The sequence below is a fragment of the Chiloscyllium plagiosum genome, unplaced genomic scaffold, assembly GCF_037043375.1.
Source record: "Chiloscyllium plagiosum isolate Xiang-an unplaced genomic scaffold, Cpla_swu_hap1 HiC_scaffold_1, whole genome shotgun sequence".
Lineage (NCBI taxonomy): Eukaryota > Metazoa > Chordata > Chondrichthyes > Orectolobiformes > Hemiscylliidae > Chiloscyllium > Chiloscyllium plagiosum.
The window spans coordinates 67880588-69034020 of NW_028270139.1; the positions used below are offsets into that span (position 1 = coordinate 67880588).

At 41.3% G+C, this 1153433-nt stretch overlaps 6 protein-coding genes and 2 long non-coding RNA genes across 14 annotated transcripts; 4 read left to right on the forward strand and 4 right to left on the reverse strand.

Moving 5' to 3' along the window:
• Positions 1–26356: 26356 nt before the first annotated feature.
• On the forward strand, positions 26357–166770 carry slc30a9 (solute carrier family 30 member 9). Of its 3 annotated transcripts, XM_043692123.2 has the most exons (20): positions 26374–26510; positions 33083–33178; positions 41321–41441; positions 49495–49686; positions 61229–61285; positions 68544–68643; positions 75309–75401; positions 83225–83307; positions 87212–87270; positions 95819–95886; positions 101173–101275; positions 108351–108406; positions 108675–108810; positions 114736–114775; positions 124379–124450; positions 136218–136325; positions 138992–139157; positions 153826–153955; positions 159717–159830; positions 164317–166770. In XM_043692123.2, the coding sequence occupies exons 3-20, from the start codon at positions 41345–41347 to the stop codon at positions 164359–164361; spliced, it is 1719 nt and encodes a 572-aa protein (XP_043548058.1). In that variant the 5' UTR covers positions 26374–26510; positions 33083–33178; positions 41321–41344; the 3' UTR covers positions 164362–166770. The 3 variants fall into 3 exon arrangements, with proteins under 3 accessions (XP_043548051.1, XP_043548072.1, XP_043548058.1); XM_043692116.2 differs by lacking the exon at positions 33083–33178 and having other exon boundaries at positions 26357–26510; XM_043692137.2 differs by lacking the exons at positions 33083–33178; positions 124379–124450 and having other exon boundaries at positions 26357–26510.
• A 13086-nt stretch (positions 166771–179856) lies between these two features.
• Positions 179857–225830, reverse strand: bend4 (BEN domain containing 4). Its single transcript, XM_043692101.2, has 5 exons — positions 224302–225830; positions 200068–200613; positions 199186–199277; positions 196137–196377; positions 179857–185140 (listed from the first exon to the last, which is right to left on the reverse strand). The coding sequence occupies exons 1-5, from the start codon at positions 224756–224758 to the stop codon at positions 184920–184922; spliced, it is 1557 nt and encodes a 518-aa protein (XP_043548036.1). The 5' UTR covers positions 224759–225830; the 3' UTR covers positions 179857–184919.
• Positions 225831–277562: 51732 nt separating this feature from the next.
• On the reverse strand, positions 277563–278171 carry LOC148152138 (uncharacterized). The gene is given in 1 exon segment (XM_087991053.1): positions 277563–278171. A coding segment is annotated over 1 exon segment (609 nt).
• A 192-nt stretch (positions 278172–278363) lies between these two features.
• Positions 278364–307039, reverse strand: LOC148152139 (uncharacterized). The gene is made up of 4 exons (XR_015757303.1): positions 306902–307039; positions 303024–303228; positions 298813–298913; positions 278364–278851 (listed from the first exon to the last, which is right to left on the reverse strand). It is a non-coding gene; the product is annotated as an uncharacterized LOC148152139 (long non-coding RNA).
• Positions 306133–313173, forward strand: shisa3 (shisa family member 3). The gene is made up of 2 exons (XM_043692087.2): positions 306133–307156; positions 311584–313173. The coding sequence occupies exons 1-2, from the start codon at positions 306886–306888 to the stop codon at positions 312099–312101; spliced, it is 789 nt and encodes a 262-aa protein (XP_043548022.1). The 5' UTR covers positions 306133–306885; the 3' UTR covers positions 312102–313173.
• A 10904-nt stretch (positions 313174–324077) lies between these two features.
• atp8a1 (ATPase phospholipid transporting 8A1) lies at positions 324078–684801 on the reverse strand. 2 transcript variants are annotated; one of them, XM_043691994.2, is made up of 36 exons: positions 684646–684801; positions 628757–628871; positions 624387–624486; positions 621201–621299; positions 600116–600161; positions 589114–589154; positions 581443–581516; positions 576847–576916; positions 567001–567128; positions 558287–558398; positions 555562–555727; positions 530650–530777; positions 529743–529820; positions 528551–528639; positions 521801–521873; positions 509827–509932; positions 500801–500883; positions 495359–495408; positions 474176–474245; positions 468526–468610; positions 464376–464515; positions 450925–451063; positions 445061–445125; positions 424954–425126; positions 422869–423052; positions 420454–420564; positions 402857–402931; positions 401482–401604; positions 379021–379099; positions 377445–377506; positions 368719–368775; positions 360946–361053; positions 340548–340636; positions 339800–339892; positions 327863–327954; positions 324078–327306 (listed from the first exon to the last, which is right to left on the reverse strand). In XM_043691994.2, the coding sequence occupies exons 1-36, from the start codon at positions 684692–684694 to the stop codon at positions 327209–327211; spliced, it is 3450 nt and encodes a 1149-aa protein (XP_043547929.1). In that variant the 5' UTR covers positions 684695–684801; the 3' UTR covers positions 324078–327208. The 2 variants fall into 2 exon arrangements, with proteins under 2 accessions (XP_043547929.1, XP_043547919.1); XM_043691984.2 differs by lacking the exon at positions 581443–581516 and adding an exon at positions 584348–584421.
• A 167-nt stretch (positions 684802–684968) lies between these two features.
• Positions 684969–819560, forward strand: LOC122550781 (uncharacterized). Of its 2 annotated transcripts, XR_015757307.1 has the most exons (4): positions 684969–685240; positions 792961–793029; positions 793204–793807; positions 816036–819560. It is a non-coding gene; the product is annotated as an uncharacterized LOC122550781 (long non-coding RNA). The 2 variants fall into 2 exon arrangements; XR_015757308.1 differs by lacking the exons at positions 792961–793029; positions 793204–793807.
• Positions 819561–849442: 29882 nt separating this feature from the next.
• On the forward strand, positions 849443–951762 carry grxcr1a (glutaredoxin and cysteine rich domain containing 1 a). Of its 3 annotated transcripts, XM_043692026.2 has the most exons (4): positions 849443–849991; positions 883649–883888; positions 916892–916957; positions 950343–951762. In XM_043692026.2, exons 1-4 carry the CDS (start codon positions 849581–849583, stop codon positions 950553–950555), a joined length of 930 nt encoding a protein of 309 aa, XP_043547961.1. In that variant the 5' UTR covers positions 849443–849580; the 3' UTR covers positions 950556–951762. The 3 variants fall into 3 exon arrangements, 2 of the variants coding, with proteins under 2 accessions (XP_043547961.1, XP_087846677.1); XM_087990551.1 differs by lacking the exon at positions 916892–916957; XR_015758154.1 differs by lacking the exons at positions 849443–849991; positions 883649–883888; positions 916892–916957 and adding an exon at positions 895537–895863 and having other exon boundaries at positions 950343–950451.
• The last annotated feature ends 201671 nt before the right edge of the window (positions 951763–1153433 follow it).

Consider the following 1153433-nt stretch of genomic DNA (forward strand, 5'->3'; position numbering starts at 1 on the left):
ACTGTTCTCTCTCCCTATTCCTCGACTCTCTATCACGTGGCACCGGTAGCAGGGATCAGGAGATGGAAATACTGAAACTTTTCAGGAAAGAGGGTGAGGAACTGAAGATAGCTTGTCAGGCACTTGTGGTGACTAGGGAAGCTGCAAAAGAACAAGCTGAGCAGTTACAGGAAACAGAAAAGCAGGAATCAGCCCCTTTCTATACCCAGATGTGGAGGAGTTGAATAGACCTTCTCCCTACTCAAATGAAGAGGCATTGAAGCAGTGTCCAATAATAAAGGGAACAGTAGAAATAGAGGGACAGTTAGAATGGGATGGAAGTGTAGAAGACAAAAATGAACTGAGGGAAAGAAAAGAAAGAGAAAAAAGGGATAGGCAGGAGCAAATAGAAGCCATACAACGAGAGCAAGAAAAGCTGAAACATCAGATTAGTATGCTGCGTGGGCTAAGGGAACAAAAAGCAATTGAGGTATACTCATTGTGATACGAAAGAAGGACTGAAGAGAAAAGCAATGAAAGTGACGCAGAGCAAGCAGAAAGTGATGATGAGAGACAAGGAAAGAAAAAGGCCCCAGTACCTAAAGAATGGGAGAATTAGAAATAGGATGGGACTCAGAACCCGAGGGGGATTTATTGAGAAATAGTGTCGGTAAAGAGAAAAAAGGGCCAACAGGGAAGGATGCTACCGCTCCTTATAAAAGAGGGGAGAAACCCACAATACATTCCTTGGGGAACTCAGGATCTGGAAGAGCTGAAGAATGCACTGCCCAGTTTACATGAGGGAGCGGGAAAGTGGATCAGGGCTTTTGAAGATGAAACCACAGGGCGATTGCTGGCTATAGGAGACTTGAAGGCACTGCTGGTGAGGTTGGTAGGGCTCCCGAAGTTAAAGGAAATCATGGTCCAAGCCCATTTGAAAAATGCAGCAGACAATCCAATGATTGATGGGGTCGGGTTTGACTGAGTGAGACAGAATGTATGGCAGGCCTTAAGAGACTGTTATCCACCCAAAATGGACCCCCAGGCTCTGAGAGGGGATCCACTGGGAGAAAGTGAAAACCCGGCTGCCTACTTGGAGAAACAGTTAAAGAAGTGGAGGCTGGAAACAGAGCAAGACATAGAGATTAATCAGTTGCTGACCACAATGTTCCGAAATTCCATCATTGAGGCAATGCCCTCCCAAGTCAGGTCAAGACTGGAGGAGGTGGTGGGTCTGACATCATCAATGAACCACCAGGAATTTAGAGATCATGTAGCTCATGCAGTTGAAAGGTTTTGAAAAGACAAAGAGAAACTGTCTGAACAGCAGGAGGAGGTGCAAAGGAAGTTGGTGCAAATGCAGCTCGGAGAGCTTAAAAAGAAAGAAAAAGAGAAGGATAAAAAGGTATTGCCAGTAAGAACCAACACAGTAATCAACACTGGCATGAACTAAGTGCCGGCGCAAGGGGGGTCCTATCAGGTAGCCAGACAGGGGCCAGAAAGTCTCATGCCAGCAATGGAGATTCTTAGAGAAGCTTTCCCGTGGGTGACATAATGGGGACAGGGCAGATTTAAACAACAGCCTAAACAGAACTGGAGCCCCCAAGGACAGGGACGTAAGAATGGGGGATTAAGGTACATGATAAATAATCAGGCTCAAGGGTGGCTAGAAATTATGTGCTGGGGATGCCATCAACCTTGCCACTTTAGGAGGAATTGCCCTTATTGGGCCAGGCCCTCTCTGCCCTACAGTGAGCATAGATGGTGGGAATCCCTAGTGGCCACTTCCCAGACACCTACAGACCCAGCAGGACCTGTTAACCCATCTGTGATGTGTTAGGGATGCCCTGAGAACCTGGGTGGGAAGGGGCACAACCCTGTAGTGGCATGGGAGGCTGATCAAGAACCAGTAATACAAGTTAATATAGAAGGGCAGCAGACACCGGTGATGATAGATACTGGAGCTACATACACTTGTGTACAGCCGTGGTATGCCTCTCACCTTCCCATGTCAAGTAAATTTGTTAAAATTGTTGGGTTCTCATGGAAATCACAGTTAACTCGATTTACAGCTCCAGTAAGATTAGAAGTGAAAGTTAGGGAGATAGTTCTGCCAATATTAGTGTCTGAAGAGACGCAAATTAATTTGTTAGAGGTAAGATTGGAGTGCACAAAGCAGGGCTTGGTCATAGAAAAGACCAATACACAATTAGTGATGCAAGAAGTTAAAGATATTAATGTTTATTGGATAGGGGATACAGCAAGTGATATTCAAGACATTTGGGGGATGTTGAAACAGAAGTGTTGACAATGTTGACTAAAGCAAGACCACCTAAGTCTGAGCTGCACTGTACAGTGATATTTGATGAGTCTTAGGATGAGGTGATAGAGAGTCAGTGGCAGCAGGAAGTCACTGTTCCACAACATTTGAGAAGTGAAGCAATAGTATTAGGGAGCAGGGAGTGATCCTGCAAATAGAGAGAAATGCGTTCCTGGAAAAGTGGTATAGTGTATCAGGTGCCGCACCACATGTAACCTTCCTGGTAAATAAGGGATATCAATCTAAAGACTTAGGACCTATGGCCAGGCATGTAGAAACTGTTAAGGAATGGCACATGCTCACGACAGGGGTTTGGGAATCTGGGGATGGTAGCTACATTAAGATCCTAGCATGCTGCAACTTGACAGGGAATCCGAAGGAAGTCAAGGTAACACCCCAGCAGAGCATGCCAGTGACAGTGGAGGAAGATGATCAATATGGTACATAACCAGCCACTTTGTAGTCACAGCATGATACAGATGTGGGGAGAATGAAATCAGATGGCTCAGTGGAAATAAGGTTGAAACCAGGAGCTGGGACAGTAGTGAAATTTCTGACAAATGAAGTTATCCCAAGGTTTGGTATACCGTTGGAAATTAGTTCAGACAATGGGTCTGCCTTCATTCAGAAAGTAGTTAAGTTGGTGTTGCAGTCTTTGAGAATCAAACAGAGGTTTGGTTGCGTGTATCATCCCTAGTCACAGGGTATGGTGGAAAGGATTAATAGGACATTGAAAGCCAAATTAAACAAGATCTGCGCAAGCACCAACCTTAATTGGGTTGATGCACTGCCGCTGGCATTAATGAGTTATCGCATGCAGACTAATCACATGACTAATCTAACACCTCATGAGATGTTCACAGGTAGACCTATGCTAGTGCCCAGGTGGAAAGGCCCATATGAAGAGCCTAGCTTGGAGCAGTTAAGCTTAGAATTTAAGCAATGTCTGCAGCAGCTAACTATGATACATGAGACTATCCACCTGCAGGAACCACAAAGGGAACTGACACCAGTCAACGAGGAAGGACCTATTAAACCTGGGGATTGGGTGTACGTGCGGGCTTTTCGAAGACGCTGAAATGAGCTGAGGAGAGAGGGACCTTTCGTAGTGACTAAGGCATCACCTACTGCATTCCAAGTGGAAGGTCGACACATATGGTACCACCTTAATCATTGTACTAAAGCTCTCCCACCAGCACAAACTAACTCTAACACTGAGGTAAGAGGAGCTGAGGCCGAGGAACTTGGACACGGGCAAGCCACACAGGAGGCTAGTACCCCTCAGCAGGGTTCGGAACAAGGTACAGGTGAAGATTTTGGGGATACTGATCATTCCAGAAATGATTGTGATGGAGATGTGGAGCATAGTTCTCCTGGCAGCGGGGATGGGGAAGACATGGGGGATGCCCCTGATATCCCCTTTCTGATGCCAGGTCTGCATACTCAGACTTGGAGGCCATTAACTTGGCAGACCTGGACTGGTGATGCCAGGGTCATTCAAACTGGGAGGCAAAGACGTATTAGAAGTGCAGACCTTGCAGCCCTAATATGGGTACGCGCCCGTGACAATCACTGGTATCAATGGGCAAACTATATGGCTGTAATGATGGCTAGGCAGGACTGTTTATTGTGTACTATAGCAACCCCCTCATACTATGTTGTCCCTATGCCTTATAACTCGACCACCTGTACTCAATGGCATTTGCAGCACTCTAGCTGACCTCTTAATCAATTTACAGGCAATCCCATTGCCCATTTTGGTGCCTCCTACTTCAGGCCTCTATGTTCTATCAACAGGATGATGTGGGCAGGCAGCAACTCCAACGGTGGTGTGGCTATAGTACCCCGTGGTCCACCAGTAAGACTAATTCCACGTTCCCCGTAGCTGCTTTCAGGATACGGGAAGGGTTGAGTTTTGAATGCTTTAAGCGAAATGGCTCCACACCTGTAGGCTATTTTAAGGGTCTTTGCGGGAATACGATTGAACTAGAGGTGGACACCATATTTGGGAATGCTTTAAATTCTCAACGCATCCCACTGGCAGATACTTGGTGGCTGTGTGGTAAGAAAGGAGGGTTGCGCCCGACACTACCTGCTGACTGGAGTGGCAGCTGTGCCTGTGTAATGCTCCTACATGAGGTAGTTATATTGCCACACACGCAGCTTGATGCTACGTCACAGTCAGCTTTGCGCCGAACTAAGCAACAGTATGTCCCTGATCCGACAATTCAGATTGATAACAAAGGACAGTCAAGAGGTATTCCTAATGAGTTTAAGGCCCGCAATGAGATTGACGCGGGCTGGGAGACTCTCATCCCAGTGATGGGGTTAGTAAGAATGCTGAATGGATTAATTACATTTATTACAAGCAGCAGTGATTTATCAATTATACTAACAATGCCCTTGTAGCCTTGGGAGAACAATTGGATGCTACTACTAAAATGACATGGCAAAACAGACAGGCCTTAGATTGGATACTGGCAGAAAAAGGCGGGGTTTGTGTGATGTTTGGGGAACATTGCTGTACCTTTATACCTAACAACACTAGCCCTGGGGGATCTTTTACTAAGGTAAAAACAAGGACTGCAGATGCTGGAAATCAGATTCTAGATTAGAGTGGTGCTGGAAAAGCACAGCAGTTCAGGCAGCATCCGAGGAGCAGGAAAATCGATGTTTTACTAAAGCAATGGATAAACTAAAGAATCTAAGACAGGAGCTAAAAGACAATGCAGGGTTTGATCATCAGGCTTTTGATTGGCTGAATAATATATTAGGATCTTGGGGAGCATGGTTTGTTAAGATTGGGCTTATTGTAGGTGCGGTTTTGCTTGTTGTCGCCTTCATCTTTTGTTGTGCTTTACCTTTTATTAAGTCTTTTTTAGTTTGCGTCACTACAGGGCAACTTGTGGTCATTTCAGCTACCCCAGGAAGCACTTACTCCTCTGATGGAACCTCACCGCTCTACTATTAAGATCTGACAACCATCACGGTGCAAGGAATATGTTCACGTGGGGACATCGATGATACTTCTGAAGAACGTGCGGGTCCTAGATTGTGAGGGATCTTGGGTCTTATTCTCCTATTCTGGTTATTGGAGGACAGGTTTTTGGCCCAAGGGACCCCAGGAATGGAGGAAGAACCCTTTATGTCTCAGACTCCGAAAATTATTTAGACCGTGTTGGGACCTACATTGTTTGTATTGGGCACAAGAGGAGCTGAGCTTATTGTCGTCTTTCTCTAGGTGAGACCAGTAGGTCTCAAAGGGGGGAATATGGAAAATAAAGAACATGAAAGCATGGGAAGGGTTAAAGCATGAAGACCACTGGCAATCTGTGGCCTGTGGATGGCAGGATGGGATAAGAATAGTGGAATGCTCTTACACCAATTAGCAAAGTAAGGTTAAGGCTGAAAAGTCAATATGGCAAGATGAGATAACACAGGTAATAAAGCAATTTTCTCTGTTAAGTGTTATTATGACAGGATTGGGACCATAAATATTTGGGACATGACATTAAAATATCTATTTAATAGTTAGTAGAGTCAGCTTGAGACAGCAGACTATTGTAATAGATGGAATAGCTAAATATCTATCATGACAGGTTAGTCTAGAATGGAAGATCACTATAGCAGAGTTCGCAATAAATATCTAACCGTGACATTAGAATAACATTAAGTAGAATGTACAACTAAAGAGATAATGGGAACTAACATTACTGGTTTATTGTGTAGCTAGAGTGAGGTACTTTGATTAATATAGTTGGACATGCTTATAAGCTAACAGAAACATGATAAAAAAAAATCCATGGACCCTGAGGTTCGTGGGCATTCGAGAATCTGCTTTCTCAGTGTCACGGTTTTTTGTTTGCAAATAAAAGACTTACTTCTTGAAGAACTCTCTGCGTCTCCTGGTGATTCTCTACATTTTTTCCACAACAATCTCTACAGTACAATTTAGAATAACATTTGTCTGAAAATCACACATGGCACTTTCAAATACTCAATCTGCTGATCCAAATACTGATCCAAGACAGGCCTTGTTCTTGCTGAGCCTTCTCGAGTTTCCACTGTTCAATCACACACTGGCTATGGGTAGTGCAGGGGGTCCTATTCTGTAATCCACTGTCACCAGATGATCTCATTTACAGTATCCTAGCATGGCCTTGTAGTAACAAGTGTTGGTATGCTTGACCTTCTTTCGTTTCCTCTCTTGCTGACTATACAGATTAATTTTCTAAGAGGTCTGTTTAACTTACTGGGTTATAAATCTGAGATTATTATCTAAATTAGTCAAATTAAGAGTACTGATTGTGGACAATTCTGCTCTGTAAGCTGTTGCCAAATTATGCAATACATCTCTTTTATAACACCACACTAGTCTGGGTCTGGTTGACCCTGAGTCAATCCCTGCTTTCCATCCTTATTAGATTCTCTACAGTGTGGAAACTCCCATGTCCTGGAGAAAAGATCTTGGCTATTTACCTTATCCATGCCCCTTGTGATTCTATAAACCTCTATAAGTTCATCCCACAGCCTCCTACACTCCAGAGAAAACAATTTGCAGCATATCCAATCTCTTCTCATAACTCAAACCCTCCAGTCTTGGTAACATCCCTGTAAATCCTTTTTATACCCTTTCCAGTTTAATAACATCATTTTTATAGCAGGAATTATAAAAAGTTTATCAAGTTAGAAAAAAAAACTCTTCAGGTGGAAATGAGTGGGGAGATATTTAAACTTAGTCAGCTATAAGAGTAACAACAGATGCCACTGTGATCCCCTCTCCAGGATGATGATATACATCATCAGCCATCTTTGGAAGTGCTAATTGAGCAAGAATACACACATCTTGGCTGTATGTGGTTTTCCCCACCGGAGGCTGGCAGATGTGAGGATGGTGTTTTACAGGTCCATCCTAACAAATTTGGGTGGAACAACCAGTGGGAGAAAGTGAGGACTGCAGATGCTGGAGATCAGAGTCAAAGATTGTGGTGCTGGAAAAGCACAGCCGGTCAGGCAGCATCTGAGAAGCAGGAGAGTCAACTTTTCAAGCCTAAGCTCTTGATCAGGAACACCCAATGGGTTAAGTACAGGGAGACGAACAGGAGCTCAGATTATTGCAACTCAAAGCACACACACCAACAGTTGTTGGTGGGGTTTTTTCCACAAATGGAAATGGGAGGTTAGGCTACTAGCCTGGAGAAAAGACCAGAAATCGGACAATGATGCCCTGGGAAGGTCATGGGGGAAACTGTATTGTACTGTATTAGAAATGGACTAAAACCAGCCAGAAATGCAGCCCTACACATTTGGCAAAGGACTACTCCAGGACCATAAAATGGGGTGGTTTTAAAACAGAGAGGAAATACCCAGTATAACAACATACACCACTAATTGGTACTGGTGATGTTAGATATATTCCGAACCCTAGCTGCCAAAGTGGTGCCTTTGCTAACTTCAGAAATTATACGTGTATTTGACTCTGGACTGGGCAGCACGGTGACTCAGTGGTTAGCACTGCCGCCTTACAGCGCCAGGGATCAGGTTTGATTCCAGCCTCGGGCGACTGTCTGAGTGGTGTTTGCATATTCTCCCCGTGTCTGTGTGGGTTTCCTCTGGGTGCTCCGGTTTCCTCCCACAATCCAAAGATTTGCAGATCAGGTGAATTGGCCATGTTAAATTGCCCATAGTGTTAGGTGCATTAGTCAGACGGAAATGGGTCTGGGTGGGTTACTCTTCGGATCGTCAGTGTGGACTTGTTGGGCCAAAAGGTATAAAAAGGATTTACAGGGATGTTACCAAGACTGGAGGGTTTGAGTTATGAGAAGAGATTGGATAGGCTGCAAATTGTTTTCTCTCGAGTTTAGGAGGCTGCGGGATGAACTTATAGAGGTTTATAGAATCATGAGGGGCATGGATAAGGTAAATAGCCAAGATCTTTTCTCCAGGATAGGGGAGTCCAAAACTAGAGGGCAAAGGTTTAAGGTGAGAGGGGAAAACTTTCAATGGGACCTGAGAAGAAACTTCATCGCACAGAGAGTGGTGTGTGTATGGAATGAACTGCCAGAGGAAGCAGTAGAAACAAGTATAATTACAACATTTAGACAGGTACATGGATAGGAAAAGTTTGGACGGATATGTGCCAAACACAGACCAATGGGCCCAGTTCAGTTTCTGAAACTGGCTCAACATGGACAAGTTGGACTGAAGGGTCTGGTTCATGCTATATGGCTCTATGATTATGACCTATGCTCAGCCAAATTCCTCCCAAATGTTGTATTATCTCAATTACTCTTTTATCATAGAGTCATAGAGATGTACAGCATGGAAACATAACCTTCGGTCCAACTCATTCAGGCCAACCAAATATTCTAAATTAATGTAATTTAGAATTAAATTAGGACAGGTCATGAGGATGGTGCTGAGCTGGAAGGTTGGAACTGGGGTTAAGAGGGGGAAGGGGAAATGAGAAAACTGGTGATGTCCACATTGATGCCATGGGGTTGAAATGTTCTGAGGCGGAAGATGAGGTGTTTGCCAGCATTTGTCCCATATCCCTCTAACATCTTCCTATTCATATACCCATCCAGATGTCTTTTACATGTTGTAATTCTACTCGCACCACCACTTCTTCTGGTAACTCATTCCATACAAGCACCATCCTCTGCGTGAAAACGTTGTCCCTTAGGTCCCTTTAAATCTTTCTCCTCTCACCCTAGACCTGTGGCCTCTAATTTTGGACTCCCCTATCCTGCAAAGTCAATTATGTGTGTGTTAGACCTCACCTCTGGCCGAGGCAATAGGGAGGCTTGCAGATGCTGGAGATCAGACTCGAGATTAGAATAGTGCTGGAAATGCACAGCAGGTCAGGCAGCATCCGAGGAGCAGGAAAATCATCATTTCGGGCAAAAGCCCTTCATCAGGAATGAAGGCAGGGTGCCTCCGGGGTGGAAAGATAAATGGGAGGGGCTAGGGAGAAGGTAGCCAAGAGTACAATAAGTGATTGGAAGTGGGGATGAAGGTGATAGGTCAGAGAGGAGGGTGGAGCAGATAGATGGGAAGGAAGATTGGCAGGTAGGACAGGTCATGAGGATGGTGCTGAGCTGGAAGGTTGGAACTGGGGTTAGGAGGGGGGAAGGGGAAATGAGAAAACTGGTGATGTCCACATTGATGCTATGGGGTTGAAATGTTCTGAGGCGGAAGATGAGGCGTTCTTCCTCCAGGCGTCAGGTGGTGAGGGAGTGGTGGTGGAGGAGGCCCAGGACCTGCATGTCCTCCACAGTGTGGGAGGGGGAGTTGAAATGTTGGGCCATGGGACGGTGTGGTTGCTTGGTGCAGGTGTCCTGGAGATGTTCCCTAAAGTGCTCTGTGAGAAGTTGTTCAGTCTCCCCAATGTAAAGGAGACCACATCGGGAGCAACGGATACAATTAATGACATTGACGGATGTGCAAGTGAAACTTTGATGGATGTGGAAGGCTCCTTTTGGGCCTTGTGTGAAGATGAGGTGGGAGGTATGGGTGCAGGTTTTGCAATTCCTGCGGTGGCAGGGGAAGGTGCCAGGAGGGGAGGGTGGGTTGTTGGTGGGCGTGGACGTGACCAGGTAGTCACGGAGGGAACGGTTTTTGCGGAAAACGGAAAGGGGTGGGACGGAAATATATCCCTGGTGGTGGGGTCTGTTTGGAGGTGGTGGAAATGTCGGCGGATGATCCGGTTTATGCGAAGGTTGGTAGGGGTGGAAGGTGAGGACCAGGGGGGTTCTGTCCGTGTTGCAGTTGGAGGGACGGGGTTTGAGGGCGGATGTGTGGGACGTGGATGAGATGCGTTGGAGGGCATCTTCAACCATGTGGGAAGGGAAATTGCTTTTTTTAGAGAAGGAGGCCATCTGGTGTATTCTGTGGTGGAACTGGTTCTCCTGGGAGCAGATACAGCGGAGGAATTGGAAATACGGGATAGCTTTTGCAGGAGGTGGAATTGGAAGAGGAGCAATCCAGGTAACTAATTGCAAAACCTGCACCCATACCTGCCCCCTCACCTCCATCCAGCACCATCCTCGTGACCTGTCCTACCTGCCAATCTTCCATCCCACCTACCCGTTCCATTCTCCTCTCTGACCTATCACCTCCATCCCCATCTCCATCCACCTATTGTACTCTTCGCTACCTTCTCCCCAGCCCCAGCCCCAGCCCCCTCCCATTCATCTCTCCACTCTGCAGGCTCCCTGCTTTCATTCCTGATGAAGGGCCTTTGCCCGAAACATCGATTTTCCTGCTCCTCAGATGCTGCCTGACCTGCTGTACTTTTCCAGCACCACTCTAATCTATCCTCACCTCAGCCTGACATTTGCTAATCCATAATTAGGGTTGAGAAGCGGAATTTTGCATTTGCACAGTCAGAGGTCTGTATGATTAAAATTTAGCCAACACAAAATGGCTAAAGGATAAAAATGGCCCAAGGAAAAAAAACCGATGATGATGGCTTTCTTTCATATTGTATGGAGTTGCAGCCCTGTATGATCAGGATGGACTGGCAGATTCAAACTACAATGGTAGCAGAGGTTTATGACAATGTGCTTCTATTACCAGGATAGATTAGCAGAACTAGGAGAAATTAGCAGAACACCAGGGATTGGGTGCAATGGAAAGTGCATGTATGTGATATAAAGAGAATCACGCGCCCCCTCTCCCCACTCTCGCCTATGTGGGAGGTCTCTTGCTTGCAGGGACTTGCTCCTCCACCACATCTTGGTGGAAGCATCAGAATGACTGCCTTTGCAAAAGGGTTGGCTCTGTCTCTGGCTAGAGCACTGCAAAAGACATTTTCCTGGTGGGCTGTCTCTAACCATCCTTTTTGCTTCAAGTCTTCTGCACACCAAGGCCTGGCTCTTCTGGCTGGAATTGGTGGGGCCAATCCCTGAGATTGATGCCTCAGGAGGTACATTAGAGCTGGTTCAGGATCCTGATCTGGCTCAGTAACTGGGGCTGGTCTTGGGACAGGATCGGAATTTGGATTGGGTCTGGATTAATGTCTGGTCCGGGATCTGAATCAGTTTAGGGTCCGCTTCCCCAATTCCCCTAGAAGCACATGGAATTGGTAGCTGATTCATGTGGAACCATCCAGTTTTTCCTGTATCTGGCAAAATTATATACACAGACAGTTGACCTTGTCCACCACAGAGTGTGGACCTGAATATCTAGGAAACAGGAATGTTCCTGTTTGGAAAATTTGTAACATCACTCACTGCCCTATCTTGTACTCTATCTGATTCACCTTCCGATCAAAGTATGCCTTGCTTCACTTTTTCCTTTTCACTGTGCTGATGGCTACTGTTTTGTGTGCAGCCTGAACATTTCTAACAGAATTTTCAGTTTTCTTTGGCAGAGGGCTTCGACTTTGAGCTCTATTAATTCCAGTTCTGTTAAGGGTCTGATACCTCTCATGGGCATCCAGCTATTAGAACATGGTGAATGAATCCAATTGAACTAGAGGGGGAGTTCATTATGAGCATGAGGACAAAGGGTAAAACTATAGCACCCTGTAAAAGCATTTCCTTTGAATTCTGCTGATTTCAATTTAGGCTTTTGCAAAAAAGAATAGTTTTTTTCCACCATTCATACCCATTCAGCAAAGCTTTTGAATGGTATGCACGAAGGTAGGGATATAAGAATAAAGCTCCATAGTCAGAGACAATTCAAACTGTACCATGAATACTTAATTAACCTAGGGTACATTAACAACATAGATTCAATAATGTTCCAGGTGAAATTGTTTTGTTTGATGACTTTTCTCATCATCCCTTCAAGGGTAGGATTTATTCTCTCTACAATCCCATTGGATTTAGGATAATAGACAAAGTAGAATTTTTGGCTGATGCTATATGTTTTCATCACTGCCTCCATTACCTGGGCTGTGAAATGTGTTCCCTGGTCCGAAACTATACTGTGGGTAAGACTGCATCTCATGAAAACATGTTGATTTCAGAGGTCTGCTGCAAATTTAGCAGCGTTCATTCAAGTGGGCAATGCCACAACCCATTTCCTAAAAATGTCCATTGTGACTAGGATTTGCAGATATCTCAAGGTGGAGGTGGCTGATGTAGTCCATTTATGTCAGTCCATCGTCCTGCTACTGTCCTACTATGTCTTCAATCTCCTTTACTAGCATTATTGAATCCAAATTGTTAATGTACCGCACCTCTCGCAAATTCCTCAATCATCTTGTGCACCAACTCTACAGCAGGCACCACAACCTTGAAATTAAGATGGAGTCCAAACTCTTAGCCTGCACTTAGGATATAGCAGTACAGTTATGGGACATTGCCAAACATGCAAGGCGACAAAACTACACCACATATATGCACACCATATACTGGAAAAACTGGAGAAACTTGGCATCACCACCAGCAGAATCCAAGCCCACCCTGGCACCACAGTGGAAAATGTTATCGCCACAGGGAAGTTGATCGTCAAATTATTGGACCACACATTTCAACTGGAAGAGATTGAAGTTCTTAGCAGGGGTCTCAATTTCTGCCCCACCACCAAAATAAACCCCATGATTGTTGCAACAGACGTGGAGGAATTCATCAGACAAACGAGACTCCGGGAATTCTTTCAAGATGCCAGTAGTGATCCCAGTGAGCCCACCGAGGAACTGGAACAGTAATCACAGGGATCCGTAGAGGAGCAACCAAAGAAGGAGTCAACTTGGACCCCACCAGAGGGCCACTGCCCTGGGCTTGACATGTATGTGCAAACTGTCAGGAAATATATAATTACCAGATTCATCAGCTGTATCCACAAGGTAGAGCAGAACATCACCCAATTACAACACTACGCCATCCATGCTCTCAAAACCATCACAATATTGTCATCCAACCAGCAGATAGGAGGACCCATCGTCATTCAGAATAGAACAAACTACTGCAAAGAAGTGTACCGACAACTGAATAACCAGGAACACAACAGGCAACTACCAGCCGATCCGACCAAAGAGCACACACGTGAACTGAACACATTGATCAGGACTTTGGATCCAGTCCTTCAGATTTCCCTCCACAGCCTCATCCCACGTACTTCTCGTGTAGGTGTCTTCTACTACCTTCCGAAGATACACACACCAGGACGTCTCATCATATCAGGCAATGGGACCCTGTGTGAGAACCTCGCTGGCTATGTCGAAGGCATCTTGAAACCCATTGTACAGGGGACCCCCAGCTTCTGTCACGACACTACAGATTTCTTACAGAAACTCAGCACCCACAAAGCAGTCGAACCACGAACATTCCTTGTCACAATGGACCTTTCAGCACTCTACACCAGCATCCCCCACAATGACGGCATCGTGGCAACAACCTTAGTACTCTTTATCAACAACTGTCAATCTCTGAGCACTGTCCGACAACTCATCCGCTTTATCCTTGACCATAACAGTTTCACCTTTGACAATCAGTTCTTCATACAGACACACGGAACAGCCATGGGGACCACATTTACACACCAATATGCCAACATTTTCATGCACAGGTTCGAACAAGACTTCTTCTCTATACAGGACCTACAACCAACACTATACATCAGGTACTTTGACGACATTTTCTTCCTTCGACCCATGGCGAGGCGTCACTGAAACAACCATTAAGTGATATCAATGAGTTTCATCCCCCATCAAACTCACCATGGACTACTCTCTACTATCTGTCTCATTCTTGGACCCATGCATCTCCATCAAGGATGGGCACCTCAGCACCTCACTCTACCGTAAACTCACAGATAACCTCAAGATGCTACACTTCTCCAGCTTCCACCCGAAACATAGTAAAACAGCCATCCCCATGGACAAGCCCTATGCATACACAGGATCTGTTCAGATGAGGAGGAACGTGACGGGCACTTGGAAGTACTCAAGGATGCCCTCATAAGAACAGGATATGAGCCTCAACTCATCAACTCCCACAGTCACACACGCACCCTCTCACAGATTTATACCTCTTTACACTCACACTTGCACACATACACGCACTATCTCACAGATACTTATAACCCCAAACCCCACCCCCACCATCCAAACATACTCACACATACACATACCAGTTTGTGGCACAGACAGTCTCACACAGGGCAGCTCACACCTTAAGTGTATTATCTGGGTCGACATGACGCCAATTATTAAAGTTCACTTGAGAATGTAACTTTTAAAACAATTTTGCGATTTACATATGGAAGAACTGAAACCAACATGGCCATTCTAAAAGATAAGAGACTTAACAAACAATCCAAGTCTTTTTCAATATATAATTTCAGATACAACACACTGTAAACTTTTGCTATAAATTCTGTGTCTTATAATCTTATACTCCACAACCACCTGATGAAGGAGCAGCAGTCCGAAAGCTAGTGTTTCCAACTAAATCTATTGGACTATAACCTGGCTTTGTGTGATTTTGTACTTTTTTTCCCAAAAGCCCTAAATTGAAATCAGCAGAACACAAAGAAATGTAGTTACAGAGTGCTGTAGTCCCAGAACTCACCAAATAGTTGGTCATCAACCTGTCAACCCAAAATCTAGCTGCTTAATATTAATATTATGTTAGAAGCACCCTTAATTGTTCTGATTTGGAGATGCCGGTGTTGGACTGGGGTGTACAAAGTTAAAAATCACACAACATCAGGTTATAGTCCAACAGGTTTAATTGGAAGCACACCAGCTTTCGGAGTGACACTCCTTCATCAGGTGATTAGATTAAATTAGATTAGATTAGATTAGATTAGATTAGATTAGATTAGATTAGATTACTTACAGTGTGGAAATAGGCCCTTCGGCCCAACAAGTCTGTGTGTACCTGTGTCCGTGTGTATGTGAGAGTGTGTGTGTGTAGGAATATCTGTGTGTGTGCAGTGCAATGGTGATCAGCTGTAGTGTGACACGAACCCAAGGTCCCGGTTGAGGCCCTCCCTATGGGTACCGAACTTAGCTATCAGCCTCTGCTCGGCCACTTTTCTCTGCTGCCTGTCCCAAAGTCCACCTTGGAGGATGGTCACCCGAAGGTCCGAGGCTGAATGTCCTGGACCACTGAAGTGTTCCCCAACTGGGAGGAACCCTCCTGTGATTTTGTACTTGCAGAGTTACATTGTACTTTGCTCAAAAACTGCATGCATTCATGTAGAACTCTGAGCTCAAAAACTGCATGAATTTATGTCAAATTCTGTTATCTCATTTTTTAGATTAGAATCAATCTAAACATCATGGCATAGACAGAGAACACAGGGGGCCAACACCTTCAACAAATTGTCTAGCTATCACCATTGTTAACAGCTAACCCGAGAATGCAACTTTAAAAAAAAGGTTTTGTGATTTACACATGAAAGAAGTGAAACTATCACTGTATTCTAACAGACGAAAGGCTTAACAGACAATCAATTTTTCAATGTATAATTTCAGTTACATCACACTGTAAAGTTTTGCTATAAATTCTGTGTTATGATCGAGCCCTCCACTATCACCTGATGAAGGAGCGTCGCTCCGAAAGCTAGTGTGTTTCCAATTAAACCTGTTGGACTATAACCTGGTGTTGTGTGATTTTTTAACTTAATTGTTTCTGGGAGTCTGCCTTCGTCCATCAATAAATCAATCATTGATTGCCCTCAACTGCTCTCTTGAAAATCCTCCCAGACTGTCAGAAACAACAAGCATAATCAAACACCTATATAAGTGCAAAGCTCTAGAAGCTATGACTGTTCCAGCTGAGATCTACAAGGCTGGAGGTCAGCACCTGGTCAAGAAGCACACTGCACTCTTTTAGTCAATGTGGGAACAAGGAACTGCGCACAGGAAACAAATACAGTTCCACTGTCCACTTGTATTTGATTTGATTTCCTTTATAATTGTCACATGTGAAAAGTTTTGTTTTGCATGCAGTACAAGCAGATTATAACATACAGAGATTGTAGGGTAATTGAACAGAGCAAGGAATACAAAGTTACGGCCACAAAGAAAGTGCACAAAAAGCAAGATCAACATTAGATTTGAAATTTGAGAGGTCCATTCTGAAATCTAATAACAGCTAGAAGAAGATGTTCTTGAATCTGTTGGTAATGTGTTTAAGTTTTGTATCTTCTGCCTGACAGAAGAGGTTGGAAGTTAATATAACTAGGGTTGGAAGAGTCATTGATTACATTGGCTGTGTTTCCAAGGCAGCAAGAAGTGTGGATGGAGTCAATGGATGGAAGGTGGGCTCTGTTCACAATTCTCTGTAATTTCTTATGGTCCTGGGCAGAACAGCTGCTTTACCAAGCCATGAAGAATCCAGATACAATGTTTTCTATGGACATCTATAAAGGTTGGTGAGGGTCCTTATGGACATACTGAATTTCCTTAGTGTCCCGAGGAAGAAGAGGTGTTATTGCACCTTCTTAACCGTTGAATCAACGTGGGTGGTCCAGGACACATTATTGGTGATTGTCACATCTAGGAACTTGACAGTATCAGCCACCTCCACCTCAGCTCCATTGATGTAGATTGCCTCCTCCTTGCTTCCTGAAGTCGATGATCAGCTGTTTAGTTTTGCTGACATTGAGGGAAAGATTATTTTTACACCATGACACCAAGCACTCTATCTCTTTCCTGTATTCTGTCTCGTCATTGTTTGATATCTGGCCTACAACGATGGTGTCATCAGCAAACTTGTAAGATGGATGGAATTTGGCCGCACAGTGTACAGGGAATACAGTAAAGGGCTGAGAATGCATCCTTGCAGGGCACTAGTGTTGATGATTGTGGGATATAAATGAATTAATGTTATTTCTGCAACTATAAATTCTGATACAGAACAGGAATGAGAAAATATATATTCAGCAAAAAGAAAGGATATGTTAGCATGAGACGTGATTACAGAACAATGGTGGATGTATGGGCAAACAGGAAGACATCTGTTTCCCCACTTACACGGAGACACAGGAACAAACCCTAATCAAAGAGGTCAAAGTGGCCTCTGGATAGAAATAGATGCTGATAGAAGAAAAGATATGCCTAATCAATAACCTACGGTAGACTGACGTCAAACACCCTTATGGGAGTCAGAGATAAGAGTTTGTCACGGACAAGACAGGATAAACAGAAGTTGTGGGATAAGTCTTAAGGAAATGAGTGACGTAAGTGAAGCAGAGACAAATAGTAAAATGAGACAAAAATATGGGAATTTAAAATGTATAAATTGCAGAGTTGATTGGGGTTTGGTGTGTATTTTGTCAATGCCTTTCGAGGCGTCAGACATTACACCCACCTGCAGGTGTACAAATAAAACGACGCTGCTGTTTCAGATATTTGGTCTCGGACTGAAATTATTGATGTGAGTGGGCTTTGTTTCTCACAATGATTGTCATGGAGGAGGTGCTGTTGCCTACCCTCACTTATTGCAGTCTGTTGGTCAGAAAGTCAAGGATTCCATTGCAGAGGGTGACCTAGGTCTTGGAATGTGGGGATTACTTCTGTTGGGATTGTAGTGTTGAAGGCAGAACTGTAGTCAACAAGTAGAAGTCTGACATCCTTATTATTCTGATGTTCCAGGATTGAGTGTAGGGCTTGCGAGATGGCAACTGCCATGGACAGTATATGAGTAGAAATCTCCGATCCTACAACAATCACAGGGAAATCTCACTCCTCTCAATTGCCAGAAAAATTATTAAGCAATATCTCGAACATGGGGTGCTGTCCAGAGTCAGCCAAGTTTCTGAAAAGGTCGAGGAACTATTGATTCTGTGTTTGTGGCTGAACAGCTGCAGGAATATCCCAAGAACAGAAAATAGTCTTCAACTGCACAACCCCCTCAATTAAAAGCAAACTCTGAAGGCTTCCTTTAGAAATATATCAATTGTGAGTCCTGGGAAAAGCTTGGTCAGGATTATTGCACATGCTACAAAAGTAAGCACGTATTAGAGTTAGAAAAAAAAACAAAGTGTGGAAATCTCAATTCAGAAACCTGTCCAAAACACAATTGTCTATGATTTCTTGTTCAATTTAGAGGTGACCTTCTCAGTCCCCGACATATGCATCTGAATCCTACCCAATACCATAAATGGCAAACATGATTGTCCTCACCTCATACATCAAATTGAAGCAGTAGCATTATAATTTGCAGCTATTGTTGATTGCCATAAAAATCTAAGTTGTTCCTTAAATCTTTTCAGGAAAGGAATCTGCCATCCTGACTTGGTTTAGTCTATATGTGGCTTCAGACCCACATGAATGTGGTTGGGTCTCAGTTGTCCTCTGGGCAATTAGCGATGAATAATAAATGCTGCTCAGTCAGCAATGTCTACAACTCATGAAGAAATAAAAAAAAAATGTTGTGCACATACAATTTCAAGAATTATGCATTTTATTTGCTAGGCCTTTGTAACATGCATAGTCCTCAATTCTGGTTCATTCAGCCTGTACACCAATTCCTTGGGAATAATTTTAACCTAAGTAATCTGATAAGGGAACTTTTTTGGGGAATCCTGGTCCAATTTGATTGTGAAAGAGAGGGAAATGGCAAAGATAACCAATTAAATGGTTTCAACTAAATGCATGAGAAGTTCTCACTTGTGGTCATAGATGAGACTATTTTCCAAAGTGATTAATTCCACACTAAATACCACATGACATATACTCAAAAATGGCAGGGCATGAGGAAGCTCAGAGGAACACAGCAATCTTAGGAAGCTTGACTACAGATCCCGGAAGGCAATAAGACAGATTAATAGGTTAGTTAAGAAGGCAAAATGGGATACTTGTCTTTGTCAGTTGTGGCATAGATTATCAGAGCGGGGAGATTTATGTTGGAGCTATAGAAAATTTTCGTTAGTTGGATTACTGTGTCCCCTTCTGGTCATCTCATTATCGGAAGGATGTGAGTGTATTGGAACAATTGTAGAGGAGATTCACCAGATGTTACTTGGGATGGAGCAGTTTTGTGATGAAGAAAGGCTGGATAAGCTCAGATTGTTACTTAGGAGCTGAGAAGCCTTAGTAGGGAAATGGTTGAGGTACAAGATTATGTGGGGCTTGGACACGGTGTACAGAAAGCAGCTGTTTCCCTGAGTTTCCCGAGGGTGCGTAATTGTAAAGTGAAAGGCAGGTTCAGAGGGATTTGAGCAAATTTCTTCTCACCAAGAAGATGGTGGGAATTTGGAATGCACTGCCTAGCAATGTGGTTATGAGAGGAAACCTCACAATCTTTAAAAAAAAAACACCTAGATGAGCTCTTGAAATGTCATAACATTCAAGGCTGTGGGCCAAGTGATGGAAAGTAGGACTAGTGTAGATTTAGTTGGTGCAGATTCAATGGACTGAAGGACTTCTTCTGTACTGTATAAATCTCTGCCAGTTTTGTCCACTCACTGAATCAATCAATGTTTCTTTAATGATTTCTGACCCTCACTATATTATCAATATTTCTGCAAATAACATTTCATCTCAATTCCAAAGCTATGCACACGGACTTTCCACATTTTAAAAAAAGTCTTTATTTTTTGCTATTTCTATGAAGAGTGTGTTTCTCAGCATTTTAACTACTTTGTTGTGTACTGTTTCTTTGACATGCAGTAATGACTGTCCATGAACCTTCCTAAACTGAGGTCCATGAACCTGTAAATCAATTCACAATCTCTTACTTTTATTTCAAACAGGCCAGTTGTTGTTAGCATGCCTGTTTGCTTACCCAGTTATCCATTGTTCATTATGTCTCTAATGTTCATATTTATGGAATAAAATGTTCATATTTATGGAAATTGCCATAATCCATTTCTAGAACTTTCAATTTTGTTTCATAAACCTTCGTTTAAACATTTCAACTTCAGCAGATTCAGCATTTGTCTCCGATTCAATGTGTTGCTGCAATCCTCAATCACACATTCATTACCTCTAGAGTCGACTATGTCAATGGACTCCTGGCTGGTCTCTGAGATAATATCTCCCAGTAAATTGAGACCACCCAAACTCTACAGCCTATGTCTTAATTTGGAACAAATCCAATTTCCATTTTCACCCTGTGTTTGCCGACCTACATTGAGGTCTTTAGGTTTCTTTTAAAAAAACTTTGCAATTTGGAAATCAAGTGTTGCATTTTGTTGAGCTATCCAGTGCAATGTTACATTTCAGAAGCAATAAGATGGGGAAGTCAAGACTGAATAGAACCAAGAATTTTTTCAGTAAAGGGGATTATGCCCTCTGAACAGCTGAGTTGCAGACTGTTAAAAGTATTGTAGAGCAGTGGTAATGCCCCTACCCCTGGACTGGGAGGCCTAGGTTGAAGTCCCACCTGCTCCAGTGGTGTGTAATAACACCTGTAAGCAGGTTGATTTAAAAAAAGGTTTAATTTAAAAAAGCTATAAGTACCAAGATCAGTAGAGAATGGAAAACATGCAGAGCCTACATACAGAAAGCAACCATCTCGCCCTCTCTCCACATCAGGAAAAATACATAAAATCAACAAAGCTTAAAAAACAATTTGTTCAAAGTCCCAATTTCACTACATCAAATATTGAATTGAAGGATGACCTTTACCCTACATACAAGTATATCAGCATTGCAAAAATCAAAAGGATTTTTGAGAAAAGATTTGTGAGAAAGTCTAGACTTGATCTTCAGAATTTGTTTAACCTACATACATTCTTTGTCCAATGACAGTACATGTGTGAAAGCATTCATCTTTCTTAACAGTGATTAAGTGTATATGTGTTGACACTTTTGGAGCAGTATTAGAATTAGGTTTTAATGTCATGCGTACTCAAGTACAGGAATACAGGAGTCTAGTGGGCGGCACGGTGGCACGGTGGTTAGCACTGCTGCCTCACAGTGCCAGAGACCCGGGTTCAACTCCCGCCTCAGGCGACTCTTTGTGTGGAGTTTGCACATTCTCCCCGTGTCTGTGTGGGTTTCCTCCGGGTGCTCCGGTTTCCTCCCACAATCCAAAAATGTGCAGGTTAGGTGAATTGGCCATGCTAAGTTGCCCGTAGTGTTAGCTGAAGGGGTAAATGTAGGAGTATGGGTCTGGGTGGTATACGCTTCGGCGGGTCGGTGTGGACTTGTTGGGCCGAAGGGCCTGTTTCCACACTGTAAGTAATCTAATCTAATCTAGTGAAAAGTTGGAGAAAGTGAGGGCTGCAGATGCTGGAGATCAGAGTTGAGAGGAAAAGTTTACAGTGCCATCTTAGGTACAAGGTACCTAGGTACAAAATCTTAGGTTAAAAAGTAGATACATAAAAAAGTAAGTTAAAATTTCAACATTACAGTTCCTCTCGGTATAAAGTAGTAAATAGGAAATAAAGTTAAAAGTTACAAATTGTAGTCATCCTTTAGCCATGGGCCCACAGTTGCTCCAGCTGGGCTTTCCCCACAAGGGCTCAATCTCCCTCACAAGTTGGGCTTGATCTCTTGATCCCCACACCTCTGAGCTGCTGTTGCACTACCAACCACCATCTGGGCTCACAAGCTGCCTCACCACAGACTGTCAGAGTGCTGTTTTGGTCTCCCAGCCACTACCACGATGCCACCAACTGTGAGTTCTGCCCGGGAACACTAACCACCTTGCAGCCGACTGCCAATGTCGCTACTCTGGGCTCCCAGCCGCTGCCATCACCACTGCTGCCTCCACAACTAAACTCCTTCCAGAAGGTAAGTAGAGATAAAAATATATTAAAAAAGCAAGAAGAAAGAAAAGTGGTCGGAGCGGACAAGCTCCAACTCAGGGGCCCTACTCCATCTTGCTCCAAATATAGTTTAGTTTGTATTAATTATAAATTCTCTGGTTTCACAACTCTTGCTAAATAAGAATAAATTTATTATTACAACAAAGTTTTTTTTGTGACTAAAGGAACATTGTGTGAATTGCATTTATCATTAGTAGCAGTCAGTCAAACAAATTAGTTCATTTTGATGATCTTATTGACATTTTACTCATTTTGTAGCATTTTGTGGAACAACATTGTATTCAGTTTGGTGACGAAATTCCTCCATGGCCTTGAAATCCCATCTCTATTATTCACTCCAACACCTCTTCCTTAGGTGACTTTATCCTTTTGAATATACTCTGTAAACCCAAAGTCTTTGTCCCAGTTTTTGGTGATCTGTTCTAATATCTCCTTAAGTGGTTCTCTGTCCTTTGCTGTTTGATAATCCTCAGAAGCACTTAGATTAGATTAGATTAGAATCCCTACAGTGTGGAAACAGGCCCTTCGGCTCAACAAGTCCACACCGACTCTCTGAAGAGCAACCCACCCAGACCCATTCCCCTACACCTAACACTGCGGGCAATTCAGCATGGCCAATTCACCTAACCACATCTTTGGATTGTGGGAGGAAACCAGAGCACCCGGAGGAAACCCACGCAGACATGGGGAGAATGTGCAAACTCCAGACAGTTGCCCGAGGCGGGAATTGAACCCGGGTCCCTGGCACTGTAACGCAGCAGTGCTAGTCGCTGAGCTACCGTGCCACCTGTGTTAGACAAATATGTTATTGTTCTTTTTATTCGCTCATAGAATATGGGTGATGCTGGCTGGCTAGCATTTATTGCTCGTCAGACATCGCTCTTGAGAAAGTGGTGTTGACGTGCCATCTTGAACAACCGTGATTCACATGCTGTGGATTGATCCACAATGCAATTAGGGAGTGAATTCCAGGAATTTCACCCAGTAACAGTGAAAGAACAGTGATATATTTCAAAGTCAAGATGTTGAAGGGTTTGGAGCAGAACTAGCTGTTGGTGGTGCTCCTATGTATCTGCTGCCCTTATCCCATTTGGAAGAGGTTGTGGGTTTTGAAGATACTGTCTAAGGTTCTTTGGCTTTGAATTTCTCCTTTGAATTTCTACACACTGCTACCAATGAGTGTTGGTGGTGGAGGGAGTGAACGTTTGCTAATCAAGTGTGTTGCTTTGTCTTGGATGGTGTCAAGCTTCTTGATTCTTTGAGCTGCACTCATCCAGGAAAGTGGGGAGTGTTCCATCACAGTCCTGACTTGTGCCTTGTTGTTGGTGGATAGGCTTTGAGGGGACAAGAGATGAGTTATTGGCTGCAATATTCCTAAACTCTGACCTGCTGTTGTAATCACAGGTGAATACAGTTGAGTTTCAGGTCAATGGTAATCTCCAGGATATTGATAGGGGACTCAGTGATAGTAACACCATTGAATGTCAAGGGGCTGTGGTTAGATTGTCTCTTATTGGAGATTATCATTGCCTGGCATTTGCATTTGCCATTTTCTCAACCCAAACCTCGATAATGTCCAGACCTTTCTGCATTTGAACATGGACTGCTTCAGTGTCTGAGGAATTGCGAATGGTGCAGAACATTGAGCAATCATTGAGCAAACCTTTCCACTTCTGACCTAATGATGGAGGGAAGGCAATTGATGAAGTAGCTCAAGATGGTTAGGCCCAAGACAGAACACTGAGGAACTCCTGCGGAGGTGTCCTGGAGCTGAGGTAACTAACCTTCAACAACCACAACCATCTTCCTATGTGCTTGGTATGTCTCCAAACAGCAAAGAAATTTTGTCCCCTGATTTCCAAAGATTTGGGTTTTGCCAGGGCTCCTTGATGCTATGCTCAGTCAGATGCAGCCATGATGTCAAAGGCTGTCACTCTCACCTCACCTTTGGAATTAAGCTCTTTTTGTCCATTGTTTGAACCAAGGCTGTATTGAGGTCAGGAGCTGTGTGGCCCTGGCGAATCCCAAACTTGGCATCATTGAATAAGTTGTTGCTGAGCAGGTGCTGCTTGATAGCACTGTTAATGACATCTTCCATCACTTTACTGATGTTCGAGAGTAGACTGATGGGGTGGTAACTAGATGGATTGGATTGTCCTGCTTTTTATGTTCAGGGTATACCTGGGCAATTTTGCACATTGCTGGGTAGATGCCAGTGTTAATGCTATCCTGGAACAGCTTGGCTAGAGGTGCACAATGTTCTAGAGCACAAGTCTTCAGTCCTATCACTATATGAAGGCCCATAGCCTTTGTGGGATTAAGGGCCTCCAAACGTTTCTTGATGTCAGGTGGAGTGAATCGAATTGGCTAAAAAGACTGGCATCTCTGATGCTGAGGACCACTGGTGGATCCTGATCGCAACTTCATCAAGACCTGGAGCATGCAAGCAGCTGGGGGCCAAAAGTGGTACCAAAGCGCGACTCTAACAGGAGTGCTGGAGCAGCTGGTGGTGAGAGCGGGAGTAGACAGCCTGAGGTAGCCAGCAGTTAGAGCAGGAATAGCCAGCCTGGGGCAGCTGGCGGTGCGAATGGGAGCAGGGAGTCTGGGGCAGCCCGTGGTGAGAGCAAGAGTAGGCTGCTCATGGCAGTGGTAGAGGTGAGGTTGCGTCCTTGTGAGGAGTGTGAACCCAGTATGGCCAGGCACTTATGGACAGTTGTGTTGAACTGTTAGCTGTGTTTCTTTGTTCTTTTACTTTTTAATAGGAAGGATTGTATTGTTCAACTTCTTAAATTTTGTTTTCCTTATTTTTCTGCTTTCTACAATTCTGTACCTAGGTACTTTTATACCTAATGTGGCACTGTAAGTGGCAACTTGTAAACTTTTCACTGCACTCATGTGAGTACATGTGTCAATAAACCTGACAATAAACCTAATCAACTGCAGAATTGATCTGATCCATTGGTTGTGGAATCATTTAGTTGTATATTATTTCCTGCTTATGTTGTTTTGCACACAAGTAGTCCTGTTTTGTAGCTTCATCAGCTTGACAACTCTTTCTTAAATCTCCATTGAACCAGGGTTGATCCCTTTTAATAGTTGAGTGGAGCATATGCTGGGCCATTAGCTTTCAGGTTGTATTGGAGTGTGATTCTGCTGCTGATGGCTCAAAGCACCACAAGGATACCCAGCCTTGAGTTGCTTGATCTGTTCAAAGTTTGTCCCATTTAGCATGATTATACTGTCATATAACATGTTGGAAGGTATTCTCAATATGAAGGTAGGACTTTGACTCCATGAGGACTGTGTAACAATACTACCATGGACAGGTGCATCTGCAGCTGGCAGACTGGTGAGGATGAGATGTAGTATGTTTTTCTCTCTTGTCAGTTCACCCCTCTTGTCACAGACCCTTTCTCGTAAATATGTCCTTTAGGACCCTGCAACTCGATCAATGTGCTACTGTGAAGTCATTCTGGGAGCTGGACATTGAAGTCCCCCATCCAGAGTATTTTCTATGTGCTTACCATCTTCAGTGCTTTCTCCAAGTAGTCTCCAAAATGGAGGACTGATTCATCAGTTGAAAGACAGTAGGTAGCAATCTTCTTGCCTGTGGTTAACCTGATGCCAGGAGACTTTATGGGTTATAGGGTTGATGCTGAGGACTCCCAAAACAGCTTCCTCTTGACTGTCTACCACTGTGCTACCACCTGAGCTAGACTGTCCTGCCAGTGGCAGGAGGACATATTCAGGAATGATCATGGTGATGTCTGGAACATCGTCTGTAAAGTATGACTGAGAGACTGGCTATGTCTGCCTAGTCTGTGAGACAAAATGTAAGAGCAAATTAATGCAAATGCTGGAATCTGTACTGAAAACAACAATTGCTGGAGGTCACAGCGGGTTAGGCAGCATCCATAGAGAGAACAAGCCAACGTTTCGAGTCTAGATGACTCTTCATCAGAGAAGCGATTATCTGTGATCTCCAGCAATTGTTTTTCAGTATTCTGTGAGGCAGCACCCTCAAATTTGGCGCTCGTCCCTGCAAGTCTGTGTGTACAGTATTTATATCGCAGTACTTCAGTCCTCTGTTGTCAGCAATATCCATTCTGCCTAGCAATATCCATTGTCTACCCATAAATGAAATCCCTCTTCAAACACGCGGTACTTTTATGTTGATGGATAATACTTCAACCCGAATCCCTTGCACCTTGAGCAATGAAGTCCGTTGTCCGGCAACCATCACCTGGGTGCTCAGAATGCTGCAACGCTAAACCCTCCAATCAGAGCTCACTACGCCGTCGAGAGGCCGCCTGTTCCCATTGTGACGTGAAGAGAGGAGGGCTGTGATAGGTTGGCGGCGTATCACTCTCGCGAGGTTCGGCTTCTCCGGGAGGGTGTTCCGCTGAAGTGGAGGCTGCCGGCAGGGAGGCGATGACAGGGCAGGCAGTCAGTCAGCGGGAGAGTGCGCCATGAGCCGATTTAAAGAGGGACAAACGGGCGTTACTTACTGGCAGGAACACGCAGACGGGTGAGCGAACGAGACGCACATATAGGTTTGGAGGAGGGGGTTTCCAGTATCAAGCGGTACGCCATTAAATAGTAAAGATGGGGCACGTCTGTGGATGGAGAGATTCTGGCAGTTTGGGCTCGCGCTAGGCGGTTCGACTGATTCGAATGTTTAAACGCAACGGCCGGCGGCCCTCGAGCTGGAGGAGGAGGAGTTGCGACCGACCGACCCCTCTCTCTCTTTATTCTAGTCGGGTTCAGCGCACTCCGTGGGCGGAGAGATTGCCAGTGGTTTCTTGATTTCCCTGTTTCGTTTTGCAGAGGCGCTCAAATACTTGCTACTGTCGGATTTACCTCCCTTTTTGTCTGTTTTTATTTAAAAAAATAATCGCCAGTGGAATGGCTAGACTACCAGCGCCGTGCCCTGAAATCCGCAGGAACCTTCTGAATAGTAACTGGTAAACGTTAGAAAGGTTGACCAACTCTGGTCGGATGTCCGCAAGGCTTGATCATGTGACATCTCATCACCTGATATGGAAACACTGCATTTAGCTTTAATTTTAAAAAAATGTCTTTGAACACTGTTAAATCAGGCAGACCCCAAACGTAGGCACTAAGTGTGTTTAGTCAATCGGGGTAGCATTGGACTAAGCATGAAAGCAAATAGCCCAAACGAAAACGGAGTTGATTAGATTTCGGCAAATCTCTAATGGTTGGAGTCATGACTATTATAAAGGGAAGATGGTTGTGGTTGCTGGTGATCAGTTTTCTTAGCCCCAGAACGTCTCTACAGGAGTTCCTCAGGCTAGTGTCCTCGGCCCCACCGTCTTTAGCAGCTTCATCAATGACCCTCTGGCTGTCATGAGGTCAGCTATCAGAATGTTTGAAGATTGCACAATGTTCCATATCAATGGAGAAAGACCTGGAAATTTACAGGCTGTCAGAGGCAAGCAACATTACCTGGCAATGGTGCAGCACAATAACCATATCCATCCCCAAAAAAAACTAACCCTTCACATTTATCAGCATTTCAGTTGCTAAATGTCCCATTGTCAACATCAATGGTGGGGAAAGGAGTGGGAAGAGGAAAAAGTGGTGTGCATGTGGAGTTTGTACATTCTTCCTGTGTCTGTGTGGGTTTCCTCCAGGACCTCTGGTTTCCTCCCACATTCCAAACTATGTGTAGGAAAGGTGAATTGCCAATGCTAAATTGCCCATAGTGTTAGGTGCATTAGTCAGGGGTACGTGTAGGGAAATGAGTCTGGGCAGGCTCTTCTTCAGAGGGTCGGTGTAGACTTGTTGGGCCACAGGATCTGTTTCCACACTGTCGGCAATCTGGTCAATTCTAATGTGTGGTTACTGGCTTGATAAACAGCATTTCAAGAACACAGCTAACCACCATTTTTTTGAGCAATTAGAACTGGGCAATAAATGTTTGCTTAGCTAGCCATCTTCCATACATTTAAAAATTAAATTGGACCATTCGCTATCAGCAGTTTAGTAAATCTTTGCACTCCTATAGCCAGAGGATCTATTCTCTGATAAGCAGACCAAAACTCTTAAACAATATTCCAGTTGTGGTCTCACAAGGCCCTGTACAATTGCAGCAAGATATCTCTGCACCTGTGCTTGAATCCTCAACCTACTGTACCTGCATGCTTGCTTTAAGCGACTCGTACAAAGTCTTTTTGCATCTTTCCCCTTTCTCAATCTTTTGCCATTTAGATAGTAATCTGCCTTCCTGTTTTTGCTACCAAAGCAGATAACCTCATTTTTCCACATTATATTTTGCCTGCCACCCAGTTTCTCACTAACTCAACTGGTTCAAATAACATTGAAGCACCTCTGCATCCTCCTCACAGCTTGCTCTCATCCACCTTTGTGTCAACTGCAAACTTTTAATTACCTTCCATTAATATATATTGTGAATAGCTGGGGTCCATGCAGTGTCCCTCTAATCACGGTTACCAGTTCCGGGAAAGACCTATTTAATTCTACTCTGTTCCCTGTCAGTCAACCAGTTCTCTGTCCGTGCTAATTACCCTAAATCCCTTGTGCCTTCATTTCATGTGCTTAAGTTTTGTGCTTCCCATGTAAGAATTCTCTCTTTCCCCTGCTTTTCTACAAGCCTTTTCTCGGTTAATTTACCTATTTTTCTTGATGACCCTATTCCATTGACCTTGTTGAAAACCCTCTGAAAATCCAAGTAAGCCACATCTGTTTTCTTCCTCCTTCAACTCTCCTAGTTACAAACATCTTCAAAATTGCAGCTGATTTTTCAAATGTGATTTCCCTTTTGTAAATTTATGCTGTCTGATCTTGTCACTTTTCTAATTAAGTAGTGTAGTGACTGATATTCACTTGTAACTAATAGTAATCATAACCTGATATGAAACAAATGATGGGCTTTCGTTGAGATGGATTTGACTCCCCAGCTGATAGTACATTTAACATGCTGTACCTGCTGGTCATGCCTAAACATTTTTTTGGGGTCAGGTCTGTCTTTGATGTTTGTATGAATTGAGCTGTCAAAATTGCCTGAATAAACTGACATAAATGAAAAGCAGAAGTTGTTCAAATGACTCAGATCTTTTCTAATCAACTTGCTCACGGTTGAACCCAGACCTCCTAGTTTAGAGGTAGAGGTACTACCACTGTGCCACAAGAGACTCCTTCAAATGACTTGAGGCTGGGAATTTGGGACTCTTCACTACCTAGCAGCAACGTTTCAAACTCACTACCTGGGATCAAACTCGGTCAAGGGTAATTACATCTAATGAGTTTAACAAGACGTGAGGAAATTGGTTCCTGGTTCATATGCTGGTACTTTGCTGTAGATATTTTCTAATTAACCTATTCACAGATGTTCTTGCATCCTTCTGGAGCGGGTGCGACTTGAACCCAGGCTTCCTGGTCCAGAAGTAAGCATGTGTGTCCACAGGAGTCCTGATACTCCCCATAACCTCACTCCTTCTTAATCATCATGTGGTTTTCCTCTTGAAATGTTTATCTCCAATTTCTTTTTAATAGTGTTCCAACCTGTATTCCATTCATCACTTATAAATAATCCCTTTTTTCCATAGCCTGTAGTTCAAAACCTACCTGGTCTCTTTCACAGGTAAGATTCCTCTGTCTATTTCCACTGCTTTTCTACAAGCCTGGCTTGGGGACTGGTTCAGTAGTTAGCCCTGCTGCCTCACGGCACCAGGGACCTGGGTTCGATTCCAGCCTCTGACGACTATCTGTGGAGTTTGCACATTCTCCCTGTGTCTGCGTGGGTTTCCTCCCACAGTCCAAAGATGTGCAGGTTAGATGAATTGGTCATGCTAAATTTTCTGTAGTATTCAGGGGTGTAGGTTAGGTGCATTAGTCAGGGGTGAGTGCAGAGTAATAAGTAGTGGGTATGCCTCTAGGTGGACTTGTTGGGCCAGATGGCCTGCTTCCACACTGTAGGGATTCTATGAAGCCTTCTCTTATTTTCCTATTTTCCTTGACCCTATTCCATACACAGATGAGGTTAGGTAAGGAATATAAATTTTTAAGAATTAGATTTTATGGTCTTGTGTACTCAACTTACAAAACTGTGTAGGAAACTTTTCTGGTGAGATGGTGCTGGAGTAGCATTTCTGAACCTGTGTCTCATCTGCTCTTTCCACATTTTTTTGTTTTTTTTTTCTTTTATCTTGCTTATTGAAGAGCTCGATTGTGGCAATAGCATTGGCAGTGAATGATCCTAATGCAGACTCGAGTAGATCCAGAAGCATGGACTCATGGTGGCAGTGGTGAGTTTGGGTTCTCAGTAGTATGTGTCCAGCGCAGGTTAATGGAGGTGGCAGTGAGTTTTGGTCCATTACAAGACCTGGTGGCAGCAGCAAGGTGGGCTCGTGGTAGAATACAAAATAAAATCCAGTATAAGAATACAGGACTGCAATTAGAAGTGTACAAATTTGCCATTCTCTGACACCATCTTGGTTACACATTTGATTACACACCTGGAATTAAAAGGAAAACAAAGGAAACACGCAGACACACACAGCTTGATAAACTGCACCAGCATCTAATTAAGGAGTGCCTTGATCCACAAATGTCCAATCCCTCTATGACCTTACCTAGTAGCAAGAGCAGCTAGAGATGAGCGATAAATGTTGGCCCTGTGTGTTGATCAGTGATCTAGGATGTTGAGAGCGTGGTGCTGAAAAAGCACAGCAGGTCAGGCAGCATCCGGGGAGCAAGAAAATGAAGGGCTTTTGTCCGAAACGTTGATTTTCCTGCTCCTCAGGTGCTGCGTTACCTCTGCTTTTCCAGCACCACACTTTCTACTCTAATCTCCAGCATCTGCAGTCCTCACTTAGTGATCTAGGATTTACTGCTTAGATGGATAGTGAAAACAGATTCAATGGCAACTTTCAAAAAAATGTTGTTTTTGTTATATTTGAAGGTAAAGATAATTGCAGAGTTATCGGAAGAGAGGAACAAGATTAATTATATAAAAAAAAATTCAGAGACAATTTACATGGTGTGCTGAATGACTACCTCTGCTATCTTAACAATTTCTCATCAACTTGTTCAGAAATCTTATTACACAGTTCTGGAGCAAGTGGGATTTTTAACTGGGTCTCCAGGTTTAGAGGTAGGGACACTGCATCTCAGCATGCTGCTGGTACACTCTCATTCCATGTGAGATGATAATTAATCTTTACCTCTTGGTTTCTACACTTTCTTTGCCTGATATCTAATTATGAATCCACTACAGTTTCTATTGTACTTTTTTTACAGAAATATCTCATTTGAGCTGAATGTCAGCTCACCTGTTGTCGCATTATAATTACTTTTCAGGTGTCTCCATTGCATATCTTGCATCTGTCCCACCATATGTTTGACTAATCAAATGCCTTCCAATCTTCATACTCTCTATTTTTCAACGCGCCCCAAACTCTGCTGTCTGTCCAATTCTTCACTTAAGCTCTAACACTTCTGTCCTTGCTGGTGTATATTATTTGCCAGTCCCCTAATTTCTTGTGTTTAAACCTTTTTTTAAAATCTCACTTTTATTATCTTAATGTCTTCCAGCTAAAATTGTTGAAATCTTGAGATAAAGTATTTTAAAATATGCTTTGCTATTACAGGTGCTTTAAAAATGCAATTTTGATCAACCAAAGCAAGTGATGTATGCTGGTTTGATTATAGAACATTTATTCCTTTAGTTCTGAATTTTTGATGTCATGTTGGATGTGTAGTTCCATTGATGTACTTTTAGAGTACATATGTGGACTGGGGTCGGGGTGAGCGGTCTCTGGGTTAACAGTAGTGCCCCACCTCTGGGCTAGAAGAACTGGATTCAAGTTTCACCTATCCCAGACCTGTTATGACCTGTAGGAACAGGTTGATTAGAAAAATCTAAATCAACGAACTGACAATCTTGAACAGTAGCACTGGCAAATTTGTTTTCCTCTTCTAAGCTGAACCACTCTTCCTTGATTGTTCACTATATCTTATTGCTATTTGTTTATTTGCTGACTAATTCCCTGTGGATTGTACTTCAACAATGGTTTATTAGTGAATGTCATGATCCAGCAATGCACACAAGATTTTTAAATTTTTCTCATTATTTACCTGATTCTTTTTCATAACACTTTAATTAGTTTATTGGCTTAGCCAGTAATCCTTCTCATTGCAGATAGAAAATCATAAAAGCAAAAGAAGTAGGAGTAGGCTAGATGGCCCATTGATCCTGCTCTGCCATTCAATAAGATCATGGCTGATCTTTTTCATGGACTTGGCTCCACCTATTCCTGAAGAAGGGCCTGTGCCCGAAACGTCGAATCTCCTGTTCCCTGGATGCTGCCTGACCTGCTGTGCTGTTCCAGCAATAAAGTTTCAACTTTGATCTCCAGCATCTGCAGACCTCACTTTCTCCTCCACCTATTTGCTTACTCACCATATCCTTAATTCCTTTACTGTTCAAAAATTACCTGTCTTTGCCTTAAAAGCATTGAGCAAGATAGCCTCAACTGTTTCACTGAGCAGGAAATTCCACAGATGCACAACCCTTGGGAGAAGTTCCTCCTTGGCTCAGTCCTAAATCTGCTCCCTGTTGTTTTGAGCTATGGCCTCTAGATCTAGTTTCACCTGCCATTGGAAACAGCCTTCCTGCTTCTATCTTATCTATTTCCTTCATAATTTTAAATTTTTCTATAACACTCCTGCCTCATTCAAGGGTAAGCTGTTGTCGCTAGTGAATGTGTTGCATCTCTTTGATTTTGTTCATACAACAAGCTAAAAATAATTGAAATTATTTATTTCAATTTGTATTTCTAAATCTGACTTTTTTAAAAATGAGGAAATCTGCATAATCTGTCTAGAAATCTGTTACAGAACTTGATTTGAGTGCTATAATATAATTTGGTTGCTCCTTTTTTTGTTTTGTCTTAACTTGCCATTAACTTAATCATCACCTGTATTATGAGCATTTCAAAGTATATTCTGGCCCTTCAGCTCTACAACCAATTGAAGTTGAGTGAAGTGTTTGCATAATTGTCAGGTGAAAATATAATACATTAGAATTTCATTAATTTCACTTGTGCTTGCCCACAGATCTTTTGTGGATTATTTGTATTTTAGATTCTGGTCAACTTCCTGTCAAAAGTGTGTCCCACTTCCTACAGTATCTTTGGGATCAATGTTAGCAGGGTAAGCAATTATCTATTCTTTAATTAGATTAAATTGTAAATAAGTTGGAAAGCTGCAAGCTCTCATTTTAAGTCTCATCAACACGATGTTGAAGTCCTGATAAGGACTGAGAGGCCGAGTCACTTTTTTCTCTTGACTAAAAAGAAAATGCTGAGTTGAGCTGGTGGATGGTTTTAAAATTAAGGATTTTGATGGTTCACACAATGTTGTCTCTTGTGGGGGGGGGTGTAACTACTTAATTACTGCAATTGTTGAGAAAATTTGTAGCTCAGGTTGAGCTGGAAGGTTTGTTTTCAGACGTTTCATCACCATGCTAGGCAACGTCATCAGTGAGCCTCTGAAGTGCTGATGCTCTGTCCCGCTTTCTATTTATATGTCTTGGTCTGTTAAGGTGGATGATATCATTTCCAGTTCTTTCTCTGTGGTAGGTAAGTGGTGTCCAAATTGATGTTTATTGATGGAGTTCGGGTTTGAATGCCAGGCCTCTAGGAATTCACATGCGTCTCTTTGTTTAGCCTGTCCTAGGATGGATGTATTGTCCCAGTCAAAGTGGCGTCCTCCTTGGTCTGTGTGTGAGTATACTCGTGATGGTTGGTCATGTCTTTTGGTGGCTAGTTGGTGTTTATGTATCCTGGTGGCTAGTTTTCTGCCTCTGTCTGATGTAGTGTTTGTTACAGTCTTTGCATGGTATTTTGTAAATGACATGCGTTTTGCTAGTTGTTTGTATAGGGTCTGTTAGGTTCTTTAGCCGCTGTTTGTGTGTTGGTACATTTGTGGGCTACCATGATGCTGAGGGTCAGAGTAGTTTGGTAGTCATTTCAGTGATGTCTTTGTATGGTAATGTGACTGGAGTTTCTGGGCACATTGTCTGCTTGCTTGGATTTGCTCTTTAGGAATTGGTGGACTATGTTTATTGGGTACCATTCTTCTTGTATAAGTATTTTTCTTAGGTTGTTCATAGTTCCTGGGTGCTGTGGTGTGTGGTGGCCTGATAATATCCTGGTGCAGCTCAGTTTGTGGGTGTTGAGATAATTGCATCTGTATTTAAGTATCTGGTCTGTGTGTTGCTTTCCTGTAGACGCTGACCTGAAGTTCTCCGTTAACTGTTCGTTCCACTGTGACATCTAGGAAGAGGAGTCTGTTGTTTTCACCTCCTCTTGTGAATTCTATGTCAGTAAGGACATTGTTGGTTTCCTCTAATTTGTTCCATTTTGTAATGACAAGTGTCATCCACGTAGTGGATCCAGCGTTTGGGTTGGATAGTGGGAGGACTGTTCATTTGAGTCTCTGCATAACTGCTTCTGCTAAGAAGCCTGATATTGGTGATCCCATGGGTATTCCATTGATTTTGTTTGTCATTGAAGGTGAAGTGGGTAGTGAGGCACAGGTCTATAGCTTGATGTTGTCCTTGCTGATGAAGTTGGTGCTGTCTGGTGTTTGTGTCCTTTGTTCCTCTTGTAGTGTGGTCAGTGTTTCTTTTGGCCAGGCTGATGTTAATTGATGTGAATAGGGCTGTTATGTCAAAGAAGGCCAGGCACCATCCAGGGAACAGGAGAATCGACGCCTCGGGCATAAGCCCTTCCCCAGCGTCGATTCTCCTGTTCCCTGGATGCTGCCTGGCCTGCTGCGCTTCTCCAGCGGCACATTTTCGGCTCTGATCTCCAGCATCTGCAGACCTCACTTTCTCCTGTTATGTCAAAGGAGACCATTATTTTGTCCTCTTCATCTTAGTGTCTTTGGTGTTCAGGAATTCTAGGTATTTTAGTTTTCTGTAGAGTTCATTGGCTAGTCTGCATGTCGGTATTTCAGATAGAGGCTGTGGGTCTGTGGGGAGCCCCTGGTTTGCATACTTTAGGTAGTGCATAGAAACTGGGTGAGTTGGATCCATCCAGTTTAATTTTCTTGGAGATCTGCCTTGTTAGTTTATCCTGATTTTATGAAGTTTCTTCAATGAAGTTGTGACATGGTTTTCTAGCTGTGTGGTCTATTTATTTACTAGTTGCGCTTGAGAGGGTGGGAGTGAATTGTCGTCTTAGCTGCTGCAACCTATGTGTTCTTGGCCATTAGGCAGACTGATCAGTAATTTGACCCACTACACTGAAGGAACAGCAATGTATTTCCAAATCAGGATGGTGAATGTTTTGGAGGGGAACTTGCAACTGGTGGTGTTCCCATGTATCTGCTGCATTTATCCATCTGTATGGTAGGATAGTTTGGAAGGTGCTATTTAAGGATCTTTGAATTTCTGGAGTGCATTTTAGACAGTACACACATCTACAGAGTGTCAGTGAGTGTGGATGTGGTACCAATCGAGTAGGCTGCTTTTGTCCTGGATTGAATCAAATTTCTTGAGTGAAGTTGCAGCTGCACTCATCCAGGCAAGTGGGAAGTACTCTATCACACACCTCTGCCTTTTAAATAGTAAACAGACATTGAGGATTCAGGAGATGAGTTACTTGCAGGATACGTGATCTGTGACCTACAGTTGTCGCAGCTATATTCAAATGGCTAATTCAATTCATTTTCTAGTTAATGGTAACCCCAGAATGTAAATAGTGGGAGATTCAGTGATGGTAATACCATTGAATGTCAAGGGAAATGTTAAATTGTCATCTCATTAGAGAAGATCTTTGCCTGGCATTTGTGTGGCATGAATCAGACTTGCCACTTTTGGATAGAGAGGTGGATTTTGTCTAGGTCTTGCTACATTTCAACATAGACTGCTCAAATATCTAAGGAGTCATGAATGTTGCTGATCTTCGCTAAACATCCCCTGCCCCATCTCTGATCTTGTGGAGGTAAGGTGATTGAAGCACCTGAAGACAGTTGAGTCTAGGGTGCTACCTTCGGGAATCCTGCAGAAATGTCTAGAGCTGAGGTCACTGATGTCCCATTGCCACAACTGTCTTCCTACATGCTAGGTATGACTCCAACTACGGAGAGCTTTTGCCTGTTTCCCATTGATTCCACTTTTGCCAGCGCTCCTTAATGTGATATTCTATCAAATGCAGTACACGCACTCCTCACCTCTAGAATTCAGCTCTTTTGACCATGTTAGAACCAAGGCTGTACTGAGGTCAGGAGCTGGTGGCCCTGGTGGAACCCAAACTGGGTGTCACTGAGCAGGTGCTGCTTGATAGCACTGTTGATAATTGTTCAAAAAATGATTAATATTTCATCGAGACAACATAATCATGCAGCACGGTGGCTCAGTGGTTAGCACTGCTGCCTCACAATGCCAGGAACCCGGGTTCGATTCCTGCCTCGGGTGATTGTGCAAACTCCACACATTCTTCCTATTCAGCATGAGTTTCCTCCCACAATCTAAAGATGTGCAGATTAGGTGAATTGGCCGTTGTAAATTGCCCATAGTGTTCAGGGATGCCTAGGTTAGGTGCATTAGTCAGGGGTAAATGGAGAGTAATAGAGTAGGAGAATGGGTCTGGGTGGATTACTCTTCAGAGGCTCGGTGTGGACTTGTTGAGCCTGAACGCCTGTTTTCACACTCTAGGGATTCTATGATGTAGTTAATGTAAGAAATCATGATCAAGTCTTGGATTTCTCCTAATCAGAAATTATTTCCTTGTGGTTTCTGTTATAAGAAGCCCAGAATCAATTAGTTTTGTCTGCTTTGGTTTAGCTTGTTTGCTCTCGGTCCAAGACTATCTTTGTTCCGCCCACTCAAAATTTTTGTCTTCATGTCTAACTGTGTTATTTGGATCGAGAACTTACAATTTCTTTCAGATTAGATTTGATAAAATTATTTAATTTAACTCGCATTTGATAGTATCTCGCTGCACTTCACATTATTTATTTAATTTCTGATCAACCATCTTTTTGGAAAATAATGGTCCCAAGTAATACTTTTAATCATATTCTTACCAATATTGGTTAATCTGAACATGTTAAATTCAACATATTTGGTTTCTTATCCTTATTTTTAGTAGAAAAATATCCTTCTAGCTTAGATCTCTTAAAATGCAATAATGGTTTCTTAAGTTGGCTAAAATGTGCAACGATAGTTTACACAATATAGCAAAACAACTAAGGTATTTTGTAAGAGAGAGAGAGGCTGACCAATCAAGGCTTGAGTTAACTAATTGAAAACTTGATTTAGGTAATAAATACTGGAATGTATTTCTGTTTTTAATCTGTTCAGAGGTGTTATTACACACCTCTGGAGCTGGTATGCCTTGAAGTGTTAGGGACACTACCACAATACGACAAGAGCTTTAGGAGAAAGTTTCACCTCGTGGCCCTTGTGGGTTTAAGCTCTACTGCTTGTGGAGGTGAATGGGCCAAGTAGTTGAGTTTGGGGAAAAGAAAACAAAATCTGTTTGCCATGGGACTGAGAGGTTTTCTGGGTGGGCTGACATTAAAAATTGAGTGAGAAATTAGAACAATTTTTTTAGTCATGTTGCTGGCACAGAAGTTTGCAAATGTGCAGAATAGGAAGAATAATTAGCACTGCAGAATGTGGTAATATTTTAAGTGTACAGTTTGGGAGACTGATTAGCTGGGAGACATTGGAAAGATTAAGTCCTGTGGTGGTAAGAGAATGTTAAGTTTTTTTTTGTTAAACATATTTAAAAATATTTAACATCCCCTATTCTCCCTTACCTGACTAGTTTGAGACATCTCTTGCAATGGCACATTTTTTCCTAACTGGAAAATTAGCATTTTTCACTCCTTAGTAAGGAAGTTTGCATAAATCAGTTAACCACAGCTATTACTATAGTTGGAAGAAAATCTACCATTAGGTTGACTGTGTGTCACACAAGTTCCCTGTCCTTTTTTGTACAAAATGTTTATGTAAATCCTCTAATTTACTTAAAGAATTGGTCCACATTTAGCCATACAGCAAATGGTAGCAATAAACTGTTTAAGGATTCCAAATCATTGGATAAAAATTATTTAATTTTAATTTGATAGACTGTGCTTTTCTCGCCGCAGAATTCTTAGGTGGTTGCTTTGTATTTCTTCACTCGGCATCTTGCCGTTAACAAAACAGTTATGGAAGTCATAAGAAAAGAAAGAGAGGAACACAAGTAGGCCGTCGAGCTTGCTCTGCCATGACTACACTTGGGTTTTGACTTTTTCTTACCTGCTTCCCCATATTTCTTAGTTCCTTTGGAAAAACTAAGTATCTGCTAATCTAAGCCATAACTTTCATCAGTGATCGAGCTCTACAGACTTTAGAGTAACAAATCCTTCACTCAAAGGGCTGTGAATCTTTGGAATTTCTCATCTCAGTTCTAAATGATTGATCCATTATCCTGAGACTGTCCTTCTTTGTTCTAGGATGAATATTTTTGGCATCTGTTCTGTCAAGACTTTTGGAATTGTGCATGTTTTGATCATGTTGCTTTTTGCTCTAAATTGCAGAGAATATAGAATCCGGTACTCAACCTTTCTTTATCGGACCGTCCTCTCATCACAGGGACCAATCTAGCAAATGTTTGGTATACTGCCTGCAGTACAAGTATTTCTTTCCTCAAATATGGAGTGCAAAGCGCACACTATACTCCAGTTTTGGTCTTGCCACAATACAATAATAGCATGATTTCTTTATTCTTCAAACCAATCCAATAGAGGTCAATGTGCCATTTGTTTTCCTATTACCTGCTGCATCTGCTTGCTAACTTTTCTTTCCTTGTACAAATGTACCCAAGTCCTTCTGAACATGAATATTTATGTATTTCATGCCTTTTGTTTTTTTTAAAAAAATCTACTTATGACTAAAGAGGATAATCTTACACTTGTTTCAAATTTTACTCCATCATCCACTGTGTAGTATACTTGGATTTCTGAAAAGTAATGGATAATTTGTCCATTCATTAACTTGTCTTTATCTCTTTTCAGCTTATCTGCATTGCCCTCATAGCTTGCATTCTGATGTCGCTATCAATCTCCGTAAACTTGGTTACGTTATTCCTACTCTTTAAGTGATTCATGTAGATTGTAAATACCTGGGGTCTGCTGTTGATCCTTGAAGCACTAGTCACAGCTTGCCAACTTGAAAATGCTCCATTTACCCCTATTGTTTACTTCCTGTTGTTAATCAATCACTTTGTGCTAACATATTACACAAGGTAAAGTATGTCATCTTATTTAATGCCTTTTGGGGATCCAGGTACATTACATTACTGGTACTCCTTTATCTACATTATCAGTTACATCTTCAAAAGCTCTAAATTTACCCCCAAATTGTTTCCTTATTGTGAAATAAGGTAATTCTTTTCTGATCATCTCCTGTTTTTCTAAATGTGTGGAGTCTTCTGAACAATAGATTTCAATACTTTATTGACTGATATGAGGCTAAGTGGCCCATAGTTTCCTGTTTTCTCTATTCCTTTCTTGAATCATGGTGTTATATTTGCTAACTTCCATTCTGTTTGGAGAATGAGAATTTTGGAAAATTGAAGTTAGCACATGATTGATTTTTGCAGTTGACTTAGGCTGTGGGTGATCAGGTCCTGGGGATTTCAGACTTTATTCGCTCAAGTTTTGCTAACGTTTTTTTCTCTAATTCCAGTAATTTCTTTGCTCTTCAAAGCCTCATGCTTACCGTCTTGTATGTAACTTTAATCTTCTACTGGGAAGATGGGTACAAAATATTTCTGCTGTGTTTGTACCATTTCTTAACTTCCCCATGATAAGTTCTCCTGTCTCTTTCTAAGAGCCCAACTATTACTTCAACTACACTTTTACTCTTTATGTATTTGTAAAAGCTTTTGCTGCTTGTTTGTATTTTTTCTACCTGGTTAGTTAATGTTCTATTTATTTTTCGTAGTATTAGTGACAATATGTGGTCATTTAACCTTGTTGCCATGGACTGCCTTTATTTAGCCTGCTTGCTTACGAGTTCTTTTGCCTTCGCTTCTGCACTCAGACTTGAAGTCCCCAGCCTTTGGTTAGCACTGCTGCCTCACAGCGCCAGAGACCCGAGTTCAATTCCTGCCTCAGGCGACTGACTGACTGTGTGGAGTTTGCACATTCTCTCCGTGTCTGTGTGGGTTTCCTCCGGGTGCTCCGGTTTCCTCCCACAGTCTAAAAACATGCAGGTTAGGTGAATTGGCCATGCTAAATTGCCCGTAATGTTAGGTGAAGGGGTAAATGTAGGGGAATGGGTCTGGGTGGTTTGCGCTTCGGTGGGTTGGTGTGGACTTGTTGGGCTGAAGGGCCTGTTTCCACGCTGTAAGTAATCTAATCTCATCTTTTGTTTCTCCTCCTGCACCAAGTCAGCCATGCATCTGTCACCTCTCCTTCCTAGCTCCTATCATGAGCTGGCATTAAATCCTTGGCTCCCCCTAGTGGAAGTAGTTGTGATGTAGGTAGCTCTGGACGTCAGCTATAGGTGCATTGTCCAGCTTTTGCCACCAGATAGAGCCTTCAGGCAATTAAAACTTCGAGCAAGCAATTCTAACATTCTTTAGTGCTTTTTAAACTTACACTTATTTTACTTTGAAGGTTAATTTTTTTTTAAAGACTAATTCCCTACAGTGTGGAAACAGGCCCTTCGACCCAACATGTCCACACCAACCCTCTGAAGAGTAACCCACCCAGACCCATTTCCCTCTAAGGCACCTAACACTATGGGCAGTTTAGCATGGCCAATTCACCTAAACCTGCACATCTTTGGACTGTGGGAGGAAACCAGAGCACTTGGAGGAAACCCACACACATACGGGGAGAATGTGCAAACTTCACACAGACAGTCACCTGAGGCTGGAATCTAACCTCGGACCCTGGTGCTGTGAGGCAGCAGTGCTAACCACTGAGCCAACGTGAATGTAGACACTTTGGAATGTACAGCATTTCAACCTAACGTTTTAACACTTGTTTTCTCTAGCAGATGTCTAAAATGTCTATTACTATGAATGCCTGGGGTTCTGTTTTAGCTCTACCTGGACCTTGTAGTACCTGTTCCCAGCCTGATTGTGTTGAAACATAGTCCTTGTTAATTGTAAGAACAGTTCTGTATATATTTCATAGACTCCTACTATATGATCATGTACAGAATCTTGAAGTGAAACATTCTAGTTTTATGTATTTTACATATGCGCCGCATGTGACCCATTGGGGAACATGATATAAGTATATATTAAGTACCTTTCAATTAAAATTACTTTTTCCTTACAGGGAAACATCTCCACTAAAAATTCTATGAACATGTTACTTGGACTGACGCAGAAACCATGGCAGTCGCTGTGCAATTTCTATTTCCGGAAATATGCCTTTGGAGGCAGTCAAGGCCATTACAGTGAGTCCAGCATGATTTCAGAATGCTCTTTGATATCTGTTCCAGTCCTTGTTTTTAACCATACCAGGTTTTTCTGTTTAATAGACCAGTGAGTTATACCTAACCAATTAAAATAGTTGTCTCACTTAGAACAGAATGTAACAGTATATTTTTTTGTTGAAGTATTTTATTTAAAACGGGAATTAAATTTAAACTCCTCCACCTTGATTATGTTAATGCATCACTGTTACAATCTGTTATTTTAAAACTTGACTTTGATTTCTTTACAGGAAACTGCTTTCCAAGTTTGAATTTTGTAAAAGATTAATAGTAATTTGCAGATGGTTATATCCAAACACCACAAAATCCAGTCAGATTCTAGCCCCCACCCACATTCTCTCTCTGATATATCGATGATCTAATCAGTGCAACTTCCCTCTTTACCAGAATTGGAAAAGTTCATCGATTTTTGCTTCCAGTTTCCACCCTGCCCTCATTTTCACCTGGTCTATTTCTGACTCCTTCCTTCCCTCCCTTGACATCTGTTTCTATTTCTGGCAATAGATTGGCCATTAATATCTACAATAAGCCCACCAACTCCCACAGTTACCTGGACTGCACATCTTTGCATGCTACTTCCTCTAAGATCTCCATTCCATTGTCCCAGTTCTTCCGTCTCTGTTGCATATATTCAGATGAAGCCCACTTGGGTAAGGGAGCCTCCGAAATGTCCGCCTTCCTCAACCAGGATTCCCCAGCACTTTGTCGGCAGGGTCCTCAACTGGGTCCGAACCATCGCCTGCACTTCTGCCCTCACCCTCTCTGTTCCCTTCTGCAACAGCAATACGGTTCCCCTTGTTCTTACCTACCACCTCACCAGCATCCTCATTCAGAAGATCATCAGGCACCATTTCCACCAAATCCAGCGAGAAGCCACCACCAGACACATTTCTGTCCCCCGCTTTGTCCACCTTCTGAAGGGACCGTTCCCTCCCGGACACCCTGGTCCATCCATTCCCAACACTTCCCTGTAGCCCCGTGGCACCTTTTCCTGCAACCGACTAAGGTGTAGCACCTGTTCATCTGTCTCCAGTATCCAAGGGCCCAAATGTACTTTCCAGCTGAAGCAGCACTTCACCTGCATTTCCCACAATCTAGTCTACTGCATTCGCCGCTCACAATGTGGTCTCCTCTAACTGAAATATGAAGCCTAGACTGGGTGACCGCTTCACAGAACATCTATGTTCTGCCTGCAAAATAAACCCCATGCTTCCAGTTGCCTGCCATCCTGTTCCCTGGCCAACATCTCTGTCTCAGGCTCGCTGAAGTGTTTGAGCGAACTCAGCACAAGTTGAAAGAACAATGTCTCATTTTCTGCTTGGATACCTCTGGCCTCCGTAGTGATTTCAATAATTTTAGGGCCTGAACTCTCCCATGTCCCCTTACCCCACACACAGGCCTTGTAATCACATAGGTGGCATTACGCATTACCTGTTGTTTGTCACTAACAGTCCTCATTAACAGCTATTCACCCTCCCTCCTAGCCAGATCATTACCAACTCCTTTATCTGTCCAGCTATTCTTCTCTCTTTGGGCTCTAACTCTATCTATTGTCTCCCCCCCCCCACACCACCCCCAAACCACAATTGTCTGAGCTACCATCAGTTCTCAGGAAGGGCCACCAGACCTGAAAACATGAATGTTGGTTTTGCTTCACAGATGCTGCCAGAGCTTATATGCTTTTCCAGCTACTTTTGTTTTTGTTCAAACTTTATTAGAGATCATTATTTTAAGTTAAAGTGATCCTTGATCATCTTCAAAAATCCACTTTTAATACTCATAACCATGTCAGGTAGCCATGATTTTGTTGGAAAAATAAATGGTATTTGGGGAGAAAATCCTTATTGCTTTTAAAATTTAACAACCCTTAAGAACAACGACAGATTCCTGTATTAATTTAAATAAGCATCAACATTGCAACCTCTTACCATTTGAGTGGCCAAATTGAAGCATTTGGGCTCTTGAGGGGCTTCAGAGAGTAAGTGCTGACAGGATGTTTCCTCCATGGGTGGCTAGAGGGCCAGAGTGCATAGTCTCTCAATAAACTGCACCAATTTAAGACTGAGATGAGGAATTTCTTGAGGGTTGAGTCTGTAGAACACCTTGCCAGAGAGAGCTGTGGAGACAGAATCGTTGTGTATATTTAGGCTGAGATAGATTCTTAATCAGAAGGGGGAATCAAGGGTTGCAGGGAAAACACTGGAAAGTGGCCAAGTGGGATGTCGGATCAGCTATCTTCCAGGATCAAGGACTTGAACAGGAACTCCTGTTCTTATTCCTAAGCAATCATGTGTTTCTATTTGATGTTCTTAGAGAACATTTACACTCCAGTTTTAAAATCCTTGTTTGCAACATAAATTTGAAGCCAAGGAACAACTTCATTCACTGAGATCTGGATCTTTTTGACCAGTCTGCAAACAAGGTGATTGGCAAAAGAATGAAAGGTGCAAACTTTTTTGAAAAAACAAACTGGCTGAAAGGTTGGTGGAAGCAATGTTCTTAATTATCGAAAACCTGCCATTGACTGATGGACTGAATGATTATTCAGAGCCCTTCCTGATGAAGGGCTTTTGCCCGAAACATCAATTTTCCTGCTCCTCGGGTGATGCCTGACCTGCTGTGCTTTCCCAGCACCACCCTAATCTAAACTCTGGTTTCCAGCATCTGCAGTCCTCACTTTTACCTGCCTGAATGATTTTTCAGTACTGTTTAATTCTGATTTGTCTTGTTTTTGATTGTCCTACAAGAGGAAATCATTTCTCTGAATTTAACCTCTAAATAACTTTATTTTACCAATTCATCAGATCACTACTTAAATTTCTAAACTCAAGAAAATGCAAATTGTTTATGCAGACTGTACATAATTTAACCAATTCATCATGGTATAAATCTGGTTCACTTGCACAGCAGCATCTCCCAAGCACCTTTTTCTTGAGTGCAGCATTCAAAGTTCATGTGGTGCTCTAGATGATGTCTATGCAACTGAAATTTAACTTGATCTCCTTTGTGCTTGGCTCCCATGAACTAAAATCTAATATTGCCTGGTTGGGAAGTCTAGAACCAGGGAACAAATTTCAAAATAGACTGTAGAGTCTTCTCAGCACGAATAAGCCAATATGCCTAGAGTTATTCTCTCAGATATGCTTAAATATTTGGTGGAGAGATGTCATCTAACTTTCGAAATATATTCACACAAAATTGTTAAAGTACAGATTTGAGACAGCCCAGGGAATCCCTTATGGACTCAGACCTGTAAGCCTTTTTCTTGGTTCACCTCGGAGATCGTACTCTTTTTGGAAGCCTGGAATAAAAAAACCCTCTTACAGATTAGTTTAATTTTAGTGATCCCCTATATTTACCAATACCATCACTGTTAGAACATAGTTAAAAATCACACAACACCAGGTTATCGTCCAACAGGTTTAATTGGAAGTACGCTAGCTTTTGGAGCGACGCTCCTTCATCAGGTGATTGTGGAGGGCTCAATCGTAACACAGAATTTATAGCAAAAATTTGCAGTGTGATGTAACTGAAATTATAAATTGAAAAATTGATTGTCTGTTAAGCCTTTCATCTGTTAGAATACAGTGAGAGTTTCATTTCTTTCATGTGTAAATCACAAAACCCTTTTTTTAAAGTTGCATTCTCTGGTTAGCTGTTAACAATGGTGATAGCTAGACAATAGGTTGAAGATGTTAGCCCCCTGTGTTCTCTGTCTATGACCTGATGTTTAGATTGATTCTAATCTAAAAAGTGAGATAACAGAGTTTTACATAAATTCATGCAGTTTTTGAGCTCAGTTCTACATGAATGTATGCAGTTTTTGAGCAAAGTGCAATGTAACTCTGCAAGCACAAATTCACCACACAAAGAGCGTGTGGTGAGTGCAGAGTGTCTTAAGTCTGTGAGGGGGTGCACCCCCTCACAGACTTAAGACACTCTGCACTCACTACATGCACACCCCCACCGCAGACAGACAAAGACCCACATGCGCGCGCACACAGCAGGAATTTTCAGGATTGCTTCGCATGAGGTCACTGAAGATGTTACCTCCTAAGGTAATGAAACATCTGGAAATGAACCTCCAAGCTCAGTGAGCAAACTTATATCCAAAACCTCAACCTGAGCTACAAATCTTCTCAAAACTCGCTGAAATAGGTTGTCATGAGGAATAGTTGGACAGGCTAGGTTTGTTTCCACTGGACTTTAGAGGAGTAAGAGAGAACTTGATTTGAAACATACAAGATCCTTGATTGGGAGGTTTTAGTGAGAAGAAATGGAATCTTGATTAAGCAGGTCTATGAAAGTTTAGGGGTAAGTCGTGGAGTAATCGGGTCAGCCATGATATTATTGAATGGTGAAGCAGACTTGAGGACCCATAAGATATAGAGGCAGAATTGGGCCATTTGGCTCATTTGAGTCACTTCACACAATTAAGTCAAATGGCTTACTCATTTGTTTCATATCTTTAAAAGAAGTACTTAGAGGCAATGCAACTATATTGGGGGTATAGTAAATTGATTCCCTGGATGATGAGGGTTATTGTTGTTTGTGAACAGTGTGGTACCGAAGATGTCACAGGAAGATCTGAGATGCTGTGTGCATGGGAATTGTGTAGAATGTTATGTTGGTAAAGAGGTTTGTCTGCATAATAGTGCCCACCAACTATTGGCAGTATGCAAAATTTCAAGTTGAAGATGCAAATTCATTGTGTTGATTTGAAACTACCATTGCCATTTTCTAACTATGCACTCAAGTCCATATCCTGTCTTCAATTCATGCAACTGAATGCCAATGCAAATGGAAGCTCCCAACCGCTATGCAGTTTAAGGGGATCAGCATATCATCGTCACCGTCATCACAGTTTAAGTTTACCAGCTTGGATTCTAACCTGTGTTTTAGTGTTCTTAACTTTTGAACTGAATTTTTTGAAGTAATTTGGTCTTTTTGCATGTCATCTCTTGCCAACTTGCATCCTTTTTGCTGAAGTCTGTAATCTGTATAACATTTTAAGTTTTGTCAGTTCTGTTTTGTGCTTAACAAAGCCCTTATTTTGACATTTTCAGCACTCCAGTAATTTCACTGTGTTCTAACATAGAATCATTACCTGTCTGCTTCACCTTTTTTTTTGTATCCCTGATGTATTCAGTATGATCCTGTAAATTCCAATGTTTACATTTGAATTACATTGTGTTCCTGTCTCTCTCAATTGTAAGTATAGTAATCATGTTACTGCACCAATAATCCAAAGAATGCATTTTTTAAATGCTACCATGGCAGTTTGAGAATTATATTCTACTTTTGTTTAAGAAGTTGGAGATAAGGTACTGATATTGGCAAAATTACAATGAAGCTGTTAGTTTATCATAAAAACGTAATGAGAAAATGGTAGGATTGGGCAGAGTCGGTGTTAATGGAAGGGAAGGCTCTCTTGACAAACTTGAATTTTTTTGAGGCATGCTACTTGTAGAAAACCAGTGGATGTGGTACATTTGAATTTTGATAAGGCCCCACATAGGTTAGTATGAAATTGCAAAGCATGCGATTGGGGGGAAAGGTAGTATATATTTAGAATTGGTTAATGAATAGAAAGCAGAAAAGGAATAAACTGTTCTCAGGATGGTGGGATATTACTAGTAGGTGTGGCAAGGATCAGTGGTAGAGCCATAGCTTTTCACAATCTATGTCAATGATTTGGATATGGTGATGAGACAAAGCTAGGTTGGCATATTAAGTTGAAGAAAATGCAAGGACATTGCAGAAAGCTAAGCAAATGGGCTAGATTGTGGCAGATGGAATATAACATGAATAAATGTGATGTTCACTTTGGAAGAGAAAACAGAATATTTCTTAAAAAGGTGGAGGTTCAGAAGTGCAGGTGACCAATGGGATTTTGGTGTCCTTGTCCAGGAGTCATTAAAAGCCTAGTGTGCAGGTACAGCAAGCAGTGACAAAGTGAAACAGCATGTTAATATTCATTTTGAGGAAATTTGAGAAGTAAAAATGTCTTGCTAGGTTGTATAGTGCTTTGGTGAGACCGCACCTGGAATGTTGTGTGTTTGTTTTCTTTATCCAAGGGAGGGTGTACTTGCTAGGAATGCAGTGAAAGTTCATCAGATCAATCATTCTGATTATCTTGAGGAGGTATTACAGAAACTGTGTCTGTATTCCTGAGAGCTTTGAAGAATGAGAAGTGAACTTGTTGAAACATCTAAAATTCTTACAGGGAGTGACAGAGTCCATGTAGATAGGATGCTTCTCCTGGCTAGTAGTAGTAGAGATATATAATTTCATAATAAGGGGTAGAGCATTTAAGATTGAGATGAAGAATCTCTTTACTGAGTGTGGTGAATATTTGAAATTCTCTACCCCAGTGACCTGTGAAAACCCAGTCATTGAGCATGTTCAAGTGAGAAATCGATGGATTTCTTGATGTCTGATATGAAGGAGTAAGGTTGTCGTGCAGGAAAGTGTTATTGAGATCAATCAGCTGTGATCTAATTGAACGGTGTGGTATCTGTGATCTAATTGATGGGCTGAATGGCCTCTGATTCATGTGTTCCAGTGTTTTTCTATTCCTCTGTCAAGGAAGAGAATCTTGTAGCTCTTACCAAACCTGGCCATATATGACTCCAGTCTCACTAGTGTGGTTGAGTTGGATTATTAACTAATATTTGAAATATATTCAATCTATTGACATAGTCAAAAATGTTGAAAACAAAGCGCATTAACATTGCAGATTTTTTTCTGAAAGCGTCCCTTAAGTTAAACATGGTAAGTGTTGCTGAACAAAGACCTTGGAGTGCAGGGTGATAGTTCCTTGAAAGTGGAGTTGCATGTAGACAGGGTAGCGAAGGAGGCGCTTGGTATGCTTGCCTTTGGTCAGTGCATTGAGTACAGGAGTTGAGAAATCATGTTCCAGCTGTCCAGGACATTGATGGGCCACTTTTGGAATACTGCATTCAATTCTAATCTCACTGTTATAGGAAGGAAGTTGTGAAGCTTGAAAGGGTTCAGGAAAGATGTAAAAGGATGTTTCCATGGTTGGCAGGTTTGAGCTAGAGGGAGAAGCTGAATAGGCTTGGGCTATTTTCCCTGGAGTATTGGAGGCAGAGAGGTGACCTTAAAGAGCTTTATAAATTCATGAGGAACATGGATAGGGTGAACTGCCAAGATAATTTCTTCAGGCTAGGGGAGTCCAAAACTAGAGCGCATAAATTTAAGTTGAGAAGGGAAAGATTAGATTCCATACAGCGTGGAAACAGGCCCTTCGGCCCAAACAGTCCACACCGACCCTCCAAAGAGTAACCCACCCATACCCATTTCCCTCTGACTAACGCACCTAACACTATGGATAATTTAGCATGGCCAATTCACCTGACCTGCACTACTTTGGATTGTGGGAGGAAACCCACGCAGACACTGGGAGAATGTGCAAACTCCACACACAGTTGCCCGAGGCTGGAATCGAACCCGGGACTCTGGCGCTGTGAGGCAACAGCACTAACCACTGCGCCGCCCTTTAAAAGGGACCTAAGGGGCAACGTTTTCACACAGAGGGTGGTTTGTGTAGGGAATGAGCTGCCTGAGGACGTGATGGAGGCTGGTACAACTACAACATTTTAAAGGCACCTGGATGGATGTGTGAATAGGAAGGATTTAAGGGATATGAGCCAATTGCTGGTAAATGGGACTAGATTAATTTAGGATCGTTGGTCAGCATGAACAAGTTAGACCAAGGGGTTTGTTTCCTTGCTGTGCAGCTGAGACAATGTTGAGAAATTCATGAAGGATATTCTCTACCTATTTCTGTAGTGTTTCTGTGTTTCTAAACAAATGAAATTTTAACTTTTTGTTTTCCAGATAATATACTGAGACTGCTATTGTTAAAGTGTACTAAACAGTCCTGTGGATATAATGTTTGCTCCAATATAATGACTGTTTGTTCTATCTCTGGAAATTGAGTGATTCAGAACTAAGAATTAATTATATGGTTATTTTTATTTGTTTTCAGTACGCAGAAGCGTTATGACCAACCCAAGTTTCTGGCATGGTATGCGTTTTAACCTACCAATCAGCACAGACATCCAGCTACGTTTATATTCCTCAGATGACAAAAAGGATGGAACCTATGAGTATGGTGCCAGCAGTACCTCCGCTTCCTTGGGAATGGAACCTAGCACTCAACAAAATTCTAAAATAGTTGGTAAAAATCACACTTCTATTTTGTAATTTGCTAGAGACCATGTCAAAGGCTCACTGTAACCAGTACATTTTTTTTCACGTGCTTCTTGTGAATTAGCCGACATAGTTGGTCTGTTTTCCGGACTGCCTTTGCATTTGGCTTCATGTAACGTTGGGAAGAGTCATTGCTGCTACACAGCATCTGTAATGATATTATCAGCACCGCTTAAGTGTAATTAAACATTTCTAAGGAAGGACATTTATAGTTCTGTCCTGAGTGTTTATACTATGAAGAACATCAGTGAGAGATTGCATTAGTGAAGCACAATCTGATATGTTGGAATAAGCAGTGCAGCATTTTTGTACCTTGCAAAGTGTACACAAATAAAAACTTAAACCGCAGTTTAATTGTATGAAGTTAGTATTTCAAACCTGCAATTGCTCAAATGAATCTCCAATTGTCATTCTTAACTGCAGCAAGTTCATGCTACAACCATATGCTTTTAAGAACCGCAAGAACAGCGAATGCTGGAAATTAGAAACGAAAAAGCTCTGCAGATAAGGCAGCATCTGTGGAGAGAAATCAGAGTTAACATTTTGGGTCAGTTGACCCTTCAGAACTGATGGTATCTAGGGAAAAGTTGTTGTTTTTGCCAAAGATAGGGTGGAGGGAGTGAGCAAAGGAGTAAATGATAGGTGGAGATAGAGCCCAAAGAGAGAAAAGAACAATTGGACAGACACAGGAGTGGATAACCGTCATCTAGGAGAATGAATAGCTACTAATGCGGACTATTAGTAGTTAACATAGGTTGTGTGTAATAGCAGACCATGTGATAACAGGGCCTGGTGTGAGTGTGTTGGGATAAGGACATTGGAGAAGGGTTACATTCCAAAATTAGACCTCCCAAAATGTCCCACCTTGCATTTTCAGGATTAAATTCCATCTGCCATTGCCAATTTACCATTTTAAGGACGTAGTCTGAGACCACCCTCCTTATCATCAACAGCACCACCAATTATCGTATCATCTGCAAACTCCCCAGTTAAATCTTCTACATCTACATCCAAGTTAATATAACAAAACAGCAAAGGTCCCAGCACTGATCCTTCCATATGCTGCTGACCACAGGCTTCCGATCATAAAAACATGCCTCCAGCATCATCCTTTGCCTTCTATTGGCTTTTATGTTTTGGACCAGCCTTCATGTGAGACATTGTCAAAGGCTTTACTGAAGACCATGTAAAAGACATCCACTGCACTACTGTTATCAATCTATCCAGTCAGCTTTTGAAAAGAATCAATTAAATTAATCAGACAGGATCTGCCTCTTAGAGTCATAGGGCATGGAAACAGACCCTGTGACCAACTTGTCCATATTGACCAGATATCCTAAATTTAGTCCCATTTACCAGCATTTGACCCATATCCCTCTAAACCCTTCATTCCATACATACACCACCCTCTGCATGAAAAAGTTATCAATTAGGTCTCTTGCAAATCTTCCCCTTCTCACCTTAAAGCTACACCCTCTCGGTTTGGACTCTCCACCCTCAGGAACAGACCTTATCCATTCACCCATCCATGCCCATCATGATATTATAAACATCTATAAGGTCACCCCCCAGGCATTCAATGCTCCAGGGAAAATAGCTCCAACCTATTCAGTCTCTCCCTATAGCTCAAACCCTCCAAAGCTGACAACATCCTTGTAAATCTTTCCTAAACACTTTCAAGTTTCACAACATCCAATAGGGAGACCAGAATTACTCTCAATATTCCAAATGTGGCCTAACCAAGGAGTAACCAATGTCCTGTATAGCCACAACATGACCTCCCAATTCCTATACTTGGTGTACTGACCAATAAAGGCAAGCATACCAAACACCACCAACTCCACTTTCACGGAACTATGAACCTGTACTCCAAGGTCTCCTTGTTTAGCAACACTCCCCAAGACCTTATTAAGTGTATCAGTCCTTCCCTGATTTGCCTTTTCGAAGTGCATCACCTCCCAAATTAAACTCATCTGCCATTCTTTAGCCCATTGGCTCATCTGATCAAGATCTTGTTTTATTCTGAAGTAACCTACTTTGTTATCCACAACACCTCCAATTTTTGTCATTTGCAGACTTACTAATCATACATCCTCCTATGTTCATGTCCCAATTATTTACATAAATGACAAAATAGTGGACCCACACCGATCCTTGTGGCTTACTGCTGGTCACAGGCCTTCAGTCTGAAAAGCAACCCTCTGCTACTACCCCCTGTCTCTTACCTTCAAGGTAGTTCTGTCCAAATGACTAATTCTCTCCGTATTCCAAGTGATATAACCTTGCTGACCAGTCTACAATGAGGAACCTTGTCAAGTGCCTTTTTCAAGTCCGTATAGATCATGTCCAAAACTCTGACTTCAACTTTCCTCTTCAAAAAGCTCAACCAAGTTAGTGAGACTTGTCCATGTGCAAAGCCATGTTGACTAATCATTCCTTGCCATTCCAAATGTGTGCCAATGCTGTCCCTCAGGATTCTCTCCAAACACTTGCCCACCACCAACTTAGAAACAAAAAAATTTGCGTTGACTATCCCTGCCGTTCCAAGTGTTGATTAATCCTGTCCATCAGAATTTTGTCCCGTAACTTCTCAACCAATAACATCAAACTAACTGGTCTGCAATCACCTGGCCTGTCCTTGTTGCCATTCTTCAACAAAGGACATACATTACTCTCCTCCAGTTATCTGGTACTTTATCTCTGGTCAGCGAAGTATTAAATATCTTCACCAGGGTCCAAGCAATAACCTCCCTTGCTCCCAGATCGGATGGGATATATCTCATCAAGACCTGGGGATTTATGTACTTTTATGCCCACTAAAACATCACAAATACCTCCTCTTAACATGTTCTAGAACCTCACCATCCTAACTGAAATTCTCAGTTGCAATGTTTTTCTCCTTTGTGAATACAGATGAGAAGTATTCATTTAAGATCTCACTGGCTGCACACACCGGTTATTCCTTTGGTTTCTAATAGGCCCCATTCTTTCCATGGGAATCGTTTTACTCTTAATTAAAATATCTTGGGATGTCCTTGATCCTATGTGCAAAGGTGTTTCCTTTGCCCTCCTAATTTATTTGCAACTCCCTAGACTCTATATCTTTAATGGGATTCTGTTATTTTTAAGAGACTGTACAGAACATATGCTTCCTTCTTTTTCTATCAAACTCTCACTATCACTTGACATCTAGGGTTCCCTGGATTTGATACTCTTGCCCTTCAATCTTAGGGGAACACTAAACCCTGGATTCTCACTATTCTTTTAAGATTCCCATTTTCCAAATATAAACTCACCTACAAATAGCTTATCCCAGTCAGATCCCGTCCAATGATATTGAAATTGGCCTTTCCCAAGTTTAGACATGTAACTTCTACACTACCCTTGTCCCATTTCAGAATTATTTTGAAACTTAGAGTTAATGTCACTATCCCCAAAATGTTCACCCAATGAAACCACTTGATTGACTTTATTCCCTCTGATTTGGTCTAGCACAGCCCCATCTCTAATGGGACTATCTGTGTGCTGGCACAAAAATCTCTCCTGTATGCAGTTAAAAGTTCCACTCCTTCTAATCCTTTCACACTCTATTGATTCCAGTTAATATTAGCAAAGTTAAAATCTCCTACAATATAATCCTGTTTCTTGCACACTTTTGTGCTTCATCTATGTATCTGCTTTGTCTCCCTTTGACTTTTGGTAGGCCTGTAATATAATCCCAACAAAGTAATTGCTTCCTCCTTATTTAAAAGATATGCCCAATGACCTCATTTGAAGACACTTCTTGGACATCCTCCCTCATTACTCCCTCGTGCCTCACAAACCTTATTGAATTCTTTGAAAAGGTGACGAAGGAGGTTGATGAGGGGAAAGCGGTAGATGTGGTATATATGGATTTTAGTAAGGCGTTTGATAAGGTTCCCCATGGTAGGCTACTGCAGAAAATACGGAGATATGGCATTGAGGGTGAGTTGGAGGTTTGGATTAGGAATTGGCTGGATGGAAGAAGACAGAGGGTAGTAGTTGATGGCAAAGTTTCTTCATGGAGTGCCGTCACTAGCGGTGTTCCGCAAGGATCTGTTTTGGGACCATTGCTGTTTGTCATTTTTATCAATGACCTGGAAGAGGGGTTAGAAGGTTGGGTGAGTAAGTTTGCGGATGATACGAAAGTCGGAGGAGTTGTTGACAGTGAGGAAGGATGTGGCAGGTTACAGCAGGATATAGAGAAGCTGCAGAGCTGGGCAGAAAGGTGGCAGATGGAATTCAATGTAGCTAAGTGCGAGGTGATTCACTTTGGGAAGAATAACAAAAAGATGGGGTACTGGGCTAATGGTCGGATACTTGGTAGTGTGGATGAGCAGAGGGATCTTGGTGTCCATGTACACAGATCTCTGAAAGTTGCCACCCAGGTAAATAGTGCGGTGAGGAAGGCATATGGCGTACTGGCTTTTATTGGTAGAGGAATTGAGTTCCGGAGTCCTGAGGTCATGATGCAGTTGTATAAGACTCTGGTACGGCCGCATCTGGAATATTGTGTGCAGTTTTGGTCGCCATACTATAGGAAGGATGTGGAGGCATTGGAACGGGTGCAGAGGAGGTTTACCAGGATGTTGCCTGGTATGGAAGGAAAATCGTATGAGGAAAGACTGAGGCACTTGGGGCTGTTTTCACTAGAGAAAAGAAGGTTTAGGGGTGACTTGATAGAGGTGTACAAGATGATTAGGGGGTTAGATAGGGTCGACAGTATGAACCTTTTCCCGCGTATTGAGTCGGGTATTACAAGGGGGCATAGCTTTAAATTAAGGGGGGGTAGATATAGGACTGATGTTAGGGGTAGGTTCTTCACTCAGCGAGTCGTTAGTTCATGGAATGCCCTGCCAGTAACAGTGGTGGACTCTCCCTCTTTATGGGCATTTAAGAGGGCATTGGATAGGTATATGGAGGATAGTGGGTTAGTGTAGTTTAGGTGGGCTTGGATCGGCGCAACATCGAGGGCCCAAGGGCCTGTACTGCGCTGTATTCTTCTATGTTCTATGTTCTATTACTGCAGTGATGGTTTCCTTTATCAGTAATGCAATGCCCCCACCTCTTTTCTACATTCCCCACCTTCCAGTGTGCTTGAAACTTCTATACTTTGAAACGTTGAGGTGCCAGCTCCCTTCAACCATGTTTCGGTGATTCTAACAATATCACAATCCCATGTATTTATGAATGCTCTTAAGTTCATCTGTCTTACCAATCATGCTCCTTGTGTTAAAATATGCCTTAGTTTTTTGGACCTCCGATGCACCTTATGCTGTCCACACATTCTCTGGCCTGTGGAATTGGGCGATTCAGCCTGTCAAGTTCACACGTAACCTGCCACAGAGCATCGTACCCAGACCTCCCACCCCCAGTTCTATAACCCTGCATTTCCCATAGCTAATTCACCTAGCCTGCACATCCCAGGAAATCATGGGCAACTTAGAATGGCCAGTCCACCTAACCTGCACGTCTTTATACGACTGTGGGAGAAAACTGGAGCACACGGCAGAAAGCCACGCAGGGAGAATGTGCAAACTCCACGTAGCTAGTCGCCCAAGGATAGAATTGAACTCTGATCTCTGGGTGATGAGGCAGCAGTGCTAATAACTGAGTCACCGTGCCACCCTATGAATGGTTTCCTGTCCTACATTGCATAAACTGCAACGTTTTAAATCCTAATACTATGGTATTGTTATTAAAGAAGGGAGTAAGGGGTAAGCAAGAAACTGTATAAAATGTTAGTGCTTTCCATCTCAACATAAGCTGCCAAATCTGCTGAGTTTCTCCAGCACTTTTATTTTTGTAATTCTGGCATAGATTTATGTTTATTTATTCCATCTATGTAGGAAGGTAAGCCGTGAAGTATACATGTCTACAAAGGATATAAATTGTTGTATGAACAAATATCTGGCAAATGTAGTCCAGTGTAGGAAACTGTAAAATTGTCCATTTTTGGCAGGAAGAATAAAATTAAAGTATATCTCAATGGTGTGACATTGCAGAGTTCTGAGATTTAAAAGGATCTTTGTGTCCTAGTACACTAACCACAAAATGGTAGTATGCAACTAATTTGGAGACGTAACAGAATATTATGTTTATATCACGGAGAACTTAACACAAGGTGAGGCCATACTGGATTTGGTTCTGGGTAACGAACCAGGCCAGGTGTTAGAATTAGAGGTAGGTGAGCACTTTGGGGATAGTGACCATAATTCGGTGATTTTTACTCTCGTGATGGAGAGGGATAAGTGTGTACTACAGGGCAAGAGTTATAGCTGGGGTCAGGGAAATTATGATGCGGTGAGGCATGACTTAGGATGTGTGGCTTGGAAAAGTAGACTCCAAGGCAAGAGTGTAAATGATATGTGGAGCTTGTTCAAGGAGCAACTATTGAATGTCCTTGATAATTATGTACCTGTCAGGCAGGGAGGAAAGGGTCGTGCGAGGGAGCCGTGGTTTAATAAGGAATTGGAATCCCTTGTTAAATGGAAGAGGGCGGCCTATCTCAAGATGAGACGTGAAGGTTCAATTGGGGCGATTGAGAGTTATAGGGTAGCCAGGAAGGACCTGAAGAGAGAGCTAAGAGCAGCAAGGAGGGGACATGAAAGATCCTTAGTCGGTAGGATTAGGGAAAACCCTAAGGCTTTCTATAGGTATGTTAGGAATAAACGAATGACTAGGGTAGGAATAGGTCCAGTCAAGGATAGCAGTGGGAAGTTGCGTGTGGAGGCGGAAGAGATTGGGGAGACACTGAATGAATACTTTTCTTCAGTATTTACTCAGGAACAGGGCATTGTCGTCGATGTGAATACTGAGTCACAAATAAGTAGAATGGATGGCTTTGAGGTATGTAGAGAAGAGGTGTTGGAAATCCTGGAAAAGGTGAAAATAGATAAGTCCCCTGGGCCTGATGGCATTTATCCTAGGATTCTCTGGGAAGCAAGGGAGGAGATTGCAGAGCCATTGGCCTTGATTTTTATGTCCTCTTTGTCTACAGGAGTAGTGCCAGAAGACTGGAGGATAGCAAATGTGGTTCCCTTGTTCAAAAAGGGGAGTAGGGATAACCCTAGTAACTATAGGCCGGTGAGTCTCACTTCTGTTGTGGGCAAAGTCTTAGAGAGAATTGTAAGGGATAGGATTTATGCACATCTGGATAGGAATAATGTGATCAAGGATAGTCAGCATGGTTTTGTGAAGGGCAGGTCGTGCCTCACAAACCTTATTGAATTCTTTGAAAAGGTGACGAAGGAGGTTGATGAGGGGAAAGCGGTAGATGTGGTATATATGGATTTTAGTAAGGCGTTTGATAAGGTTCCCCATGGTAGGCTACTGCAGAAAATACGGAGATATGGCATTGAGGGTGAGTTGGAGGTTTGGATTAGGAATTGGCTGGATGGAAGAAGACAGAGGGTAGTAGTTGATGGCAAAGTTTCTTCATGGAGTGCCGTCACTAGCGGTGTTCCGCAAGGATCTGTTTTGGGACCATTGCTGTTTGTCATTTTTATAAATGACCTGGAAGAGGGGTTAGAAGGTTGGGTGAGCAAGTTTGCGGATGATACGAAAGTCGGAGGAGTTGTTGACAGTGAGGAAGGATGTGGCAGGTTACAGCAGGATATAGAGAAGCTGCAGAGCTGGGCAGAAAGGTGGCAAATGGAATTCAATGTAGCTAAATGTGAGGTGATTCACTTTGGGAAGAATAACAAAAAGATGGGGTACTGGGCTAATGGTCGGATACTTGGTAGTGTGGATGAGCAGAGGGATCTTGGTGTCCATGTACACAGATCTCTGAAAGTTGCCACCCAGGTAAATAGTGCGGTGAGGAAGGCATATGGCGTACTGGCTTTTATTGGTAGAGGAATTGAGTTCCGGAGTCCTGAGGTCATGATGCAGTTGTATAAAACTCTGGTGCGGCTGCATCTGGAATATTGTGTGCAGTTTTGGTCGCCATACTATAGGAAGGATGTGGAGGCACTGGAACGGGTGCAGAGGAGGTTTACCAGGATGTTGCCTGGTATGGAAGGAAGATCGTATGAGGAAAGACTGAGACACTTGGGGCTGTTTTCATTAGAGAAAAGAAGGTTTAGGGGTGACTTGATTGAGGTGTACAAGATGATTAGGGGGTTAGATAGGGTTGACAGTGTGAACCTTTTCCCGCGTATGGAGTCGGGTATTACAAGGGGGCATAGCTTTAAATTAAGGGGGGGTAGATATAGGACTGAAGTTAGGGGTAGGTTCTTCACTCAGCGAGTCGTAAGTTCATGGAATGCCCTGCCAGCAGCAGTGGTGGACTCTCCCTCTTTATGGGCATTTAAGCGGGCATTGGATAGGTATATGGAGGATAGTGGGTTAGTATAGGTTAGGTGGGCTTGGATCGGCGCAACATCGAGGGCCAAAGGGCCTGTACTGCGCTGTATTCTTCTATGTTCTATGTTCTATAAGTTGGGAGTTAATGGAGCAATTATAAAGGCATTGGTGAGACCACTTGGATTATCATTGAAAGAAATTGTCAACACTGTACATAGTACTCCCAATGAAGCCTTGAAAACCAGTTTAGCAAAGGTATACAAACAGAAAGGAGCAGGCTACTCAACTCATTGCACTTTCTTTACCATTTAACATGATCATGGCTGATCAGTGATCCCAATGCCATAATCCTGCTCTGTCTCCATACTACTGGATACCAGTAATCTCTTGGAATCTTATCCATTTCTTCTTAAACCTTCAGTCGCTTGGCCTCCACAGCCTTGTGTGGTAAAGAATTCCACAGGTTCACCACTGTCTGAGTGAAGGCAAATGGCCTGGAGATCACGAGAACTTAAGATGCTGGAAAATCAGACTCTATGAAGTGTGGAGCTGTGAAAAGCCTGCATATCCTGAGAGAACTCATTCCTGTCTTGGGCCACCCAGCCAGGGGAAATGTAATTTGTGCATCCAGTCTGCTCAGCCCTGTTAAGTTTTTATACTTTTTACCGAGATCCCCACCTGTCCCCCAATCTTCTGAATTTCAGTGACTACACATTTAATTGACCTATTCTGTCCTCATGACAAGCCTGCTATCCTTGGAATTGGTCTGATAATCCTTCTCTGTAAGTCTACTGTGGAAAGTATATTTTGTTTCTAGGGCGAGACCAGAACTGCATACACTCTCCGTGTGTTCTCACCAATGTCCTGTTTAGCTGCAGTCACATATCTTTGTTCCTGTAGTCCTCTTGTAATAACGTACCATTTATAATCCTGACAGCATACTGCACCTGCATGTTTGTTTTCAGTGACTAGTGTACAAGGACACCTAGGTCCCTTTTGTGCATCAGCATTGTGCAATCTATCACTATTTAAATACTGTCATTCTGATTTTCTGACTAAAGTGCATAACATTACACTTAACCCCAGGTATCATTTCCCCTTTCTCAAATCCATGTTGATTGTATAATCCTGTTGATATTTTGAAAATCTCCTGTTATCACAGCATTTGTAATGAACTCGACTTTTTTTTCCCTACTACTAATTTATCTATAAGTTCCTTTTTACACTGAGTTACATCTGTCAGTCTTCAATTTGATCTGTTCTATGTTCATAGGATTTTAGAAGCTGACATTCAGCACACTTCCTACCTCCTTGGCCACTACCTTTTAATATCCTGCAGTGTAGACCACCTGAGCCTGAGGATTCATCAGCTTTCAGTCCCATTAATTTCTCCCCTAATTTTACAAACATTAATTTCCCCCAATTCATCCTCCTCGATCCTTGGTTCTCCAGTGTTTCTGAGAGGTTAACTGTTGTCTTTTATGAAGATAGAGCTAAAGTGGTTGTTTAATTTCTCTGCTGTTTGCTTGTTCCCCATTATTAATTCCTGTTTTATACTGGGGGCCACATTTATTTTCATTAAGATTTCTCTTTTTACACAAAAGCTTTTGCAGTTTGCTTTTATATTTATTGAAAGTTTGCTGTTCTTCTATATTCTTTTCCTCTCTTGGTCCCCCTTTGAATTGTGCACTGCTGCCAATCCTCAGACTTTCTGCTTTTTCTAGCAGCATTATAGGAGTCCTCTTTGGATCAGATATTATCCTTAATTTCTTCTGTAAACCATGGTTGGACTTGTCATGTTGTTTTTGTTTGAAAAAGATGTACAATCAAACATGTTCCCAGGATGGTGGGACCGTTCTTTGAAGAGAACTTGGGTATATTGGGCCTGAATTATCCAGAGCTTTAAAGAATAAGAAGTAAACTTATTGAAACTTACAAAATGCTCAAAAGGATAGATGTAGGTAAGATGTTTCCTTGGGTAAGGAGTCTAGAACCAGGGGTACAATTTTAAAAAGCATGGCAAATGATGGAATATGAATTCAATTAAAAAATCTGGAATTAATAGCATAATGTTGACCACAAATTCATTGTCAATTTTTGGAAAAACCCATATGGTTCACTTATGCTCTTTAGGGAAGGCAACTGCCATCCTTTACCTGTCTGGCCTACATGTGACTTCAGACCCACAGCAATGTAGGTGACTCCTACCTGCCCTATGGGATGGCCAATAAATGCTTGCCCAGCCAGTGGTGCCCTCATCCTGTGAATGAATTGGGGGAAAAAAAAGTAGCTTTTCAATTCCTAGTCTCCTTGATGTTGAAGTTAAAGATGGAAAAAAAAGAGCAGCTTCCTACTCTTGCTCAACAAATGATCAGTTGTTTCACTCTGAACCAGTGCAGTCTGATAATTAGTTTTAGATTAATACCCGGAGTGGGTGTGTTACCTTATGCAGGCAAGCTGGATGGACCAAGTTTGTATCCATTGTGTTCAGAAGAGTAAGTGGCTTGATTGAAACATATGAGGTCATGATGGAATTTGACAGGGTGGATGTGAAAAGGATGTTTCTTTTGATGGTAGAATCTATATCTGAGTTAACTATTTCAGACAGATGAGAAATATTTTCTAAATTGAGTGTTTTGAACTTTCCTCTTCAAAGGCGGTGGAGACAGGATCTTGGAATTTTTTTTAAGGCTGACCTAGAGCAATCCTTGATGAGCAAGGGTGAGGTTATTGAGATAGACAGACAGGAAAATTGGAGTAATCAGTTCAGTGATCATATTGAATGGCAGAACAGGCTGGAATGACGAGTGTCCCAACTCCTGAGCTTAGTTCGTATCCTTTTCCACATGTTTCTGTCCCTGAAATATTGTGCCAAATTTTCCTTTGCCTTACCGCTAGTTCTGCAGAACTGTCTATTAATCGACTTTTTGTCTTTTTACTTTCCTGCCCCCTCAAGTATGTTAAATCCATTTTGTGACCAAGCTTTCCAATTCCCCTAATTAACATATTGTGGTTTGACAACTGCTTCTAGATTTGTTAGCGCTCTCCCATTCCTCTCAACAAAATACTATGATGTTTTCATGCTAAAATATGTAACATGGGTACTTTTGGTTGCAATTACTGTATTATCTGTAGGTTTTAATTTTTAACCTGAATGTTCCTGTTTCCTAAATTTATTTTAGCAGCTCCAGGGTCCAGTGCTTCAAGTCAACCTACTTTGGAGCAAATCCAAGTGAAAGGTAAGCTACTTAATTGTGGACTAATTAAATAGCAGTTAGAGTCTGCGCATGCTGTTGTTGACTAATCTAGAGACCACATGAATAATCCAGAGAACGTGATTTGAAATGAAGTGTACAATGCAGTTACACTTCTGACATTCTGTGTATCCATTGCCCTATTTAGTACTTTCCAAATTCTAACCATATTGTTTTAATGAAAGCAGCCAGTAGTGATTCGTTTACTAGTAACAGTCTAATCTTCATTCCTGGAGATGTCCCAGATGGATTCCTCCTCCAGTGCCTTCACATAGTTCCTTAAAATGTGGTAGCCAGAAATTTGTATAAAATGTTCCAGCTGGGACTGAACTAGTGTTTTATATAGGTTTAGCATAACTTCCAGGCCTGAACCCTATATCCCAGATGTTTATGGTACTGCTTTATTAACGTCTTCCAAGGTTTGAATATGGTTGTGCTCTGGTTTCTTGCACTCTTTTAAAATTGCGCCATTTAAATTGTACTGCTTCTTCTTATTTCTGCCAAAATGCATCATATGACCATTCCATAATCCTAGCACAGGATTGTAGCACAAAAGGTGGTGATTCAACCAGTTTGAACTTTCTGCAAGAGCAGTCTGCCAGTACCATTTTCCACATTCTTTCTTGTATTCCTGCAAAATGTTCATTTTCAGAAAATAATCGACAACCTTTGTGGAATTTACGATCAAACCTACTTCCCCAATCCCCTCAGGTAGTGCATTGCAGATGCTGAGTGTTCAATGCATTTAAAAAAAAATCTTTGCTACTTGTAGTCTTTTTGGTTCTTTTGCCAGTCACCTTAATTTGATGACCTCTGGCCCTCAACCCTTTTGCCAATGTGAACAGGTTTCCCTTATCTACTCGGTCCACATCACTGACTATTTTACATTTTTGTTTATTCATTCATGGGATGCGGACATCACTGGCTAGGCCAACGTTTATTGCCCATTCTTAATTAGGAGTCATTGCTGTGGGTCTGTAGTCACATGTAGGCCAATTTCCCAAAAGAGATTTGTGAACCAAATGGGGGTTTTGTTGACAATCAATAATGGTATCATTTCCTCTTATTTCCAGTTTGTTTTAATTGAACTCAAATTCCACCATTTGCCATGCGTCCCTAGAGCATTCCCTGCATCTCAGGATTAACAGCTATCACCTATCACAATCGACCACTGTTTTAAGGATGTCCAGCTTCTCCAATCTATTCCTGAAACTGAGTCCTTCGTCCCTGGAACCATTCTTGTGTTTTTTTTTTGCACCCTCTTTGGCACATTCACCATCTTTCAAAAGTGCATTGCTCAGAATTGGAATGCACTTGTGGGGCTATGAACCAGTGTTTTATAAAGATTCATCTTAACTTGTTTTTGTTCTCCTGATTACAAAATCCATTTTCATGCATACCATGTGAACCATATTCTAAACACAATTCAACAATTTGTACATACAAAGCCTCCAATTTCATAGAACTCAACAGCACAGAAAAAGGGCTTTGGTGCCTCAGGTCTGTGCCAGTCAAAAGCAAGCACCTAACTGTTCTATTCCCATTTTCCAGCACTTAGTCTACAGCTTTGTATGCCTTGACATTGTAGGTACGCATTTAATTACCACTAAAATGTTATTTTGGTAATGTTACGAGGGTTTCTGCCTCTACCATCCTGATGGGCAGTGACTTCCAGATTCTTGCCACTTCACTGAAGATTTTTTTCCTCATCACCACCTTTCCCTAACTTTAAGTCTATGCCCCATGGCCATTTATCCCACCACTAAAGGGAAAAGCCCCTTTCTGTACACGATATTCATGTCCCTCATAATGTTATACATCTCAATCAGCAACTTCCTTAGTGTCTTCTGTTACAAGGAAAATAACCCCAATCTATCCAATATATCTTAACTAAAACTTTCCAACCCAGGCAACATCCTAGTAAATCTCCTCTGCATCCTTCCCATTGCAATCGCAACCTTCCTATAGTATGGATTCTAGAATTCCATTTGTCACTGATCAGCCCATCTGTCCAGCACTAATATATTCTCCCATAATCGAAGGCCTTTTTCCTCACTATTTACCACTCCTTCAATTTTCACATCATCGATGAACTTCTACGTTAGGGTCTAAATCATTTAGATATACCATAAACAGCAAAGGCCCCAACACTGATCTTTGCAGAACTTTGCTGGACACTGGCTTTTAATTATACAAACATCCATCACTCAACCATCACTCTTTGCTTCTTGCCACTCTGAATCTAGTAAGCCAAATTTCTTTGCTATCAGTCTCCCATGTGAGACCTTATCAAAAACCTTGAAATCCAAAGCAGTTACGTCCTGTGCCTGTTCCTCTTTTTAGAGTTGTATCCCTTATTTTGCCTTTCCTCGTTCTTTCTAACAAAATAGAATACTTCACACTTCTTTGCATTTAAGTTTCATTTGCCGAGTATTGTCCATTCCATTAGCCCATCTAATTCTCTTGAAGTCCATCTTTATCTATCTTGTAATTTGCCATTATTAAAAAAAATTATGCCACCAGATTCATACTAATGCAAGGCAGATGCAAAATTCTCACTTAGTACCTAGAGTTGGAAATCATAGTCGGCTCATTTAATTGATTGAGTACATGATGGCAGAACTTGGGTGCAAATCATCTTTAGGATCCCCATGTAATCCATCTCTCTTTTTTATGACAGTTTATCTATTTAGATGCCTATAGAGGTCTTTGACAGCTACTGTAAAGGGGAATTCGGTCTCTTCTCATACTTGGTCTGCCTTTCTAATTTCACTTTTCCCACTTCATCTCCGCCCTTTTTATTCAACCTTATTCCCTTTGGTAATATCAGCCTGAAATTTGTCACGTTCACCCTTTAACTGTTCCATCTTTTTCTCTCTCTCTTCATCAAGCCACTCTTAGACAATGCACCTAAATTGCAGTCACTCTTTCAGAATTAATTGTTGTTATTGGACTTCAGTAAGGCATTCAATAATGTTCCCCATGGGAGACTGGTGAGCAAGGTTAGATCTCATGGAATACAGGGAGAACTCACCATTTTTGGATGCAAAACTGGCTCAAAGGTAGAAGACAGAGGGTGGTGGTGGAGGGTTGTTTTTCAGACTGGAGGACTGTGACCAGTGGAATGCCACAAGGATCGGTGCTGGGTCCACTACTTACCATTTATATGAATGATTTGGATGTGAGCATAAGCGGTATTGTTTGCTGATGACGCCAAAATTGGAGGTATAGTGGACAGTGAAGAAGCTTACCTCAGAGTACAATGGGATCTTGATCAGATGGGCCAACGGGCTGAGAGGTGGCAGATAGAGTTTAATTTACATACTGAGGTGCTGCATTTTGGGAAAGCAAATCTTAGCAGGACTTGTACACTTAATGGTAAGGTCCCTAGGAAGTGTTGCTAAACAAAGACCTTGGAGAGCAGGTTTATAGCTCCTTGAAAGTGGAGTTGCAGGTAGATTGGATAGTAAAGAAGGCATTTGGTATGCTTTCCTTTATTGGTCAGAGTATTGAATACAGGAGTTGGGACATCATGTTGCGGCAGTACAAGACATTGGTTAGGCCACTGTTGGAATATTAAAAACAAAGAAAATTTACAGCCCAGAAACAGGCCCTCCGGCCCTCCAAGCCTGAGCCGATCCAAATGTACTGTCTAAACCTGTTGGTCAATTCCTAAGCATTTGTATCCATCTGCTCCCCACCTACTTGTGCATCTGTCCAGACGTATCTTAAATGAATCTACTGTGCCTGCCTCTACCACGTCTGCTGGCAACGTGTTCCAAGTGCCCACCACACTCTGAAGTAATTGCGAGCAATTCTGATCTCCTTCCTGTTGGAAAGATGATGTGAAACTTGAAAGGGTTCAGAAAATATTTGCAAGGAGGTTGGCAGGGTTTGAGGATTTGAGCTATAGGGAGAGGTTGAATAGTCTGGGGCTGTTTTCCCTGGAGTGTCGGAGGCTGAGGGGTGACCTTATAGAGGTTTACAAAATTGAGGGGCATGGATAGGATAAATAGGCAAAGTCTTTTCTCTGGGGTGGGGGAGTTCAGAACTAGAGGGTATAGGTTTAGGATGAGAGGGGAAAGATATAAAAGAGACCGAAGGGGCAACGTTTTCATGCAGAGGGTGGTGTGTGTATGGAATGAGTTGCCAGAGGAAGTGGTGGAGGCTAGTACAATTGCAACATTTAAAAGGCATTTGGATGGGTATATGAATAGGAAGAGTTTGGAGGGATATGGGCCGGGTGCTGGCAGGTGGGACTAGATTGGGATATCTGGTCAGCATGGACGGGTTGGACCAAAGGGTCTGTTTCCATGCTGTACATCTCTATGACTCTGATTCTTGGATGTTCCTTGTCCTTTTCTATAAATAATCTTTTGGTACTACAATTACTGTTCTCTAAAGGTCGCCCAACTGCTACTTGACTCACTTTTTTGTTTGAATTTGCAGCAGTGAAAACTAATGGATAAAATTACCTGAACATGCATGCAAATCACTGCTGTACTCAATATTTTGTTAAAATCTCCAATTATAAGTCCTTCTGTAGTAGAGCACATATTTACAAAAGAACAGATGACTATGTTCCTCTATCTGTGTTTTAAAGCTGAAATGAGCTCTATAACTTTGTATTCTGTTACATTGTTGATGTCACAGTCATGAGTTTCACAGATTTCATTGTGGGCTACAATTTTGAACTGTTTTAGCAGAAGCTGCTAATCCCATGATCCTCCTGTACAGAATGAATATGTTAGCGAGTTTTTTGAGAAGTTTTGTAGCTCAGATTGAGGTTCTGGATGTAAATTTGTTCACTGAGCTGTAAGGTTCATTTTCAGATGTTTCTTCACCATATTAGGTTATCAGTGAGCCTCCGGTGAAGCACTGGTGTTAGCGACCTGCTTTCAATTTGTGTTTAGGTTTCCTTGGGTTGGTGATGTCATTTCCTGTAGTGGTGACATTTCCTGTTCTTTTTATCAGAAGGTGGTAAATGGGGTCCAAGTCAATGTGTTTGTTGATTAGAGTTCTGGTTGGAATGCCATGCTTGTAAGAAATCTCATGTGTGTTTCTGTTTGGCTTGTCCGAGGATGGATGTGTTGTTCCAGTCGAAGTGGTGTCCTTTCTCCTCTTCTGCATCCTTGCATACAAGAGAACTAGCCACCAGGATACATGAACATCAACTAGCCACAAAAAGGCATGACCCACTTTCACTACTATCCTTCCTTACAGTGGAGGAAGGACACCACTTCGACTGGGAAAACACAATCATCCTAGGACAAGCCAAACAGACATGCACGAGAATTCCTAGAAGTATGGCATTCCAACTGGAACTTTATCAACAAACACATTAATTTCGACTCCATTTACTACCTTCTAAGAAAAAGAACAGGAAATGACATCACAACACAAGAAAACTTAAATACACAAGTAGAAAGCGGTCGCTAACACCAGTGGTTCACCGGAGGCTCACTGAAGATGTTACCTAGTATGGTGATGAAATGTCTGAAAATGAACCTTCCAGCTCAGCGAACAAACTTACATCCAGAATGAATGTGTTCTAAAGGGTGAGACCAGCTTTTCAAGGCCACTTGCTAGAATTTGGTTTACATGACCTCAGATGGTTCATTGATTCATATAACATCAGTTTTTGGACTACATTGAAACGTTATCTGTTACTGAGACAGACTTCTTTCGGTTGATGCAAAATATGTGATATGACAGAATGCATTAGTGAAGAATTCTAAGCCTTTAAGATTTATTCATTGCAGATGCTTTATAGCTAAAGCATGATGTAGTTTATCTTTTGAAACTTCTGACAGCATTTTGCATTGCAGCCATTTTTGTATTCAGTATTTCCAAAGCTTTCTTGAGTATGTAAGGAGCTTAGGCCGTCAGTAGGAGATAGTGAGTGTGTGTGTTTAATATATATTGTGTGTACTCTTACGGCACAGTGGTGAACCCTCCTGCTAACTCAACAAAACACCAAAGCTCACCTCGCTTCGTAATTTGTTAGAGTTTGAATGACCGGGATCTACCCAAATTCCACTATTTAACTCCAAAAGTGAACATTAAACAACAATTATTTACAACTTCAAGTCTCCTTTGTTTAAAGATTTGTTATCTACCTTCCACTCTATAACAACATACTGATCTGATAAAGCCCCTATTAAATTTACAGCAAAACAATTTTCAAAACCAAACAGTGGCTGTCGACTCTCCTCTGTTTGTACATTTAGATTAGATTCCTTACATTGTGGAAACAGGCTCTTCGGCCCAACAAGTCCGCACCGACCCCCCCGAAAAGCAACCCACCCACACCCATTCCCCTACATTCATCCCTGACTAATGCACCTAACACCATGGACAATTTAGCATGGCCAATCCACCTGGCCTGTACATCTTTGTGATTGTGGGAGGAAACCAGAGCACCCGGAGGAAATCCACACAGACACTGGGAGAATGAGCAAACTCCACACACCGTTCCGAGGCAGGAATTGAACCAGTGTCCCTGGTTCTGAGGCAGCAGTGCTAAGCATTGAGCCACCGTGCAGCCCCAGAGATCTCCCTGGATCATCATCTTCGGTCTTCTGCTGCAAAAATGTTTTATAGGAAAAAGGCACCTTTGACAGAGAGTGTGGTGAATTTATGGTGTGAATTTATGGTTTGAATTTATGGTCTTCAATAGGGTATCTAGGTATCCAAGCTTAATGCTTAAAATGACATCTCATTTGGTTTTCTGATGTCATTATAGTGGAGTTGACCAAGTTCCTGTTGTCGGTTTCCTGTAGAAACAGTATCATCTCTGTTTCTGTCCCCAGATATGTTATTTCTGCTGCTGGCCTGGTCAGCTTGTTTCCTAAGCTCAGGAGTACTTAACCTTTAGTCCTGTTTAGCAACTTTATTGTCTTATTTTGATATTCCTTTAAAGAAAAAGGTTTTCTGAGAGATACAAATCACCTATTGCCTTCTGGTACTTAATTTCAAGAATATCAGTTTGTCACATCTGATTTTTTGCACACACACCACTTTCGAATTGAGTTCCATGTATTATCTGTTTCTTGAGGACATCAGGTGTGTATGACCTAGCGTGCTTGTAGGAGAGGTATTTGTGCCTTACTTCTCAGTTGAGCTATGAGGTTGCTTGCTCCCCACTGAAACTTGTACCCCCAGCAGAAGGTCAAACAGGAGTTAGGTTATTGTTATTATTCACACTGCTTTTAATTAAATATTTGTTCCCAATGTTTTTCAGTTAAAGCTATTCTGAAGAAGAGAGATTATGGGTCCACATACACTCAAAATAATTTCATCACTGGCGTGCGAGCATTGAATGAATTCTGTTTGAAACCCAGGTATTTAATTACATTGCTAACAAATTGTTTTGGTTCTTTCAAATTGATGCAAAATATTAGGACAAAAAGACCATCTAAATATACTGATTCATGTACTTTCAATGGAGAAAAGGTACATAAATGTGGCACATAAATCAAGAATTGGGTTATGAAATCTGCTACACAAAAATCTTCTTGATAAGAATTGAATTGAGGGGGATCTAAGATGGTGGCGATCTGAGAAGATCACACAGCAGAGCTTCGCATCGCAGCAGGAGCAGGATGGTCCTTTAACCCGCCCAACCCAGGTCTTCAGGATTTCTTGGGGCGTTGGAAAGATTGTGGAGCCCCAAGAAACATTTAAAAATTGACTTGCCTGTATTTTCAGCTGTCCAGAAATGCCTAAAAAGGGAGGAGCAGCATCCGAGGCCAGGTCTACAGCTCAGCCTGCAGCAGCCTCTGAACCGATTTACTCTCCAGGACCTGGTGAACCAGCTCTTGAAATCTTGCGAGATGCTGGGGAAGCAGATTGAAGAGAAGCTGGCTCCAGTCTCTCTCATGCTCCAGAAGCATGAGCAGCAGCTAGGAGACCTGGAGAAGAGGACGGATGAGGTGGAGCACAGGGTCACAGTGGTGGAAGCTGATGCCAGTTCATTCAAGGATGAGATCCAAGCCCTGAAGACGCAGGTTCGTAATTTGCGTGACCAAGTGGATGATCTTGAAAACCGGGGCAGGAGAAAAAACATTTGGATCATCGGTCTGCCCGAGGGTAAGGAAGGTGAGCGGCCTGCGGAATTTGTTGAAATTGGCTTCCAAAATTCCTTGACTTGGAGACTGGCATGAGAGGCTTGAAGATAGAGAGGGCTCACCAGGTCGCAGTGCGGAGGTCGGGTCTGGGTCAATGCCCTCATCCTTTCCTGGTGCGGTTCCATCATTACCGGGATAAGGAGAGAGTCATGGAGGCTTCCAGACTCCAGGGGAAGGATCCAAAGGCCCTAATTTACGAGGGGTCTAAGATCATGTTTTTTCAGGACTTTTCAGCGGTGGTGGTCCAGAAATGAAAATCGTATGATGGTGTCAAGAGAAGACTGAAGGAGCTTGGGATTCAATACTCCGAGATATCTGGCAGTGCTTCGGATCACCTTAGATGGATCCATGCATCTCTTTGACACATCGGAGAAGGCAAGAGACTTTGTTGATAAACTAACCTAATTTAAACAATTGTAGTATGTATAAATATTGTTGCTTGGGTATGCGTTTATCATTCTGTAAAAGAAATGGAGGAAATCCGTTTGGAGCTTTGTTTTTCCCCCTTTTTTTAACCTCAGTTTGAACCAAATTATTATCAACAATGTCTGGCGGTGGTTAAGATGTACGTTTTAAATTTCTAAGTTAGGACATACCAAAGGATGGGTGGGGTATTTATTCCCCCTTTTTTAATAAAAGAATGTGTTTTTTTATTCATATTGATATTCTATGGGGTATTTATTCTTTTTAGCTTGTGCTTGTGATGCACCTCTAGCTGGGAGAAGTGAAGGTGGTTGAGATGGTTAGATGCCTATTTATGGGCAGTTCAGGACGGGTAGTTGCCCCTTCCGGGCTGGGGGTGAGTTCCCCTATTCAGCGCTATTGGCGCTTTATATGTTGGTTTGTTTTCTGGTTTTTGTTTTTTTTTATTTTTTATTTTTAATAATTTTGTATATTTGTTAAATGTAGTGGTTTTAGTTTATGTAGTCTTTATATTTGGTGGACTATGCGACACTAAGGCTCAGCAATTTGTGGTTCGGGTTCCTCCTCCCTGGAATTTAAATGTAATTGCAGAAGATTATGGTTCATGATTTGATTAAATGGTGTACCTGGAATGTCAAGGGAAGTCACTCACCAATTAAGAGGAAGAAGGTACTCTTGAGCCTTAGAAAGGAAAAGGTGGATATTGCTTTGTTACAGGGGACACATTTGGATGACAAGGTGCATCTGAAATTACAGGAGAATGGCTTTGACTGAGTTTATTTTTCATCATTTAATACTAGAAGTAGGGGAATGGTTATATTGGTTAGGAAAAATCTCTCATTTAAATTGTTGGAATGTGTTAAAGACACATATGGGAGGTTTGTAATTCTTAAAGCCTTGATAAATGGGGAAGAATATGGTATTTTAAATGTTTATTGTCCCCCAGCTCATCCTCTTAAATTCTTGGTAGGTACTTTTTCTAAACTGAAAGGTCTCCAGTCTCGGCACATCGTTATAGGGGGAGATTTTAACTGCCTCATGGACCTCACAGTAGACAGGTTGCCCAAAGGTCCCTCAATACTCTCTGCACAAACTAAACAGTTATTGGGTTTGTGTGGGGAATTAGGGTTGGTGGACGTCTGGAGGTGTCTCCACCCTACAGGTAGGGATTTCACGTTTTTCTCCAATCCGCATAGATGTCACACGAGGATTGATTTTTTTTTTCTCTGACCCCTGCGGTAACCCTGGATCTGGTGACATCCTGTACGATTGGTAATATTGCAATCTCTGATCATGCTCCAGTGTACCTCATGGTTAAGATTAAAGATGTTACAGTGGATTCAAGGTACTGGCGAATGGACCCCTTTATTCTCATGGACAGTAAGTTTGTGGAGTATTTCTCTAGGGAATTTCAGGCATTCCTCGGCATCAACATAGGCTCGGTTGATAGCTCATCTGTTCTCTGGGAAACTGCCAAAGCTTATGCCAGGGGGTTAGTTATTTCATATTCCACCAGTAGGAAGCCGCAGAAGGGTGAGCAGCAACATCTCCTTGAAGCATGGTTGAAGGCAGCCGAGAAGGCCTATTTTGACAGATCCTTGTTGGTCAAACTACAGAGGATTACGGCACTGCGGTCTGCACTAAATTCCGTGCTTACGCCAGACGGCAAAGAAGGAGCTGGCTTTTGCAAAGCAAGGGTTATAAGAGCATGGTGACAAGCCAGGTAAATACTTAGCATACCTTGCCAGAAAGAGAAGTGCCCCACAAACCATCACAGCGATTCGTGGAGGGTCTGGGAACCTAACGTGATTCTAAAAAGATTAATGTGGCGTTCCAGAGATTCTACTCTGTTATATCAGTCTGAGAATTATGAGGAGGGGCAGGCCAAAATGGAATCCTTTTTTAGAGATCTGAAGCTCCCGGGTGTGACTCCCGAACAACAGTCCTTTCTCAATGCCCCATTATCAGAGCAAGAAGTGCAGAAAGCTGTGAGGCAGCTTCAGAGTGGATAGGCACCCGGTCCTGACGGACTTCCCAGTGAATTCTATAAGGAATTCATAAGTATACTGTCAGGCCCAATGCTGAATATGTTTAATGATTCATACAGTCATGATTGTCTCCCACCATCTCTGAAAGAGACCAATATTTCACTTGTCCTTAAAAAAAGGGAAGGATCGGGAAGACTGTGCTTCATACAGGCCCATCTCGCTCTTAAATGTGGACTTTAAGATCCTCTCTAAGGCTCTTGCGTTAAGGCTGGAGACTGTTACCTTCTATTATTAAAGAGGATCAAACAGGCTTCATAAAGGGTCGCAGATTCTCCAATAATGTTAGGAGGCTGCTTAATGTAATTCAAGCATGCCAACAGCAGTCAATACAAGGATTGGTGATTTCTTTAGATGCAGAGAAGGCATTTGAACGAGTTGAGTGGCCGTACCTTTTCTATACTCTAGACCGGTTTGGTCTGGGCGAAGTTTTCATAAGATGGGTAAAGGTTCTCTACAGTGTACCTCTCGCAGCAGTCATTCCCAACTGGGTACGATCAAGCAATTTAAATATTTCTAGGGGCAGCCGGCTGGGCTGTCTCCTTTCACCATTACTTTTTACGTTGGTGATTGAACCGTTGGCAGAGGCCATTCATGGGGATCTCAATATATCAGCTCCAGAAGTGGGGTCAAAATTACGTAAGATCTCGCTGTATGCAGACAATGTTCTAATTTTCTTGGCAAATCCAGCAGTTTGTGCCTTGCCTGATTCACACGTTTGGTGCTTTTTCAGGGTATAAGATTAATTTTGCTAAATCAGAGGCTATGCTTATGGGTGGTCTGACGAAAGAGTTGGCTCTTGAGAGTGACTATAGATTCCCATTTAGGTGGTCACGGGGTGGGGGGGGGAGCGGTTTGTGTATTTAGGCATATTCATTACTCTGGTTCTGGATTGGCTGTTCAAAGCCAATTTTACTCCATTATTTGAAAAAATTAAACAAGATCTCCAAAGATGGGAGGCACTTCCAGTCTCATGGTTGGGTCGGATAACCCTTAAGATGAATATTCTCCCTCGTTTGCTATACCCTATACAGATGCTCCCCCTGATTTTCAATAAACAAACGCTCAGGAGACTGAACGGTTGTTCAGCTCCTTTATCTGGCACCGTAAATGGCCCCTCACTAAATTAGCCAAACTGCAGTTGCCTCTCAGATTGGGAGGAGCAGAACTTCCGGACATTAAAAATTAAGCTCGCTTTTGACCTACATGAGTGGGTTTGTGGGGACCCTCTTTCAATATGGCTAGATATCGAAGCCTCCCAGGCAAGGTGCCCCCTTACCAGTTTGTTGTTTTTGGACAAGGTGAGGACAGTTAGGGAATATTGCCATAACCCAATAGTCATCAATACTGTTAAAGCATGGAGCGCAATTCGTCAGAGGGAAGGTAATATTGGCAAAACATCTTTGTTTAGTAGTTATGCCGGGTTTTCAACCGGGTATGATAGAGTCGGGATTTAAACGTTAGGCAGCTAGGGGTATACCTTGCATGCTGAAAATGTGTTGTTGGAAAAGCGCAGCAAGTCAGGCAGCATCCAAGGAGCAGGAGAATCAACGTTTCGGGCATGAGCCCTTCTTCAGTATACCTTGCATGGGTGATTTATTTGAGGGAGTTGTAATGATGTCCTTCAATCAGTTAGTACGGAAGTACGAGTTACCTAATAGAGACCTCTTTCATTTTTTTCAAGTTAGGGATTTTATTCAAAAGACCACACTTTTGACTGATCTCGACAAATCTGACATGGAAAGAGGGGTACTAAGGGCTAAGAGTATACTCTGTCAGTACTTTATATCTCCAATTGGGGGGGTGCCACCTCATGAGTCTGATAGACTCTGCAAGATATGGGAAAGAGAGCTGGGTGTTGAAGTTTCTTCAGAGGCATGGGAGGATATTTGGGAGAATGCAAGGAAGATATCAATTTGCAATAGGACCCATGCTTTACATTTGAAGATTCTCCACAGTGTCCACTTAGCCCCAGACCGTTTGTCAAAATTTAAACCAGGGGTATCTTCAGCATGTCCCAAGTGCAAGTTCTGCACAGGCACTCTTACCCATTGTCTTTGGTCTTGTGACAGGCTTCAAACATATTGGAGTGCTGTGGTGGGTGCAATGGAGAGGATTTTAGGTATACGGGTGGAGAAGGACCCTATTTCTCTCCTTTTGGGCCTACCCATTGTATTTCCTGCAGACGCGCATAAGAAAAAACTTTTCAGTATTCTTACGTTTTGTGCAAGGAAGAATATCTTGCTAGGTTGGATATCTTGCTAGGTTGGAAAACCCCCCAGGCCTATTGGGTTGGCGGAAGATTGTTATGGAGCATATTCCCCTGGCTTTTCTAACAAATATGGTACACCACAAAACTGAGAATTTTTACAAGACATAGCAACCCTTTTTGAAATACCTGGACTCGGATTTATCTGCCATACTAACAAGGGCTTTTATATAGCCGTAACGATTGTTTCATGAGTCCACTGTCCAGGGAGGAGGAGCTGTGAATCTGAGTGTTTTCTTTGGCTGAACTGAGTTATTACTGTTTATTTGTTTGTTGTTAGGTATTTGTTTATTTAGTTAAATAGCTAGTTTAGGTTTTTTAATTTTAAAGTTCTCTATATATGTTTTATACATATAGGAGGGTGGGTTGGGGAATTTTTTTTATTATTTGGTTTTAGTTTTGTACTATTTTTGTACTGTTTTGAATTTGTAATATTTTAAAATCTATTTTTTCTTAATAAAAATGTTATAAAAATGAATTGAGAATGCAGTCATATGATTAAGTTTCAAATGGAGCCTATGTTTAGCCAAACTTAATGGATGCTAATATCCTGTTCTAAGGGATGCTGGTAATTGAAGTTCTGTATTTTGGTAATCTTTCTTTTCACTTTTGTGGCCTGCGCGATTAGCTTGTGTTTTATGGTATGTAATGTTCTATTTTTTAATCTCCAAATATGATGTCACTTTTTTTTTTTACTTTCTGCGACTCAGCAGAGTATAAGGCTTTGGTTCCAAACTCCCACATTATATATAGATTAGTGTAGCAACTTGCCAAAATCCATTCAATAGTAGTTTTCAAATCTGCAACCTGTACAGTTTAGAATTACAAGGCAACAAATGTGGGAACATCATATTCAAGTTTCCTTCCACCATCCTGACTTATAACTGTATCACTGTATGACCTCTGCCACTGGATAAATAATCTGGCACACTCTTTATAATACCACTGGGTGTACTTTCCCCTGTTGGACTGCAACCACTCGAGAAGATTGCTCATTATTACCAGTTCAGGACAATTCGGCATAAGCACTGCTCACATCTATTTGAAGGAATAAAATTAAATTGGTTGCAATATGCTGTACTGCAATGGTGTACATAGTAAACCGTTTTGATAAAGCTCTGACATTCTCACTTTGCCCACAGTGATCTGGAACAATTAAGGAAGATTAAACGGCGAAGTCCTCATGATGATACAGAGACGTTTACTGTATACTTAAGATCTGATGTAGAAGCCAAGTGGGTATAGATAATTTTTATTCCTGAACTAATGGCATATCAGCATTTATTAACTTTAATGACTGTGTACTTAATTTTGACTTTGAGACACCTTCTTGCATTATTTTCTTAATTTCAGCTAAATTCCTTCATATAAAGTCATGGAAGCAGTATTGTTAAGACTGCAAGGAGAATGAAGTGAGGAATTAAGTTTGCAGTCTTATGATCTTTTGTACTAAGTGTAAATGTTCTAATGTTCCATGCCATTCCTCAGTTAACTATGTTCTGAGGAAGGGTCACTCAACCTGAAACATTAACACTGATTTCTCTCTACTAATGTTACCAGAACTGCTAAGATTTACCAGCATTTTCTGTTTATGCCTCAGTTAATTATGGCAGTTTAGCTATGAAAAAGAATAAATCTAAGCTTTGTTTTTTTGCTTGCGGTAATAGTCCCCTTTTACTATGCTGATGTTCTACAATGCTTCCCTTTCTTCCATTTTACCCATTATAACATTCCAAGTGAGGAGTCTCATGTCTGAAATCAGTAGAATATTGAGATCAACTGGTTTTCTCAGTTAAATAGAGTAACTTTTGTGCTTTAATATGTGAGTAAACTGTCTAAGTTTTGGTATTTCCATATCATTTTTAGTTTTGGAGAATCGGCATAATGTTTGTTGGAAATTCAAAACTAATGCATGCAAGTAGGGGTACAGGTGTGGACTGTTATCTAAGGAGTTATGTATGTGAATGCATAAGATTTAAAATTGGTGCAAGTACAAATTATTATGAAGGTGTAAGGGGTACTGTACCTTTTGAGTTAAAAGCTAGCAGAACTACCTGACAGCACTAAGTCTTCAGAACAAAATATAATGTAACCTTTTGGTCCAGTAGCTAGGGTAGCTGGTGCCTGAAAACTACAAAACCGATTTGAATTAGGCCAATCAGTTTGAATTATATCCTGAAAAATACCAAACTCCAATCAAGTTTGAATTTAGTATATTGACAATCTTAAAGGCCAATCACACAATCTGATGCTTTGGATGGTATAAGACTGGTGAAAATTGAACAGTTGAGAGGAGAACTGCCAAGCTACCAGCATGTACAGACTGCCTGAAAATAGCTCTCTTAAAAGTACCTTTATCGATCAGTAACCTGTGAAACGGAAATCTCTAAGAAGCAGGAAAGGAGACAGAGGAACATATAATGAGAAGATTCAACATCTGGCTGGTTTTGACAATTTGAATTTCTGGTAAATCTTAATAGGGGGTTTTATTGGGCTCGTATTGTAGAAGGGGAAGGTAAAAACATAAGCGAGAGGAAGGAGTTGTAAACAGCAAATTGTTCTCTGTTATACTTTAAGAAATAAAGTTGTTAATTTTTACTTTAAATAGTTCTTGACCTCTCGAATTTTCACAGATTACTGCACAGGATAAATCTTTTCTATGTTGCTGGATTAAATTAAGCAGGAGAGTTACCCCGTGTTGTAACAACATTCAGGTTAAAGTTATTTATTCACTCAGGATGTGGGAGATATCGGGAGTCTTTAGAGAAAACAATTGTAGTAGCAATGTTATTAAAATACATACTGATAGTAGAAAGGCTTTTAGTTTAGGCATTGAAACACTGAGTAACATGATGGAATTGCTGAGGATGTGATACTTGAGAGCTGATTGTATTACAAAGCTGATATGATGTACTAGGATTGTATAAAAATGCAATGCAGTGAAACTTGGAAGCAATATAAGGGAAAATAGTCAATTTTGACAAGGAAACAAAACAACTCGAGTGATAAATAAGTTCTTAGAATGATTCGGCAGCATTGTTATTTAGTGATGAGTAATGAGTAATGAGCCTGTCAGGTTCCCACACTGGCAGATTGTGAACAATTATCATAACGTTAGAATTAGAGAGACTGATTTACAAGACCATTTTTTTTTAAGAAAAACATTTGGCTTAATTTCTATAGGGATAGAACTGGAAGCAGAGAAATTGTTTGAAACTTAGACCACATTGGAGTACTTTGAATACTTCTAGTACTCGCTTAATAAATAGGCATTATTATATCTGGAGAAGGGACAGAAGTATTTTCTACAATTATACAAGAAAGGAGAGGTGGCTGTCAGGAAAGATTGAAGGATCAAGGGCTATTTATTTGGAAAAGAGACAATGACGGGTTCTTGAGTATGGAAGCATTTCATAAGGCAGGTGTTGAAAAGATGTTTCTACTTGTGATTGACACCAGAGCCAAGAGCCATAAATGTAGCAGTCAGCAACAAATCGCACTGTTGCTAGAGAACCCTACAGCATATGGGAAATATTCAGAGTAGTAATTGAAATCAATATCACTAAAAATCAAAGGCTCAGTTTCTGTGGTAAAGTGACCATAATTACTGGTAACAGTTGAGATACATATCAAACTAAAAATACAAGCTTGTAACAAAAATATACATGGGAAAGTGAAAATCCAGCCAACATGGAGAACAGTAAAAGTCAAAAAGGATATAAAAGTCTAAGGTCCAAAAACTTAGATTAGTCAAAGCTATCAGGAAAGGATTATTTTTTATTATATTAAGGAAAAATTATAAAGAGTACTATGAGCCCAGTAAAGATTGTTGGTGAGACAAGATAGCTAATTAAGAACTGACAAAACTTAATTTTGTAGCTGCTTTGTCCACTGTGAAGATGAATACAAAATACAAACATTGTAGGGTTTTTGAAATTAAGCCCAGGGAGGCACTAAGTAGATTTATTGTTAAATTAGAAATAGTAGTGAGAAAATACTGAGACTTATAACGTATCAATCTTTAGGAATTGATGGTCTACACCCTGAAGTCTTAAAACAAATAGGTGAAGGTATTGTAGGTGTATTATCCATGACATTCCAAAGTTCTCTATATTTGGTAATAACGTCCTTCTTTGCACTTGAAAATTAAGTGTCAGTTCTATTTAAGGAGTCAGGAAAGAAAGTGATAACTACAGACCTCTGTCTAACATGGTGGAGGTGGACAGAAGTATAATTTCACAGAATCAGAGTTGTGGCAGTGCAGAAGGAGGCCGTTTAGATTGTGCTTGCATTGGTTCTGTACCAAGTGCAAATCACCTGCCTTTTCCCCTTCACACTGTTTCTAACCAAGTAATCATCCAATGACTTAATAAAATTTGCTTCCACCACATTTCTAGACAGTGCATTCTATACCCTAACTACTGGCTATGTGAAAATGTTTTTTTCTCTTACATCACTCTTGTTTATATATCACTTTACATCTGTGCCCTCTATTCTTTTCTTTTAACATTTGGGAACAGCTTCGTCCTATCTACTTACTCCTGCCTGCTCATGGTTTTGAAACCTCAATCAAACCTCCTCTCAAATGCCTTGTCTCCAAGGAGGACAGTCTCGGCGTCTTCAATCTATCTTCATAACTGAAGTTTCTCATTTCTGGAACCATTCTTATAAACCATTCTTATGCACTATCTCTAATATATTCATACATTTCCTACAATGAGGTGACCACATTGCCGACAATACTTCAGCCTGATGTTGATCAAATGTCCTGTACAAGTTCAACATCACCCATGTACGTTATGCCCCGTTACAAAAGCTGAGAGCACTGAGTGTTGTTTTTTTTTTAAACTCTCACTCCACTTGTCCTGCCTGGGCTTCAGTGATCTGTGCATTGATTTAGGCCACACTATTTTGAGCATTTGGGAAAGAAAGCAATTCAACACGGGTTTGTGAATAGTAGATTATATCTGATAACAGAATATTCTTGAAACAGCTTATTTAGAAACATAAAATCATAGTATTTTATAGTCCAGAAGGAGGCTATTCTACCCATTGTCTATACTGACTCCCGAAGAGTTTACCCAAGTAGCTCTCCAGCCCTATCTCTATATTCTTTAAATGCACTTTCAAACATATATCCAGCTGTCTTTTGAAACCTCCTGTGGAATCTGCCTCCACCACTCTCCCAAGTAGCACATTCCGAATCCTAACACCTGAATAAGAAGTTTCTACTCATGTCACTCCTAGATCTCTTGCTGGCAATCTTGAAATTGTGACCCGTAGTTAGTGACATAAAAATTTCTTAAAATTAACTCATTTTTTAAATTTAAATTTCAATCTTCAAAATCCAAAAATTATCCTGTTTTAGCCTTTTGAGGATTTAGCTGTAGTATGTTATAGAGATTAATGACTGTTTTGACACTTGTGAAATGAAATGCTGGCCAAATTAAGACAAGTTCAATCATGCTATAGAAGTTATGCCAGTTCAGATCACTCCATTGACATCACAAACACTGAAGATATCTGCTTTATGAAGGCCACAGACTCTGGTAACATCGTGACTATTTATACTAAAAATTAATGCTCCAGAACCAGTTGATCCAAGCAGTAACTATTTGAATAGTTTACTCTCAAGGATGGAATGCATTGTTGACCATGCATTAAATGGAACTTTATATATGACAACAGTGACTACATTCCAAAGTGCTTCATTGGCTTTAAAGCACTTTGCAACATTAGTGAGTTTTGAGAAGATTTGTAGCTCAGGCTGAAGTTCTGGATGTAGGTTTTTCTCGCTGAGCTGGAAGGTACATTTTCAGACGTTTTGTCGCCATACTAGATAACCTCAACAGTGAGCCTCCAGACGAAGCTGATGGCTTTCCATCTGAAGAGCATATGCCTGAAACGTTAATTCTCCTGCTCCTTGGATGCTGCCTGACTTGCTGTGCTTTTCCAGCACCCCCACACTCTATTCTAATGAATAAAAGCCTAGTTTGCTTATCTGTTCATGGTTTGTGGACCCCTTCATCCTAGGAATCAGTGGCACAGTGGCAGTTTTGAACTGCCTCCAGTGCCAGTACATCTATTCACAAATGGAGATCTAAAACTGTATACAGGACTCCAGGTATCATCAACTGCTGGTACAGTTGTGACAAACTTCTCTTATTAATCTGCAACTCCCTGGCAGTAGAGAATAGAATTCCATTTGCCTACTTCATTACTTGCCACATACTAACTCATGTTTCATGCACAAAAACACCCAGATCTCTCTGCACTGCACTGCACTTTTATTTTTGGAACGTGTCTCCATTTAAATAATACTGTGCCTTTGGTTTCTACCTCCAGGATTCTTGCCCAGGGTTCATCTTCTGTTCTTTTGTTTCTTTTGCTTCTACTCTTTTTTGTTTTATTTTATTTTTGTTTGTTTTTCTTGTTCTGTGGCAAGTTGGTTGGCAGTGAGATGGGGCCACAAGCAGAGTGGTGGATTTGGCTCCTGGCGATTGGAGGTGGCAGCTGCAGCAAGGACATCCTCGTGATGTTTGGGACCGGTGGCAGTAACGATCTTCCAACGATTGGAGGCAGTGGCACAGTGGCAGTCGATTCAAGGTGGCAGCACTGACAAGGCAACATCTGCAGCCAAAGCAGGACTCATGGTGTGTTGGCAGCCTGACCTGGCAGTGGATCCAGGGACTCTTGATGGCAGTATAGCCAGAGCAGGGACTCCTGACCTGCAGATTGCAGTGTGTCCAAAGCGGTGGTTCCTGGTGTAACAGTAGCAGCATGTTTATGCCCAGAGCAGGGGTTCCTGAGATCATTGAGGCAGCAGCGGTGCTGGGGACTTCTGGTTGCATTCGCGGTAGGCCTGAAGTGAGGCGGCAGCAGCAGAGTTGGGGACTCCCGGTTGTGGGACGTATGTGGGTTCAGTGGCATCAGCGAGGTGGGCCCAGTGGTGACAAGGTGGCACCTGAAGTGTGGCAACTCCTATGGTGGGTCCGGAGGAAGTGGCTGCGAGACAACAGATCTCTTTCAGTTACTGGAGGCTAGGTGCTAGAATGGACCCGGTTAGAAAGGCTGTTATTCTGAATTTCTATATTTCTTGATTTTTCTAATATTTTTCCTAAGAATATGTTTTTAAGAATCTGTAACTCTGTACTTTTATACCTAAGATGGCGTCATAACGTGGCAAATTGTAAACTTTTCACTGTACTCATTTGAGTGCATGTGGCAGTAAAGCTTAGATTAGATTCCCTATAGTGTGGACACAGGCCCTTCGGCCCAACCAGTCCACACCAACCCTCAGAAGAGTAACCCACCCAGACCCATTTCCCAGCTAATTCAGTTCTTTTGTCAGAGCCTGCTTTGTCCTTTCTTCTGTAATTCCGTTTGTTTAAATTGAACACGTTTTGAGACCTGAACATTCTCCCTCAAACTGAATTTGAAATTCTAACATATGATTTCTATCCCACTAAAGAATTATTAACTATATAAGATCTCTTGTTAACCCTACCTCATTACACATTATAGGTCGTTCTCCTATTACGCGCATTTCGTAAATGCGATTTGGCTGTTAGGTGATTTGTGAATTGTGGACTTCTTTTATAATTCAAACTCCCTTTTGCTGTTATGCAGTTCTATCCTTTGTATTATCAGCTGGCTGTGATTTATTCTGCTGGTGCATCTATTGCAACAGGTTGTTTTGTGTGTTTTTTTTGCTTCTATCAACAACTAAGATGGGGAAGCAAACATTGGAATATTTTGCTGGAATGCTTACAGGGATCATGCATGGAGTTAGTGGGGTGGGGGCTGAGGAGCGGAAATAGAGGGGGAAATAGGGAGCGAGAAAAGGTGCAAATACAGTGATATCCAGTGAGTGTTAGAGAGTAACCAGGACCTTTTGTTTAACAGCGGCTCAGTTGTTGGCTATCTGAAGCTTCAGTACGGTGACTTTACAAGTGGGGGCTGTATTATGTATGGAAGGGGGAGGTGTGAAACTAAGGATGGACCACTGGCGACCCTCATCTCTCCCCACCCCACCTATCATCAAGTAATGGCCGATCCAAGATCACACAGTCTCAGTTTGAAAGGCGGGGGGATGATCTGAGAGTCTCAGCCCCTCATTATCTCTGAAACTAGGGACCCATCGAAACCTCCAGCCATTCAGAGGATCCCAGCCCTTTAGCTTCCCCCTCAAAAAAATTTACACCAAAAAAAATTCCAGAAGTTTCACAATGTTTGAAAGTAGAGAGCTGGGTTCTGGACAAACTCCACAAGGAACAAAGAATACAACACTATGTTGGGAAATTTTCTTTGTAACAACTTGGCATTTCCGTAACTGACTAGAAATGGGCGAGTTCACTAAACCGGAGCCCCTAACACTGTTTTTCCCATAGGCCCCATTACTTACTTTGCATGACTTTCTATAACACGATGTCACACAGGAACGCAACTACTGCATTATAGGAGAACTACCTGTACTAGATTTAAAGTAGCCTGTTCCCTGGTAGGTTCTGCACCATACTGCTGCAAATGCTTTATATTTGTGTTCGCTGTTATTCTGCGCGCTCCTGCTGTATGTACAGTAACTAGAAGCAAAACATACATATATACATCCTAAGAGTGCACTATGCTCTGTATAGCCAATAAGAAAGTTAATGTATTCAGCCTATGTTTTCTGTCACAAAGCACATTGCTATCAATTCCTTAACTTCTGCAAGTAATATCACTATTATATCACTGTAACTGTAAAGAAGTGGAACAAAAGCTTTCCAAACACTTTCATGAAAATTATTTTCACTGACCAATTAATGAAAACAATTTAATAATTGGAAATATTCAAATATTTGCAAATATTTACACTCCATGTCTGTTGAATACAAACTAAAAAATACATGTTCCTGGCATTAGGATGCTTAACAAGAATTCTGTTAGCAAACTTGTGATCATTCTAAATAAATAACTTGATCTACTTTTCTTGAACTTTTTAAATTTATCATTTAAATATCAATAAACATATGAGCGATATTTACAGCAGTTCTAACAGATGTTTGTTTTTTTCAAGGGCTCTTGATGTGCATGGTAGCCTAGAAGCTCTTGCACGGGCAAAAAAACAGCGTCAAAGTGAAGAAATTGCACATAAAGAAAGTAAGTCTATGTGAGAAACATTTCTACAATGTTTGAATATGATTGAGATGTATTGATATGCATCATCTGTTTCGGAAGAGCTGGAAAAAAAGCTGATGTACATTGAATGTATTTGACCTCCTTTCAGTGGAGTAGCAGATTCCATTGCTTATGATGGCACAAGGTGCTAATTTTGAAACCTGCAGATGAGTCAAAAATGTAGCTTTTCCATTAGCATATCTTTGGTTCTGGCATTGTAAATCTGCTATAAATCTTACCTGGAATGAATATAACATTTGAAGTTGATTCATCTTAAATGTTTTTAAAAACATGGGAATATTGTGTAAAAATATGGTTAAAATGTAAGTCATATGGAGCATTTTATAAAACCATAGTGGGTACCATAGTGGTGTTGGGTTTATACAAATTAGTGTAAGATTAGATGGCCTCACAATTGTATCTATATTTTTATGAAGAAATAAAGATTTAGCTCTGCCTATTTAGGGAAGTTGGGTATGTGGGAGGATAATAAAAGTTAAGGAAAGTAATTATTTGGAGAAGAATGTAATGATTTGAGGTACAGATGGGAGAAAACAGCAGTTGTGGCAGAGCACAGGGTGTGGAGGAGCATAAATAGTATTTTGCAGAAACTATTAATGAAAAATTTTGGGTAATCTATTTGCTAGTTAGGAAGTAATCAGTTATGAATGAATACCTTGGACGTATTTGAAAAAGTACTTGGGAGAATTTGTAGTGAATATTGTAGGAGAGGGAAACTGAGGAATAATTTCATTATCAAAGTTTGCGAGAAGATTTGTAGCTCGAGTGCTTGTTGTTGTGGTTCTGTTCGCCGAGCTGGGAATTTGTGTTGCAGACGTTTCGTCCCCTGTCTAGGTGACATCCTCAGTGCTTGGGAGCCTCCTGTGAAGCGTTTCTGTGATCTTTCCTCCGGCATTTGTAGTGGTTTGAATCTGTCGCTTCCAGTTGTCAGTTCCAGCTGTCCATCGCAGTGGCCGGTATATTGGGTCCAGATCGATGTGCTTATTGATTGAATCTGTGGATTCAATCTCATCCACAGATTCAGAGATTGAATCCATAGATTCAATCAATAAGCACCTCGATCTGGACCCAATATACCGGCCACTGTGATGGACAGCTGGAACTGACAACCGGAAGCAACAGATTCAAACCACTACAAATGCCGGAGGAAAGATCACAAGCGCTTCACAGGAGGCTCCCAAGCACTGAGGATGTCACCTAGACAGGGGACGAAACGTCTGCAACACAAATTCCCAGCTTGGCGAATAGAACCACAACAATTTTATTATCAATAGAGAAGAGTAGAATGGAATAGGTGAATGGATGGGGACAAGTGAATTGCAGAGTATCTAAGTCAGTATAGAGAGCCAGTGAAGACTGAAGTGAGCGGACATGGAAGAAATTGAAACAATGTTTCAAGTGGGAATATATGGAAGTGAAAATGATATGGAAATGTACAGCAACTTACCTGGAAGATTAGAGGAGCTACTAGATCTAAAGCAGATAAAGGAAATTGATGTGCACGCTGAGATTGCAAAGAAAGCAGGAAGTAATAATCACTGTTAGAACATGATTCAGTCAGTTTAAAAGGTAACTGCAAACTAATGTAAATATTTTTAAAGCAAGGAAAAGGTTTTCACGCAATTAAATAAAATAAGCATTTTGTGGTATAATAATATTTCACAGTAGTAATTAAATAATTTGACATCAGTGAATCTGCAAGGATGCCTAAATAAATGTAACAGAATCTGTGGATCAGTAAATGTCCCTGGGGTTAATTTAAAAAAAAAAAGACAATTGTGTTAAATCAACCGAGTTGTTAGGAATTTTGGCAGAGATGACTGGAGTGAGGCTGCAGTAACATCTGAATTAGGAGCCACCAGGCCCCGCAAGCCTACTCCACCATTCAATGGGATTATGGATGACCTGATTATTCTACATTGCTTCCCTTGAAAGCTTCTCACCCATTATGAAAAATCTATCGACCTCTACCTTAAAGATATTCAAGATCTCTGCTTCCAATATTGTTTGAGAAAGAGACACTCAATCCTCAGGGGGGAAAAAACCCTCTTCTCAATTGATTAACTTTTTTTTAAACAATGACCTCTTTTTAGATTCTTCCAAAAGTCGAAGCATCCTTGACACTTCCCACTTGGGCCCACAGTGTTTTATGTTTCAATCACTATGCCTCTTACTCGTGTAATCGTAAGTGGATGCAAGCTAAACTTGTTCAATCCTTACCCTTAAGTCAACCAACCTGTTTCCAGGTATTAGGTTAGTAAACTTTCCTTTAACTGTTTCCAACACATTTTAATCCATCCTTAAATAAGGAGGCCAGTACTACACTCTTTGCCAATGCCCTAAATAACTGAGGCATAGCCTCCTAATTCTATATTCAGTTCCCTCTGCAATAAATAGAATATTCCATTGGCTTTCCTAATAATTTGCACAACCTGAATTTTAGTATTTTGAGATTCAAGTGCAAGGACACCAGATCTCTCTGGATCTGATTTTGAAACTGAAGAATATCTCAAATAAAACACTCAACTGGCAAGGGTTGGTGAATCGCAGTGTTTGCTTTTCTGATCTATGTTCCATAAATAAAGCCTATGAATCATGCTGTATGACTCTATAATTAGAATAGTGAATTTGAAAAAGATTTTCTTTCAATACTACAGCCAGCAGAGGGCATGCAGGTGAACGATACACTTGTGTATCTACACCATTTAGTGATCACTTATTTAATCAGAAATAAAAGCAAGCTGGCACAAACTGAAGAACAAGAATCGAGAAATTGGGTAATCATTAAGCAGAAAGTAGTTAAATGTGATTTGTTTTGCTTCAAACATTGAAAAAATGTACTTTTTGAAATGAGTAATAGATATTTGCTTGAAAACATGGAATGCTGCCTTGAACAGTATGGTGAGCAAGCAGGAGTGGTTAAAAGTCACTGTTGTGGGAAAGAACACTCATTGAATTGGTGGGCTAGTTGATGTGTTTCTTTACAATCTTCTATGATATGTGCTGCAAAACAGCATACAGTGGAATCAGCAAGTCAAAAGATCTTCTCATGGACCTGTTCTTGGGCCTGGCTGCAATAGTTTGTAGTTCCATGATGAACTGTTCAGTTGCTGTCTGCTGCCTTTTTGCAGTCCTCTCTACCCACAACTGAGAATAGAGTTGAAGCATGTGGTCGTCTCCACTAAACAGTATTGAGAAAGCAAAGACATGTTTGTTGAGCCCCAAATGACCCAGACTTAAATCCTTAGCAAATTGTGAACAAAGTTCTTTATTGGCTTGCGAATCCATCTCTAGGAGGTCCATTATAATCCTAGTAATAAGAACTGCAATATATGGAAAATGTGAAAACTACAGAGCACTGATTACTTTTACTGTCAAATAAAATATCCAAATTTAATGTTTAAAGTATCAATGCAATCATTGTTTGTTAAAATGGATTATTATTATACAGACCTTGGACTCTTCTAGCCATTCCTGTCAACATTTCCAAAATTTGATTTCAGCTTCCGTGTACGAGTCAGTGTTTGAAAGGTTGCAACAGCTGACTTTTTTTCATGAACTGAAAACACTTTTGTTTGTTTCTACCTCCCAAAGTACGATTCCAGATCGGAGTCTTGAGTCACTGCTTATCTCTTAGGTTTATGCACTTATGCAATTATGGTATATGAAAGATGTAAAAATTAAATTTTTTATTCAGTAAGAAACTCTCTTCTTGAATTAGTCAAAACACTTGCAACGCTATCTCTAAAAATACCCTCTGTTAATTGCCAAATCAAGTCATTAGTTAATGACCTACAACACTCTACTTCAGTATATTGAATTCATAGCGCAAATTAGATATCACCTGTTTTTTTTTCACTTGCAGATCTTTTCAGGAATCAGAAGTTAATGCAGGAATATCGGGAGTTTCTAGGTAACACTATGGTACGACTAATTAACTAAGTGTATAGATTTTTAAAAAAAGAATGGGGTCTGAGATTTTTTGTTTTTTTATGCCAAGCTCAGGGAAATTTAACCAGACAGAGTTGGACTTGAAAGTACTCAGTCTTTTATGCTAGTTCAATGTCTAGTACATTTGAATAAAACCCTGTGTCCTGGTTAAAATTGTGATTTTGCTGATTTATTCAGCTTGTGAAGTGTCTTCAAATTCCCATGACATCGCTTCAATTTCTTAGATGCATAAACACTAACAGGCCAGTATTAAAAAATTTATTTGCATCAAAAATTGATTTACTACGAAACTGAGTGGAATTGACTAGTGTCCACCAGTCAGGATTAAATACATTTACACAGTGTGTGATGCCAGGAGTTGAGAAGTTTTGAGGGTTGTTCCTTCCTTCCTTTGAAGTTTTAATTCTTGTTTACATTGAACAATTAACTAAAGTTACAGTTTAAAAGAGGAACATCATTTTTTAAAATGAATTGTTTCTTCATCTGAACAGGGACATACAGGCTCCCTGAGAGCAACTGTAAATAATTAAGAAACAAATTAACATAAGCAGTTTTCTTTGTTGTAGCTGAGCTGACTGCATGGTTTTCGAAAGGGGATAAGTACAAGAGTTTGCTATTGTGCCGCAGTGTCGCTGCTACTGAGCCAGGTGTTCCAGGTTCACATTCTGTTTGCATTCATTGTTACCTGAACAGGTGACTGACTTTCTTTAAGAAAGCATTATACTACTTAATACTATTTGGTTTGGTCAGTGAAATGAAAAGGTGGGTGTAGCTGAAAGGCAAACCAGGGGATCAAGAAGTTTGGAGGGAACCTCCAGGTCTTGCCTTGACAATCAGATTTGAGGTCCTTATGTCTTGTGAGTGTGTGTAGTATGAATTATCAGACTGACCATGATAGAGGAAGTATTTAAGATGGGCAAGCCATGAGCATGAATCCAGAAGATTACATTGCCCATGAAGTGCAAGAGTTTGGGATATTTATTTGGGGCTGGAGAGGAACTTGTGTGGGAATGGGAGGATTCAATTGTTGTCATCCATGAAGCTAACAATGCAATAGGTTAGACCAGAAATGAGGTTCTGCATAGGTAGCAAAAAAAGTTAGACACTAAATTAAGACACAAAGTTAAACCTCAAAAGGAACTTGGGATATCTGGCTCAGAAGTAGAAAGTCTGTGGCAGTAGGTTTAAACAGTATGTTGGTTGTCAGTTGGTAAACTATTCAAGTTAACCTTCTCTGTATTGGTTCCAATGTCTATATGTCATCTTGAATAAAGAGACGAGAAAAGTATGTGCTATGTAAAATGTTCTCAAGTATACTCAACAATTATAACAAACTCTTCCACCTCCTTTCCATTTTCAATACATGAATATTCCATTTACCTTCTCATCCTTTGTGGTACTTGCATACTAACTTTGTGATTCATTAAGTAGGATATACAGACCCCTTTGTACTCAAGATTAGAGTGGTGCTGGAAAAGCACAGCAGGTCAGGCAGCATGGGTGGAGAGATACATGGGAGGGTGTGGGGCTGTGGGGAAGGTAGTTGAGGGTGTAATTGGTGGATGGAAGAAGGAATAAAGGTGATAGGTCAGAGAGGAGGGTGGAGTGGATAGATGGCAAGGAAGATTGACAGGTGGGATAGGTCATGTGGATGGTGCTGAGCTGGAAGTTTGGAACTGGAGTAAGGTGGGGGGGAGGGGAAATGAGGAAACTGGTGAAGTCCACATTGATGCCCTGGGGTTGAAGGGTTCCAAGGCGGAAGATAAGGCGTTCCTTCTCCAGTCGTCAGGTGGTGAGGGAGTGACGGTGGAGGAGGCCCAGGGCCTGCATGTCCTCGGCAGAGTGGGAGGGGGAGTTGAAATGTTTGGCCACGGGGCGGTGAGGTTGATTGGTGGGGGTGTCCCGGCAATGTTCCCTGAAGCGCTCTGCGAGAAGGCGTCCAGTCTCCACAATGTAAAGGAGACCACGTCGGGAGCAACAGATGCAATAAATGACATTGATGGAAGTGCTGCTGAAACTGTGATGGATGTGGTTGGTTCCGTTGGGGATGGTGGTGAGGGGGGAAGATGTGGGCGCTGGCTTTGCAATTCCTGCAGTGGCAGGGGAAGGTGGCAGGAGGGGAGGGTGATTTATTGGGAGGCATGGACCTGAGCAGGTAATCAGAGAGAATGGTCTTTGCAAAAGGCAGATAGGGGTGGGGAGGGAAATATATTTGTAGTGGTGGAGGCTGTTTGTAGGTGGCGGAAATGTCAGCAGATGATGCAGTTTATGCAGAGGTTGGTGGGATGGAAGCTGGTGGGGGTGTGGGGTTCTGTCCTTGTAGCGGTTAGAGGGGTGGGGTTTGAGAGCAGAGGTGTGGGATGTGGATGAGATGGGTTGCTGGCATCTTCAACCATGTGGGAGGGGAAATTACGGTCTTTAAAGGAGGAGGCCATCTGCTGTATTCTGTGATGGAACTGGTCCTCCTGGGAGCAGATACGGCAGAGGTGGAGGAATTGGGAATTAGGGATAGCATTTTTGCAGGAAGTAGGGTGGGAGGAGGTGTAATCCAGGTAGCCTTGGGAGTCGGTGGGTTTGTAAAAAAAAAAAAGTCTGTGTTGAGTTGGGTTGGAGTTTTTTCTGAGGTAGCAAGAAAGGTGGTTTAATTGTGTGAGAGTTCAATAATCGGATTCTTGCCTCACTAAAATATCTAGGAGAAAGTGAGGACTACAGATGCTGGAGATCAGAGCTTAAAAATGTGTTGCTGGAAAGGTGCAGCAGGTCAGGCAGCATCAAAGGAACAGGAGAATCGACGTTTCGGGCATATAAGCCCTTCTTCAGGAATGAGGAGGGTGTGCTAAGCAGGCTAAGATAAAAGGTAGGGAGGAGGGACTTGGGGGAGGGGTGCTGGGAATACGATTGGTGGAAGGAGGTTAAGGTGAGGGTGATAGGCCGGAGAGGGGGTCGGGGCGGAGAGGTCAGGAAGAAGATTGCAGGTCAAGAAGGCGGTGCGGAGTCTGAGGGTTGGGACTGAGAAAAGGTGGGGGGAGGGGAAATGAGAAAGCTGGAGAAATCTGCATTCAGATCTGAATTCCGATTTCTCCAGCTTTCTCATTTCCCCCCCCACTTTTCTCAGTCCCAACCCTCAGACTCAGCACCGCCTTCTTGACCTGCAATCATCTTCCCGACCTCTCCGCCCCCCCACCCCCTCTCCGGCCTATCACCCTCACCTTAACCTCCTTCCACCTATTGTATTCCCAGCGCCCCTCCCCCAAGTCCCTCCTCCCTATATTTTGTCTTAGTCTGCTTGGCACACCCTCCTCATTCCTGAAGAAGGGCTTATGCCCGAAACGTCGATTCTCCTGTTGCTTTGCTATCTGACCTCCTGCGCTTTTCCAGCAACACATTTTTAAGCTCACTAAAGTATCTCCCAATTTAAGTCCTCATGCCTTGGGTAGCCAGTTTTTAATCTCTGTCATGAAACCTATTTCAGGCATTTGCATCTAAGACAACCAACTCAATGCATTAACTTTGCAGTTCCAGTCCTCCTTTCCACATTTGATAAACTCTGCTGAGAAAATCTGACTGGTGAAACAAAATGGGTACTTGGCAATTTGGTGGTCCTCGTGCATGAGTCACTGAAGGTTAGTATGCAGATACAGCAAGCAATCAGCAAAACCCACAGAATGATGTTCTTTGTGAGGGTAATTGAATGTAAGAGTAGGGAGGTTATGATTCAGATATGCAGAACATTAGTAGGGCTGCATCTGGAGTTCTGCATATAATACTATTCACTTATGGAAGAATGATAATGGTTTGGAAATGATTCAGAGAATGTTTATTAAACTAATAACTGGAATGAGTGGATTGTCTTATGTGGAAAGACTAGATACAGTCAGAGGTAACTTAAATGTAAGATCCTGAGAGGACTTCATGGGGTGGCTGTTGAAAGGATGTTTCCTCTTGTGGAAGGATCTTGAAATAAGAGTCATGTGTTTAAAATAAGGGGTTGTCCATTTAATACAGATGAAGAAACATTCTTTCTTTGAGTGTCGTGAACAAAGAACAATACTGCACAGAAAGAGCCTTTTGACCCATGAAATTGAGCACATGATGCCTTTCTAAACTAAAAGCCTTTTGCCTCTACATAGTCTATATCCCTGTATTCCCTGCCTATTTATATATCTGTTAAGATGCTTAAGTGTTGCTTTTGTACCTGCCTCAACCAGCTCCTGTGGCATTGCATTCCAAGCACTTACCACCCTCTGCTTTCAAAAAAGGTGCTCTCACATCTACTTTTTAAACTTCCATTTTAACTCAAAATTAAATTTTAAATCTATGTCCTGTAGTAATTGACATTTCTAACCTGGGAAACAGACTTTTGATGATCCATGCCCCTCAATTTTGTAAACTTGAGTCAGGTCACCCCTTACCCTGCAGTATTCAAGTGAAAACAAATCGAAGTTTATCCACTCTCTCATCGTAGCTAATACCCTCTAAACCAGGCAACATCCTGATAAACCATTTCTGTACCTTCTCCAAAGCCGCCTCAACCTTCTGGTAGTGTGGTGACCAGAACTATACATAATATTCCAATTGTGATGTATCTAAAGTTCTATACTACTGCAACATGACTTTTATTCTCTGCTCTATCTGATGAAGGCAAGCATGCTATGTGCCTCCTTGACCAACTTATCCACTTGTGTTGCCACTTTCAGGGAACTGTAGGCCTTTTTGCCTAGATCCTTCTGATGATACTGGATTAATGGTGCTGGAAGAGCACAGCAGTTCAGACAGCATCCGAGGAGCTTCGAAATTGACGTTTCGGGCAAAAGCCCTTCATCAGGAATAAAGGCAGTGAGCCTGGAGCGTGGAGAGATAAGCTAGAGGAGGGTGGGGGTGGGGAGAAAGTAGCATAGAGTACAATAGGTGAGTGGGGGAGGGGATGAAGGTGATAGGTCAGGGAGGAGAGGGTGGAGTGGATAGGTGGAAAAGGAGAAGAAGGGCTTATGCCCGAAATGTCGATTCTCCTGTTCCCTGGATACTGCCTGACCTGCTGCGCTTTTCCAGGAACACATTTTCAGCTCTGATCTCCCAGCATCTGCAGACTTCACTTTCTCCGGAAAAGGAGATAGGCAGGTAGGACAAGTCCAGACAAGTCATGGGGACAGTGCTGAGCTGGACATTTAGAACTAGGGTGAGGTGGGGGAAGGGGAAATGAGGAAACTGTTGAAGTCCACATTGATGCCCTGGGGTTGAAGTGTTCCGAGGCGGAAGATAAGGCGTTCTTCCTCCAGGCGTCTGGTGGTGAGGGAGTGGCGGTGAGGGAGTGGCGGTGAAGGAGGTCCAGGATCTCCATGTCCTCAGCAGAGTGGGAGGGGGAGTTGAAGTGTTGGGCCACGGGGCGGTGTGGTTGATTGGTGCGGGTGTCCCGGAGATGTTCCCTAAAGCGCTCTGCAAGGAGGCGCCCAGTCTCCCCAATATAGAGGAGACTGCATCGGGAGCAACGGATACAATAAAAGATATTAGTGGATGTGCAAGTAAAACTTTGGATGTGGAAGGCTCCTTTATGTCCTTGGATAGAGGTGAGGGAGGAGGTGTGGGCGCAGGTTTTACAGTTCCTGCAGTGGAAGGGGAAAGTGCCAGGATGGGAGGGTGGCTTGTAGGGGGGATTGGACCTGACCAGGTAGTCACGGAGGGAACGGTCTTTGCGGAAGGCGGAAAGGGGTGGGGAGGGAAATATATTCCTGGTGGTGGGGTCTGTTTGGAGGTGGTGGAAATCTCGGCGGATGATTTGGTTTATGCGAAGGTTGGTAGGATGAAAGGTGAGCACCAGGGGCGTTCTGTCCTTGTTACGGTTGGAGGGGTGGGGTCTGATGGCGGAGGTGCGGGATGTAGACGAGATGCGTTGGAGGGCATCTTTAACCACGTGGGAAGGGAAATTGCGGTCTCTAAAGAAGGAGGCCATCTGGTGTGTTCTGTGGTGGCCCAACACTTCAACTCCCCCTCTCACTCTGCCCAGGACATGGAGGTCCTGGGCCTCCTTCACCGCCGCTCCCTCACCACCAGACGCCTGGAGGAAGAACGCCTCATCTTCTGCCTCGGAACACTTCAACCCCAGGGCATCAAGGTGGACTTCACCAGTTTCCTAATTTCCCCTTCTCCCACCTCACCTTAGTTCTAAATGTCCAGCTCAGCACTGTCCCCATGACTTGTCCTACCTGCCTATCTCCTTTTCCACCTATTCACTCCACCCTCTCCTCCCTGACCTATCACCTTCATCTCCTCCCCCACTCACCCAATGTACTCTATGCTACTTTCTCCCCACCCCCACTCTCCTCTAGCTTATCTCTCCACGCTCCAGGCTATCTGCCTTTATTCCTGATGAAGGGCTTTTGCCTGAAGCGTCGATTTCGAAGCTCCTCGGATGCTGTCTGAACTGCTGTGCTCTTCCAGCACCATTAATCCAGAATCTGGTTTCCAGCATCTGCAGTCATTGTTTTTACCTTCTGTTGATACGACTGCGGGTTCTGCCATTTACTGTATACTTCCTTTTTGCATTAGATCTCCCAAAATAGATCACCTAACATTTGTCTAGATTAAGCTCCAACTGCCATTTCTGTTCTGTATCCCCTCTCAATCCCCTTCACTAACCTTATTAATCTTATTACATTCTCCTCCATATTACAAGCAACAGGGGTCCTAGCACTGATACCTGCAGAACACAACTTGTTACCGATCTCCAGTCAGAAAAACACCTTTCCAGCACTACTCTCTTCTTTGATTAAGCCAGTTCTGTATCCATTTTATCAGCTCACCATGTATCCCTTGTGACTTCACCTTTTGTACCAGCCTGCCTTGAGGGACCTTGCTAAAGTCCATATTGACACTATATGCTGCCTTACCTCAACAATCATCTTGGGCACTTCGTTAAAATACTCAATCTGAGTTTGAAAGCCTTTGCAATCCTTTTCCTCTAAGGGCGGTGGATGCAGAATATTTGAATAATTTTAAGGGCAGTGGTAGATATAATCTTTTAGCCCTTGGTAATCAAGAATCTAAGGACAAGCAGGAGTGTAGAATTTAGGTTAAAATTAATTCTGTCTAATTGAATGATGGAGGAGACTTGGAAAGGCCTAGTGGCCATCTCTTATTCCTTGTTCGTATGCAAATTGCACGAAATCTTGCTTTATCAGAACAACAGTCAACTAAGATCAAGAATCTGTCCATCTGTCAAGAAAGAGAACCAACCAAGATGAAAGACCTTGTGGTGGTAGGGCATGTGAACATTTTAGCACTGCAACTTATGAGGGTTCTTAGTCCCACCTTCAAGGTGGAAGCATATCACTGAAGGGTTCAGGCTGTGATCTTTTTACTTGAGGAGATACCCAGAGTGCAACTCAAAGAAGAGCAGGAAAGCTTGTACAGAACAAGAATGAGAACATCTGCACTGTGATATGAAGGTGCCGGTGTTGGACTGAGATGGACAAGTTAAAAATTGCACAATACCAGGTTATAGTCCAACCTGTTGGCCAAGTTGTGGACCACTTTTTTTCCCAGCAGTGAAAGACAGGAGGATTGAGTGTAAAGAAAATGTATGTAAGTGCAGTTCATGACTTTGTTTGTGTACACCAGATGAATAGGTGCTTCCAATGAGTGGGTATGAAGCACAGAGGGCAGCAGGGTTTTCATAGTGATTGTGAATGCTGGAGTGGAGGCTGATGTGTGAGAGAGGCTGAGGCTTATAGTCCATCTCCCTTGGTGAGGTGCAGTCAGTGTCTTGGTAACGGCCCCAAGCAGATGAGGTAGCAGAAAGAAGATGGAGCTGCTTGGAGAGTAGGAAGTCACCTTGTGATACTGTTCATTCTTTTTGACTATCACTGCTTGATGTGGTGGGGTGGTTTCTTGTATTCAGTCACACTGTCCACCAGTGCCTTGAATCCTTCTCTTTCGACTAGGGGAGTGAGTTTTTTTTCATCTGTCACCTGTTGTGACCCTACAGTGTTGGAGCATTTCTTGTCTTGCACTATCTAAGACTTAAAATATGGCTGAAAAAAATTGAAGGTTCTGACAGTGGTTAACAGATTCATATTGGTTGCAACACTACATGCCAAGTGATGAAGCTGGCATTTGACTTGTGTAAATCATGAGCTATGAGCCACATGATTGCATGACATAATTTGCTCAGGGTATGATTGAAATTATGCTGTGGCACTCTACACCATCATTGTTCAATTTTTAATGGGAAAATCAAGCCCCATATCTCTTGGTTATTGCTGCTGTTAGGTTATTCATGCCTTACACCAATAAATTTTCAAGGGCAATCTGACTTAAGCTCCTCCTTTTACCTTTCAAAGGAAAGTGAGGTGATGGGACATACAAATAAGCAAAATACGTAAGTGTGGGATTCGCTGGCTTTATCTTTTCATTGGTTAAAAAGATAAGTGATGTACTGCATTTTGCTAAATAACGGATTATGTAAAATTAAATGTTTACAATAGTGACAATAGCTGATGCTAATTTTTTCAATTGTTCCTTTTAGCCTCGCTCAACTAAGTCAGCAAAGTTTTTCCAGGGACCAGGAAAAGTTGTAATGGTTGCAATCTGCATGTAAGGCCTTATTATGCATTTAGTGTTTGTTGGTTTTGTCTTTAACTGAGATTGGATAAAAATTTGCATTTAAGAAAAATGGTAAAGAAAAAAAGATAATGGTAAATATGTATCTTCTCCACCACCTCTTTTCCTCCCTGTGTCATGGGATGCCATAAGATATAGGAGCACAATTAGGTCATTCAGCCCATTGTAAGTCTCTACCATTCAATTATGGCTGATATGTTTCTCAACCCCATTCTCCTGCCTTCTTTTCATGACACTTGATCCCCTTACTAATCAACAACTTACTAGTGTCTTAAATATGCTAATGACTTTGCCTTCATAGCCACCTGTGACCATGAGTTCCACAGAGAAATGACCCTCTGGCTGAAGAAATTCCTTGTTATCTCAATTCTAGAGAGTTGTCACAGTGAGACCATGATCCTGGATTCTAGTGTGTCATGCTAGTGGAAAAATCTTCTCCACATTTACTCTATCCAGGCCCCTCAGTATCCTGTAAATTTCAGTCAGATCCTCCCTCATTCTTCAAAACTTCATTGTGTACAGACCCAGTGTCTTCACCTGACAAGCCCATCATCTCCGATATCACGTCTTCCCACGTCTCCGCTGGCTACATCTGTGGGAAGTGCACCCAACTCCAGCTCCTTGAAAACCGTGTTAGGGAATTGGAGCTGGAGCTGGAGCTGGATGAACTACGGATCATTCTGGAGGCTGAGGGGGTAATTAAGAGGAGTTACCGGGAGTTGGTCACTCCTAAGGCTCAGGACAAGGATAAATGGGTTACAGTGAGGGGGAGGAAAGGGGACAGTCGGACAGTGCAGAGATCCCCTGTGGGCATTCCCCTCAGCAATAAGTATACCGTTTTGGATACTGCTGGGGCGATGACCTACCAGAAGAAAGCCATAGCAGTCAGTTCTCTGGCACTGAGCCTGACACTGTGGCAAAGAAGGGAGGGGGCAGAATAGAAAAGTATTTGTGGTAAGGGACTCGATAGTTAGGGGAATCGACAGGAGATTTTGTGGTCAGAATCGGGATTCCCGGAAGGTATGTTGCCTCCCTGGTGCCAGGGTCCGGGACGTCTCCGATCGGGTGTATAATGTTCTAAAAGGGGAGGGCGAACAGCCAGAAATCTTGTTACACATTGGCACTAATGATATAGCCAGGAAAAGGATTGAGGATATAAAAAGTGATTTCAGGGAGTTAGGATGGAAGCTGCAAAGCAGGACGAACAGAGTAGTGTTCTCTAGTTTACTACCGGTGCCACGAGATAGCGAGGCAAGTAACAGGGAGAGGGCGCAGCTTAATACGTGGCTGCGCAGCTGGTGTAGGAGGGAGGGCTTCAGATATGTAGATAATTGGGATGCCTTCTGGGGAAGGTGGGACCTGTATAAGAAGGACGGGTTGCATCTGAACTGGAAGGGGACCAATGTCCTGGGTGGAAGATTTGCTGGAGTAGTTCGAGAGGGTTTAAACTAGTATGGCAGGGGAGTGGGAACCTGAGCTGTATACTGGAGATGAGAGTTGATGCAGATGAGGCAGTAGCAAGAGGTAGACCAGTTAGTGGGAATGATTTTCCTGGCAAGGAACCAAGGTATCAGTTAAAGTGTGTTTGATTTAACAAGGATTATCAGGAATAAAAATGACGAACTTAGAGCATGGATCAGTACCTGGTGCATATTGTGGCCATAACAGAGACATGGGTTTCTCAGGGGCAGGAATGGTTGCTGGATGTTCCAGGGTTTAGAGCATTTAAAAAGAATAGGGAGGGGGGAAAAAGAGGAGGGGGGGTAGCACTACTAATCGGAGAGGGTATCACAGCTACAGAAGCTTCCATTGTCGAGGAAGATCTGCCTACCGAGTCAGTATGGGTGGAAATTAGGAACAGCAAGGGAGCAGTCACCTCTTGAGGGGTTTAGTACAGGCCCCCCAATAGCAGCAGGGAGATGGAAGAGAGCATAGGTCGGCAGATTTTGGAAAAGTGTGGACGTAGTAGGGTTGTTGTAATGGGTGACTTTAACTTTCCCAATATTGATTGGAACCTCCTTCGAGCAGAAGATTTGAATGGAGCTGTTTTTGTAAGGTGTGTTCAGGAGGGTTTCCTAACTCAGTGAGTTGACAGGCCAATGAGCGGAGAGGCCATTCTAGACTTGGTGTTCGGCAATGAGCTGGGGCAAGTATCGGATCTTGTGGTGGGAGAGCATTTTGGTGATAGTGACCATAACTGCCTCACATTCTACATAGCTATGGAGAAGGAGAGGATTAGGCAAAATGGGAGGATATTTAATTGGGGAAGAGGAAACTATGATGCGATTAGACATGAGTTAGGAAGCATGGATTGGGAGCAATTGTTCCATGATAAAGGCACTATAGACATGTGGAGACTGTTTAAGGAACAGTTGTTGCAAGTGATGAATAAATATGTCCCTCTGAGACAGGCAAGTGGTAAGGTAAAGGAACATTGGATGACGAGAGCGGTGGAGCTTCTCGTCAAAAGGAAAAAGGTAGCTTACGTAAGGTGGAGGATGCTAGGGTCAAGCTCAGCTCTAGAGGATTACAGGCAGGCAAGGAAAGAGCTTAAAAATGGTCTGAGGAGAGCCAGGAGGGGGCACAAGAAAGGCTTGGCAGAACGGATTAGGGAGAACACAAAGGCATTTTACACTTGAGGAATAAGGGAATGGTCAAAGAAAGAGTAGGCCTGATCAGGGATAGCACAGGGAATTTGTGTGTGGAGTCTGAGGAGGTAGGGGAAGCCCTAAATGATTTTTTTGCTTCTGTCTTTACGAAAGAAACGAACTTTGTAGTGAATGAAACCTTTGAAGAGCAGGTGTGCATGCTGAAATGGATAGAGATAGAGGAAGCTGATGTGCTGAAAATTTTGTCAAACATTAAGATTGACAAGTCGGCAGGTCCGGACCAGATTTGTCCTCGGCTGCGTTGGGAAACTAGAAATGCAATTGCTTCGCCACTTGCGAAGATCTTTTCATCCTCTCTCTCCACTGGAGTCATACCTGAGGACTGGAGAGAGGCAAATGTAATTCCTCTCTTCAAGAAAGGAAATAGGGAAATCCCCGGCAATTACAGCCCAGTAAGTCTCACGTCTGTCGTCTGCAAGGTGTTAGAAAGGATTCTGAGGGATAGGATTTATGACCATCTGGAAAAGCATGGCTTGATTAAATGCAGTCAACACGGCTTTGTGAGGGGCAGGTCATGCCTCACAAACCTTATCGAGTTCTTTGAGGATGTGACTAGAAAAGTTGATGAGGGTCGAGCTGTGGATGTGGTGTATATGGACTTCAGCAAGGCATTTGATAAGGTTCCCCATGGTAGGCTCATTCAGAAGGTCAGGAGGAATGGGATTCAGGGGAACATAGCTATCTGGATACAGAATTGGCTGGCCAACAGAAGACAGCGAGTGGTATTAGAAGGAAAATATTCTGCCTGGAAGTCTGTGGTGAGTGGTGTTCCACAGGGCTCTATCCTTGGACCTCTATTGTTTGTAATTTTTATTAATGACTTGGATGAGGGGATTGAAGGATGGGTCAGCAAGTTTGCAGATGACACAAAGGTTGGAGGTGTCGTTGACAGTATAGAGGGCTGTTGTAGGCTGCAGTGGGACATTGACAGAATGCAGAGATGGGCTGAGAGGTGGCAGATGGAGTTCAACCTGGATAAATGCGAGGTGATGCATTTTGGAAGGTCGAATTTGAAAGCTGAGTACAGGATTAAGGATAGGATTCTTGATAGTGTGGAGGAACAGAGGGATCTTGGGGTGCAGGTACATAGATCCCTTAAAATGGCCACCCAAGTGGACAGGGTTGTTCAGAAAGCATATGGTGTTTTGGCTTTCATTAACAGGGGTATTGAGTTTAAGAGTCGTGAGATCTTGTTGCAGCTCTATAAAACTTTGGTTAGACCGCACTTGGAATACTGCGTCCAGTTCTGGTCGCCCTATTATAAGAAAGATGTGGATGCTTTGGAGCTGGTTCAGAGGAGGTTTACCAGGATGCTGCCTGGACTGGAGGGCTTATCTTATGAAGAGAGGTTGACTGAGCTCGGACTTTTTTTCATTGGAGAAAAGGAGGAGAAGAGGGGACCTCATTGAGGTGTACAAGATAATGAGAGGCATAGATAGAGTCGATAGCCAGAGACTATTTCCCAGGGCAGAAATGACTAACACGAGGGGTCATAGTTTTAAGCTGGTTGGAGGAAAGTATAGAGGGGATGTCAGAGGTGGGTTCTTTACACAGAGTTGTGAGAGCATGGAATGCGTTGCCAGCAGCAGTTGTGGAGGCAGGGTCATTGGGGACGTTTAAGCGACTCCTCGACATACATATGGTCACAGAAATTTGAGGGTGCATACATGAGGACCAGTGGTCGGCACAACATCGTGGGCTGAAGGGCCTGTTCTGTGCTGTACTGTTCTATGTTCTGTCATTCTGGTAAACCTTCTCTGGTCCTCTTCCAATGCCAGCATATCTTTTCTTAGATACGGGGTCCCAAACTGTTCACAATATTTCAAATGTGGTCTGAGCAGACCTTTATACAGCCCCAGCAGTTAATCTGTGTTCTTGCGTTTTAGTCCTCTTGAAATGAATGCCAACATTGCATTTGCCTTCCTTGCCGTCAACTGAACCTGCAAGTTAACCTTAAGGGAATCCTGAACCGGGACTCCCAAGTCCTATTACGCTTCAGATTTCCAAAGCCTTTCCCCAGTAATAAAGTAGACTACATCTCTATAATTCTGACCAAACTGAATAACTTAACACTTTGCAACATTGTATTCCATCTGCCACCGCTTTTCCCACTCACCTAGCATGCCCAGGTCCTTCTGCAGCCTCTCCGCTTCCTCAACACTACTTGTCCCTCCACCTATCTTGTGTCATCTGCAAACTTACCAACAATGCCCTTCAGTTCCTCCTCCTAGATCATTAATGTATAATGTGAATAGTTGTGGTACCAATACAGACCCTGTGTATCTTGTAATCTCCCAAAAGGCACTGTTTGCAATACAAACCAGAGAATTGTGGAGAAAATGTTACAATTTTGTGCCAAAAAAGTATAGTGGCTGTCTTTTGAGAAAATAGCTCCTGTGACATTTGATTCTGAGCCAAATTGGAAGTTGATGTTCCTTTTCTAATTTATTTTGCACTTCTGTTTATCTTCACAGTGAAGTTTCTTGTTTTTCTTTAAAGCATACTTCTTTTTGAAAAAAAAATTAAGTGCTTCTTCAAATTAAAAAATCCCACATTTGTCAATATTATTTTTGTTAACACCACTCTCTAGCAACGGGCTGAATTTTATCTTCAAACTGCTTGCCTGGATTTATACAGGGTCTGCATCGATGTTCTCGGAAGCTATACATTCACTGGCTGACACCTGTAATCAAGTAAGGAAATTCTAAATGTTTTCCTGGATGATTTAATTTGTTGTAAAGTTGCCTAAATCTGTTTCACTTATTTTTGTTTTATGCATGAAAGTTCTCCATATGTAAAATGTATTAAATATTAGTGAGAAATATGAATGTATGTAATAACAATACACAATTATAGTTGTATTTGACTTCACTTTAGTAGTCTGGACTTTGAGGGGAAAAATAATAATCTGATGCCTGCTGATATTTGTATGCTAACAAAGTCTTTGAATTGATGAATACATTGAAATTTGCACATATGCAGACCTTTCTGTGGACTTTTGCCATTCCATCACTTGCTTCTCATAAACTGCATCACATCCTGATCTCTTAGTTTTGAGAATTTGCTATATTTGCTGGCTAGCCTTGGGCCTCTGCCCCAATAAGGGAACAATTTAAAGTTAATAGTTATTACTCCCGACAATAAATTGAAGAGTTAAGGAATATAAAATTATATTTTAAAAATTTGGTGTCTCCTTTTCTCAGTCCAGTCATTCTTTATATTCCTGAATACGATTTCAGTCTTATTCACTTGCTCTAATTTAGGCTTTATTCAGTTATTTCTTACTTACTTGTTAGTCATTATCATTAGTGTGATCGCGAAGATTGTTAGTTATGATTCTGTGGAAATTTTAACAGAATGGAAGGAGGCCATTTTGTCCATTGTGTCTGTCCTAGCTCTCTTAATTTACTTAGTGTCACTTCTCCATCTTCTCCTTGGAGCTCTGCGCACTCTTCCTTTTCGGATAACAGCCTAGTTCTCTCGAGCAGCTTGTTTGATCCTGTCGTCTTCATGCTTTCAGATCCTAACCACTTGCAGCACAAAAATGTTTTTCTCACGTCGCCATTGCTGCTTTTCTCAATTTGTGCCCCTGTTTTTTCAGTCCTTTCACTACAGTTTCTCCCAGCATACTCTATCAAGAGTCTTCTTGGTTAGACCACACTTGGAATATTATGGTCAGTTCTGGTCGCCTCATTATAAGAAGGATGCGGAAGTTTGAGACGGTGCAGAGGAGATTTACCAGAATGCTGCCTAGACTGAAGGGTAGATCTTTAGAAGAGCTGGGGCTTTTCTCATTGGAGCAAAGAAGGATGAGGAGTGACTTGATAGAGGTGTACAAGATGATGAAAGGCATAGATAGAATTGATAGCCAGAGACTTTTTCCCAGGGTGGAAATGGCTATCACGAGGGGGTGTAATTTTAGTATTTGGAGGAAGGTTTGAGGATATGTTAGAGGTAGGTTCTTTAGACAATGTGCGGTGGGTGCAGAGAAATGAACTACCAGCAGTGGTGGTGAAGTCAGATACATTAGGGATATTTAAGCAACTCTTGGATAGGCACATGGATGATGTAAAATGAAGGGGTATGTAGGTTAGTTTGATCTTAGTGTAGGATAAAGAATTGGCGCAACATTGAGGACTGAAGGTCCTGTACTGTGGTGTTACGTTCTATTTTGCATACCTCTATCAACTGCCTTTCTGAGGAAAACAGTCCCAACCTCTTCAGTCTGTCTTGAGAATTGTCCGAGCGATAAAGACTTCATTTTGAATTCAGAATTTAACATTAATTTCACAGAATCACAATTTTTATAGTGGTGAATGAGACCATGCAGCTCATGGTGCCTGTACCAGTTGTATTACCTAATGTGAATCTCCTGTCTTTTTCCTCACATCTTTGCACACCATTTCTGTCCAACCTCCTTCCTTTATTTTTTACATTTTTGTTCTCTTATCAAACCTTAGGATGCTTTCAACCCAGTCCTGCCTCTTACCAGAATTTGTGCATTATGCCCAGATCCCTCTGATCTTGCACACCCTTCAGAATATATAGCCTTTAAGTAGTGTGTTTTCATTTCAAAATGGATTACTGCACATTACATTCAATCTCTAATGGAGTTTTTTTTATATTTTGGTTAGCATAGTGTTGGTCAATTTTAGGTTAGAAGCTAAAATATTAGGAATTTGCTAGGCTCAGTAAATATTTGCTCAAAGCAGAGGAAATTTTATTCCATTAGTAAAATTGCTAATATATCTGACAATCTTTAAATTCTTGAACTGTTTAGAAATATCTATTATCCTGATCTGTGGAAGCTTTAATTTCACAAGGGCTTAAATAATTAGATGTAGATTAGAAAGATTGTAAAGTGAAGTCTTTTGTGCTAGTTGTATTGCAAATGTGACAGATGAAGAAATTGTTCATTTGTAATGCGTATAGGCCCACTCTACCATCTTGGATATGAGGCAGTGCAGTTCAGGTGCAACACTTTTTGACCCTGTTGGGTAGTAACTATTTAGGATCCATTTCCCATTTGTTCTTGTGTCAAAACTAAAGGCAAAAAATTTTTATTTGATCATTTAAAATTGTCGATTAATATGGTGTTCACTGTGATAGCTTAAGAATATGCAATATTGCCCCTCTCTTGGTAACTTCAACTTGTTTGCAACATGCTTCAGGACAAAGTACCAGTGCTCATCACTCAATTATCCTGGAGTGAGAGCCAGGTCGCTAGGCAGTTGGAATGCATCTGGATGGTTAATCCATCCTTGGCTGTGTTCCGTCCTGTGTCGGCACAGGCTTACTAATTGTTAACAATAGTCGTCAATCTCAGAATACACAGAAGATGCCTAATTCAGGGCCTGTGCAAATCTGTGTAGAGAAGGATGACCAATTGGAAATAAGTCCTTGTCCTTCGAGATGATAGTCGTGGTGAATTTGGAAAAGGCTGTCTAAGGATTTCTGCAGTATGTAGGATCGTACACACTACTGCTGCTGCTGAATGTTAGCAATGGAGGGACTGAATGTCTGTGATGTGGTGTTAAGTGGGCTGCTTTGTCCTGAATGACATTAATCTTAAGTGTCGTTAGAGCTGCGCTTGCCAGGCAATTTGGAAGGATTCCATCGCACCCTGGCTTGTGCATTGTAACTGTTAGAAAGGCTTTGGGAGCTACGAGATGACTAACTTGCTGCAGGATTCTTGGCTTCTGACCTGCTCTTGTAGCCACTACATTTATATAGCTCATCTACTGCAGTTTCTGGTCAATGGTAGTTCCTAGCGTGTTGCCAATAGTGGATTCAGCAATGGCAATGCCAATGAACGTCAAGGGTGTTAGATTTTCTCTTGTTAAACATGGTAATTGCCTGGCATGTCTAGTGTGAATGTTACTTGCCATTTGTTAGCTCAAAGCTGGATATTGTTTTTGAGTTTTGCTGCAGTTAGACATGGAATTCTTCAATATCTGATAGTTGTGAATGGCGCTGCACGTTCTGCAGTTCATCAGTGAACATCTCCACTCTGATCTTATGATAGAAGGAAGGTCATTGATGAAGCAGCTGTAGATGGTTGGGCCAAGACACTACTCTGAGGAGCTCTTGCCACGATGTCTTAGAACTGAGATGGCTGACCTCCAACAACCACGATTGTCATTTTTTTTTTGCTAGTTATGATTCCAGTGAGAAAGACGTTTATGCATGGAGTGCCTTAGTTAATATAGTCCTTCAGTCAGTATCACAAAGGCTGTGCAAACATTTTGCTGTAACACGCATTTCATCAGCATGAATTGAGTATAATGCGATTGACGAATTCTGGACATTGTTTGGATAATGCAAACTTTCTACTGAACTGGTATAGCGATTTTTCTGTTAGTAATTTTCTACAGTGCAACTTTCCAAAGCAGATTCCATGGTGCGAGGTTGCAGACGAACATAATTGTGGTGTTATAGCAGAACAACCTATTTATGAAAGTTTGCTCTAGCCATAGTGGCTGCCTCATTTACTGCATTCTTTTATTCTTTGTCCACAGCAAAATATACTATTTAATGCCACCACCTGCCAAAGGTGGTGCAAATAGCAGAAACAAAGTCAACATAATTATCAAGTGAAATGAAGCAGTGACCTGTATAAAGAGAGTGCTGTAGGAATTAAAATCAGGACTCTGTATGACAAAATAATGGTTTAATTCTATTTTTAAGTTAATCTATCCCAGCTGTGTGTCTCACTCCCACACACTCACTCACTCACAGTCCCTGTAGCCCCTACATCTCCTCCTGTCTTCCATTCCCCTCCCACAACCTTATAACAAGATCCACTCCTTTGCTAAATATCATCCTTGCACATGCTCACTGTCACAAACAGAACATAATAATCTTAGCTGTGCAGATTCATCCTGACATAGGAGATATCTATTCTAGTTTATGATGTCACTGGGTATGATATGATGCATGTGTAAGGTATAGACAGAATAGATCAAGTGAATCCTTAGAGTATAAAGGCATTAGGAGTATAGAAAAAGGGAAATCAGGAGGGCAAAAAGGAGACATAGCTTTGGCAAATAGAATTAAGGAGAATCCAATGGGCTGAGAAGTGACAGATGGAGTTTAATTCAGATAAATGCATGGTGCTGCATTTTGGGAAAACAAATCTTAGCAGGACTTATGCACTTAATGGTAAGGTAAGAGAATGTTGCTGAACAAAGAGACCTTGGAGTGCAAGTTCATAGCTCCTTGAAAGTGGAGTCGCAGGTAGATAGGATAGTGAAGAAGGCATTTGGTATGCTTTCTTTTATTGGTCAGAGTATTGAGTACAGGAGTTGGGAGGTCATGTTGTGACTGTACAGGATATTGGTGAGGCCACTGTTGGAATATTGCGTGCAATTCTGGTCTCCTTCCTATCAGAAAGATATTGTGAAACTTGAAAGGGTTCAGAAAAGGTTTACAAGGATGTTGCCAGGGTTGGAGGATTTGAGCTATAGGGAGAGGCTGAACAGGCTGGGGCTGTTTTCCCAGGTGCTTCGGAGGTTGAAGGGTGACCTTATAGAGAGGTTTACAAAATCATGAGGGGCATGGATAGGATAAATAGACAGTCTTTTCTCTGGGGTCGGGGAGTCTAGAACTAGAGGGCATAGGTTTTGGGTGAGGGGAAAGATCTGAGAGACCTAAGGGGCAACCTTTCCACACAGAGGGTATGGAATGTATGGAATGAACTGCCAGAGGAAGTGGTGGAGGCTGGTACAATTGCAATATTTAAAAGGCATTTGGATGGGTATAAGAATAGGAAGGGTTTGGGGGGATATGGGCCGGGTGCTGGCAGGTAGGACTAGATTGGGGTTAGGATATCTGGTCAACATGGACGGGTTGGACCGAAGGGTCTGTTTCCATGCTGTACATCTCTGTGACTCTATGGGTATGTCTGAGTTCATGTACATGCCTTCCTTATGCCTGAAACGTTGAATCTCCAGCTCCTCAGTTTTTGCCTGTCTGGCTGTGCTTTTTCAGCACCACACTCCTTGACAATATTGATGCCAGTGGCCAATTTAATGGTTATGTTTGGAATTGCTCCATTCCTGCATTGCAACAATGACTACACCTAATAGCCAATAGCCTGCTTTTTATGTTTGAGACATTTGGTGGCCATGAAATATGCCATCAAAGTTCAAATGTTTGCTTTCTTTTGAGATATACTTGTCCATTTAAGTGCAATGGCTGTTTAAGATTGTGTTGTGACTTAATTATTACAAAATGATATCTCTGGCAACAAGATATGCTGGGGAGGTGGTGTCATAATGGAAATATCACTGGACATGTGTTCAAATCCCACTATGGTCGATCGTGATGTTTCAGTTTTTTAAAAAAGCTATAACCCAATTGCTAATATATCTCACTGTTTGACTGTCATAAAAATGTGACTGGTTCAATAATGGCTTTTAAGTCAAGAAATCTTCCTTCCTTACCTAGTCTGGTCTGCATGTGACTGCAGACCGACAGCAATGTTTTTGACTCTTCACTGCCCTCTGAAATCACCAGGCAAAACCACTCATTCCAACAGCAGCTAGGAATAGATAATAAATACGTCCTTGATGGTGATGTCTATATGCTGTGGAAAAATAAGACCAAAATTAGATTTACTTTTAAAAACGTGGAAGCTCTTTAGATTTCAAAGAATGTTGGAAATTTAAAAACAATACATTATCTTTTCTCCCTCATTCTTTCCATCTCACCTTTTATTTCCCTGTCTCCCTAATTTTGTTTCTGTATGTTATTTGATATTGGCTATTCTGGCTTACTTTTTTTGTTTTAGACACTGACGTGGATGTTTATTTGAGATGAGTGGTTACTTTGGGGGGTGTGGGGTTCGGTCTGAGTTTTGGGTGAAAATGCCCCAATGCTGTTATCTTAACTGTACAGCATATATTTATTATGGCTTTGACAGGTTCCCTGGCCAAGACAATAGCTTGGTTAACAGTTGGCTCCTGTACAGACACTGGGGAGGATGTGAGCTAGGTAGGTCCAATCCACCTCTGAATGATTGCTGGTAAAGTTTCAAGTTAGAGTGGTCTGTGGCTTGGAGTGTAGCTTACAGATAATGGTGTTCTCATGAGCTAGCTGTCCTTGTCCTTTTAAGTGGTGGACATCATTGATTTTGGTGTTCTTGATGAAGCCTTATTGAGTTGCTGCAGTACATGCTGCTTGTGGTACACTCAGTGTGTTGAAGTGGAGGGAGTGAATGTTTAAAATGGTGGATGAGCTGCCATTCAAGATTTCTGCTTTGATCTGGATTCGTTTGCAAACATTTTGTACTGTTGGAACCAGATTCATCCAGTATTTCCTCTCACTCCTATCTTAATATCTCAGATTGTCGATGGGCTTTGGGAAATTAGGGTGAGTTCTGAGCCTTAATCCTGCTTTTGTAATCACTATTTGTATGGGTTCTGGTCAATCTCCCAGGATTATAATGGGGATTCGACAATTTGTATGCTGTTAAATATCAAGTGGAGATGTTTCGATTCTCTCCTTGAAGATTGCCTGTTACTTTCAGATTTGGGCTGCTAACTGGAATGGTGTCCAGCTTTTCCTGTGTGTGACTGTCAGCATATCTAGTATTGTGAATGGTGCTGGTTCACTGTCCAGCTGGGCCAATATCTGTGGTTGCCTTTGTTTAGAAGTTCAATAGAACTGATTTACTGGTGGGATTGCTATTTGTCTTGTTTTCTTGTGAGTTGTTCTAACCTTACTCCTAAACCTAAAAATGACACTTTTTTTTTTAAATCCCCATAGGTTTTATTAGCAGTGGGTGTCAGTCAATCTGCTAGGACCCCTGATTCCAGTCATCCGTAAGTTTTTATTTAGAAAAACATTGTAGTGAACTGGTACCTTTGCTGGAGTGAAAATAAGTGCACATGACTGATTACCAGAAGTGTCTCTAGCAGGGTTTGTTATAGATATAATACTATTAATATTATTAATTGCAGTAGTTGTCATCATTTTAAATGTGTTTGATTGGCAGAGATTACCGAAATTTTAGATTTGTTTATTCACAAAAATGTTGCGGTTCATATAGTTGAATTTGCATTTAATTTTTCTTATTTATTTCAAATTAAGGTATGGATTTACAAACATGCGTTATATTGCTTCCCTAATTAGTGGAGTTGGCATTTTTATGATGGGTGCAGGACTGTCCTGGTACCATGGAATTATTGGACTCATACATCCTCATCATATTGAATCATTAACATGGGTAAGTTTTATTTGCTGATACTTTAGAAATAAGTTTCTGTCTTAGAGAGCTACAAATGTGGTGCCAAGTGCATATTTAAAGCAAACTCTTTCTGTTTGTATTAGCCAATTTCTAATTTCTGTGTGGTGGTCTGAATTGATTTGTTTGACTAGAATTTCAGAGTAAAAGGTTTGCTGAACTACCTGTGTCATAATTTCCAAAACATTTCTGTCATCTTCTTTACTAGACCTTCAACTTTAATTCTCTTTCTTCCTACAAATGCTGCCAGATCTGCTGACATTCTGTCAGCAATTTGCTTGTTTCCAGCATCAGCAGTTCTTTGTTTTTTGTTTAACTTTAATTCTGGACTGGTTTGAAAATGTTAATATCCTATCTTTTGTGCTGGACTGGTCATGAAAATTATCAATTATTACAATAACCATTTATTTGATTATGGTCAGTATATGCTTTATTGTATTATTGATTGATTGTCATTTCCATTCAGACTAATTACCAATACTGAGTGGAGTTGATCGTCTGAATTCTCATGTTAAATGTAGATATTTGTCCAACAGAAAAATGTATTTTGCAGAGCAACAATTTGAGAGGTTTTTAAGAGTGCGGTTTAGTTTTGTGTTGTTTATTTCTACAGCTATAAAGCATTAACAGATCTATAATTTAAATTGGTTCCTGCCCCACCAAATTTTTTTCTGAAGTTGTGAAGAGAACTCGATGTTAAGTTTCTCTCGCCACAGATGTTGCCATATCTGAGTTTTTCCATCATCATCTTGTAATATAGATTTCCAGCATTTTCTGTATTTTGCTATCATTTGCACTTACTACTTCTCATTGTGACATTTTTCCCCTCCCCTTGTCTAGTCTGTTCCCTTTTACACAGTTGATTCTTCATTACATTAGTTCTACAGTTTCCATTTCTCTGCTCCCAACTGCTGCCTCTTCTCAATCAACATGCAATCTCTCTACGTATCCATCCTCTGGTAGGTGGTCTGAGGCTCAATTTTTCCTTGGAAGCTGATCTTAATAGTCAACATTACTACTATCCTCATTCACTTGGCTGAGCTCATTTTTAATTTGAACAATTTCTCCTTTAACTCAACCCACTTTCTCAAAGACAAAGGTGTATCAATGGCTACATGCGTAGATCCCACTTACGATTCTTGGTTTGTGGAATGTGGAACATTTGTTCGAATTCTACTCAAGGCCCCTACCTACAAGTTTCTTTAGTACGTCAATTACTGCTGCTTTATGCTGTCATTTAAAATGGCAAAAATTAATCTGTTGTGCTTCCAGTTTCCACCCATCTCTTGTCTTCGCTTCTAAAATTCAGTCACAGGATGTTGGGCATTGCTGGCTAGGCCAGCATTTCTCATCCAGCCCTAATTGCCCAGAGGGCTGTTAAGGATGAACTGCATTGCTGTAGGTTTGACGTCTCATGTCGACCAGACTGGGTAAGGATGCAGGTAACTTTGCTAAAGGACATTAGTGAATCAGATGGATTTTCCTGGCAATCTGTTTCGTGGTCATCAATAGATTTTTAATTCCAGATTTTTTCTAAATTCATATTCCACCGTTTTCCATGGCAGGACTTGAATCTGGGTCCTCAGAACGTTATCTGCATCTCTGGATTAATGGAAACAAAAAAAAACTGAAGACGCTGGAATCCAGAGAAGATAGGCAGGAGGCTGGAAGAACACAGCAAGCCAGACAGCATCAGAAGGTGGAGAAGTCGATGTTTCCTGAAATGTTGACTTCTCCACCTTCTGATGCTGTCTGGCTTGCTGTATTCTCCAGCCTCCTGCCTGTCTTCTCTGGATTAATAGTCTAGCAATAATATCAGTAGGCCACCACATCACTTCATTCTATCCATCTGACCCTTCCTTTCCTTCATTGGTTTGATTTCTGGTGCCACTCACCAACTCCCAAAGTTACACTGATTTGTACTTCCTCATACCCTGGTTTCTGCAAATACTTCATTCTAGAGTCATAAAGTCATAGTCAGAGATGTACAGCTCGGAAACAGACCATTTGGTCCAACTTGTCCATGCCAACCAGATATCCCAACCCAAAATAGTCTCACCTGCCAGCACCTGGCCCATATCCCTCCAAATCCTTCCTATTCATATACTCATCCAGATGCCTTTTAAATGTTGCAATTGTACTAGCCACCACCACTTCCTCTGGCAGCTCATTCCATACACGTACCACCCTCTGCTTGAAAAAGTTGCCCCTTAGGTCTCTTTCCCCTCTCGCCCTAAACCTATGCCCTCTAGTTCTGGACTCCCCACCCCAGGTGTAAAGACTTTATCTATTTATCCTAGCCGTGCTTCTCATTTTGTAAACCTCTATCAGGTCACCCCTTAACCTCCGGCGCTCCAGAGAAAATAGCCCTAGCCTGTTCAACCTCTCCCTTCTAGATCAACTCCTCCAACCCTGGCAACATCCTTATAAATCTTTTCTGAACCCTTTCAAATTTCACAACATCTTTCCGATAGGAAGGAGACCAGAATTGCTCGCAATATTCCAACAGTGGACTAACTAATGTCTTGTACAGCCGCAACATGACCTCCCAACTTCTGTACTCAATACTCTGACCAATAAAGGAAAGCATTCCAAACATCTTCACTATCCTATCTACTTGTGACTCCACTTTCAAAGAGCTATGAACTTGCACTCTAAGGTCTCTTTGTTCAGCAGCACGCCCTAGGACCTTACCATTAAGTCCTATAAGTCCTGCTAAGATTTGCTTTCCAAAAATGCAGCACCTCATTTATCTAAATTTAAATTCCATCTGCCACTTCTCAGCCCATTGCCCATCTGCTCAAGAACCTTTTGTAATCTGAGGTAACCTCCTTTGCTGTCCACGACACCTCCAATTTTGGTGTCATCTACAAACTTACTAACTATACCTCTTGTGTTCAAGTCCAAGTCATTTATATAAATACCGAAAAGTAGTGGACCCATCACCGATCCTTGTGGCACTCCACTGGTCACAGGCCTCCAGTCTGAAAAACAACTCTCCACCACCCTCTGTCTTCTACCTTTGAGCTAATTCTCTATCCAATTGGCTTGTTCTCCCTGTATTCCATGAGATCTAACTTTGCTAACCAGTCTCCCATGGGGAACCTTGTCAAACGCCTTACTGAAGTCGATATAGATCACATCTACTGCTCTGCCCTCAATAGTTCCTCTGTTTCTGTTGTATCTGTTCTGATGCTGCCACACTCCTCCAGGGTGAGTTCAATATGTGCTCCTTTTTCCATAAATCGGGGATTCCCCCCACAACCCCTAATGTGGTTGACAGGATCCTCCGCCATGTGCAAATCATTTCCTGTACTTTTGCCGTTGTCCTTCACTACCTTCTAGATAAGGTTCCTCCTTATCCTCATTTTTCACCCAACAGTGTCTGCATTCAAACCTCCAGTGGAATGCCAACAACAATGCATCTTTTGCTCACATCTCTTCTTAGCATTTCAAAGAATCTTCCATCTGTGACACCCTAGAGGCAGTCTCAATGCTGCTTTTCCCCATACTACCATCCCATGAATCACAAAACTTAAAATAATTCTCAGAGAATAATACAATTCAAGGCCCCAAACATACTTTTGCGGGTGAAGCAGTAATTTACTCAATGTTCTTCCAATCTAGTCTACTATATTCACTGCTCCCAGTGAGGTTTCCTGTACATTGGTGAGACCAAATGCAGACTAGGTGAATGCTTTGTGGAATATGTCTTCTTTGCCCATAAAAATCTAATCCAGCCTTCCCAGTGAAACCCAATGCAAGCTGGAGGGACAACAACTCATTTTCTTACCTAGGTTTTTGGACTCAACATAAAGTTCAGCAACCTTAAAGCATGACCATGGTGTTCCCATCCCCCGAATCTATTTATGACTGTCCACATCTACAATTAACTTCTATTTTGCATGTTAATTGCCCCATCACTACTATTACCTTGTCTTTTGCGAGAAATGTTCTCACCATCTGTTTGACTTATTCCTCCTCCACCATCATTTTCCATCCTTCTCAGAAGTCACTAAATTTGAACCATTAGCTCTCCACAGATGCTAGGGAACCTGCTGAGATTTTCTAGCACTTGTTATTTCAATCACATCCACAGTATTTTGTGTGTGTGTGTGTGTGTGTGTACACCTATTCTCTGCTTGCGATTGCTTTGGGCATTCAGTTATTAAAGTAGGTTCAGGAAGTTGATAGATTTCTAATTGCTTATGATGATATCATGAAACAAGAATTGTGTGAATATGACTTTGAAATAGATTAGCCATGATCTGGAATTGTGGAGCAGGCTCAAGGGGTGATTGGCCTTCCCCTCACGGTGGCTCAGTGGTTAGCACTGCTGCCTCACAGTGCCAGGGACCCGGGTTCGATTCCAGCCTCTGGTGACTCTGTGGAGTTTGCGCATTCTACCTATGTCTACGTGGATTTCCTCTGGGTGCTCCGGTTTCCTTCTACAATTCAAAGATGTGCAGCTTGGGTGAATTGCCCATGCTAAGTTGTCCCATAGTGTTCAGGGATGTATAGGTTAGGTGCATTAGTCAGAGGTAAATGTAGGGGAATGGGTCTGGATGGGTTACTTTTTGGAGGGTTGCTGCGGACTTGTTGGGCCAAAGGGCCTGATTCCACACTGTAGGGATTCTGATTTTTCCTGTGTTAGTGTATAAATAGTTTGTCTACAAGGAGGCTTATATCTAGATTCCTATGAAGAAGCTTTACAGAGTGGTTTGTGTGCTTTGCAGAACAATTCTGCTGACTTTAAAGGAGCAGATGCTGTTTTCAGAGACGAGGCTGATCTGGAAGACGAGGAAAAAATGCTTCATGATGCGTGCTGTTGCATTCTCAGTGGGCAGAGAGCTTTGTAGATGATACGCAAGTTGTGCAATGTATACAAATTTCAATAACTGTTTTTGGTATTCAGCAAACAAAGCTGACAGTTGATTTTGGCTTCCTGTCCCTTGCTCGTATCCTTTGTGCCCTTTTCTCAATCATTTCTGCACTAAGCATCATTCTACTGAACAGGGAGGATGCAGTCCACTTTGAGACGTCAGTTAATGTTGCTTTCCAGTTGTCATGCAATAGCAGCTCAAACAAAATCCTTTTCCCCTTCCCCCTCCTCACTGAGGATCTAGACAATGTCTGGCCTTTCTCTGGACTTCTCTGATGGTCTATATATGATTAGAATTTACTTATTGTTGCAACTCTTATGAGGGGATAGATGTTTCAGCTGAGAAATATGTTTTTCCACAAGATCATAGAATTCAAGACCTTCATTGACTTCTGCAGGATCTAAGCAAACAGTGTTCTCTATTACTATCAACAGTTGCATATGTGCAATTATAATGGTTGTAAGGAGTGCTGGTCAGTTAGAAATATGAAGTATCTATTTTAATATCGCTCTATTTTCTCTTCACTGATTTACATGAAAATCCATGCATTTCCAGCATTATTTCATCAAGTTAGATGGACTTCACTTAACAATAATTACAACCTGATTCACATTCTCAAGTACCATTTCAAAACAAAAAAAAATTCATTTGCTTTAGCTGTCTTTGTTGAATTTTTTTTTCTGCCACTACTCCTTGACTGAAATTCCAACTACCGAAACATTCTTAAACACTCACTCAAAATCTAAATTTAATACAAAGATGTGCAATTCTTTAGGATTATAAATTTAGTGATGTCCATTTGTCAAAAATGATGAGTTTCCATTGTAGTTTGTCCAATGGAACACCTCGACTGAAGTGCTATAAAATTGGTTAATTTTATTGGCTGCTGTGTTTTTAAACATTTAAAGAGGTTTTAAATTTCATGTTAAAAGATTAATATGATTGAGGCATTTTCAAATATTAGCCATACTTAAATGTGTTTTTTAAAAATATTTTATTTACTGTTTAATTTATACTTTTTCAGGCATATTTCATCCTGGCTGGTTCACTAGTTTCAGAAGGAGGTATGTGCACTCATTTGGAACACCTCCATTGTGTTGCTAATTATTTTCATCTGTGGCAGCTTAAACTTGTTTTGCATTTTTCTTGACCTTTTCAATATTACTCAAAGGCATGATTTTAAATTTTGATTTTGTGAAAACTTGTTTTTTGTGATGTTTTATTTTGATCATTAAATTGAAATTTACAATTTAATTCTGTACATGCCAACCTTGAGCAGAGTTTTAACAAGGCTTCCAGAAAGAGCAGCTCAATTGGGAAGCAGTTGAAGCTGGGTCCTCATTAATTGTGGCCTTTTGTATTAAAGTCAACTAGCAAAATCAGTTTATCCTAGGACTAAAGTGAAGTTGTTTGGTGAGGATGTCTAATTTCTTTTTTGTATGTGTCATTTAACTGAAATCTATAGTTTAATTCCGTAGTTGTCTGTCTTAAGCAATTTTCACAAGGCTACCAGTGAAGAAGCTGCTGAAACAGAAGACAAAAGGCCTATCTCACTGAATTTGGAGCACAAATCTAGCTACTTTAGTGACTGAGCACTTGAGTGTGACTTACAATAGAGTGCTGGAGTTAAGTGATTAAAGGAATGAGGAGAATAAGGTTTTCTTGCTTTTCAACTCCAGAAATTGATTCGCATTCTACTATAGGAAAAGAAGTTGGTTATTTGCAGTTACTGACCAAAAGACAAAGGAGCAGAATTGGCTTATTGAGTCTGCGCTGCCATTTGATTCTGTCTGATGTTTCCCAACTACCTTCTGCCTTCTCCTGATAGCCATTGATTCCCTTAACCAATCAAGAGCCAATGTATCTCTTTCAAATACACTGTGACTAGGTCTCCACAGCTGCTGTTAGTTCCACAGATTCATCACTCACTAGCTGAAGAAATTTTTCCTCATCTCATTTCTAAAGGGTCATGCGTTCACTGAGGCAATGCCCTTGGCTCATAGTCTCTCCTCTTAGGGGAAACATATCTCCATGTCCACCCTATCCAGGCCTGTCAGCATTCTGTAAGTTTTGATGAGATTTCCCCAGCCTCGTGCTTCTAAACTCTACTGAGTATAGACACAATGTCCTCCGCTCTCATCATATGATGAGCCCTTCAACCCCAGGATCATTCTTGTAAACCACCTCAGAATCCTCTTTAAGAGCAGCGCACCCTTCCTTAGATATGGGGTCCAAAACTGCTCGTAATATTCCAAATGAAGTTTGACCAGACCATAATGCAATCTTAGCGGTACAGTTGTCGCTGTTGTACAATGACATCTCAGCTCTTGTATACAAGCCCTCTGAAAATGAATGCTAGCATTGCATTTGCCCCACTAATTGCCAACTGCACCCATATGTTGATTTTAAGGGAAGTCTGAACTGGGATTTTTAAGTCCCTTTGTTTCTTTATGAAACATTTCCCCATTTAGAAAATAGCTTGCGTCTTTATTCTTCCAATCAAAGTGCATAATCTCATGCTTTCTCACATTGTTTTCCATCTGCCACTTCTTTGCCCACTCTCCTAGCTTGCACAAGTCTTTCTGCAGCTTCTTTGACTCCTCAACACTACCCGTCCCTGCTCCTATCTTTGTGTCATCTGCAAACTTAGCAGCACTGCCTCCGATTCCTTCGTCCAGATCGTTAACGTATAATGTGAATAGTTGTGGAACTCCGCTGGTCACTGGCTGCCATCCTGAAAAAGACCTCTTTATCTCCACTCTTTGCTTTCTACCAGTAAGCCAATCCTCTATCCATGCCAGTACCTTGCTCTAAAATCATTGGCCTGTAACTTATTTATCAGCCTTCTGTGCAGCACTTGCCAAGTCCTTCTGGAAATCCAAATACATCAATTCCATGTGTTTCCTTTGTCTAACTTGCTCATTACATCCTCAATGAAGTTTAGCAAATTCGTAACGCTTGACCTTCCCTTGATGAAGTCATGTTGTCTGTCCTATTTTACTATACGCTTCCAAGTGCTCCACACTCGTTCTTAATGGACTCTTAAATCTTACCAATAACTTGAGGTTAGGTTGACTGACCTAATTCCCTGTCTTTTTCCAGCCTTTTGTTTTAAACAGGAGTATTACATTAATCATTTTCTAGTCCTCTGGGACCGTCAGTGACTCCAGTGGTTTCCTGAAAGATCACTGCCAATGTCTTCCTAATCTCTTCTGCTATCTCCTTCAGGATTCTCTGATGTAGTTCTTTCGGTCTGGATGATTTTTATTCATCTTTCAGACGTTTCAGCTTCACCAGCACCTTCTCTTTTTGGTGATAGATACTATACTCTGCCCCGACACGCTGAATTCTGTTATGCTGCTGGTGTTCCTGAGATCAGTTCTCCTCTTCTTGTTCAACATTGTTTAGCACTTGGTAATGTTAATAAAATGTTTTTTTTTTAAATACCCAAATATAAAGCTATATAAATTAATTCAGTAATCCTTTAAAATGCATTGAGGATTGCAAGGCAGGAAATGTGCCGCAGTTACAGCATGTCAAAGTTTGTGAATGCCAGTTCGTCCAGACCAAATGTTTGAGCAGCTCTGGCTCAGTATTTCAGTTTGAGCTGAACTACAGACACTGTAACGTATCAGGAAAGGGAATGGTTATCTGAATTATTTGTACTAAGAGGCTGGGTGGTCGGGCTGGTCATTGTTCAGTGACAGGAGAGTGTGTCTCTACATGAGGCAGATAAAAGAATTTTGGTGAGAGCAGCCTCATCCTTTGCACTCATCCAAAAAGTTTATTTTTAGCTTCTCTGGTTGAGAATAGGTGGAGAAGATGATGGATAGGATGTAATGGTGGATTCGGTATAGAGAGGAGGATTGACACCATTATCTGCAGCAAAGAGTGAAAGTCCAGGTGGCTGTCTTTTCTGCCTGATCCCAAGGTTCAGGTTGGAAAGAAACTTGCATTAGGAGGAACAGGAGGATCCAGTCATTGTGGTCTGTGCAGGTACCAGTGACATAGGTGGTTCTTCATTGTCATTATGAGGACTTAATGCCAAATATAGAAGCAGAATCTCAAAAGTCATAATCTCTGCATTAATACCTGAGCCATGTGCAAATTATGTACAGCAAATCAGGTTAGGGAATGATGAATGTGTGATTCAAAGACTAGTCTAACAGAAGTGAGCTCTGGCACCAGTGTTGGGGAAAATGAGATCTGTGATGATGGGATGGTTTCTGCCCAAAGTGTGTTCGGGCTAGTGTTTTTGCCAATCATCTAGCTAGTGAGTAGAATTTTTAACTAAATTATGGGGGCAAAGGGATCAAATTTGGAAAGCTTTGGTAAAGTGAAGATTAGAGTCAAGGCCAAAAAGAAAGTTATTTAATTTGGAAAATGATAGACCATGACAGGAAGGGATAAACAGTGCATATCCAATGGTAAACCAGCAGGTAAGACTAGAATTTATGAAGAATAAAATGATAAAAATAAAGCCTCTGTACCTGAATGCATGTGGCATTTGAAACAAAACAAATAACGCCAATAGAAATAAATGATTTATGATCTGGTAACTATTACAGAAATATGGCTGCAGGATGTCATGGATGTGGATGTGAATATTGAAGGGTAAAGAAATTTAAAAAAGTCAGGAACTTGGACCCAACTTTTTCCTGATAGGTCTTCCCTTTCTACTGTGCTATGTTGAGGAAACCAAGATGTGGAAAGAGTTTGGGAAGAAACTAGAAAGGCAGGAAGTCATTTGTGGGAGTTGTAATGAAGGTCGGGTAAAACAAAGACACAGTGATAATCATGGGTGATTTTAATCTATAGGAAAACAGGTTCACAAGATGTTTTTGGAGTTGCTTCCTAGTAAGCCATGTTCTGGAGCTGACCAGAGAATAGAATATACTAAATATGATATTGGAGATGGAAATGTGTTGCTGGAAAAGCGCAGCAGGTCAGGCAGCATCTAGGGAACAGGAGAATCGATGTTTCGGGCATTAGCCCTTCTTCCTAGATGCTGCCTGACCTGCTGTGCTTTTCCAGCAACACATTTCCATCTCTGATCTCCAGCATCTGCAGACCTCACTTTCTCCTTAAATATGATATTGTGCAATGAGGGAGGATTGATTGATTGGTCTCATAGTGAAGGCATCCCTAGGTAGCATAACAATAGAAGGATTGAATTTCACTTTCATATTGAGAGACAGAGGAGTGGAACTAGAACTTCTCTTTTTTTAAAGTAAGGACAATTATGAGGGCATGAAAGCACAGCTCGGTCAAGTGAATTAGTAAAATAAATTAGAGATGCAAAGACAAAAATAAGGAGTATTTCAGAATGCACAGCATAGCTACATTCCAACAAGTAAAAAAAATTCTAAGGGACCAACCCAGCATCCATGATTAACCAGAAAGCTTGGAGATCGGTTTTGTTTTCATTCATTCAGTGATATGGGCATCTTTGGTTAGGCCAGCATTTATTCCCCATTCCTAATTAAGAGTTAAAAGTGAACAACTTTTGATGTGGGTCTGGCATCACATGTAGGCCAGACTAGGTAAGCACAGCAGATTTCCTTCCCTGAAGGACATTAGTGAACCAGGTGGGTTTTTCTGACTATGAATAATACTTTCATAGTCATCAGTAGACTCTTAATTCCAGATTTTTAAATTGAATTCAAATTCCACCATCTGCTCTGGTGGGATTTGAATCCAGATCTCCAAAACATTAGCAGAATTTCTGGATTAATTGTCTGATGATAGCATTAGGCCATTGGCTCCCCCCTATTAAAATATCACAATTAGAGGGGTAATGGCCTGGGAGGAGTGAACAGAAAGCTTGCAAAGTAAAATAAATGCAGTATTGGCACCCAGAAAACGGACAATATTTTGGCCTTAACCACTTTGTGGTTGTGAATTCCATGTGCTCATCACTTTCTGGGTAGATAAAGGGGAAACAGTAGTTGTAATATGTTTGGGTATGCAGACAGCATTTGGTAAGGTACCGCACTAAAGACTACTTAATAAGATAAAGGCCCATGTAGTAGAAAGTATTTTGGCTTGGTTTGATTAGCTCACTAATAAAAGATAGAATTGGAATAAAGAGGGCAAATTTCTCCTCATCAACCCTAAAAGGGTTAACCTGTTTAGTCCTGTTAGTATTGTACAGTTTCTATGAGAAACCCCCACCCCCTCTGTTCCTCTGAGCTCTGGTGAATGCAATCCTAACTAACTCAATCTCTCCTTATGTCAGTTCTGCTATTCCAGGAAATAATTTGGTAAGGCTTTTTTGCACTCCCTCTGCAGCAAGAACATCCTTCCTCTGATAAGGAGACCAAAACTGCGCACACTATTTCAGGTGTGGCCTGTCCAAAGCTACATACAGAAATCCCTGTTCCTATACACCACCTGTTGCTATGAAGACCAATGTACAGTTTTACTCCTTGGCTTACTTTGAGCAACTGGTGGACAAGAACACCAGGTCAAACTCAGTACCCTGTTCCTGTTTTCTACCCATACTCTTTGGTCTCATCAGTCTTAAAAACATGCTTCAACACTTTGTGGCAGAGAATTCCACAAGCTTACCCATCTCTGGGTGAAGAAATTTATTTTCAGTCATACATGGTTTACACCATATCTTTGAGGTTACAGTCTGAAAATTACTGGACTCCTTTGTTATTGGAAATGTTCTTCCTGTATTTATCATGTTTATCCTGTTAGAATTTTCTAGGTTTCTCTGAGATGCCCTCTCATCATCTAAACTTGATTGAATATAGACCTAATTGAGGGATTTTCTTACTCTGAGAGGTTGAGGAAGTTGTGCTTGTAGTCATTGGATTTTAGAATGTGAGGAGACCTTATTGAAACACAAGCTTTTTTAGAAGCCTTGGCAGGAGAGGTGTGGGGAAGTGGTTTCCCTTATTGGAGAGTCTAGAATTAGAGGGCATAAACTGGTAACACTATTCTCAGATTATCAGAGATTGGAAGGAATGTTATCTGTGCAGCTGGTGAATCTATGGAATTCTTTACTGAAGACTCGTGACTGGCTATGTAAGTGTTTTCATGGCTGAGATAGCTGTCTAGCATTTAAGGGAATTGAGGGTTTGCAATATAGGAACAGGAATAGCCCATTCAGCCTTCTGAATTTGACCCATCATTCAAAGCAATCATGGCTGATCAACCACTTCAATGCCTTTTACTCACTCCATCTTTGTAATGGAGAGGTTATGGCCTAGTGGTATTATTGCTGGAATGTTAAACCAGGTATTGTCCTGGGGACACTGGTTTGAATCCCGCCATGATAGGATTTGAATTCAGTCAAAATCTGGAATTAAGAGTCTAATGATAACCATGAATCCATTGCTGATTGTCAGGAAAAACTGGCTCACTAATGCCCTTTCAGGTCTGGCTTACACGTGACTCCAGACCCACAGCAATGTGGTGACTCTTAACTAGGGTTTGGCGAGAAATGCTGGCCTAGCCAGAGGTGCCCACATCCCATGAATGAATTTTAAAAACAAAGCTTGTACGCCATTTATTAATCAGAAATCTATTATTGTTTACTTTCCTTATACTCAAAGACAGTGCTTCCACAGCACCTTGTGGTAGAAAGTTCCAAAGGGGTTATGAGAATAAAGCAGGAAAGTCGAATTGCGGCCATGTCATTAACTTAGTTGAAACAATCTTTCCATTAAGAGCCAAACAAACAACTGAGGTGCTGTCAGGGTTAGAGGTTTGTGTCCAATCTGGATCTTTTGAGAAGAGGGAATGCTTTTCGGAGGATCAGTGCCGATTTGATGTGCCAAATAGCCACTTTCTGCACTGTGAGCATTCCAAGGTTCTATGAAAAGCTATTAGCATCTACAGAGACTGGAGAATTAATGATGAAAGATAAGGAAATTACAGTAGATTTGGACAGGTACTTGCTTACTGTAGAGGAAATAATTAACATTCAGAAGCAGCAATAAATCAGGAAATGGATGGGAGCAAGGAGCTAATGGTGTACGGTTGTAATGATAGTGACCATCAAAATGGGAGAGTAAATTGTTGGAATTGAAGGTTGAAGTGCCCTGTTAGTGAAGGACTTCATCCTCTGGTCTTAAATGGTAAGACTAGTGAGACAGTTGATGAATTGGTTTTAGTTTTCCAAAATTCCCTCAACTTGGGGATAATCTAATTAGATTGGAAGATTAGAAGTGAGTGTTTTTATTTAGTAAGGGGTTGGGGGGACAAAAGGCAGAAAATGACAGTTCAATTAGCTGTTGCCATGAGGAAAATGCTAATTATTATTTAAGCAAGTGATAAGAAGTTTGGAAAAAGTCAAGGTAATTGGGCAGTGGTTTTGTGAAAGGAAAATCATGCCTGACCAATGAATTGGAGTTCTTTGAGAAGACAACTCATGCAATGGATAAAGGGGAACTGGTGCATGTGGACAACCAGAAGGCATCTGATAAGGTGCCACAACAAAGGTGATTGGGCTAAGTAAGAAGTTCATTATGTAGAGTGAGCATATTGGCAAGGATAGAAGATTGGCTGGCTAACAGGAAATGCAGTTTGGGTCCTTTCACTTTGGCAAATGTGGGTAGTAACCAGTATAGGAACCTTAACTCATTGTAATTGGTAGAACTGACTTTGAAGGGATAGATGACCCACACAATGTGTGGGAAAACAAGTTGCAAAGAGGAATAAGGTGGCTACAAAAAGATGTAGATTGAGTAAGTTGGCAAATATGTGGAAATGGAGTATAATATGGGAAAATGTGATATTGTCTGTTTTGGTAAAAAGAATTTTTACAATCACATTGAGTGATTGCAGAAATCCTGAATTGCATCTTGGTGTCGCGATACATGAATTGTAAAAAATGCATATGCAGGCACAGTAAGTAATTTATGAATTCTAGGCTTCAGTTTATGAAGTCAATGATAAAACTGCATCCGTACACAGTACAGGTCACTTTATTTAATGAAGGATGTAAATGTATTTGAAGCAGTTCAGAGAAAGTTTGCCAGATTAGTACCTACATTGAGAGAATTCTCATGAGAGAATTTGAACAAGTTGGGCTTCTATCTGCTGGAGTTTAGAATACCTACAGTTGGCTTCTTTGAAACATGCAAAAACCTGAGGAGTTTTAACCGTATAGATGTAAAGAGAATATTTCCATTTGTGAGAGAATCTAGAACTAAACTAAATGGAGCAATTTTGTTTGTGGCTCATGAGTCTTTGGAACTCTTTGGTCCTGAAAAGGTGGTAGAAGTAGAATCCATGAATATTTTTAAGCAAGAGTATATAAAATCCTGTTAAGCAAGGGGATGAAAGATCATCAGGAATAGGCACGAATGTGACTGCTACCTGGAGGTGACAGTTCGATCAGCTGTGACCTTATTGAATGGTGGAACAAGGCGAGGAGTTAAATGGCTTACATCTACTCTTGATTCTTTTGTGTTTCTGCTAGGCAATCCTTTAGTTCAAGGTTTAACTGCATTTACTAATGTGATTAAAACACAATTTGGAGTCAATTCTAATATAACATGTTAAATCAATCTCCCTGAATAGTAATTTAAAGCATATCAATTTGATTTAAGATACATTGAGAAATATTTTAAATTGCCAGATTTTTGTTTTTAAAAAGCTGTTCACGAGCTTATTGTTATGATCTCAGCTAATGTTATTACAGAGAACAACCTGGCTTAATGGATCATATTTTGATTTCCTTAACAAAAAAATTTATTACCAATAGAAATAAAGATAAAATTCTATTTATTAGTAAATAGATTTATTCAAAGACAGTAGGCACAGTAATACCTGTACCAAAGTCCTTATACTTAATCTCTAAATTTAAGTTGCTTGTGATTTTAACTTTTAGATTGGTATTATAGCAGCTGCTTGGAGTTTATAATCTGCTAGAATGTATTCTGCTTTAAGTAATCTCTTCAGTGTTGTATCCTAAAACTTCTGGTATAGGACTAACACTAACTGTTCCCTCTAAGGCAACCTAGTTCACAATATATCCTTCCCTTTTCAGGAACACCTGTAAACACAGCCAACCTATTCCAAGAACTTCACAGGACTGCTCCAAACTCAGTTGAAAACTGAAAGAAAACTCTCTAAACTATAGGTGTTTCCAATAGATCTTTAAAAAAAGTTCCAAAAATCTCTAACAAACCCTGATGGCCCATTATTTATAATTGTTGAATCTCAAAATATTCTAAAATAAACTAAAGTCCGTAGTAGTGTATAGTAAAGCTTGGTCTGAAAACATATTTAAAGTAATCACCATGGCTACAGAATTGCTTACAATCATAAGTTTAATTATTAACTCCAGAAACACAATCTACTGGTTATTAACTTTTTTAAAAAAAACAAACCTACAATTAATAATAAAATTTTAGTTTACACCACATTCTAAGCCGCACATTTTGTGATTATGGGCATCTTGCTCATGATCCTACTTTGTAATCCAATGATATTTCACACTTAATTTTCTTTTGTTTATTGTTAGAAAATGAAGTTTGTTTTATTTGTGCATACTTGTCAATTACATCTTTTTTGCTGTAGTATTTTTTAAAAGTTCCTGTTTGCTTACCTTGTTTTTCTTACTTAAATTATGATTTATAAATGATATGATTTGATTCTCCGGGTAAAGCAGTTTATGTTCACAAATTTCTAATGTATTTTCTTTACAGCAACACTCATAGTTGCAGTAAATGAACTCCGAAAGAGTGCTCGAGCTAAAGGAATAACGTTATATCAGTATGGTATGCCAATTTTATATTAAATATAATTGTACACCGTTTTTTAAAGAACCCCAACTGCTGTGCACTATATGAAGCATCCTGATGGAGCAGGGAAAAGTTTCAAAGCTGAATAGCTGTTGATGTCAATGGTTTAATTGACAAAAATTAAATACAGACAAAAGTACTAGATAACCATTCTTTTTGCACATGATTCCTTTAATTAGAGGTCTACTAAATATTCTGTTCCTCCATTGATTTGACTTCCAGGGGAGTATTTTAAAGGATAGAGGAGGAAATGCAACTCCTTTCAAGTTTCATAAAGGAACAATAACAGTCAGCTGGAAATAATCTTCAACTCCTTCATCACTCATAAGAAATAGGAATGTTGTTTGTTGTTTCATTAGTGTTCAGTACTATCATAACACCCTTGAGTAGTGAATCAATCCATACTTGCATGCAGTAGGGCCTGAAGAGCATTGAAGCTTGGGGTGTGTTATACAAGTGCTAGGCAATAACCAGCTCCAACAAGGGAAAATGGAGCCAGCTCCCCATGATATAATACCAGCATCCTCAGTTCTTTGTTGTAAGGAAGCAAGCACAGAAATTGCTGGAGAGGCAATGGCGTATGAGGTGATTGGTGTAGAGGTATTATTGCTAGACTATTAATCCAGAAACTCAGCAAATGTTTTGGGAACCTGGGTTCCAATCCCATCGTGGCAAGCAAAAGAATAGTTTGAATTAAAAATTTACTAATCATGAAACCATTGTTAGAAAGGCTCATTTGGTTCACAAATCCCTTCAGGGAAGGAAATCTACTGTCCTTACCTGCTGTGACCTACATGTAACTCCAGACCCACAACAATGTGGTTGACTTTCTCAAATTCAGTCTAGCAAGCCACTCAGTTGCACTAATTGCTACAAAGTCTCAACAAAAATGAAACTGGAAAAAGCACCAGAAAAGACGAGCAGAAACAACCCTATCGGTCCTGCAAAGTCCTCACACTAACATCAGGGGCTTGTGCCAAAGTTGGAGAGCTGTCTTTCGGGCTAGTCAAACAACAGCCTGACATAGCCATGCTTATGGAATCATAATACTTGGATAAGATCCCAGATATCATCATCTGTCCTGCGGTGACAAAGCAGTATGCCGTTGGGCGGGAGCTGCCCTGGGAGTCTTTAACATTGATTTCGGATCCAATGAAGTTTCATGGCCTCGAGTCGAACCTGGGCAAGGAAACCTCCTGATGATTACCATGCTAAATCGTCCTTCAACTGATAAGAGTACTCCTCCATATGGAACATCACCTGAAGAAAGCACTGAAGGTGGTAAGGGCACAGAATACGCCTTGGATGGGGAATTTGTGTCCTCTACCAAGAGTGGCATGGCAGTAGTACTACTGGTCGAGCTGGTTGGGTCTGAAAGGACAGCTACTAGACTGAGTCTGCAGCATGTGGCGAGTGAACTAGCGAGGAAAAAAAACATACTACTTCCTTAGCAACATGTTGGCTGCTGATTTATTTGTCCATGACAGTATGAGTAAGAGTGACCACCACACAGTCCTCATGAGAACAAAGTGTTGCCTTCATATTGAGAATATCCTCCATAGTGTTCTGCTAAATAGTGAAAGTTTGCGCACTTATCAGCATGCTAAATGGGCCAGACTTCAAACAGATTTAGCAACTCAAGATTATGCAGCCATGAGGCTCTGTGGGCCATCAGCAGAATTGTACTTCACAATCTGCAACCTCATGGCCCAGCATATCCCCCCCACTCCACCATTACCACCAAGCGAGGGGATCAACCCTGGTTCAGTTGAGAATGCAAAAGGATGTACCAGGAGCCAGGCATACCTAAAAATAAGAGGTCACTCTGGTGAAGCTACTTAACGGTATAAGAAGTGACTGATCCCTCAATCAATGGATCAGACCTCAGCTCCACAGGCCTGCTGCATCCAATCATGGTGGTGAACAAATAAACAGCTCACCGGAGGAAGCAGATCCACAAATATCTTCAACCTCAATAGTGGGCCAGCCCAACACGAGTGCAAAAGGTGATGTTGAAGTATTCGTGACAGTCATCTGCTTCCTCCAGGTTCGTAGCATCAATGATGCCAGTCTTCAGCCAATTCAATTCACTCCACATGATATCACAAAAGCGGTGGAGACACTGGATACTACCAAGGCTGTGGGCCCTGATAAAATTCTGAAGACTTGTGCTCCAGTATTTGCTGCTCCCTGAGTCAAGCTGTTCCAGTACACTTAGAACATGGGCATCTCCTGACAGTGTTGAAAATTGCCCAGGTATGTACTGTACACACAAAGATGAACAATTCCAATATAACCAATTATTTGCCCCATTGGTCTACTGTTGGCTATTATAAAGGGATGGAAAATGTCATCAACAGTGTTGTCAGCAATAACCTGCTCATTGGCACCCAGTTTGTTGTTTTTTGGGCTATTCAGCTCCTGACTTCATTACAACCTTGGCCCAAACATGGCGTGGCACTGTGGCTCAGTGGTTAGCACTGCTGCCTAACAGCACCTGGGACCTGGGTTCGATTTCAGCCTTGGGTGACTTAAGTTTGCACATTCTCCCCATGTCTACATAAGTGTCCTCTGGATGCTCCAGTTTTTTTCCCATTTTCCAAAACTGCAGATTAAGTGGATTAACCATGCTAAATTTCCCTGTAGTATCCAGAAATGTGCAGGTGAGGTGGATGAGCCATGGTAAATATGGAGCAACAGGTGTAAAGTGGAGGTGGAGGAAGGTCTGGGTGGTTCTGCTTTTTGGAGGGTCTGTGCGCACTCTTTAGGCTGAATGGCCTCTTTTTGCACTATAAAGATTCTATGATCCGAGAGGTGAGGTGAGTGACAACCCGTGACATCAAGGCTGCGTTCAACCAAGTGTGGCATCCATGAGACCTAGCAAAACTGAAATCTGCAGGAATTGAGACAAACTCTCTGGTTGAAGTCCTATCAGGCACATAGGAGGTTGTGGTTGTTGGAGGTCAGTCATCTCAACTCTAGGGCATCTCTGCAGGTGTTCGGTCAGAAGTATGGATGCTTGCCAATGATTCGCAATGTTCAACAAAACTCACCACTCTTTAGAAACTGAAGCTGTTCAAATGCAGTAAGACCTGGACAATATCCAGGCTTGGGATGACAAGTAACATTTCATATCACAGAAAAGCCAAGTATTCACCATCTGCAATAAATGACTTCTAACCATCATCTAATCTCCCACTAATAATATCTTGAGGGTTACCATTGACCAGTCATGTAAATACAGTGACTACAAGAGTAGGTCAGAGGCTAGGGATGCTACAGTGAGTAATTCACCACCTGACTCCCAAAGCCTGTTCATCATCTACAAGGCACAAGTCAGGAGTGTGATGAATACTCCGCACTTGGCTAGATGAGTGCTACTCCAACAACACTCAAGTTTGACACCATCCAATACAAAGCAGCTCGTTTGATTGACAGCACATCCACAAGCATCTAATCCTCTAGCAATGGTGTGTACTATCTACAAGATGCACTGCAGAAATTCACCCAAAGGTTAGCACCTTCTAAACCTTGACCACTTCCATCCACAAGAACAAGGGAAGCAGATACATGGGAGCAGCACCACTTGCAAGTTATCCACCAATCTGAATTGGAAGTATATTGTTTTCTTTCACTGTTGCTGGGTCTAAATCATGGAACTCCCTAATGGCATTGTGCATGTACCTACAGCACGTGGACTGCAGCAGTTTAAGAAGGCAACTTATCATCTTTTTCAAGGACAACCGGGGGCGCAGCAAGTCTGGTCTAGGCCAACTGGTGACACCCACAATCGGAGAAAGAAAAATCTCAGCAAGTCTGATAGCATCTGTGGAGAGAAAATTGAGTTAACGCTTCAAATCCGTCGACCCTTCACAACTCCTTTCTTCTGCAGAAAGGTCATTAGATTCTTTTATCTTCACATGTCCTTATGATATTCCACTGCATTACCAAACTTAAGTCTGCGCATTCTAGGGATTGCATTAGCCAGCAAATTGACTGGATCAGCCATGTAAAATTCACTCTAATAGGAACATACTGTCTCTGGACTCTTGTTACCTCATTTTTGAATGCTTCCCATTTTCCAGCCGTCCCTTTACCTGCAAACATACCCCCCCCCCCCCCCCCCCCCCCCCCCGCCGCCACCCATCATCTTTTGAAAGTTTGTTCTTAATTCCATCAAAATTGGCCTTTCTCCAACTTAAAGTTTAACTTTTAAATCCAGCCCCTACTTTTCCATCACTATTTTAGAACTGTTAGAATTATGGTCACTGGCCCCAAAGTGACATCTGTCATCTTCCCTGCCTTACTTCCCAAAGTCAGGTTTTGCAACTTCTCTGATAGGCACATCCTCATATTGAATCAGAAAATTTTGTGGTATACATTTAACAAAGTTCTCTCCATCCAGGCCCTTATGGTAGTCCCAATCTATATTTGGAAAATTAAAATCCCTACCATAATCTCACTATTATTTTTACAGATAGCTGAAATCTCCTGACAAATTTGTTTCTCAGTTTCCCACTGACTTTTGAGGGGGTCTATAGTACCATCCCAATAAGGTGATCGTCCTTTTCCTATTTCTCAGTTTCACCCAAATAACTTCACTGGACAAATTCCCAGGAATATCCTCCCTAAGTACAGCCATTATATTATCCCTAATCAAATGCCACTTCCCCCTCCCCTCTCGCGCCCCCTCTCTATCCTTCAGTATCCTGGAACATATAGCTGCCAGTCCTATTCATCCCTGTGCCATATCTTTGTAATTGCTATGATATCCCAGTCCCATATTCCCAGAGTTCTTCTGTTTTACCTCTTGCATTGAAATAAATGCAATTTAATTTATCAATCCTACATGGTTCTCTGCTTTGTTTCTGCCTGCTCTGGCTGTTTGACTTGCTCCTTTTTCACAACTGTACCAGTCTCAGACTGATCTCTTTCCTCACTATCTCCTTCAGTCCCACCTTAATAGTTTAAATCCTCCGAAGCAGCTGTAGCAAATCTCCCTGCCAATATATTAGTCCCTTTCCAATTCAGTGCAATCCATCTTTCTTGTACAAGTCACTTCTACCCCAGAAGAGATTCCAATGATCCAAAAATGTGAACTCGTTTACCCTGCACCAGCTCCTCAGCCATGTTTTCAAATGTTCTATCCTTCTGTTCCTACCCTCATTAGCTCATGGCACAGTGAGTAATCCAGATATTATTACTCTTGAGGACCTTTTAAAATTTCTGTCCATCTTCCTATGTCATGAGTTCCAATGTGTAGAACGACCTTCTGGTCCCTCTTCCCTTTTTTTAAGAATATCTTTGAACCTGGTACCAGGGAGGCAACATGCCATTCTGATTTCTACTGTCGGCTGCAGAAACGTCTGTGCCTCTGACTACAGAGTCCTGTATCACAATTGCTTCGAACCTGGCATACCCCTCATTACATTAGAGGCAGACTCTGTACCAGAGACTTGGCTGTCTGTGCTGCATTCCCCTGAGAATCCATCACCACCTACATTTTCCAAAACCGCATACTTGTTTGAGATGGGGATAGCCACAGGATACCCTGCATGACCTCCCCCTCCTACCTTTCCTGAAGGTAACTCATCTACCTGACGATCTGTAAGTATACCCTCAGCTTCTGTAAATTCTTTATTGCCTCTAACTGCTGCTCAAACCAATCTGTGCAATCTAATAGGATTTGCAATGAAATACATATCCTGCAGACATAATCTCCAGTAAACTGGAAACTGTGCCTAATCTCCCACATTTGACAGGAAGATCGCATCACTCTACTAAAGGCCACCTTTGCACCTTAACAATCTGCAGACCCAGAAACTAGCATAGTCTGCCTGCTCTAAAAAACACTGCTCCAGGCTAACTTTGTACATATGTTTTATTTTTATTAAATTTAATCGAGACAGATCTCCATGAAACATAATCTAAAAAGAACCCAGTCTACTTACTATTATAGATTTCCAAATCAAAAGAATAGTAAGGTTTCACTGAAAAACTATCCACATAGCTGTTTAAGACAGCAGTATGGATTTCTTTCTCATTTGAGTCATTTCTGATGTGGTCTGTGCCTTTGTCTCTCTCCTTCCTTTTTAAAATGCTGTTGTTTTGATCTATCTTTTCCCCAAAATTCCAAAACAATGCAACAGCTTGTAAAACAGTAATTACTACTTCTGGAATTTGAGGAAATCAGCTTCAATATCGAAAATACCTCAAAAAAAAGTTACTGCTCTTACAACTATAATTTTTTTTCCCAGTCCTCCATCTTTGATTACCCAGAATTATTTTTCACTCTTCTGACTTGAACCTACATTGCTGCTACTTGAAAGTCACCAAGTCAAAATCCTGGAATTCCCTGTCTAGGGTGGTACAGTGGCTCAGGGGTTAGCACTGTTGCCTTACATCGCAATGGAGCAGGGTTCGATTCTGGCCTTGGGTCACTGTGCAACCTCCACACAGACATTCTCCCCATGTCTACGTGGGTTACCTCCGTGTGGTCTAGTTTCCTCCCACAATCCAAAGATGTGCAGATTAGATGAATTGGCCATGCTAAATTGTCCATAGTGTTCAGGGACGTGTAGATTGGGTGCATTAGTCAGGGGAAATGTAGAGTAATAGGGTAGAGGGTTGGGTTACTCTTTGGAGGGTCAGTATGGACTTATTGGGCGAAATAGCCTGTTTCCACACTAGGGATTCGAACAACAGTATAGTTCTATCTGTACCAGATAGATTGCCAATGAGTGGAGAATGCGTTTCACCATGTCTATTAAAGAAAAGTTGGGAATGGGCAACAAACACTGGCATTACCTATACTTAATGCTGTCATCCCATGCACAGTTTTTGTTATAAAATTAATAAAATATATAATCTACTTTTCTTCCTAATCCATTTTTGGCCTCTGATTTTTAATAAAATTCCTTATGCTGTTACTTTTGTTTGAAGGCCTTGACAGGATTCAAATGTTTCAACCATATACTATTCATTGCCTGCAAACATTTTGTTATATTCCAGGCACACAATATTTCCCAACTCACCACTTGCACTTTCCCCACCATCATCCCAACTACTGTGGAGGCTATGGACAGAATATAACCAGGACTTTGTGTATGATTGTACAAGTAAGGAACTTGCAATTAGAAGAAGCTTGGGAGACAAGGAATGGGGTGCAGTAGGCCAATTTGTGTGATCAAACTATTCTCCTGCCATCTTACATTGAGACAGTTGGAGTACAGAAGAACCTCAATTATCCGAAGGACACGGGTGGGGAGTATTTCATTCGGTTAATCGAATGCCGGATAACATAGTTTAGCAACATTGCTAACATTGACATTCATCTGTATTTCAGATTTACTGACAGTTTTCAATTGCTCGTCGACATTTTTGTTTTCTGCTGATATTAGGCAGCTGGAAATTGAGCATCGTGGAATCCATTGATAATTAGAATCCCAACAAATAAACTGGCTCTGGTCTTTTTCAGCCAAGAAATACTCTCTCTTGTGTAAAAGTAAAATTTCTACATTGTTTATAGGACCTAGCTTAAAACTTAGAATTTGGTGTCATCGTGTACAATCTGTCCAATTTTTCTAGTCATTGGGCGCTCACAACAGCCAGTTTTAAAATGGACTGTTCTTGGTCACTTAAATCACAGATTATTTTAGAAGAATTTCTCTGGGACTAGGAAGAGCATCACTGTCATTTTATGCTTGACCTCAACCAGTATTATTGTTCTTGCTATGTTAATATCAATGAATGGAAGGTAATTCAGTGACCCATGAAATGCTGAGTCTGCCATCAATTATCAATTTATAAAGGGCTACAAAGCAAAAGCATGACTTTAGTATTTTTAATTCAAGCAGATCAGTTTTATAAATGGTCCTGATAAACACTTTTTATCTTAGGCAGGTACTGAATCAATGACACATTTGAATTACATTTCATCATTTTCTTTTGCTCCAGGACTTGATGCAGTGAAACTGCAATGCCACCTGAAAGTAGAATTTATAAGGCTATCGAAATCAAAAATATTTTTGGCATAAAGCTCACCATCACCCTCTTGAGGACAGTTAGAGATGGGCAATAAATGTCAGTCATGCCAGTGAAGCTGACTCCCAGTAATTTTTTGTTTAAAAGTTAAATAGGATTATTATTATTGGCCTAAGTAAACTAGAATCGACGGACAAGATTTTCATCAAGCAATGGGTTTGAGTTGCAAATTTTCTCAATTATGTCTCCTTTTTGAAGAACCCTGCTCACCTGGTGGTTTTGTCAGTAATATGCATGGGTGGGCATCATCTACCATCTCTGAAGGCTGGCTTGAAGGCCCATCTCAACTTGTTGTGACATTCGCTTACTTGTAATAATTATTTGCACTCTATTTGTAACATGCACAATTTATTTATACCCACCCCATTTCCCTGCCATTTTCATTTTGAGTATCTGCTGTGCACAGAATGAATGAGCCCTTGGCAAATGTTTGACATGATCCTGAGATACAAGCAGACGTATTCAGAAAATTATCTTTAAAATAAACTGCTTTTTCTTTAGCCACAATGCTGTCAATTGCGCAGTCTTTCATGTTGATTTTTATTATTAATGATGAGCCTCTAATCCATTTTATAGCCCTCTGACAATCTAGAATTTACCTTATTGTATAGTTTTGTGCTCCAACAGTAGACAGCAGCTTGAATCCAGACTTTGTGATTGAGAGGCAAGTGTTCTACTAACTGAAACATAGCTGACACTTGAACATTGTAGGATTGCCTTTCAGACTGGAAGACAGTGTGGTCTGCAGATGCTGTAGATCAGAGTTGAGAGTGTATTGCTGGAAAAGCACAGCAGGCCAGGTATCATCTGAGCAGCAGAAAAATTGACATTTCGGGCCAGAGCCCTTCAGGAATGAGGCTGGGAGCTTCTGGGTTGGAGAGATAAATGGAAGGGGGGTGGGGCTGGGGAGAAGGTAGCTGAGTGCAATAGGTGGATGGAGGTGGGGTGAAGGTGATAGGTCGGAGAGGAGGTTGGAGCGGATGTGGAAGGGAAGATTGACAGGTAGGACAGGTCATGAGGGCAGTACTGAGCTGTAAGATGGGGGGAGGGGAAATGAGGAAACTGGTGAAATCCATCTTGATGCCATGGGGTTTGAAGGGTCCTGAGGTGGAAGATAAGGCGCTCTTCCTCCAGACATTTTTGTGGTGAGGGAGTGATGATGGAGGAGGCCCAGGACCTGTGTGTCCTCAGCAGACTGGGAGGGGGAGTTGAAATGGTCAGCCATGGGGTGATTAGGTTGATTCATGCGGGTGTCCTCCCGGAGATGTTCTCTCGAGTGTTCTGCGAGAAGGCGTCCAATGTCTCCCCACTGTGGAGAAGACTGCATCGGGAGTAACAGCTACAATAAATGACGTGTGGAAGTGCAGGTGAAATTTTGAATGTGGAAGGCTCCCTTGGGGTCTTGGATGGAGGTAAGGGATGAGGTGTGGGCACAGGTTTTGCAATTCCTGCCATTCCAGGAGCGAGCGGTGTGTTGTTAGGGGGTGTGGACCTGACCAGGTAGTTGCCGAGGGAGCGGTCTTCGTGGAAAGCGGGTAGGGGTGGGGAGGGAAATATATCCCCGGTGGTGGGGTCCATTTGTAGGTGGTGGAAATGTCAGCAGATGATGCGATTCATGTAGTGGATGGTGGGGTGGAAGGTTAGGACTGAGGGCTTCTGTCCTTGTTGCGGTTGGAGAGGTGGGTTTCGAGGGCAGAGGTGCGGGACGTGAGTGAGATGCATTGGAGGGAATCTTCAACCACGTGAAAGGGGAAATTTCGGTCTTTAAAGGAGGATGTCATCTGGTGTGTTCTGTGGTGGAGCTGGTCCTCCTGGGAGCAGATGTGGTGAAGGAATTGGGAATATGGGATAGTGTTTTTGCAGGTGGTAGGGTGGGAGGAGGTATAATCCAGGTAGCTATGGGAGTGGTGGGTTTGTGAAATGTCACTGTTGAGTTTGTTCTCGTGAATGGGGATGGAGAGGTTGAGGAAGGGGAGAGAGATGTCAGGTGGTTCAGGTGAATTTGAGGTTGGGGTGAAATGTGTTGAAGTTGATGAACTGTTCAACCTCCTTGTGGGAGCACAAGGTGGCACCGATGCAGTATCAGTTTAGCGGAGGAAGAGGTGGGGAATGGTGCTGGTGTAACTCTGGAAGATGGAATCTTCTACGTAGCTGATGAAGAGACAGGCATAGCTGAAGCCAATGCAGGTGCCCATAGCTAGCCCTTTCGTCTGGAGGAAGTAGGAGGATTGGAAGGAGAAATTGAGGGTGAGGACCAGTTCAGCCAAATGAATGAGTGTCAGCAGAAGGGTACTGGTAGGGACGCCAGGAAAGGAAGACTTGGAGGCCTGTGACCTGTGGTGTGCCACAAAGTTCGGTGCTGGATCCACTGCTTTTTGTCATTTCTATAATGATTTGGATAGAAACATAGGAGGTATAGTTTTTAAGTTTGCAGATGAGTTAGAGGTGTCGTGGGCAGCGAAGACTAAAACCTCAGAGTACAATAGGGTCTTGATCCGATGGGTCGGGGAGTGGCAGATGGAGTTTAATTTAGATAAATGTGAGGTGTTGCATTTTGGAAAGGCAAATCAGGGCAGGACTTATATACTCAATGCTAAGATCCCAGGGAGTGTTGCTGAACAAAGAGACCTTGGAGTGCAGGTTAGTAATCTTTGAAAGTGGAGTAGTCGCAAATGGATAGGATAGTGAGGGATTGGTATGCTTTCTTTTATTGCTCAGAGCATTGAGTATAGAAGTTAGAACATAGAAGAATACAACGCAGTACAGGCCCTTTGGCCCTCGATGTTGCGCCGATAAGTTGGGAGGTCATGTTGCGGCTGCACAGAATGTTGGTTAGGCCACTGTTGGAATATTGTATGCAATTCTGGTCTCCCTCCTATAGGAAGGATGTTGTGAAACTTGAATGGGTTCAGAAAAGATTTACAAGAATGTTGCCAAGGTTGGAGGATTTGATCTATAGGGAGAGGCTGAATAGGCTGAGGCTGTTTTCCCTGGAGCTTCAAAGGCTGAGGGGTGACCTTACAGAGGTTTATAAAATCATGAGGGACATGGATAGGGTAAATAGATAAGGTCTTTTCCCTGAGGTGGCGGAGTCCAGAACTAGAGGGCACAGGTTTAGGGTGAGAGGGGAAAAGTTTAAAAGGGACCCTAGGGGCAACTTTTTCACAGTGATCTGTGTATGGAATGAGTTGCCAGAGGAAGTGGTGGAGGCTGGTACAGTTATAGCATTTAAAAGGCATCTGATGGGTATATAAATAAGAAGAGTTTAGAGGGGTATGGGCCGAGTACTGGCAAATGGGACTAGATTAGTTAAGGATATCTAGTTGACGTGGACAAGTTGGACCAAAGGTTCTGTTTCTGTGCTGTACATCTCTTAAGACTTCAGGTACTAAGAACAACACTTAGGCACAGACTTTATACTCCAGTTTGTTGATGGTAAATCTTTTGATTTGGATGTGCAAGTATTATAAACTTCACTATGCTTGTAAAGTTTATAATGTATTCTACTTATTTCTTTGGACTACTATAAAGCAGCAGATATCCATTATTTCTCTGACATTTATTGGTGTAGACAATATATTGTAATAATGTGACACTTTGATTCTAAAATAAAGCCTTCATATTTTAGCTGTATGTTTGACTGATGAACTTGCTCATTACGTCACCAAAGCATTAACAAGCAAACATATTTGTTTCCTAGTGATGAATGGTCATGATCCAACCACTAATGTTGTTTTGCTGGAAGATGCAGCTGCTGTGTTGGGTGTGTTGTTAGCAGCTAGCTGTATGGGGCTGACATCACTTACTGGTAAGATATTGTTAAAATTATCACAGGGTTGACAATTCAATTATTTCTTAAATTCCTGCCTTGAAAAGATACTGCATATGACTTTATGTATGTATATCAGCATAGGAGCTCCATTACATAGTTTGGAGATATCAAAATTCATTGTATTTGCATTTAACTTTGCTAGGGGTCCTTATTACTGCATGTTGTTGTAAAATACCTTTTTAAGATCATGAACAGAGTTATATGCAACGTTAAATAAAATTATATTGGTTTAGCTAAAGCCATATGTTAGGCCCTTTGCTCAATTGGTGGGTGGCACGGTGGCACAGTGGTTAGCACTGCTGCCTCACAGCGCCAGAGACCCGGGTTCAATTCCCTCCTCAGGTGGCTGACTGTGTGGATTTTGTACGTTCTCCCCGTGTCTGCGTGTGTTTCCTCCGGGTGCTCCGGTTTCCTCCCACAGTCCAAAAATGTGCAGGTTAGGTGAATTGGCCATGCTAAATTGCCCGTAGTGTTAGGTGAAGGGATAAATGTAAGGGAATGGGTCTGGGTGGGTTGCGCTTCGGCCGAAGGGCCTGTTTCCACACTAAGTAATCTAATCTAATCTAATTTGACAACTAATATCGCTATATCCTTTTTGGTAAAAGGATTTTTCCTTTTTTGAATTTCTTTTCTATCACCTATACTGGTAATATATGTTTAAAAGTTCAATTCCTCTCTCAATCAAAATGAGTTACCTCAATTTACCATTATCCTGTGACTTTCCCTTAACCTCCAATATATCCAAAATTCTTCAATTCTCGACTGAATAGAAGGTCTTTTCTGAATCCAATTTCCTATTTTCTTGATATATTAAAGACCTACTGAAGATCTCCCACCAGTAATAAGGAAGTTAAATTGGAGAAACGTTGAGAATCATAATTTATAAATTTTTAGGGACAGAGTGTTTTTGGGGAAAAAATAACAAACACAGTATTGTATTAATATTGAAGTGTATCTTTCGATTCAGCATATTTTTACATGGGTCTTAAGAGTCGAAGTGAAACCAAATAGCCTTTTGCTTTAGTTTAGAACTTCTACCCTTTATTATTAGCGCAGATTTCAATATGAAGTTACGCAAGTTACTGTACTTTTTAAATTTAACATTCTCATCCAGCTGTTGAATAAAAACCTTACTAAATGATGCAACAATACTATGTTAATTTTTTTTTTATATTAGTCTTTGTTTCTCGTGAGCAGGGCCTTGCCACTGGAAGCATGAAGGCAGTTGTTCCTTCTATGATTTAGGTTATTATAGAATTTGATGGATGATCCATTAGTTGGTATGTCATAATTAGGGGTCACAATTTCAAAGTTGTCAGCAAGAGAGCCAGGAGTGAGATAAGGTGAAGCTTCTTACTCAGTTATTAGGAATTGGAATGTGCTGCCTGGAAAAGTGTCTCTGGTACAGACATAAGTTGAATGGCCTCCTATGATGTGAAATTCCAGGAGAAATCAAATTTATTTTGAAAATTTTGAAATGCCATTCAGGTGACCAATAATAAGTGGATGAAAGTAGGCTCTTGTGACTAATTTATTTTTCACAACCTGATGTTTTGCTTCAGTCACCTGATATGAACTAAATATTTGTAAAGTTGAAAAGCACTTTTAAAGTTTACCTAGTTTATAACCAATACTTGTACCTTCCAAAAACATAATGTAGATGCTGGAAATACAAAATACCTGCAATAGCAAGTCAGGCAGCACCTGTCGAGGTGGAAACTCTCTTTGGATCATAATCTCTACTCCAGTTTTTAACATCAGCTTCTGCAGAGGCATATTTTGTTCTTTTGCTTGATCTCTTGTTGCACACCAATATGTCTTTTGTCATTTAATCTCTTTTGCCGTCAATTCTAATAATTTTGTTCTTACCTCTCCAGACCTCTCTTTCCTACCTCCCCATTTGCTTGAAACCTACTACACCTTTAATTTTTAACCTTTTCAAATTCCAATGAAAAAGCATCACCATTGTACATTAACTTTTCACTTTTCATGAATGTTGCCTGATCTGAATAATACCAGTATTTTCTATTTTTATTTCCATATCTACTATTTTGGTGTCTCAGTTAATGTTTATCTGTATGTAATACTTGTTCCATGTTCTTAATGGGGAGGCGATGGCCTAGTGGTGGTGTTGCTGGGCTGTTAATCCGGAGACCCAGATAATGTTCTGGGGACATGGGTTTGAATCCTGCCATGACAGGCAATGAACTTTGAATTGATTCTTAATTCCAGATTTTTAAACGAATGAAGACCATGAATCCATTGAAGATTGTTGAAAAACCCATCTGGATCACTTATGTCCTTCAGGGAAGGGAGCTGCCAACTGTACCTAGTCTGGCCTACATGTGACTCCAGACCCACAGCAATGTGATTGACTCTTAACTGCCCTCTGGGCAATTAGGGATGGGCAATAAATGCTGCCTAGCCAGAAATCTGTACAAGCAACTGTACAAGGCATGCTATTTAAGCCAATCCATGTCAACAAATTAAAAAAAATGCAGAGTAAAGGTTTGTTGATCTGCTTTCAGTAGCTGCCTGACATGTATAATTACTATGTTCTCACATATAGGATGTTCGTTTTGATGCTCATACTACTGAGTGGTTTAAATAGTTGTTCATATTATGCATTCTTTTTACTCCAGGTAATCCCTATTATGACAGCATTGGTTCCCTTGGTGTTGGAACACTCTTAGGTGCAGTTTCAACATTCTTGATCTACTCAAATACCGAGGCTCTGATTGGGCGATCCATAAAGCCAGAAAATGTACAAAGGCTTACTGAACTTCTGGAGAATGACCCTTCAGTAAGGTAACTGGGTGGGTTACTCTGTCTGTCTTTCATAAAGAAACCATCAATGACTGCCGAAAGAAGAATTGTTTTAAAGTGGTGCTTCAAGTAATGAGCTCAGTAGTATGAGCATCAAAACTGGGTAACAGTTAGAGGTGGGAAGGGGAAGAAGCAGGCAGTGCAGGGTTCCCCTGTGGTCGTTCCCCTAAAAAATAAATATACAGCTTTGGAAACTGTTGGGGGGGACAGCGTTGTAGGTGTAAGCTGCAGTGAAGGGGTCTGTGGCTCTGAGACTCAGAAGGGAAAGGGGGAGAGGAGGAGAGCGCTAGTTATAGGGGACTCTCTAGTTAGAGGGACGGACAGGCGGTTCTGTGGAAATGGGCGAGACTCACGGATGGTTTGTTGCCTCCCGGGTGCTAGGGTCCGAGACGTCTCAGACCGTGTCTTCAGAATCCTTAAGGGGGAGGGTGTGCAGCCAGAAGTCGTGGTGCACATTGGCACCAACGACATAGGTAGGAAGAGGGGTGGGGAGGTCATTCAAGAGCTCAAGGAGTTAGGCTGGAAGCTAAAAGCTAGGACAGACAGAGTCGTCATCTCTGGGTTGCTGCCGGTGCCACGTGACAGTGAGGCAAAGAATAGGGAGAGAGTGCAGTTGAACACGTGGCTGCAAGGCTGGTGTAGGAGGGAGGGCTTCAGATATTTGGACAATTGGACTGCATTCTGGGGAAGGTGGGACCTGTACAAACAGGACGGGTTGCACCTGAACCAGAAGGGCACCAATATCCTGGGGGGTAGGTTTGCTAGCACTCTTCGGGGGTGTTTAAACTAATTTGGCAGGGGGATGGGATCCGGACTTGTAGTCCAGCAAGTAGGTTAGCTGTTTGTCAGGATGCCCAAGACTGTAGGGAGGCTGTGGAGAAGGTAGCACTGACAGGGACTACTTGCGGGCACAGAGATGGGCTCAAGTGCGTATACTTCAACGCAAGGAGTATCAGAAATAAGGTGGGTGAACTTAAGGCGTGGATCGGTACCTGGGACTACGATGTTGTGGCCATCACGGAAACGTGGATAGATGTGGGACAGGAATGGCTGTTGGAGGTTCCTGGTTACAGGTGTTTCAGTAAGATTAGGGAGGGGGGGTGGCATTGCTAATTAGAAATGGTATAACGGCTGCAGAAAGGAAGTTTGAGGGGGATCTGCCTCTGGAGGTAGTATGGGCTGAAGTCAGAAATAGGAAAGGTGCAGTCACCTTGTTGGGTGTTTACTATAGGCCCCCCAATAGCAGCAGAGATGTGGAGAAACAGATTGGGAAACAGATTTTGGAAAGGTGCAGAAGCCACAGGGTCGTAGTCATGGGCGACTTCAACTTCCCAAATATTGATTGGAAGCTCTTTAGATCAAGTAGATTGGATGGGGCGGTGTTTGTGCAGTGTGTCCAGGAAGCTTTTCTAACGCAGTATGTAGATTGTCCAACCAGAGGGGAGGCCATATTGGATTTGGTACTCGGTAATGAACCGGGACAAGTGGTGGGCTTGTTAGTGGGTGAACATTTTGGTGATGGTGACCACAATTCTGTGACTTTCACCTTGGTTATGGAGAGAGATAGGTGCGCACAACAAGGTAGATTTTATAATTGGGGGAAGGGAAATTACGATGCTGTAAGGCAGGATTTGAGGAGCATACGTTGGGAGCATAGGCTGTCAGGGAAGGATGTGGTGGAAATGTGGAACTTTTTCAAAGAGCAGATACGACGTGTCCATGATATGTATGTACCTATCAGGCAGGAAAGAAATGGTCGTGTGAGGGAGCCTTGGTTGACGAGAGAGGTTGAATGTCTGGTAAAGAGGAAGAAGGAGGCTTACATAAGGTTGAGGAAACAGGATTCAGACAGAGCAGTGGAGGGATACAGGATAGCCAGAAGGGACCTGAAGAAAGGGATTAGGAGAGCTAAGAGAGGGCATGAAAAATCGTTGGCGGATAGGATCAAGGATAACCCCAAGGCATTTTATGTGTATGTGAGAAACCTGAGAATGACGAGAACGAGGGTAGGTCCGATCAAGGACAGTAGTGGGAGACTGTGTATTGAGTCGGAAGAGATAGGAGAGGTCTTGAACAAGTACTTCTCTTCAGTATTTACGAACGAGAGGGACCGTATTGTAGAAGAGGAGAGTGTGAAATGGACTGGTAAGCTAGAAGAGATACCTGTTAGGAAGGAAGATGTGTTGGACATTTTGAACAACTTGAGGATAGACAAGTCCCCCGGGCCTGACGGGATATATCCTAGGATTATGTGGGAAGCAAGAGGGGAAATTGCAGTACCGTTGGCAATGATCTTCTCGTCTTCACTGGCAACGGGGGTGGTACCAGGGGACTGGAGAGTAGCGAATGTTGTGCCCCTGTTCAAAAAAGGGAATAGGGATAACCCCGGGAATTACAGGCCTGTTAGTCTTACTTCGGTGGTAGGCAAAGTAATGGAAAGGGTACTGAGGGATAGGATTTATGAGTATCTGGAAAGACACTGCTTGATTAGGAACAGCCAGCACGGATTTGTGAAGGGTAGGTCTTGCCTTACAAGTCTTATTGAATTCTTCGAGGAGGTGACCAAGCATGTGGATGAGGGAAGAGCAGTGGATGTAGTGTACATGGATTTTAGTAAGGCATTTGATAAGGTTCCCCATGGTAGGCTTATGCGGAAAGTCAGGAGGCCTGGGATAGAGGGAAATTTGGCCAATTGGATAGAAAACTGGCTAACCGGTCGAAGGCAGAGAGTGGTGGTAGATGGTAAATATTCAGCCTGGAGCCCAGTTACAAGTGGAGTTCCGCAGGGATCAGTTCTGGGTCCTCTGCTGTTTGTAATTTTTATTAATGACTTAGATGAGGGAGTCGAAGGGTGGGTCAGTAAATTTGCAGATGATACGAAGATAGGTGGAGTTGTGGACAGTGAGGAGGGCTGTTGTCGGCTGCAGAGGGACTTAATGATGCAGAGCTGGGCTGAGGAGTGGCAGATGGAGTTCAACCCTGCCAAGTGTGAGGTTGTCCATTTTGGAAGAACAAATAAGAATGCGGAATACAGGGTTAATGGTAGGGTTCTTAGTCAGGTGGAGGAACAGAGGGATCTTGGGGTCTATGTACATAGATCTTTGAAGGTTGCCACTCAGGTGGATAGAGTTTGTAAGAAGGCCTATGGAGTATTATCGTTCATTAGCAGAGGGATTGAATTCAAGAGTCGTGAAGTGATGTTGCAGCTGTACAGGACTTTGGTTAGGCCACAGTTGGAGTACTGTGTGCAGTTCTGGTCGCCTCACTTTAGGAAAGATGTGGAAGCTTTGGAGAGGGTGCAGAGAAGATTTACCAGGATGTTGCCTGGAATGGAGAGGAAGTCGTACGAGGATAGGTTGAGAGTTCTCGGCCTTTTCTCGTTGGAACGGCGAAGGATGAGGGGTGACTTGATAGAGGTTTATAAGATGATCAGAGGAATAGATAGAGTAGACAGTCAGAAACTTTTTCCCCGGGTACAACAGAGTGTTACAAGGGGACATAAATTTAAGGTGAAGGGTGGAAGGTATAGGGGAGATGTCAGGGGTGGGTTCTTTACCCAGAGAGTGGTGGGGGCATGGAATGCCCTGCCCGTGGGAGTGGTAGAGTCTGAATCATTGGCGACCTTTAAGCGGCATTTGGATAGGTACATGGATGGGTACTTAATCTAGGTTAGAAGTTCGGCACAACATCGTGGGCCGAAGGGCCTGTTCTGTGCTGTATTGTTCTATGTTCTATGTTCTATAAGTAAGCTGTAAAGTGTGTGGGAGTGGGTTTCCTTATTAGATACAGAATATTCCTTAAGTCTGCCCCATTTCTGTCCATTTAAGTTGTTGGATGAGAAAAAGGGTCAACTGTGTTTCAGGCATTTGATCCCTTTTCATAGTTTGTACGCGCTATATTAAGACTCTATTCAAGTGCAATCAGTGAACACCATTCAGGCTTGGGCTAAGAATATAAGTAATGCTTATACCACGCAAGCAGGAGGCAGTTATCATTTCCAGCAAGGGAGAATCCAACCATCTCCACTTGATATTCAGTGGCATTAATATCCATGAGAACCCACTATCAGCATTTTAGGGATTGTCTTTGACCAGACACTGGACTGGACTAGGTAGACAAAAAATAGGCTAAAGGCCAGGGGTTCTCCAACAAATCACTCATTGTCAGGCTCCCTACTATTTGCAAGGCACAAGTCAGAATTGAAATGGCGTATTCTTCCATAATCTCTTTTTTTCAAGTGCAGCCTCAACAACACAACCTCCACTTAGGGCAAAGCAGTTTTCCAAATTGCACTTAGTCATAGAGATGTATAGCATGTTCAGCCCAACTGATCCACGCCGACCAGATATCCTAAATTAATCTAGTCTCATTTGTCAGCATTTGGCCCATATCCCTCTAAACCCATCCAGGTGCCTTTTAAATGTTGTAATTGTACCAGCCTCCGCCACCATCACTGGTGGCTCATTCCATGTATGTACCAGACTCCGCATGAAAAAGTTGGCCCTTAGGTCCCTTTTAAAACTTTCCCTTCTCACCTTAAATCTATGCTCTCTAGTTTTGGACTCCCTTATCCTGGGGAAAAGACTGGGCTTCCTATCTTTCCATGTCCTCATAATTTTATGAACCTCTATAATCATTCAGCCTACAAAGCTTCAAGGAAAATAGCCACAGCCTTGTATAGCTCAAACCCTCCAGCCTTGGCAACATCCTTGTAAATCTTTTCTGAAACCTTTCAAATTTCACAGCATCTTTCCTGTAGCAAGGGGACCGGAATTTAAGTCTTCTAAAAGTGACCTAACCAATGTCCTGTACAGCTCCCAACTTCTATACTAAATTTACTGACCGGTTAGGCAAGCATTAACCTATGTACCTGCAACTCCACTTTCAATGTACTATAAAACTACATCCCAAGGTCTTTTTTTTGTTTGGCAATCTCTCCAGGTTCTTACTATTAGGTGTACAGGTCCTGCACTGATTTGCCTTTCCAAAATGCAGCACTTCATATTTATTTAAATGAAATTCTATCTGCCACACCTGATCCATTGACCCATCTGATCAACGTCCCATTGTATTGAGGTAACCTTTTTCACTGCCCACTTCACCACCAGTCTTGGTGTCATCTGCAAACTTACTAACCATACCTCCTTTATACACATCCAAATAATTTACAGTAGGACCTCAATTATTCAAACATCAATAATCCAAATTTCAGATTATCTGAGCAAGATCTCAAGGCCCCATAAAAACGGCATTAGGCAACTCAGCATTCAGTTATCAGTTAAAAAGCGTTACGGCGTGCATCGCCAGATAATCGAGAAATGTTCGGATAACCGGCACTCATAAGTTACTACTTGTTTCCAGTTATCCGAATGATCAGTTATCTGAACAAAATTATTCCCCGGTCATCTCATTTGGATAATCGAGGTTCTAGTGTATTTAAGTAACAAAAGGCATGTGAACCCAACACCGCTGGTTATGGGCCTTCAGTCCGAAAAATACCTTTCTGTTGCCACCCTCTGTCTCCTGCCTTCGAGCCAATTTTGTATTATCGCTGTATTCCATGTGATCTATCTTGTTAACCGGTCCACTGTGCAGAACCTTGTTGAATGCCTTACTACAGTCCATGTTGACAACATCTTCCACTATGCCTTCATCAGTCGCCTTTGCCACTTGTTCAAAAAACTCAATCAAGTTAGTGATACACTATTTCCCACGCAGAAAACTATAGGACTATCCCTAATCAGTCCTTACCATTCCAAATGGATGTAAATATTATCCCTCCTAATCCCCTCCAAAAACTTAATTTCCACTGATATCAAGCTCACCAGTCTATTATTCATGTTCAACATTCACTTCCCCTAACATAAATATGCTGTGCGAGCAGTTTCTAGCAAATATAAAATGCAAGGTAGCAATATTTCTTCAAAGCACTTTTCAAACCTCTGACTTCCACTATCTAGATGAACAAGGGTTGATAGGCTTGGGAGTTTCACCATTTGCATGTTCCCTCCAAGCTGCACACAAATCCAACTTAGAAATTGGTTGTTCTTTCACTGTCACCAGATCAAAAAATCTTGAACTCCCTTTCTACAGTACTATTAATGTATCTACATCAGATGGGCTCAGTGATTCAAGAAGGGGCTAACCACTTCCAGGGCATTTGGGTCTGGGCAACAAATGGTGACCTGATGACAGTCACATTTGTGAAAGAATGTTTAAGAACTTTGAATCATAGAATGATTACAGAACATACAAAGGCTAATTTCTGTATCAACTCCGTGTATGCTGTGCTCAGTCAGTTGTACTGCTTTACCTTTTCCTGGAACCCGAAAATTATTTTCAGCTTAGATAATCACCCAATTCTGTTTTGAAATACATGATTGAATCGATATTTACCAAACTGTCCTGAAGTATATTCCATATCTTAACTACCTGTATGTAAAAAAAAAAAAAGTTCTCCTGTCATTAGCTCTTTTCTTTCACCAGGCACCTTAAATGGGTGACCTCTGGTTCGTTCTTCTTCCATCACCAGGGCAAGTTTCTCTCTGAAAGTTTTGTGAGATGTCTGGTTTCCAACACCTTGGATCAAAATTCCTCTTAACCTCCTTTTTTGAAAAGAGAACTGACCTTGCTTTGTCAACCTATTCTTGTAACAGAAGCTTTTCATTCCTGAAACTATTTTGAAAACTTTTCTGGACTGTCTGCAGTGCTTCCATTTCCTTCACTCCACGGATAGCAGAACTTGATTTCCAATGCACTACCCCACTGAGATGCAACAAAGTTTGAGATCTCATACAGGATTGATTTGAAACCGATGCAGCAGGGATTTGGTTGTGGTATTTGTCAATATTCTGTACTACGTATAAGACATGCCCCGGACATACGGAAAAATAGCCTCTGGATGCCGGAGTTGTCCCTGACAGTCTTAAGCGAGTTTTCAAACACCAGGTAAACTAGAGGGTAGCATTGCCTGAGAGAGCTCAGAACGCAGAAGTAATTGAGATACTAGCTTGGCACTTGGATGTAACGGAAATGCACGAAAGAACAGGTATTCCAGGAGTGAAACATCAGAATCCAGTGGAATTCAGTTTAGTAAAACAAAGACCTGCAGATGCTGAAAATCTGAAACAGAAATTACTGGAGAAACTCAGCAAGTCTGGCAGTATCCGAACTTGAAGGGTCATTGGACTCTACATTAACTCTATTTTCTCTCAATTGCTGAGTTTCTCCAATGTTTGTTTTTGTTTCAGATATTTAGGTTAAATCGGCTTGAGTGCGAGAAGTGATTGAAGAAACTCGAGCTGGCAAAGACAAAGAATTAACGGAAAAATGTATGAAAAGTGATATAGAATTAAGAACATAGGACATGTTAATGAAAGTACACAAAGTGGAAGTGAAAAACATCCAAATTAGACTCCCAAAAAGAGAAGAGAAAACCAGGGAACATAGATATAATTTTAAAATGGTACCATTGAACAGGAGATGTCAGAAGCTGATGCAGGCACCGGTGGGCAGAATCTGAGTCATAATTTGAATCCTGAGAAGGAAATGTTTTAAGTTTGCATAAGCCCAACTACAATTTGAGGAAGCATTCTTCATGTCTTTTCAGAAAATAGTGTGATGCAGCTCAAAGTAATTTCACAGGTGAAGCACTGGAAATATGTGCTCAATTGTCAGGGGCTGTTTCTTGGGATAATGACAAAAAAAATAGTTCACTGCATGTGAGTTAGTGCCTGGTGCATATAGACAACTTTTCAAAATTTAAGAAAACAGTCTGAGCAAGACTATATAGAATTTGAAAGGATTAAACAAAGTAATTATAAGTAGTTATGAGCATTAGAAACAGTGTATGAGGATCTTAAGTTTCACTTTGTTAGAATTTAAAATCTCATTTGCCTTCCATAATAAGAAACCATGTTGAGGACTGGAGGACTAGACCAGCAACAATAATGGCTTCTGATTATGGACTAGCCCATCAGGTTTAACCTCTTTTTCTATCACCCTCTTAAATTTGAAAGAGAAAGTGGGATAATGAAGGGGAGGCAAGAAGCCAAGTTAAAGAATAGATAGCTGGCGATTCCCCCAAGATCTTCTCCTCAGATCAAAAAGGAAAGGAGTGAGGATGGAGGTGAAATCAGAGGCTGATGTGCTTCTATTGTAACAAGATGGCATGCATTCATTCAGAATGTTGAAGGTTGTGGTGGAAACCCATGGGATTTGTTAGTACTTGTAAGAATGAGACCCGAAACAAGACTGCAAAGGAAAAGGCCATGGATCAAGTTGTCAAGTTTAGTTGTAAGTAAAAACTGGATGCAAACACAGTACAAAGAAAGGGTAGCTGAGAGATAGAAGGGATTTTGTCTAAAGGAAAGATAACCCCTTTTTCCTCAAAGGAAGCATCCAAACCCATAACAATGCTAACATACATGGGCTACTCAAGTTCTCTTGCTAGAGAAGGGTGGCACATTGGTTCAGTGGTTAGCACTGCTGCCTCACAGCACCAAGGACCTGGGTTTCATTCCAGCGTCGCGTGACTGTCTGTGTGGAGTTTGCACATTTTCCCCTATCTGTGTGGGTTTTCTCTGGACGCTCCCACAATCGAAAGATGTACAGATCAGGTGAATTGGCCATGCTAAATTGCTAATAGTGTTAAGGGATGTATAGGTTCAGTGCATTAGTCAGAGGTAAATGTACAGTAATGGGGAATGGGTTTGGGTCGGATGCTGTTCAGAGGGTCGATGTGGACTTGTTGGGCCGAGGGGCCTGTTTACACATTGTAGGGATTCTGTGATTTTTAGATTTTCCTCCTGAGAATTCAATGAAAGACAAAATGTTGATCAAAGGGTACGGTGAAGAGTGTATTCCCGGTTCCTTTGTATGAAATCCAGTTGTCTGGATTACTGGTAATCAGGGTAGTTATTAACTTCCATGTGAATAGCGTTTTTGTACTACTGAGGAATGATTTATCAGGAGTGAAAGTTGTAGCTTTACCTATAATTACAAAGTTCACTTGAGGGTAAAGTGATGGAACAATTGTAGGAACAGTTTCCAGGTATTTTCCATCGTGTCCAGTGACCAGAGCAATGGCTCAACAGCAGCAGAGCTTACAAAAGTTACTACAGGCAGATGTTAGGGACTGAAATTCTGTTTAAGTATGAGGATAATTCAAAAGAAGTGTTTGGTATGTCTTTGTTAATTGAACCAAATGCAGAGTAAAGTTAGTTAGTAAGTAGCCCAAAAATGTGGATTGCTGGGGAATCAGCAGATCTGAAAATATTGTGGAGAGAAAGCCAAGTTAATTTTCGGGTCCTGTGACCCTTCTGAAATTCCTGGGTTTTTTTATTTCTGATTAGCTAACAGTCCACACTGATGCAGAGGCTGAAGGAATTCCAGAGTGCTCTACGTTATAGCAGAATTCTGACGAGAAAGTGGAAATATCCTTTCACATCTGTATGAAGAATAGACAGTCATTCCACTAATAGTGGTACTACCTAGACATTGTGAATAACACATTAAATTATTTTGGGTAGGACATTTAGAAATATGGAAAATGCAGGCATTGATAAACAAGTCCAAGGTTTTACTTGCCCAAAACTTCATAAAGACAAGTGTGCTATTGTAAAGCATGTTACATGGTGGGAAAACCTCAACATGTAATTAAGCACCTTTGTTGGCACCAATGTTCAAGGAACTGTTCAGTGGTGTTAGTAGAATGTGTAATACTATTAGATCCCTCGTTCAAGGAGGGCAGCAGGGTTAGATCAGATAATTATATGTCTATACACTTAATGGTAAGGTCCTGGGGAGTGTGGCTGAACAGAGACTTTGGAGTGCAGGTTCATAGTTCATTGAAAGTGGGGTTGCAGGATGTTGTGAAACTTAAATGGGTTCAGAAAAGATTTATAAGGATGTTGCCAGGATTGGAGGACTTGAGCTAAAGGGAGAGGCTGAATAGGCTGGGACTATTCTCCCTGGAGCATTGAAGCCTGAGAGGTGACTTTATAGAGGCTTATAAAATCATGAGCATGGGCAGGATAAATAGACAAGGTCTTTTCCAAGGGGTTGCAAGTCCAGAACTAAAAGGCATAGGTTTAGGTGAGAGGGGAAAGATTTAAAAGGGACCTAAGGGGCAGCATTTTCATGCAGAGGGTGGTGCGTGTATGGAATGAGTTGCCAGAGGAAGTGGTGGAGGCTGGGACAATTGCAGCATTTAAAAGTCATCTAGATGGGTATATGCATAGAACAGGTTTAAAGGGATATCGGCCAAGTGCTGGCAGATGGCACTAGACTAATTTAGGATATCTGGTCAGCATGGACGAATTGGACCAAAGGGTCCGTTTCCGTGCTGTGCATCTCTGACTCTTATTCTGATGTCAGTGGTAGGGAATTTGTTGAAAAAACTTAAGGACAGGATTAATTAACACTTGGAAGGGCAACACTTGGGATTGATCAGGGATACTCAGCACAAATTTGTTGGAGAGAGATCTTGGTCTGACTAATTTAATCAAGTTTTAAAAGTTGACTGTATTGATGTGGTTTACGTGAACTTCAGTAAGGCTTTGACATGGTCCTACATGGAAGGCTGGTCAAAAAACTAAGCCTGTGGAATCAAAGCCAAGTTGGCAAGCTGGATCCAACATTTGCTCACAAATAAGCAAAGGGTGATGGCAGAAGGTTATTTTGTGGTTGGGAGCCTGTGACCAGCAGTGTACCACAGGGATCAGCGCTGAGACTCTTGCTGTTTGTTATGAACAATAGCGACTTAGATGTAAATATAGATGATATAATTAGTAAGTTTGCAGATGACGTAAAAATTGGTAGAGAGGAGGATGGTCTCAAACTAGAGTCTGATATTGATCAGCTGGTAAATTAGGCAGTACAATTGGAATTTGTGCAAGGGTTCCTCAAGATAGTGTCCTCAACGCAACTGCTTTCAACTTCTTCATCAATGACCTTCCCTCTACCATAATATCAGAAGTGGGGGTGTTTGCCAATGAATGGATAGTAGTCACATTTATGACGACTCACATGCTGAAGCAATCCATGTCCAAATGCTGCAAGTAACTGGACAATGTTCAAGCTTGATCTGAAAAGTATCAAGTAACATTCATGCCACACAAATGCCAGGCAATGACAATTTTCAATAAGACGCAATCTAACAACATTAGTGGCATTACCGTCACTGGATTCCCCCATTATCAATATCCTGGAGAATACCATTGACCAGAAACTCAACTGGACTCACCATTTAAATATAATGGCTACAAGAATAGGTTAGGGGGTAGGAATACTGCAATGGGTAACTCACCTACTGAATCCACCTACATATCAAGAGTGTGATGAAATACTCCCCACTTGCATGGAAGAGTGCAGCTCCAGCAACATGCAAAGCATGACACAATCCAAGACACAGCTGCCCACTTGAAGTAGACTCATTCATAAATGTCTCTCTACACCACTGAGCTTGAAATGCACTACAGAAATTTGCCAAAGTGGCTTGGGCAGCATCTTCTAAACCCTTGACTGCTGCTACTTGATAGCAAAGGGCAGCAGGAATATAGTGACAACACCACCTGCAGGTTCTCCTCCAAGCCACTCACCACCTTGACATATCCGTCTTCCTCCGGTGTTAAACGTAGAACATAAAGTACAGCACAAAACAGGCCCTTCAGCCCACAATGTTGTCGAGGATTATTCCTAATCTAAAATAAAATAACCTAACACATGCAGCCCTCAATTCACTGCTATCCATGTGTATGTCCAGCAGTCGCTTTAGTGTCCCCAATGACTCTGCTTCCACAACCACTGCCAGCAACGCATTCCATGCATTCACAACTCTGTAAAGAGCCTACCTCTGACGTCTCCTCTATACCTTCCTCCTAATATCTTAAAATGATGACCCCTCGTGCCAGTCAATCCTGCCCTGGGGAAGAGTCTCTGGCTATTGACTCTATCCATGCCTCTCATTACCTTGTATACCTCAATCAGATCACTCTCTTCGTCCTTCTGTCCAGAGAGAAAAGTCCAAGCTTAGTCATCCTGTCTTTGTAAGACAAGCCCTTCAGTCTAGGCAGCATCCTGGTAAACCTTCTTTGCGCCCTCTCCAAAGCCTCCCTACCTTTCTTATAATAGGGCGACCACAACTGGACACAATTTTCCAAGTTTGGTCTCACCAGAAACTTGTAGATCTGCAGCAAAACCTCGCGGCTCTTAAACTCGCTCCCCCTGTTAATGAAAGCCAAAACATCATATGGTTCCTTAACAACCCTATTCACTTGGCTTGCAACTTTGAGGGATCTATGCACTTGAACACCAAGATCAATTGGGTCAAAATCCTCTAACTCCCTTAACAATATTGCAGGACTGATAAGTGTACAGGTAGTTCTTCTATAACATGATGGATTCGTTCTTGTGCATTCCTGCATTATAGAAAATTGTGCTTTAGAAACAGCAGTTAGTGTTGGCATTACATCCAACACGTTTTAAAAGTTTGTACGTTAGAAAGTGTCCGCAATTAATCAAACGTTGACGAAACCTGCGTTATAGCAGAACTAGCTGTACATGGACTTAAGTGGTTCAAGAAGACAGCTCACCAGCACCTTCTCAAGTGCAACTGGGGACGGCGATGCCCATATCCCAAGCATGAATACATTTTACGAAAATGGCAGCTGATGGTACTATTTGTCTTTCAGAGGGTTTGGTGAAGGAGAAAATATTAATTGGAAGTATAAAAGGAGTTTGCAAACCAATCTGAGTTGGATTAAAAAGTCACTTGGTAAATTGAGAAGTTGTAGTGGAAATAACGAAACAAATACTTATGGCAGGAATTGATTTTATTTTGGGAAATGACCTGAAAGGTTTTAAAAAAGAACATTGGTTTCACAAAAGGTTGTGGAAAACCAGTAGCACTGAAAGAAATTCGTGTGTTATGAGAAGAACATCTTGGACTATTTCTTGACTCTGTTGTGACTGCAGGTCACTCTGCTGTAACTCAATGCAAATTCACTGTTACGTGCTTGACGAATTGGGGATGCTGTTTGTAAATCGTGAACTTTTTAAAATGTGTGTTAGCTGTAATGCATTTACACCACCAACACTTCAAGCACTGTTTCTAAAGTGCAATTTTTCAATAATGTACAATCGCACAAGAATTGCGATTGTACATTATTGCATATTGGAAGAACTGACTACATCTTAAGACCATAAAAATAGACAGCAAGGAAAGGGACCATATCCAGCAGGAAGATCATTTGGAAGTTGCATTATTGATTGCAAATTTCAAAAGCTTAACTAAAATGGATGAAAGTAAAGAGAGGTTTTATGAATTTAGTCAAATTCTTCAATAGCAATGCTAAAAATTATTATGAATTCAAAACATTATACCAAACAGCCTAGTTGAAAGTTTAATGAGAAACAATGCCTCTGTTTTGTTATTTGAAAGAGACAGTATTTATGAGGAAATAGAGATTGTGGCATCTGAGGCATTGCGACAGGGTTTATCAGGTAGTAGTTTCATCTGAGTATCATAATAAAATTTTACGTGACTCACTTTCCAGTAGCAAGTGCCTTAAGTATTAGATGAACACAAGCCAATTTTTATGAGCCCGGTGTAAATGAAAATATAGTCAACTTCTGCCAGACATGTTATTTATGTCAGGTAGTGGGGAACTGCGCCCCTTAATTAAACTTCCGTTTTTAATTCTGACAGTAGCTTTTGAAGAACCATTTAACCATCTTAACAGAGTTATCATTTATTCTACGTGGTGCAGCAATTGTTTATCATGAAATGGAGGTAATATGAAAATTTTGATACAACAAATGCATTGCTACTTGATCCCTTATGGTTTAGACATTGACATGCAATGAAGCTGAATTGCATCTTCCCAAATAGTAAATATTTCTGTGTATGGCAAAATCACCTGAGGATGCATTTGAGCTGCAGACAAATGTTCCATTGTTACAGCATTCTTTTTGTGCTCTAAAAATGTTTCAAAACAATTTGTTAATTGATTTTTTTAACTTTGTTCTTGGTTTCTACATTTTAAATATTTATATAGTTTACAGGAACTGGAAGCCCTCCAACCTTTTTCATTGTTTAGTCTGATTATGGTTTACCTGTGCCTGAATCACACTTTCTTAAAACCTTTTCATAATGTCTGCTTGTCTGTATTTGAAGTACAGCTAGCATCTTCAACTGTAATGGAGTAAAGTTTAACAAATTATTGCAGCAAGTTTTGGGCCAAAAGTAGTTTTGACAATTAACGTATTGTAAATCTAATCATACACTGTCAAGACATGCAGAAGATACTGAAAATACCTGTTAAAATAGAGCTATCTCAGTGTGGTCTTTCCATATTCTTTGTTCTGTTGGATCCACTTTGTTTGTGATAAATTTTGGATATTCAAACAACTAGTGTTGCCTTTTACGCTGAAGAGCTGCCTCAGTCTTTGCTCTATGTCTCAACTATGCAACTCACCTAACATTAACTCTGAAAGATTGAAAACAAATGTTTGTTGATGCTCTGATCGAATGTTTTGCTTCTCTTGCATGGTTAACTGCAGTATCATGTCTATTCTTTTAATTTTTCTTACCATTTATTTTAAAGAATAACTGTGATTAATATTTAAAATAGTCTTGTATTTTCATCAGGGCTGTGCATGACGTAAAGGCTACTGACATGGGTCTGAGCACAGTAAGATTTAAAGCAGAGATCGATTTTGATGGAAGAATAGTGACAAGATCTTACCTGGAGAAGCAAGACATTGACGTTGTCTTAAATGTATGTGATATATTAAAATACTCAATTACATAGACTTGTTCTGATATCACTTGGGGGGGTGATCTTATGGAAACCTATAAAATTATGAAGTGAATAGATAAGCTCGAAGCAGGGAGGTTGTTTCCACTGATGGCTGAAAGTAGAATTAGTGGGTATTGCCTCAAAATAAGGTGGAGCAGATTTAGGACTAAGTTGAGGAGTAACTTGTCAATATGTGGAATTCCCTGCCCATTGAAGCAGTTGTGGCTACCTCGCTGAATATTTTTAAGGCAAAGATAGATTTTTGAACACTAAAGGATTTGAGGGTTATGGTGACTGGGCAGATAAGTGGTGCTTAGTCCACTGAAAGATCAACCATAATCTTATTGAAAGGCAGAACAGGCTTAACAGGACTGCTCCTATTTCTTATGTTCTTATCACACAAAAGATGCAAAATCTGCTCAAGTTTAAAGACTCGGAAGGGATGAGGTTTTAGTTTCTATCAAACACACCTGATGGAAAGTATAGTCACACCATGCTGAATGTTTGTGGCCTGTAGTTCGCTGTGTTCTGTTTTCCTCCTTTCCTAAACAGCAGGGAATTTTAAAAAATCTTTTCATTGACAGAGACCATTCTAGAATCTAAAGAACTTTGGAAGATCAAACCATCACCATTTTTCAACCATATCGTTTTAAAAGATCTTTGTAGGCCCCAGTCCAGAAGATTTGTCAGCTTTTATCCCGTTAATTTATCCTGTAGAACTTCTTCTTCAATATTAAATTCCTTAATCTCGTTGATCCTCACTGTTTTCAATGAAAAATGAAAGACATATTTAATGCCTCTGCCATTTCTTTAACCTAGCCCATAATTTTTGCTGTCTCTAAGATTATAAGGTCTTAGTTTGTTTTACATATTTTGCTGACTTACTGTCATTCTGTTTTCCCTCTCTTTACCTATTTCTTGATGCTTCTAACCCTTTTGATGCTCAACATCTTCTCAGAAACACTAAGCTCCTTTAACCCGGTATCATTCTTAACTTTTAATCATGGTAGTGTACTTTTCAGTGAGGGTTTTGCCCTCAGATGATGTATATTCATTGCAAATGGTGAAATATTTCTTAATTGTTTGCCATTGCTTACCTGCCACTATCTTTCTCAATTTCTTAGTCTACTTTAGCCAACTCTTTATAATTTCAGAATTAAACAAATTAAACAAACAATTCTCAAACCTAATGGAAAAATGCTAATATTATATTTACTCTTCTACAAGTGATATTTTACTGTAAGATTTATAATTAACCATGTTTCATTGCACAATATTAAATCAAACCCTAAGCATGCTCCTTTAATTGATGCTTTAAAACATTGAATGCATTTACAATGAATTTCAGGAACAAGGAACTTGTCCTCCTATACCTACAACATTTTTACACCTTTTTATCTGTACCTTCAGTTTCTTCTGTTCCTCCAATACATTTAAACATCAATTTTCTAAGGAATATCTGACTGCCTTAATATGCATAGTAAAATATACTTCATACTTAAAGTATACACTTGTGTATAGGTCGAATTATGCAGACTTTTTAAGCTGAAGTTAAGGGGTCAACTGAGACACAAGGTATTGTTTGCAAGGGGTTGAAATTCGTGCTTGGTATGAGTCAAAAAATGGACAAACGAGCCAGATCTCTACATAAAATAATAAACAATAAAAGGAAAAAAATTATCGACATTATTGAATATTTATTGACAAAATAACTGTCTCTGTTCTGCGTGCTACAGTAGAGTGGTACAGTAGTCCTCCCCCACATGCAAGGATCCAAGATCTACCGCAGAAGACCAAAACCACTGATGGGTGCGAACCCATTCACTTAAATGGGAAGTTTTACCTTCCTGGCAGCCCCTGGTTCTGGAACATTCCCTGTAGTATGCTCGGGCCATGGTAAACCGCGGAAACCAACTCCGTGAATACGGTGGCTGCACTGTACCATTACAGTAATTCTGAAAACCTGGAGCAGAGTGTGACGGCTGGCAGACTGGAAGACATTGAACGGAGTGGTATGGCCAGCAGACTGGAAAGCAGGAGCAGAGCAGAATGGGCAGGCACGATAACTCATAAATGTTGATCTGTAATTGTGAAGAGCTAGGGTCTACTAATACACAAGATATATGTAAATTACAAAAATTGGCCAAAAATAAGGGGTTTACTTATACATGAGATCGACCTATATACAAGTATATACGTTAAACATATTGATGTGGAGGTGCCAGTGTTGGACTGGGGTGGACAAAATTTAGAAATCTCACAACACCAGATTATAGTCCAACAGGGTTATCTGGAAATACAAGCTTTCGGAGCTCTGCTCCTTCGTCATGTAGCTAGAATTTATAGTAAAAGATCAGTGTCTTACAACTAATGCGATGTATTGAACAAACCTAGATTGCTGTTAAGTCTTAATCACTTAGAATGGGTTGCAGGTTTTGATTCATTAATATATAAATCGCAGAACTACTCCCAAGTCACATTAATGATATCTCAACTCAGCCAATGCATTAAAGGCATGAAGTTAGAGTCTGTCTATATTCCAACCTTGAGTCAGACCAGTTCTATTCCCAGAGTAGGAATTTAGAAAATGTCACATGCACTGACTGCCTACGGATTGTGCTTTTTGAACAAAATAGAATGTATCTGCAAATGCATATTCACTCCATAGACTGACTTGTGTGTGCACTTGAGGGAGACACCTCCTCAGGAGGCACCACCTCAGGAGACAGGTGGGATGCGACCGATAGGGTACACTTCATTGCCAGTACTTCCTGGGAGCGGAGAACCTACACCATGTTCTTCGCAGTGTGCAACACATTATTGATGAGGATGAGCACTCTGTCAAGATCTTCCCTATGCCTCCACTTCTCATCTTTAAACAACCACCAAACGTTAAACAGACTGTTATTCGCACGAAACTGCCCAGCCTTCAGGACATCAGCCACAACACCATACTACTGTCATGGCAACCACTGCAAGATGTCAGTGTCGTCATGGATACTACCATTGCACGTGAGGAGACACCATACACCACGTGTGTGGCAGGTAGTCATGTTGCCTATCTCATAGGCTGCAGGCAAGGATATCCTGAGGCAAGGTACATTGGCGAGACCAAGCAGATGCTACAACAATAGATGAATGGACACTGTGCAACAATTGCCAGACAGGGATGTTCCCTCCCAATCAGGGAATACTCCAGGGGTCAAGGACATTTGGGCCTTCGGGTGACTGTCCTCCAAGGTGGACTTAAGGATGCATAACAATGCCGAGCAGAGGTTGATAGCCACGTTCAGCACCAATGAAGGTGGTCTCAACTGGAATCTTGGGTTTATGTCATATCACAGGTGACCGTACTGCACTATACACACTCTCTAGCACGCATTCACACGCGTGATCTCTCCCTTGCGCTCATGCACGCTTGCTCTTGCTCACTCCCTCTCGCGCTCACCCTCGCTCCCATATCCCCCCGCACCCCCCCGTCCCCCTTGCTCGCTCGCTCCACCCCCTCGCTTTAGCACGCGCCCCCCTTGCTCGCTCGCCCTCGCGTGCACATGCCCCCTTGCCCTGCCCTCTCACCCCCCCCCCCCCCCGCTCGCTCCACCCGCCTCCGCTCTTCCTTCCTCTTGGTGCCCCCTCTCCCCGCAAGCACTCACGCACACACCTATATAAGTCTGTGGGGTCAGTTTGCATTTGCAGATAATTCTATTTTGTTTAAGTATCATGTGCTCTGTAGGCTGTCTGTCCATGTGACATTTTATAAATTCCTACTTTGAGTCAGACCAGTTCTACTTCCAATGTTGGAATACAGACAGACTCTAACCTCACACCTTTAATGCATTGTCTGAGCTGAGATGTCACTTTTTTTTAAACATAAAACCTTAAATTATCTTGGGAATGTGACTTGAAAGAGGTTCTGGGATTTACATAGAATGAATTGTAGATTTTGCTTCATTAATAAGTAATTAAAGACTTAACAGCAATCCAGGTGTGTTCAATACATTGCATCAGTTTTATGACACTGCGATCTTTCACCATAAATTGTCCTATGATCCTGCCCCACTAGATCCCTGACGAAGGTGCAGCACTCCGAAAGCTTGTACTTCCAGATAAACCTCTTCCTCTAGGCTGGTATTGTGTGATTTGTAATCAAAAATATTGAAGTTGTTAATTATGTCAGTTTATTTTTGTAGTTCTATATAAAGTACTTCCTCCAATGTGGTGTCACCTGGTAATTTTTGAATATTACTTTTGACTCCTGATTCTTAAATTATTTATAAAGATGTGAATAAAGGTGTCCTAGTACTGATGCTTGAACACATTTCATGCCTGTTAAGAATCTTAATTAACAACCTCAAATCACTACTTTGAGGGTTAGGAAAGAGGCATATGTTAAGTACAGAGTCAGTGGAGGGGTCTGAACAGAGGATATACTGACAGATTAGCAATGACATCAAAAAATAGTAAGGGAAAGAGTAACTACAAAACTAAATTATCAAGGAAGATGAAACAACAGTGAAATAGTTAATTGGCACATCATGGAAAAATAGAGCTTTATAATGGGAAGTGGACTAATGAGGTGCAGAAAGAAAAATATAATGAGTAATAAAGAAATGACAAATATTAAATATGATTTGCTTGTATTTACAAGTGCAGTGCAACAGTAAGGCATGATAAATTATGAAATTAATGATGGGATAAATTAATTTAAAATAATGAAGGAATAAAGCAAAGAATTGTAGATGTTGGAAATCTGAAACAACAGAAGTTGCTGGAGAAACTCAAGTCTGGCAGCATCTGTATACAGAAAGCGGAGTTAATGCTTAGAGTCTGAACGACCAAATTGATTCTACTAGAGAATTGTTTCTCTACTGTTCCTCATTTCCATTCAAGCTGATTCTTTATCTTTAGAAGTATGATATCAAAGGAATGGACAGGTATGTGCATGAAGAAAGCATTGACCGGCTCATGCTGTCTTTCAGTAAGGATGAAGGCTAAGGGCTGAGGAAAGGTTTTTGGAAATCAGGCCCTGCATATTTCCTTGTTAGGGAAGAACCGTTAAGGCCTTCAACACAAGATAGCCATAGAGATCCAAAACAAAATTCAGAATAAACCACTTCTGGTGAATAAAAGCAAAAGTACTGCAGATGCTGGAAATCTGAAAGAAATGCACAAAAGAGCTGGAGCAACACAGGTCTGACAGCATCTGCAGGACAGTTCTGAAGAAGAGTCCAATTGGACTTGAAACATTAAGTGTTTTTCTTTCTTCTCAGATGGTGAGTTTCTACAGCTTTTTTTTGTGCTTGTAACTTAGTGGGCATGTGGAACTCTATATCATGAGCAGCAGTTGAAGTAAATCATGTAGATGCACTTTAGGTAGAAGCTAAAGCACAAACACCTACATAAATTGGTTGAATTAAATGGCCTGTTTCTGTACTATATATACAATGTTGTAGGCATTGTTAAAGTTGCGGCTTGGGTTTTCTTTAATAGTTCCTTTTTACTTCACTTTTCAGTCATGTTATACTATTTTTATAACTTTGCTTGATTGTTTGCTATATAGAACTGTGATCGCCTTATTACTTCATTCAATCTGTACTCATGTTAGCAATTATGTTTGTCTTGTGTTATTTTGTCCACTATTCTGCCAATGTTTGATAGTGGTGATATTTTGCAAAATGATCTATTTGAACTAATGTAATAGTTCAAATAGGCGTTTGAATGTTTCCTTTTTTTTCTGCAGGAAATTCAGCAGGTAAGAACTCCTGAGGACTTGGAAGCATTTATGTTGAAACATGGAGAGAATATCATTGACACACTGGGAGCTGAGGTTGACCGACTAGAGAGTGCACTCAAGGTACTATCTATTTAAACCAAGTATTTACATGGGCTTAATTTTTTTGTCCAAATTTTTCACCTATGTGATAGTGCAAGAAACAAAGGAAAAATAACAGAAGTTGCTATTCTTGTGGATTTAATGAAGAAATCGATCCATTGCTGAATCAAAGAAAACCATTCAAGCCACTGAGTTCATGCTGGCTCTTTATAAAACAATCCAATTAGTCCCAGTGCTCCACTCCATCTCATAACCCTACAGTTTTATTTCTCCAGTGCCCAATCAGTTTCCTTTTGAAATTATTGATCATCTGTACTTCTGTAGGCTTTGGGCTTTAGGTCTTTTCCAATTGCTGCAAGAAATAGTTCTTATCTCCTGCATCTCTCAATCAAAATCTTAGCTCGTACCTTCAAGTAATAGAAGCTTATCTTTGCTAAAATTCTTTTGAGGTATAGGTATGACAGCAAGGTCAACATTTGTTGCTCATCCCTAAGTCCCCTTCAGAAGGAAGTGGTAAGCCACTGCCTTGAATCACTGTCATCCATGTGGTGTAAGTACACCCACAGCGCTCTTGGGAAAGGAGTTCAAGGATTTTGGCCTGGCAACAGTGCAGGAATGTCGGGATAGTTCCAAGTCATGCTGGTGTGGGGCTTGGAAGGAAGCTTCATTTCAAGTGGTAGAAGTCAAAAGCTTAGAGACTGTTGAAGGAATTACTGCAATACACATTGCTGCCGTTATTTCAGTGGTCGAGTAAATGTTGAAGTGGTGAATGGGGTACCTATCATTCTTGCATTTGTGCAGAATGGTGTTGAGTTTTTTGGGTATTTTGGAACTCCACTGATCCAAGAAAGTGGAGAGTGTTATCACCTGTCTGAATTGAATCTTGAAGATGATGGTCAGATTTTGCAGAGTCAGGGGGTGAGTTACTCACAATAGAATATGTAGCCACTCACCCCCTGTTGTAGCCATAGTATTCATATGGTTGGTCTAGTTTAGTTTCAAATCAATGATAACTCCCAGAGTGTTAATATTGAAGCGTTCAGCAACGTTAGGCCATTGAACATCAATGGGACAGGGTTAGATTCTTTGTTTTTGGAAATAGGCACTGCATACCACTTGTGACACAAATGTCACTTGACATTGTTATGAAGATGTGGGTGTACCTTTTCAGAGAATTAAAAGCAGCAGAATTACCAGACACAGCACCAAATGTTCTCAATAAGGTAACAATGTAACACTCGCTCGAACAACTTGATTAGCTCGTTGCCTGGAGTCAAAAACATTCAAATGTGGCCAATCAGTTTAAACTGTACCCCGAGTATATTGACAATCTTAAAAGCGAATGACATAATCTGATGCTCTGGGGTATAAGACCGGAGGAACCTTGAACAGGTTGAGAGGAGAACTGCCAAGTCCTAGCATGTAACAAACTGCTTGAAAAAAGAATATCTCTTAAAAGTACCTTTTCAATCAGTAACCTGTAACGCAAAAATTCCTAACAAGGAGAAAAGACGCAGGAAGATCCAAAGACAAGGACCTGGTTTTGAGATGTGTTGTTTTGTAAATCTTAATTGGGAGTTTTATCAGACTTGTATTATAGAAGGAAAAGTAAAAGAGAGGTTTCAGAAAGAAATTGTAAATAGTGGTTAGTTAATTATTCTGTCAAACTTTATTTCTTAAAGTTGCTAATTTGTACTTAGTTCTTGGCCACTTGAATTTTTACAGATTACTGCATAGGATAAGTCTTTGTGTTGCTGGTTTTAAATTAAGCAAGAGAGTTTACCCCATGTCGTAACACCATTAATCAGCCCAAGCTTGAATGTTGTCTTGTTGCATATGGACATGCTTCAGTATCTGAGTCACAAATATTGTGGACACTGGGATATTTTTGAATGCACATTCTGACTTTGACAGAAGCAAGATTACTGGTGAAACACCTGAAGATGGTTGGGCGCAGGACATTACCCTGATGAAGTGGGTTCTGATAATGCATTGATAGTGTCTCTACCTCTAAGCCAGACTGGGTTCAAGTCCCACCTTCTCCAGAGGTGCATCACAACATGGTCAAATGGGTTGATTGAAAATATCTTCCCTCAGGAATTGAGTCATGTCGTGGCATGGTAATTGTGTCCTTACCTCTGTACCAGAGAATCTAGCTTCAAATCCCACCTGTTCCAGAGGTGTTTAATGGATTCTGTGAACGGGTTGTTAAGTAATATGTACCCTGAGGATCTCTTGCAGTCATGTCAAATGGACTGGGATTATTAACTTTCTACAACCGCAGTCAAGCCCTTTGGTGCTAAGTATAAATACAGCCAGTAGAGAGATTTCTTCCTTATTCCCATTGACTTCAGTTTTGCTGGGGCTTTTTAAGGCCTTACCATCAAGGACAGTCATGCTCATGTCATTTCACCTGAGATAGATTCAGAACAGGTCTAGCAGTTCATGACTGGATTTGCATGCATTGTTGTGGGCTATCAGCAGCAGCAGGATTGTATTCAAACGCAATGTATAACTCCTCAGTCCAGCATTTACATTGCTCTACCATTACCATCAAGCCAAAGAATCAACCTAGTTCAAAGTAGATTGCAGGAAGATGCAGAAGCAGCCAACCTAAAAATATAGTGTCAGCCTGATGAAACTGCAACACAGATTCTTTGCATAACAAAGTGCAAGAACAGCATACGGTGCAACTTGATGATCTTGTAATCAACTATTCAGTCAAAACTATGCTGGCACATCCAGTCCTAGATATTGGTAGACAATTAAATAATTAAGAGGTGAAGGTCCATAAATAACCCCATATTCAATAGGTGAACCCAGCGCAAGTGCAACAGATGTTGCTGAAACATTTGTAGCCACCTGCAGCCAGAAGAACTGAGCAGATGAATATCTCAGATGCCAATCTTCAAATTTGGTTCACTCATGCAATATCAAAGGAAGTGTTCAAGGCATAGATACTGCAAAGAATATTGGTTTGACAACTTTAGCAATAATGCTGAAGGCTTGTATTCCAGAATGAACCTTTCTCCTAGTCAGTACAGGTGAGTGTGGAAGCTTGTGATTGGCAGTCAGCAGAACTTTGTACAAGTGAGTGGAGTACCTTGTGATTGGCAGTCAGCAGCACCCAGAACAGCATTTAGAAGTGTTCAGGATAATCTGCAGTCAACATGGCTTTGTGAAGAAAAAGTCATATTTTACCAATTTATTGACCGTCTTTGGGGAAATAATGTGCTTTGAATAAAGGGCTACAAATGGACGTACTGTACTTAAATTTCTAGAAGGCATTTAATACAGTGCCACAAAGGTTATTGTTAGAAATAAAATCTCAAGGTATAGGGGTAACTTATTAGCATGGGTAGAAGATTGACTAATTAAAAAGAACTGGTTGGCATGAATGAATCACTTCCTGGTTGGCACAGTGTAACTAGTAGCATGCTATAGGGATCAACTTTGTAGCCTCAGCTTTTTTGCAATTATATAAATGACTTAGATGAAGGAGCCACATGTATGATTATTAAATTTACTAAATATCACAAGGGTAGAGAAGTGAGTGTGAAGAGGACATGAGGCTACAAAGTAGTATAGATAGGGTAAGTGAGTAGGCAAAGGTTTGGCATTTTATGCAGGAAATGTGATATTGTCCACTTTGGCAGGGAAAATCAAAAAGCAAAATACTATCTAAATGATGAGTGCTCACAGAGCTCTAAGATGTATAGGGATAGTAGTATCCCAGTTCATTAATTGTAAAAATAGTGTGCAATTGTGAAAAGTACAATTAATTATGAAACTTAGTAGAATGTTGGCATTTATTGCAAGGAAAATTGAATGCAGAAGTATGCTCTATTGTGCATTGCATTTTGAGACTACATCTAGAATACTGTGTGCAGTATCAGGCTGCTTATTTAAAGAAAGACGTGAAAGTATTGGAAGCAGTTCAGAGAATGTTTACTGGATTAACACCTAGAATGGATGGGTTTGATACAAGGCCGGAGTGGATATGGAAAGGATGTTTCCTCTTGGGAGAACAAGTGGGTCACTTTGAAAATAAGGGATCATCCATTTAAGATGGATAAGAATGTTTTTGTCTAAACCATGAGATTTAGAATCTCTCTACTTGAAGGCAGTGGAAACAGTATCTCTGAATATTTTTATGGCAAATAGATTCTTTACAAACAGGAGGGAGAAAGACTATCAGGGCAGGTGGGAATGTGAAGTAATCAAATCAGCCCTGATCTTACTGAATGGAGAGACAGGCTCTAGACGCATATGTGCAATGCTGGCATCTACCCAAAACTGGAAAATTGCCGAGGTGTACTCTGTCCACAGAAAGTTGGAGAAAGCCAAACCAACCAATTATTGTCCTGTTAGTCTATTTTTGATGATCATCAAAGTGATGGAAGATGCTACAAAATAGCATGTAGATAGCAATAACGAGCTTTTGAAAGTGTTTTCTTTTAAAAAAGTACAACATTTAGCTGATTAATGTGTACCATTTTTATTTCAGCAAAAATATCCTGATGTGCGTCATGTGGACTTAGAAATTTTATAAATACTCTGAGCTATGAAGATGCCTGGCATATCTAATGAAGAGCACTGGGGATACAGAGATGAATATTACTTGCAGCCAGTACTGTAATGCTATTGTGATTATTACAAGCTATTAGCATTACATGCTGTTATGACTCTAGTGCTTTAAGACATTGCACAGTTAAAATATGTAAGATTGACAGACTTCAGAATTGCAGTGCTATGGAGTGATCTTCTGTTATGGGGCTTCCATATGGCTGAAGAAGTAGTTTTAATATTATATACTAGCAGGACAACTATTTTGAGTTAATGGAATGTTATCAGAATGCCTGTTCTAAAATGGTGGGAGGTTAACAACTTTGTTTTCAAGTTGGATGATTGTATAACTTTCTATTGAAACATTTTAGTTGTTTTTGTTGACTTATGTAAGTTATATACTGAAAAATCTCCCAAATTCAATCTGTATACTATTCAGACTGTCAATTTGATAATGTTCATCCTTGACGTAATAGCAGAAGAAGTAAAAGTTAACTGCAAATAAACCTTATTTATGGATCCATTGAATTTACTGGTCCCATAACTGAATATCCAAACTAAAATTAATGTTGTTTTAATCAAGATTTTTAATCATATGCATGGAAAATTTTAATTTGAAATTGGAAGGACTTTTTGAAAGAAAATATTTTTATTAAGTTTAAAGTGTTAATATGCCAAACAAATGGAATTAGATCATGTTTTATTAATTTAGTTATACATTTATTAAATGACAAAAGACTTCACCACATAAAATTAGAAACCCACAAGTTAACTTGCTTTGAAATTGATTAAACCAAAGTGTATTTATGTAGCAGTCATATTGGTAGTTCAACAGCTGTGCTTTACAGAAGAAGGTAGAATTTGTGATTTTACCCTTTAGTTTCGTATTATTTCATCCTTCCACCAAAATGAGTATAGTTTTATGAACTATTAGGAAAATAAAGGTGCAGGCATTTAAATTAAAAATAACTTGATAATTTAAATTATGTAACTTGTATTTGTGGGATGAATGCACATTATTTGTCATTTGAGTCCAGAGTGATATTGCTACAAGCATATAGCCATCTGTAACATTGAAAAATAACTAGAATACACTAAAATTTACAAATGCTGTCAGAGCATGGAAGACAATGCTTTTGAAGTTACTTTTTGTGTTTTATTTCGTTAACTTAAATTGAGAAATAAATGTTTAACACAATTAGGTGGTTTGCTGAAAACCTTTCCTATGGCTCTTAGGCAAAAAAAAAACCTGTCTGCTAGTTGGCTAAGGGTCCTAAATAAAAAAAAAAGTAGACCGTTTCTAATGTTTGTGCTTCCAATTTATCAGTGAATTTTGACACAATGTGCTGAAATAATCACAGGATAGTTGTCATGGAAAGTTTACAAGAAATGATACTCCTTGAAGTAGGAATTCTGGTCTGGAATTCAGGGTCATTATTCTGGCAGTGATGAAACTATACCTTGTAGTCAAATCTGGTAATACTGTCGTTGGAAATTTAAACTAAGTTCTTCAATAATAGTATCCCTCACATTTAGCCCACAATAGATTGGAAGTTTTTATATCTAGTCTTCACCAAATATTCTATAGTATTTTTTAATTAGATTGAGAAATTACTTTTTTCAAGCATTGTCATTTTTTGTGAAATGCTATTATAATGTTTTTGCTTTCTTTAAATTTGTCCAGTTTAGACTGGCAGAAGAATTGTATTACTAAAACTAATGGACTTCTGTTGAATGTTAATTATTTTTGTTCTACATAATGTAGAGGAATAATTTTCTTTAAATTTTTATACTTTAAATTTAGCAGATAAATTTGAATGATTCAGAAAATGTGTTTATTTCTGGAAAAAGAAGAGCATTCTCTCTTTTACTGTGGAGTATAAATATTGGCTTTCCCTTTAAATTGGTATTTCTGTCCTGATCCGTGCATGAAGGAAAGCTTTGACAAAATGTCATCTTTCAGCAATACTCATTTAATAATCAGTTAACTTATTTCATATTCTCAAGAAATGAAGTCCAACTGGGAGGTTTTTTGAGGAGGGTAATGGTTGGGGAAGACACGACCTAATGCAAATATCTTAATCTATTTATCTAAGCTTGTACATCTTGTCCATCTTCTCCTACAGTTTCTTTTAGAGTCAGACTGATTTTCAGTGTTATATTTTAGAAGTATGCCTGTTTGTGAAATTAATTTATTTAAGGATCTTGGTATGGAATCCTTTGCCTTTTCAAGCAGTAATGCAGTTTATTCTTTTTTTACTGATAAATGTACTTATTCTGACAAACCCTTTGTTCCTTATTAAATTGTAATTTCATTATGCATTACCAAATTGGGTTTTGTAGGATTCAAAGATCCGGAGTGCAAAATATGAATAAATAATTTTAAGCTAAAAAAGTCTTGTCTGAATAACTTATTTTAAAGAAATTGGCTGAAAAGTTTGGAGTGTCATCTATCGTGAAGAGTCAGAGTTATGTCGGCTTTCTGTACAGCAATCTGGTCAGTTCTGTCTCACTCGTCTATCCCTGTTACGTTGCAAGTTTATTCCTTCAAGACCTAACCAATTTTGTATAGCAAACTTTGTTTTCGCTAGCACTCTCAATAAACCAACAAAATATACCTCAAATGTCTCCAGGTTTGTTGTTTTATCACACACTCCGTGAAATCTGAAATCAGTTGAGGATGCGAGTGAGAAGGCTCTCTACTGGTAAATTTTATTTAAGTGATTTATTCTGTTTTTAAAAAAAAAGTGCATGCCTGCTGCATTACATTTCTATTACTTAGTGTGTGTTTTTATGTTGATTATGTGGACCCTCTTGAACAACCAGAATATTTGATGACTAGCACACTCCTGGTCTCATAGGTGCCAGTTAATAAAAAGTTTGCTGTATTTAAATTATTAATCTCAACAGCCATCGCCCTTGTTGGTAGCAGGTTGTATGTTATTACCAGTTGCTGTGTAAGACTAAAACCATCCTCTAGGTAAAAACAATGACTGCAGATGCTGGAAACCAGATTCTGGGGACTAGTGGTGCTGGAAGAGCACAGCAGTTCAGGCAGCATCCAAGGAGCTTCGAAATCGACGTTTCGGGCAAAAGCCCTTCATCAGGAATAAAGGCAGTGAGCCTAGAGCGTGGAGAGATCCAAACTTCCAGCTCAGCACTATCCCCATGACTTGTCCGGACTTGTTCTACCTGCCTATCTCCTTTTCCACCTATCCACTCCACCCTCTCCTCCCTGACCTATCACCTTCATCCCCTCCCCCACTCACCCATTGTACTCTATGCTACTTTCTCCCCACCCCCCACCCTCCTCTCACTTATCTCTCCACGCTCCAGGCTCACTGCCTTTATTCCTGATGAAGGGCTTTTACCCGAAACGTCGATTTCGAAGCTCCTTGGATGCTGCCTGAACTGCTGTGCTCTTCCAGCACCACTAATCCTAAAACTTTCCTCTTCCCATCCCCATGTATCTCTTGCCCAAACCATTACTTGTGTGACCTAGCCATTGTACCAGCTACTTTGCCTGTCTTTGCTTACTTTTTCTTAATTTGTAATAGCTTTGTACACCTCTATCAAATCCCCCTTGGTCTCCTTTGTTTCAATAAGAACAGTAAAACTTTAGAGTCATAGAGATGTACAGCATGGAAACAGACCCTTCGGTCCAACCCGTCCATGCCGACCAGATATCCCAACCCAATCTATTTCCACCTGCCAGTACCCAGCCCATATCCCTCCAAACCCTTCCTATTCATATACCCATCAAAATGCCTCTTAAATTTTGCAATTGTACCAGCCTCCACCACATCCTCTGGCAGCTCATTCCATGCATGTACCACCCTCTGCATGAAAGATTTGCCCCTTAGGTCTCTTTTATATCCTTCCCCTCTCACCCTAAACCTATGCCCCCTAGTTCTGGACTCCCCGACCCCAGGGAAAAGACTTTGTCTATTTATCCTATCCATGCCCCTCATAATTTTGTAAACCTCTATAAGGTCACCCCTCAGCTTCTGATGCTCCAGGGAAAACAGCCCCAGCTTGTTCAGCCTCTCCCTGTAGCTCAGATCCTCCAACCCTGGCAACATCCTTGTAAATCTTTTCTGAACCCTTTCAAGTTTCACAACATCTTTCTGATAGGAAGGAGACCAGAATTGCACGCAATATTCCAACAGTGGCCTAGCCAATGTCCTGTACAGCTGCAACATGACCTCCCAACTCCTGTAATCAATACTCTGACCAATAATGGAAAGCATACCAAACGCCGCCTTCACTATCCTATCTACCTGCGACTCCACTTTCAAGAAGCTATGAACCTGCACTCCAAGGTCTCTTTGTTCAGCAATACTCCCTAGGACCTTACCATTAAGTGTATAAGTCCTGCTAAGATTTGCTTTCCCAAAATGCAGCACCTTGCATTTATCTGAATTAAACTCCATCTGCCACTTCTCAGCCCATTGGCCCATCTGGTCCAGATCCTGTTGTAATCTGAGGTAACCCCCTTCGCTGTCCATTACACCTCTAATTTTGGTGTCATCTGCAAACTTACTAACTCTACCTCTTATGCTTGCATCCAAATCATTTATGTAACTGACAAAAAGTAGAGGGCCCAGCACCAATCCTTGTGGCACTCCACTGGTCACCGGCCTCCAGTCTGAAAAACAACCCTCCACCACCACCCTCTGTCTTCTACCTTTTGAGTTAGTTCTAAATCCTAATGGCTAGTTCTCCCTGTATTCCATGAGATCTAACCTTGCTAATCAGTCTCCCATGGGGAACCTTGTCGAACGCCTTACTGAAGTCCATATAGATCGCATCAACCACTCTGCCCTCATCAATCATCTTTGTTACTTCTTCAAAAAACTCAATCAAGTTTGAGAGACATGATTTCCCACGCACAAAGCCATGTTGACTATCCCTAATCAGTCCTTGCCTTTCCAAGTACATATACATCCTGTCCCTCAGGATTCCCTCCAACAACTTGCCCACCACCGAGGTCAGGCTCACTGGTCTATAGTTCCCTGGCTTGTCTTTTACCACCCTTCGTAAACAGTGTCACCACGTTTGCCAACCTCCAGTCTTCCGGCACCTCACCTGTGACTATCAATTATACAAATATCTCAGCAAGAGGCCCAGCAGTCCTTTCTCTAACTTCCCACAGAATTGTCGGGTACACCTGATCAGGTCCTGGGGATTTATCCACCTTTAACCGTTTCAAGGCATCCAGCACTTCCTCCTCTGTAATCTGGACATTTTGCAAGATGTCACCATCTATTTCCCTACAGTCTATATCTTCCATATCCTTTTCCACAGTAAATACAGATGCAAAATATTCATTTAGTATCTCCCCCATTTTCTGTGGCTCCACACAAAGGCTGCCTTGCTGATCTTTGAGGGGAGAAAGTGAGGACTGGAGATGCTGGAGATCAGAGCTGAAAATGTGTTGCTGGAAAAGCACAGCAGATCTTTGAGGGGCCTTATTCTCTCCCTAGTTTTATTTTGTCTTTAATATATTTGTAAAATCCCTTTGGATTCTCCTTAATTCTATTTGCCAAAGCTATTTCATGTTCCTGTTTTTCCCTCCTGATTTCCCTCTTAAGTATACTTCTACTTTCTTTATACTTTTCTAAGGATTCACTCGATCTATTCTGTCTGTACCTAACACATGCTTCCTTTTTCTTAACCAAACCTTCAATTTCTTTAGTCATCCAGCATTCCCTATACCTACAAGCATTCGCTTTCACCCTGACAGGAATATACTTTCTCTGGATTCTTGTTATCTCATTTCTGAAGGCTTCCCATTTTCCAGCCATCTACAACCTAATCTTGTATCTAAAATTCCTCAAACCAGCCTGGGAAATCTCTGCATCCTCTTGTGGATCTGCACATTTTGGTTAAGATATGAGGGTCAAACTGGCCAAAGTACTTCATCCATGGCCTAACAAGAGTTTTATAAAGGTTACCATAACTTATCTACTTTTGTACTCATTACATCAATGAACGCACAACGCTTATAGGTTTTGAGAGCGATTCTCTGAATACGTTCTGCCAAACTGCATTCCGTCTCAGTTCTCTATTTCAATTCCATCTATTGGTTGTCTGCCCATTCCACTAGCCTATTTTTGCAGTGAATTGGTTTTATTCTTTCTTTTTTCCACTTCTCAAAGTTTGATTTGATTAGTAAGTTTTGACATTTTACACTATTATATTGTCTAAGTCATTTATTTATAAATCAAAAATATCATGATCCTAAAAAAGACTTTTGGAAAAGCTATTAACCACCTGGCTGAATGTTTATTGTAACTTGCTCTTTCCTGCCCTTAAGTTTGTTATTAAAACAATTATAACTGTAACTCTTCTATTGTGGGTCTCTATTTTATTAACCAGCTTTTTATATGTTCGGTTTATCATTTCTGACAGGCCTGCAGTTATGAAGAATAACTTTAACTGGCACTTTCACATCCTCTGGTGTCTCCCCTGTTTTTGGGGAAGATAGGAAAATTCCAACAATTCCTTTCACTTTCTCCACATTTGCTTCCCTGCACAACTCAGGATGCATGTCTTAGAAAATATGGCTATATAGGACTGGATAGAACCCATCCAAACACTGTAAAGGAGGAAAGTGTGGGAACTAGAAGGTGCTGGCTACAATAATCTAATTCTCTTTGGATACAGACTTAGTACCAGAGAACTGGAGAATTGCAAATATTAAAATATGAACTATCAAAACCAAAGAACAAGTAAGATTGTGTTCAGTGTTGGTCACCTTGCTATAGGAAGGATTTTATTAAACTGGAAAGGGTGCAGAAGAAATTTATAAGTATATTGCCAGGACTCCAGAATCTTGAGTTACAGGGAGAGGTTGGACAAGCTAAGAATTCTTTCTTTAGAGCATAGGAAACTGAGGGAGGTCTTATAGATGGCTATCAGATGATGAGAGGCATGGATAGGCTGAATGCAGTCGATCTTTTTCCCAGGATTGGGGAATCATGGCCTCGAGGGCATCAGTTTAAGGTTAGAAGTGAAAGAATAAAAGTGTAATCTGAGGGACAACTTTTGCAGAGGTTCGTATGCATATGGAAAAAACTGCCAGCAGAAATGGTCGAGACTGTTACATTAACAACACTTTAAAGGCATTTGGACAAATACTTAGATAGGAATGGTTTATAACGTTACAGGCCAAGAGCAGGGAATTGGGTTTAGTGTTGATGGACATTTTGTCAATGTGGATCAATTTGGGCCAAAGGGCCTGTCTCCATGCAGTAGAGCTCTAAGACTCCAAGGTGTCTAAATATATGCACTGAAGAAGTCATTGGATTTGAAACTTTATCTCTGTTTCTGTCAACAGATGCTTCTGGACCTGCTAAGTTTTTCCAGCACTGTTATTTTAGGTCTTCAGTATCGAAGCTTTTCTTTGTGACTCAGGGTACATGTTCACAAATTTGGCAGGTCTAGGGACTTGGGAATTTGGGTTGTATATGCAGAGTGAAAAGAATTCAATTGGAATGCATTGTGCGTGTGTCTGGAAAGATTTATTCATTGTTTTAAAGAGACTTGCTAACCATCTGAAGTGTAAAAGATGCTAGAACTGGAGAATGTCTTGATGGAATAGGAACCATCTGAGTTAAAGGGCTGCATTATTAAACCCCTCCTGTTAGCTTTGAAAGTAAAAAGCAAGTAAAATTCAGCCGGTATATCTGCTTGCTATCTACTCAACCATTCCCATCACTGCTCAATTTCAAAAGCTGGGGAATGGGAATGGGAATAGGGAAGCATGGTGTCTGGGCAGTCCACACCCTGGTCCCCTATACCCCTCACTGCGGCTTTTAAACTTGACACTGGCTAGGTCTCTAATTGCATGCAAAGTCGCAACCCAGCACACCTTCCCCGCTTCAGCTATTGAATGCTGCACTACCAGAGACATAAACCCTGGTGGGAGGTGGCACTTCCTAACTCTAAAGGATGGAAGACTCATTTCCAGTCTAGAAACAGCCAGAGTCTTTGCAAGGCAACTGTTTTCTGTGAGAACAATGCTCCCATGGGTTGGGGTGTGGGGACCAAGGGGTCTGGTAAATTCCAGCTTACTTCCTGAGACCCATATAGATGCATTAAGGTGAATGGCCACCTGTACTGTAACCATTCTATAATTTATTGTACAATAGTTTATCTAATGTAGAGGAAATAATATAGGAGGATACTTTTCTCAAATTAAACTTATGTACATTCTACACTAATACTGAAAATTTGGTCTGTCCAGTTCTGTTGTTAAAACCATATAATTCTTTTATGTGAAGGATCAGGTATCCAATTTGTCATAAGAAAGAGACCCTGAAGAGCTCAATGTTTGGAAGCACCATGGTGTATCTTGAGTATTATAGTGAATTCCTGGACTTGGTAGAGGATGTTCCTGCTGGCTCATTAGATGGCAGAGAAACTCAACAGATCTGAAAGCAACTGTGGAGAGTGAACAGAGTTAACATTTTGAGGTGAAAATGTGTTGCTGGAAAAGCGCAGCAGGTTAGGCAGCATCCAAGGAACAGGAGAATCGACGTTTCAGGCATAAGCCCTTCAGAAAGAGAGCTTCTTCAAGGAAGGCATCCTTGTAAGAGGATTCGCAGTAGGTTAAAATCTTCGAGGAGAAAGTGAAGGGCTTATGCCCGAAACGTCAATTCTCCTGTTCCTTGGATGCTGCCTGACCTGCTGTGCTTTTCCAACATAACATTTTGAGATGACCTGGGTGCTGTAGATGGTAATAGCTGTGGGTCTGCAGGCCAACGCTGAGATAAAGCAGATACTGCAGAGAAAGTATATTCTATACAATACCCTAGGGTGTTCTCTCCCATTGATAGCAAGAAGTGGCTGTATTACTGCACATAAAAAAATTAAAACCAGCACTATTAACTCTAATATACTTAATTATAAATCCAGTTTTTTTTAACTCTGCCCAAGCGTTCACTTCGATGTCATGATATCTTGACAGTCCACTCACTCTATGCTATACTCATCTTGAATTCAGTTTAATTTCTCCTCAGTTTTTTTCAGTTATCCATCTGGTACAAGATATCTTTGGGGTTCCTTCAACTAATTTTGGCGGAATGATCCTCCCAACCTTTTTTGTTTGGAGACCTTGCAACTTTTTGGATTCCTCATCTTCAGAGTGGATTTCACTGCCTTGTCATTCAGATTTTTAAATAGTAGAGAGATCTTCAGTACCTAATGGTCTTCATGTTCCATGTCCTCGCTTTGGGCAGATGCAAGATGCTGACTTACTAGCTTTTAGAACTTGCAAATGTGTCAAAGGCCTCAGTTGCGAGAAGGCTTAGAATCATATAATATTGAAGAGGTCCACCAAGCTTGTATTGCCAAAACTCTGCTACTATCTACACCATCTGCCTGACCTGCTGCGCTTTTTCAGCAACACATTTTTAAGCTACTATCTACACCAAGCCTATAGCCTTGATTATTATGACAATGCAAGTGCTCATCCAAGTACTTTTTAAATGAGTTTTCCTGTGTCAACTACCCCCCGAGCAGATCCCCATCAACCTCTGGGTGAAAATATATTTCCTCAAATATTCTCTAAACCTTGTACCTTTAATTTTAAAATTATGCCCCTCACTATTGACCCTTGGCCTAAGTGGAACAGCTGCTTTCTATCACTCTGGCCGTGACCCTCATAATCTTACATACCTTTTAGCAGGTCTCCCTCTGACTCTTTGTTTTCTTGGGAACAGGGAAGTGTGTCAAGTTTCTGTTCATAGCTGAAATGCTCCATCTCAGGCAAGAGCCTCATGAATCTCCTTTGCAGCCCCTCCAGTGCAATCATGACCTTCCTGTTGTGTGGTGACCAGAACTGCGCACACTATTATGTCTGTGGCCTAACCAAAGTTCTCTACAGCTCCAACATGATCTGCTCATATAATCTATGCCATGACTGATAAAGGCAAGTGTCCATTATGCTTTCTTAGTTACCCTATTAACCTGTCCTGCCACTGTCACAGATCTGTGGGCAAGCATCGCAAAGTTCCTCTGAGCTTCCTAGTGCTCTGCGGTTCATTGAGTACTCCCTTGGCTTGTTCCTTCTTCCAATGTGCATCATACACTTATCAGGATTAAATTCCTTCTGCCATGGACCTGCCCATCTGACCAATCTTCTTATGGCCTTCTAACAACTTCCTCCTCACTGTCCACTACCAGGTTAAACTTTGTGTCATCGACAGACTTACTTATCATTCTTCCCCACTTTTTCAACTACATCATTTATGAGTTTCACAAACAATAAGGGACCTCTCACTGATTTGTTTGGTGTGTCACTGCTTATCAGGCTCAAGTCTCTCAGACAGCCTTCTATCACTGTTTCCTGACAATAAACCAATTCTTGCCTTCTTCAAATACCAACTGCAACTCAGGCTGTTTACTGTGACATTTACTTGAGTTTTTTTTTACCCAAAGTATATTTTATTCATAAAATTTATGCAATCACATTACTAAACATTCCAAATTGAATATTTGGCAGGTATAGTGCAATGTGGAGGAATGAAAGATTATCCACTTTGGGAGGAAATACAGAAAGTTTCTTAAATCATGAGAATGGAAAATGCAAAAGCGTAGAGATTTAGTGTTGCAGCTGTAGAGAGCCTTGGTGCTATCACACTTGATGTACGCCAAACTAATTTGTGGGATGGAAGGTTTGTTCCATTTATTCAAATTAAACTCCATCTGCCACTCAGCCCATTGGCCCAAATGATCAAGATCCCTTTGTAATCTTAGATAACCCTTCTTTATTATCAAATATGCCACCAATTTTGGTGTTGTCCACAACTGTAATAACTGTGCCTCCTAAATTCTCATTCATATAAATGACAAGCAAGAGTGGACCAATACCAATCCCTGCAGAATGCTTCGGGTCACAGCCTTCCAGCCCAAAAAACAATCCTCCACCACCGAGTTAATTTTATATCCAATCAGCAGGTTCTTCCTGAAACCCAGGTTACTAACTTTACTAATCAGTCTACTATGTAAAACCTTGTCAAACACTTGACTGAAGTTCATGTAGACAAAGTCTACCACTATGCTTCCATCAATCTTTTTAGTTTTGTCCTCAAAAAGCTCAATCAGGTTTGTCAGACACTATTTTAGATTAGATTAGATTCCTTACAGTATGGAAACAGGCCCTTCATCCCTACAGTCCACACTGACTCTTGAAGAGTAACCCACCCAGACCCATTTCTCTCTGACTAATGTTTCTAACACTGGGCAATCTAGCATGGCCAATTCACCTGACCTGCACATCATTGGACTGTGGGAGGAAACCCCTGCAGACGGGGAGAATGTGCAAACTCCACATACAGTTGCTTGAGGCTGGAATCGAACCTGGGTTCCTGGTGCTGTGAGGCAGCAGTGCTAATTACTGTGATTTCCCCACACAAATCCATGCTGACTATCACTAATCAGTCCTTGCCTCTCCAAATGCATGTAAATTCTGTCCTTCAGAATCTCCTCCAACAGCTTACCCACCACTGATGTCAGACTCACCAGCCTGTAGTTCCCAGGCCTTTCCTTACAGCCTTTCATAAATAAAGGCACAACATTAGCCACCCTCCAATCCTTGGGCACCCCATCCGTGTTGTTTTTCACACTGGAGGCCTGTGACCAGTGGAGTGCCACAAGGATCGGTGCTGGGTCCACTACGTTTTGTCATTTACATAAATGATTTGGATATGAGCATAAGAGCTACAGTTAGTAAATTTGCAGATGACATCAAAATTGGAGGTGTAATGGACAGTGAAGAAGGTTACTTCAGATTACAACAGGATCTTGACCAGATGGGTCAATGGGCTGAGAAGTGGCAGATGGAGTTTGATTCAGATAAATGCGAGGTGCTGCATTTTGGGAAAGCAAATCTTAGCAGGACTTATACACTTAATGCTAAGGTCCTAGGGAGTGTTGCTGAACAAAGCTGGAGTCGCAGGTAGATAGGATAGTGAAGAAGGCATTTGGTATGTTTTCTTTTATTGGTCAGAATAATGCGTACAGGTGTTGGGAGGTCATGTTGCGGCTGTACAGGACATTGGTTAGGCCACTGTTGCAATATTACATGCAATTCTGGTCTCTTTCCTATCAGAAAGATGTTGTGAAACTTGAAAGGGTTCAGAAAAGATTTACAAGGATGTTGCCAGGGTTGGAGGATTTGAGCTATAGGGAGAGGCTGAACAGGCTGGGGCTGTTTTCCCTGGAGTGACAGAGGCTGAGAGGTGACCTTATAGAGGTTTACAAAATCATGAGGGGCATGGATAGGATAAATAGACAAAGTCTTTTCCCTGGGGTTGGGGAGTCCAGAACTAGAAGGCATTGGTTTAGGGTGAGAAGTGAAAGATATAAAAGAGACCTAAGGGGCAAATGTTTCTCCCAGAGGGTGGTACGTGTACGGAATGAGCTGCCAGAGGAAGTGGTGGAGGCTGGTACAATTGCAACATTTAAAAGGCATTTGGATGGGTATATGAATAGGAAGAGTTTGGAGGGATATGGGCCGGGTGCTGGCAGGTAGGACTAGATTGGGTTGGGATATCTGGTTGGCATGGAAGAGTCTGTTTCCATGCTGTACATCTCTATGACTCTAAGTAGAGGCCTGATATAATGATCGAGTGTGCTGAATAACCTGCTCCTTTTTTATGATCTTAGTATGTAAGATTTTGGAGGATCTGAGCAGCAAAAACTTTTTTGGATACTTTGCATGTGTTGATGGAGAATACTGAGTAGAGAGCCTTAAGAGAACAGTATGTAGTTGCAATCTAGGATCATTTTTTTCCATCATATGATGGTTGTGGAATAATGAACATTTTAGCAGGTGAAAGCAGGATCCAGTGATACTTTACGTGATCTGATAGACCTGAGATCAATTTCAGCTCTGACACCAAAATGTTTCCAACCCATCCAATCCTGGATTTGCTAAGAATGGGATGTGGAGGGCAGTCAACCAGCTTCCAAGAGACTGGCAACAATTGAAATATTATCACGTGGCTTGGACCCTCATATTTAACTTGTTTCGTAGATGACCAGAGAGTTTAGTTATGAAGAGAGATTGGATAAACGGGTTGTTTTCCACAGAGCAGAGGAGATTGAGGAGGAACGTGATTGCGATGTATAAACTTATGATACGATAGATGGGAAGAAACCTTTCCCCTTGATGAAGGGATCAATGATTAGTGAGTATACATTTAGGGGACACTGGGTTTAGAGGGAATGTAAGAAATAAATAGTCACCCAGAGGAAACTCAACAGCCCAGTGAGGTAAGGACAGCTTCAAGAAAAAGCTAGGTGGCTATACAGCTCTGCTGTAGGTAAAACAATGACTGCAGATGCTGGAAACCAGATCCTGGATTAGTGGTGCTGGAAGAGCACAGCAGTTCAGGCAGCATCCGAGGAGCAGTAAAATCGACGTTTCAGGCAAAAGCCCTTCATCAGGAATAAAGACAGAGAGCCTGAAGGGTGGCGAGATAAGTGAGAGGAGGGTGGGGGTGGGGAGAAAATAACACAGAGTACAATAGGTGAGTGGGGGAGGGGATGAAGGTTTTAGGCGGGGTCGGGGGCAGGGTGGAGTGGATAGGTGGAAAAGAAGATAGGCAGGTAGGACAAGTCATGGGGACAGTGCTGAGCTGGAAGTTTGGAACTGGGGTGAGGTGGGGGAGGGGAAATTTGAAGTCCACATTGATGCCCTGGGGTTGAAGTGTTCCAAGGCGGAAGATGAGGCGTTCTTTCTCCAGGCATCTGGTGGTGAGGGAGCGGCGGTGAAGGAGGCCCAGGACCTCCATGCCCTCGGCAGAGTGGGAGGGGGAGTTGAATTGTTGGGCCACAGGGTGGTGTGGTTGATTGGTGCGGGTGTCCCAGAGATGTTCCCTAAAGCGCTCTGCTAGGAGGCGTCCAGTCTCCCCAATGTAGAGGAGACCGCATCGGGGGCAACGGATACAATAAATTATATTGGTGGATGTTCAGGTAAAACTTTGATGGATGTGGAAGGCTCCTTTAGGGCCTTGGATGGAGGTGAGGCAGGAGGTGTGGGCGCAGGTTTTGTAATTCCTGTGGTGGCAGGGGAAGGTGCCAGGATGGGAGGGTGGGTTGTAGGGGGGTGTGGACCTGACCAGGTAGCCACGGAGGAAACGGTCTTTGTGGAAAGTGGAAAGGAGTGGGGAGGGAAATATATTTCTGGTGGTGGGGTCTGTTTGGAGGTGGCAGAAATGTCAGTGGATGATTTGGTTTATGCGAAGGTTGGTAGGGTGGAAGGTGAGTACCAGGGGCGTTCTGTCCTTGTTACAGTTGGAGGGATGGGGTCTGAGGGCGGAGGTGGGGGTGTGGACAAGATGCGTTGGAGGGCATCTTTAACCACGTGGGAAGGGAAATTGCGATCTCTAAAGAAGGAGGCCATCTGGTGTGTTCTGTGGTGGAACTGGTCCTCCTGGGAGCAGATACAGCAGAGGAGGAGGAATTGGGAATACAGGATGGCATTTTTGCAGGAGGTAGGGTGGGAAGAGGTGTAATCCAGGTAGCTGTGGGAGTCGGTGTAGAACGGGACTCCTCCTCCCCCCACTAACCCCCAAACGACCAACTTCCCTGTTTTCACACTTCCTGTTCCAAAGGTCCGACTGCATTCAGGGAAAACTTCTGAGTTTCCTGATCAACACTTCATCACCTCTGTAAAGATTGCAGTGCAGAGTCCAAATCAACAAGTGTAAGAACAATTTTTATTGAGTTTCTTTTATATTAAAAACTAAATAAAAGGGAGGAAAGGCAGAATTAAAGAATACATAGAAAAAACAAAATGTTAAAATCTGAAGGGGTTAAATTCCACTCTTGTAAAAGTTAACTTTCTGTGCTAGAGAGACTGTTTGGATGTCACCCATATGCTGCTAAAATCCTAATTAGGTTTGAATGGAAAAGCCCTGTTCTGCTATGTTTTTCTAGTTAAGTGCCATAATTCACGCCATAACATGAATTCCAATATGGTCACTCTCAGCAAAGTACTAATGTTAGCACAGCTTATGGTGAAACAGAATAAATTGGACAGTACCTGCTGGATTTTACTGCACATGTGCAAATGCCTTAGTTGCTGTCTGGTTCATTCTGTTATTCCTACTGCAAAGTCCCAGCCCATTATCTTCAGAAGAAATATGGCTATCTAATAAATGTTATTTACATGTTAAGAATTATTTTAAGTATATGTTATAAGTTCAGTAAATCACTAATGCTGTTTTATAGCATGGAGAAAAGTTATATTTCAAAAGTGTCTAGTTTTCTAAAAAGAGAGTTTCCAATTAGTTTTGATCTTTTTGGACCCAACTGAGGCATCAAATGATTCCAGTGTGTCAGTATGCTCTACCACTTCCCTGAGTTAACTCTACAAATGATTAAATTGCGAAAAGCACACATTGAGAAAGCTGTAGAAAAGTAAAATGTGAGAGGTTGGAAGCAATAAATAAGGAAAAAACAAAACTTGTTTTCAACGTCTTTATTAGATAAAACTTCATAATGAAGTCACTCTGATTGCCTGCCTTTTAAGATGTCACAGTTGTTACTAAGGCAGTTGTCCGCACATACTACAGATTAGATTGCTACATACAAAATCACAAATGTGTACAACTTCTTCCCCCTGCTGTTCACTTTTTTAAAAAATCATAACCACGAAACTGGAAGATCCTAATATGTCAAATGAAGTACAGAAATCTGAGACAATAAAGTCATGTACCTGTACGTACACCATTTATCATGTGTTGCTGACATTAAAACCAACAACTTGACAAAGTAGATGCTACAGTGGGACCTACACACAGTATCAAATTAAAAAAACAAGATAGTCAAGACGTAACAAAAAGTCTCTGTTCCAAATCAGTGCACACTTGTAATTAAGACAGAGAGAAGTACACTTGTGTGAGAATGCTAACATTACCAATCCTTCACAATTAACAAACAAGTATATACGTTTACTTTTCACTGCACTGACCAGCCACTCTAACGGCGCAAAGAACACGGGAGAAAGTGCTCAACCTCAATGCTTAGAAATTATCCCATGGATGATATTTTTCATTAGCTCAGTTGCAGAACAAATGTATCTTCCTCTGAGGCAGAAGATGATGTTACTTTGTGGTTATTAATGCAGCATTTTCTGATGATACAAAATAATCACTATTGTGTTGACAGTTAACAGAACTGCCTGTCAGAAAGTATGCTAGCACTGCTATTACAGAAAGTATTACAGAATAACATCCATACTAAAAATCGATGCACTTTTTAAAAGTTAAAATGTCAACATTATCTTTATGATTTCATTCTTCTGTGTATTGTCACTGATTCCATTCCCCAGCAAGGAGCCCCAGTGAAAGAGGTTGAGAGAAAGTTACTGTTGTCCAACTTGCTGACCTATGGTCATTTTGAATGTGAGTAACCACTGAAATTGTCAATTGATCTAATTTTTGATATTTATACATACTGCATGATGTAATGATGTTTGGCTTCAATCCTTAATCTGTATTTAATTGATTTGATTTAATTTATTATTATCACATGTACCGAGATAAGTGAAAAGTAGTGTTCTGTATGCTATCCAGACAAACCATGCTGTACCTAAGTACATCAGCGACTTGAACAGAATACAGAAGATAGTGTTACAGAATATAGTCACTTGATTTCTGTTGGGATTCCAGTTTGCATGAATTTTCCTACACCAGGATTCTGATGAAATTGGTCAGGTTTCCCACCCATGATTACTATACAGAAACCCCATCTGTAAGTGTTTTTTCTGTTCATTCATGGGATGTGGATGTTGCTGCTAGACCAGCATTTATTACCCATGCCTAATTGGCCACAGGGAGTCAACTACATTGCTATGGGTCTGGAGTCACATGGGCAGACCAGTTAAGGTTAGCAATGATTACCATCTTGGAAAATCCACTCCCCATGTCTCGGGGAACAGCACTTGATGGACATCAGATTTGAGAGAAAGGAAAGGCAAACCAATCAAATATTTATAGGCTAAAAAATGAAATAAAATTTTCTTCAGAACGACAGATTTTTTTCTATAAAATCATAATCAATGGCTGAAAATTTGACCCATAATGAGACAGAAAGCCATCACAGAGTGACACACATCATCACATGGGTCAGACCAGATAAGGTTGGCCGTTTTTTTCCCTAAGGGACATTACATGGGTTTTTCCCACAATCAGCAATGGATTCAAGGTCATCACTAGACTTTTAATTCCAGAATTTTATTGAATTCAAATTTTACCATCTGCTGAAGTGGGGTTTGAACCCGGGTCCCCAGAACATTACCTGGGTGCTATATGAGTGTTGGACTTGACTGAAACTGTAGCCAAATAGCTTCTCAATACTCAATGTTCAAGCACTCACTCAAAGGCTGGATTTTCCCATGGAGCTCTGGATCCTGACACTGGCAGCTCATGGGGGTCTTGGGCCTGCACTTACTGGCTCAGGCAGAGGCATGGCAGCTCCTGATGCCTCAGTAGCTGTGCTGGGACAACACATGCTGTTGAGAGAGGTTGGGTACCACAAGGGCATTTCAACATGGATACAACCTTGGAGAGCTGCATTGAAAATTAAAATGATTAGGGAGAAAAAGCAGTTAGATTCCTCAAAGTGGAGGGAAAATCACTCCTTGTAAATTCATTTCAGCAGTGGTTGCTGCAGCCTCTTAATGGTGGCAGGTCCCTATTTGGGAATAGCTCTGCTGGCATTGCTCTCTCCAAGCCAAACCTGCCACATGATGGTCATCTCCATGGAGATGGTGGCTTCCACATGACCTGGGGGAGAGGGTGGGGAAGGACAACTCCCATAACTGGCTCTATGACCAGTAATTGACCGTCCACATCCTGGTGTGGGGAGGCAATTGGGGTGTGAAATGGCCTCCTGCAGTGGAAATATGTGAGAGAGCCATCACAGAGTAATGCACATCATCAGAGCAGTGGCAAAATACTTCACACACAATGGTCACCATCCTGGAAAATCCACTCCCGGTGTCTAGGGAACAGCACTCGATGGGCAATAAATTCGAGAGAAAGGAAAGGCAAACAAATCAAGTATTTATGGGATAAACAATGAAATAAAAGTTTCTTCAGTAGGACAGATTTTTTCTGTCAATTCATGATCAACAGCTGAAAATCTGACCCATAATTTAGTTCTGTCCCAGTGCATTGTCTTTTGGAACATTCCACATATTCTGAATATTACCACAGAGACTATATCGTACAGTTTGTTATTTTATTATGATTACACTATCCTCACCTTGTAAGATCTTGGTAATGATTTACTAATCTGGCATCAATGTCCTGTGGCCTTGTTCACTATTTCTATTCACATTAATACACAATGCTGGAAATGTCCACAGAACAGGCACAACACAGCACAGGGGACATAAAAGGGAAATTCATTGGTTAATTACTTTAGGAGACAGCAACTGAACTTAAAACAATGGGGCATAATCTCCTGTTGTTCAAAATATTGCCGGGGATCCTATACATTCACCAGAGATAGCAGCTGGGGCCTAAGTTCAAAATTTGATCTGAAAAATGGCACTGATGGCAGTGCATGCTCCATCGGTACTTTCCTGATGTGGCAGCTTTAGTCTTGTGCTCAAGTCTTTAGAGTTGGACTTGAGATCACTATGTCCCAACTCAGAAACATTAATCGATCTATGGCTGCCATCTTGGTATAGTGCACAGTATGCGACTATCGTTAGACCATGGTAAATTTTAAATTTTCTTAGTGTGAAACACTTTATATTGCTTTCCACAATTTCACAATGCATTGATTATTATATCAATTAGTTGACTCTTTGTGAAAACACTTAGTAGAATTGAACACTACCTGTTGCATGCTCCATCCTTATTTTCCTTTGGTCAGTTGTAAAAAGGCATATCTCTGACTTTGTGGTTCCAGTTCTAATGAAGGACTGAATCCAAGCATTGGCCTATCTTGCACCTTCAAATACAGATGAACCTGTTGCATTTCTCCAGTTGTCTGTTTTAATACAGATTTCCAGCATTTCCTAGCTTTTTGCCACGTCATGATGTTACCTTCATGTCATAAGTATCAGCACAGCCATAAAATGCTACATTCTTAAACAAACCAAAAGACTTACCACACATCAGAATATATTTCATAAACCCTTCTTCACAGGGAAACAATATGAAGCTAGGGAAGACACATGTTTTGATAAGAGATCCCCAGATTTTTGAATATTGCCTTATCTGGGATGAATATTTTGACTTTCATTTTAATCATCAAAGCCTGTTGGCTTTTTTTCACTTAAAACTATAAACTATTGCAACCAGAATGGCACTTCCTCTCGATTTCTGGCCAGATGCTTTATGCTTTATTTACATATGCTAGATTTTATGAGCTACCTGTCTTTGAACATTTATTGATATTTGCAGGATATGTTTTGAGTAATATTAGTCAGCAATTGCACTGAACTCTTTATAGACACAAGATGTGGTAATTTTCTACCACAGTAGTCAATCTGAAAGTATATAAGAAACATCTTCCATGGGATAAAATAATTACTATCTACTTTTAAAATTCATTTCCTTGATAAAATTACTCTTAGTACAAGTAATACAAATACTACAACATTCATCATTAATGCACTTGTATATGTGGACAGAAGGTATTCAAGCAAAGTGCAATATAACCATGGCCTGTGTCTGTGATACTTGGTAAAGGAGCATTTTTGTAGGAATTCTACTTACCTGCCTTCAATTTGCTTTCAGCAATCCAAATAACTGACAGAAGACAATTAAATTTCTTCTTGATTCCCTTGACAAGACTGCTACATTTCAAGTGCTACCAGCTAACCACCACACAATAAAGTGTGTGACAAAAACTGTGATGAGGATTGAATTTAAATAGGGTTTAGGGTAAAGTTCTACATTCAGGAAACTATATTGCCACATATTGAAGGTACATTTGAGATTTCAGACTTAACTCCTATTTTGGCAACTCCTTCGATATTGTCAATAATGTAATTCAATTGGAACAGTTAAAAGGAGAGCTCCAAATTATAATTGCAAAACATTTCTAATTTTATACAGAATGCCAAAAATCCAGATGTCCATGGTTAGACTGATGAATTTCAGTGATATGATCATTTTTGACCTTTTATGGTTTGATTAAGCTTATCCTTGTAGAAAAATACTTTAATTCAAAGTTTGTTTCTCCCTTACCTGGTTTGAATATTGTAAACATAATATTCCTTTGTTTGAATTTGGATAGATTAAATACATTTCCTCAGTTTCATGCCTGGAATAGCACTTCAAATGTTCAGGAAAGTGGATATTAACCAAATTAATCACAGTCACAGCAGGTTAACCTCTGAGGTCACTTTTGGTATATCTTCTGCAGGAAATGTTATTTTAATTAAATGTTCTAATGTAAAATTGAGTTGCATTATATCTAGTTGGTGTCAACACCAATACAACCATAGATTAATATACATTCATTTATTACACCAACGTGGCAGTTATATATGAACACTGTAGTCCTTTAGTCTCCAGATCCTTCATGGCAGCCCTTGTTAAACATTTCATCATGTGACATTTGAGGATCATAGCCTTCATAGTAGGAACCACCGCTACCACCAAGAAAAGTTCCCACAGCACGACCTTGGCGAGCATGCCCAACTGCATCACTGAACACTTTGTTAATTTGTTCTTCTGAAGGCATCCACCAATCTGGGTTGGAGGTGCAATGCATCCGAATGAACTCTGTAAGTATCACAAAGCAATAAAGAAACAAAAATAACAACAAAGAATTCTTGAAAATCAGTGAAAATATTAAGCTACAAACTTTTTATGTTAATCTCCAGGATGGTAATTCCCTACTGCAAACTTATTACTTGTGTATTTCATCATAATGGAAGCAGCACTTAGTGTTTTGCAATAGTTTCGAAAATATATAGAATCAGACAGCACAGAAAGAAGCCATTCGGCCTACAATACATGTGCTGGCCCTTTGAAAGATCTAAAGATCGGTTCAATTTGGTCATCCTGCACAGCCCTGAAAATATCTTAAGCATGGACAAAATTTTCCATTTGGGTATTGGTCCCCAATGCCAGGTTAAATAGGGGTCAGAAGCCTGCATTGTATATTCACTGTCACCAGGCAATGATTTTTTTCCCAGATTGATTGATTTGTGTCAGAGGGTGGGCTTGCCATCAATTAAGGACAGCGGGCTGGTTTCTATTCAAGGATTATGGCAGAAAAGGTCTGGAGAGAGAAACAGACTCTGTTCTAAGAAAGAGTAAGGTTAGACTTAAAACATTAAATGCTTCTGTTTCTGTCTCAACAAATACTGTCAGACCTGCTGAGTTTCTCCAGCGTTTTTTGTGTTTGTTCTCTAGAACATCAGTCTGGCGTTCTGGGTTACTAGTCCAGTGACATTACAATGACAGCACCAGTTCCTCCTTGGGACGCACTCTTTTTGTTTTTGAATGAGATGTTAAACTGTATCGTATCCAGCTGCTGATGTTGATGTTAACAATCTCATATGCCTTTAGTAACAAAAGGGGATATTAAGTGAGATGATAAAAAGCAAGCTCAAAGTGATAGGAATGAAGGAATGTCTTAAATAGATACACAGAGACCGAGATTTGAAGAGGTTAATGGAGGGTATTCCAGAGCTTGGGTTGAGGCAATGGTATGACTATCAACGATGGGAAAATTAAAATCAAAATATACAGTAGGCCAGAATTAGAAAATTTCAGACATCTCAGAGAGTTGACAGTCAGGAGGAGATAGACACCTGGATTTTTATGACACTGAAGTATCTCAACTATCAGAGCAAAAATGGTGGTTTAGCATGGAAATTACTAATCCCACCTCCAAACGTTGCACCTCCCATTTTTGTAGGGCCAGGAATGAAGCAGTTTGACATTTCATGTATGAGCATATCAAAGACGCAGCTAGCCAGTTATGTCAACAGCTACTATCACTCAACCCAGATCTGAGTCTTCCAGAAACATAAATAGGAATTGCTGGGATAACTCAGCAAGTCTGGCATCACCTTTGGAAAGAAAGCAGAGTTAACGTTTCAAAACTGGCAAGTCTTCATCAGAACTGTTAGTAGCATTTTCCTAGCTGCCACACCTGGTGAGTTTCTCCAGCAATTTCTGTTTTTATTTCAAATCTCCAGCATCTGCAGCTCTTTGTTTTATTTTGATAATCCAGACATGTGTAAAGTAGATCTATGAAGAGCAGGCCTGCATTTTGTGGGGAAAGTCAGGTATCCCTTTTGGGATGATAAAATGCTCTTTTGAACTGTAAAATGTCAGCATGAATGTACATAAAAAGTACATACATTCATTAACTGTAAAGCTCATTGGAACCGTCAATGGACATACCAAAAGTATCAAGAAGTGTTCAAAGCAAAGTGTCAAGTTGTTAAGACACTTGCAAGTTCTGCCCTTTCCATCTTTTAAAAGATATGTTCCAAAAAAGCTTGCTGTTTCACTCTCTTGACAAAATCTTTCCATTGCTGGATTACTGCTACATGAATGATTTCACAATCATCCATTATCACAGTAGAGTGCCTGCCATTTCACAGTTTGATTGAAAACTACAAGTTGTTATTGACTATCCGAAGTGGGTCTATGGATTTCAATTTTTCTTGGAATGGATTCTGCATTGAATGAACTGTTTGTTGTTAAAAGCTTTTATATAGTAAATGAGTGTTAACAGAATCAAACTGAGTCAACATGATTTTTTGAAAAGGAAACCATGGCTGATTTTTTTTTTCGAGAGACCTTTGAGGATATGACAAGCAAATTTAATAAAGGTAAACTGAAAGATGTAATGTATTTGGGTTTCCAGAATGCATTTGATAAGGTGTCGCATAAAAGGTTCTTGCACAAGATAGGAACTCATGGTACTGGGATAATGTATTAACGGATTGAGGATTGGTTTATACACAGAGGCTGGAGATTTGGGAATAATGATCCTTGTAAAGGCTTCACTAGGGGAGTGTCACAAAGAGCAGTTCGAGGGCTACAATATATTTCAGACTTGGAGGGGTCAGAGTGCAATGCATGCAAATTTGCTGATGGTACAAAATAGGTGGAAGGGCATGTTGATAGATAATAACACATGGAATCTGCAAAGGATAGTTGAAGTGAATGGGCAGAAATTGGCAGAAGTAATTTAATGCAGGAAAATATGAGATCATGCACTTGGTGGGATGAATCAAATATCAGACTATTATTTAAAATAGAGAGAGAGTCCAAAAGAAAGTGGATGGATCTGGATGTTCTTGTGCATGACACTCAAAATGTTAACATGCAAATGCAACACATAATTAAGAAGGCAAATGGAATTTTGACTTTTATTGTGAGGACAGTGGACTTTAAAAGCAGGGAAGACTTGTTACAACTGTACAGGGTGTTAGTGAGGTGGCACCAGGAATGCTGTGTACAATTTTGGTCCCTATAATTTAAAAAGGATATGTTGACATTGGAGATAGCTCAAAAGAGACTCACTAGGCTGATTCTTAGGACAAAGGGGTTCATTTCTTATGAACAGCTAAACAGGTTAGGCCTTTATTCATTAGAATTTAGAAGACTGAAGTGTGATCTTATTGAAGCAGATCAGATTTTGAGGAGGCTTGTCAGGGTAGATGTTGAGAAGCTGTTCCCATTTATGGGGGAGTCTCTAACAAGGGAACATTCATTTAAAATTGAGATGCAAAAGATTTAATGCAGAAGGTAGTAAATGTCTAGCATTCTCTGCCCCAGAGAGTTGTAGAGGCAAGATCATTGAAAGCATTTATGCAGGAGGTAGATAGATTTTTGAAATGTCAGGGAGTTGAGGGCTATGATGAGCTGGCACCAAAAGGAATTCAGGCCTGTGGAAGATCAGCAATGATCTTGTTGAATGGCAGTGCAGTCATGAGGGGCTAGAATGTACAAAGGGAACAGGTTGGCATGGAGGTTATGAGGGTTTAGAGGAAATTATCATAGTGGTTGGTAGGGTTTTGCATGATGACGCATGGGAGTTTGTGGGAAAGGGTGAGTGGATGTGAGAGGTGAAGCTGAAGGATTTTTTTTTGTTTTTTGTATAGAGCCCTCACTATGTATAGGGTCATGTACCTACCCTGAACTGTAATATAGCCTGCACACATTCTCCTCCACCCCTTCTTAGGCAGCCATTTTAAAAGTAGGGTCTAGTCACAGCTGGGAAAGCCCTTGATTCTGTGTTCCACTTCCAGGCAAAGGACGGACCAGGCCATGGGGGGATTTGAAAACAATGGTGAGAATTTTGCAATTCAAGCACTGTGAAGAAGAATTATTCTCCTGACATCCTACTGAAAATTCTGTATTCAAATAGCATCAATAAAATTAGATGCTTGTTTATTCCAATCTCTGTATATGGATCTATACCATGCACATTGCCCGCAAGATCTGTCGACAAGACAACAATTCCAGAAGTTATGCACTAACCGTGAAATTCTTAGGATATCCCAAAGGTTTGGGGGACTATAAGGCACTACAGAAATCAATTTCTTTTCTTTCCCTGAAGGCACTTTACTGTAGACTTTGAATTTGATGAGAATAAAGTGTTGTTACATTCTGGCCCCACCTAAAAAGGTACTGTGAGAGTGATATGAACTGGGACAACCTTTAGAATTGAAGTGATTGTGTCTCAGTCAATGTTATTGTGAACAGGGAGAAGGGAATTCTGGTCTGGATGCAGCTCAGTGTGAACAGTTACAGAGTTCATTGCAGGCTTCTGGCAGAGGTTGGGGTGTGCAGACATAATGAAAGATCTGAGGCAATAGATAAATGTTACTTCCTAGTAATACAGCAAATGCACACTTTCCACAGCATTTGGATTTAATGTGTAAGACTCAGTTTTTATGGTGGGTTCATGCAATGGAGGTATACAGCAAAATAAAAGTTATTAAGATAATAGATTCATGTTGGTATTCCACATATAATGCTACTGTCGGCAGCCACTAGATTTAAACACAAAATATGAAAACACAATAACCAGAAACAACTACTGTGGAGAAAAGCATTTGGGTCGATGGGCCATCAGTTGTAAAATCATCATGAATAAAAGCAGATGAATTTGCAAGAGAATCTGAGTGCTCCCACTCAGTCATGATGTGAAGTCAAGGTTCCCACACTGCTTGTTGTTTGAAGGGGCAGAGTCAACAGAGACATTAACACATATTGAACCGGGTGATCAATATCACAGATATACCTGGCATTCTAAGTCCTTTAACAAATTAAATTAAGCTCATCAAAAGTGGAATGGACGTGAGGGTGAAAGCAGTATGATAGGCAAACAAAAGGCCAAAGAACTGGGGATGCTGGAAATCAGGACCAAAAGTAGAAATTGCCGGAGAAACTCAGCAGGTCAGGCAGCATCTTTGGAGAGAAAGCAGATTTAACCTTTTGTGTCCATTGGCCCTTCTCCAGAACAGGCAAACATTTGTACAACTACTTCAAAAATGACCTTCTCCTATCCTAAAACATAGACTCACACATATTTTATTCAAAAACACTTTTGACACAAAACGAAAAGATCTGCCATTGTGCTTTTAGTTAGCTTTATTTATGCTTAACACAGGTAATAAAATATTGTGTTTTTTTTATTCACTTGAGGGATGTGGGCATCACTGGCCAGCCAGCATTTATTGCCCGTCCCGAGATGCCCTGGAGAAGGTTGTGGTGAGCTTCCATCTTGAACTGCTGCAGTCCACAAGCTGTGGGTTGACCCACAATGCCATTAGGGAAGGAATTTGGGATTTTGACCCAGCGACAGTGAAAGAATGGCACTATATTTCCAAGTCAGGATGGTGTGTGTCTTGGTGATGTTCCTATATATCTGCTGCCCTTATCTTTCTAGATGGAAGTGGCCATGGGTTTGGAAAGTGCTGTCTGAGGATCTTTGATGACTTTCTGCAATGCCTATTGTAGATAGTACACACTGCTGCTACTGAGCGTCGCTGGTGGAGGGAGTGGATGCTTGTGGTTGTGGTGCCAATCAAGTAGGTTGCTTTGTCCTGGATAGTGTCAAGCTTATGTGTTGCTGGAGTTGTATTCATCCAGGCAAGTGGGGAGTATTCCATCACACTCCTCACTTGGGCCTTGTAGATGGTGTACAGATTTTGCGGATTCAGGTGAGTTTCTTCTTGTAGTATTCCTAGCCTCTGACCTGCTGTAGTAGCAAGTGTGTTTATGTGGTGAGTCCAGTTGATTTTCTGGTTAATGGTAAGCCCCCAGGATATTGAAGTAGGGCATTTAGTGATGGTAACACCATTGAATATCAAGGGGTGGTGGTTAGTTGAAGATCTTTCTTATTGAAGATGGTCATTGCCTGGCATTTGTGTGGCATGAATGTTACTTGCTAGCCCACGCTGATATTGTCTATATCTTTTTGCATTTGAACATGGACTGCTACCTTGCTTAAGATGGTTAGGCCTAAGACACTATCCTGAGGAACTCTTGCAGAGATTTCCTGGAACTGAGATGACTGACCTCTATCAACCGCAAAGATTTTCCCATGTGCCAAGAATGGCTCCTACCAGTGGAGAGTTTGTTCCTTGATACCCATTGATTCCAGTTTTACCAGGGCAACTTAATGCCACACTCGGTCAAATACATCCTCAATGTCAATAGCTGTCACTCTCATCTCTCCTCTGGAATTCAGCTGTTTTGTGCATGTTTGAACCAAGGCTGTAATGAGGTCAGGAGCTAAGTGGCCCTGAAGGAACCCAAACTGAGCATCGCTGAGCAAGTTATTGCTGAGCAGGTGCTGCTCGATAGCATTACTGATGATACCTTCCATCATTTTGCTGATGATTGAGAGTAAACAGATTGGGTAATAATTGGCTGGGTTGGATTTGTCCTGATTTTTATGTTCAGTACATACCTGGGCGATTTTCTCGTCACTGTTTATGACCCTATCATTGGGCCCCCAATCTCCCTCGTCACTATTTATGATCCCATCACTGCGTCCCCACTTTCCCTCATTGCTGTTTATGACCCTATCACTGGTTCCCCACTCTCTCTCACAACTGTCTATAACCCTACCATTGTATCCCAGCTCACTCTTGCTGTTGTTGATAACCGAGGCATTGTATTACACCTTCTCTTGTTACTGTTGACAACTGTACTGTTATTCTTCCTGGCTCTCATGTGCACAAATGTATGGGCTGAATCTTTTTGGGAATGTCAGGAAGCCCAACGTCATTGCCAATTTTAGTTGAGGACTAGTTAAGATCTTCAGGACACTTGTCTACTTAAGGAAGACAGGCAGACCAGGGAACTGGAAGCTCAATTGCAGAACCTGTAGCAACATGCTGCTGGCAGTTTCACTGAGGTGCTGCAGTGATACAGGGGAAGAGGGAAAAGGTTGAGACTCTGAAGGGAGATTACAGAGAGTTAGGCAGAAATTTAAAAAGGAGGTCCTCAAGGGTAGTAACATCTGGATCATCTGGATCACTCCCAGTGCTACAAGCTAGTGAGGGCAGGAATAGGAGGATAGAGCAGATGAATGCATGGCTGAGGAGCAGGTGTATGGGAGAAGGATTCACATTTTTGGATCATTGGAATCTCTTTTGGGGTAAGAGTGACCTGTACAAGAAGGACGGATTGCACTTAAATTGGAAGGGGACCAACATACTGGCAGAGAAATTTGCTAGAACTGCTTGGGAGAATTTAAACTAGTAAGGTGGGGGGATGGGACTCAGGGAGATAGTGAGGAAAGAGATCGATTTGAGACGGGTACAGCTGAGAACAGAAGTGAGTCAAACAGTCAGGGCAGGCAGGGACAAGGTAGGACTAAACAAATTAAACTGCATTTATTTAAAAGCAAGGGGAAGGCAGATGAACTCAGGGCATGGTTAGGAACATGGGACTGGGATATCATAGCAATTACAGAAACATAGCTCAGGGATGGGCAGGACTGGTAGCTTAATGTTTCTGGATACAAATGCTACAGGAAGGATAGAACGTGAGGCAAGAGAGGAGGGGGAGCGGCATTTTTGATATGGGATAGCACTACAGCTGTGCTGAGGGAGGATATTCCCGGAAATACATCCAGGGAAGTTATTTGGGTGTAACTGAGAAATAAGAAAGGGATGATCACCTTATTGGGATTGTATTATAGACACCCTAATAGTCAGAGGGAAATTGAGAAACAAACTTGTAAGGAGATCTCAGCTATCTGTAAGAATAATAGGGTAGTTTTGGTAGGGGATTTTAACTTTCCAAACATCGACTGGGACTGCCATAGTGTTAAAGGTTTAGATAGAGAGGAATTTGATAAGTCTGTACAAGACAATTTTCTGATTCAGTATGTGGATGTACCTACTAGAGAAGGTGCAAAACTTGACCTACTCTTGGGAAATAAGGCAGGACAGGTGACTGAGGTGTCAGTGGGGGAGCACTTTGGGGCCAGTGACCATAATTCTATTTGTTTTAAAATAGTGATGGAAAAGGATAGACCAGATCTAAAAGTTGAAGTTCTAAATTCGAGAGAGGCCAATTTTGACAGTATTAGGCAAGAACTTTCGAAAGCTGATTGGAGGCAGATGTTCACGGGTAAAGGGACAGCTGGAAAATGGGAAGCCTTCAGAAATGAGATAACAAGAATCCAGAGAAAGTATATTCCTGTCAGGGTGAAAGGGAAGGCTAGTAGGTATAGGAAATGCTGGATGACTAAAGAAATTGAGGGTTTGGCTAAGAAAAAGAAGGAAGCATATGTCAGGTATAGACAGGATAGATCGAGTGAATCCTTAGAAGAGTATAAAGGAAGTAGGAGTATACCTAAGAGGAAAATCAGGAGGGCAAAACGGGGACATGAGATAGCTTTGGCAAATAGAATTAAGGAGAATCCAAAGGGGTTTTACAAATGTATTAAGGACAAAAGGGTAACTAGGAAGAGAATAGGGCCCCTCAAAGATCAGCAAGGCAGCCATTTTGTGGAGCCGCAGAAAATGGGGGAGATACTAAATGAATATTTTGCATCAGTATTTACTGTGGAAAAGGATATGGAAGATACAGACTATAGGGAAATAGGTGGTAACATCTTGCAAAATGTCCAGATTACAGAGGAGGAAGTGCTGGATGTCTTGAAACAGTTAAAGGTGGATAAATACCCAGGACCTGATCAGGTGTACCCAACAACTCTGTGGGAAGCTAGAGAAAGGATTGCTGGGCCTCTTGCTGAGATATTTGTATCATTGATAGTCACAGGTGAGGTGCCGGAAGACTGGAGGTTGGCAAACGTGGTGCCACTGTTTAAGAAGGGCGGCAAAGACAAGCCAGGAAACTTTAGATTGGTGAGCCTGACCTCAGTGGTGGGCAAGTTTTTGGAGGGAATCCTGAGGGATAGGATGTACATGTATTTGGAAAGGCAAGGACTGATTCGGAATAGTCAACAAGGCTTTGTTCACAGGAAATCATGTCTCACAAACTTGATTGAATTTTTTGAAGAAGTAACAAAGAAGATTGATGAGGGCAGAGCAGTAGATGTGATCTATATGGACTTCAGTAAGGCATTCGACAAGGTTCCCCACGGGAGACTGATTAGCAAGTTAGATCTCATGGAATACAGGGAGAACTAGCCATTTGGATACAGAACTGGCTCAAAGGTAGAACACAGAGGGGGTGGTGGAGGGTTGTTTTTCAGACTGGAGGCCTGTGATCAGTGGAGTGCCATAAGGATCGGTGCTAGGTCCTCTACTTTTTGTCATTTACATAAATGATTTGGATGCGAGCATAAGAGGTACAGTTAGTAAGTTTTCAGATGACACCAAAATTGGAGGTGTAGTGGACAGCGAAGAGGATTACCTCAGATTACAGCAGGATCTGGACCAGATGGGCCAATGGGCTGAGAAGTGGCAGATGGAGTTTAATTCAGATAAAAACGAGCTGCTGCATTTTGGTAAGCAAATCTTAGCAGAACGCATACACTTAATGGGAAGGTCCTAGGGAGTGTTGCTGAACAAAGAGACCTTGGAGTGCAGGTTCATAGCTCCTTGAAAGTGGAGTCGCAGGTAGATAGGATAGTGAAGAAGGTGTTTGGTATGCTGTTTGTTATTGGTCAGAGTATTGAGTACAGGCATTGGGAGGTCATGTTGCGGCTGTACAGGACATTGGTTAGGCCACTGTTAGAATATTGCATGCAATTCTGGTCTTCTTCCTATCAGAACGATGTTGTCAAACTTGAAAGGGTTCAGAAAAGATTTACAAGGATGTTGCCAGGATTGGAGGATCTGAGCTACAGGGACAGGCTGAACAGGCTGGGGCTGTTTTCCCTGGAGCATCAGAGGCTGAGGGGTGACCTTATAGAGGTTTACAAAATTATGAGGGGCATGGATAGGATAAATAGACAAAGTCTTTTCCCTGGGGTCAGGGAGTCCAGAACTAGAGGGCATAGTTTAGGGTGAGAGGGGAAAGATATAAAAGAGACCTAAGGGGCAAATCTTTCACGCAGAGTGTGGTACGTGTATGGAATGAGCTGCCAGAGGATGTGGTGGAGGCTGGTACAATTGCAACATTTAATAGGCATTTGGATGGGTATATGAATAGGAAGGGTTTGGAGGGATATGGGCCGGGTGCTGGCAGGTGGGACTGGATTGGGTTGGGATATCTGGTCGGCATGGACAGGTTGGACCGAAGGGTCTATTTCCATGCTGTACATCTCTATGACTCTAAGAGCTTCAGGGCAGAGGAAATGACCTGGGAGTTGCAGTGGGAGAGGGACTCCCTGTGATTCTTGTGGAGAGAGGAGGAAAACTTCTTGGCAGGCATCCTTGCAAGAGGAAACGCAGTAGGGTTAAAATCAACTAGGTAAAAACAATGACTACAGATGTTGGAAACCAGATCTGGAGTTGTGTGGTGCTGGAAAAGCACAGCAGTTCAGGCAGCATCCGAGGAGCAGGAAAATCGATGTTTCGGGCAAAAGCCCTTCATCAGGAATCGAGGCAGAGTGCCTGCAGGGTGGAGAGATAAATGAGAGGAGGGTGGGGGTGGGGAGAAAGTAACATAGAGTACAATAGTTTTTACCTTTTTACCTAGATTCAAATAGAAACAAATTAAGGTTTAATTTGAACTGTAAAATGCAATAGGTGCCATTAGGAATCCTCATGGCACATTGGGAGTGGCCTTGCAGTGTAACGCCTGGGTTTAAGACCCATTTGCTCCAGAGGTGAGTAACACCATCTTTAAACAGGGTGATTAGAAAAATAGATTAATGTTTTTAAAGTGCCAATAACAGCTACATGTTTAATCAACATAAAACTCAAAGCCTTGACACTAGCCTGGATTTTCCATTCGCCAGTCATCATTCCAGCATAGACAGGAAGAGCACATGAAAACCCTAGGAATTCCCAGTTTAGTAGACGCTACAGGAATTGCATAGGAAATTGAACAATCCACTGCACCATTCCGTACACTTGGAACCCTCCAAAAGTCTTAGTTTAAATAGGAGAATTCAGCAGGTTCCAATGAAATTAGTTTCTCAGAAAAGGTTAGACTACTAAATATATAGTCTAACTCCTGAGTAACTATTCAACTAAAATGGCCGCTTGGATTATGAGTTCAGGTTCCTGATCTAGGACATGAACTCATGATATTTTGACTTACAATCAAGAATACTGTCACCTGCTCCACAGTGGTTCAACTGTCTTGGTTTGCACATATAGCCTGTAACTCAGTGCACACTGTCTTCTGAAAACTGAACGTTAGTTCATACCTCGGAGACAGGTTACTTTGACAGGATCGAGAGGACGTCGCTCGGGTCCTGGCTCCCCCAGTGGCATTGATCTTTTCCTTTTGCCCAGTCCACATGAATATTTCAGTTCATCTGTTGTAAACACAAATCTGATGAGGTATCGGAGAAGTCGACGGCCATCCTTTTTAGATGAATTGACCGCCTCATCCCACTGCTTGCTAGTGATGCAGACAGGATAGTTGTTCAACAACTGTTTGTTTCCCTGAAAATGGGAGATAGAAACAATAGAAATTATAACTACAGTTTAATCGACAAGAATGCAAATAAATATGACTTTGTTAAGAGCTTTCAGACACTTTATAGATCACAATTTGGTTCATCTTATTTAAGATGCGTATGATATGTTTAAGAGCTAATTCAGTGGTTGAGCTCTGATATCTAGTACTACCACCTTGAAATAAAGTACAATTGACTTCACATTTACAATTCCTTGAGACATAAAAATGTACACAAAACTGCCTCACAGAGTAAAGATTCATCGCATTTGATTTCACCATTTAGATACAGTGAAAAATACAAATTCTGCCCTTTTGTCACTGTAATCAGGCATCAATATCCTTTCTTGTACTTAATAGCATATTTAATTGACATGACAAACATAACCTATACTATCAATAAAAACAAAATTCAAAATAAGGACCAACAAATGATACACAATCATATTTTCTTCCATGGACTAACAACACTTGCCATTGTAATGGACAAACAGATCTTGCATTTTCAACTATTCCCTGCTTATAGTTTGTGGTATTATTGGAACCCAGTTAGATTCCTGTCTTCCCACTCACTTCCAATGGTCTAACTGTTTTAGTTGATGTGAAAATCTAAGTGAGATGGATTAGAGTTTCTCATAACTACTGTTAATATTGTAAATTTAACAAAGAATGTTCACTAGATAAGAATTTCAAAATGTAATGACAGATTATACCATCACTTTTTAACTTCAGAAGGGTTTATTCGATTATTTAGCTTAGAGAGGAATTACCAAGAAACACATCACATTGATGATAATTGGTTCTCTCTAGATGTGTTGCACTGACAAATCAATTAGTTGCAACTTGGAGTGCTTCGCATTCATGGCAATCCATTGCTTAAACTCCCAGATCAGGAAGAAGAGAATGGCTACTGTCCAAGTTGTAATATTGTATTAATCAAACAAATCAATATAAAGCACTCAATTTTGACATTATTATTTGCTGCTAAGACTGCATCTGGAATTCTATGCCCTGTATTGGTGGGTGATGTAATGGCCTTGAAACAAGTCCAGTGAAGAAGTATAATGGCTCCTAGTTTAAAAAAAACCCTTAGAGACTCAGGTTATTCAAGAACTTTTGTGCATTTACTTTACACATAGACTTTGAAGTGCCTATAACGTGTTGATAGATTGATTAAGTTTAATAGATTGGGGACACTAAGGATGACTCTATGACTAAGACTCTATCAATTGTTTCAGGTTTTCATTTCTGATCTGCCCTATAACCATTAAAGTTGGAATGTGTGTCATTGTTTTCAATTAAAAAATGAAACCGATAGTTCAAACTGCTGCATGGGCTGGAGTTGACTCCTGCTCGATTAGGTTAAGGCCGAGCACAGGCAGAAAAGAAAAGACATAAATCAATGTAAGTGTGGAAAATATTGCATCAAAGAATAAACCATTTGTACAGTTTTGCAAACTTCAGAAAAGCAAATTCTTATTGTCAAGTATTGCCATTCCTCAGTCATTAAATCCATCTGAGAATTATTGTATTCATAAAGTCATAGAAATGTACAGCATGGAAACAGACCCCTTCGGTCCAACCAGATATCCCAACCCAATCTAGTCCCATCTGCCAGCACCCGGCCCATATCCCTCCAAACCCTTCCTATTCATATACCCATCCAAATGCCTCTTAAATGTTGCAATTGTACCAACCTCCACCACTTCCTCTGGCAGCTCATTCCATACACGTACCACACTGTGCATGAAAACGTTGCCCCTTAGGTCTCTTTTATATCTTTCCCCTCTCACCCTAAACCTATGCCCTCTAGTTCTGGATTCCCCAACCCCAGGGAAAACACTTTGCCTATTTATCCTATCCATGCCCCTCGTAATTTTGTAAACCTCTATAAGGTCACCCCTCAGCCTCCGACGCTCCAGGGAAAACAGGCCCAGCCTGTTCAGCCTCTTCCTGTAGCTCAGATCCTCCAACCCTGGCAACATCCTTGTAAGACTTTTCTGAACCCTTTCAAGTTTGACAACATCTTTCCGATAGGAAGGAGACCAGAATTGCATGCAATATTCCAACAGTGGCCTAACCAATGTCCTGTACAGCCGCAACATGACCTCCCAACTCCTGTACTCAATGCTCTGACCAATAACAAACAGCATACCAAACACCTTCTTCACTATCCTATCTACCTGCGACTCTACTTTCAAGGAGCTATGAACCTGCACTCCAAGGTCTCTTTGTTCAGCAACACTCCCTAGGACCCTACCATTAAGTGTATAAGTCCTGCTAAGATTTGCTTTCCCAAAATGCAGCACCTCGCATTTATCTGAATTAAACTCCATCTGCCACTTCTCAGCCCATTGGCCCATCTGAGGTAACTCTCTTTGCTGTCCACTACTCCTCCAATTTTGGTGTCATCTGCAAACTTACTAACTGTACCTCTTATGCTCTCATCCAAATCATTTATGTAAATGACAAAAAGTAGAGGGCCCAGCACCGATCCTTGTGGCACTCCACTGGTCACAGGCCTCCCGTCTGAAAAACAACCCTCCACCACCACCCTCTGTCTTCTACCTTTGAGCCATTCACAATCACAATTTAAGCTTCCGTACAAAATCTAAAATAAAATGCTCAAAGCTTACATTTACTTGATCCGGTGCGCAGGGTAAAGGAAATTAAAGTCAGCAGAAAGGAAATACTAATGATGCAATCTCAATGCTTGGCAGTGATAGCATATGAGCTGCATCTCACTACAGCACAAAAAGAATATAACATGAAGGACTCCTTCCATCCAAAAGTACCTCTGTTGGCTGTTCCTCTGAGACTGGTTGGACTAGTTGATTGTGGTGCTGGAGTACAGTCTTATAGTAATCAAGAACAGTCTGACAGGGCACTGCATGAAATAAAATCATTTCAGATAAGCATCTAGCACAACCATAGCATGCATCTCAATTAAAAGAGTCACTATTCAGCATTTAGAAAGGTAGGGTTTTCATGAAAGTTGTTTTATAGGTCTTTTTACCTCTGTAATTATAGTATGGCAACTATTAGCATCTCCTCACACACTGTGAATTCTAAAAGCATTGAACTCTTATGAAGGAACAAGCTCTTTGCATGATTGGTCTGCATAAAACTACGTATACGTATATACTGGCAAGACTCTGTTGAATTCAGTCAACAAGTGCAGTGATTTTACTGCCATTTACATTACCATTGTTTAATGATCTAGAGAGGAAGAAGAAGTTAAGCCCACACTAAAAGCCATAGAAACCAATGATATCCCCTACCCTTGTTTTCTTGTATTTTTGAAGATCATCGATGTAGTGTCATTAACATCAGAGTGGATAGATTGTTAGAATGTGTGCTTGACCATTGTGTGTTCATATATCTAAGCATTAATGTTTGCAATAGTTCCTGTATCCATGTCCCTGAAATGTTTCTTCACACCTAAGGATCTTTTGTTAAAAATTATAGGAACTGCTTCTGTATTTTAAGACTTTGTAATTTTAATAATTGTGAGAACTAAAGATGGTGTCAAAAATATTGTGCAGTTATCCAAAACCAGAATTTACAGAAATATTATTAACGTAATAACATATTAACATAATTTTGAATATCAATAAACCATTATTATTCAAGATTTGTGGATCAGTATTAGAATAACTAAGTCAGACTTTACACACCTGGAATTCGATCCAAGGTTTTCCTTAGTTCCTCATTTTCCTGTTGCAGTAAAACCACTTCCTGCTCCAACTCTTGGCACCTCTGACAATAGCCATCTTCTTCCTCTTCCTCGGGGAATGTGGATGATGGATGGACGTGAGATTCTGATGTTGCTGGGGATGTCCACCCTCCTAAAGTATGGGTGGGAGATGTGGAAAGCGGATCCATGTCTGTCATGTGACTGCATTCACTCATTCCAACAGTACTATGTGATGGTCGCCCCCCAGCAAGTAGGTAACTTTGAAGAGAATCAGTGAACACACGAAGCAAGGCTGAGGTTTGATGTCTCTTTTGCACATTCTGTAACTCCGTCTCTGAATTGTCCGATGCCCGTGGCTGCATTGGGGCACCTTTGACCAGCTGACACTGTCCCGTGCGCTCATCATAACACCCACTCTCTTTTTTGACTTGAGTTTGGTTGGTGTCCAGAAGTTTTCCATTGTCCTTTAGGAGTGTCAGGACTCGACTGCATTGCTGTGCAAAGGCATCAAGTATTAAGCGACTCTCTGTAGTGGAGCAGAAACACACAGTGTACTGTACAGATGAACAAAAGTTGGGTCTCATAATCAGTCAGCTCATTTTCTTCTTCACTATCACCTCAGCACCCCATCCAAACACATCATTTTTTTCAAAAACGTACCTTCCTCATAAAGGTTATAAAAGCAGCTGTTCAAAGTTAACTTTACACTGCGTGCAAAGAAAACAAGCTTCATCCAATACTGTATATTATAATATACAGGATATGAGTAGACTTATTACAATTACAATTACAATTTACAATTTTCATGACTTCAAACATACAGACCCAAGAGGCTTTTCACAGCTTCCAGCTCCTCAGTAAATTACAGCCGATCATCAATAGCACTTCACAGTTGACTGAAAAGATAGATGTCAATGTTCACAAGTTGAGATCTTTGCTGCTGTAATTCTTACCACCATCTTAGTGAAACTGGACAAAAACATAACACATGCTGCACTATTTCAAATGTCACCAGCTGTCAGAATAGATTTTGGAACACTCAGAGGACTAAGTTTCTATTACAAGCTGATACCTGTAAATATTTCAGAGCTCCATGATAAGCATATTGTGGACAGGCAAATACAGTACTGTTCTCTCGGGTACAGAAAATGTCATTTTGTTTGCTGATTACCATATTTACTGTAGTTGTGGTATTTAGAATCTCAAATATATTGCAGTCCTCCTAATTAAAAGTTCATATAGCCGTTTGGTAGTGTAGAACTAGAATATTTCTGAAAAAAATACAAAAAGACAACATTTGTCGCCAGTCAACATTCTTCTTTCAGAAAGTATAGAGTAAAAAGAAAGTCATGGCCGTTGACATCAAAGCCACATTTAACAGTGTGGCACCAAGAAGCTCTAGCAAAACTAGAGGCAATAGGATTTGGGGGAGACTTTCCACTGGTTGAAGTCAAACTTGCACAAAATGAACAGCCACAAGTTGTGGTTGTTGGAGAACAGTCATCTCACGCCAGGACTTCTCTGCAGGCATTCCTTGGAGTAGTGTTGTTGGCTCAACCACCTTCAGCTGCTTCACCAATGACTTTCCTTCCATCATAAGGTCAGAAGTGGAGATATTCATTGATGATTGCACAACTGCCATTGCTCAGATACTGGAGGAAACATAGTAACACCTGGACAGTATTAAGATTTGGTCTGATAAATGGCAAATATTATTTTCACCACACAAATGCCAGACAATGACTTTCTCCAATAGGAGAGAATCTAATCATCACTTCTTGACATTCAATGGTGTTACCATCAGTACATCTCTACTATCGATATCCTTAAGATTACCATTAACCAGAAACTCAACTGGACTCACCACATAAACACAATAGCTACAAGATCACATTACAGATTAGGAGCACTGGGGTGAATAACTCATGTCCACAAAACCTGTCCATCATCTACAAGGCACCATTAAGAGTGTGATGGAATACTACCCACTTGCCTGGATGAGTGTAGCTCCAATAACACTCAAGAAGCTTGACACTACCCAATACCAAGCAGCCCGCTTGATTGACACCATATCCATAAACCTACATGCCCTCCACCACCAATGCTCAGTAGCAGCAGTGTGTACCATCTTCAAGGTGCACCATAGAAATTCACCAAGGCTCCCTTAGACAATCAGAAAAAATATTGAGGATACTGGAAATCTGAAGCAAGTCCAGAGAATGCTGGAGAAACTCAGCAGGTCTCGCAGCATCTACGGAGACAGAAACAGAAGTAACATTTCAAGTTCATTATGCCTCTTCCTCAGAACCTGTGGTGGTAAGATAGTTAGGCAATTAGCCATAGTCCACAAGGAACGACAGCCATCTCTTTCCATTAGAGAGAGACATTTGATTTTATATAGCTTTAGGGGTCCAACTTTGCATCAAACATGTAGTAGGAAAAGAATAGCTTAATGTTTACCTCAGCCACAACAGAAATTGAACTACATACTCATCATCTTGCCAATTGAGGTAACCTGATTCTCAGGGCGTATTAGCTGTTTTAAGTAATACATTACAAAAGTAAACAGTGTGCAATGGTACTTTCACTGGCTAGCACAACTGTAGACCCAGGCTTATGGTCTAGTGACGCGGGTTCTAATCCCACTATACCAGCTGTAGAGTTTGCATTTAAGTAATTGAATCTGCAATATAAAGCCATTCTGTGTAACTATGACCAAAAGACTACTTCTGGAAACCTATCTGGATCTTTGAGATCCTTTCAGGAGGAATTCTGCCCACTTTACTTAACCAAGGCTGCAGTTAAGTAAATGCGATTGACTCTTAATTGCCTTAACCAGCCACAAACCAAAATCAAGAATAATTAAATTGTGGGCAACATGCTGTTATTACAGCAAAGCCACGTCCCATGAAATAATTGATAGAAGTAGGGCTGGATATGGGGGTGCTGCCTTTTGATTTGATTCCTTGAATACAGTACAGTAAAGAAAGTTTTCTGCCATGTCTTTGCTAAATGGCTTTGAAAATATGGAAATTAGCTCTTTAAGTTATAAATGTATGACTAAGGCACACTTTATATTGCATGAGGTCACATCTGACTGAGTCCAGCTTCTGTTGGAGTGAAACTCATTCCTAACCACTGATTCCAGCCCCTGGGTTTCAATAACTCCAACTCCTAATTGAGTTGCTCCAGCCATTAGTAGCATAGCACAGCTCCTGCTGAAATGATATTAATATCTAATAGAATGAAACAATGAACTATGAATGCTGGAAATCTGAAACAAACAAGTACAGAAATTCGTGGAGAAACCCAGCAGATCTAGCAACATCTGCAAACAGAGTTAATATTCAACGTCCAATGACCCTTCTTCAGAACTTCAAAAAGTGACTAGGTAGCCTAATAGAATGACACCATTCCTGACAGAGTGAAGCCAGCTTCTGATTGAGTCAGTAACGCTGGATGCCGATACAGACGTCCTGCAGTTCTATTCACAAAATAATTTGGCAAACCCCAGTCAACTTGCACAGGAATGCATTCAGAAATTTAATGAGAAAATGGTGCCAATACACAGCATGTTCCGCCATGTTTGTAAAAAGACTTATTAATGCCTTGAATTTAAACCTTTTGTCAGAACTGGAATCTGGAAGATAAGTGAGCTCTTTAATGGTACTAGACAAGACAACAACAGGAGGTATCCTGTGTCTTATTTGCTTGTACTGTTTGATTTACTGTTACTTTGAACGATGCCAACCTTGGAGAAGCTAGCTCATCTCCTCAGGTGGCTTAAACTCAAACATAAACATTCCAAATAAAAATAAACTGCAGATGAATAGCCTTGAACAAGGGGTCATAAATATAGGATGAGATAAGGTAGGTTCAAAACTAAAATAAGGTGAAACTACTTCTCTCAGGTGGTTGTGAATCTGTGCAACTCACTGCCCCAGAGTGCAGGAGAGGCAGAAACATTCAACAGATTCAAGAAAGAAACAGATATGTTTCTGATTAAATGTGGGATAAAGGGCTATGACAAGCAGGCAGGCAAGAGGAATTGAGACCAGGATAAGATCAGCCATGATCACGTTAAATGGCGAAGTGGGCTCAAAGGGCTGAATTGCCTACTCCTGCTCCAAATTCCTGTGTTCCTATGAAGAAAAGAGGAGCTGAACATTACTTAAATGGAGAAAGATTGCAGAATGCTACAGCACAGAGGGAATTGGGAGTCCTCATGGATAAATCACAAAAAGCTAGCAAAAGAAATTCAACAGGTTATAGGGAAGGTAAATGGAACTTCAGCCTATATTTTAAAGGGAATGGACTATAAAAATGGAGAAGCCTTGCACTAGTTAGACCACACCGACTGCAAACATTTTGGTCCCCTTACCTAAGAAAAGATAGATTAGCATTGGAGGTAGTCCAAAAAAGATTCACTAAGCTGATACTGAATCTGGAGGGATTCTTTTATGAGGACAGGTTGCGTGGGTCGGGTTTGTATTCATTAAAGTTTAAAAGAGTGACAGGTGTACTTATCGAAACATATAAGATTCTTAGGAGATTTGACAGAGTAGATGTGGAGAGACCACATAGGACCAGAGGATATAATGAGTTGTCTCATATTTAAGACAGAGATGAGGAAGAAATTGTTCTGTTAGAGAGTAGTGAGGATTCCTTACTGCAGAGGGCTGACTAGGCTGGCTCATTAATTACATTCAAGGCTGAAATGTATAGATTTTTAATCAGTAAGACAATCAAAGGTGACGGGGAAAGGAAGAAAGTGGAGTTGAGGATTGTCAGATCAGCCATGATCAATCACTGAACAGTGGAACAAACTCAACGGGCTGAATGCCTTACTTCTGCTCTTACATTTGATGGCCTTATGCTGAAAATTTGAACTAAGACCAGAAAGCAATAGGAATATGCAGTTTGTGAAAAGGAATAAGACAACATTACATTTTAGAAACTCTGATCATACTCATTACATCACTCAAGATTTATTTGTCTTCAAGTGCTCAAACATGGATGAAAGTGAAAGCTGCAGACGTTTCCTTCCATGCAGCTGAACTGAATACAAACATATTTCAATATACAGATGGTAAAATGTGACTGAAACCTTTCTTCACTGTGCATTATGCAAATAGACTAACTGAAGGAAAGCAGCCAAAATCCATTAGTGTGCTCTGTATTGTTATTCGCGAAAGTCATTGCAATCTTATTGCTGGTCCAAAAAGGCTGCAGTGTGACAAGTCAGCCTTATCTTTTCTCCATCGTGTCATATCATCATTTCCTGTTCTCAGTTCTAACTATATCTGAAACTTAATGGTTTCAGAGAGTGGCTGTATTATGTTAAAGATATTTGCAAAAAATTAGTTCATAATGGTATGTGACATTAGGTTCCCCCCCGCCATATAGTGATATGGTCCAACTTACACTGAGAGTATTAATAAATATCTTCGATAATGCCGGTAATATTGCCTGCTAGTTCTCCATCAATTATCCAAGAATATTTCTAGTCTTTAACATCAATTCAGCCACAAGTCCTAAGTGACAGTTTTATTTTTCTTATTTTTAGCCTTATATGATGATAATGCAAGTTTTTAATTTGTTTAAGACAGCTTTCAACATTGTGACACTTAGCCAACATTTGTAACAAAAACCATCACGTTCATAAAGAAATGCTTCGGAGAAACAAAGGAATGAATAAATTTACATAATATTTAACCATATTCCTCAGAGCATCCCAAAACATGATTTACATAAAATTAATTGAGTATTGATTAAAAAAGACTCTTAGCAAAGCTTATCATAACAATTCACAAAAAAGTACTAAAGGAAAGGGAAATCAACATTTGTATGAGATTACTGATTAGTTGGCAAATGGGACTCTGATTGTGAGAGGCATTGCCATGGAGAATTCACCTGTTAGTGATGATTGGTAATTAACTGCCAAGCTTTTTAAAATTTTAAACAAAGCAGTTTACTGTGATTGGTTCAAGGCATTGTCCTTAGAAATGAACTAGAGAATGGCTATCACTGACTTTGATGGGTTGAAACAGGTGCAGTGGGTATCCTTGTTCTTTCTGTTTGCAAAGAACAAGACTCTGTGTCTTAATATGTGTAGCATACAGTACATGCAGGTGCACTCCACTGCAGGCCTGACAGGTAATTCTAAATTGGGTAGAAATCATAAAAATGGTACAGCATAGAAAGAGATGTCACTTGTTAGGCTAGTTTTTATTGCCCATCCCTAGTTGCCCTTCTTAAACTGCTGCAGTCCATTTATTGTTTGCAGTCCTGCACTGCTGGTAGGAAGGGAGTTCAAATTAACAAAATAGGTGACAGCCATTCTTTGGTTAATTTCTCAGGGTAAAAGCTTGATCAGCATAGTTTAAAATGTAACAGAGTTTGGCAGTTAACTGTCGGTCATCATTTACTGCCGCATTCTCCATGGCAAACCTCTAACAATTACAGTTCACTTGCCAAACAATCAGCACTCTCCTTTTTTTAGAAGTGCTCAAATCTTATACCTCCAAATAACTATAAGACTAATTATTTTGAAGTACAGTGAGTTTTGCGACATAAATAAATGCGATTGTGATTTTGTACAGCAATGCAGAAAAGAAAGGCATATATATCCAAGTTATTCTATAAACAGGGTTACAGGCCCAGTAAATATACCACATAATGTGGAAGTATACAGAAAATGCATAATAAATTGCACTGTCAGTAACAACCCTACATACCGAAAAATAATTTCAATGTTGTCACATATTTAATCATTTACAGGTGTCTCCATAAACACTTTGGACATTTTTTTTTAAGCTATGGAATCTGATTGAAAGAAGACCTTTTTTTTCACCGAATACACAACGCTAAAGATAGTTTTGCATTGAGCATCTTGGCTACAGTTATTATGATTAAAACATTAGGAAAATTGAGCACTGATTGAGCACTTGGTTATGGAGAGAGATAGGTGCGTGCAACAGGGTAGGTTTTACAATTGGGGGAAGGGTAAATACGATGCGGTAAGACAGGATCTGAGGAGCATAAGTTGGGAGCATAGGCTGTCAGGGAAGGATGTCGTGGAAATGTGGAACTTTTTCAAGGAACAGATACGACGTGTCCTTGATATGTATGTACCTGTCAGGCAGGAAAGAGATGGTCATGTGAGGGAACCTTGGTTGACGAGGGAGGTTCAGACAGAGCATTGGAGGGATACAGGATAGCCAGAAGTGAGCTGAAGAAAGGGATTAGGAGAGCTAAGAGAGGGCATGAAAAATCTTTGGCGGATAGGATCAAGGATAACCCCAAGGCATTTTATGCGTATGTGAGAAACATGAGAATGACGAGAACGAGGGTAGGTCCGATCAAGGACAGTAGTGGGAGACTGTGTATTGAGTTGGAAGAGATAGGAGAGGTCTTGAATGAGTACTTTTCTTCAGTATTTACAAACGAGAGGGACCGTATTGTTGAAGAGGAGAGTGTGAAACGGACTGGTAAGCTAGAAGAGATACTTGTTAGGAAGAAAAATGTGTTGGACATTTTGAACAACTTGAGGATAGACAAGTCCCCCGGGCCTGACGGGATATATCCTAGGATTATGTGGGAAGCAAGAGACGAAATTGCAGAACCGTTGGCAATGATCTTTTCATCTTCACTGTCAACGGGGGTGGTACCAGGGGACTGGAGAGTGGCGAATGTTGTGCCCCTGTTCAAAAAAGGGAATAGGGATAACCCCGGGAATTACAGGCCAGTTAGTCTTACTTCGGTGGGAGGCAAAGTAATGGAAAGGGTACTGAGGGATAGGATTTATGAGGATCTGGAAAGACACTGCTTGATTAGGGCTGGAAATGTGTTGCTGGAAAAGCGCAGCAGGTCAGGTCAGCGCTCAGATTTGACTGAGACAGGGTGGGGGGAGGGGAAATGAGGAAACTGGTGAAATCCGAGTTCATCCCTTGTGGTTGGAGCATTCCTAGCCGGAAGATGAGGCGTTCTTCCTCCAACCGTCGTTTTGTTGTGGTCTGACGATGGAGGAGTCCAAAGGCCTGCATATCCTTGAACTCGGATTTCACCAGTTTCCTCATTTCCCCTCCCCCCACCCTGTCTCAGTCAAATCCATCAAATTCAGCACCGCCTTCCTAACCTGCAATCTTCTTCCCGACCTCTCCGCCCCCACCCCAGTCTGACCTATCACCCTCACCTTGACCTCTTTCCACCTATCACATTTCCGACGCCCCTCCCCCAAGTCCCTCCTCCCTACCTTTTATCTTAGCCTGCTGGACAAACTTTCCTCATTCCTGAAGAAGGGCTTATGCCCGAAACGTCGATTCTCCTGTTCCCTGGATGCTGCCTGACCTGCTGCGCTTTTCCAGCAACACATTTCCAGCTCTGATCTCCAGCATCTGCAGACCTCACTTTCTCCTCACTGCTTGATTAGGGACAGCCAGCACGGATTTGTGAAGGGTAGGTCTTGCCTTACAAGTCTTATTGAATTCTTTGAGGAGGTGACCAAGCATGTGGATGAGGGTAGAGCAGTGGATGTAGTGTACATGGATTTTAGTAAGGCATTTGATAAGGTTCCCAATGGTAGGCTTATGCGGAAAGTCAGGAGGCATGGGATAGAGGGAAATTTGGCCAGTTGGATAGAAAACTGGCTAACCTGTCGAAGTCAGAGAGTGGTGGTAGATGGTAAATATTCAGCCTGGAGCCCAGTTACAAGTGGAGTTCCGCAGGGATCAGTTCTGGGTCCTCTGCTGTTTGTAATTTTTATTAATGACTTGGAAGAGGGAGTCGAAGGGTGGGTCAGTAAATTTGCAGATGATACGAAGATTGGTGGAGTTGTGGATAGTGAGGAGGGCTGTTGTCGGCTGCAAAGGGACTTAGATATGATGCAGAGCTGGGCTGAGGAGTGGCAGATGGAGTTCAACCCTGTCAAGTGTGAGGTTGTCCATTTTGGAAGGACAAATAAGAATGCGGAATACAGGGTTAATGGTAGGGTTCTTAGTAAGGTGGAGGAGCAGAGGGATCTTGGAGTCTATATTCATAGATCTTTGAAAGTTGCCACTCAGGTGGATAGAGCTTGTAAGAAGGCCTATGGTGTATTAGCGTTCATTAGCAGAGGGATTGAATTCAAGAGTCGTGAAGTGATGTTGAAGCTGTACAGGACCTTGGTTAGGCCACATTTGGAGTACTGTGTGCAGTTCTGGTCGCCTTACTTTAGGAAAGATGTGGAAGCTTTGGAGAGGGTGCAGAGGAGATGTACCAGGATGTTGCCTGGAATGGAGAATAGGTCGTATGAGGATAAGTTGAGAGTGCTAGGCCTTTTCTCATTGGAACAGCGAAGGATGAGGGGTGACTTGATAGAGTTTTATAAGATGATCAGAAGAATAGAAAGAGTAGACAGTCAGAAACTTTTTCCCCGGGTACAACAGAGTGTTGCAAGGGGACATAAATTTAAGGTGAAGGGTGGAAGGTATAGGGGAGATGTCAGGGGTAGGTTCTTTACCCAGAGAGTGGTGGGGGCATGGAATGCGCTGCCTGTGGGAGTGGCAGAGTCAGAATCATTGGCGACCTTTAAGCGGCAATTGGATAGGTACATGGATGGGTGCTTAAGCTAGGACAAATGTTCGGCACAACATCGTGGGCTGAAGGGCGTGTTCTGTGCTGTATTGTTCTATGTTCTATGTTCTATGATTGGCTGTCATTGATGTGATGATTCATAAATATGTATAAGGTAGTTTACAGGTATGGCTGACATTCTTTCATTGGTAGAAATAGATATTATACAGAAAATCTGAGACTGGGGTTAGATTTGCTTACAGATGAGACTAATAAACCTCATAAAAATTGCCATTCTTTCATATGGTCATATTAAAATTGTTTAAAATTGTTAAACTGTTTGGGATCACCTTAAACATCATTTTAAACTGGCTTTGCTTACCAGTTTTCAAAATGGCAACAGAAACAAGACAAACCAGTTTGTCATTACCTAATACTGTGACTTTAACTGCAACCTCAGAACAGTATCACACCACCTTTGCTCCTCCTTTGCATTGCATAGGAAGCACTGTCAAATTCTTACTCAGAGACTCTGAGAAGCACATCGACTTAAAAACGCAGTTCTGAAGACCATAAGAATTCAATTGAAAATCGGCACTCTAAGTTAAATGGAAAAGTTTGGATTCAGGAATGCCTGTGTGTGTGTGTGTATATATATATATATATATCCCAAGGGACTGGTTAAGTGTACGGAATTAGAGAAAAAGGAAGAAAATTGATACTTTGTGACTTTTTATAATCCTTAAGGTGACTGATGTCACTGATGAAACACTTTCCATTGAGGCTACTTCGTATTAACATCAAAACATTTCACAAATCTAGGATATTTGGATGCACAGTAAAGTCTGATTTTTTAGATTAGATTAGATTACTTACAGTGTGGAAACAGACCCTTTGGCCCAACAAGTCCACACCGCCCCGCCGAAGCGCAACCCACCCATACCCCTACATTTACCCCTTACCTAACACTACGGGCAATTTAGCATGGCCAATTCACCTGACCTGCACATCTTTGGACTGTGGGAGGAAACCAGAGCACCCGGAGGAAACCCACGCAGACACGGGGAGAACGTGCAAACTCCACACAGTCAGTCGCCTGAGTCAGGAATTGAACCCGGGTCTCTGGCGCTTTGAGGCAGCAGTGCTAACCACTGTGCCACCGTGCCGCCCATCTGGTATGTTCAAAAACATTTGCCCCGATCATACAATATCACCTCAAATCACAAGGGTGTGATTTTTTTTTTCATTTCCTACTGTGAAGCCAGCCTACACTGCCTCTGAGAAAGGTGATCATTTTACTGCCAGTTACTGCCATATTAGGGACAGTTTAGTGCTTTGAATGATGTTTATTAGAACTTATGCTGTCCAAACTCATTCCAGACTTATAAACATTACACAGAGCAGATAATCACTTTTCCATATTTTAGTTAATCTAAAGTACAATAAAATAGAAATACGGTCAAAATGGAAAAGGAGTTATTAAAATGTAACAAGGTTAATGTGTGCTGCTAATTTAACAAGAAAGATGCAGTGTGAAACGTGGTTTTGAGTAATTAAGTAGGACTAGTAAATGTCATGTAGTAGAGAGCACTTCAAAAATAGTGACTATAAACTCACTTACGTTCACATTGAAAATAGATAGTGAAACAAAAAACGGTTGAAGATAGATGTTGGACTGAAAAGTAGCTCAATTCCAAGATATAAAATTAGTCTAACTTAGATAATTAGTTGGAAAATGTCCAGATCAAACAGTGGGCCAGCAATAGGAGATGCTTAAACAAGAAATTGATAAATTGCCAGTTAAATTAATTCTGACTGGGTTAAAGCTGGCACAACAAACTGAAGATTTCATGGATAAATATAAAGGAAACAAAAAGTTTAAAAGATACTGCAAAAACAGAGGATAATACAGAAGAAAACTGTGTAAAATTAAATAAAAATGTACAGAAATTAAAGGGAGATTATAAACACAGAAAAGGTGTATGAGAGAAGATTGTAGTTTAGAGTTGAAAGTGAGGGATTGGTAGCAATGGAAACTATATTTTATATCTGAAAGAGATGCGGAAAACTGGATATAGTTAGATTCTTGATAAGTAATGGGATGAAAGGTTATCAGGGTTAGGCAAGACTGTGGAGTAAGTGTGGTGGAGTAGTGATTATGTCACAGGACTCACACCAGAACCGTAGGCTAATGCATGTGGCACTTGAGTTTGACTCTCATCACAGCAAATGATGAAATTTGAATGCAATAAATATCCACAATTAAAAGCTAGCCTAATGACCATCATGTAATTATTGGCAATTATAAAAACCCATTTGGTGCACTTACACCTTATACCAAAGGAAATCTACCATCTGTACTCGGTCTGGCTTACAAGTGACTCTAGACTCACAGTCATGTGGTTTTGGACAAAGTCGAGTGAGCCACTCAGTTGTATCAATTACGAAATCTAATCAAAGCAATGAAACTAGACAGACCACCTGGCATCAACTTCCATTGATCGGATTCGCAGAACAATGGTAAATTCAGTCCTCCTGACCCTGCAATATCCTCTTTACCAACATTGGGGTCTTATACCAAAATTGGGAGAGATGTCCCACAGTCTAGCCAAGCAATGGTGTGATATAATCATACCCAGGGAATCTGACCTTACAAGCTCTGTCCTAGATAGACCATCACCATTGCTGGGTATTTCCTGTCCCATCGTAGGACAGCACCAGTGGCATATAGTCAGGAAGGAGTTTCGCTGGAAATACTCAACACTAACTCTAGACTTCATGAGGTAAACTGGCATCTGATAAAACATGGGCAAGAATTATTATTATTATTGTTATTGAATAATTATTATTACCTGCTGATTATCACTTACCGCTTCCCTCACCCCTTTAGCTGATGCCAGCTAAAATCCTGTCGAGCACCACTCAGAGCAAGCCCTGAGGGCAGCAACAGCATAGTGTGTTTTCTAGATGGGGGATTTTAACGCCCATCGCCAAAATTAGCTCAGTAGCAACACTACTGACCAAAGAAGCTGAGTCCTAAAAGTCATAGCTGCAAAAGTCACAGTGGTAGATAGTGAGAGAACCAACCACAGGGAAAAATTTGCTTGACCTCTTTCCCAATGATCTACCTGTCACAGATGTATCTGTCCATCCCAGTATTAGTAGGAATGACCACTGCATAGTCTTTGCGAAGGCAAAGTCCCATTTCCACATTGAGGATAGCCTCCATTGTGTTGTATGGTACGACATCCGTGTTGAACTGGTTTCAAGCAGATCTACAACATAAAGTGGGTATCATTTGGAGGCACTGTGGACCAGCAGCACCCGATGTAGTTTATATGCAACCACAACCTGTAACCTCATGGCCTGATAGATGCACCACTCTAGCATTAACATCCAAATAGGTAATAACCTTGGTTCAATGAAGTGTGATAGAAGGAATGCCTGGAGCAGCACCAGACATACCTAAAAATGAGTTGTCACCTAGTGAAGCAACAACACAAAAGATTATGGGCATCCCAAACAGTGGAAGCAGCTATCTACCTAACTGATAGGTAGATAATCTCGACTAATCTCGACTCTACCACATCTAGTCATTATTACTGTTGGACAATTAAAAAACTAACAAGAGGTGGAGACATCACAAGTACTGCTTCCTCAATTCTGGGAGCACATCAGTGCAAAAGACAAGGCTGCAACATTCGCAACAGTCTTCAGCCAAAAGTGCCAAGTGGATGATCCAACTCAGCCTCCTCCAGTCTTCAACCAATTTGATTCTCTCTGTGTGATATGGTTTGCTTGTTGTTTGATTTATTGTCACACGTATCAAGATACAGTGAAAAGTGTTGCTTTGTGCGCTAAACAGGTAGGTTGTACCATACAAAGAGCATCATGGCAGCAGGCAGAGGGCAGTATTACAGCCACAGAGAAGGTGCGAAAAGAGAGATCCGTTCAAAAGTCTGCGAACAATGGGGAAGAAGTTGTTCTTGAATCTGTTTGTATGTACATTCAAACCTTTAAATATCTTCTGCCCGACTAAAAAGGGTGGAAGAGAGTCCAACTCCGGGCTGAGAGGGATCTTTGAATATGTGGGGATGCTACAAGTGCTCCTGATAACATTCCAGCCGTACTACAGCAGCCAAATTATTTCAGTACAGCCCCGGCATCTACATGATGATGTGGAAAATTGCCCAGTTCAGTCCTTTCTATGAAATCAGGGCAGGACCAGCGCAGTCAAGGAGGGTTCGTGAGAGCTCCAGAGCTCCTCTGCTCCATCCATTTCTTTTCTTTCCGCCATGTTTGTTTTAACTCATTACTTAGCTCAAGTCCTTGGACAGCATCGGTGGCTCAATGGAACCCGGGAAACTCCCAGCACAGGCTCCCAGCCTCGAAGTGAAGCCCAGGCTGACTGCTGGTCTCGAGGTGATGCCCAGGCTGACTGCTGGTCTCGAGGTGATGCCCAGCACAGACTCCCGGTCCCGAGGTAAAGCCCAGCACGGACTCCCGGTCTCGACATAAAACCCAGCACGGACTCCTGGTCTCAAGGTAAAACCCAGCACAGACTCCCGGTCTCAAAGTGAAGCCCAGCACAGACTCTCGGTCTCAAGGTTAAAGCCCAGCACGGACTCCCGGTCTCGAGGTAAAGCCCAGCACGGACTCCCGGTCTCGAGGTAAAGCCCAGCACGGACTCCCGGTCTCCAGGTAAAGCCCAGCACGGACTCCCGGTCTCGAGGTAAATCACTGCACGGACTCCCGGTCTCGAGGTAAATCACTGCACAGACTCCCGGTCTCCAGGTAAAGCCCAGCACGGACTCCCGGTCTCGAGGTAAATCACAGCACAGACTTCGGGTCCCGAGGTAAAGCACAGCACGGACTCCCGGTCTCCAGGTAAAGCCCAGCACGGACTCCCGGTCTCGAGGTAAAGCACAGCACGGACCCCCGGTCTCGAGGTAAAGCCCAGCACGGACTCCCGGTCTCAAGGTAAAAGCCAGCACGGACTCCCGGTCTCGAGATGAAGCCCAGCACGGACTCCCGGTCTCGAGCTAAAGCCCAGCACGGACTCCCGGTCTCGAGGTGAAGCCCAGCACGGACTCCCGGTCTCGAGGTAAAAGCCAGCACGGACTCCTGGTCTCGAGGTGAAGCCCAGCATGGACTCCCGGTCTTGAGGTGAAGCCCAGCACGGACTCCCGGTCTCAAGGTAAAAGCCAGCACGGACTCCCGGTCTTGAGCTAAAGCCCAGCACGGACTCCCGGCCCCGAGGTAAAGCCCCGCATCCCTCGAGATAAAGCCCCGCACAGACTCCCGGCCCCGAGGTAAAGCCCAGCACGGACTCCCAGTCTTGAGGTGAAGCCCAGCACGGACTTAATATGAATCAAGGCAAGAACTATCTGCTTATTGGTGTCATACCTTTCACAAAGGAAATGGTTGTAGTTGTGGAGAGCAATCATTCCTGTCCCACGACATCATTGCAGCAATTATTTGAAGTAGTGTCCTTTGACCAAAGGCATCTCATTGGGCATAGCAATAGGAAGGGTTTACAGGGATATGGGCCAAGTGCTGGCAAATGGGACTAGATTGGGTTGGGATATCTGGTCAGCATGGACGAGTTGGACTGAAGGGTCTGTTTCTATGCTGTGCATCTCTATGACTCGATGACCAACCACCTTCAGTTGCTTCATTAATGACTTTCACTTTACCATTCGGTCATAAAATGGGATATTCACTGATTGCACCATGTTCAGCACCATTTGTGATTTGAAGTGCAGGAGAGTCGACTGACGAAGAGCCTATGCTCGAAACGTTAACTTTCCTGCACCTCAGATGTTGCCTGACCAGCTGTGCTTTTCCAGTGCCATACCTTTTGACTCTGATCCCCAGCATCTGCAGTCCTCACTTTCTCCAATCATTCGTGATTCCCCAGACAGTGAAGCAATTCACATGCAACAAGGCCTGGACAAACCCCAGGTGTGGGTTCATAAGTAGTAAGTAACATTTGTGGCACTCCAGTGCCAAGTAATTACCATCTGCAACATGAGTGGTTCTAGTAATTTTCCCTTGAAGTTCAATGGTATTACCATGAATAAATCCCTCACCATCTATGTTCTGGGGGTTACCATTGAGCAGTTGCTAAATTGGCCCAGTGATATACATACTGTGGCTATAAAAACAGATCAGAGAACAGGCAATCTGTGGTTATTTAACCATCTCTTGTTATACTAAAGGCTACCCAACAAGGCACAAGTCAGGAATGTGACTTGTGATACCACTTGCCTAGATAACTAGCTCCAACAACACTCACAAAGCTTGACATCATCCAGCACAAATCATCCTGCTTGATTAGCAACCTAATATTCACCCTCTGCACCACTTTCGTGTAGTCACAGCAGTGTGTGCCATAAAGAAGGTGCACTGTAGTCATTCAATAAGACATTTTTGACAGCACCTTCCAAACTCGTGACTTCTACCACCTTGATGGACAAGGATAGCAGACATATGGAAGCACCACCACCAGCTGCAAGTTCCCCTTCAAGCCACACATCACCTTGACCTGAAAAATATTGCCATTCTTTCACTGATGCTGTATCAAAACCTAGAACTCCTTTCCTAACAGTATTTCAGATTTTGAGATGATTTGTAGCTCAGGTTGAGATTCTGGATGTAAGTTTGCTCGCTGAGCTGGAAGGTTCATTTTCAGATGTTTCGTCACCATACTAGGTAACATTCTCAGTGAGCCTCCAGACGAAGCACAGCTGATGATTCCTGCTTTCTATTTATATGTTTGGGTTTCTTTGGGTCAGTGATGTCATTTCCTGTTCTTTTTCTCAGGGGTTGGTAAATGGGGTCCAAGTCAATGTGTTTGTTGATAGAGTTCCGGTTGGAATGCCATGCTTCTAGGAATTCTCGTGCGTGTCTCTGTTTGGCTTGTCCTAGGATGGATGTGTTGTCCCAGTCGAAGTGGTGTCCTTCCTTATCTGTATGTAAGGATACTAGTGAGAGAGAGTCATGTTGTTTTGTGGCTAGTTGATGTTCATGTATCCTGGATGCATGAAAATGACATGATTCTCTATCACTAGTATCCTTACATACAGATAAGGAAGAACACCACTTCAACTGGGACAACACATCCATCCTACGACTAGCCAAACAGAGACACATACGAGAATTTCTAGAAGCATGGCATTCCGACCGGAACTCTATAAACAAACACATTGACTTGGACCCCATTTACCACCACTGAGAAAAAGAACAGGAAATGACATCACCATAGGAAATGATATCACCAACCCAAAGACACCCAAACATATAAATAGAAAGCAGGAATCATCAGCAGTGCTTCATCCAGAGGCTCACTGAAGATGTTATCTAGTATAGTGACGAAATGTCTGAAAATGAACCTTCCAGCTCAGTGAGCAAACCTACATCCATTATTTCAGATGTTTTTACACTCCAAGGACTGCAACAAATCAAGAAGGCTGCTCACTCTCAACACCTTTGCCAAGGCAATGAAGGATATGCAGGCCTAGGCAGCAACGCCTACATCTTATGAAGAAATAAAACAATCAGATCAGCAACAACCTTACTGATGTTGGAGCAGGCTCATAAAGCTGAATGGTCTATTCCTCTTCCTAATTTAAACGTTCAAATGTATTTTGCATCTGTTCTTACAGAGGACATTGTAAACAGAGCTACAGGAATATATTAGGAAAATGAGGAAGATTCGCAACTGAGAACCATAGCTCTGAAGTACATGATAGATAGGGAGGAGAAATCACAGCCACTAATTATAATTTTCGAAAAAGCTTTAGAAGCAGGGATTGAGTCAAAAGGCAGATAGATGGAAACACCACATTCAGAACAAGCAAAACTAAAGCCTTGGTTTGAGTGACTTCTAGATTATAAAATTCAGGATGAAATTAATTAATACGTTGAAAATCATCAAACAGTTGGAAAAATCAGCATTAATTTACAAAAGGCAGATGTGCCTGACTAATTCAATTTCATTGAATGTGTAAGTAAAAAAACTGTAGTTTTCAGCTATAGATTGTTAAAATGTAGATGATTAGCTTACATTAGGTGCTTGGCAATACAAAAACCTAACCATGTAGCAAGAGTAGAAGCATGTAGAATTTAAGAAGTTAGGGGAACTACACACTTTTCAGATTTTTATGATTATGCTAATTTTGTGTGTTGAGTTGATAACTGATGACTTTGTGAGGTGACAAACAGACACCAAGGTGTAAGGGGTTCATTCTCCCATTTGTCGGATGTGACAAGTGATGTTCTGAAAGAATCTGTTTTAAAACCTGATTATTTCACCATTTATATTAATGTTTCAAATGAACAAATAACAAAAGTTTTAATTTCAACTGTTTTGAGTCATAGAGAGGTGCAGCACGGAAACAGACCCTTTGGCCCAACTCGTCCATGCCAACCAGATATCCTAACCTAACATAGTCCCATTTGCCAGGACTTGGCCCATATCTCTCCAATCTCTTCCTATTCATATACCCATTCAGATACCTTTCAAATATTGCAATTGTACCAGCTTCCACCACTTCCTCCAGCAGCTCTTTCCATACACATACCACACTCTGCGTGAACAGGTTTCCCCTTAGTTCCCTTTTATATCTTTCCCCTCTCACCCTAAACCTATGCCCTCTAGTTCTGGACTCCCCGACCCCAGGGAAAAGACTTTGTCTATTTGTCCTATCCATGCCCCTCATGATTTTATAAACCTCTATAAGGTCATCCCTCAGGCTCTGACTAGGTTGCAGTAAATTACAAAGCCCAGTAAGTTGTGCTGGTAGGAGAGGTTATAAAAGACAATCGAGACTCTGACTGCGTGGGCAAAACTGCAGCTGATGCAAATTTAATATGGAGAAATATAGAGCCATCCATTTCAGATCATGGGAAAACAAATTGAAACATTTTCTTTTCATTGTTCAGAGCTGTGACATTCAAAGGGATTGCAAAGGGGATTAGGTGTCCACCTACATAAATCACTAGACACTGTTGCATAGGTCAAAAAGATAATCAAAAAAGTTAATAGAATGCTGACCTTTACCTCAATTCATCTGAAACAAAAAGTGGTGGTTCCGCTGCCAAGTGCCTTTTGGACTGTATCTGGAGTATTGAGTTCAGTTTTGGGTAACAGACTTCATGAAGGACATGTTGGCCTAGAAGGGGTGCATCATCACTTTAATGATATCAGGAATGAGAGGTTATTGTTGTAATGAAAAGTATTATGCACAGAATATAAGTGTACAATATTCTGAAATACTTTATGTAGGTAAGATAGTTTCCATTGGTTCACAAGTCAGTGAAAAGGAATTGACACTAAATATTATCATAGGAACAAAGGAAACCATTTAAAGAAGTATTTTCTCACAAGGAGGCAAAAGAACTTGGGATGCTTTATTGCAAGTTCAGGTCAGACTATAGGTGACCCCACTACACTACATACATACACACACACACACTCACACTCTCTATCAAGCACGCACACACGCACTCACACACACGCACACTCACACTCTCTCCCTCTCTTTCTCACACACACTATAACAAGCACGCAAACACACACACTTGCACGCGCACACACACTCATATGCACAAACACTCACAGTCTCTCCGTCTCTCTCTCTCTCTCACACACACACACATCACAGCAAGCATGCATACATATATAAGTCTATGGGGTGAATTTGTATTTGCAGATACATTCTATTTTGTTCAAAAAGCACACAATCTGTAGGCTGCCTGTCCATGTGACATTTCATGAATTCCTACTTTGGAAATAGAGCCAGTCTGACTCAAAATTGGGATACAGACAGAGTCTAACCTCACACCTTTAATGCATTGTCTGAGCTGAGATGTCACCTTTTTTTAATAAAACCTTAAGTTATCTTGGGAACATGTTTTGATAAAAGTTCTGGGATTTACATTTTAATGAATCGAAACCTGCAACTCATTGTAAAAGATGAAAGACTTAACAGCAATCTAGGTTTTTTCAAAAACCACATCAGTGTATGACACTATGATCTTTTGCTATAAATTCTGTGTCCTATGATCCTGCCCCACCAGTTATCTGGCGACGGACCAGCGCTCCAAAAGCTTGTACTTCCCAATAAACCAGCTGGACTATAACCTGGTGTTGTGTGATTTTTAACTTTATTCAGCCCAGTCCAACACCAGCACCTCCACATTATTGCAAGTAGTTGCTCAGTGGTTAGCACTGCTGCCTCACAGTGCCAGTGACCTGGGTTCAATTCCAGCCTTGGGTGACTGTCTGTGTGGAGTTTGCACATTCTCCCTGTGTCTGCGTGGATTTCCTCTGGGTACTCCGGTTTCCTCCTACAGTCCAAAGATGTGCAGGTCAGGCGAAATGACCATGCTAAATTTCCCGTAGAATTAGGTGCACTAGTCAGAGGGAAATGGGTCTGGGTTGTTGCTCTTTGGAGGGTTGGTGTGGAGTTGGTGGGCCGAAGGGCCTGAATCCACACTGTAGGGAATCTAATCTATTAATGGAATTGGAAAAATAATTGAAAGGTAAGAATAAAGAGGCTACATAGAAAGGAGAGAAAAATGTAAACAGAGTAGACAGCTCCAGTTAAAAAGTGGACATTAGAACAGCGCTCGTGAATTGGATGGCACCCTCCTTCCATGTAACTGCCAAGTGTTGGATTCAATCAACCTGAATTGGATTTGAACTCAAATCTTTCAGTTAAATTGTAACCTATTCTCACTATCAGTGTTTGTTATTTTTTTTCAATAAAACAAGCACATCCATTTTGACTTCACCACTCTGATTGACATAATACAAATTGAAAAGATTGTTGAATGTCTGAAAAAGCTTTGTTTAAAATGTTATTGGACGTGGTTTTACAAAATGGAGACAGAACAATACATTTCAGTTGGGAACTAAATATCATGAAAGAATCAGGATCAATATTCTATGAATTTTACTTTGAAGGTGATCCACAAAGACTAAACGGACTTTAACGGACGTTGCAACATGTAACCCTTGTCATCTCCTGTACATTGAATAACTTGAAGAGATTTTCACTACCTGTACACTTTCAACATAGAAGGGTGGAAAAGCTATCATGCATTAAGGATTTTTTTTTATGTATTGACAGTGAGTCTTGATGACACAAACTATGAAATGCTCTTTGCAGTTGTGTATTGTAACTGAGTTACCATATAATCGAACACAATTGGAAAAATATCATCACTTGTGTGCCCTTATTTAATAATTGATGCTCTACTGACATAACGTTAGCTATCCTATGCAACTGGGTTCAATGTTTTCTCTAACACAGCTCCATGAAAATATTATCTACAAATACTAACAAAATAATTTTTAGTTGTTGGGTTTGTATAAAACTTGGTGTATGTAGCTAAATTTCTAACTTTTGACCCAACATTATCATCCAAACATTAGCTCACAATCAAATTGGTTTGATTTAAGTGGATGAGACCTTTCATTCCCTGTGAGCTCAAGAAATGTATATTACCGAGATCAAGAGATCAGTGTCTGAGATTGATTGTCTTTCTTTGCAATCCAAAATATGAAACTTTCATCATTTTAAATATGAAGTAGTGCGATTAAAGGCAACTGTAGAGAATCAATTAGTCCAGAAGCCAGCTGACCTTTGTGACTAGAAGTAAAGTCTGATGTTAGATGTAACAGGAAACAATTATAAGTTCACTGAAATATAAGAAAAAGTATTTGGAATCACAATTTAATATGCATTCAAAATATTTCTCAACTCTCCAACAAAAGTTTGAAAGATGACTGTCAATAGTTTATGAGGAATAAATTAGATAATGGTAACACGTTAAGTGTATAAGTCACAAGACTAATTTTCAGGCATAACTTGGAGAGGTATCAAGATAGCTCAATAGAAACCATCAATAGCAGGACTCTTGTGGCACAGCAGTAGTTTACCTAGTTCTGAGCCAGGAGGCCTGGGTTCAAGTACCATCTGTTCCGAAAGTGTGTCACAATATCTCTGAGCAGAATGATCAGGAAATATCTGCAAACTATCAATAGCAACATGTTGTTGCACATCATAAGATGTCCCAATATTTTCCACATGAATGTTACGAAGATAAATTCAGTTTTGTATGAGGGTAGATGAACGAAAATTGGTCAAAGTGATAACTTACCTGCACTTCTTTGTAATAACACCAGTTTTTTTTTAGTGGACCTGGAAGGGAAGCTAGGACTTCATTTTAATGTTTTGACATTTCAGCACTGAGATTTTGGATCAAGTCAAAGAGTCATAGAAACAGACACTTCAACTGAATTCGTCTATGCTGACCTGATATCCTAAATTGATCTACTCCCATTTGTCAGCATTTCGACCATATCCCTTTAAACTCTTCCTATTCTTTAACCCATCCAGATGCTGTTTAAATGTTGTCATTCTTCCCAACTCCATCTCTTACTCTGGCAGTTCATTCCATACATGCATCACCCTCTGCATAAAAAAAATTGCCCCTCAGGTCCCTTTTAACCCATTCCCCTTTCACCTTAAACCTATGCTCTCTCGTTTTGGAATCCCCTACCCTGGGAAAAAGAGCTTGGCTATTCACCCTCTCCATGCCACTAATAATTTTATAAACCTTCTGTACGGTCACCCCTCAGGCTCCAATTCTCCAGGGAAAAAAGTTCCAGCTAACTCAGCCTCTCCCTATAGCTCAAACCCTCCAGGCACAGCAACACCCTTGTAAATCTTTTCTGTTCTCTTTCAAGTTTAATAACATGCTTCCTATAGCAGCCCTAAACCTGAAGTGGAACTTGAAGTTATAACCTTCTGACTTAAAGATAAGAGGGCTATGGATTAAGCTGCTGGAAGGGTATGAGGGGAGAGGTTGGGGATATGTTGGGAAGGTGGCAGCTGAAAGGAGGAAGAGTGTGAGCAAAAGTTAGAGGTGATGAGTAAAGATCAAAATGCTTCAACTAACATGGTAAGGTCCTAGGGAGTGTTGTTGAACAAAGAGACCTTGGAGTGCAGGTTCATAGCTCCTTGAAAGTGGAGTCGCAGGTAGATAGGATAGTGAAGAAGGCGTTTGGTATGCTTTCCTTTATTGGTCAGACTATTGAGTACAGGAGTTGGGAGGTCATGTTACGGCTGTACAGGACATTGGTTAGGCCACTGTTGGAATATTGCGTGCAATTCTGGTCTCCTTCCTATCGGAAAGATGTTGTCAAACTTGAAAGGGTTCAGAAAAGATTTACAAGGATGTTGCCAGGGTTGGAGGATCTGAGCTACAGGGAGAGGCTGAACAAGCTGGGGCTGTTTTCCCTGGAGCATCGGAGGCTGAGGGGTGACCTTATAGAGGTTTACAAAATTATGAGGGGCATGGATAGGATAAATAGACAAAGTCTTTTCCCTGGGGTCGGGGAGTCCAGAACTAGACGGCATAGGTTTAGGGTGAGAGGGGAAAGATATAAAAGAGACCTAAGGGGCAACGTTTTCACGCAGAGGGTGGTACGTGTATGGAATGAGCTGCCAGAGGATCTGGTGGAGGCTGGTACAATTGCAACATTTAAGAGGCATTTGGATGGGTATGTGAATAGGAAGGGTTTGGAGAGATATGGGCCCGGTGCTGGCAGGTGGGACTAGATTGGGTTGGGATATCTGGTCGGCCTGGACAGGTTGGACCGAAGGCTCTGTTTCCATGCTGTACATCTCTATGATTCTATGACTCTATAACAGACAACAAATAGACTTTTAATTTGATAAGCTGTCTTTGTGGTTAGATTTTAATTCCTAAGCTGATGTCTTCTGATTTCTCTGATTTAAACAGTATCAGCTTGGGTTATGGATTACAAGTAATTCATTTTGCTTCCTTTCTTTTTCATGTGCTGATCAACCTGTTAATTTCCAGTATGATGTTAATTTCAGTGCCCAGTAATGAAAAGTATTTGATTTACAACTATGCAGCCAGTAACTGAAATAAGCAAAGACAAGGAAATGCTCTTGAAGAATTCTTAATACACAACCAGCTTTGACAATTCAGTTGAAAATACAACCCTATGCTTTGTTCTCATCTTTGACATAATGCTCAGATTTTAATAAACCATCCACATATAAAGTAGTAACCTGGAATCACACTGTTATATGCAATCCGAAAATCATCTTCCATGAATAGTGAAAAGTAGCAGTGATTATTAATTAATAATGTGGTATTTATACAAAATGCACAAGAATACATTCTGACAAGATGTCCTATCCGAGATTTTATCCTGTCTATTCTTTCAGATGCCAACAAATCTGCTTCATATTCCAAGCAGTTTTGCTTTCTTGCATCAGATTTTCAACTTCCAGTTTGAATTTGTATCTATGGTCACCCTATATCACAATAAAACTGAATTCAGCAGCAACAATTGATCTTCAAACCACACCAACAAGCAATGCAATTTAAATGGAGAGTAAATCTATATACAGGTTTATCAATTCAAGATTTAAAATCCTTCCTGTATTGTGCCTCTGATATTTTTATAAGTTAATAAATAAAATCTAGGAGTTCAGCCATTCTTGGGAAAACTTGCCATGAACAAAATGACTGCCTTCAACAAGAAACTTTTGGTTTTTAGTGAATGAGATATAACAACAAACCAGCGCTGTAAATGGAGAGAGCAAGAGTATACCTGCACTTAGGATGATGTTTTCAGCTCCTGATTGGCTTGTAGGTATGTTGTTGTACCTGACAGGCGGATAGTCAGAAGCCGTCGCTCCAAGGTAAGATTGAGATACTGAAGCTAATGTGGATGTTGATGCTGATACTGCTCCAGGGGCTATCCTGTTGTTCGAGATGCTCTGGTATGGATAATGCTGCTGCTGATGGTGGAAGTGATGCTGCTGCTGTTGTTGCTGCTGCTCAGTGTTGATGGTAACCGGCGGGTGATGGTGATGAGCCCCTCCTCCTCCAGTCCCGATGGCCAGTTGTGGGATCTCGATCATGGTGGGTCTTTCGTACCTCCTGGTCATCGTCTTCTTGCCAGGGAATGGTTTGAGGACGCTGTAGGGGGTCCGCTGTTTGCAGAGTTTGGAGATGGTACCCGATCGCAATCCTTCGTCCTCTGCCTGGTTCATCTCCTCCTCCATTGCAGATCGCCCGTGCGAGGGGGAGGGGGCGATTTTTCTTCCCCTTCTGGTTTGACGCTTCCACTCAGTCGAGCTTGCAGTCGGAAGGGCCGGCGGTGATTGACAGCGCCGCTGACCTACACCCAAGAGACATCCCGGCGAAGTAACGCGCAGCCCCCGGAGCGACCCAATGAGGAGGATGCAAGGGCGGGACTTCTGCTTGCTGCTTCAAGACTGCTGTCAATGTACAGGCTTCAGCGTCTGTCCCAGTGTGTCTGTACCTGTGTGCTACATCTCTGTATCTCTTACTCTCTACATCTCTGTGCTTCAGTTGTGTTGGTGCGTGTCTCTCTGTGTGTGTATGTGTCACTGTGTCTCAATGTCTCAATGCATCAGCGTGGGTTTGTGTCTGTACCTGCAGTTATCAGAGGGTCTCTCTGTTTATCTGTTTCTGTGCCTCCCTTTACCTACATCTCCCTGTGTGTTTATATTTGTACGCGACTCGCTGTCTTGCTGTATGTCATCCCGGCTATATCTATAACAGTGTGTGTCTGTGTGTCTCCGTCTGTGTGACAACCTGTATGTGTCTCTAACCGTGTCTGTGTCTGCATACTGTCTTCTTAAAATTATAGTCTTGCAGAATGGTCTGTCAGCAAGAGTTTAAAATAACAAAAGACGGGCGCAAGTGAAGTCTTTCTTTGCATCTTAACACAATGTAATCGCCAAAACAAGTTTAGATTGGATGATTTAAATATTCAACCGAGTGCCGGTAAAATAACAAACAGTTGCCAATTTCGTCCAGCCGCGTACATGCAAGACTGCGACCTGTTTGGATGGAAAGGGGTGGGAGCGATAATGTTTAACCTGATGAAGCAAAGCTGCTCTAGTTCTGGGTCGTTTAAACGGAGTTTCGCAAAATCTTTAACTTCATACCAACCCCTGCTTTCTGTTATTTATTGACGTATTGGAGAGCGGCGACAGGAAATGCCTTTACGGGACACGATGCTGAAACCCTATAATCCTCATTGATGAGAAAGACAAATGCATTACTTAGAAAATAAATGTGTTAAATTGAAGTTCAACATAACTGGTTTTAAACAATTCTCTGACAATAAAAAAACTGTAAATATCATTGTAATACTTTTGAATTAAGTTTCCGAGGACATAAATCAATAGCAGTTGGTATTTACGACGTTTGTCAAGTTAAAGGTCATTTATTTGAATTTGAAAACATTTAAATAATTAATACTCTTTTCATCCCTGCCCAATTTGCCTGGATTCTCTGCTCTCATTGGATTTCCTACTGCTATGCAGAATTGCCTCCTGTGCAGCTGTAATACTCCTCCATTACTCCTGGAAATGAAAAGGGTGCTATAAATTACAAGTGACAGAGAAAGCATTTCGGAACGATCAACTTTGGCTTTTAATAACAGAGCTGTTTACTCACTTGGATTGTACAAGTATTCCTAGTAGCAGTGTCAAAGCTGAACAATTTCCAGGCATGGGGATTATAAACCACCTGATGCATTAATTCTTCCAAAAATATAACCAAGACGAGAAAGAGGCAAGCTGTGTCTCATTCATCATGTTTTGGGTTTTCTTCATTATCTTCTCCATGGTTGGTTCTCTTATTCACTGGTTTTCTTCTTTTCCTCCTGTTGGATTTGCCATTTTGTTTTAGTTTAACCGAAGGAGAGAAAATGAGCAAACTTAATAGGCTGTCCCAAAAGCAATATTAAAAGCCCACTACTGAGACAACAGGTTCTCGCAGACAATTCTCACTATCACACATAATATAAATTTTCTTTGTTATTGTCCTCCAGATTCCTGATTTAGGATTTGCGGAACTGGAGCAGGGCTTTAGCGTCTCAAGCCTGCTCTGCCAATCAATAAAAATGTGGCTAATTGCAGTCGTATAGGGTTTATTCGTGGGATGAGGATGTCGCTGGCTGGGCCAACATTTTTTGCTCTCTCCTCTGCTGTTGCCCTTGAGAAGGGGTGGCACGGTGGTGCAGTGGTTAGCACTGCTGCCTCACAGCATCAGGGTCCCAGGTTTGATTCCAGCATCAGACAACTGTGTGGAGTTTGCACATTCCCCCCGTGTCTGCATGGGTTACCTCCCACCATCACAAAGATGTGCAGGTCAGATGAATTGGCCATGTTAAATTGCCCATGGTGTTAGGTGCATTAGTCAGAGGGAGGTGGGATGCTCTTCGGAGGGTTGGTGTGGACTTGTTGGACTGCAGGGCCTTTTTCCACACTGTAGGGAATCTAATCTAATCAAGGTGGTGGTAAGCTGCCTTCATGAACAGTTGCAGTCCATGTGCTGCAGTTAGACCCACAATGTTGTTAAAGAGAAAATTCCAGGATTTTGATCCAACGACACCAAAGGAACAGTGATATATTTCTAAGTCTGGAAGGTCAAAGGCTTGGAGAGAAACTTTCAGGTGGTGGTGTTCCCATGTATCTGCTGCCATTGACCTTCTAGTGGTCATGGGTTTGGAAGATGCTGACTAAGGTGTTTTGGCAAATTTCCACAGTACATCTTGCAAATGATACACATTGCTGCTACTGAGCGTCAATGTTGGAGAGAATGAATACTTGTGGAGATGATCCCTATCAAGTGGGCTGCTTAACCTGGGTCAAACTTCTTGAGTGTTACTGGAGCTGTGCTCATCCAGGGAAGTGGGACTTATTCTAATGTACTTGTGACTTGTGCCTTATAGATTGTGGAAAAGCTTTAGAGAGTCAGACAATGATTTACTTGCAGCAAGATTCTTAGAGGGATATATCTTCCAACTCCATACCTAACCTGATACCATATAACTGCCTGTTGGGCAGCCCCTGGTCAGAGGTGGAACAAAATTATCCCCCGTTAGCATAAATATGGCTGCAATAAAAGAATTAGCTTGCCTGATCCAACATTAAAGTGAAGCCATAAGTTAGCGCAATGGTAATTTTGAGAAGGTGTTAGCTCAAAGTAACAAGTAACTACTTTGAACAAAGAATCTAACAAATTAATATCTAGAGAGTTCTGCACAAACATCAGCTGCAGAGGTCTATAGAAGACAGTTTGATAAGTAATGTTTAAGGACAGTCTGAAGTTTGTAGCAAGCATTAAAGAGAAAAAGTAGGATCCCACAATAACAGACACAGATGGTATGGGTGGGATTATGACTTGTAAAAATCTAGGAAATCAGACAAGTTCACTGAGCTGTGAAAGTGATTGAGCTTTAGTCTTATCAATGAAAAAAATTGTCCTATTAGGTAAAAAGAGTTAATCAGAATAGGAGCAGTAAATTTCATCTCAGAAGAGTGTGTGACTAAAATGAGTTATAATGCAGCTGCAACAGAGAGGGGCAGTGTCCAATTGAACCTCCAAGGTCAGTTGCAGTTGGCCTCACTGGGAGTGTTAGCTGTGGCCAATATCACTCTAAGACCCATCCTAAGGATTGCCACTGAATCCCTGGACATAGGTGAATGGAGCAGGATGTGGGCAGTGTCTAACAGAACCTCCAAGGTAGGACCGAAACTGCTAACAATTCATTAGCTAAAGAATACTGACAGTTGGCGTAAAATTTTGCATATAACTAACTTTATAGTAGAACTAACATTATAGCAATTAGTAGGAACTAACTTCCTCTTGTATCTCCTGTGGTGAGGACAGTGGGAAATATAGGATCAATAACAGAATTTGATACGAATAGCAGTGAATACAATGAATAACAGAATTTGAGCAGCCCTTCGAGATAAGCAATTCTGGGAAATGTCTGAAAAAAAGTAAAGTGTTAACTTTGGAATGTGAATTAATAGATGCATTGTAAGATCCCATTGTAAGATTTACAATGTCTGGTAAATATCATAAAATAATGGATGATTCCATGTAACTGCCTTTACTCCATAAGCTCAGCAAGCAAACCTACATCCAGAACCTCAACCTGAGCTGCAATTCTTAAAACTCGCTAATTTGTCATCAATTGACATTTCCAGAAGAGAATTGCAAATGTCTGCCTTTTATGTGGCTGGCTCTTTTTGTTTAACTATGTCCATTGTGTTAGACTCTCCAAAAGTATTTCTCTCTAGCTGCTCTGTTGGTCTCCCTTAATATCTTGAAATCTGTGATCAAATCACCACTTAATGTTTGAAAACTCAACTCTGGTTTAATGTATCCTTGTATTTTTAACTCTTGCAATCCAAGTATCATTCAGTTAATCTATGCTGAACCACCAACAACACTAAGATATTCTACTAAAGGTTTGGTTCCCCCAGCTGCTGACAATGGTGTAGACATGTTTTGCTAAAGTATGATTTCTAATCTCTTTTACTGTATTTGTATAAAGCCTAGCATTCCATTAGCTTTATTGATAGCGTTCCGTATCCACACAATAAAAATATAAGGATCATTGTACCTTAACACTAAAACATGGAGCACCATAGTTTCTAGCTTTGTAAAATCTAATAACTGTTCTATCTTCTTTAATCCTTTCCAAAGTGGATACCCTCACAATTGCTTTTATTGCACCCAATTTGTCTCACAGTTTTTCATTTACAATCCTACTTATCTTTGTGTCATTGGGGGTTTGAACATGAGACTTTATTTTTCATCAACTAAGTCATAAATGAACACAGTGAGGCTCCAACATAGACCCTTGGTGGGCGTTATTTTCTGAACCTGGCAAGTAGAATGCTGTAAATTATCCCTATTCTCCATCTCCCCCCGCTCAGCCAGTTTCATTACCAGGTTGATAAATTAGTTTAAAGTTGGGGATAGGAAGGACCCAAGATGAGACTTGTTTCCAACAGGTTTGTAATTGAGCCACTTGAAAGTAATTGCCCTTGAGCCCACTGGAATTTCATGGTTGCTCAGCGGTTTAAATAGACTTGAATGGATCACCCAAACCTCCAAAAGGCCACCCTGCATCCTTACGGAAGACGGAGTGTCCCTAATGTCAGGCACTCAGTTTCCGGCTTTGGGAAGGAGCCATGGATAACCACTTTCCTGCACTTGTCTCGAGCACACTTGCTATCCGAATCCCTCAACACCCTCGCCAAAGCCCACATCCTGCTCCATTCACCTATGTCCAGGGATTCAGTGGCATTCCTCAGGGTGGATCTTGGAGTGACATTGGCAGCAGCTGCCACTCCCAGTGATGTCAACTGCAACAGAGGGCTGATAACCTCAGATCACACAGCCTGCCTCTCAGGGCATGATTTCTCCCCCCAAGGGATTTGATTATGTGGAAGGTCTGACAACTAAGAGAGTGTGGACACTTGAAATGAGGCAGGGCTCCTCCACAGAAGTGATGGGAATTCTCATCAGTTCTTCAATAAGTGGGAAAGGGGGCCCATTGTGAGCATGACATCCCAGCCATTGAGAAAGTTAAAAACAAATCACATCACCTGGAATGACTGTAACTGGCCATTATTTGAATGGCTTCACACAAGTTTTTTTCTTGAGTGAGCAATAATTTTTTGACCTTCATATTTATTGACAACACCGAGGATCCCAGTATCACAACAGTTTACTGATCTATGTGATCTTAGGATAGTGCCAAATCATCACCTTCTGGAACTCACAGGAGTCACACTGGTGTACATCCTTATCCTCAAATATGGTGGCCAGTAGTCTGAGCGCCAAGATGAGAAATAGTGAGTAGTGAGAGGCCAATTTGCATGCAGTTATTGTCTATTCTTGCCTTATTAATGTGCAGTTTCCTATTCTCCCAGCCTGCAAGAGGAAGTAAATTACAGTGATTGTTGATCTGAAAGCCAAGGCAGGTATCTGACAGTCCTGGTTCATCGCTTGCTCCCCTGGATCTCCGTTTTGGCCAACAATCCTCAAACTTTCATGGCATCTACCATGGGTAGCACCACCTGCAGGTCCCAGTCTACAGAGGTTGGCATCGGACACACACCAAGCTCACCGCATCATAATGGCACATACCTGCCTCACTAAGAATGCATTTATCCAATAATGTACTTTGGAACACACCAAAACCTTGCATAGTAATGTTATGTCCAGGCTACTTTGTGCAGAAATCCTTCTCATGGATTGAAGTATGATGTCTCTAAAGGCTTTTAGCTTGCTCTCACAGTGCTCACTAACACTGCACCCTACTTGGACGCTCACAGCATCCCAGGCCATGTCTTGCATTTTTTCACATTTTCACATTTTTCGCATACTGGCTCACTGTATTTTAGTGTAGACATAAACTCAGGAAGCTTGTCATGTTGGCCAGCAGTGAGCAGTCAAGGGGACAGACATGTTGCTTTACAGCACCATGTTATGTCACTGGAACACCTACAGTGTGGCAGCAATTTACTCCAAACATACTGTACATCCATCAAATATCAATGACTGAAAATCTAAGGGGAGCAGTCCTCAGTCAAATCAAAGGGGTTGGTCATCAGTCATTGGATACCAGGACAGCAAAATCATGGGCATCGTCCAATATCCGATACTTGGATACTGTCAGTCAGACGCATGAGTCAGGGGTTCCATTTCTTTAAATTAATTCATGGAATGTGGACCTCACTGTCTAGGCCAGCAGTAATGCCTATCCCTAATTGCACAGAGAATGTTTGAGAGTCAACCACAGTGCTGTGAGTTTTTTTCAGGCGGCAACCAAACCAGGAAAAGACAAACAGTTTTCTTCCCTAAAGGACACTAATGAACCAAATGGATTTTTCCTACAATCGACAATGGTTTCATGACCCATCATTAGGCCCTCAATTTCAGATTCATAGCATCCCTACAATGTGGAAACAGGCCATGCAGCCCGACAAATCCACACTGACCCTTTGAAGACGATCCACCCAGACCACCCCCTCCCTGTAACCCTGAATTTTCCTATGGCTAATCCATCTAACTTGCACATCTTTGGACTGTGGGAGGAAACCAGAGCACATGGAGGAAACCCATACAGATGTAGGGATCTTTATTGAATTCAAATTTAGCCATTTACCATGGTGGGATTCAAACCTGGGTCCCTGGAACATTATCTGGGTGTTTGAATGAATAGTCTTGTGATAATGCCATTAGGCCATCACCTATCTCTATCATTAGAGTCCAGGGTGTCGACCACAGTCAGTCCATCAGGTCAACAATAGAGATGAGGTGTATGTCAGTTGAGAACAGCACAGAGATCAGTCAAGGGTCCGGTCATTCATCTGTCAGGATTGTCTTTCCATTCAGTCAGTGGGCTAGGCCACAATCAGACCTGAATGATGAGAAGTTATGTTACATGGGTATTAACATGGTGTGATTTTAAGGAAGGAAGCCTATGTAGCTTGATTCTTGTAAATCCCTTTACTATGACAGTTGAACAGATAGGTGGCAATATGTTTACAAATGTGAGATTCAAGTTACCATGAAGGTTTACCATAACTCAGAAGCTTTTCTTTATCATTTCTCTCCACTACATTGACTGTGAAGGGCTAACAGCCATTGATCTAAAACACTGCTCAGCTTTAAATTTGGTATTGGCAGCAGAAGTCTTGCCTGGAGCTGCTGATGATGAGTACTTCCACTTCTGGTGAGTGAATGATACCATGTGAACAGTGCCATAGAGACCTCCTGCACACACAGTGAGATGAGCAGAGGAGAATTGTGTGAGAATTGCTGGAGCTCATGGATGGAAACTTCATGAAACTTTCCGAAATGAACACAGCCAATTTTAGGTAAAGTCCAGCCCGTTATCTATGTTCTTCTCCATATAAATGGCAACTCTGTTTCACGTTGTAAATGTCTTTGTGATTGACTATATTGTGGAAAATGAGCACAGTAAGTTATAAACACCATTTATGAAGTATGTGAGGAGAACCTTTGAGCTAAAAATTGAGGGATGTTTTCATATAACATGAAAAGAAAGTCAGTAAACTTGCACCATAAAAGTACAATCTTCACAAGTGGCAGGAACATCTGCTGCCTTTTACAACTGCTTTTAATTCATTCATTCATTCTGCTGTGAGATTAGTTCACACATATTCTACAAAATATTTATAATCTGTTTATACTATTTTAGTTGTGCATATGGAATAGAACAATTTCAGAAAATACAATAAATTTTTAACCCATCACAATAATCGGTGGAATCTTTCCAGACCCTAACTGACATGGGTATCAGTGTATCATTTGGTAGAATCGGGTTTGGTCGACATAAATGAGATTCTCAAAATTGAGGAAATTAATTCCAACTCTGCAACCAAGATAGTATATATTGAGGTGAGAATTTCATTAGTGAGTGGTAAGAAGCCTATTTGCATCTATTTGCGTTCATTGATTTGACATTATTACCTAATCTTTCATCATTGATATGTAGCTTCCCATCCTTCTACCCACCAGATACAAACTGACATGTAAGTTAAAGCAATACCTGGTGACTCCAGCTTGTTGTTGGCTCCTCTCGGTCTCCAGCCACTAAATCTCAGAGCACATTCCATGCAAAGTGATAAAAGCCTACCCACCACCCACAAATGTTGGCATTTGACACATTCTAGTCTCTGTGCACCTGCATGACACATCTCCAACCCTCTTACAATACAGTTCTGCACTTCAACAGTACACTTTGGAATGCACCAGTAACTATCATTTTAATGTTTCTGGAAGGCCACTTTATGCACAGAGGTAGCCACTCATCTCACAGATCTGGCCAAAGTCCACCTCAGAATTGCTAACTTATTCTCTTTGTGCTTATTCACTTTAAACATATTTTGGTGCTCACAGTATCTTTGCCCTGTTTTGCCTTCCTTACCTATTAGCACTTTGCCCCTTTAGCCAGAGTTTAAAGTGTCACAAGATGTCTGTCTTGTGTTACTTTTATTGCAGGCACAAAGCCAGTCAGTCTGTCACTGATGGCAGTCAAGGAGGTGGGTAAGTTGCTGTGTGGCGCCATGCTACATCGCCATGAGCCATGAGCATATGGAGCAAACACATTATATACACATCAACCAAACATCATATCTCAAAGTCTAAGGGAAACAGTCCTTGGTCAGATGAACAGAGATAGCCTTCAGTCAGGGAATAAGTCAAGTGAGTCAAGGGCAGCATCCATTTTCAGTCCAGGGTCAATCTGCCAGTGGAGGTAGTGGGGGGAGGGGTTTGGGCGAGATGAATCAGGGGCCTATATGACTCCTCTGGGAACTGGGCCACCATCAGTGCTTTAGATCTAGTGCAATCAAACCCAGGGTAGTGGTAATCAGTTGAAGGCTGCACCAATATCAGTCAGTGGTCTGGTCAATCATCTGTCAGGGCTGTTCTTTCAAGATATATCGCTGGGTATTAGGGAAAAGTCGTAGTGTTGGCTCACATGTACAATGCTGCCTTTCCTGGTGGATGTGAAGGGTGGAGGAGACAACATATCAGTAATCGATGCTTCAGAGAAAACAGCCCTAGCCTATTCAGCCTTTCCTTGTAGGTCAAATCCTCCAAACCTGACAACATCCTTATAAATCTTTTCTGAACCCTTTCAACTTTCACAACATTCTTTCGGTAGGAACGAGACCAGAATTGCATGCAGTATTCCAAAAGTGGCCTAACCAATGTCTTGTATAGTTCAGCATGATTTAAAGGTGATAGATGAGAAAATGCATTGATTAATAGAGACAGTCCATCTATCTGAAAATTAAAGTGTGCACGCTGCCAACAAATCCAAAATCTACATGGACATTTATTTTTGTTGACAAGCTGTATTATGACTGAAAAAGTAGGTTAATGAAAGAAATACTGGGCACTAGAGTTGTACCTTTGTTCTCCAATGAATACTGATCTAACAAGCAACTGAAATAATTTATATGCATTCAAAACTAGAGCAATTTGTTTAGGAAATATTTCTGATTATGCAATGAATCAGAAAAAAAATTGAAGATTATATATTTTAAGGCTAATTTATTCGATGCTTCAAGTGAAGTATCACAATGTGGTATTACCTGTGGACAAGGAGAATATAGGAAGCAATATATTTAGTAAATCATTGAGTTTGTGCAAACACCCAAATCAAACAACGGATCATTATTATTTCAAAACAATTCATTTTTCAACTTTGTTGATATACTGGAAAGTTTAAAATCTTGGTCATTTAGAAAAATGTGAGGCTACTTTGCCCAACTTGAAGCAGACATTAACAAAGCCAGCAATAGCCTGGTCCTTATGAGTAAAATCAGCAGCTGGAACTATTTCATTTCCTAAATGCAGTTCAACCAACCATACTCATCCATAAAGGTGGCCTCCTTCAACTCCACCCCATTCTTCTCCCACCAGCCAAAAATATATACATGAGGTGGTAAGTGACTGTTAAATAGCCACTTAAGAGCTTCAATTGTGACAAGGATGGGCAAGCCATCCACAGCCTCCATGGTATCAACAAAATAACAGTGAGTTCAATGGCAGAAGGGAAGGTGACAGAAAAGTCTTGTGCAGAATTTAGAAGGTGACCCCTGTCCCTGCAGGAGCACTGTTAACATCTGTCCCTAAGTATTCTGTGTGGCCAAGGAATCTCAATATTATCAGGTTTAAAGCACCAAATTAAGCGTTGAGGGAATGGTGAAATAAAATGTAACAAAATTCAATTTATCAAGGCACTGAGAGGAATGTACATGACTGACAGCAAAATACACTTCCCTCCCCCATGCACGAAGGCACAGTAATTACAAAGATTATTTCTGCACTTGTCAGCGTTTTCTCTGACACTTTCTATTGATAATTGTCAAAATAAAGTGATTATATCTGTTGTAAGTTGACATTTTCTGAACACATCACTGACTCTCATTATTTACATTACAACAACAACTAACAACCACTACAATCATATCTATTCACAAAAACTCACCCAGCTCCCATTATTTTAACAACAATGACAAATACTGTCTGAAACAATGATAAAAATAGGAATACATTTGTCAACTGCAATATATCTACAAGATTTCAAGTTCTAACCAATACTGCAAACAGGCATCAAAAAAATTGCAAAGCTGTGGTCCGTAATTTCCATGTGGTAGATAAATTTGCCAAGTCTTGAAAAGAATCAGGACGTTGAAAATTTGCAGCAAATGTCTAACAAATGGTATGACATTTAAATAAAATGTAGGATTTTTACCAGAACTGCTCCATTTCACATAATTAGCATAGAGACCCAAATGATATCATATGATCGGTACTCAAATTAACAACAACAGATAAATTTTCCAAATTAGTGAACATTTTCACACACTTGCCCCTTATCTTGGTCTCTAAAATCTGAAAACTGAAGATCTGAAATATTTAGCAACAAATAAATCCTTTTTCAAATGAAAGCAAAAAGCTGCAGATGCTGGAAATCTGAGATAAAAACAAAAAGTGCTGTAGAAAATTATTCTCATGTCCTGTTATTATTGATTTGCTGCCATTGTCTGGATATTTTGAAGAAATCTCTGTCTTTACTGCATTGCACATCTCAGAACATGATATTCAAGTGGGAGCCATTCCAACAATACTATTGATACCACAAAATGCACCTCTTTTTCTGATCCTGTACTGCTATTTAATATAATAATTAACTTTGTTTTGCTCCAACATGATACTGTCTTTCAATGGATAATTTCCAACAATAAGAAAGAATAGGAGATTCAAAAATGTTCCATTTGTACAGTCTACATGAAAGTTTGTTGATCTGAAATGATCTGAAGATCAAATCAAAGCGTAAAGTGAAAATTCTTTTCAATTGCTAACATACGGGAAGAGATTCTCATTTGTTTCTGTTACAGCTGTAAATGATTTAGTTTCCTTACATATTTTTTTTCCCGGTTAGATAAAATTGAGTTGTGCCAATGATGATTGCTAAGTGTCCCTTTAAGCGAACTGTTCTGCTAACTGTTACTGTACAAAATCCCTTTTTTGTTAAAAACTGATTTGCATAAGATTATACCTCCTAGCTTTGAAAGTCCTCTCTGTATCCACCCTGTCAAACCTCCTCAGAATAATCTATAAAATAATCTTGCATTCTTCTAAAGTTAAATAAATATAGGACTACCTGCTCCGTCATTTCTCATATATCAACTTCTACATCCTGTAACTACTGGACAATACATAGTTTTTTTTTGTTTTGGTAGTAAACAAGCTGAATCTTAATAAGTCTGCTTTGACAGTTGTACAAAACAACACCATATAATTTGGATTAAACCATTTCTCATGGGATTTGATAGACAGGGATAAAAATAACTGCAGAGTTAGAACAGCGGCAAGGCATTCAATCCATAGAAATGTAATATAATGCATGTGGAAGTCACACAAGACAAGAAAGTATATGATAAATGGCTGGGTCTAGAAAAGATAAGCTTGGAATTTTTGACACAGAACTTTGAAAGTGGTAGGACAGGTAGAGGAGGTGACTAAGAAGGCATACGGGACATTTTTCTTTAATAGCTGAAGCTTAGATTGTAAGAGCAGCGATATTATGCTAGAACTATATCGAACACTAATTAGACCACAGTTAGAGTACTGTGTCCAATTCAGGGTGCCACATCGCAGGAAGTATATGATCATAATAGTGCAGAAAGGAGTCAAAAGGAGGCTGCCAGAAATGAAGGGCTTTAGCTATGTTAAACGATTGTACAGGTTGTAATTGTTCTCTTTGGAACTGAAGAGGCTGAGGTTATAAAATATTCAGGTTTTTCAGCCAAGATAGGGTGAGTTGGAAGGGCCTATTTCAATTAACAGTTCAGCAATTTTAGATTATTTATGCTTGCTTGTTTGTTTTTATTCCCGTGTTTCTTTCTTAATTCCTTTAGATTAGGAGCAGAAGTAGAACATTTGGGACTTCAAATATGCTTCCCTCATCTGTCAAGGAGAAAGGAATCCTGATGCTTATGCTTGAAATGTTGACTCTCCTGCTCCTCAGACACTTCCTGGCTGGCTGTCCTTTTCCAGCACCACATTCTTCGATTCTGGTCTCCAGCATCTGCAGTACTCACTTTCTATACAGGGATACATGAGTACAATAAAAATTGTACAAATACACAATAAGAGTGGTACAGTGGCTCAATGGTTAGCACTGTTGTCTCTCAGTGCCAGGGACCTGGGTTCAGTTCCACTCTTGTGCCACTGTCTGTGTGAAGTTTGTAAGTTCTTCCTCCATCTGTGTAGGTTTTGTCAGGGTATTCCGGTTTCCTCCCATGGTCTGAAGATGTGTAGGTTAGGTGAATGCTAAGTTGCCCATTGTGTCCATGGATATGCAGGCCAGGTGGGTTAGCCATGGGGAATTCAGGGATGGGGTGGGTCAAGGTGGGAAATTCTCTGGAGAGTTGGCATGGACTCAATGAACCAAATGGCCTGCTTCCACACTGTATGGATTCTAGGATTTTTGGTGCCATGTTAGGTGCAAAGGTACCTAGGTATAAAATCTTAGGTATAAGTTAGAAAAATAAAGAAATAAAATTAAAAGTTCAGCCTAATTGTCCTTCTAAAGCAGAGAAAGAGAGACAAAATATAAAAGCAGACGGAGCAGATGGGTCTGTGCTGGGCTTCACCTCAAGACTGGGAGTCCACAGTGAGCTTCACCTCCATGTTGGCTCATCTGACTTCCACCCATGCCATTCAAGGATGGGCAGTAAGTGGAAAGGAAACAAAACATGAAAACAAAAAAAAAACAAGAAAAGAAATGAATGGAGGGGAGGAGCTCTGGCTGCTATCTTGGATAATTTGCATGGATACTTTACAATGTTCTCTGCAATGTGTAATTTAATCTAATCATTGTCAGATAAGAGCTCATGGGAATTCTGTTCAAGAATGCTACAACTGTGGAAGGTGTAAATCATGTGAGAATGGTTGTTGAGGTGGAATGACCAAATGATTCACTTGACACCAGGAGCTCACTTCCAGCATCAAAGAGTGTCACAAAGCAGGTCCTTTTACAAGGTTACTATGCCCTTGAGTTTTTTTTCGGAGGGGGTAATTGGCCACGCTCCAACTAGGCTGCATTTGAAAGTTTTATTGGGGACATTTTGTTTACCCCAAACAGATAATGCCTCCGGCCTAAGGCTTTCATGTCTTAAAAAAAGTATAATCAAAGGGGCATGATCAGCTCTCTGTCTGGGCAGGTCAGTTCAGTTCAGGGGTTAGTTGAGTCTGGATCACAGTTGAAACTGGAAGCTCTCTCCCTTCTTCTGCCATTATAATTTCGTAACCTGTAAGCTTTTAGTGTTATTTTTACTCTTTGTGCTAAGGGGTCTGTTTATTGGACTATTGTAAGTATTTTGGAACAGCGTCATTAAGTTGGGATAGCCTGTTGGATTCGGATAGGATAAATTATTCGGCTAATCTATTTATGGTTCGTTGTGTTTCATTCCGTAATTTTGTAAATAAATTCTGTTCGTTTAAAACTTGGCAGTCGGACCAACGAATTCACTCTGGAAATATCCACTGTAGACTTACCTGAAACAAATAGCAAAGTTACAGTCTGGGCTACCTGCTTAAAAATGTTTTGAGAAGTTGGGCCTGGTCCACAACAAGAGTTTATTGAAATTACACCAGTGGGAAGAAACCCTCTGAAAATCCAGAAAGGTCTTCACCAAAGAAAGGAAAACATATATTTTATACATTAATTTCATTCCACCATTAACATTTGCAAACCAATCATATTATTAATTAGTTACATACATTTCCAATTAAGATAATCATATGACTGAATGGCTAGAGATGGACAGGCTTGAGGTCAAACCCAGGTCCTCCATGGTCTCATGATATTTCTCAGACTTTCTTATCTTCCTTCTTGAGGCTCCTCACAAATGGATACTGTACATTCCTGCCCAGACATGGGCCAGCTGCATCATGTTAACTGCCAATTCATTGGATACTTGCCTGTAACTTAAAGACCTTTTAAATTCCTTATTAACCTCATGCCAGGACATATGAAAGAATATTGAGTTTTACTAATTGTTATAATATTGGTTCAAACAAATTATATGATTATCCTTAATGCTAGAATTCTTTGCTGAAAATGTGTTGCTGGAAAAGCGCAACAGGTCAGGCAGCATCCAAGGAGCAGGAGAATCGACGTTTCGGGCATGAGCCCTTCTTCTTTAGCTAACAAGTTGTGAGCAGTTTCTTTCTTACCATATTTACTAGACACCCCTATCTTTATTCTTGAGTGCCTTAGAATGTGTTAATTCAACCTAAATTCCAACGTCAGCTAGTTTCCGTACCTATCATTCATTTCTCCCTGTAATAATATGGGGCTAATTTTACTGTCTGAGACTAGTTTACTGACATAATTTTATTTGAATCATTTCCCCTCATGCATCTTTTGATTTCTTTTTGAATATAGGTGAATCCATAACTGCTTCAGAAACTATATCTATGATTATTTGAAGAATAGTAACTAAAATCTAATATTAGCATTGTAAGAGATTGATTAAATAATTTGAGAGATACACTCATTAAATGTAGTGTGATATGTTCTTATTTGTGTCTTATGCATAAACAACTGCAGCAGCATACTTTATCCCAGTTTTGTTACCTTGAGTCTACAGAGCTACTATTGTTCTTTTTGTGAAGACTACATTAATCAAATATTTTCACAAAATCTCTAACTACTATCAGTCATGTTCTGCTGCATTAACCATGGGCAGCCGAAGGCCATTTTGTGCTGCTCTGTCATGGCTGTCATGGGCGTCCCTATCAATGGTAATATGGCAGATTGCATAAAGTGGTGCTGTGGTTAGATATGTAGAAATTTTCCCTTATTCAGTGCCATACGGTCTTAATGGCGACGGCCCATGGGCCATAAAATAAAAATTTAACGAGGCAGTGTTGTCTCAAATACGGCTTCAGAGACCGACCACTGCTTCCCAGGGGGCAACACAGTGCCAGCTACCTTGTATCCACATCATGTTGCAGTAGAAAACACAGGCAGGTATTTGGGGTGGCACAGTGGCTCAGTGTTTAGCACTGTTACCTCATAGCACCAGGGGCCCTGGTTCAATTCTCACTGTGTCTGTGTGGGTTTCCTCCCACAACCCAAAGAGGTGCAGGTCCGGTGAATTGGCTGTGAGAGAAAAATTTCAGGTTGTCAGGTGTATGTTGATTTTAACGAATATAGAGGGTCTTTTAAGAAATAGTTTTAAGCTAAGAAATTACTTTGAGTGTTGTAGCTGACCACAAAAGAAAAAGGAAGCAGGAGGGGCATTTTGCAATAAGTTCATAGTTTGTAGGTCTGCTTTTTGAACTATCAAGATAATAAAGGATGATCTCAGAAGTCAGAAGGTTAGATAAGATAAGAGAAACTGGATAAAATAACAGGAAGGCTGTAACGAACAAGGACTGGAAATAAGGCAGATTTAAAGAAAAACGAGTGAGGTAATTAATAAGTATGATAGGCTTAGGCTTGGGTGCAGGGAATTACCAAATGAAGGAATAACGGGCGCAAGTAATAATTAAATAAGGGGATAGAATGAAATAGACACTTATGATCGGTTTATTGCTCAGTGTAGGGGTGCCGAGAGACCCCTCAGAAAAGTATAAAAAAGCTCTGTATTTTACTGTCGGGTGTGTCTCTCTTCGTAGAGCCACCCATCTTTAAAGATGTTCGAATAAATGTGCTGCTTCGGAACTCTTTGACTCGGACTGAAAATCATTGATTAAGTGGGGTTCATTACTCACAATTAGATTCGATTACTTACAGTGTGGAAACAGATCCTTCGGCCCAACAAGTCCACACTGACCCGTCGAAGCACAACCCACCTAGACCCCATTCTCCTACATTTACCCCTTCACCTAACACTGCGGACAATTTAGCATGGCCAATTCACCTAACCTGCACATTTTTGGACTGTGGGAGGAAACCAGAGCACCCAGAGGAAACGCACGCAGACATGGGGAGAATGTGCAAACTCCACACAGTCAGTTGCCTGAGGTGGGAATTGACCCCGGGTCTCTAGCGTTGTAAGGCAGCAGTGCTAGCCACCGTGCCACCCACAATTGGGGGCTCGTCAGGGATGAACTTCAGCTCCTGAAAAGGCTCCTGCCGTCGATAACTGAGAAGGCGCGCCCCGTTCCTTTAGAACGGTCTCGTGTTTTTTGGCGGTGGGTGGCCTGAATTGAATCCTTTAAGAGTCGTTCCGAACCAGTTGGTAGTGAGTGTGTGTACCTCGAGTTGGACTCAAGGGGACCTTGGGTGGGACCCAGGGGGAAGGCACAACCGGAAGACATCTAATAGCCAGGTAACTCTGTGCACAGACCAAGGTAAGAAAACTGACTTTTAAGTACTACCTTGGTGGCTGGGGCTTGGGTTTTAGTAGTTATGAGGGACTAATAAAAGTAACCTGGGGGGTCGGAAGTACCAAACTCCTACCTCGAGTTGTACTCGAAGTTTCTGGTTCATAGGGGTGGGACCCCTAACTTGATTGCCTTTCCGCAATTTACAAGGACACCAGAATCACCGGACAGGGCTCAGGCTAACTCCTAAAAAGTGCCCTACCTTGAGTTGGACTCAAGGATTTTCTGGGGGAAAGAATCCCCAGATTCTGTAGGGATTGGATCCCTATTGGGAGAGGTGATTGAGGCCACTGGGTGGTGAACCAGGGTGAAATGGGTTGTGCAACAAGTAGTAAAGGAAGATCCTCCGTTGAGAAGGGAGGCGTCCCTGGCAACATTCCTCCAGAATGTCCGTTGGGTAGGATGTTGGGAAATTGGAAACAAAATGAACACACACGACAAAAAGGTAGAAAAACGATGATTAAGTATTGTTGTTTTGTATGGACTAAGGAACCTATTCTTCGTCCTGCTGTCTTCTGGCCAAAGTACGGGTCGGATGAAGACTGGGTTTATCAATATTTAAATTTATATGTTAATGAAAAAGAACCCTTCAGTCAGGAGGAGTCTGATTATGCCTCCTGTTGGAAAGGTGAATCTAAAATACGGATGTGCACTGTAAAAATAGATGAAAAGAAAATCCCTAGTGCACCACCTCTATCCCCATGGGAGGTATTAGATAATTTACCCCCGCCATGTGGAAGAATCCAACAGCCGCGGCGGTTTCTGGTACGAGTCAGGGACAGGCAGTGGGACTGGGGCAGGGGGATAAGGGTCCCACCACGTCTGAGGCAGAACAGGAAATAGATAAAAGTCAGGTCCCGATTGCAAAATGCACCATAAACCAAATGGAAAGATCAGAAGAAAGTGAAGGGGAGGCGGAAGAAATGTTGGTCCAAAACATGCTTCCATTAAGAGAGGTCCTGATCGGGGAAAGAGAAATTGGATTTGTTAATGCCCCTTTAACTAGTGGGGAAGTAAGGTCCTTTAAAAAAGAAATGAAAATACTTATGAAGACCTGGTAGGTTTGTCAGAACAGATTGATCAATTCCTGGGTCCGCATGTATATACTTGGACAGAATTGATGTCCATACTAAATATTTTATTTAGTGGAGAAGAAAGAGGGTTGATAAGGAAAGCAGCATTTGGGGTCTGGGACAGGGAACACCCCATAGGAACTGAAGAAGCAGGTCAGACAGAGGATAAGTTCCCCTTAAGAAACCCTAATTGGGATCATCAAAAACAAGATAGGGAAAAGATAAAAATTATGGAAAATTTATTAATAAGGGCAATTGGAGAAGCCACCCCGAAGTCGCAGAATTTAACGAAGGCATTTGAGGTATGTCAAGGAAAGGAAGAGAGTCCATCGGAGTTTTTACGAAGACTGAAGGACTCTATGCGCAAATATTCTGGGATGGATTTAGAGGGGCCAGTAGTGGAAGGATTGTTGAAAATATATTTTGTGACTAAGTCTTGGCCAGATATTAGAAGAAAATACAGAAAATAGAGGAATGGAGTGAGAAACCATTAGATGAATTGCTGAGGGAAGCTCACAGAGTATTTGTAAGGAGAGAGGACAAAAAGCAAAAGCAAAAGGCAAAAATGATGGTAGCTACGGTTGATGAGGTACTAAAGAAAAGGACTGAAATAAAGGAAATAGATAACCGAAGGAATATGTGGCAGAGTGAGAAAAACCAAGGGTATGGTAGAGGAAAGGGGATACCCTAGAAGTAAGGGGAAATAGATTGGCAGATGACGCAGCTAGGAGGCGACCATGAGTCCACCAGAAGCAGTAATATGTCCCCTGATACCTTCGCTCCCTGATCCTCCGAGTACTCCATTATTTAATACTAAGGAGGAGGAGGAACTGAAAGACATAGGTGCAGTTAAAACAGAAGAGGGGCGTTGGGTGCTACCTGATGGAAGGGAGATGCTTATTAAATGATGATATGAGAAATTATGACCATTTTGCATCAGGGACGTCATTGGGGGGGTGCAGGCAATGTGCGATTTAGTCCTATGAAGATATGGATGTAAAGGAGTATATACCCATTTCTAAACAGATATGGAAGGGCTCATGTCCGAAACGTCGATTCTCCTGCTCCTTGGATGCTGCCTGACCTGCTGCGCTTTTCCAGCAACACATTTTCAGCTCTGATCTCCAGCATCTGCAGTCCTCACTTTTTCCTTGAAAATTCTGGGGTGGACACTTCAATAACGGGGTGCTTGGAGTCTTGGTTCGGCAAATGGAAAGGAGTTGTGGTTTCTATTCTAACCTCCTTGACAATGGTCATTGGAATTCTGGCAGCACTGGGCTGTTGTATTATTCCTTGTATTCGGGGTCTCGTTTAGAGAATGATCGAGACCGCCTTGACCAAACAGATGCCCCTGAAGGGTATGCAGGGGACGGCCTTTACTTGTTAACAACTTCTGATGTTGAAAATATCCCCAAAGGCAGTTTCAGAGTAGATGAACTTTCAGGTATGATGCTCTCTAACCTGGAGGCCTCATTGTCCCGGAATCAATAAGATCAACATACACTGACGAAAAGAAAAGGAAGGATTGAGAGAGAAAAATTTCAGGTTGTCAGGTGTTTGTTGATTTTAACGAATATAGAGGGTCTTTTAAGAAATAGTTTTAAGCTAAGAAATTACTTTGAGTGTTGTAGCTGACCACAAAAGAAAAAAGAAGCAGGAGGGGCATTTCGCAATAAGTTCATAGTTTGTAGGTCCGCTTTTTGGAATACCAAGATAGTAAAGGATGATCTCAGAAGTCAGAAGGTTAAATAAGATAAGAGGAACTGGACAAAATAACAGGAAGGCTGTAACGAACAAGGACAGCCAAATAAGGCAGATTTAAAGAAAAACGAGTGAGGTAATTAATAAGTATGATAGGCTTAGGCTTGGGTGCAGGGAATTACCAAATGAAGGAATAACGGGCGCAAGTAATAATCAAATAAGGGGATAGAATGAAATAGACACTTATGGTCGGTTTATTGCTTAGTGTAGGGTGTCGAGAGACCCCTCAGAAAAGTATAAAAAAGCTCTGTATTTTACCTTCGGGTGTGTCTTTCCTCATAGAGCCACCCATCTTTAAAGATGTTCGAATAAATGTGCTGCTTCGGAACTCTTTGACTCGGACTGAAAATCATTGATTAAGTGGGGTTCGTTTCTCACATTGGCCATGCTAAATTGCCCATAGTGTTAAATGCATTACTTAGGGGTAAATCTAGGGTAGGGGAATAGGTCTGGGTGGTTTACTCCTCAGAGGGTCAGTGTGGACTTTTTGGGCCAGAGGGCATGTTTCCGTACTGTAGGGAATTTAATCTAAAGTTTATGTGCTGAAAGACACTGAATTCACACAATTGTGATCCAAAGAGCCAACCAGTGATGCGAGGATGGGATTCAAAATTTTAACCACTGAGTTCTGTCTTTATATTCACTAATCACTCATTCATAAGGATGCACGTTGGACTCTAGAGGACACAGGACAATTTTGTAGATTCCAGACAAACTGTCTGTAACATTTATCAGATATTTACATTACCATTCTTAAAGGATAACACTGAAAAGTATTGCATAGGTCTAGAAGAAAAAGGACTGTAGATATACAGTCCTTTGGGGCGGCACAGTAGCTCGTGGTTAGCACTGCTGCCTCACACCACCAGGGTCCCGGGTTCGATTCCAGCCTCAGGTGACCATCTGTGTGGAGTTTGCACATTCTCCCTGTGTCTGTGTAAGTTTCCTCTGGGTGCTCCAGTTTTCTCCCACAGTCCAAAGATGTGCAGGTCAGGTAAATTGGCCATGCTAAATTGCCCCATAGTGCTGGGTCAGTTAGTTAGAGGAGAATGGGTCTGGGTGGCTTACTCTTTGAAGGGTCGGTGTGGACTAGTTGGGCCGAAGGGCCTGTTTCCACACTGTAGGTAATCTAATCTTATATGGGAACACCATCACCTACAAGTTCCCCTCCAAGCTACTCACTCTCCCAAATTGGAAATATATCGTTGTTCCTTCACTGTCACTGGGTCAAAATCCTAGTATTCTCTTCCTGACATTATTGTGAGTATACTTACAGCATATGGACTGCAGTGGTCCAAGAAGGCAGCTCATCACCAACTTCTCAAGGGTAATAGTGATGGGCAATACATAGAGGCCCAGTAAATGCCCACCCCCCAAGAATGAATAAAATAAAATCCAAGGTATTGGGTGCATTTGTTGACCAGACAGACATCCTCATTTCATCATTAAGGAGTGTGGAAGAAGTTGGCATAAAATTAAGTTTTAAAGCGACTTAATAAACAGAGATGGTGCTTTTTCTAGTTTACCTATTGAAGGGATAGACTTTATACTGAGTAATGACTTGGCAATGAGTTTCGGGAAGGCTGGTTGTGGTATGCGAAGCTGAGATGTTGTGGCTAAAACATTGCGTATTGTTCCCACATTGTGTGATAACAAGGGTTCAGGCTCATAAAGCTCAACAGGATAAAGCAGAATCAATTGAGTAGGAGGATAATTTAGATGTTTAATTAGATTGGAGTTTATTTGGGAATTCAAGTTAGGTTAAAGTGAAATTAGTGCAGCTGAATTATTTAATTGGGCTGTCTTATGTAAAGCCTGCAGGCAGTGTGTTTATGGAATAAAAACAGAAATTGCTAAAGAAGCTCAGCAGGCCTGGCAGCCTCTGTGGAGAGAAAGCAGAGCTAACATTTTGGGTCCAGTGGCCCTTCTTCAGAGCTGTGTTTATGGATCCTATCTCAGGCAACATATCAGAAAGAGTCGCTGAATGTTATTATTTAAAAACTGACCTGGAAGAAATGGAGATCTCAGAGGTCAGCAAATGACAAATGGACAGTATCATGAGCACAGGTCATAACCATGGTTCACCTATGGATATACTGAACTTTTAATTATATCATGTGTGTTTTGTTTAAGGAAAATGATTGTGGATGTAAATTCAGTGGTTGACTGAAGTGATATACCCTAAAATGTCACACCTGAAGAATTGTCAAGGAAGCTTCAAAGGGATAGACTTGAATGGGGTGAACTGACCCACAAACTGAACCATAATCTTCTAGGAATTATCTAAGATTGTGAACATGATGAGAGAAAGACAGAAGTTTGGGCAAAAGACATGTCATATTCATTATGCTTTCAATAATACGTAAGAACAGGAGTTCAATCCTGGTCTGTAAATGCTGGTAGAAGACTTTGTGTTAGTGAGTTGAGACATTCATGTGTCCAAGCCTTGTTCAAGAGTTAGTGTGTTGTAAAGGTCACAGTTGAACAAACACCCACTAGTCATTCTGTGTGGCAGGTAAAGGATGTTATTGCTAACCAAAAAACCAGGCAAAAGGAAAAGGACAAAATCATTTCAAACCACCTGCAAAGCAAAGAATTGTGACATTGACCATTCGACTGTTCACAGCACATCTGCTCTTCAAACAACCCTGAAACAGAATCATATATCTTATCATTTTCTTTGGACTCACTGCTCAGTTCTAATCAGTGTGCCTTTAGTAACTAATGATTTTACTCTTTCACAAACTCAAAAAAGCCTGATTAAATTGGCTCCTTTTAAAATGTAAATTCATCTTATCTGAACAAAAAGTTATGCAAAAGCAAGGGGATTCTTTGTAAATCAACCTTGTTGACTTAACTGCGGGATGTATGAATAAAGAAGGGAGCCATTTCATCCCTCCTCACACTGGAGATTGTGGTATCCCAACTAAAACTGCAATAAATTGTCTGGATAACAATAGCTCAATAAATTGTTTTCCCTCTTGGTTGCCACAGAAATATTTTAAGAATTTCTCATGATAGTCTATTGGCCGGTCATTTAAGAAATATGAAAAGCTCAGCTGGGTGGGTTGCGCTTCGGCGGGTCGGTGTGGACTTGTTGGGCCAAATGGCCTGTTTCCACACTGTAAGTAATCTAATCTAAGCATTTTTCTTATCCAGGATTACATGAAGGTGTGTATTTCCAAAATATGTCATTCATCTCAAATGGTTTGTGAGTCCCAGCCATTGATCAATCTGCTCCATTATCTCAGTACCCAGTACCTTTGCAATGAACCATTTAATAAAGTTCTATTAGTGGGACTTCTAGCTAATACCAAGAAGGTGTACCAATACATTTTTACTACTGTGGATTTGTTTATCTGAGATATGGGGATGGTGATTGATGGGTAAATTCAATTTTCCACCAGATATCAGATTACCCAGAACAGTTCTGACTAATAAGGAATTTCTGAAACATTTCCCACTTAGAAAGAGTCTCAGGAATAGAAACAAGTCTCTTTCTTCTTACCAATGTGCATAACCTCCCACTTTCCCACATTGTGTTCCATCTACTATTTCTTTGCCCACTCTCCTAGCCAGTCCAAATGTTTCTGCAACCTCCCTGCTTCCTCAGCACTACTTGTCCCTCCAACTATTCTTGTGTCGTCTGCAAACTTAACAAAATGCCCTCAGTTCCTTCGACAAGATTGCTAGTGGATAACATGAATAATTGTGCTCCTAACACGGACTCCCGTGGAAGTCCATGAGTCACCAGATTTCATCCTGAAAAAGACCCCTTTATCTCTATTGTCTGCCTTCTGCCCATCAGCCAATCCTCTATCCATGCCAGTACCTTGGCCTTAACACTATGAACTTTTATCTTATTTAGCAGCCTCCTGTGCAGCAAAGCCTTGTCAAAAGCTTTCTAGAAATCCAAATAGATCATGTCCACTCGCTCTCCTTTGTTTAACTTGCTCAATACCTCCTCAAAGAATTCTATCAGCTTTGTCATGCATGACCCTGTGTAACCAAGCATTCCACAATCTCATCCTTAATAATGGTCTCTAAAATCTTGCCTGACGAATCTTACTAGATTCCTGATGAAGGACTTTTGCCCAAAATGTCGATTTTCCTGCTCCTCGGATGCTGCTTGATCTGCTGTGCTTTTCCAACACCACTCTAATCTTGACTCTAATCTCCAGCATCTGCAGTACCCACTTCTGCCTAGTCTAAAATCTTACCAATGACCGAGATCAAGCTAACTGGACTATAATTTCCCATCTTCTGCCTCCCTCCCTTCTTAAACAGGGGTATTACATTAGCCATTTTCCAGTCCTCTGGGATCTCAGGAATCAGTGATTCCTGAAAGCTTACCAGCGATGCCCTCACAAATTCTTCAGCTATCCCCTTCAGAGATCTGGGATGTAGTCCATCTAAGCTGGGTGATTTATTTACCTTCAGTCCTTTCAGCTTCCCCAAAACACTCTCCTTAGTGATGGTCACTACATTCCCTTCTGTCCCTGACTCTCTTGAAGTTCTGGTATGCTGCTGGTATCTTCCAGTGTGAAGACGGATGCAAAAAAAAAACTACTTGAGTAAGCGATCCAATTGGTTTGAGTAGAATTGACTTCTTCCTTTCTTGACCACACTGGGTTTTTGTCAGAGGGTTTTTTTTTCGAAGGGAAGTAACTGGCCTTTCTCCCCTTGCTGAGAATAGTGTGCTGATATTTGGCATTTGAGAGCAAAGGCCGTGCAGTACTTATCTGCCTTCGCTTTGAGATATTTTGCTAATTACCAGTTTGGGGATGATAGTACACAACTCTTGAGCAGGTGGGACTTGAACCTGGGTCAGAGGTAGGGACACTACCACTGAACCACAACAGCTCTGAAGATTCAAATCTACAATCTTCTAACAGCACCCTGATTAACACTGAAGCCAGATGTCATATACATTACGACATACAACCACCACAAAGGCCGGGATGTGGGGTTTGAGGTCACATTCAGGTAATTATGATCTTATTCAGTGGCCGTGCAGACTAAAGGAACCAAATGGATACACCTGCTTTTAATTTGTATGCATATATAATTGCCTTAAATAAAGACATGGATAATAATATACAGTCTTAAGGAAAGATACAATCTGTTGGGATTTTTCACCAGGACAGAAATAAGAATGTCAAGATTCGACACAAGCAACAATTCATATCGCATGGGAATATCATAGAATCCCTACAGTGCGGAAGGAGGCCATTAAGCCCAATGAGCCAACACTGACCCTCCAAAGAGCGTCCTACCCAGATCCAGAACCCCCCCCCCCCCCCCCCCCCCTCCACCTCCACTGTATTCTGTAACCCTTGGCTAATCCACCTAGTCTACACATTCCTACACATAATGGAGAATTTCACCATGGCCAATCCTAACCTGCACATCTTTAGATTGTGGGAGAAAACCAGAGCACTTGGAGGAAACCCATGCAGACATGGGGAGAATACGTAAACTCCTCGCAGACAGTTACCTGAGGCTAGAATCGAACCTCGATCCCTGGCACAATGAGGAAACAACACTAATTACTGAGGCCACAGTGCTGTCCAAAAGGGGGTTTCTTAGTTGACATGTCGACTCTGATTTATCAAAGCATTGCCAAGGGGAATATACCAGGGAATTATTTTCTTCCATGTGTCTTTCTAGTTCAAAAAAACACATAATGCCAGGAAATAATTTATTTTCCGAGAGGACAGGGCTTTCGTAGACAACATCTGGCAAATGTGTGTAAGTTGCATTGATTGATATGATTGATAATCGTAAATTGATTGTTACGGCAAATCTTGGCACACTTTGAATTATTGAGCAAGTGATGTTCCATTATGGAATCACACCTAACATTAGATGCTATGTTCTATGTTTTGCGAGCACAGGCGCTGGTTGATTACAGCCAGTATTCTTCCTGTTATGGATAGTCAAAGGGACATGCTGTTTGCTGAAGTCTGCCAGTTGTAAGGTTGTTCTTTCTCCAAACCTAGCATGACAACCAATTAAAATTCATATACCTACATTGTTCATTTATGCAGACTGATCTTTTGGGCTGACTCTGTGTTAATGGAAAATATCACTTGCATTGCTGCTGTACAGTCATAGTGTGGAATGGCTAATTTGGCCTGTTGTTTTAATTTTTGGTGTATTTACCATTCATGAGTATGCACAATCCATGGCAAGCAATAATCTGATCAGTATAGTCACTAGTCCACAGGTTGGTTTTGATGTGTCCTATTTCAGAGACAACAGAGTCAGGTTTGCACAGTGAGCAAATGGCTTGAGCCCTGTTGTCAATAAAACCAACTGTACAGTGCATGAAGCTGTCGGAATTCCAATGCCTACATTGATCAGTGAATGTAGACTTATAGATGACAGTAGTGGAGAACTTATTAATGGATTTTCCAACTTGCTCATCGAGAAAATGAAGCTCATGACACTGCTCCACCTCAAGTGCCAATTTGAGTGTGGGATGGAGCCAATTAAAGTGCATAAGATAATTCTTACATGCAGCTGCATATTCTAGTGGAGCAAAGTTTGCAGATAAAGGGATGGCTGGAAAATGGGAAGCCTTCAAAAATGAGATAACGAGAGTCCAGAGACAGTATATTCCTGTTAGGATGAAAGGAAAGACTGGTAAGTATGGGAAATACTGGATGACTAGAGAAATTGAGGGTTTGGTTAGGAAAACGAAGCATGCATAAGTCAGGTATAAACAGCAGAGGTTGAGTGAAACCTTAGTAGAGTATAAAGGCAGTAGAGGTATACTTAAGAGGAAAATTAAGAGGGCAAAAAGGGGACATGAGATAGTTTTGGCAAATAGAATTAAGGAGAATCCAAAGAGTTTTTTACAAATACATTAAGGACAAAAGGAGAACTAGGGCGAGAATAAAGCCCCTCAAAGATCAGCAAGGCAGCCCTTATGTAGAGCCGCAGAAAATGGGGGAGATACTAAATTAGTATTTTGCATCAGTATTTACTGTGGAAAAGGATATGGAAGATATAGACTATAGGGAAATAAATGGTGACATCTTGCAAAATGTCCATTTTACAGAGGAGGAAGTGCTGGATGTCTTGAAATGGGTAAAGGTGGATAAATCCCTCGGACCTGATCAGGTGTACCTGAGAACTCTGTGGGAAGCTAGAGAAGTGATTGCTGGGCCTCTTACTGAGATATTTGTATCATCGATAGTCACAGGTGAGGTGTCGGAAGACTGGAGGTTGGCTAACATGGTGCCACTGTTTAAGAAGGGCGGTAAGGACAAGCCATGGAACGATACATCAGTGAGCCTGACATTGGTGGTAGGCAAGTTGTTGGAGGGAATCCTGAGAGACAGGATGTACATGCATTTGGAAAGGCAAGGACTGATTAGGGATAGTCAACATGGCTTTGTACGTGGGAAATCATGTCTCACAAACTTGATTGAGTTTTTTGAGGAAGTAACAAATGGGATTGATGAGGGCAGAGCAGTAGATGTGATCTATATGGACTTCAGTAAGGCGTTCGACAAGGTTCCCCATGGGGAGACTGATTAGCAAGGTAAGATCTCACGGAATAAAGGGAGAACTAGCCATTTGTATACAAGACTGGCTCAAAGGTAGAAGACAGAGGGTGGTGGTGGAGGGTTGTTTTTCAGACTGGAGGCCTGTGACCAGTGGAGTCTTTTCCCTGGGGTGGGGGAATCCAGAACAAGAGGGCTTAGGTTTAGGGTGAGAGGGGAAAGATATAAAAGAGACCTAAGGGGCAACGTTTTCACGCAGAGGGTGATACATGTATGGAATGAGCTGCCAGACGATGTGGTGGAGTCTGGTACAATTGTAACATTTAAGAGGCATCTGGATGGGTATATGAATAGGAAGGGTTTGGAGGGATATGGGCTGGGTGCTGGCAGTTGGAATTGGGTTGGAATATCTGGTCGGCATGGATGGGTTGGACTGAAGAGTCTGTTTCCATGCTGTACATCTCTATGTCTCTATGACTGTATAAACGTATCACACAAATATTGGAGACAAATAAGTGTAAGAGATTTGGAGTTATTCCATCAGAAGTGTGACTAAGTGTCACTTGATAGCCTGTCAATGAGATTTTCCATCATTTTGCTGATGACTGAGAGTTGTAGGATTGTGTTCAAATAACAGCTGGAATCGGTGAGTGACAAAAATATCCTCTTTATTCATCAACTGCAGTAGCACAAGTTCGAGGCGATAGAATTGCTAAATACATTTCCTGCACTGTCCCATTTGTACACAGTTCGAACATATATTGAAAATTCTATCACTCTGATGTTATACTGTATTATCTATTGTACACAAAGATTTGTGTACAAAGTTGAAAATAGTCGAACAGATTTATTTGGAATCATTAGCTTTTGGAGCGCTGCTCCTTCAACAAGTGTTTGTTGAGTATAAGATCGTAGGACACAGAATTTCATAACACCCTTATCTGGGCCAACTAGGCACCTATTGTTAAAGTTCACTTGAGAATGTAACTTTAAGAAAGTTCTGGGATTTGCATATGAAAGAACTGAAACCAACATGCCAATTCTAAAAGATGAGAGACTTAACAAACAGTCCAGGTCTTTTCCAATATATAATTTCAGTTATATCACACTGTGAGCTTTTGCTGTAAATTCTGTGTCCTACGATCTTATAATCGACAACTACCTGATGAAAGAGCAACGCTCCGAAAACTAGTGCTTTCAAATAAACCTGTTAGGTATAACCTGGTGTTGTGTGATTTTTAATTTTGTACACCCCGGTCCAATACCAATGTCTCCAAATCAAAGATTTGCGTGACTTCTGTCCTGGGGAAACAGGAGATGGTTTAAACATTTGCTGAATGCTAGCTGCTACTATTGACAGGATTAAGAGTCTCTGTCTGGTCTGCTTGCCTAATCAAGAGATGTCAGTTCTGTTATCTTTTAAGTTACTTTCTCCTAGAAGATTTTAACCTACTGCGAATCCTCTTGCAAGAATGCCTTCCTTGAAGAAGCTCTCTTCCTCCCTCTACAAGGATTTCAGTGAGTCCCTCTCTCACTGCACACCCCAGGTCATCTCTTCTGCCCAGAAGCTCTTCAGCCACGTTCTCAAACAGACTCGCTACCACAGCCACATCTCCTTCCTCAGCACCTGCCTATGGAATCGACTGACCCCGCACGGACTCCGGACTTTGTTCAGACCAACAAAATTTGGACCCAACCAGGACAACCAGTACCTACAACAAATCCGAAGCCTCCAGCAACAGACCTCCCTCTGGATCGTCTGCTCCACGCTTGCAGCCATGCGCCGCTACCTACATTCCCTGCAATTAGACCTACCCCAGCTCAGGACAACACTCTCACAGACCTGCAAAGGACCTCTACTGTTCTTCATCCACAGAAGAATCCATACACTAAACAAACAGTTCTTCCTAGCCATATCGGAAATTAAAGACAGTAAGTATCTTTTAAGTTAGTAAATTTTAGTAAAAATATTAAGCCTATATGCTCTAATCAAGTTAGATATTATGCATGTACTTATTGAAAGAATAAAGGATATTAAACTGCTTACCACAGCTGGATCATGAGATTGGTTTACTATTGGCCGGTGTGAGTTGTGTTCATTCATTCATTCATTCAGTACAGGGGATAGTGGCCCTGTTAAAAGGTATTCAACAAGTACATACTAATTGGTCATGATTTGGACTAATTGGTGAAACTGTCTGGTGTTCTGTAATCTATTCAGGTCCAGGGGACAGTTGGAGAGGGCCAATTAATATTATAATCTTTTGTGGAGACTCAATAGCGGGGAGTCATTCTTCTGAATATGTTACTATGTTGATACTTATTCAGAGGTAGCTTTTGATGTAGAATAGGTCTAATGAGGGTTAAAGGTGTGAGGCAGCACACAGTGATGGTTTGGAAGAAATGCTTTAATTTGTAATATGTAAAATGTATTCCAGAATCGCAGTTTTATGAATGAATGGAGGAAGGACATTAGTAAAGAGTTACAAATGAAAAGGAACACAGTACTCAATAAATATAGAGCACTTGTGAATGGGTCAGGAAGAGAGATATGAATGAATGAATGAATAGAAACACCATATTTAGCAAATATAGTGAATTAGTGAGTGAGTTAGTAAAGATACCTATAACACAATATCTCACAGAGTGATGATGGGTTGGTGATAGGCTCGGTTGAACTTTTCTCCTGGGTTATATGGACAGGACATACAGGAGTAATTTTTCACATTGTTGGTGGTTGCCAGTGTTGTAGCTTAACTGGTTATCTTGATTAGGTATGTGCCTAGTTATGGAACACCAGTCTTCAGTCCTATTGTCAGAACATATTCAGAGTTCATAGCCTTTGCAGTATTTGGTATCTTCAGCCATTTTTGATATTATGTGGAAAGAACTAAACTGACTGAAGGCTGGTATCTGTGTTGCTGGGGACCTCCAGAAGAGGCTAAGAGGAATCACCCGCTGGGCCGTGCTGGCTCAAGATTGTTGAAAATGCTTCAGCATACCACAATGCCACTGTCTCATTCCCCCAAGGTTATTAGTCTTCACATGAATTTAATCTGAACAGTATCAGTATGTTATTTGCCTGAATCTGGATGAGCAGAGGAGAAGAAACAAGTGAAAAATTTCAAATACTCATTAGAACATGGCCTGGACCTTTCTGACAGACTGCAATTAAGGCTAACATACAACTCCATGGACTGTTAAAAATCCCAAGTGTGCTACTTCGACTCTCTGTCCACAGCGTGCTGTATACACAAAGACAAAACTTCATCCTTTTCATCTGGCTTGAGTAATGTTCAATACTTTGATGTTCATCTCCCTGAATTAAACCCTTGAATATGACACAGTTGAAACAGCCAAGATTGATTTGATTGCTGTGTGCATCAAAAGCATTAATTGAAGTTCAAGCTGAGCTACAACTTACACTCAACTAGCTGTAGAGATTGTGGACAACACACATCAGAACTGAAATAAGCATACGAAAAATTAAATAATTGGTAAATACTAAATATATGAACTTATAGGATATTATGAAACTAAATTAGGTTCAAATGTTACCTTATATGTAAGAAATATCAACCACGATTCTGTCAATTTAGCTTAGAATTTCCTTTACGTAGGGTAGCAATGCACAAATCAAGCTTTTTAAAAGATACAAATGAAAATAATGGACATAAAATGCCAAAAACTACAGCAAATCTACAAAAATAATTAGTGTTTGGTAATTATTTGATCGTTATAAGAATTTTCTTTCAGTGTCGCTGGATTCTTATGGTCAGTCCTCTAAATCTGTTTAGCTGAAAAAGAGATTATCATTTTTGGATTATACGTCACATCAGATTATGTTTCACATCTGAATAAATCATTTTAGGAAAAATGAAAATATTTTTCCCTAAACTGATACAAACAGTTCAATTAGAACAATTGTTCCTGACAGCTTCTGTGGTCGAGCACAGCTAAGTGTTATTAAAATTTCCAGGATTGGGTAGCATTCAGTTTATGTTATCTGACTTGCTCTAAATGGCTAGTAATCATAGAAAATTTAATTGGAATATTCAATAGTATTTTTAGAATGGACATCTCTGACATGATAGTTAGAAATGAAAAGTTAATATGGCATATTTTGATATATCTTTGCTGTTTTGTTGCTTTTATTCGACTTTCATATGGGGTCATTTGATATCCTTTAATGCAATTTATTCACTTTGTGTCTATACATTCCAAGTAATGATAACAAGGCAAACTGTTCCACTCTGCATCTAATAACAGGCACAGGACCATATGAACAGGAAAAGGCTGTTGGAGAGGGATTTTAAAGAGGTGTCTTGAGTCCTGTGTTCAACAGCACAAATCAATCTTTATTTGGAGCTCTTTACCAATGCAGCCTAGAAAAGGCCATTGCCTCAGGCTGCATTGGTGAGAAGCTCTGAATAAAGCTCAATTTGTTCTTGAACATAGGCCTCAAGACTCCTCTTTAAAATCCCTCTCCAACAACTGGTGCAGCAAGCAGTGCACTACATTGACTCATGATCCACGAGGTGGGCCCTAACTGGGTATGTTTAACATAACCACCCTTCAAAAAACCCTGTAGTCGATCCAGCTGTAAGCTGTGGTACTAAAAAAACCTAAGGGAGGGAAGGGAGTTGTGCCATGTGTAATGGATAATCAGTGGACTAAATATGCACCGCGGATAGTAAAGGACTGCACAGTAGGACAGGGACCCGAGTGGATGGTGAAGAGCCCCACTGTTAAACAAGGGAAGTAAAATCAGCCCCAGGGCCAGGGAGGATCGCTCTCAATAGCAGAACACTTCGGCAGAAAGCATGAAAGGGATTGCAAGACAGAATGTAGAGTGCACACAGGGAGCTATGAAGGGTAAGAAGGGAAGAAATCTTAGACCACACTAAAGCTGTTAATGAGTCAGGAGCAGGATCTAAGCAAAATATTCAAGAGGAGGAAGTTAAAAATCACACAATACCAGGTTATTGTGCAACAGCTTTATTTGGAAGTACAAGCTTTTAGAGCACTGCTCCTTCATCAGGTAGCTAGTGGGGCAGGATCATAGGACACAGAATGTATAGTAAAAGATCACAGTGTCATGCAACTGATGCGATGTATTGAACAAACCTAGATTTCTGTTAAGTCTTCAATCTCTTAGAATGGGGTTGTAGTTTTCAAGTGATTAACATGTGAATCCCAGAACTTCTTTCAAGGCAGTCCCGAGATCACTTAAGGTTTTATTTTTTAAAAAGGTGACGTCACAACTCAGACAATGCATAAAAGGTGTGAGGTTAGAGTCTGTCTGTGTTCCAACATTGAGTCAGACCGGTTCCATTTCCACAGTAGGAATTTATAAAATGTCACATGGACTGACTACCTACAGATTGTGTGCTTTGTGAACAAAATAGAATGTATCTGCAAAGACTGAGGGATGCATTCCCTAACACCTTGGCTGGAGAGCAGGATGCTATGCCCACCACTTTGCTGAGACTGAAACACTCCGTGCCAACAGCCTGTTTATCCTCTAGCATCACTGAACCAAACCCCATTGTCACGGCTGTATATTTTCTTTATCTACTTGACGAGTGTATCAGAGTTGTAATGGTTTAATTGGCATTACATTTGGGAAAGTGGGAGAAGCAGCAGTCTTTAATTGAGATTATCATGTCATTGGCATATTAGATAATGCGACTTGTAGATAGTTTAATGGAAAAGTTAAGATCATCGGTGGCAGGAGCTGTCCTGGAAATTGTAGAAATATGCAACAGTAATTATGTGTGTGTCTTTGATAGACTTTCGAAAGAGATTATGAAAGGAAGAACTGAGTCAGAAATAGTCATAATATTTAACCTATAGTGCCCATTTTTGTCCTTTATACAGTAGAGAAAATAGAAAGCTGTGGGAATTGGTAAAAGAGCTGCATGCATAAAAATGATTCCCAACATGAAAGCACTGTATTCAATACAAGGAAAAGGCTTGTTGTGACTGGAAAAATTGGATATTGACATTGAAACTGATGGTGAAATGAAGCATTCCTCTAATATAGAAAAATATCAAAATGTGCCTGACAGAAATCTGTGTACAGACAGCAACTGGGGCTGTTATGTTGCAAGACCTTGAGAATATTGATAGCGTTTCTCCCATTGTTTCAACTTGGCATTGTGAGACAACGTCTGTATGTAATATCACTCATGAGCCAGGAGGAGTGGACAAATGAGTAAGACTTCTACAGTAAGAGATCAGCAAGTCCCTTTCCCCCAATGAAGTTAAAGATTATTGCACTGTATTCACAGTTACCCCATGACAGTTACAAGGAGAGCATTTGTTACATTCAATTGAAATCAGTACTAACACAAGGAGTAGTCTGAAAGTGTCTCCTTGCATTGAAAATTTTTTAAAAAGTCTTTTTAAACTGCTTTAGAAAATGTGTTGTGGAAAAAATAGCTTTAGCTTGTTCCCAAAATATAGATAAATCTTTTGGGAAGACATCCAATTTGAACTCTGAACTTAGAATGAGAAATGTGTTGTCCATATTCCTTCTTAGAAGTTTTTTTTTAAGACAATAGGAATTTAAAATGCCAGTTTCAGATTACTAAAAGATATTCTGACAGTTTTTAAAATGAATACATGAAAGCACGACAAGATTTTAGGGACATTTAAGTGACTGCTGGGCAAGCACATCGACAGCAGTAAATTGAGGGATGTGGAGGTTAGATTGATCTTGGATTAAGATAAATGCTCGGCACAACATCATGGGCTGAAGGAGCTGTACTGTGCTGTATTGTTCTATGTTTTATGTCACCTGGTGACTTGGGCTCTGAGACCAGCAGAGTTAACGCTTTCTGCTGACAAGTTTAGATCTTCGCACAAACCTTCTGTGGAGTGAGATTTGTAATTCTGAGTATTACCACCCCACTAGGCTTCTTCCTGAGCCAGTGGATTTTGCTTTTTTTTGTTTCTGAACAGGTTTCAAGAACCCAGCAAGGGAGCTGGAAGTCATGTGGAGGTAGAGTCTTTGAAATCAAGAGAACCCTAAACTGTCTGCAGTCACTGGAACCCCAGTATAAGAGCGCAGTTTGAAACCATTTATTGTTTCTGAAACTGGGATTGATAAAATAACTTGACACAAACAGCTAGTACCAACATGCAATGGGAAATTCAATTGAATGTTAAAGGGTAAATAAATTTAAATCTTTAATGTTCAATTTAAAACAAGAGCCAATGGAAAAATACCTAGGTGGCTTTAATTAGTATCAGAAATTGATTTAGTCCCTACCCTCCCCTTCACTGTTTTGATCACACAGCACTGTCCCTTGATGTGAAGGGCAGTGCTTGTCACTGGCCACCCGGGTGTTTTCCTGTCTTCCTGGTGGTGGATTTTGAAAAAAAAAGAAAGAAAAAAAAAATTAGTATCAGAAAATATTGGGATAGATTGATTTGGAAGAAATGAATTGAAACCTGTTAGCTCAACAACACAACAGAACCTCAGTCAGTTGTTGTCAGTTTTGAATTTGAATAATTTTGAAAGGAGAAAGTCAAGTATAATCTAATGAGTTACATTTGAGAAAATTGCATATAATTTTTTGTAAGAAAGACCAAACGAGTGAAATTTGGTAATGCTTGAAACTAGACAGTAATAATATTTGTTTGTCTCTTTTAAAATATGCTTCCTATTGTTTTATATTCCAGACGGTAAGGTTTTCCCAGACTTCCTGCATCAGTTATCATGGTAATTAATGGGGCCACTTTTATAATAAATGAATAGTAAAAGAAAAAAAGTGACACAGCATCAAATGGAAATGGGAATTACTCATCTTGGGTGTAGTTAAATGGAATATATCAAATGAAATTAAAATGTCGATAGAATCAGACAGTATACAGGACATTGGTTAGGCCACTTTTGGAATACTGTGTGCAATTCTGGTCTCCCTCCTAGTGGAAGGATGTTGTGAAACTTAAAAGGATTCAGAAAAGATTTACAAGGATGTGGCCAAGGTTGGAGAATTTAAGACCATAAGACCGTAAGACCATAAGACTATAAGACCATAAGACATATGAATGGAAGGAAGGCCATTTGACCTGTCGAGTTCACTCTGCCATTTAATCATGGCTGATGGGCATTTCAACTCCACTTACCTGTAGCCCTTAATTCCTTGCGAGATCAAGAATTTATCAATCTCTGCCTTCAAGACATTTAATGTCCCGGCCTCCACTGTACTCCATGACAATGAATTTCACAGACCCACCACTCTCTGGCTGAAGAAATGTCTCCTCATTTCCTTTCTAAATTAACACCCTCTAATTCTAAGGCTGTGCCCATGGGTCCTAGTCTTCCCACCTAAGGGAAACAATTTCCCAGCGGCCACCCTTTCTAAGCCTTGAATTATCTTGTAAGTTTCTATTAGATCTCCCAACAGCCTTCTAAACTCTAATGAATACAATCCCAGGATCCTCAGGCGTTCATCATATGTTAGGCCTACCATTCCAGGGATCATCTGTGAGAATCTCTGCTGGACACGTTCCAGTGCCAGTATGTCCTTCCTGGGGTGTGGGGCCCAAAACTGGACACAGTATTCCAAATGGGGCCTAACTAGAGCTTTATAAAGTCTCAGAAGCACATCACTGCTTTTACATTGCAACCCTCCTGAGATAAATGACAATATTACATTTGCTTTCTTAACCATGGACTCAACCTGTAAGTAACCTTTAGAGAGTTCTGGACTAGCACTCCCAGATCCCTTTGTACTTTGGCTTTATGAATTTTCTCACCGTTTAGAAAATAGTCCATGCCTGTATTCTTTTTTCCAAAGTGCAAGACCTTGCATTTGCTCATGTGGAATTTCATCAGCCATTTCCTGGACCACTCTCCTAAACTGGTTGAATCTTTCTGCAGCCTCCCCACCACCTCAGCACAACCTGCCTGTCCACCTAACTTTATATCATTGGCGAATTCACCAGAATGCCTCCAGTCCCTTCATCCAGATCATTAATATATAAAGTGAACAGCTGCGGCCCCAACACTGAACCCTGCGGGACACCACTTGTCACTAGCTGCCATTCTGAAAAAGAACCTTTTATCTCAACTCTCTGCCTTCTGTCAGACAGCCAATTCTCAATCCATGCCAGTAGCTCACCTCAAACACAATGGACCCTTACTTTATTCAGCAGCCTCCTGTGAGGAACTTTATCAAAGGCCTTTTGGAAGTCTCGATAAAAACATCCACAGGGTTTCCCCGGTCTAACCTACTTGTTACCTCTTCAAAGAATTCTAACAGGTTTGTCAGGCACAACCTCCCCTTACTAAATCCATGCTGACTTGTTCTAATCCTACCCTGCACTTTCAAGAATTTAGAAATCTCATCCTTAACGATGGATTCTAGAATTTTACCAACAACCGAGGTTAGGCGAGTCGGCCTATAATTTGCCATCTTTTGCCTCGATCCTTTCTTGAATAAGGGGGTTACAACAGTGATTTTCCAATCATTTGGGACTTTCCCTGACTCCAGTGATATTTGAAAGATTACAACCAATGCCTCCACTATTTCCTCAGCCACCTCCCTCAGAACTCTAGGATGTAGTCCACCAGGTCCAGGAGATTTATCATTTTTTAGATCTTTTGGCTTTTCTAGCACTTTCTCTTTTGAATGGCTACCATATTCAACTCTGCTCCCCGACTCTCCTTAATTGTTGGGATATTACTCATGTCTTCCACTGTGAAGACTGATACAAAGTACTTGTTAAGTTCTTCAGCTACTTCCTTATCTCCCATCACTCGCCTTCCAGCATCAATTTGGAACGGCTAAATTTCTACTTTTGCCTCTTGTTTGTTTCTGATGTATTGAATGAAATGTTTACTATCATTTCTAATAATACTGGCTAGCTTACCTTCATATTTAATCCTCTCCTTCCTTATTTCTCTCTTTGTTATCCTCTGTTGGTTTTGTAGTCTTCCCAATCTTCTGATTTCCCAGTGCTCTTGGCCACTTTATAGGCTCTCTCTTTTCTTTTGATACATTTCCTGACTTCTTTTGTCAGCTATGGCTGTCTAATTTCCACCTCCCCTCCCCTATTCCACCCTCCCTTTGGATAATCTTTCTTTTCTTTGGGATGAACCTCTGTACTGCATCCTCAATTACACCTAGAAACTCCTGCCATTGTTGCTCTACTGTCTTCCCTGCTAGGCTCTGCTTCCAGTTGATTTAAGCTTTTGGGAGAGGCTGAATAGGCTGGGGTTGTTTTCCCTGGAGCATCGGACACTGAGGGGTGAATTTATAGAGGTTTATAAAATTATGAGGAAAATGGATAGGTTAAATTATCAAGGTCTTTTCCCTGGGATGAGGGAGTCCAGAACGAGAGGGCATAGGTTTAAGGTGAGAGGGGAAAGATTTAAAAGGGACCTAAAAGGCAATTTATTCACGCAGAGGATGGTGTGTGTATGGAATGAGTAACCAGAAGAAGTAATTGAGGCTGGTACAATTATAACATTTAAAAGACATCTGGATCGCTATATAAATGGGAAGGGTTGAGAAGGATTATTGGCTAAGTGTTGGCAAATGGGACTAGATTAGGTTAGGATATCCGGTTGGCATGGACAAGTTGGACTGAAAGGTCTGTTTCTATTCTGTACAACTCTATGACTCTATGCCTTTGTTCCATATGACTTAATACCTTAAGTCAACAAATATCTATCAGTCTTAGATTTAAAATGGACAATTTAGCTTCCAACAACTGTCCTGGATTTATGGATATGTTGAATGTGTGGGATGGATTTATGGTTATGTTGAATATTTCTAAGTCACTCAGAACAATACACTAGCAATGTGCATTATCTCAAAACTCAGCGAACTCATGATATCTTCATTTCTCATTCTAGACTCCTTTTGTAATTTTGGATTAAATGGATAAATACTATGAAATTATACTGAAGCAAAACTATATGATTCATGTTACAGAGTTTAATATACAGAGTCAATTTTAGAATTTGGTCCACTCTGGTTTTTGGGCATGGAGTTTCAATTTTTGGCCTGCTAACACCCATTGCTCACACCCTGCTAAATTGCTCATAGTGTTAGGTGCATTGGTCACGGGTAAATGTAGGGAAATGGGTCTGGATGGGTTCCTCTTCAGAGGGTTAGTGTAGAACTTGTTGGGCCGAATGGCCTGTTTCCACACTGCTTTAGTGCCTGGCACAGGATGGCCACAAACTCTCTGTTGACAAGATGCAGCTCTATCAGCCTAAAGTACATTACTTGGGTTTTGCACTCTCACAAGGGGCAAGAACCCTGGCCCCTGCCTGTCTCATTGCCATTAACAGTCTCCCTCCCCCTGCGACACACACTGAACCAATGTCTTTCCTGGGGATGGCGAATTACTGGAGGCACTGGATTCCTGACCTTTGTGAGATCGATGGACCTCTCAGGGAGGCGTCTTCCCTGACAACCGACAGAAGTACAGTGGACAGCTGAATTGACACATATTTTTGAAGAGTTAAAGACAAGACTGAGATCTGTGCCTGCAGTGGGCCTTCCAGATTACTCGCAGCCATTCCAGCTTTACATTACTGAGAAGGAGGGATATGCTTCTGACATTCTGATAAAAGTGCAAAGGGATCTCCAGCGCCCTGTTGTCTTTTATTCTGTACAGTTAGCACCTGTTGGGAGGGGAATGCCGGCATGTTTGTGAGCCTCTGTGATGGTTGAAAAGTCTACTCCTTTTGTGGTGGATCATCCATGCACAGTATTTGTTCCACATTCAGTTTCCCTGCTGCTAAATTCCACAGCAACCCAACATTTTACTGCATCCAGGCATCCGGGCTATGAGGTCATCCTACTTTTCCGATCTAATCTTGCACTGCACAGCGCCCCAGCCTTGAACCCAGCTACCTTACTGCCTGTCACTGACCACTCTCTGACAGCTGATCATGACTGTTTGCATGTTGTCCATAACGTCGTCACCCCTCACTCCGATCTTTTTGAGACCCATTTAGATAACCCTGATCTGGTCCTTTTCACCAATGGATCTTCCTTTTGACCTTCCGATCATCAAACACTAGCTGGAGATGCGATATACACACCCTCTGAAGTCCGTGAGTCTGCTGTGTTTCCCTAATGGTAATTCCCCACAGGCAGCTGAATCCTACCTACTGACAAATCTGTCAATATTTATACAGACATCCGCTAAGCTTTTGGAGTGGTTCACGATATCGGCACCCTCTGGAAGCATAGAGGCTTCATCACTCCTTCGGGGAAACCCTTACAACATGGCCAGCTTATTAACAATCCTTTGGAAGCCATCCTTCTCCCATCTGCTATAGTGGTCATCAAATGTACGGCCCATACGGCTGCTGGGGATCCTGTCATCTGTGATAACGCTTTTGCTGACAGTGCAGACTGCATGGCCACTACAAATCCTACCAAGCAGGCTTTGCATAGCCCTAAGATACATCAATTTCCCATCATCCTTGACAGATTGAGGGCATCTGTGTCGCTCAGCATTCAGCCCCCCAATCTGAGAAGGATTGATTGGCCCATTTGGGCACCACAGAATCCTGCTCACTGTGTCATCTCACACATCCTGATGGCCGCATCATTTGCCCTAACTGTCCTTGTCCTAGTTTCCCATGGGGTTGGGCATGTTGGGAAGCGGGGCATGCAGCATGCAGTTGCACCTTCCTGGTATGCCCCTGGTTTTACAACGGCTGCTTACACTTTGTTATCACGTTGCCTCATTTGCCTGCGGAACAACAACTCTAAACCAGTGGCTAAGTATGACCACCTCCCAGCCCCTGCAGGCCCATTTGTTCAATTGCAGGTAGATTTTGCACTCATGCCATCAAGGCAGGGGTTCTACTACCTGCTGGTGATTGTTGACATGTTTTCAAAATGGGTTGAGGCTTTTTCCACCAAGAAAGATGATGCTTGAAAGGTGGTTAAATGCTTCTTAAGAGATGTCATCCCCAGATTTGGTGTCACAGGCTCCATTGTGATAGGGGCACTCATTTCACTGTAGACATTGTCACAGTGATTAGTAGGGCTCTGGGGATAACCTGGAAACATCCCTTATCAACCACTGTCCTCGGGGATGATGGAAAGGATGAATGGCACTCTCAAAAATATCCTTACTAAAATTACGGAGGACATAGCCTTGACCTGGCCTGATGCGTTGCCCTGGCTCTAAACACAATCTGGAATCAGGTTAACCGGACTACAGGCCTCACCCTTTTTGAGGTCTTGATGGGCAGGTCTCTGCCTACTGCAACTAGACCCCTCCGCAACCTCCCTGCTGATGTAGCCTTGCACCTGACATTGGAGTCTCTCCTTGATTATACCAAGGCTCTGCCTCAGCTCATCACGCACAATCATGACCTCGTTAAAGCAGCCATTCCTGACCCTAAGGGTGAACCCATGCATCCTTTCCAACCTGGAGACAATGTTATGATCAAGTCATTGGAAACGAATTCTCTTTCTCCTGGATGGAAAGGCCCATTTCTAGTCCTTCTGGTGACCCGCACAGCACTCAAGGTCGAGGGGAATCCCAAATGGACGCACACCACATAGTGCAAGAGAGTGCCACCCCCAGAGGAACACCAGAAGAACGCTGCCGAAACACTTGAACAGCCACCGACCGCTAATGGCTCAGCAGGATTACGATGCCCCTCATTATTCTGCTTCTGCTTATTTCTCTTATGTTAACTATGTTTGACTGGGGCCCTGTGGACAGCCTAATGGTAGAGACCAAAAGGGAATTACACTTCAACACTTTTCTTTACATGACTTACCCTTATGCACAGAAGGTCAACCACTCTAGCTGCTGGGTTTGTGCCCACATTACCATCCACTCCAAGGAGAGGATCCCCTTTAGGCCCAATCCATTTAATGAGTTAGACACTGCTGAATGGTGGCAGGGTCAAGGTGGTTCTACTGCAGTTACAACATTTTGCAAGCTTCCTGGTTTCATTAAGTGGGTGGGCGCCCCAAACTCTTACAGGGATAATACCAGGCAATCAGTGGGATATACAATGGATAAATTTAGAGGTTGGTTCCAGTCTCACTACAAACTCTCATGCACATCCACCTCCCTGTTCCTCACCAATCTCACGGCCACGACTACATCTCTAGGAAGTATTTGCATCAAGAGCAAGCATTCCTCTGGATGGCATGCTGGCCTAAGTAAGTGCATCCACTCCATACTCCTTACATCGACTGCTTTCCGGTCCACTGCGGACGGGAGCATATTTAACCTCAGAGTTCCCAACAAGACCGCCATCAATTCCATGTTTACTACCTTTTGGACTGGCACCCAATGCAATCATCTAAGGGCACTTACTTCATTTGTGACCAAAAGGCCTACCCTTGGCTGCCTGCCTCCTGGAATGGGAGCTGTTATTTAGGTCATGTTGTCCCTTTCCTTTACCACTCCCACTCTTCGCCTTTTGAGGCTTCCAAGCCTCTCAGCAAGAGGGCGCTCATGACTTTTCAGCACCTTTTATCTATTTTCTCCCCTCCCTATGCCACTCTCCAACTTGAGGTTGAGGTTAGACAAATTTCTACCACTCTGGAAGAGACTGCCAGTGCCACGTCTTCGGCTTTCAACCAGCTCAATGCGGAGATGGTAGCTATCCGCACCGTCTCCCTCCAAAATTGCACGGCTCTCGACTACCTATTTACTGAGAAAGGAGGCGTTGTGCCGTTATCGATTCTGATTGTTGTACCTACCCCATCCCGGACTCCAGTGAGAACATCACTAACATTGCCGCACACATCCCGGAAGGCAGCCTGCTCCCTCTGTGACACTACTCCCTGATGGCAACTTTGGACTTGGATGGGTGGGTGGTTTGGCTCTTGGGCTAATGCCCTCCACCAGGGTCTTGTGGTTGTCATTGCTGTTTTTGTTGTGCGGGCACTTATTATCATTTTTCTCAAACAGTGTTGTGCACGTTTTGGAGTCCTGCTGTTACCAAATGTCTCAACCTCATCACAACTTGGTTGGATCCCCATTCCTGACATTCCCCCACTAGTGGATGATTTTCCTGATTCTCATTCACTCGAGCCTGATGACCCTGACTCTGACAGTTACCTGGATGACTCTAAGCCACCACCACCTGATAATCCCCCTGGGTCCAGCTATGTTTCTCCTTTTGCCGAGTCTTCTGAACTGCCCTCCTGATTTCATGAAAAGAAAAAAAGGAAGGACTTGTGGGAGAATTGTTTGATTCATGGCAGCCATTTTATCACATATTAAAAGACTGGAAACCATTTTGAATCTCATCTTAGTGCCTGCTTGCTAAAAGCCTGTGTTTCCCATGCCCAGCTAAGACGGTTGGCTTTGCAGCTGTACTGATACCTGATAAATGAACTCTTTCCTGGCATGGGACTATTCTTCTCTTTGTAAGGACCTATTGTATACTAACACCTGCTTATCAGTTACTAACTGACATTGTCCAGACATTACGTGACCGAAGCTAATGACTGGGCAAGGTGCCTAGTTTGCTCATTATCCTGCAATTAACAGTTTGCTAATTGTTAAATGATTGTAACCTATATAATCACTCAACTCTCCATATCTTGTGGGAGTGACTTGTGACCATTCGGTCAACTTGTCTCTCCCTCATGAGCTCATGAATAAACCAGTCAATACTCAAGACTTGTGTGTGGCGCTTCACTTCTAAATTGGACTGCTATGAGTGAGTCACCCACTGCACAACTTAATTCCATCCCCAACAGAAACCAAAGTGGGTTCTTGGAGGATCCAAACCAGTGCTTTCTCCCTGACTAAACCATATACCCAATATTATCACGTAAGACCTTTAACCGCTTGGGAACGGACCAGGGGTGTTGCATGTTCCTGTTTATGGAAGGAAAGTGTTTCTATCAGATAGCTTTCAACTACTCAGGTCGTATCAGCTCTGACTCAATGTTTGAGGAATCCATGGATCTAATACACAGAGACCTGTCAGAATCACCATCAAGAAAAAAACTCATTGTTGCAAGAGAATGAAGCCCTGGTGATGACTGTTACTACCATTAAGGAATAAATGCTGCAGAAGATTCATAAAAGGTCCCTAAATTAGTAAAGTGTCACTGGAGCTAATGATGCCTTGGGGGTTGACGTTGTATGAATTTATACTTTGCTTCTTGTCAGTTACTACAGAGCGAATTAGAATTAGAATTAGAATTAGCTTTATTGTCATGAGTACAGTGGAAAGTTTACAAGTTTCGGAACCATCTTAGGTACAAAGATACCAAGATACAGATTCTTAAGTATAAGTTCTTAGGGGAAAGAAATAGAAAAATAAGGAAATAAGAAGTCCAGCATTACAGTTTGTAGGAATAAATTAGAAAAGAAATAATATGTTCAGAATACCAATCCTTCCAACCCTGTCCATGATCCTCTGATCCTTGCCAGCCCTTGACTCCAGACCGTGCTGGGCTTCACTTTGAAGCTCTCGAGACCAGGAGACTGCTCTGGAATCATCTTAAGGCCAGAGGTCCACACTGAGGCCACGACAGGCTGAGAGAGCACCACACCAGGCCTGGACTCCAAGTCTGCGCTAAGGCAAGAAGTTCAGGACATTCAGGAAGAAAGAAGGAAAGAAAAAACACGAGAGAAAAAAACGAAACGGATTGAGTGGATAATCTGCGGTTGAGGAGTCTACTCTGCTGCCAGCTTGGAAGAGTTATGGGATGCTGTTCCTGAGTGTCCTTAACATGGTGAAACACTGATCATTAACTCACAATGTTTCTAACTTTGTGTGTAATGTAACAACTAGTCTGGGACTGGGAAATAAAGTAACACTGTGACTGCTGATCAGTGACTTGTTGATGAAAGATGGACTGAATATGCTTACCTTTATGAATCTACATTAAATAAGTCAAACTGAGTGCACAGTGAAAACACGCAGCCACTGCCTACCCCTTGAAATACTTCCACAAAATAGGGAAATGTGCACCCTCACTTGAGCAGACACACAGCAGGCACTCCCAGGAAGCAGTGGGATATGGAGCAAGAGGGAGGAAACTGGATCAGGAAATCATTCTCATATCCACACAGGCAGGGGTATGGGAGGTACAGTGATGAGAAGCCCAGCAATCATGCTACTAGCAATAGGATAACAGCTATGCTCCACATTCACACTATTTCTTTTTCTATCTTGCATGATGTAATGAATAGAAAGGATTATGAACTTAACATGTAAATATTCCCTCATATGTGAAATAATATAATCTTTTATTTATGCTCAAATAACATGAATGTTTGTCTGCTAAAGTTGGAGACGTTCATAGCTCCTTTAAAGTGGAGTTGCAGGTAGACAGGCTAGTGAGGAAGGCATTTGGTATGCTTGCCTTTATTGGTCACTGCATGGACTGTAGGAGTTGGGAGGGCATGTTGCTGCTATATAGGATATTGGTTAGATCACTTTCAGAATACAATGTGCAATTCTGGTCCCCTTGCTACAGGAAGGATGTTGTGAAATGTTTTAGGTTTCAGAAAAGATTTACAAGGATATTGGCAGGAGTTTGTGGGTAAAATTGAGGACACTGTACAGAGGTTCATCCCCAAGAAGAGAAAGATTATCCGGGGAGGGATTAGACAGCCATGGCTGACAAAGGAAGTCAGGAAATCTATCAAAGAAAAAGAGACATCCTATAAAGTGGCCAAGAGCACTGGGAAATCAGAAGATTGGGGAAGGCTACAAAAACAAACAGAGGATAACAAAGAGAGAGATAAGGAAGGAGAGGATCAAATATGAAGGTAGGCTAGCCAGTAATATTAGAAATGATAGTAAAAGTTTCTTTCAATACATTAGAAACAAACGACAGGCAAGAGTAGACATTGGGCCACTTCAAACTGATGCTGGAAGCCTAGTGATGGGAGATAAGGCAATAGCAGGAGAACTTAATAAGTACTTTGCATCAGTCTTCACAGTGGAAGACATGAGTAATATCCCAACAATTAAAGGGAGTCAGGAGGCTGAGTTGAGTATGGTTGCCATTGCAAAAGAGAAAGTGCTAGAAAAGCTAAAAGGTCTTAAAATTGATAAATCTCCTGGCCCTGATGGGCTATATCCTAGAGTTCTGAGGGAGGTGGCTGAGGAAATAGCGGAGGCGTTGGTTGAGATCTTTCAAAAGTCACTGGAGTCAGGGAAAGTTCCGGATGATTGGAAGATCGCTGTTGTAACCCCCTTGTTCAAGAAAGGATCAAGGCAAAAGATGGAAAATTATAGGCCAATTAGCCTAACCTCAGTTGTTGGTAAAATTCTAGAATCCATCATTAAGGATGAGGTTTCTAAATTCTTGGAAGAGCAGGGTCGGATTAGAACAAGTCAACATGGATTTGGTAAGGGGAGGTCTTGCCTGACAAACCTGTTGGAGCTCTTTGAAGAAGTGACAAGTAGGTTAGACCAGGGAAACCCAGTGGATGTTATCTACCTAGACTTCCAAAAGGCCTTTGATAAGGTGCCACACGGAAGGCTGCTGAGCAAGGTGAGGGCCCATAGTGTTCGAGGTGAGCTACTGGTATGGATTGAGGATTGGCTGTCTAACAGAAGGCAGAGAGTTGGGATAAAAAGTTCTTTTTCGGAATGGCAGCCGGTGACAAGCGGTGTCCCGCATGGTTCAGTGTTGGGGCCGCAGCTGTTCACATTATATATTAATGATCTGGATGAAGGGACTGGGGGCATTCTAGCGAAGTTTGCCGATGATACGAAGTTAGATGGACAGGCAGGTAATACTGAGGAAGTGGGGAGGCTGCAGAAGGATCTAGACAGTTTGGAAGAGTGGTCCAGGAAATGGCTGATGGAGTTCAATGTGAGCAAATGCGAGGTTTTGCACTTTGAAAAAAAGAATACAAGCATGGACTACTTTCTAAACGGTGAGAAAATTCGTAAAGCCAAAGTACAGAGGGATCTAGGAGTGCTAGTTGAGGATTCTCTAAAGGTAAACATGCAGGTTGAGTCCGTGATTAAGAAAGCGAATGCAATGTTGTCAATTATCTCAAGAGGGTTGGAATATAAAAGCAGCGATGTGCTACTGAGACTTTATAAAGCTCTGGTTAGGCCCCATTTGGAGTACTGTGTCCAGTTTTGGTCCCCACACCTCAGGAAGGACATACTGGCACTGGATCGTGTCCAGCAGAGATTCACACGGATGATCCCTGGAATGGTAGGTCTAACATATGAGGAATGGCTGAGGATCCTGGGATTGTATTCATTGGAGTTTAGAAGATTAAGGGGAGATTTAATAGAAACTTACAAGATAACACATGGCTTGGAGAGGGTGGATGCTAGGAAATTGTTTCCATTAGGCGAGGAGACGAGGACCCGTGGACACAGCCTTAGAATTAGAGGGGGTCAATTCGGAACAGAAATGTGGAGACATTTCTTCAGCCAGAGAGTGGTGGGCCTGTGGAATTCATTGCCACAGAGTGCAGTGGAGGCCGGGACGCTAAATGTCTTGAAGGCAGAAATTGATAAATTCTTGATGTCACAAGGAATTAATGGGCTACGGGGAGAATGCGGGTAAGTGGAGTTGAAATGCCCATCAGCCATGATTGAATGGCGGAGTAGACTCGATGGGCTGAATGGCCTTGCTTCCACTCCTATGTCTTATGGTCCTTCTGCAGCCTCCCCACTTCCTCAGTACTACCTGCCTGTCCACCTAAGATTGTTAAGACTTTGTTAAAATTGTTAAGACTTACCAGTGCTTCATCCTTTACCACTGTTAACCATAAGGCTTTATACTAAATATAGGATGGAGGATTGGTGACAGAACTATACCCTAACCATTAGCTGGTAATCATTGGTTCTGTAGCACTTGGAAATCAATTAAGTCACCCTCAGATCACCAACTTCAAACAGCAACTATATTCTGCTTTGTACGAGAATCATTATTACAGAAACCGCAACATGACTGTTCCATGAAATTACATTCTATACTGCCTATTGCTTCATAGAGAGACTTGTTAGTCCCACCCAATGGTAACACAATCATGGGGCGGCACAGTGGCTCAGTTGTTAGCACTACTGCCTCACAGCACCAGGGATCCAGGTTCAATTCCTGCCTCGGGCAACTGTCTGTGTGGAGTTTGCACATTCTCCCCGTGTCTGCGTGAGTTTTCTCCGGATGCTCTGGTTTCCTCCCACAGTCCAAAGATGTGCAGGTCAGGTGAATTGGCCATGTTAAATTGCCTGTAGTGTTAGGTGGATTAGTCAGAGGTAAATGTAGGGGAAATGGGTCTGGGTGGGTTGCTCTACAGAGGGACGGTGTGGACTTGTTGGGCTGAAGGGCCTGTTTCCACACTGTAAGTAATCTAATTATTCAGATTGAATTGGTTGGTTTTCTCAGTTAAGCCACCTGGTAGTACCTTTGACTATCTAACTCAATCAGAACAACTGGAGCACTAAGTTAATCCAAAAACAGGTGTCAAAGTATTGCAGGAAACATTGAGAAAATTAAACTTAAAGTAAGACAAGTTATACAATCATTATATTTATTATACTTATAAGGTAGCACAAATTGAGCAGGCATTGCACTTAATGGCTCCAATAGTAACTTTGTAGTGGGAAGAAAGCTTGAGATGGACTTGAGTATCAGAACCACAGAGGTAGGGATTTTGCACATTGAAATTAATAGTTTTTCCCCATGCATTATCACTGGAAATTTAGAAGCAATCATGCAACCCATGAATCTTTATTCTATTTAAGGTTATTTCAAAATTCATCTAAACTAAATTAGCAACCAACGGCAATAATTTAAAACAATATTACCATTAGTACAGAGTAAAATGCACTCCGGCTCTTAAGGGTCTCAGGATGTAGCTGGGTGCTTGTGTTAGAACATAGAACATAGAACATAGAAGAATACAGCGCAGTACAGGCCCTTCGGCCCTCGATGTTGCGCCGATCCAAGCCCACCTAACCTATACTAACCCACTATCCTCCATATACCTATCCAATGCCCGCTTAAATGCCCATAAAGAGGGAGAGTCCACCACTGCTACTGGCAGGGCATTCCATGAACTTACGACTCGCTGAGTGAAGAACCTACCCCTAACTTCAGTCCTATATCTACCCCCCCTTAATTTAAAGCTATGCCCCCTTGTAATACCCGACTCCATACGCGGGAAAAGGTTCACACTGTCAACCCTATCTAACCCCCTAATCATCTTGTACACCTCAATCAAGTCACCCCTAAACCTTCTTTTCTCTAATGAAAACAGCCCCAAGTGTCTCAGTCTTTCCTCATACGATCTTCCTTCCATACCAGGCAACATCCTGGTAAACCTCCTCTGCACCCGTTCCAGTGCCTCCACGTCCTTCCTATAGTATGGCGACCAAAACTACACACAATATTCCAGATGCGGCCGCACCAGAGTCTTATACAACTGCATCATGACCTCAGGACTCCGGAACTCAATTCCTCTACCAATAAAAGCCAGTACGCCATATGCCTTCCTCACCGCACTATTTACCTGGGTGGCAACTTTCAGAGATCTGTGTACATGGACACCAAGATCCCTCTGCTCATCCACACTACCAAGTATCCGACCATTAGCCCAGTACCCCATCTTTTTGTTATTCTTCCCAAAGTGAATCACCTCACACTTAGCTACATTGAATTCCATTTGCCACCTTTCTGCCCAGCTCTGCAGCTTCTCTATATCCTGCTGTAACCTGCCACATCCTTCCTCACTGTCAACAACTCCTCCGACTTTCGTATCATCCGCAAACTTGCTCACCCAACCTTCTAACCCCTCTTCCAGGTCATTTATAAAAATGACAAACAGCAATGGTCCCAAAACAGATCCTTGTGGAACACCGCTAGTGACGGCACTCCATGAAGAAACTTTGCCATCAACTACTACCCTCTGTCTTCTTCCATCCAGCCAATTCCTAATCCAAACCTCCAACTCACCCTCAATGCCATATCTCCGTATTTTCTGCAGTAGCCTACCATGGGGAACCTTATCAAACGCCTTACTAAAATCCATATATACCACATCCACCGCTTTCCCCTCATCAACCTCCTTCGTCACCTTTTCAAAGAATTCAATAAGGTTTGTGAGGCACGACCTGCCCTTCACAAAACCATGCTGACTATCCTTGATCACATTATTCCTATCCAGATGTGCATAAATCCTATCCCTTACAATTCTCTCTAAGACTTTGCCCACAACAGAAGTGAGACTCACCGGCCTATAGTTACTAGCGTTATCCCTACTCCCCTTTTTGAACAAGGGAACCACATTTGCTATCCTCCAGTCTTCTGGCTCTACTCCTGTAGACAAAGAGGACATAAAAATCAAGGCCAATGGCTCTGCAATCTCCTCCCTTGCTTCCCAGAGAATCCTAGGATAAATGCCATCAGGCCCAGGGGACTTATCTATTTTCACCTTTTCCAGGATTTCCAACACCTCTTCTCTACATACCTCAAAGCCATCCATTCTACTTATTTGTGACTCAGTATTCGCATCGACGACAATGCCCTGTTCCTGAGTAAATACTGAAGAAAAGTATTCATTCAGTGTCTCCCCAATCTCTTCCGCCTCCACACGCAACTTCCCACTACTATCCTTGACTGGACCTATTCCTACCCTAGTCATTCTTTTATTCCTAACATACCTATAGAAAGCCTTAGGGTTTTCCCTAATCCTACCGACTAAGGACCTTTCATGTCCCCTCCTTGCTGCTCTTAGCTCTCTCTTCAGGTCCTTCCTGGCTACCCTATAACTCTCAATCGCCCCAATTGAACCTTCACGTCTCATCTTGAGATAGGCCGCCCTCTTCCATTTAACAAGGGATTCCAATTCCGTATTAAACCACGGCTCCCTCGTACGACCCTTTCCTCCCTGCCTGACAGTGTTCTGAGAGATGTGAATGAACATCCAACTGTTAACTCCAAGTCATTGCACATGGGTTTCGTTTGCAACCATAACCTCTGCATGAAACTGTATCATGACCTGAAATGTGTCAGATACTGCTGCATTTTCTTTGTTTAAAATAAGCTTCTGCTGGGCCCCCATAATAAATATGTAAATCTCTCCTTTGGTCAGACAAAGCACTGCCTTCTTCTAGAATACATCATGAAAAGGTACCGTGTTGCAAAGGTATGTGAATCAATCAGTACACTTCATCCATGAACTCCTCATGTATTCATGCATCTCATATGAGCTTTGAATGTGCCTGCAGTCAGAATGTTAGCATCAAGCTTTTAAATTGGTCAAAATGAAGACAGGAGCGACAAATTTACGAGGCCAGAACTGTCAGTCACACACACAAAAGAATGACAGTCAATGGTATCTGTTTCACACATTCGATCCCTGCATCACCATTACACGGTATTTCCTGAATTTCTGGACAATTTGTAAGGTCCAAGAATTTGTATAAATTTTGCTAAAAATTATGTAAAATATTTTTCTGTGCAAATCACTACTTCTCCAGATTTTTTAAAACTAAAGATTCCGAGAATGGTAATATCCTACAAACACTTGTTTGACGAAGGATAGCACCACCCTATGGTCAAAGTGTTCAATAACAACTGTGTCCATTGCGATTTTGGAGCTTGGTTTCTTTCTGCTGGTTGAATTATTGGTCATTTCATATAAATCTTAAAACCTTTTTTATCTTCTAATTATGAAACAGATATTGTTTAATTAAATTATTGGTTATTAATAAATTGAAGGAAATCTGAGATACTGTGATAAGGCCCCATAGACTTACCAGACCAAAGGGAGGCTGAGGGGTGACTGGTCGGCATGGACGAGTTGGAACGAACGGTCTGTTTCTGTGCTGTACATCTCTGTGACTCTATGACTGCTCTGCCATTAGTCAGAGGTGACTGCTGGTCGTTTAACCTAAGGGTCATCACATGTTACCACTGTGTGATTACATTATTATATATTTATAAAGAAGACAAATCCGATCTTTTAAAATAGATATCACATCTAAAATATTGGGTTCTGGAAGTCATATGACTGTTCTTGTAGCCTCATTTCAACTAGAAAGTCAGGCAGGCTGATGTGTTATCTTTGTGCCAACCACACAGGGAGACACTTAGAATTTGTTTGACCACAGATATTCTAAAGAAAGGAAAATTCAAAGCATCTGTCAGAGAAAAAAAGTCAGGCAATTGGAAGACCCTTGAAATAACTTCAGAGAGACCAGTATCCCACCACCAACTCACCCTTTATTTACACATGAATGGTCCTTGACTCCAGTACCACATCTTCGGAGTGCCAGAATGTCTGACATTCCTCCATTTTATCTGTCAGCCAGGGCTCCCTGATTGAGGAGAAAGTGAGGTCTGCAGATGCTGGAGATCAAAGTTGAAACTTTATTGCTGGAACAGCACAGCAGGTCAGGCAGCATCCAGGGAACAGGAGATTCGACGTTTAGGGCACAGGCCCTTCTTCAGGAATCCCTGATTGAGCCAGATTAACAGCTCCAATTGGGGAACTCATTCTCTATTAGGTCCACCTGGCTGACCTCGTTATAATCACTCCAATTCCCTGCAGATAGTTCCAACAAAATTTATTTTACTTTGTGGAACAACCCAGAGAAATGTGAGGTAATGTATTTGAGGAGGTCAAACAAAGCAAATGGACACATAATAAACGAGAATGCTGAGAGGTATGGAAGGAGTTAGGGATCTTGGAGTACATGTCCTCAGATCTCTAAAGGTATCAGGGTAGTTAAATGAAATGGTTCAGAAGGCATGCAGAATCCTTTCTTAGCCAAAGTACAGAAAATTAAGAGCAGTTATGCTGAGACTTTATAAATCATTGTAAAATGTGTGCATCTCATTTCAGAAAGGTAACAATGGCAAGAGAGAGGATACAGAAGAGATTTAGAAAGTTAAGGGGTGATCTGATTTACAAGGCAAGAATTTAGAAAGTTAAGGGGTGATCTGATCAAAGTCTTCAAGATAATAACAGCAAAGACAAGCTAGATAAGGATGTGAATTTGCTCGCTGAGCTGGAAGGTTCGGTTTCAAACGCTTCGTCACCATACTAGTTAACATCATCAGTGAGCGTCCAGTGAAGCACTAGTGTTATGTCCCACTTTCTATTTATGTGTTTAGGTTTCTTTGGGTTTTTGATGTCATTTCCTGTGTTGGCAATGTCATTTCATGTGGTGATGTAATTTCCAGTTCTTTTTCTCAAAGGATGGTAGATGGGGTCCAAATCAATGTGTTTGTTATCGAGTTCTGGTTGGAATGTCATGCTTCTAGGAATTCTCATGCATGTCTCTGTTGAGGTTGTCGTAAGATGGATGCGTTATCCCAGTCAAAGAGGTGTCCTTCCTCATCTGTATGTAAGGATATTAGTGAGAGTGGGTCATGTCTTTTTGTGGCTAATTGATGTTCATGTATCCTGGTGGCCAGTTTTCTGCCTGTTTGTCCAATGTAGTGTTTGTTACAGTCCTTGCAAGGTATTTTGTAGATGTTGCTTGTTTTGCATGTTATCTGTATAGGGTCGTTTAAGTTCATTAGCTGCTGTTTTAGTGTGTTGGTGGGTTTGTGGGCTACCATGATGCCAAGAGGTCTGAGTAGTCTGGCAGTCATTTCTGAGATGTCTTTGATGTAGGGGAGAGTGGTTAGTGTTTCTGGGCACATTTTGTCTGCTTGTTTGGATTTGTTGCTGAGAAATCTGCAGACAGTGTTTATTGGGTACCTGTTCTTCCTGAATATGCTGGATAGGTGTTTTTCTTCTGCTCTTCGTAACTCCTTGGTGCTGCAGTATGTGGTGGCTCATTGAAATAAAGCCCTAATGCAGCTTCATTTATGGGTGTTAGGATGGTTGCTTATGTAGTTCAGTATTTGGTCAGTATGTGTTGAAGCCTGCATTAAAAAAAAAGTATCAGACCGACCCCTAACAGACACTGACGGTGAATGTATCTCTGAAATGGAAATATAAAATTAGGTATCTATATTTATTCAGATCTCAATGTATATGTTTACATTTGAAACTTTCAGAAATGATTCAAAAAACAAGGCTTGATTATAATATCAAGTCAAAATTATACATCAAGTATAATATATGTACCGCTCATTTAGATTGGGTAGTTACATTTCGAATTTAAAAACAAATAGCATTGATAATGCATAAGAATGCAGCATAATTTATTGAATAAATTAATTATACAAATATACAATTGTAATCAAAATGTTTTATAACTGTCAAATTCATTGTCTTCAGCATCTGTTGCAGAATTCATTGAATTCATTCAGTTACATTGGTTACAGCGTCATTGATGCATCTCACTTTGGGATTCACTTTCAGTTTCCTCCCTCCACATCCTCTTCCTCTCCATCCCTTGTATTGGATATTCTGCACTTTTTGAACAAACTGGTGACACGGATGAACTAATAGCATCCCAAATTTGATAATAAAGCCACACAAACCATCAGGCATACATATTCCACTCTTTGTGAATGTGCTTTCCTCCAGGAGCTATTTCATTCAATGTGAACATGAATAAATAGCAACAAAATGTGCTAGAAAATTTCAGCTGGTCTGGCAGTATCTATGGAGAGAAAGAAACAGTTAATGTTTCAAGTTGAATATAACTACTCTTCGAAACTAATCCTTGGATGGCTTGTTGAAGTATGCATCTAAAGGTTGAATTATGAACATTAAACCTTGTGGTATAACTACAATACAGCAGTGGGTGACAAGGTGGCACAGTGGTTAGCACTGCTGCCTCACAGTGCCAGAGACCCGGGTTCAATTCCCGCCTCAGGCAACTGACTGTGTAGAGTTTGCACGTTCTCCCCATGTCTGCATGGGTTTTCTCTGGGTGCTCCGGTTTCCTCCCACAGTCCAAAGATGTGCAGGTCAGGTGAATTGGCTATGCTAAATTGCCCGTAGTGTTAGGTTAGGGGTATGGGTGGGTTGCGCTTCAGCGGGGCGGTGTGGACTTGTTGGGCCGAAAGGCCTGTTTCCACACTGTAAGTAACCTAAACTAAGCACTTATTTTCTTGCAGACATTCCTTGATCTCATTTGATTACATGGCATCTGAAAATATCCTTCACGAATAAGCTGCAATCTTTAGTGAGATACTTGTTCCATAGTTCAATAACTTCACTCTATCCTATCCATCCAAATGTTGTTATGGGACATACACAAAACATCTACAGCGAACTTGATGTTCAACATGGTTTTGCATTTGCACATAACCATTGGCTCTAACTTAATTCTGTATATCATGCAGGGTACTGGTACCATCTTGACTTGTCCCTTGTTTTCACTGGAACTATTTTTGAACACTTTCACTCCATAGTTTGGCTGCTGGACATATCAACATCCGTGTTGCCAATGTGATCATGTTGGCTTTTGTGAAAATATGTCAAATCCAGTGGTTGGAACTTGAATTAAACTTTTACACGCAAGGACTTTTTTGAACAAAGAGATTGAAGTTGACTTGCGCTCACAGCCAAAACTGGCTATCCTGATGTGCATTACAGTACATTACACATTCTGATCTATTAGATTACAGACAGCATGACTGCAAAACCTATCAAAGAGAATTACTTCAGGGGAATGTGAAGCATCCAAATCTGTCCCATTATCAAGGCATCAATATGATCACCTGAAGTATCCAACTATTTTTGATGACCCATTAAAGCCTAATGAGATGAGCAAAGGTGTTCAGGCAAAAAGAGCTTCCCAGTGATGATCCAATCAAATTACCCTTGGAATACAGTGGGAATGGACTTATTTAGATTTCCCTGGACAGTTGGAGAGAGATGTTCTTGTGACATGCCAACTCCTTGTATATTTAAACAACCAATTTCTTTGCAGAAATGAGGACAAGCAGCTGAGATGCTGAAAGAGAAGGTCTTCAAAGTTTGTGCGAAGATTTGTAAGGTCTGACAGGGCCCCCTCCCTCCTCCCACTCTGTCCAATGCACCTTGCAAGCTTTGAATGCTGTCTGATGACAGTGACCTTTCAGGGTCAGCCCTGCTTCAGACAAAGACTTCTTACAAGAATTCAACACAGAATTACTGTCTCCAGAAGAACAACCCAATCAGTCATCCATATGGTTAAAATGGGAGCATCAGGAGTACTGAAGGAAAGTCATAAGACCACCATATTCAGCATGAAGCCAGCCAAATCATCCATCCGCAAATAAATACTGCTTTTGTTTTTATTGAATACAATTTGATTAACCTATCCTTCACCACTCTGTAATCTATTTATGTGAACATGTGAGCTAAGGGTATGTAGATGTGGATGTGTGAACATCAGGGGGCATTTTACTTAGATCAGTTTAAGTAAAATAAATCTATACTTTGTCATGTTACACACAAGAAAGCCTGTCTGATTCTCACGAAATTGGTGAATGTGTCATTTTCAAAATAAATGATCTCTTGCAAACAAATAAGGAAAGTGGGGGGGAGGAATGGGGCAGTTTGGTCCACCTTTCCTGATCCTAGTAGGATATTTATGTATTTACTGCTCTCAGATGGTAAAAAGCTGTAAATTTGTAACTTTGCCACTGATGCCTTTTGGTATTCTCTGAATGAACTTGGTCTTCTGCCACAACAGTTCAATGAAACAGTTACATCAAATAGGCATGGGTGCAAAATCTGAAGCTGGCCTCAGGGTTTGATGTGGTTAACTTAAGTGTGTATATACATATTGTAATTAGAGTCAGAGAGCCCTAGAGCACGGAAACAAACCCTTCGGTCCAAGTCATCTGGACCAACCAGACACCCCAATCTAATCTAGTCCCACCTGCCAGCACTCGGCCCAGATCCCTTCAAACCCTTCTTATTCATATACCCAAACAGATGCCTTTTAAATGTTGTAATTGTACCAGCCTCCACCACTTGCTCTGGCAACTCATTCCATACAAGAAACAACCTTGGTGAGAACATGTTACCCCTTAGGGCTCTTTTATATATTGCACCCCCCCCCCCACCTCACCTTAAACCCATGCCCTCTAGTTTTGGACTATCCCACCCAAGGAAAAAGATCTTGGCTTTTAACCTTATATCCATGCCCCTCATGATTTTATAACCTCTATAAGGTCAACCCTCAACCTTTGACACTGCAGGGAAAAAAGCCCCAGCCTATTCAGCCTCGACCTAGACTTCAAGCCCTCCAGTCCCAGCATCCTTGTAAATCTTTTCTGCAGGTTTAACAAAATTTCTGGTGACCATGTAACCATTCCACAATTTTCAGCAGTCCCTTCCACTCCAAGCATCTAAAGATTAGGGCAAGGGCTGATCCTTGCTCTCTTGCCACATTTGTGGTTGGGTATCTTCTGCTGGGCAGCTTCTTTCTTTTTCCATTCCCATGCTAATTTTGTTCACGATAACATGTTGGAAACTGGGGATGCCTTTCAAACTGAACTCTTGTAGTATTCCATATTCAGTATTTCCATATTTTAGTATTTTGTTATATGAGCCCTTCTTTAATTATGTTGCAGTAGTAATTAGCCTTCTACATACTCAATCAAAATAATTACTGGCTGCCACATTACCTACGATGAATGCAGTGTCTGGGAAAATAAGAAGCTTTTGTTTTTAGAAGGAATGAAAACTAACCTTCAAATGGAGGTGGGCAAGGGGACAATAATCCTTTTGGCATCATGGTTTGCTGCTCGTGCTCAATGACCAGGACAGTTTGGACACATGATTGACATCCTGATGAACGGCTTACGCCCAAACCATTGACTCTTCTGCTCCTCGGATGCTGCCTGACCTTCTGCTCTTTTCCAGTACCGCACTTTTTGACTCTGACTCTCCAGCATCTGCAGTCCTTACTTTCTCACAGCAGAGATTGCAAAACCCCACAATAAAGAACACCAACAAGGCTATGTGGGCAGAAAGACTGAATAAAAGCATCCATGAGAACACGCTATCATCTTCTAGGGATGACCAGGAGTTTCTCTAAATCAACACGAGGGAAGAACAAAGACTGTTTCTACCAAAGGTTAGCCACCAAAGATTGCAACTCACCAAGGACAAACATGCCACCACTCCAAAAGTGCTATGCTTGTTCCTCCATTCTGCAGAGTGGCTTCAGAATCTGTCATGGTTGTGTAGATACATGCCTCATGGTCTGTGGATCTGCATACTCATGAGGTCAACCCCAGACTCCACCTTTTCTTTCCTGACATTGTGTCACCCAGTCTGCCTTAGTAAACCAATTGTGCAATCCTTTACAGTATGTAGGAATGGGAGCCACATTTTTGTTATCCGCAGGAAGTCTGTGTCCCAAACCATTGTGTACACCAAGGACCGAGTGTACTTTCGTTGTTGAATTAATTAAAGCATCGTACCTAAGCTGTTGCTTCTTGTCAATTGCAATGAACAATCAGAAAATTGCTGCAAAATGACCAACCCCAAAATCAACACACCAAATTCCCTCATGGCCGCACAAGTTATTTGACAAATTAACAAATGTTATGGCTTTCAGTTTCAAAGAAGCTTTGTGCTTCATTTATTTGGCTGGAGAATGCATTTGTGTTCTTAACTTTACTGTGCCTTGCGTGGACATATCTTAAACTCCTGAGCATCCAGTAAATGGTTAGTGAAACATACATGTCTTGGATGAAAAGTTAAAGTCAACTTCAAATGCAAGTAAATAATGCTATTACTGGCAAGATGAATAGACTTCTCTGCCAGCTCCATTGAAAGGCAAAGATTTTGACTTAAAAAAACTGTGGTGGTCCCTTATGCCAGCCCAACTTATATGTTGCAATTCTATGGTATTACGATACTAATGTAAAGTATATTGCTATAGATTATAAGGAAATATGAATTAAATAGTGTATATACTCATCATGTGATACATAATTACAATATGAAATATTTTGCAGTGGAGAAACAATTAATAAGAGGTCAAAAGGGCAAAGAAAATTTCTTTGAAGCTTAAACAGAACCAGGGCTCAGGGCCAAACCATTGAATAGAAATCTATAAAATGTGACAAGGAAACTTCAAAAAATCAGTTTCAGAGCAGAAGAGAAGATCTAAACACAAATTAGTGATTGGCTGGGTGGTCAAATGGCCAGTCGGAAGCACTGTGAGATGGTCAAGGTTTGGAGCTGCCTAAGACTTGTGTCAGGATGAGAGACTGGGGTCCAGGGGAGAAGTGTGTGTGTGTCTGTATCCGTGTGTGTCCGTGTGTAACAAACATCCAAAATACAAACAGGAAGGTTACTGAAATGTTGTCTCTTTTTTTCAGTTCCAACACAGGGTAAACCCCTTTGCTAATTTAAACCAACTATGAGCATTGAAAGATTCATCTCATGCTGTAATCTGTTAAAATTCAACAGGTCACTATTTAAAGTAAAAATTAACAACTTTATTTTTTAAGTCCAACAGAGAATATTAAAACCAACAACTATTTACATCTCTTTTCTCTTAAACCTATCTTTTACCTCCTACTCTACAATACTAGTCCGATAAAAAGTCTCAATTAAGATTTACAAAAAAAATTCAAGTTTCAAAACCAGTCTGCTGTCAAATCTTCTCTTTGTATCTTCCTCTGCAGATTTTCCTGTTATCTTTTTCATGTTGTGCTGCGCAAACCTCTTATGGACAGGTACCTTTCAGAGAGCTGTTCTGCTGGTAGTCTGTACTTGTTGGCGGCTTGGCAGTTCTCCCCCTAGCTGTTCAAAATGTCCGGTTTTATGCTCCAAAACATTGGATCATTTCATTGGTTTTAATTTTATCAAAATACCGAATTCAAATTTGATTGGATTCTGGTATCTTGGGGCATAATTTAAACTGATTGGTTGAATTTGAATTTGTTTTTGTTCCACAGCAACACAGCCGCACTATTGGTTTCAACCAAGGGTTACATTGTTACCTTGTTCAGAACATTTTGTGCTGTGTCAGGCAGTTCTTGCTAGCTTTTCAACTCTCTTAAAGGTACAGTTCCTCTACATCTTCATAACTTTTCAAGTGGGGGGGTGAGGTTTAGGAGTGTTGAAGTCTTACTGCAACTGTCCAAAGTGCTGGTGAGACCATATCAAAAGTCCTTTTTAAGGAAATATATCATTTCACTAGAAGCGGTTCAGAGAAGGTTCACTAGTTTGACCCCTGGTATGGAGGAATTGTCTTGTAAGCAAAGACTAAACAGATTGGGACTCTACTGACTGGATTTTAGAGGAATGTGAGGTGATCTCATTGAATATAGGATGCATTAGGGGCAGGGTAAATGCTGATCGGATGTTTCCTGTCATGGGAGAATCTAGGTACAGAAGGCATTGTCTAAGAATAAAGGAATATCAGTTTAAAACTGTGATGTGGAGGAATGTCTTTTCTCAGAGGATTATGAGTCTTTGGAACTCCTAGCTACAGAGAGCTGTGGGGGCTGAGTCCTTGTGTATATTTAAGGCTGAGACAGATAGGTTCTAGGCCAGGAGGAGAATCAAGGATTTTGCTATAATTGCAGGAAAGTGGACGTGAGGAATGTTGGATTAGCCACAATCCTATTGAATGCTGGAGCAGGCCTGAGGAGTCAAACAGCTTACTCCTGTTCCTATTTTTAATGGAACACTCGTATTTATGAAGGAGATCAATACAGGGGCATATTAATATTAATTTCAAAGATCTGACATGGAAACATTTCCTTACGAATGATCTGACTTATGAACGGGACATATTTTATATTGTTTGTACTGTGTTCTGATTTGCATACAAATTCACTTACAAATTTACTCAAGGACAGGACCAGTTTGCAATGTGAGGACTGCTTCTATAGATTTTAAAAACTATAATTTCTATTTGATAAATTATATTTTGTTTTAAAACAGTGTAGTCAGGGAAAGTGTAACATTGTTTTGGTTCCTGGTTGTGAGGCTCTTAAGCAACCTCGATTATGGGTAGGAGACTTTGAGGGTTTCAAGCTCCCTCTAGTGGGAAATACTTACTATTTAACATAAGGCTGGATTGTGAGAATATAGAGTCTTGGAGATATACAGCATGGAAACAGACTCTTTGATCCAACTCGTCCATGCTGACCACATGTCTTAAAAATCTAGCTCCATTTACCAGCATTTGGTCCATACCTCTCTCAACCCTTCCTATTCATGTACCCATCTAGATGACTTTTAAATGCTGTCATTGTACCAACCTCCACCTCTTCTTCTGGCAGCTCATTCCAGACACACATTGCTCTCTGCCCCTTAGCTCCCTTTTAACTCTTTCCTCTCTCACCTTAAACCTATGCCCTCTATTTTTGGGCTCCCCCACCCCAGGGAAAATATCTTGTTTATTTATCCTATCCATGCTCCTCATGATTTTATAAACCTCTATAAGGTCACCCCTCAGCCTCCGATGCTCAAGGGAAGATAGCTCCAGCCTATTCAGCCTCTCCCTACAGCTCAAACCCTCTAAACCTAGCAACATCCTTGTAAATCTTTTCTGAACCCTTCCAAGTTTCACAACATACAATAGGAAGATCAGAATTGCACGCTGTATTCCAAAAGTGGCCTAACCAATGTCCTGTAAAGCTGCAACATGACCTCCCAAGTCCTATATTCAATGCACTGACCAATAAAGGAAAGCATACCAAATGCCTTGTTCCCTACCCTATCTACCTGCAACTCCACTTTCAAGAAACTATGAACCTGCACTCCAAGGTCTCTTTGTTCAACAACACTCCCAGGACCTTAGCCTTAAGTGTACAAGTCCTGCCCTTATTTGCCTTTTCAAAATGTGGCACCTCACATTTATTTAAATTAAACTCCTTGGCCCATTGGTCTATCTGATCGAGACCCCATTGTGGTCTGAGGTAACCTTCTTCACTGTCCACTACAACTCCAATTTTGGTGTCACCTGCAAACTTACTCACTAAACCTCCAATATTCACATCCAAATCATTTATAGAGATTACTAAAAGCAGTAGACCAGCACCAATCTTTGTGGCACACCACTGGTCACAGGCCTCCAGTCTGAAAAGCTATATTGTGCTGCTTTAGTGTGGAATTGACATTAATACTTATCAGGAAAGACTGAACAAGCTTTTGAGAAGGACAAGAAGTGACCTGAAGAGATAAATAAGATTATCATAGGATAGACTTATAGAGCAATGGTCAGATTTTCCAAAGAGTGGTAGTCACACTTAGATGGTCTATTCATTCCTTCTGTTTTATGTCATGAAAGACATTCACATTTCTGTCAGGAGATTGCAATCAGGAGTCCTTCAGAAATGCATAACATACTTTAAATCTAATAGATCTGTCATAGTGTATGATGGGGATGGGAAGGGATGAAGTGTCAGGTAAGTAGGGAATAAGGTGCTAATTGTTGGATGCCAAGGAAGTAGGAAGCGAGGTGGGTACGTTTCCAGAAGAAGGTGTTATGGGAGTCAGGTAAGTGATGCAGTATTTAGTGTAGTGTGCAATTAACAGCTATCCTACATTAAAACCACCCAAACATAGGCCTTTTGCATCCCCTGGAAAGGAAGTGTGTGTGGAATATTACTGCCTTAATGGCCGTCCCTAAATGTGATAGATTGAATATTGCACCATGATCCGAGGTTGAGAACCCCAGCCACATAAGATTGACATTGCTGCCCTGAGAGAGAGAGAGAGACACTGTGGTCAAGTGAAGGCCAGCTCAATGTACAAAGATGATGGTTACATTTTCTTCTGGAAGATAAATCTAAACAAGAATGACAAGTCTATGGAGTTGGTTTCATAGAAACAAAGAAACCAGCAGCAGGAGTGGGCCAGTCAGCCCTTTGTGCCTGCTCAGCCATTCACAATGATCATGGCAGATCATCCAACTCAAAACCTGAGCAGCATAGATAGGATAGATTCCTAAGGAAGTTTCCTCCTTAGTAGAGGGGCTAATAACCGGGCTTGGTTTTAAAGTAAGGACTAGGAGATTTTGAGGGGTTTTCACCGAGAGGGTTGTGGATATCTAGGTCTCACAGCCAGAAAGCGTGGTCGAGGCAGGGATACTCAAGACATTTAAAAACTATTTTGATGAACCCCCGAAATGCAATAGCATACAAGTATTGTAAAATGGGATTAGAACAGATGGATGTTTGGTGACCATCATGAATACAATGGGCCTTCTGGGATGTAAATCTCTGACATTCTATGAAACTCAGCAACTTGTTGATGGCCATGACATGCTGATGGTCAAGACCATCTACAGCATAACCAGCCACTACTTTATCTCATTGAGAGCTAAGAGCTGAGTAGTGCTCACCAAGGACTGAAATGCAGTCAGCATTTGTTGGAAGGAATAATTCAAGGATCTCCTCAACCCAAACTCAATTCTCAATGTGCATTCCCTTGACTACAGCCCACAGCATGCTCCCACTTTCCTGTCAGCAAAACCCCAGCCCAACATGAACTTGAAAATGCCATCCCAACAGCTGAGAACCAACAAGGCCACCAAGGAAGCACTCTTGGCACAAATAAATGGCCTTCATCTGGAAGGAGAAGAACATGCCAACAGATCTGTGAAATACCAGAATGGAGACCATCTGCAAGGAAGGGTATAAGACTAATTGCAGTAACTACAAATGTGTCTCTACTGTCTGCCACATAGAAGATCATTGCAAAGCTCTTCTCAATCAGTTTCTCCCAGTGGTTGAAGCAATACAACCAGCGTCACAAGGAGATATAAGTGGGCATGATCTCCATAGCAGGACCTTTCCAAGATAAGTGCAGGGAACAGCAACAACCTGACCTTCGTCAATCTCCCAAAAATCTTCAACTCTGTCATCTGGGAGGGATTGTGAAGAGTGTTTCTAAAGTTTGGTTGACCATAAGAATTCATCACTATCCTCACCAATGGATAAACTGCAAACCAACACAAACTGTGATCAAGCAAGGCCATGTCATTACTTCACCTCTCTTCTCTAACTTCCACACTACAATATGATGAATATACTTATGTTGATGAAGATTCCTGCTGAGTGCAGATTCTCCACAGAATAAGCAGGAAACTTTTCAACCTGCATCACCTCAAGTCCAGAACCAAGACCACCAAAACTCTCCCAGACGCAATTACATGTACACATACACAAAGCTTCACACCGCCATTGATACATTCACAGAGGTGAAGGAAAGAATGGACCTTCAGTAAATATTCAGAGGACAACAGTCCTCCACCAGTCTACTCCTGCCACACAACACTGTCCTTTGACAATCGAGATCAATAACAAGCGACTGGACAATGTGGGTCAATTCTCATAACTCAGGAAACTCTTTTGAATGAGGCCAGACATGGACAATAAAGCTTAACATCACATCCAGCCTGTCAGTGCAATTTTTGATTTTCTGAAAAACAGTGTTTGATAACAAAGACCCCAAAACTTTCAGCGTAGCGGGTTATGATGTTAGGGCAGTTGCATGTTCCTCCTGCAGAATGTGGCAGGTGAGAGACACTTCACATGTCTCTGCCAAAGGTTCCCCATGGGAGATTGGTTAGCAAAGCTAGATCTCATGGAATACAGGGAGAACTAGCCATTTGGATACAGAACTGGCTCAAAGGTAGAAGACAGAGGGTGGTGGTGGAGGGTTGTTTTTCAGAATGGAGGCCTGGGACCAGTGGAGTGCCACAAGGAATGGTGCAAGCATAAGAGGTACAGTTAGTAAGTTTGCAGATGACACCAAAATTGGAGGTGTAGTGGACAGCAAAGAGGGTTACCTCAGATTACAACAGGATCTTGATCAGATGGGCCAATGGGCTGAGAAGTGGCAGATGGAGTTTAATTCAGATAAATGCAAGGTGCTGCATTTTGGGAAAGCAAATCTTAGCAGGACTTATATACTTAATGGTAAAGTCCTAGGGAGTGTTGCTGAACAAAGAGACCTTGGAGTGCAAGTTCGTAACTCCTTGAAAGTGGAGTCGCAGGTAGATAGGATAGTGAAGAAGGCGTTTGGTATGCTTTCTTTTATTGGTCAGAGTATTGAGTATAGGAGTTGGGAGGTAATGTTGCGACTGTACAGGACATTGTTGGAGTATTGTGTGCAATTCTGGTCTCCTTTGTATCGGAAAGATGTTGTGAAACTTGAAAGGGTTCAGAAAAGATAAACAAGGATGTTGCCAGGATTAGAGGATTTGATCTATAGGGAGAGGCTGAACAGGCTGGGGCTGTTTTCCCTGGAGCGTTGGAGGCTGAGGGGTGATCTTATAGAGGTTTACAAAATTATGAGGGACATGGATAGGATAAATAGACAAAGTCTTTTCCCTGGGTTCGGGGAGTCCAGAACTAGATATAATAGGGACATAAGTGGCAACTTTTTCATGCAGAGGGTGGTACGTGTATGGAATGAGCTGCCAGAGGAAGTGGGGGTGGCTAGTACAATTGCAACATTTAAAAGGCATCTGGATGGGTATATGAATAGGAAGGGTTTGGAGGGATATGGGCCAGGTGCTGGCAGGTGGGACTAGATTGCATTGGGATATCTGGTCGACGTGGACGAGTTGGACTGAAGGGTCTGTTTCCATGCTGTACATCACTGTGACTCTGTGACTCCTCGGAAACCGAGTTAGGGAACTGGAGCTGGAACTGGATGAACTACAGATCATTTGAGACACTGAGGGGGAAATTGAGAGGATGTACAGGGAGGTGGTCACTCCCCAGACACATGATAAGGACAGCTGGGTTATTGTCAGGGCAAGGAAAGGGGACCGATGCTCAGAGCAGGGATCCACTGTGGCCATTCCCCTCAGCAATAAGTATACTGTTTTGGATACTGCTGGTAGAGAAAGCCTACCAGGGGAAAGCTATAGTTGTCAGATCTCTAGTATTGAGCCTGGCACTGTGGCTCAGAAGGGAAGTGGGGAAAATAGAAAAGCGCTAGTGGTAGGGGACTCAATAGTTAGATGGATTGACAGGAGATTTTGTGGTCAGGAATGGGACTCCCGGACGGTATGTTGCCTCCCTGGTGCCAGGGTCCAGAATGTCACCGATTGGGTTTACAGGATTCTGAAGGGGGAGGGTGAGCAGCCAGAAATCGTGGTACATATTGGCACCAATGATATAGCCAGGAAAGGGATTGAGGATCTGAAAAGTGACTACAGACAGTTAGGTTGGAAGCTGAAGAGCAGGACGACTAGAGTAGTGATCTCGGGTTTCCTACCAGTGCCACGAGATAGTGAGGTGAGGAACAGTCAGCGAATGCAGCTTAACACATGTCTGCGAGGCTGGTGCAGGAGGGAGGGCTTCAGATATCTAGACCATTGGGATACCTTGATATCTTCTGGGGAAGGTGGGACCTGTACATGAAGGACGGGTTGCACCTGAACTGGAGGGGCACAAATATCCTGGATGGGAGATTTGCTCGTGTGATTCGGGAGGGTTTAAACTAGTTTGGCAGGGGGGTGGGAATCAGAGCCACATGTCAGAGAGGAGGACAGTTGCAGATGGGACAGTGACAGGATGTATTGAATCTATCAGGAAGGTTTCTCACGTGATGAAACAAAGGGATCGGTTAAAATGTGTCTGCTTTAACGCAAGGAGTGTCCGAAATAAGAGTGACGAACTTAGAGCATGGATCAGTACTTGGGGCTATGATGTTGTGGCCATAATGGAGACATGGATTTCACGGGGCAGGAATGGTTGCTTGATGTTCCAGGGTTTAGAACGTTTAAAAAGAACAGGGAGGGGGGAAAAATAGGAGGTGGTGTTGCATTGCTAATCAGAGAGTGCATCACAGCTACAGAAACGAAGGTTGTTGAGGAAGGTCTGTCTACTGAGTCAGTATGGGTGGAAGTTAGGAACAGCAAGGGAACAGCCACCACATTGGGGGTTTTCTGCAGACCACCTAATAGCAGTAGAGAGATTGAAGATCTCATAGGCAGGCAGATTCTGGAAAAATGCAGAAGTAGCAGGGTTGTTGTTATGGGTGATTTCAACTTTCCCAATATCGACTGAAACCTCCCAAGTGCAGATGGTTTGGATGGAGCCGTTTTTGTCAGGTGTGTTCAGGAGAGTTTCCTTACTCAGTATGTTGACAGACTAGCGAGGGGTGAGGCCATTTTGGATTTGGTGCTCAGCAATGAGCCAGGACAAGTGTCAGATCTCGCAGTGGGAGAGCACTTTGGTGACAGTGATCACAACTGCCTCACATTTAGCATATCCTTGGAGAGTGAAAGGAGCAGTTACCAAGGGAAGATATTTAATTGGGGAAAAGGAATTATGACGCTTTCAGGAGTTGGGAAGTACAGACTAGGAGCAATTGTTCCACAGAAAGGGCACAGCAGACACGTGGAGACTATTTAAGGAGCAGTTGTTGCGAGTGATGCACAAATTTGTTCCTCTGAGACAGGTAAGAAGGGGTAAGATTAAGGAACCTTGGATGACGAGAACAGAGGAATTTCTCGTCAAAAGGAAGAAGGCAGCTTACGTAAGGTGGAGGAAGCAAGGATCTAACACAGCTTTAGAGGATTACAGGTCTGCTAGAAAGGAGCTCAGAACTGGACAGAGGAGACCCAGGAGGGAGCATGAAAAAGGCTTGGCAAGAAGGATGAGGGAGAACCCAAAGGCATTTTACTCATATGTTAGGAATAAGAGAATGATCAGGGAGAAGTAGGGCTGATCAGGGATAGCGGAGGGAACTTGTGCGTGGAGTCTGAGCAGATAGGGGAAACCCTAAATGAGTTTTTTGCCTTGGTTTTCACCAAGGAAAGGCAACTTGTTGTAAATGAGAACTTTGAGGAGCTGGGATACAGTCTTGACCAGATCAAGATTGATGAAGTTGATGTGCTGGAAATTTTGGAAAACATTAAGATTGATAAGTCCCCAGGGCCAGACCAGATTTATCCTAGGCTGCTCTGATAAGCGAGAAAGAAGGTTGCTAAGCCATTGGTTAGGATATTTGCTTCCTCACTCTCCATTGGAGTCGTACCGGAGGTTTGGAAGGAGGCGAATGTTGTTCCACTTTTCAAGAAGGGTAATAGGGAAATCCCTGGCAATTACAGACCAGTCAGTCTTACATCTGTGGTCAGCAAAGTTTTGGAAAGAATTCTGAGGGATAGGATTTTATGACTATTTGGCAAAGCATAGTGTGATTAAAGGCAGTCAGCATAGCTTTGTGAGGGGCAGGTCATGCCTCACAAACCTTATTTAGTTCTTTGAGGAGGTGTCAAGACAGGTCAATGAAGTTTGAGCAGTGGATGTGGTAATTTGGACTTCAGCAAGGCATTTGGTAAGGTTCCCCATGGTAGGCGCATTCATAAAGTCAGGAAGTATGGGATACGGGGAGATTTGGCTATCTGGATTCAGAATTGGCTGGCTGACAGAAGGCAGAGAGTGGTTTAGATGGAAAGTATTCTGCCTGGAGGCCAGTGTTGAGTGGTGTTCTGCAGGGCTCCATTCTTGGGCCTCTGCTCTTTGTAGTTTTTATAAATGACTTGGATGAGGAGGTTGAGGGGTGGGTTAGTAAATTTGCAGATGACACAAAGGTTGGAGGTGTTGTCGATCGTATAGAGGGCTACTGCAGGCTGCAGCGCGACATAGACAGAATGCAGAGCTGGGCTGAGAAATGGCAGATGGAGTACAACCTGGATAAATGCGAAGTGATGCATTTTGGAAGGTTGAACTCGAATGCTGAATATAGGATTAAACAGGATTCTTGGCAGTGTGGAGGAACAGAGGGATCTGGGTTTGCAAGTATTAGATTAGATACCTTACAGCGTGGAAACAGGCCCTTTGGCCCAACAAGTCCACACCAACCCTCCGAAGAGGAGCAACCCACCCAGACACCTTCCCCTACATTTACCCCTGACTAATGCACATAACACTACGGACAATTTAGCATGGCCAATTCACCTAACCTTCACATCTTTGGACTGTGGGAGGAAACCGGAGCACCCGGAGGAAACCCATGCAGACACGGGGAGAATGTGCAAACTCCACACAGACAGTTGCCCGAGGCAGGAATTGAACCTGGGTCCCTGGCGCTGTGAGGCAGCAGTGCTAACCACTGAGCGACTGTGCTGTCCACAAAGTACATAGATCCCTCAAAGTTGCCACCCAAGTGGATAGGGTTGTTAAGAAAGTATATGGTGTTTTGGCTTTCATTAACAGGGGGATCGAGTTGAAGAGTTGTGAGGTTTTGCTTCAGCTGTACAAGTCCCTGGTGAGGCCACACTTGGAATATTGTGTCCAGTTTGGTCACCCTACTATAGGAAAGATACAGAGGCTTTGGAGAGGGTGCAAAGAAGGTTTACCAAGATGCTGCCTGGACTGGAGGGCTTGCCTTATGAAGAAAGGTTGAATAAGCTTGGACTTGTCTCTGTGGAGAGAAGGAGGAAGAGAGGAGACCTGATCGAGGTATACAAGATAATCAGAGGAATAGATGGAGTCAATAGCCAGAGTCTTTTCCCCAGAGCAGGATTGACTGGTACAAGAAGTCATAATTTGAAGATATTAGGGAAAAGGTATAGAGGAGACTTCAGAGGTAGGTTCTTTACGCAGAGAGTTGTGAATGCATGGAATGTGTTGCCAGCTGAGATAGTGGAAGCAGAGTCATTAGGGACATTTAAGCGACTGCTGGGCATGCACATGGATAGCAGCGAGTTGAGGGGTGCCTAGGTTAAGTTACTATATTTTATATTAGGATTAAGTCTCAGCACAACATCATGGGCCAAAGGGCCTGTTCTGTGCTGTACATTTCTATGTTCTATGTTCTAAAATCAGCACCAAGCTCATAATCTACAAAGCAATGGTGCTACCTGTCCTTTGTATGTGTCAGAGCGCGAGCCTCTCAAATTCTGAGAGAAACATCACTAGCAATGCCTCTGTAAATCCTGTAAATCCAATGGCAGGAGAAGTTCTCCAATATCAACACCCCTGAGCCTGGAGGCACTGGTCACTGATTTCCACAGCATTATACAGGTCATTCATCCACATGCCTGATAGAAGACGCTCAGAACAAGCTCTCTACCCAACCTATTACCAGGAGAACAGAGAAAACGCTACAAGAATCTTCTCAATGCAGCCCAAAAAAATGCAACATCCTCACCGATTCATGGGAATTACTTGGTTTGGACTTCTCAAACCAGAGAAGAATAAATCGCAAAAGTGCCAACCATCTTAAGGCATTGCCAAATGGGTCAGATGGAGGTCCAGCACAAACAGTGTGAGGAAACAGAGTCTCTCACCAACTGGCATCTGCAAGCACCCATGGCTGTCTAGCATTACACTGTTTAACAGGAATCATAATTCTTCATGGAAGAAAATCATCCTCAGCCCAGAGGGGCTGTATACAAAGAGAGGAAACATTGTTTTTATGTCCTGTGAGCCAGACTCCTTGATGCTCACCAATATTCTACATAGTTTTTTGGCTGGCATGTGATGGTGCAGTTATCAGTTTTCAGGCTGGCCTTATAAAATGAGGCACTAGGTTATGAGTACACTAACTGGCATGTTGTCCTTGCTGGTATACACATATACTTGGTAACTTTCCAAGGACAGATCCTTATAGCTGGCTTTGAAATATGTGGCACATTGGTTTTTGTGCTAATCTACACAAGAACAGGATTAAATTACAGTGTGTGCTCAATATTCCCAAGCTCGTATTCAACCACTGTACCTGATGGACCAAGAAATAGATGAGAGGAGCCTAAGGGCAAGAATTTGCAGATGCAGTTGGGCAGAATATGTGAGGGAGGTATTAGAATATGTGAGGGAGGTATTAGAATATGTGAGGCAAGTATTAGAATTTGTGAGGGAGGTAGTAGAATATGTGAGGGAGGTATTAGAATATGTGAGGCAAGTATTAGAAAATGTGAGGGAAGTATTAGAATATGTGAGGGAAGTATTAGAATATGTGAGGGAAGTATTAGAATATGTGAGGGAGGTAATAGAATATGGGAGGGAAGTATTAGAATATGTGAGGGAGGTATTAGAATATGTGAGGGAAGTATTAGAATTTGTGAGGGAAGTATTAGAATATGAGAGGGAGGTATTAGAATATGTGAGGGAAGTATTAGAATATGTGAGGGAGGTATTCGAATATGTGAGGGAGGTATTAGAATATGTGAGGCAAGTATTAGAATATGTGAGGCAAGTCTTAGAATATGTGAGGGAGGTATTAGAATATGTGAGGCAAGTATTAGAATATGTGAGGGAGGTATTAGAATATGTGAGGGTAATATTAGAATATGTGAGGGAGGTAATAGAATATGTGAGGGAGGTATTAGAATATGTGAGGCAAGTATTAAAATTTGTGAGGGAGGTATTCGAATATGTGAGGGAGGTATTAGAATATGTGAGGGAAGTATTAGAATTTGTGAGAGAGGTATTAGAATATGTGAGGGAAGTATTAGAATATGTGAGGCAAGTATTAGAATATCTGAGAGAGGTATTAGAATATGTGAGGGAAGTATTAGAATATGAGAGGGAGGTATTAGAATATGTGAGGGAGGTATTAGAATATGTGAGGGAAGTATTAGAATATGTGAGGGAGATATTAGAATATGTGAGGCAAGTATTAGAATATGAGAGGGAGGTATTAGAATATGTGAGGGAAGTATTAGAATATGAGAGGGAAGTATTAGAATATGTGAGGGAAGTATTAGAATATGTGAGGGAGATATTAGAATATGTGAGGGAGATATTAGGCAAGATTACATGACTATTTCCCAAGGCATTCCTTCTAAACTTGTTATCCAAATTGAACTTGCTCAAATCTCTGGTCTTAGTGGATTGTTCTGTCACTAAATGTGAGCACCCAAACTTTCAAGTCTTTTTGCAACAGTAGAAACAAATCTTTGCCCTACTGCCAGTTTGGGGACAATCAAAACATACTCAGGAGAAGTCATTTGGTTTGACTGTTGGGTTCTACCAAACTGTTGAATTGGTCTGCACATCAAGGTCATGTGCAAGTGTCACCTTTAGCTTTTAGCACTGCAATCCACTTGTAATGTAATACCAGAAATGATTGCAATATTCTTCTCTCCATCCGCAAACTGCTGTTTTGCTATTGTATTCAAGATTTGTACAGAAACATCAAGTTTGGCTCTGGATTCATAAGATATGCTAATACCATTGTTGTTCACAACCCTACCTGTCCAGTCAAAGACGTTAAGATGGCAAACATCCTGCAGAATGCATCCTTCAGTTTCACCAGGTGCAACACTCCTGTCTGTGGCTATATTTTTGTTCCACTTCTAAGTGATAGGATGATTCTCTTTTCTGTGGCGGATCTGCTTCTGGGTAGATTGTACACCATTGTTCAAAATGAAGAAGGGACAGTGAGGACTGTGTGTTAAAGTGGACTGGTGTGGTGGTGCCTAACAGATGGCACATATGTGAAGAGGTGAAGCAACAAAATATGAGGGCCTTAGCAGGTGCACACAATAGAAATAGCAGCAGATGGTGGTCTGCTATAGAATGTTGCTGTGATCACAAAGAGTACACGGAAACAGGAGAAGGAAACAGGAGAACAAGGTTAGGAGTACTCCAGAAATTTAAGAGATTCATGTTGGGAGGTCTGATTCAGAGGGTTTTCAGAACCTCCTCTACTTGCCAGTTTCAATGTACTACACTTAATTAAATAAATGGCAATGACATTTCATTTATAAGATGTGCAAAATGGCACCCTTTATGTCTGGTTTCTCACCTCTCCCCAATAAATAGCAGGACCAAGTGGTGGCACATTACCAGTCTTTCTTGAAAATGTTAGCACAACCATTTGACATGTGTCGCTTCTTAATCTGGTTGGGCCCATTATCTTATTGCATCATACACCTTGCACGAGCTTCTAGCTGTGCTTATCCAAATTTATTTCCAGATCTGGATTTGTAAAATACACTAATGTGTGTGGTTTTATTCAGAATCTCTTGATGCCAGGGGCACTGATTTCAAACTGAATACCTCATAGTGCTTTGGCAACGTTAGTTCTTTTTGACTAGTTTTCATAATGTGACCAATGAATGTTTTTATAAATCTCAAAATTATGTGTGCCTTTCCTGAATCTGGAGCTGTGAAATTGTTCCTGCTGTATATATGTCATGTTTAATATGAAACTCTGTGCAATAAATAAATGGTGGTGGCAGAAAAGGAGCACATTGGCAGGACCACGGGTATGATGTCAGACTAATTAGATTAGATTGATACTAATTAGATTACTTACCGTGTGGAAACAGGCCCTTCGGCCCAACAAGTCCCCACCGACCCAGACCTATTCCCCTACACCTAACACTACAGGCAATTTAGCATGGCCAATTCACCTAATCTGCAGGATTTTTGGACTGTAGGAGGACATTGGAGCAAATCCACGCAGACACGGGGAGAATGTGCAAACTCCACACAGAGAGTCCCCTGAGGCAGGAATTGAACCCAGGTCTCTGGCGCTATGAGGCAGCAGTGCTAACCACCGTGCCGCCCATAAACTGCAGTGACTGGGGGAGCAGAGGGGGTGAAGTTTTACGGAGAGGAAAAGATGAACTTTTTGAAGCTGTTTGAGTTTCAGTAACATCAATTTAATATCAATGTATTATGTGTTTTAAAATGTATATGATTTATTCAGTAATTTATTCTGTAACCCAAGATGGCACCAGAGCATGGTGACATTGTACACTTTTCACTGTACCCAAGTACAAGTAACAATATTAAACATTTAAATTAAATTGTTTAAATTGAATTGTGTGGAATCTCTTCCTTGAGTTTATTTTTTTTCTAATTAGATTCCCTACAGTATGGAAAAAGGCCATTTGGCCCAACAAGCCCACACCAACCCTCCAAAGAGTAACCCACCCAGACCCATTCTCCTACCCTATATTTACCCCTGATTAATGCACCTAACACTATGAGCAATTCACCTGACCTGCACATTTTGGATTGTGCCAGGAAACCTGGAGGGAGCCCATGCAGACACAGAGAGAATGTGCAAACTCCACACAGACAGTCAGCTGAGGCAGGAATTGAACCCGACGCCTGGAGCTGTGAGCCACCGTGCCACCCTGAGTTTAGATCTACCTTATTAATGACTTCTCCCAAAGAGTTGTGAGTCTGTGGAATTTGTTACCCCAAACTGCGGTGGATGCTGGGACAGTGAGTAAATTTAAGAAGGAGTTAGATAGATTTTTAATTGGTTGAAGGGATATGGGTTGAAGGCATATGGAGAGAAGGCTGGAAAATGGGGTTGAGGAGCATATCAGCCATGACTGAATGGTAAGGCAGACTCAATAGGCTGTATGGCCTAATTTCTGCTCCCATGTTTTATGGGAGAAAGTGAGGACTGCAGATGCTGGTGATCAGAGTCAAGAATGTGGTGCTGGGGGATCCAAGATGGCGGCGACCCAGCAAGTCTGGGTCTACAGTGCTCCTCCCAAGACTTGGGTAAAGTGGGTCACCGACCCCCACCACACTCACCAAATCATTCAAAATAGCTGTTTAATTTAATTAGTTGCTTAGTATTAAATTTAAACAATCTAATCTTTAGTAAAAATGACCAAAGGGAAGTGAGCCCGCAGCTCTCAGCAAGCAGGAACCCCTCCCCCACCCTCTCCAGCTGCAGCAGAGGCGTCCACAACCGCCTCGGGGGACTTACCTACGGTGGCGAGCCTTGTGGAAATCATCTCTAAACTCGATGCGAAGATTGAAGCTTTCATCGATGAATCCCGAAGTTGATGGGACTCACTCTCGGCAGCGCTGCAAAAGCACGACCAAGACATTAAAGAAATCGAGCGCCGAGGCGGAGGGGCGGAGCTAAAGGCCGCGACCTCCGAAACTACAGCGCAATCGACCGTGGATCAGGTCCAGACTCTCGAACACAGCTTTTAAATCTGGAGGCTGGATCAGGCCAGGTAAGGGTAGAATGGGCTTACTGGGTCGCAATACGTGGGCTCGGCTCGAACCAGCGCCCCGCCCGGTCCTGTTTCGGCTGCAGAGCTATAGGGAGAGGCAGATACTCCTAGAAGCTTCTAGAAATCTTGGAAAAGATTCCCAAGCTATGATCTATAAAGGATCCAAGATCATGTTATTCCAGGACTTTTCCCCGGCTCTGGTCCAAAAGAGGAAGGCATTCGATGAGGTGAAGGAGCATTTAAGGGACTTAAATATTCAGTACTCCTTATGCTACCCAGCGACGCTACGCTTTAACCATGAAGGATTCCTGTATAACTTCGGATCGCCAGAAAAGGCTAAGGAATTTTTGGACTCTCTTAGATAAATTGTAAGAGATAATGAATGTTAGTTTGCCTTTCCCCCACTCCGGTTTATATCCCCCCCCTTTTTCTTTTTTTCTTACCTTACTGTTTAATATTATCTTGGGGGGTGGGAAGAGGAATTTATTTATTTGTTCTCTATTTAACGATTTTCTCCCCCCCTTGGGGTTGTTTTTTTTATTATATATATATATATATATATATATAAGCCAGGGTGTTTAGTTAATGTTGGTGGGGGAAGGTGGTTACCTTATTCTATTTTACCTCTGTCTCTAGGAGCGGGGTTGTTTTCCCTTGTTATTTTGTATTATTATATTTAATTATTATTTGTTGAGGTTGTAATTTTATAGTTATATATGTTTATACATGGTATTAACACTACCAAATATATCCAGGTGTTGGTATGGGTGGTGGGGTGGGTGGGGGTAGGGTGCTCACTGTTAACTCTAGCTTTGTATTATATCTGAATTCTCCTCATTCTATTGAGGAGCACCTGGGTCAAGGGTGGGGCATTGGTTAGGAGAGGATGCGATGGACTTTTGGAAAGGAAGTGACACCCCCTGGGAGCAAGGGGAAAAATCTCCATTTAAATACGTTTTATATTTTTTTTATTATTTAGAAATAGTTTTTTATTATACTGTTGTGAGTGTATTAGAGAGCCTTTATTTTTGTGAATTTCATATGCTCTATGCTCGGGATGTTCTGGATAGGGTTTCCCCTCCTGAGGGGTCTTGGATTTGCCCAGACGATTATGGTTGATCAGTTGGTTAAGTGGTGCACCTGGAATGTCAAGGGGAGTAATTCGCCAGTCAAAAGGAAGAAAATATTATCAAATCTTAAGAAGGAAAGAGTTGATATAGCTCTCCTACAGGAGACACACTTGTTGGATAAAGAACACTTGAAATTATGACAGGGTGGATTTGATCAGGCCTTTTTTTCTTCTTTTAGCTCAAAAAGTAGGGGAGTTGTTATTCTTGTTCAGAAGAATTTTCCTTTCAAAATCCTAAATCAGATAAAAGATGAATCTGGACGATATATTTTGATTAAAGCCCTTATAAATGGAGAGGAATATGGGATTTTAAATTTGTACTGCCCCCCAGCACACCCCTTTAAATTTATAACGGAAGCCTTTTCAAAATTGATGGCTTTTGGTGCCCGTCATACAATTATAGGGGGAGACATTAATTGTATTATGGATCCAGAAATAGGTAGGATTCCCAAGAGTACTGCAGGAGTATCTCCCAGATCTAGACAATTGGTGGATCTGAATAAAGAATTAGGATTAGTAGATGTATGGAGAAGTCTTCATCCACAGGGCAAAGATTTTTCTTTTTACTCCAATCCACATAAATGTCATACCAGAATTGATATGTTTTTTGCCCCCTCAATTTTTAAAAATTCCATATCATCCTGTAAAATAGGCAGTATAGCAATTTCCGACCACGCTGCTGTATATATGGAAACCAAGGCGAGGAACAATGGGACATCCCCTCGGCATTGGCGTATGGACCCCTGCCTAATGAAAGATAGTAAATTTGTAAAGTACTTCTCTCAAGAATTTAAAACTTTTTTAGAAATTAATTTAGGTACGGCTAGCAACCCATCAATGATGTGGGAGACCATCAAAGCTTACGCGTGAGGTTTGATCATCTCCTACTCAGCGACCCAGAAAAAATTAAAGGGAGAACAACAGCGTCTGCTTGAAGCTCGCTTAAGAGCAGCTGAAACAGCATACACTGATAGACCTATTATTAAATTGCAAAGGGTTACGGCCCTTAGGACAGCTCTAAACACTACGCTTACCCAAACGGCTAAGAGGGAAATATTATTTGCAAAACAAAGGTTATATGAATTTGGCGACAAACCGGGTAGATACTTAGCATTTCTTGCAAAGAAAGAAAAGGCCCCTCAAACTATTACGTCTATCAAGGAAAGTACGGGTATTTTGACTCATGATCATAAAAAGATTAACGTAATCTTTAGAAAATTTTATTCTGATTTATATAAATCGCAGGATTGTGAAGACAGGACTAGGAGGATGCAATCATTTTTAAAAAATTTGACCTTTCCGGGCTTAACTCCGGAACAGGTATCGGTCTTAAATACTCCCCTAACAGTCCAAGAAATACTTGACGCAATCAGGCAACTTCAGAGCGGTAAGACACCTGGCCCAGATGGTTTTCAAGCTGAATTCTATAAAGAATTTACAGAAATATTGGCTGGTCCACTTATGGACATGTATAACTATGCATATAGTCAGGGTTGTCTCCCGCCTTTGCTGAAAGAGGCAATTATCTTTCTTATCCTTAAAAAAGGAAAGGATCCAGAAGATTGTACGTCATACAGACCAATATCCTTACTAAATGTAGATTTTAGAATCCTTTCTAAAACGTTAGCATTGAAACTAGAAAGGGTACTGCCACATATCATAAAGGAGGATCAGACTGGGTTTATTAAGGGCCGTAGATCATCCAATAATATTAGAAGGGTTTTGAATATGATTCAAGCCTGCCATTAGGGAAAGATACCAGGAGTGGTAGTTTCATTAGAAGCGGAAAAGGCATTTGATAGGGTTGAATGGTCATATTTGTTTTACACATTGGAAAGGTTTGGCATTGGAAAGGTCCCAAATGGGTCTCAACATTGTATAGTGATCCTAAAGCAGTTGTGGTTACCAACGGATTAGGTTCGGATAGCTTCAGTGTGGGTAGGGGCTGCCGTCAGGGATGTCCGCTCTCGCCATTGTTATTTACGCTAATAATTGAACCACTAGCAGAAGCTATACGGCGGATCCTAATATAACGGCCCCGAGGATTGGTACAGGTAAACATAAAATTACCCTTTATGCAGATGATGTTCTTCTATTCCTCAGTAATCCTCTGATGTCCGTACCTCGCTTAATCCAAGTTATTAATACATTTAGTGCATTCTCAGGCTATAAAATTAATTTTTCAAAATCGGAGGCTATGCCAATGGGTGGCCTTGCTATGATACCCCACTTAGTGAGGGATCCCTTTTTCCCTTTCGTTGGTCCCTGGAGGGTTTCTTATATTTAGGCATTTTTATTACCCCAGTATTTGGTCAGTTGTATAAGGCTAATTTTGTGCATTTACTGGAAAGGATAAGGCAGGACCTCCAGCGATGGGGAGACCTTTCAATTTCCTGGCTGGGTAGAATAGCACTAATTAAAATGAATGTCCTGCCCCGTCTCCTATACCTATGAGAGTGCTTCCGGTGATGCTGCCGAGGCTGGCACTACGTAAATTATATGGCTGGTTGGTCTCCTTTATCTGGAATTATAGACGGCCCCTCATTAAGCTGAAGAAGCTACAGCTTCTACAGGCAAGGGGAGGATTAGACTTCCCAGATTTTAGGAAATATCAGTTAAGTTCCCTATTAAGTTACATAGCTGATTGGGTCTTGTCTGATCCACAATCAATCTAGTTGGACATCGAGGCTTCTCAAGTAAAATACCCACTTATTAACCTTTTATTTTCAGACAAGAGGAAAATCATTATGGATCACTGTAAAAACCCTATAATACTAAACACAATTAAAGCTTGGAATATAATGCGGCAAAATGATGGCAACTCACATAAAACATCCCCCTATGCGCCGATAGTGGGAGCATGGGGATTCCAACCGGGGTTAACAGATGCCATTTTTAAACTCTGGAGATCCAGGGGTATCTCATGTCTTGGGGACCTATTTAAAGATGGGGTCTTGATGTCTTTTGAACAGCTGCGTCAGAAATTCGGATTACCCAATGGAGACCTCTTTTGATACTTCCAAATTCGAGACTATAAACAGAAGAAAACTATGTTATTAGATAGTCTTTATAAATCAGATAGAGAATGTAGAGTGCTACGACCAATGGGGGTATCTTCCGTCAGTCCTATTTATCATTTACTACATGATGAAGTATCAGGAGATATAGACAATCTGCTTAAAACATGGGATCAGGATTTGGGACTAGAAATCTCTATAGAAACATGGAATGACATTTGGGAAAATGCTAGAAGAATTACCATCTGTAACAGAACCCAGGCTATCCAGCTGAAGATACTTCATAGGGCCCATATAGCACCGGTTCGATTGGCAAAATTTAAGGCAGGAGCATCTCCAATGTGTCCCAAATGTAAAATAGAGGTGGGCACTCTTGTACATTGCCTATGGACCTGTCATAAGATCCGTAGATATTGGACTAAAGTAGCAAGTACCCTGACAGAAATTCTAGGAACGGAAATTAAAGTGGACCCTGTATCTCTCCTTTTGGGCTTTTCGAACCTTCCCGTTTGGAGGTGGCGGAAATGACGGCGGATGATACGTTGTACATGGAGGTTGGTGGGGTGGTAGGTGAGGACCAGTGGGGTTCTGTCTTGGTGGCGGTTGAGGGGTGGGGCTCAAGGGTGGAGGAGCAGGAAGTGGAAGAGATGCGGTGGAGGGCATCGTCGACTACGTCTGGCGGGAAATTGCGGTCCTTGAAGAAGGAGGCCACCTGGGTTGTACGGTTTTGGAACTGGTCCTCCTGGGAGCAGATGCGGCGGAGACGAAGGAATTGGGAGTATGGGATGGCGTTTTACCATTTCAGTCAGTTGAAGGAGGGTGTCAATAGAAGGGTACTGGTTGGTACGGCGGAAAAGGAAGAAGCGGAGGGATTTAAGTCCTTCGTGATGAGGGATGGAGGTGTACAGGGACTGGATGTCCATGGTGAAGATAAGGTGTTGGGGACCGGGGAAGCGAAAATCCCAAAGGACCCCACTACCAGTGGTATATTTCCCTCCCCTCCCCTATCAGTGTTCCGAAAAGACCACTCCTTCCGTGACTCCCTCATCAGGTCCACACCCCCCATCAATCCAACCTCCACTCCCGGCACCTTCCCCTGCAACCGCAAGAAATGCAAAACTTGCGTCCACACCTCCCCCCTTACTTCCCTCCAAGGCCCCAAGGGACACTTCCATATCCGCCACAAATTCACCTGCACCTCCACACACATCATCTATTGCATCCGCTGCACCCGATGTGGCCTCCTCTATATTGGGGAGACAGGCCACCTACTTGCGGAACGTTTCAGAGAACACCTCTGGGGCACCCGGACCAACCAACCCAACCACCCCGTAGCCCAACACTTTAACTCCCCCTCCCACTCCACCAAGGACATGCAGGTCCTTGGACCCCTCCATCGCCACTCCGGCCTATCACCCTCACCTTGACCTCCCTCCACCTATCGCATTTCCAAAGCCCCTCCCCCAAGTCCCTCCTCCCTACCTTTTATCTTAGCCTGCTGGACACACTTTCCTCATTCCTGAAGAAGGGCTTATGCCTGAAACGTCGATTCTCCTGTTCCTTGGATGCTGCCTGACCTGCTGTGCTTTTCCAGCAACACATTTTCAGCTCTGATCTCCAGCATCTGCAGCCCTCATTTTCTCCTCGTAGATTAGTAGTTAGTTGAATTTTGTTTTTTGTCTTTCTCTGTATTTTTTCTTTTGTTAAATTTTGGCTATTGTATATTTAAGATTTAATTGTATATCAATGTTTGTACTTGAGAGTTTTGTTTATTTTTGTAAACTTGTAAAAATGTTAAATTTCTAATAAAAATATCTATTAAAAAATGTGTTGCTGGAAAAGCACAGCAGGTCAGGCAGCTTCCAAGGAGTGGGAGAATCGATGTTCTGGGCATAAGCCCTTCATCAAGAATGAGGCTTGTGGGAAAATGAAAATGAACTCAACTTCATTCCACAAGCCTCATTCCTGATGAAGGGCTTACGCCCGAAATGTCAATTCCCCTGCTCCTTGGATGCTGCCTGACCTGCACTTTTCCAGCACCACACTCTAGTGGTCTTAAATGCTGTAGACCATCACTTATCATATTCTTTGGGACTGGTAAGTTCCAACAAAGTTACAGCAAAACACTGGAAATTCTGTGCAGGCATTGCTTGCTGCTGAGGGCTATAGGGCTGAGTCATTAAGTGTACTCAAAGCTGAGAAGATTATTAATCAGTAATGATTTGGAGGTGCTGGTATTGGACTGGGGTGTAAAATGTTAAAAATCACACAACACCAGGTTGTAGTCCAACAGGTTTATTTGGAAGCACTAACTTTCCCAGCGCTGCTCCTTCATCCAGTGACAATCGCCTGATGAAGAAGCAGTGCCCCGAAAACTAGTGCTTCCAAATAAACCTGTTGGACTACAACCTGATGTTGTGTGATTTTTAACGTTAATCAGTAAGAGAATCAAGAGTTCTCGGCAAGAATGGAGTTGAGGATTATCTGATCATACATGATCTCATTGAATGTGGAGGAGAATTAACCGACCAAACCAGCTACAATTCTACTACATCTTTAGGTCCTATTGCTCTTTATGTTTCTGGAGTACATTTACCACATGGACTACAGCGGTTCAAGGAAAAGGGCCTTATGATGGCCCTATTATACCATCTTCTCAACGGCAGCTCGAGTTGGAAGGTAGCAGCCAATACCCAATGTATTAAAAAAATAACGCAAGCGATCGTCTCTGAGGGACACGGAAAAATCTCCACAGGGTTTTACCATTTGACTGAATCTTACTCAAATGTCCCAAATTTGAATTAAAATTACTGCTACAAATTGAAATAGCTCCCAACTGTGCTTCCGCGCGTTTACTGCGCGCACTCAAGCTCAAGGAAGCGCACAAACGGGTGCGCGCTCAGCGGGGAGTCGGCGCGGGCACGGGCGTCGGAAGCGCGCTCTCCACGGCTCCTCTCGGCTGGGCGGGGCTGGAGCCCCAGAGAGGGAGGTGTCAGAGAGTGTGGAATCCCTGGCCAGAGCCTGGGTCCGTCAGCCCCGGGAAGCTCCAGCGTTACTCTGAAGGAACTGCGAAGAATATTTGGATGGGGGAGGGGACTTTTTTGCAACTGGTTGTCAGCGGTTAATGGTTCAAGGAAAGGTTTTGTCTGTAAAGGGCAGTTCTATGTGCCAAACACCATTAGGCGCTAGGGGGGAACAGATCAGATTCACAAATGATTTTAACCTCAGCTGAACATTTTTTTTGCCTTCCATTTGCTAATGCAAACAGGACAAATGCTGAGTCCTCGGGTCGATCTGCATTGACCTGAATCAAGGCACCTGAGGTTTGCTGGGGATCTCTTCCTGGTGTTTTGCTGCTAACGATGAGACTTTCAGGATATTCCTGCAGGCTACAATTTTAAAAGAGCCCGCTCATTGTTTAGGAAATGGAAAGCATTGCTTAGAAAAACTTGTCTCGGCAACGGACTACAAAACTTTTATTTGCAAACCTTCTTCAAAAAAAAGGGGGGGGGGGCATCTTGGCCTTATGATGGCCCTATTATGAAGTTCTATACCCGTGCCGTGAGGAGAACTTTCCGAATTAGGATGAGTGTGAACCAGACGGTGCTGAGTGAAACAGTTGCGCTGCAGTGAACCCGGGCCGAGCGGATCGTCCAGCGGACTCAGGCAGGATGCTGGTTCTGTTACCTTGCCTGGTCCTCGGCCTCTTCGCCTGGAGTGTTGGCATCTGCGGTGCTCAGGGGGAGTTCTGCCACGGCTGGATTGACAATGCGGGCAAATGGCACGAAGGTTTCCAGTGTCCTGAGGATTATGATACAGTGGAGGCCACGACCTGTTGCGGCTCTTGTTCTCTGCGTTACTGTTGCGCGGCCCCTGAGGCCAGGCTGGACCAGGGGCTTTGTACCAACGACAGGGAGCAGCAGAACCCCGATTACTCAGCACGTAAGTGTCAGCCCCCCACCCACTGCGCCCACCCCCGGGAGAGCCAGAGCCGAGGTTGCAGCTAGACACTGCGCACGGTCTTTCTGAATAACCGGTGCTCGGGTGGAATGCAGTGCCGCGAAACGCGATTGAAATACCAACTTGTGTAAGGGGAAGCTCGCGGTGATGAGAGCTATTGAAAACATTGAGTTCCCTAAAGTTTGTCTTTACGGTTTCCCAGCGGAGATTATACTGCAGACGGGGAACACGCCGGTTTCCCGGGACAGACTGGGGTCCATGGCATTTCTGACTCTTGGACAGTGGATCCGTTCACTCTGAATACCAGGAACAGGAAAAAGTAAATCTAATCCTAACAGTGCGACTTTAGTCTAGGTTTGGCATTTATTCTCTCTGAAATACACAGTTTCTTTTCCCCATTAATGATTGCTCTTTAATAAACCCCTGAAATCACATTCCTAGGATGGTCACATTTTGTATTTTTTCCCACATGCGCAATTTTTTTAACCCCAGCTTTGGTTTTTTGCAAATCGTCCCCGCAGAAATTTTCCGGCACGATTCTAATAATTTGAATCAAGAATCAAATTATTCTTGGTTAATTTGCGAATGTTATAGTCGTGTGTGACTCTCGCCATCGCTGGGAGCATCGCCCTAACACAGTCTGTGTTACTGCAATCATTTGTGTGTTGAATGTGAAGTCTCAGTTTAAAATCTGTTGATTTGAGGAAGGTTACTCGCAAAATCTGGCCAGCGGGTGGTCAGTCTTCAGAATCCTTGATGCAAGATGCTCGCTCTTGGATTCTCCTGTGGAGTTAGATTCCCAGAAACGGGGAGAAATGAAATGGTTTTTAATCAACTTGCTGCAGTAACTTAGCTCGGAACTCACCATTCTATGGGCAAAAACCTGCAAGGGCGAGGGGTTATCTCTCCAGGGACATTTGGGAGTAATTTTAGTACTTTTCAAAAAAATAATTAAAATAATTAATTGAGTTGTTGCCGCCTCCCATTCTTTACAATGTGCACTTTATAAAAAGTTAATAACATATTTGATTCCAAACAGGTATTGAGATTCAAACATCCGTTGCAGACTGTGAAGTGATGTGCGCAAGGATTGGGGTGTCAAGTTAAATTAGTTTAATTTATGGTAGATCCTATTACAGCAGGAGATGGATGGGTACACGGGAAGGGATAGTGTCTCTTTAAGTGGTGTGCTTATACTGGGATGTGAATTTGTAGTGAATCGGATGAGCATGAAATTGCATTAGCCCCATGTATAAAGGGACAGAAAGCTGAGCCAGCCTAAACCAGTGTCTGTGACAGCTTCTGTATTGATAACCCTGAGAGAGCCAATCTCATTTTACATTCCTTCCTGCTATCAAATACAACCGCAATACCCCAGGACGTGACGCTGATGGATCTCCTGGGATGGATCTCAAACTTTTTCCACTCGCTATTAAATTTGCAGAGTTCCGCTCCCGGTTTACTGCAGGTAGAAATCTAATATCCGACACTGAGGGGTGGGATTAGCGCCGAGGAATCCACTCTCGGCGGAAAACGTTTTTCAAAATTCACGGCGAATTCTTGGCTTCGGAGCTGACTGGGTGGCGGTGTCGGCAACATTCACATGTCCCACTCTCAGGCGGCAGGTACACTGGGGGGGTCCGGCAACTGCAACAAGTAGGGACAGCGAGCGAAATCAAAACGCCGCAATTGGCTTAATTCCATTAGGGTTACTGTCAGAACTGGATGGATTTCCACAGAATAATTTCTGGAATGAAATTGTGAACCAACAAGTGCTGGGGCCACGGCCAAATACCAGGGGGCAGACAGAATGAATCATAAATGCTGCCGTTTTCCCTTATTTGTGCGACAGGGCCAGCTATCGATTTCAAATCATTTGCAGGCACAGACACTTGTAAAATTAATTTGAAACAGCATCAGGTCAAACGCATCCTTAAAAAGATGGTGTGAAAGAAATGTGTTAGAATTACTGCTGACCGAGGAATGTACAAACTGGGAAGACCCTGGGACGGGTTTAAAATTGAGATTGAATTTTTTTTTTCGTGTTGCTTCTAAATTGTTATGAGAATATTTCGGGATTATAACGCAAAATACCATTTTGTAACAATCACTTTGACTTCGCACAGTGTTCAAATCCTTGTCTATTGAAAATAATGCATCCTAAACCTGGCATATTGGAGTCGGAGTTACAGACTCGTTTGAAAAGCGTCAGTTTGTTCTGATTTTTTTTCTGACTTAGCCAGTTCAAGGATTTATATAGCAGGATCGATTAACGTCAGTATCTCGGCATTTTCTGGTTCTTGGGTGAAACAGTTGCAAACAACGGGCGAACCAAACTATCCATATAATTATTGGTGTAAGAGAAAAAGGCTGAAGAAGGCTATCCCAATGTCTGCAACAAACCATTTTAACACTAGTGTCCGGCAAAGGTAAACAGTACGTGTCACACAGACATGAATGAATCTGACAATAACACCGATTTCCTTGTTCTTTGGGGATTTCGCTGGTACGACAGGAATTGAGTAATTCCTATCTTGAATGAACAGTGGGAACCTTTTTAACGGAATTTCTATTTCACTTCGTGCGAAAATGACACACACGTCGCTGCCTGGAAGGTTATTTCTCTCTCTCTCTCTCTCTCCCCCCCCCCCCCCCCCCACTCAGCGGTATCAGTTTCCAGATCAGCAGAGAACGGCCGTTTTCTAACTCGACATTTAGATGCGAAGATGGTTTGTTTTAAATTGGTAGAGGGACGAGAGTTGTGCTCACCGGTGATACGTTTCGGCTTTCCATGTTCATTGCCTGGATTGGAGTGAGCAAAGGAGCATGCTAGGTGCTGGGCCACCCACAAAATGTGTGCTCGCTCGGTAAAGCCGTTCACGCTGTACTGTGTCCTGGCTGATACTGGTCTATGCACATCACTCGGTCCATACACTGGCACTTAACGTGCTCTGTTTAGAGACAAACTGCTCGTGCTGTTGTTTCACTGTGTCTTGTCATCCACAAACTTGATGACACTATAATATCCAGAACTTCAAGAAAAAATGGGAAAGGTGTAATACCCGAAGCGTTGACTTCTCCACCTCCTGATGGTGCCGGGCTTGCTGAGTTCTTTCAACTTCCTGCCTGGCTACTTTGGATTCCAGCATTTGCAGTGTTTTTTTGGCTCAAACTTGGGAAAAAGTTGCTTTTCATGTTCTTAACCAATAGAGAAGAATGTTGGATTCGTTTTGAATATTATTTAGAAAATAACACAGATCATATTTCACAAAAAGCCTTTTATTGATGATAACTTGTTTTTCTAAAAAAAATACAGCTCATCCACGGTATGTAGGCATCACATTTATTACCCAGCTCTAAATGCCCATAGGGCAGTTCGGAGTCAGCCACATGTTGTGATCTGGAGTCATGTGTAGACGAGACCAGCTAAGGACAACAGTTTTATTAGTCAGACGAAAGTGGGTACTGCAGATGCTGGAGATCAGAGTCAAGATTAGAGTGGTGCTGGAAAAGCACAGCAGGTCAGGCAGTAGCCTCGAATGCTGCCTGACCTGCTGTGCTTTTCCAGCACCACTCTAATCTTGACTGACTTTTATTAGCGAACCAATCAACAATAGCTTCATGATCATCATTCGGCTCTTCTAGATTTTTAAAAATTGAATCCAAATGCCCTTATCTGCTACAGCAGGGTTTGGACCACGGACCCCGGAACATTAGCTGGGTCACTGAATTAATAGTTTAGCGATAATACCATTGAACCACCACTTCCTCCCGAAATTCTTGTCGCCTGCATGAATATATTCTCATGCAATGAGTAAATACATTCTTACTCCATGAGGTGATGTTCACTTTGCTGAGCTCTGGGGGTTAGGGATGTTAGATTAGATTAGATTACATTACAGTGTGGAAACAGGCCCTTCGGCCCAACAAGTCCACACCGACCGCCGAAGCGAAACCCACCCATACCCCTACATTTACCCCTTACCTAACACTACGGGCAATTTAGCATGGCCAATTCACCTGACCTGCACATCTTTTGGACTGTGGGAGGAAACCGGAGCACCCGGAGGAAACCCACGCAGACACGGGGAGAACGTGCAAACTCCACACAGTCAGTCCCTGAGGCGGGAATTGAACCCGGATCTCAAGCGCTGTGAGGCAGCAGTGCTAACCACTGTGCCACCGTGCCGCCCATAATCATCCAGCAAGCAACAATTTGTTTTCAGATAGTCAACATGGTTTCATCAAGAGCAGATCGTGTTCTTTTAGGATCTGTCAACGTGTACCAGCACTTTGCAATCTCTCGAAATATAATTAGTATTTGGTTATGAGGATAGTTACCCCTGAATTTCTATATCTTACTCCCTGAGCTGGTTACTAATTCAATATTCTTCTTTATTTCTCTGCAGAGCCTGTCTATATGCCGTTTCTTATTGTCGGCTCCATATTCATTGCTTTTATCATCCTGGGTTCGCTGGTTGCTGTGTACTGTTGTACTTGCCTTAGACCTAAGCAACCAAATCCGCAGCCAATACGTTTCTCAATGAGGAGCCACCAAACAGAGACCATTCCCATGATCCCAACGTTTACACATTTGAGGACCCCATCCAGGCAGTCGAGCACTGCCACTAGCTCCAGCTCAACCGGGGGCTCCATTCACAGATTCTCTATCAGCAGAGCCGAGTCAGGGCACCCACCGCCGCCGCCCGGTTACAGCTCCCCCGGGTGCCTGCAGAATGCACAGCCCTTACACCTCAGCCAGGCCCAGGGCTTTCTGATGCCCCAGCAGTATTTCACCTACACCCTACAGCCAGAGCCGTTCGCAGCAGGCAAAAGCTTCACCGACTTCACTCAGAACCGGCTGAAGACTCAAAGCATTTCCGCGCAGCCCGCCGAGCAAGTTCTATACAGCAACGCCGGTTTCTAGGGAGGGAGAGCTTTCCGGAAATCCATCACGCTGTGAGACACCAAGAATGAATCTCGCCGCCCTTTTGGGAGCACTTGTTTCCTCCTTTGCAGATGGAAGATCGCACTTCCCAGTTAGTCACCTGGGAACAGGACTGGGTGGTAAAAGTGCCTCCGCGCTAAACAGCGGGGTGGAGTTTAATTCACCATTCCCAGTCTAACAGTAGACCTCCGGATTAACGGGATAAATGGTAAATACGGATGGAACTCCTCATCTGAACCCCGAGCTAATGGCTATTCCCAGCTGGACCTTGAGGAGGATCATTTGGCCCAACTTCTCACATTTTACTTTTCCATATTTTTGACATGCATTCCGGGGTAACGAACTGACTTATTTACGGTGCACACAGAAAAGAAAACTTTCTTGAAGCGAACGGATGTCTCGATTCCCATCTGCTACCGCCGAAGTCACCTGGAATATTCCTCCGTGGAAACTGTTATGTTCCCCCATTCTGGCATCTAGCAGGTGGAATGTACCGTCCTCAGGCAAGCGGAAACCAACAGTCCCCACCACTAGTTTGGCAATGTGATTTATCAGTCTAATCCCAGTCCCGAAAATCAAACATTTTAAATGCACAAATATAGTTTATATAAGATGAAGAAAACAGTCTTTAACTTCCGTATAACTGAAGTACCAGAGCTATCTGAGAATATTTGACTAGGAACAAAGAATAGAATTTCAAACATACTGAGCACTGGCAATTTAAGAGAAAACAGATCTTTTATTTGCTTCCATACTGACATCTTGCCCCTATTGAATGCCTTCTCTAAATATTCAATTTTAAAAATAATAATTTATAGACAAAGCCTGTGCTGTTAATTATTCTTAATTCTGACTCATCCCTTCATATTTACAGTACACCCAAATTACTAATTGTTTTAGTCATTATTTTTGCTATTTTAAATGACTAAATGTATAGTGAAAAAATATTGCATAGGAATATTTTATGAAATGTTTATTCCAGAATTATGATTGTTAACTTAAAACAATTTTAATTTCAGATTTTTAATAAATCATATTGTGCAAAATAGAATTGTGAAGCAAGGTGCCTTCTTTTTGCTGTTCTAGTTTAATTTTCTGCATGAAATTAGTGCTGGAGGTACTTCAGATTTTGCTTGGGTAAACTCAGACCTTCTCTGATCTTCAACTTCACATTTACTAAAGAGAAAAAAAAGTCTACTTTCACCCAGTAGAATTGGGGTCATCCACTTGTACAGGAATGAAGAGCTCAGATTACAATAATTCCAAAGCCTGTCTTCTCACTTAAAGGCTTAAAAACTATCTTCTCACTTATGGTAATATTTTATTGAAATGACCTCAGCCTCTTCAAGCTTCCTGTGACTTAAGTACACTTGTGCCTGATTTACTGGTTCTTCCAGACCGCACCAAGCTACAGATAGACAAGCTGATCCATCACTGCTTGGGCTTTGTTAGCACAAAAGACGCCTGTTTAAAAAGCAAGGAGGATACCAAAAATGCTGTGGAAACACCTACAGTCTAATGGTTGATCATTCACATACACACTCTTTAAAACCAAGAGTCTTATATTTCTTTATGAAAATGTGCCAGTTCCAAAGAACTTTAGCTCAGGAGTGTTTCTGAGAAGTATGCTTAAAAAATCAGACAAGTAGTTACAGCTATTTATGCTCTTGTGGTGTCAGACTAAATTGCATCCCATCAGATAACTGTGCAATATTGCCCCTTCACTTGGTGTGATTCTCAGATACTATTTGGATTTAAAGAAACAGCACAAATCCAAAATGTGAGAACTTTGGGACATCTGAGATACTTGCTTTTATTAGTCAAAGTCTTGAATACAAGAGTAGGGAGGTTATAATGGAGCTATGTAAAATATTAGTTAGGCCACAGTTGGAATATTGTGTGCAGTTCTGGACACTCACAGTGGGAAGGGTGTAATTGCACTCGAGAGGGTGCATAAGAGTCTCACCATATTGTTTTATGGGTTTAAAGTTTGAAGAGAGATGATATAGATTCATGTTATTTTCCTTAGAATGGAGAAGGCTGAGGGAGGACCTGACTGAGATGTTGGGCATAGAGAGTGTAGATAGAAAATGTTTCCCATTAGCAAACCATTATCCAGGGGAATTGATTTAAGATATAGGGTAGAAGGTCTGGGAGGTAGTATGATTTCTCCCTGAGGAAGGTGAACGTTTGGAACTCACTGCCTGAAAGGGTGGTTGAAGCAGGAATCCATCCTACATATTTGGATGATCAAGCTGTAAAGTGTCACAGTATACAAGGCTCAAAGCAAATGCTGCAAAGTTGGTTTAGGGCAGACAGGAGCTGATGCCCAGCATGGTCATGATGGCATAAAAGGCCTCTTTCCATACCCAAAAACCCCTATGACTCTATTAAGCATGAAGCTTATTAGGACAGCAGCATAAAAGAGTTACCAAAATGGGCTCAAATGTGTCTGCACATTTTAGATTTGATTAAAAACGAATTCAAATCAGTTGCCAAGGAGTTTGAATGGGGTTACATGGTTTTGTTGTCTTTTTTGGAGGCAGGCTGGGGTATGCTCACAAAAATTAATAAATATTTAGCCAGAGGAAAATACCACTCATTCTGCACTGGATATCAAATAAGCAGTGTGACAACTGTGGACAATACAGAGACTGAGTGATGCAGCAGATAATTAAAACTGGGTATTCTCACTAAAGTATATAAATGAAGTTAGGCATATTTTCATATGACTTTGCTGAGGGAAACAAGTAGATCAGAAAAAAAGGAAGGGTTAAAGGATAGATCTTTCATTGTGACGGATGCACCACCATTGAATACATTTCAAATGAAGTTAGAAAAATCCTTTTTGTCTCTCTCAGGAACAAGGGATAGGAGGAGCCTGCAGGAAAGTGGAGTTCATAGCCAAGACTAGCCTAGATCACAATAAATGGTGGGACAGGCTTGGTGCATGTTAAGATCCTTTTTTGCTTCCATGTTCTTAATAGTCACATGTAATGTGCAAAAGAGACAAAAGAGGCAGATACAATAAAATGCATAAAATCATAGAACTGCAATTCAGGATGCCCTGCTCCTGCAGAAGCTGCATAATTACAGCATCTTGCAGAGGTATTTGCTACTGAAATTCATGAAGAGTGTGACATTATTGTGCTTACCTGATAGACACATAGTAAATAGGTGAGAAAATGTTGGTGTTTGTCCATTCAGTGGAAGTACTCTTTTAACAGCTTGGTCAGTCTTAGTTACAGCCAAACAACCACAATGAAATAACTTTAAAAATTAACTGTAATACATTTGGACTCATTTAAAAAAATTTAGTAATTGCTGGAGATTTTAAAAATGCAAATTTAAAAAAAAATTCTCATCTCTTTCATTTGTCTCTTAATCTAATTGTGTTACTGATTTTATTTTACTTTCTGTTTCCAGTTGCGATATTTAATTGAAATATCCTAAGATTTCCTGGTCAGACTGTGCTTTGCTAATTAACAATATTTAGTTAGATTGGTGAAGGAAGTACTCAATTGTCTCATTCCTGTAGGGTCCACATGGATTGTAAAAAGGTGCTATATTTGTTCAATTGTTGGTGGATTGAAACTTCCAGTGAAAAATGCTACAGAAAGTCTGTAGGCAAATGGAAAAGCAACAATCAGTTGTCATTTGCTTGCTGGTCACAGAAAACTTCAGTCTTTTATAAGCAACAGACAAAGTGGCATTTCAAAACAGGCAGCAGCCCACACTTATGCTTCCATGTGCAAATTGGTAAAGGATGAGTCAGGTTAAAGAGATTAATAAATGACTCAAAGATTAGTATGGAAAAAGTTGGGCACTGGCACTAATATTGAGGAAAGTGGGATCTATACCAATGGGTTAGTCTTCAAAACTTCTCTTGAAGGCAAATATCATAGAGGTCTATAAAATCCTAACAGGACTAGGCAGGGTAAATGCAGGAAGGATGTTCCTTGACAGGGGAGTACAAAAACAGGCATCACAGTCTAAGGACATGGGGTAGGCCATCTATGACTGAGCTGAGGAGTAATCCAGGCAGTGGTGAGCCTATGGAATTCTCCACCACGGCAAGTGGTTGAGGCCATGATTTCAGGGAGGAGTTAAATATAGTTCTTAGGGCTAAAGGTATCAAAGGATATGGGGAGAAAGCAGGAACAGAGTCCTGAATTGGATGATCAGTCATGATCATATTGGATGATGGAGCAGGTTTAAAGGCTGAATGACCTTCTACTGCTCCTGCTTTCTGTGGTTATAATAGACCATAAGGTTTCGGAGCAGAATTAGGTTATTTGGTCCATCCCTCAGAGCAGGACTTAAGCGCTTAATGGTAAGGTCCTTGAGAGTGTTGCTGAACAAAGACACCTTGGAGTGCAGGTTCAAAGTTCCTTGAAAGTGAAGTTGCAGGTAAATAGGATAGTGAAGGAGGTGTTTGGTATGCTTGCCTTTATTGCTCAGAGCATCAAATATAGGAGTTGGGAGACCATGTTACAGCTATACAGAACATTGGTTAGGCCACTTTTGGAATATTGCATGCAATTCTAATCTTTCTCCTATCGGAAGGATGTTGTGTAACTTGAAAGGGTTCAGAAAAGATTTACAAGGATGTTGCTTGGGTTGGAGGATGAGCTACAGGGAGAGGCTGAATAGGATTGGGCTCTTTTCCCTGGTTGCTGAGGGGTGACCATATAGAGGTTTATAAGGGGCATGAATAGGATAAATAGACAAGGTCTTTTTCTGGGTTGGGGGAGTCCAGATCTAGAGGTCATAGGTTTAGAGTGAGAGGGGAAAGATTTAAAAGGATCTAAGGGGCATTTTCTTCACACAGAGGGTGGAATGAGCTGCCAGAGGATGTGGTGGAGGCTAGTACAAGTGTAACATTTAAAAGGCATCTGGATGGGTATATGAATAGGAAGGGTTTGGAAGGATATGGGCCCGGTGCTGGCAGGTGGAACTAGATTGGGTTGGGATATATGGTTGGCATGGACGGGTTGGACTGAAGGGTCTGTTTCCATGCTGTACATCTCTATGACTCTATGAGATCAATCATTAATCTTACCTCATTGCATATTACCCTCTGGTTGGGTCCAGAGCGTGTTGTTATAAGAAACTATTCTGTAAACATTCTATGAGCTCCTCAGCTAGGTTACCTTTACATATCTGATTTGTCCTGTTTGTAAATTAACTAAAATCTCCAGTGATTGTTGCTGTGCCTTTGTGACAAGTTTCCATTATTTCTTCCTTCATGCTCCATCCTATCATGTAACAAGTGACTTCATGCCTGCATCATTTCTCATCTCTACCCAAACCATTTCCTGAATTACATCATCCAGTTTTATTGTACTAATATTACCCATTATTAACAGAGCTATCCTTCCACCTTCTCCTCACTTCCTGTACTTCCCAAGTGTCCTGTACTCTTCAGAATTCAGATCCCAGTCAACGTAATTCCTGTAGCAATGTCTCTGCAATGGCTGTCCGATATAGTTATGAGACAAAAGGTTTATAATTTAGAAGTACTAATATAATTTTTAGAATTTGGATCTCAAAGTAGAGGCAGATGGGTGTTGGCTACTTCTGTGAAAGGTTTTCCTTTTTTAAAACAAAGTCAGTGTCCTTTGGGAGGGGTGACCTAAATTCAATCTTTGTCAGATAGCAAATGACTGAAGACTCGTGTTGATGGAAAGATGTTGCATATATGACAGGTAGATTATTATTTAAGGTCCTTAGCTTTGTTTTCAGTTCAGAGTATTTGAAGATTGAACGTGTTTTACTTTAATTTAGTTCAGGAAACAGCAGAGTTGTTTAGTTTAGTTTCCCTCCTAAGAAGGGATTATCACCTATCTCAGCAGAAGGCTTTTGTTTGTAATCCTTCCACACCAGGAAAGTTTAGTTAGAAATCTGCAGTTTATTAGATCCCACAAGGTTTAAAACTTCTAAGTTGATTAGAGATCTTGTCAAGGACTCATCAAATTATATCCACGGTCCATGACAAAGAAACTGCAGGGTAAAAATGGAAAAAAATGCAAGTGCTATAAATCAGAAGCAAAAACAGAAAGTGTTGGAAAAGTTCAGCAGGTCTGGCACATGTGTGGAGAGAAAACAGAGTCAATATTTCGGGTTGAATTACGCTTCCTCAGAACTGCAGGGTGTCAGTTAAGTAGAAGCTTAAGGAGTTGAGATTGGGATGTGATTTTCTGTACTTGAGTCTCTGTGGCAGATAAATTCAGGGAAAAGTTTGAAACTTCATTTTACTGTCATTTCATAATTTAACTGTTTTTATATTTAGCTTGTTTAGTTGTTTTTTATTTTGTGCAATAATCATTTGTTCTGTTGTTATAGAAATCTGCAGTTTTGTGAGGATATGTTTCAGTGACAAATCACAATGTTAATTAATTAAACCAAAAAAAATGAAGTCCTATCAAGATATGTTTTATTCTAGAATCTCACTTGTGCAGTAACAGCATCAACTGGAACCAAAATACATACTTTATTTGAGTCCTCAATTCATCTGTTTTGTTTTGAATGCTATGTGCATGGTGGCTCATTGGTTAGCACTGCTGCCTCACAGCACCAGGTAGCCAGGTTCAATTCCAGGCTCAGGCAACTGTTGCCACATTCTCCCAGTGTTTGAGTGTGTTTACTTCAGGTGCTCTGGTTTCCTCCAACAGTCCAAAGGTTTGCAAGTTAGGTGGACTGGCTATGCTAAATTGCCCCTTAGTGTGCAGGCTGGGTGGATTAGCTCTGGGAAATATGGGGTTACAGGGATGGGGTGGGACACTCTACAGGGTCATTGTGGACTTGGGGTTAAATGACCTACTTCAATACTGTAGGGATTCTATGTGCACTAAGATAGGGAGTTATCAGTCTTATTATTTCATTCTTTGTAGAACTTATAATCCTATTTGTTGATTTACTCTTAAAATTGTACTCTCTATCCCTTCCTACCAACGTGCGTTTACCATTTCCTGTAGCAATAACTTTCTCTTTGTCCGTGAGTTTACTTTTTGATCTGCCACATCTTCCCAAGTTTGATCTCTTGCCTCCACTATTTAGTCTAAAGTTCTTTCTACTTCCCTAGTGACAAGACCTGCAAAAACAACACAGACCTAAGTAGATTGTAAGTAAAGGGCTCAAGGTGACAGTGAGAAAGCAGGAGAATGGGGTTGAGAAATGTATCAGCCATGAAGAAATAGCAGAGCAGACTCAGAATCACAGAGATGTACAGCAAGGAAACAGACCCTTTGGTCAAACTTGTCCATGCCCACCAAATATCCTAACCTAATCTAGTCCCATTCTACACTGATGCAGCAACCTTCAGGGTACAATGGACCTGCACTCCCAGATCTCTCTGCTCATCAACTTTTCCCAAGGCTCTTCCGATCACTGTGCAATTTGCTCTGGAATTAGACTTGACAAAATGCATCGCCTCACATTTGTCTGGATTGAACTCCATCTGCCACTTCTCTGCCCAACTCTTCAGTCTATCTATATTCTCCTGTATTCTTTGACAGTCCCTTATGCTTTCTGCAACTCCACCAATCTTCGTGTCATCTGCAAACTTGATCAGACCAACAATGCCCTCTTCCAGATCTTTTATGTATATCACAAGCAACAGTGGCCCCTGTGGAACACCACTGCATACCTTTCTCCATTTTGAGAAACTCCCTTCAACTACTACTCTGTCTCCTGTTGCTCAACCAGTTCTTTATCCATTGAGCTAGAACACCCTGCACACCATGTGACTTCACTTTCTCCATCAGTTTACCATGGGGAACCTTATTAAATGCCTTACTAGAGTCAGTGTATATGACATCAACAGCCCTTCTTTCGTCTATCAACTTGGTCACTTCCTTAAAGAACTCTATTAAGTTGGTAAGGCATGATCTCCCCCACACAAAACCTTATTGCCTATCACTGATAAGCTCATTCTTTCCTAAATATAAATGGATCTATCCCTCAGTACCTTCTCCAGCAACTTTCCCACCATTGACGTCATGCTCACTGGTCTGTAGTTACCCTTCTTGTACAGGGGGACAACATGAGCAACCCTCCAGCACCTCACCTGTATTTAAGGATGTCACAAAGATATCTGTCAGGGCCCCAGCTATTTCCTCTCTCGCCTCCCTCAGCAACTTGGGATAGATCCCATCCGGTCCTGGGGATTTGTCCACCTTAATAATCTCTAGCCTACCCAACATATCTTCCCTACTTATGTCAATGTGATCCAGACTAATGAAACTTCTACCTCTAATCTTAACATTCATCATGTCCCTCTCCTCAGTGAACACTGATGCAAAGGACAAAAGTTCGGCACAACATCGTGGGCCGAAGGGCCTGTTCTGTGCTGTATTGTTCTAAAGTAATATTCAGAATCTCACCCATTCTCTCAGGTTCGACACACAGCCTTCCTTCATTATCCTTTAGTGACCTAGTTACTCGCTTGCTTCTTATATATGAATAAAAGGCTTTGGGATTCTCCTTAATTCTGCTTGCTAAAGCTATTTCATGACCCCTTTTAGCCTGCTTGATTCCTTGTTTAAGACTCGTCCTAATCTTCTGATATTCTTCCAGGACCCATTCGGTTCTTAGCTGCCTAGACCTTACGTTCGCTTTCTTTTTCCTCTTGGCTAGTTGAATGATTTCTCCTGTCGTCCATAGTTCGCAAATCTTGCCTTTCCTATCCTTTGCCTTCAACGAGACATGCCTATCCAGCACTAGCTTTAACCTATCTTTGAAAGCCTCCCACATATCAAATGTGGACTTCTCTTCAAATAGCTGTGTCTAATCCACGCTTCCCAGCTCCTGCCTAATTTTGATATAATTGACCTTAGCCCAGTTTAGCACTCTTCCCTTAGGTTCACTCTCATCTTTGTCTACGAGTTTTCATAAAACTTAGAATTGTGCTCACTGTTCTCAAAGAAATCCCCCATTGCAACTTCTACCACTTGGCCTGGCTCATTCCCCAACACCAGGTCCAATATGGCCCTGTCCCTCGTCAGACTATTGACATACTTCTCTAGAAAACTCTCCTGAACGCTTCTTACAAATTCTACCCCATCCAGATCTCTGATGCTAAGTGCATCTCAGTCAATGTTGGGAAAATTAAAATCTCCCATCACCATCACCCTGTTGCTTCTACATCTTTCCATAATCAGTTTACTTATTTGTTCTTTTTCCTCACACACACTGTTGGGAGGCCTATAATACAGCCCCAACAATGTAACTGCACCCTTCTTATTTCTCAGCTCCACCCATAATGCCTCATTACTCAAGCCCTCCATAATGTCCTCCTTTAGTACAGCTGTGATATCATCCCTAACCAGCAATGCAACTCCACCAGCCCTTTTACTTCCCTCCCTATCCTATCTGAAGCATTTATATCCTGGAACATTTAGTTGCCAATCATGCCCTTCCTTCAAACATGTCTCTGTGATTGCAATAATACCATACTCCCAGGCATCAATCCAAGCTCTAAGTTCATTTGCCTTACACACTATACGCCTTGCATTAAAGTAGATGCACTTCAAGCCACCAGTTCTTTTGCGTTCATCTGCTCTCTGCCTACTCTTCCCCTTATTAATGCTATGTATATGATTCTTACAGTCTCCAGTTTCCACCTTGCTGTCTAGTTGTTTTCTCATCTGGTTCCCAGCCCCCTGCCACATTAGTTTAAAACTCCCCCAAGAACATTGGTTCCAGTCCGGTTTAAATGTAGACACTCCATTTTGTAATAGTCCCACCTTCCCCAGAACTGGTCCCAATGTCCAACAAATTTGAACCCCTCCCGCCTTCACTATCCCTCAATGCACGTGTTCATGCTGCCTATTTTTTCATTTCTATGCTGGCTAGCACGTGGCAACTGGTAGTAATCCGGAGATCACTGACTTTGAGGTCCTCCTTTTTAACTTCTCTCCTAGCTCCCTGAATTCTGCTTTCAGGACCTCATCTCGCTTTTTACTTACATCGTTGGTGCCTATATGCATCAAGACAACTGGCTGCTTACCCTCCCCTTTTAGAATGCTCTGCAGCCGATCAGTGACATCCCTGATCAGAGTACCTGGGAGGCAACAAACCATCCGTGAGTCCCATTTTCGGCCACAGAACTGCCTATCTACTCCCTTTAGTAGGAAGCCAGAGGCTTGGGAGACATTAAAAACCAGCAGAGAACAACTAAAAAAGCAATGCGCGGGGGGAGGAGAGGAATGAAATAGGAGAGTAAGCCAGCTATGATAAATGAAGACTGCAAGAGTTTTATTAGATATCTAAAAGGTAAGAGAGGCATGAGTGGACATTGCAATCCTGGAAAATGAAGCTGCAGAAGTAATAATGGAAACAAAAGAAATGGCAGAGGAACTGAATTTGGTTCTTTGCATCAGTCTTCACACTGGAAGACACCAGTAGCATACCAGAACTTCAAGAGTCAGAGGTCAAAGGTAAGTGTAGTGGCCATCACGAAGGAGAAAATGCTGGGGATGGTGAAAGGTCTGAAGGTGGATAAATAACCTGGATGAGATGGACTATATCCTGGCTTCTGAAGGACATAAAGGAGATCATAGAGGCATTGGTGATGATCTTTCAGGAATCACTGGCGTCAGAGAGGGTTCCTGAGGACTGAAAAATGGCTAATCTAACACCTCTGTTTAAGAAGGGATGGAGACAGAAGATGGGAAACTATAGGCTGGTTAGCCTGACCTTGGTCATTGAGGAGATTTTATAATCCAGTATCAAGGATGAAATGGGGAATACGTGCAAGTACATGGCAAAATAGGCTGGAGTCCAACACATCTTCACAAAGGGGAGGCCATGTCTGACAAATCTGTTAGAATTCTTTGTGGAGGTAATGAGCAAGTTAGACAAGGGAGAACTAGTGGATTTGATCTATTTATCTATATATCCCAGGATATATCACATTGGAAAACAATGTGGGGTAAGTGTGACGTTACACATTTTCATAGGAAGAATAGAGGCTTGGATTATTTTCTAAATGGGGAAAGGCATTGAAAATCTGAAGCACAAACAGATTTAGGAGTTCTATTTCAGGATTTCCTTAAGATTAACATGCAGGGTCATTTAGGAGTTGGGAAGGCAAATGGCTGTTAACATTGATATTGAGAGGGATGGAATACAAAGTGCAAGGATATAACTCTCAAGCTATATAAGGGTCTGGTCAGACTGTGTTTGGAACATTGAGAGCAGTTTTGGGCCCCGTATCTAAGGAAGAATGTGCTGGCTTGGAGGGGGTTTACAAGAATGATCCCGGACATGAAGGACTTATCATATGACGAGTGTTTGAAGACTCCTTTAAGAAAGTCTGTACTTGATGGAGTTTAGAAGTATTGGGGGTGGGGTGGGGGGATCTCATTGAAACTTACAGAATACTGAGAGGCCTGGATAGAGCGGATGTGGAGCAAATATTTCCACTAGTAAGAGAGGGGCAGCACTCAGAATGAAGGGAGGTAGAACTTCTTCAACCAGAGGGTGGTGAATTTGTGAACGCACTGTCACAGAGAACCGTACAGGCCAAGTTATTGAGTATATCTCTTTAAAACTGAGATAGAAAGGCTCTTGATTAGTAATGGGATCAAAGGTTACATGGAGAGAAAAGAATGGGGCTGAGAAACATTTAAGCCATGATGAAATGGCACAGCAGACTAGAAGGGCCGAATGGCTTAATCTTGCTCCTTTATCTTATGGTCTGTTTGTCATTGATAACATCTACTTCCTGCAATCCAAAGATAGATGGATCTTTGTGTTTCCCTATTCTTGGTGATCGCAATCATTTAGTGTTTGCTTACTTTTTTCCTTTACCTACTTCGCATTTCTTTGTATTGAACTGCTGATGCCACCTACCCCCTCACAGTTAACATAAATTGCTTTTTGTAATTCTTTCCTGGCAGTATGTGAAATTAGCTGTATAAGTGCTAAAACAAAACATGAAAACATAAATGGTCAGGGTTTGTAAATTTAGTTTTATTATGTGATCCTTATGACAACCAAAAGACAAAACATTGAAGGACTGCAACTGCCACCATGCAATTTACAAGAGTCAATGGCAAGTGACAGACTAAAAAAAAAAGTACTGAAGATTTACAACAAAATATAAAACAGTGCATTTCCATACAGTAACTTAGATACAAACCTGAGATGTACAATGAACATTGATTTTGAAGGTCACCATTCATGCAGTGCAAAACCATACTACAGGGAAATTCAATCAACATTCTGGAAATTTCGACAGAAAAATCCTGATCCAGTGTACAGAATATGTTCATCTTTACATGACATTCAAGTCAAATTCCATCATTGAATTAGATTGATTTTAAATACTATGCAAGACTGGCAACAATGGAAAGCAAATTTTGTTACCATATTACTAATGGAGCAAACATGCATTAAATATTTTACTTTGTTGTCACACTGAACAAGACAATCAAGGCAAATTCTTTTCAAATTTGATTTCTTATTTTGAAGTAGTCATGTTCAATCATTTAAAAAGTATCAAAATCTTCACATCTGTTTTTATTCTGTTGTCTTAAGTCTAGTAAAGCAAAGTACACATTCCATACATAGCCTATTTGGATACAACCTTTCACAGAACCAAATGGACACGGATATGTCAGTGTGAATTACAAACTTACAAAATAATTTAAAGCTGTCATTCATTTATATTAAAGATTTTTATTCCAAAATGCAGGACATACACAATGATTGGTCAGGAAACAATTTTTTTTGCCCATCATAAACTGCTGCATGATGTTACCTTCCATTAATCTGTTTCATTTGTCTCTAACCTTGCAGAAGATGTGCTGCAAGATCAGAAAATTAGTCATGCAGTAACAATGTTACATGTAACACTTGATCTCATGCAGTTAGACAAGAATACAGACAGGACAATCAAGTACACCACAGTCAGCCTCACATATCGGAGGAAGACGACAGCTATCATTGATTAAAAGACACCACAAAGTAATCACGTAGTTAGAGCTATGACATTCATTCAAGAATTTTGACAAACACAGAACATGTTGCATATAGAGAAAGCACATGGGCACAGCAAGCTGCAAATCAAAGGATGATAGTAACTGGTTTGTGTTCTCAAACACTTGTGGATTTTTATTTGCTACTCCTTTTATAATTTTTAAAATCATAATCTCTAACAGTGGTTTGCTTTTTTTCTGGAAAATATAATGTAAAGGCAAAATTTGCCTTTAAGTTACTGGAGAGGATGGAATATTACAACTGTGCTGATTACACTGTTTTGTGTTATGTCCTGTTGTTTGCTGAAGTTCAGTTTCATAGCCAATACTCAGCCAAATCTAGATGTTCTGTGGCAAATACTCAATGATAAAAATTAACCATTAAACTATTGTTCACATTAGTGATACAAAAATTCGCATAAATAAGGATGCACTAAAGATCAGATTGAATGGAATGTTGACACAATATTTTTAAAATCTGGGTTATGCTTTGCAATCAAGGCAGTTTAATGCATAAAACACACACTACTGTAAAGGATGCTCCTCTATGAAGTAAATACTTAAGGTTCTATAGCGAGGTCACATCCAAGTTTCTGTTGTCAGCGCTGCATAAATTGTGACAACCACAGAATTATACACTCAATACAAGGTAAATTTAATTCAACATGTAATAGAAAGGAAATTACTGTACTGATTTTGTAAAAATGGCAGTTTTTTTTTTAAAAGTAATAATGCGAACCAAATTGCTTGGCACAATTCACCAGTATTGCTGACTAAATCATGGAAATTTCATATACAGCAAACAAATTTAGCTCACATTCACCAGAAAATAGGTTGGAATTAAAATGTTATTCAAATTGGCACATTTACACACGTAATTAAATAACCTGAACAAAGTTCACACAAAACAAACTTGAACTAACCTTTTAAGAGATGGTAGTCAGGAAAACAAACCTTCATTTTATTATTTAATCACAGCATATTTTAGACCCATGGTAAAATGTGTGCAAAAAATGGTGGAGTGGGGCAAGGAGAACCCTCACATTTGTATTGAAATGTTTGTTGAATGTTAAATCATTTTAAAAAATCACTAAATTCACAAGCTTGTACTGTAGGAGATGTAGCCTCTCACAGAAAACACACTACATTGCTTCATTCTGAAAATTAAGTCAAATATTGGGCAATGAGTAAAGCATATCCAAAGTCACGGCCTGTGAAATACACAAATCATGAAGCAATTGCCAAGAGGCAATTTTGAACAAGTCAGTGCCAGTGCATGTGCAAAATACACTTCAGAAAAACTGAAGCAGGAAAGTTACAAATGGGACTTGAAATTTGTTTCGGCCCTTTGACAATACTCTGGAGAATTGGGCTAATGTCAAATTCTATCAACTGAAGTGATTAGAAAACTATTGAATAAGGCTCATGCAGAGTTTTAAATTTGGCAAATAGAAGATTTGGCAACCAGAAGGGGAGTATTAGTATCAAGTTTAATACTGCATTACTAAGATATATTTTAGCATTTTTAACAGATTCCTATTCAGTGACTTGAACATTAAAATATATTACAGAATTGTTATGCTACACTTATATAGATACTGTTCACAAATAGGTGCATCACTTCAAATCAGTAGTAATCTATCAAAAAACAGGGTTTAATTGGTAAAAGTCACAGTTTATGATAAACAGGAAAATTTAGGAAGTGGTACTCAATTTTCTACAATGTTCACACTGAGCAGGGTTGAAAATCAAAACATTACTCATGTCTATATGTTTGTATTTTTAAAACAAACATGTCAAAAAACAGGTATACCAATGACAAATTTCAAGTTCTGGCAACCTTGTGGTTAGTGTGTATTTTAAGGTGTTGATATTCTAAAAGAGTGAGTTTATGATAACATTGATCTGCACAGTGTTCATGTCTGTTTAATACACAACAAAAGTGATTAGCACTTTTCCCCTTCATGAAACATACAAAGACCAACTTATTTGGGTCTTTGCAGATCTTTACAGCTACATATCTAAAACTTAGATCTGTAATGTTTGAAGTCCAATGTCACACTCTTAGTGAAAGCACTTGTTTGCAGTCCATGTATTAAATGTTTACCAATCATCTGGTCTTTGTTTGGTGGTGTCATAGGCCCTGACCACTTCAGACTGGGACACAATACCATTCTCATCTTGGGAAAAGGCATAACCATCTATGAAAACAAGAATAAAGTGGCTCATCACAAAACTCATCAAGTTACAGAAGAATGAATCATGAAACAACTTGTCATTATATTGTCAAAATTAATTAATTTCAATCTTTAAATAAAGTATAATGCAATTAGGTACTAAATGTTCAAGAGGGATCTTCCAGAAGTGCAACAATTGTGATGCTGACACCATTTTTTAAAACAATGGATGAGTTTCTCAATGGCGGTGAATGGTCCCCCTTATCAATACTTGTGATCAGTCTCATTAGCTTCCAACCAAACTGTTGGCTAAGAACATTTGGAGACACAAAAAAACAGATGGTGTTTTAGCCAAGGACATGTTTCCACACACGTACACCCAGATCAGATATGACGAAGGAGTTTATAGCATTACATATGTACTTGTTCTATGAGCAGTTACTGTGAAAGGGCAGGGTGAAAACAGGAGCATAACAGAATCATCTAAAGAGTTAACCGGAAACACAAGGATTTAACCATAATTACTAAACCATGGGAAAAAAGGTTGTCAAATGAACACACTTGGGAAAAAGATACTTACGTAATGAACTCTGTTGGAAAGAATCAGAACGGTGTAGATTGAAAGTATTCTTCCGAAAAACATTCTTTAAAAGTTGAGCTCGTTCACTTAAGCTTTTCAGGAAAGAGAGAATTACAATTAATTGAAATGCTTTAGGGAAAAATGTCCATATTATTTTTTGGCTGGTTGTGAAAATAGAATATATTTAATGCATTATAAATTGAAATTTAAATGCAGATCTGACAGTTCTTCACCACACAAGTCAGATTCACACCATTTTATCAACCATTACCACTCATCCAGTACAAAGTCTAAAGCCTTTCCAACCAGTACAACTAAAATGTATCCTTTATAAATGTAGTATCTGAAAATATATATAAATTATTATATATAATATGAAAAATAACTTCTGCATTTAAACAAAATACCAAGTTACATTGAACCATCCAGAATTTACTGACATTGAAAAGATATTCAAAGTTTGAACATTCAAGCTAAAATTTGAATAAAACATAAATTGCCATTTATAAAAAAACAAAATTTGTAGCCACATCACACTTGAAAACAATAGAATGGACAAATCTTCTAACTCACCTAATTAAATCATTCACTGATGTGGAGGAAATTTGCTGTTCTCAACCATTGTAGAGTACAGATAACACTAGAATTTTGAGGTCCTCCACTGACAGGTCTGTAAAATCCTGTGAGGTCCTCCCACCTATCCTTGACTTGTTGCAATTTTATACCAGATTGCCAAGACCTAGAGTAGCCTTTCTCCTTGGTCTCTCCATTAAGACACCACCCACCCTGGGTCTCAACTCACACTTCTGATCCTAAACCCTCTGCTGGTCCTTGATTCCTGGACTTAGAAACTGGGGACTGCATGTGGTGTTGGCCAATCTGATTAGGTGTAGGTTTCACCCTTGATCAGCCCTCCAGCCATTTCATGCTATTAAATTGCTATATGGTTATGGGCTATCATGACCAGCGAGGATGTGTTTTCTGCAAACTCTTGGTTTCACACAGCAGGAAGCCTGTTTCAATACCCTGCCCAAAACTTCTCTAAGCACTAAGGACAAGAGGTAGGGAGGAACATGAAATAATTACTCATCACCAGTGAAAAAGAATTGAAGAATAAATGCGACTACGGGTTGATTAGTTCCTTGTTCTGATGACCTATAATACAGAATCTTAAAAGAAGTGATTATAGAAATAGTGAATCCATGGAATGTAATCTTTAAAAATTCCCTAGAATCTGGGGAAAGCAGGAAACAACAAGCCAGTTGGCCAATATCTATCATGAAGATAATACCATTTCCTTAATAATGAATTCCAGAAAGACACTTTAAAAATCATAAAACATTCAAGTAGAGTCAACATGGCGTTACGAAAGATGTAAGTTACATTTACAGGACATTTAGATATGCTGGAATGAACATTACTTTGTTTAGCTTTTAACCCTAATTTTAAACCTTCTGTTCTCAGGGAATGGTGAAAAAGAAAAGGCAACAAATTTTAAATTGAAGATGCAATGTCCTGCATAGAAACATTATATTTGAAGTGCATTCAATCAATTTGCTATAAAGTATGCTGTGAAGATGTGATAAGGCACTATATCGGTGGAAAGTTTATTTGCAAGAATTTGTTTTAGTGACATTGCTTAAGGATAGTGGAATGAAAGGATGTCAATATGCAGATGGGGGATACCTAAGGAAAGAGTTATGCTGGGTTGCCTCTTATGTTCCCTGGGAATTGATTTCAGCAGGTGGGCTGTATGCTTGGCACACAGGATTCAGGCTTAGTGCGCTAATAACATCAAGTTCCAATGAAAAATGTAAAAACGTAATGACTTCAAGATTGTGTATAATAAAAGCTATATCTGGCAATTCAGATTATTTAGAGTTAGTGATACTAGTGCTCATTCCAACATTAAGGTGTGAGAGCTGAGTAGTTTAAAGATATGATTCAGATGAGCTGGTGTTGGACCTGGGGTGGGCAAAGTTAAAAATCACACAACACCAGGTTATAGCACTGCTCCTTCATCAGGTGGTTGTGGAACAGGACCATAGGACACAGAATTTATAGCAAAAGCTCACAGTGTCAGGCAGCTGAAACGATATATGATATATTGAACAAACCTTGATGTTATGTTAATGTGTAATATTTAATATTACACATTAACTTATGTGTAATATTAAATATTACACATTAACATAACATCAAGGTTTGTTCAATATATCATTTTAGCTTCATGACACTGTAATCTTTCGTATAAATTCTGTGTCATATGATCCTGCTCCACAATCACCTGAAGCAGCAGCGCTTCGAAAGCTAGTGCTTCCAAATAAATCTGTTGGACTATAACCTGGTGTTGTGTGATTTTTAAGTTTGAAGATAGTTAGCCTGAAAAGGTTAGGATCCCTGGAGATGAAAAATTTGAGGGAGGATCAAATCACTAATTTTTTTTTAGACAAATCTATTTTAATTTCTCTGTGGCCTAAACTTATCAGTTTACTATGCTTATAAATCAAATCAAATCAAACTATTCAATAATGTAAAATTTATCTAATTTTAAGTAGCATGTCTGAATTTGCATCAAAGTAAATGCGTTTTAAATCCATAATATTTAGATAGCTATTTCTGCTATTTATAGCATTAATGGTATAAATGTCATTTCAATGACATCTTAATCTCATGTCTAGTCGCCGAGGTAGAAAATAACCGCATGGGGTTTAGTCTTACAACCGTGTGCTTTAGATTAAATTTTATTGTGTTGACCTAACCTGGTGTAGAAACTCTTGCACTGTTTTAAATACGTATTTAAGCATAAAGTAATGCAACGCAGGAGGAAACCATTCAATCTATATTTTAAAGACCAGTTTGATTACTCCCTGTCTGTGCTCCATTATTTTTAGTTATTTCAAAATATAAAATGTCAAGTGCAACGGAAGTGTAATAACTCGACTTTTTGTGTTAAATAAAATATAACAATTTCCCAAATTAAAATTCCGTGGACATACTGCATGCTATTGATGAAGCATGAAAGTTTTGGACAATTGTAGGTAAATAGATTTTTTCCAAATTAGAATCAAAATGACAAACGTATGATGATCAGAACTATTGTAGGAGATATTAATTCAACGTTTGGCAATTTGACTTTTAGGTTTCCAACAAATAACTTTTTTCAGAATTCAGGGTGGGAAGGGAATCGGAGGAAGCTTGTTTAATTAAATAGATGTAGGATCGGAAAGTTAATTAATTATCTTTCTTACAACTAGGTGTATTATAGTTCTCCCAGCTTTCTGATCGCTGTTGAAGAATAATCCAACAAGTTCCCAATTCACCATCACTCTTGTCTGCCTGTTCTCACCTTTAAGTTAAAAATCACATAACACCAGGTTATAGTCCAACAGGTTTATTTGGAAGCACTAGCTTTCGGAGCGCTGTTCTTTCAACAGGTAGCTAGTGGGGCAGGATCATAGGACACAGACTTTTACTATAAATTCTGTCATATGACCCTATCCCACTAGCTACCTGATGAAGGAGCAGCACTCTGAAACCTTGTACTTCAAAATAAACCTGTTGGACTATAAACTGGTGTTGTGAGATTTTTAACTTTGTCCACCTCAGTCCAACACTGGCACCTCCACAAGTTCTCACCTTGAGCAACTATTCTCAACTCTACTCATGTGATCTTGAAGAAAGATATTGCTATGGGAACACATGGGTTCTGGAAACATCTAACCTTTTGAAGAATACTTGAAATTTGTTTCATTTCAATGTTACACATTGTTTCAAGGTGTCCTTCTGTCCTTGCCTTCTCTTACAGCGGTGACACAGTGGTGTTACTGCTTCTTATTCTCTTACTCCTGGGATTTTCATTGACTACTGTTCCAACCTCTCAGTTATTGTTTCAAACACCAACTGAGAGTTTCATCTTCCCTTCCCGGGGTTCTCCTCCTCTTCAGCTCTAAAATTGGCTTCCCACTGTCAGTTATTACGATCCCACTGATTCATAACTATCCATCTGAAATACACTTGTTCCCACTTTCTTATAAGGTCGCCGACCCTTTTAGTTTTTGCACCTCATTCTAGTGATCCTAAGAGTCATGGATCATTGCCCACACCACAGCCTCTGAACTACCTTTACTTTTCCTCAGAATGTTAACCCAGGCTGACCGGATATTAGTTGATGCATCTCATTTTTTGTACGATCTACTCTCATTATTTCCTTCTTGCAACAGTCACAGGATTCCTCTCATTTCTCAGCCCACCAGCCTTGAATTTTCTGAATTATATTCATTAGTCAATGACATGACTGCCTTCATGTTGTTGATGTCAAGATGCAACACGAGTTTCTTCTTAATTTCATTAGAATAAGCCCACATTTTAGATGGCTATAATTTAACCTAAACAATTGCTTCCAACAAAATGCTGAAACCACATTGAATATTTTCTTTTCTGAATTTTAAAATTTAAATCTGGACTCTTCTAACGATCAGAAAACCCACAAGTTCCACCACCAAGAAGAACAAAGGCAGCAGGTACATGGGTACACACCCGCCTACAAGTGCTTATCGAAGTCACAGGTAACCCTGACTTAGAATTGTAACACAGCCCTTCACTGTTGCTGCTTTTAAATTGTGGAACACCCTTCCTAACAGCAAGAACACTGTTCATCACCATCATCTCCAAAACAATTAGCCATGGTCAATAAATCTAGGCCTGTCACAAAGCCCACATTTCATGAACAAATAAAATAAAATTCACATATGTCAGGCTTGACAAGTGAGTGACAGGTTCAGATATTTAACATGACTCCTGCTGTAAAATTTAATTAAACAAAATTAGTGATATTAAATTTAAAGATGTTCAAAAATTGCAATTAAAGAATGGAGATTACTGCTTTTTATCCTATTACCCCAGAAAATCCATTAACAATGTTGAGACAACACAGTACTGAAGAAACCGAAGCGAGAATATTGATATTTGATAATTGGTGAAGGTGGGGTTGGGTGTGGCTTGAGTGATTATCTCATGGGCAGGATTATTCATATATGTGAATTTTATTTTATTTGTACATGAAATGTGGCCTTTTTGACAGGGCTAGATTTCTTGACCATGGCCAATTGTTTTGGAGATGATGGTGATGAACAGTGTTCTTGCTGTTAGGAAGGGTGTTCCACAATTTAAAAGCAGCAACAGTGAAGGGCTGGTGTTACAATTCTAAGTCAGGATTACCTGTGACTTCGATAAGCACTTGTCGGCGGGTGTGTACCCATGCACCTGCTGCCTTTGTTTTTCTTGGTGGTGGAACTTGTGGGTTTTGTGATTTTGAGATGAAAAATTGAGACGACTTTACCCGTATTGTAGTAATGTGAGCAACTCATGTATATTCAATATTCTGAGATCATATAGGACTAATCTGTTTTACTCAGGTTATCAATGTACCTCGGCAGAAATATGAGAAAATCTCAGGTCATTTTGCTTTTGACTTTCTAATTGCATTGAGTATTCTCCATTCAGTTCACTTGTTTTTAATAAATGCGCATTAATATATTGGGGACTTCAGCATTTCCAACTTTTGATTCAGATCTCCAGTGTGACGATGCTCTGATCTACACATTAAGAATTATTTGTTTATTTTTTCCAATTGTGCTACTCAGAAGCAAGATGCTATTATCAGGCTGCACAGCTGCTTAAAAATCAATTGAAAAGTAGATCTAACATTGAGAGTGAAATCACATTCATAGAGTCCTAGAGGTGTACAGCATGAAACAGACCCTTTGGTCCAACCTGTCCATGCTGACTAGATATCCCAATCTAATCTAGTCCCACTTGCCAGCATATCCTTCATATCCCTCCAAACCCTTCCTATTCATATATCCATCCAAATGTCTTTTAAATGTTGCAATTGTGTCAGCCTCCACCACTTTCTCAGACAGCTCATTCCATACACATACCACCCTCCGTGTGAAAAAGTTGCCCCTTAGGTCTCTTTTATATCTTTCCCCTCCCACCCTAAAACCTATGCCCTCTAGTTCTGGACCCACCCACCCCAGAGAAACGACTGTCTATTTATCCTATCCATGCCCCTCATGATTTTATGAACCTCTGTAAGGTTCACCCCTTAGCCTCCGACGCTCCAGAGAACACAGCCCCAGCTAATTCAACCTCTCCCTATAGCTCAAAACCTCCAACCCTGACAACATCCTTGTAAACCTTTTCTGAACCCTATCAAGTTTCACAACATCTTTCCGATAGGAAGGAGACCAGAACCGCACGCAATATTCCAACAGTGGCCTAATCAATGTCCTGGTACAGCCGCAACATGACCTCCCAACTCCTGTACTCAATACTCTGACCAATAAAGGAAAGCATACCAAACGCCTTCTTCACTATCCAATCTACCTGCAACTCCACTTTCAAGTTACGAACTTGCACTCTAAGGTCTCTTTGTTCAGCAACACTCGCGAGGACCTTACCATTAAGTGTATAAGTCCTGCCAAGATTTGCTTTCCAAAATGCAGCACCTCGCATTTACCTAAATTAAATTCCATCTCCCACTCTTCAGCCCAATGGCATATCTGATCAAGATCCCATTGTAATCTGAGGTAATCGCTGTCCACTACATCTCCAATTTTGGTGTCATCTGCAAACTTACTAACTATACCTCTTATGCTCGCATCCAAATCATTTATATAGATGATGAGGAGTAGTGGACCCAGCACCGATCCTTGTGACACTCCACTGGTCACAGGCCTCCAGTCTAAAAAGCAACCTTCCACTGCCACCCTCTGTCTTCTACCTTTGAGCCAGTTCGTATCTAATTGGCTAGTTCTCCCTGTGTTCCATGAGATCTAACCTTGCTAATCAGTCTCCCATGGGGAACCTTATCGAACGCCTTACTGAAGTCCATATAGATCACATCTGCTGCTCTGCCCTCATCAATCTTCTTTGTTACTTCTTCAAAAAACTCAATCAAGTTTGTGAGGCATGATTTCCCACGCACAAAGCCATGTTGACTATCCAGAATCAGCCCTTGCCTTTCCAAATACATGTACATTCTGTCCCTCAGGATTCCCTCCAACAGCTTGCCCGCCACCAACGTCAGGCTCACTGGTCTATAGTTCCCTGGCTTATCCTTAACAACTTTCTTAAATAGTGGCACCATGTTAGCCAACCTCCACTCTATCAGCACTTTACCTGTGACTGATCCAAATATCTCAGCAAGAGGCCCAGCAATCACGTCCCTAGCTTCCCACAGAGTTCTAGGGTACACCTGATCAGCGCCTGGGGATTTATCCACTTTTTTGCATTTCAATATATCCAGCACTTCCTCCTCTGTAATATGGACATTTTTCAGGATGTCACCATCTATTTCCCTATATTCTGTGTCTTCCATGTCTTTCTCCACAGTAAACCCTGATGCAAAATATTCATTTAGTATCTCCCCCATCTTCTGCGGCTCCACACAAAGGCTGCCTTGCTGATCTTTGAGGGGCCCTATTTTCTCCCCAGTTACCCTTTTGTCCTTAATGTATTTGTAAAAATCATTTTGATTCTCCTTAACCCTATTTGCCAAAGCTATCTCATGTCCCCTTTTTGCTTTCCTGATTTCCCTCTTAAGTATACTCCTACTCTTCTAAGGATTTACTCTTCTAAGGATTATACTCGATTTATCCTGTCCATGCCTGATATATGCTTCCTTATTTTTCTTCCTCAATTTTTCTCGTCATTCAGCATTCCCTATACCTACCAGGCTTTCCTTTCACCCTAAGAGGAATATACTTCTCTGGACTCTCGTTATCTCATTTCTGAAGGCTTCCCATTTTCCAGCCATCCTTTTGCCTGCGAATATCTGGCCCCTTTTGAATATTCTTGCCTAATACCATCAAAATTGGCCTTTCTCCAATTTAGAACTTCAACTGTTAGATCTGGTTTATCTTTTTCCATCACTATTTTAAAACTAATAGAATTATGGTCGCTGGCTCCAAAGTGCTCCCCCACTGACACCTCAGTCACCCACTCTGCCTTATTTCCCAAGAGTAGGTCAAGTTTTGCACCTTCTCTAGTAGGTACATCCATATACTGAATCAGAAAATTGTATTGTACACACTTGACAAATTCCTCGCCATCTAAACCCTTAACACTATGGCAGTCCCATGTTTGGAAAGTTAAAATCCCTTACCATAAGCACACTATTCTTCTTACAGATAACAGAAATATCCTTACTAATTTGTTTCTCAATTTCCTGCTGACTATTAGGGAGTCTATAATACAATCCCAATTAGGTGATCATCCCTTTCTTATTTCTCAGTTCCACCCAAATAACTTCACTGGATGTATTCCCAGGAATATTGTCCCCAAGTACAGCAGTAATACTATCCCTTATCAAAAATACCACATCCCTCCTCTCTTGCCTCACTTTTTGACCTTCTTGTAGCATTTGTATCCCAGAACATTAAGCTGCCAGTCCTGTCCATCCCTGAGCCATGTTTCTGTAATTGCTATGATATCCAGTCTCATGTTCCTAACCATGCCATGAGTTCATCTGCCTTCCCTGTTAGGCCTCTTGCATTGTAATAAATGCAACTTATCAGTCCTACCCTTGTTCTATGCTTTTTCCCTGCCTGTCCTGATTTTGGACTCACTTTTCTTTTCAGTTGTACCAGTCTCAGATTGATCTCTTTCCTCACTATCTCTCTGATTCCCACCAATCCCCCAGCTTACTAGTTTAAATCCTCCTGAGCAGCTCTCGCAAATCTCCCTGCTTCTATATTAGTCCCCTTCCAATTCAGGTGCAATCCGTTTTTCTTGTACAGGTCCCTTCTGCTCCAGAAGTGATTCCAATGATGCCAGAAGGTTTCTTACACATCTTGGCAGTGTGGGTGAACAGAGGGATCTGGGTTTGCATATACATAGATCCCTCAAAGTTGCCACCCAAGTGGATAGGGTTGTTAAGAAAGCATATGGTGTTTTGGCTTTCATTAACAGAAGGATCGAGTTTAAGAGCCGCGAGGTTTGGCTACAGGTCTACAGGTCCCTGGTGAGACCACGCTTGGAATATTGTGTCCAGTTTGGTCACCCTACTATAGAAAAGATACAAAGGCTTTGGAGAGTGTGCAAAGAAGGTTTACCAGGATGCTACCTGGACTGGAGGGCTTGCCTTATGAAGAAAGGTTGAATAAGCTCGGACTTTTCTCTTTAGAGGAGGGAGAGAGGAGACCTGATTGAGGTATACAAGATAATGAGTGGAATAGATAGAGTCAATAGCCAGAGACTTTTCCCCAGGGCAGGATTGACTGGTACGAGGAGTCATAGTTTTAAGATATTAGGAGAAAGGTATAGAGGAGACATCAGAGGTAGGTTCTTTATGCAGAGAGTTGTGAATGCATGGAATGCGTTGCCAGCTGTGTGGTGGAAGCAGAGTCATTAGGGGCATTTAGGCAACTGCTGGACATGCACATGCATAGCAGTGAGTTGAGGGGTGCATAGGTTAAGTTGTTATATTTTACATTAGGATTAAGTCTCGGCACAACATCGTGGCCAAAGGGCCTGTTCTGTGCTGTACTTTTCTATGTTCTATGTATTTGCTCGGTATACCATTTGAAACAAAAACATAATCCGTCAGGACAATTGTCTATTTAAACATTGGAAAGCATTTGTTTTACTTTTATACACCTGATTGTCAATCATTCTTGTAAATGTTGTCCTCACTCACTGCAGACTGCCTCATGTAATGCATGCAATAATGGTTTTATTTGTTTTTTCCACACCTCAGCAATTTGTTGAATTTTACTATCTCAAATGTTCTTGATGCTATAAAGATTTGCTTATTCAAAATTGCACATAAGAACATAAGAAACAGGAACAGGAGTTAGCTATTTAGCCCCTCAAAGCCAATACTTCCATTCATTACACGTAGTGGGTGGCACGGTGGCACTGTGGTTAGTACTGCTGCCTCGCAGCGCCAGAGACCCGGGTTCAATTCCCGCCTCAGGCGACTGACTGTGTGGAGTTTGCACATTCTCCCCGTGTCTGCGTGGGTTTCCTCCGGGTGCTCCGGTTTCCTCCCACAGTCCAAAAATGTGCAGGTCAGGTGAATTGGCCATGCTAAATTGCCCATAGTGCTAGGTAAGGGGTAGATGTAGGGGTATGGGTGGGTTGCGCTTCGGCGGGTCGGTGTGGACTTGTTGGGCCGAAGGGCCTGTTTCCACACTGTAAGTGATCTAATCTAATCATTACGATCATGTCTAATCTGCCACCTTAATACTATTTTCCTGCACTATCCGCATCATCCCTTGATTTTTTTAAAATGCATTTAATATGTATATCAGTAGAAACACAGTGCAACTGACACCTAGGACATTAGCTGAACTCAGTAAATACTCTACTATCTCTGAAAATAATTGCATTTCTCTCGCTTTTAATCCCAACATCCTGCAACAAGTTGCTGCCTCAGCATTATATTCACACAGTCAGATCTAAGTTCAGGGATGCCAAATTAAGTTTTTGCCCTAAACGAAACAGCAAAATGTTGAATTTAGACACAAATGAGATTCTGTGATGGTCCTCAACCTCTCTGTTGAATTTAAGGCTCATACCCACATATGCCCTCTGGTTTATCTCATAGTTCTATTGTTGACTCGAGAGTGTGGTGCTGTAAAAGCACAGGTGGTCAGGCAGCATCTGAGGAGGAGAGACAAGGTGAGGGGTTGGGGGTGTGGCGAGGATAGATGGGAAAGGTGGTGGACAGGTCAGGAGGGCAGTGCTGAGTTGGAGGCTTGGGTCTGGGTTAATGTGTGGGGAAAGGAAATAGAAAACTGTTGAAATCCACATTGATCCCGTGTGGTTGCAGGGTCCCACGGCAGAATATAAGGCATTCTTCCTCCAGGCATCAGATGTTAATGGTTTGGCGGTGCAGGCTGCTCAGGACCAGCATGTCCATGACTGAGTGGGGTGGGGGGGGGGGGGGTGGGGAGTTTAAGTGTTCAGCCACAGAGCAGTGGGGTTGGTGGGTGTGGGTGTCCCAGAGATGTTCTCTGAAATGATCTGCAAGAAGGTGTCCTGTTTCCCCTATGTAGAGGAGACCACATCGGGTACAACGGATACAGTAGATGACATTGTTGGAGGTACAGGGAAATTTCTGTCTTCTATTGTTGACTGCCTCAGTTTAATTATTTGCATACTATCACCCTTGGCAAAATTATTTATTTCAGTGTCCTTTTGTCAAGTTAGCTAAAGATGATTGGTTTCACCCCTGCTGATCTTACTTTCTCCAACTGCATACCTGCCTGGAGAAGTCCACACTTAACATAGATCATCAGTACTTGTTAAACTGAAATCATCAACTTTGATACTCAAAACATAGTTTCAATTTGGACCTCAAGCAGGTGTGAATATCTGTCCTCTTCACACTTGGCAAACCCAATCGGTTCTCTGCCTCTTGAGGTTTTGGTTTCCAGATACCACTTGTCCTCTGCAAATTCCTCCAAGGTTATGTTCCACACCTGTTCCAAAAACTCCTCCAGCTATCTCTTCATGCATCCTTTGCTTGTTCAACACTGGATTAATACTCATTTGTCACTCCCTTCTGATTGATATGTGATGGTCCTTTCTTCACTCATTACACTGACTTCAACATCTTTGCTTTAATGATTTACCTTTTGATTTTCAAAAGCCCTAAATGAGTCTTGCATTTTACCACCCCCGTTCTTTCCATTATTACTCTTAATGTGTATGCTGTTTAACTGCTATTTTGTCAGTATACATACTGACACAACTGGTCACTGATCATGGGATATCACTGAAATTGAAGTTCAGCTTCTATAGGTTGCCATTCAAAAATTTATCATTGAGGTTGTTCCTAATTCTTATTTTTTTACAACAAAGGATATTATCCTTATAAGACAGTACCTTAGAAAAAAAATATCAAGTATAGTATGCAATTCATACCTTTTGCCATACACAGCTGCACCTGGATCCTGGAACTGGGCTTCCAATTCTTGAACCTCTTCGACCAGAGTTTTACATAAAGTTCTCTTAATGCTGAAAATGACCATTAAATTGATTCTTAATGACAGATACGTTAGAATTCTCTAGTGGAATTAAAAGTTCAAATTTGGAAAAACAAGTTTCCCTGAATAGTATTTCACGGATTTTGCAGAAAACCATTTACAATTATGCACTAAGGCATAGAAGAAGATCTGCCAAAAAAGTTAAACAAAATAGAAATTAAATCAAAAGAATGCAAAATGAAACATTGACTTATTTAAAAGAACAGCTTCACTGTTTGAATATTCTTTAAAAGTAAGAAGAGATCAAGCCAAAAACTAGCACACCGAGCATCAGATTATAAATTCCATTACAGATAAGGTGCAATTAGAACAGGAGGCTTGTACCATCTCAGTTTCATCATTTTCTCCCTAGTACTTCAATTCATGGTTTCTTTTTGCAAAAGCCTACTAAAGCATCAAAAGTTGCCTTGGTTCACAATTTCCTGAAATGAAGTAATGTCCTTTAAAATAATCACTCTGAACTGAAATTCTATCAAATAATTCAAATACTTGATACCACTATCGTAACTTCGAACTGTCACAATATTTCAGCTTGGTATTTCACTTACTTTAAGAAAAATGAATAACTTTTCTTTTAGAACTAAGAGTTTCAAAACGATTTTTACATTTATTTTTATCATACATACACTTTGTAAGTCACATCCCAGAGAAGAGAAGTAATTGGGATGAAGAATAGGCCCATCCAAAACACACCAGAGCTGAACAACATTACTGCCTAAGGAAGTGAATAAAACATAAATTTTACATTTTAAGCAGTAGCAAATACATTTTCAATACCAAAAATTATTCACAATGTTGTACTAATGGTTCGTTGTCATGAGTCATAGGTAGAAGGAAGATTACCCTCAAATGATTTACCAACAATTACAATAATTTATCAAATACATTTTATTCTTCTGCCTGCATTTTGAGCATAGTGATAGAAATTTTGATGCTTTGGAACAACACAAAAAAGTGAAACAATATCTTGAAGAGTATTAAAAAAAATACAGAAAATATTAGAAATCTGAAATAAATGCAGAAAATGTTGGAGTAATTCAGCATGTTTGGTTGCAGAATTCTGAATTCAATAACATCATATTGGACTTGAAATATTATCTGTTTCTCTCTCCAAATGCTGCCAGACTTGCTACTTTGTTACTTGAAAGATATATGTGCATAGAAGGCAGTGCATCAAAGTTTCTCGAGACTGATTTCTAGGAGATGGGATTGTCCTACGAAGAAAGTTTGTGCAGGATAGGCCTATACTCTCTAGCGGTTGGAAGAATGAAAGGTAATTGTCTTGAAACATAATCAAGAAGGGTTTGATGGGGTAGACGCTGGGAAGATTTAATGCCCCGATTTTGTAGTAAACAAGGAATTGGCCATTTACAATTGATAAGAGGATACATTTCTTTACTCAAAGGAACACAGGCCTCTCAAATTCCTGACTTTAGACAGTTGAGAATGCTCAGTTGAGTATATTAAGATAGAGTTTGGATGCTAAGTGAATTAGCTGATGTAGCAACAATGCAGGAGAAGTGCAACTGAGGAGGAAATCGGCCATGACCATAGCGAACATTGGTACAACAGTTTAGAAAGGCTAAATGTCTTCTCCTGGTCCTATTTCTATGTACTTATATAAAATCATTGTGCCTCAAACTAATCTGATGAGAAACTAAGCATAACACTCAGCTGGACAATGATGGAAATGTTTTGGAGGGTAATGTGGTCAACCATATCAAAGATCACAGACAAGTCAAGAAGGACAAGGAAGAATAGTTTACTTTATCAAAGTCATGGAGGATGTCATTTATGACTTTGATAAGAGCTATTTTGATACATTTTATTTACTACTACCAATACTTTAACTTTTTCTTTTGGAGTTCTCCCCTCCTGCTTTCTAATGTCTCCACTCTCAACTTCTCTTATTTTTATATTTCCTCTGCTAATTTCAGAAGTGAGACTTTTGAACAAAGCCTTATTATGCACTTGTTCTCATCACATGAACATGTCTCAGCTTGTGATTCATGAGGTTAAGTTAAAACCCTTGCCAACGATTTGCAAACAAAATCTAGGCTAATACTTCAGGGTAGTGGAGGAGTGCTGATAAGTAAGAGATGTCATGTTTTGGATGAGACATTAAACAGAATTCACCTTCTTATTCAGCTGGATGTACAAGATACTGCATCACTTTTTCTTTGAAATGAAGGAAAGTCTGCCATTAACCCACCCAATATATTTCCTCAACTATACTGCAAAATTGCAAAAACAGACTAACTGGCTATTCATCTCACTTGCTGCTGGGGTATTTTGTAAGCAAATAGACATCACCATTTAATAAGCATTTGTGATTAAGTTTTTCAAATCATTTCCAAATTATTTTTCAAGTAAGCTGTCTAGCACTTTGGAACAGCCTGAAAACAAGAATGTAAAATCAATTCAGGTTCTTTTGCCTTTCTTTCCTTTTTCTCCCTTCTACATAAGTAATCGGTCATTTTTTCATATTATGCACAGTTTTGACAATTCAAGGCATTTCTGTCTCAGTTGTCTCTTTAATAGGAAAGCCCTTTCCTTTACATCTCAAGTACTGGATCCTTCACATCTTCTTTCACTATTCTATCAGCCAGCTGTCACCCTCCTCTGATGTCTAAATGGATTCTTGTCCTCGACAATTTACCTCAACTCCAATCACTGTCCCTGAACAAAGGCATCACTATTGGGATCTGCAACAATCTTTGCTACACCTGGGATTCTGTAGGACATGTGGTTCATTCTTGTTCCAATCCCTCAATGGCTTCTGACTTCAATGCCACAATCTCTCATATCAGTCCAATTATTGTGCAATCGCTTCTTTCTACAGTTGTTCAAAGGATGAGAATTTCATTAACGTTTTTTCCTTCCCACACGTCACAAAACATTACTTTTTTCTTGATTTGGAGATGCCGGTGTTGGACTGGGGTGTACAAAGTTAAAAATCACACAACACCAGGTTATAGTCCAACAGGTTTAATTGGAAGCACACTATCTTTTGGAGCGACGCTCCTGATCATCTGATGATCATCTGATGAAATCACCTGATGAAGGAGCGTCGCTCCGAAAGCTAGTGTGCTTCCAATTAAACCTGTTGGACTATAACCTGGTGTTGTGTGATTTTTAACTTTACTTTTTTCTTGGCCTCGAGAATCTTATTTTTCTGATCTTGCCATATTTTTCAAACTGGTGCACCATTGCCTGGGAAAATTCTACCCTTACTGTGAGAAGATTATTTGAATTTACCATCAAAAGCAAAACAGGCTGATGAAAAAGTAGTTTAAATTGGGAATGATAGGCATATCTCATGAATTTAGTTAAAATTTGAGGTGACCACTAATATGGTGGATCAGGGAATACCAATGTTCTCTGTGTGGACTTCAAGAAGATATCTGATAAAATTCCATACAGGAGATTATTGGCAACAGTGAAAACACATGGAGCTGAATAATCTTGTAACATGGGTTGGTAATACATTGGAGATAAGAACGATAGGAAGTGATATTCTCTAGGATCTATGCCGGGACTGCAATATTTCACCAGATATATTAATCAATTAGATGAAGTAATTAAGAGTTGTATATCTATATCCATAGCTAACATAAAGCTAAGAGGGCACAGTAAGTTGAGAGATGACAGGAAAATTTTCAAAGGATAAAGACTGAGTGACTAATTTTTGATACGTGGAATTCAATGTAGGAAAATAGGAGGCCATCCAATTCAGATCCGAGAAAATATTCCAATTTGGTTTTCTTAGTGGGGAGAGAAGAAACTGATTTAAGTGTCCATATATACAAATCATTAAATACTATTTTATTTAATCTAGTTTTTCACCAGATTAAATTACCAGATTTTCTAGTAGGTTGCGTTCCTACTTTTCCACTAGCCTTGTCATTCTAGGTTAGTTGGTGCTGTCAAAGAAGCCCTGGGGAACTGCTACAGTACATCTTCAAGATGGTGGAGAGCATGAATGTTAAAGTTGGTGGATGGGGTAGTCATCAAGGTTTGTTCTGGATGGTATCAAGCTTCTAGAGTGTTGCTGGAGCTGCATTCATCCAGACAAGTGGTCAGCATTCCATCACACTCCTGACTTGTACCTGAATTTAGGGAGTCCGGAGATGACTTACTTGCAGCAGAATTCCTAAAGTCTAACTTGCTATTATAGTCACAATATTTAAATAGCTGTCCAGTTCAATTTCTGCTGAATGGTAAACTCCAGAATGTTGATAGTGGGAAATAGAGTGGTTGTAATTTAATTGAATGGGAAGGGGACATAATGGTTAGATTCTCTTTTGTTTGAGGTGGTTATTACCATGCACTTGTGTGATACAAATGGAAATGTTGGTGGTTAACTCAATGAAGAGACATAATAGAATAGAATTAGAGAAACACTTCCTTTGCTGGAAGAGTTGTGAACAAGGAGGCACAGTCTTAAAAATTGAATTTCACATTCGAGGAGCAATCAGGAAGCATGTCTTCATAAAAAAAGCAGCTGAAATCCAGAACTCCCTTCCCCAAAAGGTTATAAGTCCTAGGCCAATTAAAATTTGACACAAGGATGATAGGTTTTTGTTGGGAATTGAATCGCCGAGTGTGCTTGAGGGATTTGTTCTATGTTAAACCCATTTGCAGTTCCTCTGTAATATGTCATTCTATTTGACTCTTATATTTGTTGTTTCCCTGCCCATTTGTCATATCCCTAAAAGAGGCTAAATATTTTCAACTTTTAATTTGCGATACAGGGTCTGCATTTAAAACATTAACATATTTTGCTTTTTATCAATGTACATAGTGAGTATTTTCAGCAAATTCCACTTTTATTTTAGATTGCCAGTTTGTTTTTACTATAATATGTGAATTACATATCTGCCACCCTATTATAGAACAGTTTTGTGCAATAGCAATCAACAAGTTTGAAAAATGAAATATATATTTATTTATTCTCTCTTTTGACTGGCTGACAATATCTGTCATCAAGTGCCATGCAATAAAAATAGCTTTCATCTTCCAAATGATGTGACATGCTTCAGCTGCTTGTTAAAACTGCAGTCAAAACAAACCTTTTTCCATCATGTAAGATGCACCATGAGGAGAGTTAGATTACAGATAGCAATCAAGGTAAATGCATCATTTTTATAGCTCACAACGAAGTACCATTCGACTTCTACAAGAAGTGTCTTTCACATTTTTTTGCAATTACTTGTTAAAGATAGATTAAAAAGAAAGACAATATGTTCATGATCTATTTTAGCTACACTTCCGTATTTACTGCATCACCAAATGACTTGCAATTTATTAATCTTAATGGTTTAAAATTAACATTGATGATTATAGATCTGCACATTTTCTTTCTCAAAATCTTGAGATTCCTCTATTAACATTAAAACAGCTGGTATCCTCCCAACTGATATTGTCACCAAATTAATCATTATATGCTCAACTTGACAGTGCCTGTAAATTTTCAGATCTCAGCTGTGGAGTATACCCAAGTGTATCTCTGTTCCAGACAAGCACCAAAACATGTTTGACAGATGTGTCTAGAAAGATATTTGAGCAGGGTGAAAAGTCTTGAGTGAAAATTGTAATTATTTATTTTTTCACATTTGGGTGAACAAATCCACAAGGATAGGATTATAAGTACTTTCATATACTTTTATTGTGGCACAAGAACAAGCTGTAATAAACCTTACAGGCTCTTTCATTGCATGTTTAAGACATGATGGGAAGATTTAAATCATTGCGGCTCATGGATGAGTGATGGGCTTGTTTTTAAAAGGGCCTCTTTAACAGCCACTGATTGACTAGATTTCCTCCCTTTCCTCTCCCTTCCCTCCCATAAATCTCAATGTTTTCTGAAAATAGTTTGTCTTATGTAGATATATGTAATTATTTTGATGAGAGCAGTTTGGAGGTTCAGGGTATTGTCTCACTTTGGCACAATTGACCAAATAAAAATTGATACCCCAGTTGTCAACTGGTAGGATTGGTACAATGCCCAGGGTACAGCAACTACCACTTAGGGCTTAAAACGTTTGCCCAGATATACCTCCAGATCTCTCATTCATGAATTTAAATTTACATTTATGATGGTGCATCTATAATTGCAGCAAGTCTTGAAGCTTAACACATCACTTCAGATTGGTGCAGTATTTAAACTTTGAATAGTTTATTTTAGAAGCATTTAATAAACAGTTCTCTTTTTATCCCCTATTTGTGCCATTCCTGAAACCATCCATATGTAGGCTTAATTATCTATTGTTTTACTTATTCACTATCCATGTTATGCAGGAAAGGATGACTTGACTTCATAAGACATGGCATCTAATAATTAAACTGCCTTTGAAAATGAAAATCTATATACTGTTTCAAACAATAATTGAACAATACATTGAAACAATATTTCAGACAACTTTGTTTAAAGAGAGTTAAATTTAAAATGAAACAATATCAATTTCACATTTTCATGTTATTAGAAAGCACAACATTCTGTTTATAGAACATAGAACAACACAGCACAGAATGGGCTCTTTAGCTCAATGTCGTGCCAAACATGACTCCAAATTAAACTAATCCTTTCTGCTGGTTCTTGGTCCATATCCCTCCATTCCTTATGTATTCACATGCTTATTTGAAAGCCCCTCAAACGTTCCCAATCGCATCTACCATTCCACTAAAAGTCTTCCATCTGTTACATATTTGAAGGCACAGAATAGGCTGTTTTGATCTTTTTTAAATGAGCAATTCAAACTAAAAAGTCACTCACCCAACAAACACCTATTTTTTGTTTAAAAACAGGAAAAATCAGATTGCTTAAAATAGCTTCCAAAGATCAAGCAGTGGCAATAATGTTTTCTCACACATACCATTACAAGTTTCCAAAAATTTATAACACATCAAATTAATAACACAATCAAAATCAATGTTGGGGAAACCCTCCCCTCAAACTTGACTATCTCCAATACTTAAAATAACTTTGCTCCCTCTTGACTGAAACATCACTTTTATTACCACTCCAACAGTGACTATCCTTGGACCAAAAACAATCATTGAATGTAGAAACAATTTGATGATCAAAGGATAAAAACATTATACAAAGTTTGTCCTTTCTGCTCTGTTACATGAAGATTAAAAACAAGGAACAAGTATAAATGAGCTTGCTTTGCCATTCAATAAGATCATGGCTGATTTGATTTGAACTTCAACTCTACATTCTTACGTACCCCCAATAATCTTTCACTCCTTTGGTGACCAAGAATATATCTACTGCTTGCTTAAAAATATTTAAAGCTTTTGCATCCATTGCCTTGAGTTAGGGAAGTCCAACAATGTACAACCCTCAAAAATTTTCCTTTTCCCCCTCATCTCTGCCTTAAATGGGTGGATCCTTATTTTTACACTATGATCCCGAGTTCTAGGTTCTCCCACAAGAAGAACATCCTTTCCACAGCTACCCGATCAAGTCCTCTTATGATCTTATGCTCCAATTAATTTACTTCTAAGTCTTCTAAACTTCAGACAATAAATGCTTCTCTGCCTAGCCTTTCCTCACAAGACAGTTTGCTCATTCTAGGTATTAGTTTAGTAAACCTTGTTTGAACTGCATGGTGTGTGGTGAACAGTACTTTCCACAGTACTCCAGATGTCATCTCATCAGTGACCTGTATAACTGACGCATAACCTTCATAATTTTTCATTGAATTCACTTCGTAATAAAAATAACGTGCCATTTGCTTTCTTGATTACTTGGTATAACTGCAAAGTAACCTTTTGAGACAAAAACAGAAATCGCTGAAGAAACTTGTGGCAGCAACTGTGGAGAGAAAGCAGAGTTAAATGTTTCAGATCCAGTGACGACTTCTTCAGGACTGATTGTAGCTCGGAAATGGTGTACATGCTGAAGATGGGGAGGGGGGAGGAGTAAACAATGGGTAGAGAGGGGCCCAGAGAAAAAGAGAATAGCAGTCGGGCAGACAAAAGAATAGGTAATGGTTAGTCTAGGAGAATAAATTGTTGCTAATGGGGACCATTAGTAGCTGACCATGAGTTGGTTGTGGTAGCAGCCCATGTGATGAGAGGGCTGGGGAAAGGACAAGGAAGATGATACTCAGGGCCTAAAATTATGGAACTCTATATGACTTCCTGAAGACTGCAAGATCCCAAGCAGAAAATGAGATTCTGCTCTTCCAGTTTGCACTAAGCTTTGCTGGAGTGCTGCAGTGAACCTGAGCGAGATGTTGACCAGAGAACATGGTGGCAGGCAACCAGAAGCTCAGGGTCATTGTTGCAGCCGAAATGTAGATTTTACGCAAAGTGGTCACCCAGTTTGCATTTTGTCTTCTTACTGTTGAGGAGACCACATTGTGAGCAAAATACAGGAGACTAGATTGAGTGATGTGTAGATAAATTACTTCTTTACCTGGAAGGTGTGCCTGGGGTCTTGGTCGATGAAGGAGGAGGAAGTAAAGGGACATGTGTTACATCTTATACATTTGCATGGAAAGGTGTCATGGGAATGTGGGAAGGTACAGAGCGTGGAGGAGGACTGGACCAAGTAGTTGCATAGGGAAAGGAAGGCTGACAAGGGAGTGGAGAGAGATGTGTGTCTGGTGGTGACATTTTGCTGGAAGTGGCAAAATTGGCAATTTATTATCCTTTGGATGTTGATGCTGGTGGGATGAAGTGTGAAGACTGGAGAACCCTATCTCTGTTGTGGCGGGAACAGAAGGGGTGAGGGCAGAAGTGCAGGAGGTGGGTCAGAGACATTTAAGGACCCTGTCATTCATAGTGGTGGGAATCATCGGTTGAGGAAAAAGGTGGCCATTTCAGTGGTCCCCTTGTGGAAGCTGATATTATCAAAAGGTAACTGAGAGAGATAGTGAATTTGCAGTGGATGCAGGTGGCCAGCTTATCCCCAGAAATGGAAACAGATGTCGAGGAAGGGAAAATAGGAAACAGAAATGGATCAGGTGAAAGTGAGAGCAGGGTGGAAATTGGAGGCAAAATTGCTATTCTGGAAGAGAGGAAAGCACCACGATGTATCAGAGAAAAGAGTTGTGGGATGGACCCCCAAGTAGGATTGGAACAAGGAATGTTTCACGTACCCCACAAGAAACAAGCAAAGCTGGGGCCCACGCAGGTATCCACGGTCACATGTTTGATCTGAACAAAGCGAGAGGTGTTAAAGGAGACATTGTTCAGAAAGAGGACAAGCTCGATGAGGCAGAGGATGATGGTGGTGGATGGGGATGGTTCAAGGCTTTATTTTTCAGGAAAAAGTGGAGAGTCCTGAGACATTACACTCCTTTTGCTCGATTTTTGCCCGCTCAGAACCTATCTATATCTCTTTGTAGGAACCTATGTCCTCTTCACAACTCTTCATTTTCTTACCTATCTTTGTGCCATCAGAAAATTTAGCTTCTATATGTTCAATCCTTTCATCGAAATCATTTATATAAATTGTAAAGAGCACTGACCCCTGTGGCACATCATTCATGACATCTTAGCAGCCTGACAAAGACCCATTTATTCCTACTTGTTGCTTCCTGTTAGTCAGCCAATCTTCTAATATGCTAATATGTTACCTCCAGCACCGTGAGTTTTTATTTTGTGCAATAATCTTTGATGTGGAACTTCATCAAATGCCTTCTGGATATCTAAGTATAATGCACCCAGTGGTTCCCTTTTATTTACAGCAAATGTTACTCCTACAATGAACTCCAACAAATTAGTAAACATGATTTCGCTTTGAAAAACCATGTTGGCTCTGCCTGATTTTGTTGATTTTATGCAAGTGCCCTTTTATAACATCTTTAATAATATGATGTAACATTTTCCCAATGATATATGATAAGCTAACTGACCTTCTTAATTACCTGTTATACCTGCGGACCAACCTTCTGTGATTCATGCAAAAGGACACCCAGGTCCCTCTGCAAATCTGCATGCTGCAATTTTTTTACCTTTCAAATAATAGTCTTTTTTTACTGTTATTCCTACCAAAACAGATGACTTCACATTTACTAACATTGTACTCAATTTGCCAGACCATTGCCCACTCACTTAAACTATGTCCCTTTGCAAAGTTTCAGAGTGCTCTGCACCTTTTGCTCTACCACTCATCCGAGTGTCATCTGCAAACTTCGACACGCTACACATAGTCCGCAACTCCAAATCATCTATGTAAATTGTGAATAACTGTGGTCCCAACACTGATCCCTGAGGCACCCCAGGGATTGCCAACCAGAAAAATCACTCATTTATCCCCACACTTTGCTTCCTGTTAGTTAACCAATTCTCTCTCCGTGCTAATACATTGCCTGTAACGCCATGCATCTTTATCTTATGCAGCAATTTTTTTTGTGCAGCACTCTGATGAATGCTTTTTGGAAATCTAAATACACCACATCTATTGGGTTACTGTTGTCCACTGTGCTCATAATGTTTTCATAGAATTCCAGTAGATTAGGTAAGCATGACCTGCCCTTCACGAACCCACACTACGTCTGCCCAACGGTACAGTTCCTATCGAGATGTCTTGCTATTTCTTCCTTAATAAGTTCAAGTATTTTTCCCACTACAGAAGTTAAGCTAACCGGTCTATAATTCCTCATCTTTTGACTATCTCCTTTCTTAAACAGTGGCATCACATTTGCTGTTTTCCAATCTGCTGGAACTGTCCGAGAACCCAGAGAATTTTGAAAAATTACTACAAGTGTGTTTGCTATGTCTCCCGCCGTCTCTTTTAGTACCCTGGGATATATTAGGGTCAGGAAACTTGTTTACCTTGAGTACCATTAGCTTGCCCAACACTACCTCTTTTGTGATAATATTGGTTCTAGGTCCTCACCTACCTTAGTCTCCTTGTCAATTACTGGCATGTTATTCATGTCCTCCACACTGAAGACCGACACAAAATATCTGTTAAATGCCTTGGTCATTTCCTCATATCCCATTACTAAATCCCTCTTCTCATCCTCTGTTTACTGACCAAAGTTTAGAACATAGAACATAGAAGAATACAGCGCAGTACAGGCCCTTCGGCCCTCGATGTTGCGCCGATCCAAGCCCACCTAACCTACACTAGCCCACTATCCTCCATATGCCTATCCTATACCTTAGCTACTCTTTTTCATTTTATATTTTTTGTAGAAACATTTGTTATGTCTTTATATTCTGAGCTAGTTTACTTTTATAATCTCTCTTACTTTTCTTTCTAGCATTTTTAGCGATGACATTTCTGTTGATCTTTAAAGTTTTCCCAATTTTCTAGTTTCCAGCTAGTCTATGCCACGTTGTATGCCTTCTCTTTCACTTTGATAGCCTCCCTTATTTCCTTAGACACCCATGGCAGATTACCCCTTTTCCTACAGTCCTTCCATTTCATTGGTAAATGCTTTTGCTGAGCACTTTGAAAAATTGCTTTGAAAATCCTCCACTGTTCGTCAACTGTCCCACCATAAAGTCTTTGCTTCCAGTCTACTTTAGTCAACTCCTCCTTCATCTTATTGTAGTCTTCTTTATTTAAGCACAGGACACAAGTATTGGATTTTATCTTCGCACTTTCCATCTGTATTCTAACTTCAACCATACTGTGATCGCTCCTTCCAAGAGGATCCCGAACTGTGAGATCATTAATTATTCCTGCCTCATTACACAGCAATTTTTGATTTTACACCAAGTCTCACTAGCTACTTCTTTTAAACTGTAGGATGAAATCCATCAGGACCTAGGATATATTAACTCACAGTTCCAACAATTAATTCAGTACTTCTTCTCTGGTAACTGTAATTTTAAATTTTTTTGCTCTCTGTCAATTTCTAAGTTACAGCTATTTCTGTGATGTTGCTTGTATTCTTGTTAGCGAAGACCACAGCAAAGTACCTGTTCAATTTGTCTGCTCTCTTTATCCTCAATTACTAATTCCCCAATGTATTTTCTATGGAAGCAACACACTGTTAATTCTTTTCTTTTTTAAGAATCTGAAAAAAACCTTTTCCGATCAGATGTTGGGAAACTTGAAAGGATGCAGAATAGATTTACAAGGATGTTGCCAGGGTTGGAGGGCTTGAGTGAGAGGAGAGGCTGAACAGATCCATGTCAGATGCCATATCACTTAACCTTCACTCCTCCCTAGAGTATCTTGACACCAAGAACAGCTACATAAAAATCCTACTCATTGATTACAGTTCAGCCTTCAACACTATTACCCCCTCCAGACTGATTACTAAACTTAGTGATCTCCGACTAAGCCCCACTCTCTGCAATTGGATCCTCAGTTTCTTGACCTACAGGCCACAATCAGTGAAGATTGGGAACAATATTTCATCCTCACTAACACTCAACACTAGAGCCCCCCCCAGGGGTGTGTACTCAGCTCCCTACTGTATTCACCGTATACCCATGACTGCGTCGCTAAGTACCAGACTAATGCCATTTACAAGTTCGCTGATGACACCACCTTGGTCGGTCGAATCTCAGATGGTGATGAAACAGACTACAGATGGGAAGTGGAAGACCTGGAAAAATGGTGCACTGAGAACAACCTAGCTCTCAATGCTAGCAAAACCAAGGAACTCATCATTGACTTTCGGCGGGATGCTACTCATGCCCCCTACACATTAACAGCACAGAGGTGGAACGAGTGGAGAGTGTCAAGCTCCTGAGAGTGGTCATCCACAAGCTTTCTTGGACTCCTCATGTGGATGCACTGGTTAAAAAGGCCCAATAACGTCTCTTCTTCCTCAGGTAGCAGAGGAAATTTGGCATGACGGCAAATACCCTTGCCAACTTTCAAAGGTGCACCATCGAGAGTATTCTGTCTGGATGCATCACTACCTGGTATGGCAACTGTACCATTCAAGATCGGAGACAGTTACAGAGAGTGGTGAACTCGGCCCAGACAATCCCAAAGGCCAACCTCCCATCTATAGAATCCATCTGCCAGGCACTCTGTCAAGGAAAGGCCGCCAGCATTCTCAAAGATCCATCCCATCCTGGCAGTGTTTCTTTACAACTTCTACCGTAGAAGGTACAGAAGCCTGAACATGCACAAGCCAGTTTCGTAACAGTTTCTACCCTACTGTTGTTAGAATACTGCATGGACTTATAAACTCTTAATATTCGCCTGTTACTGTGTTTTTGTATTTGCCGCTGTTTACCTGTTATTTGCTTATCTATGCTATTTAACTATGTGACCTGCTCACAAGACACTGTGCTTCGGTACACGTGACAATAAACTCAATTCAATTCAAAGTCAACTGAAAGCAGAACAGCATCAGTCCATACTTGAAAATCACAACAAAAACAGAAATTTCTGGAAAATCTCTCAACATCTGGCAGCAACTGTGGAGAGAAATCAGAGTTAATGTTCTGGTTCTAGTGACCTTTCTACAGAAGGGTCTGGAAAATGAAAATGTTCTGATTTATGCATCCAGATGCCTTTTAAATGTTAAAATTACACCCGTAACCTCCATTTCCTTTGGTAGCTTGCTCCATACATGCACTAGCGTCTGCACGAAAAACTTACCCCTCAGGTCCTTTATAAATCTCTCCCCTCTCACTTTAAGCTCGGAGACAGTCATTGTCCGCCACTTGTGTGCCGCAAATGTCATTTCCCACTTGTTAGTCCAAGCCTGGATATTGTCCAAGTCTTGCTGCATTTAAACTTGGACTGCTTCAATGCAGGAGTATTTGGAATGGTGCTGCACATTGTGCAATCCCCACTTTTGAGCTCATGATGAAGGGAAGTTCATTGATGAAGCAGCTGAAGGTGGTCATCCCTAGGACATTACTCTGAAGAACTCCTGCAGAGGTTTTGGTTTCTTGAAAAATCACAACTTTACAAACAGCCTTGAGTCATGTGGTTACAGCGTTAAGTCCCACTATAACACAATCTGGGTTGACAGTCAAATGGATTTCTGAGGGAGCACTGAAGCTGGTGTTGTTTTAACGAGGCATTTAAATGGAGACCGTTTATTGAACATAACACATACAATAACAGAGGTAGGCCATTATGACCCTTTAAGTCTGCCTGTGGCTGATTGATTGTGGCCTTAGCTTCAAATTTCTGCCTGCTCCTTATACCCTGGATTCTCTCCTATTAAAACTCTGACTCACTCATTCTTTTCTCCTAAGTCAATAATATAGATTGTAAATAGTCAAGGCCTCAGCATTGACCACTGTGTGACTCCATTAGTTACAATTTGCCGACCAGAAACAGCCATCTATTCTGACTGTTTCTTTTTAGCTAGCCAATCCCTTACCTATCTTAATATACCACCCCAACTTGATAATCTCATTTTATGTAGAAGGGTCACCATTTCTGAGGCACGTTATCAAATGTCTTTTGGAAATCCAAATATACTATGTGTACACCCTGTACACCCTACTTAGTACATTCTCAAAGTACTTTATCAAGCACATTAGAAAAACATGCTGACTTCCTAAGTGCATTAAATTGCTCCGAATGTCCTCTACTTCCTTAATAATGGATCCAAGCACTTTCCCATTAACAGATTTTAGGCTCTTTGACTTGTAACAGCTTTTTGTCTCAGTTCTTTCCTTGAATAAAACTATTATTTTTGTGGATTTTCAATCCTCAGATCAAGGACAGTTTGGAAGATAATAATCAATGGATCCAGTATCTCTCCATACCTGAGGATGCAGGTCAACAATGATCGGAACTTGTCAGCTTTTAGATTAATTCATTTTTCAAGAATTCTCTCTCATATAATAGTGATTGTTTCAAGTTCTGCCCTCACTTCTACCCCTTTGTTCTTCAACTATTTTTCCTTAGATGCTTGTTTTCTACTGGAAAGACAGACACAAAATGGTGGCACAAAGTCTCTGTCATTTCCTTATTTCCAAGTTTGATTATTTAAAGTACCAATAATAAGTTCACCTACTCTTTTCCATTTTATTTACCTGTAGAAGCTCTTAATGGTTGCTTTATATTTCTAGTTATTTTACACTCACATTCTAACCTCTTCATTTTAGTCATCCTTAGCTTGTTTCTAAAACCTTCCCAATTTTCTGGCTTACCACTAATCTTTGCCTTTCCTTTCCAGTTGTGACTGCAGTGTCACTTTCTCATTGAGCGTTTCTTCCTCAATGAATATATCTTACTTAAAAATTAGAACAAATACGCTTAAATGTCTGCTACAGCTTTTCTACCATTTTAGATTTTGACCTATTTTCTCCAGGGGATTGTAGCTTTGTGCTCTTTTCCATTATCTTCAATTAAAAGACTAGCTTCAGGACGATAGAGAGGATTCTAACACACTATTCAATAAAAATCAGGGAAATTTGCTAATTATATTTTAATATTTCTCAACCAATGGACTGAATTGTATGTCTACTGGGGATGCGATGGCTGAAGGGGTGGGGCATGAAACTGGATGCCATGGCACAGACACCGTACTTGTTGCTTAATTATTTCTGCAGGTACTCTACGTCAATTAATAACTACTTAAGAACCTCGTACTGTCACCACTGTTGTTTCCAATGAAAGAGTCCAACAGTACCAAGTAACCCTCATACACTTTTTTTAAAATAATGATTCTTTCATTGGATTTTGGGAGTCACTGACAGGGCCAGGATTTGGTGCCTTGAATTAACTGGATCACAAAGTCATTTTAAAGAGCAGTTAAGAGTCAATCATATTTCTGTGGATTTTGAATTACATTAAGATCAGGCCAGGCAAGGATATCAGATTTCTTTCCCTAACCAGATGGATTTTTACAACACCTATAGTTACCATGGTCATAATCACTGAAAGGAACTTTATTTTTCAAATTAACTAATGGGATTTATATTCTACCAGCTGCCTGGTGGAATTTGAATCTGTACCCTCAGAGTATTTGCATAAATCTCTGGAGGGGGGACACTATCACCCTTCCTTGCATAAAATTCAGTCCAACATTTCAAACTGAGTTTCTGACCATTTATCTCATTGCAGCTACAGCCTGGTCAATTTTATATACATCAATTCTACCCTTCCACTCTCTCAACATGATTAGACTTTGTGACTAAAACTAACTCAGTTGTTTCTTGTTAGCAGAAAACTGAACTAATTCTATTATTAAAAAAGGAAAGAACTACTCAATCCCATGAAGTGTATCTTGGATCATTTGTAATGAAATGCCCCACAACATCTTTATGCCTTACAATAATTATTTTTTTTCTCTTGGTTGGCAAGCTTTTGATCATGAGGTACGTTCATTAACTTTAAATGAGAGCATTTACCAATACAAAACAGACCAAACTGTTTGGTGACTTTAGCATTACCAGAACAACTTCAAAGTGTTCCCACTTTCGCATGTTAACTTTTCTTTCAATTGCCAGAAACATTTTGAGAACAAAGAATAAAGTTTAGCTTGCATTATCTTATTAAGTTGGGGGAGAAGACTAAACAGAAAACCAGTATGAAAACATTTGCCATAATTTTCTCCTGCAATGTCACTAATTTGAACAGAATTTTTAAACAGGCAACAATACAAAGTGCGTAACTGGTGTCAGTTACTAGTAAGTAGTAACTGACACCAGTTTCAATTTTGGAAGAAATGAGATTGCATTTTAAGTTCATGTAAAATTATTGTGGATTTCCATTGACATCAACTACATATTTAACATTTTCAAAATTGTTAAATAATATTTAATTCTGACAAGAGTCATCCCAATTGTTATCCATAATTCATTTTGCTACATTTTAAAAGGTAAGTGCTAGCGCTCTTTCATTTTCTGAATAAGACAATAGTCCTCCGTTTCAGTCATCAGAACTAATTTGTAGTAAAGAAAATCTATATTAACTATTTTAATACCATTTTGGATGAGAAGGACAAATAATGCAGGAAGCTTTATGTTCATGTAGTCTAATCCAAGTTGGTGATTTTATTCTCTGATTAAGCTGAAGACTGTTGAAGTTGCCTGTGCCGAGTTAATCGTAACTATTCTAATTTCAGTTCTGAAGAGAGGACAATTGGGACCTGCTATTCAAATTTCAGTGCCTTTAGAAATGATCAAAATGAATTAAAAAGACAAAGTTTTTATTTTATATTTGAAAGCCTGTCAGATTTTGTACTGCAGAGGTAATCCAAAGCTCAAAGATTTAAACCTCACATTCGTATTGAAAACAGAGAGTTTCATTGTATTTTGTACGAAGGGAAAAATAAAATCCCAGAGGTATTTCCTTCCTTTCTGTACAAAAGCTCTCCCCTCAACACCCCCCCTACCCCCCAAACACTGTGTAGAAACCATTTTTGTTTCTAACTTTTCACATCCCTCCACACACAGGCAAATCATCTGGGAAACAGAAAAGTGATCCTTTTCATATAATACTGGTAACAGGGGCAGTCTGTTCTGGGGACAGGTCCCGGCTGCCTCTGTGCACGGTTTACAAATTGTTCCTAATGTGTGAAATTTGTGGCCCATGCCAAACTTCTTCTCTAGGCCTTAGCCCCTTCAAATGGGATTCTGTCACAAAAGTAGCTCCCAGGGGGATTCACAAGGGATCAGAAATCACAGAGTCACAAAGCTTGGTGTTTTGAAGGCCCAATAGGCCCCAAAGGGAAAACAACAAGTCTGCTGTCTATACAACATGACAGCTGCTCAGATTAAGAGTTCAGCTTCAATTTTTTTCCAAGGAGCTTCTTCAAAACACATCCACAACAATTCAAAATAAATTTTATTTCATAATATACATATAAAGGATTTAATATTTAATTATTTCAATTTTTGGTGTCATACCAACACTATAGTAAGTAAATGAATTTGACACCTCTCCACTTGTCATTCAGAAACATGACATTGAGAAAGAGACAATGTTGGTTTACTAAAATCTCTAATATGAAATGCAAATTTGTCAGTACAAATGTGGGCTATTTCCATCCTCGTCCATCAATATTACTTTTTAATAATGACCAGGAAACAAAAGTATAAAGAAGAGCAAAGGTGTTCTGCATTGTTAAAAATGCATATATGCTAACCTGCAAGCTGAAAGGAGTGAATACCCTAATTATCCATGTGTGCCACATGGAATTACTAAATTCTAATCAGGTAAATTGGTATGCAGCTTTAGAAATTTAAGATATTGCTTCACCTAATTTGGAAGTGAGGTTTAAAACACACATTCAATGAAATATTGATAATATAAAAAAGCAGTCATTGCAAAGTTCAGTGGCCCTTGAATTGAAATCTTCACATTCTTTATTTCTATTCAAAAGCAAAGCAAAGCCTAAATCCTGGCATAAGAAAGGAAGAGTAGAAAAACCATCAAACACATAAATTAATTTGAATAATGTTGAGAATATTTAACTTTAAGCGTAAAAGCTTGCTACCAACAAATTCAGTGAAATCTTCACTCCTATATGGTCAGTCATGAATGCCACACACACACTGCTTATGTTACAAAATTTGGTGAAAATGCCGACTGTAACATTCCCACATTACTATATATTCTGAAGTAACAAGTACACATAGAGAAAAATAAATGAAACTATCTGAAGTTTTTCAGAATAAAATGCAATTTCATTGACCTGATTTTTGTCATTAGTATGAGACCGATTCTAAAAACAAATACCAATCATCAGTCAGAAGTTTATAGCTTTGCCAGGTCTGAATTCGTTTGGAACAAACATCTTATAACATTGTTAAAATTTTTAATACATTTCTGACTGCATCACATAATTAAAAAAGAAATCAGGGTCCAGATGTTGATTTCAGTTTGTAACCATAACAGGGTTGTACATCTATGTCTAAAGTACTGCTTTAATAATTGTGTAACTTGAATGAAATATCTGATACTACAAATACTGTACTGGTAGTGTACTTATCAACTAAAGATGATTCAACATACATGGTGTAGATTTTTGAACCTCTCTTGAAATTAATCTTTGATTTTGATAATTCGCTTTCATTTCCTCCCTCGGTGAATAGTTCCCAATTTAGCTAGGGAAGGTAGAATTATCCTCCATAACTGTTACTTAATAATTAGCCTCAAGAGGCATATTTATTAAGTAGGATGGTTAGGTGGGTCACTATGTAGGTGGGTCACTATTTTTTCCATGCCTATGCATTTAATTCCCTACTCCGATTCACTAATAGAAAGGAACTAATACTGCAGTTTACAAAATATCCATCATCTCACACATTGCTGGAATTAACAGGTTTCCAATAAAACACTCGCACAATCTGACAGTCTAATCTTCTCAGAGAGGAATCTCTGTAAAATGTAGTTTGATCAGTTTCATTTGCGTTTTAAGTAGATTTTAATGCCTCGCATCAGGTTTTCTATCCTTCACAAATGTCTAGTTATGTTGGCTTTATGTCTCTCTTTGGTATTGTTTATTATCATTAGCACAAAATGAAAATACTGTGATAATACAAAATAATTCCCTGTCTATCATATGACACATTGACATACATGAATAAATAATACTGCATGCACTTTTCAGCACTTCTTGAGACATCAATAATGATCGAGATTGCTGACATTGCACATGGGCAATACTTCAGAGGCAATAATGACTTATTTCACTTTAGATGCAGACAAACTTCTAAAATCCTTCCCCCTCCAATATCTCTTTGCATTATCTCTTCCATGCAACTATGCAAAACAAGTCACAGACAGTCATTAGCAAACAGAAGTCAGTAAATAAACAGTTAAGCACTTCCTTAAACAAGAGTGAAAAGACAACATAGAATCTGGTATATGTTACTTAAGAACAATACCATGTCTACTGCTGTCACAAACCTATAAGACAGTCCGAATGCTGACTTTACTGAGCAATTTAGAGCCAAAGTACATAGCAATTTATTTCAACTTCACATCTTTAACAACATATATTACACTTGCATTTCCAGCTGTTTGTTTTTATTAAAGATTTTGTACTAATCTACATCTTGACTTTTGTTTTGTGGCATTAAAATTATAAGTACCACCTTTGGATGTTAGTTACTTATAGATCATTGTGCTTTTCTTAGTTACTTGGAAGTATCAAGATAAAAACTTAGTTAACTTTGCATGGACTCAAGCATCTCAAACCCAATAGGATCTTACAAGGCTAGAGGTACAATCGGAAATGAGGCAATTTAATTGCTGGAATTTTAGCATAAATTGAAAACAATGCACAAGAATAAAAGGAGGCAAAAATGTTCTACAGAAATTTGGTAACTAAAAGAAATATCTAGGTCACGTCTTAATTATACCATGTGCCATGTAAGGCACACATGAATAACTGGTTTAGTTAAAGTACAAATTAAGTTATAGGAGAAAGTTATGAGATAATCTACAGAATTATTATCCTCTTAACAACGCGCAACCTTTCTGATGCATGCACATGCACTGTTCAGCACAAGTCAGTAAATATAAAAGCAGGGACTCGAATTAATTATTTTTTGAAAATAAATGTTTTTTTTCTTCCCGGACTTGGATGTAAAACCAAACAGTACTATTCTGTCTGTTTAATTTGGCTAAAATGGCACAGAGTAGGGATCTCTGGTCCACACCACACAATACTGCTAACCACTGGGTAATTGTCAAGACTGAAATTAGCTTTTAATGGGAGTCTTGTGTGACCAAAAGTAAATGGACTAAAATATTAGAAGATAATCAGTCCAACAAATTAGATGATCTCCAGTGGGTAACTGACAATTTCTTGGTTGTAGCAAAACAAAATATCTTTGGCTATATTCCTTAATACATTTCAACACCCAGTCAAAACTAGTGCAGCTTTATTTTTGACAAAACTTTTAATATTACTTTAATTTATTTTTCAAACTTATCAATTTCTGGTTCTAATGTGACAAACTCTTCAGAGCATCTTGTAAATAGATTATCACAGTTTCCAAATCCATTTGGGAAATTTTGCAAATGCAAAAGATCTTTCACAGAATGATGATTAAAAACAAATCTGACAATTATTTCAGAAGAAATGACAGCCAACGGGCACTTGGACGTTGTCATATGCCTTTTCTTTCTGCAACATAAATGGTAAATGTAAATATCAAAACAAGTACCTCTCCAGAAATATCAGGAGCCAGTGGAATTGCAGGCCACAGTGATGAGTAGATTCCAAACAGCACCACCCACATTCCGATACTTCCCCAGATAGCCACATGGCTAAACTAGTGAAAAAAAAGATATCAAGATCACCTTACCAGATTATAGAGTAAAATTATCTAATATACTACATATCAACATAGTGCATTTATGATGCAGACATAACATTAAAAATGTGTTTATTCTCATGCTTTGCTGTTTAGTTGAGATTCAAACTAGCAGCTTTTAGACAACTTAATTTTATTTGCTTGTTTATAGGCAGAAAGGAAAGATTTTATCTGGTCACAATTTGTAGTGAAATTCTAAACAGGAGGTAGTTTCTGCCAGCAATGTTTGTGTAATTGGATGCAATTGGTTGAAACACACAAAAGATTAGAGAGTTTTAAACATGATTGAGTTATGCAAAGCACCTACAATCACATTCAGCGATCTTTTCCATCGCTTGAAGATTAAAATTTGTCATGATCAAGTTACAAACTGAAGTTGAAATTATTGCATTTGTCAACTGCAACAACAAGGTAAGGCTGTGCAAATTGTGTTTACCTCCCTAGGTATAAAGGCAGTAATTAAGCATGCTTTAAAACATCTCCATATATCAAAGATGACTTGTTTCTAAGAAACCAACTAGTGTACACTAAAGTAGTGGCCCACACTGTTCTTGTCTCCAATTTATGAAAAGGATATAGAAGCACTGGGAAAAAAAATTATAAGGACGGTATTGGAATTGAGAGATCACAGCTATTGCCAAGATTCTCTCGTTAAGATTTCATCTTTAAAAAAAAAAGAGTAGACTTCAGGGTGACTTATTGGAGATCTTTACAGCTGAGCAGGGTAAATGGGGAAGCAATGCTTCCACATGTAAGATTATAAACATTGAGGAAACATAGTACAAAAATACTGGAGATTTTTTTGTGAAAAAATACATATTGACATATCATGTTCATAACCTTTCCTCAGACTTTGATCATCAACCTGAAATACAAATCCTCATATTTTTGTTCACAGATGTTACCAGGCCCAAATATTTCTTTTGTACTCTGTTTTAGATTTCCAGCATCTGCAGTAGTTTAGCTTTGTGTTTCTAAAAATACAGGATAATTACAAATAGATTGGAGAAATTTCTTTAGTCAAGAGGGGAGGAATGTGGAAATGGGTCATACATTATGATGATAGGTGAAGTTGAGAGAGATAAAATGTAAGGAGACTAGTCTGAAGTTTAAATGCCAACATTTATCAGATGGGCAGAAGGTCTGGGTTCAAATCCAACCTGCCCTAGATATGTATCATAACATTTTGAACAGTCTGATTAAAACTATCTACACTGGATGGGCAGAATAGAAGTGTTAAAGAGTTTAAAGTTTTTTAATCATGTTAAATCAGATTACTCACAGGTGGAGGACTCGACAAAATGATTATTATTGGTGATAAGCCTATTTCTAACTGTGTTAATAAAACTGTATCCCATTATCTCTCACAAATATATCAAGGCATACACACTTTAAAAAAATGAAAACGTTAATGGAATCAATTACATTCTATCAGACTGCACAATTGGAGTGGTCCACTGAATATTTTAAGGTTATGATTGTGCAAATTAATTTTATTGAAAATGTGAACTGTAACCTAAACAATGGAATTTTGGTTACTATCTCCTGATCATACCCAAAATGGGACTTCTAAGTTTGCTACTTAGTGAACAGTTATTTGTTTTATGACTCCTCTTCAGAACATTTCTGAAAAAGGTTTCATTTGAACTCAAAACATTACTTTTGTTTCTCTCTCCATAGATGTTAACAGACCTGCTAAGTTTCTCCAACATTTTGTGTTTATTTCAGATTTCCAGCATCTGTAATATTTTGCTTTTATTTGTGTGGATCAAGCATTTAAATCATAACTGTGGAGTGAAAGTCAGTTCTCTTGAGGGACTGCTTAAGAAGACAACAACAAATTTGGCACACAAATGCTGTGTCAATTTTTGAAGTAAAGAATATTTTCTTGTTAATATTGCCTGCAAGAAAGATAATTACTTCATAGAAAGACATGGCACAGAACTAGACTGTTCAGCTCATTGTCCTCAGCTAACTCTTTCAAAGAATCTTAGGAAGGCCTGCTCTTTCTTTGTAACCCTGCAACTACTTCCCTTCAAACATTTATAACATTGCTTTAAATGCTATTAAGTATTTTCCACCATGCTTTGCAGCAGTACATTCCAAATCAAAACAAATTTCTGGACGTTTTAACAAAAAGTGTTCCCTCACATTATCACCAGATTCTTTGCCAATCACCTTAAATATACAAGCCATGGCTACTGACCCTTCTGACACTGGATGTCGTTTAATTCATTTCTCTATCACATTTCCTTTTATCCTTCACAACATCAGCTCTGCAAACTCTTCACAATGAAATTCCTCATGCTGGTACCATTCCAGTAAACCTCCTCTATACACCTTTCAAAGCCTTTCTGATTTTGGTATCTAGAATTGAGGAAGAGTAAGTGAGGACTGCAGATGCTGGAGATCAACGTTGAAAAGTGTGGCACTGGAAAAGCACAGCAGGTCAGGAAGCATCTGAGGAGTAAGAGAATAGACATTTTGGGCATAAGCTCTTCATCAGGAGTGTCTAGAATTGACCATATTACTAATCAGTCATTTAACAAGTTGTGAGAGCCACATTATAGAAGGAATGTGAATGCATTAGATAGAATACAGAAGCAATTTACACAAATGGTTCCATGAATGAGAAACTTCAGTTGAGAATGGACTGAAAAATTTGGAATCATTCTCCTTGGACAGGAGGCGGGAGAGAGGAGGTTCGACAGAGGTTTTCAAAATCATGAGCAGGCTGGATAGATAAGATTAGGAAAAACAGTTCCCACTTGTAAAATAACAAGAGGGCATAGATTTAAAGTGAAGTGAGTAAAATGTTTATTACATAGTGAGTGGTCAGGATATGAAATGCACTTCCTGGAAATGTGATGGAGGCAGGTTCAAATGTGTGATTTCTTGGATAAAGTGCACAAGGGAAAGGGGGAATTATACAGGAGATTGGCCAAAGATAATGATACTGGTTTGAGGATCTGATGCAGGCATAATGAGCCTTCCTTTGTACAGTAGCAATTATGTGAAAACACGTTCCCTTTAATGTTTGCTCAATACTTCCCGTGGGACCCAACCCAATCAGATTCTCACTGTACTCTGCGTTTAGGTCTCAAACCACCTGCCATGTTGGATTTCAAAATTTCAGGCCAGCACATCAATTAAAATGGTCTATTCACAAACCAACTTCAAACATGGAACAAAGTGATAACCTTGCCATTAAAACTGGTGTGTGAATTCACCCTTAACAAGCTGCTATCTTCCCTTGTGATTTCACATTACCTGCAAGTTGGTCTCTTTAGCACTGAAATCAAAGTTCTGCCAATTGTCTATAAAGGAGGTTGATATATTGTGAGCGTGTACAAACACGAATGTCAGCTATAACATCCTTTTAGCAATTTGTGATTAATAGATTATAATTCTTTTCCTGTTCATACTGTCAATGCATTCTGGTCATACAACTATCAAAGTGTAAGGACCATGTATTTTTATTTTGCATTTTTTTAAAAACTGGGGGTTGAAATGAGAAAGAAATTTTTAAAACTAATGTTCGAAAGAGTGGCTACAGTTTCAAAAGCAAGTAATCTGATATCAATAGTAGGTATTACAAACATCTGTTTGAACTGAACACACAGCAATTGAAGTTCAGATTGCAAATGATCTAAAGCTAACAGCATGTACTAGTGCAGCTCTTCCTGAAAACAAGTAATTGATTGGTCAATTGTGACAATTAGATTGTGGATTGTGACAATTATCAATGGCAGAGACTTTAGCTTGCCAACAACAGTGTGATCGGTTCATGGATGGCCGAGCAACTTGGAGCTGGAAAAAAGAGAGAGAAAGCTTGCAGATCTTGTCACAGCTCAGAAGCTGACTGTACTGTGCAGTCAAAAACTCAGTTTAAACTTGGAGAAAACCAGTCACCTTTTCTGCAGCAGTATATCTGTGACCTGTGAACTGACAGATCAGAGACATTTTCCAAGTGAATCAATTATTCTGTACTTCTTATAAACCAGTAAAAGCATCTCGAGAAAGACATCTGAACAAAGCAGTCTGGGCAGCCAACAGAGGATAATCTCAACATCAGATTCAGGACCGACTTCCCAGTTTTTCAATCTCCACCAATAATCTATTTTTCCCATGTGTGCGCGCATTTGTGTTTGTGTGTGTGTGAAAAAGGAGGAGTTCATAAGGGGATTAGATTTTTAGTTAATAGAAGTATGTGCCAATGGTTGGTATATGTTTATTTCCAGCTATAGTCTAATTAATTACAATAAATAATAATTGCTGTTTCATACAGAAACCAAGTCTGTGCTTTCTATTAACCTTGGTCTGAAAGTCAGGTACATCTGGGTACTGTGTGTACTTTTAAAAAAAAAACTTTAACATTTGGTAAGATGCCAGGAACAGTGGGGTTCGATTTACAGTGTGCTACCCCAGTGAGTCATAATAATAGTAACAAGGAAATGCACTCAAAATGTAACAGGAAAGGAGTTCAGATAGCAAAAATCAATGTCACATTAAAGGTTGTTTTAAGTAATTTCCAGAATGGAAAAAAAAGCTAGAAGCACCCATCAGATCATTCAATACAAGCAGAATTGACATTTCGGTTCTGGATTCACTTTCTGACTTGGAAATATTAAGAATAATAGTAATTTAAAAAATACGAACAGAGAAAAGGAACAGCATGAGGCACTTTGCAGTTCTCGGTCTCAGCATGGACTGTATTATAATATTGGAAAATACTCAGCTTTACGTGGTGTGCTAGTTGAGTAAGAAACAGCATGGTGCATGAGATAGTGACCCTTTGTTACAGTGTGTTGATAGAGCAGTTTGCACTCCTGATGTCAAACCTGCTACTTTATTCTCACCTTCTAGGCCATATCAGCTAGTTCTACCTTGTCATTTTTCATGCTTTCATTTCTAATGCCTTTTCCATCTATCCATGCAGAAAATACATTTAGTTCTTAGTTTCTCATATATGCCTTTAATATATTTGATTTTCCTTATTATGACTCCTGTCTCAAGGAATCACCATTTGGCCATTTATTCACATAATCAGTTCACTCTTATGCCTTAAGATATATCTATCAGTACTTTTCCCTTCACTCTACTTTTTAATTGCTCATCCATTTGTTATATCTGCCTGTTCGGAGGAAGGGTTTATATATGAAATATTAACATGCATTCAATCCACAAAATCTGACTGACCCAAGTGCTTCAAGCACTTTGTATTTTTGCTTTTGCTTCCCAGATCTGCATTAATTCCCTCCAAAAAGGCAAGCTGAATCAGCAAGAGTTTTATTTTGAAAGGAGGATGCTCATAATTTATTACAACTATCTACATTTGGCTGAGTAAGTATATCTTTTGAATCTCACAGCAGTTGTAAATCAAAATAATCAAAAGATTACTCTGTTTATTTGTTAAAAACCGTATAATTAATAATAGGGTTTTATTTAGTTCAAACTATTCAAATTTTGTTTGCAGCACTACACTTCAGAGCTTTTTTGTAAGTTTGTTCTGAATGCTATATAATAGAAATCACAGGCACCGTGAAACTCCAAAAAGATAATAAAATTCTGATGGGAAAAACAGCTCATGCATAAAAATCTGGTTTCATTATGGTTGACAACATATGTTCCTTTTAATTAAAGCAAAAATAAAACCGGTGAGAACTCTTTCCTAGAATGAGAAGATGGCGCGGTTCATACAAGAAAAGAGTTTTAGCAATGGACATAAAGGACTGGTGTAATAATTTTTAACACCACAGACCAAAATCCTGTTACATTTTAGTTCCACAGAACATTTCCTGGAGAGTGTGCGTATGAAGTAAAGACAGAAGTTAATTAACCCACACTGGGAGCATATTGTCTTGATCTGGGTGGACAAATTTCTATTTTCCTGAAGAATATTACTCCATTTGGGAAATTGCCAAAAGCTTAGGACTGTGCAGTCTTAACCAGTATGGGGTTGGTGTGACCTTTGCTTCTTCACACCAAACATTCTGGAGGGCAGGAGATTAACATAAATGGAAAAAGTCCAGAGAGATAGCTAATTCCAAAATCTGCATTCATGACAGGGATGTTACATTCAAAGGGGCATGGATTGAAGTTATAACCTCAAAATTGTAACCTTAATTCCTCAGCCTATGTTCCCTGTGGACGTGGTTCCTCTGAGATCATGACAATAACCCAACAGAGAGAGAGAGTAGCTAACTGGAAATGCCCCTCAAACAGGGTCTGAATCTAAGAAAGTGAGGCAATGCATTTTTGGTGAAGTGATAACAACCGTTGGTTGGTGAACAAGACCCTTGAAACACAAAGTGCTGTAGGATACTGTTCCACACAAGGCAGCAGAAAATAAACCATATTGCCAACTTCGTAGCTCCTTTGTTAAATCCAATTCTTCTCATTTCCTCCATATCCTGAATACTCCAGCTTTCTAAATTCTCTTCATTTCTGTAAATTGATTCTTCACCTATGGCTTACGAGACAGCGCAATTCACATTCTTACAAACTCTTTTGCATGGCGCAGTATTTTTCTGATTTTCTTTTGGTTGATTTTGTTCAACTTACTGTGTACTCGCCTCGATGAGTGCAACTTAAATAACACAATGTTCAACAACAACCATGACAAAGCAGCCCACTATGGTAATTAATTCCATATTCACAAATGCATATTTTCTCCACCACTGATGCTCAGTAGTAGCTGTGCGCGCCATCTCCAGGGCACTGCAGAAATTCACCAAGGCTCCTTAGACAGCACATTTCAAGCAGGTGATTGTGTTCCCATGTACTTGCTGCCCTTATCCTTCTGGATGGAAGTGGTCATGGGTTTGGAAGGAGCCTTGGTGAATTTCTACATTTTGTAGATGGTGCTTGCTATTGAATATCAGTAAAGGAGAGGGTGAATGCTTGTGGATCAAGTGAGCTGCTTTGTCTGGATTGCTGCCAAGTTGCTTGAACGTTGGTGGCATTGCAAGTGAGAAGTAGGTTGAACGAAGTCAGAAACCGGAGGGCTAACATTTCCACATTATTTGCAAAGGAGTGAAATGCAAAATAAGGAAAGGTATTTCCCATGATGAGATCTAATGGAAGTTCGAAATCAAATCAAGCTTCACTGGGAGATCTCATAGTCTTTAGGAACATAAGAGCAGGAGAAATCCATTCAGTCCCTCGAGCCTGCTCTGTCATTTTAGATCTTGGTTTATTAACCACAGCTCTATCAAACTCAGTCTTGAACTTACGTAATGACTGATTAGCATTGATCAGTCAGGTAGAGAATTTCAAAACTTCATCACGCTATGAGTGAATAGGTTCTTCTTCGTTTGAGTTCTAAATAGTGTGTCCTTTATTCTGTGACTGTGTCACAGCCAGATCCTTGATGGCTAAATTATTATTTGCTCTTAATCCCTTCATTGATCTGAAAACGTAGCGATAAGTACAATTCTTGCTCTGCTTGCTCATTATAATGACAAACTGCGTAAAATGTTATGCCTATTAATACAAGTCTGAAACATGCATAGTTTCTTCTTGATTGTAGTGACAAACAAATCATAAATAACAAAATGATGTGATTTCTAAACTTGTTTGATGTTCATTTTTAGGATTAGTTCATGGATTATCTCTACTTACAAGAGTCCAGGATGAGGTCTCTAAACCAGCTTTTAAGCAAACGGTGATGACCACAAACTGTGGAAAGAACAAAATTCATAAATGTTAATCGACTCTGTACTTTGGTCACATAAAATTCACCAAAATAATGTTGTTAGCATGATAAATATAAAGTGTTGATTCCTGTGTACAAACAGATCCCAAATCCCTCAGAACAATACTGCCTTTCACTGATAACCCTGCTGCAAGTTATAGGTTTTAGTGAAGGATTCCTGACATGCATATGAAAGCACTAATATCAGCCCATCTTCAGGTGACCCATAAAAAGTAAACCTGCCAAAGCTCTGACTGTCATATTCCCTTTGGCTCAGTTGTAAGCTAGCCTGCCGCATCAGCCACCAGCTCAACACATGGTACACCTGATCTTGTGAATCCCTGCCTCTATTTCCACCCTGAAGAAAAATACCTTGCAAGAGGTTGAGAGAGATGTAGCTTCATTTATAACAAATATGGCAAAAATTCAGTTTCATCAGGACCCCGCCCTCTTCTGGTGGGTTCCACCTGCCAACGCCCACCTTAAACTACAGCAAGTGACTTCTGGAACCCCTGCAGATATTCTGTGCATAATTCTGGCAACATTCAGAAATGTGATTTTTTTTTCTTCTTCTTCTGAACAAATGTTCAAGTTTAAAGCTCTCAAAATTCTTTGAAGTTTAACATTTCAAACAGCAGTGTAATGAAAGTAATGGGTTAAGGTTTCCTGAGCACAATGCTGACTTCTTCCCTCCAGATGTAATTCAGTAATTCTCCTCCCAATCCCTTGAGGCTACGACAACACTCTTCCTGTGCAATTGTCACCTGTTCACTGTTAGTCTCTTCATAGTGCTCAATTGCAGAAAACACAAGGGAGAGATGACTTTTCAACCAATACATCAGAAGCTTTGTGTCTGATTAAGAAAGGCTGAGAACACTAAAGAAATATTAATTACTACACTCAGTCTAGTTGTTAGCCCAGAGATCCATTGACTGAAAAAGTGATTTTTTTTTTAAAAAAAGCTCTGCTCAAAAGAAATAAAGTTCACTTTGCTTAAACAGAGACATTTCAATCCTGATAAATAAAATTTCAGAATGAAAATTGCACTGCACTATTGACTGTTGATATTAAGATAGCAATCAACAATCTAGGTTTCCTTCATTGTTAATAGTTTGAACATTTGCATTTTTTTTCAGGAATTGCTGGGTTTTTGTCTCTGACTACACACTTTGCACAACAGGTTTTGTATCACTGGAGTCATTGTTTGGATAGGTTTTTAAGATGTGTATCTGTGATCACAACTGCTTTAAATTTCTCTGACAGGCAGCACTTTGTGTAACCTTAGAGTGTACTGGCCCTCTGAGCAGCCAGAATAATTCACCTTTGAGGGATGGAGACTTATTACGTTAAGTAATAAATGACTTCAGTGAATCTTGTGGTGGTTAATATTTTTAGCAGTGCTTTTAACAGATTCTTCCAAGATTTTCAGCTGTTTTGTGGTATACTGGACTAAGTGAATGATGGACTTTGACATGTACAATGGCATTTGAAGGTGCTGCAGGGTAACAGCTCTTATCCTCTCATATTTCCCAGCAGTGAGTTGAAATTTCTGACTCATCAACTGCAGCTTCCCATCACAATTCCCAGTACGTCAATGTCACAAATGTTCCACTTGCTGTATATCCCTTTTGTTTCCTTTTCTGGTTACGTACCAGAGCTCATATTTTATCTCAGGTCCTTATCTCAATTTTTGTTATTGTACTAAACTTGCTTGACTCAGGTTTCAGCTGTCTACCTCTTTGTCTTATCTCAATGATCCGGTATTTTCAATTTGGGTACAGCCGCATGTAAGAATATAGCTATCATACTTTTCCTTCGTTCATGTGATCTGGACATTACTATCTAAGCCACCATTTATTGCCCATTCCTAATTGCCCAGAGGGCAGTTGACAGTAAATCACATTGCTGTGGCTCTGAAGTCACATGTAGGCCAGACCAGTTGTCTTCCCCAAAGAACAATACTGAACTAGATGGGTATTTTCCCAACAATTGACAATGGTTTCATGGTCATCATTAGACTGTTAATTCCAGAGTTCTACTGAATTCAAGTTCCACTACAAGCCTTGGTAGATTTCAAACTCAGGTCCCCCAAATATTACCTGTGTCTCTGGATTTATGGTCTAGCGATAATACCACTAGGCCATCACCTCCCCATTAGCGATCCACAGAAATTACTGAACCAAACTTAGGAAATTAAAGTCATGTTCTTGTGGTCACGAGCAAGGCTAGGTGCATTACTGCTGTCCAAGTTCCTTCTGACCTTGCAACACTGCCTACTTCCTCTGATTTGGAGATGCCGGTGTTGGACTGGGGTATACAAAGTTAAAAATCACACAACACCAGTTTATAGTCCAACAGGTTTAATTGGAAGCACACTAGCTTTCGGAGCGTTGCTCCTCACTATCACCTGATGAAGGAGCGTTGCTCCGAAAGCTAGTGTGCTTCCAATTAAACCTGTTGGACGATAACCTGGTGTTGTGTGATTTTTAACTTCCTCTGGGAGCTTCTGATCCTAGCTGAATCAGAAATGGGCAGCTTAGGAACTCTAGGATAAGTCTTGAGAACACAGGAGAGTTGGGCAAGGAGAGCACAAACCTTCCCCACCTCCTGTTTTGACAGTAACAGCTGTTTTCTGATAAAAACTTTAAAGATTAGATGTTTCACTGAATGAATTAGTGAATAAGTTGATGCAAGGGCGAGTGGGTGAAAAGGCAAGTGAGTGAAGGAATGGTCCAGTGGGTCAGTTGGACAAAGGAACCTTCAAGTTGGGTGACCAGTTGTCAAAGGATCAAGGCCAACTGTCCTTCTCAAGGGCAACTGGGATGGAGAACACAAGCTGGCCTTGTCAGACATGTCCATATCTCATGAAAGGTTACATTGAAAAATTCTTGAAAATGAACCTGAGCCTTGATGCCAGAAAGAATGCGATAAAGCAGCATAGCAACAGTTTATACATAATTAAAAATTGCATATTATTGACCAAACAATCTATACATCATATGAGTGCGTGTCCTTAAAGTACTTTGTAAAAAATATTATTTTCTATACTATATGTTTCGGCAAAGATTTGTACTTTCCTGGTAATAGGTCACTCAGTGAAGCTCCTCCACAACAAACAAAAAGCTTTCTTCCCAAGACCTCATCAAGACTAACATCCTCACATCCTCCTGATCTGCTCAACCCTGCCACTCCACTGACTGGCCAGCAGGACAGTGGAAAACATCCTGAGCCTGCTTCTGGTCATCTTACTGATAGCCATTTCCTCGTCTTCCTGAGATATTCTCTCCAGGTTTTGGCAGAGCTGGAGGTGGCAGCCAAGATGATACAGAAGTTTGGGGGAAAAAATTAAAAAGATAGAGTTCAATTATCCAGAAACAAAAATTTCAATTCCAACAGTTTGGAATTTCTCATTCTTGCAGGCAGCTCTGGGATAAGTTCCCTGACAAATCTTGTGTGCATCCCACTACTCTCACAATTGACATGTGTCAATCACATCAGATGAAGTTTTCAGGTAACAAGTTACATTTACTTCCCCTTTCACTGTCAGCTGGTACCAAATTACAATGCCCATATCCCTAGCTCTGGACCAGGTGACCCAGTTTCAATTCCCATCTGCTCCAGAGGTGTGTTATACCATCTCTGAACATGTTGATTATAAAATATTTATAATGCCTTTGTTAAATAAAGTACTGCTGGTGGTTGGGTGAAAGTAAGCAGACAATATTACTCTTAAAGGTCGACATCTTGACCAGCGTTTGTGTGAGCAGAATCATTATCAAAATCTTTCTTGGAACTTCATCCAGCTAATGAGTGCAGCATTATTCTAAATTATGTATATTTACTTAAAGACTGTGCATTTCATAAGAATATAGGAACATGAGTAGGCCATTCAGATCCTCAAGCAAGATCTGCCATTAAATGTGATCATAGCTGGTCTGTAGCCTAACACCATTTACCTGCCTTTGGCCTATATCTCTTAATCAGGTATTCCTGATGAAGGGCTTTTGCCCGAAATGTCGATTTTACTGCTCCTCGGATGCTGCCTGAACTGCCTGTGCTTTTCCAGCACCACTCTACTCCTATATCTCTTAATGTCTTCACTTTAATTTAAAATTTACCTATCTCAGACCTGAAATTAACAACTGATCTAGCATCATTTGCCATTTGTAGAAGAAAGTTCCAAACCTCTATCACCCTTTGTGTGTAAATGTGCTTCTTAACATCTCTCCTATACAGTCTGGCCCTAATTTTTAGTCCATGCCCACTTCCCTTCCTTTCTCTTCCTAACCCAAAGACTTTTCACTTGGGCATTGCATTTTATCTCCAGTGAAGATAGAAACCTTTGGGTGCAAACTGGTCAGGTTCCACAGTCATTAACTAGCACTCAGCTGTTGGCACTGGCCCACCTGTTTTGACTGTAACTCTGATTCAATCAGGATTAAAGGTCTTTGTCTCAAAGAGCTGTGCCAAATGCATGACACTGGATATCTGCAGCCCTCCAGAAGCAGCACCTGACTTAACAGGACATTCTATGTCATTATGGTAGCAATATCAAAACAGGCATCAACTCCAGCTCAATGAGGAGTGTAGGAGAACATGCCAAGAGCAGTATTAGGCAAACCTCAGAATCAGACATCACATCTGGCGAGGTTTCAACAGAAACCTACACACATGCTGAAGAGTTGCAGCAGAACTAAGTGATCTCACAACTAACAGATCATATCAATGTTCTGCTGCGAGATTACATTCTATGCATAGTGGTAAATAATTAACTGAGGAATTGATTCCACCACAAGAATGCGAGTGACCCCAGCACGTAACTGAAAAAGACCAGGTGGAAGCATTTGTAGATATCTTCAGCTACAATGGACGAGTGAATGATTCATTTTGGTGCCCTCCTGAGGTGCCAAATGTCACAGTTATCAGTTTTCAGTCAAATTGGGTGACTCAATATGGTATTAAGAAATGATTGAGTGCTCAGTTATGTGAAAGCTATGAGCTCTTAGAGCATCTCAGCTATTGTATTGAAGATCTGTGCTCCAGAATGAGCTGTGCTTCAAGCTAAACTGCTCAAATACTACATTAAATGTAGTCTTACAATTTATGCTCTCTGTGACATTTGGGAACTAGTGTGATTCTGGTCTTAAAGGAACATGGTTCTGGTTGCTTTCTGCCACATGTGCAGGATACTGCAGGGCACACGTGTAGCACTATCCTGCGAGACAGCAATCCAAACACTGGTCCATCCACTAAGGGAAATCAATATTCAACTCATGTGCCTCTGTAGATATGATGCACCCACTAAAGATAAATCATACAGGAAACTTAATGATTTCATATGCTTGAAAAATCAATGTGAATGGCAAGCTCAGTCTTTGACAAACTTTCCGGTTACAAGCTGGTTTATTATATGCTCTCCCCTCAAAAGATAACGAGATGAATTACTGCATGAACATCATAAGTTTACACAGCAGTTGAAAGCTTAATTATCCTCTGGACCTGAATCTATTAAAAGCAATCTCAGAATTCAAGATGACATGTAGATCAGAGATGGTAGGGAAACTTGTAGAAACAATTATTGGGAATAGAGTTAATAGTCACCTGGAAAAGTGCAGATTGATTCATAAGAGTCAGCATGGGTTTGTTTGGGGAAAATTGTGTCTGACTGGAGTTTTTTTGAAGTGGTAACAAAGAGTTAATGAGGGCAAAGTTGTTGATGAGGTGTACATGAACATTAAAAAAGGTATTTGATACAGTGACACATGACAGATGCAAATTATGGAATAAAGAAACACAGCGTAGTTTTTTTTAAGAAAGTCTGAGTTTAGGAAACAAAGTGTAATGTTTATGGGTATTTTTGGGCTGAAAGAAGGTTTGCAGTGGAATCCCCTGAGATCCTTGCTTTTCTTGATATATAGCTGAGAGTTTGTGCATTGTTCTGGGCACCACACTTTTGGGAGGGATGTGAATGCATTTAAGAGAATGCAGAAGTTCACAAAAATTGAGGGATGAGAAGCTTCAATTATGAGGATAGATTGGAGAAGTTGTGACTGTTTTCTTTGGAGAGAAGCAAGCAAGAAGGGGAAACCTGCTAAAAGTTTTCAAAATCATGAGGGGTCTGCACAAAGTCGGTAAGGCAAGTCTGTTCCTGCTAGTAAAATGATAGAGTACCAGACAGCACAGTCTTCAAGCATTTTGCAAAAGAAACAAATGCGAGTTAAGGAAAAAAAAACCTTTTCATACAGCAAGTGTTTGGAATGCAATGTTTGGAAGTATAGTGGAGGCATGATCAATTGAGGCATTCAAGGCAGTGGATGATTATTTAAATAGAAACAACATGCAGACTTGGGGGAGAAGGTAAGAGTTTGGCACGAAGTCAAAATGTGCAGAGAGCCGGTGCAAACACAATGGGCCAACAGCGTCCTTCTGCAACGTAACAATTTTTTTTCTTAATCACTTGTGGGATGCGGGTGGCGCTGGCTAGCCAGTGTTTCTTGACTGTCCTGGTTGCACTGTGATTCTGGGTTCATTAAACACGGTTTTCATGTTCCAGAGGATGGATACCTTATCATCTCAATACCACTTAAGATCATGAATGTGTGTGCAAGGTCTGTAGATATTCTTGAAAAGAGTGTCTCAAATACGTATTTCTCTGCTGATAGGTCAAATTTCATGTGCTGTCTTTGGTGATTCAGTCAACTAGCTGGGATGCTAGTTAAATTTTGCATTAAGAGTTGATGTGGTTTTGTGGTATTGGTGGAACATCCAGGTATGTATGTTTAGAAAAATAAAATTACATTTTCATATCTTTAGAAAATAACAAAAAAAAGGTGGTTCATGTGCATTTCCATGCATTTGTTAAATTTGGAAACTAGAAAATTATTTATATAACATTTATTTAGAAACTTTAAGCTATTCTATATGATTTTCCAAATCATTGAAGATTTAAAATACTCATTAGATCTGTACATTTTTGATCTGCAAGTTCAGTAGAAAACAGCTAGGGAACTATCCTTATTGCTGAAGTTAACTTTCAGCAACTGTAGTCCTTCAATAGTTAGATGTCTGTTACAGCGCCATTTGACATTTCTTTTCCTAGCACTGCCAACTGATACCTGCTTTGGAGATTGTTTATAAATGGGGAATTTTATTCAGAATCCATTAGGGATTAACATGGGGTCCTAAACATGGAAAACATTCTGCCCATTATCATTTTCATTGCCAAAGGTCCAGCACAGAAAATTCTGTGTTCTCGAGCATTCTGCATTTTCTTTCCAAAAGTTCTTTACAGAATCGCTGGAAGAACTTTTCCACTGTTGATGTAATTGAGAAACTTGATTGTTTGAAAAGGATTATGTGAATATCTACCTCATTGCTATTTGTAGGGTAATGCGGTGTCATCATTGTCATGTTTGTATATTATAAACACTGCATTTCATAATAATGGACTCTAATTGAGATAATTTGAGACATTTGGGATGAGATGGGCTGCAAATGATCACAGTTGAGTTAAAGAAGCAGATCAAAAGGATCAGGGTAAATTCAATACGAAGGTATATAGAATACTTCAAGTTAGAGCTAACAGAAAATGTAGCTTTGTAGACTTATTTGTTTTATTATTTGGATGTAAAAAGATTCAAGATAAGGCAAAAATATTTATCAGTCTGGAGACAGCAAATACATGATTATTGTGTTGACAACAGAATTTCTATGGGAAACAAACATTTAAATAACTACCTTAACTTTAAAAAGTGTTAAATGTGATTTAAATAATCTGGCAAAAATCTGGTAGAGATAAAGCAGCCCAAAATACAGTTCAGCTAACAATGTAGATGCGATGAGCTTCAGTGCATTAAATAGCCTTTGCCTTTCCTCGGAGAGATAAAAAAAAACATTTTAAATCTTAAATTTTAAACCTTAAATTTCAAAAAATCATTCATGGAATGTGTGCCACTGGTTAGGCCAGCATTTATTGTCCAAACCTAATTGCCCAGAGGGCAGGTGAGAATCAACCACATTGCTGTGGCTCTGGAGTCATATGTAGGCCAACCAGATATAGACAGCAGTTTCCTTTCCTAAAGGACATTAATTAACTGGATAGATTTTCCAACAATCAACAATGGTTCCATGTCATCATTAGACTCTTAGTTACAGATTTGTTTTGAATTTATGGTAGGATTTAAACCTGGGCCCCCCAAACATTGTTGTGGTTCTGTTCGCCGAGCTGGAAGTTTTTGTTGCAAACGTTTCGTCCCCTGGCTAGGCGACATCATCAGTGCTTGGGAGCCTCCTGTGAAGCGCTTCTTTACCTGGGTCATTACCCAAACATTACCTGGGTCTCTGGATTAAGAGCCTAGAGATAATACCACTGTGCCATTGCCTTCCCTGTAAACTAGTTCTGTAGGACAATCGAAGAACTTGAACTTGCTGTTTCTTAATTAGAAACTGAGAAAACAACAGTCAGATACCACCTGTTCTAATATGTTTGAATAGCTCATTAGATTTTGTTTTTAGAAAATCTTCACAAAGAGAGCAAAGCAAAAGCAATCAACTTTTTTAATACCAGAGTTATAAGCATGTGGAAATTCAGCAGGACACATGCAAGAATTAGTCCTTCATTAATAGGTTATGGGGAATAACAAAACTAACTTACTGTATAAACCATATTTCCTAGTAGTAGGCGGCCAGGCGTCTTTCCATTTCCAAATGCTGTGTCTGCAGGAAGCAAAAAATGCTAAAGTGAGTTCAACAGTTCAAATTATTAGTTGTTGAAAGCTCCAAGAAAATAATCCCACATCTGCTAGTCATATCGTAGCAGCAGATTTTTCTTAGTTAATGTGCGATCTGATATTTAGAAGAACCAAGTTATTCTGTGAGGACATCACAGAAACTGTCCCTCCAGGATTATTATAATAAAGATGTAATAGCTGCAGCAGAATTTCTTTTATCCTTACATATTACTGTACACTGAGGTAGTTTTAGTGAAATGCACAGTGCAATGTTTCTTCAAACTTTTAAACCAAATTGGAAGAATGATTTTGAGAAATTCAGACTTGCCAGTTTTGTATGTGCTGTCAGTGAGAAGTGAGCTAAAGACATTTAATGAGAATTTGGACAATAAATCTAATGCAGCAAAGGCTTTTGTATATCCATGGCAAAACAATGACTGATTTTTTTAATGCTGCAATAAATGAAATATATTACATCAATGTATTTGATACTATTTACCTTAACTTTCAAACGATCCTTAAGACCACCTTGCTACCTTAGAGGTATCTAAGGAGACCACTGTCACGCAAACATTCACTTTTTTCAATATTTCTTAGGAAGTAAAACAAGCAGCAGCCCAAATTTACAGGGAGGATGGAAGAAGTTGAATAAATCATTTGCAAATACAAACTTTCAGGAAACAATTCCCAGATAACGGAATGAATACTGTAGAAAATTATGGTGAAATCCACTTTTGAATTTCTACATTAAAAAGAAAAGGTACCAGAAGGCACAGGATAGTTGCAACCATTTTATGGGTGCAAAAAAAGGGACCAATTTCAGGATTTAAAGATCCATACTATACCTGTGTTCAGGGTGCACATCTACCAAATGTCAATGAATTGCCAAATGCCTATTTTATAACTTCTTATAGGAAACTAACAAAAAACTGCTTTACTCAGGCTTTCCTAGTGACTGTTGCAGCATAAGCAATGAATTATCTTTTGCTGGGCTCTGTCAGCTTATCAATGTCACCCTTGCATTCTTCTCTCCCATTTAAAAAGGAATGCTGTAGAGCTTGAAAGAGGAAACTCAATTTATACTGCTATTGATCTGTCTTATAATGCTGTTTTTATTCAGCTTAGTAAAGACCAACTCTGAAGAAATAGTTGAGCAAAATTTGTATGCATGGCAAATTGATTGTTTTAAAAAAATAGAAACCCAAGCATTCAAACTACCCACAGCATTTACTTTTCTGCATTAGTAATTTTACAGTTTTTTATGTTTTGTTTTGTTTCACTTTCATGCAAGTATTGAGAGTTTTTGTTCCAATAAACGTTGGTGAAACATTAAGCTCTGGACAAACAAGGCTGAAGTTGAACAGTTGATTAAATATTTAATCTCATATTCGTCAGTTAGGAGGAAAAAACCAACTCAACAAACCATAGATTGTATGCATGAAGAAATAAGATAATCTGAAAAGATCTCACTAAACATTTATGTTTGTCTATGCTGCTCACCATGCTCGAGGGCTTTCAGTGGGAACCAAAACAGAATAACCGAATGGAACAGGCCGTTCAAACAATGAACCCAGAAAACCTATGGGAAAAGAAAAATCCATGAGAACCATTTACAACAAACCAGCACTGTGAACTTTAACCCTTCTCTTTATCATGGTTTCAAATTCACTAAGTGTGTTTTTTGTCTCACCACCACTATGAGGCGTTTTCCTGACAACCACTTTTAATCTTTTAACAACTTAGGCTTATTTTACAATTTGCCCACAGTGGCATCTTTTGATATGATTGCTTTTTTAAATTTGTTTCAGGGACTGTCGCACATGTCGCTCACTGCTCAATTAAGAGATTGTAATTACATTTAAGTGATATTTTGACATCAGAACTATCTCGTTCTAAATTTAAGCAATAAACTTCCAGCTTTCATATAAAACAAACACTCCACACGCAAAATAATTTCTACTACCAATTGTACATCTGTCATTATAACACATTCCAAACTGTTAACCTAAAGCAGAAAATAATTTGTAAAGTAGCCGGTCCAGAAACGTTTGATTCTAAAGGAAAAAGGTATAACAGTATTTAACTATTCCTATAATGATGTGCTATAAATTCACGAGTGATTTGTCTTTCTACATTTAATTAGTTTAGTCAAATTACTAGAGATTATGTACTGCCTTATAAGCTTCCTAATATATTAATTGAAAGTAACTGAATTTATTGTCACATGTATTCACATGAGTACAGTGTGAACTTTACAAGTCGTCACTTATGGTGTGATTTTAGGTACAAATGTACCTAGGTACAGATTCTAACGTACAAAACTTAGGGGGGAAAAATAGAAAAATAAAGAAATAAAAAAGTCCAGCATTACAAATGATAGGAATAAATTAGAAAAATAGACAACTAAAATGATCATTAGCTGAGTTGGGCAATATGAGTTGATGTTCATATAGCTTAGAAATAATTGCTGTTCCATTCTCTCTGTTCATCTGTTATTTTCTGGTACAACCAAAGTATTAAAGGTGGACCACTCATTTTCAATTAATTAATTTAGAAAATGAAATTGAATGGAAAATGGAAAATTAATGGTAGTACTTACTCCACTATAAGAAAATAGCAATTCTGATTTTTCACAAAATGTTCTCTATATTTATTTGGAAGCTTCTCATTAAAATGTTTGTTGGCATTCTGTTCTTTCTCCTGCCCCTTACATTCATTCTTTCCATCTTGGTCTCCTCTAGTGGCCCCCAGCATCACAGATACCAGTGTTCAGCCACTTTGATTCACTTCACATGATACCAACAAATGGTTGGAGGCTCTGGATACTGAAAATACTATGGGCCTTAATAACATTCTGATAATAATACTGAAGACTTGGGCTCCAGAACTTACCATACCCCTAATCAAGTTGTTCCTGTACAGTTATAACACTAGGATAAAACATAGAACGTTACAGTGCAGTACATGCCCTTCGGCCCTTGATGTTGCACCGACCTGAGAAAATAATCTGATGCCCATCTAACCCACACCGTTCCATTATTATCCATATGCATGTCCAATACCCATTTAAATGCCCTTAACATCGGCGAGTCTACTACTGTTGTAGGCAGGCCGTTTCACTCTCCTACTACTGTGAGTGAAGAAACTACCTCTAATATTTGTCCTAAATCTATCACCCCTCAATTTAAAGCTATGTCCCCTTGTGTTAGTCTTCACCATCGGTGGAAAAACGTTCTCACTGTCCACCCTATCTAACCCTCTGATTATCTGAGACGTCTGGATTAAGTCACCTCTCAACCTTCTTCTCTTCAACAAAAACAGCCTCGGTTCCCTCAGCCTTTCCTTGCAAGGCCTTCCTTCCATTCCAGGCAACATCCTAGTAAATCTCCTCTGAACCTTTCCAAACCTTCTAAATTCTTGCTATAACATGGTGATCAGAACTGCACAAACTCTCCACGTGCAGCCTTACCAGTGTCTTGTAGTGCTGAAGCATAACTTTGTGGCTCAGAAACTCAATCTCCCTACCAATAAACACACCATATGCCTTCTTAACAACACTATCAACCTGGGTGGCAACTTTCAGGGATTTATGCACCAGGACACAGACCTCTCTGTTCATCTACACTGCCAAGAATTTTACAATTAACCCAGTACTCTGCATTCCTGTTACTTCTTCCAAAATGAACTACCTCTCACTCTTCTGCATCAAATTCTATTTGCCACATCTCAGCCCAGCTCTGCATCTTATTGATGTCCCTCTGTAACCCACAACATCCTTCGGCACTATCCACAACTCTGCCTACCTTAGTGTCATCTAAAAAATTTACTAACCCATCCTTCTACACCCACATCCAGATCATTTATAAAAATGACAAACAGCAGTAGCCTCAAAACAGATCCTTGCAGCACACCACTGGTAACTGAGCTCTAGGACGAACATTTCCCATCAACCATAACCCTGTCTTCTTTAAGTCAGTCAATTTCTGGCCCAAACTGCTAAATTGCCTTCAATCCCAAAACTCCATATTTTGTGCAAAAGCCTAAGGTGTGCAACCTTATCAAAAGCCTTACTGAAGTCCATAGACACCACATTAACCGCTTTACCTTCATCCACCTGCTTTGGCACCTTCTCTAATTGACAATGAGGAAAATTGCCCAGGTATGTCCTGTACACACAAAGCAGAGCAAATCCAACCCAACCAATTGTCGTCCCATCATCTATGAACTGATGGAAGTTGTCATCAACTGTGCTATCAAGCAGCACCTGCTCAGCGATGCCCAGTTTGGGTTCCTTCAGGGCCACTCAGCTCCTGACCTCACTACAGCCTTGGTTCAAACATGGAATTCCAGAGAAGCGGTTAGAGTGACAGCCTTTGTCATCAAGGCTAGGTTTGATCATGTGTGGTATCAAGGACACCTTGTGAAACTGGAACCAATGAGAAAACTCTCTGCTGTTGGAGTCACACCTGACACACAGGAAGATGGTTGTGTTGTTGGAGGTCAATGATCTCAGCTCCAGGACATCTCTGCAGGAGTTGTTCAGGGAAGTGTCTTAGGTCCAACCATCTTCAGCTGCTTCATCAATGACTTCCCTCCATCATAAGGACAGAAATGGGAATGTCCACTGATGATTGCACAATGTTCAGCACAATTCACAACTCCTCAGACACCGAAGCAGTCCATGTTTAAATGTAGTATCAATATCCAAGCTTAGGCTGACAAGTGGCAAGTAACATTCGCACCACACAAATACTAGGCAACGACTATCGCCAATAAGAGATAATCTAACCATTACCCTTTGACAGTCAATGGTGCTAATGTCAATGAATCCCCCACTATCAACATCCTGATGTTTACCTGGATTAACATCCAGGAAACTCAGTTGGGCTTATCACATAAACACAGTAGCTACGAGAGCAAGTCAGAGACTAGGAATACTGCGATGAGTAAGTCACCTCCTGACTTCCCAAAGACTGTTCACCATCGACTATGTAATACTCCCCATCTACTTGTATGAAGCCTTAGCAACACTCGAGAAGCTTGATTCCATCCAGTACTAAGCAGCCCGCTTAATAGCTATGACATCCACAAGCAGCCAGTCCTTCCATCACCGAAGCTACAGGATACACTGCAGAAATTCATCAAAGATCCTTAGACAACACCTTCCAAACCCATGACTACTTCGACCCACAAGGATGGATCAGCAGAATAATGGATACATCATTATCTGCAACAGAAACAGGAGTTCCTGGAAAAGATCAGCAGGTCTGGCAACATCTGTGAAGAGAAATCAGAGTTAACGTTTTGGGTCCGGTGACGCTTCCTCAGACCATCTGCAAGTCCCCTTCAACTCATTATCCTGACTTAGCCATGAGAGGATTTTAAAAAGTACCACTCATCACCCTGTAAAATTATTTTGAATCTGAGATACATTAACTTTCACTTATAAAGGGTTTTGTTAGAAAGCATGTACAATATTTTCACTAACTTAGTTTTCAGTATACCCAAGTAATTTAGCCTACAGCATGTTACAATCTGTCCTGGGGAACTGAAGGCCTGCTCACTGATATGCAAGTAGTAACAAAAAAATGCACTTCAAAATGTTGTTAAGAACCCAATCCTGCAACTTTTAACACTTGGGGCTGAATCTTATCCAAAATCAGCTTTGTGTCAATTTTGGCAATTTGTATGGATGGTTTCACTATGAGCCCTAGTGTTTTCTTGCATTATTTTCCCAAACTCCCCTCATTACATATATGCCAAGCCCATATGGTGCCCTGCTTGTCATATTCTCCCACTTGCCACAAGCTTCTGGCCCCTGCTAGAATCTAGGATTCCTGGCACCAATGCCATCTTTAAAGCCCCGCCATGAATAATTTGGCAAATGTTGAACAGAGGCTAGTTGGCACCATTACGGCCACCTGGGAATCTGGGGTTTGGTGGGGGGATGGTTAGTGATTCATGCAGTCACTGTTCATGAAGTGTCTCATTAGGTACAAAATGAGTGAGCGACTGAGGAGCCTGGAGATGCAGTCTGGTCGTATCCATCAGATGGGTATCTGTCTCTGCCAGCAGTGTTCCAATGAAAGGTGTCAGTGTGCTCCAAAGTACTGCACTGAAGTTTAGATCTGCATTGTAAGTGGGTTAGAGATGACAAATTGGCCCATTGAGTCCTCTCCACCATTCAATGAGATCTTGACTGATCTGATAATGATCTATCTCAGCCTTGAATAAATTTAATGACCCAATGTTGACAGCCATCTTCCACGGATTCACTACCCTGAGAGAAATTTCTCCTCAAGTCTGCTCTAACTGGGCAACCCTTTACTCTGAAATTATGCCCTCTGGTCCCAGACTCTCCCACAAGTGCAAACAACCTTTCTGTATCTACCCTGTTAAGCCCCAAGGAATTAACTCCACAGCCCAAGTTTAAAGGTTCACAGACAGACCTTTGTCTTGCTTGGCCTTTTAGCATAAACATAAAGCCAGCAGTTTGTCATAGTGATCACTAGTGATCAGTCAAGGGGGTAGACATGTTGCAATATGTTACTGTGGTAGGCAATCTCACATCTGCACCTTGTGCCAGCAGTTTGCCTGGCAAACATACTGCCATGTCTCAATTTTTAAGAGAAGCAATCCTCAAGGGAGACAGCCTTCAAATAGGGAGTCCTGGCAGAATTAAGCCAACAGCAACATCTTGTATTGATCATGGGCCTGGAGAGGTCAAGGTCATAGGATCTGTAACATGAGAGCACATGGAATGGGCCTCAATCAGTTCTTCAGGTCCAGTGCAACCAGTTCAGGGATTCACAATGTCAGTCAGGGGAACAGTACTGATAATCAGGGGTCTGATCACCAATCACTCCATCCAAGTTTGTTAAAGAGTGAACGACAGATACTTCTGGGGTCAGCATGATGAAAGTCAATGGGGCTGATCAGGAATCACTGCCAGGGTAGGAAAATTGGGAAGTCAATTCTAGGAATTGGATGTAGTGTAATGGGATGCACAGGGGACAATATTTGTGAAGGGGTAAAATTAAATATATGATGGTAGGGGAAAGAACTAGTAGCACATTGGAAGATGTGGGGTACTGTGTAGAAGTGATGTGGATGACTGACATTGACAATTCATTAATTTCTGGTAAAATTCAATCCTAAGAATGGTTAGAACCTGGGATGTATTGCCCGAGAGGGTAGTTTCAAAAAGGGTACTTTCAAAAGTAAAAATGAATAAAAATGAAGGATATAAACATGCATTGTTAAGGGAAAACTGGTGGGGGAGTGGGAGTAGGCAAGAATCCAGTGTGGAGCGAATGGGCTGAATGGCTTCCCTCTGTGCTGTAACTATTCTATGATTCAACGAATGGCACTGTGATAAATCTATTGCTGCCAAACTAGAGGGGAAACCTTAATTGTAAAGATATAAGGCACTGGAACAGCACACACTCACTGTTTCGAAATAGGCTTAGCCCTGCAAAAATGGTAGTAGCTAGCTGCCACTTTTGAAACCAAACTTAGTTTTGTTGAAAAAGAGAGATTCTGCACAAATTGATAATAAAAAAAAACCTTACTGAGTAAACAATATTTTAGTTCCTTAACTTTAGCTTCTATTTTAGCATTCATTTTTGGAGAGACAAAATTCACACAGCATTAAATATTTAATCTGTTAATGATATTCAACCACCATTATTCACAGCTAGTATCATGAAAAACATAAAAACCATACAACCTTAAATTCTTTGTGGATTTAGGACTGCCTTTTATGGAATAGTAAATTGGCAAATGGAGTATAATATGGGAAAATACGAAGGTGTTGTTTTGGAAGGAAGAACAAAAGAACAGAGTATAATTTCAGTGGAGAAAAAGTGCAGAAAGCTGCAACACACAGGGACTAGGAGATACTTGTGCATAAACCACCAGTTTCCTCATTTCTCCTTCCCCTACCTTACCACAGTTCCATCCTTCCAGCTCAGCACTGTCCCCATGACCTGTCCTACCTGCCAATCTCCCTTCCCACCTATCCGGTCCACCCTCCCCTCTGACCTCCACCCCCACCCCCATTCACCTATTGTTCTCTTTGCTACCTTCTCCCCAGCCTCACCCCCCCATTTATCTCTCCAGCCTGGAGGCTACCTGCCTCTATCCTGACGAAGGGCTTTTGCCCAAAATGTCGATTTTCCTGCTCCTCGGATGCTGCCTGTCCTGTTGTGCTTTTCCAGCACCACTTTAAAACCCAGGGCTGAGCAGCTGACTCCTTTTCCTATTTCTTATGGTCTAACACCTTTAAATGACTTCAGAACACATGCATTTTCCAGGCTAAAACAATTCACAATCAATTAATTTTAGTGTAGCACCTGTGGTCACAACTCTACAGTTCTTTAAGGTCCCATAAACAGCAAATGAATGATCAGATGATCTGTTTTTGATGTTAGCAAGGAAACACTGGTCAGAGCAGCAAGATAATGCTCTGATTACTTGGATCTGACAGTGTTGTATATCACTTAAGAGACAGTAAACCTTTCCAAGAATGCAGGTACTGTTCCCTATATTGGAGTGGCAGTCTAGATTATGTGGTCAATCTACTGTGCAGTTTGACTTCATATTCTGCAAAATCATATCAACTGACTCACCCTGAGAAAAATCAGTGGGAATTAATTTGATGGAATCAGGTGACCTCATTAACCTAACACAATCATACGGGGTGACACCCTTCGTCCCCTTCAATGGTGGGTTTTTTTTATTCCAGATTTTTAATGAATTCATATTCAATAATGAATATGAATTCATTATTCATACCATGGTGAAATTCAAACTTGTGTCCTCAGGCATTAGTCTGGATTCTGAATCATTAGTCCAGTAAACATTACCCCCATCATCTCCTCTCAATCTCTGGAAATTATGATGCTGATATGGGAGACGGATTATTGAATGAATCCTTAAATGTCAAATACCACACACATGGAAGGATTTGAACCTGTTTCCCCAGAAGATTAATTACAAACAGGCCATTTAATTACAAATAGTTGAGGTACAAAAAGTCTTACATATTCCTCTGAATTCCATCACCGTTTATTTTGTTCAATGACCTGTCATGATTAAATTGAGTATTTGATTGACAAAGCATAGAGTAGAGAGTTTGGAGAAGATTTGTAGCTCAGGCTGAGGTTCTGGATCTAAGTTAGCTCACTGAGCTGGAAGGTTCATTTTCAGATGTTTCGTCACCATACTAGGCAACATCAGTGAGCCTCAGTGAAGCACTAGTTTTATGACCTGCTTTCAATTTGTATGTTTAGGTTTCCTTGGGTTGGTGATGTCATTTCCTGTTCTTTTTCTCAGGGGGTGGTAAATAGGGCCCAAGTCAATGTGTTTGTTGATAGAGTTCCAGTTGGAATGCCATACTTCTAGGAATTCTCGTGTGTCTCTGCATTTGGCTTGTCCTAGGACGGATGTTTTGTCCCAGTCGAAGTGGTGTCCTTCCTCATCTGTATGTGAGAATACATTATTTCAACGAGCCACCACACACCGCAGCACAGAGGAACTACGAAGAGCAGAGGAAAATCACCCATACAGCGTATTCAAAAAGAATGAGTAACAAATGAACACAGTCTGCTGATTTCTCAGCAACAAACCCAAACAAGCAGAAAAAACACATCCACAAACCCTAGCCACTCTCCCCTACATCAAAGATATCTCAGGAATGACTGTCAGACTACTCAGACCTCTTGGCATCATGGTAGCCCACACCCACCAACACACTAAAACAGCAGTTAATGAACTTGAAAGACCCTATACAGTCAACATGCAAAATGAACATCATTTATAAAATACTTTGCAAGAACCGTAACAAACACTACATTGGACAAACAGGCAGAAAACTAGCCACCAGGATACATGAACATCAACTAGCCACAAAAAGACATGACCCTCTCTCACTAGTATCCTTACATACAGATAAGGAAGGACACCACTTCGACCAAGACGACACATTCATCCTCGGAGAAGCCAAACAAGCGACATGCACAAGAATTCCTGGAAGCATGGCAGTCCAACTGGAACTCTATCAACAAATACTTTGACTTGGACCCCATTTACCACCCTCTGAGAAAAAGAACAGGAAATGACATCACCAACCCAAGGAAACCTAAACACACAAATTAGAAAGCGGATCATAATACCAATGCTTCATCGGAGGCTCACTGATGTTACCTAGTACGGTGACGAAACATCTGAAAACGAACCTTCCAGCTCAGCGAGCAAACTTACATCCAAAAGCATAGGATAAAACTAGTTGCAATAATGCATGGTTTACTTTCCTAGCAAATACTAGGTTTAAACTTCATAAGTGCTATCTTCACAATCAACTTTTCATTTAGTTTTTGTAGAAAATCAATGCAACAGCTATGTAATGTTTACTGAAGATATTTTTAGGATATTCTTTTAGCTCAATTGATCCTTTTGGCAATCATTCTCTGCAAATTGTCCTATTTCTCAGTTTGAATTTAATACTTTAGCTATATTGCAAATTTTGGACTTCATATATCAAAGTAAAAGCATAATATATTTCAATCTTGCAAACCATCTCATCCTCATGTATCACAAACATGTGCACACTTTTGAATTAATAATCATAAAATTACAGCAGAGTGTAAATTGTTCTAATTAAAGGTACTATCCCCATTAACTATGGTTTTGTTTATCCCTGAGCATATTTGATTTACTGTAGTTAAATCATAATGCAATAATTGATACCATACATCAGTATTAGACAATTTAACGTGCTCCAGTCATTGACACAAAAGTGCCACATTCAAAAACAAGGAATCAAGTAGTACTATAACATAATCCAAAATGCCATAAACATAAATTATGTCAGGTAGATCAAGAGTGGTTCAGTTGACTTAATTCAATTGCATTTTATTCATTTTGTATTTTATGTGTAATATAGAGTTTTAATATTCCTTATATCACCAGATAACAGGAAACACGGCATATTTCATAATTTCACTAGTATTTCTTCAACAGAAGTTAGACTACTGATCCATATGAGGGATATTTGCAACTTCAAACTTCATAGACATCAGGAGTAAAGCAGCATAAATGAGTCTTTGTGTAGGAAGATAATTTCTTTTTAGTTTTCACAGGGTTTTACTGTGATCTTAGTTAATTGATCTTCCTCATTACGATGTATTAACAAGAAATCACAGGTAGCAAAATGAAAACAACGACAACAATAAGTTGCTGTTGAAAGATGCAGATACAAGGACAATGTTTCAACCTGCTGTAAGGACATTAAAACCAACACTCCAGGTAGGCAGGAGAAAGCGAGGACTGCAGAGATGGAGATTAGTGTTAAAAAGTGTGGTGCTGGAAAAGCACAGCCAGTCAGGCAACATCCAAGGAGCAGGAGAGTTGACATTTTGAGCATCAGCTCTTCATCAGGAATGTGGGGGAGGCCCAAAGGGGATGAGAGATAAATGGAAGGGAGGATTGGGGCTGGGGGGAAGGTAGCTGGGAATGCATTAGGTAGGTGAAGGTGGGGGAGGTTATAGTGATAGATCAGAGCAGATGGTGAAGCGGATAGGTGGGAAGGAAGATGGACAGGTAGGACAGTTCAAGAGGGCGGTGTTGAGTTGGAAGGCTGGATTCTTAGATTCCCTACAGTGTGGAAACAGGCCATTTTGGTCCAACAATTCCACACTTAATGTACCTAACACTACAGGCAATTTAGCACGGCCAATTTATCTGACCTACACATCTTTGGACTGTGGAAGGAAACCAGAGCACCCGGAGGAAACCCACGCAGACACGGGGAGAACGTGCAAACTCCACACAGATAGTGGTCAGAGTCTGGATTCAAATCCGGGTCCCTGGCGCTGCAAGGCAGTGGTACTAACCACTGAACTACCGTGCTGCCCTGGGATCTGGGATTGGGGGGGGGGGGGTGCAGTGGGGAAAATGAGGAAACTGGTGAAATCAATATTGATTTTGTGTGGTTGGAGGGTCCCAATGAGGAAGATGAGGTAGCCATGTGGTTGGAGGGTCTACACAGACAGCCTTACATTTAAATTTCGACTGACTTCAGGCAGTTTAATCTACAATGCAGCTTTATGTCCAGGTGGTATGGCAGATTCTTCCCTGGTGTACTGGTGAGCCATAAGCAACATTGTTGTCAGTTTGCCCCTCAGTGCAACATGGACATAATCTTTCCATGGTTTCAGTGTGTTAATTAATACAAAAACCCCAAGAATTGGTAGAAGGCTTATGGTTTCTTAAAATTTAGATACGTATTTTCTGATTAAAATATTCTACTACTGTCAATTTTGTTTTCAAAAGCAGCAGCTTTTTTTCAATAAACCCTGATTTTCTCACTTGTCCATCTATCAGGATCCTATGTGTGACAAAAACATAAACATTGGCTCCTTCCAGATAAAAATGAATATAATGATTTAAACATTCAAAAGCCGAGAATCTGAATAAACTGCCGGATAGTACAAAGGCAGTACAGTTTGAGAGAAGAGCTATGAACAAATCTTCAGAGATCCCAGACACCTCGAGGACTCCAATGTGCACAGTGATACTTTATTTAATGTTTACTCTACTTGGTGGCTAGCCTCCCAGTATCACCTGTCTGACAGTCTTCTTGATAGATACAAAAATTCCTGCTTAAAAATTCTGGCTGGCAAGTTTCTTTTTAAAACTTTTTGTATAAATTAACTGAATAATAACTAGCTTAGAAAGGAAATATTTATTTGCCCAAGAAGCCATGTTTATTATCCATTTGTGCATCCTCTTAGCTTTTTTTTTTAACTACCTTTGTCAGCATAATCCTCTCCTTCTATCTTGCTCATACGTTTATGTATTCTCTCTTTTAAGTACATTTTTGGAAATATTTTTATTTTATGGGGCAACAGTAGGTAGGCTAGTATTTATTGCACATTCACAATTATGCAAAAGGAGGTGGTGGTGAGCTGCCTCTTGAACCACTGCTTGTTGTTAGGGTGGGAGGATACTCAAAGTGCTACATTAATTGCCAAAATGGAGATTGAAGCAAGTTTTACATTCTCACTGCTCTGATTAAAGAAATTTCCTCTGAATTGCCTATTTGATTTCTAGGTATATTCTGTGCTAAACAGTTTCTACTTTAGCTCTTCCCTACAAGAGGAAATATTTTGTGTCCACTCCTGCAAAGTATTTTGTAATTTTAAAGACATCTATGAAGTTACTATAGCCTTTTTGCTAAGAGGAAAGAGACCAAGCCTATTCACCCTCTCCTGAGAGTTACATCCTTGTATTTCTAGTATTATTATTGGAATAATCTTTTGCCCCTCACAACAATATACAGCTCCTTTAAAGTATTAGAACACTCTCATAATACTTTGTCAGAGTATTTAAATTTATTATAACATGAACAACATCAGGAAATATTAAATTAGGTGAACAAAAGCATGTTAAAAGAGATAGACTTAAGGTATGTCTTAAATAAGGCAGAGAAAACTCGGCTGGAGCTTAGGGCCATATATAAAAGGTTGCATAATTTTAGAAAGCAGTGTACAAATATAATGTCAGTATAAGGAGCAATATGGAAAAATAAGGCCATAAAGAAAAGCAAACCATTTCCATGGTTTAGTTCATGAGGGATAGAATTTAAACATAAACAACTTGTACTAAACTTGAAAGAAAGGCAGGCTTGTATTTGTACAACACTTTACACAACTTTCAGATGTCTCAAAATGCTTTACAGCCTTACTAGTGATGAAGTAATATTTAAAGTATAGTCTTTATTGCAAGGTAGGATATGCGGCAGCCAACTAATAGATGGCCAACTCCTACAAGCAATAATTTGACAGAGACCAGATACACTTTTTGTGATATTGACTGAGGAATAATTATTGGCCGGGACACCAGGGATAACCTTCCTGCTGCTGTTCAGAATCTAAATAAACTCTCTGATATTACAAGTGTCATACAGTTTGAGAGAAATACTAAGAAGAACTCAACAGAGACTTCAACATCTCCAAGGTGCACAGAGATTTAAGTTTAATGCACTCAGTGGCTAGCTTCCCATTGTTACATGTCTGATATTCCTCTTGACAGATACAAGAATTTCAACTTCAATGCAGATACCAGACAAGGTTGTGGGGCCAGAAGACATAACAGAGATAGAGAGGGGTGAGACCATGCATGTTTTTGAAAATAAGGTCAAGAACTTTAAAATCAACATGTTACTTGACCAAGAGCTAAGGTAGGTCAGCAAGTGAAGGGTTGAAAATTTGTTCATCTGTTTATGGTTAGGTCTTTCTAAACTGGCATATAACTTTTTTTTAAATAATGTACTTCTGCTTGTTTGCTAAAGAACATTTCAGCTTCACGTGAATAGGTTTCAGTGATGAACCATCATGATAACCAACTACAAGAATTAAACTCGTGATCTATGAAGTCAGCTTCACTCTGGGATCTGATTGGTACAGTATTACTCTTAGCTGGGATCATAACACTGGCAGAGATTTTGAAGACCTCAAGTCTATGGTGTGAGACCAGCCAGGAGTATTTTTGATTATCAAGTGGGGAGGTAAAAAGGACATGAATGAGAATTTCAGCACAAATAGCTGAGACAAACAAAGACAGGAAATGCTACAGAGGTGGAAATAAATAGTGTCCTATAGATACTCTTTACTAGTTGTATACTATTTCTACTGTAAGTGGAATTATCAGCAAAATCCAGGGTGTGATATGACCAAAGTTCAGGACAAGGTTTGTAAATGGTGCTCAATTGGTCGCACTCTTGCATCAATCACAAGGTTCCAGGTTCAAGCATTGATGAACCATTTCAGCACATTAAGTTAGTTTGAAATTCGAGTACAGTAGTGAGGGAGTGCAGCAAAGAGAACTGTTTTGGATGAGGCCCCTTCTGTCTTCTCAGGTAGACATATTGTAATGAGGATCTAAAATTTGAATTTAACCAACAAATATATGTAGAGTTTTATTTTCCACAAAATGGTTTCTCGATTTAAAAGAATACTATAAAATGGCCTGTGAACCTGTACTGCTGATTTGCAGAATTAAGCTGAAATTCAAAGATAAGAGGACAATAGAGTTTTCATAAAATGAATACTGACACATTAATTGGCCATTTGAACTAACCGTGAACTGATACACGGCATGACAATTTAAGTAAATAAGATATCTTTTCCAGAGAATGCCATTGGATTAGATTAGATTTCCTTTAGTATGGATACAGGCCCTTCGGCCCAACAAGTCCACACCGACCTTCCAAAGAGCAACCCACCCCCCCTACATTTACCTCTGACTAATGTACCTAACACTATGGGCAATTTAGCATGGCCAAATCACCTGACCTGCACATCTTTGGATTGTGGGAGGAAACCGGGGCACCCGGAGGAAACCCACACAGACACAGGGAGAATGTGCAAACTCCACACAGATAGTCGCCCGAGGTGGGAATTGAACCCGGGTCCCTGCCACTGTGAGGCAGCAGCGCTAACTACTGAGTCACCATGCTGCCCCTTGGATTAGCCTGTCTTCAATCATGTCACCACATTACAGTTGATTGGACTTTTCTTGTAATTAAGAACCCTTTCCCAGGCAATATCATTGGATGAACTTGCTGTAAATCATGTCACCTTATTATAGGTGATTGGTCTTTCTTGTGATTAAGGCTGTACTATTTCTTTAAAAAATATATAAATAATGTGCAATTTTCAAATGTAATTGTGCAACTTCACCACGGAACACAGAAGCTTTAACCTCTGTGTCGCTGGATAGAATTGCGTCAAGGTACCTTAATTCAATAAACTAATGACCCTTGCTTTTTGAACAGACCGCATTTGTCGATTCTTTTGACCGATCTCAAACCCAGGCTCCTCTTGAGGGGTCTTAGATCTTCAGTAATAGATCCCAAATCATTACTTTATACAGTAGCAGAGGAGTTATCCCTCAATTTAGATTTAAGCACCTTAATTTTCTTACCTTTCATTTAAATTCCTTGGAATAGTTCACACTTGTGTATTGAAATTAATTTGCCAATTATATACACAGTCTGCAGATTTGTCACCTTCAAAATTACAAATCATGTTTTTGCCTCCAAAGTCTAAATTGTTAATGTTAACTGAAGTTCAGCACCAAATAATCTGTGTCCCATTATTTCTCAAATTGCTGCCTTTCTAAAAATCTACTCTACTCTCCGCTTTCAGTCTTGAAAGTCAGCTAGCTATCTATTCTTGTCCCTTGATTTTGCTTTATGATCTCATTCTTATATGGTGCCTTATCAAAGGGAAGTTCAAAAACTTACAGTGGAGTTTAGGATGAGGAAAGTAAAAAAAAAAACATTTCTGTAAGCAAGATACACACATGTATTCTTTCTCTCTTCCCAACCAACATTTGCAGCAGTGGGTTCTGTTTAGTGCACAAGGGAACAATTGAACAAGAGGAATCAGAATCAGGAAGCTTTGCTGCACCTTATTAAGGATTCAACCACAATAATTCTGATAGATTTAATACTAGATAAAAATACAGCATTTCCATCACTACATTGTAATGTGAGAAGTGGGTACTTTTGCTATTTTTCCTTCAATACTACAGCAGTTTATGTCCAAATGGAACAAGAACTGGACAATGTCCAGGCTTGGGCTTACAAGCGGCAAGTAACATTCATGCCTCAAATGCCAGGCAATGAGTACCTACAACAGGAGAAGCTAACCATCATCCCTTGTTGCCTTGTCATTTCCCAAGGTTCCAGATGCTCTCTGTTGATCTGCATCTTTAGCAATTTATGCAGCAACCTAACAGGAAACCCTGAAATACTCAATGACAAATTCTGGATCATTCAATGGCAGCATATTTCTAACACATGGGCAGTTTTATAACCAATTTCATTTTATCATTACACCGCTGCCTAATCACTTTTAGAAAACAAGTTCTCCAACAATAGCTTATGTTTATTAATACCTCCAATATTATACCATTTCTCAAGGCACTCCATAGAAGCACTGTAAAATAAACTGTGCTAGTCACAGAAAGAGATTACAGTGACAGGAAGAAGCAAGATCATTGGAAACAAGCATGTTAGTTGACAAAGAACCAATGTGGGTTAGTGAGCATAGGGGTGATAGGGGAACAAGACTTGCTTCAAGTCAACACGTGGGAGATGCAGCTATGGATGACCAATTCCAACTACTTTTCCAGTATCACAGCCATGTACATGCAGGATGCATTTTGGATAGGTTGCTTATTTTGCCCTGCATGTGTTTGTGAAGACAAAATCAATTGCAATAGATAAAGCCAATCTCTTTTTAATGCCATTGGACCTCTCTTGTCACTATTGTCTGATGACTTACAGATCTTTCACTTTTAAGTAATGCAGTGGAGACTATAATCACCTGAAAGACATTTTCCCAACCTGAGATTCAGCAGTGAAAGTAATTAGTCAATTGCTTTTGAAAACCTTTGGTGGAATAAAACACTTGATTTCATAATGGATATCGGTACAGCAGTAAAGGCTTTTGGGGCTAATGACAGGTAAATACACAGTTAACACCAGTTGTTACAGTATCTCAGCTATCAGATTGAGTAGCACAATGTAACTGCTATAGCTACAAAAACAATTTTTGAAAATGCCAATTACAAAAGGGGATACAAAAAAAGTTTTCTTTTGCTACCTGATAGTTTTGGCATAACTAATCAGTTAATACCAGTCACAAGCAACATTGCAAGATAATGACTAATGCCTCAAAATCTTAATTTCTTTTGACCTGAATGGCAAAGACTGTCAGACACAATCAGCACAAACTGAGTAGAAAAGTACAAGGCTCTATAGGGATGCTAAATCACGATGTCAGTCAAATTTGAGAAGGCCTCTGGACTTTTGTATTGGTCGAATAGTCAGCAGATTGATAGGAATTGCGAATTACTGGCTGTCTGGATTGCTGAAACCTTATTCTGTAATGGGTCATCAACAAAAAAAAAGATTAATTCTAGTCTGATGGACTCTATTTATTGAATTAGTCAAATACAAAATTGAAATCATAAAAATATGACGACTATTTACTTCAGCTATATACATCTGTGTAGATCACATATGATATTCCAATTTCTCTCAAATGTGCACAGTGTTCTAGACCACATTTGCTATAAATGTCAGTCTGAATGGTGTATTTTGTTTGTATTTGCACAGTGTCCGTACACAGAATGTGGACCTGCAGTGAGACGGGTTTGGGGTGGGGTGGTGGTGGAGGTGGTGGAGGTGGGGTGGGGGGTGGTCAACTCAAGGTAGAGAGCCCTTTCGATCCTCTTTCTACTGGTCAGAACTGAAGTGTGAACTCACATGAAATCCAGTATGTGATTAGTGGATATTTCTTCCATGTCTCTAGGATGTCACAGATGAAGAATGCAGTTAATAAGTTCACTTTAAAAATATTGAAACATCTAAAGCAATTAATAGAACAGAGATAGCTGGGCAGGCATTGTGTTGTAGCTGTAGTATGTGAGAGCTAGAGAACATATGAACAGGAGTAGGCCATTCAGCTCATCAAGGCTGTCACGCCATTCAATACAATCGTGGCTGATCAAACACTTTAAGAACTTTTGCTCTCCCCATCCTCACAATCCTGTATACCACTACTAATAAGAATTCTGTGACCTTAAACATACTCAAAGACTGACCTTATATTGCCATCTGTGGTAGAGAATTCCAAAGGCTCATAAACCACTAAATATAAAATAATTCTCATCTCTAATCGAAATAACACCTTATTCTTCAGTTCAGCCTGCCCCATCTCTCTTCATAGGCCAGTCCTGCCATCCTGGGAACAAACTGGTGAACTTTTGTTACATTCCATCTACAGCATTATCATTTTTCCTGAGATAAGGATATCAAAACTGCACACAGTATTCCAAGTGAAACATAACCAAGCTCCTATACAATTGAAGCAAGATTTCACTACTGCTGTACACATATCCTCTTGTGATGAAGGCCAACATTCTAGTTGGTTTCCCAGCAGTTCGCTGCACTGTGCATGTTAGCCTTCAGTGACTCATCAACAAGATCCTGTTGTACGTCGACACTTACCAACCTCTCACCACTTAAGAAATAATCTACACATCTGTTTCTCCTATCAAAGTGGAAAGTCTCTACTTTTCCACATTACATTCCTTCTGCCATGCTCTTGCTCATTCACTAAGCCTATTCAAATTCTATTTAGCCACTTAACATCTTCCTCACAGCACAGAGTTACACTCATCTTTGCACATTTGCAAATTTGGGATTATTCTATTTGATTCCCAAACCCAAATAAGGAGCCTGATCCTACTGATACTCACAGTACCCACTGATCACAGCGTGCCAATGTGTGTATGATCCACTTATTCCTTCTCTCTGTTAGCCAGTCCTTAATCAGTACATTACCTCATACTCCACCTTTGTTCATTTTCCTAACTAGACTCTTGTGGGGCCTTTATCAAACACCTGAAAATTATGCTACTTCCATCGGTTCTCCATTATTAGTTTTGTTATTAACATCTCCAATAAGTTTGATGAATACAATTTCCTATTTCTAAATCTATGCTGACTATGCCTGATCAGATTATTATTATTTAAGTGTCCATTTATCACAGCCTTCACAATAGATTTTAGCTTTTCCCTAGTTTTGATATCAGGCTAATAAGTCTACAGGTTTCAGGTATATTAGGTAACAGATTAGCCATTAAAATATTACTACAAATCTTTTTATCTGTTACTATTAATGTTTCCAGGTTGGAATTTTGAGCCTATCCATCAGCTAATGTGTTTCAGCAGCAATGCTTATGGGTGACTTGCAGCAGGAATGCTTCTCTGATCCACTAAGATTACATATGGTCAGATGCCCGCAACTATTCACCCCTCCTCTTCACTTCATGATGTCTGCTCCCAATCCCAATGTCCTTTCCCTACAGCTCCACCCCCTCTAGACCCACATGACCCTCTTCCTCAAAGCTTTCCAGGTGCTACCTCGAGCTGTAGGCTTTTCCAACTTACAACCAAGACCTCAATCTGTCCAAGAAACAGATCAAAAGCTTTTAACTAGAGGTCCTGTCATTGAATTGGGCTGGATCTCCTTGAAATCTATTCTTCTGTTTTTTTTTGTCTGTTGTGACAACTCCAACTCTGTCTCCGTTCAAATACTGGAGTTATTGTTTTTCCCCAATGGTCACTTTCCTTTATTGTGTACCTGTGTGGAATATTTATTTTTACACAGCTGTTATTGAACTACCAGTAGAAGCAATAATCCTAGAATATATCCGAACTTGAATTTTACACGTGTACTAGGGAAACAAGAAAAGCACTCCCAAATTATCACTGGGAGAAGAAAAGAAGAAAGGAAGGGAAGAAAAGGGAAGAAAAGGGAAGGGAAGGGAAGGGAAGGGAAGGGAAGGGAAGGGAAGGGAAGGGAAGGGAAGAAGGAATCCATACCCCTGATTAATTCTAAACTTTCTCAGTCCAGATTTTGTTGCCAGTAGAAAGAGAACTGAAAACATTGCAAAAGCATAAATATGCAAGATGTGCATGTTAAAACAAAGTAGAAGAGCTACTTATTTCAAACATTAGTACGTAATGGAAATCTTTATCTTTTATTGATAGAAACTAATGATGAACAAGTGTACATTGCACTATACTTCAGTAAAATGGATAATATATGCTCCAATATTTTTTTTGAGTTGGGGCATATAAGATATGCCAAAATGGGCAGATTGCTGTCTTCAGACCCATCACTCAGTTCACCTTCTTAATATGGAGATTGAGTTGGCCCCAAAATTGGCAGCTTGCCCACTATATGTGAATAAGTAAATAAGGGTGAACTGAGTGAGTTAGAAGTTCAATTAATAACAATAAGGTACTGCCTATGCCATCATATGTGATATAAGCAGTCGCAGGGAGTGGGCAAGATTCTTTAATGGCCTGTGTAAAAAAAATTGGAAAGGCAAGTGGAGCTTCCATCAGTTGGAGGTGCTCTGTGTGCATATGGTGCAAAGCCTGTCCAAAAAGGTGTCACCCCATCCTTCCTATCATGCCGCTTCCCTGACAGAATCTAGCCCACCAGACACCCTCTTAAGTACTTAATAAATGAATTGTGGTTTCATAGAGCTCTTAACTGTCTCCATTGTATCTTCGTCTACGTGTCTCTCACAGAAAGGCAATAGCACTGCTGTGCGAAGCAATGATTCTCTTCAGATCTCATCTTACAGCACCAAAACTAAGGTCTACTACTACCAGGAATAATGGAGCTATTGGCCAGCAGCCCTTCACAACCATTACTTCCTCCCCAGCGAGCGGCACAAGTGCTACAATAATCCAACATGGTCCGTCCTCATCTTTCTGGTACATTGTCTCACCCTGACAATGCATCCTCAGGAGAGTGCCTCGGAAGAAGACAGTTGGTGAGCTGTCCACCCCACTCTGATGATTTCTGCCCAGTCCACAACATTATCTCGACAGAGTGAACATTAACAATTCCAAACGTTCTGTTTATTAGTGCTTTGTTGTAATGTTAAGGATTTAATACCTGTCCCTAATCACCATAAGATGATAAGAAATAGAAGCAGGAGACCATACAACCCATTGAACCTGCTCCACTATATAATACAATCATGGCTAATCTTCATTACAATTCCACATGAATTCTTCAATTTCACTTTCCTGTCCAGGCCCCAACTCTCTCGATTTCCTGAAAGACCAAAGTTCTGTCCATCTCACTCTTAAGTGTAATCACCAGTACAGCATCCACAAGTCGCCCTGGGGCAGAGAAAAGCAAAACATCACAACTCTTTATCACAGAATCAAAGAATCCCTACAGTGCGGGAAGAGAGCCCAATGAATCTACAGTGACCTTCCAAAGAGCATCTCACCCAGACCCAGATCCCCACCCAAATCCTGCAACCCCCATTTTACCATAGCTAATCCACCTAACCTGCACATCCTTGAACACTGTGGGACAATTTGGCATGGTCAATCCACCTAACCTGCATATCCTTGGACTGTGGGAGGAAAATGAAGCACCCATAGGAATCCCATGCAGACACAAGGAGAACATGCAAACACTCCACACAATAGCAATGTCGGAATTGAACCCAGGTTCTTGCAATGGCAGCAGTGCTAACCACTGAGCCACTCTGCTGCCACCTTATGTGAAGGATATTCTCCTGATCCCAGTCCTAAACAATTAGCCCTTTATTCTGAAACTGGCCCTCATGCTTTAACTCCCCAACAAGGAAACAAGCTCTCATAGTCCACCCTTGTCAAGTCTGTTCAGAATCTATTATTATTCAATGAGATCACATCAGTTCTTCTTGACTCTGGAGAATGTAAAGACAACTTACTCAGCCTCTGATTATCAGATGGCCCTTTCAACCACTGATTAATCTTTTCAACATTTCTTGGATCACTGTGCATAGTTTCCAGGTGCAATCCCAATGCTTTGTAGTAAGACGTCTTTATTCTTGTATCCAGTCCCCCTGTAGTAATTGACACCATGCCATTTGCCTTCATAATTACTTTCTATACTTGCATGCACAATTGGTTCTTTCAATGTGTATATGCAGACCCAATTGAACACCAGCATTTTCAAATTTCGGATTTCAGATCTTTCTTATAACCAAAGTGAATACCTCACACATTATAATACCCATCTGCTATCTCATTGCCCTTTCAATTAGTCTGTCCATATTTTTATGGATTAGGCCAGATCACTCAAAACATTCTTAAGCGGGCAGCCCAGACCATAACTTTGCAATTTGTTTTGGTAAGCGTACAGCGAAAATTACCCGGAGTAAGTTAGCTAGGTTGACTACCAGGTTTTAAAACAGACAAAAATGTATTCACAAAATGACACAATGGAACACAAAGAACAGGATAAAGAACCCCTGCAGAACTCAGTCTATCCAAACTAGACTTAATTATGCTATTCCGAACATACGGTGACAGTCTCAATAAGCAAACCCCCTTTAAAAACAGTAAAAATGGAACAAATGATTACAGGTTGAAGTTAGAAGGGCAAAAAGGGAGAGAGTGTTTTTGCAGCCTGTTCACACACAGCTAAACTCCTAATTAGTTCTGGACTGAACTGCTCAGCTAGAGAGCTGACCACTCCCCTTTCATTATACAGGTCATTTCTAGAACATGACCACTTTGGCCTGAAGTCTCATCTGTTTACACATAAACAAAAAGGTCTCTCAATACCATTTAATCTCTCTAACAAACCAATCTAATTGGAACCGGGAGCTGCTTACAACCCTCTGAAAAAAAACCAAGGACACAGTATCCTTGAGAAAAGGAACAGCTTTTAGAATAAAGGGACCAGGTTTGTGACAATATCAGCTTACTGACTCCCACAACTTCTATTATCACAAACTCACTATCCCTTATTCTAAATCATTAATATGGATGATATACAGCTAAGGCCTAGCATCTTGCTTTGGCACAACCTTGCAACTTGAAAATGTCCCATTTTTCTCTACTCTCAAAGTCTTGCCCATTAACCAATCCCTATTTATGCTCATACATCAACTTTAACTCCATGAGGCCTTATCTGGCATGATACCTTTCTGAATGCTTTCTGAAAATTCAAGTAAAATTCCTCTTCTGCTTCCTATTATCCTAGTTATAATCTCAAAAATTGTTAATAAATTTGTCAAACACATTTACTGTCTGTGATCACGTTGCTTCTTAATGTTCATTAGTTTTCATTCTGTCCTGCCTTTCATCCTCCTCTTTTTGATTCTGCCATCTTTTCTATCCAACTCAACACCTCCGTTTTAACATATGAAACTCAACTGGTCAAAGACTTTTTCCACCAAGTTAGTACCCTATTAAGGCAATATGGGATTGGTACCTAATACCATAATATTGGTACTTTGTAAGACTTACTAAATTAGTTAAGGACATATAATTTCAGTTGCCGACAAATTAGTTACCTTTGTGTTGAAATTCAGTGCGTTCTGTGATGTCTTGTAAAGCTCTGGATATTTCAACATGTTTTCCTTTCGACATGATCTCTCAAATATTCCCAAAGTGAGGGGAGGCAGAGCTGTGAAAATCTGACATGCACAGGTAAATAAGTTGAGTTTCTTAGCTCTGAATAACAATATTAAACTGGCACTGCAAAATATTAATATTGAGAAGACAACTGCTGAACATCATACACAATGTCATACCATTGATGTAGGAGATAGCCGTACATGTCATGGATATCTTATCAGCTATCTGCAACTGTTATTAGCAGTAATTTGACGCATGTAAAGTACAAATTGAGGTAAGTAAAAATTGAGATTTACTAATCATGTCAATTTGAAATGTTCATTTCGATTTGTGCTACGTTTTCTGACCAAACTCAGTGAGCACATTAACATTTTGTAACCCCATAAATCGCCGGTGCATTGACTATAAATTGTACCATTTAAACCAGAGAGTTATTATTGCATTATACTTACCTGCACATTGAAACATTTTACATCAATTATCTTTGGCAATGGTCAAAATATATATAGATAAGAATATTTGATTTTAGCAGTTAACTTTTATTGAAAGCTCAGAAACAGCAAAGTTTTGGGTCATTGAATTGTAAGCTATCCAGTTTATTGTCTGTGTCAAAATTGTGGGACTAGTCCAATTTCACCAAGTGAATGCGAAAATGGTCTGCCTCCTGGAAATCACATCCTAAATGTGTTGCTTATGCACATGGATCAAATACATGATTTTGTGAAGATAGTCTACTACAAATCGTAATGATCACTCATGCATCAGAAAGGCACTGATTTTAGATCAGAACTGTGAAGCTCATCAGTACAGTACAAAATTCTTTTAATTAGATTTGGATATTCTGCTCATGGTGTTTTGGAATCTATCGGATAGCCGACATATTGCAAATATCTTCATGAGCAGCAGGTGGCCAAGCTTCCTCACCAGCCCTTCAATGTCCATGCTTGAGACTTTGAAATATTAGCCCATGAGCGGGCATCATCTCAAGCACAAATTCCTTCTGTATTTGGGATCTTCCAGCAATGCAAAATGTGAGCAAAATTTACAAATACAGGGAACTTGGCAAGAGGCAGGGAATATTCACCAAACTGAGTTATTGACACGTGCCTTTAATACTCTTACTGACTTTAAATGTTGACAGATGTAAGCAAACTGTTAATAAGGCCTAAGTTCTTGATAATGTCAGGTGGAACAGAGACAGGAACTGAATACTTTTGTCACAAACAGGATGGTGATATATTTGGATGGGGTACACATCCAACCCTGTAAATCATCAACCTGAACTGAATATTCAACTATATGTACACTTACCACATTGTAGAGACCAATGCACCACCGTTCAAAGAGAATCTGACCGGAGAAACCATTCACAAAAGCAAACCAGATCTGAAGATGAAATAAAATTACATTAGGAATGGTTTCTTATTAAAACAAAAAGACTCTTCATATAAATGTTAACATTTAAAAATTTAGTTTGTTTCACCAGACTTGGATTGCAAAAAAATTTTACAAAACAGAACAAATGAAGTGGGGATTGGGTTTGAGTCAGGATCTTGCCAGAACAATCCAAATCAAATCCAATTTCCTTATGCTATGCTACTTTGATTGTTATCTGGATCTAAATTCAAGTTATTGGACTATTGAATACTTTTTCACAGGAAAATAACAGACAGAGAACAGGTACATTTCAAAGAGAAAATTGGTAAATATTAAATGCAGAGAAAGGTACAGTGACCTAAGTATATAACCAGGTAATATAATTTACTTAGAAATGCTTGATCCAGGCAGAGACTTGGTGGGCTGAATGTTTGCTTCCCTATGGAAGTTTAGAAGTGTAAGAAAGCTCCATAGCTTACGATTTATAGTTATTACCTGTTAAAGAAATTATACAAAGCAATTGTGAGACTATATCACAAAATACTGAATGCAGTTTTGATCTCCTTATTTAACGAAGAAAGTAAACGCTTTGGAGATGGTTCAATGGAATTCCATCAACAAACACATTGACTTGGACCCCATTTACCACCCTCTGAGAAAAAGAGTAGGCAATGACATCACAGGAAATGACATCACCAACCCAAGGAAACCTAAACACATAAATAGAAAGCAGGTCATAACACTAGTGCTTCACTGCAGACTCACTGATGATCTTACCTAGTCTTGTGACCAAATGTCTGAAAACAAGCCTTCCAACTCAGTGAGCAAACTTACATCCAGAAGGTTTACGTGTTTTAAGAAATCCATCCCCTCCTCCTTTGTAATATGTACATTTTTAAAGATGTTGAAGTAAAGATATTATTGATGATCACCAGGATACATGAACATCAATGCTGAAAAATGTGGTGCTGGAGATCTGCAGTCCTCAATTTCTCCATTTTTCAAGATGCCACCACCTATTTCCCCATATTCTGTATCTTCCATGTCCTTCTCCACAGTAAACATGGATGCAAAATACTTGTTTAGTATCTCCCCTATCTCCTGCAGTTCCACACATGGCTGCCTTGCTGATCTTTGAAGAGTTTTGTTCTCTCCCTAGTTACCTTTTGTCCTTAATGTATTTAGAAAATCCCTTTGGATTCTCCTTAACCCTATTTGCCAAAGCTATTTCATGTCCCCTTTTTGCCCTCTTTATAAGTATATTCCTACTGCTGTTATACCCTAAGGATTCACTTGATCTCTGCTGTCTATACCTGACATATGCTTCCTTCTTGCTTTTGACCAAACCCTCAATTTCTCTAGTCATCCAGCATTCCCGACACCTATCAGCCTTGCCTGTCACCCTAACAGGAACATACTGTCTCTGGACTCTCTTATTTTTGAATGCTTCCCATTTTCCAGCAGTCACTTTACCTATGAACATCTGCACCCAATCAACTTTTGAAAGTTCTTGCTTAATACTGTCAAAATTGGCCTTCCTCAAATTTAGAGCTTTAACTTTGAGATCCTGTCTATCCTTTTCCATCACTATTTTAAAATTTACAGAATTATGGTTGCTGACCCAAAGTGCTCCCCCACTGACATCTCAGTTACTTGCCCTGCCTTATTTCCCCAGAGGAGGTGAAGTTTTGCACCTCCTTTAGTAGGTAAATCCACATACTAAGTCAGAAAATGTTCTTGTACACACTTAAATTCTTCTCCATCTAAACTCTTAATATTGTGGCAGTCCCAATCTGTTTGGAAAGTTAAAATCCCATACCATTGCCACCCTAATATTCGTTCAGGTAACAGATCTACTTACAAATTTGTTTCTCAATTTCCTGCTGACTATTGGTTGGGGGGTGGGTCTAGAATACAATCCCAATAAGGTCATCATCCCTTTCTTATTTCTCAGTTCCAACCAAATAACTTCCCTGGACATATTCCCAGTATTATCCTCCCTAAGTGAAGCCATAATGTTATTCTTTATCAAAAACACCGCTCATCTTTCTCTCTTGCCTCCCTTTCTATCTTCCTGTAGCATTTGTATCCTGGAACATTAAGCTGCCAGTCCTGCCTCTCCCTGAGGCATGTCTCTGTAATTGCAATGATATCCCAGTCCCATGTTCCTAACCATGCCTGGAATTCATCTGCCTTCCCTATTAGGCCTCTTGCATTGAAATAAATGCAGTTTAATTGACTTAGTTCTCTGTTTTGTTCCCGTCTGCCCCGATTGTTTGAATTGCTCCTTTTCCCAAGTGTACCAATCTCAGATTGATCTTTCCTCACGATCTCCCTGGGTACCATCCCCACCTCCACACCATGCACCCCCTCACCTTACGAGATTAAATCCTCCCAAGCAGCTCTAGCAAATCTCCCTGCTATTCATCCCCTTCCAATTCAAGTGCAATCCGTCCTGCTTATACAGGTGACTTCTACCACAAGAAGAGATTCCAATGATCCAAAAATGTGAACCTTTCTCCCCTACACCAGCTCCTCAGCCACACATTCAACTGCTCTATCCTTCTATTCCTACCCTCACTAGCTTGTAGCATTTGGAGTATTCCATATTACCATCGAAGAACTCCTCTTTAAATACCTGCCTAATTTCCCATATTCTCCCTTCAGAATCTCATCGTTTTCCCTTGTTATGTCATTAGTTCCAAAGTGTACAATGATCTCCTGCTGGCCACTCTCCCCTTTGAGAATATCCTGCACTCTCTCTGAGATATCCTTGATCCTGGCACCAGGGAGGCAACACACCATTCTGATTTCTCACTGTCGGCGCAGAAATATCTGTGCATGCCTCTGACCAGAGAGTCCTCTATCACAATCGATCGCTTGGAACCTGACGTACCCCTCATGACATTAGAGCTGTTTGTGCCACATTTCCCCGAGAGTCCCTCACACCTACATTTTCTAAACCAGCGTATTTCTTTGAGATGGGGACAGCTACAGGAGACTCCTGCATTACCTGCCTCCCTCTCCAACCTTTCCTGGTGGTAACCCACCTACCTGACTGTATCTGTGGCTTTTCTCCCTTCCTATACCTGCCATCCATTACACTCCCTAGCTCCTGTAAATTCCTTGTTGCCTCTAAATGCAACTCCAACCAATCCATGTGATCTGATAGGATTCGCAACCAAAGACACTTCCTGCAAGCATAATCATTAACAACATGGAAATTCTCCCTAAACTCCCACATCTGACAGGAAGAGCACATCAATCTACTAAAGGTCATCATTGTACCTTAACAATCTACAGAAAATACCACAGTCTTACTGCTCTAAAAAATACTCTCCCGCTAACATAGTACCTATCTTTTATATTTTATAATTTTAATCAAGAGACAGATCTCAGTATAACATATAACCTAAAAGAATCTACTCTACTAACAATTAAAAAAAGACAGCAAGGTTACACGTAAAAACTATGCACTTATCTGCTTCAATGCTTCCTCCAAGGTCAGCTGTGATTTTAGCTGTTTGTTAATTTTTCTGAGAAATACTCTGATAGTCAAGAAATACTTGATCTCAAACAGCAAAGGCAGTCGCTGTGCTGTTTCACTGTTGTGTCAGACAGCATGTAGGTTTCTTTCTATCTCTCTCTCTTTCACTGACCATGTGGTCTCTACCTTTGTTCTCTTCCTCCTTTTTAACGTGCCGTTGTTTTGATCTTTACCCCCATAAATTCCAAAACATGCAACAACGTATAAAACAGTAATTACTGCTCCTAAAATGTGAGGAAGTTACCTTCAACACCTAAATTATCTCAAAACGCAGCAGCTCTTACAGCACAATCTTGGATTATGGAGAATCCTACTGAGACTCTTACCATAAAGAAAATATTCAAATTTGCCTTTCTCATATTGAAGTGGATGATGTCACATTTCTCCACATTAAACTCCATTTGCTGCAAGCTTACTTGTTCATTTAATCTGTTTATGTTCTTTTGGAACTTTCTCTGCTCACTTAGAAAACTTATTGAGCCTCCTAACTAGTGCAATTTGGAGTTTATGATCTACAACTAGCTGTTCTTTGGTCCAATTATTTGTCATATCTAGTGAAAAGCTGATACACAAATTCAATTCTCAAATTTTTGAAAGAAAATAAGCTTCCAAACCAAATACCTTTTGGAAGTGCATCAATACACTCCACCATGTTAGTGGCTGTCACAAAAGAAAGAGATTAGTCATACAGCCATCCTTCAGAACCCCATGCTGACTATTTAATAAGTTCATACTTGTCCTAATGTTCAATCATTCAGAGATTCAATGACTGACTTCATTAACATTCTAAAACTGTTAAGAAGGGAGTGTTGCTGAACAAAGAGACGTTGGAGTGCAGGTTCATAGCTCCTTGAAAGTGGAGTCGCAGGTAGATAGGATAGTGAAGGCGGCGTTTGGTATGCTTTCCTTTATTGGTCAGAGCATTGAGTATAGGAGTTGGAAGGTCACGTAACGGCTGTACATTGGTTAGGACACTGTTGGAATATTGCGTGCAATTCTGGTCTCCCTCCTATCAGAAGGATGTTGTGAAACTGGAAAGGGTTCAGAAAAGATTTGCAAGGATGTTACCAGGGTTGGAGGATTTGAGCTAAAGGGAGAGGTAAATAGGCTAGGGCTGCTTTCCCTGGAGCGTCAGATGCTGAGGGGTGACTTTATAGAGGTTTATAAAATCATGAGGGGCATGGATAGGATAAATAGATAAAGTCTTTTCCCTGGGGTCAGGGAGTCTAGAACTAGAGGGCATAGTTTTAGGGCGAGAGGGGGAAGATATATTAAGGGGCAACTTTTCCATTCAGAGGGTGGTACATGTATGGAATGAGCTGCCAAAGGAAGTGGTGGAGGCTGGTCCAATTGTAACATCTAAAAGGCATTTGGATGGGTATATGAACAGGAAGGGTTTGGAGGGATATGGGCCAGGTGCTGACAGATGGGACTAGATTGGGGTGGGATATCTAGTCGGCGTGGACGTGTTGGACCGAAGGGTCTGTTTCCATGCTGTACATCTCTATGACTCTAAGCAACTCTTTACTCATGCCCCTTTTAACACTGCGCTGATTCTGATTACATACAAGTCATTTGAGATTAGATTGCCTTCTTTAGTCATGTTTTTAAGAATTAATATTTTAAATAATTCATGGAGTGATCTGGAATTGAACAAATCTGAAAACATTTTGTGGCATTCCATTACTGTCTTTCTTTTAAAGCAGCGATTAGCTGGTTAAGGTCACAATATGGTTGCAATGCACAGCTGCAGTTTGACCTTCTCTCATTTTCAGTAATGAGAATAAATCAAGCACAACATAGCAAATCAGGTCTACCACAGCCAGAGCTTCTGTTTCCCAAAGACTTGCTCAGGAGTTAAACACCTCACCAACTGCTAATTCTCAGGAGTGTGGCACACATATTACAGGGCCAATTTTAATTCTAATTGGTCAACATGTCATTTTGATTCCATTGCGCATGGTTTCCCAATGTAGTTTTAGCCTTTTGAAATATATTTACTGCTTTCATGGAGAGAAATGTGTGGCTCAGTAGATGTTCTGCTTTTTTACAAAGTACAAATATCAATTTTCAAATAGCTTCTCATAAACATAAACATTTTCATGGCAGAAAAATAAACATTTCACCAAGTTGTATTAAGTTGAAAGATTTTTTTATGGTCTGAAGTAATAGGAGACAAAATAAGACAATACAAGGCACACAAGTTTATGTTAAAGTGCAGAGAAACATTGTAAGAATGTGATGAAATATAATTTTCAGTCACATTTAAGCCACTGTGTGGAGTCTACAAATTCTTGGAATGTTTGACATCTTGTCCATGTTAAACACACATTTCTGTCAAAGATATCCCATCTGACAATGCAGTAATCACTAGACTGGCAGCCGCGATTATTTTACAACCAAAAAGTGACGTAGTGCAAGGATGTACAAGAACATTATTGTATGCTTTCAAGTATACTCTCAGAACACTTCCTTCTACTTACATAAAAGTCGGTACTAAATTCCTGAACATTCATGCCAAAAACATTCTTGGAACTGCCCCATATCACAATGAAACTCCCATTTACTCAAAGAATTACCATACCAAACTGATAGAACTAAATAAGAATATAAGAATGTAAGAATGTAAGAACTGGGAGCAGGATTAGGCAATTCAGCCCCTCAGGACTGTTCTGACATTCAATATGATCATGGCTGATCTCATCTTGGCCTCAACTCAACTGTCATGCCTGTTCTCCATAACAACTCAACCCATTATCTCTTAAAATCTAACTACCTCCTTAAATGTATTCAGTGTCCTGTGTTCACGCCACCCAGGTTGTGAATTCCATAGTTTCACGACCCTCAGAGAAGTAATTTCTCATCTTCATTTTAAATTTGCCATCCCTTAACCTGAAACTAAAACCTCTCGTTCTAGATTGGCCCACTCTTTGTCAATTCCCTTTAGCAACAAAGTTAGTTTGTACACATAGTAAAATCTGCGACTTAGCATGACAGAATCATGAGATTATTTTTAAAAATATATTGTTTGTGTGGATAACAGATAGATAAATACATATATACAAACACACATTTACATGCATAGACATATGTCTTGGTATTTGCAGAATCATTGCATAATCATTTTCTCTCTAAACAAACATGAAAACTAATGAAGAAACAAAAATGTAATAAATGGGTAGATATTACATTAAAGGAAACTGGAACAGTGACTACAAAATTAATAACTGCATGTTTTGGACAAACGTTTAGGTCTCACGGAAGAATGTGGTGAGCATAAAAGATCACAATAAGTAGTGCAGTTCAAGATTATTATTTTGGAAAATTTAATGATTTGTGTAGATATTTGAAAATCTCACAATAAAAATTCTTAATGCTCCCAGATCTCAATCAAAGAGTTATTCGCTAGTAAAGAACTTCAGTATTCCTGAAAAAGACACATTTTGTCAAAACTTTCCATCTTGTATTTGTTAAGATGGTTTAGAATCTTAGAATTTTGCAGTACAGGAGGAAGCCTGTTCTGTGTCCTGGTTCCCAAAAGAGCCACTCTATTCTCATTCTCTGGCCCTCTCTCTGTAGTCTTCTAAATTCATCATTTTCAAATATGCATCCAGCTCTCGTTTGAAACTTCCTGTGCAATACACCTCCACAACTCTCTCAGGAAGCACATTCCAAAAGCTAACAACACTGAGCAAAGAAGGTTCTCCTCATCTCACTCCTAGCTTTCTTGCTGAAAATTCTGAAATTGTGACCCCTGGTTACTGACATATCAAAAAGTGGGAACAGAATATCCTTCTTTATCCTGTCAATATTGTTCATCATTGTACAAGAGGTCAAGTCTTAAACTTCTTTGTTCCAAGGAGAATAAGTTCAACTTCCCTAATTTTGCTTGCCTTTAAAATCCATCCTTCCTGGTATCATTCTAGTAAATCTCGTTCAAACTCTCTCCAGGGTTTTAACATCTTTCTTTAAATAAGGTGCCCACAACTCAACACTGTACTCCAAATATGGTCTGACCAATGATTTGTAGAGGTGTAGCATTACTTCCTTGCTTTTAGACTCTGCAGCTCCATTTATAAACACAAGGATCCTATAAACGTTCTTAAAAACTGTTTCAACTTGCCTGGCCACTTTTAAAGAATTATGCACTTGAATTTCTGAGGTCCCTCTGCTCCTATACATCCCTCAAAGTTGTGCCAATGAGTTTGTCTCTCTATGTTTCTTCCACCAAAATGCATTGTCTCATTCCTCATTTGAAATTCAGCTGCCAGGTGTCTGACCATTTGGCCAATGTATCGATGTCCCTGTGAAGTCACACAGCATCATCCTCACAATTCACTATTCTCCTTAGCTTAGTATCATCTGCAAATTTAGAGACCTAGTCCTCAACACCCATCTGCAAATGGTTTATATAAATCAGAAAAAGCAAAGATCCCTACAGCGATTCCGAGAGAACACCACTTTCAATTGGTCTTCAATATGAGAAATGCCCATGTACAGAGGAGCTTCAATTATCTAGCATTCAATTATCTGAATATCTGATTATCCGGCAAGATTGCAAGGTCCCAATGCTCGGCTAAAGTATGTCATCCGGCATTCAATTAACCGAATGAAATACTCCCAGCCCGTGTCCTTCGGATAATTGAGGTTCCTCTATATACCCCTCCTCTTTTAGACAACTTCTAATCCATGCTGCCAGTGAATCAATAAGATCCCCCCTTGTCCTTTTAAGCTCAGAATACATACCCAGAGGCCTCAACTCCTCACATGACAAGTCCTTCATCCCCAAGATCATTCTTGTAAACCTCCTTTGGACTGTCTCCAAGGCCAGTACATCTTTCCTTAGGTATATCAAGACTACTCAATATTCCAAATGCAGTCTGATCAGAGTCTTATACAGCTTCAGCAGTATATCTCTATTCTTGTATTCTAGCCCTCTTGAAATGAATGCTAGCATTGCATTTGCCTTCCTAACTGCCAGCTGAAACTACATTTTAACCTTAAGAGAATCCTGAACTAGGACTCCCAAGTTCCTTTGTGCTCCAAATTTCTGAAGTCTACTTAGAGAATAGACTACGCCTCTATCCTCCCAACCAAAGTGCACAACCTCACACTTTCTCACATTCCATCTGCTTTTTCTTTGCCCACTCTCCTTCTGCAGCCTCCCCGCTGCCTCATCACTACCTGTCCCTCCACCTCTCTGTGTGTCATCTGCAAACTTAGCAACAATGCCCTCAGCTCCTTTATCCAGCTTGTTAATGTATAAAATGAATAGTTGTGGTTCCAGCACAGACCCCTGCAGTACACCACTCATCACTGGCAGACATCCTGAAATAGAACCTTTTATCCCCACTCTCTGCTTTGTCAGTCAATCCTCTATCCATGGCAGCACCTTGCTCCTAACACCATGGGTTCTTATTTTATTTCGCAGCTTCCCGTGCAGCACTTTGTCAAAGACCTTGTGGAAATCCAAATAGAACACACCTACTGGCTCTCCTTTGTCTAACTTGCTCAAAGACTTCTAACAGGTTTGTCAAGCATGACCTACCCTTGATGAAGCCATGCTGACTCAGCCCCTTTTTCCCCGGCACTTCCAAATACTCTGCAATCACATCCTTAGGAATGAACTCGAAAATATTACCAATGACAGAGGACAGGTTAGCTAGCCTATAGTTTCCTGTCTTTGGTGTCTCTCCCTTCTTAGATAGGGGTGTTACAATAGCCATTTTCCAATCCTCTGAGACCCTTCCTGACTCCAGTGATTCCTGAAAGATCACCACCAATGCTTCTAAAATCGCCTACATCTGGTCTGGGTGATTTATCCACCTTCAGACCTTTCTGTTTCCTCAGCACATTATTCTTAGTGATGGCCACTACGCTCACCTCTATCTCCTGACTCTCTTGAAGTTCTGGTGTGCCGCTGGTGTCTTCCCCTGGGAAAACTGATGCAAAGAATTTGACTGAAACATTCAAAGATTACTGAACAATATTTTGTAGGACCTTTGCAAGCTTAGGAAGAGAGCAGCACAGGAAATGCTAGCTAAAAAAAAATCAAAGTTCATCCAGCTCATCTTCACTCATCCTGGCAGTTGTATAACATGATCTAACACTGCTGATTAATCATAAAAATAAATTTACTCCATTTGCATTTACTCCAACACACACCAAGAAATGAGACAAAGACCACCCCGAGGAGAATGTTTTGGGAACAGTAGATCTAAATTCATCTGTTAGCCGCAACTATGGTATACCTATAACACACCACGTCACAAATTGTTTACACTGGTTATGTCAAAATGTTTTTGAAATAAATCTAATTTGCCTTTGATCGAAATAATATTAACTGCATCCACGATACCTTAAGCAATGTGTTCCATCAATTAAGCACTTACTGAACTAACAGAACTGAGTTTATCTCACTCAAAACCCATCCATTTGCACAAAGTTAAAGTTGGCCCTAATATTTCTGCAGTTTGGTTCAGAGCACCAATCATCCATCATGTATAATGAAATAGCTTGATGGTGACAGTGCCCTGTAATAATGACTACTCTCTCTAGCCTCGGCAGACAAGTAGAAGAAAAGCATCCCAAGTGGAACAGGCCATTATCAGCCATTTAAATACTGGAATTGCTTTCTACAGTTGGCAATTCCCCATTTTCAGGTGTCTTACTTTGAAACAAATGGTGCCTGAAACCTTGAAAATATTGAGGAGAAAGATTTATTTTAAAAACTAAACTGATTCATTTAGCTTCAAACAAAATAATGCATTTTCATTGTTCTGTCCATTTAGATCTCTGAATTATTAATCTTTGAATTAAAAAAAGATGTGTCATGAAGTATTGTAAGTGTTGTGAAATTCTAATTGCTTCCTCTTACCAGGATACCTCAGACCTAGTAAATCCAGCACCAGATGAACTGGTAAGTGTTACTGTGATACAAAGTATAAAGTGCTTGAACAAGACAGCGTTTTTAAAAAAATCATGTTATCATGCACAATTTGTTGATCACTCACTTATTTCACAGACTTGGTCAATTTATCGAAGACAAATGTTTAAAAGTCAACACAAAAGCATTCGCAAAATTCTCTAATTTGTTTGAGACTTTTGAAATACCACTTATACTTAGAATTTTATATATTAAATGAATATGCAGAATATAACTGCACCCAGTTCTCCTGTCAGGTTCTTGAAGAAAATCTGACAAGCTTCACAAAATACATGTAAAAAGTATCCAAGAGCGAGCATGTCACAGCAGCTCCATAACACTCCATGGTTCATTCAATCGGATTACAGAAGCATGAATCGCTACAAATTCCCCATTTACTCATTTGTATCCCAGCTGGCCTCCAGATGAACAGTCCCTGCTCACAAATCAACCAACTTTTATCGCTTGGGTGAATATGCAAACATATTTGAAAAACAAATGTCTATAGTTTAAGATAGAAAAAAAAACTAGGTTAACAATTTGGTTCATTTTACTTAAATAGACTTAATAGCGAATCATGAAGTCAAATTATTGAGACATTGCTCAAGAGACAGTTATCAACAGATTCCTTCACACAATCTGCTAGACATGTGTGATTCTGATACAGTTTGCAATTCATGATTGACGGAGACAGATGGAATGTGTTTACTGTTTGGGAGGGGGTGGAATAACTTTAAAGAATTTCAAATCAATGCTGTTCTGGACAAAATTTACACAAGCATTTTCTAAACTTATTTCCAATTTCCTTTTTAGCTCTTCCATGCCACTCCCATTATCCTCAAACTAAGGATACCACTTCAGAACTGACTGCTAAGTAATAGGCAATGACAACCCAAAGGTTAACTTATCCATTAAGCTTCTGCCCTTTCCTCTGGGGAATTAACTAGAGCTATAGGCAGATTTGGTCTCTTAAAACAGTAGCTCGGTCTGTACTGGAATAATTAGCCCTAGGCTTTAGATTCTCGCAACCACTGGAGTTCAACATGATGTTGGTAGCAAAATACTCATTATTCTTGGTCATAATATCCTATGCACTAAGACACCAGCTGTGGTCACACTAGGTTTTACAACTTTAAGTTTCCAATTAGAACTTGACTGTAATAAAAGTGCAGTAAATTGGACCATACTGGTGCAATGAAGAAACTACACTGTCAGTCAAAAGAGGCCTACTGTGTGAGTTCACCATAATGGGCTCTGAAATCCGTGTCTTTTATTAAACAATTGTGAAGTTCTGAAGTCAACAAATGGGAAATTTCATAAGAAGAAAAATAAATTGCGCTGTTAGAAGAAGATGAGCATGTAATGTCCAAACGAGAGAGATCTATATTTTTACATAGACGTCATTATGCTACAATGCAACAGTTGTGTTCCTCTGCAACCTCGCGCTATAGAAAATCAAGCTATGGAAAACTGCTACAGAAAATTGCACTGTAGAAGATCACTATAGCAAATCGTTACACCCATTCAGCAGAAAATTTGTGTTTTCCAAACAATGTCCATAATTTGTTAACCACTTTACAGCCAATTCAGCTGTACAGCAGAACACCCTTTATACTTTTTCAGTTTAAATTGTTACTTTTATAATATAAATGCTAATCTAACAATTGTGCAGCACATGATTAAAAAAAATCTAGTAGTTGTGACCAAAGCTATCTTCCTAACACATAATTTACCTTATAAGATACAATACAAATTATTTTCCATATAGCTCAAGGCTCTCCAGTTTTCCTGAACTCTGGTGGGAGACTAGTATATGATGTCAGTGTTTGACAATAGCCATTTACTGGGTTAGAGTGGTGCTGGAAAAGCACAGCAGTTCAGGCAGCATCCGAGGAGCAGGAAAATCGATTAGATTAGATTACTTACAGTGTGGAAACAGGCCCTTCGGCCCAACAAGTCCACACCGCCCCGGCGAAGCGCAACCCACCCATACTCCTACATGTACCCCTTACCTAACACTACGGGCAATTTAGCATGGCCAATTCACCTGACCTGCACATCTTTGGACTGTGGGAGGAAACCGGAGCACCCGGAGGAAACCCACGCAGACACGGGGAGAATGTGCAAACTCCACACAGTCAGTCGCCTGAGGCGACTGAAAAGCCCTTCATCAGGAAACGTATTTTCCTAGGAGTTCTATTAATCTTTTGGAAGAGCTACTCAGAAAACCCATACATTATAGTTCCTTTACAGTGATTACCCTGCATCAATTATAATTAAAGTTGTATAAGATATACATGATCACTTTTGGTATTTGGACTTTTAAAAAGAGGCAGATGGATTTTGCTTGTTTCTGATTTAAAAAAAATACAGCTCAGAAGTCATTTGGATTTGCAGAGACAATTAGTTGGTGACTAAAGTACATCAATTCCAAGATAACATGTAACAGCAGCCAAGTGCCTGGGAGGAGAACTCCTGTGGTAGTAATGGGTAAAATATTTATGTTATTGGGTTTTCTTCCTTTAGGACGACTAAGAGATTTTCCATTTCAGTTCAGGGAAACCAGTCACCTCAAGAGAAGCAATTTCTAGTTTGAGAAGTTTCCAAGACAGAAGTGTTTGAAATCTTTGCGTTGTGAGGACTGATAAAGTTTTGGTGATCAGCACTGAGAGAGGTTCATACCAGCAGGATCAAAGAAATTGTAACATTATTTCCACAGGTTCAAGAAAAAGAAACTGGAAAGTATCAGTTCAAGGGTGGGGAGTCCAGAACTAGAGAGCATAGGTTAAGGGTGAGAGAGGGAAGATTTAAAAGGGACCTAAGGGGCAACATTTTCATGCAGAGCGTAGTGCATTATGGAACGAGCTGCCAGAGATGGTGGGTGAGGTTGGTACAATTAAAACATTTAAAAGGCACCTGGATGTGTATACAAATAAGAAAGGTTTAGAGGGATTTGGGCCAAGTGCTGGAAAATGGGACTAGATTAGGTTAAGATATCTGGCCGGCAAGGGTCTGTTTCTGTGCTGTATGTCTCTATGACTATGACTCTCAGTAAGAATTTTCTTTTTGGAAAAAAACCTAAGATAGAAGTGACATTTCTCTGGGATTTAGTCTCTAACAGATTGCAATAGGAAATGGGTTGAGACTTTGTTTTGATGGATTTGTGTTAAGATCTTTCTGTCTTCTACATTTAGAGATTTGTTTGTTTATTTCTTCTTTTCTGCAACAAACTTATACTCTGTTGTTAACTAACACCTTCAGTCTGTTATGAATATGTTTCAATGACTGAGCATCATTGAGTTTAGAAAATTAAGGGGAGATCTAATAGAAACTTACAAGATAATACATGGCTTGGAAAGGGTGGATGCTAGGAAATTGTTTCCGTTAGACGAGGAGACTAGGACCCGTGGACACAGCCTTAGAATTAGAGGGGGCAAATTCAGAACAGAAATACGGAGACATTTCTTCAGCCAGAGAGTGGTGGGCCTGTGGAATTCATTGCCACAGAGTGCAGTGGAGGCTGGGACGCTAAATGTCTTCAAGGCAGAAATTGATAAATTCTTGATGTCACAAGGAATTAAGGGCTACGGGGAGAATGCGGGTAAGTGGAGTTGAAATGCCCATCAGCCATGATTGAATGGCGGAGTGGACTCGATGGGCCGAATGGCTTTACTTCCGCTCCTATGTCTTATGGTCTTATCAGGTTAATCCTCTCCTTGTTACAATCTAAAGTCGCCACCTGCTTGCCTCAATGACTACTGCTCGGTGGCTCTGACCTCCATAATTATGAAGTGCTTCAAGAGGCTGGTCATGGTCCATATCAACTCTAGCCTTCCAGTTGACATCGATCCTTGACAATTTGCTTACCCAAGCAACAGGTCCATGGCAGACGCCATTTCACTAGCCCTACATTCATCCCTGGAACCTCTGGATAATAAGGATACCTATGTCAGACTTCTGTTGACTATAGTTCTGTCTAAACACTACAATTTTAACCGAACTAATCTCCATATTCTGAGGCCTAGGTTACCCTCTTCAACTAGATTCTCGACTTCCTGACCCACAGACCACAATCAGTGAAGACAGGCAACAGCACCTCCTCCACACCAATCTCTAACATCAGTGCCCTGCAAGGATGCACACTCAGCCCCTTACTGTACTCCCTGTAAAATTATGACTGTGTGGCCAAATTCCATCCGACAAGTTTGCTGATGACACCACCATTGTAGGCCAAATATCAAACAATAATGAGACAGAATACAGGAAAGAGGTAGAGTGCTTGGTGGTGTGGTGTAAAGATAACAATCTCTCCCTCAATGTAGCAAAACTAAAAAGCTGATCATCAATGTCAGGAAGCAAGGAGGAGGGCACACCCCTATGTATATCAATGGAGCTGAGATGGAGCGGGGGGACCACGTCAAGTTCCCAGGAGTTAATGATAACCGACAATCGCTCCTGGACCTCGTAAGGAGATGTAATGGTAAAGAAACACAACAATGTCACTTCTTCCTCAGGCGGCTCCAAAAATTCAGTATGTCCATAAAGACACCACCAGATGCACCATAGAAAGCATTCTATCTGGGTGCATATTAGTCTGGTGTTGCAACTGCTCTGCCCAGGACTGTAAGAAACTACTGAAGGTTGTGCAAAGCGCAGAGCATCATAGAAACCAACCTCACATCCATGGACTCTATTTACACTTCTTGTTGTCGTAGAAAGGCTGCCAACATCATCAAAGACCCCTCCCAACCTGGTAATGCTCTCATACAGCCTCTTCAGTCAGGCAGAAGATAAGGAAGTTTGAATACATGCAGCAACAGGTTCAAGAACAGCTTCTTCCCTGCTGTTATTAGACTGTTGAATGGATCTCTAACTTTAAATGATGATGATCTTGCTAACGTTGATCTCTCTTTGTGAACCTCCTGTGCAGTAACCTTGTATGCCTCCTTGTTTTCTATGACCTGCTACTACTGTTTGCAAAACAAAACTGTTCACTGTACTTAGGAACCCGTGACAACAATAAATCAAATCAACTCAAATTAACCCGTTCAATATTAAAACATTATGCTGCAATCATACAAAATCCTAGTTAGACCCCCGTTAGAGTATAGTGAGCAGATTTGGGCATCATACCTCAGGATGGATGTTTTGGCCCTGGAGGGAGGTTTACAAGGATGCTACCTGCACTTCAGGAATTAAGTTAAAAGGCAAGATTAGACAAATTAGCCCTTTATTCTCTAGAATTTAGAAGATTAAGGGGTGATCTAATCAAGGTTTTCAGGATATTAACAGAGAAAGCCAAGCTAGACAAAGATGAACAATTCCCACTGGTTGAAGATTCTACAACCAGGTGTCGTAGTCTAAGCATTAGGTCCAGGCCATTCAGAAGAGATGTTAGAAAACTCAAAACGTAGTGGAGGTTTGGAATGTTTTTCCTTGAATGGCAGTTGATACTAATTTAATTGTCAAACTTAAATCTGAGATTGACATTTTTTTTAATATAAAGCAAGACTATCAAGGGATATGGACCCAAGGCAGGCATATAGAGCTAGGCCACAGATCATCCATGATCTTGTTGAATGGCAGAGTAGGCTCAAGGGACTCAATGGCCTACTCCTGTTCCTGTGTTCTTGTTCCTATGTGACTGTTTCCTAATGGATCAAGGGGTGTAAATGTAGGGCTGCCACCTCGGTTATGCCCAATAAAGAGTTGTTTGTATGTTGTATACTACATACTTCATAAACCTGCTTTCGAAAGTCTACCTTTAGAGGATACAGGGGAACAGCAGCAGCAAACTTGTTGTTGAAGAAACTTGAAGGGTAATAAGAAATTACAGAGGAGGGCATCACAATGATCTTTGAAAGCAGCAATTTCAACAACCAACTCAAATGATTCCTACATCAACCTCCTATACCAAAGTACAACATAAAGCCAAGAGCTAGAAATTATGTACAAGGGAGTAACTGCCCAAATCTATCAATGACATTGCAATGGGTCTGGCAGTCAAAATGGGCTAGGCCTTTTACTCAGCTATCCCAATGGGATTTCTGTATGCTCCAAATGCACTGCTAAAGTAGGGATCTCAAGTTCTGTGTAGCCAACTGTGCATACAGGAAGTGTACAGACCTTAGATCTCAGGAGATCCAATCAATGTATGGATTATTTTTCTTTAATCTGCTCCCTTTCATATGCTCTCACTTCACTCTTCTCAGCATTGAGTTGGAACAGTAGGCAAACAGAACTGAAGACTACGCCATAGTTCTGCTCTCAAAGCTTCTTTGTATGTTTCTACAGGGAAGGCATTTCCTGCCATCAGGTGGCAAGCAGGTTTGAACAGTGGCATTGAGAAACACTGAAAAACTAAATGGCATTGGGAAGGAAGCACCTCTGCACGTAGCCTCTGAACACCCTGCATACTAATCATCTCTTTTAGTTGTTACTTCAGAACTACCTATTATCCAATTTAACTGAGTGTCTGTCAAGGCTGTACCATGCAATAACTGCTGAATGCATGATGATAAATTACATTTTACTAAAAACAGACATATATGTAGCTTGTGTAGGCTTACCAATTGATGCAATCACTCTACATTTTAACCAAGAAAAAGAGGAATTGATGAACAGGAGGCTAAATTTTAATCTAATTTGTCCAATGTTCTGGACACCATTTATCTCTTAATGCCACTTAAAAAAAATAAGCTGGTCATCATCTTACTGCAATTCAGGAAGATTGTGCACCAATCAGTTGACATATTTCCCTAGATGCATAATTAGCTAATGGTATTGATAACCTCGTCACCATCAGCAAATGTTTCTTTAATACTAGCAAATTTTAATATTAAATTGGTGAGTGTTTTTTTTTTAACAAGAATCCAATGCCCTGAGGCTGGCTTCACGCAGAAGACCAGTACCTGTTCATGAAATACTGTGAACAGCTGAACAAGAGCCCTTGGTAGTATTAAGTATTTTTCCTGGTTGTAATGCTAGACTGTAGGGAAAGAGAATGAAAACAATTGTCAACAAAGGAATGAGTGTCAAGAGAGTAATGAAGTAGCTTACCTCAATAATGTACAGGACTATGTTCTTGTAAAAGCAGTACAGGATACATTTTGCAACACGATTATAGTTCCAGGCTCCATGGACTAGCAGCAAGTTCTTCAGATACTTGAACTAGAAACAATATGCTCATTACAGAACAATGCTTTTCTTTTAAAAAAAGCTAGGCTGAAACATCATATTTTCATTCCACCATGCAACAAAATATATAAGATAACATTGGCAATTGAAAGTAATGATAGTGCAGTGGTTATAGTATTGAATTATTCCATAATTACTCTTGGCAGTTTGAATTGTCAATCTGAATTCAGGTTTTTAAGGTGTCTGGAAACTAAACGCTGACATCAATAACCAGGAAGGTTTTAGATTTCTGTAAAAACCTCACTCATCTATTCAGCTCCATCAGTACATTACCTTCACTACTGTACTACTCTTCTGGCACTGTTACATCTAATTAGTAACTCATTTTCAACTTTAATTTCATCACCAACTGTTGATTTTAAACTTTCTCTTACTGCATCCAACATACTAGATTGTTTGCAATTTTAAATTGAATGTGAGATCCTGACTCAAAATAAGGGGAAGTGTTCAGGCAATATCCATTTGTTTCTATTTTGTTTTTGCAGCATGTATATTTAAATGGCAATTCTTGTTCCAGATCTCAGTCCAGAATTTCTGGGCTAATCTATAATTAGAGATGGCCCAGTCTGACAGATACAAGGAGTAAATATTCAAAAGATGAGCAAGGAGAACCAAGATTGAACTTGGGAAGGAGAATTTCTGTTTAAATGTTATACTGCTGAAAAAGCAGAAGGGACCCAAGACAAATTGGAGTGGACTGAAAGGGTGCTGCTGGGATCACTGACTTCGGAGAAATTGCTAGGAAGCTAGCAGGAAGATAACCTGATATGTTCTGTGTAAAAGGTAACAAAAACAAGGACAAACAGTTTTGGTTCTGTGTACATTATAATTCTTAAAACAAAAGATTTATTTGTAATTTGTTCATAATTTATTTGATCTTAGGATGTGTGTGTCATTGATAAAGTCAGCAGTAATTACCAGCCTTCTTGCAATCCTGCATAGAAAGATCCATTGGGCTATCACAGAGATTACTCCATGATTTTAATCCAGAGATGAAGTACTAATGGGTCAAAGTCAGGATGGTGAATGACTTGAAAGGAAACTTGCTGTTAGGGGTGTACTCATGTTACTGTTGCTCTTGCACTTCTAGGTAGTGGTGGTCACAGGCTTGGAAGGTGCTGTTGTAGAAGCATTGGCAGGTTCCTGCAGTGCATCTTGCAGATAGTACACACTGCTGCCACTGGATAAGAGACCGAATGTTTAAGGTGGTGTGCTGCTTTATCCCAAATGTGTTAAGCTTGTATTGTTGAATTTGCACTCATCCAGGCAAGTGGAGAGCATTCCATAACATTTCTGTCTTGTGCTTTGTGCTTGGACAGGCTTGAAGGAATCACTGCAGAATTTTCAGCTTCTGACATAGTCTTGCACTCACAATATTAGTGATAAACCCCAAGATGTTCATAGTGGGCTATGTCTTGAATATAGTGGAGAGATTGTTAGACTCTTGTAGTTGGACATGTGTGTGTTTTGGAAGCCACTGGTCACTTATCAACTCAAGCCTGAACCATCCAGGTGTTGCTACAGACAGGAATAATTGGTTTAGCACCCGAGGGGTAGTAAATGTTGCTTAATCCTATGTAATCATCTGCAAACATTCCAATTCTGGCCTTATGTTGGAGGAAAGGCAACTGACTAAGAAACTGAATATGCTGGGTGATACTCCTGCAGTGACATCCTCACTTGAGATGACTGGCCTCCAAAACATCATAACCATCTTTAATTGCGCTCTGTATGAGTCCAACCAATGGAAAGCTTCCCCCTTATTCCCATTGACTTTAATTTTGCTCTGTCTCTTCAATGTCACACTCATCAAATGCTACCATGGTGTCAAAGACAATCTCAACTCCCGTTCATAAATTTTATAAAAGATGTGTTCAATGTTTCACATAAAATTGACAGATTAAGGTAACTATCACTAAAGATCCTGGTATATTTATCTTGGGGTTACTTGTGAAATGTCCAACTTATGTGGGTTGAACAGTTTCAGAAAACATTGACAGTTATTGAAATAAGCTCACAATCCTCATATTTTTGGAGTTGATAACCTTTTCAAGTAGGATACTAACATGACAATCAACAGTGTGGATGCCAATTGTCTCAGTTGAAAATTGTTTGGGTTAATGAGGCAAAGGAACAGTAAAGGATTATTTCATTCACTATCATCCATAATAATAGTGTTTAATGCCAGTGACATTGAAATATACCAAAATTAATTCCACAAACTGAAGGTTATCAAAGTGTACTTGTATGTCAAATTATTATTTTCTTTTCAGTTACCTGTGCTATAGAATAGTCAGATGAATTTGCTGCTTGCAGACCCTCATTTCCACTTATTCCAACACCAACGTGTGCTGTCTGGATCATGCCCACATCATTTGCTCCATCACCTATCGCTAATGTTATGACTTTCACCTGTTTCTTCACCATGTCAACAATTTCTGACTTCTGAAGAGGAGTAACTCTGAACAAAATGAAATAGAAATATAAATCAGAATGAATCCAGAGTGAAACAGAATTTTGGTAACCTAGAGGAATGCTTTTGATTGTTTCTTATTTCTATCAACATTAGACATTGTTCCAATGGTGCGTTCGGTGGACACTTTTGTGCAATACTTCTGTGTCACTTCAATCAATTATAGGAGAATTACTTCTGCTCAATCTACTACCAAATTCCCAGACCCAATGCCTGGCTTTTATCTTCATTTTCTCAAAGGCTGCGGCAAGCCACACAGAAAGGACACATCTATTCAACAGTTTTGTACCTAATATAAAATAATGATTATTCCAGTTAGGATATTGTATAATTTCTATCTCATCACTAGGCTGCTTTCAGAAAGTCAGAGTGTGTGGTGGTAATGATATTGGTGGGGGGAGATGGAAAGGTTTGTGGGAGGAAGGGAGGGGGGAGAGAGAAGATGGGAAGATAAAGACAGGGATGGTGGCCAGTGCAGGGAGTGGTGGACGTTGTAGGGAATGATGGGTTAACCTTGCTGTAGGACCCAGAGAAGCACTCAAGAGTATTAGACTGGCCATTAAACCATAATTCATACCTGGAATTGGCCTCCACTGTCTGGTGCAGGGATCAACCTTCTGACTCAGTGACTGGAATGTTAACGTTAAAGGCAGCAAAGACTCACTCAGACATTTAGGGTAAATAAACAGAATGAATATGCACAGAAGCAATTCCATACAAGAACAAGCCTGGTTACAGTCTTAGGTTACCTGAAACATCAACGCAGCAGTGTCAAAGTTTATACGCCTTTGCACTGGCACCAGCACCTGAATAATGTTGGATATTTATTCAACCAATTTATAAATAATCTTTCCAATGTGGCCAATACACTGCTAACTTCTGACTTGGATGTTCTACTAAAGGTTTGATGGCTTTCTAGGGAGATAATCCTATCAGTTTTTTGCTGCTGGTGTGACTGGATATTAATAATATTTCTATTGCATACAAGTGAGCATATTGTACAGTTATTCAAATAATGAAAAATAACAATTATCTGTGCAGCTGCTATATAACTTGAAAGCATCTGAATATATTTATGAAATACTTGGCAATTTTATCACATGCTCTTATACTCTGTTTTGAAACAAATTTTAAAGCAATGTTTTAAGGGTAGTACAGACCTTTCTTATCACAGGCTCACTGCAGAAGGTTGCCCCTCATCAGTGAAACAGATAAAATACACAATTCTAGGTAATCACAAGGTGCCAGGGCCTACTTGTATCAACATGGAAGAATTTGTGCACAACAGAAAATATGTCAGGTTTCTATCAACTAGAAAATCCAGCCCTCTATACTTAAATATGTTTTGCTTTTTTGGAATGGGTGCATACATAATGACATGAAAGGGTAAATTTTGCAAATGTTGGCTCCACTGCTTTCATGTGCATAATTAGAAAATTCACTTTCACAAATCAGGTCAATCTGTTTTCAAAGAAATCACTAGAGTAAGGCCTTTGTACTTACACTGATTTGTTCCTGGTTAACAGGAATGAAGAGATATTACATAGTATACCTAGTTTTCTTTATGAGTAAATATATGGCTATGCATATGATTACAACAATTACTCTGGTTACATAATTTCCTCTGGATGCTTGAAAATTGTTTTTTGTTATCATAAGATGCCATTTTGTGCCAGGGTGTGACATTATGTTAGACAATTGTCTTTTTCATGCTTCTCTACTATTAAATAGTTGAAAAATAATTAAAATGTTATATACATAATTGAATGAATTTCAAAATGAAATTGACAAAGCATTTAGTCACTTAGTTTTTGTATAAATCAGAATTTAGTTTTTCTAAACTTACAAAATCAAAATAGTATTTAGCAAATGTGCTTATTCTAGCTTACCGGCAACAGATGACTGCCTTACAAGACAAAGCAAGATCCAAAAAGGACTGTCGCACTCCAAATGTCAGAGCATATTTGAGAGTTTTGCCATCTATAATTAGTGCAAAGTCATTATCCTTGCGTAAAGCATCACCTAGAGTATTGCAGTGATGAATGAGTGTTTCCCTTGTCATCTGTGAATTAATTTTAACAGGAGTGAATAAGGTTGCACTGAAGCAAAGCATTCACAGAAAACTGGACATCTAATGCAATGAACTGAAAACTTATACAAAAGATTGAATTTTCACCTAAGGGATTTGCCAAAAATGGCTGGTTCAATAAATTATTACATTTTAATTCTTCCAACATTAAAAAAAAATAATGTGCCTAAGCCTGAATGTTGCCCAGGTCTTGCTGGATGCAAACATGAACTATTTCAGTATGACTAGTAAGAAGTGGTACTGAATTTTATGCAATTATCATCATTTCTAAACTTAAGATAGAGGGAAAATCATTATTGAAGTAACTGAGGGTGATTAGACACTGTCCTCAGCAGCTTCTGCACTGATGTCTTGGATCTGAGATGAATCAACAAGCACCAAGACATTTCTGTGTTAAATTACAAACACGTTTTATAACATAATGTATTAGGACAGTACGTTTAACACAAGGTAAAATGAAGGGGTCATCTGACCTGTTCTGAAGTCTACCTGATAGCAAGCTGCTTTGAATTTTAGAGATCAAAGAAAGGTTGGGGGGAGGGGGGGGGGGTGAGGGGGTGACACAGACAATCTTACTGGGAAGAAAATACAAGATGTTTACATTTGGAGACAATGTGACATTCGGCATGCTAAAAATGGATAGATGGAGAGTCTCCAAAGAAATGGTCAAAATGCAGGATTACATACAGTTGTACTTCGATCTGTTCTTATCCTTTCAAGATAACTGACAGTTTGGTCACCAGAACGTCTAATCATCATTCTAATCTGGATACAAGTTCCACGGATTTACACTGCTACAGAATTGACTTTGAGAAGGGAAGGGCTTCCAAGATTGTGTTTTCAAAACTAAGATAAGGGTCGTCTGACAGCATCTGCGAGGGCTTGAGGGCTGAAAGTTTGTGGTTCACTATATAGGGAGGTAGGTAGTGGTTTGCACTCAGATGGGAAAGACAAATGTTTGAGGAGTTAAAGGAGGCTGGGGATATTGTCAAAAATGGTGTTGTGGTGAATTATCAGCCATGCTCTAGAAAGGCAGGGTAGATTTGATGAGCTGAAAGGCTTCCTGCTCATATTCATAGGGAAGATTTACCTAGCTTTAGTTTGTAGCAAGTATCTTAAAGACAACCTGCACATGGAAGCCAACTCTGGAGTTAGAAGGTTTTAGACTGGGAAAGGAAAAGATCAGAAGTAAACTCTCAGGTGCTAAGAATAATTTTGGACTGATTTTGGGATAATTTAATGTCTACCTAAAATGACAGTGTAACATATGCCTGATTGTAGATTTTATCAGCTGTGTTCAATGCTTTGACCTGCAGCTGAAGTAACACAGGCAAAAAAGGTCAAGTTTAGTTTGGGAAACTTGGTTGGCAGGAATGAGCTCGACCGAAGTGTCTGTTTCCATGTTATATGACTCTGTGACTTAATTTCAAAAGTGCGCTGCTGCCACACTCAATCAATTCAGCTGTTAATGGCAGAAATGTTCATTTCACCTTGGAATTCAACTTTTTTGGTTCATATTTGGACAAAAGTTGGAGATCTGAAGCTTTTTAATCCTGGTGAAATCCAATCTGAACACCGCTGAGGTCCTGGGGAATAAGTGCCACTTGATATCATTGCAATGACACTTTCAATTAACTAAAGATTAATTAAGAGGGGACTGATGGGTTGTATTTGGATGGATTGGATTTGTCCTGCTTTTTGTGATCAGGACATATTTTTGCCAGGTAGTTACCAGTGTAGCTCTACATCAATAGTTTGATGTGAGATGTAGCTAATTCTGGGCTACATGTCTTCAATAGGTTTAATGTTGTCACAGCCAATGCGCTCAAATATTCATTGACATCCCATGGAAGGAAGTGAATTAGTTGAAGTCAGCTTATTATTGTGGGGACCTCAGGAGGTAGCGAAAATGAATCATTCACTTGGAATTTCTGGCTAAGGATGGTTGCGAAGGCTTCAGCCTTATCTTTTGCAGCAATGAATTGAGCTTTCCCATCATTGAGGTTAGGGATGCCCTTGGAACAGCTTCATCCTGTTCCCTGTTTTGATGTTAGGCAATGGCCTGTATAATTCATGACTGGATATGGCAGGATTGCAGGGTTTTAATGTTCTGGATTGGTTAGTTAATGCTTAGCTGATCAACATGCATGTTCTCCCGTTCTGGAACTTCATCATGTTAACATCTACTTTCTAGGTAAACTTGGTTTTCCTCCTGCCATTTTATTCTACTTTCTTAATTGAACTATTGTTGGTCCCTGCTTTGCTTGGGGTGGGAGGCATGCTGGGCCATTGTGTTACATGCTGGAATACAATTAGGTTGCTGCCCTGATTTTGGCTGAGAAATCTGTTCTAAATTTCTCCCATTTGACACTTTAGCAGTGCAACATATGAAGGAGGGAACCCTCACTGTGAAGATGAGACATATCAAACAACTTCTGTGCAATAGGCATTCATATTAATATTGTTCTAGATATAGGCATCTGCAATGGTAATGTTGCTGAAGACAAGTATATTTTCCCTAAGTGTTAGTTCTTTCAGAAGTTGGGCCTAGGGGGCTATCCATATAAAACAAAGCAGTAATTCAGCAATTTTTCTGCAAACAGTATATCATAGGAAAGTAACATTTGAGCATTACAACAGGGAAAGGTAAGACTTTATTCAACATACATAAAATGTTACTCTGCAATCTCTCCCAAAGTGACAATAACACATGAAACAGTTTCAGAGACTAGCCAAACTGATATAAAACATTTTAGATTTCTACTCTATTTCTTCAATAATGTAATAACATTGCCCTCAACTCCATAGGTCTGTATCTTTGAAAAGGGCTGAAAAATCTGACTGCAACCATATTGTTCACTTCATCTTCACAAAAAAGTAAGGCTATTCTTATAAAATGAAAATCATATTTAGGGTGAAAAAGAAAACATGAATGATTTAAAAAATCATTTCCAGGCATCATCGCTATTCTGCTTTCCTTCCCCTTCAAATCCACCCACTTCTCATAAATCATAAAAGATGAGCCTGACTTGCAGGTATAGACTAAAGTTACCGTCTGTTGCAGACAATCTATAGGGACTCCTAACTCCTAACTTCAGTAGGTTGCCGTAACAACCTACTGAAATTTTAGCTAAAAGAAATATTTACAATCAAATGCTTCAAATTCTGTAGACCAAGGCACAGTTTCATCACGTTGATCATGAAAGATTACCAGGAAATATACTACAGCTGTTTCTGCAACTAAATTTCAAGTAATTCTGCGCTTCTGGTAAATGTCTCAACACAATCAAGTATGGTAGCATATTTTTTGTATTAACATTAAACATTATTTGAGTCTTCATAATTTTCCTGCAAGTCTGTTCAAACATGAGCTGAAAGATGCTTACTGTGTATTTACTGAAGAGTGCAATGAACAATACTCTTCAAGTAACATTGAGCCTAATGGCCTCAGGAAAAGGGCAGACATACTGTTACATGAGATTACTGTAACATTTGTGTCCAAGTTGCACTTCTACGTCATTAGTTTTGCAGACTAGCTTACTCACTGTCTAAAAACTGAAATGCAAGGTGAAGTCACCGAATTTGTGTTACAAAGGGGGTTGATATTACTGATAAACAATCTCTCTGGCACTGAAAATGTATTATTACAGATGTAGAGTCTCATCAATTCAAGTTTTACTTGTTGTTGGGAGATTTTAAAAATGCATACTGAACAAGTTTGTTGTGTCTTTATTCTCTCTCCCAATCCAATCTTTCTCCTCTTTAAATTTTTCATTATGTCAACAATATGACATTGAATTCACCCAGTCTAATTTATAATTCTGTTCAATCCTTGTGCTGCTAAGTTCATTGATCCTCAATCTTGATTGGTGAAAGAGTTGCTTACTCTGCTCACAAAGCATAAACATACTGCCTCACTTGCTCCAACTTTATCAGTTTGCATCTTCAGAAATTTCCCATGCAATAGATAATATTTCTAAATGTGCTTGCAGAGGCAAGACTTATTAATGGCAGACACAGACAAAAGTCCTGCTATGGCAAAACCTGGCCCAAGACAGTGATGTTGCGTTAAATAAGATATTAATATCCTATTCCTAGGGAATGCTACAGACTCAACAGTAAAGAACAGAAAAGTAGTTGTTTTGTGTGCATGAAATGTCACAAAGGAAGCTTAGAAATAAGTGTTCAAAAGGGAGTGATTACAAATTACCTCTTTACCATTGTTGACATTTACAAACTATCAGGACTGACATTTATGACACACAAGAGTGACACAAAATGCAGAACTATCCATTCAAATATTCACAGCTGTGTATTTTTAAACATTATTGTATAAAAGGTCATTTTGTCGTACAGAACTGGAATATTGTTGAAAAACATTTTGAGCAATTCAAAAAGCTTCGACAAAATGTGTACTTTTATGGTGTTACATGAATGCATTTCAAAGTAGGATACATTTTTAAAGTGAGTGATTGGCAGTCAGGAAGCTACACTTGGTTACCTTATTCAGTGAACTTCAAGCATTTTCAACGTAGTTACTTCAAATACAGCAGCATGTGAAAACTAAAGTGGGAAATGATAGGAGGTTGTTGCACCTTCTTTTGGAAAGTCAAACCAAAAGAATGCCATTGCTACAGAGTCAGCTTTGTAATAAGAAATTACCAGGTCAAACACATCAATGAATTGCCTGTGGAGTAACTGAATAAGTTATGACTCTATGGTTCACCACAGCCTGGAAGCAGCAGCACATCACAATCATTGGTGGCTACACCGCTACCTTAGAGTCATGGAGACCTTAAGCATGGAGATAGATCCTTTGGCCCAAACTGGTCCATGGCGACCAAAATGTCTGTCCACACTAACCCCATTTCGCTGCACTTGGCCAATATCCTTCTAAACCTTTCCTATCCATGTATTTGTCCAAATGCCTTTTAAATGTTGTTAATGTAACTGCCTCGACCACTTCCACTGACAGCTCATTCCATATGTGTACCACCCTCTGTGTAAAAATGTTGTCCCTCAGGTTCCCTTTTATTCTTTCTGCTCCAACTTTAATCTGATGCCCTCTCGTCCTCAATTCCCCAACCCCGGGAAAAAAACTGAGTATATTCACCCTATCCATACCTCATGATCTTATACACTTCTATAATATACCCCCTCAGTCTCCTATGCTCTGAAGAAAAAAATCATAGCTTGTCCAACCTCTCTCTCCAACTCAGACTGGTGAGTCCTGGCAGCATCCTTGTAAATTACTTCTGCACTCTTTCCAGTTTAATAACATCCTTGCTATAGCAAGATGATCAAAACTGAATACAATACTCCAAATGCAGCCTCACCAATGTTCTGTACAATTGCAACATAACTTCCCAATTTCTATACTCAATGCCCTGACTGATGAGGCCTGTGTGTCAAAAGCCTTCTTCACTGCCGTGTCTACCTGTGACTCCCCACCTTCAGAGAACTGTGAACCTGAACTCCAAGACTCCCTCTGCTCCACTACACTCCTTAGGGCCTTACCATTCACCATGAAATTCCTATCTTGATTGACTTATCAAAATGCAAAACCTCACATGTATCTATATTAAACAACATTTGCCATTTCTCAGCCCACTTCTCTAACTGATCAAGGTCCTGCTGTAATTTCTGAGAACCTTCTTCACTGTCCATGATACCACCTATTTCAGTGTCATCTGACAACTTACTAATCATGCCTTGGATATTCTCATCGAATTCATTGATATAGATAACAAACAGCAAGGGGCCCAGCACTGACCCCTGAGGCACTGCACCAGTCACAGGCCTCCAGTCTGACAAGCATCCTTTACCCTTTATTTCATACCATCAAGCCAATTGTGTATCCAATTTGCCAGCTCACTCTGGATTCCACACGATTTAACCTTCCAGAGCAGCCTACCATGTGGAACTTTATCAAAGGCCTTACTGAAATCCACATAGGCTATGAGGTAAAAACAATGACTGCAGATGCTGGAAACCAGACTCCGGATCAGTGGTGCTGGAAGAGCACAGCAATTCAGGCAGCATCCGAGGACAGGCAAAATCGACGTTTCGGGCAAAAGCCCTTCATCAGGAATAAAGGCAGAGAGCCTGAAGCGTGGAGAGATAAGCTAGAGGAGGGTGGGGGTGGGGAGAGAGTGGCATAGAGTACAATAGGTGAGTGGGTGAGGAGATGAAGGTGATAGGTCAGGGAGGAGAGGGTGGAGTGGATAGGTGGAAAAGGAGCTGGGCAGGTCGGACAAGTCCGGACAGGTCAGGGGATCGAGTTGCTGGAGGTTAGAAGCTAGGATGAGGTGGGGGAAGGGGAAATGAGGAAACTGTTGAAATCCACATTGATGCCCTGGGGTTGAAGTGTTCCGAGGCGGAAGATGAGGCGTTCTTCCTCCAGGCGTCTGGTGGTGAGGGAGCGGCGGTGGAGGAGGCCCAGCACCTCCATATCCTCGGCAGAGTGGGAGGGGGAGTTGAAATGTTGAGCCACTGGGCGATTTGGTTGATTGGTGCGGGTGTCTCGGAGATGTTCCCTAAAGCGCTCTGCTAGGAGGCGCCCAGTCTCCCCAATGTAGAGGAGACCGCATCGGGAGCAACGGATACAATAGATGATATTAGTGGATGTGCAGGTAAAACTTTGATGGATGTGGAAAGCTCCTTTGGGGCCTTGGATAGAGGTGAGGGAGGAGGTGTGGGCGCAGGTTTTACAGTTCCTGCGGTGACAGGGGAAAGTGCCAGGATGGGAGGGTGGGTCGTAGAGGGGCGTGGACCTGACCAGGTAGTCACGGAGGGAACGGTCTTTGCGGAAGGCGGAGAGAGGTGGGGAGGGAAATATATCCCTGGTGGTGGGGTCTGTTTGGAGGTGGCGGAAATGTCAGCGGATGATTTGGTTTATGCGAAGGTTGGTAGGGTGGAAGGTGAGCACCAGGGGCGTTCTGTCCTTGTTGCGGTTGGAGGGGTTGGGTCTGAGGGCGGAGGTGCGGGATGTGGATGAGATGCGTTGGAGGGCATCTTTAACCACGTGGGAAGGGAAATTGCGGTCTCGAAAGGAGGAGGCCATCTGGTGTGTTCTATGGTGGAACCGCTCCTCCTGGGAGCAGATACGGCGGAGACGGAGGAATTGGGAATACGGGATGGCATTTTTGCGAGAGGTAGGGTGGGAAGAGGTGTAATCCAGGTAGCTGTGGGAGTCGGTGGGTTTGTAGAAGATGTCAGTGTCAAGTCGGTCGTCACTGATGGAGATGGAGAGGTCCAGGAAGGGGAGGGAGGTGTCAGAGATGGTCCAGGTAAATTTAAGGTCAGGGTGGAATGTGTTGGTGAAGTTGATGAATTGCTCAACCTCCTCGCGGGAGCACGAGGTGGCGCCACTGAACTCATCTCTACCTACCTCGACACTGTCCTATCCCCCCTAGTCCAGGAACTCCCCACATACGTTCGAGACACCACCCACGCCCTCCACCTCCTCCAAGACTTCCGTTTCCCCGGCCCCCAACACCTCATCTTCACCATGGATATCCAATCCCTCTACACCTCCATCCGCCATGACCAGGGCCTCCAAGCCCTCCGTTTTTTCCTCTCCAGACGTTCCCAACAGTACCCCTCCACCGACACTCTCATTCGTTTGGCCGAACTGGTCCTCACCCTTAACAATTTCTCCTTTGAATCCTCCCACTTCCTCCAGACCAAAGGGGTAGCCATGGGCACACGTATGGGCCCCAGCTATGCCTGTCTCTTTGTTGGCTATGTAGAGCAGTTGATCTTCCGTAATTACACCGGCACCACTCCCCACCTCTTCCTCCGCTACATTAATGACTGCATTGGCGCCACCTCGTGCTCCCGCGAGGAGGTTGAGCAATTCATCAACTTCACCAACACATTCCACCCTGACCTTAAATTTACCTGGACCATCTCTGACACCTCCCTCCCCTTCCTGGACCTCTCCATCTCCATCAGTGACGACCGACTTGACACTGACATCTTCTACAAACCCACCGACTCCCACAGCTACCTGGATTACACCTCTTCCCACCCTACCTCTTTCAAAAATGCCATCCCGTATTCCCAATTCCTCCGCCTCCGCCGTATCTGCTCCCAGGAGGAGCGGTTCCACCATAGAACACACCAGATGGCCTCCTTCTTTCGAGACCGCAATTTCCCTTCCCACGTGGTTAAAGATGCCCTCCAACGCATCTCATCCACATCCCGCACCTCCGCCCTCAGACCCAACCCCTCCAACCGCAACAAGGACAGAACGCCCCTGGTGCTCACCTTCCACCCTACCAACCTTCGCATAAACCAAATCATCCGCCGACATTTCCGCCACCTCCAAACAGACCCCACCACCAGGGATATATTTCCCTCCCCACCCCTCTCCGCCTTCCGCAAAGACCGTTCCCTCCGTGACTACCTGGTCAGGTCCACGCCCCCCTACGACCCACCCTCGCATCCTGGCACTTTCCCCTGCCACCGCAGGAACTGTAAAACCTGCACCCACACCTCCTTCCTCACCTCTATCCAAGGCCCCAAAGGAGCTTTCCACATCCATCAAAGTTTTACCTGCACATCCACTAATATCATCTATTGTATCCGTTGCTCCCGATGCGGTCTCCTCTACATTGGGGAGACTGGGCGCCTCCTAGCAGAGCGCTTTAGGGAACATCTCCGAGATACCCGCACCAATCAACCAAATCGCCCAGTGGCTCAACATTTCAACTCCCCCTCCCACTCTGCCGAGGATATGGAGGTGCTGGGCCTCCTCCACCGCCGCTCCCTCACCACTAGACGCCTGGAGGAAGAATGCCTCATCTTCCGCCTCGGAACATTTCAACCCCAGGGCATCAATGTGGATTTCAACAGTTTCCTCATTTCCCCTTCCCCCACCTCATCCTAGCTTCTAACCTCCAGCAACTCGATCCCCTGACCTGTCCGGACTTGTCCGACCTGCCCAGCTCCTTTTCCACCTATCCACTCCACCCTCTCCTCCCTGACCTATCACCTTCATCTCCTTCCCCACTGACCTATTGTACTCTATGCCACTCTCTCCCCACCCCCACCCTCCTCTAGCTTATCTCTCCACGCTTCAGGCTCGCTGCCTTTATTCCTGATGAAGGGCTTTTGCCCGAAACGTCGATTTTGCCTGTCCTCGGATGCTGCCTGAATTGCTGTGCTCTTCCAGCACCACTGATCCGGAGTCCACATAGGCTATGTCTACTGCCCTGCCCTCATCAACTTCCTGGTCACTTCATCAAAGAATTGTAACAAATTTGTGAGGCAAGATCTCCCACATACAAAGCCATGCTGACTATTCCTAATCAAATCTTGTCTTATCTCTTAGAATCTTCTCAAATAACTTACCTCCCACAGATTAGATTAGACTAGACTAGACTACCTACAGTGTGGAACAGGTCCTTCGGCCCAACCAGTCCACACCAACCCTCTGAAGAGTAACCCACCCAGACCCATTCCCCTCTGACTAAGCAGCTAACACTATGGGCATTCACGTGTTAAGCTATAGTTCCCAGGTTTTTCTTTGCAGCCCTTCTTGAATAATAGCACAACATTCGCTACCCTCTAGTCTTCCAGGGCCTCACACATGGCCAGCGATGATGCAAAAATATCGGCCAGGACCCCTGCAATTTCTTCTCTGCCTCATGTAGTGTTCTTAGATATTCCTAGTCAGGACCAGGAAATTTATGCAGCTTCTTTCATTCTAATACATCCAACATCATCTCTACTGTGATATGGATTGTCCCCAAGATATGACCACTAACTTCCCTTTAGACACAATAGAGCAGACAAAATTCTATATCAGCCTCAACCAATCCCAAGGGTGACAAGTTGATTCTCCTCAGCAACTTCAGTGCCAGAGTCATTAGAGATACAAACCTTTTTGAAAGGTTTGTATTAGACAATGAAGGTGTAGAGAAAACAAAATCCAGCAGAGTCCTCCATCTGACGAACTTGCCTAGAATTTGATCTCATTCTATTAAACACCCTGTTCTGCCAGAGGGACAAGCACAAGATCTCATGTCAACACCCCCACTCCAAGTACTGACATCTACATCACTGCTCAAGTTAGGGACCAGAAAGACATCCACATAATGGCCAGAAGTAATAACTGCTAGACTGACCACCAACTAATATGTTCTTCCATCTCCATCCATCTGATCCCAAACTAAGAGGCAGAAAAACTCAAAGAATCAATGTTACTGGACTCAAAAAAACCCTGAGAAGAAAGTCTGACTCAGGCAGTGCCTCACTTGCCAACCTGATGACGACCAATGTGCCAGAGCTACAGGGTGCCCACAGTATCTGGTCCACCCTAAAAAACAACATTGTCAGCATTAATGAGTGCATATATCACATTTCCCAATTTGATATGAAAATGTCTATGCTCAGATAAATATCCAACATGTGGTTGGATTGCAGTTTGGGCTGACAATAATGCATTTTGCTAAAATTTAATACTGTTACTTTGGTCAGCAGGTGGAACATCAGAAGCTATCTGAATTATAATTGAGAGTTTAAGATGAATACTAGCAGTAGATATTAATTTTCATTTGATTAGAAGAATAACCACAAACCATTTTCCATAGCTAAGCTGTTTCTCCATCAAATTATATTGGGAATAAAGATTTACATTTTCAGTGTTTTATTTGACAGTAGCATTTCATGAACAGTAACTGTGCTGCCAAGTTTCAGCTAGTTTCCACTTACCACCTAGAATGACTTGGCATCTCTTGGGTTAAGTGTATTAGACTGCTTTTGCTTAAATACAATTTATTTATAAAGTTCATGAAAAAAAAATTGTGAAGATGCATAATTCTTCCTCCTTAAACTCTTGAAGATGCAGGCGTCAAATACCACTGCAACCTTTTTTCATCAAAATAAGGAGATACTGCTTTGCTTGTACATGGGAAAGAATGCCAGATTTAGCTCTCTCCAGTATAAGGTAAGTTATGTGGGAGTTCACGGATGAGTGCACAATATTCAGCACCATTCATGACTCAGGTACAAAAACAGTCTGGGTCTATGTGCAGCAAGACCTGTACAACATTCAAGTTTGAGCTGACAAGTGGCAAGTAATATTTGTGACATGTAAGTCTCAGATAATGGTTATCCATATGCTACAGAATGTAAGTGTTGTCCTTCCACATTCAGTGACATTACCATCGCTGAATCTCCCACAATCAACATTGTTGGGGCTACCACTGTTGAGAAACTGAACTGGTCGAGCCATACAAATACTGTGGTTACAAAAAATGGCAAGATTCTGGGATTTCCACAACCAGTAAAACCTGACTCCCTAAAACCTGTCCACCACCTACAAGGAGAAAGTGAGGACTGCAGATGCTGGAGATCAGAGCTTAAAAATGTGTTGCTGGAAAAGAGCACCAGGTCAGGCAGCATCAAAGGAGCAGGAGAATCAAAGTTTTGGGCATAAGCCCTTCTTCAGGAATCACCTACAAGGCCCAAGAGTGTGATGGAATACTCCCTACTTTCTTGGATGCATGAAGCTCCATCAACACTAAAGTAGCTTTGCATCATCCAGGTTAAAGTAGACCACTTTGGTGCCACATTCATCCCTTGGGTACAACAGTAGCTGTACATATCATCTGCAAACGCATGGTATACCTCATGGCCCCTAGCGTACAGTGCAAAGACATCAGATGCATGGAAGAAACACCATTGCAAAATTTCAATACAAGCAGCATGCCATTCTAACTTGTAACTAAATCATGATTCTTTATTGTCCAGGTCACTATTTTGAAACTCCCTCATAATAGTACACGATCTGCAAAGATTCAAGACTGCTCATAACAAAAGGACAATAAGGAATTGGCAATAACCACTGGTCTAATCAGTGACAATCATCTCCTATCAAGAAACAAATATAAATGGGGATTAACATGCGCGGATCAATTTTACATGCAAACATAATTTTGCCCATCTCTATCAGATGTTAAACCATATTCATTAAAAAAAGCAAAGATTTTCAAACAGCAGCTACTACATCATTACGTTACTTGTTCTTGAAATTGGGCAGCTTAACTTTTTTGAAAAATTCAAGTATTTCTCTATCACAGCTTTAATATCACACAACATCAAACAAAGCAAGCAATCCAAGACTTGCTCCAACACATTTATTTAAACCCACTGAAGCAATTCACATCAGGATTTACTGAAAGAGTGTCAGTGTAATCATTAGTACTTGATGCAATATCTACAAAACCATACTATTCAAAAACTGCTCTTTTCCTCCTTCCAATGCCTCCCACTAAGTTGAAGCAAGCATTTAGAAGAGTTCTCTCTAATCCAATGTCATTCTGGAACTATGCAAGGAGGTATGCAGGTGAATTTCATATCCATTTTCTCATTGTGTGTTTTTGAAAAAAAAAAGAGAATTCCCAGGACATGAGCTTCCCGAGAAATGTTAGCATTTATTGCCCATTCCTAGTTGATTGAAAGGTTGGTAGTCAGTTACCTTTTTGTACTGCTGCAGTGCACATGATAAAGTGCTTCACCAAGGCAATAAAGGAGTGGATGTACATTTCAGTCAGGATGGCATGCAATTTCGAGGGCAACTTGGAGACAGCTGTACTAATACACCTACTGCCCTTGAATTTCAGGACTTTAAAAACTCCTTGGCTAGTTGCAACAATGCACCTTATTCACAATAAAAACTTCAGTGACACTATACTGGAGGAGAAGGGATTTAGTGGTTGAGGTGCCAATCAAGCAGACTCCTGGATGGTGTCAAGCCTTTTGCATGTTGTCATGGCTGCACCCATCTTCCGTCAGACTCCTGCCTTTACTTTGAAAGTGGAAGAGAGATATTAGAGAATCAGGACTGAACTACTTGCTGCTTTCCAAGTATCAAAACTGAAAGCAGCCAGGGAGAAATCAGCATGAGCTCAACGTCAGTTGTACAATGTAGCATCTGTGATAATTTTAATTAGTCTTCACCAATAAAATGTAAGCCAATGTAGGGTCTTGTCGGTTGCTTATTAAAATAATGAACTCAACATATCACAGAAGTAAAGGCGACAAACATGATCTCAGAGTATATAACAAAAATCATCTTCAAGTCCAAGGGTTATTGTAAATATGTATAGAGCAGTGGCACTGGCTAAATCGGACTACGCTTCACCCACAGCAACAGGGACATTCAGCTTTGTCTGCATGGGTGGGTAATTCAAGTGATACGAATTAATAAATGGTTTACACACTAAGACTGCCTAAACTGGATACGGTTAAAAGAAAAAGGAAACAGAAGGAATTTTTCAGCATTGTTAAGTTTAAAAATCTTCCTCTCAGCTCATTTCTACACATTATGGCAATTTCAGCTGGTTGAGTACCTTCTTGCCATTTTAATTACAGAGGAATAGTTTGGAGACACCAAAGGGAGTGACATAAGAAAATATTTCAAAGAATGATGGAGTATTGTCATTGAGAAGTCCAATACTTGGAATTGAGATTTTTATTAAAGAAAATGCATTCTCACCACATTTTCCCTCTCCCCCCCCCCCCATCACTATTTCTTCTTTGAAAGAAGGCTGAAAAGTCTCCATCCACCATCACCCTCATCTGCATGGCTGAGCCTGTTCTCAATGGAATAATTTTCAGTTTACCTCATCTCACTTTTTCCAAGTAAAAAGTGTGACTATGGGGAACCTACATGAGACTCAGCTTTGCTGGTTTCTCTGTGCAGTATGTGATACATTCTACTGGTCTCCTCCTACTAAGGAAGGATCATCCTCTGCAATTTGTGAAAGCTCCAGTAGGATGCCACAATCAAACAGCAACCACTCCTCCATCACTTCAGTTTCCCACGTCATCTTCCCATGCAATCACAGAAGTTTAACGCTGGCCCTTTTTTCCCTCCCTCCCTCCCTCACCATCTAAGGACCAGAACACACATTTCAGGTCAAGCAGCATTTTACTTATATATCTTTTATAGCTAGTCTATTGTATTTGCTGCTCATAATGTACTTCTCTACTTTATACAAGACAAAGACTGGGTGACTGCTTTGCTGATAACCTCCATTCTGTCTTTGAGAATGATACCGATCTTCTGTTTCCTTGCCATTTCAATACAACACCTTGCTCCCATGCTAGCATCTCTGTTTTGGGCTTGCAGCAGTGTTTCAACTAAATCAGTGCAAACTGGAGGAGCAGTGTTTCATTTTCTGCTTAGAGTTGTTTCCTTATCAACGTGTTCAAAGATATTATTCCCCATCATTAGACCAGGCAGGTCTTGAACCTGGGCCTCATGGTACACAGTTAGATACCACAAGAGCTTAGACACTTCAGACTTCAGTACTGAACTTTTCTCTTAATAGAGCTTACACATTTTCTGATAATAATGCCTATTCTTGTTCTATTCCTCTTTGCTATGACTACTGCATTTCTTTTGCCTTTTGCTCTGGGCACATTTCCCAGCTATGCCACTTGCTCATCCTCTCACCTTTGTCAACCCCTTCAGCACCAAAGAGGAGCCATATTGGACTTGAAATGTTAACTCTGTTCCTCTCTTCACAGATGCCACTAGACCTGATGAATTTTGCCAGCACTTTGTGTTATGTTACCAAAATATACAATAATGCGCTTAAAAACACTGCCACATATGCTCACATAGATTTACTCAATTCAAGGATGAAACCAATGTTTATTTTGCTGATGGTGAGATTACACTGATTTACTGCTGACTCAAGTTCTTGTGTTATATCGCCATTTATAGTGTGCTTGTTTCCCTGAAGTGTGTGTTTCCAAATACAGTTGGTCAGTTATTCTCCCTATTTTGGAATGATCCAGATGGTCAGAATCAGTGGCTAATGCAAAAAGGAAGTCAGAGTTGAGAAAAAAGGCATAAAGGCAACAATTCAAACCAGAGAAATATGCACATCATGGCACACATTAGTTTCATTTTGATTCAGGCTGAAACTGATTTAACACAAGAACATTGAGATTCTGCAGTTGTAGTTTTCCTTTCCTCATTGACACACAGTGGGGAGCAATGTTACACCAGGATACATCTAGATTCACAAAATGCATATGGCGCAGAGACCAATCCACTCATCAGCAAACGTTCTATCCTTCACTAACTTCCTTTTGAAAACTCCAATTATGTTTGCCTCCACCACATTCTCAGATAGTACGTCTTAAATCCTAACCACTTTCTGCACAATTAGAAAGTTCTCTCTTATGTTACTGTTGGTTCTTGTTATCAGGCACATGAAACTAGTCCTTTGATTCTTAATCCTAATATCAACCCAGACCATCTGCTCATCAAGGAAACAGTTTCTGCCCATCTACTGTCTATATTCGTCATGGTTTTGAGCCCTTCTATCATGTCTCCCATCAACTGTTTCTTCTGAGAACAAGCCTTGAATACATTCTCCTATCTATTCACTTAACTGATTCCCTCAAACTTGGAACCATTTGCTACATCCGAAAGCCTTCACAACTTTCCTAAATTATGGTGCCTAAGATTGAGGGTGAATCAAAGATTTATAAAGGATCATCATAACTTTTGTAAGTCCAGGACTCCATATGACTTTTTGTTCACTCTCAACTCATACCATTAGCTTCAATTCTTTAACTTGCACAATCTCCCCTCATACTTTCTACCAAAAAATGGATACCTTTTCTCTGCAATAAATTAAGTGTGTCACATGCTCACCAGCTTATGCTCTCTTAAAGTATATCAAGTCTTCAAAGTTCAAATATTTCTAATATTCATTCCATTTGCAAATTCTGAAATTGCGACTGGCATTCTCAAGGCTAGATCATTATATGCTTTCTGTCAATTTTGAAACAACCATTCACCACAATGCTGTTTTCTGTCACTTTGTCATTTTCATATGCATGGTATCACATTCCTTTTATTCCAGAACTTCTTCATCATCGGCAAGTCAATTACTTTGCGCTTTATCAATACCCCTTTTGGTAATCTGCACATACCACATCATCTATCACCAATACCTTAACTAGATTTTTGATAAGCATGATTAGCCTTTAATAAATCCATGTTGGGGGCTTTTCCCAACAGAATCTATAATGTCTAAGTTTTAAACAGACTGTCTTGTAATTATTGTGCTTATCCTAGCACCTGTTTTTGAACAAACGTGTAACATTTATTATGGATGTAGGTGCGTTCGCTGACTTGGAAGGTTCATTTCCAGACGTTTCGTCACCCTACTAGGTGACATCTTCAGTGGGCCTTCACCCAGAGGCTCACTGAAGATGTTACCTAGTTATGGCGATGAAATGTCTGGAAATGAACCTTCTAGCTCAGCGAGCAAATCTACATTCAGAACCTCAACCTAAGCTAAAAATCTCCTCAAAAACTCGCTAACATTTATTATTTCCAAATTTTCAGGGGCCACCCATTTATCAGATGAGAATTAGAAGATTATAACCAGTGTCTTTGCACTTTCTACTTTAAATTAATTTAGTTTCTTGGATGCACCTCATCCGGTCCTGGCAACTTATTTACTGAAGTACAGCCAACTATTCTAATACACTTTGTTGGCAACTTTTAGCCCATTAACCAGCTTAATTACCTTCTATTTCAGAATAATTTTTACATCTTCTTCCTTGATAAAGACAGCCTGTCCACCAACTAGAAGGCACAAGCGGGTAGTGTGATGGAATACTCTCTACTTGTCCGGATGAGTATAGCCAACAACACGCAAGACGTTTTACACTATCCAAGACAAATCAGCTTGCTTAATTTATACTGCATCCTCAAAGATCCACATTCTCCACCAGTCCTGAGACAGCACCTTCCAAATTTATGACCACTGCCATCAGATAGGACAAGAGTTGTACATACATGGGAACATCACAATCTACACATTCCCTTTGTTATGGACCCGGCCAGAGCAAAACATTTCAAGAAGATAGCCCAGACCTTAACTTTGCTAGCTGTTTTAAGCAAATGTAAAGTGGGTATTCCAGGAGAGAATCATCTGGTCGAACCACTTAGTTTTAAACAAAACTGAATTTATTTACAAGATTATGAATGAAACACAAACAAAAGAAAACAGAAAAGCTTAATCTATCCAAAAACCCAACAAATCATCCCAACCTAATGATACTGTTCCAAATACTTGCCACAATTCCTATAAGCACCCCTTGGCACAAAAGGTAAAATCCAACATAGGTTCTTACAGAGAGAAGTCAGAAAGAGAGTGTACCAGTCTGGACCTGCTTCTTTGGGTCCAGCAGCCTTTCTCCACACCCCTCCTAAAAGAAAACCAAATCATAGAAAAGCTGAGCTGGGAGAACTGTTCACACCCCTTTCATTGTACAGTTTTTTTCAAGCCTCTGTATGAGGCTGTATCTGTTAGCTATTATCAAGTTGGCCCTAAAACCCTACACCCCAGACTTTTCAGAGTCTGTATCATTTACGAACTCTCAAAAAAAAAACTAAGGACTGCATAATCTTGTTAAAGGAGCAGCTTCATCCAAGTGACTCACCATCCCGACTTGGAAAAATATCACATTTCCTTTGGCGTCACTGGGTCAATATCATCCTAGAACTCTTTCCCTATCAGTATTGAGAATCTACCTACACCTACGGCAGTTCACCACTACCTTCTCAAGGCAACTAGGATTGGTCAAAAGAAGTGCTGCCTCAGACACTGATATCCACATCCCCTGAATAACAACCAGATGTAAGATATCCATTTAGTTGTTCAATCTTGTCCTCTGCCACCATTTTATGCTCAATAACATTTTCTTATTATTGTTTTACTATTTGTACACCTGTAAATGACTTTGGGATTCCATCATATGTTGACTGCTAGTCTGTCTTTGCCTCTCTTCTTCCTACATTCACCCTGATTCTCACTTGTTATCAACCTGAAATTCATCACATGCTCGTTTTTCTAAGTTTCTTTCAACACCCAAGGAGTCCAATCATTCTACTTCATTTTTATATACCTGTATGCTCTCTTTTGGAAAGGAAGTCTCCTGTTCCATGATAATTTTGCCTGCTAATTTTAGGTTCCAATTGATCTGTGGCAGATCAGCTGTCATCCACTGAAACTGATCCTCTTGTAATTAATTACTTTTATTTGAGATCATTCCATATCTATGGTTAACCTAAAATCTATGGTACATTGATTATGCTTCCTTAAAATTTTATGAATTAACATTTGATTTATTTGAACCATCTTATTCCTTAGAACCGGGTCTAGTAATGCTCCCAGCTTCATGAAGGAAACATTAATTGCATATCCATGAACAATGATGTATACATAGCATTAAAAACCTAATACCTAATAAAATGCAAGAAATGTCAGCATCACAATACTTGATGGTGGAATGCAAGGAAAGAAAGCTCTCTAAGCAATGTGAATTTTAACTTTTATGACAAAATTAGACACTTAGTAACCAAATATCATTTTCAGATTATGAAAACTTTGCTCTAAAACAATTATGTAGTGTAAAGGAGGAATTAAGGCATAACACCATGACATTAAGATTGGAAATTAAGTTCATTAAGTCTACGGTTTGGGACTTTGCCCGTACAAAGTGGCTTTATCCAGCAAATTGCCAAGTCATAGAACAGGAAGTTCCCAAGTTCAACTCTGATTGATGCTGAATTCCCTGATCTCAGCCAGTGAGGTAGTGTGTGATGGAAGTGGCCTCAACATTACCAAACGGAGGCTTAGTTTTTCTTAATTAATCCAATATTCCTGATTGAAGTGTGCCAGTTGTAAACTTAAGTACAATACAGAGGAACCTTGATTATCCGAATGACACGGGTGGTGAGTATTTTGTCAGATAACTGAATGTTCGGATAACACAGTTTAGCCAAGCATTGGAATGTTGCGATTTTATTCGGATAATCCAAAATTCGGATAATTGAATTCCGGATAATTAAACTTCCTCTGTCTTGGGTTTGGTTTTGATACACCTGGTGAATGAATTGCTTGCTGATAGTCATTCTAACACATAAACTATTACTTAGGGACTAGGTGACGACAAGCATTGCATTCATCCAAACGTGCAAAATCTTTGGAAGAGGGGACAGCAATTAGAAAGAAAAAAATGCTTATTTAATTTAAAGTAAAAATGTTGGAGTTCTTCACATTTTCATATTTTAACAGAGATCCACACAAGGCTGTTCACAATACAAATATGTTCTTATTCACTAAAAAGTAAGATATTTAAAAACAAAAATCAGATTAGCTTTTAGGTTATTAACAGACAGTTGACAGCAAAGACAAAAGTTTTTTTTTCCAGAGAAACAGTTGATCACAGAAAACCTTTTGACATTTGGCAAACATTTTATAGACACAGATTAATGTTTAGGGACTGCCTCAAATAAATAGATGTTGAAGACAAATGCTTATCTCAAGTCTGTTTTTCACTCTGCTCCAAAATGTTACGTTGGATGGTCAGAAACATGAATCTTACAATATGACCTGAAGCTTCTCTCTGTATTGGAGAAGAAAGTCAAGTAAAGTGTGAATCATAGAAACACACAACACAGGAGCAGGAGAGTAGGCCATTTGGCCCTTCAAGCCTACTCTGCCATACAGATTGACCATGACTGATCATTGAACTCAGTATCCTGTTTCTGCTTTCTCAAACTGAATGGTGAAGCAAGCTCAAAGCACACAAAGGCTTATTCCTGCTGTTATATTGCTATAATTCTATAATTCACTCTTTTCTCAATGTTCTTCTCCATTACTGTGAGCAGTGATACTATAAGAATCAGGTTGCCAATTTTAACAAAAAGGAAATTGTGTCTTTAAATTTTTTTTCTAAAATTAAAATCGGGAATTGATCCCATTACTTAATCATACATTTAATGAAGATTAAATATGTACAAGCCAGTATGTTTTCAATTTACTAGACACATTATCTTAGAAACATCAAATACTTACATCAAGTGTGTGTGCATTCAGCACCAGAAGACCCATGTTTTTGGTCAGAAGTTTACATGCATGTCCTGTTTAGAAAAAAAGTCAAATCAAAAATTTTTATTCAATGGAAATACAAACTGTACAAATCTATTTTATGATTTCCACTTTATAGTTAAACCTTGGGCTGAGACTTGTAATTTTCTTTATGTCCTCCTTCATTAAATTTCAGGTATATCATGTGAATGTAATTATCCTTGTTTTTGTAATCCTATTAGTGTAGTCCATTGATCAATATTAAGAAAGATAGCTGCTCTGCTACATGTTTGAAATGGTCATTTAAAATCTTTTTACAGAGCTGAGAATTTCAAGTGACAAATAGTCATAATGTCATCAATTTCTAACCATTGTTGCATAATAGTTTGTTCAAACTAGAATTATGTGCAATGTTCATAACTCTAATACAAACCGATAACTCTGGATTTTCTGCTGGGAAAGACAATTGATAACAATGCTTGGGAAACAAGGCAAAAAAAAAAGTCCTAAACATCAAATGACATCTCATCAAAAGGGAGTCGTCAATTTTTACAAAGTGCAAAGTTTAATTTTCACTTTCTATAAGGGTAACCATTTTGATTAATGGCTGCTGTTTACCATTGTGCAAAATACTAGCACCATCTGCAGCACATCATTCGAGAAAATTAGTGATGTGACAGAATATTAAAGCAATGCATTATGGGGAGGAAGGATGTGGGAAACCTGTTTAGAAACAATTTCAATTAGTTATTATTTGAATTTTAGATACAGCATATGGATCTAATCATGCAACATTACTTTGATAGCATCACTGCCACCATCACAAGCCTTTACATCAGAACAATTACTTGAACTGTTACAAGTTATAAATGAAAATAAAAGTGAAGTAATAAATGTCAACAGGCAGATTTTACAATGCCTACGTATTCATGCTTCCAGCATAGATAGGAATTATGCAAGAGGACTTTGCAGAATCATAGCAGTCTCCAAAATAGCTGTCCACGCAACTGAAGATTCCATTTGGCAAATCTTCCACATGTGGAACCCTCTGACATTATTCGTTGAAATTGTAAATTTCAGACGGTTCCAATGGAATAACATAAATAGCTACTCCCCTCCAAACTCTGTATTTGACCTCTAACTCTGCCAAATGGGGACCAGATCCCCCCTTTCCCTGCTGCCAAACCTGATCCCTCCCACCAACTAAATCCTCTCCTCCTGTCTCACTATGCTGAATATCTCCCAACCACTCTGACTTACCCTAAACACTCCACTTACCTGGCTTCTAACTAACTTGTCCCCTGCAATCCAAATCTCTTACCCTATGTACCTGGCATCTTACCCATCTGGCATATCACTCACCCGTCACTCTACCCTCCTGGCATCCTAACCTCATTCTTACCTTTTGACAGCAGTGATCAAAGTGGCTGTCAGTGATTCTGCACCTTTGCATTTCAGAATATGACAGCTCATTGCTTTGAAAAAGACAAGATGGTTTGCCTTCTTCTGATAGCTCCACACCACAATGGACCTGTCAGAATGGAAGTATGGCTCTTCATTTCTAAGCCCTGACAGAAATACAGAACTTTTGTTGCATTAAAAAAAAAAGTGGAGTGTAAATCTACATGAGATTGTTTCTTCACAGAAAATCCACTCAGTGTTCTTAATAATCATACATATGTACATTTCTGAATTGCACAGTTCAACTAGCTTAAATGAGAAGCCAAGATCGATATTGCAAAGCAGAGCACAAGGTAAATCAAGTGCTGCCAATAGAGAACTTTAAGATATTGTAGACCATTGGAGGAAGAAAATACCGAAGGAGCTAAAGAGGTAATTTGAACTTTTGGTTTAGGTTTCATGCAAATGAGAAAGAAACTCTTTCTTTATAGTTTAACATAATTCAAAATGTAATCAATACGCATCTTGTACACAGAGTCATGGAGATGTAGAGATGTACAGCATGGAAACAAACCCTTTGGTCCAACTCACTCCTGCCGACCAGATATCCCAACTCAATCTAGTCCCATCTGCCAGCACCCAGCCCAAATCCCTCCAAACTCTTCCTATTCGTATACCCATCCAGATGCCTTTTAAATGTTGCAATCGTGCTAGCCTTTACCACTTCCTCTGGCAGCTCAATCCATACATGTACCACTCTCTATGTGAACAAGTTGCCACTTAGCTCTCTTTCATATCTTTCCCCTCTCATCTAAAGCGATGCCTCACCCCAGGCAAGAGATTTTGTCTATTTATTCTGTCCATGCCCCTCATGATTTTATAAACCTCTTTAAGGTCAACCCTCAGCCTCCAACTCTCCAGAGAAAACCTCTCCCTATAACTCAAATTCTCCAACCCTGGCAACATCCTTGTAAATCTTTCCAGTTTCACAACATCATTCTGATAGGAAGGAGACCAGATTTGCATGCAATATTGTAAAAGTGGCCTAATCAACGTCCTGTGCAGCATGACCTCCCAACTCCTGTACTCAATACTCTGACCAGTAAAGGAAAGCTTACTAAATGCCCTCTTCACTATCCTATCTACCTGTGATTCCACTTTCATGGAGCTATGAACCTGCACTCCAAGGTGTCTTTGTTCAGCAACACTCCCTAGAACCTTACCATTAAGGTATATTAGTCCTACTAAGGTTTGCTTTCCCTAAATGCAGCACCTCACATTTATCTAAATTAAATTCCATCTGCCACTTCAACTAAGTTACTCTAGCTAATTAAAATAAGTGCAATATTAAACCTAGCATAACAATCTAAAATGTCTTAAAATTAGCAAGTTAAAAGGGTAATCAGTCCTGTTTTTGTCATTTATTTTGTAAGGGAAAAGCTCATTCCTTCTGTACAAAGCTGTCCAGGAAAAATGAAAGTAATCATGGCCAGAGTCCAGTGAAACACCAGAGGCTTTTCAAACCTTGAGTGAGTTGAACCATAAGCAACATTTAAGCCAAGAGATGGCGCAGAGGTTGTTACCAATTATCAATTGAATAAAGTGAGGAAAGGCAAAAAAAAGCTTACATTTCTCCAGTCTTGAAAAGAGATGAATTGCTAATGATTTACAATATCCTTAGCAATTTGGAAAATATAAGTCAAGAAATTTACTTTAAATTGCAAGAATAGAACAAAAATATGGAAGTTCAAAATATTAAAATTGCAATTTTAGGTCAAATACTAAGATATATGTCATACAGATCGATAAATATTTAAACGGTCACCTAACTATCGTAAATTTGGAATTACTTAAGAACTAATGCAATGTTAGAATGGACAATGTAGAATATTCAGCTCACCCTGGATGAACTGAATGAGATTGGGTTGAATAATCTTCATCCACAAGTTTTTTTGATTAATATGTTGTATGAATTTTTGTTTTCAGTTTTCTCCTTTTAATGGGAGTTAATGTGCAGACACAGTAAGTGATTAGGAAGGCGAATAGAATATAAATGTCGAGATGATTTGCTACAGCAAGGCAAATGGGAACATATCTAGAGAACAGGCATAGGTTGGGTAAGAAAGGATATGAATGCATTAAAAGCAGTGCAAAGAAGCTTCACTTAATTAATTCTTGGGATGAAGGGTCATCCCACAAAGGGCTCTTATACAATCTAGATTTGAATTCATTTGTGTTTACAAGAATGAGAGATGATCTCATTGAAATACAAGATTCTGAGGGAGACTTACAGGGTGAATGCTGCAAGAATATCGCTCCTTGTAGGAGAGAAGGGAACTTTGAGGACGCAGTTTAAAACTAATTTCATTTAAGTCTTGAGATGAGAAATTTTTTCATTGAGAGTGATGTGTTGGTGGAATTCCCTTCCACAAATACAAGTGGAGACAGAGTCATTGAATACCTTAAGGCACACTGATAAGGTAGATAAGATTCTTGACTTACATGGGTCTCAAAGAGTATCAGGGATAGGTAAGAAAGTGGTGTTATGTATTCCTAGAAGGAAAAATGACTGTAAAATCTGTGAACACCACATATTGGTCCAACCAGTCTTTTATACTCAAAATGGAACTCCACTATGGCCAATACATTAGTTTCTATGTCTTGTTTGTTCTCTGGGTTTTCCCCCTTTGGCCACAATCAAATCAGATCAATGAGTTCTGACTTTATCAAATGGTGGAGCCGGCTCGAGAAGCCAAATGGTTGATACCTGCTTCTAAATTCAAATGTCCACGTGTGTGTTTGAGTTCATTACTGTCACTTTTAAAAACCTCAAGGGAGATGTCAGAGACTTAATTGTTGTTGCATTCCTTTGAAAATGGAATGGATCAACTCTACCCATGTCTGTGGACTGAACCTCTTGGTGCCCTCTCCCAAACAGTTACAGTGATATTGGCAGAAAATGTTTAGAGCCAAAGAAAATGGGAGGCAGTGTTTATACTGTATGCGAGTTATTCAAAGTCTGGACAGAAAGAACTCTTGCAATGTTCAGATGATATTAAACTTGATGAGATTGAAACAGTAGGAAATATTCCATTCTAATGCATCAAGCTAGATTAGGCTGATGAATAATAAATGCTAGCTACTGCTGGGAGAAGATAATGAGCAGTGAAAATTTAAGTTAAATAAGAATGTGATATTATTCTACTAAAATATTTGCAACAGAAAGTTTTGGGAGAACATACAGATCAATAAAAACAATGTACAGTATAGTGCAAAGTGAAATGAGCAATTTGGATCATCTGTTGATTAGCAAGAGCACAAATTCAGCAAACATTACAGATTTTTAAGGGTTGGGGTGATCTCAAACTTCTGCATCAATAGTAGAGAATAAATAAGCAACAACAGACACAACATTGCTAGAGTTAGAGAGCACATAACAAAATTTCTGTGCAAAGGGGAGCAGGAATTAAGAGTTTTAAATAGAACTCATAAACATTACCTAGATTTATAAAGGGCATATAAAGTCCATAAAACGTAATTGAGTTTTCTGACTGATTTGGGAAGACATTGCAGGGTTCAAAAATCATACCCTTAAGGTGTCGAGGACAGAGTTCATTTGGTTAGAGTTGAGAAGCTAAAAAGGTTAAATTACAGATTTTGGGATACTCTACAAGCCTTAAAACAGTGTGTATGAATGACAAACAGGTAAATGAACAAATCTCCACAGGAATCATAGATGTGCAAGAATTACGTTGTAGTGATGTTGGGGAGGTTTTAATGACCAAAACACCAAGGAGGAATTTCAGTATAATGTTGGACAGCCTCTTTCTGTGACTCTGCTTATTTCATATCACGATTCCCTGTAATTATTGCTACAGTTCATAACCTTCCCAAAGTTGTGTTCTACTGAACACCAACAGGTAAACATCATCCTTATACATAATGCACAAAGTAAGAAAGATAATGTGAAGAGATTACAACAACATATAAGTTTCGCTTTAAAAAGCAGTGAAAACCTCTGCTTAACAACTTTACATAAACTGTTGTGCACTTCTGGAAAATTTTGAAGTTTGCATGAAAATATATTAAACATTTGTTGCTTCCTCACAAAATAAAGTGAACAGGATACTATTTTACCACATTGTATAGCTTTGCCAAATACTTTCTTTAAAAAAATCTGACAGCATCTTCATACAGGAAAGAAAATCCTTGCGATGGGTAAAAATCCAACATCAACTGGAGCTATGACAATGCTACTGATGAGAAGTTGGACGTGACCTTCAATCGTCATTGTATTGATGGAAAGGTTTGGAGATAATTTATATTTGACAAAATAAAATGCATAGTACTTTGTTACAAAGTTTATCCAGAACACTATGCTATAAGGACATGTGCCTACAAATTGAACACAGTCTTTAGTAAAATACTATTAACTGTAACGCCAGCTGTACCTATATTAACAGCGGTTTCCTGCTTGTCTCCTGTCAGGATCCAAATTTTGATGTCTGCTTTGGATAATGTTTCTATGGTTTCAGGGACGTTGTCTTGTAGTCTATCTTCAATTGCTGTAGCTCCAAGCAACTGCAGATTCTATTAAAGTGACATGAAAAGTAATTAGTACCAGGATAAACAGATAAGCTTGTCAAAGGATTTATCTCAGAATACTGCACTAAGTGCAACCATATGGATGAGGTCTTCATTTTTCAGCAAATTTGAACTTCATTGTTGAACTGGTCTCAAAAACCATTCAGTTTTAACCACACTTGACAATACTGCTTTGTATGGTTCTACTAAACTTTGAGGATACATTCTTACAGCTGTTGTGACCTACAAATACAACACTATAATTGGAAAAAGAATCAGAGACAACATAAGTAAATTAAAATTCAGTGAATTACAATTATCTAGAATTCACTATCTACAAGGTTGAACTCAAAATGAAACTGGGCAAATACTTGAAAAGGCAACATTTTCATGGCCATGGACAAAGAACAGGAGATTGGGGCTAAATTGAATAACTCTTTCAAAGAGGTGACACAAGCATGTTACGTTGAACAGCCTCTTTCTGTGACTCTGCTTATTTCATATCACGATTCCCTGTAATTATTGCTACAGTTCATAACCTTCCCAAAGTTGTGTTCTACTGAACACCAACAGGTAAACAAACCACTTTCAAGTTTTTGTCTAGTGTTTGACCTGTCTAGCAAAAAATAGGTAAGATTGATTTAAGAGAACTTTCCCCTATTTTTAATAAAGAAAAATGGGTATTTAAGTAAAACAAAACACAAACAAAAATATGAATGATGATGAATTCTAACCAAGATTTTAAACCCCCTTTATGCATTATAAATGCAATGGGACTACATCTAGTAGTTTAATGTTTTCCCAAAAATTTGCAACTACTCCAAGTTTCATCTTGTTAGTATCCTACATCACCACATAACTCCAAGGCGAACAGGTTTCCTTCACTGAAATTCCAGTATTACAATGCATACTCATCTTAAATGTACATTTTGATTGCATTTAGTCAAACTAGTGGTAAAATGAGTTAGCTTTATTCAGAGTTGCTTTCTCTGAAAGTACAGAATCGCAAACAACTTGATTTATGAACCATTCCAATCATTAGCTCATTTAAAACCAGACAATTCTGCAAATGCATTCATCGAGCCACTTAATGTTGGAGGTATAGAAGTCCTATATGACTTTTGCACTGGTGCCAATTCTCAAAGAACTATTCATCACTTCATCCTATTTACCTCTAATGACATATTTTAACCTTCGCTAGATAATTGTTTTTCTTTCAGTGTTAAAAATCTATTATTAATATTTTATCCACTATTAATTCCTGTAGGATATTTTATATCCTAACAATCATCTACAAAGAAGCTTTAAATTTAATTTATTTTTAAATTTCTTCCTCATTAACAAATATTTGACAAGTGGATATAGTTTTGCTCTCCTTAGTTCAGTTTATTGAAATTTTTCATAATTTTGAACACTTCTATCTTAACCATTCCTGGTTTAAGTGGAAGAAAACCTGTTTCTTTAGTCTTTGCTCATTGCTAAAAACTTCTCATATTTGATATCATTCTGGATGAATTTCTTGCTCACACTCATTGTGATCTTGACATTCTTCTTAAAACGTTTTAAAATGTGTGATCTAACAAATGACTGTATGTTTAATATTAGCTCTGCCTTTAAAATAAATGGATCTATTTATACATCATATCCTGTCTTTTTAAAAGATATATCTAAACCCTTGTAACTCTCTGCTCCTTTAATCTATCATTTAATGTACATCTCGTCTGCATCCTTCCTCTCAAATTGTATCACCTTGCAGTTTTCTTCCATCTATTCCATGCCATTTCTCTTCCCTTTCTTATCAATGTCCTCTTTACTTTCCATACAGTTCATGCTAATCAGTTCATGTTAATCAACAGGTTTTAATATTATGCCCTCACACCTAATTCTAGTTTACTTGTGGATATAGGCTTAACAATTAACTCTGGGGAATACCTTTGGTTACTATTTTTTCAAATGCTAAAGTTTCCTGAAACAATTCCTATAGAAAATTTCCCATTTGTGCCTTAACAAATTCCTTTACTAACATGTCCTCTAAATGAATCAACATGGCTCCTATGCTGCCCTGATCAAACATCTTTGAAACTCCAAAAGCACATCATCTGATGGATGCTTGGTGCCAGCACACTGTTATTGGGATGCTCTGTACCAGCACACGTCACTGGGATGCTCAGTACCAGCACACATCATTGGGATGCTCAGTACCAGCACACATCATTGGGATGCTCAGTACCAGCACACGTCATTGGGATGCTCAGTACCAGCACACGTCATTGGGATGCTCAGTAACTGCACACGTCATTGGGATGCTCAGTACCAGCACACGTCATTGGGATGCTCAGTACCAGCACACGTCATTGGGATGCTCAGTACCAGCACACGTCATTGGGATGCTCAGTACCAGCACACTGCAATAGGACGTTCTGTACCAGCACGCTCATTAGGATGTTCTGTCTTAAAAAATGTTTTGGTCTTAAAAAATCATGTAATGATTCCCTATTAAATCCGGGTCTTTCTCGATCATCCTTTCTCTTATCTGGTACTATCTCTGTTTATCTAATACTAATGTTATCAAAAGTCTGAATGTTTCATAAATATTTAATGTGATTCATTCTCAGTTGAAGTTGTATATTTGAGGTAAACATCATTATCTTTGAAGACTGAAGTTACATTAACTTAGCTTGCAATAACATGTAAAGCTACAAAACACTAGGCTTTTAACCTCGAATTGTGATGGACGTGACTTATATGTAACCATTTTTTACTTTAATTTCTATTGATTACATTGCATACATGTGGGAAACAGTTCTTTTTTACTTATTCAAATATAAAAATAAGTGTTCAGTGGGCAAATAGTGCAAAATAGTTACAAAATAAATCTAAATCTGATTTAAGCCAGATATCATTACATTACATTTGTTTTATACAATAATCAGAAGGCATGAAATTCAATGATAACCTGTGACAAATCTTTTGATCAAAATAATCAGTTAATAAAGCATTAAATACATGTATTCATCAGTTATAATCTAATTGATAAAAGATCATATAAATATTTATACCCTCATGTGAAAATTAACTCATTTGGTTGAAAAAGATTAATTATCAATGCAATATTATCAAAACTGCACAATATTTCATGTAGATGCATAGACAAATTTGCATTTAATTGGCTCAAAATTACTCAATATGGATGTGTACACCTAGTGTTTTGAAAAATTGCTTCTTATCCAAACTCAAGTTTTCTTCAGTAACAGCCCTTCATCCTACCATACAACCAAAAACGTTGGACAAGGTTCTAAATGGGAGGCTAATAAAGAAGGTCAAAGCAAATGGGATCCAGGGTAACTTGGCAAGTTGGATCCAAAATTGGTTCAGTGGTAGCAGAAGGAAGGTGATGGTAGAAGACAGTTTGTGTGACCTGTAGGCTGGTGCCAGTGACATTCCACAGGGATCAGGGCTGGGTCCCTTACTGTATTTGATATATATGAATGATAGAAAATAAAACATGAGGGGGGTGGGGGAGGAGGAGATAAGTAAGTTTGCAGATGACACAAAGATTAGCTGAGTGGTTAATAGTGAGAAAAAAGGTCTCAGTTTACAGGAGGATATGGATGGGCAGTCCAGTGGAAGATAGAATTTAAACTTAAGTATGGGCAGTGTTTGGTAGACACCATCTGGTTTGGCAGTAAAAGTGGAAAACCTCAAATAAAAACCCCATGTTAAAAATGTGGATGGATTTGAAATGCCATAACAGTGAAAGCTATTGGTGAGGTGCAGGAAAGTGGGATTAGTACAAATTCGATGGGTTGAAGGACCTCTCTTATGCAACATGACTGTGTGGCTCGAAAAGTGCAAGAAAATTTGGCAAAAACAGTGGAGGTGTAGCTTATAAGTATATTGGTGAAAAATAAAATTTCATAGGAAAAATAAAACCTAAAAATGTATGAACATATATTTAAAAGGTGTTTAAAAAAACTAATTTCATTTACTGTGCATGCAAAGGTATGCTACAGTTTTATCGATACACAGATACTTATTCTCTGTTTAAAAAGAAAACTTTTACTATGGTACTAAATTAATCCAATTCACCTCCAGGAAAGTATTTTATTTGGAAGTCAGTAAGTGGAATTTTGCACTGCCGATTGGAGGTGACAATGCTGAGAGGTTGGGAAAATTTGGCAAAAATGGAAAAATCAGCTTCTCAACATTGAGAAATGTAGTTTTCCAATCTTCCCCTTTACTTTAATTAACTGAATCTCACATACGATGGTACTAATCTTATTTCAATGTGCTTACACCTCATTTCTATACACTCCCTAATTTTTCTCTCCTTCCCTGAGAAACAAAATTGTACTAAGTCAGAGCAGATATTTGGCTGCAGCAGCTCACCACTTGCTTTTCCGGGCTTCAGCCAACTCAGTCTTCCCCACCGTTTGCCTGTATGCTCCACAGGGACTCCACTTCCACCCTTCAAGCGGGCATCAACAATCCACATTATTGTCGTTGCTTTCAGGTCAATGCTCACATCACCCCAGTCCTTTATGCTTGCACTTTGGAGTTCAGGGACATTTGACTTGCTTGCTTCTGCAGATTGCTTTGTGCTCAGGAGCATAGATGTATCTCATGCATCTACATACGTCCCTTCTTATAGCTATTTGCTTACTTTCATAGCACTCACTTGGAGGTTGACAGATTCTCCGCAATGCTTTTTGGTGCATCTGCTTTTCAGCCTCTGTGGATTGTATTGCTTTTCAGTACAGATGGAGAGTTAGGCAGCTGGTCACCATTCAGAGGGCTGAACAGTCAATGGGACAAGCGTATTGTTGTGCGACACTGTGCTATGTCAATGTCATACACGCAGCATGTGCCACCAACCTACATGGCAAACACACTGCATGTGCTTCAACAAACTGGGCACGTGTAAAAGTCAAAGATGACCTGTCATTAGTGGATTGATGAACAAAAGCAGAGAAAGGAATTTGAAGCATGTGAGCAGTTATCAGGATTGAGAACATTCTCAAAATCATAGATATCATAGAATCATGGAATCCCTACAGTGTGGAAACAGGCCTTTCGGCACAAGAAGTCCACACCGACTCTCTGAGGAGTAACCCACCCAGACCCACTTCCCTACCCTGCTACTCTACAATCCCCTACTAATGCACCCTAATCTACATTTCCCTGGGCACTATGGGCAATTTAGCATCGCCAATTCACCTAACCTACATATCTTTGTACTGTGGGAGGAAGCCGGAGCACCCGGAGGAAACCTATGCAGACACAAGGAGAATATGCAAACTGCACACAGACAGTCGCCAGAGATTGGAATCAAACCTGGGTCCCTGACACCGTGAGGCAGCAATGCTAACCACGGAGCCACCATACTACCTGCCTTCACCACATTTACACAGGCCTTTCCCACCAATAATTGAAAGGCCTTAACTATAGCCGAAGTGTTTGCACATGATTGCTTTGTCCATTTCATACCATATTCACTGTGATCGGGGTCAGCAAGGGTAGCTTTGATAACAACACCTTCAAGAGTTTAGTGAGACCAATGGCACTGTCCAGAGCCACACTCTTCCCTGTCTGGATAACACAGTGCCAACCATAGTCTGCAAGACTGTCTACACACTTTGCCTCTTGACAGTAAACACAAGTGGCCTGAGTACCATCGAGAGCTTATGTTTACAATAGCACTCCAGACTTATCCACTGGTTATTCACTGCACTCTCTCTTTGAATGAGACCTTGTCCTTTTTGAGGACCATCACGCTGGGCTCCTGATATCCCCTGATGGAGATAGCCAAGGTCAATTAATGGATTGCTGAGCATCATGTGATACTAAGCAAGGTGTTTGAGATGGTATCTTAGAAAGCAAAGACAGAAGAACTGAGATGGGAGACCATGACTGATAGCAAGGCTGACAGGGCTGACCTTGCATTCATCAGAAGACTATTTCTCTGAAATCTGAACATAAGGTATTGACATAAAATACAGAATGTGGTAGACTCAAACTTAGAGTAATCCAGCAGCTGAAGATCTTAAATTGTTGAACCAGCTACATTGCTGCTGGAGGTCAGCTTCAGAAAACAGTTCATTGAGGGGAACTGCTTGAAACCTGGTGTGTGATGTGGGGTCAAGCAACTCACTCAGTGATGCTGTAGAATCTGAGGTGTCGGTGCGTGATGATTTAAGTAAAGTGGAGTCAGACAGCGATGTGTAATCCTGGAGTGACCTGCGTGTTGTGGATCAGAGGATGCATCAGATACAGGGAGGTCTATCCTTGCCCCGGAAACAGTGCAGGTAGCATGTGGCAGGAGGCAGGAACTGAACAAAGTGTTGCCAGATGTACGCTTTCTGGTGCCCGGTCTGATCTGGATCGTGGGTGATTGCCACACAGCCTAGATACCTTGGAAGGCATCTGTGTAGATAACAGGCCGAGAAAGTGCCCTTACACAAATGCTGACATCACCCCTAAACCAGATCAGTGGTGCAAAAAGAGAATGCTGCCATTAATGTGTGGACTTAAACAAATATTCCAACCATCACGGCACAACTGAACCCGCTAATCACTCAACTGCTTTGCGTATGGTCATTGTGTGTATGTGTGGTTTCTAGGACAGCAAATTTCAAGCAGGGAGCAGTATAACAGGACCTCAAGTAACAGGTGTCGATGGTGACACAGGGCACTGAATAAGACAGCTGAGCAGCTCATCATAACCTCCATCAGAAGGTGGCAATATTGAGGCATGGCAGCTGCAGCAGTCAAATGGACTCTCGCTGGTGGTGGTGGTGCGGGGTGGAGGGGGGTGGGGGGCAAGTATCTTTGGTGGAAGAAAGGCTGATGGGAAGGGGGAAGAGATGGATGCAAGATTCCTCAACGCAGTGTAACACACATGCTTTGTTCTATTTACATATACTAAATAGTTCCATTGTCGTTTGTAATAACCTGATGCTAGTGGAATAACATATCTGTGCTTCATGATCTCTGGGATGTCCAGGTGTTCAAATCTCACATTACATTTCTGGTGTAGTTAGCAGGATTTCACAGTATAAGCATGGCGTCATGGCTGATGACATCAAAAGGCACCTGGTTGAGATGAAATAGATAGGGGAGGAGTTGAAATATTAGGAGTACTTCCCAGTATTTGCTGATGGGCTTTTGTCACAAACACTACCTGCTCACTTGTATTGAGGGTCCATAATTAAATGGTGTGTCCTTCGTTAAGTCTGATTGGGAATTAGAATATCCAAGAATACCACTTCTATCCTCATTTGCACCATGGGAATGCCACTGGAAGCTTCTGCCTGGGTTGGTCTGTAGGTCTTATTTGTCTGCCTCATCCATGAGTCTTGGTGAGGCGTGTGTACAGCAGTAGATTTAGTTGAGGTGGCCCTGAGTGTGAGATAGCCCAGAAAAATTATTTACGCTTATCCTTGTGGTGCACATGGGATAATTTACCTTCTTCTTGCACTGCTGTTTTTTTTTCCAACACAGGTCACTGTACTGATGTAGGGTGCTGTCTCCGTCTAGGCTGGGTGTATCTGATGCTGTGGTTCCTCGGCCATTCAGTTGGAAAAGGCAGTGCCTTTCTTTCAACCGCCCCATCCACATCCTGGCCCTTGTCAGCAAAATGAGGAGTTAACTTACTTTTCTGGACCATTTCTCTGGAGTGTAGAAGGACAACATAAAGGGCAGCTAATAACTTGCAGTACCTGAAGCGCTGTGGAGCTGGGGTTTAAATATGGCATCAATGGTGTGAACTTGAAAAAATCCTGGCTGAGGCAAGCACTTCTGCAATTCCTGCTGCACAATTCTATGAACTGGGTGCTGCAGAGGCTGGTTGTACAATTAGTGAACTGAAGAATGGAAGATTTCTTAAAGGACCATGGACACAATTTGCCTAGACTCTCATGAAGAAAAATATTCAGCCAAAAATATGGGAAAACTCAGCATAATTAACTTTATTTTCTATGTTGAAGCCTGCCATCTTCTGGTGACCTGGCCAATCACTCTAAGTGTAATTTTAATAGTAATCAATTGAAGTATAAAAACACGGAATTGACTTTTTTTTTTAAAGCAGAGGATGAAATCATTCCAAAATCCTCAAAACAGATATGAAGTATCGTCCTAAATACTTGGATTATTTTTACATTCCATAAAACAAAATCTTAATCAACACTGATTACATGTTCTATTTTTAAGTTGCTAGCTACAGTCAAACTAGATATATCTGCAATATAATGTGGAGGGGAAATACCCATTCATGAAATCCAGTTCCAATAATTTTATGAAGAAAACTATATCGTCATTTGAATGACAAGCTTCATCTTTTTATATTGTGTGTCCATTAGAACACAATAGAGTACAACTATTATATCCAAATCAATGTAAGGACCATAAACGACGTGCAAATTATTAGATCTGTACCTTAATATGAACAATCGATCAAGGAGCTGGATGGCTGACCTGTTTGTAACCTCAAATTCACATTTCCACCTACCTCTGATGACTAGAGGTCATCTAGTTTCCTAGAAATCTCTGCACCTCTGCTTTATAAATATTCAGTCTTAGCTTCTATTTCAAGAAGGGTTCCAAAGGACTCACCATCCTCTGAAAAAAAAAACTAACCTCATCTCTGTTTTAAACTTCTATTTTGTGATTCCTCGGTCTAGATTCTTGCTGAAGAGAAAACAATCTTTCCAGACCTACCCTATCAAGACTCATTAAATCTTACATCTTTCCACCAAGTCACTTCTTTCTCTTTTGAACTCCAGTGAATAAAAGTATCAACTTTTCCTCGAAGGACAATTCACCCATTCCAAGTATTAGTCTGGTTAACCTTTACTGAACTATTTCCAATGTATTTAGGTCCTTCCTAAAGAAGCCAACCAATACTATACGCCCAATAGTTATATTGGCATGGTCTCACGAGTGGTCTTTATAGCTGAAAGATAAACATCCTACTTTTGTTTTTCACTCTCCTCACAATAAGTTATAACATCCACTAGCTTTCCATTTACTTGCTGTAACTGCATACTGGACTTTGCAATTCAGACATGACAAAACTCAGATTCCTTTGTATCTCAAGAATTTTGCAATCCCTTACTTAGATAATCTCTCAGATAATTTTTATTTATTCTTCCTGCCAAAATGGACTTCATTTGCCGGATTTTTGCCTACACATGCAACTTTTTATAGTCTCCTTCTGTCCTGTTCAAGACTTACATTTCTACATATCTTATTGTTACTAGCAAATTTGGAAGCCATAGCTTTCCATGTAGGGATAAAAAGTATTTATATAAACCGCACACATTGAGGTCCCAGCACTGATCCGTGTGGTACATCACCAGAAAAAGACCCAGTTACACTTTCACTCTGCTTCCTGTTAGCCAGCTAATTTTTTTATCCATGTCAACATGCAATCCTATATACCAAGTGCTTCTATTTTCCGTAATTACTCACTGCTCATGAGATTGGTCATTGTAATTTGGATGATGCAATATTTTGTATCAGGAGTGCCTCTCCCTGTGGTATACAATGTATTCTTCATTAGATAATTGGAGTGCGGTGTATGATGAATACTTTCCAAAACCTCATGTTGATGCTGTTACCTTGATTGACCAAGATGATTAGTTCCATCCCATATACAGTATTATTAACATTTTCAAATATCGAAGCCCAGCATTTTCAACAAAGTTACACACCATTTTAAAGAACAGCCAGTAACAGCCATGGGTGGCACAGTGGCTCAGTGGTTAGCACTGCTGCCTCACAGCACCAGGGTCCCAGGTTCAATTCCAACCTTGGACAACTGTGTGTGTGGAGTTTGCACATTCTCCCAGTGTCCGCGTGGGTTTCTCCTGGGTGCTCCAGTTTCCTCCCCCAATCCAAAGATGTGCAGGTCAGGTGAATTGCCATGCTAAATTGCCTATAGTGTTAGGTACAATAGTCAGAGGGAGGTGGGTCTGGGTGGGATATTCTTCAGAGGGAGGTGGGTCTGGGTGGGTCAGTGTGGACTGGTTGGGCCGAAGGGCCTGCTTCCATACTGTAAGAAATCTAACGTAAATAAAACACCAAAATGTGGAGCATGACTGACCAGGATTTTACTGGCATATTCCCCAAGCCTGATTTTAGGATGACCTACAGTTTGGAGGGGTGAGTGGGCAGTGCCAGTTTGGATCAGCTCTTCACTGTGATCCCAATTACTGGGTCAATTCACTCCATGGATGTGGCAGGGAATTACCATAATTCAAGACCTGCTTGCTGTTACTTGTCAATGCTGTCGTCATTTGGTCAATGGTGGATCAACCACCCATGCTCCCTCCCAGCTGCATTCAGATTGAGACAGATAGTGGAGCTAAGAGGGAGCTGCTGACTGGGGGCATTACAATGCTGACATTATTTTCCATGATTTGATTTTAATCTCCAATGTCCCTAGGGATCCTGCGTTCCTCTTCTGTGGGTGCTGCTGAGGAGTCAGAGCTTTATGTCTGTAGTTCCTAATTGGAAGCCAAGTCCACAGGCAGCCAGTTAGGAGGCTGTGTGTGGTAGAACTGCCGAGTGGATGCTGGGTAGTGTGGGCTTAAAATGTGTTATTCACCCTGATATCAGCAACACTCAATTTGTGCAGAGCAAGGTTCTGCATACAACAGAGAGATAATGACCAGATAATTGGTTTCAGTGAAATTGATTGCGGGGTAAATATTGGCTAGGTCTCTTAGGTAAAAGTGCTCATTCAACAAGGTTTAACTTTTTTGCAGGGTTTTTAGAATTAGATTAACAATGGAGGTCAATGTTAGCTTCTGATTGCAAGTGAGGTTACAGTCCGTGTGGATTATGGCAAACCTTCAGACAGCAAAGTTTGAAATTTCACTTTATCCTACACGTCCAAACTCCAGAAACTGTAACTTGCTTTAGTGGAGTAATAACAGCAAACACAACACAAACTTGGCCCTTGCTTCCCACAATGATGAGCAATGCAATTTCAAAGCATGGCTCTTGAGCATCAAAGTGGAAAATGAATGTTGGCTTTTGCAAATAGAACTGTCACATCAGATCAGTGCAGGATGTACACTGACAAATGCGTTAAAGCCCATCACAACCAGAGAAATGAGAAGGTGGTACAAATTACAGTGATTCTCTCAGCATCCAAATTTACAGAGAGGTGCTCAGAATCTGAAAGGTTGCAATAATGCATGACATCTTACAGGCTCATCAGAAACCACTTCAAATTATTTGGTGAGCTGTCATGGTGCTGTGTATTGAATATCGATTCTCACTCTGGTCTCTTACAGTACATTCTGAGGGTCTTAAAATAATTTCCAATATTCTCCACAATATTTCTCAGCAGGATTCTTTGACAAACTAAATGTTCATCCATAGATAGAAATGCACACATTGTTGCGCATTAGGATTGAAACGTAGCTCACAATCTTGGCAGCAGGATTGCTTTGTGCTGACAATTCAGTCACTAGTGTGCAAAAAATGTCAATACAGATGTCTTTGAAGTTCTCCACAACTATCAACTTTATACAATATTTAGTTATCATAATATAGAAAGACCATTTGTAAGTAATTCGTTGAGACGATTAATGTGCAATAGTCCTGATTTTTGAAAACTACAATATACCAGTAACGGGAAAGATTTCAATCTTTTCCATTCCTGCACTCAGTAATATATTGCTAATTCAGGTATATTGCTATTTTTTACCCTCTGAAATCAGAAAGTAAACAAATGTAAATCCTGAAGAATGTTAGACATCAAACTGAAGCTGAACTAGCCTATCCAAAGATAGCCTGCGCCCACACCTCCTCCCTCACCTCCATCAAGGCCCCAAAGGAGCCTTCCACATCCATCAAAGTTTTACCTGCACATCCACCAACATCATTCATTGTATCAGTTGCTCCCGATGTGGTCTCCTCTACATTTGGGAGATTGGACGCCTCCTAGCAGAGCGCTTTAGGGAACATCTCCGGGACACCTGCACCAATCAACCACACCGCCCTGTGGCCCAACATTTCAACTCCCCTTCCCACTCTGCCGAGGACATGCAGGTCCTGGGCCTCCTCCACCACTGCTCCCTCACCACCCTACGCCTGGAGGAAGAACGTCTCATCTTCTGCCTCAGAACACTTCAACCCCATGGCATCAATGTGGATTTCACCAGTTTCCTAAATTCCTCTTCCCCCACCTCACCCCAGCTCCAACCTTCCAGCTCAGCACCGCCCTTATGACCTGTCCTACCTGCCTACCTTCCTTTCCACCTATTGTCTCCACCTTCCTCTCTGACCTATCACCTCCATCCCCACTCACCTATTGTACTCTATGCTACTTTCTCCCCACCCCCACCTCATTTATCTCTCTACTCTGCAGGCACTCTGCCTCTATTCCTGACGAAGGGATTTTGCCCGAAACGTCGATATTCCTGCTCCTCGGATGCTGCCTGACTGGCTGTGCTTTACCAGCACCATTCTAATCCAGACTCTGGTTTCCAGCATCTGCAGTTCTTGTTTTTACCTATCCAAATATAGTAGTCATGCCTGTAGTACAACATCCTGCCCGGTATTAGCTTTTTTTGGTGCCAGTTGATCATTCTGAACTTAGTTATGAAAGCTAGCTGGTCAACAGGCCAAACCATGTTATTAATATGAGGGTGTCCACTGCAGTAATGGGATAGTCCCATGGTAAACATGGGAGAGTATTCCTGAACAGCTGTTTGATTAGATGCATAGCATCAATCTGAGAAACACCTCAGTGACCTCCTGGGATACAGTTGTAGATTCTTAAAAAAATCAATGAAGTCTGTGTAAGGAAGTTATAAATAATATCCTAACATCTACTTGATTGAACTGTAACCATGTTCTCCCCAGCGCAGTATTCAGTTTATCATTTGTGAAAGATAAAAACTGATACATGGAGGATCTTTTCAGTGATTTGGCCCACAACGATATGGATTGCCAAAAACATTACTTTCTACAGATCAGAATTTAATGCAAGTGCAGGACAAACTACAATTAATACAGGAGCTTTAGTTCATGAGCAGAACTTGAAGGATTTATATTTTTAATGAAAATGTTATAAATAAAGCATGTTCAAAGCTTGAACTTTGTTGTATAACTCGTGCACTGACTTTTTACAGTACTGTCTGTATTGAAACAATTAGTTTTGCACTGAATGAAATCTGATAATGTGTTATTAGTCCCCAACTATAATACTATAATGCAAATACTCTTTGCTAGTGATTGTCTTATTAGCTAAAAAGAAAAGTTTCTTCATAATTGGGTCAAAACAGGAGGTATCAGAAACACTTACTTTTTCAATCAGTTCATAACTCTCTTCAAGCTTCAGTGACCTGTTCTGCAGTGCAGTAGAAGCACGTTGATATACTTCCAACCAATCTTGGTACATGGTCTCTGAAATCTCAGCAACAGTAAAACACAAGGTTCTCAAACCTGAAATGGTAACATTCAGTGTATTACAATTCAACCAAAACAATTCAAAGCAATGAAATGCAAAGAAAGGCTGTCAACAAACAATTGTTTAGGAGACTGTGGAAATTGAAAGTCTGTTTTAATGTCGAAATTTGGGTATTGATAAAACATTCTTCTCTATGAAGTCTTCAGAAATAGTTACTTTTTTCACCAAGCTTTCCTATTTGTTTTTTATTCTACTGCCTAGTTGCATTTAAATAAATGATTTTAAGCAAAAATCTGTTTGCTATGAAGTTAATTGCATCACATGGCAACAATATCTCTTCTCAGGCTTGGCGACACCATTCAGTTGGACTAATGTTGGCTTTTAGTAATGAGCAGGCACTATAAGAAACATTATGGGCCTTCAGTCCATTAGGTAAAAACAATGACTGCCGATGCTGGAAACCAGATTCTGGATTAGTGGTGCTGGAAGAACACAGCAATTCAGGCAGCATCCGAGGAGCAGCATGCTAATAGGCAGAACCGGATAAAAAAAATGCAAGCATATAGATGAGACTATAGCATGAATAAACAAGTCTGTTATCTCACATGCCACTAGATAAGCAAAGTTAATTTCTGACCTATCTTCACACTGCAAGATCTTAAGGCAGTTTGATCGGTTCCCATTGAGAGCTGTAATTTGGTGAAATTATGGGCATCTTAGACACAGTAAAAGTAGCATTAGTGTCAGACAAGATAAGACTGACTGACTGATTTCAAATCAGCCTTTTGTTCTTGACCAAATGCAAAACGATAACAATCACAGAATCATAGAATTCCTATAGTGCAGAAAGAGGCCATTCAGCCTGAATCTATATCGACCCTGTGAAGAGCATCCACCCAGACGTAGCCCTCGATCCAATCCCCACAGCCTTGCATTTACCTTGACTAATTCACCTGACTGTACATCCCTGGACAGATGTATGCCCTTACCTAGTAATGTTGCTAGGGCTCCAGGAAAAGCTACCAAGTCAAGGTAAGGTGGACTGATCAACAAAATGAAGACAACTTAGCCCTCAAAGTACATCAACCCCAAGGAGAGGTAAAGAGTAATGAAACAGAGCTTCCTTGGACAAGCAAACTTGCTGAAGGTAGAGCAGTTCACAAGATTTGCAGATCTTACAATGTCAATTTGTAGATTGGGTTGGCCCCATCTTTATTTGATATTGCCCAAAGCTCTTCCAATAAAGTAACAAATCAAATAATCAGCAAGAACACCCAGCTCCCTAACTGCATCTTTGTATTGTGAATGCATTAAAAGGTGCATCAGTGATGTAAGACATCTCCACCATCATTGTGAAGAATGCTTAAAACTTCCACAAATCCCTTCCTCACCCCCAAAATAAATTTTCCAAAGATTCAACATATAAGATATGGGCAAACATTTTCAATGCTGTAAGACAAAAACAGGTTTATTTCTACTGGTATTGTTAGTTGCCTAGGAAGCTGTGCCTTATTTATATAGTGACAGATAGCTCAGGACTCCTTAAAGACAACCAACCCATTACTCTGCCATGTGGGAAAGGGGCAGGGGCAAACCTAAGGACCATCAACATGGCCCAGGAGTTTCAGGCAAACAGAACATGGGCTAAAAAGGTCTCATCAACATTTACAAGGTTTAAATTGTTTTGAGTTACCATTACATTTAAAATTTTGCATTATTGATGCTAATGTACAGGTGACAGAGAACAATAATTTGAATATTAGCCATCTTATCAATTATTTAGTCTGTAGATGATTTTATTCATAAATGCACAGGCCAATTACACCTGGCTTAATGTTAATAAACCCTTATTTTGATAATCCAATATTCTTCTGCTTCTAGAAGCAACAACTTGTTTGAAGTAATGCATACTATGTTTTAATGTTTTCTCTGTGCAAAATAATCACTTTAACTCCAATACTTAATTCCTGTAAATTGCATTTCATAATTAGTAATTCACAGTATTAGTTATTATTAAAGCTAAAACACTTCTGCTCGGACATGAAACAGCAACAGCACAGTTATTTAATCTGTTTGCAGTTCTCTTGGAGTCTTACTTTAATGAATCTTTTCAACAGTTGCTTGAAGATCTGAGAGCAAATTAGCTGTGGCTTTTATGCGGTGGAACAAATGGTTACAATTCAGCTATTAATATACTTGAACCATGCATCACAATTAAGATACCGATTCACATTTTACAGTAGAACTGGGTCACGGTGTTGTGCATGTGGAATGCTTTCCAATACAAATTCTATATTTCTGGTCATAATACTAAATGTTTCAGGTCCTACAATTAGTATTATCATTGAAAACCGAAGGTCTAATTACACACAGTATAATTGTAACTTTCATGTGAATGCAGCTAGAATCCAGAGTTAGGATCTGACCGCTCTGTTCTCTGGTGCATGTCAGATCCTCTGGAGGAGTCAGTCTTACTCCACTTTGTTTCATATCCTATTTAGGCCTTTATACTCCAAAATACTGTTGCATGAACAATAAATGCTATATTACATATGCATTTATTATGAAGGCCAGAAAAACAGAAGAGGGGGCACTGAAATAAAATAGATACCTTCAAAATTTAAAAAAAATTACATTTATCATAGGATTATAGAGTCCCTAGTGTGAAAGCAAGCCATTTAGCCTATTGAGACCACACTGACCCACTGAACAGCATCCCACCTAGACCCTATAACCCTTCATTTCTTCCTAGCCTACACAACTCTGTACACAATAGGCAATTTAGCATGGCCAATCCACCTAAACTACACATCTTTGGACTGTGGGAGCAAACCAGAGAATGCAGAGGAAACCTACGCAGACACGGAGGGGTGGGGGGGAAAGATGTGTGAACTCCACACAGACAGTTGTCTGAAGGTGTAATCAAACCTGGGTCCCTGGCACTGCTAACCACTGAGCCACCATGTCATTGTTCAGCATATTGGCGTGGAGTTTCTGCTGGGGGCATAATCAGTCCAATGTATCCAGCATTGAAAATGGTCTCACTCAGGCTGAGTTAGAGTTGCATCCAAGTTTTCACTTAAATTTAATGGCACAAATTTAAACCATTCAATGGTTTCAGGATTACCATTTCCAACTAATGACTGATGGAAAATTTGGAAAAAAGGGCCTCGAGATTAACAAAATTAAAAGTCTGGACTCGATTTTTTTTGATAAGCTTGCTCATGATATGTACACCACTTATCAGCATTTATCATTCATCTGTAGTCAACCTTGAGAATATGCCTTTTTAAGCTGCTGCTTGTGTAAGTACTCAGCATAAAGGAGTGAGTTTTAGGATTCTGACCAAATGTCAGGGAAGGAATGACGATGGTGTATGATTGGAATGAACCTTGCAGGTGGAGGCATTCCAATAGAATTGCTGATCTTGTTCTTCCATGTGATAGAGATGACAGATTTCGAAGGTGGAGCTGTTGCAGATTAAGGAGAAGGCCAGACAAGCATTTCAGCTGAATACTGGTGACATGTCTAATTGTTTTGTTATTTTTTATGAACTTGTTCAGATATGTTATGACATGCCTCCAGGCCAGGTCAGACCTCTTGGCTCAGACGTAGAGATGTTACCACTGCACAAAAAGCCTGTAGGTTTTATGTATCAAGGATAGGTCAATTAACTGAATTTGAAGTGCTTACTTGTGACAAAAGTGTGAAGAACAGAGATGAGTGAGGTTGTAAAGTAAAGCTAGTCATGAGCACGCTAACATCTGGGTGCAATGCAGTGAGCTGTGTTGACTGAGGGGCTACCTAGGATTGTGCACTCAATCTGCTTTGAGTGAATTGACTTTTGAACACGTATGTAAGGTCAGTACTTAAAAATAATGGTTATGGGTGTAATTCCCTTGCTTTTTAAATTCTGCAATCTTTCGTGCTGGTTTATTCTTGCCACTTGGATTATGCTGACACTTGAGTGGAAAACAATTGGCAACTCCACATTATTAATTAAAATTACTTAGAAATACTCAGATTTACACTTAAAAATACAAACCTTCTGTAGCAAACTGCTCTAAATGCTTCAAAGTAATGTCCTTGTATCTTGAACTCTCAGACAGCCGCTCATAAATAACCGTATCCTGTAAAATAAGATCATGTTTTCAAATACAGCTGTTTTAAAATCACTGAACTTGCACGATAATTACTTCAGATCATATCTTGCATTATATAAAACTCTATGCCCATTATCAGGAATTAGTGTAATTTCCAAGACCAGGCTCACTTTATGAGGTAGAGAATTGAGGCTGATGTTTCAAGCCTGATGATGGAGCCTGTTTGTCTGCTGCAGGAATTGTTCCAACCAAGGGCGTACAGACTCTTGTTGAGTTGTTCTGTTGAAAATCCTCAGCTGTATGTGTCCACATTCAACAAAACATGGTATACTGAAATGAACCCTTGTTACAAAGGTAATTAGAGTCATAAACATACTAGATTATGACAATGTGGGATGGAGGTTCCATGAACCATTAGCCACCAAGGTGGCATGCAGTTACACTGTGCTCCAACCAATGCCACTTAGTGACTAAAATCAATGCCAAGCTCCGACTCTCAAGGCAAGGAAATGAATGTGAATGGAGAAATTTTATGTCTAATCTTAATCTCTTTCACATATGGCTGGACATTGGCACGAGGCCTTATAGCCTTCACCTGAAACCGCTGACTTATAGCTTAGATCTTGCCTTGAAATGGCCACACATTAGTGGATGCTGCATAGAAAGTTTTCCTCTATTAAGTGCTATTTAAGTTCTACATTTTCATCATAGTTTTTCACATCAGGGCAATATCAGAGTTATAACTTTGATGCACCATACGTAATTGTCTAAAGGGCAGTTTAAAATCAACAACATTGCTGTGGATCTGGAGTCTCATGTCGACCAGATTAAAGTAAACTTGGGAGATTGCCTTCCTTAAAGCACAAAGTGATCCAAATGGGTGTCTACAACAATGGTCAGTCATTAAAAGATCAACACTAAACCAGCTTTTTGATTCCTGATGTTATTGAAATTACCACCATCTACCATGGTGCAATTCAAACCCATATCCCCAGAATATTAGTCTAGTTTCTGGACTATGAGTTCAGTGACATTACCATGATGCCACAACTCCCTAGCATCCTTGTAAAACTGCAGTATATGCTCTCCAGGTTTTTGAAATCTTCCCTGAAGTCTGGTGCCAAGAATTGCACTTGATTCTGTAAAGTGATGGGTAGCCAATAATATTCAAAGTTGGAGCACAACAACAGGCCTCAAGTTGTCCTGTACCTTGTCATTTTAGTTCTGTACCTCACTGCTACTTCAATGTCTCTGAGCAAGGTCTGCTCCAGCAAAGCTGAATACAAACTCAAGGAAAAAGCACCAAATCTTTTGTTTTGGCTCTGTACAAGCTTCTGAACTGAATGTGGAGTTCAACAACTCTAGTCCATAACCTCTGCCTCCACTTTGTTCTGTGTTGATAAACGTTTTGCAGGCTTGTTCCTTTATTGCCTTAGTATCTTCAGATGGCTGCTATATATCCATTTCTGTCTCTGATGAACACAACCTTTTGTTTCTTTACAGAATCGCAGATTGATTGATACAACACAGGTGGTGGCCATTTGGTCTATCACATCTGTGCTAGCTCTTTAAAGAGGCATCTGACCTACCACTAGTCTCCTGCCTTCTTCCTTGCACATGGAATGACAGGCATGACCATCTCGAATAAGAGTGATCTAACCATCGCCCCTTGATGTTCAATGGTATTACCATCATTGAATACCTCACTAGCAACATTGATGGCAGTTTACCACTAACCAGAAACTGAACTGGACTAGCCATAGAAATCCTGAGGCTACAAGAGCAGGTCAGAGGCTAGGAATACTACAGAGAGTCACTCACCTCCTGACTCCTCGGAGCCTGTCCACTATATACAAAGCACAAGTCAGGAGTGTGATGGAATACTCCACACTTGCCTGGATGGATGCAATTTCAACAAAGGTACAAAAGCTCAACGCCATTCAGGACCAAGCAATACAATTATAGGAATACAGGAAAGGAGTAGGCCATTTAGCCTGTTCCACCATTCAATGAGGATCCTCGCTGAAATGTGGCCAAACTCCATACACCTGTCTTGATTCCACATCCCTTACTATCTTTGGCTTTTTAGCACAATATCCACAGGCAGTCATTTCCTCCACCTTCAAAGTTCAGCAGCAGCAGTGAATACCGTCTACAAGATGCACTGCAGAAATTCATCAAAATTCCTTAAACAGCAGCTTCCACACCCATGGTTACTTCTATTTAGAAGGAAAAGGGCAGTAAATACATGGAAATGCTATCCCCTGCAAATTCCCCTCCAAGCCACTGACCATCATGACTTGGAAACAGATCACCACTCTTTCACTGTTGCTGGGTCAACATCTTGGAATTCCCACCACAAGGGCATTGTGAGTCAATTTACAGCATGTGGACTGCAGCTCACCACCACCTTCTCAAGGGCAACTAGAGACGGGCAATAAGTACTGGCTCAGATAGTGAAGCCTATATTTCATAAGAGAATAAAAGAAAAAGAAATGGCCTCTTCCACACACTCATGTTGCTCATTCCAGAACCTAAATTCTCATCACATGAAAACATGTTTCTTCAATCCAATGCCCTTTTTGAAAATTTTTTAATTACTTTAAATCTGTGCCCTCTTGTTCTCGATCCATTTGTGAGAGAACACTTCCTCCCTATTTAATCTGTCCAGATTTCTCATGATTTTAGATATTTTAGTCTGATCTCATTTCAGCCTTCTCCTCTCCAGGGAAGACAGATTGGAGAAGTTGGCACTATCTTCATAATTGAAATGTTTAATCCTGGAACCATTTCTCATAAATCTGTCCTGCATGTCCTCCAATAGTCTCAGATCCTTCTGCACATGAAAAACCAGAGCAATAAGGCCATAAGAGATAGCAGCAGAATGATGTCATTTGGCCCATCAATTCTGCTCTGCCATTCAATGGTTGATATATTTCTTAATCCGATTCTCCCCATAATTTTGATCCCCTTACTAATCAAGAACCTATCTCTATCGAAAGTTAATGCATTATTCCAACTGAGGCCAAACAAGTGCCTGAATTAAGTTTAACATAGTACTCTTACTTTTGTTCTCAATGCCCTAATAAAACCTAGAATACTGTGTGCGCTTCACTAACAGTTCTCTCAACATGCTCTGCTACATTCAATGACAAGTGTACATATGTACCTAAGTCCGTTTGCTTTTGCACCCCTTTTAGAGTTGTGCTTTTTTTAATCTTGATCTTCCTACCAAAATGTATCAGCTCACATTTCTCTACATTAAAGTTATTCTGATGCTCACCACCAACTCCTCCAACTTGTCTTTGTCTTTTTGAAGGTCTGCACTGCTCCCTCACATTTACATGGCTTCCAAGTTTTGAGTCATCTACAAATTTTGAAGTTGTCTAGATCATTAATATGGATCAGGAAAAGCAAGGGTGCCAGCACTGCTTTGAGGGAACTCCACATCAGATTTCTTTTTAGCCAGAAGAACATCCATTAACCAAATTAATGATACTTATCACTCAGCAAATCCTATATCTACACTGCCACTGTCCAGTTATTCCATGACTACACCTATTAGCAGTCTCTTTGGCTTTTGCATTATTAAATAGTTTGTCATTTAATTTCTTCTACTCTCTGCTTATCACAGAGCTTCTTTTTGGTTCTTCCTCTACACTTTCACCAAAAAAGTTTTGTTCTTCAGTTGAGGAAAATTCATTGACCCAAAATTTACCTTTCAGTTTCTCTCCACAGATCTTGCCAGACTTACTCTGCAGTTCCAATTTTATTTTTACTTCTATATCTTTATAGTAGATTTATTTTGTCATTAACTACAGTTAAAATACAACATTTTATCTTGATTTAAATGACTATAATTCCACTTCTGATTAATAGTCAAGAAAGGAAAGTCATTAACACATAAGAGCCCGGTTGCTGTAGATCTGAAATAAAAACAAAGTTTTGGAGAAACTCAGCAGGTCTGGCAGCATCTACGGAGAAAGAAACAGAGTTCATGTTTCACATCCAGTAACCTTGGTCAGAACTGAAAGCAGCTGAGAAATGGTGGTATTTATACTAATGATGGGGGTAATGGGGGGAAAAGGAGTGAGTTGAATGAATGGTGACAGTGCTCAGAGGGTGGGAGGGAGAGGGTGGGAGGGAGAGTGAGGGAGGGAGAGGGTGGGAGGGAGAGTGAGGGAGGGAGAGTGAGGGAGGGAGAGTGAGGGAGGGAGGGTGAGGGAGGGAGGGTGAGGGAGGGAGGGTGAGGGAGGGAGGGTGAGGGAGGGAGGGTGAGGGAGGGAGGGTGAGGGAGGGAGGGTGAGGGAGGGAGGGTGAGGGAGAGTGAGGGAGGGTGAGGGAGAGTGAGGGAGGGAGAGTGAGGGAGGGAGAGTGAGGGAGGGAGAGTGAGGGAGGGAGAGTGAGGGAGGGAGAGTGAGGGAGGGAGAGTGAGGGAGGGAGAGTGAGGGAGAGTGAGGGAGGGAGGGAGAGTGAGGGAGGGAGAGTGAGGGAGGGAGAGTGAGGGAGGGAGAGTGAGGGAGGGAGAGTGAGGGAGGGAGAGTGAGGGAGGGAGAGTGAGGGAGGGAGAGTGAGGGAGGGAGAGTGAGGGAGGGAGAGTGAGGGAGGGAGAGTGAGGGAGGGAGGGAGGGAGGGAGGGAGGGAGGGTGAGGGAGGGAGAGTGAGGGAGGGAGAGTGAGGGAGGGAGGGAGGGAGAGTGAGGGAGGGAGGGAGAGTGAGGGAGGGAGGGAGAGTGAGGGAGGGAGGGAGAGTGAGGGAGGGAGAGTGAGGGAGGGAGAAGGGAGGCTGACAAATGGTTTTCTGATAGCAAGCCAAGAGAGAAATAAATGCTGACTTGATGATAGCGGGAAGTGTGAATAGTTGAAAATGGATTGGCTGTGATAGGATAACCCATTACAGAACAGGATCTGGGGGCATGGTGGTGGGAAACAAACATTGAGGTGGTGTTAACGCTGTGAAAGTGTTAAACTCATCATTTAGTCCTGATGGCTACAAGGCACCTAGGTGAAAGATGTGATGTTGTTCCAGCTTGTATTGAGTTTTGCTGCAGCATCACAGCAGACCTGAGACAGAAACATGAACCTGGGAACACACAGTGGTGTGCTGAAGTGGCAGACAACGGAAAGATGAGGATCATTTTTGTAGACAGAACAGTGGTGTTCCGCAAAGCGGTCCCGCCGTCTGTGTTTTGTCTCCCAATGTAGAGGAGGCCAATTTCTGAACAGTAAAGAGAAATCAGAGTTAACATTTCGAGTCAAGTGATGATTCCTTAGAACTGAACTCAACCCGAAATGTTAACTTTGATTTCTCTGCACAGGTACTGCCATACCTGCAGAGCTTTTCTAGCAAACTCTATTTTTGTCTCTGATTTACAGCAGCCACAGTTCTTTCAGTTTTTATTGTGAACTGTGAATACAATAGACTAGCTTCAATGAAGTATAGGTAATTGTTTGCTTCGATCTGAAAGTGAACAAAAATCATTTTATATGTGTGTGTGTGTATATATATATATATAAAAAAAAATAAATAAAAAAACAAGAACAACTTTATGAAAATACTGTTAATTTGAATGAATTTTAGTGGAAGACTTACTGCTCCTTTACAGTAAAGTCGCAGCTTTCCTGATGGCATACGGACAATCACAGACATCCGCTTTCTATTGCTGTAAGAAACCAGATCAAAGTCACACATGCCCCTTTTGTAGATTTTACAAGATTGTCAGAAATAAGCTTTTACTAGTTCAGTTACAGGTCACCAAAAGTTTGAGTACTTGCACATAATTAACAATTGATATATCAATGGAAGAAGAAATGACAAGTTATAACTTGAGTACAATTTTTTTTGACAATTTCAAGGTATGTTTAACATCCAGCCGTATTGCACTGAGTCTTTATTTCACGTTATGGCTATATTCTTGAGAATCACCACTTTATGTGAATCAATTTTAAGTGAATTAGAAATTCCTATTCAATAGTAACCAAACATGGGCAGAATTGTGCATGCCTTGCTGAAATAAATTGCAACATAAAATGCATTATTAAATATACAGTAAAAGAAATACTGTAAGGTCCAGTATAATTAAAAACATTAATCATATAGTCATGCACTTTTGATTGACAACGCTCTATCTAATGCAGACCTTGGTAGGTGCAGGTACCAGCTTTTGACCGTGAAGTCACCAGCTCCAGCCACAAGGTGGAGCCCAAGAACAGAAGAAGCCACCAGCAAAACTAGGAGCCAGGAGATGAATTCCTCGCAGCCAGATTAAGTAGTGGAGGAGTTAGGGCACAGGAGGCAAGATTGCACAGAAGTGGGAGGGGGTGGCCAGGGAGAAAGAGTGCGAAATAACACCAGGGCTAGGATAAAGGCAAGGTCAGATGGAATGGTGAATAGAGAAGCAAGGCACATGGAGTAAGTTTAGGTCAGGTGGAGACCAGATGACCATAAGCTGTATGGAGCAGGAGTGGTGGTTGGAGTATGGGGCTGGGTGGGGAGGATGTGTGTAGCTCAGTTGGCAATGCAGAGTGGATGCCAACAGAACAATAACTCTGATCAATTAAAAAAACCGCAGCAAAACATAGTAAGTGTAGTACAACACAATCAGATTCTTCCAAGTTAAGAAAATGATCAACAACTTCTATCACCTATCAACAGTATCTCAGTGCAACAATATTCACCTACGTCAGTGCTTCAATCAGAAAGGCTTTCAAAGCTAGAACCTAGAATCCCTACAGTGTGGAAATAGGCCTTTCGGCCTAACAAGTCCACACTGACCCTCTGAAGAGTGACCCACCTAGACCCATTCCACTGCCCTTTTATCCTATAGTTTTCCCCTGACTAATGTACCCAACCTACACATCCCTGAACACTAATGTACCCAACCTGCACATCTTTGGATTGTGAGAGGAAACCAGAGCTCCCGGAGGAAACCTAGACAGACACTGGGAACAAACTCCAGACACACAGTCAGCTGAGGCTGGAATTAAACCCGGATCCCTGGCATTGTGAGGCAGCAGTGCTAACCGCTGAGCCACCGTCCCGCACTATCCACGTGATAGATCAATCTATTGGCAAGCATGAAATATTCAATTCTTAAGATTTTAAACAGCTTTTGGATTTGACACCAAATCAAATTAACTTGGAGAAAGTGAGGGCTGCAGATGCTAGAGATCAGAGTCGAGAGTGTGGTGCTGGAAAAGCACAGGTCAGGCAGCATCCGAGGAGCAGGAGAATCGACATTTCGGGCAAAAGCCCTTCATCAGGAATGGGGAAGGGCTTATGCCCGAAATGTCAGTTCTCCTGCACCTTGGATATTTTCTGACCTGCTGTGCTTTTCCAGCACCACACTCTTGAACCAAATCAAATCAGCAACATTCATTCATGCCTTGAAACAGAACTTTGAAGAACAAGTTAATATTGTAAGAAAAGAAATTTTACATGAGAAACAACAACATATGGTGGACTACTTTGTTTCTTTTTAGGGGAACTAACACTAGTATCCAACACTAACAATAGTCCAGAAGAGGAACAACCACTTCATAAATCTTAAACACATAAATCACAGCCAGATCAATTTGATTTCTGATATTGTGGAAGCCAGCAAGGAGAAAGCAAAATGACCAACTGCACCGCAAGTGCTTTACATTTGAATATAGACTCTTCTAATTTACTAAAAAAAAAGAAGATTGTGAAAGATTTGGGGAGGGCTAGGACAGCTAAGGGAAACCTGCACAGTAAATATTGTAAAAGGTACAGTGCTCACAGCTGTCAAACTGCAACATTAGTTCATGGTTTGATTTGGCAGGTCACCTAATGGTTTCTTGTCCTAAGTCAGGCCTGCCCCTATTCAAATCAAGAATACCTTGCTCAACAAGTTGCTGAAGGCAGCATGATGATGGAAAGGGGACAAGTCAGATTGCACAGAGCCAATGAGACACAAGGTTTGCAAATTAACACTGGATGACTTAAGAAGGAGGGCAAATTAAAGTGAGCACGTTGAATGACAAATTAGGTAAGAAAGAGATAGAGGGAAAACAACATTGGACTGAGCCAGAATTAAAAGCACAGAAAAAACAATCTTTAAAATGGCATTTTTAATGTCATTTTAAAATAGTTGTGGTAGGTTTGGTTTGCACCTACTATGCAAATGTAGCCACCTCAAATGATTCAATGTATACCTCTGTTGAGGTAGACAGAAGGGATGCGAATTGGCAACAAGGACAGAGCTGTGAACCAGTGAGTCCCTTAACAAGAATACACATACAGGTGACAGTTCAGTGAAGGTCACTTGGTGCCTGCAAGAGGTGTCTTTGGGTAGCAGCTTCTTGGACTGAGCAGTCCCCTTCAGAATCCCCTCAGCTCACTCCAAACAGGGAGAAGCTGGAACTGATGGCCTACCATCAGCCTGTCCCTCCGTCATCTGGCCGGGGATACACCCACATGCGCACATAGTCTTTACCATCAAAGGAATAAAACTCTAAGTTTTGCACTCGGAATGTTAGAACATAGATCGATAATCTCAAGAGGAACCATCCAGAGAAAAGAACTGCAAAAAACAGCTCTTTAACAATTGGCACTGCTGCCTTCAGTACAATCTGCCCCCCTGTGAAGGGTACCTTCAGGAACAAGCAGGGAAAACACCTTTTACTGAAAAGAAAGATTTGATACAACTCTCCTGACCATTGATTTGCCTTTGCCATCTGGAACTGGATATATTACCAGAACTCACCAATTGTATGAATGATAAACTTGTAACACTTTAACAATTTAGCACACTATTAACTGAGTTGACATGGGCCTGGATTTTGCCACAAAATTTTACATTTTGCTAAATGACTCCACTTTGCTCGCATCAGACCTTAAAATAAGGTAGAGACTATGTTGAAATGGCGAGAAAAATGAACTACTTAAATTCGTATTGTGTTATTAGAAAAAGTGACTTTAATGGCAAGCACAAAATACTAATTTTATGTAGGCCACAAACATTATAAATGGGCCCTTGTGAAGAATAAGCATATAAAAAGATCAAAATAAGACTGAATTTCTCTTGCAGATGAAAAACAATGGAAATAATTTTCTCTGGTAGAACTTCCAATATTAGTGACTAATATACATTTGTATAGAAATGGGAGATGGGTACAGAATAACATTATAGGTGCACGTGTGAAAATTGAGGTGGGCCACTGCTAAATACTCAGTCCGTAATTATGTGGCCCTAAACAAAATAAATGAACTAAAATTAGTCATAAATTAAACCAACTTCCAGTAGTGGTCAAGTAACTCAGCATTGATGTAATTTATAAAAGGTTCTTTAATAGAGCACATAGCATTGACAACAACAATCTGCTGCTCTCACCCAGTTCAATCACTACTATGTGCAAGCAGCTACTTGGAGCCACTATTGAGAAACAATGCTGTAAATTGCCCCAATTGTGTGGTGGTGGACGCCTGTGACAGATTAACTACTTCACAGGCACTGCATACATCCCCAGTGGCATATTATATATTGTTTATGACTTCCTTACAAATGTAAAAACATTGTAAAACATCTCCAAAGACATTTCAGTCAGAGTTTTAAAGATGGTTTTGTAATGGGCTATATTAAAAATCACTCCTCAAATCAGACCATTGTCTACATTGGGGAATGGAGTTGTCAATAATTGGGACAGATTTTTGAAGGAACAGTGTTTGCTGTTCTGATGAAAGGTCACTAACTTGAAATTATCTAATTTTCTGCCTGACCAAACTTTTGTTTAGCATTTTTTCTTCTTGTAACATATTACTTTTTACCTTGCTGACAGCTGTCCATAAAGATTCCATAGCATTCACAACACAGACTTATTCTAATCTGTCATCTGACACGTGTAAAATTCTCTAAATATTAAATGTGAGTAATGAAAGAAGGACAACCTACAGCTGAGCTTATGATGGAAGGTCATTGATGAAACAGCTGAAGATGGCGGAGTCTGGGGCACTACCCTGAGGAACTGCTGCAGAGATACTCTGGAGCTGAGATAATTTACCTCTAACAACCATAATCATCTTCCTATGTGTCAGGCATGACTCCAATGGAGAGTTTAATCCTGATTCCTACTGATTCCAGTTTTGTTAGGGCTCCTTGATGCCACACACTATTGAAGTGTCCTTGATGTCAAGGGCTGTCACTCTCACATCACCTTTAGAATTCTGCTCATTTGGCCAAGTTTGAACCAAGGCTGCATTCAGGTCAGGGACTGAGTATCCCTGGCAGAATCCAAACTGGCCATTAGTGAGCAGATTATTGCTGAGCAAGTGCTGCTGGATAGCACTGCTAATGATACCTTTCATCACTTTATTGATGATTGAGAGCAGACTGACTGAATGTAGTGGTAATTGGCTGGGTTGAGCTTGCCCTGCTTTTTCTGTATAGGACACAGCTGGGCAATTTTTCACATTGTTAGGTAGAAGCCAGTGTTGTAACTATACTGGTTCAGCGTGGCTAGGGGAGTGACAAGTTCAGGAGCACACATCTTCAGTACTATTGCCAGAATGTTGTCAGGATGCATAGCCTTTGCCATATCCAGCGCCTCCACCATTTCTTGATGTTGCGTGCAGTGAACCTGAAATGCTCGGACCTCCAGAGGAAGCCAAGATGGCTCATTCACTTGGCACATCTGGCTGTGCTGGGCTCTTCTATCATTCAGGATGGAGATATTTTGTGGAACCTCCACCTCTAATAAGGTGTTAAACTTCTCATCACTACTAAATCCTTTAGCTGTATTCATCACTTGCAGCTTATACTTTTTGACATGCAAGTATCCTGGTGTTGTAGCATTAACAGGTTGGCATCTTTTTTTAAATTTATGATGCTTCTCCAGGCATGCCCTCCTGTCCAGGTTGAAGCATGATTCACCCCTTGGCTTGATTGTTTTAGTAGAAATGGGGATATACTGAGTTATGAAGTTACTGTGATTAAGGACAATTCTGCAGCTACTGATGGCTCAGAACATTGCATGATGCCCATGGGTCCTTACGTGGTGATTTCAGAATGCACAGAACACATTCCAAACTGTAAGGAAAATTCAAAGAAACAGACCCCCGTTTGTGGTTAAAGAGAAAAGTTAAAAACTGCCATCAAACTTAAAGAAAGATCATATAACTGCGCAAAGGTGGGTGGCAGATTAGAGGATTCATCAGAATATCTAAAAAGAAGTGACAAGTGATAAATAAAAAAAAGTGGGAAGAATTAGAGTATGTTGAAACATAAAAACAGATGGGAACCATTTCTGTAAGTCTGTACAAAGTAAACAAAGTGAGCATTGGTCCTACATAAAGCGAGTTTGGAGAAGTAGAGATGGAGGTAAATTAAATAGATATCTTGCATTCAGTCTTTACTTTCAAGGATACAAGTAACATCCCAGAAGCAGCAATACAGTTGGAAATTGAGGGAGAGAGGGAAGAACTCAGGAAAAATCACAATCACCAGAGAAGTGGTCTGAGTAAATTGTTGGAGGATTGGATAATTGAATGCCTGGGTCCTGATCGACTTCATTCTAGGGTCTTAAAAGAAGTGGATAGTGAGCTATTTCATTCATTGATTTAAATTTTCCCAAATTGGGGAAGGTCCAATGGATTGGATAATAGCAAATGTAACATTTTTATTCAAAAAGGGATGGAGACAGAAAACAAGAAACTATGGGGCAAGTTGGCTTAACGTCTGTCTTTGGGTAAATATTAGAAGCTGTATTAAAGTTATAGTAGGAGACTTGGATAAGTTCAAGATGATCATGCATAGTCAACATAGTCTTGTCAAAGGGAAATCAATCTATTGAAATTCTTTGAGGAAGTAACAATGCATTGCGGATAAAGGGGAAGCAGTGGATCTTCTGTACTTAGATTTCCAGAATGTCTTTGACAGCATGCTATATCAAATGTCGCTGTAGAAAGCTTAAAGTCTATAAGTTGCGGCATGATAGATGATTAACTGACTAACAGGAAGTGGAGAGTAGGAACAAACGGTTATATTAAACAGCATAGAAACAGACCCTTCAGTTCAACTTGTCCACGCTGACGAGACATCCCAATCTGACCTAGTCCCAGCATCTGGCCCATATCCCTCTATATTTCCTGAAGAAGGGCTTATACCTGAAACGTTGATTCTCCTGCTCCTTGGATGCTGCCTGGCCTGCTGTGTTTTTCCAGCACCACATTTTTCAACTCTGGTCTCCAGCATCTGCAGTTCTCACTTTCTCCTACATATCTCTCTAAACCCTTCCTATTCATATACCCATCCAGATGCCTTTTAAATTTTATAACTGTCTCTGCCACCACCACTTCCTCTGGCAGCTCATTCCATACATGCACCACTCTCTGTGTGGAAAAGTTATCCCTCAGATCATTTTCAAATTCTTCCCCTCTCACCTTAAACCTATACCCTCTAGTTTTGGATACCTCCAACCTCGGAAAAGGACTTTTGTTATTTACCCTATCCATGCCCCTCATGATTCTACAAACCTCTGTAAGGTCACCCCTCAACCTCCAACACGCTAGGGAAAAATGGCCCGGCCTATTCAGCCACTCCCTACAACTCAAACCCTCCAGTCCTGGCAAAACCTTTGTAAATCTTTTCTGCATCCTCTCAAGTTTAACAATATCTTTCCTACAGAAGGGTGACAAGAATTGACTGCAGTGTTCTAAAAGTGGCCTCACCAATCTCCTGTACAGCCACAGCATGACATCCCAACTCCTATTCTCAGTGTTCTGACCAATGAAGGTAAGCATGCCAAATGACTTCTTCACCACCCTGTCTACCTGTGACTCCATTTTCAAGGAACTATGCACTTTCGCCCTAGGTCTCTTTGTTTGCCAACACTTTGCTTGGCTGTACCATTAACTACATAAGTCCTGTCCTGGTTTGCCTTACCAAAATGCAACACCTCACATTTATCTAAATTAAACTCCATCTGCCACTCCTTAGCCCACTGGCCCACCTGATGTTAATGTTCAGGATGGCAACTTGTAATGAGTGGTATGCCACAGGGATCAGTGCTAGGATCTCAACTATTTGCAATTTATTTAAATGAATTTAATGAAGAAATGGAAAGTATGGTTGCTAAATTTACAGATGATACAAAGATAGATAGAAAAGTTGCGAAGAGGACATAAGGTGGCTATAAAAAGATAGAGATAGATTAAAATATTGGGCACAGGTTTTAGAAATGGAGTAAAATGTGGGAAATTGTGAACTTGTCTATTTTGGCAGAATATAGAAAAGAAGACACCCATCATTTAACTGGTGAGAGATTGCAGAGCTCTGGGATGCAGAGTAATCTGGATTTCAAAGAACAAAGAAAATTACAGCACAGGAACAGGCCTTTCAGCCCTCAAAGCCTGCACCAATCAGATCCTCTAACTAAACCTACCATGTATTTTCTGTATCCCTTTGCTCCCTGCCCATTCGTGCAACTGTCTAGACACATCTTAAATGATGCTATTGTGCCCGCCCCAACCACGTCTGCTGGCAACTCGTTCCAGGCACCTACCACCCTCTGCGTAAAGGACTTCCCATGCATATCTCCCTTAAACTTTTCCCCTCTCACCTTGAACTTGTGACCCCTAGTAATTGTGTCACCCACTGGGAAAAAGCTTCTTGCTATCCACCCTGTCTATACCTCTCATGATTCTCATGACAATTTCCTAGTACATGAATCACAAAGGATTAGCATGCAGGTATGAATGAATGAGTGAATGAGCAGGTACAGCAAGTAAACAGGAAAGCTAGTAGAATGGTATAATTTCTTGAGAGTGGAAATTAATACAAAAGTTGAGAGGCGCATACAGAGGTCACATCTGGAATACTATGAACAGTATTGGTCACCTTGTTTAAGGAAAGATGTTAACACATGGGAAATATTTCAGTGAAAGTTTACCAGGCTAATAACAGAAATGATCGGGTCATCTTCTTAAGGAACATCGGACAGGCGAGGCTTCTATGAACTGGAGTTTTGAACAGTAAGAAGCAACTTGACTGAAAGATACACTATCGAGGGGACTTGACAGGGTTGATGTAGGAAACATCCTCTTATTGTAGAATCAAGAAACAGGGGTCATTGATTAAAAATAAGGGGTCACCTACATAAAACAGAGATTAAGGGAAAATTTTCCTTCAGAAGTTTGAGGACCTTTCAAGCTGTAAGAACCGTGCATTTTTATTTTGTGCTTTTAAAAAGTACAGACTTAAATGAGAAAGCTATGCAAGGTTTCTAGCTCAGGTTGAGGTTTAGGGTGTAGGTTTGCTCACTGAGCTGTAGGTTTGAAAGCCAGATGTTGCATTACCTGGCTAGGTAACATCATCAGTGGCGACCTCCAAGTGAAGCGAAGCTGTTGTCTCCTGCTTTCTATTTATATTTTCTGGATGGGGTTCCTGGGATTTGTGGTGATGTCATTTCCTGTTCGTTTTCTGAGGGGTTGATAGATGGCATCTAGATCTGTGTGTCTGTTTATGGCGTTGTGGTTGGAGTGCCAGGCCTCTAGGAATTCTCTGGCATGTCTTTGCTTAGCCTGTCCCAGGATAGATGGGACTGAAGAAGGGCTTATGCCCGAAACGTCGATTCTCCTTCTCCTTGGATGCTGCCTGACCTGCTGCGCTTTTCCAGCAACACATTTTTAAGCTCTGATCTCCAGCATCTGCAGTCCTCACTTTCTCCCAGGATAGATGTGTTGTCCCAGTCAAAATGGTGGGTTTTCTTTTGTGGCACTCCAACCACAACGCCATAAACAAACACATAGATCTAGATGCCATCTATCAACCCCTCAGAAAACGAACAGGAAATGACATCACCACAAACCCCAGGAACCCCATCCTGGAGAAAGATATAAATAGAAAGCAGGAGACAACAGCTTCGTTTCACTTGGAGGTCACCACTGATGATGTTACCGAGCCAGGTAATGAAACATCTGAATATCAAACCTACAGCTCAGTGAGCAAACCTACACCCTACTCCTGAGAAAGCTATTTCAAATCAGATATTTGAAAGAATGGGTGCAGTTTTAAAAGCAAATAACCTGATACATGGCAAGCATTGTATGAACAGTTTGAATAAACAGTAATTGCAAAAAATTTGGAACTGAGCTGGTGTAGAAATGCAGCTTTTGCTGGCAACATAATGTTGATTGGTCTGTGGACTAATGTCCAGTTATCAGCGATAGAATAGCAAGGCTTTGATTTCCAATGTGCCTCCTCAATGAAGCAAAACAGAGCTCTCATTCTGAAAAGCTGGTGGAAGGAAATTCCTTGAACATTGCTAAGGAAGAGGTGGATAGATTCTTGTTATGCAAGGGGTAAAATATTTCCTAGGTAGATGGGATATGGATTTGAGGCTACAATCAGTTGGATTTAGTAAATGTCTGGGGAGGCTCAAGTGACCAATGACCTACTTCTTGTTTGTATATTTGTATCAGTTAGAAATGCTACAGGAGAAATTCTATATTGGAAAAGTAGAAGCTTTTCACATCATATTTTCTTGATTCTCTACCATGGTGCTTAATATAGTTTTGCTCTTTGTAATCTCCAAAACTGTGTGTCAGTTATATATTTGTCCTCCTTGTTCATGTTTCTAATTGGGACGTACTGCATGTTCTTCTGTTCCAAGTTATTCTTTCCAAGTACCTCAACAAATGACAGCTTATTGTTTTCTGATCTTTCTTTATCTCTACAAAACATTGCATATCAATGTCCATCATGTCTTCTAACTGACCCTCACTTTGGTTTCTTAATTTAAATAGTAATTGCATTGAAATCAGAAGTGTCAATTGAAAAGTTATCTTTTCAATATTAGAAGATATGAATCACTCTTATCAAAGACTCAGGCTGATTGCATTGTCAGATATATTTCTGAACACAAGTAATTCTTTTGAGAAGCCAAAAGAAATTTAAAAAGATATGAACTGCGCAAACACCAAACTAATATATTTAATCAACTGAAGCTCAAAAGGAATCTGGGAGAAACTGTTGAATGAGAATAGTGAGAAACAAGCACATCTACCAACAGTAGAATGTACAATGTGTAACAGAAGTTACATAAATCTTTATTTTTATAAAGAAAGGAATGGAAATATGTGTATACATGACAAAGAGTATTCGTGTACAGAACATATGGATTACAATTTCCCCAAGCAGCAAAACATGACTGGGTGATAAATCATTGTTTTCTACTTTAAAGCAGCATTTTCAGGTCCTTTTTTAAGGCCGATACTGAGGCTAAGCATACATACAAAATGATTCTGACTAATTCAGCCATAAAGACAGAGGTTTTATTTAGGACTGGAAGATGGGGCACATGAAAGTTTAGGGATTGGCAATGAGTTGAGGCAGAGCTTCAGTAAGGCAAAGTCGTGGAAGGATGTTTCACTGAGGATAAACATTTGTATTTTGTTGTTAAGAGGAAGGGAGCAACACATTAGAGGCCAGTTGCAACAGTGATGGTTGTAAGACTTACTGTTTTATCAGATGCTGGTGACTGAATTTTGGGAAGACTGAAGTCAGAGGAACTGGTAGGAAATTACAGAATATGAATAGAAGCAATCAAAGCAAAAATAGTAATTGTGAGGTAATTGTTTGTGAAAATATGCCTAGATAGTACAGGTAATGTTGATTGAAGCTTGACTCCAGGTTGTACTGAACACTAAGACATACACTATTTTACTACTTCTTGAGTCTACGACTGTGTAATAATTTGCAAAACCAAATGCTTCACAACTAATTGCAATAACTAAATGCAATAAGCAGAAATTGATTCAACAGCAAACATTATCCTTGGGTTGGGTCAAGATTTGAAAAAGAGAAATATTTTAACTTTAGTAAGTTTCAACAAAAGACAAACCAAAGCATACTGACTACAGTGGTTCAAGTCAGCAGCTCACTACCACCTCAAGGGACAGGCAATAAATACTGGCCAGCCAGTGATGCCTATAACACAACAATAAAAAAATCCTGAACTATTGTTTTACTTTCTTCTTCCACAAGGCAAATCCCTTTTCACATTCTTAGATACTTTAAGTGAAGATGTGATTTGGAGATGCCGGTGTTGGACTGGGGTGTACAAAGTTAAAAATCACACAACACCAGGTTATAGTCCAACAGGTTTAATTGGAAGCACACTAGCTTTCGGAGCGACGCTCCTTCATCAGGTGATAGTGGAGGGCTCGATCGTAACACAGAATTTATAGCAAAAATTTGCAGTGTGATGTAACTGAAATTATACATTGAAAAATCGATTGTCTGTTAAGCCTTTCATCTGTTAGAATACAGTGATAGTTTCACTTCTTTCATGTGTAAATCACAAAACCCTTTTTTTTAAAAAGTTGCATTCTCGGGTTAGCTGTTAACAATGGTGATAGCTAGATAATATGTTGAAGGTGTTATCTCACTTTTTAGGTTAGAATCAATCTAAGCATCAGGTCATAGACAGAGAACACAGGGGGCTAACAGACAATCAATTTTTCAATGTATAATTTCAGTTACATCACACTGCAAATTTTTGCTATAAATTCTGTGTTACGTTTGAGCCCTCCACAATCACCTGATGAAGGAGTGTCGCTCCGAAAGCTAGTGTGCTTCCAATTAAACCTGTTGGACTATAACCTGGTGTTGTGTGATTTTTAACTTAAGTGAAGATATATTTAACAAAGAAGTTAAAACCTCTCTGCAATTAGGCTCTCATTTGGCTATGTAATTTTCTAAGTATCACATGGCTTGCTGCAGAGATTTGCTTTTGCAGATCTTTTCCCACAATGAGCCCCCTTCATGTTAATTTGGTCCTTTCTTCCCTAACCAGGTTTTGTGCCATCCTGGTGAACATCTTTTCTTCAAAGCTTTGCCATGCCCCATCAAAACAGCTTGTTAGGTAATGAGCAGGGGCTTGACCCTAGGATTTTCTTTCCTTCCGTGTGAACACCCCTATAGTTTATCCCACAATGACATTTCTGTCTAGCTCTGATAACTTTTGTTTATTAAGAATCTATGTAGCTCTCCCCTAAAATATTCAAAGACTCTGCTTCCACCATCTTTAGGAAGAGAGTTCTGAAGATTCACAACTGACAGAGAAAAGACTTCTCCTAATCTTGGTTATATACGGGAGAAGCCTTATGTGTAAACAGTGAACATTAGTTTTAGATTCTCCCAGTAAGAAACATTCTTTCCATTTCCACACATCAAGAGCCTTCAGGATATTCTTTGTTTCAATCAAATCACTTTCATTTTTCTAAACTCTGCCGGATATAAGCCTCGTCAGTCCAAGCTCTCCTCATAACATGACCCTCCCATTCCATATATTATTTGGGTAAACTTTCTCTGAACTGTTTCCAATGCATGCATTTCCTTCCTTAAACAAGGTGACCAGTTCTGTATACTTTCCTCCAGATGTGATCCTACTAATGCCTTGTAAGACTGAAGCACAACCTCTCTTTTTCTGTGTTCAATTCCCCTTGAAAGAAATTATAACATTCTGTTAGCTTTCCTAATCACTTGCTGCACCTCCACACTAAACTTTTGTGATTCACGATGGATATTTGCAACAGTTATTACTTTATTCATGTAAGATTAGAGAAGCAAGGACTTTAATCCTTGTATTTGCTTCCTCTTAGTTTTGACCCTACAGACAATGCAGCCTGAACAACTTGATATCTGGAAGAAACAATGCTTTCAATTGCCATATTACTATTCTGACACCATCAGCTGTAAACAAGGTAGTGCAGCATGGTTATCTCCAAATGCTGGAAGCATTTACTGAGAAAGACAGAAGCTAACTACAGGCCTGGAAACCAAAGCCATAGTAAAAACTTTATGCTCTTAGTCTTCATACTTATAACAGGAATGTGAGGAAGTATTACACCATGGGACGACTCAACCTCAGATGTACAGTAGGACAAGCTGGAGAAGAGGGAGAGAGATGCGAGATACGTAAAGTATCAACTAGATATAGTAAATAGCAAATCATTGTTTAAAGCTAATCATCACCTGCAATTGTCTTATTGAAATTTGTATCTAATTTAGTCCACATACCTGGTAAATATTTCTACCCTAAGAACTGTGGCTGGACTGGCTGATGGATTTAGGAAAAACGGACAATAAATGAGGCAGGCTGGGAAATTGAGACAAGCCTCGACCAAAGTGACCGTGCTAATCAACATGCTGCAGAATCCAGACAGTATGTAATTGACCCAGCAGCTGCAGACAATACAATATACATTCAAATTTAAATTGAATAGCATCAACCTGAATGCCATCCCCAGGATGATTGGAACCTTGAGTTATTCACCAGACACAGGGGCACCTCACAGTCTTATTTGGAGAGGACTACCTGACCTATGTGAACCTAACAGCTCCAGAAATGGATGCCCAAGGGCCACCCTGCCATCGATATGTCAACACCTGTTTGGGTCTGATTGATCAGGATGATAAAGCCCTGATCGATTCAATGGAGGACACTACAGACCCTCCCAAAAGGGTTTGAACAACTAAGTATAAGAACACCACAACACCATCCTCAGGGGCAGTAACCACTGTGAAGAGAAGACACCCTAGGGGTCACTGGGAGAAGTCAACTACGCGATCGTCGCCACATGGATCAAGGCCAAGATCTAGTCTGGTGGTAGACGATCATCCAGAGTTAAGTTAAAGCATAAGGTAGTTGATAAAGATTTATGGTATAAATTGTTAGTTTATGGTGTATTTTGTTGTTATAGTATTAACTGTGGTAAATAAATAAATATTGTTTATTATTAAGACTTGACTCGCAGTTTCTTTGCTAGATATAAGAATTAAACACACTGTATGGCAGGACCAACAAAACGTTCTCATATACTTGAGACTTATAAAATATCCACATCACATTTTCAATAAGAGAAGCTAAGTTTAAACAACAGAGCCTGTGAATTCAACTATATGGCAGCAGCATTAAATCTCTATTTGTAAAGGATTTGGAGCAGCTGGAGGATCAGAAAAAAATTAAAAGGCCGTGACCAGGACATGACCATGACAGTGTTGCCCAGTGCAACATCAGATCTACATACATTTAATGCCCCATCATCTCAGTAAGGAACAATGGGCATACAGGACAATCCAGAGATTTGTTTTTGGAACCATAAGCTCCTGGAACCAGTGCTGCAGCCAAAGCACCATTGGGAGGAGGCAGTGGCATTGTGGTAGTGTCAATGGACTGATAATCCAGTGGCCAGGTGAAAGTTCTGTGGACATGGGTTCAAATTCCAACATGGTGAATGGTAAAATGTGAACTAAAGCTAATCCAGTAGAGCCCAGTAATAATTCTCAATTGTTGAAAAGCAAAATCACACCTGGTTCATTCATGTCCTTTAGGGAAGGAAATCTACTTCCATTACCTGGTCTGGCCTGCATGGAACTCCAGACTCACTCCTAAATGTTCTTTGAAATAGCCTCAATAAGCCAGTCAGATTTTCTGTTCCCTCTACCTCCAAACAAAGCCAATGTAAATTTGCTGACTAGCTTTCAATGTGGGATCAGTTTTGATCTTAGTGTTTCACTCATAGTTGCACCAAAACTGCATAGAATCCTCGGTCCTATGGTACCCATGGGAAGTTGAGGTTTCGAAACAGACTCATTGGAACACAGGAAATAGAAGCAAGAGTAAGCCTTTATAAGTAAACCTTATAAAGCCTACTCTGTTATTCAACAGATTATGGCTTCTTATCAACTAGCATGCCATTCGGACCCATTATCACCATATCCCTTGATATCAATAGTGTCTAGAAATCTACCAATTCTGTCTTGAATATCCTCAATGATTGAACTCGCACAACTCTTGCGCTAGAAAATTCCAGAGATTCACCACCCTGAGTGAAGAAACTTTTCTCATCCCAACCTTAAATGGGCTGTCCCCAATGCAGAGCCTGTGTTCAAAAAGGATGTGAAAAGGACACATTAATCTTAATTAAATCCTGAGTAAATGATGGAGTTAATTACCAGAACAGAGTATCTATACAGCAATAACCCAGCAAATATCAGACATGTTGGAGACAAAAATGAATAAACTGTTTAAACAGTTCTGTGTAAATGTCAAAAAGATTAATGTTCTAATGGACAGTTGTAAGCCTCACCACATGGTGTACCTAAACTCTGAATACACATTTGATAGATGCTCCATATGCAAAGTTGTTGTTCAAATTGAAAATGGTCAAAATTAGGAAAACAAAACTGATTTAAAGACTGCAATGGCAGGGTATTTCATTAAAAGAGTTATCCTTAGGTAGCAGTGATGGGACAAGGGTGCTGACTAGTTGATGAATTGATTGATTGGCCAATACATTAAATGGAAAAAGCAACTGACATCTGTAAGTTCCAAAGTTGCTGGGTAATTCAGAAAAGGTGCAAGGTATGAACATATTCCCTTTGCTGGCACATTATAAATGTACGTCATTCCAGCAAGTGCAAATGATTAATGGTATAATTATTTTAAATTGGTTGCTAATGTAGCTATTAGTGCACACAGGATTAGTCAACAACTGCTGCCTGATCAAAGAATCATATTACCAGCAGATATTTTGTTTTGGGTGTTGCAAAATACAACCTGATTGAACATGGCCTATATTTTGCCTTTTACAACAGCCAAAAGAATATTTATTTGATTGGACCAGCCAATCACTGGGACCCCTTGGATGATGAGGCTTTTAGAAAATCTGATGAAATTAAACTGAAGGTATTAACATCATGTAAATTCCTCAATCATGAACCTGGTCAAATACCTTCAGCTAAGGGCGGAAGTGCGGAAGAAGAAAGAAGAGGAGAATTGAATGTCACTTTCGATAAGTGAGAACCTAAAGATCTTTTGCCAGTGTGTAAACAGTACACAGACAGTAAGAGAGGAATAGGCCTTATTAGAGGCAAAAATATGCTCAGAGCCACAGGGCAAGGCTCGAATACTGAATGACAGACTTCTATTTGTGTTTATTGATCAAGTGGATGCTAACAATGTGGACATTGAGATGTAACTGGTACCGAATGGTGTATACATGGATAGAACAGATGTACTGAAAAAACTGGCTTTGAGAGTGTATCGGTCACCTGAGCCAGCTGGTTTGAAATCTAAATTCCTGAAGGAAGTGGGATGAATATGGTGGAAAACCTGGTCACAATCTTCCAATCTAATAGATGGTTAGGAAGTGCCAGTATATTGCAGAGCAGCAAATGCGATAAGGCAGAGTGCAAGGACATTCCTAGAATCCAGCATTGTTAATCCAGTGGCCCAGGTAATGTATTAGGCTCCTGGGTTTGAATCCTGCCATGTGGATGGTGGAATTTGAATTCAATAAAAATCTGGAATTGAGAATCTCGTGATGACCATTGTTGATTGTTGAAAATACCCATCTGGTACACTAATGTTCTTTAAGGAACATCTTTAACTGATCTGGCCTACATGTGACTCCAGACCCACAGCAATGTGGTTGACTCTTAACTGGCCTCTGTGCAAATAAGGATGGGCATTAATGCTGGCCCAGCCAGCTACGCCCTCATCCTGCGAATTTATCAGTTTAACAACAGGTTAGTGGTGAATGAGGTGTTAGAAAAAAAATCACCAAGACATTGGAGGGACATATTTGTAAAAGGGAAGCGTGAAGGAGGAAAAGCATTGACTTTGTTTACATGGATTTTAAGAAAACATTTGATTAGGTACTGCATGAAAAGCCAATTAACAAAACTGAATTTCACCACAGAGGGTGAGATCAGATTGGATTTACAAGTTAGCAATAAGATGGAAAAGAGCATGTCATGGTGACTCGAGTCATACAGCATAGAAACAGGCCAGCCCTTCAGCCCAACTCATCCAAGCCACCCAAGTTTCTGATACTGAACTAGTTCTATTTGCCTGTGTTTGGCCCATATCCCTTTAAACGTTTCCTATCCATGTACCTGTCCAAATGTCTTTTTAACATTGTAATTGTACCCGTCTCTATCAGTTCCTCTGGCAATACGCTCCATTTATGCACCACCCTGTTTGGAAAAGTTGCCCGTCAGGTCCCTTTTAAATCTTCCTCCTCTCATCTTAAACCAATGCCCTCTAGTTTTGGACCTCCTTTCTCCTATTCACCTCATCTATGCCCCTCATGATCTTGTTAACTTCTTTAAGGTCACGCCTTAGCCACCGACACTCCAAGGAAAAACGTCCAAGCCTATCTAACCTCTCCTCGTAACTCCAACCTTCTAGTCTCAGGAACATCCTTGTAAATATTTTTCACAGTCTTTCCAGTTTAATAGCATCACTTCTATTGTAGGGTGACCAGAATTGTACACAGTACTCCAAATGTGGCCTTACCAATGTCTTGTACAGCAATAACATGACATCCCAACTCCTGTACTCAATGCTCTAATCGATGAAGGCAAGCATGCCAAATGTCTTCTTCACCACACTGTCTACCTGTGATACCACTTTCAAGGAACTGTGTACCTGCACTCTATTTGACAACACTCCGCAGAGCCCTAACATTGTCCTTCAGACCAGAAGATAGCAAACATTGCTTCTCCATCCCACCCACATGCAGACTGAATGAATAAATCATTCCACAAACCAATAGCAAAGGTCCTCTATCTGCTAGGAACAGTGTGATTGCACGCAGCGGTCCCCTGCAACTGCAGATTGCGGTGGTTCACGGACTCCCAGCCCAACTGCTTGTTCTGAGGCGCTGTGGAGTCCGTGGACCACGTGTATATTGGGTGTGGGCGTTTGCACTCCCTTTTTTATTTTCTTAAAAATCTCCTCCTCTGCTTTTGGTTGCACTTCAGTCCCACACTCCTGATCATCCGGCACCCGGTACGGAGGAGGGAGGGCAGGTCTGAAGACCTCCTCGTGGGTCTGCTCCTGGGCCTGGGCAAACTGGCCATAAACAAGTCCAGGCAGCGGGCCGTGGAGGGGGTCGTTAGGGCCGACTGCCTGCCCCTCTTCCGCAGTTACGTTAGGGCCCGGGTGTCCTTGGAGAAGGAGCACGCGGTCTCTACCAACACCCTGGAGTTGTTCAGGGAGAGGTGGGTGCCGCAGGGAGTGGAGTGCATTATTTCCCCCTCCAACTCTATTTTGATTTAATCCCTGCCCTCCGCTTCACTGTTTGATCACACAGCATTGCCTTTTGTGTAGGGCACTGCTTGTCACTGGCCACGGGTGTTTCCTTTCTTCTTGGTGGTGGGAATTGAATAAAGATTCGCACACCTTGTGTCTCTCATCTGCGCACACACACACCATGGGTACTGGGGAAAAAATAAGCACTACCGCAGTTAGGTGGTAGTGTGGAGGTAAGAAAGAAAAAAAAACTGGAGTGTCAGACATCCTATTCCCTCTGAGAGCTGGCTCTTGAGGGAGCTGGATCAGTGTGTGTGATTGGCTCCCAGCGAGCTGAACAGCTTGTGGATGTGAATGTGAGGGTCAAAACCTTCAGATCTCTGTAAAGGGGAGGGCTGTTCTTTATCCTTGTTGTAAAAAATAAAATGCCTGAAGCCTGAAGAAATTTATGTTCTCTCACCAGCTACCGTAAGTTGTCACTTTCAACTAATAATTCAGAGGCTTTGTAAGTTGTGAACCAGCCATCTGTACATCATCCAAGCAAGGGAAATGACCTAAAGAGAGATCAAGGAGCAGCAAGTTCTAGCAAGCCACAATGTCGTCTCAGTGAACCTTGTGCACAGGGATCACTGAACTGCCTTTCCTGTTGTCCTTCCACTCTTATCACAATGTTTATTTCTGTATCTGTTTGTTTGTGTGTACAGGGGGAGTTTTATAACTGTTAGAGTTTTAACTTGTATCATTGTATATATTTTTTAATCAATCCATTCAGAGATGATATAACACAATCCTGGAGCAGGTGGGATTTTAACCTGGGACTCCAGGCACGAAGGTAGGGAGTCTACCACTGAGTCATAAGGACTCTAAAAATAGTAGACTTGTATGATATGGTTGATGGTCATTTTATCTGTAGCTCGAATCTATTTATTTGGAACAATTGTTATGTGCAGAAATCTGGTCTGTGCTTTCTGTCAATCTAGATCTAAAACAACAGCTAAATTGGAGGAGAATTGTTATGTTTAGAAAATCTTTTGTGATGACCATGGGAATAGTGGGGGTTGATTTCCAGCACACTACCTCTGCTAGATGTAATGATCTCACTTTAGTTTGTATGGCCTTGATGTGAACAAAGCCTGGACTAAATTTCTGTCCTTAGCAGTGATCACACTTCAAAAGTTCTGCATTAACTGCAAATAGAAGTCACAAAAAATATTATTCAATGCAACGATAGTGTAAATCTTTTGCTTTCTAGTAGTCTTTTGTTACTTCTAGCAAATAAGCATAAAATTTGTGTTAACCTTACTCTAATGCAAGTATTCAGGGAAACAAGTTTGATGTATGAATGTCTATGATTTTTGTAGTTAAGGTAACAGACTGATATACTCACATGTACACTAACTGTTCACTTAAATATCTCATCTTTAGCCAATCATCCCTGAAATAATGCAAGCTTCTTATACCTGCCCATGAAGCATTATCCTCTCCACACTTAACAACATTACCTTCTGTTACTCTTATAGGTGCCACTATTCTCAATACTAAACATTGTTACACATGATATCAGTCATTTTATAGTTGTAACGCCGTATTTATTGCTTATCTCTAATTACTTTAGGGCATTAAGAGTTGACTGTAGGTGCATATAAAACAGGCTGCACAATTGTGGTAGCTCTTATCCCCAAATGATGCATGTAAACAAATCTGTTTTTGTGACAAATCAGCAACTTCCATGATAGCTTTTGTCAGATGCTTTTTAGTTCCTTCAGTTAACCACCTAACTTGGCGTGATAGAAAACTTCCAAAAGCTTGAACTTTTGAGTTGATATTTTTGCCCAGAGATGTGATTCTGAGCTGAATTTAGATTGTGCAGTCAGAACAGCAGCAGCACATTCAATTTTCCAAGAGTTTGTTCAATCAGCTGTACTCATAGGATATTTTCTCTTACCTTCTAGTACTTTCTGTTGAATAACTTTTCAAATATTTCAGAAAAAAAGGACAAATTTCAAAAGCTTTACTGTGGGCACTTGGATGAGTGTTTTTAGTAGGTGAAAGGCTTACAATATAATAGATATGATTGTGAGTGAGACAGAAACACACTAAATGTTCTGATATATATTAGAAACCTTTGATGTGTACTTAATGAAATATTAAACTCTTTTGAGCCACAGGGTAGTCCGAAAGAGCGAGCATATGCACATCATCCATTTAATTTTACTTACATTTTCAGTCATGCACAAGTAAAAATTTATGACTAACTAATTATTCATTCACTGTTAAAATAAAAAGGCCAAGATTAATCATGTCTCAGTGCAGTTTTAATTTAGAAAATAAAATTAAGAGAGCTGTGTGAAGTAAAAGAGAAAGAACATCTGTAAAGGAAAAGGTAAGAGTAACAAAACATCACAAAATAGAGACAAAGAATGCAAAATTATTGGGAGAGTTCATTCATAGAATTCATAGCTCATAGAATCCCTACAGTGTGGAAAAAGGCCATTAGGCCTAACAAGTCCACACCAAATGTATCCTATCCAGATCCATTCCCCTACCCTATTACTAACTAGTTGCTCAAGAGAAAGTAGAAGAAAGCCTGGAGAAACAGCAACGACAAAGAAAGAGAGATTCAGGTATGAGTGACCATATTCTCTGAATTAGCATGTGTAATGCAACAGGAGATCAACTGGTTTAATTTTACAATTATCTAAGGAAACATTACCTTGTAAATTCAAGTACGTTGAGCAATTCATATTTTTCTTCTTGACCAAGCTGCAACAGAAGAAAAGATTTATTAAATCAAAGTAAAACACATGGATTTGTGTTTTTCTCTGAATCTCAAACCTTAAAAAAAAACAGATAGAGGCAGTGACTCAGTTAATGACAAAAATAAAAGCTAAGTGTTTTTCACTGATTTTATTTCAATGTCATTCTAGTAAATATTGGAATGAACAGACAGTTCCTTTCAAAGCTGTCATTCAAAATCTATAATATTGTGTGGTATTGCTCTTGGTACCAGTACACATCCAATGAGACAACGTGCCATAAATTAAATTAATGAAAATCATAATCCCATTGGTAATAAACTTTTGATTGCAGCAAGTGTGAATATGTTAGATTACCTAAATTATGAATGGATTTCCTAGTTCCTTGAAATGCACTAATCTGTGTAAGCAAACACTGCTGTTGTCTGTGCCTGCATGGTTTGAAAACCAGAAATAAATCATCAATGAATTATATTTTAATTCTGGCTCAGATAAAGAAAATCCTCTGCTCTTCTTACAATGGTTTAAGGAGAACTTGAAAGTTTACCATACATCCAGAAGAAATTTTTGAATTTGTGCCAGTGGCTGCAAACTAATTCAACTGCCACCAACACAACAGATGGAAAATCACCAGGAACACAGATGCCTTTTACCAAATGTGTGGGTGACTAGAGATTGCTCAACATCAGAAAGGATCCAGAATATAGCTCTTCTAATATGTTCTGTAATAACACCTTCAACATCGTCATAATTTATCACTCAAACCTCCAAAGGCTTGTTTGCCTTCTCACATCCAGTCTGAGTGGGTGGCTGCATTTTAGTGGGCAGTGACAACAACGTGACAGAAGTGGTATATCAAAGGGAAACAATGAGATGATTGAGAATGGTAGCAACTTGACGAATGAGAACTGGATTGTGAAAGGGACAGAATGTACAAAAATAAGAATGCACTTGCAGATGTGTCCAGAGACAGCAACAATAGTTTAAAGACAGAGTTAAAGCTTTTGTATCTGAATGCAATGATTTGATAGAACAGATCGGAATAAATATTAAAACCTGATAGGCAATAGAGAGACATGATTGCAAGGGACCTGAATATTAAAAGATATGACATTTCAAAAAGACAGGAAGGTTGGAAAATGTGGTGAGGTAGTTTTGTTACTTAAAGGTGACATTTGAATGATGGAGAATGAAACGTTAGCTTGAATGGGCAAGATGTAGAGTTTGTAGAGATACAAAATAGGAATGATAAGAGGTAACTTTTGGGACTTTTATAATCTGTAGACAAGCTAATAGGAGATACACTGTATGGCTGAGTGTATAGAAATAAATGCGCTAAGAAAGGTACTGAAATAATCATGGGTATCTGTAATTTACATATACATTGGACATTATCAATTTGGTAAAGGTAGCTTGGAAAATATGAGTTGAGAGAGTATTCAGGTCAAATTCTCAGACTAGTATTTTCTGGGGTTAAAGAGAGACCAGGCTATTATGGACTTGGTAATATTCAGTGAGACAGGGTTAATCAATAACATTGCTGCTTGCATAAAGGATACATCTACAAACACGCACCCTCTCTGTTACCAACGTACAGCTATGAGTACCATCTGCAAAATGTACTGCAGAAATTCACCAAGCTTCCTTGGAGCCCCTTTAAAACCCATAGCCATTACCATCCAGAAGGACAAGGGCAGCAGATACATGGTAACTGCAAGTTCTTTTCCAAGTCATTCACCATTGGACATGGAAATGTACTACCATTCCTTCAGCATCTCTGAGTCAAAATCCAAGAACTCCCTCTCTGTCAGTGTTATGGGTATATCTTCATCAAATAAAATATAGTGGACGAACAGCAGCTCACCAGCAGCTTCTCAAGGGAAATTCTGGATGGATAATTAATGCTGGCTCAGCCAGAAAAGCCTACATTTCATGAATTAATTTAAAAGAAATACTTTCATAATAATGGAATCTCTAGTCAAAAGCAATCATTACATTGTAAAATGTCACACTAACTTCAAAGGGCAGCAATGTCTGACTAAGATCAGTGTTTCAAACCTAAATAAAACTAACCATGAGGACATGAAGGTCAAGCTGACCATAGTGAAATGGCAACCTAGGAGGAAAAGCAGGACAGAAAAGCTGTTCTATGTTTAAGGAGGTATTTAATAACTGTCAGCACAGGTTTATTCCTCTGGGGGGAAGAAAACTCTGAGAAAGGTGTATCATGCATGGCGGAATAAGGAAGTTGAAGATTTTATCAAATTGAAAGAAATAGGTCAGAGGGCTGGTTAGATTCCAGAAACCAGAAAACAAATTTGAAAAAAAAAAGCAGAAATTGGAATAAGAGTGAGAGATAGTTAGGAATATTAAAATAGATAGCTAATTATTTCTCCAATTAATTAAATAGGAAAATGGTAACTAAAGCTATATTAAATGCCTCGAGAAATGATTAATAAATGATTAAAAAAAAGGATATGTTGGGGGAAATTAACAGATAATTTGTGCCTGTCCTCATGGTGACGAACTTGGAAAACTGTCCATACACTTCAAAAAGTGTAAGAGATGGAGGAGCTAAAAATAATCACGATCACCAGGGGAAAGCTGCTGGGTAAACCAATCGGCCTAAAAGCTGGTAAGTCCTCAGGACCAGATTGCCCACACTTCTGGGTTCTGCAGAGTTAATAAATGATTCATATAGTAGATGGTTATGATCTTCCAAAAGTCCTTACACTCTGAAAGGAAACTACTTAGGTCTGTTAGCTTAACATTTGTCAGAGAAACTGCCAGAATTCATTTTTAGTGTTATAACAGGATACTTAGAAAATCCTATTAGGATCAGGGAGAGTCAGTATGGTTTTGTGAAAAGTAAATGGTGTTTAACTAATATATTAGAATTTTTTGAGGAATCATGGAGAGCCTGTGAATATGATGCACATGGACTTCCAAAAGGCATTTGTTAAGGTACCACATCTAAGAGTTCTACACAAGAATGCATAGTGTAGGGAATAACATATTAGCACTGATAAAGGATTGGTTAGCTAATAGGAAACAGAGGGTAAGGATTAAAAAGATCTTTCTCAGTTGACAAGCTGTAATTGGTGGAATGACACAGAGATCAGTGATTAGACTAGAGTGGTGCTGGAAAAGCACAGCAGGTCAGGCCGCATCCGAGGAGCAGGAAAATCGACGTTTCGGGCAAAAGCCTCTATTCCTGATGAAGGGCTTTTGCCCGAAACGTCAATTTTCCTGCTCCCCGGATGCTGCATGACCTGCTCTACTTTTCCAGCACCACTCTAAGCTAGAATCTGGTTTCCAGCATCTGCAGTCCTTGTTTTTACCCATAGAGATCAGTGAATCATTGATCATTAGAATCAGTGAAAAGTAAAAGCCATTTGAAATATGAAATCAACTTGATTCTTTTGTTAAGTATGTTCTTTTTTTTAGATTAGATTACTTACAGTGTGGAAACAAGCCCTTCGGCCCAACAAGTCCACACCGCCCCGCCGAAGCGCAACCCACCCATACCCCTACATTTACCCCTTACCTAACACTACAGGAAATTTAGCATGGCCAATTCACCTAACCTGCACATCTTTGGACTGTGGGAGGAAACCGGAGCACCCGGAGGAAACCCACACAGACACGGGGAGAACGTGCAAACTCCACACAGTCAGCCGCCTGAGGCGGGAATTGAACCCGGGTCTCCGGCGCTGTGAGGCAGCAGTGCTAACCACTGTGCCACCGTGCCGCCCACCTTTTGTTACTTAATAAATTGTCCTGATATTACATTCAATTTCTCCTTTTACAAAATGTATGGTTTTAACTGGGCACTGGACTTTCTACTGTCTTTTGCTACACTGCTCCAAAAAATTAAATATCTTAGTCTCATTCTTGCTTGAACAGACAGTAGAAAGAAGTCTCAAATTTATAAACTTATCTGAATATCTTTTATCAAGTTCATTGTTAGTGTTCACTGTAAATTAGAAAGTATTTTTATCTGCTCATCAGTATGCTGTGTTCTCATCATTCCTTTTAGCTTTCTAATCTCTAATCTACCTATTATAAATTAACCAAGGTGAGTGATTTTTTCAGTGATATTTTGAAATGACGTGAAGACAGAAGCTATCCAGTTACCAGGAGGCTAGATGAGTCTGGCTCAAGATCACATCATATGACACATCTCACTGCCGTCCATGTGAACCACTGGCTACATAAACACTTCCTCTTGCTCTGTAAATACAAGTGAAAGAATGCGGAATGGGATGATTGGGAGCAGCCGTTTAGGTGCCGGCGTTTTGGCATGGCCGTTTGGGCACCAGCTGATTTAGCACCAGCCCATTTGGCGACGGACGTTTTGGCGCTAGGAAAAAAATGTTGATCGATTCATCATCATTCAAAGGTAGAACTTTAAAAAGTTTTAAAACTGTAACTTTATTGAAAAATAAAAACATTAATTCATCATTCAAAGGGAGAACTTTAAAAAGTTTTAAAACTGAAAAGAAATGTTCTTAGTGCCAAAACGTCCGTCGCCAAATGGGCTGGCCCCAAATTAGGTTTGGCGCCCAAACGGCCGTGCCAAAATGCCGGCGCCCAAACAGCTGCGCCAAAACGTACTAAACTGGAAAGAATGGTGGCTGAACAGTGTAAGTTTCTTCGAACTTCTGCACTAGTTCCCTTCTACCAACATCACACTGCAATTTCATGCCTCCTTCCAATTTTACAAAAAACTCTTAAATGCAACTTATGCATTCAATCGAGATCCTGGTCACTCAGGATACCCATTTCTTTCTTGTAGATATCTAGATGAAGCAATGTTAAGCATTTACAAACATTAGGAAATTATTCTAATACATAAATCAGATAATTAGGATAAAGATATATTTAAATAAAGCACATTATAGCTTTAGGTAAAGACTTCCTTGAACTATCAAATGCACCGACTAAACATGCAATAAATGGGTAATTATCCTATATTATGCATCTCCATACTTCACCATTCAAAAAACTGAATGTAACAGTTTAGAACACATGACGTATTAAGTAGATACCAGACAATCTTACTCTGATTATTTAGGAGATCAGTAGGAAAGGTGAGCGAGCTCTGTCTTCTTTGAACCAATGACTTTTACTATTTATGTTATGCTTCTCCAAAAATCAAATTTTTTCTTTAAAAGAACAGAGCTGATGGAAGACCATAAGGATCGAACTAAAATTTCACAGGAATTGAAAATATAGGCATTTTACAACAGGAGGAATGATGATGAAATATTGGCTTTCCTTATTGTGTATTTTTAAAATTAATCACATGATTCTTTCAAGGAGATGAGAACTGCTTTCAGTTAATGAAAATGTGTTTAAACTGAAGAGATTGTTACACAAATGTCTGAGATACTTACAGCTTCAATAATAACTGAATTTGGGGTTCGCCCACTGAAGACAAAGCCCAACTGCTTTGCTGCTCTCACCAATGCTCCTTCATCTGTTTTTAAAAAAAATAAAATTCTATTATTCAGGTCATTTTGTCAGAAAGCAATGATGAAATAATAAAAAGTAACAGCAGTTTAAAGTGCACCATGTTCCGTAACTGTAGGTTAACATATTCTCCTCAGTTTCCAAAAACATTAAATTGAGTTGTGTGTACTGATTCAGTGTCTTATCAACCATAAAATATAGCCTTTGAAAGGCACAGAAGGGCCTTTGTGTAAAATATGTGAGAAAGATAATCTAATTGAAGATTTTTCCTTAATTTCTCTTCCTGTACTGGACAAATCTTTCAAAAACCTACTGCTCCAGAATACTTGACCAGTTCACTTGGGATCTTGAATGGAATAAGAATTCTGAACTATACTTTGAATCAAAATTAAGGAATTCATAACAAGAATCGACCAAAACATTGCATGGAACTCACATCAATTCTTTAAAAAAAAACTGTTTAATTTTATCAATGAAATTTTGAAATGTTTTAGAAAATCTCTGCATTTTTCAGCCTTCATCTACTGATTTCTCAAATATGTGCGTTAATATTCTTCTGAACCAGAGAGATTGAGCTGAAATGTTAGATCTGTCAGTCGTTTCATCGCTTGACTTGCTGAATATTTTCTGTTTTTTTTCTGGATTCTTGGTGTATTAATGAATAGAAATTGAATGAAGCACAACAAATTGTTGAATAAGAATACATCTAATGCATTTATGTAGTGACCTTTGTTACGAATGCTGGCATACCCATTTACTGCCCATCCCTCATTGCCCTCAAGAAGGTGGTATTAAGTTGTCTTCTTGAATTGCTACATTCCATGTGCTGTATGTGGACCATTAAGGAGAGAATTCCATGAGTTTAACCCAACAATACTAAAGGAAAGGCGATATAATTCCAAAGTAGTTTCCAAAAGTTCTTTATTCACACCTCTTGAAAACAATACACATTCTCAATATCATCACAGTAAATAATCCAACAGTAAAAAAAAAACATTGGGACCATCTGTTACCTTAAGAAAATTATCTGCAAAACAGAGGGAAGAGTGAATATACTGTATTCAATTGCTTTCACATTGGATGAAATGATCTTGGACCTACTAAATAGAATCAGAGTCATAGAGATGTACAGCACGGAAACAGATCCTTCGGTTCAACTTGTCCATGCCGATTGATTCAAAGTTATTGGATCAAAGATATCCCAACCCAATCTAATCCTACCTGCCAGCACCTGGCCCATATCCCTCCAAACCCTTCTTATTCATATACCCTTCCAGATGCCTTTTAAATGTTCAACCTCAGTTGGCAAAGGAGCATAAAGTAAAATATTCAATGTTATACTGAAGGCATTCCCATTCTTCAATGCGCGCACACTTCATAAGAAGGGCCTTTTTCTCTCTTCTAGACCTTCATTAGTCAATTAAAACTAATTGATTAATATTATTTGCTTAAAAATGACATGGATCACATATGTTACACAGGTGGAAATAACAGTAAATCCAAAAATTATGGAAAGCTAAGTTGAAAAATATGATCAAAACAAAGATATTTGAGGGGGAAAGTGCGTGGAAAGGGGGAAAAGACAAAACCAAAAATCTAGTTCTTTTTGGTTATTTAAAAGAAGAGAATTGAAACATATACTTTACAGGAAGTTTAGTTCAATTTGAAAGAGTTATCCAACCCACTCAGCTGTTTTCCCCAATAGTGGTGCATTCTTTTTCCTTCTCATGGCTATATCCAAATCCCTTTTAACAAGAAAAGCTAAAAATCTGGTAAACTGTAACCTTGATCAAAAAGAAAAAGAATGAAACAAAATGAAAAATAGTTAGTTTTGGAGTTAGACATTTTGTATGTTTTTGAAAAAAATGTTGATGCATTGAAAAGATAAGGATTAGCAATGTAGTCATGATTACAAACTTTTGTATTCATAAACAGTTCATGATCGAATACATCAAGAATACTTCAGGTAATTAGAGCAGAATTAAATTACCTGAAAACTGATCATAATTAATCAGAAAATTTAAATATAACTTTTCCAATACTTTGCAGGTTGAAATAAAATGTAATGTTGCAATTTATGGACATGTTTGTGTCCTGAACGTGCCAAACACGTCAATTAAAGCACCCTTTTCAATAATTCTAGGCAAGCTTGAGAAAATATGCTTTTCTCTTTAATTTAATAAAGAAACTTAAAATTCAGAATTGGTAGCTGATATTAAATTTTGAGCATAAATTGGTGAGATAATATGGAATCAAAGTGATAAACTGCAATAAATTGCACTAGGTAGTTGCAATGAATAGAATAGTAACAGCACTGAATCTGGTGACTTCTCCCGATGTGATTAATGAATAATTTTGTGAAAAGTATTCATGCAACATGTTCATGCTTCTCGCTAATACAAATGCAGGATGTTCCGAAGAAAGTCTGTTATTATTCAAATTCACAACTGAGCAGATGGTTGATAATTCATAGAATCCCTACAGCATGGAAACAAGACAAATTGAAACTGATTGAAATATTTAGACGAGACTGTGTTAAAAACAACAAATAAAGTACTTGTTGCTCAAATTCAATGTTTGTATATAACATGATAGTTGCAAATGTAATGGTGGTACAGAAGCAAAATACTGCAGATGTTAGACCTTGGAATGAAAGTACTGTAAATACTCAACAGATCAGGCAACATCAATTGATAAAAACATTCATATTTTAGGTTGATGACTTTTCATCAAAAGATGATGGCAATTGATTTCAAGAGGACAGGAGCAGGCTGGTGGAAGGGAAGTGGAAAGGAGAGGACATATGGCAAATTAAATTCCATCCAGAGAAGTGGGAGGTGATACATTTTGGTAGGAGGAATGAAGAGAGAAACATATTCTAAATGCTCCAACGTTAATTGGAAATGAGAGGCATGTACTTGCCCACAAACGTCTGATGACGACAAGGCATGTTAGCAATGCAGTCAAATGATCATGTTGGCTTCTGGGCTTTTCAAATAGTGTGTAGAGTACGAAAGCCCGGAAGTTATCTTAAGCCCACATTAAAAGTACTGCTTAGCTCCGACTGACTGTTTCCAACTCTGTGCATCATACAGGACAACAGGACAAGAAGGATTTATAAGGGATACAGAAAAATCTTAATAGAATGATTCCAAGAATAAAGGATCACAGTCGTGTATGAATGAATTATTTTATCACATACACTTTACAGTAAGAATACAATAAAATACAATGAAAAGGTTTCATTTTTCAAATGTGGATAGAATGGAGAAGAAGCCACAATGTTTTGTTAACTATCGCATTGGAATTACAAGCTTGAAGTCTCCTTTAGAATCACAATGCTACAGAACAGGAGGCCATTCAGCCCAATGAGGGCATAGTTTCCTTTACTTATCCACGTACTAGTAGGATAAGTAGGATTGTAGGATAAAATAACTTTAATGACATGCACGCGTGATTTATTATCAATCATGGAGTTCTATAGTGCCCAATATCTTAGGTAAAAACAATGACTGCAGATGCTGGAAACCAGATTCTGGATTAGTGGTGCTGGAAAAGCACAGCAATTCAGGCAGCATCCGAGGAGCAGTAAAATCAACGTTTCGGGCAAAAGCCCTTCATCAGGAATACAGGCAGAGAGCCTGAAGGGTGGAGAGATAAGCGAGAGGAGGGTGGCCCAATATGTCCCTAGAGTTGAGCTAAACGCTGGCATTCATTATCATCTTTGCTGAAGTAACAGTTGTAATGTCAACGCACAAATGCCAACGAGACAGGAATATACCATCTGTTACATCTATCCTGTCTCACCATCAGAAGACATACATCCTAATCTCACTCCAAATCATGTGATCTCCTGAGAAACAGTAATAAAAAATGAAAACTGAGGGCAATTTGGTGGAAACAATGTGGAAAAGTCATGTTTAAACTCCAAGTGATCAAAACTAGTCCACCCTACCAGGCTTTGGTAATTCCTTCCATTATCTACTTTCTGTAAGAGGCGATCTTCATTCAAGACAGAAACAAGTCTAGCTGCCACTTGAAAGAATTCAAAGGAACAGCATGACAGACACTAATCTCTGGAAAACACATTTAATCCAGTTCTGGTGTAAAATAACTTAAAAATCATAACTCCTGGTCCTCACTATTTCATTGAAACAATTAATTATTAAATTCACAAACTATTTCCTTCACTGTATCATTAACAAATCAGATTATTGCTACGTATTATTACGTATAAAAATGCAGCTAACTTTATAACTAAGGTGTTTCAAAGTAACATAGTCCAGAGCCTTCCCCTTTCCAATGAATCAATACACCCCAGTGAGATGACCTAAACTAGGCAGAGTATTTCACATATTCTGGTCAGTGTCTTGAACATGGACAAAATAGTATACCTCATCTTATACTCAACTGTCTTATAAATACATCCATCCACCCTACTGACTTTAAGATCACATGATATTGTTTGTTTTCCTTTTGGAGATCTATGCCCAAGAGCCTGATTCTTTACCTTTTCTAATTTTCTTTAGCTTTATTCCTGAAGGATTTCCATGTTTACACTGTATACATCTTTCAAAGCTAACAATTTCTCAAGATCAATTCACCAGAATCAGTTGAGCATCATCTACAGCCTTGAAAATTATACAGAATGTATAGATGGTGCCAATCACTACATCTAGATAATTAATAAAAAGTAAAACACACGCCATGCAAAGTACCATTGCTCACAGTCATTACAAAAATCCAAACGTGTCTGCAGTTATTTTCTGCTGGAATTTTGAGTCAGCTGTCATCCAGCTCAACGAATATTACCCGTAGAGAGACATCTTGTCCAGTAATATCAAAACCCTTTTGGAAATCCAGGCAGATAATGCCTTCCATTATCCACCATCCTTACTAAGTCTTCCAAAGGTACAATACAAATTGTAAAGCATAACCTAATTTTACAGAGGTCATACTGGATGTCCCTAATATGTTCTCCTGTATGCAAGTAACCACATTCAGTATCCCAATAATTCTCTCAAGCATATTTCTGATTAATGCCAAACTAACTGATCTGTAGGTATCGGGATTCTGCAACATTATTCACAAAAAGCTCAAAACTTCTCTTACTCAGAGAAATTAGCAATTAGATGGAAGCTTTTCATTTGGAGGTCAGATTTTTCAAACTAAATGTTGAAGCAGTTCTGGAGAGCTGTCAGGGCCAAACCACAGAGCCAAAAGCATACAGATTGATTCAGACTACCAGATATATGCTATTAGATCAGGTGGGAGCTAAGGTACAGTTGAAAATAAATTTCTTGCTACCCCACATCTGCTGAAACCTAAACAAAGACATTTTATTTAAGTTTTCATCCTGCTCAAGCTGATCCAAAGTCCAGTTTTTTTTCACAAAAGGCAAAATACTGACAATATTCAAGCAGCCTGTGCTTATAGAATTCAAAAACAATGCCCAACATTAGATGTGATTCCATGATTGGATAACATTTGCTAAACAATCCTGAGTGTTAGGAATTATGTTGAGACTAACTGAAGATCATCAGATCAGGCTTGCAATGTGGCACACATTTGTATAATTGAAGCTACAAATGCACAGGACTTGGTCAGACAGAAAGAACAGTGCAGACGACGAGTCTGTTTCAACTTAATATATATATAGTTAACACTGATCTTGGTGATTCTTCAGAGAAACATCTTGACTGATCAGAATAAACCTGTTCATTTTAAATTGAAATGTGGCTTGGCAGTTAATTGTCAGATATCACCTAAATGCCACATTCCTTATGCAACACCTCGACCAGAGACCACTTGCCAACCAATCCGCACTCACTTCTCATACATTAAAAATGATGTTCTACTTTATATTAGCATTTCTCCTGATACAAAACACTTTAGTAAAGTATGTCTGTTCTCTGCAAAACTGAGATGATATACTATCAATTGAATATCCTCTGAAGATGCTGACTCCTTGCCAGAGTATAGTTTCACAAGTGTTATCTGCACTCTGCTAGTTTGCAATTGATCATTAACTCAAATTGAACTGTTACATTGGGCTTCGACCACCTACGTAGATCAAAGAAACATCATAGGCATCCTCTCACTAAGCATACCCTGATAAATACAGGGGGCTGCTGGTTTGTAATCAGGAGTGAAAAGTCAGAACAGCCTTCCTTAATCTTGAGGGAACTTGTAAGAATATATTGCTTTAGTTACAATAAACTAACATTGTAAAATCATGGATCAAAATTGGATCTGACAAACTGTATGTGACTCAGTTATATATCAGATGAACGCTGAGGCATTGGAGAGCAGTCACATGTTGTGCATTAACTAAAATTATGTGAAGGCGCAGAGTTTTGTTCACTTCTATGCAAGAATAGTATAACAAGTTTAGCAGTTTTCACTACTGAGTAATTTAAGATCACGGGGACCAAAATGTTGCACAGATAGAGAAGATTTATTGGTCCTTGGAGTACTACATGCCATTTACAGCTTCTGAAACTTGCACTTTTATTTTGATTGTGTTTTTTGCCAAAGAAAATAGACTCTTGTAGACAAGCCCTTGCATCAAAAAAAGGAATAAAGAATCTGCTCATAATTATTTTGTCAAAAATTGGCCAAATTTCACATAAACTAGTTACTTAACCCAGCATTTAAAACAAAAACTAGAGCTTCCCATAAATAAGTAAAGGAATTTTAAAAATAAATATTTCTGTTACATATTCTTTTTAGCTAAAAATATGTAAACCAAGTGGCTATTTCATACAAAGCAGTGGTAACCATTTGCAGAGATTTTAAATGTTCAGTTTTCATGCCATGTCCAGACTTCATTCTTAGTGCATTTTAGTAATCCAGTATTGATCAATGCAAAATTCAAATCCCAGGAAAACAATAGCTCGTGGACAATAGGCTTTAAAGAAAGAATCACCTCAGATATCGAAGATGTTATTCCTTCCTGGAAAGTAGCATTGCTGGTTAGCCTCTCCCTAAAGCCTTACCTAATATTTAGGGGTAGGCAGTGGCACAATGGTAATGTCACTTAACAAGTAATCCAGAATGCTACGCTAATGTTCTGTGTTATTGGGTACAAAACCCATCATGGCAGATGGTGAAATTTGAATTCAACAAAAATCTCAAATTGAAAGTTGTCATCTGATTCTCTAATGCCCTTTAGGGAAGAAGATCTGTCTCTTTACCGGACCTGGCCTACATGTGATTTCATAGCCACAGCAATGTGGTTGATTCTTAACTATTCGCTGAAGTGGTCCTAACGAGCCTCTCAAATCAAGGGCAATGAAGTGCTGTCTTTTCCAGACTTGCTGGAAGCAATTCCCAGGTACTGATCTTGTTAATAGATAACTTGTGCTCTCTGTTTAACATGATGCTCTTCCCCAATGTCCAAATGTCTGCACAACATTTTGATCTCTCAAATAAACCAAAACTTGTTTGGTTGGTTTTCCTTTCAACAAAAACTGCTACCCATAGCTCAAAAATCATCTTTAACTCTTAATTCTAAAGCAAATTTAATAAAAGAATAAATAGAAACAATGAAACACCAGCAAGTGGTCTCACACTTTTATACTTACTGTTTATGAATATGAACCAGTCAATTTATTAACAAGTGAATTTGTATGAATATTTTGTTCGATACGAAGCAAACCTCACATTCATAGCCAACTTTTCTCACTCATCTGCAACGCTGCCCAGCAGATCTATTCACAGTGATAACACTATGCAAGACTATTTCAGCTCAAAGCAGGTAAACCATTCATATTTACTAGCAAAATATGACAATTAAGAAATTAATACTGGCTTTCTCCTAAAGTATGCTGGAGTCTCCTCTTGCAATATTTTCCCTACTTTGTCAAAAATCTAATTCATAATTTATTTGAGATATTGTACATGGACTAGAAGTCTGTAAATACTTGTACATTCTAAATTGTGGCATAGACTAATGTGACGTAAACTTAAATGACTTCATTGGAATTTTTCTATACTTGTAGAAAGGTGAGAGAGACCACGGCATTGTTCACAATCTAGTTTTAAATATCTACCTCCAGCTCAATGCAATATCCACCAGAAATCTGAGCATGCAAATTATTGGGACAGATTTGTGCACACCTTGTACTTCGGTCCATCTGCTCTTCAACAATGCAAAGACACAATATTCCATGTTGAGCAATCCCATCAACAGTTTACAATGATACAGGACATTTAACGTGAATGATCCAAGGCATTCAAGAGATAAATGGATAAACGCTAATTCTATTTGTTGTGTTGGTACAGTGCTGATCCATGATCCAACTATCTATATTTGGGGCTCATAGATATTTTCATGTGTAAAAATATCTAATGTTAGTTTAATAGAGACAGATATTTAATAATATTAAAAAAAAAGGCAGTTCACAAATGTCAGAATCCAAACTAGAAGAGTTCAAAACGGCCTAATTGAAACGCAAGGAGAAAGTGAGGACTGCGGATGCTGGAGATCAGAGCTGAAAATGTGTTGCTGGAAAAGCACAGCAGGTCAGGCTGCATCCAAGGAGCAGGAGAATCGACGTTTTGGGCATGAGCCCTTCTTCAGGAATCTGAAGAAGGGCTCATGCCCGAAACGTCGATTCTCCTGCTCCTTGGATGCTGCCTGACCTGCTGTGCTTTTCCAGCAACATATTTTCAGCTCGTAATTGAAACGCAATACAATAATACTAAAGTTTTAACTTGATTTACACCATAACATCTATAAATTTAATTTTATCATCGAACAAAATGAGTATGATTTTTTGACCTTGTATTTATACACATTTCCATGCACAAATATAAAAATGAATGAATGTTTTAGTTACTTAAACTAGTACACTATTTTAGACAAAAACATGCTTTTAAAAACAAGTTTATTTAGCATACAAATACGCAGCACAAGTAAATTAACCTTTTAGCTATTATCTCTTACCTGGAGATGACGCTTGATAGATTATCTTGTCAACTTCCCTTTCAGGCACTGCTGTATGGCAAATTGCCATCATCGTCAGGAACTCACAAATGACTGGTGCTGTGGGCTAAAATGTTGAGTAAAAATCAACAAACTTCAAAAAAGGAATGCTGTAAAGGATTTGCAAAAAAAGAAACTCTACTTTAAAAATTAAACTGGATTATTATTGCAGAATTATCACCTACATGTCTTTGACAGTTCTTAAACATGCCATTCAGCCAATTATATTCAATACTTGCCTCCTGCTGCCTGACTTCATCCATCCCCATATCCTCTATTCCTTTCTCTCTAAAATGCATTCATATACTATTTGCTCAAATCACTCCATTTGGTGGTGACTTTTACATGCTAATCACGGAGTAAAAAGAAAGGAATTGCCGAATTCTCCATGTGCATTTATCTCTATATCTACTCTACTAATCTACTCAATTCTTTTAATTCCTTTTAGATTACCAGTCAACTTTCTCCTTTCTAGAGAGAAGAGTCCCAAGTCTGTTCAGTATTCCAGACAGTTGTACCCTCAGTTCTGGTATCCTTCTTGAAATTACTTTTTGCTCTTGCCGTATAGAAATCAGATCTATGCATAATAAATTGGACGCACTCTAACAAAGGTAATTTTTTTCATAGCTTTCCTACTTTTCAGTTCAAAATATTTTCTCATCAATCTGTTCATGGAAGTTATTGTACACCTCTGGAGCTAAAAGTTCAACTCTGGGAGTTGAACACATGCCTCCTGGCTCAACGTTAGGGTGCTGCCACTGCACAAGACACCTTTTCAGTTCTATTATTTGCAGAAATCAACCGCAATGCTTTGTTTACATTTATAATGGCCCTATTGACCTGCAGAAGAGTATCGGTTAGCTCAGTAACTAGATGATTAATAATTATAAAAAGATTAAAATATAGATTGATTGCATGATCTCATTTGTTTTCATCTTTATTAAATCAACTTGGATCTTTGTCATGTTTACAGACAAAGTTTTGGCAGGGTACATCTGATTTCTACTTTTTGTGATTGAACATTTAGAGCTAAGGGAATGATATTCTCAACAACAAAATAAAATCTATGTAATCAAGATGCCTAAAACAAGGGAATCAGTTCATCATTTAACTTGATAGTTTAGAATTAAATTCAGTTCAAATGCCAGACACCACAACATGTATAGCTATCCAATGGTTAAGGATCAGCAGCTTTAGGTGAATGGAGAAAATCCTGTGCTACATGCTTTCGTTTCACTTTCAGGGGCTTTACAGGAAATTACATTTAACAATGTACATTGTTTTCCAAAGTGAAATGAGATCATAATTAAATTACACGTACTTCATTGTTTCCAATATGGCTTAAAAAATAATTTAGTTAAATCATGAGGATATTGAAATTAAGCTGTGTTTGTATATTGGAGCATGCAGGGAAAATGAAATCTGGAGTTTTAGAGCTATTGAAAAACTAGGCAGTAACTTAGAAAAAGTTATAAAATAAAACAAAACTATTTGAACTAGCACATAGGATTTCCCTCCTTTCTTCTTACATCACAGCCCCAACTACAGCCTATGTCAATGCTCCAGGTGACTGGCTAGAATTGACCGGTAAAAATTTCTCTAATTCCACCACCTTTATAACAACTATAAAGTACAAAATCTGTATGCTGCTGTCTGACCTGCCATTCTCCTCCAAAAGCTGCACAAAAGTGGATGTCAGATTTCACTGAATGGTGGAACAGATTTGTTGGGCCAAATGGTCTACATCTGCTCCTACATTTTATGGTCTAAGAAAATAATTTTGTCATCCGACACCCATTCAAATTGAACAGTGGAGTACCTTGCACCTAAACTTGCAAAGAAAAATCATACACAAAAAGGGAACTTTATTTTAATACATTTGATATTTCAAAAGTACACCCTTTAACGTGCTGTTCCTATAGTCAAATGCTCGCAGCTGAATCTGCATTTGCATTAAAAAAGAACAGGACTTGCTTCAATCTGGGAATCTCATTAATCTAAATAAAATCAAGCTAATAAAGAGTCATTGGACCAGAGTCATTAATTCTAATTTCTCTTCACAGATGCTGCCAGACCTGCTGAGATTTTTCAGAACTGCTTTTGTATCTCAAATGTTTTGCACAACTTGAATTCTGAAATAAACAGCAAAGGTGTCAATCTTTTTACTTACATGTTATTTTATTTAGGGGTCATGTTTGCCTTGAGTTGGAAGGTTATGTACTGAAATTTTAGGAGCACAAGTCTCAATACAGAAACTTGAATACATTGTCTAGGTCGACGCAGTCCAAGGGCATGGTCCACCATCAGGGATACCATGTTCCAGATGGCAATATTAAAGCAAAGCTCCATCTACCATGTCAGTTAGGTGTAAAAGATCCCATTGCATGATTTGAAGGCAGAGAATAAACTAGTTAATAATGATCCATTTTTGGCTATGTTGAATGAAGGATGTATGGTCATTGCTGTCTGTAGAACCTTCCTAGGCACAAACTAACTTGTTTTCCTACAATATAACAAAGTGCGCACACTTCAAAAATATTTTATGACAGCGCTTTAAAATCTTAAAGACAAAGTGCTTTGTAACGTATCTAGGTTGTGAAAGGCTCTACATAATTATTTTTTTCTTTAATGTCGCTGTAAACAGAATCAAACAAAAAAAAAATCTGGATATTTGCCAATCAGACTTTCGGCAGGATGTGCAATGCAGTACATTTGAAAGCCAGGTGATGGCAGATTGGAATGAAAATAATTTTGAAACATTGGAGCGCAGAAATGTTTGTCAGATTGGATGGCTGTGCTTAATGATCCTCAAGCTGTCCGAGCAATGGTGCATTGACAGTATTTGTGAACAGCAAATATTTTTATTGCTTCAATGCTTGCACATATGCAATGCACATGCATAATGTAGAGTTATAGACATTTAAATAAACTCACGTGCTTGCATTGGCACATTTAATTTTTACATTTTTCCATGAAAATAAAGTTTCATAAAGACACAGTTTAAGCTTCTGTTTATATTGGGAATCTGTGTAAAGGCCACTAATGTTTCTTCTTACTTTGCATTTTCAGAAATCAAGATTAAAGAGGTATTTTCTTGTCTTCACAACAGAACATTTTAGTTTAAAGGTTTCCGTGTAGGGTTACATAAAAATAAATACAAAACTATGAAAAGCAACAAGCCATTTGATATAATAAAACAAGTATGCTCAAGATGGAATCAGCAATGGATCAGATAGATATCTGATTAAAATAATGTTTAAATCATTATAATATTTTTAATGATAATCATAAAAGTGATTATCTTTTCAACTTTTGTAACAGCCCTAACATCTTTTGAATGAGACATAACAATGTCGAAGTAATTTCAATTTTCAGCAGTTTGCTTGTTTACCTACATTTTTAAATTTTGCTGCAGGGAAAGGCAGTTAAACCAAATGCACAATCTACAGGAATTGTCTTTTTGGGTTCCAAACATTTCTCATCATCTCTGCTCCCTTCTGAAAGGTACGAGAAATGTAGCGCCTAGTATCCAATTAATTTTTCTGTATTTTTTTCATGGTTTTAATTAAACACTTTTGGTCTGGAACATTTAAACTAAACTCCTATCGTGACATAAACGTTTGCTTAACAGATCTAAAACTATCTTCATTTCTCAGGACCTATTGATCTACCCATCCAGCTTCAGCCAAGATTTCAGTCCCAAACTGAAACAAAACATAAACCTTCTCTGGACTGCCTCCAATGCCAGTATATCTTTCCTTAGATAATGGACCCAACAGTATTCACAAAATGCTGAAAAATGTGTTGCTGGAAAAGCACAGCAGGTCAGGCAGCATCCAAGGAGCAGGAGAATCGACGTTTTGGGCATAAGCCCTTATGCCCAAAACGTTGATTCTCCTGCTCCTTGGATGCTGCCCGAGCTGCTGTGCTTTTCCAGCAACACATTTTTCAGCTCTGATCTCCAGCATCTGCAGTCCTCGCTTTCTCCTACTATTCACAATATTCCAACTGTGGTATGACTAATATCTTGTATCATTTTAGCAAAACCTCCCTACATTTATACTCCATTCCCTTTGAAATAAAGGTCTGCATTGCAACTACTTTTCCTATTACCCAGTATGCTTGAATGCCAGCTTTTTGTGATTCATGGACAAAGACTCCCAAGATTCTCTGTTCTACAGCTTTGTGCAGTCTTTTTTTATTTAAATATTATTCAGCTTTTCTTTTCTTCCTACCAAAGTGCAAAACCTCACACGTCCTTAACTTATACTCTCTCTGCACAGTTTTTATCCGCTCAATGTGTCTATATCCCTTTGCAGACTCGGTCTTATCCTCAGATATTGTTTTCCCACCCATTTCTGTGTCTTCTGCAAACTTGGCTATAGTATATACATTCACTTTCCTTATATACTGTAAATAATTGTTGCCCCAGCACTGATTTCTATGGCACACAACAGCTTTTTTATTCCAAAGCTATGGGCGTTTTCCCTGAACACAAACGAAAACAACTCCAGAATTTTATATCTGAAAGCTTAATACTCTACACTGTTTACTTTGTTCATCAACTCTGCCAATATAAATAAATCTCCATTACACTCCAGGAAGTCTCTCTCTAATACTGTGTTGTTTGAAAACAATTCATACAGCTACAGAAATACTTACAAGTTAATTATTAAACCCCTTCAGACAGACAGAAAACTCATATGCCAGTAGATCAATTTTCAAAATCCCACAACTAAATGATATGAAAATACACAGAAAATATCGATACCTGTATAACATCACAGAACTTAATGAACAACACATCAAAATAACCCAGAGTGCTGGTTCAAAATAAGCCATAAAAAATATAGCCAAGGCTATGAACTTAAAATACAGTAAGCTTCCTACACTAGTAAATATTGAATGATCCACTAACTAAAATTAAGCAACTGATATAACTTTGCCTAAAATTGTTTATAAAGCTCTAAAAATCATTGACAGTTATTTGAATTAAGCAATTAACAGGAATGCAAAAAATGAAAATATATTTAAGCCAGATGCAAGAACTTAGGAAAGTACAGATAAAAACATCACAGTTGGCTCATACAGTTGAATGTTATGCTGGGAAGTTAACACACGAAAGGTAATCAGCATTACTGACGTAATAGATTTCACTTAATTGTACTTTCCTCAGAGATCAGATTCTTCCCAAATTAAGTTTTATTACTTGTGACCTCGTTACTAATAACCATTAAAGATCTTCCAATCAGGTATGGCCCCAACAAGAGGATAGTAAGTAAAATGTACCGACCATAATGAGTGCAAACCTTAGAATAATTTTAAGAATTAGGCTAATTTAAAATATGAGATGAGCTGCAGGTTCTACAAAGCATCCCACTGCCGTCATTATACAGTGTTTATTTGATGACTCACAGGGGTTAGCATTAACATGCGACAGCATTTGAAGTATGTTTTGCATGTTCATATTCATATTTCATCAAATCACAGTTCTGAGCAAACATTTTATGTTCCATCATGCTCTGATGCGAACTCGCTTAGTAGTCCTATGGCAATGGCACTGGACAAGCAATTCTGACTCAAGTTCAAAATCCAGCAGAAAAATTCAACCCTGGTCTAGATTTTCTGATGTCCAGATAGTCATTTCTCGAGGGAAAACCTTGGAATCCCTGAATCGAGAAATTGAAGATTCTGCTGGGCAATTCCCCTCTGGTTGGAACCTTCCAAAAGTATCCATTTAAATCAGATAATTTGGAGGGTTCCAGCTGTAGAAGAATTTAAGCAAATAGTGACTTAGGAAAAGTTAAACTATCAAATACCTAGTCTCACTCGAGTTACTATTAAACTGATCCCCAAAATAACTACACTCCCTAGTCTCTCCAACCCTCATACCTAATTCCCACCCCCACCACACCCCATCTCATCTTGCACCCTGGTATCTATCCCCTAGGCACGATAACATACATACTTAGCCACCATGGCCACACCTCTGAAACGGTATCTGTGATGCTGCACATTTAACTCTGACTATGGCAACTACTACTATGTAAAATAGGTCTGTCGTCAGGTCCACACTTGCCACCAACCTCATCTCCACACTCGGCACGTTTCCCTGCAATCGCAGGAAGTGTAACACTTGGCCCTACACCTCCCCTCTATCTCCATCCAAGGCTCCAAACAATCATTCCAAATCTGACAGAGATTCACCTGCACTACTTCTAACCTGGCCAATTGCAGATGAGGGGGATATCTAATTAAAACTTACAGAATACTGAATGGCCTAGACAAAGTAGATGTTGGGATGCTGTTTCCATTGGTATGAGAGACTAGGACCAGAGGGCACAGCCTTGACGTAGTCTTCTGTACATCGGACAGACCAAGCGCGGACTCGGGGATCGGTTTGCGGAGTATTTGTGCTCTGTACGCTCCAATCAAAACCACCTTCCAGTTGCCAGGCACTTCAACACCTCCTACCATTCTCTTGGTGACACGTCCATCCTGGGCCTCCTGCACTGGCAAAATGAAGCCACACGCAAACTGGAGGAACAACACATCTTATTCCACTCTGGGAGCTTACAGCTCAATGACCTCAACAGAGTTCACCAGCTTCAAACTCTCCCCACCACCAACCTCATTCCATGTCCTGCCCTCCCTTTCCACTGCGCCTCATTGATCTGACCAAACCAGTCCATCTTCTGTCTCACCTATTCATTCCACCCTTGCAACTGACCACAATAACTCCCACCTGCATCCACCCATCACTATCCCCTTGCCCCATCCTCTCCCTCTATTTATGTCTGAGCTTCCTACCCCTTCCCGAGTCCTGATAAAGGGTCCTGACCTGAAATGTCAACTTTCCTGCTCCTCTGATGCTGTCTGACCTGTTTTTCTAGCCCCACATTTTATCGACTCTCACTTCCATTATCTGCAGTTTTTAATGACTTCTAATATAGGACATTGTTTGAGTACCCCAAATATCCTGCACTGCAAAGGATCTGAGAAATTTGAAGTACACTTCATTTTTCTAAAGAAGCCCATAAGACCACAAGACATAGGAGCAGAAATTAGGCCAATTAGCTCAGTCATTCAATCATGGCTGATAAATTTCTCAATCACATGCTCCCGCTTTCCTGCTGTCCTGGATACTCAAGGACCTACCTATCTCAGTTTTAAATATACTAATGACCTAACCGCCATAGACTTCTGTGGCAATAAATTCCATAGATTCACCACTCTCTGGTTGAAGAAGTTTCTCCTTATCTTCATTCTGAAAGGTCTTACCTTTACTCTAATGCTATGCCCTCGGATCCTAGTCTCTCCTCCCAATGGAGACAGCTTCCCTACATCTACTTTGTCCAGGCCATTCAGTATTCTGCAAGTTTCAATTAGATCCCCCCTCATCCTTCTAAACTCCATTGAGTATAGACCCAGAGTCCTCAAACGTTCCTCGTATGTTCGGCTTTTCATTCCTGGGACCATTCTTGTGAACCTCCCCCGAACATGCTCCAGGGCCACTACATCCTTCCTGAGATAAGGGGCCCAAAACCACACACAATACTACAAATGTCGTCTGACAAGAGCCTTATAAAGCCTCAAAAGAAGTACATCTCTGCTTTTATATTCAAATCCTCTCAAAATAAATGCCATCATTGCATTTTTCCTTCCTAACTACTGATTTACCCTGCAGGTTTACCTTGAGAGAATGCTGAACCAGGACTCCCAACTCTCTCTGCACTTCAGACTTCGGAATTTTCTCCCCATTTAGAAAATAATCTATGTCTCCATTCTTTCTACCAAAGTGCACGATCTCATACTTTCCCATCTACCACTTCATTGCCCACTCTCCTAACCTGTCCAAATGCTTCTGCAGCCTCCCTGTCTCCTCAATGCTACCTGTCCCTCTATCTACCTTTATAGTGTCTACAAACTTAATCAGAATGCCCTCAGTTTCTTCATCTATATTGTTAATGTATAAAGTGAAAAGTAGTCTTCTCCACTTGACACCAGCTACAATCCTGAGAAGGACACTTTTATCCTCATTTTTTGCTTTCTGCTAGACAGCCAAGCTTCTATCCATGCTAACACTTTGCCTCTGACACCATGGGCCCTCTTCTTATTCAGTAGCCTCCTATGCAGCACCTTATCAAAGGCCTTCTTTAGTCCAGGTAGGTAACATTCATTGGCTCTCCTTGGTCCAACCTGCTCAATACTTCCTCAAAGAATTCTAGCAGATATACCAGGCATGACCTTCCCTTGACCAAACCATGCTGACTTTCTCCTATTTTACCATATACTTCCAAGCATTCAGAAATCTAATCCATCACAATGGATTTCAGGATCTTACCCACAACAGAGGTTAGGCTAATGGGTCTGTAATTTTCCATCTTTTGCCTTACTTGCTTTTTAAACAAGGGTGTCACGTTCGTGACTTTCCAGTCCTCTGGGGCTCTCCCTAATTCTAGAATTCCTGAAAGATCACCACTAACGCCTCCACTATCTCTTCAGCTATCTTTGTTAGAACTCCTGGGTGTAGTCCATCTGGTTCAGGTGATTTATACATCTTCAGATCTTTTAGTTTTTCTAGCACCTTCACCTTGGTGATGGCCACCACACAGTTGTGCCCCTTCACTCTCTTGAATTTTTGGGATATTATTTGTGTCTTCCACAGTGAAGACTGACGTGAAGTAATTATTCAGGTCCTCAGCCATTTCCTTGTTCCCCACTACTATCTCTCCAGTGTCATTTTCCAGTGGCCCAATATCCACTTTTGCCTCTCTTTTGCCCTTTATATATCTAAAGAGACTCTTAGTTCTCCTTAATATTACTGGCCACCTTTTCCCTCCTTATTTCATTTTTTTGTTGTCCTCTGTTGGTCTTTATAAGCTTCCTACTGCCCTCTGCCACATTAGGTGCTTTCTCTTTTGCTTTGAAGCTATCCCTGACTTCCCTAGTCAGTCATGGTTGCCTCATCCTCCCTGTACCATGCTTCTTTTACCACAGGATGAATCTCTGCTGCGTCTCCTGAATTACTCCCAGAAACTCCTGCCATTGCTGTTCCAGTGTCTTTCCTTTTAGGCTCCTCTCCCAGTCAATTCTACCCAGCTCCTCCCTCATATCTCTGCAGTTGCCTTTATTCAGCTGTAATACAGTTACTTCTGATTCTATCTTCTCCTTCTCAAATTGTAGAATAAATTCAAGCATATTACGATTATTGTCTCTTAAGGGTTCTTTCACCTTAAGCTCCCTTATTAAGTCTGCCTCATGACACAACACTGAATCCAATGTTGCTTGTTCCCTCATGGGCTCCACCACAAACCACTCCAAAAAGCCATCTCATAGACACTCCATGGATTCCTTTTCTTGCAATCCACTACCAACCTGATTTTTCCCAGTCCACCTGCATATTGAAATCCCCCATGATCACTGTAACTTTGGTATTTCTTGCACCCCAGCTCCTGGCTACCATTTGGAGGCCTGAACATAACTCCAACTATGGTTTTTATTTTAAACTTTGTGGTTCCTCAATTCTACCCACACAGATTCTACATCATCTGATCTTACTCTTGATTTAATTTCATTTCATACTAATAAGGCAACTCCACTCCCTCTGCCCACCTGCCCATCTTTTTGATAGGAAGTAGATCCTGGAATATTCAGCTCCCAATCCTGATCCCCTCGCAGCCACGTCTCAGTGATGCCCACCAAGTCATATTTGCCAATTTCGATCTGCACCACAAGCTCATTTATCTTATTCCTTATACTGCATTCACGTATAATGCCTTTAGTCCTGTCACAAACATGGAGCTCTACCTTAATATTAGAAAAGAGGAACGGGATGGCCTTCTGTAAATCCGACCCCATATTTTGTCTACACTCCGACTCTAGTTCTGTGATATAGGCAGTGCTGTGATTATATATTAGAATACAGATAATCAAAGGTCTCGTCTAATAACTTATGAATTTGAATAAAATGATTGAAAGACAAAAAAAAAGCTGTGAATCTGCTGAATTACTATAAAACCGCAACTGGATCAAATTCTGGTCTCTTTCCTGGCCTATGTATTACTCTTTTGCAGGGCCACTGTTGTAGGATTAAGATTCTGGACCTCATTTACAAACGGTCCTGTGGGTGTCCCTATCCCACATGGACTGCAGTGGTTCAGGAAGATGGCTTATCGCCATTGTTTCAAGGAGAATTAGCAATGAACAATAAATGCCTAGCCAGCAATGCTTACATCCTGTGAAACAATAAAAACAACTATATATGTTTAACATACCACAGTATTTTCCTGAACAGAATACTGACAACCAATGTTCCAAACTTAATCTCCACAAAAAGCTATACAGGTAAATTACTTTTATTTTCAAATGTCCTTGAAATACATCCCTTTATATTTACCTCTAGTTATTGAGATAAAAGGCCATTATTCAAAGATTAGGTAATCTAGCAGTATTATAACGCCTGAGCTGCTTAACTGTGCAGCAATCTCGAAGTTCTCATGCAGACCAGGCACAAGTTACTTGTTATAAAAATTGCTTGCGCATGGCCACATAACAAAGCTTAAAGTGCTTACATACTTTAATGCATCAGTTGTACACTATAAAGAATACACAGGGGTTACTTTGCTTACAACCTAATGCACTGTATCACAGACAAGAAAATAACTGTCTATCTAGAACATGGGGGCAGAGTCTAGAAATTAGGGCCAGACCATCCAGGAACGATATTAGGAATTGCTTCTACACACAAAGGGTTGAGGTGTTTATAACTCTCTTCCACAAATGGTAGATGATGCCAGATCAGTTGTGAATTTTAAATCTGAGAAAGATCAATTTTTGTTAAGTAAAGGTATTAAGAGATTTGCGCCAGAGGCAGGAAAAGGAGCTAGGCCACAGATCAACCATGATCTCATCTGATGACAGAACAGACTAGTGGGAGGGGGTTGAATAGCCTAATCCTGCACCCATGTTCCACTGGATACCAGACAAAGAAAAGGTGAAAATAAGTGGGGCGGCATTTTGGGTCAGAGGTTAGCACTGCTGCCTCATGGTATTAGGGACCCGGGTTCGATTCCACACTCAGGTGACTGTCTTTGTGGAGTTTGCACATTCTCCTCGTGTTTGTGCGGGTTTCCTCTGGGTATTCTAGCTTTCTCCTACAGTCCAAACATATGCAAATTAAGTGGGTTGGCCATGCTAATTTGCCAATAGTATCTAGGGATAGTATGCAGGCTAGGTGGATTAGCCATGGGTTACAGGGATAGGGTGGGGACTGTAGGGATTGGATGAAGTACTCCCAGGTAGCCTGTTTCCCTCCCATGTTTATTGCAACATTGTAGTTCACATAATCAAGTTTTCATTTTAATTTGTAGCCAAACTCAGTTCTGCATTCATTTCGATTAGAATGTACAACAGCAACCATAAGGTTAGAGCACTGAGCTCAAGGCAACACATTTACCCAAACTAAAGTTACAATGTCTCAGTCTTGTTTGACTGGTTTGGTTGGTGACCTGAATTAGATGGATGAATCAAAATCTAGTCCCTCTATCTTTTTTTAACACCAGGGTGAATAAATAGGAAGGATGTTATCATGTATTGAGATAGTAAGGAGTTAATCAAGTACACCTTTTCAACCAAGAATTAGGAAGAAGTTGCTCATCCCTGCTAAGGGATAACGAGATTCTTTCATAATAGATGATATGGAGCAGACATTAAACTATTACTTTGCTCCTTTTTTTAAGAATCCCAACAGTGTGGACTCAGGCCATTCTGCCCATCAGGTCCACACCAACCCTCCGAAGAACATCCCATCCAGACCCATCCCTTAACCCTGCTTTTATTAAACTCACTTCATTATATGCTTAAGTATACATAAAACATAGATTAGGATGATCATCTCTCAAAAAAAACCCCAAAACAATAGTGCATTACTTACATGATTGCCTTGAAGATTTTCCAGTAGAGAAGGATCGTGAAATGCATTTTCGCCATTTGATGATTCACCTTTCCTTGAGTGAAAAAGAATAAAATGAAAAATCTATTGGAGATGTTTCACCAGTTCACAGTCTATCTTTAAGATGATACAAATCATATGCTGTAAAAGTACTTTGAATAGCAAGGCACGATATCATGAGGTATCAGTGTTAGACAAAAGAAAATCCATTGCCAGGAAGCACAAAAGATTTTACTATCTGAATATCTATTCCAATGACTACAATAATTCAATTTTCGCAAAAAATCAATACTCTGTAATGAACTATAAAAGTGTTGTTTGAAAGTGTTGTTTTTAAAAAGGACTGCAAGTCTAGACTGAAAACAAATTTCTGAAAAACAATTTGAAGTGTGGATGCACCATTGACAGAGTGTTTCTTTAAAAAAATAAGACAGATCATATTTACTTCAAAGTTCTATAAACATTGAGAGTTTCGTGTCTAGTGCACTCGAGATGCAGAAAATTCTAGCTAATTAACTGGCAGCTCTCTTTCTTGAAGAAAAGTTGTATGGTTTCCCTTCAACTTTCTACAGGAATAATTCTCAACCTATCTTTCAACATTATCTTGAATCCAACAACAGAAATGAGTGCCATACAAATTTCCCAATTGGTTTTGATCCTAAATTCTTTCACTTCAAAAGCTTCACCACATATGTGGGAGGGGGATTCCAACAAGAAATTTTTGCTGAAATACTCAGAACTGAGAGGAACTCAAGAACAAGAACTATGTACTTCAAGAATAAATACCATGGAAAGGATGAGAAAGACCAGATATAAACAAAAGTAATTTAGCACTCTTCCATTTATTTACCCATCATATACATCTTGATTTTGTGGGCATCAGTCATACCAGAAAATGGAACTGGACAGCACAGTCAGCTTGACATGCTAGAATCCTTAGCAAATGTTTCTGAACGTAATACTTAAAGAAAGCATGGGGTCTGTTGTACTTTTTTTTTTAAAAGGTGCAATTATTTTGATGGCTCTAGCAAAACCAAAATGTACTTTTAATCCATAACTCCTGACTCACTGCAATAAAGCAAACCATTTATTTACATTTCTGAAAACTGTCACCTCCTTGGTGATATCCATAGAACAAAAATGTGTTCCAAACATAAGGATGGCAAACATTTTCTTCCACTTCTGAGGAATCACTAACAGGGAAATGTTTTGGCATTTTAAAATTTTAGCAATCCAGAGGTCTGGACTAAAAACCAAAGAATGGGAAATTCAGTGTTACATATCTGGAGAAAAGTTAGTATTCAATACAACATGACTAAAAAGAATGTCTGCTACTGTTCACACATTTACTTTGTTCTACCCAGTAGAAACAAAGCAAATACCAGAGTTTTAATAATATCTGTTCTTGGATATGGACAGCATTGGAAAAGCTACATTTACTGTCCTTCACCAGTCCTCTGAAGTGGTGGTAGGCTCCTTGCTTGAATTATTGCTGTCATTATGGTGATGTTCTCATTATGACCTTTAGTAGCTGATTTTATGACTTCGACCCTGCAACAAAGGTTCAATATATAGCCACGGCAGAGTAGCACGTTACTCAGAGATGATAGTGCTCCCATGACTTATCTTCTGCTAGAGGCTATACATGAGAGCGGAGAGGCTGAAATAAACTTGTGATTTGCTGGAATGCATCCTAAAGATTATAGTTGCTGTAGCCATCATACCCAACAGCCGAATTGAGATACCTTTTACAATCAATCATTCCAAGTATAAAACTACACCCAAACAATTGAAAGAATAGCAGAAGAACATATTCATTATTATACAGTCTTTACATTTTCAAGGCTCAAAGTTTAACTGTCATTACAGTTTGTTAATTTTGGTGGTATTGGACTATTCCCAAATCTTGTGTTACATTTTTATTTCTTTTCAGTTCCATAGCAGTTAGCCATTGAGAGCTGAGAGTAACAAAGAGTGATGTTTGGCAGTGATCCTGCTAAAGAATGGCAGAGATGATAGTCTCTCTTCTGGAGTGCCTACCTATTTTAGGTTTGTCAGGTATCTGAGTAAATCTGGTCATGAGGACCAAGAATTAATCACAAGTTCTCCACAGCTGAATGTTGCCTTTATATAGAGATGCCACCTCTTTATTTCTCACCAAGGAAATGCAAAAGATGAGAGCTGGAGGAAATACTTTTAAATTTGCATACTTTAAATGCATCAGAAATCTTGACTCACTGACAAACATTATCACAAGGACTGAATCAAAAGTTCAACTTAAAATAACTTATTCAATCCTAGGGGGAAGTAGTCCAGCTCCCTGAGCTTGGAATTCTGTGAATTAATGACATATTTCTCAGAAGTCTATGATGTTTTAACAATTTGTCAATAACTGCAAAAGAAATGAACAGTCCATTTCTGCAAGATTCCACATGGCCCAATAAAGCATCCTGCATGGATGAGGTCAGCATGAAGCCACTCATGCAGAAATAACTCCATTGAGCCTAAATGACAGGAAGCATTTCACAGCGTCTTCATGTCACAAAATCCTTCCACCTGTCCTTCAAACCAAGCTGACCAGAAACATTGGGTAACCAGAGAAAGATTTGTTTAGGGTTTGGAATATTTCTGCAGCACTCATTTTCTTTAGTGCCTGTAACATAGCTTGAATAAGTTCCAAACAAAAATAGCTTTGAGAGCTCAAAGTTCGAGACATAACGTCCCCATTATATTCATGTACGGGTCTGCCCGTGGCTTCAATGTCAATCCCAGAATATTAAACATAAGATAAAAGAAGCCTGTAACAAAGGAAATGCAAGAATCATGGGGGCATCTTGCTCATGTAGACTGGACAAACTGAATCAGCAAAATTGCTTAAAGGTTGAATTCATGGAATCCATTTTAAGAATACTATATTCAGGAAATCAGGAAAGATGCTATTTGAGGCCATGTTTTGTGAATAAGACAGGTTTTATTAGTAACCTGAAAGTAAGTAATCCTCTGGGAAGGTGTGATCATAATATGGTAATTTCATATTACATCTGGCAGCTACATTCAAACGTTTGAGTAAGCGATTAAAAAAAAATAAAACTAACTACATAGATACAAGGGTCAACCGAGGCAAGTAGATTGGGAGACTAGATTAAAAGCAATGATTGTGAATCACCCTTGGTGATTAGTCAAATACATTTTCACAAGTGTAAACAGATTCACATTATGGTAATATTAATAGCAGCTCTAGATGGGAGTGAAGGAAGTGATTCATTCATGACTAGCTGGAGTGATTAAGGACGGATTAAAGTAGAGGCTTAAAGTATTAGTGTGGGTAATAAGGCTGAGGATTAGGAGGGTTTAAGATACCAAAGGGTGAACAAAAACTGGATAGAGGGAGAAAACAGAATACAAAGATTTTTATGAGCTTCTGTAAACACGTAAGAAAAGGAAAAATAGCACAAGCAGGGATGCAAAGGAATCTGAGATTCCACCAAATTTGTCAACCATTCTGAAAGATAATGGAAACATTTCAGAATAGTTATGCAAATTGACATGCTCTTCAAAAAAAGGAAAGGATGAGTATGGCTACCTATGCAGATATTGAAGAAGCTTCTGCTGGTGTGGTTCGAGGCAGCCAAAGCAGAGAGCATTCACATCTCCAGTCCAATCCTGCAGGAAAGGTAGTCACACTGGCAAAGAGGCTGGGACACAAGAAACTCACTTGCCATGATGGATGAATTGATTTAATACAAAACACAGCATCATCTTGCATGTGACAAGTGGTAAAGGTACAGAAGTTATGGCAGTAAAGGCAGCTGCTTGGCTTCAAAATGGTCTCACTCATGTCCAGAATAAATATCCATCAAGACATACTTAACACAGATGAAACCTGATTGTTTTTACTGTTTTTTGCCAGGTCACACTTGTATATTAAGTGTGAATTATATAATAGTGGACAGTGAAGCAGGGAATGTATCACTGCAATGGCCTGTACCAATGAAAAGCTGATAGGAAATTCCAAGAAGCCGCATTGTTTTGCAAATATCAAAGCACCATCCATACAGTAGGGGCTAACAAAACCAACTGGATGCCCTCCAGCACTTTTTTGAATTGTGGAATAGAGAAGGAAGGTCAGCATCATTACAGTTAACTGCCCCACCACCCCAACCACAGAGGCCTCAATAGCATCAAACTGATGCTCTTGCCTCCAATAACTCAGTCAAGGACCAGCCAACGGATCAGAGGATATTTAAGAACATGAAACCCCACTACAAACAGCAACTGATCTCTCAGGTTATCAAAGCTATTGATAAGAAGCAAGAGTACACCTCAAATCTTCCAAAGGCCCTGTTCATGATGGAGGAGGCAAGTAAAATGATGACGAAAGCACAAATTGTTTCCACTACATTGGGTTCAAGTGAGCTATGACTGCGAAAGATGTTGCAAATGAAGAGGAGCAGGATAAGGCTAACCAATCCAATTATGAGTCGCCATATGCTCTCTTGCAGTTAATTGGCATAGAAATTTCATTAAAGTGAACTGTGTAAATTTAGGCAGAAAGTTCATCAACTGAGGAGGTACATGACGCTAAAGCACCCAAAGAATGTTGCAGCTTCCCTGCTGGTCTCCCTAGCTGAAGCCACAATGGTGGTCTGGGAAAATGCCCTGAAATTATGTTCGATTGCACTGACAACATGGATGATATCTGTTTGAAGACAGAATGCCAAATGGAAGAAGATTACTGAGCTTATCCAGAGCCAACTACTGACATTTTTCAATGCTTTTAACAAGGTCACATCATTGCAAGCTGTGAACAAACTGAATAAATTGTTCATATATCAACAGCTTCACTCTCTTTTCATTTGGCACTTTTCTAACATGGATCATGATTGAGGCAAATCACATTACAAAAGGAACTCCTTGGTTATTGTAAAGCTCCATTTTGGGAGGCGATGGCCTAGCGGTATTATTGCTGGATCATTAATTAGATTAGATTTTAGATTATTAGATTAGATTACATTACAGTGTGGAAACAGGCCTTTCGGCCCAACAAGTCCACACCGACCCGCCGAAGCGCAACCCACCCATACCCCTACATTTACCCCTTACCTAACACTACGGGCAATTTAGCATGGCCAATTCACCTGACCTGCACATCTTTGGACTGTGGGAGGAAACCGGAGCACCCGGAGGAAACCCACGCAGATACTGAATGGCCTCCTCCTTCTGATTAGTATGTATATACCTTTTATTTGACACCGATTTGGATTTTGAAAGTATGTTTCAGATCTTCTACTCAAGATATTTGATTTGGAGGTGTAGGTGGTGTCATCGATATAAACCCAGTGCTCTGGGCTACTTCTCTCAATTACACGTTGATATTAATTAATATTATTTACAGTAAAATCCAGTTGAAAACCAAGGAGAAGTCACAAAAGTAATTTTTTTCAAAAAAAATTAAATCACGGAATGAGGAATCGCTGGCTAGGTCAGCATTTATTGCTCATCCATAATTACCCAGAGGCAACCACATTGCTGTGGGTCTAAAGTCTGCAGTCACATGTAGGCCAGACCAGGTAAGGATGGGAGTATCCTTTCCTAGAGGATATTAGTGAACCAAATGGGTTTTTCCTGCAGTTGACAATGATTTATGGCTATCATTAATCTCTTAATTCCAGAATTTTATTCAGTTCAAATTCCACCATCTGCCATGATGTGATTTAAACCTGGGGCCCCAGAATATTACCTGGGTCTCCTGATTTGCAATCAAAAAACTCATCCTGATCTGGACATTTGCTAAAAACAAATTGGCACATAAATCCAGACCTGGTCAGGCAAATATTCTGCCTTCCATATTTGTTGAAGGAAAAACTGTGGAATATGTTGAGCACTTCACAATCATCTCCCTCAAAAGGAAGAGGCCCAAAACTGAATCAATCATGCCAGTTCAGCCTTTTAAAACTATGGCAGTATGTTTGGTAACAACTTCCGTAAATCAGCAAAAGTAATCGTGTACAGAACAGTTGTCGTCACCATGTTCCTGTATTGCAACAAGACATGGGACTGTGTACCAGTGACACATAAAAGCACTAAAAATTGCCTCTGCTGCATCCTTCACATTGAAGGAGAAGACACTGAGCAAATGTTAAACAAATTAAAGAACTGTGGATGCTTAAAATTAGAAACAAAAACAAAAACAAAAACAAATTGCTGGAAAAAAACTCAGCAGGTTTGGCAGAATCAATGGAGAGAAAGTAGAGTTAATATTTCAGATCCAGTAATCCTTCGTCAGATGGTCTATTTGAATCTAGCTCCACAAGTATTCAGGCAGACTCAAATTTGACAGACACTACATTTCTGGATGGCTGAAAAACACACCTGTGCAGTATTCTACTTTGTCAACACTCAAAGTGACCAGTGTTCTAGCAGAAGACAAAAACACTCTTCAAAGATAAAAATCACACAACACCAGTTTGTAGCCTATTAGGTTATGGACTATAAACTGATGTTGTGTGACTTTTAACTTTGTCCACCCCAGTCCAATACCGGCACCTCCACATTACCCTTCAAAGACACTCTGAAGCTCTTCTTGAAACACAACAGCATCAACTTTAATGACTGGGAGGAGCTTGCTGCCAGGTAAAACAATATTTAAAATTACTGAGGTGTCAAAATTAGTTATGTTAAAGTTTATATGTTATTCAGAAAAATCTACAAAACAAAGATAAAGACACTTACCCATAAGCAATCCCTGCAACTGTACACTTCTTAAACTCCATAATATTGCAGGTTAAAGTTCCAGTCTTATCTGAGAATATATATTTCACCTGTTAAAACATGAATCAATGTTTTATTGATGAAGTAAAACTATGCGAGTTAATATCAATACAGTAAAAGTTAATGGTTGGTATTGAATAGAGACTTCAATTACTTGATGAGACAGTCCCAAGTGCTCAGAAATGAGATGGTAAATATATCTTACAAAATGAAGTAATTTCGATAAAGTTCAGGACCATCCAATTCACACCTGCATTATTTTGTGACAAACTTGAAAGAAAGTTGAAATTCAACTGTTAACATTTCAGGTCGAGTGACCCTTCCTCAGAACAACAGTTCTGAGGAAGGGTCACCGGGCACGAAGTGTTAATTCTGATTTCTCTCCATAGATGCTGGCAGACCTACTGAGCTTTTCCAGCAATTTTGGTTTTTGTTTCTGATTTATAGGATCTGCAGTTCTTTTGGTTTTGAAATTCAACTATTGGTTTTCATCTGTCTCGCATCACAACTTGCATTTCCATAATTGGTTAAAGAAAGTCCCAGAGTACTTCATGCAAGTGTGATTGTATGAAAATTGTCAATAACCCACAGGAGATATTAAGAAGGGATATTGAAATGAGCCAACGTAGGTCAGAGAGCCAGGAAGTCATTGGAAAAGTAGAATCTGAAGACATGACTGATGGCATATACGTATATGGAAGACAGGAAACAGTTCAGGAAGTGTTATGATGATGGAATTATGTCATCTTTATGTTAGAAATAATATGGAGCTGAAACACAGCTCAGGTTTAGATGAGGTACCAATGCTGGGAAAGCTTGGTTCAGTCTGAGGTAGCATTTGGGGAAAAGGATTTGATTAGTGGCAACAAAATGCATGGATGACGTGCAAAGGGCTGTAGTAGAACTTGCAAAGACTACAGCTTCAACCTTTTCAATGTCAAACTGGAAGAAATTGTATTTCATCCAGTAATGGATGAGTAGGCTACCACAAAGGCAACGATGGGGTTCACAGCGATAGTAGTGGGGTCAAACTGGGCATCACCAGCATACTTGGAGAACAAGAAATTCAGTCAGTTTTAACTATGTGCCTCGGATAAGACATAGTTGAATAGTTTCAAAAGTACATAAAATAGTTTTTCAAGTGTACAATTACCTGTCCTAATTCTTCATTTAGGTTGGATGTTCGGGCCATGGCAGGAGTATTTGTTGGTTGATATATCATGTCCATATCCTGGTTAGGAGAAGTAAAACACATACTGTTCTGACCATTTGCAATCATTTGTGAATTGCCACAATTAAATTGTCCTTAGCTGCTGTCAGGGATTCCTAATGTCATTTTAAATCACACTTTTACAATGAGGAGGAAGGGCAAAAGATTACAATTATATAAAGTCTCTCATGTCACAACAATGCACAACAGCTCTTCAATTTACTGCTTAGAGTTTATAAATGTTTTGGAGGACTTTTTGTTTTCTATAAGACCTAACAAAATCTAAGGAAACTATGAACAGTTCAAACCAGAAGTGAATGCTGATGAATATTATCTCTCTCCATATTTTACACTCATCACACCATTATGCACATCTTGGTACTCTACTCACACCATTCTTCATGTGCATGACCATTAGTTACCATATGCAATCTGTAGTATAATTTTTGCTTTTAAAACTAATAATTAAAAAAAACTTAAAATATTGCAATGTAGCAAAAATCCAATTAGGCAACCGCACAAATAATGATTTTCCCCAAAACATTCAGTGGATACAAATAAAGCCAAGACGAAAATGGGGTCAATTTCAAAGCATGGGAGCACTGTAAACATGTCACAATGCCGAAAATCTCAAGAGTTGGAAACTGAAGGACTCCAGCAGAAGCAAACAAACAAAATTAGTGGACACATTTTATCTTATAGCCAAATATGCTGGATAAAGTCTGAGGGAAACATGCAGGAGTTACATTAAATATAACTTGGAGAAAATGCATGCAGCTGCAAAGCTTTTGACGTAGATAGATCTTTTCTCAGTCTCAAATTTTAAAGAAAAAATAAACCTTATACCTACCCAGTTAATGAAGAATGCTTGGATAAACTTTACAACCTCTAATGTAACTAATAGACTGATTGGAATGAGGTTATTGAAGAGGATGATGAAGGTTAAGAAATTCAATCCAAAGTAGGAGACTCCACTACCTGTGAAGAAAATGATGTTTTATAAAAATAGTGATAGGGATTGCAATTTGCAGTGAAGGAGGTTGCTTAGGAAATTAATAAAGGCATTCAATGGCACGGATTTTGCTGTAATAATAATGGCGAGGTGAATGGCACTTATCATTATGACAGAATAAATATGATGGAAATGTGTTGCTGGAAAAGCGCAGCAGGTCAGGCAGCATCTAGGGAACAGGAGAATCGACGTTTCGGGCATTAGCCCTTCTTCAGGAATGAGGGAAGTTCTCCTGTTCCCTAGATGCTGCCTGACCTGCTGCGCTTTTCCAGCAACACATTTCCATCTCTGATCTCCAGCATCTGCAGACCTCACTTTCTCCTCAAAGAATAAATATGATGGCAACTTCTGGGATCCATGCATGTGCAATAATGTGGCTATTCAATCACAGGGTGCTCTGTTGCAGACCTTGCCTGTAGGGTTGGCATTGAAAACATACTAATTATCCATTAGGTCTGCATTAAAAGCTGTTGAAAATGTTAGGGTTGTGCATTCAGAACTGAATTTTTAAAAGGATAATAATTACAAACAACAGCTCTTGCCTCCATGTCATGTTTTAGTCCTTCTTTCGCAGGATGCTGCTGCTCATTTTTGTTAAGTAATTTTAATGAAAATTATTTTAAGTTTGTCTGTTATTTATCTCTTTTAGTTCCATTTGGATGTTTCAATGATTATTGTATTTCCTGTGCAATTAACAAAAAGGTAATTTATACTCGCTAATGCTTCAGTTGCAGTCCATGTCTCTGAGAATCTTTGAAGCTGATTGTTTAAGAGTCTCATTGCAATATGCCCTGTGCAGAATCCCTGGATATCCTGTTGGGGGTACTGCATGGATCCAGATACGGGACTAGTACAGAACCTCGGCTGGTAAACCTGGGAAATGCCCCGAGATGCTATAGAAGTGAAACAAACTGTGAAAGCCATTTCTTTGCCTTTGACAGAAAATCCGGCCATTGTTTGAACATTGACATTCTAAGTTCACATAGTCTTGCAAAACTGATAAATTGTTTAATTTCATTTATTTTACACACTATATCGAAGCAATTGAACACTATTAAGAAATTTCAATAGTTACAACATCACAGGTCCATTCTTTACTCTTAACAAATGTATCACACTTACAGGTTTTACTATCTACATTGTTCAATGTGTAGCTTTCTGCAAACGTCACTGATTACAGCAAATGAGTAGGGATCCAGCAATATTTTCCACTTAAGCCAACTGTAACATTTAACACACATTTACTTAAAAAGCCAGAATTCTTACAAAAGTAGGGCAGTTTAACAGGTGAGCTTTTCTTCCCAACAATCTAATCGTGACTCAATTTCCTCAGTTGGCATCCATTGGCTACACAAGACAGCCACTCATGTATCAACAGACAGCTCACTGTGACCAAAGAGCAAGTTGTGGAGGCATTGCAGCAGATATCATTGCAGCAACAAGAAAGATGGCAGAAGGCTTTAAAAAAGGAATAAGAACACTGATGCATGGAGAAACAGGAGTTTCGTAGGCTTTAGCAGAGATCAATTTCTACAAAAATTAATGGATGAAGTCAAGTTTTGAAGGAGTGGAAGCCTCTGCTTGCTCCTCTCATTGCGTTTCTGTTTACCAGGTCATTGGCGCAGCTAAACTAAACCAATGTTTGTGAGAAGATTTGTAGCTCGGGTGCTCGTTGTTGTGGTTCTGTTCGCCGAGCTGGGAATTTGTGTTGCAGACGTTTCGTCCCGTCTAGATGACATCCTCAGTGCTTGGGAGCTTCCTGTGGAGCGCTTCCCAACATTTTCCTCTGACATTTATAGTGGTTTGTCTCTGCCGCTTCCGGTTGTCAGTTCCAGCTGTCCGCTGCAGTGGTCGGTATATTGGGTCCAGGTCGATGTGTTTGTTGATAGAATCTGTGGATGAGTGCCATGCCTCTAGGAATTCCCTGGCTGTTCTGTTCTCTTGATGTACCATACATCAAGAACATTTCTGAACTGACAGCCAAACTACTACGACCACTAGGACTCATAACAGCACACAAACCAATAGCCACTCTCAGACAACAACTCACCAGGACAAAGGACCCAATACCCAGCATGAGCAAAACCAACAGTGTACAAAATCCGATGCAAGGGCTGCACAAAACTCTACATAGGACAAACAGGAAGACAGCTAACGATCCGTATGCATGAACACCAACTCGCCACGAAACGAAACGACCAGCTATCCTTAGTAGCCACACACGCAGATGACAAGCAACATGAGTTCGACTGGGACAACACTACTATTATAGGACAAGCCAAATGGAGAACAGCCAGGGAATTCCTAGAGGCATGGCACTCATCCACAGATTCTATCAACAAACACATCGACCTGGACCCAATATACCGGCCACTGCAGCGGACAGCTGGAACTGACAACTGGAAGCGGCAGAGACAAACCACTATAAATGCCGGAGGTAACATCAAAGAAGCGCTTCACAGAATGCTCCCAAGCACTGAGGATGTCACCTAGACAGGGGACGAAACGTCTGCAACACAAATTCCCAGCTCGGCGAACAGAACCACAACAAACTAAACCGATTACTACTGCATACCAAATGGCTCCATGGAGAGATAGAAATAAGGATTGATATAAAGGTGAATCTCTACCTTGCTATAATTTGCATATGCTTGATGGAAAGGACTCCAGTTGACAATAGGCCGACATGGACAAAATGAAGTTTGATTTGGGGAAACAAAACTGTATCTGACACTCCCATTTTCCTATCTCTTCTGTCACTGCCTGTCCAATTTTAAGCAAGAATTGTTGTACTTCAAGTACCAAAATATTCAATTGAAATTGGAATACTGGTGACAGGATTTTGCCTGTTCTAAGTGCAGACTTGGCAAATCTACCCCAAGGCCCCATAAGAGCAACACAACACAACTGAAATTATTTCAGATAAACAAACTTGCTTCCCAGAACCTTGCACATTGAGGATGGAACATTAAAATTTGGGGAAAGTGGTAATTTTCAGCTTTACAAAAGTAGTGTACACAAAAAGTTACAGCATTATGGAGACCTAGCCAAAATGGAAACTTGAGTTTCGGTGTATTATTCCATTTAACTATACAGGAAGCAATGTGATTTGCCACATTACCGCTTCCCAAATAATTCAACTGACATTTTTAGTTTATTGCCAGCAAATCTGTAATATATATGATGTAGCTTGTGTAGTGTGTAAAGTTAGACTTGGAATTTCAGAGCAGCTGTTAATATATTACAAAGTTAGTAACACCAGAGCTGGTCATCTCCATCGGTGATAAATTGATACAGGAACTAGTGGCAGCCAAGAATTTTGTTTACCTTGCTTCTCAAAGGTATCATGAAGAAAGATGGATATTTAAGTTTGAGGCCAGGACAAACATACTTCAACAGGAAAACACACAAGTGCATGATGTATAATCCTTTAAAACATCTGCTGTCCCTTAACTGGTAATGCTTATAGTTGAGTTGGCAGGCAAAAGAGATCACTTGTAGCTGACCCAGATAGCAAAGTGCTTTCAAAGCGAATGAAAATATAGGGGACATTATTTTCTGCCCTTTTTGAAAATTGTGCAAAGTCATGTGAAACAACCAGTAAAATTTGGAAATGTTGACAATTTAAAAAATATGGCAACACAAACAGACAAAAAAAGCTGTCAATTTGTAAGAACTGAAATAAAAGGCTATGACATCAAAATCAGATCTTCATGGCAATTCAATAAATTCAATTTATTTCTATTTTACTGAATTCAAACAAATTTTCTAGAATGCTGAATTCTATTCCATCATTCAAGTTTTTGTTTTGTCAAATATCACGTTCAATGGTCTCAAGGGGGATATTTCACCTGGGAGCAGAGGTTGGCCATTTGGTTTCTTGAGCATGCTGTGCCATTCAACAAGATCATAGTTGATCGATTCTTGGTTCACACTCCACATTCCTGTTTACTCCCGCTAACCTTTGATTCCTCTAACAAATGTCAACTTATCGATACCTTAAAATACTCAATGACCCTGCTTCCATCACTTTCTGAGGCAGAGTGTTCTAAGTTTCTCAATACTGTGAGGGGAAAAAAAAACTCATCTCTGTCTTAGGGATCACCTTTTTAATTTTAAAACAGTGACTCCTGGCTCTGGACTCACCCAAAAGAGTTTCCACAATCTTGGGAACAGCAGACAAGATCTTATATAATTTAATCAAGACACCCCTTTCTCTTCCAAACTCCAGAGAAAATAAGCCTAGGCTGTACAAAATTTCCTCAGAAGGCAACCTGCTCTTTCTAATAAACCTCCTCTAAACTACCTCCAATGTGTTTATATCCTTCCTTAAAGAAATCAAAACTGTCGTGTGGCAGACATGGCTCAACACCTTAGAAATGTGAAGTATAACATTCTGACTTTTATTTTTAGTTTGTTTCAAATTAATGTATAGAATTCCATTAGCCTTCTAAACTTCTTGCCTCACTAAATAATTTTTGTGAACCACGCATCGGAATATCCAGATCCATCTACCCTTGGAAATTTACAGTCATAAAAAGTACTCAAATAAACTGGTTACATCATTTCCCTTTCACAAAAACATGCTGACTTTCCCTAAACATAACCACCTTAATGATGGATACTAAAACCTTCCTCCTGACAGATAAAGTAGTCTGCAAGTTTCCGGTTATCTGCCTCTTTCCCTCCTTGAAATGAAGGATTATATTTGCTATTTTCCAGTCTGATGGAATCTTCCTTGAATCTATCAAATTTTGAACAACCAACAAATCTCCTACCTCAAAAGCAACCTCTGGTAAGACTATAGGATGAATTCCATTTGAACCTAGCGACTTGTCAGTTTCCAGCTCCACCACTGTTTCCCCGGTGATTGTAATTCCTCTATCACTTCCACAACTTTTCTTAGGATGTTTTTTTCTATCCTCCATAGTATAGCAAACCATTTGCTGATTTCATCTGCCATTTCCTTTTTATCTCCTATCACCTCTCCATTCTCACTCTCTCTTGACAGCGTGAGGCACAGAATGATCTAGATCAGCTTACAGCCTTTTGGAAGTCTAAGTATCACTATTCTTGTCTTTCAGTTTTATGGCAACTTGCTACATAAAACCAATCCAAAATCTATTTGTTTCCAACCAGATGGTCGCACAAAAATACCAAATCCAATTTCTCCAAACGTTACATGCTCTTTTTAACCAACCAGTAATCACTTTTGCTTCAATATATTAAAAAATGACATCAATTAATTCCCTACAACACAGCAGTCCAAAAATCCATTACATATTTTTAATTTCAAATAAAATATGCAATTTTTGCAATGTTTGAATTGGTAGTTCGATGGGGTTGAGGCCAATTAGAGACTAAAAAAAATCTTGTTGACACAGAGAGCATTGCTGAATCATTGAGGAGTACTCTGCACTTCTTTTCACTAGTATAGAGAATGTAAGTAACATAAGAGGTGGTGGTAGCATATGGTGGTTGCATTAAAAACAGAGGATGTACTTAAAAGGTTGAGAGGCCACTAAGCAGAAAAGTTGTTGAGTTGAATTGCTGTGTATCTTAGACCACTGATGGAATCAAAGGTGGAAGGTAGAGAGGCTGTGGCTGCAATCTACTAATCTTCCTTGCATAGGGGAATAGTGTTAGTGGGTTGGACAACTGCAAATATTACATCTTCTTTAAAAGAAAGAGAGGTGTAAACCCAATAACTACAATGCAGTCAAGCTAATACCGGGGCCAATAATCTCCTACAAAATTAATACACATTTGGAAAAATATGGACTAATATGGACTAACAGCAGACAGCGGCGCGAGCTGGGCGGAAGTGAAGTTGGAGCGCAGAGCTGGTTGGGAAGGTAAGTGATTGATATTTAAGAACTTACCTCGACGCCAACGGTCTTTTCTCAGCAGAGAGCGGCGCGAGCTGGGCGGAAGTGAAATTGGAGCGCAGAGCTGGTCGGGAAGGTAAGTGATTGATATTTTAGTGGGTGTGTTCTAGACCCCAGGCCCGACATAGTAGGGCCTCCCTCCCATCCTCCTCCTCTAACCTAAATTTAAAGTCCACAAATAAACTACTCAGTGTTCTTGTTTTGGAGACGAAGTGTAGAGTAATGGCAGCGCAGGCAGTGGAATGTTCCTCCTGCAGGATGTTTGAGGTAGGGGTGACCACAAATATCCTGCCGACTTCATCTGCAGGAAATGCAGTCAGATCCTGCTCCTCACAGAACGAGTTAGGGAACTGGAACTGGAGTTGAATGAACTGAGGATTACCCGAGAGGCTGAGAGGGTGATAGATAGAAGCTACAGGGACATAGTTACGTCAGAGAACAGAGGTAGCTGGGTAACAGTTAGAGGTGGGAAGGGGAGGAAGCAGGCAGTGCAACGATCCCCTGTGGTCGTTCCCTCAACAATAAGTATACCGCTTTGGATACTGTTGGGGACGGCCTAGCAGGGGTAAGCTGCAGTGACTGGGTCTCTGGCACGAGGTCCGGCTCTGAGGCTCAGAAGGGAAAGGGGGAGAGGAGGAGACTGCTAGTTATAGGAGACTCTATAGTTAGAGGGACGGACAGGCGGTTCTGTGGACATGGGCGAGACTCTCGGATGGTTTGTTGCCTCCCGGGTGCCAGGATCCGAGACGTCCCGGACCGTGTCTTCAGAATCCTTAAGGGGGAGGGTGTGCAGCCAGAAGTCGTGGTGCACGTTGGCACCAACGACATAGGTAGGAAGAGGGGTGGGGAGGTCATTCAGGAGCTCAGGGAGTTAGGCTGGAAGCTAAAAGCTAGGACGGACAGAGTCGTCATCTCTGGGTTGTTGCCGGTGCCACGTGACAGTGAGGCAAGGAATAGGGAGAGAGTGCAGTTGAACACGTGGCTCAAGGATGGTGTAGGAGGGAGGGCTTCAGGTATTTGGACAATTGGACTGCATTCTGGGGAAGGTGGGACCTGTACAAGCAGGACGGGTTGCACCTGAACCAGAAGGGCACCAATATCCTGGGAGGTAGGTTTGCTAGCACTCTTCGGGGGGGTTTAAACTAATTTGGCAGGGGGATGGGATCCGGACTTGTAATCCAGCAAGTAGGCTAGCTGTTTGTCAGGATGTCCAAGAATGTAGGGAGGCTGTGGAGAAGATAACACTGACAGGGAGTACTTGCGGACACAGAGATGGGCTCAAGTGTGTATACTTCAATGCAAGGAGTATCAGAAATAAGGTGGGTGAACTTAAGGCGTGGATCGGTACCTGGGACTACGATGTTGTGGCCATCATGGAAACGTGGATAGAAGAGGGACAGGAATGGTTGTTGGAGGTTCCTGGTTACAGATGTTTCAGTAAGATTAGGGAGGGTGGTAAAAAAGGAGGGGGGGTGGCGTTGCTAATTAGAAATGGTATAACGGCTGCAGAAAGGCAGTTCGAGGGGGATCTGCCTTTGGAGGTAGTATGGGCTGAAGTCAGAAATAGGAAAGGTGCAGTCACCTTGTTGGGTGTTTACTACAGGCCCCTCAATAGCAGCAGATATGTGGAGAAACAGATTGGGAAACAGATTTTGGAAAGGTGCAGAAGCCACAGGGTAGTAGTCATGGGTGATTTCAACTTCCCAAACATTGATTGGAAGCTCTTTAGATCAAGTAGATTGGATGGGGCGGTGTTTGTGCAGTGTGTACAGGAAGCTTTTCTAACTCAGTATGTAGATTGCCCGACCAGAGGGGAGGCCATATTGGATTTGGTACTTGGTAACGAACCGGGACAAGTGATGGGCTTGTTAGTGGGTGAACATTTTGGTGATGACGACCACAATTCTGTGACTTTCACCTTGGTTATGGAGAGAGATAGGTGCGTGCAACAGGGTAGGTTTTACAATTGGGGGGGGGGGGTGGGGGGGGGGGGGGGGAGGGTAAATACGATGCTGTAAGACAGGATCTGAGGAGCATAAGTTGGGGGCATAGGCTGTCAGGGAAGGATGTCGTGGAAATGTGGAACTTTTTCAAGGAACAGATATGACGTGTCCTTGATATGTATGCACCTGTCAGGCAGGAAAGAGATAGTCGTGTGAGGGAACCTTGGTTGACGAGGGAGGTTGAATGTCTTGTAAAGAGGAAGAAGGAGGCTTACATAAGGTTGAGGAAACAAGGTTCAGACAGAGCGTTGGAGGGATACAGGATAGCCAGAAGTGAGCTGAAGAAAGGGATTAGGAGAGCTAAGAGAGGGCATGAAAAATCTTTGGCGGATAGGATCAAGGATAACCCCAAGGCATTTTATGCGTATGTCCGATCAAGGACAGTAGTGGGAGACTGTGTATTGAGTCGGAAGAGATAAGTGAGGTCTTGAATGAGTACTTTTCTTCAGTATTTACAAACGAGGGGGGCTGTATTGTTGAAGAGGAGAGTGTGAAATGGACTGGTAAGCTAGAAGAGATACTTGTTAGGAAGAAAGGTGTGTTGGACATTTTGAACAACTTGAGGATAGACAAGTCCCCCGGACCTGACGGGATATATCCTAGGATTATGTGGGAAGCAAGAGAGGAAATTGCAGAGCCGTTGGCAATGATCTTTTCGTCTTCACTGTCAAGAGGGGTGGTACCAGGGGACTGGAGAGTGGCGAATATTGTGCCCCTGTTCAAAAAAGGGAATAGGGATAACCCGGGAATTACAGGCTAGTTAGTCTTACTTCGGTGGGAGGCAAAGTAATGGAAAGGGTACTGAGGGATAGGATTTATGAGTATCTGGAAAGACACTGCTTGATTAGGGACAGCCAGCACGGATTTGTGAAGGGTAGGTCTTGCCTTACAAGTCTTATTGAATTCTTTGAGGTGACCAAGCATGTGGGTGAGGGTAGAGCAGTGGATGTAGTGTACATGGATTTTAGTAAGGCATTTGATAAGGTTCCCAATGGTAGGCTTATGCGGAAAGTCAGGAGGCATGGGATAGAGGGAAATTTGGCCAGTTGGATAGAAAACTGGCTAACTGGTCGAAGTCAGAGAGTGGTGGTAGATGGCAAATATTCAGCCTGGAGCCCAGTTACAAGTGGAGTTCCGCAGGGATCAGTTCTGGGTCCTCTGCTGTTTGTAATTTTTATTAATGACTTGGAAGAGGGAGTCGAAGGGTGGGTCAGTAAATTTGCAGATGATACGAAGATTGGTGGAGTTGTGGATAGTGAGGAGGGCTGTTGTCGGCTGCAAAGGGACTTAGATATGATGCAGAGCTGGGCTGAGGAGTGGCAGATGGAGTTCAACCCTGTCAAGTGTGAGGTTGTCCATTTTGGAAGGACAAATAACAATGCGGAATACAGGGTTAATGGTAGGGTTCTTAGTAAGGTGGAGGAGCAGAGGGATCTTAGGGTCTATGTTCATAGATCTTTGAAAGTTGCCACTCAGGTGGATAGAGATTGTAAGAAGGCCTATGGTGTATTAGCGTTCATTAGCAGAGGAACTGAATTCAAGAGTCGTGAAGTGATGTTGCAACTGTACAGGACCTTGGTTAGGCCACATTTGGAGTACTGTGTGCAGTTCTGGTCGCCTCACTTTAGGAAAGATGTGGAAGCTTTGGAGAGGGTGCAGAGAAGATTTACCAGGATGTTGCCTGGAATGGAGAATAGGTCGTACGAGGATAGGTTGAGCATGCTAGGCCTTTTCTCATTGGAACGGAGAAGGATGAGGGGTGACTTGATAGAGGTGTATAAGATGATCAGGGGAATAGATAGAGTAGACAATCAGAAACTTTTTCCCCGGGTACAACAGACTGTTACAAGGGGACATAAATTTAAGGTGAAGGGTGGAAGGTATAGGGGAGATGTCAGGGGTAGGTTCTTTACCCTGAGAGTGGTGGGGGCATGGAATGCGCTGCCTGTGGGAGTGGCAGAGTCAGAATCATTGGCGACCTTTAAGCGGCAATTGGATAGGTACATGGATGGGTGCTTAAGCTAGGACAAATGTTCGGCACAACATCGTAGGCCGAAGGGCCTGTTCTGTGCTGTATTGTTCTATGTTCTATGTAATATATGAAAGACAGCATGGATTTGTTGAAAGGAAATCATGTCTGATAACTTGATAAAATGCTTTCATGTAATATGATTTAGGGTGGCGAGGTTGAAGTGACGGATGTGGACTTCCCAACGATGTTTGATGGAGTAATGCATGATAGTTTCAGTACAGAAAATTACAGCTTGCTGAATTAATGGACAGTGACAGCACAGACTTCAAATTACTGAATAGAAAGCAAGGCAGTGGTGAACAGTTGCTTTCTAGAAGGTGGGAAGTATTCCCCAGGGGCTAACATAATAAGACATAGCAGCAGAAATTGGGTCATTCAGCTCTTCAGGTCCACTTCACTATTCAATGAGATCATGGCTGATCTGATAATCCTCAACTCCACTTCACTGTCTTTTAGCTGTAAACTTTGATTCCTTTAACTACTAGAAATCTGTCTATCTCAGCTTTGAGTATACTTAATGATCTAGTCTCTACATCCCTCTTTGATAAAGAATCCTACAAATTGACTACCCGCTGAGAGAAAGACCTCTTCCTTATTTCTGTCTTAAAGGGGAAACTCAGTACTGAAATTATGTCCTCTTGTCCTGGACTCACCCACAAAGGGAAACAATCTCTCTGCATGAGGCCTGTCAAGCCCCCCCAAAGAATTTTGTATAATTCAATAAGGGCTCCTCTTGTTTCTTTAAATCCCAATCTAATCAACAGTCCTCATAAGAAAATCTCTCTGTATCTGGGCTCCAACCAGTGAATCTTCACTGATTGCCCCTAGTATCAGTCTACTTTGCCTTCAATGAGGGGACCAAACTACTCTCAGCACCCCAGCTGTGGTCTGACTAGTGTTTTGTATAGTTTTAACAAGACTTCCTTATTTTTAAGGCTCCAATCCCTTTGAAATAAAAAGGACAACATTCCACTTACCTTCTCTATTACACACTGAACATGGATGTTGGCTTTTTGTGGTTCGTGCATAAGGAACCCATGTCCCTTTGACCTGCAACTTTTTACAGTCTGTCCACTTTTAATTAATATTCAGCTCTTCTATTTTTACAGCCGAAGTGCATAATCTCATATTTTGCCACATTACATTCGATCTGCCAGGTTTTTTCTCCCCACTCACTGAACCTGTCTGTGTCCCTCTGCAGACTCCACTTGTCTCCACACCTGATTTTCTGCCAGCTGCAAACTTACCTATAGTATATCCACTTTCCTGATCCAGGTCACATATTTATTGAATAAATATGACCCCAACACTGACGCCTATGTGGCACTTCATTAGTTACAAGTTGACATCCTGGGGGATGCCTTCTTTATCCCAAATCTGTATTCTATTAATTAGCCAATCTTCTATCTATTTCCCCCAATACTATGAGCTTTCATCTTATTAAGACTGTATTTAACCAAAATTACATTATCATACAAACAGAATACCCCACTAACATCATCCTGGGGTTACCATCCACCAGAAACTGAACCAGACAAGTACTGCGGCAAGTGAGAAGCTAGGCTTCTTGCAGTGAGTAACTTATCTTGTGATTCCCCAAAGTCTGTCCACTATCTACAGGGTACAAGTCAGAAGTGTGACAAAATACTTCCCACTTGCCTGGAAGAGTGCAGCTCCAACAACACTAGAGAAGCTTGACACCATTTAGGACAAAGCAGATTGATTAATTGCCACTACATCCACATATATTCAGTCCCTCCAGCAATGATGCTCAGTAACAGTAGTGTACACCATCTACAAGATGCATTGCAAAAATTCGCCAAGGTTCCTAGAGTAGCACCTGTCAAACGCAAGACCACCACCATCTAGAAGGATGAGGGCAACAGATACATGGCAACACCATCACCTGAAAGTTCCCCTCCAAGCAACTCACTATCCTGACTTGGAAATATATTATTTTTCCTTCACAGTTACTCCGTCAAATTCCTGGAACATCCTCCCCAATGGCATTGAGAATCTGTCTATATGAAATGAACTGCACTGGTTCAAGAAGGCAGTTCACCAACACCTTCTCAAAGGCAACTAGAGATGAGTGATAAATGCTGGCCCAGCCAGCAATACCCACATCCTGAGAGTTTAAAAAAAAGTAGCCTTATATGCAGCACCTCACTGAATAAATAAGTAATAATTAGTAGGAATAGTAACATCAGATAAACGAAACAGGCAGACACGCACCCGAATGAAATTTGGGTGAGGAAATAGGTTTTTATAGAAAACACAGTGAGACAGTTCTCAAACTAAGTGGAACTTTAAATGCAATACTTAACAGAAAAGATTCCATTTGTGGTCAAAACCACCAGTAGGTGGAGCACCACACACTTGTGCACAAAATCACACTGTCACATCAGAGCATTGTATTTCTATGGCTGATACAGTACATTATTGCCAGCAGAACCTCATCCAGAGTACTTCCAGTGATCTCACTTACATGAAGCAATTAGACAGAAAGTTTGGCACTCAATGGGAATATTAAACCTGATGGCATCAGGATGTTACTACTACTACAGTCTCTAAGCCATTTCTATGGCACATTCAATCAATAAGCACATCGACCTGGACCCAATATACCGGCCATTGCAGCGGACAGCTGGAACGGACAACCGGAAGCGGCAGATACAAATCACTATAAATGCCGGAGGCAACATCACAGAAGCACAGGAGGCTCCTGTGGATGTCACTGAGGATGTCACCTAGACAGGGAACGAAATGTCTGCAACACAAATTCCCACTCGGCGAACAGAACCACAACAACGAACACCCGAGCTACAAATCTTCTCACAAACTTTGAACATTTATTTAAACAATATTTCATGCAGCAAACAATTACAGAGGATTCCTTGCCCATACTTCAAACCAACGATTCACCTTTTTTTAAAAAAAAAGTTTTATGATTAAAGCATTTAAATAGATGTCTATAGTGAACAATATTCAAAAAGGATAATAACCTGGATCAGCTTTCTGTGCTGTGGATGCTAAACGGGCAGGTGGATATTTCAAGCGCTGTTAACCACTGTAAATTTGTAAACTCAGTGAATAAGTCGATGAGTATGCATGCAGATACATAGTCTTGAAAGTTGTAATTCCTAATGGGATCATGCCTCAAATGACATCACAGAAGTAACTTGCACATGTATCAAACCATGCACATGCAGTTGGTTCTAGGCCACCATTCTTGTGTTGGGAATATAGACTCCAAATAGAGAAAGAGAACAAAAGCAAGAGAGTCATGCTGACGTTTAAAAAAAAAACTAATTAGGTCTCAACTGGAGCATTCTGAGTAGCGTACTTGAGAAGGAATGTTAGGTCCCAAAAGAAGGTGCAGATGAGATTTGCTGGATTGGCACAAGGGATGAAGGACTTCAGTCACGTGGAGAGACTAGAGAACCTATCATTGATTTCCTTGGAGCAGAGGAGCTAAGAAAATATTTGGCAGACCTATTCAAAATCATGAATGTTTTGATAGAGTAACTAAGGAGGAACTGCATTCAGTGGCAGAAAGGTCAGTCATCAGAGAACACAAGTTTTTGATGATAAGCAAAAAGAAACAGGAGAAAACAGGTTTTTATAAAGTGTGCTGTATCTACAGAATGCACTGCCTGAAAGAGGGTATAAGTAGATTCAATAGTAATATTCAAAGTGGAACTGGGTATCCTCTAAGGGAAGCAAATTTCCAAGACTATAGGGAAGAGTGTGGGATTAATAGATAACTTCACCAAAGTGCTATCACAGGCACAATGAAGAGAATGGCTAGGCAAAAGTGAGGACTGCAGATGCTGGAAACAGAGTTTAGATCAGAGTGGTGCTGGAGCAGGAAAATCGACGTTAAAGGCCTTTTGCCCGAAACGTCGATTTTCCTGCTCCTCGGATGCTGCCTGACCTGCTGTGCTTTTCCAGCACCACTCTGATCTAAACAATGAAGAGAATGGCTTTGTTTTCTCCTGTATGATTCTATACCGTTACTTTTTACCGCATACTTTATTCATCACATTATTGCAAATTTGTTCTAGTCACCCACAAGATTCAATTATTTTTTTCTTCATGTACTACACCAATCACCTATTAGCTATTTCACATTATTGACCATAAACACAGAAGCAGCATGCTGTTCAATTCATTGATTCTGCTCCAGCATTCAATGAGATCATTCAAATAAAGTAAAGTACTGAATGCTAAACATCTGAAAGCAGCGTTTTACTTGTACTACTTCCAATCTAGTCCACTGTATTCACTGCTCACAATGCAGTCGCGTTTACATTGCTAAGATTAAATGTTGATCAGGTGACCGCTTTGTGGAATACCTCTACTCTGCTTGGTTAACCTTGGAATTGTTTGCCATTTCAATATATCACATTGCTCCCATGCTAACATTTCCATTTTTGGCTTGATAGTGTTCCAATAAAGCTCAACAGAAGTTGTAAGAACAACAAAAGAAAAAGAACTGTGGATGCTGGAAATCAGAAACAAATACAGAAATACAGGATGCTGGAAAAAAAATCAGCCGATCTAGCAGCATCTGTGGAGAGAAAGCAGATTTAACATTTGGGGGCCAGTGACCCTTCTTCAGAGCTGGAGAAACAGCACTGATTCGACATTTCACAGCCTCTACGTTAACTGTTGTGCACTATTTTTCATACATCCTCACAGCACAGCAGACTCATTTTCTTCATTTCACAGCTAACATTTGTATCTATTTTACACAGCTAACAATCCTTTACTATTATTATCACTGCCTTTGTCTTTTGCTCTGAGTACACTCACCATTTGTTCAACTAGCTGTTCCTACCCCATTATCACTTAAATAAAAACCACAATTTTCTAGTTTCTTTCAGATCTACAGAAGAGTCATACTGAATTTGCAACATTACTGTTTCTCTCTCCACTCTTGTTGCTAGAACTGCTGAGCTTCTTCAGTGCATGAGCAAGGAGCAAGAGTAGGTCACTCAGCCCTTTGAGCCTACTCCACCATTTACTGCAATTATGACCAATCTGATTTTAACCTCAACTCTACATTATTTTATATCCCCAATAATTCTTCATCCCCTATTATTTTAATAAGATCATGGCTGATCTGATAATCCTCAATTCCATTTTCTGCATTTTTCCCATTAATAATTAAACATGTGTCCATCTCATCTTTGAAGATATGTAATGACCCACATCCACAGCCCTCTGCAGTAAAGAATTCCACACATTCACAATCCTCAGAAAATAAATTCCTCCTCATCTGAGATGATGCCATGTGGCCCTCAACTCCCCTATAAAGGGAAGCAACCTTTCCACTTACACCCGGTCAATCCCCTAAGAATTCCCTAAGACTTCAATGAGGATAAGCTCAACATTTTCAACTTTGCCTCATAAGAACATTCTTCTCTCGATTATCTCCAGTATCAGCACGCTTTCTGTACCTATGGGAACCAAAACTGCTCATGGTATTCCAGCTATGTCGGACTAGTGCTGTACATAATTTTAGCAAGCCCTATTTTTATAGTCTATTCCCATTGAAATAAAGGAAACATTCCATTTGTGTCACAAATACCCAATGAACATGGATGCTAGCTTTTTGAGATTCATGGACGAGGACCCCATATCACTCTATGCTGCAGATTTCTTCAGTCATTCGTCATTTAAATAATATTCAGCTCCTCTATTCTTCCCACATTATGTATAATCACGACATTATATTTCATCTGCCAAGTTTTTGCCCACTCACAGAACATGTCTATATCCTTCAAATGACACTTTGTCATTCTCACTACTTGTTTTCCTATTTTTGTGTAATCTGCAAACTTAGTTACAATACATTCACTTTTCTCATCCAAATCATTTGTCTCATTTCATTTTGAATAAGGATGTTGTAGTTTTTCAATCCTCCGGGACATTTCCCAAATCTAAGGGATTTTGGAAGCTTAATCCCAGTGTGTTCACTATCGTTGTAGCTACTCCTGTTAAACCTTATGTACAATCATTAGGGACCAAAGTAATTAATATCCTGTAGTCCCATTAGTTTCACTGGTACTTTTTTCTTGAAAGATAGTTATTGGTTTATCTCGTCCCCACTGTGAGCCCGTAATCTCCGAGTATTTTTGAATGTGGTTAATGCGCTTTATTGAAAACTGTTTATTCAACTCTTCTGCTATTTTCAGGTTCCTCATTATTATTTCCTCAGCCTCACTCTCTAAGAGTCCTATGCTCATTTTGACCTCTCCCTTTTCATGAAGGAGCACTGCTTATGTATTACTTGCTCAGTTGTCCTCATTGTTGATTTCATCCTTCCTTTAACCTTTTTGGTCATAATTTGTTGGTTTTTAAGACTTGTCAATCTTCTAATTTACCATTAATCTTTACCATATTCAATAGAGTCATAGAGATATATAGCACGGAAACAGACCCTTTGGTCCAATATGTGCATGCCAACCAGGTATCCTAAATTAATCTAGTCCCATTTGCCAGCATTTGGTCCATATCTCTCTAAACCCTTCCAATTCATATACTCATTCAGATGCCTTTTAAATGTTGTAATTGTACAGGCCTCCAGCTCACTGTACATGTGAAAAGGTTGCCCCTTAGGTCCCTTTTAAATGTTTCCCCTCTCATCTTAAATCTATGCTTTTACTTTTGGACTCCTCCTATCTATTCACCCTATCCATGCTATAAATTTCAAGATCTATTCACCCTATCCATGCTATAAATTTCAATACTTGTTTTTTCTTTCAATTTGATAATTTCCTTCACCTTCTTGGTTAACCACAGGGTGTTTAACCTTTTCCTCGAGTCCTTCTTCCTCACCAAAGCATATCCTACCTGTAAGTTATGAACAATTTACATAAAAATCTGCCATTTCCTCAACTACCCTTTCTGCTAAACTTATTTCCTGTCCACACTAGTTAACCCAGTCTTCATCCCTGTATAATGAGCCTTATTAAAGTTTAGCACAGTTGCTTCTGACCAAGTGCCTCACTCTCAAACTGAATGCAAAATGTTACAATATTATGGTCACTGTTCCCTCGGATACCCGTTAGTCTGAGATCATTTATTAAATCTGCCTCAATTCATACTATCATATCCAAGATAGCTTGACTCCTGGTTGGATCCAAAACCTTTCTTGTGGCTACTTTTGCCAATTTGATTTTCCCAACTACACGAAATGGAAGTCATCCATAACAAGTTTGCTGCCTTTTTTAAAAAAAAACATGCCCTCACTATCTAGTGGTTTATTCTCTGTCCTACAAAATAATCAATGTCTTCTTCCTCTTATTATTTCTTATCCTCACCTGTATGAATTCTACAACGTCCAATACAAGGTCATTGTACATCTTGTTCAAAGAAAGTAATTCTATCACCCTTCCATTCTCACCTGTGCTTTTGAAAATTCACATATCTCTAATATTTAGTTTTTAACTTTGAACGTTTTGTAAGCATATCTCTGAAATGGTGGCCTGAACACTTCCTACTGTCACTCCAAATTTTCTTTCCTGTCATCAATCTGTGCTGCATTCAACTCTACTGAGAAACATTTTTCCACCGATACCTCAGTGGTTTGGGCTGGACAGGTGTAATCAATGAGGTGCACTGAGGGTGAAAAAGGATTTAGAAATGATGACAGATCAGGACTGCCATGCACCATGAGGGACTGGTATTCATGCATGCTTAGAAAATGGAAACAACATTAAACTAACATCTTTCACTCAGGATAAAGAGACTACTGTACAAATGAGAATTGAAAGAGTTTTTTTTGTCCTGAATGTAGATGTTTGGCAACTATTCAAAAATTTGACCTGGTCTTCAATAATGATTCTGATAATTATAACTTCAACTGGATTATGGTTTCTCTCTTTATAGCCTAGCAGGGCTTGGTTCATGACTGCAACAGTTTTGCAAGTAAAAGGGTTTTGTTCTCAAAAGGAATGAAAACTAACCTTCAAATGGGGGAGGGTGGGGGGAATAGGGGCCAACAGCCACCTGATGTCACGTGTAGTTGACTCATGGTCATTGATTAGCAAGGGGATCAAAGGTTACGGAAACGAAGCAGGAAAATGGGGTGGAGAAACATATCAACCGTGATTGAATGGCAGAGCAGACATGATGTGCCAAATGGCCTAATTGTGCACTCATCTGGTCTTATAAGCTAAGAGGCATTTGGATGGGTATATGAATAGGAAGGGTTTGGAGGGATATGGGCCAGGTGCTGGCAGGTGGGACTAGATTGGGTTGGGATATCTGGTTGGCGTAGACAGGTTGGACCAAAGGGTCTGTTTCCGTGCTGTACATCTCTATGACTCTATAAGTCACTTTTAAGAAAACTATATATTGTTTAGAGAAAGAAAAGACATGTTGAAACGAAACAGAAGTTGCTGGAAAAGCTCAGCAGATCTGGCAGCATCTGTGAAGAGAAATCAAAGTTAACTTTTCAGGTCTGGTGATCCTTCCAGCAACCTCTGTTTTTCCCTCAGTTACAACATCCGCAGTTCTTCCTATTTCTTTTTATTGACTAACAAACATGCTGAATTTGATATGACTTGAAACAGTACAGTAACGTTGGATTTTGTTCTAAAGACATTTTAAAAAGTGTTTCTGATTTAAAACTGGATAGTTCTCCAGAACTTCTGATCAGATAGAAAAGCACTTCAAACAAAAGCAGAAATTGCTGGTGAAACTCAGCAGTCCTGGGAGCATCAGTGGAGAGAAAGCAGAGTTAATGTTTTGAGCCCAATGATTCTTCTTCACAACTGTTTCTGGTCTTTTTTTAGATCTCCTGCATCCACAGCTTGTAATTTAATTACAATTTGCTTGGCCCCACTAATTCTCTTCAGCTTTTTAACTGGATGATAAGCAAATGATGAAAAGGGATAGGTATATACTGCAGGGCAAGAGTTATAACTAGAGGAAAGGCAATTATGATGCGATTCGGCAAGATTTAGGATGCATAGTATGGGGAAGGAAACTGCAGGGGATGTGCGCAATTGAAATATGGAACTTACTCAAGGAACAGTTACTGCGTGTCCTTGATAAGTATGTACCTGTCAGGCAGGGAGGAAGTTGTCAAACAAGGGAGCCATGGTTTACTAAGCAAGTTGAATCTCTTGTCAAGAAGAAGGCGGCGGCTTATGTTAGGATAAGATGTGAATGTTCAGTTAGGACACTTGAGAGTTACAAGTTAGCCAGGAAAGACCTTTCGTCAGTATTCACACAAGAAAAAGACAAAGTTGATGAGGAGAATAGTGAGATACAGGACTACTAGACTAGTAGAATGGAGGTTCGCAAGGAGGAGGTGTTAGCAATTCTGGAAAGTGTGAAAATAGATAAGGCCCCTGGGCCAGATGGGATTTATCCTAGGATTCTCTGGGAAACCAGGGAGGAGATTGCAGAGCTTTGGCTTTGATCTTTATGTCATCATTGTCTACAGGAATAGTGCCAGAAGACTGGAGGATAGCAAATGTTGTTCCTTGTTCAGGAAGGGGAGTAGAGACAACCCTGGTAATTATAGACCAATGAGCTTTACTTCGGTTGTGGATAATGCGTTGGAAAAGATAAGAGATAAAATTTATAATCATCTCAAAAGGAATAAGTTGATTAGGGATAGTTTTGTGAAGAGTAGGTCTCCTTTGCATCCTCCCATTTCCTCCAGACCAAAGGGGTAGCCATGCCTGTCTCTTTGTTGGCTACGTAGAACAGTCCATCTTCCGTAATTATACCAGCACCATTCCCCACCTCTTCCTCCGCTACATTGATGACTCCATTGGCGTCAGCTCGTGCTCCCGCAAGGAGGTTGAGCAATTCATCAACTCCACCAACACATTCCACCCTGACCTTAAATTTACCTGGACCATCTCTGACACCTCCGTCTCCTTCCTGGATCTCTCCACCTCCATTAATGACGACTGACTTGACACTGACATTTTTTACAAATCCGACTCCCACAGCTACCTGGATTACACCTCTTCCCACCCTACCTCCTGCAAAAATGCCATCCCGTATCCCCAATTCCTCCGCCTCTGCCGTATCTGCTCCCAGGAGAACCAGTTCCATCACAGAACACACCAGATGGCTTCCTTCTTTAGAGACCGCAATTTCCCTTACCACGTGGTTAAAGATGCCCTCCAATGCATCTCGTCCACATCCCGCACCTCCGCCCTCAGACCCCACCCCTCCAACCGTAACAAGGACAGAACGCCCCTGGTGCTCACCTTCCACCCTACCAACCTTCGCCGACATTTCCGCCACCTCCAAACGGACCCCACCACCAGGGATATATTTCCCTCCCCACTCCTTTCTGCCTTCAGCAAAGACCGTTCCCTCCGTGACTATCTGATCAGGTCCACGCCTCCCTACAACCCACCCTCCCATCCTGGCACCTTCCTCTGCCACAGCAGGAATTGCAAAACCTGCACCCACACCTCCTCCCTCACTTCTATCCAAGGCCCTAAAGGAGCCTTCCACATCCATCAAAGTTTTACCTGCACATCCACCAATATCATTTATTGTATCCGTTGCTCCCGATGCGGTCTCCTCTACATTGGGGAGCTGGATGCCTCCTCGCAGAGCGCTTCAGGGAATATCTCCGGGACACCCGCACCAATCAACCACACCGCTCTGTGGCCCAACATTTCAACTCCCCCTCCTACTCTGCCGAGGACATGGAGGTCCTGGGCCTCCTTCACCGCCGCTCCCTCACCACCAGACGCCTGGAGGAAGAACGCCTCATCTTTCGCCTCGGAACACTTCAACCCCAAGGCATCAATGTGGACTTCAACAGTTTCCTCATTTCCCCTTCCCCCACCTCACCCCAGTCCCAAACTTCCAGCTCAGCACTGTCCCCATGACTTGTCCTACCTGCCTATCTTCTTTTCCACCTATCCACTCCACCCTCCTCCCTGACCTATCACCTTCATCCCCTCCCCCACTCACCTATTGTACTCTATGCTACTTTCTCCCCACCCCCACCCTCCTCTTATTTATTTCTCCATCCTTCAGGCACTCTGTCTGTATTCCTTAAGGGCTTTTGCCCAAAACGTCAATTTTACTATCCTCGGATGCTGCCTGACCTGCTGTGCTTTTCCAGCACCACTAATCTAGAATCTGGTTTCCAGCATCTGCAGTCATTGTTTTTACCTTGAAGAGTAGGTCGTGCCTCACAAACCTTACTGAGTTCTTTGAGAAGGTGGCCAAACAGGTGGATGAGTGTAAATGATGTGGTGTATATGGATTTCAGTAAGGCATTTGATAAGGTTCCCCACGGTAGGCTATTGCACAAAATACAGTGGCATGGAATGGAGGGTGATTTAGCAATTTGGATCAGAAATTGGCTAGCTGAAAGAAGACAGAGGGTGGTGGTTGATGGGAAATATTCATCCTGGAGTTCACTTACTAGTGGTGTACTGTAAGGATCTGTTTGGGGTCCACTGTTGTTTGTCATTTTTATAAACAACCTGGATGAGGGTGTAGAAGGATGGGCCAGTAAATATGTGGATGACACTAAGGTAGAGCTGTGGATAGTGCAGAAGGATGTTGTAGGCTACAGAGAAACACAGCTAAGTTGCAGAGCTGGGCTGAGAGGTGGCAAATGGAGCTTAATGTGAAAAAGTGTGAGGTGATTCACCTTGGAAGGAGCAGCAGGATTAAAGAGTACTAGACTAATGGTAAGATTCTTGGTAGTGTAGACAAGTGGAGAGATCTCTGTGTCAATGTACACAGATCCATGAAAGTTAACAATTCTATCAACCTGGGTGGCAAGAAGGCATATGGTGTGTTAGCTTTTATTGGTAGAGAGATTGAGTTTCGGAGCCATGATGTCATGCTTCAGCTGTTCAAAACTCTGGTGTAACCACACTTGGAGTATGGTGTATAGTTCTGGTAAACACATTATAGAAGGATGTGGAAACTTTAAAAGGGTTCAGAGGAGATTTACTAGGATGTTGTCTGGTATGGAGGAAAGGTCTCACGAGGAAAAGCTGAGGGACTTGAGGGTGTTTTCATTAGAGAGAAGTCAAGAGGTGACTTAGAACATAGAACAATACAGCACAGAACAGGCCCTTCGGCCCACGATGTTGTGCCGAACTTCTAACCTAGATTAAGTACCCATCCATGTACCTATCCAAATGCCGCTTAAAGGTCGCCAATGATTCCGACTCTACCACACCCACGGGCAGCGCATTCCATGCCCCCACCACTCTCTGGGTAAAGAACCCACCCCTGACATCTCCCCTATACCTTCCACCCTTCACCTTAAATTTATGTCCCCTTGTAACACTCTGTTGTACCCGGGGAAAAAGTTTCTGACTGTCTACTCTATCTATTCCTCTGATCATCTTATAAACCTCTATCAAGTCACCCCTCATCCTTCGCCGTTCCAACGAGAAAAGGCCGAGAACTCTCAACCTATCCTCGTACGACTTCCTCTCCATTCCAGGCAACATCCTGGTAAATCTTCTCTGCACCCTCTCCAAAGCTTCCACATCTTTCCTAAAGTGAGGCGACCAGAACTGCACACAGTACTCCAACTGTGGCCTAACCAAAGTCCTGTACAGCTGCAACATCACTTCACGACTCTTGAATTCAATCCCTCTGCTAATGAACGATAATACTCCATAGGCCTTCTTACAAACTCTATCCACCTGAGTGGCAACCTTCAAAGATCTATGTACATAGACCCCAAGATCCCTCTGTTCCTCCACCTGACTAAGAACCCTACCATTAACCCTGTATTCCGCATTCTTATTTGTTCTTCCAAAATGGACAACCTCACACTTGGCAGGGTTGAACTCCATCTGCCACTCCTCAGCCCAGCTCTGCATCATATCTAAGTCCCTCTGCAGCCGACAACAGCCCTCCTCACTATCCACAACTCCACCTATCTTCGTATCATCTGCAAATTTACTGACCCACCCTTCGACTCCCTCATCTAAGTCATTAATAAAAATTACAAACAGCAGAGGACCCAGAACTGATCCCTGCGGAACTCCACTTGTAACTGGGCTCCAGGCTGAATATTTACCATCTACCACCACTCTCTGCCTTCGACCGGTTAGCCAGTTTTCTATCCAATTGGCCAAATTTCCCTCTATCCCATGCCTCCTGACTTTCCGCATAAGCCTACCATGGGGAACCTTATCAAATGCCTTAATTGGGACATATAAAATAATTAGAAGGTTAGATAAGATGGGCAGTGAGAGCCTTTTTCCTCAGATGGTGATGGCTAGCACGAGGGGACATAGCTTTACATTGAGCGGTGATAGATATAGGACAGATGTCAGAGGTAGTTTCTTTATTTGGAGTGTAGTAGGGGTGTGGAATGCACTGCCTGCAACAGTAGCAGACTTGCCAACTTTAAGTGCATTTAAATGGTCATAGGATAGTCTAATGTATGAAAATGAAAGAGGGTAGGTTAGATGGGCTTCAGATTAGTTTCACAGGTTGGCGCAACATTGATGCCCTTTGGGCCTGTAATGCGCTATAATGTTCCATGTTCTAATCCTTCCCACCTTAGAATGAACAACTGGCTGGTTGGAACTGCCAACGAAAACTGCTTTGGGTCAGTCTCCTGATTGTTGTTTCCCAGCAGATTCAAATGAACAAGTGTAATTTCCGTTGGAAAGGAATGGACTAGATATTTGTTCAACAAAGTCCTGTTATATACTTTGTGTGATTCCCAGCTACTGCATCCAATATGCATTCCCTTATAACTTGGACATTTGCTTAACAGGTTACGTCAGCCCAATTTAATGAAACAATGACATCTGGGTATAAATTAACATTCAGTGTATCTCAGCAAAGTCAAGAACCAGATTTGGAATGAAATTAGTTGTTCTTTAAAAAATAACTTGCATTGGGTAATATTTTTCTTCATTTTCTGAATCTTTTCCCATTTTCGCCAGTTTGTGAACCTACCTCAAAACTGAACTATACATTTTTTTCTTGATAACATTTTTTCTACATAATTCTCCTTAAAGTATTCACCGCCTCACATAAAATTTACATACAATTGCAAAATTGTAAAATTAACCACAATCAATCCATAAGTTTAAACATTTTTAAACCACATGTAATTGACCCACATTTCACATACGTGATTTGAAAAGCAGGTCCTCAAAGCACCAAATTACATGAGTCAGATTTCACTGGTTTACACTGTTTATCTGAATTTCTCCATGACACTCTTGCCTTGAAATCACGTAGTTTTTTTGTATTTATAGGGTGCATACAGTTTAACATCACATGGGTGTTTCATTGAGAATGTATTTAAGCAATAATGTATCACATGTGAAAAATCATTTTGGTTTATATCAATACTGGAAGTTGATTTTTTCCAGAATCTGATTCAAACATAATCTAGAAATGAAATAGAATGTGGTGTTCTATGGAAGGAGGAGTCTCATTTTTATACATTTCAAGGCTCCACAATAAAAAAAAAATCACAAAAACAATCAAACTCACACATCACAATAATGCTACACTGGTATTGCAAATGTCCCATTTGTCCTGCAGTTTTGGCACAAAGACTCACTGTGGTCTAAACAGTGGTATATGAAGACATTTGCAGATGAAAATTATCTAATGGCAGAGGGATCAAAAAAAGATTTTCAGAAAATTATGAACAGCTGATTAAGAAATTCTATATCCACATAATTTAATCTCAAGACGGCAAACAAATCACGGTTGCTGTAATCAGTAATCTAACTAACATGTCTGAAGAAAGAAACACATCATTACCCAACAACAGTGCACCACTCACAGTTAATAGGCAGTTTTGTATTTTTCTTTAAATTCTTACCAGTGAAATCGAGGTACCAGTCTCCTGCAGCATGCCTGCTAGTCCATATCGTTGAACCAATGGCACACACCAAAGACATGAAGAGAAGAACACCAAATAATAAGAGGATTTGCAAATTTGTGATTCGTTCCACATTTGATAATTTTAGCGGAGCCTGTGTGGTATTCTGCAAAGTAATTCATGTGAAATTACAGAGAGAAACCTTTTATTTATTGCACTGCAGTATTTTAAAAAAAACAATCATAACCCTTGTTAAGAATATATTGTAAAGCTTCATTAGTTCAAGAAAAAAACAAACAAAATGCAAATAAACACCCCCTCTTTTTGAGAGCTTTCACTTATGACTAATTTCATTTTTCATAAACTTTGAACTGCTATATTTTGGTTCAATTTTGTCAAAAACGATGTTATTGGCACAAGAAAGGTGAAATTTCAAAATGTTCAGTGTAGCTTAAAATTAATCTTTCTGGACTTGTTTGAAAGTGCTGCACTAGAAAAACAGCATATCTCAAAAAGCTGGTGAAATCTCCAGGATGTATTGATCATGACTAGGTGCTGCAAGTAATTATGCTGAATCTAAGCTTTTGAGAAAGTTGCACAAATAAATCTGATCTTTTGGATACATGAATACATATGAAAGAGCTTTAAAATAGTTGCTTGGAAGTACAAAATGCGAATACAGCTGATTAAGATATAGGACTAATTTCATGAGTTGAATCCGAAATTGACTTGATGTATTGGATACATGTTTATCACTCGACTGACAACGAAAGCAGTGAATTACCAGTGGTGTTTTATTAGCACTGAAGTAGATTTTTAGCACTGAAATTGAATTATTAATTTGCAATGCATATTCCCCTTCTTCCCTATGCAAACAATTTTCTAATAAATACAGAAATGGGATATTTACAAAAGGGATATCAAAAGCTCAAAGCATTGAACACTTTTCTTTTGGAATATGGCTTGCCTGAAGTTCTGCCAATTTTAATTTTAGGGCTGAATTGTTTCAAGAAAAGTTATGATGTGAAGATGCTGATGTTGGACTGGGGTGGATGAAGTTAAAAATCACACAACACCAGGTTATAGTACAACAGGTTTATTAGGAAGTACTAGCTTTCGGAGTGCTGCTTCTTCATTGAGTATGATGAAGGAACAATGCTCCGAAAGCTAGTACTTCCAAGTAAACCTGTTGGACTATAACCTGGTGTTGTATGATTTTTAACTTTGTCCAAGAAAAGTTAGACAGTTCTCCTCTCAATGTTCTCCAGTACAAAAGCTTAACACTTGCACTACTAAGTTTATTACCAACTAAAAGTGATTACTAGAGGAATAGGCAGCACACAAGAACAGTAATATTTTCTGGGTTTTTAAAAAAAATACAGCACAATGACAGCTGAAGCTTGACTACAGTTCATGAGGCAGAAGGAATTCTCAATTGTATGTGAACTACTCTCTGCTTTGATCTTTTCAGTGTTGGTAATAAACAGAACAACTTCAGTTCAAAAGCAGCCTAATGAAAAAAAATCCTGAAAGCAGTATCCTTTCATGTAAAAAGTAAGAGTATCGCGGGGAGGGGGGGGGGGGGGGGATTTTAACAATTATGTACAATACTTCAAGACCTCATTATATTTACTTACATATTCAGTATTACAAAAGGTCAAGTTTCATCATGTGGTGTGAGTTGGCTTTTTGTGATATTTAGGCCTTGTACTTGCTTACACGTGGTCATTTTGAAATAAGTTGGAAATAGAATTGTAAACTAAACCATATATTTTTCTCCACCATGTTATACAATGTAAAGCTAGGAACACAGTTGTTTGAATCCATGCTTCCAAAGTAGAAGCAAGAGGCTTCGTACTCCTGTTGCAAACAGAAAAAAACTCAAATCTTCATAGAAAAGGGACTTTGTTTTAGAAACTTAGCATAGTTTAAGCACCACTGTACATATGTTGGTTAAAATGGGTATACGTAAATAAGCTGAAAGTTTGACTGGATTATGTTTATTCATTCAAATGATGAGAGCATTGTTGACAAGACCAGCAGTTGTTGTCCATGAAAAATTCCTCAAGAAGGTAGTAGTCAGCTGTTTTCTCAATGAAGTGCAAAACCTTACAGGCCAGTGCTATTTGCCATTATACTCTGTAAGAATAGATTTGCAATTAAACACAAATAATCGATAATTAGAGATCTTGAAATAGTTTAATTTTTTTACCCAAAATATCAACTTTGTTTTTCACTCAATAGACGCTGCCTGATTTGTGCATTTCTATTATATCTGAATTTTACTTGAAATGGTTTAATTTATTGGTTTAATATGTCATTAGTAATTTAACTGCCAATTAAACAGAACGGAAACTTCAATAACCTGTAAAATGGGTTTACAATCAAGAAACATGTCATTACCAACCAAGAATTCTACAAACATATTTAACATGGCATGACAACACCATTGCAGTTCCACTACACAATTAAAAATGGTTTGTTATCTTGGAGATTGCAAGGTAGAACCAACAGTCAGGTAAAATCAATCTACATAGTAATTGTCCACAGGTACCCAATCCACCATATTGGACATAGTGTATCTGCAGTACAAAGAGATTCCAGAAAAGAAAATGTCTTTATCATGATTACATATGCTCTCATCCCACCCCCAAACACTTCATTGGCACAATTCAAAACCTAAATTCACAAATTATATTTTTGGCATCATGCTGTTCAAACGTACCTGCATAAGTTTTGTGTCATGTCCTGTATAAACGACTATTCCAATAACCCACTGGGTGTTTCTCAGTTGAGCACCTCGCAAAAGGATTTGATCTTGTCCCAAGGGAAAAGTGCTACAAAACAGATTAATTAAAAATGCAAGTCTGAGCTCAGACTAACCTAAAAATATAAATAACCAAACAGCATTAGAGCTCTGGTTAACTTCCTCATTGAAGCCTGCGTGGAAACAAAATAGTCTGAAGTCTATGGCTTAAGTTAAAACTTTAGCAGATTTCATGTCAACATAAAAGCTTGCATTACTCTAGACAAATAAAATTAATATGGAATCTTCATAAACATTTTCTGATATTTTGCATCACATGAAAAATAAAAGAAAATGCAACTGTTGTTGCTCAACGGTAAATCTATTTTACTGATTTGGTATAGCTGGAAGATCACTCACTATGCAACAATTCTGCAACATTTGAATCAAAAATGACGACTGATGGTTTCAGGTCATAATAAGTCTGCTCAGCACAATGTCACTTACAATATTATATATGCGTGCCTACTTTAATTCTCTTTATATTAAACATCAAAGCCACTCAATTCCATGTTAGTCCTTTATGTAAAGAAAAACTGAGTACAGATATTAGGGATTCCGAGTATCTCAACATGAGTGTGTGGGAAACAGAAGTGCGAGGAGAAAGGGTGAGTAAATGTGGAAGAAAATGCCTGAAATGTAGTCAGGGAAAGAAAACAAAAAAATCGAGCAAGTGAAGAAGCAATGATGGATTTAATTCTGAAGAATGCTTCAGTAGGAAAGCGTTTGGGAAACAGTGATTATAATATCGTTAGGTTTAGAGTAGTTACGGAAATTAACAAGGTATAATCAAATATGTAAATATCGAACTGGAAGAGGTCTATCATTTTATTGAGTTGAGCAGATGTGACCTGGGAAGAATAGAATCTAAGATCAGCAAGCAAAATAGCATTTGAACAATAAAATGCCTTCAAAGAGAACATAGTTTAAGTAGAAAGTAGACATATTTACAATAAGGGGATTCAAATCTAGAGCTGGATAATTAAAGATAAACTATGAGAATTGGTGGCTTCATAATGCAGCAGAGGTTGAATAGAATACAGGTGTGCAGAAGAGAATTGAGAATGACAGCAACAGGGAAACACAATAGAGTGTATGAGAAAACATTCATTTTATAAACCATAGTAACATTACTGGACTGGTAATCCAGAGACCTGGAATAAAGGTGCAGAGATAGGAATTCAAATCTCAACATCAAAGTGTAGGAATTTAAACTTAAAGCATAAATTAAACTAAAGGCCAGATTCATTAAAAACAATCATAAAACTACTGGACTGCCCTCAAAACTCATTTGGTTAAGTGATTTTTTTTTGGGGGGGGGGGGGGGGGGGGGAGGAGGAGGAAAATCTGACATCCTTCGCCACTCTATTCTATGCATGGGTTTCCAACCCACAGCGAGGTAGCAACTCTAATCATCCTCTGAAGTAGACGGACACACCACTCAGTTGTCGGCAGCTGACTACCAGTTGGTCAAGGACAGTTATGAACAGATAGTAAATATTGGCTTAGCCAGGGATGTCCAAATCTCAAAAAATGAAAGAATAGCTGAACAAACAGTGAGTATGAATAGGGGCCAAATATTTGCTGGCAGGGGACAGAACTGCTGTGATAAATGAGCACTTTGCATCCCACTCTATAAAAGAAGAATTTAACAATACTGGAACAAAAGAAATAATCAGGTTATGCCTGAAATGTCAGTAGTGCTCAAGTCACTTGGTCCAGATGGGATGCCTCCAAGGTTGCTCTGAAAATAAGTTGGCAAACAGCAGGGCCCTGCCCACAACCAAAACAGCTTGTTTTTCATGAGATTATGCATACCATGTCAGGGGATCAAATGATTGCAAATATTATATTCCTATTCAACAAAGAGAACCCAGTAACTGCTACAGGCTTATCATCAAAACATCAGTGGTGGGCAAAAGTCCAGAGAATAAAACCTCTGACACAATGTACTGTCACAGATAGATTTCTTAAGGCAATTTCTAGCTGGTATATGTGACTGCACTCTTTGATAAAATACTGGATAAATTTGAGAGAGTAGTACCACTGTTGCATATATAGATTTTCAAAAAGCATTTGATAAAGTGCTGTACAAAGGACATACTAGCAAAACTGAAGACTGGCGATAGTGTGCCAGCGGCAGAGTAGATAGAAAAATCAGCTAAGAGACAAAAATGCTTGTTTTACATACTGGAAAGAAAGAAAAAGAAATAACTTGCAACTACACAGTACCTTTGCAACCTCAGGGTCTCCCAAAGCACGTTATAACAAACAAATACAATGGTGCCTTATTTCAAAGTAAGTAGGAAATATAACAGTTGAAATATGCATAGCAAGGTACCATAGACAGCAATTTGATCAATGACTAGTTGAATTTTTAAATGAAAGGAAAATATTGCAGATGCTGGGAATCTGAAATGAAACAGAAAATGGTGGAAATTCACTTCCAAAGATGATTCTCTGGACTCATCTGTGTTACAGATGCTGTCAGATCTGCTGAGTTTGTTGGTTGAGGAATAAACTATGGCCAAGACAGACTCCCTTGCTCTTTTCTGAATAGTATGACAATATCTTTTACGTGCACCAAAAGGAGGAGATGAGACCTTGGTTTCAGGTGTAATCTGGAAGACAGCACTCATGACAGTGTGGTACTGTCCTAGGACTGCATTCAAGTGGCAATCTGGACTACACGCTCAAATCTTGTGGATATGATTTAAATCTATAATCTATGTCAGAGGTGATTGCGCTCCCAGAGTCACAGCTGACGCTAAAATGTACAATGGCACCCTTAGGGACAGTACAAGACCCCATGCTCTTTTCAGTGTAGAATAAATTGGATTTACCAATAAAACGTATAATATCAAATTAGTATTTGACATATCATTTGGAAATTAAGCAGGCAATGAGGAAACAGAAACTAGTGGAAAGGGTAGATACATAACTGATGAAAGTTAGCGCAGAGATATGAAAGTGGATGCATTTGGGAAGGCAGAAAGCAGAGTCAATGTAAACTAAATGATCAGTTGGTAGGTCAGATCTACGTGAAATTTCAGGGAAAAAGACATACTGTTGAAGCTTTTTGTCTTATAATAATTAGGACAATTTGCAAGAATACAACTTTATGAGAAAAATAGACATTTCTACTGCATGAGAGGCGAATGCTGAGTGGGTTGGTAATTGGAGTCTGATTGGTACAGGCACAACGACTGAGGTCAGGCAGTATCTGAGGAGCAGGAGAGTTGACATTTTGGGCAAAAGCCCTTCATCAAGAATCAGCACCACACTCTCAACTCTAATCTCCAGCATTTGCAGTCCTCACTTTCTCATAACCACAGAGGATGCATCAATTCATTCTGACTGACAGTTAACTGCCAGGCTTTGTTTAACTTTTAAACCACGCAGGTTGACTCTGATTGATCAGAGCATAGGCATGAGAACTAAACCAGGAAATAGCTGTGACCCATTTTAAGTTGAAACAGGTACAGTATGCTCTTTCTGTCTGCAATGAAAACAGCTCTGTGCAAGAATATATGTGGCTCCTAGTACTAAATAAGGTGCCAACAATCTTATGCTCACAAGAGTGTCTAACATGAGGTGCGATTCTGCAAATGGGCGACATTTGCTCTATAACCCAGACTGTGAGGAATTGTGCCGACAACCAATTTAGGACAGTCAGTCCAGCTGGCAATGATGTGCAGTTGTACGTACTGGAAGCTGCGTAAAAACACAGAAAATAGGAACCGGAGTAGGCCATTCAACCCATTGAGCCTACAACATGATCCCGACTGATCCTCTATCTCAAATCCATATTCCTCTTATCTCCCTATGGCCCTCAAAATCTAACTTCCAGAATTTGGAGATGCCGGTGTTGGACTGGGGTGTACAAAGTTAAAAATCACACAACACCAGGTTATAGTCCAACAGATTTAATTGGAAGCACACTAGCTTTCGGAGCAACGCTCCTTCATCAGCTAACTTCCAGAAAACCACCTACTTCTTTCCTAAGTATATTCAGTGACTTGGTTTCCACTGCCTTCTATGGTAAAGAATTCTACAGATTTAACAGCCTCTGATTGAAGGCATTTTTCCTCATCTCAGTCCAAAATAGCCTATCTCATATCCCAAGACCAGGGGGGTCTGCGGTAACATCATTCCTGCATCCCACCTAACCAGCCTTGTCAGAGTTTTATATATTTCAATAAGATCGCCTCTCATTACTCCAAACTCCAGTGCATGCAGTCAACCTTATCTTTCTTCAAACAATAAACTCACCATCTCAGAAATCAGACCAGTGAAGATTTGTTGCACTCCTCTATGGCAAATATATCTTTACTTAGGCAAAGAGAGCAAAATTGCACAAAATACATGTGATCTCACCAAGCCTCTGTACAGCTGTACTCAAACTTTTGTGCAATGCAGGTCAACACCATATGTTTTCTCAATGCTTGTTACATAATTGCTTTCAATGACTGATGTACAAAGACATCCAAGTCGCTTTCGACATCAATTTTTCCCAATCTATCAGGATTTATGACTCTTCTGAAGAAAGGCCATACCAGATAAACTGTTTTCCTCTCTCCAATGATGCTATCAGACCTGTTTAGCTTATCCAGCACTAATTTCATAATGTTGGACGAATATCCTTATGCCACACCTTTTGGAATGGATGGGTACCTAGTTTTCAAGAAGATTTGTAGCTCGGGTTGAGGTTCACGTCGTAAGTTTGCTCACTGGGATAGAAGGTTTGGTTTCAGACGTTTCATCACCATACTAGGTAACATCATCAGTGAGCCTCAAGTGAAATGCTTTCTATTAGTGTGCCTTGGTCTCTTAAGGTGGGTGATATCATTTCTGGTTATTTTTCTCAGGGTATGGTAGATGGGATCCAAATCAATGTGTTTATTGAGAGAGTTCTTGTTAGAGTGCCAGCCTTCTAGGAATTCCCATGCATGTGCCTGTTTAGCCTGTCTTAGGATGGACGTATTGTCCCAGTCGAAGTGGTATCCTTCTTCATCTGTGTGTAAGCTGGTCATGTCTTTTGGTGGCTAGTTGGTATTCACGTATCCTGATGCCTAATTTTGCCTGTCTGTCCGATGTAGTGTTTGTTACAGTCCTTACACAGTATTTTGCAAATTATATTCGTTTTACTGGTTGTTTGTAAAGTGTTACAAAAGGGGTAAACCTTCCTACTTAATTTAAACTACCACACAGAAAAGATTTATCCTGTGCAGTAATCTGAAAATTTGAGAGGCCAAGAACTATTTAAAGTAAAAATTAATAACTTTATTTCTTAAAGTATAACAGAGAATAATTAACCTAACAACCACTTACAACTCTTTCCTCTAACCTATCTTTTACCTTCCCTTCTATAATAGTCTGATAAAACTCTACCAATTAAGACTTACCAAAAATACAAGTTTTCAAAACCAGCCAGCTGTCGCACCTTCTATTTGGATCTTCCTGTGCCTTCTTTTCTTCTTAGGGATTATGCTACACAGGTCACTGATTGATAAAGGTACCTTTAAAACAGCTATTTTTTGTACAGTCTCTACATGCTGGTGGCGTGGCAGTTCTCCTGCAAACTATTCAATTTTCCCTGGTCTTATACCCCCACAGTATCGGCTTTTAAGATTGCCAATATACTAAATTCAAACTTGATTGGAGTTTGGTATTTTTTGGGGTATAATTTAAACTGATTGGCTTAGTTTGAATCTGTTTTTCTTTCCAAACAACCAGTTACACTAACTGCTCGACCACATGCTACATTGCATTTTGTTGAGAACACTTGATACTGTCAGATAGTTCTGCTAGCTTTTAACTTTCTTAAAAGGTACCCACATCTTCATAGCAATAGGTTCATCAGCCACTGTTTAAATGTTTTGGTAGTTTTGTGAGCTACCACTTTCGCCTACCCAATAAACACAGTCTGCTGATTTCACAACAACAAACCCAAAAAGACAGACAATGCATCCGGAAACCCTAGCCACATTACCATACATCAAAGACGTCTCTGCAATGACTTCCAGACTACTCAGACCCTTTGGCATCGTGGTAGCCCACAAAACTACCAACACACTTAAACAGAGGCTAATGAACCTAAAGGATCCAATACAAACAACCAGCAAAACAAATGTCATTTATAAAATACCATTCAAGGACTGTAATGAACACTACATCTGACAGATGGGTAGAAAACTAGCCACCAGGATATGTGAAAACCAACTAGCCACAAAAACATGACCCATTATCACTCGTATCCTTATGTATAGATGATGGAGGACACCACTTTGACTGGGATAACACATGCATCCTAGGGTAAGCTAAACAGAGACAAACACAGGAATTCCTAGAGGCCTGACATTCTAACTAGAACTCCGTCAATAAATACATTGACTTGGACCCCATTTACCATCCTCTGAGAAAAAGAACTGGAAATAATATCATCCACCTTAAGAGACCAAGACACACAAACAGAAAGTGAGACATAACACCAGCCTTCACCAGAGGCTCACTGATGATGTTACCTAGTATGGTGACAAGAATGTCGGAAAACAAACCTTCCAGCTCAGCGAGCACACTTTCAACCCAGATGGGTACCTCTTTGGATCTAGTCCTGGGACATTTTTGGTGGAGAATAAATATGCTTTGGGAGAGGCAAGACAGCCTTTGGGACTGAAAGGTCATGCCTGTATGCAACAAGTGAATAAACTTATTGAGACTGGCAAAGTTGTCAAGAAACTGTCTAAAAAAGAAATTTATTCAGTTGAAAAAGAGTATTGCTAATTATTTGACAGTGCCCATCTACATAAAATTATCATCAGGTTTATGTTGCATGACTGATTCCCAAAACTATCATTCAGGAATGTATTAATAGCTAGTGACAGCTGCTTAATGAACACAAATATTTACTGATTTAAGCCTTTTAACTAGCTGAGAGAAACATTTCTTGACATAAGGTAGTAATTATAAAACACTCTTTTCAGGATAAGTCATGGAACACTAAAGTGCCATGTTTATTTTCATCAGGAATTTGTTGTCTCAACTTGGCTGATGATTTGATTTGTGTCAATAGAAATGTGTTTTGCTTCAAAAGTGACATCCTTAATAAACTGGTAATTTTACTTCTGTCAAGATCTCTTCTGATTAATGCCCAGGCTGGGCAACAAAAGTAACAGTATTGAGAGAGAAGGGCGTAGGGTACTGGGTAGGGGATGCATTGTGCTGAGTTGGCGTGGAGCTATGAAATGCCAGAGATCACTGGGGACATATACAGTATAAGGGGCCATGAGAGATGGGCATAAAGATGACATGACGATCTGAAGGGTCATGCAGGATTGGATATAGTGTCACAGGAGTGTGAGAGGCCATGCAGGATTGGCTAAATGGACAAGGCACAAGTAGTTTGAGGAGCTATGGGGGTGACTGCAGAGGCATGGTTATTATAGATGGGGCATAGATAGATAGATAGATATAGAGAGAGATAGATAGATATAGAGAGAGATAGATAGATATAAAGAGAGATAGATAGATATAGAGAGAGAGATAGAGAGAGAGAGAGATAGAGAGAGGTGGGGGGGGGGGGGGGGGAGAAAAGGGAGGTATCTTTTTGTAATCTCAACGTTATTTACAATGCTGGAGTCCCAAGACGGGCGTTTCAGGAACCAGGTAGATCTCTAGGTCTCAATCGGAATCCAGCCTGCATACCCAGACCAAAAACCTGAAGCGTGGGTGGCCATCATTAAAGGTCAGTTTTTGAAAACAGGAGAACTCCTGCCTCTACCCTTTATCCGGGATGAAAATGAAAATAAAGCCGAGTGTTTTTGTATCCCCAAGGAATTGGTACCTACGTGAAGCCCTTTGGAGAAAATGCACCAAAGAACGTAATGAAAATATTCATTGCAAATGTAACCTGTAATAGCAAGGTCAGTAAGACATTTCATGTGCTGTAATTAAAGAAATTGATGCATATTGCACTTTTTGTCATGTCAACTTTGAATTATTCTGTCATGTACTTTGACAAATTTTATATCACATATTTTTGAAAATAAGGTATTTTATCTTTGCCTGTGTTCTGAAAGGGGCTTCTGGATAAACAGAACATGATGGCAATGGTGCCACACAAGGTGCAATGGAAGGAGCCACAACTCTACCAACTGATTCAGTCAATTAACATCTCCTTCAGCAAGTGATCTTAGGGATTTGATCCTCAGACTATCTACAAATGAACAGTGGCAGCTGAACAACAATACTTTAAGGGTATCATAATAGCCTATCAAACCTAGTGCAGGATAAATGGAAAAAACAACTTGACTCACCAAGGGAATAAAATACCAATGACGAAAGATAAATTAGCAGAAGGTAACATGAGGTCACGCTCAAAAATATTTAAGATAATTGCAAAAACAATGCATTGCTTTAAGAAAGGAACAATATTAACAGTACTATTTTTTGCAGAACTCTAGAAAAGATAAGGATTACAGCATTGGCTGCTTGTAAATGAGAATACAGAAAGTTCTCCTCTCAAGATTTAAACACTGATGAAAGCAGCTTTTATTCCTTTTAATCAGTAGCTACATTTGCAAATACCATTCTGAGCAGAAAATGAGTGCATCTTTTCCTTCAGTTTACTTTACCTTTTTCCATCAAAGCGAATATTGCCCACAAAGTCATACAAGTGCCGATTAGGACTTTCACACTCAAGTTTCCCGGATAAATTCATCAAACTATCAATATCTTTTAACTCTGCTGTCTGAGGTAGACCCTTAAGAAGAAAAGAAAATCAGAAATTTACTTATCATTAAAATCTTATAATTGATTACTATTATCTTCCAATTTTTGTTATTAATATATGATGTGTTAATCTTAACATTAGTTTAGTTAGGTAGCGAAATGATGTTGGTCCATGGAGTGCCAAAAATAAAATTGTTATTGAATTCCCATAGAACCATGTAACATGCCGGTCAAATCCAGTGTATTTTAGTGCAACACAAAGCACAATAATATATTTTTTCAGTCTGTTATATTTGGTGATTTCTTTGAGAACTTTCCATGGCTTTAAAATGTAGACCTGATTGCTCATTATGTTGATTCTTCATGTTCAAACAGTAAAACATGAAAAACATTACATCACAGAAGATGACCTTTCAAATCTTCAGTGCCTATCACAAAGAGCTATCCAATCTAATCCCAAGTTCCAGCATATCCATGTAGGCTACAGCACTTCAAACAGGATAAGGCTATAGTATGGTCCGAGCATCATGATTGACTACTTTATTCCTCAGTGACAGTATACAAAACAAGCATTCAGCCAAAGTTTCAAGTGCTCATAATTTCAAAAGTTAATTTTGATCCAAAAACCTGTGTTTTCCAACAAACCATACAGAACAGATCGACATTTGCCACTAATCCACCAGAAAAGAGTATATTCTCTCTTGTTCCCATGCCACTCCGTATCTTTGAATGCAAGATATATACATAAACATATATATTCTTCCACTTACAACTGCATCTTTGTCTGAAGGTACCAATGTAGCCTGGGATAGTACCATTTGCAAATATATTCCTTGTTCAAGTGCCTCTTCTTCAGTTCCTAGCCCAGACAGTGAATATCAGCAAGCAATCAAACTTACCCTGAAACACTTCTCTTCCACCTGAGAACTTCAGCAGATTTTACAATTCTTAGACACATCGATCAATTATAATATAATTAATACTACCCTAGATGAATGGTGAAAGGTAGAAATCAAATCTGGCCATTTCCTAATTTGTATGGCACAGTTGAAAACTAAACAGAGGATATTATGCTATACCACCAAGAGATATTAGTTGAAAACAGTCTTCTAATTTATCTATTTATGAGGCAAAACATTTTGGTAGCAAGAATTAAGAAGTTGCATGTTATTTAAACAGAGAGAGACTCCAAAATGTGGTACACAGAGATATCTTGCCAAGGGTTGGGGAACATATTTACAGAATAAAGTGGCACACATTTAAAATTGTTGTGGAAAAGACCAAACCCCCTCAAAATATAGTAAGATATCCTAGACCCCAATTTTGTTTTAAGGAAAATGTAAAGCATTATGTTCCAGGTGCAATTCAATTATTCAAACTACCAAGCTTGAAGTAAAACAGACTTTGTTCTTACACTACAGTTAAAATAGAAACAAAACCAAGAAAATGAATAACTCAACTGGAAAACTTAATAGAACAACAGATTAACTACTCAACAGCCACCCCAAAACTGTAACATCCCATAAACACACTATTGGCAAAGGCAAATTCAGTAAAATAGATTGTGTCTCATCCAAATCTCCAGTCCAAGAAGAACAAACATTAAGAGAAACTTCAGAAAGCAAGAGAGGTCAGGCATTTTGCTGTAGCAGGGAGGGATGTATAACAGCTTCCAAACCTCAACAGCTACTGAAAGTGAAAACAAAAATCCTGGTTCTGTGGGAACTTGACCCCATTCATTCATGCTGCTTCTATTGTTCCAACTTTAAAAAAAAACTTAAAGCCTCACAATTATAGAGTCATAGTCATAGAGATGTACAGCACTGAAACAGACCCTTTGGTCCAAATTGTCCACGTCGAACAGATATCCTAACAGAATCTAGTCCCACCTGGCAGCACCCACCCCATATCCCTCCAAACCTTTCCTATTCATATACCCATCCAAATGCCTTTTAAATGTTGCAATTGTATTAGCCTCCACCTCTTCCTCTGGCAGCTCATTCCATATATGCAGAGGGTGGTACATAAAAAGGTTGCCCCTTAAGTCTCTTTTATATCTTTCCCCTCTCACCCTGAACCTATGCCCTCTAGTTCTGGACTCCCCGACCCAGTGAAAAGACTTTGTCTATTTATCCTATCCATGCCCCCCCCCATGATTTTATAAACCTCTATAAGGTCACCCCTCAGCCTCTGACGCTCCAGGGAAAACAGCCACAGCCTATTCAACCTCTCCCTATAGCTCAAATGCTCCAACCCTGGCAACGTCCTTGTAAATCTTTTCTGAACCCTTTCAAGTTTTATAACATCTTTCCAATAGGAAGGAGACTAGAACTGCACACAATATTCCAACAGTGGCCTAACTAATGTCCTGTATAGCTGCAACATGACCTCCCAACACCTGTACTCAATACTCTTGTCTCAACCCCTCCATTAAAAAAGGGATAAAATATACTTCTTAAAGCCATAGCATCATCACAAAACATAGACTCAGTCAAATGTCTTCTCCCAGAGGGCAGTGAATGCTGAAATTCTCCACCCACAGTGCTGAGAAGGCTAAATCATTAGAGCTATTTAAATAGGAGGTAGACAGTGTTTTGAAATACCAGGGAGATGATGACAATGCTGAAACAAATACAGAAGTTGCTGGAAAAGCTCAGCAGATCTGGCTGCATCAGAACTGAGTTCTGAGGAAGGGTGCCCAGACCCAAAATGTTAACTCTAATTTCTTTTCACAGGTGCTGCCAGATCTGCTGAGCTTTTACAGTAACTTCTGTTTTTGTTTCTGAATTACAGCATCTACAGTTCTTTGAGTTTTTATTTGATGACAGTGCTGGTTTGACAAGATGGAGGAGTTGAGGCCTGAAGCAAATTGGCCATGACCTTGTTGAATAGCGGGGCAAGTTTGAGAGGTCATATGACCTACTGTTGCTTGAAGTTCTTACATTCTTATGTCAATGTCAACAGCAGTGACATTTGGGTTTTCAACTTTTGTCCATATCTGGACCAAGCCTATTAGTGAATTCTATTAGTGACAAAACTCAAATGAAGCATCAGTGAATGGTTATCATTAAGTAAGTGTTGCTTGATAGCACCGAGTTGATGCTAATGAATTAGCGATCGGTCTTATTGGATTTAATCAGATCTTTGAGGGTATGACAGACTGTTTTCCATGTTGTCAAGCTGTATACTTGTATAGAAGCAGCTGCAAAATGGTGGAAGGCAAGGAGAATTAAATACAAAATGCTTCATTGCTAAACTCCAAGTTTCTCTCATCATAATTCATGGATATGTTCTGTCCTAACAGTTTAACAGAGTCATGGTAAGTTTTGGAACTACAAATGGTGGGAGGTTCTCTCAGTTCTCAGTAGTGAGTGTATACCTTCTACAAGATAACACTGCAGTTTCATCAAGATTCCTCAAACTGCACCTTCCAAACCCACAACCACTACCACCTCAAAGGACAAAGGTATGAAGAAAATAATTGGGCTATTATGATCTATTGGCTGGGTGAGCATTTATTGCTCATCCCTAGTTGCCCTTGAAAAGGTTGTAGTGAGCTACCTCCTTGAATTGCTGCAGCTATGTGGCAGAGGTATACACACAATGGTGTCAAGGAGGGAGTTCCACGGTTTTGACCTGGAAACAATGTAGGAACAGTGACATATTTCCATGGATGATGAGTGGCTTCGAGGGAAACATGAAGATGGTGATGCTGCCATGTGTCTGCTGCCCTTATCCTTCTAGATGATAATGGTCAATAATTAGAATGGTACTGTCTATGGAGCTTTGGTGAATTTCTGCAGTCAATCTTGTCGATTGCAAACACTGCTGCCAAGGTGTATCAGTATCAGAGGCATAGAGCGCAGAAACAGACCCTTCAGTCCAAACAATATGTCAAAAATAATCCCAAATTAAACTAGTCCCACCTGACTGCTCCTGCCCCGTAACCCTCCAAACGTTTCCTTTTCATGCATCGATCCAAATATCTTTTAAATGTTGTAATTGTACCTGCACCCATCACTTCCTAAGGAAGTTCATTACACACATGAACCACCCTGTGTAAAAACTTTGCCTCATGTCTTTATTAAATCCCTCTCCTCTCATGGGTAATCCAAGATGGATGATGGGACAAAACTATGGCTCTAAGAGCTCTCTCTTTTTTGAGGTATTTTAGGTGTTGGAGCTGATTTCCTCAATTCCATGAGCAGTAATTACTGTTTTATAATTGATTGCATTGTTTTCAAACATTGAGGAGAAATAAACAACAGCACTTTAAAAAGGAGGAAGAGACACCACATGGTCAATGAGAGAGAGAGAGAGAGAGAGAGAGAGAGAGAGAGAGAGATCTTGAGGAAAATAACTACACTGCTGTCTGACACAGCAGTGAACCTGCACAACTACTGCCTTTGCTGTTTGAGTTCAAGTATTTCTGGACATCAGAGTGCATCTAAGAAAAATGAACAATTAACAAAATTCTCAGTTGACCTTGGAGAAATGTGTGTGGGAGAGCCCATGATACAGGAGCAGGTAAGTGCATGATTTTAAATATAACCTTGCTGTCTTCTTTTAATAGTGAGTAGAGTGGGTTCTTTTTGGTTATGTTATACAGATCTGTCTCCTGATTAAAATTTAAAAATATAAAACATAGGTACTAGGTTAGCCTGAAGTTATTTTTTTTTAAGAGCAGTAAGAATGTGCTATCTTCTGGGTCTAGAGATTGTTAAAGTGCAAAGATGGTCTTTCGTAGATGACATGCTCTTCCTGTTGGATGAGAGAGATTAGGGAGAGTTTCCATGTTATGGATCATTATGTCTACACTAAGTATAATGTGGCGAATCCTATCAGATTGCATGGATTGGTTGGAGTGACATTTAGAGGCAATGAGGAATTTACAGGAGCAGGGGTGTGATGGATGGCATTTATAGGAAGGGAGAAAAGCTGCAGATATAGTCAGGTAGATGGGTTACTGCCAGGAAAGGTAGGAGAAGGAAGGTGGTAGTGCAGGAGTCTCCTGTGGCTATCCCCAACTTAAAGTAGTATACTGTTTTGGAAAACGTAAGGGGTGATGGACTCTCAGGTGAACGTAGCTCAAACAGCCAAGTTTCTGGTACCGACATCGGCTCTAAAGTAATGAGGGGTACACCAGGTTCCGAGTGATTGATTTAGTCAGAGGCACAAGAGAGATATTTCTGCGGCCAATAGTAAGAAACCACAATTGTGTGTTGCCTCTCTGGTGCCAGGATCAAGGATATCTCAGAGAGTGTGCAGGATATTCTCAAAGGGAAGTGAGACCAGCAGGAGGTCGTTGCACACATTGGAACTAACGACATAGGAAGGGAAAAGGATGAGATTCTGAAGGGAGAATATAGGAGGTAAGGCAGGAACTTAAAAAGGAGATCCTTGAGGGTAGTAATATCTGGATTACTCCCAGTGCTGTGAGCTAATGAGGGTAGGAATTGGGTTAAAGCAGATGAATGCATGGTTGAGGAGCCAGTGCATGGGAGAAGGGTTCACATTTTTGGATCATTGGAATCTCTTCTGGGGCAGAAGTGACCTGTACAAGAAGGATGGATTGCACTTGAATTGGAAGGGGATTAATACATTGGCAGGGAGATTTGTGAGAGCTGCTTGGGAGGATTTAAACTAGTAAGGTGGGAGGGTGGAGGTGGAAAGCAAGGAGATAGTGAGGAAAGAGATCAATCTGAGACTGGTACAGTTGGGAAAAGGAGCAAGTCAAACAGTTAGGAACAAAGCATAGAATGTGGTCAGACTGATAAAATAAACTGCACTTATTTCAACGCAAGAGGTCTAACAGGGAAGGCAGATGAACTCAGGGCATAGTTGGGAACATGGGACTGGGATATTATAGCAACTACAAAGGCGTGGTTCAGGGCTGGACAGGACTAGAAGCTTAATGTTCCAGGACAGACATGCTATCGGGGGTTGGGAGGGGAGGTGCGAGAGAGGTGAAGGAGAGGCATTTTTGATAAGGGACAGCATTACTTCAGGAGGATATTCTGGGAATACATGCAGGGAAGTTATATGGGTGGAATTGAGAAATAAGAGAGGGATGATCACCTTAAGAGGATTGTACTATAGACTCCCCAGTAGTCAGTGGGAAATTGAGACACAAATTTGTAAGGAGATCTCAGTTACCTGTAAGAATAATAATGTGGTTATGGTAGAGGATTTCAACTTTACAACATAGACTGGGACTTCCATAATGTTAAGGGTTTAGATGGAGAGGAATTTGTTAAGTTTGTACAAGAAAATTTTCTAATTCAGTATGTGGATGTATCTACTAAATGTGTATAACTTGATCTACTTTTGGGAAATAAGGCAGGGCAAGTGATTGAGGAGTCAGTGGGGGAGCACTTTGGCTCCAGTGACCACAATTCTATTAATTTTAAAATAGTGATGGAAAAGGATAGACAGGATCTGAAAGTTAAAGTACTGAATTGGAGGAAAGCAAAGTTTGACGGTATTAGGCAAGAACGTTCAAAAGTTGATTGGGTGCAGATATTTGCAGGTAAAGGGATGGCCGAAAAATGGGAAGCCTTCAAAAATGAGATAACGAGAGTCCAGAGATGGTATATTCCTGTTAGGGTGAAAGGCAAGGCTCGTAGTTGAAGGGAATGCTGGATGACAAGAGAAATTGGGGTTTTGGTTAAGAAAAAGAAGGAAGCATACGTCAGATATAGACAGCAGAGATCGAGTGAATCCTTAGAACAGTATAAAGACTGTTTAAGATGGAAACCAGGAGGCAAAAAGGGGACATGAGCTAGCTTTGGCAAATAAGGTTAAGGAGAATCCAAAGGGATTGTATAAATACATTGAGGACAAAAAGGTAACTAGGGAAAGAATACAACGCCTCAAAGATCAGCAAGACAGTCTATGTGTGGAACTACAGGAGACGGGAAAGATACTAAATGAGTACTTTGCATCAGTGTTTTCTGTGGAGAAGGTAATGAGAGATACAGAATGTGGGGAAATAGATGGGGACATCTTGAAAAATGTCCATATTACACAGGAGATGGTGCTGGATGTCTTGAAACGCATAAAGGTGGATAAATCCCCAGGACCTGATCAGATTACCCTAGAGCTCTGTGGGAAGCTAGGGAAATTATTGCTGGGCCCCTTGATGAGATATTTGGATTGATAGTCACAAGTGAGGTGCTGGAAGACTGGAGGTTGGCTAACGTAGTGCCACTATTTAAGTGGTATGGAAGAGCCAAGAAACTATAGATCAGTGAGCCTGACATCACTGGTGAGCAAGTTATTGGGGGGAATTCTGAGGGACAGGATTTATTTGGATAGGGAAGGACTGATAAGTGATAGTCCACATGGCTTTGAGAGTGGAAAATCATGTCTCACAAACTTGATTGAGTTTTTGGAAGAAGTAACAAAGCGGTGAGGGCAGAGCTGTGGACGTGATCTATGTGGACTTCAGTAAGGCATTCGACAAGGTTCCTCAGGGTAGATGGGGAAAGGTTAAATCACATGGAAATCAAGGAGAACTAGCCATTTGGAAACGGAATTGGCTCAAAGGTACAAGACAGAGGGTGGTGGTGGAGGGTTGCTTTTCAGACTGGAGGTCTGTGACCAGTGGAGTGCCACAATGATCAGTGCTGGGTCCGCTGCTTTTCATCAATGACTTAGATGTGTACATATGAAGTATAGTTTGTAAATTTTCAGATGACATCAAACTTGGAGCCGTAGGGGACACCGAAGACATTTACCTCAGAATACAATGGGATCTTGATCAGATGGGCCAATGGGCCGAGGAGTGGCAGATGGAGTTTAATTTAGGTAAGTGTGAAGTGCTACATTTCAGAAAGGCAAATCTTAGCAGGATTTATACACTTAATGGGGAGTATTGCTGAACAAAGAGAACTTGGAGTGCAATTTTCAATTCCTTGAAAATTGAGTCACAGGTGGATAGGATAGTGAAGAAGGTGTTTAGTATGCTTTCCTTTATTGGCCAAAGCATTGAGTACAGGAGTTGGGAGGTCATGTTGCGGCTGTATAGGACAGTGGTTAGGCCACTTTTGGAATATTGTATGCCATTCTGGTCTCCTTCCTATCGGAAGGATGTTGCGAAACTTGAAAGGGTTCAGAAAGATTTACAAGGATGTTGCCAGGAGGGTTTGCGTTATAGGGATAGGTTAAATAGACTGGGGATGCTTTCCCTGGAGCGTCGGAGGCTGAGGGGTAACCTTAGAGGTTCATAAGATCATGAGGGGCATTAATAGGCTAAACAGACAAGGTCTTTTCCACAGGACGGGGGAGTCGAGAACCAGAGGGCATAGGTTTAGGGTGAGTAGGGAAAGATTTAAAAGGGGCCTAAGCGGCAACTTTGTCACTTTTCCATACACACACAGGGTGGTGCGTGCATGGAATGAGCTGCGAAAGGAAGTGGTGGAGGGTGGTATAATTACAACATTTAAAGGGTACCTGGATGCGTATATAGGAAGGGTTTAGAGGGATTTGGGCCAAGTGCTGGCAAATGGGAGTAGATTAGGTTAGGATATCTGGTCAGCATGGATGAGTTGGACTGAAGGATCTGTTTCTGTGCTGTACAACTCTATGACTGTGTGCCCCGTAGTCTTGAAATCCCCATCTTATGGAAAAGATAACTACCATTAACTCTAGCTATATCTCTCATTATTTTATTAATTGCTATCAGGTCACCTCTGAACTTCTTACACTCCAGTGAAATAAGTCCCGGGCTATCCAGCCTTTCTTTACCTTCCATTCACGGCAACATCCTGGTAAATCTCTTCTGAACCCTCTGAGCTTGATAATATCCTTCCTACAACTGGGTGACCAGAAGTGGACATGATATTTCGGAAGAGGCCTCATCAATAACCCCTACAACCTCAATGTGACTTCCCAAAGAGGAATGTATGTTTCTGGATATGGTGTTAATGTAGTCAGATGCTTTGTCCTGAATGGTGTCAATGTTTCAGAGTTATTGAGTTGCACTCATTCAGGCAAGTAAGGATTATTCCATGATACGCCTGGCTTGTGCCTTGTAGGTGGTGGACAGGCTTTGGGGATCAGGAGGTTAATTACTCGTTGCAAAATTCTTGGCCTCTACCTTATCTTGTAGCCTCAATGCTTATGTGGCTAGTCCATTCTTTAAGGGCTCAATAGTGGTGGTACCAAATCACATTTAGCAATGGACATTGAAATTCAAAGTCCTTCCTGTAACTTTGCTACCCTTAGTGTCTCTTCCAATGGTGTTCAATGTGGAATAAAATGATTCTTTAGGTTACGGAATGCACCATGTAATAATCAGTAGGCCATATAGCTGACTTGTATACCACTGTGTCATCACAGAAGACCAGTCTGGCCTGCTGGTGGGATAAGACAAACCCATGAATGCTGATGGAGAAATTGGAGGCAATGGGCTGCAAGATTATTCAATATTCAATCCGCCATCCACTATATCACAGATCTTTCCTGACGGTTGCCTTCCAGATTCATTGCTTCTGTACTTGCTTCTACCTGGTCCATCTCCAAATTTTTTCCAGTTTTGATAACAGATCATCAACATGAGACTTCAAATCTTTTTCTCTTACAACAGATGCTCAAGCTATATTCAACATTTTCAAAGTTTTAGTTATTTTACTTACTCATAAATAAACCAAATTGAGACCAAGAAATGGCTTTCCTACAACTTGATTTAATTTGAAACTGTTCGGATAGTTATGCTTCTCAAATACTGACATAGACGAAAATCTTACCTGACGGATCTTAAGATTTGTTTCTCCATCTAAGTTGGAAGTTTCAATGTAGCACATTGCCTGTGGTTCACTGACATGAAAGAGAATGACAAGTTTATTAACATTTGAACAGTTTAAAATATTTCAGAAAATGTACAAATTTGAAGCATTTATTTACTGACAGAAATGAACTCCAACAGAACAAGTGCTGTTTTTCATTCCTTATATTAATACAGTATTTTTCATTCAAAAGACATCTTTAGTTTCTCACCAAACTCATGGCTAACCATTATAACTTTGTTTGTAAATGTTGCAGTAAATTTGTTGCAGTATAATGTATTTAAAATTGCAAAAACTTGAAGAGGAAGTATTCAAAAATAAAATGAACATGGTAAAAAGTGTCTGTGGAATATTGGATCATTTATTGAAATCATATAACTTTATTGATTAAATTATGCACAAAATTAGTTAATGGTTATACAAAAGTAGGTGGAATGAACCAAAGATGTTTTAAACAGTTTTGCACCACAAATAAGAAAATACTTCATAATGTTTTGCACTTATTCCTTTAAACACATCTTGCTGATTCTACTCCTATGGATACTTAAGGTGGAGGAGGAAAGAACTCATTATTTCATTAAACCAATGAAAACTGCCAATTATATTGAAGGATCAGTTCTTTGATTGTTCAGAAAGATGTGCCTTGGGAACTTGTGCATACGGCAATAAGGGTAATAGCTCATGCATATAATACATGTGCAAGAAAAGATTTTATGTACCTGTTAACCAGAAGGGAGTGGGACAGGGAAAGCAACATCCAAAAGGCAAAATTGTATATATAAAACAATCAGAAAAACATTTCATAAAAGCACATCAGTTAACACAGCAATGAAGCTACACAACAGTTAACAGATACAAGTCAGAAAAATAGAACTGTGCAGCAAGCTTCCTGATTAGTTTGTTACAACACCCTGAAGTGCAATTGCAGTATAGTAGTAGTTATATTTGCCACAGCAACATGCAGCTTGTCACATAATACAGAAACTGAGAAGTTATAGATTCAATAACATGCAAAAGAGAACATTCAGAAAAGTACAGTGGGTCCTCCAGTGGGATTATAAAGCCCACTAGGAAATATATTATTTAACAGGGTATCTCCAAAAACAGCTAAGATTGATTAAATTAACTTTTTTTAGAAAAGCAAATTTGCTTCAGCTTTAAATTACAAGATGTAAACAGCCTTAAAATATTTTTAAGATGTTTTGCTTTAAGGGGTAAGTAGTAGCAGCTGGATTTCTGCAAGAAATCATTTTGACATGATTTATTTCATTTCTAGAATTTTTTTTCATGATTTCACTATCAGTTAATGTATTACCTTCTCAATGCATAATTTCCTGTACATTTAGCAATAATTAAACATAAATAAACATACATACTGCAGGGAAAGAGGTATAACTGGAGAAAAGGCAATTATGATGCGTTTAGGCAAGATTTAGGAGGTAAGGTAGAGAAGGAAACTGCAGGGGATGGATATAGTTGAAATGTTGAGCTCATTCAAGAAACCGAAACTGCTGGTCCTTGGTAAGTATGTACCTGTCAGGCAGGTAAGAAGTTGAGAGGAGGAGGCATGGTTTACTAAAGAAGTTGAAACTCATGTCAAGAGGAAGAAGGAGGCTTATGTAAGGATGAGGTGTGAAGGCTAAGATAGGGGGCTTGAGTGTTATAAGTTAGCCAGAAAAGATCTAAAGAGAGGGCTAAGAGGAGCCGGGGGGGGGGGGGGGGCAACATGAGAAAATGTTGGCAGATAGAATCAAGGAAAACCCTATGGCCCTCTATAGGTATATCAGCAATAGAAGAATGACTAAAGTAAGATTAGGGCCAATCAGAGGTAGCAGTGGAAAGTTGTGTGTGAAATCTAAGAAAATAGGGGAAGCACTTAATGAATACATTTGTCAGTATTCACATTGGAAAAAGGGCAATGCAGGGCAGCACGGTGGCTCAGTGGTTAGCACTGCTGCCTCACAGCACCAGGTTCAATTCCCACCTCGGGCAACCGCCTGTGTGGAGTTTGCACATTCTCCCCGTGTCTGCTTGGGTTTCCTCTGGGTGCTCCGGTTTCCTCCCACAATCCAAAGATGTGCAGGTTAGGTGAGTTGGCCATTCTAAATTGCCCACAGTGTTAGGTGGATTAGTCAGGGACAAATGTAGGGGAATGGGTCTGGTTGGGTTGCTCTTCTGAGGGTCGGTGTGGACTTGTTGGGCCGAAGGGCCGGTTTCCACACTGTAGGGAATCTAATCTAGTGAGAATATGAGAATACAGGCTACAAGATTAGATGAGATTGAAGTTGACAAAGAGGAGGTTTTAGCAATTTTGGAAGATCTGAAAATAGATGACTGGGCCGGATAGGATTTATCCTCGGATTCTCTGGGAAGCCAGGGAGGAGATTGCAGAGCCTTGGGCTTCGATCTTTATGTCATCATTGTCAACAAGAGTCGTGCCAGAAAACTGTAGGATAGCAAATGTTGTTCCCTTGTTTAAGAAGGGGAGTCTGGACAACCCTGGTAATTATAGGCCAGTAAGCCTTACTTCGGTTGTCGAGAAAGTGTTGGAAAAGGTTGTAAGAGATAGGATTTATAATCATCTGGAAAGGAATAATTTGATTAGGGATAGTCAACATGGTTTTGTGAAGGGTAGGTCGTACCTCACTAACTTTATTGAGTTCTTTGAGGTGATGACCAAACAGGTGGATGAAGGGGAAAGCGATTGATGTGGTGAATATGGATTTCAGTAAGGCTTTTGAAAAGCTTCCACACTGTAGGCTATTGCACAAAATATGGAGTTTTTGAACTGAAGGTGATTTAGCGGTTTGGACCAGAAATTGGCTAGCTCAAAGACAGAGGGTGGTGGTTGACGGGAAATGTTCATCCTGGAGCTCAGTTACCAGTGGTGTGCTGCAGGATCTGTTTTGGGGGCATTGCTGTTTGTCATTTTTATAAATGATCTGGATGCGGGTGTAGAAGGATGGGTTAGTAAATTTGCAGTTGACACGAAGGTAGGCAGAGTTGTGGATAATGCCAAAGAATGTTGTGGTTTACAGAATGACAGATAAGATGCAGAGTTGGGCTGAGAAGTGGCAAATGGAGTTTAATGCGGAAAAGTGTGAGGTAGTTCTCTTCAGAAGAAATAACAGGAATGAAGAGTACTGGGCTAATTGTGAAATTCTTGGCATTATAGATGAACAGAGATCTGTGCGTCCAGGCGCATAAATCCCTGAAAGTTGCCACCTGGGCTGTTAAGAAGGCATTAGGTGTGTTGGTGTTTATTGGTAGGAGGATTGAGTTTCAGAACCACAAGGTCATGCTTCAGCTATACAAGACACTGGTAAGGCCGCACCTGGAGTATTGCGTGCAGTTCTGGTTACCGCATTATAGGAAGGTTGTGGAAGCTTTGGAAAGGGTTCAGAGGAGATTTACCAAGATGTTGCCTGGTATGGAAGGGAGGTCTTACAAGGAAAGGCTGAGGGAGGGAACTGAGGCTGTTGGAGAGAAGAAGGTCGAGAGGTGACTTAATCGAGATGTATAAGATAATCAGAAGGTTAGATAGAGTGGACAGTGAGAGCCTTTTTCCTTGGATGGTGAAGGCTAACATAAGGGGACATATCTTTAAATTGAGGGGTGATAGATTTATGACCGATATTAGGGGTAGTTTCTTCACTTAGTAGTAAGGGCGTGGAACGGCTTGCCTGCAAACAGTAGTAGACTCGCCGACGTTAAGGGCATTTAAATGAGTACTGGACATATACATGGGTAATAACGGAACAGTGTAGGTTAGATAGACATCAGATTAATTTCACAGGTTGGCGCAAAATAGAGGGCTGGAGGGCCTGTACTGTGTTGTAATGCTCTATGTTCATAGCTATATACAGCTTTGATGTAACAAAATTAAAGCACTATCAATAAGGGATGATTTCTGAACTTCAATCTTAGACAAAAAGAACTGTAGACATTTTGATATTTATATTTAATAAAATTCAAGTTGGAGAATACATTTATGTTAAATTTTGTTCTGACCGTTGTGTATCAAGGAATAGATTATTGTGACATCTTAGTGCAGTGAAGATTACTTGGGTGTATAATTATCTATTGCAACTGCAATTTACCACACTACAGAATTACAGAACAGAAACAATAAGAAAAGTTCTTAGTCTCAACTGTACTGCCCCAGAGAGGCAAAAGAGATTAGATACTTTCCAGAAGCAGAAACCATTGAAAGCCTGAGGGCTTGCCTTTGTGCACTTTAGAATTTTGTAGACAAAAGCATTGGAGGAAGTCTAAGGACAAACTTTCACCCCATCTCATTAGTGAAAAAGCTACATTGCATTAGAAACAAGGAGCAAAATTTCTTTGCTTTTTTTAAAAATCTATCCCTGGCCCTTTTTACACCACCACCAGACAAGGTCATTTCTGTCAGTAATCAAAATTTATGCAGGAATCTGATACACAATGTGAATTGAAATACATTTGAAATAGAATTACAAATAGCCACTTTGGGCTGCTTTTGAGGACCCACTGCTGCTTTAAATGCTACAGTATTATGTTCCCTAAATCAAATCTGACCTTGACGACAGAATGACGAGGTCAGCTGGGAGATGTTCCCCATTGGTCACCTTCACAATCTCCCCTACTGCCACCTATATTAATCCCAGCAGATAGAGGGTTAGGACGTACACACAAAGACAAAATTAATAGGAAGGGATAAGGTAATGATGGAAAATGTGATGGGAGAAAGTCAAAAAGCAAATTGATTGGTTATACAGAAAATAAAAGAAACAATTAAAATTTCTTTGCTATATAATTTTTCAAAATCCATTTTATTCATGTCAGATGCAACCATAACATCCAAGAATTAATTGGATTGTTTTAAAAGTACCATGTGCAGAAGGATCTGTACACAATGAATTTAATAGGAACATTTTTAAATAACTAAATTTTACAAGAATTAATGTCTCCTTATCAATTCCACCAAATTTGTTTTGTAAAGTATAGAAAATGGACTTAGGACAGTAATTTAAACAAGCGAAAACACTTAAATTATCTACAATTCCAGATAGTCAAGAAAACATATTAATTTGATGGCTTCTGGTGATTTTTGAAGTTTCTGGTTTTTAAGAATTGGCAATATTCGATAGTAGTGGCCAAACAAATTCCACAATCGGACACATGGTACATGAAAAAGTGTTGAAATTAATTTCAAACTTACTGTTTATAAAAATCTATATCTGGATGTCATATTGGTAACAAATATCAACACATTGGCAACAAAATTATGATTTTAAGGCAAAATAGCGGTTGAGAACAAGTGTCGTGCACAACTGAAGCTCTTTTACTGCTAAATAAAAATGCATAATATTTTTATTTTGTATAAATCTTTGAAAGAAAATTAGGACTTTTTAGATTTTATTTATGAAGGAAACATCGGTCTTATGTGACTTGAACAGAAAATGGATTTTGCAAAACAAAATATCTAAAAAGGTTTCAAAGAAAGAGTCTCCAAGAAAATGGTTCTGCAAAAAACTATGGACACGAAGTTGCATTTTGGGAAAACTCAATTTTTGAGTTCCATATTCTTCATTATAAATAGTAGTGCTTTTTCAAAAAAAACTTTCAAAATTCATGCTGAATTTCGTTTAAGCTGACTGTATAAACAGATCCCCTGAAAAAAAAAAGCCAATGGTAATGAGAAGTCTTAAATATAAAACTATTTCAAAATAATATAAATATGACATTTCGTGGCAACACTTTTCAAGCAATTAAAAACTATTTTAAACTGCAAGAGTAATTCTGGCTACTAAATAAATGAAGTAATCTTATGGGAGCGTACATTTTCTAATGGGAGAGGGGACAATAATCAGGGGACATAGATTTAAGTGAAATGGTAGAAGATTAGCAGGCAAGTTGAGAAAGTTTTTCACCTGGAAAGGGGTCTCTGGAACTCATTGCCTGAAAGGACAGTTAAGTCAGAAACTCTCATAACATTTAATTAATATTTAACGTGTACTTGCATTGCCACAGGCTCTATGGTTTTGGCCAAGAGCTGGAAAATAGAATTAGTGTAGTCAGATCTTTGTTGACTGGCACAGACAGAATGGGCCAAATGAACTCTTTCTGTGATGTAAATGTTTATAACCGTGCACTGAGCGAAAATATTACTTGCAAGGATTTGGTGAGCACCTCAGCAAATATTAGAGCAGTTCAGCACCTATTGGCTGGAAATTCTGCACTTTCCAAAAGAATGTTTATGCTCCTTCTGCTTGGGAACTGATAATAAAACTTTACACTTTGCGGGCTTACTTAGTCTGCACCAGATTTTCCTCTCCTTTTCTGAAATCTGCTTCCAATCCTATGGCACAGAAAGAGGCCATTCTGCCATTTTGTGCTTGTCCCAGACCTTTGATTCAATTTGGCCTATTCTCCTTTCTTTGTTAGCACAAAACATCTTCCTTTGCAAATATTTCTCCAATTTCTTTTTGAAAATTATTAACCCCGCTTCAACTTTCTTTTTGAGAAAATATTTAAGAGCATAACTTTTTAAGAACATATTAAGAAATTGTCCCCTTTTATTTTTCAGCAAATGAACTTAAAATCTGTGTTCATGGGCGATCAATACTTTGGCTTTCCTTAACTACTACATTAAAACTATTAATTCTGAAGACTCCCATTAAATCTCTGTTGAGCCTTAATTTTATATTTTCTCATGTCTCAATATAACTAAGTTCCTCATCACTGATATTATGCTCGTAAAATTCTTCTATGCCTTCTCTAAAGCTTTTGTGATGGATTCTCAAGTGATTTGCCTAGAATTGAACAAAATGCTATAGTAAGGCGTAACTAATGAGTTATAAAGGTTTTGCAAAACATCCTTGCAACTTCTAACGGACAATCTATTTCATCCCACAGGCATCCATACTTCAGTTCCCATTATGGATGTGAAAGTGGAATCATACAGCATACGGAATATGCCTGTTCCCTCTGACACCAGGGATAAAATGTGGAGCCCAGGCAAGGCCTGATGAATCATCAGAAGCTAGAGCATTTCTTGGACAATCCTATCAAAAGTCTCTAGGAATACCATGGATGTTCATAACTAACACACAAAACATAGTTTTAATATTAAACACTACTGTGTTGTCATGTTAAATTCAGGATTTGGTAATGCTGAGAAAAATACATGATAGTTTAAACCTATTGAGGACATTGTAATTGTGAAAATAATTTAAAAAGTGGTTATGTATCGTACAGTACAACTTCCACTTTACATAGTTATTTATATGAATTGTACTTTCTGACTCAAAAGTCAGAAACCTGACATTCATTATTAGGAAGAGACATTCTAAACAATAAATGAGAAATGCTTGCTCTCATTCCATTTTGCCTTTGATCCCATTTTCTTGGAGCAGCACCAGGACAGTGCAGGAGGTAGAGTGGGGCCATCCTCTACACAAGCATCAGCAGGCATCTCTACCTTGATGAGAGTAGTACAGTATCAGCAGGTATGAACTCTGTGCAATTTATTTTAACTATATCGCCAACCTCTACCTGCAAGAAAGAAACTATTAAGTGGTTAAAACTAGTATCTTTGAATGGTGTAGTAAACTGAATGCGATTTCATTAAGTTCAACAATATCTCATTATGGTTCTACTAAAGTTTTATTCATAAATTTTAGGGACTAGGATATATTAACAGAGGCGTTCTGAAATATTTTAAAATGCATACCACATGAATCACCTTAAAAACAGTTAAAATGATGGAATTGTCCAGGCTAAAATTTGATTGTGCTTTCTTCTTCATTTAAGTTATACTGTATATACATGAGAAATTGGCCACTTGATCCAACTCATCCATGCTGATGTTTCTGGCCCATAATTGCTTTCTCTTGATCATGAAAGTCTTCTATATATCAATAGTGAATATTCACTATATATTTCACTTAATTATAGGTGACATCAATCCTGTCCACACCAGAAATGCAAACAAAAGAATTATCCAGAAGGAATCAGTAGGTATGCATTCTCTGCCAATCTACTAGTTCATTTTGAGGAGGAAATGCACAGAGGTTGTGCTGTAAGAGGTCACTAACGTGGCAAACAGAGGGGCTGAGGTCTGGGGGTAATCAGAGGTTCAGGAGCTTGGGAATGAAGTGAAAAAAAGGAGAACCCCATAAATATTCTGCAGTAAACACAGTACCAATAACAAACTTGTCATCATGCAATGGACACTAGGTTAACATTAGGCTGAAGAAATGTGCATGAGGGAAAACCAGGTTCATGAGGCACTGGAATTAATACTGGGGCAGAAGGTTATCTTTTCAAGGTATGCTGAACAAAGTTGGGACTAATGCCCTCATGGGAGGATAACTAGTGTTGTGGAAGGAAGGCTTAAACAAATATGACAATATTGGGAAATCAATAGAGGTTTTTTTTTTAAACAAATTGATTTATCTGGTCTGAGTTTCGTAACAAGATCATTTACTGTTCCTCTCTAATCATCCATGAAAGTGGTGATGTTGAGCCTGTTGTTGAACCATTGCAGCCCAAATGGTGGAAGTACTTTCACAATGCTGTTAAGGAGGGACATCCAAGATTTTGACCCAATGAAGGAGGATACCTCCAGCTATGTCATGTGGCAAGCCACAATGCTGATTGGGGCAGCTTTCAAACAGATCTAGCAAGCTAAAAACATTAACCCATGAGGTTCTGTAGGCTATTGCTTGTGTAAGCACAGACCACTTCATTATCTGAAGAAGAGTTGCAAATGGAATTGAACACTGAATAAACAGTGTATTTCTGACCTTAATGAAGTAATAATTGAGCTTATGACACTAACTTCTGTACTGATGTCCTGTTGAAGAGATAGTTGGCTGCCAACAACCAAAACCATTCACTTTTTGCAAGATATGGTGGCAACCAATAGAGATGCTTTTAATCCCCAATTGCCACTGTTTTCAGTTTTATCAGGACTCCTTAATGTTACTTTTTTTCTGCCAAACCTTGCCTTCATGTCAAGAATAGTCACTTTCACCTCACGACTGAGAACAATCACTTCTGTCTTTGCTGGACCAAGGACGTAATGAGATCTGGAGCCAAGTAATCCAAAGTGAACACCAATAAGCATGAATAAGTGACCTTTGATAGCACTGTTGACTATACCTTCAATTATTCTACAAATTATTAAATATAAGCTGATGAGGTAGTGGTTGTCTGAATTGAATTTGAATACTTTTCAGACAACATATATCTTGAAGATTTCCACCCATTCAGGAGATTGTTAGTATATCTGTACTGAAACAGCCTGGCCAGAGAATTAGCTGGTTGTGGAGCACAATACCAATAAGAACAGAGATATTTGTTTTGATAAAAATGTTCTGGTGGGGTTCTTAACTTAAGGTGCTAAATGGTCACCGAAATAGACTTTTACAATCTTAGTTCATCAGTCTGAAATTAATTACATTTGTTGTTAATTATAAAGACAGCTCACAAAAGCAGTGCTTGGGCATAAAAACAATAGATTATTCCTATAAATGAAATCATAGAAAAGCAAACAACTGAGTAAAAGAGGGCTTACTGAATTTAAAAATGTTTTATTTTCTTTAGGTACATGATATTAAACTTTTGAATCAATTTGGCTTTACCGACAACATTTTAAGCCTGTGCCCAGTCACGTCTTTGGTGTAATAAATTTATGTTTGAATAGACTGAAGAAAGTGAGCAGCTAACTAGACTGGGAGTTGAGGGTCAGAGCCAGGCTACATTATCTCAGTAAGTTAATACTATAATTGACTGTGCCATGAAATCCTCTGCAGCAAGGCAGAAAGCATATTTTTTTCCCTCAAAGGTGAAGCAGTAACAATATTACAATGCACATTAAATGTAGCTAATTCAAATCTAAGAATGTGGGATCCCACAAACGTAACTCTCCTGGCCCACCAAATGGACTACCCCCTGGCCAAAAACAGAAATGTGCTTCTTCTTCACATGCAGGTTAAATACTTTTCTCACTGATATATGACTGAAACCATATATACCCATGCTGGAAATGTCGAATCTCCTGCTCCTTGGATGCTGCCTGGCTGGCTATGCTTTTCCAGCATCACACCCTTCAACACCCATCAAATTCCCAAGAATGAAATTTCATGCATTACCATGATCCAAATCATGCCACGGCAATGACGCACACTGTCATTATTCAACTGAAAATGATACGAACTTTGAGTGTTTGCACATGCACAGAATAATGTGGAAATCTAGAGGTTGTCTTCCATAGTATGGCATAGTCTGTTTGAATCATTATCTCCCCTCAAATCACAAATTTACAAGAACTTTCATTCTAATACTGTTTACCTCATTGCAAAGGCCCTGCAGAAAAGTACTTGTACAAGGTATCACTAGGTTTTAATGACATGCTAACTTCATAATTACTGCTAAGCATACTTGCTGGCTCTGAGAAGCTTGTTTTCCTTTACAAAATGTCAAATTTCTCTGATACTTAAATTTCCATTTTTAAAAAACATTTTTGAAAGTTTTTATCTTACCTTTACTTTCGCTTCCACCATGAAAGAGTCATACATTTGTCAACATCCAAATTAAAATTTAAGAGAATTAGATGTGTTTAATTTCCTGGATTTCTGTCAGTGATTTATTTTTTCTACTGAGGTTGGTTGCTTATTCACTTGTGGACATCAGTGTTGCTGCACAAAAGGACATGCTGCCAGACTTAAATGGTTGTCAGGAAAAGAGAAAGTCATGCCATAAAAAGTGCTAGATCTTTGCAAGCAGGTTTCTTTGAGTCAGCGACAAACACACTTTATCGTTGACTGCAAGATACTGGCCATCCATTGTCTGATCTACAATTTTATAATTATACATTTCAATGTGGAAAGGGGTTTGTGATATTTTTGAAAATTAAGTAAAACTAAGCCTACCCCAGAACCTGAAAAACAAATAATTTCTGGAACCATTAAATTCAGAATTATTCTGAGTTATTCTTTTTGATCATAGAAATTCACAGACAGCAAAAAATATTTCAGAACTCTCCCATTGACATATCAATAAAATTTAATTGTGCCTGCAGTCTGGTGCAGTGATATGTGCAGTCTCAGAACAGATTTTAAAACATCGCTGAGCTTAAAAATAGCACCAATATAAAGCTAGAGACTTATGCAGTGGTGCCACATAAGCATGTAATTCTTTCAAAAACACATTGCTCTATAATAAGTAGGCAAATAGACAATTCCTGTTATGATCATATATAGGCATAGTGTAGTAGTTTTGGAAAGGCACTTTTCCATTTATAATTTAAGAGGATCAGAATCCGAGATTTTCCTGCTTTACTGTATAAAATTTTAAATCCAACGGCTCTCATTAAACATTATTTCAGGTATCTTTCTAATTTACTCAGGAGAACTGGAATGAGGACAAATTAGGAAACAAAGTCAATTCTTTTTTGCCCAAAACATATAAACATAGATGAACATATTCTCTGTTGGAAGATCAGGCCAACTTTAAGTCTATGTTCTCAAAAAAACAGTAGATCATGTTCAATATTAAGGGTCTAACTGACTCAGGAAAATTTTAAAACATAAAAACGTTGTCACCTCAATACAAACAAAATGAAGTGGTATTCATTTGTACATGATAAAAGAACCATTACACAACTGCAGTTATGGCCCACCTTCAACCAGCAGAAATTCTTTTCTGCTTTGGTCATCGGCCATGTTCAACTTATTTCTCATTTACCATAATCAAACTAGCTAAGGTAGTTGTAATTTCATCAGCTAAACAGAATTTAACTGATGTCAATTAAACTGCTTTGCAGGTTCTCAAGAAACACCAGGAATAGAAGGGGAGTCAGATATTTTTCAATACTTTTTTTTCCTCGTCTCACTTCACGTATAATTTTCGTTTCATGCTTTTCGGTTAGGCAAACTAGGAGACAGCAGGAATGGATTTTGGATTTTTCTTTATTCTGTTCTCATAAACTGATCAAAGGAACATAACTATAAGCTGGATATATATTTGAACCAAATCATTCAACTGCTGCACTTTGAATATTTTGATAGGTCTCCAGTGAGTATTACTCACATCATCACTCAACAGCTTAGAATGCATTTTGTATACTTGTTAGAGAATTGAACAGCATAATAATCCACTCAGATTGCACAGCAGGTTAATATTCCTATTTATTTTATAGAATTTTTATTTATTTGACTATGATGGAACAATATTTCATACCTTTTCCCAGTGGACAATTTCCCAAGCACGATTTCTCAGCACTACGGATAAAATACGTTATAGAATTAAATATAAGCATTGACTCTTCACCAAAGTTGAAATAAGTCAAAAACAAATGGTATAAAAATTAAGAAGTTACTCTACTTATAAATTTTAACTGTGCTTGATCAATTGGAGTCCAGTTGCAATCAACATTGTGAAATATTGTACCTAGATTATAGTAGAACAGCTAAATATGCAGTAAGCTCACAATATTGTTAAGTATATCATTCTATAATTTTACTTTTAATGCTAAAATACATAATCAAACTTCCCTAAAATTATACAGGTCTATTAAGAATGGAATGCTTTGGGACAAAAAAAGAATTCTACACTGTAATGCCTTTACAGTAAGATCAATGAATTTAGTTCTAAGGGGAGGTATTAAACCTTATAATGAGGCTGCAGTGAGTGCTTTTATTTTGTTTCAGCAGAGATATCGATGCAAAAGCACAGAGGAAATGATTCTTCATATTCGAAAGCATAGCAAAACTAAAAGGACTTCTCAACTGAATTACAAAGAAGACAGCTGAAACAGATAAAACAAAGGATCATTTGATAGAGGTAACAATACATGAGATGCTTCAGTAATTCAGTGCTGCAACCACTGATATTTACAAAATCAGCAGTGATTTGGAAAAAAACACAGTCGTCCACATTTGTAGCTGATATTAAAGTTGGGGGGCAAGACTGCAAATAAATGAAAAACAATCATACAGAATGAAATAAACTGAAGTACTAATCAATGCATATTATTGACAATGTAAACAATTTGTGATAATTTGGCAGAATGCAACTTAAGGAACAGAAAACTGGTGAATACAATTTCAAGCCATCAATGAAGGGTTGAAACAGCAGTTGACTGAGCAAAAGGAGAACAGGTATAAACCTCAGGAACCGATATAGATTGCTACCTAGACCTATTAGTGTAGTTCTGGTTCCCATATAATAAAAATGATAGGGTGTATGAAACACATCTAAATTGAGAGCTGGAATTAGGCACCTCCATTTTGGGAAGTGACTTTTGATGCAGAAAACATTTACAATGATAAAAAACAGGAGAATTAAAAAAAAAACTTGCATCCCATAAAGCATCTTTAATCTCCAGAGACATTCCAGGGTAATTCACATTCATGGAAGTGTTTTTGAAATGCAATCATGATGACAGCACACATTTAAGTGCAGCAACCATTTAAAGATAATTAAATCACACAAACAAATTAGATCAACAAGTTGATCATTTCTAAAAAAAATTGTGATATCGGTTGAGGGACAGACATGAGAAAAAAATCCCCCTGCTTTTCTTCAAGTCATGCTGTGGCTTTTTAAAAAATGTCCATTCAGGAGCTTGCAGGGCCGCCTACCAATTGAAACACAGAACCTCTGACACTGCAGCATTTGCTCAGCACCAATAAGTAATAAACAGTAATGTATAACATACAATTTGTGACTGTGCTGTTGCAAACCTAGAAAAAAAAAAGAGGGTGGAATGTTAGAGAAATGTCAGAGGCTGGTAGAAAATGAGTACTAAGGGAGGCATTGAAATTTGAGAGGAGTTGGATAAAGCATAGAGGCAGATTACTGCCATCATGGGATGTTATTTCCTAGACACTAGGAGCGTCCAGATGGACTTTTACAGCCTTTGCTAGTTCTAAAGTTGGCACGCTTTGAAGGTGACTCTACTTGTCATGTCAGATGTTGGTTCAAATCCAGCCCAGAATGTCTGGATGACTGTATCCTCACTCTGATTATCTGGAATTTAGTAATATAGAACATAACCAAAACTCGAGAGAAATTTTGTTTTAAAAAATAGCTGTGCGACAGCAATAAACTCTGACCATCCAGGTAGAAGTTGGGTTCTGTCCCCATCAGTGAATGTATTTGTTTTCTTAAACATTAAAACAAATGAATACTGGAAAATTGCATTTCTACTTCTATCCAGTTCAATTAACAGGTGTCTATCAACGTTTGAGTGAATCAAGGTTTGAGCAGTCATAAGCCTGCTCCTAAAGGACATGGAATCGCAACATGAACTGCTTCTAATTCAGTTTACTTGTCACAATTATGAAGTACATTTACAGACAAAGAGCAGTTGTTGTTCTTCCAAGGTAAATGCAAAGCCACATTGAATAAAAGTAATAGATTCATTGTGTCATACAACATGGCCAACAGGCCCTTCAGCCCACCATGTGACTCCCGATCAACAAACACTAAACTACACTAAACATGCTTACTTGTACTCAGTCCATACCCTACAATGCCATGGCATTTTAAGTGCTCATCCAGATGCTTCTTAAATGTAGCAAGAGAACCTGCCTTCACCACCCTCTCAGGCAGCGCGTTCCATATCTCTAAAATGCCCAGGATGAAAAATATTTTCCTCAGATTCCCTCTAAACCACTTATTCCTCACATACAACTTATGCCCATGGTTTTAGATATGTCTGTTGTGGGAAAAATTTCTCATAATTTTGTATATCTTTATCAAATTCGCCATCAGCCTCCTCTGCTCCAAGGGAAACAAAACCAGCCTAACCAGTCACTCCCATCCGAGTCAACATTGCGGTGAATCTCCTCTACAACCTGGCCAATGCAATCACACCTTCTGATACTGCCATGACCAGAAGTGCACACAGTATTCCATATGTGATGTAACCAATGCATTTTAAATTTCAACAATACTTCCCTGCTTCTATATTCTACATCACTATCATCAACACCAGCAATTATTTTTGTTTTTTTCAGCAAACGTACTAATGATATCTTCTACATTTGCATCGAAGTCATTAACATACATTAAAGCAGCAACAATCCCACCACTGTTCCTTGTGGTACACTGCTGGTCACAGGCTTCCAGTCAAAAACAAACCCTCCACCATCATTCTTTGCCTTTCCCTCGTGATCCAATTTTGGATCCAGTTTGCCAACTTGTCTTGGATCCCATGAGCTCTTATAATTTGGACCAGCCTTCCATGTGGGACCATATAAACCATATTAACTGCACTAACCTCATCAATATTTCTTGTCAACCTTTCAAAGTATGCACATCCAACAGATGTCCAACAATCCATGCTGACTTTCCCTGATTAATTCCTGTCTTTCCAAGAGTGATTAATCCTGTCACTCAGAATTTTTTCCAATAATTTCACAACCACTGATGTCAGGCTAACTGGTCTGAAATTAGCTGGCTTATCCCTGCTGCCCTTCTTGAACAAAGGAACAATTTTACTCTGTATTTGACAGTTCAATACATGGCCTCATGGTTCTCAAGAAGAATACTGAATACTTGGATCAGAAATACCTTCATTCTGCAGCACTAATTTCCATCATTTGGATGAGCACAAATGTCAAATGCAAGAGGTAACCCATCATATAAAACAAAGATACTTCATTTGAATAGCTGCAACTTTTTAATTAAAAAGATGACTTGTGCTTTTACAATCTTTCAGTAAAGTTCATCTTAACATCAGATCCATTTGCTCTTCTTTCTTACCCCCACCCCCCAACCTTATCCCACTTTCCTTAGGGATCAGAAAAAAAAACATTGACATAAATGACACTTCTTTTCTGATTTTGCACTCTTGCTCCATTCATCAATCCAACACAAGTTACATCTCTAAGATGTGGAGCCGAGAGAACAGGAACTGAATCTGTATTTGTCATTCTTCATGTTATTGAGAATGAGTTGCATTATGTAAAGGAAAGGAAATGCTGAAGAAGTGTACATTTTCTTAAAAAATGTGTAGTGGAGCAGCTCATAATTAGGCCAAAGGGGTTGGGGGAGGTGGGGTAGTGGTGGCGGACGGTATGTCTGAGCAAACCTGAAGGGTTAGGGGGCCAGTGCCGCCGACACAACACACCACCTCAAGCCAACTCCTCTGCTCTTTGCAGCAACGCTTCAAACTACTTCTCCAAAGTTCGCATTCCTTACCACTAGGGACAGTCATATGGTAAATTAACCTCAGCAAAGGATACATTCTTGTCTCTCATCGATGTGAACACTCATTTCCTCACACGATTCTTATTTACTAAGTTCTCCCTTAAAGTTGTGATTGCATTTCTAAACGTCATGACTTTAAATGAAACAACAATAAGTGAAAGATTGTCTCCAGTAGGAATCAATATTAAAGCCATTTTGGTTACTATTTGCTCTGAAAAAGCAATGTACAGGTTGAAATGTTTGTGCAATACCAGCTGAAATACCATTCAAAATAAAATTAAATAACTAAATATAAAATAAACAATTCTTTGTTTTCTTCTAAGTGCTGAGAAACCCAAGTTAAAATTTTCAGTTCAAACAACGAACATTCCTAAATGCCTTCACTGATAATTAACATTACCTTTAAAACAAAATAAATCAAAATATCCCCAAAAAATGTAATATAAAAGTATAGTTATGACAAGTATCTTAAATTTATATACACCTCCATCTAGTGGCAGATGCTGTTTGATGTGGGTAGCAGCTGAAGTCTCAAAGTACTGGCACCAAATAACTTCTGTCACAGGTGGAACCAGGACTTCAGTTCAAATTCAGAATGACAGCCAGGACAGAAAAAGACACCGAAGGCTTTAAAGGTGAAGACAGAGGCAAGTGTGATGTCCTATGGGTAATATTACTGGACTAGCAACCCAGAACTTGTAGGTTAATTTTCTGGGGACATGTGGTTAAGTGTCACCCTGACACATGGTGAAATTTAAATTCAGTAGCGATCCAGAATTAAAGCCAGTCTAATGAAGGACATACAATCATTGTCGATTGTCATGCAAACCCATTTGGTTTGCTGCAGGAAAGGAAATCAGGCTACTTTAACTGGTCCAGTCTTCATACGACTCCAGACCCACTGAGATGTCTGAACAGAAGAATGAAGCTAGACAGACCAGCCAGTATCAACGTAAACACCAGAAACAATGATGCCGAAAACAGCCCTGTTGACCTTGCAAAGATTTCCTTACAAACATCCGGGGACTTGTACAAAGCTGGAGAGCTCTCCCACAGACCAGTCAAGCAACATTGCCATGATGGTATGATTCTATGACTACATGTATGACCCAGATGTCACATCACAATCCCTGGGTACCTCCATCTGAATTGCAGAGAAGACCCACCAAAGGTGACAGCACAGTTCTACATATTTGCAATGGAGCTGCCCTTGGCACCCTAAGTATTGACTCTGGACTGCACAAAGTCCCATGGCATCAGGTCAAAATAGTCAAGGAAACCTTCTGTAGGGTATCAACCATCAACTCCACCCTAACCCCACTCAATTGATGAATCCAGACGTCTCAATGTTTAACAGTTAGAGGATGCATTGATAATAGCAAGAGTGAAAGTGTACTCTTGATAATGGACAGAGTGGCTTGGTAACACCAATACTGATTGAATTGGTTAAGTCCTAAAATACATAACTGTTAGACTGGTGGTGAGGGGACCAACTTGAGGGAAAAACCTTGTCCTCATTAATTTACCTGTCCCAGATGCATCTGTCCATGACAGGATAGGGAACAGTGACCACACCAGTCCTAATGGAGATGATGTCCTGCCTTTACACTGAGGATACCTCCAGCTATGTCATTTGGCAAGCCACAATGCTGATTGGGGCAGCTTTCAAACAGAGCTAGCAAACTAAAAACATTAATCCATGAGGTTCTGTAGGCTATTAATAACAGGTGAATTGAATTCAACTACAATCTCTAATATTCTCTACCATTTCTCTTCCATTACTAGGACAGGAATCAACCCTGATTTGATGAAGGGTGCATGAGATTATGCCAGATAACACCAAGCAGGATCAAGGATGGCTAAAAATCAGATCTCAATCTGACGAAGTTACAACACCTGATTAATTGTGTGCTGAACAGCAGAAGAAGCAAATGACAAACAGAGCCAGGCAATCTCACAACAAAACCAATGGATCAGTTCTAAGCACAGCAGTCCTGCCACAGTCAGTCGTAAAGGTGGTGGACAATTCTATCGTGATGAATTCATTTCCTGACTCCCCGGTGTCTGTCCAATATATCCGAGGCACAAGTTGGCAATTAGAGGAAATAAACTTCATGTGCCTAGATAGTTGCGGTTTAAACAGTTAAGAGGCTTTGACACCGTCCAGGATAAATTATCCTGCACAAGTGACACAATACCAACCACCTTCAACATCCACTCCCTTCATCACTGACACACAGCTATTGTACTCTTTACAAATACACTGGATCAACTCAACAAGACTCCTTTGAAAGCACTTTTTATATTTTTAATTTAAGCAGATGTGTTTGTTGATTTTATGACATTATCAATACACGTCTAGCTCTTTATAAGTTGAGCAATTGTCTTCTAAAACAATGCTAGCATATTACATGAGTTCAATGGTTTTTGACATGCATCGTAGCGACTATTACTTTGTCACATTAATTCAAATTTTATACACAACTGCCTTGAAAAAGTGTCTGAAGCCAATTTCACAGCATTAGTTGCTTATTTTCTTTCGTAATAGCAAAGGATATTGAACTGTATCTTTGGAAAAAAAATACAATTCAATGTTGAGTCAGTTAATCCTAATGGAGATGGCAGTATCAGTGATATAATTGTCTTCAGTAGAGGTTTTGGGAAAGAAAATTAAAAATCTTTGAAGTTTCCATTATTAATAGCTGTCCAGTGATCACAGTTGGAACAATGCATAGAAATTGATCAAATAAAGGAAGAACAAAATAGTTTATCTTCTACCATGTTCACAACTACATGATTTACAATAATATTGGTGTTATTGACTAGTCATTGTAATTAATCTACATAAGTCGACAAAAGATCCAGGCAACATCAGAAAAACCCCAGAATTTTAGGCCCATAAGTTATCACCAATCCTTGGAGTGTTTGACACTCAAATGCGTTTTCCCTAGCTGTAAGGTCTAGGAGTAGGTGGAACAGAGAGTCCAACTGAGTTGAGAAAAGTTCTTCCCTTAAACGGCTTGGGAATTTACCAACCCATTCTACAATGCTTAATCAATGAGTGCATGCAAGATCGATTGATGTTTTGGTCACACAAGGCATCTCAGTATGTGAAGAGACTGCAAGAAAATGGAATCGATCTCAACGATCAGCCAAAATTCTAAAAATTGCTTAAGGGGATGTATGCCCCACTCCTGCTTCTACTTTTTAAGTAATCTTTGGTGCATAACACCTACCAAGTCATGTTTCAAATTATTTAATTGTTTTCAGAAAAGGTGTTATCTAATTTGCATTGGAGTAACTCAATGTTTTTTCCAATTTTTCTCAAGGAAATCTGTTCCTTAACACTTGCTCATCTAGGAGAAAGTGAGGACTGCGGATGCTGAAGATCACAGCTAAAAATGTGTTGCTGGAAAAGCGCAGGTCAGGCAGCATCCAAGGAGCAGGAGAATCTACGTTTCAGGCATGAGCCCTTCTTCAGGAATGAGGAGTAGGAAGAGAGCTTCTTCAAGGAAGGCATCCTTGTAAGAGGATTCGCAGTAGGTTAAAATCTTCTAGGAGAAAGTGAGGACTGCAGATGCTGGAGATCAGAGCTGAAAATGTGTTGCTGGAAAAGCGCAGGAGGAAGAGAGCTTCTTCAAGGAAGAAGGGCTAATGCCCGAAACGTCGATTCTCCTGTTCCCTAGATGCTGCCTGACCTGCTGCGCTTCTCCAGCAACACATTTCCATCTCTTCTTCAAGGAAGGCAAAGGAAGAGAGCTTCTTCAAGGAAGGCAGAGGAAGAGAGCTCCTCCTCCTCATTCCTGAAGAAGGGCTCATGCCCGAAATGTCGATTCGCCTGCTCCTTGGATGCTGACTGACCTGCTGCGCTTTTCCAGCAACACATTGTCAGCACTTGCTCATCTAGGCAGATTTCTAATCAAGAAGGCTGCTTGGTCCTGGCTGATATCGAGCTTGGAGATGGCTGTTGCAACAGCATTTATTGTGGCAAATTTAGACTATCCATTCAACTTGTCTTGAATCATATATATGTTAGGCTTTAATGATCTAGGATGTAGATAATTCACTGCAGAAATCCCCACTCTGACTTGCACTTGCAATCACAGCACTTATAACATTTATGTGGCATGGTCCAGTTCAGTTTAAGGTCATTGGTAACCCCCAGGACGCTGAAGGGTTCAGTAAAGGGCTATGACAAAGAGAGAATATAAAGTGGAGATGGCTCAATTCCAATTCACCATTGTTTGAAATTATCATTTACTCATGCGACACACAAATTATTTGTTACTCAATAGTCCAAGACTAAAAGATCCAGCACTCACTTCAGTATATGAGGAATTTGAGAGGTGTACTGAACATTGCGCAACCATAAACAAACATCACCACTTCTGACCTAATGGAGACGTCACTGATGAAGCAATTGAAGATGACTAGAAACTACCCACAGAAAATCATGGGGCTTTCGTAACGCAGTGATAGAATCCCAGGAGACCGGGGTTCAGGTTACACGTGCTTCAAAGGTGTTTAATAATATCTCTCAGCAGGTTGATTAGAGAATATTTACCCTCATAAACATTAGGGGTCTTGAGGTGCAGTAGTAACATGCCTACCTCTGGTCTAAATGGTTGAAGTTTGAGCTGCTCCAGATGTGTTTCACAATACATCTGAACAGGGTGATTAAAAATATCTTCCCTCAGAATATCAAGCAGCAATGTCTTGGCACAGAAATGACTGGCCTCCAAAAACCACAACCACCTTTCTTTGTGCCAGGTATGCCTCCAAACAGCTGAGATATCCAATTTCCCCACCCTGTACCCAACACCTAACTCAGCAGATTGCCAATTTCATCAGGGTAGCTTCATGAGAAGATCTGTCAAAGGCAGCCTTGATTTTCAGGTAGTGACTCTCAATTCGCCTTTGGAGTTCAGCTATCTGGTCCATTTTGTATCACAGATGTAAAAATTCAAGAGGCAAGTGGCCCTAGTTTAATATATTCTGTACAATAAAATTTTATGATTCTATGATTACAAAATGTGCCTTTAAGGAGGATTTATTCTGTCATGTTTCCTTTGAAAGCAAGTATTGTAAACTTGGAGCTGAACTGTCTGCTCTGAGCCAACCAACCAGTCTTTTCTCTAAAAGGTTGGAACAACAGAAACAGCATGAAAGGGTGGGGTCAAGCTCTCATTTTTACACACACACACACACACACACACACACACACACACACACACACACACACACACACACAGAGTTTTCTATTGATATTCTTTCTCCTTGGACTGGAGAACTGCATGTAAGACCATCAATTTTACTAAATTTGCCTTTGCCAAGGGTGTATTTATGGGATGCTATTACATTGGGACAGTTGCTGTTCAGTAGTTAATAATCTATTATTCTGTTAAAATGTCCAATAGAGGTAAGATATTTTAACTACAGTGTAAGAATAAAGTGTATTTTGCTTCAAGCCTGGTAGTTTGACCAATGGAATTGCACCCAGAATTCAACACCTTACACTTGCCATTGAAAATAAGAGAAGTTGGTGACAAGGCTCTCTTAATATATTTTGAGGGGGTTTGGTCTGGTCCATAAAGAATAATGAACTGAGCAAGTTTATGTGACATTAATGTGCTGCTTGGTAGCACTGTCAACACTACTTTCTCTCATCTGTGATGATGGGGCAGTAACTGGCAGGACTTACTCTGATCCATTTTTATGAGCAGGGCATACCCGGACAATTTTCCATGCAGCTAGACAGACACCAATGTAGTAGCTGTACTAAAACAGACTACCTGATTGTGTGACTAGTTCTGGAGCACAAATAGTACTGCCAGAATGTTGTCAGGGCACATAGCCTTTGCAATATCCGGTGTCTTCAGATGCTCCTTGATGTCACATGGAGTGAACTGAATTGGCTGAAGGTAATCATCGCTGATGCAGACATGTCAAGAGGCTAAGACAGATTGTTCACTTGGCATTCTGGCTGAAGGTTGTTGCAAATACTTCAACTTAGTATTTTGCACTGATGTGTGGGACTCTCCAGTAGAGGATGAAGATATTTGTGCTAATTGTTTAATTGTCCATCGATAGCAGGACTGCAGTACTTGGATCCATTTATTCTTACAAATATCGGCCCATCACATTTTGCTTTGGCTGTTTGTCATGCAAATAGTCTTGTGCTATAACTTCACTATGTTAACAGTACATTTTTATGTTTGTCCTGATGCTACTCCTGATATGTCCTCTTGCACTCTTTACTGAAAGAGGTTGGATCACTGGGCTTTACACTAAAAGTAGAGTGAGATGAGAAGGTTACAGATTGTGGTCGAAGACAATTCTGCTGCTGTGGCTGTTAGCACCTACATATTTACCCTCCAGTTGTCCTCGACAAAAGTGAAATAATTCGTCTAGATTTATCTAGCTCCTGTCGCATTTTATAAGTAGTTGCATCATCCTTCAACCTTCTTCTGAGCCTAATATTGTGTCATCCCATGTTAAGCCATAGGAGACCATGTATTCAGCTCAGTTGTGGAGCATTTTCAGCCCAACCTCAAGTTCTGACAAAGATCACTGTTAATGAAGCAGTACAAGGTTGGATAAAAATCTAGCATCTCTATATTTAGTCAGTAAAGCAGTGTGACATTGAGAGGTGGTAACTTCAATGAAAAGATAAACAAAATATCGTAATGCAGTCCTGAAATTCTCAAGTAAACATAGCAAAAAGTTGGAAACATACATGCAGGGCAGTAGCATTGGAAAACAAAAAAGTGTTTGCATCAGATTGTGACTTGATGGAAGGTTCTATCTAGATTCTTATGAAAGGCCAATCTGAAACAAATTCTGTTTCTCCCCACATGGATACTGATGGATCGGATTATTTTAAGAAAATATAACTCTATTTTCATATGAAAGCAAACATAGGTCAAAACTGAGGAACTCTGCACAATTTCAAAAAAATGGCATATATTTGGATGACTATTTATTTTACATGTAAATAATAAATAATTTCAAATCATGCTCCTACCTTGTGCTTTTTTCTTGTTCACTCCACTATCAGCATTATGTCTTTTCTGTATAAAAACACAAATACATTAGACAAATTCATGCATATTCTTTCAGAAAACCATAAGACCTCTTTTCTCTGCCAATTTTCACTTCGCTCCTTCTCAGATGGTAATGGATTCCTGTTGGATTACAGTGCCATAATTCCCAGTTATTCTCCAGTACGTTGTTCAAGTCACACCTCATCAGTCAGATTGCTGTGGGAAAGTGCCACATTTGACCTAGATTTGAATTTTCCTAGAATTTGCTAAGTTATCAGGGTAAAATGAATTCAGCATCTTGCAAATGTTAATGTTGGGGTAGGAGGTAAAATTAGCAGGTGAAAGTCAGAATTATTGCAGCACAGAAAGAACTATTTGGCAGATTGAGTCTATGCCAATTCTGCAGAGTGATATCGTAAGAATTCCTCATCTCTGGTCATAGAAGATCTTTCATCCTTCTCTCCTATACTTTATACTTCAGGATTCAACACTGAGTTCAACAACTTCAGAGTGTGACTGTCCTCAATTTTGATTATATTCCTTTTGACCTCTGCGGTGACTTGCTTGTATAGGTTTACTCTCAGCAGAACTGACCTATTTTCTACTAAACCTCTCCTCTCTCATTAACATTCCCTTTGCCTTTTCTCTGGGTACACCCTATCTGTTCCACTCACTCTTCCTATCCTTTTGTCAACAGCATCATTTTCCAGCCATCTGTTCTTAAGAGGAGTAATTTGGATTCGAAACACTGACTCAGTTTCTCTTCACACATTGCCAGAAGGGCACTTTTTTTAAAATTTCAAGCCCTTCTCTCTCCAGCACCTACAAATTTCCCTCTAAGCCACTCACTATCCTAGTTTGGAACGATACACCATTTCTTCACCATCACACAGGGACAAACTCTTAGAACTGTCTCACAAACATCACTGTTAATGTAGCTGCACCATCACCATGAAGGTCACCTAGAGATGAGCAATAAATGCTGGCCCACATCCACTAAATGAATAAAGAAAATGTAAGAAGGCTGCATGCTCCAGAGGAAGCATGACACAGAAATGGCTTTATCAACAATGTGACACTCTGCATCATGGGAAAAGTTCATGTCTCGTGCAAAAGAACTTGCTGCCAGTAATGTGTACATGATGTATTCTGAAAGATTAAACTACTGTGCATGCCAACAGACTGCAATGGCAACTGTGTGAATTTAAAGAGAAGCTGCTGCTACAAATAACTATATCTGTAAGTGAAGTGAAAACTAAGGGAACTTATTGGGGCGACACGGTGGCTCAGTGGTTAGCACTGCTGCCTCTCAGTGCCAGAGACCCAGGTTCGATTCCAGCCTTTGGTGACTGTGTGGAGTTTGCACATTCTCCCAGTGTCTGCCTGGGTTTCCTCTGGGTGCTCCAGTTTCCTCCCACAGACCAAAGATATGCTGGTTAGGTGAATTGGTCATGCTAAATTGCCCACAGAGTTAGGTGCATTAGTCAGAGGGAAACGGGTCTGGGTGGGTTACTCTTCGGAGGATCGGTGTGGACTAGTTGGGCCGATGGACTTGTTTCCACACCGTAGGGAATTGAATCTAATCTTATGAGCAAAGCATTGGGGCAAAACTTTAAAACAGAAATGATAAATTACACTGTAAAAACAGCCTTTCGGTCCAACCAGTCTGTATTCTATTTTCTCTCTGATCCAGCAAATGATCCCAATCACTATACATACTTTTTTTTCATATCCCTTCATCCTTTGTCCAACTATCATTTATTTACTCAAACTAAACCTAGTTCATGCCTCAAATACTGACTCCAAATTTTGCAGCCTCACAACACTGCATAAACAGCGATCTCTTCCCTATTTGAAATTTCAAATTTACTTAAATGCTAGAGTCCTCATGTTCTAAGGTCCTCAACCACTAAAAACTGTCAGCTCCTTTCTACCTATTCTATCATTAAACTATTTTAAATATCTGTATCCTGTAATTCATTAGAAGCAAACAAACTGAACAAGTAAATTATCAAATTATTTATTTATTGTTTATAAGACAGTGGGGAAAAGTAAAGTTCCAAGGAGGAACAATCAAGTAACTTTCACCTAAGTATGGGCCTTGCATATTTAAATGTCACTCCAAGGATTTATTCAAACTAAGTTAACACTTTCAGTTAAGTATTGAGGGATACTGTGTTGTTAAGGTGCTGACTCTTAGCAAAGGTTTTCAATCTGAACCATTCATGCAAAACAAAATCTCATGGTATAATTTAAACATAAAAACTAGGAGTTGGAATAGGCCATCTGGCCCTTTGAGCCCACTCTCTGCCATTCAATAAGATCATAGTTGATCTTTTTGTAGCCTCAGCTCCACTTACCCATGCTCTCACTATAACACTTAGTTCCTTTACTGTTCAAAACATTATTTATTTTAGCTTTAAAAGCATTCAATGAGAAAGCCTCAATTACTTCACTGGGGAGGGAATTCTATAGATTCACAACCCTATGGGTAAAGAAGTCCTTTCTCAATTCATTCTTAAATCTGCTTCCCATTATTTTTGAGGCTGTGCCCTCTTGTCCTAGTTTCACCTGCCAGTGGAAACATCCTCTTTGCTTCTATCTTATCCATTCCCTTCATAATTTTATATGCTTCTATTAAGATGCCCCCTCATTCTTCTAAATTCTAATGAATATAATCCCAATCTACTCAGTCTCTCCTCATAAGCCAAACCCCTCAACTCCAGAATCAACCTGGTGAACTTCCTCTGCACTCCCTCTAGTGCCTACATATCCTTTCTCAAGTAAGGAGATCAAAACTGCACACTATACTCCAAGTGTGGTCTCACCAGCACCATAAATAACTGCAACATGACCGACCTCCCTGCCTTTAAAATCAATCCCTTTAGCAATGAAGGGCAAAATTCCATTTGCCTTCTTAATTACTTGTTGTACCTGCAGACCAACCTTGTGATTCATGCAAAAGGACACCCAGGTCCCTCTGCACGCTTCAATTTTTTTTTACCATTCAAATAATCGTTCTTTTTAGTGTTACTCCTATCAAAGCAGATGACTTCACATTTATTAATATTGTACCCTAGCTGCCAGACATTTGTCCACTCATTTAAACTATCTATTGTCCCCTGCAAAGTTCCTCTGCACACTTTGCTCTACCATTCATCTTAGTGGCACCCGCAAACTTAGACATTCTACACATGGTCCCCAACTCCAAATCATCCATGTAAATTGTGAATAATTGCAGTCCCAACACTAATTCCTGAGGCACACCACTAGTCACTGATCACCAACCAGAAAAACACTTATTTATCCGCACTTTTTGCTTCCTGTTAGTTAACCAATCGTCTATCCATGCTAATACATTGTCCGTAACGCCATGAATCTTCATCTAATGCAGCAGCCTTCTGCGCGGCACCTTGTTGAAAGCCTTTTGGAAATCTAGATACATCACATCCACTGGGTCCCTGTTGTCCACTATGCTTGAAATGGCTTCATAGAATTCCAGTAGATTAGTTAGTCATGACCTACCTTTCATGAACCCATGTATCTGTCCAACAGGACAATTTTTATTTAGATGTCTTGCTATTTCTTCCTTGATAAAAAATTCAAGCATTTTCCCCCACTACAGAAGTTAAGCTAACTGGTCTATAAACTCCTATCTTTTGTCTAGCCCCTTTTTAAAATAGTGGTGTCACATTTGCTATTTTCCAATCTGCTGGTCTGCCCCAAAGTCCAGTGAATTTTGGAAAATTACCACAAGTGGGTGGGTTTGCTATTTCTCCCACCTCTTTTAGTAGCCTGGGATGGATTCTATCAGGGACAGGAGACTTGTCTACTTTTAGCTCCATTAGCTTGCAAAACACTACCTCTTTCTTGATAATGATAGTTTCTAGGTCCCCACCCACCTTAGGCAAAAGTGAGGTCTGCAGATGCTTGAAACCAGAGTTTAGATTAGAGTGGTGCTGGAAAAGCACAGGTCAGGCAGCATCAGAGGAGCAGGAATATCGACGTTTTGGGCAAAGGTCCTTCATCAGGAATGGCCACTGTTTAAAGGGCCATTCCAGCACCACTTTAATCTAAACCCCACCCACCTTAGTCTCCTTGTCAATTACTGGCATGTTATTCACATCCTCCACTGCGAAGTCTGACAAAATACCTGTTCAATGCCTTGGCCATTTCCTCATATCCCATTACTAAATCCCTCTTCTCATCCTCTAAAGGACCAACATTTACCTTAGCCACTCTTTTTCATTTTATATGTTTGTAGGAACTTTTGCTATCTTTCTTTATAATCTGAGCGACCTCAATAAGTACTCCCCGCACTTTACTCAATCTTCATCCTTCAAATAACATCACTCACGCAGATTAAATGATGATTCATTCCATTGCCATGTAGGACATGGCTATGTACAAATGGACTGCAAGTTGATTTATAATACACTGAGTAAACTTCAAAACAAATTCCTTTGTTGGTACTTTGTTACACCCTTAGGACATGAAGGTGATATAAATGCTAATGATTTTCTAATTGATTATTATTTTAATTTTATTCACTGTGAAAATGATTATTCATGAATGATGGAATGCAATATAATAGTCATAGCTAAATTGTTTATTGCTCTTTTCTATTATAGAAAACAATATTCTATATATTTTTATTAGCAACTTATGCCCATCAATATTGTAACAATATCTAATCCCAGCAGCAACAGGCTGTCTTTATTCCTCTAAAATGCAGAATCGCTACATAGAATGCAAACACGTAATTCAGAGGAACATGTCTGAACTTAATTTATTGCTCACCAGATAGTTGCTCGTCAAGGCAAATTATTTCACTATTTCTTCAAGCTTGCATAGTTAGCTACTGTACTGTCTCACCATAGAGAAGATATAACTGACTAACAACTTGTTCACCTTATTACTGCAAGAGTCTTGACTTCCTTTCAAAACAAAAACATGCCCAAATTAAGGTGTGAAGTCTCCACCATGGTGTGGGATGGGTATGTCCATGTGGCAATTCAAACAGCTGAGGTTTTTTTTTGGGTGCCACAAACTGGATGTATTTCCTCGATTCACAACACTTCTATCATATTGCTCCGTAAGGTAAAGAAACTAAGACAAAGAAATTTAGTAAAGATTTATTTTTGTTAGCACTGTTCTTTCCCCAGCATTTGCTGACACAGAAAATAGTTTATTTGATAGCGTACTCCATTCCAGTATCTAATCAGTGTCTTCACTGGCAAATTGAACAAAACACACCTCTCCCAGTGTTTTTGGGAAGACTATTTTGACTGTTACCATTTTTGCAAAGCTGTAGTCGAACTCAGTATCAGGGAGGCTATAGGCCTCATCAGACACAAAGAATTGAGGTTTTAAAAAAAAAAGTCATTGTAGCTTTAATCAAAGCTTGTTCCTGGTCTGATAAATGCATGCATGGGTCAGTACTCATTTGAATGTTTGAGCTCAAACTTTACCAGTTACCTAACTAACATTTGGAATGATCAAAGGAATTTTAGTTGATTTAATGAGCCATTCATGATTGAGACAATGCTATTAGCACATGCTACTGGCAAGTAAGTGAATCACACATCAACCTGTGGATCAGTTGATTATACACTCACCTCCAAGTTAACAATCACACAACACCAGGTTATAGACCAACAGGTTTATTTGGCAGCACTAGCTTTTGGAGCGCTGCTCCTTTATCAGGTAGCTGTGGAGCATAAGATCATAAGACACAGAATTTATAGCAAAAGATTACAGTGTCATGCAACTGAAATGATGTTTTGAACAAACCTGCATTGTTGTTAAGTCTTTCATCTTTTAGAATGGGTTGCAGATCTTGGTTCACTAATATGTAAATCCCAGAAATCCCAATTCTGCAAATACAAATTCACCCCATACACTTGTGTGTTATGCATGCATGTGAGAGCGAGCGCAAGAGAGTGAGAATCGGAGTGCATATGGGAGAATGAGTGTGTGTATTTACGTGTGAGAAAGCATGGTAAAGTTTGTGTGGGTGGGTGTGATGGAGTACAAGCCTGAGAGAGAAGGTGTGTGTGTGTGTGTGCACTCTCTCTCTCTCTTTCTCGCTCTCTCATGCATGCACGCACACACAAGTCTATGGGGTGAATTTGCATTTGCACAATTATATTTGCAGATACATTCTATTTTGCTCAAAAAATGCACAGTCTGCAGGCAGTCAATACGTGTAATATTTTGTAAATTCCACTTTGGAAATAGAACCAGTCTGACTCAAGATTGAGATACAGACAGACTCTAACCTCACACCTTTAATGCATTGTCTGAGCTGAGATTACACCTTTTGTTATAAAACCTTAAATTGATCTCGAGAAGGTGACTTAAAGGAAGTTCTGGGATTTACATATTAATGAACCAAGATCTGCAACCCATTCTAAAAGATGAAAGACTTAACAACAATGCAGGTTTGTTCAAAACATAATTTCAGTTGCATGACACTAATCTTTTGCTATAAATTCTGTGTCTTATGGTCTTACGCTGCACAACCACCCGATAAAGAAGGAGCCAGTGCTTCTAAATAAACCTTTGGACTATAACCTGGTGTTATGTGATTTTTTAAAACTTTGTCCACCCCAGTCCAACACCAGCTCCTCCATATTGCTCTCCTCCAAGTCAGATCGGTCCGGGTTCAATCCAGGGCTTCAGCACAAAACCAAGACTAACACTGCATTGCTGAACTGACAGAATGGTGTATGGTAGGAGCTACTTCTTTCAGATAAGATGTTGAAGTCAGAAAGCTGTTTAGCATTTCAGGCACATATAAACACTATTTTGAAGAAAAATATGGAAGCATTCCTGGAAAACATTACAGTGTCAAGTATACAGGGAATTTCAAAAGAGAGAGGAATGAGGGGGAAGAGAGAAATAAACCTAAAAGTAAATGTCTGGTCCGATAGGCTGGAAGGCAGAAGTGAATTAAATCAAAAGAAGATCATGTTGCAAAGTGCAAAGAGTTGGCAATGGGAGAAGAGAAAAAACAAAAGGTGGGGCTAAGCAGACTTAAATGGCATTAGCAGAATTAACACTGATGGAAAATAAGAGCAGTACTTATGATCTAAACTTGTTGAACTCAAATGTTCCATCAAGTTTCATTAGAACAATTAGGACATTGGACAAAGGGATCATAATGGAAATAGAGTGGAAAATTAAAGTGGCAAGCATCTGAAAGGTCACATTAGTTGACTGAACAGAAGTGATTAGCAAAACAATCAGCTGAATAACATTTAGACTTCACAATGTTAAGTATACTCTTCATGAGCTACAATACAGCACACTATTTTGAAAGAAGTACAAGTCAACACCGATCATGAGAGGAACACTTGGATGACCGAGATGATGTCATGTGAAATAATTGCACAGAGGCCAGTATCCACTGGTGCACAGTACACTGGGTGTGGCCAGCCAGCTTGGAGTCAGTCCTCTGAACTGAGGCGATTCTAATCTCCTGGCGTTTCTCTACAGAATCAGTCATCCCTTTTACTGAGAAATAATTCAAAACTTGAAGACCATTCCTATTTGCCTCCTCTTCCATATTGTCTTTGTACCATGGTTGTTGAGTGTGGCACTCAGTGACTGGAAGGACTGGCTGAACTGTGTATTGCAGAGAGACTGCTGCTTGATACGACTACTTCTTGAGGCATCTTCAAGTTTCTCCAGGCTTTTTTTTTTACTTTTTGCAGATACTGAAAACCAGAGCGCCACAAAATCAATATAACCCTTTCTCACAATAAACAAAAAAAGAGTAAAACACAGGTTGCTACCAGCCAGTGAAACAATGGTTTCCCCAATGAGAACTGGCAGGCCAGGGCTTTCCTGATTGGTGTTGTGAACCTGGGCCAATCAGGTAACTTGGTCAACAAGGTCCATCTGGCTCCAATTACTACAGCATGGGGAGAATATGTGCTCGCATATGAAAGGATCACAGGAAGGGAAATCAGTGTTAGGACCAATGAAAAGTGGATGAGGTTGTCAGAGACAGAATTTGGAAATACTGAGAGAGAAAGATAACTTTAATGTGGCAAAACATTGGGAGTGGAGGAGATGATAGGATTACCTGTTTAAAACCCCTTTTATAGAATAGAACCATATGACATTGGATGCGATAAACATCCAAACCATCTCTAACACGGTCAACCTCTGCCTTATTTTGCAGTTTCTTCAACCATCGTCACCAATCAAAGCTATGCCAACCAGAAATCTTAGCTCAGACCCAAAAATTCTGATAGAGTATTTATTAAAGGATTCATGTCAGTAATAACCTCTATTTATGTACAGTCTTTTAAAAAGTCTTAAGACATTTTGCAGTAATATTCTAAAGCAAACATTTGTAATCGAACCAAAAAAGCCAATATTAAAGCAGATGACCAAATTCTTTAAGGGAAAGGTTTTAAGGAGCATCTAAAAAGAGGAAATAGCTAGTGAGAAGAAGTTTTAAAGAAGGAATTCCAAGGCTTTGCAGGTATTCAAAATATATAATAACCAATCAGAAGGCAATTCAAATTAAGAATGGCCAAGATGTCAGAATGAGAAGGAAAATGGACATGAGCTATTTGATACCCCAAAAATGGTGCTGGCTGAAATGCTCATATTTGTACAGTAGACACAATGGATATGGATCATAGTCAGGTAAATGCATCCTCATACCAGTATACTAACATATCAGCTGATAAAGTACCATCATCAGTTTAAAGCAAAATTAAAAAAGGCAGGAGCTCTTCAGAATGTACAGAGTTAACAAACATATGCTCATGATAATAGAACTCCCCCATACCATCTGGCTCTTAAGCACTCCTATTGTTCTTGATTCCAGTACAGATTAAGTGCCCATTAAAAACTTAAATTTGAGGTAGCAACCTCCAATGGTCCTATAGAAGCCACTTGTTTAGAAGATCTTATTTACACACAACTATCCTAAATGTAGGAGATCTGGCATCAATTATGCTCAGAGTAGTCTAATTCCATGAAGGAATCTCAAACAGAAATTGAGCATTCTACTCACATACGCAAAGAGTATAATTTCTGTTTCAGACACTGCCATATGGCTGTCAATTCCTGAACTTAAACCAAAAAGTCTCAAAATTCACCCCACCTGCTTTGGAACCTGTTTGACACCTACCCCTTGGTTGCTTCTTACACATTAGCCACCAAAGGAGGTTGAGGGGGTGACCTTATAGAAGTTTATAAGGTCATGAGGGACATAGATAAGATGAAGACAAAGGCCTTTTCTCTGAGGGGAGTTCAAAACTAGGGTGCATATTTTTTTAGGTGAGAGGAGAAAAATTTAACAAGGATTGGAGGTCAAATTTTTCACACAGAAGATGGTTTATATGTGGAATGAAGTGCCAGAGGAAGTGGTAGATACAGGAACAGTTACAACATTTAAAAGACATTTGCACAGGTACTGAATAGGAGAAAGTGAGGACTGCAGATGCTGGAGACCAGAGTTAAAAAATGTGATGCTGGAAAAACACAGCAGGCCAGGCAGCATCTGAGGAGCAGGAGAATCGACGTTTCGGGTATAAGCCCTTCTTCAGGAATGAGGCTGGTGTGCCAGGCGGGCTGAGATAAAAGGTAGGGGGGGAGAGGCGCTGGGAATACGATAGGTGGAAGGAGGTGTGGGTGAGGGTGATAGGCTGGAGAGGGGGTGGGGCAGAGAGGTCGGGAAGAAGATCGCAGGTCGAGAGGGCGGTGCTGAGTCCAGGGGTTGGGACTGAGATAAGGTGGGGGGAGGAGAAATGAGGAAGCTGGAGAAATCTACATTCATCCCTTGTGGTTGGAGGGTTCCTAGTCGGAAGATGAGGCACTCTTCCTCCAGGCGTCGTGTAGTCAGGGTCTGGTGATGGAGGAGGCCAAGGACCTGCATGTCCTTGGCGGAGTGGGAGGGGGAGTTAAAGTGTTCAGCCACGGGGCAGTTGGGTTGGTTGGTGCGGGTGTCCCAGAGGTGTTCCCTGAAACGTTCCGCAAGTAGGTGGCCTGTCTCCCCAATGTAGAGGAGACCACATCGGGTGCAACAGATACAGTAAATGATGTGTGTGGAGGTGCAGGTGAATTTGCGACGGATATGGAAGGATCCATTGGGGCCTTGGAGGGAGGTGAGGGCGCAAGTTTTGCACTTCTTGTGGTTGCAGGGGAAGGTGCCGGGAGTGGAGGTTGGGTTGGTGGGGGGTGTGGACCTGATGAGGGAGTCATGGAGGGAGTGGTCTCTCCGGAACACTGATAGGGGTGGGGAGGGGAATATATCCCTGGTGGTGGCGGAAATGACGTAGGATGATCCTCATATCAAAGTTAAAGGCTTGTCTGAACAGAGTATTTGACTGAACTGGCTTTATGCAACTGATTGATTGAATCTTAACACAAAAGGTAGTGAATTAGCCCAATGACAAATGCTGAAATAAAAAAAAGAGAAAATGCCTGCAAATTATCAAGTCTGGCAGCATCAATAGAGAGGGAAATAGAATTAACATTTCAATTCTGTTATGACGTCTTAAGAAACATTTGACCCATTGTGACTTTCCACTGAACTCCACCTGTCATGCCTCTGTCCATGATATCCTGAAGCCTATACATGATTCATACCTCGCTTATTCTTTACCAAGTTTTGTACTATCTGCAAATGTTAAAATACTGCGCCCTGGACCAGCAACTAGGTTGGTTACAGCAGAAAACTACTGCATAACCCTCTTGAAAAACATCCATCCAAAATTATCCTTTGCTCCCTGTTACTGAGTCAACTTTGTATTCATGCCTCCATATTTTCCTTAATTTCACAGGCTTTCATCTTTAACAAGCTGTGTGACATCTTCTCAAATGCCTTCTGAAAGATCATATTTCAAGAAATGTGGTAAGGAAAACCAGGGAACTATAGACTGGTGAGCCTGACATCAATGGTGGATATGTTATTGGGGCAATTCTGGTCTCCTTCCTATCGGAAAGATGTTGTGAAACTTGAAAGGGTTCAGAAAAGATTTGCAACTATTTTACCAGGGTTGGAGGATTTGAGCTATAGGGAGAGGCTGAACAGGCTGGGGCTGTTTTCCCTGGAGCATCGGAGGCTGAGGGATGACCTTATAGAGGTTTACAAAATCATAAGGGGCATGGATAGGATAAATAGACAAAGTCTTTTCCCTGGGCTCGGAGAGTCTAGAACAAGAGGGCATAGGTTTAGGATGAGAGGGGAATGATATAAAAGAGAGTTAAGGGACAACTTTTTCATTCAGAGGGTGGTACATATATGGAATCAGCTGCCAGAGGAAGTGGTGGAGGCTAGTACAATTGCAACATTTAAAAGGCATCTGGATGGTTATATGAACAGGAAGGGTTTGGAGCGATATGGGCCGGGTGCTGGCAGGTGGGACTAGATTAGATTGGGATATCAGGTCAGCATGGACAGGTTGGACCGAAAGATCTGTTTCCACGCTGTACATCTCTATGACTCTATGACAGGATTTACGCTTTGTGTGTGGCAAATCATGTCTCACTAACTTGATTGAGTTTTTTGAAGCAACAACAGGGATTAATTAGGGCAGAGCGGTGGACATGATCTATATGGAATTCAGTAAGGCTTTCGACAAGGTACTGCTTGGTAGTCTGGTTAGCAAGGTTAGATCACATGGAATATAGGGAGTGTAGCCATTTGGATACAAAACTGGGTCAAAGATAGGAGACAGAGAGTGGTGGTAAAGAGTTGCTTTTCAGACTGGAGGCCTGGACAACCAAGAAGGTTGACTCAAAGTACAATGGGATATTGAGCAGATGGGCCGGTGCACCGAGGAGTGGCAGATGGAGTTTAATTTCGATAAATGTGAAGAGCTGCATTTTGGAAAAGCAAATCAGGGCAGGACTTATAGACTTCATGGTAAGGTCTTGGTCGAGTGTTGCTGAAAGAAAAAGAGGACTTAGAGTGAAGATTCATAGTTCCTTTAAAGTAGTCACAGTTAGATAGAATAGTGAAAAAAGCATTTGGTATGCTTGCCTTTATTCGTCAGTGCATTAAGCATAGGAGTTAGAAGGTCATGTTGCAACTGCACAGGACTTCAGTTAGGTGACTTTTGGAATACTGCGTTCAATTCTGGTCTCTCTGCTAATCGGAAGGATGTTGTGAAACTTGAAATTATTCAGAAAGATTTATAAAGATGTCAGGGTTGAAGCCTTTAAGCTACAGGGAATAGCTGAATGGGCTATTTTCCCTGGAGCATTGGAGGTTGAGGGGTGACTGTATAGATGTTTATATAATCATGAGGGGCATTGATAGGGTGAATAGCCAAGGTATTTTTCCCAGGTAGGGGAGTCCAAAACTAGATGGCATAGGTTTAAAGTGGAAGGGAAAGGCATAAAAGGCAACCTTTCCACCCAGAGGGTGGTGTGTGCTTGGAATGAGTTGCCAGAGGAAGTGGTGGAGGCTGGTACAAGTACAACATTTAAAAGGCATCTGGATGGGTATATGAAGAGGAAGGATTTAGAGGGAGAGAGGCCAAAGCTGGCAAATAGGACTACATTAATTCAGGATATCTGGTTGGCCTGGACCAGTTTCCATGCTGTACAGCTCTATGACTATGTGCACATTGCCAAACTTTTCTGTTACCTTTAGTTATATCTCATTTGACTTTACAAATCCACTTTAACAAACCTCTGTGACTAACATATGCTTTTTCAAATGGAAATCTATCTTTATTCCTGAAAACTGTCTCACCATTGATATTGGACCGACTAACCTGTGGCTTCTTCCTTTATTCCTTTCCCTCTTCTGGAATAATCTTAAATTTAGTAAGCATCAGTCATCTGGCACTTACATGTATTTTCAACAAGCTGAAAAGGTATGGCCAATACCACTGCTATTTCTAACATTCCCTTTTTCAGTAATCAATATATTTGATCTGGACCAAGTGATACCAGCCTTCAATAATACTCATATTTTTTAGTATTTCTTTGCTATCGCATCCACAACTTTTCTAACCTTCATTGAAGTAATCATTTAATACTTTATCTATGCCCTCTGTCTCTGCATAAAGATTTCACTTTGGGATTTTAAAAGATCCAATATTTTCCTTAGCTGGCTACTTACACAATGCCTATGTGATATTTTAGTGAACAGTTTAAGGATGTCCTGTGACCTTTTGAGGTATTGGGAAGGTTTATTTAATTCAGTATCATGACTGAATCAAGGAGGAATCCAAATTCAGCCGGTGTAGTATCATCTCACAAGGATTCACACATTGTAGACAATGTTGAAATGTGTGGCCGCTTACTATGGATGCTGAAATAAACCCTGACAAGTGTTAACGTTCTTAGATATCACAAATTTGAAACTCAAACGGCTGTTCTGTAGCCTCTGGGTTACACTTTTGAGAGGGCATATTTGCATCAGAGGGCATGGTGGACTACATGGAGAGGGGCTATTAAATAGCTATTCATGATCTGCAGTAAACTCTTCTCCAGGTCAGTGTAAATGATGAACTGCAGCCAATTTTCCCTCTAGTTCGACAACATCAGTGATATCAAATACCACTTCAACCATGAAGCCAGAAAGCCTACAGGGATTGTCAAGACCTGGCAGCAACAAAGCTATGTCATTTGCAGCCAGGCTCGAGATCCCAAATGAGATTGGCATTAAGCTTTTCAAGGGTCCCTACATGACCTAAAGAAGTCTTTGTTCACCTCTTGAATAGACTGACAGAGAATACCTTACTGTCAGCCAATTTAGTAAATGGTTTGTGTTCTGAATTCCACATTCCCATCTAGCCTCAATTATCTTCGATTCTCTTGTCTAACGACAATATATCTACTTGTGCCTTAAAATATTCACTTTATTCAATATTCATTATGCAGAGATTATTACACTTCATGGATCTGCTTTTTAATGTGCTGACCACCCAACACCCCTTCCCCCTTGATTCTCGTCCTGCTCATGTCATTGCTTACATGGCCCTGAACAACAGGATCCTTTTCCTCCTATTTGACTTTCCTGTCCAGATCTGAGTAGATGTCCTGAAGCCTGGCTCCAGATAAGCAACATAACATTCTGGACTCACTTTATCTTTATAACCACTACATTCCTTGTTCATGTAATCAAGGAGAAACATTGAACTGTTGGAGATTATGATGGCTCCTTTATCTGCCTCATTCTGTCACAATCTCCTTTCCCTAATGACTGATCAAATTAGAAGACTTGATCATAATCTCTGGAATACAGACTCCAAGTAATTTCCCCTCCCTAATGTGTTGTAGTGTCTGTAGTTCAGCCTTCAGCTGATAATCTCTGAACTGAAGCTGCACAAATTGTAAACACTGCAAATGCCTTTGCCCCACATCACATTGGCATGCAAGAGCTCCCACATGCTGTAACTGAGTCATAGCACCCATCCTGCTATGTGTTTAACATGTTTTTTTTAGTTTAATTACTTTTATGTATATTTTATTAACCCTGGCATCACAGTTAGATCTGTAGTTAATGCTAACCAATAATGTCTCGTCAAAAGATTTCATTAGGCAAAATTAGGTAGTGTAAACCATTTCTTATAGAATACATGAAGACTGTACAGTTATCCTGAACTGGCTTTTAAAAATTCATCTTCCCACCTTACTCATTCCATAAAATGAAACAAAAAACATGCCACTTTGCTGTGTATCAAATCTTATTTTCAATATACTTGTTAAGCTATCTATCTGTGCATTGTCTCAAAGATTATATTGTTTTTAAAATTTCCTATTCAGATGTTGACTGCACAATAGCAAGACAATTATAATTATGTTTCTTACCCCATCCATCAATATTATAATGTGAATTCACTGATACAGAAGGCTGTGAAGGCCAGGTCATCGAGTATATTTAAGATGGAGATAGATAGGCTCTTGATTGTAAAGGCGATCAATGGTTACGGCAAGAACGTGGGAGAATGAGGTCGAGAAACTTAGCAGCCACAATTGGAAGGAGAGGAGACTCGATGGACTGAATGGCCTAATTTCTGCACCTATTGTTTTATGGATTACATGTCTCCACTTTAATGTAAATGTTTGGAACACCTGCATGTCATCTGTTAAGTTTTGCCAGGTGCAGTTAATGAAATCTATTCTCTATTATTTGAATGCTATAAATAGATTATTCCATCACAGTAGCAAAAGCAGCTTAAAATTAAAGCCAACATCTACTGACAATTACAAGCTATTAGTGAGTTTTGAGAATATTTGTAGCCCAGGCTGAGGTTCTGGATGTAAGTTTGCTCACTGAGCTGAAAGGTTCATTTTCAGGTGTTTCATCACCATACCACGTAACATCATCAGTGAGCCTCCTATACAGTATATTCAAATAAACACATATAAATAAAAAGCGGGCCATGCCACCAGTGCTTCACCAGAGGCTCTGTGATAATATTACCTGGTATGGTGACAAAACGTCTGAAAACAAACCTTCCAGCTCAGCAAGCAAACTTACATTCAAAATTACAAGCTATATTGACATGCAAAATTCATGACAGTTCAGTCAATGTGGATAGTTCATTAGGAACTAATGCTGCAATGAAAAATGCATTTCCCTGGAAATTAACTCATTGTAAAAAGAATGTAACATTACAAGAAAAAAGGGAATTTGTTGTAAAAAATAGTTGAGACCATTCAAGTGGAAGGCATCAAAGCTACAGTTCTCTTGAGCCTGAAGGAACTTTAGCTAGTTCATAAAACAAATCTCTTGGCAAAGGAACAACCCAGTGGGAATGTGGGTCAGAATGGATTGTATTTGCTATTTATTGTCTGCTGTGGAGTATTAAATTACAGTCTATTATTCATATTTACACGTTCAATCTGGGTGTTAGAATACACATTTCACATATGCAGTATAGGTCGGATAAATGAGAGGTCATGTGTCACAAATCCATATTCCAGTTTGTAGCATGGAGAAATTGCATCATGACAGCTTACGATTGGACAAGAGTCAGTATAATACCAACTTGGAAACAAATTTCAGAAGTTCACATCTTACTCAAATGTCAACATTCTTGTTTTATTTTTCAGATCCTGGGTGTCTTATCTGGCATTCCCAGCACTGCTTTTATTACAGGTATTTGGGATTGATCTGTTCATCCCATTAGAAATTCATGGCTGAGGGAAAAGATATGTGATTCAGACATATTTACTACATCTAGCCATACAGTCATAGAAAGGTACAGCACAGAAACTGACCCTTTGGTCCAACTCATCCATGCCGACCAGATATCCGAACCTAATCTAGTCCCATTTACTACCACTTGGCCCCTATCCCTCTAAACCCTTCCTATTCATAAACCCATCCAGATACCTTTCAAAAGGTTATAAATTGTACCAGCCTCCACCACAACTCTGGCAGCTCATTCCATACATGCACCACCTTTTGAAAAAGTAGTCCCCAATGTCTGTTCAATTTTTTTCCTTCTCACCCTAAACCTATGCCCTCTATGACTCCCCCATTCCAGGGAAAAGACCTTGTCTATTTATCCTATCTATGCACTTCATAATTTTGTAAACCTCTATTAAAGGTTCCCCCTCAGCATCTGACACTCCATGGAAAACAACCTCAGCCTATTTAGCCTCTCCCTATAGCTCAAACCCTTCAACCTTGGCAACATCCTTGTAAATTATTTCTGAACCCTTTCAAGTTTTACAACATCCTTCCAAAAGGAGGGATACCAGAATTGCACACAATATTCCAAAAGTGGCCTAACCACTGTCCTGTACAGCCACAACATGACTTCCCTACTCTTATACACACACACACAATATTATACACACACACACACACACACACACACACACAATATTATGATCAATAAAGGAACGCATACCAAACACCTTCTTCACTATCCTATCTACCTGTGAATCAACTTTCAAGGAACTATGAACCTGACTCCAAGATTTCTTTGCTCAGCAACACTCTCCAGCACCATCCCATTAAGTGTATAAGTCCTGCTCTGATTTGCTTTTACAAACCTTTATCTAAATTAAACTCTATCTTCAACTCCTCAGTCCATTGGCCTTTCTGATCAAGATACTGTTGTACTCTGAGATAACTTTCTTCACTGTCCACTCCACCTCCAATTTTGACGTTACCAGCAAACTTACTAACTATACTTCCAATGTTCACATTTAAATCATCTATATAAATTATGAAAAGCAGTGGATCCAGCACCAATCTTTGTGGTTCAACACTGGTCACAGACCTCTAGTCTGAAAGACAACCCTCCATCATCACCCACTGGCTTCTACCTTCCAGCCAGTTGGCGAGTATCCAAGTGGCGAGTTCTCCCTGTATACCATGAGATAATAGACAATAGGTGCAGGAGTAGGCCATTCTGCCCTTCGAGCCTGCACCACCATTCATTATGATCATGGCTGATCATCTTCAATCAGTATCCTTATCTCCATAACCCTTGATTCCACTATCCTTGAGAGCTCTATCCAACTCTTTCTTAAACAAATCCAGAGACTGGACCTCCACTGCCTTCTGGGGCAGAGCATTCCACACACCCAGATCTAATCTTGCTAACCAGTCTACCATGAAGAAACTTATTGAAAGCCATGCTTAAGTTCATATAGATCACATCCACAGCTCTGCCCTCATCAGTCCTCTTCATAACTTCCCAAAAAAATCAATTTCGTGACACATGATTTTCCACACACGTCATTTTGACTATCCCTAATCAGTCCTTGCCTTTCCAAATACATGTAAATCCTGTCCTTCAGGATTTCCTTGAACAACCCCCCCCACAACCAATGTCAGGCTCACTGGTCTATAGTTGCCTGGCTTTTCCTTACCACCTTTCTTAAATAGTAGCACTACGTTAGCCACCCTTCAGTCTTCCAGTACCTTACCCAACTATCAATGATCCAAATATCTCAGCAAGGGGCTTAGCAGTCACTTCCCTAGCTTCCCACAGGGTTCGAGGGTACACCTGATCATGTCCTGGGGACATCCAGCACCATCTCTTCTGTAATATGGACATTTTTCAAGATGTCGCCATCTACTTCCCCACATTCTGTATCTCCCATGTTCTTCTCCACAGAGAACACTGATACAAAATACTAATTTAGTATCTCTCCCATCTCCTGTGGTTCTACACATGGGCTGCCTTACTAATCTTTGAGCACCCCCATTCTCTCTCTAGATACCCTTTTGTTCTTAATGCATTTATACAATCCCTTTGGATTCTCCTTAACCCTATTTGCGAAAGCTATGTCCCCTTTTGCCTTCCTGATTTTCCTCAAGTATACTCATACTGCCTTTATACTCTAAGGATTCACTCCATCTATGCTATCTATAGCTGACACATACTTCCTTCTTTTTCTTAACCAAAGCCTCAATCTCTCTAGTCATCCAGCATTCCCTACTCCTACCAGCCTTGCCTCTCACCTTAACAACAACATACTGTCTCTGGACTCTCATTATTTCACTTTCGAAGGCTTCCCACTTTCCAGCCATCCATTTACCTGCTAACATCTGCCCCAATCAACTTTTGAAAGTTCTTTCCTGATACCGTCAAAATTGGACTTCTTTTAACTTTGAACTTCAACTTTTAAATCCAGTCTATTCTTTTCCATCATTATTTTAAAACTAAGGAAATTACGGTCACTGACCCCAAAGTACACCCTCCTGACACCTCAGTCACCTGCCCTGCCTTATTTCCCACGAATAAGTCAATTTTTGCACCTTCTCTAGTAGGAACATTCGCATACTGAGTCAGAAAATTTTCTTGTACACACTTAACTAATTCCTCTCTATCTAAACCCTTAACACTATTGCAATATCAGTCTATAGTTGGAAAGTTAAAATCCCCTATCACATCCACCTGTTCATCTTGTACAGATCATTCTACCCCAGAAAAGAATCCAATGATCCAAAAATGTGAACCCTTCATCCCTGCACCAGCTCCTCAGCCACACGTTCATCTGCTCTATTCTCCTATTCCTACCCTCACTAGCTTGAAGCACACTGAGTAACCTAGATATTACTACCCTCAAGGACCTCGTTTTAAAATTCCTGCCTAACTTTCTATTTTGTCCCCTTCAGAATCTCATCCTTTTGACTTCTTATGTCGTTAGCTCCAATGTGTACAACTGCCTCCTGCTGGTTCCTCTCCCCTTTCAAAACACTCTGCACCCACTTCATGATATCCTAGATTCTGTCTCCAGGGAGGCAACATTCCATTCTGATTTCTCGCTACCGGCCACAGAAACATCTGTGTGTACCTCTAATTATATATTATAGACTATCACAATCAGTCAGTCACTTGGAACCTGACGTACCCCTCGTGACATTGAACCATTTTCAGTACCAGAAACCAGGTTATCTGTGCTACGGTCCCCTGACAGTCCACCACCCCTACATTTTCCAAAACAGTATATTTCTTTGAGATGAGTACAGCCACAGGAGACTCCTGTATTACCTGCCTTCCCCTCCTACCTTTCCTGGAGTTCATCCATTTACCTAGCTGTATCTGCGGCTTTCCTTCCTTCCTATACCTGCCATCCATCAAATCCCCAGCTCCTGTAAATTCCTTATTGCCTTCAACTGTCGCTCCAACTGATCCATGTGATCTGAGAGGATTCGCAACCAAAGGCGCTTCCTGTTGTCATAATTAATCAGTAAAATGGAAACTCTTCCTAAACTTCCACATCCAACAGGAAGAGCACATCACTCTACTAAAGGCCATCTTTGGTCCTTCACAATCTGCAGACCCAGAAAATAGCAATGTCTTATTACTCTTAAAAAAAAAACACTGCTCCAGTCTAAGTCAGTACTTATTGTTGGTATTTTTAAAATTTAATCAAGAGACCGATCTCAACATAACATGTAATCAAAAAGATTCCACTCTACTCACTACGGTAGATTTACAGCAAGGTTATACTTAAAAACTATGCACAGACCTGCTCCTGTGCTGTGAGTTCTCCCACACAGGTTCCTCCAAGGTTAGCTGTGAATTTCTCTGTTTGTTCATTTTTCCTGGACACACACTGACGTCGAGAGATACTTAAACTCAAACAGCAAACTCAGACAGCTGTGCAGGTTTCTTTCTCTGACCATGTAGTCATTGCCTTTGTCTGTCTTCCTCCTTTTTAAAGTGCTGCTGTTTTGATATTTTGTCTCCCCAAAGTTCCAAAACAATGCAACAGCATATAAAACAGTAATTGTTGCTCTTGGAATTCTAGGAAATCACCCCCAACACCCCCAACTCAAAAAAAAGGAACAGCTCTTACAATGTTTATCTCGTCCTCCATCTTTGATTAGTTAGAATGCTGTCCTAACATTTCACAGTTGGTGCTCAAGAATATTGTACTTTGTATTATTTACACCTAGAATGTTCTGATGTCTTCCACGATGCCTCCAGCTGAATGGAAGCTAGGAAGAGAAGCAGCCCATCATCAAATCCAGATAAGGCCAATCCCCCAAGTTCTGAAATGATTGGAGACATACAAATTGATTTAAAAAAAAAGTAAGCAGAGGTACCTGCTCTCCTGACTGGTTCCACCTTCCACTGCTACGCAACATACTTCATGCAGTCATTGCACTTATTTTCCAACATTGCATGATAACGATGCTTGATCGGGTCATTGGGTTTATTTCCCAACATTTCCATATACTTTGAAATGAATTTGTTTAGCAGGTGCTGAAGCAGCCTTCCATCCTTGAGATGGTTCATGCTTTGATGGTCACTTCTGTATTAAACTTGACCTGGCATAGCTCAGGAATCACACTGTGGCATGGCAGTTTCTGCTGTACTTGCTGCGGTTACAGGCAGTGGTTTAGGAAGGATTCATTGGCCTCTGTTTTATTGGAGTCTGTTTCTCAGCCCAGCTGAATTCGCAGCTTCTCCTCACCATTACTTCACAACTTAACAATCCAGGATCATACTAACTCAGTAGCTTAGGTCATTCCAATTAAACATTTTAACAAGACTCTTCTTCCTCAATATTAACTATCTCCAACCAAAGTCTCTTTTCTGAACAAATTCCAAACATACAGAAAAATAACTGCTTTAAGATTATATTAAATGGGTGATTGCTTACAATATCTTCTATGATTTCTTTAATGGCAGCCACAAGAAGAATGAATAACAGCGGAACCAGTGTCGTGTAGCGGCCAGTTGGAGAAACATCAGGGATTTGCTAAACAAGAGAGGAAGACAGGATATAAATATACAAAATACCATCCTGCTAAATGTTACAGTTGTTTCTATTTGTACACGTAATGTTACAAAACACTGGGCCTGGACATTTAGTTTACTTTACATTCAGGGATTAACTCCAGAAATCAGGCACAGTAGAGGCATCAAGAGTGGTGAGACAGAGCTGGGCACTTTCAATCCATATGGATAAACAGATCTTGTGTTTTTGAATAACGCCAACACACAGCAACACTTAGAAAAAGTACAGATTGAGACAAGGAGAGGTCTGTGGTGATGATCAGAGGGAATGATGTAAGAGTTGGGGGATGGTGAGGTGGATATGGCAGCTTGGTGTAATTGTAGGAAGTTGTTAAACACTGGGGCCTCAATTTTCCAATGACTAGACAGTAATTTTTCCAGCAGGAACAGTTCATAGGGATCCTGCAAAATTGCCATCACAGCAAACTCTGTAGAAATTGTATGGGAAATTGAAGATTCCGTAGGACAATTCCTCTGTACCTGGAACTCGTGAGTTTCCATTTAAATTGGAAATTTCAGATGGTTCCAAAAACATTAAGTAAAATATTTACTCTGAAAGTTATAACATCCACAGTGCAACTCCTGAATACCAATTTAACAGACCCATCTTTTTTACTTCAGATGTCTATCCCCCACCTCCCACCCCAACTACACCTCCCCCAGACTGATTATATAGCCATCCTCTCCCCAAATCCCCTGGACCTGACACCCCCACTCTGCTTCACACGTGAACCTAAACCCTGATAACCTCATCTCCTACCATGGAGTCGAAACTCCAATATATTCCCTTCTACCTGGACTGGAAGGACATGGACATGTGTGCACACAGTTCCGCAGGACCTAATGTCTCCCACCCACCTTAAAAACTGCATTACTGCATTACTTAATTGGCTCTTAGATCCTACCAACTAGCACCTAACCCCCTTCCAATTGGTAACCTACTCACTTGGTCCCACAGCATTATATCCCTCAGAATCCTCTTCCCTCCCAGCTGGTATCCAGGCACCCACCTGCCACCCAATCCTCCAAGAATCCAAACATCACAATTACCAAGCACTTACCTTTTTGACAGAAGGTGTCAAAGCAGCTGTCTACATCTTTAAATATCAGATTGTGAAAATAGGCATGGTTTGCCTTCTTCTGACAGCTCTATACTACCAAAGAACTGTCAGAATAGAAACACAGTTCCCTATTTCTGAAGGAGTGCTAATCAGAATTTCCTTTCAATAGTGCTATCTCCCTATTTCACAAAAAAAAGGATGGAATGGCATCTTCCTGAGTTTGTAAATCTTCAGAATACTTGGCAAAATGATGGAACCCTGTAACAGCAACTCCACTCAGCTGACAACATTGGACAAACATAGGAGGAGAATTGTGCTGTCAACTGCAATAAAGACTGCAGATGGAGTAAGAAGAATGAGGAGGGAGATTACAGCAAGAAGGTCATTTGGAACCATGAAAAGGGCTCTTTCAGTTCTTTGGCAGGACGGAAACCTAATTAGAGGGGTTCACAAATGGAATCACAGAGGTGAGCATGGATTTTATTTTAAGAGGCAATCACGTGTTCAAGTACTTAAGGTGACAAAGGGACTGGATTTGGGAAGAAGAAAGGTTGCATTCCTATTTCTTTTTAAGAGAACTGGGTGACACTGACAAATTGAAAAGAAGGGCACTGTACCCCAACAAAAGGAACCATTAACAATATCACTCAGTTATCCAGGAAAAGAAGGAATTTTCAAATAATGTGAAGTAGGGGAACCTCACAAACCATGTATAACTTATTTATAGTTGTACCAAAATGGAAGTACGCCATTGCTCACCTTGGAAAGTAACACTGAATTGTTCATGTCCAACTGGTCATGACAGACAGATGCAAGTGTTGGTTAACACCTCATCCAAAAGATGACATCTCTGATAATGTGGCACTGTGTTACCACTAAATGGGAATATTAGCCTAAGATGTGCTTACAGGAGCCAAATGCCCACTATCAAAAAGGAGGAAAATAATTGTATTTATTTTAAAAAATTAATGTGTTTTTGAGTTTATATATATTTAGTTCTAATTTTAGTTTATGAATTGAGTTGTACTCTTGATGTTATCAAATTATTATTAGTAGTAAATTATTAATGTTATGTTTAAACATTCAAAATTGGGGAGTAAAATCTAAATTATAAGCTTACAAATTATGTCTGGTGTTAGTGGAACTTCAGTTTACTGATTTATTAGTTTGCTATTGCTGCTGTTGTATATTTGGAAACTGGCACTGACTTTAAATGTTATGACAGAGTAAGCAGCTCTATTTCTTCAATACTTCATCATATGTTGAGGATTTCACTTCCATTAAAATTACTTCTAGAGAGCTAATTATTATATAGACAAATTCAACAGGCATTTTGATGGTTTCCACATTGCAGACAAAAGATAACTTGCATACTTCATGGTCATAACCCCCCTTAACTTCTGGTTGGAGTGATATGTAGCAATACTTACTAACAGCATCAATTCATTGGATAAATAATTCCTCTTCCAATCTCAATTACCTTACATTTATATGTATCGAGACACATCAGCCTTTCTCTTGTCTGTTTCTTTAATTTATCAGTGTCACTCTGAATGATTTACGTTTGCACATGCTGGATCTATGTTATATTATGAACAATTACATAAATTCTTTATTTTCATATATTCTTGTCATCTAGCAGTTGAAGTGCTTAAGCACAATGCCAACAACAAATTCAAATTATTTGGCTACCTACTGTTCTCAAGTATTAGTTTCAGGCTACATATTAGAAGAATTAAGAGGAAAAGAAAAAAAGCACACCTCTGTTCTGGAAAAGGATAACAATATAAGACATACTACATCCAGTCAACAAAATCACAAATCAGGAAAACACCATTGCTTCAGTTTAAATTTTTGAATGCAAGTGTGTGGGGAAGGTGAAGAGCGAGGATTTTATCTAGAATGTTTGACTGAAAAACATATTTTTCATTGAATCAAAAAGTGGGAAAAAATATTTTGATTTATGCATGATCATTATGCAAGCTTACCTGGAGAAGGGCTATGAAAAGGAAAAACGAGTTGGCTGCTCTCCTGAACTGAGAATATAAGAATCTTGGTAAGAATGTAAGTGGATTGTATTTTGCAGTGCTAAAAAGAAACAAGACAGAACAAATTAATTCACAGATTTTAGGCCAACATCTACTAAATAGAATGAATTTAGATGGCATGTATATATATATAGATAGATAGATATGTTATATACATATATTTTCATAGGGGAACATTTGTGTCATCATAAACTTTATTTGCATACAAATGCAACTGGACATACCAGTTATCAAACCATGTATTTGTAGGAGTATGTAAATATATGAGCTACAAGAGGATAGAGAATAAGCAAATATTATTTTACTGCTATTTTCAATGGGAGAATTTAATCAATCTGCAAGTCACTTCAGTCAATAATAGTCAAGCTTCAGCTCATAATCTGATGAGTCATAAAGCACAGTGCACTAATCCAAACTCTTAATAATTCATTAACTATACCTGCTCTATGGAATATTTTGCACACTTCATTATGCAGTGTGTATCTGAACACATTAAATTCAAATTGTTCTCATCAACGGTTCACACGATTATTTGAGCAGGAACTTGGCATTGTAAACACATTGCTGCTATTTCACAATTATTATTACTGAAATTAGACAATATTACAACAGGTACAACATTTTATTTTGAGGTTTCTGCCAGATGGTAGTCAACTCCTTTAGATCTGGTTAGGTTGCAAATTCTAACAAGTGATACTAGATTAAACAGAGGATAAGACCTGCTCCATGATGAATTGGTCTGATCCAAGCTCTTGCAGTCCTGTCATATGCAGTCATGAAAGGCAGTGATCGATTAAATGACTCAATGAAATATAAGCCTTCCAAATATCCTCATTCTCATTGATGAGGGAACCCAGCACTGTAGTGTGAAAGATCATATTGAAGCATCTGCAAGTTTATGGGGTAATTTAGCATGGCCAATCTACCTAACCTGCATGTCTTTGAATTGTGGGAGGAAACCCAAGTGCTCGGAGGAATCCCACACAGACATGGGGATAACATGCAAACTTCACATAGACACCGTCACCTGAGAGTAGAATTGAACATGCGTCCCTGACACTGAGACACTCTACCACCCATAATGTGGTCTTCTCTACACTGGGGAGACAAAATGCAGACTGGGTGACCACTTTACAGAGCACTACATTTGGTCTGTTAAAAAAATAACCCCAAGCTTCCAGTTGCCTGCCCCTCCAACATATCGCCCCGTTCTTGTCTCAGGCTTGCTGCAGTGCTCAGCGAGGCACAGCACCAGCTGGAAAAACAGCACTTCATTTTCTGCTTGGGGACTATGCAGCCTTCAGAACTCAATATCAATTTCAATAATTTTAGGGCCTTAACACCTCCTTTTATCTCCTGCTCTTCGGATGCTACCTGACCAGCTGTGCTTTTCCAGCACCTGCACTCCTCACTTTCTCCTTGTTGATCATTCACTCCTTTCCTTGCCCATCTCTTCTCATCAGTGTCAATACCGCCTTTCCTTGTCATATAAATACTGTGGCTATGAGAGCAGGTAGGAATTTAAGAATTCTGCAGTGACTCCTCAAAGCACAAATCAGATTGTGTGATGGAATACTCTCCATTTGCCTGGATGGGTGTAATTCTAACAACACTCAAAAAACTTGACAGAGCTCAGCACAGAGCAGCCAGTTTGATTGACACCCCATCTAGCACCTTTAATATTCACTCCATTCATCACTGATGCATGGTGGCAACAGTCCATATTATTTACAAGATATGCTGTAATAACTCCACTTCCAAGCCTGCAAGCTCTAATATCTAAATGGACAAGGTAGCAAATACATGAAAACACCAACATCTACAAGCCCCATATCATCCCAACCTGAACTATATAGTCAAAATTTCATTGTCAAAAAAATAATGCTCACATCCCAAGAATGAATTTAAAAAGTAGCCCAGCTAGACTGCTGAACTTCTTTTCTCCCAGAGGAGGTAGTGAAATAGATACTTCTCCACCTAGTACTGAATTAATTGTTTACTCTTATTAGATTAGATTAGATTACTTACAGTGTGGAAACAGGCCTTTCGGCCCAACAAGTCCACACCGCCCCGCCGAAGTGCAACCCACCCATACCCCTACATTTACCCCTTACCTAACACTACGGGCTATTTAGCATGGCCAATTCACCTGACCTGCACATCTTTGGACTATAACTGCTGGTGGATATTGTGAATCCCATGAACAGTTTTAATCTTATTGCATATCAAAAATAGCAACTAGTGTTGCAAGTTTCCCAAATTAAACATCAATGATAATGTGATTTCTTAATTTGTAAAAAAAATTACTGTTGATTACTACTAACACAGAAAAGACCTGCATTTATAGTTCTTCCAAAAAGTTAAAAGTCACCTTGAATTCATCTAAACTGTCATGTGGTGAAGCAATAAACTGTGACCAGTACTATAGGCAGCTTCTTTCTTTAAAATTGCACAGTGAAAAGGAAAAGGCAAAAAACAATATGTATCCCCTGCAAATTGATAACAGTAGTGCTGCAAATTTAAGCAAATAAATGACAGACATATAGAATTACTTTGAATGAATAACAACAATAGGGGAAAGGTTCACACACCAGATCTACCAAGGGAAATATTAATCATTGAGGCAGGAACTGAACAAAGTAATTGTGAGCAGATAAAGTAATGAAGGAATCAATGGCAAGGAGCGAAATCCCCAGGTTCAGATTGTTCTCATCCCAATTTAAAAGAAGTAGGTGTGAATACTTTCTGACCTACATTGTCTTCCAAATTTCTCTCTCAGGATGATTATTTTAGATTGGAAAATTACATGCCACTATTAAGAAAGGGAAGTAGGGGAAAACCAGAATTTAAAAAAAAATTCGCAGGATGTGGACTTTGCTGGTGAGGCCAGAATTTATTGGCTATCCTTAACTACCCCTGATGTAGTGAGCTGTTTTTTGAAGTGCTGCAGTCAATTTCGTGAAAACAATGCTGTTTTAGAAAGGAATTCCAGGATTTTGACTGAGGGACACGAATTTAGCTTGAAGTCAGGGTGGTGTGTGGCTTGAAACAGAACTTGCAGGTGGTGGTGCTGTCATGTACCAGCTGCCCTTGCTGCCATTAGGTCAGGTCTTTCTTGCAGCTTTTTATTAAGTTCAAATTTGACCATCTGTGATGGTGGGATTTGAACCCATTTTCCCAGTAAAATATGGTCCTTATTACCACTACACTCCCCCCTCCTCTTGGGCAAAGAAATGTCTATAGATCTTACTGACTAAATCCCTTCTAGAACTTCATACAAAGTCTCTTATAAGAGACTGTTACCTATTGTTTCAGCTTAAGGAACTGAAAACAAACTCCTGACCTGTTAGAGTATTTAGCCAGACGACACGAGATAGGGGAAAATACTTCAATTGGTAGAATGCAATGAGTAGTGTACCAAAATAGTCTGTGTTGTGGTCTTAAATATTCAGGGTATGTGTGAATACCATAGATGATGGGATAGAGAATTACATATTACAAATGACCCAGAGCAGCATTTTAAGCAGTGTAGATTAAAGTGTATAATTCAAGATCAAAAGTAATAGATAGAAAATGGGTGTAACTGGGGGAAACTGAGATTCTAATACAGAGAAGAGCAAGGGCGTTCCTAATGGGTACTAAAGGGTACTTTCTAAATAGTGAAAAATAATACATAGTAGAAAGATAGCAACTGAGAAACAAGAGAACCTTTGAGGGGGAGTAGCACTAATTGACTAGTCCTACTAAATATGGTCAGCTAGTTTCGATCTCCACTACATTTTCTTTAAAAATAAATTCACGCATCCAATTTCTCCCTCAATAATTTCATTTACTATATTATGAATTGATTAGTTATTAAAAACTTTGATAGATCTCGGTGACGATTCTCATGCCCAAAAATTTGATGTTAAAGTTTGTGCCATTTTCCTGGAGTTATATGACAAAGTTATGTCAGACAAATGGGATTGTTCACAGAAATTCTCAATTTCATTTTTCCACTTCTCAATGAGTGAGAAAAGGCATTAAACGTATTTTCAACATTGCACTATGCTTCAACTCATATATAGACCATCATTAACTTGTGGGAAATATATTGGGACAGGTTTTCACTTGTATTAATTATTTATAAACAACATTAGTAGCTAACTGTGGACATGGAAATCTTTACCTAGATGGGATAATGCAATCAATGTGACACTTGACATAATACACCACAAGAAGAACAAATGTATGTTCAGATGCAGTCTAAATAGGAGAAAATCAAAAAGTTAGAGACTTGCAACAAAAAGTTAAATTAAGATTATTCTTACCTGACATGATTGCTACAAAATTTTATAAGCTGAGGTCGATTAATAAATATTATTCTCATATCCTCTTGATCAGCCAGTGAAGTTTTTTCAGAAGCATCCTCAGTTTTCTCATAGCCTATAAGACCAAATCAAGTTTAAATGACAAATTCCTGGATAAAGCAACTAATTTGGAGTTAATTAGCAGTTTCAAAACAAACAAGAAACTGAATCAATTCAGATGGTGACACAAGGACAAAGAGTATAGCAAGGTGGAGAACTACGTCATCATTCCCCAAAAATGCTTCACAGGTAGTATAGAAAGAAGTCCACAAAATTAAAATGGGACTCTTGATAGAATAGGTTCTCAAGTCGAATAACCTTCCACATTCTCAATTTTCATAACATTCTTAAAAAAAATTTTATCACTTGGACATTAGTTCCAAAGTGATAATTAAGTTCCTTTAAGATAGGATACGCTTACCATGAAGGGTCATAAATCTGAAACGTCAACTGTTTCTCTCCATAGATGCCAGTCTAGATGAGAATTCCCAACATCTGTTTTTCATAAGAACCAAAGGAAACGAAACAGAAACTGCTGGAAAATCTCATCTCACCTCACCCTATCTTTTGCTCAGTTCTGAGGAAGGGTCACCAGATAAGAAATGTTAACCCTGATTTCTTTCCACATATGCTGCCAGATCTGCTGAGCTTTTCCAGCAATTTCAGTTCTTGTATCTGTTCTTCTTACTTTAACCAGCATCTGTGATATTTTACTTGCGTGTTAGTAAGCCATTAAGTGTGAACATTGATTTCCAATCATTTAATGTTTCTGATATTTCTGATCATAGAACAGCCGGAAAAGCCATCATAAATTGGCAATGTACTTCTCCTGCTTCTAATTTGAAAATTTAGTTTCAAAGAGAGGTCCATGAAATTCATTATGTCTGTGTTTGTAAAAAATCAAGAGCTAAAATTGAATAACTGGGCAGCATGCAGTTCTAAACTCAAAGAAAATAACAGATAAATATTTGAAATAGAATAAGTAAAATACACTGAATACATTCTAAAGTGAACTTTGTTTCATCAGATATTATTTGTGCCTGAAGCTGCAGATTTCTTTTAAAGGAAAACCTACCATTATGCATACAAAGAATCAAAACCAAAACAAAAGCAAAGCGATAGCTTATATTAAAAAAAATGGAAAGCAGAAAAGTAGTAAAATGTATAATTTCACAGAGCACAATAGCCAAGTATTTACATCTTTAGACTGATCACACCAGTTCCTATTGGTCTTCAAACAAACTAGCCTTTAATTATGTGCTTATCCATAAGACTTTAAAAGGAAAGACCAGAAGTAGACCATTCAGACCATTGGGTCTGTTCTGTCATTCAGTGAGATCAGGAATGGTATGGTACTCCCTATCTCCACTTTCCTGTCTTTTCTCCATAACCCCGGATTCCCTTGCTGATTAAAAATCAGTTTACCTCAGGCTGTAATATACTTAATGATCCAACCTGAAAAGCCCTCTGTGGTAAAGATTTTCCCAGATTCACTACCCTCAGAAAAGAAATTCCTCTTCACCTTTATCTTAAATGTACTATCACTTATTCTGACAATGCTCTCTGGTCCTAGACTTTCCCACAAGGGGAAACACCTTTCCACATATGCTCTGTCAAATTCCCCAAGAATCATGTATGTTTCAATAAAGTTGTCTCTCACTCTTCTAAAATCCGATGAGTACAGGCTCAACCTACTCAACCTGTCCTCCTAAGATGTAGTCCAACTACACCTAGCATCAGACGAGTGAACTTTCTCTGGACAACTAGTAAATCTTTCCTTAGATAAGAGCCTCAAAACTGTTCACAGTATTCTGACAATTGCCTTCAATACATTGTTTTACTATGATAGAAACAAAATACTGTGAGATGCTGTAAATATGAAACAAATAAGGGGAATGTTGGAGAAACTCAGCAGATGTGTCAGTATTTGTGGAGAGAAACAGAAAGTTAACATTTTAACATTTTAACAAGTTAACATTATTGTATTTCACTGTAAAATACAACCAACAATAAATCATTTACTCATTCAACTTTTATACACTATTCCCTTTGAAGTATAGACCAACATTCCATTCATCTCCTCAATACCTCCTGCCAAAGAACAACATTCTCCACACCGTTCAAAATAACTGTGTGTGACATTTTCAATTATAGTTCACTTTGTCAGGACCCTGATTAGGTTGGATAACAGAATTTTTTTGATCTTCTGAAAAGAAAGTAAACCAACTTAAACAGGTGACCCATTGCATCAGAGAAACAAAGTTTTGTTTAGAGCCAAATGACCCAGCTCTAATTTTACACATTTCCTTACAGCACATTTAGGAGTGACACTGATATTTGACCTAAATTCGTCTGTCTCTTAGGAGAAACTTTTCTTAGTTTTACCATTGTTTTACAAAGTACTTATTTCCATTTATAGATCGTGTTCATTTGAACCACATACTCTTTAATCATTAACACAAAAACGTTTCAGATCCCCATAAAATCTTCATACGTCTAATTTAATTACCATTATTTCTATCATGGGAATGTCTTCCTTCTGTGTTTGACAGACTATCCTTTTCAGAATGATTTAACAATTATGGCTTGAAACCCTAATGTAAAGTGTTTTGCAGCTACGTTATCAAGAAATAAGTAGGGAGAGAAAGAGAATCAGTCCATTACTCCCACTTCTTACTTACCAAAATATCATTATTGGTTCTATCGAGAGTTTTACACATTTAACTTTAAAATTTTGGGCCATTTACACCCAACCCCAACTCCTTAAAAATAATTAAGTCAGAGCTAAATTCTGCCCTTATGCCTTATTACTCAGTCCTTGCTGTCTGCTGCACTACCCACTTTGATACATTTAACAATTCTGTTCATAATTATATTTAAGTGTTGAATAAATTCCAACACACTCATCTGTCTTTTTTGATCAAGTAAGGATTTACTAAGTTACACAACAGCGTAAGCTTGAAATAAATACTCATCTTCCTAGAGGTTTTACGATTATTCTGCAATTTTAAAATCAGAGCTATAGTCAAGGAGCCCAGAATCACCTATGATTCAAAGCATTTTAATTGTATGGTATGACAGAACAAAATTAAATCAGTTTCAAATAATAATTTGATGTTATTTTTCTTTTCTATGAACATATAGTGAGGCCAAGATAATGACATTGCTAAAATATAAAAGGCAATGTGAAAGATCAAGACAATTCTTTGATCTCCCTTGTCTTTGACAAATCTGCTCAGTGATTGCATATCTGCAAAATGGATGAAAAACTTAGAGTCAAATTTAATTTAGTTTATGTTAGTATTGCACTGAGAAAAGATGGACATATCAATTCACAGTAGTATCCATTATTGAATCAGCTTTATGTAAACCTGTCTGGAGAGGACAAGACAACAATTTGTTTAGATCTTGCAATATACTATTTGCCTACCCTATTTTAAAGAATTTACTAAGTGAAATGTCACAGGTACGTCATTCCCAATATAAAATGACTAAATCAACAATGAAAATTTAACAGGTTGACTTGCATACCTGTTTAAATTACATTTTAAACCCAAATGTACAACCCAAGCCTGAAAGTCTCTGGATAGTCAGAGATGGAATGTATCCTGGAAAGTGTGCATCAAGGCAGTAGGGAAGTCCTAACACTTTGACCACATAGAAATTGTCCACAAAGTTGAAATTAGCCAGTGTCTGGAATCTTTCAGAAAGTCCGCAACTCCAAATTACAGTCAGACAGTTCATGACAGACTTGCTTGAACAGTTAAACAGTAAATGTTTGGGGAATTAAAACTGGCAAAAACTTCTGGCTATTTAGAAGCTTGACACCCAATCACTTACACTGACATCTGATTCACTCACTGAGCCCGAACCCCTTGTCTGCTCTTGTATAAATAGTATTTATATGGGTAGCCCAGTTTAATTTCTGGTCAATGACAATCCCACACTGTTGATTGTGGGCAATTCAGTGATGGTAATGTCATTGAATTGGTTAAAGAGGCAATAGTTGGATTTTCTCTTGGAGATGGTCATTAGCTCGCATTTGTGTGGCACAAATGTGGAATTCTTAGAAATTCATTAATGGGATGTGGCCATTGCTGTCTAGGTCAGCATTTATTACCCAGAGAACAGTTAAGAGTCAACTACATTGCTGAGAGTAAGGAGTCTTATATAGCCGGATCAGGTAAGGATGGCAGATTTCCTTCCCTAAAGGACATGAGTGAACCAGATGAACTTTTCTGACAACTGACGATAATTCTCTGGTTAATATTAATCCCAGATTTTTATGAATTTAAAATCCACCATCTGCCATGATGGGTCTCAGAATATTATCTGCAACTCTGAATTGATAGTTTAATGATAAACCATTAGGCCATCTCCCCATCCAGATCTTATTAAATTTGGACATGAATAGCTTCAGTATCTGAGGAGTCGTAATGGTGCTGAGCATTGTGCAATCAAAACACCCCCACATTTGAACTTACAAATGAGGGAAAGTCATTGGTGAAGCAGCTGAAGATGTTTGGGCTTCTGATATCTGCCATAATCTGGTCCTCATAATTCTGGATTAGTGGTGCTGGAAGAGCACAGCAGTTCAGGCAGCATCCAAGGAGCAGCGAAATCGACTGTAACTACCTGGTCAGGTCCACGCCCCCCCTACAAGCCACCCTCCCATCCTGGCACCTTCCCCTGCCACCGCAGGAACTGTAAAACCTGCGCCCACACCTCCTCCCTCACCTCTATCCAAGGCCCTAAAGGAGCCTGCACATCCACTAATATCATTTATTGTATCCGTTGCTCCCGATGCGGTCTCCTCTACATTGGGAAGACTGGGCGCCTCCGAGCAGAGCGCTTTAGGGAACATCTCCGGGACACCTGCACCAATCAACCACATTGCCACATGGCCCAACATTTCAACTCCCCCTCCCACTCTGCTGAGGACATGGAGGTCTTGGGCTTCCTTCACCGCCGCTCCCTCACCACCAGACGCCTGGAGGAAGAACGCCTCATCTTCCGCCTTAGAACACTTCAACCCCAGGGCATCAATGTGGACTTCAACAGTTTCCTCATTTCCCCTTCCCCCACCTCACCCTAGTTCTAAACTTCCAACTCAGCACTGTCCCCATGACTTGTCCGGACTTGTCCTACCTGCCTATCTCCTTTTTCACCTATCCACTCCACCCTCTCCTCCCTGACCTATCACCTTCATCCCCTCCCCCACTCACATATTGTACTCTATGCTACTTTCTCCCCACCCCCACCCTCCTCTAGCTTATCTCTCCACGCTTCAGGCTCTCTGCCTTTATTCCTGATGAAGGGCTTTTGCCCGAAACGTCGATTTCGCTGCTCCTTGGATGCTGCCTGAACTGCTGTGCTCTTCTAGCACCACTAATCCAGAATCTGGTTTCCAGCATCTGCAGTCATTGCTTTTACCTGGTCCTCATAATTGTCTAACTTCTGTATAACTGAAATACATGGTGCCTCAACACATTATACAATCGAAGATACTATAAAGATAAATTGGTGACAATTAACTTTAGGAATGCACACTAAATGTTTGGTTGCCATGCTGTAAAATTACTATTTTAATATCATTATAACCTTGCCAATACCTGTTCAGTCTTTCTCCCCTTCTCATTCCACTTCCCCTGGATTAAAATTCATTTCTGATGGCTTTGAGGACATAAGAGTTTCAATTTCATCATACATATGTCGCAATTTGAATTAAATTAATAAACCAGGAATTAAAAGTGTGAAATATTGCCAATTATCTCACAAAAAAAAACACTTGGTTCACTCATATCCTTTCATGAAAGAAAATCTGCCATCCTTAAATGGTTATTCTCCACTCGTTAATTCATGAACATCCACCAACATTTAAGGACAATTAAACAAGTGCAATTAATGCTAGCTCAGCCAGAATCATCCACATCCCACAAATAAATCAAACAAGTTTAACTGGAGGCAGCCATTATTGAATCAACTTTTACCTCCCAAACAGAGGGGGCAGTATAATAAAATGCTACATTGTTGGGGCACACTTAGTATCCCCACTTCTGAGCTACGAGACCCAGGTTCAAACACTATCTGCTCCAGAAATGCATAATATAATAATATAACAGAACGGGGTTGTTAAAAATCTTTTCTAATTAAATTTTATCACAAAATGTGCTATATTTAGTACATATTGAACACAATGTATCATTTGCTTCTCCAGCCAGCAAGACAAAGGAGATGATGACTGCTGTCAAAATTCTTAGTCGAAAGCCATTCGTGTTGATTAACCATTTTGCCAACTAGAAAAAGAGAGTTTGCACATGGAATTCAATCAACTGAAAAATGAATAACATTGCCCTGGCAATGCAGCTGGCAGATTGGGAGGGCATATTTACTTTCTGTTCACGTTAATGCAGCTTTAAACAATGCGACCATTGTATCAGCTCAAATTTTGTTTCCATACTAAACTCGCAATGATTAGAATAGTAACTGGAGCTGCAACACTTTATCACCAAGAAACTGTTTTCTGAATTGAAAATACAATCCAAGGTTTTGGTCCACAAGCAGATAATTTTTGTATTGAATCTGAAAACGTGGCTCTTGGTTCAAATATTCCTGTCATGCTCTAGACAAGGATTAAATAATGATCTTGTTCACGTTGTGCTACGTGGAGTAAAAGAAAGTTTCTGTGCTGTTGAGTTCACATCCAGTTAAGATGGCGGCAGAGTAAGACACTCCAGCTGGAGCTCCTCTGCTCACCACCCACTTTTCCTTTCTTTTCCTTTTTCCTGTTGCTGCAGTTTTTCTTCCCTCCACCTCCCCCCCCCCCCCAAACTTTTAAATTCTTAACGTATCCCAACTGGAAGGAATGAAGAATAGAATCCGAGACCAGCTTGACACAGAAGACAAGTCGCGGCTGGATCAGGAGCAGACCGTGTGCAGGCCGAGTCCCCAAAAGCAAGTTGTGACCAGAGCCCAGAGTGGCAACAGAATGAGCGCAAGTCCAGCTGGAAACCAAGTTACAGCTGGAGCTGGTATGGAGCAGCATGAGCTGAGGCCGGCTTGGGAGATGAGTACTGGACAGAGGCCAGTGCAAGGAGGCAGCAAGGCCTTGTGTTCTGAAGCCTGGCAGGGGTGGACCTCAGTGAAAAAGGACTATAACTTGAGCACTTTAATGATACTTTTAATTCTCATTCTGGACTTTTTAAACTCTGTATTCCCATGCTAGTCTAAGTTTTATTTTACTATTTCAATTCTGTAACAACACAACATATCTGTACCTAGCTACCCTGTACCTAAGATGGCATCAAGAGACAACATTACAAACTTTTCACTGCATACACTCCAGTGCATGTGACAATAAAGGCTATTCTATTTAATGCTAAATGGCGAATACATCATTTTTGCTTTTCCCATATCTGATCTACCTTTAAATGAAAAAATATCCTTAGTAATACTTCTAGAGAGAACTGTAGACAATACCAAGATTAACATTCCAAACTTTAATTCTATGCGCTACGCAAAATCTTAACCAGAAGGGATTTATCAAGTTAATTCATCTCTGGAATTATTCGTCAGAGATGAGGATTTTTCTTTTTAAATAGTGGAAATTAGACCAAATGCTGCCAGATGGTGGGTAAGAGTGTTTTAATATTTTTGTACAATTCTAATTTTGTTTGAAATGAGCTTAGTTACCATTGAACTGAATTCTGCAGTTTAAGTTCTGAAGTTCCCAGTCTTAGGAAGCAATCTTACAAAGTGATCACTGGAAAACCAGTTTGAGTTTGTTAAGTAAAGAAGCAGCTTAAATCAGTTCCTCTTTCACTGGGTCAGATAGGCCTTGTGCATTAGAAACATATAAAACCTTGTACTCATTGCCGAATGGTGAAGATGATGGATTTGAAAGCCCCTGGGGTCTCCCTATGCAGGTTCAAACTCTGCAAAATGTGTTTCTCATTTCTCCAGATTCCTCACTTATCGGTTTCTGTGGTGTAGTGGTCTTTTTGTACCACCAGGAAAAACCAGGTTCGTAGCTAGCAGAAGCATTTTGGGTACCATGGAGGATACAGTACTGTATTTCTCCCTCTAACTACATTTTAATTTAGTCTCCTCTTTCCCCTCACTTTTTCGATGATAGCATTGCCCTTAACAGACATTGCTTGTCAATGTTTCATTAGCTACATGGGGGTTTCCTGGTGGTGAAAAAAGTGTATAATAAACTCTTTGCACAACAGTGTCAATGTATAAAACATAACACACACAACCATGGGTAATTTGGGAAACAGGAAAATAAAACATGCCTCTTTTGAGGGCCTTCTTTAAAAAAAATACAAAGATATAAAACTAACCAAAAGGGGGGGGGGGGGGGGGGGGGGAGGGCTTTGTGGCACAGTAGTAGTGTCCCTACCTCTGAACTAGGAGACCCAGGTTCAAGACCCAACTGCTCCAGAGGTGTGTAGGAACATCTCTGAACAGGTTGACTAGAAAAATTATTAAAAATAGCCAACCCCAGTATGACTTAGAGTGTTGGGTGTTAGGCAATAGAGGAATCTAAGAGAAGATGGGAAATGGGAGGTGCTCTGCTTTTGCTTGTCACTTTTAGGCTTAAGGAATGATTTTTTTTTCCCCCTGCACAGAAGCAGCTAATTATTTTGTGAGTAACTGCAAGGTACTCTATTACTCAGGCTCAAGGTAGTATAGCAACCTTTATTAATTCAATACATAATAAAAGCAATGCACAATTGGAGTAAAATAATACAGTAATTAATAAGAACACAACTTATCTCCTTGATGCCAGTTTGGTCCAGGACAAACATCTGCAGTAAATACTTGAAGTATTGCTTAAGGGCACAAACCATATTCTAGGTGGGAGCTTTCAATGTGTACCACCAAGAGCTGTTCAGCAGCAACACGCTGAGTTGGTCGGGTCCTAAAGGACGTAGCTGCTAAACTGGGTCTGCAGCAGGTGACAAGGGAGCCAATAAGAGGGAAAAACATACTTGACCTCATCCTTACCAAATTGCCGGCTTGTTATGGACCAGCCAGACCTCCTCAAAACAATTTAAGAAGCTAGACCAGAACCTATCCTTTCTATTTGTTTTAAGCAGATGTAACGTGAATATTCCAGGAGCGACACAGCTGGTCAAAGCACTCCATTTTAAACAAAACAGAATTTGTTTACACACAAACAAAAGAAATTAGAATAACATGACTATTTGAAAACCCAACTGACATGAAAATGCAATTTAACAAAGGGCTATTTCCTGCAACATCCCATAAACACACCCCTTGGCAAAAAATGTAAATTCAAACAGGTTCTTACAGGAGAGAAATGTCAGAGAGAGAGAGAGAGAGAGAGAGAGAGAGAGAAAGAAAGAAAGAAAGAAAGAGAGTGCACGCGAGAGAGGGAGAGAGCATGGAGCTATTTTTTTGGGTCCCCAGCTAAAACTAACCCAAACCAAGAAAAACCCCTGAACTGGGAAAACTGACCACTCCCCTTTAATTGTACAAGTGTTTTAAACAAAAAAAACCTGAAAGCCTTTTCTGATTGTTGACTAAGGCAGAATCTGTTCGTCATTATTAGAGTAACCGATCCAGACATTTCGGCACCTCTGCCCTTATGACCCATCTCAAACAAAAAACAAGGACAGAATAACCTTATGAAAGGAGCAGCATTGTCACAGGCTGCAGAGGTATCTATCCATGTGTGAGTGACCACTGTCCCACCGTCATATTGAGAATACCCTCCATCATGTTGTGTGGCACTGTCTCTATGCTAGGTGGGACAGACTTCAAACAGGTCCAGCAACTCAAGACCGAGCATTCATGAGGCGCTGTCGGCTATCAACAACAGCTGAATTGTACTCCAGCACAATGTGAAACCTCAAGGCCCACTCAAACATTACCATCAAGACAGGAGATTAATGGAGATTGCAGGAGTAGCATCAGGCATACCTGAAAATAAGGCGTCAACCTCACGAAGCTACCAAATAGGACCAATTGCATGCCAAGTAGCAATAGATAGAGCTAAGCGAACCTGCAACCAATGGATCAGATCAAAGCTCTGCAGTCCTCCCACATCCAGGTGTGAATGGTGGTGGACAATTAAACAACTCATGAGAGGAGGAGGTGGTTCCACAAATATTCCATCCTCAATAATGGAAGAGCCCAGCACATCAGTACAAAAGTTAAGACTGAAGCATTTACACCAATCTTTAGCCAGAAGTGAATGATCTGTGTCCTCCAGCATCACAGATTCCAGTCTTCACCAATTCAATTCATATCACATGACAGCAAGAAATGGTTGGAGACACTGGAAACTGCAAAGGTTTTGTGTCCTAAAAACATTCTGACAATACTACTTCGGCTCCTGAACTTGCCATTCTCCTAACCAAGCTCTTCCAGTGCAATTACAACACTGGTATCTACCCGACAATGTAAAAATTGCCCAGGTAGAAAAAGCAGGATAAATTCAACCTGGTCAATTACTGCTGAATCAGTCCACTCTCGATCATCAGTAAAGTGATGGAAGATGTCATCAACAGTAGCTCTCAAGCAGCACCTGCTCAGCGACACCCAGTTTGGGTTCTGCCAGGGCCACTCAGCTCCAGGTCTCATTTCAGCTTTGATTCAAACATGGAAAGAACAGTTGAATTCCAGAGGCGAGGTGAGATTGACTGCCTTTGACATGAAGGCCACATTCAACTGAGTGTGGCATCAAGGAGCCGAAGCAAAATTTTGATTAATGGGAATGAGGAGGAAAACCTCGCTGGTTGAAATCATACCCGGCACATAAGAAAATGGTCATGGTTGTTGTTGGTCAGTCATCTCAGCTTCAGGACTTCCTCAGGGGAGTCTCCTTGGCCCAAACATCTTCAGCTGCTCATCAATGACCTTCCCTCCATAAAAGGTCAGAAGAGATGAGGTTTGCAAATTATTGTATAGTATTCAGTGCCATTCGGGACTCCTCAGATACTGAAGCAGTCCATATCCAAATGCAACAAGATCTGGACAATATCCACAAGTGGCAAGTAGCATTTGCGCCACACAAATGCTAGGCTATCTCACCACCTTCTCTTGACATTAAATGGGTACTATCACTAATTCCCCCTCTATCATCCTGGCAGTTACTATTTACCATAAATTCAACTAACTCACCACAGAAACAATGGCTACACGAGCAGGTCAGAGGCCCGGAATATTGCAGTGAATAACTCACCTCCTGATTGTCCATAACTTAATTTTGTTCTCCTTTCAATTTATATTCTGGATTTACCATTCTTCCTGATAGTGAAAAATTTTTACATTTTCCACATTATACTCTCTCTCTCAGATTTTTGCCACTCACAACCAATGTATATCAAACTGCTCCATTTTCTTCACATCATACTTTCCTATCTTTGCATCATTTGCAAATTTAGCCACTATGCTTTCATTCCCCTCATCTAAGCCATTGACGTAAATTAGAAAAAGGTTGAGTTTCCAGCATATGTTGCTGTACAACTGTGCATGTCATAGAGTCAATGCGTCATAGAGGTGTACAGCATGGAAGCAGACACTTGTCCACGCCGACCAGATATCCCAACCCAATCTAGTCCCACCTGCCAGCACCCAGCCCATACCCTTCCAAACCCTTCCTATTCAAATACCCATTCAGATGCCTTTTAAATGTTGCAATCGTACTAGCATCCATCACTTCCTCTGGCAGCTCATTCCATACATGTACTACCTCTGTGTGAAAAAGTTGCCCCTTAGGTCACTTATATCTTTCCCCTCTCACCCTAAACCTATGCCCTCTAGTTCTGGACTCCCAGACCCCAGGGAAAAGACTTTGTCTATCTATCCTATCCATGATTTTATAAACCTCTATAAGGTCGCCCCTCAGCCTCTGACGCTCCAGGGAAAACAGCCCCATCCTGTTCAGCCTTTCCCTATAGCTCAAATCCTCCATCACTGGCAACATCCTTGTAAATCTTTTCTGAATCCTTTCAAGTTTCACAATATCTTTCTGATAGGAAGACGACCAGAATTGCACACAGTATTCCAACAGTGGTCTAACCAATGTCCTGTACAGCCGTAACATGACCTCCCAACTCCTGCACTCAATATTGTGACCAATAAAGGAAAACATACCAAACGCCTTCTTCAACCACCCTATCTGCCTGCGACTCCACATTCAAGGAGCTATGAACCTGCACTCCAAGGTCTCTTTGTTCAACAACACTCCCTAGGACCTTACCATTAAGTGTATACGTCCTGCTTAGATTTGCTTTCCCAAAATACAGCACCTCACATTTATCTAAATTAACTCCATCTGCCACTTCTCAGCCCATTGGCCCATCTGATCAAGATCCTGTTGTAATCTGAGGTAACCCTCATCGCTGTCCACTACGCCTCCAATTTTGGTGTCATTTGCAAACTTACTAACGATACTCTTATGCTCGCATCCAAATCATTTATGTAAATGAAGGAAAGTAGTGGACCCAGCAATGATCCTTGTGGCACTCCACTGGTCACAAGCTTCCAGTCTGAAAAACATCCTTCCAGTTTGAGTCATTTCTGTAATTGTATGATATCCCAGTACCATGTTGCTAACCATGCCTTGGGTTCCCTGTTAGGCCCCTTGCATTGAAATAAATGCAGTTTAAATTTACCAGTCCCACCTTGCTCTCTGCTTTGTCCCTGCCTGCCCTGACTGTTTGACTTGCCTTTGTTCTCAACTGTACCAGTCTCAGATTGACCTCTTTCCTCACTATCCCCCTGGGTCCCACATTCTGCCAATTAGACAAGGGTACATTTAAGTATTTACTGTTTTCTGCCAGCCAGCCAATCTTCTACCCAAGCTGCTATGTTACACCTTACACCATGAACTTCTATTTTCTGCAATAACTTTGATTTGTCAGAGTCAAATGCCTTCTGGAAATCCGAAAACAGTCTACAACTCCCCATTATTTTCAGCACACATTACTTTTTCAAAGTAACCTAATAAATTAGGTAGACATGATTTCACAAAATCATGCTGGCTTTTCTCGATTGTTTCCAATTTTTCTAAGCACACAACTATAGCCTCTTCCATACCCGATTCCAAAACCTTCCTTGCAATATGTATCAAGCTAAGTAGCCTGAAGTTTCCTGTTTTCTGCCTATCAACCTACTTGAATGGAGCAGTCATACTTGCTACTTTCCAGTCTGATGGAACCTTTCCTTCACTGAACTTTGAAACAACACCACCAACACATTTACTACCTCATTAACAATCCTTTTTAAGAGCCAAGAATGAAGTCCACCTGGATCTAGTAACTGGTCAGCTCACAGCTCCAATAGTTTATTTAAAACCACTTTCAAAGTGATTAAAATTTCACTAAAGTTGTCATTTCCTTCCACCTTTTGATTTAAATTGTAGAGAAATGTTTTTTGTATCCTTTATGGTGAAGACAGAAGCAAAATATTTGTTCATTTCATCTATCATTTTAATTATATTAAATTAACCCTCCATTCTCACCCTCCAACTTTAGTTAACATAGATGGTGTATCCTCCATTTTAAATTATTTTGTTTTTAACTTCAATTAGCTTATTCCCACATAATTGCCCTAATTTGATTCCAAGTACTGGTTTTAGACTCAATCTTTTCCTGTCAAACTGGATGCAAAGTTCAAACTTCGTGGTTGCCTTTACAATGAGGCTTTTGATTAATCCTATCACATTACACAATACCAATTTAAACATAACCTGCTCTCTAGTCAGTTCCAAAACTTGCTGTCCTTTGAAACAATCTCAGAATCATTGTATAAACTCAACTAGGCTGTTACTGTCAATTTCATTTTTCAAGTTTATATATTCCCTTTAAGAGGAATCTAACTCAAAATAATGTCATCACAATTTAGAACATGATCCAAAGCAAGATACAGCATGTGTTTTCCAATTACATTAATATCAATATGGTTCATCCAGAATCTGAAGTATAAATATCTACTTTTTTTTTAAAAAGGGCAATTCAATTTTTACAAACAAACTAAGGGGCCTTTTTTCAGATTCTACAATCTGATCAGTATTTCAATTTTCATTCATGGTTGGGTTGCATGCATTAGGAATTTCCCATTCTTCTTCTGCCACTTAATGGAAACAAGAAACTACAAGTTGGATGTTGTTGCCTGTCTTGGATATCAGTATACTGGATCACAGAACTTGTACTTACCACATTCTGTAGATCTGCTTTTTAAACTAGTCCATCTTCTTTTGAATAATTCTTCAAAAATAGTTAGAATACCAAACATACATGTCAATAAACAGCTCTGGGTCAAATATCTGATGCAATCACATAGGTCTAAAAATAACTTACCCAAAAGTCTTTCTGTCCATTTGCTAAGCCTTCTTGAAGGCATATAGGTTTTCCTTGACATTAAAATGTAAAGATAGTTTCAAAATTTAACTTGAGGCAAAGTCAAGATCATGAAATATGCAACTCAACTTAACTAAAAATGTTTCTGTACAAAGCATTCTGAAGTTTAGTCTTCCCAATCTACAGCACAACTAAGCAAATAAGTAATGAACATTAATAGGTCCAAGATGCCATGATTTGCTTATAAAGTTTGCATGCCAGTTTGAATACTATTACTTTAATGTAATGATCACAGTGCAATAAGAACAGTGAAGTAATATTGAGAAAACAATTTGACATTTTCTATGACTGAAATTTTATGTTTTATGTTTTACAGTTTAAATATTTTCCACTTCCATCAGATCCATGCATTTTACTCCAGTTATGCATAATGGCAAATACAGAAATTGTTCTACAACGGCTAAGTTGAATCACCATATCAAAACTTGGACAAAAGTACCAAAGAATTTTTTTTGATGTGCCATGACAATGCCTTTGAATGGTAAGGAAATGGAATTTGTTACATTTCACCAATACAACTACATTTACTCATCTCAACTCTTGAAACACTCCTATTTCCCATTGTTTGGCCTGAACTCAGTTTCCCAGTTGTTTCTCTTTCTGTATGGTCCCTGTTTCCTGAGTTGTGTGTCTGCATTTATCTCACTTTGAGATCATTCATCCTTCTCTGCTCCATGGGTCTGATTCTGAGAACATTTATCATAGTATATCTGTGGACATGGCCTTCCATTTTTGTGTCATGAACATTACTTGCCACTTATCAGCCCAAGCTTGAATAATGTCCAGGTCTTCCACCATATTGACACTGAACACTGGAACAAGAAACATTTTGTCAAAAGCTTGAATGTTTCAAAATCTGAACATTACGGTGCAGAGAACGTCACTGAATCAGTTGAAGATGGTTGGACCTAGAACACTGTCCTGAAAACTTCTGGCAGCAATATTCTGGGACTGAAATGATGGGCTTCCAACAATCACAACCATTTTCTTTTGTGGTAGATAGGGCTTCAACCTGTGGAGAGTTTTATTTTTGATTTGCACTGACTTGAATTTGGCTCCTTGATGCCATATTAGGTCAAATGTTGGCTTGACGTCAAGGCCTGTCACTCTCACCTCTTGTTCACATTTGGAAATAGACTAAAAAATGTTGGGAGCCGAGCGGCCCTGGTGAAATCCAAAATGAATATCATTGACCAAGTTATTGCTGTGCAAATGCCCTCGTACATTCCTTACCATCCAGGATGACATTTGGGGAACTATTCTAATTTGGCTCTCATTGGATGTTAAATGATATCATTGTCTGGCCAATTTATCTCAAAAGGTATTGAAATGACCATATCTGTGCAGATATTCTACCATGAACCAATTTTAGAGTCCAGATGCAAATATCATTAATAGATTTTAAAACCCTCCTTAATGCCTCTGTTGCCTACATCTTCCATCACTCTGACGATCAACAGCAAGCTGATGCAATGGTAATTGGCCAGATCAGGTGGTCTTTTTTGTGGGCAAAACACACTGAGGCAAAGTTCCAAATTGTCAGGTTGGTGTCACCACTTTAGCTGTACCAGAACAACTTGACTGGGGTGTGGCACATGTTTTCCATACAATTACTAGAATTTTTTTTTTTTTTTTTTTTAAGGCCAATAGCTTTTTTCTGAATCTACTTCATTCAGCCTATTTTATGTCACACTGAATAAATCAAATTTGCCAAAGACCATGCATTTGTGGTGCCAGGACCTCAGGAGGAAGCTGGGATGCATTATCCACTCAGTACCTTAGGTTGAAGATAGTTGTAAATGTTTCGGGATTCTCTTTTCCACTAGGATGTGTGCTTTTGTATCATTAAGGATAAGGGTAAGGATATTTCTACAGCCTGCCCCTATGGTTAGTTTTTAATTGTCCAATCACATTTATGAATTCATCAAATGCAATTTCTTACACTATCCTTTGATATGCAAAAACCTTATGTGTCTTCACTGTATGCCATGAAGATAATTCCCTACCTCATGATCATTAATTTCTTGGACTCTAACCTTTACTGGACTATAAAGTCTACCCAATCCTCCGGTTTATTAATCTCTTAGCAAAACATGTTGGCTATGGTGGTCAAATTAACTCAGAATTTTAGTTCTGTATGTTTATTCACTACAAATCATGAACATTTCAACACAAAGAAGATTTGTCACACGTTATCCACCATGGTCCCTCTTAATCCAATTTTCTAATCTAACTTGGCCAATTTGCTTTGCCTATCTACGTAGTTTGCTTTGTTCAGATTTTTTGAATTCAACTAAAACATTTTCAGCATTTATCATTTTATATCATGTTCCGAACAGTTCTTCCCTAAAGGTCCCTTGACTAGATAATTATTAATTGCACAAATTCAGATCTAAAACAAGCCGTTCCCTAGTTGGTTCCACAAGATACCAATCTAGAAAACCATTTTGAATGCATTCCAAGAATTATTCATCCACAATGAAGCTGCAAATTTTGTTTTTGGAGCCGAAGTTTAAATTCACTAGACTTACTGTATTACCCTTATTATGTGTGCCCCTAATTTCCCAATGTAATCTCTGCCTAACAAAACAACTAGGGCACCTATAAGTATTTCCATTAGTGCTTTCTACCCCAAATTGTTTCTTATCTACACCAAAATGTATTCTGTTGGAATAATTAGTTCTATACCTTTGTCACTCTGTAACCATGTATTGATAATAGCTGTATAATAGATCAAAGACATTTATTTCTGTGCAATTAATTCAACTATTTTGCTACAAATGCTTTGTGCAGATATAGTGTCTTTAGCTCTAAAATGTTACTATTCTTCTTGATACCACCTCAGACACTTATGCCCAACTGCTTTTCTTAAGTTCTGTCCCAATTTGACCAAATTTTTGTTTACTCATCACTATTCTATTCCACAGAATTGACGTTTCTCTCATTGCCTTTGAAATTACCTTTCCTGGAATCCTTTTCTAATCAAAACACAGATAAGATTATAATGGTGGCTTTAAAATTCAACTGGTGTTTTCCTTTTGAAAGCTGAAATTAACACGCAACATGCTCAACAGATAAGGGATACTCTCAAGACTAGCTTTCAAAAAGGAACCAAATGCATAATTGAAAAAGAAAATTTTGCAAGTCTATAGAAAAAAAAACAAGGGAGTATGAATTAAATGAATAGGTTTCTCAAAGACCGTGCACAGACATATTGGTTTGAACAGTTTCCTTCCATTCCGTAAGATTCTATGAATTCTAAGCATCATAGCTGAATTGAATTATAGAATCATACAGCATGGACGCAGACCCTTCAATCCAGCTAGTCTATACCAATCATGTTTCCAAATCAAACGAGCCCCACTTTTCTGCATTGGCCCACCACCCTCCAAACGTTTCATCTTCATGTTCATATCCAAATATCTTTTACATGTTGTAACTGTACCTGCATCCATCACTTACTCTGGCAGTTCATTCCACACAGAAACCAATCTGTGCAAAGAAAATTGCCCCATGTACTTTTTAAAACTTACTCCTCTCACCTTAAAAGAATGCACCTTAGTATTGAACTCCCCCAAACTAGGGAAAGGACAGTGGTTATTAACCTCATCTATGTCATTCATGATTTTATAAACCTCTAGAAGGTCATGTCTCAACCTCCAACACTCCAGTGAAAGAAGTCCCAGTCTATCCAGCTTATTTATATAACTCAAACCCTCCATTCCTTATAAATTCCTGGTAAATCTCTTCTGAACCATCACCAATTTAATAATATCCTTCCCATAACAGGGAAAACAGAATGGCACACAGTATTGCAGAAAAGGCCTCACCAACGTCATGTACAATCTCAACATGACATCCCAACTCTCATACATAATGGCCTGAGCAATGAAGGCAAGCGTATTAAATGCCTTCTTAGCCACACTATCTACCTGTAATGCAAATTTCAAAGAATTATGTATTTAAATACACCAGATGTCTGAACATCACAGCATTCCAGGGATAGTGAATTCTAAACATTCATAATCCTGAGTGAAGAAATTCTCCATTTTAATTCTTATTTAAATTCCTTCTTGGAAAGCAAGCTCAACTGGGAACACAAGCATTTAATAACATCCTTTATTCTAAGGAGGATAGAGTTTAAAAGAAGGAAAGCCTTGCCACAATTACATATGGAATTTGGGAGACCATACAAGCCGTACCGTGTGCAATTTGTTCTCTTATTTGAGGCGCATGGCATTCAGAAAACACTGGCTTGGTTGATTTCTGGAATATATTGTTGACTGCTGGAGAAAGGTTGAGCAGGTTGGAATTAAGAAGGAAAAAATTGATCATATTGAAAGATGAAAAATTCCAAATATGGTCAGAGTACATTACCCCTTGTTGTGAAGCCCTGAAGAAGGGCTTATGCCCGAAACGTCGATTCTCCTGTTCCCTAGATGCTGCCTGACCTGCTGCGCTTTTCCAGCAACACATTTTCAGCTCAGAGTACATTACCCCTTGTTGTGGAATCAGGGGGCATAATTTCAGAATAAGGGTCTCCCATCTAATGTAGAGATCAAGAGGAATTTCTTCTCTTAGAAGTTTGTCAGTGCTTGGAATTTTCTGCCGCAGCGAGCACTGGAGGCCACATCATTCAATGTATGCAAGGCTATGCGAGATAGATTTCCGATTTACAGATCAGGCAGGATGTAGAGTAAAGGCCACAGTTAGCAAGGCACTTAGACAACACCTTCTAAATCCATGACTTTTAACATCTAGAATGACAACAGATACACGGGAACACAACCATCTGCAGGTTCCCTGTTAAGCCATATACCACACAAACTTGGAAATATAATTGTTATTGCTTCACTGTCACTGGGTCAAAATTTGAGTTCAAATAGACTCAAATCAGGGGTGTAACAAAAAGAGTTCAGCTAAAAAGTCTAATCAGATGGGTTGGACCAAGGAGCAGATCTTCTTGAGAGAGGAAAAGGTGATGAGGTGAAGACGGGAAGGTGTATTCAACATAGCAGAGAGGGTCCATATGGTAACCAACATGCAGATGCAGCTGACTGTAAGGAGAAAAGTTAGATTGTATAAACAAGTACTAAGTTAGGCACAGCTATACAGAAAAAGCTAAAGATAACTGATCTAGTCTCTGGTCAAGTAGTTAAGAACAGTTAAAAGATTAGAACTAACATGGGGCATAACATTATCCAAGCAGTTTGAGCAAGATTGAGGAAATTTTAAAACATACATGATCTCTACACCTCCTCTTCAAGATAGCTCAAACCACATTTTCGGAGCAAATACAACAGCAGTTCTTTCAAATCCTTGTTATATCAACATTTTTAAGGAAAATAACTCTAATGGAACATTTATATCTCTTTGTTCTGAGGATTTAACATCTTTCATCAATTTGGTGCTATTGTACTAAACTAATTCAGAAGCTAAATGGGTGTTCAGTTTTGTATTTTGTCTCAAATGATCTTGTTATTGCATTGGTGTGTTCATTTCTCACCATAAGTAATCAAAAATTGTCCATTGATTACCCTAGACACTCCTAGCACAACTTGGTAAACACCATGTCCTATAAACACTAATGATCTAATTCTGGGAGCCCCAATTTTACATGGATAGAAAACATAATATATTGACATGTTCAAATCTCTCATGTCACTATAATAATTGTAACTTTAATGATCTTGACAGTGTGCAGAAGGTGGAAGTTATGTTGTCCTTAAGAGATTGAAACCAAATAAATCATGTTAGAGTTGATTTGAAATTCTAACACCGAACACTAGAGAATTTTTTAAAGGGAATATTTCAAAGAAATTACAGTCCATTTTAAAAGGAATGGTTGACAAAAAAATACATAACCCTATGTATGCTAAATAATATACACGTGATCAGTGAGTAAAGAAAAAATAACTGACTTACAGGTGCATACAAAAGAACCATCTGTGTACTATTCTGGTCACCCTTCTATAGGAAGAACATTGTTAAACTTGAGAGTGCAGAAATGTAAATTCTTGTAAATGTCACCAGGGTGGGATGGTTCGAGTTATGGGAAGAGGCTGAATAGGCTGGGGCTTTTTTTCTTTTGGAATGACGGAAGGGTGACCTTATAGAGGTTTTAAAAAATCATGAGGAGCATGGATAGGGTAAATAGATAAGGTCTCTTTCCCAGGGAGGGGGAGTCCAGAACTAGAGGGCATAGGTTTAGGGTGAGAGGGGAAATTTAACAAGGACCTGAGGAGTAACCTTCTCATGCAGAGGATGTTGCAAGAATGGAATGAGCTGCCAAAGGAAGTGGTGGAGGCTCGTACAATTACAACATTTAGAAGGCATGTGGATGGGTACAAGAATAGGAAGGGTTTAGAGGGAGATGGGCCAAGTGCTGGCAAATGGGACTAAATCAGATTGGGATGTCTGTTTGGCAGAATGAATTGGACCAAAGGTTTTGCGCTCTAGGACTGTGCGCAAATAATGTATGCGGAAAGGTGAGCAGATTTTTGAATTGGGATAGAAGCCGACAAGTAACAACGTTAGGCTATTAGCTATGCAAAGTGACATGAAAAAATACATAATTGCTGATGTTACATATGAGGATTTTATTTTTAAAAAGTGTTCACCTGGAGACAGGTGGGAATAGTTTAGTTTGGGTTCACATTCAGCACAAACTGGTTGAACCGAAGGGTCTGTTTCCATGCTGTATGACTCTGAGAGGAGGAGGAGAGGTGGCTGTACTGAATGCATATTTCCTCTGTGTTTACAAAGTTAGAAATGAGCAACACAACCCTGCTGAATGCTGATACACTCAGTAAAAATAATGAATTACTCCAATTAAACAAAACGTGCAGGATACCCGATTCAAAACTACAGAGCAGGTACAGAACTACAGACCCATTAACATACTTAGTAACAGCTAAATTGACAGAATTGATTACAAAAAGAGTAAAGTTGAGAATATTTAATTAACATCTGGTAAAGAAATCTTCTGTTTGCCTGTTGAATTAAAATTTGGAATAAAGGCTGTTTGCCTTTAATAAAACTGCCATGTTGTCAGATCAGAAGATTGCTTATGTTGATGGCACATTAGCAAAAATCTGACTCTTCAGTGCAGCTGTGAATGTTGCTCACAGGGACACTTACACACTACAACTGGTTCCTGGCTAATTCGATCATAATTCTTTACAGACAATACAACATGTGACCGAGATGGCTGCATAAATGCTAAGGGGAAGAATTTTATTGGACTAATCATTTTAAATTTTAGGAATTGATATCCTTTACAGTGTAAAAGCTTAGAAATTGCTGTACATGAGTTTCAGGAATGGCTTATGTTGTAAAAGAAGCCACTTAAATTTAGAAATTTCAATAATGGACAAGAAATGGATTGGAAACTGGAAATATAAACTGGAGTTGGGGTGACAGCGCAGAATAATTTGCTTCAAAATCAGTCTGGTCAGGTACACTACTTCAAACTTGCATCAAGGTTCAGTAGCAGCTCACTTAACATGATCAGATCTCCTGATTATACTACAAGCACTAGTTGATTGTGAGAAATACAAAATCATTTGCACTAAACACACAAGGGAAAAATAGTGGATGGTGAAACTCTGTATCTTTAGTGTAACCTGCCACACAAGGGATAAATAAGTACACTTGTCTACTGCCACCATACTGAAAATGAAGATGACATTCAAATTCAACATGTTCGTAAAGTGCTTGAAAAAAAAATCTGAATACTTAACTATACCGGATAAACAGTAAAGGTATGCCATGCTTCAATGGTACAAAACTGAAAGAACATAACTTTGAAATATGGTACCCAGTTCTATCTCAAGATCACAATCAACTGCTGGAGATTATTCAGAACCCCTACAGGCATTCTGCAGAGCTAGTGCACCAAAACAATAGAAAACACTAAGGGATCTTTTCACCATCTTCACACCTAGATTGTGTATGTTTCCTTACTGCCTGTGATCAGCATGTAGAACGATGAAAGAGCAGAGGACCCTGTGATCCTTAGATCTTTCTATCATCACAACATAGAAACAAATTTAATAATTCCAACAGTAAGCTTCTGCAAATTTTAAAAATAAAGGAGATCTATTCACATGCAGTGGCAGTATTGTAACTGAGGAGTTGTAACAGAGGAGTGATTATTGCAAATTAAAATATACTTTTCCTGAATTAAACCAGATGTCTCACCAACACACCTGGACATACAAAGGTTAGGTACAGATGTAAATGATATACAGTACTGTTAAAGATTATAATTATCTTAGTCAGTGATTTGTGATCTTTGGTCTCCTTCTTAGCAGTTATGTAGTTCATTAGATGCTTTTGACCATTAAGGTTCAAGTGAGTATCTTGTAAAACAAATATGTTCTGAGCAAGTTGCAAGATAGCGAAATTTCCAGGAGGTTGGTTCTCATATGAACTTGAAGTTGGGACAGGTTGGGGCGATTCTCTGTTTTGTTTTTCTTTATTTGTTCATGCTTTCATTCATAGGAAATGGGAGTCAGTGGCTAAGCCAGCATTTATTGCCCATCTCCAATTGTCCTTGAGAGTAATGAGGTGCTGCCATCTTGAACCACTGTATTCCTTGTGGTTTGGGTACACACACAGTGCTATTAGGAAGGGAGCTCCAGGATTGAGTCTAACATGGTACAAAATGTTGCTACTGTGCAGTGGTGAAGAGTGAGAATGTTGAAAGTGAGTTGAAGAAGAGTATTGTTCTGAAGAAGTCATACTGGACTCAAAATATTAACTGCTTTTGTCTCTCCACAAATGCTGCCAAAACTTGCTGAGTTTCTCCGGCATTTTGTATCTTTGTTTCAGATTTCCAGCATCTGCAGTATTTTGCCTTTATTTGATGGATCGTGTTAAGCTTCTTAACTGTTGTTGGAGCTGCACTCATTCCATTACACTCTTGACTTTTGCTTTGTAAATTCTAATTCTTTACAGACAGTAAAACAATATGTGACGGAGATGTTTAACTAATCATTTTAAATTTTAGGAACTGACATCCTTTACTGTGTAAAATCTTAGAAACTGCAGTACATGAGTTTCAGGAAGCATCTATGTTGTAAAAGAATCCAGTTAAGTTTAGAAATTTCAATAATGGAGAAGAAATGAATTGGGAACTGGAAATATAAACTGGAGTTGGGGTGACAGTGCTGAATAATTTGCTTCAAAAACAGTCTGGTCAGGTACACTACTTCAAACTTGCATCAAGGTTCCGATCTCCTGATTATACTACAAGCATTAGTTGATTGTGAGAAATACAAAATCATTTGCACTAAACACACAAGGGAAAAATAGCGGATGGTGAAATTCTGTATCTTTAGTGTAACCTGCCATACAAGGGATAAATAAGTACACTTGTCTACTGCCACCATACTGAAAATGATGATGATATTCAAATTCAACATGTTCTAAAAGTGCTTGAACAATAAACTATAACTATTGAAACTCTGACTGAATGACAGTAACAACTTTTATTTTATTATCATTCACAGGATGTGGGGGTCAGTGGCTAGGTTAACGTTTATTACTTATCCCTCATTGCCCAGAGTGAGGTTAAGAGTCAACCACATCACCATGAGAGTTACATGTGGCCCAGTCACCATAAGGAGAGGAGTTTCCTCCATAAGGACATTAATGAACCAAGTGGGTTTTTCTAGACTCTTAATTCCAGATTTCTATTGAATTCCATTTCACTATCTGACATGGTGGGATTTGAATCAAAACCCCTGGATCATCATTTAGGTCTCCGGATTACTAGCCCAGTCACAGTAACACTCAACCAAGAAAGGACATTGATTCAGCATCAATTTAGAGTGTTTTGTTTGTTCCCTGTTGAGAAAAAGGAGTGGCTTCCATCGATAAATTAAGTGAGATGATTCTTAGGTTGCCATCTTCTCCAGTCTTTTATCTAGTCTTCAAATACAAACACAAATACTGAATTCCTAATATACTAGGGCATGAAACCCTTTCGAGAAAAAAACTTTTAAAATGATATTGAGATTTTTAAAAATCAAGATTCGGAATGGTACTTCAAACTGAGCACGAAGTGTAGAACAAACATTCACTGATTCAAGTAAAAGGCAAGGTTAGGATAAATTTCACAGAGTTGTTCTTCAGACATGCAATAAATAATATACAGAATAGTATTTTTTCTGCAGTGCCTCCAGCACTTGAATGTCTCCCTTGCATTTTTAGCTTGTGAATACTGTGCTGAAAATGAGCTTGACCAGTGCCCTGAGAAGACTATTCTACTGTTTTTCTACATTGGTTAAATGAGCTGAAAATATCCAAGATGTCAAAATAGCCAGAGTAATGTGAAAGGCTAGATGAATGACGATTTAAATTGTTTCAAAATGATTTTCAAAGATGACAAGGATGATTCAAAGCAAAATTGCACAAAGTTACAAATTTTGCATTTTAAACATAAGGAAACTCAAATGTACAGGGTAGAAGTTATAAGTAGCATTGATGATTTTAACTGTGTTTACTCTTTACTTAAAACACTAAGCTTCATCTTTTTTGGAGACAATAAAAGAAACAACACTCATTCAGTGCTTTACTATGATACATCCGACAATGTAATTGCTCTTCGCAGGCCAAGAAGGTATACTGAAACAAGTATCACTGCATCTTACCTTACAAATGCTGCAAAATAAATGTTAAGACACAAAGACAGATAAATGTCAATAATAATTGCCAGGAAAGACCACTAACTGGAATCCTGAATAAGTTCCATGTTCGCAGAATATACAAATCTTTCATCAGAGTGTCAACTGCAACTCAGATGATTGTCCTCTTTATTTAACAACACTTTTCTTCAGAACGTAGGAATAGGAGTAGGCCATTCAGCACATCAAGCCTGTCTTGCCATTCAAATGGTCAAGGGTGATCGAATACTTCAATCTTTTACCCATCCCACCTACATAACCTTTACATCTCTGGTAGTCAGAAAGCAATCAATCAATCAATCTTAAACATACTCAAAGCCCAAAGATCCAAAGGCCTCCATACAGTAAGCCCTCAAATAGAGTATTTCAAACTTTTACAACCTGCTGAGTAATTTATCCCAGGAACATCTGTTGCATTCCCTCTATTGCAATAATATTCTTCCTATGATAAGGAGATGAAAACTGCACACAGTACTCCAGGTGTGGCCTAACCAACTCCAAATCAATTCAAGCAAAACTTCACAACTCCTGTACTCAAATCCTCTTGCAACAAAGGCCAAGATTCCGTTAGCTTTCCTAATAGCTTGCTGCACCTGCATGTTAGCTTTCAGTGACTTATTGGCAAGGGCATATATCTTTATATACTTGCACTCCCCAGCCACTTACTATTTAACTGGATAAGCTCTCATTTTTCCACATTGCATTCCATCTGACATGTTTTTGCCCATTAAATAAGCCTGTCCAAATCTTCCTGAAGCAGTTTTACATCTTCCTCACAACACACATTCCCACTTAGCTTGGCACCATTCACATATTTTGGAATATTACATTTGATGACCACCTCCAAGTTACTGGTAAATATTGTGAACAGGTGGGGCCCAACTACTATCCTTGCAGTACCCACCAATCACAGCCTGCCAATGTGTGAATGACCTATTTATTTCTACTCTTTGTTTCTGTCTGTTAGCCAATCCTTAAACCATGCCTGTATATTACCTCCTACTCAATGTGCTTTAATGTTTTGAACAAGCTCCCATTCCAGTCTTTGTTAAAAGCTTTCTGAAAATCTAAGTACATCTCTTAGTTCTCCTTCACAAATTTTGTTTATACCGTCTTCAACAATCTTCAATAATTTCAAACACAAATGCCTATGTATTTACAATAGAAGGCTAACAGGTCTATAGATTTTTTCTCTCTCTTGCTCTATTCTTAAATAGTGCGGTGACATTTGCTACCTTCCAATCTGCAGGAATCATTCCATAATCTAAGGAAGACTAGAAGATAATCACCAATGGATTGACTATGTCTATAGCCACCTCTTTCAACACAAGAATGAAGACTATCAGGTTTTAAGGATTTATCAACTTTCAATTCCATTAATTTCTCCAATACAATCTTCTTACAAATGCTCATTTCCTTCACCTCTTCATTTACTCTAGCCACTTGGATCTCCAGTTCCAGGAGACTTATTGCATCTTCCTTAGCAAAAACAGATTAAAGTAATGATTTATCTTCTCTAAGATCTCTCTATGCTCCATTGTAAATTCTCCTGACCATGCCTGTAATAGAACCACATTCATTTTAGCCAAATTCACAACCTCTACCACCTTGAAGAATAATGGCAACAGATACATGAGAACTTCACTTTATAAGTTCCCCTCAAAACTACACACTGCCCTGTCTTGGAACTGCATTGCTGTTCCTTTATTGTCATTGCGTAAAAATCCTTGAAGCTCATTCCTAAGAGAATCGGAAATCAGATTTAGGGGCAGGCCGTTCAGTTTTTGCAAACTAATCCACCATTCAATGAGATCTCTTCCTTTTTCATTTTTTTGCTCTACCCCCATATCCCCTCATATTTTTAAAGCGCACAAATCAAATATTAATCAACATATTTAAATGAATCTCCACATTCCATATGGGACAAGATTCAGCTCCTGATGTCCTGCCTACCTCATATTCTGAAGCTTAACCCTGTGGTTTGTGAATCCCAGCCAGGAGTGCCATCCTTCCTGCAAATACCCTGTCAATCCCTGTAAGAATTTTGTATGTTTGAATTAGATCACTCCTTATTCTTCCAAACACTGGGGAAATAAGCCCTGTCAACATAGCATCCCCTTGATATTGAGTCCAGAAAGCTGCAGGGTTGCCAATTGGAAAATAAGATACTATTATTCCAGCTTCTGCTGAGCTTCACTGGAGCACTGCAACAAGCTTGAGACAGAGGTGTTTGCCAGGGAACATGGTGGTGCATTGTAGTGGCAGGCAACAAGAAGCTCCAGGTCATTCTTATGGATGGAGTCGGAGTCATACAGCACGGAAACAGACCTTCCAGTCCAACATGTCCGTGATGACCAAGTTTCCCAAACTAAATTAGTCTCAATTGCCTGCATTTGGCCCATATCCCTCTAAATCTTTCCTATTCATGTACCTGTCCAAATATCCTTTAAATATTTTAACTGTACGTGTATCTACAACTCTCCTCTGTATGAAAGAGTTGCCCCTCAGGTGAGTTTTAAATCTTTCACCACTCACTTTAAAATTGTGCCTTCTAGCTTTGAACTCGCCCATCCTAGGGAAAGACCTTTGCTATCCACCTTACCTCTGCTCCTCAATGATTTTATAAACCTCAATAAGGTCACCTGTCAACCTCTGACACGCCAATGAAAAATTTCCCAACCTATGCAGCCTCTCATTCTTACTCAAAGTCTCCACGTCCCATTAACATCCTTGTTAATCTAGTCTGCATCTTCTCTAATTTAGTAATATCCTTCCTATAACCTCTTCTCCAAAAGCTGGTGGATGTTGGATCAATAAGAATTTTAGATTTCGGTTAATAGATGTTTGATGTGCAAGGAACCTGCATCAAAAGTTAGCAAATAGAATTGAGATTCATATTTAGCTATAATCCAAATGAATGGAAGAATAAAGTTATGATAAAATGCAGTTTTAAGTACAGATCCAAAAGAAACTCAGACACTGGAGATTATGCAACATAAAACATTTGATTTGGATTCAAAACAAATGTAAAGCAAATGATACTGATCATAAAGAAAGAAAATATGTTAAATAAAATTTGGTCTTAAAAGCTTGCATTTGAGCATATATGTGAAGTAACAGTCCAATTAAATTTTAACTATTTTACGTGAGAATAAATTATAATGCAAGATAATTGGAAAAGGTATTTAACAATGTTTCTCCAGAAGTGTGTGGGGTGACTTGGGTGTGGTGAAGCATGGCAACCAGTAATGGACTTGGAAGGTAGTCAGAGGAATACAGCATTGGAGGTGGCAGCAGGGAGATCCATCTAAAGGTGGTTAATTAAAAACACAGCACAAGAGGAAGACATAATTTCACCACAAATTTGAGTGTCTTAAATTGAACACACTGGGAGTCTGAGAGATTAGTGGAAAAAGGACTAGCAATTTACAGAATGGGATACTTCTAAGGAGAGCATCCTGGTTGAGAGAGTATAGGATTAATTTTTTAAATATTTTAACCTAATTTTCCTAATTAACCTTTTCAGAGAGGTTATTACACACCTCTGGAACAGGTGGGACTTTAACCCTGGCTCTGGGGTAGGGACACCATCACCACACCTTAAGCAGGCCCCTTAAATTTTGCAATTTGCCATGGTGGGATTTGAACCCACATCCCCAGAAGTATGGGTTTCTGGTTCAGTTACATTACCAATACACCACTACCTTGAGCATTTGTCCTAAATTGTTACTGCACAGCTCTGGAGCAGGTCTGGGACTTGAACCTGGGTCGCCTGGTTCAGAGACAGGATACTACCACTGTCCCCACAAGACCACAATGGGGCACATGTGCTTTCTTAAGGTGACATAAAAAACACTTTTGGTAGTTAACTTCTGCAATGCTCATGCAGCCAAATATTTAGATACAAATTTAGATACCAAACATGTAGATACAAATCTTGAAATAAAGTGCTGGGTTTTAATCTTAGGCAATACTATTTTAGTTATCAGAGGTGGCTAACTATAAGATTGATACATTAGCCATTCTGTAATATCCACAACATGGCCATTACTGTTTTGCAATAAACTGACTGGATTCCTTTGCAAGCGCATAGTTCACACCAACAATAAAACAAAACAGGATGTCAAAGACAGAACAACCCTGCATGATTCTAATTGGGTCGCAGTGTCAATCACACAAAAAACAACAGAAAGGGCTCATTTCAGAGACTGTTAAAGTTCCAGATGAAATTCTGTTGTCTTGATTAGAATGAAACTCACCAGCATACAGGGTAGTTGAAGTGAGTATTATCAATGCCTTTAAGACATGACTCGATTATGACATGTGTGGTGGAGAAAGAAACAGAAATATATGATGTGGTTAGATGAAGTAAGGTAGAAGGAGGCGCAAGTGAAACGTAAACGGCAATAAGTACCCTTTATATACCCTTTAGGTCAAATCATTTTTTTTCTATATTATACTGTGACTGCAATACGTACCATCTACAAAATGTTTTGCAGCAACCTCAAGGTTCCTTCAAAGGGCACTTTTAAAACTCATAACCTCTACCACTGAGAAAGGCAGGGGCTGTAGATGTATGAAACATCATAGAGTCATACAGTCATGAGATATACAGCACGGAAACAGACCCTTCGGTCCAACGCGTCCATGACGACCAGATATCCCGACCCCAATCTAGTCCCACCTGCCAGCAATTGGCCCATATACTTCCAAACCCTTCCTATTCATATACCCATCCAAATGCCTTTAAAATGTTGCAATTGTACCAGCTTCCAACAATTCCTCTGGCAGCTTATTCCACACACCTACCACCCTCTGCGTGAAAAGTTGCCCCTTAGGTCTCTTTTATATCTTTCCCATCTCACCTAAACCTACGCCCTCTAGTTCTGGATTCCCCCACCCGAGGGAAAAGACTTCGTCTATTTATCCTATCCATGCCCCTCATGATTTTATAAATGTCTATAAGGTCACCCCTCAGCCTCTGACATTTCAGGTAATATAGCACCAGCCTATTCAGCCTGTCCCTACAGCTCAAATCCTCCAACCTTGGCAACATCCTTGTAAATCTTTTCTGAACCCTTTCATCATGACTGGAAATATTTTGTCCAAGTCACATAATGTATTCCCAAGACAGACTCTTATCATTTATTCAGTCTTTAAATTCTAGGAACCCGACATGACAATATAGTGGGATTCACCCAATCAACTGCAGTAGCTCACGACCACCAAAGATAATTAAGGATAGTTAATAAATATATTTCCAATCAAAGCGTTCAAATATTTTATGACACACCTTGAGGGCAAGTGGACTCAATATTACTGGGCACTTACATGACACATTGTATTTTTTCCACTGATACAATCCAATTTTTAACAAATTTATCTTTTGCTACTCAAGGGGTGACTATAATGCATGATACTATACTTGAATGAAAATCAATAGTCTCTTAAAGATAAAGACTAAACACTACATTACCTTCTTCCTGCTTAAGCAGCCCCCGAGAATGACTTGCTTGCATTCTGGTTTGGAGATGGCTGAGATCTATTGCATAATCTGAAGACACTGCCACATTTGAAACATGTGCTGCTTGAAAGGCTTGGTAGATGGGATATTTGCAACTTTATCCATGCCCTCTACTACCCTGAATTTGCCCTGATATGCCTGAAGTTTCTGGATGTTCAATGTCTTTCTGGATGAGCCTTCTTCATTTTGCATTGCCATAATCCAGGGATTTGCATATGTTGATATAGCTGACCTTTTCAGGGATGCTTTAAGGATACATCAAAAGCATTGCCACTGTCCTACCAGGAGTCCCTGCCACAACCAAGTTCTAAGGATAAAGCCTTTGCTCAAGAGTTTTGGTGTAAGATAGATAAATGGAACATCCTGCCCAGTGGAGCTGATTTTGAGTGATTAGCACCTTGACACAGAGCAGTTGGTTGGGGAGATGACAGTGCTGTTGCTCTGCTTTTCTTGCCACCGGGTTCAAACGACTTCATGAAGGTATTGCTAATTTTATTTCCTCAGTGCTTTGAAGTGCCTGCTATGGCTCACTAAACCACATTAGAGCATAGCATTACTGCTGCTCAGTAAATCAGGACTATAGTCACAATCTTGAGATGCTTGTCCTCAAATGTTCTTCTTCTCAGTTGGCTGATTTTCAAGCAGCGATAAATTTTATCGACCTTTGTCAAAAGGATGCTCCCAAGATAAAGAAAATGGTCTCATTTTCCAGAATCTCCCCATTGCTCTTAATTGAAGTAGGGCAGTATTGTGCTGTGGAGCTGGTTGGAAGAGTAGCTTAATTTTCCAAGTATCTAATGAAGGGACCATTTTCTCATAAGCTTGAGCTCACTGTTCACTCATCTCTTAAGATTAGTTTCTGAGTGAGTGGACGCATAAATTCAGTATATAGATAATGCTTATGTGACTGAGGTTGCAGCAGTTTTAGAAATATGATTTTCAAAACGTGCCCTCACCCTGAGCTCAACATATAAGGATCAACTCCTCAAGAGTCACTCCCAGACACCAAGAATGCACGACAAACTTCAACAGCATAACAATGTTACCCTGGTACTACAGATACAATAACAGGATCCCAAACACAATATATTATGAATAAGTGAGACATTCAACTCTACGCATTAGCTACACATCACACTTATTTGGATTTGTATCACAGTTGCTTTGCTGTCACCAAGTCAAAAATCCCGAAGCAACCTTTGTATCTTCACTGTCGGTGTATCGACACCAGTTGGACTGCTTCAGCTTCTCTTCACCACTTTCTTAATGACAACTGGAAGCAGTTAATAAATGCTGGTCTTGACAGCAATGCCCATATCCCAAGAATAAATAATATTTCATTAACATCCTCCAACATATCAAACCACAAAAATCCCTATGATTCTTTCTTTTTGGGTATATAGGCAATTTTAAATACACAGCACCAGAGGGGATTTTTCAATTCTGAAGATCAACCATACTACATATTTTATTCATATCAAAATCATCAGACACAGTAGTCAGAAATGATATACATTGTTAGAACTAATTAAATTTTACCTTCAGCTTATCAATGTGATCCAGTTGATTAGATTAGATTACATTACAGTGTGGAAACAGGCCCTTCGGCCCAACAAGTTCACACCAACCCGCCGAAGCGCAACCCACCCATACCCCTACATTTACCCCTTACCTAACACTACGGGCAATTTAGCATGGCCAATTCACCTTCGAGGTAATTAGAGATAATATGTCAGCTTTTTTTAAACAAAGGGAAGTGGCTTGCTATTAGCAGTGCTAGCACCTCTGGGTGTATTTATACATGCATTGTAGAGGTTGCTGGAACACCTGAACTGGAAACCAAGTATATTTACAGCATCAGACACGTTGAGCTGAATCTTTTTTTTGGCTAAGTCCAACTTGCACCATATTTTTGGAGTGATTAGCTCCTCAAGGCCTAACATATTTTCTCATTGCATCTTATCAAACTCACCACCGTTAATCACTAAATACAAGCATGTCATGTTTCACATCCAACTTCTGCAAAAGCATACGACATGCTTTTTCCTGGAACGACTCACCACTCAGCAGATATCCTGGAATTCACTGGCATCTCTTGCACCCATGCACCACTGTCCATCTGGACAAGCTCTGTCAGTCTGGACTTTCTCTGTGTGGTTCCTGGCATATTCCCTGGATATTGCAGACAGGAGAAAAACCGCACCCTGCATTGTAGGAGTTGCTGTTGGTCAGGGTGACGCGCAGGCAGGATACTGTCTTCCAGCAGGACCAGCCGTGGAGGATGCCGCACTAAAATCATATCTGGAACAAAACCTTCCAAAGGTCAATGTCCTTCGCCATGCCACCATCATCCTTCGGTACCTCACTGCTCTCTTTCTCTACTATTGTACCATCTCCAAGCAAGGCTCATGCTTTACCACTCTCTCAATTGCCTGCAACCTTTTTCTTCACTTACCCTCACCAATGTCACCCCCTGACCACCCCCACCCCCCGGATTCCTGATGAAGGGCTCCTGCCTGAAATGTTGATTTTCCTGCTCCTCGGATGCTGCCTGACCTGCTGTGCTTTACCAGCACCATTCTAATCTTGACTCTGATCTCCAGCATCTGCAGTCCTCACTTTCCCCACCGCCTGACAGCACTAATCCTGGTTGACCTCTGCATTGCCTACTAATTCACGTGGGGCACCTCACCACTTGCATGAACAGTAGGAACAGTGCCTGCCACTTTTGACATCTGGAATACCTATCTTTCTCTATTCCAGGAGGAAAACAGCCCACACAAGGCAAAAGCACTTAAGACGCATTTTAGGGTGCTCATCATTTTGCTCCTTGTATCTTATGAGGAAAGATCCTTCCTCTGATGAACCAACTAGGGCCTGGACTGGTATCAGAGGCTGCCTATGACTTACAATGCAGGGATCCCTGAGGAAAAGCTGTACCCTTTGAATTGAAAGAGGCTTGCTAGCAATCACAACAAAGTTCTTTACTTTGCAGCAGGCTTTGGCTCCATGCTAAACTGCATGTCAGACAACTGTAATATCAGCCAGGTTCCCTGGCTAATTGGGAAATGCATGGTTGCAAGTCAAGGCAGGGATGACGTAAGCACCAGATAGGGTCAAAGTGAGTGAATGGTACGACAGTGACCGAAGAGCCAGAGATAAAGCCTGGTCCAGTACATCAGCTGGGTGTGTCTTCTTGCAGCTGCATTACAATGACACTGTTGATGCAGTCTGAGGGGCTGCACTGAAGTGCAGAAACATCCTGTGAGTGGATCAGAGATGTGCCATGAAAGTTCTTGGAGGCTGGCACATTTTAGATGCCAATGTCCTTGGACATGTGAGATGTGTGGACAGTACCCATGAAGGGTATCCCAAAATGTTAATGCCCAGTTTCCAACATGGAGGTTGATTGGATCAAACGGCAAGGTGAATCACTAGGTGCCTCACTGGAATTCTTGTTGAGTTTTACTGATGTCTTGCTCATTTGGAGCATTTGGTAAGATGGGAGGCTGAATATAATGAAGGTAAATTGTGCTGTTAACAAGACACCTAACAGCAAAGGCATCTCAATGCTGTGCAGCAAGCAGCATGTTACACTGCTTGTGAAAAGCATAAAAGACAGTGTGACTTTCTCCTGATGCCAAGATGGTTCTTCCCTCATGTTGCCTGATTCTGTCACACATCTTGTTATAGTCCAAGTTACTCAGGCTCCTACACGATTCTAGCCATTGTATCTCATATACCATACTTAATTCCATCAACACCACCGCTTCACTTGTACAGAAGTGGCTGCGAGAATGGCTGCACTAGAAAGAAATATTCATATATCACTGTACATTACACTTGAATGTTTTCTTGCAACAGTTGAATACTATAGAATATATTAAATATTTAGAGATCTGGTTCTGAGAATTACTTTTCTGTCCTCCGGGTCAGTTTCCTGTCAGACAATTTATTTCTGTAATCAGGCCCATTACAGTTTAATGTATTTTTGAAGCATGTAAAGAAGTAGGCAAATAAAACAACAAAATTAGCAATGTTCAAAGTAACATGGATTTATTATTAAACAATACTACAAGTAATACTGATTTTATCAACACTGCGCACAACCTAGGAATCTTGCAGTTTTGAGGTGGTGCTGTCTAGTGGCATGTAATGGAAAGCGGTGTTTTTGGATCTGGAAGCAAAGGAAGAGAGCACCAGCATTAGAGTGAGAAAGGTCTTGAGGTCTGGAAGCACTGGGAAAGAAAGGTTTTTGATGAAAACATTTTAATTTGAAGTTAACATGCCAAATTGGCACTTTACATTTTAGTTTTCATGATTGGAATGGTTGAAACAGGTTAATATTAGAGAGAATTGTAAGGGATAGGATTCTTAGAGAGAATTGTAAGGGATAGGATTTATGCACATCTGGATAAGAATAATGTGATCAAGGATAGTCAGCATGGTTTTGTGAAGGGCAGGTCGTGCCTCACAAACCTTATTGAATTCTTTGAAAAGGTGATGAAGGAGGTTGATGCGGGGAAAGCGGTAGATGTGGTATATATGTATTTTAGTAAGGCGTTTGATAAGGTTCCCCATGGTAGGCTACTGCAGAAAATACGGAGATATGGCATTGAGGGTGAGTTGGAGGTTTGGATTAGGAATTGGCTGGATGGAAGAAGACAGAGGGTAGTAGTTGATGGCAAAGTTTCTTCATGGAGTGCCGTCACTAGCGGTGTTCCGCAAGGATCTGTTTTGGGACCATTGCTGTTTGTCATTTTTATAAATGACCTGGAAGAGGGGTTAGAAGGTTGGGTGAGCAAGTTTGCGGATGATACGAAAGTCGGAGGAGTTGTTGACAGTGAGGAAGGATGTGACAGGTTACAGCAGGATATAGAGAAGCTGCAGAGCTGGGCAGAAAGGTGGCAAATGGAATTTAATGTAGCTAAGTGTGAGGTGATTCACTTTGGGAAGAATAACAAAAAGATGGGGTACTGGGCTAATGGTCGGATACTTGGTAGTGTGGATGAGCAGAGGGATCTTGGTGTCCATGTACACAGATCTCTGAAAGTTGCCACCCAGGTAAATAGTGCAGTGAGGAAGGCATATGGCGTACTGGCTTTTATTGGTAGAGGAATTGAGTTCCGGAGTCCTGAGGTCATGATGCAGTTGTATAAGACTCTGGTGCGGCCGCATCTGGAATATTGTGTGCAGTTTTGGTCGCCATACTATAGGAAGGATGTGGAGGCACTGGAACGGGTGCAGAGGAGGTTTACCAGGATGTTGCCTGGTATGGAAGGAAGATCGTATGAGGAAAGACTGAGACACTTGGGGCTGTTTTCATTAGAGAAAAGAAGGTTTAGGGGTGACTTGATTGAGGTGTACAAGATGATTAGGGGGTTAGATAGGGTTGACAGTGTGAACCTTTTCCCGCGTATGGAGTCGGGTATTACAAGGGGGCATAGCTTTAAATTAAGGGGGGGTAGATTTAGGACTGAAGTTAGGGGTAGGTTCTTCACTCAGCGAGTCGTAAGTTCATGGAATGCCCTGCCAGTAGCAGTGGTGGACTCTCCCTCTTTATGGGCATTTAAGCGGGCATTGGATAGGTATATGGAGGATAGTGGGTTAGTATAGGTTAGGTGGGCTTGGATCGGCGCAACATCGAGGGCCAAAGGGCCTGTACTGCGCTGTATTCTTCTATGTTCTATGTTCTAATATTCTACTTACACTCAAGTGCACAGACCTTAAATTACGAACAGAACAGGAATGAATTGGATTAAGGGAGACAATGTCCAAGTGTTCACACAAGATGTGCCAAGTATAAAAGAAAACTTGCATTTTCCTGGGCCAGTGAATTAATTGATTTATACAGTGTTCAATAAACATCCATAAGACAAATTACTTATATCCCGAGCTTCTGATGGGTCTCAGAAGAAGTAGTCCATGATATAGTTGACTTGTTGGTTTTAATTTTGCAAAACCCATTAGATTCAGCAAAGGTTCTTTTAGATTGGAAAACGGCTAATGTAACTTTTTTATTCAGTCAGCAAGGGAGGTAGAAAGCAGGATTCTACAAGTCACTTACTTTAACATCTGTCATAGGAAAATGTTAGAAGTTATTAGTAAATACATTAGTAAATACAGGGCACTTGGATATGTTCAAGGTGATCAGGCAGAGCCAACAGATCTTTTGTCAAAGAGAAATCATGTTGAACTAACTTATCGGAGTTCTTTGAAGAAGGAATTACATGGTGGATAAAGGGGAAATCAATGAATGTGTTATACTTAGATTTCAACAAGACATTTGGTAAGGCGCACTTCTCAAAAGCTATTGCGGAAAATAAAAGCTCATGGTGTTGGGATAACATTGACATTGGATAGAAGGGTGACTGGCTAACAGGAAACGGAAAGGAGGAATAAATTGGCTTTTTTCAGGCTGGCAGGATGTCATGAAGAATGTGCCACAGGAGTTGGTGCTGGAGCCTCAACTCTTTACAATTGATACAAATGGTTTAGATAAAGGTATGGTAGCTGAATATGATGATGACCCAAAAATAGTTAGGAAGTTGAGGAGGAAACAAGGAGTATAGATATGTTAAGTGAGTATGCAAAGATCTGGCAAATGGAGTATAATGTGGGAAAATGTGAAATTGTTCATTTTGGCAGAAAGAATAAAATAAGCATATTATCTAAATAGTTAAAAATCACACAAAACCAGATTATAGCCCAACAGATTTATTTGGAAGCACTAGCTTTTGGAGTGTTGCTCCTTCATCAGGTGGCTGGTCCTTCATCAGCTAGTACTTCCAAATAAACCTGTTGGACTATAACCTGGTGCTGTAAGATTATTAACTTTATACACCCCAGTCCAACACTGGCACTTCCACATCATCTAAATAGTTGTTTGCAGAGCTCATGGAAGCACAGAGATCTGGCTGTACTAGTGCATGGCTTGTAGAGGGTAGTGTGCAGATATAGCAAGAAATCAGGAAAGCTAATAGAATGTTTTGTTTTATTATGAGAGGAATAATTACAAGAGTAGGGAGATTATTTGTCCATTATAGAAGAAATTGGTGAGATCCCACAAATGCAGTACTGGTCACCATATATACAGAAGGATGCGTGTTGGAAGCAGCTCAGAGGTTTACTAGACTATCTGGAACAAACAGATAGCTTTATCAGAAAAGGCCTGACCAGCTAGGCCCATCTGCTCTGGAGTTCAGAAGAGTCATAAGTGACTGAATTGAAACACACTAAATTCTGAGGGGACTTCAGACTTGTCTGAAATCACACAAGGGATTCAATCTATAGTTTTCTTTTTCTATTGACTTGAGAACAAATAAACTCTGAAGTCCAGGAGCACCCCAGTACAAGTAGACTCCATCCAGAATGCCAAAAGAGAGTAATATTAGACTCAAAACATTAACTTTATTTCATGATTTAAAAGATGCCGCCAGATCTGCTGAGTTTCTCCAGCACTGTTTCTATTTCAGATCTTCAGCATTCACAATATTTTGCTTTTACCTATCTCATTCTCTTTTACTAATACTGCTAAATACCAAGAGATGAAAAACATGTCCTTCAAAGGTAAACATGATCATGACATTACCATATTTATATCCATAAATAACGTGGAGGAGCCAATGTTGGACTAGGGTGGACAAAGTTAAAAATCACAACACCAGGTTGGAGTCTAACAGGTTTATTTGGAAGCACTGGCTTTCGGAATGTTGCTCCTTTCATCAGCTGGTTGCGGAGTAGCACTCCGAATGCTAGTGCTTCTGAATAAGCTGTTGGTCTATAACCTGGCGTTGTGTGATTTTTAAATATATCCAGAAATGATGCTTTTATTTGTGTACAATAAAATTTCATAACAAAAGGTTACAAATATTTAGGTGGAAGATAGGCTGTTAGTCATAAGAACATGGGGTTTTCAGTGTTTTATTAGGGTTGGTTCTACCAGATAAAACCATTATTTGGGTGGAACTCTGGCACACACTAACATATCAGCAGCACAGAACACCATTCAGACATTATGTGCTATCACACTGAGCCAATGCAAAACCAAAATTATCAAGAAACTGGACATTAAGAAAAATGCTGGAAATGGCAAGTCTCTCAGTATTTGCAGCAGGAAATCCAGTTTGTATGAATAATTTGCTAATTGTCACTAATATATTGAGTATACAATGAAAAAAAAAGTGTTTGTCATCACAATCCAGCACCATTTTGAGGTACAATGAGGATAAAAAGAAATTACTTAAATAAGAGTTCTGTTCAATTGAAAGTCAAGCACAGTTTCTGCAAGAATTCTGGCTCTGGGCTTACTGCCGCTGGGGGTCCAGGCTCCAGGCTTAGGGCTGCTGGGCGCCCAGGCTCCGGGCACAATGCTGCCACTGCCAGGAGTCCTGTTAAACGCCACCAACACTGCAGTCATGCCCTGTCAACACCGCTCCGACCTCGAAATGAAGAAAAAAGGAAGAGGAGAAAAGACGAAAAATACATTGAGAAAATGATGTCACCAGTCTGGAGCGAATGGACACCGATGTATCTGAACACTGCTTAGTGTACTGGTGCCATTCTGGATTTCACCTCAGGTTGATGACCATTCGTCCAAATGATTCTGATTAAACGCCAGCAGCCAGAAAAGCCAGTACTTCTTTCTTCGTGAATGCTGCCAGATTTGCCAAACGTATCCAGAATTTTTAGTGGTTTTAGAAAATCACCAAGAGCAAGTGACATAAAGCTGGTCCTTTTTCTAAAAGCTGTCCCTTTTCTCAAGGATATGGTGTCCTTGGTCTTTTTCACAGGGGTCGTAAACCACTTAGGCTCCAGATCAAGTGGTTTGGTACAGTGATAAAAGGGTATTGAGAGGCATTTTGGTTTATGTGAAAACAAATGAGTCTTCAGACTTTTATGTTTTAGAAGCAACCTGTATAGTCAAGGGGGTGTGGCCAGCTCTCTAGCTGTGGAGTTCAGTTCAGAACTTTAGTTAGGTGTTCAACAGTGGGCTGTGTGGAAACAGGCTGCTAGACTCTCTCTCCTTCTACCCTTCTAACTTTGACCTGCAAGCCTCTGTTTCATTTGTTCTCTGTGTTTAAGAGGTTTGTTTAATGGGACTGTTGTGTATATTCGGAACAGTATAATTAAGTCTAGTTTGTGATTGTGTTCTGTGGGTATTCTATATTCTGTTCTTTGTATTTCATTCTGTAATTTTGTGAATAAATCTTCTTCTGCTTTAAAACCTGGTAGTCAACCTAGCTAACTTACACTTACTGAAACAAATTGCAAAGTTATGGTCTGGGTTGCTCGAGAATGTTTTGAGTAGTCTGGCCTAGTCCATAACACAAGTTTATCAATTCAATTTTTCTACCCTTTCCTGTTCATTTCATACACTAGATATTAAATCATTTCCCTTTTTGTTTTGTAGTGTGGGGGGTCAGTTTAAATTATTGATTCCAATAGTCCTGCAATTATTCCCTGAGAAGCCAATGAATCACTAACTCTTCATGAACAAATCATCAACAGTTCACTTCTCTGATTAAGTCTTGATGGTGAAATCAACTAGTTAAACTGATTTACACCACTAGTTGCATCTTATGCATCTTCAATTAGAATTTTAGCAAGTAACTGAGTTATTTAACTCCTCCTTGCCTTATCTTTAAGGATGAAATAAATCAAGTGTGTAATGCAGTAACCATTTATTGATTGCAAATACAAACCTTTGACATTGAGTGACCACACAAGTCACTAGATGTAAAGAGTTGCAGTCAGATTTGCTTAATGGTTTGAACAACAATTAACAGACTGCCAGTTAAAATAAAGAGCACAGGTTGTGAATACAATTCAGTGGTGTATCTTAAATAAGGACTCTGTTTGTGCTTGGTTATTACTTTTTATTCATTCACAGGCTGTGGGCATTATTGGTTAAGCCAGCATTCATTGCTCATTCCTGGCTGTCCTTGAGAAGGTGGTGGCCAGTTGAATTGATGTACTCCATTTGCTGTAGGTAGACTCATAATGCTGTCTGACGGACTCTTGGATTTTGACCTATTGACACTGAAGGAACAGTGATATATTTCCAAGTCAATAGTGTGATGGCTTGGAGATGAACTTTCAGGTGGTTTTCCCATCTATTTGCTGCCCTTGTCTTTCTATGTGGTAGTGGTCATGGGTTAAAAGATTAGTGAGATTAAATCTTTGGAAAGTTCAGAATTTAACAGTATAAAGTAGCCAATGTTTGGATAGATCTATGGTGTAACTTAACGATTCCTTTGGGCAACAGGACTATCTGTTCCAGGTGGATCCACTGTTGCTGATACCAAAAGGCTCAACTTTCACCATCCTTGTTATCGAACATTTCCCAAGCCATGTGCCACTCAACTCATCAGTACCCAAAAGAGTCAGACAGTTTAATTTCTTTAATCTCATGTCTGCCCCGAATGTGCTTCTATTTATAAAGGATACCATTCCATATCTCTTCGCTAACTACTGTAGAGAACAAAAAAAGAGGTAAAAGGTAGAATCTTCATAGTCTTACCAGAGGACAGTGCTACTCTCTCAGCCACATGACTGGTGGTGATTTAACCTGAGGGTCATGATGCCTCAGGCGAGGGGCAAGGCTGAGAAGGAGAGTTCTTCGTAGTAAACTCGGCCGGTGCAGGAATTAAACCCACACTGTTAGGATTCTTGCAAACCCAGCCATCCAGCCAATTGAGCTAACCGACCCTCGAACAAAAAAGAAAATCCGCATCCAACAGAGAAACTACAGCCTGTCTAAGGGAGTCTACGAAAGGAAAAAAATCTCCAAAATGATTAAGGGTTTCAACAACAAACTAGGTCCTTAATTTCTACTTGGGGAAACGTCCAAAATTAGTAGTGTTAAATTGAAATAGTAATTCATAAATCAAGTAAGGAAATGGAGAAATACTTCCCCCAGTTGTGAGCATGTGGAACTCATTGCCATTGGGTGTGATTCAGGCAGGGATTCCCATGCTAAGGGTTGCAACCTGCAGTGCGGTCAAGCAATTGGGCTCACGTGCTCCCCCTTCTTGAGGCAGAAACGGCACCTGTGGTCGGTTCACTGTAATGAGGCAGCTCTGACATTTGCTCAAAAACAAATGACATAAGGTGCACACAATTTGTTTTTCTTGGTGGACAAGGCCAAATTAAATGAGATTTAAGGTCTGATTGCTGCATACAAAACCTGCAAAATGCTCAAGAGAAAAAAATATCTTTTGTTCCTAATGAGAGCCATTCTCCATGACCTCTAGCTCATATATACAAATGTACACATCAACTCTATAGTAAAATGTGGACAATACAATTGTAGACTATCCACTTATTCCACATTATAAAGCATTTGTGGGTTATGCAGTTTCCCCTATATCTGGAAAATTACCTCTCAGTGTTCCGAACTACACACAAGTACTGTAGACAGAAAACTAATCATGGATCACCAAATGTTATATTTTCTCTAACAATTTTTTTAAGAGCTTTACCTTGACTAAAATGGGTGCGGCTGCCACATAATTCTTCAAAGTGAACTTCAAAGTAGATAGAGCTTTTGAAGTTTTATTTGCACAATCGTACTTTACACCAATTTGTTCAAAAGCTTAGCAAGATGACAGAAATAGGAAAATATAGTGTTGTGAATATAACTTGAAATTTTGCTGTGAGGAATAAGCTGGTGCTAAGATCCACGTGACATTAATCAGAAGGAAGAGTGGGCCATCAGAGAGATCATGGCTGGTCTAATTACTCCACATTCCCATCTGCCTGGGATAAAGTTTCATCCCTTTGCTGATCAAGAGTGCATATATACATTTAACTCCATCTTAAAAATATATAGACTCTCCTTCCAACATCTTTTGATGTTGTCCCCCACAATCAGGAAGAAATACTTCTGGATATGAAACAAAGCTCTTGCAAAGTGGTCAGGAATGAAAAACAATGTGAGCTGAGAAATTAACTGGACTTACTGTCGATTAAAAAGAAAAAAGCAAAAGCAAGTCTTATAATTAGCATGAAATCACTTGAAAAAACAATATCTGAGCGATACATGAAATTGGGCAGCAATTCATGGCAAGAAAGATAAGAATTGCATGCCATTGGACAATTTGCATGATACTGCAGTTAGCTTTGCAACAACACCATCACTCCTAATACTTCCTCATACCACATGACATATTCCTATGCAATTACAAGTGTAACATTTGCCCATTCAGCTTCTCTCTCACTGTCCAAGGCCCTATTTACACCTTTCCAGGTGATGCAGCATTTTACCTGCACTTCTTTCTACCTAGTCTACCGTATTTGTTGCTCACAATATGGTCTCCTCTACACTGGCAAGACCAAATGCAGACTGGGTGACCAATTGATTGGATTGCCATATTTGGTCAGCATGGACAAGTTGGACTGAAGGGTCTGATTCTGTACTGTACATCTCTAATACTCTATGACTTTGCCGAACACCTCTGCTTGTTCCGTAGAAATAACCCTGATCCTCCAGTTGTTTGCCATTTTAAGGAGCTACCTTTCTCTTATGCAAACATTTCTGTTCTAGGCTGCCTACAGCGTTCTAAAGTGCAATGTGGGTTTGAGGGTCAACACCTAATTTTTTATTTAGACACTTTATTTTAGGACTCCAAGACTGAATTCCACAATGTCAGAGGCTGACCACACCAAGGCTGATCCAAAATCATGACCTTTGCCACCCTGAAGGACAAAGGCAGCAGATAAATAGGAAAACTGCTACCATAAACTTCCACTCCAAGTCACTCATCATCCTGATTTGGAAATATCACCATTCCTTCATTGTTGCTGGATCAAAATCTCGGAACTCACCAATACTACTGTGTACCTAAACCAAATGGACTGCAAAGGTTCAAGAAGGTAGCTCACCACTTTCTCAAGGACAATTATTGATAAGCAATAAATACTGGGCTAGCCAGCAGTGCCCACACCCTCATGAAGGGGTAAAAACATTGCCATACTAAAATTATTAAAATCTTTGTTACTGGGGCTGCTACCATAGGTGCAGGAGAGAAACGGCTTTGCAGCATGCTGTGGGACTATTTTGAAACAGCTGAACTTTAGGAAATTATATTTGGATACTGTTCCCAAATATTTAATACCACATCAAATGAACATTTTGTTGGTGTATTGCTATGTGCTATTTTGATGTTCTGGTTTTCAAATAGATGCAGACCTTGCTCTGAGGACCATATGCCTCTTTTATAGAATTAAAGCATCCTGAATATTGAGCAAATAACTATAGCTCACTTCAAAACTAGTAGGGATCTTGTGGCATAACAGTAGAATGCCTAGCTCTGTCACAAAGAACTGTCATAACATACACCTCTAACAGATTCATCGAAAAAAAAACACTTGAGCTGCCATTACTTCATGCAAATCACTTCAAGATGGGTGCAGACCAGAAACCATGTGCAAGGATGTTCAACCTTCCACTATTTAATAGCCTTAAATGGTCAGCTAGCATTCTGGGACCTGTAACATGAGACAGATATTCAATTAACTTCCTCCAGGCTAATTAGATTCACGTTAATGAACTGCAGACTGAATCTATTTGATCAGACAAGATTTAAAATTAGTGTACGCATATACATAATTCATCATTTTAGCATATCATTTCACTAAGCAAATTTAAGATCCTACAGTTAATACCAAGCAAACAATCTAAGGCAGTGGCAAGTCCCTTTTCTGAATATGCAGCTTCCCATTGCATTTCCTGGCACGCAGTTGCCATGGAAACATTTGAACTGCATTATAGTCAATGATTTGAAATGTTCCTGCAAATTGGGTTTACAGCAGGTGTTCTGAATTTGTATGGCAAGATACATTTTCATTATTGAGGTTTACAGAGCATCTGAATCAAAGATTTTTTTGTTTTTTTTTGACGTTTAGGACTAAAAGTATGGCAGTACATTTTCTCTAACATGAGATTATAAGGATGATCTGACTAAAGCATGGATAATTAGGGAATATTTGATGCTTTAGGTTCTTGCTGCGAAATTGCTAATTTTATATGTAAGAAAATACAAATAACAAATCAGTGATAATATTGCTGTAAATCATCACAACAGTATGCTGAAACAGAGGCTTAAGCTGTTTTATAAAACATGGTAATTGTGAAAAATATTGAAACTCAAGAGTTGAAAATCCAATATTAATTTCTTGGAATGGAGTGATGTTTGATTTCTACTTTTTTGTATCAATCAGCTGTCATCTCCCCATCCCACCCACCCAATGGAAGGTGTTGCAGAACTAAAGAATATTGAAATGATTTGAGTGAAGCATTTTGCTTGGAGACCTAGTAGTAAGGTTTGGTTTTAAATTTTCATATCTCCCTGCTTGATTTGGACAACAAACTGTCATAAACAAAAGATATACAAATGCATCACTATCACAGGTTATCATATTCATTACTTTAAATGCTGCATTAACTGGAGCTTCATTTCTTGTCACCAGTTAATTGAAACATTCTGGTGTGTAAAGTTAATATCCGATCAGAACCCTTAAACTGCAAATTATCTTCAATTACCAAGCTTGCCTTGTTGGTGGTGACCACTTGGTCTTCGCAATAGTTAAACACATCATGGATGAAGTTGTTACCTTTATCACTGAACTACAATACCAATATTGTTAATTATAAAAGGGTCACTGAGGACAGCAGAACCTGCACGAATCTTCCACATTGGTTGGAATCACCTTCCTCAGCAAAACAAGTTCCAACATTGTGCTTCATCTTGCTCGCTCAACTACTCCAATACCTCCACTGTTAATGAAAGGACAAGACAAGAACAGAAGAGTAAAGGAAAAGAAGTGATATACAGATTCTGGAGGAGAAACAGAAATAACAAAAGAAGGGAAATGTGAAAGGGTGAAATAAATAAAAATAGCTCGATTATTACAAAATAGGTTTGTAAATGCTCACTGCAAAGGCCAAATTTCTTTATTTTTGATTGTGGACTGAAATGGGTTTAGGTTTGATTTTAAAAAAACAAGCTTGTGGAAAGGATGATACTTTGTAAAAGCAAGTCACTGACACTTCTTATAAGTGCCATTTACACTAATATTTGTTTGGAGGGGTGTCCGCAAATAGGTACACTGTTGAAGTGTACAAAGGGAGATTTGGCTGGTAACAAATTGCCTGATTAGTGCTGTGGAATGGCAAAGGCCTTCTACTTGCCAACTACAAGGTGATTGGCCCTTAGGTATCTGAAGTGCTTGTGGGTGTGAACAAGATGGTCAGCATCTGTTCAACCTCTGCCCTTCACTATGTAGTAAAGAAATAGTTCAGGCCTGAGGAAAAGGAAAATGGACATTTCGGGCAGGAGCCCTTCATCAGGAATCCTGATGAAGAATTCCTGCCCGAAATGTTGATATTCCTGCTCCTCTGATTTTGCCTGATCTGCTGAGCTTTTCCAGCACTACTCTAATCTTGAATTTATTTCCCTCATCACCTACTCTAACTGGAGGCTTTTAATCAATAAGTCAGAGCTTTCATAAATGTGAACGAGTCGCCTGCACACAAGTGCAGAAAAATTATTTAAGTGAACCCTGTGGACAGGGATTATGAACTGCTTTCCCAGTCTTTGCCTCACCATAACACCTATTTTATTTGTGTCTGTCCTCATGTGTGTACATGGGGGGATTTTAAAAGGGTGTAAGAAATTTAACCAGTAGAGTTATACATTGACAGTTTATAATTGATTAACTGTAGCTAAAATCTATTTATTTGCTACATATAGTCATTTTTGTTAAGTACAGAAGCCCGGTCCCTGCTCTCTCAAACTGTATCTAAAAAGATACGTAAGTTGGAGAATTTTGTAAAACTTTGTAAAATCTTTAAATCTTATGTTGACTTCAAGAGGTGATTTCCAGTGCACTATCCCAGTGAGTTTCCCCAAAAATGTAATTGGTGCATCATAATTTCATCAAGATTTCTGCAGAAATTATGCTCCTTCTTACATTAATTAGGCGCAATATTTCTAAACTTCATGACTTTCTTTTTTTTTGCATGTTTTGCATGTTATTATTCTGGTAAATATTTGCTTTATGGTTGCCAAGTATATCTTTTCTGAGGACTGTTGTCTAATGCTGAATTCAATGCAGCAAATGGGACCATTTCCTAACTTTTGTACAACAACTCCCTCAACATCAAGATCAACATTCATTTCGCCCTTTGATTAAATTTTGTCCCTAAATAGTTTTGTTTTAGCGATTTCTGTCCATCAAGATCCAGGTACCTTTGCTTCGCCACAGTTCAGTCACTTATTCAGATCTAAAGTGGATGGCCTCACAATTTTTGATTCATGTCCATCTGACAACTTTGCTGACTCACCTCTCCTGTCTAGATTGTTTTTGCAACTTCCTACTCTCATTCACATATTTTAATGTGCTGCTTCAGTGTAATCTAAAAACCTGAACGTATGGTGTGAACTTTCATTCCTTCAAAGCCAATCATATATAAGATGCTCCTGTACAGATCATTTGTCATAATGTGTCAATTAAGTCTTTTACTCTCATTTTTCTCCATTCCTAACAGCTCACCTTCAATTCAATGTGGTTTCATTTTTGTGGGTCTCTTGTGCATGTTGAACAACACTTGCAATCCACATAAACAGACACGCCCCTCTCCAACATATTTGGCACCTTCACTAAAAACAATTCAAGTATTCAAGTATGATCTCCCCTTCAAAAATCCATGATGACATCCTTTCATGAGAGTCCAAGAAATCTGTCAGGTAGCACTGTACCACTGTGATTATGTTATTAAGCTAATAATCTAAAGATCTTGACTATGACCCAGAGACAAGAAAATCAATCCCAGCGTGGAACCTAGAAATTTGAAGTCAATCAGTGAAAGAATATATGAAATAAAAAGCTACTATCAGCAAGTGACCACAAAACTATAAATCTATGCAATAATCCATTTAACTCATTGATGTGTCTTAGGGAAGGAAACATGCTGTCCTTACCAGGTCTGAACTCATTGCGATTCCAGCCCCCACAAACAGCTTCAATAGAATAGAATTCCTACAGTGTGGAAACAGGCCATCCAGTGCAAAAAGTCCACTCGACCCTCTGAGGAGTAACCCACCTAGACCCTTGCCCTATTACTCTACATTTACCCCTGACTAATGCATCTGTTCAACACATCCCTGAATACTACAGGCAATTTAGCATGGCAAATTCACCTAACGTGCACACCTTTGGATTGTGGGAGGAAACCGGAGCACCTGGAGGAAACCCACGCAGACACGGGGAGAATGTGCAAACTCCACACAGACAGTCACTGAAATCGAATGCAGAAATCAAACCCAGGTCCCTGGCATTGTGAGACAGTAGTGCTAACTACTGAGCCACCATGCCGCCCCAGCTTGGCCAACTCTTACCTGCTCTCTGAAATGACCAAGAAAGCCACTCAGTTGCATTTAAGATGATGAATCACCATCACCTCAAACGGATATTAGGGATGGGCAATAAATGTTGGTGTTTCCAGAGATGCCCAAAGAGTCACAGAGATGTACAGCACAGAAACAGATCCTTCGATCCAACTCATCCATGCCAACCAGATATCCCAACCCAATCTAGTCTCACCTGCCAGTACTCGGCCCATATCCCTCCAAACCCTTCCTATTCATATACCTATCCAGGTGCCTTTTAAATGTTGCAATCACACTAGCCTCCAGCACTTCCTCTGGCAGCTCAGTGAAAGAATATATGAAATAATATATCACCGTGGGCGGCACGGTGGCAAGTGGGCGGCACGGTGGCACAGTGGTTAGCACTGCTGCCTCACAGCGCCAGAGACCCGGGTTCAGTTCCCGCCTCAGGCGACTGACTGTGTGGAGTTTGCACATTCTCCCCGTGTCTGCGTGGGTTTCCTCCGGGTGCTCCGGTTTCCTCCCACAATCCAAAAATGTGCAGGTTAGGTGAATTGGCCATGCTAAATTGCCCGTAGTGTTAGATGCAGGGGTAAATGTAGGGGTATGGGTATGGGTATGGGTGGGTGCGCTTCGGCGGGTCGGTGTGCACTGGTTGGGCCGAAGGGCCTGTTTCCACACTGTAAGTAATCTAATCTAATCTAATCTAATCTCATTCCATACACGTACCACCCTCTGTGTGAAAAAGTTGCCCCTTAGGTCTCTTTTATATCTTTCCCCTCTCACCCTAAATCTATGCCCTCTGGTTCTGGACTCCCCCATCCCAGTAAAGAGACTTCATCTATTTATCCTATCCATGCCCCTCATAACTTTGTAAACCTCTATAAGGTCACCTCTCAGCCTTCGATGCTCCAGGGAAAACAGCCCCAGCCTACCCAACCTCTCCCTATAGCTCAAGTCCTCCAACCCTGACAACATCCTTGTAAATCTTTTCTGAACCCTTTCAAGTTTTGCAACATCCTTCTGATAGGAAGGAGATCAGAATTGCACACAATATTCCAAAAGTGGCCTAACCAGTGTCTTGTACAGCCCAACATGACCTCCCAACTCCTGTACTCAATGCTCTGACCAATCAAGGAAAGCATACCAAATGCCTTCTTCACTTTCCTATTCACCTGTGATTCCACTTTCAAGGAGCTATGAACCTGCACTCCAAGGTCTCTTTCTTCAGCAACACTTTCTAGGACCTTACCATTAAGTGTATATCCTGTGATTTAAATAAGTCACTGTCTGCCTTACAATTGAGAGGGAACTGACATATCTGCAATTATCTTGTTTCTCATTCTCGCTAAAATAACCTACAAATTTGCAACTTTCCAAACAAATTAGATTTGTTTCTTCAAATCAATATATGATCAGAAATGTTATGACACAAGTCTAGAGCAGGTGAGACTTGAACTTGGACCTCTTGGTTCAGAGGTCAGGATATTACTAGTACAACACAATTTACTAAGGTAAATTTAAAATCAGCAATAAAAATTACATATACCTAAAGGTTTGATGATTGGATAATCAAACATAATCTAATTCAGACAAAAGGAAAATTGTACTGAAATTGTTTATTCCGTACAAGTTTGGCGGCATTAGAGTGAACAAAGTCCACTTTGTTCTCGGTCTTCTATGCACAGACATTCAAACTAAATACAAAAGATAAATTTTCACTTTGGTAACAAAGTCCAAATACTTCACTATGTAATGCACCACAGTGAGATGGAACACAGAACGTCATCTTTAAGCCCCTTGTGTTGATCTGGGGGTGTTGCCATACATCCCCATGGTAATTGTGAACGAATCAAGGAGTGAGGGAAATAGACAGATAGTCTGGCAGTTCAGTACTTTACAGCTCCAGCAGTACGCACATTCATTATTCTCATCAGTATATTCATTGCATCAATGGAATTGGGTAAGAAGCAAACAGCAGAAACTCTGCAGCAGGATGGACAGCAAGTAATTCAAGGCACAGTAAGGTCTGTAAGAAGGCAACATGCTCATCACCAATTCTTCTCCTTATATCCTATTTAATTTAAGGCAAAGGTGCATGACACAGTTGTATAATGGTAACAGCACAAAAAGAGGCCTTCGATCAGTCATATCTGTATAGGCTCTCTGAAAGAGCTTTCATTTAATGCCACTCCCCTGTGCCTTCCCCCAATCCTGTACATTTTCTATTTTCAGATACTGATATAGCTCTCAACTAGCTCTCAACAAAGTCATGACTGAATTTGTCTCCGCTTACTAATTGAAAACCAAATTGTAAACAACTAATTTATAGAAACAAGATTTGACAAGCAAGTTTAGACAGTTAAATATTCCGTGACCAACTAATTTACTACTACATGAAACTGCAGCCAACAAGTGGTTGGAGAATCCTCCAATAAGAAAATATCAGCAAAAGGTCAAGTGCAGACAAGGAATTCACCTCATCCATGGTAAAAGCTGAAGATATGAACTTACAGGGTAAGAAGCATATTACCAGGAAAGTGAAAGACTTTTTGTTTTTTTTTTAAACTTTTTCTTCTCAGGACAATGTCTCCAAGGCTACTGTAATCCACATGCCCAGCTCCCTTGAAAGTGATGCATGTCTTCCTTCCTTAACAACTATAGTGCTTACATTTACAGTCTTTCAATGACAGTGTTCAGCAGGAGATACAAAAGAAAAGGCTCTAGCAAAAGTAATGCAACATGTGTCCAAATTAAGGACATACATGATTTACAGGGAAATTTGGAGGTGACTGTGTTCCTCTGACATTGCTGTTTTTGCCCTCAATTGTAGAGGGTATAGGGAAGGAAGTGCTGTTAAGTAATTTTGATGATTCGGTATTCTGAAGATTGCATATATTTTGGTGAGAATAGCCAACAATAGAGAGGTAGATATTTAAATGTGAATCAAGTGAGCTTCTCCAGCCTGAATAGGAAATTGCTTGATTACAGCTGGTAAGCATTGAATATTCCATCACACTCCTGATTTAAACCTTGTAGGTTTTAACTCTCTAACCTTTCCTGGGTAACTATTAACCTTAAGGAAGTCAGAACCCTCCAAAATCAGTGGCTCAAACTCCGGATTATGAACGGTTTTGGAGGGTTCCAGATGCCAGGCCATTGTTCCCAAGGGAATATTACTTGGTAATATAGAACTTAAACATTGCTAACAAAAAAAGACAAGAATTGAAGGCCTTCGTTTTGCACTCATCAGACTCAGAATACAAGCAACAGACATGGAAATAGGAGACTAGTTTATACAGCATGAAAAGTGTGCTGATTAATCAGGCCATGATTACCTTGGAGATGTAACAAGAACAGTTAACTGTCAATCTTAATTCTCCAATCAGTCAGATAAATTCTGATGGTTAAGTGTTTCCAGGGATATTACAGAAATTTGTGGCTTCATGACCCCCTTTTTCAGAAAATAGTGCAATAAACATGCACTGCATTCGTCTACATAAAAGAGGCTGCTGCATATTTATGTGTAGCTTCTCATGGAGATACCTCTCTGAAGCTGGCAAGCATAGGTTGGTTGAGCACAACTGGCAGACTTCCTGCTGCAAATGGTTAACAGGACATTTGTTGATATGGTCTGCCAATTGTTGGGTTGCAAGTTCTAGATACCTGGCATCATGCCAGCACTGAAACTCAATCAAATTACGCATTTGTGTGGTAGGCACAACATTTTCTTGGCTTGACAGAAATAACCTGTTTTGGCGGAGAATATCTCCTGTGGATTTGCTGTAGAGTAACAGCATTTACCTTCTTCAAATTTTCAAAAATGCACAGCTATTCAGTGCATAAACAAACACAGTTACTTGCATTCCAGCTAAAATGAGCAAGATTAAAAATTTCAACAAATTGCCTCTTTTTAGCAATGTTTAAATGTCAATTACCTGGGTAATTCCCTTGGAGTCAGCAGAAAGGTTTTCTCTGTGGTTCTGACACGATCAAATCTACTCCACTGCAGCAAATTATTCCCAATCAAAAATCCTGGGCCATTGTAATGTATGGTAAATTTTAAAAATTAACCTTGAAACATAAACAATACTTGCAAAATTGTAAGAAAGAATTTATTGTCTCATGTTATACATTAGGCAACTTCCATTACTGTACAACTTTCTATGCCTCATGGATGAGAGGCCATCATTAATTGCTACTAGAAATAATGACTCAAATGTAGCCAAAACAAGGTAAAGTTTCTGGGAGCTACTTCAGTTCCATCACCTATCACAGACACCAGTTACCCATATTAACAAGGTTACCACCAAACTTCCAACAATTAAAGCTTGTACTTATACCATACCTTTAACATAATAGAATGCCCACAAGTGCTTCACTGTGACATTATAAAACAACATGTGACACCACATAATGGGGACATCAGGACATAGAAATAAATAGCTTCATCAACAATATGGACAAAAAGGTGAGCTTTAAAGAGCCATCAAGCCAAGAAGATGTTTTGCCTCCCACACAAATGAGTAATTTGATTATGAATTTCAGTGCTGGTGAGATGCCAGATATATAGGACTTGCATCGTAACAACTGGCAAACCATATCAACAATGCATCAAAGCAAGATGGAAAGATGAAGAGCTTTAGGGAGGGAATTCCAGGGCAGAGTTCCAGACAATCAAAGAACTGTCCACCAATTAAGATGCAATTAAAAGCAGAAAACACAAATAAGACAGAATTAGGTGGCACAAATAAGACAGAATTAGGTGGCACAAATATGGGAGGGTTGTGGGTCTGGTGGAGATTATTGAAATTGGGAAGAACAAAGGAGGGATTTGAAAAAAGACAGAATTTTAAAATCAAGACATTGCCTAACTGGAAGTCCACAAGGTCAGTGAGCACAGGACTAATAATAGTGAACTTGGTGTAAGAAAGTGCATGAGCAATTGGGTTTTGGATTATCTTAAATTGATACAGGGTAGAAAATGAGGTGAGGTAGTGTCTTGGAATAGTCAATTCCTGAATTTACAAAGGCACAGAAAAGTTTGAACAAGAGATGAGCTGGGATAAAAGGCACAATAGAGCAATGTTACTAAGCTGGATTATATCATAGTGATCGTGCATAGTAGCAAGCTAAATCATGACACCAGAGTTGTGACCAGTTGATTCACCCTTAGACAGCTGCCAGGGAAAGGAATGAGCTTTGTGACCAGCACCAAAGACATTGGCTTTGGTCTTGTCATTTTTAAAACATTATGATGGAAGAAGCAGAGAAATAAATTTGTTTAAAAAAAATCCAAATGCATTGATTAATTTTGGACAATATTACTGCTACACTGAAAACTCTGACAGAAACACATCCTCCCCATGTCTGCATGAATTTTCGCCGGGTGCTCCAGTTTCCTCCCACAGTCCAAAGGATGTACAGATCAGGTGAATTGGCCATGCTAAACTGTCTATAGTGTTAGGTGCATTAATCAGAGGGAAATGGGTCTAGGTGGGTTACGCTTCAGAGGGTGCATGTGGACTTGTTGGGCCAAATGGACTGTTTCTACACTGTAGGGAATCTAATCTAAAAGAAATGCAATCTTCAGCTTGTTACTTTTTGATTTATGTTTAAAACCAGCTTAAGATCTAAGTGCCATGAACAGATGTTCCACCTTCAATTTACAGAAGAAAAATTTACAGAGCATGCTTCTGCAACATCCTGCTGACATTTCACTTATTCATTTCATCATACCACAAAACAGCTTATTTGTCAAACATTATACGACCTGTACTTTCATAAAAATGAAAGTAGATATTGCTCTTATACAGCACAGAAATAGAACTCTGCAAAATAGGATGAAGCTTGTCATAGTCAAACATGTCAATACAGACTATGCGAACACAGACTATGAACCTGAACTCCCATATTAAAGTCTAGATACACTTCAGAACAAATTATGGTTAAGGACAATTTTCAAGGGCTATTACAGATGGACAGTAAATGCTGGCCCTGCCATCGATGTTCATATCTTAAGGCCAATTAAAAAGAAATCAATGAATCAATGAATGTCTGTTGGTATTCTTCATTGTCAAGTTAGGAATGTTAGCGCAAAGAAATGTTTGTAACTAGGGCATCCTGTTTCAGCACACAATTAATTTGGTCTTCTATTCTTCACAACAATAGGCCTGAATCACATTCCTAAAAAGGTGCTAGTCATTGCTGAGCATTTTCCCCTTTGCAAACATTTAAATACTTATGAAATCACAGTTTGTTCATTTTGTCAAATTATGTTCCTAGTACTTGTTGCAATGCGTAAGAAATCTGTAAAAAAAAAGTAAGCATCTGAAATGCTGTCATACAGTATGAAAATATTTTGGATTGATACAGAATGAGGTGCATTACAATGCCTGTTGTGTTCCTCACATACTAAAGATATTTCACTTCAGTACAAAGAGCTCTTCTGGTGCCATTCTAATCATGTTGTTGGGTATCAGCCTATAATGGAAAAGATGGATTTGGCCATAGCGTAGGGCATCATAACTAATTCACCAATATATTTTCAGGCAGTATTCAGTCCAATTAAAAGATTTCCAAAAGTCCCTACGACAGCACAAGATGCAGATACAAGTTTTGAACAACATAAAAGTTATTGACAGCAGTAATTCCTTTCAAGTTAATTATTAGGATTACAAAATTGAGGATCACGTTTATTTTCAAACTGTTGCAGAATCTCCACCATTAAGTCATTTTCTAAAATTGAATGAACAGCACAGCGTCTTGACAGTGCGCCTCTCCTCCCAATATAATACATGTAATTTACTGAGTAAACATGTTGGCTTCAGATTGTGCATGCGTTTCAAACAGATGTTACATTGATATTTTGACAAGTTTCTTTTCTCTGTATTGCAGTACACAGTGTTACACTCAATTTTAAATTACCAATCTGGATCAGTCCAGCTCAATTACTTGAGACATTTAAATCCATAATGTATTGGGATCATCATGTGGACAAATCAAGCCATTTGGTACATTCAGTCCTCTGAACAGTGAAAGGAACTGAGTAGCTTTCGTACTTCATTAGTCAATTAGCTGCAAAACCATAAGCTCACCGTTTTTAGTTTTACATTGAACTGCCTTGCACATCATTAAAATGAAAATTATGTACAGAAACAGCTACTTTAAAAATAATAAACACGCCAGCCAAATGTTCGTCTCGCCCCCTCAGCCCAAGATAATTTACTTCAGTGTCTGCACAGTTTATTCACAAACGGTGCCCCATTTATAATCCTGAGTTACACTTTAACATGTTAATCACTGCTGTCAATGAAAAATATTTTTAAAAAACTTCAGCTTGTGTAGATTCCCGCAATTGAGAGCCGAGAAAGAACTAGCAATAAAGTCAACTGATGCAGTGGGGCTTCAGCAGCTCGGGTCGGCGTTATTAATTTCCACGGTGCGACTCTATCATAGGGATTCCCTGAACCAAAAAAAAAATGAAAATACAAGGGGATTAATTCTAGACTGAAGCAAAATTGTGCCTCAGTTCGCAGATTTACTGCGGGGCTGATTCAATCCAACCTACAATGGTATTGGCTCCAAAAATAAGGTGCAGCAAAACCTGAACAGATTTCCTTTCAGCTATTACTTTGCCAGCGTGAATTGATGAAAGCTATTTTTAAAAAAAGGAAGCCGCAAAGCATTTCAAATGGGCTTCCTTGAAATCTTGGCGATATTTCAATACGAGAAATGGCAGCGAAGTTTGAACGCTGCGGAGTGTAAGGGTGTCCGGGAGGTCACATATGGACAGGTGTGATTAAACCCTCTGCTGGGTGGTCTGGGGGCAAACAGTCCCTCTTACCTTCCGCTCGAGAGCGGAGCTCTGCCACTGTCTTTCGAACCGGCGGCATCTTCCCGGAATAAGTCAGTGCATCGCAACGCGGAACTGAAACTCCGTGCAGTGAAGGACGGCAGGGGGTTCAGTCTCAGCACAGCGGCTGCTTGCTTCACCAACCCGGCTCGCCGCCTAGGTCTCTGACTGACAGGTCCCAGAGGACGCGCAGCCGCACAACGCCCCAGCCCAGCCCCGACACCAGCTCCTCCCCCACCCCCTAACACACACACACACACGCACCCCCACTCCCGGGGCTGGAGCGTTCCACCTCCGCGCGCGGCCCGGGCAACGTTCCATGGCGCAGTCACTGTCACTCAAAAGACAATGCAACCTCTCGGACGTACTGTGCAAAACCCACTATTGTATTCGGACAATGGAGAATGAGCTCGACAGTGCGATATTATTTTCAGGGCTGTCCTCTCCCACCCCGATGTGCCCTCAATGGAGGAGTCTGCAGGGACACCCTACGCCTGTTGGAAGCTTCTCGCTCTAGGCACGAATTTGAGAGCGTGTGAATTTCCAATTAATGTTTGCAAACAGAGCAATAGCGCTTCATTGAAAGGTGTGTTTGATATTAACTGCATGAAATACAATACTTACAGTCGTATTATTAATTACTGAAAATAAATATCCCCGTGGAATTTTTAATGAGGTTCTGTAGTTACATACTAAACCGCAAGAGATTAAATGGAAAGCACATCCGATCAGGAATAAACCCTATATCCTTCCGAGTTTGTCCGACCCATTTAATGAGATCAGGGATGATATGCTTCCTAATTCAAATTCTAATTCCGTATCTCTTTATAGCCTTGGCTAAAATAATGAATTAGTATCAACCTTTTTTGTGGAGGGGAGTTTCTCTCACTTATGCCATAACTAGCATTTGCTGTACATCCCGAACTCCTCTTGAGAGGGTGATGGTGAGGTGCCTCCCAGAAGGTACAACTGCAGTGCTGTCTGGCATGGCTTTCCCAAGTTGTCCCAAGTCACATAGACGCATAGAAGATAGGAACAGAAGGAGCCCACTCAACACCTCAAACCTGCTCTATCATTCAAAAATATCAAGGTTATATCATCTACTAATCGCGCCATCCACATATCCCTTGATTCCTCAATCCCTTTAGCTACAAGAACTATATCTATCTATATCTATATCTTGAAAATCTATAACGTTTTACCCTCAGCCACTTTCTGTGATAGTGAATTTCACAAATTCACCACACTGTGGTTGAAGAATTTTTTTCTCATTTCAATTATAAAAAGTTTACCCCCTATCCTTAAACTATGACCCCTGCTTCTGGACTCAACCAGGAACAGACACCCAGGACTCATTGAACATTCTCTTCTCACAATTTATTCATTGAGGGATTTGACATCTGTAAAGAAATTTACTGCAAGTTATCACCTACCATTGCTGATAAACTCTAAGCCCCCATTCCCTGTGTCCTGCTCCCAGTTAACAGACCACTTCCTATCGTCACATTGGAGTCCAGAGATCCAACAAAAAGCCAGGCTTGAGGTAGGGTGTCTTTCCTGCAGCAGTCACCACCCTAATGATGACACTGCCGAGTGAAAGAGCTTCTGGCTGCTGATCGGAGGGTATCTCTGGGACTTCTGCCCCAAGATCATTGACCCACTGCTAGAATTTGCTAGAAAATTCTTGAATCCCATTGTCACTATTTTTAACAACAGTTATGCAAAAGTAAATATGCAAAGCCCTTCGAAAAAAAGATGAGATATAGAGATGTCAGACTCGGTGACACTCCAATCCTCTAGTTTATAAACCTAATGAATGGAATGTAAATTATTGAGATTTTAATTAACTCACCCTAATAATACATGATGTATGGACTTTAATACAAAATAAAGTTTAGTGGATCTTCCATCTTTATTCTGTAAATGAACTGAATTCTGCAAAGCGTTGTAATTGCTTGTATTCTTAAATATATGCACATGTACTGTCCTTTTGTTATATTTTCCTTTTTTATTTTAATAATTGTCAATAACTTTGAATTATGAATACTTGGTTTACTTGTATAGTCATCAACATTTGGCATCTACTACCATGATTTTTCAATTTATAGCACACGGTTTCCTTTTCCATAAAATACTTGTGCGCCTTCCCCCTAATTACTTCTTTGAATCACTCTCACTGGCACTGGGTTTCACATTCACAGCTTTTTAGCTGAAGTAGTTTTTTTCAATTTCTCTGTTTTTTTTATGAATGGCCACTATTTAGGCGTTGCTCACAAGGCAACATCTTCTCCGTGTCCAGTCTATTAAACATTACATAATTTTAAAGATCCCTATTAGATTACCCTCAGGCTTTTTCAAGAGAAATGTGACCCAATATGTAATCTCTTTTTTGATATATATGCACACACACTTCAGGTATCATCCTTTTTTTTTAATGCATCTTCCCAGTACCTCAGTAATACAACAGAAAATGTTGCCAAGTATCTAAGGAAAAAGAAACAGTTAACATTTCAAGAAAGTCTCTTGACTTGAAATGTTTACCCTGTTTCTTTCTCCACTGATGCTGTCAGACTGGTTAAGTATTTCCAGTATTTTCAGTTTTATTCCCAATTTCTGCTGTACTGTATTTTGATTTTGTTTCAGTATTTCTATATCCTTTTTTTCTAGTAATGTCATTACAATGTGCTTTATCAAATATTATATTGTCAATTCAGTTTGTTTTACAATAGACTTTTCACTGAATGAAACACGACAAGGACACTAATTTAAATAGCTTTAAATTCCATTCTGTGGACATGCAACTTTTATGGAGACCCCAACACTACAGAGACAATAGCACATTGGAAGGTTTGAACAACTTCTTCCCATCTCATCAAGGTAGAGGATAGATATTTTAGAAGTCAATTGTTCGGATTTTTAAAATAATCACCTCGGCTATCACTCAAAGGCCAAAGAGAAGCTTTATGAGGCACTCTACTTACTTTAGGACATACAACTGCCATGTAAATATGGCTTTCTATATGTGTGACACTGTCGAGTGTGTGAATGCTGTGTCTGGATTTGCACAAAGAACACACAAGTAGCTGGAGTGACCACCTTTCTCTCTATGGCGTACTCTGAAGCTTTTCTTGTAAATGAACATTACACCTTCTGTAAGGGTCAATAGGCAGAATTGCATCTTTTCTGAGATGCAATGCAGCATCATCTTTGATGTTTCCTTTAGTGTTGAATCTGTTTACGTTCATTTGTTGTAAGTCTTGCATTGACTCAATTCAAGTATTTTTGGTCTCTTCCTTTGCATTTGGAACATTGGTAATCTCGTGAATAGTCACAGTGTTGAAATCCATGCACACTTGAGATCCTACTATTGCTGGTCCACTTGGGTCTACCAGGTAGAATACATGTGGTTTCAGGCATAATTGCTGGACCTGTGTTTTATTGTCAAGGATTGCTATCCTATGATATGCAGTTAATTTTGGGGTTGTAATTTGTATCCTTAACTTGCGGTATGTATCCTTTGGGTTTTTTCCCTGGTGATATTTTCACATTGGCTTCTATGTCAATTTTAATTTTGAGCATGTATTTGCCACTTGTATTTGGGTGTTTGTTGTTAGTAATGGCAACATCTTCTAATTGCTTGGCTTCAACCATACAATGAGTCACATTCAGAATGTAGAATGCTTGTTCACCTTCTGGTTGAAGGTTCTTCCATTCTGAATATTCATTGTGGTCAGTCTTGCTGCTAAACCATATATGTGCTTGCTGGATCCTTGTGCCCTCCATGTTATAGCTGTTAGCGTAGTACAGTTACTTTCAGTTTGGTTGAATTCTGTTGTACTATCTGGTTGTATCCATGGAATCAGATTTCTTGACATAGGTGAAGCTAGTGTCCTTTTGCAGTAAATCACTTGCAAAAATCTTGGAACACACAATAGATTCACAATGCATACAGCAGATTGCATTTCCCATACAGATTCCTTGCTTTCTAAATTCTGGCTACTTTGCCAAGACTGGTAATTGCACTTAAGCCTTGCAGATCTTGTTGTCCAGTGACAATGGCTTCAGGTTTTCTGCCATCTTTAAGAAATGTGTTAATGCCATGACTTTTCTTTTTCTCCATCTGTACTGTTTGGAAAGCATTGATAGACATTGAAGTCATAGCCAGCTGCATTATTTGCTAAGACAGCTCAGCTTCTGAAAAATAACAATACTTGTCCTGGCACCCACTGACAAACTGGTCAATCAATTCTTGTGGATGCTGCCTGTAAGAAATCTGTTCTATATGGTAAATTATGAAGCTTACTTTTACAAAAGGTTTATGTTTTGCAGCATTTGCTATAGCATAGCAGGAATTGACCTCTTCAGACTGTCCAAAATGGTTACTCTGTGCAACTTATTTTAAATGGCTAAATCTAAACAAAGGGTTATAATTCCATCATTTTTTCAAAAAGACATATGTTTAGATAGGATGTCTATGGCTTTCCCATTCAAGTTAGGGAATTTGATAATCATCTTTCCGATATTCTCTTTTCTTGTTCAAATGCTATTGATCTGTAGGTGATTTATAGTTGTCCTGCTGCAATAAGATTACTCTGTGTGCAGATTGAGCAATGCAGCCGTTGCGTTTCTTTCACTTTTAAATTTTTCCCTGTGTGGTTTTCAGCTGCAACTCAAGCTTTTTAATTTTTTTTTCAAAACTCACTGTTCCTTTCGTAGTTCTATTTTAGTGGGATCATGGTGTAGCTGTATAGTTACAGCTTCAAGTTTTGTCTGAGGCATTCCTTTGTTGGTTTTAAGCTTGGTTCACTCACTTGCTTTTAAGCAAATACATTGCTGAACACCATGGTTTATTCCTTGTGTTATTGATGAGTAACACAGATTAAATAAGTAACATGGATTCAGTTCACTTGAAAATTTTATAAAGGTGGAGTCAACAGCTCAGACTACATGTGACAGTTACAGATAAGTATATGCATCTGGACTCGAGATTACTTCTGCTGAATTGCACATGGCAATTGATTATGTAGTTTCATCCTGGTCTTTATTAACATAGGCAGTTCTTAAAGCAATGTAGCCTTAAAAGCAATGGAAGTGGCTGCAGCCTTTTAATGCCAGGATGATAAATGTTGATGGATCATGTGTGAGGAGTGCTTATGATCATTAGTTTTCTCCATGTGAGTGTTCAATTGTTAGGTATCTCTCGCTATTTTTTGTGTTAAAACAGCAGGGGACAGACAGAAATTGAGATCCATGGGAGTCAATCTTCTGTGTGGCAGATGAATAAGCATCATTTCAGTCATTTATTCCTTGAACCAAAGCATCACTTTTGGCATAAACTTATAAAATTAATGGGCAGAAAAGTGGTATTAGGTCTGTCAAGCCTGCCCCATGTCATGACTAAAATTTTCTTCCCACTATCATCACCACTGCCTCCTTCTCACCTTGCAACCTCTCCCATAACTATGACACCCACCTAGTCACTCCTCACCATTGTAAACATGTAATCTCCTGGGAGAGGCAAAAAAAACAAAAACTCATGGCCAATAAGTGATAAAAATACTCTTGTACTGATCTTCTTCAAATTCCTCAGGTGATCAAAAACAGTACAAGAAATCAAGGAGATCAAATGTTAGCTATAATGATATTTACCACCTGTTCAATGTGATCTCTGCTCCAATCATTAAATGGGCCATCACCCCCTAAAAGTCATGCAAAGCGACATCTCACCAGAGCATTCAGGGTTCCTTGAAGCTTTCTACTCTCTGCAACAAGAAGCACTATCTAACATTATGTCTGTTTCTATGCTTTTATTGTTTAAATTTATGTTTTCTGACTTCTGCAATTTCTTTCACCTGGAATAGTCCATCTCTAAGCATGCTGGATAGTTTTCAATTATGTTGTGCAATCACTTCGACATTTATACGACTCTAAAATAAATAGATCAAGTTTCTTGATCCTCTCTGAGTAACTGAGATACTTCCACCTGGCACACAACACATCAACAGCAAGTCCTGCCAAGATTGCTTTTTATTTTATATTTCATTGAGGAAACTGTTTCCCGTAATATTCCCACTGTGTTGGATTCTCTGCACTTATTTGGTGAGATTTAGAGTCATAGAACATAGAACATTACAGCGCAGTACAGACCCTTCGGCCCTTGATGTTGCACCGACCTGTCATACCAATCTGAAGCCCATCTAACCTACACTATTCCATGTACGTCCATATGCTTCCATGACGACTTAAATGTACTTAAGTTGGCGAATCTACTACCGTTGCAGGCATAGCATTCCATACCCTTACTACTCTCTGAGTAAAGAAACTACCTCTGACATCTGTCCTATATCTATCACCCCTCAATTTAAAGCTATGCCCCCTCGTGCTCGCCGTCACCATTCTTGGAAAAAGGCTCTCCCTGTCCACCCTATCTAACCCTCTGATTATCTTATATGTCACTATTAAGTCACCTCTCAACCTTCTTCTCTCTAACGAAAACAACCTCAAGTCCCTCAGCCTTTCCTCGTAAGACCTTCCCTCCATACCAGGCAACCTCCCAGGAAATCTCCTCTGCACACTTTCCAAAGCTTCCACATCCTTCTTATAATGCGGTGACCAGAACTATACACAATACTCCAAGTGCGGCCGTACTAGAGTTTTGTACAGCTGCAGCATAACCTCATGGTTCTGGAACTCAATCCCTCTATTAATAAAAGCTAAAACACTATATGCCTTCTTAACAACCCTGTCAACCTGGGTGGCAACTTTCAAGGATCTGTGTACATGGACACCGAGATCTCTCTGCTCATCTACACTACCAAGAATCTTACCATTAGCCCAGTACTTTGTATTCCAATTACTCCGACCAAAGTGAATCACCTCACACTTGTCCACATTAAACTCCATTTGCCACCTCTCAGTCCAGCTCTGCTTCTTATCTATGTCTCTCTGTAACCTATCGTCACTATCCACAACTCCACCGACCTTAGTGTCGTCTGCAAACTTACTAACCCACCCTCTACACCCTCATCCAGGTCGTTTATAAAAATGACGAACAGCAGTGGACCCAACACCGAACCTTGCGGCACACCATTGATAACTGGACTCCAGCATGAACATTTCCCATCAACCACCACCCTCTTCTTTCAGCAAGCCAATTACCGATCAAACTGCTATATCTCCCACAATCCCAATCCTCCGCATTTTGTACAATAGCCTACTGTGGGGAACCTTATTGAACACCTTGCTGAAATACATATACGCCACATCAACCGGTTTACTCTCATCTAACTGTTTGGTCACCTTCTCAAAGAACTCAATAAGGTTTGTGAGGCACGACCTATCCTTCACAAAACCGTGCTGACTATCCCTAATCAAATTATTATTTTCTAGATGATTATAAATCCTATCTCTTATAACCTTTTCCAAACTTTACCAACAACTGAAGTAAGGCTCACTGGTCTATAATTACCAGGGTTGTCTCTACTCCCCTTCTTGAACAGGGCAACCACATTTGCTATCCTCCAGTCTTCTGGCACTATTCCTGTAGACAATGACGATTTAAAGTTCAATGTCAAAGGTTTGGCAATCTCCTTCCTGGCTTCCCAGAGGATCCAAGGATAAATCCCATCCGGTCCAGAGCACTTATCTATTTTCACACGCTGCAGGATTTCTAATACCTCCTCCTTGTGAACCTCAATCCCACCTAGTCTAGTAGCCTATATCTCAGTATTCTCCTCAACAACATTGTCGTTTTCTAGAGTGAATACTGTTGAAAAGTATTCATTTAGTGCTTCCCCATCTCCTCTGACTCCATACACAACTTCCCACTACTATCCTTGATTGGCCCTAATCTTACTCTTGTCATTCTTTTATTGCTTAAATGCCTATAGAAAGCCTTAGGGTTTACCCTGATCCTATCCGCCAACAACTTCTCATGTCCCCTCCTGGCTCTTCTGAGCTCTCTCTTTATGTTTTTCCTGGCTACCTTGTAACCCTCAAGTGCCTTAACTGAGCCTTCACATCTCATCCTAACATAAGCCTTCTTCTTCCTCTTGACCAGAGATTCCACTTACTTCATAAACCATGGCTCCCGCGCTCTACAGCTTCCTCCCTGCCTGACAGGTACATACTTATCTAGGACACACAGGAGCTTTTCCTTGAATAAGCTCCATATTTCTAATGTTCCTATCCCCTGCAGTTTCCTTCTCCATCCTATGCTTCCTAAATCTTGCCCAATCGCATCGTAATTGCCTTTCCCCCAGCTGTAACTCTTGCCCAGTGATATACACATATCCCTTTCTATCACTAAAGTAAACATAACCAAAGTGCTCACCTACTTCCAAGTCTAACACCTGGCCGGGCTCATTACCCAGTACCAAATCTAATGTGACCTCGCCCCCTCATTGGCCTGTCTACATACTGTGTCAGGAAGCCCTCCTGCACACACTGGACAAAAACTGACCCATCTATAGTACTCGTACTATAGTGTTCCCAGTCAATATTTGGAAAATTGAAGTCCCCCATGACAACTACCCTGTCTCTCTCACTCCTATTGAGAATCATCTTTGCTATCCTTTCCTCTACATCTCTGGAACTATTCAGAGGCCTATAGAAAACTCCCAACAGGGTGACCTCTCCTTTCCTGTTTCTAACCTCAGCCCATACTACCTCAGTTGACGAGTCCCCAAACATCCTTTCTGCAACTGTACTACTGTCCTTGACCAACAATGCCACACCTCCCCCTCTTTTACCATCTTCTCTGTTCTTACTGAAACATCTAAATCCTGGAACCTGCAACAACCATTCCTGTCTCTGGTCTAACCATGTCTCCGAAATGGCCACAACATCGAAGTCCCAGGTACCAACCCATGCTGCAGGTTCACCCACCTTATTCCGGATGCTCTTGGCATTGAAGTAGACACACTTCAAACCAACTTCTTGCTTGCTGGTGCCATCTTGTGTCCCTGAAACTTGATTTTGGACCTCCCTACTCTCAACCTTTTCTATATTCGAACTACAATTTTGCTTCCCATCCCCCATCATAGAGATGTACACTATGGAAACAGACGCTTTGGTCCAACTCGTCCATGCCGACCAGATATCGCAACCTAATCTAGTCTCATTTGCCAGCACTTGGCTCATATCCCTCTAAACCCTTCCTATTCATATCCGGATGCCTTTTAAATGCTGTAATACAACCAGCCTCCACCACTTCTTCTGGCAGCTCATTCCATACATGCACCACTCTCTGTGTGAAAACATTGCCCCTTAGATCCTTTGATATCTTTCCCATCTCACCCTAAACCTATGCCCATTAGTTCTGGACTCGCCCACTCCATGACAAGACCTTGTCGATTTATCCTAACCATGCACCTCATGATTTAGGAACCTCGATAAGGTTACCCCTCAGCCACCAACGCTCCAGGGAAAACAACCCCAGCCTATTCAACCTCTCCCTATAGCTCAAATCTTCCAACCCTGGTAACATTCTTGTAAAGCTTTTCTGAACCTTTTCAAGTTTCACAACATCCTTCCGATAGGAAGGAGACCAGAATTGCATGCAATATTCCAAAAGTAGCCTAACCATTGTTCTGTACAGCCCCAACTCCTGTACTCAATACTCTGACCAGTAAAGGAAAACATACCAAACATCATCTTCATTATCCTATCTACCTGTGATTCCACTTTCAAGGAGCTGTGAACCTGCACTCCAAGGTCTCTTTGTTCAGCAACACTCCCTAGGACCTTACCATTAAGTGTATAATGGTAAGATTATACTTTCTATATCCTGCTAAGATTTGCTTTCCCAAAATGCAGCACCTCGCATTTATCTGAATTAAACTCCATCTGCCACTTCTCAGCCCATTGGCCCATCTGATCAAGATCCTGTTGTAATCTGAGGTAACCCTCCTCGCTGTCCACTACACCTCCAATTTTGATGTAATCTGCAAACTGACTAATTATACCTCCTATGTTCCATCCAAATCATTTATATAAATGATGAAAAGCAGTGGACCCAGCACTAATCCTTGTGGTACACCACTGGTCACAGGCCTCCAATCTGAAAAGCAACCCTCCATCACCATCTTCTGTCTTCTACCTTTGAGCCTGTTCTCTATCCAAATGGCTAGTTCTCCTAGTATTCCATAAGATCTAACCTTGCTAACCAATCTCCCACGAGGAACCTTGTTGAATACCTTACTGAAATCCAAATAGATCACGTCTATTGCTCTGCCCTCATTAATCCTCTTTATTACTTCTTCAAAAAACTGAACCAAGTTGGTGAGACATGATTTCCTATACACAACGTCATGCTGACTATCCCTAATCAGTCCTTGCCTTTCCAAATACATGTACATCCTGTCCCTCAGGATTCCCTCCAACAACTTGCTCCCCACCGACGTCAGGCTCGCTGGTTTATAGTTCACTGGCTTGTCCTTACCACCCTTCTTAAATAGTGGCAACATGTTAGCCAACCTCCAGTCTTCCGGCACCTCAACTGTGACTATCGCTGATACAAGTATTTCAGCAAGGGGCCCAGCAATCACTTCCCTTGCCTCCCACAGAGTTCTAGGGTGCACCTGATCAGATCTGGGGATTTATCCACATTTCAAGACATCCAGCACCTCTTCCTCTGTAATATGGACATTTTTCAAGATGTCACCATCTATTTTCCCACATTCTATACCTTCCATGTCCTTCTCCACAGTAAACACTGATGCAAAATACTTGTTTAGTATCTGCCCCATCTCCTGCAGCTCCACACGTAGGCTGCCTTGCTGATTTTTGAGGGGCACTATTCTCTCCCGAGTTACCCTTTTGTCCTTAATGTATTTATAGAATCCCTTTGGATTTTCCTTAACCCTATTTGCCAAAGCTATGTCATGTCCCCTTTTTGCCCTCCTGATTTCCCTCTTAAGTGTACTCCCACTGCGTGTATGCTCTTCTAAGGATTCACTCAATCTCTCCTGTCTATACCCGTCATATGCTTCCTTTGTTTTCTTAACCAAAACCTCAATTTCTCTAATTATCCAGCACTCCATACACCTACCAGCCTTTCCTTTCACCTTAACACGAATATACTGTCTCTGGATTCTCATTATCTCATTTTTAAAGGTTTCCCCTTTTCCAGCCATCCCTTTACCTGCGAATATCAGCACATAATCAGCTTTTGAAAGTTCTTGTCTAATACCGTCAAAACTAGCCTTCCTCCAATTTAGAACTTCAACTTTTCGATCCGTTTATCCTTTTCTGTTACTGTTTTAAAACTAATAGAATTACGGTCAGTGGCCCCAAAGTGTTCCTCCAGTGACACCTCAGTCACCTGCCCTGCCTTATTTCCCAAGAGTAGGTCAGGTTTTGCACCTTGTCTAGTAGGTAGAGTCATAGAGATGTACAGCATCGAAACAGACCCTTCCATGCCGACCAGATATCCCAACACAATCTAGTCCCACCTGGCAGCACCTGGCCCATATCCCTCCATACCGTTCCTATTCATATACCCATCCAAATGCCTCTTAAATATTGCAATTGTACCAGCCTCCACCACTTCCTCTGGCAGCTCATTCCATACACGTACCATCCTCTGTGTGAAAAGATTGCCTTTTAGGTCTCTTTTATATCTTTCCCCTCTCACCCTAAACCTATGCCCTCTAGGTCTGGACTCCCCGAACCCAGGGAAAAGACTTTGCCCATTTACCCTATCCATGTCCCTCATAATTTTGTAAACCTCTATAAGGTCACCCCTCAAGCTCCGACACTCCAGAGAAAACAGCCCCAGCCAGTATAGCCTCTCCCTATAGCTCAAATCCTCCAACCCTTGCAACATCCTTGTAAATCTTTTTTGAACCCTTTAAAGTTTCACAACATCTTTCCGATAGGAAGGAAACCAGAATTGCATGCAATATTCCAACAGTAGTCTAACCAATGTCCTGGACAGCCGCAACATGAACTCCCAACTCCTGTACTCAATATTCTGACCAATAAAGGAAAACATGCCAAACGCATTTTCACTATCCTATCTACCTGCGACTCCACTTTCAAGGAGCTATGAACCTGCACTCCAAGGTCTTTTTGTTCAGCAACACTCCCTAGGACCTTACCATTAAGTGTATAAGTCCTGCTAAGATTTGCTTTCCCAAAATGCAGCACCTCGCATTTATCTGAATTAAACTCCATCTGCCACTTCTCAGCCCATTGGCCCATCTGATCAAGATCCTGTTGTAATCTGAGGTAACCCTCTTCGCTGTCCACTACACCTCCAATTTTGGTGTAATCTGCAAACTTACTAACTATACCTCTTATGCTCGCATCCAAATTATTTATGTAAATGACAAAACGTAGAGGACCCAGCACCAATCCTTTTGGCACTCCACTGGTCACAGGCCTCCAGTCTGAAAAACAACCCTCCACCACCACCCTCTGTCTTCTACCTTTGAGCCAGTTCTGTATCCAAATGGCTAGTTCTCCCCATATTACATGAGATCTAACTTGCTAATCAGTCTCCCATGGGGAACTTTGTCGAACGCCTTACTGAAGTCCATATAGATGACATCTACTGCTCTGCCCTCATCAGTCCTCTTTGTTTCTTCTTCAAAAAACTCAATCAAGTTTGTGAGACATGATTTCCCACGCACAAAGCCATGTTGACTATCCCTAATCAGTCCTTGCCTTTCTAAATACATGTACATCCTGTCCCTCAGGATTACCTCTAACAACTTGCCCACCACTGAGGTCAGGCTCACTGGTCTATAGTTCCCTGGCTTGTCCTTACTGCTCTTCCTAAACAGGTATATCCACATACTGAATCAGCAAGTTTTCTTGTGCACGTTTGACAAATTTCTCTCTATCTAAATACTATGGGAGTTCCACTCTATGTTTGGAAATTTAAAAGCCCCTCCCATAACCACCCTATTATTCTTACAGATAACTGAAATCTCCTCACAAATTTGTTTCTCTATTTCCTGCTGTTTTAAAAAATTCTCAAGGTCAGGTTCGTAGGAGAGTAGTCTGACACAGAACAAACGACCAAGAGGCGAGTCTGCTAGAATATGAGCATTTTATTCCCCGCAGCGTCGCCACAACCAGGTCTCATACTTACAACGGGTCTGGCTTATACTCACTCTACATGTTACCGGAACTGGGAGCCGTCAGTTCTCGTAGAGCGGTTGCCAACAACCCACGCTCGGCGGTTAAACGCAACCCCGGAGCAGACTCCCGGGTCTGGCTTATACTCACTCTACATGTTACCGGAACTGGGAGCCGTCAGTTCTCGTAGAGCGGTTGCCAACAACCCACGCTCGGCGGTTAAACGTAACCCCGGAGCAGACTCACCGAACTGGAGACTTTTCCAGCTGATATACTCTTTTCCAGATATAAACATTCATGTGAACAGCAGAGCAAGGCTAAAAAACACATTCCATTCTGGTTACATACAGATAAGAAGATTCACACGGGGAGGTGTGTAATAAGATTCACACGGGACTAAGCAACACCTCCATTCCGGTTAGATTCACACATGTATTGGGACATAATTTTTAACCGTTTCACCACATTCCACTGCTTGGCCCAATACATGTGTTACATTATGCTTAATTCAGTTCAATTCGTTTCAGTTAATTTCAGTTCAGTCAATTCAGTGTAGTTCAATTCAGCTCAGTTCAGGTCTGTTCAGTTCAATTCAATTGTGTTCAATTCAGTTCCGTCCATTTCAATTCAATTTAGCTCAGTTCCATTTTGTTCCGTTCAATTTGATTCACTTCAGTTCAATTCAGTTCAATTCCACTCAGTTCAGTTCAGTTCAATCCCATTCAATTCTGTTAACTCCGCTTCAGCTTTTTGGACATGCCCACATCCTCCGCTGTACCCCAGGCAAGGGGTTCTTCGGCAGGACTGGGATCCTCTCAAGGGTGGACAGCAGCGACCCTGGGGTTCCTCCGGTCGCCCCCCACCATTTCTCAAACAAACTGCCACATCATGCCACGGTCCATGCCATCCCGGGACGGTCGGGACCTCCACAGTTTGTTCTTCTGGTTTCTTAGTCTTTTTCCAAAACATTGTTCTGTATCAAAATCTCTCCTCAATTGCGATTGACCCTGCTCGCAGTCTCAAGGTCAGGTTCGTAGGAGAGTAGTCTGACACAGAACAAACGACCAAGAGGCGAGTCTGCTAGAGTATGAGCATTTTATTCCCCGCAGCGTCGCCACAACCAGGTCTCATACTTACAACGGGTCTGGCTTATACTCACTCTACATGTTACCGGAACTGGGAGCCGTCAGTTCTCGTAGAGCGGTTGCCAACAACCCACGCTCGGCGGTTAAACGCAACCCCGGAGCAGACTCCCGGGTCTGGCTTATACTCACTCTACATGTTACCGGAACTGGGAGCCGTCAGTTCTCGTAGAGCGGTTGCCAACAACCCACGCTCGGCGGTTAAACGTAACCCCGGAGCAGACTCACCGAACTGGAGACTTTTCCAGCTGATATACTCTTTTCCAGATATAAACATTCATGTGAACAGCAGAGCAAGGCTAAAAAACACATTCCATTCTGGTTACATACAGATAAGAAGATTCACACGGGGAGGTGTGTAATAAGATTCACACGGGACTAAGCAACACCTCCATTCCGGTTAGATTCACACATGTATTGGGACATAATTTTTAACCGTTTCACCACACCTGCCCACTATTAGGGGGTTTATATTACAATCCCAATAAGGTGATCGTCCCTTTCTTATTTCTCAGTTACACCCAAATAATTTCTGTCAGAGAAATTAGCTCAATGAAGCAGACACCACACAAACCAGATCGGGTGAAATTGACAAGCTGTTTATTGTGAATGATATGGCTGGAAGAGAAATTGAGCAGGCTGACATAGAACTGACAGCTTGTATAGGTAGATTAAGGATGCTCTTCCTCGAGCTGAGGATGAAGCAGGGTTTCATAGGAATCTTGCACAATAGGATTAATTAAAATGGGGAAAGATACAATATATTTGGAAATGGAGTCATCTAGTTACAATGATGAAAATTGGAAAACAGTTATTGGATGAATGTCCTGATTCTCGATACAATGCAACATCCTGACAGTGCTGAAAAATGTGTTGCTGGAAAAGCGCAGCAGGTCAGGCAGCATCCAAGGAGCAGGGGTATTAATGGGTCAGGGGATTGCAGTTCTCTTTGCAGGAAGGTGAAAATGTCTCTTTTGAAACAGTAAGGTGCTCCCATTCTTCCTATCCTGGGAGCGAGGTCCTTGGTGGTGTCTCTCCATCTGACCTGTCCTTTGTGTGACTTAGGTATTGCTGTGTTATCAGACTGCCCTCGGGGCTTTTGGACAGCTGTATTGACTGGGTATTGTTAGTGTGTTTTGGGAAGCGTATTCCCTTGTCTGCGAGTGCTGTCTGGTTTCACTTGTCAGCCTGTTTGGTCCTCACTCCTGCTCCTCGGATGCTGTCTGAACTGCTGTGTTTTTCCAGCATCACTCTGCTCCAGAATCTGGTTTCCTGCATATTCATTGTTTTTACCCTACTGAGGCATTCTGGGAGTTTTTGGTATAGATTAGATTAGATACCCTACAGTGTGGAAACAGGCCCTTTGGCCCAACAAGTCCACACCAACCCTCCAAAGAGCAACCTACCCAGACCCACTCCCCTACACCTAACACTACGGGCAATTTAGCATGGCCAATTCACCTAACCTGCACATCTTTGGACTGTGGGAAGAAACTGGAGCACCCGGAGGAAACCTACGCAGACATGGAGAGAATGTCGGGGTGGGGCTCGGTGTCAGACAGATGGCTCTTGGTGTCTGAGTCTGGTTCAGGGTCAGGGACGTTCTCCCATTGGATCTGTGCTAGCTGAGTGGTCGGAGGGCAGAAGGTAGTAGTATTACACACAGGCATGCAAATGTTTTGCGTCTTCTCCCTGTTCACCAGCAAGCCACAGTATGGTAGTCAGATAGGTCAGGCGGAGCAACTAGATCCATCCTCGGTGATCAGAGTGGTGTCTTCTTGTGTCTGGTCCCTGTCCATCGGAAATGGAGCTCTCTTGCAGCAGGTTACATGTGTCCATTGGGGCCGTCTTTCCACTTTCACAGCTGTCCGGGTTGTCATCAAGATCAGGCATTGGCCTTTCCACCTAGGGGAGAGAGAGTCCTTTTCCAGTGATTTTGTCATGACATAGTCCCAGGTCGGAACGGATGAATGGGCACTGATTGGGGTGTGGGCAATGCCTGAAGTGGTCGTGTGTAACACTAATGCTCCTGCTAAGGGCCTGGACATAATCTAGCAGAGCCTCTTGTGTCTGGAGAAGGGCTATATCTGTAGAGAGTTTCGGGGAACTGGTAGCAGTGGGCATAGGTCGCCACATAAGCACTTCAAAAGGAGTGAGCCTGGTCATTGGTTTGCCTGAGCACGTATAGCATAGAGGGCAAATGTCAAGGCATCTGGCCAGGTCAGTCCTGTTTCCTGGGTGATCTTGGTCAGTGTGATCTTAAGGGTAGAAAGTGAGGTCTGCAGATGCTGGAGATCAAAGTTGAAACTTTATTGCTGGAACAGCACAGCAGGTCAGGCAGCATCCAGGGAACAGGAGATTCGACGTTTCGGGCACAGGCCCTTCTTCAGGGATCTTAAGGGTGCCATTCATCCGTTTGACCAGACCTGATGACTGGGGTTGATAGGGGATGTGGTATTACTGTGGTATTCCTAGTGCCTCGCTAATGCCAGTCATGAGCCTCATAGTGAAGTGAGTCCCTCTGTCCGTCTCAATGCTACTGGGGACCCCAGACCTGGGGATGACATCCTTTAGGAGGCTTTTTACTACTGTGCGGGCGTCATCCTTTCTTGTGGGAAATGCTTCCACCCATTTAGAGAACATGTCAACGCTGACCAGGACGTACTTGTAGCCCTGTTTTTGGAGCATGTGTGCGAAGTCAATCTGTAAGTGGCTGAAAGGTCCTTCAGGAGCTGGCAGGTAGTCATATTTGGCAACAGGCTTTCCTGCATTGTTCTGCAGGCAGATGAGGCACTGTGACAGCAGGGCTTGGGCAGCGGCAGCGAATCCTGGTGCATACCAGGACCACTTTACAGTGTGTATCATGCCCCTCTTGCCCGTGTGGCCAATGCTGCTGCTAGGGCCAGTGTGTGTCAGTGGGCTCTTGGGCAAATGATGCGGCCATTGGAGTGTATTAGCAGGTTGAGGGAGAGAGACTGTGTGGCCCCAATGCGGGCCCAACTGTTCTTTGCCTGCTGTGGAGCATCCTGTTGGGCGACTCACACTGCCTCCATAGGGTCAGGCAATACAGTGGTTCAGTGGTTAGCACTGCTGCCTCACCGCACCAGGGTCCCAGGTTCGATTCCAGTCTTGGGCGATTGCCAGTATGGAGTTTGCACATTCTCCTTGTATCAGCGTGGGTTTCCTCCGGGTGCTTCGGCTTCCTCCCACAGTCACAAGGATGTGCAGGTCAGATGAATTGGCCATGGTAAATTGCCCATAGTCTTAGGTGCATTAATCAGAGGGAAATGGGTCTGGGTGGGTTACTTTTCAGAGGGTCGGTGTGGACTGGTTGGGCTGAAGGGCCTGTTTCCACACTGTTTCCAATCTAATGTAATACTGGGGTCTTCGCTATTTTGGGGGCCTGCAGGACACAGGTAGTGGGGTGCAGTGAGGCTTCCTGGGCTGCTGTGTCAGCTGAGGCATTCCCGAGGGTGTCAGGGTCAGTGGCAGAGGTTATGAGCAGCGCATTTGAACATTGCTAGGGCTGAGGGTAACAGGACTGCTTCCAGGAGGTTAGAGATCAGCACAGCATGTTGCAGTGGCCCACCTGCTGACGTGATGAAGCCTGTCTGTTTCCAGAGTGTGCCAAAATCATGGACAACCTCAAAGGCATATCTGGAGTCAGTATAAATGTTTGCTGTGTGACCTTTGGCAATGATACAAGCCCTAGTGACTGCAACAGCTCTGCACCCTGTGCGGATGTGCCTTCCGGCAGCACAGCTGATTCTAGGACTGTGAAAGGAGAGCAGGTGACATACCCTGCTAGTGTGCAATGGTCTGAGAGCCTGAAGGAGGAGCCATCTGTATAGAGTATGAGGCCAGGGTTGTCTAAAAGTGTTTCAGAGAGGTCAGGGCGCGGGGTGTCGACCTGCTGAACAAGGTCTAAACAGGCATGGTCGTCTGTAATGGCTGTCTGAGTGAGTGGGAGCAGGGTGGCGGGGTTCAGGGCCGGGGCATGTTGTAGAAACAGGTTGGCTTTGGACAGTAAAGCGACCTCGCGACTAGTTCTCTGGGTGGCAGTGAAATGTTGGGTTACTGCAGATTTGAGCAGCAGGGAGACTGAATGGCGGAACAAACAGTGCATGGGTGATCCAACACAATAGGGGTGGCCTTTTCTAATGTTACCGCGGCTGCTGCCACAGCTCTCAAACATGCCGTCATTCCCCTTACAACAGGCGGTAACTGTACAGAGTAAAAAGTAACAGGGTGCCGGAGATCCCCATGGAGCTGTATTAAGATGCTGGATGCAAACCCCTTGGATTCGTTGATGTATAAGTAGAAAGACGGAGTGTAGTCTGGAAACCCCAGGGCAGGAGCAAAGACCAGTCACTGTTTTAATTCAGTGAATGCCTGTTCCATCTTTGGTGTCCAGGTCACTTTCGCGGGCTGCTTTGGTGAGGATGCCTCCCTTAAGGGCTGGTCAATGGCACGGTGGTCTGGGATCCAGTGCCTGCAACAATTCACCATCCCCAGGAAATCCTGCAGCTGAGTTCTTGTGGCTGGGCTGGGGGAAGCTGAATGATGGTTGCGACTCTCCCTCTAGGTAGTGCCCTTAGGCCATGTGAGAGTTCGTACCCCAAGAACTGTACTTTGTACTGGCAGAGTTGCACTTTCTCCATGGAGACTCTGTGTCCATCTATTGCCAGATAGCAGAGCAATGTGACAGTGTCCTGCATACATGATTCAGCGGAGGTGGAGGCCAGTAACAAATCATCCGTGTATTGCAGAAGGGTGCTGTTGTGTGGTAGGTGTAATGTAGAGAGGGTACGGTATACTGCAGCGACATAGACTGTGGGGCTGTCCGTGTAACCCTGGGGAAGCCTGGTCCATGTGCCCTGACAGCCTCTGTATGTAAAAGTGAATAGGTACGGGCTCTCAGGGGACAATTTGATAGAGAAAAAGGCAGAGCAGAGGTTGATTGGGAGGTGGCAGAAGCAGGGATACTACTGAGCATAGCATTAGTGTCTGGGACCACTGGGGAGCAGGGAATCATAATTGTGTTTACAGCCCTCAGATCCTGGACAAAACACCACTTTCCTGGCCTTCTGGGTTTCGGGATGGGTAGGATGAGTGTACTACAGGGACTGGTTGTTGGCACTAGGACACCCTGCTGTAGGAGGGAGTCAGTCACCGGCTTGATGCCTTCTGCGACTGCTGGGGACAGTAGATATTGCCATATAGACGGCAGGATGGCTCCCTGCCTGAGTGTCACTTTGTGTGGTAGGGCATACATCACTTGGCTTGCATGGTTGGGGTGCTGTGCCCACAGCGATGCTGGAAGGTCTGTCAGCAACAGGGGGTTTCGTAGGAGGGGGCAGTGCCTGGGGCTTGTGTGGTAAAAATAGCCTGGAGTGTTGCAGGAGCGCAGTGTACACAAAATCATCCTGCCCAAGTCGGGCAACCTGTATCAGGGGGACAGGGCCTGACTAAGGGATGCAAAGTGGAGGGGTTACACTTATAAAAGAGAACGCTCAACACCAGTTCAATTGAGGGGACTCTAAGTGTGTGCAAGCATGACCAGGCGCAGCTGGAGCTGGCAGGGTTGGAGGTTCCAGGGCTGCGGGAAATCACTGCCCGTAGCATGGAGTAGTGTGTGTCTGGGATTTCCAGCATGGAGACCCTGAGGGGAGCAGTGGATGCTGGCATCCAACTTGCACAATGTCTGCTGACCTAGGAGGGCCACTGGGCATGAAGCAGAAATTATTGCAGTATTAGGGACAGTGATGGGTCCTATCCTGAAGTTGACAGGGTCAGATAATAGCTCTATCACGGGTACTCTGTACTCCCTGATGAGATGCAGCAGTCTTAAAATTTAATTATGCTATCATCATTTTCTGAAAGCCTATTAGTGGTTTGAGAGACTTAGAACTGTCTTTAGACTCAGTTTTACAATTGCCGTTTGTATTTTAATTAAGCCATATAGTGTTCACGTGTATTCTTGTCCAGAATCATTCTGTACCTCAGTCTAGGATGCCAAAGTGTTACTTACACTGTATTAGGAGAAAGTGAGGACTGCAGATGCTGGAGATCAGAGCTGAAAATGTGTTGCTGGAAAAGCGCAGCAGGTCAGGCAGCATCCAAGGAGCACGAGATTCCTGAAGAAGGGCTCATGCCTGAAACGTCGATTGTCCTGCTCCTTAGATGCTGCCTGACCTGCTGCGCTTTTCCAGCAACACATTTTCAGCTCTTACCCTGTATTATACAACATCATTGTTTATTTTACATTAAAATTCATACTGCCAAAAACTCTGATAGAGAAGCAGTGTACAGTCTGATGCCAATTTAGTTATAGTGCAACTGCTTTGATCTACTTTAGTCAATTCTTTAACTAGTTAGAGTGCCATTGGGGCAGTCATGGTGTCTAAGAAGGGTGGGAGCGTTAAAACCTTATTAATAAAACTTACGCAGAACTTTCATTTTATAAGCACCAATGGTTCCTTAAAAGAAACACCATCGTAGATCACCAAATGCAAAATAAATCAAGATCCTCTCTGGATCTTGAGCTGCAGGGTTTGAAACAAACATTCAATCCCCAGCAAGCAAATGTGCATGCAAGGCCAAACACAAAGAGTCAAAGTTTCTCCAAGGTTCAGTGTATAAGTGCATCTGGGCACGAGGACCCTGTTGAGCGCTAGCATGAATTGTGACAGGCACTGTCTCTGTTTTCTCTTTTTCTCTCTCTACCCCCCGCCCCCCCCCCCCCCCCCCCCCGCCCCTCTGTCTCTGCTGCCCTGTGCAGCTGTGAAGCCAGTAACACAGCTACCTTAACTCACCACCCCCCGGATCAAGTTCCTCAGCAACAAGGTAAGTATGAGGTACTGAGGGAAGGGGGACTGGGAGGGGTCCTTTTTCCCAAAGAGTTTTCGGGACTCTGTGATTTCAAGTCAAGGGGTGGTGCTGACCACTTCCTTAAACTTTTCTAAACTCAGGCCACGAAGGGTTGCCGTACCTATCTTCCCTATTCTGCTCCCAAACAATATTGGCTGGTGACCTGTATAAACAGGATATTCCCTATCTTACTCTCCAAGCGTAAGTGGTTACCCTGGTGCTTGTTACTTCCTTGAGAGAGTCGGTGACCGCGGACTGCTACCTCAGCAGGACAAGTCCCCTGGGCTGTCCTTCTCTCGAGGGTTGGGGTCACACACCCTCATGAACCTCTGGTTCGAGCTGGGAATAGAGAAAAGACTGCGGCACTGACAAACACAGAAACAATCAGGACAAGCGGACAAGACAAGTACAGGACAAACAGACAAGACAAGTACAGGACAAACACAAGACAGATAAACAAAACAGCAGGGCCCCTGTCAATTTCCCACGATCTGTGGTTTTCTTAGTACAGGTACACAATCCTTCAACCAAAATTCTGAAATCCAAAAAGCTCTGAAATCCGAAGATTTTCTTATGAAGTTTTTTTCTTCATAACAAGATTGTTTGGGTTGCAAATAAGTGACCCAACTCTACACCCACTCGACCGATGCCACTCAGATGTGACGTGGCAGTGTATCACAGCACAAGCAGGTATCAGATGTGTCTCAGTGCTTATTCTAGTCACACCTGGGTCTGCTGTTCGGTAAGATTTTTTTATTTCCTGTGAAAATATAATTTATTCTGAAATCTGAACATTTCCGAAATCTGAAAAACAACTGGCCACAAAGATTTTGGATAAAGGATTATGTACCTGTTTGAAAACAAAAATTTAATTGGTGATTTCTCCATCTGTCTTGCCATACTTTCTCTGCCCGATCATCTTTCCCCTGGCTGGATCAGGATCGTGACACAAGTCCTGGCTCAAGTTGGGTCACGCGTGTGCCAAAGGATAGATGGGTTACAGTTAGGGGGAGGAAAGGGGACAGACAGACAGTGCAGATTTCCCGTGTGGACATTCCCCTCAGCAATAAGTATACCGTTTTGGATACTGCTGGGCGGGATGACCTACCAGAGGAAAGCCATAGTAGTCAGTTCTCTGGCACTGAGACTGACACTGTGGCAAAGAAGGGAGGGGGGCAGAATAGAAAAGTACTTGTGGTAGGGGACTCGATAGTTAGGGAAATTGACAGGAGATTTTGTGGTCATGATCGGGATTCCCGGAAGCTATGTTGCCTCCCAGGTGCCAGGGTCTGGGATGTCTCAGATCAGGAGTATAAGGTTCTAAAAGGGGAGGGCGAACAGCCAGAAATCGTGTTACATATTGGCACTAATGATATAGCCAGGAAAAGGATCGAGGATATAAAAAGAGATTACAGGGAGTTAGGATGGAAGCTGCAAAGCAGGACGAACAGAGTAGTGTTCTCTAGTTTACTACCGGTGCCACGAGATAGCGAGGCAAGTAACAGGGAGAGGGCGCAGCTTAATACGGGGCTGCGCAGCTGGTATAGGAGGGAGGGCTTCAGATATGTAGATAATTGGGATGCCTTCTGGGGAAGGTGGAACCTGTATAAGAAGGACGGGTTGCATCTGAACTGGAAGGGGACCAATGTCCTGGGTGGAAGATTTGCTGGAGTAGTTTGAGAGGGTTTAAACTAGTATGGCAGGGGGGTGGGAACCTGAGCTGTATACTGGAGATGAGAGTTGATGCAGATGAGGCAATAGCAAGAGGTAGACCAGCTAGTGGGAAGGATTTTCCTGGGAAGGAACCAAGGGATCATTAAAGTGTGTTTGCTTTAATGCAAGGAGTATCAGGAATAAAAGTGATGAACTTAGAGCATGGATCAGTACCTGGTGCTATGATGTTGTGGCCATAACGGAGACATGGGTTTCTCAGGGGCAGGAATGGTTGCTGGATGTTCCAGGGTTTAGAGCATTTAAAAAGAATAGGGAGGGGGGAGAAAGAGGAGGGGGTGTAGCACTACTAATCAGAGAGGGTATCACAGCTACAGAAGCTTCCATTGTCAAGGAAGATCTGCCTACCGAGTCAGTATGGGTGGAAATTAGGAACAGCAAGGGAGCAGTCACCTCGTTAGGGGTATTCTACAGGTCCCCCAATAGCAGCAGGGAGATTGAAGAAAGCATAGATCGGCAGATTTTGGAAAAGTGTGGACGTAGTAGGGTTGTTGTAATGGGTGACTTTAACTTTCCCAATATTGATTGGAACCTCCTTCGAGCAGAAGATTTGAATGGAGCTGTTTTTGTAAGGTGTGTTCAGGAGGGTTTCTTAACTTAGTATGTTGACAGGCCGATGCGGGGAGAGGCCATTCTAGACTTGGTGCTCGGTAACGAGCCGGGGCAGGTATCAGATCTTGTGGTGGGAGAGCATTTTGGTGATAGTGACCACAACTGCCTCACATTCCACATAGCTATGGAGAAGGAGAGGATTAGGCAAAATGGGAGGATATTTAATTGGGAAAGAGGAAACTATGATGCGATTAGACATGAGTTAGGAAGCATGGATTGGGAGCAATTGTTCCACGGTAAAGGCACTATAGACATATGGAGACTGTTTAAGGAACAGTTGTTGCAAGTGATGAATAAATATGTCCCTCTGAGACAGGCAAGAAGTGGTAAGATAAAGGAACCTTGGATCACGAGAGCGGTGGAGCTTCTCATCAAGAGGAAAAAGGTGGAGGAAGCTAGTGTCAAGCTCAGCTCTAGAGGATTACAGGCAGGCGAGGAAGGAGCTCAAAAATGGTCTGAGGAGAGCCAGGAGGGGGCACGAGAAAGGCTTGGCAGAACGGATTAGGGAGAACACAAAGGCATTTTACACTTATGTGAGGAATAAGAGAATGGTCAAAGAAAGAGAATGTATGTTGGCTACGTAGAGCAGTTGATCTTCCGTAATTACACCGGCACCACTCCCCACCTCTTCCTCCGCTACATTGATGACTGCATTGGCGCCACCTCGTGCTCCCGCGGGGAGGTTGAGCAATTCATCAACTTCACCAACACATTCCACCCTGACCTTAAATTTACCTGGACCATCTCTGACACCTCCCTCCCCTTCCTGGACCTCTCCATCTCCATCAGTGACGACCGACTTGACACTGACATCTTCTACAAACCCACCGACTCCCACAGCTACCTGGATTACACCTCTTCCCACCCTACCTCTTGCAAAAATGCCATCCCGTATTCCCATTTCCTCCGCCTCCGCCGTATCTGCTCCCAGGAGGAACGGTTCCACCATAGAACACACCAGATGGCCTCCTTCTTTAGAGACCGCAATTTCCCTTCCCACGTGGTTAAAGATGCCCTCCAACGCATCTCATCCACATCCCGCATCTCCGCCCTCAGACCCAACCCCTCCAACCGCAACAAGGACAGAACGCCCCTGGTGCTCACCTTCCACCCTACCAACCTTCGCATAAACCAAATCATCCACCGACATTTCCGCCACCTCCAAACAGACCCCACCACCAGGGATATATTTCCCTCCCCACCCCTCTCCGCCTTCCGCAAAGACCGTTCCCTCCGTGACTACCTGGTCAGGTCCATGCCCCCCTACGACCCACCCTCCCATCCTGGCACTTTCCCCTGCCACCGCAGGAACTGTAAAACCTGCGCCCACACCTCCTCCCTCACCTCTATCCAAGGCCCTAAAGGAGCTTTCCACATCCATCAAAGTTTTACCTGCACATCCACTAATATCATCTATTGTATCCGTTGCTCCCGATGCGGTCTCCTCTACATTGGGGAGACTGGGCGCCTCCTAGCAGAGCGCCCATCTCTGCCATGATGGGTCTCAGAATATTATCTGCAACTCTGAATTGATAGTTTAATGATAAACCATTAGGCCATCTCCCCATCCAGATCTTATTAAATTTGGACATGAATAGCTTCAGTATCTGAGGAGTCGTAATGGTGCTGAGCATTGTGCAATCATCAAAAACACCCCCACATTTGAACTTACAAATGAGGGAAAGTCATTGGTGAAGCAGCTGAAGATGTTTGGGCTTCTGATATCTGCCATAATCTGGTCCTCATAATTCTGGATTAGTGGTGCTGGAAGAGCACAGCAGTTCAGGCAGCATCCAAGGAGCAGCGAAATCGACTGTAACTACCTGGTCAGGTCCACGCCCCCCCTACAAGCCACCCTCCCATCCTGGCACCTTCCCCTGCCACCGCAGGAACTGTAAAACCTGCGCCCACACCTCCTCCCTCACCTCTATCCAAGGCCCTAAAGGAGCCTTCCACATCCAAAGTTTTACCTGCACATCCACTAATATCATTTATTGTATCCGTTGCTCCCGATGCGGTCTCCTCTACATTGGGGAGACTGGGCGCCTCCTAGCAGAGCGCTTTAGGGAACATCTCCGGGACACCTGCACCAATCAACCACATTGCCCCATGGCCCAACATTTCAACTTCCCCTCCCACTCTGCTGAGGACATGGAGGTCCTGGGCCTCCTTCACCGCCGCTCCCTCACCACCAGACGCCTGGAGGAAGAACGCCTCATCTTCCGCCTCGGAACACTTCAACCCCAGGGCATCAATGTGGATTTCAACAGTTTCCTCATTTCCCCTTCCCCCACCTCATCCTAGCTTCTAACCTCCAGCAACTCGATCCCCTGACCTGTCCGGACTTGTCCGACCTGCCCAGCTCCTTTTCCACCTATCCACTCCACCCTCTCCTCCCTGACCTATCACCTTCATCTCCTTCCCCACTGACCTATTGTACTCTATGCTACTTTCTCCCCACCCCCACCCTCCTCTAGCTTATCTCTCCACGCTTCAGGCTCTCTGCCTTTATTCCTGATGAAGGGCTTTTGCCCGAAACGTCGATTTTGCCTGTCCTCGGATGCTGCCTGAATTGCTGTGCTCTTCCAGCACCACTGATCCAGAAAGAAAGAGTAGGGCTGATCAGGGATAGCATAAAGAACTTGTGTGTGGAGTCTGAGGAGGTAGGGGAAGCCCTAAATGAGTTTTTTGATTCTGTCTTTACGAAAAAAACGAACTTTGTAGTGAATGAAACCTTTGAAGAGCAGGTGTGCATGCTGAAATGGATATAGATAGAGGAAGCTGATGTGCTGAAAATTTTGACAAACATTAAGATTGACAAGTCACTAGGCCCGGACCAGATTTGTCCTCGGCTGCTTTGGGAAACGAGAAATGCAATTGCTTCGCCACTTGCGAAAATCTTTGCAGCCTCTTTCTCCACTGGAGTCGTACCTGAGGACTGGAGAGAGGCAAATGTAATTCCTCTCCAAGAAAGGAAATAGGGAAATCCTTGGCAATTACAGACCAGTAAGTCTCACGTCTGTCGTCTGCAAGATGTTAGAAAGGATTCTGAGGGATAGGATTTATGACCATCTGGAAAAGCATGGTTAGATTAAATGCAGTCAACACGGCTTTGTGAGGGGCAGGTCATGCCTCACAAACCTTATCGAGTTCTTTGAGGATGTGACTAGAAAAGTTGATGAGGGTCGAGCTGTGTATGTGGTGTATATGGACTTCAGCAAGGCATTTGATAAGGTTCCCCATGGTAGGCTCATTCAGAAGGTCAGGAGGAATGGGATACAGGGGAACGTAGCTGTCTGGATACAGAATTGGCTGGCCAACAGAAGACAGCGAGTGGTAGTAGAAGGAAAATATTCTGCCTGGAAGTCTGTGGTGAGTGGTTTTCCACAGGGCTCTGTTCTTGGGCCTCTACTGTTTGTAATTTTTATTAATGACTTGGATGAGAGGATTGAAGGATGGGTCAGCAAGTTTGCGGATGACACAAAGGTTGGAGGTGTCATTGACCGTATGGAGGGCTGTTGTAGGCTGCAGCGGGACATTGACAGGATGCAGAGATGGGCTGAGAGGTGGCAGATGGAGTTCAACCTGGATAAATGGGAGGTGATGCATTTTGGAAGGTCGAATTTGAAAGCTGAGTACAGGATTAAGGATAGGATTCTTGATAGTGTGGAGGAACAGAGGGACCTTGGTGTGCAGGTACATAGATCCCTTAAAATGGCCACCCAAGTGGACAGGGTTGTTAAGAAAGCATATGGTGTTTTGGCTTTCATTAACGGGGGATTGAGTTTAAGAGCCGTGAGATCTTGTTGCAGCTCTATAAAACTTTGGTTAGACCGCACATGGAATACTGCGTCCAGTTCTGGTCGCCCTATTATAGGAAAGATGTGGATGCTTTGGAGAGGATTCAGAGGAGGTTTACCAGGATGCTGCTTGGACTGGAGGGCTTATCTTATGAAGAGAGGTTGACTGAGCTCGGACTTTTTTCATTGGAAAAAAGGAGGAGGAGAAGGGACCTAATTGAGTATACAAGATAATGAGAGGCATAGATAGAGTCGATAGCCAGAGACTATTTCCCAGGGCAGAAATGGCTAACACAAGGGGTCATAGTTTTAAGCTGGTTGGAGGAAAGTATAGAGGAGATGTCAGAGGCGGGTTCTTTACACAGAGAGTTGTGAGAGCATGGTATGCGTTGCCAGCAACAGTTATGGAAGCAAGGTCATTGGGGACATTTAAGAGACTCCTGGACATGCATATGGTTACAGAAATTTGCGGGTGCATACATGAGGATCAGTATGCACAACATCTTGGGCTGAAGGGCCTGTTCTGTGCTGTACTGTTCAATGTTCTATGTTTTCAAAATTTAGTTAGTAAATTTAGGAGCCTACTCAACTACCTCATCAGGCCGAGTCTGTGATTGCTCAATTCCGAATTGCCGCAGTAGCTGGCTGCCAATTAGTTAAACCTTTGGTGATTAATTTATATGCTTACCAGACCAGCTCCCCAGGCCAAGTCAGTGGTAGTTGAAGCCAATTTGCTGCAGTTGCTAGATCAGAATTGTGGCCACCCTCTGCAGTCGTCCAGCCTTTCTCTGGTCTGACCTGCTGGGGCAGGGCTGGCCGCCAGGTCCGAATTGGGCTAAATTTAAAATATCATGTTCGCTTACCGTGTTGAGAGAAAGAAAGGGGCTGCTGACTAATGCCAAACTATTGGAGAAATTAGCCCAATAAAGCAGAGACCACACAAACTAGATCAGGTGAAATTGACAAGCTGTTTATTGTAAACAATATGGCTGGAAGAGAAATTGACCAGGCTGACACAGAACTGACAGTCTGTACAGGTAGGTCAAGGGTTCTCTTCCTCGAGCTGAGGATGAAGCCAGCTTTCATAGGTATCTTGTACAATAGGGTTAATTAAAATGGGGAAAGATACAATATATTTGGAAATGGAGTAATCTAGTTACAATGATGATAATTGGAAAACAGTTATTGGATGAATGTCCTGATTCTCGATACAATGCAACATCCTGACAGTGCTGAAAAATGTGTTGCTGGAAAAGCGCAGCAGGTCAGGCAGCATCCAAGGAGCAGGAGAATCAATGGGTCAGGGGATTGCAATTCTCTTTGCAGGAAGGTGAAAATGTCACTTTTGAAACAGTAAGGTGCTTCCATTCTTCCTATCCTGGGAGCGAGGTCCTTGGTGGTGTCTCTCCATCTGACCTGTCCTTTGTGTGACTTAGGTATTGCTGTGTTATCAGACTGCCCTCGGGGCTTTTGGACAGCTGTATTGACTGGGTATTGTTAATGTGTTTTGGGAAGTGTATTCCCTTGTCAGCGAGTGCTGTCTGGTTTCACTTGTCAGCTTGTTTGTTCCCTGCTGAGGCATTCTGGGTGTTTTTGGTATAGTTTGGCCAAGTTTGCTTTCTTTTATTCTGTGTGGGCCTATTATGGGTAGCAGGGTGGCAGATCTTTTCCCACAATTCTCCTGGATTTATTACCAGGAATATCCTCTAAGTATAGCAATAATGCTATTCCTTATCAAAAACCTTTCTTGCCCCCCTTTCTCTCCTTTCTGTTGCATTTGTATTCTGCAACATTAAGCTTCCAGTCCTGTCCAGCCCTGAGCCACATTTCACAGCACATTTCGATAATTGCTATGACATCCCAGTCCCATGTTCCTAACCATGCCCTGAGCTCATTTGTCTTCCCTGTTAGGCCTCTTGCATTGAAATAAATGCAGTTTAGTTTATCAGTCCTGCCTTGTACTGTGCTTTGTTCCTGTCTTCTTTGGCTGTTTGACTTGCTCCTTTTCCCAACTGTATCAGTCTCAGATTGATTTCTTTCCTCACTGTCTCCCTGAGTCCCACCCCCCACCCTACTAGTTTAAATACTCCTGAACTGCTCTAGCAAATCTCCCTGCCAGTATATTAGTCCCCTTCCAATTCAGGTGCAATCTGTCCTCTTGTACAGGTCACTTCTGCCCCAGAAGAGATTCCAGTGATCCAAAAATGTGAACTTTTCTCTCCTGCATCTGCTCCTCCGCAATGCATTCATCTGCTCTATCCTCCTATTCCCATCCTTAGTGGCTCATGGCATCGGGAGTAAACCAGATATTACTACCCTCGAGGACCTCCTTTTTAAATTCCCACCTAACTTTCTTTCTTCTACCTTCAGAATCTTATCCTATTCCCTTCCTATGTTGTTTGTTCCAATGTGTACAATGACCTCCTGCTGGTCTCTCTCCCCTTTGAGAACATTCTGTACCCTCTCTGAGACATCCTTGATCCTGGCACCAGGGAAGCAACACACCTGCTTTTTCGCTGCTGGCTGCAGAAATGTCTGTCTGTCCCTTGGACTAGAGAGTCCCCTAAGACAATTGATCACTTGGAACCTGACGTACCCTTCATTACATTACAGCCAGCCTTGATAATAGAAACTTGGCTGTTCATGGTACATTCCCCTGAGAGTCCATCACCCCCTACATTTTCCAAAACAGCAAACTTGTTTGAAAGAGGAATAGCCACAGGAGACCCCTGCACTATCTGTCTACCTCTGCAACCTTTCCTGGAGTTAATCTATCTGTTTGGCTGTAACACCAGTTTCATGGAAACTCTCCCTAAACTCAGACAAAAGAGCTTATCACTCTTTGCTCCTTCACAGTCTACAGACCCAAAACGTCGCACTGTCTTATTGCTCAAAAAAAAGTGCTCCAGGCTAACTTAATACTTACAGTTTATATTTTTAAAATTTAATCAAGAGACAGATTTCAATAAAACATATAATGAAGAAAGAACACACTCTACTCACTGCTGTAGACTTATAGCAAGATTACACGTTAAAAACTAAGCATTTATCTGTTCTTGTGCTGAGCTCTCCCATACAGGTTCCTCCAAGGTCAGCTGTGGATTTCACAGTTTGTTAATTTTTCCGAGATGCACTCCGAGGTCAGAGATACATGAACTCAAACAGCCAAGGCAGTAACTGTGCAAATTCAATGCTGTCAGTTAGCTGTGTAGGTTTCTTTCTGTCTCTCCCTCACTGACCTGTAATCCTGTAATGCCCAGCCACAACTGCTTTATAAACTGCCGTTTCATTTCTGCCAAGAAAAGCAATGACCTAGTTGAAGTTGAGGACTTTGTTAAAGTAATTCCCATTGGTTTTAATGAGTTCTAACTTGTTGCTTTGGTGAATGTAGACCTTAATATCAGTGCTGGGATGAATGATACACAAACCAGTTACTTGATTGAAGCTGCAGAACATGTAAATAAAGACATGACAGTGCTGGAAATGCCAACAGTTGGAGGTGTTGATCTGGAAGTGCTTTTTGTGTTAATTCATCCAAGTAAAAACATCATGAAGTGTTTGATGAATATTATGTTGAAAGGGAACATGCAGCATTTAACAATCTCTGATTTCCAATAATAATGAATCACAGAATTTATTACAATACAATCTTTCAAGAAGTAAACACTTCCCTTATTTTTTCAAGGCTTTATGATTTTTTTAAGCTGTTTTAATTTTTAAGACTTATATTGCAGTCATATTGAAGGATATACACAACTTGGATAAAGTAATGTTGCTATGCGCTCAACCAACTTTAAATGTTTTTGCTTTTGCTGCTTACTTCATACTTCATTAAAATCTATGCTCATTGTATGATTTTTCTGAGAGGTAGCAAATGTGTAGTTTTATATTTATGTTCTAATTATAATGGCTGAGGCCATTTCCAGTTCCTTTTCAACTCCAGAGGTCTTTTGTAACTCAATCCATGTAAATACAGAGTTGAGGCACTCAACAGGGGAAATACGCGTTGCTAGATCTTCCCTTATAAGACAATTGTCAACAAACCTGCATAAAACTCATAAAATATTACAAAAACGATGCTCAGAATTATGTAGGGAGCAGATATGAGAAAATGCTCTTATCAAAAAATTTAAACTGACAATTAAATTGATGCTTACATTAAAATAAATGGGAATAAAATCAAGAATTCTTTTATATAATCATGAACAGATGCCAAGGAAGGTTTTACATCTCTGACACACTATGGATACATAATGAGGAGAAAATATAATTAACTTCGTAGACCATTTTAAATTTATTAGTACTTGAATTAAATCACTTAGAAAATGTGGTGAGCTGCCCACTAGTTATTATAGAGGTCCACTTGCTGTTATTTTAGAGGCAAATACAACATCCTGTTTGTACAGAGCAAAATCCTACAAACAACTAAGATGATTGAACTGTTAATCCCTTTTTCATGGAAATAGTTGAGACATGAATCTTGATCAGAAATTTGAGAGAACTCACTACTCTTCCAAAAAGATGTGCAAATGGGGTGTTTTATTGAGTTTTGAGAAGATTTGTGGCTCAGGTTGAGGTTCTGGATGTAAGTTTGCTCACTGAGCTGGAAGGTTCATTTTCAGATGTTTTATTACCATACCAGGTAACATCATCAGTGAGCCTCTGGTGAAGCACTGGTGTTAGTGACCTGCTTTCTGTTTATGTTTTTCGGTTTCCTTGGATTGGTGATATTATTTCCTGTGGTGATGTCATTTCTTGTCCTTCTTCTCAGAGGGTGGTAAATAAGTTTTTACTACAAACCCACCAACACACTAAAACAGCAGCTAATGAACTTTAAAGACCCCCATACAGACAACAAGCAAAACTAATGCTATTTACAAAATACCTTTTAAAAACTGTAACAAACACTACTTTGGACGAACAGGCAGAAAACTAGCCACCAGGATACATGAACATCAACTAGCCACAAAAAGACATGACCCACTATTACTAGTATCCTTACATACAGATGAGGAAGGACACCACTTCAACTGGGTCAACACATCCATCCTAGGACAAGCCAAACAGAGACACACACGAGAATTCCTAGAAGCATGGCATTCCAATTAGAACTCTTATCAACAAACGTATTGACTTGAACCCGGTTTACCAACCGCTGAGAAAAAGAACAGGATATGACATCACCACAGGAAATGGCATCAACCCAAGGAAACCTAAACACATAAATAGAAAGTGGGACATAACACTGGTGCTTCACTGGAAGCTCACTGATAATGTTACCTCATATGATGAAGAAATGTCTGAAAGTGAACCTCCCAGCTCAGTGAGCAAACTTACATCCAGGGGTGTTTTATATTTATCTAAACAGTCAGCCCACTGTTTTAAAATCTCATCTGAAAAACAGTTTGTAATGCAGAACTGCTTCATGACTGAGAAAGAGTCATATGGTCATACAGCACGGAAACAGACCCTGTGGTCTGACTCGTCCATGCTGACCAAGTTTCCCAAACTAAACCAGTTCAATTTGTCTGAGTTTGGCCAATATTCCTCCAAACTTTTGCTATGCACATAGCTGTCCAAATGTCTTTTAAATGCTGTAAACTGTACCTGCATCTATTACTTCCTCTGGCAGTTCATTCCACATACAAACCATCCAAGGTGTGAAACATTACCCCTCAGTTCCCTTTTAAATCTTTCTCCTCTCATCTTAAAAATATGCTCACTATTTTTTAACTTATCCACCTTAGGGAAAAGACCTTTGCTATTCACCTCATCCATGCCCCTCATGATTTTAAAACCTCTATAAGATACCCTTCAACCTCCTATGGTCCAATGAAAAAAGTCCCAGCCTATCCAAATATCCTTCGAACTCAAACCCATCAATTCTGGAAAAATCCTGGCAAATCTTTTCTGAACCTTCTCTATCCTTCCTCTAACTGGGCAACCAGAACTGCACACAATATTCCAAAAGTGGCCTCAGTAATATTCCCAACTCCTCAATGGTTTGAGCAATGAAGGCAAGTATGCTAAATGCCTTCTTAACCACTCTGTCTATCTGTGATGCAACTTTCAAAGAACTATGTATTTGAATCCTTAGGTCTCTCTATTCAACAACACTGCCCAAGGCTCTGTTATTTGATGTATAAGTCCTGCCCTTGTTTGTTTTACCAAAATGCAATACCTCGCATTTATCCAAATTGAACTCCACCCACCACTCCTCAGCCCTTTGGCCCAATTGTCAATATCCCTTTGTAATCTTCTTCACTGTTGAATATGCCATAAATTTGGTATCATCCACAAACTTACTAACCATGCCTCCTTACATGCTGAGTCCTCGGCTTAAGCTAGGACTTGAATCTATAATTTGTGATTCAGTAACAAGAGTGTTACCATAGAGTCAGGCAAAGAGATTATATCAATTTACAAGGGATAACATTATATTTCACACCAGCTAGAAAAGACTTAATTATGGTTTATCAGATGGCCTAACATCTATTTCTAAGGATTTTTCTAAGGTTTATAACTTTAGTTCTTCCTTTAAAAATGCATCAGTATTGACTTTATTATTTGTGGATTATGAGTGCTTATTCCTTCTCCTTTTAAGTTCACTAATGTATTTTGACATGCATATAAATAAGCTGCCTTTTGAAAGAGGAATTTAATATGTATTTTCCATTCTTTTGACAAGTATGTATTTCTCCTTCCAGCATCTTATTGAAGGAGAGTAAACTTAGTTGTTCAATGAAGAACAGAAGAATACGGGCAGTACCATTTATTATCTCTGAAGGCTACCATGAAGACTTTCTGAAATACTCATGTACTTAAACAAGTTTCAGTACTGTCTGATTGGCAACAGGGGATTTAGAACTGCACCTTAACTTCTCCAGCACATCATTTAAAGTTTTAAATGTAATTGTATTACTTGTTTTTGGATCTTTCAGGTGGAAAGAAATTGAAATAGATCAATCAGATGACAATTAAATGAGTTCTGCTGCTTGACCCACTTCATAAGAACATAATATAGGAGCAGAATTAGGCCGTTTGTCCCATTGAATCTGCTCCATCATTTGGTCATGGCTAATATGCTTCTCAAGCTCATTCTCCTCCCTTTCTCTTGAGCCTTTGATCCCTTTACCAATCAAGCACCTATTTATTTCTGTCTTAAATACACTCAATAACCTGGCCTCCACAGCCTTCTGTGGCAATGAGTTCCACAGATTCACCACTCTCTAGCTGAAGAAATTCCTCCTCATCTCAACTCTAAAGCATCATCCTTACACTCTGAGGATGTGCCCTTGGGTCCCAGTCTCTCCTATTGGTGGAAATATCTTCTCCACATCTACTGCATCCAGGCTTCTTAATACTCTGGAAGTTTCTGTGAGATCTGACATCCTTGAAAGCTCCATCGAGTATAGACTCAGAGTCTTCAACTGCTCCTCGTATGACAAGCGTTTCAACCCTGGAATCATCCTCTGAACCCCTGTAAGGTCAGCACATACTCCTTTCAATATGGTGACCAAAACTGCTCAAAGTATTCCAAATGCAGTCTAACCAGAGCTGAATACAGCCTCAGGAATAGATCCATGCTGTTGTATTCTAGCTGTGTTGAAATGAATGTTAGCATTGCATTCTTAACTGCCAACTGAACCTGCATGTTTAGGTTAGGAATCCTAGTTCATAATTGTCTTAAATCCCTTTGTGCTTCAGATTTCCAAAGCCTTCCCCCATTTAGAAAATAGTCAATGCTTTTATTTTTCCTAACAAAGTGCAGAACCTTCCCTTGGCTGTCCAAGTCCTTCTGCAACCTCCCCACCTCCTCAACCCTACCTATCCCTACATCTTTGTGTCAACTGCAAACTTAGCAGCAATGCCTTCAGTTCCTTCATCCAGATTGTTAATGTATAACGTGAGTAATTGTGGTCGTAACAGTGATCCCTACAGAATTCCACTAGTCACCAGCTGCCATCCTCAAAAAGACTGGTTTTTGCCCCCCACCTTTTGCTTCTGCCAGTCAGTGAATCCTCTATCCATGCCAATACTATCCATGCTCATATATTGCCATCCAAGAGTTGAAGTTGAACATGACTGATATGGTATGAATTTCAATTTAAACAATGTATTGGAGGTGTGAGTAAATTTGGCCAATATGAGACAATGTTTTGAAAGAGTTTATAAGTCGCATAGAAAAAAGGACCAGGGGAGCCTGGTCCATAATTCAATATGATCATGGCTGATCTTCAATCCCAATGCCATATTCCTGCTTTCTCCCCATACTCCTTGATGCCTTTAAAACCCAATCAAAAATCTCTTTTTTATATATGAGAATCTGGATAATCCAAGATGGAGGACGGGAAAAATTTCTGGCTGTAGGAGCTGCTCCTTTTTTGAGGTACTTTAGGTGCTGGAGGTGATTTCCTCGAATTGCAGGAGCAGCAATTACTGTTTTATATGCTGTTGCATTGTTCTGGAACTTTGGAAAGAAAAAGTCAAAACAACAGCAGTTTTAGAAGGGAGAAGAGCAGACAAAGGAAGCACATGGTGAGGTCATTGCAGGAGAGAGAGAGAGAGAGAACCTGCACAGTTACTGCCTTTGATGTTTGAATTTGTGTATCACTGGGCATCAGAGTGCATCTGGGAAAATTATCAAACAGTGAAATTCACAGCGGATCTTGGAGGATCTGTTGGGCAAAGTTCACAGCACAAAATCTGATAAGTTAATGGTTGTTTTAAGTGTGGCCTTCAGAGAATCTGCAGTAGTGAGTAGAGTAGGTTCTTTCTTGATTATATGTTTTTGGAGATATGTCTCTTGATTAAACTTAAAATATAAGCCATAACTATTAACGTAACCTGGGGCAGTGTTTGTAGAGGAATAAGATGGTGTTATTTTCTGGGTGTGTAGATTGTGAAGGAGTAAAAATGGCCTTTAATAGAGTGATATGTACTTCTTGTCAGATGTGGGAGTTTAAAGAGAGTTTAAGGGTTACTGCGGATTATATCTGCCATAAATGCTGCTGGCTGTGAATCTTATCAGATCGAATGGATTGGTAGGAGAGACAGTTAGAAGCGATGAGGAATTTGCAACAGCAACAGTATGCGATGGATGGCAGTTATAGGAATGGGGGAAAGTCTCAGATACAGTCACATAGATGGGTTAACCCCAGGAAAGGTAGGAGAGGTAGGCAGCTAGTGCAGAAGTTTTGTGTGGATATACCTATTTCAAACAGGTATGCTGTTTTGGAAAATGTAGGGGGTATGGATTCTCAGGGGAACGTAGCATGAGCAGCATAGTTTCTGGTATTGAGACTGGCTCTACTGCAACGTGGGGAACATTAGGTTCCAAGAGATCAATTGTGTTAGGGGATTCTGTAGTCCGAGGTACAGACAGGCGTTTCTGTGGCCAGCAGCGAAAAAGCTGAATGTTGTGTTGCTTCCTTCGTGCCAGGATCAAGGATGTCTCAGAGACGGTGCAGAATGTTCTCACAGAGGCGAGGGGCCAGCAAGAGGTTATTGTCCACATTGGAACCAACGACATAGGAAGGGAAAAGGTTGAGATTCTGAAGGGAGATTACAGGGAGTTAGGCAGAAATTTAAAAAGGAGGTCCTCAAGGGTAGTAATATCTGGATTACTCCTGGTGCTACGAGCTAGTGAGGGCAGGAATAAGAGGATAGAGCAGATGAATGCATGGCTGAGGAGCTGGTGTATGGGAGAAGGATTCACAATTCTGGATCATTGGAATCTCTCTTGGGGTAAATGTGACCTGTACAAGAAGGACGGATTGCACCTAAATTGGAAGGGGTCTAATATACTGGCAGGGAGATTTGCGAGAGCTGCTCGGGAGGATTTAAACTAGTAAGTTGGGGGGGGATTATTGGGATTGTATTATAGACCCCCGAATAGTCAAAGGGAGATCTCAGCTATCTGTAAGGGTAGTTATGGTAGGGAATTTTAACTTTCCAAACATAAGACTGGGACTGCCATAGTATTAAGGGTTTAGATGGAGAGGAATTTGTTAAGTGTGTACGAGACAATTTTCTGATTCAGTATGTGGATGTACCTACTAGAGAAGGTGCAAAACTTGACATGCTCTTGGGAAATAAGGTAAAAACAAGGATTGCAGATGCTGGAAACCAGATTCTAGATTAGAGTGGTGCTGGAAAAGCACAGCAGTTCAGGCAGCATCCGAGGAGTAGGAAAATCAACATTTCGGGCAAAAGCCCTTCATCAAAAGTCAATTTTCCTGCTCCTTAGATGCTGCCTGAACTGCTGTGCTTTTCCAGCACCACTCTAATCTACTCTTGGGAAATAAGGCGGGGCAGGTGACTGAGGTGTCATTGGGGAGCACTTTGAGGCCAGCAACCATAATTCTATTAGATTTAAGTAATGATGGAAAAGGATAGACCAGATTTAAAAGTTGAAGTTCTAAATTGGAGAAAGGCCAATTTTGACGCTATTAGGAAAGAACTTTTGAAAGCTGATTGGGGGCAGATGTTCGCAGGTAAAGGGACGGCTGGAAAATGGGAAGCCTTCAGAAATGGGATAACGAGAATCCAGAGAAAGTATATTCCTGTTAGGGTGAAAGGAAAGGCTGGTGGGTATAGGGAATGCTGGATGACTAAAGAAATTGAGGGTTTGGTTAGATTAGTTTTTTTTAGATTAGATTACTTACAGTGTGGAAACAGGCCCTTCGGCCCAACAAGTCCACACCAACCTGCCGAAGCGTAACCCACCCATTCCCCTACATTTACCCCTTCACCTAACACTACGGGCAATTTAGCATGGCCAATTCACCTGACCTGCACATCTTTGAACTGTGGGAGGAAACCGGAGGAAACCCACGCAGACACAGGGAGAATGTGCAAACTCCACACAGTCAGTCGCCTGAGTCAGGAATTGAACCCGGGTCTCTGGTGCTGTGAGGCAGCAGTGCTAACCACCGTGCCGCCCACTAAGAAAAAGAAGGTTAAGAAAAAGAAGAAGCATATGTAAGATATAGACATGATAGATCAAGTGAATCCTTAGAAGTGTATAAAGAAAGTAGGAGTATACTTAAGAGGGAAATCAGGAGGGCAAAAAGGGGACATGAGATAGCTTTGGCAAATAGAATTACGGAGAATCCAAAGGGTTTTTACAAATACATTAAGGACAAAAGGGTAACTAGGGAGAGAATAGGGCCCCTCAAAGATCAGCAAGGTGGCCTTTGTGTGGAGCCGCAGAAAATCGGGGAGATAAGAAATTAGTATTTTGCATCAGGATTTACTGTGGAAGAGGATAAGGAAGATATAGACTGGAAGGAGATAGATGGTGACACCTTGCAAAATGTCCATATTACAGAGGAGAAAATGCTGGATGTCTTGAAACGCATAAAAGTGGATAAATCCCCAGCACCTGATCAGGTATACCCTAGAACTTCTGAGATACTTGTATCATCGATAGTCACAGGTGAGGTGCCGGAAGACTGGAGGTTGGCTAACGTGGTGCCACTGTTTAAGAAGGCTGGTAAGGACAATAACTGGTATAGACCAATTAGCTTGATGTCGGTGGTGGGCAAGTTGTTGGAGGGAACCCTAAGGGACAGGGTGTACATGTATTTGGAACGGCAAGGACTGAGTAGGGATCGTCAACATGGTTTTGTGCGTGGAAAACATGTCTCACAAACTTGATTGGGTTTTTGAGGAAGTAATAAAGAGGGTTGATGAGGGCAGAGCGGTAGATGTGATCTATATGAACTTCTGTAAGCCATTCGACAGGGTTCCCATGGGAGACTGATTAGCAAGGTTACATCTCACGGAATACAGGGAGAACTGGCTCAAAGAAGACAGAGGGTGGTGGTGGAGGGTTGGTTTTCAGACTGGAGACCTGTGACCAGTGGAGTGCCATAAGGATCGGTGCTGGGTCCTCTACTTTTTGTCATTTACATAAATGATTTGGATGCGAGGATAAGAGGTACAGTTAGTAAGTTTGCAGATGACACCAAAATTGGAGGCGTAGTGGACAGCAAAGACGGTTACCTCACATTACAACAGGATCTTGACCAGATGGGCCAATGGGCTGAGAAGTGGTAGATGGAGATTAATTCAGATAAATGCAAGGTGCTGCATTTTGGGAAAGCAAATCTTAGCAGGACTTATACACTTAATGGAAAGGAGACCAGCAATGGTTCTCATAGTACAGACTACAGATTCAAAAACACCAGCAACGGTTCTCACTCAGTGCCTGCCTCTGTAACCAACTCATCCCACAGGGACTCCTGACCCCCTTTAAACCAGCAGAGTTTGGAACTGAACAGGACAATCAGTACAGACTACTGATTCAAAAACACCAGCAACGGTTCTCAGTATTCCCAATTCCTCCGCCTCCACCGTAACTGCTCTCAGGAGGACCAGTTCCACCACACAACACACCAGATGGCCTCCTTCTGTAGAGACTGCAATTTCCCTTCCCACATGGTTGAAGATGCCCTGCAACGCATCTCGTCCACATCGCGCCCCTCCGCCCTCAAACCCCACCCCTCCAACTGTAACAAGGACAGAACTCTCCTGGTGCTCACCTTCCACCCTACCAACCTTCGCATAAACCACATCATCTGAAGACATTTCCACCATCTCCAAACAGACTCCTCCACCAGGGATATATTTCCCTCCCTACCCATTTCCATCTTCCGCAAAGACCGTTCCCTCCGTGACTACCTGGTCAGGTCCATGCACCCCCTTCAACCCACCATCCCATCCTGGCACCTTCCCCTGCCACAGCAGGAATTGCAAAACCTGAGCCGACACCTCCTCCCTCACCTCCATCCAAGGCCCCAAAGGAGCCTTCCACATCCATCAAAGTTTTACCTGCTCATCCACCAGTACAATTTATTGTATCCGTTGCTCCCGATGTGGTCTCCTCTACATTGGGGAGACTGAACGCCTCCTAGCAGAGCGCTTTAGGGAACATCTCCGGAACACCCGCACTAATCAACCCCACCGCACTGTGGCCCAACATTTCAACTCCCCTTCCCACTCTGCCGAGGACATGCAGGTCCTGGGCCTCCTCCACCACTGCACCCTCACCACCCTGGAGGAAGAATGCCTCATCTTCTGCCTCGGAACACTTCAACCCCATGGCATCAATGTGGACTTCAACAGTTTCCTCATTTCCCCTTCCCCCACCACACCCCAGCTTCAAACTTCCAGCACAGCACCGCCCTCATGACCTGTCCTATCTGCCTATCTTCCTTTCCACCTATCCACTCCACCCTCCTCTCTGACCTATCACCTTCATCCCCACCCCCATTCACCCATTGTACTCTTTGCTACCTTCTCCCACACTCCTCTCTGACCTATCAACTTCATCCCCACCCCCATTCACCTATTGTACTCTATGCTACTTTCTCCCCACCCCACCCCCCTCTCATTTATCTCTCCACTCTGCAGGCACCCTGCCTTTACTCCTGATGAAGGGCTTTTGCCCGAAACGTCGATTTTCTTGCTCCTCGGATGCTGCCTGACCTGCTGTGCTTTTCCAGCACCACTCTAATCTAGAGTCTGGTTTCCAGCATCTGCAGTCCTTGTTTTTACCTAGTTAATTGTAAGGTCCTCAGGAGTGTTGCTGAACAAAGAGATCTTGGAGTGCAGATTCATAGCTCCTTGAAAGTGGAGTCGCAGATAGGTAGGATAGTGAAGAAGGCATTTGGTATGCTTTCCTTTATTGGTCAAAATATTGAGTACAGAATTTGGGAGGTCATGTTGCAGCTGTACAGGACATTGGTTAGGCCATGTTGGAATATTGCGTGCAATTCTGGTCTCCTCCCTATCGGAAAGATGTTGAAAGAGTTCAGAAAAGATTTACAAGGATGTTGTCGGGGTGGAGGATTTGAGCTATAGGGAGAGGCTGAACAGGCTGGGGCTGTTTTCCCTGGAGCATCGGAGGCTGAGGGGAGACCTTATAGAAGTTTACAAAATTATGAGGGGCATGGATACGATAAATAGGCAAAGTCTTTTCTCTGGGGTTGGGGAGTCCAGAACTAGAGGCCGTAGATTTAGGGTGAAAGGGGAAAGATATAAAAGAGACCTACGGGGCAATGTTTTCACACAGAGGGTGGTATGTGTATAGAATGAGCTGCCAGAGGAAGTGGTGGAGGCTGGTACAATTGCAACATTTAAGAGGCATTTGGATGGGTTTGGAGGGATATGGGTCAGGTGCTGGCAAGTGGGACTAGATTGGGTTGAAATATCTGGTCGGCATGGATGGGTTGGACTGAAAGGTCTGTTTCCATGCTGTACATCTCTATGATTCTATGACCCTATATTCAGTAACTTGGTGTCCACAACCTTCTATCATAGAGAAAACCAACAGTTTCATGACCCTTTCTGTGAAGAAATCTTTCCTCACCTCAGTTCTATATGGTGCAGCCCATATCTTGAGACTGTGACACCTGTTTCTAGACTCTCCAACCAAGGAACTCACCTTGTCTGCATCTAGTTTGTTCAGCCCTATTGATATTTTGTATTTTCTGATCAGATTCCTCCCATCCTTCTCACCTTTTGTGAATACAGGGTTCGACTGAATCAATCTTTCCTGACAGGACAGTCCTTCTATCGTTGGTATCAGCCTAATGACCCTTTGCTTCCCTGCCTCGATGGCAATTGTATCGTTTCATCGGTAGGAAAACCAAAACTGCGCCTGGTATTCAAGGTGTAGTTTCACTGAGGCCCTACATGACAGAAGTACGATATCCCTACTTCTGAACTCAAGTCCTCTTGGATTGGTTTCCTCACATAAGTCATTTATATGTATTGCTAATAGTGTGAAATCAATGGCTAGGGATTGAAGTTTATGGTGGGTAATATTTTGGTGGGTATAGCTTTGATATTTCCATTGTTGAGTTGGATAAAATTGAGATTCAAAACTGTATGTTAACAAATATCTTAATGATACTGAGACAACAGAGTGGTCAACAAGATCTTGGAGATAAAAACAATGACTGCAGATGCTGGAAACCAGATTCTGGATTAGTGGTGCTGGAAAAGTATAGCAGTTCAGGCAGCATCCGAGGAGCAGTAAAATCGATGTTTCAGGCAAAAGCCCTTCATCAGGGCAGAAGAAGTGACCTGGGAGTTGCAGTGGGAGAGGGACTCCTTGAGATTCTTTTAGAGAGAGGGGGAAATGAAGGGCTTTTGCCCGAAACGTCGATTTTCCTGCTCCTCGGATGCTGCCTGAACTGCTGTGCTTTTCCAGCACCACTAATCCAGAATCAAGAGTTATCTGCTGAAGCATGGAATGTTATTACACAGTAGCAACTTCTCTGCTACGATTAAACCAAACTAAACTCGGAGAACTGACCACTCTCCTGCCACAGTTAAACTCCATTCCTTCTGAGACATTTCAGCACCTCTGCATTTACAACCTCTAAAAAAAAAACTCAAGGACAAAATAACCTTGTTAAAGTGACAGCATCATCACACACATAATATAAGCAAGAAAAAATATTGATAACATAACACAGTAACAGATTTGATTATGCAAATTCTTACTCAATTGAAAAGGAGATGGCAAATCTATAATCCAGCCAAAGGGGAAACTCATACACTCTAATAAGTCTCAGTGAAGTAATGCCTCTTTTGCTGTAAAAATCTGGAAAAGATTCAAGAGAATGGAAATGAGACAGTACCACACCTATTGAAAGAAAATATCATTTATAACTTTGGTTAGGTTCTCTTGTTACTGGTCAAGAAATGAAACAAAATTGGAGGCATTCAAGCAGGAAGTTACAGTAGCAATAGCTATGGAGCTGAAATACACTGACTCATTCAGGACCTTAGAGAGGTAAGGGAGGTTAGAGATAAAGCCGAAAATGCCAATGACAGAAAGGTAAAGTGCTCTTTTTCTGGGGGAAAGATTTAAGAGAGAGAGAGAGAGAGACTGTGTTAGTGTACGTGTGTGTGTATGTTAGATGATCCAATTACATAGCTCATCTGCTTTTCAAAAATTTGGAGAGACAGGTGAATTGATGTAATCGATTTCACATGATTGGTCAAGGTCAAAATGACTCTTATCTGCTCTGGTTACCCTGCCAATTAAATTTACCATTGTGTTTACTGACTTTCCTCTTGATAAGCACCTTTGGTTCAATTTTCCTGTTCGCAGTAAAATACTTGGCACCCAGTCTGTTCTGTTCCAGCTCTATTACAACACTTGCATCTCCCTCACAATGTGGAATATTTCCCAAGTATGTCCAGTCAACAAAAAACAGGACAAATCCAATCTGGCCAATTACTATTCCATCAGTCTACTCTCAATCATCAGTAACATGATGGAAGTTCTCACCGACAGAGCTATCAAGCAGCACCTGCTCAGCAATAACCTGCTCAGTGACGCCCAGTTTGGGTTTCACCAAGGCCACACAGCTCCTGACCTCATTACAGCCTTGGTTCAAACCTGGACAAAAGGCTGAATTCCAGAGGTGAGATGAACGTGACAGCCTTTGACATCAAAGCTGCCCTCGACTGAGTGTGGCATCAAGGAGCCCTAGCAAAACTGGAATCAATGGGAATCAGGGGCAAACTTGACAGGTTGGAGTCATACCTGGCACATAGAAAGCTGATAGTGATTGTTGGATGTCAGGCATCTCACCTCCAGAACATCACTATAGGAGTTTCTCAGGCTAGCGTCCTCGGCCTAACCATCTTCAGTTGCTTCGTCAATGACTTTCATTCTACCATAAGGTCAGAAGTGGGAATGTTTCCCAATGATTGCACAATGTTCAGCACCATCTATAACTCCTCAGATACTGAAGCAGCCTATGTTCAAATGCAACAAGGCATGGACAACAGGCTTGAGCTGACAAGGGCAAGTAACATTTGTGGCATACAAATGCCAGGCAATAACCATATCTAATAAGAGATAATCTAACTACTGCCCTTTGGCATTCAATGGCATTATTATCACTGAATATCCCACTATTAACATTGTTGGGGCTACCATTGATCAGAAACTAACTTGTACTTGCCATATGAATATAATAGTTACAAGAGCAGGTCAGAAACCAGGAATACAGTGGTGAGTAACTCATCTCCTGACTCCCCAAAGCCTGTCCCATCTACAAGACACAAGCCAAGTGTATGATCGAATACTTCCCACTTTCCTAGACGGGTGCAGCTCCAGCAACATTCAAGAAGCTTGACACCATCCAGGAATAAGCAGCCCACTTGATTGGCACCACATCCACAAACATCCACTCCCTCCAGCACTGATACTCAGTAGCAGCAGTCTGTACTATGTACAAGATGGACTTCAGAAATTCACCAAAGATCCCTGGACAGCATCTTCCAAACTCATGACCGCTTCCATCTAGACCAACAAGACAGCAGATAAATGAAAACACCACCACCTGCAAATTTGCCTCCAAGCCACTCACCATCCTGACTTAGAAATATATCACCGTTCCTTGACTATTACTGGATGAAAATCCTGGAATTTGATTTTTAATAGCATTATTGATCTACCTACAGTAAATGGACTGCAGCAGTTCAAGAAAGATGCCTCACCACTACCTTCTCAAGGGCTGTTAGGGATGGGCAATATGTGTTGGCCAGCCACTGATGCCCACATCCCATGAATAAATAAATGAAAACTTCTACGTCTCTGATCCATTTTCATATTTTGCTACACACTGCTTCAGATGCTTCAAGCCAGGAGGTAATCCTCATTCTGTGATGTTTGGCCATTGTTATATGTGGTTCAAGAGGAAGAAAAACTCACTTCCCACTTCACAGGTTTTGGTGGATGGGTAAATGGAGAGGTGGGCAGTCCTTTTATCCACAGGCCAAGTCAAGCCACAGCCAGCCCAGACGCATCCTGGGCTGATGTTATGCCCTGGGTTAAATAGAATGCCCCACATGTAGAAAGGAGGTCAATATCTTCTGTACTCCACAAGGATATATGCCAACATTATCTCTCCTCATACTGACTGCTCTAACTTCATATTCATAGGGCCAGCATTCACTTTAATCTGCCACTACACACACAGCTCACCAAGATTCATGGATTATAATTCTCACTATTGCATGCGTCACATCCATTCATTTTTTTTTCACATAGCTCATTCTCTCAAAATACTACACTCGCTCAAAAGGAACACTTCATCACCTCTGCTCATGCATCAATGCTAACTGCTCTTACATTCACCTCCATCATACTCAATCCCTCCTTTTGTATCATTGTAGCAGACATTAACCCAGTGCACCGTGGGCTGCTGCCTCTCCCACAATCCAACTTCCCATTTGTACTCCTTGGACTGGTCTCACTTTGCCTGTAGCACTCATTGTGGCCCAGTCTCTGGACTGCAATGACAGGTGTCTAAAGTCCTGTACTGTGATAAATTGATCGCCTTGATTAACTGTCATGCTGCCACCTTTACTGACTGTAGTTAGGGCTTATGCCCAAAACATTAACTCTCCTGCTCTTCAGATGCTGCTTAACTTGCTGTGCATTTTCCAGTGCCACACTTGCACGGTGTAGTTCCCCTCCACCCCACTAAGGACAGATCTCTTCTGACTTGCACTTTTTAATTTATTCACAGGATGTGGGCATTGCTTGCTGGACAAATATTCCACATCAACATAAAAAAAAGTTGCCAATATAGTTAACCCCAAAGCACCTTCAGTACTATTTATCTGTCTTTCCCTTCCTAAAATGGAAAATGAGCAAAAGAAGACCTGACAAATGTGCCTACATTAGTGATATAATAATTATTTGTAGATACAGTCATACAGCATGGAAACAGACCCTTCAGTCCAATTCATCCATGCTGACCAAATATCCTAAACTGATTTGGTTCCATTTGCCAGCATTTGGCCCATTTCCCTCTAAACCCTTCCTATTCACATAATTCACATACCCATCCAGATGCCCTTAAATGTTGTAACTGTACCCATGTTCACCACCTCCTCTGGAAGCCCATCCCATACATGCACCACCCTCTGTGTGAAAAAGTTGCTGCTCACGTCACTTTTAACTCTTGCCCCTCTCACTATAAAACTATGCCCTCTAGTTGGTCAGAAGCAAAAAAAACACACTATTTAAATGGAAAGAAACTTCAAAATGCTTCAGTGTAGAGGGATCAGAGTGTCCTGGTGTATGAACTGAAGAAAGCTAGTGTTCAGATAGAATTAGGTTTTTATGTCACACATACTCAAGTACAGAGATACAAGAGTACAATGAAAAGTGTAGGAAGTCTCAATTCCTGGTGCTATCTTAAGTACAAACCTATCTAGGTACAAAGTAAAAAAAAGAAATAAAGTTAAAAGTTCAACTTTACAGTCCTTCAGTGCTTAGTCATGCTGGCCTTGCAATCCCCAAAAGTGCTCGATATCTTCTGCACTGTGCTCCGCTGCTGCAATAGGCTTCCTCTCCCTGTATTCCTGATGAAGGGCTTTTGCTCGAAACATCGATTTTCCTGCTCCTCAGATGCTGCCTGAACTGCTGTGTTTTTCCAGCACCACTCTAATCCAGAATTCCTCTCCCTGCGCTGGATCCTTCTCCCTGCACTGGCCTAATCTTCCCCATACTCGAGGTCTCTTCAGGTGCTGAGAGACCTGGAGCTATCTGTTCTTGTCGCTGCCACAGATGCCAGGTACCTTCTCGCCGCCACACTGTCTCAATTTCCTCCGTGCTACATACACCCGTTATCCACAGAGGTTAAGTAGATTAAAGTCAGATGAAAAGAGCAGTGGAAGAAGAAAGAAAAGCACAAGCAGAGAGAACAGATTAGCTCCATGCCGGAGCCCACACGCTGCGTTGCTATTCCGCTGCCATCTTCAATTAGCAATGCCTGGAATTAGATACAGTAAGTAAGTGATAAGGAGGACAATTATTTGTTGATATTAATATGTACAGTCATGTGCCTTGTTCAGTTTTAGTTACTACTAACGATAGAGCCAATATCTTACAGTTGCTAAGCAAAATGCTGCTTTCTCATTACTATTTGTTTTTGGAAATATTTATAGCTTGTTTTTGGCTGATTATTAATCACTCCCCTGGCATCCAGAATCATGAATAGCTTTCCGCATTTATTCCCTGCTACTTCCGAAAAACAAATTGTGGTTTTGTTTAGTGTTTAAAAATTTAAGCAAAGCAAATACTATTACACTTGTGATTTACTGATTGGGTAGGTGTTAAATGATGACCTGCTTTGTTACATAGTATTATGAGGCTGATATTCATCTCACTATCATTCTAATTTTATGCAAAATATCATAGTCAGACCAAAATCATTCAAGAGTATCAACTGCAAACAACTGACTGAGGTTCACTCATTTGGCGTTTATGAGAAAAATGATGTAAGTAAGATTCTTGCATAGTTTTTGTCCCAACCTTCATTGCTGTGGCATGTTTCAAGTTCCCTTGAAAAACAACATACAAAACAAGCTCTTTTTTAGAATTATTCATACATGGGAAGTGAACAATGCTGGTTGGCCCATTATGTAAACTTGACAAGGCGGTGGTTAGCTGCTATCTTGCACTTCCAGTACCTCCAGCAGAAATTAGCATGATCTTTACCTGAGCTGAGATAAAATGCTTCAAAAGCTTGGCAGATATTTTTCTTGTTTTAATTTAGACAATTTTAAAAGGTTTACCAGAGTAGCTTAACCCACTTCAAATGATCCCATTGTCCTCAAGGATCACAAGGATTTCTACTCTATTAATGTGCAATTAATAATAGACAGCAGTATATCGAGCAGGTTACCTTTTTTTGGCAGCTATGATGATAACTTTATTCTGCACTAATCCTACACTGCCCCACTCTGCTCCTCCGGATGGCTAATTATGGACAATGCCTACTTCTGGCAATCTTCTTCATGTCTCCTCAGAGAAACCTACCTTTTGCAGTCAAGCTGTGCTACTGTGAGATCTATGGCTTAAATGGACTGCTCAATCAAAAGCTCTCAGAACTCGAGTTTAAAATGGTCTAATTGAATAGGACAACAATTTGTAAATTGGCAACCAGTTTGATCTAATTAGCTTTCTCACACAAAGCTGGGCATAGGTTGAAGGGATGGCAAATATTCAGAATCTTAGATTCATCCTGAGAGAAAGCAACCCATTTTATTCTCACGCACAACTTTCCATTTGGTTTCACAACGCACTTAAAGTAGAGATGTTGGAACGCATGGTGCCCGTATCAGCATCTATGGGATACTTTCACAGATTCCCAAAGAGAAGACCCAGCCACAGTTTAAACTGCATGGTGACATACACAGTGCTTCACTGGTACAATCTCAATACCATCCACCAGAAACATATAAATTCATAATTGACTCCCCCACATCAGAAATATTGCAGAAACTTCCTGACAGAATCCCTAATACATCCAGCAATTGTTATTTCCAGCAAATGTGTTATAGACTTCCTCAATTCTGCATTCTTTTTCACCAGCACTAAGATTCAAGTTACTGCTCGAGCTGTTTCATGGGCCAAATTTCCCATGGGCATCTACCCATGCTCACATATTCTGAAGAAAGCACAGTTCCCATTTCTCTCCCTCCATGCCTATACGATTCCTGTATGTTTTTGCAATTATTGCAAGAACTGATTCAGAGTTATAAGTGTGGTTAAAAGAGTAAGCAGGATAGAAAAGAATAGAAAGCTGATCAAGCATTCTGATTTGTCTCTCTCCATCTTCAATGCTATATGCCTTATTCCTGCTCCTGGTGTCAATGGTTCCCTCATTAATGTCAATGTTTGTAGTCTAGTGTGATTCTCTCTTGTCCTTGAAATCGTCATCATTTGATTGCCATCTTCTCCTGCATTAAAACAGAGTGGAAGTGCTTATTGTGTTCTTTGTTGAAGGTGTTTGAAGATCTTTGCTGCAAGCTTACATTGTGTGCATACTTGTGGTTTATTACGGTCATAACTCCGTACCTGGAGACAGCAAAATCAACCACCTGCTGAACTCAATTTAACTTCACCGAGCAGAAACCTGCGCCAATGACATCTGATATATGCTGTTTGATCCAACCTACCTCCACTTAAGTGAAGAAAGCTAGACAACAGCTTTCCCTTCTTCATGCCAGTCTAAACTTCAATTAGTTTTTAGCAAGATTGTAATTTTATTGAACACTGTAAGGATTTGAGTGAAACAACTCATGAAATATTCTTCCACCAACATGGCTTAGATTTGAGTTCACTGAATATTTTGATCCAAAATATAAGTCACCAGACTCCCAAAGGACTGTAGGGCTGCTCTTTAAGCTGAGGGGTGAGGCCGAGAAGCTGCGACCTTCAAGTGAACCTCAGCTAGTGTGGGAAGACAAGAAACAGAAGTCTAAATAAGATATTTTGTGTCTTAAGCACACACGTGTATTGTGATGAAAAATATATGTTTCTTGGTGGTTACATGAAAAGCATGAATTGTAAAACTAAGGAAATTCTGAAAAAACCCAGCTAGTTCTTATTTCTATGAAAGAATCCAAAGTTCAAATTTTACTTGTTACAGATATGAAATATTACAAGTCAAAATAGCTATTGAACTAAGTCACTGAATGTGTGGCACTTGTTAAGTTCAAAATGAAACAAATCCAACCAAGTTTGAAATCATTAGTGCTATATTGAGAAATTTGTAATGAATTTTGGAGTTGTGTAATTCATGATAATGTAGAAGATGTTCATCTGATCAATAATGCATGACCTCTAATCATTATTCCACATTTGGTGAAAGGACTATCTCTTATAATGACAGTGCACATTCAACTTCTAAGAAATGTTATTGAATTTATTCGTGAAAACTAGAGTTTAGTAGCAGTCATGTTGGTGAAGAGGGACAAGTAATGAGGCTCTGATAGTGTTGGCAAAAGGGGTTATAATGAAGGTTGCCATTGTGTTTGAAGGGAAATGTGGCGGTAGGGCAGAAAGGGTTGATGTTGTTGGCCTAAATTGAGCTTGTACATTGGGAGTGAGAGAAATGTTAAAACTAGATATTACAACGCAGGAAATAGGAGCTGGTGTTGGCCATTCAGCCTTTGAGCTTTCTCCAACATTTAATAAAATAGTGGCTAGTCTCTAACCTCACCGCTATCTTGCTGCTCTATCCCTATAATTGTTCATTTGAAACATAAGTGGTTAAAGCTTAAAAGAATAAATTAAATTACTTTGACTGCATTAATAAAATTAATTATACAGTTGTAATCCGGTAAATCATAGCCAGAAGATTTCTGCTTAGATTGGGTTCTCTATGTTCTAAAGATGCAAAAAGTGTCACATTTAATCAATATTTCGATTAATTTAGACAAAAACTGGACAAAGCACTTAAACCTCCTTATATAATTAGAAGTCTTGTATTTGGAATGCTCCCGTCAAATTCATAGGACTGTTGCTAAACCCGCACACTTGACAGGAATTCATGGTTAAGTTGAAAGTAATGTGCATCCTGTTGTGTTGCTGTATTCTTGGCTGGTGTCAGTTTTAAACAAATGTTGAACACAATTTTTTTTGACATGTTGGAGAGTGTCTCTGTGACAACAGAAATGCTGGAATTTGAGAGGACTCACAAGTCCCATCCAAAGTCCAAGGCTCTCACTTTTGCAGTGGTGAAATTGGAGGCTGGCCATGGTTCATGCACACATGGCTCCCAGAGATGGCTGATTAATTTATTTATCAGTTGGCTTCACTGCAATGGAATTTTGGAATCCCTGGAGTACGGACCTCAGGGCATGGTGATTAGACCAGATAAGATCAGGTCTGTTTTCTGTGCACTACTTTTGGAAGAATAGACTACACCTTTGGAGAACTGACGTACCCCCATAGATATGGTTTTAGGACTCCTTGGCAATAAGTAGAATAGATCCTTTGTGAGAAGGTGTCTGGTGTCCTTTGGGGGTCAGGCCAGGGTTCTTTATAACTGCAGAAAAGGCTTTGGGACAATTAAATGTGGAGAAGATTGTTCAAAAATGGCACACAAACCCTTTGGAGCTGTCCAACTTGTCAAGACCTGTCAACAAGTATTAACAAGTTTCACCTTGTCAACAAGTGTCAAGAACTGTTAACCTGCCAAGAAGTGTGTAGAAATTTCAAAATGCAGGGGTTTCCATTGATTGGAGACTGAACTGGACCAGCCATGTAAATACTGTGGCTAAAGGATTTCGAAGAGAGCAATTCACAATCCAATTCCTCAAAATGTGTCCACCTTTTATAAGACAGAATTATGATGGAATAATCTCCAGTTACCTGGATGAGTGCAGTCCAACCACACTCAAGAAGCTCAATGTTAATTCAGGATATTGCAACCTGCTTGCCAGTAGCATTAACCATGTAGAAGGACAAGGGCAGCAGGTACATGGGACACTGCCCATGTTCCCCTTAAAGTTCCCTCTCAAGCCACACACCATCCTAATTGTATACATCATATATATGATATGCCACATCCTTTGAATGAATAAAAGGCATTGTGACTGACAGTACTTTTCACAATGCAGTGTAGTCTGCATTGTGGAAATAAGTAATATATATCTTCTCTTCTGTACACAGGTACTTGTGGGTTTTAAAAAGAAAATCATTTTTGTGATCTGGGTATCATTGGATACACCAACGTTTATTAACCATCCATAAATGTCCTTGATAGACTGATGGTGATCTGCCTCTTGAACTGCTGCACTTTTGGGGTGTAGGGTCATCCACAGTGTGTCAGGAAGGAACTTGCACAATTTTAATTCTTCAAATATGGTTCTAAGTCAGGATGGTGTGTGATTTGAAGGGGAACTGGCATGCTGAAGTATTCCTGTGCATCTATTACCTTTGTCCTTCAAGGTGGTACAGTTATGGATTGAGAAAAATGTTTTAAAAACCCCTGGTGAGTTGTTGCAGTGCATCCTGCAGATGGTATTCCCTGCTGCTACTGAGCATTGCTGGTAAATGGAATGAATGTTAAAAGTTTTAGATGACCTGCCAATCAAGCAGACTACTTTGCCCTGGATGGTGTTGAGCTCACTGTGTTTTGCTGAAGCTATGCATTTTCAGAACACTCAATAAGTTGGTATGGTCAGTGAAGGGGGAATGATTGTGTAGTGAAGTAGGTGCTGAATTGGCAAAGCAATATGAGGAACCATAGGCTTGAGCAGAGGACGTTATGTTGCATAGACTGCCATGAGGCATGTGTGAAAATGAAGAGGAGTAGAAATTGTGACAGATGGGCAAGAGAGGAACCTCTTATGTGTATACCTTTAGTACTGGGACACCATTTAGAGCCTTTGGGATTATGAAAAAGCTAGTGTATCAAAAAATGCATATATGCTTTAAGATTTAAAAAGTTGTCAAGAAACTATCCAAAAATGAAAAGTTGAAAAAACACACTGCAAGATATGAAGTGGTACGGTGGTCATTTAGCACTGCTGCCTCACAGCACTGGGAACCTGCATTCAATTCCACTCTCAGATGACTGTCCGCTTGGAGTTTGCGCGTTGCTCTTGTCTGTGTTACAGAGATAGGACAGGGGATTAGGTCAGGGTGGGGTGCTCTTCAGAGGGTTGATTTGGATTTGATGGGCTGAATAGCTTGCTTCCACAATATAGGAATTCTATATTTGGGAGTATCTGCTTATCCATTATAGAATTTGTGTGACGTGATGGATTCCCCAAAATATTATTTTTATGACTGGTTGCCTATCAATGCTCCACACACATATTGAATGGAAATGCTTATTGACATAACGTTTTCAATTTTTTTAAAAAATCACTCATGTGATTCGCATGTTGGTGGTTGGCCAGCATTTAATGCATGACCTTAGTTGCCCTTGAGGAGGAAATGGTTATTGACATAAGGTGTTAACCGCAAACAAAATGTTTGCTTACATTGAATACTTTAGGGAAATGTTTTCTTCATAAGGGATTTGTTCTTCCAATTTCACTACATTAGAGAGATTTGTGTCAATCAGAATGTGTATTTTTTTTCATTGATGCCTTAACCAATGGGTTGGAAACTTTATTTTCTGCCATGATGCCTCTTGATCAATATCCATTTGGATCATAACAAAGATGGTATTGAGAGGGAAGGATTTAAAGGATTTTCTTCTCTTTTATTCAGTCATGACTGGTGGGCATCAGTGGCTAGACCAGCATCTACTGAATATCCCTAGTTGGTCTTGAGAAAGTGGCAGTGATCATGAGATGATTGGGGGCATTTAACTCATGAGGGACCATGAGGCATGAGTATAGGGTGACGCAGGAATTATGATGGGCCTTGGGTGTTCACGGCAGGTGCATAGAGTAACATTGGCTATGTAAGGAGGTATGGGAAATGAATTAGGTTCGCATTGGATGTATGAGGGGATATGGGGCAGCTACAGCTTCATAGTTTGGTGTAAGGCGTTTGAGAATGCATGGAGTGCCTGGGAGTTTGATGTTGGGGACTCAGGAAATGTGAGGGACTACAAGGATGGCTGGAAAGGCATAGTTTAGCATAGAGAGTGAGTGAGATAAAGGGGTGAGAGCAGAAGGGATGTTCCTCTTTAAACCATTATTTGTAACCATTATCTACAGTGGCAGAAACCCCACGCAGGTTTTCTGTCCTGCCCTCCTTCAAAACTGGGCAGTCTCTTAGCATCCTCCACGATCATCTGGCCTGACTGCATACCAGACTTAAAATCCAAAATGCGGGTGGCCATTTTTAAAAATCAGGGTTGCTGTTTCAGGATTTAGCCTGACTCTATGCTCTCAAACTGGGAATAAAAACTGGGGCTGATATTTAATTTCAGGAAACTTTAGTCAAGATCTTCAGACAAATTTATGTCCCATTATGAACTTTTAGACTGTGCTGCAAAAATATTGAAAACTAAGACCTAAAGCAGACACCTCAGAATTGAATACAGAAGATCATGGTCCTTATGCTCATTCCAGGCCAGATGTTTATATGATCCATATTAAGACCATAAGACATAGGAGGAGAAGTAGATCTTTCAGCCCACCAAGCCTGCTCTGCCACTCAATGAGATCATGACTGATCTGCTTTCCTGCCTTTTCTACATAACGCTTGATTCCCTTATAGATTAAAGATTTGTCTTTCTCAGCCTTAAATATACTTAATTACCCAGCCTCTACAGCACTGTTTGGTAAACTATTCCACAGATTCACTGTTGTTTTAGAGATGAAATCCCTCCTTATCAGCTCTTAACTGTGCAATCCCTTATGATTAAACTGCACTGTTGACATTCAGGGAGTGTGCCAAAAATATAAAAGTCTTTAAAATCAACTGATTCCTGGCTTCTGCTAGGAACCTTTTACAGCTGCTTTTTTTTCTGTCTTCAAAACATTTTCACCACAATCATAGCTCTTTTTGGGGCTGGGCATAAAGGCGGGCAGTACAGGAAGCTAGAGTTGCCGTGAATCAATGGAGGAGGGAAGCACTGTGAAAGAGATTATACACAAAATATAAGCACTTTACCTGTTTTAATTTCACTGAGAACCCCCTTCACCAAGGGGGTAACCTGTTTGCTTTCTGTACTAATGGTAACATTGAGTTCCTTCACTATCACGTCCCATTTAAACAGCTAAACATTTATATTAGTTAATACACTATATTAGTGAATATAGTCCTAGATTTTTCAAGGTGCTGTCATATTCCTTCATTATTACCCTAGTGAGCCTATTTCACAACTTTTCATTGTTAATATATCTTAATGTATCCTTTCTCAAAATTGTATGCAACATTCTAATTAAAACCCGATTAGTTTCCTGTATAGATTCAGATTATTATGGGGTGATCTTCCTCTCTTCTGTCCTAATTTTAGAGAAAGATTCATGGCACTTATCCTATTTTCCCAGGATTTCTACAGTTTCCACCGAAATGAGCCAGAGAGGAAATGGACACATTCACATTATGGTCTTACACTCGCACAGACAAGAACAACCAACATCACATCATGCAAGATCTCAGTTGCCAAAAGGGATTTTGATTTGGATGACAGAATATTTTTCACAGAGTAGCCAAATTGCAATATTGTAATCATTCAGATTTCAAATTCTCTCATCCACATTATAGCTATTTTGGAAGTCAGGATCATTCTTTTGCTTATCTGCAATTTAAAAAAAAAGTTCTTGAGACTAAGCCGACATTGTTGCCCAGCCTGAATTGCCTTCAAGAAGGTGGCAGAGAATCAATTATTTATGTGTACATATTAGAGACTCCTATTTCATACTATAAATACATCAGTTCTTTTTGCACTTCATGCAAAACTAAATGCGCCAGTGTTCAAGACAACATCACATAGGCAATGTTTGTAACAATATTCTAAACACATTTATGATGTATGTTCTGCTTTTATTTCAAGTGAGATTGTATATGTATTCTTTTAGAACATATTTCTGCTTTTGCAAATGGAAGTGGTCATTGCTAAGCAGCTTATGATGTTCTACATGATAATTAGAAAAAAAAATCTAATGTGCATCAGGGATGTAAGATTCCTCTGGCTTAAAAAACTTAACATTTCTTGCAATAATTAACCTTTTGTTGATGGAAAAACATTATGAAAGCACCTGAATAAAAATTTATGTAAGAGACAAATACTTAAATATAGCTTAATCTGACAATGCTCTGCTTGACGTACAATAAGTAAACGAGTAGAGACTATCAAATATGGTGGATAGCGTGCACAGTGACTTTCCATAAGGCCTCTATGTACACAAATAAGAAACTCAAGATATGTTTCCAGATTTTTTGGTTGTCTTCAAGCAACTGGCCCCAATAAAATGTGGTCTATAATAGAAATTTATGCTTCTCTCCACTCCACTACAGTTTCAAGGACAATGGTCACATTCCACACAACCCCCTTCTGAATTTGTTTCCCTCTTCTAACTGCTGCGTCTTTCATCGCTGGATAGCTATTTTTCTCTCTTGTCAGTGCTGCTGTCTTTCTGTTTTGAGCTCTAACCTATCCATTGTGCAATTTTCATCTCCTTCTCCTCCCTATACTGATTCCTCCCTCTTCTATTTTCTGTCACCTTCCTAGCCCCGTCACTGACTCTGGCTCTTCTATTCATTGCCCCTTTTGTTATCCAATCACGAGTGCCTTATTCTCCAATTGCTGAGTCCTCCTACTGCTCTCTGCTTGTCCTCCCTTCCTACTACTACACATTCCCTCCTGATCATTACCCATTTCCTCGATTCATCCTCTCTTGCCCAGTCATCAACACCCCACTCCTCCCTATTCCATTCTGTTTGTCATCCATCTCTTTCTATCATTCCTCTTCTACCAGGACCTATTTGAGATCCACTACCACTGATGCAAATGCCCAAAATCAAAATCCCAATGACAGTCAGGCTTCCTGGAGGCATCCAGCAAGTACCTGTAGTTTGCGACTGTTCTTTAAATGAGATCTGAAGGGCTCTTGTTGCACAGTGGTAGTGTCCCTACTTTTGAGCCAGGAAACTGGAATTCAAATCCCATCAGCTTTACAGATGTAATAACATCTTTGAACAAGACAATAATGAAAATATATAAATGAGGCCCGAGGCCTGATATTAGCTGAGCCTGAAGTGTAGGAGGACATGTTCCTGTTCCTATGCAGGGAAAGTTCCCCAGATTTAGCTCTGGCTGATTCTTTTTTAAATGCTATTGTTAGTTTTATCATGACTTTAAATTTTATAAGCTATTAGCTGTAGAATGGCACCATACCTTCTCAACTTGCACGCAAGTATAGAATGATTAGAACCAATTTATTTCAAAATTTGATCCAGATGCAGGAATAAGTAATGCCCAAACAATAATGCAAGTCACTCCCAAAATAGAATTATGCACCAGAATAAAGAAAATGTACTGTTACAAATAACATTGAAACTAAAGGAATGTGATCGTGGATGATAGATGAGCAACAACCACAGCAATTAACCTTGAAGACTTGCAATGCGATGCCTCATTCATGATGAATCATATCTTTAATGACCAGATTAAGAAAAATGAAGAATTCTATTATCACAATTTACAGCAGTCAAAAAGACTCCAACAAGTCTTCAATTACTCATCAGTCTGCTCAGAGATCTTTTAACTTTGCTTTATTTTTGTTGCTAGAATCAACTGTTGGTTATCATTTTTCTGTCAGTTATTCTATCACAAAACTATTCGAGGAGATTATATCAAAGCTGTGTAAAGGAAAGATTCATTTTAGGAGAAAGTGAGGACTGCAGATGCTGGAGATCAGAGCTGAAAATACGTTGCTGGAAAAGCGCAGCAGGTCAGGCAGCATCCAAGGAGCAGGAGAATCCTTCAGATTCCTGAAGAAGGGCTCAAGCCCAAAAAAGATTCACTTTAGTCAGCTTCTCTTCACAATTTTCAGACTGAGAAGGAACTGAAATATTTTGACAACCCAGTTATAATATGCATCAATATAAAAACAAAATCTGGAAACCTGGATCATTAAAACCTGGCCAGTAATATAGATGCACAGAAACTCTTCTGGTGAAGTGAATTTCTCTCTGCTTCCAGGCCAAAAGCTCCAGGATGCAGGACTTAACAACAAGAAAGATGCATTCATAAAATGGCCAAACTGGTTGAGTTTCAACATACAATAACATCTAAATATACCAATGGTGAGTTGTAAGAATGGGAGCAACTTCTGGCAAGCCATGTGATGAAAAGCCTTTATGATCCCATATACCACTCCTGACAACATGTATTTAAAAGTGTATACTACCTTAACATCTCAGACTTCCCGAGTGAAGGGGAAACAGATCATCATCAATATAGTTACACAAAAAAGCACATACACTGGATTAATCTATCAGGAAGGCTGCTTGGCTGGAGTGTTGCTATTGTCTTTAAATATTCTCTTGTGCAACTGGAAATTTCAACATCTAAGATTTTATTCTAGAAATCCAATTGAAAATTCAAATACTATTAGGAGACTTGCAGTTCTCACCTACGGTATTTCTGGATCCAGCACAAGATGTGCTGAGATGACTCCTAGGGTACAGTTTTTTGGGCTAGTCCACGCTTTAGGAAGGGTGATCAGGAGGCAAGAATTCAGATGCCCCATGGTGTGCTACCATTTTAGATTCAATAGCATGTCATGAATAAACATTAACACTGAGCCCAACAAGAATCACATTCACTTGCAAAATTTTCTTGGTTATAAGTGGGAAACCCCTGCATTCACAACCCGACTATAAATGTACATATGAGACTTGTATCTGGTAGGGAATAGCAGGAATTCTTTATTCCACTGATATCTAGGCAGTACAGACTTGAAGGAAATTAAGGTTAAATAAGAAGATGCAGTATTTACATGGAATTAAGCCTGTGGTTTATATCTGGTGGAAGAAATATTTTGTCTGATCCTTTTCCCCACCAGACTTCTTCTGACACAAACACCCTCTCCTTCAACTGCTCCAGCTGCCCTTCTTAGTTGCCTCCCTCAGTGTGACTCACTGTTCATGGAGGTTCAGTTACACCAGTAACTTGATTTCTTTCTAACCAAAACCATTTCTTTGAGCAAACACCATGGAAAGGAAGCCTGATCGAGTCAACAAGACTGCCTAAATGAGATAGCCATACTGGCTGACACTAGAAAACCTGAATGGGACAGGCAAAATGGGGCTTAACTCAAAAGAGGGGGCCAAACTCAAAACATTCAGACAAAGCTTTATTTTTTACTTATTTATTCATTCACAGATGTGGGCATCACTGGTAGTGCCAACATTTATTGCCCAGAGGGTAGTTAAAAGTCAATGTGGATCTGGACTTACATTTAGGCCAGATCAGGAGAGGATGCCAGTTTCCTCCCCCAAAGGACATTAGTGAATCAGATGAGTTTTTTCTGACGATCAACAATGGCTTCATGGTCATCAGCAGATTCTTAATTTTTTAAGAAATTAAATTCAAATTCTGTCATCTACTGTGGAAGTATTTGAACTCTGGTCCCCAGGACAAGGGCTGAGTTTCTGGATTAACAGTCAAGATTAGACAGATGCTGGAAAAGCACAGCAGGTCAGGCAGCATCCGAGGAGCAGGAAAATCAATGTTTCGGACAGGAGCCCTTCATCAGGAGCCCTTCATCCTGATGAAGGGTTCCTGTCTGAAATATCATTTTTCCTGCTCCTCAGGTGCTGCCTAACCTACTGTGCTAATCTTGACTCTAATCTCCAGCATCTACAGCCCTCACCTTCGCCTTTCTGCATTAATAGTCTAGTGATAATACAACTAGGCCATTGCCTCCCCATTTATTTGGTAGAAAACAACAGTAGAGGCTGTTGTGGCACAGTGGTCATATCCCTACCTCTGATTTAGGAGGTTTGGGTTCAAGTCCCATCTGATTCACCAGTGTGTAATAACATCTCTTTGCACAGGTGACTAGGAAAAGTAACTAGAAAGGAACAGTAGGGAATGGAACCTAAATAACATTCTTATCAGGGATACTTGAATATTACTGGGGAGTGGGGAAAGCAGACTAGGATGCAGAGGGGAGAATCACAGTGATAAAGGCAAAGGGCACATTGAGGCTTGGGGGCTATATACTTAGAGTGGGAAGACAAGCTGGGCTGGGGAAGGAGAAACACGGGTGGATGGAGTGAAAGGTGGAGTAACGCTGAGGCTGGAAACATTGATCAGGATGGGAGAGGAAAGGGCTGGAATATCAAGGGAAATAATTAAAAGACAAAACATGGAGAGATTGAAGAAGGACAGAAGGATGCCAAGGAAACATGTGAACATATGAATCAGAAGCAGGAAAGGCCAATCAGCCCCTTGTCCACAATCCAGTAAGACCATCTGATTGGAACCTCAGCCTATATTTCTGTCTACCCTCAATAACCTTTAAACCCCTTGCTTAATAGGAATCTATCTACTTTTGCCTTAATAATATTTAAGGAGTCTGCTTCCTCTACCTTACTAGGAAGAATATTTCAAAGACTCATTGAACTCTTGAGAGAGAAGAGAGCCACATCATGTCTTAAATTCTCATTTGTCTTTGTAAAAGAATGTCCCATGTCTTGGAATGGGTGGTCATTTGGTTACTGGGCAAAATCATTCATACTTAGTTTGTGAGAATGAGTTGTACTGGGGATGATAATCCTTTCCTTCATTGGTGTTGCATGAAAATATAGAAATGGACCACAAACCTTTTAGTTTGTTGCTGAACAATTAATTGCTATTAATTTGATAGCACTTACCATCTAGGACTTTCTAGATGATATGTGTAACTCCCAACTTCATACACATGGCATGAACCACTGGCCAGTGAACTATCATCTGTCGTCAAACAAAAACAGCCATACTAGACTGAAAACATCCAATCTCAAAAAACTAAGCAGACTGAGGCCTGGTTAGTACTTGGATTGGAGACTGCCTGGGAATACCAAGTACAATAGGAAAAGAGCTCTTGTAGCACAGTGGAAGTTTCCATACTTTTGAGCCAGGAGGCCAGGTTCTGGTCTCACCTGTTCCTGAGGTGTGTAATAACATTTCTGAATGGGTTAATTTATAAAACGGGTTAAATTTGTTTTAAAAACTGAAAATTGGAGTCATCGTGCCAGTAATGGTTGTCATGTTTGTTGTGTTGCTAAATCTCTGAGCAAAGGGAGATTTGGGGAAGTGACAGTTGCAAGGATGTAATCTTTTCCATACTGAAAATACTTAAATTCATAATAAATCCAGACCTGGCCCTCTGGTTGATCCAAATGAATCCTTGGCTTTCCTGACAGGAGAGCTAGGGTCCACAGTTAGAGACCACAACTCATTGTCAGTATTTAAAATGCCTCATTATGCTAGGGCCTCAGGCAAACCCATAAGCGAATAGAAATGGAATTGAAGAGAGATGTTGTTAATTTAATTATAGATGTAGTTGTGACACACATCTGGAACAGGTAGATTTGAACCGAGGCCTCCAGGCTCAAACACAGGGATATTACCGTGAACTGCCAAGACCCCTGGGTGAGGTATTTATTTTTATATTTTTTCTCATAAAATCTCTGCCATGTCACCCATGTTTCTAATGAAAGGAGCAGTTAACAAGCATCATCCACCAAGGCCAGTGAAAAGAGAATGGAAGGGAAGAATAGGGAAAAAGTAAGAGGATAACATCAAAATGGAGTAAGAGGGAGAAATAATGCACTGCAAGCTCCATTGTCTCCTATTGTCTCTAAAACACCAAGAATGTTGGTGGACACCATGAGCTCCCTTGCTAAAGGAGACCCAGGTGTGTACGTAGCCAATAATGAGAGGCAGGAAGTCAGGAACTATAACCCTCTCCACAATCTGTTGTCTGGAGCTGTTGATGGACACATTAGACAGGTCCTGAGGAAAAAATATTTTCTCATCAACCTGTTCATAGATGTTATGGTTCACCTCTGGACTAGGCAGGACTTGAACCCAGGTATTTCATTTTCCCATTTACTCTTCAATTGTTTTTTAGCAGACACAATTCCATCAAATTGTCATTAAATTCATAATAAATCAAACATAGGATCAACTTCTTAACAATTTGAGTTGAGCCCAGGTATTCTTTCCTCTAATCAACCTGTTCAGAGATGTTATGACACATCTCCGGAGCAGGTGGGACTTGAATCCTGATCTTCTGGCCGAGAGATAGGGACACTGGCACTGCATCACAAGATTCCGTTGAACCCAGGGAGATATTTTCTAATCAACATGTTGAGAGACATTATGACACACCTTTGGATCAGATAGGACCTGAGCTCATTCTTCTTGGCTGAGAGGTAGGACATCAATCAGTGCACCATGAGGACCCTCTGGGTAATATTGGAGGTATTTTCAAATCAACCTGTTCAGAGACGTTGTGGCACACCTCTGGAGCAGATGGGACTTGGACCTGGGTCTCCTGGCTCAGACTTAGAGGTGCTAGCACTGCACCAGAAGAGCCTTTTGAACCTAGGTAGTGTTGCTTTAAGCCCTTTTGCTATTATGTTATTCTGATCATACGGTAACTCAGAGTAAAGATACTTCCTAATAAACCCGTTCAGAGACGTTATCATACACCTGTGGAGTAAGTGGGATTTGAACCTGGGCCTTCTAGCTCAGAGGTAGAGACACTATCACTGCATTACAACAGCCCCTCCTGAACATGGGTATGATTTTCTAATAAATCTGTTCAGAGGTGTCATTACAACCTCTGGAGCAGGTGGGGCTTGAACCTAGGCCTCCCAGTCGAGAGATAGGGAAACCTCCACGATGCCACAAGAAGGCTACCCTGAATCTGGGTAGTATGAGTATTTGAATTGATATCACCTGTTTATAATATTAACAGCCTGCTTGTACTATATTTGTCTGCAAAGTTTTTTAAAATTCTCTGATGCTTTCCTTCAAACCAAGACCATAGTTAGGTTTCTTTTTTTGCTTATTATTTGTACTTTGCTGTCAGAGTAGTCGAAAATCTCAGTGTAAACATATGTAAACATACTACAGTCAGATAAATTAACAAAAATGCAAGACTAACTTTAACACAGCAAGTTTACACTTGTAGTGTCATGGGACTGAAAGGCCTCAGACTTATTTTGGCAATTTAGTTATTAGAGTTAGAACATAGAACATGTGTTGCAGACGTTTCACCCCCTGTCTAGGTGACATCCTCAGTGCTTGGGAGCCTCCTGTGAAGCGCTTCTGTGATGTTTCCTCCGGCATTTATAGTGGTTTGTCTCTGTCGCTTCCGGTTGTCAGTTCCAGCTGTCCGCTGCAGTGGCCGGTATATTGGGTCCAGGTCGATGTGTTTGTTGATAGAATCTGTGGATGAGTGCTATGCCTCTAGGAATTCCCTGGCTGTTCTCTGTTTGGCTTGGCCTATAATAGTAGTGTTGTCCTGGTCAAACTCATGTTGCTTGTCATCCACGTGTGTGGCTACTAAGGATAGCTGGTCGTGTCGTTTTGTGGCTAGTTGGTGTTCATGGATACGGATCGTTAGCTGTCTTCCTGTTTGTCCTATGTAGTGTTTTGTGCAGTCCTTGCATAGGATTTTGTACACTACGTTGATTTTGCTCAAGCTGGGTATCGGGTCCTTTGTTCTGGTGAGTTGTTGTCTGAGAGTGGCTGTTGGTTTGTGTGCTGTTATGAGTCCTAGTGGTCGTAGTAGTCTGGCTGTCAGTTCAGAAATGTTCTTGATGTATGGTAACGTGGCTAGTCCTTTGGGTTGCGGCATGTCCTCATTCCATTGTCTTTCCCTTAGGCATCTGTTGATGAATTTGCTGCATATCCGTTTTTGGCGAATACATTGTATAGGTGTTCTTCTTCCTCTTTTTGCAGTTCTGGTGTGCTGCAGTGTGTTGTGGCCCTTTTGAACAGTGTCTTGATGCAACTTCTTTTGTGCGTGTTGGAGTGGTTGCTTTCGTAGTTCAGGACTTGGTCTGTGTGGTTTTCCTGGATACCTTTGTGGTGAATTCTCCGTTCGGTGTTCTCTGTACCATCACGTCTAGGAATGGGAGTTGGTTGTCCTTTTCTTCCTCTCTAGTGAATCGGATTCCTGTGAGTGTGGCGTTGATGATCTGGTGTGTGTTTTCTATTTTTGTGTTTTTGATGTTTACAAAGGTGTCATCCACATATCTGACCCAGAGTTTGGGTTGAATTTGTGGTAAGACTGTTTGTCAGCTTTGCATGTCAGCTTCTGCTATGAGTCCAGAGATGAGTGAGCTCATGGGTGTGGCGTTGATTTGTTCATATATTTGGTTGTTGAATGTGAAGTGTGTTGTGAGGCACAGATCCAGTAGTTTGAGTATGCAGTCTTTGCTAATAGGTTCCCTGTCTTGTTGTCTGTTCTGTATGTCCAGCAGGTTGGCTATTGTTTCTCTGGCTCGGGTTTTGTCGATAGAGGTGAACAGTGCTGTTACATCGAATGAGACCATGGTTTCTTCCTTGTCGATGTGTATATTTCTGATGATGTCCAAGAATTCCTGTGTTGACTGTATAGAGTGTCTGGATCCGCTGATCAGGTGTTTCAGTTTCTGCTGTAGTTCTTTAGCCAGTTTGTGTGATGGTATCCCTGGTAGTGATACTATGGGTCTGAGTGGGATGTCTGGTTTGTGCACTTTAGGTAATCCATAGAATCTGGGGGTGGTGTTGCTTTCAGGTTTCATTCTCTGTAGGTCAAATCTGGTTATCTGATGACCAGCAACATGAGTTCGACTGGAACAACAATACTATTATAGGACAAGCCAAATGGAGAATAGCCAGGGAATTCCTAGAGGCATGGCACTCATCCACAGATTCTATCAACAAACACATCGACCTGGACCCAATATACCGGCCACTGCAGCAGACAGCTGGAACTGACAACCAGAAGCGGCAGAGACAAACCACGATAAATGCCGGAGGAAACATCACAGAAGCGCTTCACAGGAGGCTCCCAAGCACTGAGGATGTCACCTAGACAGGGGACGAAACGTCTGCAACACAAATTCCCAGCTCGGCGAACAGAACCACAACAACGAACACCCGAGCTACAAATCTTCACACAAACTTTGAACATAGAACATAGAACAGTACAGCACAGAACAGGCCCTTCAGCCCACGATGTTGTGCCGACCATTGATCCTCATGTAAGGTAAACCTAATGTACGAACTCTCAAATTTCTGTGACCATATGCATGTCCAGCAGTCTCTTAAATATCCCCAATGACCTCGCTTCCACAATTGCTGCTGGCAAAGCATTCCATGCTCTCACAACTCTCTGCGTAAAGAACCCGCCTCTGGCATCCCCTCTATACTTTCCGCCAAACAGCTTAAAACTATGACCCCTCGTGTTACCAATCTCTGCCCTGGGAAAAGGCTATCAACTCTATCTATGCCTCTCGTTATCTTGTACACCTCAATTAGGTCCCCTCTCTTCCTTCTTTTTTCCAATGAAAAAAGTCTGGGTTCAGTCAACCTCATTTCATAAGATAAGCCCTCCATTCCAGGGAGCATCCTGGTAAACCTCCTCTGAACCCTCTCCAAAGCATCCATATCTTTCCTATAATAGGGCGACCAGAACTGGACGCAGTATTCCAAGTGCGGTCTAACCAAATTTTTATAGAGCTGCAACAAGATCTCACGGCTCTTAAACTCAATCTCCCTGTTAATGAAAGCCAAAACACCATATGCTTTCTTAACAACCCTGTCCACTTGGGTGGCCATTTTAAGGGATCTATGTACCTGCACACCAAGATCCCGCTGTTCCTCCACACTGCCAAGAATCCTATCCTTAATCCTGTACTCAGCTTTCAAATTCGACCTTCCAAAATGCATCACTTTGCATTTATCCAGGTTGAACTCCATCTGCCACCTCTCAGCCCATCTCTGCATCCTTTCAATGTCCTGCTGCAGCCTACAACAGCCCTCTATACTGTCAGCGACACCTCCAACTTTTGTGTCGTCTGCAAACTTGCTAACCCATCCTTCAATGCACTCCTCCAAGTCATTAATAAAAATTACAAAGAGTAGAGGCCCAAGAACAGAGCCCTGTGGAACACACTCACCACTGACTTCCAGGCAGAATATTTTCCTTCCACTACCACTCGCTGTCTTCTGTCGACCAGCCAATTCTGTATCCAGACAGCTACGTTCCCCTGTATCCCATTCCTCCTGACCTTCTAAATGAGCCTACCATGGGGACCCTTATCAAATGCCTTGCTGAAGTCCATATATACCACATCCACTGCTCGACCCTCATCAACTTGTCTAGTCACATCCTCAAAGAACTCGATAAGGTTTGTGAGGCATGACCTGCCCCTCACAAAGCCGTGTTGACTGCATTTAATCAAGCCATGTTCTTCCAGATGGTCATAAATCCTATCCCTCAGAATCCTTTCTAACACCTTGCAGACGACAGACGTGAGACTTACTGGGCTGTAATTGCCGGGGATTTCCCTATTTCCTTTCTTGAAGAGAGGAATTACATTTGCCTCCCTCCAGTCCTCAGGTACGACTCCGGTGGAGAGCAAGGATGCAAAGATCTTCGCAAGCGGTGAAGCAATCACATTTCTCACTTCCCAAAGCAGCCGAGGACAAATCTGGTCTGGCCCTGGCAACTTGTCAATCTTAATGTTTGTCAAAATTTTCAGCACATCAACTTCCTCAATCTCTATCCTTTCCAGCATGCTTACCTGCTCCTCAATGGTTTCATTCACTACAAGGTCCTTTTCTTTAGTAAAGACAGAAGCAAAAAACTCATTTCGGGCTTCCCCTACCTCCTCAGACTCTATACACAAGTTCCCTAAGCTATGTCTGATCGGCCTTACTCTTTCTTTGATCATTCTCTTATTCCTCACATATGTGTAAAATGCCTTTGGATTCTTCCTAATCCTTCCTGTCAAGCCTTTTTCATGCCCCCTCCTGGCTCTCAGACCATTTTTGAGCTCCTTCCTCACCTGCCTGTAATTGTCTAGAGCTGAGCAAAACCCTTGCTTCCTCCACCTTATGTAAGCTGCCTTCTTTCTTTTGACGAGAAGCTCCTCCGCTCTCGTCATCCAAGGTTCCTTTATCTTACCCCTTCTTGCCTGTTTCAGAGGAACACATTTATGCAACACTCACAACAACTGTTCCTTAAACAGTCTCCACATGTCTATAGTGCCCTTTCCATGGAGCAATTGCTCCCAGTCCATGCTTCCCAACTCATGTCTGATAGCATCATAGTTTCCTTTTCCCCAATTAAATATCCTCCCATTTTGCCTAATTCTCTCCTTCCCCATAGTTATGTAGAATGTGAGGCAGTTTTGCTCACTATCACCAAAATGCTCTCCCACCGCAAGATCTGACACCTGCCCCGGCTCGTTGCCAAGCACCAAATCCAAAATGGCCTCTCCCCTCGTCGGCCTGTCAATGTACTGAGTTAGGAAACCCTCTTGAACACACCTTACAAAAACAGCTCCTTCCAAACCATCTGCTCGAAGGAGGTTCCAATCAATATTGGGAAAGTTAAAGTCACCCATTACATCAACCCTACTACATTCACACTTTTCCAAAATCTGCGGATCTATGCTTTCTTCAATCTCCCTGCTGCTATTGGGGGGCCTGTAGTAAACCCCTAATGAGGTGACTGCTCCCTTACTGTTCCTAATTTCCACCCATACTGACTCAATAAGCAGACCCTCCTCAACAATCGTAACTTCTGTAGCTGTGATACACTCTCTGATTAGCAGTGCTACACCCCCTCCTCTTTTTCCCCCCTCCCTATTCTTTTTAAATGTTCTAAACCCTGGAACATCCAGCAACCATTCCTGCCCCTGAGAAACCCATGTCTCCGTTATGGCCACAACATCCTAGCACCAGGTACTGATCCATGCTCTAAGCTCATCACTTTTATTCCTGATACTCCTTGCGTTAAAGCAAACACACTTTAACCGATCCCTTGGTATCCCATCACCAAGTCACCCTTTATTTACACGTGCACAGAACTTGACCTGTAAATGTCAGACATGAGACTGACTGGTTTGTAATTGCCGGGGATTTCCCTATTTCCTTTCTCGAAGAGAGGAATTACATTTGCCTCCCTCCAGTCCTCAGGTACGACTCCGGTGGAGAGCGAGGATGCAAAGATCTTCGCAAGCGGCGAAGCAATCACATTTCTCGCTTCCCAGAAAATTCCTTCCCAGTGGCTGCGCTACCTCTTGCTATTGCCTCATCTCCATCAACTCTCACTATCAGTATATAGCTCAGGTTCCCACCCCCCTGCCATACTAGTTTAAACCCTCCTTAACCACTCGAGCAAACCTTCCACCCAGGACATTGGTCCCCTTCCAGTTCAGGTGCAACCCGTCCTTCATGTACAGGTCCCACCTTCCCCAGAAGGCATCCCAATTATCTACTTATCTGAAGCCCTCCCTCCTACACCAGCTGCGCAGCCATGTGTTAAGCTGCGTCCGCTCCCTGTTCCTCGCCTCGCTATCTCGTGGCACTGGTAATATATATGGTCACTTACTTTCCTTCCCGGCAGCTCCTCTGGTCTGCGTCACTTCCGCCGCTGCTCCCGTTCCTTCTGTGAAGGAAAAACACCGCTGGCCACTACCGGTAAGTAATTTTTAAAAATCTCCCTTACCTTAGCTGTAGCCTTCCTGGTTTGCCTTACCTCCTCTGCTGCTCCCATTCAAAAAGGTCACTGGCATCGAAGGGTAAGTTCTTGGTGTCAAATGTGATCATCACATTTTTTTAAAAAGTTACTCTAAGGGGAGTTGGTGCGAGGTGCTGCGATTGATATCTGCTTTTGGAGAATCTGGCACTAATTACTGAAGAATATAAACTAGCATGTGGAAATTAGCTTTCTTTGAGGGCTGGATTGCTGTTGGCTTTAGTTTACCAGGGTGACTCAGGTCAGGACTGAGGACCTGAAACCACCTGAGAGGCCCACTTGTACTTTATATGGATTACGGAATTCTTATCAATGCTGTCGTTTTGCCTCCTCTTGCTCAAATGCCCACCCCAAAAACAAACTCCCCATATGGTGTTTCTGGGACATTTTTCCACATTCCATCTGATTTCTCGTGCTTGCTTAACTGCTCTTGCTCCTTTTTCTTGATATGTTGCTTGTTAAAAGAAATAATCTGGAGCATGACTTCTGCTTTATTTCCCAACCTGTGTACAACTTTTTTACCTCAGTTATAAATATTTATGTAGCAGATGAATGGCAATGAGGAGGATCAGGGAAACAGTTGCATTGTGGCAATGCTATTGGACTAAGTAACGCAGACGTGCAGATTAAATGCTTTGTTGATGTCGTGATATAACAAGGTCAGCTCGGTGGGTTTCATTGAATATGAGTTCCCTGATAAGGGTTGTTATCCTGGTCCAATCAGGGAGCTCTGACTGAGAGATATAAACAGGAATGTCAGAGGTTCTGTTCACTCCGTGAGCTGGCTCTGAGGAAGCGGGACAAGTGTCAAGTTCCGTGCACGTGTAAATAAAGGGTAACTTGCTGATGGCATACCAGCCTCTGTGGGGTTATTTCAGGTGACATAGGTTTAAATCCTTCCAAAGCACCTGGTGAAATTTCAGATAATAAATCTGAAATATAAAGTTAGTCTCAGTAATGAAACAATGAAACTACCATTAGTAATTTCACCAAATACTACTGTCAAAACTCAGCCGGTTCAGTAATGTCCTTCCAGGAGGGATATCTGCAGTCCTCACACATGGTGCTGGCAGGGTAAATGCTGAGAGGATGTTTCCCCTCATGGGAGAGCCTAGGACCAGAGGTCACAGTCTCAGATTTAAGGGGCACTAATTCAGATAGATAGGAAATTTCTGATGAGGAATTTCTTCTCTCAGAAAACTGTGAAACTTTGGAATTACCTGCCATAGAGAGCTGTGGGAACAGAGTCCTTGTGTGTATATGTAAGTTTGAGATAGATAGATCTTTTGATCAGTATGTGAATCAAAAGTTATGGAAAAAATTCAGGAAAGTGGATGTGAGGAATATTGAAGCAGTCATGATTCTATTGAATGATGGAGCAGGCTTGAGGGGCTGAATGCCTTACTCCTGTTCCTATTTCCCATAGTCTTATAGTCTTACCCGGTCTGACCTACATGTGATTCCAGACACCTTGTAATGTGGTTGACTCTAAACTGCTCTCTAAAATGGTCGAACAAGCTACTCAGTTCAAAGGCTGTTGAAACTAACAAATGCTGGCCTTTTTAGTGATGCCTGTATACCATTTAAAACATTTAAAAAGTAATTTGTTTTTGAAGAATATTAATGTTAATGACGTAAAGCTTATCAGTTTAAAAGTGTGAACAATATAGAGACCATGTTAATCTTCAGTGTGATAATTCGTAACAAATGTCAAAATTGTGCTGTATTAGAAATCATTTAAAACTTAGATAAGTGGACTTTTTAAGCATTGGGCGATAGGTTATAAGTTAATATTCTTTGTAAAAAGGAAACACATTTCAGATATTAATTATGCAGTAATTTTATATAACACCAATGTTAGATCATAAGCTTAAATAGAAATGATTTCATTCTTCTCAAAATACAGTACTATTCTCAGACATAATTTTTTTTACTTAATAAGCAAAATATGAAGAATTATGTATGTGGCCAGTTCAGCAACCGAAATGGATGAACTGTAGAAACAGATTGAGATAGTAATTTTTTTGTCTCTAATAATATGTAACCTTGTAAATAAGATGTCAATCCAGAATCTCAGATACGGTGGAATAGAATTAAATATCAGATACATCTGTCAAATGCGTACTGTAAGCTATGAGTATCACACCAATTGTGCTTTTTTGATATAACACTAGACCTAAGCAATAAATTCAGTCAATGCAGTAGCCATTAGCTTCAATTGAAGTTACCTTACTGAAAGGGATGTAAAGAAATACTGAATAACCAATGTTCTGTAGAGCCATCACTTTATGACAGTTCCAACTTTAAACAATAATGCAAGAATTTTCAAGATCAGCTAAGTGAGTACTAAGTTTGCAAGACCCCATTTTGCATTAACAAGTTGAGACTGATACAGCCCTTAAAATTTTTTCCATGCTAAATATCACTAAAGGTTAATTACAGTAATCAGACTAGGTGAAGCCCCTGATCTACATATGACTCATAGCTGCATGATACCAGTAAATCAAATCATATCTCATTGCATATTGTGCAAGCTCATGAAAGGATATGTGGCCATTACCTGTGGCTCCAAACAGCACCCAGTCTACCTCAGATTACACTGGGGAAGGTGTCTGAAAAACACAAACAACTAGTAAACTTGGTGGTCTCTCACTGTTACTTTTCCATAACCCATGAGTGTTTTTCTCCAATAACAAAATGTTGCTGTCATGTGTTACAGACTAAACCAGTAACACTACTAGGCATTCCACAAAATACACTTTATTCTTATCCTATAGTTAAAATACAAAACAGAAGAAAGAAGAATTGGTATAATTTTAACTCTATTGGAAAACTTAACAAAATAATTGATGATTTAACTAGTACACAGCCACTGTTCCAATATAGTAACATCCCATAAACACACACTTGGCAAAGGCAAAATAAAATAGATTGTCTCAGAAGCGGTGTTTCTCCAGTCCAGGAGAAAAGAACACCAAGAGAAAATTCTGGTAAAGAGACATGTATAGCAGTTTCCACAATCAACTTCCAAACCCCAATAACTACTGAAAGCTAAACTAAAAATCCTGGTTCCGCTGGAGCCCAACATGACCCATTTATGCTCTTATATTGTTCCAACTTTAGAAAAAAAGACAAGGCCTCACAAGCTGTTTACTTTATTGGCTTGGAAGAGACAGCTCCCTACCTATGGCTCAAAACCTCACTTCAAAGCAAAAAGGACAAAATACGCCTCTAAAAGCCATAGTATTGTCACACAGGCCAAAAAGACAGAATGCCTGCCACACAAATGAGTAACATGATGTGGGTTTCAGTGCCAATTTGATGTCAGGTATATAGGCCTACATCCTAAAGATTCATGGACAATATCTATCAACTGCCCCATTCATCATTTGCAGTGGGAAACTGAATTATACTCAACCTGTCCATGCTGCTTTATCCAACATTAGATTTGATTCTGCTATTGAACAACATTTATTAAGTAATCTGGATTGTGTTAAGAATTACATCGGAAACCAACTTAAAATGATCAGTTCACGGTTGATGTATTTTTACATATCAGAAGCCATATATATCACAACAATATCCTTATTTTTTGTAGGCAAAGGAATTCACACATGCATTGTTTGCTTGTCATTAGGGGGCAATGGGTACATGACAATTGTCAACCTCTGCCATATTCCCGTGATAATATCCTGACCAATTTAAATCTATCTGCTTGGTCTGAGAACCATGATTGTCAGTTAACAGTTCTTGCTGAATCTCCAGGTGAAAGATAGCTCAACCAATCAGCATCCTGTTCTTGTTGTGAACTTTACAATTGGATGTAAAATTAGCTTTAAGTAGGAAATACGGGGTGGTGCTGGAACGTTGTGTTTTTTGGACTGGAGGCCTGTGACCAGTGTTGTCCCATTGGAATTGGTACTGGGTCCTTTTTATTTTGTCATTTACATAAATAGTTTGGATGAACATATAGGAGACATGGTTAGTAAGTTTCGGACAATACCAAAATTGGTGGAACAGTCGACAATGAAGAGGATTGTCTGAAGTTACAAAGGATCAATTGAGTCAACAGACTGAGGAGTGACAGATGGAGTTTAATTTAGATAAATGCAAGGCATTGCATTTAGGTAAAATTAACAAAAGCAGGACTTACACAATTAAAAGTAGGCCTTGTGTAGAGTTTAGAACAGAGAGACCTAAAGATTCAGGTACGTAACTCTTTGAAATTAGCCTTACAGATAGACAGGGTGGTTAAGAATGCAGTTAGCACGCTTGCCTTCATTGCTTAGATCTTTGAGTAGAGGAGTTGGGGTGTCGTGTTGAGGTTGTACAGGATGTTAGTGAGGCCTCTACTAGTGTACTGTGAACATTTCTGATTACCCAGTTATAGGAAGGATATTATTAAGCTGGAGAGGGTTCAGAAAAGATTTACCAGGGATTGGATAAGTTAGAACTTTTTTCAATGGAGTGTAGCAGGTTGAGGGTTGACCTTATTGACATTTATAAAATCGTGAAGGATGTAGATAAGGTGAATGGCAAATGTCTTTTCCCTCAGGTGTGAGATTTCAAATTATGGAGTATATTTTTAAGGTGAGAGGAGAAGCATTTCAAAAGGACATGGGGCAACTTTTTTACACAAAATGTGTGGAATGAATTGCCAGAGGAAGTGATGGATTCTGGTACGGATACAATGTTTAAAAAACATTTGGGATAAGCACATAATATGAAAGGTTTGAAGGGATATGGGCCAAATGCAGGCAAGTGGGATTGATTTAATTTGGGAACATGGTTGGCATGGTGGACCGAAGGGTCTGTTTCCATGCTATATGACTCTATAATTCTATACGTCAGTGCTCCTTTTTTTTGTATCCTTGTTCTGATGAGTGTGAGATACAACTTAGTTGAAATAAAAGAAACTTTGTGGCTCCTATTAGCCGTGCTTATATTCTGTACTGTGAGCTAGTTTACAAATTGAATAATGGTTTCTTACTAATGAATCAAAATTGGCATTGCATTTCTTCAATGGGTTGTCCATTATTAAATGAATTATTTTCACTCTTCTCAACAACCCTTGTCAACAACCACACATAGAATCACTACAGTGTGGAAGCAGGCCATTCAGCCCATCGACCCTCTGAAGAGCATCCCACTCAGATTCAGCCCCTTAACCCTATCTCTATAACTCTGCATTTCCCATGACCCATCCACCTAGTCTGCGCATACCTGGACACTATGGGCAATTTAGCACTGCCGATCCACCTAACTTGCAAGTCTTTGGATGGCTGGAGGAAACTGGAGCACCTGAAGGAAACCCACACTGACGCAGGGAGAATGTGTTAACTCCACACAGTCGCCCAAGGGTGGAATTGAAGCCAGGTCTCTGGTGTTGTGAGGCAGCAGTGCCAAAACTGTGCCACACCTACAGTGCTATTTACATTGCATTGCATTCTGAAACATTGTATTCTAATCTAATCTTTTTATACTTGAACTAGTTACTGGCAAATAATCAATTCTACTTTGAACCTGTTACCTTGCAACAATCAAAACACTATAATTGAAGTGTTAACTGAGTCTGGGTGTTTTGCTATAAAGTCTTATTGAGTAGTTGTGTGGAAGAGTACTTATAGATATAACAAATTCTTAAACTAGTCGAGACTAACAGTGTGCTTAATTGGCTGCATATGTTGTGAAGACAGCACTGCAGCAAGATACTGCGGCCCAGGGACATAGCAGCAAAAACTTCTGCCAGTCATAAATATCTGGAGTGGCATAGTGGCTTCGTGGTTAGCACTATTGCCTCACAGCACCAGGGAACCAGTGTTTGGTTATAGCCTTGGGTGACTGTCTATGTGTAGTTTGCACGCTATCCCCATGCCTACATATGTTTCCTCCAGGCGCTCTAGTTTCTTCCCACAGTTGAAAGGTGTGCAGGTTAGGTGGATTGGTTGTGCTACATTGCCCATTGTGTCCAGGGATTTGCAGGTTAGGTGGGATAGTCATTGTAAAAGCCCCATGCAGGGTTGTGGGATATGGGTCTGTATAGGATGCTCTTTGGAGGGTCTATGCAGACTTAATGGGCTGAATGGCCTCTTTCTATACTGTAGGAATTTCATGATGACTTTTTAAACATTCACTCATTGGATGTGGATGTTGCTGGGTGGACCCAGCTGCTCCAGAAGTGCCTTCTTAAACTGCTCCAGTCCCTGTGCTCCTTGGAAATCTATAGTGGCATTAGGGAGGGAGTTTCAGTCTTTTTCCCTAGTGACACTGGAGTAACAATGATATCTTTCCACGTTAGGATGGTGAGTGGCTTGGAGGAGAACTTGCAGGTGGTCATGATCCTATATATCTGTTGCTCTTGTCATTCTAGATTGAAGTGGCCAAATGTTTGGAAGGTGATGTCTAAGGAGCCTCAGTGAATGTCTGCAGTGCATCTTGTGGATGGGTATGTGGTACTGCTACTGAGAGTTGGTGGTGGAGGAGGTGAATGTGGTGCATAAGAAGTGGGCTGTTCTGGATAATGATATCTGATTGAATATATTGCTTCTGTAGTATAGGTTTCTGTTTTGCCGTTTGAGTTTATGTTTATTTTCAGTTTGGTAACCTGGGGCGAACTTTTTTATTTTCCCTTTTTTATGATTTCGGACCCCTTGGAGGAGACAAGGAGTCTTCATTTTAGCTCCGTATTGTCCCTGTCTCAAACACACTTGATGGGGGTCGGTGTGAGGGAAATTTTGTTTTCAGTGGAAATAAGCAATGGCACTTCGTCTGGATTTTAAACCATTGTTGTTCCTGTACCAGGAGTATTCGCTGGGAATGCAGCAGAGGGGATTTATTTGTTTAGTTCTTTACTTGTTTGTTTTCTTTGATTTTACTTGAGTTTATTTTAACTTGGGCCCCTTGTGGTCCCTGCCTGGTGCAGAACAAAGTTAAGGGAGAGCCATTTTTTTGTTTGTTTATTTGTTTTTGGTTTTCCCCAGAGTAATAGGGTCTTTAATTTTGTTCAACAAAGTCAAGGCAGCTCTATTTTCTGTTTTGAAATGCAGAGTGGGCTTTGCTCTGAGTTTCACCTGGTGCTGTCCCTGTCCTCAGAGTATCTGATGGGGACATTGTCAGGGAGTCTTGTTTTTTTTCTGTTTATACCTTTCATTTAAAAAACGTGGAGGTTTGCTTTTTGAACTAGAAGCCTGTGACCAGCGGTGTGCCACAAGAGTTGATGTTGGGTCCATTGTTGTTAATCATTTATATAAATGATTTGCAAGAGAATTTAGGAGGGGAGGTTAGTTAGTTTGTGGATGGCACCAAATTGGTAGTACATCCAACAGTGAAGACCATTATCTAAGGTTACAAAGGGACTTTGATTAATTGGGTCAATGGGCTGAGGAGTGGCAGATGGTGTTTAATGTGGATAAATGCAAGGCATTACATTTTGGTAAAACAAACAAGAGCAGAGCTGATATAGATAATGGTAGGGTTCTAGGTTGTGGTGTTGAACAGAGAGACCACAGGTACATAATTCAGGTACATAATTCTTTGAAATTTGCATCACAGGTAAGCAGGGTGCTTAAGAAGGCATTTAGCACACTCGTCTTCATTGTGCAGACCATTGAGTACAGGAATTGGGATGCCGTGTTGAGGTTTAATCAGATGTTGGTAAGGCCACTTTTGGAGTACTGTGTATAGTTCTGGTCACCCTAGTATAGGAAGGATATTATTAAATTGGAGAAGTTTCTGAAAAGACTTACCAGGAATTTGCCAGTATTGAAGCGTTTGAGTTATGAGAAGAGGCTGCATGGGCTAGAGCATAGGAGATTGAGGTATGACGTGATAGAGGTTTATAAAATCACGAGAGGCAGAGATTAGTTGAATAGCAAAGGTCTTTCCTCCAGGGTGGGGGAATTCAAAACCAGAATGTATATTTTTAAGGTGAGAAGAGAAAGATTTTAAAAAGTTCTGAGGGGCAACTTTTTCATGTAGCGGGTGTTTCGGATATGAAATGAACTGCCAGAAGGAATGATAGATGCAGATAGTTACAACGTTCAAAAGACATTTGGATACATGTATGAAGAGGAAAAGTTTTAGAGGGATATGAGCCAAACATAAGTAAGTGGGACTTGTTTGGTTTAGGAAACTTGGTCGGCATGGACGAGTTGGACTGAAGGGTCTGTTTCCATGCTGTATGTCTCTAAGACTCTAAGACGGAATAGTTGGTGATGTTTACACAATATTCAGCACCATTTGCAACTTCTCAGTTAGTGAAGCAGTACTTGTCATTTGTAACAAGACCCGGACAATATTAGACTTGAGCTGACAACTGGCAAGTAACATTTGCGTCTCACAAGTGCCAGATAATGGCCATCTTCAATAAGAGACAACCTGATCATCATGCTTTGATGTTCAATGGCATTACCATCAATAGTAAAAGGTAAAATTGGCATAGTCTTACTGAACCATAGGACTGCTTTCTCAATAGAGAGAGAGAGTTGACTGATGGTGGTTTAATCTGAGGATCACCAAACCTCAAGAGAGGGGAGGTTGAGAAGAACTGTCTGTCATATTAACCTCAGTCGGTGCAGGAATTGAGCCCATGCTGTTGGCATTACTCAGTATTGCAAGCCAGTCATCTGGCCAACTGAGCTGAATCCCCCAGTATTACATTCAGGTGGTTAACATTGACAAGAAACTGAAATGGACCAACCATATTTGCAGTTATAAGTGCAGAACAAAGGCTAGAAATTCTGCCATAAATAACTCCTTGACTCCCCAGTGCCTGCCCACCATCCACAAGGCACAAATCAGGAATGTGATGAAATAATCCCCACCTGACTGAAGCTCAACAACATTTAAGGATTTCGACAGCATCCAGGACAAAGCAGTCCATGTGCTTGGCACCATATCTACAAACACTCACTCCCTCCATCACCAACACTTAGTGTACTTCATCTTCAAAATTTTCCTTGGACAGACAATAGACAATAGACAATAGGTGCAGGAGTAGGCCATTCTGCCCTTCGAGCCCTGCACCACCATTCAATATGATCATGGCTGATCATCCTTAATTAGTATCCTGTTCCTGCCTTATCTCCATAACCCTGATTCCACAATCCTTGAGAGCTCTATCCAACTCTTTCTTAAATGACTCCAGAGACTGGGCCTCCACTGCCCTCTGGGGCAGAGCATTCCACACAGCCACCACTCTCTGGGTGAAGAAGTTTCTCCTCATCTCTGTCCTAAATGGTCTACCCCGTATTTTTAAGCTGTGTCCTCTGGTTCGTCACTCACACATCAGCGGAAACATGTTTCCTGCCTCCAGATCCTTTAATAATCTTACATGTCTCAATCAGATCCCCTCTCAGTCTTCTAAACTCAAGAGTATACAAGCCCAGTCGCTCCAGTCTTTCAGTGTAAGGTAATCCCGCCATTCCAGGAATTGACCTCGTGAACCTATGCTGCACTCCCTCAATAGCCAGAATGTCTTTCCTCAAATTTGGAGACCAGAACTGAACACAGTACTCCAGGTGTGGTCTCACCAGGACCCTGTACAGCTGCAGAAGAACCTCTTTGTTTCTATACTCAATCCCTCTTGTTATGAAGGCCAGCATGCTATTAGCCTTCTTCACTACATGCTGTACCTGCATGCTTACCTTCATTGACTGGTGTACAAGAACACCTAGATCTCTCTGTACTGCCCCTTTACCTAAGTTGATTCCATTTAGGTAGTAATCTGCCTTCCTGTTCTTGTCACCAAAGTGGATAACCATACATTTATCCACATTAAACTGCATCTGCCTTGCATCTGACCACTCACCTAACTTGTCCTGTAATCTCCTGTAATCCTCATCACATTTCACCCTGCCACCCAGCTTAGTATCATCAGCAAATTTGCTAATGTTATTGCTGATACCATCTTCTATATCATTAACATATATTGTAAAAAGCTGCGGTCCCAGTACTAATCCCTGCGGTACCCCACTGGTCACTGCCTGCCATTCCGAAATGGAGCCGTTTATTACTACTCTTTGTTTCCTGTCAGCCAACCAACTTTCAATCCAAGTTAGTACTTTGCCCCCAATACCATGCGCCCTAAGTTTGCTCACTAACCTCCTATGTGGGACTTTATCAAAAGCTTTCTGAAAGTCCAGGTAGACTACATCTACTGGATCTCCCTCGTCCATCTTCAGAGTTACATCCTCAAAAAATTCCAGAAGATTAGTCAAGCATGATTTCCCCTTCATAAATCCATGCTGACTCTGACCTATCCTGTTACTACTATCCAGATGTGTCCTAATTTCATCCTTTATAATAGACTCCAGCATCTTTCCCACCACTGAGGTTAGACTAACTGGTCTATAATTTCCTGCTTTCTCTCTCTCACCTTTCTTAAAAAGTGGTACAACAGTAGCCACCCTCCAATCCGCAGGAACTGATCCCGAATCTATCGAACTCGGGAAAATAATCACCAACGCATCCACGATTTCTCGAGCCACCTCCTTCAGTACCCTGGGATGTAGACCATCAGGCCCCGGAGACTTATCAACCTTCAGACCTAACAGTCTCTCCAACACCAATTCCTGGCAAATATAAATTCCTTCAGCCATTGTTACTTCAGGAAGATTGCTTGTGCCTTCCCCTGTGAACACAGATCTGAAGTACCAATTCAATTCTTCTGCCATTTCTTTGTTCCCGATAATATATTCCCCTGTTTCTGTCTTCAAGGGTCCAATTTTAGTCTTAGCCATTTTTTTGCCTTTCACATACCTAAAAACACTTTTACTATCCTCCTTTATATTATTGGCCAGTTTACCTTCATACTTCATTTTTTCTCTGCATATTTCCTTCTTAGTAATCCTCTGTTGTTCTTTAAAAGCTCCCCAGTCCTCCGTTTTCCCACTTATCTTTGCTATGTTATACTTTTTCTCTTTTAACTTTATATGTTTCTTACCTTCCCTCGTCAGCCATGGCCACCCATGCCTCCTCCTAGGATCTTTCTTCCTTTTTGGAATGAACTGATCCTGCAACTTCTGCATTATACACAGAAATATCCGCCATTGTTCCTCCACTGTCATCCCTGCTAAGGTATTTCACCAGTGAACTTTGGCCAGCTCCTCCCTCATAGCTCCATAGTTCCCTTTATTCAACAGAAATATTGTCACTTCTGATTGTAGCCTCTCCCTCTCAAATTGCAGATTGAAGCTTATTGTATTATGGTCACTACCTCCCAATGGCTCCTTCACCGATGTCTCTGACCAATTCTGGTTCGTTGCACAATACCAGATCCAGAATTGCAAGGCATTACATTTTGGTAAAACAAACAAGAGCAGAGCTGATATAGATAATGGTAGGGTTCTAGGTTGTGGTGTTGAACAGAGAGACCACAGGTACATAATTCAGGTACATAATTCTTTGAAATTTGCATCACAGGTAAGCAGGGTGCTTAAGAAGGCATTTAGCACACTCGTCTTCATTGTGCAGACCATTGAGTACAGGAATTGGGATGCCGTGTTGAGGTTTAATCAGATGTTGGTAAGGCCACTTTTGGAGTACTGTGTATAGTTCTGGTCACCCTAGTATAGGAAGGATATTATTAAATTGGAGAAGTTTCTGAAAAGACTTACCAGGAATTTGCCAGTATTGAAGCGTTTGAGTTATGAGAAGAGGCTGCATGGGCTAGAGCATAGGAGATTGAGGTATGACGTGATAGAGGTTTATAAAATCACGAGAGGCAGAGATTAGTTGAATAGCAAAGGTCTTTCCTCCAGGGTGGGGGAATTCAAAACCAGAATGTATATTTTTAAGGTGAGAAGAGAAAGATTTTAAAAAGTTCTGAGGGGCAACTTTTTCATGTAGCGGGTGTTTCGGATATGAAATGAACTGCCAGAAGGAATGATAGATGCAGATAGTTACAACGTTCAAAAGACATTTGGATACATGTATGAAGAGGAAAAGTTTTAGAGGGATATGAGCCAAACATAAGTAAGTGGGACTTGTTTGGTTTAGGAAACTTGGTCGGCATGGACGAGTTGGACTGAAGGGTCTGTTTCCATGCTGTATGTCTCTAAGACTCTAAGACGGAATAGTTGGTGATGTTTACACAATATTCAGCACCATTTGCAACTTCTCAGTTAGTGAAGCAGTACTTGTCATTTGTAACAAGACCCGGACAATATTAGACTTGAGCTGACAACTGGCAAGTAACATTTGCGTCTCACAAGTGCCAGATAATGGCCATCTTCAATAAGAGACAACCTGATCATCATGCTTTGATGTTCAATGGCATTACCATCAATAGTAAAAGGTAAAATTGGCATAGTCTTACTGAACCATAGGACTGCTTTCTCAATAGAGAGAGAGAGTTGACTGATGGTGGTTTAATCTGAGGATCACCAAACCTCAAGAGAGGGGAGGTTGAGAAGAACTGTCTGTCATATTAACCTCAGTCGGTGCAGGAATTGAGCCCATGCTGTTGGCATTACTCAGTATTGCAAGCCAGTCATCTGGCCAACTGAGCTGAATCCCCCAGTATTACATTCAGGTGGTTAACATTGACAAGAAACTGAAATGGACCAACCATATTTGCAGTTATAAGTGCAGAACAAAGGCTAGAAATTCTGCCATAAATAACTCCTTGACTCCCCAGTGCCTGCCCACCATCCACAAGGCACAAATCAGGAATGTGATGAAATAATCCCCACCTGACTGAAGCTCAACAACATTTAAGGATTTCGACAGCATCCAGGACAAAGCAGTCCATGTGCTTGGCACCATATCTACAAACACTCACTCCCTCCATCACCAACACTTAGTGTACTTCATCTTCAAAATTTTCCTTGGACAGACAATAGACAATAGACAATAGGTGCAGGAGTAGGCCATTCTGCCCTTCGAGCCCTGCACCACCATTCAATATGATCATGGCTGATCATCCTTAATTAGTATCCTGTTCCTGCCTTATCTCCATAACCCTGATTCCACAATCCTTGAGAGCTCTATCCAACTCTTTCTTAAATGACTCCAGAGACTGGGCCTCCACTGCCCTCTGGGGCAGAGCATTCCACACAGCCACCACTCTCTGGGTGAAGAAGTTTCTCCTCATCTCTGTCCTAAATGGTCTACCCCGTATTTTTAAGCTGTGTCCTCTGGTTCGTCACTCACACATCAGCGGAAACATGTTTCCTGCCTCCAGATCCTTTAATAATCTTACATGTCTCAATCAGATCCCCTCTCAGTCTTCTAAACTCAAGAGTATACAAGCCCAGTCGCTCCAGTCTTTCAGTGTAAGGTAATCCCGCCATTCCAGGAATTGACCTCGTGAACCTATGCTGCACTCCCTCAATAGCCAGAATGTCTTTCCTCAAATTTGGAGACCAGAACTGAACACAGTACTCCAGGTGTGGTCTCACCAGGACCCTGTACAGCTGCAGAAGAACCTCTTTGTTTCTATACTCAATCCCTCTTGTTATGAAGGCCAGCATGCTATTAGCCTTCTTCACTACATGCTGTACCTGCATGCTTACCTTCATTGACTGGTGTACAAGAACACCTAGATCTCTCTGTACTGCCCCTTTACCTAAGTTGATTCCATTTAGGTAGTAATCTGCCTTCCTGTTCTTGTCACCAAAGTGGATAACCATACATTTATCCACATTAAACTGCATCTGCCTTGCATCTGACCACTCACCTAACTTGTCCTGTAATCTCCTGTAATCCTCATCACATTTCACCCTGCCACCCAGCTTAGTATCATCAGCAAATTTGCTAATGTTATTGCTGATACCATCTTCTATATCATTAACATATATTGTAAAAAGCTGCGGTCCCAGTACTAATCCCTGCGGTACCCCACTGGTCACTGCCTGCCATTCCGAAATGGAGCCGTTTATTACTACTCTTTGTTTCCTGTCAGCCAACCAACTTTCAATCCAAGTTAGTACTTTGCCCCCAATACCATGCGCCCTAAGTTTGCTCACTAACCTCCTATGTGGGACTTTATCAAAAGCTTTCTGAAAGTCCAGGTAGACTACATCTACTGGATCTCCCTCGTCCATCTTCAGAGTTACATCCTCAAAAAATTCCAGAAGATTAGTCAAGCATGATTTCCCCTTCATAAATCCATGCTGACTCTGACCTATCCTGTTACTACTATCCAGATGTGTCCTAATTTCATCCTTTATAATAGACTCCAGCATCTTTCCCACCACTGAGGTTAGACTAACTGGTCTATAATTTCCTGCTTTCTCTCTCTCACCTTTCTTAAAAAGTGGTACAACAGTAGCCACCCTCCAATCCGCAGGAACTGATCCCGAATCTATCGAACTCGGGAAAATAATCACCAACGCATCCACGATTTCTCGAGCCACCTCCTTCAGTACCCTGGGATGTAGACCATCAGGCCCCGGAGACTTATCAACCTTCAGACCTAACAGTCTCTCCAACACCAATTCCTGGCAAATATAAATTCCTTCAGCCATTGTTACTTCAGGAAGATTGCTTGTGCCTTCCCCTGTGAACACAGATCTGAAGTACCAATTCAATTCTTCTGCCATTTCTTTGTTCCCGATAATATATTCCCCTGTTTCTGTCTTCAAGGGTCCAATTTTAGTCTTAGCCATTTTTTTGCCTTTCACATACCTAAAAACACTTTTACTATCCTCCTTTATATTATTGGCCAGTTTACCTTCATACTTCATTTTTTCTCTGCATATTTCCTTCTTAGTAATCCTCTGTTGTTCTTTAAAAGCTCCCCAGTCCTCCGTTTTCCCACTTATCTTTGCTATGTTATACTTTTTCTCTTTTAACTTTATATGTTTCTTACCTTCCCTCGTCAGCCATGGCCACCCATGCCTCCTCCTAGGATCTTTCTTCCTTTTTGGAATGAACTGATCCTGCAACTTCTGCATTATACACAGAAATATCCGCCATTGTTCCTCCACTGTCATCCCTGCTAAGGTATTTCACCAGTGAACTTTGGCCAGCTCCTCCCTCATAGCTCCATAGTTCCCTTTATTCAACAGAAATATTGTCACTTCTGATTGTAGCCTCTCCCTCTCAAATTGCAGATTGAAGCTTATTGTATTATGGTCACTACCTCCCAATGGCTCCTTCACCGATGTCTCTGACCAATTCTGGTTCGTTGCACAATACCAGATCCAGAATTGCCTTCTCCCTGGTCGGCTCCAGCACCAGCTGTTCTAAGAATCCATCTCTGAGGCACTCCACAAAGTCTCTTTCTTGAGTTCCAATACCATCCTGATTCTCCCAGTCTATCTGCATGTTGAAATCCCTCATAACAACTGTAGTAATATCTTTGCGACAGGCCAACTTCAGCTCCTGATTCAACTTACATCTGACATCCAGACTACTGTTTGGGGGCCTGTAGATAACTTCCAAGAGGGTCTTTTTACCCTTAGTATTTCTCAGCTCTATCCACACCAACTCTACATCCCCTGATTCTAGGTCCCCCCGCGCAAGGGACTGAATATCATCCCTTACCAACATGGCCACCCCACCCCCTCTGCCCGTCAGTCTGTCCTTACAATAGCACGTGTAGCCTTGAATATTCATTTCCCAGGCCCTGTCCACTTGAAGCCACGTCTCAGTTATCCCCACAATATCGTATCTGCCAATTTCCAAAAGAGCCTCAAGCTCATCCATCTTATTTCTAATGCTTCGTGCATTCATGTATAGTATTTTTAATTTGTTACTGCCCTCACCCTTCCCATCAACTCCTATTTCACTCAACTTTACAGCATGATCCCTTTCTGAGTTTTCTGCCTCATTGATACAGTTGTCTTTCTTGACTTCCCTTGTTCTAACTTTCCCTCCAATTTCCTTCTTAAACATCCAGTTTGTCCCCTCCGCCACACTACTTAGTTTAAATGTAGCTGTGTTGCAGTAGCAAACCTGCCTGCCAGAATGCTGGTCCCTAACCTATTAAGGTGCAAACCGTTTCTCTTGTAGAATTTATACTTACCACAAAACAAAATCTACGAGCACTACCATCTTGATGGACAAGGCAATAGGTGGTGGGAACACCACCACCTCCAAATTCCCCTTCATGCCACAATCCATTATGATTTGGAACTTTATTGCTATTGTTGCTGGGTCAAAATTCTCAAATTCCATTCTTATTGGCATTGTGGGTGTCCCTGCAATCAAAGGACTTCCAGTAGTTTAAGACCAGCTCAGTGCTAGTTTCTCAGTGGCAATTAGGGATGGGTTAATGCCACACTACTCGACAAAACCCACATCAAGTAAACAAATTAAAAAAGAAACCCTGACATAGCCATATCCAGGAACCCATTGGATTAAGACCAGTTAAACAGACTGCTGGCTACCATTCAGGTTCCATGAATCTAATGTTCCAAAAGATTCCTTGTGTTGTCTATATGTCCTGCCTCTGAGAGCCGACAGGAGAAAGTGAGGTCTGCAGATGCTGGAGATCAAAGTTGAAACTTTATTGCTGGAACAGCACAGCAGGTCAGGCAGCATCCAGGGAACAGGAGATTCGACGTTTCGGGCACAGGCCCTTCTTCAGGAATTCCTGAAGAAGGGCCTGTGCCCGAAACGTCGAATCTCCTGTTCCCTGGATGCTGCCTGACCTGCTGTGCTGTTCCAGCAATAAAGTTTCAACTCTGAGAGCCGACAACCAATCAGAGATTGGTAGGCCCCTCAGCACTGACAGTGCCACTGAAAACAGATTCACTTTGATCTGTAAGATGCAAAACACTGAGCTTAAATATAATTCATGTAAAGTAAATCTTCACAAGGCAATGAGAAGAAAGTCACATCTATATCATCATTGAGAATAAAGCATTCTTAGCCAATCAATTGTGTTTATTTTAAGTGCTGTTGTGTGAGCTATTTAAGTGACAAAGTTTTATAGACGTTCAAATTCGGCATTCAATGGCGAATGAGAAGCATCAGCCTTATATCACGCTCAAACTTGCCCACAGACTTCCGATAAGTGTTTGTACTATAACTTGTGGTATGACAGATCCACCTTGATACAGCAAATTCTACAAGGGAAACTGTAATCAGAACAAACAGAACAAGTATTGAAAAGTGTGGTACTGGAAAAACACAGCAGGCCAGACAGCATCGGAGGAGCAGGAGAATCGACGTTTCGGGCATAAGCCTTTCTCCAGGATTATGCCCGAAATAAAAGCTCAAGATATAGGGCACCGAATATTGGCAGGATACAGAAAGTAGCCATAAATTGATCATTTTTGCAGGTTGGAAAGCTATGATGAATGTTGTGCCACAGGGATTCAACAGTTGGGATGTCAAAAGCTTACAATTTATAAATAGGGATGCAAGTTCTGGTTGCTAAATTTGCTGATAGCACAAAGATGGGTGGAAAGATAAGTTGTAAAGAAGAAGGTTAAAAATCACACAACACCAGGTTATAGTCCAACAGGTTTAATTGGAAGCACTAGCTTTCGGAGCGCCGCTCCTTCATCAGGTAGTTGTGGAGGGCACAATTGTAAGACACAGAATTTATAGCAAAAGGTTTACAGTGTGATGTAACTGAAATTATACATTGAAAAATACTTTGATTGTTGAGTCATTCATCTGTTAGAATGACCTTGATAGTTTCACTTCTTTCATATGTAAATCACAACTTTTTAAAAAGTTACATTCTCAGGTTAACTGTAACAATTGGTGTCAGCCAGACAATATGTTGAAGGTGTTAGCCCCCTGTGTGTTCTGTCTGTGCCATAATGTTTAGACTGATTCTAATCAAAAAGTGAGTTAACAGAGTCTTACCTGGATTCATGCAGTTTTTGAGCAAAGTACAATGTAACTCCGCAAGTACAAATTCACCCCACAAACATATATGTATATGTGTGCATGTGGATTTATGTGTGTGTGTATGTGGTGTGTGTGTCTGGGGTGGGGGTTTGTGAGTGTGAGAGAGAGTGTATATGTGTGTATAAGAGTGTAAAGTGTCTAAGTCTGTGAGAGGGTGCATGTGTGAGTGTGGGAGTGTGTGTGTCTGTAGGAGTGTGTGTGTCTGGGGTGGGGGGTTATGAGTGTCTGTGAGAGAAAGGATATGTGTGTGTGAGAGTGTAAAGTGGTCTCAGTCTGTGAGAGGATGCATGTGTGAGTGTGGGAGTGTGTGTGTAGGAGTGTTTGTGACTGTCTGTGTCAGTGTATATGTGTGTCTGTGTGTGTATGTGAGTGTGTGTGTGTGTGTTTGTGTGTGTAGGAGTGTCTTGTGTATGTATAGTGCAATGGTGGTCACCTGTAGTGTGACACGAACCCAAGGTCCCGGCTGAGGCCCTCCCTATGGGTACGGAACTTAGCTATCAGCCTCAGCTCGGCCACTTTTCGCTACTGCCTGTCCCGAAATCCGCCTTGGAGGATGGTCACCTTAAGGTTCGAAGTCGAAGGTCCTGGATCGCTGAAGTGTTCCCCAACTGGGAGGGAACACTCCTGTCTGTTGATTGTTGTGTGGTGCCCATTCATCTATTGTCGTAGCCTTTGCTCGATTTCACCAATGTACCATGCCTCAGGGCATCCTTGCCTGCAGCGTATGAGATAGACAACGTTGGCTGAGTGACATGAGTACCTGCCACGTACATGGTGGGAGGTGTCCCCATGCTTAATGGTGGTGTCCATGCCCACAATTTGTACTTGCAGGTTACATTGTACTTTGTTCAAAAACTGCATGAATCCATGTAAGACTCTGTTAACTCACTTTTTAAATTAGAATCAGTCTAAACATTGTGGCACAGACAGGGAATAGGGGGCTAACACCTTCAACATATTATCTGGCTGACACCAATTGTTACAGATAACCTGAGAATGTAACTTTTAAAAAAAGTTTTGTGATTTACAAATTAAAGAAGTGAAACTATCATAGTCATTCTAATAGATGAAAGACTCAACAAACAATCAAGGTATTTTTCAATGTATAATTTCAGTTACATCACACTGTAAACTTTTGCTATAAATTCTGTGTCTGACAATTGTGCCCTCCACAACCACCTGATGAAGGAGCAGCGCTCCGAAAGCTAGTACTTCCAATTAAACCTGTTGGACTATAACCTGGTGTTGTGTGATTTTAAATTCTGGATACCCCAGTCCAACACCGGCATCTCCAAATCTTGTAAAGAAGACATAACGTGGCTACAAAAAGATATAGGTGGATTAATGAGTGGACAAAGATGGTACAAATGGAATATCATGTTGAAAAACATGAAGTTGTCTTTTTCAGCAGGAAGATAAGACAAGAATAATATTACTTAAATGATAAGAAATTACAGAATTCTGAGATGCAGCTGGATCTGTGTGTCATAGTGCATGAACCACAAAAAGATAGTATGCAGGTACAGCAAGTCTTTAAGAGTGCTAATATAGTTTTAACATTTATTGTGAAGGTAATTGAATGTAAAAGTCAGATTAAAGAGGTTATGCTTTAGTTATAATGGACATTGGTGATTCTACATATACAGTATTGGTCACCTTATCCAAGGAAGTATAGAAATATATTGGAAGCAGTTCAGAGAACTTTTACCAGACTAATACTTGGAAAAAGTGGGTTGTCTTTTGAAGAAAGGTTGAATTTGTATCTACTAGATTTAGAGGAGAAAAAGATGGCTTGATTGAAACATAAGATCCTGAGAGGAAATGATAGGGTAGATGTGAAGAAGAAAGTACCTTTTGTTGGGGAATATAGAATTATTGGTCACAGTTTAACGATCAGGGACCACCCATTTAAAACAATGATGAGGTAATTCTTTACTCTTGTGGAGTTGTGAGTGTATGGAATTCTCTTCTTGAGAATGAGATAGAAGCAGAAACTTTGAAGATATTTAAGGCAGAAGTATATAGTTCTTGTTAAGCAGGGGGATGAAAAGTCATCAGAGGTAGGTAGGAATGTCAATTAGAGATTATAATTAGATCAACTGTGATCTCATAGAATGGCAGAGAAGGAGTGAGGTGATGAATGGCATATTCATGCAGCTAACTCATGTTTTTGTACAACACATCCCTTCTAACAATCTATTTTTTAATTATTCATGGGATGTGAGCTGGCTAAGCCAATTCTTTATTGCCTATCCTTGAAAACAATTTCTCCCCAAAGTATGTAGCAGACTTAATAGTATCATAATGAAGATTGAAATGGCATTGTGAGCACCATACAAATGATGAGTGATTATACAATTGAGATAGCGTGGCTTTCATAAATAATTGGAATTCATTCATGAATAGTGATTAATTCTTCTTGCTTCTTCTGTAGCATCACTGCATTGAAGTTCTGTATCTTTCCAAATGGAAGAATTAAAATTTGTCAATATTTCATGAGGTCAACTAATAACATGAACAACACCATCAATGTATTAATTCCATCATTGGGTGTTTATTTATATCCAACTCTTAAAATACATATTATAATTCCAGTAAGGACTTAGTGATCAAATCTATTGTCAGAAGACTTCTATGTAGAATGTCTTTAATCCTGGAGATTTTAAAATACTGTTTAGAGTATTGAAGGTCCTTGGAACAAGGATGTTGGTTGCTCAGGGCAAGTATCTAGACATCAAGTCTTTTAACATAGGGAGACTGTGGCTTTGCAGCTGCCACAAAGTTCTGGCTGACCAGAAAACTCTCCCATTGGGTATCAGGTGGTTTTGCAACCTGTTTTGCTGCAACATGACACAGATTACTTTGTCATAAGACCAAAAGATGCAGTAGCAGAATTAGGTAATTCAGTCCATCAAATCTGTTCTGCCACTTGCTCAAGGCTGAAAGGTTTCTCAACCACATTATCCTGCTTCCACCTCATAACTCTTGATCCCCTTACCAACCAAGTCAATGATTTGGCCTTCGCTGTCTTCTGTGGGAATGAAGAAATGCTTCTTCATCTCAGTTCCAAAGGGTTGTAACTCTGAGGTTGTTCCCTTGGGTCCCAGTCTCTCCTACTAGTAGAAACAACTTCTACATTCCCACTCCATCCAGGCCTCTCATGTATTTTGTACATTTCAATGAGATTCCATCTCATCCTTTTAAATTCCACCCAGTACAGACCCATTGTCCTCAACTGCTCCTCATTTGACAAGCCCTTCGTCCTTGAAATTGTTCTTGGAAGCCTCTCTTGGACTCCTTACAAGGCCAGCATATCCTTCCTTGAATGTGCGGTGGCTCAGTGGTGAGCTCTACTGCCTCACAGCAACAGGGACCCAGGTTTGATTCCAGCCTCGGGCAACTGTCTGTGTGGAGTTTGCACATTCTCCCCGTGTCTGCGTGGGTTTCCTCCGGATGCTCCGGTTTCCTCCCACAGTCCAAAGGTGTGCAGCCCAGGTGAATTGGCTGTGCTAAATTACCCGTAGTGTGAGGTGCATTAGTCAGAGGGAAATGGGTCTGGGTGGGTTACTCTTCGGAGGGTCGGTGTGGACTGGTTGAGCTGAAGGGCCTGTTTCCACACTGTAGGGAATCTAATCTGATCTAAAAAAAAATGAAATGCTTTAGATTGGAGTTTCTGGCCTGGAGGTAGAAGCCTTATCTCTGTGACTCCTTTTTATTCAGGACATTGCAAATCAAGAATTGGCTCTTTCACATGTTTTCTTAACTTTGGATTCCATCAATTTGTAAACACTTCAATCTTTTTCACAACCTGGCCTACCAATCAATATCACTTTGTCTAATGTGATGTGGAAAAATCTGTTTTGGCAAATAGATAATATAGTAGACGTTGTGGAAAGCATAATTCAGTACAATTTCTTCCAGTTTATTTTTGTTTAGGAAGATTTATTTTGATTTTTCAAACATACAAGGCAAAATATACAGATTCTTTTTTGTTGCAGTGAAGTAGTTCTGCTTCTCGAGTCCAGAATTTCGGCATAACTTAGATAAGCTGGAGTAATACCAGGTTTAAAAAAAGCACACTACGTTTTGATAGAATCGCTTGCTGGCAATTGATGCACTCCACAGCAACCAGGTGGCTAAAGAAATGAGCAAGGAAATGTATCTAAATCTACAGTAACAAAATTACTATCATTTACAGAAACACTCCCAACTTTACCATAGAATGGAAAAGACTCTCCTCTGAAACTTTGGAGGCCTTGGAGTCCTATTTTGAACTCTCTCTTAATGTTATTTATGAATGCTATGTGTTCAACAATAGACCTCAAGAAGAGAGCAACATATTGATTGATATATGATGGTACTTTGATGTCTTGCTGAATCTAGTGGGTTTGTTAACAGAAGGATGATCTCCTCAGAGATAGGATTGTCTTAGAAACAAAAAACTCACCCGTGTAAACATGTCTGCCAAGGGACAAGAAACTTGCTGCCAACAAAAGTTGTTAGCATGCACAGACGCTCTGAGGTGGGTTTTTGTTTTACCAGCTGAAGTCTATTGTTATGAGAATTGACAATGTTAAGTAGCACTTTAGGTCTTCCAGATTTTCCTAGTACAGGTCAATGAAGACAAGGAGGTGGAATTTACAGAAGGGTCAAGAGAAAAATCAGAGCAAGAATAACAGATGCAAATATTGTTAAAGATGAGAGGAAGCATGTGGGAAATCAATATTCTATCTGGAAGCAGCTGAGGCAGGGTAAAGCTAATGTGGTTGGGGAGATATGCATGCTGCAGTCTGGGCAAGTCATGCCTGGGACTGTCTGTCTGGTTATGCCTGTCAAAGAAGAGGGTCACAGAACCTAAGGGAGGAGGTGCAAGTGCAGTTGTGAAGGGAGCAACAGGATTTGTAAAAGGCCAATAAAGTGAAGCATTCCTGGGAAGGGGGTAATGCAGGAGGGTGTGCCATTCATGGTCAGGAATACCCTGGCTTCAGAATGTATGGGGAAGCAGTGGCGGGGGCAGTTCTTCTATGGTCACCTCATATTCCAGGGGCTGGGTGGAAAGGTGGGCAGGTGTGGGTGCCCATAGCTGTGCTCTGTTGGCATTGGGGTTTAAGGCGGTGGGTTGCTAAGAGAGGGATGTGAATGTCTGGGGGAGGGGGTCACCAGTACATTCATGCTGAAGCTGGAAGCGTGGAGGAACTGGGGGGTAGAGAAACTGGTGGAAGAACGTTTACTGTCAGCTTCTACTGTGCTAAATTGGGAAGAAAGTGGCTGCAATCACACGTCGAGTTGGCAGGTAAGTGACTAGACCTGTGAGGGATGGTGGCTGTAACAGACATTGATCATGGAGCAGGTATTGTTCACAGGTCCACAGAGACAACAGTGCACACTTGCATGTAGGCAGCCGACTCACTCGCAATCCAATGCACTGACCCCTCTACATTTTGTCCCTCCCTGGCACAGCCACTGGTGAACAATTCTTTGGTATCTACACCTTTGCGCACACAGAGAGTCAAGTGTTAACAATGTTGAAAGAGGAGGGACAAGGTGTCATCTGACACTTTGCCATGGATATGCATTGAACCCCCCCCCCCCCCCCCCCTTTCCCTTGCTTCCAAATGGTGCTATATGCTCTCAATGCAGATAAGAGAGCTCAGGGACAAATGTAATGGCTGCAGGAGTGTGGCAAGGATGATTAATAATAAATAGCCAATGGAGAGGGACTGTGTGTTACAAATGAAGAACTGGCCGCCCTCCATGTGGCATAAACTTGGTGCATGAAAGTGGAGGAACTGTAAACCATTTTGGCAGATCGGAGACAAATGACCAGGGTCACAGAGAAACCAATGTCATTCCAGGATCTTTGTATTACATTAATGCATTTATCAAATGGATCAGAGCAATCAAGTGAACCTAACAGATCCATTAGTCTTTCCTTGTGGTCTCTTTATACGTCTGACTTTCTTTTCTTCATCGTCTTCATAATGTTGTGTGACTAATAGATGAGGGTGTTGGAAGTAAATCACTGGGCATTCAGATCTGGGAAACTGCCAAGTGATGTGACTAAAACTCAGCTTCATTGTGCTACACTCTCTAATAGTGCCTTTTCACGTGACATTTTGAACCATGACCCTCTGTCCAGGTTGGCTTCAAGATGTTGGAGCATTCTAATGGAGAGGTAATACAACCTGCTGTGGACTCTTCCCACAATTCCACAGTTCTGACAAAAAGGTTATCATAGTAACAAGAAAGGCCATGACATTTCCACACATTGTCACTGGTGTCCCAGTTGGTTGGTCATGTATTATACAATAGCTTCATTTTCGATTTCAGAGGACAAAAGCACACATGCTGGTCTGCTTCCTGCACTCTCCACCAGCCCGATACTCTCTCACTGGGGCAGTGAGGGTCGGGAATCAGAGACAGAGCGTGGGAACTCTAATCTGGTGAGCACCTCACTGTGACAGCTGTTTGAGTTAGCTGTCGCTCGGGTACTGCTGGGGATACCTACTCCAGCCCAATCAGGAAGTGACCCTGTAGCTTCAATCATTAGGGACATCATCCAAATGTATAGCGAGGTGCAGCAGTGGCAGTAGCAGACAGGCATATGGGATGTAATGGCCCACTTGCCAGGCCACTGCCACTTCAGAACCTATCTTTTGTCTTCCACTATCTTACATCACCACCCAATGTGACTGAGACTTTGCAGATTGTGCTTGGACAGTAGGCATATTTCATCATTTTTAAATGAGATCGTCTTAGTCCCATTCTAATTTATAAGATTATGATGTAAAAATGGATGAATATCCCATTCTGTTTCATTCCTGATGGTGAAATAGTTCCATCAAAATGTCACAGTAAAGTACAAAGAATGTTTTGTATATTTCCAGGTTGTTCACTATAAATATTAAATTCTGTCACATTAAGTTATGCTTATGGGTTTTGGCTGGCAAAGTGCCATTGTAGAATGCAGTTGCAAGATAAAGGGTCAGCCTCCCTGAATGCATTTTCTTAAATGTAGTCTCCATGGAATTTAATTTACTTGAAACACATCTCAGCCTGATTGATTCCAACAGTTGTGCTTGCCAGAATATCAATGAGATTACCAGTCTGAGCCATCGTAAATGATTACTGTGTCGATAACAATTCTCCTCATGAAAGTTATCTGAAACATAGTTGGTTTCCACATTATAAATTGTGAACCTCTCACCCTAAACCAGTAGCTTAGAAAGTTGTATCCACCATCATTATGGCTGGGATATCCTGAGTGTCAGGGAGTTGTCGGAGCAATGCAGACTGAAGCTGGGAGTCTGCTTGCATCACCCTGTCTCCCTGAGAGGAAGGGGCATCTCAACTGAGGTCAAAGTCCCTCTCCCCATCTCACCTTGCTATTTATGCTGAGCACCCATGACTGAAGATAACTCATCCAGATTCAAGAATAGATTTGGCAGTTACTGAGCATTCTCTTGGAACGGTTCTCCAAGGCAGCTGCCACCCTTACCATGGAAACAGCTCACATGCTGGAGCTACCACTGTAAAAGAAAAACAAGTGGACTCCTCCCTTTGCCGCAGGTAACCAAAGGCTTCCAGCATTCCTATCTGCTGTCCCCCTGCCCATTTCTGCTTGTTGACCATCTCAGTTGTGAATATGTACATCTTCTGCATAGGACTGAGCAGATATCAGGTCTCCAATGGTCTTTTGAATATTGGAGTCCTCAGGTGTTTCCTTCTGCATTGCTGTGGACATATGTCAGTGATATACTCCTCTGATTGTGTCCCTGATAATACTCTAGTGAGAGTACCCACTGAGGTGGCTGTCTCTGAGCTGGTGGAGGATGTGGGTGACCTCCTTGCCATTGCAGTTTTCATGGGCTCCATCTTCAAAGGTGCTGGTGCTAGGCAGCCTCAGTGGTCTCTTACATTGAGCTGCTTGTTGACTGCATAAACCAATGGAAAAGAAGAGAGAAATAATTGAAGAAAGAAAAACCATGATGGAGAGTGGCTGCACTGTGGAGAAAAGCAGACTGCCATGTTAGTCAGTGGCTTCTGCTGTGCTGATCTCTCCATTGGTGCAGGACCCGCCTTGATTCTCACCCACCAGCTGGACTGCAAGAAGTGAGGATGCAGAGAAGGGAACCTTCCCACTAATCTGGGCCCTCTTCTTTTCATTGTGCACCAGCTGGTCCAGAAATGAGAGAAAGTGATGTATTGAGTGTGATGGAGAGTATGTTCATGAGCACGTACCCAGCTCGCCTCACCTTGATAGGTGGTAAATCCTCCGAAGGAAAGCACAGTACCCGTGAAGTGTAAGAAGCCTGGCAGCATAAGGGGGGTGTGAACTGTTCAGGGCACATCATGCATGTGCTGGTCAGGTTGGCATGCTTATGTAACATGGCAGCAGAGTGGCAGAGTTAGTCTGAGTGAAGGCTTTCTGAGAGTGCAGCTGCAGGGAAAGGGTGGTGGTACTTACCCTCTTCTTGCACTGGGTGATGCTTCTTTTGTTCCTGTTTGAAGTATGGACCTCCTGAGTGACTTTTTGTTTAGATTAGAGTGGTGCTGGAAAAGCACAGCAGGTCAGGCAGCATCCGAGGAGCAGGAAAATCGACGGTTCGGGCAAAAGCCCTTCATCAGGAAGCCTCCAGGGTGGAGAGATAATGGAAGGTGTGGGGCTGGGGAGAAGGTAGCAAAGAGTACAAAAGTCCTGAGCGACTTTGACCAAGGCTGCATTGGGTGTGATGGGAGGGTGACTGTTGTCCTTCGTTGGAGAATAAGACCTTTTTACTCCAGACTGCCTGAGCCAGTAGAGTGTGCAGTGAGGAATCTGGTGGTGGTGAGTCACCTTCAAGTGCCTGGCAGACATCTTTATGGAGTGAGGACAATATTTTCTCTAAGTTGTTTTTGGTGCATAGTCCTTCAAAGGTCCAAGAGTGGCATTGACTTTTGAAATTGGAAATCAATGCATTGGTGTAGCAATCAGCATGCACAGAACCTCAAGGGAACCTTACAGCAGCTGTGCAACCTGGAGTGAATGTTTGGGTGGGTAGGGTGGGTGATGAGATGATAATGTGGTGGGGGGAGGTGTGGAGAGATGGAAATCCACCTTCAGACTTAGATCAAGTGAAGTGGTGCCTGAGGGGGCTTTAAACATGACAGCAAAACCTTTAACCTCAGAAGGCACTGACAGGGGTGAATACTTCCAACCATCAGCCCCACATCTGATTACCTCCCCAGCAAATTTGCTTGCATGCAAAATGAGCTCAGAAGCTGATGACCGCTGCAGAAAACTTGCCACAGGCTGCGTTGGAAATGAGCCAAAGCTCACACCTCTAAAGCCCCTCCTTCCTTTGGCCATGTGTTTTTCTCCTTACTTGCCCATCTCATTCTTTCCATAGGGATTTGTGGCTGTCTCATATCAATCAGCCATTCCATTATGTCTTCCCATTCAATAATGTAATTACCAGATGATGGGTACTCAAGGTTGGCCTCTCCTTTCCCAACCTGCCTTTGAAACCTCATGTCACTAAATTTCTAATCTCTGGTTCACTGTAGATCTCTTATTCATTTATTTGGATAATTGGACATGAAGCTCCTTCTTATCAGCCCAAGAATATCTACATGAAGGCTTATGCCTGAAAGAAGCTATCTGACCGAGATAATGGCCTCCTGAAGAATAATAGACAAGTGATCATTCTGTGCCTGTTTTTATCTTTGGCAGGGACTGGAGAGTTCCTTGAACTTGGGAGAAAATCAGAGAGAGAGATATAGAAAGTAACTAATCGTTAAAAATAAGAGCTACCATTTTTATTATTTCTAGAATTCTTTAATATTCTCAGAACTAGTATTTCTTGTTTCACTGTTTTTAGAACTAACATTTCGTTACATACTGCACACAATCCTCAGGGTTGTCTTGAGAATAATAGGACAGTGAGGGACACGCTAGGCTATGAAGTTCTATATTGCGCTTGGAAGCAGTATGTACTGATTTAACATTCATCCCTGACTTTCTGCTTTACTTTTACCAAACTATTGTTTGAGTGTACAACATATTTCCGACAGTATTTTCTGTCCCTTTTTGTTCCTTTCTCCTCACCAAAATTCATTCTACATATAATTTTCAAGCTAAGATTGCTTCTTGCTACTGTTGTTTTTCCTTTCCTTAATTATCAGGTATACTCACATCAACACCTTCTTTACTACTTTGCCTCTCAGCCTGACTCATGGTCACACCCTCCTGTCGCTGACCACTGTGAGTGAAATTGCCCCAATAACTCTCTTTCTCCTTGGTGCCTCGCAAATCCACACCTCAGACTAAAGTACAGCAACACGATAAGATGCAAATGCTTTGTGTAGGTGTTTTCAGGAATGATGATGATCTCAATAAACTCCCACATTCTACAGTTACAGCACATCATTTGTACATTATTACATAGATGGCAGTGTGTTAGCAGTGAGCTGTGAGTTTGAGGCTTAAATCAATGCTAAGGGAAGATGAAGTGAAACAAATGAAGGTTAGGTATGAGTCCCAATTGTTGCAGAATGTTGGCATGTGAGTTATGAGGGTGTGATGAGTTGAAGACTGAGGTGCCTGGTAAAAATGGTAGAATGTAGCATTTGGCCAGCAGGAGGTCATCGTACACATTGGGACCAACGACATAGGAAGGGAAAAGGTTGAGATTTGGAAGGGAGATTACAGAGTTAGGCAGGAATTTAAAAAGGAGGTCCTCAAGAGTAGTAATATCTGGATTACCTTCGGTGCTACTAGCTAGTGAGGGCAGGATAGAGCAGATGAATGCATGGCTGAGGAGCTAGTGTTCTGGAGAAGGATTTACATTTATGTATCATTGGAAGCTCTTTTGGGGGAGAAGTGACTTGTATAAGAAGGATGGATTGCACCTGAATTGGAAGGGCACTAATATACTGGCAGGGAGATTTGCAAGAGTTGCTCGGGAGGATTTAAACTAGTTAGGAGGGGTTTGGGATCCATGGTTGAGAACAGAAGAGGGTCGAACAGTCAGGGCAGGCAGGGACAAAGCAGAGAACAAAGTAGGACTGATAAATTAAACTGCATTTATGTCAATGCAAGGGGCCTAACAAGGAAGGCAGATGAACCCAGGGCATGGTTAGGAACATGGGGCTGGGATATCATAGCAATTACAGAAACATGGCTCAGGGATGGGCAGGACTGGTAGCTTAATGTTCCAAGATACAAATGCTACAGGAAGGATAGAAAGGGAGACAAGAGAGGAGGGGCATTTTTGACAAGTGATAGCATTACAGCTGTGCTGATTAGATTTTAGATTAGATTACATTACAGTGTGGAAACAGGCCCTTCGGCCCAACAAGTCCACACCGACCCGCCAAAGCACAACCCACCCATACCCCTACATTTACCCCTTACCTAACACTATGGGCAATTTAGCATGGCCAATTCACCTGACCTGCACATCTTTGGACTGTGGGAGGAAACTGGAGCACCCGGAGGAAACCCACGCAGACACGGGGAGAACGTGCAAACTCCACACAGTCAGTCGCCTGAGGCGGGAATTGAACCCGGTCTCTGGCGCTGTGAGGCAACAGTGCTAACCACTGTGCCACCATGTCGCCTGAGGGAGGATATTCCTGGAAATACATTCAGGGAAGTTATTTGGGTGGAACTGAGAAATAAGAAAGGGATGATCACCTTATTGGGATTGTATTATAGACTCCCAATAGTCAGAGGGAAATTGAGAAACAAATTTGTAAGGAGATCTCAGTTATCCGTAAGAATAATAGGGATGTTCTGGTATGGAAATTTTTACTTTCCAAACATTGACTGGGACTACCATTGTGTTAATGGTTTAGATGGAGAAGAAGTTGTTAAGTGCGTACAAGAAAGTTTTCTGATTCAGTATGTGGATTTACCTGCTCGAGAAGGTGCAAAACGTGACCTACCCTTGGAAATAAGGCAGGGCAGGTGACTGAGGTGTCAGTGGGGGAGCAGTTTGGGGCCAGCGACCATAATTCTATTCGTTTTAAAATTGTGATGGAAAAGGATAGACCAGATCTAAAAGTTGAAGTTCTAAATTGGAGAAAGGCCAATTTTGACGGTATTAGGCAAGAACTTTCAAAAGCTGATTGGGGGCAGATATTCGCAGGTAAAGGGACGGGTGGAAAATGGGAAGCCTTCAGAAATGAGATAATGAGAGTCCAGAGGAAGTATGTTCTTGTCAGGGTGAAAGGGAAGGCTGGTAGGTGTAGGGAATGCTGGATGACGAAAGAAATTGAGGGTTTGGTTAAGAGAAAAAGAAGGAAGCGTATGTCAGGTATAGACAGATCAAGGGAATCCTTAGAAGAATATAAAGCAAGTAGGAGTATACTAAACAGGGAAATGAGGAGGGTAAAAAGGGGACATGAGATAGCTTTGGCAAATAGAGTTAAGGAGAATCCAAAGGGTTTTTACAAATACATTAAGGACAAAAAGGTAACTAGGGGGAGAATAGGGCCCCTCAAAGTTCAGCAAGACAGCCTTTGTGTTGAGCCACAGGAGATGGGCGAGATACTAAGTGAGGTCTTTGCATCAGTGTTTACTGTGGAAAAGGATATGGAAGATATAGACTGGAGGGAAATAGATGGTGACATCTTAAAAGATGTCCATGTTACAGAAGGGAAAGTGCTGGATGAAACACATAAAGGCAGATAAATCCCCAGGACCTGATGAGGTGTACCCTAGAACTCTGTGAGAAGCTAGAGAAGTGATTGCTGGGCCTCTTGTTGAGATATTTGTATCATCGATAGTCACAGGTGAGGTGCCAATAGACTGGAGATTGGCTAATGTGGTCTCACTGTTTAAGAAAGATGGTAAGAACAAGCCAGGGAACTATAGACCAGTGAGCTTGACATCAGTAGTGGGCAAGTTGTTGGAGGGAATCCTGAGGGACAGGATGTACATATATTTTGAAAGGCAAGGACTGATTAGGAATAGTCAACATGGCTTTGTGCGTGGGAAATCATGTCTCACAAACTTGTTTGAGTTTTTTGAAGAAGTAACAAAGAGGATTGATGAGGGCAGAACGGTAGTTGTGATCTATATGGACTTCAGTAAGGCGTTCGACAAGCTTCCCCATGGGAAACTGATTAGCAAGGTTAGATCTCATGGAATCCAGGGAGAACTAGCCATTTGGATAGAGAACTGGCTCAAAGGTAGAAGACAGAGGGTGGTGGTGGAGGGTTATTTTTCAGACTGGAGGCCTGTGACCAGTGGAGTGCCAGAAGGATCGGTGCTGGGTCCACTATGGGTCCACTACTTCTTGCCATTTATATAAATGATTTGCATATGAGTATAAAAAGTATACAGTGGTAAGTAATTTTACAGATGACACCAAAATTGGAGCTGTAGTGGACAGTGAAGAAAGTTACCTCTAATTGCAATAGCATCTTGATCAGATGGGCCAATGGGCTGAGAAGTGGCACTTGGAGTTTAATTTAGATAAAACTGTGGGGCTGCATTTTGGGAAAGCAAACCTTAGCAGGATTTATACACTTAATGGTAAAGTCCTGGCGAGTGTTGCTGAACAAAGAAACCTTGGAGTACAGGTTCATGGCTCCTTGAAAGTGGAGTCACAGGTAAATGGGATAGTGAAGAAGGTGTTTGGTATGCTTTCCTTTATTGGTCAGAGTATTGAGTACAGGAGCTGGGAGGTCATGTTGCGGCTGTACAGGACATTGGTTAGAATATTGCATGCAATTCTGGTCTCTTTTTTTATCGGAAAGATGTTGTGAACATGAAAGGGTTCAGAAAATATTTACAAGGATGTTGCCAGGGTTGGAGGATTTGAGCTTTATGGAGAGGTTGAATAGGCTGGGGCTGTTTCCCCTGGAGGGTCGGAGGCTGAGGGGTCACCTTATAGAGGTTTATAAAATCATGAGGGACATGGATAGGATTTGCAACATTTAAAAGGCATCTGGATGGGTATATGAACAGGAAGGGCTTGGAGGGATATGGACCGGGTGCTGGCAGGTGGGAGTAGATTGGATTGGGATATCTTGTCGGCATGGACGGGTTGGACCGATAGGTTTGTTTCTGTGCTGTACATCTCTATGACTCTATTTGAAGATCATAGAATCCCTACAGCTACTCAGCCCATTGAGTCCACATCGCCCCTCCAAAAGCATCCCACCCATACTCACCCCTCTACCAAATCCTGTAACCCTGCATTTCCCATGGTTAATCGATCTCGCCTGCACAACCCCTGGACACTGCAGGGCAATTTAGCACTGCAAATCCAACAACCCGCTTGGACTGTGAGGAAGCACACCGATCCAAAAGAAATCCACGCAGACTTGGGGAGAATGTGAAAACTCCATGCAGGCAGTTGCCCAAGGCTGGAATCAAACCTGGATCCCTGGCGCTGTGAGGCAGCAGTGCTAATGACTGATCCACCATGCCATCCAGATTCACTGACCTTAAAAATTTGTTTGAGATCATTGAACTTCTTATGCCAAAGCTTTCAGTTTCACTTCTGGACTAGTATATCCCCCTGCCTTTTGACTAAAGTGTGGAGGACTTCCTGATACACTGCAGATACAGAATGTTTCATCTCCTTTGCATCTCCTCTACCAAGGTCCCCAATGCATCATCACAAGCCTGTCATCTCCCACGCTGTGCTATTTTTCACTGTTTTCCAGGTCAGATTCACTTCCTACATGACTGTCAGCACCTCAGGTTATCTTACTTTTAAAAAGTGCAAGCTAACTAAGTAGTGCTTGTATATTATGATTTGGAACTCTCCGCTGATGTGTGCACCAGTGAACAGCATGGTGAATGTTAACTGCTTGAAGGAACTATGTTAATTAATAAGCCACATAAAGAGGGCATTATGATTGCATTTCAAACAATGGGGTGTGGGTTAATCGCTTGTTATGATTTCTGTGCCTGTTTACAAGGCTTTGTAATTCAGTACCCCTGATTTTTACGGATAGTTTTGGATGAAGAAAACCGCTTAATCCATTTGAGTTAAACCTTCCAGAACACCAATTTTGTTATTTTTCCAGTAATGTCAACCTGAGCAGGCTAAATAACCCTAGGTTTTGTCTTATTACCAATGGCAATCTAACAACCCCTCTGGGCTAAATTACAATGTCAGATTAGATTATGCATTTATATACTGATGTACAGTTTGAACCTTCAACTTTTAACCCCGAGGCAAGGGCATCGCCAATCAAGTCAAACTCGAACTTAATCACATTGTAGCTTGTTGAAATGCAACAGAAGTTGTTTGCTCTCTGCTAATTATCAATGGTTTGAAAAAAAAGACTTAGCTAAAATGCTGATGCTTACAAGTGCTGCAGGGTTTCTGCTTGATGTTGATAAATCTGAAAATACTGCCCTTTTTGAAAACTGATTTAATATCAGTCTTATATTTCCATAGGTATGCCTCTCACATTGATTAGCTTCCAAGAATGAACAACATCAAGAATTTAACCATTAACATGTCTCAGAAAAATCACTGATTTTTGAAACATTTTCTCAGAAACCTTGGCTAATACCCGTTAAATATGTAGACACCTCATTAGGAAGCTAATTGTTGGAAAATGGGATTAGAATAATTAGATTTTGACTCGATGGGCTGATGGTCCTTTTTCTGGGCATCTCTTTGACTCTATAATTTTCTGTAACATATCTACTTTATGCTCATGGACCAGTAATTTTAATGAAATAGTGCATTCAAACTATCTACAATAAAACCAAATTTGCCAATTTGATATGGCTCGTAAGTTTACTTGCAATTCTTAAAAAAATAAAAACATACCAAGAATCTCTATATCTGTACACTGTTGGTATAGCTTGTTTAAAAGGCTCAAAATAACCATTTCCAAAGCAAGGCTATGTTATTAAATATGGATTCCAAAGAAGCCAATGAATTGTCTAAACTGGATCAGAAAGAGAGGTTAGAAAATAATCAGGATAAGAGACCCTCGGTCCAGTCACTCTCAATCTATTTAGACCAGAAGTTGCAGAGTTCACTGTCAAGTTGACATATATGTGGGGTTCACAATGTGGGATGGATAAGTTTTACAACCTGCCTGAGAGGATGTTGCTATTTTTATATAAACATATCCCTTCTATGATCCAACAGGAAAACTGCTGCTAAGTTTCCACTGAGTATTCAGCCGAAACAGCTATGAGCAGGAATTTACTCCTGGCCAAGTAATGAGCTTTCTGATTCTACACCTTCCTGTTTGAAGGGAGGGGTCCTGCATTATGATTTTAACATCTAACATGTTGATTTTTTTTGTATGAACTTTGTTGGTCAAACATGGGTTGGTATTTCTTGTACATTGTACATCAAAATGCTATGTTGGAATTTGAAACTCTCATTCTCTAGCCTAGTTACAATACCATTGAAATTCTATGTATGCCATGTCCTATTGTGCTACCAATATAAAGATTGCAACAAAATAAGATATGAACATTTTTGTGACATACAGACAGTGCTATTTTTAGTCAATAAAATGCAAATGATATTCTCTATGTACTTTTTTTTATATCAATCTTTAATTTACTAATTTATTTTATCTATTTATCTTTAATGTCTCTAAAATAGGTATCTTATCGTATGGTAATTTTTTAAACTTTTGAGTTTAAAAACTCGCCAACTTTCTGTGAAATAAATAAGACTGAGGTAGATTTTGTGATGTAGTTTCAGAAACTCAAACATTGCTCTGATTTGAGAACTGAGCAAAGTTGGTGATTCAGGAGAAGTTGTTGTAGCAGGTCTAAATAACCTTCTTGCGCACTGTGCCCTTTGGGATTAAAGAGGAAAGAGGTTTGCAGTCAGAGTTATAACTCAACTTCTGTAATACAAAGGCTAAAAATATGCTGGACTTCAGCATGAATATTTTCTGGACATTCTTGCAATAAAAGACAGAAGACTGTGGACGCCATATCATTGAGTGTATTTAAGACAAAGATAGATTCTTGATTGTCAAAGGGATCAAAGATTACAGGGAGAAAGTGGGAGAAACTTATCAGCCATGATTGAACAATATAGCAGACTCGCTAGGCTGAATGGCCTAATTTCTGCTCCAATGTCTTATTGTCTAAAACAAATGATGAAAATACTCAGTAAATCTAATGAACAATCTTTGAATTGAAAAGTAAACTCTAGACTGCTGGGAATAAACAGATACCTCAGTCTTTATTTCAGATTTCCAGCTTTGACAGGATTTTTTTTATCTAAAGATGGTTCAAATTAGGAGAGTTTTGGGTTTCCTATCAATTCCTAGGAATTGAAAAACATATAAAATGATAGAAAAAATGCTCTGGGTAGCTTTTTCAATTCTTTCAATGGTTATTAGCATTGCTACCAAAGTCAACCTTTTGTTATTCATGTCTGGTTTCCCTTAACAAGGTGGCAGTGAGCTGTGTTCTTGAACCACTGTGGAACATCTGATGCAAGTATATGCACAGTGCTGTTAGGAAGGGAGATCCAGGATTTTGACACAGAGACAATGCAGGAATGGTGATGTGGTCAAAAAACAAAGAAGAATACAGCTTGGGTCCTCCAAGCCTGCGCCGACACATTTTGCCCTTCCTTATTAAAACTGTTTTCAGTTACAAGATCCGAATCTCTATTCCCTTCCTATTCATGTATTCACCCAGGTGCTTCTCGAATGCTGCTGTTTTTTCTGCTTCCATCACCTCCTCTAGCAGCACATTCCGCGCACTCACTGCCCTTTGTGTGAAAAACATGCCTTGCACACCTCTTTTAAAACTTCCCCCCCTCACACCTTCAACCGGTGTCCCCTACTAATTGACCTCTCCACCCTGAGAAAAGACTCATACTTTCTATTCTATTCATGCCAATCACAACCTTTTAAACTTCTCCCAGGTTGCCCCTCAACCTTCCGTGTTCCAGTGAAAATAAACCCAGTCTATCCAACCTTTCTTGGAAGTTTTTAGATTAGATTAGATTCCCTACAATGTCGAAACAGGCCCTTCAGCCCAACCAGTCCATACCGACCCTCCGAAGAGTAACCCACCCAGACCCATTTCCCTCTGACGAATGCACCTAACACTATGGGCAATTTAGCAAGGCCAATTCACCTGACCTGCACATCTTTGGACTGTAGGAGGAAACCGGAGTACCCGGAGGAAACCCACACAGACACGGGGAGAATGTGCAAACTCCACACAGACAGTCGCCCAAGGCAGGAGTTGAACCTGGGACCCTGGTGCTGTGAGGCAGAGTGCTAAACACTGAGCCACCATGCCACCCTTTCTTCATAGCTAAAATCCCCCAAACCAGGTAGCAAGGTTTTCCATACCCTTTCCAAAGCATCCACATTCTTCTGGCAGTGTGGTGACCAGAACTGTTTGTAATTTTTCAAGTGTGGCCTAACTAAAGTTCTATATAGCCGCAACATAACTTGCCTATCCTTATACTCAATGTCCCTTCCAATGAAGGCAAGCATGCCATAGGCCTTTTTTGACTACCTTATCTACCTGCCCTGCCACCTTCAGTGATCTGTGGACCTGCAAACCCAGATCCCTCTGCATATTCAATACTCCTAAGGGTTCTGCCATTCACTGTATAATTTTCACTTGTACTTGACCCTCCAAAATGCATCACCTCACATTTGTCGGGATTAAAGTCCCTCTGCCATTTTCTTCCCATGGCTCCAATTGATCTATGTCCTATGGTATCCTTTGTCAATCCTCCTCACAATCGCAACTCCTCCAATCTTTGTATTGTCTGCAAATGTACTAATTAGACTAGCTACGTTTTCCTCCAAATCATTTATGTCGATCACAAGCAGCAGAGGTCCCAGCATGATCCCTGTAGAACACCACTCGTCACAACTCTCTATTCCGAAAGGTATCCCTCCACCGCTACCCTCTATCTCCTATGACTAAGATGCGAAGGTGCCGCTGTTGGAGTGGGGTGGACATAGTTAAAAATCACACAACACCCGGTTATAGTCCAACAGGTTTATTTGGAAGTACAAGCTTTAGGAGCATTGCTCCTTTGTCAGGTAGTTCGTGGAGCAGGATCATAGGACACAGAATTTATAGTAAAAGATCAAACTGAGCAGATAGGAGAAGTCCTGATTGAGTATTTTGCTTCAGTTTTCTCTAAGGAAAGGGACCTTGTTGTGAATGAGAACTTTGAGGAGTTGGGATATAGGCTTGACCAGATCAAGATTGAGGAAGTTGATGTGCTGGAAATTTTGGAAAACATTAAGATTGATAAGTCCCCAGGGCCAGACCAGATTTATCCTAGGCTGCTCCGGGAAGGGAGAAAGGAGGTTGCTAAGCCGCTGGCGAAGATCTTTGCCTCCTCACTCTCCATGGGAATCGTACCGGAGGATTGGAAGGAGGTGAATGTTGTTTCAATATGGGTAATAGGGGAATCGCTGGTAATTACAGACCAGTCAGTCTTACATCTGTGGTCAGCAAAGTTTTGGAAAGAATTCTGAGGGATAGGATCTATGACTATTTGGCAAAGCATAGAGTGATTAAAGGCAGTCAGCATGGCTTTGTGAGGGGCAGGTCATGCCTCACAAATCTTATTGAGTTCTTCGAGGAGCTGACAAGACAGGTGATGAAGGTCAAGCAGTGGATGTGGTGTACTTCAGCAAGGCATTTGATAAGGTTCTCCATGGTAGGCTCATTCATAAAGTCAGGAAGTATGGGATACAGGGAGATTTGGCTATCTGGATTCAGAATTGGCTTGCTGACAGAAGGCAGAGCGTAATTGTAGATGGAAGTATTCTGCCTGGAGGTCAGTGTTGAGTAGCGTCCCACAGGGCTCTGTTCTTGGACCTCTGCTCTTTGTAGTTTTTATAAATGACTTGGATGAGGAGGGTGAGGGGTGGGTTAGTAAATTTGCAGATGACACAAAGGTTGGAGGTGTCGTCGATAATATCGAGAGCTATTGCAGGCTGCAGCGTGACATAGACAGGATGCAGAGCTGGGCTGAGAAATGGCAGATGGAGTTCAATCTGGATAAATGTGAAGTGATGCATTTTGGAAGGTCGAACTCAAATGCTGAATATAAGATTAAAGACAGGATTCTTGGCAGTGTGGAGGAATAAAGAGATCTGGATGGGCAAGTACATAGATCCCTCAAAATTTGCAACCAAGTGGATAGGGTTGTTTAGAAAGCATATGGTGTTTTGGCTTTCATTAACAGGGGATCGAGTTTAAGAGTTGTGAGGTTTTGCTACAGCTCTACAAGTACCTGGTGAGACCACACTTGGAAGATTGTGTCCAGTTCTGGTCGTCCTACTATAGGAAAGATACAGAGGCTTTGGAGAGGGTGCAAAGAAAGTTTACCAGGATGCTATCTGGATTGGAGGGCTTGCCGTATGAAGAAAGGTTGAGTAAGCTCGGACTTTTCTCTCTGGAGAGAAGGAGGAAGAAAGGAGACCTGATCGAAGTATACAAGATAATAAGAGGAATAGATAGAGTCAGTAGCTAGAGACTCTTTCTCAGGGCAAGACTGACAGGTACGAGGGGTCATAGTTTTAAGATATTAGCGGAAAGGTATAAAGGAGATGTCAGAGGTAGGTTCTTTATGCAGAGAGTTGTGAATGCATAGGATGCTTTGCCAGTGGTGGTGGTGGAAGCAGAGTCATTAGGGACATTTAAGCGACTGCTGGACATGCACATGGATAGCAGTGAGTTGAGAGGTGCTTAGGTTAAGTTATTATATTTTACATTAGGATTAAACCTCGGCACAACATCGTGGGCCAAAGGGCCTGTTTTGTGGTGTACTTTTCTATGTTCTATGTCATACAACTGACGTGATGTATTGGACAAACCTAGATTCACTTAGAATGGGTTGCTGGTTTTGATTGATTAATATGTAAATCCCAGAACTTCTTTCAAGTCACATTCCGAAGATAACTTAAGGTTTTAGAAAAAACGGATGACATCTCAGCCCAAACAATGCATTAAAGGTGTGTGGTTAGAGTCTGTCTGTATTCCAACCTTGAGTCAGACTGGTTCTATTTCCAAAGCAGGAATTTATAAAATGTCACATGGATTGACTGCCTACAAAGTCTGTATCGGCAGATCTAATCTGGCACCTTTAATGCATTGTCTGAGCTGAGATGTCACTTTATTTTTATAAAATCTTAAGTTATCATGGGGATGTGGCTTGAAAGAAGTTCTGAGATTTACACATTAATGAGTCGAAACCTGCAACCCCATTCTAAGTCTTAAAGACTTAACAGCAATCTAGATTTGTTCAATACATGACATCAGTTGTATGACACTTTGATCTTTTACTATAAATTCTGTGTCCTATGATCCTGCTCCACTAACTACCTGATGAAGGAGCAGAACTCAGAAAGCTAGTACTTCCAAATAAACCTGTTGAAGTGTGTTTTTTTTAATTTTGTCCTATAACTAAGCCAATTCAGTATCCAGTTTGCCAGTTTAGCCCTGATACCATGTGATTTTACCTTTTGTACCAGTCTGCCATGAGGGACCTAGTCAAAGGCTTTACTGAAGTCCATGTAGACAACATCAACGACCTTTCCCTCATCAATCGTCTTCATCACCTCCTCAAGAAAACTCGATTAATTTAATGAGGTACGATGTCCCTCACACAAAACCATACTGTTTATCACTAATCAGTGATAATCACTGTTTATCAGTAAGTGTGTATAGATCTTGTCCCTGAGAATCTTTTCCAATAATTTCCATACCACTAATGTGAGGCTCACAGCTTATGATTCTCTGGATTATCTCTGTTACCTTTTTTAAATAATGGGGCAACATTAACTATTCTCCAGTCCTCTGGGATCTCACCTGTGGCCAAAAGGATACAAAGATGCCTGTCAATGCTCCAGCAATTTATTCTCTTGCCTCCTTCAATATTCTGGGATAGATCCCATCAAGATCCGGGGACTCATCCATCATAATACTTTTTAAGACGCACAACACCTCTTCCTTTTTAGTAGCAACTTGGTGTAGAAATTCGACACTCCCTTCCCTGAGATCATCCTCCACCAATTCCTTCTCTTTGATGAATACTAACACATAGTATTCTTTTAAGTCCTCACCTACCTCTTCTGGCTCAACACACAAATTCCCTCCTTTGTCCTTGAGTGGGTCAATCCGTTCCCTGGCTACTCTCTTGCGTTTTATGTATATATAAAAAGCCTTGGGATTCTCATTAATCCTGTTTATTAATGATTTGTTATGACCCCTTTTAGCCATCCTAATTCTCATTCATCTCCTGCCCTTGTCGTTCTAGGCAATAGTGGTTGCAAGTTTGGAAGATACTGTCAGAGGAGCCTTGGTGAGGAACTGCATGGTATCATTGGTAACTATTGTTGATGTGCTATATCAATAGTAGAGCGAATGAATGATGATAAATGGAATGCTGAGCAAGCGACTTGTTTTATTGTGGATACTATTAAGCTTCTTGACTGTGGTTGGACTGTACCACCAGGCAATTGGGCTATAAGACATTTCACTCCTGACTTTTGTCTTACAGATTGTAGACAGCTTTGGAGACATGGGAGGTGAATTGCTTGCCACAGAATGTCCAGCCTCTGATTTTTGTAGCCATTGACATCTTGACACCAAGAACAGCTTTGTAAGAATCCTACTCATTGACTACAGTTCAGCCTTCAACACTATTATCCCCTTAAGACTGATTACTAACTTAGTGATCTCAGACTAAACCCCACTCTCTGCAATTGGATCCTCAGTTTTCTGACTCACAGGCCACAGTCAGTGAAGACTGGGGACAATATTTCATCGTCACTAACACTCAACACTGGAGCCCCCCAGGGGTGTGTACTCAGCCCCCTACTGTACTCACTGTATACCCATGACTACGTTGCCAAATACCAGACTAATGCCATTTACAAGTTCGCTGATGACACCAACATAGTTGGTCGAATCTCAGATGACAACGAAACAGACTACAGACGGGAGGTGGAAGACCTGGAAAATTGGTGCACTGAGAACAACCTAGCTCTCAATGCTAGCAAAACCAAAGAAATCATTATTGACTTTCAGTGGGATGCTTTTCGCAACAGAGAGCGGCAGGAGCTGGGCGGAAGTTCAGACGGAGTGCAAAGCCGGTCGGGAAGGTAAGTGATTACTATTAGAGTGGGTGTGTTCTAAACCACAGGTCCTACAAAGTAGGGTCTCCCTCCCTCCCTCCTCCTCTAACCTTAATTAAGAGTCCACAGACGTGCCACAAAAAGGGGGTCTAAGGAAGTTTAGATCGAAGAGTGAGGCTTCAGCTCAGGACTCTTTGACAAGGAGGTTGAGTGAAGTAATTACACCACAGTTGAAGAGGGTGAAGACATGACTGCCCAGCTGGTTCAGTGCGCTACGTGCTTGATGTGGGAGGTCAATGACTCTGGTGTGTCTGGCTCGTATATGTGTGGAAAGTGTGTGCACATTCAGGAATTGACCGAGCATATTGCAGCGCTGACGAAAGAACTCGAAGACCTTAGGCTCATCCGAGAAAACGAGATCTTTCTGGACAAGACCTTCAGCGATGTTATTACACCAATCATGCCAGAAGAGAGCAGAAGAGAGCAAATGATGAGGAAGGCAGAGAGGAGACAGGTGCAAGAGACCCCGGGAGAAGGACCTGGCAGGAACAAGTTGAAGCTTTTGGAAGCAGAGACTAATGACACTGCCAGTTCGCAAGGCGGCCAAGTTTGTCAATCAAAAGTTGCCGCAGAGGCAGAGCGGAAGAGTCGGACATCGCACAGAGCCGTGGTAATAGGGGACTCCATCGTGAGAGGAACTGACCGGGGTTTTTGTGGCAGCAGACAGGATATAAGGATGGTGTGTTTCTTTCCTGGTGCTAGAGTGAAAGACATCGCGGACAGAGTGCAGGAAATCCTCAAGGATGAGGGTGAAGAGCCAGAGGTGGTGGTACATGTCGGCACAAATGATGTCGGGAAGAAGAGGAGGAACATACTACAGCGAGACTTCGGAGAACTAGGAAGAAGGCTGAAAAGCAGGACGTCCAAGGTGGTTATCTCCGGTTTGCTTCCTCGGGCTAGTGTGGCCAGAAACAGGGAGATAATGGACTTGAACGTGTGGTTGGGGAACTGGTGCAGGAAGCAAGGATTTAAGTTCTTGGATCACTGGGGTATATTTTGTGGTAAACATAAATTCTACAAGAGAGATGGCTTGCACCTTAATAGGTTAGGGACCAGTATTCTGGCAGGCAGGTTTTCTACTGCAACAATGCTACATTTAAACTAAGTAGCGGGGGGAGGGGACAAGCTGGATGTTTAAAAAGGAAATTGAAGGGAAAGTTAGAACAAGAGAAGTCAAGAAAGACAACTGTATTAATGAGGCAGAAAACTCGGAAAGGCATCATGCTGTAAGGTTGAGTGAAATAAGGGTTGATGGGAAGGGTGAGAGCAGTAACAAATTAAAAATACTATACATGAATGCACGAAGCATTAGACATAAGATAGATGAGCTTGAGGCTCTTTTGGAAATTCGCAGATACGATATTGTGGGGATAACTGAGACGTGGCTTCAAGTGGACAGGGCCTGGGAAATGAATATTCAAGGATACACGTGTGATCGTAAGGACAGACTGATGGGCAGAGGGGTGGGGTGACCTTGTTGGTAAGGGACGATATTCAGTCCCTTGCGCGGGGGGACCTAGAGTCAGGAGATGTAGAGTCAGTGTGGATAGAGCTGAGAAATACTAAGGGTAAAAAGACCCTCTTGGGAGTCATCTACAGGCCCCCAAACAGTAGTCTGGATGTCGGATGTAAGTTAATTCAGGATCTGAAATTGGCCTGTCGCAAAGATGTCACTACAGTTGTTATGGGGGATTTTAACATGCAGCTAGACTGGGAGAATCAGGATGGTATTGGGCCACAAGAAAGAGACTTTGTGGAGTGCCTCAGAGATGGATTCTTAGAGCAGCTGGTGCTGGAGCCGACCAGTGAGAAGGCAATTCTGGATCTGGTATTGTGTAACGAACCAGAATTGGTCAGAGACCTCGAAGTGAAGGAGCCATTGGGAAGTAGTGACCATAATACAATAAGCTTCAATCTGCAATTTGAGAGGGAGAGGGTACAGTCGGAAGTGAAAGTACTTCTGTTGAATAAAGGGAATTATGGAGCTATGAGGGAGGAGCTGGCCAAAGTTCAATGGTGCAATACCTTAGCAGGGATGACCGTGGAGGAACAATGGCGGATATTTCTGTGTATAATGCAGAAGTTGCAGGATCAGTTCATTCCTAAAAGGAAGAAAGATCCCAGGAGGAGGCATGGGCGGCCGTGGCTGACGAGGGAAGTAAAGAAACATATAAAGTTAAAAGAGAAAAAGTATAACATAGCAAAGATAAGTGGGAAAACTGAGGACTGGGAAGCTTTTAAAGAGCAACAGAGGATTACTAAGAAAGAAATACGCAGAGGAAAAATGAGGTACGAAGGTAAACTGGCCAAGAATATTAAGGAGGATAGTAAAAGCTTTTTTAGGTATGTGCAAGGCAAAAAAATGGTTAGGACAAAAATTGGGCCCTTGAAGACAGAAACAGGGGAATATATTACTAGGAACAAAGAAATGGCAGAGGAATTAAATGGGTACTTCAGATCTGTGTTCACTTGGGAAGACACAAGCAATCTCCCTTAGGTAACAGTGGCTGAAGGACCTGAACTTAAGGGAATTTATATTTGCCAGGATTTGGTGTTGGAGAGGCTGTTAGGTCTGAAGGTTGATAAGTCTCCAGGGCCTGATGGTCTGCATCCCAGGGTACTGAAGGAGGTGGCTCGGGAAATCGTGGATGCGTTGGTGATTATTTTCCAGAGTTCAATAGATTCGGGGTCGGTTCCTGAGGATTGGAGGGTGGCTAATGTTATACCACTTTTTAAGAAAGGTGGGCGAGAGAAAGCAGGTAATTATAGACCAGTTAGTCTGACCTCAGTGGTGGGAAAGATGCAGGAGTCTATTATAAAGGATGAAATTACTGCACATCTGGATAGTAGAAACAGGGTAGGACAGAGTCAGCATGGATTTATGAAGGGGAAATCATGCTTGACTAATCTTCTTGAATTTTTTGAGGATGTAACTATGAAGTTGGACGAGGGAAATCCAGTAGATGTAGTGTACCTGGACTTTCAGAAAGCTTTTGATAAAATCCCACACAGGAGGTTAGTGAGTAAAATTAGGGTGCATGGTATTGGGGGCAAAGTACTAGATTGGATTGAAAATTGGTTGGCTAATAGGAAACAAAGGGTAGTGATAAACGGCTCCATTTTGGAATGGCAGGCAGTGACCAGTGGGGTACCGCAGGGATCCGTGCTGGGACCACAGCTTTTTACAATATATGTTAATGATATAGAAGATGGTATCAGCAATAACATTAGCAAATTTGCTGATGATACAAAGCTGGGTGGCAGGGTGAAAAGTGATGAGGATGTTAGGAGATTACAGGGTGACCTGGACAAGTTAGGTGAGTGGGCAGATGCATGGCAGATGCAGTTTAATGTGGATAAATGTATGGTTATCCACTTTGGTAGCAAGAACAGGAAGGCAGACTACTACCTCAATGGAATCAATTTATGTAAAGGGGCAGTACAGAGAGATCTGGGTGTTCTTGTACACCAGTCAATGAAGGCAAGCATGCAGGTACAGCAGGTAGTGAAGAAGGCTAATAGCATGCTGGCCTTCATAACAAGAGGAATTGAGTATAGAAGCAAAGAGGTGCTTCTGCAGCTGTTCAGGGCCCTGGTGAGACCACACCTGGAGTACTGTGTGCAGTTCTGGTCTCCAAATTTGAGAAAAGACATTCTGGCTATTGAGGGAGTGCAGCGTAGGTTCACGAGGTCAATTCCTGGAATGGCAGGATTACCTTACACTGAAAGACTGAAGCGACTGGGCTTGTATACCCTTGAGTTTCAAAGATTGAGAGGGGATCTGATTGAGACGTATAAGATTATGAAAGGATTGGACACTCTGGCAGTAGGAAACATATTTCCACTGATGGGTGAGTGCCGAACCAGAGGACACAGCTTAAAAATACGGGGTAGACCATTTAGGACAGAGCTCAGGAGAAACTTCTTCACCCAGAGAGTGGTGGCTGTGTGGAATGCTCTGCCCCAGAGGGCAGTGGAGGCCCAGTCTCTGGAGTCATTTAAGAAAGAGTTGGATAGAGCTCTCAAGGATTGTGGAATCAGGGTTATGGAGATAAGGCAGGAACAGGATACTGATTAGGAATGATCAGCCATGATTATATTGCGGTGCAGGCTCGAAGGGCTGAATGGCCTACTCCTGCACCTATTGTCTATTGTCTATTGTTAATCACGCCCCCCCCCCCCCCCCCCCGCCCACCCCCAAACATTAACAGCACAGAGGTGGAACGAGTGGAGAGTGTCAAGCTCCTGGGAGTGGTCATCCACATCAAGCTTTCTTGGACTCTTCATGTGGATGCACTGGTTACAGAGGCCCAACAGTATCTCTTTTTCCTTAGGTAGCTGAGGAAATTTAGCATGACGACGAATACCCTTGCCAACTTTTATAGGTGGGCCATCAAGAGTATTCTGTCTGGATGTATCACTACCTGGTATGGCAACTGTACCATTCAAGATTGGAGACAGTTACAGAGAGTGGTGAACTTGGCCTGGACAATCACAAAGGCCAACCTCCCATCTATAAAATCCATCTACCAGGCCCGCTGTCAATCAAAGGCTGCCAGCATTCTCAAAGATCCATCCCATCCTGGCAATGTTTTTCTACCATTGGGGAGAAGGTACAGAAGCCTGAACACCACACCAGCCGGTTTCGCAACAGTTTCTACCCTTCTGTTGTTAGAATACTGAATGGACTCACAAACTCTTAACATTCGCCTGTTCCTATGTCTTTGTTTTTGCTGCTGTTTACCCATTATTTACTTATCTGTGCTACTTAACTCTGTGATCTGCCTGTATTGCTCGCAAGACAAAGCTTTTCACTGTGCTTTGGTACACGTGACAATAAATTCAATTCAATTCAATTCAATTCAATTCAATTCAATTCAATTCAATTCAATTCAATACATGGCTAATCCAGTCCAGTTTATGGTCAATATCCCCTTCACCTCCACCCAACTATGTCTTCAACATAAATACTATGTTGTGCTAACTGCCAACAGTTCTGATGAAGAGTCACCAGACTTGAAACATCAACTTTGAATTCTTCCCACAGATGCTGTCAGATCTGCTTGATTTTGCCAGCAATTTCTGATTTTGTTTCGAATTTCCAGCATCCATGTTCTTTGTTTCATTTTATATTACCAAAAAGGGTTAACTGACATCATGTGTAAGCTCCACCCATTTGGATCGAGAGGATGGTTCCTAACAGGAGCCAACTGGCTTCAGTTTCAAATCGGTATTTCAGTGATTGTACTTTGTGTTCACAGCATGTAGCTAAATTAATAATATGTATTTACTCTGAAGTTGTTAATCGTGTATTTCAAAGGTTAATCGTGTATTTCAGATATCATGAAAGTAGCTGCCAAGTAATGTGCAATCAACTAGTTCGTCAAATCAGAGTCTAACTTCTGCCGAAAGCATTCTCTAGGCTTCCTTCCTGAAATGGCACCACAAACTTGACTGAAACTGGCATGACGAATCCATGAGGAGAAAGTGAGGACTGCAGATGCTGGAGATCAGAGCTGAAAAATGTGTTGCTGGAAAAGCGCTGCAGGTCAGGCAGCATCCAAGGAGCAGGAGAATTGACGTTTCGGGCATAAGCCTTTCTTCAGGAATTAGGAAGGTGTGCCAAGCAGGCTAAGATAAAAGGTAGGGAGGAGGGACTTGGGGGAGGGGTGTTGGGAATGCGATAGTTGGAAGGAGGTTAAGGTGAGGGTGATAGGCGGGGAGGGGGTGGGGGTGGAGAGGTCGGGAAGAAGATTGCAGGTCAAGAAGGTGGTGCTGAGTCCGAGGGATGGGTCTGAGATAAGGTGGGGGGAGGGGAAATGAGGAAGCTGGAGAAATCTGCATTCATCCATTGTGGTTGGAAGGTTCCTAGGTGGAAGATGAGGTGCTCTTCCTCCAGGTGTCATGTTGCCATGGTCTGGCGATGGAGGAGGCCAAGGACCTGCATGTCCTTGGCGGAGTGGGAAGGGGAGTTAAAGTGGTCCACCACGGGGCGGTTGGGTTGATTGGTTGGTGCGGATTTCCCAGAAGTGTTCTCTAAAACGTTCCACAAGTAGGCGGCCTGTCTCCCCAATGTAGAGGAGGCCACATCGGGAGCAGCGGATGCAGTAAATGATGTGTGTGGAGGTGCAGGTGAATTTGTGGTGGATATGGAAGGATCCCTTGGGGCCTTGGAGGGAAGTGAGGGGGGAGGTGTGGGCACAAGTTTTGCATTTCTTGTGGTTGCAAGAGAAGGTGCCGGGAGTGGGGTTTGGGTTGGTGAGGGGTGTGGACCTGACGAGGGAGTCGCGGAGGGAGTGGTCTTTCTGGAACACTGATAGGGGAGGGGAGGGAAAGATATCCTTGGTGGTGGGGTCTGTGTGGAGGTGGCGGAAATGACGAAGGATGATACGATGTATCTGGAAGTTGGTGTGATGATAGGTGAGGACCAGTGGGGTTCTGTCCTGGTGGCGATTGGAGGGGCGGGGTTCAAGGGCAGAGGAGCGAGAAATGGAGGAAATGCGGTCGAGAAAATCGTCAACCACATCTGAGGGGAAATTGCGGCCTTTGAAGAAGGATGCCATCTGGGGTTGTTCGGTATTGGAATTGGTCCTCCTGGGAGCAGATGCGGTGGAGACGAAGGAATTAGGAATATGGGATGGTGTTTTTACAGGGGGCAGGGTGGGAGGAGATGTAACCTAGGTAGCTGTGGGAGTCGATCGGTTTATAGTAAATGTCCGTGTAGAGTCGGTCGCCCGAGATAGAAATGGAGAGGTCTAGGAAGGGGAGGGAAGAGCCTGTGATGGTTCAGGTACATTTGAGGTCGGGGTGGAAGGTGTTGGTAAAGTCGATGAACTGTTCAACCTCCTCGTGGGAGCACGAGGTAGCGCCGATACAATCATCAATGTAGCAGAGGAAAAGGTGGGGGGTGGTGCCACTGTAGCTGCGGAAGATGGACTGTTCCACCTATCTGATGAAGAGGCAGGCATAGCTAGGGCCCATGCGGGTGCCCATGGCTACTCCTTTGGTTTGGAGGAAGTGGGAGGATTGGAAAGAGAAGTTGTTCAGAGTGAGGACCAGTTCAGTCAGTTGAAGGAGGGTATCAGTGGAAGGGTACTGGTTGTGTCAGCGGGAAAGGAAGAAGCAGAGGGCTTTGAGGCTTTCGTGATGGGGGATAGAGGTGTATAGGGACTGGATGTTCATGGTGAAGATAAGGCGTTGGGGGCCGGGGAAGCGAAAATCCTCCTACTGTCCCCTTGACCACGACCCCACCTCCCAACCACCAAACCATCATCTCCCAGACCATCCATAACCTCATCACCTCAGGGGATCTCCCATCCAACGCCTCCAACCTCATAGTCCCACAACCCCACACCGTCTATTTCTACCTCCTGCCCAAAATCCACAAACCTGACTGCCCTGGCCGACCCATTGTCTCCGCCTGCTCCTGCCCCACCGAACTCATCTCTGCATACCTCAACACGGCCCTTTCCTCCTTAGTCCAAGAACTCCCCACCTACGTTCGGGACACCACCCACGCCCTCCATCACCTCCATGATTTTCGCGTCCCCGGCCCCCAACGCCTTATCTTCACCATGGACATCCAGTCCCTATACACCTCCATCCCCCATCACGAAGGCCTCAAAGCCCTCTGCTTCTTCCTTTCCCGTCATACCAACCAGTACCCTTCCACTGACACCCTCCTTCGACTGACTGACCACCACATCTCCTCCACTTCCCGCTCCCACGCCCTTGAATCCCACCCCTCTAATCACCACCAGGACAGAACCCCACTGGTCCTCACCTACCACCGCACTAACCTCCAGATACATCGGATCATCCTTCGTCATTTCCGCCACCTCCAGAGAGACCCCACCACCAAGGATATCTTTTCCTCCCCTCCCCTATCAGTGTTCCAGAAAGACCACTCCCTCCGCGACTCCCTCGTCAGGTCCACACCCCTCACCAACCGAAACCCCACTCCCAGCACCTTCCCCTGCAACCACAAGAAATGCAAAACTTGTGCCCACACCTCCCCACTCACTTCCCTACAAGGCCCCAAGGGATCCTTCCATATCCGCCACAAATTCACCTGCACCTCCACACACATCATTTATTGCATCCGCTGCACCTGATGTGGCGTCCTCTACATTGGGGAGACAGGTCTCCTACTTGTGGAACATATCAGAGAACACCTCTGGGACACCCGCACCAACCAACCCAACCACCCTGTGGTGGAACACTTTAACTCCCCCTCCCACTCCGCCAAGGACATGCAGGTCCTTGGCCTCCTCCATCGCCAGACCATGGCAACACGACGCCTGGAGGAAGAGTGACTCATCTTCTGCCTAGGAACTCTCCAACCACAAGGGATGAATGCAGATTTCTCCAGTTTCCTCATTTCCCCTCCCCCCACCTTATCTCAGTCCCAACCCTCGGACTCAGCACCACCTTCTTGACCTGCAATCTTCTTGCCGACCTCTCCGTCCCCACCCCCTCTCCGGCCTATCACCCTCACCTTAACCTCCTTCCACCTATCGCATTCCCAACGCCCCTCCCCCAAGTCCCTCTTCCCTACCTTTTATCTTAGCCTGCTTGGCACACCTTCCTCATTCCTGAAGAAGGGCTTATGCCCGAAATGTCGATTCTCCTGCCCCTTGGATGTTGCCTGACCTGCTGCACTTTTTCAGCAACACATTTTTCAGCTATGAAGAATTCATGATAATGAATTTACCCGAGATATCCTAGATGGTTCTGGTAGAAGCCAAAATTTACAATATACTAGCACCATGGTATACAATGTTAAAGATCCATTGGAATACTTATAATTTAAGAAATATGCAAATGCATTTAACACAGCACATGCCAACATGGTCAAGTTCCTTTCTTAGTTACAAATACTTCCAGTCCACTGCTCTCTCTGTCTTTCTTTCTCTCAAGAGGTCTACACAGTTTTCATCTTAAAGAATATGTTAATTAATGCACAGGATATACTACTCTAATGCATGCAAATATTCACACTTTTGGTCAGCTTATTGGTCATTTGTCTTTGCTAAATAAATCCTTATCATTAATCACTGTATTAAAAACATATTTAATTTGTAAGCCTTTAGATTATGTCATGTGAAGTTGTTAACATCTTTTGAATTTAACAGTCTAAAGGTTTCTTCCTTCTAACATAGACTTCCACATGATTCACAATTCCCCTGAGGTGCAGTGAACTATATTGCTTAACAAAATAGGCTGCACTCAATGGAAGGAGCTCAGAGACAATGTGAAACTGGAAGTCGAGGGCAGGATTCCAGAGAATAGGCTCAGCATTGCCCTGTTTATACCTCTACACTCCCAGAATAGAGGAGAAAGTGAGGACTGCAGATGCTGGAGATCAGAGTCGAGAGTGTGGTGTTGGAAAAGCACAGCTGATCAGGCAGCGCCCGGGGAGCAGGAGGATCGATGCTTCAAGCATAAGCCCTTCATCAGGAATTTGATGAAACACCACATTCTTGACTCTCTGAATAGAGTCTATTGTCATTCTTCATCCTGTCTGGCTCCATTTCAACATGGACAGAGGCATGAAACAATGGCCCTGTGTCATTTCTTTATGTTTATCTTCTAAAAAAGAGGCTGTACTTACAGAAAGAGATTTTTGTGCTTTATGGCTCTTTTTATATTTTTGTGATACAGAAATCAACATGAGTGATGCCTGTGTTGAGGGACTTGACATTTTATACTCAGCATGAAAAATTCACAACTCCTTTTTCAGCAACTGCCTAAATCCCAATTTAGTGGCATGGTCCAAAATGCATCAATATGACAGTTCCACATTTTACCATCATGTCTTTATAGTCTTTAAAATGATTCTGTGTTTGTGAAGATTGACGGGCAGTTATGCGCTTTTAACTGCAAATGGACATCTGATTTCATCTAGAATATCTATGGGGAGCAAACTAAGGAACCTTTATGCAGGGCTGCACTTGAACATAAATGGCAAATGGTAAAACTTGTGTGTAAATCCAGTATTTGTTGCAGTTCTGTTCGCTGAGCTGGGAATTTGTGTTGCAGACGTTTCGTCCCCTGTCTAGGTGACATCCTCAGTGCTTGGGAGCCTCCTGTGAAGCGCTTCTGTGATGTTTCCTCCGGCATTTGTTCTGGTTTGAATCTGTCGCTTCCGGTTGTCAGTTCCAGCTGTCCGCTGCAGTGGCCGGTATATTGGGTCCAGGTCGATGTGTTTGTTGATAGAATCTGTGGATGAGTGCCATGCCTCTAGGAATTCCCTGGCTGTTCTCAGTTTGGCTTGTCCTATAATAGTAGTGTTGTCCCAGTCAAATTCATGTTGCTTGTCATCTTCGTGTGTGGCTACTAAGGATACCTGGTCGTCCAGGGGACGAAACGTTTGCAACACAAATTCCCAGCTTAGCGGACAGAACCACAACAACGAGCACCCGAGCTACAAATCTTTTCACAAACTTTGAATCCAGTATTTCATCTAAGTAACAACCAAGCAGATATGGATTCAGATTCCTCCATTACAAGATGGGGAATTGAATTCAGTAAATGCTTTCTTTAGGGGTAGTTAACAGAAAAATGATCAGGAATGGAACAAAAGTGCAAAATAATCATAAAGATGCATATGGATGTCTAAAATCCTTCAATTTTATTAACAATACTGCTGCTACATTTCTGCAGTTCTTTTGTCAATATATGCTTTAGTACAATTTTCCAGTTAGTCATTTTAATGAAAATTGTAGCAATAATTGCTGTAAATAGTGGGAGAAATTGGGCTCTGTAGTGTATGTATTTAGATAATATGAGAGAAAGAAAATTGCTCGAAGTTAAATGTGCACAATTCTGGTGGAACTGTATTGGAGATCATCTTGGTGAAGGGGAGGTTTACAGGCACATAACATATGGAAGCAGTATGGAAAGCAGATAGGTCAGAGCCTGGCACTGCCATTTTCAATTATTTAATTCTCTGATTTAATCTAACAAACTGTTAAGTGATGTGAGGAATTCCCTAGCAGCATGACTTAAAGGGATCAGGAACTAGTGACAGGTTAATTGCTGGATTATTTCTTTTTGCCACTGATGCAATTGTATTTAATTTTGGTACTTTCCTATTCTTGCTTAAAGTTTCAATAGTCTACAGGGAGTAATCTGTCTGGAGTTGAAATACTTTTTGTTCTGTTCAAATCTGTTGCTGAAACAAATTGTTTTTAGACGTGGACAGGCTTCCTTTGACAATGATCATGACCAAAAGATGAAGTAAGACAGGATAGAAGACAGGATAGAGGAACAAGTGCTGTCACCAGGATATCGTTATCACTGTAGGTCTTTTGCAAGCAATTTAGTTACCACAATGTCAGGGATGACCAAATACATTAGATGACTTGACTTCACTAAAGAGATTGTGACTGAAACCTGTCAGTTCTTGCAATCAAACTCAAAGAAAGTCAAGGACAGTATTACCCGTGGAAGTCAATATGGCTGTGGTTCTACACTTTCATCCATCTTGCTCCTTTCAGCTACGTTTGGAGATCTAACAAACATCTCACAGTTTGTAGTATCTTGTTAACCAAGGGATATGACAGCATCTCAACACAAACAGAAAATTGGATGTGCAAGCAGAGTATGCATGAGCAGATTTTGGGCTTGCTTGGGGTGAAGAGTGCCATTGATAATGCATGCATTGTTTTGCAGGTGTATCATCTGAAATCAGTTATTTCCATGAATCAAAAATGATTCTTCTCCCTCAATACGCAGCTGCTCATACGGTTTATCGTGCAGCTGAATACCTTCTATACTGGCAAGAGTCACAATTCCTTCATTTTGAGGCAGCCTTCTGTACCAGCAAAACTTGATGCAATGCAGCAAGGCAATGGCTGGTCACAAGGTGACAAGATTATCCACTCAAGACATGAATTATTATTCCACTCAGGAGCTGTGCACGCATGAACCTTAGACCTGCAATAAGAGACATGCAATTTTTTCTGATCACAGCTGATAATATTGCTGAACAGGTCAGATCCCAGACTGAAACTTTGCCTAATAGTTCATATTTTGATTTGTTTTGGTTTAACGAATTGGTCTCTTGCTGAAACATAAGCATATAATGCTGCAGATTTTGCTTTAACAATGAAACAGCAGATTATTCAGAGATTAACTAAAGGTAAAATTGAATAAACCAAACTATCTAATTACAGAACAAATTCAAAGAATTTAAAACACTTAGTAAGAGTATTACAAAAAAAACAAGAAAAATTGCAGATGCTGGAAATCAGAAACAAAATTGGAACTTGCTAGAAAGTCTCAGCAGGTCTGGCAGTCAATAGTTTTACCCATTCTGAAGGACCATTGGACCGAAATGATAACACTGCTTTCTCTCTGCAGATGCTGACCTACTATACCTGAGAGAATCTAATCATTGTCCTTTGAAATTCAGTGGTGGTACTATCACTGAAAACTCCACTATCAAAATCTTGGGGATTACCATTGACCAGAAATGAATCTGGACTTGCCATATAAATACTGTGGCTACAAGAGCAGGTCAGAAGTTATGAATTCTGTAGTGAGTAACTTACTTCCTAACTCCTCAGAGTACATCTATCATGTACAAGTCAGGAATGTGATGGAATAGTGCCTACTTGCCTGGATGAGTGCTGCTCCAATGATAATTAAGAAACCTGGCATAACTGAGGGCAAAGGACTCTAATTGACTGGCACACATTCACTACCTTCAATATTCACTCTCTTTTCCACAGACACGCAGTCGTGACAGTGTGTAGTATTCAGACGATGCACTGTAGTAATTCACTATGACTCTTCTGACAGTATCTTCCAAACCATAATACATATCGTCTTAAAGGACAAATGTACTGGATTCATCTGTAAGTTCGCATCTAAGTCACTCACCATCCAGATCTGGAAATGCATTGGCATTCCTACACTGTCAATGGATGAAAATCCTCAAATTCTCTTCCTGATGATATTGTAGGTGCATCTATGCCAAATGGCTTCCATGGCTCAAGGAGGCAGCTCTCCACCACTTTGCAGGGTATGAGGGATGAGCAATAAAAATGCTGACTTGCCAGTGATGCTCACATCTCATAAAGTCATAGAGTCAGAAAGCCATAGAGCATGGAAACAGACCATTCGGTCTAACTAGTCCACGCCGACCATGTTCCCAAATCAAACTTGTCCCGCTTACCTGTGTTTGGCCTATATCCCTCCAACCCTTTCCTATTCATGTACTTATCCAAATGTCTTTTAAATATTGTAACTGTACCTGCATCCACTACTTCCTCTGGCAGTGTATTCCATATACCAACACTCTCTGTATAAAAGGGTTGCCCCTCATGACCTTTTTAAATCTTTCACCACTCACCTTGAAAATATGTCCCCTTGTTTTGAACTCCCTCACCCTAGGGAAAAAAGCCTTGATAGGCCCTTTATGATTTTATAAAGCTCTATAAACCTGCTGTGCTCCAGCCTATTCAGCCTCTCCTTATAATTCAAACCGCCAATTCCCAGGAGCATCCTAGTAAATCTTTTCTGAGCCCTGTCCAGTTTAATAATATCCTTCCTATAGCAAGGCAATCAGAATTGTACACAGTACTCCAGAAGAGGCCTCACCAATGTCCTGCACCACCTCAACATGATGTCCCAACCTCAATACACAAAGGTCTGAGTAATGAAGGTAAACATGCTAAACACTTACTTAACCATTCTGTCTACATGCGACACAAAGTTCAAAGTATTTTTTTGTTAAATATTGGATCGTCAAGCATGCAATTTTATGGGAGATTAGTTGGATTAATTGAATTGCTGGCTAGCTGTATTATTCTGTGGATATAGACTGCTCATTTTCTTGCACTTAGCTTCCCTTGGCTTAAGTACTTGACTTATTTTCAGTTGTGCCCTGCTAAATTAAGATGTTGCATTAGATATTCCATAATGCATGTTATTATGTTTAAAGGCATTTCTAATCATTTTGGCAGCCATCTCTGCATATATAAAGTGTTTACACATGGGAACCTCCACGGCTATCAAAAGAACAAAAATTTCTTGTTGTTTCATGTGAATGAAAAGCATGAAATGTACAATTTCTTTCCACATTGCAATTTTCCTAAGATACATAATAAAATGTCAATAAGCACAATTTCAATAAGGACTCAGCACAAACATATGAGATAGATCATATGAAACCCAAATTACAGTGGGAGCAGAAGAATTTATGGATCAGTATCTATTTGTATTACACAGAAAAAAAGGCTATTCAAGCTGCCTTATTCCAAACTTGATAAATTCAATTGTAAATTTAACCTTGCAAGAAGCTGTTTTTCAAATAAAAACAGTAAGGATTGCTAAAATCTAAGGTTTAACATTTTTGAATATTTCATTAAAAATGAGTAAAAAATATCAGCATCTCTCCACTGAATGCCAATTTGAACAGAATGCTGGAATTGGATGAGTGAGGGAAACCAGGATGGAGATGAAATCTGTGTAGAAATGAGATGTAATAAAGATAGAAAGTCACCTTGGTAGTGGTGTACAGGCTCCCTAACAGTAACCACAAGGTAGTTTGGAGAAAAGGGATAATGTCAGAAAGGCATGGCAATAGCATAAGGGAATTTTAATAAACATATTGTTACGACACGGGGCAAACCCTCTTGCTTCATTTAAACCAGCAACACAGAAAAGATTTATCCCATACAGTAATCTGTGAAAATTCGAGAGGCCAAGAACTATTTAAAGTAAAAATTAACAACTTTATTTCTTAAAGTATGACAGAGAATAATTAACTAACAACTATTTACAACTCTTTCCTTTAACCTATCATTTACCTTCTCTTTTATAACACTAGTCTAATAAACCCCACCCCCTCATTAAGATTGACCAAAAATTCAAAACTAGCCAGCTGTTGGATCTTCTTTTTCAATCTTCCTGTGTTTTCTTTTCTTCTTCAGGATTATGCTTCACCAGTCATAGATTGATACATAGATTGATAAAGGTACCTTTAAGAAAGCTATTTTTCGGGCCTTCTCTACATGCTGGTGGTGTGGCAGTTGTCCTCCCAACTGTTCAATTTTCCTTGCTTAAACCCCCCCCAAAGCATCGGATTGTGTTATTGGCATTTAAGAGGGTAAATATGCTAACTTCAAGCTTAATTGGAATTTGGTGTATTTTGGGGTATAATTTAAACCGATTGACGTAGTTCAAACCTGTTTTTGACTCCAGGCAACCAGCTACCCTAGCTTTTGATCGAGTGTTACATTGTTACCTTTTTGAGAACACTTGGTGCTGTCAGGTAGTTCTGTTAACTTTTAACTTTCTTAAAGGTACAGTACCACATCTTCATAACAATATAAACTAAAAGAGTAAAAGTAAAATGCTGTGGATTGTAGAAATGTGAAACAAACACAGAGAATGCTGGAGAAACTCAACCGGTCTGGCAGTGTCTGAGAAATAGAATTTACGTTTTAAGACTTTCAGTTCTGAAGAAATGTCATAGTCAAATTGGATAGTGCTTCATCTAGTCCACAGGCTAAATGTTGTACCCAAGAGAAAGAGTTAAATACTAAAAACAATGCAGAGGACAAGTATGAAGCTAGGTCTTCATATCAGAAGTCTAAAGAATGCTTTCGATCGTTTAGTGTGCCATACCAGGGCTAATGAGTCTAAAAGAAATTGTAGGCAAGGATCTAGTTAGCATATAAAGCCACAGCCTCACTGCATCATTGGGGCCGTAACAACATTAACTGAACATAAGGAGGAATCTTCAGCTGATTCACTGCTAGCTGGGAGTGGGGGAAGCTATACAATTAAGGTATAAATGAAAGATCTGATTCTTTTATCAAACATATTTTTCCACACTTCTGAAGAGGTCTTTGAGCCTTTTAAGCTTACTGGAGCTCTATTACAATCACAGATTTTCTTTCATGGGCTTCATGGGAATCTTTTCACAGATCTTCAGCTCAGCCTCCCACTGCTGTCAGGCATGAATCTACAGACTTTTATTTGAGTGATGTCCTGCCATTAAAATCACAAGTCAGCATGGACAGGTTGGAATGAAGGGTCTGTTTTCATGCTGTATGACTCTATAGCTCTGAGAAGAAGGAATTTAACAATGGAGTAAAGAATACTTAAATCCTCGGTCAAAAATGTTAAAATGCTGTTTCATTTTGTGAATTGTAAACAATTAAATGATAAATCTGCACTAATCTTCGGGTGGCACGGTGGCTCAGTGGTTAGCACTGTTGCCTCAAAACACCAGGGTCCCAGGTTTGATTCCAGCCTCGGGTGACCGTCTGTGTGGAGTTTGCACATTCTCCCAGTGTCTTTGTGGGTTTGCTCCGGTTTCCACCCACAGTTCAAAGATGTGCAGGTCAGGTGAATTGGCCATGCTAAATTGCCCATAGCAATACGTGCATTAGTCAGAGAGAAATGGGTCTGGGTGGGTTACTCTTCGGAGGGTCGGTGTGGACTGGTTGAGCCAAAGGGCCTGTTTCCATACTGTAGGGAATCTAATCTAATCTATGACTTCCCCTGACTTGAACACTACTGTAATGGAAAACTATCCATTTACTGTGAAATTAATTATCCAATTACTCTGAAATTTGAAAGAGAATGCTTTTCTTTAACTTAATGCTGTATAAGTTAAACAATACTTTGATGAAGGTCTGTAGTCAGCTTATCTCTGTTTGAATTCCGTAAACATTCAACTCGACCTTGCGATAGTCGAACTCAGCGAAAGTTAAAGAACTGTTATGTCTAAGACTAGGGGATTCGCCCTTGAGAGTGTGATAAGAAACAGAATAAAGCAAGTGTATGTACCATGTTAAGGCATACCTTTATATGAAGGCATCTAGCATTTGTATACTGGAGTCACTTCTGCAGAGGTAACAATAAAGCTCCTTTCTTTGCTCTTGCTAATAGTTGAGTCAAGTCGATTTAATTTCCACAGGAGTAAACTTGGGGGCTCGTCTGGGATCCCATGACTGGGTGAGATTCTGAAGATTCCCAGGAGGCGCAGGCGCCAGCGCCTTGAAGGTCTTTCACTTCATCTCAAATGCTGAATTGGCCTTTTTGCGTGAGAGGACTGGGAATCTGTGGATCACCCTAGTGCCGGGGTTTGAATCAAATAAGGTCGGGGTGAGAGTCATGGGTTAAGTAATCCTGCATAGAGACTCATTCTAAGAGAATAAATACAGCAGGAAAAGGGTTCAGTGAACTCTCGTGTGGTATTAGAGTAAAACCCCAAGGGAAGGGGATTGCTGTCTCAAAAGTTTTTAGGAGACAGCAAGGTTAAGGGTGGTTTTAGAGTTGGAACCACCACTGGCTGAGTTGGACTCGCCTAAGATGTACTGGGTACGTGGTTTCTTGGTTTATGAAAACTAAGGCATTGAACTGGACCCGCCCAATGTGAGAGGGGACCTCTGGAGGTAAGAGTAATTCAAAGGGAAAAGATAACGGTACCACGAGAGTGTGAGAGAGAGTTGAACACTTTTCCAGTTACACTAAAAATGGGCTCCGGGAAAAGCAAACAAAGGGAGAGTCCACACAGGACTTGGAATGGCCAACCAAAAATACAATACGTGCTAAATAATCATGGCCCAGAGTCTGTAAAGCATTTAAAATTGTGGATCAAGGAATATGGTTTTCCGGAGGGAGGAAGTTTTAGTAAAAGCCAGCTAGAAATATTGAGGTTGAGGTTGGAGGAGAGAGAGAAGGAGAAAAAGAAGGGAAAAATAGAATCTGTGAATTGCAGTGCTTATAACAAGTGGAAGGCTGATATCAGGGAAAGGAGATTTTAAGTAAAAGATAGATCAAATACGCGTACAAACACCAGTGCACATGCAGACACGTGCGGGAAAACAACCTAATGAAGCGGTACAGTATCTTAAGTCTGTTTCAGACCCTGACCTTGATGACTGCCCTCCAAAACCTACAGCCCCCCCCCACTACGAGATCCGCCTGGCGAAGGTTCCAAGTCAGCAGCCCTGCCTCAGGGTCTGCTGAATCACCGGTAGCATCTTGTACCCCCAACAGATCGAAGCAAGAAGGCCAAGACAAGTATAACTGGCCAGCTGTAAATGTCCTTGCCAGAGTAGCCAACCCACAAGCAGAAGAGAATGGAGACGTTAATGCTTTTGTTGCAGCGCTGGCAACCGTCTATAGGGAGGCAATCCCAGTGCGAATGGACATGACTAAAATAGCAATGTGTAAACAACAAGAAGATGAGACAGTGTCCCAGTACCTTATGCGCCTCACTGAAGTCCATAATGTCCGTACTAGACTGAGACCACCTGAAGACATAACGGCAGCAGAAATCACACCGTATGAGGCACACCTGAGGAACAGCTTCATCAATGGAATGAAGGATGAAATAGCGAAAAAGATGGTCACCCAGCCGTTGGAGGAAGGTGCTGAAGGAAAAGAGGTCGCGGAAGAGGCGCTGGCAGAGGTAGATCTGGCGGGTGCTTTGTTTGTGGAGCAATGGACCACTGGGCGAGGCAGTGCCCGCACAGACAGTCCCAATCGGCCCTGGAGGCTGAGCGACAGGGTGACCAACAGGTGAATGCTGAGGTAGAGGTGGGAAGCCCACACAAGATACAGGTAAGCCTCTTTCCTTTATGCTTGGCAACGAAGACTCGCTTATGCTAATCTCTTCTACTAACCTTATGGGCACTGAGACATGTCCCACCTCTACGTTGAGCGCTAAGATTGCGAAGTATAGACAGTATGTCCAATATCACAGTGATGCATAAAAGTCAATGCCCACCTCCACGTATGTGGAAGGTGCATCAGTTACCTTTTTGGTAGATACAGGGGCAGCATACTCAGTCCTTAAATTAAGCCAGTTTACACAATCAATGCAAATAAAGATGAGTGAAAGATTCCTGAACACAATGGGTGCATCAGGAGTCGTGGTGCGGGAGAGATTTTCCGCACCCCTATTGTGCGAAACTACTAACGGGGAAACATTCCAATTCTCCTTGTTATCGGAATTTTGTCCTTTAAATCTGATGGCTCGGGACCTCATAGGGAGACTGGGGTTGGACTTGTTCAGTACTCTGACAGGCTTGCAGGTGATTCAAAGGGAAGATTTACCAGTGCAGGCTGTAAAATATGACCCACGACCCCTGATGTATGTCTATGAGTAGCGTTTAAGCCAGAGAGCGATAAGTTCAGTGAGCGATTCACTCACCCTGGAAGCAAGCAACCATGTTAATCCTATTAACACCGATTCTCTTGCTGGAGATATGTTGCACTGCACAGCACACATACACCGTGACAGCCCTGACAAACCATATGAGAAGGATTGGTTCAGGAGGTTGGCTAAACCAGATCAGTTGTTTTTGTGCGAATTTTATTGGAGTGATCACAGATATGCAGTCAGTGTGAATTTATCTAAGGTATCTGTAACAGCAAGTAGACCCTATCTTTTTAATATGGAAGGCTCCGCTCCTCACGTGTCACTGGCGAAGGCGTCTGGTGACAGGTGGGAGGGTTTGGGACCATGGGTGCTAAAGACACAAAGAACGAAAGGTTGGGTCTTCAGGGACAATGTGGGTATCTGGTTCAATGCAGATATGCGAACATATAAAAAGAAATTAAATTGGCTAACTCAGGCAGATAGGACAGTCCAGGTAACCCCCGCTAGCCCTGAAAAGCCTAGGGGGATAGCCTGGTGTTTCCGTAAGATAGAAGTCTCAGACCCAAGATTAAAAATGGTCCCTACTGAGTTGTGGGCAAAGGGCAAACATGATGCGGGGCTCATACGGGGCTTTAAACCCATAAGGATAACCCTGACGTCTGAGTATCGTCCTTGCAGAGTACAATACCAGTTAAAACCCAAAGCTATAGAAGGAATTACTCCAGTCTTTGAATCCCTCATAAAGGTTGGAGTGATAATCCCCTGTGAAAACTCCCATTTTTCTGGTCAAAAAGGCAACCATTCCCGGTGAACCGGAGAAATGGAGGTTTGTTCAAGACCTGCAGGCAGTCAATAGCACTGTTGTCCCGTGTGTCGCAAATGTTCCCAACCCCTGTACTATATTGGCTGAAATTCCACCGGACAGTAAATGGTTCTCTGATGTGGATTTAGCAAATGCCTTCTTTAGTGTAACCGGTGCACCCAGATAGTCAATTCTGGTTCGCTTTTTCATTCAAATAAAAATCATATACCTTCACACAACTTTGTCAAGGTTACTGTGAGTCCCCCACCATACATAATGGGGCTCTACGCAGGAGCCTGGAGACTCTTGTTCTAACCCGGGGTCAGCGCTTTTGCAGTAAGTAGATGATTGCTTGATAGCGGCACCAACAAAGGAACAATGTGAGAAGGATACCCTTGCGTTGCTCTGTCATCTAGCAAGGGAGAGGCACAAAGCCAGTCTCGCAAAGCTGCAATTTGTGTAACAACAGGTGAAGTTCTTAGGTCACTTAATATCTGAACAAGGGAAGGCTATTGGTCAAGACAAAGTTCAAGCAATCCAGCAAATTCCAAAGCCTCACACGAAGAAACAATTACTATCCTTTTTGGGCATGTGCTCCTACTGTAGGATGTTTATCCCACATTACGCAACCCTTGAGGCGCCCCTAAGTGACATAGCCCATGGAAAAGGTTTGCAGAATCAGAGTCCGTTGCAGTGGGCCCCAGAGGCCGAGACTGCCTTTGTTGAATTAAAAAGGGCGCTCCAAACTACACCTACATTGGGAATTCCGAACCCAAACAAGCTTTTTGTTGAATTAACCCTTCTGGTCCCACATGCAGTATCCTTACTGCTTTCCGAGCAAAGGATCGCACACATGTCAGCAGCACGTTGGCTCAGATATAATACTGTGCTTCTGGAGATGCCTAACATTACAATAAAGCGATGTAACATCCTTAACCCTGCTAGCCTTCTCCCCACAGAAGGAGACGGAGACCCACATGATTATGTTGCTGTAACTAATGAAATTTGCAGCCCTCGACCAGATTTGCAGGATTCACCACTTCAGAATCCGGATATGGAGTTTTTGTGGATGGGTCAGCATTCAGGAGCAAGGAAACAGGCCAGAATTGTGTTGGGTATGCTGTAGTGACTACCTATGAGATAGTGAAAGTGGGGTCACTCCCTTCTCACCTGTCAGTGCAAGCAGCGGAGCTGATTGCCTTGACTGAGGCCTGTAAATTGGCTGAGGGAAATACAGTGAATATTTACACCGATAGCAGATATGCATTCAGGGTTGTACATGATTTTGGAACCCTGTGGAAACACAGGGGCTTCTTGACCTCCACCAGAAAGCCCATCACACACCGTGACCTGATTTCTGACCTCCTGGAAGCAGTCATATTGCCTAAATCAATCGTTGTGTGTAAATGTGAAGCCCACACAAAAAATAATGATATTGTTTCCCAAGGCAAAGCAAGGGCAGACTCAGCAGCAAGAACAGCAGCCGAGCAGCCGCCAAGTGATCAGTTTGAAATGTGTATGACAAAAATTTGTACCCCAACAGCAGGTGTACGGGAGTTATAGTCACAGGCCACACCAGGAGAAAAGCATGAGTGGATGAAAGCGGGTTGCAGTGTGCGGGAAGGAGTATGGTGTAGTCCCAATGGTAAACCCTGTCTACCACGGTCATTATTTCCATTCTATGCCAAACTGACACGCGGTAAGGACCACGTGTCAAAAGGGGGGATGTATGACAGTATTTCAGCACACTGGTACACTAAGGGATTTACTCATTACTCCCAGAAATATTGTGAGCGTTGTTTTATCTGTGCCACTAACAATGTGGGGAGGGGAATACAGATGAGTCAGGCAGCACGCCCCCAAGCCCAAAAACTTTTTGAACATTTACAGATGGATTTCATTGAACTAACGCCCAGCGAAGAGAAAAGGTACTGTCTGGTAATAGTTGATATGTTTCCCAAATGGGTGGAAGCGTTCCCCACATCTAAACAAGATGCCAGTGCAGTAGCCAAGGCTTTGCTAACTGAGATAATTCCGAGATGGGGCATCCCTGAAAGGCTTAGTAGCAACAATGGGACACCATTTGTCAATAATGCCTTACAGCAGATCAGCGATTATTTGGGAATAAACATGAGACAACACTGTGCCTACCACCCAGCTAGCGGTGGGACAGTGGAAAGAGAAAATGCTACCTTAAAAAATAAATTTACAAGATGTTGTGTTACTGTATAAAACTCTCTACACTTTTGTCTCAAATACAGAATCAAGTGAAAGCAGCACTACCCCAACCATCAGAAGGGAAGCTGCATGATCTAGAACCTGGAGACTGGATAGTGGTGAAAGACTTCTGGAGGAAAAACTGGAAGGCGAAGAGGTGGCTGGGACCGTGTCAAGTGCTCCTCACAACACAGACAGCAGTTAAGATCGCAGAAAGAGCCATGTGGATACAGACCAGCCATTGCAAGCCTGTAGCTGGGCCTGAGGAGACATCGGACAGCACTGGAACCAATTAAGTGCAAGTAGTGATTAGAAGCCTCATACGAAAATGGGGTTGCCCCAGCTCACACTTCTGGCAAGCGCCCTGGTAGGACTATTCATAAGGGCAGGGGCATTGCGTGGACCCCACCCTACCATGGCTTTGACAAGTGTGACATGTGAACATGGGCTGCATACAGGGCACACCAGAGCAAGTGACGATACCACCACAAAGCTGTGTTTCAGGGAGGTGCCATCTGAGGAAAGGCCTGGTGTTTCCTAAACATTTTCTGATGTATAGCTATTCTGGCTCTGTATTTCTTTTATTGTTGCTGTAGTTGTCCTTGTTGTCACAAAATGACAAAAAGGAGAAAAATGTAATGGAAAATTATCCATTTACTGTGAAATTTGAAAGAGAATGCTTTTCTTTAACTTAATGCTGTATAAGTTAAACGCTACTTTGATGAAGGCCTGTAGTCAGCTTATCTCTGTTTGAATTCTGTAAACATTCAACTCGACCTTGCGATAGTCGAACTCAGTGAAAGCTAAAGAGCTGTTATGTCTAAGACTAGGGGATTTGCCCTTGAGAGTGTGATAAGAAACAGAATAAAGCAAGTGTCTGTAAAATGTTAAGGCACACTTTTACATGAAGGCATCTAGCATTTGTATACTGGAGTCACTTCTGCAGAGTTAACAATAAAGCTCCTTTCTTTGCTCTTGCTAATAGTTGTGTCAAGTCGATTTAATTTCCATGACAGCTACATAATTCAAGATTTGTTTATCTGTCCTCTACAACATTATTTTAATTCATTGACGAGTAAGTTGACTAATTCTTTTCAAACTTCATCCCAAGATTTTGCAACACAATTGATTAAATAGACATATCACTTACTTTATGTTCCAATGTGAAATCAATCATTTTCCTTTGCTCCTCTTCTGCTTTGCGGCCTATTTGCATATTTGTCCATGTACTCGCATATTTCCCAATTTACCCCCTCAGCTTTTCCTGATTCGGTATTAACTATAAATTGGAACAAGTTTCCAAATCTAAGCAATGATACTTCCACGCAAAAGTTTGAGAAATCTAGCTAAACTAAAAGTGGGGTTTATACAGTCTATTTTAGATAAGGATAGGATAGAATCTTGCTGCAATGCTAGCTACTGTTCAATAGCTTCCTTGTCGGCATTGCTTAGACTTGCATGTGAAAGCAAATTACTTAAGCAAATTAGCAAAGAAAAGCAAAGTTGTCATAACATGGAAAATCCACCCATTGCATTAATATTTGGATAATTTCACTTGTTTTACTGAAAAGAAAATATCATTATTGAACAAAAGTGGATCCATTAAGCTTCTAATGGTGTTTAATGGAAGAGCTTAAGGATCACATGTTCAGATAATTCATCATGTGGTTGGGTTATTAAAGAATTTCAGTGGGGATGAAAATGCAAATTATGCAACTACTTAATCTCTCAGTGTTTCCATCTACATGTAAAATTCAGGTAGTGAAACCCTTTCTTATTTTAAAAGTTTACATATAATAATTATCATGATTAAAAGCACTGGAGATTATAAAATAATAAATAAAAAGAATGTTAAAGTTTATGAATGAAATCCACAATCAACTAGAAAATGTTAATGAGACACATGAGTTTATAAGGTTAGAAGTTTGATTAGGTAAGACATTTGAGGGCAGTTGGCAAAGAATCTGTAGATTTTATTCTGCCATAATTTAGTAGAGATCAAACTGAGGTTGAATCTGGAAGATCAGATCTCCCAGAATGTGCCATAAAGATCATCAGGTGTTAAGCAATAATTTTTTTTTACCTAACACATGTTATTTATATCGAGATTACCTACAGTATGGAAACAGGCCCTTCAGCTCAACAAGTCCACACTAATCCTCTGAAAAGTACCCCCCCAGACCCATTCCCCTATCCTATATTCTTCCCTGTGGGACACTATGGGCAATTTAGTATGGCCAATTCATCTGAATTGGAGGAAACTCACACAGACACAGGGAAAACATGCAAACTCCACAGAGGCTGGAATTGAACCCAGGTCCCTAGTGCTGTGAGGCAGCCGTTCTAACCACTGTGCCACCCATTGTTTATATTGTTTAAACTGAACTCTTAGACGATCACAACAAAATGTTGGAATTATATGCTTCTTAAAACTGCTGTTCTACCTTGTTTGGGTACCAAGAATAATGTAAAGATTGAAAAACTGAGTTAGGCAACTGCACAACCTTGAGACAACAGTAGTTGCTTCGTGCCTCATGGTTAGGGAAGATCTGCAGCTGAATAAATTAAGTGCTCCAGTCCATTGTCCGACTGTGCTGATGATGGTAGTGATTTACACTGAAGATGAAGTCGTGATTTGGAGGTGCCAGTGTCAGACTGGGGTGTACAAAGTTATATATCACATAACACTAGGTTATAGTCCAACAGGTTTATTTGGAAGCTCTAGCTTTCAGAGCGCTGCTCCTTCATCAGGTGGTTGTGGACCACATCATCAGGTGATTTTTAACATTGAAGATGAAGGCAATGCTGCCCTCTGAATTGCAATTTAAACTCACTTACTTTGAAGAGTGCAGAGCTTGAGTGATCAGACTTAATGGTTCACATTTGTGATTTGCTGGCAGCTATGCTGTCAATGAAAAACTGTCAACAAGCCAGACATAAAACATGTTTCTTAATTTCAAAACTTCAAACAAAATGTACAAAATCTGCTTGAGGCATGGATACTAAGCTGAGCCCAGAGCTGAGTTTCATGATTCTGTATGTCAATAAATCAGGAGAGGTTTTATTTGCATAAAAATCTTTGCAATAAGTAGCACTATGTGGGGGGAGGTGCAAGGCTTACCAGCTTCACACTGAAATTAAAGTTTGAATTATTCTATGATTGATAACCAATCATATGATGTAGCTGTAGTCATTGGTGATAAGGTTTAGTGTGGTAATTACTGTTAATATCTGATCCTTATGCCTAACCAGAATATGTCTAAAATATGTATTGCACATGCAAATGTGAATCTGATTGGAATAAATAAGTAATATTTTATGATTTTATTAAACTTGTACTGAATGTAACATTTAACGTTGCCATTTGGTTATAGTGATTAAGCAAATCCCTCATCTTATGAATGTGTATATACTTCATTATCTTTGCCAATTCTGCAAAATATGAAGCATTTTATTTTATGCAATCAGCTTGTGATGTACTAGAACTCAGTGTTTTGATTAGCCACATTTTAATAAAGCTCTAACAAATTTCACAAAAATAAACCTTGCATTTAAACAGATGGAAATAAGGAGTTTCTTTGCTGAGCACTACAGAGAATATGACTGTGATTTTTGCCAGGGGAAACATTTTTTCGTAGTTTTATGCCAATGCTTTTTATGGCCTATTCCCTGATAGTCTCATAGTGCCTGTTACATTCACTAGTCTGTGGTATTCTGGGGAGGAAGGCCACACACCAGGTCAGTGTTGCTTTCCTGGGAGATTCCAGTATCAGGCAAGTCAAATCCAAATGCTATCATGTCACTTGGCCATAGGTTGTGTCCCTAAGGGATGGAGAGTCTAAGGTAGGCAGGAGACCCCAAAATCCCCACAAATAATGATATACATCTCAGTCACTATAGTCTGGAAGCCAATACCAATTGGTATCTGTTACTTCCTCTATTGCTAGCAGGGGTCAAGGTTCTCTCTGGATCCTGCCAACCTGGCCTCCATTAGTGGGGGGATGAGGAGTTTAGGGGCTAGACTTAAATGGCTGGAGAGAAGATCTAAGTTCTTGTGGGGAATGACTTTGATTGGCCAGGGATTAAAAGGAGGACCCACGGACTATTTCACTGACAGCAGGTACACAGCTAAAACTGCTAACCCCTTGCATCACTTGCACTTAGCTCCACCCCTCACAAAATATCAACAATGTAGGAAAAGGCCTTTAAAATAACTATTAATTCGTTACTTAAGAGCCTCAATTTATCGAAGGGTACATAGTCAGGATTCCTGATGTTTCTCCCACCCCTACATAATTGCAGACAAGTAAGGGGTAGGCAGGTATGTGGTGACAAAGCTGTTTCACATCATGGATTCATGTAACTGCCTGCATCCATATTCACTAACAAGGGCAATTAAAATCCAGCCTTTGGATTACTTATTCCCCAAACTTGGTTGCATGTTACCATGACTTTGCAATGGTAATTAGGTGTAAACCACTTTCATCTATTTGTGCTATTAGTTCATCTATATTATTGCAGATGCTTTATGCATTCAGATAAAGTGATATTAGTTTCATTTTTGGCAATACTCTCTCTTCGCTGATGCATTATTTCTGTTAAACTCCCTGTCCCTTTAGGTCTCCCATTGCGAGTCTTTACCTGCATTGCTGTAAACTTGAATTTTCTCTGTCAATTTCTAATTCTCCCTCCACCTGACCTATAGCCCACCTCTGTTAGTTTACAGCCCTATCCACTGCTTTAGTTATACAATTGGTCACATATCCAAGCATGGTTTAAGTGGAGGCTCTTTCCTTCTCAAGAACATCCAAAGATGTGCAGGTTAGGTGAATTGGTCATGCTAAATTGTCCATAGTGTTAGATACATTAGTCGGGGTAAATGTAGGGTAATAGGTCTGGGTGGGTTGGTCTTCAGAGGGACGGTGTGGACCTGTTGGGCCAAAGGGCCTGTTTCCATACTGTAGGAAACCTCATCCTATCTAAAGCTTGTGGGGAGGCACGGTGGCTCAGTGGTTAGCACTTCTGTCTCACAGTGCCAGGGATCTGGGTTCGATTCTGGCCTCAGGTGACTGTCTGTGTGGAGGTTGTACATTCTCCCTGTCTCTGTGTGGGTTTCCTTTGAGTATTTTGGTTTCTTCCCACATTCCAAAAGATGTGCAGGTCAGGTGAATTGGCCATGCTAAATTGCCCATAGTGTTCAGGGATATAGAACATAGAACATACAACATTACAGCGTAGTACAGGCCCTTCGGCCCTCGATGTTGCGCCGCCCTGTCATACTAATCTGAAGCCCATCCCACCTACACTATTCCATGTATGTCCATATGCCTGTCCAATGACGACTTAAGTGCACTTAAACTTGGCGAATTTACTACCGTTGCAGGCAAAGCATTCCATACCCTTACTACTCTCTGAGTAAAGAAACTACCTCTGACATCTGCCTTATACCTATCTCCCCTCACTTTAAAGTTGTGTCCCCTTGTGTTTGCCATCCCCATACTTGGAAAAAGGCTCTCCCTGTCCACCATATCTAACCCTCTGATTATCTTATATGTCTCTATTAAGTCACCTCTCAACCTTCTTCTCTCTAACGAGAACAACCTCAATGCCCTCAGCCTTTCCTCGTAAGACATTCCTTCCATACCAGGCAACATCCTAGTAAATCTCCTCTGCACCCTTTCCAAAGCTTCCACATCCTTCTTATAATGCGGTGACCAGAACTGTACACAATACTCCAAATGTGGCCATACCAGAGCTTTGTACAGCTGCAGCATAACCTCCTGGTTCCGGAACTCAATCCCTCTATTAATAAAGGCCATAACACTGTACGCCTTCTTAACAACCCTGTCAATCTGGGTGGCAACTTTCAGGGATCTGTGTACATGGACACCGAGATCTCTCTGCTCATCTGCACTCCCAAGAATCTTACCATTAGCCCAGTACTTTGCATTCCGGTTACTCCGGCCAAAGTGAACCACCTCACACTTGTCCACATTAAACTCCATTTGCCACCTCTCAGTCCAGCTCTGCATCCTATCTATGTATCTCTGCAACCTACTACATCCTTCGTCACTATCCACAACTCCACAGACCTTAGTGTCATCCCGAAATTTACTAACCCACCCTTCTAAGCCCTCATCCAGGTCATTTATAAAAATGACGAACAGCAGTGGACCTAACACCAACCCTTGCGGTATGCCGCTAATAACTGGACACCAAGATGAACATGTTCCATCAACTACAACCCTCTGTTTTCTTTCAGCAAGCCAATTACTGATCCAAACTGCTATATCTCCCACAATCCCATTCCTCCGCATTTTGTATAATAGCCTACTGTGGGGAACCTTATCGAACACCTTGCTGAAATAATGATGTGTAGGTTAGGTGTATTAGTCAAGGTGGGTTACTCTTCAGAGGGTTGGTGTAGACTTGTTCAGCCAAAGGGCCTGTTTCATGCTGTAAGGAATCTACATTGGTATGAGTGCTTCCATAAATCAGAACACCTTTATTCCATATTATACTTTAAACCACACATTTATGTCCCTAATCTGCTTGACCCTATGCTAATTGTCATTTAACTCAGATAACAATTTAGAGATTATTTATTTTGGTGTTTTGCGTTTAAATTTGGACCCTAACTTCTCAAGCAGAACATCATTCTTAGTTCTCTGTCACTTTAAGTTCATCTCTAGTTGCAATGAGGTATTCTTAATTCTGGCATCAGACAGGCAACACAATTTCCATTGGTGACTGTAGAGAACTCTCTCTCTCTCTCTCTCTCTCTCTCTCTCTCTATATATATATATATATATATATATATATAGGACTATATTGTCTCCTAACATACCATATTCTTTCTTGCTCAACCCATTTGAATACCATCCTGTACTACGGTGTCACAGGTGGGTTGCTCATCCATCCTTTAGTCCTTGTCTTGATCCACTCAGTAAACACCTTATACCCATTGGTCAAGATCTGGATTGAGGCTCCTCCATCATTACCTGCAGGATCTCGAGATTTGCCTTGGTGCTCATCAACCTTCTGTCCCTGACTATTGATCAGCTTGAGTTTTCACTAATGTAGGGAGTGTATTGTTTTGGAACAAAGTGTCAAGTTCCTCTTCTCTCTCTGATATCCCACAAGATATGTAGCCCAAGCTCCAGTTTCAGGATCTCTAAGCTGAAGTTACTCAAGTTGCAGACACTCACTATGGATGTGCCTGTCTGGAATGCTAGTGCATTGCACAGATACCCATGTATTGCATTTGTGGCACACCACTATCCTTGCCCTGTCTAACTCACCGTATTTATTTAATTAATCAATTAGTTATTAATTTATACAGCTCAGGTAACAACAAGTCACCAGTCTACCATAGCCCCAAGAATAACAATGAGAGGGCATGGCAAAAAGCTCAGAAGAGGAAAGGTGAATGGACAGGTCTATAGGACAGGTCTAATATAATTAGTTCACACAAAGTGTGGCGCACATTTGGAATGGAATACTCAAGGAAGCAATCAAATGATGATGTCAATAGCTCTAAGAGGGAACTGAATGTGTTTTTAATGAGAAAATCAATGAGTACAAGTAAAGACTGTGGTTGTTCTGTTTGGAATAGATGGATACTAATGCATAATTCAACACTGACAATATTCTACCCACAATGCAAGTGAATAATTTTCATTAAACTGCTAGCTTCTGTTTTACGGGTAAGAAACAATCTGGCATTCCTTTTCAAGTGCTGTTTCTCATGTCCTCCCACCAGGCATAGCAATGCAAGTACTTCCTTTCTGACTCCAATATTCTGTAGCATTCGCACCTGTTGGACATGACTATGCCTAAATAAATCCATCATTCAGCAGAAAATTGTTCATTGTAGCAATCAAACAAAAAAAATTTTATAAAAAAGTAGTGGAATGTAATTGCCCCAAAATTCATTTGAAAAACATCTTCCTTGATTAATGCAGTTTTTACATGTTTCTCATGTGAGCACAAATAATCTCAAATAATTAGAATATCTTGATGGAGTGAATGATGGAAAATGACCCACTAGGAAAGACAATTTTTAAAAAAAGCAACACAGCATTGTAATATTCTAAAAGTCTTTAGATTCTGAAAGTGATTCCAGATTATAGGAAAGGCACAAATGTAAAGCACTTATTCAAGAAAGGAATGAGTCAAAACATGGGATATGAATAGGGCAGTTAGCCAAATAACTGATATCAGAAAAATGCTGATGTCCATAATAAGTAGCAGCCAGGTATTTCGGAAATTATATTATGTTCAAATGTAACAGGATCCTGACACAATGCAGGCTTGGTTGACAAGGAGCAAGTAACATTCACTCTACACAAAAGCCAAACAATATCCATCACTAAGAGAATCTTACCATCTTCCTTTGACATGTGGTGGAGTTTCCATCACTGAATCCCCCACTATCAACATTCTGGGAGTTAGTATGGACTTAAAACTCAACTGGACTTGGCGTATAAATACAGTGGCTGCAAGAACAGGCTAGAAGCTCGGAATATTGCAGTGAGTAACTCACCTCCTAACTTTCAAAACCTGTCCATCATCTACAAGGCACAAGTCAGGAGTGTGATGGATTACTCCCCACTTGCCTTGATGAGTGCAGCTCCAACAACATTGAAGAAGCTTGGTATCATCCAGGACAGAGCAATCTGTTTGATTGGCACCACATCCACAAGCATCTTCCACCACAGATGCTCAGTGGCAACTGTGTACTATCTACAAGATGCAGTTCAGAAGTTCATTAAAGATCCTTAGCCAGTATCTTCCAAACTCATGACCATTTCCAGCAGATACATAGGAACACCACCATCTGCAAGTTCCTCTCCAAGCTGCTGTCTATCCTGACTTGGAAATATATCACCATTCCTTCGATGATATCATAAACCCTGGAATTCCCTCCTGTACAGCGTCTGGATTAACCTGCAGCAGCTGGACTTTAGTAGTTCAAGAAGACAGGTCACATTCACTGCCTCAAGGGCAATGAAGGAACAGCAATAAATGCTGGCCCAGTCAGCTAAGCACACGTCCCATGAAATTATAAAAAGCTAAAGTCAACCTGGTTTTGTTAAAGGGAAATTGTGTTTGACAATTTGATTACAGTTCCTGAAGGATGTGACAAGCAGGTTCAATAAAGGTTTACATAGTGTATTTAGATTTCCAAAAGACATTTAATTAAGTGTCACATAAAAGATTACCCAGAAGAAGGGAACTCACAACGTTTATGTAATAAATTAGTGTGGAACAGAGGATTAGCTAACTATCAGGAAACAGAGAGTGGGTCCTGAGAGTGGGGTTAAATGATTAATTTTCAGGTTTGGAAACAGTAACTAGCAAGTATTACAGAGATGAGTGTGGGGCCTCAACTATTTGATTATGAATTGCATGAAGGGACCAAGTGTATTGTAACTAAATTTACTGTCATTATAATAATAGGGAAGCAAGTTTTGCGTAGGAAACAATGAGTCAGCAAAGGAAATAGGTTAAGTGAGCAGGGAACATTTGGCAGTTGGAGTATACTGTGGTAAAATGTAAAGTTCTCCACTTTGGTTGGCACAATAGAAAAATATAATATAATTTAAATGGAAAGACAGAGTTCAGAATGCTGTGATACAAAGAGATCCTTGTATGTTTGCGCAGGCATCTTAACAATGTGTTCCAACAGGTTTCAATTCCCCATACTTTTATGGGGAAATGATTAAGATTAACAAGCCAGAAGCATCTAACTCACAGGTAGGGACTTTTTTGGACACTGTCAGATCTCTGGTGATTGCACATCAGAAGTTTCAACTTTCTGGGTCATTCCCATGACGTCAGCTGTGTTGGGACTTTCACACGGTTATAATGTACAGATGTTTAAAATTCATTCATGGGATGTGGGCAGTGTTGATTCACACCACATTTATTACTCATCTGTGATTGCCCTTGAGAAGGCAGTGGTGAATTATAGTTGGTATCTACTGCTGCCACTGAGCATCAGTGGTGGGGAGAGTGAATGTGAGGTAAGGTGCCAATCAATCAGGCTGCATTGTCCTGGATGGTGCTGACTGTCTTCAATTGCTTTGAGTGACTCCTGTTTCAGTTGTTGAAATTAGTATCTTCTTATCAGAGGATCTGAGTCAATGTAAACCAAAGAATACAAACCTGAAGTTGTTGCAGAAACAGAGAGACTCTGAGGTATTTGCATACGTAAGTTGTTGTAAGTGGCAGGTAGGTTGAATATTAGGTTCCAAAGGTGTGTGAGATTCTGGCTTTAAATACAGCCATTGAATAAAATAAACCAGGACACTATAATAAACCTTTCTGAATCACTAGTTTGGCTTCAATTAGTCCAGTTCTTGGCTCAACGCTATAAGAAGGAGCTACACTCTTTAGAAAGGGCACAGACAAGATTTCTGAGAGTGTTTCTGGTGATGAAGGAGTTCAGTTACATCGATAGACTGGAAAGATTTAAATTGTTCGGCTTTACCTTGCGTTTTAAGCTAATGCTGTTACCTGCAACTGAGATATTGGTCTGGGGAATGTCAGGCTGTGACACAGTCACTGAGGCTGCTTGCTCCCTTCTCTATGTAAGGCTTTTCAACTCTTTATGTACTATAATGCTCTGTTATTTACTTCTACACATAGTAGATAATCCAATACAGCTCGCTAGTGTCGAGCCTCTTTACACACTCGTTTAGACTGGAGCATTTTCACTTGCTGATATCAGAACCATATGATTGGTTACATCATCATGATTTACATGAATCCCGTTGCTGTATCTCCTCATCTCAAGTTTCAGTCTACTAGATCTATATCATTCCAACAGTTGTTTTACTTATTTTGTCTTTGTAATACGCAATGTCATTATTAACATAATTTTTACCATTATCACTGTTATCACCATTATCTCCATCTACCCACCCTGCCCTCCTACAAAATCTGAATCTCTAAAGTTGATATAATCTGGAGCTCTGACAGGAAGTCCTCATCTGGTTGTGTTCAATACTAAGTGTTGTGGTATATCTGGAATAGTTGCAGTACCCTGTACACTATTGGATGTAGTGTGAGTATGGCTGTTACACATCTGATTATAGAGGAGAAAGTGAGGACTGCAGATGCTGGAGATCAGAGCTGAAAATGTGTTGCTGGAAAAGCGCAGCAGGTCAGGCAGCATCCAAGGAGCAGGAGAATCGACTTTTCGGGCATGAGCCCTTCTTCAGGAATGAGGAAAGTGTGTCCAGCAGGCTAAGATAAAAGGTAGGGAGGAGGGACTTGGGGGAGGGGTGTTGGAAATGCGATAGGTGGAGGGAGGTCAAGGTGAGGGTGATAGGCCGGAGTGCGGGTGGGGGCAGAGAGGTCAGGAAGAAGATTGCAGGTTAGGAAGGTGGTGCTGAGTTCGAGGGATTTGACTGAGACAAGGTGGGGGGAGGGGAAATGAGGAAACTGGAGAAATCTGAGTTCATCCCTTGTGGTTGGAGGGTTCCTAGGTGGAAGATGAGGCGCTCTTCCTCCAATCGTTGTGTTGCAATGGTCTGGCGATGGAGGGGTCCAAGGACCTGCATGTCCTTGGCGGAGTGGGAGGGGGTGTTGTAGTGTTGAGCCACGGGGTGGTTGGGTTGGTTGGTCTGGGTGTCCCAGAGGTGTTCCCTGAAACGTTCCACAAGTAGGCGGCCTGTCTCCCCAATATAGAGGAGGCTACATCGGGTGCAGCGGATGCAATAAATGATGTGTGTGGAGGTGCAGGTGAATTTGTGGTGGATATGGAAGGATCCGTTGGGGCCTTGGAGGTAAGTAAGGGGGGAGGTTTGGGCGCAAGTTTTGCATTTCTTGCGGTTGCAGGGGAAGGTGCCGGGAGTGGAGGTTGGGTTGGTGGGGGGTGTGGACCTGACAAGGGAGTCACGGAGGGAGTGGTCTTTTTGGAACGCTGATAGGGGAGGGGAGGGAAATATATCCCTGGTGGTGGGGTCCGTTTGGAGGTGGCGGAAATGACGACGGACGACGCTGTCTATGGAGGTTGGTGTGGTGGTAGGTGAGGACCAGTGGGGTTCTATCCTGGTGGCGATTGGAGGGGCAGGGCTCAAGGGCAGAGGAGCGGGAAGTGGAGGAGGTGCGGTGGAGGGCATCGTCGATCACGTCTGGGGGGAAATTGCGGTCTTTGAAGAAGGAGGCCATCTGGGTTGTTCGGTATTGGAATCGGTCCTCCTGGGAGCAGATGCGGCGGAGGCGAAGGAATTGGGAATATGGGATGGCGTTTTTACAGGGGGCAGGGTGGGAGGAGGTGTAATCTAGGTAGCTGTCTTCCTTTTCCTCAGTTGTCAGAAGTGTTAATTCATGCTGGAAAATAAGTCTTTTTTTTAACAAGAATTCTTTTCCCCTTTTTGAGCCCTTGTTGTTCCTGAGAATGAATCAGTTACTTATGTCTTGTCTGGAAAGTAAACTATTCAGCTGTCATATCTAACCAGCAAAAGCCTGAATCTTTGTACGCACAGAGGCAATTTTTGAGATTTCTTTAACTGCTAAATGTTACCTAAGTCTTGTTGTTCACTTCAACCTAAAATTTCAGTCTGTAATATTTCTTTTTCTTTCTCTGTAACAGTCCATGTTCTTTGCCAAAGCAATCATTATAAAATAGACTGGTTTTCATGTTCTATCAGTTTGTACTTAAATATAAATTGCTTCTGATTGTCTGGATGATGGCTACTGTAATGAATAAGACTGAGTTGTAATGTGCTAAAACCTCAGTAGAAAGTACCTTCTCTTTAATCCTTTCAAAAGTCTTTTCTTTACTCAGATGCCTGTTTGAGCTTTTTTCAAAGTTTTTTTATCAATTCGCTAAGATTGGTTAAATAAGGATAAACCTCCCACTTGATTCACCAGGTCCAAAAATTGCTCTACATTATTTATGCTCATCGATGCTGAAAATTCACTGGTGGCTCGTCTTCCTTAGATATACCATTATGCTATGTTCTTATACAACCTGTCCTCGGAATGTTAGATTTGTTTTGGAGAATTGATATTTACATTTAAAGTAAGACCTGCGTTCTGCTATATCTTAATTATGCTCCTGCCTCTCTCATCACATTCCTTCTTCACTTTACTATGCAGTAGGATATCATCCATATGGCAACTGATTACCTGTTTTGCATTAAGGATTTCAAATATTGCCCTTTGGAAAATCCCTGAAGCAGAGGAGATCTCAAATGGTAGGCAACTGAAGCAATGCTCCCTGAAAACTGTAAGAGTGTCTGCCAGAATGCTCCTTGAGTTTGGTGAAAAGTTTGCTTGTTACCAATTTTGAGGAGATTCTCCTGCTCCTCGGATGCTGCCTGACCAGCTGTGCTTTCCCAGCAACACTGTAATGAATTTATCCATAGAGCCAGATAAAGTAGATAAGTTCCTTAATAAATACTTTGCATTGATATTTACCAAGGAGAAGGACGTGGATGACAGTAAGATGAGGGAGGAGTGTGTTGACTTTCTAGGACATGTCGATATTAAGATGGAAGAGTTGTTGGGTGTTTTGGAAAACATGAACACAGCTAGGTCCCCAGGGCCTGATTGGATCTATCCAGGATAGTGATGAAGGCAAAAGAGAAGATTGTTGGGGCCTTCCAAAGGTCTTTGTATCCTCTTGAGCCACAGGCAAGACTGGAGAAGAGCCATGTTGCTCCTTTGGTCAAGACGGCCAACAGGAATAATCCAGGACACTATAGGCTGGTGAACCTTACCTCACTGGTAGGGAAATTATTGGAGAAGGTTCTTAATGACAGGATTTACTTACGTTTGGAAAAGTGTTGACTTATGAGGAATAGTCATCATGGCTTTGTGAAGAAGAGGTTTTGCCTCCCAAATTTGATGGAGGTTTTTGAGGAAGATAATTGATGATAGTCGGAGAAAGTGAGGACTGCAGATGCTGGAGACCAGAGTTGAAAAATGTGATGCTGGAAAAACACAGCAGGCCATGCAGCATTCGAGGAGCAGGAGAATTGACGTTTCGGGCATAAGCCCTTCTTCAGGAATGAGGCTGGTGTGCCAGGTGGGCTGAGGTAAAAGGTAGGGGGGAGGGGATTTGGGGGAGAGGCGCTGGGAATACTTTAGGTGGAAAGAGGTGAGGGTGAAGGTGATAGGCCGGAGAGGGGGTGGGGGCGGTGCTGAATCCGGGGGTTGGGACTGAGATAAGGGGGGGTGGGAGGGGAAATGAGGAAGCTGGTGAAATCTACATTCATCCCGTGATGTCGATAATAGTAGAACAGTGGATGTTTTCTGCATCGATATTACTAAAGCACTTCACAAGTTCACTCATGGTCGGCTGGTCCAAAAGACTAAATGATTTTTTAAAATGCACTTTTAGGCCATAGGTGTCTCTGGCTGACCAGCATTTATTGCCCATCACTAGGTGCCCTTGAGAAGATTACAGTGAGCTTTGTTCTTGAACTGCTGCAATCCACCTGCTGTGTGTTGATCCATAATGCCCTTAGGGAGGAAATTCCAGTATTCTAATCCAGCAACAGTGAAGGAATGGTGATGCATTTCCAGGTTGAAATGGTTAGTGCTTGAAGGGGAATTTGCAGGTGATGGTGTTCCCATGTATCTGCTACTCTTGTCCTTCTAGATGGAAGTGGATTTGGAAGGTGCTATCTAAGAACCTTTGGTGAATTTCTACGATGCATTTTGGACATGAAGCACTGTACTGCTATGGAGCATTGATGTGAGAGGGAGTGGATGCATGTGGATGCAGTGCCAATTAATTGTGCTGCTCTAGTCTGGACCGTGCCAAGCTTCTTGCATGTTGTTGGAGCTGTATCCATCCAGGCATTCCATCAAATTCATGACTTCTGCCTTGTAGATGGTGGACTGGCTTTGGGGAGTCAAGAGATGATTTAGTCACCACAGTACTTCTAGCCTCTGAGCTGCTGTTGCAGCCACTTGTGTTTATGTGATGGTCCAGCTGAATTAGTTAACAGCAAGGATGTTGAAGATCAGAGGATTCAGTGAAGGTAATGCCATTGAATGTCAAGGTGTGATGGGTGGATTATTATTATGGGCCTATTATTGGAGATGGTTATTGCCTGGTATTTGCATGGCACAAATATTACTTGTCACTTTTTATTCCATGCCCGCATTACATTCAGATCTTGTTGCATTTGAATATGGTCTACTTCAGTATCTGAGAAGTCATGGATGGTGCTGAACATTGTGGAATCATCAGCAAACATCTTCACTTCTGACCTGATGATGGGAGGAAGGTCATTCATGAAGCAACTGAAGATGATTGGTCATGGGACAATACCCCGAGGAATCCTGTGGTGATGTCCTGGAGTTGAGATGACTGACCTCCAACAACCACAATTATCTTCCTATGTGCCAGGTATGACTCCAACCAGAAGAGAACATGCCCCTGATACCCATTTTTTCAAGTTTTCCAAGGGCTCCTTGATGCAACACTCAGTTGAATGCAGCCTTGATGTCAAAGGCTGTCACTCCCACCTTACCTCTGGAATGCAGCTGTTTTGTCCATGTTTGAATCAAGGCTGTAATGAGGTCAGGAATTGAGTTGCCTGGCAGAATGCAAACTGGGTGTCACTGAGTGGGTTATTGCTGAGCAAGTGTTGCATAATAGCACTGTTGGTGACACCTTCCATCACTTTACTAATGATGGAAGTAGAATGATGGGGTGATGATTGGCTGGATTGGATTTGTCTTGCTTTTACAGGACACGCTGAGCAATGTTCCACATTGTCAGGTAGATGCCAGTGTTGCAACTGTACTAAAATAGTTTGGCGAGGCGAGAGTCAGGTTCTAGGGCACAATCCTTCAGTACTATTGCCTGAATGTCGTCAGGGCCCATAGTCTTTGCAATATCCAATGTCTCTAACTGTTCCTTGTTATCACATGAAGTAAATACATTTGGCTGAAGACTGGTATCTGTGATGCTGGGGTCCACTGGAGGAAGCCGAGATAGATCATTCGCTCAGCACTCCTGTCTGAAGATTGTTGTGAAAGTTTCAGCCTTATATTTTGCACTGATGTGCTGGGCTCTTCCACCATTGAGGATGGGGATATTTGTGGAGCCTCCTCCTCCAGTGACTTGTTTAATTATCCACCACCAATCATGAGTGGATATGGCAGGACTGCAAAACTTCGATCTGATCCATTGATTGTGGGATCGTTTAACTCTGTCTATCACATGCTACTTATGCTGTTTGGGAGCTTCACCATGTTGAAACCTCATCTTCAACTATACCTGGTGCTGCTCCTGGCATGCCCTCCTGCACTCTCCATTGAACAAGGGTTCATTTCCTGACTTGATGGTAATGGTTGAGTGGGGATATGCCGGGCCATGAGGTTGTAGATTGTGCTGGAGTACAGTTCTGCTGCTGTTGATGGCCAACAGTGCCTCATGGATGCACAGTCTTGAATTGCTCAATCTGTTCAAAATCTGTCCCATTTAGCAAGTGATAATGCCACACGACACAATGAAAATCTCAATGTGGAAGAGGAACAAGTATGGTATAATGGTTACTCTTACCGATATTGTCATGGACAGATGCATCTGCAACTGGCAGATTGGTGAGGATGAGATCAAATATGTTTTTCCCTCTTGTTGATTCCCTCATTTCCTGCCATAGAACCATTCTAGCAGCTAAGACTTTTACGACCTGACCAGCTTGACCAGTAGTGCTGCTGAACTACTCTTGATGGTGGACACTGGAATCCCCCACCCAGAGTACATTTTGTGCTCCACTCTCCCTCAGTGCTTCATCCAAATGTTGATTAACATGGAGGAGTACTGATTCTTCAGCCGAGGGAGGATGGTATATGGTAATTAACAGGTGATTTCCTTACTCATGTTTAATCTAAAGCCATGGGGTCCAGAGTAATGTTGGGAATTCACAAGGCACTCTCTCCCAACCCATACCAAAATGCCACCACTTCTGCTGGGTCTGTCCTGCTGGTGGGACAGGGATAGCGATGGTGGTGTCTGGGACATTGTCCATAATATATGAGTTAATGAGTATTTCATTGTCAGCCTATTGCTGGACTAGTCTGAAGGACAGCTCTCCCAAGTTAGGTATGAGACCCCAGGTTTTAGTAAGGAGAACATTACAGATCTACCTTTCTCTTTTCCCCTGCCTAGGTAGATGTCAGGTTGTTCATGTGGGATCCATGGTGAGTTGGTAAGTTGGATATGAAATTATCTTGGTCACAGAAGACCATAGAAGCGAATTATTGTGAAGGGGTGTTTTTCTGACTGGTTGTCTGTGACCAGCAGTGTTCTGCAAGGGTCTATACTAGGACCTCTGTTGTTTGTAATATATATGAATGATTTGAATGAAAATATAGGTGGTCTGATTTGAAGGTTTGTAGGCAACATGAATATTGGTGGAGTTGTGGATAGTAAGGATGACACAGCATTATATAGATCATTTGGAAATTTGGGCAGAGAAGTGGCAGATGGAGTTTATTCCAGACAGATGTGAAGTGATGCATTTTGGGGAGGTGGGGGCTCCAATGCAAAACAAAAGTATACAGTAAATGGTGGGCACTATGAGATACAGAGGGATCTTGGAGTCCAAGTTCATAGCTCTCCAAACTTGGAATGTTTTCATTAGAGTGTCAGTATAGAAGTATATAAAATTATGAGAGGCATGGATAGGGTGGATAGTCACGCTTTAACATTCAATGGCATTACGATCACCGAATCCCCTACTACCAATGCTCAGGAGACTACCACTGACCAGTAACTTAACTCAACTGATGAAATACTGTGGCTACAAAAGCTGGTCAGAGACTAGGAATACTGCAGCAAGTAACTGACTTCCTGAATCCACAACACAGCGTTGGTGATGATGGTTGTGGATGTTTGTGAATGTGGTGCCAATCAAGCAGGCTGCTTTGTCCTGGTCTGAAGCTTCTTGAGTGTTATTAGAGCTGCACATCAAACTAGTGGGCAGTATTACACCACAACTCACTCATCACCAATTTCCCCTCCAAGCTACTCACCATCCTAACTTGAGTTTCTGAGTTTGAGTTTGATTCATTGTTGTCACACATACTGAGATATAATGAAAATGTGAAGAGTGTGGTGCTGGAAAAGCACAACTGGTCAGGCAGCATCCAAGGAGCAGAAGAATTGAATTGAATTGAATTTATTGTCACGTGTACTGAGGCGCAGTGAAAAGCTTTGTCTTGCAAGCAATACAGGCAGATCACCCAGTTAAACAGCAAAGATAAGTAAATAATAGGTAAACAGTGGCAAAACAAAAAAAAACACAGTTACAAGCAAATGCTAAGAGTTTGTGAGTCCATTCAGTATTCTAACAAAATTAGGATAGAAACTGTTTTGAAACTGGCTGGCACATGTGTTCGGACTTCTGTACCTTCTCCCTGATGGTAGAGGTTGTAGAAAAATTGCCAGGGTGGGATAGATCTTTGAGAATACTGGCGACGTTTCCTTGACAACGGACCTGGTAGATGGTTTCTATAGATGGGAGGTTGGCCTTTGTGATTGTCCGGGCCGAGTTCACCACTCACTGAAACTGTCTCTGATCTTGAATGGTACAGTTGCCATACCAGGTAGTGATACGTCCAGACAGAATGCTCTCGATGGCCCACCTATAGAAGTTGACAAGAGTATTCGCCGTCATGCCAAATTTCCTCAGCTGCCTGAGGAAGAAGAGACGTTGTTGGGCCTTTGTAATCAATGTGTTCACATGAAGAGTCTAAGAAAGCTTGTTGTGGATGACCACTTCCAGGAGCTTGACACTCTCCACTCATTCCACCTTTGTGCTGTTAATATGTAGGGGGCATGAGTAATAACCCGCTGAAAGTCACTAATGAGTTCCTTGGTTTTGCGGGCATTGAGAGCTAGGTTATTCTCAGTGCACCATTTTTCCAGGTCTCCCACTTCCCACCTGTGGTCTGTTTCGTTGCCATCTGAGATTCGACCGACTATGGTGGTGTCATCAGCGAACTTGTAAATGGCATTAGTCTGGTATTTGGCGATGCAGTCATGGGTATACAGTGAGTATAGCAGGGGCTGAGTACTCACCCCTGGGGGGCTCCAGTGTTGAGTGTTAGTGAGGATGAAATATTGTCCCCAATCTTCACTGATTGTGACCTGTTGATTTGGAAATTGAGGATCCAGTTTTGAGCATAAGCTCTTCATTAGGAATTAACCAAGAGCTTATACTCGAAATATTGACTCTCCTGCTCCTCGGATGCTGCCTGACTGGCTGTGCTTTTCCAGCACCACATGCTTCGACTCTTAAATACTGCCCACTAGCTTCACGAGTGCAGCTCTAATAACACTCAAGAAGCTTCAGACCAGGACAAAGCTGCCCGCTTGATTGGCACCACATTCACAAACATCCACTACCATCAGCATCAATGCTCAATCACAGCAGTGTGTACTACCTGCTAGATTCACTGCAGAAATTTGCCAAAGATCCTTCAACAGCATCTTCCAAACCCAAGGTCACTTCCAACTAGAAAACAAAGACAGAAGAAACATGGGGACATTGAGGCAAGGCAGAGGGAAGTATAAATGCAGTCAATGGATGAAAGGCTAGTTTGAGTAATGGACTGGGCTGCATTAATCTCTCTGTTGTTTTTTTGTGGTCTTGGGAAGAGCAGTTGCCACACCACTCTGTGATGAATCCGGATAGGAGGTTTTCTATGGTGCATCTATATTGGCAGCACAGTGGTTTAGTGGTCAGCACTGCTGCCTCGTAGTGCCAGGGATGCGGGTTTGATTCTAGCCTTGGGCTACTGTCTGTGTGGGAGTTTGCACATTCCCCCTGAGTCTGTGGGTTTCCTCCTGGTGCTCTAGTTTTCTCCCATAGTCCTGAGATGTGTGGGCTAGGTGGATTAGCCATGGTAAATGTGGGATGACAGGGATGGGGTGGGTCAGGATGGGATGCTCTTCAGAGGGTTGATGTGGGCTCAATGGGCCAAATGGCCTGCTTCCATGTTGTAGAGATCTGATGATTAAAAATTGATAAGGGTTGTTGTGCACTTGGAAATATATCACTGTTCCTTCAGTGTTGCTTGGTCAAAGTCCTGGAATTATCCTCCTTAATTCCATCATGGTGTACCTGCAACACGTGGATTGCAACAGTTGAAGAAGGCAACTGATCACCATCTTCTCAAGAGTAGCTAGGGAGGGGCAATAAATGCTGGCCGGCCAGCAATGCCCATGTCTCACGAGTGAATAAAGAAAATGTAAATTATTCTGTGATATGAGATTTCATAACATCACTTCACTTCAGAAAAGGATTATCTTACTTTACCTTTGGCTACCCTCTTCTCCAAATCCCCAGGAGGTTCGATGAGTGAGCAATGGGTGATAGGCTTTTATTTACTTATCCTGCTGCTTTTAACTTATGGCACATTATGTTAGGTCACAAGTTATGTAGAGTGTTCATTTCCACCTGTTTTCAAATTCACAAATGGTAGCAAAAGCAATTTTCTGCAACACATTGCTAATAATGTGATGGAAACACAGACACATCATTCACCAACTGCATAAAATTTAAATAAGCTTGTTTCTGAAACACTAAATTTTCTTGAGAGAACAAAAAATATTGCTGGGAATAATAGGAACATTTCTAACTAATACATCTAGAAAACAAAATGAGAGCTTGCTGATTCTGTTACATTTATTCTGATGATGATCCAAAATCCTAAAAAAAAAGATAAAATAGAAACCCACCCTCTTAAAAATTTACATATATGTATTTCTCATAACTAAAATCTTCTGTGGGCAGATTAAAAGATTTGTTCATGTTTTGTGTGTTACGCAAATACAAATGCAGTGCTATGTTTTCACTGTGGGAGAGGCTTTATGATTCGTGCTTTGTAGCTGGTGTGTGTAGGAAGGTGAGGTTCATACTCATCTGATTGAACATTACCAGGCTTTATTAAACATAATGGCACACATGCCTAGGTAAGAGAAGACCTCTTACTTGGAGCACTACATATCTCGGTTCCAGTCTCCGTGTAATCTGATACCACTACAGAAAGACAGAAGCATAGCAAATAGGAGCAAGAGTTGGCCATTCGGCCCTTCATCATTCATTATGGCCATGGCTAATCAATAGTTTGCTCCCTCTTTCCCCCAATATCCTCTGATCTTTTTAGCCCAAGTGCTACAGTGAACTCTTTCTTGAAATTATAGAATGTTGTGGCTCAAAGACTCTAAATGCTCACCATTCTCTGTGTAAGGAAATTTCTCGTCACCTCAGTCATCTCTGTGACTACTGGCTCTGGACTACCCAATAACCAGGAACATTCTTCCTCATTTATCCTATCTTGTCCTGTTGGAGTTTAATAGGTTTCCATGATATTCTTGCCTCTTTCCTCTGAACTCCAGTGAATACAATCCTAATTGATTCAATCTCTCCCGATATCAATTCTGCCATCCCAAGAATCAGTCCCATAAACCTTCACTACAGTCCCTCTAAAACAAGAACATCCTTCCTCAGATAAGAACAAAACTGCACACAATCTTCTAAGTGTGCCCTGCATAATTGCAGCCAGAGATTCCTGTTGCTGTACTTGAATCCTCTCACTATGAAGGCTAACATACCGTTTGGCTTCTTGACCACCTGCTACCCTGTGTGGTCACTGTCAGTGTCTGGTGCATGAGAACACTCAGGTCTAATTGCACATTCCACTCCCTCAACTGATAGCCATTCAGATAATAATCTACCTTCCTATTTTTGCTTCCAAAATGGATATTAGAATTAGGCTTTATCGTCACACATGCTCAAGTACAGGGTTACAGGAATGCAGTCAGAAGTGTACAAAGCACCATGCCTGGTGCCATTCCAGGTACAAAGGTGCCTAGGTATAAATTCTTATGTATTGCGGAATCCTTACAGTGGGAAGAGGACATTTGGCCCACACCGACCCTCCGAAGAGTGTAACCTACCCAGACCTATTCTCCTACCCTCTTACTCTGTATTCACCCCTGCCTAATGCACTTAGCCTACACATCCCTGAACACTATGGCCAATTTAGCATGGCCAACTCGCTTAACCTGCACAACTTTGGATTGTGGGAAGAAACCAGAGCACCTGGAGGAAAGCCACGCAGACATAGGGAGATTGTGCAGCCTCCACACAGACAGTCGCCCAAGGCTGGAATCAAATCCAGGTCCCTGGCGCTGTGAGACAGCAGTGATAACCACTGAGCCACCAGGCTACACAAGAGAAGTATAGAAATAAAAGTTGCAAGTTCAAAATTACTGTCTGTCTTAACTGCTAAGCCATGGGCCTGAATTGAGTCCAATACCAGTAGTTCTTCTTGTTCCAAGTAGGGCTGTATCCACACTGGGCTCGCTCTCCCCCTGTGCTGGACTAGCTCTCCCCCTACTCTGCGCTCGCTCTCCCCCTGTGCTGGGCTCACTCTCCCCCTTCTCTGGGCTCCCTCTCCCCCTGGTCTGGGCTCACTCTCTCCCCTGCACTGGGCTCACTCTCCCCCTGCACTGGGCTTGCTCTCCTCCACTCAGGGCTCGCACTTCCTCTGTGCTGGGCTCGTTCTCCCTCTGCTCTCAGCCCACTCTCCCCCATGCTAGAATCCTTCTCCACTGGGCTCAATCTCCTCTGTGCAGGCGTGAACGCGCCCTCGCTAGATATATTTATACTGTGACTGCCATGCAATTACCGACTCATTCAGCTTATCGAAAGCACGCTGCAACATCTCTGCATCCTCCTCACAGCTCATCCTCCCACCCAACTTTGTGTCATCTACATGTTTGGAAATGTTACATTTAGTTTCCTTATCTAAATCCGATATTTTGAATACCTGGGTTTCTAGTACTGATCCCTGCAGTGCCCCACGAATCACTGCCTGCCACTCCGAAACGGATTCATTTCTTCCACCTTTTTTATTCCTGTCTGCCAACAGGCTGACAATGCTTCTTTTGTATGTGCTCAGTAGCTAAACCTTGAATAAATGTACAATAACCTTAAATCTACAGTGTTTAAAAGTATCTGTTTTATTCAATGTGGGAATTAATCGATAAATTGTATTTAATACATTTGGATGCACTTTGTGCACATTCACGAGTCTTCCAATCTGCACCAATAACTATCCAGAAGTAGGGTCACTGAATTTGAAACATTAACTCTGATTTCTGTTCACAGATGCTGCCAGATCTGCTGACATTTTCCAGCAATTTCTGTTTTATGTTTACTCAAATGTATTTAGCTTCAAGCGCAAATGAATGAAAACAAGTAATGACAATTGTATTCTGATTGTCTTTTTAAAATGTGCATAATCTGAGTTAGGTTTATTGAGATCCTACTAAAAACTGATAAATTTTAAATTCCAGCTATATCTAACATTAATTAATAGGGAATAAATATATCATACAAGAAGGTACAAATGTAAATAAAACTGTTCATGCTGGAAATAAAAGCAGAAAATGCTGGAGAAAATTAACAGGTCGAATAGCAGTGGTGGATAGCTGTCCAAAGCAGACAGCACACACTGTTTGTGTTTTCTATTTATGTGATTGCAGTATACAGTCATCATTAAGCGTGCTCCACCATCACAGCAGAGCAGCAGTTCAATATTGTGACAGTGTAAGTTAAATGGCCTTAATCAAACAAAACAGAAATGACTGGAGCAGCTGAAGTCATTCTGGAATGGTGCCTGAATGGTGCCTGGTAGTGTCCCTATCTTTGCACCAGAAGACCTACATTCAATTCCCACCTGTTCCAGAAATGCCTCGTTACATCTTTGAGTAGGTTGTTGAGGAAAATGCCAACCTGGGAGAGACACAGAAGTGTCTGCCACAACCCGACCGAGATTAGGCTCTAATGTTCTCTAACATAGCTCCGGAAGCCTTAGTGTGGATGGTGGACAGGAGGAGAGAGAGAGAGAGATTCTCTGTCTATTGTGGACTACAAGGTTCTCCAGGCAGACACAACATGGTGTAAGTCTTTAGATCAGCTCAATGATGGCAAAAATATTTAACACACAGTGGGCAATCTTGTGCTTGCTACTTAGCTAGATCGAGGCTTGAGAGATGTGTTTCTTTCTGCTTCAAACACTTGCAAGAACTTTTTATGGGCCTAGCAAGACATGAACTGGGACTATTTACCTTTAAGAAGGTTTTGGATAATAAACTATTTAATTGTTTCTTTCCATTGATCATTTCTTTTTTATGAACTTTGTAAAAATTGGCTTAAGGTGGGAAAAGCCACAAGATGGAAAAGGGCAAAGACAAATGCAAGAGCTTGCAAGAGCTCCAGATGAGAAGAAAATGGATAAATATATAATAAAGGCAAAATAAAGGCAAAGTAACAGGAATGCAGAGTACTGTGCTAATGGTAAGATTCTTGGTGGTGTAGTTGAGCAGAGAGATCTTGGCGCTCATGTACATAGAGCCTTGAAAGTTGCCATCCAGGTTGACAGGGTTGTTAAGAAAGCATATAGTGTATTAACCTTTATTGGTAGAGTGATTGAGTTTCAGAATCATGAGGTCATGCTGAAGCTGTACAAAACTCTGGTGTGGCTACATTTGAAGTATTGTGTACAATTCTGGTCACTGCATTATGGGATGGATGTGGAAGCTTTGGAAAGGGTTCAGAGGAGATTTACTAGGATGTTGCCTGGTATGGAGAGAAGGTTCTACGAGGAAAGGCTGAGGGACTTGAGGCTGTTTTTCTTCGAAAGAAGAAGGTTGAAAGATGACTTAATTGAGACATATAAGGTGATTAGAGTGTTAGATAGGTTGGACAGTGAGAGCCTTTTTCCTCAGATGGCGATGGCTAGCACGGACATAGCTTTAAATTGAGTGGTGATAGATATAGGACAGCTGTCAGAGATAGTTTCTTTACTCAGAGAGTCGGAGGGGCATGGAATGCCCTGCTTGTAACAGTAGTAGACTTGCCAACTTTAAGGGCATTTAAATGGTCATTGGATAGGCATATGGACAAGAATGAAGTAGTGTAGGTTAGATGGGCTTCAGATTGGTTTCACAGGTCGGCACAACATTGAGGGCCGAAGGGCCTATGCTCTGCAGTAATGTTCTATGTTCTGCTGTGCTTGATGGAAATCTGAAACAAACACAGACTGCTGGAGAAACTCAGGAGGTCTTGCAGCATCTGTGAGGAGAGAAACAGAGTTAACAGAGTCCAAGATGACTCTTCAGAACTGAAACGTGTTGGAAAGTTTTTTAATACTTTTGACAGAGGCAGAGGCCCAGTACAAAAGAAAAAAGGGGTGTTGGAGGAAGAGAAAAGAAGATATGGAAGATGGATGTAAATTAGAATCTGAAAGGGAGAGAATTGATTTTCTGTACTAAGTATAATAAACTTTTTCAATATTTTTATTTATGTGGGCTATCACTGTCTGACCTACTGAAGAGGATATGAATATCATATGAATGGCATATTGCACAATACAACATCAGGGCAATGGTTAAGGAGGAGTTATCAAGTCAACCACTGGAATTGGGAAAAGGCCCCAATGCATTAGTGCATTGCACTCGCTCTTGCATAATGAAAACTCACGTCTTGTGATTACTCAGTAAAGAAGCTCGATCACACCACACATTTGTTGTGTGATGTTATGTACCCAATGATGTCCAGGACCTGGGTCATAAAGACCAGGCAAAATAAGATTCACAGAAACATTAGTTGGAGCAGCTAGTGATTGGCTCAGTTGGGGTGAAGGCAGGTAGGTAGGCCATCCTAAAATTGTAGACAGGGTACTTGTGGAAGGGTGCTGGGAAGGCCACTCACAGACCTTTATGTATTCTCACCTTCTGCAAATCCAGTAGCTGGGGTCTGTCAAATTCTGCTTCCAGATTACAGGACAGAAGAAGTTATTTAGCCCATTGTGTCTGTACCAGCTGAAAATAAGTAGGGAAAGAAAAACTGGAGCAAAATCTCACCTTCCAGCTTTTGTTTCACAGCCCTATGAAAACAGCTTTGCAACTGCATATTGAAGTACAGTTTAAAAGTAGAGAAGGAGCCTGTCTCTATCATCCATTCAGGCCGTGATGTTCAGGCCCTCACTACAATTTGGGTGACATTATTTCCGTCTAATCATTAATTAATTACTTTCAATATATACCAGGTGATTGTTGAGCTCTCCACCAATGGTTTTTATAATACGCATGCATCCCATGGCTGGATATCTCTTTTGCTGAGATCGCCACAGTTTGATTTCCCTTGGCGGCTCAGATAGTAAGGGAAGAGCAAACAGCAACCCTCAATTAAACCTGCCCCTTTAATTCCAATACCAGCTTTTGAAGAAGTATTTAGCAGGGTCTTAATAGATTGTGAAGGGCTCCTACCTAAAACCAGAGAGGACAATCAGTATCCTGGATATTTCCACAAGATTTCCTGAATCAGCATCTTTAGGACTAATTATTCCAAAAGTGATAGTGGAAAAGTTAGTTCAATGCTTTTTACTAGTATGGATTATCCAAAGAAATACAATCAACACTCAAAATTTATGTCATAAATATTCAAAAAACATTATGACGACCTTGGTAATAAACCAATTTCCATCTTCTGGTTACAACCTACAAGTTTAGGGTGTGTTGGAAAGCTGCCATCAAACCTGAAGACCTCGATTGAGGCTTATTGTTAAGACTATCCTAATGACTGAGATAAGAAAATTAATTTGTTACTTTTTGCCATCAGTGTAGTTCCAAATGAGTTAACAGAATTTAATCTTTGCGAACGATGTACCAACATTAGGCGAGAAGACCTCTTAAATTAATTAAAAAGAAATTAATAAAAGCTCAGAGTCAATGCTTCCAAATTATGTTTTAAATTTTAAAGGGAAACTGACCAATGCCAATGACATGGCTAAAAACATTTGAAGGTTGCTCATAAAACAATGAAAACTGGACATAATAAAAAGGCAAAAGTTAGCATAATGGATGCAGCAAAGACATTTTGTGTTGTTAGTACCAATCTCTGGGGAACTGTTAAAAGTTAGGTTTAATGGTCTTTATTAAATCAGAAAGGAACTCAATATTGTGAATAGTCAAGACTCCTATTGGAGAAGCAATCAATAAGTGTGTCATGTTAACATGTAAAAATGATATTATGACAGAGATGAGAATCAGGAAAAAAGCCACCATTATGGTCATGAAAGAAGTAGGAAGTGAAACAGAAACACCAGGACAGCTGGAGAATGAATCTGAAAATTCAAAGGCAATCCGTCCTTCCAACAGTCAGATTGCAAGATACTCAGGGCCTTAAAAGATTAGATAGCATCATGTTTTATCTTCCAGAAAACCATACAAGTCACTTACAATGTTTATAACTGTTTTATAAACCAATTTGTAGGAATAGGTTAGGGAAAATGGTTTTGGCTGTTCATAATGCAAATGTGGAAGCATTACCTATAATCAGCACCCTTATAGACTCAATCCAGCAAAATTCGTTCAAGTAAAGTTAATTTAATGATGAACATTAACATTATTAATTTAAATTATGGTAGCTAGAGCTCATCTGGAATCACAATGATTCCATATATTAAACAAAATGGTAACAAAAAGACTCCATTTCTATTCCTAGACTGGGGAATTATATTGAAAGAATTGCAAATGCATGATTTGTTACAAAAGTCAATTTGTTAAGAGGATATTGCAATGTTAAAGTAATATTAAAGCTAAAGTATTGACTTTTGTAACATTGGATGGACTTTATCACTGCAAAATCACACATTTGGAATGAAAAATACACCAGCAATGTTCTAACAACTAAGCTGTAAAACCATTGAAACACTAAGATTGTGTTGCTTACATCACTGATTTGGTTACTTTTAGCCAAAACTGGGAATAACTTTTTGACAACCGTTTGATTGGTACAGAAAGCTAATTCGGTTATAAATCTGGCTAAAATGGAAGTTGCCAAAGCAAAGGATACTGTTTTTGGCTACACTGTGGGACAAGGCCAAATAGCATCCAGAGAGATGAGAGTAGAGGTATTTTTCATTCATCCATGCTGAGGATAAAATGTGAAATTTTGCAATATGTTGTCATGAGAAAATTTTATTACAAGTTTGTTCTGAACCTTGGCATTATTGTCGCACCTTCATCAAACTTGTTGAAAAAAGGCATAAAATGTGCATGCAAGAGTGTCAAAGTGCCTTTGAAAATGTGAAAGCTGTGTGAGCAATTGAACTGGTTTCAGTCGTGCTCAACTATGCAAAGCCATTCAAACTGGGTGTAGATGCCAGTGACATCAATGTGGGGGCTTTTCTGCAAGATGGAGATTGAATAGCTGGTCAGTTATTTTTCAATGAAACTCACCAAATGCCAGCAACGATATTCTACAGTAAAAATTGAAACTTTTGAGTCTTGTGATAGCTGTATATCATTTTGAGATTTACATCACCAACAACATTGAAAAAAACTATTATTTCTCAGGATCATTATACTTTGATTTTTGTAGAAACATTTCAGGATAGAAACTTATGATTGCTTTGTGGGTTTTAATTCTCCAACAATATAATTTGAAAACTCTACATGTGGCTGAAAAATAAAGTGTTACACCAGACATTTTGTTGAGAGCATGATTGGAGGTCATTGAGCAATGTGTTACCCATTATCTTATGTAAAATATGGTTGCTGTGCAACATGCTGAGTAACATGTTTAACGTCAACATATTATCACAGTTAGTGTGATATGGAAGTCTCTTGAATATAATTTTTCACAAGTAATGAAAATGTCTCTTTCAGATCATCTTTTCAAATAGTTTGAGAGGGATAAAGCCTCCAAGAAATAAGGGAACTAACATTTTGTTTACATAGCAAAGACCTGAGATTGCACAAGATCAGAAACAAAAAAGCAAATACTCAAAAGCCTCAGTACGTCTGACAACATCTGCAGTGAGAAAAGTAGAGTTAATGTTTCAAGCCCAACGACCCTTCATCAGAACTTTTTGTTTATATTGGCAGAGTTTAAGCAAATAAATGACAAATCATGGTACATTACAACCAATGGAAAGTTCTACACATTTTTTTTAAGAGTTGGGGGAAAAAACACATAAAGTAACTTTCAGTTTAAGTGTCAGTTTGGGGCAGTTTTGCAGGATTCTTGGTTAAAGATGGATGCATAAAGCAGTTCCTCCTGAGAAAGAATTTGTGAAAAAATACATTACTCCGGAGTAAGGAGTTGAGTAATAGTTCCAGACCAGATGTGAAGATTCTATCAGATTCTTTGGACTGGGCTTTGAATTCAGTTAAATTAAACCAGTAGAGAAGGAGATTCTCTTTGGTGTGAGTGTTATAAAAGTGTGATTTAAGATCAGTATAGGTGTGTTTTTGGGACTACTGAGATTACATTTTTAATATGCTGCAAAATCTTTAAATTTGTTTAATATATGAATAGATTGGTTTATTCTGTTTCATCTTCATTTTGTTCAAAATAAACTCCTGTTTTATTGTTAAACTTAAATCTGTAATATTGAATGTTTATGTTTCAGTAAAAGACCACCTTGTCACAATCAAACACAAAACAAAGTATGATGCATCAAGCCAGATGTTTATCTGCTATCTGACTAGCCCAGTAATAAAATCAGTTGGGATCAGAACAATGACAGCAATAATTACACTTTACAAGTACTTGATTGACAGTAAAGCTCTTCGAGGTATCTAGCAGTCATGAGAAATGCTACGTAAATGCAAGTCTTTTTTAAAAACAATTTGTTATATTCATAACCGGTTTGGTTAATCAAATATATTTTCTCTTTATTTTTGATGTTAAGAAATGATTGTTGACTAAAATTGACTTGCAGAGCTGTTTTAAAATAGAGATTTAAAATGTTTTTATGATATCAATACATCAGCTACCCATCTGATGCATGCAACTGACTCACAACTGCTCAACTAAGCTGTTTGATTTTTACATTGTTTTACAATAATTGAAGAGATTCTAGAGGATTCCCACTATGCTCTTTGTAAACATCAACAACCTCCTCCTCTCAGCCCACGTTTGCTGATGATTCCAATCTACATTTATTAACTTGTATCAAATTGCATTCTTTCATTTCTCATTGATACCATGTCTTTTATAATACAGTATTTATAAGGGCTGTTAGGTACAGGAGGTTGGGATCAAGTTACAGCTGGGTCAGAAGTGTGCAGTAACACCTCTGATCAAGTTCATTAGAAAATATCTGCACTAAAGGTATTGAATCACTATGCCATGATATTCTCGATTTCATTTTTTAGTTTATTCTCTTACGGGATGTGGGCATTGCTAACTTAGCCAGCATTTATTGTCAATCCCTAGTCACCCTTGAAATGTGGTGATGACCTGCTTTACTGAACAGCCACAGTCCATTTGCTGTAGGCAGACCTGGAATGTTATGATGGACCGAATTCTGGGATTTTGACCCAGTGACATTTCCAAATCAGGATGGTGAGCGGCTTGGAGGGCAATTTGAAGGTGGTTGTATTCTCATGCATCTGCTGCCCTTGTCCTTCAGTGTCAAACACACTGTCTAAGGACCTTTGGTGAATTTTTGCAATGCATTTTGCAGATAGTATATATTGCTGATACCAAGTTTAGGTGATGGAAGGAATGGATGCTTATTGATTGTGATACCAATTAAGTGGGCTGCTTTGTCCTGGATGATGCCAAACTTCTTGAGCATTATCATTTAGCTGTATCATCAAGCAAGTGGGGAGTATTTCACCAACTCCTGACTTATAGTGGACAGGTTCTGGGGACTCAGAAGAGGCACTACTTGCTGCAGTATTCCTAGCCTCTGTCGCCGTCTTGTAGCTTTGTGTTTATATGGTGAGTCCAGCTGTGTTTTCAGAACATTGGTAGTCAGGGATTCAGTGATGGTAACACCACTGAATGTTAAGGGATGCTGGTTAGATTGTCTCTTACTGAAAATAGTCATTATCTGGCGCTTGAGTGGCACGAATGTTACTTGTCAGCCCAAGGTGGGATATTGTTCAGATCTTGTTGCACTTGAACATGGTCTACTTCAGTATCTGAGAAGGTATAAATGGTGCTGAACATTGTACAATCATTAGTGAACATCCCCACCTTATGATTGAGGGAAGGTCATTAAAACAGCTGAAGGAACTCCTGTAGAGATATTCTGGAGCTGAGATGGTTGACCTCCAACATCCAAAGCTATTTTCCTATGCATCAGGTATGACTCTAACCAGTGGAAATTTTCCCCTGACACCCATTGATTCTAATTTTGCCAGGGATCCTTGATGCCACAGTCAGTTGAGTGCAGCCTTGATGTCAAGGGCTGTCTCTCTCATCTCACCTCTGGAATTCAGCTCTTTCGTCCATGTTTGAACCAAGGCTGTAATGAGGTCAAGAGCCGAGTGGCCCTGTCAGAACCCAAACTACACGTCACTGAGCAGGTTATTGCTGGGCAGATGCTGCTTGATAGCACTGTTGATGATATCTTCCATCACTTTACTGATGATCAAGAGTAGACTGATGGGGCAATAGTTGTCTAGGTTGGATTTGACTTGCTTTTTGTGTAAAGGACATACCTGGGCAATTTTCCATATTGTCCATGGGTACTAGTGCTGTAACTGTACTGGAGGAATTTGGCTAATGGACCAGCAAGTTCTGGAACACAAGTTTTCAATACTATTGCTGAAATGTTGTCAGGGCCAATAGTCTTTGCAGTATCCAGTGTCTCCAACTGTTTCGTGATATTACATGAACTGAATTGAATTGACTGATGACTGGTATCTGTAATGCTGAGGACTATTGGAGGAAGCAGAGAAGGATCATTCACTTGGCACATCTTGCTGAAGATTGCTGCTAATGCTTCAACCATTTGCATTAATGTGTTGGGCTCTTCCAACAATGAAGTTTGGAACATTTGTGGAGTCTCCTCCTTCAGTGAGTTCTTTAAATGTGCACCGCTATTTACAACAGGATGTGGGAGGTCTGCAGAGATTAGGTCTATTCCATTGGTTGTGGGATCATTTAGCTCTGTCTATCACTTGCTACCATGCAAGCAGTCATGGTAGCTTCACCAGATTCACACTTCATTTTTAAGTATGCTTGGTGCTGCTCCTGATACGCCCTCCTGCACTCTTCATTGATCCCCTGGCTTGGTAGCAGTGGTTGACTGGGGATATGCCAGGGCATGAGGTTTAAGGTTTTCTGGGTAGGATGTTATTCAGAGAGTCAGTGTAGACTCAATGGGCTGAATGTGCTTTTCCTGCACTGTAAGGTTTCTATGATTCTAAGCAAACAGCAACCATGGAAAGATTAGGAGCTAACATAAAAGGAAATCCTAGTCTTCTATATGCATGCAAGCAGGAAAAGAGTGATTAAAGGATGGGAAGGCTGATCAAAGACCAAAAAGGGAATGGCTGTGTTTGCTGACACTGATGCATTACACGATGCACATCATACTGAGGTCTTTAAAATTAGGAATGGTTTTGATATCGAAAAAATCATGGGGAGAAAACATAAGTAGAAACTATCAATATAAGATAGTCACAAAGGAACTGTATAATAGCTCAGTGTAGATGGGGTTGATTGGATTGTGAAAATGGTACTGGCGAATGTTCTGTGGCATGGGTTTGAATCCCATAATGGCAGATGGTGAATTTTGAATAGAACCTGGAGTTACAAATGATGATATTGCCATCATTGATTATCATAAAAATCCATCTGGTATGCAAATGTCCTACTTGTAACTGCAAACCAACAACAATGTGGTTGACCTTTAGCTGCCCTCTGAGATGACTTAGAGAGGGGCAACTAGAGATGGCCAACAAATGCCAACACTTGCTAGTGACATTGAGAGAATTCAAAAGAAACATCTTTAGCCATTGAGTAGTTGAAGTGAATAGTATAGATGTATTTTAAGTGGTAACTATACAAGCAAATGAGGGAGAAGGGAATAGTTTATGAAGATACATTTACATGAGAGAAAACTGCAGGGAAGATGCTAGTGGAATCTAATCACACACATGGATTAAATGGGCCAAATGGCTTGCCATGAATGCTAACTTATGTAATTTATCCAGTTTGTACTAGCACGTTGCCATTCTCTTGTTTCAAAAGAAAATGTATATATTTTTCTTATAAAAGCTAAGGGAATTTCTGCCATCATTTATTCCAATAAAATTAACTTCTGTCATGTTCTGCAAGGACTGCACATTTGTTTTTGGCCGCTGTTCCTTTTTGCTCTCTGTTCGGGTAAGGTTTAACACCAGTTGTTAAAAACACTTCATTGGTCCTAATTATGAGACGAGAGAGGTTTAAAATGAATAGAGCATGTTCTGTTGGAATGAACAAATGTTACTATCTTCCCTCATTTGGATGGTACACAGAGAATGCACAATGGTGATAAAATATTTAATCATTTGTATCACTTTACCTATTACTAATATAAAGGCAGCTATGATGTAATGTTATGCATTATTAAAGTAAGACTCTATGAGGATTAATGCTGACTTGTTGCCCTTCACACTCTTAAATTTTGATGGTACTGCAATATATATGAAATATCTACGTACATATGTAGGAAGGTTTCATATTCAATTTGAACAGGCTGCAGAAGGATTTTTGTGAAAAGACAATGTGAAATTCACTCTCCAATGGAGAAAACTAGACTCATCGGCTTAGTGAAGACAGACGGGGAGCGACAACAGAAAAAAGTCAGGTTTCGAGTATCTTCTGCAAACAGTGGACGAGTGCTGAAAGAAGTGTATACCGATGGAAACCTGGTGAACTCCCAAGTGTCAGAATGTGCCAGCAATTCTGAGACAGAGCAATGCAGTAGCCACAGCGAAGTGAATGGATATAATGGGCAGCATTTCGCTTTGGAAACTGATGGCAGTGAAAGTGAATGTGATGACTTGCTTCTGTTGGCAAATGCCACCAAAGACAGAGGAATATTTAGAAAGAGAATTAATATCTTAAGTAAAAATGGTACAGTGAGAGGGGTCAAACATAAAGTCAGTGCTGGGCAAGCACTTTTCGGTAATTTATCAAATGGTGCTGTTCAGGTATGTCAAAAATATAAAGATTTTCCCAATGAGCATTCCATTTCTTGTAATGGTAATTAACATGGCGAGCTTCTGATTTTTCTTCATATTTGCTGTATCAAAATATCTGCTGTCATGCAATAGTGTTTCAGAAGTCTGAAAATCAATATGAAAATTGAGGTGATGTTCACATCTTATTCAAATTTTAAATTAAATTTGAATTGCAGTTATCCGGTGGCCCTATTATAATTAAGTACATTGGATTTTTGTTTGCAATTTACTTCTCCCCACAATGCTTGTGTTTGGTAGGAATCTAATTTTATTCACAATGATGTGCATAAATAGATGACTCTCACCACAGTTTGGATGATCTTGTTTATTTCTTGTTGCAGCAAACAATGATGCAACATTGTCAAAGGTCCTCTGTTGCCAGTCCATAGTCTTGACCATGCAGGTATTAAGAAAATTAATGTTGGCAACTGATGCACTTGTGAATTTCCACTTAATGAATTATGTAAAGGTTGACATTTATATCCTTTCCTTTGTAAGTAGACTGTACATTTTCAATTGCAATAACTTAGTTTCTTATGCTCTGAAAGTACTCATTATACTAAATTGTCTGACCACATCTGATCACATCTTTAATATTTTATTCATCTGGATAGGCCTTTGTGAGCTGTAGGATTAATATAAGTCAGGCCGGCCAAGGATGAAATTCACTTTCCGAAGTTAAATTTAATAAAAGGCTTCTTTTATTTCATAAACATGACCTTTGATTCTTTAATTTCAAATTTGTATGAACCCACTTTGTAAATGTGCCTTGTAATTATTTCCCAGTTTGCTTTGCATCATAGCTCCTCTGTCAAAATGCAAACATCTGAAATATGTTATCCCTTACTAAGTACTTTCCATCATTTATAGCCTCATTACGTATGTGTAGCATATTCCTTCTGTTTCATTTGGGCATTTTGTTAGATGTACAGACCAGGGATACTATATGAAAGGTTTAAGCTGAATTCCTGAATAATGTCCAGCCTTATAACTTGTGAGCATGACATAGGTACACTGGGTGGTGTAAAACATTACATTGAATTATGTAGGTTTAACAGTGTACCGCATCTTGTCAATGCATGTGTTTATGTTGGACATGACCCTCATAATATCTGCCTTCATCTCATCCTATTAGCATATCTTTTTATTCTTTTCACCCCTATCTATTTATCTGGTTTCTCTTCACATGCTTTATACTTCTATGTTATTCATCTCAACTATGGTGGGAATTCCATATGCTCACCATTATTTGTTCTAATTCCCTTCCACGAGAAGTAACCCTAAGTCTGCACTTTTCATGGTTTCATTAACTAGATTTGCTACTTTAAATTATTGTGTCACAGTGTCACAAGATTCCTTTGCACTCTTACTTTTCAAGGTGCTTCCTTCTTCCTCCTACAAACACAATTAAACTCAGTCCTTAAGTATAATATTGCTTCCAGATAGCAATTCATGAATGGTGACCATGAAGCTGCCAGTCTTACCGTCACTACAACAAAAACATCAGCAGATGACTTTAAATCTGAGATGAACAATTTCTTTGATTTAAATTCTATGGACCCTTTTAACACTTTGTTTGTAACTGCTACTATTTTTTGCTCAAGAATGACTCTTGAATATTTTCGTGTTTATCCTCTTGTTTAACAATGTAGACTTAATTTGTTAATATCTTTATTTCCTTAATACTAATTGCATTATGTTACATGTCCCAGTGTTGAATTTTATTTGCAATATATCTGCCCACTGGCAAACTCGTCAGAGATGTGTTTGAATATTTGTATTTTCTGGGTACTTTCTGCTTTTGGCTATAAAATTGTATATTCTGTTGTATAAATGCTCCTCTTGAAGATTATTTGAAAGTAACGTGATCAACAATGTTCTATTAATTCTTGCCATTTATATTTATTGGAATACTATTGTTAGTCACTATCTGTTGCTATGTATTGTTTAGTCAGTTATCCAATTTGACCCAAAAATGTACCATCTCATGAATGACTTTCTCAACAGTCAACTGAAGAACAGGAACATTCAGTGTACTCTCTGGTGATGAAGAACATATCAGATTGTCAAATCACAGGATGCACTTTATAGAGTTATGGATTACCATCCCAGACCAAAAAGTCTGTCAGCACTGCACTGACCTGTAGTAGTAAATTTTGGGCATTCTGCCCATGTCAGGAAGGAGATCCTAGGCAATAGAGAGCTGCTAGCTGATTAGTTCAGTCACAGCAGGGCCAGAATTGAGTAGTGACCACAGCAAGGATGACCAGCAATCCATGAAGCAGAAGATAGCTCTGGATCTCCAATTTCAGGGATTTTGCTTGGGCCCGTTTGACAGACTGCAGTGCATGAAGAAAGTAAGGTGTGAGTGGTGAGGGTTGAGGCAACAGAGCACAGGATGTAAACAGGGGTAAACAGCAACATGAGCTACCAGATAAATTCTGAGGAGTGAGGTCAGTTGGAGTGGGACTGAGGACTGTCAGAGCTTCGGCAATGGGAATGGAGCTAAATCCAGAGGCAGAGTTCCGGAGGTGACATCACAATGTAAAAAGTGATGTAAGCTTAGCTGCTTAGGAACCAGGTTGACAGACTAAGTGAGTAGTGCTTGGGGAGAGTTAAAGTACTGACTTTTGTCATTTGTAGTTTGTTAGGAAATGAGTGTAAGAGTGAGAAATTTGATTTTTGTGTGCAGTGGGTACTGGTGTGTAATTGGTTCCTAGATTATTGTCTGTAGTTGGAAAGGATCACAATGACAGGAGAACTCAGTCCCGTGGAATGGTCTTCCTACAATATGTCGGAAATCAGGAACATTTCCAGTCTCCATGGTAACCAATGTATGCAGGATGGGTGTTCAGCTGCAGGTTCTGATGGATCTCATGGATCCGGGATGGACTCATTAAGGAGCATCCATAATGCTGAGGATAGCACATTTGGTGAATTGGTCACACCACCAGTAAGGGCGACACAAACACAGAAGAATTGGGTGACCACCAGGAAGTCCAGTAAGTGTGGGTAGGCAGTGCAGGAGTCCACTGTGTCCATTACCTTCTCAGACAAATTACCATTTTAAATACTGTTGGCCTCTCAGGGGAAGGCAGCAGCAGCAGCCAGATCAGCGGCACCACAAATGACTCTGTTGTACAGATGGGAGGGCCAAAGTGTAGGTGAGCAATAATGATGTAGGACTCTATAGTCAGGGGCATAGACAGGCATTTCTGTGGCTGCAAGCAAGACTCCAGGACTGTGTGTTAACTTCCTGGTGCCAAGGTCAAGGGTGTCTCTAAGGAGGCACAGTATATTCTGAAGTGGGAGGGTGAGCAGCCAGAGTTTGTGCCCCATATTGGTTCTAATGACATAGGAAGAAAGAGAGTTGAGGTCCTGCAAAGGGAATTTAGGGAGTGAGGTAGGAAGTTGAAAAGCAGGACCACTAGGGTTGTAATCTTGGGATTATTCCCTGTGCCACATGCTAGTTAGGCCAGAAATAAGATGATAGTACAGTTGTAAGTGTGGCTAAAGAACTGGGGTAGAAGGGAGGGATTCAGCAATCTGGACCATTAGAATCAATTCCAGGTCAGGTGGGACTTGTACAAGAAGGATGGAGGAGCGCCAATACACTGGCAGGAAGGTTTGCTAGTGCCACTCGGGAGGGTTTAAACTAGTGTGGCAGGTGGGTGGGAACTAGAGCAGTATGTCAGCCTGTGAAGTGTTTGAAGAGAAGAGAGATATTCAGTCAAATAAGTCTAACAAGGAAGAACAGGCAGGGCCAGGTTAACAAACATAGTGGAACTAGTGGCCTGAAGCAAATTCATTTTAAAGCAAGGAGTATAACAGATAAGGCAGATAAGCATAGAGCCTGGATTAGTACATGGGATTACGATGTAGAAGCCATTACAGAAACTTAGTTGAGAGAAGGGTAGGACTGGCAGCTCAACATTTCAGCGTTTAGTTGTTTCAGACGAGAAAGAGAGGGATGTAAAAGTGGGGGAGGAGTTTCATTACTAATTTTGGAAAACAGCTGCACTAAGAGAGGACATCTTGGATGGTTTATCCAGTGAGCCATTATGGGTAGAACTCAGGATTAAGAAAGGTGCAATCGTTATGATGGGGTTACACTATAAACCTCCAAAAAGCCAGCAGGAGATAGAGAAATAGATATGTTAGCGGTTCATGCAAAATGTAAAATAAAAAAACAAGATTGTGCTAGTGGGTGATTTTAATTTCCCCAACATTGACTGGGACTTCCGTAGGACTAAGGATTTGGATAAGGCTGAATTTGTGAGGTTCATACGGGAGAGTTTCCTGAAGCAATTTGTAGATCATCCAACTGGGAAAGGGACTGTATTAGACCTTGTATTGGGAAATGAACCTGGCCAGGGGATCAAATTTTCAGTGGGGGAGTATTCTGGGGACAGTGATCATAATTCTGTCAGCTTTAAGATTGTCATGGAAAAGGATAAGACTGGTCTTCGGGTGAAATTGCTAAATTGGGCGAAGGCTAATTCCAACAGTATTAGGCAGGAACTGGAAATGAAATTGGACTGGGGGCAGCTGTTTGAAGATAAATCAACATCTGACATGTGGGCCAGTTGATCAGAGTTCAGGACCAGCATGTTCATGTGAGGATGAAGGATAAGGATGACAAGATTCAGGAACCTTGGATGACAACAGATATTGAACTTCCAGTCAAAAAGAAAAAGGAAAATTTGTAAGATTTACAAAACAGATATCAAACAAAGCTCTTGAGGTGTATAAAGGAAGCAGAAAAGAATTTAAACAAGAAATTACAAGGTCTAGAAGGAGCTATGAAATGTCATTGCCATTTGAGATTAAGGAGAATCCCTAGGCATTTTACATGGACATTAGGAGCAAGAGGGTAACTAGAGAAAAGGTCATCCACTCATTTCAAAGGAGGCAATTTTTGAGTGGAGCCAGAGGAAGTGGGTGAGGTCTATAATGAGTACTTCACATTGGTATTCACCAAGAAGAAGGACATGGATGATGATTAGTCTAGAGAGGGGTTGTTTTGATATTCTAAGGCATATCGATAATAAGGAAGGGGAGGTTTTGGGTGTCTTGAAATACATTAAGGTAGACAAGTCTCCAGGGCTTTATTGGATCTATCCCAGGATACTGAAGGAGGCAAGGGAGGAGATTACTGGAGCCTTGACAGAAATCTTTTTATCCTCTTTAGATATAGGTGAGGTCCCTGAAGACTGGAGAATAACGAATGTTGTTCCTATAATAAAGTTGGGCAACAGTAATTATCACCATATGCTTTCTTAACAACCCTGTTCATTTGGGTGGCCATTTTAAGGGATCTATGTACCTGCACACCAAGATCCCTCAGTTCCTCCACACTGCCAAGAATCCTATCCTTAATCCTGTACTCAGCTTTCAAATTCGACCTTCCAAAATGCATCACCTCGCATTTATCCAGGTTGAACTCCATCTGCCACCTCTCAGCTCATCTCTGCATCTTGTCAATGTTCCGCTGCAGCCTACAACAGCCCTCTAAACTGTCAATGACATCTCTAACCTTTGTGTCGTCTGCAAACTTGCTGACCCATCCTTCAATCCCCTCATTCAAGTCATTAATAAAAATTACAAACAGTAGAGGCCAAAGGACAGAGCCCTGTGGAACACCACTCACCACTGACTTCCAGGCAGAATATTTTCCTTCTACTACCACTCGCTGTCTTCTGTTCGCCAGCCAATTCTGTATCCAGACAGCTAAGTTCCCCTGTATCCCATTCCTCCTGACGTTCTGAATGAGACTACCATGGGGAACCTTATCAAATGCCTTGCTGTGGAGAAGGAGAGAATTAGGCAAAATGGGAGGATAATTAATTGGGGAAGAGGAAACTATGATGCGATTAGACATGAGTTAGGAAGCATGGACTGGGAGCAATTGTTCCATGGTAAAGGCACTATAGACATAGAACATAGAAAAATACAGCGCAGTACAGGCCCTTTGGCCCTCGATGTTGCGCCGATCCAAGCCCACCGAACCCACACTAGCCCACTATCCTCCATATGCCTATCCAATGCCCATTTAAATGCCCATAAAGAGGGAGAGTCCACCACTGCTACTGGCAGGGCATTCCATGAACTCACGACTCGCTGAGTAAAGAATCTACCCCTAACATCTGTCCTATACCTACCACCCCTTAATTTAAAGCTATGCCCCCTCGTAATAGCTGACTCCATATGTGGAAAAAGGTTCTCATGGTCAACCCTATCTAAACCCCTAATCATCTTGTACACCTCTAACAAGTCACCCCTAAACCTTCTTTTCTCCAATGAAAACAGCCCCAAGTGCCTCAGCCTTTCCTCATACGATCTTCCTACCATACCAGGCAACATCCTGGTAAACCTCCTCTGCACCCGTTCCAGTGCCTCCACATCCTTCCTATAGTATGATGACCAAAACTGCACACAATACTCCAGATGCGGCCGCACCAGAATCTTATACAACTGCAACATGACCTCAGCGCTCCGGTACTCAACTCCTCTACCAATAAAAGCCAGTACGCCATATACCTTCTTCACCGCACTATTTACCTGAGTGGCAACTTTCAGAGATCTGTGTACATGGACACCAAGATCCCTCTGCTCATCCACACTACCAAGTATCCGACCATTAGCCCAGTACCCCGTCTTTTTGTTACTCTTACCAAAGTGAATCACCTCACACTTACCTACATTGAACTCCATTTGCCACCTTTCTGCCCAGCACTGCAGGAGGGGGCACGAGAAAGGCTTGGCAGAACGGATTAGGGAGAACACAAATGCATTTTACACTTATGTGAAGAATAAGAGAATGGTCAAAGAAAGAGTAGGGCTGATCAGGGATAGCATAAAGAACTTGTGTGTGGAGTCTGAGGAGGTAGGGGAAGCCCTAAATGAGTTTTTTGCTTCTGCCTTTACGAAAGAAACAAACTTTGTAGTGAATGAAATCTTTGAAGAGGGGGTGTGCATGCTGGAATGGATAGAGATAGAGGAAGCTGATGTGCTGAAAATTTTGTCAAACATTAAGATTGACAAGTCGCCAGGCCCAGACCAGATTTGTCCTCGGCTGCTTTGGGAAATGAGAAATGCAATTGCTTCGCCACTTGCGAAGATCTTTGCATCCTCGCTCTCCACTGGAATCGCACCTGAGGACTGGAGAGAGGCAAATGTAATTCCTCTCTTCAAGAAAGGAAATAGGGAAATCCCCGGCAATTACAGACCAGTAAGTCTCACGTCTGTTGTCTGCAAGGTGTTGGAAAGGATTCTGAGGGATAGGATTTATGACCATCTGGAAAAGCATGGCTTGATTAAATGCAGTCAACACGGCTTTGTGAGGGGCAGGTCATGCCTCACAAATCTTATTGAGTTCTTTGAGGATGTGAGTATATAAATTAATGAGAGGCATAGATAGGGTCAATAGATGGAGTCTTTCTCCCAGGGTAGAAATGTAAAATACCAGGGGCATTGGTTTAAGGTGAGAGGAGGAAAGTTTAAAGGAGATATGCAGGGACAATTTTTTACACAGAAGGTAGTAAGTGCCCGAAATGAGCTGCTAGGGAAGTGGTAGAAGTAGATATATTAGCAACGTTGCAGAAGCTTTTAGACAGACAGACAGGCAGGGAATAGACAGATATGGACCATGTGTAGGCAGATGGGATTAGTATAGCACCATGGTTAGCACAAGCATGATGGGCTGAAGGGCTGAAGGGCCTATTCCTGTTCTATGAGTTGCCTCGATGGGCGCAGCAGATTTCTAAAGGATTAATCGATTTTCCTGTCCAGTGAAATGGATGTTTCCCAAATTGCCACTGCTTTCCCCTTCAGATGGAAAATTGTATTGCAGAGAGAATGAAAACTTTAAGTGGCTATTATTTGTGCAGTTAAGGACTTATGGTTGGGATGGCTTTTAGATGCTTTATTTGATTTAACTTAATACGGGAGACAGCTTGAAATGGTCTGGAAGCTGGGGCAGGTCACTTACTTTATGAACTCTCTCACCTGGCATGATGGTTTATTAGTTCTCATCACTCACTAGATTAATTACATCATCAAATTAAAATATCTCAGGCATAGCATTAATTTCATGTGCAAAAACATAACTTCCTGTAAAGAAAGTTAATGTCAGAGTTTGGAATTGTAAACATCCATGTGACAATACTTTATGGGAAAAGCCTACCTAAACTTGTAAATATATATGATGAAAAATGTAAATATCTTGCCATTTGATTATGGAAAATTGGCAAATAGACATTGCACCATGTGGTTTGTTAATGAACCCATTTAATCTGTTTGTGGAAAGCACGTCCAAAGTATAGTTTCAGTAAAATATTTGTTTTAGGAAATTTTACTGCACGCTCTCAGAATCAAAAATGTGGTCTGTGTCTGCATATATTTAGCTCACTGCATTCAACAATATGTGCTTTGTGAATGTGCAGCTTGCAATCAGCATTGACAAAGGCTGAAACGTTGGAGCATGTGATCCTTTAACATTTGAAGAGCTGAAACTTCTGTTGCTTTTTCCAGAAAACAATTGAGAGAGTCTGGAGTTTCAAAAAAGTCAGTCACTAATTCATGATGGTATTAACAAAATGGCTTACTCACAGACAGGAAACACCTAGAGTAGGTTTCTGTCAGCGTAATGTTCCTTTATAAACTGAGTGGGAACAAGGTGACCTCAGTGCACTCTCCATAACCTCTCCCATGTGCTATAAGCTGGTTGCTGGGGTATCCTGCTGACTCATTAATGCGCTGGGACACATCAGGCACTGTTGGTAGTGTTTCAATGGGTAGAAATGGATAGTTTGGTCCTTAAAGGCAGCAGCACCATTAAAGGGGCAGGCACACAAAAGCCATGAGAGAAAACTGGACTTTGTTGTTTTTTTACCAATATATATCATGATTATTGGTCATATTTTTAAAAGTTAATCTATTATGGTGTTATTTGAATATCAATAACCTTCACAATAATTTTCTTCATCCATGAATGTGTTCATGCTATCGTCCTAAAGATGGGATGTTGGCAAGGGCATGCCAAGCAACAGCCCTAGCGCCCCTGCACTCTGCCTTATACTGGTGGGTCAAGGTCAGCATTCTGTAAAGAGCAGGAGATGGAGAAGTAGGGAAAAAAAAGGGGAGTGTGTGAAGAATGATGTTAAGGGAATAATAGCTGGTTTGATTGTGAGATTCTCAAGCACGGAAGTCACTCCTAATCTATGAAAGTTTTGCGTGCCTTTATTAGCTGAGGTATAGAATTTGAGAGCAAGGATGTGTAGCTGGAACTGTACAAAACTGTATGACACATAGCTAGAGATTTGTGCATGGTTGTGGAATCCACATTATCAGATGGATGTGACTGTAATGGAGGTTATGCCGAGAAGATTTATCAGGATGTTGCCTGGCCTAGAGAATTTTAGTTATGAAAAGAGATTGGATAGACTGGGATTGTTTTCCTTGGAGCAGAGGGGAGACATGATTGAGATGTACAAAATTATGAGGGGCATAAATAGGATAGACATGGAGGAACTTTTCCCCTTGGTGGTGGGACAAATCACCAGGGGCATGGATGTAAGGTAAGGGGCAGAAGGCTTAGAGTGACATGAGGAAGGATTTCTCAGTCAGAGGGTAGTGGGAGTCTGAACACACTGCCTGTAAGGATGCTAAAGGCTGAAAACTTCATAATATTTAAGAAATACTGATGATGGCAGCTTTTACAGGAGCTGGTGCAGAGTTTTTAAAAAATAATTTCTGGAATGCGAGAGTCACTGTCTGGCCAGCATTTATTGCCCATCCCTCGTTGCCCTTGAGAAGATGATAGTGAGCTGCCTTCTTGAACTGCTGTAGTCCATGTTCTGTAGGTGACCCATAAAGACCTTAGGGAGGGAATTCAAGGATTTTGACCCAGCAACAGTGAAGGAATAGTGATATATTTCTAAGTCAGGATGGTGAGTGGCTTGGATGGATACTTGCAGATGGTGGTTCTCCCATCATCTTCCAGATTGAAGTGGTTGTGAGTTTAGAAGGTGCTGCCTGAGCATCTTTGGTAAATTTCTGCAGTGCATCTTGTACATGTATACACTGCTGCTGTGTTGCTGGAGTTGCACTCATCCAGGAAAGTGAGGAGTATTCCATCACACTCCTGACTTGTGCCATGTGGATAGTGGATAGGCTTTGGTTTAAATTTTAATCAGGTGGGTTGGCTGTCAAGTTCGAGGACTGTGTATGTGAGAGATCATCATTGATGTAACATTGCAAGAACCTCACCAGAAAGTGGCCTGAACTTAACTTGTTAGTAATGATTCAAAGTGAATTTCTATTTCTCATGTCATATCTATATAGAAAATGTTAGTTTGATGCACACATTTTCAATATCTGTGCCCCCTGAGCTTCCATGTGTCATGTGAAAATGTCATGTAAGTGATAAATTAACTGGATAAATACGTCTACATATGTTGGACATCCTCTATTGGCATAGGCACAAGTGACACTGGATGAACCACATCTCATTCATGCATCTTTTTTCTAGTTTGCACCATTGATGTTGGAAACACACAGTTATTTAATTTTCACAGCAACATATCATTTGCACAGTTCATTACCTGCTGTTGAAGATGATTAATTTCCTCATCCACTTAGTCTTGAGAATAGTCTTATGTCATTCTTTAAAAATAAAATATGGTATCATAACTTCAGCAGCATCAGCCTAAATTTTTAACTTCCTGACTCTGGAAAGTAAAAGGCATTTCAAATGTGGCAGATAGAAAAGAGCTCAAGCAGAGATAGCATTATGAAGGCAGGTTAATGGTAAAGCAATGTGCCGGAACCATGATATTAATTCATATTCTTGTAATTTCATATTATGCACTTAGGTTATTAAAAAGCCAGACAACTAAAAATATCTACACATCCTGTTTTAAGATGTCAAAATGTCTGATTAGAATAAAAATATGGCCCTTGAGATGCTGTTTCCCAAATTTCTAATGCAAGTGCTCTGTAATAGGATGTTCAAAATGCTGAACATGCAATCTTGAATAGCTTGAAGGTGACTTTGTAGACAGGTCTACAGAAACTCTGAAAACCCACTGGTGTAAGGAGGTTGGTATAAGTCCCAGGGAGCTATATGTCTGTGGCCTCCTGCTAATACCACCAAACTTGTGGGGATTGGGATAGTCCTTGCTTTGCACAGTCACTGTCTGCTGTACTGAAGTGCACCAAGCATACCTGTCACACTCAGGAAGCTGCAAAATGCATACAAGGAGTACCATTTTCAGAAGTGCATTGTGCGGTCCTGCAATGGATGGAATTCTGGTTCCCCAGAAAAACAACCTTTTTGTGAAAGGCAGCTGGAGGATTTATCTCTTGCGATGTGAATTGCAAATGCCTCTCTCCAGATCCCCCTCGAGGTTTCAACTCTTCTGCTTTACACTGATGGTAATTTTTATGGGACCGGATTTTCAAAGCCAGAAAGCATTCAGGTATTTTCTGAAATGGGACTACTCCTCAAACTGCACTGTTGGTCTACCCACACCAGGTGGACTGAAATAGTTCAAAAACACACATCATCACTCAGTTGAGATGGGCGATAAATGCTGGGCTAGCCAGCAATGAAATGTACCATGAAAGAATTAAAAAAAAACCTTGATTTAGAAATAAAAAATAATATTTTATTGATGTTTAATTGGCATAACACTTGCATTCAAAAGAATTTGTTTAAAAATGCGACGGTGAGAGTCAAACAATTTTAGTTCATCTTTGCAGAGTATTAAGTATTATGTCATCTGTTAAAATAGCTAATTAATTCTTAAATAAATCTACTTGTCCAGGAGTAGCAGTGGCGATCTTTAATCTTATAATGTGATGGTTATGTGGTGGCGGTCATAGTAATGCTTAAACATTACCTGATGTAGCTCATGAGTACTATTCTGCCATGATCATCTATGTATCTGCAGCAGAGGAGGACAGTGGACTGAGAAGCTCCTTGATTCTCTGGTATCAGTTTTCCATAAGCCTTTTCTCTTGGCCAGATGAGCTTTTCATTTCTCTCACCTCTTCCAATGCCCCTCCAGGCACTCAGTCTCCAGAGCCCATGGCTGTCATCAATTATCTCCCAGTTTTAGTAGGAACATCCACCATGATCATATCTGCTTGCTGGTTTCCTGATAACAGAGGAATGGACATTCAGGAGGTTGTGACCTATTGATTAGTTAACTGAATAGGAAGGTCTTTGGGTATGTGGCAATTATCCAACTGATGAATGCAGTTGAGCCAGTGCAGATATCATCCGTGCTGCAATCAGTGTATGCTGGTGAAATTAGCATACACCAGCACCTCTGAATTGATGACTGTTTCCTATCAAGTAAAGTCACAAATACATCTATAACAGTAAATATGGAAATTCATCAATCTTTAATTCTGTAAGTAACATTAGTACCTCATAACTTCCAGGAAATGACCATCTCCAACAAGAGAGAATTTCAACATCATGATTTTATATTCAGCAGTATCACCTTATTATATCTGCCAATACCAACATACTGGGAGTTATCATTGACCTGAAACTGAAATGAACCAGCCATATATATGCAATGGTTGTAAGAACAGTTCAGAGGCTGGGTATCTTGTGGCAAGTATTTCACCTTCTGTTATTCTAAATCTTGTCCACCATTTACGTTTATGATGAGGAGGATTGAATATAAAATGTAGAGGTTATGACTCAGTTATAGCAGTGAGAAAACATCTGAAGCATTGTCGAGCCCACTCCTATTCCTGAAAGGAGGTGATGGGTTGGAAGAGGCTTACAGAAGGTTTCCCAGACTAATACTTGGAATGGATGAGTTTTCTTAAAAAGAAAAATTGTTAAGGTTAGATATGAATCTGCTGGAGTTTAGAAAATGAAAGGTGACTTAACTGAAACATCTAAGATCTTGAGGAATCGTGACAGGGTAGAATGGAAAGAATTTTTCTTCTTCAGTTTCAGAAGTAGGGATCACTGTTTAAAGGTAAGAAATCATCCATTTAAAACAGAGATAAGCCAAAAAAAATCAATAAAGGTGAGTTTTTGGAATTAACGCTGAAAAGGCAGTGGGAGCAGGTTATTGATATGCAAGGTGGTGAAAGCTTATTGAAGGTAGATGGGACTGTGGAGTTTTGGTTGTGATTAGATTAGTCATGAATTTTTATGAATGATGGAGCAGACTCAACAGGCTGGAGGTCTGACTCCTGTATTTTGTTTGTATGCTCTTATAAGGCACAATGTAATGGAATAGTTTCTACTTGCCTGGATAGGTGCAGCTCCAACAACACTCAAGAAAGTCAACATCATTTGAGGAAAAGGCAGCCCACTTGATTAGAACCCAGACATCTACCTTCAACACCCCTTCCCTTCACCACAGGTGCACAGGGCAGCTATAAACGCTACCATAAGTTGCATTGCAGTAACTTACCCAGCCTCTCCAACTGCACCTTCCAAGCACATGTTATCTTCCATTTAAAAGGAATAGGGCAATAGATATTTAGGAACACCATCAATTGCGAGTTACGCTCCATGTCACACCATTCTGACTTGAAATTATAATGCCTTTCTTTCAGTGTTGCTGGGTCAAGATCCTGGCACACCCTCGCTAACAGCATTGTGTGTGCTTCAACATCTCAAGGAATACAACATGTTTAAGAAGACAGCTCACCTCTGTCTTCTGAAGGCCAATTAGTGATGGTCAATAAATATTGGCCTAGTCAGTGATGATGACATTCCATGAATAAATAAAAATCTGATTTTAAATAACTGAAAATTTCTTTCAAAAATAGCTTGCTGAACCATATACTAGTTAGTTTAGTGTTCAGAAGCTAATTTCTCATTTGTTGGTTAATTGATGTTCCGAAACCATTTCCTCAGTAAATTAAAACAAAATTGTATTTCAAAGCTTGCATATAAGTGTCTAAACCAGAAAATATAGTTCATTTTTAAAGACCTACAAATGAATGCAGTTAGCAGAAATTTGCATAGTTGTATTGACTAGTTTCTAGAGAGATACGTTCAAAATATCGTGGAAAAAAATCACAGAAATATGTTTGTGCTTGATATATCATCTGCTTAAAATTCAGGAATACTATGTTGGTTTTGGTGATTTTGGGTAAGTTAAGCTTTATAGACTGCACAACACATTGCAGAAACTCCAGACATAATTAAACTAATACAACACAGTATTGTGAGATTAATGCATAACTGAAGGTTGAATCTGTTGGATGAACATTGAAGTGATTTTTCAGATCCCATGACAGTATTTGAAGTATAACCCAAGAAGTGCTGATGGTGTCCTGGCCAATCAACCAATGTTACTGGAACTGGTTACCTGGGCTTTTATCTTATTGTTGTGGGTAGAATTTAGTGCACGGTTTGGCTGCTGCATTCATCTACCTTACATTATTTATCACTCTCCAAAGCAATCTAACTTTATTTTATACTCTCACATGTATTTGGACAGATAAGAAGCCTATAAATATCTACGCAATCTCAATCTTAAGTTATTGAAACATTTGATAAAACCAATCTGCCCACTGATTTTTTAATCCATTAAGATGTCCTGCAGATGTTATAAGTGTTTTCCTATTTTTTAAACTTTCCTTTCACGACCCTAAACCTTTGCTGTATTGCCATGATGTAGTCGGTGTGAGTATTTAGGGTTTGTTTTCATTGCTTTACTAAATATTGCAGAACTATCTCTTTATAATGAGACCATGAACAAGCAAAATCATTCTTTATTATTTAATGCTCTGACATAGAAGTCCAATTTTGACCTGGTGTCTGAATTAGGTCAAAACCTGATGTGTGCTGAATGTGGCATTCCTGAGGCACATTGAGAGCCCCCTACTCCCCATAACAATGAAGATCTTGGAGCTGTGACACAGTTTTACTTTTACATATTCAAAATACTTTGCTGGGCATCTCCATATTGGAATGGTCTCATGTTTCCCCAGTTACAGCTCCAGCACCTATCTTTCTCAATGGGATCTGCCATCAGCCACAGACTTGGGAGCTCTCAATGGTTTTCCCATTTGTGGAGTTCACCTACAGTTCTTAACTGGGTTGGGCACCTAAAGATAATCACTGAGAATGTCGGGTGAGTGGATGGACCTTGAACATCAGCACCTGGAAATCTTTTAGGCTGGCATTATAAAAATGAAGGTGATAGAATTCTGTGCTATGTGTGGGCTGGTTAATAGACTATGCACCTTTAACATGATCTCTGCAGCTTGAATTCAGTTGATTTGGCATTTTCCTGCAACATTCTATTTTCTTAGTTTATTGTCTCATTGTCAAGCCTGATGAATGACAAAGTCAGCTAACACTCTGGCCTCTTATTAGCCAAATAAAATTTCACCTACTTTATTTCTAATACAAAGTAACTCATCTTTATTCAATTAAAATATTCTTTGCCACTGATAAATTGAGTTGCAAATCCTGCTGAGATCTTTCTGTAAGATCTTGACTGTTTTTGTTTGAGTTCAGTATTCACTCTTATTTGATGTCCACACTGAACCTGCTTCTTGCTTAAGATAGGATAATTCCTATCTTCCTATCCAGGAATAAGATAATTCCTGAAGAAGGGCTCATGCCCGAAATATCGATTCTCCTGTTCCTTGGATGCTGCCTGACCTGCTGTGCTTTTCCAGCAACACATTTTCAGCTCTTGCTTAAGATATCCTGTCAATTTTACATGTTGGGTCCAGCAAGCAGCTCTGGAGCACTCCACTTAACACCTCCATCTTTGAAAGATACCATGATGATAAACCTTTGATAACACGATGGGAAAACTTTGCATACGAATTTCCTCATAGTCCAGAGGAAATCATAAATATTTCACTTTCACCAACGGTTAGCCTGAAATATTTACTCCCTCAATTTGTGGAATTAATTACTTACTTGGTGACATGCTACAAAATGAGTTGTTTATATAGTTTATGGTAGCTGTCTGGCTAAATATCGAAGGAACAGATGGTGAGTCCCATGGTGGTTTTGTTTCACCCGTCCTTTCACCAGTTGCTTGTAGGACACAATGTGAGATAGTGGAATAATCTAATCATTTACTGCAACTATGTCTCTCCAAGGGAGAGGGTCCAAATTGGTGTTGTGGTTTTGATTTTTTCTGTCTCATTGTGAGAAATTACAATTCTAGTAATATTTAAATAGATATTTGTTGGTTACAATTTCAACTGTTCTGATTAGTTGACAGTTGTATGTCTTAGCTGTTTTGTATCCAGATCACTGATTTTCTTGTTTGTAACATCTAGTCAATCTCAGAAGCACGTGTAGTGTGTCAAAATTCACAGCAGACACGAAGGTGAATGATAGAGCAAAGTGTGCAGGGGTCACAAAGTCTGCAGAGGGATACAATACATTAAGTGAGTGGGCAAGGGTCAGGCAGATGGAGTACAATGTTGCTAAATGTGAGGTTATCAATTTTGGTAGGAATAACAGTAAAATGGATGATTATTAAATGGTGAAAAATTGCAGCATGCTGCTATGCTGAAGGACCTTGTCCTTGTTCGTAAATCACACAAGGTTGGTTTTTCGGTGCAACACGTAATTAAGAAGGCAAATGAAATATTGTCCTTTGTTGCTAGAGAAATGGAGTTTTAAAATAGGGAGGTTATGCTGCAGCTGCTGAGGCCATACCTACAGTACTGTGTACAGGTTTGGTCTCCTTACTTGAGAAAGGATGTACTGGCACTAGAGGGAGTGCAGAAGAGGTTCACTAGGTTAATTCTGGAGCTGAGAGAGTTGGTTTATGAGGAGAGATTGAATAGACTGGGATTATACTGATTGGAATTGAGAAGAATGAGGGGGGATCTTATCAAAATATAAAATTATGAAGGGAATAGATAGGATAGAAGCAGGGATGTTGTTTGCACTGACAAGTGGAACTAGAACTGGAGAGGCATAGACTCAAAATAAAGGAGAGCAGACTTGGGACTGGTTGAGGAGGAACTTCTTCTCCCAAAGAACTGTGAATTTGTGCAATTCCCTGCCCAGTGAAGCACTTGAAGCTATCTCATTGCATGTTATTAAGGCCAAGGTAAATTTTTGATCAGTAAAGGAATGAAGAGTTATGGTAAGTGGGCAGGTAAGTGAATCCACAAATAGATCAATCATGATCTTATTGAATTGTGGAGGAGGCTCAACGGGCCAGATGGCCTACACCTTCTCCTATTTCTTATGTTCTTATGTTCAGGAAGGTTAATAGCATATGGCAGTATTCTTTTTCTGAAAATGAATGTTCCATTCTGGTGGAGGGGAAGCAGCAGCAATATTTGGGTGCATAAGGAATGGCTGTTACAAGGATGCCAGAAAAAAAAAAGATGTCAAAGGTCATTGTCCTAATGTGAACATGTAAAATCAGAATTAATGTCTAAGGAAATGTTCTGCTCCAGGTAGGGCTGTTCACGTTTCAGTGTCGCCTCTTAAGGCTGCAGCACCTTGATTATTCCACACTCTCTTCGGTTGTATACAAGCTTGCCCCGTCAGAAAACTGAGGTTAGTGTGTGCCTTTAAAGTGGTTATGGTGGGGTTTTAGGCAGATTAGTACCCTGCATTCCGTGCATACTGAGCAGAAGAAGCAAGTGTGCACAAGGAGACATTGTTGGCAAAAGTGTAAGCATTATGCAGGATGAAAGAAATGTACAGAAAATTGTTTGCACTGCTTCTGAGTTGAGTACCAGGTAGCCATGATGAGGAGGTGCAGGTGTTGGGCCGGGGTGGACAAAGTTAAAGATCACACACCAGGTTATAGTCCACCAGGTTTGTTTGGAAGTACTAGCTTTCAGAGTGCTCCTCCTTCATCAGGTAGCTAGTGGGGCAGGATCATAAAACACAGAATTTATAACATAAGGTCATTATGTCATGCAACTGATATGATATATTGAACAAACCTAGATTGCTGTCAAGACTTTCATCTTTCAGGACAACATCGATCACAACACCGTGAAATCCTGCCATGGCAACCACTGCAAGACGTGTCAGAGTGTCGACACAGATACAACCATTACACGTGGGGACACCACCCACCATGTGTGTAGTAGATACTCATGTGACTCAGCTAATGTTGTCTATCTCATATGTTGCAGGCAATGATGCCCCAAGGTAAAGTACATTGGCGAGAATAAGCAGATGTTATGACAATGGATGAACAGACACCGCACAACAATAACCAGACAGAGGTGTTCCCTCCCAAGCTGGGAGCACTTTAGTGGTCAGGAACATTCGGCCTCGGACCTTTGGGTAACAGCCCTCCCAAGGTGGATTTTCGGATATAAAATAATGCAGAGTGGCTGAGCACAGGTTGATAGCCAAGTTCAATACCCATGAGGATGGCCACAGCCAGGAACTGGGGTTCATGTTACACAACAGGTGACCCCACTACACTATACACTCTCTCACACACACATATCTTTACATACTCATGCAGACCCTCTCTCATACACACATGCTCTCTCAGATACACCCACATATACCCCCCAAACTCACACCCACGCACACACACTATTACATGCTTATACACCGTCACGTTCAAGCACACACTATACCAAGCATGCACGTACATACCCAATACACATTCCCCACCCCAAACACACACACATACACACACACAAACAATTTCTCACTCTCTCTCTCTCTCTCTCTCTCCATGTCCCTCTCCCCCTCTCCCTTTTCATCTCTCCTCCTCTTCTCTCTCTCCCTTACATGCATGTGCACACACACACCAATAAGCCTTTGGGGTGAATTTGCATTTGCAGAATTGTATTTGCAGATACATTCCATTTTGCTTAAAAAGCACACAATCTGCAGGCAGTCAATCCATGTGACATTTTATAAATTCCTACTTTGGAAGTAGAACCAGTCTGACTCAAGGTTGGAAAACAGACAGACTCTAACGTCACACCTTTAATGCATTGTCTCAGCTGAGATAGCACCTTCTTTTTTATAAAACCTTAAGTTATCTCGGGAATGTGACTTGAAAGAAATTCTGGGAATTGCATATTAATGAATCGAAACCTATAACCCCTTTCTAAGAGATGAATGACTTAACAGCAATCTAGGTTTATTCAATATATTGTATCAGTTGCATGACACTATGATCTTTAACTATAAATTCTGTGTCTTATGATTCTGTTGCATTAGCGACCTGATGAAGGAGCAGTGCTTCGAAAGCTTGTACTTCCCAATAAAGCTATTAAACTATAACATGGTGTTGTGTAAATTTAAACATGCTACCAGGTAAGCAGAGAGACGTGTATGGAAGTAGCCTATGTGTTTTGAGGAATGACTCATACGGTGCTGAGCAATGGATAGCGTGTTTAAGGAGTTGGTGAGTTGTATGAGCACGCAATGCCAACCATTGCTAACATATGAACATAAAATAAAAGCAAAACACTGCTGATGCTGGAAATTTGAAATAACACAGTTAGTCCTGGAGAAAAGCAATAGGTCTGACAGCATCTGTGGAAAGAGAAACAGAGTTAATGTTCGGAGTCCAATATGTCCAAAGCTGATGTTTTTTTCTATACTTGACAGGAGGGTAGGAGGAGTGAATGAAAAGGTTGGTGTGGTTGTCCAGAGCAAAAGACAGGGAGAGTGCTAATGGCGCCGTAGGATGATGAAGTGTAAAATAGGTCTAAATGATTGATGTGAAAAGGACAATAAGAGCAAAGCCAGATACAAAAGAAAGGTCACAGCTGGGAGGGTAGTGAAAATGAAGGTCAGAAGTCATGCCTGGAAGTTGTTGAATTAAGTGTTAGGTCCCAGAGGCTGCACAGTGGCTAAGGGGAAAATGATACATTGTTTCGCCAGCTTGTGCTGAGCTTTGCTGAAACACCTGGACTGATATATTAGCATGGGGGTGAGGTGGTTTATTGAAATGGAAGACAAATGGAAAGTCAGGATTATTTTTAGGGAGAGAGTGGAGGTGTTCTGCTAAGTTATTACCAATTCAGCATTTGGTCTCACAAATCAGAGAACACACTGTGAGCAGCAAATACTACAGACTGCAAGGAAAACTAACATTTCACTTGATTTAATTTGATTTAAACATGCACCAAGTATTGTGAAAAGTACACTGCTTCACCTGGAAGTTATGTTTAGGACCTTGGAAAGGGAGGGGAGAGGAGGTGACCGGATAAGTGTTACACCTTCTGTGATTGCATGGGAAGGTGTTATATAGAGATCTAAGATGGTTAGGAACAATGGAGCAGTGGACAAGAATGTCACTTGAGACCAATACCTTCTGGACAATGTCATTACACTGTTGTAGGCTGTAACTCCTGTTTATTCTCCCAGTATATGTTCTGGTATAGTAACAGTTGATCCAGTATCTAGCTTAAAAATGATTGGATTTCCATTGACAAAAATTGCTAAAAATGAATTGGTTAGATTACTTGTGGAATACATTGAACACTTCTCCTATTGCACCTTGCCATTGAATTCTCAGAATGGACCTTTGGTGTTTTTGGTAGAAGCACTGGGGAGCTTGGTTTTAGTACCAGTAGTAGGCCCTCTACTCCATACAACATAAGCTCAATGGCCTCATAGAGTTTGATTTTAGTCATCAGCTTAATGCAAATCTGTTCCCAGGCGCAATCTTAATGTCAGTCAAAGGTAGAATATGCTTTCTGAGCACTGATGGCTTTTAAGGAACATATTACCAAAATATGAGAAATTTTCTACAACTTGGAGATGGTTGCCATTAATGGCATCTCACTTCACAGGATGTTGTAGTGCCGGCTGAAGCACAATCTTGGCCTTGGAGATGCTGACTTGGAGATCAAATTTATTGGTGGCACATAAGGTTTTGTTTGCTGTAGTCTAGATGTCTTCCTGGTTGTGGCAGCTAGTGCCTCTGTCAGATTGATGGAAGCATGCAGTCTGAGGAATGAGAAGATCTTCGCTAAACAAATTTCAATGTTGATGTCGGCAGGTAAGTCAATGGCTGCCTTAATGTATTGCAGCAAACAATAAATTGAGGAGTTATGGATTCATTATGCATTTTAACCTTATTCTACAAAGGTATTGGACATCTCACATATGTCCAACCATGCCATCATGAAAGTAGGTGCAGGACTTTGACAAAGTTGGTCTGACATCCAGTCTGAAGGACAAGAGCCAATGACCAGGTCAATTCAAACAGTTAAAAGCTTTAACTAGATCTACAAATTACGTATGTCAATCAAGCTTCTTGAATCCTTTGAAAACATCTGAAAGTACACAATAGCAAATTTTTGGATTTCAAAAATGTGTATTCTGAAGTTAATTTTGAAGAAGTGCAATATAAATAACTTTTATAACAAAGGGAGGACTTAGGGACCAGGTAACAGTATCATTGATAAGATAACTACAAAACAGTAAACTGAAAATATGAAACTTGTCAGACTGACAGAAAGTGGATGTGGTGCTTCCAGTGATCCATGTTAGTGCCATTTTTATTATATAAAAATTACTTTACTAAGAGCTATTTCAAAATGGTGTTGCGCAAAGCATATCAATTTTTCCAGAGCAGACAATGTCACTGGCTATTACCCGCTGTGCTTCCTCATTTATATCATTGAAGGTTCCCATGTGAGGTGCACAGGTAATGGCCAGCAGCATAGTCTGCCCTTGGAGAAGAAACATGTCTAACCAAATGAATTGTTCACCCATGGTGTCAACATTTACCAGTAATATTAAATTGGATACAATAATCATAATTAAAGTGAAATCTTGCACCAGAATACTGGAAGATGTAAAAAGACTTGCAAATTGGGACAAAACATTTGTAAATGATATTCAGTAAAGTGAGCCATGAGGTGGTTCAGGGGAAGGTAGGAAATCAAACAGCAGTATGCTATTCAGCCTGTGAGCCTGCTCCGTCAATCAACTAGATTGTGGCTGATCTTCTAATTCAATACCTGGCAGGGGAGATACCAGGATCAAGTGTGGAGCTTCGAGTTATCAGAGTTCGTGGAGATCATTGCTGGATCGTGATTGGAGGTTGGAAGATCGTTTGGTTGTGCTGACCTGCTCTTGGTGGATCTTCATGCTGGCTTCAGCCTAACGCCAATTCAGGGACCAGCCAACCTCGGAGCTATGGCCTCAGCAACAGCCGGCAGCCCAGGCCAGGGCATTCGCAACACAGTCCAAGTGACTGTGAAGAAAGTGGAGGATTGTACACCTGTCGATCGGACGGTGTTTGTTGAGAAGGTTTTGCTGGAGAGCTGCGGATTGATGCAGCAGACGTAGTACTGCCTGCAAGGATTTCCCTTCAGGACCTTCAGGAGTGTGAAGCAGCGCTAGCAGCTCCTGAAGGTCTTCAAGGAGAAGGAAGGGGAGCCTCTGTTCTCCATCTTGTCAGCGGTCTCGTTGTGTGTGCTTCCTGCACAGAGGAGTCGGGTGGTTATGATTCATATGTACAATCCTCACGTCCCAGCAGCTGACGTCCTGACCTTCCTGAGAAGGTACGTCCAGGTTCAGGGAGAAAGCACCGATGTGGTTGACCCTTTCGAGATCTGGACAAGCAAACGGCAGGTCAGGGTAACCCTGAGGGTCGATGCCAGTGGGAACATCCTCCACCCACCCTCCAGCTTTGCAATCAGAGGGAGCCCACGTATGCAGGGCAGTCGAAAGTGTGCCAAACCTGTGAGAGGTCAGGCCACATGGCGGCAGACTGTAAGGTCACCATTTGTCGGAACTGAAAGCAGGAGGGTCACCCAACCAAGGAATGCAAAGAGGCCAAGAACTGCAATCTGTGTGGAGAGGCGGGCCACATGTACAGGGCCTGCCCAAGACAAGGGCCACCACCTACGCACAGATGGCCGGAGGTGGCAATGTGAGCCATGGACCGCAAAAGGCCAGCAAGGTACCACTAACCAGCAGGGTAACGGTGTCTGGGGGCACCCACAAGGATGGAGCAGAGCAGATGGCAGCCAGCGGGGAGGTGCAGCAGCCAATGCAAGCTCCCACAGGACAGACAGAGGAAATGGAGGAAGAGCAAACCAAGGAGGCAGAGGAGTGGATTCCTGTAATAAACAGGAAGAGGAAACCTGGCCAGGCGCCCAAAGCCACCCAGCAAAGGGAGAAATGACACCTGCACGAGGAGGATACAACCAGCTCTTCAGATGGTGAGACGGGCATAAGGAGGGTTGGCACCAGAGCAAGAGACAGAGTGCCTCGGGTAGAAAGGAGGGCAGCACCCCCCAAACAGGAAATGATGAACCCTTTGAGGGGGTTGGTAGAGACTACTCCCCACCCGGTGAGAACATGGAGATACCCACCGCCCCACAGCTCCAGGTAACTGGGAGCAGCGATCCTCTGACAGCCCCCCTGTCAGACAGAGAACGGGACTGTGTGAACCCTGGTCCCGACCCGAAGACACCAGAGCAGGGAAATGTCTGCAGCGTGGAGCCAGACAGCTACCTCAGCCCTGCGAGGGTCCAACAGTTTGCGTTCACCACAGGGATGCAGATAGCTACCCCAGAGAGGCAGGACCAGCAGCAAATGGACACTGGTAACCTCATAAACTGTTGAAATGGGGATAAAATTTGCCAGTATTAATGTGTGTAGCATTAAATCTGCTACGCGATGTGTCTCTACATTGGCCTTGCTGGCCTACATTAAAGCCGATGTCCTGTTTCTGCAGGAGTGTGGGATACCGCACCTCAGCAGCTACAGGAAATGGTTGAGCTCGTGGGCCCATGGACCGTCAGTTTGGTCGGGGGCAACAATAACCGCACCTCCGGCCTGGGTATCCTGCTGCGAGGAGGCAACTTCATCATCTCTGAGGTTAAGGAGGTGGTGGACGGGTGCCTCCTCATCGCTGATGCCATGTATTGAAACGCTCCCCTGAGACTGATTAACGTCTATGCCCCAATGGGTGAGAGTGAATGGTTGGCCATCCTGCAGCAGCTTCCACTGTTACTGGCTATGTCCAGAGTGGTCATTCTGGCCGGAGGCTTCAATTGTATCATTGATGCAGATGGACAATCCGGCATGTCCAGAATCCTGATGGAAACGGTCAAAGATGCTAAGCTGCACGACGTCTTCAGCACCCCTGCAGACGGAGTGCAGCGTAGATACACCGGGTCACGGGCAGACGGGTCTATCCGCTTAAGGATAGATTACCTGTTTGTGTCCCGAACGCTCTCGGTCAGATCCACCGATGTCAAGCCGGTGTTCTTTCCTGACCACTGCCTCCTGCTGGCTGACTGTCACCTATAGGATGAGCAGCAGGCTGGTAAGGGAACGTGGAAGCTGAACACCAAGCTGTTGACCCTGGCAAACATCGAGGAGCTCAAGAGGGATTACGCAGGTTGGAGAACTGTGAAGCCCCTCTTTGAGTCTCCAGCGGACTGATGGGAAACAGTAAAAGGGACCATCAAGAGGTTCTTCATCCTCAAAGGTGTTCAGGAGGCGAGAGAGAGGCGGGGAAAACTGTCCCAGCTCCAGGAAAGTATGCAGAACCTGCTCTTGCTGCAGCTGTTGGGGGTCGATGTCATGGAGGACCTCAAGGAGGTGAAGGGCCAGCAAGCCTCGCTTTTTGCCTCCAAGATAATCTTCCGGTCCAGAGTCCGCTTGGTGGAGCAGGACGAGACGTGCTCACGTTTCTTCTTCCAGAAGGTGCACAAAAAGAGCTCTGTGCTCAGCAGCCTGAAGGAAGAAAATGGCTCGATAACGTCATCTCAGGCTGACATCATGAGGATCAGCAAATCCTTCTATGCCAGTCTGTCTGACGCGAAGCCAACCGACAGCACGGCCTCCCAATCATTCCTGTTCTCTATCACGGAGGTCTTAGACGACGGAACACAGGAGAGGCTGGACCAGCCGTTATCTCTGGACGAGCTGACCAAGACCCTCGAGTCCTTCGAAAAGAATTAAACTCCCAGAAGTGACGGCTTATCGGTCGAGCTCTATTCTACTCTGTGGGACTTGATTGGCCAGGACCTGCTGGACGTGTATGTCAGTATGCTACTGGCTGGTACCATGAGTGAATCCATGAGGAAAAGCATCATCACCCTCATCTACAAGCAGAAGGGGGAGAGGGAGGAAATCAGAAATTAGCGACCAATCTCAGTATTAAATGAAGATTACAAAATCTTGGCAAAGGTCATCGCCAACCGGGTCAGGTCTGCTCTGGGATCGGTAATCCACCCTGACCAAACCTGTGCTGTACTGGGCAGGAAGATTGTTGAGAGTCTCGCACTCCTCAGGGATACGATCGCCTACGTGCAGGACAAAGGGTTGGATACCTGCCTCAATGGCCTGGACCAGGAGAAAGCCTTTGACAGGATATCACACACGTATATGAGAGATGTTCTCTCCAAAATGGGCTTTGGGGAGGGAATCTGTAATTGGATGAGACTGCTCTACACCAACATTGTCAGTGCAGTCTCAGTCAATGGGTGGGAATCAGATAGATTAGATTAGGTTAGATTAGATTACTTACAGTGTGGAAACAGGCCCTTCGGCCCAACAAGTCCACACCGCCCCGCTGAAGCGCAACCCACCCATACCCCTACATTTACCCCTTACCTAACACTACGGGCAATTTAGCATGGCCAATTCACCTGACCTGCACATCTTTGGACTGTGGGAGGAAACTGGAGCACCCGGAGGAAACCCACGCAGACACGGGGAGAACGTGCAAACTCCACACAGTCAGTCGCCTGAGGCGGGAATTGAACCCGGGTCTCTGGCGCTGTGAGGCAGCATTGCTAACCACTGTGCCACCGTGCCGCCCAGTCAGCTCTGGAGTCAGGCAGGGCTGCCCTCTCTCTCCTGCCTTGTTTGTGTGCTGCATAGAGCCATTTGCCGAGTCCATCAGGAAGGATGCGAGCCTGAGAGGGGCGACTATTTCTGGTAGCGGGGGCCTACAGGTTAAGGCCTCCCTGTATTTGGATGATTTCGCCGCTTTCTGCTTGGATCCGCTGTCCGTGCACAAACTCTTGTGCATATGTGACCAGTTCGAACGGACCTCGGGAGCCAAGGTCAACCGAGGAAAGAGCGAGGCCGTGTTCTTCGGGAACTGGGCCGACCAATCCTTCATTCCCTTCACCGTCAGGACTGACCACCTGAAGGTCCTGGGTATTTGGTTCGGGGGGGCTGGGACATGCGCCAAATCTTGGGGGGGAGCATATCAAGAAAGTGAGGCAGAAACTGGGCAGATGGAAGCTACAGACGCTTGCCATCGTGGGTAAAAACCTGGTCAACAGGTGTGAGGCACTGTCATTGCTGTTATATGTGGCACAGGTCTGGCCTATTCCCAGAACCTGTGCCGTCGCAGTCACCTGGGCCATCTTCCATTTTGTATGGAGATCAAAGATGGTCAGGGTCCGAAGGACCTCAATGTACAAAGCTCTGGGCAACGGGGGAAAAAACACACCAAATGCCACCCTCACCCTGATGGCCACCTTTGTGTGCGGCTGCATCAAGCTGTGCGTAGATCCCTGGTACGCAAACACCAAGTGTCACTACGTACTGAGGTTCTACCTGTCCCCGGTGTTGGGAAGGATGGGCCTGGCCTCGCTGCCGCGGAACGCTCCAAGTAGTTCGACCGTTCCGTATCACCTGTCCTTCGTGGAGAAGCTTATGAAGAGAAACACCTTTGACCACAAGTCCATCAGGAAGTGGTCAGCACATAGTGTCCTTGAGACCCTTCGGGAAAAGGAGAGGGCGGATCCTGTCGAGCAGTTCCCTTGGCAGATTGTCAAAGCCATTTGGCAGAATGCCTCATTGCCTGAGCTTTCCAACAAGCACCAAGACATGGCTTGGCTGGTGGTGAGAAGAGCTCTGCCTGTGAGATCCCTTATGCACGCCCGGACTCTCTGCCGCATCGCACGCTACCCTCGAAGCGGCTGCGGGGGGGATGAGACTGTCACACACCTCCTTCTGGAATGTGCCTCTGCAAAGGAAGTCTAGAGAGGAATGCAGTGGTCTTTGTCGAGGTTCGTCCCAAGCAGCTCCGTGACGCGGGACTCCGTGCTCTACGGCCTGTTCCCCGGGACGCACACCGAGACGAACATCAACTGTGCCTGGAGGATCATCAACTTGGTGAAAGACGCTCTTTGGTCTGTCCGAAACCTGTTGATCTTTCAGCTGAAGGAGCTGACCCCGACTGAGTGTTGCGGACTGGCACATTCCAAGGTCCAGGACTATGTGTTGAGGGACGTGCTGAAGCTTGGGGCAACTGCCGCCAAGGCACGGTGGGGAAAGACCACTGTGTAACGTCTGCCTGCCTAAAGAACAGGGGGCCCACGCAGTAAGTGGGTTCCGCTGACACCTCAGCTAAACACACGGATAGTAAACGTACAGACCTGTATATAGGAATGATTACTCGCTCTTTGTACGGAAAAAAATGGAATGTTTACATATGTATGGCATGACCAATTGTACAGATCATCAAAATATTTTTATGAATAAAGTATATTTTTGAAATTAAAAAAAATTCTAATTCAATACCATTTTTCCACAGTATCTTCACATTCTTGATATATTTAATATATTGTGGAGATATGATGGTGTAATGATAAACATACCAGGCTATTAACCTTGAGGCCCAGGCCTGCAAGCTAGTAAAATTTGAATTCAAATAGTAAACCTGGTATTAAAGTGCTAGTTCAATAATAATGACCATGAAACCAGAATCAAATCTCATCTGGTTCACTGATATCCTTTCAGTAAGGAAATCTGTTATAATTACCTGGTCTGTCCTATATGTGATTCCAGAACAAAAATAATATGGTCGACTCTTAATTACCCTCTGAAATCGTCTATAAAGCCACTCAATTCAAATATGCATAAAAATGATATCAAATTCTGGCCATGCTGGTGATACTGACAATCCATGGAAGAAAAAAGAAAAAAAACCTCATTGATTTCTGTCTTTCGTATACTCAATGACTGAGCTTCCATAATTCTTTAAACAAACATACATAATTTTATTTAAGGTATAATTAACACTGATAAGACCATATTAAAAAGTACTTTTCTATGTCTCTGAAAAAAAAGATTATTACAGCAAGATAATTATAAAATAATATTGAACATTGATTAAAGCACAGTTATAATAAACAAATTGGAATTGCTCCACTATGTGCTTTTATTGTCCAATAGTAATTTTAGAATAAACATTGTAAAATTGTGTAATTCATGATGGTATGTTGTTTGTAGGCTAATTTCATTCACTTTGAACTGAAATTACAGCATCACAAGTTATTAAGAATGCAACATCAAGTTTGGCTTATTGTCTGCTGAGTGTCCACTCATTATGAAATACAAGGAAGTTAACCCTGGCGCCCTGACCAGTACTTATTCCTCTGTCATCATTAAAAAAATACACAGATTTTCCCAGCCCTCGAATGATGTGGATCATGGCAAGAATCACATGAGATGCACAGTAAGGAGCTTCCCATCACCGAGGGCCATTTTCCAACCAAGGTGCTGGGCAACCAGATGGAGTTTCTCAATTTAGTGAGTGGCGAGAGGGCTATTAGCATGTCTAACCTTCCCTTATTGATCTGTAGTTTCCTATTCTCCGAACTATTACATAGAAACTAGGCACCATCCATTCCCAACATGAAAGTCAGAGTAGTTACCTGGCAACTCCAGTTTGCCAAATGCAATTCTGAATCTCCGTTTTGGATATTAGGCTCTAATGTCTCAGCACATGCTCCACGGGCAGTAACAGCAAACGCAGTCCATCCACAGGCCTTGGCATTCAGCACATACCAGCCTCATCATATCAGCAAAGCACAGTATGGCTCTGCTCTTCAGTGCTACATTTCAGAGTGCACTGGCATCTTTCATCACAATATTGCTACAAGGATACTGTGCGCACAGAGCTAGGACTTTCCAGTTCATGGGTGGACCAGGCTCGCTCGCTCTCTTAACACTCACACACTTTGTGCATACTTTAATGCTCACAGCATACCTGCCTTACCTTACCTTAACTGGCTGTTTGGCACTTTGATCCCTTAGCCAAAACTTGAAAGCTCACAATGTTGCCTGTCTGATTAGCGCAAACAGGAGGCCAGGCAGCTTATCATGGTTAATATTTCAGGTCTGGTGACCCTTCCTCAGAACTCAAAACGTTAACTTTGATTTCTCTTCACAGATGCTGCCAGAACTGTTGAACCTTTCCAGCAACTTCTGTTTTGGTTTCTGATTCACAGTATCTGGTTTTTAGTTAGCTTATCGCAGTTGTCATCCATGATCAATTAACAGGGTGGAGGATATGTTACTCCAAGGCACAATGCACTGTAAATGTGATTCCTCAGTATGTATCAGCATACTGATCTCAGTTCAGGGGTTTGGGAACAGTCGGTGGACTGCTTTGCTTTATCCCCATAGGTCATGGAGTGGAGTATGATTCTGTACCTTCAATGCAAACAACGAGTGGATTTGTGATACGCCAGCCAGGAGCTGCACACAGATCAGTCAGGGGTCTGGCCACTTCGCAGTTAGGGCTGCACATCTAAATCTATGGGCAATAGTGCGTCCTGTGGGTCATCTGAATGGAAGCCAATGGGATGATCTCAGGGGATAAGGGGTTAAAGACATTGGGGCAATCAATGCTCAGGATTGGAGGCAGCAGCCTGAGATGCTGAGGGGACATGAATAGTGAAGGGGGAAATTGACACATAAGGTGGGAGATGATAGTGCTTGGGAAGACAGGAGATAATGTGGTTTGAGGGAATTCAATAACTGTTATCACCATTGTGCCTAGATGGTTGGAATGTGCAGCACAATGGTGAGGAAAGACTAAACTTTAAGGCTCAGTAGGTAATTCGGGGAGATGAAGTTATAATGCAAAGAGGTGTGTGGAAATGTGTGGACACTCAGTACTAATGGGCTAGACAGAGAATCCCAGAAGGAAAGGTACATGAAGGTTTTGGGGTAGTTCATGATTATCAAGACTCAATGTGACACAAATGACCTGCACATTCTGTCAATTCAAAATGGAAACTGCAAATAGAAAATGGCTCTTACTGCGCCTGGAATGGGCAGAGTCAGTGTTTTCTTTCAGTGCCAAGACATGGGCTTCACTCAGGAACAATGGGAGGCCCCTTCAAATTAATCAAAACCTTTCATATTAGGGGCTGATACATCTGTAAATATATCATCGCGCATGTCTAATGTGGGAGAATACAAATCCTGATCATCAGCAATCTTGACAGTGTCATCAGTCATTTCAGATTGAAGATATTCATCTCTGTGAATTGGAAGTAATCATAAGCAACTTTAAAACCATCAAAAGCACAAAGCTAAAGCAAGATCTCAAAGGCAACTTAGGAATACAGAACTGATTCCCTCTCACTTTGAAGTCTAAGTATTTGTCAACATGCTCTTGTATGCAATTATGCTTTTCTTGGGTGATAGGGGACTGGGAAAATAAAGTCTCAGGATTCATGTAGTACCTACAGTCTCCTGCTTTCTCTTTGTGGCATGACTAATGCTGCATTCATCGGATTAAAGTCCTTTGTCAAAGTTCCTTGTTAAGGAGGAGTGCTTTGTGTCCCTGTACAGTGGAGTGTGCTAAACTGTCATTTCTCAGTGATGTGGATGCTGACTGTCCACATTACTAAGGATTTGTTACATGTCATATGTCCCCAATGCAGGTTCTTTGGAAGCATGACTGGTGGATCCAGCCACAGCAAAGATTGCAGTGCTGTGCAATGATGGTGCAGGAGAGATGGAGGGATAACACATGCCCAGTGCCAGTACAATCTCCAGTGAATGCTGAATAGCATCCACAGGAAGAGGTCACAGATGAAGGTCAGTTACCTCAGAGGAGGTACAGAGCCTATTGTTCTCGATATCATTTCCTCCAGATGACAAGGTGCAGTGTTACTGAAGGTGAAGGATATCCTAGGACACTGTCCCAGAATGTCCCAAATGTTGGAATGGGATCTGCAACACAAAGGTGTGGGTAGCCATCCTATCCCAACCGTCACCAAGGTGACAGCTGTACGAAGCTTTTATGTCGCTAGCTCCTTCCAAGGAGCCTCAGGGATTTTTCAATAATCCACCCACATGTTTTTTTCAAGGATATTACTCATTGCATTTGATACCAGATCACACTGATTCACCTTTTCTCCTCATGATAAGATCAGTATAGCAGCCCAGGCAGTACATTTTGGCAATGGAGCCAACTTTGCCCAAATGCAGGAGATGATAGACTGTGCACACATTGTGTTGAGAGAGCTATGTTATGGCACAGCTGAGTCTTGCAATTCATCAATGTACAATTATCTGTGATCTATGGTACATCATGCTTTCCTTATCTGGTCTGGTCTACATGTGACTCCATTCCCGCAGCAATGTGGTTGACTTTTAACTGCCCTCACAAATGGCCTAGTAAGCTATTCAGTGGCAAAAAAACTCAAAACAGGAATGAAACAGGATGGACTGCCTGATATTAGTCTACGCACTAGAAATGAGAACAGCAGAAACAATATTGTCAATGCTGCAAAGTCCTCCTTACTAATATCTGAGGGCTCATGCTAAAGTTGGGAGTGTGTCACACAGACTAATCAAGCAACAGTCTGGCATTGTTATACTCATGGAACCATTCCGTACAGACAATGTCCCAGACACCATTACTAACATCCCTGGATGTGCTCCTACCCACCAGCAGGATAGACCCAACAGTGGGCACAGTGGAATACAGTCAGAAAGTGGATACCCGAGGAATCCTCAACATTTAATCTGAACACAATGAAGTCTCACATCATCAGGTCAAATATGGGCAAGGAAACCTCCTGCTGATTCCCAGGTGCTGTCCTCCCTCAGCTGTGTTAAACATGGAGGAAACACTGAGCTTAAACAGGGTTAAGACCATAAGACATAGGAGCAGAAATTAGGTCATTTGGTCCATCAAGTCTGCTCTACCATTCAATCATGGCTGATAAGTTTCTATAAGATAATGCGATGAGTTCCTATAAGATGTAGAATGCGATGAGTCCATGGGCAGGTGAGCTGTGTGACTTGCTTCCTAAGCAGTGATTGACATGAGACTGTGTACTTGTATATCCAACCTATGTAGCCTGGATAGCACTGGCTTGTGGCTGCTCTCCCAGTGAAGGCCAACTCTTTTGGACCCTAATTGGCCCCACTCTTGCCTCTAAGATTGACAATACTTGGCCGAGTATACATTGGTCTTCAAGCATAGTATCGTGCCAGGGATCCTGGGATGTCCCAGCAGTAGTGAGAATTTCTGCCCATTGTAAGGAGCAGAATACGATGAGAGCAGTATGACAGGCTTGTGCTTCCTAGCTAATGGGGTGAGTTTTGAATGTTAGCGTGAGGAAACCTGCTGGGTCTTGTAGAGAGAAATCCTCCATGAAAGTTGAGGTAAGTGACATATAGGAGAAAGTGAGGACTGCAGGCGCTGGAGATCAGAGCTGAAAAATGTGTTGCTGGAAAAGCGCAGCAGGTCAGGCAGCATCCAAGGAGCAGGAGAATCGACGTTTCGGGCATAAGCCCTTCTTCAGGAAGTGACATGTACCCAATTCCTGGTAAGATTCAGCCCTGATTAAATGGCAATTATCACAGTGATAATTACGGGAGTTTGTTTAGCTATTGACTATTTTATTTCTTAAAACAGTGACTCCACTTTAAAGTACTTCATTGGCTGTAAGAGATGTCTGGTGATCTGAAAAATGCTTTAAAAAGGAAGTTTTTTCTTGTTTCTTTTATTTGACTTTTCCTTTATGAAAAAAAACAAAATCAAAATGTTTACCAGAATGTACCACTTTTAAAGTAAAGATATCAAAAAGTATCCTGATGCACGTCCTGTGTTACACGTAGAAAGGAAGCAGACAGCATTCAGAATTAATTTCCTGCCTACTTAAATTTACTGATCTTCCATTTCAATTCAAACTGAAGCGAAGGAGATAATTAAAGGCATATCTGTGTTGACAGGCAACTTGGGAAGAATTACTCTCCCGACAGATTGATCCATAAACCTTTAACATTGTGGGAAAGGTCACTTGATTGAAAGCAAACAGAAATGTCTCCGAGGCATTGGTATATCACATGTGGGCTTTCATTTTTACTTCATGTCAGTAAAGAAAATCCACACGGGGAAGTAGGAATTCTGGTTGGGAATCTTGAAAGTTATTATTTCCCGAATATCCCGCTGAAAGTAAACTGAAGTATTTTTGGCTCGAAGTCAGGCAATATTTTGGGTGGGAATACAGGTGGGGAAGGTAGGGTTAAGGCACGGGGTGGAGGGCCATCCTGGGGTCAGTCAGAGATCGAGTGGCAGATTTGATCGATTGGGTGATGTGGGCTGGATAATGTGAGGTGAATGAGGCTGAGTTTGCTTATTGGGATTAGAGGAAACACTCCTGCTCCTCCTGATCCATAAGCAAAGCTGCTGAATCTGGCATTTCTTTTTTGTTTTTAACCATTAGATTCCCCGAGCCCTGCAAGACGTAACATCCATGAGTTAAAAGTAGAAATCCAATTTTAAAAAGTGGCACAGACAGATCCTTTAACACTGCAACTATCAGAATTGTCTCCTAAACTGGATATGGGTGCAGTTAGTAACATAATAAGGAAAGGATGAGACTGTGTTTGAGACCTCTCTTTATTTGTTGCAGCCACCACTAACACTAGAATTTGGAAGAATAGTAATCTACACAACTAGCCTTCGTGTTGTGAGGACAACATTTGACCGCTGTGAGATAGTGAGGAAAATTTTCCAAAATCACAGAGTAAAATTGGAAGAGAAAAATATTGCTTTGAACAGTGATTATGGAAAGGAGCTAGAAGAGCGTTGCAAGAGAGCTAATGAATCACCTTCCTTACCTGTGGTGTTCATCGATGGTCATTACCTTGGGGTAAGTCGAGAAGTTCTGGCCAATTGCCAAAATGTGTTTATTATTTCATTTCACCTGATTTTTGGGCAACAGAAAAAGAACAATACATTCTCCACTATTCTAATGAATCCTATTTCACATTTAGTCCTTAATGTGTACATTTACCTATTCAAATTACCAAGATTAAGTCACGCAGTAAACGTTGAGTGATGAGAGATCAGTGAGCGGTCAAATAGATGTGAAATTTAGCTTTGGTGGTGATCATTCATGAAAAAAGGATTGACTTTTTTTAAAGTTGTATTTTGATTTTAGATCCTGAGTATGAGTGCCTTTCAGATCGAGATTCAGCACAAGCTTGAATTTCTCCCCACATCTAAACCTACAAAGTATTACTTCCACAATTGTAGTGCCATGAAAGTTTAGGAGAATGGGTTTTTACAGAAGTTTGATAAAATTGTTCAAGTGAGTAGTATTAAAGGAATGGCACAACATAGACAGAAAGTTGGTTATTGGGCAAGAACTGGTTAACATATTAGGTTCAATTGGGCAAGAAAGGAACTCTCATTCCTTGTAATCAATGCTAGTCTCATTTTAAAAATATTACATGATATAGTTTTTTATGATTCGTTCATTAACCGGTTCAAAGATGTTATTACAAACCTCTGGCCAGGTGGGACTTAAACTCAGGCTTTCTGGTTCTCCCTGTGCCATGCAAATCCTCACTGTATTGTGTATGGAATATTAATCAATCTGTTTTGACATCTTATGACACACCTCTGGGGCAGGCTATACTTGAGTCCAGGCCTTCTGGCCCAGAGGTAGGGACTGCACCCTTGCACCACAACAGCTTCTTGCCCATGTGTCTGTTGTACCAATATAAAGTTAGCACCAGGCAGGAGGTTCGGAGAAATTTATTCACATAACATTATTTTTGGATACTTTGCTACAGGAATAAGTTACTGAAGCAAAATGTATTGAATCTTTTAAACAAAATAGTGAAGAAATATTTCAGGGAGAAAAAGGAGTAGTGCTATCTGTGTTGTATTTCTCTAGCTATGAGCTAGCACAACCATGATGGACCAAATGGTTGTAAATAGATTGGTACACTCCACTCTCCAATTCCGCCCCATTTACTAAACCCCACACTCTCCGTCACGATCACTCATTTGTGACTACCCACTTCTCAGATGACCAAACCACTTGCCTGGTGTGCAACACATACCAATACCTACCTCTGTGTCTTGTCTCTCCACTCTCTTGAGATTACACTCCAAATCATGTTACCTCTTCTCTCACCTCATCCCACCATATTACCTATACCCAGAGGTGCAGGATACTTACCTGTTCTAGAGCTACAGCCTCTTCGAGAGCATTCTCTGGCAAACAAGGAATAAAGCTTGGCATCTGGATGGAGAATCTATTAAAACAAAATGCTTACCGTCAGCTAAAACCAGAACAGTCCACCACTTGGAAATCAAGCCCCAGAAAATATCAGTCTTCAGTGGTTGAACATAGAGTCTAGCCAGTATATTTTACATCCTCTCCTGGAATCAGTCATCTGAACCTTCTCTGAACTGCTTTTATTGTATTTATAACTATTTTCTAATCAAACTGTTCAGAGATGTTATTATACACCTCTGGTACAGGTGGGATTTGAAGCTGGGCCTCCTGGCCCAAAGTTAGGGATAATACCACTGCATTTATTTTCTTTCTTAAAACTGGAGCTCACCTAATGTGGTCTCATCAACATTCTTGTTATGATTGTAGTTAAAATGGATTATCAAAATTCAATTTTCATCATTTGACAACAAGACCCAAGACTTCCAGAGAGAAAAAGTGATTTTAAAAAGAATGCTGCTAGTCTCCCTCTTTGCCTCCCACATTAGTGTGGCTACATTTCATTTGGTTCCAGGCTTTTATCCACTTCCAAGTCTACTAGAAGTGTGAATACCTCCTCCCACTCAATGTTAATTTGTTCAAGTATATCACGGTCCCCCTCCTGATTTCTATACTGACGTTGTCCTTCATTGCAAAGTACTCATTTGAAACTCCAACCATGTATTCTGGTTCTGCAAAGAGATTGCCCTTTTGGACCCTAATGGGCCCCACTCTTGCCTGGGTCATTCTCTTGCCTCTAATATCATTATAAAATGCCTATGATTTTACATAATGTTAACAGCTGGTGTTTTTTCATGTTCCTCTTTGCTCTCCTAATATCTTTTTAAAATAACTTCCTACACTTTCTATATGCTTCAAGAGTATCTGCTATCTGGAGCATTTGACATCTACCATAGGCTCCTTTTATTTATTGTCCAATTCTGAATATCCTTTGACATCCAGGGTTTTCTGAACTTGTTGATCTCACCCTGTCCCTTTATAGGAACCTGTTGGTCCTGCACATTCATTACTAACCATTTGGATGTCTCCCATGGCTCTGACGTGGATTTTCCTGCAAGTACCTGCCCACAGTTCACTATGGACAGATCCTGTATTTTCTTATTAAAATTGACCTTCACCCAGTTCAGAACTTTTACTTCCAATCTACTTTTGTCTTATCCATAATTACCTTGAATCTTACTGAATTTTGTTCACTCTCTCTGAACTGCTTCCTCACTGACACGCTGACTTGCTCATCTTTGTTGCTCAACATTAGGTCCACCTCTTTTGTAGGACTTTCTACTTGCTGGCTTAAAAAGCTCTTTTGGATACAATCTAAGAATTCTGCCTCCTCTAAGTTTTTCACTTATTCCAGTTAATACTGGGGAAGTTGAACTACCCTGCTATACTTATGCTGTTATGTTTACGCTTCTCTGAGATGCCTACATGTTTGCCTTTCTTCTTTTCCTGATTATTTGGATATTTATAGTACAGCCCTAGCAAAGTGATAGCCCTATCCCACCTCATTTTTTCCTCTTCGCAAAGTCTTTCAATCAAAACACAATCTGCTCCAGAGTAAATCAATGTGTTATCTGGTTCTTAGCTTCTTCTGTAATCCTGAAGCAAACCTGAACTGCATGAATTGTATCTTCCCGATCAGCCAGTTTAATTCTATGAATGGAGGATTTGTGATTTTAAGTCTGCTTGGATGTGTAATATCCTTCTCCATTATCATTATATTAATTATTTTTCCTTCACTGATTTAAATTACGTATTTGAAAGCCAAAAGAGAATTTTAATTTTGCTTTGTATATATAATTGCTGTTCAGTGTTTAAATTGTACAATCACTTCAATTGTTTTAAACATTGTTCTCATCAGCAAGTTTGAAAAAAATTATTTAGATTAGATTCCCTACAGTATGGAAACAGGCCCTTCAGCCCAACCCTCCCCCCCTCTGACAAATGCACCTAACACTATGGGCAATTCTCCTGGCCTGCAGAGGACCCAGAGGAAACCCTCACAGACACAGGGAGGATGCGCAAACTCCACTCAGACAGTTGCCCAAGGCAGGGATTGAATCCAGGTGCTGGGAGGCAGCAGTGCTAACCACTGAGCCATTTGCTTGAATCACTAGATAATGAAGATTAATTGTTAATAAGACTCTTTCATTGAGAAGCTTTGTTGTTTTATTAGAGATTTCTAACTTCTATCTTATTTTCTTTTTCAGAAACTTTCTTTCATTTCTGACACGTAAAGTTGAAAATCATCTAAATGGTTTATAATTATCCTCCTACTTATGCAAAAATATTGTTCATTTAAAAAATTGCCAAAATGCTTTAAAATGAAGAAATACACTCTTTTATTTTTACATTTATATTACTTCTTCTCCTTTTTAATTGTATCCACACCTTTTTTCATCAATATGGTGAAGTCACACTGTTTCTACTTATTCTCCTTTATATTCATGTCATTATTTTAAACTGAAAAAAGCACAGTATTCCTGATATCGCATCCTTAAGAAAAGTTTCTGTTGTATAATAAAATGTTTTTTCTCCTTCAAACCACTGATTCTTTTCAATGAACTCCTCATTTGCCTTTTAATTTCTGACTCTAATTAATTCAATATGCAGCCATTTTAACGATTTCCTGAAAGAGTGACCTTTTATCAAACTGTTTTCACCGAATTGTCCAATGATTTTCAACAATTTTATAAATAGCTGTTTACTAAACGTAACAATATCCAGTTAACTTCACAGTCTGGAATTCTTCTTCAAATATAAGAACTTAAACACATGTTGCCAGGGACCTAACTTACTTAGGATGCCTGATATTAACCATTGTATCCCAAGTTTACAATTTTGATTTTTATCTTGTAGCTTTGATAAAACTCTGTGTGGTCTTTGGAGGTCTTCTCAATTATTGCGTTATTTCTGTCTATTTTTATGCTTCTTTAGACAGACTTAGTGCTACTCCAGTTTTTTTTTTAAATTGCTGGCTGCTGTATTCAGAGAGACAAAACAACTGCAGACCTGGAACCCAAAGTAGACAAACAGGAGGCTGGAAGAACACAGCAAACCAGGCAGCATCAGGAGGTAGAGAAGTCAATATTTTGGGTATGAAACATTGACTTCTCCACCTCCTGATGCTGCCTGGCTTGCTCCATTCAGAGAAGCTGACTGGCTGTGTGTACTTTTGAGCGACTGAATATTTAAAGATATTCTCACTGTTTTCTGACTGGAATTCTCTCTTCTTTCAGTTGGCTGTGGCTTTTGTAGAACTGAATATTTCCTCAGGCTCACAGGATCTGGTCAAAATCTGTAGAGCTGTAAATGACAACAGGTGCCCAGCACTTGGTATAGTGCTAGAATAGAAGAAATGCTAATGCTTTCCTGGACCATCTGACATACCTGGAGGTGGGGGGATATTGACTTTCACCAATCCTCCTTATTGTTCTTAGTTACTAAAGCCAAGTGGGGAAAGATGTCCAGGCAATGTCTTGAGCAAAAGATAGGCTCAATCTTCAAAACAGTATAGGTTCATTACAAATTACGCAATAGTAAACTTCATTACATCAGGAATGCATAATTTGTGACACATCAGATTCACCTGAAGAGTGTGTATATTACCATAAGCCAAAGCGGCTTAACATCAGAATAACTGGTGCTGCAACACTTTCTTTAGCTTCTGCTAAGATAATTTTTTTACAATCTGATTGGTGGAGTTTATCTATTGATGCGAGCTAACCTTTTTAGGTACTAGCTGTCAAATGTGTGTTCACTCACTTAACCTGTCCATATTCATCTCACATGATTGTATTTCCATACTTATTATGGATGTAAAAGGGAATTGGGGAAAAAATGGAGAGAGATTTTCTCGGATTTGGGGAAGGATGTCGAATTAACATAGTTGAGTTCCTGTTAAGGACAATTAATGCAGAAAGAATGAGCCAGATTATATAAACATTGATGATTTTATGACTCTACGACCTCAAGCCAGTAAAAAAGTAGAAAACAATTCAGCGAGGTTGTGTTTATATCCACCATTATATTTCCAGTAGATATTGCTATTATGTGACATACATGCTGGGAGAATTGTTTCATAAAATCTATTCTTTCCTGCCATCTGAATGCAATTATGCTTAGCCATCAACTTCACAATAGTGCTGCTGCAAATTCATCACTGGAGTTTTTATTTTCATACACCTTTTGTAATACATTCTATCTTTTGAAATTGTGCTGTTTTTAAAAAAAATATGTATAGCTTCCTGAACAATTGTAACACTCACTCTTGCCATTTAAGAAAAACAGTAAGGGCAAAAGCTACAAACCTGCAGTTGTTGGACAATTACTGGAAACCAACAGGGACAGAACAAATGATCTCTTGAACTTTTACTGCACAATGCAAGTGTAGATTTGTAAAAGATAGATCAAGTCTAACTCATTTGACTAAATTATCTGAGGTGATCATGAACAAGTTGAACTGATTTTTGATGTTGTCTATACAGACTTACAAAAGGCAATTGATAAGGTTCTTCACAAGACATTATGAGAGAAATCAAAGTGTGTGAGAACAAAAAGATTGTAGATGAAGTTAAATATGGGAAGTATGAGGCCATCCACTTTGGCCTACATGGCTCCCTAGTATGTCAACTAAACAATTAAAAAACATAGAGTTGATTTTATGGTAACAAATCAGACAGCTGGTCCTCTGATGCTGCCGTGATATAGTGTGCCATGATGTCAGGTTGGTGCCTGACTGCTCTCATATAGAAGGTGAATGGAAACCTGCCCAGCTTTCATAAATGATCAATTCAATTGGCTTCAAGACAATCAGTCAATACAATAGAAGGTTGTATTTTACGGGCTGTGCCTGAACTAAATGGGACCAAATCCTAAACTGTCACATAGGCCCTAATGTTACAGTGAAGATATTTATAAGATGATAATGTTTAGAGATTGTAACTTTAAATTTAAAGAAAGCAGGACATGTGACCCTATGCTGACACTGACAGTTGTACTGGAGGTGGTTTCAACTGAGGCATTCCAGAGAGAATTGGGTTGTTATCTGAATATGAACACTGTGCAGAGTTGTTGGGAGAAGGTGGGGAAATGGCACTAGATAGCTTGTTGCTCAGAGAAGCAGTGCAGACACAATGGGTCAAATAGCCTGCATGTGTGCTGTAACAATTCTTTTCAGCATGACCCGACCAAAGACCTGACACTGAGGATTAGCTACCTGTGTAGATGCAGCTTCAGTTACCTTTATTTTTCTTTAACATGATCGTGTTTGTGTCATACATGATTTGTGGATTGGATCCTGCCCTCCAAAAGAGAAAGGTGGGGTCATGAAACTGTGATAGATAAGACATACGCCTTTCAACATTTCAGTTGGAATTCAATTCTTACTCGCTTTTTTGTTTGCTAAGGAATCAATTCTCCTTTAAAGAAAACAAATACTTTTTCAACAATTACAAGAATCTGGGAAGGAGCACCAAATTGTCTGTCTCATCAGAGTACAGCTCATAGCAATGTTCAACTCTCCGGGATATCAGTTCTCTTCTTTGATGAGCACTTTTCCATGTGCTAATTTCATATGGGCAGCTTTGATCACCAAAGGAGCATGTGGCCTCTTGATCCAACTGTACATAACACATAGATTACCATTGTCACAGGCAGTTTGGATTTTTTAAAAATCATCTACAGAATATACGCATCACTAAGTATGTCAGAATTTATTGCTGTTCTCTACTTGTCCTGGGGAAAGTAGAGGTAATCTCCCTTCCTGAATTTCTGCAGTCCTTACGATGTAGGGCCATTAACAGTGCTATGAGGAAGGGTTCTAGCTCAAGCGACAATTGAGGAATGGTGATATAGATGCAACTCAGGATGGTGATGTGCCTTGGAGGGGAATTTGCAAATGATGGTATTCCCATGCATTTGTTGCCCTCGTCCTTCTAGATGGGAGAGATTGTGTGTGTATTTGAAAGATACCATCAATGGAGCTGGGTGTATTACTGCAGTACATCCTTGTAGAGATTACCTACTGCTGCCATTGTGTTTTAGTGGTGAAGGAAGTGAATGTTGAAAGGTTGGATGGGGTGCCAATCAAATGGCCTGCTTTGTTTAGATGTTGTCAAGTTTTGTGAGTGTTGGTAGAGCTACACCCATTCGGACAAGTAGAAAGTATTGCATCACATTTGTCATTTGTGCTTTCTAAATGATGCATAGGCTTTGGGAGTCAGGCAATGCTGCAGAATTCACAGCCTTTGAGTCGCTTTTGTGGCTAAAGTATTCAAATGGCTGGTCCAGCTCAGTTTCTGGTCAGTTGGGTTCCAGGATGTTGATAGTGAGTAGTGTCCAAAGCCCAGCCATCGTCAACTGCTTCATCAATGATCTTCTCTCTCTCATAAGGTTGAGGTCGAGATGTCTAACAATGATTGCACAATGCTCAGTATCACTGGAAACTCCTCAGATATTGAAGCAGTCCATGTTCAAATGTAACAAAACCTGGAAAAGATCCTGAATTGGGCTGACAAGTAGTAAGTAACATTTGTGCCACACAAATGAAAGGGAATGATCATGTCCAATAATAAGATAATCTGGCTATCACTCCTTGATGTTCAAAGACATCACTATTATTGAATCATCCACTATTAACATCGAGGGTGTCTACCATTAACCAGAAAGTGAACTGGACTATCCATATAAATATAGTGGCTACAAGAGATGGTCAGAGGCTAGGAATATTGCAGCGAGGAGCTCATCCCCTGACTCCTAAAGCCTGTCCACTATCTACAAGGTGCAAATCAAGATTGTGATGAAATACTTCCTGCTTGTAGTTCCAACAGAAGTAAGGAGCTTGACATCATCCACGCTAAAGCAACCTATTTGATTGTCACCACATCAACAAGCAGCCACTCCCTCCATCACTGACGCTCTATAACAGCAATGTGTGCCATCTAGGAGATAGCAGAAGTTCACCAGAACCCTTAGACAGCAACTTCTAACCTACAACCACTGCTGTCTAGCTGGAGTAGGGCAGCAGATAAATGGGAACTCCACAACCTATATGTTCTGCTCCAAGCCACTCACCATCCTGACTTGGAAATATATCGCTACTCCTTCAGTGTTGCTGGGTCAAAGTCCTCAAATTCCCTCCCTAAATGCATTGTAGACAGTGCACTATGGTGTGTGGACTGCAGCAGTTCATCGCCACCTAGAATCATAGAATCCCTACAGTGTGGAAACAGGCTATTTGGCCCAACAAGTCAACACTGACCCTCCGAAGAGTATCCCACCCAGACCCATTCCCTTGCCCTTATTACTCTCCATTTTCGCTGACTATTGCACCTAGCCTACACATCCTTGGACACTATAGGCAATTTAGCGTGGCCAATTCACCTAATCTGCACATCTTTGAACTATGGGAGGAAACCGGAGCACCCAGAGGAATCCCACACAAACATGAGGAGAATGTGCAAACTCCATGCAGATAGTCGCCCGAGGCTGGAATCAAACCCAAGACCCTGGTGCTGTGAAGCAGGAGTGCTAACCACTGAGCTATTGTGCCACTACAGGCAATAAATACTGGCCCACCCAGTGATGCCCACGTTCCATGAATTATTGCAAAAGAAAATAGATTTGTAGTCGATATTTGGTGAGAACAAAGTAAAGTATGTATCTCCTTCTTGTTGGTTGCCTCTATACTATACAGAGTATAGTAGCAATGTTCTGTAGAATTCAACCAGCTTGGTCAGTAATGGTACAACATTTTTATCACTTATCCAGAGTACATTTCTGTGCCCTTGTCCCTCAGTGCTTCCATCAAGTGGTTTTCAATATGAAAAAGTACTAATTCAGTGCATATCTACTCTGTGCCTGCCCCTGTCCTCTCCACAAATTTGCTGGCAACTTTCAGACCTTGGAACATCTTGGCTATTGGGTCTATCCTGTGAATCAGAAAGTCTTTGCTTTTTGCTTCAATGACAGAAAGACCTGGAGTTGGCATATCGGGAGAATTGGCACTACATTTTGCAGACAGGGCTTTTTGTCTGCACTTCACAGCAAGGCAAGACAGAGGTACCAGAAACGTTTAAGCTCTGGCTGAGAGGAAAAAGCTTAAAAAGACAAAGGAAGGTAGGAATGCTGTAAGAATCCAGTTAGGTGCAAAGTGAATGGACATGACATGAACAAATGAGCAGCCCCGAGATTCTCATTGGTCCAGTCCATGAGCTCCATGATGTCTGTCCCTACATGCAAAGTATCCTTACAGCAACAGTACAATGAAAGATGTTGATGAGGAATCACTGGGCTCGAAACATTGACTCTGCTTTTTGTCCATAGATGCTGCTGACCTGCTGAGTCTCTTCAGTAATTTCGGTCTTTGTTTCAGATTTCCAGCATGCTCAGTTATTTGTTTTATTTTATTGCAATGGAAGGTGCTGATGCAGCATCAAAATGCAGAAGTGTACAGTAAGTAGGTCAGGGATGATATGGCAATGCCGACATCAGCGACTGCTGCCCATGAAGCATGACCTGAGATGTTTAAATTGTTTTGGTTTATTATTGTCAGATGTACTGAGATACAATGAAAAGTGGATTTTTTGTGTGCTAACCAGACAAAGCATATCTTTATATGTGAATGTTGCTGAGGCATTCATGTTCGAGGTTTGGAGAAAGCAGCAAGCACTCTGACTTTGTGCTGTGATTTCTTGGAGTTCTATCCGTGGGTGGGAGAACGGGAGCATCCATGTTAATGGGGTGTAATGAAAGTGATAATGAGCGACTATCTCCATTAATAGGCCTCTAATCTTTCAGTTCAAAGAATCACATCTTGATATCCAGGACTTGGTTGGAAAATCAACTTGTGAAGGTCCTTGCTCAACATCTCACCCAATTTTCCTAAATTTCTCGCCTATATTGTTTAGGGCCAAGGAAGACTTTGCCCATAAAATTGACCCTTGTTTGTAAGATTGTTGCATGAGTGCAAGTCAGATAAAGATGTTGACAAGTCCTTTAACAGCTGATAAGGCAGAGGGAAGAGCAGTTGCATGAGTGCAGTTGTTGTTGGTAGCTAAATTGATTACATCAATCCATTGCTGAATCCAAAGTCTATAACATGTCCACATAGTCTTTTATACACCTGCCATGCCAGTAGAACTTGTACAAAAATAGAACCTGAAAATGTTGTAGAAACTCAGCAGGTCTGGCATCTTCTGTGGCGAGAGAAACAGAGTTAATGTTTTGAGTCCAGTGACCCTTCCTCAGCAACTTCTGTTGTTGCAGATCTTCAGTATCTGTAGTTCTTTGTTTTATTATAGTAGAATTTGTAGGTAGCCTCAAGCATACAGCCCCCATCAAGAAGCATTCCTGACACCAAGCTTACATAGCTCATCGTCAATCAATATTATCCTGCATACTATTATCATCATAGTAAAAAACAACTACCATTACTCAACTTTCATTATCTGATACTAATCATGTACTAAAGCTGTTTCGAAAATGGAAAGATACTGACCTAGATTTGCTGCTGTGATCTCCTGACTGAATTGAGTCAAGTTCATGAAATACATTCATAAACATGAATCAGTCTGAAGGAAAATTAACAACTATACAAAAAGGTATTGACTTATGCCTCCTAGTTGATGCACACTTTTCTGGAAATTGCACATTGAGATGGAAGGTTGCAGAGTTTCCATCTTGAACAAATAATGAGCAGACTTAGGACATAACAAACAAATCTTTATTGATGCTACCAAGCAGTAGTATAGAGACACTATTAACTTGTAAGCAACAACTGGAAAACATTATCTCTGTCTGTCTGTCACTCTCATCCTGAAAAAATGGTGACTCATGAAAAAGTAACTCGGAGGAGCAACTATTACTGAGAACTCAAAATTTACAAATTTTACCATTAATGAAGAAATAAGGAAATTTAGGACATAGGTCATTTCTCACAACTCAAGTTCTCTAAAAACTTCAACTTGCAACTGGCTGAACCTTCTTGTGCCCCACTTCTTTTTAAATTTATCTGCTGAGTTTGTGTACATTGGATGCCATGTTTTGAATATTTTCCTTGAAATAAATTTCTTTAACTCAAAGAAATCTTTGGCTCAATAATTCTGATGAATTAATTATATTTTAATTGAGTGTGATAGGCACATACTAAAATATAAATAAAAGTACTTGTTGCAACCAGTTGAGTGAGGGCTAGAAAGAGAACTGCAACTCCCAGGTCATTTCCTCTGCCCTGAAGCTCTTCAACCATGTCGTGAAACAAACTCGGTACCACAGTCACATTTGCTTCCTCAGTGCATGCCTTCGTAACCAACTCAGCCTACACGGACTCCGGACCACCTTTAAACCAGCAGAGTTCGGACCCGAACAGGACAAACAGTACAGACTACAGGTTCAAAAACACCAGCAACAGTTCTCCTTCAAGGTCCTCCGCTCCACGCTTGCAGCAATGCACCAGCACCTAACCTCTCTACAGTCTGCCCTGCCTCAGCTGAGGGCCACACTCTCTCAGAATTGCAAAGGACCCACTCTGTACTACATCCTCAGGAGAATTCATAGTCTCAACAAACAGTATTTCAACTCCATCTCAAACATCAAAAACTGTAAGTACAACAAACTTTTATCCACCCACCTCCATAACCAGCGCTCCTCAAACATCCCAGAAGTTTTCCCTGGCCTCGGAAACGCAATTGGCCATGCGGCTGATGCAGCTACCACCCCCACGCTGATTGATGATGTCACTTCCGCCCCCATCATGGCCACTCCCACAGCCACTTCCGCCCCTCACATCATCGCCAATGCCACACGCTGAGTGACTTCTGCCACCCCTACTGCCGTGTCTGCCACCACTTCCGCCCCCACCAGCGCCACTCACCTGCATTCTGCTGACACGCCCCCCACAGATCCCACTGTCCCTATCCCGACCCCCCAGAACCCCGAGGGGAACACTACCCCTGCTCATGCCTCCACCCCCATTCCCCCCACCATCACACCCACTCCAGGTACTGGCTCCGACCACACTCCCAGCTCCACACCCACACCAGATCCCAGCTCCCAGCCCTGCCGAGTTTTCACCATCACCTCCAGACCTCCCACTCACTGAGGACGAATGATCAGTCCTCAACAAAGGACTCACCTTCATCCCCCTCCGTCCACGCATCAATGAATTTAATACACGCATGACATCGAACACTTCTTCCGTCGCCTCCGCCTCCGAACTTACTTTCACAATCAGGACTCCCGCCCACCTTCCGAGGACCCCTTTGCCCATCTCCAACACACTGCATCCACCTGGACACCCCGCGCTGGCCTATTACCTGCCCTCGACCTCTTCATTTCCAACTGCCGCCGGGACATTAACCGCCTCAACCTGTCCAGCCGCCCCCCACACTCCAACCTCTCACCCTCACAATGCACAGCCCTCCAATCCCTCTGCTCTAATCCCAACCTCACCATTAAGCCAGCGGATAAAGGGGGCACAGTGGTAGTCTGGCGCACTGACCTCTACACCGCTGAAGCCAAATGCCAAATCGAGGACACCTCTTCCTACTGCCCCCTCGACCATGACCCCACCTCCCATCACCAAACCATCATCTCCCAGACCATTCAGAACCTCATCACCTCAGGAGATCTCCCACCCACAGCTTCCAACCTCATAGTCTGGGAACCCTGCACTACCCGGTTCTACCTCCTTCCCAAGATCCACAGCCTGACCACCCTGGCCGACCCATTGTCTCAGCATGCTCCTGCCCCACTGAACTCATCTCTACCTACCTCAACACTGTCCTATCCCCCCTAGTCCAGGAACTCCCCACATACGTTCGAGACACCACCCACGCCCTCCACCTCCTCCAAGACGTCCGTTTCCCCGGCCCCCAACGCCTCATCTTCACCATGGATATCCAATCCCTCTACACCTCCATTCGCCATGACTAGGGCCTCCAAGCCCTCCGTTTTTTCCTCTCCAGACGTCCCCAACAGTACCCTTCCACCGACACTCTCATTCGTTTGGTCGAACTGGTCCTCACCCTTAACAATTTCTCCTTTGAATCCTCCCACTTCCTCCAGACCAAAGGGGTAGCCATGGGCACACGTATGGGCCCCAGCTATGCCTGTCTCTTTGTTGGCTACGTAGAACAGTTGATCTTCCGTAATTACACCAGCACCACTCCCCACCTCTTCCTCCGCTACATTGATGACTGCATTGGTGCCACCTCGTGCTCCCGCGAGGAGGTTGAGCAATTCATCAACTTCACCGACACATTCCACCCTGACCTTAAATTTCCCTGGACCATCTCTGACATCACCCTCCCCTTCCTGGACCTCTCCATCTCCATTAGTGACGACCGACTTGACACTGACATTTTTTACAAACCCACCAACTCCCACAGCTACCTGGATTACACCTCTTCCCATCCTATCTCTTGCAAAAATGCCATCCCGTATTCCCAATTCCTCCACCTCCGCCGTATCTGCTCCCAGGAGGACCGGTTTCACCACAGAACACACCAGATAGCCTCCTTCTTTAGAGACCGCAATTTCCCTTCCCACGTGGTTAAAGATGCCCTCCAACGCATCTCGTCCACATCCCGCACCTCCGCCCTCAGACCCCACCCCTTCAACTGTAACAAGGACAGAACGCCCCTGGTGCTCACCTTCCACCCTACAAACCTTCGCATAAACCAAAGCATCCGCCGACATTTCTGCCACCTCCAAACAGACCCCACCACCAGGGATATATTTCCCTCCCCACCCCTTTCCGCCTTCCACAAAGACCGTTCCCTCCGTGACTACCTGGTCAGGTCCACGCCCCCCCACGACCCACCCTCCCGTCCTGGCACTTTCTCCTGCCACCGCAGGAACTGTAAAACCTGTGCCCACACCTCCTCCCTCACTTCTATCCAAGGCCCTAAAGGAGCCTTCCACATCCATCAAAGTTTAACCTGCACATCCACCAATATCATTTATTGTATCCGTTGCTCCCGATGCGGTCTCCTCTACATTGGGGAGACTGGGCGCCTCCTAGCAGAGTGCTTTAGGGAACATCTCCGAGACACCCGCACCAATCAACCAAACCGCCCCGTGTCCCAACATTTCAACTCCCCCTCTCACTCTGCCGAGGACATGGAGGTCCTGGGCCTCCTTCACCGCCGCTCCCTCACCACCAGATGCCTGGAGGAAGAACGCCGCATCTTCCGCCTCGGAACACTTCAACCCCAGGGCATCAATGTGGACTTCAACAGCTTCCTCATTTCCACTTCCCCCACCTCATCCTAGTTTCAAACTTCCAGTTCCCTTGACTTGTCCAGACTTGTCCGACCTGCCCAGCTCCTTTTGCACCTATCCACTCCACCCTCTCCTCCCTGGCCTATCACCTTCATCTCCTGCCCCACTCACCCATTGTACTCTATGCTACTCTCTCCCCACCCCCATCCTCCCCTAGCTTATCTCTCCACGCTTCAGGCTATCTGCCTTTATTCCTGATGAAGGGCTTTTGCCCGAAACGTCGATTTCGCTGCTCGTTGGATGCTGCCTGAATTGCTGTGCTCTTCCAGCACCACTGATCCAGAAAGAGGCTAGAAAGAGAAGCCTATCACTACACCTTATCAGGTTATAACAATGAGCTTGCTGTACAGAGTATGTTATTGATCCTTCAAGGGCACATTGTGATATTGTCTTAATGGAATGAATGAATTGTGAAATAATGAGTGTGCATCATCGCTGGAGAAATGCTGTCTTGCAACATATCACACAATAGTTAAGAATTGTATTAATTCTTGAGTAAGATATATTGAGCTCTGCTGTAAGGTATGTACTGTATAATATTAGGAACATGCAATAAAAATAGCCCAAGGTTTTACTACCAATTGTCGGTGTATGATTGGTAGTTTTGAATGAAATATTCAGTAACACGATAATTTCAGCTTCCAAGCTGAAACACTTATCCTTTTTGTTTGTTTGATATTTATTTTCTATCCATTCATTGCCCAGGAGAAAGGAACTATTGACAGGTTGATACCATTGGTCAGAGGTTGCCCAACCTAACAGGGTCCTGGCTTAATACGATACAATTCATTCCACCTCTGGATGCAACCCCAGGTGATCATAGAGTCATAAAGAGTCATAGTCATTAAGCATACAAACAGGCCCTTCGACCCACTATGTTACAACAAACACCAAGCTACACTTATCCCAATTACCTATATTTGGTCCCTAGTCTACTATACCTTGCTATTTTAAGTGCTCACCTCGATAGTTTTAAATGCTGTGAGACTATCTGCATTCCCATCCTCTCAAGCAGCACATTCCATATTTCTACCACTGTATGGGTGAAAGAATTCTTTCTAAGATCTTCTCTAAACCACTTACTCCTCATATTAAACTTGTGTCCTCCAGTCTTACACGCCTGGCATGGAGAAAACATTCTCACAATCTAAAACTACATTCAGCACAGTTGATTTGGCCGTGCTAAATTGCCTATAGTGTTAGGTGCGTTAGTCAGAGGGAAATGGGTTTGGGTGGGTTACTCTTCAGAGGGTCGGTGTGGATTGGTTAGGCCAAAGGGCCTGTTTCCACCTGTAGGGAATCTAATCTAAAGATTCTCACAATTTACCTGGTTGATGCTCTCATAATTTTGAATACTTTATCAGATTTTCTCCCCTGACTACACCCCCCTCCTCCCCCACCTTCCCAGCCTCCTCTGTGCCAGGGAAAACAACCCAGCCTATCCAGTCTGTCCTCCTAACTGAGATTCTTCATCCCAGGCAACATCCTGGTGAATCTCCTCTGCACCCTCTCCAGTGCAATCACGTCATTCCAGTGGTGTTGTGGATGTCTGCTTTGATCCACAAATCCGGACAACACAAGTTTTCTGTACAACAGCAGTAGCTTTATTATCGGACAGCCGGAAAGAGATTCAAAGCGTCTCTAATGTAGCTGAGTGCCTAATTGTAGTGACTCTTCCTCACGAATCTCTAGGTAAAAACAAGGACTGCAGATGCTGGAAACCCGAGTCTGGATTAGATTGGTGCTGGAAAAGCATAGCAGGTCAGGCAGCATCCAAGGAGCAGGAAAATCCACTCATGAATCTCTGCCTTACACCCAGAGACAGTATATTTTATAGAAATTAAACAAAGAGTTATCAGTCACATGGATGACTGTCATTACATAATCTAAAGTAGGTAATTATGAATTTACAAAACTGGATGAATGTCGATGTCCTGTAACAATGTGTGAATGGACTAGAGAAATTGATTATCGTATTTTCCATGATTATGTGTTAATGGAAAGAAATTAAGGCAGAAAGGTTTACCTGCTACAAATAGGGAACTCACATACCTATGCTAATATGGAGGAGAGGGAAATGGGGGATTCACATACCTATGCTAATATGGAGGGGAAGTAAGGCAATGTGAGAGGGAGGCAGTTAACTGGGTTGGGGCCAAGGCTACTAGTCCTGTCTGGAAAGGAGAAAGGTCTTGTCTAGGCTTACTTGTGTGGAATGGGGGAATCCACCTGTGTGGATTGAAAGAGTACAGGCTTTCAGTTGCTGTTGCAGTAAGTCGGATTTTTAACCCTAAAGCCCCCATTGTGCTGAAAGAGAAGTAAAGCATGGAACTGATCCTTCTGTGACATTTTAACTTCCTCAGTGTGGCAGCCAGAACAACCACAATATTCCAGCTGTGACCGAATCAATGGTGTATAAAATTGGAACAATAGTTGCAACTTCCTATATTCTACCCCGTGGCTAATGAAGACAAACATCCCTGTCACTTCAGGACTCTTATTTTCAATTACTCAACACTGTTTTACCCCTTCTACACTTAATTTTCACTCACTAAAACTCTGTCACCACTCTGTTTACCTCTGTCTCACAGTTCTTCAGTGCAAATGAATTCTTGCAGAATCCAGAAACCAAAGCTTGTAATGTGGCAAATGCAAGTAAATGAAATCTCCCAGAATTAAATTTGTAATTTGTATGTATGTTGTGCAAGAAGTGTTAACGTGATACTGAAGGACATGGGAAGAAACAGGAATGATGTGTGAATGGAGCAATGATTGTAGGAGGGAAGCCGGTGAGAATAAAACAAAAAAAATTGCATTATACCTTTCCCGAACTACAGGATGCTCCAAATTACTTTACATCCAATGAAAAACAACTTCTGAAATGTAGTCATGATGGTAGACTGTGTCCACCTGAGAGATGGGTTTCAGTTTAATATCTCATCTGAAAAGCAGCACCTCTGGCCGTTTGGTATTTCCTCCATACTGCCTTGTAGTGTCAGCCTTGCTCAAACCTCTGGACTGTGACCCGAACCCACAATCTCCGAGACATGTGTACTAAATGCTACGTTTTGTCTGACTGGATATAATGAGGCTGGACCTATGACTAAAGAGTAATTAAGATTAGAGGCAGGACTTTAATCTTAATAATGTTGTGATTGTAGTTAACATTTTGTGCTCAAACTTCAGATATTAGTTTTCTTAAAATCTCTTCCCATTAGCAGCAAAGATGTCCCCAGAGGTTCGAAAGGTTGAAGATAAACAGTAAGAATTGGAAATGAACTTACTTGATGGATTGGACCTCCATTCTGAAATGCACAAGTTGGACCAGTATATCTCACTTGCCCATTTTACTGAAATTTTCTTCTCAGTTGCCTGGCAGAGTTTCTGTTCCTTACTCCTCTGTATCTCTTCATACAGCATGACATTCACAGGTGGATGATATCTAGTCAGCATTTGGATGTTTTGCCACGGGTTTTTGCTTGGCAGAACAAACTGAAATTGACCCACAGATCTTTGGGTTCACTAGATGGCCTATTGGTCCATTTGACCGAAATTATGATGTTGATTTTTACATTGAATGAGAGCTCGTCAGTGATTTCTTGATGGGATCTTCATTTACTAGAATCAGTATTCTGTGATGGTAGCCACAGTGAAGGACGGGCCAGTTAAACAAATGTCACGTGGTCCACAGCTGTAACAGGACGATCATGTTGTTGCAGATGTGGTCACAAATAGTCCTTCACCTTAATCTTTCTCCATGGCCATCTGGAAGTAGACTTCAAGTACACTCTACTTTCTTCAAATGTTGATTAACAACAGCTCTCAAATCGGAGAAACAAATGATGCACCCCTTTTCTAACTTTCTGGAGTTCAATAATTTCAAAATTGTTTGATTTTTGTTTTACTCTCCTCGAACACTTCTGCACTTGACACTGTTCCAAGGAGTGCAGTAATAGCTAATGCAGTGCTAAGAAACTGACACAAAGAAAATTATTTTTATTTGGAGAATTATGGTAGCTACATTTTAATTTGTCTAATCCAGTGGTTTTCCAACCGGTGTGCAGTGATATAGTGTGAAGTATGCTCTGAACTCTTTGCATCCAGGCTTCTGATCTCCTCTGGAACCTTCATGTCTATTACTGACATGAATCTGCTGACATTTGTGTGCACAGGAAATGGGAAATCCACACAGTTAGGTAGCAGATGTGCCTTGATGTTGAATAGGTTGGGAACCACTGGTGTAGTCAATGTAGGAACCCATAATGATCGTTTAATGATCACATTTCCTGTTAGAATGCCCCCAGAATACCCCACCCCTCCAACCGTAACAAGGACAGAACCCTCCTGGTGCTCACCTTCCACCCTACCAACCTTCGCATAAACCACATCATCCGATGATATTTCCGCCACCTCCAAACAGACCCCACCACCAGGTATTTATTTCCCTCCCCACCCCTTTTCGCTTTCTGCAAAGACCATTCCCTCCATGACTACCTGGTCAGGTCCACGCCCCCCAACAACCCACCCTCCCTTCCTGGCACCCTCCCCTACCACCACAGAAATTGAAAAACCTGTGCCCACACCTCCTGCCTCACCTCCATCCTAGGCCCCAAAGGAGCCTTCCACATCCATCAAAGTTTCACCTGCACATCCACCAATATCATTTATTGTATCCGTTGCTCCCGATGCAGTCTCCTCTACATTGGGGAGACTGGACATCTCCTAGCAGAGCGCTTTAGGGAACATCTCCGGGACACCTGCACCAATCCACCCCACCTCCCTGTAGCCCAACATTTCAACTCCCCCTCCCACTCTGCCGAGGACATGCAGGTCCTGGGCCTCCTTCACCGCCGCTCCCTCACCACCCGATGCCTGGAGGAAGAACGCCTCATCTTCTGCCTCGGAACACTTCAACCCCAGGGCATCAATTTGGACTTCACCAGTTTCCTCATTTCCCCTTCCCCCACCTCACCCCAGTTCCAACCTTCCAGCTCAGCACTGTCCCCATGACTTGTCCTACCTGCCTATCTTCCTTTCCACCTATCCACTCCACCCTCCTCTCACCTATCTCCTCTGACCTATCACCTTCATCCCCACTCCCATTCACCCATTGTACTCTTTGCTACCTTCCCCCACTTTCCTCTCTGACCTATCAACTCCATCCCCACCCCCATTCACCTATTGTACTCTATGCTACTTTCTACCCCCCCCGCCCCCTTTCATTTATCTCTCCACCCTGCAGGCACCCTGCCTCTATTCCTGATGAAGGGCTTTCCTGAAACATCGATTTTCCTGCTCCTCAGATGCTGCCTGACCTGCTGTGCTTTTCCAGCACCACTCTAATCTAGAATCTGGTTTCCAGCATCTGCAGTCCTTGTTTTTACCTTGTAGTTCTGTACCTGGCTCTCCCTTAATTCAGAGGATTGTGGTAGCTGAATTTTCATTCCAGTAATCTACTCAGGAGGTCATGATAATCATTCATCGATCTGAGCAAAACATTTCACATAGCAACTCATAAGGTTTTGTAGACAGTGCTTCAAAGATTTGGATAATCAATGATCTTCATCACAATCCTAAAGCTACTTCATGATGTCAGCACAATCATGACTGCATTTCAAAAGTAAATTTTTGAGCACTGTAGATTTTTTCCTGTTTCATTTTGATTCCTTATGTGATCCTTTATCTTTCCACCACTGATGCCCTTCCATAGTGTCTGTCAGCTGTGTACTGCTAAGTGACTCCTTATTCAGAGAAACTGGCTTGTTGTTAAGGCAATAGTTTTGAAATAGGAGACACACAGTAGCTGTACACAGCTGACAGACACTAAGGAAGGTTTTCAGTGGTAAAAAGAAGTTGAAGTTACCCTGTTCCAGCCAATTTGGTGTCTTTGTGTAGACACAAGAGCACATGCATTCCATATAGATCTTTGGAATCTTTATTAACTATGTCTGATTAGTAATGTAAACTCTACTTTTTGCTATCATGCAACAAATCATCTTGATAACTAAGCCATGTGCCTCTTCCTTTCATTCATTGGATGAGGGCATCACTGGCTTGGCCAGCATTTATTGCCTATCCCTAATTGCCTGGAGGGCATGTGAGAGTCGATAGTACAGACACAGGAATGTGGGGGCAGTGAATTACTTCAAAAATACCTTTACCCTAGGCCACATCCTGGCAGAGTTGGCAGATACTGGGAAGTGCCAGCAATGGCCATCAGGGTAAATAACATGGCAGCGGTATTGTGGAGTCAAAGTCCAGGCAGAGACACCACCACATGGAGAAAATTTCAGAAGAATAGGAAGAAAGGTTTTGTTTCAAAGAAAAATGAATTTACACTTGAAGTGTACTACTTTGAGAAGGCCCAGACAGTCAGACAGCAGCTAAAATAGTTGAAAAATATGATGCTGGAAAAGCACAGCAGGCCAGGCAGCATCCGAGGAGCAGGAGAATCGACGTTTCGGGCATAAACCCTTCTTCAGCTCAGCTAAAATAGGATTACCTACCAAGAAAGACTGCAGTAGCTGTGGAAGCAGCCTCAGGACAAGTGCAGCATTGAAAAGACAAGCCTTCACTAAGATGCCAATAAGAAGTGCAAGCAAAGGAATATGGGCTCGGGAAAGAGATAAAAGCCAGCCACACTTAAAATAGGCAGAGCACAAATTTTCCCATTTCCTTTTTAGAAGGACCGTGGTGAGCTTGTTAGATGGTGACAGATGCATCCCCCTCCAACACTGGGAAAAAGGGGTTTCAAGAAAACCGTTGTTGACGAATTGGTCAAACATCTATCAGGCAAACATTTCCTTGGACTTTCCAGGCTGAATCCAAAAAGCTGAATAAGAACAATTGAAATTACTTACGATGACACAATAAATGGGCTACACTGCTTGGAAACGTGGTGGAGGCAGGTTCAATAGAGATGTTCAAGAGGATATTGGATGGTTATTTGGATAGAAATGATGTTCAGGGACATAGGGAAAAGGCAGGAGATTATCATTTGGAAACAGAACTGGTGAAGGCACAACGGCCAAATGGCCTCTTCCTTCTGTGCTGTTACAATTCTGTGATTCTGTGAAATGCCTCATGTTGCCGAGAAGAACAAGTGGTCAGCAAGCCAAGGGAGGCTCAGCCGAACTTGACAAGAACAAATAAATGATCGAGAATGTGCTATCGATCACTACAATGCCTTGTGTTGAATGATGGCTAGATCAAAAGTTCAGCAAGTTGGTCAAGAACACATACTTTGAACATGAAAAACTGTTGCACCATCATAGATGACCTATTCATGTAGGATGGAATATTATTTACTTCAGCTTTCCTTCCTATTGTGAAAGATACGTCAGAGGCAGGTACAATCAGGATTCAGACAGTGGCCAGAGGTCTTCAAAGCAATTGAAGATCTTACAACCGATTGTGAAATTTGTGATTTTATAGTATTGCCATCACTGATGTCTGGCCAGAATATTAAACTCAGAATTTTTGTGGGAAGAAGCAAAGACTGAAAACTGGGCTGCATGGTGACACAGTGGTTAGCACTGCTGCCTCACAACACCAGAAACCCGGGTTCAATTCCCACCTCAGGCAACTGTTTGTGTGGAGTTTGCTGTGTCTGCGTGGGTTTCCTCTGGGTGCTCCGGTTTCCTCCCACAGTCCGAAAATGTGCAGGTCAATTGGCCATGCTAAATTGCCCATAGTGTTAGGTGAAGGGGTAAATGTAGGGGAATGGGTCTGGGTGGGTTGCTCTTCGGAGGGTAGATGTGGACTTGTTGGGCCGAAGGGCCTGTTTCCACACTGTAAGTAATCTAATCTAATCTAAAAAAAGAATGTAAACCACAGCCCACTTGAGCTCAGTCAGGAGTCCTTCTCTGAAGTTGGTCAGATGGCAGAACATTATGGTGAACAAACTGATAAAATAGGACATGAATACTAGTGCTGAGTGAGTGCAATCATACAGTGACACCAATCATAATATGAACAAGTGTAGTACACCAATCAAACAGTGAAAAAATGGGCTGAAACTTGCATTAGTCTGGCAGTGTGCTATTTTCATTGAGTTTCATGGAAGGTTTCTCTCTGCAAGAGCTAGTGCGTTTTCTTCTGTTATTGGTTCAAATGTGCCTCATTAACTAGATGAACACTCCTATGGTGTTCCTGTCATCCATTGTTAGCCCAATTCTCCAACTCACCATAACTGGAGTACTCGCCATGGTTAAGATATCCTGGGATCCCTGGTGCTGAGCCCATACTTAAAACTTGTTATGCATCTCATCAGGCGCTCGTAGTTCCCAGAATTACCCTGCCAGGTTTGTGACATTAGAATACAACAACATAAGCAATAGGAGCCGGAGTAGGCCATTCAGTCCCTCAAGCCTGCCCTGCTCTAGGCCTCAACTTCTCTTTTGTACCAATTCAGCACTGCTATCAACTCCCTGATAATTCAAAAATCTATCTACCTACTCTTTAAATACTTGCAGTGATCCAGCCTCCGCAACTGCCTGGCTTAGCAAATTTTAGACAATCGCCATCGACTGAGAGAAGAAATTCCTTCAGATCTCAGTTTTAAGAGAATATCCCCTGATTCATGGTTCAAGATGTCCCCAGTAGTGGAAACATCTCAAGCCCCCTCGCAATCCAATTTGTTTCAATAGGATAATACTCATTTTCTCAACTCTGATCAGTAGAGGGCTAGCCTTTTTAGCTATTCTTCATAAGTTAGCTGAATCATCCCAGGTATCAGCCTCATGAATCTCAGCCTCTATTGCCAGCATATCCTTTAAAAATATGAGTACAAAGACTGTACATAGTGCTCCAGGTTTAGCCACCAACTACCTGTACACTCTAACAATACTTGGTCAGTTTTAAACTCCAAAACTGAAGCATTAAAGCTCAGAATTCTATTTGTTTTCTTAACTATTTGCTGCATCTGCGTACGATCATTTTGTGTTTCATGCATAAGAACAGGGAGTCCCTTTGATCAGCGTTTTTTTTGAAGCCTTGCTCCTTAGTTTATCTAATAGTCTGCCTTCTTTGCGCCTATTTTCAACAAGAATTTCTCTATCATCTCTTTGAAATTAACCTTTATTAACTATTCCAAAGTATTCCAGATGCGTCTGTTCTTTCATAAGAAATGCCTTTATACAAACAGGTCTTCAGACACCTCAGCACCAAACGCACAAGATCAACTCTAAAGATTAAACTAAAATCAGATCTCCTTCTTCACAACACAAAAAAAATACAAAATATCACTGAAACTCAACGTTGCACTTTGTTCCGAACGTGAGTCGTGTGACAAGTTTTCTTGGGCATGCCATCCTCAATGTAAATCTTCCATCCACATTCTAGCTCCCTACGAATTTGGTCCTTTCAATCTACGCAAGCCTTTTGGGATGTGCACAGCCTAGCTTCTCTCCATTTCTCTCTCTCCTAAACCCACAGTGCAATGTTATCTTTCAGCCATGCAGCCACTTGATGGTCCTATGCACATCAGTTGGTATGTTGGCACATTGGCTTCCACTTTCAGAAGCTGCTGCCTTGCACAGATCTCAAGGGTCTACCTTGCAGAAAAAAATAAATAGAGGGAACATTGCCTGAGAGACTAACATGTCTGTCACATTCATTGACATTTCAAGAGAATCTATAGCCCACTGTCATTTTGTATCTCTCCCTCTGTAACCTACCCATCTTGAAGCTAATTATCAAGGCAACATAAATTCGCATAGGCCAAGGCCAATCCCTGTAGAGATGCTAATTAGCTAGTCGTGTGACCCAACTCTCTTTATCTTAGAAATAAATAGATAGTTTAAAACATTACAGTTTAGAATTTGATATTCTCAATATTTTGAGCTCTGAAAGCTCAGTTTATCTTCTGAACACAGACTGTTGCCATTGTCTCCAAAAGTATACATCTTCAAGGGAAACAATATGAATATTCTTTCGTCGCTAACAATCAGAACACCCAGGCTTACTGTCACACAGTAAATGCAGTACAATACACCACAGGAACGGGCCCTTCAGCCCACCGAGACTGCACTGCAAGGATTAGACCCCTTACTTCTTGCCCATATGTGGTTTCTATCCCTCTGTTTGCCTCCCGTTCATATGTCTATGAAGATATGCCTTTATATGCTGCTAAAGTGTCTGCCACCAGATAAGTAACATGGTTCCCTTCAAGTTACCTTATCTTAAAGATACATGATTGTAGTCATATTGAAATGACTTGCCAGAGGTATGGTTTGTTCTGCAGCATTGGTTCTCAGCACTGCTGATGTGCTGTTGTTAGACCCACAGCCTTTCCAGTTTCCCATATCTTCAGCTGTTTCTTGATATTTTATGGAGTGAATGGAAATGGCTGAAAATTGACTCCCTGTCCTTAGATTTGCTTAACATCTGTTCCATCACTCATTTTCACCAATTCGGGAAGGTGAAAAGTTATAGGTTTGAAATGTCAACTTTATTTGTCTCTCCACTGATGCCATGTGAGCAGCTAAGCAACTACAATGTTTTGTAAAATGACTCAATAAGTTTCAAATTTCCTTATTTTCATTTGCAATATTACTATAACATTAACTTTGATAGGCTTTTTGCTTTGAGGTAATTGTGATAACATTTTTGTGTTAATCTTGATGCCACTCAGAATTTTTTACACATATTCCTTTCTCTGTACATCTTCCTGTCTTCTTCAGCTATATTTTATTTTGATCATAGCATCCTGGATTTACACTACTGTTTTCATTTCTGTGTTCCTTCCTTTTGTTATGTGTTCTTTCTTGCTTCTTTTGTTGACTGTGGTTGTTTTATTTCATGAACTGAACTCTTTCCCATGAGGAGTTTACCTTGTCCTGCATAAAGCCAGACTCTATTTTGATCACCGGAAACGTTGATTTTCCTGCTCCTCGGATGCTGCCTGACCTGCTGTGCTTTTCCAGCACCACTCTAATCTAGACTCTATTTTGATCACTGCCCATTGTTCATCTTCAATTTTACACAATTATGGTCGAGACTAGGTTGTTGTCCACATCCCATTAAAATTAATCTTGTCAAAATCCATAAATAATTTAGTTAAAATAACATTAGGAGGGATGTTACCTGACTATTTTTACATTGACCTGAAAGAAACTTGAGGCAATTTTAATACCATTTCTCTGATTATATTGCAATATTTGAGGGAGATGATTTTGAAAAGATATTTGTTAGGGATGTCAAGAAAAGCTTTTTTTAAAATATTAGAAAAACAGTTCAGTCACTGTTAATAAAGGCCATTTAAATAATTTTGCAATTATTAATTAATTGGGTGGCACGGTGGCTCAGTGGTTAGCACTGCTGCCTCACAGCACCAGGGTCCCGGGTTCGGTTCCAGCCTTGGGCGAGTGGAGTTTGCACATTCTCCCCATGTCTGCGTGGGTTTCCTCCAGGTGCTCAGGTTTCCTCCCACAGTCCAAAGATGTGCAGGTCAGGTGAATTGGCCATGTTAAATTGCCCATAGTGTTAGGTGCACTAGTCAGAGGGAAATGGGACTGGGTGGGTTACTCTTTGGAGGGTCGGTGTGGACTTGTTGGGCTGAAGGGTCTATTTCCACACTGTAGGAAATCTAATCTAGATAAAAATATGCAAATTAGACATTCAATAGATTTTGCAGATTTCTTCAAGCCCAAATGATACAGCATGGATGTGACAGCCACATTTCTGGTTTAACTGTAAGAGTCTTGTTAAATGAGCAATAAGAAGTTGAATGCATTGCTGTAACTAATTAGAGATTGTATAAGTATACTCATATTACTACAGAGTCTGTTAAGTGCATAGAAGCCTTGGGTCTGTCCCCTATTAGCTCCCACTTTACTCTGCTGAAGTTAAAATAAGTATTGACCCTTTCAGAAACATGTACAGCAGAATGTGCTATGGAGTAGTTTCAGATCACCCCATTTTATCTGGGTATTGTTCAACCTACATTGAGCTCTGTGAGAAGCTGTTGAGCAGCAGCTACACACTGTCATCTTGTAAAGGCAAAATAATTATGTCCATTGGCACTAAATTTGTAAAAGCTGTGTGAAGAACAGTTAGCAACCAGCTATAATGACACAAGTCAGCAGGAAGTAACAAACTGGAATACTGATCAAGTAGACTTCTGGTGAAGGTGATATAGCTGGAGGGCTTGATACATATATTGGGATACAATTTTGTGATTTCATTTGTTTTTAAAATGCCTTCACCAATTGCATATAAAATAATTAACCAATTCTAGATTCTCAGATAAAGAAAGTGACTCAGTCCAGCACTGATTGCAACATTGGTAAAAGCAAATACATAAAATTGGAGCTGAGGTAGACGATTTGACCTCTTAAGCCTGTTCTAACATTCAGTACAGTCATGGCTGGTCTGTTTCAAATTTAATATTCATATTAATCAAAACATGTTAACCTTTTAGTTTCTTACCTAACAAGAATCAATTTACAACAAAAACAGAAAATCTCTGCAGATCTGACAGTATCTGTGGAATAAAGCAGAGGTAACATTTCAGGTCCAGTAACCCTTTTTCAGAACTGATGGTAGCTAGGAAATAGTTGGCTTTCATGCAGAAGATAGGGAGGGGGTAAGGAGTAAACAATAAGTGGAGCTAGAGTGCAAAGAGAGAGAAGAACAGTTGGACAGACAAAGGAGTAGATAACAGTTAATGAATAAAAGGAGAATGAATAACTATTAGTGGCTAATATTTATTTATCTATTTATCTCATCTATTTATCTCTGCCTTTAAAATGTTTAACGGTTCCTGCCTCCACCTTCTGAGGCAGAGATTTCCAATAAGGCTTAACTGTACAATATAATTAGATGGTTCAGCACAACAGAATTTGCACCCAGTGTATTTGAATTTGATTGTAAGTAAACAGTTATGTTGATATTATACTCCATTTGAGATTTTACTATTTAACACACAATGATATTGGATGTGTCAAATGTGTATAATGCCTGTACTGTTGTCCTGCAATGTAACTGTCAGCAGCATAAAGGTACCTAACAAAACAAGTAGATTGAAGAAAGGCCATTATTCCTGGCAATACATCTGAACAAATGCAAAGTAGAAAATTTGGGCATTATACTCTTTGCTTTGATCCTGACCCTTGTTGTTCCAGTTCAGCGGATGCAAAACAGCAGTTGGAATATGACAAGTGGCCCCACGATCCAGGTATCAAAAAGATACAAAATATTGGATTTGCATTCCACTGACTGCTGCTATAAATCGAAACTTTATTGCTGGAACAGCACAGCAGGTCAGGCAGCATCCAGGGAACAGGAGATTCGACGTTTCGGGCACAGGCCCTTCCTCAGGAATGAGCAGAGAGTGTTCAGCAGGAGAAGATAAAAGGTAGGGAGGAGGGACTTGGAGGAGGGGAGTTGGAAATGTGATAGGTGGAAAGAGGTCAAGGTGAGGGTGATAGGTCGGAGTAGGGTGGAGGCGGAGAGGTCAAGAAGAAGACTGCAGGTCAGGAAGGCGGTGCCGGGCTGGAAGGATCCGGCTGAGACAAGGTGGGGGGAGGGGGGATGAAGAAACTGGTGAAGTCCAAGTTCATCCCCTGCGGTTGGAGGGTTCCCAGTCGGAAGATAAGACGCTCCTCCTCCGACCGTCGGGTTGTTGTGGTTTGGCGGTGGATGAGTCCAATGACCTGCATATCCTCGGTGGAGTGGGAGGGGGAGTTGAAATGCTGTGCCACAGGTTGGTTGGGTTGGTTCGTCCGGGTGGCCCAGAGGTGCTCCCTGAATCGCTCCGCAAGTAGGCGGCCTGTCTCCCCAATATAGAGGAGGCCACACCGGCTGCAGCGGATGCAGTAGATGATGTGGGTGGAGGTGCAGGTGAATCTGTGGCGGATATGGAAGTTTCCCTTGGGGCCTTGGAGAGAAGTGAGGGGGGAGGTGTGGGTGCAAGTGTTGCACCTCCTGCGGTTGCAAGGGAAGGTGCCGGGAGTGGTGGTTGGGTCGGTGGGGGGTGTGGATCTGACAAGGGAGTCGCGGAGGGAGTGGTCTCTACGGAAAGCTGATAGGGGAGGGGAGGGAAATATATCCTTGGTGCTGGGGTCTGTTTGGAGGTGGCGGAAGTGACGGCGGATGATGCGCTGTACATGGAGATTGGTGGGGTGGTAGGTGAGGACCAGTGGGGTTCTGTCCTGGTGGCGGTTGGAGGGGCGGGGCTCAAGGGCGGAGGAGCGGGAAGTGGAGGAGATGCGGTGGAGGGCACCGTCGACCACGTCGGGGGGGAAATTGCGGTCCTTGAAGAAGGAGGCCATCTGTGTTGTACGTATTTTGAACTGGTCCTCCTGGGAGCAGATGCGGCGGAGACGAAGGAATTGGGAGAATGGGATGGCGTTTTTACAGGGGGCAGGATGGGAGGAGGTGTAGTCCAGGTAGCTGTGGGAGTCGGTAGGTTTGTAGTAGATGTCCGTGTTGATTCGGTCGCCTGAGATAGAAACAGAAAGGTCTAGGAAGGGGAGGGAGGAGTCCGAGACTGTCCAGGTGAATTTGAGGTCGGGGTGGAAGGTGTTGGTGTAGTGGATGAACTGTTCAACCTCCTCGTGGGAGCACGAGGTAGCGCCGATACAGTCATCAATGTAGCGAAGAAAAAGATGGGGGGTGGGGCCAGTGTAGTTGCGGAAGATGGATTGTTCCACATACCCTACGAAGAGGCAGGCATAGCTGGGGCCCATGCGGGTGCCCATGGCTACTCCTTTTGTTTGGAGAAAGTGGGAGGATTGGAAAGAAAAGTTGTTCAGGGTGAGGACCAGTTCGGTCAGTCGAAGGAGGGTGTCGGTGGAAGGGTACTGGGTGGTACGGCGGGAAAGGAAGAAGCGGAGTGCTTTGAGTCCTTCGTGATGGGGGATGGAGGTGTACAGGGACTGGATGTCCATGGTGAAGATGAGGCGTTGGGGACCGGGGAAGCGGAAATCCTGGAGGAGGTGGAGGGCGTGGGTGGTGTCACGAACGTAGGTGGGGAGTTCTTGGACTAATGGGGACAGGACCGTGTCGAGGTATGCCGAGATGAGTTCGGTTGGGCAGGAGCAGGCTGAGACGATGGGTCGTCCGGGGCAGTCAGGTTTGTGGATTTTGGGCAGGAGGTAGAAACGGGCGGTTCGGGGTTGTGGGACTATGAGGTTGGAGGCGGTGGATGGGAGGTCCCCTGAGGTGATGAGGTTATGGACGGTCTGGGAGATGATGGTTTGGTGGTGGGGGGTGGGGTCATGGTCAAGGGGACGGTAGGAGGAGGTATCTGCGAGCTGGCGTTTGGCCTCAGCGGTGTAAAGGTCAGTGCGCCAAACTACTACTGCGCCTCCCTTGTCAGCTGGTTTGATGGTGAGGTTGGGGTTGGAACGGAGGGAGTGGAGGGCTGCGCGTTCCGAGGGTGAGAGGTTGGAGTGGGTGGGGGGAGTGTGGGAGTTCAGGTAGCGGTTAATATCGCGGCGGCAGTTTGCTATGAAGAGGTCGAGGGCAGGTAGGAGGCCAGCACGGGGTGTCCAGGTGGACGGGGTGTGTTGGAGGTGGGAGAAGGGGTCGTCAGAGGGTGGGCGAGAGTCTTGATTGAAGAAGAAGGCACGGAGGCGAAGGCGGCGGAAGAATTGTTCGGTGTCACTCCGTGTATTGAATTCATTGACCCGAGAACGTGTGGGAACGAATGAATTCAATACACGGAGTGACACCGAACAATTCTTCCGCCGCCTTCGCCTCCGTGCCTTCTTCTTCAATCAAGACTCTCGCCCACCCTCTGACGACCCCTTCTCCCACCTCCAACACACCCCGTCCACCTGGACACCCCGTGCTGGCCTCCTACCTGCCCTCGACCTCTTCATAGCAAACTGCCGCCGCGATATTAACCGCTACCTGAACTCCCACACTCCCCCCACCCACTCCAACCTCTCACCCTCGGAACGCGCAGCCCTCCACTCCCTCCGTTCCAACCCCAACCTCACCATCAAACCAGCTGACAAGGGAGGCGCAGTAGTAGTTTGGCGCACTGACCTTTACACCGCTGAGGCCAAACGCCAGCTCGCAGATACCTCCTCCTACCGTCCCCTTGACCATGACCCCACCCCCCACCACCAAACCATCATCTCCCAGACCGTCCATAACCTCATCACCTCAGGGGACCTCCCATCCACCGCCTCCAACCTCATAGTCCCACAACCCCGAACCGCCCGTTTCTACCTCCTGCCCAAAATCCACAAACCTGACTGCCCCGGACGACCCATCGTCTCAGCCTGCTCCTGCCCAACCGAACTCATCTCGGCATACCTCGACACGGTCCTGTCCCCATTAGTCCAAGAACTCCCCACCTACGTTCGTGACACCACCCACGCCCTCCACCTCCTCCAGGATTTCCGCTTCCCCGGTCCCCAACGCCTCATCTTCACCATGGACATCCAGTCCCTGTACACCTCCATCCCCCATCACGAAGGACTCAAAGCACTCCGCTTCTTCCTTTCCCGCCGTACCACCCAGTACCCTTCCACCGACACCCTCCTTCGACTGACCGAACTGGTCCTCACCCTGAACAACTTTTCTTTCCAATCCTCCCACTTTCTCCAAACAAAAGGAGTAGCCATGGGCACCCGCATGGGCCCCAGCTATGCCTGCCTCTTCGTAGGGTATGTGGAACAATCCATCTTCCGCAACTACACTGGCCCCACCCCCCATCTTTTTCTTCGCTACATTGATGACTGTATCGGCGCTACCTCGTGCTCCCACGAGGAGGTTGAACAGTTCATCCACTACACCAACACCTTCCACCCCGACCTCAAATTCACCTGGACAGTCTCGGACTCCTCCCTCCCCTTCCTAGACCTTTCTGTTTCTATCTCAGGCGACCGAATCAACACGGACATCTACTACAAACCTACCGACTCCCACAGCTACCTGGACTACACCTCCTCCCATCCTGCCCCCTGTAAAAACGCCATCCCATTCTCCCAATTCCTTCGTCTCCGCCGCATCTGCTCCCAGGAGGACCAGTTCAAAATACGTACAACACAGATGGCCTCCTTCTTCAAGGACCGCAATTTCCCCCCCGACGTGGTCGACGGTGCCCTCCACCGCATCTCCTCCACTTCCCGCTCCTCCGCCCTTGAGCCCCGCCCCTCCAACCGCCACCAGGACAGAACCCCACTGGTCCTCACCTACCACCCCACCAATCTCCATGTACAGCGCATCATCCGCCGTCACTTCCGCCACCTCCAAACAGACCCCAGCACCAAGGATATATTTCCCTCCCCTCCCCTATCAGCTTTCCGTAGAGACCACTCCCTCCGCGACTCCCTTGTCAGATCCACACCCCCCACCGACCCAACCACCACTCCCGGCACCTTCCCTTGCAACCGCAGGAGGTGCAACACTTGCACCCACACCTCCCCCCTCACTTCTCTCCAAGGCCCCAAGGGAAACTTCCATATCCGCCACAGATTCACCTGCACCTCCACCCACATCATCTACTGCATCCGCTGCAGCCGGTGTGGCCTCCTCTATATTGGGGAGACAGGCCGCCTACTTGCGGAGCGATTCAGGGAGCACCTCTGGGCCACCCGGACGAACCAACCCAACCAACCTGTGGCACAGCATTTCAACTCCCCCTCCCACTCCACCGAGGATATGCAGGTCATTGGACTCATCCACCGCCAAACCACAACAACCCGACGGTCGGAGGAGGAGCGTCTTATCTTCCGACTGGGAACCCTCCAACCGCAGGGGATGAACTTGGACTTCACCAGTTTCTTCATCCCCCCTCCCCCCACCTTGTCTCAGCCGGATCCTTCCAGCCCGGCACCGCCTTCCTGACCTGCAGTCTTCTTCTTGACCTCTCCGCCTCCACCCTACTCCGACCTATCACCCTCACCTTGACCTCTTTCCACCTATCACATTTCCAACTCCCCTCCTCCAAGTCCCTCCTCCCTACCTTTTATCTTCTCCTGCTGAACACTCTCTGCTCATTCCTGAGGAAGGGCCTGTGCCCGAAACGTCGAATCTCCTGTTCCCTGGATGCTGCCTGACCTGCTGTGCTGTTCCAGCAATAAAGTTTCAACTTTGATCTCCAGCATCTGCAGACCTCACTTTCTCCTGCTGCTATAAATCACCAAGTGAAAACAGCATCACCTTGACTACTCCCACAGTCAAACAACATGCTTACACATTCCCCAATGGCACCGATCAAGTGGGGTAAAGTACACCAGGACTATATCATCAAATATCATTGCCTTCAGGGGAGGGAAGAATTTGGGGGAAAATGTATGCAACATGTAGTTTAACTATAATGTTCCTTCACTTAGGGATTTGATGTGAAGCTTCTCTTAGTGCTATTATGCATTTATTTGCTAACAGGGTGCAGAGAAAATATTGTCAATGAATGAATCAGGGGAGCTACAAGATCTCTTAACAAAGATTGAGGTAAATATACATTTACAACAAAAGTAGCATGCCTTAGATTTAGAGAAAGTTCAGCTTTATTTACTTTAGCATGTTATTTCCCTAAGTAACAGCTATTGTGAGTTGTTTGCACGAATTGATTTATTTCTGATTTTATTCTCATGTCAATTTACCAGTTGTTTTTTTTTTGGCTGTATTTGTGATACAATATACACATCATTATTTAACCCATTCATAATTAAGAGCTTATTAGTTTTGTTATACATTTCTTGAGCTTTAATCATAAACACTTCACAACAAGTCATTATAGCTAATCTCCTAATTAGCTATAACATAATTTTAAATGTGTTGCAAGCTATACTAAAATTTGAGGGTTTAATTTATGTGTTGTTACACTTGTGTAGAAATAGTCATCGATTGTAGCAATCAGAAGCATCGATATATATACAGGGAAGTAGGGAACCACAGTGAAGGATGCAAGCGGCCAGAGAATGTGATGATGCTGGTTAGAGCACATTACAGCTGGGGATTCTTGAGGATGAACCTATCATTCAGGTAGTTTGATCTGCAGGGTGGGAGAGAGAAGTATTTAATGACAAAGTTTGGACCTCAGAGCTTCATTGCATGAAAGAGAAAAGACTTTAGATCAGAGCAACGGATGGTTGAAAGAACAAGCTCATGACAAAGCAAACTGTATATCTGTTTAGATTGCAATTAGGTACAAATGACCTTCCTGGACCACTGTAATCATGTGAACTGTACTGTGAGGTACACACACACTGGGGACAGGTATTTCAGTAAAGACACATTGGAGATCAGACAGGTGTCCTGTGAATATAGACCTTGATGTGAGAGGTGAAACTGTAAAAACTTACAGTTGTGGCCAGAGGGATTGCTCAGAGTGATGAAAGTTGCTACAAGCCCTGAAGGAAACTGAAAAGGTCCAAGGATGCAAGCTGAACCATTGTGTTAGACATAATGCTTAGAACTTTTCCTATACCAGCTTGTGATGAAGTGGAAGCTGATATGCAGCTGAATTAGCAGCTTTTCCATATGCCATGGCAAAATCATGAAACTGTAACAGATCTGTTTAAAAATCAGATCAGTTAAATATAGTCATGCTCTTCAAACTGTTGTGAAGAGGTTGTTTCAAAGTGTGTTCCATCGTACGCCTCTCTGAAGGACAGAAAAAACCTGTAGAAAATTCAGAAGCCTTGAAGATATGCCTTCTGAATGGAATGAATTCAATATTCGGGCCCATGGTGAGGACGGCACAGTTCATAGAGTGCCAATGTAAAAGAACAATCGTGTGCATTTTGGGTTACTTGGATAGCTCAAATTGTATGCTAGGATGTACGCAAATTTTAATTTTTATATTTTGCTTGTTTTGAAATGCAATCATGTACAAATGATTAACTTGGTCTTCCATCCTAATGCGATCTCGACCATAAGGTGAACATAGAGGGGGCAGCCATCCTTCAGGAACTTTAATGAATAAGCTAGCGTTCTGTTGAGTGTAAGAGAAAATCAGAACTGGAGAGGGCTAAGGTTACGTCATCAGAGGTTTGGAGAATTTGGGAGCAGGTTTTGCTGATAGGATGATGGAGAACAGTGGGGTTGGTATAAGAGGTAGGTTATCCACCATTTGGCATCAGAGTAATGTTTTCTGTGATTGACAGAAGGAATGTCAAGGTTCTTTGAAGAGCAGGGTGAAACACCCCTGGAAAACTTTTATAATAATTGTTTAATTATATTGTGGGATCTTGATATAAACTTGCAAATGAATTGTCCTGCTCCTTCATACCAGTATACCACATGGTCCACTGCTGTGAAATGAGTTAGAGATGTGTTACCCATTTTGTTTTTATTCTGATCTGTCCCTTAATATTCTCCCACCTGCTGTCGGCTGGGGGTGGGTGAATAGTTACTGCCAGGCAACTCTTTATGCAGTATTTATATGAAAGTTTCATTAAGAATGTTTACAAAAAATGTTTACCAAAATGGACCCGTTGGTTCTGGCAGCAGACACAGAGGAGTTCATCAGACGAATGAGACTCCGGGAATTCTTTCAAGCTGCCGGCAGTGATCCCACTGAGCCCACTGATGAACGTGAACAGTCATCACAGGGTTCTGTAGAGGAGCGACCAAAGAAGGTGTCAACATGGACCCCACCGGAGGGCCGCTGCCCTGGGCTTGACATGTATGCTCAAACTGTCAGGAAATATATAAATGCCAGATTCATCAGCTCTACTCACAAGGTAGAGCAAAACATCACCCGTTCACAACGCAATGCCATCCAGGGTCTCAAAACCAATCACAACATTGTCATCAAACCAGCAGATAAAGGAGGAGCCATTGTCATTCAGAATAGAACAGATTACTGCAAGGAAGTGTACTGACAACTGAACAACCAGGAACACTACAGGCAACTACCAGTTGATCCGACCAAAGAACACACCCGAGAATTAAACACACTGATCAGAACTTTGGATCCAGTCCTTCAGGGTTCCCTACGCGCCCTCATCCCATGTACTTCTTGTGTAGGCGACTTCTACTGCCTTCCAAAGGTACACAAAGCCAACACACCGGGATGTCCCATCATGTCGGGCAATGGGACCCTATGTGAGAATCTCTCCGGCTATGTGGAAGGCATCTTGAAACTTATTGTACAGGGGATCTCCAGTTTCTGTTGCGACACTACGGATTTCTTACAGAAACTCAGTACCCATGGACCAGTCGAACTGGGAACACTCCTCGTCACAATGAACGTTTCCACACTCTACACCAGCATCCCCCACAATGATGGCATCGCAGCAACAGCCTCAGTACTCAACACCAACAACTGCCAGTCTCCAAACACCATCCTACAACTCATCCGCTTTATCCTCAATCACAATGTCTTCACCTTTGACAACCAGTTCTTCATCCAGACAAATGGAACAGCCATGGGGACCAAATTTGCACCCCAATATGCCAATATTTTTATGCACAGGTTCGAACAAGACTTCTTCTCTATGCAGGATCTCCAACCAATATTATACACCAGGCACATTGACGACATTTTCTTCCTCTGGACCCATGGCGAGGAGTCACTGATAAAACTACACAGTGACATCAACAAGTTTCATCCCACCATCAAACTCACCATGGACTACTCTCGACTATCTGTCTCATTCTTGGACACATGCGTCTCCATCAAGGATGAACACCTCAGCACCACACTCTACCGCAAATCCACAGACAACCTCACAATGCTACGCTTCTCCAGCTTCCACCCAAAACATATTAAAACAGCTATTCCCTATGGACAAGCCCTACGCATACACCGGATCTGAGGAGGAACGTGACGGACACCTGGAAGTACTCAAGGATGCCCTCACAAGAACGGGGTACGATGCTCAACTCATCGACCGCCAGTTCCGACGTGCCACAGCAAGGAACCGTAATGACCTCCTCAGAGACAGACACGGGCTGCAACTGACATGGTACTCTTCGTTGTTCAGTACTTCCCAGGGGCTGAAAAATTACGCCATGTTTTCGTGACCTGCAACACATTATCAATGAGGATGAGCACCTCACCAAGACCTTCCCCACACCTCCACTACTTGCCTTTAAACAACCGCCAAACCTCAAACAGATCATTGTTCGTAGCAAACTGCCCGGCTCTCAGGACAACTCCATACAACCCTGTCACGGTGGACGCTGCAAGACATGTCAGATTGTGGACATAGATACCACTATTACGCGTGGGAACACCTTCCACCTTGTACTCAGGTGACTCAGCCAACATTGTCTATCTTATACGTTGCAGGCAGGGATGCCCAGAGGCATGGTACATTGGGGAAACTGAGCAAAGGCTACGACAACGGATGAATGGGCACCGCACAACAATCAACAGACAGGAGGGTTCCCTCCCAGTTAGGGAACACTTCAGTGGTCCAGGACATTCAGCCTCGGACCTTCGGGTGACCATCCTCCAAGGTGGACTTCGGGGCAGGCAGCAGAGGAAAGTGGCCGAGCAGAGGCTGATAGCTAAGTTCGGTACCCATAGGGAGGGCCTCAACCGGGACCTTGGGTTCATGTCACATTACAGGTGATCACCATTGCACTACACACACACAGATATTCCTACACACACACACTCTCACATACACACGGACACAGGTACACACAGACGCGCACACAGACACCCACACACACCCTTATAGACACACACACTCCCACACTCACACATGCACCCCCTCACAGACCTAAGACACTTTGCACTTACACACACACACACTTTCTCACACTCACAACCCCTACCCCAGACAGACAGACACACACACATGGACAGACAAAGACCCACATGCATACATATATTTTATGGGGTGAATTTGTACTTGCAGAGTTACATTGTACTTTGCTCAAAAACTGCATGAATCCATGTAGAACTCTGTTATCTCACTTTTTAGATTAGAATCAATCTAAACATCAGGTCATAGACAGAGAACACAGGGGGCTAACACCTTCAACATATTGTCTAGCTATCACCATTGTTAACAGAGTTAAAAATCACACAACACCAGGTTATAGTCCAACAGGTTTAATTGGAAGCACTAGCTTTCGGAGCGCTGCTCCTTCATCAGGTGATGAAGCATCGGTCTGAAAGCTAGTGTGCTTCCAAATAAACCTATTGTACTATAACCTGGTGTTGTGTGATTTTTAACTTTGTACACCCCAGTCCAACACCGGCATCTCCAAATTACAAAGATTAGCAAAGTTAATCCTTTCACTAGTGCACAGCAAATCATATAACATATCCTAATGTCAGAATTATTTTAGAAAAAGAAACACATTTGTCTTACCACTTTCAATTAGTTAACACTGAAAAGCAATGAATTATTTTCCAAATGAAAGGAGTTAATAATGCATAACAGAGCACAGAGAGACTCTACTGTGTGATCACAATCTGGATAATTGTGGGACGTGTTTCAGAGAGACAGAGAGGGAGAGAGTGCAATCAGAAATCCCCATAAACATTGTCACTCCAGTGATATTAAAATTAATGAATTCTTCTTCAAACCCGCAGGTTATGAGATGATATTTACAATGGAAGAGGAAAACAAAGTGTTGTTAGGAAGCAGCTCTCTACCCACACTTTGTTAAAGAAATGTGGTTATTTGTTGACAAAAGCACAATGCGTCATGTTTTACAGATGGAAAATAATCCAAAACAAATTTGTTTAACCTCAAATCCATGTTGATGGATTCAAACCCTGACAACCCACGCTCTGGGACTCAATAATTGTCCTCAGGATCTGACACCCACTACTCTGACACCCAGTCCTCTGTTACTTAGGACCATGACTCCTCTTCCCCTCTCCCTCTTGAACTCGGCACACCCACACACCCGGACCCTATACTCTTCAGGGACCAGAGAACCCCTCTCAGGATATCTGCTCCAAGAGCCGACAACGCCTGGGAGCCATCTTTCATTCCATTTCTTCCCAGCTGGCACCAAGGCTACCTGGCACCCTAACTCCTCTGCTCACTGAGCACTCTGGCAGCCAACCTGCTTGGCATCCTACTCCTGGCAGGAGAAAGTGAGGACTGCAGATGCTGGAGATCAGAGCTGAAAATGTGTTGCTGGAAAAGCGTAGCAGGTCAGGCAGCATCCAAGGAGCAGGAGAATCGATGTTTCAGGCATGAGCCCTTCTTCAGGAATGGTTATTTGTTGAAGAAGTTTCCTGAAGAAGGGCTCATGCCCAAAACATCGATTCTTTTGCTCCTTGGATGCTGCCTGACCTGCTGCACTTTTCCAGCAACACATTTTCAGATCCTACTCCTGGCACCCAACCCCCACATGACAGTCAACTCTCCCAGAATACTAATATCACACTTACCTCAGGACTCACACTTTAACAGCAGTCGTCAAAATGATGGTCGAGGCCGTTACATTTCAGAATACCCGAATGTTCACTCTGGAAAGAGCATGGCTTGCCGTTCCCTGATAGTTCTGTACTACCCAAAGAGCTGTCACAGTGAAAGTGAGGCTCCTCATTTTTGAGGGAGCTCTGAGTGGAATCTCCTTTCACAAATGTAGGGCTCCCTACTTTCATAAAAAAAAGGATCTGCAATCATTGAAAAATCTGGCCCATTTTTCCTATATTTGATCACTGTTCAATTAGACCCATTGGACCATGTGTTTGTGTCAATCTTTGGGAGATTAGTTATGATGACCAAGCAATTGAATAGTTTGGTGATGCTCACTGACTACAATTTTGTTTAGGCAAAAGTGAGGACTGCAGATGCTGGAAACCAGAGTTTAGATCAGAGTGGTGCTGGAAAAGCACAGCAGGTCAGGCAGCATCCGAGGAGCAGGAAAATTGATGTTTCAGGCAAAAACCTTTAATCAGGAATAGGGGCAGGAAGCCTCCAGGGTGGAGAGATAATCTCTCCACCTTGGAGGCTTCCTGCCTCTATTCCTGATGAAGGGCTTTTGCCCGAAACATCGATTTTCCTGCTCCTCGGATGTTGCTTGACCTGCTGTGCTTTTCCAGCACCACTCTGATCTAAACTACAATTTTTTTTTGTTGAGTTATAGGATATGGGCATCACTAGGAAGATATAAGGGAAAGACAAGGAAAAGACAAACACAACACCAAGGAGAGGGAAGCACTAAAATCACTAAGAAACGATAAGAACATAATCATACTACCAGCAGTGAAAGGCAGAATGACGGTCATCCTGGATAAAGCAGAGTACATCCAAAAAGCACAACAACTACTTGCAGATACCAACACCTACCAAAAGAGGGAGTTTGACCCCACCCCACAGCTCACCAATAGGATAAACAACACACTGAGGAACCTACAAAAAAACGGACAGATAACCAGGTTTGACCTACAGAGAATGAAACCTGAAAGCAACAACGCCCCCAGATTCTATGGACTACCTAAAGTGCACAAACCAGACATCCCACTCAGACCCATAGTATCACTACCAGGGACACCATCACACAAACTGGCTAAAGAACTACAGCAGAAACTGAAACACCTGATCAGCGGATCCAGACACTCTATACAATCAACACAGGAATTCTTGGACATCATCAGAAATACACACATAGACAAGGAAGAAACCATGGTCTCATTCGATGTAATGGCACTGTTCACCTCTATTGACAAAACCCTAGGCAGAGAAACAATAGCCAACCTGCTGGACATACAGAACAAACAATAGGACGTTGAACCTATCAACAAAGACGGCATACTCAAACTACTGGACCTGTGCCTCACAACACACTTCACATTCAACAACCAAATATATGAACAAATCAACGGCACACCCATGGGTTCACCCATCTCTGGACTCATAGCAGAAGCGGTAATGCAAAGATTAGAACAAACAGTCTTACCACAAATTCAACCCAAACTCTGGGTCAGATATGTGGATGACACTTTTGTAATCATTAAAAACACAGAAATAGAGAACACACATCGGATCATCAACGCCACACTCACAGGAATCCGATTCACTAGAGAGGAAGAAAAGAACAACCAACTCCCATTCCAAGACGTGATGGTACAGAGAACACAGAACGGAGAATTCACCACAAAGGTATACAGGAAAGTAGACCAAGTCCTGAACTACGAAAGCAACCACCCCAACACACACAAAAGAAGTTGCATCAAGACACTGTTCAAAAGGGCCACAACACACTGCAGTACACCAGATCTGCAAAAAGAGGAAAAAGAACACCTATACAATGTATTCGCCAAAAACGGATACCCACGCAATTTCATCAACAGATGCCTAAGGGAAAGACAACGGAACGAGGACATGCCGCAACCCAAAGGACTAGCCGCACTACCATACATTAGGAGCATTTCCGAACTGACAGCCAGACTATTGCCACAAATTGCAGCATGCATACATCGACTACCTCAGTACCTGAGCAGCTTCAACTGGATTGACACATTTTGTTAACATGAGTGAACTTCTTCACTTCTGACTTTATGATGGTAGGGTGATGGTCATTGAAGAAGAAGCTTTGAGACTTTGGCAACTTTATCTTTACCTTTTCATGGACAATTTTGTCCAATGATAAATGGTTGCCAGTGTTGTGGCTATAATGGTAGGGCTTTGCTGGAAGAGTGGATGGTTCTGAAACACCAACCTTTGGACTTATAGCTAGGATGTTTTTCAGAGTCTATCTGGCATTGCTGCCATTTTTCTTGCTTCTTTGCTTGTGGGATATCTCAGGAGCAGGCTGAGATGGATTAATAAATTGTCACCTCTGGCTCAAGATGGTAGTAAAAACTTCACACTTTTCATTGACAATTACAATCAAATAGGCTGGGATCTACCATTATTGATCTGGATGTTCATGAAGTGTTCTCTTCCAATTGCAGTGGTTGTTTAATTTTCAGCCATGAAAGCTTTGGCTTCATGCTTTAGTTGGAGGATTGTTTTGTCTAATCAATGGAATAACTTAGTGTGAACTTGCCTCTGGACGGAGTATTTACCTGATGTGGCAATGCCTATGTTATCACCCCAATAATAAACTAACTTTGTTTTCTTGGTCGTCAATGCTCTGTCAACAGTTCTGTACTCATTGTAACTGATACTGTTTAAGGGAAGCTCTTCTTTTATCCAAAGTCTCTGTTGTTCTGGAGGATCATCAATTAGCGTTCCAAATATCTACCACCAAGATATTGGAGTCTTTTAGAGATCACAATTGTTTGCCTTCAACAGGTAGTTTTATCTGATTTGGTATTGCTTCTGTTATTTCATGTAACAGAAGAAACTGGGCATGAATGTTGTAATATTGAAGAATCCACACATGTTTCATAAAACTATTTATTATGTTCAAACATTGCAATGTTGAGACACATATAGTGTCTGGGCTACGTTAAGCTATTGTGCTACAACAGAGAAGTTTGCGTCCACTAGCGTGTCGTATTTTAAATGAGTATGAGACCTCTATACCCTCAACGGAAATTATGACACATTGACGATGATGCAACACATTGTAATGAGGTAGTGATGATGTCATGATAATGTGCCTTAAGGACTTTTTGACACCCTTACAGTGAGACGCAACACAATGGAACACCTCTCGCATTATTTAGCATATACATTCTGTTTTGTGGTTTCATCAGGGTGGCACCTTATTTTTAGATACATGTGCATTTTTTCTCCTATATTTCTCATTGCACCAGGGTCAGTTTTGGCTTGATGGTAACAGTAAACTGAGGGATATGCTGGGTACAGACTGGTAGAATATTCTCCTGTTGTCCATACACCTCAGTATCTCCTGGATGTCCAGTTGTGAGCAATGACATATGTTCTGAATTCATTTAGAATGTTGGTACATTATTTTAATTCCATACTATGATAGCAGTCGTGTGTAATAATGATAAATAATAGAGTGCAACAAAATACACCATCTGAATGCCAAAACATCTACTCGATCAAGTGAAACTCATCAATTATGAACATTATGTGCTCCGAGCAATCATACAAACAAAATGAAGTAGACTATGCAACATCAGACTTAGATGTGACAAATGCAGATCCAGCCCAGACAACCCTGCACAGATATCCTTACTAATGTAATAAGATGAAAAAGGAACTTTATTTCCACAAAGATAGTGTGGTGGTCACTGCCACTACGGTCACAGACAAATTCACCTGCAAGGACTAGGTGGGTTAGGATGAGGCCAAAGTACGTAATTTCTTTGTGTTGATTCCCTCTTCGCCTTCTGCATGCCTAGTTTGGCAGATATGTCCTTTAGGACTTGGACAACTCCATCAGTTCTGAATGCTACTGAATAACTGTTGGTAAGAAGATAATGGAAACAGCCATCCCATTACCATTTTCAGTGCGTCCTCCCAGGTGAGGATCACGTGGAGGAGTGCTGAATCATCAGCCGAGTTGGGTGGGAGAGGTGCTGTGGGTGATAATCAGCAGAAGGGTTTCTTGCCCAGATTTTATCTGATCTCATCAGCCGTCACAGGCATAATTCGATGTTGAGAATGCTGGAGCATGTCCACCTGACCGTCTATCACAGAGCTGCCATCTCTTGTGTATGTGTGCTGCCAGGAAATACCCAGGAATAATGATAAAGGAGTCTGGCACATAGTAAGGTACAATTCGATGAGTATGTCTATATTAGGCTGTTGTTTGACAATCTGCAGAACAGCTTGTCTCAATCTGAGCACAATGCCATTAATATTACTGAGGAGGATATCACAGGGTTGAGTGTTCTGGGTGTGCCTCTGAGACTAATGCTTGGCTGATCTGTGGTAATCTCTGGAATTTTGTTCTTCTTGTTGCTCACAAAACAGCCCAGTCCTGTTTACAAAGATGGTATTCATCTTAATATATTGAAGCTTTCAGATTAAGGGATAATTGAGAATTTTGTTGCAATCTATTATTAATCTGCTTATATCATGCTATGAAGTTAAACATGTAATTTTTAAACATGCTAAACTCTAAAGGATTGCTCTGAGAGCTGGTTCACATAGAAGAAGTTTAGATACTACAGATACTGCATTTGACCAGCACTGATCAATATTTAATCAAGCATATGGAATGTTTTTAATGATGCTACTTGATTTAAGGAGCCTGTAAATTGTGGTGACAGCTCTAGTGCTGCCAGTATATTCGGAAAGAAGCCATATATTCCACATGAAATTAAAGTAGTGTGTTATTGAACACTCCACAGTTAATTTCAGATTTTGCAAAGAAGCAGAAGGCATGTTGAACAATCATATCAGAGTCAGGAAATCTCTTTGCGTATTATGTTTGCAAGAGTTTTTTAGATAAAGCCTCACAACCCAAGATCTCTGGTATAAAATGCAGATGAACAAATATCAAAATATTCAAATAAAGCTAATAGAAGACATTCAAATGATACAAGTGTTTAAAATTCATATGGTGTATCAGTGCGCTCTTGCAAGACCTTCTTTGGGCTGTTATCTGCTTCATTTGCTCAATGTTTGTTTGGCTGTGCTCACACAGAAGGACTGTGCCATTAAGTGAAAATGTGAAAACACAGTCTAACACATAGACAACGGAGAAAAAAAACTTTCAATCTATTTGACTAAAGCACATTGAGCAGTAGGTGAGGTATAATTAGTTACAACTGCTATTCAATGAAATTCATCTGTCTCTGATTTCTTCTTACATAATTCTAATCTCATGAGGGCCCTCTTGTGGTGCCGTGGTAGTATCCCTACCCCTGGACCAAGTGACTTAGGTTCAACTCCCATCTGCTCCAGAGCTATGTAATAATGTCTCTGAACAGGTTTATTCAGGAAATGATCTTCTAATATCATAATGAACATTGAGCTGTTAAGCATTTCTCTTGTAGTGTTACCTATGCAATAGGGACGTTCTGTCCTTTGCAAGTCACAATGTTCACTATTCCATTGCTGCTCGGTTGCCATTTTACCACTCTACTCTCTGCCCCAATAGATGCCCAGTTCCTATGACCTCATTGCCTCATAGTTCTGCTTCTATTCCAATTGCTGCCTGTTGACTGGCGGTCTCATTGCATTACTCATCGCCAGTCCACTTGGTGCTGTGCTTGCCGTCTTGCTTTTGTTGCCTCATTGATTCCACGTTCAGGTATCAAAGACTGGGGAGAGATTTGCTGGGGAACCCGAAATTGGGGAGACACTCACTGGGCATCTGGGAAAGATTTGCTGAGGATTGGGGAGATACTTGCTGGAAATTGGAGGGAGACCTGCTGGGAATGAGGAAGAGACTTGTTAGGGATCAGGATCTCCATGATTTGTGCATTGACTCTTTTATATATTCATTCAAGGGATGTGGACATCTCTGGCAAGTCTAGCATTATTGCCTTTAAGAAGGTGATGTTGAATGGCCTTCTTGGCAACTGATGGCTTTCTCATCCCTTTTAGTGAGCAGTTAAGAGTAAAGAACATTGCTGTGGATCTGGAGTTACTCTGCTGTTGTGTTGGGTAAATACTCCAGCCTTCCATCCCTAAAGAGCCAGATGAACTAGATGGGTTTTTCAGCAATCTGTCAGTGTCCTCATTATTATTATTAACATTTTTCCCAGGTTGTTTAATTAGCAGATTTCAAATTCTCTTAAAAACCCCAATGGAACTTAAGCTCATGCCTTTAGGATTCAGTGTTGCCAGTCTAATTACATAACCATGATCCTACCTAGTGCTGTACGTAGTAATCCCCTAGATGGTGAGTTCTTGACTTCTCCTTTCTCTGTACTCTAATTTTGGCACAATGAATGTTGCTGACTCTTAAGCCCAACCACCTTTCCAGATTTAGACTGATCTGAACATTTCCAGTGGGCTCCCTGGCCAGATTGCACTTTGTTGGGAGATCCTGCATTGGTTTGAAGGTAGTAGTGGGGTTATTAGAGGGAGGATAATTGCTGAGGCAAGAAAACTCCAGGGCAGGTCAATGGGAAGCTAGGCTCTCTTTGAATAGTTTATTAAATGTGAGTTGAATTGATCAGTCCTCTACACTTTAAGCACTCTGTGACAATACAGATGCATTAGCATTTGTGCAACGAATATTGCTGGTCATTCAGCACTATTTTTGCCACATACATTAACTCCTGCTTTAGAAGACAGAAACTGACCATGTTGACAATGAGAAACAGTTCTCTAATCCTCATCGGTTTACGTATTTTACGAGACTCTTTCTTCCGTTTTGGTTCTGCCATGAGTCTAGGAAGCCCAAAGAAATCTTATACTCGCTGCCTTTTGACCAGTTGGTCAACAGCAGGTTTTCTCTGAGCCAATTTTAAACATGGGCATAGGCTCAAATTTGACAATGTTGAGTGTGAGCCACATACACATTTTCAACCCTTGTGTGCTTGTAACATACATTTAATCTTAGGATTGTTCCACTTGGCCATGTGATTACGTCTTTGCAGATTGTAATCTCCAACTCTTTAGGTATGGTATTTGATCTGACAGGATAGCAGAAGATGTCCTTGTATTAAGACTGAAATAAATGGGGGTTGGAATCTTGTAGGGGCTTGAATGGTGTGGGCCATGGTGAGATCAGTAGCAGAATTGCCAGCGAAGTCTATCTTGACATCAGGTACAACTTGTTCCATTTTAATGCATCTGCTGAATGGTGAAGTGAACACCTTGCAAGGCATGGCGAGTTGAACGCTAAGGGGGATTATAGTTTGTTAAATGTTTCATTAAATCACCTGAATTATATTTAACTGCCTACCTCACCAAATAAGCTAAATGTTGAGACTTCTCTGGCAACTTCAGTTTGCTACTTGATCTAAAGGAACTTGAATTTGATTTTAAACACCATGCACTGACATCTAAGTGCATGTTCCATTATCACCAATCTCATGCACACCAGCTTCATGAACATTGGCATTTGGCATGTGCCAGCTTCGAAAGAACTTGTGTAGACCATTTCTGATGCTTCTGCCCTATGCTTCTGTACTTCAATGCTGCACCTCAGGTTGGACTGTCCACTGTCTTGTAATGTTGCTGCAAAGACACTATGTGCTTATGGACATATATCCAGCTCACGGACTGGGCCAGGCTACACTTCTGACTTTTTTGCTTGTGCTTTTATCACTTATTCACTTTGAGCCTGTCTAGATGCTCACAGCATTCTTTCAGTTCCTTGCCTTGAGTCTTTGCATTTTGCTTCCTCAGCCTGAGTTACAATGCTCACAGCACTATTGAATTGCCATGCTGTTTTCTTCATTCGCTCAGGAAATGTAAGTGTGGCTAGTTGGGCCGGAGTTTAATGCCCGTCTCTAGGTGCCTTTGAGAAGGTTCTGGTGAGTATTAGTTGATTGGTAGTAATGGAGTATAAATGCTGTTACCCTGACAGGGACAGTTGATTTTCACTTCTTAAAACTTCTGCCAGCCAATGTGTTTATTGTGAAGAAAGCACATTAATGATGTCAACAGTCCGTTTGAAAACTGATTGCTGGACTACTGTGGAAAACATAAGCACTGGAATTATGGCAGTCATTATGGCAACTTTTGGAGCCTGCATAACATCAAGCATGACCTATATTCAAAATTCCATGCAGCTCTGAGATTTTGAGAAGCTTCTGTGCTTTGTACTTTTGTTTGTCTGTTTTGTAATTAATGCTGTAGACATCCAAATATAAATTCATTTAGTTCTGTTGTTTTACTATTTTTGCAAACTTTAGGCTTATCTTTGTTTCATTCTCAATTTTGTACTCTTGGCCTTTTCTTGGCATACACTGATTACTATTTACCTTATTGTTACCTTCCTTTGTATCCTGTCCTCTCCCTTTAATTTATCGACACTTCATCACTCACCCCAATCACCAACCATCACTGTTTAGTTTGACCTCCCCTTAACTCAAGTTACACGAGGTATCAGAACACTGGTCCGAGCACAATTCAGACAAAGACCATCCCAAAAGTACAGCTCCATTTCTCTGTCTTTCTCCAGGACTGTCACTAGTGCTCCGTGGTCCTAGTATTGTCAATACTTGAATCCGATGGTCTGGTAATGGGAATCTTAAAGAGCTATTTGATCCCACTACTCTGAGATTGTGTTCAATGTGTGCAGATCTTAGTTGTGATCTTAGTTGAAATTCACCTTCTTGGTTAGACTGCTTTGGCTTTAAAACATTACTTTTCTTCCTCTTGGGAATTTTTATTCTTGGGCTGTGTTGGTGGATGTTCATCACTGATCAAACCAGTTGATAATCTAACAAGCAGGATATCACTTAGATCTTCATCTTGAAAAGTGACATAATCCAGAAGATGCCAATGGTTTAGAGTCATAGAGTCATAGAGATGTACAGCATGGAAACAGACCCTTCGGACCAACCCGTCCATGCTGACCACATATCCCAAACCAATCTAGTCCCACCTGCCAGCACCCAGCCCATATCCCTCCAAACCCTTCCTATTCATATACCCATCCAAATGCCTCTTAAATGTTGCAATTGTACCAGCCTCCACCACGTCCGCTGGCAGCTCATTCCATACACGTACCACCCTCTGCGTGAAAACGTTGCCCTTTAGGTCTCTTTTATATCTTTCCACTCTCACCTTAAACCTATGCCCTCTAGTTCTGGACTCCCCGACCCCAGGGAAAAGACTTTGCCTATTTATCCTATCCATGCCCCTCATAATTTTGTAAACCTCTATAAGGTCACCCCTCAGCCTCTGGCACTCCAGGGAAAACAGCCACAGCCTGTTCAGCCTTTCCCTGTAGCTCAGATCTTCCAACCCTGGCAACATCCTTGCAAATCTTTTCTGAACCCTTTCAAGTTTCACAACATCTTTCCGATAGGAAGGAGACCAGAATTGCATGCAATATTCCAACAGTGCCCTAACCAATGTCCTGTACAGCCGCAACATGATGTCCCAACTCCTGTACTCAATACTCTGACCAATAAAGGAAAGCATACCAAACGCCTTCTTCACTATCCTATCTACCTGCGACTTCACTTTCAAGGAGCTATGAACCTGCACTCCAAGGTCTCTTTGTTCAGCAACACTCACTACGACTTTACCATTAAGTGTAAAAGTCCTGCTAAGATTTGCTTTCCCAAAATGCAGCACCTCGCATTTATCTGAATTAAACTCCATCTGCCACTTCTCAGCCCATTGGCCCATCTGGTCAAGATCCTGTTGTAATCTGAGGTAACCCCCTTCGCTGTCCACTACACCTCTAATTTTGGTGTCATCTGCAAACTTACTAACTGTACCTCTTATGCTCACATCCAAATCATTTATGTAAATGACAAAAAGTAGAGGGCCCAGCACCGATCCTCTTGGCACTCCACTGGTCACAGGCCTCCAGTCTGAAAAACAACCCTCCACTACCACCCTCTGTCTTCTACCTTTGAGCCAGTTCTGTATCCAAATGGCTAGTTCTCCCTGTATTCCATGAGATCTAACCTTGCTAATCAGTCTCCCATGGGGAACCTTGTCGAACACCTTACTGAAGTTCATATAGATCACATCTACTGCTCTGCCCTCATCAATCTTCTTTGTTACTTCTTCAAAAAACTGAATCAAGTTTGTGAGACATCATTTCCCACGCACAAAGCCATGTTGATTATCCCAAATCAGTCCTTGCCTTTCCAAATACATGTACATCCTGTCCCTCAGGATTTCCTCCAACAACTTGCCCACCACTGAGGTCAGGCTCACTGGTCTATAGTTCCCTGGCTTGTCTTTACCGCCCTTCTTAAACTGTGGCAACACATTTGCCAACCCCCAGTCTTCCGGCACTTCACCTGTGACTATCGATGATATAAATATCTCAGCAAGAGGCCCAGCAATCACTTCTCTGGCTTCCCATAGAGTTCTCGGGTACACCTGATCACGTCCTGGGGAGTTATCCACCTTTAACCGTTTCAAGACATCCAGCACTACCTCCTCTGTAGTCTGGACATTTTGATCGAAGACACCTACATTTGGTTTTGGAATTGTCCTTTTGGTGGAGTATGTGGTTTGTTATGATAAGGCCATTGTGAACACACTTTGTCAGCAGGAAAGCACTATTTGCATGGACATTTTCCATGCCATTTTTCCCAATGGTTCCTCTCCAAACAGTGTAGTCATGGCCGACCCAAGCATTGAAATTCCACAAAGGATGATCTTTTCTTTTTTGGGATGGCAGTGGGGTCTTTGTTGAGATTTCAAATAGAACTTCCCCTGAAATCTTCATTGAATCAATGGTTGGTGCATTAGTCCCAATGACTGTACAATTGAGGAGTTCTGGCGATACATTCAAGATCCTACTCTGAATGGAAAATTCCCCATGGGTAAGCCGGTCATGATATGCCTTTCATTTCCAGTAGGTAGTATATTGTATGTTTCTTCCTTCAGCCACTTCTCCCCAGGAGGGTGGATCTAGCTGAGGGCATTAATGCTAATTGGAGAGTTGATAACTCACATTATATGATTGCAGGGTCATCTTAGCTGGTTAGTCCAGAGATCATCCATAAATGTTCTAACATTCCAAGTTACAAGATTGAATTGTTGTTTCTTTGACCACAAAGATCACGTTCTAATTGGGTGTGGTTCCTCAGACAGGAGAAAGAGAGCAGCCTTTTTTTAGGGGCATTTTCTAGACCCTTTCCTACCTGGAGTGCACAGGCAGAGTCCTGAGGGGGAACTGCTTAATTATTGACATTACTATCCAAGACTGTTCTATCCCAATGCAGATGTCCAACAACCTTCAAGTATCTTTTTCTGAGTATACATTCTTTTAAAAAGGGACACCAGCTACACAGCTCTGCCCCCATTGACTATCTTCCATTACCAGAGGGCATTAACATTGGTATGTACCTGCTCGTGAATTTGCTTAACATTAAGTTGTTTAATCAAAGACCAAATTTTGGTGATGTGTTGAGCAATGATGACAGAGATTGTAGCTTTCTTCCACTTTCACAGCTGACGAGTCACAGTTTTCCTTTGCTTAAGTTGCCATTGAGGACTTTTCAGAGGCCACTTAGTCTGACCACTGCCGCTGTGAGGTGGTCCAACCAGGAGCATGGAGATTGCTGAAGTAATTATCCATTAACTCAAGGAATATACATTCCTCTCCATCATGTCAAAGTGTCAATCTACCACTGGGGACAAACCTCTGAACTAGTGGCGTGATTTGAATCAATACCCCTTCAAAGGCTAAATCCTGAATCGAGCTCCTTTAGATCACTCAGTTACATTATCACAAGGGCTAAATCTAATAAGGCCCCTGCTGTCTGTGAAAATTGACAGTTTATAATATTCTGTGTCACAGAATACTTACAGTGCAGGTGGAGGCCATTCAGCCCTCTGAGTCTACATCCACCTCTGAAGTGCATCCTACTCAGACCTACCTTATCCCCATAAACCCACATTTACCATGCTGACCCACTTAGCCTGCACATCCCTGGAAACTATGGGGCAACTTAGCACAGCCAATCCGCCTAACCTGCACATTTTTGGACTATGGGAGGAAACCAGAGCATCCAGCAGAAAACCACACAGACACAGGGAGTATGTGCAAACTCCACACAGACAGTTTGTCAAGGCTGGAGTCGAACCTAGGTTCCTGGTGCTGCGATACAGCTAACCATTGTGCCACCCTGCTGCTTGTGCCCTTTGGCAGTTGGCTTCTTTTAATTGCTTTCGTGAGCTGTTAATGCAGATCCCATAAATTACATTAATCTTGACCTTTACCAAACACCAAGAAACTGCCGAAAGCTTTCACAAGATTCACTCTGTACAAAAAAAGTGCCAACTTGTGTAATGGATGCTGAGAACATTAAACTTTGTTTCATTTGCTTTGGTCTGCAGAATACCCTCCATTTTGATGCATTGTTGTTCAGTATAATTCCACTTAAACTCATAAGATATTAAAGCCCAGATATTACTGTTTTGCGATAATTGTGTATAATAATTCACATTATATTCTGTAGTTAAATGATTTTGTTGAGATCTTCACCCATCTGATACAAATGATTATCAGTGATGTGATGTAGGAACCTAGAAACTGCTAAAGGGAAAAGTAGCAAGATTACCTATTTTACCCTCTACCATCCTGGCAGTCATGATACATGATAATTGGTACTGAGGGAATGAATCATAACAATCAATCTTTATCAAGTAGTTCACAATATAAAAAAAACCCATCAATTTCCTTCCAACTGTGATACACTTACTACATCTTGACCCAACTCACTCGTATCTGAACACATTAAGTGTCTGTAGAGTAAGATCACAACAGTCATTTCTCCATTAATGTGATCGCTGGCTCAAATTCTTCAGTGACAATTAGGTAACTACATTCTTTTCAAATGACATACATTTGATTTATTTCTAACCAAGTATTGTTTCTTTGCCTCTTATTCATCTGTATTTGTAGATTGTAATAAGCAGACTGCAGTTGTGGAGGGAACAGTTTGTTTAATTATTCTCATAGCTTTGAACTATAAAGGCATATAACAGAAACGTAAACTATGAAACAATGTTAAGTACCAGATCCTAACTGATACCTGTGGCTCACTATCTATAAGCAAAGCTATTTATATTCTGTGAAATACAGATCAAATGCTATACAGTTTCTGTGCTAAAATAGTTTTATTATGCATGAAATGTATACTTAAGTTTAAAGTTAGACTTTTTGTTACTTTGTGGAACACTTCATAGTAGAATTGGATGCAGGGGTGCAATCAGGTCTGAAATTAGGTAAATCAACTGTTCCTTGGCATTGGTCTTTATTTATCCAGGCAAAAGTGAGGACTGCAGATGCTGGAGATCAGAGTTTAGATTAGAGTGGTGCTGGAAAAGCACAGCAGGCTAGGCAGCATCCGTGGATCAGGAAAATCGTCGTTTTGGGCAAAAGCCCTTCATCATTCCTGTTTATGGTTAAATTTTAATTTAGAAGCATTTCAAAGGTGGGGGTGGGGGGGGGGGGGGGGTGGGGGAGAAGATGGTAAAGATGAGCTGATACAAATCTGTTAGTTCATGAACCATTGCAAAGACACGTTTAGTGTGATCATGTAAACTACAGTAGATTAGCTGGGCATTACCACATTATTGCTTATGGGAGCTTGCTATAGAAGAATTGGTTACTGCACTTCTTAAATTATAACAGTGATTACACTTCAGAAGAACTTCATTACCTGTAAATGTTTTGAGATGTCTGGTGGTCATGAAAAGCACAAAAAAATGCAACTTTTTCTTTCCTAGTTGTGCAATTAACATTATGATTCAGTGATATTCACTCAGGAATGGAAGACCTCCTCAAGAGCAGTCATCATAGCTGTTTGTAGGAAAACATTTGCGTATCCACAAAAATCTTTGAAAGTATTGACCAACTTCCCAGGAACCATTGCAATTATTGACATGCTTCCACAGATTTCCTCAATTAAAATTGTTTTCCTTTGTTAATTCTTTTTTGGCAATGAGTAACAACAAAGCATACCAATAAGTTAAAACAAAGAAACTTAATGAAATTTGCAAAAGCAGGTTATGGGACAGGAAGAGCAGGAACAACCTTTTGAGGATGACCCAGAGAACAGTGGGGAGAAGGAAACCCTCTCCTGGTGTGCGGCTGAGTGCCACTATGTCGATGCTACAACCTGATTGACACTCAGCTTCAGTCAATGAGAGCTGGGTGCAGCATATCATCATGGGCTGTAAAATAGTCATTGGTTGTAGTGCCAGCAATGTTTTGAATTGTTGGGGAAAACAGCAGTCACTACACATTTTCTTTGTGTTTGCTTTTGCTGACTGTAAGTAAGAACTCTCATTTAGAAATGTCTAATTACTTCCCTGTATGTGATATTCCCTGACTGGACAATGAGAAGATGCACGTCTACATAGGGTATTGGGGGCACAATAGTGGTGACAGGAGAGAGTGTTCAGGCAGGATATAGATAAGGATGGGTGCACTGTGTGGCCTGGTAGTTAAACAGCGGCTAAGAAGATAGAGATGGTTTGGATCTGTGAGGGTGTATCAGCCATGCTAATTATACGTCACGAGCAACATGGCTTTGTGGCTGCCAGTGCCGTTACTTTGTCAGTGCAGGTGAATGCTGGACTGCCCTTGTCTGGGTGCACAGTTGCCTTTTCTAGATGGCATGGGCACTAGGGTTGCTGATCTTTCAGCGAACATTCATGGAGCTTGTAATAAAATGAGGCCAGAATTGGTGCGATGGATTCCATACGGTTGGGCTAAGCAATTAATGAGATGCATTTGGTAAGATGTAGTGAGAAAACCCACTAGGCCTCAGGATGAAAAACTCTCAAAAAAAAAGCTTGGACACAATGACACTTAACTATAAAATTGTAAAAATTCAGGCCAGTTAGTCTGAAAGAGTAGTCTGCACAATAGTCTGATGATATCCTGTGGGAGCAATACAATGCTGCAATAACCACTTAAGTGAAGCTGACAGTGAATTTTGGATAAATTGCTTCATCTATAACGTCATTAGGCACAATGCCGTACTGCGATAAGATAAGAAATTCTGCACAAAATACCTGTTGCCAGGCAGCCACTAACCAGCAGTTCCAAGAAATAAGTCAAAAGACCAGTTATAGGCTCAGAAATGTCCAGACTTGTACAACTATTTACCTTTAATACATTTTGGAGCAGCAGCCAATTCAATAAAATATTCTTTCCTTTAAAAGCTAAGGAACGGCATGTATTGATTTTATTTTCTTGGTCAATTTTCTACCTTTAGTTTTATTAAACAGAAAAATGTGGAGAGCACACACGTAAAATCCTGACATGTGCTGTCGGGTCTACGTGAAGGTCACATATTATATTTGAAATACCTTGACCATATGTGGGCGGCACGGTGGCACAGTGGTTAGCACTGCTGCCTCACAGCGCCAGAGACCGGGTTCAATTCCCGCCTCAGGCGACTGACTGTGTGGAGTTTGCACGTTCTCCCCGTGTCTGCATGGGTTTCCTCCGGGTGCTCCGGTTTCCTCCCACAGTCCAAAGATGTGCAGGGTCAGGTGAATTGGCCATACTAAATTGCCCGTAGTGTTAGGTTATGGGTAAATGTATGGGTGGGTTTCGCGTCGGTGTGGACTTGTTGGGCCGAAGGGCCTGTTTCCACACTGTAATCTAATCATATAGAACCTGATGATTTCAGTGCTACTTGCAGAATAGAAGTTACGCATGTAAGTAATCATCAGATTTGAGTAATGTACATATGAGATATAATGTTTTGTACATTTTTATCTAAAGGCAATATAAGACTACTCAATTCCAGCTTTGACTTTCTTTCTAATCTCTTCCCCAAGACTGTTAATAAATGTTATAAGAGCAGCCTAACATTTCCTGTATCTATAAACTCCTCTCATCCTTTGAGACCTCTGAGCATTTTCACTCTTAGTCTTTTGTGCATTCTTAACTAAATTTGCCCTTTCATTAGCAGCTGTTTAAGCCTTTATCTCCAGAAGGCTCTCCCTCAGCTTCTTTATGTCTCTCCTTTCTTTTATGGTGCTCCTTAAACCTCACCAAGCTTTGGGTCACTTCTCATGCTTTCTGTCTTTATGTTGTCTCCGTATTAAAATTGTCCAATTAGGCTCCTGTAAAGTATTTTTACACAGGTTACTACAATAAAGATTCACTATAAATGCAAGCTATTGCTGATGAATTGCTAACAATGAAAATTGAACACCACTGTTGGGTAAGTATGGAATGAGCCGCCAGAAAAAGTGGTGGAGGCTGGTACAATAGAAACATTTCAAAGGCATCTGGATGGGTATATGAATAGGAAGGGTTTAGAGGGATATGGGCCAGGTGCTGGCAGAAGCGTCTAGATGGGTTGGGATATCTGGTCGGCATGGAGGAGTTGGACCAAAGGGTCTGTTTCCGCGCTGTACATCTCTATGACTCTATGACTCTAAATGGGATTGATGGAGCGAATAGCCTTCTTGTCTGTATTCTCTCATGCTGTCATGTAAAGTATCTTCGGTTGGATACTTGGAGGGAGGATTTTTAACGTCATGATGCAAGGCGAGTTGGAGACTGGAGCTTGCAAAAAAAGGCAATAAGGGTAACTGGTGTTTAGTGGTTTATTAACCCAGCCACTGCTTTTACATCTGAATTCCAGATTTCATGGCCAACTACATCTTGTTATGGAAAGCAAGTGCCTCTTGCACATAATCTCTAATGGTTTATCCTTTAGCTCTATCCTCTATAATTAGAGTCATCAGTGACCTGCCACAAGTATAAACCATCGAGTGGTTGGTGACCAGAGACAAACATGATGTGGTGATCAGTGATCTACTGAAATGCCTAAAGGTAACAATGGGTGGAGAGAAAAAAAATGACATGGGGGAAAACTGTTCTGGTGAAAGGGGATTTACCACTTTAATAAGAACATTACTATTTTAAGAAGACAAGGCAGTCAGTCAGCATTACGGAATATATAAATTGACAAACAGTCAATAGCAATCTTAAGAACAGCAACAAGATGAAAGCAGCACACCAGAAGAAAACCTCCACCTCAGAGGTGATAAGAGATACACAGAGAGCATTATGGGCCAGGAAAAGAGTTCTGGGAACAGACAGATACCTGAGAGGAGTCCCTGTGGGAGAAATTGGGAACTGGTGGAGTTGTGTTAGGAAACCCTGAGGGCAAGACGGAAAATGTTCACATTAAAGGTGGAAAAGTTTAGCTATGAAGAGAAGAAGTGAAAGGGATATCAGGATCATGTACATTGCAAATGAGTTTTACCAGACATGGCTTTAGTAGATAAAACAAGTTATAAATTGGAGAAAGGCCAACTTTGACGATATTAGGCAAGAACTTTCAAAAGTTGATTGGAGGCAGATGTTCGCAGGTAAAGGGACGACTGGAAAATGGGAAGCCTTCAGAAATGAGATAACAAGAATCCAGCGAAAGTATATTCCTGTCAGGGTGAAAGGGAAGGCTGGTAGGTATAGGGAATGCTGGATGACTAAAGAAATTGAGGGTTTGGTTAAGAAAAAGAAGGAAGCATATGCCAGATACAGTCAGGATAGATCGAGTGAATCCTTAGAAGAGTATAAAAAAAGTAGGAGTATACTTAAGAGGGAAATCAGGAGGGCAAAACAGGGACATGAGATAACTTTGGCAAATAGAATTAAGGAGAATCAAAAGGGGTTTTATAAATGTATTAAGGACAAAAGGGTAACTAGGGAGAGAATAGGGCCCCTCAAAGAGCAGCAAGGTGGCCTTTGTGTGGAGCCACAGAAAATGGGGGAGATACTAAATGAATATTTTGCATCAGTATTTACTGTGGAAAAGGATATGGAAGATATAGACTGCAGGGAAATAGATGGTGATATCTTGCAAAATGTCCAGATTACAGAGTAGGAAGTGCTGGATGTCTTGGAACGCATCAAGGTGGATAGATCTCCAGGAATGGATCAGGTGTACCCGAGAATTCTGTGGGAAGCTAGAGAAGTGATTGCTGGGCCTCTTGCTGAGATATTTGTATCATCGATAGTCACAGGTGAGGTGCTGGAAGACTGGAAGTTGGCAAACATGGTGCCACTGTTTAAGAAGGGCAGTAAAGACAAGCCAGGGAACTATAGACCAGTGAGCCTGACCTCGGTGGTGGGCAAGTTGTTGGAGGAAATCCTGAGGGACAGGATGTATATGTATTTGGAAAGGCAAGGACTGATTCGGAATAGTCAACTTGGCTTTGTGCGTGGGAAATGATGTCTCACAAACTTGAGTCAGTTTTTTGATGAAGTAACAAAGAAGATTGATAAGGGCAGAGCAGTAGATGTGATCTATATGGACTTCAGTAAGGCGTCCGACAAGGTTTCCCATGGGAGACTGATTAGCAAGGTTAGATCTCATGGAATACAGGGAGAACTAGCCATTTGGATACAGAACTGGCTCAAAGGTAGAAGACAGAGGGTGGTGGTGAAGGGTTGTTTTTCGGACTGGAGGCCTGTGACCAGTGGAGTGCCACAAGGATCGGTGCTGGGCCCTCTACTTTTTGTCATTTACATAAATGATTTGGATGCGAGAATAAGAGCTACAGTTAGTAAGTTTGCAGAAGACACCAAAATTGGAGGTGTAGTGGACAGTGAAGAGGGTTACTTCAGATTACAACAGGATCTTGACCAGATGGGCCAATGGGCTGAGAAGTGGCAGATGGAGTTTAATTCAGATAAATGCGAAGTGCTGCATTTTGGGAAAGCAAACTTTGGCAGGACTTTTACACTTAATGGTAAGGTTGTAGGGAGTGTTGCTGAACAAAGAGACCTTGGAGTGCAGGTTCATAGCTCCTTGAACGTGAAGTCGCAGGTAGATAGGATAGTGAAGAAGGCGTTTGGTATGCTTTCCTTTATTGGTCAGAGTATTGAGTACCGGAGTTGGGACATCATGTTGCGGCTGTACAGGACATTGGTTAGGGCACTGTTGGAATATTGCATGCAATTCTGGTCTCCTTCCTATCGGAAAGATGTTGTGAAACTTGAAAGGGTTCAGAAAAGATTTGCAAGGATGTTGCCAGGGTTGAAAGATCTGAGCTACAGGGAGAGGCTGAACAGGCTGTGGCTGTTTTCCCTGGAGCGTCAGAGGCTGAGGGGTGACCTTATAGAGGTTTACAAAATTATGAGGGGCATGGATAGGATAAATAGGCAAAGTCTTTTCCCTGGGGCCGGGGAATCCAGAACTAGAGGGCATAGGTTTAAGGTGAGAGGGGAAAGATATCAAAAGACCTAAAGGGCAACGTTTTCACGCAGAGTGTGGTAAGTGTATGGAATGAGCTGCCAGAGGATGTGGTGGAGGCTGGTATAATTGCAACATTTAAGAGGCATTTGGATGGGTATATGAATAGGAAGGGTTTGGAGGGTAAAGAGCCGAGTGCTGGCAGGTGGGACTAGATTGGGTTGGGATATCTGGTCGGCATGGACGGGTTGGACCGAAGGGTCTGTTTCAATGCTGTACATCTCTATGACTCTATGACTCTAAGTGCCAGAAAAATAATGTATATTCAGGTTGGAAAACTTCAGGATTTTATTTAAGGGGACAAATTTCAAAGATATGAACGGGTCTAGCAGATGAAGAACATTTGGGTAAGACTCTTGGAAGATCATAATATGGATAATTTGAACCATGATTTTAGTCAGAAGATTTATTAAGGTCCAACCACAGACGTTTATTTATAAAAGTTGTGCAAAGAGACATGCATTGTCTTTTGGGCTGTGAAAGGCAGAAAATGTTCACTTTGCACATGAAGTGGTAGGAAACCTCCATTTCAGCTCTAAAAGATGGGGGGAAAGCCCAGTAAACAGTATGATGTGCAGTATTAAGATTTAATACCTCCTAAAGCAGGAAACAAGTAATGCAGTACAGTTTTGCTAGTTAATTAAAATGTGATTCAAAGGATTTCATATGATACTGCCAAAGTATAGTATTTAGAAACTTGTGAAGAAAATACTGCAAAATTGTTATGACAGATTTCAAACATTTGGAGAAAATTTAAAATAAGAGAAATGAAACAGCATTGATTTAATACAAGGATGTATGCTTGAAGACAGCATATTATAAGCAGCAATGGAACATGATAGATTTAAACCAACTATAAAGGAATAAGAATAAATAAACATATTAAGAAAAAAAAGGAGAAATAATACACCAAAAATAAACATAATGTCAGAGAATGTCCAGATTCAGTGTAGGATTAAATATCTATTGAAGAGATCACTTTTTAAAATACAAAATTGCTTACAATTTAAATACTAAAATTAAGCTGAACAAGTTAATACTTTGGGGTTCAAAGAGAAGTATTTTGGACTCAGAACATTAATCGCTCTTTCTCTCTCTCTGTCTGGAGCTACCAGACCAATGAGTTTCTCTAGTACTCTTTCCTTAAAAATTTAGATTTTCATCATTAGAAATTTTGTCATACTAAGTTGGTCTTAAAGCCAATGTAATTAGAAATCTCCAATGTGCCACTGCTTTCGAAACTTCTGGCAAATACTTTAATCTGAGAGCAACTGAAGTTCTCAGATTAGCAAGATTTCACAGAAGAGTCCAGCTTCTCGGATAATCCATAATTAATTTCATTAAAGATCTCCAAAGACTCATAGAAATATGTGATTACTGGGCCATGATTCAAAGGAAAGAAGGACATCTGTCATGATTGTCAGTTGGCCTGAATCAAGTCAAGGAGGATCGTCTTTGGTCAGGGTTTTCTGGCACAGTAAGTCAAGAATAGCATTCGATACCAGTCCTCGAACCTGGGCACACTTGGTCATTCACTTGGAGGGATCAGAAACACGATGTTCCCCACCTGAATGGTAAACAGGTATTAGAGGAACACACTGCAGGTGACCCCACTCTCTCTTCAACACACACACACTCTCTCTCCCATACATACACATACTTTCTCTCTCCCTGTACCCCCCCAACACACACACACATGCACACACACATACACAGACATGCAGACACACACACACACACTCTCTCTCGCTCTCTCCCATACATACATACACTTTCTCTCTTCCCCGCATCCTCCCCACCCCACACACACACACTCTCTCTCTCCCATACACACATGCACGCATACACACATACACTGTTATACAAACACACTCACACATTCACACAGACCCTCTCTCATGTATACACACATTCACACACACACTCAATAGACCCTCTCATACATACACTCTCTTTCACACACAAACATCCACTCACATTCACATACACGCACTCTGTCATTTGCACATACCCCCTCACACTTGCACATATTCTCCCTCAAGTACACACACACGCACATGCACACACTCACTCAAGCACATACACATACCCACACACTTAATACCTCACACAAACACTCACACTCTGTCACACACACTCACATACACACACACATTCTCCCACACATACTCTCTCTCTCACACACACATTCTCTCCCTCTCTCTCATACACACACAGACACATACACTCTCTCTCTATCTCCCCCCCAACACACACACTCTCTCTATCTTCCCCACACAGACACATGCACACACAAACCCTCTCTCTCTATCTTCACCCCTCCCCCCCACCACACACACACACACACACACACACAGACCCACACATATGTCAATGGTGTGGATTTGCATTTGCAAATACATTCTGTTTTGTTCAAAAAGCACACAGTTTGTAGACACTCAGTCAATGTGACATTTATAAATTCCTACTTTGGAAATGAAACCAGTCTGACTCCAGGTTAAGACACAGACAGACTCTAAACAAAACCTTATGCCTAAGGTACATTGTCTGACTGAGCATTCGCCTCTTTTATGCTGATAAAACCTTACGTTATCTTGGAGCAGTGACTTGAAAGAAATTCTGGTATTTGCATATTAATGAATTGAAGCTTGCACCTCCATTCTAACTGATTAAAGATTTAATAGCTATCTTAGATGTGTTCAATTCATTTGCATCAGTTGTAGAACCCTTGGATGTTTTACTTGTAAATTCTGTGCCGAAGACCCCCCCTCTCTCACTAACATCTGAAGAATGAGCGAGGCTCTGAAAGTTTGTGTTTTCAAATAAACTATAACTATAACACAGTGTTATGTGATTTTTGTTGGGTACTGATCTCATAGCATCACAGAGATCAACAGAACAGAAAAAGGCTATTCAGCCCATCATATCTGCGCCAGTCAAAAACAAACACCTAACTATTTTAATCCCATTTTCCAGCACTTGGCCCATAACCTTGTATGCCTTGGTATTGCCAGTGTATAACTAAATACTTCTTAAACGTTATGAGGTGACTCTGCCACCCTTACAGGCAATGAGTTCTAGATTCCTACAACTCACTGGGGGAAAAGGTTTTTCCTTACCTCTTCTGTCCCTTACCTTAAATCTATGCCCCTTGATCATTGATCTCTCCAACAAGGGGAAATGTTTCTTCCTGTTTACCCTATTGATGTCCCTCATAATTTCATTCATCTCAATTTTGACTGCTCTCAATCTGAAATTCTCAAGCCCAGGGAAATCCTGGTAAATCTCGCCTGCACCCTCTCCAGTGCTATCACATCCCTGTTATAATGTGACTCTCGGCTCTGGTCCAAAGCTCAGATAGCTTTTTGCTTTTAGAGCAGTTGTCGACCTTTTCCAGCCTCCTAATGTCAAGATATGAATGTAGACGCAAAAGTGAAGATGGTTGATTATGAACAACACACATAGTTTTCACCCAGTTACATGTGCTGCATTCTAGTGTAACTTATATTATTCTTATACCTCTGACAGCTATTCCCCCTTCGCTATGTGGACGTTTATCTTTGTAGGCAGTGGCTTCTGGTTCTTCTACTGTGTAATCTGCTCTGATAGGATAGTTACATTTCTCCTGAATCAAGCACAAAATCAAGAGGATCTTCACTTACGTAGACAAGTTCTGTCCCTTCTGGATTGTCTGGATTAGTTAGTTCCCTTAGGAATGTCTCAGGTGTCTTCTCCTATAGTAGGATCTCATGAAATGAAAATATCTTTTCTAATGTTCATGGATGTTGTACTGTATCGACCTCTTTATGTGTGACCACATGTATTTTTGCTATTATGAAACTATGTCCTACTTCTGCACATTTTCTTGAAGTGAACTGTAGTTTTCCAAATGTTACATTCATTAGTGATGGCTGTACATTTTCTGTGCCCTTGATGCCTTATTGTTCCATAACACTGACATTAATTCTGAGGATTAGATGTTTGGCCTGATTTATGTAAAGTTTGTTTTACACCTCTTTAGAGTGTCTATACCTTATGATCTTAAGCTAAAAGAAGCTGTTGCCCTCTTGAGGTAATGTTTGTCTTCTCCTTTCATAATTTGTCTGAGTATTCCTGGCTTTGGCTTCTAGCAAAATGGAAGAGCTCTCTCCAACATAATTCTCATTTAGACTGTAAGAAATATGCCAAGGTTTCATGAAGACTTCAACAACAATTTTTTTTTCTCACAGCTTCTAAGATAAAAGCTCAATGTTCACAGTTTTGTACTGACAGGAAGATAAGAAAAGGGTGAGGCTAGTTGGGCCTTTCAGCCTGTTTCACCATTCAAGATGATCAGTATCCCGTTCCTCTTTTGACCCCATATCCTTTGATCCCTTTAGCCCTAAGAACCATAATACCTAACTTCATCTTGAAAACATTCCATGTTTTATTTAAAAACAACCCAGAAATTGCTAGAACAAAATCTGCAGGTTTGGCAGTATCTGTGGAGAGAAAGTAGCGTTAATGTTTCTGGTTCAGCGACCCTTCTTCAGAATCAATCTTTAGTTTTGTTAATCTGCAGAAGTCATTGATGAAATTATCTGTAGATTCTCCTGAATATTTTGACTGTTAATTGTGTCATTCAAAATTGGACCCAGTGAATATCTTGCTCAGTTTTATTCAATGCTGTATCACAAGAGCTTCAGTCATGAGATGTGGGTGTTTCTGGTTTGGCCAGCATTTATTGCTCTGTCTAATTGTCCTGGAGAAGCTGGCAGTGAGCTATCTTCTTCAACTGCTGCAGTCTTTGGTGCCCAGTGCAACCTTGTGTACTGTGTGGTCTTTCTCTGATACTGAATCTGTTGAGAAGAATTATAACATTTCAAATTTCTTCTCAATCTCGTTTGTAACCGTAATTAAATCTGTATCATTTCAATATTGTTGAACATTACTCTGTTCTCTAGGCTTAAACTTTTGTGAAATAACTCCACAGAGGCTTGTATCCTGTCACCAAGTCCCCCTTTGTTTACATGTGGAAGGTTATTGACTTTGATCCAGGTCTCTCGGAGCCAGCTCTCAGAGTGAACAGAATGTTTGACACTCCTGTTTATATCTGTCATCCAGGGCTCCCTGACTGGATCAGGTTAACAGCCTCAATCACAAAACTCATATTCTATGAGGTCCATCTGGCTGACCTCTTTATAATCACTATATTTGTATTCACCAATGCTGTTTTAAATTGAATTACCGTGAAGTTTTTAGACCATGTGCAACAGCAATGTTGCAGTTTTTCCCTCATTTGCCAGTCTTTTTTAAAATCTGTATTTCTGTTACACTAGATTGAATTCTTCAAGAAAGCTTTAAATTGAATTACTAGCTGTTCTGTACTAACGCACTTCTTATAAGTTTTTAAAATCCATTTCTTCTTTGTTTACTCTTCACTACACAGTGAGGTATTCTGGATGCAGATCACGGGGGCCATGTCTATGTTGGTCAATCATGTTCTTCCTCAGCATCTACAGTTACTTGCTGAAGCTATTGCGCCATCTGAATGACCAGTGAAGGGGGACTGACTGCAGCACAATGTCAGCTTTCCAAATTGCTGAATTTGACATTGTGTTCTGTGCACACAATCATTCCATTGACATTATAGATGAAGACTCAAACTGGTATCGCCACACAGAACTCCTGGATGATGGTTGAATAAAGGTTGCCTATCAGCAGGTGGCCTTTTGTACCATCACTGCTGCTAACTTCAGCATTATTGAGATGCCCAGCTCAATTTGCAGGTACCAAAGCTATGTAGCAAATTGGCTTTGACCCGCATCTGACCCCTAAGTGCCTTCACTCTATATGCATATGAAATGGGTGATACAATGTCCAATGTTCCTGTGTTTTGTGAATGACAGCTTCATGTTTTAATTGCTACAATATTGTGATGTCCAGCAAACTTGGATGCCACAATTTCTGCCATCAAACTGACGCAACCTTTACTCACCCTGAATGTTGGTCCTGCTATTTTCTATTCGCACTCCACATTGAGAGAAGTATAGCTGATAATATAGTTTCCACTGGACATCTTCAGCACCAGACCTTGCCTAGATCATTGCAGCTTACTTATTCCCTATACCCTGCATATGCCCTATTGTCTGACCTTCCTGAACAGCCCATGTTGACTCCTCTTTCCATTATGGAGCCCCATCACATTGAACTTCATCCACAAATGTCCTGGCCCTGAACCCTGAACCCCGACATTATACTTTGAGAATGCCAACACTACTTCTTTACTCTTCCCTTGTGATGGTCACAGGGAAGGTCACAGTCAATAAGCATACCCTCCATGGCCTACCAAGCCCTCTGATGCTGTTCTGAACTACCCCCATTCAACTTGAGTTTCCCCCATCACCATTTTTATTCCCACCACTATAAATGCCTCTGCTTTCAACCAGGCACAGTCTTGATTTCTCTACGCCTTCTTCCCCGACAGTGCCTCTCCCCTGAACCGTCCAGAAATATTGACGGATAGACACCGGGATGGTTTTTGCCATATATTGACTTCAACAATCAGCCACTAGACTGACTGACCAGACTCTTGGCCATTGTGCTTGCCACTCCATGACATGTGATTGTTCTGACTGCTTGTGCTGGTCCTATACGAACATCCCACAGACTGTACTGGGAGAGATCACTGACCACATCAAACACCATGAACTGTGTGCCCCTGACTGATTGCATCTGGAACTGCTGATTGGCAGTGGCCCTGTCTTGACTACACTGAAGATCATGGCCCACCAGCTTCTGACATGGCTGTTTTGCACAGTGTGTTTGCTGCATAGGTTGGTATTGCATGCTCTGTGTTAGAGTGTGTCTTTGTGTGCTGTAGATCAAGTGGTCCTCCTTGCCCCACCCCACCCTCCAAGGACAGTTCAATGCTGAGATGCATAGCAAGCAGCCTGCCTGTGTATCTGCAGAAGTAGCCCCTTAAAACTGGAGTAGTTGGCTCTGGCTGAAATGCCAATGTGCTAACAGGCATAGCACAGCATGGGAAGGCATTGTGGATGGTCTGAGGGTCTTCTGGATTTCTTTTCATGGTGGGGGTCAGACCTGCAACCCATAACCATGCAGCATTTGCCTAAATGTCCACTGTTAGTACCATGTGATATTTGCCACCTCTACCGATAGTGGGGATTGGTTGTTCTTTGTTTTATCTTGGGTTGACCTAAAGATTAGAGGATTCACCCAGTAGATTCTCTGTAGAAGAAGCACTGTTCTTAGCAAGTTTGCTTGGTGCCAGCATAGACTGGATAGGAAGGACTTTTGTTCTTTATTTTCGAATTTATTTTTATTTCTGTATTTTCTAATTTATTCCGACGATTTGTAATGCTGGATATTTTATTTCTTTATTTTTCTAATTCTTTCCTAAAAACATGTACTGAAGAATCTGTACCTAAAATGGTGCTATAAGTGGCAAATTGTAAATTTTTCACTGTACTCATTTGAGTCTATGTGACAATAAAGCTAATTCATTCAGAATGTCATTCCTTCAGTCCCTTCAATTCCAATGTGTTCCTCCCTTGCTTGTAGAGGTCAGTTTCTGAAACCCTGGGGAACCTATCCACTTACTCTTGTTTAACTATCTCTTAATAAGTGCTAACATATTTGGAATGAATAACCTGCCTTTACCAATGGGTCCGCACACACATTTGAAGACACCACATTTGAAGTTAGATGCTGATAAGTTGGAGTCCAATTTTCAACAATCTTTCAATTTCAAAAAAACCCCTTCAAACTAAGCAAGTTAAAATCCCTACTGTAACCTGACTGTATTGTACCTTGTATGATTTACCATACAATTACCACAAAGTTGGATTAACATGTGTAAGGGTGTAATATGTACATTTTCCTTACTTTAGTATATCTCCATGCTGTGAATGCAAATCCAAAAAAAATACGCACTGAGCCAAAACACACAACCTTCCTGTGCCTTCCTAATGCAAGAGCTACTGTACATCCTACGAGTGGGGACAAATTTGCATACCACATACTTTTAAACAATCCTTTATAAAATTGTTTTGAATACTTATGTTGAGATTATATAGAGCTGAATATGTGTTCCGTCACTGATGTTTGTTTCTTCACAATTAAGCAATTTCTTTTTTTTATAAAACTTAGAAATATTATAAAAGAAAGGGAAATACTGAATAATGTATTTTTCTCTTTCATTTTTAGAAAGTCCAACACCCACATGCGTGTTCAGCCTGTGGTGGATTTGCATTTGTTCCATGCTCAGTGTGCCACGGGAGCAAGATGTCAGTGTTTCGAAACTGCTTCACCGATTCCTTTAAGTCCCTCAAGTGTACTTCTTGCAATGAAAATGGATTGCAGCATTGCACATTCTGCAAAACGAATTCCATACCATCAACAAGAATAACACCAGAGTAATGTTTGTCATGGCTTAACAATAAATGGACTTATAAAAAGTGTGCTTCTCGATCTTATTTCTAGTGCACCAACATGTTGGTTGTTAAAAGTCCCAAATACCATTCTCCGCTTAGTTGGAAGTGCAACATGAATGTTCCATTCCTGAAATTAAATTTGACGTGATCCTAGAATAAAGTGGGCCAACTCTAGCTTCTCCTGTTGTTTTCTCATTCCACAAAATGTTAAAAGGCACCATTGGTGACCACAAGTTCTATTGAGTGAAGCCAGCAGAATGATGGAAGTATATATACAGATAAAGCAAAGAAACTATAAATAACATGTAATGTATGACACAATATAAAAATGTGAGTAAAAATATTTCAGTTAGCTGTGACAAGTAGAATGAAGTAAAATATAAACTAAAAATATACTGTTTGCAAAATACAAGTTTCTATTTCTTTCAGTTGACTTGTACTTTTTGAAAATTTGTGAAAGAAATTCTTTCAATCTGACAAGAACGGCTTGGCTTCTCTTAAGTTTTTTAAAAAAATAATATCTAAACCTAGCCACGTATTGGTTTGCACACAACACCTACATTTGGCAGATATATTAAATCCTTAATACTTGGGTATACCTTACAGTCAGGAAAATAAATATTCAGTTGGTGTTAGAAGAATCTAATGCATTGTTTGAGGGCGTAAAGGACAACTTGGATCAATAACATTTTCATTTTGACGTATGAACTCATGCCTTGACATTACACTGCATTGCTTATATAATAGCAGTACTAAAATGTATTGAATGAAATTTCTCTCGCCACTACTTTTACACAGATTGTAATCTATGCCCACACTGCTGAATGGACTAATGCTTCTGGCATATGATATGTGAATCATTTGTTTGCCAATGTTACACAAAGTAATTTTATGCCTTGCCCTTTTTAGATCTAACTTTGAATTGTGTACACAATTATAATTAATCATATTGTATGAAGAAAGCTGTTGCTTTTTATGAAGCCAATTAATTCTATTGACTTCTGCTTTAAGCCTAATGATTAGCTAAATGCAATGTTTGATTATTTAATACAAGCCACTTTCATTATTACCAAGATATTTAAATGCTTTCAGGTCAGCAGTGGTGGCTGTCTCAAATGTTCCTGTGCTTTTTACAACTTGACATGATTTTGCTAATATTTTAAAGTACTGTTTAGAGAAGTAAATAAAATAAGATAAAGAAAATGTTCATATGTTATTTGTCGAACATGACTTCTTACAAAAAGAACAATTCATTAGCAAAAGGTATAATTTTAAACCAAATTGCTGGGTGATTTAAATTGTGTAAGTTTTGCACATAACCTTATGGGTTTCCCAAGCATTAAGTAGGTTAAAATCACCTCATGAGCCTTCACATTGCCAGAATAAATTGCTTCTGCTAAACAAAATCAGACAAAAGTCCTGAGCAATCATTTTATACGATAAAGCGTTGCCTAAGCAGTATTATAGACTGGAAAAATGCGACAGGAAGGATCCCACACTTATTACAGATTCCTTCAATTTTCCTGCCATTCATTTCACATTGAAAAAATCCCAGCAAGTTCTCTTACTGATGTTCCTTTCTGACCTCCACTGAGACAATGCATAATGAATGGGAGGAAACATGAAGATTTATCCCAATGTGTTATAATCTCTATTTTAGAATAGAATGATTTTGTTAAATGAATTGTGGAGTAAGTAGCTCAGAAAGCTTGTCATGAGAGGGAAAAGATATAAAAGAGACCTATGGGGCAACTTTTTCACACAGAGGGTGGTACGTGTATGGAATGAATTGCCAGAGGAAGTGGTGGAGTCTGGTACAATTGCAACATTTAAAAGGCATTTGGATGGGTATCTATGACTATGTAGAAGATCAACTATATGGATTAATTTTAAATGTGGACAATTCATGCCTGTTGCTGTAAAGCTTGTGTTTAATGAAAGTTAAGACTATCCCCCAGTAATTCAAGGAAGCCAAACAAAGTGAAGTTAGCTGTTCCATTTACACTGTAGAAAATAGCAATAATGTCATCATGTGATGCTCAATGTGATTTCCATTAAGTTGTTATAATATTACATTAGTAAATATAATTTGGTTAACTTCCGATAGAACACAGCTTATTAAGTTACCACAAAAGTGTTCAGTAAAAAAAAGGCCATAAGTTTCTAATCCCTAAATAATTGAACCAATTTAAGCATTTAGGCAGCTCAGCTTGCTTTTAATTATTTAGATTCCCTGCTCAAGATCGGCAAGACCTGGCATTTTACTGGCATCCAGGCAAGTCTATTGAGGTATGGCAAATATTGGAAGGAAGCAACATTTAATGAGCTTCCTCTTTGCAATTTGTGTTTCCTTTTGTACCTATTATCGAACTCAATACTTCCTTCAAAATAAAACTTGATATTGAACTCAATACTTCCTTTACAGTAAAATTTAACATTAATTATGAACATGTGAACATTTAAGACATGAGCAGAATTAGACCATTTTGCCCCTTATGCCTTTTTCCCCATTTATTGAGATTATGCCTGGTTTGTTTCTGTTTCAAATTCCACCTTCCTATGACACCAACTTCTGAGGCAGAATTCCAAAGATGCATAATCCTCTGAGAGAAAAAAAACGAATCTCCGCTCTGCACCGAAAAAAAAGATCCTAAATTTGAAACAGTCCCTCCAAGTTCTGGACAGACCCATATCCTTTCCATATCTATGTTGTCAAAACCATTCACCACCTTACTTCAATCAAGTCACTTCACACTCTTCTAACTTCCAGTGGAAATAAGCCTAGCCTGTTGAGCTTGTAAGACAACACATTCATTCCACGTATTGATCTAGTAAACCTCTTTTAAACCACCTCCAATGCATTTCCTTTCTTACAGAAGGAGGGAAAAACTTCAGACCCTATCTGAATCTCACACCGTATCCAAATCTCATTAATATCCTATACTTCAAAAGATTAACATCCTTACTTTTATGTTCAGTTCCTCCAGTAATAAAGGATAGCATTCCATTCGCATTCCTGATTACACACTGCATTGTATTCTGTGGTTATTGCATCAGAACACCGAAATCCCTCTTCACCTAGGAAATCTGTAGTTTGTCCATTTAACTAATTGAATTCTTATTTTTCTCACCAAAATGAACAACTTCTCATTTTCCCACATTTTACACCATCTGACAGATTTATGCTCACTCATTTAACCGATCTATATCCATCTGCGACTTATGTTTTCTTCACATCATGGTTTCCCACCTGTCTTGTCTTATTCTAGTCTGAAGGTTGACCATGGTCCTACATGTTAAGTGAGGGGTTGCAGGATGCTGTGGAGACAGCAGTCTGGGAGATGGGCCAATTTTCCTTCAATGAGACCTTCAAGGGAAGGACTGAATTGGATGTAAGAGCAGATAGTAGTGGCGCATGAGTAGGGGAGGTGGTATACCCAGTGAGTGAGCAGGAAGAGCAGAGAGCAGAGAGCAGAGAGGGTTAGTAGTTAGAGAGGATGAGCTGGGTGACAGCTACTCAGTGGAAACTATACATATAACAGTGAGAAGTGTACCCATGATCCTTGAAGAAAGTGTAGGGTTAGAGTGGATGTAAGAGAGGATGGTGGCACCTAGCCTGGTGGAACACAGAAGATCATTAATCCTCCTCCTGCATTACTATACATTTTACTTGTGCTGACCTTGGTTCCTAACTCAATCCAGGCTGGCTGGGACTGGTAGCATAAACTCCTTTGCTTGGCAGCAGGATACAGTACTGTCCCCCTCTCTACCATCCTGTCCACCAGCACGTCCAAGTCCCTGTGGATGAACCAAGGAGTTAGCTTGCTTGTCTCAGCCAGTTCCTTGGGAATAGTGTGAAGGGCAGTTCATGCCTTGCAGGATGTGGAGTTTGTCTTTGCTTGAACTGTCTAACGATTATTAGTAGAGATGCACCAATATAGCTTAATCCCTAAGATTCACTGCAAGGCTCCTTTGACAACACCTTTCAAATGCATGACTTCTATCACCTTGAAGGACAAGGCTGGCAGATGCATTAGAACAACACTGCCTGCAAGTTCTCCACCAAGTCATACAGCACCCTGACTTAGAACTGTATCATCATTCCTTCATTGTTGCTGGGTCTCCTTCCTAACAAAGTTTGGGTGTACCCATATCCTAAGGACTGCATTGGATCAAGAAGGCAGCTTACTACCATCTTTTCAAGGGCAATTAGAGAAGAGCAATAAATGTTAGCCCAGCTAGCAATGTCCACATCCCATGAATGAATAAAAAAGTGCACTGTTCGCAGATAAAAACTAAAGTTATTGCGTGGATGCATTGTTTCAGGAGGCAGTCACACCTGGCAAATTCAGTCAGTGATCAGGGACAACAGGGTGTGATTGCAAGTGAGGGTAGAAGGATCCTGAGCTCAGGAGTGGAGGAGCCTCAGCTTTTGTCCTTGTCCAACAGGTACGCGGTGCTCGCTCCCTGTGTAGATGAGGAAAAGGGCTGCAAGGAGGATGAACCAGTTGACCACAGCACCATGGTGCAGAAGGCCATTCAAGAGGGGGGAGCAAAAAGACAAGAAGTTGCTATAGGGGATTCTATAATTAAGGGGACATATAGCATCCTTTGCAAGCTGGATTGGGAGTCCCACATGGTGTGTTGCCTGCCCAGTGTCAGAGTGTCTGACCGGCTTGAAAAGATGTTGGAGTGGGAGGGAGAGGATCCAGTTTTTGTGGTGCACATTGGGAAGGTTAGGAAGGAGGACTTATTTGGGGATTATCAAGCACTAGGAACAAAATTAAGGAACAAGTTCTCGAGGGTCATAATCTCCGGATTACTGCCAGAGTCACGTGCAAATTGGCTTAGGGATAAAAAAATTAGGGAAGTAAACACATGGCTAAGGATGTGGTGTGAGAAATAGGGGCTCCATTTCATGGGGCATTGGTGTCAGTTTTGGAACCGGGGGATCGGTACTGATGGGACGGTCCCCACCTGAACCGATCTCGAACCAATGTTCTAGCGAAAAGAATAAATGGGTGGTCGCTAGGACTTTAAACGAGTGAGTCGGGGGAAGGGAAAGGGAAAAGGACGAATAATGGTAAATAAAATGGCAAGCAGCAGGTAGCATGTGTGCGGGAGGGTTTATGTTCAAGGCCGACTATGAAAGAAGTAAAATGGAAGGATAACTCAGGAGATTTTATTAGAGATGTTGGAAATCATGAGGGTAAGAAAGCTAGGCACGTTACCTGAATGCTTGTAGCATCCGTAACAAGATTGATGAGTTAACAACACAAATCATCACAAATGAATATGATTTAGTAGCCATTACAGAGACATGGTTACAGGATGGTCACGACTGGGAATTAAATATCCAGGGGTATCTGACTATTCAAAAGGACATACTGGAATGTAAGTGAAGTGGTGTAGCTTTGATATTCAAAGACAACATCAGGGTGGTGCTCAGAGATGATATAGGTTCAATGGAGAATAAGGTTGAATCCATTTGGATAGAAATAAGAAATTCTAAGAAAAAAACACCACTGATTGGCATAGTCTATAAGCTACCAAATTATAACATCACATTGGCAATTATCATGGTGATTTTTAATGTACATTGCATGGTCGAACCATCTCAGTCAGGGTAGCCTTGATGAGGAGTTTGTTGAGTGTATCTGCGAAAGTTTTCTTGAACAGTATGTAATGGAACCGATGAGGAAGCAAGCTATCCTAGATCTGGTCCTGTGTAATGAGACACGAATAATTAATGACCTCACAGTCAGGGATCCTCTTGGAAGGAATGATCACAGTATGGTTAAATCTAAAATACAGCTGGATAGTGTGAAGATAAAATCCAATATCAGTGTGCTGTGCTTAAACAAGGGAGACTACAATAGAATGAGGGAGGACTTGGCTAAAGTAGACTGGAAACAAAGATTTTATGGTGGGAAAGTTGACAAGCAGTGGAGGACTTTCAAAGCAATTTTTCAAAGTGCTCAGTAGAAGTATATTCCAGTGAAAAGGAAGGACTGTAAGAAAAGGGATAATCTGCCATGGATGTCTAAAGAAATAAGGGAGGCTATCAAATTGAAAGAGAAGGCTTACAAAGTGGTCAAAAACAGGATGAAACTAGAAGATTGGGAAAACTTTAAAGGTCAACAGAAAGCCACAAAAAGAGCCATAAAGAAAAGTAAAATAGGTGAGAAAACACTAGCACGAATATAAAGACAGATAGCAAAAGCTTCTATAAGTATTTAAAACGAAGAAGAGGGCGAAAGTAAATGTTAGGTAAAAACAAGGACAGCAGATGCTTGAAACCAGAGTCTAGATTAGAGTGGTGCTGGAAAAGCACAGCAGGTCAGGCAGCATCCGAGGAGCAGGAAAATCGATGTTTCAGGCAAAAGCCCTTCATCAGGAATAGACGCAGGGAGCCTGCAGAGTGGAGAGATTAATGAGAGGAGGGTGGGGGTGGGGAGAAAGTAGCATAGGGTACAATAGGTGAATGGGGGTGGGGATGGAGGTGATAGGTCAGAGAGGAGGGTGGAGCGGAGAGGTGGGAAGGGAGATAGGCAGGTAGTACAGGTCATGGGGACGGTGCTGAGCTGGAAGGTGGAACTGGGGTAAGGTGGGGGAAGGGGAAATGAGGAAAATGGTGAAATCCGCATTGATGCCCTGGGGTTGAAGTGTTCTGAGGCGGAAGATGAGACTTTCTTCCTCCAGGCATTGGGTGGTGAGGGAGCGGCAGTGGAGGAGGCCCAGGACCTCCATGTCCTCGGCAGAGTTGGAGGGGGAGTTGAAATGTTGGGCCACAGGGCGGTGTTGTTGATTGGTGCGGGTGTCCTGGAGATGTTCCCTAAAGCACTCTGCTAGGAGGCGTCCAGTCTCCCCAATGTAGAGGAGACCGCATCAGGAGCAACGGATACAATAGATGATATTAGTGGATGTGCAGGTAAAACTTTGATGGATGTGGAAGGCTCCTTTGGGGCCTTGGATGGCGGTGAGGGAGGAGGTGTGGGCGCAGGTTTTGCATTTCCTGCAGTGGCAGGTGAGGGTGCCAGGATGGGAGGGTGGGTTGTTGGGGTGGCCGGTGGCGTGGACCTGACCAGGTAGTCATGGAGGGAACGGTCTTTGCGGAAGGTGGAAAGGGGTGGGGAGGGAAATATATCCCTGGTGGTGGGGTCCATTTGGAGGTGGCGGAAATGTCGTCGGATGATGTGGTTTATGCGAAGGTTGGTAGGGTGGAAGGTAAATGTTGGTCCTTTAGAGGATGAGAAGGGGCAGTTAGTTATGGGATATGATGAAATGGCAGAGGCATTGAACAGGTATTGAGGAAGAACGGAATTGAGGAAGAACTTGTTCACTCAGAGGGTTGTAAATCTACGGAATTCCCTGCCCACTGAAATATTTGATTCTACTTCAGTAAACGTTTTTAAAGCTAAGGTAGATTGTTTTTGAACAATAAAGGAATTAAGGGATACGGTGAGAGCACAGGTAAGTGGATCAGCACCATCAGAAACACGTACACTGCCACTGACACCCTCATCCGCCTGGCTGAACTGGTCCTCGTCCTGAACAACTTCTCCTTCCAATCCTACAACTTGCTCCAAACCAAAGGGTAGCCTGGATCTCTCCATCTCTGGTGACCGACTAACCACGGACATTTACTTTAAACCCACCGACTCCCACAGCTACCTGGACAACACCTCGTTCCACCCTGCCTCCTGTAAAAACACCATCCTTTATTCACAATTCCTCCACCTCCACTGCATCTGTTCCCAGGATGACCATTTCCTCCTTAGAAAATCCCAGATGGCCTCATTTTTCCAAGATCACAATTTCCCTTCCTATGTGGTTGACAATACCCTCCAGCGTATCGCCTCTACTTCACACATCACAGCCCTTGAACCCCACCCCTCCTAATTCAACAAGGAAAGAATCCCCTTGGCCCTCACCTTCCCCCCCATCAACCTCTGGATACATCGCATCATCCTCTGCCACTTCTGCCACATACAAACGGACCCCAACACTAGATATATTTTTCCCTCCCCACCCCTATCTGTGCTCTGGAGAGACTACTCCCTTCATGACTCCCTCAAGAGTTCCACACCCCCTACCAGCCCGCATCCCACTCCCGGCACCTTCCCTGCGACCGCAGGAAGTGCAAAACCTGCGTCCACACCTCCCCCCTCACCTCCACCCAAGGCCCCAAAGGAGTCTTCCACATCCAACAGAAATTTACCTGTACCTCCACCAATGTCACCTACTGTATCCATTGCTCCTGATGTGGTCTCCTCTACATTGCAGATCATTTCAGAGAACATCCTGAAAGCCAACCCCACTGCCCCGTGGCTGAACACTTCAACTCTGCCTCCCACTCCACTAAGCATATGCAAATCCTGGGCCTCCTCCATCGCCAAACCTTACCACCCGATGCCTGGAGGAAGAAAGTTTCATATTCCGTCTTGGGACCCTGCAACTACATGAGGTTAATGTGGATTTCACTAGGTTCCTCATTTCCCCTCTCTCTGCCCACATTATACCAGTTCCAAGCCTCCAACTCGGCAGTATCCTCTTGACCTATCCATAACCTTTCCCATTTATCCGCTCCACCCTCCTCTCCGACCGATCACCTTCTCCCCAAACTTCACCTACCTATTGCTTTCTCAGCTACCTTCCCCCCAGTCCCAGCCCCCTCCCATTTATCTCTCAGCCCCGACCCACAAGCCTCATTCCTGATGAAGGGCTTATATCTGAAACGTCGATTCTCCTACTTCTCGGATGCTGCCTGATCTGCTGTGCTTTTGCAGCACCACACTCTCAACTCTGATCTCCAGTATCTGCGGTCCTCACTTTCTCCTACCTATTTCAGTGTTGTAGAACACACAGTTAATACCATTTCCTTTCTGGTTTGGCTTTTTCCTAGCTGTCAAATCTTATTTCCCCAAATACTGTTTGCATGACATTTGTTTGGTTCCAGAAAACTTTAACTTGGATAACCATTTTCTTCCAAATTTGCAGCAAAGATCTGGTATATTCTATGCAGGATGATGTTACTCAGTGCTCCAAGTGTTAATCTTTACCAAATAAAAACCTAAAGAACTGCAGATACTGTAAATCAGAAACAAACTCAGAAGTAGCTGGAAAAGCTCATCAGTGTACTGAGGAAGGGTCACCAGACCCGAAATGTTAACTCTGACTTCTCTTCACAGATGCTGCCAGGCCTGTTGAGTTTTTCCAGCAACTTCTTTACCACCAGTTTTATTGTAATAAATTCATTTCTTAATCTCTTGATGATTTGAATGGTTGTGAGAATTTCCTTTCTTGGGAACTGTCATTGGTCCCATCTATTGTATGGGCTTATCCTCCAGAAGGGTGATTTTTTTGGCTTCTGTAATAAGAGTGAGACATTGGTCACGTGGCACTGAAAGATTCAACAGCCGTTTGGCATAGCTCCTGATATATGAATATATGACAGGCACATCAGTGTCTGTGCTAATATTAAGCCCTTCATTGAATCCCTACAGTGCAGAAAGAGGCCATTCAGCCCATTGAGTCTGTATCGACCCTCTGAAGGGCATTCAACCCAGATCTGCACATCCTCCCTATCCCTGCATGACCAATTCACCTAACCTGCACATCTTTGGACTGTAGGAAGAAACCGGAGCACCTGGCGGAGAGCCATGCAGACACTGGGTGAACATGCAAACTCCCCATAGACAAGTTGATTACAAATAATGCTACATTTCCATCAGCATCAATTATGATGGCGTCTATAACCTTTATTTCATCCTGTCATAATGCAGTGTTGATATCATTAATGGTGTGCCCCAGACTAACTATGAGACAGAACACATCATCTTCCTTTTTCCAAATAAATGATCTCAAATAGATATACATGGTTGTACATAGACATTTCAATTTGATAAATGTATAAACAAGTAAAACCAGAGTTTACAAGATTGATAATTCAAGCTTCAATGTATTGCTTTGAAAGGGTTACAATTCATCCTGATCTGGTAATCATATACCCATCTGGAGAGGTACCAGTTGGCTGACAACTTGATTGATTTGCTGCTGCTTGCTGTCATACCAGCGCCATTGTTAGCCTTTTCATTCTCACTCTCATTATGCCTGAGTGACATTCCATTCATTTTGGTCTGAGTTGGCTTCTGGCCCTTCACAATGCATCATGATTAGGAATGATGTCATATGACATAGGTTGGTTACATATTTTACAAAAATCTGTGGGATCCAAGTATCCATATTTATATTTCTAACTTGTACTCTCTATTTAGTGATAGCTAGGGTAGTTCTCTACCTGTTTGGTCATTTACCTCTTTAATTCTTCTCTGTATTTGAAGAAGACTGCCCTGTGTCTTGGAATAGCTAGACAACTTCATGTGGTTGCTTCTGAGCATTGTTTCTGCAGGCAATGGCAGTTACTTCTCTATTGGTATTGCACCTGAATACAACAATGAAATTCCAAAGCCTTGTTTCAGTGCTCAATATCTGATTATTCTCCTGATAGCACGTACCATACAATCTATGTGACCAGTTGATTGAGGATAGTAGGATAATGATGTGATACGGTCACTTCCCATTTCACACACATGGTCAAATTGTTCACCTGAGACCTGCAGACTAGATATCAAATAAACTGAAAATGATAGTTTGACATTTCGGAGGCTGTGTACCAGCTCTCACATTCCTCCTCCTATCTCCCCTGAATCATGCTCCTACCATTGTACATCAGGCCGTTGTGTCCGCTATGATCACTAACCTCATTTCATCTGGTGATCTTCTGCCTATTGCCTCCAAGCTGATAGTCTCCCAACCCTGTACAATGTGCTTTTACCTCCTTCCAAAATCCACAAGCAGGGCTGCCTGGGCAGACCCAATGTTCCTGCCCCACCAAACTCATCTCTTCCTACTGCAGCTCAGTCCTTTCCTTTTCTTGTCCAGTCCTTTCCCATTTACATCTGCGATTCTTCTAATGCTTCATGTCAGTTTCAGAATGATCAATTTGTGAGCTCCAAGCTGCCTCCTCTTTACCATGGATGTGCAATCCCTTTATACGTCCACCCCCCATCCCGACGGTCTCAGGGCTTTCTGCTTTTTCCTGGAAAAAATGCCTGAACCGTCCACATCCGCCTCGACCCTCATCCATCTGGCTGAGCTCATCCTCACTTTGAACAATGGCTCTTTTGACTCCTCCCATTTTCTTCAGGTCAGAGGGCTGGCCATGGGTACCTGCATGGACCCCAGTTATGCCTGTCTCTTTGTGGGGTATGTGGAAAATTCCTTGTTCCAGTTCTATTCTGTCCCCCATTCGTACGTTTTTCTCCTGTGCATTGATGACATCATCGGTGCTGCTTCCCTCTCTCAACTGAAATGGGAACAATTTATTGATTTTGCTTCAATTTCCAGCCTGATCTCACCTTCACCTGGTCTATCACTGATTCTATAGATCTTGTTGTTTCAGTGCACTTTTCTGACTATAATAATAGTATTGGCTGCACCTAAAGTATGTCATCGTTATCCTGCTGTGACGCTTTCCTGATTGCTTCTATCTTTCAGCCTGAAGGTTTTATTGGTACAGAGGTGATTGTTAATTTGATGAGCCTGTTTAAGAGTCCTTCTTCAGTGAAATCACCCTCATGACCTTTGCTGCAGTTCATTCCTAATTGACTAGATGGCAGTTAAGAATCGACCATATTGTTGTGGGTCTGGAGCACACGTGGACCAGAGTAGGTAAAGAGGGCAGATTTCCTTCCCAAAAGGACGTTAGTGAATCGGGTGGGTTTTTGCACCCTTTGACAACATTTTCATTGTCATCGTCTGGCTAATTTTCCTTTCATTGAAATTTTTTAAGAAAGTCAGATTTCACCATCTGCTTTAATGGGATTCAGAACATTAGCCAGGGGTTCTGGATTCCTATTCAGTGACATTACCAACATTTTGTCATCTGCCGTGTAAATGCATGGGATCACCACAGCTTCTGCATGGCTTTCCCTTGGTAGATTTGTTTTGTAGAGTCATAGAGATGTACAGCACAGAAACAGACCCTTCGGTCCAACTTGTCCATGCCAACCACATATCCTAAACTAATGCAGCCCTATTTTCCCGCACTTAGCCCATATCTCTTCCTATTCCTATACCCTTCCTATTTATATACCCATCCAGATGCCTTTTAAATGTTGTAGGAGAAACCTGTACCCTGCCACTGACACCCTCATCCACCTGGCTGAACTGGTCCTCATCTTTAACAACTTCTCCTTCCAATCCTCCCACTTGCTCCAAACCAAAGGGTAGCCATGGGCACTCACATGGACCCAGCTGTGCCTGCGTCTTTGTCAGGTAGGTAGAACAGTCCATCTTCCACAGCTACATTACCTGTTCCTCTGCTACATCGATGACTGTATCGGCGCCACCTCGTGCTCCCACGAGGAGATTGAACAGTTCATCAACTTCACTAACACCCTTCACCCCAACCTTAAATTCACTTGGACCATCTCAGACACCTCCCTCCCCTTCCTGGATCTCTCCACCTCCATCTCTGGCGACCGACTAAACACAGACATATACTACAAGCCCACCGACTCCCACAGCTACCTAGACTACACCTCCTCCCACCCTGCCTCCTGTAAAAACACCATCCCTTACTCCCAAATCCTCCACCTCTGCTGCATTTGTTCTCAGGATGACCAATTCCTCCTTAGAAAATCCCAGATGGCCCAGATTTCCCTTCCCATGTGGTTGATGATGCCTTCCTGTGCATCGCCTCCACTTCCCATACCGTCGCCCTTGAACCCCACCCCTCCCAATGCAACAAGGACAGAACCCCTTTGCTCCTCACCTTCCACCCCACCAACTTCCGCATACATTGCATCATCCTCTGCCACTTCCGCCACCTACAAACAGACCCCACCAGCAGAGATATATTTCCCTCCCCACCCCTAACAGCATTCCAGAGAGACCATTCCCTCCATGATTCCCTCATCAGATCTACACCCCCCACCAGCTACAACCCACTCCTGGCTCCTTCCCCTGCCACCGCAGGAAGTGCAAAACCTATGCCCACACCTCCCACCTCACCTCTGTCGAAGGCCCCAAAGGATCCTTCCTTATCCAACAGAAATTTACCTGTACCTCCATCAATGTCACCTACTGTATCCGTTGTACCCGATGCGGTCTCCTCTACATCAGGGACACAGGACGCCAACTTGCGGATCATTTCAGAGAACATCTCTGGGACACCCACACCAACCAACCCCACCGCCCTGTGGCTGAACACTTCAACTCCCCCTCCCACTCTGCCAAGGACATGCAGGTCTTGGGCCTCCTCCATATCAAACCCTTGCCACCCGACGCCTGGAGGAAGAATGTTTCATATTCTGCCTTGGGACCCTGCAACCACACGGGATTAATGTGGATTTCATTAGTTGCCTCATTTCCCCTCTCCCCCACATTATCCAGTCCCAAGCCTCCAACCCGGCACTGCTCTCCTGACCTATCCATCACCTTACCCATCTATCCGCTCCACCCTCCTCTCCTACCTATCACCTTTTCTCTCACTTTCATCAACCTATCACATTCTCAGCAATCTTCCCCCCAACCCCACCCCCTCCCATTTATCTCTCAGCTCTGACCCACAAGCCTCATTCCTGATGAAGGGCTAATGTCTAAAATGTTGATTCTCCTGCTCCTCGGATGCTGCCCGACCAGCTGTGCTTTTCCAGTACCGCACTCTCACCTTTTAAATGTTGTAGTTGTACCAGCTTCCACCACCTGCCCTGGCAGCTCATTCCATAGATGCACCACCCTCTGCATGAAAACGTTGCTGCTTCGATTCCTTTTAAATCTTTCCCCTCTCACCCAAAACCTATGCCCTCTATTTCTAGACTCCCTACCCTGGGGAAAAGACCTTGACTGTTTACCTTATCTATGTCCCTCATGATTTTATAAACATTTATAAGGTCACCATCCAGCCTCTGACACTCCAGGGAAAATAGCTTATTCAGCCTCTCCCTACAGCGCAAATCCTCCAACCCAGGCTACATCCTTGTAAATCTTCCTGTTTCGCTAAATCAATCTTCTGCCTTCCTTCCTAATTAACTGAAGGCTAGCTGATGGGTTCATCAGTGTCTTCATCTCTCCAGTTGTGGAATATGCTCTGGTAAGTATCTCCAACTAATGATATTGTAACCTTGTGCTTTTTAATTAGTGGTTTTGGTACTCTGGGATGTTCAGAACCACTAATTATTTGATCTCAGCCTTTCAACCGTGTGCTTAAACTTGTCTTTTCTGCACTAAACAGCAATGCAACACAGAAGTCAAATGAGACTAATATCTCTGGTTGAAGAGCCAGAGTGGAGCTGGATAAAACAGGCAGCATCAGAGGAGAAGGGGAGAGCCAGATTGTAATGTAAGGCAGGGCTGCTGTGAATGTCCAGATAGGGTCGGATGGGGTGACCACTCTGATAGAGAATGAAAAGCCAGAGATGTAGCCTGGGTCAGCCCATGAGCTGGGTGTGTGTCCATGTATGTCCTTGGGGCAGCATTACAAAGATAGTTGCTGTTGCATAGCAAAGTGCATCATTGAAGTACACAACATACAGTAGGTGATTCAGAGGTGTGCCATTATGATTCTAGAGACTGATACATATCAGATGTCAGTGTCTGTGGACATGAGTTGTGTGGTGAACCAGATGGAGGCTCTTCATGGACAATGGTAAGCTGGAGTCACCATGCACCTGGTTTGAATTCCATATCAACAATTTATGGCATCTAGTTTGCTCATGGCAGGTAGTAATATAGAAAGCTGCATGTTATTAAAGCAAGACCTGCAATTGATAAAAAAAATTCACCATGCAAAATCCCCCTTGACATGAAACTTGCTGTTGCCAAGCAACAACCTTACTTTCACCCCACACCTTTGCTAAAAGCTGTACTGAGTTGTTCCTAGGGTCATGAATGACCTTGTGCAATTCTGTCATAGTTTGCACCATAGATACCCACATCATCTGGCCTCTATAAGATTCCACACAGAATCCCTTTAGTGTAGGTTATGAAATCAGCACAGTTCGAAAATTCCCCAGTTTGGATTAGCATTTGGTCTGTCTGCACTCTGTGGTCAGGAAGTGTCCAAGCTCTTTATATATACATAGATTATATATTATATATGGTTAGAGTTCAAAGGCTGTAACTATAGATGATTGGATTGTTTTATGGGTCATTACAATGCAACTAACCTTATGAAACCTTCTGTCGCTGCATAATAAAAATACCAAAATTTTCTGGATGTATAAATATTTTTAATTACAACAATTTATATTTTAGCAGAGTTTTCACAAAGGACACAATATCGAATGCATAGGAGCGAACTGTTCAGATACAATGGATGATGGATTATTCAAACTGCTTGGTGCTTTGCTGCAATGAGTTTTAAATGCAGTACCGAGATTGCCAAGTTCGATAAATGAATCACACACTCACCACAAGTTGTAATCAGAATAATGGTCCTTTTCTAACAACCCATCTCATTGATGCATCTCATGATGTCTGTAGGGACAAACTAAAAATGATTCAACTTCATATTTCTTTATAGATCATTAAAGCATCCTGTGGTACACACAGTGATTTCAACTAGTCAGAAGGCAGACGCTTCAAATTGCTGTGGTCGTGTTAAACCTACACAGTCAAAATGAAATATGTAGGCACCAGTCCATTGGCATTTGTGCAAATTATAAATGGGCTGGTAAAACTCAAATCTCAGGAAAACGCAATTAGAATTCATCGAGCCTTATGGGAAGAGAATACATAAAAGAAAAAAAAACAAATAAATCATATCAAGTGGATTTAAAAATCTTGTGCTCTTGTAAGAATAAAAGAAGTCGATGAAATGGAATTTACTTACATAACATGTAGACTGCAGTAATTATAATAATTGAGGTAAATGAAAACAACTGAACATAAACTTAAATCATGCAGATATGGTACTACAAAAATTATTTTTGACAATGCCACAAAAAGCAAATGTTAAAAGACAGTGTCAGTAAACAATATTTTCTGTTTTGTAACAATAAAGTAAATAATGCTTTTCTTGCCAATGTCTTAATCAACTATTTCCCCTTCATCGAAGCAATAACTAAAGAGCAACACAGAAGCTTATTATTCCAAGTTATCAGCTTTTCAGATATGATTGAGAGGGAAGATAAAACAGGGGGTGGGTGGGGGGGGGTGCTTACGATATTAGTTTAAGGAATAATTATTGCTGTCAGGAAGAATGACATGTTAGAAGGATCATCAGATAGGGGAGGCGATAATGCAGTGGTATCATCACTGGGCTAGTAATCTCCAGACTCCCCAGGTTTGGATCCCAGCATAGCAAAACGCAGAAATTATGTTTAATAAATTCAGGAATGAAATGCCTAATGATGACCATAAAACCATTGTTGCAAAAACCCACTGGGTTCACTAAGGAAGGAAAATTGCTGTCCTTACCTGGTCTGGCCTGCCATATATGTGGCAATTTTCTTGACTCTTAACTGTTATCTGAAATGGCTAAGCAAGATATTCAGTTGTATCAAACCATAAAAAGTATCAGAAAAGAAATGAAACCAAATAGATTAACTGGCACTAGAAAAGACAATGGAAAACTCAGCCCTGTCAATACTGCAAAGTCCTCCTTACCAACATCTAGTACCAAAACTGGGAGAGCTGACTCACAGACTAATCAAGCAACAGCCTGACGATGTTGTACTCACAAAATTATGCCTTACAACTATCAGCCAGCCCTGGGTACGTCCTGTACCAGCAGCAGGACAGACCCAGCAGTGGTGGTGATGAAGTAGCATACAATCATGAGGGATTGCTCTGGGAGTCCACAAAATTGATTCCAGACCCAATGAAGTCTCATAGTATCAGGTTATACATGGGCAAGGAGACTGCCTGCTGATTACCACGTAATGCTCCTCCATGTTGGACACCACTTGCAAGGACACAGACTGTACTCTGGGTGGAGTCTTCAATGTCCATCACCAAGAGTAGCTCATCAGCATCACGACTGAGTGAGCTGGTTGAGTCTTCAAGAACATAGCTTCTAGGGTGGGACTGTAGTGATGGTGAAGGAACCAGCAAAAGAAAAAAATATCATCTCTACAAACCTGTCTGCCTCTGGCAGTATTAGTAAAATTGGCCACCACAATTTTGTGGAGATAAAGTCTTATTTTCACATTGCAGATACCATCCGTCATGTGTGTGACACTATTACTGTGCTAAATGGGATAGATTTCAAACTAGTCTAACAACTGAAGACTTGGCATGCTTGAAGCTTTGTGTCCTATCAAAAGCAGTCGAATTTTACACAAACAAAAACTGTAATCTCAAGGCTCAGCATATGTTCCATTCTACCATTAACATCAGGCTAGAGAATCAACCCTTTCAGTTCAATGAAGAATGCAGGCAGGCATGTCAACAGCAGCACTAGATAGACCTAAAAACTCGGTGTATAGTGGTGTACAGTTAAACAACTCACTGGAACTGGCAATGCAATATATATCCCCATGTTCAATGATGGAGAGGTCAAACAATCAGTGTAAAAAATAAGGTTGAAGTATTTGTAACAATTTTCAGCCAGAAGTAGTAAATGGATGATCCATCGCAGCTTTGTTGAGAGGTCCCCAGCATCACAGATGGCAGTGTTGAACCAATTCAATTCCTCCCCGTGATATCAAAACCAGCCATTGGATGTGTAAAAGGCAATGGGCTTTGACAATAGTCCGTCAAAAGCACTTAAGACATATGCTCTACAACTTGCTGCACCTCTAACCAAAATGTTACAAATAGTTACAACACTGGCATTTCTTTGACAATATGCAAACTTATGCGGGTTTGACTTGGATCCAAGAAACAAGGCAAAAACAGCCTAGCCAATTACCATCCCATGCACCTCTGATGAAGAGTATCTAGACATGAAACATTAGCTTGCTCTCTCTCCATGAATGCTGCCTGACCCGCTGTGATCACCAGTATTTTGTTTTCAGTACAGATTCCACCATCTGCAGTAAGTTGCTGCCACCATCCCATCAGCCTGCTCTCAGCTATCAGTGAAATGATGGAAGTTATCATCAACAGTACTGTCAAACAACATGGGTTAGCAATAACCTGCTCACCGATGCCCTGTTTGTGCTCCATAAGGGCAACTCAGCTCCTGAGCACATCAGAACCTGGTTTCAAATGGGAACAGAAAAGCTGAATTCTAGAAGTCAGCTGAGATTAATTGTCTTTCACATTAGTGCTGCATTTGACTGTGTGTAGTTTCAGTGCATGTGTGAGTGCCAGGATATTCACAAGGTCCTGATACACATCTCTAAACTATAGTTTTAACTAATGCAGATACTTAAACATTTGGGTCAATGAGTTGAATGTTTTCCAGAGCTGAGGAAATAGTTTGGAGGGAGGCAAATATGAGCATTTGGAAAGATACGTGTCAATGACTGACACCTTCCTGTCTCCAAGCACTTATACTAAAGCTGACAAGACAGTACAGATTTAAGATGAGAGGGGAAAGATTTAAAAAGGACCTGAGGGGTAACTTTTTATGCAGAGGGTGGTGCACGTATGGAACAAGCTGCCAGAAGAAATGGTGGTGCCAGGTACAATTATAACATTTAAAAGTCATCTGGATGGGTATATGAATAGGAAGGGAGGCATATGGGCCAAATGCTGGAAGCTGGGACTAGATCAGATTGGGATGTCTAGTCAACGTGGCGAGTTGAACTGAAGGGTATTTTCCTAGCATCGGACTCTATGGCTCTACAGTAAATAAGAATCAGGGAACAAACCCTCCACTGATTGGACTTATACCTAACACAAAGGAAGGTGGCTGTGGTTGTGGTTGTTGGAGGTCAATCATTGCAGCTCCAGGACATCTCCACAGAGGTTCCCCAGGCTAGTGTCAGAGGCTCAAACACCTTCAGTTGTTTCACTAATGAGCTTCCCTCCATATAAGATCAGAAGTGGGGATGTTTGTTGATGATTGCACATTATTTAGCATAATTTAGCTTCCTCAGATACTGAAAATGTTCATGTCAAATACAATATCCCAGTATGGGCTGACAAGTTACAAGTAACATTCACACCATGTAAGTATCAGGCAATGACCATCTCCAGCAATTAAGAACTTAACCATCTCGCCTTGCCATTGGATGGCTCAGTGGTTAGCATTGCTGCGTCACAGTGCTAGCAGACCTGGGCTCAATTCCAGCCTTGGGTGACTGTCTGTGTGGAGTTTGCACGTTCTCCCTGTGTCTGCATGGGTTGTCTCTGGGTGCTCCGGTTTCCTCCCACAGTCCAAAGGTGTGCAGGTCAGGTGAATTGGCCATGCTAAATTGCTCATTGCAATCAGGGATGTGATGATGGACTTATCCCCATGAACGTCAACTCTCCTGCTCCTCAGATGCTGCCTGACCTGCTGTGCTTTTGCCACAACTTATTGACTCCAGTCATATGCAGGCGAGGTGGATTAGCCATGGGAAATATAGGGTTACAAGGATGGGGAGTGGGGATCTGTGTGGAATGCTCTTTGGAGGGTCAGTGTAGACTCAATGGGCCAAATGGCCTGTTTCAACACTGTAGGGATTCTATAATTCATTAACATTACCATTACTGAATCCTCCATTGTCAACATCTTAAGACAAACTATTGAACAGAATCTTAGCTGGACTCGCTATGTGAATACCTATTCCCTAAAGACTGTCCATTATCTACAAGAGTGTATTAGAATACATCCCACTTGCTTGGATTAATATGGTTCCAACAACACTTAAGATAATGGATATCATCAAGAGTAAAGCAGCCACTTGAGTGATACCAAATTCACTAATAAACTTTCCCTGCAGCACCTTCAAACACCTTCAGTTGTTACACTAATGAGCTTCCCTCCATATAAGATCAGAAGTGGGGATGTTTGTTGATGATTGCACATTATTTAGCATAATTTAGCTTCCTCAGATACTGAAAATGTTCATGTCAAATACAATATCCCAGTATGGGCTGACAAGTTACAAGTAACATTCACACCACATAAGTATCAGGCAATGACCATCTCCAGCAATTAAGAACTTAACCATCTCGCCTTGCCATTGGATGGCTCAGTGGTTAGCACTGCTGCGTCACAGTGCTAGCAGACCTGGGCTCAATTCCAGCCTTGGGTGACTGTCTGTGTAGCAGCAGTGTGTACCATCTGTGAGATACACTGCAGAAATTGTCCATAAACTGCACCTTCCAAACCCATAACCACAACCATCTAGAAGGGCAAGAGCAACAGGTACATGGGAAAAACCACCATTTGCACGTGCTCTTTCAGTTCACTCTGTGCACTGACTTGGAAACATATCACCTTCAGTGTCACTGGTTCAAAATTCTTCAGTTCCCTTCCCCAGGGCCTGGCAAGGTACGTACAGCAAAGGGACTGCAGCACAAACCAGGCAGCTCATCACCACTTTTCAAGAGCAATTAGGGATGGGTAATAATTGCTGGCCAACCAATGATACCCAGACCTCCTGTGAATAAATAAAATAAAATCAAGCCACATGGGTTAAATTGAAAATTGGGAATTTATTTTAGCTAACAATACTTTCAGAGGGAAATAGAGGATTAACTGGGTAGGCCAATCTCGGAGAAGTACAAGAACAATTGATCAGCTTTAGCTATAGATTCCAACAGCACTATTAATTACTGTTGGTGGTCTTGTGGTACGTATATAGTGTGCCTGTGGCTGAGCAGAAGCTTTGGGGTCAAATTCCATTCCAGCACCTGATAACCACAGAAGGTGGGCTCAACATGTCCTGCTTTGCCAACCAGTAAACCCTGTCAATATGCCTTTGGTCTCTTGGTCAGCCAAGCTTTTGACTAGTGAGGGGATTAAGGGTTACAGGGAGAAGGCAGGAGAATTGGTTTGAAAAACATATCAGTCATGATTGAATGGTTGGCAGACTCAATGGACAGAAAAGCCTAAGTCTGTTCTTATATCCTATAGTTTATGGCCTAAGAGGAATGGTGCTCCTCAAGCCACAGCTTCAGGTGACACGGTTACAATCTGTTTGAGGAAACAGACAGAAGTATATGCTTTGCCTTGCTTCATGTGCTATAGACTGAGAAAAGATAAGAAGAATGCTAAGTGGGATAAATCTGCGCAAGACAAATAATGATACACATTAGAAAATTACTGCATTGAGACAGTTCCAAGATTAGTGAAATCTTTATTTCAGTTAATCACACTTCATAAAACTTGTACCCTACCCGTTATGAGGTCCCTATATTGATTCAACTAATGCACACCCAACTGACCTTTAATTAATATACCCATCATCTATTCCTTTGTTCCATAAAGTCTCCGACATCTGTTCTGAACATTATAGGTGATAACAGATCCCAAATTGCCAGCCTCATTCCCAGTGTTTCCTATTTTTAGTGTCACATGATTAGGGTGCAGATATTGAACTCGCATCCTCATTCCCAAGCTGGCCAGTTCTATTGCAAGTTTAGGCATCATCTAGATGCCCAAAATGTCCATGGAATCAGGCGTGCTTCTCCATGTCTTGTGATTTATGACCTCTTAGAAGAGTTATCAATCATGGCCTGGATTCAGGATCCTTCTGTATGATAAGGTCAATGCTCTCCAGTTCCCCTCCATGCCAATTCTAGCATCCCTATCTACCCCAATAACACCTCATATCTTCTGTGCTAAATTATGGCTCTTTCATCTCCATTCACCCAGCATACACACTGTATAGCACCACTGAACTCTTTCATAACAACAGCAAATGAAGAGAAAAACGTTGTTGCTAAAATTCCATAAAAGTCTCAATCAATCAGACATTTAAACATCATCATCGGAAGGTATAAGAACTTGACACTGCTTTATCTTGTACAAATAATCATTGGCCAAAGAGATCATGGGAAATGGCTTGTTATATTATTACAGGACAGTCAATCAGGTAAAGTTTCCCCTTTCCCTAACTGTGTCAAAAATGTAAAAGCTTTTATGGGAATCTGGCTTTAGCTAAGCCACATTGTCCCTGTCAATTAGTAGGTAGTGAAATAAATTATCTTTGTGTTTAGTTCACTCAGTAGCTGTATCCCCTCCTCTCTTCCTCTTTCATTGCAACTTTTAACCCAAACTGTTTGAAATTCTTATTAATTTATATCGCCATCACCACCACTGTGTATTCACTTACCAAAACCTCACTCTTTCAAATTCATTCCCTAAATTCTTCCATTATGTCTTCTTCTTCTTTAAAGCTCTCCTTAAAAACTTGTTTCTCTAAATTCACAGATCCATTTTCTACATTTGCCTTCAACTGTTTTTTCTACATTAATAGATGTTGTTGTTATCAGGTCAAGCAAGAAGAAAATATCACTGGTTTTAAAATGGAATTAAGAATTAATTTAAACAGAAACAAAAATTGGAAAGTTTTCAATTCTTCTTCATTGATTGGTCCAGTATGTACTCCAAAGTGTTGTTTGCACTCAAGTGTTAAAAATAAATAAAAGCCCTCAAATAACGTTGCACATTGTCATTGCATTTACAGTTGCCCATTACTTTTAGTGCACCTATTGTAAATGATAGCAGAAACGTAGACCAGTGTTAAAAGTGAGCAGAAAACTTATATAACAAATCAACAATGTATTTCCCACTACTGATTGACTGACAATCTGCTGAAAATATAATTACCTTCTCGTATTTTGAAACCTGTGTCAGCTATTACATTCTAAGTTGACATGTTTATGGCTGAAAGCTGCCTGTCGTTATATTAAGAAAGAATTGTTACTGTCTTGTTTGAATAATATTAGTGCCTTTAAAATCCTCCTACATCCTGTTTAGGTTTAATTTTTTTTCCAACAGTGCCCTCAAAAGGCTTGGACTTGATTTACCATATAGCAATTACCTGAGACTAATGAAATGATGCCAACGATGATGTCTGCTTGGAACTTTGAATTACCATAACACCAAAAAAATCACCAAATATTAGGATGTATATTTTATTACTTCAAAACAGAAATAAAAAATCCAGAGCACACTTACCTTGGAAGTGATAATCAAACTGCACTTTTTTCATTAATTGCAGGGTAGTGGGCATTTATTCTCCAAACCTACTGCCTTTGAAAAGGTGATGGTGAACTTGCTACAATCCATTCCTTATGCTGTTTCACTTGTTGACACTCTGAACTAATGAAACTATCTGCACTGTCTCTTAATCCTTTCAATAAAATACTTGCTTTAGTGAAACTCAAAACTAGCACCAATTGGAAGTACAAAAGAATATAGGGTGAGGTCAAAGGTTTTGCAAGGATGAGTTGTGGAGGATGGGGTGTAGCTGGAGGATGAAGCATTTTTTTCTGAACAAATTCTAAGTTAAACATGTTTTGAGGTTTGACTTTTGCAGTTTAGATCAATTTGAATTTTGGCTGCAGGGCCCACAGTACATGGTATGCCGGCATCAATTGGAAGTGTGGTGGGTCAGTCAGAAATATTGATTAGAGTGGTGCTGGAAACACACAGCAAGTCAGGCAGCATCAGAGGAGCAGGAAAATCGACGTTTCGGGCAAAAGCCCTTCATCAGGAATAGAGGCAGAGTGCCTGCAGGGTGGAGAGATAAATGAGATAAGGGTGGAGGTGGGGAGAAAGTAGCATAGAGTACAATAGGTTAGTGGGGATGGGAATGGAGGTGATAGGTCAGGAGCCTCAGCAGTGGAGAGATAAATGGGAAGGGGATGGGGCTGGGAGGAAGGTAGCTGACAGTGCAATAGGTGGATGAAGGTGGGGGTAAAGGTGATAGGTCGGAGAGGAGGGTAGAATGGATAGGTGGGACGGAAGATTGACAGGTGGGACAGGTCATGAGGATGGTGCTGAACTAGAAGGTGGAACTGGGATAAGGTGCGGGGAGGGAAAATGAGGAAACTGATGAAGTCCACATTGATGCCATGGGGTTGTAGGGTCCCGAGGCAGAAGATGAGGCATTCTTCCTCCAGGCAACGGGTGGTGGGGGAGTGGTGATGGAGGAGGCCCAGAACCTGCATGTCCTCGGCAGAGTGGGAGGGGGCGTTGAAATGTTCAGCCATAGGGCAGTGGGGTTGATTGGTGCAGGTGTACTGGAGATGTTTTCTGAAGCGTTCTGTGAGAAGGCGTCCAGTCTCCTCAATGTAGAGGAGATCGCATTGGGAGCAACGGATACAATAAATAACGTACACCCATCGCCGCCCAGTCAGAAATAGTGTTGACCCACCTTATCCATGACAGTGGACTGGAAAAATATAACTGACAGATCACTCCAGTAGGCAAAAGTGAGGACTGCTGGAGATCAGAGTCAAGAATAGAGTGGTGCTGGAAAAGCACAGCAGGTCAGGCAGTATCCGAGGAGCAGAAAAAGCGATGTTTCAAGCAAAAGCCCTTCATTCCTGATGAAGGGCTTTTGCCTGAAAGGTTACTCCTGTGCCTATTTCACGTAAACTTCCTCTATATACTCGAAGGGGCTTAGTATCATTGGGAAGAGGCCACCTATGCAAAGAGTCTTCCGTTTTTAAATGTACAGCTCCTATAAACTAAAAGTTGCGGTATTGAACTACAGGCTGCTGGATAATTGCCACAGACGGATACTGAATAGCTCATCCTGAAAAGGGAGTAATAATGTTCAGCCAGGGCAGCGAATGTCCAGATTGTGGCACCATGCGCCTGGCAGCAGATATTCTAAAAGTTTAATGATCCTCAGACTGAAAGCCCAGTTAAGTGAATGCTTCAGCACATCACATCTCATAATTGCTACACCACACATCCCTCACACTGTTCACCACATTATAGCCCACCATCCATGCAGCAGCCTGAGGAAGTCCTGCAGTGATGTCCTGGAGTTAAAGTGATGACTTTCAATCTTCCTTGGTTTAACAGACCTGCAGAGAGCTTTCCTTTAATGTACAAACTTTAGTTTTCCTCAGGCACTTTGATACCACAGCTAGTTGATGCCTTGATGCCAAGGGAATTCACTTTCACCTTACATCTGGAGTTCAGCTCTTTTGTCCATATTTGGACCAAGGCTGTAATGAGGTCAGGTCCTGTCAGAATCCAAGCTGAGCATGAAGGAGCAGGTTAATGCTAAGCAAGCAATGCTTGGTAGAACACGATCTTGCCTTTCATCTCTGTACTGATGGTAGACCAGGTTTTGAAGAGGGCGGGGGGGGGGGGGGGGGGGGGGGAGTGGGCGGGGTGTAATTATCTGGAGTGGATTTGACCTGTTTTTATAAACAGCACAAGCCTGGGCAGTCTTCCACATTTTTATACCAGTATAGCTGGTAGCGGAACATGAATCTCTACCATGGCACAGTGCATTGACTCAGCACTTGGAACCCATGGTTCACACTGTCGAAGGGGTGAGCATCTTGATGGAAACACTGCCAGATTATCCCAACATTGAATATATGGTGTCTGTTCTCTCAGCTACCACTGCAAAACAGATGCAGCCTTGCTGGTCTAAACATGCTGCAGTGGAAGGTGCAGAGAGAGGTCACAAAGATTCCTTACTATTGTAAGGCGGTCTCAGACTGCAGCCATCCAGGCATACAGGTATCATGGATATGGCAGCAGAAGCAGGTCACTCAGCCCATTGACTCTACTCTGTCCTTCAATGAATCATGGCTGATCTAATAGTTATTAACTCAACTTTCCTGACTTTGCCACAACTCTTGATTCCCTTACTGATTAAAAATCTGGTTATCTCAGTCTCGGATATGTTTAATGACACAACCTCGACAGCCCTCTGTGGTAAGAACACTGCAGAATCACTACATTCTGCGAGAAGAAATTTCATGTTTTCAAATTCATTCATGAAATGTGAGCATCACTCCTTGGAATGGAATTTATTGCCCATCCATAATTGCTAGAGGGCTGTTAAGAGTCAACCACATTGCTGTAGGTCTAGAATCTGTAGGCCAGACCAGGTGAGGACATCAGATTTCTTTTCCTAAAGGATAATAGTGAACCAGCTGTGTTTTGTCCTGACAATAGATTCACTATTAGGTCATCATTAGACTTTTATTTTCAGATTATTATTGATTTCAAATTTTAACCATCTACCAGGATAAGATTCGATCCTGGTCCCCAGAACATCACCGCTGGGTCTCTGGTTTAATAGTTTAGCACTACTGCCACTGGGTCATCACCTCCTTTCCCCAGAGCTCAGAAATCAAATAGCCATGTAGGGCTTTGTGTCTGCCCATCATTCTATACTTCGAAAGATGTTGATGATTGCTGTGTCGCTGTCCCAGTAACGTTGTTATGGCCCTGTAGAATGTGAGCCTGCTGTTGTCTCAGGCTGACAGTATTTATGTTTTCATTGCTGCTACTTCATCAGGGGCCTTCCATAGAAATATAGAAGGTGGAAACAGGAGTAAGTTATTTGACCCCTTGAATTTGGTCTGCCATTCAATATGATCATGGCTGATCATCGAGCTCAATACCCTAATTCTGCCCTCCCCCATACTGTTGGACTTTGGCTCACTACCAGCTTACTTTCTTCTATGTGTGAGCCGAGTCCTGCATGTTCTTTCAATGAAGCAATAGGAGAAGATATTCGGTCTCAAACTCTTAGTTTATTTTAGCAATAAGTGGATAAAGTATACAGAACTCTGGGTCTAGGTCTTCCTGTCCCTGACAAACAGCAAAGTGTGTCAGTTCACGAAGTCCAATCATTCCCGTCCCTGACCCAGTCTTTTATACAGTACAGAACGTCATGCAATCACTGAGGTGGGATTGTCTTCTGATTGGCAGTTGATCTGACTCCATTCTCCGCCCTCTCGCGTTCCCGGATGTCTGACCCCATGTGACCTCCTCTTACGCGCGAAACAGTCTCCACACATCCCGTATCTGTACGCACAGGGCGGTAAATCCCTTGCTGTTTATCTCGTTCCCCCGACCGCAACCGTGGCCACTCCCATGAAGCGATATACCTACAAGTTCCCCTTTTGGTCTCATGAAAATGAGACCAACAAACCAGTTTTATACATCACATTCGCTCTCCGATGCATAGTCTTCCCTTCCTGCCAGAGCCATGGTTTCCATCTCCATCTGTGACACCTGGTAAGGCGGGGGAGCCTTCCCTTCAATTGCTGTGATGATTACCCTGTTCAACAGAGATCTAATACAGGGGATACAACAACATCCACACAACACTAACGCAGTCATCATACCAACGAGGGACATAAACACAGACACAATCAATCCTTTCCATTTCCCAAACCATGAGTCGAAAATGCCTCCTAGAGGGTTGTCAATACCTGAATGTTCATGCATTTCTTCAGACAAGGTTCTTAGTCCTTCCAGGGCTCTGGTTACCGAGCCATCAGGTGCTGTATTGTTGGGGATGAATGTACAACATTGATCTCCGAACATAGAGCACACTCCCCCCCTTTTCCAGAACCCTCTTCCTGCAAAAGTTAAAAGTTTAAGACCCTTCTACTCTTTTTCTGTTCTTATTTGTTCTAGAGTTCTCGTTGGCGGTTCCGTGGCTGCACACTGGCTCCAATGGTACCAGCTTTCTCCTTTCCCTTGTAGTCTGACCGCATGAGATGCCCTCTCCACCACCTTGTAAGGTCCTGTCCACCTTGGCTCCGACCACTTCCGTTTGATCACCTTCAGCAGGACCCAGTCTGTGGTAGATGGCACCTGGCTCTGTAGGTCCCCCTTTGCCGATCCAACCTGTTTAGAGAAAACTGACACCAAAGCTGTTAGTTGGTCATAGTAAGGTTTGTACCTTAGAGAGGCTCCTCCTCCCTCTAACATCTGTATTCCAGCTCCCGGTCCCGGGAACTGCTGCCCTGTTGTTAGCTCATATGGGGTGAACCCTGTGATAGAGTTTACTGAGCTTCTAATGGACATTAAAGCTAAGGGTAGGGCATCCACCCAGCTTAAATTTGTTTGTGCACACACTTTTCCTATTTTTCCTTTTATGGACTGATTCATTCTTTCCACTTTTCCCTGTGACTGAGGATGGTACACTGTTGCTTTTACATTGTATTCTGGACACGTTTTACATTTTCTGATGTAATTTTCAATCATTGCTAGCAAGAACGGATGCCACCAATGTGTCAGATACCTCTGCATCTGTGTTTTTCCACAGTGTGTCAACCCATGAACTTCCTGGAGCATGGAAGCTATCAAACCTGGGGGTAGCACTGGTCTACCATCCGGTGACCTCCAAATCCTTTCTGATTCTGTGGCCCCTCTCTCTCTCTCCATACTGTCAGTTCATGAGGAGAGGCTTTCTGCTGCTCTTTTATTAACACATTTGCACCGCAGGCGGGCAGCAGGTCATACACTGTTCTCTCTGTTTGCATCATTATCTACTGGGCTGCATATCCTGCTGCTTTTTTTGCTGCTAAGTCTGCTTCCTGATTGCCCTTAGCTACTGTTGTATCAGTTCTGTCATGTCCTCTACACTTGACCACCACCACTTCTGCAGGTTTCATTAGGGCCTCCGCTAATCTTTCCACATCTTTTTCATGTTTGATTGGGGTTTTTGCTGCTGTCAAGAATCCTGCTCTAATCCATTGACTGAGTTCTACCTGTATAGCTCCTACCACATATGCAGAGTCGGTGTAGATGTTCACTCTTTTGCCCTCTGAACACTCTAACGCAGCTATTATTGCCTGTAGTTCACTGCATAGGCTGCTTTAAGTCCTTCAGTTGGATGTCTGTAACAGCAACCATCTGTGAACAACACTTCTTCTGGGTCAACTAGTGGTTTTGCCCATAAGTCTGCCCTAACTTTGACGTCTCTCTGTACCCTTTCCTCACACATGTGTGGTTCTCCTTCCCCCATGTTGTCAGCTATGTTGATTCCTTCGTGTGTGAAAGTTATATGTGGTGCATTCAGGATTTTCTCTAACCTGGTTTGCCGCAGTGACGTCATTGTGAAGGCTGTTGAGTTCACATAGGCCACTATACTGTTTGTCGTCAGTACCGTTAGTGAATGGCCCATGACTATATGTGCTACCTTTTGGAGAACTTTTGCTACCCCTGCTGCATGTCTTGTACATTGCAGGTGTCTGTCCTCTACTGGGTCAAGGGTAACACTTACATACATCAGCACCTGCCTGCTTCCCGCTTTTTTCTGAAAAAGAACACCATTTATTGTGTGTGATTTTTCAGAAACATTGATGAAAAATGGCTCTTTGTAATCCGGGACCGCTAAATCAGCAGCCCGCGTTAGGGCCTGTTTGAGAGCTCTGAAACTTTTGTCTGCCTCCATGGTCTACTGCAAATGGGCCAACAAATTTCTCATGCTTTGCTCATTTACCATGACCCTCAGAGGGAAAGTGAGCTCCCCATATGATGCAATGAAATGTCTACTGTATCCTGCCAACCCAAGAAATGAGAGCATGTCTTTTACAGTGACTGGTTTGGTATGATGCAGAATGGAGGATCTATGGGACGGAGACACACCTGTTCCTTTAGCGGAAATAACTCTACCCAGAAAAGACACCGTTTGTCCGCAGCATTGCAATTTAGCCCGTGAGACTTTGAAACCAATGTTATACAGTGAATCAGCAATGACTTTGTGGCTGCTAGATAAGAAACATGGTCGGGTGCCACCAAAACAATGTCATCCACATACTGGATCAATACCACCCCCTTTGGGAGCGTCAGGTCCTTCAGTTGCTGTTTCAGTACCTGATTAAACACCCCCGGTGACAAAATGAACCCTTGAGGGACCCTTGTATAACGTAATTGTTGGCCTTTGTAATTGAACGTGAAAATGTCCCTCAAATGATCAGCTAGAGGCAAACAGAAGAACGCGTTGGTCAGATCAATGCACAAGAACCACTGTGGCCTGGGGTCAGCACAGACATCGCAGTGTATGGGATTAGAACTGGAACTGTTGGAGTAGAGACAACACTATTGATCCATCTAAGATCATGCGCCATCCTATATTTACCTGTATTCTGCTTCTCTACAGGTAAGATAGGAGGGTTCTAGCACCCCTGCTGCTAACAATCCTTCAATTGTGTCGGCAATGCCGGCTTCAGCCTCTGGTTTGTGTGAGTATTGTCTCTGCCAAATCGGAGTGTGGTCTATTAGATCGAATGTGATTGGTGTGACGTGTTTGCAGTGACCAACGTCCATTGGACCTGCTGACCACAAGGTATCTGGTAGAGTGTCAAGCATCGCTGCAGCCTGTGAATGGTCTGTTTTTTCCCTGCCGTGAAACCTTTCAATCTGCCTATGTTCCAGCAGTACCTTGTCAGTTGTCCTGTACATAATTCTGTAGGCTTCCTCTGATGGTGAATATTGTAAACCGGGTAGCTGAGTCCAAACCCAATCAGTTAGCGCCATCAAACTTTTGGACATAGGTCCCAGATCCTTGGCCTGATATTTAGCATGCACGGCCAATGTGACATGAGGTATAGCTTCTTCTGACATCTCATACCATTCCAACTGTTCTGCAGTTAGTTCAACAATACCCGCCACACCTACTTTACCTAGCAGAATGCAACTGGAGGAAATATTCCATTGAGTCCCTTCTAGGTGCTGATAGAATGCATGCTGATAGATTTCGTTATCATCTCTATCATAACATAGGGTAACATGAAGGGGATCTGCAGGAGGAGCATAGGGATGCAGCATCTGAACCCAGGGTCGCCATTGGTTGTATAAAGACTGTGTGCCGTTGTTCTGCCTGTTTTCGGGTTTGAGGAGTCCCCAGTATATATCTGCCCACTGCCCTTCTGCCATTGGTGATGTGTCCGGTGATAGCATCATTTGGGATCCAGAGTGAATCATTGTCATGGAACAGTTGACAGAGTAGCCATTCGGAAAGGTCACTACCAGTCCGTCTGGCCCGCACAGAACCGGACCCCGCATCTCACCAGCAAGTCACGGCCCATCAGATTGACAGGGCATGCAGATGATGAAATATACTGGTGACAGAAGGTCTGTCCGGCCACTGATGTGATCAGTGGCGATGTCAAAGGCAGATTTTCTGGTTTACCCGAGAACACTACTAACTGGACGCTGGAGGATGACATGTTTGACCGAGGTATGTCACAAGTGATGGTAGAAAATCTTGCACCCGTGTCAACCAAAAAAGACAGATTCTTATCCATTACCCTCATTTGCATGTAGGGGTCTGACAACCCCGCATGTCCCTGAGTCCTCGGGCCCCGTCAATATTCGTACCCCTGCTCTTCCGGCATAGTCTGGGGGTACTGACCTTGCACCGGGGCTGCAGCTGCATTTGGGGCTTGGTAAGGCTGGACAGCCTGTTGAGAAGGAGGCTGACTTGAACTGACATACTGTCCTCGGATCGATCCCTGGCCTCCCTGGGGTGCCCACAGCATGGGACAATTTCTTCTCCAATGCCCGGGTTGGCCACATTCAAAACATGTGTTGGGTGGCTGACCTCTGAGTCCTCCGTGGCCCCTTCCTCTACCACGCATTCCTCCTGCTACACCTATAGGCCTGCCCCCATAGTGGGGGTGGTGTGGCATCCAATCAGGTGTTGGGTCTAGACTCGGGAGGTTGTTTTGTGGCGACGGCTGCTGTACCATCTGATTAGTCGTCTTTTGGGAGGCCTTCTTTGTATCATTAGCCTTCCTTCTAGCCTCATCGAGCTGTAACTTCAGCAACTGCACTTGAGCTGACTCGTTGCTCTGTTTATCTTCATCCTGTTTTGTCCTGTGGCGCTTCATGTGGTGCATCAAGTGTTTTTCCCACTGTTCTGTAGAACAACCTGGGATGTCGGGATTACTCTCCATTGCCTCTTTTACATCCTTAGGCATCCCTGCCATAACGGCATTTCTAAATAACGTGGTCTGTAGCCTGACCCGACCCTGGATGGCTCCCCGCAGTATCTGTCCACGTGCCCTTACATTTGGCCAAAAAGGCAGGTATATCCTCACCCTCCTTCATTGTGAAGGTGAGTGAGTGCATTGCTCCCGGTGGAATCGGAAATCTATCCCTCATTGCCCTTCCCACACTTGTGGAGTGCAGCGTGAATGGGTCTGAATCAGGTAGTAAGGTGGTCCCCGCAGAGGCTTCAATCTGCTGTATTTCCCACATACTCAATTGCTTGCCCAACAATGCTCTCCAGTCGCCCATAGCTAACTCGTGGCCTAGTGTGTATTGGCAAAATTTAGTCATCCAGGGCCCATCTCCCTCCATGGGTGGGGGCATTTTATCCAGGATGCAGTTCATGTCAGTAAATGTGAAGGGCTGATAAACATCCCCCATATAGGAGCCTCTGTAAATTAATGGCATTTGGTGGTGCTGATACTTTGTGGGTTGTCGTAATGTGTCTCTTTGACACAGGTTATATCTTGTTTCAGGTAGGGGCTTCAGTGGAGGGCCATGTTCCGTGTGCATTGTGAGTGATCCTGTCAAAGTGATGGGGTAGGTGTGTGGGTCATCATCTGTCAGGGATTCTTCGTCCTCAATTTCTGTACTATTTTGAGACGCCTCCTCATCCAATTTCTCTCTGTCTCTTTCCTCCCTCAAATCTCTCCTTCTTCTGTCTGAAAACCCGTCATCTAGTAACTGACCTGAGTCATGTAATCTTCCCCTCTTTTCACTCTCAGCCCTATACGGTGTCGAGTGAGCATCTGGCTCTTGCACTGATGAATATCTCCCCTTCCATTTTATGTGTTTTTTTTTAATCCTCTGGTCCAGTAGTCAGTTGGTTTGGATGTAATATAACCGAGCAACTAACTTAATCAGAGACAAATCCGGTGGCCAGTCAGTTTGTGTGGAGTACACCCGAGTAACTGACCCTTTCAGTGAGAATTATCAGCAGTTTCGTTGTCACCGTTAGGTTTTCACTGCCGACTCTCTCTCGCTGAGACACCACCATCTTTGTCAGGTTTTCACTGCCGACTCTCTCTCGCTGAGACACCACCGTCTTTGTCTTCGAGACACTACTGGCTTTTCTGCCACCCTCCGTACGTTTCCCAATATAATTTTAAAACTTACAACACATCAATCATAAACCAAAATTTGTGAGCATTGCTTTTATGAGATCCTGCTCAATGGACTTTAAATCTCCTCACACTTATGTACCTTGTTGCTTTTATAAGGACTCTAACCCCACGGGACTTTAAACCCGTACGTATTAAACTTTGTAAAATTTGTGAGCGTTGCTTTTATGAGATCCTGCTCAATGGACTTTAAACCTCCTCACACTTATGTACCTTGTTGCTTTTATAAGGACTCTAACCCCACGGGACTTTAAACCCGTACATATCAAACTTTGTTGCTTTTATGGGGACTCTAACCCCATGGGACTTTAAACCCGTACGTATTAAATCAATACTTTAACCACTTACTATTACTAGGACACTTGCAGTATAATGACAACAATCAATTTAGTATCTCCAATTGCAGAACTTCGATATAAACAGGTGTCTGCTCACCTTTTTATGCGGCGCCGCTTGTTGTTGTCATCAGACGTCAGTTGTCTGTTTTTTCTATTTTTCTCTCTTTTCTGTCACTTCTCTGTCTTCATCACGTCGGGGTCACCAAATTGTTGGACTTTGGCTCAATCTACCAGCTTACTTTCCTCTATGTGTGAGTCGAATCCTGCGTGTTCTTTCAATGAAGCAATAGGAGAAGATATTTGGTCTCAAACTCTTAGTTTATTTTAGCAGTAAGTGGATAAAGTATACAGAGCTCTGGGTCTAGGTCTTCCTGTCCCTGACAAACAGCACAGTGTGTCAGTTCACAAAGTCCGACGCATTCCTGTTTCTGACCCAGTCTTTTATACAGTACAGAACGTCATGCAATCACTGAGGTGGGATTGTCTTCTGATTGGCTGTTGATCTGACTCCATTCTCTGCCTTCTCGCGTTCCCGGATGTCTGACCCCATGTGACCTCCTCTCGTGCTCGAAGCAGTCGCCACACATCCCGTATCTGTACGCACAGGGCGGTAACACCCTTGCTGTTTATCTCGTTCCCCCGACCGCCACTCCCACCAAGCCATATACCTACAATACCCCTTGATCCCTCTAGCCATAAGAGGTATATCGGTCTCCTTCTTGAATGCACAATGTTTTGGCCTAATCCACTTTCTATGACAATGAACTCTGCAGGCTCACCACTCTCTGGTTTCTCCTCATCTCAATCCTATAAGACTTATCCCTTATCCTTAAACGATGTCCCCCCCACCCCACCCACCATCAGGAACATCCTTCCTGCATCTAAACTCTCCAGTCCTGTTGGAATTTTTGAATTAGCCTTTATGGTCTCATATAATCAATGAGTATAGTGAAAGGATCATACATTGCCACTTACAATGTCACTTAGGTATAAAGGTACATAGGAACAGATTCTTCAGTTCCTGGATCTGAGACAATAGAGAAATAGAATGTCCAGCTTTGCAGAAACAAATCTTCAGACCAATGGTCTTCTAATCTAGACCACACTGGCACCTAGTGTCCAGTCCGTACTAGGTTCTGGCCTCAGACTGCACTGGGCTTACCTTGAGGATCATGAGGCTGGGAGATCACTTCAGACCACCACACTGGGCTGAGAGGATGCCACACTGGGAGGCCATCCTGGGAGGCTGATACAATAAGCGGGGAGGCAACTACACCAGGCCGGTCAGTCACCATACCACACTGGGAAGGCTCTAAGGGAGGCTGTTGTGCCAGGCCAGGAGGTCACTATGCCATGCTGGGAGGGCACTGTGCCAGTCCAGGAGGTCACCATGCCAGTCCGGGAGGGCATTATGCCAGTCCGGGAGGTCATCAGTTGTCAGAGGCTAGGAGTTGTTGCCAGAGACCAGAAGTTGTTGTCAGCCAGGAGAGAAGGAAGGAAAATGCTAAGAAGAGAAAAAAGAAAAGAAGAATGTGCAGAGTGGATGAGCGTTGGCTGGAGCGTCCTACTCTGCTGCCATCTTGGTTTTATAGATTTCTAAGAGCTCCCTCCTTATTCATCTAAACTCCAGCGATTACAATCCTAACCAACACAATCTCTCCTCAGAGATCAGTCCTGTCATCTCTGGAAATAATTTGGTAAACTTTCGCTGCACTCTCTCTATAGCAAGACCATCCTCCCACAGATAAGGGGACCAGAACTGGTCACAATATTCCAGCTGCGGCCTCACCAATGCCCTGTATAATTGCCGTAAGACAGCCTTGTTCCTGTATTTGAATCCTTTCACTATGAAGGCCAACATACTGTCTGCCTTCTTTCCAACCTGCTGCACTTGCATGCTTACTTTCAGTGACTGGTGCATGAGGACACCCAGATCTCACTGAATATATTTCTCTCTCTCAATTTACAGCCATTCAAATAATAAACTGGCTTCCTATCTTTGCTGCCAAAGTTGATAACCTCACATTTATCCACATTATAGTGCATCTGCGATGCGTTTGCCCCATTCACTCAACCTGTACAAATCACACTGTGACATCCTCCTCACAGCTCACGCTCCCACCCAGCTTTGTGTCAGATGTAAATTTTAAGATATTACATTTAGTTTCCTCTTCTAAATCATTTACACCAATCCAATACCAATCCCTGCAGCACCCCAACAATCACTGCTCGCCATTCAGAAAAAGATGCTTTCATTCCTGGACTTTGTTGCTGGTCAGGTAATCAATGTTTTATCTATCTTGATAGACTATCTCCAATCCAATGCACTTTAATTTTCCACATTAATCTCTTATGTTGGACTTTGTTGAAAATCTTCTGAAAGTCCAAAAAAACCACATCCACTGGCTCCCCTTGATCAATTCCACTAGTTACATCTTCAAAGAATTCCAGCAGATCTGTCAAGCATGATTTCCCTTTTGTGAAGTGCTCTGTTATAAAATCAATGATAACGGACTCTCGCATCTTCCCCACTACTAACATCAGACTCACTGGTCTATAATTCCATATTTTCTCTCCACCTATCCTTTTAAATAGTGGGGTTATATTAGCTACCCTCCAATCTGTAAGTCTAAAAAATCTTGGAAGGTGCTGACCAATACATCCACAATTTTTAGGGCCACTACTTTAAGTACTCTGAGATGCAGGTTACTTCAGGAGAAAAATGTTTCTGTTCTGTTCATGGAGTCTTTTAACAGGGAGGCTCTTGCAGAGCAGCGAATGCTTTGGGCAAACCAGAAAATTCTCCTCTTTGTACTGCTTGCTATAATCCCTGAGGTGGGACTTGAATCCAGAGCTTCTGGCTCAGAAGAAAGAAAATTACGACCTCCCAAGTCCTCTCTGAGGGAAAAATGAGGAGGCGGGAATCCAAATCCACCAGCTACAATTGAACAGAATGAGAGAGGCTACAATGTGGGGCTTTGCTTCAGTTACAATGAACTTCCTCCAACACCACGACCTAATGAACAGGGCTCCCAGTTCATAATTGGTGATCTCCACTCAGCCGATATCATTCAATAAATGCCAACAGCGGTAGCGTACAGCCAACAACTTTATCCACCACCAAATCCACATTGCAAAACCAGCAGAATTAATCACTGTTGTTCACCCACTTAGCGTCAAAAAGTGTGGTGCTGGAAAGGCAACGTCTTAGGAGCAGGAGAGTCAAGCACAAGCTCTCCAGCACCTGCAGTCCTCACTCTCTCATTCTTCACCCACTTAGTGACTGTTTTCCATTTACCTTTGCCTTTCTGAATATTTTTACACTGTGTAAACACATGAGTGCACCTTTGCTGCTGGAATCATAGAATCCCTGCAGATTGCAGACATGGGGAGAGTGCAACCTTCACACAGACAGTCACCTGAGGGTCAAATTGAACCCAAGCCGCTGATGCTGTGAAGCAGCAGTGCTAACCACTGAGCCACGGTGCTGTTCTGAGAAGGGGCATTTCTCACCCTGTCAGATAACTCCATGGAGATAATTTGATACTGGTAGACTCATGGAGGTATTCAGCAAGCCTACACACATCAGGTTTTTACTGCAGCAATCATGAGACTGGGATTGAAATCCACGCCTGCAAAACACAGTAGATTAGTAGCCCATCTCCTTAACCTCTCAGCCATCTTACATCACTGAAACTTGCACAAGGTCAGGCTTGAACTCACAAACTCAGCATGTCACACGCTTGCATACTGTCATATAAATACTATGCACTGCCAATCACCCCACTAGAACCACATGCATTGCTAGACCCAGCGTAGCCTGTGTGAGAAGCACCCATCAGATATGATGGAGAGAGAATTTTGCACAGTGAGATGGCCATATTTCCCATTAAACACAAATTCAAATATCACATCATACCCAGTAGGTGGAGCTTCTGTTCCATATTCTGCACATTATGGAGGGGAACCATCTGCCTTTGTAATATAGCAAATTTACTGAAACATGATTGACACAGGATAAAAATATAACACATTATTAGTATCGAAAGATGAAAGGTGTTTCTGTTCTAATGCTTGTAAGATAGTTTACCCATCATTTTGTAAATCTAGCTCAAACACAGCAATGTTGACACTTAACGTGCAAGTCTTGTAAAACCCCCAGGATGAGTGTTTTTTTGCTCAGCTTCCTTTTTCCCTCCTCAACCTGTCTCCTCCAATTCTCATTCACATGTACAACACAAAGAGAAAACATTTCACAAAACAAACATTGTCAAAATCAATGTCAATGTCAGATATTTCCAGCCCTGCGGCTATAGTTTTAACTCCTAGTGGGGAGCAGATAAAATAAGTCATATAGCTAGCTGATCAGCCTATCCATCCCTGAACTAACCCCAATCAGAGGCTGGGTGTGTGGAGCTTGGAGGAAGATGATAGTGTGGAGTTAACTTCACTGGATCCATAATCCAAAGGCAACGACTAATTCTTTGGCAACATAGTGGATTCAAATTAAAGCATTTTGTTCAAATTTGAAATATGATTAATAAATCTGCAATTGAAAGCTAGTCTCAGTAGCGATGAAGTGAGTATCAATTGTAGTAAAGATCCTTCTATTTCAGTAATGTCCTTAAGGGAAAGACATAGCTGTCCTTATCTTCCTGACATGGGACTCAAAATAGACAGCAAAGTGACTGAAACTTAAATGACCTTCGAAATAGCTTTGAAAGTGAAGCAGGGTGATGTGAGAAAAACTGTTTTAGTAGAATGAATGCACTGCCTGGAAATGTGGTGGAGGCAGATCCAATTGAGGCATTCAAAAGGGCATTAGATGGTTAGTTAGACAGAAATGATGTTCAGGGATATGGGAAATGGCAGGAGATTGGCACTTGGCAAGTACAAAGGAATAAACGGGCTCCTTCTGCACCATAATAATTCTGTGATTCTGTGAAATATAATCGGGTGAGGGACAATTTGGGATTGACATCAAATGTTCGTCTTTGCCACGTTACCAGAAAACAAGTGTGCAATACATGAATATGAAAGTCTTCTACTCTGAATAAAGATGCTGCCCACACCAAGAAACAGTGAGTGAAATACTCCACTGAGCCTTGGCAGTGTTAAAGAAAAGATGACAATTCTGGAGCAGCAGTTGAAAATGTGGAAGCTTCTGTCAACAATTCCCAAGGAATTTGACAGTCTTGGAGAGAGAATGAAGGATGTGCTTGGAAAACTGAATGGAGTCAGTTTTCAGATAGTTGTGCTGGTGCTCAGCAAATGCAGCGGTGTCTGGAGAATAATGTAATCGAAGCAGTGGAAATGTAAAGTAGTATGAACATGATGAGATCTTCATTGGCAACGCAGTGAGAGCAGCATGTACCGTGTGAGCAGTAGATAATGCCCAAAGAGGAATTCTACTCTGTTTATATGACAAGGATGCTCATACATCTGTTATGAACTCACTATATACAATGTCTCTCAGTCACATCAATGTCAACATTAAGAGCATTAACGAAAACCAAAGTTGCTGCAAAAGCACAGCAGCTCTGGCTGCACCTTTGCAGAGAAATAAAAGTTAACGTTTCAAGTCCGGTGACCCTTTCTCAGGGGCTCGTGTGGAAGGGTCACCACACCTAAAATGTTATCTTTTATTTCTCGTCCCGGATGCTGCCAGAACTGCTGACTTTTTCCAGAAACTTCTTTATTTGTCTTGATTTGCAGCATCCGCATTTCTTTCGGTTTTTATTAAGTGTATTAACCCCATCAACCCTGTCCTGTATCTCTGTCAGCAGGCACCCTGTTAAGTTCCCATGGGCCCAATGTTCCTCTAAGCTACATTGGCCACACAGCTATGAGGAGAGTCCAAGCATGCTGTCCAGATCTGTACCCATTGATGCCTAGTCTCAGACATCACTGCCGCACATGAGCCTTGGAGGTGCGTGCAGCGACAGGAAAATTGAGAGAGAATATAGCTATAAGATCACCCCTCATTCCTATAAACTCCAATAGATACAGGCCTAGTCTGCCCAACCTTTCCTAATCAGATAACCCCTATTCCAAATTTCATTTGAGTGAACCAACTCTGAAGTGTTTTTCAAAACATTTACGCCTTTTCTTAGATAATGTCAAGACCATGATCAGAACTTGAAGTGCTGTGAAAATTTTTAACTTTTGGATCCAAAATGTGTTTAATCAAAAAGAGGACCAATACAGTCATAAAAGTAAATTAAGTGGCTGTCTAGAGACAGGGATACATGGAATAACAAATGTATGGATGCAAGGGGAAATTGAAATAACAGTCATACAAAGGGGAGAGAGGTGAGTCAAAACAGACTGGACAGTGATTTTTTGTGAATACAATGAAAATTAAAGGCTGATGACCCCCTACTCAACAACAGGTCACCCCGTCGTGGTTGGCATCCATTACAGACACATTTTGAGCTTCACCTTTTGAACACACAAAGTACACAAGTTCATATTTTCCAATATGATAATCTTCCTGGCAATTTTTTGTCCAGTCACCTAACCTACCTTATTGTTTTGAGTACTCCTTATGACTTCTTCACAATCTACTATCCGACTAAAGTAAAAGTAAAGTCACCATAGTTTTTCCAGACCATGGGGCTGCTCTCTCATTACAGAGAGAGAGAGCGAGCGAGAGAGAGAGAGAGAGAGGTTGGGAGAGATGATTGGTAATAGTTTAACTTAAGGATCACTATACCTCAGGCTACAGGAGAGTTTGAGAATGACAATCCTTCATGGTTATTTCAGCTGGTGCAGGAATTGAACCCACACTGGTATCACTCTGCATTGCTAAATTCAATCCTTCCATCCAAGCCATTGATATAGAATGCAAATAGTGTGATCCCTGTGGCATACCACTCATCGCAGACTAGAAGAAAGTGAGGACTGCAGATGCTGGAGATCAGAGTTGACAGTGTGGTGCTGGAAAAGCACAGCAGGTCAGGCAGCATCAGAGGAGCAGGAAAATCAACGTTTCATAGAACATAGAACATAGAACAATACGGCGTAGAACAGGCCCTTCGGCCCTCGATGTTGCGCCGATCTGTGAACTATTCACAGCTCGTCCCCCTACACTATCCCAAAATCAGCCATGTGCTTATCTAAGGATTGTTTAAATCTCCCTAATGTGACTGAGTTGACTACATTAGCAGGTAGGGCATTCCATGCCCTTACCACTCTCTGTGTAAAGAACCTGCCTCTGACATCTGTCTTAAATCTATACCCCTCAATTTGCAGTTATGCCCCCTCGTACAAGCTGACATCATCATCCTCGGAAAAAGTCTTTCACTGTCTACCCTATCTAATAATATAAAGGAGGATAGTAAAAGCTTTTTTAAGTATGTGCAAGGCAAAAAAATGGTTAGGACTAAAATTGGGCCCTTGAAGACAGAAACAGGGGAATATATTACGGGGAACAAAGAAATGGCAGAAGAATTAAATGGGTACTTCAGATCTGTGATCACTGGGGAAGACACAAGTAATCTCCCTGAGGTAACAGTGGCTGAAGGACCTGAACTTAAGGGAATTTATGTTTATCAGGATTTGGTGCTGGAGAAACTGTTAGGTCTGAAGGTTGATAAGTCTCCGGGGCCTGATGGTCTACATCCCAGGGTACTGAAGGATGTGGCTCGGGAAATCGTGGATGCGTTGGTGATTATTTTCCAGAGTTCGATAGATTCGGGGTCGGTTCCTGCGGATTGGAGGGTGGCTAATGTTATACCACTTTTTAAGAAAGGTGGGAGAGAGAAAGCAGGAAATTATAGACCTGTTAGTCTGACCTCAGTGGTGGGAAAGATGCTGGAGTCTATTATAAAGGATGAAATTATGGCACATCTGGATAGTAGTAACAGGATAGGACAGAGTCAGCATGGATTTATGAAGGGGAAATCATGCTTGACTAATCTTCTTGAATCTTTTGAGGATGTAACTCTGAAGATGGACAAGGGAGATCCAGTAGATGTAGGTACCTGGACTTTCAGAAAGCTTTTGATAAAAGGAGGTTAGTGAGTAAAATTAGGACGCATGGTATTGGGGGCAAAGTACTAGATTGGATTGAAAATTGGTTGGCTGATAGGAAACAAAGGGTAGTGATAAACGGCTCCATTTCAGAATGGCAGGCAGTGACCAGTGGAGTACCACAGGGATCCGTGCTGGGACCGCAGCTTTTTACAATATATGTTAATGATATAGAAGATGGTATCAGCAATAACATTAGCAAATTTGCTGATGATACAAAGCTGGGTGGCAGGGTGAAATGTGATGAGGATGTTAGGAGATTACAGGGTGACCTGGACAAATTAGGTGAGTGGGCAGATGCATGGCAGATGCAGTTTAATGTGGATAAATGTATGGTTATCCACTTTGGTGGCAAGAACAGGAAGGCAGATTACTACCTCAATGGAATCAATTTAGGTAAAGGGGCAGTACAGAGAGATCTGGGTGTTCTTGTACACCAGTCAATGAAGGCAAGCATGCAGGTACAGCAGGTAGTGAAGAAGGCTAATAGCATGCTGGCCTTCATAACAATAGGAATTGAGTATAGAAGCAAAGAGGTGCTTCTGCAGCTGTACAGGGCCCTGGTGAGACCACACCTGGAGTACTGTGTGTAGTTCTGGTCTCCAAATTTGAGGAAAGACATTCTGGCTATTGAGGGAGTGCAGCGTAGGTTCACGAGGTCAATTCCTGGAATGGCGAGATTACCTTACACTGAAAGACTGAAGCGACTGGGCTTGTATACCTTTGAGTTTAGAAGACTGAGAGGGGATCTGATTGAGACATATAAGATTATGAAAGGATTAGACACTCTGGAGGCAGGAAACATATTTCCACTGATAGGTGAGTGCCGAACCAGAGGACACAGCCTAAAAATAAGGGGTAGACCATTTAGGACAGAGATGAGGAGAAACGTCTTCACCCAGAGAGTGGTGGCTGTGTGGAATGCTCTGTCCCAGAGGGCAGTGGAGGTCCTGTCTCTGGATTCATTTAAGAAAGAGTTGGATAGAGCTCTCAAAGATAGTGGAATCAAGGGTTATGGAGATAAGGCAGGAAGAGGATACTGATTAGGAATGATCAGCCATGATCATATTGAATGGAGGTGCAGGCTCGAAGGGCTGAATGGCCTACTCCTGCATCTATTGTCTATTGTCTAATCCTCTGATCATCTTGTATGTCTCTATCAAATCACCTCTTAGCCTTTTTCCTTCCAATGAAAACAGTCCCACGTCTCTCAACCTTTCCTCATAAGATGTTCCCCCCAGACCAGGCAACATCCTGGGAAATCTCCTCTGCACTTTTTCCAATTCTTCCACATCCTTCCCTTCAGGTAAGAGCCCGTTATCAGGAATGAGGCTTGAGTGTCGAGGGTGTGGAGAGATAAATGGGAGAGGAGTGGGGCTGGGGGGAAGGTAGCCGAGATTGCAATAGGTAAATGAAGGTGTGGGTAAAGGTGATAGATTGGAGAGGAGGGTGGAGCAGATAGGTGGGAAGGACGATGGACAGGTAAGACAGGTCATCAGGGCAGTGCCAAGTTGGAAGGTTGGATCTGGGATAAGGTGGGGAGAGGGGAAATGATGAAACTGGTGAAGTATTTTTGATGCTGTGAAGTTGGAGGGTCCCAAGGCGGAAGATGAGTTGTTCTGCCTCCAGGCATTGGGTGGTTAGGGAGTGGTGATGGAGGAGGCACATTGCATGTCCTTGGCAGAGTGGGAGGGGGAATTGAAGTGTTTGACCATGGGGCGATGGGGTTGGTTGGTGCAGGTGTCCTGGAAACATTCTTTGCAACGCTCTGCAAGTAGGCATCCTGTCTCCCCAATGTAGAAGAGATCACATCGAGAGCAACAGATAGAGTAAATGACATGTGTGGAAGTGCAGGTGAAACTTTGATGGATGTGGAAGGTTCCTTTGGGGCCTTGGACAGAGGTGAGGGGGTAGGTGTGGGTGCAGGTATTGCAAATAGACCCCACCACCAAAGTCATCCTCCTCCATTTCTGCCACCTACAAATGGAACCTACCACCAGAGATATATTTCCCACCCCACCCCGATCCACCTTCTGCAAAAACCATTCTCTCCACGACTCTCTTGCCAGGTCCACGCCCCCACAACCAACCCACCCTCCCATCCTGGCACCTTCCCTTGCCCCAGCAGGAATTGCAAACCTGCACCCACACCTCCCCCCTCACCTCCATCCATGGCCCCAAAGGAGCCTTCCACATCCATCGGAGTTTTACCTGCACTTCCACCCATGTCATTTATTGTATCTGTTGCTCCCGATGCGGTCTCCTCTACACTGGGGAGACAGGATGCTGACTTGCAGAGCACTTCAGAGAATATCTCTGGGGCACCCACACTAAACAAGCCCACCACCCCATGGCCAAACACTTCAACTCCCACCTCCACTCCTCCAAGGAAATGCAGGTCCTGGGCCTCCTCCACCGCCACTACCTAACCATCCGATGCCTGGAGGAAGAACGCCTCATCTTCCGCCTTGGGAGTCTCCAACCTCACAGCATCAATGTGAGCTTGATCAGCTTCCTCATTTCCACTCCCCCCACCTGATCCCAGATCCAAACTTCTAACTCGGCATTGCCTTCATGTCCTACCTGTCCATTGTTACAACATGAGGTAAACTCTCCTGCTTAATTTAAAACCAGCAACACAGAAAAGATTTATCCCAGGCAGTAATCTGTGAAAATACGATCAGCCAAGAACTAATTAAAGTAAAAATTAATAACTTTATTTCTTAAAGTATAACAGAGAATAATTAACTAACAACTATTTACAACTCCTTCCTCTAACCTATCTTTTACCTTCCCTTCTATAATACTACTCTGATAGAACTCAACATTAAAATTTACAAAACAAAACTTCTTATCTCAAAAGCAGGCAGTTTTCGGTTCTTCTCTGTATTCCTGTCTTTTTTTCTTCTTGGGAATTCTGCCTCACAGGTTATGGATCGATAAAGGTACTGTAAGACAGCCAATTTTCAAGCAGTCTCTATGTGCTAAATTGACAGTTCTCCTCTCAACTGTTCAATGTTCCATGGTCTGATACCCCCAAAGGATTGGATTGCGTCATTGGCTTTTAGGATTGTTAATATAGTAACTTCAAACTGGATTGGAGTTTGGTATTTTTCAGGATATAATTTAAACTGATTGGCCTAATTTGAATCTGTTTTGTCATTTCCAGACAACCCACTAATTGAGTTGTTTGACCAAATGTTACATTTCTTTTTTAGAACACTTGGTTCTGTCAGGTAGTTCTATTGCTTTTAACGCTCTTAAAGGTACAGTACACCCATGTCTTCATAACACCGCCCCTCTGCAGAAAAATGAACCATCATAATGAAAAGGTGGCTTCATTTCTTTTCTATTTTTTTAAACACATTTTGCTCACATACAGATAACTTTAAAATAAGTTCTCCTTAACTTCTTCCCATATACCTGTATGCGTGTGTATGTGTGTGTATTAATATATAAAATTAATTAAATACAAATCTCATCTCAACTCTACACTTAATTCTGCGATAACACATCTGCGATTACCTTATTACGACCCGTAACATGCATGATTTTTAAATTAAAAGTCTGAAACATATGACTCCAACAAAATAGTCTTATATTCTTGTCTTTAAAGCATTCTAAGAATGTAAGCGGATTGTGATCTGCGTACACAACCATCTCCAACATATTGTTCGTGATATCCTTTTTTTTTTTACATTTTTTTTACATCCAGATAGACTGCACAGTTTGGGGCGGCACGGTGGCACAGTGGTTAGCACTGCTGCCTCACAGCGCCTGAGACCCGGGTTCAATTCCCGCCTCAGGCGACTGACTGTGTGGAGTTTGCACATTCTCCCCGTGTCTGCGTGGGTTTCCTCCGGATGCTCCGGTTTCCTCCCACAGTCCAAAGATGTGCAGGTCAGGTGAATTGGCCATGCTAAATTGTCCGTAGTGTTAGGTAAGGGGTAAATGTAGGGGTATGGGTGGTTTGCGCTTCGGCGGGTCGGTGTGGACTTGTTGGGCCGAAGGGCCTGTTTCCACACTGTAATGTAATCTAATATACACATTAAAATGTTGTAAGGCCAGTACCAAACTCAATAGTTCCTTTTCAATCATGGAGATTTCCTCTGGTGGATGCTGATATTCTTTGAAAAGTAACCAATTTGCAGTTCAATCCCATCCTCATATTCCTATCGGAGTACAGCTCCAACTCCTATGACACTAGCATCGATGGTGACTTTAAAAGGTTTTGAAAGTTTGCTATAACTAAAACTCGCTTGGTGTAGCTAAAACTGGTTTGGTGGTTAATATCGATTTCAAATGGTCGAATGCCTCCTGGCATTGTTCTGTCCATCGAAACTTTGTGTTCTTCTTCAGCAAATTGGTTAATGGTGCCACTACACTGCTGAAGGTTGGAACAAACTTCTGATAGAATCCACTGAGCCTGAAGAATTGAAGCACCTCTTTCTTCGAGGTTGGTCGTGGAAATTCCTCAATGGCCTTCGTTTTTGCGTTCCATGGGGTCAACCTTCCGTGACCAATGTTATATCCCAAGAATATCATCTCTGTTTTTGCGAATTCCATTTTATTTAGTTTTATCACCGGTTTTGCTTCTCGTAATCATTCAAAGAGCTCTGTCAACTGTACCATGTGATCTTTCCAGGGCTTACTAAAGATCACTATATCATCCAGATAGACTGCACAGTTTGTTAATCCAGCGACAACTCTGTTCATGAGTCTTTGGAATGTGGCGGGTGTGTTCTTCATTCCAAAGTGCATCACTTCCATAGCCCATTTGGGGTTACAAATGCAGAAATTTCTTTCACCGTCTCTGATAAAAGTACCTGCGAGTAACCATGCATTAAGTCCAACTTGGTGATATAACTGGCTTGTCTGACTTGCTCGATAATCTACACAGAATCATCCAGTTTGGGAACTAAGATGATTGGTGAACTTCCCTCGCTCTGGCTTGGTTCAATTATGTCCTTGTCGATCATGGCCTCCACTTCCATCTGAACCTGTCTGGCTTTGAGAGGATTAAACTGATAGGGGTGTTGGTTTATTGGAGCAGTATTCCCTATGTTACTTCATGTTCAATAGCATTAGTACTCCCCATCTGATTCTTACATATGCCCTTATACTGTGGTAGCAAATCTTTCAACTCCATTCTATGCTACTGAGACAGATAGCTTACTAATCTATCCCACTCCTCAAGGACTTCTTCATTTTTTAATCTATTTTGAGGCACCTCAAAATCCATATCATCTGGATTTGATTCCTCACTCTGCAGGGCAGTCGCTAACACATGTTCACATGACATACTTTACTAGATAGTTCGCCTGACTCAACCTTTTCTCAATTTGACAGGGACCATTAAACCTGACTTTGAAGGGATCTCCTACCACTGGTAACAGTACAACACATCATCCCCTCAGGAAAACAGAGCTTTTATCTGCATTGTATAAAGTGCCCTCTTTAAGTGATGTTTAGCTAACTCACCTACTCGAGTTAGTCTCTGCTTCACCTCTGATACATAATCTACGTGTGAAAACTCCGACTTTGATCCTGTCAATTTTTCTTTAATTAATTTCAAAGGACCTCTCACTTCATGCCTGAATATTAACCCAAAGGGAGTGAACTGAGTAGATTCATTTGCGGCATCTCTAATGGCAAACAATACGAATGGGATACCTTTATCCCAGTCATTCAGGTAATCCTGACAGTATGCTCTCAACATGGTCTTCAAGATCTGATGCCACCTTTCCAAAGCTCCCTGGTATTCAGGATGATACTTACTGGTCTTAAAGTGCTATATACCGAAGCTATCCATAACCTCCTTATACAGTCTAGCAGTAAAGTTTAAACCTTGGTCCAACTGAATCTCTCTGGGTAGCCCATATCGTGTGAAGAAAGCTACTAACTCCTCCACCACCTCTTTTGCCTTGATAGTCCGTAATGGAATTGCCTCCGGAAATCTGGTAGAGACATCCATTATGGTTAACAAGTACTGGTTCCCACTTTTAGTTCCCAGGAGGGGACTTACACTGTCAATTATAACCCATGTGAAACATTCTTCAGATGTGGAAATTGACAACAAAGGTGCTGGTTTTATTATTGAATGGAATTGAATAGAATTGAGTTTATTGTCACGTGTACCGAGGCACAGTGAAAAGCTTTGTTTTGCAAGCAATATAGACAGATCACATAGTTAGGTAGCATAGTTAAGCAAACAACAGGTAAACAGCAGCAAACCAAAAACACAAGTACAGGCGAATGTTAAGAGTTCATGAGTCCATTCAGTATTCTAACAACAACTGTAACTGTCTCCGATCTTGAATGGTACAGTTGCCATACCAGGTAGTGATACATCCAGACAGAATGTTCTCGATGGTGCACCTGTCAAAGTTGGCAAGGATATTCGCCGTCATGCCAAATTTCCTCAGCTGCCTGAGGAAGAAGAGACATCGTTGGGCCTTTGTAACCAGTGTGTCCACATGAAGACTCCAAGAAAGCTTGTTGTGAATGACCAATCCCAGGAGCTTGACACTCTCCACTTGTTCCACCTCTGTGCTGTTAATGTGTAGGGGGGTATGAGTAACATCCCGCTGAAAGTCAATAATGATTTCCTTGGGTTTGTGGGCATTGAGAGCTAGGTTGTTCCCAGTGTACCATTTTTCCAGATCTTCCACCTCCCGTCTGTAGTCTGTTTCGTCGCCGTCTGAGATTTGACCGACTATGGTGGAGTCATCAGCGAACTTGTAAATGGCATTAGTCTGGTACTGGGGCTGAGTATGCACCCCTGGGGGGCTCCAGTGTTGAGTGTTAGTGAGGATGAAATATTGTCCCTAATCTTCTCTCTTTATAGCCTGTGGGTCAGAAAACTGAGGATCCAGTTGCAGAGAGTTGGGCTTAGTCCGAGATCACTAAGTTTAATAATCAGTCTCAAGGAAATAATAGTGTTGAAGGCTGAACTGTAGTCAATGAGTAGGATTTTTATGTAGCTATACTTGGTGTCAGGATGTTCCAGGGAGAAATGAAAGGCAAGTGACTGGATCTGGTGGTCCGATAGGCAAATTGGAATGAGTCAAGAGTAGTGGGGAGGCTGGAGTTGAGTAGTGGGGAGGCTGGAGCCTTTCAAAGCACGTCATGACCAAGGAAGTTAGGCCACTGGGTGGTAGCCATTGAGACATGCTGCATGAGCCGCCTTAGGCACAGGGATGATGTTGGCCCTCTTGAAACAGACAGGGACAGTGGCCTGCTGCAGGGAGAGGTTGAAGATGTCCGAGAAGACCTCTGCCGATTGATCAGCGTATGCTTTGAGTGCACGGTCTGGTACTCCATCTGATCCCATTGCTTTCCTTGGATTCACACGAAGGAAAACTGATCTGACCTCTGATGCAGTGACTGTTGGGATAGGCTCATCAGGATTTGTCAGAATAGGTGCTACCTCTCCGCTGAAATTCTGCTCAAAGCAAACATTGAAGGCGTTGAGACGATCTGGGAGGGATATGTCATTGTCTGCTATCTTGCACTGTCTCTTTTTAGAACCTGTGATGTCATTCAGTCCTTGCCATAGTCGCAGGGTGTCTGTCTGGGTCTCGTGTTTGGATCGGTATTGGTCCTTGGCTGACTTAATGGCTCTGTGAAGGTCTCTGTATTTCGGTCTTCTTTTCTTCTTCTTGTGGATTCTGCTTCATAGGTTACTGATCGATAATTTTGGTTTAGTTTTAGCTGGTATTTTTGTTGGTATTGCTATTGTTAAGTGTATTATTGCTAAAATATTAGCTTCTATTGACAACATTGGTTCCACCCAGGAAATACTTCTTTTCCACTTAGATGATGATGAGGAAGCACCATTGCTTGCCCCTGGTTCCCCTTCGGAGGAGGAGGAAGTATGGTATCTTTCGCTGCCATTGAATTGGATTATGTGATCCATGTCTTTATGATGTGGTCATGGAATGACCAAAGTGGGAAATGAGGATCTAAAATTTGCATTTAGGCTGATGTCAGAAGCAACAAATATCTGTAGATTTTTATTAACCACAAAATAGCTTTTCAATTTAAAATAACACAACAAAATGGCTTGACTGTGTGAACTGATGTTTTGCTAAGTTCCTTGTATTTAGAGATAAGAGAGAACAATAGATTTTTCATAATATGAATCATAAGACATCGATTTGGTATTCGAACTAACTTTGAACTACTTTCATTGGATGGTGCTCTATGTAAATTAAGAACCCTTTCCCAGGGAATACCATTGGATTAACTTGCTGTAAATCATGTCACCTTATTATTGGTCTTTTCTTGTAATTAAGGCTGTACTATCTCTTAAAAAAACATATAAATAATGTGTAAGTTTTTAATCTAATTGCGCCATTTCTCCACGGAACACAGAAGCTTTTAACGCCCGTGTTGCTGGACAAATCTGCACCAGGCTGCCTTATTTTATTAAACTGGTAACTTTACTTTAAACAGACTGTACTCCTAGAGATTCTTTTGACCGATCTCGAACCAAGAGGTACCTTTAAGACAAGCAGTCTCTACATGCTGGCTTGGCCGTTCTCCTCTCAACTGTTCAATTTTCCCCGGTCTTATAACCCCAAAGGATTGGATTGTGTCATTGGCTTTTAAGATTGCCAATATAGTAAATTCAAACTAGGTTGGAGTTCGGTATTTTTCAGGATATAATTTAAATTGATTGGCCTAATTCAAATCTGTTTTGTCATTTTCAGGCAACCAGCTAATTGAGTTGTTCAACCAAATGTTACATTATATGTTTTTTTAGAACATTTGGTTCTGTCAGGTAGCTCTGTTGCTTTAACTCTCTTAAAGTTATAGTACACTCACATCTTCATAACAACATCTTCCTTCCCACCTATCTGCTCCACCCTCTTCTCTGACCTGTCACCTTTACCCCACCTCATCTACCTGTAGCACTCTGAACTACATTTCCCCCAGCCCCACCCAACTAGCATTTATCACTCCACCCCTCGGCTCACAAGCCTCATTCCTGAAGAAGGACTCTTGCCCGAAACATCAATTCTTCTGCTCCTCAAATGCTGCTTGACTTGCTGTGCTTTTCCAGCACCACACTCTTGACTCATCACAGACTGTCAACTCAAAAATGACACATGTATGTCCATTGTTGCTCCATATTAACCAACTAATCCTGTATCCATGTGACAAAAACAAAAGCAATTGCAGATGCTGGAAATCAGAAACCAAAACAAAAATTACTGGAAAAACTCAGCAGATCTGTCTGTACCTGTGGAGAGAAAGCAGAGTTAATGTTGTAGGCCCATTGACTTTTTTTTCTCTGTAAATGCTGCCAGACTTGCTGAGTTTTTCCAGCCATTTCTGTTTTTGTCTCTGTCCATGTAATATGCTAAGTAGCTACACCATGATATATACACTAACATTTTTGAATGATTTAAACTCTTCTCTGCATTGGTTCCTCTTCCCCTCGATGTTTGACACACTTGGTTGTGAGTTAAAATTCTGCCTGATCATCACTTCCCTGCATTGTTTATAAAATAAGGGAGCATGCATTTTATTTATGAATGTTAGCATTGTGACTGCCAAGGCCATTATAGATTTTTTGAATATTGCATTAAATCAACCTTGGAACAATCTTATGATTTATTAATCTTTGCAGGGGAATGTTGCATCCTTATACTGAGGGCTTGTGTGCTATCTCTCTATGACTCACTTTTTTATTTCAGAAAATGTACTTTATTCCTAAAATATCTTTATATACATGAATAGTCACTAAAGCAGGTCTGTCCTATACAGTGGCATATGCAGAAAAAAATGAACATTGGCACTTGGCTCCATTCAGTAAATAAATCAAAGGCATTTCTTACTTGTACAAGATTATGTTTACATATATTTGAGGCATCTGGAAGGTCTGATAACTGAACGGACCCTCACTTAATTTGGACAGAAAGACCTCAGAGGGTGGCCTTTCCCCACTGCATCTTGGCAGCAGCTGCCCCAAGTTTTAGTGCATCCCTCAGCACATAGTCGTGGACTTTGGGAACACCCTGGTCTGCAACACTTGGTGAAGGCCAACTCCATGCTCTGGAGGATCAACAAGTTTTGCGCAGACAAAAGAGTATCTTTTACCAAGTTTATGGTCTTTCAGGTGCAGTTGACATTTATCTTGGTGTGCGTAGTGTTATGAAGATGTGGGTGTACCTTTAAGAGAGTCAAAAGCAGCGGAACTACTGGACACAGCACCAAGTGTAATGAATAAGGCAACAATGTATGTAACACTGGGTTGAACAACTCGAGTAGTTCATTTCCTGTAGACAAAAATAATTCAAATTTGGCCAATCAGTTTAAAATATATCCTGACAAAAAATACCAATTTGCAATCTAGTTTGAATTGAGTATATTGACAATCTTAAAAGCCAATGACACAATCCGGTGCTCTCGGGTATAAGTCCGGGAGAAAATTGAACGGTTCAGGGGAGAAATGCCAAGCCCAGCATGTTCCAGACCGCTTGAAAAATGGCACTCTCCTAAAAGTACCTTTTTGATCAGTAACCTGTAACATAGAAATTCCTAACAAGGAGAAAAGAAGACACAGGAAGATCTGAAGACAAAAACCTACAGCTGCCTGGTTTTGAGATAAGAAGTGTTGTTTTGTAAATCTTAACTGGGAGTTTTATTGGACTAATATTATAGAAGGGAAGGTTAAAAAAATGGTTAGAGAAAGAAATTGTAAATAGTGGTTAGTTAATTATTCTCTGTTAAGAAATAAAGTTGTTAATGTTTACTTTACATAGTTCTTATCCACTCGAATTTTAAAGATTACTGCAGGGATAAATATTTTCTGTGTTGCTGGTTTTAAATTAAGCAAGAGAGTTACCCTGTGTCATAACAGTAATGGGTAACAGACCATACAGCATAGAGTCCTGTGTCACGGACTGCTTGGGATGATTCTGGACAAAAATCACCGCATCTTTCTCCAGATATCCATTCCAGTAGAAAATATACAACAGTCTCAACTACCGTTTCCCTCCCACCCCCTACTGCACTGTTGCTTTGAGAACAATATACGGTGGCTTAGAACATCCGGGTGTGCATGAAGGTACTCACAGGTAGTGTTTGACAGGTATTGGAGAGAAATCCATAGTTGCTGCCAGACCTGCTGAGTTTTTCCACCAATTTCTGTTTTTTTTCCAAATCCATGACGATTTCCAAATGGAAGGACAAGGACAGAAAATATAAAGGAGTTCCCCTCCAAGCTACTCACTGTGCAGTTTTGGAAATATATTGCGATTCCTTCAGTATCACTGAGTCAAAATTCTGAAACTCACTCCCTAACGGCATTGAGGGTCTACCTACAGTATATGGATTGTACGGGTACAAGATAATTGCTCATCAGCACTTTCTTAAGGCCAACTAGGAATAGCCATAAATGTGATTCAGACATTGAGCCCAACATCCCATGCATAAATTAAAAGAAATAAAAATATTAAATCAGCCATCAAATGGCATTCTAATTTCTTGCTTATAGAAAAATAAAATTGGTAATGAAATCAAACTCTGACAAATAAACCTCTTACTTTATTTAATCAGTTTCTTAATGACAAAGTTACTCATTGGAACAATGATAATAATGAAAGCAAACAAATAAAGATTTACCTCATTCAAAATTAAGAATAGTAAATGATAGAACTACGCAGTAGGTTATGTCCACATCTTGAAAGATAAAAAGACAGGCTGAAATTAAACTGTCTTCTCTTTTCTTAAGTGCTGTCAAACCTGCTGGGTATTTTCAACATTCTGTTGACTGATTTCAGTAAGAAAATGGTTACGGTCAGTGATGGTGCAGTGCATGAAGTAAATGTTGGTGAACACTGTTTTCCAAAGTCACTGTGCCATTGATGGGAACTGGAACTCAACTAATAGATTACTGCAAAGTCAGCTGCAGTGTGTCCATGACTTTCCAATAAATGGCAGGCTCAGGTGATTTGGTAATGATAAAAGAAACATTCAGATGCATGTAATAGCCTTTTGGTTAGAAAAAGAGAAGAAAGGGAAAAGAAAAAGAAATAGCTGCCGACATACAGGGTACACTTTATGTGCAGAATTTCAATAAATGTTGTCCAGTTGTTAATATTAAACCTGGAAAGGAAAGGAAAGGAAAGAGGGATACGGGTTCAATATAAGTAAATGGGACTAATTCAGTTTAATAAACCTGATCATTGTGGACAGGTTGAGTAAAATGGTCTGTTTCCGTCCTGTATGACTCTATGACTCTGTTCCTGAGTGATCCATCATTTAAAAAACTTGTTCAGCAAAATTCACTGAAGGAAACCTTTACAAGCCAGATTTTGACCATTGTGGACACAGTTTTGTTTCAGGTTGTTGGTGCAACTCAGTCAGATATTTTGTTGGATTACTGCAGACATAAGTTCTTCTAATACTATCCTCACCAATAGCTGAAAGTGCAGGAAAGAGAAAAAATAAGAAAAATGTGCATTTCTACAGCAGTTTGATGATTACAGCCCATTGCAAAGTAATTCACAGCCAATGATGTACTTTTGAAGTATAGATGTTATTGCATTTGAGGAAATGCAATAGCCAAATTTTGTACAACAAAGACTTAAAAGCACCATGTGATAATGTTCAGATAGTCTGTTCCTGTGATGCTGATTGAAGAATAAAGGCTGGCCTGGACATTGGGGGAGCTCCACCATTCTTCTTGAATATAGAACTTCTACAGCTTGAACGACAAGGTCAAACTTTGATTTAGCATCTTCTCCAAAAGACATGCAATGACATTCTGCCATTAGTTTGAAATTAAATGACAGAACAAATTAAGGGTGAAATTTTCTGTTATCATCTTGCCAACAGTGTAGATGACTTCTGGCAGCAATTAACAGACAAGAGTTGGTGAGTGAAGAGAAATGGTTGGAGAAAAATTTAATTGATCAAATGATATGTTAAATACATTTTGGTGCAGTTAACACCAGGAATCTTATTTTCTTCAGCCAACAAAAAAATTTAGAGTCATAGAATCTTAGAGATGTACAGCACGGAAACAGACCCCTCAGTCCAACTCATCCATGCCGATCAGATATCCCAACTCAATCTCGTCCCATTTGGCAGCACTTGGCCCTTATCCCTCTAAACCTTTCTGTTCATATACCCATCCAGATGCCTTTTAAGTGTTGTAATTTTAGCAGTCTCCACCACTTCTTCTGCCAGCTCATTCTATAAGATGCACCACCCTCTGCGTAAAAAGGTTGCCCCTAAGGTCCCATTTAAATATTTCCCCTCTCACCCTAAACCTATGCCCTCTAGTTCTGGACTCTCCCAATCCAGGGAAAAGGCCTTGTCTATTTACCATATCCATGCCCCTCATGATTTCATTAGTGTCTATAAGGTCACCCTTCAGCCTCTGACACTCCACGGAAAACAGCCCTGGACTATTCAGCCTTTCCCTTAAGCTCAAACCCTCCAACCTAGTAACATCCATGTAGATCTTTTTGGAACCCTTTCAAGTTTCACCATATCTTTCTGATAGTATAGAGACCAGAATTGCATGCAATATTCCAAAAATGGCCTAACCAATGCCCTGTACAGCTGCAACATGACCTCCCCACTCCTGTACTCAGTGCTCTGACCAATAAAGGAAAGCATACCAAATGCCGCCTTCACTATCCTAGCTATCTCTGACTCCATTTCAAGGAATTATGAACCTGCACTCCAGGGTCTCTTTTGTTCAGCAACATTCCCCAGAACCTTACCATACAGTGTATAAGTCCCGCCCTGATTGGCCTTCCCAAAATGCAGTACCTCACGTTTATCTAAATTATACTCCATCTGCCACCCCTCAGCCCATTGGTCCATCTGATCAAGATCCCATTGCACTCTGAGGTAACCTTCTTCGCTGTCCACTACATCTCCAATTTTGGTGTCATCTGTAAACTTACTAACTTAAACCTCCTATGCTCACATCCAAATTATTTATATAAATGATGAAAAGCAACGGACCCAGCACGGATCCTTTTAGCACACCACTGGTTACAGGCCTCCAGTCTGAAAAGCAACCCTCCATCATCACCCTCTGTCTTCTACCTCTCAGCCAGGTCTATATCCAAATGGCTAGTTCTCCTTGTATTCCATGAGATCTAACCTTGCTAACCAGTCTCCCATGAGGAACTTTGTTGAACACCTTACTGAAATCCATATAGAACACATCTACCGCTCTGCCCTCATCAATCCTCTTTGTTACTTCTTCAAAAACCTCAGTCAAGTTTGTGAGACATGATTTCCCATGCGCAAAGCCATATTAACTATCACTAATCAGCCCTTGCCTTTCCAAATACATGTAACTCCTGTCCCTCAGGATTCCTTCCAACACCGATAACAGGCTCACTGGTCTATAGTCGAAAATGTGTTGCTGGAAAAGCGCAGCAGGTCAGGCAGCATCCAAGGAACAGGAGAATCGACGTTTCGGGCATAAGCCCTTCTTCAGGAATGAAGAAGCCTGGCTCCTGTTCCTTGGATGCTGCCTGACCTGCTGCGCTTTTCCAGCAACACATTTTCAGCTCTGATCTCCAGCATCTGCAGTCCTCACTTTCTCCTCACCGGTCTATATTTCCCTGGATTGTCCATACCACCTTTCTTAAATAGTAGCACCACATTAGCCAACCTCCAGTCTTCTGGCACATCACCTGTGTGCATCGATGATACAAGTATCTCAGCAAGGGGCCCAGTAAGATAATTTTTCTAAAGAAGATTAGCACAATGATATCTACATGCTGCATGCTGTAAATGTTTGTTGGCAGAGGCCATGAATGGATTTGTATGAAATTTGCTGAGAGAAAAGGAAATACTGTTTGGTCAAGATGAGTTACAGATTGCCTGAGACCAAATTGCAGCAGCAATATGTACTTTTACATACATGCTGCAATCTGACACTAGAAATAATGATGGGAGATGCTCCAAAGTTCTTTTCACCACTGGCTAACCAGGACTCAGCCTCACTCTAAAATGGCATTTATGAGCCATTAATTGTACACCTAGGCACTGTAGCAAGTTCTTTCAAAAGCAGATTGGTTTGGATACTGGAAATATGACAGATTACAGATATAAAAATTTCTCTTCCCAAATATTATTCCAGAATTACTGAGTACTGAGTAGAATACTTAGGGGCCTGGATTGAGTGGATTTGGGGAAGATGTTTCCCAAGCCACAGGCTCATAGTGAAGGGATGACCCTTTAGAACTGAGATGAGGAGGAATTTGTGGAAATCATTGCTGCAGAATGTACTAATTCTGCTCCTATGTCTTAGGGTCTTATGGTCTGATTTCCAGCTGCGTTCATCAGTTAGTTTCCCCGGTAACCATTATTCGGCTAAGTTTCAGTTTATATGTGTCTCTAGGATATCTATAGGTCCTCAAAACTGAGCACTAACTTGCAAGTACATCAAGAATTTAGGAAAGCAACTGGCATTTTAGCTTTTATTATAAAGAGTTTGGAAAATTAGAGTACAAAAGTCTCACTGCAATTGTATAGGATCTTTACACTCAGTCGGAGTACTCTATACAGTTCTGATTTCCTTCCTGAAAAAAATGCACACTAATCCTAGATAGTGACATAAAGAAAGGTTTACTGAACTGAGATGATGGGGTTTTCCTATGAGAAAAGGCTGTGTAGGCTTCTATAGAGCCTAGAATTAGAATAAAAGATAATCTAACTGAAATATACCAAATTCTTACGGGGTTTGATAGATAGATAGTGAGAGGATGTTTCTTCTGGTAAGGGAATGTAGAACATGGAATCACAATGTCACAATAATGGATTGGGGATTTGGGGCTAAGGTGAGGAGAAATGTTTCACCCAAAGTGTTGTAGTTTTGGGATTTCTCTGCACCAGAGAGCTGTGAATGTTCCGTTACCATGAACATTCAAGATTCTGATCAAGAGATTTTTGAATGTTAAAACAATCAAAGGATCATTTCTGCTGATTGCTTGTGCTTTTTCCATGGCAATGTTCGAGGCTGGCTGTCATGGAAGTGGGAATATGTGGTGCCCACCAATGTCCTCGATGCCTTTAGGGAGAGATGGGCACCATGGGGAGGTGGGGAGCTTTATTTCCCCTTCCAATTCTATTTTGATTTAATCCCTCCCCTCTGTCTTCACTTTCTTCACGTAAACATTGCTCTGATCGGGCTTCTTCAGGAATCCTCATTCCGAAACGTCGATTCTCCTGCTCCTTGGATGCTGCCTGACCTGCTGCACTTTTCCAGCAACACATTTTCAGCTCTGATTGGGCTTGCTTGTTACTGGTTCACTGGCCATATGGGTGTTTCCCTGGTGGTGGAAATATTGAATAAATCTTTTCCACAGTGATGTCTGCACTTGCACACACATAGAACGCAGGTGCTGAGGAAAATATGAGCACAAATTTTGTGCAGTGGTAGTGTAGGGGGCAAAAGTTCTGAAAAAAGAAGAAAAATAAAAAGCAACAATAAAAGCAGACAATCAAAGGATATGGCAACAAGATGAAAAAGAGGAATTGAGCTGGAAAATCAATCATGACATTAGTGAAAGGTGAAGCAAATTCAAAGGGATGAATTGAGGACATTCCTGATACAATTTCTAATGATGCTGTGTTAGTGATATGCTATACAATTAAAAGGACACCCACAGAGATCAAATCCTGTTACTTTCTGTAGAACACAAAAGTGCTCTTTGTTTGATCCGTGCATTGGATACTGAGAAGAGCTGCATTTGGCTGATCCCAGGCATAAAGCGGAAGGGACTTGTGGTACTGTTTGACCAGTCTGTGGAGCAGCTCTCCCAATTTTTGACAACTCCCTAGATATTGGTAAGGAGGACTTTTCAAGGTGGCTGGGTTTGTATGTGCTACTGTCATTTTCGGTGCCTAAGTCAATGCCTGGTGGTCTGTTCAGTTTCATTCCTTTCCTTAGACTTTGTAGCTGTTTGATACAACTGAGTGGCTTGCTAGACCTTTGCAGAGGAGGGTTAAAAGTCAGCCACATTGCTGTTGGTCCATATTCAGATGTAGGTCAGACGAGGTATGGATGCCAGATTCTCTGCCCTTTAGGATATCCGTAAACCATAAGGATTTTTATGACAATCAGAAGTAATTGCATGGTTGCCAGTTAGCTAGCTTTTAATTCAGTTTTTATTGACTTGAATTTACACTATCTGTTATGTGGGATTTGAACCATGGCCCCAAAGTTTTAATTTGGGGCTGTGACTGCTTCTCTAGTAATATTCCCAATAGGTCACCAGCTATTCCCTTCCAGCTCAGGTAAAGAACCAGGTGTTAGGTTTAGAAATAATGACAACCAAAAATAAAAGATCCTCCAATGAAGAAATTATTTTAAAATGAGTACAATCAAAAATCCTCAAGCCAACCATATTCTAACCTTCCAAGTCCAAAGGGAACACATTCTGGAAGAGCGAGCTTTGAGAGGATTTGTAGCTCAGGTTGAGGTTCTAGATGTAGGTTTGCTCGCCGAGCTGGAAGGTTCATTTTCAGATGTTTCCTCACCATACTAGGTAACATCTTCAGTGAGCCTCCGGATGAAGCACTGCTGATGATTCCTGTTTTCTATTAATATGTTTGGGTTGGTGATGTCATTTCCTGTGGTGATGCCATTTCCTATTGTGATGCCATTTCCTGTTATTTTTCTCAGGGGGAAGGTAAATGGGGTCCAAGTTAATGTCATTGTTGATAGAGCTCTGGTTGGAATGCCATGTTTCTAGGAATTCTTGTGCGTGTCTCTGGCTTGTCCATGGATGGATGTGTTGTTCCAGTCGAAGTGGTGTCCTTCCTTATCTGTATGAAAGGATACTAGTGAGAGAGGGTCATGTCTTTTTGTGGCTAGTTGATGCTGCTGTCTCCTGTTGGCTAGTTTTCTGCCTGGTTGTCCAATGTAGTTTTTGTTACAGTTCTTGCATGGTATTTTGTAAATGGCATTAATTTTGCTTGGCTGTATAGGGCCATTTACCACCCCCTGAGAAAGAGAACAGGAAACAACATCACCATAAGAAATGACATCACCTCAGAAACTGACATCACCAACCCCAATAACCCAAACATCTAAATAGAAAGCAGGAATCATTAGCAGTACTTCATCCAGAGGCTCACTGAAGATGTTACCCAGTATGGTGATGAAACATTTGAAAATGAACCTTCCAGATCAGCAAGCAAACCTACATCCATTCTGGAAGAATTGTGAGCTTCCAGATTGACTTAATTTTTCACCTAACAGGAAGGTGGGGTTGCGAGAAATCTAATCATAGTTATATCTTGGAACACATACATGTTAAATATGGTGAGAAAATAAACCTTTGGGGAGAGGTGTTCTATAAAGGTTCTAAAAGATTTAATTTTGGAGACTGTATTAGGCTCCACCCAATCTAATGATGTCATACCATTGTGTGTTCAGATGCCTATGTTAATACTCATGGCTCCAAATCTGCATAGCAAGAAATCTGTAATTGAAACCAGCCTCAGTTAAATTAACAATGAAACTAGCATCAGTTTTCATAAACATTTACCTAATTCATTAAAATATTTCAGCAAAGAAAATCTAGTCTATACCTGGTCTGGCCTACATATAAATCCAGATGTATAGCAGTCAGGTTGTCTAAATGACATATCAAACCAATCAATCAGTTACCCACATCTCATGTATTTCACATATTTGCACAGATCTTCTGTCTGTGAAACCAGCTACTGGATGACCACAGTATCAAAATTCCTAGGTTGGGAAAGGCAAGAATGGTAATTCTGCCTGGAGTGAAGAATGGGTGGATTGGAATATGACAGCATGCTCATTATCAATGTTTTAATTCATTTGATGCCTGCCAGGAATTATAATGTGAGAGTAGCTGAAGATTTAGTCTGCACTATTCCATCCTAGTGGTAGGCAAGGGAGATATCTTAGGAGAGTTCAAAGCAGGCATGGAAATCCCTCTGTAACCTTGTCTGACATAATCAACAGAGGCAATTAAGATGAGCAATAAATGCAGGCGTTACCCACATGTCATGAAAAGATATATATTATTTAAAAAGTTGCTCATGCTAATTTACACAACTTTCTCTGTTCTTGACTCTGCTAATTTTACAATCTTTCGATTTAATTGATTGAATAGATATATAAGATCTTCACTTGGGTCCTAGATGCTTGTTTTCCCCAATGCACTATTATCACACACACTTGCACTAACTTGACATACATTAAAAAAGTAAAAGGTGTAAGGGCAAGTCAAACTAACAGCAGACACATTTCTAAAAACATTTAAAAGCCACTTAAGTCCAAGATTTCACTGAGGCATTTTAGCAGAAGTAGTTGCTTTTGGATACAGGTTGACCTCTTAAATCCATTTCAGCCTTTTATAGTTTAAGTTCTGTACTTGAGTGGTTGGCAGCCCTCCAAGACTAACAACAATTGAATCGGTTGTACCACTGAGAATTGCCACTGAAAGGTTAACAGTGCCTGCTTTTATCATGGAGTAAATCAGAAAAAAACTTCCTTCTTCCACACATACAAACCTTATTGCAAAAATTCAACAGTGGCTATATTGGTTTGCCTTGCTTTATCACAAGCCTCACTGTCGTGGCACTTTGCCAAGAAATACATTATTAAAATCCTTGTACGGCCATGAAATTGCTGCACTGACCCACTACTTACCCACTGACCCACTACTTAGCTACTTAATACCTGGAGAATTCTATGGAGTTGTTCACCTATTTTTCGGACCTTTGTAGTTGGGTTACATGTGTGCTGTGTCAAGTTGCAGTGTTGGCAGTTGTTAATCCTTTTAACCATAGCCAGCCTGCTGTGTGCATATAGACAAACAACTGTTCATCACAAACAATGGACCTTCACATTCTTCATTACAGATCCAATACAGTCATTCAATTCTGAAGGGCAAGATGTGGTTTGGTCTCTGTTCCCCCCTGCTGACCACCATCACTGTCAACACAGCCACAGAAACATCTCGCTGCTGAATCTGATTAGAATTATTTTTCTTTTCATTATGTCTATTAAGTGCCTGATTTAAAGGTGAGTGGTGATAATCTGTGTAGAAATATATGAAGCCAGTTCATATATTTGCACAGATCTTTTGTCTGTGAAGCCAGCTACTGGATGACCACAGTATCAAAATTCCTAGGTTGGGAAAGGCAAGAATGGTAATTCTGCCTGGAGTGAAGAATGGGTGGATTGGAATGTGACAGCATGCACATTATCAATGTTTTAATCCATTTGATCCCTGCCATAAATTATAATGTGAGAGTAGCTGAAGATTTAGTCTGCACTACTCCATCCTAGTGGTAGGCAAGGGAGATATCTTAGGAGAGTTCAAAGCAGGCATGGAAATCCCTCTGTAACCTTGTCTGCCATAATCAACAGAGAGAGGGACAGGATTTTCAATGATAGCTTTGCTCTCATCCCAGATATTGTTCTGATGAATCACAATTTTACTGTTTCAGTTGATCTAATATCCTCTCCAAAACAGTCAATAAGCTCATACTGGCTGAGGTTTTATTAGATTCCCTACAGTGTCAAAACAGCCCTTCGTCCCAACTGACCCTCCAAAGAGTAACCCACTCAGACCCATTTCACTCTGACTAATACACATAGCACCATGGGCAATTTAGCAAGGCCAATTCACATGACCTGCAAATCTTTGGACTGTGGGAGGAAACTGGGGCACCTGGAGGAAACCCACGCAGACACAGGGAGAATGTGCAAACTCCACACAGACAGTCACTTGAGGCTGGAATCGAACCTGGGACCCTAGTACTGTGAGGCAGCAGTGCTAACCACTGAGCCACCGTACTGCCTCAGAGGTCATCCCAAAGGATTCGCTTTCTCAACTTCTCCACTCCTGAGAGATGCACTCACCCTCAGGTTACATCACCACCAGTCCTCACTATCTTAATGAGAGAATAGCCTCTGGTCCTCTGGGACTATGGCTACTTTACCTTTTTATAAAGAAAAATCCAAACCTGCATTCTAATATAGGTTAGTTAATAATCTTGTGTTCGTTAATCATTGTTGCTTGCGTTTGTGTTCATTAATTAAAGCTTGCTATCCCAATTACCCAAATTTATATCTTTTTCTAACTGCTGTTGATATTGGGACAATAACATCAGAAGGGTAGGAGGAGTATGATCTAGCTTAGGTAAACTTGAAGAGACTCAAGCTCATCTGACATTTTAACATAAACATCATATTATTATTTTGCTCCTGGAACTGACCTCAATTGTGTGCAATGGACATAATGAAGACCCACATGATGGGTCTACCGTTCTACCATTAGCAGAGAATGGATTAGGAATGGGCAAGAAGTTGCTTGGCTAGTCCCTTGGCATATATTATATGTTCACCAAAAGACATCCAGCAGATGGTCGTAAAATTCAGACCACTTACAGACCATAGCACAAAGGGAAAAACACTGAAGGATTGCAGATCTATCATGCAGATAGACAATAGCAGTCTGACTTACAGGGAAAGGACATGGATTATTCATCCAAATCTCATATCAGAAACCACAATCACTGTAACAACCAGCTCAATAGTCTAGGCAGCATCCTTCCCTTTTCATTGAGACTCTGACCTCTCCGGTGGAGCTTAATAATCTGACAGTTCAAATGAGAAGATCAGAGGAGCTCACCTTTCACGTCATGTTGTAGTCCTGGTCAATAATTATTCCTCAACTGATCTAAGATAGAGTAGATGCCTCTTACCATATTGCTGTTTGTCACATTTTCTGTATGACACAATGACTGTAGCCTGGATTTGTAATTACCTGTGTGGCGTTTGTACATTCTCCCTGTGTCTGCATGGCTTTCCTCCAAGTACTCTGGTTTCTTCCCACAGTCCACACATGTTCCGGTTAGGACGATTGGCCATGCTAAATTGCCATTAATGTCCAGGGATGTGTAGGTTAGGTGGGTTACTCATGATAAATGTGGGGATAGGGCAGGGGAGTGGGCCTGGGTGGGATATTCTTTGGAGAAACAGTGTGAGTTCAATGGGCTGAATGGTCTATTTCCACACTTCAGGGATTCTATGAAAGCAAGCATATGCTACACCTTTGAAGCAGTTCAGAAGCAGCCACAACTTAACAGTCTGACACTTCCACAAACTTTATTCACCATTTAGAAGCAATCGCATCTTCCTTAAAAATATGGTATGATCCATCTTGGCATTGTATTAAAATGGCTCTGCGCAGTTCAGCATTCTCCACATGTATGAACCATATTCCAGCCTCTTTCCCTTCCTGCAAAAACAGGATGTATTGGAAATAAGGGCTGAATTTCTAGATCTCGGCACCTTCCACCACTTTGCATCAGGCACCTATTATCCACAACTTGAGGCAAATCCAGGTTACAGTCATTACACCATACAGAAAACGTGGCAACTGCAGAATAATGTCTCACAAACTAGAAATATAATTGTCAGATAATCCTGGAGCTGTCACAGTCTCTGGGTGGATAAAGTGCTGAATTCACACCATCATGGTGTCATAGATAATTGTACCTGCCATCTCAAATGCACCAGATGTTGTCTTGTGTTTCATGGTCACCATGTCAGTATGTCTTTAAGAGGCATTCAGATATCACCTCTGTATCTTAGCGAGGGATCTGAGGGTATGAAGATCTTATACTACATCTTCTGGGGGAAATCACCTTAAAAATGACATATGACAAGAAGCTAACTAAGATTCTAATCTGTGTAATCTGTTAATGCTGTATAATGTAAAAGTTTAAAGCTAACCCAGACATGTCAGTGAATATAATGTTTGTACATAATATCAAATGCAATAATTTCCAGTTGGATTCATCAATGCGATGATATCCATGTCCAGTTTCTTATGTTAGAGGGATAACAATCGTTGTTGCCTCAGGTAACAGACCCTCCTAGAGGCAAAACCACATTGACAGGCACATAATCTCAGAGATGATTCTGGTTGCTGTCACACGTATTATATGTTTTAATGTCAGACTTAACTCAAAAGCTACAACATGGTGATCTAGGTCTTGGAATTCCTCAACTGAGGTCAGCTATTATATAACATTCTCGGCATAATGTCTGCTTATTCGCCCATCTTCCACTTTTATTCTTCATCTTCACATTCCCTGCACTGACAAACAAACATTCCTCTCTTTGGGGGCATGTGTACGTGTCTGAAGGGCGCTTATCAAGGTGTAGCTCACTTTCGGTGTGTGCACGTGTTGGCAATGTGTGAGAAACAGAATCCAGGATGTATTTCCTGCCTCTCCTGTCTCTTTGGCTAAAAGATAAAAAATGATGTAACCACGTGCTGGAAAGTAATTCAATTTTCATTTGATTTCCAGTACAGAGAAATAGAAGAATATTACTCACGTTTTTGAAGTTAAGTGTGCTGTATAAGGTAAAAAGACACCCTGAGTGCTATGATTACCCATTGGACTAATCCTCACTGTTTCTTCCATCTGTATAAGCTGCCTTTCAAGATTTTCTTCCTCAAATGCACTTAGAGGCTAGATGCTGGGGAAGTGTACCATCAATTACATTTCTCTGCTTTGGTCTAAGTATCAATTTTCCACTTGGGATTGCCTGCTGGTTGATGCAATATTTCATTCTACACAGGAGACAGCGAGAAAATGGTTATGGAGGTGAGAACATGTGCGTTCAATAAGTTTAGACAATCAGATTTGCATTGCATCCAATCATGTAAGAATGTAAAGGATGGTACAGCTGGAGATTAAGAAAGAGTCCATGAATGTCTTTGATGTGTCTCAGATATATAAACTGTCGAGAAGTACTTTGACCATTAAAAAGAAAGTGATTGTCCTTATAAATCATACTTATTTTAGTGCATTCTAATGTATTGCAATATTGTCGTCTCATTGGACACATCACTGAATTCCTTATGGTACTGCTGTGCTAAAGTGTATAATACTTCTGTTAGATGAGTGCCTGCAGGCATTAGCAATACATGCTTCCTTTTCTCTCATATTTGTGGAACTACCTTCCTCCAAACAAGTTGAGAATTTTCAAACTCAGGACATGAGATATTCACATGCAGACATGCTGTAAGAATGGTTCAGGAATTATTTCATTTTTAAAAAATTTGCCTGCACTGGTCCTTTTAAACTACTGCACTGCTCGAAAAGCTGGAGTAATACAATCAATGACAAAATGCTCATGTCCAAACACTTTGACCAATATAGTGTTTAAAACACATTTACTCAGGTACCTTGTGGCACTGAAGCCCAACAGACACAATTTAAATATTAATAATACAGTTGCATCTTTACTAAACCAATGGACAAAAGTAAGGAAAGTATTTGATGTTAAGTCACTGAACTCTTTCTAATGACTTGAGATTTCAAGAGATACTTCCCATGTACACTTGAACTTAGGGACAGGCTGGTGGTCTCTCTGTCTTTGCATGTGGTTCTCATGTCACAGTTAAACTGGGTGGCATGGTGGCACAATGGTTAATACTGCTGCCTCACAGCGTCAGAGACCCAGGTTCCATTCCTGCCTCGGGCATCTGTCCGTGTGGCGTTTGTGCATTCTCCCTATGTCTGCGTGGGTTTGCTCTGGTTTCCTCCCACAGTCCAAAGATATGCAGGTTAGGTGAATTGGCCATTCTAAATTGCCTGTAGTGTTAGGTGTAGGGGAATGGGTCTGGGTGGGTTGCTCTTCGGAGAGTCAGTGTGGACTTGTTGGGCTGAAGGGCCTGTTTCCACACTGTAAGTAAACTAAACTCTAGATGAACTTTGCTTTTACCTTGAGCATCTTCAGTCTGTTGGTGGAGTCTCTGCTTCTTTCTCCAAGGTCAAATCCAGAGTTATATACCTTTCTGGCACAGTTTCAGAAAATTCAGTCATGCCCACCTTTGCAGAGGGCAGTTCTTAAATATCAGAGACAATTTTGAGGTTCCACTCCTGGGGTAACAAACCAGGTGTTGTTCTGTTCCAAGGAAGGTTTGGTTCAAACTCAAATGTCCCCTTTGTTTCCACTGATACCAGTTACCCATGTTTATTAGCACTCCCTTAGGCTCAGAGATTAATTCACGGAAAAACAAAATAACAGTGGATGCTGGAAAACTGCAACAAAAATAGAAATTGCTGGAAAAATTCTGCAGGTCTGTCAGCATCGGTGGAGAGAAATCGGAGTTAATGTTTTGGATCGAATGACCCTTCTTCAGAACAGATGGTAGCTAGGAAAAGGATTGTTTTAAATGTAGAAGATGGGGGGGGGGGCGGGAAGGGAGCAAGAGTAATCAAGAGATGGAGATAGAACTCAAAGAAAGCGAGAAACAATTGGACGACAACAGAGAGGATAAAGACCAGCATAGGAAGATGAATAGCTGCTAATGAGGACTATGGGTTGCGTATGGTAGAAGCCAATGTGATGTCAAGGCCTAGTGTTGTGAGGTGGGGGAAAGTATCAAGAAAGATACTCAAGCACTAAAATTGTTGAACTTGATACTAATTCCAGAAGACTTTAGAGTTTCCAAAGAGAAGATGAGGTGCTGTGCTTCCAGCTTGTGCTGAGCTTTGTTGGAACACAGCAGCAAGCCTGAGGCAGAGACGGTGGCCAGGAAAACATGGCAGTGCGTTGAAGTGACAGGCAACTGGAAGCTCAGGGTCATTTTACCCGACAGAACGTAGGTGTTTAACAAAGCATTCGCCCAAAGCCTACTCAGCAATGACTTCTTCGCAGAACACCTATGTGTTGTCTGCAAAAAAGACCCTTCCTGTTTTCAACATCTTACCCTGTTTCCTGGCCAACATCTCCATCTCAGACTTGCTGAAGTGCTCCAGCGAAGCTCAGAGCAAGCTGAAAAAACAACACCTCATCTTCCATTTGGGAACTCTAGCCTTCTCGACTTGAGTTCAGTAATTTTAGGGCTTAGTACCTTTCCCCATGTTTTCCCCACCTTGAAACATGACCACACACTATCAATCGTTAGCTACTAATAATCCCCATTAGCAGGTATTCATTCCCCCAGATTGAACTTTGAGTACTCCTTTGTCTGTTCAACTGCATTTCTCTCTCCACAGGCTCTATCTCCACCTATCGTTTACTCCTTCCCCTCACGTTATTTTCTGCTTAAAAATACATTCTTTTCCTAGCTACCAACTGTTCTGAGGAAGGAGCACTGGATTCGAGTAGTTAACTCTGATTTCTCTTCGTAAATGCTGCCAGACCTGCACCTGAGATTTTTTAGCAATTTCTGCTTTAGTTCTCACTGACACCCTGGTCTGGTGGCATGATTATATTTGTGACCATCTGGCGTTTGCAGAGAGTTTACTTCACAAGTCTTTAAGCATTTTTTGCTCAGATCCCATTGTTCCACTTAGTTGGCCAACTCTTAGATCTGAGTGCCCAGCAGCCTTCTGGCTACAGTAATTAAGAATTCATTCCACTGCTGATAAGCTCCCAAAAGTCGGTGCTATTAACTCTTTTGAGGATTTATCTCATTCAAAACCCTACTTACCATATCCGAGTCCACACAGCCATCACCTTCTAATATTTAATTCTTTGGTTAACCATTCAATTTACAAATATTTGATTCGGTAGTTTAAGCTTTTTCTAGATTAAAAACTATTGCTCATGACATTATGAATATTGTTTGAACAGTAGAGCCTGCACATTCTGACAATGTGGTAATATTCTTCTCACAAAGTACAGTGGGCAGGACTCACACCGAGTTCTGAGGAAGGGTCTTGGACCGAAAACATTACCACTGATTTCTCTCCACAGACGCTGCCAGACCTGCTGAGCTTTTCCAGCAATTTCTGTTTTTGTTTCTCACACCCACTGATTGATTCAATACTGCCTCAGTTGTATCATCCAGCCTCCTATTTGCTAGTTTCTGGTGATAAAATACATGAAGTTTTGAGCAATAGATTAATTGAGGTAGGGGAGAAATATGTATAGCTTTATGAAGATGGATTTCAGAAATCTATGTGATTGAAAGCTTATGGAGTTGAATTCTTAACTCATTTGAATAGTAGATTGAGGCTTACATAAAGTCTAATTCAGACTTTGACAATGACGAGGAAGCGAGATGGAGTCAGAGGCTAGGACGAAAGAACTTGTCAGAATGTACAGGTCCTAGGTGTTTAAATAACAGACATAATTTCATGAACAACAGCTTTAAAGCATCAGCTTTGGTCTTCACAATATTTGATAGCGGGGAGCACTTGCTCTTTCAGTACTGGATTGCAGACAAATGGTAACAACCTTCATGAGTTGAACAATGCAGGAGAAACATTGGAGGATGGTGATGTCATTAACCATTTCAAAAGCTACAAAATCTTTGAAGAGAAATAATACATGATGGTGACGGTAATAAAGGATTCTAATTGATTAGGATTTTGTATTCCAGAGTTATTCTCAAAGAACTGAAGGGAAATGGTAAACATGGAATTGTGAGGAAGTTAAGATAGGAATTAAAGTTAGGAATTAAAGTTTATAAAGTAATCTTTGGAGATGCAGGGAAGGTTGAAGTTGGAGCAATAATTTAGAAGGACAAGAGAGCTTGTTGGTTTTACTTAAGGAGAGTTGAGAGTTCCATAAGTAAGGGGGAAGTTCATGAATAAGTGGAAATAACATACACATTTTTTTAAAGCTTTCACATACTTTAATAATTGTATGGATTTTGGTCCTGAGGAGAAATACAAATGTCTCCATAATCTGGTGAATCTTTGTTCAGATATCATTAAACCACGTCTTGCCTTACGATCATAGGATCGTAAGGCAATGGACTATCATTATTTAATTTCCAACCTCTGATATTCATACCTAAAGGGTTCATGGACTTAAAGGGTTTTAAAAAGAACAAATACTGACCCTAATGACTTCTACAATCAATTGACCAGGTTTCCTCAAGCTCATAATAATGATGCATTCTTACTGTTAAGTACAGCCTGATGTCTTTCAAGAGACTATTACTTAAATTAAATTCAATGTAACTAGCTATTCTGAGGTGTTGGAGGTGATTTCCTCGAGAGAGAGAGAGAGAGAGAGAGAGAGAGAGAGAGAGAGAGAGAGAGAGAAGAGAGAGAAAAAGAGAGGTTGAGGTTGAATTCATGTATCGCTGGACATTGGAGTGCATCTGGGAAAATTAACAAACAGTGAAATTCACAACTAATCTTAGAGGAACTGTTGGGTGAAGTTCACAGCACAGAATCAGATAAGTTATTGTTGTTTTAAGTCTGTCCAAGAGAAAGGCTGCATTAGTGAGTACAGTGGATTCTCTCTTGATTATATGTTTTGAGATAATTCTCTTGATTAAACTTAAAATATAAGCCATAGCTATTAATTTAACCTGGGGCAGTGTTTGTAGAGGAATAAGACGGTGTTATTTTCTGGGTCTGTAGATTGTGAAGGAGCAAAAATGGCCTTTGCAGTGATATGTGCTTCTTGTCAGATGTGAGAGTTTAAAGAGAGTTTAAGGATTACTGTGGATCATATCTGCCATAAATGCTGTTGGATGCGAATCTTATCAGATCGAGTGGATCGGTTGGAGAGACAGATAGAAGCGATGAGGAATTTGCAACAGCAACAGTATGTGATGGATGGCAGTTATAGGAAGGGGGGGAAGTCTCAGATACAGTTACATAGATGGGTTAACTCCAGGAAGAGTGAGAGATGTCGGCACCTAGGGCAGCAGTCTTTTGTGGATATACCCATTTCAAACAGGTATGCTGTTTTGGAAAATGTAGGGGGTGATGGATTCTCAGGGGAATGTAGCACGAACAGCCAAGATTCTGGTATTGAAACTGGCTCTAATGCAACAAGGGTTCCAAGAGATCAATTGTGTTAGGGGATTCTGTAGTCAGATGTACAGACAGACATTTCTGTGGACAGCAGAGAAAAATCAGAATGGTGTGTTGTTTCCAAGGATGTCTCAGAGAGGGTGCAGAATGTTCTCATGGGGGAAAGGGGCCTGCAGGAGGTCATTGTCCACATTGGAACCAACAACATTGGAAGGCAAAAGGTTGAGATTCTGAAGGGAGATTACAGAGAGTTAGGCAGAAATTTAAAAAGGAGGTCCTCAAGGAGAGTAATATCTGAATTACTCCCAGTGCTACGAGCTAGTGAGTGCAGGAATAGGAGGATAGAGCAGATGAATGCATGGCTGAGAAACTGGTGTATGGGAGAAGGATTCACATTTTTGGATCATTGGAATCGCTTTTGGGGTAGAAGTGGCCTGTACAAGAAGGACGGATTGCACCTAAATTGGAAGTGGACTAATATACAGGCAGGGAAATTTGCTAGAACTGCTTGGGAGGATTTAAACTAGTAAGGTGTGGGGGTGGGACCCAGGGAGATAGTGAGGAAAGAGATCGATCTGAGATGGGTACAGTTGAGAGCAGAAGTGAGTCAAACAGTTAGGGCAGGCAGGGACAAGGTAGGACTAATAAATTAAACTGCATTTATTTCAATGCAAGGGGCCTAACAGGGAAGGCAGATGAACTCAGGGTATGGTTAGGAACATGGGACTGGGATATCACAGCAATTACGGAAATATGGCTCAGGGATGGACAGGACTGGCAGCTTAATGTTCTAGGATACAAATGCTACAGGAAGGATAGAAAGGGAGGCAAGAGAGGAGGGGGAGTGGCATTTTTGATAAGGGATAGCATTACAGCTGTGCTGAGGGAGGATATTCCCGGAAATACATCCAGGGAAGTTATTTGGGTGGAACTGAGAAATAAGAAAAGGATGATCACCTTACTGGGATTGTATTATAGACCCCCAATAGTCAGAGGGAAATTGAGAAAAAAACTTGTAAGGAGATCTCAGCTATCCGTAAGAATAATAGGGTAGTTATGGGAGGGGATTTTAACTTTCCAAACATCAACTGGGACTGCCATAGAGTTAAAGGTGTAGACGGAGAGGAAATTCTTAAGTGTGTACAAGACCATTTTCTGATTCAGTATGTGGATGTACCTACTAGAGAAGGTGCAAAACTTGACCTACTCTTGGGAAATAAGGCAGGGCAGGTGACTGAGGTGTCAGTGGGGGAGCACTTTGGGGCCAGTGACCATAATTCTATTCATTTTAAAATAGTGATGGAAAAGGATAGACCAGATCTAAAAGTTGAAGTTCTAAATTGGAGAAAGGCCAATTTTGATGGTATTAGGCAAGACCTTTCGAAAGCTGATTGGAGGCAGGTGTTCGCAGATAAAGGGACGGCTGGAAAATGGGAAGCCTTCAGAAATGAGATAACAAGAATCCAGAGAAAGTATATTCCTGTCAGGGTGATAGGAAAGGCTGGTAGGTATAGGGAATGCTGAATGACTAAAGAAATTGACTAAAGAAACTAAGTGATCCTTAGTTTCACTTGAAACTAAGGATCAAGTGAATCCTTAGAAGAGTATAAAGAAAGTAGGAGTATACTTAAGAGGGAAATCAGGAGGGCAAAACGGGGACATGAGATAGCTTTGGCAAATAGAATTAAGGAGAATCCAAAGGGTTTTTACAAATATGTTAAGGACAAAAGGGTAAGTAGGGAGAGAATAGGGCCCCTCAAAGAACAGCAAGGCGGCCTTTGTGTGGAGCCACAGAAAATGGGGGAGATACTAAATGAATATTTTGCATCAGTATTTACTGTGGAATAGGATATGGAAGATATAGACTGTAGGGAAATAGATGGTGACATCTTGCAAAATGTCCAGATTACAGAGGAGGAAGTGCTGGATGTCTTGAAATGGCTAAAAGTGGATAAATCCCCAGGACCTGATTAGGTGTACCCAAGAACTCTGAGGGAAGCTAGAGAAGTGATTGCTGGGCCTCTTGCTGAGATATTTGTATTATCGATAATCACAGGTGAGGTGCCGGAAGACTGGAGGTTGGCAAACGTGGTGCCACTGTTTAAGAAGGGCAGTAAAGTCAAGCCAGGGAACTACAGACCAGTGAGCTTTACCTCACTGGTGGGCAAGTTGTTGGAGGGAATCCTGAGGGACAGGATGTACATGTATTTGGAAAGGCAAGGACTGATTAGGGATAGTAAACATGGCTTTGTGCATCGGATATCATGTCTCACAAACATGATTGAGTTTTTTGAAGAAGTACCAAAGAGGATTGATGAGGGCAGAGCAGTAGATGTGATCTATATGGACTTTAGTAAGGCGTTTGACAAGGTTCCCCATGGGAGACTGATTAGCAAGGTTAGATCTCATGGAATACAGGGAGAACTAGCCATTTGGATACAGAACTGGCTCAAAGGTAGAAGACACAGGTGGTGGAGGGTTGTTTTTCAGACTGGAGGCCTGTGACCAGTGGAGTGCCACAAAGATCGGTGCTGGGCCCTCTACTTTTTGTCATTTACATAAATGATTTGGATGCGAGCATAAGAGATACAGTTAGTAAGTTTGCAGATGACACCAAAATTGGAGGTGTAGTGGACAGCGAAGAGGGTTACCTCAGATTACAACAGGATCTGGACTAGATGGGCCAATGGGCTGAGAAGTGGCAGATGGAGTTTAATTCAGATAAATGCGAGGTTCTGCATTTTGGGAAAGTAAATCTTAGCAGGACTTACACACTTAATGGTAAGGTCCTAGGGAGTGTTGCTGAACAAAGAGACCTTGGAGTGCAGGTTCATAGCTCTTTGAAAGTGGAGTTGTAGGTAGATAAGATAGTGAAGAAGGCGTTTGGTATGCTTTCTTTTATTGGTCAGAATATTGAGTACAGGAGTTGGGAGGTCATGTTGTGGCTGTACAGGACATTGTTTAGGCCACTGTTGGAATATTGTGTGCAATTCTGGCCTCCTTCCTATCGGAAAAATGTTGTGAAACTTGAAAGGATTCAGAAAAGATTTACAAGGATGTTGCCAGGGTTGGAAGATTGGAGCTACAGGGAGAGGCTGAACAGGCTGGGGCTGTTTTCCCTGGAGCGTCGGAGGCTGAGGGGTGACCTTATAGAGGTTTCCAAAATTATGATGGGCATGGATAGGATAAATAGACAAAGTCTTTTCCCTGAGTTCGGGGAGTCCAGAACTCGAGGGCATAGGTTTATGGTGAGAGGGGAAAGATATAAAAGAGACCTAAGGGGCAACTTTGTCACGCAGAGGGTGGTATGTGTATGGAATGAGCTGCCAGAGGATGTGGTGGAGGCTGGTACAATTGCAACATTGAAGAGGCATTTGGATGAGTATGTGAATAGAAAGGGTTTGGAGGGATATGGGCCGAGTACTGGCAGGTAGGACTAGATTGGGTTGGGATATCTGGTCGACATGGATGTGTTGGACCGAAGGGTCTGTTTCCATGCTGTACATCTTTATGACTCTATGACTCTATCTTAGCCTAATACAGCTAAGAAAGACTGATAGCAGTGAATGCAGCCATAATGTTTGGGTAGACCATGATCATAAACATATGTCCTATAGACCAAGGGGCAGATTACATCATATATGCTAAATTCTCACAACTTATATGTTCTTTGGACTTTAAAATCCAAATGCCTTTACCTTCCTGTTTGGAATAGATTATCTTATGTATAGGTAATGTTATAACTCTGACTCCTTCATTTTGAACTGGCTAATTATGGTTTAAGTGAAGTATGAAAGCTCCATATTTGTATAGGATGGGATGAAGGGCTAAACGTACCGATGATATTCAACAGCTACATGACCTTGAATGAGTCCCGTGAACATTCCTGTATGTGCCAAAGACGGCATCATCAAAGTTGCTTTTCTGTCCTGTTTTCTGTGCCTTGCTGTTTGTTACCCAACAAGAGAGAGAGTTTAGTTCCAAGACATCGGACTTCACCTCGGATCAGGATTGCTAGCAGTGCCAGGAACAAACCTAAGCCTCCAGAGCAGCTGTCGATAGAGGGGTCCCCATTATGCAGGAGGGGGTGGGGCTCATTGCTTTCTTTCCCTTCCTTTTCCATTTTAAAAAAATTACTTAATAGATGTTCATATTTCAGTCTTTTTCCTTCCTTTTCCATCTTTCATTATTACTCAATAAATGTTCACATTTAAGCAAACTGCTATTGTTGAGTTTTCTCTTAACTGCATTTAACCGAATCTGAAGAGAACCTCCTAGATACAGCCTGTGATCAAAGACAACATTAAAAATGAAGCAGAGCTATTTGGGCACTGTAGTAGTTCAGTGGTTAGCACTGCAGTCTCACAGTATTAGGAATAGGGGTTCAATTCCAGCCTTAGCTGACTGCCTGTGTGGGCTTCTTCACACAATCCAAAGATGAGCAGGTTAGGTGGATTGGCCATGCTAAATTGCCCATAGTGTTAGGTGCATTAGCCAGAGGGAAATGGGTCTGGGTGGGTTACTGGTTGGGGTGAATGGCCTGTCTCCACGCTGTAGGGAATCTAATCTATTGCAAACAGTCAAGAAGGGGTTCAAATGAAAAGAGGGAAGATAATGCATCATCCTCACTTGCTTGTAACAACTGATAACATTCTTTACAGTCTCACATTGGACCCACCTTCTCTCTCTGTCGCCTTGGCTGCATCAATCTCCAGCTCTGTTTTATTTAAAAATTAGATTAGATTAGATTCCCTAAAGTGTGGAAACAGGCTCTTCAGCCCAACAAGTCCACACCAACCCTCTGAAGAGCAACCCACCCAGACCTATCACCCTCTAACTAATGCACCTAACACTACGGGCAATTTTGGCATGGCTAATCCACCTGACGTGCACATCTTTGGACTGTGGGAGGAAGCCAGAGCACCCAGAGGAGACCCACACTGACACATGGAGAATGTGCAAACTCCACACAGACAGTCACCCAAGGCTGGGATTGAACCTGGGTCCCTGGTGGTGTGAGGCTGCAGTGCTAGCCACTGAGCCACCATGCCACCCCTTTGTTTGTTACAATAATTGCTATTATGTTAAGAAAGAAAATAGTATGAAACTAATCAGTGTACCTTAAAAATAAGAAAATTACAAGATTTATGTTTTGACCTCTGATTACATCGAGGTAGAATATAAACATCCTGATTAGATGAATTACTTTAAAATAGTTTATCGTCATATAGTTACCTATCTTGCTTTAAGGAACTAGTTTTTTTCTTCTTTTTTGCCTTATAATTCTGTCAAACACAATGCTGCAAGCTTCATAACTTATAACTCATCTATGATCACTTAGATATTCACACAACATTATGTACTACCGTTTCACTCCACTTGGAGGTGCTATTTCATGCCTCAATAAGCCATTGAAAAGTAATCCTATTGGCTCCAGACCTGATTTCTAAGAAGCTGAGTATCTTTGATAAATGAAAGCTGGCTATCAGTGGTTTGCATGCAATGCAACATGAAAGGCAATGATGTAATCAAGTTTCTGGAATTAGCTGCATTAATTTAAGATAAGGAACCAAGGACAGTGCTCTTTTACAAGAAAATTCAGGAAACTGCACTCCATTAAATAATAATTTAGAGACAGTTTAAAGTGCAGTGTAAAAACAATGTTTTCATAAGGTGTAATGAGACCTCTGCCTTCCTGTTTCTCATGTCTTAAAATGTACTGTGGTCAATTGTGAATGTTCATTAGTTGAGCGCTGACCAAGCCCATTATTATATTGAGATTGAAATGCTGATCAGACACTTCCACCTATCTTTTCATGAACTCTAATCAAATGCCAGTTGTTATGGAAATCATGTTGTTTTAGAATATTACCTTGCTAAAAATGATGCATTCAGCATCTTTATATTCAGGTGATTCAATAGCTTGCTATAGTGATTTTATGCAACTCTTCACAAGATATTGAACAGAGGATTGGTCTTTTAGGAGAACAAGCATGGTTATTAATGTGGAACATCCTTCTATTTAAAATCCATTGCTTAACCATATATGTAGGTTTTAAACCAATGAGAATATTTCTATTGTGGCAAGAACAAAAAAGAACACAGCCTCTTGATGTCCTGTACATCAACTTTCCTGCAGGACATTTTGGAACACACATCAAAACAGCTTTGAGATTCCATTAAGATTGTCTAAAATTACGATTGAAATTTAAAAATCCCAACTACTGTAACTCTGGGTAAGATCAGAAATTCTTGATCCAAAAATAATAGTTTGGGGTTGGGGTGGTTGATGAAATATCTTTTTGTTTAGTTCACATGCAGGTATGGTTGTCATTGATTGCGTCAGCATTTATTACCCATCCCTCATTGCCTAAGAGGAAGTGGTGATCTGCCTTGCTATATATAGGATTCCATTTTCCTGACTGGGTTAAAGAATCCCAACGGCCCTCTCAATGCCAGAAGGGTGAAACATTGGGTGAAATTTCGCCAGCGCCACCTCCAGGCACCCCACCCAGTTGGGTCAGTTGGTCAGATTCTACTGTTGGGCACAGTCCTGGATACAGTCACTTCCTACCTGTGCAGAATAGGAGCTGAAGAAGGGCCAAACATCAGAGAGTAACATTGGCATCAGAAGAGCAGCAGCTACTGTTATATGAAGATATAAGGTCTGAATGGTTAATGGTGAAGAATGCATTAAACACAGCCTCATTTGATGTTATCACATGGATTCAGATGGGTGAACAATTTTGGTCCTTGAAGGAGAAGCAGCTAATCACAGAATCCCTACAGTGTGGAAACAGGCCCTTCAGCCCAACAAGTCTACACCGATCCTCCAAAGACTAACCCACCCTGACCCATTCCCTTATATTTACCCCTCACTAATGCACCTAACTTACACATCCCTGAACACTAATGCAATTTAGCATGGTCAATTCACCTAACCAGCACATCTTTGGATTGTGGGAGGAAACTAGACCACCTGGAGGAAACCCATACAGACACGGGGAGGATGTGCAAACTCCACACACACAGTCGCCTGAAGTTGGAATCGAACCCAGGTCCCTGGCGCTGTGAGGTAGCAGTGCTGACTACTGAATCACCGTGCCGCCCCAATCCCAGTAAATATAAGACAATGCTCTGGCCAAAGAGTGATTGGAGTAGAATAGTTCTGTGACAGGACAATGCAGAATACCCAGGAAATTGAGTTTTCCAGTGGACTATTCCTCTGCGTCTGACACCTTCCAATAAATCAAGAGACTCGGGACTCACTTGAGCTTAGTGATTACTCAGGGAAAGTTAGTTAAAGACATACTCTAGCTAGTTGATAACTGTTAAACTGACCAACCCACACCATGAAACTCTCACTAATGTCAGCACTTCACTATATCCCTGCCACCTGCTGACCTGTGATCAATTTTTGATATTTATCTGTTTCTTAAACTGACACCCTCACTCTATCCTTGTAAGCCTGCATTTATCATCGCACATCCACCTAACCTGAACATCTTTGGTCAGTGGGAGGAAACCCATGCAGACATGGGGAAAATGTGCAAACTCCACACAGTCACCTGAGGCTGGAATCAAACTCAAATGCCTGGCACCGTGAGGCAGCAGTGCTAACCGCTGTGCCACCCCTGTAGACAGATCTAGCAAAGCAATGACAGGAAATCAAGTCACATCCCAGAATGCCAGCTTCTGTATAAGGACAGAAGGAATGACCTAGAAAGGAAGTCTCCATCAGGCAAGTCAATACAGATTATCCCAATAGATCTATTGGTTTTTGATTACAATGCTCCAAATTGACTTGCTATGTATTGACCACTACCTCAGTACTTGAGTCAGAGATATCAAAGAACCTGGTTTAAAAGAGGGAAGAAAATAGATTAGATTGGAATCAAGAGAATCTTCTATTGATTTACATTGATCCACTAGACACTATTCCTAATTGCACAATAAAATGCACAAATAAAATGCTGCATAATTTAGTAATGTTATAAATGCATATTTGGACAGGGAAGCAATGTTTCAATAAAAGAAAAATTGTAGACACAGTCAGACAAAACAAGCACATTGAATAACACAGAACTTGGAGGATACTATCCAGTACCCTATTTTGTTTCTTCACTGTCAGCTTCCCTGTTTCCCCACAAGTGAAGTTCATTTTCACATTTTTTCAAGAAGCAAGTTTAAAACAGCTTGAAAGGAAACAGAGGTGAACGTTATGAGGAACACAGCCGAGTTACAATAAATGTCAGATTTTGTCTCCACAGCACCTATTGCTTCAAGATCTTTTTGGAGGGTGGGGTATGAACAACTGGATGATCAAGCTCAGAAACAGATAAACATCAAAAATCTAACACAGCCAAGAGACTGTTATTGGAACAAAGAACAATTTGGAGGAAGGCACAGCCAGATTTTATGACTTTGACAGCTAAGTAGAGACAAAATCACACAAACTAGGTTGCAGAACAGTTGATCTTCTGTAATTACACCAGCACCACTCCCCACCTCTTCCTCTGCTACATTGATGACTGCATTGGCGCCACCTCGTGCTCCCGCGAGGAGGTTGAGCAATTCATCAACTTCACCAACACATTCCACCCTGAACTCAAATTTACCTGCACCATCTCTGACACCTCCCTCCCCTTCCTGGACCTCTCCATCTCCATTAATGACGACCGACTTGATACTGACAATTTTTACAAACCCACCGACTCCCACAGCTACCTGGATTACACCTCTTCCCAACCTACCTCCTGCAAAAATGCCATCCCGTATTCCCAATTCCTCCACCTCCGCCGTATCTGCTACCAGGAGGACCAGTTCCACCACAGAACACACCAGATGGCCACCTTCTTTAGAGATCGCAATTTCCCTTCGCACGTGGTTAAAGATGCCCTCCAACGCATCTCGTCCACATCCCGCACCTCTGCCCTCAGACCCCACCCTTCCAACCGTAACAAGTACAGAACCCTCCTGGTGCTCACCTTCCACCCTACCAACCTTCGCATAAACCAAATCATCCGCCAATATTTCCGCCACCTGCAAACAGACCCCACCACCAGGGATATATTTCCCTCCCCAACCCTTTCCGCCTTCCGCAAAGACTGTTCTCTCCGTGACTACCTGGTCAGGTCCACGCCCCCCTACAACCCACCCTCCCATCCTGTCACCTTCCCCTGCCACCGCAGGAACTGCAAAACCTGCGCCCACACCTCCTCCCTCACCTCCATCCAAGGCCCTAAAGGAGCCTTCCACATGCATCAAAGTCTTACCTGCACATCCATCAATATAATTTATTGTATCCGTTGCTCCCGATGCGGTCTCCTCTACATTGGGGAGACTGGACACCTCCTAGCAGAACGCTTTAGGGAACATCTCTGGGATACCCACACTAATCAACCACACCCGCCCTGTGGCCCAACATTTCAACTTCCCCTCCCACTCAGCTGAGGACATGGAGGTCCTGGGCCTCCTTCACCGCCGCTTCCTCACCACCAGACGCCTGGAGGAAGAACGCCTCATTTTCCACCTCGGAACACTTCAACTCCAGGGCATCAATGTGGACTTCAACAGTTTCCTAATTTCCCCTTCCCCCACCTCACCCCACTTCCAAACTTCCAACTCAGCACTGTCCCCATGACTTGTCCTACCTGCCTATCTTCTTTTCCACCTATCCACTCCACCCAACCCCCCGACCTATCACCTTCATCCCTTCCCCCACTCACCTATTGTACTCTGTGCTACTTTCTCCCCACCACCACCCTCCTCTCACTTATCTCTCCACCCTTCAGGCTCTCTGCTTGTATTCCTGATGAAGGGCTTTTGCCCGAAACGTCGATTTTACTGCTCCTCGGATGCTGCCTGAACTGCTGTGCTCTTCCAGCACCATTAATGCAAAACTCATTTGGTCTTTCTAAACAAATTGAACTTTGTCTAAAATTGAATGCATTGAGCAACAAGTTGCAGTATCATGTCCTAACTCAATTCAATCATGTCAGCACTCTGTACTCATCCAAATGTCTCTTAAGTTGCAATTGTACCAGCCTCCACTACATCCTCTGGCAGCTCATTCCATACACATACCACCCTCTGCATGAAAAAGTTGCCCCTGAGGTCTCTTTCATATCTTTCTCCTCTCACCCTAAACCTATGCCCTCTAGTTCTGTACTCCCTGACCCCAGGGAAAAGACTTTGTCTATTTATCCTATCCATGCCCTTCATAATTTTGTAAATGCCTTTATTAAAAAGATACTATTATCACATAAATATAGATGCTGTCATCCTCTGCACCACTCCTACCGGAGCTGTAGAAATTGTATTGCTCATACAGGATATTTAGGCTAGGGACAGTGTGCACTCAGGTCATTAGCCATTCTTGTACTTCAGTAGGCAGAAGCCTAAATGGGGTCACCTTTTTCTACACTAAGTAACCTTTACCAATTGCACCCAGGGGATCCAGTGCATCAAGCAAGATTTGCCTCCAAGCTTCATTATAATATTAAAAGGAACAATTCTCTGTGACCATCAGTATGAAGTATATGTTTAAAATTGTGAACTGACATATTTCACTTTCTTTTTCCCATCAAAAGTACCGTCTCACATGTACAACTTTAATATTTTATTGGATCAATTCCATTTTGATGTGATTAATATTGACTGCATGGTCAAATCAATTGTCCCTTTCCCTTAATCTAAAGTAAAGATTATTTTTCTTGTAAAGTACACGGAAGAGATTTTCTAAAGCCACAGTAGAATTCTTTTTGATATTACAAGAGTTGAAAAATGTGTTAATTTGACATTGTTAAGTATCTTATTTCTTGTAAAACTGAGTGAAATAAACTCTTTAAAAGCTGCGATTTTGAGTCCAGTATCTCTCCTACTGGGGATCAATGATATGTTTATTCTTTGCAAGAGAACACGAGGAACAGAATTTTCCGATTTTCAGTGAAGTTGTTTTATTGAGTGAGGTTCCTGGTGCCTGGTCTCTGAGCTTTTGTGACAATTCTCACACCATCTTCTCTTCTTCACCTCATTAATCATGCAACTAGACTCTTGAATGGCTTTGTAAAAACAATGACTGCAGATGCTGGAAACCAGATTCTGGATTAGTGGTGCTGGAAGAGCACAGCAGTTCAGGTAGCATCCGAGGAGCAGCAAAATCGACGTTTCAGGCAAAAGCCCTTCATCAGGAATAAAGGCAGAGAGCCTGAAGCGTGGAGAGATAAGCTAGAGGAGGGTGGGGGTGGGGAGAAAGTAGCATGGAGTATAATAGGTGAGTGGGGGAAGGGATGAAGGTGATAGGCCAGAGAGGAGGGTGGAGTGGATAGGTGGAAAAGAAGATAGGCAGGTAGGACAAGTCATGGGGACAGTGCTGAGCTGGAAGTTTGGAACTGGGGTGAGGTGGGGGAAGGGGAAATGAGGAAACTGTTGAAGTCCATATTGATGCCCTGGGGTTGAAGTGCTCCGAGGCGGAAGATGAGGCGTTCTTCCTCCAGGCGTCTGGTGGTGAGGGAGCGGCGGTGAAGGAGGCCCAGGACTTCCATGTCCTCTGCAGAGTGGGAGGGGGAGTTGAAATGTTGGGCCACAGGGTGGTGTGGTGCATTGGAGATGCATTGGAGGGCATCTTTAACCACGTGGGAAGGGAAATTGCGGTCTCTAAAGAAGGAGGCCATCTGGTGTGTTCTGTGGTGGAACTGATCCTCCTGGGAGCAGATACGGCGGAGGCGGAGGAATTGGGAATATGGGATGGCATTTTTGCAAGAGGTAAGATGGGAAGAGGTGTAATCCAGGTAGCTGTGGGAGTTGGTGGGTTTGTAAAATATGTCAGTGTCAAGTCAGTCGTCATTAATGGAGATGGAGAGATCCAGGAAGGGGAGGGAGGAGTCAGAGATGGTCCAAGTAAATTTAAGGTTAGGGTGGAATGTGTTGGTGAAGTTGATGAATTGATCAACCTCCTCACGGGAGCATGAGGTAGTGCCAGTGCAGTCATCAATGTAGCGGAGGAAGAGGTGGGGAGTGGTGCTGGTGTAATTACGGAAGATCAACTGCTCTACGTAGCCAACAAAGAGACAGGCATAGCTGGGGCCCATACTTGTGCCCATGGCTACCCCTTTGGTCTGGAGGAAGTGGGAGGATTTGAATTGTTAAGGGTAAGGACCAGTTCGGCCAAACGAATTAATGAGAGTGTCGGAGGAAGGGTACTGTTTGGGATGTTGGGAGAGGAAAAATGGAGGGCTTGGAGGTGTAGAGGGATTGGATATCCATGGTGAAGATGAGGCGTTGGGGGCCGGGGAAACGGAAGTCTTGGAGGAGGTGGAGGGTGTGGGTGGTGTCTCGAATGTATGTGGGGAGTTCCTGGACCAGGGGGGATAGGACAGTGTCAAGGTAGGTAGAAATGAGTTCAGTGGGGCAGGAGCATGCTGAGACAATGGGTCGGCTCAGGCTTGTGGATCTTGGGAAGGAGGTAGAACCGGGTAGTGCGGGGTTCCCGGACTATGAGGTTGGAAGCTGTGGGTGGGAGATCTCCTGAGGTGATGAGGTTCTGTATGGTCTGGGAGATGATGGTTTGGTGATGGGGGTGGGGTCATGGTCGAGGGGGCGGTAGGAAGAGGTGTCCTCGAGTTGGCGTTTGGCTTCAGCGTTGTAGAGGTTAGTGCGCCAGACTACCACTGCGCCCCCTTTATCCGCTGGCTTGATGGTGAGGTTGGGATTGGAGGGCTGTGCATTGTGAGGGTGAGAGGTTGGAGTGGGGGAGGGAGATAGACAGGTTGAGGCAGTTAATGTCCCGGCGGCAGTTGGAAATGAAGAGGTCGAGGGCAGGTAATAGGCCAGCGTGGGGTGTCCAGGTGGATGCAGTGTGTTGGAGGTGGGCGAAGGGGTCCTTGGAAGGTGGGCGGGAGTCCTGATTGTGAAAGTAAACTCGGAGGCAGAGGAAGAAGTGTTCAACATCACGGCGTGTATTAAATTCATTGATGCGTGGGCGGAGGGGGATGAAGGTGAGTCCTTTGCTGAGGACTGATCGTTCGTCCTCAGTGAGGGGAAGGTCTGAAGGGATGGTGAAAACTCGGCAGGGCTGGGAGCTGGGATCTGGTGTGGGTGTGGAGCTGGGAGTGGGGGCGGAGCCGGTAACTGGAGTGGGTGTGGTGGTGGGGGGAATGGGGGTGGAGTCATGAGCAGGGGTGGTGTTCCCCTCAGGGTTCTGGGGGCCGGAAATGGTGACAGTGGGATATGTGGGGGGCAGGGAGTCGGGTGACTGGAGAAATAGAAGTGCAAGGATCTTTTGGCTTTCATGCCTGTGGTGCCATGTTTAAAGCTCAGCAAAGCATCATCTCAACTGCTGTACACCAACAATAACCCCTTGAATTGTGTGCTTAAGCCTCTATGTTTGACTTCACACAGAGGAGTGGATGCTTATTCCCCACTTCATGGACGTGGACCTGGAGGTCTCAGTAGTTGGGGATGGTAGAGTCATTTTCCAACTAAACACCACAAGAAGCCATTCCACCAGATCGAGACAGCCTGGTTACAGAGGATGAAAAGGAATACACAGTAGACCAAAGATCCTCTGTGCTTCACAAATGCAAAAGCACCCATCCCTATGCTTATACTAACAGGACCATCACTCACTCTAACTTAATCAGTACATGTGCCTCTTATGAACTACAACTCTCACTATTACATGCCGCATATTCACTCAGTGGTTCTCACCTACTTCATCCTCAGCATGGCTTTGTCTGAGGGACAATGTGGAGGCACCTATATTGGACTGGGGTGGACAAAGTTAAAAATCACGCAACACCAGTTTATAGTCCAACAGGTTTATTTGGAAGCACTAGCTTTCAGAGTGTTGCTCCTTTGACAGGTAGTTAATGGGGCAGGATCATAGGACACAGAATTTATAGTAAAACATCTGTGTCTTACAACTGATATGATGTATTGAACAAACCTAGATTGCTGTTAAATCTTTAATCACTTAGAATGGGTCGCAGGTTTCGATTCATTAATATGTAAATTCCAGAACTTCTTTTAAGTCACATTCCAGAGATAACTTAAGGTTTTACAAAAAAAAAGATATCTCAGCTCAGACAATGCATTAAAGGTGTGAGGTTACAGTCTGTCTGTATTCAATCTTGAGCCAGACTGGTTCTATTTCTGAAGAAGGAATTTGTAAAATGTCACATGGAAATGCTGGGACTTACAAATTAATGAATCAAAACCTGCACCCCCATTCTAACTGATTAAAGACTTAATAGCCATCTAGGTTTGTTCAATACATCGCATCAGTTTGACACTTTGATCTTTTACTTAAATTCTGGGCCCTATGATCCTACTCCACTAACTATCTGACGAAGGAGCAGCGTTCTGAAAGCTAGTGCTTCCAAATAAACCTGTTAGACGATAACCTGGTGTTGTGTGATTTTTAAACTTTGTCTCAGGGAAGTCATGCCCGACAAATCTGGTTGAATTTTTTGAGGTGGTGACAAAGTGTATAGATTAGGGTTGTACAGTAGGTGCAGTTTAAATGGATTTCAGCAAAGCCTTTGACAAATTCCCACAATGAAGACTGATAAAGAAGGTAAAAGCACATGGAATCCAGGGTAATTTTTCAAGTTGGATTCAAAATTAGCTTAGTAGTTGGAGACAGCTGGTGGAGGTAGCAAGTGTCCAGTGGAGTAACATGGTAATCAGTACTGGGTCCCTTTTCACTTATGACATTCATAAATAATGTAGATAGAATGTGGAGATGATGCTATGTAAGTTTGCAGATGACACGAAATTTGGCTGGGTGGTTGATACAAATTCTTGCTAGGCAGTGGTGAAATGCACATTCACAAGTACTATTGCTTGCTGTTGGCCTTCTCAACTATGAATGTCTCCTTATTAATATACAGCTTCTTACCCTACCCTACCACATGGCATGATGAAACAAGATGTCGACAATGCCCACATAAAAGTCAGAGCATGTTACTGGTGACTTCAATCATCACTTACTGCTCTATGCCATCATCCTGGCACCTAGCAATGCCATCACAGGGCATACGTTAGGGCATCAGCTCATACACCCCACACCCAGGGGGACAAGCCCACTTATCAGTCTCTCAGGACCCCTCATAGCATCTTTCTGATCCACCTACAAGATACGTCTGCACTTTAAATCTGCATTCTGCATGCACTAACAACTGGCCTTGAAAGGCTGCTGTAAGGACACTCTACACACAGGGACAGGCACACATCTCATGGATTGGACCAGGCTGCATGTCAGGACTCTTTGCTTGCTGAATTAGCACTGATTCACTGTGAATATGTCCAGATGCTCACAGTATCACTGCCTTGCGTTCCTTTGACTTGTGCTACTTTGCACTTGGCCTGCCTAAATAGAGCTACCAGGCACACAATATTTCTGTCTTGCCTTCCTGTTCAGTGCAGTCACAAAGCCAGGATGCTTAACATGATTGTCAGATGCTCTCAATTAAGTCATGCCTTCCGTCAGGACGGTCCCGGTACAACCAGAAATGTAGAAGTAGAAGTAGGCCATTCAGCCCATTGAGTCTGCTCCACCATTCAATGAGATTATGGCTGATCTGATAATCCTCTGCTCCACTTTCCTGCCTTACTGCATGACCCTTCATTTTCTTCCTGATGAAAATCTGTCTATCTCAGCCTTGAATATACTTATAGCGTATATACTTCACAGCTCTCTGTGGTAAAGAATCCCATAGATTCACTACCCTCTGAGAGAAATAAATCCTCCTCACCTTTGTCTTAAATGGGTGTTCCCTAACTCTGAGAGTATGCCCCTGTGGTCCCAAGGGGAAACATCCTCTCTACAAGCACCTGCCAACCCTTAAGAATCAAATTAATGCAAGCCCAATTTTCTTTTTTTTTAATAGATATTTTTATTAGAAATTTAACATTTTTACAAGTTTACAAAAATAAACAAAACTCTCAGATATAAACATTGATATACAATTAGCTCAAATATACAATAGCCAAAATTTGACACAAAAAAAAACAAAACAACAAAAAAAACCGAAAAGAAAAACAAACAAACATACAAAACTCAACTATCTACTAATCTAACCTACAACTAACCAGGGTGTATATTTAAGTCTCTTACATGCTCGGGATGTGTTAGCATCAGATATAATAAAACCCGTATTCGTGCAGGATTCCTCCCCCGAGGGGCCGCGGACCAGCCAGGTTTGTAATCTCAATTAAATAAAAGCCCTTGTTAGGATAGCCGAAATATCTGTATTTATGTAATTCAAAAAGGGCTGCCATATTTTATAAAATAATTCGGTCTTTCGGTGCACCATATTTGTAAGGAAGTCAAGGGGAATACATTCCATAATTAGTCTGTGCCAATTTGAAAGTCCAGGGGGGCCCTCCGCCGCCCAGTTCACCAAAATATTTTTCCTTGCACAGAAAGAAAGAATAGAAAATAGTCTCTTCCCGTACGTGTCCAGGGAGGGAAAGTTCGAAAAGCCCAAGAGGAGAGATCCAGGGTCCACTTTAATTTCCGTTCCTAAAATTTCTGTCAGGATACTTGCTACTTTAGTCCAATATCTACGGATCTTATGACAGGTCCATAAGCAATGTACAAGAGTGCCCACCTCTATTTTGCATTTAGGACACATTGGAGATGCTCCTGCCTTAAATTTTGCCAATCGAACCGGTGCTATATGGGCCCTATGAAGTATCTTCAGCTGGATAGCCTGGGTTCTGTTACAAATAGTAATTCTTCTAGCATTTTCCCAGATATCATTCCACGTTTCTGTGGAGATTTCTAGTCCCAGATCCTGATCCCATGTTTTAAGCAGATTATCCATATCTCCCGATACTTCATCATGTAGTAAATGATAAATATTACTGACGGAAGATACCCCCACTGGTCGTAGGACACTACATTCTCTATCGGATTTATAAAGACTATCTAATAACGTAGTATTCTTCTGTATATAATCTCGAATTTGGAAGTATCGAAAAAGGTCTCCATTGGGTAATCCAAATTTCTGACGCAGCTGTCCGAAAGACATCAGAACCCCATCTTTAAATAAATCCCCTAGACACGAGATACCCCTGGATCTCCAGAGTTTAAAAGTGGCGTCTGTTAACCCCGGTTGGAATCCCCATGCTCCCACTATCGGTGCATAGGGGGATGTTTTATGTGAATTACCCTCATTTTGCCGCATTATATTCCAAGCCTTGATTGTATTTAGTATTATAGGGTTTTTACAGTGATCTGTAATGATTTTCCTCTTGTCTGAGAATAAAAGGTTAATAAGTGGGTATTTTACTTGAGAAGCCTCGATGTCCAACCAGATTGATTGTGGATCAGACAAGACCCAATCAGCTATGTAACTTAATAGGGAACTTAACTGATATTTCCTAAAATCTGGGAAGTCCAATCCACCCCTTGTCTGTGGAAGCTGTAGCTTCTTCAGCTTAATGAGGGGCCGCCTATGATTCCAGATAAAGGAACTCAGCCAGCCATATAATTTACATAAAGCCGTCCTCGGCAGCATCACCGGAAGCATTCTCATAGGGTATAGGAGACGGGGCAGGACATTCATTTTGATTAATGCTATTCTACCCAACCAGGAAATTGGTAGGTCTCCCCATCGCTGGAGGTCCTGCCTTATCCTTTCCAGTAAATGCACAAAATTAGCCTTATACAACTGACCAAATACTGGAGTAATGAAAATGCCTAAATATAAGAAACCCTCCAGGGACCAGCGAAAGGGAAAAAGGGAACCGTCCGCTAAGCGGGGTATCATAGCAAGGCCACCCATTGGCATAGCCTCCGATTTTGAAAAATTAATTTTATAGCCTGAGAATGCACTAAATGTATTAATAACTTGGATTAAGCGAGGTATGGACATCAAAGGGTTACTGAGGAATAGAAGAACATCATCTGCATAAAGGGTAATTTTATGTTTACCTGTACCAATCCTTGGGGCCACGAGATTAGGATCAGCTCGTATAGCTTCTGCTAGTGGTTCAATTATTAGCGTGAATAACAATGGCGAGAGGGGATATCCCTGACGGCAGCCCCTACCCACACTGAAGCTATCCGAGCCTAATCCATTGGTAACCACAACTGCTTTGGGATCACTATACAATGTTGAGACCCATTTGGTAAACACCTGTCCAACACCAAACCTCTCCAATGTGTAAAACAAATATGACCATTCGACCCTATCAAATGCCTTTTCCGCGTCTAATGAAACCACTACTCCTGGTATCTTTCCCTGATGACAAGCTTGAATCATATTCAGAGCCCTTCTAACATTATTGGATGATCTACGGCCCTTAATAAACCCCGTCTGATCCTCCTTTATAATATGTGGCAGTATCCTTTCTAGTCTCAGTGCTAACGTTTTAGAGAGGATTTTAAAATCTACATTTAGCAAGGATATTGGTCTGTATGATGTACAATCTTCTGGGTCCTTTCCTTTTTTAAGGATAAGAGAGATATTTGCCTCTTTCAGCGAAGGCGGGAGACAGCCCTGACTATATGCATAGTTATACATGTCCATAAGTGGACCAGCCAGTATTTCTGTAAATTCTTTATAGAATTCAGCTTGAAAACCATCTGGACCCGGTGCCTTACCATTTTGAAGGTGCCTAATTGCATCAACTATTTCTTGGGGTGTAAGAGGAGCATTTAGGACCGATACTTGTTCCGGAGTTAGGTCTGGAAAAGTCAATTTTTTAAAAAATGACTGCATCCTCTTCGTCCTATCTTCACAATCCTGTGATTTATATAACTCAGAATAGAATTCTCTAAAGGTCGCATTAATCTTTTTATGATCATGAGTCAAAATACCTGTACTTTCCTTGATAGACATAATAGTCTGAGGGGCCTTTTTTTTCTTTGCAAGAAATGCTAAGTATCTACCCGGTTTGTCACCATATTCATATAACCTTTGCTTTGCAAATAATATTTCCCTCTTAGCCGTTTGAGTAAGTGTAGTGTTTAGAGCTGTCCTAAGAGCTGTAATCCTTTGCAATTTAATAATAGAAGGTCTATCAGTGTATGCTGTTTCAGCCGCTTTTAAGCGAGCTTCAAGCAGACGCTGTTGTTCTCCCTTTAATTTCTTCTGGGTCGCCGAGTAGGAGATGATCAAGCCTCGCGTGTAAGCTTTGATGGTCTCCCACATCATTGACGGGTTGCTAGCTGTACCTGAATTAATTTCTAAAAAAGTTTTAAATTCTTGAGAGAAGTACTTTACAAATTTACTATCTTTCATTAGGAAGGGGTCCATATGCCAATGCCGAGGGGATGTACCAATGTTCCTCGCCTTAGTTTCCATATATACAGCAGCGTGGTCAGAAATTGCTATATTACCTATTTTACAGGATGATATGGAATTTAAAAAAAATTGAGGGGGCAAAAAACATATCAATTCTGGTATGACATTTATGTGGATTAGAGTAGAAAGAAAAACTCTACCCTGTGGATGAAGACATCTCCATACGTCTACTAATCCTAATTCTTTGTTCAGATCCATCAATTGTCTAGATCTGGGAGATACTCCTGCAGTACTCTTGGGAATCCTATCTATTTCCGGATCCATAATACAATTAAAGTCTCCCCCTATAATTATATGACGGGCATCAAAAGCCATCAATTTTGAAAAGGCTTCCGTTATAAATTTAAAGGGGTGTGCCGGGGGGCAGTAAAATTTAAAATCCCATATTCCTCTCCATTTATGAGGGCTTTAATAAAGATATATCGTCCAGATTCGTCTTTTATCTGCTTTAGGGTTTTGAAAGGGAAATTCTTCCGAACAAGAATAACAACTCCCCTGCTTTTTGAGCTAAAAGAAGAAAAAAAGGCCTGATCAAATCCGCCCTGTCGTAATTTCAAGTGTTCTTTATCTGACAGGTGTGTCTCCTGTAGGAGAGCTATATCAACTCTTTCCTTCTTAAGATTTGATAATATTTTCTTCCTTTTGAGTGGCGAATTACTCCCCTTGACATTCCAGGTGCACCACTTAACCGACTGATCAACCATAATCCTCTGGGCCAATCCGAGATCCCTCGGGAGGGGGAACCCTATCCAGAACATCCCGAGCGTGGAACATGTAAAATTTACAAAAATAAAGCCTCTTTAATACACCCACAACAATACAGTAAAAAACTATTTCTAAATAAAAAAAAACGTATCTAAGTGGAGACTTTCCCCCTTGTTCCCAGGGGGCGTCACTTCCTCTCCAAAAGTCCCTCATATCCTCTCCCAACCAATGCCCCACCCTTGACCCAGGCACTCCTCAATAAAATGAGGAGAATTCAAATATAATACAAAGCTAGAGTTAACAGTGAGCACCCTACCCCCACCCATACCAACACCTGGGTATATTTGGTAATGTTAATACCATATATAAACATATAACTATAAAATTACCACTTCAACAAATAATAATTAAATATGATAATACAAAATAACGAAGGGAAAACAACCCCGCTCCTAAAGACAGAGGTAAAATTGAATAAGGTAACCACCTCCCCCCACCAACATTAACCAAATCCCCCAGCTTATATATATATATATATATATATATATATACATACACATACATATATATACACATATACACACACACATACATACATCCCTCATATATACATAAAATAATAACAGAAAACAACTCCAAGGGGGGGGGGGGGGAGAAAATCAAATCCCTCTCCCCACACCCCATGATAATATTAAGCAGTAAGGTAAGAGAAAGAAAAAAAAAAGGAGGGGATATAAACCAAAGCAGGGGGGGAAAGGCAGACCAACATCCATTATGTCCTACAGTTTATCTAAGAGAGTCCAAGAATTCCTTAGTCTTTTCTGGTGATCCAACGTTATATACGGATCCTTCATGGTTAAAGCGTAACATCGCTGGGTAGCGTAAGGAGTACTGAACATTTAAGTCCCTTAAACGCTTCTTCACCTCGTCGAATGCCTTCCTCTTTCGAACCAGAGCCGGGGAAAAGTCCTGAAATAGCATGATCTTGGATCCTTTGTAGATCATAGCTTGGGGGTCTTTTCCGACATTTCTAGAGGCTTCTAGGAGTATCTGCCTCTCCCTGTAGCTCTGCAGCCGGAACAGGACCGGGCGCGGGCGCTGGTTCGAGCCGGGCCCGCGTATTGCGACCCGGTAGGCCCATTCTACCCTTACCTGGCCTGATCCAGCTTGCAGATCTAAAAGTTGTGGCAGCCACTGCTCCAGGAATGCTGTAAACTGGCCTTCCTCTTCCCGTTCGGGAAGGCCCAGCAAACGAATATTTTTTCGGCGACCTCGATTATCGAGGTCGTCAATATGATTTTCCAAGGTCCGGACTCGCTGCTCGAGAGTCCGGACCTGATCCACGGCCGATTGAGCGGTTGTCTCGGAGGTCGCGGCCTTTAGCTCCGCCCCTCCGACTCGGCGTTGAATTTCTTCAATCTCTCGGTCGTGCTTCTGCAGCGCGGCCGAGATCGACTCCCAACGATTTCTGGATTCGACAATAAAGGCATCGATCTTCGAGTCAAGCTTGGAAAGCATTTCTGCAAGGCTTGTTACTGTTGGTAAGTCCCCCGGGGCGGCTGCAGCTGGAGAGGGTGGGGGAGAGGTTCCTGCTTGCTGAGAGCTGCGGGCTCCCTTCCCTTTAGTCATTTTAACTTAGGATTAAATTGTTTAAATGTAATATTACACAACTAATTAAATTACAAAACTATTATAAATGATTTGGTGAGCTTGGTAGGGGGTAGGTGACCCACTGTACCCAAGTCTTGGGAGGAGCACTATAGACTCAGTCTTACTGGGTCGCCGCCATCTTGGATCCCCGCAAGCCCAATTTTCTAAACCTGTTCTCATAAGGAAATTGCTCTGTACCTAAGATCATTCCTGAAGAAGGGCTCATGCCTGAAACATTGATTCTCCTGTTCCCTGGATGCTGCCTGACCTGCTGCACTTTCCCAGCAACACATTTTCAGCTCTGATCTCCAGCATCTGCAGTCCTCACTTTCTCCTGTACCTAAGATCAACCAAGTGAATGTTCTTTGGACTGACTCCAATGCCAGTATATATTTCCTTAGATAGGGGACCAAAACTATTACAGGATTCAAGGTGTGCTCTAAATAGTGCCTTGTATATTTTTAGAAGGATTCCCTATTTTTAGATTCTACTGCCTTTGAAATAAAGGCCAACATTCCATGTGCCTTTCCTTTAATTGCTGAAATTAGGTACTAGCTTTTTGATTCGTGGATGAGGAATTCCAAATCCCTCCTTTATGTCGCTTTCTAAAGTTTATATTTCTCCATTCAATAACATTTAGCTCCTCAATTCTACCTGCCAAAAAGCATAACCTCACATTTCCCCCATTATATTTCATCTGCCAATTTTTTGTCCACTCACTTAACATGTTCATATCCATTTGCAGTCCCTATGTGTCATCTTCACCACTTGCCTTCCTACCTATTTTTGTGTCAACCACATACTTAGAGTCATGGAGTCATAGAGATGTACAGCATGGAAACAGATCCTTTGGTCCAAACCGTCCATGCCGACCAGATATCCCAACCTAGTCCCACCAGCCAGCACCCGGCCCATATCCCTCTAAAACTTTCCTATTCATATACCCATCCAAATGCCTTTTAAATGTTACAATTGTACCAGCCTCCACCACTTCCTCTGGCAGCTCATCCCATACAAGTACCACCCTCACTGTGGAAAAGTTGTCCCTCAGGTAACTTTTACATCTTCGTCCTCTCACCCTAAACCTATGCCCTCTAATTCTGGACTCCCACACCCCAGGGAAAAGACTTTGCCTATTTATCCTATCCACGCCCCTCATAATTTTGTAAACTCCAAAAGGTCATTCCGATGCTCCAGTGAAAACAGCCCCAGCCTATTCAATCTCTCCCTATAGCTCAAATCCTCCAACCCTGGCAACATCCTTGTAAATCTTTTCTGAACACTTTCAAGTTTCACAACATCTTTCCGATAGGAAGGACGCCAGAATTACATGCAATATTCCAACAGTGGCCTAACCAGCGTCCTCTACAGCTGCAACATGACCTCCCAACTCCTGTGCTCAATACTCTGACCAATAAAGGAAAGCATACCAAACGCTTTCTTCACTATCCTATCTACCAGCGACTCCACTTTCAAGGAGCTGTGAACCTGCACTCCTAGGTCTCTTTGTTCAGCAATTCTCCCTAGGACCTTACCATTAAGTGTATAAGTCCTGCTAAGATTTGCTTTCCCAAAATGCAGCACCTCACATTTATCTGAATTAAACACCATCTGCCACTTCTGAGCCAATTGGCCCATCTGTTCAAGATCCCATTGCACTCTGAGGTAACCCTCTTCGCTGTCCACTACACCTCCAATTTTGGTATCATCTGCAAACTTACTAACTATATGCTCGCATCCAAATCATTTATATAAATGACAAAAAGTAGAGGACCCAGCACCTTGTGGCACTCCACTGGTCACAGGCCTCCAGTCTGAAAAACAACCCTCCACCACCACCCTCTGTCTTCTACCTTTGAGCCAGTTCTATATCCAAATGGCTAGTTCTCCCTGTATTTCATGAGATCTAACCTTGTTAAACAATCTCCCATGGGGAAGCTTGTCGAACGCCATACTGAAGTCTATATAGATCACATCTACCACTCTGCCCTCAGCAATCCTCTTTGTTACTTCTTCAAAAAACTCAATCAAGTTTGTGAGACATGATTGCCCACACACAAAGCCATGTTGACTATCCCGAATCAGTCCTTGCCTTTCCAAATACATGTACATCCTGTCCCTCAGGGTTCCCTCCAACAACTTGCCCACAACTGATGGCAGGTTCACTGGTCTATAGTTCCCTGGCTTGTCTTTACCGCCCTTCTTAAACAGTGGCACCACGTTAGCCAACCTCCAGTCTTCCGTCACCTCACCTGTGACCATCGATGATACAAATATCTCAGCAAGAGGCCCAGCAATCACTTCTCTAGCTTCCCACAGAGTTCTCGGGTACACCTGATCAGATCCTGGGGATTTATCTACCTTTATACGGTTCAAGACATCCAGCACTTCCTCCTCTGTAATCTGGACATTTTGCAAGATGTCACCATCTATTTCCCTACATTCTATATCTTCCCTGTCCTTTTCCACAGTAAATACTGATGCAAAATATACATTTAGTATCTCCTCCATTTTTCTGCAGCTCCACACAAAGGCTGCCTTGCTGAAATTTGGGGGGCCCTATTCTCTCCCTCGTTACCCTTTTGTACTTATCTATAGTACATTCACTTTCGTCATTGAAGTCAATAAATACATATTGTAAATGATTGTGGCCCAGCACTGGTCCCTATGGCATTCCTCCTTAATTACAATCAGACCATCCACCATTTCTATAGCTACTCCATTAATATTTGAGGAAACATCCCATCAGCTCCAGGGGACTTATTGGCATTTAGCCATATTCGCTTTCCTAGCACTTTTTCTCTGATGATAAATTTTGCATTTATTTCCACTCACCACTTTGTTCCTTGCTTATTCTTACTTTTGGAATGTTATTAGTGTCATCTCTTTTGAAGAATGACGCAAAATATTTATTCAACTCATGTACTATTTCCTGATCCCTCATGATTATTTCCCTAGTCTTGTTCTCATTCATTTTATTTCTTAATAATGACAAAGAAAAGCTCTGATTTGTGTTTCAGTTGCTCCTAAGCTGAAGGGCTACCCACAGTTTTGAAGGCCTTGTGAGTCTTTGATTATTACTAATATAACTGATTTGATGCCCTTGGTGTGTTCATATAGATGAGGGGGGTGACCTGAACTATGATATCGGCCCCATCATCCATATCTAGAATAGGTGCTATACCTTTCACCATGCATGCCAGTAAACCTTCTTCAATCCCATTTTGGCTGGCAGGACTGTTGACAAACTCAATCACCTCTGTGCTACAAGTCATGATAAGCCATTTTAGATGAAAATAATTTTGTGTGACACATTGCAACTCATCATTGATTGACAAATTGTGCTTTCCAATAAGTGAAACTAAATTACCCTGCTCATACCGCTGAATAATTGCCTGTAACTGTTGTATTTAAACTGATCATTAAAAAGTAATTTATAAATAGACTACAGTGTCATAAATATATCACCTCCTACAGACTAGAATAATACAATCTCATAAATGACATCTTGTGATGGCTTAAATGCATTTAAACTTTTACTTCCCGACAGTTTTATAGTTTGGCTCAGAGCAACAGATTTTTACAGAGTGATAAAAGCCAGCTCCGCACAGAGAGATGGCTTAAAACAGCAAGTATCATTTATTAAATATGTTGTATGGATGCCAATTGATAACCTATTATGCCTAAACAAGTCCTATTCATAAAAAAATTGACTAGTTCGACAGGTACCTTGAACTGAACAATGTGAATCAATATGTTTGACCTGGTGTGGTGGTCAATTAATATATTGAGTAGTAAGGTCAGTAGTAAAAGGAGATTCTGAAACATATTTTTAACTTTTATAGTAAAACTTGTCTGGGTGTACCTACTAGAGAAAACAAGATCATTTTTAACTCACCAAACAAAAACAAATTGTAGAATTATTCAAAAATATCCCAAAGAACTGTGGCTGCTGGAAATCAGAAACAAATACAGAAATTGCTGGAAAAGTCTCAGTTGCTCTGGCAGCAGCTGCAGAGGGAAAGCGGAGTTTGTGTTTCAGGTTCTGAAGAAGGGTCACTGGACCCAAAACATTAACTCTATTTTCTCTCCGCAGATTTTGCCAGACCTGCTGAGTTTTCTCCAGCAATTTCTGTTTTTGTTGTAGAATAATTCAAGGTGTCTTAAGATAAAGTAGTTCCACTGGCATGTCCCTCCACCATAAGCTTTTAAAGCTTTTCCTTCGCAAATATAGATCCAATTCCTTTTTGAAAATTACTATTGTATCTTCTCCTTCAATCACTCTTTGCTTTCCAAACCATGCCAATCACTGAGTAAAGCAAATGTTCCTCTTTGTTTTATTTTGTTAATTATGCAAAACATTTACCATTTTATTACTGACCTTCTGTAACTGAAAAGCAGCTTTTTTCTACAAACCAAATTTGATGTTTTATATAATCTTACCATGTACAGGGTTTCTGATGTCTGTGCACAAGTGTAGCATGGTGGCTCGGTGGTTAGCACTTGTCTTACAGCCCAGGGACTGGGATTTGATTCCAGTCTTGGGCAAGTGTCTGTGTGGAGCTTGCACATTCTACCCGTGTGTGTGTGGGGATTTCTTACGGGTGCTCCAGTTTCCTCTCACAGTCCAAAGACATGCAGGGATAATGTCCACGGAATGGCAGGCTAGGTGGATTAGCCATGGGAAATGCAGTGTTTAAGGGTGCAGGTGTGTATGTGAGTGGGATACTCTTCAGAGATTTGGTGTGGACTGAATGGCCTGCTTCCACACTGTCGGAATTCTATAATCATTTATGATCTGTGAAGTAATTAAGTTTATTTAAATTCAGTTTCACTATTTGCTATGGTTTGATTTAAACTCACATCCTGTAGGTTACTATTCAGTACAATTATCAGCACACTGCCCGATTCATGAATTAAGTATCTTATTAGCTGGAACACCATTATGTATATTTGGGTTGGATGACCATTGCTTACTTAGCATCCATGAAAATATCAGTCAAGATGCTTTTAAGCAGAGTGAGTACAATGCTTTGTACTAGGAATGCCATGTGTTTTTACTAATCATATTATTTTAGTCTTAATCAGTTATGTACTTCAATAATCATGCAGTTACTCTTATTCATTTGATAATGTTCCCAATCAATATAAAAAATATTCAAAGACGTTGTTAATAATATTATATACATGTAAATTCAAAGCACATCTGATGTATTGCATATCTTACAGTGTTTATATGACAATACAAATTGTTGTAATTAGCAGAATTAAATCTTAATATTAGAAATGATTTTTGATCTTTCTCTTCCAAGCACAAACATAATTATTAAAAATGATTTTACTCTTAGATGTCTTCAAGGGTAAATTACAACACAGTACAAAGAGCATGGGGAGAGATACAAATGGGTCTGCGGGCAATTTTTTTCACACAGGGGTAGAATGGGCTTCCAGAGGTAGTGGTGGAAGCAAGTACAATGTTTTTACTTAAGAAGCATTTAGACAGGTATATGGGATAGCTATGGAGGAATATAGACCAAACACAGGCAAATGGAACTAGTTTAATTTTGAAAACTGAGTGACATGTACAAGTTGTGCCAAAGGGCCCTTTTCCATGCTGTAGACCTCTATGACTCTATAAGTCATCCAGACAGGAAGGTCAGGGGTTCAGTTCTTGCCCTGTATTCAGTCAAGTTGGGCATAGATGAGCAGCAGTGAAGAAGTTACATTTGAGCAATCAGCACAAAGGTAAGACAAAGTAACTTAACAAAGCAAGTTTATGTCTGATTATTAGCTGCTTATGGCTGTAGAAAATTAAAGAAAATAGAAGGCTGGAAGAGTGGGAGCATGGTCCAGTGTTCCTAATGAAGAATGGTGCTTTGAGGAAATGTGTGGTGAATAACCGGTAACATTACATTGATACTAAAGGATAGAAAGACATGGATTCTGAGTCTGACATTTCCCCACGTGAGCTTCTCATCAGCATTGTTTCTCATTGCAATACTGTGAAACAGCATTATTCTCAGGGCTTCATCTTGATGATAATGATGTCTGTGATCCAACAGTTAGCCCCAGCTCACGGTCTGCATTCAGACATGAGAACTGACAGTGCAAATGGATTCCAGCATCTAAAGAAACCAACACTGTTGATTTGAGAAATGAATAAGTGAGGAAATGGACAAGACAACTCTGAGGAGAAATGGAAAGGAGATACAGCAGACTATAAATAAAGATATGGTGATACATTGAAAGTATACTACTGTTCAAAATTATAAATGGGAGCAGCACATTGGCTTTGGAGGTGGCATGCTGGCTCAGTGGTTGGCAGTGCTGTCTCACAGAGCCAGGAACCCAGGTTCAATTCCAGCTTTGGGTGACTGTCTGTCTGGAGTTTGCACATTCTGCATGTGTCTGTGTGTGGGTTTCCTCCGGGTACTCCAGTTTCCTCCCTCAATCCAAAAATGTGCAGGTTAGGTGGATTGGCCATGGTAATTGCAAGGTTATAGGGATAGGGTAGTGGCGGTGGTAGGAGGAGATGGGTCAGGGTGGCTGCTCTCCAGAGGGTTAGTGTCGACTCGATGAGTGGAATGGCTTACTTCCACACTGTAAGGATTCCATGTTAAGTTAACATTTTTGGATTGAGATTTGAAATATGATATGTGTATTAAAATGTTTTCCTGACCTTCCTCATCTTAAACCTTAATGGATCCCAATGAATATTTTAAGCATGAAGATATGTCATTGGGTTTACTACACTTAGGGAGAAAGATGACATAATTCAGCCATGCCTAAAGCTGTCTTAAGTAATGGATTTTCTATACAATTGAGCTAAAGCAATTGTGCACTTCACTTGTGCTATATGCTACATTCATTCATACAAGGGGTAGATTGTAAATTAGGGCTAACAGCTTGAAGCAAGCATTATACTCTTGTACTCAATGACCAATTTTATATCTGTCCCTCATGTTAATCCTTTGAAATGGGTGGTTCTAAAAATTACCAGCTCTACAATCCTTTAAAAAGCAGACTTGGAATGATTTTAAGCACACAAAATCCTTTCAATAATGACTGAACCTTTTAAATTAAATGTCCAGGAAATAGCTTTAACATTTACACTCCATAGGCATCTTACTTACATTCCCACAGACTTAACTATAGAACATAATTAATTGCTTTACAATCAGTCTCTATCTTTATCACCACAATTTTCCAATTTTTTAGTAATTAATTTTACTTACAGTTAGTTTTAACAGCAATTAATTGATATTATATTAACAATTATTAATTGGAATCTGAATCTCATGAACATATTCCAGCATTTTAATGCTGGAAATGTTTAGCTCAGATCTTTGCAAACCAGCATCTGTCAGCCAGCCTGTGACATTTACACTATTCAGTACAGCCTTCTTATCCTGGCATAAGAACAATTGATCCAATTTTGCCACAAGCACATGGCAGCATTATTTAATAGTTCAAATGTCAACCTCTGGAATCTGTTGATAGCAATTTACCGCAGAGCTGCATGCATTACTTTTGGAATATTCCATTGCATCTCTTTCTCTATTTCCCATCAGGACAGTAGAATAGCAATGTAATTGTAACATGGGAATAACATGTTTGACTCACCCAGTCCATATAACTGGTATTAACTCTACACATAAACAGTAATCTTCATCCTGTTTGCCATGGTCCCATATCCTGTTAATTCCTTTTTTCCTGCAATTATTTCAACCTATTAGTGAATGTCGAAATGCCCTCTGCTTCAGTTACTGATTCTGTCAGTATTTTGTATAACCTCACAAGCCATAGTTTAAAAAAAATAAATTTCTCCTGATAGCTGTTCAGTATAACTCATATTTAATCTTTCATATCTATGTCCTCGCATTCCACACCAAACCACCATGGAAATGTATGCTGCCTGAACTGCTGTGCTCTTCCAGCACCACTAATCCAAAATCTGGTTTCCAGCATCTGCAGTCATTGTTTTTACCATATTTATAACCCAGTTTATCGCATTCCTTTTACCTGTATATACACCTTCACCAAGTTGTACCATTATCTCCACAATGCAAACTTCCATTGTTGATGTGGTACTGGGACCTACAGGAGTGACAGGGTGTGGGGGGATGGGGTGACAATGGTGAGGGACATCTTTCCAGTATATGAAAGTGACAGCTGCTTGAACTTCTATGTGATTGGCTCTTTCCAGGTGATCTGTATGGGATCTCTCATTCGTGCACCTGCAAATACTTTAAGGCAGTGAGTGATGTTATTTGTGCGAGTTCATACCGATTCATTTCTTTCCTGATGATGAGGTCAGTGCTACAGCTCAGGCAGTTGGATTCAAGAACATAGCTGCACTCCTCTGGTTCAAGGCACTATTGACTGCACACACAATGGCATTGAGAGAGCCTTTCACAACACTGTGAAGACCACCATTAGGAAGAGGCTCCATTCCATTCATGTGCAGATGCATTTGCAAATTTCCCTTCAAGCCACTGACCATCCTGACTTGGAATTATATTATCATACCTTCAATATTGCAGAGACAAAATTCCGGAACACTCTTCTGAACAACTCTATATCCCGCAGATTATGGTGTTTGAAAATGGCAACTCACTCCATCTTTTCCAGGATAATTGGGGAGGGGCAACAAATACTGGCCGAACCACTGACACCACATCCCCTGAAAAAAATTAAAAGTGTCTCCAATGTAGTACTGAGTGTTGCACTATTAGAGGTGCTCTCTTTTGGATGAGATATTATACCCATGTCCTGTTTGTTATAAAATGATCTGATATTTAGCTCTGACTCTCTAGTGGGCATGTGTTTGGGCTAGAGTGGTGTTATCAGCCCTTCTTTCTTTACTAGGAGAAGGGATAGTTCAGTCTGTTGGGGGTGAGGAACATAAATGCATCTCCACAATAAAATGCAGTTTATTACATAGGAGTAACTATATACAGGTTACATTAACTCTTCCACATATTAACTATGCCAAACAAGAAGTATAGAGCACATGCCATACCTCCATCATGAGAATGGTTTGATTCTATTGAATTGACTCCACCCAGAGGCTGTGTATTATTATCAGACTGGGCATAGCTCAATGATAATGCATTAGGAGTTTTTGGAAGTCCTGACTGCAGGAGTTGCTTGCAAAGCTTAAATTTCCAATTGGCGATTTCTCTGCACCCAGGACTAACCAAAAATGTCTCCAACTCTGACGTTGAGACTTGGGATGGTTTTGACTCGATAGTTATCCAGGTAATGTTAAACAGATTTTAAAAACAGTCTTTTCTAATCGGTATCAATGAAATTCACACCTCTGACTTTCACAGGACCCTACCTCTTTCAACTATACTCTGATTAACTCTGACCCTTCAACTGCATCCCTAACCCTCTAAATTTCTCCAACTATATGCCTGATCCTCCAACCACACCCCTGACTATCTCGAAATCCACTACTCTTTGACCTGACCTACAACTAACCACACCTTATCTGACTCTTTCACTGATCCCCAAAAGTAACCTCTTATCATCCAATTATCTCATCAAACCCCTCAAATTTCCACTGACCCCATGACCACTCCCTTAAACCGAAACTACTCCTCTGAGTCCCCTGCTACTCTGCCATGACACAACCTGACTAACCTCAGCCCAATCTGACTAAACCCATAGCACTCAACTAAGCTCTGATCTGACTACTGACATTCAACCAACTCCTGCCAACTGACTAAACCTTGAGTTGACTGTGCAGAAAATGGAAGAGATGCTGACCTGAAAAATAATGGAATGATATGGGTTCTCCCCACCCCGCCAGAAATAGGAGGCAGCTCACTGGCTGCTGTGGACTGACTGCCTGCCAACTGGAAAATCCAATCAGCACAGGAGAAGAGCATTCAATCTGGCATTCCCCAAATAAAAAGCCCAGGGCAGAGGGGTGCGAGCAAATTGGCCGGTTGGCTGATGGTACATAATTATCCCTCCCACTATCTCAGTGCAAAAAGCCTGCCTATGAACTCTGTTGTAATATGTGCAGAAACCAATTTGTACACAGCAAGTTCCCATAAAAAGAAATTCAGGGTTTTTCTTGTGATGTTAATTGAGAAATAAGTATTGGTCAGGACACTGGCTCTAACTAACTCTCTCAGAATAACAGCACAGGAATTTTTAGAACCCTCTGAGGGGTCAGATGGACCACAATTTAACATCCCTTCCAAAAGGCAGGCTGCAAGAAGTGCAGCATTTCCTGGGCATTATACCAAAGTGTCAGCCTTCAGTTTGATCTCAAATCCTAGAGTGGGGCATAAATCAATAGGCTTCTGACTAAGTGACAAGCGCTACAAGCTTAGTCTTGTCTAACAGATAAAGGATGGCTGGCTCTAGGTGAGGTTTAAACTCTCAACCTCAGCATTTCCTGAGCCTATATTGTCATAATATTACTGTACAATAAGCAATTACACTAAATTACACTAAAGCCCTACACAAAATTAATTTATTTAATCCACTTAATATCTTGCTACACCTAGCTCACAGAGGAAATTACCAGTTGTATTTTGTAAAATTTACTCCATCAGTTAATCCACGTCCAGCCTTTTATTGCCAACCAGTGTTTTCACAATGTTATTGCTCCTATTTTGCATGGTCATGCAAAGTAGTTTGCTTTAATGAGAAATCAAATGAGTCAATGCATCATTAACATTTATTCTGGCATTTTAAAATGCATTGTTTTCAAGTATTTGTATGTTAACCAAAATAGAACATAATTGTCGCAAACATTCAACATTAATAAAGCTCAATTTTATTTGAACAATTCGACATCAGGTTCTACAGTCTTTACCATTATTGAAAATAACAATTGATTCATTATGTTACTCACAAAATTGAATTTTTCTGCAGAGGAGAGTGTGATTGATAACATAGATAACATCATATCAGCAATATCACATAGTGTAACTGTAAAATAATAAATCTACCAACTGATCCAATTAAAGTGCGCTCCAGGAGTTGGAACATTCATTTTACCTCATATATTTCCCAGTGGCCAACAGGTAAATTTCATGGCAGAGTTTTTGAAATTGATTGTTCATGAATGACTCAAACATTAGGATTGGGAAGTAAACGCTGGCCTACCCAGCAATGAGCACATCCCATGAATGAATGCATTTTTTAAAAGTCCCTTCCTCGTATATCTAATAACCATCTAAAATAGCCAGTAGATGGTGATGTGTCACTAGTGCATTTCACATTTCCCATATAAGTGATCCATTTCAGCCTAAGTTTTCCTCATTAATTTTAATGAAATAAAGGAAGAGGTTTTATGAATGAACTTTTCCCAAGTGGAGGGAAATGGATTGGAGGATATGAAGGCACCTGCAGAAAACATATTCAAGGTGCACACATTATATGAGGTCATTAATACCTATGCCTCTTTTCCATATTCCTTATCACTTCAATATTTATCCACTTCCCTTTTAAAAGTAACTAAAGGTTTGCTTCCATCATTTGAGTGAATTATATGGAGCGCCATGCAATCTCTGGAAAAATGTCACCAGAGAACAGGGAGTGTTCCCATGATAGGGTTACCACATACTGCTCACCCTTGACAGTTGCATTATTACTCCTCCATTTGAGCACATCTTAGAGGAAACTTTGAGTGTGTCAAGATCAGAATGTACTTTGGAAGGGAGAATTCAACTGCATCATCAGACATAGCTCAGTGATGCAACAATGGCCTGAGGGGTCTGAGTTCTGAACGGAATCACTGCTAGACTGGGTCTGTGGCAGGTTGAGAGACAATGGATGAGACGGAAATTTGGACTTTATCTCGTGCTCACCAGACCCATCCATTCATAGTTATATCATAGGGGTGCACACCACGCAGTCCTTGTGGAGACAAAGTTCCATCTTCACATTGAAGATCACCACTCCCCCACTGTGTTGTTTGCCACATTAAACAGATCCAGCAACTCAAAACTGCATTCGTGATATGCTTTGCATCATCAGCGGCAGCAGAATTGTATTCAACCACAGTCTGTGACCTCATGACCTGTCATACCACCCAATCTATAATTATCATCAAACCAGGTTCAGGAAACAGTGCAAGAGGGCATATAGCACACTTAAAAATGAGGTGAAGCTACACCACAGGACTACTTGCATGGCAAGAAGTAGAAATAGCAAACATTTGACAGTGCCAAGCAATTCCATAAACAATGTATTAGATCTAAATTCTGTAGTTCTGTCCCATCCAGACATAAACTAAACCACTGATAGGAAGAGGCAACTCCACATGAATCCCTATCCTCAATGATATGGGAGTCTAGCACATCAGTGTATAAAATAAGGCTTAAGCATTTGCATCCATCTTCAGCCTGAAGTGCTGAGAGCATGATTTCAGTTGACTTTCTCCTGAGTTCCAATTTTCAATCAATTCAACTCCCTCTGTGGCACCTACACAACAAAATGAAAAATTTCCTAAGTATGTCGTGCCCACAATAACCAGGAGAAAAGAACATGCCAATTACCGCCAATCAGTCTATTCTTGATAATCAACTTGATGAAAAGGGTTAGACACAGTGTTACCAAGTGTTACTTACAAAGGAGTCACTCTAACAAAACTGGGATCAGAATCTCTGCTAATCAGAGTATACCTGACACAAAGGAAGATGGTTGTAGTTAGAGGCAATCATCCCAGCTCCAGGACATTTTTGCATGGGTTCCTCAGGCCCACCCAAATTTGTTGCTTCATCAATGACCTTTCCTCCATCATAAGGTCGGAACTAGAAATGTTTGCCAATGGTTGCAAGTTGTTCAGCACCATTGGTGACTTTTCAGATACTAAAATAGTCCATGTTAAAATGCAACAAGACCTGCATAACATCCAGGCTGAGGCTAATAAGTGACAAGTAACATTCGTGTCACACAACGACTTATCAATGGCCATCTCCAACAAGAGAAAGCCTAACCACTATCCCTTTTGATGTTCAATGACATTGTCATTGCTGAATGACCCATAATCAACATCCTAGGGATTACCACTGACCAGAATCTGAACTGGACTATTTATATGCATATTATGGCTATACTACACCTAGAAGCTAGGAACTATGCAGTGACTACCACACCTCCTGTTGCCCCATTGTCTGTCACCACCTACTAGGCACAAGTGTGTGGTGGTGCACTCTCCACTTGCTTGGATGTGTTCCGCCACAATAATATTGAAGGAAGTTGACACCACCCAGGACAAACGGGTTTGCTTGATTGGCACCCTGTCCACCACCTTCAACATTCACTCCCTCACCAACTGATGCAGAGTGACAGCAGTGTGAAACATTGACAAGATGCACTGCAATAATTTAACCAGAGTTCTTCGACAGCACCCACGAGCATGTGACTCTCCACCACCTAGAAGGATAAAGGCAAAAGATACATGAATGCATCACAATATGGAAATTCCTCTCCAATTGGCACACAAGTCCAACTTAAAACTGTAATGTGGTTCTCTTACTCTCACTGAGTAAAATCCTAGAACTGTGGGTACCCCTACAATCCAAGGACTACTATCATTTAAGAGACAGATCATCATCACCATCTTCTCAAGAGTAATTAGAAATGAGCAATTAATGTTGGTCTAGCCACTGATGCCCACATCTCATGAAGAAAATACAGAAATGTCCCACCACACTTGTGCCATGTAGGTAGTGACAGACAATGGGGCAACAGGAGGTGTGTTACTCACTGTACAGTTCCTAGCTTCTAGGTGTAGTATAGCCATAATATGCATATAAATAGTCCAGTTCAGATTCTGGTCAGTGGTAATCCCTAGGATGTTGATTATGGGGCATTCAGTAATGGCAATGTCATTGAACATCAAAAGGGATAATGGTTAGGCTTTCTCTTGTTGGAGATGGCAATTGATAAGTAGGTCAGTCAGAGGCCACCTGCTGTTGGTATATTAGTATCGTAAAACAAGCAGTATTGTAGTCGTTCCATGAGGAGGTGAATTGCGATGGATTGGAATTTTTTTATTTATTTGTTGATTGGCAATGTAGTGGGGCATGGATTGGTGAGTGGATTAGAGTCTGTGGTGTGCGAGGCCAATTGGGGAAGTGGGAGGGGGTGTGGGTGCTGAGAAATCTTCCACTGGTCACAGGAGCCAGTTAAGGAAGAAAGCTCCCTTACCAGCACCAACATGTGCAAGGAAATGTGCCTGCCTGGCTGCTTGACATGGGTCTGTACCTCTTTCAGTTAAATGCTGCTCACAATATGGTCTCCTCTACACTAGGGAGATGAAATGCAGACTGACTTTATAGGGCATCTGCATCCTATCTGCAAAAATAACTCCGAGTTTCCAGTTACCTGCTACTTTAACACACCACCTTGTTCCCTGGCCATCAGCTCTCTCTCAGGCTTGCTGCAGTGTTCCAGCGAAGCTTAGCGCAAGTTGGAAGAACAACATCTCATTTTCCATTTGGACAACCTGCAGCCTTCAGGTTGATCATTTTAGTACCTGAACACCTCCTTCCATATCCTCTAGTCAGCCCCACATCCCTAACCCTGGAGGGTCCCTCAGTTTGGAGGCCCATGTCTAGTGGTGTTCCTCAGAGATCCATACTGGGACCTCTGCTGTTTATGAAAAATATAACTGACTTGGATGAAAATGCATACGAGTGGGTTAGTAAGTTTGCAGAAGATACAAAGATGGGTGGACTTGTACACAAAGTTGTCAAAGGATACGGTGGGTCAGTTGCAGATATGGGCAGAGAAATGGCAGATGAAGTTTAATATGGGTAAGTGGAACTTTGGGAGATCAAATGTTAAGGAAAAATATACAGTTAATGGTAGGACACTGAACAACATTGATGTGCAGAGGGATCTTGGGGTTCAAGTCCAAAGATCCCTGAAAGTAGCCACATAAAAAGATAAGGTGGTAAAGAAGGTGTGTGGCATTCTTGCCTTTATTGGTTAGGGAATTGAGTACAAGAGTCAGGATTTCAGGTTGCAGCTTTTTAAGAATTTGGTTAGGCCACACTGAGAGTATTGTTTCAATTCTAGTTGCCACATTATAGGAAGGATGTGGAGGCTTTGGAGAGGGTGCAGAGAGGTTTATCAGGATGCTGCCTGGACTAGAGGGTATGAGCTATAAGGATAGATTAGAAAACCTCAGGTTGTTCTCTCTGGAGTGGTGGAGGCTTAGGGGAGACTTGATGGAAGTCTTTCAAATTATGAGATGCATAGATAGGGTTGACAATTAGAGTTGAAAATGCCAGAGTTGAAATGTCCAATACTAGGGGACATGCAGTTAAGGTAGTAGGGGATAAGGTCAAAGGAGATGTGAGGGGCATGTTTTTTACACAGAGAGTGGTAAGAATCTGGAATGCACTGCTGGGGTAGTGGTGGAGACAGATACAATAGGGACACTTAAGGGACTTTTAGATAAGCACATGATTATGCAGAAAATGGAGAACATGGACCAATGGCAGGCAGAAGGGATTAGTTTCATATGGCGTCACGTTTGGCACAACATCATGGGCCAAAGGGCCCGTTCCTGTGCTTACTGTTCTTTGTTCTATGTTTTATAACATTGGCTGCTTTCACCATAGCCATTTTTACTTTTCAATAGACTCCATTAGCAGCTTTTGTTTCTCTCTAACTTGCCATTTCCTGATGCCTCTGTCTGTCTGACTGCTGTTTGCTCATCCTCTGGGTTTCATCTCTGCTGATCATTTACTCCTTCACCGTCCCTCCTTCCCCTCTGCCAGCCCTTGTGTGCAGCATATATACTGGCCTTTTCCTAGCCATTATAAGTTCTGAAGAAGGGGCATTGGACCCAAAATGCATAGATGCTGAATTTCTCTAGCAACTTCTGTTTTTGTTAAATAGAACATAGAACATAGAGAAGTACAGCACTGAACAGGCCCTTAGGCCCACAATGTTGTGCTGAGACTTAATCCAAATGCAAAATATAGTAACTTAACCTACACACCCCTCAACTCACTGCTATTCATGTGCATATCCAGCAGTCGCTTAAATGTCCCAATGACTTTGCTTCCACCACCACAGCTGGCAATTCATTCCATGCATTCACAACTCTCTGCGTAAAGAACCTACCTCTGATGTCTTCTTTATACCTTCCTCCTAATAGCTTCAAACTATGACTTCTCGTACCAGTCAATCCTGCTCTATCTATTCCTCTCATCGTTTTGTACACCTTGATCAGGTCTCCTCTCTTCCCTCTCTCCAGAGAGAAAAATCTGAGTTTATTCAACCTTTCTTCATACGGCAAGCCCTCCTGTCCAGGCAGCATCCTGGTAAACCTTCTTTGCACCCTTTCCAAAGCCTCTGTATCTTTCCTATAGTAGGGCGACCAGAACTGAACACAATATTCCAAGTGTGGTCTCACCAGGGACTTGTAGAGCTGCAGCAAAACCTCGCGACTCTTAAACTCGATACCCCTGTTAATGAAAGCCAAAACCCCATATGCTTTCTTAACAACCCTATCCATTTGGGTGGCAACTTTGAGGGATCTATGTACTTGCACACCCAGATCCCTCTGTTCCTCCACACTGCCAAGAATAAATACTTGATAAATACAGAGATGATGGCCAGGGAACAGGGTGGTGTGCTAAATTGGCATGCAACTGGAATTTCGGGATTATTTTTGTGGATAGGTGCTGTATTAGGTCAGTCTGCATTTCATCTGGTGTTGGGATGAGACCCTTGAGCTTGTATTGTTTGTCCAGTTGCCTCAATTTGTTCAGTGGAGAATGGACAGCATCGACGCCACCTGCAGTCCTGATGTTTGTGTGGGCAGACAGGTGATGGGCAGGCCATCTGCTGAATTTAACTTGTCATCCCTCCTTAAATCCATCAAATGGGGTTGCATTAAGCCCAGCCCATAGTTTCTAGCTAGGCTTTCTGTTTCCTTTTTGTAACATTATCCTCATATAGTCTCCTTCTCTTTTTTGCTGTTGATCAGGTTCTTAAGATCTGTTCTCCAGTTATTAATTCATTAATCAATAAAAAATGTTTCCCTTTTACCCTCATCAAAATTTCCCATAGTTGAATAATTCTTTGAGATCTATTTACTTTATCCACTTAGAGCACTGTGGGCAGATCTGGAAATGATATATTTGGAAGGATATACTGGCCTTGGAGGGAGAAGAGTTAGATTTATGAGAATGATAACTGGACTTCAGGAGTTACGAGGAGTGATTATACAAATTAGACATGCTTTCTCTAGAATTTAGAAAGTTAAGGGGTGATCTGACCAAAGTCTTGAAGATACTAACAGGAAAACATAGGTTTGATAAAGTTAAACCATTTCCACTGATTGATGATCCTAGAACTAGGGGATATAATCTGAGAATTAGGGCCAGACTGTTCAGGAGTGATATTAGGTAGCACTCCTACACACAAAGGGTGGTAGATGTTTGGAGAACTCTCTTTTTCAAAAGACTGTGGACACTAGATCAGTTGTTAATTTTAAATCTGAGAGGGATGTTTTTTCTTCAACAAAGGTTTTAAAGGATATGGGTTGAAGGGAGGTATACAGAGTTAGGCCACAGGTCAGCCATGATCTCATTGAATGTTGGAACAGGTTAGGGAGGCTGAATGGCCTACTTCTGTTGTAATGTTCCTATGCTCCTATTCCTCTATGTTACAGATGAGATTATTTTCACTCTTCTAAACAAAACCTCTCACAAGTGGTATCAGTCTCTTTCAGGTACACTCTTCAGAAGTAACACTTTTCCAAAGCAGGACATCCAAAACTGTTCTCAATGAGGCAGCTTGCTCCATATCACTGGCTTTTTAACTTTTCAATGCGAATGGGGAATAGATTGGTTTAAAGATGGGGAAAAGTTATCTAATGCAATATTTAAAAGTGTCAAAATTTAGGTAACCATCGCCTCAATAAAAACAGTTGGATCTCAGTAATATTTTAAATTGACGCCCCTAATATCTTTAGATGTTCACAATTTTGGTTTTGTGCTCTGTCTGTTGCAACTCAATGGACAAATATTTTCAGTGCAGAAGCTCCACCTGGCCAAATGACTTGCCAGTGGCTGCGGGTGAACACAGAGGGACTGGAAGCAGTTGCTGACTCAGTTGCATAATGTACAATCCATCATGTCCTGTCCTTGCAAACTAATGGCTGTTGGCACTCATTTGTCATCAGCAGCCCATCCATGAAGTACTAGTGAACACAAAATTGAATGGTCTTCCAGCTGGTGACCTCAGGCCTATGAGATGGGGAGGCACTACATCTCTACTTCCTGATGCACCTTGAGTCAGAAATCAACTCCAGTATTTTGTTGTTCCAATGAATAATTTTGTACAAATTTACACGAAATAATAAACAAAATGCTACCCAATCGATAATTAATTATATTTTGTTGAAGAAGAGCAAGGCATTTTCATGTTATTCTGGATAAATAGTCATTCCTTAATTGGTATCATTATCTGATCTCTCCTCTCATGGATATTTGTGGGACCTTACGGTTCAAGAGTCGGCTATCTCCTTTAAACCAACAAAATAATAGCTGCACTTCAAAAGTAATTAATGAGATGTGAAATGGCTTTACATGTTCTGAGGACATGAAAGGGATGATTTCAATACAAGCATTTCTTTCATCAGTTTGTCTTCCTATTTTTAATGATCTGGGTATCCAGCTCCTTATGAAAGGTTGCAACAGTTTTTATTTCCTTTTCATTTTTTCTCTGTAAAATGTCACACATCAATGTTAACCTCATTCAAATTTATCCGACAATGTCTTCAGATTGGTCCCTCATATTCATTTTGATTTTGGGATTGAACATTTGTTGACCCCATTTAAAGACCAAATGTCATCTTTGATATTAGAGCCACAATGTTGCACTGAATATCTCTTGGATACTGCTGTGTGGTTAAGTGAATAATTTGATCATCCCGTGATAACAAATAACTCAATTGCCTTTTGATGGTTCCAATTAGCCAGATTAACAGGAAATTACCATTTATAGATGGATAGAGGGATGCTTTGATATTGAGATAAGATCCAGGGAAGCATTGCAAGCACTATTAAATGCAAAAGTATTTATTTCAACATTAATACTTTGTCAAGTTGCAAAGCAGAAGGTGGTGTAAAAATGCTAACATCCTTCAGGTGGGGAAAAGATTTCGGCAGACATTTATATTTAAATGCACGGTGCTGCCGAGAATTAACAAGTAACACAAGTTTTAAAGAATTTGAATTTCTACCCACAGGCACTTCAGTAAAGAGAAAATAATTTACATCTTTTTGCTCTCATTTAAAAGTAGCTTATTAAAAATTATTGGCAAATTTTCCAACAAAATTATAACTAATTTATGTCAATGCTTACAGCTGTGATAAATTCCTAAAACACTGTCAGGGATGTATTATAATTTTACAGCTATTTATTACTTCTTGGCTTATGTTGTGTCTTTTCTTTCACAGTGATAGGTATACATATTTTTCCATTAAATATTAAGAAGTGCCTCATGTTTTGTTATTATTGTGTCTTCCACTGTACTTGATATTAATAATTTCATGGCATCAGGAACTGCTCCTTTCTCTTTCAATTCGACCATCATCAACCAAACAAATAATGCTTGACCTTGCAAACATATGTCCATATCAACTGCATTGTCACCTTCCTTAGGCTTCATGCTTGATACTCTCAAACCAAATCTTCAGACAGAACAATAGACAAAACAACTGAAGCCAGAAATTACATCCTAGTTCACTGTGGCAAAGATTAAATATCTCTTTTTTGTTTGATGACCTGTCTGGGGAATTTAAGATATCCATGTATCTAGGGATAATGAAGAGTTGAAAGAAATTAATACTTTACAAAGATTGCTCTGGAGAAATTAATGAGGTAGAAAGTTGATAAATTCTCAGGACCTGATAATCTCCATCCTAGAGTATTGGAGGAGATGGTTATAGAGATAGTTGAAGCATTGGTGATTAACTTTCAAAATTCTATTTATTCTGGAATGATTTTTGCAAATTGGATGGTTGCAAACAGGGGACTACAGATCAGTTGGGCTTTTATCAGTAGTAGGGAACATGTTCAAATCTATTATAAAAGATGGGGTAAATGGACACTTGGATAATTATAGTCTCATTAGACATAGATTTATGAAGGGGAACTCACGTTTGACAAACTGGTTGGAGGTTGTTGAAGATGTTGCTCATAAAACTGATAAACGAAAGCCAGTGGATGCAGTATATTTACATTTTTAGAAAGCCTTTCATCAACTTGGCCAACGAAGGCTGGTTAGAAAGATTAAACAATGGGAAAGGAGGAAGTATAACTATAGTCTTTTGAAGAATGATAGATGATCTTATTGAAATTTACAAAATGCTGAAAGGGATAGACAAGATAGATGGAGGGATAAAACTTCCATTGCTTGGTGAATCTAGAACCAGGAGCACAATTTAAAAATAAGGGGGATGCCACATATGTCTAAAAGGAGGAGGGTGTATTTTACCCAGAGGCCTGTGAATCTTTGAAATTCTTTTCCACTGAGGGCTGTAGAAGCTCAGAATTTAATTTTGTTTGAAGTAGTTATTGATAAATTTCTGATTTCCAGAGGCATATAGGGTTATGGGAACAGAATGGGGAAGAAAGCATTGATATGTTCAATCATTATGGGACAAGCTCGATTGACTGAATGACCTACTCCTGTTCCTATACTCCTACCTTCCCGCAGGCAGGCCTGCATTCCTGAGCTCCTCAGGATGATTCTGTATTCCCATCTTTCTCAACACTGTTACATGGTCTGACAAACCTGACCGTCTGTGCAGGTACTGTGCTCACCTTAATATGGAATAATTTGGAATAAGTGAACTATAGCTAAACCTGGAGGAGAGAAATGTTCACAAGCCATTAGAGAATTAAGTTGCAGATGAGCTCTGCTCTTGAAGAATATTTCAATATTTCAATGAGGTGAACACTAGTGGACATGCACATTGATATGCATTGGAAGACCAGCCACATAGTCTCTTTCACTGTCAAGGAGCATGACTAAGCCCAACACAGGGCTTCATACAGAGTTTGCGATATTGATGCATGGCCAACTGCTTGACCACACACAGACCCACCCATGGCATAAAAGAATGGGTGGCATCTCAGCTTCCAGTCAGCACAGGCAAAATCCACCCAAGTCTCAGTGCTGCTTTGGAGGTTCGAACCGAGGCCACAAGGTTCGGCAGAGATAGTGGTGGAGTGATGATGTCACTGGACTATTCATCTGGAGGCTCAGGGATTAGCTCTGGGAGCAAAGATTCAAAACCCACCTGCAGAAATTTCACCTTGCTAATGTTTGTGCCATTGGTGCTGTATTTAAAACCCATATTTCCAAATAGATGCATCAGTTTCTGCAAACCATGAACTGCCATTCTCACTATGGTGTTCCATCGACACTCTGCCAGTGTAAGTACTAGCAACCACTGTCACTCTCACAGGGCTTTCACACTCACTGTGTGTTGCACACTCAGCTCACCAAGGCTCATGGACTACAACTCTCACTATTGCATACATGAGCTCCACTTAATAGTTCTCACCCATCTCATCATCTCAAGCTACAAAACCTTCCTGTTCTCCTCGCTCCCTACACACTCATAGGGGACAACTCACCATCTCTCCTGCATCAACACCCAATGGCTCTCTCATCCACTTCCTTCACAGTTAACCTTCATTTCACCACATTGCAAGAAAAAAAAGTCTCACACAGCGGCTGGGAGGACCAAGGTCACAAGTGGAAATGAAGGGTGGGATGGTGGTTAAGAGTGTGTCAAACTAAGGTTCCTCACCCCATCTGAGAATAAGAGAATGTTGAACTTGAACAGATAGGAACATAACTGTGTGCATGGGGATGTGAAACCACCATAAGCCACTAGCAAATTGACTTTCATTGTGCTGTGCACTACAACCACTACAACCAAGGATACCTAATTTTTAACATACAGAAACTTTCATCCCTTTTACTTAAATGATTCCCTATCTTCTTTTATGCAGACAATACCAAAACACAGTGAACATTTGCCCTGAAGGGGCCAACACCAGAAGCCCTTAGTTCCACTTCCATCTCTGGGGAGGAAACCATTGAATCATCAGAGATTGCATCAGCGAGGCTTTCTCCTGCACCTTCCAACAGCTCAAAGACTTTCAACTCAGTGTGATCTCTCTAGATTCGAGGCAGGAGCACATTCTGGTGAGCACATCACTGATGCAAATCGACACATTAGCCTCTATGGCTGAGAAAGAAACATCCTAGGTCATTGGCATTCATGGGACTGCAGAAGACGAGGCACCTATGAAGCCCCAGGTAGGAGAAGATGAACCCAGGCTCTTAGCTCCATTAATAACTTTGTGAAAATACACACACAGGTACAGGGACATCAGGCAGATTTGTCAGAGGCAGATCTTAGTCTGGATTATAGGTTGGAGGAGTCTATCAATGTTATCAGTACCAAGCTGACTCTGCCAATCATGTGGGTTGGCTGCTCCAATGGAGAGTCTGCTGCTCATCATGGACAGTCAGCTTCTGCACACAGTCAAAAAGTGTGGTGCCGGAAAAGCACAGCAGGTCAGGCAGCATCCTGACGAAGGGTTTATGTCCGAAATGTCGACTCTACTGTTTCTCAGATGCTGCCTAACCTGCTGCGCTTTTCCAAAGCCATGCATTTTGACTCTGATCTCCAGCATCTGCAGTCCTCACTTTCTCCTGCACAGAGTGTCAGCCCTGTACTCCATCACTCAACGTCAATGGCCAGGCAAGAGGAAGACACAGGACATCAACCTCACTTTCTGCCTCACGAATGTGCTTCAGAGAAGAAATCTGTTAACCTAACCTCATCTAGCCTACATGTGAATCCAGCCTCACAGAAACATTGTTGACTCATAATTACCCGGTGGGCCGTTAGGGATTGGCAATAACTGTTGGTCCAGTCATAGAGTCACACAGAATGGAAACAGACCCTTTGGTCCAACTTGCCCATACCAACCAGATATCCTAAAGTGACCGAGTCACATTTGTCAGCATTTGGCCCATATCCCTCTAAACCCTTCCTATTCATGTACACCATTCAGATGCCTTTTAAATGTTGTAATTGTACCAGCCTCCACCATTTCCTTTGGTAATTCATTCCATACATGCACCACCCTCTGCGTGAAAAAGTAGTTCTTCAGTCTCTTTAAATATTTCCTTCTCACTTTAAACCTATGCCCTCTACATTTGGACTCCCTTACCTTGCGAAAAAGACCTTGGCTATTCACCCTGTCCATGCCCCTCATGATTTTATAAACCTCAATAAAGTCACCCCTCAGACTCCGACACACCAGGGAAAATAGCCCCAGCCTATTCAGCCTCTATCTATAGGTCAAAACTCTCCAACCCCAGTAACATCCTTGAAAATCTTTTCTGCACCCTTTCAAGTTTCACAACATCTTTCCTATAGCAGGGAGACCAGAACTGAGTGTAGTATTCTAAAAGTGGTCTTACCGATGTCCTGTACAGCTGCAACATGACATCCCAGCTCCTATACTCAATTTTAGAAATGTCCGAATCCCAATTAACAAATAAAAGAATATTCAAATGCCAGGTTGGATCAGCAGACATCCAGTGGGAGGAGGAATCATACACTAAACATCCAGAAGCTTCTTCTCAGTGCATTCCAGATTCAGCTGGCTTCTCCATCACGCCTCTGCCTGCAATCTCAAAGCACGTAAACGTCTGAGTGAGGATGCTCCAATCAGACAGGATGCTGTCAGTGGGTTTGGACCCTTGAGGGCAAAATGCATATAAAGACAACTAGCCAAGTCTTCCAGGCCAGCAGGGCCAACTACAGAGCAGGATCCCACCATGGCAGCTGCAGATTCTGGATTGCACTTGGCATTGTAGGAGAGAAAGGAAAAACCAGGAAAACTATTGGAGCTCAGTGGTGGCATGAATGTCATGGCATTGAAGAGCTTCTTTTATGAGTACAAATATATGCTCAGTTACACTTGCAAAATGTCTGCTCTAGTGTCTTTGTGGCTGTTGATTCTGGGAAGTCAGCCCCATGTGAGAAATGAACAACCTCCTCAGACATCATGAAGATGAAAGAAGTTGCAATAGCCAAACATTACTCAAGTCTCAAACCACTCCTGTATTTTGGGTAGCACCAATTTTTATCATATTGGTGATTGCAGCCATAGTGCTGCACTTTAACCACGCGGCTACAACTAGTGACAAGGCTTATCTTGTACATACACTCCACACTTTCATGTACTTTGTAATTGAGCGTATGGAATGAGTGATGATTGCACATATTTCTGCCAGACAGGTTCTTTGCATGTCCTAGCTTTTTAAGGGAATGCACCACCACTCTAGACTCGAGGTGAACAGTAGACAGCTCACATCCCCACTCTCCCTCACTGTTCACTGATTTGCTGGGAAATGCTTGACGAAGCATTCCTTCTTTCAGGTTAAAAGTTGTCTTACAGGTTATGTGAAAATTTCACGGTAATGTTGACAACGATGTGAACGCTGAAATGTTAAAAGCTAACCAATAAAGGAAAAGGTCAAAAAGATGTGCTCCCTCACTGCTGCCTAACAGGAGGGACTTCACTGTTTCTCATTCTCATCTTCATTCTTGGAAGACTGCTGTATACAATAGGGCTGCTTCCTGTTTATCTGGCATATGTCTCAGAAATGTAGCATCAATGGTCATGGCTAAGCACATTGGTGGAATGAAAGCTTTTTATGTTGTTGAACTTGGAAGGTTGGGTGATAGGGTGCTCTGAAAGAAACGTAGTTGCCACATATTGCACCCTGTGTCTGTGATGAGCTAGCAATGTTGGACAATCCTGCTCCTTAGGCTGCTTGACTCTTCTTGTCACAGGTGAATGATATGCAATGGGGTTGTATGAAAGAATTGACATCAAAGTAAGTTGCTGGGAATTTGGGTCACAGTGAGAATTTGGGACAGTGGGAGAAAAAATGTTCTTTAATTAAGGTTCAGATAAAGAAATCATCAGTAAAGTGATGGAAGGTGTCATCAACACTGCTATCAAGCAGCACCTGCTCAGCAATAACCTGCTCAGTGACACTCAGTTTGGGCTCTGGCAGGGCCATTCAGCTCCTGACCTCATTACAGCCCTAGTTCAAACATGGACAGATGAGCTGAAATCCAGAGGGGCGGGGAGACTATCAGTCCTTGACAGCAAGGTTGCATTTCACAAAGTATGGCATCAAGGTGCCCAGGCAAAACTGGAATCAATGTTAATCAATGGTAAATCTCTCTGTTGGTTAGAGTCATACCTGGCACATAGCAAGATAGTTGTGGTTGTTGGAGGTCAGAGCTGAAAAATATGTTGCTGGAAAAGCGCAGCAGGTCAGGCAGCATCCAAGGAGCAGGAGAATCGAAGTTTTGGGCATAAGCCCTTCTTCAGGAATGAGGAAGGTGTGCCAAGCAGGCTAAGATAAAAGGTAGGGAGGAGGGACTTGGGAGAGGGGCATTGGGAATGTGATAGGTGGAAAGAGGTTAAGGTGAGGGTGATAGGCCGGAGAGGGATGGGTGCGGAGTGGTCGGGAAGAAGATTGCAGGTCAAGAAGGCGGTGCTGAGTCCGAGGGTTGGGACTGAGATAAGGTGGGGGGAGGGGAAATGAGGAAGCTGGAGAAATCTGCATTCATCCCTTGTGGTTGGAGGGTTCCTAGGCGGAAGATGAGGTGCTCTTCCTCCAGGCATCGTGTTGCCATGGTCTGGCGATGGAGGAGGCCAAAGACCTGCATGTCCTTGGCGGAGTGGGAGGGGGAGTTAAAGTGTTCAGCCACGGGGCAGTTAGGTTGGTTGGTGCCAGTGTCCCAGAGGTGTTCTCTGACACGTTCTGCAAGTAGGCGGCCTGTCTCCCCAATGTAGAGGAGGCCACATCGGGTGCAGCGGATGCAGTAACTGAGGTGTGTGGAGGTGCAGGTGAATTTGCGATGGAAATGGAAGGATCCCTTGGGGCCTTGGAGGGAAGTGAGGGGGGAGGTGTGGGTGCAAGTTTTGCATTTCTTGCGGTTGCAGGGGAAGATGCTGGGAGTGGAGGTTGGGTTGGTAGGGGGTGTGGACCTGACGAGCGAGTCACGGAGAGAGTGGTCTTTCCAGAATGCTGATAGGGGAGGGGAGGGAAATATATCTTTGGTGGTGGGGTCTGTTTGGAGGTGGCGGAAATGACGAAGGATGATACGATGCATCTGGAGGTTGGTGGGGTGGTAGGTGAGGACCAGTGGGGTTCTGCCCTGGTGGCGATTGGAGGGGCGGGATTCAAGGGCAGAGGTGCGGGAAGTGGAGGAGATGCGGTGGAGAGCATCATCAACCAGGTCTGAGGGGAAATTGTGGTCTTTGAAGAAGGAGGCCATCTGGGTTGTTCGGTATTGGAATTGGTTCTCCTGGGAGCAGATGTGGCGGAGGCGAAGGAATTAGGAATTTGGGATGGCGTTTTTACATGGGGCAGGGTGGGAGGAGGTGTAGTCTCGGTAGCTGCGGGAGTCGGTCAGTTTATAGTAAATGTCCGTGTTGAGTCGGTCGCCCGAGATAGAAATGGAGAGGTCTAGGAAAGGGAGGGAGGAGTCTGAGATGGTCCAGGTAAATTTGAGGTCGGGGTGGAAGGTGTTAGTAAAGTGGATGAACTGTTCAACCACCTCGTGGGAGCACGAGGTAGCGCCGATACAGTCATCGATGTAGCAGAAGAAAAGGTGGGGGGTGGTGCCAGTGTAGCTGTGGAAGATGGACTGTTCCACATATCTGAAGAAGAGGCAGGCATAGCTGGGGCCCATGCGTGTGCCCATGGCTTCTCCTTTTGTTTGGAGGAAGTGGGAGGATTGGAAAGAGAAGTTGTTCAGAGTGAGGACCAGTTCAGTCAGTCGAAGGAGGGTGTCAGTGGAAGGGTACTGGTTGGGTCAGTGGGAAAGGAAGAAGCGGAGGGCTTTGATGCCTTCGTGATGGGGGATGGAGGTGTATAGGGACTACATGTCCCGGGTGAAGATAAGGCGTTGGGGACCGGGGAAGCGAAAATCATGGAGGAGGTGGAGGGCATGGGTGGTGTCCTGAAAGTAGGTGGGGAGTTCTTGGACTAAGGGGGACAAGACCGTGTCGAGGTATGCAGAGGTGAGTTCGGTGGGGCAGGAGCAGGCTGAGACAATAGGTTGCCGGCGCAGTCAGGTTTGTGGATTTTGGGCAGGAGGTAAAAACGGGCGGTGCGGGGTTGTGGGACTATGAGGTTGGAGGCGGTGGATGGGAGATCCCCTGAGATGATGTGGTTATGGATGGTCTGGGAGATGATGGTTTGGTGGTGGGAGGTGGGGTCATGGTCAAGGGGGCAGTAGGAGGAGGTGTCCCCGAGCTGGCGTTTAGCCTCAGCAATGTAAAGATCAGTGCGCCAAACTACCACCGTGCCTTCCTTGTCTGCCAGTTTGATAGTGAGGTTGGGGTTGGAGCGGAGGGAGTGGAGGGCTGCATGTTGCAAGGGTGAGAGGTTGGAGTGAGTGAGGGGGTGGACAAGTTGAGGCGGTCAAAGTCACGGCAGCAGTTTGATATGAAGAGATTGAGGACGGGTAAGAGGCCAGCACAGGGTATCCAGGTGGATGGGGTGTGTTGGAGGTGGGAGAAGGGGTCGTTAGAGGGTGGGCGAGAGCCCAGGTTGAAGAAATAGGCGGGAGGTGAAGGCGGCGGAAGAATTGTTCGATGTCTCGTCGCGTGTTGAACTCGTTAATCCGAGAGCGTAGGGGGATGAAGATGAGGCCTCTGCTGAGGACTGATCTTTCATCCTCAGTGAGGGGGAGGTCTGGAGGGATAGTGAAAACACGGCAGGGCTGGGAGCTAGGTCATGGTGTGGGGCTGGAGCTGGGAGTGGGGATGGGGTTAGGCATGGAGGTGGAGTTAGGCATGTGGGTGGAGTAAGGCATGGGGCGGAGTTAGGCATGGGGGTGGAGATCGGTGTGGGGGCGGAGATTGGCGTGGAGGCGGGGTTAGGCGTGGGGGCGGAGATTGGCATGGAGGCGGAGACGCATGTGGCATGGTCGTTGTGCAGGTGAGTGACGTCACTTGGGGGGTGGGCGGAAGTAGATGCGGCGACGGCAACTCCGGGGGTGGAAGTGGCTGTGGCGACGGCAGAAACGGTGTTGCTCCCAGTGGCTGTGGACCTTGTGGAGGCCACAAATCTGTCGGCGATGGTTTTCTTGGCGATCACGGAGGCTGCATGGTTGGTGGGGGTGGAAGTGACGTCATGGTTCGCGGCCGTTGCTGCAACAGCCGCATGGGTAATGGCGCCCGAGCAGTTCCGGAGGACGATGGAAGATACTGGAATGGTTGAGAAATCCGGAGTGTGGGGGTAAGTACATGAAAGTTTTTGGTACTTACTGTCTTTAATTTCCGATATGGCTAGGAAGAACTGTTTGTTTAGTGTATGGATTCTTCTGAGGATGAAGAACAGTAGAGGTCCTTTGCAGGTCTGTGAAAGTGAACAGTTCATCCACTTTACTAACACCTTCCACCCTGACCTCAAATTTACCTGGACCATCACAGACTCCTCCCTTCCCTTCCTAGACCTCTCCATTTCTATCTCGGGCGACCGACTCAACACGGACATTTACTATAAACCGACCGACTCCTACAGCTACCTAGACTACACCTCCTCCCACCCTGCCCCCTATAAAAATGCCATCCCATATTCCCAATTCCTTCGCCTCCGCCGCATCTCCCCCCAAGAGGACCAATTTCAATACCAAACAACCCAGATGGCTTCCTTCTTCAAAGACCACAATTTCCCCTCAGACCTGGTTGATGATGCTCTCTGCCGTATCTCCTCCACTTCCCACTCCTCCGCCCTTGAACCCCGCCTCTCCAATCGCCACCAGGACAGAACCCCACTGGTCCTCACCTACCATCCCACCAACTTCCAGATACATCGTATCATACTTCGTCATTTCCGCCACCTCCAAACAGACCCCACCACCAAGGATATATTTCCCTCTCCTCCCCTATCAGCATTCTGGAAAGACCACTCCCTCCGCGACTCCCTCGTCAGGTCCACACCCCCAACCAACCCAACCTTCACTCCCAGCATTTTCCCCTGCAACCGCAAGAAATGCAAAACTTGCGCCCGCACCTCCCCCCTCACTTCCCTCCAAGGCCCCAAGGGATCCTTTCATTTCCGTCACAAATTCACCTCCACCTCCACACACATCATTTACTGCATCCGCTGCACCCGATGTGGCCTCCTCTACATTGGAGAGACAGGCTGCCTACTTGCAGAACGTTTCAGAGAACACCTCTGGGACACCGGCACCAACCAACCTAACTGCCCTGTGGCTGAACACTTTAACTCCCCCTCCCACTCCGCCAAGGACATGCAGGTCTTTGGCCTCCTCCATCGCCAGACCATGGCAACACGACGTCTGGAGGAAGCCGCCTCATCTTCAGCCTAGGAACCCTCCAACCACAAGGGATGAATGCAGATTTCTCCAGCTTCCTCATTTCCCCTCCCCCCCACCTTATCTCAGTCCCAACCCTCGGACTCAGCACTGCCTTCTTGACCTGCAATCTTCTTCCCAACCTCTCCGCCCCCACATCCTCTCCGGCCTATCACCCTCACCTTAACCTCCTTCCACCTATCACATTCCCAACGCCCCTCCCCCAGGTCCCTCCTCCCTACCTTTTATCTTAGCCTGCTTGGCACACCTTCCTCATTCCTGAAGAAGGGCTTATGCCCGAAATGTCGATTCTCCTGCTCCTTGGATGCTGCCTGACCTGCTGCGCTTTTCCAGCAACACATTTTTCAGCTCTGATCTCCAGCATCTGCAGTCCTGGTTGGAGGTCAGTCAACTCAGCACCAAGACATCTCCACAGAATTCCTCAAGGGAGTGTGTCAACCCCAGTCATTTGCAACAGCTTCATCAATGACGTCCCCTCCATCAGAAGCGTGAATGTTCGTTGATGATTGAATAATGTTCAGCACCATCCACGTCTGATACCGAAGTGGTACATGTTCAAATGCAACAAGACCTAGACAATATCTCAGGCTAGAGCTGAAAAGTGGCAAGCAATATTCACATCACACAAATGCCAATCAATGGCCATCTCTAATAAGAGATAATCTAAGCATTGCCTTTTGACATTCAATGGCATTATCATCACTGAATCCCCAACTATCAACATCCTGGGGGTTACCATTGACCAACCTTTTAAATAAAATGCCTACACAAGCAGGTCAGAGACTAGGAATATTGCAGGGTTTAACTCATCTAATGACTTCCCAAAACCTGGTCACTATCTACAAAGCACAAGTCAGGAGTATGATGGAATACTCCTCACTTGCCTGGATGGATGCAGCTTCAAAAACACTCAAGAAGCTTAATACCATCCAGGCCAATGCAGCCCACTTGGGAAAAGGATAGAGATACTGTCTCTGCCTGAAGGCCTAGGGAAGCAAGCAGCAAGCTTCTGCCACCAGGTAACTGCTCTGACTTTCATGTCAGAATATGGTACCATCTAGTTTCTGAGGAAGGAGAGGAGAATTGGGACTGGCATAGAAATTAAGCAAGTTGGGTTAATATTGCGATGCCAAATGCCCGGAAATAATGTGGTTGCTGCTTATTAGAGACTTTCTGAACTCACCCTTTAAACCTTAAGGGGAAGATCAGAAACTTTTTCTTAACATCAAAAATCGGATTTTTTTCATTTTCATAGTATTCATTCAACGTTCTCACTAATATCCAAGCTGCCCTTTGTTTTTGTCACACTAGCTTAAAACAAAGCAATATTCATAGACAGAAACCTGTTCTTGGTTTCTTTCTGCAGTCTTAAGCAAGACAATTAGCATGTTGAGTTCTCCTGCTAATTACCGGCTGACTGGGGTTGTTCTCCCCTGTCCTGCTATAGCCATTACTGGTTAATTCTTCCCTGTCCAATACATGCAAGTGCATGATGGGGGACTGGGTAGTCATGTAGGGGAGGATCCAGTGAGGAACGAGAGCAGCTTCAAGAAAATTCCATTTGAAGAGCTAAAAACAAATTACCGCATGATAACATCTGGTTCCTACCTTTCAAATCACTTAGATTTGTTCTATCAGTATGTCTTTACACCCATGGGTCAATTCCTTTGTCTGTGAATATGTTTAAAAGTCTCACTGGGACATTTGTTGAATGAACATTGGAATAATTACTATTCTTTCCTTGTGTACAAAACTATCTCATTCATACATTAGCTCAGCTTGAAACCTTTTCGCCATTCCACAGTACGAGTTGGTTCATATTTTCGAGCTTTCTGTGGAACGTGCAGAACAAACTTGCTTTGAGGAATAATACTTTGCTCTGAAGCAGAAAGGACAAAAGCTTTGCCATACATTTGTGGCAACATTTACCATGCAAGTATTTTTCTCAGTCAGAGACAAATATTAGTATCCTGAACTGAGGTAGAAAATCAGAGCCTGTGAATTTGGAGTAGAGTTTGCATGAAGGTTTACATTTTTGACATTGCTTTTTTATCACATAGTGATAAGAGCAAATGTTATTAACATAAACTCACAAAAAAATTACTGCTGTCAGCTTCACAACACAAAACCCTTCCATTTGGGTTTTATTACTGCTGGAACTATATGTGTTAACACAATAATTTAAAACAAAGACCCGGGGATGCTAGAAATTGTCACAAAAACAGTTTTTTTACAACTGAATTACCAAATTGGCATTGTTCTACCCTCTTATTGGAATTATAACCGCTCTGGAACCATTGACCCAGTCCCTCTCCTTCACAACAGTCTGAGGTTGGAGACAGACTGTTTGCATCTTTGAACTCGTACTTGATGTTAAGGTAAGCTTCTGACCGTGATCCACACCTTCATGAAGTCCAATAATTCCACCTTCATGTATAAGCTCATCTGCTGCTGAAACCATCATTCTTGATTTTCTTGGCTATAAGTTTGAAAATTCCAATGTGTTATCCTTGATAAACCTGATATTATCTAAATATCTGTTGACTGTGTCTTAAGTCATACCAATTAGCCTTCACTAATCACCCCCATGTGTGATGGCTCCTGATTTTGCATGCTCATCCCTCCATCTGTAAATCCTCCAGCTCCCACCTCTCCCTGACTTATATGTTCCTTCAATTTTGCCATTTGAGCATTCCTGATACACAATGTGGTGGTGAACCCTTCTGCTAATTAAACCAAACACCCAGAAAAGGTCACCTCTCCTCATAATCTGTTAAAGTATGAGTGTTGGAGAACTTCAAAATTCCACTGTTTAAAGAAAAATAATATCAATTTACTCCTTAACTCTAAAAAGTGAACATTGAATAACAACTATTCACGAATCTAAGCCCCCCTTTCAACTAACTGCTTGTTATCTGCCTCCAATTCTATCATAATATGCTATTCCAATAAAAACCCATATTAAAATTACATCAACTTAATTTCAAAACCACACAGCGGCTGTCATCTCCCGTGTCCTCCTTAGAACATAGAACATAAGACCATAAGACCATAAGACATAGGAGTGGAAGTAAGGCCATTCGGCCCATCAAGTCCACTCCGCCATTCAATCATGGCTGATGCGCATTTCAGCTCCACTTACCAGCGTTCTCCCCGTAGCCCTTAATTCCTCGAGACAACAAGAATCTATCAATCTCGGCCTTGAAGACATTTAGCGTCCCGGCTTCCACTGCACTCCATGGCAATGAATTCCACAGGCCCACCACTCTCTGGCTGAAGAAATGCCTCCGCATTTCTGTTCTGAAATGACCCCCTCTAATTCTAAGGCTGTGTCCACGGGTCCTAGTCTCCTCGTTTAACTGAAACAATTTCCTAGCATCCACCTTTTCCAAGCCATGTATTATTTTGTACGTCTCTATTAAGTCTCCCCTTAATCTTCTAAACTCCAACGAATACAATCCCAGTATCCTCAGCCGTTCCTCATATGTTAGACCTGTCATTCCAGGGATCATCCGTGTGAATCTCCGCTGGACACGTTCCAGTGCCAGTATGTCCTTCCTGAGGTGTGGGGACCAAAACTGGACACAGTACTCCAAATGGGGCCTAACCAGAGCTTTATAAAGTCTTAGTAGTACATCTCTGCTTTTATATTCCAACCCTCTTGAGATAAGAGACAACATTGCATTCGCTTTCTTAATCACGGACTCAACCTGCATGTTTACATAGAAGAATACAGCGCAGTACAGGCCCTTCGGCCCTCGATGTTGCGCCGATCCAAGCCCACCTAACCTATACTAACCCACTATCCTCCATATACCTATCCAATGCCCGCTTAAATGCCCATAAAGAGGGAGAGTCCACCACTGCTACTGGCAGGGCATTCCATGAACTTACAACTCGCTGAGTGAAGAACCTACCCCTAACTTCAGTCCTATATCTACCCCCCCTTAATTTAAAGCTATGCCCCCTTGTAATACCCGACTCCATACGCGGGAAAAGGTTCACACTGTCAACCCTATCTAACCCCCTAATCATCTTGTACACCTCAATCAAGTCACCCCTAAACCTTCTTTTCTCTAATGAAAACAGCCCCAAGTGTCTCAGTCTTTCCTCATACGATCTTCCTTCCATACATCCTGGTAAACCTCCTCTGCACCCGTTCCAGTGCCTCCACATCCTTCCTATAGTATGGCGACCAAAACTGCACACAATATTCCAGATGCGGCCGCACCAGAGTCTTATACAACTGCATCATGACCTCAGGACTCCGGAACTCAATTCCTCTACCAATAAAAGCCAGTACGCCATATGCCTTCCTCACCGCACTATTTACCTGGGTGGCAACTTTCAGAGATCTGTGTACATGGACACCAAGATCCCTCTGCTCATCCACACTACCAAGTATCCGACCATTAGCCCAGTACCCCATCTTTTTGTTATTCTTCCCAAAGTGAATCACCTCACACTTAGCTACATTGAATTCCATTTGCCATCTTTCTGCCCAGCTCTGCAGCTTCTCTATATCCTGCTGTAACCTGCCACATCCTTCCTCACTGTCAACAACTCCTCCGACCTTCGTATCATCCGCAAACTTGCTCACCCAACCTTCTAACCCCTCTTCCAGGTCATTTATAAAAATGACAAACAGCAATGGTCCCAAAACAGATCCTTGCGGAACACCGCTAATGACGGCACTCCATGAAGAAACTTTGCCATCAACTACTACCCTCTGTCTTCTTCCATCCAGCCAATTCCTAATCCAAACCTCCAACTCACCCTCAATGCCATATCTCCGTATTTTCTGCAGTAGCCTTCTTTCAGCTGAACATCTCCCTGGGTCATCTTCTGTTTTTTACTGCAAAGTTGTTTCATATGAAAAAGGCACTTGTGATAGAGAATGGTTAGAATGGCAGTCTTTCTCGATGGCTGTTACTCTCTGTCTGATTTTCAAAAGGCCTGATATTTTTATGCCCAAAACATCAGATCATCTCATTGGTTTGAGGTTGGCAAAAACAATAAATTCAAACTCTTTTGGGTTTTAGCATCCTTGGGCATAATTTGAAATGAGCGGTTAAATTTGAATTTTTGACAAAACAGCAATCAATTCAGGTATCTATTTCACAGCCAAATGTTATATATTTTCAATTTTCCAATACACTCTGAGTCTGCTAGCTAGTCATATGACAGGTGCTTGTAAGCTCTCAGTGCAAAACAGCATTCACTCTCTCTTAAAGGTAGTATACACACCTTCAACTTCATAACAGCTCTAAGATCTGGAATTCATTCCTAAGATTTTAAATTTCACTTTCCTATTTTAGGACAGTCCTTAAAACCACCTCACCTGTCCAAACATTTTTTGTGTGGTTCGAATTTATAATTTTTAAATAACCTTAAGTGCATAGAGGTGTCATATCATATTAAAAGTACTTTATAAATAAAAGTGGTTATTGTTCTCAAATGCACTGATAAAGCACCATTATCTTCCAAAGATTCCAATGTAAGAAAGAAAACAGAGTTAACATTTAGAGTCCAGTGACATTTAGAACACTGAACTAGAAATGTAAACTCTGTTGTCTGTCTACAGATTCTGCCCGACCTGTAGTGTTTCTCTGGCAATTTCAGTCCTTGTTTCAGATTTCCAACATCCTCAGTTCTTTGCATTTATTCCAATTTATAAGTTTGATTTCCTGCAACACTTTTGATTGACTGACAATATTCTGTAGTGTTTCAGCTTGAATGAGTTTATACAAGCAAATTGTCTCCATAAACAATATGATTTAAACTCAACTGTTGTTATAAAAATGTCTTGCTTCCAGGTCCAGTGAGAGTCTTTGGTTCAAGGGTTCAAGGTTCCTCCTCATGTTCCTCTGGTGAAAGCGGTAAACAGCATTTCTGTTAATATAGACAATAGAATTAGATCGGACTGAAAACAATAAATAATTCCGTGATGTGAATTCTCTGCTCCATTTCTTATGCTAGTATTTCTTTTGTGAACTGCAGTGAGCTTTGATGATTTTGTCTTGATCAATACAGCTCTATTTGCTTGGCTTTTTTGGGTTATCACATGACTCAGCTTTTCACTCTGTTTACTCTTCTGGGTTTTAGTTCCTGCTCCTCTGAGAATAGCCTTGCTAACAACATTGTGTTTTCTTATTGTACTTATATTTGTTTCTTCAGGTCTCATTCTGTGACTTGTCACTGTTAGAAGGAACTGATATTCACCTGAAGTGAATGTTTAGAAATTGTGTGCCTAACCCAGGATTTTTCCATCCATATGTCTTCATGGACAGAAAATGAAGAGCTGTCTGTTTCCAATTTCCCAATGTGTTCTCCCTGCTGGGACTGTTAATTGTAGAAGCATTATTTTTATTAGCAGATCAGAAGATGCATCCAGATAATGGAAATCATTCAACCTACCTTTATTCATCCAGAAAAGAAAGAGTCCATTCGCCGTCACCTCATCTAATGGAATCTTCAATTAATCTAAAATTTCTTTTCCTGCATCACCCTATCCAAAAGACAAAGTCATGGATTATTACAAAATTCTTCTGATTTCAGATTAAAATGTTCCTTTTTATCAACTTAACTTATAGCTCCTTATTATAGTACCTTGGTGAAAATTGAAGCAGTGCTATCTGTCCTATTTATTACGCATTTCTATATTTCTCCTCTCTGTCATTTGCCTTCTATATTAAAACACCATTCCAACCATTTTTCCCTGCTCTTTTTTACAGGAATTAGTCTTGATGCTCTCAGCAGCCCCCTCTTCAGGGACTTGAATACTTTTCTTTTTGTGCTGATGACCAAAACGAAACCATCAATTAAAGTGACTTGACCAGAGCACTCTACCCATCAGTGTTATTATTCTGCTCCTTTTGTTTGTTGCTGCATCACAGTGACTTGACATGACCTGTGTGTTGCATGTTATTTTGTTTTGCAATGAATCAATATTTCCATTACACTTCCTTGAAAATTTTATGAGTTTTCAAAATTCCCAAATGTATTATACCAAATGCTTAAACTATACATATTTAGCCACTCTAATTGTTCATGCCATAAAGTAGTACAGTCTTAAATTTTAAAGTCAAAGTTCCTGCATTGTATTTTTTAGTGTGTGTCATGGAATCAGTCCTTTGTAATGTTGTTTTCACAAATGCACATTATGTTAAATTGGCTATGCATTGAGCTTTTCCAGCACTTGGATGCTGCCTGACCTGCTGCGCTTTTCCAGCAACACATTTTCAGCTCTGATCTCCAGCATCTGCAGTCCTCACTTTCTCCTTGAAGATTTAAACCTACTGCGAATCCTCTTGCAAGGATGCCTTCCTTGAAGATGCTCTCTTCCTCCCTCTACAAGGATTTCAGTGCCCCACCCCCACTCCAGCCTATCACCCTCACCTTGACCTCCTTCCACCTATCGCATTTCCAACGCCCCTCCCCCAAGTCCCTCCTCCCTACCTTTTATCTTAGCCTGCTGGACACACTTTCCTCATTCCTGAAGAAGGGCTCATGCCCGAAGCGTCGATTCTCCTGCTCCTTGGATGCTGCCTGACCTGCTGCACATTTCCAGCAACACATTTTCAGCTCTGATCTCCAGCATCTGCAGTCCTCACTTTCTCCTATGCATTGAGAGCCTACCAAAAAAGGTGATGCATATAAATACTTGCCTTTCCAAATTAAATGTACTAATGTTCATCTTCCTTTCATCAAAGGTGAAAATATACAAGTAAATAAATTTAGGAAAGATTTGTGTCGCTGCCATTTACATGCAACAGACATATAAATTCTCAACGATATCATGAGAATGCCATTGTTGCCTTGTTGAATTCAAGTCTGAACATCTGCCTGAAGAAAGGACTGAATGCAGAAAAGTGCCATGAATATAAATTTCTCAGTCAATTCTGTGGAGTCTGTGTGAGTGGAGTTGAGGAACCACAAAGGCAAAAAAACCATAATTGAAGTTATGTACAGACCTCCCAGCAGTGGTCAGGACCAGGGGCGCAAGATGTACCAGGAAATAGATAGGACATATCAGAAAGGAAAGGTCATGGTGATCATGGGGGACTTCAATATGCAAATGGAGTGAGTGAATAATGTTGCTGGTGGATTCAAAGAAAGGGAATTCATGGAATGCTTACAGGATGGCTTTTTCGAACAGCTTGTGACAGAGCCCACAAGGGCGCAGGCTATTCTGGACTTAGTGCTATGTAATGAGCCAGACTTTATAAAAGATCTTAAAGTAAGGGAACACTTAGAAGGCAGCAATCATAATATGGTAGAGTTCAGTCTGCAGTTTGAAAGAGAGAAGGCAAAATCAGATGTAATGGTGTTACAGTTAAATAAAGGTAATTACAGGGGCATGAGAGAGGAACTGATGAAAATCAACTGGAAGCAGAGCCTAGTGGGGAAGACAGTAGAGCAACAATGGCAGGAGTTTCTGGATGTAATTGAGGACACAGTACAGAGGTTCATCCCAAAGAAATAAAAGATTATCCTGGGGAGGGGGAATTAAACAGCCATGGCTGAAAAAGGAAGTCAGGAAATGTATCAAAGAAAAAGAGAGAACCTATAAAGTGGCCAAGACCACAGGGAAATCAGCAGATTGGGAAGACTACAAAAACAAACAGAGGATAACAAAGAGAGAAATAAAGAAGGAGAGGATCAAATATGAAGGTAGGCCATCCAGTAATATTAGAAGTGATAGTAAAAGTTTCTTTCAACACATAAAAAACAAACGAGAGACAAAAGTAGATATTAGGCTGCTCCAAATTGATGCTGGAAGCCTAGTGATGGGAGATAAGGAAATAGCAGAAGAACTTAGTAAATACTTTGCATCAGTCTTCACAGTGGAAGACATGAGTAATATCCCAACATTTAGGGGGAGTCAGGGGGAAGAGTTGAGTATGGTAGCCATTACAAAAGAGAAAGTGCTAGTAAAGCTAAAAGATCTAAAAATTCAAAAATCTCCTGGCCCCGATGGGCTACATCCTAAATTTCTGAGGGAGGTGGCTGAGGAAATAGCAGAGGCATTGGTTGTGATCTTTCAAAAGTCATTGGAGTTAGGGAAAGTCCTAGATGATTGGAAAATTGCTGTTGTAACCTTCTTGTTCAAGTAAGGATCAAGACAAAAGATGGAAAATTATAGGCCGATGAGCCTAACCTCGGTTGGAGGTAAAATTCTAGAATCCATCGTTAAAGATGAGATTTCTAAATTCTTGGAAGTGCAGAGTTGGATTAGAGCAAGTCAGTATGGATTTAGTAAGGGGAGATCATGCCTGAAAAACCTGTTAGAATTCTTTGAAGAGGTAACAAGTAGGTTAGACCAGGGAAACCCAGCGGATGTTATCTATGTAGACTTCCAAAAGGCCTTTGATTAGGTGCCTCATAGGAGGCTGCTGAGTCAGGCGATGGCCCTTGGTGTTCGAGGTGAGCTACTGGCATGTAGTGGCCAGTATATTGGGTCAGATACGTTGATGACACCTTTGTAATCATTAAAAACACGGAAATAGAGAAAACACACCGGATCATCAACTCCACACTCACAGGAATCCGATTCACGAGAGAGGAAGAAAAGGACAACCAACTCCCATTCCTAGACGTGAGGGTACAGAGAACACCAAACGGAGAATTCACCACCAAGGTACACAGGAAAGCCACACACACAGACCAAGTCCTGAACTATGAAAGCAACCACCCCAATACACACAAACGAAGTTGCATCAAGACACTATTCAAAAGGGCCACAACACACTGCAGCACACCAGAACTGCAAAAAGAGGAAGAGGAGCACCTATACAAGGTATTCGCCAAAAATGGATATCCTCGCAATTTCATCAACAGATGCCTAAGGGAAAGACAACGGAACGAGGACATGCCGCAACCCAAAGGACTAGCCACACTACCATACATCAAGAACATCTCTGAAATGACAGCCAGGCTACTGCGACCACTAGGACTTATAACAGCACACAAACCAACAGCCACACTCAGACAACAACTCACCAGAACGAAGGACCCGATACCCAGCATGAGCAAAACTAATGTAGTGTACAAAATCCCATGCAAGGACTGCACAAAACACTATATAGGACAAACAGGAAGACAGCTAACCATTATAGGGCAAGCGAAACAAAGAACAGCCAGGGAATTCCTAGAAGCATGGCACTCATCCACAAACTCCATCAACAAACACATCGACCTGGACCCAATATACCGGCCACTACAGCGGACAGCTGAAACTGACAACCGGAAGCGACAGGGACAGGCCACTATAAATGCCGGAGGAAACACCACAGAAGCGCTTCACAGGAGGCTCCCAAGCACTGAGGATGTTACCTAGACAGGGGACGAAACGTTTGCAACAAAAACTTCCAGCTCGGCGAACAGAACCACAGCATGTATTATATAATTCCAAATGTTTCTTTCTTTGTTTCTTCATATCTCCTCCAGTTTGACAATCCTCCAAGGTATCTGTACTCTGTCAATTCTGGTAGATTGAGCATTCCCAGTTTCAATTACTCCAACTTTGGTGAGCTTAAGCTACCTGGGCTCTGAACTCTTAAATTCACTCTGTCAGCCCTTCCGATTGTCTACCGTGCTTTCCTTTTTAAGGCAACATTTAAGTAGTTTTTAATCCGATCATGAAAGGTGAGTGTTTAACAAAATCATAGAACATGCAGGAAGGATGTGATTACACTGGAGAGGGTGCAGAGGAGATTTACCAGGATATTGCCTGGGCTAGAGAGTTGCAGTTATGAAGAGAAATTAGACAGGCTTGGGTTATTTTCACTAGTGCAGAGGGGATTGAGAGAAGACAAGATTGAGATGTATCAAATTATGAGGGGCATAAATGGGGTGGACGGAAAGAAACGTTTTCCTTTGGTAGAGGAACAACTGAGCAGTCAGTACAGAGTGAAGTTAAGGGACAGCAGGTTTAGAGGCGATGTGAGGAAACGTTTGTTCATCCAGAGGGTGGTGAGTAACCGGGACTCACTGCTTGTTGAGGGTGGTAGAAGCAGGAACTCTCATAACATTTTAAGTGTATTTAGATGAGCACTTGAGATACCAAGGCATACAAGACTATGGGCCAAGTGGGGAAAAATGGAATTAGAATAGTTAAGTGATTGCTTTGTCTGATGCAAACTTGACGTGCTGTCGACCTCTATGACTAATGCTTTTAACTGCTGAGAGAAAAGATCTTTCACTGACACATGTGGTGGTCCATCAGTAAATGGCTGACATTGGATTGAGAGGATCCTGGAACAGTTTGTGTTGCCCTATGCACTGATGTATTCACTCAATGCCAGTACATTCAGTCTTGTTGTAGATTACTTGATACACCAAATTATTTATGTGAATAACCTTTCATGAAGCAATAAAAACCAATGAAAATCAAATAAAGTGAATAAATTATTTAAGCAGCTATTTACAAACTGAATGCATACATGCTCTTGCCACACCCATTATACCGTATTAACATGCAGTACTGTTCCATTGTCAATGGAAATTGATAGGTGAAAATCAAGAGGTACAGTGAATTGAGGATATGATTTGGAAAGGACTGCTCATTTCCAAAGTGGCCAATTACTTAGCCATTAATTTATTCTCAACCATTAGCAGAATGATGGAATGGAATGTATTGTTGACAATGCCCTGAAACAGTGCTTCTGAATGCTGATTATTCAAATAGAACCATGTAGCTCCAAGCCTCGTTACAGCCTTGCACCAAAGTCAGACAAAACATCTGAGATTCCAAATTGAGCTGAGCGTAATGATCATGAAAGCCATGTAACTTGATATGTAATCAAGAGTCCCTTGTACAATTGAAGTTTGTGAGAATCACAGAAAATCTTTCCACTGCTTGGAGTTATACATACAGTATAATAAGATGTTTGTTCTTTTTGGAGGCCAATCATCTTGGCCTCAGGGTAAAATCAGAGGAGTTCTTCAGTGAAATGTCCCAGGATGAACCATCTTCAACTGCTTCATCAATGACTTTCCTTTCCTCACAAGTTCAAAAGTACAGTCCACTGAAGATGCCTGGTGCTCAGTATTACTTGTAACTTTTCAGAAAAGAAAGCAGTCTGTCAATGTGCACTAAATCATGTGTGTGTAATGTCTATCAGCAGATATACATATACTGTACCTTTAAAGGAACAGGCTCATCAAGATATCACCATACAATGTAACCTAATGGTATAAAGTTCTCGTTCACCATCTTACTAAACTCTATCCTCTGGCAGCATGGCATATTAACCGAAACATGTTGCAATGCAGCTGAATTATTTAATTCAAGGCCAGGTTCACAAATGCCTGTGATTATAGTGTATGTATGGGTGATATTGCAATGAAAGTACATTGAATTATTCAGGACTTCATGATCTGCATTATCATGGCATCTTGCATGAAGAATTCAGAGAGCTATTTGGTTGATTAAAAAGATTACTCCCAGTGTCACGTGTGAGCAAGAAACGAAAAAGGTGAACAAGGCAGAAGAATATGTGGCTCAGGAGTTGATGCAGCAAGGTGAGTTTTAGATTCCTGCATTTCCTCAGTCCATTTCTGGGGAAGGTAGGACCTCAACAAGCAGGATAGTCTGCACCCAAACCTGTCACACACATGCTTGTGAATAGGTTTGTGAGAGCTGTTTGAAGGAGGTGTAACTTGTTCATTGGTGGGAGGGACACAGAACAGGAGTAAAATATGGCCACAGCATATTAGGTCAAAGACAGTTCAGCCATGTTGCGATTCAAAGGAGCAAGGTGAGACTGAACTTTAATACTATGAGTATCATAGGTAATACAAAAGTGTTAAAGGTGTGGGGATTAACATGTGGAATTGTGTGATATTGTTTCCATCACTGAGACATGGTTGAAGGAGGGGCAGAACTGGCAACTCAACATTCCAGAGTGTAGGATCTTCAAGAAAGGTGGGGTGGGGGGGGGGAGGTGGTGGTAGAGAAGAAACGGTGTCGCATTATTAGTTAAGGAGTTAGTCAGAGCAGAATAGAGGAATAATATTTTCAAAGTATTTTCAAATCGGGCTTTGTGGGTAGAGTTTAGGAATAAAACGTGTTATAAACCCCCAAATAGTCAGTGGGCAATAGAGGAACAAGTATATAGACAATTCACTGAAATAAAAATTAGTTAAGTATATTTGGGGAATTCTGACTTCTCAAAGATTAACTTTGGTAGTCATAGTGTAAAAGGTTTAGAGAGGGCAGATTTATTGAATTGATTCAGCAGAGCATTTTTATGTCAACTTGTAGATGGTCCAGTGAGGGAAGGTGCAGTGCTGGATCTGGTTCTGAGGAATGAGGCCAGACAGTGAGTGAGACGTCAGTGGAGAAAGGTTTAGTCATAGGAACTACAAGTTTGTATAAAAAGGTAAAAGAGATGGTCTGTAAAAATAAAGTGTTGTGAATTGCAGGAAGTCAGATTTTATTATAATAAGGCAGGATCTGATCAAAATGGATTGAGAACAGCTACTTGGGGGAAATCTACAGAAAATAGTGGGGAGTGTTCAACAAGGAAATGTAGAGAGAATGGGCTCAGCATGTTCCCTTGAAGATGAAATATTGGAGCAACAAGAGAACCCAGGACTGGGTCAGAAGGAAAAGAGAGGTTTTCAGAAGGAGCAAACAAATGGAGGGTCTAGTGAAGTATAGAAATGATAAGGGGATTTTAAGAAAGCAAGTAGGACAGGGAAGAAGGGGCATAAGAAAATGCTTGCAGATTAGGGAGAATTTCCAAGATATTGATAAACATGTTACAGGGAGGAGGATAACCAGAGAAAGTGTAGGGCCCATTAGGGACCAAGGAGGAAATGTGTGTGTAGAGCCAAAGGACACTGGTAGAATGTTAAACAAGTACTTAACTTCTGTCTTCCCTCAGGACAAAGAGGAGAAGGACTATGAGGTTCTTGAGCAGATTGACAGAGCGAGTGAGGAGGTATTAGATATTTCAGTGGGTTTATAAGTAGACAAATCCCCAGGCCTGGATAAGTTGTATCCCAGGCTGCTGAGGGAGGAAATCACAGGACCTTGGAGCAACATTTTTCATTCTTCTCTGGCCCGGGAGAGGTGCCAGAGGACTGGAGGACAGTAACGTGGTGCCACTTTTCAAGAAGAATGGGAGTGATAACCCAGGGAACTACAGACCAACAGTGGGAGGAAAACTGTTGGAGCAAAGTCTGAAGTACAGAATTAATCTCTCCGTAGAAAGGGTCAGAAGTCACACGACACCAGGTCATAGCCCAACAAGTTTATTTGAAATCACAAACGTTTGGAGTGCTGATCCTTCATCAAGTGAAGACTAACCCAGTGCTGTGTGACTTCTGACATGGTCCACCCCAATCGAACATTGGCAGCTCCGCATCATGGCTACCATTCACTTTGAAAGGCAAGGTTTGATCATAGAGGGACAGCACAGCTTGAGCAAAGGGGGGGTCATACATAACAAATTTGGTTGAATTTTCCAAAGAGGGTTAGGATGGCTGCAGGTCAGTCCAGGCATGGCATCACAATGTTTAAAAAGTATATGGATGAGCACTTGAAATGTCAAGGCCATGAGTCAAGTGCTGGAAAATATGATGAGTGTTGATGGATCAGCACAGCCTTAAGAATCGTAACCATAGAGATGTACAGCACGGAAACAGACCCTTCAGTCCAACTCATCCATGCTAACCAGATATCCTAAACTAATCTTGAACCATTTGCCAGCAGTAGGCCTATATCCCTCTAAACCCTTCCTATTCATATACCCAACCAGATGCCTTTTAAATGCTATAATTGTACCAGCCTCCACCACATCCTCTGGCAGCTCATTCTATACACGGGCTACTTTCTGCATGAAAAGGTTGCCCCTTAGGTCCCTTTTATATCTTTCCCATCTCACCCTGAATCTATGCCCTATAGGTCTGGACTTCCCGACCCCAGGGAAAGGACTTTGTCTATTTACCCTATCCATGCCCCTCATGATTTCCTAAACCTCTACAATGTCACCCCTCAGCCTCTAATGCTTCAGGCAAAACATCCCCAGCGTGTTTAGCCTCTCCCGAAAGCTCAAGCCCACCAACCTGGCAACATCCTTTTAAATCCTTTATGAACTCTTGCAAGTTTCACAACATCCTTCCGATAGGAATGAGACCAGAATTGCATGCAATATTCCAAAAGTGGCCGAACCCAATATCCTGTATAGCTGCAAAATGACCTCCCAACTCCGATACTCAATGCTGTGGCCAATAAAGGAAAGCATACAAAATGCCTTCTTCACTATCCTATCTATCTGTGACTCTACTTCCAAGGAACTATAAGCCTGCACTCCGAGGTCTCTTTGTTCAGCAATACTCCCCAGGACCTTACCGTTAAGTGCATAAGTCCTGTTCTGATTTGCTTTTCCAAAATGCAGCACCTCACATTTATTTAAATTCAACTCCACCTGCCACTCCTCAGTATATTGGCCCATCTGATCAAGATCCTGTTGTACTCTGAGGTAACCTTCTTCGCTGTCCACTACACCTCCAATTTTGGTGTCATCTACAAACTTTGATATTTGTATCATCGATAGTCACAGGTGAGGTGCTGGAAGACTGGAGGTTGGCAAACATGGTACCACTGTTTAAGAAGGGCGGTAAAGACAAACCAGGGATCTATAGACCGGTGAGCCTGATCTCGGTGGTGGGCAAGTTGTTGGAGGGAATCCTGAGGGACAGGATGTACATGTATTTGGAAAGGCAAGGACTGATTAGGGATAGTCAATATGGCTTTGTGTGTAGGAAATCATGTCTCACAAACTTGATTGAGTTTTTGAAGAAGTAATAAAGAAGATTGATGAAGGCAGAGCAGTAGATGTGATCTATGTGGACTTCAGTAAAGCGTTCGACAAGGTTCCCCATGGGAGACTGATTAGCAAGGTTAGATCTCATGAAATAAAAGGAGAACGAGCCATTTGGATACAGAACTGGCTCAAAGGTAGAAGACAGAGGGTGGTGGTGAAGGGTTGTTTTTCAGACTGGAGGCCTGTGACCAGTGGAGTGGTGCTGGGTCCTCTACTTTTTGTCGTTTACATAAATGATTTGGATGCGAGCATAAGAGGTACAGTTAGTAAGTTTGCAGATGACACCAAAATTGGAGGTGTAGTGGACAGCGAAGAGGGTTACCTCAGATTACAACAGGATCTGAACCAGATGGGCCAAAGGGCAGAGAAGTGGCAGATGGAGTTTAATTCAGATAAATGCGAGGTGCTGCATTTTGGGAAAGCAAATCTTAGCAGGACATATACACTTAATGCTAACGGTCCTAGGGAGTGTTGCTGAACAAAGAGATCTTGGAGTCCAGGTTCATAGCTCCTTGAAAGTGGAGTCGCAAGTGGATAGGATAGTGAAGAAGGCGTTTGGTATGCTTTCCTTTATTAGTCAGAGTATTGAGTACAGGAGTTGGGAGGTCATGTTGCAGCTGTACAGGACATTGGTTAGGCCACTGTTGGAATACTGCATGCATTTCTGGCCTCCTTCCTATCGGAAAGATATTGTGAAACTTGAAAGGGTTCAGAAAAGATTTACAAGGATGTTGCCAGGGTTGGAGGATTTGAGCTATAGGGAGAGGCTGAACAGGCTGGGGTTATTTTCCCTGGAGTGTCGGAGGCTGAGGGGTGACCTTATTGTGGTTTACAAAGTTATGAGGGACATGGATAGGATAAATAGACAAAGTCTTTTCCCTGGGGTCGGAAGTCCAGAACTAGAGGGAATGGGCTTAGGGTGAGAGGGGAAAGATATAAAAGAGACCTAAGGGGCAACGTTTTCATGCAGAGGGTGGTATGTGTATGGAATGAACTGCCAGAGGATGTGGTGGAGGCTGGTACAATTGCTATATTAATAGGAAGGGTTTGGAGGGATATGGGCCGGGTGCTGGCAGGTGGGACTAGATTGGGTTGGGATATCTGTTCGGCATAGACAGGTTGGATCGAAGGGTCTGTTTCCATGCTGTACATCTCTATGACTCTATAACTAAACTTCCCATATTCATATCCAAATCATTTATATAAATGACAAAAAGCAGTGGACTCAGCACCAATCCTTGTGGCACACCTCTGGTCAAGGCCTCCAGTCTGAAAAGCAACCCTCTATCACCACCCTCTTTCTTCTAGTTTTGAGCCAGTTTTGTATCCAAATGGCTAGTTCTCCCTGTATTAAATGAAATCTAACCTTGTTAACCAGTCTCCTATGGGGAACCTTGTGGACACCTTAATGAAGTCCATATAGATCACAGCCGGTCAGGCAGCATCTGAGGAGAAGGAGAGTTGACGTTTTGAGTCCATGTGGGATATATTTGTAAATACATTTGGAAATATGGTTCTAGTGGTTAGCACTGCTAGCTCACCCGCACCAGGGGCCCAGTTTCAATTCCAGCCTCAGGCGACTGTCTGTGTGCAGTTTGCACAGTCTCCCCATGTCAGCATGGGTTTCCTCCTGGTGCTCCAGTTTCCTCCCACAATCCAAAGATATACAGGTTAGGTGAACTGATCATGCTAAATTGCCCATAATGCTCATGGATGTGTAGGTTATGTGCATTAGTCAGGGGTAAATGTAGCATAATGGCGAATGGGTTTGGTTGGGATACTCTTCGGAGGGTCGGTGTGGACTTGTTGGGCTGAAGGGCCTGTTTCCACACTGTAGGGATTCTAATTCTAATTCTAATTCTAAAAGCCTTTCTTTGTGGTGTTGTTTGTAAGTATGAGTATTTGTAAATCAGACGGTTGCAAGTCAGGGATTGCCTGTGGATTTACAAGTGAACCGAACTTTAAACTAGATTAAACTAGTTTGTCAGCGGGATGAGAACCAGAACCATGGATGAGAGGATGTGGTAGCTGGTGAACAGGCAGATACAAGTGGCAGAGAATCTGTAAGGAAGGACAGACAGTTAATAGAGCAAAGTTGCAGTCAGTGTGATGGGTTGAAGTGTGTCTATTTTAATGCAAGAAGTGTCAGAAATGAGAATGATGAACTTACAACATGGATTAGTACTTGGAGCAACAATGCTGTGGCCATTACAGAGACTTGGATATTACAGAGACAGGAATGGTTGTTTGATGTTCTATGGTTTAGATGCTTCAAAAGGAACAGGGAGAGAGGTAAAAGAGGTGGGGGGCTGGCATTGCTAAACAGGAATAGTATCACAGCTGCAGAAAAGGAGATCATCGAGGAGGGTTTGTCTTCTGACTCAGTATGGGTGGACATCAGAAACAGGGAAGGAACAGTCACTTTATTGGAAGTTTTCTATAGACCCTCCCAATAGCAGCAGAGACACAGAAGAGCAGATTGGGAGGCAGATTTTGGAAAGGTCAGAAGGAACAGTGTTGTTATCACGGGTGAATTCAACTTCCCTAATATTGATTGGAACCTCCTTAGTGCAAATAGTTTGGATGGAGCAGATTTTGTCAGGTGTGTCCAGGTAGGATTCCTGACTCAACATGTAGCTTGGCTGACTAGAGGGGAGGCCATATTGGATTTGGTGCTTGACAATGAATCAGGTTAAGTGTCAGATCTCTTGTGATCATTGAAGATCTAAAATTTGAATTTAGGCAACAATTATGTGTAGATTTTTATTTACGCAAAATGGTTTCTCAATTTAAAAGAATCCTATAAAATGGCCTGTGAACTTGTACTGCAGAACTAAGCTGAAATTCAAAGATAAGAGGACAATAGAGTTTTCAAAAGCTGAATATTGACACATTAATTGACCATTTGAACTAACCTTGAACCAGTACATGGCATGACAATTTACGTAAATAAAATATATATTATAGCATAGAATACCACTGGATTAGCTAGTCTTCAATCATGTCACCTTATTATGGTTGATTGGACTTTTCTTGTAATTAAGAACCCTTTCTCAGGAAATATGATTGGATTAACTTGCTGTAAATCATGTCATCTCATTATATGTGATTGGTCTTTCTTGTGATTAAGGTTGTACTATTTCTTAAAAAACATATAAATAATGTGTAATTTTCAAGTGTAATTGCATAACTTCACCACGGAACACAGAAGCTTTAACCTCTGTGTTGCTGGATAGAATTGCATCAAGGTACCTTAATTCAATAAACTAATGACCCTTGCTTTTTGAATAGACCGCATTTGTCAATTCTTTTGACTGATCTCGAACCAAGAGGCCCCTCTTGAGGGGTCTTAGATCTTCATTTGGTCCCGTGACTTATTTCGGCTCAGACAGATTGTGAACAGAGGTGTAAGAGTTAAATGTCCTTCACTATTGTGTTTTGAAGAATTCGGCCGGCCAGATGTGAGTATTTTAAGAATGTTTGGTTTTCCTCTCATTCAAGTAGCGTCTGACGTGACCCCTTGCTGCTTATTTTCCAGTCCAGCCCGAAAGGATCGGTCTTAGAAAGGGTTGAGTCTGGGGACTTTTAAAAAAAAGGGGAGAGAAATTAATTGAAGTTGAGGGTGCTTTGGTACTTACGGACAGTGGTCTTCGAAAATTGCTGAACTCTGAGGGGAGGGATGAAATCTGAATTCCCAAGCCTTGTTAACTTTTGGTTTTTTAAAGAAAAACTTCTATCTCCTGAGCTTTGTTGATTTCCGAAGTAAAACATCGATCTCCTGAGATTTCTTCACCTTTGGGTTTTTAAAAAAAGCTCTGATTTTGAGTTTTTAGGGTATCATTTGAACTTCGTCTGTTTTTGGTTTAAAAAGAAATTCTGATTGCTATAACTTCGTTTATTTTCGGGTTTGTGTCATTGGAACTTCATTTTTTATCAGTTTTAAAACAAACTCCGATCATTTGAAAATCGTTTTTCCGTTTTAATAAAAACTCTGATTGTTTGAACTTGGTTTTTTTTCGGTTAAAAAAGACTCCGATCACCTTAACATCATTTATTTTCTGGAACGAGTCATTTGAAATTCATTTCATTTTTTTAAAAAAAACTTCGATTCTTTGGTCTTCCTTTCTATTTAGGTATTAAAAAAATCTTCGAGATTGTTTGAACTTCTTTTTTCCCAGGTTCTAAAAAGATCGGATGCTTATATTTTCAGCAGTTTTCGAAGACGTTTGCCCTCAACAGTTTCAATATAGAAAATTATTAATATTTGATAATTGAGTTTTTTACGGAAGGCAGGAGGCCCCCAGTATTTGAAGATTATAGGGAGCATGAGGACCCTGGTATTTGGAGTTTATAGGGAGCATGAGGCCCCTGGTATTTGAAGTTTATAGGGAGCATGAGGACCCCGGTATTTAAAGTTGATAGGGAGCATGAGGACCATGGTATTTGAAGTTTAAAGGGAGCATGAGGACCCTGGTATTTGGAGTTTAAAGGGAGCATGAGGACCCTGGTATTTGGAGTTTATAGGGAGCATGAGGCCCCCGGCATTTGAAGTTTATAGGGAGCATGAGGCCCCAGGTATTTGGAGTTTATAGGGAGCATGAGGCCCCAGGTATTTGAAGTTTATAGGGAGCATGAGGCCCCTGGTATTTAAAGTTGATAGGGAGCATGAGGACCATGGTATTTGAAGTTTAAAGGGAGCATGAGGACCCTGGTATTTGAAGTTTAAAGGGAGCATGAGGACCCTGGTATTTGGAGTTTAAAGGGAGCATGAGGACCCTGGTATTTGGAGTTTATAGGGAGCATGAGGCCCCCGGCATTTGAAGTTTATAGGGAGCATGAGGCCCCAGGTATTTGAAGTTTATAGGGAGCATGAGGCCCCTGGTATTTAAAGTTGATAGGGAGCATGAGGACCATGGTATTTGAAGTTTAAAGGGAGCATGAGGACCATGGTATTTGAAGTTTAAAGGGAGCATGAGGACCCTGGTATTTGAAGTTTATAGGGAGCATGAGGACCATGGTATTTGAAGTTTATAGGGAGCATGAGGACCCCGGTATTTAAAGTTGATAGGGAGCATGAGGCCCCTGGTATTTAAAGTTGATAAGGAGCATGAGGACCATGGTATTTGAAGTTTAAAGGGAGCATGAGGACCCTGGTATTTGAAGTTTATAGGGAGCATGAGGACCATGGTATTTGAAGTTTATAGGGAGCATGAGGACCCCGGTATTTAAAGTTGATAGGGAGCATGAGGACCATGGTATTTGAAGTTTAAAGGGAGCATGAGGACCCTGGTATTTGATGTTTATAGGGAGCATGAGGACCCCGGTATTTGATGTTTATAGGGAGCATGAGGACCGGTTATTTGAAGTTTATAGGGAGCATGAGGACCCGGTATTTGAAGTTTATAGGGAGCATGAGGCCCCCGGTATTTGAAGTTTATAGGGAGTATGAGGTCCCCAGTATTTGAAGTTTATAGGGAGCATGAGGCCCCCGGTATTTGAAGTTTATAGGGAGCATGAGGCCCCTGGTATTTGAAGTTGATAGGGAGCATGAGGAATCCGGTATTTGAAGTTTATAGGGAGCATGAGGCCCCAGGTATTTGTAGTTTATGGGGAGCATGAGGCCCCCGGCATTTGAAGTTTATAGGGAGCATGAGGACCTGGTATTTGAAGTTTATAGGGAGCATGAGGACCTGGTATTTGAAGTTTATAGGGAGCATGAGGACCCCGGTATTTGAAGTTTACAGGGAGCATGAGGCCCCAGGTATTTGAAGTTTAGAGGGAGCATGAGGCCCACGGTATTTGAAGTTTATAGGGAGCATGAGGCCCCAGGTATTTGAAGTTTATAGGTAGCATGAGGACCCGGTATTTGAAGTTTATAGGGAGCATGAGGACCCCGGTACTTGACGTTTATGGGGAGCATGAGGACCCCGGTATTTGAAGTGTATAGGGAGCATGAGGACCCGGTATTTGAAGTTTATGGGGAGCATGAGGACCCCGGTATTTGAAGTGTATAGGGAGCATGAGGACCCCGGTATTTGAAGTGTATAGGGAGCATGAGGACCCCGGTATTTGAAGTTTATAGGGAGCATGAGGACCCGGTATTTGAAGTTTATAGGGAGCATGAGGACCCCGGTATTTGAAGTTTATAGGGAGCATGAGGACCCTGTATTTGAAGTTTATTGGGAGCATGAGGACCCCGGTATTTGAAGTTTATAGGGAGCATGAGAGCCCCGGTATTTGAAGTTTATAGGGAGCATGAGAGCCCCGGTATTTGAAGTCTAGAGGGAGCATGAGGACCTCGGTATTTGAAGTTTATAGGGAGCATTTGGACCCCGGTATATGAAGTTTATAGGGAGCATGAGGCCCCCGGTATTTGATGTTTATAGGGAGCATGAGGACCCCGGTATTTGATGTTTATAGGGAGCATGAGGACTCCGGTATTTGAAGGTATAGGGAGCATGAGGACCCGGTATTTGAAGTTTATAGGGAGCATGAGCCCCCCGGTATTTGAAGTTTATAGGGAGCATGAGGACTCCGGTATTTGAAGTTTATCGGGAGCATGAGGCCCCGGTATTTGAAGTTTATAGGGAGCATGAGGACCCCGGTATTTGAAGTTTATAGGGAACAAGAGGCCCCCGGTATTTGAAGTTTATAGGGAGCATGAGCCCCCCGGTATTTGAAGTTTATCGGGAACATGAGGACCCCGGTATTTGAAGTTTATAGGGAGCATGAGGCACCCGGTATTTGAAGTTTATAGGGAGAATGATGCCCCCGGTATTTGAAGTTTATAGGGAGCATGAGGACCCGTTTTTTGAAGTGTATAGGGAGCATGAGGACCCCGGTATTTGAATGTTTATAGGGAGCATGAGGACCCGTTTTTTGAAGTGTATAGGGAGCATGATGCCCCCGGTATTTGAAGTTTATAGCGAACATGAGGACCCCTGTATTTGAAGTTTATAGGGAGCATGAGGACCCTGGTATTTGAAGTTTATAGGGAGCATGAGGCCCCCGGTATTTGAAGTTTATAGGGAGCATGAGGATTCGGTATTTGAAGTGTATAGGGAGCATGAGGACCCTGGTATTTGAAATGTATCGGGAGCATGAGGACCCGGTATTTGAAGTTTATAGGGAGCATGAGGACCCGGTATTTGACGTTTATAGGGAGCATGAGGACCCTGGTATTTGAAGTTTATAGGGAGCATGAGGACCCGGTATTTGACGTTTATAGGGAGCATGATGACCCCGGTATTTGAAGTTTATAGGGAGCATGATGACCCTGGTATTTGAAATGTATAGGGAGCATGAGGCCCCCGGTTTTTGACGTTTATAGGGAGCATGAGGACCCGGTATTTGACATTTATAGGGAGCATGAGAGCCCCGGTATTTGAAGTTTATAGGGAGTATGAGGACCCGGTATTTGACGTTTATAGGGAGCATGAGGACCCGGTATTTGAAGTTTATAGGGAGTATGAGGACCCGGTATTTGAAGTTTAGAGGGAGCATGAGGACCTGGTATTTGAAGTTTAGAGGGAGCCTGAGGACACGGTATTTGACGTTTATAGGGAGCATGAGGACCCGGTATTTGAAATTTATAGGGAGTATGAGGACCCGGTATTTGAAGTTTATAGGGAGCATGAGGCACCCGGTATTTGAAGTTTATAGGGAGCATGAGGACTCCGGTATTTGAAGTTTATAGGGAACAAGAGGACCCGGTATTTGAAGTTTATAGGGAACAAGAGGCCCCCGATATTTGTAGTTTCTAAGGCTGCAAGAGGCCCCCAGTTTTTAATTATAGGTTATTTGTAATATAACAAAATATTATATTTAATAAGTTAATTAATAATAATAAATTTTTAATTAAAAATCATACTTAAATTGCTTTTATTTTTAAAAAGAAAATAAATATTGCGATATTTTATAATAGTTTTTTTTAATAAAATGGTTTGTGTAATTGATTAGCATTTGAGGAAGTCTGATCAGTGATTAATTTTTTTCAAAAAATTAGTTGGTATGAAACTGAAGTAATTTTAAAATGGGTAATTAAATAGACTGAACAGATGATTCATCATCAACGTTAGTGAAATTATGTGTAAAATTTCCCAAAAGGTCTGAGGCCTTTAGAAGTCTGTATGGAGGTCTGAACAAAACATTGGGTGATGAAGAATATCATTCGGTGTCCCTAAATCTGTTCAATTGGTTAAATCAGCTCAGCAATTGATTTGGCAATGTAACATGGGAGCGGGAACGAAAGAGTTAATTGGACTATGGCGACAGTTTTGTGATGAGAGGCACGAAGAATCAGTTTTGTGCTCGTGGCAGGATACTGGCACCAAACTGGGCATTGAATTAACTGCAAATGGTGCTATGAAATTTGTCGAGGTTCTTAAAAGTGAAGTGCTCAAGCAAAACAATTACAGAAACAAAAGCAGAAGTCACAAGTGCCTGGTAAACAAACAGAACTGCGCAGTTCGATGGTTGGCCTTAGTTTTAATGAGGGAGACAATGATAATTCGGATTTAGATGAGTGATGCTCTTTTTTGTTATATTATTATGTAATTTTTTTTGCAGCTCCCATTTCAGACTCTTCCTTACAGGCTGATCAGTCTTTGGAATGTGCAGCTGTTTCACTTAATTCTCAATACCTTTACTGCTGTAGTCCAGGAACAACATTGACAAGATAATAATTTCGCTGTTGTATCTGCTGTATTGTTGTTTGTTGTACCTGTTGTATCTGTTCTGCTTGGCTTGTCTTGCTTCGTTGCATTTTTGTTTGTTTTGGTGATTGTTCTTTGTTTATGGAATATGAAAGGGGGGCTGTTGTTCTTTCTTCATATGTTGAACGATAAGGCTAGCCAGCGGTAACAATTCTTCCACACTTGGTTAAGCAATGATGCCACAGCCAGGATTTATCAGACTAAACTCCCAAGCTAAAAACTGAGATATGGTGTGTGTGTGAGAGAGACAGAGAGAGAAAAAAAAGAGCTGTCCAGCTAATAGAAAGTTTAACCCTTTGTGATTCGGTTTGAATGCGCATTTGTTTGTTGGTGATTGAATGTTTGTGCTTTGTTCCCTGGAGCTTGTTTTGAATCTGATCTCTATTATGGAAGTTTAACATGATTTCTTTTAAGGTTAAGGATTTTACAGTGATTATGAAATAAAATATTAACTCCTGTTCTTTTTACAGGTCATGACTGCTTTCCTGTCAGTTTCTAACTAATCTCTTTTATCCTTACATAAAAGCCAACCTTATTCAATTTCAAGTCAGCTTAATACAGAGGAAAACAACATTATAACCTTTTTTTTTGTGTTTCAGACTCGTTTGTTTTCACTTAATTTTAAGACTGATGTATTTCATTGCTGATTATGATGTGCCAGCTGTAGCTTTATTCAGGAAGTCCCCTCCCTCAATAACAGTTGAAGTTTCAGTTCAACATTAGGTTGTGATAAATCATCAAAAAAAATCCTATGGTTAATATCTGTGTCCTTGGATTCGTCCATTATTTATGCATTAGAAGTTTTTTTTTAACTTGAATAGACAAATACCTTTAAGGCAGCTCATTATTTCATGACCTATAGCATTGTAATTGAGCAATAACTGGTCAGGACTACTTAAGAAAACTAATTTTGGATTTAAATTAAGGGACTAAAACCGGGTAATTATAGTGGATTTCAAAGTTGGGAACTGTATGCATTTTACATTTTAAGTATTAAATACTGAATAAATGAATTTCCAATTTATACATAATATATAAATATATATTTACAACATTTTATTTTCTTATATAATTTATATGTTACTCGGGTATATATTGTAAAAAATAATGACCATTGATATATTACCACAGAGGAGATCTGATCTCAAACCAAGAAAATGAGAACTAAGCTCTGTTGATCCTCCAATGTCCACAAAAATAATTCAAAACTTATTTTCCATAATCTTCTTCAGGTATCCACACTCAGTAATGCATAAAGTATGCTTGGTACCACTCCACTCAGTGCTCTCTCCAAAATTCAAGCTGAACTCTATCCATACCATTAGGTGTCCCTAACGATGAAAAAGGGCTGCTGCCTGACTTAAGCAGGCACTGCTGTCACCCAGCATTCCAACCTTGGAAAATTGGGACAGCCAAACATATCGAGGAATAGGGTGGTATATCAATCATTATTTCTTTTGTAGCATCACTGCTCCATTTCATGGAGTTGGCAAGCTCTATAATGTCACAGCTATATGATACAATGACCAGGACAAGTGAAATGAGACAAATCACCGACTTAGTTATTCTCCTCTTGCAATTTTTGATTAGCTGAAAATTCAAAGCCTAGAATTAGCTTTCAGATTATGACAAGTAAGAGTCCAAAATGTACAGTTAGGAACAGGCTTTAAAGTTAGACAAGCATAAATTGACAAATTGGTTAAATTAGGTTAAAATGAAAATTGAGGCAAGGAGATCAACTACAGAAGGGAAGAGAATGATGCAATAAGAAGGATAAAGCAGCAGAGTATAGTTTTTGAAATGTTTTAGTCACTTGTTGGGTTTCCAACCTGAGATACAGATAATGATTATTTTATTTATTATTAATTATATATTATTATTATTTATACTATTAATATTTATAATAAATCAATTGTATTAGCCTGAATCAATATTAATTGGCAGGATTCCTTCACACATTCTTAGTGACCTGTCATATTGATTCATGGCTAATTTAAAACATGACTGCATTAATTCATTGTTAATTAAAGAATGAAATTCTGGCCAGTGGAAGAAATTTTGCATATGATTGGGGGATAGGGATAGATATATATATGGCAGATGAAACTCCCAAAAGTTGGGGAGGTGACTGTGAATGGTTTTATGTATATGTATATAAAAAAAGAAATAACATGAGAAAACAATATAAGGCCACTAAGGTTGAGGAATATATAAACAAGGTTAAAGCAACAATACCATAAAACAAAAAACTTAGGCTCGGAATTCCGAGTAGAATCTATGGCATACTGACCCTTTTTGAGAATTGGGATTTTGTTCCTGGATAAGCTGAGCCCTGTGGCTATGTGGTTGGCACTGCTGCCTCGCGGTGCTAGGGTCCTGGGTTTAATGCCAGCCTTAGATGGCTGTCTGTGTGGAATTTGCACATTCTCCCTGTGTCTGTGTGGGTTTCCTTCGGGTGCTCCGGTTTCTTCCCACAGTCCAAAGATGTGCATGTCAGGTGAATTGGCAATGCTGAATTGCCCGTAGTGTTAGGTGCATTAGTCAGAGGGAAATGGGTCTCAGTGGTTTATTCTTCATAGGATCAGTGTGGACTTGTTGGGCCTGTTTCCACACTGTAGGGAATTGAATCATCTCCTGATTGTCACCAGCCTTAATTTAAAGCATCCACTTGTTGAAACTTTTCCTTTTTTTGAAAATGAAGCATTCAGTCTTCATCATCAATATCATGGGGATGAGTGACTTGCACCATCCTAAACCGGGTCCCATCCCAGGGACTGGAGTAATGTTAATGAAGCATGCCTTTGACTGCAAGACCAAACAGTCAAATTTGCTCAGTATGTCCAAGTGTGATATGGATGCAAGTGCAGTAAAATTCTAGGGGTAGCCTGAATACAAATGGCTTGTGTTACAAGACTGAAAGATGCACCTATCTGTCTGATGGAAGTGACAAACAATTGAACAATAATCAAGAAGCTCAATTACCTTTGTTTAACCCTTTGCTTTTGCAATGTTTTCTGGCTGGAGTCACTGACATGATCCAGACCAACAGTATAAACCACTCCAGGAATTTCCAGTCGCAAATGAGGTGAGCAGTGGTTTTCTATTGGGATGGCCAGAACCAGACTGAACCATGATGCAAGTTACAGGTATAATTATATTCAGCGTCCTCGCGATCCCAAATGCCGTATGCCAGCCCTGATAGGGTTGATTGGAACCAGGATACCTACTGGGGATGGAATTTACCTCATGTACCTACCCAATGACCACTGCTGGACAACGCTTTCCTGAGGGGATCCTGAAAATGGGGACAGACAGGCCCCAGCATTTCACCTGTGAGACTGGCAACAAAACGTCAAAAAAAAACCCAGGGGCAAACGCCTGGCCCTTGTTTTAACTGTTGAAATGTGGCCAATGGGGAGTAATGTGTCTTTAATGTTACTTTGGAGCTGACATTGCGAATCGACAGACTTTCATCCTATCGAAAGGAAAATCTACTAATATACACCGACTCGTCATTGTGTTTTTAATATGACCCATGATTTTGGAGCCTTGTGGGAACATTGAAGATTTTTCACTCCCAAGGGGGGCAGCATTATAGCAATGCTATTTTGTCCAATCAGTCTGACAGTTATCAAGATATCTGGCTCATGCTAATGAAACTGATACTGTTTCCAAAGTAATGGGCAAGTATATGCAGCTGCCAAGCAGGCAGCTATACGCCCCAAACTTCTGATCCCATTGGGTGCCCCCGTTTAGACACAGTATAAGGACGGGTATGCCAGACCTGGGTAATGTGCAAAAATCACAGGGGAATGATACTGTCTGTTCAGTGCCAATTCACAATGTAGAGGTTGATTTCTCTATTGCTTACTGACTGTACTCATACGGGTTTAGTGTTTGGATTGTTTTCAATATTGTTTTGAAATTTTGAAGTTATTTGTAAATTTCCATTCCACTTAATACTACAATATACTACTGACAGAATTATCAAGTGATTTGATTTAATACATGGACGCTAAGCCTAAATATCTTTGCTTTGTGTATGGAACTTATAAGAATACATACTGGTTGATTTGATTTATTTTTGGATTTGGCTGTTAGATCTAAGAAGGAGTATCTGGCTGAGTTATTATCTTCACATAGATATTTAATACTGAACAGTGATGGTTTATAATTTTAAGATTGTACCAATATCTAATTTCTAGGGTTAACTCAATATTAGAAAAATTTCAGTGTGGTTTGAAAACTTTGTGTCATGTTACCATAATTTGGGACAGCATTGCCCTCCAGCCAATATTCATTACCAACATTTCTGCTCAAAATCACCATCAGGTTACTCCACTTAATTCTAATTACTGTTAACTAAATCTGTAGATCAGGACATTTAATTGGGTACAAGGTTAATGATTTTTTTTAATAAAAGAGAATACAATATATTGCAGAACTAATCTAAATTTTAGATAATATGGATGTTTTTAGTAGGAAAACTTCAAAGAGCATTACATCCTAGCAATGTTGGATTTATAAGAATACGTTTGCTTCATTTGTCCATGCCTAGGCTTTTCCATATAAAATAAGAAAATAATGGGTAGGAAGGGAATCTTTAGTGCATAGTTTAAAATGAACGAGCTTTTTGCCAGTATGGGCAATATATTTACTCCAGTGGGCTATTTGAGTTTGATTAATTTGAGACTTATTTATTTCAAAATTGCTCTTAGGGCTTCTAGCCTGCTGAAGAGCATAAATTATGGCCTCAAATAAGGTACTCCCGTGATACTCAAACCAGAATATGGGTGACCCCTACTAGATGGTGTTATTCTTTTTGCTGCTGCCTATTTTAATCGATTATTTGTATATGCAAGGAGGAAATGGCTTATACTTTATTACAATGGACACTTTGCGGTCTCCAACCTTGCAAGGGGGGAGATGATAAAGATCGAACTTGACCTGCTGTGTGGACTTGCCATTGCCAGCATTGATGCACAAGAAGGGACAGTTTACCTGTGCAATCCTGAGCAAACAGAGACTGTGTACCAATTAGGCCGGGAAGATGTCCTTGTGTGCCGAAAGACTCAATGACTTTTGCAGTTTCAACTGCATAAAAAAAGATTAACAGTTCATTTACAGAACAAGTCTAAATGGTCTTTACCCTGTAAAGGTGTTGTGTGCCAATTTGATTACATTTGTACTATGGGCATTCCTGGGAAGCCTTGTCCCCTTTCAGATAGATCACATAGTAGAAAAGAGACAAAGGGGGGATATTTCTAGAAACCCATAATTAAATTTTTGGAAAGAATGAAGTAATTTTTAACGTCCTTACTTCAACAAGAGACCCCCTGACCCCTTTTATCCTTCCAAATCCTAACATGGGGGTATGGAATAGTTCTAAAGTAGTTACAGGACGTAATATCTATTTTAATTAGTACCTATCCCCACCTGCTACTTGTTTATGGACTTCCTCCAATAAATCCGCAATATCCTATCCAAATTGCTACAATGGTAAGGGAATGGGAGTGCGCTTATGTAAGAGTGTCTAAAATTATTCCCTATGTTATGATTAAATGTATTAGTCATCACGACTTTTATGAAGGACTTCGCATCTCATGTGTATGCCTTAACGAGAAATGTATTTCTGTTACCCCTGGATTTCAAACTCTATATGGAGACGGTAAAAACACCTACCTTCATTATGATACCCATAATGGCACCAATATTTTCCCAATTATTGGATGGGTAGAACCATTTTGGGATGTTCACCATATTTCTTATCAGGAAACTCATCTCATTCGATTAGATGATTTTTCACTCTCAGTACTTAGGGCCAAATTATGTAATCATGGACTATCCACATACTCCAGGAAGTCACAGAGATAGGCCCGCCTCTTAATGGGAAGGTCCCTCTATTACCTATGTTAAACCTGGATTTTGTTTTCAGTTATAATAATAAGGCAACTAGCTACCTTGTCCCAAATAGAGCAAGTACTCCTCGTGCCGTCGCTGTAGGAACACTCTTTCCAACTTCTGTTTCCTAACCAATTACCTGGCAATGAGACCATAATTCCCCTTTTAAACATACAGTTTCTCCTGACTCCTGTGCAGAATGGAAGAATCCGAAGACCATATCAAGAAGTAAAAGACACTCATTGGCATATGCAGCTCTTAGCGTTCTTCAGGAGTTAATAGTCATCAAAATCATAATTATTTCATTTGTGGATTCACGATTTTGTGAAATGAAACAACTGCTGACTTAATAGAAATTAGAAATGCTTTCAGAATTGCGCCTATTTGCCCAACAAAACCTATTATATACTTGCGAAGGAAGTTAGATTTTGCACTATAGTTAAAGAAAAATGCATTATGGGGGTCACTGATCTTATGAAAAACATTACTAGACATATTGATAATATCTGCACTTTTGTTAACCGAATGAAGGCACGGTTGGGGAGATTGGGGTTTTGGTTCATGGTCCAACTGGCTAATTAATATGGCTGTGTACGGTGCTGTTATTTTAATTAGTCTTTTTATTGGTATTGCTATAGTTAAGTGTATTATTGCTAAAATATTAACTTCTATTGACAATATTGGTTCCATCCAGAAAATGATTCTTCTCCACTTAGATGAAGACGAGGAAACACCATTGCCTGCCCTAAGTTCCCCTTCGGAGGAAGAGGAAGTATGGAAGTCTTTTGCTGCCATTGAATTGGATTAATTTGATCCATGCCTTTATGGTGTGGTCATAGAGTGACCAAATGGGGGAATGACCATCTAAAATTTGAATTTAGGCAACAATTATATGTAGATTTTTATTTACTCAAAATGGTTTCTCGATTTAAAAGAATACTATAAAATGGCCTGTGAACCTGTACTGCTGATTTGCAGAACTAAGCTGAAATTCAAAGAGAAGAAGACAATAGAGTTTTCAAAAGCTGAATACTGACACATTAATTGACCATTTGAACTAACCTTGAACCAGCATATGGCATGGCAATTTATGTAAATAAGATATATTTTAGCATAGAATACCATTGGATTAGCCTGTCTTCAAGCATGTCACCTTATTACGGTTGATTGGACCTTTCTTGTAATTAAGAATCCTTTCTCAGGAAATATCATTGGATTAACTTGCTGTAAATCATGTCACCTTATTATATGTGATTAAGGCCATACCATTTCTTAAAAAACATATAAATAATGTGTAATTTTCATATGTAATTGCGCAAATGCACCACGGAACACAGAAGCTTCAGTCTTTGTGTTGCTGGATAGAATTGCGTCAAGGTACCTTAATTCAGTAAACTAATGACCCTTGCTTTTTGAATAGACCGTATTTGTCGATTCTTTTGACCGATCTCAAACCAAGAGGCCCGTCTTGAGGGGTCATAGATCTTCATCATAACTCCCTGACCTTTACTATAGTCATGGAGAAGGATAGGAGCAAACAGTATGAGAAAGTATTTAATTGGAGAGGGGGAATTACAATGTTGTTAGGCAGGTTATGTGGAACATAAATTGGGGACAGATATTCTCAGGGAAATGCATGACAGAAATCGTTTAGGGAGGTTGTTTAAGTAGCACTTCCTGTGAGTGCTTGACAGGTTTGTCCCACTGAAGCAAGGAAGGAATGGTAGGGTGAAAGAACCTTGGATGACAAGAGCTGTAGAACACCTAGTCAAGAGGAAGAAAGAAACTTATTTAAGGTTGAGGAAGTAAGGATCAGACAGAGGTCTAGAGGATTACAAGATAACCAGGAAGAAACTGAAGAATAGAATGAGGAGAGCTAGAAAGGGGCATGAAAATGTCTTGGCTGGTAGATTAAGGAAAATCCCACAGCTTTGACACTTATGTGAGGAACAAGAGGATAGCCAGAGTGAGGGGAGGGCCAATCAGGGATTGTGGAGGGAACTTGTGCCTGGAGTTGGAGGATATAGGGGAGGTCCGTAATGAATACTTTACTTCAGTATTCATTAATGAGAGGACCTTGTCATTTACGAGGACAGTTTGAACAGGCTGACATGCTCAGACAGGTTGATGTTAAGAAGGAGGGTGTGCTGGAAATTTTGAAAAACATGAGGATGGATAAATCCCCTGGGCCAGATGAGATATACCCACGGTTACTACAAGAAGTGAAGGAAGAGATTGCTGCACCTTTGGCGATGATCCTTGCATCCTCACTGTCCACTAGACTAGTACCAGATGATTGGAGGGTGCAAATGTTATTCCCTTGTTCAAGAAAGGGAATGGGGATAACCCTGGGAATTACAGACCAATCAGTCTTACGTTGGTGGTGGGCAAATTATTGGAGAGGATCCTGAGAGAAAGGATTTATGATTATTTGGAAAAGCATAGTTTGATCAGAGACAATCAGCATGGCTTTGCGAGGGGCAGGTCATGCCTCACAAGTCTTATTGAATTTTTTGAAAATGTGACAAAACACATTGATGAAGGTGGAGCAGTGGTTGTGGTGTATATGGATTTTAACAAGGCTTTTGTTAAAGATCCCCATGATCAGCTAATTCAGAAAGTAAGGAGGCATGGGATACAGGGAAATATGGCTGTCTGGATACAGAATTGGCTGGCCGATAGAATACAGAGGGTGGTAGTAGATGGAAAGTATTCTGTCTATAGCTCGGTGACCAGTAGTGTCCTGCAGAGATCTGTTTTGGGATCTCTGCTCTTTGTGATTTTTACAAATGACTTGAATGAGGAAGTGGAAGGGTGCGTTAGTAAGTTTGCTGATGACATGAAGGTCGGTGGAGTTGTAGATAGTGTGGAGGGCTGTTGTTTGTTGCAATGGGAAATTGACAGGATGCAGAGCCTGGACTGGGAAGTGGCAGATGAAATTCAACCTGGAAAAGTGTGAAGTGATTCATTTTGGAAGGTAAAAGACAGGATTAAAGACAGGACTCTTGGCAATGTGGAGAAACAGTGGTATCTTCGGGTCCACGTTCATAGATCCCTCAAAGTTTTCACCCAAGTTGATAGGATTGTTAAGAAGGCTTTCATTATCAGGGGGATTGAGTTTAAAAGCTGCGAAGTTATGCTGCAGCGCTATAGAGCCCTGGTTAGACCACACTTGGAATATTGTGCTCAATTCTGGTCACCTCATTATCGGAAGACTGTTGAAACTTTAGTGAAGGTGCAGAGGAGATTTACCGGGATGCTGCCTGGACTGTAGGGCACGTCTTATGAAGAAACGTATCGGGAGCTAGGACCTTTCTCACTGGAGTGAAGAAGGATGAGAGGTGACTTGATAGAGGTGTACAAGATGATGAGAGGCATAGATAGAGTGGATAGCCAGAAACTTTTTCCCAGGGTTGAAATGGCCATCACGAGTGGTCATAATTTTAAGGTGATTGGAAGAAGATTTAGGGGAGATGTCAGAGAGTGGTGGGTGTGTGGAATGCACTGCCAGCAGTGGTAGTAGAGTCAGGTATATTAGGGACATTTAAGTGACACTTGGATAGGCACATGGATGATAGTAAAATGAAGGGTATGTAAGTTTGTTTGATCTTAGAGTAGGATAAAAGATCAGCACAACATTGAGGGCCGAAGGGCCTGTACTGTGCTGTACTGTTCTATGTTCTTATAACCAAGATATACAGACATTATGAGGTACAATTAAAGCTAAAGTGGTAAGGATATCAAAGCAAATGGCACAACTACTAGAAAATGGACTTGAGGGCCAAATCGGCCCTGATTTCATTAAATGATGGAAAAGTATATAAATAACATTTTCAATGCTGATTTGCTTCACCAGGTAGACATCTTCAACTCAGCTTTAATCACTTACATTTACTGCGAGTGAATCAAACTGCGAATTACTCATTTCCTGAAGACGTGCTACAAACGGTGCACATGAATGGGACATTTTCACAATCAGAGTCAAAATATCACAAACATCCAAAATTCCATACCATTTCCAAGCACTACTAAGGTTGTTTAATGAACCTGTTTAATAATATTGGGTCGATGTGTGAAACATTGGCAGCTTTTATTCTAACATTGAAACTATTCTTATATTTAAAATAAAACTGAAAAATCCTTAAGAGACGGGTTGACATCTTTTAAGGATTGAAATCAATCCACTGTCTGACAAGGCAGGAAAAGGAACCTTGCAGGCTGCTGTTAAGCCAATGCCAATTTATAAAACCAATCCCAAAGGGTTTTATCAAACTCACAGAATGCTGGAAAAACTCAACCTGTCTGATAACATATGTGGAAGGAGAACAGAGCCGAAGGTTTAAGTCAAGTATGACTCTTCTTCAGAACTGAAGGGTTGAAAAAATGTTTCTTATATACTTTTTGAAAGAGGCAGAGGCCCAAGTTTACTGCATCTGCTGCTCACAGCGTAGTCTCCTTTACATTGAAAAGACTAAAAGCAGACCAGATGACTGCTTTGTAGAACACCCCAATTCTGTCCATAGATATGACCCAGCTTCCCAGTTGCTTTTCATTTCAATAAACCACATTGCTCTCAGCCTAACCTCCCTGTCCTGGGTATGCTGCAATGTTCTAAGGAAGCACAATGCAAGTTCAAGAAGCAACACTTTAATTTCTGCTTCTATACTTTACAGCCCCGAGGTCTCAATACTGAAATCAATAACTTCAAAAACTGACTACAATTTCTTACATTTTTTCTCCTTACTCCCTATAGACTTGTCTTGTTTGTATCTGGTTTAGTTTGCACTTAGTAAAAAGGATCAATTCACTCCTTTTTAAACCTTAATTTATATCGATTTTACTTTCTTTCTTTCTCCACCATTATTAATGACTTTGCCTTTTGCACTGGGCCTCTGCCTCTGACAAACATTTAAAAACTACTTTCTAACAACGTTCAGGTCTGACGAAGAGTCGTTGTGGAATTGAAACATTCGCTCTGTTTCTCTCCCGTTGGATGCTGCCAGATCTATCGAGTTTCTCCAGCATCCTCTGTGTTTTTCTTTCAAATTTCCACCATCTGCAGTACTTTGTCATCACTTAAGGGTTTTACTCAATTGGATTTGTCATTCAAACACAAAAACACTACTATCTCAAACTTTTAAGATGTTAAACCCATAAAACACAAGGCATTGAACACATTTTGTTTGGAAAAAAGGACTTTCAACTTGTGAAAATCACATGATGATGAAGCCATTTTATTATCTGCTTTTAAAATTAGCCAAATGTTGTTTGTGACAAAATTCCAGGAAAAAAAACAATTGAACTATTTGCAGTCATTCAAGCAGGTTAGGTAATAATGGCAATCCCTTAAAAGTGAGAGATTCTAGCCTGTTTTAAGTGTAAATTCTCCTGAAAGCAAAACTCCTTCATACTTGGCTGCAATAATTTTCATAGCCTGTTGAGAAATGTTGGGCCATCTATTGGGATGGAATGGTGGCTCAGTGGTTAGTACCTGCTGCCGAATAGCACCCAGGACCTGGGTTCAATCCCAGCCTCAGGCAACTGGCTGTGTTGAGTTTGCACATTTTCCATGTGTCTGTGTGGGTTTCCTCTGGGTGCTGTGGTTTCCTCTCCCAATCCAAAGACGTGCAGGTTTGGTGAATTGGTCATGTTAAATTGCCTTTAGTATTAGATGCATTAGTCAGGGTTAAATACAGGGTAATGAGTCTGGGTGTGTTACTCTTCAGTGACTTGGTGGGCCAAAGGGGCTATTTCCATACTGTAGGGAATCTAATCTAATCTAAATCTTTGCTGTATCACCTTTATTTCATTTATGAAGTGTCATCTTCATCTAAGACACTGCAAGCCTGCCATAGATGAGTAAAACGTAGTGTTACATTTGAGCTAGGTTTATAATAATACATCATTTCATATATCTTAAGCTACACAATATTCTTTGATTTGAATACAGACTTAGGTTGGGAATGCAGGGCAAGAAAATACATAACTCTAGTAAACAAGCATACTGATTTTAGGCATGAAAAGGAACATGTCAATTTTGTCAGTACTAAGATTTATGAACATTACAGAAGATCATACAAACATCCTGGATATGACATAATGCTTGAAACAGAACAGAATGGAGATGATTTGTTCAGTGCTATAATAGTCATACGCAGCCAAAACTGGTTAATGTTTATAATTGATGGTCTCCTTTGTTTCATATAATTTACAATATATAATTAGCTGCAGAGGTTTAAGGAACTTATCTTCTCAAGTGATAATAGTGGGAGTCTGATGTTCAAAGCTTATCAGTGAGGAACAGATGAAAGAATCCCATAGGCAACAGAATTTATCATGTCAGAAATGTACATAATCCAGTTTGAAGACTAACTAGTAGACTTCAATTGCTTTAGTTTTTACCAGAAGCCTCATTATTTAAGATTAGAGGAACTTTGGCAAAAATAGCACAATTATTGTCAGTGTTACCTGGCAATTGAATATACATGTAAACATTACTGATGAAAAGTTGGGATCTAGTAGATTCAAAGCAGTGGGTGCCATTTTGGTACGAAAATATATCCATGAATTTACCTGATATTAGTGCAAACAGCAACAAACATTCTCTTGGTTAAGGCATTAATGTGGACATTCGGCACCTGCATCAGAAAGATGTAGTGTCAGCAGACTGTGGCAACAGTGATCTGACTTGATACTCTTATTTTGACATAAAACAAAGAAGCGCAGATGCTTAGAAGCCTGAAATAAAACAGAAATTGCAGAAGAAACTCAACAGGACTGGCAGCATTTATGAAGAGAAAGCAGAGTTAATATTTTGAGTCCAGTGACGCCTCTCCACAGATGCTGCCAGACCTGTTGAGTTTCTTCAGCAATTTCTGCTTTTGCTGATATTTTTGAACTAGCTGCTGAAGGTAAACCTCTCTTAAACACAACTCAACAGCTGCAAGTAGCAAGTAGGCCATCCCACCCGAAAACCTTTCTGTCTTTTCCGGAGCTATTTAAGAAATATAATCAATTTTGGATTAGTTACTGATCGATTTCTACAGGATCGTTCTGAATTTGTTGAAATTCTCTGAGCTCTTCAGTAATGATTAATGTTGTTGAAGTCAACAAAGAGAGTGTGCACATAGCTTTGTCAGGGTAACAGGTGTTATGGACAAAACCAGAGCATTCAAAACATTCTTAAGTAGGCAGCTCAGACCATAACTTTGCAATTTGTTTTGATAAGTATACAGTAAAAATTACCCAGATTAAGTTAGCTGGGTTGACTACTAGATTTTAAAATAGACAAACTTTTATTCACAAAATTACACAAAGAACAGAATAAAGAACCCCTACAGAACTCAGCCTATCTAACTAGATTTAATTATGCTGTTCCAGATATCAACAACAGTCCCAATAAGTAAATTCCCTTTAAAAATCAGTTTAAATGGAACACATGTGTACAGGTTGAAGTTGAGGGGCAGAAAGAGGGAGTTTCTATACAGCTCCCTGTTGAACTTCTTACCAGTTCAAGACTGAACTAAAACTGCTCAGCTCAGCTAGAAAACTGACCACTTCTCTTTCATTGTACAGGTCACTTCTAAAGCATGACCACTTTGGCCTGAAATCTCATCTGTTTACATATAAACAAAAGACCTCTCAAAATCCTTTTCATCTCTGTACCAAACCAGACTGATCAGAGCCCGGCCCAGTTTATTACCTCTCTGAAAAAATTAAGGACAGAGTCTGTTTGAGCCAAGAAACAGCTTTTAGAAAAAAAATGACTAGCTTTGTGACACAGGCTTCCTGAGGTTGCAGGCTTCCTGCAACATCATTATCTCTAGCAGCATTGCACCCAGATCCTGTGTGTCATGTAGAGAAGATCTTGGACTAGAAAATTTGTGCTTAATGTTTTGGGCTCAAAATGACCAGAAATCAGCAAAGTGTCACCATGATGAGGGTGTGGGTGGGGGTGGTTCTGTCCACAGGGCCAAGTGATTTCTCCTGTACAATCATTCCTCAACCCACTTCGACAATGAGGTACTGCACCCCTAAGTTGCTTCTCTCATCTGATGCTATCCTGATTCTTTAACTTACCTTGGGAAGCAGTACTCAGCACTGCCATGATAACCCAAGATCCCTGGAGCCGGCGACGAGTTGAAACACTGGTCATATACTTGGTCAAACATGGGTAATCAGGAGCTGCCCTTTACCACCAACATAGTGGGATAGCAGCCACAAGCCAATGCCTTTGAAGGCATATGACATGGCCAATATCTTTCTAAGCATTAAACTCCACATGGACAAGTTGGACAGGAGGGCTTGTTTCCGTGCTATATGACTCTATGACTCTGTGATTATATGTTGCATCATATCAATGAGAGGTGCCAGTGTCCTCCAAAGTATGGCACTGAAACATAGAAAAGTACTGTAAGTAGATCAGAGATGTGTGCAATGATGCAGTGAGGTTAATGCATAAAACCATAGGATATATGAGCAAATCTGCTTCACCATTCAATCATGGCAGATATATCTCTTAACTCTATTTTTCTGCCTTCCCCCCTGTAACTTTTGAATCCCTTACTAATGATGGAGGGTCCTGCCCGAAATGTTGACTCTCCTGCTCTTCGGATGCTTCTTGACCTCTATGCTTTGTCTAGCTCCACATTTATCAATCCTTACTAATCAGGAGCCTACCTACAGTCAATGACTTGGCCTCCACAGCCTTATGCTGCAATAAGGTCATGATTCCCCAGCCTATAGCTGAAAAAATTCATCCTTTTCTCCATTTTAAAGGGTCATCCCTTCACTCTGAGGCAGTGTCCTTGGGCTCTGGTCTCTCCTACTAGTGGAAACATCATCTCCATATACGTTCTATCCAGGCTTCTCAATATTCTGTAAGCTTCATTGAAAACCTCATCTTTCAAAACTCCATCAATTATACACCCTGCATCCTCAACCGTTCCTCATATGACAAGCCATTGATCCCTGGGTTCATTGTTGTAAAACGCCTCTGGATCTCATCAAACGACAACACGTCCTTCCTTAAATATGGGTCCCAAAGACACTCTCACAGCATTCTAAATGCATTCTGACCAGAGCCTTGTCCAGCCTCAGTAGTACATCCCTGCTCTTGTATTCTAGCTCTCTCAAAATGAATCCTGACAGTGCATGGTGAACAAACCCCAATGTCGATGGGCACAGGGTGAGTGCAGATGCTGCCCTGGAGCATGCCCTGAGAGTTGGTGCCAGGTGTTCCAGATGGAGGTCCAGATGAGCAAGTGGCAAGTTAGAGTCATAGAATCCCATAGAATCCCTACAGTGTGGAAACAAGCCCTTCAGCCCAACAAGTCCACGCCGACCCTCCGAAAAGTGACCCACCTCCCTACCCTATTATCCTATATAATAACCCTGACTAATATACCTAACCTATACATCCCTGAACTCTATAGGCAATTTAGCATGACCAATTCACCTAACCTGCACATCTTTGGACTGTGGGAGGAAACCGGAGCACGTAGAGGAAACTGACGCAGACATGTGGAGCATATCCAAACTCCACACAGTCAGTCGCCCGAGGCTGGAATCGAACCCAGGTCCCTGAGCTGTGAGGCAGCAGTGCTAACCACTGAGTACCTGCTCAGATTTTCATGTTGTGTTTTCATGGTATCCATTTTCTATTGACAGATGTGAGAATATTAACCTGCATTTTAATAAAGTGAGATTTGGAAGAAATAGGGTGACAATAAAGAATAATATCTGTTAATCACCTTTCGCTACTTACTAGCAAGAATCTTGTCTTGATGTCTGGGACTTGCTTGGAAAATGCTACTATTTGGTCTCAACTTTGTTACAGCCTACTGTGTTAGCGCACTGTTTTTCTCAGAGTTGTCACAAATGTGGAAACATTTAGTTAAACTATCGAGTTCATGACTACTTCAAGAAGATACAAATATTTGTCCAGGGAAAAGTGGTAATGTCAGTGAACTAGTAATGTAGATTCTCAGTCTAATTTTCTGGGAAAAATGATAGAATGTCAGCCAAATGACAACCATCTAACCAATATCATAAAAACCCATGCAGTTTACTAATGTCCTCGAGGGAAGAAATCCTTACCTGGTCTGGTTATTGGACTGGGGTCTGGCATGGGTGTTCAGACCATATGTGGAGGCCCCTGCGCTCAGCTACTGCAATATTATCTTCATTTCTAATTTGCTTGTCTGACTGTAATTTCAATCATTACAACTATGCCTTATTTCTAACTTCACAATGATTCACTGTAAAGTAATGCAACCATTTTTTCTTTTCTACTCCTCTTTTGGTATCTGAGATTTGTACCTGGGTACTTTGTACCCAAGATGGCATCACAAGAAGTGGCATTGTAAAACTTTTTATTGTACTCCTGTACTTCTGTACTTGAATACAAGTGACAATAAAGGATATTCTAATTCTAAAATATTAATTCTAAAAAGCTGAAACATTCTGAAAAATGGGAAGACACCATTTTGATCTTTAGAAAGCAACAAGCATGTAATGGAGGAAAATTTGAGGCTATGACAGGAGGAGTGGAAGAGCTGATTGTTATTTAAATGGAGAAAGATTGCAGAAACCTACAGGACAGAGGGATTTGGGAGTGCTCAGCCAAGAATCACATCCGGGTTCAACAGGCAATACGATGGGACCATTTGGCTCAAATGACACATTCCAGCTGGGCATCCATTGCTTTATCAGAGAAATGGCAGATACCTCTTATGTCAACAAAAGTGAATTTTTTGTCTTCTCCAGGGAGACAAGGCCAACCAGGTACTTCCTTTCAAATTAGCAGGCAGGAGTACAGAGGCTACAGACCAGAGTCATGGGCATTCTCATGTACAGGGTGACTGTCATATGAGCTCATTAAACTGCTGTATTCTATCCAGATCTTTGTTGTCAGTCTGGTCCCACTGAGCACTTCTCTGCAAGGCCTCCTGGCTCGCTGAAGGAGGAGAGCCTCACTTCTCCAGTCAAGTTCCTGCACCAATGAGGCTAATACTGCACTAAGATGTTGGGAGCCTGTCCATGGCTGGTGGCAACATTCCTGTTCCTTCCTGATATTCTTGAAATCTTATCCAAGCAATTTCCAAATAGCAGCAGCAGCCAGAATGTACCTCACCCTTTCAGAAATTCAATCTGGCTTTGTATGAACTTGAACTCTCTTCAGCCATTCCACAGTGTGTTCACCGCTGACTGCAGACTGTAATAGAGTTATAGAGCATGGAAACAGACCCTTTGGTTCAACCTGACCTTTTGGTTCAACCTATCCAACCCAATCTAGTACCACCTGCCAGCACCCGGCCCATATCCCTCCAAACCCTTTCTATTCAAATACCCATCCAAATGCCTCCTAAGTGTTGCAATTGTACCAGCCTCCACCACTTCCTCTGGCAGCACATTCCATACACGTACCACCCTCTGTGTGAAAAAGTTGCCTCTTAGGTCCCTTTTATATCTTTCCCCTCTCACCCTAAACCTATGCCCTCTAGTTCTGGACTCCTCAACCCCAGGAAAAAGACTTTGCCTTTTTACCCTATCCATGCCCCTCATAATTTTGTAAACCTCTATAAGGACACCCTTCAGCCTCCTCACGGAGGTGAACAGGAAAGCGCAACTGAATGGCCTTGCTGAATGTTAAGGTTGAGAAGCACTGCTTGATGCAGGGCCTAGCCAGCAAACCATGGGCCTGTTGCTTCTGATTTTCTGTTCACTAATTTGAAAGGAGCACTGTGAACCCACTTAGCTAGATGGCCAGCATATGGTTCAGAATAACAGGAACTGTATTCTTTCAATGTTCATTCTGACAAAGAGAGGTTTGGGAGCAGCCTTCTACTTCCTATCAGAGTGGAAGGCAGTGGCAAAACTTTACTGACAAAAACACAGCCGGAGGTACCGCTCAGGATAAAGTATAAGCAGACAATGTGCCAAAGATGTGCCCTCAGGCAGTAAAGACATGAATAAATAAAATTTAAAAGGATGGAAAAACCATAGAAACCTGGCCTTTCATATCCCAAGTGCTTCCTAATGTAGAAGGCTCAAGAGTGAATTCATGTCTGTTATTTCATACCTGATGGAGGCAAGGTATATTCTTGCTCCAATTAAAAGTTTTATTTGTTTGCTCCCTCTAACCATTGAATCAACAATGAGTTACTACTGTTGAGGGAGATTGAGGCTGAGCAGAGAAGTGAAGTTGAGGATTATCAGATTATCCATAATCTCATTGAAAGGCAGGGTGGATTTGAAGGTGTGAATGGCCTACTTCTACTGTTACATTTTATGGCCCTATGGAGACCTCCCAGGAGGTCCAAGGAACATTCAGTCCAGGCAGGAGAAGCCTTCATTTTCATTTTCATTTTCATTTCTCCATTTTCCCTGACAAGTTCAGTGTATCAATATCCTGACATCCCTTACAAGCCTGTCAACCCTATATTTCATGGCAAAAACAAGTGCGGCATACAGTAAAAGAATTATCTGCATGTGAATATAAAGGTGAAACCAAGGGATAAACTGCCTACATAAGTAACTACTTCCACGGTAGAAAATGATGTGGAGGTGCTGATGTTGGACTGAGATGGACATAGTTAGAAGTCACCTGACACCAAGTTAAAGTCCAACAGGTTTGTTTGAAAATACAAGCTTTTGGAACTCTGCTCCTTTGTCAGGTGACTCTGAAAGTTTGTGATTTCAAATAAGCCTGTTGCACTATAACCTGATGTCGTGTGACTTCAGATTAGATGGAATCATATATTATTCTTTAGCAACTGAGAAATTTTATTTTAAAATATGGGTTTCAGAAATACGCTTCCTCCAGGTTAAACCAGAAATGACTCAAACAATGATCTTCGATGCTCATATAGAGCTATCGACATTTTAGACTGTTTATGCACAATTTACCTCTGATAATAGAAGGGCAGGAATGTGGACATTTATTGTCCCAAATCAATAAAAACAAAAACAAGCATGACATTAGGAAGTATGGATAAGATAAAGTTGCCATAGTCACAGAGGACTGCTCTCTCATTAAAGAGAGATGACTAATAGCGTGTCTAGCTGAAGGGTCATCAAACCTCAGTCAAGGGTCGAGGTTGAAAAGGTAGGATCTTCATGGCGATCTCAGCTGCCAGCCATCAAGCCAACCAACCTTGGACAACTGACCAGAAGATGTCTACTCAGCACAAATAGTACCAGGGTGATATTTTCCACTAAAAGCAGTTGGATGGAAATATTTGTAGGTAATCGCTGTCTTAGTAAAATACTGACCCACAATATTCCTTCTGGGTGCTGGGAGCTTAAAGGTTGGAGTCTGTGCTCATCAAGTGGATGGAATCGGTTGTGACAGCTAAATGATTGAGTATAAAAGAAGGAAGATCTCGAAGATCTCAGTGTTTTTGATTAGTGAGGTGTTATATCAAGATTACCATTTGAGATTGACAATCACTTGCCATTAAATGTGTGATTTAGAGTTTATAATTAACTACAATTTATCTGTTAGCTAATGCTTAGATTTGTTGAATCTGAGTTTTATTGTATGGATGATTGAATATAGAACATAGAACTAGAGAACATAAAACAGTACAGCACTGTACAGGCCCTTTGGCCCTATATGTTGCACTGTTCTTTTATCCTACTCTAAGATCAAACTAACCTACATACCCTTCATTTTACTATCATCCACGTGCCTTTCCAAGAGTTGCTTAAATGTTTCTAATGCATCTGTCTCTAATACCACTGCTGGTAGTGCATTCTATGCACCCACCATTGTCTGTGTAAAGAACCCACCTCTGACAACTCCCCTAAACCTTCTTCCAATCACCTTAAAAGTATGCCCCCTCGTGATAGCCATTTCCGCCCTGGGATAAAGTTATTTGGCTATCAACTCTATCTGTGTCTCTGATCATCTTGTACACCTCTATCAAGTCACCTCTCGTCCTTCTTCACTCCAATGAGAAAAGTCCTAGTTCACTAAACTTTTCATCATATGACATGCCCTCCAGTCCAGACAGCATCCTGGTAAGTCTCCTCTGCACTCTCTCTAAAGCTTCCACAGTCTTCCTATAATGAGGTGACCAGAACTGAATGCAATATTCCAAGTGTGGGCTAACTAGGGCTTTATAGAGCTGCAGCATAACCTCGTGGTTCTTAACTTCAATCTCCCTGCCAGTGAAAGCCTGCATAACAATCCTAACAATTCGGGTGGCAACTTTGAGGGATCCATGGACGTGAACCCCAAGATCCCTCTGTTCCTCCTCACTGCCCAGAATCCTGTAATCTGCATTCAAATTTGACCTGCCAAAATGAATCACATCACACTTTTCCAGGTTGAACTCCATTTGCCACTTATCAGCCCAGTTCTGCATTCTGCCAATGTCCCATTACAATAGCTCTCCACACGATCCACCACTCCACCAACCTTTGTGTTATTGGCAAACCTACCAACCCATTATTTTACTTCCTCATCCAAGTCATTTATAAAAATCACAAAAAGCAGAGATCCCAGGACCGATCCCTAGTGGAACACCACTGGTCACTGAGCTCTAGGCTGAATACTTTCCATCTACTACCACCCTCTGTCTTCTATGGGCCAGCCAACTTTTTATCCAGACAGCCAAATTTCCCTGTATCTCATGCCTCCTTACTTTCTGAATGAGCCCACCTTGGGGAACATTATGAAATGCCTTGCTAAAATCAATATACACCCCATTCACTGCTCTACCTTCATCAGTGTGCTTTGTCACATCCTCAAATAATTCAAAAAGGCTTGTGAGGCATGACCTGCCCCTCACAAAGTCATGCTGACTATCTCTAATCAAACTATGCTTTTCCAAATAATCATAAATCCTTTCTCTCAGAATCCTCTCCAATAATTTGCCAACCACTGACATAAGACTGACTGTTCTATAACCCCCAGGGTCATTCATATTCCCTTTCTTGAACAAGGGAATCACATTTGTTACCCTCCAATCATCTGGTACGACTCTGGTGGATTATCAGTAAAGATAATTTCCAAAGACATAGCAATCTCTTCCCTTGCTTCCTTTGAAACCTTTGGAAAATCCTGTCTGGCCCAAGGGACTTAACTATCCAGCACACCCTCCTTCCTAACATCAACCTGTTCCAACATGTCAACCTGTTTCACACTGTCCTCCCAAACGATAAGGTCCCTCTCATCAGTGAAAACTGAAGCAAAGTATTCCTTAAGGAACTTCCCTATATCCTCCAACTCCAGGCACAAGTGCTACTATCCCTGACTGGCCTGATGCTCAATCTGGCCATCTTCTTGTTCCTCATATTAGTGTAGAATGCCTTGAGATTTTCCTTAATCCTACCCACCAACGCTTTTTCATGCTCACTTTTAGCTCTGCTAAGTCCATGCTTCAGTTCCTTCCTATCTACCTTGCAACCCTCTAGAGCCCTGTCAGATCCTTGCTTCCTCAACTTAAGTAAGCTTCCTTTTCCCTCTAGACTAGATGTTCCACATCTCTTGTCATCCAAGTTTCCTTCACCCTACCATCCTTTCCAAATCTGTTGAGCTCTTGCAGAAAGAGTTCCTAAATAAACTCCACATTTCTGTCATGCATTTCCCTGAGAACATCTGTTCCCAATTTATGCTCCACAGTTCCTGCCTAATAGCATTGTAATTCCTCCTCCCCCAATTAAATACTTGCCCATACTATCTGCTTCTATCCCTGTCCATGACTGTAGTAAAGTCAGGAGTTATGATCACTATCACCCCGAAATGCTCTCCTGCCGAGAGATCTGACACCTGACCTGATTCGTTGCCAAGCCATCAAATCCAATATGGCCTCCCCTCTAGTCAGCCAAACTACATATTGAGTCAGAAATCCTTCCTGGACACACCTGACAAAATCTACTCCATCCAAACTATTTGCACTAAGGAGGTTCCAGTCAATATTAGGGCAGTTAAAGTCACCCATGACAACAACCCTGTTACTTCTGCACCTTTCCAAAATCTGCCTCCCAATCTGCTCCTCTGTGTCTCTGTTGCTACTGGGGGGAGTCTATAGAAAACTCTCAATAAAGTGCTCCTTTCCTGTTTCTGATGTCCACCCATACTGACTCAGTAAACAAACCCTCCCTTTCTGTGATACTATCCGTATTTAGCAATGCCAGTCCCCCACCTCTTTTACATCCCTCCCTATTCCTGTTGAAACATCTAAACCTTGGAACATCCAACAACTATTCCTGCCCCTGTGATATCCAAGTTTCTGAAGTGGCCACAATATTGTAGTTCCAAGTCCTGATCCATGCTGTAAGTTCATCACCCTCATTCCTGACACTTCTTGCGTTAAGATACACACACTTCAACCCATCACAATGACTGTAACTTTGCCCTATCAACTGTCTATGCTTCCTTATAGACTCTGCACAATGCATCTATCTGTTCACCAGCTACTGCATCCTCTGATCTGTAGCTCTGGTTCCCATCCCTCTGCCAAACTAGTTTAAACCCTCCCGAAGAGCTCAATTAAACACCTCACCCAGAATATTGGTGCCCCTCCAGTTCAGATGCAACCCATCCTCTTTGTATAGGTCCCATCTTCCCAAGAAGGTAACCCATTGATCTATATATCTGAAGCCCTCCCTCCTACACAACACTGCTGTCCTGTGTTCAGCCGTACTCGCTCTCTGTTTCTAGCCTCTCTAGCCCCTGGCATCAGTAGCAATCCTGAGATTACTAATCTGCTCGTCCTGCCTTTTAGATTTCAACCTTACTCCCTAAATTCACTTTTCAGATCATCAACCCGTTTCCTAGCTGTGTCATTGGTACCAATGTATACTACAATTCCTAGCTGCTCTCCCTCCTCCTTAAAAATCCTGTAGACTCGATCTGAGGCATCCATGACCCTAGGCACCAGGGAGGTAACATACCATCCGGGAGTCTCGTTCACAACCAAACAATCTCCTTTCTGTTCCTCTAACCATTGAATCTCCTGTCACTCTCCTTTTCTTCCCCCTTTCCTTCTGAGCCACAGAGCCAGGTTCAATGCCAGAGACTTGGCCCCTGCGGCTTTCCCATGGAAGGTTGTTTCCCCCCTACCCCCAACAGTATCCAAAGTGGTATTGAGGGGAATGGCTACAGGGAATCTCTACACTGTTTGCCTATTCGCTTTCCTCTCTTGACGATCACCCAATTACCTTTATCCTCTAACATAAGTGAGACTACCTCCCTATAACTCCTCTCTATCACCACCTCAGATTCCAGAATGGTCTGAGGTTCATCTAGCTCCAGCTCCAGTTCCCTAACCTGGTCTGTGAGGAGCTGGAGTTGGATGCACTTTGCACAGGTGAAATCAGCAGTGACAGTAACGGTGCCCCTTACCTCCCACATCCTGCATGAGGATCATGCAACTGCCCTAGCCTTCATCCCCTCTGCTCTAAATTGCCTAAAGAGTTTTTTAAAAAGCCTTACCTTACAAACACTCCATACAGAGGCTTTTCTTCCCTGATTTTAGAACATAGAACAATACAACGCATTATGGGCCTTTTCGCCCTCAATGCCGTGCGGGGCATTTATTCCATTCTAAGATTAGACTAACCTACATACCCTTCATTTACTAACTTCCATGTGCCTATCCAAGGATCACTTAAATGTCACTAATGTATCGAACGTGACTACCACTGCCAGCAGTGCATTTCATGCACCCTCTGACATCTCCCTTAAACCTTCCTCCAATTACTTTAAAATTATGCCCCCTCGTGGTAGCCATCCCCACCCTGGGAAAATGACCCTGGCTATCCACTCCATCTATGCCTCTCACCATCTTGTACGCCTCTATCAAGTCACCTCTTGACCTTCTTCGCTCCATTGAGAAAAACCCTTGCTCCCTGACCCTTTCTTCAAAGGACATGCCCTCCAGTCCAGGCAGCATCCTGACAAATCTCCTCTTCATCCTCTCTAAAGCTTCCACAGCCTTCCTATAATGAGATGACCAGAACTGACCACAATATTCCAAGTGCAGTCTAATCAGGGCTCTACAGAGCTGCAGCAAAACCTTGCGGCTCTTAAACCCATTCTCCCTGCTAATGAAAGCCAACACACCTTCTTAACAACCCTATCAAGTTGGATGGCAACTTTGAAGGATCTATGGACATGGACCCAAGATCCATCTGTTCTTCCACACTGCCAAGATTCCTGCTTTTAACCCTATAATCTGCATTCAAATTTGACATTCCAAAATGAATCACTTCACACTTTTCCAGGTTGAACTCCATCTGCCATTTAACAGTTCAGTTCTGCATTCTATCAATGCTCTGTTGCAACTTACAACAGCCCTCCAACTATCCACCACTCCACCAACCTTTGTGTCATTGGCCAACTTACTGACCCACTCTTCCACTTCCTCATCCAAGTCATTTATAAAAATCCACAAAGAGCAGAAGTCCCAGAACCAATTCCTGTGGAATACCACTGGTCACCGAGCTCCAGGCTGAATATTTTCCATCTACCACCACTCTCTGTGTTTTATGGGCAAACCAGGTTTCCCTGTATCCCATACCTCTTTACTTTCTGAATGAGCCTACCATGGAGAATCTTATCAAACACCTTGCTACAATGCATGTACACCACATCCACTGCTCTAGCTTGTGACAAAGCTGCTCCTTTAACAAGGTTATGCAGTCCTTGGTTTCCTTTTTCAGAGAGGCCGTAAATGACACAGACTCTGAATCGTCTGGGATTGAGGGTTATAGAACCAAATTGTGCATAATTGGTGGGCGGCACGGTGGCAGAGTGGTTAGCACTGCTGCCTCACAGTGCCTCAGACCCGGGTTCAATTCCCGCCTCAGGCGACTGACTGTGTGGAGTTTGCATATTCTCCCCGTGTCTGCGTGGGTTTCCTCCAGGTGCTCCGGTTTCCTCCCACAGTCCAAAGATGTGCAGGTCAGGTGAATTGGCCATGCTAAATTGCCCGTAGTGTTAGGTAAGGGGTAAATGTAGGGGTATGGGGGGTTGCGCTTCGGCGGGTCGGTGTGGACTTGTTGGGCCGAAGGGCCTGTTTCCACACTGTAATGTAATCTAATCTTAAAAAAAACTAACAGATTCTGCCTCAAGCAGAAGTCTTTCAAGTTTAATAGAAAACACTTGTACAATGAAAGGGGAGTGGCCAATTCTCCCAGCTTAGCTTTTTCTCTGATTTGGTTTGGTTTTTAACAGTAGCGTGAAAATATCTGCTGGACCAACAGAAGCAGGTCTAGGCTGGTGCTCTCTCTCTCTCTCTCTCTCTCTCTCTCTCTGACACCCCTCCAATAAGAACATGTGTTTGGTTTTATCTTTTGTGCCAATAGGGTGTTTATGGGGCTTGTTGCAAGTATTTGGAACAGCATCTTTAAATTGGGATGATCTGTTGGGTTTTCGAATAGGTTAAGTTATTCTGTATTCTGTTTTCTGTCTGTGTGTTCCATTCAATAATCCTGTAAATAAATTCTGTTTTGTTGAAAACTAAGTGGTTTGACCAGCTGATTCTCTCCTGGAATATCCATGTTGCACCTGGTTAAAACAATAAGCAATGTTTGGCTATGTTTTTGAAATACTTTGAGGACGTCTGACCTGGTCCATAACAGATTGGGAGCTCTTTGTGGGATTTGTTCTGTAGTTCCAAATTGGGATTAGAGTTGTTGAACTCGAAGGCAGCGAGTGGTAGGTGTTAAGTGTCTTTTGTTGAGTTTGGTTGGTTTAAACAGTGCTTGGGATAGCAACGAATCTTTCAGTCACCAGGGGTTTTCTGAGGGTGGAAGAAGTGACTTTGGGGATTTTGAAAAAGGTGATCAAGGCCAAGCTGCTAGAATTAGCAGATGAGCTGGGGTTGGAGCTGCCTCTTTCAGTAATGAAAGGAGAGATAATTACAGCAATAGCTCAGCATTTAAATTTGCTGTGTGGGATATAGGTAAAGTAGTGTTACTTCTGCAATCATATTTACTTATGCCAGGTAAATGAACTCACACCAGTGTATAATTGTTTCAGCCAAGAGCTGAGTCAACATGAATGGAAACTATGTGAAGGAAATACATAATTGTTTTTGTATTAGCTGAAATGTGCCTGCAAAGAATGATAGATGTTACAGACAAATAGATAAGGTGCTGTGAGGGGAGGGGGTTAAGCTAGATATGCCTGTACAAACAGTAGTTATAAGCATCTGTTTCCTGCTTCTGCAAAAATAAGAACAAACCACAATCAAGAAGTCATGAGGTCATAAGGTCATAACAAGTAAGGGAAACAGATGGCAGTAAAGGAGGATATACCTAACAATGGTCCACAGCAAGATGTGGTCAAACAGCCTTGTGAGGCCAGAATACGCATTTTGTCACAGACAAGGCCGGATAAGGCAAGAGATGAACAAGAGTAATGGGCACCAGTCTTAGAGAAGTGGGAGATGTAAACAGGGGAGGAGCAATGGGAGGAGAGAATAGGAACCAAATTACATAAATGTTGTGTACGAGTTGAATTCAGTGTGTGTGTGTCCCTGCCTTGTGGACAGTGGACACCACACCCTCTTGCAAGAGTAAAATAAATGACACTATTGATTCAGATCTTGTCTCGGACTGAAGTTATTGAAGTGAGTGAGATTTGTTTCTCACAGCTGGAAATACCATCAGGATTTTTAGAGATGGCTAAAATTCAACTGAAAATGAAGCAGCTTGAATAAGAGGCAAAAGACAAGGAAAGGGCAACAGAAATGAAATGAAACAGTTTGAATTATGATTAAAGGCAGAAAATAGAGAAAAAGGAAAAAGGGAGAGAGAAGATACAGAAAAGGAAAGAGAAGAAAGGAAGAAGGGGAGGGAATTTGAATTTCAGAAATTGTCACTGAGACAGGAGGTCAAAAATTCACTTTCTGAAGTAGTGAGAACTCATATGGAACAGCAGAGAGTTAAAATGGCAAGATTAGCAGCTGAAGTAGCAGATGATTATGAGTTGGTCCATAAAGCAAAGTTTGACTTCCAGAATTAATTTTCAATCCATGAGGGATAGAAAATGTGAAAAAGAGAAATCCTCACGTGGAAAGGGAAAAGATTGGCGAAGATCATAAGAATAAGTTACCACACGGTAAAAAGCAAATCCTTGGAGGGGACAGAAAAGTTAAAAAGTTTCAGTGTTTTAACTGCAGTAAAGTAGGCCACTTGAAATCACAGTGTTGGTGGGTTAGGAGAAGCACTGGGAAGCCAGATGTAGGAAAAAAGGATAAGCCAGTCAATATTGTTGGAGTCGTAACAGAAAGCACAGTGGAAGCTAGAAAGCTGCACCAGGATGCACAAGATTGTCGGAGGTTGGTTAAGAAGGAAGTGCCAGATCTTCTTCAACCATATGCCTATGAAGGTAAAGTTTATTTGCATAGGGTAGGAGCAGCAAGTAAAGAGGTTACAATATTAAGACACACAGGATCCTCTCAAACTGTGATGCTGAAAGATGAGGAGATATGTACTTCTGAAGGTCTATTGCCAGACAATGTACGAGTAATGGGAATTCACAGCAAGACAAGAAGTGTTCAATTACTTAAAGTGAGATTACAGTGTCCAGAGAAGAGTGGAGAATTCATAGTAGGAGTACTGGACAAACTCTCACCTCCAGGAATACAATTTGTCCTTGCTAATGTTATGGACTAGGTTGCACCACTCAAAACTGCCCAGACTGTAACTTTGCTATTTGTTTTGGTAAGTGTACAGTGAAAATTACTCACAGTAAGTTAGCTAGGTTGACCACAACGTTTCAAAACAGACAAAACCTTATTCACAAAATTACAGAATGAAACACAAAGAACAGAAACTAGAATACCCACAGAACTCAGTTTATCTAAGCTGGATTTAAGTATGCTGTTCCGAAAATACACAACAATCCCAATAAACAATCCCCTTAAACACAGAGTAAAAATGAAACAGAGGCTTACAGATCAAAGTTAGAAGGAGAGAGTTTTCCAGCCTTCTTCCACACAGTCTCTGCTGAACTGACTTAACTAAAGTTCTGAACTGAACAGAAAAATAATGCAGCTTCCAGGATTGACTACTCTTCTTTCATTTTACAGGTTACTTCTAAAACATAAAAGCTTTGGCTTAAAGAGACATTTGTTTACGCATAAACAAGAAGCCTCTCAGTAAACCTTTTCATCTCTGTACCACTTCGGCCGATTCGGAGCCTGGGCTGTTTTATGACCCTCTTTTAAAAAAACCAAGGACACAGTATCCTTGAGAAAAGGAACAGCTTTTTTTTAATAAAAGGGACTAGCTTTGTGACACCTTCCACCTTAAAAATAAATGAACCATTAATATCCAAAGATGGGTTCGTTTTGAAAATCCCTAGCTTAAAACACACATATACACTACATTGACTGTACACATGCAAACATGACAACCACAGTCAAATTCAGGCCATGGCACACTCATCACTGAATGCCTCCATAACTCGTTCGAGTCTCGACAACTCATCGGCAATCACGTTTTCACAACTTGCCACATGCACAATTGTCCATTTGAATGGTCACAGCAACAAGTTCCATCTTAACAGTCTGGCATTATTATCCGTAAATTTCTCTGCAAATGTCAACAGGTTATGATAGTGTTTTCAATTGTTTCAGATGTATTGCTAGTAATATAAACACTGATGTGTTGCAATGCCAACACCAAGCTTTTGAATATTTCTGTTGATGAACGTTCAACTTCCGGGAAAAATATTGATGGGTCGTTCTATCCCCTCATCATCTTCCTGCAGGAGCACTGCACCAATACCCACGTCACTTGTATCGATAGCCATCTTGAAAGGCTTCGTGTAATTCGGGATGGCTAATACTGGGGTAGTGATTAACACAGTCTTCAGGCCGTCAAACGCTTTCTGACAGTCTGCTGTCCACTTTGTTGGACTTTGGCTCAATCTACCAGCTTACTTTCCTCTATGTGTGAGCCGAGTCCTGCATGTTCTTTAAATGAAGCAATAGGAGAAGATATTCGGTCTCAAACTCTTAGTTTATTTTAGCAGTAAGTGGATAAAGTATACAGAGCTCTGGGTCTAGGTATTCCTGTCCCTGACAAACAGCACAGTGTGTCAGTTCATGAAGTCCGACGCATTCCTGTTCCTGACCCAGTCTTTTATACAGTACAAAACGTCATGCAATCACTGAGGTGGGATTGTCTTCTGATTGGCTGTTGATCTGACTCCACTCTCCGCCCCCTCGCATTCCCGGATGTCTAACCCCATGTGACCTCCTCTTGCGCGCGAAACAGAGCACCACGTGACCTCTTCTTGCGCACGAAACAGATACATCATCAAAGGCTTCCGAATGCCGTGTGGATGAAGCCATATATTTACAAGTCCCCCTTTTGGTCTCATGAAAATGAGACCAACAAACCAGTTTTATACATCACATTCGCTCTCCGATGCATAGTCTTCCCTTCCTGCCAGAGCCATGGTTTCCGTCTCCATCTGTGACACCTGGTAAGGCGGGGGAGCCTTCCCTTCAATTGCTGTGATGATTACCCTGTTCAACAGAGATCTAATACAGGGGATACAACAACATCCACACAACACTAACGCAGTCATCATACCAACGAGGGACATAAACACAGACACAATCAATCCTTTCCATTTCCCAAACCATGAGTCGAAAATACCTCCTAGAGGGTTGTCAATACCTGAATGTTCATGCATTTCTTCAGACAAGGTTCTTAGTCCTTCCAGGGCTCTGGTTACTGAGCCATCAGGTGCTGTATTGTTGGGGATGAATGTACAACATTGATCTCCGAACATAGAGCACACTCCCCCCTTTTCTGCTAACATCATATCTAAGGCCATTCTATTTTGTACTGTCATCAATGAGGTCGCTACCAGTTGTTCAGAGAGTCCCGCCACCTTATCTCTAGTTCTATTGGCTAGCCTGAGTACATTGTAATGTACATAGTTAATTCGGTCGACGTTTTTATTCGGCGTGACTGGGAATAGAACACCGATAATTGGGAGATTCTCAAATCCTGCTGCTACCTGGTCTGCCAATTTATATTCATCAGGTACACCGCGGGGAACACCTATTGCATCCATGTAAGTGGTTGAGCCAGAAGTGACGTCAAACAAATCCCTGCGTTTTCGTGCATACGGATTTATTCCCTGTTGTCGTTCTCCTAAGAGGAATAATGGTAACCCTAGCCTGACCATTGCACAGGTTCCAGACCAATCAGGAGGTAGACTAACATGCAGTGTTCTATCTCCACAGTACCAAAAAAGATCAGCTCTGGCCCAAACCATTGTGCTAGCATTCTGCCAGCCGGTTACATCAATCGTGTCCTGACACCAGTCAGTGGGCATATTTCCCAAGATTATATTAGACCTTCGAGCGAAACAAGTGTAATTGTTGGCCCTTGGGGTAAACACTGGAGGTAACGTGGAATTCTTTACAGGTGGGAAAATAGCACTTAATGTGGTACAATTTGGAGGGTCCGCCTGCATGGTGAGTGCCATCATGCAGTGAAATCCTGTTGGGTCTATATTAGGGAACAATGGGGCTGGGGTAGTAAATAGGGTTGGCCTGGCCGAGGAACACGCAACGCAATTACTCATATTCATTGAGGTTGCGGTCGCTGTCATCCAGTCCAGCCATAGGTTCTTATCCCTGTACCCGGTGGCTAATTTAATAATGTCCCTTCTCGTGAGGTTGTTGTAGTCTATTACCATGACTCCTGAACTTGGTTCTACCTCCATGCTTGTTGTGTTTTCGGTTTGTAGCTGGTTCATAGGAGGGTCCACTAAGGTTACCTTCACTAGTCCCATGGTATCCATGCCTGATTGATCTACACCTATTACAAAATAAAAGCTTCTGTCATCAATCCCACAGTAAATCTGTACCTCTTTGGGACCAGGGTTAATGTCGAATCTTGACAGGGTTAACAAGAGTGGATTTTTTAGCACTGAGGAATGATCGAGTTGCCCCTTAGTCAGGCTCACATGGTCTCGAACTTTCCATCTATTATCCGAGGGTGACGACTGCTTGGGTGTCCATCGTACCCCAGTCCATGTTAATACATGATCCCACGATGGGCATGGGTCATAGTAAATGGCGTAGATGCAAAGATATATATCATACCCCCTCCAGCTCCCTGTATCTTGGCCACAGTCAATTACTTCGCATAAGTCAAACTGGTATGTTGCACCACGCTTTTTATCATGTCTGATGTGTACCCGGCTCCCCGCCTCCCTTAAACATTTGTCCGCCTCTTGTCCTGTTGATCTTTTGTTCCTGGAACTTTCTCCCTCACCTGTGTGTTTGTCCCTCGTGGTTGATACCCCTATTAACAGCAGCATAACACTTATACATAAAATAATAGCAAAAACTCCCAACCAGAACAGCCTAGGGTAGTGTGGGCTCCTTACAGAAATGAACATTATGTCCTTTACACAACTTTCCTATATGTTTTAAACAAAATCTTCTTGTGTCCTCACTTCTGCTCTCCAGAAAAACCTTTCCTTGGAGATCTTTAGAACCTCTCCCCCTTTTTCCAGAACCCTCTTCCTGCAAAGGTTAAAAGTTTAAGACCCTTCTACTCTTTTTCTGTTCTTATTTGTTCTAGAGTTCTCGTTGGCGGTTCCGTGGCTGCACACTGGCTCCAATGGTACCAGCTTTCTCCTTTCCCTTGTAGTCTGACCGCATGAGATGTCCTCTCCACCACCTTGTAAGGTCCTGTCCACCTTGGCTCCGACCACTTCCGTTTGATCACCTTCAGCAGGACCCAGTCTGTGGTAGATGGCACCTGGCTCTGTAGGTCCCCCTTTGCCGATCCAACCTGTTTGGAGAAAGCTGACACCAAAGCTGTTAGTTGGTCATAGTAAGGTTTGTACCTTAGAGAGGCTCCTCCTCCCTCTAACATCTGTATTCCAGCTCCCGGTCCTGGGAACTGCTGCCCTGTTGTTAGCTCATACGGGGTGAACCCTGTGATAGAGTTTACTGAGCTTCTAATGGACATTAAAGCTAAGGGTAGGGCATCCACCCAGCTTAACTTTGTTTGTGCACACACTTTTCTTATTTTTCCTTTTATGGACTGATTAATTCTTTCCACTTTTCCCTGTGACTGAGGATGGTACACTGTTCCAAACACATGTTTCAGTCCGAAAGCTGCTTCAACTTCTTGCAGGTCTTTGTTCTTAAAATGTGTGCCATTATCTGACCTGACTCTCTTTGGAAACCCATGCATTGGAATGTATTGGTTTATCAAGAATTTGATCACTGTTTTTGCGTGTTCCTTTTTCGCAGGTATCGCTTCTGGCCAACCAGTGTATGCGTCCACTGCTACCAAAAGGTACTGGTATCTGTTTACTCTCTCTATCATGTCAGTGTAGTCAATCACTATTTCCTGACCTGGCATTCTTGGGAGAGGGAATTTTCCCTCGTGTGGTTTCACTGTTGCTTTTACATTGTATTCTGGACACGTTTTACATTTTCTGATGTAATTTTCAATCATAGCTGGCAAGAACGGATGCCACCAATGTGTCAGATACCTCTGCATCTGTGTTTTTCCACAATGTGTGAGCCCATGAGCTTCCTGGAGCATGGAAGCTATCAAACCTGGGGGTAGCACTGGTCTACTGTCCGGTGACCTCCAAATTCCTTCTGACTCTGTGGCCCCTCTCTTTCTCTCCATACTGTTAGTTCATGAGGAGAGGCTTCCTGCTGCTCTTTTATTAACACATTTGCATCGCAGGCGGGCAGCAGGTCATACACTGTTCTCTCTGTTTGCATCATTATCTACTGCGCTGCATATCCTGCTGCTTTTTTTGCTGCTAAGTCTGCTTCCTGATTGCCCTTAGCTACTGTTGTATCAGTTTTGTCATGTCCTCTACACTTGACCACCGCCACTTCTGCAGGTTTCATTAGGGCCTCCGCTAATCTTTTCACATCTTTTTCATGTTTGATTGGGGTTTTTGCTGCTGTCAAGAATCCTGCTCTGATCCATTGACTGAGTTCTACCTGTATAGCTCCTACCACATATGCAGAGTCGGTGTAGATGTTCACTCTTTTGCCCTCTGAACACTCTAACGCAGCTATTATTGCCTGTAGTTCAGCCAATTGGGCTGATTCTTTGTCTGTCACTTTTCCTGTCAACACTTCCTCAAATCCCTCACTTGTCTGTCGCACCACTGCATAGGTTGCTTTAAGTCCTTCAGTTGGATGTCTGTAACAGCAACCATCTGTGAACAACACTTCTTCTGGGTCAACTAATGGTTTTGCCCATAAGTCTGCCCTAACTTTGACGTCTCTCTGTACCCTTTCCTCACACATGTGTAGTTCTCGTTCTCCCATGTTGTCAGCCATGTTGATTCCTTCGTGTGTGAAAGTTATATGTGGTGCGTTCAGGATTTTCTCTAACCTGGTTTGCCGCAGTGACATCATTGTGAAGGCTGTTGAGTTCACTTAGGCCACTATACTGTGTGTCATCAGTACCGTTAGTGAATGGCCCATGACTATATGTGCTACCTTTTGGAGAATTTTTGCTACCCCTGCTGCATGTCTTGTACATGGCAGGTGTCTGTCCTCTGTTGGGTCAAGGGTAACACTTACATACATCAGCACCTGCCTGCTTCCCGCTTTTTTCTGAAAAAGAACACCATTTATTGTGTGTAATTTTTCAGAAACTCTCCAACCACAAGGGATGAACTCAGATTTCTCCAGTTTCCTCATTTCCCCTCCCCCCACCTTGTCTCAGTCAAATCCATCGAACTCAGCACCACCTTCCTAACCTGCAATCTTCTTCCTGACCTCTTGGCCCCCACCTCAAAGGGGTGGTATTGATCCAGTATGTGGATGACATTGTTTCTTGTCTGACAGCCCAAAGTCGTTGCTGTTTCACCTGTATAATGTTGGTTTCAAAGTCTCACGGGCTAAATTGCAATGCTGCAGATAAACGGTGTCTTTTCTGGATAGAGTTATTTCCGCTAAAGGAACAGGTGTGTCTCCGTCCCACAGATCCTCCATTCTGCATCATACCAAACCAGTCACTGTAAAAGACATGCTCTCATTTCTTGGGTTGGCAGGATTCAGCAGACAATTTGTTGCATCATATGGGGAGCTCACTTTCCCTCTGAGGGCCATGGTAAATGAGCAAGGCATGAGAAATTTGTCGCTGAAAATATGTTGCTGGAAAAGCGCAGCAGGTCAGGCAGCATCCAGGGAACAGGAGAATCAATGTTTCGGGCATAAGCCCTTCTTCAGGAATGGGGAAAGTTTGTCCAGCAGGCTAAGATAAAAGGTAGGGAGGAGGGACTTGGGGGAGGGGCGTCGGAAATGTGATAGGTGGAAAGAGGTCAAGGTGAGGGTGATAGGTCAGACTGGGGTGGGGGCGGAGAGGTCGGGAAGAAGATTGCAGGTTAGGAAGGCGGTGCTGAATTCGATGGATTTGACTGAGACAAGGTGGGGGGAGGGGAAATGAGGAAACTGGTGAAATCCGAGTTCATCCCTTGTGGTTGGAGGGTTCCTAGGCGGAAGATGAGGCGCTCTTCCTCCAACCGTCGTTTTGTTGTGGTCTGGCGATGGAGGAGTCCAAAGACCTGCATATCCTTGGTGGAGTGGGAGGGGGAATTGAAATGTTGAGCCACAGGGTGGTTGGGTTGGTTGGTCCGGGTGTCCCAGAGGTGTTCTCTGAAACGCTCCGCAAGTAGCCGGCCTGTCTCCCCAATATAGAGGAGGCCACATCGGGTGCAGAGGATGCAATAGATGATGTGTGTGGAGGTGCAGGTGAATCTGTGGCGGATATGGAAGTTTCCTTTGGGGCCTTGGAGGGAGGTGAGGGGGGAGGTGTGGGCGCAAGTCTTGCACCTCCTGCAGTTGCAGGGGAAGGTGCTGGGAGTGGAGGTTGGGTTGGTGGGGGGTGTGGATCTGACGAGGGAGTCACGGAGGGAGTGGTCTTTACGGAATGCTGATAGGGGAGGGGAGGGAAATATATCCTTGGTGGTGGGGTCCGTTTGGAGGTGGCGGAAATGACGGCAGATGATGCGCTGTACATGGAGATTGGTGGGGTGGTAGGTGAGGACCAGTGGGGTTCTGTCCTGGTGGCGGTTGGAGGGGCGGGACTCAAGGGCGCAGGAGCGGGAAGTGGAAGAGATGCGGTGGAGGGCATCGTCGACCACGTCGGGGGGGGGAATTGCGGTCCTTGAAGAAGGAGGCCATCTGGGTTGCACGTTTTTGGAACTGGTCCTCCTGGGAGCAGATGTGGCGGAGTCGAAGGAATTGGGAGAATGGGATGGCGTTTTTACAGGGGGCAGGATGGGAGGAGGTGTAGTCCAGGTAGCTGTGGGAGTCGGTCGGTTTGTAGTAGATGTCCGTGTTGATTCGGTCGCCTGAGATAGAAATAGAAAGGTCGAGGAAGTGGAGGGAGGGATCTGAGACTGTCCAGGTGAATTTGAGGTTGGGGTGGAATGTGTTGGTGAAGTGGATGAACTGTTCAACCTCCTCGTGGGAGCACGAGGCGGCGCCGATACAGTCATCGATGTAGCGGAGGAAAAGGTGGGGGGTGGGGCCAGTGTAGTTGCGGAAGATGGATTGTTCCACATATCTTACGAAGAGGCAGGCATAGCTGGGGCCCATGCGGGTGCCCATGGCTACTCCTTTTGTTTGGAGGAAGTAGGAGGATTGGAAAGAGAAGTTGTTCAGGGTGAGGACCAGTTCAGTCAGTCGAAGGAGGGTGTCAGTGGAAGGATACTGGTCGGTACGGCGGGAAAGAAAGAAGCAGAGGGCTTTGAGTTCTTCGTGATGGGGGATGGAGGTGTACAGGGATTGGATGTCCATGGTGAAAATAAGGCGTTGGGGACGGGGAAGCGAAAATCATGGAGCAGGTGGAGGGCATGGGTGGTGTCCCGAACGTAGGTGGGGAGTTCTTGGACTAAGGGGGACAGAACGGTATCAAGGTATGCAGAGATGAGTTCGGTGGGGCAGGAGCAGGCGGAGACAATGGGTCGGCCGGGGCAGTCAGGTTTGTGGATTTTGGGCAGGAGGTAGAAGCGGGCGGTACGGGGTTGTGGGACTATGAGGTTGGAGGCGGTGGATGGGAGATCCCCCGAGGTGATGAGGTTATGGACGGTCTGGGAGATGATGGTTTGGTGGTGGGGGGTGGGGTCATGGTCAAGGGGGCAGTAGGAGGAGGTAATTCTATAGGCTTCCTCTGATGGTGAATATTGTAAACCGAGTAGCTGAGTCCAAACCCAATCAGTTAGCACCATCAAACGTTTGGACATAGGTCCCAGATCCTTGGCCTGATGTTTAGCATGCTCGGCCAATGTGACATGAGGTATAGCTTCTTCTGACATCTCATACCATTCCAACTGTTCTGCAGTTAGTTCAACAACACCTGCCACACCTTCTTTACCTAGCAGAATGCAACTGGAGGAAATATCCCATTGAGCCGCTTCTAGGTGCTGATAGAATGCATGCTGATAGATTTCGTTATTATCTCTATCATAACATAGGGTAACATGAAGGGGATCTGCAGGAGGAGCAGAGGGATGCTGCATCTGAACCCAGGGTCGCCATTGGTTGTATAAAGACTGTGAGCTGTTGTTCTGCCTGTTTTCGGGTTTGAGGAGTCCCCAGTATATATCTGCCCACTGCCCTTCTGCCATTGGTGATGTGTCCGGTGATAGCATAATCTGGGATCCAGAGTGAATCATTGTCTTGGAACAGTTGACAGAGTAGCCATTCGGAAAGGTCACTACCAGTCCGTCTGGTCCGCACAGAACCGGACCCCGCATCTCACCAGCAAGTCACGGCCCATCAGATTGACAGGGCATGCAGGTGATGAAATATACCGGTGATGGAAGGTCTGCCCGGCCACTGATGTGATCAGTGGCGATGTCAAAGGCAGATTTTCTGGTTTACCCGAGAACCCTACTAACTGGACGCTGGAGGATGACATGCTTGACCGAGGTATGTCACAAGTGATGGTAGAAAGTCTTGCACCCGTGTCAACCAAAAATAGACAGATTCTTATCCATTACCCTCATTTGCATGTAGGGGTCTGACAACCCCACATGTCCCTGAGTCCTCAGGCCCTGTCAATATTCGTACCCCTGCCCTTCTGGCATAGTCTGGGGGTACTGACCTTGCACCGGGGCTGCAGCTGCATTTGGGGCTTGGTAAGGCTGGACAGCCTGTTGAGAAGGAGGCTGACTTGAGTGGACATACTGTCCTCGGATCGATCCCTGGCCTCCCTGGGGTGCCCACAGCATGGGGCAATTTCTTCTCCAATGCCCGGGTTGGCCACATTCAAAACATGTGTTGGGTGGCTGACCTCTGAGTCCTCCGCGGCCCCTTCCTCTACCACGCATTCCTCCTGCTACACCTATAGGCCTGCCCCCATAGTGGGGATGGTGTGGCATCCAATCAGGTGTTGGGTCTAGACTCGGGGAGTTGTTTTGTGGCGACGGCTGCTGAACCATCTGATTAGTCGTCTTTTGGGAGGCCTTCTTTGTATCATTAGCCTTCCTTCTAGCCTCATCGAGCTGTAACTTCAGCAACTGCACTTGAGCTGACTCGTTGCTCTGTTTATCTTCATCCTGTTTTGTCCTGTGGCGCTTCATGTGGTGCGTCAAGTGTTTTTCCCACTGTTCTGTAGAACAACCTGGGATGTCGGGATTACTCTCCATTGCCTCTTTTACATCCTTAGGCATCCCTGCCATAACGGCATTTCTAAATAACGTGGTCTGTAGCCTGACCCGACCCTGGATGGCTCCCCGTCCACGTGCCCTTACATCTAGCCAAAAAGGCAGGCATATCCTCACCCTCCTTCATTGTGAAGGTGAGTGAGTGTATTGCTCCCGGTGGAATCGGAAATCTATCCCTCATTGCCCTTCCCATACTTGTGGAGTGCAGCGTGAACGGGTCTGAATCAGGTAGTAAGGTGGTCCCCACAGAGGCCTCAATCTGCTGTATTTCCCACATACTCAATTGCTTGCCCAACAATGCTCTCCAGTCGCCCATAGCTAACTCGTGGCCTAGTGTGTATTGGCAAAATTTAGTCATCCAGGGCCCATCTCCCTCCATGGGTGGGGGCATTTTATCCAGGATGCAGTTCATGTCAGTAAATGTGAAGGGCTGATAAACATCCCCCATATAGGAGCCTCTGTAAATTAATGGCATTTGGTGGTGCTGATACTTTGTGGGTTGTCGTAATGTGTCTCTTTGTCGCAGGTTATATCTTGTTTCAGGTAGGGGCTTCAGTGGAGGGCCATGTTCCGTGTGCATTGTGAGTGATCCTGTCAAAGTGATGGGGTAGGTGTGTGGGTCATCATCTGTCAGGGATTCTTCGTCCTCAATTTCCGTACTATTTTGAGAAGCCTCCTCATCCAATTTCTCTCTGTCTCTTTCTTCCCTCAACTCTCTCCTTCTTCTGTCTAAGAACCCGTCATCTAGTAATTGACCTGAGTCATGTAATCTTCCCCTCCTTTCACTCTCAGCACTATACAGTGTCGAGTGAGCATCTGGCTCTTGCACTGATGAATGTCTCCCCTGTTTTGGCTGTTCTTTGTTTCTGCTGTGCGTCATTATCACCCTGCTTGCTTTCTCCACTTCCTTAACTGTCTGCTCGGCTTCTCGTCTTAGTTTTTCTACTTTTCTGATGCTTTCTTCTACTGCTTCCGCCAGTCTCTCTTTTGCTACGTTGTACTCTCTTGTTCCTACTTCTTGCACATCTAACACCCCTTCTTGAACATACATGAGTGGCATTTGTGTTACAGGATATGGGGGCGGTGGCTGTACCCCAGGCAGTTTAGGATATAATGGCACGGATGGTCCTGCCTTTTCTGTCTCCTTTGCCAGTTCTATTTTAGAGGTACCACCTACTCTCTTTTGTAATGTTTCTACAGCTACACAGGCTAACGTCATGTAGTGCAGATGAATCCTCCTCTCTGCTTTTTCCTCGCCTTCTTTGGTCCACTTTCTTCTAACCAATATTGACCCTTTCTTTCCCTTCATGTGCACTTCTACTTCTAGTTTAGCTTGCTCTTCTGCTTTTCCTAAAAATGGCGACAATTTCTTCCTCTCCTCACCTTTAGGGACTTTGCCCTGTTTTTGTAATTCTTCCCAAACCTTGTCATATTTCTCCATCATTGTTTTTTGTTTGTTCTTTGCGAGCCCACTGACTAACTGACTTCTCGCTTTACCCCACTGATGTTTTACGGGCAACATTAAGTCGGAAGAACATCCTCCGTATTCTTCACACTCTTTATCAAATTCCCCTTCCATTTTATATGTTTTTTTTGTTTTTAATCCTCCCGTCCAGTAGTCAGTTGGTTTGCATGTAATATAACCGAGCAACCAACCCAATCAGAGACAAATCCGGTGGCCAGTCAGTTTGTGTGGAGTACACCCGAGTAACTGACCCTTTCAGCAAGATTTATCAGCAGTTTCATTGTCACCGTCAGGTTTCCACTGTCGACTCTCTCTCACTGAGACACCACCGTCTTTGTCTTCAAGACAGTACTGGCTTTTCTGCCACCCTCCGTACGTTCCCCAATATAATTTTAAAACTTACAACACATCAATCATAAACCAAAATTTGTGAGCGTTGCTTTTATGAGATCCTGCTCAATGGACTTTAAACCTCCTCACACTTATGTACCTTGTTGCTTTTATGAGGACTCTAACCCCACGGGACTTTAAACCCGTACGTATTAAACTTTGTTGTTTTTGTGGGGACTCTAACCCCATGGGACTTTAAACCCGTACGTATTAAATCAATACTTTATCCACTTACCATTACTAGGACACTTGCAGTATAATGACAACAATCAATTTAGTACCCCCAATTGCAGAACTTCGATATAAACAGGTGTCTGCTCACCTTTTCATGCGGCGCCGCTTGTTGTTGTCATCAGACGTCAGTTGTCCATTGTTTCTATTTTTCTCTCTTTTCTGTCACTTCTCTGTCTTCATCACGTCGGGGTCACCAAATTGTTGGACTTTGGCTCAATCTACCAGCTTACATTCCTCTATGTGTGAGCCGAGTCCTGCATGTTCTTTAAATGAAGCAATAGGAGAAGATATTCAGTCTCAAACTCTTAGTTTATTTTAGCAGTAAGTGGATAAATTATACAGAGCTCTGGGTCTAGGTCTTCCTGTCCCTGACAAACAGCAAAGTGTGTCAGTTCATGAAGTCCGACGCATTCCTGTTCCTGACCCAGTCTTTTATACAGTACAGAACGTCATGCAATCACTGAGGTGGGATTGTCTTCTGATTGGCTGTTGATCTGACTCCACTCTCTGCCCCCTCGCATTCCCGGATGTCTAACCCCATGTGACCTCCTTCTGCCCGCGAAACAGAGCACCATGTGACCTCCTCTTGCGCGCGAAACAGATACATCATTAAAGGCTTCTGAATGCCGTGTGGATGAAGCCATATATTTACACTAGGTTGACCACAAGGTTTCAAAACAGACAAAAAATTATTCACATAATTACGGAATGAAACACAAAGAACAGAAACTAGAATACCCACAGAACTCAGTTTATCTAAGCTGGATTTAAGTATGCTGTTCCGAAAATACACAACAATCCCAATAAACAATCCCCTTAAACGCAGAGTAAAAATGAAACAGAGGCTTACAGATCAAAGTTAGAAGGAGAGAGAGTTTTCCAGCCTTCTTCCACACAGTCTCTGCTGAACTGACTTAACTAAAGTTCTGAACTGAACAGAAAAAAAATGCAGCTTCCAGGATTGACTACTTTTCTTTCATTTTACAGGTTACTTCTAAAACATAAAAGCTTTGGCTTAAAGACTCATTTGTTTACGCATAAACAAGAAGCCTCTCAGTAAACCTTTTCATCTCTGTACCACTCCAGCCGATTCGGAGCCTGGGCTGTTTTATGACCCTCTTAAAAAAAAACCAAGGACACAGTATCCTTGAGAAAAGGAACAGCTTTTTTTTAATAAAAGGGACTAACTTTGTGAAATGGTTCACTTAAAAATAAATGAACCATTAATATCCAAAGATGGGTTCGTTTTGAAAATCCCTAGCTTAAAACACACATATACACTACATTGACTGTACACATGCAAACATGACAACCACAGTCAAATTCAGGCCATGGCACACTCATCACTGAATGCCTCCATAACTCGTTCGAGTCTCGACAACTCATCGGCAATCACGTTTTCACAACTTGCCACATGCACAATTGTCCATTTGAATGGTCACAGCAACAAGTTCCATCTTAACAGTCTGGCATTATTATCCGTAAATTTCTCTGCAAATGTCAACAGGTTATGATAGTGTTTTCAATTGTTTCAGATGTATTGCTGGTAATATAAACACTGATGTGTTGCAATGCCAACACCAAGCTTTTGAATATTTCTGTTGATGAACGTTCAACTTCCTGGAAAAATATTGATGGGTCGTTCTATCCCCTCATCATCTTCCTGCAGGAGCACTGCACCAATACCCACGTCACTTGCATCGATAGCCACCTTGAAAGGTTTCATGTAATTCGGGATGGCTAATACTGGGGTAGTGATTAACACAGTCTTCAGGCTGTCAAACGCTTTCTGACAGTCTGCTGTCCACTGAAACGTCTTGCCCCTTTTTAACAACTCGGTGAGTGGAGCAGCCACATTGCTAAAATTGGGCACAAACTTTCGGTAAAATCCACTCAATCCCAGGAACCATAGTACTGCTCTTTTTGTCAACCGTGTGGGAAATTCCCCAATTATTCTTGTTTTCACATCCCTTGGGTCATTTGTGTCCAATAACATGGCCCTGGAAGGTGATTGGGCTTTAGCAAATTCACTTTTACCTAGGTTTACTACCAACTTAGCCTTCTGAAGTTGATTAAACAAGTCCAAAGATATGTAGGTCAGGTGAATTGGCCATGCTAAATTGTCCATAGTATTAGGTGCATTAGTCAGAGAGAAATGGGTCTGGATGGGTTACTCTTCGGAGGGTCGACGTGGACTGGTTGGGCCGAAGGGCCTGTTTCCACACTGTAGGGAATCTAATAAGTCCGATAAATGTTGTAAATGGTCCTTCCATGAGTGACTAAAAATCACCAGGTCATCAATGTAAACAACACAGTTGGATAATCTGGCAATGACCTTATTAGATAGTCTCTGAAATGTGGCTGCAGCATTTTTAATACCAAATGGCATGACTTTGAACTGAAAGAGTCCATTTGGTGTTACGAAAGCCTAAATTGCCTTTGCTCTTTCAGACAATGGTATCTGCCAGTAGCTTCTGAGCAAGTACAACTTAGAAATGTAAGTTTCTTGTCCCACCTTTTTCGACACAATCCTCCAACTGTGGAATTGGATATGCATCAGTCTTTGTAACGGCGTTGACTTTACGATAGTCCACACATAACCATTGGGTACCATCTGGTTTTGGCACCATGACTATAGGTGAGCTCCAGCCTCTGTAACTCATTTCGATTATGCCATCTTGGAGAATTCATTCTATCTCCTCCTGAACCTGTATCAACTTTAGAGGGTTATATCTATAAGGATGTTGCTTAATCGGAACAGCATCTCTTATATCTATATCATGCACCATTAGGTTAGTACTTCCCAGTTTATTTCCACATGTCTCGCCATGTAATAGTAATAACTCTTTCAGTCATTTCAATTTTCTTATGGAAGGTTACTCAATAATGTATCCCAATTTTTGACAACTTCCTCATTGTCCAGTTTGATTTGAGGAATGTCCTATTCAGAATCCTCTGAACTTGGTTCTTCCTTCTGTGCTGTAATCATTAACACCTTCTCCTCTTGCTTTCCTTCCCTATCAAAATACCATTAGAGCATATTCACATAACACACTCTGAGATTTCTTCCAGTCTAGAGTCCCTGTCAAGTAGTTCATCTCACTCAATTTCCTTTTGATTTGATAAGGTCCACTAAACCTTGTTTTTAAAGGCTCACCTGTTACTGGAAGTAACCTTATCCCCAGTTGCAAAATTGCAAATTTTTGATTTCTTGTCTGCTTCCTATTAAATGTTGTCTAGCCAACTCTCCGGGTCTATTTAATCGTTCTCTAAAATTTGACACATAGTCCAAAATGGTGGTCTCTGAATTCTGACTTATTATTTTCTCCTTAATTAATTTTAATGGTCCACTTACTTCATGCCCAAAATTAATGGACTGAATTTGGTCAATTCATTTGGTGCATCGCTAATCACAAACAGTACAATCGGATCTCAATCATCTGGATAGTCCTGACTCTTAGGCCTCAACATGGTCTTTAATGTTTGATGCCATCTTTCTCGCGCTCCCTGTGATTCTGGATAGTACGCAGTAGATTTGAATTCTTTTACTATCCAAGCTATCCAGAACCTCCTTGAATAGTTTGGATATGAAGTTTGGTCTGACTGTATCTCTATTGGTAGTCTGTATTGTTGGACTTTGGCTCAATCTTCAAACTTACTTTCTTCTATGTGTGAGCCAAGTCCTGCGTGTTCTTTTAAATGAAGCAATAGGAGAAGATATTCGGTCTCACACTCTTAATTTATTTTACACAGTAAGTGAACAAAGCATTCAGAGCTCTGGGTCTAAACCCCTTTGTCCCTGACAAACTACAAAAGTATGCCAGTTCAAAAAGAAATACCTCGTTTTGTCCCTGCCCCAGTATTTTATACAATAAAAAACGTCATACATACAATAAAAAACGCCATATAAACACTGAGGTAGAATTATCTTCTGATTGGGTGTTAATCTGACTCCTTTCCCCACCTTCTTACATTCCTAGCTGTCCGACCCCACGTGACCTTCTTTTGCCCGCGAAATGGGGCATCACGTGGCCTCCTCGACCCACTTCCGAGGCGCGAAACGGGACGTCACGTGATCGCCCGCCCTCTTCCGGGGAGCGAAACGGGACATCACGTGACACGTCCACACCTTTCCGGGGCGCGAAACGGGACGTCACGTGACCAGTCCGCACTCTTCCGGGTGCGAGGCGGGGACGTCACGTAGCCACGCCCCGCACTCTTCCGAGTTCAAGATGGGGACGTCACGTGGCCACGCCCCCTGCTTGAGTTACAGAGTCACCACAGTTTTAAATACTGAATCCATCCAGAGTCACAGCCAACCTTCCATTTTTAAAGTAAGAAATATATTTACAAGTCCCCCTTTTGGTCTCATGAAAATGAGACCAACCAACCAGTTCTATACATCATATTCGCTTTCTGATGCATATTCCTCCCTCCTTGCTAAAGCCATGGTTTCCGTCTCCATCTGTGACATCTGGTAAGATGGGGGAGCCTTCCCTTCAATTGCTGTAATAATTACCCTGTTTAACAAAGATCTAATACAGGGAATACAACAACATCCGCACAACACTAACACAATAATCATACCCCCGAGGGACATAAACACAGAGGCAATTAATCCCTTCCATTTCCCAAACCATGAATCGAACAGTCCTCCTAGAGGATTGTAAATACCCGAGTGTTCATGCATTTCTTCAGACAAGATTCTTAGTCCTTCCAAGGCTCTAGTGACCGAACCATCAGGTGCCGTATTGTTGGGGATGAACGTACAACATTGATCTCCGAACATAGAGCACACTCCCCCTTTTTCTGCTAACAACATATCTAAGGCCATTCTATTTTGAACTGTCATCAATGAGGTTGCTGCCAATTGTTCAGAAAGTCCTGCCACCGCATCTCTAGTTCTATTAGCGAGCCTAAGTACATTGTAATGTACATAATTAATTCGGTCAACGTTTTTATTCGGCGTAACTGGGAATAAAACCCCGATAATTGGGAGATTCTCAAACCCTGCTGCTATCTGGTCTGCTAATTTATATTCATCAGGTTCACCACGGGGAACACCTATTGCATCTATGTAAGTGGTTGAGCCAGATGTAACATCAAACAAATCCCTACGAATTCGTGTATACGGCTTTATTCCCTGTCGCCGTTCTCCCAAAAGGAATAAGGGTACCCCTAACCTAACCATTGCGCAGGTTCCAGACCAATCTGGAGGTAAACTAATATGCAGTGTTCTATCTCCACAGTACCAAAAAAGATCAGCTCTGGCCCAAACCATTGTGCTAGCGTTCTGCCAGCCAGTTACATTAATTGTGTCCTGACACCAGTCAGTGGGCATGTCTCCCAAGACAATATTTGACTTTCGAGCAAAACAAGTGTAATTGTTGGCTCTTGGTGTAAACACTGGAGGCAACACAGAATTCTTTACTGGTGGGAAAATAGCACTTAATGTGGTACAATTGGGAGGGTTCGCTTGCATAGTGAGGGCCATCATACAGTGAAATCCGATTGGGTCTATATTAGGGAACAATGGGGCCGGGGTAGTAAATAGGGTTGGCCTTGCCGAAGAACACGCGACGCAATTACTCATATTCATTGAGGTTGCAGTCGCTGTCATCCAGTCCAGCCATAAGTTCTTGTCCCCATACCCGGTAGCCAATTTAATAATGTCCCTTCTCGTGAGGTTGTTGTGGTCTATTACCACAACTCCTGAACTTGGTTCTACCTCCATACTTGTGCCTTCAGTTTGTGGCTGGCTCATAGGAGGGTCCACTAAGGTTACCTTTAATAATCCCATATTATCCACTCCAGATTGATCTACACCTATTACAAGATAAAAGCTTCTGTCATCACTCTCACAGTAACTCTGTACCTCCTTTGGACTAGGATTAATATCAAATTTTGTCAGAGTTAACAAAAGTGGATTTTTTAACTCTGAGGAATGATCAAGTTGCCCCTTTGTCAGGCTCACATGGTCTCGAATGTTCCATCTATTATCCGAAGGTGACGATCTTTTGGGGGTCCATTGTACCCCAGTCCATGTTAATATATTATCCCACGACGGGCATGGGTCATAATAAATGGCATAAAAACAAAGGTATACATCATACTCCCTCCAGCTCCCTATATCTTTGCCACAATCAATTACTTCGCATAAATCAAACTGATATGTTGTACCATGATTTCTATCGTGTCTAATGTGTACCTGGCTCCTCGTCTCCCTTAAACATTTATCCGCCTCTTGTCCTACTACTCTTTTGTTCCTGGAACTTCCACCCTCGCCTGTGTGTTTGTCCCTCGTTGTTAATACTCCTATTAACAGCAGCATAACACTTATACATAAGACAATAGCAAAGACTCTCAGTCTCCACAGCCTAAGGTAATATGGGCTGCTTACAGTGATAAACATCATATCCTTTACACAGTTTTGTTTAGAAATCTTGAGAACCTCTCCCCCTTTTTCCAAAACCTTCTTCGTACAAACATTAAACATTTAGGACCCTTCTACTCGTTTTCTGTTCTTATTTGTTCTAAAGTTCTTGTTGGCGGTTCCGTAGCTGCACACTGGCTCCAATGGTACCAGCTTTCTCCTTTCCCCTGTAATCTGACCGCATGAGATGTCCTCTCCACCACCTTATAAGGTCCTGTCCACCTCGGCTCCGACCACTTCCGTTTGATCACCTTCAGCAGGACCCAGTCTGTGGTAGATGGCACCTGGCTCTGTAGTTCCCCCTTTTCCGGTCCAACCTGTTTGGAGAAAGCTGACACCAAAGCTGTTAGTTGGTCATAGTAAGGTTTATACCTTAGAGAGGCTCCTCCTCCCTCTAACATCTGTATTCCAGCTCCTGGTCCCGGGAACTGCTGCCCTGTTGTCAGCTCATATGGGGTGAACCCTGTGATAGAGTTTACTGAGCTTCTAATGGACATTAAAGCTAAGGGTAGGGCATCCACCCAGCTTAACTTTGTTTGTGCACACACTTTTCCTATTTTTCCTTTTATGGACTGATTTATTCTTTCCACTTTTCCCTGTGACTGAGGATGGTACACTGTTCCAAACGCATGTTTCAGTCCTAAAGCTGCTTCAACTTCTTGCAGGTCTTTATTCTTGAAGTGTGTGCCATTATCCGACCTGACTTTCTTTGGAAACCCATGTGTTGGAATATATTGGTTTATCAAGAATTTGATCACTGTCTTTGCATCTTCCTTTTTCGCAGGTATTGCTTCTGGCCAACCAGTGTATGCATCCACTGCTACCAGAAGGTACCGATATCCATTTACTCTCTCTATCATATCAGTGTAGTCAATCACTATTTCCTGACCTGGCATTCTTGGAAGAGGGAATTTTCCCTCGTGTGGTTTCACTGTTGGTCTCACATTGTATTCTGTACACGTTCTACATTCCCTAATATAATTTTCAATCATTGCTGGCAAGAACGGATGCCACCAATGTGTCAGATACCTCTGCATCTGTGTTTTTCCACAATGTGTGAGCCCATGTGCCTCCTGAAGCATAGAAGCTATCAAACCTGGGGGTAGCACTGGTCTACCATCCGGTGACCTCCAAATCCCTTCTGACTCTGTGGCCCCTCTCTCTCTCCATACTGTCAGTTCATGAGGAGAGGCTTTCTGCTGCTCTTTTATTAACACATTCGCATCGCAAGCGGGCAGCAGGTCATACACTGTTCTCTCTGTTTGCATCATTATATACTGTGCTGTATACCCTGCTGCTTTCTTTGCTGCTGAGTCTGCTTCCTGATTGCCCTTCGCTACTACTGTATCTGCTTTATCATGTCCTCTACACTTGACCACTGCCACTTCTGCAGGTTTCATCAGGGCCTCCACTAACCTTTTCATATCTTTTTCATGTTTAATTGGGGTTTTTGCTGCTGTTAAGAATCCTGCTCTGATCCATTGACTAAGTTCTACTTGTATAGCCCCTGCCACATATGCAGAGTCGGTATAGATATTTACTCTTTTTCCCTCTGACCATTCTAACGCAGCTATTATTGCCTGTAGTTCAGCCAATTGGGCTGATTCTTTGTCTGTCACTTTTCCTGTCAACACTTCCTCAAATCCCTCACTTCTGTCGCACCACTGCATAGGCTGCTTTAAGTCCTTCAGTTGGATTTCTGTAACAGCAACCAACTGTGAACAGCACTTCTTCTGAGTCTACTAATGGAATTGCCTGTAAATCTGCCCTTACTTTAGTATCTCTCTGTACCCTTTCCTCACACATGTGTGGCTCTCCTTCTCCCATATTATCAGCCATGTTAATTCCTTCATGTGTAAAAATTATATGTGGTGCATTCAAGATTTTCTCTAACCTAGTTTGCCGCAATGACGTCATTGTAAAAGCTGTTGAGTTCACATAGGCCACTATACTATGTGTCGTCAGTACTGTTAATGAATGGCCCATGACTATATGTGCTACCTTTTGGAGAATTTTTGCTACCCCTGCTGCATGTCTTGTACATGACGGGTGTCTGTCCTCTACTGGGTCAAGAGTAACACTTACGTACATCAGCACCTGCCTGCCTCCCCCTTTTTTCTGAAAAAGAACACCATTTATTGTGTGTAATTTTTCAGAAATATCGAGGAAAAATGGCTCTTTGTAATCTGGGACCGCTAAATCAGCAGCCTGCGTTAAAGCCTGTTTAAGAGATATGAAACTTTCGTCTGCCTCCGTAGTCCACTGCAAATGGGCCGACAAATTTCGCATACCTTGCTCATTTACCATGGCCCTCAGAGGGAAAGTGAGCTCCCCATATGATGCAATAAATTGTCTACTGTATCCTGCCAACCCAAGAAATGGGAGCATGTCTTTTACAGTGACTGGTTTGATATGATGCAGAATGGAGGATCTATGAGACGGAGACACACCTGTTCCCTTAGCAGAAATAACTCTACCCAGAAAAGACACCGTTTGTCTGCAGCATTGCAATTTAACCCGTGAAACTTTAAAACCGACACTATACAGGTGAAACAGCAACGACTTTGTGGCTTCCAAACAAGAAACATGATCGGGTGCTGCCAAAAGAATGTCATCCACATACTGGATCAATACCACCCCCTTTGGGAGAGTCAGGTCCTTCAGCTGCTGTTTCAGTACCTGATTAAACACCCCAGGTGACAAAATAAACCCTTGAGGGACCCTTGTATAACGTAATTGTTGGCCTTTATAGGTAAATGAAAAAATGTCCCTCAAATGATCAGCTAAGGGCAAACAAAAGAACGCGTTGGCGAGATCAATGCACGAGAACCATTTATGGTCAGGGGTCAGCACAGACATTGCAGTGTAGGGGTTTGGAACTGGAACTGTTGGAGTAGAAACGGCACTATTGATCCGTCTAAGATCATGCGCCATCCTTTATTTACCTGTATTCTGCTTCTCTACAGGTAAGATAGGGGTGTTCCAAGCTGACTGGGAGGGTTCTAGCACCCCTGTTGCTAACAATCCTTCGATTGTGTCGGCAATGCCGGCTTCAGCCTCTGGTTTGTGTGAATATTGTCTCTGCCAAATCGGAGTGTGGTCTATTAAATCAAATGTGATCGGTGTGACATGTTTGCAGTACCCAACGTCCGTTGAACTAGCTGACCACAAGGTATCTGGTAGAGAGTCAAGCATCGCCGCAGCCTGTGGATGGTCTGTTTTTTCCCTACCATGAAACCTTTCAATCTGCCTATGTTCCAGCAGTACCTTGTCAGTTGTCCTGTACATAATTCGATAGGCTTCCTCCGATGGTGAATATTGTAAACCGGGTAACTGAGTCCACACCCAGTCCGTTAACACCATCAAGCGTTTGGACATAGGTCCCAGATCCTTGGCCTGATGTTCAGCATGCACGGCCAATGTGACATGATGTATAGCTTCTTCAGACATCTCATACCATTCCAACTGTTCTACAGTTAATTCAACAATACCTGCCACACCTTCGTTTCCAAGCAGAATGCAACTGGAAGAAATATCCCATTGAGTCCCTTCTAAGTGCTGATAGAATGCATGCTGATAAATTTCATTATCATCTCTATCATAATATAAAGTAACATGAAGGGGATCTGCAGGAGGAGCATAGGGATGCAACATCTGAACCCAGGGTCGCCATTGATTGTATAAAGACTGTATGCCGTTGTTTTGCCTGTTTTCGGGTTCGAGAAGTCCCCAATATATATCTGCCCACTGCCCTTCTGCCATGGGTGATGTGTCAGGTCATAACATCATTTGGGATCCAGAGTGAATCATTGTCATAGAACAGTTAACGGAATGGCCATTTGGAAAGGTCACCACCAGTCCGTCTGGCCCGCAGAGAACCGAAACCCCGCATCTCACCAACAAGTCACGTCCCATCAGATTGACAGGGCATGCAGGTGATGAAATATACTGGTGACGAAAGGTCTGTCCGGCCACTGATGTAATCAGTGGCGATGTCAAAGGCAGATTTTCTGGTTTACCCGAGAACCCTACTAACTGGACGCTAGAGGATGACATGCTTGACCGAGGTATATCACAAGTGATGGTAGAAAATCTTGCACCCGTGTCAACCAAAAAAGACAGAATCTTGTCCATTACCCTCATTTGCATATAGGGGTCTGCCAACCCCACATGCCCCTGGGTTCTCGGGCCCCGTCAATATTCATACCCCTGCCCTTCCAGCATAGTTTGGGGGTACTGTCCTTTCACCGGGGCTGCAGCTGCATTCGGGACTTGACAAGGCTGAACAGTCTGTTGAAAAGGAGGCTGACTTGCACGGAGGTACTGCCGTTGGATCAATCCCTGGCCTCCCTGGAGTCCCCACAGCATGGGACAATCCCTTCTCCAATGCCCGGGTTGGCCACATTCAAAACAGGTATTAAGTGGCTGACCTCTGAGTCCTCCACGGCCCCTTCCTCTACCACGCATTCCTCCCGGTACACCTATTGGTCTGCCCCCATATTGGGGATAGGGTGGCATCCAATCAGGTGTTGGAACTAAACTTGGCGGATTGTTTTGTGGCGACGGCCGCTGAACCATCTGATTCGTCGTCTTTTGGGAGGCCTTCTTTGTATCATTAGCCTTCCTTCTAGCCTCATCGAGCTGTAACTTCAGCAACTGCGCTTTAGCTGACTCATTACTCTGTTTATCCTCATCCTGTTTTGTCCTGTAACGCTTCATGTGATGCGTCAAATGTTTTTCCCACTGTTCTGTAGTACAACCTGGGATGTCAGGATTACTCTCCATTGCCTCTTTTACTTCCTTTGGCATCCCTGCCATAACGGCATTCCTAAATAATGTAGTCTGTAGCTGGCCTGACCCTGGATGGCTCCCCGCAGTATCTGCCCACGTGTCCTTACACCTAGCCAAAAAGACAGACATATCCTCACCCTCCTTCATTGTGAAGGTGAGTGAGTGCATCGCTCCCGGTGGAATCAGAAACCTATCCCTCATTGCCCTTCCCACACTGGTGGCATGCTGCACAAACGGTTCCGAATCAGGTAATAAGGTGGTCCCCGCAGATGCTTCAATCTGCTGTATTTCCCACATATTCAATTGCTTACCCAGCACCGCTCTCCAATTGCCCATGGCTAACTTGTACCCTAGTGTATATTGAGAAAACTTTACCATCCAGGGCCCACCCCCCTCCATGGGTGGGGGCATTTTATCCAGGATACAGTTCATATCAGCAAATGTAAAAGGCTGATAGACATTCCCCAGATAAGAGCCTCTGTAAATTAACGGCATTTGGTGGTGCTGATACTTTATAGGTTGTTGTAATGTGTCTCTTTGACGCAAGTCGTAACTCAGTTCAGGGAGGGGCTTCAGTGGAGGGCCATGTTCAGTATGCATTGTGAGTGAGCCTTTCAAGGTGACCGGGTAGGTGTTTGGATCATTGTCTGTCAGGGATTCCTCGTCCTCAATATCTATACTACTTTTAGACTCCTCATCCAATTTCTCTCTATCCTGTTCTTCCCTCAAATCTCTCCTCCTTCTGTCTGAGAACCCATCATCCAATAACTGACCTGAATCATTTAATCTTCCCCTCTTTTCATTCTCAGCACTATATGGTGTTGAATGAGCATCTGGCTCCTGCACTGGAAAACATCTCCCCTGTTTTAACTGTTCTTTATTCCTACTGTGCATCATTGTCACCCTATTTGCTTCCTCCGCTTCCTTAACCCTCTGATCAACTTCTAATGTTAATTTTTCTACTTTTCTAATACTTTCTTCTATAGCCTCCGCCAGTCTCTGTTTTACTACATTGTACTCTCTTGTTCCTACTTCTCGCATGTCTAACACCCCTTCTTGAACATACATAAGTGGCATTTGTATTACAGGATATGGAGGCGGTGATTGTACCACAGGCAATTTAGGATATAATGGCGCAGACGGTCCTGCCTTTCCTATCTCCTTTGTCAAATCTGTTGTGAAGGTACCACCTACTCCCTTTTGTAATGTTTCTACCGCCATACAGGCTAACGTCATGTTGTGCAGATGAATCCTCCTCTCTTCTTTCTCCCCACCTTCTTTTGTCCACTTTCTTCTAACTAATATTGACCCTTTCTTTCCCTTCATGTGCTCTTCTACTTCTAATTTAGCTTGTTCTTCTGCTTTTCCTAAAAACAGTGACAGTTTCTTCTTCTCCTCATCTTTCGGGACTTTGCCTTGTTTCTGTAATTCCTCCCAAATCTTATCGTATTTCTCCATCATTGTTTTTTGTTTATTCTTGGCAAGCCCACTGACTAACTGACTTCTGGCTTTACCCCACTGCTGTTTTACGGGTAACATTAAATCGGAAGAACATCCTCCATATTCTTCACATTCTTTACCAAACTCCCCTTCCATTTTATGTATTTTTATTTTAATCCTCCCGTCCAGTAGTCAGTTAGTTTAAATATAAATATAACCAAACAACCAACCCAATCAAAGACAAAGTACCGGTGGCTGGTCAGTTTGGATGAAATACACCCAAGCAACTGACCCTTTCAGCGAGATTTATCAGCAGTTTCGTTGTCACCGTTAGGTTTCCATTACCAACTCTCTCTCACCGAAACACCACTGTCTTGGTCTTCCACCCTCCGTACATTCCCCAATCTAATTTCTAAAACTTACAAAACATCAATCATACATCAAAATTTGTGAGCGTTACTTTTATGAAATCCTACTCAATGGACTTTAAACCTCCTCACATTTACGTACCTTGCTGCTTTTATGGGGACTCTAACCCCAAGGGACTTTAAACCCGTACGTACCTTACTGCTTTTATGGGGACTCTAACCCCAAGGGACTTTAAACCCGTACGTACCTTGCTGCTTTTATGGGGACTCTAACCCCAAGGGACCTTAAACCTGTACGTACCTTACTGCTTTTATGGGGACTCTAACCCCAAGGGACTTTAAACCCGTACGTACCTTGCTGCTTTTATGGGGACTCTAACCCCAAGGGACTTTAAACCCGTACGTACCTTATCAATGCTTTGTCCACTTACTACTACTAGGACACTTGCAGTATAATGACAACAATCATTTTAGTATCTCCAATTGCAGAACTTCGATATAAACAGGCGTCTGCTCACCTTTTTTATGCGGCGCCGCTTGTTGTTGTCATCAGACGTCAGTTGTCCGTTGTTTCTATTTTTCTCTCTTTCCGTCACTTCTCCGTCTTCATCACGTCGGGCTCACCAAATTGTTGGACTTTGGCTCAATCTACAAACTTACTTTCTTCTATGTGTGAGCCAAGTCCTGCGTGTTCTTTTAAATGAAGCAATAGGAGAAGATATTCGGTCTCACACTCTTAATTTATTTTACACAGTAAGTGAACAAAGCATTCAGAGCTCTGGGTCTAAACCCCTTTGTCCCTGACAAACTACAAAAGTATGCCAGTTCAAAAAGAAAGACCTCGTTTTAGATTAGATTAGATTAGATTAGATTACAGTGTGGAAACAGGCCCTTCGGCCCAACAAGTCCACACCGACCCGCCGAAGCGAAACCCACCCATACCCCTACATTTACCCCTTACCTAACACTACAGGCAATTTAGTATGGCCAATTCACCTGACCCTGCACATCTTTGGATGGTGGGAGGAAACCGGAGCACCCGGAGGAAACCCACGCAGACACGGGGAGAACGTGCAAACTCCACACAGTCAGTCGCCTGAGGCGGGAATTGAACCCGGGTCTCTGGCGCTGTGAGGCAGCAGTGCTAACCACTGTGCCACCGTGCCGCCCACCCTGCCCCAGTATTTTATACAATAAAAAACGTCATACATACAATAAAAAACGTCATATAAACACTGAGGTAGAATTATCTTCTGATTGGGTGTTAATCTGACTCCTTTCCCCACCTTCTTACATTCCTAGCTGTCCGACCCCACGTGACCTTCTTTTGCCCGCGAAATGGGGCATCACGTGGCCTCCTCGACCCACTTCCGAGGCGCGAAACGGGACGTCACGTGATCGCCCGCCCTCTTCCGGGGAGCGAAACGGGACATCACGTGACACGTCCACACCTTTCCGGGGCGCGAAACGGGACGTCACGTGACCAGTCCGCACTCTTCCGGGTGCGAGGCGGGGACGTCACGTAGCCACGCCCCGCACTCTTCCGAGTTCAAGATGGGGACGTCACGTGGCCACGCCCCCTGCTTGAGTTACAGAGTCACCACAGTTTTAAATACTGAATCCATCCAGAGTCACAGCCAACCTTCCGTTTTTAAAGTAAGAAATATATTTACAGTATCTAGTAAAAAACTTGAGTAATTCTTCTGCAGCCCTTTTAGCTGTGATATTGTATAATGAGACTGCCTCGGGAAATCTAGTCGACACATCCATTATTGTTAATAAATACTTATTCTCACTTTTTGTTGGAAGTACTGGACCTACATAATCAATCAAGACATTTGTGAAAGGCTCCTCAAATGCAGGAATAGGTATTAAAGGTGCAGGTTTTATTACTGCCTGTGGTTTTCCGATTAACTGACATATATGACACACCTGGCAAAATTCAACTACATCCTTGCGCAGTCCAGGCCAGTAAAATTGTCTTTGTATTTTAGCCTGTGTTTTCCTCACCCCTAAAAGACCTCCAAATGGCAGCTCATGTGCCACTCACAGCACCTCCTTTCTATACCCTACTGGCAAAATAATTTGCTGAACCTCTGCCCTTTTCTCATTTGCTTGAATGTATGATGGTCTCTATTTCCTCATTAAGACATCATTTGTTAAGTAATAACACACAGGGATCACAGGGATACATTCACTCTCCTTGATGTACATGCCTTTTAATATAATTGCTTTAAATTCTCATCTTTATGGTGAGATTCTAAAGATACTTGCATTTTTAACATTTGGCTCCTGCTCTGTCGCACTCATCTGATCAAAATATATCTTTGATAATACTATTTCAGCTTCTTTATCTGAGTCCTTTTGATTTCTCCTGCTTCAGCTTGTGACTCTGCGATCTCGTTAAGACACAATCTGGGAAGACTCCTGGATAAACATCCTGCATTGCTTCAGTTCCTGCATCTCCACTGGCTTTTCAACTACAGTAGGTAGCATGCCTACCAGTGAATCAGCTATACCATTAGCAAGGACAAATTGTATTCCTGGAGCTGAGAGTTTATCCAGCACTCCTACCACAAGTTCTACACTCTTCTCTGGACTCTCTAGCCTCACTTTACATAATTTTTGTCTCGCCAAGAATTCCTGTTACCAATAGTTTTTCTGGCAATAGTCTTTCAGGAGTACGTAACTCCTCATCTTTCAGCATCACAGATTGAGAGGGTCCTGTGTCCCTTGATATTGTATCCTCTTAACTGCTACTCCTGGCCTATGTGAGTACACTTTACTTTTGCATGGATATTTCTTAAGCAGATCTGGCACTTCCTCCTTAATCAACCTCTGATCAGCTTGTGCACTCTGATATAGCTTTCTAGCTTCCACTGTGCTTTTTGTCACTATGCCAACAAAACTTCCAGGCTTGTCTGGTTTTCCTACATCTGGCTCTCTCCTATCCCATCAACACTGTGATTTCGTGGGGCCCACTTTATTACAATTAAAACACCAGACCTTTTTACCTTCCTTGTCCCCCTCAAGGGTTTTCTTTTTACCTGTGGTAAGTTATCCTTATGATCTTTACTGAGATCTACCTTTCTCTTTCCATATGAGGATTTCTCTTTGTCCCAGTTTCTATCCCTCATGGGCTGAAATTGATTCTGGAAGTCAAACTGTGTTTTATGCACCAGCTCATAATCATAAGTCACTTCAGCTGCTAACCTTGTTGTTTTATCTCACTGCTCTTCAATATTAAGCTTACCTTCAGCCTTTGTCTCTAGCCTTTTAACCTGACTTCCCTTTTTAAGTGTCGATTTCTGAAGTTCAAAAGCTCTCTCTATTTCTTCCTCTTCTGCTAAAGCCATTTCTTCTTTTTCTTTCTCTTCTGCTTTTAACCATAACCCAAACTGTTTCATTTCTGCTGCCCTTTCCTTATCTCCAGCTTCTAACACAAGCTGCTTCATTCACAATTGAACTTGTGCCATCTCTACAGATTCTGATGGTTTCTCCAGCAAATTCAAATACTGAGCTATTGCTGTAACTATCTCACCTTTCCTCACGTTAGGAGGTAGCTTCAACTCCAGCTTGTCTATTAACTCCTGCAGCTTTGTCTTATTCACTTTCTGCAAAACTTCCAAGATCACCTCGTTCACCTCCAGAAAACTCTTGGCGACTGAACGAGCCATTCCTATCCCAAGCTTTATCTATCCAACCAAACCAACACCTGAAATAAAGACACTAGCATCTACCATTCACTGTTTAAATCCTGCAAAGAGCCCCCAGTCTGTTATGGAATAGGCCAGACCACTCAAAACATTCTTAAGCAGGCAGCCCAGACCGTAACTTTGCTATTTGTTTTGGTAAGTGTACTGTGAAAATTGTACACGTTAGCTAGGTTAACTACAAGATTTTAAAACAGACAAAAATTTATTCACAAAATTATGGAATGAAACACAAAGAACTGAGTATAGAAAACCCACCAAACTCAGTCTATCCAAACTGAACTTAATTATGCTGCTCTGAAAATATACAATATTGACAATATTCTTCAGGAATGGGCATAAGCCCATTCCTGAAGAAGGGCTTATGCCCGAAACGTCGATTCTCCTGTTCCCTGGATGCTGCCTGACCTGCTGCGCTTTTCCAGCAACACATTTCCAGCTCTGATCTCCAGCATCTGCAGACCTCACTTTCTCCTCCTTGAAAATATACAATAGTCTCAATAAACAAACCCCTTAAACACAAAGTAAATGTGAAACAGAGGCTTACAACTTGAAGTTAGAAGGGCAGAAGGAGAGAGAGAGGTTTCCAGTCTTTTTTCATATAGCCTCTGGTGAACTGACTT

Bases quoted from the DNA above. Each gene is read 5' to 3' on its own strand.
- atp8a1 (XM_043691994.2), bottom strand. From the start codon at position 684,694: ATGCCGCCGGTTCGAAAGACAGTGGCAGAGCTCCGCTCTCGAGCGGAA. The intron at 558,399-567,000 runs GTAAAGTAAACT...TCTGTTTTGTAG, and splicing joins ATTCGCTTTGATGGAAAAAG to CACTTTTCCCTTGGGACAAG. The intron at 528,640-529,742 runs GTAATTGTACAC...ATGTTTTAACAG, and splicing joins TAAATGAAGAATTAGGACAG to GTGAAATATATATTCTCAGA.
- shisa3 (XM_043692087.2), top strand. From the start codon at position 306,886: ATGCTGGTTCTGTTACCTTGCCTGGTCCTCGGCCTCTTCGCCTGGAGT. The intron at 307,157-311,583 runs GTAAGTGTCAGC...ATTTCTCTGCAG, and splicing joins GAACCCCGATTACTCAGCAC to AGCCTGTCTATATGCCGTTT.
- bend4 (XM_043692101.2), bottom strand. From the start codon at position 224,758: ATGGAGGAGGAGATGAACCAGGCAGAGGACGAAGGATTGCGATCGGGT. The intron at 200,614-224,301 runs GTATACTCTTGC...GCTCCACTACAG, and splicing joins AAACATCATCCTAAGTGCAG to AGAGTCGCTTAATACTTGAT. The intron at 196,378-199,185 runs GTACTTTTGGAT...TCCCATTTTCAG, and splicing joins CAGAGGAACAGCCAACAGAG to GGAAACAAACAGTTGTTGAA.
- slc30a9 (XM_043692116.2), top strand. From the start codon at position 41,345: ATGAACATGTTACTTGGACTGACGCAGAAACCATGGCAGTCGCTGTGC. The intron at 114,776-124,378 runs GTATGTGCACTC...TTTTCTTTACAG, and splicing joins TTCACTAGTTTCAGAAGGAG to CAACACTCATAGTTGCAGTA. The intron at 136,326-138,991 runs GTAAGATATTGT...TTTTTACTCCAG, and splicing joins GGGGCTGACATCACTTACTG to GTAATCCCTATTATGACAGC.
- grxcr1a (XM_043692026.2), top strand. From the start codon at position 849,581: ATGGAGAAAACTAGACTCATCGGCTTAGTGAAGACAGACGGGGAGCGA. The intron at 849,992-883,648 runs GTATGTCAAAAA...TATTTGTTGCAG, and splicing joins TATCAAATGGTGCTGTTCAG to CCACCACTAACACTAGAATT. The intron at 916,958-950,342 runs GTAAATATACAT...TTTCATTTTTAG, and splicing joins ATCTCTTAACAAAGATTGAG to AAAGTCCAACACCCACATGC.